The sequence below is a fragment of the Pinus tabuliformis genome, chromosome 6 (assembly GCF_031772625.1).
Source record: "Pinus tabuliformis cultivar Carrire ecotype Pingquan chromosome 6, CPIR1, whole genome shotgun sequence".
NCBI classification, from domain to species: domain Eukaryota; kingdom Viridiplantae; phylum Streptophyta; class Pinopsida; order Pinales; family Pinaceae; genus Pinus; species Pinus tabuliformis.
Genome location: NC_142292.1, coordinates 853,768,801 through 854,922,233, shown reverse-complemented (window position 1 = coordinate 854,922,233; position 1,153,433 = coordinate 853,768,801). Strand labels below are relative to the sequence as shown.

The following is a 1,153,433-nucleotide window of genomic DNA, read 5'->3' as shown; positions in this document are numbered from 1 at the left end:
TCATCATAATTCAAAAATTGATGCCAAAGCCAAGAGAGCAGGGCTTGGAGAAACCTAAAATTGCATCCCAATAACCTAACCATTGAAAAATGAATTAGTGCCATAAGGTAAATCTTCTTAGAGTTTCATAAAACAGGAGGCAGAGAGAGTTAGAGAATGGGTTTGAAAGATAGCCACCAAAGCAATTACACCAAGAAAATGGAACAACAAGCTCAACCTCTGAACCAAGAAAATCAAATATGAATCAAAGTATAATCTTCACATTTGAACCTAGAAAATAAAATATGAACCAAAGCATAATCTTCACATTTTATACTAGACCACGTCTCCTAATATCCCATCTCATGTGTAAGAATCCAAACCCAAAATGATGAATACAACTTGCATGCCACAAACCAAAGCTTAGATCCTTGCAAGTCTTTTCCACAAGCCTTTAGACAAGGGCAAAGGTTGACAATCTATATGGTTAATAATGTGAAGTCATTAAGAGAACTTTGATTTTTAAAATGAACTTCTAAAAGAAATTAATAAAATAATAGTTAAAATAATAAAATAACAAATATGAATTTTGAAAAGAAAAGAAAAGAACTTATCTTTTTATAATTGTACTGTTAACTTATCTCTATATAATTTTAATTAAATTTTAAATGTAGATAGCTTTATATGTAAAATTAAATTTCTCATCAAACTACACCAAAATAAATTGAAAATATATGAAAAATATGTATTTTTCAACAAATTTCCATACTTCACTTGAATAAACAAACATATAAAAAAATAATTTGAAAATAAATTAAAAATTTAGTTTTCTTTTTTCTCTCCATATATTTTACCCTTGTGATGTGGGGAAGGCAGTAGTAGTGCAAGGCTTTTTGCCCAAGATTCTCTCCGGCTTTTGCTATTTTTTATTTCTAATAAAAAAATCTGTAAGGGTCCTTCTGCATCCTAGAGGCAAGGAAGACCCCGCATATGAATAAATATAACAACCTTATACTCTGAATTTTTTTTTGATAATATATTCCTTAAATTTACACATATACATACCCTCAGTAAAATCATTATGTTATTTTAACGTATGATAATATAAGACCTTAAACCTGAGTTGAACCACATTGCTGTTTCAGCAAGTCCACTATTTTTTGAAATAGTCCAATAAATCAAAATCAAATTAATGATAACTCTAAAATCTCTGATTATGATTAATGATTTTATTCTGTAGTTGATTCTGAAGAGTAATCCCAGTAAACCTTCTCTCAAATTGCAAAGAAGAGTTATTTAATAACTCCCATTACCACCGAAAATTTCGTTTCGCCGCTAATTAAGTTTTGTGTAAAAATTAAAGATAGATAAATACTTGTGTTTCGCCGCTAATTAAGTTTTGTGTAAAAATTAAAGATAGATAAATACTTGTGTTGTATTTTAATGGTTGTCATTGTTAGCGAAATTTTCGCTCTACCCTGAGATTTGGATTTTCAGTTGTCTTTGTAAGAATGGATTAAAGATGGATACATGAATGTTATTAGCAGCGAATTTTTCGCTCTCAGTATTGTTGCATTTGGAACTTTGGATGTGTTTGTAAGAGTGAATTAAGATTGTGAGTTCATCGTCGTGTGATGAAGATGAGGCCACCCAATATGTCTCGTTTTTAATATTTTTCTCAAGTTTATTTTGGAATGTCCTTATCAGGGTCACGCTATTTCCTTTTCCTATATTTGTCGTCTCACATAGTTCCACTGAACTAGAATTGCTCATTCAATTTCGACAGATACACTAGATATAGAGGGGGAGAAACTTTTGCGACATATTCATGTCAGTGTTTTAGAGTAGCTTGTCAAATTACAAATATGCTAGTTCAGAGGAGATGGTGTCAAATTACAAATATGCTAGTTCGGAGAAGAAAGCCAAGGAAGAAAGGAAAAATTATGAATTTTGATGGTTTCTACTCACATGTGCGAGTTTCTTGAGCAAATGTACAAACTGCAGTTCAAAAATTGTAGGGTCGAATTTCAAATTTGAGTTACAGAGCCGAAAATCTGAGTTGGACCAGATTTGGTGAAGTTTGACTATTGTTGACTTTGTGGAGTTTGACTTGCTTGAGGAAGGTTTTGAAAGAGGGATGACATAGTGCTTGAGGAGGCCTTGGTCTTAGTCTTTGGGTCTTGGATGTCTCACTTTGATCTAATTCTATAAGAAAAGAAGAGTTTACTAGGTTTTCCCCTTGGAGGGGTTTTGCCTTGGCTTAGAGCCTATATCTTGTGATCTTCATGCATTTTATGTTTTGGTAATTTCTTGATGAAGAAGATATAATAAATTAATAAAATTCCAACAAACTCTCACAAGTATTATTAAGCAAGAAGAATCAACCCTATTCTACATCTATACCGATTTCTCAACATAAAGAACCTTTACACCAAATTGGTCATATTATAACTAGAGTGGAATAGAGAGTTTCTCATAGTGCTTGGAGAATTCATTGAAATAACAAATAATTTCATCAAATTCTCCTTGTGGTCTACTCCATGATGCCTATATGTAAGCAAGCCTAAAGGTGGGATAAAATAGAATGATATGACTTCATCTAAGAGAAGATATGAGTCTAAACTAACACTAAAATTTTAATGAGAGATAAGATTCAAACAGAATGCTCCCATGAAAATGACATAGAGAAAGAGATGAGACACAAAGAGACTACCTAGAGAGCCACACTTCTCCTAAAGAAGTTTAACATATGAAAATTCCAAACAAACTACCCAAAGCATGATGCACAACTCACTATGGAAATAGAGGCGCATGGGTGTCAACTGAGTTGGTCGTTGTCCCTAATTCCTTTATGCTACAACATCCCACTACATATGCACCTTCCCATACTAGAACCTTTATTAACCCAAAGCTAAATGAATATTTGCATGTGAAACAGAGTAATGGCCATCCTTCACACTCTTGTCCTAAAACAATGGAGGTCAATTAGATAATTCACCTAATGTGAGGCCATGTGTGCAATTAATACTATAGCATTCAAATACGTCAAATAACTAGGGGATGTTGCATAGAGTTCAATTCCCATCCTTTTCAAGTTCACCCTCTAGTAATTCCATGTCATTTTTAGCTAATTTGTTCACCTCTTCATTGAACATGTTTCACATGATAGAATGAAATTGTGCTAATCGTTTTTCCTCCTTGATTGCTTGGGCTATTACTTTTTCCAACCCGCTCTCCACTAGGGAAGACTTCCCTAGCATTTCCTTGATAATGGAATCCCCTGCCACGATTAATGAAGTGACCTCAATGTCATTGACTAGGAGGAAACCTCTCAAAAGTGCATAAACTTCTACCACATTATTTGACATTATTCTTAAGCCCCAATAGTATATTGCTACATGTATTCATTTGAGATCAAAGATAATCTCTCTGCACCTATCAGCCTTGATAATAAGTTATGATATTAATAATTTAATTAAATTTTTATATGATAATTAGAAAAAAATCATTATATTGAAAATTGAAGATCTAGTTTGGTTATAAATTTGATTTATTGAAGAATAGTAAATGAAATTACATAAATGTATAAATATTTGAACTAAATTTAATATTTCCAAGTAATAAATAAATTTTATTTTTATTTTTGTTACATTGATTTTTTTAACCCATATCATATCATATCATAGTGTTAGTTGGTACATATAGTGTTAAAAGGTGCATAGCATAATTATCAATAGACATAAAAGCTTGCAAAACGAGTAATGTTGGTTTACGTAAAATCCAATCAACTTTAAAAAATATACTAAAATATGTTAGTTGGTAATTTCTTTTTGGCCTCCAGTGAAGTGAAGAGAGATTTGTAAGTCCACTTTTATGGTTTTTCTCTTTTCCTTTAGGATCACCTTGGGTTTAACTGATAATTTTCTTTTATTTGAAGTATATCACCTTGGGTTTAATTGATAATTTTTTTATTTGAAGTAGTGTATAGGGAGTGTTATGTAGATGAATAACCATAGTGTGTATTGTATTTCATTTTAAACTGTTTTTTATAAGAATAAGGAGGTTCATACATTTATATTATTGAGTAAAGATATTTATTTTATAATCTAGTATAAGGGTTATGTATAATTCTATTTATGTTTAATCTGGAGTTGATAGGTGTTTTTTTTTAAATAAAAATAAGTATTCTTTAAATTAAAAATAATGTTTGGTTAATTTTACTTGAAAGTATTATAAAACGTAATCACACTCTAACTATGTTTGTTTTATTAGTTGTTAATATTACAATCCGGATATAGTAAAAATATTTTACTCCACTCTCAATTATAAATAAAATATTTTGATGTTCATATGAATACCATAATTTTATATCAAATTTTAAAATTATTTCAAAGTATTTAAAACAAAAAACCAAATAAAGTTGATATTATTTATATTTTCATATTTAATTGGATAAGTAAATGAACCATTTCAATACCTATGTTTTAATTTATTTTAATATCAAATTTAGAGAAAACATAAACATATATGTATGTATATGAACTGCAATAAAATATTTCAATATGCAAAGAGAAATAATTGAAAGTAAAAGTATTCAATTCTTTAAGTATAACATTAATCAAAGGGAGGTGCAATTAATTCAATTCTTAATATAAAATTAGTATGGGACATTTAAAAAATATTAATAGTAATTAAAAAATTCAATGTGCATCATAAATAAGACATTCCATATTTAAAATTAAGTAACATTGAAATATATTTAAAAATATATTAATAATTTTTTTCCAATGTGGAGTAATCCATAAATAAAATATCTCAATGCTTAGGTTAACTAAATTATTTCAATGTCAACAATTTACATATTATATATGGTTTAAAACAATAATAGTAATGGTAGCAATAATACTAATACTAATAATAATATGTATATATATTATGTAAAGTAATTGAATTTTTTTTTTTGTTATAACATTTCAAGTATCATTATTTTACATTTTGACCTTTTTATTAAGAGTTAATTTTGAATGGAACAAATATTTGTTGGAATTGCATGTTTAAGCTATTTCATTCTATGTGTTGAAGGGATTTTCAAGGGGTTGAATCCATATATGCATTAAAAAATACAATATATATATATCTATATATATATATATATATATATATATATATATAGTATTTTTTAATGCATATATGGATTCCCTTCCCGTCTCTACTTGATGATGGGCTCGCCGAGGAGAGGGTAGTTGAACCGGAGGGGTCGAGGTTAAACCCTATATTTCTGCTCTTCAAATCCTTCACATAGCTCATCTCCTGCGACACTCCTGCGAGCACAGGCAGGTAAGTGGGGGCCTTTGCTTGCCTAGATTCTGGCACTCTTAATCTACGCATGCATGCCGGGCTTTCAACTAGACCCTGTTTCACGTGTTATGGTGTCCTCATCTTTAGGCTATCTACATGATACGAGTCATTATTACTTACTGAAAAGAAGGAAGGTCCCGGAGGGGCTTGCGCTTCCTAGTGCGTAGTTTATCTAGAGATCTCCACTTCCCAGCTTATGATCAGTTATTAGCCAGGCGGGCTTTAAAGGTATTGATTCAATACCGAGAGAGCCGAGCTGCCTCGTGATAGCAACACATCTCTTCGTGTTTTGCTATTAATTCTACCACCCACAGTTCTGAATTATAGTGCTGGGAAGAGGGGCTAGCTTTACAATAATTGGCACTAACCCCTTGAAAATCCCTTCAATACAGAGAGAGAGAGAGAGCTCTTAACCATCATCTATCAAGATCCTAGAGAAATGAAATCTTTGAAAATGCAATTTTTTTAAGTTTTGCATTATGAAAAGGGTTTGCATCTCAAGACATTTGATCCCTATGTGTGGTTAAGATGGATCTATAGTGGTGAGTATTACAATCTTGTTCATTGTCATAAACACTTACGGAAATTGAACGAAGAGATATGTTGTTACCTTGGAGGGTTTCCTCTTGCCATCATAAGGTCCTTCAAATTTCTTGAAGATGCATTGAATCCATGTAAATTAACCCTTGTAGAACTGATTTTACAGGTAATATGGCCAATAAAATATAGAATAGACAAAAGCATGCCAACTAAAGAAGAAATTGATCAAATCTTTGTATGAGATTTGGAGACCCTCTCCCAGATAGCTTAAACCAAAAGTTATTGGAACAAAAGCTGGAAAGACCAAACAAGACTACCCAAGGACACTCGAGTAAGAGGAAAGGGATGATATTCCCTAGCCCGAACCCTCATAAACTATCATCATAATTCAATAGCTAATGCCAAAGACAAAAGAGTAGGGCTTGGAGAAACCTAAAATTGTATCCCAATAAACGAACCATTGAAAAATGAACTAGTGTGATAAGGTAAATCTTCTTAGAGTTTCATAAGACAAGAGGCGGAGAGAGTTAGAGAATGGGTTTGAAAGATAGCCACCAAAGCAATTACGCCAAGAAGATGGAACAACAAGTTCAACCTTTAAACCTAAAAAATCAAATATGAATCAAAACATAATCTTCACATTTAAACCTACAAAATAAAACTTCACATTTTAGAATAGACCATGTCTCCCATTATCCCATCTCACATGTAAGAATCCAAACAGAAGATGATGAATACAACTTTTTATAATTGTACTTTAACTTATCTCTTTATAATTTTAATTAGTTTTAATTAAATGCTAAGTGTAATTAGTTTTAGATGTAAAATTAAATTTCTCATCAAACCACATAAGATAAATTGAAAATATATAAAAAAATGTATTTTTTTCAATAAGTTCTCATACTTCACTTAAATAAGCCTATAAAGAAATAATTTGAATAGTTTTCTTTATCTCTCCATATATTTTTACCTTGTGATGTGGGCAAGGCTTTTTGCTAAAGAGTCTCTCAGGTTTTTGCTACTTTTGTTATTTCTGATAAAAAATCTGTAAAGGTCCTTCTGCATCCTAGAGAGGCAGGGAAGAACCCGCATATGAATAAATATAACATCCCTGTATTCTGAATTTTTTTTTATAATATAGTCCTTAAATTTACACATATACACACCCCGAGTAAAATCATTATGTTATTTTAACGTAGATAATATAAGACCTTTAACCTGAGTTGAACAACATTGCTGTTTCAGCAAGTCCACTATTTAATGAAATAGTCCAATAAATCAAAATGAAATTAATGATAACTCTAAAATCTCTGATTATGATTAGTGATTTAATGATTTTATTCTGTGGTTGATTCTGAAGAGTGATCGCAGTAAACTTTCTTTCAAATTGTAAAGAAGAGTTATTTAATAACTCTCATTACCAGAGATTGTGATTAATGATTTTATTCTGTGGTTGATTCTGAAGAGTAATCGCAGTAAACTTTCTCTCAAATTGCAAAGAAGAGTTATTTAATAACTCTCATTACCAGCGAAATTTTCGTTCTCCTTTTGTTGTATTAGGATTTTTAGGTGTGTTTGTGTGAAAAAAATAAAGATAGATGAATACTTGTGTTGTATTTTAATGGTTGTCATTGTTAGCGAAAATTTCACTCTACCATGATATTTGGATTCTCAGATGTCTTTGTAAGAGTGGATTAAAGATGGATACATAATTGTTTTTAGTAGCGAATTTTTCGCTCTCAGTATTATTGCATTTGGACCTTTGGATGTGTTTGTAAGAGTGAATTAAGATTGTGAGTTCATCGTCGTGTGATGAAGATGAGGCCACCCAATATGTCGCGTTTTTAATATTTTTCTCAAGTTTATTGTGGAATGTCCTTACCAGGGTCACGCTATTTCCTTTTCCTATATTTGTCGTCTCACATAGTTCCATCGTCGTGTGATGAAGATGAGGCCACCCAATATGTCTCGTTTTTAATATTTTTCCTTATTAGCCGCGAATTTTTCGCTCTCAGTATTGTTGCATTTGGACCTTTGGATGTGTTTGTAAGAGTGAATTAAGATTGTGAGTTCATCGTCGCGTGATGAAGATGAGGCCACCCAATATGTCTCGTTTGGAATGTCCTTATCAGGGTCACGCTATTTCCTTTTCCTATGTTTGTCGTCTCACATAGTTCCACTGAACTAGAAATGCTCGTTCAATTTCGACAGATACACCAGATACAGAGAGGGACAAACTTTTGCTACATATTCATGTCAGTGTTTTAGAGTCGCATGTCAAATTACAAATATGCTAGTTCGGAGGAGATGGTGTACAAATTGTGATTCTCAAGTTTCCTCTATTCAAGTTTAGATATCAGGAGGAGGATCTGCATTGCTAGTTTTAGAGAATTTGAACATGAATGGGGTGGAGAGAGTGCGGGACTCTGGGAAGAAGATGAGCAGAAATATGAGTAGGAGTATGAATGACAGCAGATCGAATTGGGGAGTTGAAGATATGTTCGCCAGATCACGCAGAGAAGGAATTGAAGATGACGAAGAAGCTCTCAGATGGGCAGCTCTGGAAAAGCTGCCAACCTATGATAGGTTGAGAACCAGTATCATGCAAACACTTGAGGACAATCATAATAAGATGGGCGTTGGCTACAGAGAGGTGGACGTTCGGAAGCTCAGCCTCACGGAAAGGCAGGCCTTCATTGATCGTATCTTTAATGTGGCAGATGAAGATAACGAGAAATTCTTGAAGAAGCTCAGGAATCGTATTGACAGGTGAGCTAATTTGTCTGTGTATTTCACACCCACAGAAAAATTGTTCCGAGATTCCAATTTCAATTCACAATCCAGAACTCACATAAATATTGTTTTGCCATTGTAATTTTCAGAGTTGGTATCCAGCTTCCAACTGTAGAAGTCCGATTTGAACACTTGACAGTCGATGCCGAGTGTTATGTTGGTAGCAGGGGCCTTCCTACACTATGGAATACTGCTAGAAACCTGGTGGAATACTTGATCGGCATGGTTGGACTGTCACTCACAAAGAAAGTAAATCTCACAATTCTGAAAGACGCAAGTGGAATCCTCAAACCATCTAGGTAAATTGGTTGGTCCTCTTCGCTTTTAGTCAAGTCACACTAATGTACCGAAGTTTTATGCAATTACTGTTAATTTATTTCAAATCTCCCTGGAATCGTCTTCTGGCCTGAGCTAGTAGGGGGGCCTACGGCCCTGAAAGGTCTTATCCGAAACATTGATGAATGCTTACACCATAATCTTTCACTGATAATGCAGAATGACTTTGTTGTTGGGCCCCCCTGGGTCTGGAAAGACAACATTGCTGCTAGCTTTGGCTGGAAAATTGGACCCTGGCTCGAAGGTTAAAGCCTTTTGCTATCCTGACTCAGCATTGTGGCATCCTATCTAGTGTTTCAGCAATAAAGAACGGTATTTACTAAACCATTCTTGAATGATCAGGTGACTGGAGAGATTACTTACAACGGGCATAGACTGGACGAGTTTGTTCCTCTCAAAACATCTGCTTACATAAGCCAGCGTGACTTACACGTCGCAGAAATGACAGTTAGAGAAACACTTGATTTCTCTACCAGATGTCAAGGTGTTGGTCATAGATTCGGTGGGCAATCTAACCAAATATCAAACCACCAGATTTACATTTCACTTAGTTTAGTTAATTAGTGCCCTGCATCACACTCTGAAGGAGTCTTTAAAGTGTATATGGAATCATATGTTTGTTGGCATATTCTTGATGCAGAGCTGCTTACCGAACTCACTAAAAGGGAAAAGGAAGCTGGGATTTTTCCAGAGGCAGACGTTGATCTATTCATGAAAGTAAGCTCGGTTGTTTATGGGCCACGTGCTTGCTTAGAGAAAAGCTTGACAGATTCTAATGTGTTGCGCAGGTTAGGGATGACTATGCATAATGATGTCAATTTGGCTCTTTGATTGTATGGTTGCTTGCTTCTTGCAGGCAACAGCAATGGAAGGTGTGAAGAGTAGCCTTCAGACCGACTATATTCTCAAGGTAAATGAATTTGGAGGCAAACCTAGCTGTAATTCAAAGCTTTAATAAATATTATAGGTAGCAGATGAAATGCTAAAATTCATTGCTGTACAATCCACGTGTCTAAACAGATGCTAGGCTTAGATGTTTGCGGAGATAGAATAGTTGGCAATGACATGCTGAGGGGAATCTCCGGTGGGCAAAAGAAACGTGTCACAACCGGTATGGTCGATAATCATATTGAAAATTCCTCTTCTCAAACTAGAGAGGTGTAATCCAAGTATAGATGTCATTGCTATGACTAAAATCAGTAGTTTTGTTATAATTCATAAAAATTTCCATTTTACAGGGGAGATGATCGTTGGACCTACAAATACTCTTTTCATGGATGAAATATCAACAGGGCTGGACAGTTCTACCACCTATCAGATAGTGAAAAGCCTGCATCAGTTCACCCATCTTATGGATGCCACAATCCTCATGTCCCTGTTGCAGCCTGCACCGGAGATATTTGAGCTCTTTGATGACATAATTCTCTTATCAGAGGGTCAGATTGTCTACCATGGACCTAGGCCCAATATCCTGGAATTTTTCAAAAGCTGTGGATTCAAATGTCCTGAAAGAAAGGGCACTGCAGATTTCTTACAAGAGGTACTTCAGACTTTAAAAAGTTCAAAACAACTTGGCTTTTCAATTCAATTGGAATATTATACTTCTATTTCCTCACCAACATTGACGGTTGCAGGTTACATCAAAGAATGATCAGGAGCAATACTGGGAAGACAAGAAGCAACCTTATCGCTACATAGCTGTCAAGGAATTTGCATTAAGATTCAAGCAGTTTCAAGCAGGTTTGCATTTGGAAAATGAGCTCTCTGTTCCCTATGATAGGAAGAGAGGTCACAGAGCAGCTTTGGTGTTCGATAGGAACCCTATGCCCAAAATGGAGATCTTCAAGACCTGCTTCGCAAAAGAATGGCTTCTAGTCAAGCGGAATTACATTATATACATCTTCAAGATAACACAGGTGAGTTCACACTGCACAGTCTAGAATTTGGCCTGATTTTAGATATATCATAGTTTATTTCAAAATATTAATCTTAGATGAGAACCAGCACTACAAAGATAAAGGATATCTAACAGGAACTATTTACTTTACAGATTACAGTTGGAGCCCTTTTTGCATCCACTGTATTCTTGAAGACTGAAATGAATCACAAGACCCAAAATGATGCAAATATATTCTTTGGAGCTCTTGTTTTCAGCCTCCTCGCCATGGTGTTCAATGGATTTGTAGAATTGGCCATGACAATCATGAGGCTTCCTGTGTTTTTCAAGCAACGGGATTTACTCTTCTATCCGGCATGGGCTTTCACTATTCCTACTTTTCTACTCCGAATTCCAATGTCATTATTGGAGGCTGGAGTTTGGGTAGTGACAACTTACTACACCATTGGGTTTGCCCCTGAAACTAGCAGGTACCATCAACGATTCTATCGTTTATCAGGATTGTCTCCATTCTTAGTAATAAAAGCTTAATATCTTCATTGCATTTGTTCCTTCTAGATGACCTCAATCTATCTACTCTGCAGGTTCTTTCGGCAATTTCTTATCTTTTTCCTAGTCAATCAGATGGCAATGTCCCTGTTCCGTCTTATGGCAGGAATTTGCAGAACAATGATATTAGCTAATACTGGAGGCTTTTTATCGCTTCTTCTCATTTTCATGCTTGGCGGATTCATTATCCCTAGAGGTTAGCATTTTAATTTCTTTCTAACTCACTCTCAAATACATAATAGTCCTGAGAAATCAAGACTAGAATCTAGAAAATATTATTTAACAAGTCAAGAAGGAATTTACTTGTCACTTTAATCATATGATAGGGTTCTAGGTTTTCAACAGTGAAGTATACGTTTACAGTAAGATTGACAATAGATTTCTGACGCAGAGGACATCCCAAAATGGTGGATATGGGGCTACTGGTGTTCCCCTTTGATGTATGCAGAGAATGCAATTTCTGTAAATGAGATGCTCGCCCCTAGATGGATCATGGTAAGGCTTGAACCTTTCAATGCATTAAGAACTCCACAAAAGATTGTGGAATAGATGGGAATAACCCAGCAAGAGTTTCCTTGGGGAAATGTTTTAATTATGAAAAGCTTTTCAAGTCTTATCAAAGTCACTCGTGTCATGGAACTGTGTTGGCCTTCAGAGTGCAGAGAAAGCCACAAATTTGGGTGTTTCCATGCTGGAGAGTCGTGGCATTTTTCCACAGACATATTGGTATTGGCTAGGAGCTGGTGCCTTGTTGGGATTTTCAGTACTCTTCAACGTGCTTTTTACCTTGTCTCTTGCATATCTAAATCGTGAGATTCTTCACTGCAGACACATATATCCCCTTCTCTTTCCATTCATATTTCTTTAACCAAATCTTGTCAAAAATGAATAATGTGGGATTCGTTGTCAATAGCTCTTGGGAAACATCAAGCTGTCATTTCCAAGGAATCTCTTGAAGAAATTCAAGACCAGGAGAATGGTACAGCACAAGGATACAATAGAAAGCCATCAAGATCAAGAAGAGGGTCTTCTGAAGATGACAATAATACTTGTAAGGCAACTGTTAACCTATTCTGGTGCAGAGTTTCTTGAACCAATTAAGGGGAGGAGATGGAACATGGACTCCATGATTTTGAGTGCTATAACAAATCCTTCATTGTTTGGTGTTACAGTTAAAATGCAGATCAGGAGAACGAGCAACCATTCAACTAGTTTTGAAAGCACCAATCAATTGGGTTTGGAGGCTGCAAAAGGAGTTGCTTGCAAGCGAGGAATGATTCTTCCATTTGAATCCTTAGCCATGTCTTTTGAAGACGTTAATTACTTCATTGATATGCCCCCTGTATGGATTTTGAACCCTGAGACTGGTCTATTATGTGAATCAGCTATTGCCACATTTTGTGGCTTCTGTTGCTTGAAGGGTTTTGCTGACAAGTTCTGAATTTTGCTACAGGAAATGAGGGAACAAGGAGTGACTGAAGGTAGACTAAAATTGCTCCAAGATGTTACTGGTGCATTCAGGCCCGGTGTTCTTACAGCATTGATGGGGGTCAGTGGCGCTGGTAAGACAACTCTCTTGGATGTCTTAGCTGGAAGAAAGACCGGAGGATACATTGAGGGTAATATCCGAATCTCTGGATTTCCCAAGAAGCAAGAAACCTTTGCTCGCATTTCAGGTTACTGTGAACAGAATGATATACATTCTCCTCAGGTCACTGTATGGGAATCCTTGTTATATTCAGCATTTCTCCGACTTCCAAAGGATGTTGACAAAGAAACCAAAATTGTAAGTCTACAACTATCATTTTTTCTGGTCTATCCTGCAATAGTGTTTTCTTTGACCTGGTATCAAATTGTCATGTTACTAACTTGCAAAACATTCTAATTTTTAGGCCTTTGTTGATGAGGTCATGGAACTAGTGGAATTAGTCAATTTAAGGGGTGCACTGGTAGGCCTGCCTGGTATATCTGGATTGTCTACTGAACAAAGGAAAAGGTTAACAATAGCTGTGGAGCTTGTTGCAAATCCTTCTATAATTTTCATGGATGAACCCACATCTGGTTTGGATGCTAGAGCAGCTGCAATTGTGATGCGAACTGTTCGTAATACAGTAAATACTGGAAGGACTGTTGTCTGTACCATTCATCAGCCTAGCATTGACATCTTTGAAGCTTTTGATGAGGTAAACCAAGGTTAGATTATAAGATAACTCAGTATCGTTTGTTTCAGAGATTGGTGTTGATTTCTGTCTTACCATGATGGGTTCAGCTATTGTTGATGAAAAATGGAGGGCAAGTCATTTTCTTCGGGCCACTAGGCCAGAATTCTCACAAGGTTGTTGAATACTTTGAGGTAAAAACTCGGCAGATTCTTGCAGTCAATAGTGAAGGAACAATTTTGAACAGAGCACTGCTAATTTAAAGGATAAATCTGAGTTAATTTTTTTTATCTGTCATGACAACTGCAGGCTATTCCAGGGGTGCCAAAGATCAAAGATAAATACAACCCAGCTACATGGATGTTGGAAGTTACATCTGCTGCTGCTGAACATGGTTTGGGGATAGACTTTGCACGGCATTACAAGAACTCTTCCCTTTATAAGTAAGCATTAAACTCATCAATATTTTCCCACTAGAATCCTTCTGCTTATAATAGCTAGCATTACAAGGAGTCTACAACATAAAAGATATCGGCTTCAAACTTGCATTCTAACAATCATCCTTTTTCCGGCAATAAAGGTGGAACAAGGAATTGGTGAAGGAGCTCAACACTCACTGTCCAGAAGCAAAGGATCTTTACTTTGCAGCCCAGTACTCACAATCATTCTTTGGACAGTTCAATTTGTGCTTCTGGAAGCAATGGTGGACTTACTGGCGAAGTCCTGATTATAACGCTGTTAGATTCATCTTCACATATATCTGTGCTATGGTCATTGGAACAATCTTTTGGAAGGCTGGAACAAAACGGTATGTACTTAAGATATAACTATTTGAGAAAGGTTACTGTTCAAAACATTTTGTTGTTTGGATTGACTAACCACAAAAATGTTTGATTCTCTTATTTTCTATGGTATGGACTCATCTTCTCTGCTACTAAGAAAGAGCTTGACTACATATATGATATCAGGGACAACAGCAATGATCTTTTTATTGTTGGAGGGGCCTTCTATGGAGCGGTTACATTCTTAGGGCTTAGCAACTGTTCAACTGTACAGCCTGTGGTTGCAGTAGAGAGAACTGTGTTCTACAGAGAAAGGGCTGCAGGACTATACTCTGCTTTGCCATATGCTCTGGCTCAGGTTAGTCCTATATCACTGTTTTATTTTATTCTCGACCCTTACTGTCGACATTCAAACTCTTTATGTTCAAAAGCTTGGCGAATAACGCAGAATATCGGTTTTATATCATTGTCAATTCAAAATCAATCTATGGGGTCCATATCCTTGGGTTAATATGCCAACATCTTCCCGATAGCTCGTATCAGGATAGCACGATGTTTCTAGATGATAAGGGTACTCTCCGGTATTGTGGATGAAACAATTCCGGGTCTGAGGTCTTGGTTGGGTTTGTGAAGGTCTTGAAAGGTCCTACCTCGCCTCCACAGTGTTAACATCATCACGCTGGATTCTGGCAACTATATGATTCTCCTTCCATTACTACGATTTTTGTCAATTTTTCATTCCTGTAATTAGGTAGACGGATTGGATTCCTATTTACATATGCAATCTCCGATGCATTTTTTTAACAGGTAGTGATTGAGCTTCCGTACATATTCGTCCAGACAGTTATGTACACTCTTATCGTTTACAGTATGGTCCATTTTGAGTGGACAACTACTAAGTTTGGCTGGTTCTTCTTCCTGAACTACTTCACATTTCTGTACTTCACCTATTATGGGATGATGACGGTCTCCATTACTTCAAACCAACAAGTTGCCTCAATAGTAGCTTCAGCTTTCTACTGCCTTTTCAATCTGTTTTCAGGGTTCTTCATTCCTAAACCGGTATGTAACCTACTTTGTCCTGTTTCTTTATACTAAACTTTATGTACCCATATAAGTAGGCCAGAATAGAATGTAAGTTTTTCTAAGTAACTCCATGCCTCCATGCTTATTAGGAACTCAGTGCTCATAGTATAACTTAATTTACTATAACTAATCCATCTTAATAATCAGCTTGTCATAATGGTTTCTGAATTGATGCAGCGAATCCCAAAGTGGTGGATATGGTATTATTGGATATGCCCGCTTTCCTGGACCATCTATGGCCTCATTGCCTCGCAATATGGGGACGTTACATACCCTCTGGAAGTATTGGGTGAGGGAACGAAACCACTGAATAAGTTCGTGGAGGATTACTTCGGTTACAGGCATGATTTCCTGGGTGCAGTAGCTGGAGCCCTAGTCGGATTCTCAGTTTTCTTTGCGTTTATCTTTGCTTTAGGCATCAAGGTATTTAACTTCCAACACAGGTAAAAGACAAGGCAGAGGAGCTGCAAAATACGAAAGTATTGGGTGAAGGAACGAAACCACTGAGTAAGTTCTTGGAGGATTACTTTGGATACGGCATGTTTTATTTGGTGCTGTAGCTGAAGCCCTGCTCGGATTCTATGCTTTCTTTGCATTTGACAATGGACATCGAGGCATCGAACTTCCAATACAGGTGAAAGAGATGGCAGAGGAGCTGCAAAATTCAGAGTTCTGCGATGCGGCCATCTGAGTTTTTCCGTTTGTTTCTTTGATATGGAAATCCTTGTAAAATCAATCCTTACGTATGCTAACGTTTTAGGACGTGGATGACAGATTTTTAAATATTCGAGAATTTTTAATGGATATTAGTATATTTCTCAAATATTTTGGAATATTTAAATGTGCCTCGTATTCACCCAGAAATATAAAAAAACAAAATGGCCTGGAGTATGCCGTAAAACTGCTTCTGCTTGGCTAAGAGCTCGTCTTCCTCGGATGTAAGGAAACAGTTTAACGGCCCAAGACCCAGAGGCATCTGGCAGGAGTGAGAGCCTGCTCCCTTACGGACCACCAACGAGTTATTAAATCGACATTCGCTAATAGCAGCCAGAGATGGTTGTCCTCACTGTTGGTTTGACACCTGAGTTTGATAGGTTTTGCCACCTTCGAAAAAAAAATATAAAAAACAAAAGTGTCCTTGACATTCACCTAGAAATATAAAAAAACCAAACATTCCCTTTTTTACGAGGGCGGCGATACAATTTTGGGCCAGAGTGCTAATTTTTGCTACTTAAATTTGGGTTTTTAAATGCAATTAACGTCTAAACAAAACTTAAAATTTTGTTATTTGACCTTTGCGAATTAAACAAGTTAAATCCATAATTTTTTAAAATATCTATTTTTTTTCAAGTAAAATTGAGTTGGAAAAATTAATTAAATAAAATTATTGCTTAATTATATTTTTTAAGTAAAATTGAGTTATAAAAATTAATTAAATGGAATTATTGCTTAATTTATATTATAGATTTGAAAGAACACTAACGAGGATTCATCCACCATTGATAAAATTAATTTCCCAAAATTATGTAAATGACATCCGAAAATAAATAAATTCTTATTATTTATTTAAAAACAAAAAACACATACATGCTAACCATGAGACTGAACGATGCCGTTGGTGTAGTGATTTACAATGCGGCTCTTAGTTAGAATTTTGAATTTTCACCATATCTCAGTTTACAATGTGGCTCTGAGTCGGAATCTTGAATTTTCACATTATCTCAATTATTTAAAAAAGTTATAGTGCTATCAGATTATTCTCATTGGGTGCAATACAGTGACAATGGAAACTCCAAGACTAAGATAATTTTTAAAAAAATTTACTTCTTTTTATTTTAAATTGTATTTCTCTTTACAATGAACTTGACAGAGATAATTATTCTTTACAATATTTGACATGAACATGACAAGATCATTAGCAGGCAGATATTGTGCTCTGCTTTTCATAAAGTAGTATAAAGAATTGATATTAGTAAACCATGATTATGTTTTTCAAAGCTTATGGAAAATTTTGATATTTATTTTTGCAATTTGGAAGTATTTATCTCTGTCTTTATATTTTGTGATATTAAAATTTTATTGTTGAACAAATTCATTTATATATATGTAAAAATATTTATTTTAAAGCTATAAATATTTTGATGTTTATAATTTATTATTATTATAATAATTGAAAAAATAAATTAACAAAATAAGAACTTGATAATGAGGAATAATTATTGTTCATTGTCTTGAAGATTTATAGAGTGTTAATGGTCATGTGGAATTTATTCATATCATAAAAGACGGCTAAGGAATATTTAAAACCAGTGATTGTATGATTTGACTGAAAAAATATGCTTAAATTCATCAAGATACTTAATATTTTGTTGGTGGAGTATTTGTAACAAATTTAACTTGCTTACAACTCAATCACAATAAAATGTGAAAAGGCATATACTTAAATTCATCAAGATACTTATTATTTTGTTGGTGAAGTATTTGTAACAAATTTAATCTACTTACAACTCAACCACAGTGAAATGTGAAAAGGCTAAAGATCTTTTGATGAGTACCTACAAATTTTCAGGAAAAACTTTATCAGTTATCCCTAACAAAGGCAAAAGGGAAAAGATCTAAGGGAAAAGGGAAAAGATCTGATTATATAGTCCAAAGTCTACATATTGTAGATAAAAACAACTATCGCAATTTAGATATGATATAATAAAGTATTTACAATTAGTTATCTCCTAGGTAAACCTCTGTCATATATATACAGTGGAATATCAAAGCAATAATTTAATAAGAATGGGAAGGAACCAATATGCACCAAATGTTAGATATGATATAATAAAGTATTTACAATTAGTTATCTCTTAGGTAAACCTCTATCATACATATAATATAATACAATGGAATATCGAAGCAGAAATTTAATAAGAATTGGAAGGAACCAATATGCACCAAATGTTAGCGACAAAGTGCACAAAAATACAACAAAAACTCCACAATAATTATTTCAAGGAAATAAGCTATGGACTCATTTTAAAATCTAGAAAAAAAGAAGCAATAATCATTGTTTTCATAGAGAAAGGATTTAAATCAATATATAATGCATAAATTATAAATATTCTCCTTGCTATTCAATGTAAAATACCAATAAAATTACATGCAATAATTTTATCACTCAGTCCAATAGTAATAAGCAAGCCAATCATTCTAATTCTAGAGGCAGAATTCATCAACAAATCTTTGGGTATCAAAGGCAATATAAAACATTAGAAGAGAAATTGTAGCCGAGTAAACTTTCACCGCACTTGAAAGGAAAAACAAGGGCATAACATTAAAATGAAACTTGGTTAAGAAAACAACGAATCCTTGAATTGATTGTGCATGGCCTAAATGAAAAGTCTCACTTGCAAAGGACAGGGAAAGAGAGGATGAATGAGGAGAAACAAAACCCAGTGATTAAATTATCACAAGAGACAAAATTGAAATCAACTAGAACCTAAAAATAATTTGAGTCTTACTATTGTTGAGCAGTTTGAACAATTTTCCGTGTGACCCATTAAGCTTTGTCATCTTTGTCGCAGATTGGTTTGGGAAAAACAAGTTAGAGTTTCCTGTATATTTTGAAAGTATAATGTTGAAGCTGCTAAGCATTCCCTCAATTGACATGTTGTAATTCAAATCAATAGGATAGTGAAAGAGGAGTTCACTTTACTTTTAACACCATGTTATTTCTCTCACTCAAATTGTAACATATCACATTTTTCTTCATCTATGCTCTTTCTCCATATATTATCCATATATTATGGACTTACGACATTTCCTTTGTAACATCTATGCAATTGCTAGTTTACTTTTAAATGAGGCATCTTTTGTTTTATACAAAATATTCAAATCTCCTTCTATACATTAAAAAATGATTGATAAAAAATTATTAAAATTACAATTTTCATGGTTTAAAATAGTCATTTCAATGATATATTATATTATTCTATGATTACCTTATATCCAAAGGAATCATCAAAACTCTAATTTGCATTGTTTAAAGTTGTCAGTGGAATGATATGAGTAGATTCCAAAATCTTAAATTTTCGTTAGACAAATGTTAAAATTGCATCAATATAATTTTTATGGTTGGATTTAAAATAAATTTTTATTACAAAATTTTCTAGAATAAAAACAATTTAATAGTCATTTATTCATGTCATCCTTTACAACATAACACATGTTATAGAGTGGTAGAGTTTTTTAATATAATTTTTTGTTTGGATTATGCAAATGGCTATAAAATACAATGCAAATATAAGTATATTGAACTCTAGCGACATTGAAGTAAAAGTTGGTGATGGTATAAGAATTTAAGATGGGAAATGGATGTCATTGAACTCATACATCTACTAAGGATGTATTATATTATGGTAATATAATTTCATAATTGAAAGTGATTGCATCTTGTAATTGAAGAACATGTTTGTGAGTAATTTTGAAATGTTATGATCACGTAATGTAAAATTAGAGAAATGAAGAAACTATGTAAGACCAGTTCGATGTTTTTAGTGTTCGAAATATATTAAATTGAAATTATTAGTTTTTGAATTCATTGTGTTAGGGTTATTATTGTTTTGATTTAAGATAAATTATGTATTATTATGGTAAGAAGAGAGATAGATCAAAAAACTATTAAGGTAAATGAATAAAATCAATGATGAAATGATCAACATCACCATTTATGAATTAAGAATTAATTATTGGGGGAAGCGTATTAAGTCTTGGAAATCAACTTATCTATTTATTATAGTCAAACATACTAAAAAACTACTACATATTATGATAACATTTTTTGGAAATGTTATGAGCATATGCACCATGAAAAAACTATTTCAAAGATAGATGCTAATAAAATGAATTTTTCTAATAAATAAAATGCAACACCCATTTATCATGTAGCTAACAACGTGATATAAGTACTTAATAGAGGCATTTGTGGAACATTATAAAATTTATTTTAAAAATAAAATAAAATAATAAAAAAACATTGTTTAACAATTATGCATTGTTGTAATACCCCCTCACACATTTACCCACTTTCACCGATCTGTTGGGTTAAACATGATACAAAGAGCTACTATGACATGACCCAACCTCCTAGATCCCCTTAAGGAAGTGGGGCTGACTAATGACCACAAACTGGTCACTTGACACCTCCTACAAGAGCTACAGATCACTCAAGCACTGAACAACCACCTCAAGTGGCCAAACCCTGAGTTATATGCATTTTTCTCAGCCTTGGGATCTCAACCACTCCCACAACAAGTCATTCATGTGGTTTAAAGCCTCCAATCGCTCCCATAAGCCTGCATCCCAACGGTTACAAGCTATTGTAGTGGCTACAACCACCCTCCATAATTTTGGCTCGCATGCAAATTCGGAGCCTACCTTGGATCCTACAATCGATCGTCTTTGGTCACTTGTTGGTAAGCGGATGATCTCAAGCTTCCCCTCCTTGATCTTAAGAGTTGTTCATGTTCTCATCTTTATGCAACATGTGTCATCTTTGAGCATAGGGATTGTGGTTTATCATGCAAAGGGGGTTTTTTTTTTGCTTCAAGGGAAATCTTGTGCGTAAGAGTTGTTTTCATTACATAGACATGTTTCACACTCACTTCACGCACTCCTGTGTCACGAAGGTTGTTGCATCAAGTAGAGTATGTTTTATACATTCTAGATGGTCTACGTTGTATCACTAAGTGTTCGTGTGTGATCATAGTTGAGTCTTATCACTATTTACATATGTTTCATTAATCTCACACTTTGCCAATTTCCTAAGAAACTTAGCTTCATCCAGCTTCCCGAAACTGTGCACTTTGCTTCTGCAACCCTCGACCTTCCTCCCTTGCCTGTTGGAACTCCATAGTGCACAGAGACCCCATCCTCCCTTGGCATCCAAAACTGCACAGTGGTTTCCTCCAGTGTCCTTCCCCTAGCTAGAACCCACCATCATCAGAAACTGCGTAGTATTGTCCCTCAATTGCTCAGTCTTCCTGCAACTTGAAATTGCATAGATGTGTCCCCCCGGAACACATCCCACAGCAGTGCGTTGCATCTAGAAACTGTGCAGTTTTACCTCCCGGCTGTCTAGGCTGCACTGCACTCAAAAACCGCGTAGAGGTGTCCTCCTAGGACCCCCATTCTGCAACAGTGTCATGTGCCTCAAAACTGCATAGTGTTGTCGAAGCTGCCCTATCTATATTGCATGCAAAAACTGTGCATTTGGGCCTTCGAGGGCCTCATTCTAGCAACAATCACTGCCCACTGAAACATTTCTAATCTATCTCTCAATGACTACAAGAAACGATGACATGTTGAGATCACTCCCAAGGAGTTGAGGAGAAGGACCAATAGACTAAGTTATGGCAAAAGATCAGGACCACATTCAAAACTCCGATAGATGCATGATCATCTCGAGGGTAAGTATGGTATGTAAATAACACCTTTTGAAGTACACCTTTTAGTTGAGTTTACAAGAATGCTTTTCATTTTCATATCATCCCGTCTTTAGTAGCATGCATGGGTGAAAACACAAAAAATCATTTAATGTATTTCCTCTACATGTCTTGCTTCCTTTTCACTTGTTTGACCAAGTGTCATCTTTAGCATGTTGATTTCTATGCCATGCTTGTGACTGTGTTCTCGTGATGTTCAAGGTTTGTCTTTGTGTGCATGAGTTGTGTTCACTATGTAAACATGTATTGCACTCACATACAATGTTGTAAGCACTATCGCGCAAGTGTCATCACAATCATCCAAAGGTCTATCCCAAGTGTCGCACTTGTCTCTTTCACCATTAGACAGTCACACTGAGACATGTTGTCTTTTTTATTTGAGGTGCCTTATCGTTGAGTCATGTTGAGTGTGTGTTCGCAAGGTCAGGTATAAACGAGTTCACTCACTCACACACTTAGCCATTTTTCTGAAGATCTGTTGACTGGACCACCCTCCATCAACCGGACCTCCACTGAGCTACACTACACAATATCAGCCCTCAGTGACCAAGCACTGTTGCCCAGAACTGTGCAAATATTGAGGCTACCCTCCCTACAGTCTACATTGTGAAATTTGGAATCAACCCCGCTGACTGTCAATCAGAACAACGTATAAGTTTCACAAGAAGCCATCTCAGTCTGTACTTCCCGTAAGCCTATCCATCAAGCCTCCCACTGGTCAATCAGGGAATTTGACTTGAGAAGTGGCCCAGGGCTGCAATCATCCCCAAAACTTCCCTGAAGCTATCAACCTGATGCCTGCACTTCCTGAAGAAATTGTGCATACATGAGGGACATACATTCGTTGCCTGTCACTGCACTGCCCCAAGAAATTGTGCAGTTTTGTGAGGCAGTCTCCCTACCAGTTTGCTTTCCACTCCTCCTAAAAATTATGTAGTTTTGTTAGGCAATCCATCTACTGCCTAACACCCCACTTAGCCCGGAAACTGCGAAGTCATGTTTTTCTTAACTACCTCTCAGATCTGTGCAATTCTGACCAGCAGGCTTCTGCAACTTGATCCTGACCTCCTCTAGAAAATTGCGCAGTTTTCACTTTCGATGCCTCCTACTACTAAGATTGGCTTCCTTGGAAAAAAATGCACAATTTTTCCTCCCAGTTGAGCCATATATTGCAGATGTCATTGTTGTCACAAACTTCTCAACCTAGCCTCTAAGTGACCTCTGCACAGTTTTTCCTGACAGTGTCTCAGAGCCTCACATCCCAGCCTGACATGTGCTCTGCATTGTTTCAGAACCTTGTCCTCTCTCCTGGTCACCTGCACCCAGAAATGAAAGACAATGCATCATGGTAAATTAGGAGATTTATGGATTTGATGTTGTCTCGTCATGAGTGATTGCAAAAATAGGTACATGGATGAGACATGACGTGACGACAAAAGAGATGAACAAGGAGCACATGCTAGAAGACTTGCTCATAGTTGGATGATCACATGAAGCATACCAAGTAGAAAGTGAAGAAGACACATGCACATGCATGAACCGTCAAACAAACACCAAGACCATTGAAGACTCCACACACTTTTCCATGTGGAGGTAAAGTTCTGGTACACCATGAGCACACTTACCACTCAGCAACACAACAGCTCAACACAAACAACAAAACCAACAGTGTCGTGGCGAGTTGTGTCATAAGTCACCTCGCCCAAATCACTACTTTGGGTCATACTTGTGTAATCAATGTAATGTAATGTGGAAGTCCAAGAGACCCACGGATGAAGTTTAAGAGTCATGTAAGTCAAATATTCATGTAAGTCGAACAATCATGAGGGAAGTTGAAGAGTCACAAGGGCCAGTTTCACCCTTGCCTATATATACCCCTCATTTGTACATGCAAACGACTTTTCATCTTAGTTCCTCCCACGTAGCCTTGAGAGTCTGTAGTATTTTCTTTGAGGAGTGAGCAGTGGCTCCAATGCTGTACTACTGGGGCTAGTGATGTATGGTGGATGAAAGTGTCTTGGAATATTCACTTAATTCAGGAGCCTGTCATAGGCCATCACGTTTTCATGCATGTGTTTTATTTGTTTGTAAGACTATTCTTTAAATGCTTGTAATGCATGTTTTCTTAACTTGTACTAGGATAGTTGAACTACTTCGGTTATTCTAGTGCATATTTTGTTGAAGATGTGTTGTAATGGTTGCTATTGTTGTCTCATCCACATGGAATACTGCACTGAACATTAGATAGAATCATTCTTGTAAACCTATTATAATGACTACCTCACTCATGTGGACTACTCCGCTTGGTGTTGTATGTGTTATCTTTTCACCTTTGTGTATGTGACTGCCGCATCTGTGTGGTCTACTCCACCGTAAGATGCGTAAATCTTGTTGTGTGGTGTGTCTCTACTTGATTTGGGACTATTCCCTTTCAACTTGAGACTCATTCTCACCCTCTCCCTCTGCAGTGAAAGAACTTAGACACAAGTTACACTAAGCACTCACCATGCACACAAAACTCACTATTTGAAGACTAAGTATACCACTCTCATGTGCTGACAAGAAATAGCTAAGGCATATCTTTAAGATAATGACAACTAGGCCATCATACTAGATAGGTCTCCTACACCAAATGGTGTGAGGTCTAGTTGGGACTTCATACCGGGGGGATCCCCTAAATGTTGGCAAGTCCAACACCATCAACACAAGCCAAAACGTTCAGTTTAGAGCATGTGGTCCTAGATTCTGAGCCTAAATTCTAGGTCAGCCTCCAGACCACTACGCGAAACTCAGTGAGACTTTCCAGAATGACAAATGACATCAAGACAAAGACATTCATACAAAATTTGCTCAAAGGCTTGACCTAACCAAGCCTAACCATGACATTCATTTCGTCAAATACATTGTGAACATGTAATCTACAGGTCATGAATGCATATATGAACATAGGGGTTTGATACTTATCTGGGAATCATCACGACGATATAATTCCCTCTCATAATAGCTGCAATAACATCTATTAGGTCATGCATTCAACAACTATTCATTTACCAATCAAAATATGATAAGATCATAACTTGAATTTGCCATGAAACCATTCTTATAACCAACATATAACCAGCATAATAATAATGATAGAACATCCATCAAAGCCACATAATAACCAATAAAAAAACTCATGAAATACAAGAGGAAAAGATCTCTTATTAACATATGTAAAAGCCAACCAAGTTAGGGACTTCCATGTACCACCTGACCATAGATTGGGTTGAATCACATCTTTCTTTCAGCCAATCACCCCTGTGCCATATTCTAAGCATGAATGTGGGACTCAAAACAAAATAACCAGGGCTTCCTTAGGTTTTATTGCAATCCTGCCAAAACTGGTCAAGGGACTCCTAGGCCTGAAAAAATCACCTACACAACAATGCTTTACTACAATCCCGCCAAAATCGGTCAAGGGATCACTATGCCCAAAATAAGAACATACACTACCAGGATTTACCGCAATCCCGTCAAAACATGTCAAAGGATCACTAGGCCCTAAACAAGTTTGGATGCCTCCAAAATTATTCACCAATACCTTGAGGAATTTTCCTATCTCCACTCTCAGGATTTTCTACAATCCTACCAAAATTGGTCAATGGATTCCTAGGCCCTAGGGAATTTTCCTGAGACCACCTCACCCAGTTCCAAAACCATCTGGAAATCCAAATCTCAACTAAATGAAAGAATCCCATCACACCATGACTATCCAAAAATGGAAAGGAAAGGTTTAAACCGCTGCCACACTTGGCAAAACCCATGCCAATGACAACAAGAGAACCAAATCCATACATGCATGTACCATGCCTTGACAAACCAACTATGCAACCAATTACCTGCAAGTGTTCCCGCTCAAGTTGCTTGATCCAACTTTTCCTTACTTGATCCTTTATTTCTATTGCTTTCTTGTCCTTCCTTTGACTTCCTTTCTTTAATGTTAGAATGCTCCAAGAATTCTCTAAGTGGGTAAGAGTATGAGAGAGAGAATAGAGAGAGAGCTCTAAGATAAAACCGACAAAAATGTTGTGAACTGATCCTCAGAAGACTTTTTATTATTGAGGCCTATATTTTCTTCCATTTAGTCTAATTTTCCTTTAATTTCCTTCACATGCAAACTTGTGACCTTTCACCTTTCTTTTCTCCTATTTTCCTTTATTTTCATAATTTAAATACCAAATAATGCATCTTTTCCTTTTTAAAGTCTTTGCCAATTCCTTTACCAATTTCTTTAACTATAATAAGGGACAAATGAACACCCACTAGGATGTTTTTTCCCAACATTAAACTTGGAATATGTGTCCCATGACCTTCGTCTTATTTTGCCTTTATTAACTTTATTACATGAACTTTTAACCCGAGGTTGTTACAGACCCCTCCCCCATAGGGGAACACTTTCCTCGGTCTTTAATGACACCTATTTAACCAACAAGACAATTGAAAACCAAAACATACTACCCATGGAGCTTTATAACTTAGCTTGATGCAATATTTACAATGAAAAATCCTACTAGAAAGAAAATCAACATGAAAAATGTAACAACATGACACCCTTTTTGCTTATTGGAGCTTTATAACAAAACTCATTGCGGTATTTATAATAGCATCCATACATTCATATGTACATATACTAAAACTCATGTTCCTTCACCAGAAAATAAGGAAGGATGCATAGGCCACATTTGATCAGCCATTTCTCATGTAGCTTCATCAGGCCCAAAGTGCTTCAACTGCACTTTAACTTGCTTGATTGCTCAGTTCCGGAGCATGAGTCATTTCCGCTGCAAAATTCACTGAGATTCTAGTTGGAATTCTCTTTCTAGCTCCATTTGCACTACAGACCAATCAATCACACGATCAACATATTTCACATATCTTTTAAGAAATGAAACATGGAAAACATCATGGAGTTTCATTGTCATAGGAAGTGAAAGTCTGTAGGCCATTGGTCTAATCCTCTAAAGGATATTGAAAGGCTTGCAATATCGAGGTGCCAACTTGGCACATGATCCAATCCTCAAGGAGCTCCTCTTGGGCTTAATGCACAAGTACACATGCTCCCCAACCTAAAACTCCTTACATTCCTTATGTTGATTGGCATAGCTCTTCTGTCTGTCCCTTGTTGCCTTTAGATTATTCGTGATAACCTACATTTATTGTTCCATCTCTGCCAACATGTCCAGTCCTATCAGTACCCTATTCACTAGATCACTCCAATTGATAGGAGTATTACAACTGCTCCCATAAAGTGCCTCAAACAGACTCATCTTCCGTGACTCATAATACCCATTGTTGTAAGAAAACTCAACCAGTGGAAGATAATCCTCACACCTCCTCTATTGATGCATAACATACATTCTCAACATGTCCTCCAAAATCTTGTTGACCCTCTTTGTTTGTCCATTTGTCTGCGGATGATAAGCTATATTGAAGGCCAACTTTGTACCCAAACTTGCAAATAACTCCTTCCAAAGCTTGGAAGTGAACATAGCATCTTTGTCATATACAATATTCCTAGGAATACCATGCAAGCTCACTATCTCCCTGATGAAGACTTGTGCTACCTCACTTGCTAAATAAGTAGACTTAACCGATATGAAGTGGTATACCTTTGTCAACCTGACAACCACAACCATGATGGAATCATGTTGTCTAGATTTTATTGTAAAACCTGTGACGAAATCCATTGAAACAACCTCCCATTTCCACTCTAGAATCGAAATCGACTACAATAAACCACTTGGATGCTTACACTCTACTTTTACATGTCGACAATCCAAACATCTAGTGATGAACTCAACTACCTCTTTCTTCATATTTGGCCAGTAGTAGAATTTCTTAACCACTGTTAGAGTCTTTTGATATCCTGGCTGACCTAAATATGGCTTGAAATGAAATTCCAGCAAGATAAGCTTCTTGATTTCACTGTTCTCTGACACATATATCCTTTCCCTAAATCTCACCAAACCATCTGCCATGAGCTGATAATCCACATCCTATTCACATGTACCCTTCTGATGTAACCTATGCTTAAGCTCCCTATACCTGTCATCCTGTTGTCATGCCTGTAAGATATGATCCTATAAATCTATCCCATATGAACTCAGCTGCTATGTGATTCACTTGCACACTTCTCATAAGAGCATCTACAACTTTGTTCTCTTTACACTTAATGTACTTGATCTTGAAGTCAAATTCATTATGCATGGACAACCATCTAGCTTGTCCAGAATTTAGATTTGGTTGGTTAAATAAGGATCTCATCCCACTATGACCACTCATCAATACAAAACTCTTGCCAAGAATATAGTGCCTCCACATCTTCAATGCATGAATGATCACTGCCAACTCAAGATCATGTGTCACATAGTTTTTCTCATGCTCATTCCATTTCCTTGACTTGTAGCATACCACCTATCCCTCCTACATCATGACTCCACCAACTACTCTCTTTCAATCATATGTGCATACCACAAACTCTTTATCTGGATCTGCAATGATTAGAACTGGAGCGTTTGTAATCAACTCCTTGAACTGCTCAAAATTGGCTGCACATTCCTCTATCCATTCAAATTTATTTCCCTTTCTCTGCAATGATGTAATAGAATAGGAAATATGTGAGAAGTTCCTAATGAACCTCATGTAGTAACTTTTTAACCCCATGAATGATCTAACTTCATCCACATTTCTAGGAGCTACCCATTCCATGATAGCGTCGATATTTTCTGGATCCACTATTATGCCTTCCTTGGAAACAACATGTCCCAAGTAATGTACTTATGTCTGAAAGAAGTTGCACTTACTAAGCTTGGAATACAATTGATGCTCTCGTAGCAATATCAACACTACTTCTAAGTGTTTGAAATGATCTTCCTCATTCTTAGAATATATCAATATATCATCAATGAATACAATCACAAACATGTCCAAATAAGGGAACAACACATTATTCATCAAAGAAATGAAAGTAGCTGTCCAGCATTAGTCAAACCAAAAGGAACCACAACAAACTCATAATTCCCATACCTAGTTCAGAAATCAGCCTTGTATATGTCCTCTTATTTGATGCATACCTAATGATATCCCGATCTCATATCAATATTCAAGAACATTGTTGCTCCCTTCCACTGGTCAAACAAGTTACCGATCCTCGACAATGGATACATGTTCTTAAGCATCACCTTATCAACTGCCTATAATCAATACATAACTTGAGAGTATTGTCCTTCTTCTTCCCAAACAACACTTGTGCACCCCAATGTGATACCCTTGGCCTAATGTATCCCTTGTCAAGCATTTCCTTCAGTCGCAACTTCAATTCCACTAACTTTGGAGTTTTCATCATGTACAATGTCTTTGATGTTGGTGTTGCCCCTGGTACTAACTCAATAGAAAATCCCACTTCCCTAGGAGGTGGCAACTCTGAAATCTCTACTGGGAATACATCCTAAAACTGTTATACCTCTCTAGATGCTTATGCTTTCTTTAGCGCCGCTTCACCAAGGCCTCTCCAAACGCTTATGTTGTGTCTCCCTGTACGCTACTTCCCTTTAGTTGTTTAATACATTTTCTAGAAGCAATAGAGAGGTACTTTGTTATGTCTATTCTTTTCTTTTTTAACAATTTGATAACCTCTTTCTGTTGAATGGATGGTAAGAATGATATGTTGTTGAAATGACCCAAGATAGTAGGTATTGTTTGATGGAAAGAAATATGTTCTTGATATTGAATTGGTATATCAATTGGTGTACTCTAAGGAGAACCGTTGCTTCAATGGAATACTGAAATGAAGAAATTAATGGTTATTTATGCAAGAAATAGCAGGTATAAATGAATGCATTATAGTATGTATTTAGAAAAATAATTTACAGGTACAAAGAAAATACTATTGACTCTAAGTTTTGTTCACAAGAAAATGCCAAGCTTTTAAAGGAAAACTATTAGTTTTGTAACAAGTAACTAGAAAAACATGGGGAACCACCAAGAGTAAAGGAAAACAAAGATAAAAGTTTTCTCTAAACTTTTTTATATGGAAAATCAATAGCAAGAAAATAAAATTCTGATAGGAATGCAAACACTGATAGTGAGCTAAGGAAACAAACTACATAAAAAATTTATACTTTTGACAGAAATAGAAACTAGAATACATATTCCAGCCAAAATGTCCCTCGTATTCACGAGAAATATTACAAACAAAAATATCCCTTGGTATTCACCTAGAAATATAAAAAACAAAAATGTCCTTGGTATTCACCTAGAAATATAAAAAACATAAAATCGTTTTTTAGAAGGGCGGTGATACAATTTTGGGCAAGAGTACCAATTTTTGCTACTTAAATTTGGGTTTTTAAATGCATAAATGCAATTAACACTTAAAAAAACCTGAAAAAAATTATTTGGCTTTGTAAATTACACAAGTTAAACTCATAATTCTTTAAAATATCTACTACTTTTTAGTAAAATTGAGTGGAATTATTGCTTAGCTCATATTGTAGATTTGAAAGAACACTAACTAGGATTCATCCATAATTGATAGAATTAATATTATTGGTGTAGTGGTTTACAATGTGGCTCTTAGTCAAAATCTTGAATTTTCACCTTATCTCGGTTTACAATGTGGCTCAGAGTATTTGTAATATTTTACATGACCATGACAATATCATCTACAATATTTTACATGAACATGACAAGATTATTAGGAGACATATATTGTGCTCTGTTTTTCCTAAGATAGTGTAAAGAATTGATATTAGTATACCACTATTATGTTTTTTCAAAAGTTAGTGGAAAATTTTGATATTTATTTTTGCAATTTGAAAGTATTTATCTCTTGTGCATTTATAATTTGTAATATTAAAATTTTATTGTTAAACGAATTCAGTTATATATATGTAAAAATATTTCCCTTAAAGTTATAAATATAGTCCAAAGTCTACATATTGTAGATAAAATCAACTATCGCAATTTAGATATGATATAATAAGCAACTGAACCGAGAGAGGGTATTTACAATTAGTTATATCCTAGGTAAACCTCTCTCATATATATAATATAATACAGTGGGATATCGAAGCAATAAGTTAATAAGAATTGGAAGGAACCAATGGAACCAATATACACCAAATGTTGTTGGAAGGAACCAATGGAACCAATATGCACCAAATGTTAGCGGCAAAGTGTACAAAAATACAACAGAAACTCCACAATAACAATAATCATTATTTCCATAGAGAAAAAGTTTAGATCAATATACAATGTAAAACTTATAAATATTATCCTTGCTATTCAATGTAAAATACCAATAAAATTACATGCAATAATTTTATCACTTCGTCCAATAGTAATAAGCAAGTCAACCATTCTAATTCTAGAGGCAGAATTCATCAACAAATCTTCAGGTATCAAAGGAAATGTAAAACGCTAGAAGAGAAACCGTAAGGAAAATCAAGGGCGTAACATTAAAATGGAACTTGGTTAAGAAAACAAAGAATCCTTGAATTTATTGTGGATGGCCACAATGAAAAGTCTCACTTGCAACGGTCACGGAAAAATAAAAATAGATAATACTTTCTGGTTGCAATTAAAAAAAGGTATATATATGAACAGTAAAGAGAGGAGGAATTACTATGAATAGTAAAGAGAGGAGGAATTACCTAGAGGGTGTATTTTGACTCAGTAATTAAATTATCACAAGAGACAAAATTAAAACCAACTAGAACCTAAAAATAAATTGAGTCTTACCACTATTGGGCAGTCTGAATAATTTTCCCAGTGACCCATTAAGATTTTTCAAAGCAAGTTAGAGTTGCTTTATAGATTTCCCCTTGACCCATTAAGCTTTTTCATCTTAGTAGCAGATTGGTTTGGGAAAAACAAGGTAGAGTTTCTTTATAGATTTTGAAAGTATAACTGCTAAGCATCACTTCAATTGACATGTTGCAACTCAAATTAATAGGATAGTGAAAGAGGAGTTCACTTTACTTTTAACACCATGTTATTTCTCTTACTCAAATTGTAACATATCACATTTGTCTTCATCTATGCTCTTTCTCCATATATTATAGACTTAGTGCATTTCCTTTGCAACATCTATGCAATTACTAGCTTACTTTTAAATGAGACATCCTTTGTTTTATAAAAAATATTCAAATCTCCTATAAATAGAAAAATGGTTGATAAAAAATCATTAAAAGTACAATTAGCATTATTTAAAATTGTCATTCCAATGATATGTTATATTATTCTATGACTACCTTGGATACAAAAGAATGATCAAAACTATAATTTGCATGGTTTAAAATTGTCATTCCAATGATATGTTATATTATTCTATGACTACCTTGGATACAAAAGAATGATCAAAACTATAATTTGCATGGTTTAAAATTGTCATTGAGATGATTTGAGTAGATTCCAAGATCTTAAATTTTCTTAAGACAAATGTTAAAATTATGGTTAGATTTAGAATAAGTTTTATTACAAAATTTTCTAGAATAAAAACAATTTAATAGTCATTTATTTCATGTCATCCTTTACAACATAACACATGTTATACAGTGATAGAATCTTTTGATATAATTTTTTCGTTTGGATATGCACAATAATAGGTGAGAGAAAATAGCATAGTGTTTTCAATATAGCATTATGCAAATGGATATGAAAAACAATGAAAATATAAGTATATTGAAATCTAGCCATATTGGTATAAGAATTTAAGATGGGAAATGAATGTCATTGAACTCATACATCTACTAAGGTCGTAATAAATGATGGTAATATAATTTCAAATTGAAAGTGATTGCATCTTGTAATTGAAGAATATGCTTTTGAGTAATTTTGGAATGTTATGATTACGTAATGTAAAAGTAGAGAAATGAAGAAATTATGTAAGACTTTGAAGTTTGATGCTTTTAGTGTTCAAAATGTATTAGGTTGAAATTATTAGTTTTCGATTTCATTGTGTGAGGGTTGTTATTGTTTTGATTTAAGATAAACAATACATCATTTACGTAAGAAGAGAGATAGATCAAAAAACTATTAAGGTAAATGAATAAAATCAATGATGAAATGATCAACATTACCATTTATGAATTAAATATCTAAGGAAACAAAACTTCTTGAGTATTAAGCCTTGGCAATTAGCTTGTCTATTTATTATAGTCAAACATACTAAAAATCTACTATATATCATGATAACATTTTTTGGAAATGTTATGAGCATATACACCATGAAAAAACTATTTCAAAGATAGACTCTAATAAAATGCATTTCGCTAGTGAATAAAATGCAACACCCATTTATCATGTAGCTAACAACGTGATATAAGTACTCAATAGAGGCATTTGAGTCATTTGTGGGATATTATAAAATTTATTTAAAAAAAAAAGAAAGAGAAAAAAACATTGTTTAACAATTATGAATTTTTGTAACACCTCCACCACCCATTTACCCACTTTCCCCGATTTGTCAGGTTAAACATGAGATAAAGAGCTACTATGACATGACCCAACCTCCTAGACCCTCTTAAGGAAGTGGGACTAACTAATTATCACAAACTTACCACTTGACACCTCCTATAGGAGCTGCAAGTCACTAAGAGGCTGAACAATTGATCCGAATTGGATCCTAAACACTCTCTAAGTTTTCATGATTGTTTCAAATTATGCAAAAAGATTCAAGTCTTAGAAAAATTAAAGCTATTAGAAGGAATCCTCATAACAGTTGAAATTGTGGTTAGAGCGGAGCAACGAGGACCCTTGATCGAGCGCGCAGACCATTGGCCCATGGTAATGCGCGCTGGCACAAAGTGGCAAAACCGGAGGCCAAATCAAGAAACAGGGGTGGTTTCTAATACGCGATTACAGGGCGTATCATAGGGCATCCCCCTCAGTGAAGGAATGCCCCGAAGCGCCCAGACCCAAAATCACTATGAAATGTGGAAAAGTAATGCATTGGGTTCCGTAGTGCGGGATTCCACAAACCGGTAGGATATCGGAAGGCCTTGAGGTGGTAAGCAGTTTTGACTGAATCCCGCTCGATGCCACACATCGAATGACACGCGTCCGGCTGATGAGAGAGAAAACTGCCTACATCGGATGGGTGAACATCATGCAACTTTCCCACCCGATACGAACAACGACCGTAGGATCTGGGGGGCCAAGATCAATGGCAAAGGCACGTCCTGATAAATGACCAGATTTGACAAGTCAAAAAGCAAGATTACAGGGGATTTGAAGTCTGACGTGGACGATGATTTGGCAAACGATTCATGTTTCATGGACGATCTTGAAGCAAATGGAATTAACGACCATTCAAAAATGATTCAAGGAATCTGACACCCAGTTCGTTAGGAAACAGGTGGCCACCTCCCTGTGAGGCGTTACCTAGTGATGATGACGCAGAGCAGAGGAATTCGAATGGATAGAGGTAGGGAAACCAGAAGGCCGGGAAGTGGAAATGAACAGTCAAAAGAATAGACTGGATTTAAAGCCATGACCTGGCAAAAGTAGAGGACACACAAGAAGACAGTGACAAGAGTTAGCTAGACACAAAAAGTTAAGAGCAGAGAATAGAGAGTAGAAGTCGAGCTAACCTGAAGGTAGCATTGAGCTAGATAGAGCCAGAGAGAGTCAGAGAGTCTGTGCACTCCATAGAAGGCTTGAGAGGTTCAAGCAAACTCCTCATCATAGGCCTGTCATACTATTGTGACCATCATAGGTCGAATTTCAGTAAGGAGAGTCTGTGCACTCCATTCCTACTAACTTTTATCTGTTTAGTGAGACTCGAATTGAGCTCACTGTTGTAAAAACTCTGCTTGAAAACATAATAGAGAGGCCACCACTGAGAGTTGGACCAGGAGACGTAGCCCAGGAGCATTGGGTGAACTCCTTATTAAACTTGTTGTCTTACATGTTTTCCTGTTATGTTTTCTCTAACTACCTCAATGTCTGTGTATTTTGCAATCTTATTGATCCATTGCATAAAGTAACATAGGCACATCCATGCACATGAGTATGTAATACCTTTAATTCTTTGTCCTGGATAAATTCCAGATCAAGTGTTATCAGAGCATTAGGTTACTAAGGTTAGACAATCTTGTGCTGGATTTTGTTGTTGAATGCTAACTAGATCAAAGCTAAAATTAGGAGAAGGAGAGTTGGCTGAAACTAACCCAGAAATTGGAAGAGTCTAGAAATTGGAAGAGTCTAAGAGGAAAATGTCAGAAGAAAATCCCTTGGAATCAGACCCCCAGTTCATGGATAGTTTTATGACCATGAGATCCATGGTGGAGGAAATGTATAGGGAATTTAAGAAAAATAGAGATGAAGATTCATCAAACTCCAAACAAGACAAAGGAGTAGAAGAATCTCTCCTCCATGACCACTCTAAAGGCAAAGGGAAAGAAGAAAAATTTCTCACACCTCCTAATAGCCCTGAAAATAAAAGGAAGACATCTTTGATTAAATTAGATGTTAAATTTGATTTATCGATATATGATGGAGAGTTAAATGCAGAGAAGCTGGATATTTGGATCAGACAGATTGATGTTTATTGCATATTACAGAGCATTGATTCAGACAAAAGTAAGATTTAGCTGGCCAACCTATGCCTTGGGGGCACTGCCTTGGTATGGTGGGAAGGCAGGACACATGCTGACATGAAGAAACATGGTAAGATTCTTTATGTCTGGAGTGAATTTGTTTCTACAATTAAAAAGAAATTATATCCACTAGCCTATATGCAGCAAGCCATGATGAGCTGGCAAACTCTTCGACAACTAAAAGGGCAAAGTGTACAAGGTTACATCCAAGAATTTAGGAAAAGATATTTGATTATAGGAATTTCCTTAGACTCACCTGAGACTTTGTTGAAGTATATAGGTGGTCTACATAGCTACATGAGGTACAATATCCTCATGTTTAATCCCACTAGCATAGATGAGGTATCCGTTTAGGTTATGCATCTAGAAGCTATAGGTAAGAATGGGAACCCAAAAGTTGGGGGATCATCCAAACCCACTGCAAGCAAAAGCAAGGAGAAGAGAAAATAGAAATGGAAAGAGAGGAAGGCCAATATTGTACAAAATACCAAGTCTTCATGCACTCATTGTAAGAAGGATGGGCATGATGATGAACACTGTTGGATTCTGCATCTGGAGCTGAAACCTAAGAAGTTCGAGGGCAAGAAGGAGAAGACTGTTGCATGCATTCAAAAGGATTTGGGGTCAGACTCAGGAGATGAAGCAACAATCGTAGCCACAAGTATAAAAGGTAAAAATTCTGAAGCATCTACTTGTAATTTTGTATAATCTACTGATAATGAAGAAAATGAGAGAAAAAGACATGAGCTTTTTCATATTCGAATTATTTCCAATCATAAAAAGATTGATAATTTGTTTGATAGTGGCTCACAAGTAAATTTAATTTCTAAAGCAATTGTAAATAATTTGGGATTACTAACCACACCTCACAAGAAACCATATCCATTAGGTTGGTTATGTGATAAAGCAAAACTACAAGTGACTAGACAATGTAAACTTAAGTTTTCTTTTGGGTCAACATTTGTAGATGAGGTTGAGTTAGATATAGTTCCCCTGGATATATGTGGAATTTTTTTAGGAATTCCTTGTATGATAGAAAAGCTATTTTCTATAGAGCTGAGAACAAGTATCTACTTGTTAAATATGGAATTGAATATACTGTAAGAGCTCATAAGCTCAAGAATAATTATACTCTCATAAACTCAGGGCAGATGAAAAGAATTGTAAATTCATGCAAACAATTTTTACTAATGGTTGTAAAGGAAAAGAAACCTGATAAAACCAATGTATTTGAGGGCTGTGATGCTAAACAACAAGCTGATTTAGAAATAAGTTGTTTTATAATATGATATATTGTTTCAAGAACCTAAAGGTCTGCCGCCCAAAAATGAAATAGTGCGTGATATTAATTTGTAGCAAGATGATCCATTGCCTAACATCGGAATGTACATGTTGTCCGATTTAGAGAATGTAGAAATCAAGAGGCAGGTACAGGAGCTACTCGAGAAGGGGTTCATTAGACCTAGCACATCACCATGTGGGTCTCCAATTTTTTTGGTGAGAAAGAAAGATGGCTTGTGGAGAATGTGCATTGATTACCGAGCATTGAATAAGATAATGATAAAAAATCATTATCCCCTTCCTCGCATAGATGATCTATTAGATCAGTTGAAAGAAGCTGTTTATTTTTTCCAAGTTGGACTTGCATAGTGGATATCATCAGGTCAGAGTTGCAGAGCAAGATCCATGGAAGACTGCTTTCAAAACAAAGCAGGGATTGTATGAGTGGCTGGTTATGCCTTTTGGCTTAACTAATGCTCCTGCTACTTTCATGAGAGTAACGAATTATGTACTCAGACCTTTTCTTGATGATTTTGTTATTGTATATCTAGATGACACTCTTATATTCAGCAAAACATGGGAGTAACATTTAAAGCATGTTAAGCAGACTCTAGATGTCTTGAAAAGAGAAAATATTTGTGTTAAACTCTCAAAATGTGAATTTGGCAAAACATCTTTGAATTATTTGGGTCATATAGTAGGGGGTGTTGAATTGAAGATAGATCCATCTAAGGTTGTAGTCATTGTAAACTGGCCTAAACCCAAATCTGCTACGGAAGTTAGAAGCTTCTTAGGAGCAGCACAATATTGGAGAAAGTTTATTTCTAACTTTTCCTTAATTGCAGCTCCCTTACATGATTTAACAGGATTGAACAAGGTGTTTCAGTGGGGAGGCAAATAGCAGAAAGCCTTCGACACCTTGAAAGAAAAGATTAGTACATCACCAATACTAGCACTGCTTGATTTTCAAAGACCATTTGAGGTTGAAATAGATGCTAGTGACTATGCCATGGGAGCAGTGTTGATGCAACACAGTAAACCCATATGTTATCATTCCGAGACATTTAATTCTGCAGTAGTTAACTATCCCACATATGATAAATAATTGTATGCAGTAGTACAGAGTGTGAAAAAATGGAAACATTACTTAATGGGAAAAGAGAAGATTATACATACTGATCATCAACCACTTCAATATTTACACTTCCAAACTAAGTTGCAGCAATCAAGACACTATAGATGGATGGGTTTTCTACAACAGTTTCATTTAGTCATCAGATATGAAAAGGGCATACACAATAAAATTGCAGATATGTTGTCCAAACCAGTTATAAATGCATCTACTATACTTAAGCATAATTCAGTATTGCATGAAAGCTACATTGAACAATATGCTCAAGATATAGATTTTAAAGATGTATATGCAACTTTAAGTCAAGGAAAACGAGTAGAAGAATTGGATTATCATGTTAAGGACCAACTCTTGTATCATTTTGGAAAGCTATGCATTCCACAAACTGAAAGAGTAAAGATAATTCAAGAAGCACACAATTCTCTAATATCAGGTCACTTTGGTGTAAGTAAAACAGTTGCACAGCTACAAAGATTTTGTTATTGGCCAAAAATGAATGAGACAATTTCTAGATATGTAAGAAGGTGTACCCTATGTGCTAAAAGCAAGCCCAGTAATAGGAAACTAGGCTTGTACACTCCACTACCAGTGATCCGGATTTAAACAGGAACGCAACAAATTACAGAGATAACCATATACACAAAGATGCAGCGGAAATAATACTTCATTTCATTAATGGAAAATACTGAAATATGCTTACAAACAGAAATGGAAATAAACTAGCTAGGGCGATGGTAGCTTATCTCTGAGAAGAGATGTGATGGCTACATGCCTCTGAACTGTGTTACAATGAGGCTCGAAGGCCTATTTATTGTTGAGAAACAATGGAAAAACCCTTCACATTCCAAAACCTAACCCTAGGAGATGAAACGCCAAACTGTGGGCCCCGTTTGGGGGTAAGTTGGTACATCAACTTCCCGGGGTCGTAACTTTGGCATATGATCTCCGTTTGACGCGTACAATAGCTCATTAGAAAGATCTATCCGAGCACTATCATTGTTGGAACGGGCAACACTTGTCCATTCCATGGACTCGTGTTGCCCCCGGATTCCCCAAAAAACGTCGTTTAGGGCCTCAAAACGGCTCCGGAAGTTCAGGACCCGAAAAACTGCTAAAAATAGTAAGTTGTGCTACAATTAAGGAAACTGAAAATGCTGAGAAAGACAATGGTGGGGGTCCAGGTGGACTTGGCAGGTGGCCACCAATATCCACCTGGATCAACCAGTTCCTTCTCATCCTTGGGAAAGTGTTTCCATGGATTTTGTTGGAGGACTGCCTAAATCTAGGAAAGGTAATGACTATTTATATGTTGTTGTGGATAGGTTCAGAAAAATGTGTATTTTAATACCTTGTAACAAACAGATTATAGCTGAACAAACTGCAAAGTTGTTCTTTCAGCATGTATGGGTTCATTTTGGGTTACCCACTTCCATTATATATGATCAAGATACCTGATTTGTTGGGAAATTTTGGTCAAGTTTGTGGGAATTGATGGACACCAAGCTGAAGAAGAGCACAACTTTTCATCCGCAAACAGATGGCCAAACAGAAGGGGTCAATAGAACAATGATCTAGTTGCTTAGAGGCTATTGCAGCAAGCATCCCAAACTTTGGGATGAACATTTATGTTATGTGCAGCATGCTTACAACTGAGCTAAACATTCTTCTACACAAAGATCTCCTTTTGAGACCTGCTTTGGTTTCACACCAAGGTCTCCCTTGGATTTTGTCTTTGGTAAAGACATAGTAGTTGATGGACACAGTGATGTGGACAAGGCAACCAAGTTCATTGAACAAATCCAAGAGATTCACCAGGCAGTACAAGAACAGCTGGAAAAGAGCCAAGCCAAGTACAAGGCAAGGCATGACAAGCAATGGATGGAACATAGTTTCCAAGTTGTTGATCAAGTCTAGCTGTATATCAGCAAAGAAAAAATGCAAGGTGAAGGTAAGAAGCTGAAGCCAATAAGGTATGGACCTTTCAAGATACTTGAGAAAATTGGTGAGAATGCTTTTCGCCTTGATCTACCAGCTTACATGCACATCTACTCAATTGTTAATACAAATAGCTTGAGACTATTTGAACCTTCATTAATTGAACATCCTGCAGAGCAAAGTCAATTGCCTTCTATTGATGATCTGTTGCCTGAATATCTTAATGAGTTGCAAGAAGATACAATTTTGGACAGGAAGGTAAGAACTACACACAGAGGGAATGTTGAGTACCTCAGGATTGGACTCAAAGGTTCAAGCCAAGTAGTGTGAAATGGATAGAAATTGAGCAAGTGAGGAATCAATACCCTCATTTGATTGATGCTTAAAAGAAAACCAACTTTTGGTGGTCCAAAAGGTTTTTTGGTGGAAAGGCCGTGATTTGAATTGGATCCTAAACACTCTCTAAGTTTTCATGACTGTTTCAAATTATTCCAAAAGATTCAAGTCTTAGAAAAATCAAAGCTATCAAAAGGAATCCTCGTAAAAGTTGTAGTTGTGGTCAGAGTGGAGCAATGAGGACCATCGGTCGAGCGCACAGATTGTTGGCCCATGGTAACACGTGCTAAAGCACTAATCATGTATCACATGGCGTCCCCCTCAGTGAAGGAAAGCCTCGAAGCGCCCAGATACGAAATCTTTATGAAATGCAGAAAAGTAATGTGTTCGGTTCCGTAGCGTAGGATTCCACAAACCAGTAGGATATCGAAAGGCCTCAAGGTGGTAAGCAGTTTTGACTGAGTCCCGCCCGATGCTACACATCAAGTGACACGTTTCCGGCAGATGAGATAGAAAACTGCCTGCATCGGACGGGTAAACATCATGTAACTTTCTTGCCCGATACGAACAACGACTGTAGGATCTGGGGGGCCCAGATCAATGGTGGAGGTGCGTCCCGATAAATGACTGGATTTGACAAGTAAGAAAGCAAGATTACAAGGGATTTGAAGTACGACGTGGACGATGAGTTGGCAAATGATTCATGTTTCGCGGGTGATCTTGAAGCAAACAGAATTAACAGCCATTCAAAAATGATTCAAGGAATTTGACACCCAGTTTGTTAGGAAACAGGTGGCCACCTCCCTGCAAGGCGTTACCCAGTGATGATGACACAAAGCAGAGGAATTCGAACGGATAGAGGCAGGGAAACTAGAAGGTAGGGAAGTAGAAACGAACAATCAAAAGAATAGACTGGCTTTAAATCCATGACCTGGCAAAAGCAAAGGACACACAAGAAGGCAGTGACAAGAGTTAGCTAGACGAAGAAAGATAAGAGCAAAGAACAGAGAGTAGAAACCAAGCTGACCTGAAGGCAGCCTCAAGCCAGATAGAGCCAGAGAGAGTCAGAGAATCTGTGCACTCCATAGAAGGCTTGAGAGGTTCAAGCAAACTCCTCGGAATAGGCCTGTCATACTACTGTGACCATCAGAGGTCAAATTTCAGTAAGGAGAGTCTGGCACTCCATTCCTACTAACTTTTATCTATTTAGTGAGACTCAAATTGAGCTCACTGTTGCAAAAACTCTGCTTGAAAACATAATAGAGAGGTCACCACTGAGAGCTGGACCAGGAGACGTAGCCTAGGAGCATTGGGTGAACTCCTTACTAAACTTGTTGTCTTATATGTTTTCCTGTTATTTTTTCTCTAACTTCCTCAGTGTCTATGTATTTTGTATTCTTATCAATCCATTGCATAAAGTAACATAGGCATATCCATGCACGAGTCTGTAATACCTTTAATTCTTTGTCCTGGATAAATTCTAGATCAACAACCACCCCAAGTGGCCAAACCCTGAGCTAGACCCCTTTTTCTTAGCTGTGGACTCTCAACCACTCCCACAACAAGTCATGCATGCGGTTGGAAGCCTCCAACTACTCCCACAAGCCTACATCCTAGCAGTTGCATGCCAAAAAGTTCAGTTCAGAGCATGTGGTCCTGGATTCTGAGCCTAAATTCCAGGTTAGCCTCCAGACTACCACCCAAAACTCAGTGAAACTTTCCAGAATGATAAATGACATCAAGACAAAGACATTCATACAAAATTTACTCAAATACTTGACCTAACCAAGCCTAACCATGACAATCATTTCATCAAACACATTTTGAACATGTAATCTACAAGTCATGAATGCATATATGAACATAGGGGTTTGATACTTATCTGAGAATCATCAAGAAGGTCTAATGCCCTCTCATAATAGCTGCAATAACATCTATTAGGTCATGCATTCAATAACCATTCATTTACCAATCAAAACATGATAAGAGCCATAACTAGAATTTTTCATGAAACCATGCTTATAACCAACATATAACCAGAATAATAAAAATGATAGAACATACATCAAATCCACATAATAACAAATAAAAATACTCATGAAATACAAGAGGAAAATAACTCTTATTAACATATGCAAAAGCCAACCAAGTTAGGGACTTCCACGTACCACCTAACCATAGATTGGGTTGAACCACATCTTTATTTATGCTAATCACCCTCATGCCATATTCCAAGCATGAATGTGGGACTCACAACAAAATAACTAGGGCTTCCTCAGGCTTTATTGCAGGGAAAATTTTAAGGACGAAAAATTATCTTGAAGCTTAAAAACATTGGCAAATCTTGTTAGTCCCTAATATGAAAACTACAAATGTTTATTGATATATTTATAAAATTATTCAAATTTATAATGATTTTATATATATTCTCTATATAATTTTGGCGATTTTTAAGGTAAAATAAATTTATATTGTAAAATTTGGGTGAATAATTTTTAGAAAAAATGGAAATTGGCAAATATTCTTTTTGGAAAAATCATGGAAAATTAGTCCACTTGCGAATATTAGCCCCTAAAATTTTCCATGATTTATTGCAATATTGCCAAAACCAGTCAGGGACTCATAGGACCAAAAAAAGCACCTACACACCCAGGCTTTACTGCAATCCCTCCAAAACTAGTCAAGGGATCACTAGGCCAAAAATAAGAACCTACACTACGAGGATTTACCACAATCCCATCAAAATAGATCAAGGGATCACTAGGCCCTAAACAAGCTTGGATGCCTCTAGATTTCTTCACCAATACATTGAGAAGTTTCCTATCTCCACCCTCAGGCTTTAACACAATCCCACCAAAACCGGTCAAGGGATTCCTATGCCCTTGGGAACTTTCCTAAGACTACCTCATCCAGTTCCAAACCCATCTGGAAATCCAAATCTCAACTAAATGAAAGAATCCCATCACACCATGGCTATCCAGAAATGAAAAGTAAATGTTGAAACCACTGTCACACTTGGAAAAACCCATGCCAATGACAGCAAGAGAACCAAATCCATACATGCATGTACCATGCATTCAAAAAAAAATTTGGAAATCACACGTGCAACCGATTACCTGCAAGTGTTCCCGTTGAAGCTGTTTGATCCAAATTTACCTTGCTTGATCCTTACTTTCTGTTGCTTTCTTGTCCTTCCTTTTCCTTCCTTTCTCCAATCTAGAATGATCCAAGAATGCTCTAAGTGTGTAAGAGTATGAGAGAGAGAGAGAGAGAGAGAGAGAATAGAGAGAGATCTCCAAGATAAAATTGACAAAAAGGTTGTGAACTGATCCCAAGAAGCCTTTTTATTATTAAGGCCTCTATTTTCTTCAATTTCCTTTAATTTTCCTTCAATTTCCTTCACATGCAAACCTGTGACCTTTCACCTTGCTTTTCTCCTATTTTCCTTTATTTTCATAAATTAAATACAAAATAATGCATATTTTCCTTTTCAAAGTCTTTGCCAATGCCTTTGCCAATTTTTTTAGCTATAATAAACCAAATGAACACCCACTAGGATTTTTTTGCCCAAAATTCAACTTGGAATATGTATTCCATGACCTTGGTCTTATTTTGTTTTTATTAAATTTATTACATGAAATTTTAACCAGGGTTGTTATAGACCCCTCCTCCTTAAGGGAACACTATCCTTAGCGTTCAATGAAACCTATAACCAACAAGACTGTTGAAAACCAAAAAATACTGCCCATGGAGCTTTATAACTTAGCTCGATGCAATATTTACAATGAAAAATCCTACTTGAAATAAAACCAACATGAAAAATGTAACAACATGACACCCGTGCCACTTATTTGAGCTTTATAAGACAGCTTATTGCGGTATTTATAATAACACCCATACATACATATGTACCTATAACAAAACTCATTTTCCTTCACCGACAAATAATGAAGGATACATAGCCCACATTTGATCAACCATCTCCCATGTAGCTTCATTGGGCCCAAAGTGCTTCCACTACAATTTAACTTGCTCGATTAATCAGTTCTAAAGCATGAGTTGTTTCTGCTACAAAATGTGCTAAGATTTCAGTTGGAATTCTCCTTTTGGATCCACCCGTAATACATACTAATTAATCACATGATCAACATATTTCACATAACTTTTAAGAAATGAAACATGGAAAACATCATGGAATTTCACTGTCATAGGTAGTGCAAGTCTGTAGACCATTGGTCAAATCCTTTCAAGGATCTCAAGAGGCCCATGATACCAAGGTGCCAACTTGGCACATGCTCCAATCCTCAAGGAGCACCTCTTGGTCTTGATGTGTAAGTACACACGCTCCCCAACCTGAAACTCTTTAAATGCCCTGTGTTGATTGGCATATCTCTTATGTCTATCCCATGATGCCTTTAGATTCTTCTTGATAACTTGCATTTATTGTTCCATCTCTTACAACATGTCCAGTCCTATCAATACCCTGTTCACTGGATCACTCCAACTGATAGGAGTATTACAACTCTGCCCATAAAGTGCGTCAAACAGACTCATCCTCAGTGACTCCTAATAACCATTGTTGTAAAAAAACTCAACTAGTGGAAGATACTCCTCACACTACTTTTGTTGGTGCATAACATACATTCTCAACATGTCCTCCAAAATCTTGTTAACTCTCTCTGTTTGTCCATCTGTCTACGAATGATAAGCTATACCGAAGGCCAAATTTGTACCCAAACTTGCAAATAACTCCTTCCAAAACTTGGAAGTGAACTTAGCATCTCTATCGGATATAATATTATTAGGAATACCATGCAACCTCACTATATCCCTAATGAAGACTTGTGCTACCTCACTAGCTAAATAAGTAGACTTAACCACTATGAAGTGGTATACCTTTGTCAACCTGTCAACCACAACCATGATGGAATCATGATGTCTATATGTTCTCAGAAAACCTATGATGAAAGTCATTGAAACGAACTCCAATTTCCATTATGGAATCTGAATCGACTGCAATAACCACATGGATGCTTACACTCTACTTTTACATGTTGACAATCCAAACATCTAGCAATGAACTCAACTACCTCTTTCCTCAGATTTGGCCAGTAGTAGAATTTCTTAACCATTGTTAGAGTCTTCTGATATCCCAGATGACCTAAATATGGCTTGACATGAAATTCCTACAAGATAAGCTTCTTGAGTTGACTATTTTTAGGCACATAGATCCTGTCCCTAAATCTCACCAAACCATCTGCCACAAGATGATAGTTCACATCATGTTCACATGCACCCTGATCATGTAACATATGCTTAAGCTCCCTGTACCTATCATCCTGTTGTCCTACCTGTAATATATGATCTTGTAAATCTGTCCCATATGAACTCATATTTGTTATGTGGTTCACCTCCACTCTTCTGTTAAGAGCATCTACAACCTTGTTCTCTTTATCCTTAATGTACTTGATCTCAAAGTAAAATTCATTAAGCTTGGCCAACCATCTAGCTTGCCTAGAATTTAGATTCAGTTGGTTAAGTAAGTATCTCATCCCACTATGATCACTCATCCATACAAATCTTCTTCGAAGAATATAAGTGCCTCCACATCTTCAATGCATGAATGGTTGTTGCCAAGTCAAGACAATTTGTCACATAGTTTTGCTCGTGCTCATTCCATTTTCTTGACTCGTGGAATACCACCTGTCCCTCCTACATCATGAATCCACAAAGTAATCTCTTGCAATAATATGTACATACAAGAAACTCCTTATCTGGATCTGCAATCATTAGAATTAGAGTGTTTGTAATTAACTGCTTCAACTGCTCAAAACTAGTTACACATTCCTTTATCCGTTCAAATTTCTTTCCCTTTCTATGCAATTATGTAATAGCATAGGAAATTTGTGAGAAGTTCCTAATGAACCTCCTATAGTAAATTTTTAACCCCATAAATGATCTAACGTCATCCACATTTCTAGGAGCTACCCATTCCATGATAGATCTAATCTTCTCTAGATCCATTGTTATGCCTTCCTTGAAAACAACATGTTCTAAGTAATGTACCTATTTATGAAAGAAGCCACACTTACTAGGCTTGGAATACAATTGATGCTCTCTTAGCACTATCAACATTGTTTCTAAGTGTTTGGCATGCTCTTTCTCATTCTTAGAATATATCAATATATCTTTTTTTTCCCCTGGGAAAATCCGTAAAAACTTTCATTAATATGAAGAGATTTACATATATATCAGTATATCATGATCTGTGATCACTGTAGGATCTGTACAAAAGTTCAAAATTTACATCAATACATTCTATCAATTGTCTGTAAATGTGTTGTTGCAATTTCTGCAACTATTCTGATAGCATAATCCTTGTGAATTTTCTGTGTTTGCTGTGCAAAAATCAGTGATCTGTGGATGCTGTTGTCCTTATTTTATGCGAGATGAGGACCCCCTGTTGGGTAGTCCTGATCTATATATGGCCGGTGGTAGTATTTCTGTTGCTGCTGGCCCAAAACTTCCGTAATCTCCCAGATGCCACGATCCATCACCGCAGCCTCCTTGGATAATTTGTCAGCGTCCATATTATGCTCCCTGTAAATGTGTGTAACAGAGATATGTGAGAAAGCATCTTTTAATCGATGCACTTCATCCATGATAGCTCTGAGTGTGTGCATGTGACAAATCGTGATATCATTGAACCAATTTATAACAATCTGAGAGTCCCCAAAGATGTTGATTCTTGTGTAATGATGACATAGTGCAAAATGCAAGAGGTGCCGCAGTGTGATGAGCTCTGCATAATTATTGGTTCCAATGCCCAAGCCAGCTTTGATGTGATAGGAATGAGTAAGGTTATGATGCAGAATGATGCCCCCCCCACAACTCTGAGCATTTTCTGCTCCATCAAAGTATGCCCAAGGGGTGGAGTGATCGATATTGGGCGGTGGATTTGGATGGCGGATTTTTGGGGGAGGCGGATCAGGGAGCTCCCTGTAAGCAGTGATGATTCCAGCTTCAATGAGGGGCCATTGAGGGGCTTTCTCATCAAAAGTCCATCTGTTCCGAACTTTCCACACAGACCATAGAATGATAACAGGCAGGTTGATCAGTTTCGTGCCCTTATGCCTCGCTGTCCAATCTATCCATGAGCTGATCGGATCGGGCCCGCTCCAGTCTCCATTGAATGGGATGAAGGGTTTTATGTTTTGCCAGATCTGTTGCATCATCGGACAGTGAAGGAATAAATGAGATATGGTCTCCGAGTCAGATTTGCAGAGAATGCACCACGTCGGGCCCTGTATGGCGCGTCTCATAAGGAAATCACCTGTGGGAACCTTGCTCCGGAGTACACACCAAGTGAACAGCTTTGATCTGGGAGATGCAGCAAGCTTCCAAATCTGTCTCCACCATTTATCAAGGACCCCGGGCTTTTTCTGAATATTAAGCTGCGTATAACCCTCCCTTGGTGAGTACTTACCACTGTCAGCAAGAAACCAAATCAATTCATCCGGACCTTCTGTTATCCTGATATGAGATTCAGATAGGGCAGTGCAATATTCGCGCCAGGTCGAGTGCCATCTAGCAGGGAGGTGTAGTTGGTTGGCCGTCTTCCAGGCTTGGTGAAACATGTCTGAGCGATCCCTGTCCGCGACCTGTGCAATCACAAATATATGCTGTGCTGATAAGCAGTCTATTAGATCCCTAGGTAGATTGTGCCGACCCCCACTACCATTCCACGGGTCAAGGCCCACACGGGCATAGTCACCGCTGTTAATCCTCCAAACGATGTTATCCCTGATGAGGGGCAGGGCGTGAAGCACAGCCTTCCAAACAGATGATATACCCACCTTGTTCCATGATGGCATTCTAAGCCAGTCCAGCTTGTTCCTGGGCCAAATGTATTTGTGGAAGACAATGGAGGTCCAGAGGCTGTGTGATGTCATCAGTGCCCATCCCATCTTTGCTGCCATGGCCTGTGCAAATGTGGGAAGTTCCTTTATTCCCCATCCCCCCCACTTTTTGGGAGAGCAATAGAGTTCCATCTGATCCATGCAAATGTGCGTTTATCCTGTTTTCCTCCCCATAGATATCTGTTACATATTCTCTGGATTTTTGATAATATGTTTCGAGGGATCCATGCCAGAGCCATCCAAAAAACCGGGGTGGCTTCCAGTACAGATTTAATCAAAGTCAATCTGCCCGCTCTAGATAGATATCGAAAACTCCAGCAAGTGATCCGCTTCTCTATTTTTGCAACCAGCCATACCCAGTCTGCAATCTTCTGTGAGGTTGGTTTGAGCCAGTACCCCAGGTATTTAAGCCCTCTATCCAAAGGATGGTTGGTGAATGGAAATACCTGGCATGCTGAGAATGATTCCTGTACTGATGTTCCAACCAGAGTGATGGTGGATTTTGCCCGGTTAACTTCCATTCCAGTAGCTTGTGCAAAGAGCTTGAGGATTCGGTTGAATGTAGTGGTGTCCTGCATCCTTCCATCAAGCATGATCAGCACATCATCAACGAACAATAGGTGTGTGATAAAACATTCGTCTGTGATCTTCAATCCCCTGAGAGTACCTGCTCTTTTGGCTGAGATGATGAGGCGGCTCAGGGCTTCCATCACAACAAGGAAGAGCAAGGGAGATAGGGGGCATCCCTGCCTAAGGCCTCTCTCAGAGTGGAAGAAGTGGGAAGCCGCGCCATTGATAAGGATGCTGAAAGAGGGGGATGTGATGCATGCCATTATCCAATTGATGAAGTGAATAGGGAAGCCTAAGTGGATGAGGATCATTTTGATATAGAGCCAGCTAACTCGATCAAAAGCCTTGGAGAGATCAATCTTGAGAAGGATGCACTTGAGCCTTTTTGTCCAAATGGAGTGAATAGCTTCCTGTGCAGATCCAATGGCTTCATGGATTTGTCTGTCTTCCAGGAAGGCAAACTGTTGGGGCCCGATGTGTTTGGATAAAATGGGCCTAATCCGATTGGCAATGATCTTGGAGATGATTTTATAAAGTACATTGCATAATGAAATAGGCCTGTAATCGTCAAATGATGAGGGGGAGTCTGATTTGGGAATGAGCGCTATAAAAGTGGTGTTTATTGCATCATAGATTTGTCCCGTCGATCTGCTTTCCTCCACCACCCTCAGGATGTCCTCTCCAAGAAGCTCAAAAAAGGCTAAGTAGAACTCTATGGTCCATCCATCCGGACCTGGACTTTTTTCTCTCTGAAACCATTTGATGGTGCTCTCCAACTCTGCCATAGTGACTGGTCCTGTGAGAGAATCAATGTCCTCCTCCATTACATATCTGGGGAAATGTGATGCCACATTGATGATTTCTGCCAAATTTGTGCCCGCCGGATTCTTGTACAGTTGCCTGAAATGTGAGGTGCCAAGCTGTGAGAGCTTGTTGAAAGAATCAGCCACTCCTCCGTCTGGCATAGGAAGATTCCAAATAGTATTTGCCAGCCTTCTTCCTTTTGCGAAATTGTGGAAGAAACGGGAATTTTCATCTCCAGCTTTGAGCCATACAGCCCTGCTCCTCAGCCTCAGGGACTCCTCTCTGAGTTTCAGGATTCTGTGCTTCTGATTTTCTAGATCCATCAGCCGAGTTTTGTCCCCCATGGATCCAAAAGCCAAGTTCCGGTCATCTTGGAGGGCATGTATCTCTTCTTCCAAATTTATGAGTTGTGCATCCTCCCTGCTTTTCTTCTCTTTTGCCCATACTATCACCATGTGCTTGAGCTCTGTTAAGTTCTTGACAAATCCTCTTGCCAATGATGCTTCTCTGTCTATTGGGTGTGACCTCCAGAAGTTGGAGACAAGGTTGATGAAACTCTGATCCTCGAGCCAGTGGTGGTTGAATTTGAATGGAGATTTCGGCTTTGGGAGAGGGCCCATGATCTCCATAAGGATAGGAGAGTGATCAGATATGCCACCTGATCCAACCCATTGTTTTAAACGATGGAGCTTTTGAATCAATGGCCCTTTGAGAAGAAATCTGTCTAGTCTGCGGGCAAGTGCAGCTTGACCCACTCTCCTATTTCTCCAAGTTGGAAGGGGCTTCTGCATGGGGACGTCAACCAAATCATGAAGTTCCAGCTGTCTTCTCATAAAGTCTGTGATAGTGTCTATCTGCGCCATAGAGCCCCAGGATTCACTGAAGCCCAAAGAGAAGTTTAGGTCCCCACCCATGATGATGTGGTCCAGGGACATCAATCTGAATCCCAGGAGATTTCTCCAGAAACTTTCCCTTTGATGGCATGGTCCATATATATTAACTATACGAAGATTCATTCCAAGCTCAATCGCAAAAATGTCCGCTCCCAAGAATCCAGGACCTCCCCAGGAAGAGTCCAGCCTGATGGAAAGTGGGTTGAAACCAATAGCCAAACCCCCAGATCGCCCACTGGCATCTACTGCAATGAAATGCCATCGGGGAGATGAGAGATTGAGGGATCGAGAGACATCCTCAGCTGATCCTAGGGTTTCCTGGAGGAGGATGATGTTAGGATTTTCGACCTCAAAAAGTCGTTTGATGGCCAGTTTCTTGGGGTAACTGGCCAGCCCCCTACAATTGAAAGAGAGGAACTTCATGGGGGCCCCTGCTGAGGGGGTTTTGTGGCTCTAAGGACCCCATCAATGGTGGATTGGCGGCCTGAGGCAACTTCGGCCCCAGCGCGATTAATGGCTTTGTTAAGTGCCGATTTTTGGCCTCTGGTGGTAGTGAGACCCATCCCAGGGGTAATAATGCCCAAACCAATCGAGGGAGCTAAAGAATCCAGAAGTGATGTGCGGGGGCGAAGAGAATATGAGTGAGGCTGGTGTCTTTTGGGGGTGGATTCTATTGGGGGAGATGGAGCACGAGTAAGTGTAGGGGGGGCAGTGGATTGTGTCGAGGAGGGTGATGAAATAATGCAATGTGCAGAGATGACAGGAGCTGAATTTATAAATTCAATAGACTTTTCCAATACAGAAAAGGAAGAGGAGTGGTGAATTTCCGATGACTGTGCAGCAGCAGCCCGAGCCCGAGTCAGGGGAGGAGTGGAGGCGTCCTTCATTGTCTGATCCACTGCGCTGAGGTCGTCCTTATGATCTGCAGTCTTCAGAATGACAGGGGATGATAACGGAGAGTTCCTTCTGGACATTATAGGCGAATTCTTTGAAGTGCTGGCAGGGCTGTTTAGTAGGGGACAGTCCCTGTATAAATGGCCCACTTGATGACACTTATTACATCTGAAGGGCACTCCTTCATAATCAAGTATCTGCATTCGCTTGAGCTTCCCTGCATTCAGAGTGATCTTTTCCTCCAGGCCTTCTCTTGTGTCTAGGTGTACCAGGATTCGGGCCACCGTTTGCCTCCCTGTATCCAAATAAGATCGATCGTGATCAAGGTATGAACCCAGTGCATTACCTATGCGGGTGAAAGCATCTTCTCTCCAGAATTGAAGTGGAAGCCCAGGCAGCCGAACCCATAGTGGCCCAGCAGCTATTTGCTCCCTTTCCGGATCGAAAAGGGGATTCCATCGCTTCAATAGAACCGGGGCAGATTCAATATGCCAAAATTTCTCAAGTACGGTGTGCGTGTGATCCTCTTGTGCGAATCTGAGAGCGAACCATCCCCGTGGGAGGACCCGAACCGCTGGCAGCTGCGAGAATAAACCTCCCCAGATTTCCTGTACCCATTTCCTGAGTCTGTCCGAGGTGAAGGAGCGCCCCCGCACATGTCCCACCAGCATCGTGCGGGCATTGTTCATAGTTTCCTCGAAATCTGCCGGGTTCCCAAATTCAATCGAGATATCCTTCTGAGTAGCCTTCACACACCTAATTTTCCGCTTCTTTGATCTGGGGGCTGATGGATGCTCCGAGAGAGGGTCCGTGTTCTTTGTCTGAGCCGTGGGCTTAGAGACTTGAATGTTAACAGTAGGAGTGCTGAAGTATCCCGAAGTTCGAACCCCCGGAATTTGACAAGGGTCTTGCCCTAATTCGGATGGATTATTATGTGCCCTAGGAACGTTCTGAACAGGAGATGGAATGGCGTCAAAGATTAAGGAATCCGGCGAGAAAGAGGTGAGAAAGTTTACCGTACCTAGAGAGAGAGGCGGAGCCTCAATACCAATAGCTTCATTCTCGGATTCAGGCGAAACCACCGGGGTCAATAGCTGTGCCCTAACTTCCTCAGAAACCGGCGGAGAGAAAACAGCCTTAGCATGGTTAGGGTTACTGAAAACCGTCTGTCCCTCGAACGGATCCTCGGTGAAGTCCACGAGGTCCGTTAATTGTTGATTCTCCATGGCAGTTAGTCTAAGTCCTATCGCTCTCCGTGATCGGCCTGTCGCCCAGATGCGAGGCCAACACCGAAACAAATGCGGGATCTGTGATAAACCGTTCCTTGACTGCGGTCTTCGAACGTGCGGTTAGACTCGCCGCTAAATCCTGACTCCTTCAGAGCTCCCCGCCATCCCCCATATTTTTCTATTGAGATGTTAAGACCATATATCAATATATCATCAATGTATCATCAATGAATACAATCACAAACTTGTCTAGATAAGGACGCAAAACACTATTCATCAAAAACATGAAAGTAGATGGAGAATTAGTCAAACCAAAAGGAACCACAAAAAACTCATAATTCCCATACCTGGTTCGGAAAGCAATGTTGTAGATGTCCTCTTCTTTGATGCATACCTGATGATATCCTGATCTCATATCAATATTCAAGAACATTATTTCTCCCTTCAACTATTACAAGTCATCGATCCTCGACAACAGATACATGTTGTTAATCATCACCTTATTCAAATGCATGTAATCAATACACAACCTGGGAATATTATCCTTCTTCTTCACAAACAACATTAGTACACCCCAATGTCATACACTTGGCCTAATGTATCCCTTTTCAATCATTTCCTTCAGCTACAACTTCAATTCCACTAAATTTGGAGTTCTCATCATGTACAGTGCCTTTGATGTTGGTGTTTACCCTTGTACCAACTCAATTAAAATTCCACTTCTCTGGGAGGTGGAAACTCTGAAATCTCTATTGGGAATACATCGTGAAACTGATGCAAAACTAGGTACCTATTCAAATCTTATGCATCCTCAACATCCTTACTTTTATAATTGGAAATATGCAATGCAAACATTACACACCCTTTCCTGCGACTACACTGTGCTTGCATATATGTAACCATTACGATTGATGTTGCCTTCTTATTACCCTGCAAGGTTCTCTATTCTAAAATTGTCATCCAAGAACTCAATATCCTTTTCATTGCAACCTACCTTAGTCCTGTGAAGATATAATCAATCCTTACCCAGAAGCATACTATATGATCCCAATGAAAGTAAATTCAGATGCGCTGATGTAGGCATACAATTCAACTCAAATGCCCAAGCTCCTACCCATTGATGAGCTCTTTTCTTAGTACCTATAGCCAACTTCACTAACCATTAATCTGCATGCACTTGTTTTCTCAAACCACACTTATCTACTAGGTAGGTATTAACATAACTATAATTAGAGCCAGGTTCAATCAAAATAGACATAAATTGATCACAAAGCTTACCATCCATATTGATAATAGATGCCCGGTGATCCGCCTTCCTGTTATCCAATGTTGCATAGATTCGAGGAATGCTCTACCCAACATCCCCATTTGTTTGTGCCTCCTGAGCACTGTAGATCTGAGGCCTACCACCCTAATATGACAGACAATCCTTCTTGAGATGATCCTTGCCACATTCCAACACTGCAACTATCTCCTATCATCACCTCGATTTTTCTTCTCTCTAGAATGCGACCCATGTCCCTTCTCAATTGCATTAAACTTCTTGTAAGGAGAAACATTCTCTTTCTTACCTACATCCTGAGGTCTTGTTCACTTTGGTGGCCATTTACCTTTATTCTTGTCACTCCCTTTCCAACCTTGCTTAGAATTAGTCTTATGCTTCGATTGCTCCTAACAGTGATTCAACTTCCTAATTACTTCTTCCAGTGACCGAGCTCATCATACTCAATCTGATCCTTAAATTTTGTTGAAAAGTGTGCAACAAGAAATGATAAATTTAGGAAGTGCTAAAAATAGCACTTCTAAAAATAGCAGTTTGGCCAATGAGCATTTTGGCCACCTTGGCTGAGAGGTGAAACTGCTAAAAATAGCATCTTCTAAAAATAGCATCTCTGGGTCCCTTCCTATTTATAGCAGTCCCTGGTCTATCTATAGGAAGCAAATTCGAATTTGGTCTTACCAATAGTTTGGAATATTAATTAATTAATTCTCCATGAGTTAATTACTTAAGGAAAAGCAAACTTGAAGTCTTTGTGAGAACATGTAATTATTTCTCCACTAATTGGGGAATGTGTCCTTGATTTTCTCCACTAATTGAGGAATTAAGGATGAGTTCTATATTGAAAGGATCAATTGACTTAGTTTAACTTAGTCAAGTTCAGTTAGATTAATTTAACAAGTTGTTAAATTAATGAGATACAATTTGTTGATGCTTGCATGCATGTGACAACTGTTATTTTCAGATAACTGTGTATTCACTCATGGATAACTGATGCATGTCAGTTCTGTCAGAGACCTAGTTGAGATCAGATGTGGGACAATGTACTATCATATGCTAGGATATTTCTAGTAAGTATTCCTTGCATGGGGAAGGAAGCTTCTTCCTTCTATGACTGCGTAGTTGGACCTGAGGTGACAATAGGTATGATCAGGCCAATTTACATGTGTTTTGTAATTGGACCCCAATCAAAACTGCGGAAGGAAATAGGAGCTTGGACCTGAGGTGCAACCTTTATATACAGAGCTAGGTAGTCCATGAGCATCATCATCAGAGTACAGAGAGAGCATGATAGCTTTTAAGTTGATTCTTTTTGTATGTTGTTGAGGATTTCCACTTGATTGATGATACAGAGATGGGGTTTTAGGCTGGTGCTTTTTCCCGGATAAATTCTTCTGTGTTATGTGTGATTGATTCCTTATTATCAGTTATATGTGTTCATGCTTGATGTTGCTCATGGTTGATTAGCTTTTGCAAAGTTTATGGTAGATGTAGATCTAGTATTATGCTTTAGTACATTGCATATATCAGTTTGATCTGCAGGTAAAATTTCTACATGATATTAGTGAGCTAGCTGATTTGTAGAGAAAATTCTACATGGTATTGGAGCACAGGTGATCAAGGAAGAATAATATACAAGAAAGAATTCGAAGTTTATTATTCAGGATATAGATCTCAAGTTCTTATCACATCTATTTCATTGATGGTGTTCTATGGTTTGAGGCTTGAGTATTCCCTTGATGGTAGCTCAAACCATATAGCTTGGAAGGATAGCATGGAGGTAGTATTGGAAGATAACGACCTTAAGGACTTCATTGATCAAGAAGTCCCTAAGCCTACTGATCCTACTCAACTGGGGGAATGGAAGAAGTGTGTGGCTAGAGCTAGGAGAATTTTCTTGGAGGTAATGCGAGATCACATTGTCTCGAGCCTCCATGGGAAGGAGACTCTGTTTGCAATGTGGAAAACATTGAAAGATTTATATCAGAATAGCAGTGATTAGAGGAAGCGACACTGAAGGACAAACTTCGAAAGATCAAGTGTGAAAAGGATGAGACGATCTCTATGTATTTGACCAAGCTCATCACATGCAGGGATGAGCTTGCAAGTGTAGGGGTCATGACAGTTGATGATGATATGGTGAGCCTGACACTCCTTGGCCTTCTAAGAGTTGGCATAGCTACCAGGACTCGGCTAATGCAAGGGAGAAACTGCAAAATTGGGAATGACTATGGTCATATTTGATGCAGGACGAGATCAGACGGAGCACCAGAGACGGTTCTTCATCCATGGAGGATGAGGAGAACTATGACTTAGCGAGTAAGGCAAAGAAGGGGAAGGAGAAGGTTTCTCTTTATGAATCCAGTCCTTCCAATAGTGGGAATAAGGTTGACAAATCGAAAGTGCAATGCTTTTGTTGTCATGAGGTGGGCCATTATGCTGCAAATTGTCCATAGATAAAATCCAAGAAGGGATACGTGAAGGATTTGAAGGTGAGGCACTTGCTTCACAGTTTGAGTTGGATTTCACACTCTTCACATGCATAGTTTCATCCATGGTGGGAAGTGGTTGGTTTCTTGATAGTGGAGCTTGTTTCCACATGATCGATGACAAGAGTTTGTTCAGTACTTTGGAGGAGAAAGATCTCCAGATACTCATAGTGATGGGTAATGATGAGAAGTATAGTGTCTCAGGTGTAGGCATGGTTATTTTTTAGAGGGAGCATGGAGCTCACCTTACCTTGACCCATGTCAAGTATGTACCAGGACTAAAGAGAAACTTGGTGTCGATCGTGATACTGGAAGACATAGGCTATGATGTAGTCTTTAGTAAGGGAAAGTTTTCCTTAGACACATCATCACTAGATAGGTGAAGTAGATTGGTTCATGGGTCAAGAACCTGTATGCTCTTTAGGTTCAAGATGCATGCAAAGCCTTGAGAAGTAAGGCAACTGATGGAGACTTGGTGGTTGAGAGGGAGGGTATGTTACCTCTCAACATGCAGTGCCAGAAGAAGTCTCAGACGATTGTGGAGGAGCCACGATCGTTGCAACAGCTTTAGGAGGTTGTGGAGCAGCCACAATAGGGGAAGCTGAGTGGAGATTGAGTAGAGACATCTACTCATGCAGAGGCCTCCAGTAGGGGGAAACTTTGAGCCAGGTGGACAGAGGGATCACATGTAGCCATACCTCCAGGTAGGAGGTGGGGCGATATAGAGTGATCATCCCAAGGAGGAGGGGCAGGATCCTTGAGGTACCCAACCTCTTAGATGAGACCTTGCTACGGAAGCCCCGATGTGGAGTAGCAGGAACTGATTGATTGGGTAGAGATAGATGTGGATGGAGTAGAAGAGAGAGCTATAGTGCAGGGAATCCCAGGACAATGCAGATCATGCAGGCTGCAACAATGCGAGAGGCACAAGTGTGTTGCACAGTGCAGGGTAGCACAAAGAAGGGTGCAATGGTGCGAGATGCATGGAGATGTTGCAGTAGCGCAGAGGTCAGAGAGGGGGCACTTGTCAGTAGTAGGTAGAGCTTCAGCATTAGAGTATGTTTCTAGCTCAACAGAGAGGTCAGTTGGAAGTTTTTTGTTCGGAGTGTTGCTAGAACAACCACACTTGGTAGATGTGTTGCATGCAAAACATTCCAGAGTTACAAGATTGGGTTCGAGAGGAAGCCTTTCTTGTTGAGAGGGAGTGTTGAAAAGTGTGAAACAAGAAATGATAAATTTAGGAAGTGATAAAAATAAAACTGCTAAAAATAGCACTTCTAAAAATAACAGTTTGGCCAATGAGCATTTTGGCCACCTTGGGTGAGAGGTGAAACTGCTAAAAATAGCATCTTCTAAAAATAGCATTTTTGGGTCCCTTCCTATTTATAGCAATCCCTGGTCTATCTATAGGAAGTAAATTTGAATTTGGTCTTACCAGCAGTTTGGAATATTAATTAATTAATTCTCCATGAGTTAATTACTTAAGGAAAAGCAAACTTGAAGTCTTTGTGAGAACATGCAATTATTTCTCCACTAATTGGGGAATGTGTCCTTGATTTGCTCCACTGGTTGAGGAATTAAGGATGAGTTCTATAGTGAGAGGATCAGTTGACTTAGTTTAACTTAGTCAGGTTCAGTTAGATTAATTTAACAAGTTGTTAAATTAATGAGATACAATTTGTTGATTCTTACATACATGTGACAACTGTTATTTTCAGATAATTGTGTATTCACTCATGGATAACTGATGCATGTCAGTTCTGTCAGAGACCCAGTTAAGATCAGATGTGGGACAATGTACTATCAGATGTTAGGATATTTCTAGTAAGTATTCCTTGCATGGAGAAGGAAGCTTCTTCCTTCTAAGACTACGTAGTTGGACCTGAGGTGACAGCAGGTATGATTAGGCCAATTTACATGTGTTTTGTAATTGGACCCCAATCAAAACTGCGCAAGGAAATAGGAGCTTGGACCTTAGGTGCAACCTTTATATACAGGGCTAGGTAGTCCATGAGCATCATCATTAGAGTATAGAGAGAGCAGGATAGCTTTTGAGCTGATTCTTTTTGTATGTTGTTAAGGATTTCCACTTGATTGATAATACATAGATTTGGTTTTAGGTTGGTGCTTTTTCCCGGATAAATTCTTTTGTGTTATGTATGATTGATTCCTTCTTATCAGTTATATGTGTTCATGCTTGATGTTTCTCATGGTTGACTAGCTTCCGCAAAGTTTATGGTACATGTAGATCTAGTATTATGCTTTAGTACATTGCATATATTAGTTTGATCTGTAGGTGAAATTTCTACATGATATCAGTGAGCTAGCTGATTTGTAGAGAAAATTCTACAAATTCTAATGGAAATCCACTGACAAAACTCTGAAATTTTGCTTTCTCATCCTTAATATATGACACATACCTCAAAAACTCCAAGAAATTAGTCATGTACTCCTCATCTGTCATCAATCCCATCTTCAGATCATAGAACTCCTTGGCTTTTCTATCATAGTAACTCTCTCACAAATAGTTCTTCTTGAAGAGTCTCTTGAATTCATGCCAACTCAACTCTTCTGTCCTGATGTCTCTGGCATGCTTCACATCTTCCCACCAAATGTATGTTTTCCCTTTGAGGCTAAAAATAGATATCATGGCCTTCATGTTCTATGTGTAATCATGCAACTTGAAGAACTTCTTCATTCCATGTAATGATGCCCTTGCATCTTCTAGCTTTGTAACACCCTCCTCCCATGCCTACCCAAGTAATCGACCAACTGGAGTAAACATGTGACTAGAAGTTACTATGATATGATTCGACCTCCTAAATCATGTTAAGGAAGTGGAACCAAGGGAAACATGCCATATAGACTTTCAATATCAGCGATAGGACTCCTAAGAACCATCCCAACCTTTCTGCTAAACATCCCCTGATTCCTATTGAGGTTTTAGACCACATAACCTCTGGATGCTCCCATGCTATGGACATGCAAGCATCGAAGAGGCTCTGGACACTCCCATGCTATAGGCATGCCAGCATTCAGGGACTATTTTTCTCAGTGTTGTGCCAATGTCCCTAGGATTTCAACCACTTTTTTAGGCCGAGAGCCTAGGTCACTACCCAGAATTGAATGACACCTTCAAAATAGTAAGATAACATGGAAATGATAGTACAAATGCAATCTTGAATAATACCTTGAGTAGACTGCTACTAGCCATGACAACCATTTCACCAGACATATCACAGATATGTAATATACCTGAGTAAATAACATATCTAAGCATAGGGGTCTCATACTTAGCTAAGAACCGCTAAGAAGCACTGATGCCTCAACACATTAATTTTCATTTCATCCATTAGGTCCTAGATACATTGTTCATTTATTTACAAGTAGAAACATGAGAGATCCATACATAGCTATTGTCATAAAACATATAGATAACCAACATGATAGCAACAGAAATACCAAGGAAATCACAACCATATAATCCACACATAAACCAGTATAATACTCCTAGAAATACAAGGAGAAATAACCTCATATTGATGATGTAAAATCCAAACCCGGCATGGGACTTCCATGTTCCACCCGACTATAGAATGGATGAGTCAAATCTCTCTTCATCCATTCACCCTCGTGCCATATTCCAAGCGTGAATGTGGGATCTTATAGAACACATCAATCAAAACCATCCACGGATTCTAGAGGCCAAACCACCTCAACCCATCAAACAATGATTCCACCTCACGGTTGGACATCATAAAACCTTCACCAGATTGGTCGCTACCCAAGCCTTCCAAGGCTCTAGATCGTTTGTTCCAACCCGGCTTCCAGGACTAGTAACTCAACCCATGGTTTTTGCCAGGCTCGAGAGCATTTGTCCAACCAAGGCTCCAAGAATAGTGACTCAACCCAAAGCTATTGTTGAGCTTGAGATTTTTTTCCAAACCAAGGCTCTAGGACTAGTAACTCAACCCACCAAGGGCTCTAGAGCGTTTGTCCAACCAAGGCTCCAGGACTAATAAATCAACCAAAGATGTTACAGGGCTCCAAAGCTTTGTCCAACTAAGACTCCAGGATTAGTAACTCAACCCAAGTCGTCACAGGGCTTCTAGATCGTTTGTCTAACCAAGGTTCCAGGAACTAATAACTCAACCCAAGCTAAAGGAAACATGAGAACCAACCAAAACAAAACAAGGAAATAAACCCACAATCTCCATGGATATCTAGGAAATGGCAAGGATAGGCAAATCCACTATCAATCCTGACCATCCTCCATGCCAATGATAGATCATGACCAATAAACCACATGCGTGTGTCATACATGCCAAAACTAGTGAGGAAAACATACATGCAACTGGGTACCTGCAAGCAAAACCCGTTATAATTGTTGATCCCTATGTCCTCTTGTGCTTCGCTACTCTTCCTTTTCCTTCTTGCTCTAAAACTCCAAGTATGCCACACTACTCCAAGAGTGATCCAAGAAACTCTAAGTGTCCAAGAGTATGAGAGAGAGAGAGAGAATAAAAGAGAGCTCCACCAAAACTTGTCAAAATCTTACCCACTAATCCTCAGAAGCCTTTTTATTAATGAGGCCTCCATTTTCTTCATTTTCCATTATTTTCCTTCAATTTCCTCCTCACATGCAACATGTCATCTTTCAGCTTCCTTTTCTTCTAGTTTCAATTATTTTCATAAATAAAATGTCAATAAATTCCTCATGCCTTTCCAAAGCCTTTGTTAATTCCTTTGCCAATTTCCTTAGCCATAATAAACTAAATGAACAGCCACTAAGGTGTTTTTCCCACCATTTAGCTTGGAATCTGTGTTTCATGGCCATGGTATTATAGATTTTTACATGGATTTTTAACCATGGTTGTTACAGAACCCTCCCCTTTGGGTGAACATCGTCCTCGGTGTTCAATGACACTTATAAGTAGCAAGACTGTTGAAAACAAAACATACTGCCCATGGAGCTCTATAGCATAACTCATTGCAATATTTACAATGACCATCTACTAAAACATGACAAACATATCGTTTAATGGATATTTATAACATATATCATTACGGTATTGACAATAACCACATATACACATACAAATTTTCTTCACTAAGTAAATAATAATATTGTCTATGGAGCTTTATAAATCTAGCTCGATACAATATTTACAGTAATACACACATATACACATATGCACATTTTCTCAACAAGAAAATAAAAGGATACGATTCCTGCATCCACACAAGGGAATCCAGAGGATTGCACCTCCACCCTCAAAGTAATACTAGGATTCACCTCTTTCCCTAGGAAGTCCAAAATCCACTACAAGTTCAAATCTACATCCAATGTCCAACGTTATAATCTTGCACCACTTGTCCTCCCAGTGAACAGTTATTGACTCATTGTTCCAGGGAGCACTACCCATATGTATCTGATTCCCTCTGGCAATGCTAATGACCAAAGAAAATATATCCCCAACCTTCCCTTCTCTGCTATATAGTCTCTCGGGCAATCTGGTCATCCCCTTCTATGTCATCACACGCCTTCCAAGTTCCGTTGGCACCCCCATCCCGGGTAGTCCGTCCCTTGTCAAGGCTTCCTCACATCGTAAGATACAAAAACCAAGGCATATAACTGCCTCAAAAGGATCATACTGGTCATAGCATGCTCATGGCAATCAGTGGACACTATTGGGTACCCGTGTCCCACAATGGCCTTCCTCCTGAAGTGCTTTACCATAATACTGCTTCCTCTTATAATCTCATTTGTTGTTGTTTCTAATACTTGTCATCAATTTTAACCACCCAACAGGGCATTTCATGCTTTCCTGTACCAAGCACATAATTTCCATTAGATTCAAAATAAATTGAAATAACTTCAAATCGTACCTCCTTGTTGGCCTGTCAATAAGGTATACTTGCAATCTTGTTTACTTCATGTCACAACAAGTCAACTAGAATCTTTGATAAAATCATCATGTATAAACATATCACACCAAGTTAGCTCAAAGCATAACCATCACAGATCAAAATCATAAATTACATGTAACCATCATAAACCAAAATCATAGATCACATGTAATCATCATAGACCAAAATCATAAATCACATGCATAATAAAACTGAAATACAATGTTGATACTTATCCTTTAATCAATCCTTAGCTTTTACCTTTTCTTTATTCCATACACACTCTAGATCAGATGCCACAACCAAAAAACACCCAGTTCCTTCTCCTCAACCATGTGCACATACACATAATGTGCATCACACACATACAACCACACACGACATATGACACCATGCAATACATTTACCTACACCTGACATACCAACATACATCTACACCCAGTGTTCAACACAATACAATACATACGCCTACATCTAGTGTACACCACCACACAATACATACACCTACACCCGATGTACAACATAATACATACATCTATAACCGATGTACAGCACCACACAATACATGTACCTACACCTGGTGTACAACACAAAACAATACATCTATACTCGATGTACAACACCACACAATACTAGACCAAACATTGCACATGTAGTGGAAGTATTGAGCATGTTTATGTCAAAACTAGGGAAGGAGCACTGGACAGCAGTGAAGCAGGTTTTCATGTATTTTCATGGCACTAGTGATTATGGTTTGTGCTACCAAGGAAGACCAGGATTGGACAGAGTGTTGGATATTCGTGGCTTTGTTGATGGAGATTGGGCTAGAGATCTGGATCAGAGAATATCTACAAGTGGATATGTGTTTAACCTATTTGGAGGTGTAGTCAGTTGGATGAGTAAGAAACAATCTGTAGTGGCACTATCAACTACAGAGGCAGAATACATGGTAGCCAGTCATGCAAGAAAGGAAGCAGTTTGGTTGTAGAGATTGTGTTCAAGTATGGGGTTAGTATAGGGAGCTATAAGGATAGAATGTGATAGCCAAAGTGCAATTTTCTTGGCAAAGAACCCTGCATATCATTTAAAGACAAAGCACATTGATGTTCAATATCACTTTGTGAGGGATATGATACAAGACAAAAAGGTGTTGCTAGTAAAGATGGACACTTTGAAGAATAGTGCAGATGCATTGACAAAATTTATGAGCTCTGAGAAGTTCTCTTGGTGTAGATAAACAATGGGCATTGCAAGGATGGATAAATGACTAAGCTCTCTTGTGGCCCCCTGTGGAAAGAAAACAACAAGTGGGAGAATGTTGGGTTGCGTTATATTCTTTCCACGACTAGCCCATGTAGTTAACCGAGGGGTTAGAGGGGGGAAGGAGGCCCCCCTTTGTTGCGCCAATTGCGTAGTAGGGGGGTTCACAGGGGGTTTGAGGGGTGCAAGTAACCTCCCTCTAGGTAACCCATACTTTTTGTTGTGTTGATTCCTCTAATGAGGATGGCTCAGTCTACAAGTTCACTCATTAGAGCTATGTAGCCAGTGTACCAATCTAGTGATCTCCTCTTCCTATGCTGTGATGTGGATGCTCCCACATTCTCTCTAGCATCATGCAATAATCTGTCATCTTCCCTAGTGTGCTTCCTTCCATCTCTGGATGTCTCTGCTTGAGTGGGTGTCTCCACTCTCTTCTCCTCTACTTGTGGCTACTCCATAACTTCCCAAGGTTCTTTTTTTGGAGCCAAAATCTCCTGATATGAATGCAATTGAAACTTCCTCTCAAGAGTACACCTCATTTCCTTCTCCTCATCAAAATTCACATCTCTCCTAACAACTTTCATCCTGAGATATGGAAAGTACACATGATAGTTTTGAGGTGTTTCAGTGTACCCCATAAATATGCTCAACTTAGTTATAGGCTCTAGATTTTTCCTTTAGTCCTTGGAAAGATGACAGTAAATTGATGATCCAAATATCTTGAGTGTGACACATCTGGTTTCTTCCCTGAAAAATCTTCCTTTGGTGTACTAATGCCAAGAATCCTGTGCGGACTCTTGTTCTGGAAATAGATAGTTGTGTTGCATACTTCAACCCATAAGTGCAACGATAGGCTCTGGTCATGCAACATGGCTCGTGTAGCTCCCAAATTACTTTTGTTATTTCTCTCATCCACTCCATTCTACTGTGGTTTATGGGGTGTTGTCAACTCCCATCAAATTCCTTCTTTTGTACAAAATTTCTTAAACTCATTCGACACATATTCTCTGTCGTTATTTATCCCGAGAGCCTTCACTTTCTTACCAATATCTTTCTCAAAAAGTGCTTTAAGTTCAACAAACTTGGAGAATGTATAGTCTTTATTCTACATGAAGAATATCCAACACTTCCATGAGAAATAATATACAAATATTACATAATATTTATGCTTGGAAATGGAGGCTGTCAAGAAAGTTCCACACACTTCATAGTGAACTCTTTCAATGACTACTTGCGCTTTACTTTCCCAATCATTGAATGTGGCTTTTGTATACTTCCCCAAATTACACCCTTTGTATGTATATCGCTACTCTAGTGCTCCTTTGGGAATTCCTGTAGAAATCTACTGCATGATATTCAAAGCACCATGATGAAAAGGACCAAGTCTTATATGCCATAATTCATTGATATCTCATCTCTGCACCTTCTCTACTTTTGTGCTCAATGGCACATGATATTCTACATCTAATTTGTAGAGGTTCTTCACACAAACCCTGATCCACCTCACTTGTCTCATGGTGATGTGTCTAAGGAAAGCATTCCCTTTGCTAAATATCACATTGTAAAGATGGTCTTCCAACATAGCAACTGAAACAAAATTATTCTTTAGACTCAGAACATACATGAAATCTTTTAACGTGAGAGGGGAGACAAACTCCCTCTGAAAAGTAATTGTATCAACACCAGTCGAACTATACCTTCCATCATGTCCTATATCGATGTGCATCTGGAGGTCCTTCTCCTCCAAGTCACTGAAGAATTCTTGGTTTCCCATCATTTGGAATGAGGCTCCACTATCCATATACCACACACTACCCATCACTGTGCCTACCATACAATCGATGAGGGTGAAATCAAGTTTGAATTGTGAAGCCAAGGCTTCACTTGCCGCTCCTCCTGAGGGATCCTTACCTACCTTCTTGTGTGGACACTACATGGCATAGTGTCCCAACTCATGACAGTGAAAGCACTTGATTTTGGACAAGTCTTTCTTCTTTCCCACCTGACTAGATTCTTATTTGGAATGGTATTTCTTCCCTTTCCCTTTCTTTTCCTTTCTAGCCAGGTCACGGTTCTCCTCATCATCATGCTTGGATGAGGTACCATCTCTGGTGTTTCGCCTTATTTTTTCTTGCACCAAGTTGGACCACAATCACTCCAAATTTGGTAGCTTCTCCCTCCCATTTACCGACTCCTGGTAGTTGTGCCAACTCTTAGGAAGACCTAGAAGTGATAGGCTTACCAGATCATCTTCTACAATCGTAATACCAACACTCCCAAGTTAATCCTAACATTGGGTGAACCTGCTCAGGTACTGTGGTATTGTGTTGCCTTTTTCCATCTTGATCTTCTGAATCTTGTCCTTAAGTGCCACCTTCTTGTGGTCATTGTTGTTCCTAAAAAAGTCTATAAAGGCTTGCCAAATTTCATATGGAGTCTCTTTTGTGTGGAGATTTGAGGCAATATGATCTCGAACTCCCTCCAATATGATCCTCCTCACCTTTGCTACACACTTCTTCCATTCTACTATATCTTGAGCATCATATGTTGGAGGCTTCGGGATATCATTATCTATGAATTCATTCAACCCATTATCTTCCAACACTGCCTCCATCCTTCCCTTCCAAGAAATATAATTCAAGCTACCTTCAAGCGAATATGCAAGTCTAAGTCCATAGAAAGATATCATGATAGCTCTAAAGAATTATCCTACAAATTTGATTCACCTACAAATACAATTTTGAATTCTTCTCTCCTATTGTGATTCTTGCTCTGATATCATGTATAAATTCCTTGTATGTTCAAAACTACTAATGTAATTTACTAAAACAAAAGACTTAAATCTACTCTACTCATCAGGGGGAAGCAATTTAAATGAACAAGAAATCACGACATAAACATGAGACAAGATTCAATCACATATGCTCATATATTTATCTAGGGGAAAGAAATTGCTCAAAACCCCTTCCTATCTGTATTGCATTAGTAAGAAAATAGAGAAGAAATACAATGCTTTCTCAAGCTTGAGCAACCTTTACACAAGTATAATCTATCTCACTACTTCATAAGCTAGCTCTGGTCAATACATAACCAAATTCCTTCCTACCCAAGTCCCTATTTCCTTGCACTATTCAATTAGGAATTATCCCCTATTAATTAGGGAAATTCCCCATCCAGAACTACATAATCATTGTAGGCCCTTCTCTGACTACATGCATAACCTGTACAATTTGGAATTGTCTACAACTGATAGTACAATGCCCTTAAACTCCAATCCCAACTGGGTAACATGATTTATCTACATGCATCAATTATTCTAGGTTGATTAATGAGTTAACTAGTTGATAATTGAGGTACACAACACATTGTTGGACCCTCCACTAGTTCTCTATCAGTTAGAACTAGTTAAATTCACAATAACTCAAATTAACTTAAATAGATTGGTAGAAATTAGCAATCAATCATAACTAAACATAAGTTGTAGTATACATAGGGGGGATAGTATGAGGTATAGAGGGAGGTACCCAAGGGAATAATGTAATAATGGAATGGGCCATAGTAATAAATAAAGTGGTTAACCCGTATCATGCAAGGGACCACAAGTTGTTAGCAATAATGTAATAAGCCCATGGTATTAGATAGATGGTATTGAGGGAACCATGGTAGGATAGAATGGGGTATAGAGGGAGGTACCCAAGGGAATAACAAGATCTGAATATAGATAAATTATTCTTTATTGATCAAACTCTTAAGGTAGGGAAACACCGTACATTCACTCCTTAAGGAAGGAGAACACTCCACAAGCCATATGCCTGTTCATACAATAATCCTTGACATCTCTCAAGAGGGAGTCTCTAGCCTCGATATAGGCCTCATACATACAATACCATGGATCATTACCATGGTTCCCTCAATACCATCTATCTAATGCCATGGGCTTATTACATTATTGCTAACTACTTGTGGTCCCTTACATGATACGAGTTAACAACTTTATTTATTACTATGGCCCATTCCATTATTACATTATTCCCTTAGGTACCTCCCTCTATACCCCATACTATCCCCCTAGGTATACTACATAACTCAAGTGTATCCAAATCGAATTAACTAATTTAACTGAGTGATAAGTGCCATATCCACTAATTTAAATTCCTCCAAGTATGTTACTGAAATAGGAATTCAAATTTATCCTAATTTAATTAAGGGAAAATTAAATTAGGAATTTCTTACTGCATTTTCAACACAGTGCCCTCAAAATTGACCTTTTGGGAGAAACAAAAAGCAGTTAAGAGGGAAACTTGTTGAGTGTTGGTTTGATTATTTCTTGGTGGAAAAATAAGTGATAAGATGGAATATTCCATGCACTAATTTTGGTCTTCTTTGGAGCAGCATAGAGGCAAGTAGAGGACATTTGTGAAGACCCTAAGAGTTGGCACTCTTGGTGGAGTATGAGAGAAGCTAGCGGGAAAAATTGTAAGGAAAAAATTTCAGTCACTCTTAGAGCAGCAGGAGGTTTGATAGTGGTAGTTTGAGGAGATGGATATGCATGCTTTATAAAGTTGCAATGATTAGCAGATGGGGAGGTGAAGCACATGTCATTTGTGTTCAGAGTATGTCAACTGAAGGGACTGTTGTGTGCACCTTCAACTAGTAGGTCAAGCGTACCTTTTTTATGGAAATATTTGTGGTCATATTTGTTGACACCAAGCCCTAGTTTTGTCTTATATCAGGGTTGTATGTAATGGCCATGATACCTGGTACATGAGCCCTAATTTTGTAGTATTAATGTTTGTAATATAACAAGTTGTGGGTTGAAAATTTTTCTTGTGTACTAGTTAATTCATTTCTCTATGTTATTTTGATGTGTAAATAAGTAGTGTTTTGGAATTCAAGTGTGTTTGTGATTGTGATCTTAGACTCAAACTTGATTCTTAAGTGCCTTGGAAAAAGAAACACAAACTATCCCTGGAAAAACCCCAGTGTGGGGAAAACTAATTATGTAGATGAGGGTTTTTTATTCTTCAAAAAATCAACGATTGCATAAAATGCTCGCCTCTTACTAGAAAATCTCCAATAATATTTTTTTTTTCATCTCCACTGACCAAATCAAACTATAAAATCCATAGTTTTCCTCTACAAACCATCTTGGCCCATTTCTGTGCAAATCACACTCCCTCCGTGAACTCACACTTCCCACTAGAAATTCACAATGAATCTTATTGAAGCTCACACTACCCACGAAATATAAATTTAGTGAATTTCTCTGCCTCCAGTAACTCTAGAAATCTACTTGCACTGCCTCCAAAAAATCAATCTAGAAACTAGTAATAAAAAAATGAGCCTTCAACAACTCGCATAGGAAAAACTAGAAATTCGCACTAGCTAAATCATCCTCCCTCTATAAAAATAATTAAGCCTCCTTCCTTTTCTTGGAAAAATAGAATCTCCTCAATTTCTCCTACTAAAACCCCACTACTAGTGTCCTCCATGCTATCACATTATCCTTGTTACCACCACAAATCTGCTTGTTTGGATGATCTCCAAAGGACCCATCGATCACCTCTTATAATCTCTTGTTTAACAATCAATTACCATGATATAACTACAATAAATGGCTAATATCTTCTTGACTTCTTCAAATAACTATTTTGGAAGTCACTAGAGAATAATTTGTTTAATATTGATTAATTAACCACTTTTCTTAAGTTAGACTTAGGAAAATAGTTAAACTAGATAATTAAATCTAATTAAGACAATTTTCCTTATAACGTTTTATGGGTATTGGAGATAACTTATCCATCTGTGTTTCTAGCCTCATTGACACCACTTGAGACTAGAAAACCTATCTAAGTTACAAAAACTAACACTCCCTCTTAGAAAGGAAGGTGTTCTGCATAACACCCACCTTATCTCTAAAGAAGTTGAATCTCGCCTTCCCCAAGGCATTCATTAGAATTTTTTCTACCTACTAATCTATAGGTGTATACTATAGCTTAACTATAATGTGTTGTACACAATCCCTGATGAAGTGATATATGATGTCTATATTCTTAGGTTTGTCATGAAACATTGGATTCTCAAATAGCCTGATGCAACTTTGATTTCGATAGTGTATTACTATCATCTCTACCCTTTTACCAGACAAGATTACTAGTAGTTTATGAAGCCATATGGTCTCACATGTTACCACGCTAGCTGATATGTACTTTGCTTCCACAAAGCTCAGTGCCACACACTTATGCTTCTTGTTGTACCAAGAGACCACTCCTAATCCCATGCTTAAGAAAAACACTTAAGTTATTTTCCTGTCCATTTTATTACCGACCGAATTCACATTAGCATAACCCACTAACTTAATACCATCACCTCAAGCATATCTGACCCATACTAGATTGTGTTGAAAAATCTAGGGAATCTAGGTAGAATGATATTCTTCTAACAATGATAACTATTTGTGAGGTACTTTTAATTTTTTTTATTAGCACAATCTTCTTTGTTAATATTAGAGTGGGTTCTCTTACTTCATCAAACAATTACCAAAACAAAAGATACAAGAACACAAGATGTTGGCTCTCATCCAAGGAAAACCTCTCTCCTAAAGAGAAAAACCCTTCTGCAAATTTCTCTTATTGAAGCTTTAATTGATAAATGACAAGCCCTAGACCCTTGACCAGTGGATCCTCCAAGCACAAGACATAGTCTCTCTTTTATAACTTCCTTTTTGTCCTTTAATCAATGCCTCCTCCTATATTGCACCTTGATCTCTTTCTTCACACTTCTTCTAGCAACTGATGGAACTTTCCTTCGCTCCTTTTCCGGCAACTGCAGAAACCCTAGGTCTCCTTAGAGACCTCTTCTTTGATGACTTCCTTTCCTTCACTTGGAAATATTCATTCTCCTTGATACTTGGACTAGATAATGAGCCTCTCCTTCTGGTGTATCTCTAAGTTAGAGACCGATGATCTTAGCCCTACTACAAATCTATTTTCTTCGCACGTGTGGCTGATCTAGGGCTTGAAATCAACCTTTTTACTTGCTTCTTTACTTCGATTTAGGTGTCCTCTTCTTTGCTTGATGAGGAGTCTTGGATTGATAATCTCTTCTAGCCCAACCGAGCTACTTCTTATGACTACAATTGCAAATATGATATGGTATCAAAATGAGCCTCTTCTCCTTCTCACGTGTGAAAAAAAAGATCCCTTAACTAGTCCCAAAAATTCATATTTCTTTCTTCTTTTATTCACTAGCCTAGACACAACTTTTTTCTCTTCTTTGCACCTTTCTTCTTGACCCTCTTCTTTTCTGACTTGAGAGATAGCTTGATGGTCTATTGGTGAGGTAAAACTACCCTATATATAGGAGTTTGTCCCTCCTATTTTGGCCAACTTGAGTTAGTGAGGCTGACATGTTCTTAAGTGCACCAAACATTCATTTCTTTGAGCCGACTTGAAGAGGATATTTTATTTGGAGGATCTCTTTTTACATATTTCTTTGACTCTAATACATAGATTTACATAGTCTAACATTCCCACATGGGTCTTCAACAATTACATTGACTCTTCGACTTTCCTAGAAGCACTTAAACATGTGCTTGACCTATCAAATGGGCAAGAAACCCATTTTTGATAATGATAAGAATAATAATCCTTTTCTTTCAATAGATCCTTCAACAGATTGTACCACGCAAATAACCTAGGTACATTTTCTTCAACAGATTGTACCACACAAATAGTGTAACACATGTTTTCCCATTGTCAAGTGCACTCTCTTCAGCTCAATCATGAACTAACTAAGAGAGTTTAATGCAAAGGATATATTTCACCTGGTGTTGACAAAACACATGAGAGAGCCAATAAGTTTCCTATATAATGTGGGGTCCACATCATTCTCCCTAAATGCAGATGCTTTCCTCCAATTCATGATCATGGGTGTTGACATGGTTCTGTAATTATCCATCCCAAACCTCCTTAATATCTCGATGCAGTATTTCCCTTTCCTAAGGAAAACCTATACATATGTCTACCAAACCTCCATAAGCCCAAAATCCTTCATCTTGAATTCTGTTTCAAGGTCCCTCTGACACTCCTCTATGATCCCCAGTGAACTAGTTAGAAATAATTCATCCACATATAGAACAAGAATAACAACCTCACCCCTAATCACCAAGTAGTAGAGGTTTGCATCTGCCTCATTATTCATGAAGCCCATTCCCTGCAAGTATCTATCAATGTACTCATGCATCACCTTGGCATCCTACTTGAGCTAGTACAAACATCTCTTCAATTTGCAAATGTGGGTCTCACTAATGTGTGCTAAAAATCCCTCTGGTTGTTCTATGTATACCTCCTCCTATAGCTCACCATTAAGGAACATTATCTTGACATCCATATGATGGATCTTCCATTTCATCTATGTTATGAGTGAGATCATGGCTAGTATATAAGTATACCTGGCAAGAGGAGAAAATGTCTGCTCATAGTATATTCCCTCCTTTTGAGAGAACACCTTGGCCATGAACATTTCCTTATGTTTCTTGATGCTGCCATCTACATAGTGCTTGATCTTAATGATCTGGCATGATCCAACCATTTCCCTATCTATTTTTCTAGAGACAACCTCCCACGGATCATTTTCCTGATTGAGGTATACTTCTCAACCATAAAATCTCGACACACCCATTATTGTGCGACCTCTTAATAGTTGGAAGGCTCACTATTTACCAACTAACTGACCAATGCCATATACCCAGTGTACATGTCTAGTTGTCCCTATTGTCTAGTACCCATCCGAGGAGCTCCCACAAAATCTTGAGCATCCCTGAGTGTATGTTGAACCTCACAGTTTCTCCTCCCAATTGAAAAGTGTGGAATGTCAAGCTCCATGTCCTCTTAGTGCATCTCTCTAATCTACTGGATTTGTTGCTCCATATTATATGAACTCTCAAGAACTCTTGCACCTAAACTGGTGTTCATACTTATAACTATACTCATGCTTTGTTTCTCCTAATCCTCATGCTCAAATATTGGAGCTTTTGTTGGCTGCTCACTTAGATCATCTATTGTTGGCAAATATCTAGCCCTCTGGTATGCCTTTTCTTCCATAAACCTGACATCATTCTTGACAATAATCCTCCTGTCCCTTGGAATGAATACTTGATATTCCTTTGAGGTCTCACTCTACCCCACAAGGTACCCCATCTCTCTAGTCTAATCTAACTTGGAACATGTATCCCTTGGAATGTGCAATATCCTAAGTTGCAAAATATCTTGAAGTGGCTAACATTTGGCTTCTTCCATGTGAGTGCCTCCTTTGGTGTCATATTACCAATTCCTTATGTGGAACCCTATTTGTATATATACCATTGTACTACATGCCTTTCCCCATAAGTAATGTGGCATATCCTAGTCATACATACTATCCCTCATTGCCTCGAATATTGAATGATTATTCCTCTCAACAACCCCATTATGTTATGGGTTATAAGGAATCGTCCACTCTCTCTTCATTCCTTCTTGGTACAAAATTCCTAGAAATATTTACCTATGTATTCACCTGCATTATCTAACTGAAGAACCGTCGCTCTACTTGTCACATTCTCCAAAAGAGATTGGAAATGACTAAAGACCTCATCCTTGGATTTCAAGAAGTATATCTAGGTCTTCCTAGAGAGATCATTGATAAAAGAAACATTCATCGACATTGGCCCACATAAATCTGAATGTACTAGATCAAAAACACCCTTGTATCTAGTGTCACTCCTTGTAAAAGTTTCTTTCGCAAACTTCACTAACACACATCCTCTGTAAACATCATCATGCTTTATGCTCACCTCTAGAACACATGTCACTATCTCACAAAGCAATATGAGTGCTCCATGATTAATATGGCCCATCCTCCTATGTTATAGCTCTCCTTGATATCTAGCATCATCTCTGCTCACTATTTCCTTAGGGTTATCAAACTGCAACCTGTAAATTCGATTGCTCTAGACTCTAATTGCTAGGGAAGTTTCCAATCCATATTCTTGATTAACTGTTAATTTTAGGTACGTTCTATGCTAGAGAAATTTATTTCAATTTCTTTTCCACATTAGCAATCACATCAACATAAAGTAAACTGTAGATAGAACATAAATATAAATTACAAAAGACAAGCCAAGACAAGAGGACACAAGATGTGGCGCTAGCTAGGGACAAACCCCACAATGTGGGGAAACCCTTGATCAATTCTTCTTTTATGTTCTTCAAAGTTCAACAGAGAAAGTGAGAGAGATAGTACATTTACAATAGAAGTCAATCACTTTGACTTTTGATATCAGCATGAGATCAGTTGAAGACATATTGCTTCAACTGATTCTCTAATGCGACTCTTTCACCTATCATAATGCTACATCTCGTCTATTTGCTACACATTATCATGTGACACCTTGCTGTACTGTCACATGTGTTGAACCTAGATGACTGGGCTACTCTCATCTTCATGCTGCTCATCATGCTACATCTTCCATGGTCTTATTCATCGTCAAGCTGCCCATGCTCATGATCTCATTCATCATTATGCTACCATGATCATATCATCATGCATCATTATGCTACCCATGCTCATGATCTCATTCATCATTATGCTGCCCATGCTCATATCATCATGCATCATTATGCTGCCCATGCTCATATCATCATGCTGCTTATTATGTTGCCCATGATCTCATACTTCATGTTGTCCATACTCATATAATCATGTTGCTTATTATGTTGCCCATGATCTCATACATCATGCTACCTTCCTACGGAGACAGATGCTCCAGCTGTTTCGGCAGTTCCCGGTAGTTTCGGCTTTTTCAGTAGTTTCGGCTTTTCCGACAGTTCCAACATTTTCGGCATTTCCAGATTTTCTAGTATTTCTAGCTTTTCCGGCGTTTCCAGCTTTTTTGGTAGTTCTGGCTTTTCCGGAAATTCTGGCTTTTCTTGCTTTTCTAGCTATTTTGGCTTTTTTGGAAGTTCCCGCTTTTCCATATTTTCTGGCAGTTCCAGCTTTTCCGGCAATTCCGGCTTTTACGGCAGTTCCGGCTTTTTCGGCAGGTCTAGATTTTCTGGCTTTTCTGGCAGTTTCGCCTTTTCCAGCTTTTCTAGAAGTTCCAGATTTTTTGGCTTTTCTGGCTATTCTGGCATTTCCGGTGTTTCCGGCTTTTTCGGTAGTTTTGGCTTTTCCAATAGTTCTAGATTTTCTGGCTTTTCTGGATTTTCCAGCAGTTCCAGCTTTTCCAGCTTTTCCGATTATTCCGGCTTTTCCGGCGTTTCCAGCTTTTTCGGCAGTTCCGAAAGTTCTGGCAATTCCAGCTTTTCCGATAGTTTCGGCTTTTCCAGCAGTTCTGACTTTTCCTTAGGATCTCTCCTCCTACTAAAACCCAAAGACAAGTAGAGAGAGGAAGAGATCTAAGTGTGTGTAGAAATGACTTGAAGTCCTCTTCTATTTATACTAAAACGTAGAGGTTGAATAGACATGACTATTGGGCTTTTGAGCCTACATAAGTTGCTGGCCGACTTAACAATTTGTCCATAACATAAATAAATTCATAACTTCATAAATACTTATCGGAATTGGATGATCTTTAGATCAATCCTACACCTCTCAATGAGAGGGATCCAATAAAAATATCATCTGCCATAAATAATATGACCCACATGGAGTTTGGCCCTAGTTGCCAATTTTAACACTCCCTCTCAACTAGGGAGAACTCCATCCGCTGATCCATATGTCCAACTATACTATCTCTACCATCAGTGCCCTGCACTGCTCTGCTCAACACTACTGGCTCTTCTCAGCTCTATTGGCTCTCCTCTTCTCTGTTGGCTCTGCTCTGCTTTGGTCAGCTCTGCTAGCTCTGCTCTTCTCTGCTGGATCTACTCTTCTCTGCTTAGCTCTGCTGACTCTGCTCTTCTCTGTTGGCTCTGCTCAGCTTTGTTGGCTCTTCTCTACTCTACTCAGCTTTCTTAGCTCTACTGGCTCTGCTATGCTCTACTCAACTCTACTGGCTTTGCTCATCTCTGCTGGCTCTGCTCAGCTCTGCTGGCTCTGCTTTGCGTTGCTCAGCTTTGCTGGCTCTGCTCTGCTCAACTTAGCTCTACTAAACCATGAAGAAGAAGAATTGATCAAGAATGTGTCATACCATTCTCCATTGACCCAAAGTCAGTCTCAGAGTGTGTACCACTAGTCCTAGACCAGTCCTCAACCGACCCGAAGTCAGTGTCATAGTAGGTAAAAATCCTACCAGTGGTCCTAGACTAGTACTCTACTAACTCAAAGTCAGTCTCAGAGCATGTACCACTGGTCCCAGACCAGTCCTCAACTGACTCGAAGTCAGTGTCATAGTGGGTACAACTGGTCCCAGACCAATATCATTGATACCAGATCAATGAAGGTCATCCTAGCATAGGGAGTATGGTAGATACAACGATGCATCCATCGGTACTACTATGGTCCCTATCCTCATTTCCCTGCTCATTGATCAGATGAGAGGTACTTCCCATGAGTCCCAGACTGCATGGGTAGGATGCCTCGACAGGAGAACTTAATCAATCCTATCCTCACAGGAGAACTAATCATCTTGCTACATAATCGCCATGCAGAACACATCATCCATGCCTCACAGGAGAACTAATCATCCTGCTACACAATCGTCATGGAGAACACATCATCCAAACCTCACAGGAGAACTAATCATCCTACTACACAATCATCATGGAGAACACATCATCCAGACCTCACAGGAGAATTAATCATCCTGCTACACAATCGTCATGGAGAACACATCATCCAGACCTCACAGGAGAATTAATCATCCTGCTACACAATCATCATGGAGAACACATCATCTAGACCTCACAGGAGAATTAATCATCCTACTACACAGGAGAGTGAATCATCCTGTCCCACAAAAGAGCGAATCATCTTGTCCCACAAGAGAGCGAATCATCTTGTTCACAGGAGAGCGAATCATCCTGTCCATAGGAGAGTGAATCATCCTGTCCCACAAGAGAGCGAATCATCTTGTCCCACAAGAGAGCGAATCATCTTGTCCACAGGAGAGAAAATCATCTTGTCCCAATGCGCACTACTAGGGGAGGGTGACTCACCCTGTGGTCATGTGTTGCTCTAGTAAGAACCACAAGCCCCTAGAGCTCCCAGAGCTCAATGTATGCAACATGCAGGACCCTTTTACAAGGGTCTCTCGATGACTCCAAGTCGTTTTGGAAAATCACAAATTTGATCTTTCCCCGGGGCTCTGACAAAGTGTAGCGACCTGTACATCATCTCAGTGCGATGGAGCCTCCTTGCTCATCGACTTACCATATCCCATATAAGGCAGTAACTGATGTTGATCTACTAGAGCAATAATTGAATACGAGATTCCTTAATAATTGAATCTCACCTCTGGTTGTCACAGAGAATCACAATGGTATTCATCATGTGTACTCACTGAAGAGTTTCCATAACCAAGAAACTTCATACGAGGTCATACTCGTAGTTATGTATCTGATCTCGGTGGTACTTATAACAATCGATTTCTGCTTCCTGCTCATCCATGATATCGAAGCAGAATCCAAAGAGAACCAGCACTGAGAAGTGCTTTAGTGATCCTCCACACTGCCTACCCAATCAACATTCGAATAATCATGCAGTTTTCATATTTCCAACAGTGTATCTTAATCCATGAGAGATTGTGCCCCGAAGATATCACAAAGGATTCTTGGCACCAATCCAGTGAGGCTCAACCAAATATGAGCTCACCATGATAACTGCAAAACATATGTCTGGAGTTGACCAAGAACATCAACGTGATTGAGTTTATGAAACTCAGAGGCATTTCCCAAATCTGGGCTGACATCACTACCATATAACTTCTAAAATTTAATGTCCTCGAGGTAGTCACAGGCTTGCAGTTTATCATTCCACATTCAGAATCCAACTCCCTCTTACTTCTGCAAATGACAAGGTCTACACATGTTAGAAATAGGTCATCCTTATGAGGTGCTAGTATGAGAGGTCTATCATCCACAACCTTCAGGTAATGGTTTGGATCGGTTTCACTCCTAGTGAATCTCAGCTTCATCAAACAGCTATCAATCCTCTCATACTACGCTCGGGGTGTTTTGCTTCAAGCCATAGAGGGCTTTCCTCCACCTATATACATGAGATTCCCATTCATGAATCTCAAACTCCATGGGTTGTTCCAAACTTGTGGACCTGCTACATGAGGGGAATGGTCCCCTTGTAATATTTTCCTTTAGTACATCTCAAACATGTACCTTCATGTTCTTTTTGAATTTAGGCATCTCGGTCACCATCTGACTCACAGACCTCCGGTGCTGAGTCAATGGACATGGTCCCCAGTGGATATGATACAACCCTGAACTCTAAAACATCTTTGAAAAATATATTTTCAAACACATACCTTTCCATCGATGAGTGTGGCCCTGAAACCTTAAATTTCCATTTCCGAGATGGACACCAGGTTCTTCTTGCGATCAGGTACATAAAAGAGATTCTGGGGTTCCTTGCTTTCTTTGAAGAGTCGACCATTTCCTTGATGACCTGCATTACTTATCATTCCTCTGATCATTGAAGATGTCTCTAGAATGATTGTTGTCTTCATCAAGAGATGTGTCTTTGCTACTCAGACACTCCTTTGCATGATGACTGAACTTATTGCAACCAAGGCATCTACCTTTCCTTCGACCCTTAGATCTGAACTTCCCAATGAAGTGATCTTCCGCTGTGCCATTCTAATAATATTCTCTGCTTCCACTTCACCCTTAGCAAACTTAGAAGAGATATGTGGAATTCATTGATCCTTTTGTCTTGTCCCTATTGTCTTTGGTGATTGCTCTTTCACTCTTGCTTGGGCATTATCTTCACCTCAGCTCTGATACCATGTTAATTTTAGTTATGTTCTATGCTAGAGAAATTTATTTCAATTTCTTTTCCACATTAGCAATCACATCAGCATAAAGTAAACTGTAGATAGAACATAAATATAAATCGCAGAAGACAAGCCAAAACAAGAGGACACAAGATGTGGCACTAGCTAGGGACAAACCCCACAATGTGGGGAAACCCTTGATCAATTCTTCTTTTATGTTCTTCAAAGTTTAGCAGAGAAAGTGAGAGAGATAGTACATTTACAATAGAATTCAATCACTTTGACTTTTGATATCAGCATGAGATCAATTGAAGACATATTGCTTCAACTGATTCTCTAAGGTGACTCGTTCACCTGTCATAGTGTTGCATCTCGTCTATTTGCTGCACATTACCATGTGACACCTTGTTGTACTATCACATGTGTTAAACCTAGATGACTGAGCTGCTCTCATCTTCATGTTGCTCATCATGCTGCATCTTCCATGGTCTTATTCATCATCAATCTACCCATGCTCATGATCTCATTCATCATTATGCTGCCCATGCTCATATCATCATGCATCATTATGTTTCCTATTCTCATATCATCATGCTGCTTATTATGCTCCCCATGATCTCATACATCATGTTGCCCATACTCATATCATCATGCTGCTTATTATGCTGCCTGTGAACTCATACATCATGCTGCCTTCCTTCGGAGACAGATGCTCCGGCTATTTCAGCAGTTCCCAGTGGTTTCGTCTTTTCCGGTAGTTCCAGATTTTCCGGAAGTTCCGACTTTTCTGGATTTTCTGGATTTTCTGGCAGTTCTGGCTTTTTTGGCTTTTCTAGCTATTCTGGCTTTTCCGGCAGTTCCAGATTTTCCAGATTTTTCGGCAGTTCCGACTTTTCTAGTAGTTCCAGCTTTTCTGGCTTTTCCAGAATTTTCAGATTTTCTGGCTTTTTCAGCTTCTCCAGCTTTTCCAGTGTTTCTGAATTTTTCCAGCTATTCCGTCTTTTCCGACGTTTCCGAATTTTCCGGCAGTTCTGGCTTTTCTGGCTTTTCTGGCAGTTCTGACTTTTTCGGCAGTTCCGAATTTTTCGGCTTTTCTGGCAGTTCCTGCTTTTCCAGCTTTTCCAGATTTTCCAGCTATTTCAACTTTTCCAGCGTTTCCGACTTTTCCACCAATTCTGAATTTTCTGGCAGTTTCGTCTTTTCCTTAGGATCTCTCCTCCTACTAAAACCCAAAGACAAGTAGAGAGAGGAAGAGATCCAAGTATGTGTAGAAATGACTTGAATTCCTCTTCTATTTATACTAAAACGTAGAGGTTGAATAGACATGACTGTTGGGCTTTTGAGCCTACATAAGTTGTTGGCTGAGTTAACAATTTGTCCATAACATAAATAAATTCATAACTTCATAAATACTATCGGAATCGGATGATCTATAGATCAATCCTACACCTTGCAATGAGAGGGATCCAATAAAAATATCAGCTGCCATAAATAACATGACCCACATGGAATTTGTCCCTAGTTTCCAATTTTAACATTAACACTTATGCCCCTCTAAAGAGTACATTGTACACTTTATCCTGAAGGATATATGAAAATTAGGTTCATGCCCAATCCTCGCACATGCACCACATCATGAATGGGAATCGACTTGCCAGACTCCCTTTGAAATAGAATAGTCCTTCTCACAACCATATTGCACTTGGACTTGTTTTCCATCTGGAATCTAATGTCATCTTCCTTGTAACTAGAGAAGTACTCCCTAACTCCTCTTATATGGAGTGATGCCCCATTGTCTATATACCAAACTCCTTATGAGGGTGAGCTATTTAGGAAATTTATGACTGCGAACTCTTGTTCCATCCTGCTAGAGTGCTCATTTGTTGAAGTTGCTATTCAATTATTTCCATTTTTTTGCTCTTCTTCCTTTGTGGGAAATTACTGAAATAGTGGATAAAATCATGACAAATGTAGCATTTTACCTTACAAAGGTCTTTCTTCTTCTCACCTTTTGGGTTAGGTTCCTTTCTAGACCCCTTCTTCGCTTTCCCCTTTCCAACTAGAGCCACATTTTCCTATTCTACCTCACTTTTATAAGTTTTGATGTTATTCCCACTGACAAGAATTAGTATAATCTCCTCCTGAGTGAATCAATCCACAGTCGATCCCAACTTGGTAATGTGTCTCATCCATTGATGACCCAAACAAATAAATCCCACTTCTTAGTAAACCCATTTAGGTTTATTTGCACTAGCTATTCATAATCCAATTTATCTCCAATAACTGCTAGCTCATCCCTTACAAGTCTAAGCCTGGTGAGGTAGTTGAAAACATATTCACACTTATCTATTCGTGTATTTCTCAACTTCTCTCTAAGAATAAGCTTCATGTTATTGATATCATTTTGATACAAATTTAGAATGACATCCCACATCTTCTTCATTCTATCCAAATTTGTGATATATGGAACTATATGATCCTTAACACCATCAAGGATTGTCCTCCTCACTTTGGAATATTCCTTCTTGTATGTTGTGAGCTATGTTAGATCCACCGCTATTGCTACAACATTGGTCACATATTCCTTGAGACCATTTTTCTCCAGTAATAAAGAAATTCTGACCTTCCAGACACCAAAGCTAGATGCCCATCCAATTCGTCCTGATCTATCAATCCAACTGAACCCATTTCTGAAAAACCCTTGGAAAGTATAGAAACGCCTAAATAAATTAGAAGGATTCAAATTGATTTTTATAAACCCTCATGTTTCTCTTTTTATGCTTGTGTTGATCCTCTTCCGCCCTCAAATTTTCTCTGATACCATGTGAAATTTTTAAAATTATTACAATTAATCTAATTATTATTTTCCTATCTTTAAAATATTATTTGTCTTTTGTAATTATATATGACAATTACTGAATGAAACACGACTACAACTTCACCAAAGTTATATCAAGAACTGAGAAAATATCTCACACAAAATAATATACACTGATATTTTTGGACAAATTGTCCCTAAAAAAACCCTTGTGTGGGGAAAACCAATTTTACAGATGAGGATTTTATTGTTCTTCAAAAAATCAAGGGTTGCATAAACTACTTGCCTCTTACTGGAAAATATATGGAAACATTTTTTCTTCACCTCCACTGACCAATTCAAATTGGAAAATCCATGATTTTCCTATGCAAACCAACTCAGACCTCTTTATGCAACTCACACTCCCTTTGTGCACTTCCCACTAGAAATGCACATTTTCTATTCCTAAAGCTCACACTTTCTTCAGAAAATCAATTCAATGAATTTCTCTACCTCCAGCAACTCCATAAACCCACTCGCAATGCCTCCAAAAAATTTATCTAGCAGCTGGAAATAAAAAAATTAGCCTTCGACAAATCACACAGGAAAAAATAGAAATTCACATTAGTTGAATAAACCTCCCTTTGTAGAAATAATTTCAACTCCTTCCTTTTCTTGGAAAATTTCTCTTACTAAAACCCTATTGTTGATATCCTCCATGCTATCATTGTTCCCTTGCTCTCACTGCAAACCTTCTTGTATGAATTGAATTATCTCTAAAGGCCCCATCAATAGACTCTTATAATCTCTCATTGAGTAATCAACATCCATGATCTAACTCCAATCGATGGATAATATCACCTTGACTTCTTCAAATAATTTTTCTAGAAATCACTTGAGGAAAATCAATTTGTCTCAATTAATACTAATTAATGAACCACTTTACTTAAATTAGACTTAGGAGAATAATTAAACTGGATAATGAACTATAATAAAGGCAATTTTCCTTTGAAACTTTTTCTGGGTATTGGAGATAATTTATCCATATGTGTTTCTAACCCCATAGACACCACTTGAGACTAGACCACCTATCTGAGCCACACAGACTAACATAGGTAAGGGATGAGATAAACCTTGTTTCCTATTACTAGGTTTGATGGTACAACAAAGCAAGCATCCTCTTATGAGCCTAGATACATGTTCTTTAATATTACGCCAATAAACATACCTCTGAAAGTTGGAAACTATCTTCCCTAAACCAAAGTTCCCTATAACCTTGGAGGTGTGAGCCTTTCTAATCAACTATTTGCTCACCTTTAGGAACACATAACTTATCCAGCTTGTAGAGTGACCCATCAAGGAGATGGAATTCAATTGTCTTTTCACCATCGTGCACATGACTCTAGCTTTGTAACTCTCAAAAAACCTCCTTGAAGTCATCATCCTCTAAATATCCCTGTCTATATTCATCATGGGTGAATGGATCCATGTCCATCAAAGTTTCCACAGCCAAGATCTTTGATGTGGGTAGCCTTGAAATCATGTGGGGCAACTTGTTTTTATCTTCCTTCTTGTACTTGATCACTAAATGAAACTGCTATAGAAACCCCTTCCACTTGTAATTCTTGGTTTGTTGTAGCGTTCTCTAGGCTAGCAAGTACTATAGTGGTAGATGATATATGTGTATTATTGTCTCCTTTCCCATCATATAGTGTTTCCACTTCACCTCTTGCACCAAGGACTAGATCTCCTTGTTTTAGGTAGTGTACTTAAGAATTTCCCCATGAAACACTTCATAATGGTAGCATACAGGCCTTCCTCCTTGCATCAAGACCACTCCCATAGCATACCCACTCACATTTGTTTCCACTTCAAAGGGCTATTGCAAGTTCAATAATTCCATAACTAGTGCTTGACTAATCTTCTTCTTCAACTCCTCAAAGGCCCTTTTGAACCTTTCCCCACCAAAAGCTCTTTCCACTCAATGTTATGGCATGGAGTTGTGTTGCTACCATTGAAAATGATGTATGAATTTCCTCAAGTATTGTGATGCCCAAATGAAACTACTGACCTTAGAGACATTATAAGGAACTAACCAATTCATAATAGCCTCCATCTTAGCAAGGTTTATCTTCAACTCTCCTCCACCTATCACATACCCCAAATGAAGAAATTAAACACTTAAGCTCTGTTTTCGAAAACATAGGATACAAGGAGTTTAGTATTAAGAAAGCTATAAAAAGTGCTTAGGATAAGGTCCTCTCTAGGGGTCCTGGGGAAAACAAGAAAGAAAATTGTGGGAAAGTATACCTCCCATTCATTCAGGGGATTACGGATAAGATTGCAAAAATTCTAAGAAAGGACATAAACACTCAATTTACAACATGTGGAACAATTAGGCAAATGATGAGGTCAGTCAAGGATAACATAGATCATCAACAACTCAAGGGTGTGTACAAGATTGATTTCTCATGTGGTAAGAGTTATATCGGGGAAACAGGACGATCTCTGAAACCAAGACTTAAAGAGCACAGAGCTGATATTAAGAATGGGAGATCCCGTACATCAGCCCTTGCGAAACACTCATCCAAAACCAAACATCATGTGTGTTTAGAAGACGCCAAAATCATTGCAAGAGAGGATCGTTATCAAAAAAGGAAAATCAGAGAGGCCATCGAAATTATGAAATTTCCTCAGAGCCTCAACAGGGACAATGGGAGTGAGATTAGTGGAAATTGACTCCCCCTTATTAGACAAATAAATCATTCCAAGTCTTTTGTAACTCAGTATCACTGGTTTCTCCCCAAGTTAATTAATTAATTAATAATAACCAATATAACAAAATAAAACTTTATTCTAATGACTATAGATTATAGTAACAATAGTTTTATAAATTAACATTTGGAAAAGAAAAATTATAAAAATTATTAAACAAAAATTATAAATTAATTAATTTATTAATTAAATAAATTAAATAATTTACTTATTTACCAATTAGATACTTAGGGTTTAATTAATTAAAAATAAAATTAACATTTAAAAAGGAAAGAAGAAAAAGAAATATAAAAGTTATTAAAAAATTATTAATTAATTAATTAAATTAAATTAAATTAGTTAATTAATTAAATTAATTAATTATATTAATTAAATAATTTACTTCTTAGATATTTAGGTTAAATAAATAAAACTGATTAAACAACAAAACTAATCTATAAATCAATCGAATAAATAGGAATAAAATATCTCATCATGTTAGTATAATTTTATTTATAGCTTAATTGATTAATTAATTTAGTAATAAATAAAAATAAAAAAATGTTTTTAATTAGAAATTGATTTTAATTAAAATTAAAATGAAAATAAATTAAAAATTAAACTAAATATAATAATAATAATAAAATATATATACGAAAAGAGGAAAATATATACTAATTAAAACTTATTATAAATAAAAACTAAAACATAAAAATTAGAAACTAATCATATTACATTATATAAATAAAATTATTACAATTAATATCTCACTAGTTTTAACCATTTGTATTTATTAGGAAATAATAATTAATTTATTTGACATATACTAATATTTAAATTAAAATAATTAAAATTAGAATAATTAAAATTAAAATAATTAGAACTAAAATAAATAAAATAAAATAATTAAAAATTCATATATGTATGTTACTTTTTGAACTAGTCGGCTTCTATAAAAATTTATCAGTATTTAGGATTATTTAGGTTTATATATATGCTGGTCGGAAGATTCTTCTCTCAAAACAATCATTCATAATCTATCATTTTTGGTCCTGATGATGGACCCCCTTTGGGGTTCGAAACATCGACATAATGAACATAATACTGTGGATAATCCAGATCATACTACCCCAAAAAACTACCACATAAGCTTAAAGTCTAACACAACAAATACTTCTATCCAAACTCACACTTCTTGAAATTTTCCAGTAGCTAGTGCTTATTTGATTTCTTTAGAACCTACATTGAATGTGAGATGTACTCCTCCCAAGTAGCACTATATACCAATGTATCATCTAGATAGAAAATAACAAACGAATCTACAAAAGGGTTCAATATATCATTCATTAACCTCATAAACATAGCTAGTGCATTGCATAAGCCAAATGGCATGGCTAACCACTCATACAAACATTTCCTGTTTTGAAGGTGGTCTTCCAAGTATTATCTTCTTTGACTAAACCAATTGATATCCTAACTTTATGTATAGTTTGGTGAAGTATTTTGTTTTTTTGCAACTAATCCAACAAATTATCTATCCTAGTGTTGTAGTTGTTATAAACCCCTTCCAAAAAATTTATCATGCCTTGATTTTGGAACCTACCTTCTATTCATAGGAACTTGTTTTTCACTATCGTCAAGTGTTCCCTTTTATTATGAAGACTTATATCTGCATGCAGTGCTTGTGATGACTTGATTAGGTTGTCTTGATGATGACTAAGTTTTTTCGACAACAACCAAACAACTTCTAAACACAAGCCACCTCCTACCTTGATCTTGCACCTATTGTTGGTCTTCCCTCTAAGAACTGTGCAATACTTTGTTACTAGAAACTATGCTATGCCTTGAGGATCAAAACTGAACAAATCTTGACTATAGGAAACCATTGAGCATAGAAACTATGCTAAGCTCCCTCTCACAGTCAAAATTCTGCAATCCACTAAGATAGTGAACTGTGCAATATCTTGTTGCTCAGAATTGTGGAGTTTCCCATATTAAGCTAATGTTCATCCCTAAATAATAGGGAATCTCCAATTAATACTTCACAAGTGGCACAAAGTTGTTATTTTGATCTTAAGACAAGTGTCTCTTTTTCCTTGATTTTAGGCATGCGTGTCACAAACCCTAACCTAACCTCGTGGGAGAATAGATCTATATAATATATGCTCTTAGAGCTCATTTTCACATTATAAATTTTATCTCTATCATTTCCAATGAGATCAAGGAGCTTTTGACTTAGTTTGCAACACTTTTCTGGGTTAGTTTTGCATGTGTCGCTTTTTGCTGTTTGTTTTGTTTCTTTTATCATTTTTGGATTTATGAGTGTTATTTTTACCATTTATTTTCATAGCAGCTGGAATTTATATTATTATTAGCTTGTAGAAGTGTTGTTTCAATCCGTCATTCACTTTTTACAATTGCCATATCGACTTCTTCCCTTTTTCCTACCACTAGTTGTCGCTACTGGGTCATTTTGTGCATGCATGTTTTTCCTTTTGCATGATCTTTTATGAACCACACATTATTGAATGATCTAACCTACCTTGAGGCTGATCTACACTTCTTCTTTTTGTGACATCCATATCTTGAATTTTTCTCTCTCCTTCCCTAATTGCAATTCTTGAGCAACTACTACCCCTTCCAACTGCACATTTTGCAAGTTCAAGGCTCAAACCTCATTCTTGGCCTATAAAAATGTGCATTTCAAAGTCATTGGCTTTCCTAGATGTGCATTTTGTAGTTCCAAGCCTCAGTCCTTAGTCTTGGCCTCTGAGACTGTGAAATGCATAGTCTCTTCCCTCAACTGCCTAGCTGAGACTGTGTATTGCAGAGTCTCAAGCCTCAAGCTCCACACTTGCTCTTGAGACAACGCAATGTGCATTTAAAGAGCCTAGTATGCTTTCCTAAGCCCATAAACTATGAAATCCTTCTCATCAATAAGTGTGATGTTGCAATGATCTTAGTTGATGACCTGATCTTCTTAGTCTAATTTTTCTTCCCCATGAGTGCATCTTTTGGTTACAAGTACTATAGGTTTTGAGCTCATTTATCTTTCATTAGTTTTTGTCATCATGCCTCCAAATATATCAACCTCAAAAGAAACTACAAAGAGAAACATCAATGAAGTAGTTGAGAGTACACCAGTTATCATGCCTATTCTATATAACACTCAACTCTTCATTGATAAGGATTCAAATATCACATGGCATATAGTAAAGGATGAATTCACAAATGCCAATTTCAAAGCAGATCTGGAGGACATATAGGTGTACATAAACATCCAGAAATCAGGCTTTCATAGAGCTACGTGCAGGTTCCCAATCTTCCCTTGTGAAGATCTCATCAAGTGGATCTTGTCGCACTTGGATGCAAAGAGCATGACCCTCAACAATGTCAGTGGACAATGGCTTGCTTCATATTTGGCCCATGACAGTTAGCTCATGTACCACTTGCCTAAGCCAAAGGAATAAATGGATTCAGGTTTTTAAGCAATCACCAATTATTTGAGCACCAAGGATGTTATCAAAACTTGGGTGAAAGAGACATCTAAGTTTCACTAGACAACCAACAATACATACAAGACTAGATCTCTTAGAAAGGTGTTCCAGTACCTGATTGTATTATGATGTCAAATATATGGTCAAAGGAGTACTAGAACCTTCCTTAAAGCTTGGGCTTATAGGTTGCATCAGATTGTTAATGAGGGGAAATTGTTAAACTGGTTAGATCTTTTGGCTCAACAACTTAGGATCAACTTGACTAATGCAAAGAATCCTCCTAAGGGAAAAGAACTGAAATTATATATGTATGCATACTTGTTGGATGGTATATGTGGTTAGAATTATTTCCTTGGCATGAGTTGAACCTAGACACCAAAAGAGCCTATTTTTCATATTTATTAAAAGTTTCTTTCAGAGTGTAGTTACAGAGGAGTCATGGAGAAGTTGGTTGAACACTTCCTCATAGTATTGTACCAAATGATTTTTTAGGAAGAGCCAACTTGCATGTCCTATGAGGCTATGGACTTAGTAGCATAACTTGTCGATTGGTTTTCCTCACCAGATGGAACCTACCTTAGGGTGTTCAAATATAAGAAGTCATCATATATGTTACTAAGGAATGCCACTAATAAATTGGTCATGAAAGAGATCGTGTACCATATTTCCATAGGATTTTCAGCGATGTTGCAAAGGAAAAATAAATCACCTTGGCCCACTTTTCCTTTGCAAGTGGGATCCTACAAAATAAAGAATATGAAGGTTGCAAAAGATGAATGTAATGAGTTGGATAACTTTAGGTTTTGAATTATGGATTACCACTCGTATGATCCCAGAAGTGTTTGCAAGAAACATTGTGCCAAGATACATTTCAGCTGGCCAAGTGGGACCTACTCTAGACTAGAGGAGGAGAATATTAAGAATTGTTCTAATGCCTCTAGGCCCCACGAACCAGTCAGTCAGGTAGGTCCTTCGCACATGAATCCATAATAGGATGCTACTCTAAAAGCAGGGAAACCAGAGAAGCACAACCTAGTGAGAATAAAGTATAAAAGGAAGGTTGCACACAATCCAACAAAGGAGAAAAGAAACAAATACAAAGTGGATCCAACTATTTTGAAAGTGGCGACGGCAGTAGAAAGAAAGAGTAAACAAAAGAGGTAATAAGAAGAATGGATAAAAAGTAAGAATGAGAGAAGAAATAATAAAAAGAAAGGCAGATGAAAGAAGAGAAAACAAGATGAAAAGAGGAAGAACAAAGAATTATGAAGCAAGTCAAAGAAGAATAAAAAAAGAAGCTACAAGAAGAAGAGATTAAGCAACAACAAGATAAATAAATTTCCCAAGAGATTAAAGACTTACTGATTATTCAAGACATGGAGGTAGAACAAGAGCAGCAGAATCAAGATATTGATATTATGCCCAAATCATAACGGATCATCACTCGTCTCCAACTCCACCTACAGAAGGGAAAGCTTCAGGTGATGAAGAGGAAATTGTTCCTCTTGATGATAATCTGGTCCTGGATATTTACAGTTTAAATTTCGATGAGCTCCTGAGGAAAATTGTGCAAGCCAGAAAGAAACATTTTCTGGATGACCTCACACATCCTGCTTTCATCAATATAGAGAAGGTGATTGTAATGGACCATAGAAAGAATCCTGAAGTTATTTTCGCAACTAATTTGGCCTTTGCAAGAGCTTCTAAGGAAAACACAGAATATTTGATGGCTGTGAGATAACAGATAGAACAACTCCAGATAGATACTCAAAAGATGGCTCCCGCACATGTGTACTTGGAAGAGCTTCAAGAAGCCATACTTGGTGAAGTGCTAACATTGGGAGAAACCATGAGGAAACTCTATGAGGATTTGGTCACCATGCAAAAAAATTTGTCCCTTGCATGACATGTAGAAGAAAAAATCAATGGAGAATGAAAAATATCTCAAATTCATTCATGTAGCTATCATTGTAGTTCATGAATGGGGAATGAAATACAGAGGTGCACCACCTGAGTTGGTTAAGAAAGCATTACAACAAGCTAAAGTCTGGATGCTTAGGAAACAAATAAACACTTTGATAGCCGACATATTGTCTTCTTATGCACAATTGTACAACATTGTGGATTCTTTGGTGAAATCTCATGATATCCCTTCAATTGAGACATTCATAGAAGCAAAAGCTAGAAATTTAATCAAACAAGAAGTTTCAGAATTCTTCGACCAATCGAGGAATATTGCTACAAAAGAGGACCTAGAAATCAACATACATAATATGCATAAGTATATTTATGGCCCCACCATGATCAACACTATGTTGTTCTTATTAAATAAGGAAACACAAACTTGTTCAAAATATGTATACCCAGATGCAATGAAGGCTAGACTCTGCTTTAGCCTAATACCCTCACAAAGTTTGAGGATATCATCGCACAATACAAAGCTTGGCATCGCTATGCCACTAAATATCTAAAATTTGAAGTTGTTGAGATAGATTTTCCTCAAACTCAAGCTTGATATGTCTAATTTGTCTTATTAGTCTCTCCCAATGTTTGTCTCATATGGGTTTTTGTAATATTGTATTTGAAATAAATATGTAACTGAAAATCCAAGTTTCAATTGTGGAATGTGATTGGTCATTAGTTAATAAAAGACAAAAGAAGTCAAAGAGTCATGAGGGAAGTCCAAAGGTCACAAAGGGAGATGAATGGTCAACTCATATGTATAAATACACCCCCATAACTCATGCAAAGGGCTTGGAATCGAAAGCTTGGGAGATTTGTTTAGAGCCTTAGCTTCTCTTGTTTAGTATAGGAGGATAATATTTCTTTGGAGAAGTGTTGGCTTCATGTTCCACTATTGAGGCTAGTGTCTTGTCAATTGTAAATGTATGTCTGGAAATTTCACTCTTTAATAAAAGCTCAGAGCTGGCATGTCTTCATGCATATGTCATGGATGTAGTAAGAGTATTCTTGTTATATTTGTGATATGTGTTAATCTATTTATGCTAATGCTTATGAACTAATTCATTTGTTTTAGTATGAATCCTATTGAAATTATGTTGTTATGCTATTTTGATCATAATTTATTATCTTGTGAACGAATTTACAAGTTAACTAGTTATTCTATTTTATTTCTCATGCATCTCTTTTAAGCTAAGTATTATTACATGCTTCTAAGGGATCGATTTTTCTCCCTTCAATGTGATGGAACCTCTCATGCATTACACTTGAAACTTCACAAAGTTCATACACTTATTTCCACCAGATTCATGTATATATGATTCTATGTGTTTATCGCAACCAATGCACATCATTAAAACCACCACTTTGGAAATCGATTGTATTCTAGTGGGGGCTCCTACTCCAAATGGTGTGGGGTATAATTGGCAGTTCACATTGGGTAGACTCCCTTCCCTATTGGAATATTCAAACATCGTCAACAAGTTTTCATGCTAGAAGGAGGGCTAGATGATAAGTTGAGCCCGTGAAGTCTGTTTGAACCTTTTTTATTTTGAATGACTTCTTCCCAAATCTTAACCCAAAAATATTTTTCTAGAGTTGTAAATTTGAAAGTTCCCTAGGGGATAATTCATGACTTGTTGAAACTGAAATTTGATAGTGAGGGTGGAACAACCATTCTTGAGCACACCTCTCATTTTCTTGAATTTTGCACTTATCATGAAATTGATTGTGAGGATACTGCTTGCAGGTTGTTCATCCTTACATTCAAAGTGCACGTTAAACAATGATATTATACATTGTCAACCGCCTCTATTCTCTTTGACATAACCATTGCTGATGGTTATGTCAGGTTATCGTATTCTTGATGACTCTTCGAAGCATGATCAACATGACACTCTTCGTTAGAAGAATCCTCCTCAAGTGATCTTGAAAGTTGTAAATGAACCTATATGTTAGCCTCAAGATCCTCCATCTATTTTTCATGATCCTATTTCCTATTGGTTGGAGGAATCATACTTGGCAACCCCTTTTGCGAAACATAATTTTTTTGTCTTCCTTTATGTTTTCTAAGACTAAAATTTAAAAGCAATGCTTTAATATGAGAATCTGTCATGATGTGTGTAAACATCATGATATATCAACAAAATGTTTAGGGCATGTTTTCTTGTTATACTTTTCTATTTGCGCTTCCTGTCTTCAAACTATGGAACATGTCGCTCTTTATCTTTCTTGTCATGAGTTTTTATTAATGATATTTCTTGTTGTTGATATCCTCGTTGATATAAGTCAGGTATATATTCGTTGGTTGCATTAGAAATTTCATTTTACGTAAGCCTAACCTATCCTTTGTTAGTTTAGGAATAGGGTTAGTTTAGTTAAGTTTGGTTTCTTTTTCTTTTACTTTTTCCTTGTATTTTCCTTTCTTTCTGTCGCAATAATATTTTCATGAGACCATGTTTCGATTATGAAATGAGCATGGTAAAGTTTAAAATGACACTGCATAACTATCAATTCTTGGCTTTCTGTCTATTTCTTCTCTTTGCTTGGGCCTTGTATCTATTAATCGATGATGCACATATGGAAGATATGTTCTTCCTCAGAGAAAACCTCAGTGGAATTACAGTGCTTGAATCTATAACTAGTACCCTATTTTCTAATTGGTTTTATGTTTGATTGGTTCTATCGTGTCGAGTAAATTGAGTAGATTGAGGAGAGGAAACTTAAAAAAGTGGAATGCATTTCAGAGGTGTATAAATATACTTCTCTAAAGGGACAACCTCTTTTTCTCTCAATAATTTTGAATCCTTCTTCCACCCCGTGAAATAAATAAGTGTTGAAGCACAATTCTATAATAAAATAATAATAAATAAAGGGTGAAAGAAGAGAAAGGCTTCCTACATGTTGAAAAATGCAGCAAGAAATTCTTAATTTGATTTTTCCTTAGTTAAATTGAGAAAATTTGAAATTCCACATCAACAGACATCTTGGATGAGTTAATGATGCACCAAATTTCTGTGCTCAATCCACTTAGACTGCAAGCAATAGCGTATTAGCAATACAAATATAAATCCTGTTTCAAACTAAAACACGGGAACTGAATTCCTTTTTCCCTTCATACAGGGCGCAATCATATAATTCTTTTTAAAACATATAACAAATACAAAACCACTATTCTGAAACAAACAAAAACATTTGCGGCCTATCTGTGTTGCATCAGTTGCAATTAACAAATAACGTCAACCATTATCAGATTGATCCAAATCTGATGCAATATATTCTTTGTTGGCCAATTAACACGATTATCATATATGTGTATATGGATTGACCGATATCTGATACATTACAACGGCATTTTTCACAATCGGCGGTCACACCATGATTTAACATATAAATATATCGTTTTATCAGATTCCATGCAATTTAAATGGGATCACCCACGAGAATATGGCATTAATACACTCCAATGCATTAACTGTCAGAGGATTCCAATCCGCTGAATCTTTAATTACCACAACTATCACTCCATATCAAACTCCGAAGTGCAATTTCAAAGATAAGTGATTGCTGGTTTTCCTGTGTTCCGATCCGATCCAATCTGAAGTCGGAGATCACGTTTTCAACAGTTCTCAATCCGGCATTCCAGAGTTCCTATCCGATAATCGGAATCGGAAAGCACCAATTGCTGTTTCACAAAAGTGCCCCTTAACACTTGATCTGACGCCTCGGACCCAATCTTTCCCCAATAAAATTTACAAAATCTTCTCGTGTCTGCTCCTGTTCCTTGTGTAAGGGTGACCTTTTAACTTTTCTTCCTTTTCGAAGTGATTTCTCTATTGGACCGACGGATCATAAAACAAATTATATATGTTCAAATTCAAATTCTCTCTGTTCAAATGGGTTTTCACATGCGCGGCTTAACTATCCAGATTTTCCTTCACAGCGATCTTTAAAATTAAAACTAAAACGCAATCACATCTAATACAACGATTAACCAGAGAATTCAACACATAATCATTCCCAATTCCTCATACATCGTTGCGCACAATATGAACTTGTTAATAAACAGAATCTTTGCGTTTATTCAATTTTAATAAAAATCGACTTCTATTACACACAACACACGGTCTCACAATCTTTTTGAGCTCTCGCTCTCCAAGATCACACACAAAAAACTAACTCTCCACGAAGAAAAATCTCTTCGTTTATTACAACTTCCTCACATTAACTCCACTAACAAATCGATAACACAATCTTCTAATTTTAAAAATCCTAACAATAAAATCTCCTACCTATTAGCACTCGCACACACCTGTTTTAACAAATCTTATCACTAAGATAGTCACACTTATTACAATAATAACTAATTATTTGTGAAATCGTCCTCCTCAATAAACTAGATTTGAACAAACAGTAAATGAAATTCACCCTGTCAAGCCACAACATGTGGACAAATTTCCACATTGCTGGCTAGTTCCGATGCTCCTGCATCAAACTCCCGGGGAAGAAAAGATTTGTCCTTCAAACCTTCAAGACTTACTCCATATCTCTGCAATTCAGCTGCTGTCAACCAACTGGAATCTTCCATTGGTTGCTCTTTCCACTTGACCAAACACTGATAGTGAGTCTGACCTCTGATTTTCTTTGGCACTCTCTTTTTCCTTTTTCCTGTTTTGGGTTTTCGTCTGTTATGGCGTCTCCTTGTGGTTCTTCTTTTGGCTTTTAGTATAAGCACCAATCTGCAATACATGATTAAGTCACCTGTTTGGAGTTTCTTTTTCCGTCTCTTCATATCTGCTCGCTGTTTGTCTTTGCTACTACATTCCTGCCATCTGCTTTTGACATCTCCCTCAAATATGCTTCTAGGAGTTAGCCATTTCACAAATACTTGGATTTTCTTCGGATTCAATTTCAACTTTTCTTTAGAGACTGCATATTCCTCCAAACCTTCAGTCATCAATCTGATGGTGATTTTATATAAGGCTCGAGAATCTGTACTCATGCGCCTTTCAACTTCTTCGTTCAGACTGAGTACTGTTGGCACAACACATGGATTAAGGCTTCCACTGATTAGCCATTTATCCATCAACTCTTGTGTTCCAGTATTTTCCTGCATTACCCTGTAGGCTACTTTATTCGACAAACTGACTCCAGGTATTAGATCAATATGATGACTAATACTCCTGATCGGCAACAAATCATCCACAACAATATCAGCACAATCATTCAATAAGTTCTAAATTTCTTCAGGTAAATCTTATAAATTTGCAGAAGTTAAAATTACCTTGGGTTTTCCAACACTAGCAAAATGCATCTCCTTACCCTTCTCATCTTCCTACAACAGGGTCTTCTCATTCATCAACGTAACGCTATTTCCAAGTGCTTCTTTATTATCTTCAGCTTTCAACGGCAGTAATGTATGCTTATTCCCATCTTTCTCCAAAGTATAAGTATTTCTTCTGCCATCATGTATGGAATTTCGGTCAAACTGCCAGGGCCTTCCAAGAAATATGTGACATACATCCATTGGCATTATATCACATAAAATAACATCCTGATAAGTACCAATATGAAAGTCAACTTTACATTGTTCAGTTACAAAAAATTGATGGCCTTTCTGGAGCCACGATACTTTATAAGGAGTGGGGTGTACTGTCCTTTCCAACTTCAACTTATCCACCATCTTTGTAGAAACAAGATTGTCAGTACTACCGCTATCAATTACCAATTTGCAACACTTACCCTTGGACTTGCATACAGTTCTGAATAAAGTCCTTCTTTGAACTGGTTCTTTGGCTTCCTTAGCTTCTTCCAGTAATACCCTCTTCAGTAACAGGGATTCTCCGACTTCTGGTGGTTCCTCTTTAACTTCAGGTTGAGGAATCTCCTCTTTGGTTTCCGCAACATTCACATTATGTGGGTTTTCCGACTTCTGATGAGGGCAATCCCATTGCATATGTCCCCATTCACCACATATATAACACCGTACATCTCTTCCTCGGCCTCTGCCTCTGGGCACAAACCTTCCACGGCCAAAATCTCCTCTTTGTGGTGCTCTATTGCTCGCACTCCCTGCCTCATTCTGAGAGTGTTGAACTTTGGATTCAAGTATCCTTCCTTCTTTTGCCGGATTCTTACCTCTGTTTCTCTGGTTTTGTTTGTGCAACAGTTTTTCCTCTGCCTTCAAGGCTGCTTGATAGGCATCCTCAACAGTTTTCAAACTTAACAAGCTAATCTCATCTTGGATCTCATACCTTAGCCCATTAACATATCTGGCTACTTTCTCCAAATCATCTTCTACATGCCCTGTTCTGATATTTAACCTGTAGAATTCTTCTGTATACTCCTTAACAGACATTCCTTTCTGCTTCAAATTTTGCATCTGCTTAAAAAGATTCAAATGATAGTCTTTAGGCAAAAACTTGGCTTTCAGTTTACTTACCATTTTATCCCACTGCTTGATCTTAGATTTCCCTTTTCTCGTTCTTGATGTCTGTAACTCGTCCCACTAGATGGCTGCATGGCCCTTCAGTCTAGTGACTGCAAACTTCACCCTCTTATTCTCCTCAACCTCTTCATAATCGAAATACTGATCTATGGATCTGATCCAATCCATGAGCTCCTCTGCATTCAAACTCCCTTCATACATAGGAATTTCTATCTTGGGTTTGCTTCCAACTTTTGCCAGCATCTTGAGGACTTTGGCAGTTTCATTTTCTTCTCCTGCTTCCACTTCTTCATTAGATTCTTCTGAAGAAGTCTCAGCTCTCTCATCAGGCATTCTTCTCTGGGCTGTTTCTATTGTCTCCATTTGTTCACGCAGTCTTCGCACTTCTTCTATCAGGACTGCATTTGGTTCTGGTCTCCCTCGACCAATTCCCCTTCTTGGCGACATTCTCTGCAATACTTCAAAACAGCTTAACTTGGCTCTGATACCAAAAATTGATGCACCAAATTTCTGTGCTCAATCCACTTAGACTGCAAGCATTAGCGTATTAGCAATACAAATATAAATCCTATTTCAAACTAAAACACGAGAACTGAATTCCTTTTTCCCTTCATACAGGGTGCAGTCATATAATTCTTTTTAAAAAATATAACAGATACAAAACCACTGTTCTGAAACAAACAAAAACATTTGCGGCCTATCTGTGTTGCATCAGTTGCAATTAACAAATAACGTCACCCATTATCAGATTGATCCAAATCTGATGCAATATATTCGTGTTGGCCAATTAACATGGTTATCATATATGTGTATATGGATTGACCGATATTTGATACATTACAACAACATTTTTCACAATCGGCGGTCACACCATGATTTAAAATATAAATATATCGTTTTATCAGATTCCATGCAATTTAACCGGGATCACCCACGAGAATCTGGCATTAATACACTCCAATGCATTAACTGTCAGAGGATTCCAATCCGCTGAATCTTTAATTACCACAACTATCACTCCATATCAAACTCCGATGCGCAATTTCAGAGATCTGTGATCGCTGGTTTTCCGGTGTTCCGATCCGATCCAATCTGAAGTCGGAGATCACGTTTTCAACAGTTCTCAATCCGGCATTCCAGAGTTCCTATCTGATAATCGGAATCGGAAAGCACCAATTGCTGTTTCACAAAAGTGCCCCTTAACACTTGATCTGACGCCTCAGACCCAATCTTTCCCCAATAAAATTTACAGAATCTTCTCGTGTCTGCTCCTGTTCCTTGTGTAAGGGTGACCTTTTAACTTTTCTTCCTTTTCGAAGTGATTTCTCTATTGGACCGACGGATCATAAAACAAATTATATATGTTCAAATTCAAATTCTCTCTGTTCAAATGGGTTTTCACATGTGCGACTTAACTATCCAGATTTTCCTTCACAACAATCTTTAAAATTAAAACTAAAACACAATCACATCTAATACAACGATTAACCAGAGAATTCAACACATAATCATTCCCAATTCCTCATACATCGCTGCGCACAATATGAACTTGTTAATAAACAGAATCTCTGCGTTTATTCAATTTTAATAAAAATCGACTTCTATTACACACAACACACGGTCTCACAATCTTTTTGAGCTCTCACTCTCCAAGATCACACACAAAAAACTAACTCTCCACGAAGAAAAATCTCTTTGTTTATTACAACTTCCTCACATTAACTCCACTAACAAATCGATAACACAATCTTCTAATTTTAAAATCCTAACAATAAAATCTCCTACTTATTAGCACTCGCACACACCTGTTTTAACAAATCTTATAACTAAGATAGTCACACTTATTACAATAATAACTAATTATTTGTGAAATCATCCTCCTCAATAAACTGGATTTGAACAAACAGTAAATGAAATTCACCCTGTCAAGCCACAACATGTGGACAAATTTCCACATTGCTGGCTAGTTCCGATGCTCCTGCATCAGTTAACTGAGGTGACATGGGTTTTTTCACTTAGTTAACTTAGTTAATTCGAGTTTGGGGCATCAAGTTCAGTTGTGTGTAGTGATTCCTAAATTTTAGGAGCCTAGGTTGAGTTAATTTTATTTCTAGCAATCTAATTTAGTTAAATTGAGTTATGGTCAGTTAAACTAGTTCTAATTGTTGGAGGAACTAATGGAAGGTCAAGTTGTGGAAGTGTAACTTCAATCACACTCAGTGATCATCCAAATAATAGATCAATCAACCTAAATTAGCTCATTCATGCAGAGAATTCGCGTTACCCAGTTGAGATGGAGATTCCAAGGCAATGTACTACCATTTGTAGACTGTTTCGAAGTGTACATGTGGTGCATGAATTTAGAGGATGAGCCTAAAGGAATTGCACAATTCCAATTGAGGTATTTCTTAATTAATAGGGGCTTAATTCCTCAAGGAACAATGCAAGGAAATAGGAGTTTGGAGGGCTTGAAATTTGGCTAAGTGTTGGCCAGACTTAGTCAGTCAAGGAGAGGGATAGACTATACACTTGCAAGTTGTGGTCTGGCTTGAGAAACATATGTATTTCATCTATATTCTTTGATTAATGCAATACAATTAGGAAGGGGTTTTGAGCAGTTGCTTTCCCTTAGATAAATATCTATGTATGTGTGATAATTATTCTTACATGTTTATGATTTGTGTTATCGATTATGAATTGAATTTCATAGAGAAATACATTAGATTTGAGCCTTTTTTAAAGTAAATTTCACAAGCAGTTTTAGATCTATACATAATTTCTACATGGTATCAGAGCATGATTCATAGCAGAGAAAAAAATTCAATTTTTTTATTGCAACGGAATCAAATTTGCAGGATCAATTCTTCATAGCTATAAGGATGGCTTCTATGGACTAAGACTTGAGTATGCCCTTGAGGGAATCTCGAATTGTGTTTCTTGGAAGGACCGCATGGAGGCAGTGTTAGAAGATAATGGATTGAAGGAATTTGTTGATAGTGACATCCTAAAACTAGAAGAAGATGATACTCAAAATCTAATAGAATGGAATAAGTGTGTAGCCAAGGAAAGGATAATCATATTAGATGAAGTACGAGACCACATTGTCTCAAATACCTATGGGGAAAAGACTCTATATGCAATGTGGTAAGCACTAAAAAAATTGTTCCAGAATAGTAATGACTACAAAAAGTTAGCGCTCAAGGATAAACTTTGAAATATCAAGATGCAAAAGAATGACATTATTCAGTAGTACCTGAGAATTTTCACACAATTTTGTGATAAACTTGGTCAAGTTGGTGTTACTAATGTAGAATATGTTTGGTAAGCCTAGCCCTTCTAGACCTTCCCAAGAGTTGGCACAACTACCAATATTTAGTGAGTGGGAGGGAGAAACTACCAAATTGGGAATGCATATGGTTTGATTTGGTATAGGAGGAAATAAGGTGGAATACCAAAGATGGGACCTCATACAAAGAAGAGGAAGAGGAACTTTCATTAGTAAACAAAGGACTGAAGTCCAAGGGAAATAAATCCCAAGGTGAGGTTGATTCCGTCCAAGAGGGAAAGAAGAAAGACTTGTCCAAAATTAAGTGTTTCAATTGTCATGAATTTGGTCACTATGCCATGAAGTGTCCACACAAGAACGAAATCAAGAAGGAGCCTACAGTAGTAGTAGCAGGTGAAGCTTTGGCTTCACAGTTCGAGCTTGACTTCACTCTCATCACATGCATGGTGAGCACAATGACGGGGACTGTGTGGTACTTGGATTCAGGTGCCTCATTCCACATGATGAGGAATAGATAATTCTGCAGTGAGTTGGAGGAGAAAGATCCCAAGATGAACATTAAGTTTGGAGATGATGGAAGGTATAGTGCTACCAAGATTGGTATAATAACCTTTAGGAGGGATTCGGGATCCCCTCTTCGACTCAAATATGTTATGTTCGTATCGGGTTTGAAGAATAATCTCATATCTGTAGAAGTTTTGCAAGACCACGACTATGATGTGATCTTCAATAAAGGGAAAGCATTCATGGTACACATAGCCATGGGGTAGGTGAAACAGATTGGTGCTTGAGTCAAGAACATGTATGCACTTGAGGTAGAAGATGCATACAAATACTTGAGGAGTAAGGCAAGGGTTAGAGACATGGTGGTTGAGAGGGAGCATGATTTACCTCTCAAAATGGAGCCTCAGAAGCAGCCTCAGGAAGTTGTGGAGCAGCCACAAATGGAGAAGCAAAGAGGAGACCAAGTGGATATATCCACTCAAGAAGAGACCTCTAGCAGGGGGATAGTTCAAACAAAGTGATCTCAGGGAGCACATGCAACCATACCTCTAGGTGTGAGGTGGGGTGATGTGAATCCTTAGTCCAAGAGTTGTAGAAATTTGGGGAGGTTCCATTGAGGTGTTCTCCTCATGGATCATTACCTTGCTACGGGGGCCCACAAATATATATATATATATATATATATATATATATATATATATATATATATATATTTTTTCAGGAGGATAAATGTCATTTAGACAGTGAGGAGTGTAGAGGAGTGTTGACATTAGAGGAGGAGGCTTAATAGTAGAGTCAACAGTGGCATAATTTTCCCACTAAATAGTTGCAGATTGATTCAATGATTTTTATTTCTTTTTGGATGCTTCTTAGTTGAAGATGTGGTAGTAGAAACAAAAATAGAGAGAAGTGTTGCATGAAATACATTCCAAAGGTGTTGGATCAGGGTAGTTGAGAATCCATTTCTTGCTAAGAGGGAGTGTTGAAAAATGTAGCAAGAAACTCTTAATTTGATTTTGCCTTAGAAAATTGAGAAAATTCAAAATTTCACATCAAGAGATAGCCTGGATGAGTTAACTAAAGTGACATGGTTTTTTTCACTAAGATAGCTTAGTTAATTTGAGTTAGGGGCATGAAGTTTAGTTGTGTGCAGTGATTCCTAAATTTTAGGAGCCTAGGTTGAGTTAATTTTAGTTGTAGCAATCTAATTCAGTTAAATTGAGTTATGTTCAGTTAAACTAGTTCTAACTATTGGAGGAACTAGTGGAAGCTCAAGTTGTGGAAGTGTAACTTCAGTCAAACTCATTGATCATCAAGATAACTGATCAATTAGCCTAAATTAGCTCATGCATGTAAATAATTTGAGTTGCCTAGTTTATATGGACCTTCCAAGGCAGTGTACTATTAGATATAGACTATTCTGAAGTGTACAGGTGGTGCATGCAGTCAGAGGATGAGCCTAAATGAATTGCATAATATCAATTGAGGAATTTCCTAATTAATAGGGGCCTAATTCATGAAAAAATAGTGCAAGGAAATAGGAGCTTGGAGGGCTTAAAAATTGGCTAAGTGTTGGCCAGAGTCAGTCAATCAGGTAGAGGAATAGACTATACGATTACAAGTTATGCTCAGGCTAGAGAAACATATGTATTTCATCTCTATTATTTGATTAATGCAATATAGATAGGAAGGGGTTTTCAGAAGTTTTTTCCCCTAGATAAATCTCTGTGTATGAGTGATAATTATTCTTGCATGTTTATGATTTTTTTTTCTTGATCATGAATTGAATTTCGTAGAGCATTAGAGTAGATTTGAGTCTTTTGTTTTAGTAAATTTCATGAGAAGTTTCATACCTACACATAATTTCTACACTGTGCAGGGAGGTGAAACAATCAACTCTGCCAGGGTACTACCAAGCTTGCTAGAAGTGGAGCAATGTTTGTGTCCTTCAAGTGACCCCATCGAGGTAAAGTCCAGACTTGTTGGTAGCAGAGCAACACCAAAGATGAAAACCAAGACTCTGATAACCCTTTCCCACTTGCATATATATATATATATATATATATATATATATATATATATATATATATATATATATATATATATATATATATATATATATATATATATATATATATATATATATATATATATATATATATATATATATATATATATATATATATATATATATATATATATATATATATATATATATATATATATATATATATACACACACCTTATACCCAATTGAAACAACTAAGTTTGACTTTCTTTTGTTACGGTGTCACCGATGAAAAGAATCAAAGAACCATATATTTAACTCGAGTAAAGTAAATAAGTTGTGGTAATCAATGAAATGAACAATAATTCCTAAATATCTGGACCTAGTTTATAGAGTTAGACCCATACAAAGAGTTGGAGCTCTACTAGTGTGTCACTAAGTTTTGTAGTTGCTACAACCCTCCTCCAAAATTTTTCCTATGCATTGATTTTGGAGCCTACCTTCTATTCATAGGAACCTATTTTTCACTGTCATCAAGTATTCCATTTTATTTTGAAGACTTATGTTTGCATGAAGTCCTTGTGATGACTTGATTAGGTTGTCGTGATGATGACTAAGTTTTTTTGACGACAACTAAACAACTTTTAAACACAAGCCACCTCCTACCCTGATCTTGCTCCCACTATCGGTCTTCCCTCTAGGAATTGTGCAATCCTCTGTCACTTAAAATTGTGCTATGCCTTGAGGATCAAAACTATGAAATTCTTAAAGACAGACAACCAGTGAGCATAGAAACTGCACTAGCTCTCTTTCACAGTCAAGACTGCGCAATCCACTAAGACAGTGAACTATGCAATCCCTTGTTGCTTGGAATTGTGTAGTTCCTTCTACCAGTGAGACTATGAAGTTTCCCAGATTATCCTAATGGTCATCCCTAGATAATAGGGAGTCTGCAATTAATGTTTAACAAGTGGCACAAAGTTGTTATTTTGATCTTAAGAAAATTGTCGCTTCTTCCTTGATTTTAGGCATGTGTGTCATAAACCCTAACATAACCCCATGGGGGTCTAGATATATGTAATATATGATCTTAGAGATATTTTTCACATTTGAAATTGGATCTCTAGCCTTCCCAATGAGATCAAGGAGATTTTTACTTAGTTTGCAGTGCTTTTCCGAGTAAGTTTTGCATGTGTCCCTTTTTGTTGTTCTTTCTATTGATTTTATCGCTTTTTCTTTTATGAGTGTTATTTTTCCCATTTATTTTCATATTAGCTATTGTTTATATTGTTATTAGCTTGTACATGTCTTTTTCCAGTCCTTCGTTCACTTTTTACAAGTGCTGCATCGACTTCTTTCTTTTTGCCTACCAGCAGTTGTTGCTGCTAGGTCATTTTGTGCATGCATGTTTTTCCTTTTGCATGATATTTTTTGGCCCATTTTATTGACTAATATAACTTAAATTAAGGTTGTTTCACACTTATCAGCACCCCTAAATCCAAATTTTAATTTTTCTCTCTCCCTTTCCCGAGAAGAACTACGTAATTATTGACCAACTATTGCCCCTTCCAACTCCATATTTCACAAGTTCAAGGCCCAAGCCTCATCCTTGGCCTCTGATACTACACAATGCACAGTCACTAGCTTTCCTAGTTGCTCATTACACAGTGCCAAGCCTTAGTCCTTAGCCTTGGCCTATGAGATTGCACAATGTGCAATATCTTCCCTCAACTGCCTATCTGAGACAACACATTACGCAGTCTCAAGACTCAAGCTCCTACCTCTCTAAGCTTAGAAAATGCAAATTTCTTCTCATCATTAAGTGTGTTGCTACTTTGATATTAGTTGTTGAACTAATTTTCTCAGTTTAATTTGTTTTTGTCATGAGTGTATCTTTTGGTTACATGTAATGGAGGTTTTTTAACTCATCTCTCTTTCATCAATTTCATCATCATGCCTACAAAGAGATTAGCCTCAAAAGAAACTACAAAGAGGAACATTGGTGAAGTAGTTAAGAGTACACTAGTTACCATGCATATTATATCTGACACTCAACTCTTCATTGAAAAGGACTCATATATCACATGGCATATAGTCAAGGATGCATTCACAATTACCAATTTGAAAGAAGATCTGGAGGTTAGATAGGTGTACATAAATGTCCAGAAGTGAGGCTTTCATAGAGCTGCATGTAGGTTCCTAGTCTTCCCTTGTGCAAATATCATCAAGTGGATCTTGCCGCACTTGGATACAAAGAGAATGACCCTCAGTAGTGTCAGTGGACATCAACTTGCTTCATATTTGGCCCATGATATTCATCTCATGTACCACTTGCCTAAGCGAGAGGCATACATGGATTCACATTTTTATGCAGTCACTAGTTATTTGAGCACCAAGGATGTTATAAAAACTTGGGTGAAAGAGCCATCTAATTTTTGCCATACATCCAACAATACACACAAGACTAGATCTCTTAGAAAGGTGTTCTAGTACTTTATTGCATTATGTTTCTAGATATATGGTCAAACAAGTACTGAAGCCTTCCTTGAAGCTTGGGTTTACATGTTGCATTAGATTGTTAATGAGGGGAAGGTGTTCAATTGGTCGGATCTTTTGGCTCAACAACTTACGATCAATGTGACTAATGAAAATAATCCTCCTAAGGGAAAGCAAGATATATTCTATATGTCTGCATACTTACTGGATGGTATAGGTGATCAAAATTGTTTCCCTTGCTTGAACTAGACTTGGACACCAAAAGAGCTTGTTGTTCATATTTATTTCTAGTTTCTTTCATATTGCAGTTACAGAGGAGTCAGGGAGAATTTTCTGACCACTTCCTCATAGTATTATACGAGATTATTTTTGGGGGAGAGGCAACTTGCATGTCCCATAAGGCTATGGACTCAGTGGCAAAAATTTTGGATTGGTTTTTCTCACCAGATGGTACCTGCCTCAGAGTGTTTTGTTGTCATAAGTCATCACATCTATTATTAAGGTATGGCATTGATAAATTTGTCATGCAATACATTGCATACCATTTTTCCACAGGCTTATCAACAATGTTGCGAAGGAAAAATAAAGAACCTTGTCCCACTTTTCCTTTGTAGGTGGGATCCTATGAAATGAAGAACCCAAAGGTTGCAGAAGTTGAAGGTAATGAGTTGGATAACTTCAGGTTTGACATTATGGAGTACCACTTGTATGATCCCAGACGTGTTTTCAAGCAACATTGTGCCAAGATACATTTCAACTAGCTAAGTGGGACCTACTCTAGACCAGAGGAGGAGAATATTAAGAACTGTTATAATGTCTCTAGGCCCCATGCACTACTCATCCATATAGGTCCTTTTCATGTTACTCTAGAAAGGGATGCTACTCCAGAAGTAGGGCAACAAAAGAATCATGTCCTAGTGAGCATAAGTATAAAATGAAGGTTTCACATAGTCTAATAGAGGAGCAAAGCAGCAAATTCAAAGAGGATCTAGCTATTTTAAAAGCAGCAATGGAAGTAGAGAGAAAGAGGGAACAAAAGAAGAAAGAAGAAGAACAAAGAAAGAAGGAAGAACAAGAGAAGAAAGAACAAGAGGAAAGGCCATTGCAAGAAGAAAAAATGAGAAGAAAAGAGGAAGAAGAAATAATGTTGAAGCAAGTTGAAGAAGAAAAATAAAAAAAACTACAAGAGGAAGAGAGTAAGCAACAACATGATAAAGAACTTTCCCAAGATATTGAAGACTTAATATTTATTAAATACATGGAGGTACAACAAGAGCAATGGAATCAGGATGTTGATCTTATGCCCAACTCAAAACAGATCATCCTTCCATCTCCAACTCCCCCTGTAGAAGGGTAGGCTCAAGGTGATGAAGGGGAAATTGCTCCTCTTGATGAAAATCTGGTCATGGATATTTACCATTTAACTTTCGATGAGCTTGAGAGGAAAATTGTGCAAGCAAGAAAGAAGAATTTTTCAGATGACCTCACACATCCTTCTTTCATCAATAAAGAGAAGGTGATTGTAATAGACACTAGAAAGAATCTTGAAGCGAATAATTTTGATTTGCGAGACAAAAAATAGAACAACTCTAGGAAGAGATACAAAATATGGCTCCCACACATGTGTACTTGGAAGAGATTTAGTCATCCATACTTGGTGAAGTGCTAGAAATGGGAGAAACCATGAGGAACCTCTATGAGGAGTTGGTCATTGTGAAAAAATAAATGCAAAATATCTCAAAGTCTTTCATGCAAATATCACTGCAATCCATGAATGGGGAATGAAGTACAGATTTGCATCACTTAGATGGTTAATAAAACAAGACAACAAGTTGAGTTGGAGAAAGCTGAAGTTTGGATGCTTATATAAAGCAACAAAAAACTCACCAATTTCATAGCCAACATCTTATCCTCTTATGCACGGTTGTACAATAATGTGGATTCTTTGGTGAAACCTCATAAGATCCCTTCAATTGAGACATTCACAGAAGCAAAAGGTAGAAATCTGGTTAAACATAAATTTTTAGAATACTTGGACCAATTGATGCAGATTGCTACCAAAGAGGACTTGGAAATCAAAAGACATAACTTGTAGAAGTATATTGGTGGCCCTACCAAGATCAACACTATGTTTTTCTTATTGAATAAGGAAACACAAATTGGTTCCAAAACAATATACCGAGATGCAATGGAGGCTAGATTCCGCTTTTAGCGTAATCCCCTTGCAATTTTTATGGAGATCATCACACAATTCAACGCTTGGCATTTCTATGTGATTCAAGATCTAAAAGTTGAAGTTGTTGAGCTATATTTTCCTCAAACTCAAACTCAATATGTCTATTTTGTATTATTACTCTTTTCTTAATAGGCTCTACCCATTTTTGTCTCACATGGGTTTTTGTAATATTGTATTTGAAATAAATATGTAAGTGAAAGTTCAGGTGTCAATTTTTGAATGTGAAAGGTCAATAGTTAATAAAAGACAAAATAAGGCAAAGAGCCATGAGGGAAGTCCAAAGGTTACAAAGGGAGATGAATGGTCATCTCATATGTATAAATACACCCTCATAACTCATGCAAAGGGCTTGGAACCGAAAACCTGGGAGCTTTGTTTGGATCCTTGGCTTCTCTTGTTTAGCATAGGAGGATTATCTTTCTTTGGAGAAGAATGTGGTGGGTTCATGTTCCACTATTGGGGATAGTGTCTTGTCAATTATAAATGTATGTTTGAAACTTTCACTCTTTAATAAAAAATCAGAGACGACACGTCTTCATGCATATGTTGTGGATTTAGTAAGACTATTCTTGTTATATTTGCGATATGTGTTATTTCATTTATGTTAATGCTTATGAAATAATTTGTTTATTTTAGTATGAATCCTATTGAATGCATTTTTTTATGTTGTTTTGATCATTGTTATCTTGTGAACTATTTTGCAGGTCAACTAATGATTTTCTTTTAGTGCTCATGCATCTCTTTTAAGATAAGTACTATAACATGCTTCTAAGGGGATCACTTTTTCTCCCTTCGATGTGATGGAACCTCTCATGCATTACATTTGACACTTCAAAAAGTTCATACAATTGTTTCCACAAAAGTCATGTATATATCATTCTATGTGTTTATTGCAGCCAAGGCACATCATTAAAACCACCACTTTGGCAACCGGTCATATTCCGGTTGGGGATCCTACTGAAAACAATGTGGGGGTCTAATTGGGACTTCACATCAGAGAGACCACCTTGTCCATTGGCAACTTCCAACACCGTCAACATCTAGGTAGGGGTATATTTTCTTGAATATAATTTTGTTTAGCACCCTATAATCGGTACAAATCTACCACATCCCATCCTTATTTGGCACAATGATGATGGGTGACCCACATTGTGAGTTACTTGGTCAATCGACACCTTGTTCCAAAATTTTTTGTAACTACTTATTCACCTCACTTGCTTCTATAATGGACTATTTGTAGAACCCTTTGACCTCATTCACTGATCTCACACATCGATTTATGTGGTAAATACAAGAAGAAAGACAGCGAAGTCAAAAGAGAGACGAAAAATTCAAAGGAGAGATAATATTTATATTTTTGGCTTGTTTCTATTCACACATGTGAAGTTTCTTGGGAAAATCTGCGAAATTATAGGTCCTAATTGCAAGTCTGAAATTCTGTGATTTGATAAGGTTTGACCAGCATTGAATTTTGTTGACTTCGAATTGGTTGGAGGAGATTTGAAGGAGGGTTGGCTTGGGTATTTGTGGCAATATTGGTCTTGGTATTAGGTCTTGGATATCTCACTTTGATCGTATTCTATGGGAAGATGATTTTTCCATTTTCCCCCTTGTAGGGTTTTTCCCTCGCTTGGAGTCTAATTCTAATGTTCTTTGTCTCTTTGTAATATTTAGGTTTTTAGTAATTTATTTACTAAGAAAACATAATATAAATAAGAATCCAACAAATTTTCACAAGTAATTATCAAGTTAAGAGAAATCGTCATTACCTACTGGCTTTTTGTTTCTCAATAAAGGGGAACTACAACTAGTTCTACATCATCAATAAAATCAACGCTCATAGCAAATCTAATTTTTCACTACTGGTTTACCTTTATTTCTACATCCTTATCTACCTATCCCAATCGATATGGGCTTGGCTGATCACAAAATTCCAATCTCAATTTTTTTACCAGATCTGTTGATAGAGATTTTCCTTGATCCTAAGTTGAATAATCAATCTTTGCCTTCTTGACATGTGTATTTATATGGAAAAATCTAGTGTTTTTTTTTTTTTGAAGGCTACTTAGATTCACCTCCTTCTACACTGATTTAAAAATGATATTATCATCCACGTCCGATTTTCTTTCAACTTGGTAGCTTGAATCAGTGGTCATGAGGTTATTCTTCTTAGTAGCTTTCTTTTTGTTCTTTAGGTTAAGCTTTGGATGCAACTTCCAACACTTCTCATTTATACGATCGTTAATGTTACAATAGGTGCAACGATTTCCAGAATCTTTGCACTGGTGTTTTGTTGATGCTACCTTTTTATCTTTTCATCCTTTCCACTTCTTCTTCCCCTCCTTCTTTGACCCACTTGATTTCTCTTTGTTCTGGATTATGTTCTCTAGGTATGGTCCTTGTATTGTTACACCAGACAATCCCTCTTGCGGACAAGAGAGATCTCCCTAGATACTAAATGGAAACTAGAAACAATCATTACAATTGAACTGAATCTTTCCCTAAGTTGAACTTGTTTGAATTATAAGAAGTGTATCTAATGCATGAGCTTCTTACCTATTTCACGAAATGCCTGATGAAGATCCCTTGTTGTGACTTGATGCAGTTCTTCAATGCTTGATAAGACCTGAAAACATAGATAAGAAAAGGATCAAAAGCACATGTGATATAATAATCCAAATAACTTAGCCTAATGATCAAGGAAATTAGGGATTGAACTTGCCTTAGTAGACATTATAAACAATTGTAAACCATTCATCGTTCACATAAGACAAAATCAATGGGAGAAAATTTTCATTTGTATTAATTAGAAAATAAGAGGAGCCTTACAACCTTCGCCTTGATGCCGTGAGGTCCCTCCCAAATGCCTTCAATCTCCTCCTTAGATGACAAGCTTTCCAATCTAAAACCAACAACATAAGTTTCTTTTACCTCAATTATGACCTCCTCAATCCCTCTATGCTCTAGTCATTTTATAGGCTAAGAGGAGGAAGTTTCAAATCCATGAGAGGAGGACGAGACTCCTTTATTGAGGGATTAGGTTACCATGAGAAAAGGGATGGAGATTCACCTTCTGAGGGTTATAGTTCTAATAGTCATCACCTGGAAGCTTTCAGTTAGGAAATATTCGACCAACTATGTTTCTAGAATGTACTTGTTATTTTCACTTTCTAGAATTCACCTGCATGGGTTTATAGTTACAAACACTATAGACAGAGTGCATCTTTGGCTGATCTCAGAGTCAATTTCACTGCATGCACGGGAAACTCTAGAGAAATTGGCTTAGGTGGAACTTAACAAGGTGTGATAGCTATTTGACTCAAATTTCTCATGTACTTCAACAGTTTTTGGGTTGTTTGACTTCTGAGAGAGTTGGTTCAAACATGTTCACATATGGTAAAAATATCCATAAACTGATTAAGTGTCATGGCGACAAATTGACATGTAATAGATTTCCCCCTAAAGTGTGAATTCTAAAGAAACAAGTGTAAAGATTGAAAGGCTTTATCATTCCAAGGATCCGATCAGAGGCAATGTTCAGAAACCTCCAAGGAACATTCAAGGAACATAATGCAAATATATATCAAAAAATCATCTTTGAGGTAGGCATTCCAATACTCAAAGTAAAGCAAACTCAATGAACAAACATGGAAAAACTAATATCATATAGACAATAGACACAACATGGACGTAGCCACCTATCTACATAATCATGAATATAAAATTTCCTCGCAACCTGGATTGATGAAACTAGATCCAGGGTCTTGATCTCCATCTCTCAATCCACAGTACGATTATAACCATGCGAGTGAATGTCTTGAAGTCGAACATGGCAAAAACCACTTGATTACCAATCAATGATGTGAACCGTTAACAAGCACGAGAGAAACCAGCAATAATGACAATGGATCTTAAGGTACTCCCAATACAATCTATGAAGTGTGAATAAGTGATCTAAAGTCGAACACTCATAGAATCATTCGATCAGAGGAAAATGAGGAGGACCTGTCGTCAAAAGCGAGAAACCTACCATTAAGCCATGTAGGCTTAAAGGCACTGAATTTTTCTAGATCATCTTCCTAGATTATGAGCTCAAGTCGATAGGAAGAGGTCCATCGTAGGAAAGCCTATGACACGAAACATGATATCAAGTTTTTGAAAATAGTTTGCAAGGATAGACTCAAGGATGGCCAACACAAATGAAGGCATATAATTTGCAAAAAGGATTTGAACTAAGGTTGAACTTATCTTGAACAAATAACGACACGACAATGACTTGGAAACATTTGACTTAAGGATAATACCCAAAACCATGAATACTTTCAATGAGGTTTGATTAACTGTAAGGAAAATGGATTTCCCAACTCGGACATGAATGTGACAGAGTGTCATGTTCAAGAGCGACATGCTCCCTTTTAAAACTGAAAATGTAAAATGGACACCTTCCCTAATTTTCCCCCACCATTATTGGAAAGTAAATCTTTGTTTTTTACAAGCTTGAGGAGGATAAAATATGCTTGGACAGTAAGCTCATCCTTTGGATCAGTCCATTGAAGTATTTTTAACAAACCCTAAGAAGGAGTCGTTTGGTCTCGTTATGTTTAATGAGTCATATACTGTTTAATTTTTATGAGTCCAATAAAGGGGTAACTCAATTGTCTTTTTCTTTTAAGAGTTTGAAAAATACATAAAAAGGAAACTCATTCAGTTCTTTTACCGTAAAATTTTAACGAGCCCGGAAAAAGTAAAGCTTGGCATTTTTCATTTTTAGAGAGTCAGAAGAAAAAAATAAGTAGACTCCATCAATTTATTTTCCGTCAGTTTAGTCTCTCAGGTCTGAAAAAGGATAAAATAATACAAGAGAGAACTCTATTGACCATGTTTGATCAACGTATACCTTTTCATAAACAGTCCTAGCTCAACCCGTAAAAGGGGTAAATTTATATTGAGTGGACAATTGTTCATTTACTTTTATGAGTTCAAACAGGAAAGTACTCGACGATCTTTTCATGTTTTAAGAGTCTGAAAAGGGCTTAAAAGAGGACTCCATGATTTTCGCTTTTTGCAATTTTTTAAGAGCATGAAAAATGATAGAAGCCTGCTAAAATGTCAAAAATGATTTATCTTGACTCCATAAACGATCCTGCATATTTAAACTCAACAAATCATCATAACTACTCAAAAGGGGCATTTTCTCTCCAAAAAAGGTTTAAAACATAAAAAATAATATTTTTTAAGCTTCAAAAGCTTATAAAAGTGGGAAAAAGTAATTTATTTTTACCATTTGTATTTTCACCAGTTTAGAGTAGAGAGGGGATTTTTTACCATCAAACTTCCAGGACTGATTTGGAAAATGTTTGGCCGTGTTCGACGAGACGAGTGAAACACAGAACCACATCCCAGAGAGTCGAGTCTTATTCCTTCTTACATGATGTGCTCCAATCTTTAGGGACCATCACGATCAATCATGTCTCCTTCCTTTCCCCATTATGCGCTCCGTGATCCCGGGCTGCTCCTCCTAGTGGTAATGAGTGTTGTTCTCTTCTCCTTAGGAGGGCTGTTGCTTACTCCGCCCAGTAATCGAGCCAACAGGTGGACGAAATCACACACCATTTCTTCTAGGTAGAAGATATCTCCATAACTTAGCTTTTTGTCGGTTTAGTTTTTCATTTTAAGCTTTCATTTTATTTTTTGGAGCAAAACCTTGTTCAAAAATGCACCCTTGGCCCTACATGGGTTTTTTTCAATCGGTCCCACGCAGGTCGATAAAATTTTCCACACGGAAAATCACAGACCGCACAGAATTTTGCGGGAAAAATCCGTGTAGTTGCGCCCTGTCCATAAAAGGGCAGCCGCGTAGGCATTGGGGCTAATTTTTGAAACAAGTTTTTAGCCATAAAAAATGTGAAATGAGTTTTAAAAATGTTTCTAACTGCTTTAAAATGTTCATTTTAGGTCATTCGATTGCTCAAAAATGGAGTGGAGGGAAAGAGAGCATGAAGCCAATGACTTGGCATCTTTGGCGGATCCAGCCACTTTATAGGCTCTCAAGACTTGTGGCCTCCTAAAATACTAGCATATCCTTGGGATTAAAGCCATGGTAGATGTAATGACATGGTTGGTGACGACTGTTTGGTCAATTTAGAGTGTCCTAAATTGCTATATTAATTGTCAATCTGAGAGTTGTAAACTGTTGAAGTGTGGCGCACTATATGTGCAAGGTAACCTATTTCTTACTTTTTGTCGTTTTTAATTTTAATTTTGTTTTGGGGGTTGTTATCTTCGTTTATCTCCTAATGTGAAATGGAAATTCTATCCCTGAGTTTTAAGGTTACTCTAAAAGACAAGTATGGATATAAATTTTCAAGGCAATTATGTCCTTTATAATGATTTCCAAAACTTCAAACTTCAGAGGGTCTTAGAATATACTAATGATGAAATTAATTCTTAAAAGAAAATGAAAATGTGCCACTATTCTAATCAAACAAACAGTGAACTATTGATCATGAAACCATTATCCCTGCTGTTGTCTAAATACAAAAGAAATGAATTAAGCTACTGCACTCAAAGAAATCCAAAAATTGCAAGTAAAGTAAAGCTAAAATCAAATTACATCAATTCATATTCTGACCCCTCGCCAGTTAGTCCCGCTATGGCTTTCGGAGGTAATCATCAACAACTTGAGCAATCTGATATCTAATTGCAGAAAAGTAAAACTTAAAATCAAATCACATCAATTCATAGTCTGACCCCTCGCCAGTTAGTCCCGCTATGGCTTTCAGAGGTAATCATCAACAACTTGAGCAATCTGATATCTAATTGCAGAAAAGTAAAACTTAAAATCAAATCACATCAATTCATAGTCTGACCCCTCGCCAGTTAGTCCCGCTATGGCTTTCGGAGGTAATCATCAACAACTTGAGCAATCTGATATCTAATTGCAGAAAAGTAAAACTAAAACCAAATTACACATTCATACTTCAATCCCTCGCCAGTAGTCCAACTATGGCTTTCAGAGGTAACTGACAATGTTATGAGCAAGTTGATTTCTAAACTAACTAATAAAACCAATGAACAAGACTGAAATAAACAAAACAGAACTGGAATTAAAAGCTAAGAAAAGTAAGTCAGCAGAAAGACTGATTCCATGTCATTAGTCATTGTGAAAATTATATGCAAATGCCCAGGCTGCCTACTGTAATCTGGAACATACACACTGATCAACGTTAACAGCAATGTACAAAGCATGTAAAATTATGAACAAGAATGAAACATTAGTACCATAGTAAATGAGATATACATAAGTGAATAACTATGGCATAATAAACATAAAGAAACACAACATGAAACTGTACAGCAATAAGAAACAAAACCTCGGCGTGTGCAGGGGCCCTCTGCACAACCTCGGGCAACAACTATCAATCAAGAATTACGCTTAGAAACAGAGTCTTCTCATATATTTCAGAATGTAGTCACAATAATGAAAACTAGTGTCACGACACAATGGGCTTTTTATCAGCAAAATTATATTCAAAAGACTAACTACTATGTGTATAGAAACGCATTATTTATAACAAAAGGTTACATAACTGTTTTCCTATTAAACTACGCTGACAGAGGACACGTAAACGACAACATCCATGGATTTAGCATCATGGCTGTCGAGATTGTGAAATCTATTGAAAACGGCTTGTTGGATTCACATCGTGGGCAGCCTACAGGTGTCAGCGTGCCTCCAGAGATCTAGAAACGGCCATGAAAATCTTTCACGTGCTTGTAAACGGAGTCCTGTTGCCATAGGACTCTTCCGTTTGACCACTGCTTGACCACCGTTGACCACAGCCTCCTCTGATGAATCTGACTGAGCCAATAGGACTCGGTCCATGTCCAAGTCATTTCCAACTTCCCCATGTGGCTCGCTTTGCCTGATGACACCTGCAATGTAGACTTTAACAAAAACAGCTGCGGAAAGTGACAGGATTCTGCAGCTCAATGAGCAAAAATCTAGTTCAAACAACAGACACAAAACATAGTTAAAAACCACTTTAAATGCTCTTTTATGATTAATATGCAATGATGTTGATAGCTTAGGAGGTCCAGGTGAATGGAAAGAGTCTAGGAAAGTGTATAGGAAAGATGCAAGTTCAGGGCTCAACAACGACTTGGAATGTCAAGGAACAATGCTTTGTGATCGTTGATTATTGCCTTACCATTGTCATTGATAAAATATACTTCCTGACTGGGTTGTCTCATCGGGGAGTTGATATTTCACTATTTGGATCGAGAGTAGAGGGAGATACTACTGATGGATACCTACGGTTCTTTTGCAGGGGTGCACCACCCAAATATGGACAGATTGACATTCAATCCATTGAACTTTTACCCTTGAGGACCATTGCTTTCACTGTTTGAAAAATGTATGGAAGTTTTTCCCCTCATCTAGCCACGTGGGCACAGATGAAGATGCCTGTGTAATGCTGGGAATCCACGGTATACAATTGTTCCGAGGCAATATTGGTGAACATGAAGGGCTAGTTAACTAGGTGAAAGAATGGTGAACTGAAGAACTTCGGTTATGGTTCCATTCTTTTTGCTTTTGTCCTAGAGAGGGTTCCTATTCTTTGGCCACAACATATTTTGGAAAACTAGGGGAGTCCAAGGGATGCACACATGATGAGGTGGGTTTCACTGATGGCACGCCATGGAGGTGATGTGCCCGTAGTGAGGAATATGGAAAAAAAAAATTGACTAGTTGAGCTAGCAAATTGTCCTGATTGAGGACTTTCTTTATGCCGGGATGGATTACAAAGGTGATCCTAATATCCCACTTCCTGTTGGAACTTAGTGGGGTAATCTAGGTAAGAATTTCTTATTTTGACATATTTTCAAATTTTCAAATTTCTATGTGTTTTTTGTCTTCAAAGGCTAATTATTTGAAATGCATGTGAAGATGTGGGTCCAACCCGACCAGCGGAGATGAGACAATACAATAGATGGGGTGAGTAGCCTATAGTAGCTATGGCAGTGAACCCAGAGGTAGAGGACATCCTGGCAAAGTTGGAGCACAACCTTGAGAGGTTGACTTCCAACATCCCAGAGACTGGGGTTGATGACATTCCATGCACCTACCAAAGGCACATAGTTGGGGTTCCAAGGCCTCTCAGACGTTTGCTGCGTCGAGTTGCTCGTGCTATCGTGTCTTATCATGAGCATCATCATCCCTAGATATTCTAGTTTCTAGGACCATTTTTTGACCTTTTGGTGTCAGCATATTCGAAAAATAAAAGGCCATGGGGCCTTGTGTCCTCAGAGGACATATTTTGTAGACACACCCAAACTCTATTTTAATGAAAAACCTACTACTTTTTACCTATGTTTATCTTGATCAATGTATGAATGAATATTGTTTTTAATTTACATATGTTTCAAATATCTATTTAACACATGATTTGCCAATGCATCTGTTAATGTGTTTAAATATCTTGGAATGTGTTGATATTCAATGTAATCAAATTGCCTTTCCAAGAGATGGACTCATAAAAATACTTTTAACATGGTTGGACTCCTTATTTTATAGACACCATTTAAATGTAATACCACGAGCTATCAATCTAACCTAAGGATTAAACTTCGGATACCAAATGTGATGGCATCAACTAATAGCTCAATCACTGTGATATATTCTGCTATATTTTTCGTTGTTTGACTGAGGCACATTCCCCGATTGGAAACTAACTCATCAATGGGTGAATAGATAACCCAGGCTACGGAAGATAAATTTTGAGTACTATGACTAGTGCCATCAGCAAAGACAATGTAAGTCTGAGAGAATGTCGACATCTACAAATCAAGTGTAAAAACAAGATAAGCAGGAAAAGTAGTAGAAAATGTAAAAACGCTAATCACATGTTCCTAAAAAATGGTAAATAATTTACAAATCTTCACCAAAATTTTATGCAAAATATTTCTTTGGGTAAAGACCATTTCTGGGCTTTCCCATAGGAACACCATCATAATCAACCAGCTCATAGGCACCTATAGCTAATATGTATTTTATGATGTAAGGGTCATGCCACATGGGTTTCAATTTCCCTGCACCTAACTTGTCATGAGTTTGATCATAAACCAAGATTAGGTCACCTTCTAAATATGTACGAGGATTAATGTTTTTATCATAATGGGCTTTGACACATTCTGGTGAGCTTCGCTAGTGTTGACAAATTTAATCCTCTCTACGTACAGAGATGATCCCTCTAGCCTAATGAGTGGGTCTAGAAACTGAAGTGACAATAAACTAGACATCTTCCTAGATTACAATTGAAAAGAAGAACGAAGGAGATGGCCTACCTCTTCTGATGCTATTCCGATTTATTTTGTTGAGGACCCTGAACCGCTTGTGTCATGGGCTTGTTCCTGCTTCTCTCAATGTTTATGTACCTACACAAGTGATCAAGACACAACAAGACATACCAAAACAAATATAAAATCCATTAGTAACCTATTTAGCTAGTCAAGGAATGTCAAGCTAAATGATACATGAACATATACATTTTGGGAAGATGAACCAACAATTGTTTATTATTATAAAATAAAGGGAAGATTACAACCAAATCCTTGATGTTGATAGGCTCTCCTTGAGTGGTAATCCAAGTCCAAGCCAAGGAATATCCAAGCACTCCTTCTCCAAGTCAAATGAATAGCCTTTAGGCACAATCTTAGCATAAGGGTGCAAATAGACATATACCAACCATTTGGGAATGGGAGAGGATAAATTTATAGGCTAGGAAAGGGAGTTAGGACCTCTCCAAAGATAGGATTAGGCCCTCATCTCAAGGAGGTAGCTCATAGGGATAAGACCAAGAGGCCAAGTTGGGAGGATTCGACCTTATCTATGCCAAACAACCTCTAGCTCGTCACTTTGGAAGCTTCTAGATCACGAAGCTTTTCATCCTCTTTGGGAAAAGTACCTCTTTGGGATCATCGTGGGTTTGCAAGGGGACAGAGAAATGACATCACTAGTCAAATACATTGCAACAGGAGACCATCATTGTTTTAATCCTTATAAGAGGGATTATTCTCATTTTAGGGTTTCAAGAGCTATTTCTTTAAGGAAAGCTCATGGCATTTTCCAATCAAAGTCTTAGGGGGGGTCTGAGTTGTATACATGGATGAGTATACTGTATAATGGTCATGTTTCAAGCATTTTGGGGTATGTCATAGGGAATTGCAGGAGGTGTGACAAAATAATGTGTAGCATATGCCCCCTAAAGCATGAAGGTAGAATGAGGAGTGATGACTGAGATGCTTTACGAGCTCTTGCAAGGACGAGGACATGCACTATCAGGAGATTTGCAAATCAAGGATGCATATACATATACATATCTAAGATCAAGACATGAATCCACAACATGGGAATAGCCATCCGGATAACAAGGATCATCATAAATATAAAGTCCAACGGTATGGTCACAGTCATCCGTATAGTAGAAACATGTGTACAATCATGAATAACATGTAACTCCATGAAACTTGATTCATATTAGACAAGACTCAGGGTCTTGTGCTCCATCCCGAGCTGATCAAAGTATGAATTATAACATGTGAATAAATTTTTTGAAGTCGAACATGTTAGAAAACCACCTGATTACGTCCAATGATGTCGACCATTAAAAGGTACGAGAGAAACCACCAATAATGATAATGGCTCTCAAGGTACAACAATACAATCCGTGAATGTGATAATGAATTTGAATTCAAAGACTTGTGGAATCACCCGATCGAAAGCTGATGATGAAGACCTGTCGTCAGATGCGAAGAACTAACCATTAGGGCATGCCAGCTCTAAGGTACTAAAAGGGAGTTTCTAAGTCATCTTCTTGGATAGTGAGCTGAAGTCGACAGGAAACAACCCATTGAAGGAGGGAAATGATGAATCCCCATCATCGACATGAAAAAAGGAATAAAGTGGAATAATTTTCAAGGTTGTAACAATGACTCAACCAGTGTCCAGGTAAATAACTACAGATTGAACTTCTCTTGAACACTCGAAACATGACTTTGGAGTGTGGTAGCAGCTGACTCAACATAGGACTAAAGGTCACGATGAAAAAATGGAATAGTCAAATGAGAGGAAAAATGGATCACCCAAACCTAGGAGGACAAGTGACTGAGTGAGGGTATCCCAAAGTCGACACGAGAGAAAAAGAGTGTCATGTTCAAGAGCAACATGTTGCCTATAGAAAAGATGTTTCATCTTCATTTTTCACCTGCTATTTCTAGCAAGTACCCAAATTATTTTTATCACAAGCTTGAAGGGGATAGCATATGCTTGTCATGTAAGCTCATTATTTTAATGAATCCAACCCAAAAAATTTTACGAGCCCTAGGAAGGAGAAGCTCAGTCTCATCATAGTGACGAGTCTTTCATTGTAAACTTTTAACGAGTTTGACGTAAGAATAACTCAGTATCTTTTTCACATTTATAGAGTTTGAAAAAGAGATGAAAAAGAAAACTCCATCATGTCCCTTTTCATAATTTTTCTCTTGAATCCGAAAAGGTAGAAAACAATATCTGAGAGAACCTCTTGACCATGTCGATCAAGGTGTACCTTTTTTGTAAATAGTCAATCTCAGCCTGAAAAAGGGGTAAACATATACTGAGGTGACGTCGATTCATTTACTTTAACAAGTTCAAAATGACAAGTACTCAGAAATATTTTTAGTTTTCAAGAGTCAGAAAAGAGCTCAAATATGACTCCAAGGGGGTTCCTTTTTCGTTTTTTAATGGGTTCGAAAAAGAGATAAAATAAAACTCATAAGAATGAGTCAATAATAATCATTTTTCACTCGAATGTACCTATAACTGCACAAAGAAACACACCCATCATTGATATCAAGAAAAAATATTAAAATATTAGAAAATATTGGCAAAATTGACTTGCAAAACTTATAAATAGCCAAAAGTAATTTTATTTTTTACCATTTTACCATAGTAAGCTCTGAAAGTTCATTTTTGTCCTAATTTTCTTGATTTTCAAGTGGCCGTTACAGGAGATCCAGAGTTCCATTTCACGAACCGTCTGCAATAGGTAAGAGGCCAATCCCATCTCTTACATTTTATCACATTTTTATGCATTTTAAATGGTAATTTTGTTAGAAAATTATATATTACAGAGCAATGAAACACATAAAATATTGCAGAGATATAAACACAGAAAATGCATAAAACAAGAGAGACACAAATATACGTGGTTCACCCAGTGTGGGCTATGTCCACGGAGAAACAACCAGACCTTCTTTTATTATATTATCCAGCAAATTGAAGAGATACAACCTGTAGCAGATCCGCTATAACTCCCTCTTCGCTCTCAATCTCCTCTCTCTTCCTCACTCAGAATACAGATATATATAGCCGCAATACAATTGCCTCATATATAGTGAGGGGTTGCCTTCTAGGGAAAAAAAACCCTAAATTAAACATAACTTCTACCGTCAGATCATTCACCTAATGAACGACCCAGATTGACTAGAAATTACTAGACTTTTACAAGGCAATTTTACATCTAGTTTTAGCTTCGGGGGCATTGCCCCCGAACCCCCACCGGGGGACCGTTGGCCCCTGGACCCCCCAGCGAAGGGGGGATTAGCCCCCCCGCACCCCACCGCATGGAGGGGTGTATAGTCTTCCTAGGGTATCCGGCTGAAACCTTTGAATACAGAAAATAAACAGGCTCCACACCCAACAATTTCCCACTTGGAGACTGATTATAGAAACTCCATCGCTACTTCATTTGCTAGACAATGACTCCACTTTGGACCGACTGTTTCTCATCTTCTTCATCATACTTGAAGACCAATTGAAACTGAGCAGATTCTCAGTTTCTCCCTGGTTACAACTTTTGTTAGTATATCTGCAGGATTCTAGCTAGTGTGTATCTTTTCCAGCTTCAACTGTCCATCTTCCAATGTTGACCGTATGAAATGGTACTTGAGTTGTATATGTTTAGTCATGGAATGAAAAGCAGAGTTATTTGCAAGATGTATGGCACTCTGGATGTCACTGTATAACCTGCCCAACTCCTGCTTCTTACCCAATTCATCCAAAAACCTTTGTAACCAAATCATTTCTTTACTAGCCTCTGTAGTAGCAACATACTCTACTTCTGTTGTTGAAAGTGCAACAACACTTTGGATTTTTGAAACCCAACTAATAGTTGTTCCACCTACAGTAAATACATATCCTGTAGTGATCCTCCTATTATCTTTGTTACCTGCCATATCTGCATCAACATATCTCTGTAGAGAAATGTTTGAACCACCAAAGCATAATGCTTGATTTGTGGTACCTCTCAAATACCTAAGAATCCACTTCACCACCATCCAATGTTCTTTTCCTGGATTGTTCATGTACCTGCTTACAACTCCCACTGCATGTGCAATATCAAGCCTTGTGTAGAGCATTGCATACATTAAGCTTCCAACTGCTGATGAATATGGAACTTTAGACATATGAGCGATTTCTTCCTGAGTCTTGGGACATGCCTCCTTACTTAATTTGAAATGGCTAGCCGAAGTGTCGCACGGAAAGTGTCGATCTTGCGGACAAGATAGACCTTCCTAGAATCTAAAGAAGACCTAACGACAAGCAAACCAACCAGACACTATCTTTCTCTAAATATGCTTTAATAAACAATAGCAAACAAGTGTTTTTAGGGCCTACCTTTGGTCCAATGCAAGCTTGTGGATGCCCTTGCTCCTTTGATCCAAATGAGCTCCTTTTCACGAATCTGCAAACACAAACAAGGTAAACAAATTAAATAGCACCTGAAAAGCCAATTGCATAAAACATATTTAACATGAAAGTCAAGGAGTCCATGAAACAAATAACATAAGATACTTGTTGAGAAAAATGAGTTTGATTGTATTAATTCAAAAGAAGAAGAACCTTACAACCTTTGCCTTGACGCTGTACAAGCTCCTCCCAGGGTCCAACAAGATGTCTTCTCTACTTTGACAAGTTTCACTCACTCTCCAATGGAACCAAGAGGTATGTGATCTCTCCTCTCAAGCTCAACCAAAGAGTCTCAATTTCACCAGCATTTACCCTCAAAATATTCAGCTTCTAACCTCTCTAGTCCTCACCCTAATGCCTGTATTTATAGTGCAATGGAGGGAAGTTACTAGGTCCTCCTTCAAAGGGATAGCTACTTTAGTCAAGGGATTAGCTCCTTCTCTTTTGGGATGCATGAACCACCTCAGAGCGAACAATCCACGTCAAAATTCCTTCTAGAAAACTCTAGAATTAACCCAAAGTGAGTTTTTTAAGATAAAACTTGCACCTTTTGACTTTCACAGGGGTCCGCACCTACACCATTAGGAACAGAGCGGGTAGGTACGCAGCCTTTGTACACAGAAGGTGCGGGACCGCAGGTGACCATGAGAGAAAGTGCGGAACTAGAGTTACATTGATATTTAATGTCTTTCTCCCACTTCTAAAGCTTGATTTGAAGAGCTGAGGTCTTAGACTTGCTTAGGAGGACAGTACAAGTGATGATAGACCCATACTGACTACAAATAATCATGGTGACGATATTTTTGTGTAACAGATTGCCCCCTAAAGTCCGAAGTCTGTAGTAGATGAGGATTTCATTTATCATATAGGAAGAGTGAAGTACTTTATCATTTCGAGGATCATCTTGTGGAGAGCCCGGTCGGAACCTGTAAAAAAATTCAATGCAAGATATATATATGAGATCATATCATCGCTGAGGTAGGCATTCCCATACTCAGATCAAAACTAACTAGAAAACTATCTACTGCTTTGATATAGGAATGATCTTGTAACATCATAAGTATAGACTCGTGTGAACACAGTATGGACACAGCCATCTGTTTATGAATAGTCCACAACATAATGAATACAAAATTCCTCGCAGCATGGATGGTGGAAACTAGATTCAGGGTCTTCATTTCTACTTCCCGAAAAAGTACGATTCTATCCATGTGAATAAATGTGTTGATGTCGAACATGGTAGAAACCACTTGATTACCAGTCAATGATGTAAACTGTTAACAAGTGTGAGAGAAACCACCAGTGATGTCAATGGCTCTCAAAGTACTCAGTACAATCCATGAGATGTGAGTAAATGTGTTGATGTCGAACATATCACAGAATCCTTCGATCGAAAGTCAATGATGTAAACTGTCGTCAAAGGTGAGAAACCTGCCATTGAGGCATGCAGATCTCAAGGTACTGATGATTTCTAGATCATCTTTCTAGATAATGAGCTGATGTCGATAGAAAGAGATTCGTCGTAGGCAAGCCCACAACACGAAATCATAGATCAAGTTGAAGAAATTTAGTTGCAAGGACTGACTCAGGGATGGTCAAGATGGATGACAGATATTTTGCAGATGAATGGATTATTGGCAGTGACCTCTTGAACACATAACGACACGACAGATAGCTTGGTGACAATTGACCCAAAGTTAATACCCAAAAACTGGCTGAAGACTTTCAATGTGGTTTGATCAACTGTTAGGAAAAAGATTTCCCAACCCAGGTGAATGTGGGTTTCGTGTTCAAGAGTGGTTACAAGGTATGACAAACAGACTCATTTTCCTCTCTTTTCCCCCACCATTTCTGGCAAGTACCTCTTTATTTTTGACAAGCTTGAGGAGGATAACATTTGCTTGATTATAAGCTCATCCTTCGGATGAGTCCAACTTAGTTTAGATTCGAACCCTAAGAAGGAGTGGTTCATTTCTGTTTGTAATTGAACAGGTCCTTTACTGTGAAATTTTAACGAGTCCAGTGTAGGAGAAACTCGGCGTTTTTCAATTTTAGAGAGTCTGAAAAAACTTAAGAAGACTCCAGGGTTGACCTTTTTTGTAAATTTGTGTCTCCCAAGTACGAAAAAGTATAAAATAATACTTGAGAGAACCACTTGATCTTTTACGACCAAGTAGTACTTTTCATTATTAGTGTCACTGATCCGAAAAAGTAAAAAAACGATCAATGACACGTCGTTTTATAACCAATATCGAATTCGAAATGACAAAAATCCGACAATCTTTTCATGCTTTTACGGTCGGAAAAGAGCTGTAAGTGGACCGTCTTTTAATTCCGTTTTAACGAATGTAAAAGAAACGCTCGGCAATATTTTCATATTTTAGGAGTCAGAAAAGGGCTTAAAGATGACTCTACTTGTTTTTTCGTTGAAAATGATAGATTTCACCTGAATAATCCTTTATTTTGCACAGAAACACAAACATTACTCATACCTGTTTGAAATGGATAAAAGCGTTGCAAAATACCTTTTCAAAGTGAAACATAAACAAATTTGCAATTTATTTACTCAAAAAACTTATAAAAAGGGCCTTTGTCAATTCATTTTTACCGTTCGAGTTTGGGTGAGAAAATAGTGCTTTTGCTTAGAAAACTTCCCGTGAAGATTGTGGAAAATCCAACCGTTGGAATCGAGCGCCGTCTTCTCCAGGTAACCCACATCATCCTACTCTTCATTTTCAACTGTTTATTTTTTTGATTTAGTCATTCATTTCATTTTTTGGGAGGGTTTTTAGGCGCAAAACCCGCGCGTGGGGGTCCGCAGGTTTACCATTGCGGACCCGCGGACCCCGACTTTTTCTCCATTGGGAAAAAGCTCGGGGTCTGCACCTTCCGTGTAGACAAAGTGCGTACCCACACACTGTGTCTAACTCGGAGGGTGCGTACCCCGCTGCAAGGGTTTTGAACCCAAAATTTCTCAAAAATGGACCAATCAAAATGTTTTCTAGCAATTTAATTAATATTTATACTTGATGCAGAGAGTATATCATGCTAGATTGGCGTGAACGAGAGCATGAAGACGTGGATACTGCCGCATGGAATCATCAGCCTTCACTTGATGCTTTGAGGGCATGCAGACTGTACAAATTCTAGACCATTCCTGGCATGAGGGCTCAAGTGGATTTCTTACAGTGGCTGGTTGATAGATGGAGCATACAGGACCAGTGTTTCTTCATTGGCGGGCACCGGCTCGAAATCGAGCCGGAGGACATTTATTTCTTGACTGGTTTGCCTAAGAGAGGCGAAGACTTGACTCTATTCAGGACTAGGCCAGGTGGCCAGTCTGTCGATAGCCTCCGGTTAGAGTACTGCAACAGCCAGGCTAAAGACAAAGGGATAGACATAAAGACCATATCCCGTCCTGAGCTCATGGTGATTGCGTTTACCGTCACCAGACTTTGCGGAGCTGCCGCATTACATGTTGCCACTGGATCCCAGATGCGTATGGCAGTTGATTGCTTTCGGGGCACCATCTTCAACTGGTGCAATGCTGTGCTGGCCAATGTGAAAGGCCAACTGACCAGGGCCAAGAGCGGACGGCTAAAAACCTTTGGTTATGGGGCTTTGGTCATGAGCTTTGGCCTGGAGAGGGTTCCTATGCTGATCCCACAGCATCTTACTGTTGGAGCCGGGCTTCCTCGAGAGCCCAAACTGATGCGATGGGTCACAGTCATGGCCCGTCACCCGGACGAGAGGACAGAAGTTGCTCGGTTCAAACCTGAGTATTTCCAATGGTTGGAAAACCAGGTCTTTTCCATTCAGGATTTCCCTTACGCTGGGATAGATTTCCGTGGTGACCCAGACATGGCTCTTCCACCAGGAGAGCAGTGGGACGAGTCAGGTAAAATCCTTTTCAACTTTTCCTATTTTAATTTTTTTTTTTTTTTTTTTCATCGTCTCAAAACTGATAGTAAAAATTTCAAATGCAGATGTGGGTCCACAGCGACTAGCCGCTCTCTGGCCTTTCGAGAGGAGGAAACCAGTTGCACCCGCGCCAGCCCCACAGGATGAATCAGCAGAGGTTTTGGCCGAGTTGGAGGGTCATCTTGAGCGCTTGACAGGGGATATTCCTGAGACCACTATAGACGAAATTCCTCGTCGACTTCAGCGCTATGTGATTGGAGTCCCGGGACCTTTTAGGAAGTTCCTTTGCAAGGTGGCCTGGGCAGTGGTTTCTTATAGAGATCATCACCAGTGATAGGATGATCGCCTTTTGTGGGCACATGTGACATTTTTGTTTTTTGTACTTATCATTTTTGCCGATCATAAGGTGTTTTTCAACCTATGATCGAAGACAATGTATTTTTTTTGACACACTCCTATATATATATATATCACTATTACCGGCTTATCTTGTAAATCATATTATGGAATGGTTTTAAATTTACATGTATGATTATTGCAAATGTCTATTTAACATTCGAGAAGCAATTGCATCTGCTAATGTATTTAAAGACCTTGGAATATGCTGATATTCAATGTAATCAAACTCACGTTCCAAGAGACGCACTCTAAAAAATAATCTTAATAACACTAGATTTCTAATGGCATACACTCTATTAAGCTGTAATACAACGAGTTCAGAATCCAACCTCACTATCAAACTCCAAATCCCAAATGAAATAGATTCAGATAATAACTCAATCACTCTACTATACTCTACAATGTTGTTTGTTGTTTGACCGAGGCTTTACCCCATGCATAGAAACTAACTCGTCAGAGGGCGAATAGATAACCCAAGCTGTGGAAGAGATGTTCCGTGTATTACGACAAGCACCATCAGCAAATCCAATGTATGTTTGGAGAGGCATCGACATCTGCAATATCAAGAGTAAAACCAAGATAAGCAGGAATAATGACGGAAAAACACTCTCTAAACTAAGCACACTTTGTAAACTAAAACACACCAGCTAGAAAGAAAAACTATCCTAACTAAAAATCTCCATACCCCATTCTTTTAAGCATAGTACCTCTTCAAGTAAAGGCCATTTCTGGGTTTACCCAAAGAGTCCCCATCAAAGTCTACCAATTCATAGGCCCCTTTTGCTAGCTTTCGCTTAACAATATAGAGACCATGCCACATAGGAACGAATTTCCCAGCGCCTAATTTATCGTTAGCTTGATCATACAATAACACTAGGTCTCCTTCCTAAAAATTTCAAGGGGTCACATTCCGATCATACTGAGCTTTCATACATTTTGCGTGAGTCTCGATCGCCAATGTAGCATCACGTCGATTCTCTTCTAATTGAGCTAAGTATAACAAATGCTTTTCCTCTTCGGAAGTAGCTGGAAGTAACTCGATGGCCATTTGCAGTGACGGGATTTGACACTCAATGGGTAACACAGCTTCCAAACCATAGACTAGTTGGAAAGGAGTGAACCCTGTTGATGTTTTTACTGAAGTTCGGTACGCCCAAAGTGCTAAAAATAGCATGTTGTGACAATTCGACTGATGAATCCCAATGATTCGTCGGATCATGATAACTAAAACTTTGTTGATGGACTCAACCAGACCATTCGCTTGTGGATAATAAGGAGTTGAACTATCGTGACGTAAACCAAGCTGGCCTGTAAGTTCGGTCATCATAACGTTTCGAAAATGACGCCCATGATCAGTGATTATTGCTTGTGGGACACCAAACCTAGCAATTATATGATTAAACACGAAAATTGCAGCTGTCTTGCCGTCTTCCTTGAATGTAGGCATCGCCTCGGCCCACTTAGTAAAATAATCTACTGCAAGGATGATATACGCATGCCCCCCGGCCGAGTGAGGGTTACATGTTATAAAATCGATACCCCATTTGGCAAAAGGACCGACGGCAATTATAGGGTGGAGAGGAGCAGGTGGAGCGCGCATCTTACGATCAAAAATCTAGTAGTTGTGGCATTTTCGGACCGCCGTAATACAATCTTTAAACAAGGACGGCCAGAAATAGCCAGCGCGCAATATCTTTTGGGCTATGGCATACCCAGACATATGACCGCCACATGCTCCAGAGTGACAGTCATTTAGAACCCTTTCAGCTTCTTCGTGAGTTAAGCAACGTCGAAAAATAGAGTCCGCCCCACGGCGATAAAGAGTATCTCCAATAATTTTGAATTGTTGGGACTGGAAGCGAATTTTCTGACGTTCCGACCTTGAAATTTCTGGCCGAAAGGATTGGGTTTGGAGATAGACGATGATATCCCCATACCACGGATCTAAAGTGCTGATTAGAAACAAAGATTCATCCGCAATGGACTCCTCTGCCACAGTTTCTGTGTCAGCACACGGGAAGTCACACATTAACTCTGCAAAAACTAAAGATTTCTTAGACTTAGATTTCTCAAACTCCAAGTCGAACTCCTGCAGGATAACGATCCATTTAGAGTACTTGCCCCCTAGCAATTGTTTGTTCAAAATGTAGATCATAGGGTTGCAATCCGAAATTACCGTAGTTTTACGTAGTAAAATGTAGTGACAAAAACGTTGGACATCTTGAACGGCTGCCAATGCCAATTTCTCCACATGTGAGCATTTTAGCTCAGTTGGATTTAACGTGCGACTAAGGTAATATATCACATGTTCCGTTCCGAATTCATCTTCCTGAACTAAGACCATTCCAATAGTGGAATGGGAGGCGGTGAGATACAAAAAGTAATCCTGGTTGTAGTTGGGAGGATGCAACAACGGTGCATGGGTCAACGCGTGTTTGAGTGCATCAAAATATTTCTGAGCTATCTCATCCCAAGAGAATTGAGTGTTCTGTTTCAACAACTGTGTAAAACCCTTTGTAACCTCGGCGTAGTTAGGAATGAATCGTCGTAAAAAGTTTGCTTTTCCCTGCAAACTTTGGAGTTGGCGAAGACTCGAAGGAGGAGGCAAATTGATGATAGCTTCAACCTTCGAGGGATCAACGCGAATGCCGGCTTTCGAAACTACAAATCCCAGCAATCGACCCATTTCTATACAGAAGACACATTTGTGTGGGTTCAACCGAATACGATAATGCCTACACCTCATAAAGATTGCTCGTAAATGGACGAGGTGATCAGCTCGATGTAATGAATGAGCAGGCAAGTCATCGAGATAGGGTTGCACAATGTGCTTGATGTCATGAAACGCATAAGACATCGCCCTTTGAAAAGTTGCTTCGGCATTCTTAAGCCCAAAAGGTAATTTGCAATAAGCAAATGTCCCCCATGGACAAATGAAAGCCGTTTTTGGTTGATCGGCAGGTAGAATGTTGATTTGATTGTATCCGGAAAAACCGTCCATAAAGGAAAATATTTCGCTGCCGGCACAATCATCAATGATTTGATCGATATAGGGAGTTGGGTAATTGTCCTTTGGACAGGCTCGATTAATGTCCCTATAGTCGATGCATATTCTTATTGTTCCCTGTTTTTTGTTAACCAGAACAATATTCGATACCCAATCCGTTAGCGGGATTGGATAAATGAAACCTGCTTTCAACAGTTTTTCAACTTCTGCTTTAATTGCAGCAGCTTTTCGTGGGTGAATCTGACGCAAACGTTGCCGGACGGGTTTAGCGTCCGGGTAAGTCTTGATCTCATGAACAACAATCGCGGGATCAATTCCTGGCATTTCCTCATAGGACCAGGCAAACACGTCGCGGAATTCTTGAAATAGGGCCTTATATAATTGAATTTCGTCATCTGTACATGAGGCACCTATATGAATGTTCTCAACAATTCCAGGTTTAACTGAAATGTCAATGGGAATAGTTCGAGAGATGTTTCCCAAATTTAACTCTGAATCGAGATGTTTCATTGGATTCTGAGGTTCATTGACATATTCAGTCGTAAAGATTGATGAGAAATCATTTTCAAAACGATCATCCTCAGGTAAAAACGAAGATCTGTGATGGAGATCTTCCCATGGTAAATCATCTACACATAGGATTTCACGAATTTGCTCATCAGAGTGAACAAGTTCAGAAAACGTAGTTAAATCCGAGGTTGATGTGAAAAGTGATTCCTCACGGACCACATTCATTAAGTCATTTTCAGTTGAACACGTGTCGGCAAAAGACTGCACGGCTTCATAGGCAATTTCATATGGACTCAAAGGCATGGAATTACCAAATGAGTCTATTTCAGATTCAGAAGGAACGATCCAAGGATCATCATAAAAAATAGTGTCTGATGTAATCATATGAATGGTTGCAAATGAAGATGATGCGTTGATTGGAGGAAAAGGAAAAGTTCCCAGTAAACCGGCATCTTTAACTAATCCTACTCCAACATCCTTATATGGGATAGTCATTTTACCGACATGCTGAATACTCTCCGAAGAGGCTGGGTCGGATGAAAAGTAAGCCAGCTGGTCTATTGTTACGATCTTTCCATTATGTGGAAACTTTATGACTCTAAAGACCGATGAAACGACCGCTGTCATAGCGTAAGACCAACTTCGACCCAAGAGAAGGTTGTAGTCTAGAGGGGCATCAACCACCTCCACATCTAGACTAACGGTTTTTCCTTCAACCCCTATAGGCAAATCCTGTAGAATGCCAAAAGGATGAAACCCATGGCCATCAAAGGCCTTAAGAATTGTCGGGGATTGATTTAGTGAAGGAGAACCAAGCGATCTCCAACACTGTATCGACATAATACACGTTGAGGCTCCCTCATCAATTACAGTCCGATGAATAGGCCTATTTTTGACTATCACTGGGATCTGGAAAGCCATTTGATGAGGCAAACGTGGTGTACTATTTTCTAGATCAAAGATTATTAGGTTCGGGTCCTGAACGTCAACAACTCCTATAGCCGACAAAAGTAATTTACGCTGTGTTGGGCATGATTGCAGCACTTCCAAAGCCGACATTGCTGAGGGTGAAACAGCTAAATCCTCAACAATGTTATAATTCTGAGCCGCTCTCGCATGTGGATTGAAAGCTGACTTTCGAAGTATACCCTTGGCGGGCGGTTTGATTACTAAGTCTAGATTAGGTTTCTCGATCTGTAGTGGATAAGAACAGGGAGCTGAGGTTGATGGATTAGAATGAGAAGATTCTGCTTCTTTGCCATCAACAGGACTTTTACTACCATAATCTTGCGATCGAGTCGCAATCCTTACATGGGACATCATCAATATGGGTTCTTCATTGGCACTCGAGGAAGAACCTATCATCTTACTGTCTTGACTTGGAAATGGATCCTTCAAGACAGCAGGAGTTTGGGAACCTTTGACGATTTTCGCAACCTCTGCTCGATGAGGACAGTCTCTTGTAAAATGTTCTTTGTCACAAATGAGACATGGATAACGAGGTTTGCGCTTTTCATCATTGGATTCCACCTTTTCAGGTTTCTCCTTTGAACTTTTGTCCGTTTTATTCTTCTTCTTTCCTTTCTTCTTCCCACCGGATTTTGATTTAGTTGTAGATGATTCTACAACGTGAATATCGGCGGAAACCTCTGCAGAAGAATCTCCTGTTGGGGAATCAGGCAAGGTTATGATAGGAGAAGAATTCTTGGAAGACTTCTTCTTACTTTTAGTGTTAACCGTACCAATCATACCGTCAGCGGCATGAGATCCCGAAGCAGCTGCAGTGATTTGATTTGACTTGGGAAGATCGGGGATCTTTTTGTGTAACGTACCTGACTGAGTATAGACCAAGTCAAGGTACTGTGCTTGAGCAATCACTTGCTCCTCAATAAGAACTCTGGCTTTAGCAACATCTTCAGTGATCCTTGGCAACAAAGATTTTACAAACCACTCAGCCAAGATTTGATCCGGAATAAATACCTTCACTAAACGTCGTCGACGTCTCCACTCATGAATATGATATGAAATATACGTGGATGTTGATTGTTTTAGCGAAGTTAACAATTCTGTGCCATTGTCATATCGGACTGGCAACTGGAAATGAGTTAAAAACGAGGTAGCTAACTGACTAAAATTATACAAAGTGCCTCGCGGTAACTCAATGTACCACTTGGCCGCGAGACCAATTAGAGTGCGCTGGAAAAGTCTAAGACGGATCGAATCATCTGTGATGGAGTTAGACGCACACCAGAGGTGGTAAGTCATCACATGGTTCGACGGGTCCTCTCCAGATTTACCTTCGAACTTGGGAATGTCACTGGGCAACTTATTCGGCATTGGAGGCCAAAACGGAAGATTATTAATCAGATCGTTCGTGAGGCGCGACAAGTCTGGTAAGTCCAAAGTTGTGATAAACGGTAACTACCGATTAGGATCCCTAAAACTCTAGGTCATGAGACCAGCCCCAGGAGGAGGATATCCAGGATAACTAAGAATAGGAATCGCGTTCGGGATATTGTATCCTCCCGGAAAACCAGGATTAACTGGACCGTACTGGGGTTGTTGAGGTTGTTGATAAGTGTACCCAGGATACGGTTGATACTGATAAACTGGCTGCTGGACAGCATGACCGAATTGGTACTGTCCCTAGTACAGTTGATAGGTGAATTGTGGTTGACTTGTGACAACCGTACTTAAACCAGGTTGTCCTACAGGCATCTGAACCGTAGTTTGAATCATGGATCCAGACGGTGGTAAAGATGTCTGAGGAGTAGATACAGGAACAGTAGAAACCGGAGCTGTCGATACTCCAGAAGTAGGTGGGGTAGATTGAACAGATGTTGCGGCAGTTGCAGCAGTCGTTTGAGATGGAGTACGAGGCGCAGTAGGCCCAGACTGAGAAACTACCGAAGGTACAGAAGTTTGAATATTAGACTGGACTGGTTGCTGGGGTGAACCAGAAACTAAGGGTTGTCTAGTTTAAGATGACAACTGTACATTTGGCTGCAACACCTGTTGAGTTTGCGATGGTTCCCACACTATGTTCATTCCGGGGTACTGACCCATAACAGGTTGAGAATATTGAGGACCATAACCAAGTTGAGGGTAGGATTGATAATTGAAAGGTACATTTCCCGTTCCTTGAACATAAGATTGACCTTGGGGTGGTTGGAAACCTTGGTTCGAGTACTGACCTTGGGGTAGATACCCTTGAGGCACGTACTGATACTGGGGTTGACCTTGAGGTATAAATTGATACTGGGGTTGACCTTGGGGTACATATTGAGTCTGGGGTTGACCTTGAGGAACGTATTGTACCGTAGGTACGTACTGTCCTTGAGGTTTCCCCCCAGATGCAAATTGTGTACCTTGAGGTTGCCCCCCAAGCGGTAACTGGCCACCTTGAGGTTGAGAATTGGGAATAGAACCTGACATCATAAGAATGTCTTCTACGCTCAACGACTTTGCACCATTGCTTCCAGTGAATAACCCTTGTTCAATGGGTTGAGGAGATGCTCCCGAAAAAGTACCAGAAAGTGACTGATACCCAGAGGGAACAGAAGGACCGCCATACAAAAAAGATTCAGGAAATTGAGTAAACATGGACGACTGACCTGACATATTTACGGGAGTATAAAAACCTCTAGGATGATAAGGAGCACGAGGTGGTGAAAAACTTAACGCTGGGTTTTCCAAATAATTAGTCAAAGAAAGATACCAAGTAGTACTTCTAGGTGGACTGTAAAAAATTGATTCACGCTCCCTTAGATCAATAACCGGTTGATTTTCAGGGATAGGGATGCCTACTTCTTCTTCCGGAGCAAGTTCTTCAATAGCTATCAAACCAGAAGGAAGATTTTCGGTGATTACTCTTTCTACCCTAGGTGAATTAGGAGCACTAGAAGTTGGAGAGACAAACCCCGATGTTGGAGTAATAGGTTCAGATATCTCAGGTTCTTCACCTATATCACTAGTAGATGAAAAGCTACCAGCAAGTTCAGAAACCGAAATAGATTCAGGATTATAGCCTGTTACTAGAGTTTGGTAATCAGGATGTACAACCAATGAAGACTCTCCTTCCTCAGGTGACCCAACTTTACTACCACTAGGAGTTACAAGGACTTTCAAGCCTTCAAGCTGGCTCGGGACTTCTTCAGGAGGTTGGCCCCGAAGTCTACGGGACTTCCTCAGTAAATCAGCCACGGTTACAACCTCAGGAGACTGGCCCCGAAGTCTACGGGACTGTCTTGGTAATTCAGCCACAGTTAAAAACTTTTAACTACTTCACACGCAAACAAAGTAAAATCTCAATGAAAACCACCTAAAGCCTCTAAAGAACCAAACAAATTTGAATCACACGCCTAAAGAATCTAGAGATCAAACACACATAAACAGTAACTTTCCGGACCGAAAACACTAGTTGGTGATGAAATCCAACGTCGCAGAATTCAGTACAGAAATGGAGGTTGGAACAGTTACCCCGGCAACCTGCTTAATGAATAGACTCGACCAAGTTCCTCCACTTAACCGTCTCGAGTGAAGTGAACCCCCCAGAAAATCCAAGTGAGTCTAGCCGACGTCTGCTCCAGGTACAGTGGGATCTTCCCACCACTGTCACCTTAGGAAGAATCCTAAAGAATATGGTCACTAAGGCTACCAACTGAGACAAATACACCTGGGGGAACAGTCTACGATCCGATACGCACGCAAGGGCAGAGTAGCAAGCTCAATCCCCTTGAAGGCTCCTTGACATAATCCAAGGTTTACCAACAAGTGACCCCAGGCTCCTCGACAATGGTTAATCCGAGGTTTACCGTTTTTAATACGTGAATATCTGGCATCGTTCCCAATGAGGAAGGATTGATTCCCACACTGGTTCGGACACGATCTCGTGCTTCTCATTTAAGAGGAGCTTTCCCAGAGCATAAATGCAACAATTGGATTTCTTCCTACCACAAGATACAGCTACTTGTTTGTCTTTACTGTCTTGGAGAGTTAATTACTCTCCTACTCCAAGACACTAGCCTAAGCTAAGTTGGTGTATCAGAGCCCTAGAAATAAAATGTTACTAGGTGAATTTTACTTTAAGCGTTAATTTTAGTGGTTGTTGTTTAAGTCAAGAGGTGGCGGAGATGAAACTCGTTGTGTAAAGACTCGACTCGAAATCACTAAAAAGATGCACCTAAGATGATTTAAACAATCTTTTCTCTTCGATGAACTTCTAAACTAAGAAAGAGTTTGAGAATGCAAACACTTTATAAACACAAATCTTTCTCAATTAAACAAATTAAAAGAAGAGCTTTTCCTTTCCAAAGCACTCAAAACGAGACAACGAGCTATTTCACACAAATTTCCCTTTTCTTTTCAAAGCACTCAATCACTACAAAAAACAAACTTTTCCAAAAGAGATTTTTTTTATATTTTGTAAATAAAACAATCAAAACTAATGAAAATGACTAACTTTGAGAGCTACAAACTATATAAAAATCTACTTGAAGTCAAAGCCTACTAAAATTCTTTTTGAGGATGTTTTAATTAGCTAAATGTGAGCTAAGGACTAATTTATGTAGAATCACAATTAGTCAAAAAACAACCAATCTTTCGTTTCTTTTTTTTTTTTAAATGAAAATTCCAAACTTTCAACTACAAGATTTTCGAAATTTTGAAATGAGAAAACTCAAAGCGGATTCCTCAACAAGGGGAGATTTCATAAATGGTCAGACTCATAAGAAGACTGGTAGACACCAAGGTAATCTGAGGTCCCTACGGCTTCTAAGCTCAGAGCCACTACACAACCAAAAACGAAAAACAAACCCAACAAGCAAAATTCCTAGGAATTCCACCTAAAACCCTAATGCTAATGAAATTAAACCAAGGAAAGCTTTTGACAGGGAACAAGCATGTCTGGGCAATGGCTAAAACCTATAAACAAATTCTAAACTGATAAAAAAGAGAAAAATTTAAAATTTTTCAAATTTTTGATAGGGTACGCAGGCAACCTGTTTACACAGGTGCGTCCACGCTCTGTGCACAAAGAAAAAGTGCGTACAGGTACGCACTGTGCTTAACTCAGAGGGTGCGTACCTCTCCCAAAACTATGAAAAATGAAAACTAACTCAAAATTAACTAAATTCACCCAATCCCACAATCATCAAGTCAAAAACAGAAACAGAAAATACAGTTTCTCAGGTCAAAGTATAGACAAAGAAAACAATCAATTCCCCAGTATGGTCACCATTTTGTCGCACGGAAAGTGTCGATCTTGTGAACAAGATAGACCTTCCTAGAATCTAAAGAAGACCTAACAACAAGCAAACCAACCAGACACTATCTTTCTCTAAATATGCTTTAATAAACAATAGCAAACAAGTGTTTTTAGGGCCTACCTTTGGTCCAACGCAAGCTTGTGGATGCCCTCGCTCCTTTGATCCAAATGAGCTCCTTTTCGCGAATCTGCAAACACAAACAAGGAAAACAAATTAAATAGCACCTGAAAAGCCAATTGCATAAAACATATTTAACATGAAAGTCAAGGAGTCCATGAAACAAATAACATAAGATACTTGTTGAGAAAAATGAGTTTGATTGTATTAATTCAAAAGAAGAAGAACCTTACAACCTTTGCCTTGACGCTGCACAAGCTCCTCCCAGGGTCCAACAAGATGTCTTCTCTACTTTGACAAGTTTCACTCACTCTCCAATGGAACCAAGAGGTATGTGATCTCTCCTCTCAAGCTCAACCAAAGAGTCTCAATTTCACCAGCATTTACCCTCAAAATGTTCAGCTTCTAACCTCTCTAGTCCTCACCCTAATGCCTGTATTTATAGTGCAATGGAGGGAAGTTACTAGGTCCTCCTTCAAAGGGATAAAGCCCTCCTTCAAAGGGATAGCTCCTTTAGTCAAGGGATTAGCTCCTTCACTTTTGGGATGCATGAACCACCTCAGAGCGAACAATCCACGTCAAAATTCCTTCTAGAAAACTCTAGAATGAACCCAAAGTGAGTTTTTTAAGATAAAACTTGCGCCTTTTGACTTTCACAGGGGTCCGCACCTACACCGTTAGGAACAGAGCGGGTAGGTATGCAGCTTTTGTACACAGAAGGTGCGGGACCGCAGGTGACCATGAGAGAAAGTGCGGAACCAGAGTTACATTGATATTTAATGTCTTTCTCCCACTTCTAAAGCTTGATTTGAAGAGCTGAGGTCTTAGACTTGCTTAGGAGGACAGTACAAGTGATGATAGAACCATACTGACTGCAAATAATCATGGTGACGATATTTTTGTGTAACACGAAGGTATACCAATTGGTTTTGCATTCTGCATATTAAACCTTTTCAACACCTTTTCTATGTACTCACTTTGAGACAATGTTAATTTGTGATTCTTCCTATCTCTAGTTATTCTCATATCAAGGATTTGTTTTGCAGCACCCAAATCCTTCATTGCAAATGAGTTTGCCAATTTCCTTTTGAACACATTTATTTCCTGCATGTTAGAACCTACAACAAGCATGTCATCTACATACAATAACAATATAATATAGCTGCCATCATTTTGCCTTTTGAGATAAACAAAATGATCAGAGTGACATCTGGCATAACCTTGTTCAGACATAAACCTATCAAATTTTAGATACCACTGCCTTGGAGCCTGTTTTAAGCCATACAAGCTCTTCTTCTACCTGCACACTAGTTTCTCCTTCCATTTTACCTCATATCCTTGTGGTTGCTGCATATATATCTCTTCCTCCAATCCCCATGGAGAAAGGTTGTCTTTACATCTAACTGCTCAAGATGCAAATCTTCAATTGCTACTAGACTTAAAATAGTTCTGATTGAAGTCATTTTAACAATAAGAGAATATTTCATCAAAATAATAACCTTTCTTCTGTGCAAACCCCTTCACCACAAGTCTAGCTTTGTACCTCTGTTTTCCTCTATCTTCTTCCTTCAGCCTGTAAACCCATTTATTTTGTAATGCTGTTTTACCTGCAGGCAACCTGACTAAGTCCCAAGTCTGGTTATGTGCTAAGGAGTCCATCTCTTCTTTCATGCCTTGCTCCCACTTCTTCCTGGTTTCTACCTGCACTGCTTCTTCATAACATTTTGGTTCACCAAAATCAGTCAACAATACATAATATAGTGAAGGAGAGTATCGTTCAGGGGGTCTACTTATCCTGGTAGATCTTCTAACACCACTTTCAGGTGTTTGAAGTGCTTGTTTCTGTTGTGGTTGTTTTTTTGGATGTTGATCATTATGATCTTCAGGCACCATCACTTTTCCTGTGATATCGTCAAGCACTGTGTATTCTCTATTTTCTTTTTCCTGTTTCTTTTCCTGTAGCTGATCCTTATACAAGACCTTTTCATTGAATATTACATCTATACTCCTAATGATTTTGTGATTTTCATAATCATATAAGCGATAACCAAAATCATTAACACCATATCCAATAAAGGTTCATTTCTTTGATTTTGCCTCAAGATTTGTTCTATTTTCTTTGTTAATGTGGACAAAGGCTTCACAACCAAAATTCTTTAAAAAAGAGTAGTTTACCTTTTTACCTGTCCATGCCTCCTCTGGAATACCACCATCCAAGGAACTTGAATGCCCTCTATTTATTAGATAAACAACAGTATCTACAGCATCTACCCAAAATTGTAAAGGCAATCCAGCATGCAATCTCATGCACCTTGCACACTCCGTGATTGTCCTGTTCATCCTTTCTGACACACCATTTTCTTGTGGTGTTCCTGGAACTGTCTTCTCTCTGTGAATTCCATTCTCTGAACAGTGCCTATCAAACTCTTTGCTGCAATATTCACCTCCATCATCTGATCTGAGACACTTCAACCTTTTCCCTGTCTCATTTTCAACCAAAGCTTTCCATTTCTTGAAAGTATCAAATACATCAGATTTATTTCGAATAGAATAAATCCATGTTTTTCTGGTTGCATCATCAATAAAAGTAACATAATAATGAGAGCCACCAAGAGATAATACTTGAGCAGGTCCCCATACATTTGTATGCACAAGCTCTAATTTTTCGCTCTTCTTTTCTTTCCCAACTCTAAGGAATCTGACTCTCTTCTGTTTTCCACAAACACAATTTTCACAGAATTTTAAATCAACATGCTCAAACCTAGCAACAATTTTCTTGAGTGAAGAATCTGCATCGCCTTCTCACTCATGTGCCTGAGCCTATGATGCCACAATGCCGTATCTTCTCCTATAGAGGTTAAAGCATTAACAAAATTAGAAATACCATTGCATAAATACAATGTATCAACCTTTTCTCCTTTCGCTATTAGTAGGGATCCTTTAATGACTTTCCAGGTTTTATCTGTGAAAGTAGTTACATAACCTTCACCTCCCAACTGCCCTGTTGAAATCATATTTTTCTTCAAATCTGGAACATGCCTTACCTCCTTCAATAGCCATTCATTTCCATTCTGTTGTTTTATGAAAACTGTACCCATTCCAATGATTTTACAGGGTTTATCATCACCCAATCGAACTTGTCCAAAATCTCCTTGAACATAATCATGAAAATGTTTCTTATCAGGTGTGGCATGGAATGAGGCCCCTGAATCTACCACCCAGGCATCAATAATATTTTACAATGAAATAATCAAAGCATCTTGCAACACATCACCTATTACATTCGCTTCATGATTGTTTTCTTGATGCGCATCTCCTTCTTTTCCCTTCTGAGACTTGCAATCTTTCTTCAGGTGTCCTTTCTTCCTGCATTTCCAGCACACTATCCCCGATCTAGACTTGGATCTTCCTTTTCTTGACTTACTACGATATCCTGGGTTCTTTCCTCTTTCCATTTTTCTTCCCCTAGTCTTTGCAGTCAAAGCATTACCTGATGTCTCACCGGATATTTTCCGTCGCATTTCCTCACTAAGGATTGCACCAACATCATCATCAAACTTTAAAGTACTAGATCCAGAGACAGAGTTACTAATGGCCATAACTAAACCATTCCAACTTTCTAAGAATGAGCATAGAAATAACAGAGCCCTAAATTCATCTTCAAAAGTTACCCCTACAGAACTTAACTGACTTGTAACTGTATTAAAATCATTTAAATGATCTGCAATAGATCCACCTTCTGACATCTTCATATTAAATAAATGATTCATAAGAAATACCTTATTTTGGGCCGAGGTTTTTTCATATAGTTTGGCCAATTCCAACATTAAACCCTGTGTTGTCATTTCCTTTGAAATATTAAACACTACCGATGCTGCTAGGCCCAACCGTATTGTTCCAAGTGCCTTTCTGTCGAGAATATCAGTGGCTTCTTTGTCTTTCTGCTCAATGGTAGGTATAGATCTCTCTGATACAGATAATCTTCCATCTGCATCTTCCACAACTGGTAGTTGTGGCCGTTGAATTTTTCGACCCTAAACCTACCATCTTCCACCATTGCTCCCACTCGAACCAGGAACCCTTCTCTCCTGTAAGTTGCTCAACTATAGGAGTTGTGTGGATTGACTCTTTTTGTTTTTCTTTTTGAATGGTTGGGTTTTGAAGGGATGCTTCTTCAAAACTTTTATTGACTTTCAGAGAATCCTCCTCAGAAGCATCTTGCTCTTGAATATCTATAGAAGGTTTTTCCTTTTCTAAAATCCTACCAGATCTAAGTTGAACATCATTAAGATCTAGAGGAACAATCATGTAGGTAGGAAATGGTTGTCCTTCTACCATGTAAGCATTCTGAGGGTTTTTGTTGTTGGGATTTGGTAATGGTTGGGCTGGTAGTTGATTTGGCTTCTGTTGAAATGGAAGCAAGAGTTGAGGATTTTGATTTTGTTGAGGAGGTTGTTGTTGTGGAAATGGTAATGAAAGGTGAGGGCTTTGATTTGGAAGTTGTGGTTGTGGACTTTGTTGTTGGTTTTGTGGGGGAGGATAGCTCTGATAAGATGGAGGATATTGATAATATTGAGCAAATCTCCCATAAGGATTTTGTACCCCTTGTGCCCATGATTGAGATTGATACTGATTTTGAGGTTGAGGCCAAGGTTGTTGCCAAGAATTCCAATTTGGTGAGGGCTGAAAATTCATTGGATTGTTAGATCCTTGATTTTTTTTCCCTTGCCAAGGTCTTCTTGAATTAAAGCAAAGAGGTTCTATAGAATTTTGAACTACCTCCTCCTGAAAGACAGCTTTAAGACCTGGGATTGAAGGACAATCCTTGGTCTCATGACTTTCTGAGCAAATCATACATGTTTCTACAACTTTTGCATCTAAGGGACATTCTCTTAGAGCATGTTTCTTTCTACATTTTGGGCAAAAGATGGCTAAGGCATCAACTTCTGTTTTCTGCTTGTTTTGAATTTTGAGGGTGTCTAGTTGTTCACTAAGGCTCCCTAGAATGTCAGTTTTGAACTCATCAAGCATATTGCCAATTTCTGCCCTACTTACTGTCCTAGTTGCAGATTTGTTTTCTCTAATAAGAGAAGGATCTCTAGGCCCTTTTCCAGTTTTAGATTTTCCTCTTGAGAGATAGAACATAGTTCTGCTATGTCACTTAATGGAAGTTGAGAGATGTCTCCCTTCCCCATCATGTTTAAAATATCTATCCATTTATCTCTAATGGCTTTCAATAAAAGGGCTTTCAAGGTGTCCTCATCTAAATTGTTAATTTTTTCTCGTTTTAAGTTGTATTGAAACCTCTCAAGCAAATCCTCTAAGTTCTCATCTTCTTTTTGCATCATTTTGAATAACTCATCCTTATGATTGGTAGGCATACAATAATCCAAGTATCTATCAAAAATGCCTGCCTCATATCATTCCAAGTCCTAATAGATTGAGTGATTAATCCCACAAACCATTTCAGAGCAGCCCCTTTCAGTGTTGAAGGGAACAATTTGAGTTTTTGAGAGTCTTCTAGATAGTCATAGGTTCGGCATAAGACTTCAAACTCAAATAGAAATTTTTCAGGATCCTCACTTCACAATCCATAAAAGTTTGGGAGGACAGATGGTGAAATCTTTTTCATTGTTGTATGGGTTTCCTCATCTACTATAGGGAATCCAAATGAGTTATCTCCTTCCTTATTTCCTCTACCTCCTCCATTGTTACCTCTACCTCCTCCATCATTTCCTCTACCCCTGCCTCTATCTTCCTCTGCCATGATAGTTTCCTCAAAATCTTCTGGCTCTTATATTAATGACTAATGAGAGAGAGTTTCTACCTCCTCTTCTTCTCTAGGTAATTCTACTTCTTCAACTGCAATAGGCTCACCTATGGAGGTGAAGAAGGTTTCTTCTCCTAGGTCAAATTTAGTAGATGGAGTGGGAGAATCTTCTAATTCAGTTGCCGCCCCTTGAATTCCAAGAATCCTAAGGCTGGGAGTATGAGTCTGGGATGGAGGTGTATCTTGTCTATTCCTTGAAGTAGTTGGAGTTGTAAAAATTGAACTTTTTCCCTTAGCTATAAACCTTCCCCTAGAATCTCTTTCTCTATGCATGTCATTTTTTTTTGGTGATTTTAATTGGGCTAATAATTCTTTTTCTGATCCTCTAGATCACACTAGGTGCAAGAGGAGAGCATACTCAAGAAATTATTGGACTAATAATTCTTTTTTCTGATCCTCCAGATCACACTAGGTGCAAGAGGAGAGCATAATCAAGAAATTATTAATTTTCCTTTTTCTTTTTTTTTTAATGTAAGAGATAGGCTACCTAGTTACACTTCCCCGGAAATGGGGCCAAAATGTTTAGTCAATTTAGTATGTCCTAAATTTCTACATTAGTTATCAATCCAAGAGTCGTAAACTGATGAAGTGTAGTGCATTGTATGTGCTAGACAACCCTTTTCTTACCTCACTGTTTTCAGTTTTATCTTGTTTTGGGGTTTTGTTCTATTGGTCTCCTAAAGTGGTTTAATGCAATGGAAATCCTAATATGTTGTTAAAGAAAAAGTTTAAGAATACTTTTTAAAGATCAAGTGTGGATGTAGAGTTGAAGACAAGGCTTATCCTCTTACTTCTTGTGATAATTTCCAAACTTTGAACTTAGGAGATCTTAAACATGTTGTCTACAAAATCAGAACTTGAATGAGAGTGTGAATATGCAGCTATATAAACCAAACTAAAAATGAAGTACTGAAAATGAGATTACTATCTCTGCTGTTCATCCTAATTGCAAAATTGAAATCTAATAAACTGCTGCAACTTAAACCAAAAAGTAAAGAAACTGGAAACTAATGATTAGTCAATGATTTCATCCATAATCACAACATTTTTCCAATTAACTTCTAAAACGAGGTTAAGCTAAAGGCTCCGGAAATATCATCATATGGAATGAAAGAAATGACATCTAAATTATCTAATTTCACACTAATGAAAGATAAGCCAATTACTTCATCTATAATCACAATATTTCGACAATTAACTTCTAAAACGGGGTTAAGCTAAAGGATCCGGAAGTATCATCATATAGCATGAAAGAACTGACATCTAAATTATCTAATTGCACACTAATGAAAGCAAAGCCAATTACTTCATCTATAATCACAATATTTCGCCAATTAACTTCTAAAATGGGGTTAAGCTAAAGGCTCCAAAAATATCATCATATAGCATGAAAGAACTAACATCTAAACTATCTTGAACAGTAAACAAATCTCACAAAGTAAAAGCATAAACAACTGAAATCGAAAACTGAGTTTCAACAGAGGAAATAAGTCTCAATAACACCACTTGATGCAAAAATTACACTAAGAAGTTCAAGCATAACTAGACTTAAAGACCTATTCTGAAGTGCACCTATCAGTGTTAGTAAGAAATGTGACAAGTTGCAAAGACATGTACAAGGTTAGAATGATTAAGATCATAAGCAAAACATGAGAAATATACAATTCGAATGAGAGAAAATATAAAAAAACAAAAGAAGGACCACAGCTATGCAAGGGCCCTCTGCACAACTTTGGACTAGCACGATGTTACTTCAAAACACGCTCAAACAACCATGTGAAAAACAAAGATTTCTATTATGAAACAAAGTAATATGTCTCTCGGTTACAGAACAGCAAAATAACACTATAACAACAATATTAAGAACGTCCTATTTGCATTGCAAACGCTGGTATTTATAGAGAAAATGGATAACTGTATCTCAGAGGAATTCCTTCAACAATAGACACGTGAACAGGTCAAAATCCGAGGATTCAGCCTCTCGGTTGCTATGAGCAGTAAATCTATGTGAGGTTGATGTTGGATTGTGTTACGTAGATGGCATGCAGGTGGCAAAAATGGATCCACAAGTTCAGGAACAGCTTTAGGCTTCTTTTACGTGCAGAAACAGAGTTCTAGTTGGCATAGAACTCTCCGTTGACCTCCCTTTGACCGGGACCTTTCCTTATGAATCTAGCTAAGTAAATAGAACTTCATCCATGTGTGGACAATTCCTGAGTTGCCCATGTGTCTTATTCCTCCTCCTGATCATGTAACCTATAAAACAATGAAAATGGCTGTGGAATTGCTAGTTAGCTGCGGAAAGTGGCTACATTCCGTAGCTGATAAACAAAACCTAGATCAAATAGCACACACAATGATATAATTTTAAAATCACTCAAATACACTCCTAAAATCAACATGTAACAACTTTTGATAGCTTAGGATGCACTGACATGGGAAAATAGAAGAGAAAGCATTTAAGAAAATGCTTGGAAGAGAGATAGTTTTGGGGCTCAACAACACCCATCATGGTATTGCATGTTTGGCATGTTGGCATGCCTGATCGAAAAGGGTTCCTACATAAAAAAACACAGGTTGGCCTGAGACTTGAAGGGGCAGTGACCTAAAGTTAATACTTGGGCAGGGGCACACATAAGTAAAGGGAGGCCACACAAGGTTGGAAGCAAGCAAGGATTTTGTAAAACAAGAAAAAGGCGACATAAAAGTGGCACATAGATCACAAAGGGAAGGACACATCAAAGGAATATCGTAGAAGAACAGTGAGGTTCACCAAAGTGAGCCATGAAACTGGGTATTTTGGATTTTGTCTAAGGGTTGGTTTTATTTTTAAGACTAGTTTGTAGACTCGGGGTTTTTGGTTTGGGAAAGGTGCTAACCTTTAAGGTTTGGCATGCCCTGGGTTTTGGGACTTGAACATTATTGAAGTTTGGCAAGTGAGTTGGGTTGGGCTAACAACTTCCTATGTTGTAAATTGTTGTAACATATTTTTTGAAGTAGTTGAAGTAATATAAATAGGAGAAGTTGTTTGGGTTTCTCCGTCTCACTGTATATACGTTTCTTGTCTATGTTCATCGCACATTATTGAAGTGAATGTATGTTGAAGTTATGATATCGTAGATTATATGAATTTTTAATGAAGAAAATTAAACTTGAATAATTGGCTAAGTGTTGAAGTGTATGGCTATTGTGCTTATTCGTTTTGTAAACTTAATTCCACAAAGTCTAAGAAACAAATTGACTAAGGTACAAAGGCTAGAGGCATAGTCCAAGAGAGAGTAGTTGAGCACCTCGATATGAAATAATTTTGGGCTCTTGTACCAAGTACAATGACCCAACTACAACAAGCTATAACCTTTGATGCTACACTCGACTACCATTGTTGCTACGTTACCACTGTACAACAATGTTGCCTTTGCTCCAACTATCCACTATTACCAATACTACTATTGTTGTCACTATTCCAATTATCCATTGTTGCAATTGTTGTAATCTATAGTTGCTCTCATGATGCAACTGAAAACGTCCACAACACTCTCACTATTCAAACAACATTGCCAAAGAGACACTTTCATAAACATCTGCAATCATCATTGTCACAATCATCACAACATCATCATTATCACAATCACCAATGTCCCAACATCATTGCCAAGTCACAACATCATCACTGTCACAATCATATAGACCAATGCCACATAAATATTTTCAAGCCAAAGGTCACTATATATCAAATGTACTTTCATATATTTTCTTGCCACGTCAATGGTTGATTTATAGGATTTCAATCACTGTGATATTGTATGATATATATATAACGGTGATAATTGTTGGAAATATTGAGAGGGGGGTGAATAAATATTTCCCTTAATTTTTACACAATTGTTCAGATTATTCTTAAATATTCAAAGCATTAAATCAAACACATGAAACATCACATCAAATGATCAATACACAAAAATTTCATCTCAACCAAGTGCTTTTTTATATATAACGTGCATACAAATTTACCACTTGAACTGGATGGAAGTACAAGACTCCCCAAGGGTTTTACCAATAAGCTTGGAAGGAAGAAAATTCTCCATAAATAAGTTTGGTCTCCCGTACTGGGGACATTGACCTAGATACAACAAGTTGCAACCTTTGTTGCTGCACTCCATTGCCATTGCTGCTACACTACCAATATCCAACATTACTACCTCTGTTGTTATTACTGCCTCTACTCTAAATGTCCACTACTACTGTTACTCCAATTATCCACTGCTGCAATTGTTGCAATCTATAGTTTCTCTCATGTTGTAACTAAAAACATCCTCAACACTCTCACTGTTCAAACATCATTGTCAAATAGATGCTACCATAAGCATTTGTGATCATCACTGTGATCATAGTTGTCATGTCACAATCATCACTGTCATAATCATTAATGTAACAACATCACTTTCAAGTCACAACATCATCTCTTTCAAAATGATATATACATTGCTACATAAATATTGTCAAGCAAAAGGTCATGTATATCAAATGTATTGTCATATAGTTTCTTACCACATCAACAGTTACTATCTGTGATTTCAATCACTATGAGATCGTATGACATGTATATAACAATGACAATTATTGGAAATACTGAGAGGGGGGTGAATAAGTATTTCCTTTAATTTTTACACAACTGGTTAGATTATTCTTAAATGTTTAGAGAATTAAATAAAACACATGAAACAACATCACATCAAATGATCAGTACACAAAACTTTCATCTCAACCAAGTTCTTTTTATGTATGTTGTACATGAAAATTTACTAGTTGAAATGGAAGGAAGTACAAGACTCCCCAAGGGTTTTACTAGCAATTCTGGAAGGAAACAAATGTTGCCTAAATAAGTTTGGGCTCTCGTACTAGGGACAATGACCTAACTACAACACGTTGCAACCTCTGTTGCTACACTCCATTACCACTATTGTTGCACCGCCATTGTTTAATGTTGTTGCCTCTATTGCTACTACTTCCTTTGCTCCAACTATTCATTGCTACCGCTACTACTACTGCTACCACTACTCCAATTTTCCATTTCTTCAACTGCCGCAATCTATAGCTGCTCTCATGCTACAACTAAATACATCCTCAATAATCTCTCTATACAAACATCATTTTTAAAGAGACACTATCATAAAAATATGTCATCATGACTATCACAATTACCACTTTTATCATAGCTTTCAAGTCACAATCATCATTGTCATCATAATTGTTAGATCAAAATCATCACTATCACAACATCCCTGTCAAGTCACAACATTTTCACTGGCACAATCATATAGAACAATGTTGCATAAATATTGTCAAGCCATAGGTCACTATATATCAAATGTATTGTCATATATTTTATTGCCACATCAAGGGTTAGTGTCTAGGATTTTAATCAATTTGATATTGTATGACATATATATAATAATGAAAATTGTTGGAAATACAGAGAGGAGGGTGAATCAATATTTCCCTTAATTTTTACGCTATTAGTTAGATTATTCATAAATATTCAGAGCATTAAATCAAACACATGAAACAACATCATATCAAATGACCAATGTAAAATTATTTTTTTCAACCAAGTGCTTTGTTATGTATGATGTACATACAAATTCACTAGTTGAATTGGAATGAAGTACAAGACTCCCCAAGGGTTTTACCAACAAGGTTGGAAGGAAGAAAATGCTCCTTAAATAAGTTTGGGTTCTTGTACCAAGGACAATGACCCAACTACAACAAACTACAACCTTTGTTGCTCCACTCCACTACCATTGCCTCTATATTATCGTTGTTCAATGTTGTTGCCTCTACTCCAACTATCCGCTGCTACCACTACTACTATTGCCACTACTCCAATTGTCCACAATTGTAGTTGCTACAATCTATAGTTTCTCTCATGCTGTAACTATAAACATCCTCAACACTCTCACTATTAAAACATAATTGTCAAAGAGACACTCTCATAACCATCTTTCATCGTCACTTTCATCATAGATTTCAAGTCACAATCATCATTGTCATCACAACGTCATCACTATCACAATAATCAATGTCACAACATCACTTTCAAGTCACAACATCATCATTGTCACTATGATATAGAACATTTTCACATAAATATTGTCAAGCCAAAGGTCATTGTATATCAAATGTATTGTCATATAGTTTATTTCCACATCAAGGGTAGCTATCTAGGATTTCAATCACTATCGCAAGCACATGGATTGTGACCAACATATCATTGGCATTGTCATATCTCCAAGTCATTCACACAAAATCATCACAAAGATATTGTCACAACTTCACTGTCATTGTCATAAATGACTATCAAGAGTACACACATTACTATTAAGAGTATCTACCATAGACCATTGTCCATACATCATATCCATATATCATTTTTATGTTGCAGTCAATTCATACGTTACTGTTACACTATTTATTAAGTCAAACACTATTGTCACGCATCTTGTCACACATACAACATTGTTGCATAACTTGTTACATATTGTAGCATTACTATCAATACATAATATGACTATCATATATCAAGGTGATTGTTTTAACAAGGTCACATTCATTACTTCCATATCAAATGTACTACTATATTATCAAAGTCATAGGTATTGTTATACGCCATTGGTTTCACTGTCAAGTCCACTCATACATCATTGTCTCATAGATCCATAATAGTTCACTATCAAACCTTGTTTGACCAAGTTGGGATTAGCTCCAGACTATCCTCAAACTTTTGTTATGAATATTGAATCTATCAAAATTTATCCATACACAACAACTCCACTTCAAAACTCAATGCTGCAAGTCATATCACCACATTTTATTGCAACTACAGGTATGTGTTTAAATCGGGTTTCTATGCACATTAATTTACCATATTTCATGAAATCCCAATGCATACTCCTTTTCTTTATGCAAACATTTAATATTTCAAATTTTCCTTACAGTTGACCATACAAACTATGACAATTGCATTGTACAAGAGTCTAAACTAACACAAGAAAAATGTATCACCAAAATGCCTACACACTAGAGGTTCTCATATTGCTACAATCACACTTGGAGCAATATCAATTTTCATGAACCATGATTTCAAAAGTTCATGGATGCAGTAAAAAAGGGCTACAAAATTTCATGTTTCTTCACCTTTATGTATACCTCAAATCATCAACTAAATATTACCAAATATTTGATAACAATGTCGCAGAGATCTAGTTTCAAAATATGGGCATTGAGAAGTGTGGCGCAGATATTCTTGGTTGCAGACAATAACTAGATCAAAACATTCATAGTATTGCAAGCTTAGTGATAGATAAAGACCAAATATACATGATCGTATGTCTCAGGTGTGCCTTATAAGAGGGTCGCAAACATTGTTTCTTCAGATAGTGTGAATACACCTACAAATGAACAACCAAACAAAATCCAAAACTAATATAATAGCCCACGACCCTTGAAACCAATGAATTCCTCAGCGTAACCCCATATGTAAAAGAAAAAAATTTGAACCTATAACTTTGACTTCTTCTGATAATTTTGATGGCCGCAAGAATAATTCAAATCACATACACCATCATCATTTTAGGGAGAGAGTCATCTTAATATAGATTTGGGAGAGCGAATTAATTTTGAGTGATAAGAACCATATCATTTGATGCCAAAATAGATATCAGACTCAATGCCCTAATGAATTTCGAGACCTGCAATAGAATAAAGATGCCCAACGCAAACCCCTTTTCGAAATAGCCAGAAATAGCCTACTAAAACCCTTCTTTGACTAGCTGCAAATATGTTGAGCATTCAAGTTGGTTGCAACTTGCAATTAGAAGAGGAATACACCTCAGGTTTATATTGATTGATGAGACTTCTAGGATGACCAACCGGCCCTCAATAGGAGGGTTTTTTTTTTTTTTAATTTGAAATTGAAATTAATTTGGAGCCAAAAATCCGATTAGACATTCGGAGACAACTTGAATTTCCAATTCAAATTCTTTTAGTTCCAAAAACTCTCGATACCTTTTTAATTGAATAAAATTAATTTAGCCCCAATTTAATTTAGCCATTCAAATATTTATGCAGTCTTCTTTACTTGAAGATAAATTTCCATATCCTCCAACCAACAATATAATGCCACATCATCACCATGGGGTTTTTGGACCATTGGTTGGGGCTACAACTTTGAACAAACATATCTCTCAAACTGGGAAGGCCTACGAGATGCTCCTCATATCAACGAAATCGGCATGACAAGTAGAATCTAATGGAAAGGGTCTCCAAGAAAAAATCATTGATCTTCTACTTCACAATCCTCAAGAAGTGTGGAGTATGTCCATCATCCGAGGAATATGAACCCTAGAGATAGGGTTTCATTATTGCATCATATCAGCATGTTGAGGACATCCATGAAGATATCCAGCACTTTCTCTCACTTTGACATCCTACACCTTCTTTGACATCAATACAACGTACTCAACAAAAACCTTAAGCAAGACCTCCACACATGCAAAATAATAAACTAAGGGATGGCACTCTTCAATGGCATTAAATCTTGTGTGATGTAACTAACTCTAGGAGGCGTGCATGGAATCCAAGGGAGGTTCATGAAATGATGTGCAATAAAAGATCCATGAGGTGGATGCATGCTCAAATGTCTCTAGGACATGGTTTTTTTACCCCTCACTTCTAGGAGTAGTTATAGGATATTTTACTTTGGTGACCCACATTGTAGAAAATTATTCTTGATGATTACATTCAACATTTTGTTGAAGAATGTAACTAGTTTCAATATTCATAATCATATTTGAGTCATAATTTAATGTATTTGTCAAAAGAAAGAAAATTAAATTTTATCGTAAAGGAAATTGACTTATTAACCATGGGTTTCATGCTTGGGTCAATGATTAATAAGTCAAAGCCTCCATTGTAGGCTTATAGGGTTTATGTCAAGGGTACTTTTCCATGTCACCATGTAATAGAACCTTCTTGGGCTTTGTTTATCATGAAAGAAATTTATTTTTATGTAAAATGAGTCATTTATGCCTCCTCCACCAAGTATGCCTCAACATAGACAAGTTAGCCTCATTAGGAGGCAAAATCCACTATACAAAGGCAACAACTCGACCTCATTTGGAGAAAATTCACAAGAAGTTTGATCTGTATTTGTTGGAGAAGAAAAAAGAGTGTGAAATTCTTAGAAGAAGGAGAAAAACTCTAGCGAAGGAGAAGAAACCATAGTGAAGAAGTTTGGAGACCATTGTTTCTGTCCTTTGACACACATGAGAGAAATTTTGAAGCTACTAGAGGGACGAGGTTGCAAGGTTGCAGTAGGGCTGAAACTCTGACTTGAAGCTTGATTGAAGAATTTGAAAAAAAATTACTTTTGGTGTTTGGTTCATCATCTTGGAAGGTTGACTTGGTGGAGGAGGAAGGTCTTTTGGTCAGGTTTAAGGTCTTGGTTTGTCTCAACTTGATTTGAATATTCTAGTGGAAAAGTTTGACTGGGTTTTCCTCTTTTTAGGGGTTTTAGCCCTGGTTGAGTGCCAATTTCTAATGTCATTAATATTCATTCAATGATTTCTTCTTGAGAAGAAGATGAAATAATAAAATAAAGAAAGCTAATAAGAATATAATAATATCATAAGTGATTTTCAATATAAGAAAAAATTTCTTCCTTTCAGGTTTTCTAACATGGTATCAGAGATAAGGTAAAAGAGGAGAAGGACAAAGGCATCTTGAATATCTATTGAAAGAAGGATCCAAAGAAAGGATTCAAGACAAGATTATAAGAATAAGGGAAGAATCTACATCTAGAAAATCTATGGAAACATCAATGAAGACAAAAAATAAGTTAGAAGGATCCACCAACTATAGAGCATGGAAGAAAAGGATGGATCTCATCCTTGCAAAACACAGAATTAGAATTTGTTCAAGGGAAAGTTCATAAACCAATAGATGATGCAGGAAAAGAAAAGTATAGGGAAATTGACATCTTGGCCATGAATCTAATTATAGATGGAGTGAAGAACAATCTAATCCCCTACACATCCAATATTGACTCTGGAAAATAAATGTATGAAGCTCTCTCCAAGTTATTTGCCATCAAGAGCATTTGACAAGTGTTTAGTCTCAAGAATGAACTAAAAGAAATAAAAATGATAAAGGATGATACTATATCTTCCTATTTTGTAAGGATCTCTTGAATAAGAGATGAACTCCAAGCCATTGATGAAATTGTGCTAGAGAAAGAACTTTGTTGCACTATTAGGTTTACCAAAATCATGGAGCTCTTTTCCATTAGGTATTAGTAGTTGGAAGGAAAATCCACCCTTTAAACATATGTGGAATGATTGTGGTCAAGAAGAAGCCTGCATCTCATTAACAAATAATAATAAGGAAGAATATGAGGACAACACCTTCAATACATACTTTGCTAATCACAAGAAGAAGGGGGGATACAAGAAATTCAAAGGACCAAAGAAGAAGGTTGATCTATTAAAGATCGAGTGCTACAATTGTCATAACATGGGACATTGCAAGAGTCAATGTCTTGAAAATCCAAGGAATAAAAAGAGAGAAAGAGAACATGCAATTGTTGTTGATGAAGCTCCACCAAAGGAGAATAAGACTGAAGAATTTGAAGTCAAAGACTTATTTTCTTAAGTCACTTAGGGATGATATCCCTTGCATATCCTTCTACCTTCGGTTTTGTAATATTTTCTTTTATGTTTTTATTTCTATAATTCATAGATATAATATGTCTTGTTAGAAGTTCTTGAATTGTTTTGTTAAGTTGTAGGTATCCCTTAGAAAAATTGGATTAAGAGGGAGCCTTCACCATTTTACTTCAAGATAAGCATATTGTTTCCTCTTTCATGTTTGATTTCCTCCATACACCTATATTTATTTGTATTAAATATTCATAATCCTTTATTTTTATTTTCCTTGGTAGGAAAAATTGCAAGCATACACAAAGGTTATGGAGGAAACTTCAAGAAAAGACTTGTGCCATGAAAGTAGGTTGCTAAAGAAACTTGATAAGGTTTGTTAAAGAAAAACTGAAGGTATGTTTGATTTGATTTAACTTGTTGCAGAAGAAGGTATGAATATTCTTCATTTTGAAATTTTATTTTTATTACTAACTCTCTCATGTCTAGGGTTTTTAAATATTCTTTTTAGGGTGATTAATCACTAAATTGAATCTACCCTTATCATTAATTCTCGTGTCATTTTTTTTATAAAACCCTAACCTTAGGGTTCACTATAAAACCATAGCCTTTCGATGCTTAGGGTATCCTAATGATGAAACCCTATTCTTCTTAGGATTTATTGATAAAGTTTAGATCTCTTTTCGAAATACTACTCTCTTAATGTTTAGGGTTTTGGTAATGTTATGATAAAACTATAGACTTTTAGGGTTTGTTGTTGATGTCTAGGATCCCTAGTTCTCTTATGGTTTGGTAAATTAGAATTTATGAAAAAACAGTTGTAATAGTCAATATAAAACCCTAGAAATGGATCTCTAGGTTTGTATGCCTTTGTATAATAGAAACCCTATCCTGGTTAAAATTTGTTGTATATCTAATTTTTGGAGTTTGATGTTTGTATCTAGAGTTTGAGATAAAACCCTAGTATGAGACTGATATAAGTTTCTAAGAAATAACAATGGAACCCTAAAAATGAAATGTTGGTATTCTAACTTGATTGTTGATATTCATGATTTAGTTTTTGAAATCCAAGTTTTGTAACAAAATCCTAGTAAATATTTATATTCTAAGGCATGATAATGAGATCCTAGAAGTATAATGTTTTTGATGATTGATATGATTTAGTTTTGAAGATGAAACCTAGGGTTTATGACGAAACCCTAGTAAATGTTGTTGCAATAAGTCTAATGGATAAAACTCTTGATTAATAATAAAACCTAACTAGGTTTAGGTCTTGAATGTCTAAAATCCAATTTATTATGACATTCTTGGCTTCATGTTCTTGTACATATATATTTGTGTTTGGTTGTACTTGTTGTTAAAGGTTTACAGGTACATAGTTTTCAAGATGACGAAGATGCTTACCTCATATTTGATAATAATTTGATGATGATGTGGAACATGATGGAAAGAGGGAGTTGTGAGAATCTTGATGACATTAAAGTTTGATAGATGACCTTGTTACCATGATGAAGTTTTGGAATATCTAAATTTTCCGATGAATTGTTGATGCAAAAGGAAGAGCTTGCATGGTAACTAGAAGAGTAAGATAGTTGTTGGACTTGTTATTGGATAAAGTAAAGTGTATATCTCCCTAATTGAGAGGGATCTTGAAGAAAAATGAATGACCTGATGAAAAGGCCATGAGGATGTTTCCAAAGAATAACCGAAGCATTATTAATGGTTATTCATGATCGATAAAGTTGTGAAAAAAAATTGGATGTTTTTTAAATAAGTACTAAGGCTAAGTTGGGTGCTACTAAAGAAGTTAAAGAAGATAGATTTTGACGAAGATATGTTTGGATAATATGATGATCTACGCAACATAAGAATGATCAAGGATCCCGAAGGTTTGTGTTAAATATGTATAGTGAAAGTTTATTAATAATTGAGGTTGTGTTTGTGCACATCTCCCCATAAGAAGGTTGAATATTTGAAGCATGCTTGGATTGGTGGACATATCTAGTTTAGTTGATAAGGAGAGGTGAAGCATTTTGGGGTGACAATATGCTTGGGAGGATATCTGGCCACCCTGTGATGATGTCTAAATCCCGAAGTAGGGAGAGTGGCGTTGGTGTTGCTCCAACTTTGGATACACACCTAGAGACCCTGAAATTTTTTGTTAAATATGTATAGTGAAACATTATTAATAATTGGGGTTGTGTTTGCGCATATCTCCCCATAATAAGGTTGAATATTTGAAGCATGCTTGGACTGGTGGACATATTTGGTTTAGTTGATAAGGATAGGTGAAGCATTTTGGGGTGACAAGATGCTTGGGAGGATATCTGGCCACCCTGTGCTGATGTCTAGATCCCGAAGTAGGGAGGGTGGTGTTGGTCTTAGAGCTCTGACCTTGGATACACACCTAGATACCTAGGGTGTTGTTAGAGCTAAAGCCTAATGGTACCTAGAGTGGCTAAATCCTAGAATGCACCTTATTCCCACCCGGTTAGATACCCTATTCAGGTATCTAATATGTAGCATTGTATGTGTTGTGACTCTTCATAGAGCATATCATTTTGAGATCTTCCATGTACCTCTGTATATATGTAATTATGAATACCTCCCTAGTTAAGAAGGAGTGTTGATTAATGTAACTAGTGTCGGTATTCATAATCATATTTGAGTCATAATGTAATGCATTTGTCAAAAGAAAGAAAAATAAATTTTATTGTAAAATAAATTGACTTATTAAAGCATGGGTTTCATGATTGGGTCAATGATTAATAGGTCAAAGCCTCCATTGTAGGCTTCTAGATTTTATGTCAAGAGTCCTTGTCCATGTCATCATGTAATAAACCTTTCTTGGGATTTTTTTATCAAGAAATAAATTTATTTTTTATGTAAAATGAGTCATTTAGGCCTCCTCCACCAAGTCGGTCTCAACCTAAGAAATTCAGCCTCAATGGGAGGCAGAATCCACTATATAAAGACAACGAATCAACCTCATTTAGAGCACATTCACAACAAGTTTGATCTGTAGTTGTTGGAGAATAAAAGAGAGTGAAAAATTCTTGGAAGAAGGAGAAAAACACCAGCGAAGAAGTTTGGATACCATTTTTTCTCTCCTTTGACTTACGTGTGCAAAATTTTGAAGCTACTAGAGGGTTGAAGTTGCAGGGTTGTAATAGGGCTGAAATTATGAAGCTAGCGGCCAAAATTCTGACTTAAAGCTGGATTAAAGTAGTATGACAAAAGTTGACTTTTGGTGTTTAGTTGATCATCTTGGAAGGTTGACGTGGTGGAGGAGTAAGGTATTTTGGTTAGGTCTAAGTTCTTGGTTTGTCGTAATTTGATTTGAATATTCTAGTGGAAGATTTTGACTTGGTTTTCCCCTTTTTAGGGGTTTTAGCCCTGGCTAAGTGCCTATTTCCGATGTCATATTAAATTGAAATCAAGTGTCTCCTACTCAAATTAACTAAGTTAACTAAGTGATAAGTTCCATATCACCTCAATTAACTACCTCCAAGTATTTTACTGAGATTGAAATTCAAGTTCTAATCGAGTTTGACCAAGGCAAAGTCAAAACTAGATTTTATTGTTGCATTTTCAACACTCCCTTTCAACAAGAAATGGATTATGTGATACCCATATCCTACATCTATGGAACTCAAATTTTCCCTTTGACAAAGCTTTTGTAAAAATATTTCCATCTATTCCTCTGTAGGAATGTACTCTAACAACATGATCTGCCTATGAACATAATCTCGTAAATGGTGATACCAGATGTCAATATGCTTAGATCAATCATCATTAGGGGAATTTTAAGGTCTAAAATGGGCCTCCTAAGGAAATTATAAAATAATAGTGGAAATAATAAAATAACATTAGATTACATCATCAAATTTTAGAGGGAAAAAAGAAAAAACTATTTTTTCAACTTCTCTCCCTATGGATTTACTCAAATTTCAAGTGACAACACTCATTGGATGCAAAATTTGATTCCTCATCCAAGGAGTACCCATGTTTCATAGTTTTGATGGACCCAGTTACATGAAAAATGAGAAATATATGAAAAAACATCATTACAACCACCATTTTCAGGTATTTCTCATCTTATGTGTAGCAGGGTCCATCAAAAGTATGCAACATGGGTACTCCTTGGATGAGGAATTAAATTTTTCATCCAACGAGTACTCTTTCTCGAAATTTTAATAAAGCCTTAGGGAGATAAGTTGAAAAAGTAGTCTTATTAATTAATTATTTTTTTTATATTTTTACTTTTTTTACTCCAAAAATGGTGAATCATCCCCATATGGTTGACATCATCATATTGAATAGTATTGGTTCTTATAAATTTTATTTTGCACATTTTTCTTAGGAGGCCCATTTTAGACCTCAAAATTACCCTAATGGAAATACAAGATTCTTAGAGAGTTTGATACAACTTTGATTATCATAGTAAATCACAACAGGATTCATCATCTGACCAAATAACCCAACAATAATCTTTCTCATCGAGATCACCTCACTTGTTGCTTGACTTGCAGCCATGTACTATGCTTATGTTGAGATGAGTGCAACAAATCTCTACTTTATGTTGTACCAAGAAACCGATGCTAACCCAACAATGAAAATTCTTCTTGGTATGCGCTTCCTGTCTAATGGAATCCCTGCCCAATTTGCATCTGTGAAGCATTGGAGCTTCATTCCCTCTCTTTGTTTGTACCAAAGACCAAACTAAGTAGTGGTGAGCTCTGGTATTGCACCAAGAATGTTGCAACTCCCAAGGGCTCATCAACTCAAAATATCAACCTGGGTTTTGTACAAACTTCAAGGTGACAGTGCTATATGCACAATAGATAGGATTCCACTCATGCCACCCTCAGTTATGACATTAGATCAAAGTGTTAAGAGATCATTCATCCCACTAAATTAGAATGAATGATTGCTGGTAAAGGTACAATTGGAAATTACTTTAGCTATGAAAGTGTAAATGCCATTGACTCAACTTGTAAATGTTAACTATGCAACTCATGAAAGGACAAAGGCAAATCTACTTGCAAAAAGAAAGCTATTTTATCTTGAAAAATTCATCAAACTACCAAATATAATTACAAAAAGGAAACTATTTTGTCTTGCATAATTCATCAAACTATCAATCAAAATTGCATGTACCATCTACCTAGTTTACACTTGCTTGTAAATCATTAACCTACTTGCATCATACTTGTGATAAAAAAACTATCTCTACTATGTTTTTGTAGTGAAAAAAGGGAATGGTTGGAGTGGCCTAGGAGCTTCCTTGATCATAAATTTATTGTTGGGGGTGATCATTCATCTAGATTAAGTCAAAGTTGCAGTCGGGATCAAAATTGATGAAGGAAAGTGATGCTATAGGTTTTCTATAGGTGATTGCTACAGGAGGCCTATAATGCTACAGGAGGGCATCCGAGTGGTTTTTGAAGGTGAAAATGTTGTCTTGAGGGTATGGAGAGGTGGATGGAAGTTGAAGCAAATGGAGGGAGGTTGGTTTGAGCCCCTAGCCAAGCTCAGGACCTCTTAGAGCCTTGTCTTACACTAGGATGAGTGTTCTCAATATTCTGGGAAAAATGACTTATAAAACATTATTTTTGGACAAAATTTGGAAGTGGAAAGAGAAGATGAAGGAGCTCAAGATGGAAGTGGTAAAGGTTCCCTTCCCTGCAGATCAACCAACCCTGCAATCAATCACATGCATGCATCCATTTATCATTAACAAAATGAAATAACTTATGATGGAAAAGATGAGTTGAATTTAAATAACATCTAATTTATGCCATGACACTGACCTAACCTCTAAACTGCCTTCTAATCTACAGAAATAAAATGTAAAACAGGACAACTAACACTAATATATTTCCAAGAAATCATAAACAAAATGTTTTTGGACTGTGTTTGTGAATCGTTCCACTCATTATCCCATAAGAGAGGTGATGTAGAGGCTGCAACCACAAGATTTTATAGACTAATCTCTACTGAAATGAAAGAAACTATGAACTTCTTGGAATCCAGAAGAAACACAAGTACAAGAAGAGGGACCAAATCCTTTGGGTTGGAACCAAACCCAAGGGTCTCTGCCCTCTGAAACTAACTCAAATGCAACTTAAAATCCAACTTATCATTATAAAAAAGTGTGGGTCTAATACATCACATAAAAGTTTAAAGTAACACTTTTAGGCTTTGAATATCAATAACTACACCTAGGTAAACAAAAACTTTTAATCCTAATTAGCTCTGCTTCTTGTTTATTTATACAAAATTTTAGCTAAAGCAACTCCCTTGAAAGTAGGAGTGGTTCCCTTCTTGATCTCTAAAATGGTGGATCTTGTCCCTCTTGATCTTCACTTGGACTAGGAGTCACTTGGTTGCCAATGAATTCAAACTGGTGAGAGAGGATATTGTGATCCCAATTTGAGTTTAGGGAGTTAAGGAGGTGGAAAACCCCCCTGTTTTCTCTCCTAGTTATCTCCATCAATCCCTCGCATAGTAATAGCCTAAAAAATGCTTCATTTTTCTGTAATTAAACCACATTAGGCCACATACTATGACAAACACCTTTTACTCCTCTTACTAAGCATAATATAACAAAAAATGTGAATTAATGTAAGAGAAGGATAGTTTTAAGGCTAGAGGATGGCATAATGATCTTAAAAATGTACTAATTGATGGGACTCATCATCACCCCCCTGTTGAAGGTGTTTTCCATCCTCTGAGAAACCCAATCATCCATGTGAAGCTCTTTCATGGCCATGGTGGCCTCTCTGACATCCCAAGGCTCTTTAGTTGGTGTTCCCTCTTGTGGGTAAAAACTTGCATTCCTCTCTATTTTGTCCACTCCTTCTCTTATTGTTATAGACATATTTTGGCACTGCAAACCCAATCACAGATGTCCATAAACCAAGGGCTTCTAAACCCCTAAAAGTGTTGTTTCACACCCTAAAGGAACAAGGGCAGCTGATTACATCATCTCCCAAAAGTTCTCCATGAAAAACTACTCAGAACTGGTCAAAACTGGACCATACAGACTGCTCCATGAATAGGGTGCGATGCATCTCACCTATTACACACGGGGGGTGCGATGAATACTAGAAATCCCTTCTGTAGGGTGTGATGAGCGAGAGTAGACAAATGGCAGAAGCAATTTGCTAGGTGGAAACTCAAAGAATCTTCTAGAAGCTGCTCATATGACACTTGCCTCTCTGAATTCACCCAGGGATGAGTAAGAGATCATGAAATCTCCAAGTGGAACCAAGAACTATTAGTGAAATGATACTAATCAAAATCCCAGAAGCTGACTCACTCTCCTGTAAACATCTATATATGGATCCCTCATCCTAGAGATCCAGAGGCTGGAATTTTGTAATTTGCAAGGAAGTGTTGTTGGTTTCTCTTTGAAGACATTGTTGGGTGATCTTGCTTTGTATGAGGTGAAGAGGGCTTTCATGCTGGGAGGATGATGCTGGATCAGACAGCCTGGTTGTAATCCTCTCTTCTACTACTTCTATCAATAAAGCTATTTGAGTTTTCCTCAATATGTTTGTATATCTCTGAATCTTGTATTTGTATATGCATTTGTATGGTTAATGTACATTTGATCCTACATTGTTTATGGTTATAGATCTCTATGATTTGATGGTATTTTGCTGCCTTGAATCTACAGGTGTTCTTTGAAGCGGGACAAGCAAGAAAGGAGTGGCAAAAGCTCTATTAAGGGAGAGAGGAAACAAGCAAGGAGACTAGTGAAAGACTGAGGTTGGTACTCTCTGCTTCTCTCTCATCTATCTCTCATAAAGGAAAACACAAGTAACTTTAGTTTGTTTGTTTCTAAGATAGCTACCCATCTTAGTGAGACTAGTAGCTCTGAATGGACACTAATTTTCCCGATAAAAAAATGGCGACTCGACTGGGGAGCAAATAGTTTGTTTGTTTTGTTAATTGTTTGCTTTATAAACCACAGATGGAGCCTGAAGTTAAGCCAACTAACCTTCGAACTGCTTTTGCTATGCAACTACAAAGTAGATCAACGTTGCTTCAGTCAATCTCCAGGTTGGTTTATGAACTGAACATCTAGCTTGCAAACATCCTAAGTTCCCTAGTGGTAGCTCAAATAACCTCATTAGATCAGCCCCTATACTTTGTGTTTATTGACAATCATTAGCTCAGCCTAAATCCCTGAACTTAGCTGCAAACTATGAGTGAAAACCAAGCTCAGTATCATCCCTGGACCATTGCACTATCTCTTCTTGGCAACCTGGATGCATTGCACCTCCCGTGTGTTGTAGGTGAGATGCATCCATGTTTCCCTGTGTTACAGGTGCGATGATTGAATGAGACTATTTCTTCCTCTAGATTTTGGTTTTTTCTTCATTGTCTTCAGCTTTATTCAGTAGTGTTGTTGTCTATGATTAGTATATCTCTGTTGAAACCATCTTCCTTTGCATTATTCAGACTCCATTAGAAGGAATTGTGAATGTTTTTTATGTATTTTTCATCATTTACAGTTCTCCTTTGCAAATAGTAACTTAATCGAACTGTCGTCCTTTGATTTGAAAGTGTCAAAAGTGTCGTTTTCAGTCAAGAAAAAGAGTGTCGCAAAGAATTCCTCTTTTAGATAGTCGATTACACTTTTTCCATCTTATTTGATTTGAAATTATTAGTATTTCAAGTGTCGAAAGAAGTTTTAATTCAAAATTGCAAAGTGTCTTCTTGGTCTTACTTTCGTTTTTTGAAGAGAAAATTGTTAGTACTGTCACTTTGGAAGAAGATAGTTCAGATCTATACTTAGTTTTCTTTTTGTCATTCTCACATTAAGGAAACTAAAAAACAATACATGCATGTGCATTTGCATTTAGACTGCATGCTAAAATTGATTTAGAAAAAGTGCATCTAGTGTGTGCTCTCTGCTCTATGTTGAAAGAATTTCATTTCTCTTTCCTTAGTAGCTAGGATTTTCATTGCAAAATGAAATTAAACGACTGTTTATCATCTTAGATTGCATATTTAGGATTTGTATATCTACATCATGCAGTGAACCTTAAAGACAAACTTATTAAGAAAGATCAACTGTAAAATAAACCTCAATGAACATAAAAACGCTTTGGAACCTAACGCACAACATCTAGAAGTCTAGGCTAGAGACGTATTCTGACATCGTAAAGCCTGGTAACTATCACTTTCATCATAGGTTGGGTGATTCCTCCTCTTTGAGACGACAAGTACCAGTATGGACTTGTGCTCCCACGTACTGTCAAGTATATATTGGGAGACCACAATAGGCTACATCCTTTATCCTTAGGAAGCTGTGTATACCACCCTATCGATCGCAATGCACTAAACACAGCTTTCAAGAAGATTGATTGCCGTACCTTAAAAAGTATTCTGCAGTTTTGCGATTGGTTTGGTAATCCCTCTGTCTAGATTTCCAGAGCAGTCACTTTCGTTCCTTTTTAGACTCCTTAAAAGAAAAGGTCCATTTGAGCACTTGTCACTTCAAGCTCATTAAAAATCGAAAGCGACTAGAGTCATCTTTAGCTTCTTCTCGACTCTTAAAAATTGAAAAAGCAAGTTGTGTCAAAGTGTCATAAAATTTATTTTAATCGAAATAATGTCACTGTTCCCTCGTTGGTCTTAGGTTGAGAAAATGGAGTCTACCAATCAAGGATTTCCCCTTGTGGGGAATCCTAGTCCCTTCTCCTCTTGGGGGGATGTTGGTGCTCCACACATGGCTACATTTTCCCTTCCAAGACTCACAATTGGCCTGCCAGTATGGCTTTTCTCAACCTTTGTCATTCAAAACACCGCAATTCCTTAGCAATCAAATCAGCAACCAGATGACCCTGAAGTCGCTTCCCCACCTTCTACTTTGTTTGTTTCTCCCTCTCCTTCTTCCTCTTCGCTTGGTGAAGCTAGTAATGCTAAAAACCAAGTAACTGAGAAGAAGAAGAAGAAAGGGAAGGAGAAGACAAAGAAGAATCCAACGATGAAAGGGGGCAACCATGCATCGTCTGGCGAAAATCCACACACTGCACCTTCCAAACCTAAATCTCCATGTGTCATTTGCAAGGGAGACCACTATCATCGAGATTGTCCCTGCATCCCATGGATCTTGAGGGACTGGTCTCCCCACTTGCACAATCCGGTGTCTTCAACCTCTGACAATCACGTTGAGAGCACACCATCAACTAGTGAAAACGAAGGCAACGGAAAGAAAGGAAGATATAAATTTCCTTGTAGGCTGTGTGAAGGCGATCATTTCCTCCACTGTTGTCCTTTCCTAGATGAAGCTAAAAGAGTCTTGGATAACCATCCTGCATCACCACAGCGACTTCCCCCTGGATACAAGAAACTCTTGCCGAGTCCATCGCTAGTTGAAAATCTGACTAACACACCATTGTTGTTGGACGAAGCACCTATCATTGAAGATAGGCCCTCTGAGTCCACACCGAACCAAAGTCAATAGGTTGAGACAGCAGTCGACCCAATCTTGTCTTCAGAAGGTCCACCTTCAGATGATACTGTCACCAAAGAGAATGAGAACGACACCATTCAAATTTTTTTCGTAAACACAAAATCCGATGAACATGGGGGCAATCTACCCATTCCTTTACCATAGGAAGGAAGTTCATCAGAGATTTATCCAGCCATTTATTCGGTCCCACCTCCAAGCAATCTAGTCATTTCCTTTGATTGGAATCTACTAGGCAGACCCCGCCTACCATCTAATGTACCATTCTGAATCATAGTACAAGCTTACAGAATGATCATGGTTAGTACTATTATAGATGAAGAGGCTTCTATGAGTATCCTTTCCTCAACTGCTTGTAAAGCACTTGGTTCGCCATCGCTTTTGCCTGAGATTCGAAATTTGACAGGCTTCAACAAAGGAACCAGTCTATCGTTAGGGATCCTTCCAAGTTTTCCTATAACTTTGAGAAGGAAAACCGTTCATCTAAACGTGATGGTAGTCCAAGGGCCTCTAGATTACAATCTACTCCTTGGGCATGACTACATTTATAGCATGGGAGCTATTGTTTCCTCACTCTTTCGAGTGATGTGTTTTCCACATGAAGGCAGAATGGTCCACCTAGTTGACTAGCTTTCTTTTCCTAGTTCAAACACAGCTATTAGTCAAATGCCATCCCTAACTGGTATTTTTGCACAAGGAATGTCTAATCAATCTCTATTCCGTCCACCTGATGATCGCGAGTGATTCGGTGATTGTGACTGAAACCCAGGAGGCATGTGCCCTGGTCTGCTTCGGCAGAAAAACCCTGGATATAAGGTGGGTTTCCGCGTAGAAATATGACTAGTTTGACAATCCTGTCTGTTTAGGAAAATGGATTTGACTAGAAAAGGATTCCCCCGTCAAAGGTTATGTGATTGGCACTAACAATAGTCACCTTTGTCCATTTCGATGGACATCGCCAAGGAAGTGTTTTGTCTGCAACGCGGATGGAACAATCTTGCTAATGCGAGAACTTCCATATGGTGACCTGGAAACTCTACTTTATACCTGGGGGCATGCAAACCTTTTTGCATGCAAGTGAAAAGCGACAATTTATTTTCTTAGTTTGTAGGCTCTTAACCCTTTAAACTCGTAGGTTGTTTGTTCCTAGCTTGCATAACGAAAGGCTCAGGTGCAAAGTTGCGCATGGGGCAAGCTCCCTAAAAAATGAACCTATCGATGAGACATCCTTATTATACGACTGGCACGAGTAGTTTTACACGAAGTTAAATCTCGCTAAAAAATAAACCTAGCAATGAGAAAATGTTCCCCCAAAGTTTAAGCTCATTAAAAACTGAACCCACCTTCGATAAATAGTCTTTGCGATCGCATAATTATCAGCTTTTGAACCTTGGTCATGTTCTTACCATCACCTCCACTCTTTTTTAGCCGATCATACGCCTCCATTTGATTGTTTACCCTTTTGAGGAACAACTGCGATGAGTGATTCTATTAGCCACCTTCTTTACATTGCCGTGATTGAAAAGTTCCAAACCTTACCTAGAACCAGTTGCTATCCAAAAACATCACTCGTTCCTCAAAAAACGAGTCTCCTTTAAGCTCTTTTTATCAGACTCGTAAAATATGAAAAGATTGCCGAGCAATTGGCCTCTCCAGCTTGTTAAAGCGATCGGAAGTGCCATCCCTCCTCTAGATTTTAATCTTTTTGGACCCGAGGGATTATTACACAAAAAGATCGAGCACTTGTCTTGTTCGGCTCGTTAAAACTATCGAAAAAGTCATCCATTTCATATTATTTTATACTTTTTCGGACTTAAGGGATTACATTACGAAAAAGGACCACTAGAGTTGCCTTTACATCCCTTTTTAGACTCTCTAAAATTGAAAAGGACCGAGTTATCTTTGTTGTTAAACTCGTTAAAACAATAGCGAAAAACTTGTCCATGCAGACAAGAGCAAGTGTCACTGTCGCTAAGCTCGTTAAAACATAGCGACAAGTTTTCCCGAAGGGAAAATTATAGAACAAGCATATGTTATCCTCTTCAAGCTTGACAAAAATAAAGAGGTACTCGTCAGAAATGACTAGGGAAAAAGGGAAGAAAACTTGAATAGCTTCATTGGTAGTAGGTCGCTCTTGAACATGACACTTTCACTCTGTCACCACGATTGAGTCGGGTTGGGTTATTTCGTTCACCGGTCATATCACCATTGGTCCACCGTACCATCCATTTTGGGGTTAATGCTACCAATCCATTTCAGTGTCACCGATATGTTCAAGAGAAGTCGCTCAGAGAATTCACCAACCTAGCTAACGCCTCATCCACTGCAATATCTTCACTCTCCATTTTTCATGACCGCCACCCTGAACCTTATATCATTAGATCGTTTTCACCTCCACAAAATCATTTGCTCCGTTCCGTGTCGTAGATGTGGGATTCATTAAGGCCCTCCTACGACGAGTCACTTCTTGTCGACATCAGCTCATTATCCAAGAAGTTGACTTAGGAACAACCCTTTCAGTGCTTTGAAGCTTGCATGCGTCAATGGCAAGTTTCTCACTTCCAGCGATAGGTTTACATCAATGGCATTCAACCGAAAGATTTTGTGTTGTGTTCGACATCAACTCATGTATTCACAGCACGTGAATTGTACTGCAGTACCTTGAGGGTCATTATCATTATCGGTGATTCCTCTAGCACCTATTAACAACTTACATCATTGGCTGGTAATCAAGCGATGTCTTTCCGTGTTCGACATCAGAACATCTTCTCACATGGATTGACTTGTACGTCGGGCGAAGATTGGACGAGTTTGAAGACCCCGGATCTAGTTTCATCCATCCGAGCTACGATATATTTAGGAAAATAAAGACATCAAGTGTACATCACAGCTACACAAACAATATTCCAAGCTAAAAGATGATGGCTCTACCAGAATCATCAGTCTGCCACACAGACGATTGTCTGTCTTATGTACATGAGTATGAATTTATAAAGCTGAGCATGGGAATACCCACCTTAGCTAGATCATGAAAATATTATGAACATAATGTATTGTATTGTATCTTATTATAGGTCACCTTCCAGTTTGAAAAACCTCGGATCTTCATTATAAAGCATTTCACCCGACATCAAAAGATTTACGACCTCATGCTTTAGGGGGCAACTATTATAGACATATTTGGGCACTGCAACCCCAATCACATATGTCCATAAACCAAGGGCTTCTAAACCCCTAAAAGTGTTGTTTCACACCCTAAAGGAACAAGGTCAGCTGATTACATCATCTCCCAGAAGTTCTCCATGAAAAACTACTCAGAACTGGTCAAAACTGGACCATACAGACTGCTCCATGCATAGGGTGCGATGCATACTGGAAAGCCCTTCTGTAGGGTGTGATGAGCGAGAGTAGAAAAATGGCAGAAGCAGTTTGCTAGGTGGAAACTCAAAGAATCTTCTAAAAGTTGCTCATATGACACTTGCCTATCTGAATTCGCCCAAGGATAAGTAAGAGATCATGAAATCTCCAAGTGGAACCAAGAACTATCAATGAAATGACACTAATCAAAATCCCAGAAGCTAACTCACTCTCCTGTAAACATCTATATATGGATCCCTCATCCTAGAGATCCAGAGGCTGGAATTTTGTAATTTGCAAGGAATTGTTGTTGGTTTCTCTTTGAAGACATTGTTGGGTGATCTTGCTTTGTATGAGGTGAAGAGGGCTTTCATGCTGGGAGGATGATGCTGGATCAGACAGCCTGGTTGTAATCTTCTCTTCTACTACTTCTATCAATAAATCTATTTGAGTTTTCCTCCATATGTTTGTATATATCTGAATCTTGTATTTGTATATGCATTTGTATGGTTAATGTACATCTGATCCTACATTGTTTATGGTTATAGATCTCTATGATTTGATGGTATTTTGTTGCCTTGACTCTACAAGTGTTCTTTGAAGCGGGACAAGTAAGAAAGGAGTGGCGAAAGCTCTATCAAGGGAGAGAGGAAACAAGCAAGGAGACTAGCGAAAGACTAAGGTTGGTACTCTTTGCTTCTCTCTCATCTATCTCTCATAAAGTAAAACACAAGTAACTTTAGTTTGTTTGTTTCTAAGATAGCTACCCATCTTAGTGGCACTAGTAGCTCTGAATGGACACTAGTTTTCCCAATAGCACTTATGCTTCATCTCTTCCTTCTTGTCAGTCTAACAGAAAGGGTGGACTGAGCTTGAGTCCTATCAACATGATTTTCATCCTCTACATGATCCTCTTGTACAATGGTGTTCTCTCCAAGGCATTCCTTAGCATTTCAAGAGAGTGATGTTCTTTGATCTGTAGGGTGTGGGGTAAGGCATGCTATCTCTTTTGGAAAATTTGCATACTTTCTATTCCAAAGTTCCTAAATGTGTCTTCAAAGTGTAGAATGGCTTGCTCCTAGGTAGCAATGTATTTGGGTTCTAAAGCAGCATCATTGGAGATTAGGCTATGATTGCAAATGACAGCCTTAGGGCTCACTAGCTCTAATATGATATACAATGGTTCCTTCTCCTCTTTTTCCATTACCTTTTTCACCTCTTCATCTCTTGCCTCCTCATGAGTCATCCAGAATGCTTAAGCCATCAACTGCATAACTCCCAATCTTGAATTGGGATCCCAAAAATTCATATTTGTCAAAGTGAGGTTGTGCATATAAAATTTATCCAATTTTTCACTGTCTTCCATGTTGGTTTGGTTGAAAAACTAAATAAATTTCCCGTAGTCCTGAAAAGGGATAAATCCATATTGTGCCAAATTTTTTATTTGGAACTGCAGCCACTGTTCTTTGGGAAAGAGGGCATAAGTCTTTGATGGTTGTCTGCACTGTAGGGCTTCCATAGAGAGACTTGCCATGGTGACAAGTTGTGTTTCTTTCTACTGCAGCCTCGTTCTCAACCTCATGTTTTCTGCTTGCAGTTTCTCCTTCATCATAGACTCTCTCATTCTCAAATCACTTAACTCTTTGCCCATATTGTGCCAAATTTTTTATTTGGAACTATAGCCACTTTTCTTTGAGAAAGAGGGCATAAGACTTTGATAGTTGTTTTCATTACAGGGCTTCCATATAGAGACTTTCCATGGTGTCAAGTTGTGTTTCTTTCTCCTACAACCTCTCTCTCAACCTCATGTTTTCTTCTTGTAGTTTCTCCTTCATCGTAGACTCTCTCATTTTGAAATCACTTAAATCTTTTCTAATTTCAATGACCTTTTATTCCATGAGGCCCACATCCTCCACATTCTTATATTTAGCAATTTACATGCACCTGTGGGTTCTACCTCTCTCTATCTCTAGCTCATAAAGGAGTGGGATTGCAAATTTTTCAGGGATAATCCTTCATCCTTCAATAAATTTATAGTAGGACCCTAAGCTAGGTTGTGGGCTAGGTTCTTGGAGCTCTTATAGGTATTTTCGAACAATCTTTGAGGTGGTGGTTTCCTTTTGTAACTCCTTCTTTTGCTCTTGTAGCTTCCCCTATCCTGCCTATAGCAGACTCTGCCCCTATTGTAGAAAACTTTATCTCTCTTGTAGCAAACCCTGATCCTCCTATAGCTTCTTTTTTTCTTCCTCCTCAAAGGAAGATTGTGTCCTGGGATTTTTGAAGGTGTCCTGGGATTTTTGAAGGTGACAAAACTAGTGGTAGGCCTACTTACAGGTGTTATAGGTGGTTTGGTTTTAGTTTTAGGAGGAGTGACCTCCTTAATATTTCCTTCACTGGGTTCTATTTCTTCATTTTTTCTTGGTGAATCATCATTAATTATAGGAACCTTTGTAGGAGTTTGTCACTTATCTTGTCTAATTCTAGTTCTCTTCCTAGTTCTAAAATACATTTGACTTGTTCTTGATTGCTTCCTCTAGGGCTTGACAGGAGTGCCTAATGTAGCTAATGTTGCAACTACTTCCTATTTAGTGTCCTTTGCCCCTTGTGGTGGATAAGTCTCCTCAGGGATTACTCTTTCTTCTCCTTTCTTCTCCTTTCATCTATGATTCTCCTTCCTCTATCTCTGCTGCTTCTTTTTCCTCTATTTTTATTTCTTCTTATTATTTTCTTGCTACCTCTTCCTCCTCTATCTTTGTTCCTTCTTCTTCCTCTTCTTTTATTTCTCTTCCTCCAATACTAGAGGTTGGAGTCTCTCCTAGTGTGAGGGCTTGTATTTATATGAAAGTATCCCTATCCATGTATACAAATTTGTTCCATATGATAGGGATTCTCAAGTGTTTCAAAGCATCCACCACTATCAACTTGATGAGGCCATGCTGAGCTAAGTGTTGGTGTTTTCCTTCCCACGCCTTGTGACTCATCTCCATGATTGAATATAGGAGGAAGTGAGGGACACTAAGTCTTTGAGAGAGAGGTAATTTTTCCTTAAATATCAACTCCTAGAGAAGCTTGAAGTGGTAGGCATAAACCACACTTAATCTCCCTTTACAAGATATATATTTAAGGATATGGTAAGCTACCTCATCCCAATGGTAAGGAAAAATTTCTCTTCTCATTCCATTATTTTCTTCTACGGGCTTCTCTTTTGAAAGGAAGAAGTTTTTCCTAGTTGTGACACTTACTTTTTTATCTTCTTTGCTCCATCTAATTCTTAGAGGAAAGGTGGTCAATCTGTTGATGGTTTCAAGGTTGAGAGATGGCCAACCCTCTAACAACAGTTGTAGCACTGTCTTTCTCTTAAGAGTGCAATGTCATGGAAAATTCATGGGAATGTTCATCATCATACCCCTTTAGCAACTCAAAGAAACCCAACCACTAGTTTCTTCCGAATATGTCAACTATAGGAGGGTGTTGGTTAATTCTCCTGGTGTTTGAGGGTTCTCTTCTATTAAATCCTTCCCCCATTTCTTCTTTATTACTCCTTGATGCTATGTAGGTGTGGAATTCAGAAAAAAAAAAAATCGAATAGTCCCAGTGGTGAAATAATGGTAAAGTTCTTGGTAGTAGTGAGGAAGAAGGGTGCTCCAATTGATATCAACCAAACTATTTTCTCTTCTCTTAACCAAAACAAACTTTGAAAAGACCTCCTATTGATCAATGGACTACTATAGGCTCTTAATTTCAAGCATACTTCTTATGCAATTGGGTGTAGAAACAAAGGAGGAGGGTGTCAATTACTTCTTGTCAGAGAAATTATGGGTGTGCATGAAGTTTTTGAGACTATATCGAGCCACTGTTATTCCTTTTTCTCCTCCCAACTCCTCCTGTAGCTCCTCTCGGCCCTTCTGTAGCAATTGCAGGCCTGCCTGTAGATTTCTCATGTAGCACTTATAGACAGGGTTTGAAGCTCCTTGGTGGCACTCTAGGTTTCTCGATGCACCAACTCATCCTTCCTCTACCTATTTTTGGAATGAGAGAAGGTGAAAATAAAGTCGAGCCAACACATAATATCCAATTTTGGTTAAAATATTGGAGCGCTCTAGTGACTTGGAATTAACACAAGTTTCCTCTTTTGGACTATTGTCCCCACTAATTGTAATCATTTCTCTCTCCTCATGATTTTCACCCCACTATTCAAGGACACCACTTCATTTTGAGTTGACATTTCCACATTGCATGGGTGACTTAACTCACACTTATGTTTACTAGTCGAGGGTGGCCAAGTTCACTGGCCATCTCCAACCTACTAAAACACCTTTTCTTGCTCAAAACACATTTTAGTCATTTTTATGCAGAGGGAGGAGGTTAGGGTTTCCATACCTAAGCCTAACTAAGGAGAAAATTGTTGCGGAGGTTTTCATGTTGGAGTTGGACCATATATAAATATGATCAAGGGATTTGTCCTCTTTGACTTATTTCCTGTGCATGTCTTCATTCTTGATGATACCTTGACTGTTTCTTTTGTTGTGTGTGTGAAGGTGCCTCTTTTGATGTCCAAGTTATTGTTGGTGGTGAAAAACCTCCTTGAGAATGAGGTGTCTCTTCATAGATGCAAAAAAAGATTCATCGTCCCTTTTAGTGGTGGAAAAAAAGTGATATTAGTGATTCCTGTTATGGCTGCATAGGCTGCTACAAGAGGATTTTCTTCTTGTAGCAGTCTTTTAACATTCACTTGAAGCCTTCAGTTTGCATGAGGGAGATGAGGGATATGATGATAAGCTATGTGGCTAGGGTCTGAGTCATGAAGGAGTAGTGTAGACACTGTAGAAGTAGAGAATAGTGGCTTCTATGTTTTTTTTAAAGGTAAGACAGACTGGATAATTTGAGCACAATTTTGGTGAAATGGAGTGGATGGGTGATGGATGGATGATGGAAAAATCATAGGAGGACCCTATTTATCACTTTTCATAGTCAAAATGGTCTTTTGGGCTATTCTCCTCCTTAGATATCCCTCCTATAGCTCCATAGGCTCCTCCTATAGCATTATAAGACCTTCCTGTTGCAATACAAGTCCTTCCTATAACATCACAGAGAGGAGGTGAAATTTCGAGTTTTTGATGATTGGATGGTTGAGAGAGTTAGTAATATTAATGGAGAGGATGGATATGAGGTGTATGGATGGAGGAATGGATGATAGCTTGTAGTTCTTCGCATGTAGCCATGAAATCTTCCATTGTATGCAATTTTGCAAAACAAGAGAAAGGTTAGCAGACATGATATACAATTCTTCTTTGTTCTCCTTTTCTTCGCTTTTTTTTCTTTTTCCTTGAGACACATAGGTTGCCTCATAGGAGGTTTTCAACTCGCATGTCTGCCCTAGGTGCCTCAAGGGAGATTTTCACCTAAGGAACTTTATTATTTTTTTCTTTTTATTTTTCTTTTTTTGCTCCTGGGTCGCCTCAGAGAGGTTTTCAACCCTGGAGTTGGCCTCAGATGCCTCATAGAGGTTTTCATCCAGGCCTTTTTATTTTTTTATATTTTTTTCAAATTTCTAGGAATGTTGTGGACTGGAAGCTATGAATATCTGAAACACATTTAATTCTTTACTGACTAAATTTATAAATTCTTCCTTGGATAGAGGTCTTCTATATATCTTCAACCTATAACCATTTACAAGTAAGGGAATTCCTTCCTCATCAATGGTTCTGATCTGGACAAATCCATTTTCATGACACTTTTCTACTAGGTATGGACCCAACCATCTTGTCTTTAGATTCTGTTGATGCCCCGAAAATCATTGTATCAACATTGGGGGATAACCACCCGGTCCGGACCTTAATACAACTCCTTTTCCGTTTGGAATGGTGGCTCCGACTGGATATAATGGGACCAGTTTCCCAATAATGAATAAAAGGGGATGGATGAGTGATTGATTTCTAATAAAATGATAATGAATGGATGACTTAATCTATCAGCGAAAACATAAATAACTATTCTATCCCGGGAGGCTTCTATTCTTTGAAGTGCAACGTTTGATGATCTCTGTTCATCGATAGGCATATAGATGACTCTAAGCAATAAACATAGAAATTCCTTTACTTAATGATTACTTTGTTCAAATAGTTGAACAAAGTGATTAACACATTGTTACACCTATCCTTTTATATTACCGACACATGCATGTTTAAAAGAAAAGCATGCTGTAAACATCTAGTAGTGGAAAGTATAAAGAATGTTGTTAAAACACATGCATATATATGATAATAGCAAGAGCGATCAAACAACAATTCACATAAACGGAATGAACTCAGACATAGATAGTAGTACCATATGAGCTGCAAATCACTCCCAATATCAATCGCTATTTGGATTCCTTCTTTCGACGCAGAAACACTTTTAAACAAAGGCAGTAGTGCACATTCACATAAAAGCTTCGTTATCAAAATTGGAATAATTGGCCCAGTCTTTATAAAAGAATATGCCTGAAGTACAGTAGTGCAACTTCAGGTTTAAGTCATATACAAAAACTTACGACCCTTTCTAAATACATGAAAGGGTCTATAAATACTTGATTAAAACTAACTAACTATGAAACTAAAATCCTACTTAATTAGTACAACTTGATTCGGAATATCTTCCTCAAGGTAATCTGGCAGTCAGCAGCATGATTCATCACTTAGGCTATTTGCCTTTAGACCTGAGCTAGCATATTGCAAGCATTGGTTCCACTTCTGGTGGTCGGTTGAGACGAGAACTGAGTTGGGCAACATAGGTGGCATCTTGTATATCGGGAATAATACACCCGATTGCATCTGTGAGGCACTTGAGGGCGGCTCTCTGGCTGTATGGTTTGACTAGGAACAACCAATAGGTGTCCCATGTCAAACTGTTAATTCCTGCGATTAATCTCCCATTTTTCTCCAGCTCTTGATAACATGACTGCTCCAATGTTTTAGCCGATAGCAATTTACTTGGAGTACATTGAGAGATCATGTTAGATAAGTAGAGAGTATCATTAATCAATTCAACCAAATTACTTGTGGTTAACTTGCATCTAGAAACTGCTCTCTCTGCTTTCATTAACTGGGACTACCATTCCATAAATAATATCTCTTTATGTGATTCTAGGATTTTTGGCAAATTAGCTGCCTGTTCCTCATCAATGTCTTGCCACTCAAGAAAATTAGTCAAGGTCTCATCGGCCTACTCCAAGTTTGTTCTAGCATCAGCTAATTTATCACTTATTGATGCTGTTAAGTCACATAAAGGTTCTTCTTGGGCGATTTGTTGACATAACAGCCTTATTTGTGTCACCAATGCCTTGTTTATCTGTAATGCCTCTGCTCTGAATTCAGCTAGCTGTGGAAGATTCTTGGTTTTCTCTATTTGGGCTAATAGTTGAGAAATTTGCTCATCTTTCGACTTCACCATCTGTTCATTCATTGCTTTTAGTTTTGCCAATGCTTCCGACAACTCTTTCTCCTTTTGAACTGCACTCGAATCAATTCTCTGTTTCTCTTCCTGCAATTGTTTATTCAATTGATTATTTATTTGTTGCTGTGTAAACAATTGTTGTTCTGCTTGTTTTGCCTTCTGCTGTGCCTCCGATAATTGTGCTTGTAGCAAAGTGATTTCCTGGTCCTTTCCTTTTAATAGATTACTAACCTCTGATTCCTTGTCTATGGTGGCTGCCGAATAGGCTCCAGCATATTGGGACAGTTTTGTTAGGTCATCAGAAGGATTAAACTCGTTCCAAACCACGTTGCCCGTCATTGTTTGTTCAGGGAATAGGGAAGGTTGATTAGTCCTTTTCCTTTTCCGCTGTCGTTTTACTACAGCCTTGTTCTTTGGGCTGTAAAAGACATCCAATGGAGGAATTTCTTCTACTTGCAAAACAATCTGATCAGAGGGATCCTTAGGAATTATCTCTATTCCTGTAGAACTGGGTAGGCCGTTGGTTCCACTTGGAACCTGTTTAGATGTTGTCTCCTGTGTGTCAACCGCTTTTGATGTTTCGGCTTCCTTCGAGCTCTCAAGATTGCTTATGATTGAGTCGAATTGCTGCCATTCCTGGAGCAATTTCGGGTCAATCTGGGCATCTACATTCACCTCTGTGCTGCTCTGTTCCTGCTCTTTTCCCTGGGTTTCCTCTTGCTCTCTTCTCTGCACTTCCTCCTGCTCTTTTCTCTGCACTTCCTCCTATTCTTTTGATGTAGCAGGAGGTTCCTTAGTGAGTCGCTACTCAGGCTCGCTTGATTCTGTCATTGGGGTCGTTGCTAACAGATCTAGAGGCAGAGTTTGCAACCTCTGTTCTCTAAGTCTGTTAAATTCAACTAACCCGTCATCCTGATACTTCATTCTAGCCAGCGATTTAACCTGGAATATTGACTCGGCTGAGGAGAACAGGTCATCAAACATATCTTCTTTATGGTCAAATTTAGTTAATTTTGCATGTTCAAGTGCATTGTAGGCGACTTTGTTTGGATCAAATCGCCGATTAGGAAGAGTGGCTAGATTTAGTGCCTTGATTTTATCAGCCTCTTTCTCTGCATGTTTAAAGTCATGCAGAGCGTAGACACCGAATCTTAGAGGAAAAGGAGGCCAAACCTGCTTCTTTTTGCTCTTTAGAGTCTGTGTAACTCCTTCGGATGTAATCTGATAGGCTACCTCCCTAGCTAACAGTTTATCAGGTATGTATAAAGGGAGGACATGAGGCTTGGCTTGGCTGCCGAAAGCTCTTACATAGGTGAATTTTTCTTCTCCGAACCATCTTCCTACGGATGTCAAGTCAACCCCCGCTTGGTAGGAAATCTTAGGAGCAGGTTTATCAAAAATGGAATAGTGAATGGATAACATAAAACCATTGCAAACTTGATATAAATGGTGCTTATAGTGGGCTTTCCATAACTTCTGGTGGTATATATGAATGGGCATGGGGTCTTGTGGAGTCCATCTCCATCCAAGCACAGGAAATTCAGAATTAAAACACAGGGTGTCCAAGATATAGGCACTATAGTAGAATGGGGGAATGACCCTTTCAGTAATGCGGGATTTGTTTCTAAATTCAAGGACTACGGTTGCTAGCTTATCAGACAATATAGTTGCCCAATCCATTATTTCACTATTACATGCTGCCTCCATCAAAGGAACCATCTCTATAGTGAAATTTGCGGAATTATGTATCCCCCACAATCTACACATCATTATCCCGGCATAACAATAAGAACACAAAGAATCGACAGAGTACTTACCCGAGGACTCATGCTTGTGTTTTGCTGGGTTTTGCCTCCAATCCCAAATGGGTTCAGATTCAATTTCATTCTCATTTCTAAATTTCTCCAAGAAGGCCTTGTTGTACTTCTTCTCCTGTACAGGCAAATTCAAATCATCGGGTTGAAATGAACCGAAGACTCTCCCATCCATGGTGCAAAATGTTCTATTTGTGATTGGGATTTCTTCAATTGCCCACTTCACCACATCTGTATATGGGAGAATTTGTTCCCGGGCTGCTATCTGATGAAGGAAAGAGTCGGTTAAATCCTTTAGAGTAGCATCAGATTTCCGAGTCATGTCTGCTGTGGCTTACACTATTGTTACCTCAGGCTCTTCGGCCTCAATCAAATTATAGGTGCTTAGTCAAGTAGTTTTTCCAAGTCCTAGACATGTAGTGTCAGATATCAGTCCTTTTCTATTTGTTCCTGGATCGGCAGTGGGTTGCCCTGTAGCTGGCGAAGCGAAAGCTGTTGCGGTCTTCTTAGATTTCTTCCCCATTCTGCTTGAATTTACTGCTTCAGAAGAGCTCTGCACAGGAGTGATAATGAATGTAATGCAGAGAATTGATAGCACAAACCAAAGAAGAACGAGATACATCAATCAATGAATAATGGAGGATTTAAATTAAGGTGGCCACGAATGCAATCTCTGAAGAGATTTTAGACTTATTGTTTCATTAAATGGCCGTTTAAACCTGTCAATCCTTTAAATTCTCATTATGTCGTTTATTGGCCAAATGATTCACTTAAGCATGGCTTCAATGTTTTGGCGGTTGAGTGCAAGTGAATCGCTATCGAGAAAAGAAAGGCCATTAATACTAAATAACCATAAAATATCCTGACTTTACCAATCCTTTTTGAAATCTGCGCTTTTAGCTTTATCGCAATCGGCGATCGAGGGAAAGATTAAGTTGTTATATTGGCTCCTTTCGGAATCCCTGATTACCAATAGCGATATCGCCAAGTCGCATCGGGAGTTTTAAATGAGGGCTTTGAAATGCATGCATGGTACATCTTCGATTGTCGATAGCGATATCGCATCACATTGGAGCGAAAAGGGGCTTTTGTTATGATAGCTTGCCATTGCCGATATCCGATAACCATTCGTGTATTGTCGCATCGGGGAAAACTTAATGGGCCTTTTGTTATATATCCTTTGTTATTGCGATATGCGATCTTGCGATCACTTTATCGCAATAATAATGGATTATTCATTTTTTATTATAAGACCGCTTATGTGATTTATCAAAAGGTTTATAATGTTTTATTTATTTTCAGACCTTTTGAAAAATACTAAGTTGATACCAATTTAATTCTAAAAGGGACCCATTTCATATTATAGTTATGAAAATAAAATTTGTATGAAATGGGGGGTTGTTGTAGAGCACAAAAATTGGCGATTCGCTGGAAGGAACAGTTATATCTGAAAAGTACTAAAATACTTAAACTTTCTCTAAATAGGAATCTCATCAAAGAGGAAAATTCTAATATAACTAGGTATATATGCATTCCAAAATAAAATAAAACTATCTTTGCTAATTTCCTCTCTTGTTTAAACTTAGATACATTCTAAGTTTTAAATTGGCCTCTATTGGTTGATAATGATAAAACAGAAAACCTTTCCAAATCAGCGTTTAGAATTGACTCGTCTGTCATAAGTAGAGCCTCTGCTGCCAGCAAACGTTCATAGTTTCGACAAGGATACCTTTTAACCACATTATTGTCCAATATCCCATCCACTTCAGAGTATGATTAACAGAATGAATTCTAAACATGCTTTCATATTTTGTATCTCTTTTACTTTTCTGTTATTTTGTAAGATAAAAAGTCATTGTCCTGGTTTGGTGGCCAGCTAAGTGACAATGCCATTCACTGGTTAGTAATTTAACCGAACAATTTGGCTCGTGATGAGACCCCTTGTCTTATAATTTTAAGCCATTACCCTGTTTTGGTATGCAGTGTTGGTAATGTCGGTTAAACTATTTCCCGATGATCATGGTAAGCAGGCTTGTAGTACGACCCCTATCTTTTATATCAAATATTTTAGAATTACACTCTGAGTAATTATAAACTTTGATGAATGGGATGGACAATTTTCTCCTTAAGAGAGAATGGATGACAGGGTAAGAGTTGAAGATGCTGAAATTGGATTAGTTTCTATTTTGATATTGATAACCTTTTTTGTGACCAATTTGAAAACATAAAATGATTTACAATACTTCTAAATTTTGAGAAGAGTTCACAAAAATTGAAAGGTGGTTTCAGAATGCAATTATACCTAGTTTCCTAGAAATTGTCCCTTTTGTCTAAGGCTTCTATTATTTTAAAAGCAAATATCAACACTACTTCTTTGAGCAACTTTTAAATACAGCAAAAGGTCAATGGAAGATACCTTACAACTTTATTTCTAAATGGTCCTACAAACTACAAATTTTACTAAACTAAAAAGGAGAAGGGGTTACCTCCTCAATTGAAGAATTTCTTTAAGATAAGGCCATTAACAGGGAGAGAATCTCTCAAACCTGATAAATCTTGTAATATGAAGGTCGAATGGCCTATCTTCTCGCAGATCTGAAATGGCCCAAGCCACATTTTTTGGAACTTGGTGTGTTTTCCTTTATCCTCATGGGCTTTGTCCCATTTCAGAACTAAATCACCGACTTGAAACTGTTTTGAACCGGATGAAGTTGAATCAAAGGATGACTTGATAATTTGCTGATGTTTTGCATGAGTAACTTTGGCTTTTTCTCTTTCCTCTTCTAATTTTAAGATTTGATCATGTCTAAGTTGAATAGAAGAAGAAGGGCTTTCTTCAATAAATTGAACTAGGGCTAGAGAAGGAAGGACAAGATTTGTTGGTAGCACTGCTTCTTTTCCATACACAAGATTGAATGGAGAAGAACCTATGGAAGCTTTTTGTGTTATCCTATCAGCCCATAGTGCGAATATTAAAGATTTATGCCAGTTTTTATGATTCTGTTCGATAGTTCGCTTAATAATCTTAATTAGATTTTTATTGGTAGATTCTGCTAAACTGTTACCTTGGGGATAGTAATTAGCAGAATATTTCAATTTAAATCCTCTTTTAATAGCGAAATCAAACATAGCATTGCCAGAGAAGTAAGATGCATTATAAAAAACAAGAGCATTTGGGACACCAAACCTGGTAATGATGAATTGATCTATGAATTCTATAATTGCCTCAGAATTTGTTGTCTTTAAAGGAATTGCTTCAACCCACTTAGTAAAATAATCCGTGGCAGTAAGGATATACTTATGCTGTTTGGAAGAATGTGGAGTGATTTCTCCGATGATGTCCAATCCCCATTGCTCAAATGGTTGTTCAATGTTGACTGGTTGCAAAGGGAAAGCTGGATTTCTTTGTCTTCCACTAGAAGTTTGACAACTTTGGCATTTCATTACATATTCATGAGCATCTCTAAACAGGGTGGGCCAATAATATCCAGCATGAATGATTTTGTGGGTTGTTGTGTCAGCTCCAAAATGTCCTCTTGCTGGTCCATCATGTAATTCCTGCAAAACCTTTTGTGCTTCAGGTTTTTCTAGGCATCTTAATAAGATTGAATCATAATTTTGCCTAAAAAGTACATCATCAACAATTGTGAAATTTCTTGCTTTCAATCTAATGGCCCTCTTGCTTTTATAAGACAAGTTAGGAGGTGCATATCCATTTTTCAAATAAAAGATCAAGTCTGCATATTGTGATTCAGAATCAGTAATACTTATCTGATTGATTTCTTCAAAATGTTCTGTATCACCTGGTTGTTGAATGTTGGATGCTCCTGCCAATAACCTGCAAAAACCTTGGCCTCTAACAATCTTTGCTGGCTTGATTTCCAAGTCATATTCTTGAAGTGTTGTAACCCAGTTTGCCCTTTTTTCACCTAATTCCCTTTGGATTAATAGTTGCCTTACTGTAGAGAAAGGAACTATGACTTTTGTATGGGCTTTTAAAAGGAAGGGTCTGTAATGTTTGACAACTTTATATACAGCAAAGGCTTGTTTTTCTACTTCGGAGTAATTCAGTTCGGCACCCTGCAAGTTTGAACTATAAAATGAAATGGGTGCTTCCAAGTTGTGATCATTAATCTGAGTGAGTACTACTGCATAAGACAAATCGGATGCGATAGTATACAATGTGAAATGATTAGAAAAATTAGGAGTATTTAAAGCAGGGGCATTAATTATTGATTGTTTGATTAAATCAAACGCTTCCTTTTCTGTTGATCCCCATCTAAACACTGAATTTTTCTTAATCATAGTTTGTAGTGGCAAAATGATGTGAGAAAAGTCTAGAACAAATCTTTTGACAAAATTGATTTGGCCTAAAAATGACTGCATGGATTTTTTATTATGAGGAAAAGGGATTTTATAGATCTCTTTAATCCTACTCGGATCAATATAAATGCCATCTTTGGACACAATAAAGCCCAAAATATTTCCTTGATCAAGAGCAAAGAAGGATTTTTTAGGATTGAGTGAAATACCGTACCTTCTGCAGCGTTGAAAGATTTGGTTTAAATCATGCAAATGATTGGATCTCTTTTTAGAAAATACAGTAATATCGTCTAAGTAGACAACTACTGTTTTATTGATCAATCCTTTGAAAGCTATATCCATTGCTATTTGGAATGTGGCTCCTGCATTAATCAGTCCAAAAGGCATCTTCTGATAAGCATAAGTTCCCCACTTTGTTCTGAATGTAGTTTTAATTCTGTCATCAGGATGGACCAAAACTTGGTTGTATCCTGAAAAACCATCTAAAAAGGACATCAATTCAGAGCCTGCTACTGAATGGAGTATCTGCTCCATAGTAGGTAATGGGAAATTGTCTTTTAGGCTTGCCTTATTCAGATTTCTGAAATCTATACAAATCCTGATATCTCCATTTTTCTTCCTAACAGGCACCATATTGAAGACCCAGTTTGAGTGTCGAACGGGAAAAATAATCTTGGCCTTTAAGAGTTTATTAAGTTCAGATTTAATTTGACTCTCTAGGTTCGGATGTATTTTCCTGAGCTTTTGTTGAACTGGTTTTTGTTCTGCAAGCATTGGAATGGTATGTTGGATGATAGATGTATCATATGTCTTTAAATCATCATACTTCCAAGCGAATACATGTTTATTCTTTCTTAATAGTCTAATGAATGCCGTTTTTTCTTCCAGAGAAAGTCCTAATCCTAGATTAATGTTTTGAGGATTTTGTTCAGTGCCAAGATTAATCAACTCAAACCTCAAGGTGGAACTGTGGAGCTTTGTATTGATCACAGGTTTAAATCTATCTTTAATATCATAAAGATCCTCCAGCTTCACCACAGGCTTCGGTATTGAGTTTTCCTCATGCTTTTCTCTCATCTGAAGATCATGATCGCTTTCCTCTATAATCTGATCATCATAGGACTTTTCAGAAGTCAAAAATTGTAAAATGTCTTCATCGTGATTGAAAACTCTCCAATTAGTGACATTGTCAGGAATTGAAGGCCTAAAAAGCAATTCTACTGAAAATCTATCTGGGCTATAATCTTCGGAAGGTAGGAGTTTGGAAGCAACATTGGCTAGCAAGTCGGCTGCCGAATTTTGAGACCTAGGGATGGAAGAGATATTGAATGTTGAAAAGTGCGAGGTGAGTTCTTGCACCAGCGATTGATAATGCTTGAGGTGATTTGAAAGACAATGAATCGTATTTCTCACCTGTTTGATAATAATTTCAAAATCACCAAACACTTTCAAATATTGCACCTTAAGGCCAATCGCTTTGTACAGTCCTTGGACTAAGGCCTCATACTCGGTTGTGTTGTTTGTGCATTGAAACTCTAACCTACAAGATAGCATTGTTTTTTCTCCTTGCGGGCTAACCAAGATACATCCTGCTCCCGAGCCTTCGTTAGATTTAGAGCCATCAAAATATAAAGACCAAAATAAAGAATTATCAACAATTTTATTTACAGTTTTCTCAGTATCATTAAAACATCTTGACCTATCTGTTTGTGAATAATTTTTTATCTGAGATGTAAAATTGTTTACTGAGAAAGGAGATGGTTGGGCTGTGAAGCTGCCAAAGAATGATTCTGACGAATAATTCCCTAAGATATTGTTATTAAATGCTATGGGTTGATTTTCCTGTTCGAACTCTGTGACAGTGTGGGTCATGTGCTTTTCCCGATTGATTTTTATTTGATTTGGCTTTCCATTGTAGGGTAGCCACATGTGGGACCAATCGGTAGAAATATACCCATGGAGCTTCTCGGACCAATCCCTACTTAAGATTAAACCATACAATTCAGGTATATCGGCGATTAAGATATCAATTCTTTGAACTACTCGTCGATCGGCCGATAACCTGATAGTTACAGAGTTAATTTCTCCTACAACCTGTACCTTGGTTCTATCTAGCTGTACAATGTGAATTGCAGATTTTTGGGGTTCAATGTTCAGTTTGGAACAAACCAAAGCTGGCATTATATTTGAGGATGCCCCTGAATCAATCAAACAATTGTGCAGATTACGATTATAAATCTCATAGGTTAATAGGAAAGGAGGAGTATGGGAATTGGATCTGTCTCCGATCAAAATCGTATCAGTAGCTTCAATCCTGCTAGAAGGTGGTTGTCCTGAATCATTTGCAGCTTTAGCACTGGGAAGAGGTGAAGAAGGAACAACATTCAATTCTTTGAGAAGCAATTTCTGTTGATATTTTAGTTTACTAAGTTCAAACATAGTAATGTTTGCCTTAGTTTTCTTCATATCATCAATGATATTGTAATCCATTGAATCAGATACTACTAATGTTTTAGATGTTGAAGGCATATTTGAGGTTGAAGGTTGGTTTTGGGGAACCGTTGCAGCTGGCTTCCTTGTGGATACCTTTTCCTTTGTTGTTGTGGCACCTGCACTTCTTTTCTTTGAAGTTGCCTGGACGGGTTCAGGGGCACCTTTACTCCTAGTGGTGACAGGAAAAGCTTCTTCTTCATTTTCTGTATCGGAGTTAGGCAGTATGAAATCCCACATTCCATGGAATTCAACAACTTCCTCTTCATCATCAGTTGGTGAGATTGTTTCCTCTTCTTCTTCTTCAGGATTTGAAACTGCATTAGATATAACATTTGGTGGTTTTGATTCAGTTTTCTTGAAAGTTCTAAAGGGCCTTTTAGTTGAGGTTTCTGCTACTTGCTTTTTGATTTCAACCATTTCATTTGACAAATTCTTAAGGACCTTTTGCAGACCCTCCATGTTGTATGGATCTTTTGGGGTTTTCTTCTTTGAATCATCTTTAAAAGAAACTTTTTTGGTTTTTTTATCTTCAAGAGCAGTTTTTTTTCTAGAGCATTAATACGTTTCTCCACAGCAAGTTCTTCTTTCATGTTTTCCGCTAATGTTGGTTTTCCATCCCTGTCTACAAAAATAGCTATATTGGCAGGTAGGGCAGTTATATACCATTCGCTTCTGATTTTTTCACTTGGTTTGGAGGCCGTTGGGATTTTATTCAAGAGTTTATTAAATCATGCATTGAATTCTTTAATCGGTTTCCTATGCTCTATCCTAAGATTGGAGAGATCATTTATTAATGTGGCTAAAGATCTATCATCACCATACCTAGTGAGAAACTGTTCTTGGCAAGTGGTCCAACTGGTAATGGAACCAGATGGCAAGGAAAAATACCAGGATCCTGTTGATCCTTGCAAAGTATAAGGGAAAAGCCTAACTACAACATCTTCCTCAGTTACTCCTTTGAGATTAACTGATAACATGAAGTTACTAATATGTTCCTCAGCTTGTGTTCCATCATCTGGGTTAAACTTGGGTAGCCATTTTTCAGGAGCATCAAGTAATGCATGTAATGCTGCAGGCATATTGACCGCACTAGGCCTGGTCCATGGATCTGCCATTGTAACACTAGTAGTGGATGATACTACTGTTGAAATTCCAGATGTTTGGGAAGGAGTTGATATTGAGGATTGCGCAGGTTGGGATGTTGAAGTTCCTAATCCCTATGAACAACAATATGTAATGAGGGAGTGGATGGTTGACTTCGCACACGGGAAGATGAGATGGAGGATGTGGATGAAAGTGCTTCACTGTCAGATCCTTCAATGTTCTTTTTGGCCCTTTTCCTTTTAGGAAAAGGGAACTCAGTAGGTTCAATACCGAGCTTTCCGCTCTGAAGTCTAGTGAGGGGATGAGGTAAATTGAACTGCGAAGTCTCACTGCTTTGAGATACTTTAGATTTCTGTGGTGTTATCGAGAAGCCTTGAAGTTTCTGGATGAGTAACTGAACTTCAGGGGACTCAGGACTTAATCGTTCTGGAGTATGGTGGGTTTGAGCAGTGGTAGTTGATTCCTCTTCTTCTTGCTTGGATACTGGAGAACCAGCATGCAATTGGGAAGTACGAGGTGATGTGGAGGGAGATTTACTCTCAGAATGGTCTATAGATTTAGGTTTGCTCGCCATTCATAGTTCATGCCCTCCTTCTAGCGCCAAAAATGTTGATGCCCCGAAAATCATTGTATCAACACTGGGGGATAACCACTCGGTCCGAACCTTAATACAACTCCTTTTTCGTTTGGAATGGTGGCTCCGACTGGATATAATGGGACCAGTTTCCCAATAATGAATAAAAGGGGATGGATGAGTGATTGATTTCTAATAAATGATAATGAATGGATGACTTAATCTATCAGCGAAAATATAAATAACTATTCTATCCCGGGAGGCTTCTATTCTTTGAAGTGCAACGTTTGATGATCTCTGTTCATTGATAGGCATATAGATGACTCTAAGCAATAAACATAGACATTCCTTTACTTAATGATTACTTTGTTCAAATAGTTGAACAAAGTGATTAACACATTGTTACACCTATTCTTTTATATTACCGACACATGTATGATTAAAAGAAAAGCATGCTGTAAACATCCAGTAGTGGAACGTATAAAGAATGTTGTTAAAACACATGCATATATCTGATAATAGCAAGAGCGATCAAACAACAATTCACATAAACGGAATGAACTCAGACATAGATAGTAGTACCATATGAGCTGCAAATCACTCCCAATATCAATCGCTATTTGGATTCCTTCTTTCGACGCAGAAACACTTTTAAACAAAGGCAGTAGTGCACATTTACATAAAAGCTTCGTTATCAAAATTGGAATAATTGGCCCAATCTTTATAAAAGAATATACCTGAAGTACAGTAGTGCAACTTCAGGTTTAAGTCATATACAAAAACTTATGACCCTTTCTAAATACATGAAAGGGTCTATAAATACTTGATTAAAACTAACTAACTATGAAACTAAAATCCTACTTAATTAGTACAACTTGATTCGAAATATCTTCCTCACGGTAATCTGGCAGTCGGCAGCATGATTCATCACTTAGGTTGTTTGCCTTTAGACCTGAGCTGGCATATTGCAAGCATTGGTTCCACTTCTGGTGGTCAGTTGAGATGAGAACTGAGTTGGGCAGCATAGGTGGCATCTTGTATATCGGGAATAATACACCCGATTGCATCTGTGAGGCACTTGAGGGCGGCTCTCTGGCTGTATGGTTTGACTAGGAACAACCAATAGGTGTCCCATGTCAAACTGTTAATTCCTGCAATTAATCTCCCATTTTTCTCCAGCTCTTGATAACATGACTGCTCCAATGTTTTATCCGATAGCAATTTACCTGGAGTACATTGAGAGATCATGTTAGATAAGTAGAGAGTATCATTAATCAATTCAACCAAATTACTTGTGGTTAACTTGCATCTGGAAACTGCTCTCTATGCTTTCATTAACTGGGACTGCCATTCCATAAATAATATCTCTTTATGTGATTCTAGGATTTTTGGCAAATTAGCTGTCTGTCCCTCATCAGTGTCTTGCCACTCAAGAAAATTAGTCAAGGTCTCATCGACCTGCTCCAAGTATGTTCTAGCATCAGCCGATTTATCACTTATTGATGCTGTTAAGTCACATAAAGGTTCTGCTTGGGCGATTTGTTGACATAATAGCCTTATTTGTGTCACCAATGCCTTGTTTATCTGTAATGCCTCTACTCTGAATTCAGCTGGCTGTGGAAGATTCTTGGTTTTCTCTATTTGGGCTGATAGTTGAGCGATTTGCTCATCTTTCAACTTCACCATCTATTCATTCATTGCTTTTAGTTTTGCCAATGCTTCCGACAGCTCTTTCTGCTTTTGAACTGCACTCGAATCAATTCTCTATTTCTCTTCCTGCAATTGTTTATTCAATTGATTATTTATTTGTTGTTGTGTAAACAATTGCTATTCTGCTTGTTCTGCCTTTTGCTGTGCCTCCAATAGTTGTGCTTGTAGCAAAGTGATTTCCTGGTCCTTTCCTTTTAATAGATTACTAACCTCTGATGCCTTGTCTATGGTGGCTGCCGAATAGGCTCCAGCATATTGGGACAGTTTTGTTAGGTCATCAGAAGGATTAAACTCGTTCCAAACCATGTTGCCCGTCATTGTTTGTTCAGGGAATAGTGAAGGTTGATTAGTCCTTTTCCTTTTCCGCTGACGTTTTACTACAGCCTTGTTCTTTGGGCTGTAAAAGACATCCAATGGAGGAATTTCTTCTACTTGCAATACAATCTGATCGGAGGGATCCTTAGGAATTATCTATATTCCTGTAGAACTGGGTAGGCCGCTGGTTCCACTTGGAACCTGTTTAGATGTTGTCTCTTGTGTGTCAGCCGCTTTTGATGTTTCGACTTCCTTCGAGCTCTCCAAATTGCTTATGATTGAGTCGAATTGCTGCCATTCCTGGAGCAATTTTGGGTCAATCTGGGCATCTACATTCACCTCTGTGTTGCTCTGCTCCTGCTCTTTTCCCTGGGTTTCCTCTTGCTCTCTTCTCTGCACTTCCTCCTGCTCTTTTCTCTGCACTTCCTCCTATTCTTTTGATGTAGCAAGAGGTTCCTTAGTGAGTCGCTGCTCAGGCTCGCTTGATTTAGTCATTGGGGTCGTTGCTAACAGATCTAGAGGCAGAGTTTGCAACCTCTGTTCTCTAAGTCTGTTAAATTTAACTAACCCGTCATCTTGATACTTCATTCTAGCCAGCAATTTAACCTGGAATATTGACTCGGCTGAGGAGAACAGGTCATCAAACATATCTTCTTTATGGTCAAATTTAGTTAATTTTTCCTGTTCAAGTGCATTGTAGGCGACTTTTGGATCAAATCGCCTATTAGGAAGAGTGGCTAGATTTAGTGCCTTGATTTTATCAGCCTCTTTCTCTGCATGTTTAAAGTCATGCAGAGCGTAGACACCGCATCTTAGAGGAAAAGGAGGCCAAACCTGCTTCTTTTTGCTCTTTAGAGTCTGTGTAACTCCTTCGGATGTAATCTGATAAGCTACCTCCCTAGCTAACAGTTTATCAAGTATGTATAAAGAGAGGACATGAGGCTTGGCTTGGCTGCCGAAAACTCTTACATAGGTGAATTTTTCTTCTCCAAACCATCTTCCTACAAATGTCAAGTCAACCCCCGCTTGGTAGGAAATCTTAGGAGCAGGTTTATCAAAAATGGAATAGTGAATGGGTAACATAAAACCATTGCAAACTTTATATAAATGGTGCTTATACTGGGCTTTCCATAACTTCTGGTGGTATATATGAATGGGCATGGGGTCTTGTGGAGTCCATCTCCATCCAAGCACAGGAAATTCAGAATTAAAACACAGGGTGTCCAAGATATAGGCACTATAGTAGAATGGGGGAATGACCCTTTCAGTAATGCGGGATTTGTTTCTAAATTCAAGGACTGCGGTTGCTAGCTTATCAGACAATATAGTTGCCCAATCCATTATTTCACTATTACATGCTGCCTCCATCAAAGGAACCATCTCTATAGTGAAATTTGCGGAATTATGTAACCCCCACAATCTACACATCATTATCCCGGCATAACAATAAGGAGAACACAAAGAATCGACAAAGTACTTACCCGAAGACTCATGCTTGTGTTTTGTTGGGTTTTGCCTCCAATCCCGAATGGGTTCAGATTCAATTTCGTTCTCATTTCTGAATTTCTCCAAGAAGGCCTTGTTGTACTTCTTCTCTGGTACAGGCAAATGGTACATTTGCCTCAAATCATCAGGTTGAAATGAACCGAAGACTCTCCCATCCATGGTGCAAAATGTTCTGTTTGTGATTGGGATTTCTTCAATTGCCCACTTCACCACATCTGTATATGGGAGAATTTGTTCCCGGGCTACTATTCGATGAAGGAAAGAGTCGGCTAAATCCTTTAGAGTAGCATCAGATTTCCAAGTCGTGTCTGCTGTGGCTTGCACTATTGTTACCTCAGGCTCTTCGGCCTCAATCAAATTATAGGTGCTTAGCCAAGTAGTTTTGCCGAGTCCTAGACATGTAGTGTCAGATATCAGTCCTTTTCTGTTTGTTCCTGGATTGGCAGTGGGTTGCCCTATAGCTGGCGAAGCGGAAGCTGTTGCGGTCTTCTTAGATTTCTTCCCCATTCTGCTTGAATTTACTGCTTCAGAAGAGCTCTGCACAGGAGTGAAAATGAACGTAATGTGGAGAATTGATAGCACAAACCAAAGAAGAATGAGATACATCAATCAATGAATAATGGAGGATTTAAATTAAGGTGGCCACGAATGCAATCTCTGAAGAGATTTTAGACTTACTGTTTCATTAAATGGTCGTTTAAACCTGTCAATCCTTTAAATGCTCATTATGTCATTTATTGGCCAAATGATTCACTTAAGTGTGGCTTCGATGTTTTGGTGGTTGAGTGGAAGTGAATCGCTATCGGGAAAAGAAAGGCCATTAATACTAAATAACCATAAAATATCCCGACTTTACCAATCCTTTTTGAAATCTGCGCTTTTAGCTTTATCGCAATCGGTGATCGGGGGAAAGCTTAAGTTGTTATATTAGTTCCTTTCGGAATCTCTGATTGCCGATAGTGATATCGCCAAGTCGCATCGGGAGATTTAAATGAGGGCTTTGAAATGCATGCATGGTACATCTCTGATCGCCGATAGCGATATCGCATCACATCGGAGCGAAAAGGGGCTTTTGTTATGATAGCTTGCCATTGCCGATATCCGATAACCATTCGTGTATTGTCGCATCGGGGAAAACTTAATGGGCCTTTTGTTATGTATCCTTTGTTATTGCGATATGCGATCTTGCGATCGCTTTATCGCAATAATAAGGGATTATTCATTTTTTATTATAAGACCGCTTATGTGATTTATCAAAAGGTTTATAATGTTTTATTTATTTTCGGACCTTTTGAAAAATACTAAGTTGATACCAATTTAATTCTAAAAGGGACCCATTTCATATTATAGTTATGAAAATAAAATTTGTATGAAATGGGGGGTTGTTGTAGAGCACAACAGATTCCCTTTAAATTATTTGAACCTATAATCATATAACAGGGCCCAATCCCCTTCTTGAGCAGTATTTTCCTTGATATGCTTGTCATGCCATACCTTCCTTTGAAGTTGTATGAATTCAGTGTGTAAGGGAGCTTGCATTCTAAACTAATCTAAGCCATTCAGTTGGAGCAACCTTTCTTATTGTGTTGTGGTGACATTTAAGTCCAACTGAGATGCCATTATAAAAGTGTTATATCAAACTCAATAGAAAGAAGAGATTTTTTCCCATAAAGCAAATCATATGGAGTGAATCCAATGGTGGTTTTCCAAGTGGTATTGTAGGCCCAAGTGGCCTCTACTAGCCTCTCTACCCAATATTTCTTGTTACTGCTAACAACCTTGGTGAGGATGCTCTCCAATGCTATGTTTGTGACCTCTACTTTCCCATTTTCTTGAGGGTGATAGGTAGTGGATGTCTTGTTCTTGATATGGTGTTGCCTCATGAGATATTCAATCAAATTGGATGTGAATTGTGCTCCTTAATCAATGACTACCTCGCTTGGATACCCAAACTTGTAGAAGATGTTTTCTCTTAAAAAATTTACATTTTCTGCTAAGTTTTTTCTTTGACTGCCTTTGTCTCAGCCCACTTTGTCAAGTAATCAGTGCACACAATGATGTACTTTTTATGTCTTGATGGTGGATCAATTGGCCCAATGAAATCCATGTCCCACTTGTCAAATGTCTCTAAGGCCACTTGAGGTTGTAGGGGAATTTCATCCCTAGGTGTGGGTTTTCCCATCCTTTGGCATTGATCACATCTAGTGGTGTATCTCCTTGCATCTTGATGTAAAGTGGGCCAATAGTAACCAACCTGTAAAACTTTAAAGGTTGTCCTTTTTGCAGCAAAATGACCTCCACAAGGCCCATCATGACATGTTGAGAGGATGTCAAAGACATCATTTTCTCTTACACATCTCCTCAAGATTTGATCTGGTCCCAATCTAAAAATATTTCCCCCAATCCAAGTGAAAGGAGGGCTTTTCCTTACAATCTTTCTTTTCTCCCTAGATGATAAATTAGGAGGGAACCTCCAAACAACCAAGTAGTTTCTATGCAACAAACCAAGGAGAAATCACTGATATTAAAAAGAGGTGCTCATCTGGCAGTTGATCATCCACCATCTCTTTGTTACTTGCAGGCAAGGTTAACCTAGACAAAAAATCCGCAACCACATTTTCTTTGCCTGATTTGTCAATGATAGTCAAATAAAATTGTTGTAACAATAAAAACCATCTAATTATCCTAGCATTAACATCAGGCTTGTTCATCAAATATTTAATGGTTGCATGATTAGCATGAACAAAAGTTTGGTACCTAGTGATATAGTTCCTAAATTTGTTTAAAGAATGTACTACAACTAAGATCTCTTTTTCAATGACCATGTAATTCATCTTTGTTTTAGACAAATTCTTACTAATGAAATAAATGACATAAGGAAACTTATCCTCTACTTGTCGCAAGGCTCCCCCGATAGCTTTATCAGATGCATCAGTATGGATATGGAAAGGTAATGCCCGGTTGGGACCCCTTAGGATGGGTGTTGTGGTCAAATTTTCTTTCAACACTTCAAGGACCTATTGACAAATATTGGTCCAACAGAAATTGAATATTTGGCCAATAAACCAAACAAAGGTGAAGCCACTTTACTAAAGTATTTAATTAATCTCCTATAATACTCAACTAGTCCCAAGAAGATCCTGAAATCTCTTTGCTTCTGAGGGGTAGGGACCCTTTTGATGATGGAAAATTCTTTTTGGTCTACATGTATCCCTTCCTTGGATATGGAATGGAAAAGGATAGTCTCCTTATTCATAAAGAAATCACATTTCTTAGGGATTAGAGAGAGATTAATTTCAATGCATTTCTTCAAAACCTTGCACATATTGTAGAGATATTCATGGAAGTCACATCCATAAGGAGTGAAATCAACCATGTATATTTCAACATAGGCATGAACCAGTTCAACAAAAATACTCGAAATTTCCTCTAGAAAGTATCAGGGGCATTTCACAAACCAAATGGAAGAACTATATAAGCAAAGGTACCCCAAGGACATTTGAATGTGGTCTTATCTTGTTCTTCAGGGCTGATCTAGATTCAGTTGTATCCACTAAACCCATCCAGGAAGGAGAAGAATTTCTTCCTTGCAAGGCCATCTAGTACTTGATCAATGAGGGGAAAAGGAAAATGGTCCTTCTTTGTAGCCTTATTGAGTTCCTAGTAATCAACAAAAATCCTCCACTTCCCATTCTTCATAGGAACTAACACAAGAGGTGACACCCACTCACTATCTAAAATGGGGTATATGAACCCTGCATCCAGTAGTTTTTGCAGTTCTTCTTTCAAAATTTCCTTAAGAGATGGGTTCATCCTTCTCTAGGGTTGGAACACAGGCTTGCATCCCTCCTTGATGTAAATATGTGGGTACAAACTGAGGGATGCACACCTTTCATTTCCTTATAATCCCAAGCAAAGCATCTAGGTTTTGCCTCAACACTTTGCACAATTGTTCTTCCTATTTGGCCAAGAGATAAGGGTTGATATTAGAGGTTTTGGATAGGCCAAACTCTACAACCTTGACATGGTCTAGACTTGAGTCAATAGGGAATAATTCAGTCCAAGGATTACTCCTAGATTCTTTCATCAACTTATCAATTGGTATGATAATGGGAGGTTGATTCTAAAGGATATGGTCAATGAGGTCATCTTCATCAAGTTTCCCTCATCTTGTAATGGTATCTAGAATGCATATTGGGTGGGGGGGGTGGTGTGATACAGTTCATCTTATTCCTCCTCTTCTAACCACAAGGGTAAGTCATTCTTAATAGAAGGCTCAATAGGAGGATACAATACTGACTATTTACACAAATGTCCATTCTTAATGGTGATGTTCCCAGCCCTACAACTAATGTAAGCATCAGCAGTGGCTAACCATGGCCTTCCCAAGATGAGAAGATAGCCATTAAACTTGGTTTTAGGCTATAGAACCAGGAAATCAGTAGGATACTCCCAAGAGTCAATGGAGACCATAACATCTCTAACAACTCCCTCAGGAGCTACTATGGATATGTCAGCAAGCTACAACACTATGTTGTTTTTTCTCAAAGTCCCTTGGAGATTAAACTTTAGCATGGTTTTATTAGTCATCACATTGATTGCAGGCCCAAGATCAATCAAGGTATTAGGGACTGTAAGGCCATTAATGTTCACATCTACCACTGGGCTCCCAGCGTCTAGATATTTCGGGAGGATCACCCTCCCAAACATCAAATCAGATAATTTCCCAACAAAATTTACAGTGGGGTGTCTCTTTTTATTCTCCCAGGATTTTTGAAATTTTTCTTCCTTGATGAGCTTATTATAGATGGGAACATCTTTAATAACCTAGAGAAATGGTATATTAACACAAAAATTCTTCAATTCTCCCAAAATTTCAACCTCTTCTGGGGTGTGCTAGCTAGGGTGGATCAACCTCTAAGGAAAAGGAAGTGGATTGACTTTAGGAACACTCTCTTCCTTCTCTTCTCCAAGATCTTCAGGTGGAGAAGGTGTGTGGTTATCTAGAAGCACTCTCCTAGACTGAAGGTTAACCTCTTGGTTTTCCACAACATAAGTAGGATAAGATGTCTCTCCACTGTAGACTTGTTGTTCTTTCTTGTTGTTCAGGTTTGGATTTGGTTGAGCAGGCATTTGAGGTTGCTTAGGTGTAGTAGGAGAAGTGAGGTATGGTTGAGGTTGGGGTGGAGGCAGTAAAGCAGGAGGTTGGTTGAATTGATGCCTCCATCCTTATGATGGGTTGCCCCATTGAGAAGATTGGGGTGGATATGGCTGAAAATTATGGTTGACAGGTTAAGGAGGATATGGAGTAACATAAGGCTAAGAAGGGGGTGTGGACCAGGATGCATGAGAAGAAGAGTACCAAGGTTACAAGGGTGTATTATGATTTAGATTATAATAAGAGTAGTGTGCACCTTGCACGCCTTATTAATATGGCTAAGGTACTTGAGGTCTTCTTTGATTGATGAAACAAAGTTGCTCTGACCCCCCTTCTGCCCCTTCATATACAACTTTTAGTCCTAGAAAATAAGGGCATTTCTCTGTTGCATGATTTTCTTCACAGACTAGGCAGACCTCTATGACATTCAATGGGAACTCATTCCTAGGATATCTTTTGGTGCCTCTAGGGAATAAAATGGATAGTCCCCTTTCTACTTCCTCCTATTTTCTTTTGATTTTCATGGTATCCATTTGTAATTCAAAGCTATGCAACATTTCACTCTTGAAATCCTTGAACATGTTACCTATCTCATTCTTAATGGATGTTATGGAGGGAAAGGAACTGACCAAGCCTTGACTAACCCTACCCTTCTTCCTCACAGCCCTAAAGTGATTCTTGAACACAAGGTATGATGTCATGAAAGGATAACTGATAGATATCTCCTCCAAACATCATGTTGATGGTTTCCAACATATCCTCCCTTATCCCTCGAAGAAGAATTATCTTGAGTGATTTAGGATCAAGGGTACAATTGACTCTCCTATAACTGAGTTGAAATCTCTCCTTATAGTCTTCTAGGGATTCATCAAGTCTAAGAGTTATCCTAAAGATTTCTTCCTTGGTTTATTTGGACCTACAGTAATCCCTATACTTGCTATTGAAGGTGTGTTTCATTTGTTCCTAGGTTGTGATGCTACCCTAGGTAGACCCATAAACCATTGCAAGGTTGCATCTTTAAGGGTAGAGGGGAATAACTTGAGCTTCTTCACATCATAGGCATAGTCATAAGTCCTACAAAAAACAAAAAATACAAACATGAAGATGTCAACATCCTCAGAGGTTAATCCATGGAAGTTTGGAAGGACAGTAGGGCTTATGTTCTTCATTCTAGCCTCTCCATTGGTCTAGTTTTAGCCATAGTTTGGTAGGTGAAGTGGGTTCTTCTTCTTCTCCAATAGTTTCTTCAAAAATTTTAGGTTTCTCACCTAGAGGTCTTCTAACTCCCTTGTAGTCAAAGAGGAAAGCTCACAGTCACCGAATAAGAGTGAAAGTTGATTGTTTGAGGGTGTGGGGGTCTTTGGTAATAATTTCCCTTGATTATCCCTACACCTACAAGGCATGAAAGAAATATTTTTGATTTTTTACTTTTTCAAAAACTGTATGCAAAATGGAAAATAACGCTTAAGCATAAATAGCAACTACTTAGACAACTCCCTGACAACGGTGCCAAAAAGTGGTGTGCCCTAGTATTGCACCAAAAATGTTGCAACTCCCATGGGCTCCGCAACTTAAATTATCAACTCAAGGTTCGTACAAAATTTAAGGTGACAATGCTATATGCACACCACATAGCATTCCACTCATGCCACCCTTAGTTATGACATTAGATCAAAAGTGCTCAGAGACCATTCCTCCTACTGAATTAGAATGAAATCTTGCTTGTAAAGGTACAATTGGAAATTACTAGCTATGAAAGTATAAATTCCATTGACTCAACTTGTAAATTCCAACTAATCAGCTCATGAAAGGAAAAAGGCTAATCTACTTGTAGAAAAAAAGTTATTTTATCTTGAAAAATGCATCAAACTACTAAATCTACTTACAGAAAAAAAAAAAAAAAAAAAAAAAAAAAACTATTGTGTCATGCATAATTCATCAAACTATCAATCATAATTGCATGTACCATCTACCTAGTTTACACTTTCTTGTAAATCATTAACCTACTTGCATCATACTTGTGATAAAAAAATTAACTCTACTATGTTTTTGCAGTGAATAAAAGGAATGATTGGAGTGGCCTACGAGCTTCCCTTGATCATAAAATCATAGTTGGGGGTAATAATTCAAATAAACTAATTCAAAGTTGCAGTGGGGATCAAAACTAATGAAGGAAAGTGATGCTACAGGTTTTCTACAGGCAATTGCTACATGAGGCCTCTAATGCTACAAGAAGGCTTGTAATGCTATAGGAGGGAATCCGAGTGGTTTTTGAAGGTGAGAATGTTGCCTTGATGGTATGGAGAGGTGGATGGAAGTTGAATCAAATGGAGGAAGGTTGATTTGAGCCCTTACCCAAGCTCAGGACCTCTCATAGGCCTATCTTGCACTAGGATGAGTGCTCTCAGTATTCTAGGTAAAATGACTTATAAAACAAGGTTTTGGGACAAAATTTGGAAGTGGAAAGAGAATATGAAGGAGCTCAATATGAAAGTGGTAAAGGTGTTGTTCCTTGCATATCAACCATCCCTGCAATAAATCACATGCATGCATCCATTTATCATTAACAAAATGAAATAACTTATGATGGAAAAGATGACTTGAATTTAAATAACATCTAATTTATGCCATGACACTAACCTAATCACTAAAATGAATTCTAAGCTACAGAAAGAAAATGTAAAATAGGAAAACTAACACTAATCGATTTCCAAGAAATCATAAACGCAATATTTTTGGACTGTGGTTGTGAATTCTTCCACTCATTCTCCCACAAGAGAGGTGATGTAGAGGTTGCAACCACATAATTTTATAGATTAATCTCTACTGAAATGCAAGAAACTATGAACTGCTTGGAATCAAGAAGAAACATAAGTACAAGAAGAGGGACCAAAACCTCTTGGTTGGGCCCAAACCCAATGGTCTTAACCCTCTGAAACTAACTCAGATGTAGCTTAAAATCCAACTTATCATCATCAAAAGGTGCATGTCTAACGCATCACATAAAAGTTTAAAGTAACAATGTCAAGCTTTGAAGATCAATAACTACACCTAGCTGAACAAAAAATTTGAATTCTAATGAGTTCTTCTTCTAATTTATTTATACAAAAGGGCAATTGAATCAACTCCCTTGAAAGTAGGAGCGGTTCCCTCCTTGATCTCGAAAATGGTGGATCTTATCCTTCTTGATATTCACTTGGACTAGGAGTCACTCGGCTGCCAATGAATTCGAACTAGTTAGAGAGGATATTGTGATCTCAAGCAGATTTTAGGGAGTTAAGGAGGTGAACAAACCCCCTAGATTCTCTCCTAGTTGTCTCCATCAAGCCCCTACATAGTAATAGCCACAAAATTGCTTCATTTTCCTGCAATTAAACCACATTAGGCCATATATTATGACAAACACGTTTTACTCCTCGTACTAAGCACAATATAACAAAAAATGTTAATTAATATAAAAGAAGGATAGTTTTAAGGCTGGAGGATGGCATAATGATCTTCAAAATTTACCTATTGATGGGACTCATCAAGTAGTGCCTCTGAGGCATCTTAACACATGCTTTGCTGCCTTCCAATACAATTTGGTTTGATTAACCATTGCTTGACTAAGTTGGTTAACTTCATAACACATGTTTAGTCATGTGTTCATAAAATACATAAGTGAACCCACAAGCTACGTGTAAATGGTAGCCTCCACTTCCTCAACTAAAGTGGCATCCTCTTTCCTCGAACTACTTTCTAGTGGAGTGTCCATGGGTTTGTTTCTCTCCATGCAGAACTTCTTCAATACCTCATTGGCATACTTTCCCTAAGAGACAAATAGTTCCCCATCTGCTTTATATACTTCCAAACTAAGGAAATAATGCATGAGCCCCATGTCCTTCATCTTGAATTCTCGTAAAAGATCCTCTTTTCAATATTTGATCAATGTCTCATCACAAGTTAAAATTATGTCATCGACATATAATACTATAATCAATAATTTAACTTCAACAACAATATGGTAAAGGTTTTCATCTGCTTCACTTTTGGTGAATCCCAACCCAATGAGATAGTTGTCGATCCTTTTGTACCAATCATGGGATTCTTGCTTCAATCCATACAACACTCACTTAAGTCTAAACACATGCAACTATCTGTCAAAGGTCTCAAAACATTTTAGTTGTTCAATGTACACCTCCTCCTCAATAACTCCATTGAGGAATGTTGTCTTTACATCCATCTGATGTATCTTCCATCCCATCTATGCTACAAGTGATAGAATTAATCTGATTGAAGAGTACCTTGCTACTGGAGTGAAGGTCTCCTCATAGTCAATTCACTCCACCTATGAGAAGCCCTCGGCCACAAATATGTCCTTGTGTTTCTTGATGCTTCCGTCTGCTGCTTGCTTCACCTTGTAGATTTATCTTGAACCCACCACTTGTTTTTCCTCTAGCCTTGGGACTACTTCCCAAACATTGTTTCTGATAATGGAATCATATTCCTCTACCATAGCATCAACCCATACTAGTTTCTCTACAACTTCCTCAAAGGAGGATGGGTTAGTCTCTACAAGCTCACTCATCAGATCCATGTAGCTAGTGTACCAATCCAATGATCTCCTCTACCTACATTGTGATGTGGGTGCTCCCACATTTTCTTTATCATCATGGAATAATATGTCAAATGCCCTAATTCATTTTCTTCCATGTATGGGTGTCTTTGCTCGAGTGGATGTATCCACTCTTTGCTCCTCTATTTGTGGCTGCTCCACAACTTCTTGAGATTCTTCATTTGGATCTAGAAGATCCTCAACTGAATGCAATTGAAGCTCCCTCTCAAGAGAACACCTCATTTCCTTCTCCAGATCAAAATTCACATCTATGCGAACAATTGTCATCTTGAGAGATGGAAAGTACACACGGTAGTTATGAGGTGTTTCTATGTACCCCACAAATATGCCCAACTTAGTTTTTGGCTCTAGATTTTTCCTTGATTCCTTGGAAACATGACAGTAAATTGATGATCCAAAGATCCTGAAGTGTGACACATCTGATTTCTTCCCTGAAAAAAGCTTCCTCTAGTGTACTCATGCCAAGAATCCTATGAGGACTCATGTTTTGTAAATAGACCATTGTGTTGTGTGCTTCAGCCCACAAGTGTAGTGGTAGGCCCTGGTCATGCAACATCACCCTTGCTGCTCCTACAATACTTCTGTTCTTTCTTTCATCCACCCCATTCTGCTGTGGGTTGTGGGGTGTTTTCAACTACTATTGAATTCCTTCCTTTGCAGTTAAATTTTTAAACTCATTCGACACATAATCACCTCCAATATCACTCCTAAGAGCCTTCTTTTTCTTTCTCGTCTATTTCTTAACAAGTGCTTTAACTTCAACAAATTTGGAGAATTTATGTTCTTTCTAGTGTATGAAGAAGATCCAACACTTCCATGAGAAATCATATACAAATATTACATAATACCTATGCTTGGCAGTGGAGGCTATCGAGAAAGGTCCACACACATCAAAGTGAACTATTTCGACCATTGTTTGCACTTTATTGTCTTGATCATTGAAGGTGGATTTCGTGTACTTCCCCAAAGTACACCATTTTCATGTATCTTGCTACTCTAATGCTCCTTTGGTAAGTCCTGTAGAAATATGTTGCATGATATTCAAAGCGCCATGACACAAATGGCCAAGTATTCTATGCCATAATTCAGCAATGTCTCGGCTTTACACCTTTTCTGCTTTTGTTCTCAATGTTGCACAATATTCCACATCTAATTTGTAGTGGTTCTTCACATGAACCTCGATCTACTTCACTTGTCCCATGGTGATGTGTCTAAGGAAATCCTTTCCTTTCCTAAATATAACATCATAGTCATGGTCTTACAACATAGAAACAACAACGAGATTCTTCTTTAGACCCAGAACATACATCACATCCTTGAGTTTGAGAGGGGAGCCAAACTCCCTTTGAAAAGTAATTGTACCAATACCAGTTGCATTGAACCTTTCATCATATCCCATCTTGATGTGCATCTGGAGGTCCTTCTCCTCCAAGTTAGTGAATAATTCTTAGTTTCTTGTCATATGGAATGAGGCTCCACTATACAAATACCACATGCTACCCATCATCATACTCACTAGACAAGCTATGAGGGTGAAATCAAGCTCGAACTGTGAAGCCAAAGATTCACCTACCGCTCCTCCTAAGGGATTCTTTCCTCCCATATTGTGTGGACACTTCATGGCATAGTGTCCTAGTTCATGACAGTAAAAGCACTTGATTTTGGACAAGTCTTTCTTCTTTCCCCCTCAACTAAATTCTCCTTTGGATTGGGATTTCTTCCCTTTCCCTTTATTTGTTTTTCCATCCAAGGCACAGTTCTCCTCATCCACAACCTTGGATTAGGTCCCATATCTATTTTTCCACCTTATCTCCTCTTGTACCAAATCTGACCGAAGTCATTCCCAATTTGGTATCCTCTCCCTCCCATTTACTGAATCCTAGTAGTTGTGCCAACTCTTGGGAAGGCCTAGAATGGCTAGGCTAACGAGGTCATCCTCTACAACAGTTACCCCAACTCCTCCAAGTTCATCACAACATTGTGTGAACTGGTTTAGGTATTGTTGAATTGATTCAATCTTCTGCATCTTGATATTTTGAAGCTTGTCATTGAGCGCCAGCTACTTGTGGTCGTTATTTTTCTGGAAAAACTCTGTTAGTTCTTACCACAACACATATGAGGTTTATTTCATGTGGAATTGGAGACTATGTGATCCTTCACACCTTCCAGTATGATCCTCCTTGCCTTGGCTACACTCTTCTTCTATTCTATTAGATCTTTAACATCAGTTGCTTGTGGCTTCAGGATCCAAACATCTATAAATTCCTTCAACCCATCATCCTCCACCACTGCCTCCATCTTTTCCTTCCAAGTAACAAAATTTGAGTTGCCCTCAAGGGCATACTTGAGACTCAATGCATAGAAAGAAATTATGCTAGCTCTTAGTAATTGATCGTGCAAATCTGATCCTCCTGCAAAGACAACTTCAAATTCTCTTCTCTACTGTGAATCCTAATCTGATACCATGTGGAATTCCTATGTAGATTCAAAATTTCTCATGTAATCTATTAAAACATAAAACATAAAACTTGAATCTACTTTCCTCATCCGCGGAAAGAAATTCGTGATCGAGAAAGGAAATCATAAACATGCGACATGAATCAATACACAAACATAGATAATTATCTATGGAAAGAAACTACTCAAAACCCATTCCCATCTGTATTGTATTAATCAAAAAATAGAGAAGAAATAAAATTCTTGCTCAAGCTTGAGCAACCTCTACGCTAGTATAATCTATCTCACTGCTTCACAAGATGAGTTCGGTCAATAATTAACCAAATTCTTGCTTGCCGAAGTCCCTATTTCCTTGCATTGTTCAATAAGGAATTAGTCCCTATTAATTAGAGAAATTTCTCGTTGGAATTGTGCAAATCCTGTAGGCCCTTCTCTGACTGCATGCACCACCTGTACAATTTGGAATTGTCTACAACTTGCAGTGCACTTCCCTTGAACTCCAATCTCAACTGGATAACTCGAGTTTCCTACATGCATCAATTATTCTAGATTGATTGATGAGTTAATTGGTTGATCACTAAGGTACACACCCCATTACTAGACCCTCCGCTAGTTCTCTAACAGTTAGAAATAGTCAAACTCACAATAAATCAAATTAACTGAAATAGATTGCTAGAAATTAACAATCTATCATAATAAAATGAACTCAAGTGTCTCCTACTTGAATTAGTTTATTTAATTAAGTGATAAGTTCCATATCACCTCAGTTAACTACCTCCAAGTATTTTACTGAAATTGAAATTCGAATTTTAATCTAGTTTGACCAGCACAAAGTCAAAACTATATTTTCTTGTTGCATTTTCAATAGGAACCTCATCATGATGATTAAACACTTTGATGATGAGGTCGCACATTTTGGAGCTTGATGTGCCCATTTATGATGAAATATTAAACTGTTAGAGCCCTTACTTGTCAATTGGAGTGAGCCCTCCACTCATAGAGAGTATTTATGCCATGTGCGACCTTAGAGCACAAACTTGAGGAAAGAAACTTGATATTTTGAGAATTACTCTTGATTATGAGGCATTGTTTGGGGTCTTGAGATTTATCATTCTTGTATCATGCATATTTTATGTATTGTTTCCTTATCTGTACAATTTGTAAGAGTTTTTTTTTAGGGCTTTTAGTAGATGAGGAAGTGCTAGATCTCTCATATAAATAAGAGCAACACTTATCACTTGTAAAGCATGGCTACTTCTAGATATATATCAGTAATTGTCTACTTTCATGGTTAGGGTTTATGGACAAATTTCTTCTATGGTTTTGACTAATCATTAAAGATAACAATTCAACTCCATAACATAATATTCCATGTGTAACAACCTCCAACTTGTTTACAAATAGTCAATGACCAATAAAATGATTCTCCATAAGATAACTCAGAATGATGCTTAACCAACTCATGGAGGTATGCCCTAGAGAAGCATGCTACTCTCCACAAGTAATAAAATAATCATACGGAAAATGAAGATGCCTCCACAAGCATCATGTTAGAAGATACGAAAATGAAGAACTAGAAAGGTATGCATATGATGCATTATTCATTCATATAATACACATAAACAAACATTCTATGACCCTTGGTTTCATTTTTCAAGAATTCCCTTGGAATCCCTATGGTTGTTCATGTTCACTTGTGTATTTTTGCCTTATTATCAAGTGAATAATACAATTTTACATAATCCATAAATATTACATTACCAACATTCCCCCTCTTATTTTGAAGGGGTGTCTGTGAGTCCAAGAAGAGAGCTAAAATATGGAGATGGATAGTAGCTAATGGTTGGATTTTCTCTTTGAATATGGTTGTTTAAGGAAAACCACATACAAAATGGGGTAGAAAAAGTTGAATTATTCTACTAGTGGTGATTTAAGTCTGGCCACCAACTTTGGAACTTGCTTTGAAGCAATTCCCAAAACAATTTCTAATCTAGCTAAAAGTTGATGTCTTCTATGAAATGGAAGTGCTCGTTGATGGTGATTTGAAGATGATTACAAATTATTGTCTACCAAAATTAGTAATTATTTTACTAAGTAGTACTTTAAGGAGAACTACAATTGAAATGGTGCTCATGGGACATCTATCTCGCTACAACTTTGACTTTGGCTCTAGGTTCTGGCCATGGCTCAAGCTCACTTTATAGGGCTTCTAAACTTGAAGCTATCAATTTTCCCCCTATTAGATACAAGGTGAGAATATGAAAATATATCCACTGCAAGATGCCTAAATATTTGAAAATGAATTCTTTGATATGACCATTACCACTCAATTTATTAGGGGTCCTAAGAGGGGTTCCAAAGTGACTACTATTGTATCAAGTGGAAACAATGGGACAATGACCCACTATCACCTTAGTCGATGTCCCCTACTCTTTATGGACTTTCACCAATGGGAGGAGTCTCAGTAAAAGGAAATCACTAGGAATGATGAGGTCAATAACATTGTACAGCATGATTTCCGAGGCCCATTCAAAGGAGATGCTCAGATAATAGGTTGCTTGTTTTAGGAGCAATAGAAGGGATCTCCAAGAAAGGATTGAGGGAAGGATTTCTAAACCTTGGTGAAAGGATTTTCAACAAAAGAGTTATGCCTAGATCAAGGTTTCCTAGAAAGGGAGGAGGACCTCTCTTAAGGATTTGTGAAATATAGATCATACAAAGGATGGGACCATAAGAGACACCTAGGGGATACAAGTGGGGCCTAGGGTTTGGGGTGATCGTCAATGATATGACTAGTTAAAGCAAGAATTAGAAGAAAAATGTCGAAGAAAGGTTAACTTTCAATGAGTTTTTGAGAGAAAATGATCCTAGAAATGCCTCTAACCAATGAAGGTGAAGAATATAAATGATTTTTGAGCTAGGGCTTGAGATTTACCCAAACTAGCAATGGAAAATGTTTGAAACTTTTAGGGCACTTAGAGAAAGAAACAACGCAATAGTGTACCCATTTATACCTCAAGAAGATGTCTCAAATGCCATGTGTGCTAGGCCCTAGTTGGTCTTCTAGGGTTAGGGCAGAAAAATAGGTCAAGGGAAAAAGAAAAAAATAGGGTACATCATCAAGGATCTAGGACTAGTTCCTGGCTATTGGGAATATTGGAGTCAAAATGATCAAGACTCGGGAACTTCACTCATCAAGGAGGCCTAAAGAAGTAGCTTCACTACTAATGGATGCAGCTACAAAAAAACTTCAGACTTGTATACTTCGATATGAAAGATCTAATGGAATTTCAAGGTAAAAGGTGCACAACCTACCCCTAGGAAAATTCACTCTTCTTGACAAGATGAATAACATATGCAACAGACCAGTATTACAAGTGTTTTATAAATTCGCATTCTATTTTAGTGCAAAATTTAAATCAAAACATATTGGTCCATACATTAGACACAAATTATCGAGAAATTCTAATGAAAATAAGACTTACATGACAAGAGAGTATATCCATCCATCACATTTGAAAAATAGAAGCTCTAAGAGAAAGAGCGAAAATATTCCATTTCACACATCGAAATGCATTTAATGATCTAAATCATTCCACAAATTACAGGTCCGAAATATTTAGAAATATATATCCCAAGAACAAGTTATGATCAAATGAAATGATCAACACATCAATATATATCATCCCTAAGGGGTTAAGTTTAATTAATTAGGCCTAATAATGCCCCAACTAAGAAAAGAATGTGCAAAATTAACATTACTTAGTGACAAGCCCACCAAGATAGATCCATAATACAAAAATAAGCCTCTCAAGAGCGAAAAATGATAGATACAATAGGATGAAGGGTCATTGAAGAGGCCTAGTGGAGTCCAATGTGTGCCAAGATGAATTAATGAACTCCAAACATAGTGATGAAGGGGGTGGCCCCTTGATATCCAAGAAAATGACCTATGGTGCCCCTAAGTGGCTATGGGGGCATAAAACATCCTCATGGGTCTCCAAATGGATTGAAAAAGAATATATCCCATCTGTAAGGGTTGGAAGAATGATGCAAGCCCTCCCATTGTCTCCAATGGTGAGACAAATCCTCATCTGGGCCATCAATCAGTTGGAAAGTATGTGGTGCAAGAGTGTAGCTGATCAAGCTGGTGGTCCAGGTGCATCATAATCGTCAAATAAATGGAACACAAGCAAGCAATGAGTGGAACTGAAGGATCCCATGAAGTGGAAATCTACTCTCTGCTATGGTGGAGGCTTAGGGCTCTCAACATTCACCCTACAAATTCCAATATGACCCTCTGGAGGGCTTAGAATCCATATAGTGAGACCAAACCCAAGATGAAGACCCACTTACAATCATGTACAAGATCCAATGCATCCCCTCACCTTCCAGTACAACCAAACATTAATGTAATTGAGTAAATGAGCTTAGAAATCATGCACCCAATTGGACACTTTATAGTTGCATGCCCTTCCATAGTGGGATTTAGAACGTACATGTGTTCCAAGTTCAAGAATGAGGTTGACCAAGGACCGTATTAGGCGGTTTCAACCTTTAAGGGGAGTGACATTTCCATGTTACATCCATCAAATGGAAAGTCGCATGTGATAAAATGATGGAACAGATTGGGGCATTAGGGGAAGGCTCCAAGACACATGCCATAGTACAAAGGTAACTATGATAGGGGAAGCACACACTTGGGTGTATGAATGAAGGAGGGAGAAATCATGGTACATGAGTTATCCTGACCTTTACTTTTCCACCCTTCTCCATATTCCTTTTTTGTTTTATTGATTTTTCCTTTCATAACTGTTGGGGGCTCTAGGGGATGAGAGCATGAAGTGTAAGATATAGTAGTGAATACCCCCTTAAGGTGGGGCAGTTCATCTCCCACCAAGGGTTGGGACAATCATGAGTTCCTTAATGATGAAGGGGGGAAATATAAAGGGCCCTAGGAACCAAGGTGATGGCCATAATGATAGGGGTATAGCTCATGTTTGGCTTTTTCCCATGTGCTAAATTTGTATGTCCTAGCCATCTTTTGCATTTTATGGTACATTTCTTGTTGAGAGTGGCCAAATTATATTTTCCCTCTCTTTTTAGCTTCATCAACCTTTAGAGCATTGTTCTAAGTCTGACCCAAAATGTAGGCAGGGGGATGGGTAGTCTTACTCGTGGACCCAATGGACAAATGTGGGCCTGAATGGGAAATATGGTGAATGTGGTTATCATGAGCAGAGGGGAGTGATGTGTTGGAAAAGATTGAGATTGGGGGGGGGGGGGGGGGGTGAATCAGTATTCCTTAGCAATTATCACTTTTAAATCTTTTTAGAGCATTAGTTAATCTTCAATTATCATTAATGTTTATGCAATAACAACAGTGAATAAAAGAACATAGGAGGCATAAAAATTTTAGGTGGAAAACCCCCTCTAGGTCAAAAACCATTGAATTCTTTTCTAATAATTCTTTAATCTTCAACTCCAATTGAAAAGAAATCTCCAAATTCCTATAATCTAGAAAAGCATTCTTCTCTATCTCCCACTGGATGGACGCTGCAACACCCGAGATTCTTCAATAGTCAAATGAACGATTTCCCCAACACCCAAAGAGCTACAACTCACCCTAGCACCACCCTACCAACTTGAATTTTTCACAGGCTTGAACCTGTTGGTGACTTCATGCACCAGCCTAGCACCACCCTACCACCCTATAGAAAAATAAAATAAGAATGGACTCTCATAGGGAAAATGGTCCACTTTACAATGATATAGAATGATGTAGAAGAAGATGACACATAAGACCATAACCCCAACTATGACACAACCACCTAATGATGATCTTAGACCCCCCGTCACTACCTCTTCAACTCTTGGCAGATAGACACTTGTACAACTTTTACAAAGATTCTTTTACAATGACTCTGTACAATGATACTTTTACAATGTCTGTATGCAGTGCTGCCCACTTGAAGACTTCATGTGGTGAACTTCTTGCTGTTGTTCTGCACCTTGATTTCTGCTCTTGTCATGCTACTGATCCGAAATTGGATCCTTAAACTCTCTTAAAGCTACTCGAACTCTGTAAAAGCTCATACTGAAGTTTAAAGTCTTTTGGATGTCGAAGCCTATCAGAAATAACCTCTGAACAACGACAATTTGCAGCCAACATAGAGCAATGAGGACCTTCGGTCAAAGCGCATTGACCGGTGGCCCATGGAAACTGTGCATGGTGTAAAAATGGCAGTTAGGAGGCTCAGACTAGAAAATGGAGGCTGTTTCTGATTGCGCTACTAGGCAAAACCCCTTGAGAAGGAAAAGCCTCAAGCGCTCGGTCACCAGGGAAGCCAAGAAACCATGGGAAAAGTGCTAAAACCGAAGGTGGGTCCCGCGCTCCAAAATTGGCGGAATATCAAAAGCATTTTGGGCGGTAAGCGGAATTGTCAAGAGAACGAGCGATGCCATATAGTGATTGACGCATGTCTGGCAAATGAGAGAGAAATCTTCTCTCATCGCGGGCTAACGTCCAAGCAAGTAAACCATGTGATAAGAGTGATAATCGTAGGATCTGGAGGCCCCAGATCGAATGGCGGAGATTGCGCCCAATGGGAAACTAGATTCGACAAAGAAAATAATCTTCGGCACATAAAGGTTGAAGTCCGATTGGACTGCTAAGTTGGCGGATGAATCATTTCACAGAGTAACCGAAGTAACGAACCATTGAGGAAGAGCTGGCTCAGCTCATGAGGAGACAAGTGGCCACCTCTCTGTGAAGTGTTATAGTGATGATGATGCAGAGCAGGGAATTCCAGCATAGAGGTAGGCGATCCAAAGAACTGAGAGAGGAAACGAACAGTCGGGGAACGGAATGGTTCTAGGAGCCACGAACAGATAGAGAGTAAAGGAAGATAAAAAAAAAAGTGAACAACAAGAAGACGCGGAATGCGCAGAGAGTCTAGGGGAGTCACTCGAAGATCAAGTGGAAAAGCCAGAGAGCTCAATTGACAACAGCACGTTGTTGTTGGAATTGCTTGGAGGTCGAGCGAAAGAACTTAGAGAAGCCAGAGCCAAGAGCTAGAGCGAGTGCCAGAAGCGAGAGATGAGAGCCAAAACCAGAGCCAGAGCCATAAAGCCAGAGCTAGAGTCAGAGCCACAGCCAGAGCAAGAGCCAGAGCCAGATCCAGAGCTAGAGCCAAGAGCCAGAGCTAGAAAGTCGAAGAGCTCCAAGAGCCAGGGGATAAGATGGTGTTCTGAGCCCAATGTTCCTGTATAAAACATTGGAGTTAAGTGTAGGCACTTGTAAAAGAACTATTGCCATAATCCCAGAGAGCCTAATCGAGTTGATTAGAGCTCAAGGAGATGTAGCCCAAGATATCAGGGTGAACTCCATATTATATTGTTGTCTTATGTGTTTGTTTTTATTGTTGCTTTAACTACTGTTATATGCATTTATATATCAGTTTAAGTACCTTCCCATATCAGCACAAACAACAGATTTTAAAGTAAATAATTAGCTGAAAACAAATACAAGCATACACCCATATTTTCAAGCATTTCTTATTTCTGCATTGGTTAATCATTAAGACTTGGGAAAATTTAAAGCTTTGGAAGTGGGAGAGGTTCTTGTAAGTTAGAAAAGAAGCCTAAGAGCCCCATTTTCAGATCAGGTGGTATCAGAGCTTAAGATTGATTAACCCCACCTTCAAAGAAGGTTGTATCAGAATGCTTGATTGCCTCATCGATTGTATGCTTGGTTGCAGACTGACTATTGTTTGAGTTTGCAGAGGTGAAGGGAAAGCTATTGATAGCTCAGTCCAGGAAGGACAAGAAGGAAGAAGAGCTGAAGGCATTCTTCTATCCCAAAGGACCTCAAAGCAACCCTTGAAGCACAAGAGGTTTGTTGCAAAAGGTTGTTGAATAAGCTCCTTATTAATCTTGTTTGAAGTTATTTTATGCATTTTGAAAATGACAACTTCTACAAGTGAGTTCTCAAATTATTCTTGCTCAGGAAGTTCCTTTAACGGAGAGATGAAGCAAGATTTGTCCACCATGATGGATATGGTGAGAGAAATGTATGAGGATAGAAGGAAGAGCAGCATACTTAGAGAGCAGTTGAATTCCGTGGAGGAAGAAAAGCAAATGCTTTCTGACAAATTGCAGGAAATGGAGAGGCAACTTCATATTGCAAGTATGAACCTGAAAAGGATGCATGAGTTGGAGTCACAACTCTTTATTGCCAAAGAAGCCTTGGCCAAGTATCAGCTTGAAGAAGAGGTAAACCATTCTTGTTTTTCTTCAAATTCTTCTAAGAATGCTTATATTGGTTCTTTTGAAAAACATACCAGAGGCATAGGTTCCAAGCTAATGTCCAAGATGGGCTATGAAGGAAAAGGATTGGGAAAACATGCACAAGGTATTGTTGATCCAATAATGGTTGAGGAAAGGCCTAAGTATTTGGGTCTTGGCTATGGACAATCTTATGGAGAGAATTCCAAAGCTGCCATGAAGACCATTGAAACAGTTCCAAAAAGGAGTTTCATTGTAAGTCCTCTACCTCAAAAGTGTGAGGATTGTATTCAGGAGGAATGCAATAGCTCAAAACATCATTCACATGATGCAAATGTTAAAAATCACACACTTGAACCAGAGAGTTGTGGAAACTCTGACAGCCTTGAAGAAAGTGATAGTGTTCCAAAGGGAGTCACTTCTTCATTTGCTTCACCTCCTCATGAAGGCAATAAAGGTGAAAGAGGCAAGTATAAATCTGATTCTAAAAACATTCCTTTTGATTTTGTAAAGCATGGAAAAAGAATTGCATGTTCCTTTTGTGGTTTGGATAACCATTATGTTTCTAGATGTTGGAAGAGGATGGCCACATATAGGAAACTTTTGAAGGAAAAGAAGCAAGTAGCCAAAGGTCCACAAGACAAGGCAAATCATGTTGTCAAAAGGATGCACATGTGTTGCACTTACTACCATAAGCAAGGGCATCTTGCTGAAAGGTGTTGGACTTTGAATCCAGCACAGCTTCCACCAAAGCTGAAGGAGAAAGTGGAAAAAGAACATGGTAGGGATGGGAATAAAGATTCCATGATTGATGTGGTTCAGGATGATTCACATATTGATGTTGATGTGTAAACAAAGGTGGGACCTTTGAAATGGATTGGTAAGAAATGGTTAGAATTCTTATCCAATTAAGGCTACATGTCTAGTGATGCATCTATTTGCATTTCTTTGTGGAATAAATGCAAGTTGCAGGATCTTACCAAATGATAAATAGAAAGAAGTTGAGTAGGAAACTCACTTTACTGCTGCAACAGTATGTTCATTTCAACTTCGAAAGTACGGTGTACTTAAGCAAAAGTTGATAGATGGAATGCATGCCTGATCATGAGATGCATGTGATGCTGGCTTGGGAAAAGTTATCTTGGTTTCTAAAATAGAGACAAGGATGAAGTGTTTCATCTATTAGAAAAGAGTCCTAAAGGTCTTTTTCCTACATGCTTGACTTGAAGGGTCATTTGTTGTAAAGGCATGTTTTATTGGCTTGTTATCTAGTCAATCATTTGTATGTAGATATAAGACATGGAAGGGTTCACAAGATGTGAAATATGTTTCTTTGTTGAAGTAGGAGTTAGTCCATGCAGTTGTTGTCTGTATGCCTGCTGTTGTTAACAGTTGTTGTTGACAGCTTTTCAAACAAGTACAAATGAAATTTTTGTGGAGCAGATGTACTTCACATTTGTTTGAGCCACCTTGGATCAAGGATCAAGGCAAAGAAGTTCAAACTACCTTCTGTAAACTTCATAGCAAAAGTTTTGCATGAAGTCAAGGAGGAAAACAGTTCTTCCCAAAACGACCAACCCATCCAAGAAGGGAAGTGGTTAAAGATTTTGGCTCAGAGGCACTATGCAAAGGTAGGTGTAGGGAGGCTGAAAGAAGAGGGTGTTGTTACTCTCATTTACTGCTCAGATCAGTATATCAGTCTTTTGATGGACCAAAAGTTCTTTAGTGGGAAGGCGTGATTTGAAATTGGATCCTTAAACTCTCTTAAAGCTACCCAAACTATGTAAAAGCTCATACCGAAGTTTAAAGTCTTATGGATGTCGAAGCCTATCAGAAATAACCTCTAAACAATGACAATTTGTAGCCAGCACAGAGCAACGAGGACCTTCGGTCAAAGCGCATTGACCGGTGGCCCATGGGGACTGTGCATGGCACAAAAATGGCAGTTAGGAGGCTCAGACCAGAAAACGGAGGCTGTTTCTGATGCACAATTAGCACTAATCATGAATCACTGGGAAAAACCCCTCGAGAAGGAAAATCCCCAAGCGCTGGGTCACCAGGGAAGCCAAGAAACCATGGGAAAAGTGCTAAAACTGAAGGCGAGTCCCGCGCTCCAAAACCGACTGAATATCGGAAGCATTTTGGGCAGTAAGTGGAATTTTTAGGAGAACGGGCGATGCCATACATTGATTGACACGTGTCTAGCGTATGAGAGAGAAAACCGCTCTCATCATGAGCTAACATCTGAGCAAGTCAACCGCGTGATAAGAGCGATAACCGTAGGATCTGGAGGCCCCGAATCTAACAACGGAGATTGCACCCGATGGGAAACCAGATTTGACGGAGAAAATAAGCTTCGGCACATAAAGGTTGAAGTATGATTGGATCGCTGAGTTGGCAGATGAATCATTTCACAGAGTAACCGAAGTAATGAACTGTTGAGGAAGAGCTAGCTCAGCTTGTGAGGAGACAAGTGGCCACCTCTCTGTGAAGCGTTATAGTGATGATGACACAGAGTAGGCCGAATTCCAGCACAGAGACAGGCGATCCGAAGAACCGAGAGAGGAAATGAACAGTCGGGGAATGGAATGGTTCTAAGAACCATGAACAGATAGAGAGTAAAGGAGGAGAAAAAAAAAAGCGAACAACGAGAAGACGCGGAATGCATAGAGAGTCAGGGGGAGTCACTCGGAGTCGAGTGGAAAAGCCAGAGAGCTCAATTGACAGTAGCACATTGTTGTTGGAATTTCCTGGAGGTCGATCGATTCACAAAGGCATGTAAAGGCCGAGCGAAAGAGCTTAGAGAAGCCAGAGCCAAGAGCTAGAGAGAGCACCAGAAGCGAGAGCTGAGTGCCAGAACCAGAGCCAGAGCTAGAGTCAGAGCCATAACCAGAGCAAGAGCAGAGCCAGAGCTAGAAAGCCGAAGAGCTCCAAGAGCCAGGGGATAAGATGGTGCTTTGAGCCCAATGTTCCTGTATAAAACATTGGAGTTAAGTGTAGGCACTTGTAAAAGAACTATTTCCATAATCCCAGAGAGCCTAATCGAGTTGATTAGAGCTCAAGGAGATGTAGCCCAAGATATCAGGGTGAACTCCATATTATACTGTTGTCTTATGTGTTTGTTTTTATTGTTGCTTTAACTACTATTATATGCATTTATATATCAGTTTAAGTACCTTCCCATATCAGCACAAACAACATATTTTACAGTAAATAATCAGCTGAAAAAAAATATAAGCATACACCCATATTTTCAAGCATTTCCTATTTCCACATTGGTTAATCATTAAGACTTGGGAAAATTTAAAGCTTTGGAAGTGGGAGAGGTTCTTGTAAGTTAGACAAGAAGCCTAAGAGCCCCATTTTCAGATCAGCTACCCTTTCTCATTCTTCAGAACATTAGATTATGCATTGAGTCTTCTCTTGATGAATATATAATGCCTGCAAAAAGTCTTCAAAGAAATACCCATGACATGATAATAGCAAAACTTACCTCATCCCGCAGAGCATATGTCAGTGGTAAAAAAAAAAAGCAAATTAGAATACAAAGAACCTAATGCAATTAAGAGATGAACATGAATATACAGAAGATACTTACCTGTAGCTTACCTCTACTGCATCATTTTGCTGCACCTTGCTCTTTGCTGCCTTAGAAAGTTTGGTCCTTTGCACCCCTTGACAACACTTGATCTAGTTTTTCTTGCCTTCTAGGAGCACGATAATTAATCTGATGTATCTCTGTGATTTCAGATACCCAATTGTCACATTGTGTAGATCTTTTCAATCTGAATCTACTACAATTTGAATGGATCAGAATGGACTCCAGACAAAGGAGTTATTGAAAAAAGAAGATTTCCCATTATCCTTAGAAAAGGAGGCAATTTCTTATAAAAATGGACTTAAGGGCTCTTAAAGAAAATCGCATCGAAAAAGGTTCAAAGGGAGGACTTAAGCAAAGGCGGAAGGACTCCCTGATAGCAATCTCCGATATATCGCATCAAAGGAAGGCCTCCATGCGATATCGAAACCCTGGGCAAAGCGACTTTCAATTGCGATGAATCAGCATCGGTGACATATATCAGATCGGCGCAGTCCATTGGAAAGTGGTATAAACCCCCAGGCCATTATGATTGTGATATGCCGATATCGGCGATCGGCAATCAGGATTGCAACCATACAAAGGGTTGTCGACATATGCGATATTGTGATGAGCAATGGTGCAATCACATCTGGACCATTGGATTGTAAGTTTGATCGAACGATGGAGGATCAATGGCACATATTGCATCGTTGTTGTGTTAAGTCCATGGACCGGGGCTCCTGCTTATTACGATTGTGATATACGGTTAGAGCACGGACCCGATGAGATTATAAATGCGATTTCATAAATTTTGAAATCCAGATTTTCGGATTTTCTGTGTATTTTCCGTGTATTGGGTTTTTTGGTCATACGCCTGTGCGATCACAATTTGCGATGATAGGACTGACCCGAGAGGGATATAGATGTGATTGAAGGGAATTTGAAGTTCGAGCTTAAAGTCCATGATGTGTTTTCGTGCATTTCCTGTGTATTTCCGTTATTTGGATATTTTGGGAGTGAAGGCCAAAGGAAGGCAAAACGACCAGGTTGCCCATGCCCACCGGTTCCTTTTCATTTTTAAACGGATTCTTGTGATGAAATAGTCAGGTTTTCCATGATGGAGGTGACTGTAACCAATGTGTTACAAATACACAGAGAGCACAATTGAGAAGTGGTCGCTTGGAGGTCGAGTGAAACTAGAAGCTCATGAAAACCGAGAAGCCATCAAAGGTTGGGGCGATGGCAAAGGGGTGATTTCCCGGAGAGCTAAGCGTAGCAGAGTTGTAGAGCACAAAAGGACAGAGAGTTGTGTATTCGTAGAGTGCCATCAGAGGTTGGGAGGACAGTGAAAGAGCCACCAGAGGTTGGAGGCTTGACAGAGGCAGAGTCACCAGAGGTTGGGGGCAGAGCCAGAGAGCTCATAAGCAAAATTCTACGAACCATGGATCTGAAGAGGAGTTTCAGATCAGCAAAGAGATCAAATGATCAAGCTATCGCTGGTGTTTGATGTGTGCTAAAGATAGAATAAGGGATTCCAGAGACTGTAAAAGAATTCTAAGGGAGTTGGTGCAAGCTAGAGATCAAGATAGCTTAGAGCACTAATTGAAGGACTCTAGTCCAGAGAAGCCTAGATTTGTTTGCAAAGTAAGGAAATCCAGGGGTAAGATGGTGTTCTAAGCCCATAGGTACAGTTGTAAACCTATGGATTTGATTGTGGAACTTGTAAAAGAATTTAAGCCATAATCCCAAAGAGCCAAGTCGAGTTGACAAGAGCTCATGGAGACGTAGCCCAAGAGGTTCGGGTGAACTCCTAATTATATTGTTGTTATGTGTGTTGGTTATTATTTGCATTATTTGTTGTTACATGTATTTAAATATCAGCATAAGCAAATAACACAAAGCACATAAATAGTCTACAAACAAACATAAGCATACACCTCTTTCAAGCACTTTTAATTCCGCAATTATCAATCATAAGCATAGATCTTGGAAATTGTTTAGGCTTTGGAGTGGGAGAGGTTCTTGTAGGTTGACAAAAATCATTTAGTGCCCCATTTCAGATCATGAGGTTTGCATTTTTCTCAACCATGGTATGACACAACCACCTAGATAGAATGCTGCTCCACTAGTACTCTTACGATCATCAATGCTTCCTGCCCAATCTGCATCTGTAAAGGCTTGAATAATGAGATTGTTTCCCTTGGGATACCACAAGCCATATTCTATTGTGCCCTTTAGATATTGAAGAATTATTTTTATGACAATAATATGTGATTCTTTTGGTGCTGCTTGGAATCTTGCTACTTGTCCAACTACTTGCATAACATCTGGCTAGGAGGTTGTTACATATAGAAGACTACCAATCATAGATCTGTACAACCTCTAATCCACATCCTTAGATGCATAATCTATACTCAATTTGTGACATGTTACCATCGGAGTAAGGACTGGTTTGCAATCTTCCATTTTGAATTTCTTGAGCATTTCCTTGATGTACTTGGCTTGACATATAAATATTCCTTTCTCTTGCTGAGATATTTGAAGCCCTAAGAAGTATATCAACTCACCAAGTAAAGACATCTTGAACTCACTTTGCATCTTTGTAGCAAAGTTATTACTTAGTCGATCATCATTGCTACCAAATATTATATCATCGACATATACCTCAATGATTGTTAAATTATCTTTATCTATTTGTACGTAAAGATCGCTATCAACAGTACCTTTCTTGAACCCTTGTTGATGTAGATATCCATTAAGACAAGCATACCATGCTCTGGGAGCCTGCTTGAGACCATACAAAGCCTTCTTTAACCTGCAAACATAGTCTTCTTTTTCTAATAGTAGAAAACCTTCAGGTTGTTCAATGTAAACTTATTCTTCTAGTTCTCCATTTCAAAAATGCTGACTTAACATCCATTTGGTAGACTTTTATTTTTCTTGAACATACATAGGCGAGAAACATTTGGATGGCTTCCATTCTAGCAATTGGTGCAAACGTTTTGTCGAAATCAATTCCTTCCACTTGTGCATATCCTTTGCAGACTAATCTTGTCTTGTTCCTGGTAACCTGTAATCCTTCAACTAGTTTGCTCCCCCTGAACCTTTAATGAAAATACCATCTTGTTCAAACTACCTTCCTGCCAATCGTAGACTTGTGCCATATACTGTTGCATAGACTCCTTTTGTACAAACATTAAAGAGTCAACAAGCCAAATTGTTCAAAATAGTGAGTCACCTAACAGACCATCTTGACTTCAGTCATTATCTAAAGAAATTGTTAGTTCCTCATGAAATTTTCCTTTTACAAATCCTGAAAGCATAGCTGCTGAAACCTTGTTATCTGCTTTGTCTTCTTGTACCTGTTTCCTTTTCCATACCTTCTTATTCCTGCAATCTCGAGCCATGTGCCCATAGTTATGACACTTGAAGCATTCAATGTTGTCCATAGGCGATTCCATCTGATATCTTCAACCACGAGCGCTATGGCCATAGTTATGGCATTTGAAACATTCAATATTTGGCCCATATAGCATGTATTCTCTTCTGACAAAATCATCGTGGAACCTATCTTGTGATCCTGCAAACTTGCTTCTAGGGTTTTACAGATAATGATTGTACCTGTCAAAAACTTCACAATCCCTAGCCATATGTCCATAGTTATAACATAAAAAGCAATAACCAATAAATAAACGAACATACCTAGAAGATTTTTCATTCTTCTTTGGAGGCGGTGTTTTAGTTTCTTATGATCCTTTGTTCTTGATTGCTTTGGTCTTGTTCTTTTGAGTTGCAACATTATTCTTTGGCTTTTCACTTTGATCAACTTCCTTCTTAGAATCATCCTACGGAGCTATGGAGATTGTACCTTCATCAATTGGAGCTTTACCATCTTTAATTTCCTTCATTTTCGCTTCCTCAACTGTCTTATCTTGTAAGTATTCTTTTTGTGATCCCTTGAGTTTGTTGATCGCATCACGAGTTGCACCAAGTTATTCTTGCTTTTGAGAAAGATCTTCTTGAAACCATATTTTCAAGATCTTCCTTCTTTTTTCTGCCTCCTCAACCTGTAGCTTGAGAAGAGTGGTCCTCTCTACTTCTATGTTGAGAAACTGTATCTGTTCCTTCTGCTTCTCATTTTCAATCAAAAGCCCGCTTATTTCTATTAAAGATGTTTCTACTTCCCTTTTCTTTTCATCAACTACGGATATGTATCTTTGATCAGATTCCTTCCTTTCAATTTCCACTTCCTGCATCTATTGTGTGATCATGCTAATCTCTGCAAATATTGTGTCGAGTTCTTGTTGCTTCTATTGGAATTCTCTCTTGAGGTCTCGTGTTGCTGTATTATTGATTTCTTCCAACTTCTTTTGAAGTGACTCTTCATAACATTTGTGTTCTTCAACTTCAATTTTGAGACCTTGAACTTGTTCTTCAAGAGTATTGGAATGGATATTCTCAGCCTTGAGCTCTTTTATAAGCTTGATTTCCTCCTTATAAAATTCTTCTATGGTAAACCCTTCTTCATCATACTCAGAAGGATCCGAGTTTTCAATAACATATTGACTTGATTTCTTTTTTGAATAGAGATTATGAAGCTTTTCCCAAAGAGTTATAGCTGTTGAACATTGACCAACTTTTGTTTTCACAGAATTTGGCAAAACATTCAAAATTACATTAATGGCCTTTGAATTGTACCTTTTAGATTCGTCGATAGATGTGTCTCCAGAAACAATAGATTCCCATACTCCATGTGCCTACAAAGATACTTCCATCTTGGATTCCTATATCTAGTAATTATCTGCATCAAAATCATGGGTTGGTACACAATACTCACTTTCTTGGGATTTTGTTGTATCTGTACCTTCCTTTGAAATCCTTGTAACCCGCTTCTTTGACTTTCCCATCTCTATGCTCTAAAAACTGACTTCCAGCGGTTAAGCTATTACTGAAGGAACCAAGCTCTAATACCAATTGTTGGAAAATACTAGGGGGGAGGAATCAATATTCCTTAGAAATTAGCACTTTTAAATATTTTCAGAGCATTAGTTAATCTTCAATTATCATTAATGTTTATGCAGTAACAACAGTGAATAAAAGAACACAGGAGACACAAAAATTTTAGGTGGAAAACTCCCTCCGGGTCAAAAACCACCGAACACATTTCTAATAATTATTTAATCTTAAACTCCAATTGAAAAGAAAGCTCCAACTTCCTAGAATCTAGAAAAGCATTCGTCTCTAGCTCCCACTAGATGGACACTCCAACTCTCGAGATTCTTCAGTAGTCAACTAAACGGATGCCCCAACACCCAATGAGCTACAACTCACCCTAGAAGCACCCTACCACCCTGAAGTTTTCACATGCTTGAACCTATTGGTGACTTCATGCACCAACCTAGCACCACCCTACCACCCTATAGAAGAATAAAAGAAGAATGGAATCCCGTACCAGGGAAAATGGTCCACTTTACAATGATATAGAATGATGTAGAAGAAGACGACACACTAGACCATAACCCCAACTATGACACAACCACCTAATGATGATCCTAGACCTCCCGACACTGCCTCTTCAACTCTTGGTAGATAGACACTTGTACAACTTTTACAATGATGCTTTTATGAAGATGCTTTTACAATGACTCTGTATAATGATACTTTTATAATGTTTGTATGCAGTGCTGCCCACTTGAAGACTTCATGTGGTGAACTTCTTGCTACTGTTTTGCACCTTGATTGTTTCTCTTGTCATGCTACCCTTTCTCATTCTTCAAAACATTAGATTATGCATTGAGTATTCTCTTGATGAATATATAATACCTGCAAAAAGTTTTCAAGGAAATACCCATGACATGATAATAGAAAAACTTACCTCATCCCGCAGAGCATATGTCAGTGGTAAACAAAAACAATAAATTAGAATACAAAGAACCTAATGCAATTAAAAGATAAAAATGCATATACAGAAGATATTTACCTATAGCTTACCTCTACTGCATCATTTTGTTGCACCTTGCTCTTTGCTGCCCTAGAAATTCGGGTCCTTTACACCCCTTGACAACACTTGATCTAGTTTTTCTTGCCTTCTAGGAGCATGATATTTAATCTGATGTATCTCTGTGATTTCAGATCCCCTACATGTGATCTTTGGTCCTCCAGAAGCCCTTTGAGTCTTCTTTCCAATGCCACAGGTCTAACCCGATTTAGACTCTTCAAGGAAAATTTATGCCCAATCGCTCACAATGATCTAATTATGGACTAGTTCAGTAGAGCGAACTTGTATGACATGCCACGTGTCACTATTTCCTCCTTCGGCTCTGAAATTGATATACAAAAAAATACAGTCCGTGAACTATCTGCCATTTTTTACATAATTCCAATCCTCTTCTCAGAGAGAGAGTTATGACGATTTTCCCAATGTCACTTCTTTGAGATGAAATTCGGCAACCTGTAAAAACCATAACTTCCACAGATCATATCTCCAAAAATATAGCAACCCAAGATCTAAAATATGGTCATGACGTTCATCAGGATTTCGAATAAAATGGGTTTTCATTTTTGAATCTAAGAATTTGCAAAAATGAAGTTATAGCGACAATTTGACCGTCACTACATTTGAAGGATATATGAGATTTCTTTTCATACAGTTGAGAGGGGCTTCTATAGAGAATGTTGGAGGGATTTTAGGAGCTTAAAAAATTATTAATTATTGACTATTCAATGACCAAAACCAATTATGAGTGCCATGCCACAACCCCATATGGTTTTAGCCCACTAACTGGGGTTACTAACTTCAAACATGAATATCTCTCAAACTATGAAGAATTACTTGACGTGCCATATACCAACAGAAACATCTCGATGAGTAGAATCCATCTAGAAGATCCTTGACTCAAAATAGAGTAATTTTTCAAGTCAAAATTACCTTGAAAGATCAGGGTAGCCCCTGGTGATTCTTGGGTTTACATCAATGATGACCTCAGATCATCTTTAGATCAACATCATGTGTATGGTGTTGGGAAGCAGGACCAAACAACCAAAATTAGAGTTTTCCATGTAGTGCTACCCCTAAATATAGTAGCCAATAAAGGAGATCCCACAAGATTAGGACACAAGGTTAACCATCAAATTGAATAGAGGAGACAAGATGTTGGGTCCCTATAATACTAGTGATTACCCCATTACTATTATAGTTATACCCCTTATTAATATTGTTGTGCCCCTATTGCCCCCATCTTGTTATTACTGTGCCCCATAGAATCCCTCTATTGTTATTTTTGTGGCTTTATATTATTATTGTTAGGTCAATTGGATTATATTGTGACTCCTTAGACTCCTATATATAGAAAGGAGGTTTTGTCATTTGAATCATCCAAGAATTGTTCATTTATGTAATGTAAAGGAGGTTGCCCCCTCGAAGAGACTGAATTCTAAGGCGTTGATCTATCTTTTCTATCTTTTCTTGAGCTGGTTTCATAACATTTGGTATCAGAGCTTTGGATTCTAGGGTTTTGCTGCTCCAAACAGGTCATCGTGGCATTTTCACTATAAATTTTTTTCTGCGACGTTTCAGAAGTTGAAAAAAAAAACCCATTTGAGAAGAAATCGTGCTGAACCTCGGGTCCAAATTTCAGAGCTTTTCGCGCTATATTTGTGGAGATATGATCTGAGGAAGTTGGTCTTTTTGCAGACTCCTGAATTACATTCCAAACAGGTGACCTGGGGAAAATCATCATAACTTTCTCTCTGGGGATCGGATTGAAATTTTGTAAGAAGGTACAGAAAGAGGACGGACTGTAGTTTCTTGTATGAAATTTTCAGATCCAAAGGTCAAAACAGTGACTCATGGCACGTCGTACAAGTTCGCTCTACTGAACTAGTCTATAATCAAGTCACTGTGGGAGATTTCGCATAACTCTTCCTTGGAGAATCCAATTTGGGTCAGACTTGTGGCATTGGAAAGAGGACACAAAGGGCTACTGCAGGTCACAAATTTAGAACTAGATGATCGGAAAGTACAGAGATACATCAGAGGCAATATCGAGCTCCTACAAAGTGAAAAAAGGTGTGTAGATTTTCTTAAATTTTTGCTTAAGCTTGGTTTGAAAATTTATTTTGAAGGAATTCAAAGGGCATAATAGAGAATTATTATCGGTAACTGATGCCCCAAGGAAAGAAAATGCAAACACCTAGTAAGGAACCTGAAAGCTCTAGCATGACTCATGAAGAAGAGGAAGAAATGCTACATGATATATCAAAATTACAAGAACAAGTGCAACAAGTGTCACTTGCACAAAAAGCAACAGAATCTAAGATGGATGGTTTAAGGAAAGATGTAGAAGCTAAGATGGATGGTTTAAATAAAGGTGTAGAAGCTAAGATGGATTGTTTAAAGAAAGGCGTAGAAGCTAAAATTGATGGCATGGATGATAAGATGGAAGAATTGAAGATAAATATGAATAAGTTGCTACAAGAAATGGTCACTAAGAGTGAAAGGGTACTAAAGGAAACTCATGATGAGAACAAAAGAAATGTTAATCATGATTCCATAGACTCTAATGTTGGATCGAAGACTCACCATATTCCAAAAATCGATATGAGGAAGTTTGATGGCAAGGATCCCGCCACATGGATATTACAGATGGAGCAATTCTTCGATCTCAATAATGTGCAAAACACACAAAAGGTACGTATGGCAACTTTATATTTGGAACCAAATCAGTTTGTATGGTATCAATGGCTTTGCTCTCGTAAACAATTTATCACTTGGGCAATTTTTACGGAAGAATTGATAGCACATTATGAGGATACAAAAAGCAACACTTTTTTTAGCCAATTGATAAGTCTCAAACAAAAGGGTTCAATAATGGAGCACATTGAGGAGTTCCAAAAATTGAACATAAGGGTAAAAGATATTCCAGAGGAGCATAGGATTGATGTGTTCATAGGGTCTTTAAAGGATAATATCCAACATGATGTTCGCCTTTGGGAACCTGATTCATTAGAGAAGGCATTCAGGTTAGCAAGAAAAATGGAAAGCAAAATTATGGCAACTAGGAAGCATACCACTCACAACTATAAAGACGGAAGTGTTGTTGTCCCTAGTCTTCCACAACCTATAAGGTTGACACCACAACAATTGGAAGAAAAAAGAGCAAAAGGGCTTTGTTACAGTTGTGATAGCAAATACACTAAAGGTCATAAGTGTGCTGAGAAGAAATTATTCTACATAGATTGTGAAGAGGAAGAAGAAAAGGAGCAAGAAAGGTCAAAAGAAGAGGATATACTCCAGGAACAAAGCCTAGATGAAGAAAAAATAAATCCGACCATATCTTGTAATGCATTGGTGGGAATTACCACTCCTCAAACCATCAAGATAGAAGGACAAATCAAGAAGAAAAAGGTAATAGTGTTGATTGATTCAGGAAGCACCCACAATTTTATTCATTGTAAGGTAGCAAAAGAATTGAATTGCTTCCTATATCCAGCACCAGAGTGTCAAGTGATGATTGCAAATGGAGGAACAATAAATTGCTCTGGAAAGTGCCATAATATCAAGCTATCCATGGGAGAATATGTATTGACTAGCCCAATGCTTTCCATTCCAATGGGAGGTGCTGATGTTGTACTAGGAGTCCAATGGCTACAATCCTTGGGTACAATAGCTTTTAATTTTCAAGAACTTTTCATCAAATTTTCTATGGAAGGAAAGGAAGTTGAATTAAGGGGTATTGCAGGGAAACCAGGAAAGATAATCAGCTCTAATGGTATGACAAAGCTTCTAAAAAAGGAGCAAAGAGGTGTAATTGCACAATTATGTTCGCTAGATGTTTCCACATCGAAATCATCTATTTCTCCAGATCTCCAAAAAGTCCTGGACAATCATTCCAAGGTATTTGAGACTCCCAAAGGTCTCCCACCTATGCGTGATCATGATCATGCTATTCATCTGATTCCAGGAAGTGTTCCTCCAAACATCAGGCCGTACAGATATCCCTATGTCCAAAAGAGTGAAATTGAACGTATGGTTGCAGAAATGCTAGAGGCTGGTATAATTCAACCGAGTCAAAGTTCTTTCTCTGCTCCAGTAGTATTGGTGCACAAGAAGGATGGATCATGGCGCATGTGTCCGGATTATAGGGAGCTCAACAAGCTCACTATTAAAGATAAGTTCCCCATTCCTGTCATTGATGAATTACTGGATGAATTGCATGGATCAATTTACTTCACCAAGTTGGATCTTCGTTCAGGATATCATCAAATCAGAATGAAGATTGAAGACATTCCGAAAACAACATTTAGAACTCATGAGGGTCATTATGAATTTTTGGTCATGCCTTTTGGCCTTACCAATGCACCTTCAACATTTCAAGGTTTGATGAATTCAATTTTCAAACCATTCCTTAGAAAATTTGTGTTAGTATTTTTTGATGATATACTAATCTACAGCAAGTCTTGGAAGGATCATGTTGAACATGTTGACAGGGTGCTACAACTATTGGAGGAGAAACAATTATATGCAAAAAGATCCAAATGTTTCTTTGGAGTCCAGGAGGTGGAATATCTGGGTCATATTGTATCTCATGAAGGAGTTAAGGTAGACCCTAGCAAAATTAAAGCCATTAAGGAATGGAAAATCCCCACATCCATAAAGCATCTGCGAGGATTTCTCGGGTTGACAGGGTATTATCGCAAGTTTGTTAAGAATTATGGGAGAATAGCAGCACCTCTAACAACATTATTGAAGAAAGATGCATTTTCATGGACTCCGGAAGCAACAAAGGCCTTTGAACATCTTAAAGAGGCAATGTGCCAAGCACCGGTCTTAGCTACACCGGACTTCACAAAAACCTTTATTGTGGAATGTGATGCTTCAGGAAATGGAATTGGTGCTGTTCTAATGCAAGATGAAAGACCCATTGCTTTTGAAAGTCGTCCAATCAAGGGAAAGTTTTTAAGAAAAGCTATTTATGAGAAGGAAATGTTGGCAATACTCCATGCACTTAAGAAATGGCGACCCTACCTAATGGGAAGACACTTCAAGGTAAAAACGGATCATGATAGCCTTAAATACTTTTTAGAACAAAGATTATCCTCTGAAGAGCAACAAAAGTGGGTCACAAAGATGTTGGGTTATGACTTTGAAATCATCTACAAAAAAGGGAAGCAAAATGTGGTGGCAGATGCACTCTCAAGAAAGGATGAGGATGTGGAAGCATTGTTGTGCGCCATTTCTATTATCCAACCAGATTGGATAAACGAAGCAAGGGAGGAATGGAAGAATGACGAAGAAGTGTGGGCACTTATTCGAAAGTTACAACAAGATTCCAGTACGTCTGATACATTTAGCTGGCAAAATGATTCGTTATGGTACAAAGATCGCTTATACCTCTGTAAGAATTCCCAGCTAAAACAAAAGATTCTTATGGAATTGCACACTTCTCCCTTAGGAGGGCACTCAGGATTTTTAAAAACTTACCACAGGGTTAAGAAGGAATTTTTTTGGGATGGCCTTAAATCAGATATTCAAAAGTTTGTGGCGGAATGTTTGGTTTGCCAAAAAAATAAAGTTGAAACAATTAAGACACCGGGTCTATTACAACCTTTATCCATTCCAAGCCAACGTTGGGAGGAGGTTTCAATGGATTTTATCACAGGTTTACCCAAGTCTGAGGGAAAGAGTGTCATCATGGTGGTAGTTGACAGACTTACCAAGTATGCACACTTTTGTGCATTATCACATCCATTTAAAGCCAGTACAGTTTCTACTGCATTTATGGAAACAATTCAAAAGCTACATGGAAACCCAAAGATTATTGTAAGTGACAGAGATCCCATTTTCACTGGAAATTTTTGGACAGAATTATTTTCTTGTCTTGGTACTCAGTTAGCTCATAGCTCATCTTATCATCCTCAATCTGATGGGCAAACTGAGATAGTAAACAAATGTTTGGAAGGATATCTTCGTTGCTTTGTATCTGATAAACAGACACAATGGGTCAAATGGTTGCCTCTGGCTGAATGGTGGTATAACACTTCCTTCCATACAACAACAAAAATGACCCCATTTATGGCACTTTATGGGTATCAACCACCATCCATCACATCATATTTAAGAGAAAATTCTAAGGTTCAGGCAGTGGAACATCACATCGAACATCAACAACAAGTCCTCCAACTCTTAAAGGATAACCTCGTGTTGGCACATAATAGAATGAAACAACAGGCAGATCAACATCGCAGTGAAAGAAGTTTTGATGTAGGTGATTGGGTATTCCTACGGCTACAACCATATAAGAAAATGTCCCTCAAGCAAGCTAAGAAGGATAATAAATTATCACCAAAGTATTATGGTCCGTACAAGGTGTTGCAAAAGATTGGTACTATGGCATACAAATTGGAGCTTCCTGCAGCTTCTCGATTGCACCCAGTTTTCCATGTTTCATGTTTAAAGAAGGTTATAGGTGACAAGCTCCCAGTTCAAAAAATATTGCCAGAACTTGACGAGGAAGGAAAAATTATATTGGAACCGGAAGCAGTCACAGAAACAAGAACTCGACAGCTACGAAATCGATCAATTTCAGAGTATCTTATCAAGTGGAAGAACTTATCTGCTGAAGATTCCACATGGGAGGATGAGAATTTTATGCAGAAGTATCCAGAACTACTCAAGCGTTGAGGAAAACACTTTTTTAAAGGAGAGGGGCATGTTGGGTCCCTATAATACTAGTGATTACCCCATTACTATTGTAGTTATACCCCTTATTAATATTGTTGTGCCCCTGTTGCCCCGATATTGTTATTACTATGCCCCATAGAATCCCTCTATTGTTATTTTTGTGGCTTTATATTATTATTGTTAGGTCGGATGGATTATATTGTGACTCCTTAGACTCCTATATATAGAAAGGAGGTTTTGTCATTTGAATCATCCAAGAATTGTTCATTTATGTAATGTAAAGGAGGTTGCCCCCTCGAAGAGGCTGAATTCTAAGGCGTTGATCTATCTTTTCTATCTTTTCTTGAGCTAGTTTCATAACACAAGAGTACAAACCAAGCCGACTCTTTCCGCTAAATCCCCCCACTAATCCATGCCCAAAATTTTCCATGATAAGTGGAGAAAAAAACCCAACTACACAATGAAAATCCATACCTGCGAGGTTGGAAGGCTCACCTTCAAACATACAATCATAAGAGATGAAAAAGTGAGCATATGGTTGGCTCAGGTGGCGGAGATAGTGGCACATGGAGCTATCTGGTGGCTACAAGGGATTATTTGTTGTTGACTGAGGACCATCTAGGAGATAAATTTTCTAGATCTAGATCTAATAGGGACATGATCTCTCAGACAAGTGTAGGAACATACTTGAACAGGGAGGTCATGAGAACACCAACGATCTCTTGGGACCACTGACTTGTTTACTTCACATGTCAAATACCAAGCACACAAGGAAACATGTTTTTATTGTGTCTTATGATTTCCTATGCTTATATTAGGCCATACAAATCAACACAAGATAAAAAAAATTAATATAAATGCACCTAATCTAGCACGACAAAAGAATATGATGTTATAAAAATTAGCATGAAATGCATCCTACTCTAACATGTATAATACATTATGCACATGCTAAGTATAATCATATATCCAATGAAAACAACATGTCAATTGATCAATATAAAAACACACGTTTCTATGATTATTTAAGAAATGGATCAAAAATACAAATGGGAAGAATAGTATGAGGGATTGTGAGGGCAAGCAATGGGAAAATAAGAGACCCATATGCCAGAGAAAGGAACCCTTGAAGAAGAGAAAGACACCAACCAATAGGACTAAATTTGTTTCTCTGACCAGAAGATGGAAATGTCAACAGTAAAGTACATGAACCTTTGATTAAGAACTATCTCAGGCCTATCATCCTCAGGGTAAGAAGGATCGAGTAACTCAGGCACATTTAGGATGATATTACCTTTGTTTTTGGGAAAATAAGAGGTGGAACCATCATTGTACTTGGGGGAAAACCATGACTCTCCATTTTTCATGGGGAAACTAGATCTTCATCAAAACTAGGTGAATGACCCTCATCACAAACATCTATTTCCAGGCTAGGGACACAACAAGGGGAGGAGTGCTCAAACATGAATTAAAATCCTTTATTTGTGTCATGGCTAAAGGAAGTATCTTCCTCAATATGTTTCACACAAGGGCTATTGGAATTATACTTAATTGTGAAAAGATATTCTTTGGCCTAATTATCACATCTTGGAACATAAATAAGAGACCTTCCCAATCATTAAGAAGGGCTCCAAAAGAACCAATATTGTAAAAAATAAGTGGTGGAGAAATGTATTCTTCCTTGGGCTACATTTTATGGATTTGAGATACTATGGGGCCTTCATTTTTATAATCATACCCAATTCCCCAATCAGCAGCCCAAAAATCACTTATATATTCTTCATGCATTTGATGATCATTATCTCCCTCAGAATCATCCCATCCTTCACTATGTATTTGATGTTGGCTAAGATAAAATTCATTCTCTTCTTTGTTAGGTGGGGATGACTCTTCCTCTTTCAACTTTTCTCAAGAAATACTATATAATGTCTCCACTACATGAGTTTGATAGAATACTTCAAGGAGAACGGCATCAGTAGGGTTCTTGTTATATTCAGATTTCATATTATAGAGTCTCCATGATCACTCATATAAGTTGGAGAAAATATATTTGTAGTTATATGTAGCCACAAGCTACTAGCAACAGTCGTCATATTCCACCATCCTTTCTTGAAACACATGGAGGCTTTCAAGGTCCAGGTCCTCATCTTCCTTTTTGGGGGAGGTGCCTTCAAGTTTATTATTATCAACTTCCAAATTTATTTTTGACAACTCCATGTCTTCCTCACTTTCATGGTCATCTTGGTCATCAAAATCCTCATTGGGCAATGAGCCATATTTTTCTTTAATTTTGTGACACATGAAATTGAATGCACTAGTCTAATTGGAAAGATTTGAGAAAAGATCATCTGTGGGGATTTATTCATACTCTTTTTGTATGTTGTGGAGGTTTAACATTCTCATGTTATAGAAATTGAGTATGAAGTATTCATTTTCATGCTCTACCAGATGGTCACAAAGCGCATCCCACTAGTCCAATCTTTCCCACAAGTCTTGGACATCTTCGGGGCTAATGTCTTCGATACTTTCCTTCTTACAATCAACCATTTTTCATGATTTTGCATCTAAAATCAAAATGGAGTCGCCAAGATGAATCTAAGTCCCTTGATAGATGCTTGCTTCAACCTACAATCATTAACTATTAAAGCTTAATGAAGAACTAGGGCTTCATTATTCCAATAGAGTTGCCTAGAATAATATGTCGATAATATCATAAAGGAACAAGACACGTGTCTTGTGTCCCCAATAACGGCACAAAGTGTTATCTCTCAATTTATCAAGGGTGCTAGGAGGGGTTCCAAAGGGACTACTACTATATCAAGAGGAAAGAATGTGACAAGGACCCACTGTCACCTCGGTCCATGTCTCCTTCTCTTTACGAACTTTGACTGATGGGAGGAGTCCCAGTATAATGAAATCACTAGGAATGTTGAGGTCAATAACAATGTACATTATGTTTTCCAAGTCCTATTCAAAGGAAAGGCTCAAATAATAGGTTGCTTGTTTTAGAAGCAAAAGAAGGTATCTCTAAGAATGGCTTGAGGGAATGATGCCTAAAATTAGGTGACAGGATTTTCAACAAAAGAGTTATGCCTAGATCAAGATTTCCTAGAAAGGGAGGGGGACCTCTCTTAAGGTTTTTTGAAATATAGATCATACAAAGGCTGGGACCATAAGAAAGACCTAGGGAATCCAAGTGAGGTCTAGGGTTTAGGGTGATCATAAACGATATGACTAGGTCAAGCAAGGATTAGAAGAAAAGGGTCAAAGAAAGGTGAAATTCTGATGATTTTTTTAGAGAAAATGACCCTAGAAATGCCTCTAAACAAGGAAGGTGAAGAATAGAAAATATTTTGGAGCTACGGATTGAGATTCATTTCAAACTAGAAATGAGAAATGTTTGAAACTTTGAGGGAATTTAGAGAAAGAGACAATGTAGTAGTGTACCAATATGCACCCCAAGGAGATGTCTCAAATGAAATTTTTGTGAGGCCCTAGTTGGTCTTATAGGGCCAGGGAAAAAAAATAGGAAAAGGGGAATGAAAAATAGATTTAGGGTTGATCATCAAGGATCTAGGACCAATGCTTGGCTATTGGGAATATTGGATTCAAAATCATTAAGACTGTGAACTTCACTATTCAAGGAGGCCAAAAGAAGAAACTTCACTACTAATGGATGCAACTACATGAAAACTTTAGACTTTTATAGTTCGATATGCGAGATTTGATGTACTTTTAAGGTAAACGTTGCACAACCTACCCCTAGGGAAATTTGATATTATTTCCAGGGTGAATAACATGTGAAACAAACCAAGATTACACGTGTTTTATAAATTCACATTAGATTTGAGGGCACAAGTTAAATCAAATCATAGCGTTCCATACATTGGAAAAAAATTATCAAGAAATTATCATGAAAAGAGCACTTACATGACAAGAGGTTATATCCATCCATCACATTTTCAAAATAAAAGCTCCAAGAGAGATAGTGAAAATATTCCACATATCAAAATTCATTTAATCATCCAATTCATTCCACAAATTGCAAGTCCAAAATATTTAGAAAGATATATCCCAAGTTCAAGTGATGATCAAATAAAATGATCATCACATCAATGTGTATCCTCCCTAAGCAGTTAGATTTCCCTAATTAATAGGCCTAATAATGACCCACCTAATAAAATAAGGTGTAAAAATAACATTACTTGGTGGTAAGCCCACCAAGATAGCTCCATAATACAAAAATAAGCCTCTTAAGAGGGAAAAATGATAATAGGTAGAAGGGCCATTGAAGAGGCCTAGTGAAGTCCAATGTGTGCCAAGATGAATGAATGAGATCCAAGCAAATGACATGTGGTTCCCCCAAGTGGCTATGGGGGCACAAAAGATCCAATTGGGTCTCCAAATGGATCGAACAAGCTTGTATCCCATCTATAAGGGCTAGAAGAATGATGAAGGAGGTGGCCCCTTGATATCCAATAAAATGACATGTGGTGCCCCCAAGTGGCTATGGGGGAACAAAGCGTCCTCTTGCGTCTCCAAATGGATCGAACAAGCTTGTATCCCATCTATAAGGGCTAGAAGAATGATGGAATCCCTTCCATTATCTCCCATGGTGAGACACATCCTCATCTTGGCCTTGGATTAGCTACCAAGTGTGTGGTGCAAGAGTGTAGTTGGCTGAGCAGGTAGTCTAGGTGCATCATCATCGTCAAATAAATGGAACACGAACAAGCAGTGAGTGGAACTAAAGGATCCCATGAAGTGGAAATTTTATCTCTATTATGGTGGAGGCCCATGGCTCTCAACGCTCACTCTACAAATACCAATATGACCCTTTGGAGGGCTTGAACCCCATATAGGGAGACAAAACTCAAGATTAAGACCCATCTACAATCCTGTATAATACATAATGCATCCCCTCACCTTCCAGTACAACCAAACATTAGTGAAATTGAGTAAATGAGCTTATAAATCATGAATCCAATTGGACACTTCATAGTGGCATGCCCTTCCATTGTGGGCTTTTGAATGTATAAGTGTCTCCAAGTTCAAGAAGGAGGCTAACCAAGGACCCTATTAGGTGGTGTCATCCTTTAAGGGGAGTGACATGTCCATGGTACATCCATCAAATGGAATATGGAATGTGATATAATGATGGAATGGAGTCGTGCATTGGGGGAAGGCTCCAAGCCCCATGCCATAGTAAAAGGGTAGTTATGATAGGGGAAGCCCACACATGGGTATATGAATGAAGGAGGGAGAAATCATGGTACATGAGTTACCTCGGTATTTTTTTTAGCTCCCTTCGTCCTATGCCTTTCGCCTCTTATTGGATTTTCTTTTCATAATTGCTAGGGGCTCTAGGGGATGAGAGCATGAAGTGTAAGATATAACAGTGAATAACCCCTTGAGGTGGGGTATTTCATTGCCCACTAGGGTTCGGGACAAACATGGGTTACTTAATGATGAAGGGGGCAATATAAGGGGCCCTAAGAACTAGGGTGATGGCCATAATGATGGGGCTATAGCTCATGTTTTGATTTTTCCCACGTGCTGAATTTGTATGTGTCGACCATCTTTTGCATTTTATGGTACATTTCCTGTTGAGAGTGGCCAAATTATGAAATTCCCTTTCTTTTTAGTTGCATCAACCTTTGAGGCATTGTTCCAAGCCCAACCCAAAGTGTGGGAAAGGGGAGGGGTAGGCTAACATTTTGTGGACCCAATGGACAAATGTGGACCCAGATGAAAAATATGGTGAATGGGCTTATAATGAGTAGAGGGGAGTGATATGTATGGTGTCAGGAAGTGGGACACACAACCCAAATCATGGTTTCTCATGTAGTTCCACCCCTAAATCTATTAAGAAATAAAGGAGATCCCATAGATTAGGATACAAGGTTAACCATCAAGTTGGATAGAGGAGACAAAAGTACAAACCAAGCCCACTCTTTCCGCTGAATCCCTCCACTAATCCATGCCCAAAAGTGTCCATGATAAGTAAACAAAAATACCCAACTACATAATGAAAATCCATACCTTTAGGGTTGGAAGGCCCACCTTCAAACATACAATCATAATATATGGGCGAGGGAGCATATGGATGGCTCAGGTGGCAGAGATAGTGGCACACAGAGTTATCTTGTGGTTGCAAGGGGCCGCTAGCTGTTAGCTGAGGACCGTCTAGGAGACAAATTGTCTCATATGGATGTCATTGATAGGTGGTGGGTAACATTTGGCTCTAACTCGGACATGATCTCTAAGAAGAGTGCATGAACGTATTCGAATGGGGAGGTCATGAGAACACCAAAAATCTCTTGGGACCTGTTGATGGCGATGGATATCGCCAACATAGAGGGATATCCCCGATATAAGGTCCCAACTAGACCTCACACCATTTTGTGAAGGAGTCCCATCTGAAATATGGACTCGTTTTCATTTACTTATATATATATGCATTAGCTTTAGCTATCAACATGAGATAGAAGTGAAAATGTCCTTTTGAATCAGCAAGTGAGTGCACCTTGTGAATGTTTGATTGCAGATGTATCAAGGTTTTTTTATTTCAGAGAGGAAAATAAAGTGAGCCTTTAAGAGAGAAGTAATAGTACTACCATAATGGAGATACATGTGAAAGCGAAAGGCTCATCTAACATCAAGATAAATAGTTCACAAGGTTGTGATGATCATTATAAACATAACAACACATTAATAAGTGAGCACTGAAGTCACCAAAATAGTTCAATTACTCCAGTACAAATGAAAGAAAACATGAACCATAAACATTCAAAGAATAGTTTTATATGCATTCACAATACATGAGTGAAAATGTGCTAGCCTGGAAGGCTTCGATATTAAGAAAAAGTCCCAAGATACATAAATACAATGAACATCACTAGCTCCAATAGTGGAGCGTTAGAACCACTACATGTCTCCAAAAGTACTAACTTTGTCTCTCTAATGCCTTGTGGGAGAAGTCAAGGTTAAAATTCCTTTACATGAGGAACGAGGATCCTTTTATAACTTGAGGCATCACCTTTCACATCCTCATGACTCTTGACTTTCCAACTTCTAGTGACCTTTGGATTTCTATAACATTTGGAATTCCAAATGATTTTTGGAATTACATATGACTTTTGGTGTTACATGTATTTTGACTTCCATGACTCTTTAGTTTATACATGACTCTTGGACTTCCACTTATTTGTCTTTACAATGATTACAATAATACATCATGACTTCCACATCATCATGTGATGAGAAAGTGACATGTCATTATCTTTGATGACTGGGACTAATAGTGACTGATGACATGGAATTTCTCTAATGGTGACATGGATGCCACTTGTATATTTGTTTTCCATGTAGCTTTAATCATTGATGTTCTCACCCTCCAAAGGGTCTTTGATCTAATGTGGTCTTTGAGGTGCTTTGATCATCAATATTCAAGTGTATTCTTCATTATTTCCATGCTTCCTTTGTTTTTTCTCTTTTTGTGATCTTCCTCGTGTGTTCTTGCCATGTTGTTCTTTGAATACCTGTATCTGCAATCACTCATGACGAGCAACCATCAGCTTGAAAATATCTTATTCTACCATGTTTTATTCATATTTTTTGTTCATGTCTTTTCAATGCACTCAAGATGGACAAAAGGAGATTTTTGTCACATGGACGCACTTTGAAACGCTGAAGGGGGAAGGCTTCAGAGCTTCAAAATGCACTCAAGAGAGAGAGGCGGTCAAGGCAGGGTGCATGGCACAAGTTTGAAGGATAAATGGGAAGGATTCAGGCTTCCCAAGTGTGTTTTTTGCTCAAGGGAGAGATGGAGGGCATAGGACGCACTCTTGAAGGCTAAAGGATGGAGGCTTCAGGCCTCCGGGGTGCACTCATTCACTTATGAGGCCTAGGAGGGTGCATGGCACAAGTATAAAGGATGAAGAGAAGAGCATCATGCACTCTGAATGCGCTCACGTGCTTCAAAGGTCTAGAGGGCACATCGTGCATTAGGGAAGGTTGAAGGGCATAGATTAAGGCCTTCAGGGTACACTCATGTGATCAAGGAGGGCACACTTCTTCGAGTTGAGGTAGTGCGCTCAAGGAAGACTTAGTCTCTTGAAGGGAATAGTTTGAAGCAAGGAAGGGGAAAGAGGCTTAAGGAGTGCACTTTGTGCTTTTATAGGGTGCATGGTTCACTTCTTAACAGTGAAGTATCCTTGATCAAGGCTTCAAAGTGCACTCATGTGCTCTTTTCTCAATGGGTTTTCTTTGAACTAAATATTTGTCTAAGTCTGAGATATAGGGCCAGGGGTGAACAAGATGAGTTTAGACATAAAACCATCGAGACACATACCAACTCATCGAGAGAAAATAGAAAAACTTGAACAATTGATAAATATACATTAAAACGCCACTTTGTACACATTCCCCAAGTACAATGGGTGAGATGTGTGCGACTGCAACCGAAAAGTGTCGTTTTACAGCAACAACGATGTCACAACTATGAAATGCATCTAAAGATGTTCTAATCAATGTGATGACACTTGATACCAATCAAGGACACTTGAAGCACATAGAATAACATGATATTAAACTTTGTGATCAAAGTGACACTAGATACCACAGTGATGGTAGGCTCCAAAATTTGAATGTAGGGAAATTTTAGAGGGTGTTATAGCAAAGACAACACTTGGAGGCAAACTAGGTGAATTTTAGCTTCTTTGTTTGAGAATAGCTTTCGGTTAAGGATCAGACCTTCAGAAAGTATTGATTTCCTTTATTTCCCCTTTCAACCTGTTTATATGTGTATCATCTCGTTTTCCTCTAATTGGTTGAACACAAACAACAAATACACCAATAATAATTGTTTAAATCCAGGAAATGGTGAAGTCCCCAATGATTTTATGATATTCAGAGTATGAGTTGTCATCTCTGGTGTTGCTCCACTTCCAGTAGGCTTGGACAGTACCTCGGCAAAGTCACTTTGGAGCACAAAAATTGCTTCACTGCTAAAGAGCCTAGATAGTACTCTGATGAAGTTTCTTGCTTCGCCTCCCAGCCCAGGAATCCTTTCTCTTCTTTCACCCTTTATTTATTTATTTTAAAAAAGTTGTGCATTGACACTTATTATTTTCAATGAATGGAAGAGGGATCCTGAATTATTTGAGAGGAGTAGGTTTCCCCTTCAAAGAAGTATTTTAAGAACTCTGATATTGGTTTTCTCGCTTTATATTTTCCCCTTATCCCTTTTCTACTAGATTGGGCAAGTATTAACATACAAGTATATTTACACCAAGTTGAGTAGTTTAGATACTAGCATAAGCACGGATCTAATAGGTTCCCTAAATCTTCTCCTATTATACAAATCATATTTTCCATCTGGACTTAGCTCAACCTACGGAATTTTCCCAAACAAAGAACGAGAACAACATAATGGTAAGCATTGTGGTTGTCACACTTCTCTTTCATTACACCACAAAGTCTTTTGAGCCATGAAATTTTACACAAGGGTATTATAATTTAATGACCAACAAACAAGACATGGCGCGACATGACTAACATAACACATGAATGACTAACACAAACGAAAAGAAAGAGAATGAAAAAAATTGTACAAGAAGTGCAACTTGTAGTTGCTACTGAAAATAATGTTTCAAATCTCGACCATTTACAATAAGGAGGTCAACCCTCCCATCTAAGGATTTGAGCTTGAAATTATTGTGAACGAGATTTTCATAAATAGTGAATGGTCTAATCCACAAAGGTTGGAATCTTTTTTGTTTTCCCTTTTCTTCATGGGGTTTATCCCACTTTAGTACTAGGTCACCCAAATCCAATCTCTTTGCCCCTATAGACTTCTTATAAAACCATCACTTTACATGGTTTTGATGCACACCAAATCTTTCCTTGGATTTAAGCCTTTCTTCCTCGAGTTTGAGTAAAATGTATATCCTGCTTTGAACTAGAAGGCAAGGTCTACCTTTTGACTCTTAAGAGAGTTGCAATGATGGAAGATACAGGTTCAGATGAAGGATAACTTCTTTACCGTAAAATAGAAAGTATTGTGAGGTTCTTAGGGAAGGCTTTGGAGTTACACGGTTGACCCAAAGTGCATTGTTCAAAGCTTTATTCTAGTTCCTTTGTTTAGAGAAGATGGTTTTCTTGATTATGTGAATAAGATTCTTATATGTTGATTCAGCCAAACCATTTCCCTACGAATAATAATTAAATTCATGTTTCAATACAATCCCATTTTCTAATGCGAATTTATATAGTTTTAATGATGAAAAGTAAGTCACATTATCAAAGATAAGTAACGTAGGAATTCCAAACTTGGTTATAATATCTGGCTACAAGAAGTGGGTGACTTTCTGGTCATTTACTTGTGTGAGAGGAACTGCTTCTGACCACTGAGTTAAGTAGTTTGTCACCATCATAATATATCCGTGTTGCTTTGACGAATGGGGAAAAATTTCTTTGATAACATCTAGGCCCCACTGTTGGAATGGTTCCTCAACTGCTATTGGTAGAAGTGGGGTAGCTGACCTCTAATTGCAACTGACACATTTGTGACAAGATTCGCACTTGCATACATAGGCGTGAGCATCCTTGAATACAGTGGGCCAATAATAACCATCCCTCATAACTTTGTGTCGTATTTTCACCCGCATAATGGCCACCTTTTGATCCATCATGTAAATCTTTAAGGACCTTCTCTATATCCTATAGCTCAAGGCACCATAGCAGGACACCATTGTGGTGCTTCCAAAAAATTATTATGTGCACTAATTGATAAGATAAATCTTTTAAATAGATTTCCATCTTCTGTTTATTCGAGAATTGTGTGGGCAAAGTTCCATGCTTCAGAAATTGTCATAAATCTGCATACCATGGCACTGTAAACGTGGACTAAAGAACATGTTCATTGTTGTAAATTTATATCTCTTGCTTCCATCCTGAAAGATATTTCTCAGGAGAATCTCTTACTTCAACTACTAGCTTACATAGGCCATGACCCTTTATGGTATGAATTGGTTTGAACTCGAGATCATATTCTTGTAGACAGGTCATGCAATTATCCCTCTTCTCATCCAGCTCTTGCTACACGAACAATGTTCTTACTGTTGGATGAGGTATGAAAATGATCATGTGAGATTTTAATAGATAGGGCCTGAAATAATTAATTTCCTTATATATAGCATATACTTGTTTGACAATGGCAAGATAATTTAATTCTCACCCTTCTCATCTAGTGCTCATAAAAGTGATAGATCGCTCATTTCCTTCAATATCCTTCTCAATCAACATGATCGCAATTGACGAATCTGAAGAAAACTTATAGAGTAGGAAATATTTACCATATTCTAGACTAAATAATACGGGTGCATCGAAAATAGCCTGCTTGATTTGAGCGAAGTCATCCTTCTCCTATTTGTCCCATTTGTATACTACGTCTTTCTTAATCATCTCTTGTATGGGCTTGACTATCTGAGCATAATCAGAGATGAATTTTCTCCGGAAATCAATTTTCCCTAAGAAAGACTACATGGCCTTCTTATTGACTAGAAACAGAATTTGTGTAATGGCTCTGACCCCCTCAGGGTCAATATAAATTCCGCTCTTAGCAATGTTGTGCCCTAATAAGATTCCTCTGGACACACCAAAGATTCTTTCGACATCGCTTGAATATTTGTTTTAGATGACTTATGTGCTCTGATATTTTCTTGGAAAACAGAGTAACATCATCCAAATTAAAAATGATACTCTTACCTATAAGGCCATGAAAGGTGATATCCATCGCTCTTTGGAAAGTTTCACTTTCATTGATAAGCCTAAATGACATCCTCTTGTAGGTGAATGTTCCCTATTGACTCTGCAAGGTATTCTTCAATATGTCTGGTTCCACTACTAGAACTTAAACATAACCAAAGAAGCCATCTAATAGTGAAAACATCTTAGACCCAGATATTGTTTGAAGGATCTATTCCATGAATGGCACTGGGTAATTGTCTTTATCAAAAGCCCAGTTGAGATTTCAAAAATCAGCACATAGCCTTATTTCACTAGACTTCTTTCTAATTGGGACCAAGTTGGAAACCCAAATGGAATTTCTAACTTTAAAGATGATCCAAGCATCCAACAACTTTCTCAATCTCTTTTGGATAAGGGGTTCCAGTGTTAGATGAAATTTTCGTAGTTTTTGCTAGAAAGGCTTTACCCCTTCTTTTATATGCTAGATAATATGAGTTTTATATGTCTTTAAATCATTGTATGTCCATGCAAATACATCATGGTTTTGTTTGAATAAATAGATAAATGTTTGTCATTCCTGTGGAGAGCAACACTTACCAAGGTTTACATACTTCAGATCTTCTTGTGTTCCCAGATTGACTTGTTCTAATGATAACTTGGAGCTCTGAGTCTTTGTGTTGGTTGTTCCTCTAAATCTATTTTTCAGGTCATATAACTTCTCCAAGGATACCACACCCTTAGGAATAATGTTTCCATTTGTTGCATGGGATTTCTCCTACAGAGCCTGATCGTGTTCATCCTCATTTGTGGTAGCATCTTTGAATACATCTGCATTAGCCATAAAGTGCAGTATCTATTGGTCATCATGGAAAAAACGTAAATTAGTGACATTATCTCGCACATATGGTTTATATATAATTTCAATATAAAAAACCATCTTTAAATGGCCACATCCTAGCGGTTTCATTTGCTAATACATTTGTTGCAATATTTCTAACTCCTGGAACAAAAATAATATTGAAAGCTTTGAAATGATTAATTAAAAGCCATACCTCTTGCTAGTATTTTTTTAGATTCAGTGAAACACAATGTATAATATCTTGTACCTTACGAGTGATTGCCTCTGAGTCACTGATTACCTTAATAATTTCTACCTTCAAGTCAATAAATTTCTTTAATCCAAGTACGAGTGTTTAATATTTAGCAGTTTTATTAGTACAACTGAACTCTAGATGACATGAATAGATATGCTTCCTATTGCATGGGTCTATGAGCACACAACCAATTCCAGAGTTGTCCTGCGTCTTTGAACCATCAAAATAAAGAGTCCAAATATCATGAGCTACTAAACTACTTCCTATACTATTTTTCTATTATTACTATTATTATGTACATATATATTACATGATTCATTTGCACTAGTTGGAGAACAAGGAAGGAGTTCTAGTTGTGTATTTGGTGGAATGGGTGATCGTTGTGCTTAGTAACACCTGAGGTCAATTTCAAGGAAACAATTCCCAAATATTAGATCAACAAAAGCAACAGACTCATTGTGGCCCTCAAGTGGTGTCACATTGTGTTTCATATACGGAACACCTTCCACTCGAATATGGTTATTCCTACCCTTATATGGAAGCCATAAATGTGACTAGTCTGTCTCAAAATACCCTTGTAATTTTTTAGACCAATCTCTGCTAAGCGGTACACCACATTCTTCTAGGATGTCCACAATTACAATATTTATACACTGATGAAATCGAACATCTTTTGATAATCTAATGAGCATAATCTTGAGTTCACCAATAGCTTGGACAAGAGATTTTTCCAGTTGAATAATTTGTGCATCGGTTTTGTCCCATTTAGCATTTATTTTCTTTGCAGCAGATAATGGAATTACATTTACAAATACACAAAAATCGACTAAACAATTATGGACATTATAATTAAAAATTTCAAAAGTTAATAAAAATGGAGGGCAAAGAGTGTTAGCTTCTAGTGTTACAACATTGACAACAAATTCAAGGGAATGAAAAGACTTACCAAAAACCTTTTGAGAGGAATAAGCTTTACCACTTGATGAAGGTTGCGAAAAGGCTTGAAAAATTAGTTCACGTTGGGTTGCGATCTTTGCGAGCTCATAGATAGAGATATTGGCAGGTGTTCTTTTCAAATATTCAACTATATTATAACCAATCGTTTCACCTCTAGCATACAATTTTGAATTGTATAGAGGAGTGACTTTATTTGACACTTCTAAAGTGTTGGACTTACTCTTATTGTTGGAGGAAGTGTTCTTGGAATTAGTTGCATTTCTAGAGTTACTCTTACTACACAGGGGAATAATACTGAAGGATGGAGCCTAATAGAGAAGTAATAGTACTACCCTAGTGGCGTTACTAATGAAAATTATTGTAATTAGTTTCATTTCTATACTTACTCTTATTGGAAGGTTGAAGGATGGAGGCTTTAGGCCTTCGGGGTGTAGTCATGTGCTCAAGAGGCCCAAGAGGGCGCATGGTGCAAGTTTGAAGGTTGAAGGGAAGAGCTTCGTGCCTTTAGAGTGCACTCATGTTCTTCAGGGGTCGAAAGGGTTCATGGCACATTAGTCAAGGTTGAAGGGTAAATATTAGGGCCCTCAAGGTGTTCTCATGTTCTTAAGGAGGGTGCACTTCTTCGAGTCGAAGGAGTGCACTTAAGGAAGACTTAGTCTATTGAAGGGCATAGTTCATAGCAAGGAAGGGGAAAGATGCTTAAGGAGTGCACTTTTCACTCTTGGAGGGTACATAGGGCACTTCTAAACAATGAAGGATCCCCCGATCAAGGCTTCAAAGTTTTCTTATGCGCTCTTAGCCTCAATGGGTTTTCTTTGAACCGAAGATTTATCTATGTCCAAGATATAGGGTGAGAGGTGAACAAGATGAGTTTAGACATAAAACCATGTGCGACACATGCCAATTCATTGAGAGAATTTAGAAAAACTTGAATAATGATAAATATGCATTAAAACGCCACTTTGTACACATTCGCCAAGTGCAACGATTGAGGTGTGTGCGACTATGACCAACATGTGTCGTTTTACAACAAAAAAGGTGTTACAATTATGGAATTCACCTCAAGATGTTCGAATCAATGCGATAACACTTGAGATCATTCAAACACACTTCCAGTACATAGAATAACATGATACAAAGCTTGATGATCAAAGAGACACTAGATACGATGGTGATGGCAGGCTCCAAAATTCAAATGTGGGGAAATTTTGGAGGGTGTTGTAGCAGCGACAATAGGACCGCAAACTTGTTACCTACACATGTCAAAGACCAAGCACACAGGGAAACATGTTTTTGTGGCATCTTATGATCACCCATGCTTATATTAGGCCTTAAAAATCAACACAAGATAAAAAAAAAAATTACTTTAAATGCAATTCAATCTAAATGCATTTAATATAGCATGAAAAAAGAATATGATGCTATGAAAATAAGCATGCAATGCATCCTAATCTAACATCCATATTACATTATGAATTTGATAATTATAATCATATTTCCAATGCAACCAACATGTCAATTGATCAATATAAGAACACATGCTTCTATGATTATTTATGCAATGGATCCAAAAACACAAATGGGAAGAATATATGAGGGATTATGAGGGCGGGAGATGGGAAAATAAGAGACCCATATGTCATAGAAAGAAACCCTTGAAGAAGGGAAAGACACCAACCTAGAGGAATGAATTGGTTCCTCTAACCAGAAGATGGAAATGTCAACGATCTCTTAACATATGAAACTATGGTCAAATTCCACTTTGGACAACTCATTTTATGGAGATGATGATTGCATTGAAATACTCTCTTCTAGAGGACCAAAGTCGACCTAAAAATCACTCAAAACGGATAAGGGAAAATGTACCTATGAATAAAATCCCACGTGCATATTTGATAAGGTCAGCCCTAAAGCAAAGTGGACACCCTTGGAAGGTGTTGAGGCCTCGAAAATTGTTGCCTCAACATGGGGGAAAACCACCCAGTCTGGACCTTGATTGGCAGCTCCTTTTTCGTTTGGAGTAGTGGCTCTGACTAGGGATAATGAGACTAGTTTCCCAATCTGTTTAATGCTTGTGCTAAATGGGGTGATGTGTGATGTTTTAGAGTAAACTTTAAGCTAACGGTAATCTAGTCTAAACTAATCAATCACAAAAGCATTTAACTTCTAATTTCTAAAAGCTATCAAATCATAATATACCTGGGATAAACTTGATGTATGCAATCTACAATAATTTCTTAAAGCAATTGGTAATAAAGATTATTCAATTACCATTAAAAGTGAATCTGTTTTAACAATAATTGTTTCATATAAAAAGTTAGCCGAAACCGTTGTGAGAAATATATCGCATAAAGAATTATTCATATATTCAGCGTAAAATAAATATCATCATCATACAGAAGTGCAATAACGATAATCGAAATTCAGACTTTCATACATAAATAATTCAAAAAATAAATGATTGCTTAATACACAAGTAAAAAGAATTACGAGATAAAAGTACCATTTATAATATGTCCTACTCATGTGTTTCAGCAATATTGATCTATCTTTAATCCATTCAACATCATCTAAGAGTAAAAAAGTGCAATTTCAGTAGAAGATGCTAAGTCAGATAAAAATAAATTATGTTCCATATATTTCATCAGAACTTGCTCAAAGGGACAAAAGTGCATGTTTTGAAGAGAGTTTCTGATAAAATTTTGGACCCCTCTCTAAATGCATGAGAGGGATTTAAATACTAAAACTATAAAACTAGAAATACATTATTACAAAAATAGTTGAGGAGGTTTAAACGACCTGCCTCAATGTATGGAAAAATAAAATCAAAATTAAAGTAAACAGGGTAACTAACTATGTTGCATTCGATCCTTCAGATCACATATATCCACCATAGCCTTCAGTTGTGTAGGCCAGCCGACTTCAGCTTTCAACTGTCCATCGAATACGACATTGGTCAGTGCTCGTGCCATTTTCTCGGTGGAAGTGGTTAGGCATCACAAGGTTATCCATTGGCTGTGAGGCTTGACCAAATGTTGCCAATATGCCTCCCAGTCTACCCTGGTCGTTTGCCTTATCACTTCTACTCTTTTCCTTCACTGCCTGTTTCCATTGTTTTTCGCGTTGTTTCGCATATGGAAGGAACCTTGGAATGGACTCTACAACTAGGTTGGCACCATGCAAATTCTCATTGATATTTTCTATGATAATGTTTGTTGCTGTCGTCACGTTCAATGTTGCATTTTCTGCTTCTTTAAGCCGAGAATCCCAGCTTGCAAACAGAATTTCCTTATGTGATTCTTCTAGCTTGGGCATGTTGGCTTTTCTCCCCTCCTCTGTATTTTTCCAGGCAATGTGATTAGAGACCTTTTTAAAGATCTCATCATATTCAAGTCACATTTCTACGACGTGACTTGTTAGTTTATCACTTGTTTCGCAATAAGATTTCTAGTGTGAAATCTTCTGGCACAATAATTCTTTCATATGTGTCAACTGGGAATTAAGTCCGAGTGCTTTAGTAATAAATTGATCAATCTTTAGATTTTCTTTATGAATATCAGTTATTGCATGCACCTGTGCTTCCTTCTTGGCTAAGCTGATTCGATGTTCTATTTGCATCTGTTCAAATTCTTGTTGAAGCTTGGCCAACTGTATCTTTGCCTGCCGGTCGGATTTGACTTGCTGTGTTGCTTGAGCGACGTTGTTTTATTTTCCTTTTCTCTAAGAAACATTTGAACTTATGTTTCTTTGTCTATGGTCATTGTAGCATAGGCGCCTGCAAACTGCAAGAGTCTAGTTAAGTTGGCGAACGGATCGATAGGCGAGTCCTTCCATTGAACATCCATTAATTCATTTTCAGGGGTAGTAGCAGCTATAGAGTCCAATTTTATTTTATTTATTTGCCTTTTCACCACGGCCTTATGCTATGTGCTATAGAATACATTCAGAGGGGGTATTTCTTCAATCTTTGGAATTATCTCAGAGGTGGGGGTAACAGGGATATGCTCTACTTCTAGTTCATTTGCAGTTTCTTCCACTCTAATTTCCAAAGCTGTCTTTTGTTGTAGTGTTTATAACTCTGGCACCTGTTCCTCTATATTGAGACTTTTATTAAAATTATCCCACTCTTCCTCTAAGTCAATTACCGTGGGTTTTATTGGTTGTGCAGAGGTAGTAGCGATTTCAACCTGCTTGCTAGCTGAAGCTTCTTCAACTATCTTTTGTGTAGATTGGGCAGTATCCTCGATGCTCCTGCTTTTTCCATTCTGTGATGAATGTCGCGATTCCTCGATAGATTTTTCTTGAGACTCTGCTCCAGAATTAGATTTGGAGTTTTCTTTGGAGTCACCTTGTATAGTCACGCTAGGAGTAGGCTCCCTTATTGGTTCAATTAATAATTGGTCCAATGGGACCATTGCCAGCCTTCTTTCTCTGTAACTATAAAACTTTTCCAGATCTTCTTGGTCAAAAAGTAGTTGTGCCATATGTTTCACCTCTACAAAGGTGTTTTTCTACAAAAATATATCATCAAAAGCATCCTCCTCATTAGTGAATACTTTTATTTTCACCATAGTGGTGAAATTCTTGATTGTGCCAAACAGGTCATACTGCCATCTAGGGAATTTGGGTAATTGCAGAGATAGCATGTTCTCTGCTTCTTTGAATGCGTGTCTGAGGTCATGTAGTGCAAATGCTCTGCATTGTACAGGGAATGCAGGCCAAATGGCCTTCTTTGACTCTTTCAGTGTATGGCTTATTTCACCTTCACTAGCTGTCTAGTAGGTTATCTCCCTAGCCATCAATTTATCTAGAACATAGTATGGGAGGATGTGGGGGGAGGTGATGCTGCCAAAAACTCTGATATATGTAAATGTTTCCTCCCCGAACCATCTGGCCACTGGGAGGATGTCAACTTCAGCTTCTTGGGAAAACCTGGGGGCATCTCGATTATAAAGCCGCTTGTAAATAGGGAGCATAACTCCATGGAAAATATTGAAAAAATGTGGTTGAAAATTGGATTCCCACATGACCTTGTGGTACACATGAATGGGAAGTGGATTTCGAACAGTCCATTTCCATCTCATAATGGGGAACTTTGAACTAAAACAAATAGCATCCATAACATAGGCGCTCATAAAAATGGAGGGTAAACCCTCAAAGCAATACTACTTCTTCTCCTTCTATAATCAATAATTGTTTTTGCTAAATTATCTGACAAGATTTGGGACCAATTCATGATAGTTGCGTTAACGACTGCTTCTATTAATGGAAACCACTCAGGGAAAAACTTGGTACTCTCAAGTCTGTCAAACAGTCGACATAACATAGCCACAACAAAAATATAAAGGGGACAAATAGATGCTGTAGTGTACATACCATTTTTGTCTTTCTTGATTTTCTCTTTATTATTCGACCAGGCACGGGCGCAATCCATTGGGTCGTTGTTCTCTTTAGCAAATGTTTCTATGAATTGCCTATTATAGATGACCTATGGCTTTGGTAGGTGGTACATAAGCCATAAATTATCTCGGGTAAAAGATCTGATGACCCCTTTGCTTCTCGTCCTAAATTCTCTTTCTGAAATATCTACTTCATCGATAACCCATTTTACCATGTTGGTATAAGGGATTATCTTTGGCCGAGCGGCTATGCAGTGCAAAAACTAGCAAGCCCTCTCTAACATGGAAGCATCTGAGGAATCTCATCTGTCAACTGTAACATTTGTTTCCATAATCCTCGGTTGTTACTCCTCCATTATGTTGTACATAGTCTCCCATGTAGAGGTTCCTCCCTCTCTGCTACATGTGATATCTGTGAATAGGGGAGTCATCTCTGTCTTCTCAAAGGCTACAACCTTTCCTTTCTTCCCCATTTTTCTTAGCGTTCTGCTCTGCGCATTTTTCCTGAAATGAATAACAGCAACTATCAGACACTTAAAGATGAACGTAAAAATGAAATAATGCAGATAGCTTGTAAATGTGGTAAAAGAAGCATTATTTGAATGCACATAACAAGATATTGTATCAAGATAAATGGATTTTCACACGTAAATGTAGTTATCTCCCACTAATGCCCACTAATGATTCATTATCCCTTAGCTTTATTGCTCATAAATGTTTGCGCCAAAAAATGGGATGGAATCCTCTAGGGTGGTGAGCCATTATACTACGATGATAGCGATTGTGCAATTTGCGAAGCAATATCGCAGATTGCAATATCACAAGATGTACCTTTTAGCATTCTTACCTCCTACTGTGCGTCTGCGAGATGCGAGCCATCCATTTTCTCTTTCACGTATGGTTAATCGCTAGGTTCATCCTATGCAATAGACTTGATGAGCTCGAAATATTTGCTTTTATTACTCTAAGGTGTGGGTCTGGGTGCAAAATGAATTTCGAAATATCATCTTGTGGTAAGTGCAAAGTGTTTGCTTCAATTCTCGAAATGCGATGTGATAAAAGTCAAAGCACCATTGCGGTTGCACAACTCGCAAATCTTGCTATATCGTATTTAAGAGAGAACTCTTTATGGGTCATGTTATGCGATGTGAGACTTAAGCTTAAAAAGCTTAAGGACTTCCGTTTTCATCATATTTTATGATAATTTAGACCATGGAACCGTTATTTTAAACGCTTTGCTTGATTTTGGAGGTTTTTTTAGAAAGGTCCCTTAATGGGTTTTAGACATGCTATATATAAAAAAGGTAAGTCTTTAGTAGTTCCCAAAAAGGTTTTTGATTGTTATCTTTGCTTTATTCAAAAAATAAAAGAAATGACTAAACGCTAAGTTTTGTTTTTTGAATGAAAAATTTTAAAGGGTCCCCATTTAGTTAATGTAACGTTAACTACTATTGATGATGATGGTGGTTAACATCCACTGAGACCAAATTGGTCTATCGGATCTATAATTTTCTTAGGTCTTAATTGTTTGGCTTCTCGTCATTCTTGGCGAGATTGGTGATGTAGCATTCTTTTTTTTCTCTACGGTCTTCCAACTTCCTTTCTCTTGCATCTCCTTCATCTATTCTGGTTCTTGGGACATTGTTGTCTTAGCTTCATGATCTGTTGTGTTCGTCCTTTTGAAGATAGTCAGAGAAGAAGCTTGGTGTGGGAGATCTGCTTTGATGTTAAATGAAGATTTATTTTGTTGTTGAATACCACAACAATTGGTGATTCACTTTGAAGAACCAGTTATCTCTGAGAGTTTTTTGAAATTTCTAAAACTTCCAAAATAAAGATAGTTTTGAAAATAAAACAAATTCTATGGAATATAAGGTAAGAATTATTGCTTTCATAATAAAACAATCATCTGCCTAACTACCATTCTTTTGACTGTTCTTTTCTTATAAAAAGTAACATTGTCTACATCAGCCTTTACTTGGTTTTTTAAAGATAAAGCCATGAGTCTCCCCCCAAATTGGTTTTTTGGTTTACTCCGTTGTCCTAGGTAGAGCCTTTGCTGCCAGCAGGCATTCATAGCCTCGATAGGGTTACCTTTTAACCAACAATGACCCAGTATTCCACTCAAATCATAATGCAATTTTAAAGATAAGCTCATAAGTATATTGATTGCTTCCTTTATTTTCTGAAGTAATTCATGTGTGGCTTCGGCTTTTCATTTGTATTTCCTAAAGGACAATGTCTTGGTTTGGTGACCAACATTGACAATTCCATTCACGTGATTCATAACTTAACTGAACAAGCCAGCTCGTGATGAGACCCCTTGTCTTTTGATTATTATAATCATAAGCCATTACCCTATTTTGATATGCAGTTTTAGTAATGTCAGTTCAGTTATAATCTTATGATCATGGTAAGCTGGCTCTTGATGAGACCTCTTATCCTTTAAGTTTAGGTATATTTTAGAATTACACTCTAAAAATGAAAACTGACTAAGTGGGGAGGATCATTGGCCCCTTAAGAGCTTCTAGACAACAGTTGTAGAGTTTTTAGAGATGCCTTTTTGGAGAGAGACTTTGCTTTTTATATATACTTTTCTAGACTGATATAAAGGAGTAGTTTTTCTTTTAAATTTAAGCTTCATCAAAATTAGATAATTAAGGAGGAAGACAGTCAATTTAAAAGAAATCAAACTTAACTATGCAATTCATATGTGAATATTACTTTCATAAAATTCTTTACTTATACAAGCGAAAAGTCAAAATTGAAAAGAGACTATCCTTTGTAAAACCAAAAGTGAATGATTTTGAATTAGTATTATTATTTCTAAAGAAAATTTTTAACGATGGGCAATAATATATAGTGAACAGAAGAGATCATCTTCTATGGAAAGTATTTCTTTAGGGCCTATCCATTAACAGGTAGAGATTCTCTCTTACCTGATAAATATTGTAACAAAAAAGTTGATGGGCCTAACTGTTCCACAATCTGAAATGGGCCGAGCCACATTTATTGGAACTTGGTATGCTTACCTTTCTCTTCATGGGCTTTATCCCATTTTGATACTAGGTCTCCGAGTTGGAAATATTTTGATGCTACAAAATTTGAATCAAAGGAGGCTTTGACTAACTGCTAATGATGTGCATGTGTCATCCTGGCTTTTTCCCTTTCCTTTTCAAGCTTAAGAATTTGTAATTGTCTAACCTGCATAGATGAGGAAGGGGTTTCTCCAATGAATTGAACTAAGGCTAAGGAGGGAATGGCTACGTTTGTTGGTAAGACTTCTTCTTTCCCATAGACCAAATTAAAAGGAAAAGTGTCGTCGGAGGCTTTCTGAGTTATTCGATCCACCCATAGAGAAAACACTAAAGACTTACGCCAGTTCTTTTGGCCTTGGTCAACAGTACGTTTAATGATCCTGATGAGATTTTTGTTTGTGGATTCAACTAGTCCATTTCCTTATGGATAATAATTTGTTGAATACTTAAGCTTAAAACCTTTTTTAAGAGCAAATTCTATCATAGCATTGCCTGAAAAATAAGATGCATTATCAAACATTAAAGCAGATGGTAAGCCAAATCTGGCGATGATAAATTGATCTATAAATTCAATAATATTTTCTAAATTAGCTACCTTCAGTGGAATTGCCTCCACCCATTTGGTGAAACAATTAGTGGCTATAAGAATGTATCTATGTTGTTTAGAAGAATGAGGAACGATCTCACCTATTACATCCAATCCCCATTGTTCAAATGGTTGGTTGATTTTGACGGGTTGTAATGGTAGCGTGGGTTTTCTCTATCTTCCAGTAGCTATTTGAAAAACCTTACATCTTCTTACATACATGTGTGCATCTTTGAACAGAGTTGGCTAGTAATAGCCGGCATGCAAGATTTTATGTGCCGTAGTGTCACTGCTAAAGTGACCACCAAATGGTCCATCATGAAGTTCTTTCAACACCTTTTCTGCCTCAGGTTTTTCAAGACACCTAAGTAAAATAGAATCATAATTTCTTCTGAAAAGTACATCGTTGACAATTTGATATTGCCTTGCTTTTAATCTCAAGGCTCTTTTCTTTGTGTAATTCAATTGGGCTGGTGCATATCCATTTTTCAAGTAAAATATGATATCAGCATACCTTGATTCTATGTCGTTGAGGTTTACCTCATAGATTTGTACATTGTCACCTAAATGTTGCAACTTTGATAGATTTGAAGCGCCCGCCAGCATCCTACAAAAACCTTGACCTTTTACAATTTTAATTGGTTTAATTTCTATGTCATATTCTTGCAGGGCAGTGACCCAGTATTCTCTCTTTTCTCGTACGTCCCTTTGTATTAAAATATTTCTTACTGCTGAGAAGGGTATTATGACTTTAGTGTGGGTCTTGAGGAGAAAAGGTCTGAAGTGTTTTATAGATTTGAAATCAGCAAAAACCTATTTTTCAACATCTGAGTAATTTAATTCAACTCCGTGCAAATTGGAGCTAAAGAAAGAGACTGGAGCTTCAGCCTTATCTTGATTTGCTTGTGTCAATATGGCCGCATATGATTTCTCAGAAGTGAAAGTATATAAAATGAAATGATTGGAAAAATTCAGGGTTGCTAGAGATGGGGCGTTAATAAATCCAAAAGCTTTATGTTCTGAATGTCCCCATTTAAACAAAGAATTTTTCTTTATCATGGATTGAAGAGGTAAAACAATTGTTGAGAAGTCAGGGACAAATCTTTTAACAAAATTTATTTGACCTAGGAAAGATTACATTGATTTCTTGTATGTGGTAAATGTATTTCAGAAATTTCTCTAATTATGTTAGGGTCAATATGAATTCCTTCCTTGGAAATAATGAATCCAAGGAACTTTCCTTCACTTAACACGAAAAAATACTTTTTGGGGTTCAAAGAAATTCCATACCTTTGGAAATGTTCAAAGATTTGTTTCAAGTCTCTTAGATGATTACTGTGATTTTTGGAGTATACTGTTATATCATCTAAGTAGATCACTATTGATTTATTTACCAAACCTTTGAAGGATATATCCATGGTTCTCTGAAAAGTAGCACCAGCGTTGATCAATCCAAATGACATCTTCTGATAAGCATAAGTGCCCCATTTTGTCCTGAATGTAGTTTTCAGCTAGTCATCTGGATATACTAAAATTTGGTTATAACCTGAGAATCCATCCAGGAAAGACATTAGTTCAGAGCCTGCTACTGATTGCAAAATATGTTCCATAGGAGGTAATGGAAAATTTTCCTTTTGGCAAGCTTTATTGAGGTTGCGGAAATCTATACATATCTGAATATAACCGTTCTTTGTCCTAACTCAGACAAGGTTGGAAACCCATCGAGAGTGTCTGACAGGAAAACTAATTTTGGCTTTCAGCAGTTTATTCAGCTCATATTTGATTTGACTTTCTAAATTAGGATGGATTTTCCTCAATTTTTGTTGAATAGGTCTTTTGTCAAATATCATATGAATAGTGTGTTGGATAATAGAGGTGTCGTATGTCTTGAGATCTTCATAGTTCCAGGCAGAGATACTCTTATATATTTTCAACAAACTTATAAAAGTTTCTCTTTCGTCTGATGTAAGACCTAGACCTAAGTTAAGGTTTTAAATTAGTCCCAAGTTTTGTCAATTCAAACCTCAGAGTTGAACTCTGAAGTTTTGAATTAGTAGATCATTTAAATATGTCTTTGAGGTCATATAAATCTTCCAACTTAACTACGGAATTTGGTATAGCACTAATGACCATTTCTTGTTTAAGATGGTTAACATGCTGGTCTTCATCAACTATCTAGTCATTGTATGAGCCTTCTGAAGTTAGGAAGCTTATGATATCTGAATCGTTATTAAAGACTCTCCAGTTGGTGATATTATCAGGAATGGAAGGCCTAAAAATTAATTTGATGGAGAATCGATTTGGGCTATAATATTCTGGAGGGATAAGCTTGGAAGAGACATTAGCTAGAAGATCAGCACTAGGATTCTAGAGTCTTGGGATAGAGGAGATATTAAACGCAGTAAAGTGGAGAGTCAGATCTTGAAATAATGATTGATAATGTTTCGAGTGTCTTGATAAACAATGTATAGTGTTTCTCACCTATTTTATGACAATTTCTAAATCCCTGAAGACTTGGAGGTATTTTACGTTAAGGCCAATTTCCTTATACAAAGCTTGAACTAGTGCCTCATATTCAGTAGTATTGTTGGTGCAATCAAATTCAAGTCTGCATGCTAGCATAATTTTCTCCCCATCTGGGCTAAATAAGATGCAACCTGCTCCTGCTCCATCATTGGATTTAGATCCATGAAAAAATAATTTCCAAAATAAAGATTTAACTACATGTTTATCTACAAAATTTACACATTTAGAAGTGTCTGTTTGGGAAAAAATTTCAATTTGAGAGACAACAAAGTTTTCTAAGAAAGGTGAAGTATGAGCATTGAAATTCCCTATAAATGACTCTACAGAATAATTTCTGATGATATTGTTGTTATATGCATCTGGTTCGTTTTCTCCTTCTAATTATGTCACTATGAACTTCTGATGTTTCTCGCAATCAACCCTTATTTGATTTGGTTTATAGTTATAGGGAAGCCACAGGTGAGAACAGACAGTTGCAAAATAACCATGAAGTTTTTATGACCAATCTCTACTAAGGATTAAACCATAGAACTCAGGAATGTCAGCTACAAGTATGTCGATGACTTGGAAAACTTTGGGGTTTGATGAAAGTCTGATGGTTACTTGATTAAGTTCCTCGACAACTTCGACTTGAGAGCGATCTAACTGAACTATTCGTACAATAGATTTCTGAGGCTGAACATTCAACTTCTCACAAATTGTTCTGGGCAATATGTTAGATGAAGCTCTGGAATCAACCAGACAGTTGTGTAAGTTTTTGTTAAAGACTTCAAAAGTAAGAAGAAAAGGCAGAGTGTGTGATTTTGATCTTCCTCCAATTAAAGCTATATCAGTTGGATCTATTTTATTCAAAGAAGCACTAGGGGGTCTTCCCATTTCTTGGGCAGCTTGCAAGATTACAGCAGTAGGAAGTGGTGCAGTAGGTACTGCTTTAAGTTCTTTTAGAAGTAACTTCTGCTGATGTTTCAATTTGCTAAGCTCATGAAATGTAATGTTTTCCCTAGTTTTCTTCATATCAGAGATATATTATATTCCATTTCATCATAAACTATCAAAGTTTTAGATGAAGGAGAAGGATCAAATTAAGTAGGTGTTGTCTAAGTGTATTTCGGTACAGATTTCTTACCTATTTCTTTATCCCTAGGGGGTGGCATTGAAGCCTTCTGTTTTGGATTTGTTTGTGACAACTTGACAGGATTTTTACTTCAGCTAGCGACAGGTAAGGCTTCTTGAGTTTCTTCATCAAGAAGTATAAAATCCCACAGCCCTTGTAACTCTGCTGCTTCCTCCTCATCCGTTTTTTCTTCGCTAGGTGAAACTTCGTCCTCATCTGACTCAGCATTTGATATGGCATTTGGAGGCTTAGGATTAGCAAGAGAATTCTTTTTGAATGGTTTGAAAGGTTTTTTGGAGGAAGTCTCTGCTACCTGTTTCTTAATATCAACCATTTCATTAAACATGGTTTTGAGGACTTTATGTAATCCTTCAAGATCAAAAGGATCTTTCGGTGGTTTCTTCTTAGAGTCATATCTAAAGGTTACTTTCTTATATTTCAGTTCCTCTAATGCATTTCTTTTTTCGACAGTTAGAATGCGTCTTTCTATAGCTATTACCTCTTTCATATTTTCTGCCAAGGTTGGTTTGGTAGCTCTATCAACAAAGATAGTTATGTTTGACGGCAGAGAAGAGATGTACCACTCATTATGGACTTCATCGCTAGGCTTAGATGCCACTGGTATTTTATTCAATAGTTTATTGAAGCGAGAGTTGAAGTCTTTCATAGGTTCTCTTGGCTCAGCTTTTAAATTAGAGAGATCACTAATTAAGGTAGTTGTAGATCTATCATCTCCAAACTTTGTTAAAAATTTCTCTTGAGAAGCATCCTAACTGTTAATAGAACCTGATGGTAATGAAAAGTACCATGATCCTGCTGCTCCTTGCAAAGTATATGGGAATAGTCTTACAACTACGTCTTACTCCTCTATTTGATTCAAGTTAATGGACAACATAAAATTATTTATATGTTCCTCAACCAATAGGCCATTATCAGGATTGAATTTGGGTAGCCATTTTTTTGGATGTGCTGGTAATTAATGTAAAGGAGCAGCCATCCTAACAACCCCTGGGTTTATCCATGGCCTTGGAGGATTCCGTGGGGGATTCTGTACAATTGCTGGTATGTGGGTAGGGAAAGGTTTTGCAGTAAGGTTTGAAGGTGATTGGGTAGAGGAAGATATAGCTCCTATACCTATGTGATTCACGATTTGGAGTGGTGAGATGGATGATTGATCTTGTGAGGGTATAGATGGGATGGATGAAGATGATGATAAAACCTCACTGTGAGATTCGGATGGTGTCTTCTTAGCTTTCTTCTAGCTTAGAAGAGGAATTTCGAACAAAGTTATTCCGAACGTTTCACCTGTGCTCTAGTTAACGGCTGAGATGGAGTGAAATGAGAAATAACACTATCCTAAGATATCTCAAATCCTTCTTTTGATAGCGAAATTTGTGAATCAAATATTGAACTTGAGGGGCTTCGGTAAGAGAAGAAAGCTCTGGATCGATTGGGTTTTCAGCAACGGGTTCTATAATATCATGTGCAACTTCTCATTTAGGGTCAGGGGATTTAGAAGACTTTCTAGAAGTTGGGGGAGAGGATGAGGGATTTTTACTCTTGGAATGGCCTGTTAATTTGGACTTACTTTCCATTCACAGTTTAGGCCCTCCTTCTAACGCCAAAATGTTGAAGCCTCAAAAATCGTTGCCTCAATGTGGGGGAAAACCACCCAATCCGGACCTTGATTGGCAGCTCCTTTTCCGTTTGGAGTAGTGGCTCCAACTAGGGATAACGAGACCATTTTCCCAATCTGTTTAATGCTTGTGCTAAATGGGGTGATGTGTGATGTTTTAGAGTAATGTTTAAGCTAACAGTAATCTAGTCTAAACTAATCAATCACAAATGCATTTAACTTCTAATTTCTAAAAGCTATCTAATCATAATATACCCGGGATAAACTTGATGTATGTGATCTACAATCATTTCTAAAAGCAATTGGTAATAAAGATCATTCAATTACGATTAGAAGTGAATCCGTTTTAACAATAATCGTATCGTATAAAAAGTTAGCCAAAATTATTGTGAGAAATATATTGCATAAAGAATTACTCATATATTCAGCATAAAATAAAGATCATCATCATACAGAAGTGCAATAACGATAATCGAAATTCTGACTTTCATACATAAATAATTCGAAAAAGAAATGATTACTTAATACACAAGTAAAAAGGATTACAAGATAAAAGTACCATTTATAATACGTCCTACTCATGTGTTTCAGCGATATTGATCTATCTTCAATCCATTCAACATCATCTAAGAGTACAAAAGTGCAATTTCAGTAGAAGATGCTAAGTCAGATAAAAATAAATTATGTTCCATATATTTCACCAGAACTTCCTCAAAGGGACATAAGTGCATGTTTTGAAGAGAGTTTCTGATAAAATTCTGGACTCCTCTCTAAATGCATGAGAGGGGTTTAAATACTAAAACTATAAAACTAAAAACAAATTATTACAAAAATAGTTGAGGAGGTTTAAACGACCTGCCTCAATTTATGCAAAAATAAAATCAAAATTAAAGTAAACAGGGTGACTAACTATGTTGCATTCGATCCTTCAGATCGCAAATATCAACCATAGCCTTCAACTATGTAGGCCGACCGAATTTAGCTTTCAACTGTCCATCGAATATGGCATCAGTCAATGCTGGCACCATTTTCTCGGCAGAAGTGGTTAAGCATTGCAGGGTCATCCATTAGTTGTGAGGCTTGACCAAATGTTTCCAATATGCCTCCCAGTATAATCTAGTCATTTTCCTTATCACTTCTTCTTTTTCCTCCAATGCTTGTTTCCATTGTTGTTCGAGCTATTTCGCATCTGGAAGGAACACTGTAATGGAATCTGCAACTAGATTGGGACCATGTAAATTCTCATTGATATTTTCTATGATAATGTTTGTTGTTGCCTTCGCATCTGCTGTTTCCTTTTTTTCTTCTTTAAGCCGATAATCCCAGCTTGCAAACAGAATTTCCTTATGTGATTCTTTTAGTTTGGGCAGGTCAGCTCTTCTCCCCTCCTCTGTATTTTGCCAGGCGATGTGATCAAAGACCTTTTTAAAGATCTCATCATATTCAAGTCGCATTTCTATGACTTGACTTGTTAGTTTATCACTTGTTTCACAATAAGATTTCCAGTGTGAAATATTCTGGCACAGTAATTCTTTCTGATGTGTCAATTGGGAATTAAGTCTAAGTGCTTCAGTAATAAATTGATCAATCTTTGAATCGTCTTTATGAAGATCAGTTATTTCCTGCATCTGTTCTTCCTTCTTGGCTAAGCTGATTCGATGTTCTATTTGCATCTGTTCAAATTCCTGTTGAAGCTTGGCCAACTGTATCTCTGCCTGCTGAATAGATTTGACTTGCTGTAATTGTTTCTCGAGCGACGTTATTTTATTTTCCTTTTCTCTAGGAAACATTTGAACTTCTGTTTCTTTGTCTATGGCCATTGTAGCATAGGCGCCTGCAAACTGCGAGAGTCTAATTAAGTTGGTGGATGGATCGACAAGCGAGTCCTTCCATAGAACATCCATTAATTCATTTTCATGGGTAGTAGAAGCTATAGAGTTCAATTTTGTTTTCTTTCTTTGCCTTTTCACCATGGCTTTATGTTGTGGGCTATAGAATACTTCCAAAGGGGGTATTTTTTCAATATTCAGAATTATCTCGGAGGTGGGGGTAACAGGGATATGCTCTAATTCTGGTTCATTTGCAGTTTCTTCCACTGTAATTTCCAGTGCTATCTTTTGTTGTAGCATTTGTAAATATGGAACCTATTCCTCTATATTGAGACTTTTATTAAAATTATCCCACTCTTCCTCTAAGTCAATTACCGTGGGTTTTATTGGTTGTGCAAAGGTAGTAGGGATTTCAACCTGCTTGCTAGTTGAAGCTTCTTCAGCTATCTTTTGTGTAGATTGGGCCATATACTTGATGCTCCTACTTTTTCCATTCTATGATGCATGTCACGATTCCTCGATAGATTTTTCTTGATACTCTGCTCCATAATCAGATTTGGATTTTTCTTTGGAGTCACCTTCTATAGTCACTCTGGGATTAGGCTCCCTTATTGGTTCAATTAACAATTGGTCCAATGGGACCATTTCCAGCCTTCTTTATCTGTAACTGTAAAACTTTTCCAGATATTCTTGGTCAAAAAGTAGTTGTGCCATATGTTTCACCTCTACAAAGGTGTTTTTCTACAAAAATATATCATCAAACGAATCCTCCTCATTAGTGAATACTTTTATTTTCACCATAGTGGTGAAATTCTTGACTATGCCAAATGGGTCAAACTGTCGTCCAGGGAATTTGGGTAACTGCAGAGATAGCATGTTCTCTACTTCTTTGAATGTGTGTCCTAGGTCGTGTAGTGAAAATGATCTGCACTATATAGGGAATGTAGGCCAAATGGCATTCTTTGACTCTTTCAGTGTATGGCTCATTCCACCTTCACTAGTTGTCTGGTAGGCTATCTCCCTAGCCATCAATTTATCTAGAACATAGTATGGGAGGATGTGGGGGGAGATGATGCTACCAAAAACTCTAATATATGTAAATATTTCCTCCTCTAACCATCTAGCCACTAGGAGGATGTCAACTTCAGATTTTTCGTAAAACCTAGGGGCATATCGATTATAAAGCCACTTGTAAATAGGGAGCATAACTCCATGGAAGATCGTGAAAAAATGTGGTTGAAAATTGGATTCCCACATGACCTTGTGGTACACGTGAATGGGAAGTGGATTTCGAACAGTCCATTTCCATCCCATAATGGGGAACTTTGAACTAAAACAAATAGCATCCATAACATAGGCACTCATAAAAATGGAGGGTAAACCCTCGAAGCAATACTTTGTCTCCTTTTATACTCGATAATTGTTTTTGCTAAATTATCTGACAGGATTTGGGCCCAATTCATGACAGTTGCGTTAACGACTGCTTCTATTAACGGCAACCCCTCTAGGGAGAACTTGGTACTATCAGGTCTGCCAAAGAGTCAACATAACATAGCCGTAGCAAAACTATAAGGGGGAAAAATAGATGTAGTAGTGTACATACCATTTTTTTCTTTCTTGATTTTCTCTTCATTATTCGACCAGGCGTGGGTGCAATCCGTTGGGTCGTTGTTCTCTTTAGCAAACTTTTCTACGAATTGTCTGTTGTAGATGACCTGTGGCTCTGGTAGGTGGTACATAAGCCATAAATTGTCTGGGGTAAAAGATCTGATGACCCCTTGGCTTCTCGTCCTAAATTCTCTGTCTAAAATATCTGCTTCATCGATAACCCATTTTACCATGTCGGTATAAGGGATTATCTTTGGTCAAGTGACTATGTGGTGCAAAAACGAGCAAGTCGTCTCTAACATGGAAGCATCTAAGGAATCTCATCCATCAACTGTAACATTTTTTTCCATAATCCTCAGTTGTTCCTCCTCCAGTATGTTGTACATAGTCTCCCATGTAGAGGTTCCTCACTCTCTGCTGCATGTGGTATCTGTGAATAGGGGAGTCATCTCTGTCTTCTTAGAGGCTACAACTTTGCCTTTCTTCCCCATTTTTCTCAGTGTTCTACTCTACGTGTTTTTCTTGAAATGAAGAACAATAGCTATCAGACACTCAAAGATGAACGTAAAAATGAAATAATGCAGATAGCTTGTAAAGGTGGTAAAAGAAGCATTATTTGGACACATATAACAAGATCGTATCAAGCTAAATGGCTTCACACATAAATGTAGTTATTTCCCACTAATGCCCATTAATGATTCGTTATCCCTTAGCTCTATTGCTCATAAATGTTTGTGTTGAAAAACGAGACAAAAGCTTCTAGGGTGGCGAGCCATTATACTGTGATGATAGCGATTGTGCGATTTGCAAAGCAATATCGCAAGATGTATGTTTTAGCATTCTTACCTCCTGCTATGTTTCTGTGAGATGTGAGCCGTCCATTTGTTGTTTCACGTATGGTTAATCGTTAGGTTCATCCTATGCAATAGACTTGACAAACTCGAAATATTTTCTTTTATTACTCTAAGGTGTGGGTCCGGGCGCGAATCACATTTCGCAATCTCGTCTTGTGGTAAGTGCAAAGTGTTTGCTTGAATTCCCGAAATGCGATGCGATAAAAGTCAAAGTGCAATTGCAGTTTCACAACTCGTAAATCTTGCTATATCGTATTTAAGAGAGAACTCTTTATGGGTCGTGTTATGTGATGCGAGACTTAAGCTTAAAAATCTTAAGGACTTCCATTTTCATCAGATTTTATGATAATTTAGACCATGGAGCCCTTATTTTAAATGCTTTTCTTGATTTTGGAGGTTTTTTTTAGAAAGGTCCTTTAGTGAGTTTTAGACATGCTATATATAAAAAAGGTAATTCTTTAGTAGTTCCCTGAAAGGTTTTTGATTGTTATCTTTGCTTTATTAAAAAAATAAAAGAAATGACTAAATGCTAAGTTTTGTTTTTTGAATGAAAATTTTTAAAGGGTCCCCATTTAGTTAATGTAATGTTAACTACTATTATTAACAAATGGGGGGTTGTTGAATACCACAACAGAAGGCTATAAACACAAGTGAAATCTACCTTATTTGGAAATTATCATGAGACATTCTTCTATTCTCCTTCATGATTTTGGCTCGCACAGGTCTAAAGCACGTCCACAGAGGAACATGTTTGCTCAAAGATGAAATTGTAGGGTCTGAAGCTCACATTTCTATTTAATGGTTTTGGTCCTCAGTCGCAGGCACGGAACAGATATATCTTGACTCCAATCTCTCACTACCAGGCTCATCCGTGTGACCAAAGCATCCCAATCGCATGCACAAATCGTCCTATGTGTGACCGACGTCTACGGTTTCAAAATCAGAATCACAAACTGCAGTCGCTGGCTTATAAGCTTTAGGGAGTGACTAAAAGATTCCCAGTCGCACACAGGACTCCTCCTTCGTGTGACCAGGACCTAAATGATGAAATTTTAGTTATTCGAAGATTTATCTTAGTGACTACAGTGTTCGGCAATTGACTGCATACATTGACAGTTCATTAAAGACTTAAGAATCAGGGTTTTTAGTATAAGCATTGTTGGGTTCATTTCATGGATGTTGTAGTTTTTTACTAGATAGTTGTGTGGATGAAGATATGGATAATCGTACTCTCTTTTTCTGAATCATTCGATGGCAATCTAATAAGAAGAATAATTTGAAAGGGTTTTCCCTAAGTGGGTTTTTCCCTAGTCTCTGACCAATCTTGGTGCCTCTATATGTGAATGCTTTTCTTATATTTTTTCGTTATGTTCCACTGAATTGATGATGATGATATTGTTCTTTATATATAGTTGCATATGCTATTGAATAATGATGTAAATTTGAATAATTGTATGATGTTATGGGGTGAATGTAATGCGCTAATGAATAAATGCAATTATCAAAGCAAAGAACAATAGAGCCCTAAGAAAAATCAACATGGTATCAGAGTTGGGTTGAAGAAAAGTCATGGAAATCACCACTATGATGACACCATTGATGGAAGCAAGAGAGGATGAAGGAGACCTAAATTAATTCTAGGATTTGAAGGAAACCTTATGAAATCTTTGTAATAGGTTTTGATGGATATTAGAAGGGTTTGAGAGAATCCCTGGTTTATGGAAAACATTTGAGATATGAAATCTAGAAACCCTAGCAGGTTCAATGTGAAGATGCTCAAGCACTTGTGTCAGAATTGATGAAGCCCTAAATGGGGTAGTCTCTATTATTTTTTATTTTTGATAAAGTTGAAATAGTGAAATGAATATTATCATATGGACAATAAAATGATGGCTCTTGAAGGTTAGTTCAAGAGGGATATGATCAACTATCATTGAAGATAATTACTTTTTCTATTTTTTATGCTCCTTTATGTCTTTAGTTTTTTTTAGACTTATGGATCTAATTATTGTTTTGATTATTGCTTATGATTCCTACATGTATACTTGAGTATTTTGATGCTTCTAACCTCCTGGTGAATTGTGATAAGTGGATCCCTCTTGAGGATCATGGCTAGTGCAACAAGAGAAGAACTAGTGTTGGAAAAAGTAAAAAGGCTCCTATTGAAAAGGTGACAAAGTGTTACTCGCTACCTATGTAAAATAAGAAGGTGCACATGTATCTAAACACTACAAGGTATGTATGGTGTTATGTTTAAGGTAAGACCTTAGGAAGTATGATGAGAACGTCTCTTTCACAAATGACTCACGCATATGAAAGTGAATTGGATTCATGGTTCTTATGATGAAATGGTGCAAATATCTTGAACTTATTGATTCTATGAAGATACTTAATATTGATCTATGATATATTGGTATACTTGATGTTTGGCTAACATCTATCTTTTGGATATCTTGATCCCATAAAGAAGGCTAACACCTTGATTCTAATAGATGGTAACTTGATACTATTGATAATGTTTGTGAAAAGCATGATGATAAAAGTGTAACAATGATATTTATATTCAGGATCTTTTTTCGGCCATGGTTATATTTTGATGTGCTTAGTAATTATGGCATATGGTAAAATTGAATGCCTTGGCTTAATGTTGTGATCATGATTCTTGAATTCTACCCGTATTAGCTATTTGACACTAACCCTTGATGACAGACTTATGTTATGATGAAGTAGTTGATGATAACACGATATAACCATGATGACTATGTGATATAGTCTAAATTTATGATCTAACAAATATATTGATGCATGACAGTATTATAGACATGTTGGTGACTTAAATGAAGATGACTGAAGTGGTTTCCCATTCAGAGGGAGAATCTCTTCATAATATCCCTACTCCTATTATCATTTGCATTATATGTATATTATTTCTTGTTGAAGTAAGATTTATGGACATGAATAGTCAAATATATGATATTGTTGGTCTGTAGCAAAGTTCTAATCTGAGAAAAGAGAATTTTCACTTACTCTATGACTCACTCACACTGAAGTAATCTCAAGGGTGAGATTGTAGTCTCCCACCGCACAAAAGAAGGCTTATGGATGTGGTTATGCCTGCATGACAGAACAATGAATTTTTATGCATGAAATCAGAAGTTCACCTAAAGGATGTTAGTCCTACAGACATGAAGCAGACAACATAAAGTTTTATGTGCAGGAAAGTTTGAATGAGTTACTATAATGTGAATATGTTGACTAAACTTGTGTTTGCAGGTGACTAGGATATGCATATTGTGATTTATCCATTGAGGCTAGTGTATGACAATATTTGATAACAATTGCAAGAGTTTGACATGATTTGGCAATTGATATAGATGGTCAGTATTTGAAGTTTTGACATGATGCTTGATAATGATTTAGAACTAATTGAGATATGTTTTGGTGTTAAATTATGGTATATTATATGCTTAGAGCAATTTACTTATTTTTCTTTTTATTAGACATAGATTAGCAATCACATATACATTAGTAGCTAGCCAGGGACAAACCCCAATTTGGGGAAACCCTTTGATCAAATCTTCTTTATCTTCAATAGTTCAGCAGAGAGAAATACTACAAAATCTGAATTATGTAATTTTATATCAGCAACAGCAAACCCTAGATCATCAAAGTCAAACTTGGTCAAACTAGCTGAAATTGACCTCTAAAATACTTGGTCAATTTCTCGTCAACTTTTCCTCAAACAACCTAAAGAAACATCCCTAGAACAACCCCAAAAGTTCAGTCAAATTGTAGATTTCTGAAGTCAACTACAGCCCTAAACTAGGGCAATCAATACCGGTCAAACCAGAGGTCAGATCACCTCGATTTTTGTGCCAAGAATTGCGGCCTGCCTAGGAGAGGCAACCACACCCAATATGCACTTCTTGGAAGGTTAAATTTGGTCAACGCTGGTCAAATATGACTTGTTGTCCTTTTTCTGCATCCTCTTTGCCCTAGGACGTTTTCCTTTCAGCCACATGTGTGAGAGAAAGAGAGACTCTTTTCCGCGCAGGAGAGAGAGAGAGATGTGTGTGAGAGTGAAGTGTCCAAATGAGGAGAATGCTCCTTGTATTTATATGCAAAACGTTGAGGTTGAATAGACATGACTGTTGGGCTTCTTAGCCTACATAAGTTCGCTGGCTGACCTTGACAATTTGTCCATAATCAAAATAAAATCATATCTTCATAAATACTTATCGGAATTGGATGATCTTTAGATCAATCCTACACCTCTCAACGAGAGGAATCTAGGAAAAATATCAGCAGCCATAAATAAGGTGACCCACATGGAGTTTGGCCCTAGTTTCTAAATTTAACACTCCCTCTTAGCTAGGGAGAACTTCATCTGCAATCTGTTGAATCGTCATTGATATCCATCCATCAAATGCAATGTCCCGTACAGATTGACCCCACTCTACTTTGCTCTGCTTTGTTCTACTTTGCTTTGCTCAAACTATGAAGAAGAAGAAATGATCGAGGATGTATCATACCATCCTCCACTGACTCGAAGTCAGTCTAAGAGTGTGTACCACTCTCACTGATCCCAAATTAGTATCATTGATCCCAGATCAATGGAGGTCATCCTAGCATAGGGAGTACGGTAGATACAATGATGCGTCCATTGATAGAACTACTATGGTCCTTATCCTCATTTCCCTTATCATTGATCAGATGAGAGGTACTTCCCATGAGTCCCAGACTGCATGGGTAGGATGCCTTGACATGAGAACTAATCATCATGTCCACATGAGAACGAATCATCCTGTCCAGTGGATGCCACAGAGAACTAATCATCCTATTCCACAGTCGCCATGGAGAACGAATCATCCTAGCCCACAGGAGAACTAATAATCCTATTCCACGGTCGCCACGAGGTGTCACAGGGGAAGGTTTAACCTTTTACCCTGTACATAGTGCAACAACAAGGGATGGTGAGTCACCCTGTGATCACATGTCGCTCCAAGGAGTACCTCGCGCCCCCTGGAGCTCCCAGAGCTCAATACATCATACTCGACCCTCATAAGAGGGTCTCTAAATGACACCAAGTCATTCTTGGAAAGTCAGGAATTTGACGTTTCCTAGGGGCTTTGTCAGAATGTCGGCGACCTGTTGCTCCTCGTTGCACCATATCTCGAATATAGTGGTACATGATATCGATATGCTTGGAGCGATCATGAAATATGGGATTTTTTGAAAAACGGATCCTGCTTTGGTTGTCACATAGAATCACGGTGGTATCCAATATAAATCCTAACAACTCACTGAAGAGCTTTCACAACCAGACTGCCTCACAGGAGGCCATGCTAGCAGCAATGTACTCTGCCTTGGCAGTGCTCAAAGCCACCGACTTCTGCTTCCTGCTCATCCAGGATATTGAGGCAGATCCCAAAGAGAAATAGCACCTAGAAGTACTCTTTCGGTCCACCACACTGCCTGCCCAATCAGCATTAGTATACCCAAGTAGTCTCACATCTCCGATAGTGTATCTCAACCCATGAGTGATTGTGCCACGAAGAAATCTCAGCAGATTCTTGGCACCAATCCAATGTGAGTGGCGAGGCTCAACCATATGTTGACTCAAAGTGATGACTGCAAAGCATATATCTAGACGGGAGTTCGCCAAGAACATTAATGCTCCGACGAGCTGTCAATAATCAGTAGCATTTCATAAAACAGGTCTGGCAGCACTACCGCTTAACTTCTTGAAGTCAAGCTCCATCACGGTAGTTACAGGCTTGCAGTCCACTATGCTGAATCTTTCCAATATCTTCACCACATATTTTCCTTGAGATAGGAGAATCTCTCATGGTTTCTGCCAGACTTCCAGTCCTAGGGAATAGTGCATGAGTCCTAGGTCTTTCATCTCGAACTCAGAAGCTAGCTCCTTCTTAATTTCGTGAATGAGAGGGTCTGCACCTATTAGAAAGAGGTCATCAACATAAAGCACCAGTATGAGAGGCTTGTCATCTATAACCTTAAAGTAAAGGTTAGGGTCAGCTTCACTTCTAGTGAACCCAGCTTCATCAAGTAGCTATCGATTCTCTCATACCATGCTCGGGGTGCTTGCTTTAGCCCATAGAGGGCCTTCTTCAACCTGCACACATGAGATTCTCAATCATAAATCTCAAATCCTTCGGGTTGCTCCACATAGACCTCCTTTTTTATTGAACCATGTATTAACGCAGTCTTGACATCCATCTGATGTAGGTTCCATCCTTGCAAAGTAGTAAGGGCTATGATTGAGCAGATGGTGGTATATCAGGCAACAGGTGCAAATATTTCATCATAGTCTATACCCTCCTTCTGGGAGAAGCCGCGAGCGACAAAACGAGCCTTATACTTTTCCGCACTTCCATCAACTGCATGCTTTATCTTGTAAAGCCATTTTGAAGTGACAATTACTTTGTCCTGGGGTCTGGGGACCACATCTCAGACATCGTTTTTCATAATGGACTCATATTCCTTGGTCATAGCATCCTTCCATAATTGATGCTTGATGGCATCTATGAATGATGAAGGCTCACTTTGGATGATCATGCTCATGATGGTCAAGTATCCCTGATACATGTTCAGATTCTTACTTTCACGGAAGGTTCCTCAGGGTGCAATGTGTCCTTCAACATCATCAAGTGTCCCCCTAAGCCATGAAGGCCTCTTCCTAGAAGAGAAAGGCTCTTGCGAAGGAGGATCAATAGGATCCATAGGTTCTTCCACATCAGGCATCATCTCATCTTCCTTTTCCTTCGGTTCCTTATGTTAGCTTCTTTAGATCCTCTTAGAGTAGGAAGATTGTCTACTTTGCTAAGAGCCATATCTTCGTCAAAAGTGACATCATGGCTAATCTCGAATTCTCTTTGAGCAGCCACGTAGATTCTATAGCCCTTAGTATTTTCGCTATAGCCCATGAAGATTCCTTTCTTTCCAGATGCACCCAATTTGTTCCTTTTCTCCTTCAGCACATGAAAATATACAAGGCTTCCAAAAATTCTAAAAGGATATACGTCAGGTTTCTTACTAGTGAACATCTCTTCGGGAGTCTTGGAACCCAATGCTTGATGAGGGCATCGGTTTTGTACATATACGATGGTGTTTGCAACTTGGGACCATAAAAAATTCGGAAGTCTTTAATCATGGAGCATAGAACGGATAGCTTCCACAATCATACGATTCTTCCTTTCCTCCACACCATTCTACTCAGGAGTATATGGTGTAGTAGTCTCCCTCTTAATGCCAGCCTCATTGCAAAAGTCATGAAACTCATTGGATTCATATTCAGTCCCATTATCAGCCCTTAAGATCTTGATCTTCTTCTTGGTTTGATTCTCGATCAAGGCTTTGAAGTGTCGAAACCAAGAGAACACTTCATCCTTCTTTTTCAAGAAGTATATCCAAGTCTTGCAAGAACAATCATCAGTAAAAGTGAGGTAATATGAATATCCTCCCAAGGAGTTCACAGGCATCATACCAGACATGTCTGTTTGAACCAACTGCAATATATTGGAGGTCTTGCTTTGGCTTGAGGGGAATGGTCCCCTTTTGAACTTTCCTTCAGCACATCCTGGACATACACCTTCTTGTTCTACTCAGAATTCGGGCATCCCTGTCACCATTTGTCTCACATCGGGTAGAGCTTTATAATGAAGGTGAGCAAACCTCCAATGCCATAGTTCAGACTAAAGAGATGTGTCACAAGACATGACACCTAGCGAACTTCCTCCGACCTGATATAATGAATCAACTCGAAACCCAAGCATGAAGGCATCTTTAATATTCTTTTTCCATACACGTACCTTGCCATCACTAAAGGCCACCTTGTAGCCTTTGTCTTCCATAGCCGAAATGGACACCAGGTTATTTTTTAGATAAGGTACATATAATACATCTTGTAGGTGGATTGTATTACCCTGATTCAATTGAAGAGTGACATTTCCTATGCCTTTCACGGGATATTTTGAATTATCTCCAAGAACAATTTCCAGGTTGGTTTCCTTCTCTATCAAATTATAGAGAGCTTCTTTGTAACCAGTGAAGTGCCTTGAGGCACCACTATCAATAAGCCAATTCCCCAACGAGTCCGGGGGAGTAGAGGTAGATAGAGCTGCTGGTAGATAATATTCATCTTGCTTATTGTTAACGGTGTTAGATTCATACCTGGAATTTCTTGCCTTCTTGAATGGTCGTCCTCTCCCTTGATTTACGACACTTCTTTTGCCTTTGCCACTTGACCTACCATTCCTTTGATTGCCTTGAGAGGGATTTTCATCATCGTCCTGGTGTGAGTCCCTTTTATCAGGGCACTCCCTTGCATAGTGACCTGTTTTATTGAAATTGTAACATCATCCTTTTCTTCCACCCTTTGGTCTAGCCTTTCCTTTGAATTTAGCCCCGGAATTGTTGCTTCTTTTAGCATGAGAAGAAAAGGTAGTGCGATGACCTTTAAGTATGGGCATTTCTTACTCTTCCATCAATGTTTCTTCTTGAATGCATCTCGCCATTAATTCCTCAAATCCGGGAATTACATTATTGTTGAGAAGAGTAGTCCTGAATATATACCATTCAAATGGTAGTCCTCCAAGAGTTGTGAGTGTCATTTCCCTATCAGGAATTACTTCCCCAATAGATGGGAGATCATTCTTGATCTCGGTGATCCTTAATAAATATGCTTGCATACTTTCATCTTTTCCCTTCTTAATTTCCTTCAGCTTATTTCTAAGAAATAAGACTTGATTTGCATCATTAACTTTAAATAAACTCACCAGGCTATCATAGATTTCCTTGGAGGTGTTCAGCTCGGAAACATAGGCCACCAAGCGTTTATCGATAGAGTCCCAGATGATCTTCCTTGCTTTGACTTCCCCCTTGGTCCATTTGTTCCTAGCAGTAATGGATGCATTTGATGGAGGCTCAACAATTCCACCTCTCACATGGTCCAATAATTCCTTCTCTTCTAATGTTAGATCAAGAGACATCTTCCATCCGTGATAGTCAGACTTGTCACGGAGTTTGTCTTTAGCAGGGAAGTGTGTTGAGGACCCCATGTTTTAATACTGTCTGCCAATCCTTCTCTTTGGTGATTGCTCTTTCTCTTTCTTGGGCTTTGTCTTTACCTCAGCTCTGATACCATGTTAAATTATGGTATGTTCTATGTTTAGAGAAATTTACTTATTTTTCTTTTTATTAGCCACAGATTAGCAATCACATATACATTAAGTAAAGTGCAGATAGAACATTAAATGATCAACCGAAAACAAGCCAAGACAAGAGACACAATATGTGGCAGCTAGCCAGGGACAAACCCCAATTTGGGGAAACCTTTTGATCAAATCTTCTTTTGTCTTCAATAGTTTAGTAGAGAGAAATAGTACAAAATCTGAATTCTGTAATTTTATATCAACAACAGCGAACCCTAGATCAGCAAAGTCAAACTTGGTCAAACTAGCTGAAATTGACCTCTAAAATACTTGGTCAATTTTTGGTCAACTTGTCCTCGAACGGCCTAAAGAAACAGCCCTAGAACAACCCCAAAAGTTTAGTCAAAGTGCAGATTTCTGAAGTGAACTACAGCCCTAAACTAGGGTAGTTAATACCGGTCAAACCAGAGGTTAGATCACCTCAATTTTTGTGCCAAAAATTGCTACCTGCCTAAGAGAGGCAAGCACACCCAATACGCACTTCTTAGAAGGTCAACACTGGTCAAAGATGACTTGTTGTCCTTTTTCTGCGTCCTCTTTGCCCTAGGACGTCTTCCTTTCAGCCACACGTGAGAGAGAGAGAGACTCTTTTCTATGCAGGAGAGAGAGAGAGATGTGTGTGAGAGTGAAGTGTCCAAATGAGGAGAATGCTCCTTGTATTTATATGCAAAACGTTGAGGTTGAATAGACATGACTGTTGGGCTTCTGAGCCTACATAATTTTGCTGGCCAACCTTGACAATTTGTCCATAATCAAAATAAATTCATATCTTCATAAATACTTATCAGAATCGGATGATCTTTAGATCAATCCTACACCTCTCGATGAGAGGAATCTAGGAAAAATATCAGCAGCCATAAATAAAGTGACCCACAAGGAGTTTGGCCCTAGTTGCTAATTTTAACATTTGGGCTATAGATCTCATTGTGATAGAAAATTTGGGATTTGACTTGATGACTAATGGTTTGATCTGAAAACTGATGATTTTCCTTTATAACAATTAGGTATAGTGACTTTCAGTGAGTTATTGACATCATTAACTTTGAAAAATGGTTGAGGTATTGATAGATGTGATTCAGTATGAAGTAATCTCACAATAAATGAATGGAACTTATTCTTGGTGCATACATCTACATCTAGTAACTTATTTATGATCATGAGGATGACTTTATGAATTTTTTGTTGATATTGCTTAGCAAATAACAACATGTTGGTATGAAACAATGTAAACTTTGAAACGGGAACTGATACTATTACCCATTTCGTAGAGATATCAAAAAAATGACCCGATTTTCAAAAGTGGTGATGCAGAATACACATGTTTTTTTTAGAACATGGTTTTTGGAACTTTAATTTTTTTTCATGTTCAAGGAAGAAATCAAGTTTTAGAATCGTGGTGATTTTCATGCTGATTTTAAAAAGTGAGTATTCTGCATCACACCCTTTTTTTAAAAGACCTATTTTTTGACTTTTAATTTTCTAGTGTGTGAAATGTAAAAAATTATTTTCTAAATTTGACAGTTTTTGAAGTCGTCATTTTATTCATATTTTCTTGTTCTCTATCTTAATTTTTTTTTTTTTTTAGGGGGGTTTTTATTGTTTTGCGTTTTTAAATTAGAAAGTCGATAGTTTGAATTTTAGATAATCTACATATTTATACATCCTTAATTAATTTTTCAATCCACATGAAATTATTGTTTCTAAAAAACAACATTTTTTAACAATTGACATAAAAATAACCATTTTTAACATAAATATAACAAAAAAACTAAACGTTTTGATAATTTTTTGCTAGAATTAACATGTCAAAATCACAATTTTTATACAAAAATATTAACTAAAAATGGTCAAATAATAGTTTTTTTATGAATTTCATGTCAAAAAAATAATAATAACAACTTTTTTTTCAAAAAATAATAATTAACTTAAAAATCAATGCGAAAATCACAAATTACAAATATTGAACACATAACAAATTTAATTCATTGATTATTCTTTTCATGAAATGTCAGAGTCAAAATATTGCAAAGCTTGATTTCCAGGTATAACTTAAATTTAATCAACAATGTCACGTAATCCAAACTCTTCGTCCTCTAGAGTTTCGTCATTATCATCTTCCACAATATTTTCTGCTTCCTTTTGCGCAATTTCTTCTTCTAATGGGTCTTTGACACCTCTAACGGGCAGGCGGGTCGATGGGCGAGCGGGAGGTCAGGTGAGGGATAATGAGGCTAAGTGGACATTTAGGCAAGTATGGGCGAGCCCCTACCCACGCGCCCCCCACAACCCCCTGCCCGCCCCCCCTCCCCTTCCCTCACCCTACCCCTACCGTCCCTCCACACTCCCGCGCCCCATCCCCCCTCACCCCCCGCCCCCAAAACCCCCTCCCCCCCAACCCCCGCCCCCCCATCCCCCCAAACACCCTACCCCCCCAACCCCTCCCTACGGCCGCCCCTCCCCACTGCGCCCACCGCTCCCCACACCGCGTGCCCCCCTACCCTTTTCCACCCCTACCCCAATGGCCTACCCCATCCCCGCGCCCTACCCCAACCCCCCCCCCCACCTTCTGCCCCTACCCTACCCCCACCCCCCCCAATCCCCCTACCCACCCCCTTCTGCCCCTACCCCCCCTCCCCCCTACACCCTACCCGTGCCCTACCCCCTTACCCTTACCCCCCCCCATCCCCCCCCTACACCCTACCCGCGCCCTACCCCTTACGCGCCCCCCCCCCACCCCCTACACCCTACTCATTGAAAGTGAAAGAGTTCAATGAGTCAGACTTAACCACTAGTAGGCTATCAAGATGTGTTATAACTGAATCACTAGGAGGAAAAGACGTTTGATTCTATTCAAGTGCATTTTGTGCCATATATGAGTAGAGTAGTTGAGAGTGGATAAAAAGGAATGAAACATAGAGGACTTGTGCACTATAGTAGCCCACAAGCCACATGCCTCACTTTTTCATACTTTCATCCTTTTTCCATTCAAAGAATGAGTGTATGGTGGTCTCGCCTTCCAGTTGGGTTCTCTCTCGAAAATGCTTCCCAAGGTATATATTTTATTAATTTTTTGATATACAAGTTTAATTTTACTATTATTTGTTTTCCACATAATTATAATTTCCATGCATATGCAATCAATAATAATTAACATATTCCTAAATCTAAAGAGAAACAAACCATCATGGCGTAGATTTCATATTTTCTAATATATTTTAGTAGATTTTTTTGTGACAAATTGTCTAATAAAATATTAATAGTAATATACAAATCATCACAAAAATTCTTATTATTACAATAAAAAAAATCTCTTATTATTACAATAACAAAAAAATCCTCAAACTATTTGATAAATATATTAATTATTTTATACATTAACCTATTTCCTTATATTTCAAAAAGACAAATTCATGACTAATTAAAAACATTTTTAAATATTATTTCACAACCAAAAAACTGTAGTTAATTTTACAAAACCTACTATTTTTATTATGACATATTGTTAATTAAATTGACCCCATATATAACCAAAAACAATTATCATGTGAATACATTCTATTCAATTCATCATTATAAATTGACGTAACAAACAACTATATTCAAGTCATTTCATCGTTTTAGGTGGACCAAATGGGCAAAGTATTTTGCTTTTAGCACGTTATACCATGCTCAAAGTATTTTGCTTTTATCACGTTATACCATGCTCACAGCCATATGCGACGACTCTCACTCTAACCAAAACAACCATAATTGGTAAACGAGGATTAATGAAATGCTATAGGTTTAGTTCCATAATTCATTAATGAACAAGTACATTAATACTTACCATAACATAACACAAAGATGAATTTGATATATAGTTTACTTTTCATGAATTCTAGAGCAGGTCGATTCCCGGAATCGACCTGCTCTGGAATCCCATTCATAACACAAAGATGAATTTGATATATAGTTTACTATTAATAATCCCACATTGTGGACATGCTCTGGAATTGCAGTAACATTAACTTTCAGTTTGTTCTCGGTTTTGAGTGTCCACATTCTTGTTTTTCTTTTCAAAGGATGGGGAGGTTTTAGTATATATATAGATATATTCAAAAAATATGATGGAAAGATTAACTACGTAGACCATGAAACAATAATTCGGTCACATTTTCCTAAAAAAAAATAAGTCACTATACAGTTTTGAAATACCCAAATTGCAAAGTTGAGAATATTGCAATCTCCATGTCACAATTTGAGTTGAATCCTCCATAAAAAAAAATATGGGAAATTAAGACTGAGAGTTTCACCATGTGCAAATTTTATTTCTTTTCCCATGTAAATGTAAATGAAGATTATAAGACTCTTTTCCGGTTCCAATTATTAGTCTTTTGGTAAATTTTTATATAAGGTTAATTAACATTATTAATAATGTATATGTAAATGCCTTATATATAAACCTTTTAAATTATAAATTTTTTATTGATTAAGAAGCTTGTTGACACTGATTAATCTAAGATTCATGCCACGCTTAAAAAAAATATTTAAAACTTTAAAAAACTATATAAAATTGGCATTGATACAACCATAATTGGTAAACGAAGATTAATGAAATGCTATAGGTTTAGTTCCATAATTCATTAATGAACGAGTACATTAATACTTACCATAACATAACACAAAGATGAATTTGATATATAGTTTACTTTTCATGAATTCTAGAGCAGGTCGATTACCGGAATCGACCTGCTCTGGAATCCCATTCATAACACAAAGATGAATTTGATATATAGTTTACTTAATAATCCCACGTTGTGGACATGCTCTGGGATTGCAGTAACATCAACTTTCAGTTTGTTCTGGGTTTTGAGTGTCCACATTCTTGTTTTTCTTTTCAAAGGATGGGGAGGTTTTAGTATATATATATAGATATATTCAAAAAATATGATGGAAAGATTAACTACGTAGACCATGAAACAATAATTCGGTCACATTTTCCTAAAAAAAAAAATAAGTCACTATACAGTTTTGAAATACCCAAATTGCAAAGTTGAGAATATTGCAATCTCCATGTCACAATTTGAGTTGAATCCTCCATAAAAAAAATATGGGAAATTAGGACTGACAGTTTCACCTTGCGCAAATTTTATTTCTTTTCCCATGTAAATGTAAATGAAGATTATAAGACTCTTTTCCGGTTCCAATTATTAGTCTTTTGGTAAATTTTTATATAAGGTTAATTAACGTTATTAATAATGTATATGTAAATGCCTTATATATAAACCTTTTAAATTATAATTTTTTTATTGATTAAGAAGCTTGTTGAGACTGATTAATCTAAGCTTCAGGCCACTGTTAAAAAAAATATTTAAAACTTTAAAAAACTATATAAAATTGGCATTGATACAACCATAATTGGTAAACGAGGATTAATGAAATCCTATAGGTTTAGTTCCATAATTTATTAATGAACGAGTACATTAATACTTACCATAACATAACGCAAAGATGAATTTGATATATAGTTTACTTTTCATGAATTCCAGAGCAGGTCGATTTCCGAAATCGACGGAATCCCATTCATAACACAAAGATGAATTTGATATATAGTTTACTATTAATAATCCTCGTTGTGGACATGCTCTGGAATTGCAGTAACATCAACTTTCAGTTTGTTCTCGGTTTTGAGTGTCCACATTGTTGTTTTTCTTTTCAAAGGATGGGGAGGTTTTAGTATATATATAGATATATTCAAAAAATATGATGGAAAGATTAACTACGTAGACCATGAAACAATAATTCGGTCACATTTTCGTAAAAAAAAAAGAAGTCACTATACAGTTTTGAAATACCCAAATTGCAAAGTTGAGAATATTGCAATCTCCATGTCACAATTTGAGTTGAATCCTCCATAAAAAAAATATGGAAAATTAGGACTGATAGTTTCACCATGTGCAAATTTTATTTCTTTTCCCATGTAAATGTAAATGAAGATTATAATACTCTTTTCCGGTTCCAATTATTAGTCTTTTGGTAAATTTTTATATAAGGTGAATTAACGTTATTAATAATGTATATGTAAATGCCTTATATATAAACCTTTTAAATTATAAATTTTTTATTGATTAAGAAGCTTGTTGAGACTGATTAATCTAAGCTTCAGGCCACTGTTAAAAAAAATATTTAAAACTTTAAAAAACTATATAAAATTGGCATTGATACAACCATAATTGGTAAACCAGGATTAATGAAATGCTATAGGTTTAGTTCCATAATTCATTAATGAACGAGTACATTAATACTTACCATAACATAACACAAAGATGAATTTTATATATAGTTTACTTTTCATGAATTCCAGAGCAGGTCGATTCCAGGAATCGACCTGCTCTGGAATCCCATTCATAACACAAAGATGAATTTGATATATAGTTTACTATTAATAATCCCACGTTGTGGACATGCTCTGGAATTTCAGTAACATCAACTTGAGCAAGTCGATTCCCGGAATCGACCTGCTCTGGAATCCCATTCATAACACAAAGATGAATTTGATATATAGTTTACTATTAATAATCCCACGTTGTTGACATGCTCTGGAGTAACATCAACTTTTAGTTTGTTCTCGGTTTTGAGTGTCCACATTCTTGTTTTTCTTTTCAAAGGATGGGGAGGTTTTAGTATATATATAGATATATTCAAAAAATATGATGGAAAAATTAACTACGTAGACCATGAAACAATAATTCGGTCACATTTTCGTAAAACAAAAATAAGTCACTATACAGTTTTGAAATAACCAAATTGCAAAGTTGAGAATATTGCAATCTCCATGTCACAATTTGAGTTGAATCCTCCATAAAAAAAATATGGGAAATTAGGACTAACAGTTTCACCATGTGCAAATTTTATTTCTTTTCCCATGTAAATGTAAATGAAGATTATAAAACTCTTTTCCGGTTCCAATTATTAGTCTTTTGGTAAATTTTTATATAAGGTTAATTAACGTTATTAATAATGTATATGTAAATACCTTATATATAAACCTTTTAAATTATAAATTTTTTATTGATTAAGAAGCTTGTTGAGACTGATTAATCTAAGCTTCAGGCCACTGTTAAAAAAAATATTTAAAACTTTAAAAAACTATATAAAATTGGCATTAATACAACCATAATTGGTAAACGAGGATTAATGAAATGCTATAGGTTTAGTTCCATAATTCATTAATGAACGAGTACATTAATACTTACCATAACATAACACAAAGATGAATTTGATATATAGTTTACTTTTCATGAATTCCAGAGGAGGTCGATTCCTGAAATCGACCTGCTCTGGAATCCCATTCATAACACAAATATGAATTTGATATATAGTTTACTATTAATAATCCCACGTTGTGGACATGCTCTGGAATTGCAGTAACATCAACTTTCAGTTTGTTCTCGGTTTTGAGTGTCCACATTCTTGTTTTTCTTTTCAAAGGATGGGGAGGTTTTAGTATATATATAGATATATTCAAAAAATATGATGGAAAGATTAACTACTTAGACCATGAAACAATAATTCGGTCACATTTTCGTAAAAAAAAAAAATAAGTCACTATACAATTTTGAAATACCCAAATTGCAAAGTTGAGAATATTGCAATCTCCATGTCACAATTTGAGTTGAATCCTCCATAAAAAAAATATGGGAAATTAGGACTAACAATTTCACCATGTGCAAATTTTATTTCTTTTCCCATGTAAATGTAAATGAAGATTGTAACTCTTTTCCGGTTCAAATTATTAGTCTTTTGGTAAATTTTTATATAAGGTTAATTAACGTTATTAATAATGTATATGTAAATTCCTTATATATAAACCTTTTAAATTATAAATTTTTTAATAATGTATATGTAAATGCCTTATATATAAACCTTTTAAATTATAAATTTTTTATTGATTAAGAAGCTTGTTGAGACTGATTAATCTAAGCTTCAGGCCACTATTAAAAAAAATATTTAAAACTTTAAAAAACTATATAAAATTGGCATTGATACAACCATAATTGGTAAACGAGGATTAATGAAATGCTATAGGTTTAGTTCCATAATTGATTAATGAACGAGTACATTAATACTTACCATAACATAACACAAAGATGAATTTGATATATAGTTTACTTTTCATGAATTCATAACACAAAGATGAATTTGATATATAGTTTACTATTAATAATCCCACGTTGTGGACATGCTCTGGAATTGCAGTAACATCAAATTTCAGTTTGTTCTCAGTTTTGAGTGTCCACATTCTTGTTTTTCTTTTCAAAGGATGGGGAGGTTTTAGTATATATATAGATATATTCAAAAAATATGATGGAAAGACTAACTACGTAGACCATGAAACAATAATTCGGTCACATTTTCGTAAAAAAAAAATAAGTCACTATACAGTTTTGAAATACCCAAATTGCAAAGTTGAGAATATTGCAATTTCCATGTCACAATTTGAGTTGAATCCTCCATAAAAAAAAATATGGGAAATTAGGACTGACAGTTTCACCATGTGCAAATTTTATTTCTTTTCCCATGTAAATGTAAATGAAGATTATAAAACTATTTTCCGGTTCCAATTATTAGTCTTTTGGTAAATTTTTATATAAGGTTAATTAACGTTATTAATATTGTATATGTAAATGCCTTATATATAAACCTTTAAAATTATAAATTTTTTATTGATTAAGAAGCTTGTTGAGACTGATTAATCTAAGCTTTAGGCCACTGTTAAAAAAAATATTTAAAATTAAAAAAAACCTATATAAAATTGGCATTGATACAACCATAATTGGTAAACGAGGATTAATGAAATGCTATAAGTTTAGTTCCATAATTCATTAATGAACGAGTACATTAATACTTACCAAACATAACACAAAGATGAATTTGATATATAGTTTACTTTTCATGAATTCCAGAGCAGGTCGATTCCCGGAATCGACGTGCTCTCGAATCCCATTCATAACACAAAGATGAATTTGATATATAGTTTACTATTAATAATCCCACGTTGTGGACATGCTCTGGAATTGCAGTAACATCAAATTTCAATTTGTTCTCGGTTTTGAGTGTCCACATTCTTGTATATGATGGAAAGATTAACTACGTAGACCATGAAACAATAATTCGGTCACATTTTCGTAAAAAAAAAATAAGTCACTATACAGTTTTGAAATACCCAAATTGCAAAGTTGAGAATATTGCAATCTCCATATCACAATTTGAGTTGAATCCTCTATAAAAAAAATATGGGAAATTAGGACTGACAGTTTCACCATGTGCAAATTTTATTTCTTTTCCCATGTAAATGTAAATGAAGATTATAAAACTATTTTCCGGTTCCAATTATTAGTCTTTTGGTAAATTTTTATATAAGGTTAATTAACGTTATTAATAATGTATATGTAAATGCCTTATATATAAACCTTTTAAATTATAAATTTTTTATTGATTAAAAAGCTTGTTGAGACTGATTAATCTAAGCTTCAAGCCACTGTTAAAAAAAATATTTAAAACTTTAAAAAACTATATAAAATTGGCATTGATACAACCATAATTGGTAAACGAGGATTAATGAAATGCTATAGGTTTAGTTCCATAATTCATTAATGAACGAGTACATTAATACTTACCATAACATAACAAACGAGGATTAATGAAATGCTATAGGTTTAGTTCCATAATTCATTAATGAACGAGTACATTAATACTTACCATAACATAACACAAAGATGAATTTGATATATAGTTTACTTTTCATGAATTCCAGAGCAGGTCGATTCCCGGAATCGACCTGCTCTGGAATCCCATTCATAACACAAAGATGAATTTGATATATAGTTTACTATTAATAATCCCACGTTGTGGACATGCTCTGGAATTGCAGTAACATCAACTTTCAGTTCGTTCTGGGTTTTGAGTGTCCACATTCTTGTTTTTCTTTTCAAAGGATGGGGAGGTTTTAGTATATATATAGATATATTCAAAAAATATGATGGAAAGATTAACTAGGTAGACCATGAAACAATAATTCGGTCACATTTTCGTAAAAAAAAAAATAAGTCACTATACAGTTTTGAAATACCCAAATTGCAAAGTTGAGAATATTGCAATCTCCATGTCACAATTTGAGTTGAATTCTCCATAAAAAAAATATGGGAAATTGGGACTGACAGTTTCACCATGTGCAAATTTTATTTCTTTTCCCATGTAAATGTAAATAATTAAAGTTATTAATAATGTATATGTAAATGCCTTATATATAAACCTTTTAAATTATAAATTTTTATTGATTAAGAAGCTTGTTGAGACTGATTAATCTAAGCTTCAGGCCACTGTTAAAAAAAAATATTTAAAACTTTAAAAAACTATATAAAATTGGCATTGATACAACCATAATTGGTAAACGAGGATTAATGAAATGCTATAGGTTTAGTTCCATAATTCATTAATGAACGAGTACATTAATACTTACCATAACATAACACAAAGATGAATTTGATATATAGTTTACTTTTCATGAATTCCAGAGCAGGTCGATTCCCGGAATCGACCTGCTCTGAAATCCCATTCATAACACAAAGATGAATTTGATATATAGTTTACTATTAATAATCCCAGGTTGTGGACATGCTCTGGAATTGCAGTAACATCAACTTTTAGTTTGTTCTCGGTTTTGAGTGTGCACATTCTTGTTTCTCTTTTCAAAGGATGGGGAGGTTTTAGTATATATGTAGATATATTCAAAAAATATGATGGAAAGATTAACTACGTAGACCATGAAACAATAATTCGGTCACATTTTCGTAAAAAAAAAGAGAGTCACTATACAGTTTTGAAATACCCAAATTGCAAAGTTGAGAATATTGCAATCTCCATGTCACAATTTGAGTTGAATCCTCCATAAAAAAAATATGGGAAATTAGGACTGACAGTTTCACCATGTGCAAATTTTATTTCTTTTCCCATGTAAATGTAAATGAAGATTATAAGACTCTTTTCCGGTTCCAATTATTAGTCTTTTGGTAAATTTTTATATAAGGTTAATTAACGTTATTAATAATGTATATGTAAATGCCTTATATATAAACCTTTTAAATTATAATTTTTTTATTGATTAAGAAGATTGTTGAGACTGATTAATCTAAGCTTTAGGCCACTATTAAAAAAAAATATTTAAAACTTTAAAAAACTATATAAAATTGGCATTGATACATATCTTCCACGTCACCAATGTGTCGTTGGCTTGGATTAATTGATGCTCTAGGTATGCACATTATCGTTGGTTGGAATTAAAGTGCCATCGACCACATTCCCGATGCGTCTTTGTGCCAGCTCGTTGGATATCGAAAGATAGAATAGTTGCGTCACACTTGCAAGTTGTAAATAAGACCCAAACTAAATGACTGAGACTTGCTAGCACCTGCATTTCCTTCTTGTTAGCATAAGGTCTACGAAAATGAATATTTTTTGAAATCCAAGTCTTAACCATGAATAAAGCAACTTAGGTCATTTTATTTGGGTCAATCTAACTCTAAGTCAACCTCTTTGGACTCTGATAAAAACCGTCGGATGTTCTTCTTCCCATTGGATAGATAGTTAAAAGCCTGACCATAATATTTCAAAAAAATACAATTATTAAAAACTAACGTGGTTTACTTTACCAATCTCGTTGCCAACTCGCTCTTGTAAATCGGCTGGACTGTATCCTTATGAATCTACTGGTCAATCGATCTTTGGAAATCTAGCGGAGCGAAATCTCCTTTGTTACTTCCTACTGATCAACACCGTCTTATTAACAAAAATGTCTCAGCAACATGAGGTAGTGAATCTGCAGGTGGATGCTAAATGTTGCGGCACCGTAACTACTCTATCCTTACGCGGTCAAGCTTCTCTTTCTCTTTTTTGGCCCTCAAACGTATGATTCATAACCACCCACGGATCGCTGAATCATATCACAGAAATGCCGAAATCGATCGAGCAAAACTGACAGAAAGGCGTTCTAGAACATCCCACAGTAAAAACAACGTAAACGATGCTGAAGAAGCTCACGAAAATGGCGCCCTTCAATTTATAAAGTCTGAATGTAACCACTGGCGCTTGTAAAACCGTTCGGGAAATGATGAAAAATTACCATACTCATAAATATATAGGTAGCACGTCTATTTATAAATTATAATAATTTAATAGGTGCAAAAGGGTGGAACTTATAATAATTCAAAGAAATGGAAAAGATTAAATACATTTACTTAAAAATATCACAATATAATGCAATTTAAAAAGATTTATGACCCACAAAATTTGCACCTGAGGAATGCCCAGAGGCCTTTCAGCAATGGGATTTGGGTGAAGAGGGCCATACGTTTGGACATTCCGGTAGTCCCAGATGAGGTAACCTACAGAAATGGTGATTAACGTTGATTGCACTCGTATGAATATGGGGGAGTAGGTTGAAAACATCCCTCATTCATATTTAAATTATAAAACCCGTCTAAATATAATAATTTTTAAAATATTAATTTTCAAATTATTAAACAAAATATTATTAAAAAAATATTACTAACTATAATAATAATAATAATAAATAAGCGGACTACCTGTTCCATCACACCAAAATAGTTCGACAATGCCTTTATGAAGTTCCATCAGACCAGAAAATCGGACATGCCTTTTGTGGAGTCACTTGTGATTTATATGGCAATGCTTGTTTTGAATTTTGACATAAAATCAGGAATCTTACATGACCATAAGAAATCCAAGTAGTGAACATCACCCACTCGTGGGGTTTGAACCCACGACTACGGTGTTTGGATTTTAACCAAAAAATACAGAGAGCTTGAGATGAAGAAATCCCGACTTGTGATTCATTGTGCCAAAAATAAGAATTCCGGACGACTTGCGATGAGTTGTGCAAAAAATTATAGCGATTTTGAGATTAAGAAATCCGAACGGGCCGAACTCACGATCTGTTCCCTTCTACCGAACCTGCCAAAAAATTAAAAAGATTAAAAAACCCAGACGACTCGAACCTAAGACCTGTCCCTTTCTTATTGTGAAAACAAGGGATTTTATATCTCGGGATATAAACGCCCACCATTCGATATATGAATGGGATTCCAGAGTAGGTCGATTCCCGGAATCGACCCGCCGCTGGTCGGGCGAGGCAGGGCGACCCTGGGGTGGCACTGCCACGCAGTAATTATCCTTAATTTAATATAATATAAAACAGTATTCTTTCATGTCAAATGATTAGAATTTTTAACATCCTTGCTCTCAAAAGAACTGTGCATTGCTGATTTGGTTTCTAAATATACACACCGTGATTCAAGCTCTCAATGAGGCACCCAAATCCTTCATAGCAAACTATCAAAACTCGAAGGACTAACTGTGAAATCTGACAACTTCTCAGCCTTTCTATTCGATCATATCTTGATCATGATATGAGCTTCAACGAGGCCTTGATACTTAGTCATAAACCTAGATATATAACTGCACAATCTTGATCTACTACTTCTAGATATTCAGGTTATGCTTGATTGCGAAATTTCTGTTTTTAAATTTTTTTAAAAGCAGCAGCACGCACCACAGATTGTTCTGCTACTATGATATAAGATTGGAAATGCACCAATAAGGTCAAAAGCAAACACGATATTGACAAAGGAGAACACCTGGTTGGAAATAAAGTAAGTTTATGCAGTGTCATGCCCTTTTTCTTGATAAAATAATGGTGGATTGTTAAAATCTAAATCCATAAAGCTTATTGCAAAACTATGATATTATGGTGCTTTTCTCTTATGCTCTATTATATTCTTCCTCTCATTGGATGCTTTATTACAAAATATATAATCTAAAAAATATCCGGTAAAGTGTTTCTCCTCCTTTAAAGGCCTTAATCATTAAAGTTATTGAAGATAAATAAATAATAATAAATGTCACTGGTGTATGTGAGCAAACTAATATTAATTATCTGTCCAATTAGAGTATATACAAAAATCGAAGCAGAATAGGGAGCAAAACCATGAGGTAAGTTTATAAATGAGTTGTATTGGATGTCCAGCCATGAAAAAGATTCCTTCAATGAAATTAACTATTTTGTATATGTATATGGTATGGTTTGGAATGGAGTAATTATTATATATTTTTTTATTTATATTTATAAATTTTAACTATTTTGTATATGTATATGGTATGGTTTGGAATGGAGTAATTATTATATATATTTTTTATTTATATTTATAAATTTTGAGTGAGATTTGGGGTTTAGAACTTTATATAGTTATTTAGACATTTCAATCAACCAACACTTTTTTGGGTTAATATTTTTTTATTATAGCTCACAACTCCTAAACATTATTATGAAAATAAAGACATTTCTAACCATGTAAAAAGCACCAGCATTTTGACAACCATGACGTAACTAGATGGTGTGTTATGCCTCATTAGCCACACATTTATGGCTAGCCATGTGTGGACTTCAAAGTTGAGGGTGAAGCATGCAAAAAACCTAATTTTAATATATTATTAAGCTATGTTAAATATAGGGCCAATAGGAAGAAAGGGATTCCATTATTTAGCATTTTAAGCCTTCCATAGTTGACTAGAACATCTAGAAATGGTATTTGAGAGCATAAAAAAGGAGGAAAATAATCTTTAGTTGTTATTCACACCATGGTGCCAAAGAAAACTCCATGGTGCGCATCTCTTTCTTTGTATTTACATTCACATAACTAAAGGAAAAGTGGCAAAGCATAGGCCTCACATTCTAGATAGGTTTTCTCCCACATCCATTTATTTGGCCACAAAATGTGTCGAATGAACAAGAGGAAGTAAACATTGTTGAACGACAACAAACTCAAGGTATTATTAATTCTTCACAGGCAATAGAAAGAGAGATGTATATTGGTTCCAGAAGATCTCGTGCACAACGTGAAGCCATGGAAGACCTTTATAGGGGTTCAGTACATGATATTAAGGAGGGTTGCATGATTGCAGTGCTAGCAGATGGAGATCGCAAAGGCTATCCATTTTGGGTTGCTAAAGTTATAAAGGTCTTTACAGAAAATGAGGATGTTACAAGTGTTGAAGTACATTGGTATGCCACAAATACACACCCATTCAATGGTGTGTATAAGCCAGAGATGGTAGTTGACAAAAAAAATGGTGGAAAAAGAAAAAGAAAGGGTACAAATATAAATCGCCGCCGCACAGACATATTACAATTGGAGGATGTTGAAATACTTGTTTATGACTTCAATTTAACAAAGAGAAGAACTCTTCGCTTCAAGACGACAGAGATTCTGAAAAGGTTGTTACCAGAAGGAATAGTGTTGACATGGGAGTCTGCTGAAACCAGTCGTAGATCTAGAAGACTTTTGAAACCTGGAATGTTAGGCATGCATGTGGACTCAGATGGGGCACTAGTTGATGAAAGAGAAGAATATGGAACATCTTCGTCAACATCCAGTCACTCATCTGAAGATGCGAATTGTGATGGTGTGCAAGAAAATATGAGTGATTTTGAATAATTGTTTAAGACAGATTATATAACTGATGTATGCATCATATCTTCAAATAAAATTAATGTTTTCCATATGTTGTTAAATGAGAAGTTATGAACCATTTTTATGTTGTTGGATTATGTCTTAAGTATGATAAATTTTATTGTTTAAATATCTACAATGCAATACTTTTGATTTCATTCAGTGATATAATTTGTTCATAATTTCATGGTTTTTTAATTTTGTAGTTGAAAAAATTTCAATTTCTTTTGTATCTAGCATGGTGTGGTTGAAAACATGTTAAATTTATACTTAGGAAAGAAAAATGATATTCTACCAGAAACATTAATGTGTTTTTTCCTTAAAAATTAACTTTGTTTGAGACATAAAAAATTGGTTTTATTAGAATTTTTTAAAAAGTTTGAAAATTGACCCTAAAAAAAAAAACATTATTCCAGTATCATCACTTTCGTTTTGAAGCTATATTTTGCACGAAAATTTCGTAATAAATTTTGTAGTCACTGCCATTTTTAAAACACGTTCAAAATTGACACCTAAAAAAAAAAAACATCGTTCCAGTATACACACTTTTCGTTTTTAGCACTGTTTTTGATGTTTTTTTGGGGTTTTTTGGCCAGAGTTCCCATTTTGAGTTTATAGTTCCCGTTTCAAAGTTTACATTGTTATGATAATATAGTCATAACTTGATAATTGGATGAGACCTCTACCCATCACCTGGTTTAAAGAATTGATACTGTGGTATTGATGATTTTGATAATACTTCTGATCTGGGATCTAAACTTTGATAAGCTAACTTATTTGATTTGATTACACAAGTATTGATTTGTGTAAGGCTAAACATATTGCTTTGGTCAAGTGTTATGATTGCAGAAAGAATTGTATGAAGCAAGCTTCTCGATCCTAGTAAGTTCGTATTGACAGTTATCTGGTGAAGCCAAGATGATGTGTCGATCCAAACCTCTACTTCAAAAGTGGTCATAGGTATGAATTTGATTTTGGTTTTACATACTAATGGTCTACTCTTGACAAGTAATGAGCCTTTGATGATCAAAGTAAGAGAGAATTGGCTTCTGAAGCTCCAAATAATGAATCATGGCATGATAAATCAATTTCTGAAGTTGGGAAAAGAAATTCTATATTGTGAAGCTATTAAATAATTGTTGGAAAGTGGAAATGAAAATCCTTGGACACTGTGATTGAATTTCAAGAAGTTATGAAGAGACATTGTTGAACATGACCTGGAAACTGACAGTTGATTGAAGCATTGATGTTCCCATCCATATATGTGTGTGTGTGTGTGTGTGTGTGTGTGTGTGTGTGTTTTGCGCTGCTTCATACACATTGAGTTGTCACCAAGCACCCTTCGAGATATTTGCATTCTTCATATTATATGTGACTGCATGGATAAACTGATGATGATTGGGATCATTATGGGTGCGCACATTTGGATGCCACCCTAGTATGAGATTTTCCCTGATATTTTGATGAGAAATCCATAGCTTCAAGCACAATCAAGGTTGAGTATGAAGTTGCTAGGATGACTAGCTGTGAGGAAGGATGAAGAAGCTCTTTGGAACGTTGTTTGAGAAAGTTATGAATATGACAAGGATACATTGTGATAATATTGAGTGGATCTGATTGACAGAGAATATCGTATATATCTGGGACTGAGACACCTTCATTGAGACAGTGTTTTTGTACGAGACAAGGCTAAGATTGTGATTGGAACCTCCTTGAGAGGGAAGATGACTATGATATCCTTTTTTTGATATATATATTTTGTTCTAATATGATATTTGATTTAATGAAAAGGATACAATAGATATTAAGACATGATTATTACTAGATATGCACATGATGATATGTTGTTGATCTATAGAGAGCATCGTTGATCAAGGACAATGAGCTAACTCTCCCCCCCCCCCCCGTTTGAGCTCCCAACATGTGGAATTGAGATAGAGGACTCATGGGGTTGAGGGATCTCTAGAAAATAGGGTATCACTCCTATTTGTTACCCATAGCATTAAAGTAGTAGCTCCCCTATCTTGGTATTTATAGAGTATAACCCAGTTGGAATCATACCCACAAGCTAGGCTTATTGGGATTGTCCCTCCTTATTTGGCCAACGGGTTGAGAAGGCTTGGGGGCATGTGTTTTCTTACCTTTGGCAAGTTGGGCATCTCACCCAAGCTTGAATTATGATGCAGGTGTTCTACCACATGACTCTTGAGATTCATTATTGGGAAGATCAATAGGAAAGAGGATGGGTTGAGTAGTAGCTCCCCTATATCACCTATTGCTTGATATAAAGTCATAGATGTTTAGCTCCCCCATAAGATTACAAGTTGAGATATGCTCCCTGATATGGTTCTAGATTGAGATGTGCTCCTCAATGATATGATCTTTGATGTTGTTCCGGATTGAGATAATCTCTCCGATGTTGATGTGGGTCATAGGTCTAACTCCCTGCCGATGTTCCTGAGTGGTAGCATTGGGCTTGCCGCTAACAGTGATTCCAGATGGTAATAGTGTCTCCCTGATGGATAGAGGGTGGTAGCTTAGGCTCCCCTCTGATGACATATTCTTCTTCTTTTAGATTCGAGAATGTTCAATATATGAGCAAGAAAAATCAAGAGATAAGCCAAAATAAGCAAGAGATGAATTGAGATTATCAATGACGATACATGATGATGAGATACTTGATATTGGATATGATTTTTTGACATGATGCAAGTGGAATTATCCCTAGTTGAGAGGGAGTGTTAAAATATGAAACTGCAATAAAATTATACTTTGGACAACTAATTTTAAGGATATTATGATTGCATTTAATTCCTCTTTTCGAGAGGACCAAAATCGACCTAAATATCACTCAAAACGGATAAGGGAAAGTGTACTTATGAAGACAAACCTGCATGTGCATATTTGGTAAGGTTGGCCCTAAACCAAAGTGGAAACCATTGGAAGGCTATAAATACAAGTGACCTCTACCTCATGTGCATATCATCATGAGACATCCTTCTATTCTCCTTCTTATTTTTATCTCAAGCATATCTGAGGCACCTCCACAATGGAACAGGTTCACTTGAAGATGAAATTTCAGGGTCTAAAGCTCACATTTCTATTTTATGGTTTTGGGCCTCAGTCGCAAGCACAGGACAAAGAAATCGCAACTGTAGTCACTCGCTACCAGGCTCATCTATGTGATTGAAGCATCCTAGTTGCACATAAAATTCATCCTCTGTGCAACCGACATCTAGGGTTTCAAAATCACAGTTGCAGACTACAGTCGTTGGCTTATAGGCTACATGGAGCAATTGAAACATTCCAAGTCACACACATGACTCCTCCTCAGTGCGACTAGGGCCTAAATGATGAAATTTCAATTGTTTGAAGATTTCGCTCAGTGACTGCAGTGTTCGGAATTTGACCGGAACAGTGATAGTTCGTTACAGACTTCAAAATCAGGGTTTTGAGTATAAGCATTGTTGGGTTCATTTCATGGGTGTTGTAGTTGTTTTATTGGATAGTTGTGTGGATGAAGATACGAATCATTGTACTCTCTTTTGCTGAATCATTCGATGACAATATAATAAGAATAATAGTTTGAAAGGGTTTTCCTCATAGTGGGTTTTTCCCTGGTCTCTGACCAATCCTGGTGTCTCTATGTGTGAATGTTTTTCTTATATTGTTTTGTTATGTTTCGCTACATTGATGATGGTGATATTTTTCTTTCTATATAGTTGCATATGCTACTAAATAATGATGTAAATATGAATAATGTTATGATGTTATGGGGTGAATGTAATGTGCTAATGAAGAAATGCTATCAAAGCAAAGAAGAATAGAGCCCTAAGAACCTTTAATGGAGAACTATCTGAAGCCTATCATCCTTAGGGTAAGAAGGAGCAAATAACTCAGAAACATTTAGGATGATATTATCTTAATTGTTGGTAAAAAAAGAGGTGGAACCATCATTATACCTAGGGAAAAACCATGATTCTCCATTTTTCATGGGGGAAGCTAGCTCTTCATCAAAACTAGGGGAATGACCCTCATCACAAACACATATTTCTGAGATAGGGACACAAAAAGGGGAGGGCTGCTCAAGAATGAAGAAAAATCCTTTACTGGTGGCATGGCTAAATGAAGCATCTTCCTCAATCCATATTTCATAGGGGTCAAAGATGAAAATATCTTCTTTGGCCGAATTATCATCATCTTGGAACATAAAGAAGTGACCTTTCTAATCATTACGAAAGGTTTCACAAGGACCAATATTGTTAATCAAAAGTGGTGTAGCATTTTGTTATTCCTTGGGCTCATTTTTATGGATTTGAGGTACTATGGGGCCTTCATTTTTATAATCATATCCAATTCCCCAATAAGCAACTGAAAAATCACTCATATATTCTTCATCCATTTGATGATCATGATCTCCTTCGGAATCATCCCATCCTTCACTATGTATTTGATGTTGGTTAAGCTAAAATTCATTCTCTTCTTTGTGGGTAGTATGCATAGGAGATTTTTTTCTCCTAGATAGTCCTTAGTTGGTAGCCAACAACCCCTTGAAGCCCCCAGATAACTTGATGTGCCATTTTTTCTACCACCTGAGCCATCCATGTGGTCCCTCGCCCATCTATTATGAATGTATGTTTGAAGGTGGGCTTCTCGACCTCGGAGGTATGGATTTTCATTGGTATAGTTGAGTAATTCTCGTTACTTGTCATGGGCACTCTTTGGCATGAATAGGTGGGGGGATTCGACAGAAATAGTGGGTTAGGTTTGTATTCTTGTCTCCATTGCCTCATTTTTTGGTTACCCTTGTACCCTAGTCTTGTGGGATCTCCTTTACTGGCCATTAGCTTTAGGGATGGAACTACATGGGAAATCCTCATTTTGGTTGCGTGGTACCACTTCCCGATACCACCTACATTACTCCCCTTCCACTCATTTTAGCCCCATTCATCTCTTTTCCCATCCATGTCCACATGTTTCTACTGGGTCCACATAGCATTAACCTCCCCCTCCCTTTGTCCACACCTCGGTCGGGCCTGAAACAATGCCCCAGAGGTTGATGCAGCTAGAAAGAAAATAAAAATCATAATTTTGCCACTCTAAACAAGAAATGTACCACAAAATGCAAAAGATGGTCAGGACACACAAAATTGGCATATGGAAAAAAGCCAAACATGATCTCTATCCCTTACCCATGGCCATCACCCTAGTTCCTATGAGCCCTCATGAGCTCTCTCCATCATTAAGGAACCCATGATTGTTCCAACCCCTGGTGGGTGATGAACTTCCCCAACTCAAGGGGGTATCCACTAGTACATATTACACATCGCGTTCTCCATCCACTGGAGCCCGGAGAAATTATGAATAAGAAACAATCAAAGGCAAAAGGAATATGAAGAAGGGTGGAAAAAAAAAGGAGGGGTAGCTCATGTAACATGATTTATTCCCTCATACACTCATATACCCAGGTGTGGGATTCCCTTATTGTAGCTACCCTTGCACCTTGACATGTGATCTGGATGATTCCCCTGATCCCCATTCCATTCCATTATTATATCATTTTCCACCTACCACTTAAGGGATGTAACATGGACATGTCACCCCTTGTAGAGGTTGACACCACCTAATAGGGTCCTTGGTTAACCCCCTATTGAGCTTGGAGACACTTGTACATGCCAAATCCCACTATGGAAGGGCATGCCACCATGAAGTGCACCATTGATCCCATGACTTGTAAGATTTATTACTTGATTATTATAATGACTTGTTGTATTGGAGGGCAAGGGGACGCATTGGATCTTATGCAGGATTGCAGGTGGGTCTTGATTTTGGAATTGGTCTCCCTATACAGGGTCCTAGCCCTCCAGAGGGCCACATTGGCACTTGTATGGTGAGCATTGAGAGCCATGGGCCTCCACCATAGCAAATATTACTTCATGGATCCCCAACGTTGATCATTGATTGCTCATGTTCCACCTTTTTGGATGAGGATGATGCACCTGGTTCACCATTCCCGGTCGTATCAACACTTGCACCATACACTTGGAAAATGTTCCAAGGTGTCTAGAGGATGTCTCTCATTGCAAAGAGAGGGCTTACATCACCCTCCTAACTCTTACAGATGGTCTACAGACATTTTCAATCCACTTGGAAACCCATAAGGATGTCCTTGTGCCCCCATACCCACTTGGGAGCACCACGTGTTCTTGCTTGGAAAACAAGGGGTCAAACCCTTTTCCACTATGTTTGGAGTCCATTTATACATCATGGCACCCCTTGGAATTCAATAGGCCTCCTCAAAGGCCCAACGAATCACTTTGTTGATTATTCGACCCTCTTGAGAGGCTTATCTTTACATTATTGAGTTATTTGGTGGGCTTATCACCAAAAGTATTGTTATTATGCACAATATTTTATTTTAGGGGTTCATTTAGGCCAATTTAGTGAAATTGAATTCATTAGAGAGTGTATAAATAGAAGATAGATGATTAATTTTGATCATCATCACCTAGATTGGGTTGCCTTCTCTTGTGAGATTTTTGCTATCCTTCTTGGAGGACGAGTTTGGATGAATTTTGATGTTTGGAGCTCTTTCATTTTGTCTTGGAGCTTCACTATTGACATTTGTTAATGATTGTATATAATCTTTCTTACATATAAGTACTCTTTTAATGCTATACTTTTTATTTTCTTTTGTCACATCCACGTTGTTGGGATTTTCACTATACTAGGCTTAAATTTATTGTTTTTCTAATGCGAAATAGTGGAAATTTGATCTTTTATATCATTGCACCATGTCATGGGCCATGCATGAATTAGTGAATATTACTAGAGATAAGTCATGCCATAATATTTGATAAGTCATCAAATATTGCATATAAAAGTATAAAGACCTTGAAGTAGTTGTTCTCATGACCTAATTCCATGTGATGTTGTTTTTAAGGCCTCCTTGACTAGGTGAATCCATTCCAAATATTAAAATCTCCTTAATTCCATCTCTCCCAAAGGGCAAGGAACTAATCCTCCATAGGTGATCACTCAAAAGTATATTTTTCTCACCTCTCTCTCTTTCTTTTGAGGCCTAGCCTCCTGTTGTAGCGGCTACAACCACCCTCTAAAATTTTTCCTTAGCCTATTTTGGAGCCTCCCTACCAACCTTACATAGCACTTTGTCTTGCTTTGTCAAGTACTCAAGCTTCAATGCTTTCCTCACACAAAGGCAGCCCGTCGATCACAGTTGATCCATTCCCCTCACAGGCTGCTCACCCAAACTTGGTCCACCTGCAGGCTGCGCAGCTTCCCAGTGAAATTTGCGCATAAATAGAGGGAAACTAGCCTTCCCTCCAGGAATTGTGCAATCCTCTCTGACAGCCTATTGGGCTTTAGGATTGTGCAATCCTGCCAGCCAACCCTCCCAGCAAGATTTGCACAAATTTTCCCAACAGCAGGCTATTCAGCACAGGATTTGCGCAAATATGGGTAGCAGTTAGCTACTAGGCCCAGAAATTTTGCAGTCCCCTTGGGCAGTCAACCCAACTCACAATCAGGAATGCACATTTTTCCCAAATAGTTGAGCAACTGCATGCATGAACAGTTTGGTTGACCAGTTCCACCCGGGACCAAGGAAACTTGACTTGCATGCATGTATGACTTGACCTTCCTGGAATACCAAGAGACAACATGCAAAAGGCATCCAATGATTTAGGGAACTATTTTTAGCAACCATGGGTTACATGCAAAGTTGTTTTAGAATTTTCCCTCCAAGTGTCGCTTTTTCCTAGATTTGTGGCATGCGCATCATAAGGCCAAAATTATTTATTCGACGCATCAGAGCTCATTCGTTCACATCGATCTTGGAGCTCTGACATTTCACAACACATCCAGGACTCTTCGACACATTTGGCTCAGTTATTCACAGGTAAGTGGCCTCAACTTGTTTGTTTCAACATTTCTGTCACTTTTTGTGTATTCGCTTGTGTGAGTGTTGTTTTCTTGATTTATCTGAACATCTACTATCGTTTACATGTATTCTAGCTTGTCCTAGCTCTATTTCAGTTTTGGTTTCTATCTCATTGCTGTCGCATGCATGAAACTATTTTGCACGGACGTTCCCCCAACCAGCAAACGACCTCACCCACATGCATGTTGATCTATTTGATGAATCTTCCATTCATGATTTTCATGCACTGTTTATCACTGATGCTATCACTTAGTGTCACCATGTATTTCATCAACTTACTTGCCTTCAGTTGCCCATCAACAAGTCAGGCCAACATTGGCCCAGTCTCTGCCTTCACCAAGGCTGCATTGCGCAATCTGGGGAAGGAAGGCTCACCTTCCTCTCCGGATTTGCACATTCTGGCCCACCACTGGCCTCTTGGACTGTTTTGCATATTCCTGGAGGACAGTGGCTACTTGGCCCAGGAAATTGTGCAAATTTGTCCCTGGGCCAGCAGTCCTTCCCAGCTGCAATTGCACATTACGCAATCCCAACAGCCAGCTGCCCAACTGGATTGTGCATTTCGCAGATCTAGCAGCCAGTCCAACCTCCCAGACAGTGCAAACTGCCTTTTGCACAGTTCTGGAAGCCAGTCACTCAGCCTCTTTGTGAAATTTGTGTAATCTTGTTCATCAGTTTCCCAGGTATGTGTTGTGTCCTTCGGATTTTCTTTGTTTTCATTGACATATTTCTTGCCATGCATGCTACTTTTTTCCAAATCTTTAAGGTGTTCATCTGTCTTAATGGCTTCCAAGAGAATAGAGTCTCAAGACACTGATGGTATGACAGCTGAAGCAGCAGCTGAGCAGGTGTCCTATGGTCTGCCAATCTATGAAGATACGAAGCTCTATCTAGACAAGGACATCAAACTGAAGTGGCAAGAGGTGAATGAAACATTTGCAAGTAATTTTGGGGAAGACCTTGAAGACCGTCAGGTGTATGTGAACATTCATAAGTCCGGCTTGTACCAGATTTCATGCAGATACCTCGCATTCCCATGCGTGGACATGATTCACTGGATCGTCTCTCACACTAACCCCGAGATGATGACCTTGAGCAGTGTTAGTGGGACGAATCTTGCAACCTTCTGGGCATGAGATTACAATGAGGTGTATTAGATGACCAAGCCCATCACTGTCATGACTCCCCCGTTCAGATTGCCCAACAGCAGAGGTCACTCCAAAGACATTCTGAAGGATTAGGTAAAGGAGCCAGCTCGTTTCAGTATGACCCCCAATCAGATCTATAAGACGAAGATATTGAGGAAGGCATACCAATACTTGGTCATATTCGCATGTCGACTGAGTGGCCAAGAGAGCATTGAAACCTTCCCTTAGAGTTGGGTGGTTGTGCTAAACCATCTGGCTAGAGAAGGAATACCATGCAATTGGTCTAGCATACTGGCTCATCAACTGAAGGAGTAAGTCATGAAGGATCAACAGTCACCCGAAGGCATGCATGCAGGGATTTATATGTCTGCCTACATTCTAGATGTAGTATGTGCTCGACATGAGTTCTTGTGCTTAAAGTGGGAATGGTCACTGGCGGAGACTATTGTGAGCATGTATTTCAAGTTATTGTCCAAGTGCAGCATCAGAGGAGTGATCATACAGTTGTCCGACCATCTTGTCACCCCAGTGTACAGGTTGATATTCGAACAGGATCCACCTTGCATGTCAAAAGAAGTGATGAAGGCATTGTTAGGAATTGTAGATTGGTATGCCTCACCAGACGGCACGTTCATTCGAGTGTTTAGTGTGGATAAGCCTCTGCATGTTCTGCTAAAGTTTGTGTTGGACATGCTTGTCATGTAGGAAGTAGTGTATCATATCTCGGCACAATTAACAACTAGGATACAGCGGAAGAAGAAGGCACCTTGGCCCACTCTTCCATTGCGGATTGGGTTATATGAGATCCGGAGCATCAAGCAAGCAGATGTCAAAGCTGAACATATGAAGAAGTACCCATTCGACCTCTGAAGCTTCAACCCATATAACCCACATTGCATTGTGAAGAATCACTGCATGAGATTTCAATTCAATTGGATCAATGGGGCATGTCATTAGACCTAGGAGGACTCATGGAGGTATTGCTTCAATTCCTCCAGACCTAATGAACAAGTTGGTTTCACCATAGAATGGTTAGCACAACAACATCACAGAGAACACCAGTAGAAACAATAGAGGCAAGCATACCTATGCGTGATAAAGGGAAGAGAAAGATTGTCAACCGCATGGAGGAGGAACAAAGATGCAAGTTTCGAGAAGATCCACTTGTATAACAAGAATCTATGGATATTCAACAAAAAAGGCAGCAACACAACAAGTGAATTGTGCAAAGGCAGAGGGGTAAGAAGAGAATGGAAGAAGCAGAGAAGGAGTTACATGAGCTGAGAGAGAAACTCCAGAAAGAACAAGAGCTGAGCCAACTGGAGAAGGAAGTGCAGTAACAACATATTCAGTAGGGGGTGCATCATGTGAAGACAGATGAAGCAGCGCCTGTACAAGTAGTTGATTCTTTTGAATAGCTGTCATCAGTAGAACAGGGTGAACCCTCGCAAGGGAAAGACTTTCCTCAGGAGATAGAGCAATCTCTTGAATACTTGGATGTAGACATGGAGCAACAGGAGTTGGAATAGGACACTGACCTCATGCCTCACCAAAGAGAGGTCGACTCACCTGCTTCAATGCATCCAGATGATGAGCAAGTCTCAGATGACCAAGGAGGCATTGAGATCCTTGGTGGTCAACTAGAAGCAGAGATGCACAATATATCCTTTGACGAATCTCATCACAGAGTTGTGCAGTCTCAGAGAGTACTGACTCCGAAAGACCAAACATCCCCTACAAAATTTGAAGAGCAAGTGATTGTGACTGATGTGCACAAGCATCCAGTTGCATTGGTCGATGCAACTAGAGTGTATACCAAAGCCACTAGCTCCAGTGTTCATTTTCTCATAGCTGAGAATGAGCGAATGGCGAAGGAACTACAGGTGGCCAAGCAGGGAGGAGACTTGGTGACAATTTCCACCCGAGCTGAGCTGAAGAAGGAAATACTGGATGAAGTATTGTCCTTGGACACAGTTATGCGAGCATTGTACTCCAAGTTTGGTACCATGCATCAAGCGGTCATTCATTTCTATGGATGGTAGCAGTGATGTGCAAGAAGAGTATGCATCTTGAAGAACATACATAACACTGTTGATAACATGCAAGCATGGACGATGAAGTACAAGGGAGCCCCACTTCACTTGCCAAAGATGATGAAGGCTAATGCGGTCGAGTTGCAAGCACATATCCGGAGTTAGGTCCAGAACTATGAAGACCTGCCACAACCCATCACTAGCATATAGGCTTCCCATGCATGAGTATTCAAAAGCATCGAGGTTATAGTGAACACTCATGTGATCCCATCACTTGGGACCCTCACCCAAGACAAGACCAAGAAGTAGGTCCAACAAGAGCTTGAATTGTACTTTGATGAGCTGATGTGCACCACCACTAGCCTAGACTTGCCTATCAGTGCAGACATCATGCGTAAGTACATTGCTAGTCCGGCCACACTGAAGATAATGATGAGCATGCTCACAGAAAAGTTGGATAGAGGAGCCCGAGTAGTGTACCCAGATGCTATGGAGGCAAGGTTTAGGTTTCAGACGTATGTCATAGTAGAACACATGGACTCTCTCAATGACTACCAATCTTGGCATCAATATGTCACTGTTGATCAGCAGGAGGATGTCGAGCAGTTGGACTTATATGGTTGTCCAAGTCCGAATGGTGTTTAGTTTGGTTGATCCAAGCCATTGTTCACATGGGTACATGTGCATTGTAAGGTTGAGTCATGTCAAGTGTAAGTCAAGTGTCAAGAGTGGATGTAATAGTCATAGAGTAGGTGAAGAGTCATGAGGGTAGTTGAATGGTCACAAAAGGGAATTTCAAGGGTCATCCCACCCTTTGCTATAAATAGTCCCTTAGAACTCATTGTATAGGATTTTAGTCAGCCAAGCTTCTACTAAGACTATTTTGAAGAAGGCTTGGACAGTATTGTAACGCGCCTTGGCTTCTCCACTGCACGAAGCTAGTACATCTCTTTGGAAGAGCAGGTGGATGTGGCTATAACATTCCACTGTTGGGGCTAGCAGGTTTACATGGATGTATTGTATGATTGTGACTTACACTTATTTATATAATAAGAGCTAGCACATTTTCATGCATATGTTGTTATTGTAGTTGGACTGCTCCGGTTGCTTTAATGATAAGTGTTATTTAACCTACGTACTTGTGTATGAACTGATTCACATGCAATTATATGAATCTTGTTGTTAATGTGTTGCATATGTTGTTAATGTTGTCACCATTCGTGTTGACTGCTCTGTCAGACATCAGACAAACCTTTCACTTGAACCTTGCTATAACAACCGTCACACTCGTCTCAGACTAATCTGTGAGTGTTTTTCATGTTATCTTACCTTGTATGATGTGACTGCCACATCCGAGTGGACTGCTCTACCGAAATCTGTGCATGTCCTTTGTGTGGTGTGTTCCTAGCCGAGTTGGGACTGATCCCTTTCAACCTGGAACTCACCTTCACCTCCCTCTCCCTTTGAAGTGTTGGAACCTCTCATACACCTTCCTTGACTCATTGCATCAATCACACCCTTGCTATTGATAGAGTTATCTTGCCTCTGTGTGACATCGCGGTCAAGGCATTACCTTACGACCCACTACCGAGACTTCTACAACAAATGGTATGAGGTTTAATTGGGACTCCGTACCGAGGAGATTCCCTTGAGATGTTTGCGGGTCCAGTGCCATCAACATTTTCGGCACTAGAAGGAGGGCCTGATGACAAGTAGTGTCCTCTCATCTAGTTTTGAACCTTTGCATATCTTCCATGGATTCTTGCATTCTTCTTCCCTTGAGGTGTTTTTTGAATCGTGAAGATGTCTCTGTCGCGGGGAAGTTTTTTGATCTCTTGTCCACTCACACGTATGATGGTGAAGGCAAAGTGGCCTGGCCTAAGCACTGACATAACTTTCTTTCTATGATTCATGAGGAAGATGAGTTTACTTATGAGAAGGACAGTTTTCTGCTTGCATTCACACTTTGCGAATCTCCATTCCATTGGGTGCTCGGCCTATCAGCTGACACTGTGCACTCATTTGAGCACTTTTGTGATCTTATCGAAGACGCGTTCTATCATTTTGATCTAGACCATCTTAACTGGAAACTGTTACAGCAACATAGGGCTCCACATGAATCTATTATTGATTTTTGGCAGCGCTTCCGTGACTTACAGTTTCAAGCTCCGATGAGCCAGATGAAGTTCGCTTATCTGTGGGACCGACTCGAGTATTGTCTTAAGAAATCTGCCCATCCCAAGAGAAATCTTGATGTTAAGCCTCGCTCAACCTTCTTTGTTGATGGAACTGCGGAATCCCATGTGGGAGCACACACTGTCCCAATGGACTGTCCGCCTCCCTCTCATTCAACAGTTCCACTATCGCCCAATGATGCTAAGGATCATCTTTGTACACCTATTCAACCTTCACACCCTACCAACATCACTCCACTCAATTTTTGTGCAGATTTGGTTGTGAGTCCTTCGAGTTCTCATATGCATTCTTTTCTTCGACCTTCGTCTTTGCACTCAGGTGTTCCTCCGGATGATGTTGTCTTATGTTCATCCATTCCAGATTCATCACTTGTTGTGAACGAGGAACAACCCATTGACGGAGTTGGTGTTGCACAACCAACATGCGTTGTCATTCATGGAGAGTATGAGTGGGAGCTTGAACATCAACACTCGGTGAAGGATGACTCCCTTCCGTCCGAGCCTCCTCCATTCTTTCCTAGCCTTCTTGGTGAACCTGCCATCCATGATTTTCCATGTGTGTCTTCATCCACGGATGCACCCATTTTTTATCACTCGCAGGACTCATCGGATGTTAGTCCATCATTCGACAATGGAGAGGATAAGTTACTCATTGAAAATCCACTTGATCCTTCATTTATCTGTTCTAGAAACACAAAGGATGAGTTTGTTTGCTTTTCATCCACCCCTCTATTTGATTCATCTAATCATGAGGATGTCGAAGAATTCATTGATTTTTCTGATCGTGGCGATCATGATCCATTTTCTTCCATTTTTTATCATGATCATGAATCTATCGCAGTTGATCTTTCGAAGCCACCGATTTATGATGATCTACCTGATGATGAGGTTGAGACACCCAAGACTGTCGAGGCATTTCAACCCGAGCTAATGATTATGTCAGGTCCTTGTTCTCTTAGGGTTAGTCTCGCTTCCGATCATGAAACTGTTCAATCACCCAAGGCTCCTCATCACTCATCTATATGCATTGAAGGTCCATCTCACACACAGATCACACTTCCTCCACTCGAACTGCACGATCCCATTTCTCATGCATTGGAGGAGTATTACATTGCAAGCACTCATGCGCGATGCAAGTTATCTTCATTTCTTTCGTTTGCTTGCATGTCTCAATCAAGAATGTGCTTTTGATTCAAAGTTTCACATAGTGTCACATAGCACCATGATAAGTCCACGGACTGTCCATCATGCACATGCACTCACTTATGTCAAGTGGGCACACTGAAACATGAAGTGTGGCTGTCTTCATTGTTATATCTTTCTTGTATGTTAGTCCGCATGATTGGGTTACTTGCGGACCAAGCCTTCACCCACCTGGGTCTACCAATGCGTCAGTGGCTGCATTGGAAGTATCACTTCACGTGATCAGGCCCATGCACTGTTAGTGTAGGAGTAGGGTTTGCTTTCAGTTGTTTGTTTGCATAATAGTTTGTTTATATGTTTGCTTGCTTGTTTGTTTACTTGCTTTGCCTTCACTTTTGCTCCTTCTCTTGCTTTGCTTTGTTGTTAGTTCATTCACTTGTTTCGTTCGTAGGTTACTTCGCATGAAACCATGTGTGACTCATGAAACAAGTTGGGTAAAGTACAAGAGGGCTTGTACAACTATGACTACTTGGTTATCTGTCATCATGCCTCTGTATGATGAGCTTGTTACTCTTAGTCTATGATACTTTGAAGGAAAATACGTACTGTTCGAAGTGAACCTTGGTGAAAACACAACGCTTGCGCGCTAACTAGTGTCACCTGCTCTAGTCGGTTGTTTTTAGGTTAACCCTTGGCAGCTCAGTCAAGTAGAGTAAGGTGAGTGGGGAAACTTTAACAAGTGTGTCAGAGATACAATAAACTACTTCTCTGTTGGAGCAACCTCCTCTGCTCTCAATAAGTCGGGATCCCTCTTCCACCTTTGAAATGAATAATTTCTATGCACAGTGAAAATGAAAAATGAAAAGTCAAAAAATTCAAAATAAAAAAATGAATAAGGTGAAAGAAGAGAAAGGCTTCCTATGCAGGGAGGTGATGCAAGTAACTTTGTCGGGGTACTGATCAGGATCGCTGGCAGCGGATCCATGCTTGTGTTCCTATGTGACTCCACCGGGGTACTGTCTAGGCCTATTGGCAGTGGAGCAACACTAGAGATGAAACATGGACTCTAACGACTATACTGCTTGTGCACCTACATACCCCTCAACCCCAATCGAAACAATCATGTTGCCTTGACTTGGAATGTGTTTCAATCAACCAAGATTCTGGTAGATGCTACATCTTACAATCAAGTTAGTGTGAAACCAAGATGAGCTGGGAGCTGAACAATTCTTCCAGAGGTGTTAGACTTTTTTTTCACGAACAAGGTCCATTCAAACAGCTGGAGTTCTACCAGTGCATCACCAAGTGTTGTAGCAGATAAAACCACCCTCCAAAATTTTTCCTTAGCCTATTTTGGAGCCTCCCTACCAAACTTACCCAACACTTTGTCTTGCTTCATCGAGTACTCAAGCTTCAGTTCTTTCCTCACACAAAGGCAGCCTATCGATCACAGTTGATTCATTCCCCTCACAAGTTGCTCACCCGGATTTGGTCCAGCTGTAGGCTGAGCAGCTTCCTAGTGAAATTTGCGCATTCCTAGAGGGAAACCAGCCTTCCCACTAGGAATTTTTCAATCCTCTTTGATAGTCTACTGGGCTCTAGGATTGCGCAATCCTGCCAGCCAACCCTCCCAGCAAGATTTGCGCAAACTTTCCCAGCAGTAGGTTGTTCAGCCCAAGATTTGCACAAATCTAGGAAATAGTCAGTCGCTGTGCCCAAAAATTGCACAATCCCCTTGGGCAATCAGCCTAGCTCACAGTCAGGAATGCACATTTTTCCCAAGCAGTTGAGCAACTGCATGCACGAACAGTCTGGTTAACCAGTTCCACCCGGGACCGGGGAAACTTGAATTGCATGCATGTATGACTTGATCTTCCCGGAATAGCAAGAGACAACATGCAAAAGGCATCCCATGATTTAGGGAACTATTTTTAGCAGCTAAGGGTTACATGCAAAGTTGTTTTAGAAGTTTCCCTCCAAGTGTCGCTTTTTCCTAGATTTGTGGCATGCGCGCCATAAGGCCAAACTTATTTATTCGATGCATTAGAGCTCATTCATTCACATCGATCTTGGAGCTCTAACATTGCACAACACATCTGGGACTCTTCGACACATCCGGGTCACCTATTCATGGGTAAGTGGCCTCAACTTGTCTGTTTCAGCATTTTTGTCGCTTTTTGTGTATTCGCTTGTGTGAGTGTTGTTTGCTTGATTTCTTTGAACGCCTACTGTCATTTACATGTATTCTAGGTTTTTCCTAGCTCTATTTCAGTTTTGGTTGCTATCTCACTACTGTCGCATGCATGAAACTATTTTGCACGAATGTTCGCCCAACTGGCGAATGGCCTCACCCACATGCATGTTGATCTGTTTGTTGAATCTTCCATTCATGTTTTGCATGCACTGTTTATCACTTCTACTATCACTTAGTGTCACAATGCATTTCATCAGCTTACTTGCTTTCAATTGCCCATCGGAGAGTCGGGCCAACCTTGGCCCCGTCTCTGCCTTCACTAAGGCTGCATTGCACAATCTAGGGAAGGAAGTCTCACCTTCCTCATCGAATTTGCACATTCTGGCCCACCACTGGTCTCCTGGACTGTTTTATGCATTCCTAGAGGACAGTGGTTGCTTGGCCCAGGAAATTGTGAAAATTTGTCCCTAGTCAAGCAGTCCTTCCCAGCTGCAATTGCGCATTAGGCAATCCCAGCAGCCAACTGCCCAACTGGATTGCACATTTCACAGATCTAGCAGCTAGTCCAGCCTCCCAGACAGCCTAGACTACCTTTTGCACAGTTCTGGCAGCCAGCCAATCTACCTCCCAGTGAAATTTGTGTAATCTTGCTCATCAGTTTCCCAGGTATGCGCTGTGTCCTTCCCTGAATTTGCTTTGATTTCACTGGCATAGTTCTTGCCATGCATGCTACTTGTTTCTAGATCTTTTAGGTGTTCATCTATCTCAATGACTTCCAAGAGAACAGGGTCTTAGGACACTGATGGTATGGAAGCTGGAGCAACAGCTGAGCAGGCGTCCTCTGGTTTGTCGATCTACGAAGATACGAAGTTGTATCTAGACAAGGACATCAAAATGAAGTGGCAAGAGGTGAATGAAACATTTCGAGGTACTTTTAGGGAAGACCTTTAAGACCATTAGGTGTACGTGAAAATTCATAAGTCTGGATTTTATCGGATTACATGCAGATACCCCACGTTCCCATGCGCAAACATGATTCACTGGATCATCTCTGACACTGACCCCGAGACGATGACCTTGAGCATTGTCAGTGGGACAAAGCTGGAAACCTTCTAGGAACGAGATTATGATGAGATGTATCAAATGACCGAGCCCATGACTATCATGACTCCCCCATTCAGCTTGCCCAACAATAGAGGCCACTCTAGAGACATTCTGAAGGATTGGGTAAAGGAGCTAGCTTGTTTTAGGATGACCCCCAATCAGATCTATCAGACGAAGATATTGAGGAATGCATACCAATACTTGGTCATATTTGCATGTCTACTGAGTGGCCAAGTGAGCACTGAAACCTTCCCTCATAGGTGGGTGGTCACGCTAGACTAGCTGGCTAGAGAAGGAAGACCATGCAACTGGTCTGGCATACTAGCTCATCAGTTGAAGGAGTAAGTCATGAAGGCTCGGCAACCACTTGAAGGCATGCATGCAAATGTTTATATGTATGCCTACATTCTAAATGCAGTTTGTGCCCAACATGGGTTCCCGGGCTTAGAGCGGGCATGGTCACCGACGGAGACTATTGTGAGCACGTATTTCAAGTTATTGTCTGAGTGCAACTTTAGAGGAGTGATCATACTGCTATTCGACCATCTTGTCAACCTAGTGTATAGGTTGATATTCGAACAAGATCCACCCTGCATGTCAGAAGAAGCAATGAAGGCATTGTTAGGCATTGCAGATTGGTATGCCTCACTAGACGGCACGTTCATCTTAGTGTTCAGTGTGGAGAAGCCTCCGCATGTTCTACCAAAGTTTGCGTTGGACGTGCTTGTCATGTAGGAAGTAGCGTATCATATTTGAGTAGGATTAACAGCTAGGCTACAACGGAAGAAGAAGGCACCTTGTCCCACTCTTCCATTGCAAATTGGGTTATACGCGATCCAGAGCATCAAGCAAGCAGATGTTGAAGCTGAACAGATGAAGAAGTACCTGTTCAACCTCCGAAGCTTCAACCCATATGACCCACATTGCATTGTGAAGGATTACTGCATGAGAGTTCAGTTTAATTGGATCCATGGGGCATGTCATTGGGCTAAGCAGGACTCATGGAGGTATTGCTTCAATTCCTCTAGACCCAATGAACAGGTCGGTTTTGCCGTAGAATGGTTCACACAACAACATGAAGCAGCATCACAGAGAACACCAAGAGAAGAGAAAGATTGTCGACCACATGGAGGACGAATAAAGCTGCAAGTTTTGAGCAGATCCACTTGTAGAACAACTAGCTATAGCTATTCAATAGAAGAGGCAATAGCGCGACAATCGAATCACGTGAAGGTAGAGGGATAAGAAGAGAATGGAAGATGCAGAGAAGGATTTTCATGAGATGAGGGAGTAACTCTGGAAAGAACAAGAGTTGTGCCAACTAGAGAAGGAAGCATGACAACAACATATTCACTAGGGGCCACATCACGTGAAGACAGATGAAGCAACGCCCGTACAAGTAGTTGATTCTTCTAAACAGCTGGCATCAGGAAAACAGGGTGAACCCTCACAGGGCAAGACTTTGCTCAGGAGATAGAATGAGCTCTTGAATAGTTGGATGTAGACATGGAGAAGTAGGAGTTGGAATAGGACACTGACCTCATGCCTCACCAAAGAGAGGTTGACTCACCCGCTTCAATGCATCCAGATGATGAGAATGTCTCGAATGACAAAGGAGGCACTGAGATCCTTGGTGGTCAACCAAAAGTGGAGACGCATAATATATCCTTTGACGAATCTCATCACAGAGTTGTGCAGTCTCAGAGAGTACCGACTCTAAAAGACCATACATCCCCTATGCAGTTTGAAGAGCAAGAGATCGCAACTGATGTGCACAAGAATCCAGTTGTGTTGGCTAGTGCAACTAGAGTGTATGCCGAAGCCACTAGCTCTAGTGTCTGTTTTCTCATAGCTAAGAATGAGCGAATGGCGAAGGAACTACAGGTGGCCAAGTAGGGAGGAGACTTGGTGACAATGTCATCCTGAGTTGAGCTGAAGAAGGCAATACTGGAAGAAGTATTTTCCTTGGACACAGTTATGCGAGCATTGTACTTCAAGTTTAGTACCATGCATCAAGAGGTCGTTCATCTCCACGGTTGGCAACAGCGATGTGCAAGAATAGTACGCATCTTGAAGAGCATACATACTATTGTTGATAACATGCGAGCATGGACAATGAAGTATAAGGGAGCCCCGCTTCACTTGCCAAATATGATGAAGGCTAATGTGGTCGAGCTACAAGCACGTATCCGGATTTAGGTTCAGAACTATGAATACCTACCACAACTCATGACTAGCATACAGGCTTCCCATGTACGAATATTCAAAAGCATGGAGGTTATAGTGCATACTCATGCGATCCCATCACTTGGGACCCTCACTCAGGCAAAGACCAAGAAGAACGTCCAACAGGAGCTTGACTCGTACTTCGACGAGCTGATGCGCATTGCCACCAGCCCAGACTTGCCTATCAATGCAGACATCATGCGCAAGTACGTTGCTGGTCTAGCCACACAGAAGATAATGATGAGCATGCTCACAAACAAGTTGGACAGAGGAGCCCGAGCAATGTACCCAGATGATATGGAGGCAAGGTTCAGGTTTCAGACGTATGTCACAGCAGAACACACGGACACTCCCAATGACTACCAATCTTGGCATCAATATGTCACCGTTGATCAGCATGAGGATGTCAAGTAGTTGGACTTATATGGTTGTCTAAGTCCGAATGATGTCTAATTTGGTTGGTCCAAGACATTGTTCACATGGGTACATGTGCATTGTAATGTTGAGTCATGTCAAGGTAAGTCAAGTGTCAAGAGTGGGTGTAACAGTCATAGAGTAGGTGAAGAGTCATGAGGGTAGTTGAATGGTCACAAAGGGGAATGTCAAGGGTCACCCCACCCTTTGCTATAAATAGTCCCTCATAACTCATTATATAGGCTTTTGGTTAGCCAAGCTTCTGCTAAGACTATTTTGAAGAAGGCTTGGACAGTATTGTAATGCACCTTGGATTCTCCACTACACGAAGCTAGTACATCTCTTTGGAGGAGTGAGCGGATGTGGCTGTAACGTTCCACTGTTGGGGCTAGCAGGTTTACATGGATGTATTGTATGATTGTGACTTACACTTCTTTATATAATAAGAGCTAGCACATTTTCATGCATATGTTGTTATTGTAGTTGGACTGCTCCGGTTGATTTAATGATATGTGTTGTTTAACTTATGTACTTGTATATGAATTGATTCACATGCAATTATATGAATCTTGTTGTTAATGTGTTGCATATGTTGTTAACGTTGTCACTGTCCATGTCGACTGCTCTGCCCGAAATTCGAGAGACCTTTCACTTGAACCTTGCTATAACAACCGTCACACTCATCTCGGAATGATCCGTGAGTGTTGTTCGTGTTATCTTACCTTGTATGATGTGACTGTCGTATCCGAGTGGACTGCTCCACCAGAAGCTATGCATGTCCTTTGTGTGGTGCGTTCTTAGCCGAGTTGGGGCTGATCCCTTTCAACCTAGAACCCACCTTCACATTCCTCTCCCTTCGAAGTGTTGGAACCTCTCATACACCTTCCTTGACTCACTGCATCAGTCACACCCTTGCTACTGACAGAGTTATCTTACTTGCCTCTGTGCGACATCGCGGTTAAGGCATTACCTTACGACCCACTGCTGGGACTCCTACACCAAACGGTCTGAGGTCTAATTGGGACTTCTTACCGGGGAGATCCCCTTGACATTTTGGCGGCTCCAACGCCGTCAACACCTCCATAAGTGACCTAGGGCATTGATTTTCTCATGATTCACCCATCCAAAAGGTTTGATATCTTTCCCACTACTATGTTTTTGTGTCTTCTAGAGGGCCTCCAAATCTGAAGCAATTTTGATGGTGGGATCTTGAAATATTTCAAGCCCTAGCTCTGAGATCAATTCTTGCCCTTGGTTTCCCTTAGTTAGTGACCTCATTCAGGTCAAGCACACCCATATCTAATCAATTCCATCCACTTGACCTAATTCTGGGTCCAATTGGTCTCATGCGGTCCCACAACCTATTGAAGCTAATTTCACAAAGACCATTTGGAAACCAAGTTTTCCCACGGATTTCTAGGACTAGGTATATCTCTTACAAGTCTTATCCTCAAACCCTAGCCCTTAAAATCCCCTTGGCCCTTCCTAGGGAGCCTTATGCCTTGATTCTTAAGCAAGAAAACCCTACAGTTGAGTCTCTTATGAATAGGCCTTAGGAATCACTCCTCATCCTTTCAATGACTCATTCATCTAGTTATTCCCTTTATACCGAGTCTCCTCCCATAGATGAAAGTTTGTAAAGAGTAGGGAGACTTAGCTGAGGTGACAATGGGATATTGCTCCATTTTTTCCCTTGACCTAGTAGCTTCCCTTTAGGATCCCCTCCTAGGACCCCTGCTAGTTTGAGCGGTAACGTTTTTGGCACCGTTGTTGGGGAGGAAGAAGATCTACCTCCCTAGTGAATAATTGGGGAATTGATTCATTAATGACACTTCTAATATTCCTCTAGAGACTCCATTCATTGTACACACCCCTAGTTTAATTTAAGGTGACAACATTCCTCGTTTAACTAGGGCCGCTGCAAGAAGGGGAGAACGAACTCCATAACCGATTAGAAACATCATTCTCCCTGAATTTGAAAAGCTTATTGATCCTACCCCAAATATGGAAACTGGTTCTAGCACTGATCCAAAATAAGACCAACCCAAGATGACCAAAAGTGAAAGGAATTTAGTTAGTGTCTTCGCCCCTTTTAAGTTGAGTGATGACCCCAAACCATTACTTGAGAAATACAATAACTGGTTGCCCAATTTCAAAGGGAATGCTACCATAAGTGCCCGTGACTTTGTTAAAGAGTTCTATTGGAACATGTCTCCTAGGTTTATTTTTGATGAGGATAGTTTTATGATGCTTTTCGCTTTGTACTTTGAAGGACAAGCAAGAGAATGGTACATTAGTCTTCCCCCATCATGCATAGAAGACTCTGAACAATTTGAGGACATGTTCATGATAATATGGTAATGCAATGCACAAGGAACCTTCAAGATTGAAAAGTTTTATCAAATAACTAGGGGAAGGGAATACATCCAAGAATTCATCCAAAAATTTGATAGGGTATTTAGGGATATCCCCAACCATTTGAAGCCCCCCGATGCTAACATTCTCAACAAACTCATCAAAGTTGTGGGTGGCCACCTAACTTATGCATTAAGGGACAAGAAACCTTCAACCTTGGTTGAGGCTAAAGAGATAGAAATGGAAGTTGAGGAAAACTTATGAATCTCCAGAATGGATGTTAATGACCACCCCAAGGCTAAAGCAGAGGTTGAGAAGGAAAAATACAATGATCAACACAAAGAAACCGTTTTGGTGCTCCTCAAGAAAATGGAAAAGATCAACAAAGAAATGAACTCATGAGATAGGCTCTACATGAGCAAACTCACTTCCTTGGAAATGGCCCAAAAGTCTAGCTATATCCCAAAAGGGAAGCCCTTTTCTAAAAATAAAAATGAAGAAGACAAGCCGAGCTCATCTCAAGTCCCAAACACTTTTGCCGCAACCAATGAAATTGAGCAAGATTCATCTTTCAAAGATGAGAAAAGTGATGAGGATGAGAGCGATGATGGAAAAGTAGATGAGCATGGTAACCTTGTAGAATCTAACGTCTTCAACATTCTAATAGGAGGTTCATATTCTCATCCTCCCATTAGTGAGGTCACCTTCAAAGAAGAAAAGGAAGAGCCAATCCTTAATGCCGATGATAGTGGAAAGTTCAAATGGGTCCAATATTCACGAAAGGACAACAATAAAGGCCCAACAACCTCCAAGGAACCCAAAAAGACGAATCAATTCCCAAGCAGGTCCCTTCTAAGGAATCTCTCCCTAAATATCCTCCTAAAAAGGATCCTTCGAAGAAGGTTGATCCCAAAAAGGATCCTCAAAAGAAAGAGACCATCAAGAAAAAGGAAAAGGGAAAATAGGTGGGGCTTAAAATTGATCTAGAGACAACTATAGGGAAAATGACTATGCCATTTCCATTAAAGGGGATTGCAAAACTTCCCTGACAATAATGGCTAATCAAGAAATCCCTAGGTTTTGAAGAGGAAGAATTACCCAAAGACTTGCAAAAAATTCACCTTCCTGATTTAAACCCAGGACATGAGCCAATTTATCCTTAACTTGGCCATCAATGACCTTCTGTTACATAAATTATGTTGGACTCAAGGGCCTCCACAAACATCATGCCACTAAAATTCATGAATCAATTGGGTCTTAATATCACTCTGCCATATAAAAAGGTGTGTGGTTTTAACTCCATATTTGTAGAAGTAGAAGGCATCATAAAGGACCTTAAGGTATAGGGGATGCTTCTATCAAGGAAGTGGGGAGCCACTATTGGGGGTCATCTCCAATTGGACTTGTCATATGCCATTATCCCACAATCTGATGGAAACCCCTTCATCCTTTATAGAGAACCTACTTACCCTTCTTATCTAGTCAATTTAGGACCGATCCCATACTACAAGACACATGAGAATGAGAAGCCTTCTCCCATTCTCCCTTCATAAGAAGTTTGTATTCTCAAGTGACCAAATCAAAAGGCAAACAAAAAGTGGAAGCCTAAAAGGGAATACAAGGTTGGGGATGTGGTCTTGGTAGATAAAAATCCAATATTGTTCAAGATTCATGGGAAAGTTGGAGAGGATTATTACTACATTCCTAAACTCAATGATGAACTTTGGTCACAACCAGTCAAGTTAAGTCGTATCACCACTTTCCTTGATACTTGACATTGTATTATATGCATATTAGAGTAGGATGCATTGCATGTTGATTTTCTCATTAGAACTAATACCATATGATATTTCTCATGCTAGATTAGTTTCATTTAGATTAAATTTTCATATTTTTACTTTCCTGTTGATTTTACAGCGTAATACTAATCATGGGAAATTATAAGACACCAAAAAAATATGTTTCCCTGTGTGTTTGTTCTTTGATATCTATAGGTAATAGGTCTATGGTACAACAAGATTGTAGTTGTTCTCATGACCTCCCGTTCAAGTGGCTTCGCACACTTTTCCGAGAGCTCATGTACTAGTTGGAGCCAGATATTACCCACCACCTATGGGTAGTATGCATAGGAAAAAAAAATTCTCAAAGATGGTCCTCAGACAGCCAACTGCCACTTACAACCCCGAGATAGCTCAATGTGCCATTTTCTTCGCCACCTGAGCCATCCATGTGTTCCCTCGCCCATCTGTTATGAATGGGCATTCTTGGGCATGAATTTGTGGGGGGATTCAGTGAAAAGAGTGGGTTAGGTCTGTATTCTTGTCTCCATTGTCTGATTTCATGGTTACCCTTGCACCCTAATCTTGTGGGATCTCCTTTACCGGCCATTAGATTTAGGGCTTGCACTACATGGGAAATCCTGATTTTGGTTGCATGTTCTTGATTCTCGATGTCACCTACATTACTCCCCTTCCACTCATTTTAGCCCCATTCATCTCTTTTCCCATCTGCGTCCACATGTGTATGTTGGGTCCACATAGGGTTAGCCTCCCCCTCCCCTTGTCCACAGCTTGGGTCGAGCTTGGAACAATGCCCCAGAGGTTGATGTAGCTAAAAAGAAAATAATAATAATAATTTGACCACTCTCAATAGTAAATGTAACACAAAATGAAAAACATGCTAGGACACACAAATTTAGAAAGTGGGTAAAAGCCAAACATGAGCTCTACGCCTTATCCATGGCCATCACCCTGGTTCCTATGAGCCCTCATGAGTTCTCTCCATCATTAAGGAACCTATGATTGTCCCAATCCTTGGTGGGCGATGAACCACCCCACCTCAAGGGGGTATCCACTGCTACATATTACACATCATTCTCTCCATCCCGTGGAGCGTTGAGCAGTTATGAAGAAAAATCAATCAAAGGAAAAAGACATATGAAGAATGTTGGAAAAACAGAAGTTGGGGTAACTCATGTACCACGATTTGCTCCCTCCTACTATCATATCCGAAGTGTGGGATTCCCTAATTGTAGCTACCATTACACCTTGACATGTGGTCTGGATGATTCCCCTAATCCCCACGCCATTCCATTATTATATAATTTTCCACCTACCACTTAAGGGATGTACCATGGACATGTCTCCCCCTGTACAGGTTGAAACCACCTAATACGGTCCTTGCTTAACCCCCTATTGAGCTTGGAGACACTCATTCATGCCAAAGCCCACTATGGAAGGGTGTGCCACCATGAAGTGTCCCATTGATCCCATGAATTGTAAGATTTATTACTTGATTATTCTAATGACTTGTTGTATTGGAGGGTAAGGGGACACATTGGATCTTATGTAGGATTGTAGGTGGGTCTTCATTTGGGGCTTGGTCTCCCTATATGAGGTATTAACCCTCTAGAGGGCCACATTGGCACTTGTAGGGTGAGCGTTGAGAGCCACGGGCCTCCACCATAGAAGATATTACTTTATGGGTCCCCATCACCGATCATTAATTTCTCATGTTCCACCTTTTTGGATGAGGATGATGCACCTGGTTCACCATGGTCATTTGTCTCCACAGTTGCACCATACACTTTGCAGATGTTTCAGGGTCTAGAGGATGTCTCCTGCTGCAGAGGGAGGGCTTACATCACCATCCTAGACCTTATGGATGATTTATAGGAATTTTCGACCCACTTGGAGATCCATGAGGATGTCCTTATGCCCCCATACCCACTTGGGAGCACCACATGTTCTTGCTTGGAAAACAAGGGGCCAACCCCTTTTCCACTATGTTTGGAGTCCATTTCTACATCATCGCACCCCTTGGACTTCATTAGGCTTCCTCAAAGCAATGTTGCACGAAGCGCCCCCCCCCCCCGCCCCCCCACGGTTCTAAGCCCCGAAGCGCGTCCCATACGGAAGCGCCAAGGAAGCTTGGCCGGAAGCACGCTTCCGAATTTTTTGCCGCTTCCTGGAAATTCGGAAGCATGGTACGGAAGCGCTGCTTTCGAAGCGCCGAAGCACGCTTCGTACAACGCTTCGGGCATCGGAAGCGTGGCGCTTCGGAGGAGGAAGCATACGCTTCCCGTACGCTTCTGGAAAAGCGTTTAGAAAATCGTTTTTTTTTTTTTCAATTCTTTTTTTTTTAATTTTAGGTGAGTTTGCTTGTTGGGGGTGGGTCCACCTTGGGTTAGGGTGATGAATGAAGGCAAAAAAACATATAAATATAGCAGATGCTCCCTCATGGTAATGTTAAATTCTTAAAGTAAAAGTGACATTCTCCTTTATTTTTCTTTTTCATCCTTTTACTTAAATTTTTAACATTACCATGAAATGACTCAGGATGTTTGACAGTGGTTCCAGCCTCGTTGGACTTCATATGGAGAAAATAGAATTTCATATCCTATTCAAAATTCAGCAAACTTAACAGTTTTCAGGAATTCAGGATCAATGGGATTGTGTCATTTCATTAGATTATATCAAGTATGAAGGTATGCGATTAGCATTTAATCAAGAGCACCAAGCCCTATATGTACCCTAGTGTTGGTGGTGTTAATTGTTGAACTCCTTTGTCATGCGGCACGCCCTTAGCAAAAAATTACCTTTCAATCAAGTCAAAATCATCGATCAAGCATGTTAAGCTTTTTCTACCATATTTTAAGTCTTGAATTAGGTAGTTTGATCAAAATTGGGCAATGTTGACTAATATCCCTAGACAATCAAGGTAGAGGCAAAGGCTAGACAAGAGGAGAAGAATCTAGATTCTAGATGGTTGATGCATCTAAATGGTTGATGCTCGAATAATTAATCATTAATGTACAATGGATGTTATATCTATATTGATTTGTGCAAAAATATGCATGTTTTCATGTCTTCTACAATTAATTTGCTATTTGGGATGTTTGTTTTGAGTATAAATGAAAAAAAAATATAAATATATATATAGCAGATGTTTCTGCGAACGCTTCGCTTCCTAGATTTTTGGAAAATGACGCTTTCGCGTCCCTGCTTCCAAAAAACGCTTCCGCTTCGTGCAACATTGCCTCAAAGGCCCATCAACTCAGTGTAGAAATTTTGAATAATATAACACTTATTCACAGAGATTATCCTGATTATACATTATTTGCGGAATGCATGCATAATACATAACCTCCTCTACGTTGATCATCAATTTGCAGAATCAAAAACAATCACATGCGCACGTTGAAACATCAATCACACATATCAACACGGTATGTACTAGGGAAAGCATACAGCTGAAAACCCAGAACTATCTGTATATTATAATGATAGAGAACATGTAACAGTACATAGTACAATACTCCTCACAAGTACTCAGTACTATCTCCACCTGCTACACACAAACTAGCTCAGATCTGAATCAAGTCACAGGTTCAAATCTCCTCCGCTGTTTTCCTGCCTCTACTGCGCAATCCAAAGCAAGAATAGGAATGATCCAAGCTCGTTTTCCTTGGATTGTACTACACAATCCTCATTGGCAATCTCCATCAATGCATGTGCAAATCTCATGCACATCTATAGTCACAACTGATAGCAGTCTCACTCTTTCACCCACCTCTAACACTTGTCTCCACTGAGCTATCCATGCACTGAGTTAACTGATGTATTCTTTAGTTGCTTTATGAGTTAATAATTAGTGAATTAATTAATAATTAATTCACATCACTCATCGCTAGTGTATTATGTAGTTAGACTAAATACAACTAGTTAAACCAAGTCAAACTGAACACAACTCCATCAACTCCTCAATCAATTCCACCAAACTCAATCACTTGAGTTCTAACTGAAGTCCATCATGCAATAGCTCAACTGACCCATAAGAAAAGCGTATTTCCTTCTGATAGTTGCATGTGCCACATCCGTAGCTCGAACTGAAGTGCTCCAAGAGGATAAGATAATGTTTATAGTCCAAATATTATTAAGAGCTAATAATATTCGATTGTTCTATTTTTAGCCTGGCAGTCTAAAAATAAACTCCGCCCATATGTCTAAAAATAGAAGTCCATCTATTTTTACCAACATGACCAATCATCCACAATTAGCATCCTGCAACTCATAGACCATGATCCATATGTCTAAAAATAGACTTTTGCGCCAAAATAGCCTGCGGGCTCACTTAGTGAAGGCAGCTCCTTTTCACTAAGCTCCATCATCTTGTTGCATTTTCAACACTCCCTCTCAACAAGATATGGATTATTTGCAACCCCTATCCTGCAACTCTGGAATTTTCTGCATGCAACGCATTTGCCCGGTCCACTTGCTCCAACAACACTTGGAACAAAAACACTCCCAACTGACCACTCTATTGGGCTAGGAACATACTCTAATGCTGAAGCTCTACCTGCTGCTGACAAGTGCTCCCTCTCTAACATCTACGCTACTGCAACATCTCCATGCATCTCACACCATTGCACACCTCTCTGTGCCACCTAGCACTGTGCAAAACACTTGTGCCTTTCGCATTGCTGCAGCCTGCTAGCTATGCGCTGTCCTGGGATTCCCTACACTGTCGCTCTCTCTGCTACTCCATCCGCATCTGTCTCTACCCAATCAGTCAGTTCCTGCTACTCCACATCGGGGCTCCCGTCGCAAGGTCTCATCTAAGAGGTTGGGTACCTCAAGGATCCTGCCCCTCCTCCTTAGGACGATCACTCTATATCACCCCACCTCCTACTTGGAGGTATGGCTGCATGTGATCCCTCAGTCCACCTAGCTCGAAGTTTCCCCCTACTGGAGGTCTCTGCATGAGTATATGTCTCTACTCGATCTCCTCTCAGCTTCCCTTGTTGTGGCTGCTTCACAACCTCCTGAAGCTGCTGCACCAATCATGGCTCCTGCACAATTGTCTGAGACTTCTTCTGGCTCTGCATGTTGATAGGTAATATGCGCTCCCTCTCAACCACCAAGTCTCCATCAATTGCCTCGTTGCTCAAGGCTTTGCATGCATCTTTAACCTCAAGAGCATACAGGTTCTTGACCCGTGAACCAATCTGCTTCACCTGTCTAGTGATGATGTGTCTAAGGAAAACCTTTCCCTTACTGAAGACTACATCATAGCCTCCGTCTTCGAACATCGCGATCGACGCCAAGTTTCTCTTCAGTCCTGGTACATACTTGACATCAGTCAAGGTAAGGCGAGCTCCATGCTCCCTCTGAAAAATAACCGTGCCTACACCTGAGACACTATACTTCTCATCATTACCCATCACTATGAGTATCTGGAGATCTTTCTCCTCCAAAGTACTGAACAAACTCTTGTCACTAGTCATGTGGAAAGAAGCTCCACTATCAAGAAACCAACCACTTCCCACCATGGATGAAACCATGCATGCAAAGAGTGTGAAATCCAACTCAAACTATGAAGCAAGTGCCTCACCTTCAGATCCTTCCCCGGATCCCTTCTTGGATTTCCTCCGTGGACAATTTGCAGCATAATGGCCCACCTCATGACAACGAAAGCATCACACTTTCGATTTGTCAACCTTCTTCCCATCATTGGAAGAACTGGATTCGGAAAGAGAACCCTTCTCCTTCCCCTTCTTTGCTTTGGCAGCCAAAGCGCAATTTTCTTCATCAGATGCCTTTGATGAAGATCCGTCCCTGGTATTCCGCCTGATCTCCTCTTGCACAAGATCCGACCAAAGTCTCTCCCATCCTGGAAATTTCTCCCGACCATTGATAGAGTCCTGATAGGAATGCCAACTCTTCGGAAGACCAAGGAGAGCCAAGCTCACCAAGTCCTCATCATCGACAGTCACCCCCACACTTCCCAGCTCATCCCAGCATTGGGTGAACTTCGTGAGATACTTGGGCATACTGTCTCCATTCTCACACTTAATGTTTCTGAGTTTATCCTTGAGCGCCAACTTCCTCTGGTTGCTCTTGCTTTGGAATAAATCTGTCAACGCTTTCCACATCAAGTATGGAGAAGCCTTTCCATGCAAGCTGGATACAATGTGATCCTTCACGCCCTCCAACAGAATCCTTCGACACTTTGTTGTCTTCTTTTGCCAAACCTCAATGTGAGCAACATCAGTAGGCTTTGGGACCTCAGCCTCTATGAAATCCTTCAGCCAATTGTCATCTAACACCGCCTCCATCCTGTCTTTCCATGCAATATAATTTGAGTTGTCTTCAAGAGCATACTCCAATCGCTATCCGTTGAAAGACATTTCAACTTTGACACCAAGAAAACACTGCTGCAAATTCGAATTCCACCAACTCAAAAATCAACCGCTTCTGATCTAAAATTCGTGAGAACAAAGTATTTCTCATACAGAGATTGACTGTATGGGCTTTTACCAGATATCTCACCTTCCAAAAGAAGGATGAATCCAGAGGCTACCTGGCCCGATTACAGACTCTGCCTGAAGAAATAAAATGTAATCACTTTCTGAATAATAGATATGATGATCAACTCTGCTCCGATACCATGTAGAAATTTTGAATAATATAACACTTATTCATAGAGATTATCCTGATTATACACTATTTGCGGAATGCATGCATAATACATAACCTCCTCTATGTTGATCATCAATTTGCAAAATCAAAAACAATCACATGCGCACATTGAAACATCAATCATACATATCAACACAGTATGTACTGGGGAAAGCATACAACTGAAAACCCCCAACTATCTGTTTATTATAATGATAGAGAACATGTAATAATACATAGTACAATACTCCTCACAAGTACTCAGTACTATCTCCACCTGCTACACATAAACTAGCTCGGATCTGAATCAAGTCACAGGTTCAAATCTCCTTTGCTGTTTGCCTGCCTCTACTGCGCAATCCAAAGCAAGAATAGGAATGATCCAAGCTCGTTTTCTTTGGCTTGTACTGCACAATCCTCATTGGAAATATCCATCAATGCATGTGCAAATCTCATGCACATCTATAGTCACAACTGATAGCAGTCTCACTCTTTCACCCACCTCTAACACTTGTCTCCACTGAACTGTCCATGCACTGAGTTAACTGATGTATTCTTTAGTTGCTTTATGAGTTAATAATTAGTGAATTAATTAATAATTAATTCACATCACTCATCACTAGTGTATTCTGCAGTTAGACTAAATACAACTAGTTCAACCAAGTCAAATTGAACACAACTCCATCAACTCCTCAATCAACTCCACCAAACTCAATCACTTGAGTTCTAATTGAAGTCCATCATGCAATAGCTCAACTAACCCATAAGAAAAGCATATTTCCTTCTGACAGTTGCATGTGCCACATCCATAGCTTGAACTGAAGTGCTCCAAGAGGATAAGATAATGTTTATAGTCCAAATATTATTAAGAGCTAATAATATTCGACTGTTCTATTTTTAGCCTGGCAGTCTAAAAATAGACTCCACCCATATGTCTAAAAATAGAAGTCCATCTATTTTTACCAACATGACTAATCATCCACAATTAGCATCCTGCAACTCATAGACCATGATCCATATGTCTAAAAATAGACTTTGCGCCAAAAATAGCCTGCGGGCTTACTTAGTGAAGGCAACTTATTTTCACTAAGCTCCATCATCTTGTTGCATTTTGAACACTCACTTTGTTGATCATTTGACCCTCTTGAGAGGCTTTTCTTTACATTATTGAACTATTTGATGGGCTTGTCACCAAATGTATTATTGTTATGCACATTATTTTATTTCAGGGGCTCAATTAGGCTAATTTAACTAAATTGAATTCATTATAGAGTGTATAAATAGAAGTGAGATGATTCATTTTGATCATCATCACTTTGATCGGGTTATCTTCTCTTGTGATATTTTCGCCATCCTTCTTGGAGGATGAGTTTGGATGAATGGATGAATTTTGATTTTTGGATCTCTTTCATTTTGTCTTGGAGCTTCACTATTGGCATATGTCGATGGTTGGATATACTCTTTCTTACATGTAAGTACTCTTTTAATGTTAGACTTTTTATTTTCTTTGTCACATGCATGTTGGTGGGATTTTTGCTATACTAGGCTGAAATTTACTGCTTTTCTAATGCGAAATTCTAGAAATTTGATCTTTTATAATGTTGCATCTTGTCATGGGCCATGTATGAATGAGTGAATATTCCTAAAGATATTTCATGTTTATCTTAATAAGTCATAAAATATTGCAAATCGAAGTATAAATACCTTGAAGTAGTTGTTACCATGCCCTAATGCCATGCGAAGTTGTTTTTAAGGCCTCCTTGACTAGGTGAATCAATTCCAAATGTTAAAATCTCCTTGACTCCATCTCTCCCAAAGGACAAGGCAGTAATCCTCCATAGGTGATCACTCAAAAGCATATTTTTATCACCTCACTCTCTTTCTTTCTAGGCCTAGCCTCCATAGGCCACCCAGGGCATTGATTTTCTCACAATTCACCCATCCAAAAAGTTCAATATCTAGCTCACTACTACATTATTGTGTCTTATAGATGCCCTCCAAATATAAAGCAATTCTAATGTTGGGATTTTGAGATATTTCAAGCCCTAACTTCAAGGTTGATTCTTTCCCTTGGTTTCCCTTAGCTAGTGATCTCATTGGGATCATTGCATCAAAATTACCGAAAAATTTCCCCTTTGACCCCCTTCTCCCCCTCAATCAGGTCAAGCACACCCCTAAAAAATCAATTCCATCCCCTTGACCTAATTTTGGATCCACTTCGTCCTGTGTCGTCCCATAACCTATTGAAGCTAATTTCACAAAGACCATTTGGAAACTAATTTTTACCAAGGATTTCTAGGACCAGGTATATCCCTTAAAAGTTTTATCCTCAAACCCTAGCCCTTGAAATCCCCTTGGCTCTTCCTAAGGAGCCTTACACATTGCTTCCCAACCAAGCAAACCATACAATTGAGTCTCTCTTGCGAATATGCCTTAGGAATCACTCCTCATCCTTTCATTCACTCATTCATCTAGTGATTCCCTTTATACCGAGTCTCCTCCCATCAAGGAAAGCCTGTAAAGAGCAGGGAGCCTTAGTTGAGGTGAAAGTAGGCTATCATTCCATTGTTGACCTTAACCTAACATCTTCCCTTTAGGATCCCCTCCTAGGACTCTTGCTAGTTTGAGCGATAACAAGCCATATTTTTCTTTAATTTTGTGACACAAGGAATTGAATGCACCAATATAATAGGAAAGCTCAGAGAAGAGATCATTGGTGGGGCTTTCTTCATAATCTTGTTGCACGTTGTGGAGGTTTAAACTTGCTCTTGTTATAAATTGAATATGAAGTATTCGTTTTCATGCTCTACCAGATGGTCACAAAGCTCAACCCACAAATCCAATCTTTCCCAAAAGTTTTGGAAATATCCGGGGCTAATGTCATGGATACTTTCCTTCTCACAATAAGCCCTTTTTCATGATTTTGCATATAAAACCAAAACGAAGTCGCCAAGGTGAATCTAAGTGCCTTGATAGATGCTTGCTTCACCCTACAAGCATTAACTTTTAAATCTCAATGAAGAACTAGGGCTTTTTTCTTCCAATGGAGTCGCCTAGAATAATATGTCGATAATGTTGTAAAGGAACAAGACACACATGTCGTGTCCTCGAAAATGACGGAAAACATTTTACTGCTCAATTTAATAGGGGTCCTAGGAGGGGTTCCAAATGGACTACTACTATATCAAGTGGAAACAACAGGACAAGGACCCACTATCACCTCAGTCAATGTCCCCTACTCGTTACGGACTTTCACTGATGGGAGGATTCCTAATATAATGAAATCACTAGGAATGACGAGGTAAATAACATTGTAAAACATGATTTCCAAAGACCATTCAAAGGAAAGGCTCATATAATAGGTTGTGTGTCTTAGAAGCAAAAGAAGGGCTCTCCAAAAAAGACTTGAGTGAAGGATGCCTAAACCTAAGTGAAAATATTTTCAACAAAAGAGTTATGCCTAGATCAAGGTTTCCTAGAAAGGGAGGAGGACATCTCTTAAGGTTTTGTGAAATATAGATCATACAAAGGCTAGGACCACAAGAGATACCTATGGGATCCAAGCGAGGCCTAGGGTTTGGGGTGATCATCAACGATATGCCTAGGTCAAGCAAGGATAAGAAGAAAAGGGTCGAAGAAAGGTGAAATTTTGATTAGTTTTTTAGAGCAAATAACCATATAAATGCCTCTAAACAAGGAAGGTGAACAACAAAAATGGTTTTGGAGCTAGGTATTGAGATTTCTCTCAAACTAACCACGGGAAATTTTTTGAAACTTTAAGGGAACTCAAAGGAAGAGACAACGCAGTAGTGTACCAATTTTCACCCCAAGGAGATGTCACAAATGTAATTCATGATAGGCCCTAGTTGGTCTTCTAGGGTCAGGGTAGAAAAATAAGAAAAAAGGAAAGAAAAATAGTTTTAGGGTTGATCATCAAGGATCTAGGACTAGTGCTTGACTATTGGGAAGATTGGAGTCAAAATGATCAAGACTTGGGAACTTCGCTCTTCAAGGAGGCCTAAAGAAGTTGCTTCACTATTAATGGAGGAAGCTACATGACAACTTCAGATTTTTATACTTTGATATGCAAGATTTGATGGAGTTTCAAGGTAAAAGGTGCACAACCTACCCCTAAGAAAATTTGTTCTTCTTGCCAAGATAAATAACATATGCAACGAGCCAAGATTACAAATGTTTTATAAATTTGCATTAGATTTTAGGGCACAAGCTAAATCAAAGAATAGCATTCCATACATTAGATACAAATTATCAAGAAATTTGCATGAAAAGAGAACTTACATGACAAGAGAGTATATCCATCCATCATAGTTGCAAATTAGAAGCTACAAGAGAGATAACGAAAATATTCCACACATTGAAATGCATTTAATCATCCAAATCATTCCACAAATTTGCAGGTCCAAAATCTTTAGAAAGATATATCCCAAGTCCAAGTGATGATGAAATGAAATGATCATCACATCAATATATATCCTCGCTAAGGGGTTTGATTTTCCTAATTAGGCCTAATAATTCCCCAACTAATAAAATAATGTGCAAAAATAACATTACTTGGTGACAAGCCCACCAAGATAGCTCCATAATACAAAAATAAGCCTCTCAGGAGGGAAAAATGATAAATACAATAGATCGAAAGGCCCACCAAGATAACTCCATAATACAAAAATAAGCCTCTCAAGAGGGAAAAATGATAAATACAATAGGTAAAAGGGCTATTGAAGAGGCCTAGTGGAGTCCAATGTGTTCCAAGATGAATGAATGACCTCCAAACACAGTGATGAAGGGGGTGTCCGCTTGATATCCAAGTAAATGACATGTGGTGCTCCCAAGTGGCAATGGGGGCGCAAAACATCCTCATGGATATTTAAATGGATCGAACAAGCTTGTATCCAATTTGTAAGGGCTGGAAGAATGATTCAAGCCCTCCCATTGTCCCCCATGGTGAGACACACCCTCATATGGGCCCTCGATTAGCTTCCAAGTGAGTGGTCAAGAGTGTAGTTCGATGGGTAAGTGGTCTAGGTGCATCATCATCATCAAATAAATAGAACACGAGCAAGCAATGAGTGAAACTAAATGATACTATGAAGTGGAAACCTTCTCTCTGCAATGGTGGAGGCATATCACTCTCAACGATCACCCTATAAATGCCAATATGACCCTATGGAGGGCTTGGACCCCGTAGGGGGAGACCAAACCCAAGATGAAGAACCACCTGCAATCTTGTATGAGATTCAATGCGTCCCCTCACCTTCTAGTACAACCGAACATTAGTGCACTTGAGTAAATGAGCTTACAAATCATGGATCTAAGTGGACACTTCATAGTGGCATGCCCTTCCATAGTGGGATTTAGAACGCACAAGTGTCTCCAAGTTCAAGAAGGAGGTTAACGAAGGACCCTATTAGGTGGTTTCAACCTTTAAGAGGAGTGACATGTCCATGGTACATCCATCAAATGGCAAGTGGCATGTGATATAATGATAGAATGGAGTGGGGCATCAAGGGAAGGCTACAAGCCACATGCCATAGTACAAGGGTAGCTATGATAGGGGAATCTCACACTTGGGTGTATGAATGGAGGAGGAAGAAATCGTGGTACATGAGTTACCTCGACCTTTGTTTTTACACCCTTCTTCATATGTATTTTCTTTTTATTTAATTTTATTTTCACAACTGCTCGGGGCTTTAGGGGATGAGAGCATAAAGTGTAAGATATATCAGTGAATACCCCCTTGAGGTGGGGTGGTGCATCGTCCACAAGGGGTCAAGACAATAATGGGTTCCTTAATGATGAAGGGGGTCAATATAAGGGGCTCTAAGAACTAGGGTGATGGCCATAATGATAGGGGTATAGCTCATGTTTGGCTTTTTCCCACTTGCTACATTTGTATGTCTTGACCATATTTTGAATTTCATAGTACAATTCCTGTTAAGAGTGGCCAAATTATGTTTTTTCCTTTCTTTCTAGCCGCATCAACCTTTGAGGCATCATTCCTAGCTCGACCCAAAGTATGGTCAAGGGGAGGGCTAGGATAACTCCTTGTGGACCCAATGGACAAATGTGGACCAAAACGGATGAGAAGTATGGTGAATGGGGTTATAATGAGTGGATGGGGGTGATGTGTATGGTGTCCGGAAGAGAGACCCCGCACCCAAAGTCAGGGTTTCCCATGTAGTGCCACCCCTAAAGCTAGTAGCCAATAAAGGAGATCCTAGGGGATTAGGATACAAGGTTAACCATCAAATTGGATAGAGGAGACAAGAGTACAAACCAAGCCCACTCTTTTAAACGAATCACCCCACTAATCCATTCCCAAAAGTGTCCATGATAAGTAAACAAAAATACCCAAATACATAACAAAAATCCATACCTTCGAGATTGGAAGAGCCACCTTCAAACATACAATCATAACAGATGGAAGAGGAAGCATATGGCTAGTTCATGTGGCGGATATAGTGGCACATAGAGCTATCTAGTGGCTACAAGGCGTTGTTGGATGTCAGTTGAGGACCATCTAGGAGAGAAATTTTCTCCTATGGATATCACCCACAGGTGGTGGATAACAATGACCAATATATCTTCTTAGCTTTTGAAGACCATTTCCAAGAATGATCCATCCAATATGAATGTTTACTCTTGCAGGATTCTTGTGATTGGAACATTATTTGAATAATGATTACGTTTTACACAATGTTCACAAGGGTTCATATCAAAACATTGATCTTTCATGTGGCCAACTTGATGATAGTGTTGGAATTTGAAAATATGATGTCAAAGTAGAGCAAGTGGAGATGAGATTTCTTGAATAAACCTCGTACTTTGAAACTAGATTGGTTTGGAGCATTCTAGAATGTGAAATGTCACTTCCTTTTCACATCCAAGACCAATTTTGTGCTCGATGTTGATGATTTATTCCCAAGGTCTAGTGATGGGCTTGGAAAATGCAAAATCAACTTCTTTACCTTCCTTTAAATCTACTTTTGAAGTGGCATCATTGATTTTCTCATGTGTTAGCTGTTATGAACAATATTTCTCAAATTCAAACAGAAATTTGCATTGAACAAAGACTACTTCAAAATATTGATTCCTTTGTAGTTATTCGCATAAGAGCTATGACTTGAATTGGAGAAACTCGATTTTTTCATGTGGATCTTGTAAACATATTCAAACATCAATGAGAGTGGCTTTGCTGGTTTCAACTATACCATAAAAAATAAAGAACATTAAAGTAATCAATAATTTTAATACTTGATTAATTCTACCCATTTTCTCAAAAACTTAAGTTCAACAAGTACAAACTACTAGTTTCTAATGAAAATGCACATGTTAAGATTCAAAAAGTATAAGTAAACTTATAAAATTATCTACCAGTAATGCTACAAGTGCGACTATGACGAAAGTGTTGTCCAAAGTTTAAACATCATCAATCTCATCTCCATGTGAACAATTAGAAATGACATCAAAGGTGCAACATATGCCCAATCATTTAGGTGATCACACCCACTGTGCTTCAATTTTGGATGACTTCTCGTTGAGGATAAATTATTCCCAAGCCTCATCAATGGTGAAGCATATCCTCGGAGTTCAAATGTGTCCACCTAATGCAAATGCAGTTTTACCAAAAAAATATATATTAGAAACTCTGGGATGTTGACAAGTTCTATAGTTGATTCTCCAAATTGAGATACTCCAAAAAAGGTTAGCCTTGAGCAAAATATGTATCATAGTGATATGATGGCATCAATAGTTGTGCATTCTGGTGAGGCTAAATGAAATGATCCAAGGGAAAATGGAAGTAGTTTAGGCCTTGTACCTCATAGACCTATACTCAACACCCAATAAATTGCTCCAACACATACTTTTTGAACACTAATTTTCAAGTTGCATATGTTTCTTTTCCACAGAAGATAGGTGGTGGCAACATAAATGGAAAATACCACAAGAAAATGATCCCAAATAAAAACAAGGTTATGAGAAAGAATGTCACAAACAAATAGATCCAAATTAGGCATTAAATCTTGAAGCGCATGCCTATGAATTTGAAAAGAGAAACCATCATTACGAATATCCCAAGAATTAAAACCAACCCAGTTAGAAACTCCTTGCTCTCTGTCCCGTGTCTCATCACTAGCCACACGCCAGAGCCCAAGATCAAGATAGACAACATAAATAGAAGAAAATTCAAAAAAAGCACAGGAACACGAACATCTCATATCTCAAATCTAGTTTAGCTCACATCCATCAATCCTGGACTTCTGCACAGTCCAACATCCTTTATTCTTCCACTTGTGGCCTCACTATGTATCGTGCGACAGGGAGAGTAACTACTTGCTAATGGTCACAGTTTGATTCTTGTGACCTTGCAGACCTCTTCCTAAACTTATCAGTATAATGGCCAGGATGGTGATAATTTAGTTCATTTGGGAATGTGCTGGTGCGTTAAGCTTTAAAAGTAGCAGTAGAGATCAAAGAAAATGTTCCGGTGAGATAGAAAGGTGGTCGCAGTGGTGAGATAACTCGATTGTGATGGAAGTCTTCAAACCCTAACAACATACCTAGCCATGTTCTTGGGTGTTATTGACCATTGAAGTGGCACCTGATGATTATATGAAGACTCCATACCCAAGGATATACCAAATGACACTTGTACCATTAGATATCATCAGATCGCTATAGTTTTTAAACTCTACTTCTACTTCTCATCATTTTCTCTTATACCCAGATTCCATGCCCTACGGGGAATTGTAATAAGTGATGTTAATAATGATGATTTTTGAGTCTGTAACAAGCTTAAGTGGCCCGAGACCTTGCCAACAAGTGAGTATTACTCTGGGAGATTTTTTTCACTTGGTTAATTATCATCTCCCTACTAGGAGTTAATAATTAATTGAGTTTTTTCCTCCAAATTTACCCCAAAGCTGGAGTGCGGCTTGATGGTTAGGCCTTGGGTAAGTCTTAGTGTCTAGAGTCAATGCATATTACCATACTAGATCACACAAAAAAAATTGTGGAATTTGGTTAGGTCTAAATAGTCATTTTTATTTTTTTTAGATTTCTCGCAAGTCAAAAATCGCAATAAAAATTGTATATGTAATGTAATAAGTGTTGTCTAGAGAAGTTGTATGGGGTATGAGTAATAAAAATTACACCTATCACTCTCAAATTTCTACTATGATACACTTTTATGGGTTAATAATGTGTTATGGACCCTCAAAACCAACATTTCCTAAGTTTAGTGGAAATTGTGGCATTTAATTAGGCTAGAATTAAATAAAATAGAGAGAAATATATTATTCCATGTGACAAAAGGACGTGGAAATGAAATGGAAATTATCCTAAGTCAAAGATTTGAGTCAAGGGACACGTGGAAGATGACTAAGCACACTTCATCATAAATACACCGTTATTTCATAAAATCAAATTTCCCAGAGATAAAGAAACAGTTGCACGTGGAAAATTGAATTAATTAGAGGAGCTCGTGCATTGAAGGAATGTTATATGGAATATTTGGACTGAAGATTATGTGGGGCCTCATCTCACAGTTATCTCGGGTGCTTCTACTCTTAACACTCCACTCTTGATGATTACAAGTTTCACTTAGCTAGACTACGAGTTTCACATGGAGGAATCACGCAGTTCTTGGGGACCTACACAGAGCTACCTTGGGATCATCTACAATTGTGGCATCACTTAGTTCGAGTTTGCATTGGATGACTAGAGTTATCATAGTACTTGGATTCACTCATGGATGAGTTTACTACGCCATATATGGAATTTGATTTCCCTTGAGGTTCACATATGGAATTCGATTTTTATTTGGTGTTTCTACCTTCTCCACATCGAACTTGACTTATCTTTCCTTGGGATTTTCTCCAAGTTTAGTTCTCATATGCATTCTTCATTGGGATTAGCTGCGAACTCTCGATATAATAGAGTCATGGGCTCCCATATTGTATCATGTTATGAGCTATTGGGCTTGAGGAAACTCTGTCATTTTGTACTTGCATACTTTTCTTAATATAATCAAGACTTTGGAACTATTTGGCTGATGTTTTCTTAGCGTTATAAGGTGATGTCATTTCAGCTATTGCTATTGCATTTAATTTATTTTCATATTGAATTGATATTAGTGTATACTGATCATCCTACTTGGATTGATATGTGCAAGCTATCTTGCACATTTCATTGATTTAAAGTAATATTCTACGAATAAGTTTGAACAAATTTTTTTTAAGAGGAATGTTTGGTTTATCTTATTCATTATATTGTTATAATCCTTTTGCAAACTAATATTTGTTCAAGTGTGTAGGAAAGATCTTTTTTATTGTGCGTATGAATCCATATGAAAGTGAGAGAAATCTCAATTATATCAACTCACTCTTAGAGTCAAAGCAATCCAAGACTTAACCATTTTTTCACTCCAAGTCTTCCATCCAACGAAGAGAAAGAAGGAATTTTCTTACTCTATAGCTACTTGATCATACATTTAAATTTAAAATACCTATTTTATTCTAGCTATTTCAAAGTTATATCTATTATTCAAGAGTCATTTCCAAAGCTAGGCAAGTATGGGGGTTCACTCTCATTACTTACACTAGTATTTTGTATATTAAATTGTGGTTTAGTCTTGGTTTATTTTTCCTAGTTTCACATTGACAATTGTTTTTGTTTTGCATCCCATAGGCTTGAGCATTGGGCAACAAGGAGCTTGAGGAGAAGCATTGAGAAACTACTCACTCGCTTGTATGCAAGACCCCCTCATGCTATTCAAGGACTGATTTCTAGGGAGACTGTAAGCATTTGAGGGACAACTACAAACTCATCTAGGTCATGGGCTCATTGAGCTTAGTAAATCTCTTTTGGAGAGTTTTTCCATATTCAAGCTTGTTCTATATTTTTTGCGAGAGAGTCTATCTTTGTTAAATTCATATATTTGTAAGTATCTCTCTCATATTGTGGGCAACCCTTTTAGAGGAATTTTTACCAATTTCAAGTGCTAATAAAAGATTTAAAAAAAAATGCTTGAGGGAGTTTGAGATTTTTTCCATGGCATCCCCCTTTCTCACTTAGAGGAGGGATTGTTGTGGGTGGACTAATTTTGCTTCTAGTTGTTATTAGCTTTCTAGCACTTAATTTTATTTTGCATGCTTAAAATTAACACATTTCAGTCCACATGCAATTTTTCATAATCTTGTATTTAAATTCTCACATGCATAAGTATCAAACTTGTAAACTTAAGCAAATATTATCTCATGTGTAAACACTTAATACTTTGGAAAGTTTTAATTGTTTCATAATTTACTCAAGTACATGCTTCACTACTTGACTAATTTATGTTATATGTCATGGAAACTATTGAAGCATTATCATTTATTTTGTAGCTTAAAACAATCTATTTCGTTTTACTTGCTTATTTTCCATTTAATGGTGCAAAAGCATATGAGCTCATTTATATTATAGTCTTTCAAGTTTTGCAATTATCTTATTTCTTTTTGAAGCATTTGTATGTAGCATTATTTTAATTGGGGAATTAACACAATTTGCACTTCTACTATGTATTTTAGAATAAAAAGATCCCAAGCCTCACTAAAATTTTACCTTCAACATAAGTTCGTTGAAGTAGACATTTTAGAAACCCTCTACTTCTCTATGGACTCCTCACTGTGAAACCGAAATCTTTGGGCGAGGGTGAGGTCTGAGGATTTATAAGTTCAATTGCAATCTTGTTGTAGAAATAGTTAATAAAAATTAACCAAGAACATTTTCTATCACATTTACTTTACTTGTCCATTGATGTTTTGAGTTGTTATATTGCAAAGTTTATTTTCAAGAAACATTTCAAAGAAAGTATTGTGATTATTCAAATTGGTAATAAGTGTTCTCATTTCATGTTCAAGTCTAATTCCATATTGACATCCTGATTTAGCATTTAGCATCTCCTATTTTTTTTTTCAAAGTAAATTTTCTAATTGTCGAGTTTTGACAAGATATGTTTTGATTCATGAATTGATTTTATATCTTACAAATATCTTACACTAACATCTTTTGTTTTCATTTTAGGGTTACTTTGTTTTCATTATTGAAAGCATTTCATCTTTACTTTGAGCAAATGTATCTTTTATATTGTTGAGAAAATTCTTTATAAGACACTGTTTTTATGGTTTCCTCATGTTAATGATTTTCGTTGTTATTTCTCATATCATATTTTGTTCATATATCATTAAAAGTAATCCATTCTCACTATAACACTCTCTTAGAACCTCATATCACTTTTAACTTAATTTTTCATTAGGGGATGTTAGTTTTTGGTAGCATTAGATGTGTTATAGCCATGAAAATTGGTGGAGAGGCTAAGGCACATGAGTTATAAATAACCCAGAAACCATTTGGTGAAATTCCACCCGGATTGTATTTTATTAAAATAATAAATAGTTTTAATAAGATTCCTAAGTCTAAACTTAGGAAAATTAAAGTATTAATGGATATTAATCAAAATTTAGGTGAGAATGTTCTAGAAAGTCCATCAAGTCAAGTTGTAATCTTAGTCGTTGATTAGGGACTTAATCTCAGCCATTGAAGTCTCAATGAGAAAATTATAAAAAGAAGGCTTGGGGTTCATTCCAAAATACACAGAGGGTTGATGAGCCAGTTCGATATTCCTAGGGCAGGGTTGCCTAAGGAATTCGAACAAGTGATCAAGCAGTTAGGATCAGAGGCAGTACTAGAAGGAAGTGATTTCTTATTCCAGTGAATATACTTCAGAGAAGACAGTGAAGAGGCAGCGCAGTGACAAGGAGGGACTGTGCAACAACTGGAAGAGGTTGATGCAAAACCATTGAGGGATAGCAGAGATCAGTGTTAGGAATCACTATGAGTGATTGATAGATGAAATCTCGATTTCTCGGCAACAGATGCAACAGCAGTAAGGGTGACACAGTCAGAGGGAATTTCCACGCATAGGCCACGCAGTGACTGCGTAGGCTCATGCAGAGACTGCGCAGTGGGTCATCCAAGAGCTGGGGTCAGTAGAAAATCTCTAGATTCAATGTGAGAAAATTCTCACTATTTCTTCTATTAGTGATCTTCTCTGAGTGGATTGTCATTTCTCTGGGGCCTCTAAATTATATTCAAAAATTTACTGCCAATAATATAAACTCTCAGGTCTGCTGCACCGATTTTCCTGCATTGGGTTTTTCTGGGGACTATTGTTCAAAAATAAAGTGTGTCAATGTGATTGTTCATGTGCTGGTGTTTCTATTGCTTTTCTTAGTTCATAATTTGTGATGTTTGTAGATGAATTTATTTTGATATTTACTGAAGCATTGGTAAAAAAGTTATTATTGTAAATAAGTAGGAGAATTAATTCAATCACTGCAGTATAATTTTCACATGGTATCAGAGCAAAGATCAGGCAAGATGGAAGTAATTTCTGCAATATAGGGTGGTGGTGCCACATTGGCAGCAAATCGATCCTCAAAAGATTCAGCAATCCCTTGCAGAAATTACCAGCAGAGAAAAATAGCATGGAGAACAGTAGGGATCATAAAATTTTTGGCTTAGCTTCCAGGCTGGAAGAGGAATTTGCTTGCTTATCAAGTTTTGCATCAGCCAAGGGTTGATACATTGATAGAGGGGCTTCAGCTCATATGACTGGAGATCAAAAGTATTTCTCAAGTTATCAGGAGGAACAAATGAACTTCCAAATCACAATGGGTAACAGGATGAAATGCACCCTAGTAGTAAAGGGAACCATTACATTCTAGACAGTAGTAGGAGATAGTCTTTGGGCCACTAACATACTGCATGTGCCGGGTATGGGAATGAATTTGATTTTAGTATCCCAATTACAAGATAAAGGATATGATGTATACTTCATTGGTAACAGAGTATATGTCAAGCATCCTAACTAGAAAAAGAAAGCCCAGTTTGGAACTCGAAGCAACAGGTTATATAAGTTGCAGCTCGAGTCTCCTATGGCACTGACAAGAAATAATGTCAGTGGAGAGAAAGACTTGAATTACTGTGACATAGAAGAATGGGTGGGGCATTAAGGATGCTCAAGGAAATTGTTACGAGGGTTCCTATACTTATTACCAAGCATGATGACACATGTAGAGGCTGTGTACTAGGCAAGTATGCCAAAGCGACTTATTCTAGAAGAAACAATAGAGCTCAAAGTGTATTGGGGTTAATACGCTTAGATATTTGCATTCCAATGTCTACAAGGGCTATCAGTGGTGTTGAGTACTTTGTCACCTTCATAGATGACCATTCCAAGGAAACTTGGATTTATTTCCTAAAAACCAAGGATGAGGTCTTTGATCAGTTTAAGGAGTTTAAGGCTCTATTGGAAAACCCGACAGGAAGGAAGATCAAAATATTGCACTCAGATAATGGTGGAGAATAAATGGATAAAAACTTCATAGATTTTTGCGCAAGAGAAAGGATTAGAAGAGAATGGACAACACCTTATAATCTAGAGTAGAATGGAGTCACAAAAAGGAAGAACATAACTATTGTTGGAACAGCAAAGGCGATGTTATATGATCAGAATCTACCCAAGTTTTTATGGGCAGAAGTATGCAACACAGTTGTATACATTCAAAACATGACCCCTCATAGGGATTTAGGAAATAAGACACCAGAGGGTGTTTTCAAGGAAAAGAAGCCAGAAGTGAGTCACCTTAGGATATTTCGAAGTGTGGCTTATTGCCATATTCCAGATGAGAAGTGGAGCAAGTTAGAGCAGACCACTGAAGTTGGATATCTCGTGGGTTGCAGTGAGACTTCAAAGGCATTCATAATCTACATTCCAAGCAGTAGGAAGATTGTAGTAAGGTGGGATGTAAAGTTCATGGAAGATAGAGCCTTCAAGAAATCTCGAGAGATGCCTTTTGAAGAACAAGCTGAGGATGTTCCTCTTGTCCAGCAACAGGGAAAAGATCTAGCCAGAAGACAAGGATCTGGTTTGAGCATTGTAACCAGTGCTAGCATATCCTTAAGAGAAGAGGAGCCAGGAGTGTCACAGCAGGTACAACAATTGGAAGAAGAACAGATGGAACCTCCCACCAGTAGTGGAAGGAATATGCGAGAAGTACGACAGACTCTGAGGGACATAGAAGAATTTTTTGGAGCTCCTAGAGCCGAGAAAAGGCATCGTAGACAACTTGACAAGTACCAAGCATTGGTAGCTCAAGTTGAAGAACCCTTTAGTTTTCGTGAAGCCGTACAACACCAGGTGTGGGTGGATGCCATGGTAGAAGAGTATAGTTCCATTATGACAAATGATGTCTGAGAAATTGTACCAATACCAGAGAACAGATCAGTTGTGGGTTCAAGATGGATCTACATGATCGAGTATGTTGCCGATGACAGCATAGACAAGTATAAAGCTAGGTTCATCGCGAAAAGATATGCGCAAAAGGAAGGAATAGACTATGAAGAGACCTTTTTCGTAGTAGCTCGGTATACCTCTATCAGATCCATTATATTCCTTGTGGCACAAATGGGATGGGAGATTCACCAAATGGATGTCAAGACATCGTTCTTGAATGGGGTGATAGAAGAAGAGGTATATATTGAATTGCCGAAAGGTTTCGAAACACATGAAAAGAGAACTCGTGTGTAGATTGAAGAAAGTCTTGTATGGGCTGAAACAAGAACCTAGAGTTTGGTATGGTCGAATTGACAATTATGTACATTAGTTGGGATTCATCAAGAGCGATGTTGATCCCAATCTTTATTACCTGTTAGTAGAAGATGAGTGGTTAATTTTGGTATTATATGCCGATGATCTATTTTTGACGGGATCATCTAGACTCGTAGAGGATTGCAAGAAGAACCTAGAAACAGAAGTCAACATGAAAGATTTGGGGCTAATGCACTATTTTATGGAATTGGAAGTTTGGCAGCAAAATGGTGAGATCTTCCTTGGCCAAGGTAGATATGCGTCAGAAATTCTGAATGCAGGATTGTCGACCTATGGCTACGCTTATGATTACCAATTGGAAGAAAATAAATGCATCCAGAGACAAGGAAGTGGACACCACCTTATACAGACAACTCATTAGGTCACTTATGTATCTGGTCAACACCAGGCTAGACATATGTTATGCAGTCAACACCCTTAGTCAATTCATGGTGGAACCAAAAAGGGTGCACTGGGCAGCAGAAAAACACATTCTCAAGTATGTGCGGGGAACAATCAATTTTGGATTAAGATACACCAAGGGCTATGATATCGAATTGAGTGGATTCATCGATGCATATTAGGCAAGAATTTTAGTAGATAGGAAAGGTACCACTGGGTATTGCTTCGGTATTGGATCTGGGATGACCTCCTGGTGTAGTAAGACGCAGAAGACTATAGCACTAAGCTCAGCTGAAGCTAAGAATATGGCAGCTAGCACAACTACATGTGAAAGCTATATGGCTCAGGAAACGGCTTGTAAATTATTCAGGAAGAGGATGGAAGTGACAAAAATATTCTGTAATAATCAGAGTTATATCAAGTTCTCTGAAAATCTAGTGTTTCATGATCGCTCCAAACACATCCATATTTGATGTCACTTTATCAGGGACTGTGTTCAGCATGGGACGGTACAATTAGAGTATACTCCCACAGGAAATCAGGTAGCAGATGTACTCACCAAGGCTCTAAGAAGAACAAAGTTTGTTCAATTCCGAGAACACATGGATATGTTGGAAAATCTCTTTCAATAGTGTGATGCAGCATTTAAGAGGGAGTTGTAGTACAGATGCAACAATGGAAGTGGCAATTTCATGCGCAGCAGTACAATAGCAGCAATAACATAGTGTTGGTGGCAGCAACACTACAGAAATGAGATGCTTCAGAGATAGAGCAACATGCAGTTGGACATTGTCACTAGAGCACTTTCCTCGCTAAGAGGGAGTGTTAGTTTTTGGTAGCATCGGATGTGCTCTAGCCATGAAAATTGGTGGAGATGCTAAGGCACGTGAGTTCTAAAGAATCTAGAAACCGTTTGGTGAAATTCCACTCGAATTGTATTTTATTAAAATAATTAATATTTTTAATGGGGTTCCTAAGTCTAAACATAGGAAAATTAAAGTATTAATGGGCATTAATCAAAATATGGGTGAGAATGTTCTAGAAAGCGGATCAAGTCAAGTTTTAATCTCAGCCGTTTATTAGAGACTTAATCTCGGTTGTTGAAGTCTCAACGAGAAAAGCATAAGAAGGAGATTTGGGGCTCATTGTTGTGGGGAAAAATGCCTATGCAGGACGATCCTATCCACCTAAGGTGTGACAGTGCCTTAGCAACAAACAGAGACAGCTATTCTGGTTTCTTCCTTTATGAAATGTGAAAGAAGAGAGATCAATGGACTTACCGGTGTCTTCCGTTTGTCCCTCGATCCAGATCCTCTTCTCTTTGGGTGTTCACAGCTACTTGCCTCCTCGCTCGCCCAAGAGAACAGCTACTTGATTCCTGCGAGATCACAAGAGAACAGCTACTTGCGACAAGAGAACAACTACTTGTGACAAGAGAAGAACACAACACAAAGGCAAATATTCATATTCATAAATGATTCAGGATTAGAAGTAAATCAAATACACTAATGCAATCATACATCAAAGATACATCAGTATATAGGAGAAAACCAAGATAGCTTTATTGATACATAACAAGGTTTAGGAAGAGATACAACCCAGAGGGCTCCAATCCAGCATCTCCTTCCCAGCAGAATGGAATTCCTATCTTCACCTCCCTTCAAAGCATTAAGCACCCAATGATTCCAGTCTCAAACCAACAGTAATTCTTTGCAATAACAAAATTCCAGCCTCTGGATCTCATGGAGGAGAGATCCATATATAGATGTTTGGAGAGAGGATGAGTCATCTTGAGATCTGACTAGTGTCCTCTCCCTCTGTCAGTTCTTGATTCCACTTGGAGGTTCTTGCTTCCACTTGGAGATTTGGAACCTCTTACTCATCACCAGTCGAATTCCCTGAGGCATGTGTCATTTTGGAAGCTTCCTGGGTTTTGACACCTTGAGGAATGAACTTGCCACATGTCTAATCTCGCTCAACGCAGGTAGCCAGTGTTGGAGTTGGCATTCAGCGCAGGTAGCCAGTGTAGCCATTGACATTCAGCGCAGATGGTCAGTGGAGCAGTTGACATGATCCTGAATTGACTTGTTTTTTGAGCAGTTTCAGGTGGAGAACTTCTGTGAATTGCTGTGGTTTGTTAGCCTTGTTCCTCTAGGGGTAGGAACAACATGTTTAGGGACTTTGGATCCCTAAGATTATGGACATTTCATGCCCAATGCTGTAAGGCACAAAAATGTCTATAACGGTTGCCCCCTAAAGTATGAGGCCGTTTATCGGGTGAAATGCTTTATCCAGGAGGGTCCGAAGTTCATCCAATTGCTGGGAGGAGACCTGTAACAAGATACAATACAATACATTATTTTTCATACTGCTTTCATGATCTAGCTGAGGCGGGCATTCCCATGCTCAGCTTTATAAATTCATTTTCTGCACATAGAACAGACAATCGTCTGATGGTAGACTGATAATTTTGATGAAATTATCATCCTTTGAGTAGGATGATCATCTGCTGTAATGATGTACATGTCAAATGTCTTTATCTTTCCTGAATATATATCGCAGCCCGGATGGATGAAACTAGATCCGGGGTCTTCAAACTCGTTCGATCTTCACTCTAAGTACAAGTCGATCCATGTGAGAATTGTTCTGAAGTCGAACATGGAAAGACATCGCTTGATTACCGGTCAATGATGTAAACCGTTAACAAGCGCGAGAGGAATCATCGATAATGATAATGACCCTCAAGGTACTGCAGTACAATTCACGCGGTGTGAATAAAGGACTTGGCGTCGAACACCACGCAAAATCTTCTGGTCGAAGGTCATTGATGTATACCTGTCGCCAGAAGTGAGAAACTTGCCATTGAGGCATGCAAGCTTCAAAGTACTGAAGGGGTTGTTCCTAGATCAACTTCTTGGATAATGAGCTGATGTCGACAAGAAGCGATCCGTCAAAGGAGGGCCTTAATGAATCCCACATCAGTGACACGGAACGGAGCTAATGATTTTGATGGAGGTGAAAACGATCTGTGACATATGATTCAGGGTGGCGGTCATGAATGGATGAAGGATAATGTATGGCAGTGGATGGGACCCGGTTGACTCTTTCTGAACGACTTCTCTTGAACATATGGCGACACTGATGCGATGGATCGGTAGAATTACCCCAATTATGGATGGTATGGCGAGACCATGGTGATGTGACCGGTGAATGAAACAACCCAACCCGATTGTGGTACGGATGAAAAGTGTCATGTTCAAGAGCGACTTGCTACCATCAAAGTTTTCTTTAGTTTCTCCCAATTTTTCCCCAGTCATTGCTGACCAGTACCTCTTTATTTTTGTCAAGCTTGAGGAGGATAACATATGCTTGTTCTATAACCTGCCCTTCGGGCAAGCCCATTGCTATGTTTTAACGAGCCTAGCGATAGTGAAACTCGTTCTCGTCTAAAGACAAGTTTGTCGCTATTTAGTGATTTTAACGAGTCTAACGACAAGAAAACTCGGTCCCTTTTCATTTTTAGAGAGTCTGAAAAGGTACATAAAGTTAACTCCAAAATTCCTTTTTCGTCATCTAATCCCTTAGGTCCGAAAAAGTATAAAACAATACAGAAGGGATGAGTTTTCGATAGTTTTAACGAGCCGAATAAAACAAGCGCTCGATCTTTTTGTGCAATAATCCCTCAGGTCCAAAAAGATTAAAATCTAGAGGAGGGATAGCTCTTCCGGTTGCTTTAACGAGCTGGAAGGCCAAAACTCGGCAATCTTTTCATATTTTACGAGTCATTTGAAAAGAGCTTAAAGAAGACTCGTCTTTTGAGGAACGAGTGATAAACAGGGTTAGCAGCTGATTCCAGGTACAGGTTGGAATTTTCCAATCACGGCAGTGTCACAAGGATGGCTAGGTGAAATCACTCTTCGCAGCTGTTCCTCAAAATGGGTAAACAATCATATGGAGGTGAACGATCGGCCAAATGAAAAGTGGAGGTGATGGTGCAAACACGACCAAGGCTTTGATGGCTGATAAGGTTACATTCACAGTGGTTATTTACCGGGTGGCGCTTATGTTTATTTTTTAACGAGCATGAATTCCGCGTTAAAACTGCTCGGACCTTGCGTTTATTTTTTAACGAGCATGAACTTTATGCTAAAACTGCTCGTTTATATGGTCAAATTTTGATTTTTTTTTTTTTACCATAACTAGTTTTTCCCTTTTCAAAGATAGTACTGCATTCACAATTGCTGCATCAAACTTAGTTAGAAATGAATAACATTTGTTTGACAATGAGATTAAAACCCTAATATTTCGCTTTGAACTACGTAAAAAGAAATTAAAAAGTGTTTTTACCTCTCATTTTACCATTTCATGTGAACTTGGTTTGTTGGAGCTTTGGAGGTGCCTCTTCCCCTTGATTTTCACCAGCTGATTTCGGAAGATTCTGTGGACGATTCTCGGCGCCGTCAGGACCAGGTAGGAGCTAAACCCTAGCTCTTTCTTTTCATGGTTTCATTTTTCCATTCTGTGCCTGTTTCCCTGTCTTTCTGAGCACCTGGGGTTTTTCTAGGGCGCCCTGCCATCAACGCAGGTGGTCCATTCGAAACCTGCGTTGAATGTCAAGCTGCCTTAAGGCAGTTTGACCTTCAACGCAGGTGGAACACTAGTTACCTGCGTTGGGCACAAAAACAGGTCTTCTTGCACAGTTTTTTGATGAAATTTTGCCAGTTTCTCATCAAATTCAGGAACTTACTCTTTCTCTTGTTTGTTTTGCAGGGATCTTTGAGCAAAATGTCCCTTACATGGCGAGAACGAGAACATGAAGAGGAGGACATGATTTCCCTCCATGATCCTGTCACGGTGAACGCACTGCGAAACTGTGGCCTGCTGAAGTTTTTCCGTATCTCTAGTATGAGAGTACAGATCTCCTTACTGCAGTATATGCTTGATGCTTGGGATCCTATCAACCAAGTATTCCAGATTAGGGGCAAATCCATCCCCCTGACCATCGTAGACATTTACTTCTTGACTGGGTTGTCAAGGCGGGGTGCCCCCATTTCTTTGTCAGGTTCGGCCCGAGGGAATGACTCCGTGAGAGATTATGTCCGCCAGTATTGCAGGGAAGGTTCCCAGCCGAGCAGAGACGGCAAGGTTGTTATCCGTGAGATTACTGACAGGTCTCTCAGGTCCATTCTGTATACTATTGGTAGGATGGCCGGTAGTGCATCTCTTCATGTTTCCAACAGATCTTATGTGCAGCACGCCTTGGAGTGTCTCCAACCGAAAGTATTCAACTGGTGTGATGCAGTACTTCTTCAGATGAAAAGTCAGTTGAACAAGGTAAAGGACGGGAAGCTGAAGAACTTTGGATTTGGTTCTATTCTGACTGCCTTTGCCTTAGAGAAAATACCACTGATGCAACCTCAGTATATCGCACTCGACTTGCCTTCTCCTACCGAACCACGCATGCAGAGATGGGTTGATCACATGTCTAGGCATGCTGGTCAATCTCAGATTTCTTTCACTGATACCTTCTTCAGGTGGTTCGAGCGTCAGGAGATGGTCTATTTCGAGTATCCATACGTTGGTATGGATTTCCGAGGTGATCCGGACTTGGTACTGCCGGATGGCGAACAGTGGGGCGCTATTGGTAAAATCTTCGACCATATTACTGTTTACTATTCCTATTTATAATGTCCTTGTGCTTTATTCTATCAAGACTTTAATCAAACTCATGTGTGCATGCAGATGTTGGTCCTGTTCGTCCAGCAATTCGCCCGAGAGCGCCAGTCGCTGCCCCAGCAGGGGAGACTGCTGGGAGGGTTATTCTCCATGATCTTGACGTGACCGAGACCCTTACAGCTGTGCAGGAGTAGGTTGAGAGCCTTACTCTCGGCATTCCCGATGTGAGGATTGATGAGTTACCTTTACAGTTGCAGCGGCATACTACTGGTGTGCCTAGACGATGGACTCGTCTCTTGCGCATGATTGCACAGGCCGTGACGTGCTATCATGAGCATCACTAGGCTAGGGTGCCCCCTAGCATTTTTGAATTTTTGGGTCATGCGACCGATTTTAGTCTTGGTTACAGAACATTATGTATGAACGATAAACAGCTTATATATATATTTTGATTTTCGGGGTTTATTCTGGTTGAGTTATATGATCCACTTGTACAACATTGATGATGCATTTCCTTTTATAAATGTCGCAAATGTCTATCTAACACATAGTTTGCTAATGAGTCGGTTAATGTGTTTAAGTTCCTGGAAATATGTTGGTATTGAATTAAATCAAACTGTCTTTCCAAAATCTTAACCCTTAGAAACATGCGATAAATAGCTGGATTGCGGACAGAATATATACCATTGAGTTGTAGTATCACGAGTTGTGAGTCTAGCCTGATGATTAGTCGGCGTATACCATGGGTGATGGCATCAGAGAGGAGTTATATCAACGCGCTATACTCAGCGATATTATTCATTGATTGCCCAATACACACACCTCTGAAACTCACTAACTCGCCGCTTGGATCAAAAATGGCCCAGGCCGCGGAGGACAGGTTCCGCGAACTACGACTCGCTCCATCGGCATATCCCACACATGTCTCAGAAAGGTTCGACATCTGCAATAAATGTAAAAAGGTGGATTACTCGACCAAAACAAACACTTTAGTGAAAACAAAATACAACAAAAGCACACAGGTTACTATTTAAGCATAGTAACGCTTGAGGTACAACCCATTGCGGGGTTGCGCCAGTGGAATTCCGTCATAATCCATTAACTCGTAGGCTCCTTTTGCTAACACTCGTTTAACAATATAGGGACCCATCCATAAAGAATTAAATTTACCTGCTCCCAATTTGTCGGATTCTTGGTCGTAAAGCAAGACCAAGTCACCTTCTGAGAAGACACGGGGTTTGACATTTTTGTCGAACTGCGCCTTGACTCGTTTCTTATGGGCTTCGTTAGCCAAAGCGGCGTCACGACGGGTTTCATCCAATTGGATTAATTCCAAGAAACGGGCCTCTTCTTCTGAAGTTCCGGGGAGGAGATCAATTGCGAGTTTAAGAGACGAAATTTCGCACTGGACTGGTAAGACTGCCTCTAGGCCATACACCAGTTGGAAAGGCGTGAACCCGGTTGCATTTCTTACTGATGTTCGATAAGCCCACAAGGCTGAGTACAGGATTAGGTGCCACCTTCTTTTGTGAACCCCGATCATCCTTTGCAACATACGCTTCAGGACCTTGTTGATCGCCTCAACTTGTCCGTTGGCTTGCGGATAATACGGGGTAGAGCTGTCGTGAGATAGCCCTAGCTTGGCAGCTAATTCGACCATCATGTGATTGCGAAAATGCGATCCATGATCTGTAACTATAGCCTGTGGTACGCCGAACCTGGCGACTACATGATTGAAAAAGAAAAGGGCAGTTGTTTCACCAGTGTTATCCAATGTAGGCATCGCCTCGGCCCATTTGGTAAAATAGTCAACGGCGACTATAATATACCCATGCCCCCCGGTCGAGGTGGGGTTACATTGCATGAAATCGATGCCCCATTTGGCGAAAGGCCCAACAGCAACTATTGGCTGTAAAGGTGCGGGTGGTCTTCTGGTTTTGCTATCAAAAATTTGACAAGCGTGGCAACTTCTGACTGCGATTATGCAATCTTTGAACATGGTTGGCCAGAAGTATCCTGCTCGTAAGATTTTTTGTGCTGTTGCATATCCAGATTGATGCCCCCCACACGCGCCTGAATGACACTCATTCAGGGCTTTTTCGGCCTCCTCATGGGTAAGGCACCTTCTCAGAACTGTATCGATACCACGACGGTAAAGTGTATCACCGACGATCATGTAGTCTTTCGCTTGGTATCGTATACGTTTTTGTTCAGAGTGAGAGGTGTTAGGCCTGAACTTTTGGGTTTGGAGATAAATTATGATATCTCCATACCATTCATTGCTTGTAGATATCAGAAACAAATTCTCGTCCATGATTGATTCTTCGGATGTTTCATCGTTGGACGACGATGGGAGGTCACACAATAATTCTGCGAAAACTAGAGCTTTCTTCGATTTGGATTTTACAAATTCCAGATCAAACTCTTGAAGGATTGCTATCCATTTTGAATATTTGCCCCCCAGCAACTGTCGCGACAGTATATAAGTCATGGGGTTGCAATCTGATAAAATGGTAGTTTTCCGAAAGAGGACATAATGTCGAAATCTTTGAATCGCTTGAACAGCTGCAAGCGCTAGTTTTTCAACATAAGAATATTTGCTTTCCGTATCATTCAAGCTTTTACTTAAATAATATATAGGATGTTCAATTCCATCGACTTCTTGAACTAAAACCATCGCAATGGTCGTATTTGCTGCAGCCAGATACAGGTTAAAATCTCTTTGATAGTCTGGGGCATACATTAATTATGCTTTTACTAGAGAATCTTTCAGAGCATCAAAGGAAGCTTGCGCCACCTGATCCCAGACAAAAGGTACATCCTTTTTCAAAAGACGAGTATAACTTTTAGCAAGTTCTGCGTAATTTGGAATGAACCTCCTCAGAAAGTTTGCTTTCCCTTGGAGTTTTTGAATCTGAAGCAAATTTGAAGGGGAGGCAAATTAATGATTGCCTGAACCTTGCAAGGGTCAAGACGAATCCCATCCTTAGAGACTACAAAGCCAAGTAAACGACCAGAACCGACGCAAAACACACATTTGTGTGGATTGAGTCTTATCTTGTAGTGTCGGCAACGTAGAAATATCGCTCTTAAATGCTGCGGATGATCAGTCCGCTTTCACGAATGAGCCGGAAGGTCGTCGAGATATGGTTGAACGATGTTCTTGATGTCATGGAAGGCATAATTCATTGCCCTCTGAAACGTCGCCCCTGCGTTTTTTAAACCAAAAGGTAATTTTCGATAAGCGAATGTGCCCCACGGATAAATAAATGCAGTCTTTGACTGGTCCTGTGGGCGGATATTTATTTGATTATACCCGGAAAATCCATCCATAAATGAAAAGATTTCACATCTGGCGCATTCATCAATTATCTGGTCGATGAAGGGTGTAGGGTAGTTGTCCTTCGGACAAGCTTGGTTTACATCCCTATAGTCGACACACACTCTAATTGTCCCTTGTTTCTTCATAACAGGGACAATATTCGATACCCAATCGGTTAGAGGAACCGGGTAGATGAAACCAGCATGGAGAAGCTTTTCAACTTCTGCTTTAATGGCAACGGCTTTCTTGGGGTGCACCTGCCGAAGTCGTTGTCTTACTGGTTTGACATCAGGATACATCTTAATTTCATGTTCAACGATACTCGAGTCAATGCCTGGAATTTCATCATATGACCAAGCAAAGACATCTCTGAACTCGTGAAAAAGAGCGTTGTATATTTCCAGTTCTGAAGGGGAACAACCTTTGCCGACATAAATATTCTCTACAACATTTGTTTTAGTCGAGATATTTATGGCTATAGTCTCTTCAATATTGGATAAGTTTCGCTCGGAATCTACCATATTTACAATATTTGATAGGAATTCAAAGACTGAAGGGTGGTAAAGGTCATGTTGAGTATCTTCTTCATATTCTGGAAGAAGGGAGCGATGGTGGTGATCGTTCCATGGTGTCCCCTCAATCAACATTGATTGTAGGATTCCTTCGTCAGTCGCATGCACTTTCGACCAAGGATCTAACGGGGTACCATATTCCCTAGACCTATCTACCCAAACGCTTGACGAGCATTGACTCGGGTTCGCCTCCCAGGGCTGGAACATTGATTGCTACAATATTTCTATAGGGCTTGGGGGAAAAACCATCGCATGATCCATGTCTTCATTTTCTGCGACCTTCGTGGAAGATATCATGTTGCAGGTTGCTACTAACGCTATATTTCCTATATAGATGGGAGGCAGAAGCGCAAAAGTTCCCATCAATGTGGGGTCTTTCAGTAGGCCTACTCCGATATCTTGAAGCGAATGGTTGCTCTCATGGATCATGGGAATGCTTCCTGTAACTTGTGAACCATTAGGGAGGAAGTTCTGTTGGTCGACGACCGTAATCCCTCCTTGAAAAGGGAATGCAATCTTCCTAAAATAAGTCGACACTACAGCCGCCATGGCATATATCCATGGTCTTCCCAGTAGGATGTTATAGTCTAGATTTCCATCAATGACTTCAACATCTATTTCTACTGTTTTTCCTCCTAGTTCAATCTTCAAGTTATTTAGGATTCCGTACGGGGTGTACGTCCTTCCGTCGAATGCTTTTAATGTTGTCGAAGATCGCGACAAGGTTGGAGACCCTAGAGTTTTCCAGCAACTCATCGACATGATACATGTAGATGCCCCCTCATCAATAATTGTTCGGTGAACAGTTTTGTTGAGGGCTTTCACTTGAATAAGGAAAGCTAGTTGAGCTGGTAATTGAGGATCATATCCTTTGTGGTCGAAGGATACAAGATTGGAATCCTTAGGATCAACCCCACCAATAGCCGATAACAACGCCTGCCTTTGGGATGGGCAATTTTGTAGTACCTCAAGAGTCGACATAGCGGATGGCGATTGGGCCAAATCTTCCACTATGTTATAATGTTGCGCCGCTCTGGCGCGAGGATTAAATGTCGACTTGTGTACTACTCCCTTCGGCGGTTTTATTGTTAATTCAGGAATGATGGGTGGTACAACTTCTGTCGAAGTTGTTGTCGAACTACTTGGTTGATCTTTACCTTTGTCGTTCGACAGCGGAGGATTCCCGTAATCTTTGTTCCTTGTCGAAATCAAAGCATCATTTTGTTGCTTGGAGATTGACAACATTAGCACTTGCGACGGGGAAGCATTACCATTTTCAACCAGATTTTGACCTTGATTGGGAAACGGATCAGTTAACACAGCTGAGGTGTGTGAACTTTTGAAGAACCTTTTGAGCTCAGCTTTGTATGGACAATTTTGTGTCCAATGATCCTCATCACATATAAAACATGGACTTTTTGGTTTCCCTTTCTTAGGAGGGCTTGAAGAAGTTTTTTCAGGGGATGACTCACCCTGTTTCTTCTTCTTCCCTTTGTTTTGCTTCTTCTTGCTTCCTGGTTGATTGGGTTCTTTGCCTTTATCTGCTGATACGGCATTTACTTCCGAAGCAAGAATTTCTTGATTTGCATTTTGATCCGAAGTCTTACGGGCTTTCTTAGATGAAGCCTTTGTCGACTTTGCGTTTGCTGTGCCAATTACACCGTCGCCGGCATGAGAGTCACTATTTGATTTAGGAGGAGGAGGAATTGAGAATTCTGGTCTAGGGGCGTCAGGTATTTTGTCGTAGAGCGTGCCAGACTGAGTGTATACTAAGTCTAGATACTGTGCACGAGCAATAACTTGCTCCTCTGTTACGACTCCCCCCTTGGCCACATCTTCCGTTATGGCAGGAAGTAACGACTTTATAAACCATTCAGCTAATAGCTGATCGGGAACGTAAGTCTTCACCATTCTGCGACGACGACGCCACTCATGTATATGATCAGATATATGTGTGGCCGTCGTCTGCTTGAAGTTGGTTAAGATTTCTGTTCCAGTTTCATACCTTATCGGTAATTGAAAATGGGTTAAGAAAGTCGTGGCTAGGGAACTGAAATTGTCGAAAGAGGCTCTAGGTAATTCAATATACCATTTAGCCGCTGGACCTGTCAATGTCCTCTGAAAAAGGCGAAGCCTTATCGAATCATCATTCAGGGTGTTCGACGAACACCACAGATGAAAAGTCATCACGTGATTCGACGGGTCTTCGCCTGGATTTCCATTGAATTTAGAAATGTCTGATGGAAGTTTGTGAGGAATCGCTGGCCACCAAGGGGCATAAGCAATTGGATCGTTCGTTAATCGGTGTAAATCCGGTAATTCTAAAGTTGCCACGAATGGTAACTGTTGATTCAGGTTAGGTGAGGCGTACCTAGGATACGATGGAATCGCCTGAGCAGTAGGCCTTTGCATACCAGCATAATGTAATTGATGTTGGTATGACTGATACGGTTGGTGGACTTGACCACTGTAAAGCGGTTGGTTTTGACCGTTTTGAATATACGGTTGTCCACTGTTCACAAAGATCTGCTGCTCAGAACCTTGGTACACTTGCTCGAATTGTGGTTGTTGGTATTGCACCAGCCACGGTTGTGAAGCCATGCTCTGCTGTGCTATACTAACCGGCGGACCAAGATGTGGGGTAATTGTACCCGTTTGGACCTGTGTCGCCCCACTAGTTGGCGATTGTGGTTGTGTCACAGGGTCAAGGGGTTGTTGCATTACAACCTGAGAAATCTGAGGTTGACACACGACAGGCATCGTTTGAACTTGCGACACTGTTACAATAGATGGCGTTGTCGGGATGTTCGACATAGGTACACATTGTTGCATAGAATACACAACTCTTGGCTGTTGGGGTAGCATAGGTACCCAACCACTTGTCGTAACTCCAGTATAACCTGAATACTGTTGAGAACTGCCGTATGGATATCCTCCCGAAGGGGGTAATGAAAGGGCATACTGCCCCCCATACGGTAGCAACCCGGAACTCAAGGGGATTGTTTGCCCTTGGGGACTGGATGGCCCAAATTGACCTCCATAGGGATCAATTTGTCGAGTCTCAACATAAGAGTTACCGGATATTACTCCGGAGGAACAAACTGGAACAGACCACACTGTCGAAATAGTCCCTGGGTGGACTCCTTCTAGCGGTTGCGAGCTAGTTGGGACAGATGGTACACCGGCAAACATCGTCGGAGTGACGGCAGGGAGTTCTGCTGTCGCTGTGTCATTTGACACAGTCCTAGATGTCGACGGTTGCTCAGACATTTTGAGTCTATCCAATAGATTGCCTAGTGATTCTACAGGAACTTCCACTGGTGATGGACTAACTTCTGATGTAGAAGGAAATAGAGTGACCCCTACTCCAAAATGGGTTGGAGTACTTGCTTGCGGATCCTCTACAATTTCCTCTATCGCAATCAGACCAGGTGGAAGAGGAAGACCGTCAGGTCCGTAAAATATTTCTGGTGCCGAAGAAGTGGTTGAATCGACAGCGACAGTTGTTTGAGGAACAAGACTCTCTGGACCGGTCACAGATGGAACTGGTTCAGTTACACAAGTACTTGTTCTCAGACTAGGATCAGTGTCACTGTCCCTCTGTGGCTGTTGAACTTCTTCAATAGAGGCAGGGTTTCCAGAAATGTTTGGAGTAACCGGAATCTCAGATGTTGTTGGAACACTTGTTCTAACTTTGATAGGAGATTTTGAACCGGTTAAACGAGTTCGCTTTGTCCGTACTGTTTTCGATTCCGGAGACAAAGACGGTTGACTCGTAAGCCTCCGCGAACGACGAGGTTTCAATTGACTTTCTTCCACGATTGTGGATTACTCGATCAACTAAAATACAAAAGGGGAAAGTGTGTTTTCGAATTGAATGAATTTTTTAGACACTTTAGACACAACTTGCTTTTTCACTTTTAAAGAGTCGAGAAAAAGCTAAAGATGACTCTAGTCTCCTTCGATGTTTTAACGAGCCCGAAGTGACAAATGCTCGGATGGACTTTTTCTGTTATAGAGTCTGAAAAAGGCCAAAAGAAACTGCTCTGGAGTTCTAGGCAGAGGGTGTGCCAAACTTTTCGCAAAACCGCAGAATACTTTTTAAGGTACGGGTGGTCGATCTTCGTGAATGCTGTGTTCACTGCATTGCGATCAGTAGGGCGACCGACACGGCTTCCTAAGGATAAAGGATATATGCCTATAGGGGTCTCCCAATATATATGCGACGGTACGTGGGAGCACAATCCGTACTAGCGCTATCGTCCCTCAGGAGGAATCACCCACCTTCCACGAGATCGACAGTCATTAGGCTTAACGACGCCGGAACACGTCTCTAGCCTAGACCTCTATGTTGTGCGTTATGTTGCAAAGCGTTGTTAGGTTCATTCAGTTTATTTTAAGTTGATCTTTTTAGAAGTTTGCCTTTCAAGGTTCACCACGAAATGTATGATACAAATTCCTAAATGCAGTCTAAAGATGATAAGCAAGCTTTATATCTTTTGAACTTTGAAAATCCTAGCTACTAAGGGAAAAGAAAGACACCATCTTTTCTCAAAGAGCAATCAGCACACTCTAATGCACTGTTCCTAAATCAAGCATGCAAACTTATCAAAATGCAAATGCACAATGCAGGTGTTTGTTTTCCGCTTTCTTAGTATTGATGCCTACAAAGAAAGCTTTTTGTACAACTTTGAATTTGCTTTAAATGACAGATACAAACAAGTTTACTTTTTCGAAATCAACAATGGTAGAAGAGATTACAACACTTTGCGATTTTCGAAATGAACAGCTTGTTTCGACACTTAAAAGAGACAAACTCAAACCAATAAGCAAAAGTAAATGTATAATCAACTGTAAACAGCCAATGAACTCTCTAAGATCACAATCAACAGATCTGAATCAAGGGCTACAGGATGATTATTTCACTCATGCAAAGGAAAACTGTAAATGATGTCACAAACACATAAAAACACTCACAGTCTTTTTGTACAAAAGGAGGCGGAATTTAAGCAGAGAAAAGGAGTTATCAGACTGGTACCTATGCTGGTTACAGGCTGCAAAAAACAGAGATCAAAACAGGGCAACAGAGAGCAGAGAACCCCAGCTACACAAGGCAAGACTGGTTCAGCGCAACCTCAACACTGTGGTTTTGACATTCAACGCAGGTAGCCTTCACGGGAACTGCGTTGAAATGCAGAATGCCTTCACAGCAGTTGCGCTGAAGGAGAAACTCTCGTTTCTCACTGGGTTCTGGGTCACAGATTGCTCAATAATCAACGGTTTCAGGCCAAATCAGAAACACAAGCAAGGTATAATCAAAGGGATGCTTTGAGAGGGTACTAAGATCTATCACAAAGGATCATCAAATCATTTGTGAGTCCATTGTTCAGATCATAGACAAAATCCAGTGAAGGATCAAGGCAGCAACTGTCTACTTTGCAACTGAGAATAGCAGAAGCAGTTCGATTGTTGCTGTTGAGTCTATGAGGTAAACAATGATAGAAACACAAATAAAATGACTAAAACAAATCTCCCCAGCGGAGTCGCCAATTTGTTGTGGGGAAAAATGCCTATGCAGGACGATCCTATCCACCTAAGGTGTGACAGTGCCTTAGTAACAAACAGAGACAGCTATTCTGGTTTCTTCCTTTATGAAATGTGAAAGAAGAGAGATCAATGGACTTACCGGTGTCTTCCGTTTGTCCCTCAATCCAGATCCTTTTCTCTTTGGGTGTTCACAGCTACTTGCCTCCTCGCTCGCCCAAGAGAACAGCTACTTGATTCCTACGAGATCACAAGAGAACAGCTACTTGCGACAAGAGAACAGCTACTTGTGACAAGAGAAGAACACAACACAAAGGCAAATATTCATATTCATAAATGATTCAGGATTAGAAGTAAATCAAATACACTAATGCAATCATACATCAAAGATACATCAGTATATAGGAGAAAACCAAGATAGCTTTATTGATACATAACAAGGTTCAGGAAGAGATACAACCTAGAGGGCTCCAATCCAGCATCTCCTTCCCAGCAGAATGGAATTCCTATCTTCACCTCCCTTCAAAGCATTAAGCACCCAATGATTCCAGTCTCAAACCAACAGCAATTCTTTGCAATAACAAAATTCCAGCCTCTGGATCTCATGGAGGAGAGATCCATATATAGATGTTTGGAGAGAGGATGAGTCAGCTTGAGATCTAACTAGTGTCCTCTCCCTCTGTCAGTTCTTGATTCCACTTGGAGGTTCTTGCTTCCACTTGGAGATTTGGAACCTCTTACTCATCACCAGTCGAATTCCCTGAGGCATGTGTCATTTTGGAAGCTTCCTGGGTTTTGACACCTTGAGGAATGAACTTGCCACATGTCCAATCTCGCTCAGCGCAGGTAGCCAGTGTTGGAGTTGGCATTCAACGCAGGTAGCCAGTGTAGCCATTGACATTCAGCGCAGATGGTCAGTGGAGCAGTTGACATGATCCTGAATTGACTTGTTTTTTGAGCAGTTTCAGGTGGAGAACTTCTGTGAATTGCTGTGGTTTGTTAGCCTTGTTCCTTTAGGGGTAGGAACAACATGTTTAGGGACTTTGGATCCCTAAGATTATGGACATTTCATGCTCAATGCTGTAAGGCACAAAAATGTCTATAACACTCATTCCAAAATACACATAGGGTTGATCAGTCATTTCGATATTCCTAACGCAGGGTTGCTGATGAGCACCAATATTGTAGCAAAAATGCTGCAACTCTTAGGCTACTAGCTTTACTTTATCAACCCGGGGTTCGTACAAACTTGGAGGTGACAGTGCTGTATACGCAAGTAAAAGTGATGGTTCTGCCTTTTGTCATTATTCCACTGGCGAGAGACCACTAGGGTTTTCAAGCCAAACTTCTATAGATTTAGAAGAAGTTTGGTTCCTTGATGAAAGAAATAGAAATCTACTCTAAGAGAGAGTTGATCTACTGTAATAATGAAAAAGACTGAAATTCAATGTTAAGACACACTATTTCCTAATTAACTGCGAAGAGCTATGTTTTGCAATAATGCTAAATTAACATGAACAAAATGCTATTATCCTAAGCATGGAAGTCAAAAAACATCAAACATCACTATTATGCATGTAAAGGATTGTAATAAATCGGTTTTGTCTTTTTATGCTTTTCATGAAAAATCAAGTGTGCAAAGTAATCTCTTGTGGTGATGTGGCAGGTGGATTAGGGATGTTGGTGGATCACTAGAAGGTTCAGGAGATGGTTGGAAGGTTTGGAAGGCCCTTGGGTGACCTTGGGTGGCTTCCTAGAGGTTTTCCCTCAATTCGGCCTCAAAACAGGCCACTACAAGAAAACCTACAGGATATACTAGAAACTTACAAGATTCCTTGAATTTCTACAAGATACAACCGAGAGCAAAACGAAGGGTGTTGGAGGTGATGGAAGGCTTAGTAAAGGTGGCTGATGGGTGGAATGGAGTGAGAAAAGGCCTAGGATCACTCAGAACCCAAAACCAAGTTTAGGAGATGGTTGGATTCGCTCAACATGCTTGGGGGAATTTCTATGAAAAATGATAAAATTGGTGAAGGTCATGATGAAAACAAGAATGCCTATGGGTGGATGAAGTTGGAAGGTGGTTGCTTGCTATGAGATCTCTTTCTACTTCTGAAGCACCTTCTTTGCATCAAACATGTGTAATTTCCAAAAAGTCATGTAAACAAGAAGAATTCTCATGAGCTAGAAAAACATAATTTAATGAACTAATTGTCTACCTTATGCATGAGGAGATCGCTAAATAAAATGGAATCATAGATGAGATCTACTGCAAGAGTGAAGATAGAAGAGATGGAAATAAAATCCTACTTTGCAAAACTGATCAAATGTTGGTTCAAGTACAGTAAACTCTAAATATTATGAAAGAAATAAAAATCTGTCTTTTTGGGGCTGCATAAGTGTCTTTTCCTCAAATCATGATCCCAGAAGGAAGAAGTGAGGCCAGGACACCTACTGACAGCTTTGTGGTGCTTATTTTATCCCTTCTAACCTGCTACTGAAGTAAGGCACAAATGGAAGAAAACTAATAAACAATTAATCAAATCTACACTACTTGCAATGAAATACTTCTAAAGACAGTTTAACCATGAATCTATGAAACTAAGCTAAGCATACAGATACAAGAAGAGGAGCCTTTGCTGCTAGGGTTGGGCCCTAACCCAAGAGCTTCAGCCCTCTGAGTTAACTCAATACTAGATCAAGAAAAAGCTCATTCTTATTACCAAAACAGAAAATTACATTAAAGTCTTCCACAAGTCTGGAGCTTGAAAATATCTAGAGTTTTTACAACAAAAATTTGAATCCTAATGAGGCTCTAGGCATCTCTACTTATACAACTGAAGTATCCAATGACTTCCTCAAATCTAGGGAGGCTCGACTCCCAAACTCGAGATGAACTAACTCTTTATCTATCACTTGCTCGGTTGCATTTTGATCTTCATGACTTGGTTGCTTGCACTCCGAGCTGGTGTGATTAATGGAGGAATATTCGAATGGGGGAGGAGTAAATGAGGAGGATTTACCTCCTACAATCTCTCTCCCTTGTCCCATTCGAGTTTCAAACCTTAGTCTTGCCAAAATTCCTTGATTTTCTCTTCCAACCTACATTGAATGCATATTAGTCCACTAGGCATAATATCTCACTTTAACTCATCTCATTAAACAAAATATAATCAAAACATGTAATAAGTTGTGAGAAGAGTTGGTTTGACTAAGCTAGGAGGTGAATTAAGGCCCATATAATTACCCAATGATGAGGCTCATCATCACCCCCTACTAAAAGTGTTGCTCATCCTCTGAGCAACTCAATCAATATCCATGTCTTTCATAACTCTACTGGCCTCCTTGACATCCCATGCCTCTGTTGTGGTTTCCTTTTCTTGTGCATAGAAACCTGTTTTCTTTTCTACCTCCTCCCACTGCCTCCTTTCTTCTTCTTCCTTCCTTCTAGCATTCCTAAGAGCAGTGGTGGACTGAGTCTCAAGCCAATCCAATTGACTTTGAGCCTTTGAATAGTTTGCTTGTACATGGGCGTCATGTTCAATGCTTCTCTCATTCTTTGAGGAGAGTGGTACTCTCTTACCTTCAAATTGTATGGCAATGTGTTCCATCACCTCAGGCAAGCTTGCATGCTGTCATCCCCTAACAACCTGAACATGCCCTCAAAATGTGTAATCGCTTACTCTTGGGCAGCAAGATACTTGGGTGCAAGATGAGGATCATTTGCAATTAAATTATGTGTATTGATGAGGGCCATTGGGTTGGACTACTCAACTCTAATCATAAGAGGCTCTGTTTGTTCTCTTGCCAATATCTTCTTCATTTCTGCAGCCCTTACTTCCTCATGTTTCATCCATGATGCCAAAGCCATCAACTGTAAATCTCCTAGCTTGGCATTAGGGTCCCATACATTCATGTCTGTTAAGGCCATGTTATGCAAATAAAACTCAGACATCTTGGCCCTATCTTCCAATGTACTTTGATCACAAAGATCAATGAACTGTTTATAATCCTGAAATGGCATAGTGCCTCTCTGTGCTAGGGTCTTGATTTGGAATAACAACCACTGTCCCTTAAGGTATAGGGCATAGGATTTAGTTGGCATCCTGCACTGGATTGCTTCCAAAGAGAGACTGGCCATGGATGCCAATTGATTCCCTCTTCCTTGCAGCTATCCTTTCAACCATGCATTTTCTATCTCTAACTGATTTCTCATTATGGCCTCTCTGTCTCTCAAGCTACTTAGTTCTCTACCCATCTCCTTGAGCTTCTCCTCCATGTGACCAATGTCCTCCACCCCCTTGGACTTGGAAATCTGCATCCATCTATGAGTTATGGCTCTCTCCTTCTCAAGCTCAAAGAATAATGGAATAACAAATTTTTGTGGAATGACTCTGCCCCCTTCAATAAATTTGTAGTAGGAGTCAAGGTTAGGTTGGGGGCTAGGTTCCCTTAGCTCTGGGTCCTCTTCTTTAGTTTCTTGTTGTAGGCTTCCCTCCCTATCCAATTTTTGAGTCTCCTGTAGGTTTAGCAGAGTCTCCTATTGGTCCTGTTGTGTATCCTGTAGGATTTTGTTTCCTTCGGATGAGGTGGATCTAGTTATAGGCCTTCTCAAATAGGTGATAGGAGACTTAGGGTGAGGTATTTTCTCCTGCTGTTTAGGTGAGTCCTCAATTACAATGGGAATTTTGGTTAGAGCTTGGGGTTTCCCCTACCTTATCCTTGTTCTTTTCCTTGTCCTGAAATATAAGGGGGTTTGCCTCTGTCTTTTGCCTTTTTGTTTGATAAGGGTGCTAAGAGCAGTGAGGGAAGCTGTTGCTTCTCTCTCAATGGGTTCTGGAGACACCCTAGGTGACTCCTCCTTGTCTTCTACCTCCTCTTTTCCATTGCCCTTTTCCTCTATGTTTTTCCCCTCTTCTCCTCCTTCTAGATCCTCATCTTGTTTATCAGTCTCCTCCTTGACATCTTCCTCTATTTCCTCATCACCTTCCTTCTATTCCTCCTCTTCTTCCTCCTCATCTATCTCATCTTCATCCCTCTCTGCTTCTTCTCCATCTGTTTTAGTTTCTTCCTCATCTTTTTCACTGATAGTAGGACTAATGTCATATGTGAGGGCTTTGATATCCTCGTCTGTTTGCATGTCTCTGAAAGTTGCCCATTGGATAGGAATTATGAGGTTGTGGAGGGCATCTTCTATGATGATTCTAATTAACCCATGGTGGGCCAACTGTTGGTGGTTTCCCTCCTGCACCTTTATGCTTGTATCTATCAGTGATTGCAAAAGGAAGTATGGTATGCTAAGCCTGTGGTGAGGAGGTGTTTCTGCTCCAAACCTCAATTCTTCAAGAAGCATAAAGTGATATCCATAAAGCACACTATAGCTACCCTCACGTGATATGTATTTGATAAGTTGGTAGCTCACCTCATTCCAAGGGTATGGTAGGCTTGTTCTCCTTACTCCATTTTTGTCCTCAATAGGCTCTTCTCCCTCTAAAAAGAACTTCTTCTTGGCAATCTGGCTATCTCCCTTGTCTTCCTTTCTCCAAGGCACTCCTAGGGGAAGTGTGGTAATTCTGCTCATGAGTTTAGGGATGAGCTCTATGGAGAGGCCTCTCACCACAACAGTGGCATGGACTCTGGTCAATGGAATAAGGGAGAGAGAAAAATCTCAAGCTACTTCATCATCATACCCTCTTATTTTTTTCAAAATACCCCATCCAATTATGCCTTGTGAAGATTTCTAACACTTGAGGGTTTTAGTGGATTCTCACAGTGTTAATGGGCCCCCTTCTATTAAACCCCCCTGTCATTTTGGTTGGTGAATTTTGAGGAGTTGAGATGGTTGATACAATTTTTGAATGCAGAAGTAAATAACTGAAAGAACTGTGGAGATAATTCCCTTACACAGCTACCAAATTCACTCAATACTAGGTGATTTTTTGTTCAATTCACTTTGAAAAAGGGAAGTAATTATAGAGCCTACCTCCTCATAGTGTTTGTTGTAGCCAACCCCCGTGTTTTCCCCTCTGAAACTCCTCTCGGCCAATCCTGTAGACTGTCTATCTGTATCTTATAGGATTCCTGTGCGATCCTGTAGGATTTCCTGTGTAATCCTGTAGGAAGTCTTGTGCAGGAGAAAGGTGGAATTCTCTCTTCTATAGGTTGCCTTGGTATGAGAGCGACTTTGCTAGAGTGAGCCTCGAGGAGATGAATGCATGAGTGCATGGGGATCAACGATTATTTCCTCTTATGGATGAGTTATGTGAGGTGGTGTGCTGGCGGCGAAGGTACATTTTCTATTTTTGGACAGTTGGTCCCCACTACCACCTTATCATTCCCCTCTCCTCGTAATCAACTCCCATTTCATGCCTCCGTAGACTTAACTGCTTTTCTCCTTCTCCTCTCTTTTTTGCCTTGACTGCTACCACATGTGGGAGGACCAATTGTTTTGTCTTCATTGACTGAACAAAGGTGGCCAAGTTAACTAGCCACCTTTCGCTTATAAACCCACTCGCTCACAACCTTTACATTTTTTTGACTACATAATGTAAATGAGAGAGTGAAGCGAGATACTTACCTGTGGTGCTAATACTTTGATGCAGTTGTTGAAGACCTGAGGTGCTTGTTGTGTGTTGGTTGCATGCTATTTTTCTTTCCTTTTTTTTATTGCTCTTTGATGATTCCTTTGATGTGCAGGTACCTGGTGTTGAAGATGATGGTGTTGCCGTTGCTCTGGAGCTTTTTTTTCTCTTGGATCTTCATGTTGGAAGCTTGCTACAATCATGATTTGTATTATGTGGGATAGGCTGCTACAGGATTTCCTACAAGATGTCCTGTAGTTGCTTCTCCCTCAGAATTTCTAATCATTTATTCTGCTGGGATTTTGAGGATGATGACATGGATTGAGAGGAATACTAGGAGTGTGGAGAATGAGAAATATTCAGGTGATGCTCCCTTCTGCTCTTTGTTTCATTTTTATCTCTCTGTGTTTTCTCTTGAAGCCTGTGAAATATATATATATATATATATATTTGAAACTGATTTTTTTTTAATAGTGAATGCAAGGGTGATGAAAGTGGAGACAAGTATGGTAATGAAGTTGTGATGTTATTATTTTGACATGGCAGGTCAATTTCTCGTCCTAGGGTCACTTTCTGTAGGATTCCCGAGCCACTGTAATTCCTACAGGATCATCCTATAGATTTTCAGGGGATCTTGTAGGTTTACAGGGATCCTATAGAAAACACAGTCCCCTTGTAAACTAAAGCAAAGGAGTGAAAAAATGAAAGAAATGGTGGAGTGATGAATGATGATGGGTGGAAAAATAAAAATGTGAGTGAAATAGGTCCCTTTTTTATCTTCCTTTGTTCTCTGATCATCTTCCTTGTTAATCTGCAAATAGAGATTTTCATGATTTTATTTATTTATTTATTTTTATTTTTTTGAAAACAACTAGTCTGCCTCTAAGAGGTTTTCATCCTAGTTGTTTACCTTGGGTGCCTCAAGAGAGGTTTTCACCCAGGGATCTTTTTATTTCCCTTTATTTCCTTTTTTCATGGCAGGTCAATTTCTCGTCCTAGGGTCACTTTCTGTAGGATTCCCAAGCCACTGTAATTCCTACAGGATCATCCTATAGGTTTTCAAGGGATCTTGTAGGTTTACAGGGATCCTGTAGAAAACACAGTCCCTTGTAAACTGAAGCAAAGGAGTGAAAAAATGAAAGAAATGGTGGAGTGATGAATGATGATGGGTGGAAAAATAAAAATGTGAGTGAAATAGGTCCCTTTTTTATCTTCCTTTGTTCTCTAATCGTCTTCCTTGCTGATCTGCAAATAGAGATTTTCATGATTTTTTTCTTTCTTTATTTATTTATTTTTATTTTTTTGAAAACAACTAGTCTGCTTCTAAGAGGTTTTCATCCTAGCTGTTTTCCTTGGGCGCCTCAAGAGAGGTTTTCACCCAGGGATCTTTTTATTTTCTTTTATTTCCTTTTTTCTCTTGACACCATTGGGCCACCCCAAGAGGTTTTCAGCCTACTCGTGGGACTTAGGTGCTTCATGGAGGTTTTCACCTAAGTCCTTAATTTTTATTTTTATTTTCTCTCAGTGATTTGATGGGGCAGGAGCTGAAACTTGCTCCATTACCATCATTGTTTTATTGATACCATCAATGAACTCTTTCTTTGACATTGGTCTTTTGTAAACTTTCAATATGTCCATTAACAAGTAAAGTAATGGCCTTTGCATCTATGGTTTTGATCTGCATTGAACCATTATCATGACATCTTTCTATAACATAAGGTCCAAGCCATCTTGTCCTTAACTTGCCCTTCAAGTCTTTATATCTGGAATCATATAACAAGGCTCAATCACCTTCTTGAAATTGCTTATCCTTGATGTTCTTATCGTGTCAGATCTTCCTCTGAAGTTGAGTTACCTCTATGTGTAGGAGGACCTGCATTCTAAACTCATCTAAACCATTCAACTGCATCCATCTCTCTTTTTGTGGACTACTGAGATTTAGATCTAGTTGGGTTGCCATCCTTAATGTGTTATACTCAAACTCAATGGATAGCAAGGCCTTTTTCCCATAGACCAGCTCATAGGGTGTGAATCCAGTGGTGGTCTTCCATGTGGTATTATAGGCCCAGGTGGCCTCAACTAGTCTATCTGCCCAATCTTTCCTACTATTGTTAACCACTTTGGTCAAGATGCCCTCCAGCGCTCTATTGGTCACCTCCACTTGCCCATTAGCTTGTGGGTGATAGGGAGTGGAGGTTCTATGCTTGATCTTGTGCTGGCTGAGCAAGTCTTCAATCATGTTGGAGGTAAACTGGTTGCCTTGATCAGTGACCAGCTCTCTAGGGTACCCAAATTTGTAAAATACATTCTCCCTTAAGAACTCAACTACCTTCTCCTCTGTTGCTACCTTAATTGCCTTGGTTTCAGCACACTTAGTCAGATAGTCAGCACACACAATCATGTATTGTTTTTGCTTGGAAGGAGAGTCAATAGGTCCAATGAAGTCCATGCCCCACTTGTCAAATGGCTCGAAAGTCACTTGAGGCTGCAGAGGCATTTCATCCCTTGGAGTAGGCTTTCCCATCCTTTGGCACTGATCACACTGACTAGTATATCTTTTCACATCCTGATGAAGAGTGGGCCAATAATAGCCTGCTTGTAACACTTTGAATGATGTCCTCTTTGCTGCAAAGTGACCTCCACAAGGCCCATCATGACAGGTCAGAAGGATGTCAAAGACTTCCTCCTCCCTGACACACCTTCTCAAGATTTGATCTAGGCCAAGTTTGAAGAGATTGCCCCCAATCCAAGTGAAGGGGGCACTCTTCCTTATAATCTTTCTTTTCTCTTTGGAGGACAAGTTCGGTGGGAACTGTGCAGATACCAAATAGTTTGCTATGTTAGCAAACCATGGAGAGAGAACTGAAATGGCGAACAAGTGCTCATCCGGTAACTGGTCATCAACCATTCCCTCCTCACCTACAGGCAGAGTTAATCTGGACAAAAAGTCTGCAACAACATTTTCCTTGCCAGGCTTATCAATAATAGTTAGATCAAACTACTGTAATAAAAGTAACCATCTTATAATACGAGCATTCACATCAGGTTTATTCATTAAATATTTGATTGCAGCATGGTCAGTATGGACATATGTTTGATAGCCTATAATATAATTCCTAAATTTGTTCAATAAATGCATAACAACAAAGAGCTCATTTTCGGTCACTATGTAGTTCAGTTCGGCCTTTAACAAATTCTTACTAACAAAATAAATGGCATAAGGCAATTTTTCATCTATCTGACCTAGGGCTGCTCCTATGGCTTTATGTCAAGCATCAACATGAATGTGAAAAGGAAGGGCCCAATTTGGGCCTCAGGGAATTGGTGCAGTGGTTAACTTGTTCTTCAGGATGTCCAAGGCCTCTTGACAGCTTTTTGACCATATAAACTCAGAGTCCTTGGCCAACAACCCAAATAAAGGAGAGGCCAACTCGCTGAAGTCTTTTATGAACCTTCGGTAGTATCCAGCTAACCCTAGGAAACTTCTAACATCTCTCTGCTTTTGAGGAGGTGGGACCCTTTGGATGACAACGATTTTGTTTGGGTCCACCTGCAGTCCTTGTTGAGATATTGAATGACCCAACATAGTCCTTGCAGTCATTAAGTATTCACATTTTTCGGCATTGAGAGACAGGTTCATTTCAATGCATTTGTGCAATACCTTACCTAAGTTGGACAAAGCCTCCTCGAAATCCCCCCGTAAGGTGTGAAATCATCCATATAGATTTATACCGCATCATGAACTAACTCAACAAAGATACTTAGGACTGCTCTCTGAAAAGTGGCAGGAGCATTGCATAGGCCAAAAGGAAGGACCCTATAGGTGAAAGTACCCTACATACAAGTGAAGGTGGTTTTATCCTGGTCTTCCGGGCTAATCAGGATTTGATTGTACCCATTGAATCCATCTGGGAAAGACAAAAACTTTTTCCCTGCCAGGCTATCTAGCACTTGGTCGATGAAAGGTAGAGGGAAATGGTCCTTCTTTGTGGCTTTGTTCAATTCCCTGTAGTCAACACAAATCATCCATTTACCATTTTTCTTGGGAACTAACACCAAAGGAGAGACCCACTCGTTATCAAAGATAGGATAAATGAATCATGCATCTAGCAATTTTTGCAGTGCTTCTTTGACTATATCTTTAAGAGTTGGAGTCATCCTCCTTTGGGGTTATCGGACTGGGTTGCAACCTTCTTTGATGTAAATGTGGTGAGTACACACTGAGGGGTGTACTCCCTTCATTTCTTTGTAACTCCAAGTGAAGGCATCCCGATGTTCCTTTAGCATGTTGCACAACTTCTCCTCTTGGAGAACAGAAAGAGATGGATTGATTTTCAAAGTTCTCTCAGGGCCAAATTCTATGGTTTTGACACAGAGAGGGTTGGAATCGGCCAAGTATAGATCAATTGGATGGTTGTTCTGGGTTTCCTTTACTACTTCTAGGGACAATGTACTGGGAAGTGGGATTTGGAGTAGGTGTTCAATCAAATCATCTTCATCCCATTGTCCTCCTCCCATGGTTGTTTCTAAGGTATACAATTGGGTAGAATAAACTTCATCTTCTTCCTCCTCTTCCAGCCATAAAGGTAAATCATGTCCTAGAGATGTCTGAGCAGGAGGGTATAGTACTAACTGCTTGGACATATGCCCATTCTTGATGGTCATATTCCCAGCTCTGCAGCTAATGTATGTATCGGCAGTGGCCAACTAAGGCCTCCCAAGGATGAGAGGGTAACCAGTAAGCTTAGCCTTAGGCTGGAGAACTAGGAAATTTGCAGGGTACTCCCAAGAGTCAATGGAGACCATCACATCCTCCATAATCCCCTCAAGGGTCACAATGGAGCGGTCTGCAAGTTGCAGGACTGTTGTGGTCTTTCTCAATGAACCTTGGAGGTTGATATTGAGCATGGTGTCCTTGGTCATCACATCAATGGCAACTCCAAGATCAATCAAAGTGTGTGGGACAATGGTGCCATTGATGTGCACATCTACTACAGGGCTTCCAGGGTCCAAATACTTTGGACAGATTACCTGCCCTAACATTAATTCGGACAGTTGTCCAATGACATTAATGGTAGGGGCATCTCTTTTTTGCCTCCCTGGATGCTTGAAACACTTCTCCTTAATCAACTTGTTGTAAAGAGGTACATCCTTGATGGCTTGGAGAAGTGGGATCTTGACACAGAGGTTTTGCAATTCTCCCAGAAGTTCAGTCTCTTTTGGGATAGGCTGGAGTGGTTGAGTTAATCTCTCAGGAAAGGGTGGATTTACTTTAAGAATGCTTTCCTCTCTTTCTTCTTCAACCTCCCTAGGTGGAGGTGGAGGTTGGTTATCCGGAAGAACTCTCCCAGATCTCAGGTTAATTTCCTGGATCTCCACATCATAAGCTGGACATGATGTCTCTCCATTGTATATTTGTTGTGTTTGTCTGTTGTTCAGGTTCAGATTTGCCTGGGCATGCATCTGGGTTTGTTTAGGTGGAGCAGAGTGTAACAACTATGGTTGGGCAGGTGGTGAAGGCAATAAAGCTAGGACATTATTGTATTGGGGCCTCCACCCCTGGGGCGGTGCATTCCATTGAGGTTGTGGTGGAGCATATGGTTGAAATGACTAGCTGGCTGGTTGGGAATGATACTGAGATGCAAAGGACCAAGGAGGAGGTGTAGACCAGGAAGGATGAGCAGGGGGTCCCCAAGAAGGTATGGATGTGGTATGGTTTATGTTATAATATGCATGGGGTGACCCTTGCATGCTCTACTGGTATGGCCTAGGCCCATGAGGTCTCCTTTGGTTTATGTAACAGAGCTTCTCAGTGACTCCTTCAGCTTCTTGATATACAACTATGAGTCCAGGCAAAGAATGACACTTGTCTGTGAAGTGGTTCTCTTCATAGACTGAGCAAATTTCAATAGAATTTAATGGACATGCATTCTTAAGGTGCCTCCTGGTGCATCTAGGACAGAAAATGGCCAAGGCTCTCTCTGTTTCCTCCTGATTTCTCCTAATGTGCATAGTGTCCATCTGTAAGGCAAGGGTTTGCAGCATCTCACTCTTGAAATCTTCCAGCATGTTTCCAATTTCACCCTTGATAGATGAATTGGAAGAGGATGTACTGACCATAGGTTGACTTCCCCTACCCTTTTTCCTAGCTTCCCTAGAATGGTTTCTAAAGACAGTCTTGATATCCTCATAGGGTAACTGGTATATATCTCCTACTAACAAGTGTAGGGTATCCAAAAGGTCTTCCCTTACTCTTCTAAGAAAGACCAACTTCTGTGACTTAGGGTCAAGTGTGCACCTGGCCCTTTTGTAACTAAGCTGGAATCTTTCTTCATAATCCTCTAGGAATTCATCATTACCTATGGTCATCCTAAAATTTTACTCTTTAGTATCTTTAGACCTACAGTGGTTTCGATACTTGTTGAAGGCTTGCTGCATTTGAGCCCAAGTTGTGATGCTATCCCTAGGTAAACCCATGAACCAGCGCAAAGCTGCATCCTTGAGGGTAGATGGAAATAGTTTCAACTTCTGCTCATCATTTGTGTAGTCATAGGTTCAGCATATAACAACAAACTCAGTGACAACCATCTCAAAGCCAAATGTGCCACCTGCCATCTTATATGTCTCAATTTGTTTAGAGATCTTTATACGTTGTTCTGGAGATCGCACCATCTTCTGGACACAGGATAAGAATCCATCCATGATCTCACCATCAAAATCAAACCCACATGCATAAGAAAATGCAGGGTTCAGGAAAAGCCCAGCAGCATGAATGGGACGATGGAGTGTGTTGTTCCATCGCTCATCAATCACTCCCCATAGAAGGAGTTGTTTCTGAAACCCATCATCTCCCTTATCATCATAGTAGGCCCGAATGGCTTCTTTGGCCCTGTCCATGGCTTCATACAAATAGCCCATTGCGGGCTTCTCACCATCAACCAACCGAAGAACCTTTACCAAAGGTTTAGTAACCGCGCACACCTCCTGCACTCCCGCCCAGAAGTCTTCCTGGTATGAAACTAGTTTGCATACGGCCTCTCCTTCTGGTTTGCGGCTCATTGGCAAAGCACGCCACTCCTCTGAAAGAAACATTCTCTTCACATCCCACATAGAATTCAAGAGGGATTGAAGAGATATGAAACTCGTGGCAAACCGTGTAATGGCGGGGCGCACCAACTCTTTGTTGTTGGTGCATTTTCTCATCAAGCTAAGCACAGATGTATGATTGTATATAAATTTTGTGATGCTTTTTGATGAGTCAACAATATCTTTGACAAAGGGAATTTTCCCTATGTCCTCTAACATCAAATCAATACAATGGGCAGCACAAGGTGTCCAAAATAAAGTAGGATGCCTGTCCATCAGCATTCTACCAGCAGCAACATAATTTGCAGCATTGTCCGTTATGACTTGGACAACATGTTGTTCACCCACCTCCAAAATAAACACATCCAGCAAATCACATAAAGTTTTTGCATCTTTGATTTGATGAGAAGCATCAACAGATTTGATAAACATAGTCCCCTTGGGACAACTAACCAAGAAGTTTATAAGGGTTCTCCCCTTTTGGTTAGTCCAACCATCTGACATAACAGTGCATCCTGTTTGTGCCCATGATGCCCTAAAATCCTCCAATCTTTGGGTGCAGTCACGCTTTTCATCTTGAAGAAGCCGGCCTCTGAAATCATGATAAGAAGGGATTTTGTACCCCGGGCCAACACTGGCAATAGCATCAACAGTAGGTTGGAAAAATGGATTATTCCTTGCAATGCTGAAAGGAATATCACTCCAGAGGAGAAATTTTGCCATCAACCTGTCAGCTTGTTCTTTTTCAGTTCTTTTTAGCATTGAACCGATAGATGGTTGTGAACCAGGTGTGGTTCGAGGAACAAAAAATGATGATGCAGCTACCGGATTGACTGATGCTGCAGTAGAACCAGTGCCACTTGGCCCACTTCCTTCAGCTGACCTTTTTAGTTGCCTTTTGAGTTCTTCTTTGGCCTCTCTAGTGTGCTCTAATTCTCCCAATGCTCTCATGGCTCTTTGGATAATTTCAGGATTTGTATTTATACAGGGCCCCACATCATGTCCAGGGATTTGTGCAAGGTGAAACTTCAACCTGTACACCCCCCCCCGCGTATCTCCTTTCCACACAACTTGCAATTCAAGTTTTCTCTATCATTCGGAGCATGAGGTTCACCATATTCCCAGAAAGGATCCAATTTCCTTGGCATGTTTGTTTTTGAATTTTGAATTTGCAAACCTATGGGAAAATATTAAATAAGGATTAGGAAATAGGAATTTAGGATTACAATTTAGCATTTACAAAATTTAAATTACAAGTTACAAATTTCCAAAATCCAAAGTTCCAAACCCAAGTTACCCAACCAAATGGCAAATGCCAAAAACAATGAAAAAACATAAACAATGTTTAAAAAAAATGAAAATAAAAAATAAAAAATTGGTTCCCATAGTCATACCAATTTACCCATCCCAAATCAATGAAAAAAACAAAAAATTCTTTAAAAACAATGAAAACAAAAGGAAAATGGTGCCCATATGAAGTTTCCCCACAAAAAACAATGAAAAACAAAGTTTTTAAACAAGGAAAACAAAAAAAAAATTAATCTACATACCGTTTTTATGGTGAAATTGGTGGTCTCCTCTTGAATTTGTCCTACAAGCACTTAGATTTGCTCACAAACCCTCACAAACCCTCCAGCTCCTTTCTCCAACACCTTCTCCTCCTTCCGCGCGCGCCCACTGTCCAAATGACCAAAAAAAAATCCAAATTTTCATTATAAAACTCGCTGCCCCGCGCCCCCGAGCTTTTTTGCAAAAAAAGTGCGCTTTTTCGAAAAAAGCGCACTTTTTCAAAAAAGCGCGCTTTTTTCAAAAAAGCGCTTTTTTTTTTAAAAAGCGGCAAAAAAAATTTTAGGCGCTTTTTTCCCATAAAAGCCGCGATTAAATCGGCTTAGGGAAAAAAGCGCGCTTTTTTGAAACAAGCGCGATTTAATCGCGCTTTTAACAACACTGGACTCTTGATGAAAACAAGCAATGCCTATGGGTGGATGAAGTTGGAAGGTGGTTGCTTGCTATGAGATCTCTTTCTATTTCTGAAGCACTTGCACTGCATCAAACATGTGTAATTTCCAACAAAGTCATGTAAACAAGAAGAATTCTCATGAGATAGAAAAACAAAATTTAATGAACTAACTGTCTACCTTATGCATGAGGAAATTGCTAAATAAAATGGAATCATGGATGAGATCTATTGCAAGAGTAAAGATAGAAGAGATGACAATAAAATCCTACTTTGCAAAACTGATCAAATGCTGGTTCAAGTACAGTAAACTCTAAATATTATGAAACAAATGGAAATCTGTATTTTTGGGGCTGCATAAGTGCCTTTTCCTCAAATCATAATCCCAAAAGGAAGAAGTGAGGCTAGGACACCTACTGACAGCCTTGTGGTGCTCCTTTTATCCCTTCTACCCTACTACTAAAGTAAGGCACAAATGGAAGCAAACTAATAAACAATTAATCAAATCTACACTACTTGCAATGAAATACTTCTAAAGACAGTTTAACCATGAATCTATGAAACTAACCTAAGCATACAAATACAAGAAGAGGAACCTTTGCTGCTAAGGTTGGGCCCTAACCCAAGAGCTTCAGTATTCTGAGTTAACTCAGTACTGGATCAAGAAAAAAACTCATTCTTATTACCAAAACAGAAAATTACATCAAAGTCTTCCACAAGTCTAGAGCTTGAAAATAACTAGAGTTTTTACAACAAAAATTCGAATCCTAATGAGGCTCTAGGCATCTCTACTTATACAACTGAACTCTCCAATGACTTCCTTAAATCTAGGGAGGCTCGACTCCCAAACTCGAGATGAACTAACTCTTTATCTATCACTTGCTCAATGCCTTTTGATCTTCATGACTTGGTTGCTTGCACTCCGAGCTGGTGTGATTAATGGAGGAATATTCGAATGGGGGAGGAGTAAATGATGAGGATTTACCTCCTACAATCTTTTTCACTTGTCCCATTCGAGTTTCAAACCTTATTCTTGCCAAAATTCCTTGATTTTCTCTTCCAAACCTGCATTCAATGCATATTAGTCCACTAGGCATAATATCTCACTTTAACTCATCTCATTAAACAAAATATAATCAAAACATGGAATAAGTTGTGAGAAGAGTTGGTTTGACTAAGCTAGGAGGTGAATAGGCCCGTATACTTACCCAATGATGAGGCTTATCAGTTGGCTAAGGAATTCGAACAAGTGATCAAGAAGTGAAGATTAGAGGAAGGAACAAAAGGAAGTGATTTCATGTTCCAGTGAATATACTTCAGAGAAGATAGTGAAGAGGCAGAAGAGGCAGCATAGTGACGAGGGACAACGCAACAACTGGAGGAGGTTGACACATAACCACTGAGTGATAACAAAGATCAGTGTCAAGAATCACTGTGAGTGATTGACATATGAAATCTCGATTTCTCAGCAACAGAGGCAGTAGCAGTAAGGGTGTCACAGTCAGAGGGAATTTCCATGCAGAGGCCACGCATTGACTACGTAGGCTCATGCAGAGACTGCGTAGTGGGTCATCCAGGAGTTGGGGATAGTGGAAAATCTCCAGATTCAGTGTGAGTAAATTCTCACTATTTCTTCTATCAGTGATCTTTTCTGAGTGGATTGCCATTTCTCTAGGGCATCCAGATTGTATTCAGAAATTTACTGCCAATAATAGAAACCCTCGGGTCTGCTACACTGGTTTTCCCGCATTGGGTTTTTCCAAGGACTATTGTCCAAAAATAAAGTGTGTCAATGTGATTGTTCATGTGCTGGTGTTACTCTTGCTTTTCTCAGTTCATAATTTGTGATGTTTGCAGCTGAATTTATTTTGATATTCACTGAAGCATTGGTAAATAAATTATTATTGTAAATAAGTAGGAGAAATAAATCAATCATCGCAGTATAATTTTCACAGGGACCACCCCCCTTAGCTAACCTAGGAGATAGCTTAGACAAAGAGAGTTGGGAATAGTGTGACAACCCCTTCTCTGAGTTCCCTACCACCAACCACACCTTTTGGGGTTGAGGGCTTTTCTCACTAACCTGTAGGTAGGTGTAGGCGGCAGGAGTAACATGAGCAATTCTATGTAGGCCAAACAAGACCATGCCATAGAAACAATTGCAAAATCTTCTCTCCATCCTGGGAATATGGGTTGCTACCATTCGCCTTGCTCCCTAGCTCCCTGTGTTGCACATCTCCTCACAATGTCAGATTTTTCAGTGCACGTAGAAGAGGTCGAGCATTATGACAAGCAAACTAGGGGCATTATAGGCCAAGTGTTCATCCCTACTCTTGAAGCTGACAAAACAAGTCGAGTGTTACGACAAGCAGATTAGGCACATTTCTATAGAGCAAAGGCAGGTCAGGGATAAGGGATGGTAAACTTGGTCGCAGACTGAAGTGATAGGGATAGCAAGACTAGATGAAATAGAGAATCTGGGAGTTAACCTCACTTTGATACCACTGTTAGAACACGTGAAAATAGGGAACTAGATAGATAAGTGTGCAATGCATCATTCACTGATATGATACACAAATATAACATTTTATGATCCTTGGTTTCATCTTTCTAGAGGCCTTTTGGACTCCTTATGACTGTTCATCTTCACTTGTGGCTTTTTGTCTTCCTCTCAAGTGAATAATACAATTTTACATAAACCTAAAAAATACATTTCCAACATGTTACAACAAGGAAAATGCTCTACATAGAACCATATATTACATCACAATAAAACACTTCTAGAGTGAATAATGCCAAGATAAACTAGGGAACTTGAAAGATAGGCATTCCTTTAGTCAAGCAATAGCCAAAACCACTGCTAAATTGCTGCAATCATCCTCCAAATGCATGCCTAGGGTGAGCACTCCACATAGCACATGTCATAATAAAGTGTGAAGTGTTAAAACCCCTTGAGCACTCATATAAGAAACCTCCTAATATTTCAATACCAATATCAGTTAGACAAATAAACATGCTAGAACAATGTGAAAGGAGGGTCAATGTGTAGGCACTCTCCAAGCAAGTGTGCAATCCCCATGTAGAATAGACCTTCAAAGTGCTAGGATAATCACAACATATAAACCATGTCCAATCACCATGAAGAGGGAGCATGCTCCAGGGCCATCAAAATTATACCAAGAGGGTGACCCATCATTCAAAAGCATGCAAATATGAGAGAAACTACAAAACCGTAGCCAAGTAGCATGATCATCTAACAAGGAGAAGTTAATCACTTGCAGCTGAAAATACCAAGAAAAGCACCATTTGCAATCAAAGTAAGTTATGTACTCCCAATCCTAAAAAATTCCATAAGTACCATGTTACAATTTATATTTTGTGGTGGAAATCACATAGGTTACCCTCATGCTATCCACCTGAACCAATCTAGCTTGTTGGACTAGTGTTAAGCCCCTTTGATGATGGAGGGAAACTAACTCTAAGTAACTCTAAGAGGTCAAACACCTTCAATCACATGCATAAAGGTTCTACACCCACCAGGGTCTGATCCTGGGCCATTTTAAAGGCAGCACCTCCTCCCAACCACTAACAGACAGCCTGACCAGTGCTAAGAATATCTTTGCTAGGTCTTTTTTTCATCTCATTGCGATTTTATTCGCAATAAGATTAACAAGTCTGTTATAGTTGTATGCTTTTCTATATAAAATATTATTTCAAAAAAACCAAACATCTGCACAAACCGCTGGTTCACAAAATCGGATGTTTGTAATGATTACTGGGCACGATCAGACCCCAGTTACAATTGCTGGACAGAAAATAATTCCATTAAAACATCTTCTAAGCATAAAAACAAACCCTAGAAACACCTGCTAGGCATAAAATCAGACCTTAGACCTGTAAATCGGATTGCTGGCCAAAAATTAGTCCTATAAAACCAATTTCTTACATGAAAAATTGTAAAATAGATTTCTATATCAACATAAATAAGACAAAAATCATTTGTGTAGTCATAGGTTCGGCATATAACAATAAACTCAGATAAGAAAGTGTCGGGATTTTCTGTGCTTAGGCCATGGAAATGAGGAAGGGCAGAGGGGCTTATATTTTTCATCTTAGTGTCCCCATTGGTTTCCCTGATGGGGAAGGCACCCTCAACTCTCTCTCTCTATTTCCTATGTCATTTCTGTTTTCAGCCATTAGCTCGGTAGGAATGGGTTCTTCTTCTTCTCCTTCTTCCCCTGCAGGTTCTTCAAATATGTCTGGTTGTTCACCTAAGGGTTCCTCCGTTCACAGCCACTGAAGAAGAGGGAAGGTTGGTTGTTTGATGCAGTGGGGGTATTTGGCAAAAAATTCCCTAAGTTATCCCTATTCCTACGAGGCATGAAAGGAAATGCTTTTGGTTTGGTTTTCTGTTTTTCTTCAAACTTTGGGAAGTACTTTGCATAACTGAAATTGCAGATTGAATGAAAACTACTGACTGAATGAAAAACTAATTGTTGAATTGAAATTTTACTTGCAAAATGGAAAGGAAAGTAAAGAATGTAGAATGAAAAAGGAAACAACTAGATTACTTTTGCAGAAATGAAACTAATGGCAGAATATAAGAAACAAGAAATAGAAGAAAGAAAACAGCAATCACATATTACTTAGACACCTCCCCGACAACGGCGCCAAAAAGTGATGAGCACCAATATTGCAGCAAGAATGTTGCAACTCTTGGGCTACTAGCTTTACTTTATCAACCCGGGGTTTGTACAAACTTGGAGGTGACAATGTTGTATACACAAGTAAAAGTGATGGTTCTGCCTTTTGTCACTGTTCCGCTGGCGAGAGACCACTAGGGTTTTCAAGCCAGACTTCTATGGATTTAGAAGAAGCTTGGTTCCTTGACGAAAAAAAAAGAAATCTACTCTAAGAAGGCGTTGATCTACTATAATAATGAAAAAAACTGAAATTCAATGTTAAGGCACACCATTTCCTAATTAACTACTAAGAGCTATGCTTTGCAATAATGTTAAGTTAACATGAACAAAATGCTACTGTCCTAAACATGGAAGTAAAAAAACATCAAACATCACTGTTATGTATGTAAAGGATTGTAATAAATATGTTTTGTCCTTTTATGCTTTTCATGAAAAAACAAGTGTGCAAACTAATCTCTTGTGGTGATGTGGCAAGTGGCTTAGGGATGCTAGTGGATGGCTGGAAGGTTCAGGAGATGATTGGAAGGTTTGGAAGACCCTTGGGTAGCTTCCTAGAGGTTTTCCCTCAATTCGGCCTCAAAACAAGCCACTACAGGAAAACCTACAGGATTCCTTGTATTTCTACAGGATATAGCCGAGAGCAAAACGAAGGGTGTTGGAGGTGATGGAAGGCTTAGAGAAGGTGGTTGATGGGTGGAATGGAGTGAGAAAAGGCCTAGGATCACTCAGAACCCAGAACCAAGTTTAGAAGATGGTTGGATTCGCTCAACATGCTTGGGGAAATTTCTATGTAAAATGATGAAATTGGTGAAGGTCTTGATGAAAATAAGCAATGCCTATGGGTGGATGAAGTTGGAAGGTGGTTGCTTGGTATGAGATCTCTTTCTACTTCTAAAGTGCTTGCACTGCATCAAACATGTGTAATTTCCAAAAAGTCATGTAAACAAGAAGAATTCTCATGAGCTAGAAAAGCATAATTTAATGAACTAACTATCTACCTTATGCATGAGGAAATTGCTAAATAAAATGGAATCATGGATGAGATCTATTGCAAGAGTAAAGATAGAAGAGATGACAATAAAATCCTACTTTTCAAAACTGATCAAATGCTGGTTCAAGTATAGTAAACTCTAAATATTATGAAATAAATGGAAATCTGTCTTTTCGGGGCTGCATAAGTGTCTTTTCCTCAAATCATGATCCCAGAAGGAAGAAGTGAGGCGAGGACACCTACTGATAGCCTTGTGGTGCTTTTTTTATCCCTTCTACCCTGCTACTAAAGTAAGGCACAAATGGAAGCAAACTAATAAACAATTAATCAAATCTACACTACTTGTAATGAAATACTTCTAAAGACAATTTAACCATGAATTTATGAAACTAAGCTAAGCATACAGATACAAGAAGAGGAGCCTTTGCTGCTAAGGTTGGGCCCTAACCCAAGAGCTTCAGTCTTCTGAGTTAACTCAGTACTGGATCAAGAAAAAAACTCATTCTTATTACCAAAACAGAAAATTACATCAAAGTCTTCCACAAGTCTAGAGCTCGAAAATAACTAGAGTTTTTACAACAAAAATTTGAATCCAATGAGGCTCTAGGCATCTCTACTTATACAACTGAACTCTCCAACGACTTCCTTAAATCTAGGGAGGCTCGGCTCCCAAACTCGAGATGAACTAACTCTTTATCTATCACTTTCTCAATGCCTTTTGATCTTCATGACTTGGCTGCTTGCACTCCGAGCTGGTGTGATTAATGGAGGAATATTGGAATGGGGGAGGAGTAAATGATGAGGATTTCCCTCCTACAATCTTTCTCCCTTGTCCCACTCGAGTTTCAAACCTTATTCTTGCCAAAATTCCTTGATTTTCTCTTCCAAACCTGCATTCAATGCATATTAGTCCACTAGACATAATATCTCACTTTAACTCATCTCATTAAACAAAATATAATCAAAACATGTAATAAGTTGTGAGAAGAGTTGGTTTGACTAAGCTAGGAGGTGAATAGGCCCATATACTTACCCAATGATGAGGCTTATCAGTTGGCTAAGGAATTCGAACAAGTGATCAAGAAGTGAAGATTAGAGGAAGGAACAAAAGGAAGTGATTTCCTGTTCCAGTGAATATACTTCAGAGAAGATAGTGAAGAGGCAGAAGAGGCAGTGTAGTGACGAGGGACAACGCAACAACTGGAGGAGGTTGACACATAACCACTGAGGGATAACAAAGATCAGTGTCAAGAATCATTGTGAGTGATTGACAGATGAAATCTCGATTTCTCAGCAACAGATGCAGCAGCAGTAAGGGTGACGCAGTCAGAGGGAATTTCCATGCAGAGGCCACGCATTGACTATGTAGGCTCATGCAGAGACTGCGTAGTGGGTCATCCAGGAGTTGGGGTTAGTGGAAAATCTCCAAATTCAGTGTGAGTAAATTCTCACTATTTCTTCTATCAGTGATCTTCTCTGAGTGGATTTCCATTTCTCTGGGGCATCCAGATTGTATTCAGAAATTTACTGCCAATAATAGAAACCCTCAGGTCTGCTGCACCGGTTTTCCCGCATTGGGTTTTTCCAAGGACTATTGTCCAAAAATAAAGTGTGTCAATGTGATTGTTCATGTGCTGGTGTTTCTCTTGCTTTTCTCAGTTCATAATTTGTGATGTTTGCAGCTGAATTTATTTTGATATTCACTGAAGCATTGGTAAATAAATTATTATTGTAAATAAGAAGGAGAAATAAATCAATCACCGCAGTATAATTTTCACAAGGACCACCCCCCTCAGCTAACCTAGGAGATAGCTTAGACGAAGAGAGTCAAGAATAGTGTGACAACCCCTTCTCTGAGTTCCCTACCACCAACCACACCTTTTGGGGTTGAGGGCTTTTCTCACTAACCTGTACATAGGTGTGGGCGGCAGGAGTAACAGGAGCAATTCTATGTAGGCCAAACAAGACCATGCCATAGAAACAATTGCAAAATCTTCTCTCCATCCTGGGAATATGGGTTGCTACCATTCGCCTTGCTCCCTAGCTCCTCGTGTTGCACATCTCCTCACAATGTCAGATTTTTCAGTGCACGTAGAAGAGGTCGAGCATTATGACAAGCAAACTAGGGGCATTATAGGCCAAGTGTCCATCCCTACTCTTGAAGTTGACAAAACAAGTCGAGTGTTACGACAAGCAGATTAGGCGCATTTCTATAGAGCAAAGGCAGGTCAGGGATAAGGGATGGTAAACTTGGTCACAGACTGAAGTGATAGGGATAGCAAGACTAGATGAAATAGAGAATCTGGGAGTTAACCTCACTTTGATACCACTGTTAGAACATGAGAAAATGGGGAACTAGATAGATAAGTGTGCAATGCATCATTCACTGATATGATACACAAATATAACATTTTATGATCCTTGGTTTCATCTTTCTAGAGGCCTTTTGGACTCCTTATGACTGTTCATCTTCACTTGTGGCTTTTCATCTTCCTCTCAAGTGAATAATACAATTTTACATAAACCTAAAAAATACATTTCCAACATGTTACAACAAGGAAAATGCTCTACATAGAACCATATATTACATCACAATAAAACACTTCTAGAGTGAATAATGCCAAGATAAACTAGGGAACTTGAAAGATAGGCATTCCTTTAGTCAAGCAATAGCCAAAACCACTGCTAAATTGCTGCAATCATCCTCCAAATGCATGCCTAGGGTGAGCACTCCACATAGCACGTCATAATAAAGTGTGAAGTGTTAAAAGCCCTTGAGCACTCATATAAGAAACCTCCTAATATTTCAATACCAATATCAGTTAGACAAATAAACATGCTAGAACAATGTGAAAGGAGGGTCAATGTGTAGGCACTCTCCAAGCAAGTGTGCAATCCCCATGTAGAATAGACCTTCAAAGTGCTAGGATAATCACAACATATAAACCATGTCCAATCACCATGAAGAGGGAGCATGCTCCAGGGCCATCAAAATTATACCAAGAGGGTGACCCATCATTCAAAACCATGTTGCGGGGGAGCGCCTCCCCCCCCTTCGAACCCGCTCCCGAAGCGCGCTCCGGGCGGGAGCGGCTCGGGAGCGCGCTCCCAAAATCGCTCCCGGACGGGAGCGATTTTCGGGAGCGTGCTCCCGTAAAAAAATTTGCGCTCCCTGGTCTGTTAGGGAGCGACTCAGGGAGCGATCGCTCCCGCGCTCCCGGAGCAATTTTTAATGCCCGGGAGCGATCGGGGAGCGATCGCTCCCTGATCGCTCCCGGGCATTAAAAATCGCTCCGGGAGCGAATCGAGCCGGGCCGGGAGCGGTTCGGCGGAAAAAAAATCCGCCGGACCCGAAAAAATTAAAAAATTTAGAATTTTTTTTTTGTTTTATAAGGCCAATGGGCCAAAAAACATTCATTATAACTTCATTGAGCAAGTTTGGAGCTTGAGCAAGAGCATTGGAGCGAAAAGCAAGTGCTCACGAGCGAGGAGCAAGTGCCAAGGAGCGAGGAGCAAGCCTGCAGAGGTAAGTAACTTAGTAATCTAGTTAGTTTAGCTGGTTAGGTAGTTAATTTAGTTGTTTGAGTTTAACTATTTAAAAATCATGTATTTAAATTAAATTAATAAATTAAATTAATTAATCCCAATAAATTAAATTAATTTGCAGATTCAAGACTCAAAACCCTACAAACATCAAACACCATGGACTTGGCGATATTTATTGGCATTTTCCTCTTCCTGGTCCCTTTTATGGTTATTATGGTGCTGGAGAGTAGGAAACGGAGGGGGTCCCAAACTGAAGAGGGGGATGAAGAAGCCAGAAAAAGTCAAATGGGTGAAAACCCTAGTGAGGAGGAGGTGGAGGAGGGTGAACATGACCCTCAAAAAACTAAACAAGACCAAACTCCATTGTGGAAATATGTTCACAGGGCTGAAACAGGGAGAGGGGGTGGAACCACTAAATTTCATTGCCCCCATTGCAACACTGATTACACAGGTTCATACACCCGTGCTAGAAGACACCTCTGCGGGAAAAGGCCATGGGATGGAGAGAAACAAATAGGAATCAAAACTTGTGCAGCGGTGTCAACAGCAGATAGAGCCAAATACATAAAGGAAGAGGAGGACGCCCAATACAGAACAAAAAGATCAAGGGGTTTCTTTGAACCAAGCTCACAATCACAAAGAACTCCTTCAGCATCCTCCCAAGGCAGTGGATATGGACATGGAGGCACAGGGTCATCATCTTTAAGGCGTAGAACCATATCAGATTTCCTTGATGAGGGGTGTAGGAATGATGTGGATTCAAAAGTTTACAGGTTCCTCTATGCATGTGGGATACCATTCAATGTTCTACGCTCACCTTATTGGCACGAAATGGTTTCTGCCATAAATGATGCCCCTAAAGGATACAAGAGCCCTGGGTATGACAAGGCAAGAACTGTTGGCCTTGATCATGAAAAAGCAAAAATATCACATTCTTTGAATAAAATGACAAGTTCTTGGACTGACAATGGGGTGTCCATTGTATCTGATGGATGGACAAATGTAAAAGGCAAGCCATTGATAAGTGTTCTTGCTGTGTCTGTTAGTGGTCCCATCTTTCTAGCTGCACATGATTACTCAGACAAGTTCAAGGCCGCTATCAACATTGCAGAAGCATTACTTGAAACAATTGAGCGTATTGGCCCATACAATGTCATCCAAGTCATCACTGATAATGCTCCTAATTGTAAGGCAGCGGGAGCAATTATTGAGGATAAATACCCGAACATATTTTGGTCTGGATGTTTGGTTCACACATTGAACCTTCTGTTGCATGATATTGTCAAAAACAAAAATGAACAATACCAATGGATTGGTAATTTGTACAAGAAAGGTAAACAAATGATAAAATTTATTACAAATCATAGCAATACCCATGGCCTTTTCCATAGTCACTCGAGATTGGAGTTGCTGAAGATTGCGAGGACTAGATTTGGTAGCTATTACCTCACCTTCAGGCGCCTTTTGAAGGTAAGAGAGGCATTAGCTAGCATGGTATCAAGTCTGTTGACCACTACTGGTCAACTTCCCATGCAATACACCCTCTTTTCTTTGCAAGAAAGGGGCAGCACCTGATCAGCGTGTCCGTGCCATCCTACAGTCATCAGCAGCTTGATCATTTCAGTTGTAAACCCAGTCTGCATGTATGAATTGTAAATAATCTAAGCAGATCAGAGTCATGTATGTAAAATTGCCTAGGTGGACCTAACTTTCTATGATAATCTATGTCCCGGAAGGTTTTTTGTCTCACCGATCTATGATCGGCAGAGTTTTCCTTCAAACCTGACCCCAAAGCCGGGATGCATTTTGTCATTAGAACTTTAGGAGAATCCTAGTGTGTTAGTCTGCTAGATTATAGTTGTGTCGCAGAATTGGGTAATTTATGAGGGTCTGTGTTAGGTGGGCTTGTCCCCTTGAGATGTAAGTTGTAAAAGTCATGATGTAATGTGTCTTGAGGGTCGAAAAATGTTTTAAATCCCCTCGTGAGTCCTAAGTCCTAGGTCCTAGGTGATGTTTCCAAAGGTTTAGTTCGATGATCCATTTTAAAATGAATTAAAAAATTAAAAAATGAATAAAAATAATAAAATAATAAAAAATTTAAAAAATTTAAAAAAATAAAATAAAATAAATAATAAAAAATTAAAAAATTTAAAAAATTTAAAAAATAATAATAAAAAATTAAGTGAATAAATCGACAGATGAGATCAAGAGATGTCTTGATCCTCATCAACGGTCGAGATCATTTCTACATGGATCATTCGAACTAGCCATTGGGATCATTTCCTTTATATAGGGTTTTAGGTGGTTATTTCAGATATCTGATCTGTGAGTCTGTACTGAAAAAAGCTCTCTTGTAATCTGATTTCTGGTTAATAAAAGAAGACTTTGGGGTCCAAATTGTGCTGGTGTTACTCTCTGGAATTGCTGTGAGATCTTTAATTTTCTGCATATTTCAGTTCTCAGCCATTTATCAAAGCTTGTTTTTTAGGAGTATTGTGAGCACAGGTATCTTGTTCACTTGCTAGGGTTTGAATGTTGTAGGGTTTCTGGAATAATGGCAGGTATCTCCATTATTACCTGAGATCTAGCAGCATTCTCTCTCTCTTTGCTGATGGTTGCTTGAGATGTGCAGGAAAACCTTTCTGAAGGAAATTGTGGGCGTTTGGGGAAGTTCTAGGCTGAACCAGCCGACTCCCACAAGCTTTTCTTTGTAGAGCCTAGCTGATTGTGCCCTGGGTTAATCTTTTAAATCTTGTTGCTTGTTTTACATTGAGAGATTTTTCTTTATGTTCACAGTAAAGTTCAAGTTTCTGATATTTCAAAATATTACTGCAATTATTGTCAAATCTGGCTGTCCAGAGCTGTAAATTTTTTTTGTGATTCTAGGTTAATTGTGAAGGGTTTTACTTTTAGGTTTTGCATATTATCTGCCGAGTTTTTGTTTTTCTTCTTGCAGGTACAATGTTGGCAGGAAAGTTAAATTGTTATTGGGATCATAAGCTTTCTACCAGTTTTCTGTAGCTTCAACATTCTGTGCACTGATAAATCAAATTTTCAGGCTCTCGGTTCCAGATCAGTAGATTCTAGTGGCAAAGGACAAGCCTAAAACTCGTTGCCATCAAGGATACCTGGTGACTGACCCTGCAGAACAAAAAGTGTCGTGTGAAGAAATAGCTAAAACTGCCATTCGAAAAATCTGCCCGGTGGCTTCAGGGGTTTTGCGGGTCTGCTGTATTAATCAAGTTATTCCTCCCTGTGGTGGCTCTCCAAAAACAAGGTGCCCATACCAGTTATACAGAAACACAAGTTTCGATTTAGTGGCTGCCGTGAGGAGAGTTTCGTGGCCCTTCAAACAAAAATTCGAAGATCATACCCGCCGTCTGCAAATCTTTAAACAATTCACGTGGGTTGAGTGACTCACGGATTTTGCATGAGGAGATTTCCTGAGAGCCTGTCTTTCTCCATTGAATACCAGGTACTGCCTGCGGAACCCTTTGCGTATTTTCTTGGTCTGCCGGAGTCACGTATCATCATCGACCCCCGCCATCGTTTGAAGACTGCCACAGGTATGCGTACTCATGAAATATATTTGCGTGGTGTTTCAATATCGTTTGCATTTGTTCTATTTCGATTTGGGCATCAGCTTTCAGTCGTTTTTCCATCTCATGCTGAGTCAAAACGTATATCTGGAAGGGTCAGTCGCAGGGAAATCTGAGTCTTATTGTCCGTATGGGTCAAGCCGTAGTTCTTAGGGTTTAGCTGCAATTTTCGTGCCCAGTTTTGGATGCGTTCCGCTGTCGTAGCCTCGATTTACTTTGCTCAGTCGTAGGTTTATGTCTTAGGCTTTGTGATTTATGCTTTACGTTTTGGATTTTAGATTTAAAATTTAAGATTAGTCTATAGTTTTATTTGTTTTAGATTTAAATCATATGAAAAATAAAAAAAATACGATTTGCTTTTTTAAACATAGGTTTGTTTAATATAGATTTTAATACGTAGCATATGTTTAGATTTAATATTTTTTAAAGTTTGATCTTAAATTAAATTGAAAATCATAAAAAAATATAAAAAATATAAAAAAAACATAAAGAGTTTCGTTTTGTTTATTAGATTTTAATTAGAATTTCTTTTTAGATTTTAAATTGTATTTAGAGTTTAGATTTTTATTTCATTTTTAGTTTTGTTTATTTTAAAAATCTCAAAAAAATAAAAAAATAAAAAAAAATAAAAGGGTTTAATCTTTAATTTTTTCTTTATTAGACTATAGTTTAGATTCTAATTTTTTTTAGGGTTTTGTTCAAAAAAAAAAAAAATATATATATATATATATATATATATATATATAAACTTTGTGGAAAATTATTTTTGCCGGATTCAGTTGTTTTCATGTTATTATCTTTCATGCTGAGATCTAAAATTTTCAAGTTTGAGATACGAAATATGATATCTGGTTAATAATTTACGATTCTCGTGGTGGTTTTAAGCATTTATCTTTTCGAAGTTTTCAATTGCTGGATATCGTTTTGGTCATGTGATTTAGCTGATGATAGATGGTTGCTGTTCATGGTCCATGTTTCTATATCATTTAAAAAGTAATCGTTTCTACATCAAGTCTCTTAAGGCACTGGTCTGCTCAATTAATCAAATCCATCGAGTCCTTTTTATATCGTATCTCGTGTCTCCCAACCAACTGGTCGCCAGTTGGTCTCATCATCTCACAGGGACTACCCCCCTTAGCCGCGGGAGACAGGCTTAAACGGAGGGATCGGGGATCAGAGTGACAGCCCCCGGTCTGAGCGTTGTCGTGCCAATCCGCGCGACAACATTTTTTGGCGCCGTTGTCGGGGATAGAGTTTTTCTATCCTTGGTGTTTCAACATCTTTTCATCATTCATCGTTCATCTTTCTATCATTCGTTTGAGCCGGCAACGCCAACATTTTTTGGCGCCGTTGCCGGGGAACATTGTTTTCTCGGCGTTTCAACGACAATCTTCCTTCTCATTTTTATCTTTTCATCTGGCCCGGCAGCGCCAACATTTTTTGGCGCCGTTGCCGAGGAACTAGTTTTCTCGGAGTTTCATCGACATTTATCTTCTCATCTCTCATCTCTCAGTTGAGCTGGCAGATTCAATATTATTGACATCTTTTCGTCCCATATCAGCAGCATCTCTTGGATTTGTTTCTTGTTTGGGTGGCGACTCCACTTTCTCATTTTTCCCAGAAAAGAAGCTTTCCTCATATTTGCTTGTGGTTACCTTTTGGATCCTAGAATCAGATTCATTGTTCAAGTGGCGACTCCATTGTTTTCATCTCTTGATTTTCTTGAGTAGGTATCTAGTTCTATCATCCTTTTAATCCCTTATCATTCATCATGGATTATTCATTTAAGTCATGTCGTTTTACTGAACGTCTCCATGATTTTCCGGAAGATGCCATTCCTAAGTTACCTATTTTCTCGGATGGTGGTCCAATCGTTGTTAGAAGGCATATAGTCTTGTTTAATCGCATCATGACCATATACTGTAGATCCCCTCAGTTTAATCATGAAGATATCAAAATGCGTCTATTTGTCCTTTCTTTAAAAGATGATGCTTTGAATTGGTTTAACAATTTTCCAAACGAATCTTTCACTTCTTTAGAAGACATTGTCGATGCTTTTAAAAATAGATATGGTTATCCAAACAGCTTGCCTTCTGCCTCTAAAATTGTGCAACAGAATGAAAGTAATTTGATAAGAGGTCCAGCTGAAAGATCCCAAGACGATTCATCATGTCAGAATGTGTCATCCACCGGAAATATTGCAGATCAAGTTCATGATAGTGAAAAATCAGGGACAAATGACAATGAAAGGGAAGAGCAAAAGCAAATTTTACAAGATCTAATGATGCTGGTGAGAAATATGGAAATCAATCAAACAAATTATGTCAATGATGTGAAAACTTTATGCACCCATCTGGAAAAACGTAACAGGTAGATTGAGGTCACGCAAAGTCACCATGCTAAAGAAATTGAGGCCATAAAAACTAATTATGAAACAGAAATTAGAATCATGCAAAGCAGGTTGTCAGTCTTAGAGGAAAATATGGTGACCATGAAAGCTGATCATGATAAGGAAATTGACTCTATGCAAAACAAGTTATTAACTATGGATGAGGAAATGACTATCATGACGTTCAATCATAATAATCAAGTGGCTGACATGCAAGCGAATCATAAAGAAGAAATAAATTTTATGCAGCATTGCTTGATGGACATAAAGGAAGAGAATGTTAAAGTAATAAAAGACATGCAAGAGCACCATGCCAGACAAATCAGTGCTACAAAGGTTGAACACTCTAGTCAGATGGATGCCATTAAAATACAAGTTCAAAGGTTTCAGCAACTGGCAGAGGATAAGAGAAACCAGCAAACATCAACAGATCAGGAGTCTTCTCATTTGCTGCAACAAGACTCATCTTATTATTGGGAGGTTGTTGATTCGATTGAAAGATGGTTGATTGAGGGTGATCCAGACAGACTTAAGAATGATAAAGATCAGATGCAAGATGAAGAAAGACATAGCACGCATATCTTACATACTTCATCTGATAGCTTTGAAACAGAAAGTACCAGGTCATCAGTTATTCAACCAGCCAGAAAGAAAAAGCGCAAGAGAAAGAAGATAAGACGAAGATTTGATACATCAGACGGCCGTGAGCAGCTTGACTTTCGGATAGGAAAAAGTCCTACCATATGCAAAATTGGACATGGCACATCCGACAAGCAGCCCACAAATTTGCCTGAAAGCAGGCAAATGCTCAGTATGCACTATATTGAAGACATCTGATGCCATGGGGCATCCTTTGTATCGTATTTCTAACCCTACTCCTTGTTTTTTCCGCGTTTTTGTTTCTGCTTTAGATAATCAATAAATGAAGAGCTTTTATCTTTCCTGTGCTTAATGTTATATGATGATTTTTGGATGGACGCTACTTATTTTTGTGTTGTATGGTTGCAGATTCTGGATTCTCACATTCCTGCAAGCAGCAAAGTGTCCCCAAGTAGAGCCAGATGTTGACCACTACTGGTCAACTTCCCATGCAGTACACCCTCTTTTCTTTGCAAGAAAGGGGCAGCACCTGATCAGCGTGTCCGTGCCATCCTACAGTCATCAGCAGCTTGATCATTTCAGTTGTAAACCCAATCTGCATGTATGAATTGTGAATAATCTAAGCAGATCAGAGTCATGTATGTAAAATTGCCTAGGTGGACCTAACTTTCTATGATAATCTATGTCCCGGAAGGTTTTTTGTCTCACCGATCTATGATCGGCAGAGTTTTCCTTCAAACCTGACCCCAAAGCCGGGATGCATTTTGTCATTAGAACTTTAGGAGAATCCTAGTGTGTTAGTCTGCTAGATTATAGTTGTGTCGCAGAACTGGGTAATTTATGAGGGTCTGTGTTAGGTGGGCTTGTCCCCTTGAGATGTAAGTTGTAAAAGTCATGATGTAATGTGTCTTGAGGGTCGAAAAATGTTTTAAATCCCCTCGTGAGTCCTAAGTCCTAGGTCCTAGGTGATGTTTCCAAAGGTTTAGTTCGATGATCCATTTTAAAATGAATTAAAAAATTAAAAAATGAATAAAAATAATAAAATAATAAAATAATAAAAAATTAAAAAAATTAAAAAATTAAAAAAAATAAAATAAAATAAATAATAAAAAATTAAAAAATTTAAAAAATTTAAAAAATAATAATAAAAAATTAAGTGAATAAATCGACGAATGAGATCAAGAGATGTCTTGATCCTCATCAACGGTCGAGATCATTTCTACATGGATCATTTGAACTAGCCGTTGGGATCATTTCCTTTATATAGGGTTTTAGGTGGTTATTTCAGATAGCTGATCTGTGAGTCTGTACTGAAAAAGCTCTCTTGTAATCTGATTTCTGGTTAATAAAAGAAGACTTTGGGGTCCAAATTGTGCTGGTGTTACTCTCTGGAATTGCTGTGAGATCTTTAATTTTCTGCATATTTCAGTTCTCAGCCATTTATCAAAGCTTGTTTTTTAGGAGTATTGTGAGCACAGGTATCTTGTTCACTTGCTAGGGTTTGAGTGTTGCTAGGGTTTCTGAAATAATGGCAGATATCTCCATTATTTCCTGAGATCTAGCAGCATTCTCTCTCTCTTTGCTGATGGTTGCTTGAGATGTGCAGGAAAACCTTTCTGAAGGAAATTGTGGGCGTTTGGGGAAGTTCTAGGCTGAACCAGCCGACTCCCACAAGCTTTTCTTTGTAGAGCCTAGCTGATTGTGCCCTGGGTTAATCTTTTAAATCTTGTTGCTTGTTTTACATTGAGAGATTTTTCTTTATGTTCACAGTAAAGTTCAAGTTTCTGATATTTCAAAATATTACTGCAATTATTGTCAAATCTAGCTGTCCAGAGCTGTAAATTTTTTTTGTGATTCTAGGTTAATTGTGAAGGGTTTTACTTTTAGGTTTTGCATATTATCTGCCGAGTTTTTGTTTTTCTTCTTGCAGGTACAATGTTGGCAGGAAAGTTAAATTGTTATTGGGATCATAAGCTTTCTACCAGTTTTCTGTAGCTTCAGCATTCTGTGCACTAATAAATCAAATTTTCAGGCTCTCGGTTCCAGATCAGTAGATTCTAGTGGCAAAGGACAAGCCTAAAACTCGTTGCCATCAAGGATACCTGGTGACTGACCCTGCAGAACAAAAAGTGTCATGTGAAGAAATAGCTAAAACTGCCATTCGAAAAATCTGCCCGGTGGCTTCAGGGGTTTTGCGGGTCTGCTGTATTAATCAAGTTATTCCTCCCTGTGGCGGCTCTCCAAAAACAAGGTGCCCATACCAGTTATACAGAAACACAAGTTTCGATTTAGTGGCTGCCGTGAGGAGAGTTTCGTGGCCCTTCAAACAAAAATTCGAAGATCATACCCGCCGTCTGCAAATCTTTAAACAATTCACGTGGGTTGAGTGACTCACGGATTTTGCATGAGGAGATTTCCTGAGAGCCCGTCTTTCTCCATTGAATACCAGGTACTGCCTGCGGAACCCTTTGCGTATTTTCTTGGTCTGCCGGAGTCACGTATCATCATCGACCCTCGCCATCGTTTGAAGACTGCCACAGGTATGCGTACTCATGAAATATATTTGCGTGGTGTTTCAGTATCGTTTGCATTTGTTCTATTTCGATTTGGGCATTAGCTTTCAGTCGTTTTTCCATCTCATGCTGAGTCAAAACGTATATCTGGAAGGGTCAGTCGCAGGGAAATCTGAGTCTTATTGTCCGTATGGGTCAAGCCGTAGTTCTTAGGGTTTAGCTGCAATTTCCGTGCCCAGTTTTGGATGCGTTCCGCTGTCGTAGCCTCGATTTACTTTGCTCAGTCGTAGGTTTATGTCTTAGGCTTTGTGATTTATGCTTTACGCTTTGGATTTTAGATTTAAAATTTAAGATTAGTCTATAGTTTTATTTGTTTTAGATTTAAATCATATGAAAAGTAAAAAAAATACGATTTGCTTTTTTTTTAAACATAGGTTTGTTTAATATAGATTTTAATACGTAGCATATGTTTAAATTTAATATTTTTTAAAGTTTGATCTTAAATTAAATTGAAAATCATAAAAAAATAAAAAAAATATAAAAAAAACATAAAGAGTTTCGTTTTGTTTATTAGATTTTAATTAGAATTTCTTTTTAGATTTTAAATTGTATTTAGAGTTTAGATTTTTATTTCATTTTTAGTTTTGTTTATTTTAAAAATCTCAAAAAAATAAAAAAATAAAAAAAAATAAAAGGGTTTAATCTTTAATTTTTTCTTTATTAGACTATAGTTTAGATTCTAATTTTTTTTAGGGTTTTGTTCAAAAAAATATATATATATATATATATATATATAAAAACTTTGTGGAAAATTATTTTTGCCGGATTCAGTTGTTTTCATGTTATTATCTTTCATGCTGAGATCTAAAATTTTCAAGTTTGAGATACGAAATATGATATCTGGTCAATAATTTACGATTCTCGTGGTGGTTTTAAGCATTTATCTTTTCGAAGTTTTCAATTGCTGGATATCGTTTTGGTCATGTGATTTAGCTGATGATAGATGGTTGCTATTCATGGTCCATGTTTCTATATCATTTAAAAAGTAATCGTTTCTACATCAAGTCTCTTAAGGCACTGGTCTGCTCAATTAATCAAATCCATCGAGTCCTTTTTATATCGTATCTCGTGTCTCCCAACCAACTAGTCGCCAGTTGGTCTCATCATCTCACAGGGACTACCCCCCTTAGCCGCGGGAGACAGGCTTAAACGGAGGGATCGGGGATCAGAGTGACAGCCCCCGGTCTGAGCGTTGTCGTGCCAATCCGCGCGACAACAAAGTCCACATTGGCAGGTGTTAAAGGAAAGGGCTACAAATGTAGCTGACATGGCAGGTTTTGAAATGGTGGAGGAGGCCGCTCTTGATGGGCAGATTTGGACAACTGTGAGGCAAGTATTGGATTTCACCAAGCCAATTTATCACATGATTCGGTTTGCAGATACAGACAAACCAGTGATTGGCGAGGTGTATGAGCAAATGGATACCATGTTGGGGGAAATAAAAGACATTGTTCATAATAGAGATCCCAACTTGTACAAACTGATTCATGATTGTGTGTGTGAATGGTGGAATAGGCTTAACCTTCCACTACATTGCTTGGCATATATCCTTATGCCAAAATACTACTCTACATCTTGGTTGGGCCAACCTGCAGCAGGGGGTGGGGTTAGGACCAAACCCCATTTAGATCAAGAGGTAACTAAAGGATATCTGGAAGCATTAGAAAAGTTGGTGCCTGACAGGGAGGAATGTGCAGCTGTGCGCCTTGAAATAGGCAGATACTTCAGTGGCACTGGTTTGTATGGTAACTTCCATGCAATAGACGACAAAGATAAATTTGATTCTCTCACATGGTGGGAAACATATGGCGGCCACGGACTTTTGCCAAAATTGGCAAAAAAAGTTCTTTCACAGGTTGTAAATTCTTCTTCTGCAGAGAGGTGTTGGAGCACCTACAGTTATATACATAATGTGAAAAGAAACAGACTCAACGAAAACCGAGCAGAAAGCTTGGTTTATGTGCACTACAACTTGAGGTTGTTGAGTCATTACTGTGATCGGGCTAATGAAGATCCCACATATAAAATTTGGGACAATCACCCAGAGGACGACAATTTGGAGGATGGCATTGTACATATTGAGGAACTAGAAGAGGAACTTGTAAGGGATGAAAATGAAGCAGCTGCAGCAGCCATGCCACCTCCACCTCCACCATCTAGTAGCAGTGCTCGAGGCCCGAGTCTTGTTCCATTGCTGTCGCCACCTCCATCGACACCCTCGCGTCGAGGTTCTAGTTCTGGTCGTCGGTCTGTGCGGGAGACTCCTAGAAGACCACCACGACCTGCTTATACTCCTGGAGACTCTCGTGGCAAGGGCCACATGTAGATTTACAGTTTACTTGTCTTTTTTAGTTTCTATTAGACTTTAGTTTTCATAACTGTTGAGTTTTGAGTCCTTGACTCTTGACTCTTGACTCTTTCATATCATTATGATATTTTTTGTAAACATTATATCACTGTGACAATGAAAATTTGAAGTTTGAAGTTGGGCCTTGGCAATTATAACTCATTGGTAATGATTGTGAATTATGAATATGATGCTTTGTGAAAGATTAAAGTTGTTTCATTTCATCTCATTATTCATGTTTCATTTTATAAATTTTTAACATTTCATATCATGTTAACAGTTAGAAGTTAGGACTTAGAAATATCTCCGATATTACTTCTTGTAATGGTTAAACTTGGCTTACAAGTACAACTTTGGTGATCAATGATGATAAATGTTATTGAATTTTCAATTCTGAAAGCTTGAAGTTGAAACTTTAATATTGAATTTGATGAATCATGATTTATAAGACTCAATATGTTGCAGTTGTAATATGTATTTTACTAACTTGTGGACATGGTTGATGACGATTATAATTTCTAGATGATTGATGTGATATGGTTCAATGATCAATTTATGTTTTTTTTATGTTTTTTATGTCTATTTCATCATTCTACATGTTTTTGTTGACATATATGTATCAAAAATTAAAAAATATAAAAAATATATATATTTTTAAAAAATCGCTCCCGGATTCGCTCCCAAACCGGGAGCTTCTGAAAATGGTCGCTCCTGCTCCCCGCTCCCGCTCCCGCTCCCAAGTAACATTGATTCAAAAGCATGCAAATATGAGAGAAACTACAAAACCGTAGCCAAGTAGCATGATCATCTAACAAGGAGAAGTTAATCACTTGCAGCTGAAAATACCAAGAAAAGCACCATTTGCAATCAAAGTTATGTACTCCCAATCCTAAAAAATTCCATGAGTACCATGTTACAATTTATATTTTGTGATGGAAATCACAAGGGTTACCCTCATGCTATCCACCTGAACCAATCTGGCTTGTTGGACTAGTGTTAAGCCCCTTTGATGATGGAGGGAAACTAACTCTAAGTAACTCTAAGAGGTCAAACACCTTCAATCACATGCATAAAGGTTCTACACCCACCAGGGTCTGATCCTGAGCCATTTTAAAGGCAGCACCTCCTCCCAACCACTAACAGACAGCCTGACCAGTGCTAAGAATATCTCTGCTAGGTCTTTTTTTCATCTCATTGCGAATTTATCAGCAATAAGATTAACAAGTCTGTTATAGTTGTATGCTTTTCTATATAAAATATTATTTCAAAAAAACCAAACATCTGCACAAACTGCTGGTTCACAAAATCAGATGTTTGTAATGATTACTGGGCACGATCAGACCCCTGTTACAATTGCTGGACAGAAAATAATTCCATTAAAACATCTTCTAAGCATAAAAACAAACCCTAGAAACACCTGCTAGGCATAAAATCAGACCTTAGACCTGTAAATCGGATTGCTGGCCAAAAATTAGTCCTATAAAACCAATTCTTACATGAAAAATTGTAAAACAGATTTCTATATCAACATAAATAAGACAAAAATCATGGAAAAGGACCTGCAAATCAGATTTCTGGGCATGTGAAAATTTAAAAGTTAAAATGCACATCAGGCCTGCAAATGAGATTGTTTGAAATGAATTATCTTGGTTGGAATTCAAAATTGATCACACAATCACAATTAAGAATTTAACACAACAAAAATTTTGGGTATAAGAAACATAGATCAGACCTGCACATGAAACACTGCAAAATCAAATTGTTGCAGTCAAAAGGCTGCATATCAAATTGCTACATAGAATATCGGCCCATGAAATACTTCAGACCCACACCATGCAAAATGCAAGAAGCCCTTCTGCTTACAATGTAAGATAACACTCTGCATTTTATGGTAATCTTGAGCATGGAGCTAGTACTCTTTGCATTAACAATTCTCCGTGAACTTTGGACTAAAAGTGCTCTAGTGCTCTTACCAGATTGGTCTCCTTTGCTTTTCTCTTTTTCTCCTATCATATTAGTATGTGAAGGACTCATTGCTATTTATCTGTCAACTGTTGTGTGCTAAGTCCCTTTGATGATGTAGGCAAACCAACTCCACCTAAAATTATTATCTCTAACAATAGCACTCCACTGGCATAAATAATCCTTCCAGCAAAAAAGGTTAATCTATATCAATAATATTGAAGCAATTCCAATTATAATGAATAACATCTAGTGGTTTTCAACAAATATTGCTAGCTAATCTTGGCAAACGCTTTGCTTATTTAATGTACCATGTTCTCTGTAACAAGCTTTACAAGAGATTGTTATCTAACAATGTACAGATCCTATATAAGCCCAAAACGTTATCTTTGAGTGTTACACATCATTTATATAGATGCTTGCTCAGTTCCAACATCTTTATTTCTTAATAGAACAAAATATTCACAATTGAGCCCTGGCCACTTACATCACCCACATTTAAGTCTCATGACACTATTTATCTAAAAGAAGGAAATGGAATGAGACACAGAGATATGGGGATTGAACGAAAATAATTTACATTAATTTTAAAAATACATTCTTGAAGCCCGCTCAAGATAATATTTACTGGGGATCATACCTGCTTTACCATTACAAGTAACAGCTTACAAGGGAGAGTCTTTGTATCAAATGTTCATCGGAGTACGGTTATCTCCCTGTCTTACATGTAAGCCAACACTGATTGTGACAATATTTGGGAATTTCCATCTATGACATGGTTTCCATCCACTTAAAAGTATTTTTCTCTATCTCCAAGCAAAATCAAGGAAGAATATCATACAATGATGCAGTTGAAATAAGAATAGGTTGCTTTTGATGATTATGGAAATATATCTCGCAAAGAGCCTCTCCTGCAACACGCCAAGCAAAATAACATTTGCATGTATCTTTGGTATCTTTGGTCGATGTTGCATGTTCATAGACAACTTGATAAATTGCACAAGCTTCTTTATGGATTTGTTGTCTTTCCTTTTTGCTCTCATCTAAGCTGGCTGCTTCATATAGAAACTGGTAAACAAGCAAAGTTTACTCAGAAACAGGAATCCCAATCATATAAATGAAATATGCAATAACATTAGTAGTAAGCTTCGTCCCAAACATCTACAACAAAGTAAAGGAAGATATAAATTTGTCAATGAGAAAGTTTGAGTTTGTCTACCTGCCTATATTTTAGAATTACACTCTGAGCATCTAAAGCTGAATTTGAAGAATCAGCTCCACTCAATGCTTTGGTCATGTCCAATTTATATTGAACATAACGTTTATGCCACAGAGTCCTAAGCTCTCCAACATTTGCATCTTGGAAGCATGGAATGGTCCATATTTCTACAAATATAGCAAGAGTAAGATTTCCTGTCATTTGGAAAAAATAATAAAGAGAAAAAGTTTAAACTTGTCACAAATGGGTCAACGTTCAAAATGTAGGGACAACAGTACCGTATGACTCAACCGCATCATATGAACTTGCTTTGTCATATATTTCTCCTAAAACAGAAGCTGACATGTAAAACTTGTCTCGACATATATCTTTAGGATTTTTACACAGGAAATGTGGCTTCTTTTGGGGTTGCAAATCTTTGGGAACTTCAACCTGATCAAACAAATAAAGGAATCAAAACAATAGTCTGTCAGGGGCTTTGATACAAGGACTTATCAATGTACTTGACTGAAATGAAAATCTAGATAATACAAACAATTCATCCAATTGATACAAGAACAGCACTAATGAGAGCAAGGGATCAAACACAACCTCAAATTCCTGCTCGGTAAATTCGATGGTTTTCCCTTTTGTTTTGACACAAGCTGGTAAAACTTCAGGCTAAAAAATGTACACATAATTACAGAGGGGGATAAAATATTGACAGAAACACTAATGTGTACACATTCTTGTGAAGGATAAACTAGGACTACTAAATTTTTTCCTAAGGAAAACATTGTAGGGAAACCCAAGGGATGTTGCTCCACATTTGTAGATGACATCCCTAACCCATCAGCTTACACTAGTGTGCCTAACCCAAGGGGATTCCAACCAGGAAAATTGCCAGCATGGAACTAGCCAAATGCCAAGCTACATTTGTGACCAATTGCGTTGCACCTATCAGCTGTCAGGACCACTAAATTATATGGAGGTTGTCACAACCAATATAATAATTGATATCAGAACACTTAGCATCCATATTTAATGTAGCTACCACATTCTAGGTAGACATAGGACATCCAAATCTTATTGTCGAAAGTGACAGTATGGCCAAATATGTATGTTTTTATCTTTCACATATAGCAGCAATATAAATAAAATCTTATACTTGTATTAGTGATAAATGTAAACAAAATATTTCTTATTTTCTCAAGAAGTAACATATAAAATAAAAAGGTGCAAATGAATATGGAGCTACAATGGATGACCACTCTGCAAATATGTCCAGCTCCACAATCAATTTATGATCCTAGACTTGAGCCTCAGAACTGAAGCAGAAGCAGACACAGGAGGGTGCAATAGAATAGAAGAAAGTGTGCAATCGCTACCCTCATCTCAATGCCTGAGAAGGAAATTGTACACTAAAGTAAAAATAATGCAAACAAAATGCAGAGATGAAGGGGAGAAAGTCAACCGGTTGTCAGCTATTTCACATCATGGTGATTGGTACCAAATGCCTGTTCAAATATTCTAAAAAGCATTGAATTACTTTTCACAAGAAATTGTCAGAGATTAAAAAAACTGTGATTGTTTGAATTGGTGCTACATCTACATATGGAGAAAATCTTTCATATTACAGTTTATCAGTGTTGAAAATATCGGTATTGGCAAAATATCAGCAAGGATCCTGAAAGCAACTTTTCAGCGATATCGGCGAAAACAGCGGCAAAATATCGGAAAATATCGGCAAACATAAAAAAATGCATAATATATTCATGTTTTTCAAATTTTTAAACATATAAAGCAATAACAACATGAAATAAACACATTGGCACATAAATATCAAGAAAGCACTAATATATATGATGTGGTGGATGTACAATAAAAATGATACATCAAAGGCGACACCAAATCCTGCTGATCCGTGATAATTGTCCAATCAAGGACTCAAATGTAGAGAATCAATACAAACTAACATCACATATATAAAAGTATCTCATCATCATAAGTTATAAGTAGCAAAACAAATAAAACTAGCAGCTAGCTATTTGAGATCAGTGCTCTCTCCCCCTTTTATGGCAAAACATGATGGGTTGTTTGCCAAACCTGCCCCTAGCAGTAGAAGGCCCGGACCCTACACCTAATGTCAAATAATGACTGCTAGGTATGGAGTTGTGCTCTCCTATATTTATAGCAGATGGTGTTGATGCTCCCACAATCTCCTCCTGTTGTTGTTGTTGTTGTTGTTGTTGCTACTCCTTTGAGTCCTACTCCTCTTGTTGCTCCTATACTAATTGTTCATCCTCTAACCATGTAGGTGACTCCTCCATGATGATGACCTCAGACTGTTGATTTGGAGTAGCATCGGATGTGCTCTAGCCACGAAACTTGGTGGAGAGGCTAAGGCACATGAGATCTCCAATACCCAGAAAGGGTTTGGGCAGATTCTAAACAGTCTGCGAGATATTAAAATAATTAATATTTTTAATGTAATCCCTAAGTCTAGACTCTAAACATAGGGAAAATAAAATATTAATGTGAATTAATACGAAACTGTGATAGAATGGTCCAAAAGTCATGGATCAAGCTAGATCTAATCTTAGCCATTGATTAAGGACTTAATTTTGGTCGTTGATCTGTCAACGAGAAAAGTATAAGAGGAGGCTTGAGGGTCACTTGGAGAACACACTGAGGGTGACCAGTCAGTTCAATTTCTGGAGCGAGGTTAGCTGATAAATTGAACCAGTGGTCTGGTGAGCAGTCAGGAGGTAGCAAGTACGGAAGAGAGACGATAGATCAGCACAGAGGCAGAAGAGGTAGACGCAGGGCCAGAGGGAGCCACGCAGAGGCAACAGAGACTGCACAGACCCAACAGGGCCTGCTTCATCCACGAAGAGGCTGCAGGAGTGACGCAGAAGGCTAAAGAGGTTGCGCAGAGTCTCAATAGGCTGACGCAGAGGGTTTCAGGCCACGCAGAGGTCAGTAGGGCTGACGTTGGGGTCAGACGAAGTGCTGGATAATTTGTCTATCTGTGGATAAGCCAGTTTGGCACCCTGTTGTACTAAAAAAATGTTGAATAATAAATCCTCCCTTGCTGCACCGGTTTTCCCACATTGGGTTTTTCCGGGGACATTAGTCCAAAATATCTGTGTCAATGTGTTGATTCTTGAACATATGTTTGTTTCTGTATTACGGTGTGATATCTGCAGCGGTATTTATTTTAATGTTTATTGAAGTGATTTCTTGAATAACTTATGGTGGAATAAGTAGGAAAAGTAAAACAGTTCCTGTAGTGATAGGATTTTCACATAGACTCCACCCTCCACTGAGACAATACATCAATATCGTCTAAAGAAATGGCATCTAAATCCATTGGTTTCTCTATTTGCTTCACTCGAAGTCAGAGATTGTAATCCGCAAACACTAAATCATTGAGGCATGAGAACTCCAACTTGTAGGAGTGTTAAAAAAAAATAATGGGTCTTGACACTTCATGGTCATTAATTTAAATTACAGTAATGTAATCACTCAATTGAAGGCTGAAGCTCAAAGTTATACTGGTTGCGCTTCTTTGAGTGTATTTTCCCAAAGGCACTCCAACTGCGCTCGCACCCTAAAGAGCTACAGGTTTGACTCAGGATTCTTATGGTCAATTTTTGCAAATTTGGTGCCCTTGCACCTAACTTTGCCACCAAATATCTACAACAAAAATAAAGAAAAAAACTTAAAAACTTAAAACATAATTAAACTTTCAAATAAAACATAATTGATTCTTGAATTTAAAAAATCTAGAATTATAAATCACTAAATTTTAAATTGAAAATTCTAATGAGTCATGACTTGTCACTTACGTGGCATGAAGAGGGCCATTTCCTAAATAGCATCATCAAAGCCAAATAGGCCAACACAATCCCGATAAAACTATATTTCGCGATTGATTTTGCTACGAAGCTCAGGAAAAGGTACAATCCTATGAATACAAGAATGTATCCCTTCCATCAGCGCACCATAAAAAATGAAGCTGCATTTGTATGAAAATGCAAGGTTGAGGAAGAGTGTTGTGGTATGAATGGGTTGATGAAGAATCCATGTCCACTGACCATCAATTGCAACCCATAACATCATCTGCCTTTTAAGCCCAACAAAAGTTGTCTACATAATAAGCATGAATGGTCTCCTTAGCCCTATCCATGGCCTCATACAAATAAGCCATTGCATGCTTCTCCCCATCTACCAATCTCATAACCTTTACTATAGGTTCACTAATTGAGCACACTTCTACTCCTTGCCAAAACGTGTCAGTGTACGCCATTTTTGCAATGGCTCTCCCATCCTATCTCCTGTTGTATCTACAATCACGCCACTCATCAGAAACAAACATTTGCTTCAACTCAAATTGGCATCAAAGAAAAGACTAAAGAGTAATAAAGTTGGTGGTAAAACATGTGATTGCACCATGCAGGACACCACAACTCCCTGTTTCTAGTGTATCTCCTCATAAGGCTAAGAACAAAAGCATAGTTATATATAACTTGGGGATGTTCCTAGCCATATCAATCACCTCCTTGATGAAGGAGAGTTTCCCCATATCCTCAAGTAGCAAATCGATACAATGTGTTGCACATGGAGTCCAGAATAATGTGCGGTGCCTCTCCATAAGCATTCCACTGGTAGACACATAATTAGTTGTATTATCTGTTATGACTTGCACCACATTTTGCACACCAATCTCCTGGACAAACACATCTAACAACTCACATATCAATGTTGCATCTTTTATGTGTTGATGCATCCACTGATTTAATAAACATGGCACCTTTAGGACAATGTACCGATAAATTTAGAAGGGTCCTACCCTTCCCATCTATTCAACCATCAGACTTCACTGTGCATCTAGACACCTCCCATGTCTGCTTCAACTTCGCCAATCTAGAGTTGATGTCCTGCTTGATGGATTGGCTCCCGCAACTCCTCATATGTAGCACTTTTGTACCCTGGACCCACAATAGCAATAGCATCACACATTGGCTGCCAAAATAGACTAGTTTTGGTGATGTTGAGTGTAATGACCAATCACATTAACTAGAATCTGAATTACAGAAAGCCTGAAGAATTTAAATTGTACTTACCTTAACTGCTGTTGATTCTGCTACTGAACTGGTGATTCTGCTGGTGATGTCGTGGCTATTTTGATCCAATCTCCGGGAGACCAATACCACCCAACCAGACTGAGCAAACCTAGTTGCTCAATCCAGAAAGCTTCTCAACAGAAGCTCTCTGTCCCTCCGTGCCCAGAACCTCAGACGGCTTAAAGCTCTTCCAATGGATAATTATCTTCCTCCTGGTTTTCTCCTGGTGAATTTCTGCTTCTGGTTCTTTCTGCTCCTCTCTTGTTTTCCCCCCCCTTCTCTCGGTTCAGGCCTCCGGTTTTATCTACGGGCCTGGCGGTGGCCGCCCTCCTACCTGCAGCCACCGCCTTCCCTCGTCCCGACACGCCTTCTACGCATTGATGCTCTCAGATCTTTTCCTGTCAAATGCGCTCTGCTATAAATGTTCAGTTGTTTTTAAGCGCCCCCTTTAAAAGGGTCCTTTATATGATTTTTGGTTTTTAGCATATAGTTTAGTTTTAAAGTGTTAATTTATATAAGTTTATAAAGTTTAATTATATATTTTATAAAATTTAATTTATATATGTTCATAAAGTTTAATTATATATTTTATAAAATTTAATTTATATATGTTTATAAAGTCTAATTCTATTTATAAAACTTAACATATTTATTATTTAAAATTCATCATATTTGTTTTATCATAAAGTTTAAAATTTTACATAGTGGATCAGTTTAGATGGGCCGTTACATACACTCCCCCTTCAGAAAACTTCGTCCCGAAGTTAGAGTTTTATCTTATCTGATTACTTATGATGGTAATTAGTACCCCTTTCTTAGCTTTAAAATTTTATTTTAATATCAAGAGACTAAAACAAAATTAGAATTTTAGGTTTACGATTTAATGGACATATCGTGCTCCATCCAGGTTCCCAAGCTATTCTAAAATCAACCTATCCTTCCTAATCTCTTCCGCTCCCATCCTATCCGTCCTCTACTGGAGTATGCCATGGCGTCAGTTTTACTGACTCGGCCATTCATAAACTCTAAGGTGACAGCGTCGGTTATACCAACCTGATTCCCAGTAGGCATCTGGCAGTCATCATCACACGTCTAGGGGAGCGTGGTTCACACAGTCCTCCCATGACTCCAGGGTTCGGAGGATAAACGGCGGGCAACACCTCCACCCCTCCTAATAGAACTTAGGGCTAACACCCTATCATAGAATCACTTGGAGCTTTAATTGTTCTGAGGTTCTGTCATCACGTGGTCATCCCGGTAACTGTCTATTACCTGCAATCATACACTTATCCATGCATCCGTAAAACGTGCATCAGCATATTCAAAATAACTCACATATTATTCCCTTATTAATTCATTTATGATACTACAGTACAACATATTTTTCCATATTCCATGCATGTCTTTTGACTTTCATCTAGAATGTATTCACTTCCTGATTTCTATCCCATTGATCATATTGACATGTATAAATAAATCAGATCTATAATATCTTAATTTCTATCAGAAGTAAAATCATTCAACTGTCTTAACTTTACTTCGACAACTATAATTTAGTAAAATGAACCATATATATTGTTTTGGTATCCATGTACCAGCAGGAATTAAACATGTATTATGCCACAAAATTTCACGTTTATCCATAATCATTCAAAAAGTTTCTGAGTCTCTGATTGTAGTGAAGTAAATATATACTAAACATAGTTTAAAGTTCTTCAAAATTGACATAGATTAGGGTAACTTTGACATATGTCCTCTGTATTTTCCCAAGTTGCTGATCCAGGACTATACTTGTCCCATTGGACCCTAACTTGGTCCACCAGGCGGTTCCTCAGCTATCGAACCCTACGTCCCAGTATACGTAATGGTTCGACCGTTACGATTCCCTTGTTCCATACCTGAAGATCCCGCTATAGTGGGTTGATGCGCTGCTTGGTCGTTGCTGATTACTGCATGAATTCTATGATTATCTTGACTGTTTGATATTGGTCCCTCTCCAGTCCTATGCGACATAGTCGACGAAGCTTCAGGGCAATCCCGTTGAAAATGCGGTCCCCCACATCCCCAACAATTTAGCGGCATTGATCCTCTTGACTCAGGACGTGAATTTCTAGAGAACGAGCTTCGTCCTCTCATGATGATTTCTCTCGAATTTCTACCTCTGCTGGCAGTCCCTCGAGATGACCATGACCTAGCGTTTGATGATTCCGAGGCTATAGTGTTTACTGCCATGGGAGCTCTTGTTACTATATTTCTAGAGGTAGACCTGTTATCGTAAGGTGGCCTTGAGCTACCTCCGTTGATAAAGTTTCGAGGAGTCTTCCCAGGAAATCCTGATTGTAAAGGTTCTGCTAGCCCTATCTCTTTTTTGATTCCAAGGTGCTCTTCTACATAACGACCACACTCAACCGCCTCGGCTACTGATGACGGTTTCCACATGCTTACCAAGGCTCTAATGCGAGGATTTAACCCAAATATGAAGCGTTCAGCTTGACGTTCATCAGAATCTAAGTAGGGAATGTATTTTACAAGCTCCATAAACCTAATCTCGTACTCTTCCACCGTTTTATTTCCCTGAATTAATGTATGAAAGGCTCTCGCTTGTTGTTGTTGAAAGTATGGAGGTAAATACTTTGCGCGGAACCTTTCCTCAAACAGTTCCCAAGGGACATTATCCGATGTAAGGTGCAGCTGCTTCTCCAGATTTCCCCACCAAATTAAGGCACTCTCCTTTAATTGAAACACGACAATTTTTGTTTTTGCTGAAGGCGAATATTCTCTTAACCTAAAGCATCGGTTCATTCCTTCCAACCATGCCTCAGCGCGTTCACCTGCTCGACCTCCTGAGAATTCGGGGAGTCTAATTTTCTGAAGCTCCCTAGAAATGTCTTCTCTCGATCTTCTGGGCTCAAGATTATTTGGTTCCGCTGAACTGGTGGCTACATGCTGAAATTCCTCTTTGGTTTTGGCCTTAGTTGATCCTTTTAATGTTTCCAATAAGGCTTCCAAAGAATTCATTATCACAGTCAACTCTGGCGCTGGGGCGATTGATGTCGATGATGGTCTTGGCGGTGACGATGGTGATGGGGATGATGATGGCGACGGTGGCGGCATTAATGGTGGTGATGCTGCCTGATCACGTCGTCGTCGCTCATACGTCCTCACCATTGTAATGGTTCCTGAACACATAATAAAATTCCGTAAAAATTTTGAGGTGGGCAACCGAATTTAACACACAATTCTCTTTTGCAACTTCACAGTCATAAACGGGTATAGTTTTGCTATTTTACCCGCTAGGCGGATCTTACTGGTACCGAGGTCAAGGAGGGTGGTCTCGCGACCTCCTTGTCCTAATGCAGGGTATTCTATCCTAATATGAATAATGCAGAAGTGGGGTTATCAGCTCCTAAAGTAAGACATCTAAAGTTTATTCACCTAATAATATCCATGATATTCTGTATATATTACTAGGGTACAGGTTAAATCTATAAAAGGAAGGGTTGCTCTGGTTCCATATTAGGATGAAATGTGATTATGAATTTTTAGAACCAGTTTTGTTTTAAGAGTGACTCCTTCCAAGGATATAATTAGTATAATTTTGTCCTCTACATGATGCTTTTGAAAAGTAGTTTTGTGAACTGCACATAACACTTTAATGGTTGATGCAAATGCAAATTGACTGCAATAGGATTCATAGAAAATTTTGTGCTATCATAAGTTCAGATTTCACAATTTTTGGCAAAAAAATTTGCATAGATATTATCTGAGAAATTTAGCTGTTCCTTTCAACTTGAAACTGGCAATCTAGGAGGCTATGAATGATCAAATAACATAACAGGGAACCTATCAAGTTAGAATTGATTACTGTTAGGAAACATAAAAGGAACCTGTTAGAAGGGTTCACTCCCCTCGGGAGAGGTGTAACAGCTTGCAATGATGACTAGTCTAATGCTTGTCTTGGACAGTTGACTTTATTTAAAATTGGTTTGGCAGAACAGATAACAACCACAATATATGAGCATAGAAAAGATGTAGACTCTGTCCAGACTGGTGCTAAGGTGAATGCATTGGCTCTGCTCACATAGGTTGGGAGGGGGAGTTTAATTGCAGTTTTATACAAGGCACTGATGGTCTTGCAGTTTGCTGATGTAATGCTATTTTGAAGTTATGGGAAGACATACTCATTGTGAATGTAAATGTGAGAATAAAGGAACTGAATGGATAGCAAGTTCAGTTAAACAAGATTAAGTCTGTATTACTATTTGCGGTTTCACACAAAATAGTTCTGTGATGAAACAAAGCAAAAAGATGTGCTAATAATTAATTGATTAAAACAGGAATTAGGAACAACGCAAACAACATAAAATCTTGAGTAGTAGCTTAAACTCACGCTGAAAATATTGTACTAAATGCTGATATTTAGAAGGAGATTAAAAATAAAAAAATTAGTTTGTTTTCTTATTTTAGTACTTCTCCAATCTTTACTTATCTATTTTACCTTTATGAGACTGAATTCTAGAGTTCTGATTCATCTATGTGACATTGGTTTCATAATTTGGCTAACTTGATCTCCAACGTTGCTATGAAAGCCCTATTGATAAAAGTCAATGTAGAGGCATTGATGATTCAACTATAACCTCAACTATACTCATTCCGAAGGTATATAAAAATAAAGTGAGAATATAATTATGTAAATCAAAGGTAATAAAATGAAAATAACCTACAAACATATGACTTGATTCATATATCTAAAATGCATATATGAATAAAGCATATAAGGATTGGTTATAAATACATAAAGCGTATGAACTGATTAAATAAGTAACTCTATTATTATTAATAATTAAAAAAATACTCTATATTTGTATTCTTAAGTATACAGCTACATGTGATATCTAATTTCACATGCAAGATTATATAATTTAATTCTGGGAGTTTAATTTAATAGCAGTCCATTGGCAACAAAGCACGTGACTCGGTCGAATTAAGGGTGTTGAAAACTTGCCAGATTTTTAAAATTAATTATGTTATGTTATCACGGACGGCAATAATATAAAATAAATCTTTACACTTAGGAACAAACTGAAATATATATTATTAAATAATATAAATTTATTGGTATTTATTTTATTTCAGTTTACTATTGTTATATTATAATTATACTTCATTATAATTTTTCTTTTAAACTTGGATTGAATTCCCGTCTTTCGCCCCAGGTCATGGGATCAAACCATAAGATTGCATGTTTAACGTGGATTTTGGCACTTGACGCGTTGTGCATAATATAATGCCCCTCGTGGCCTACTCCATCGGCTTGGCATTGTGGGCTGGACTTACCTTGCTTGACACGTTGTGTAATGTATGAGCCTTTATAGGCCCCTCCTCGGCATCGCGTTCGATATATTAAGTACTAACTTATTTACTCGAAGAGCTTGATGGACTTGCGTTTATTTATTCTCCCCACCTGTCCTATGGTTTGACACCTTGTGTGTCAAACTTCATTGTTGGCCATCTATGACATATGCGTGGCATAGAGTACAGACTTAGAGATTGGGCCCTTGAGCCCATTAATTTTTCTTTTTTTTTTTTGCATCTGCAAAACGCCATCATTAAAATTGAAATTTAATTGATATAAGGGTTCTAAATTCCCATGACGCTGTGAACTTGCCATTTAAAATAGCGTATGTTCATTATTCGATTGGTTATAATGTTTAGTCTTCATCTAAACTACCAAGGTTTATTGACTGATTTGATGCCAACAATATGTTGATTGGGAACATGTGTTCATATCGCACAGTTTTGAATTTCGCTGATGGGCACGACTGTAGCTTGTTGCCGACACCACGAGTGATACATAATAACTTTGTACCCATATTATATTAAGCGTAGTCCTTTCGTTCCAGTTATTTATATATGTATTAATTTACTTTGCAAATGTGTATCGATTTCCACAGGTTTATGCTATTGCTGTTGCAGGTCCGGATTCCTATCCCCTTTCTCGGTGCAGAATCTTCTAAACAGATTTTGATGGCAGCTCTCAACCATAGGATCTTCAGAATCCCTACACTCACAAAATCCGAAAGATGAACTATGGTTCTCGGGTCAGAAGGTTGCGTGTTCGGTTCGCGTCGGATTCAGTCCCCTTTTCTGATTGTTTTTAGGAAGTTTTTAAGGGAGTATAGCCTAAAGAGGCTTTTCGAAAGAATGGGCGCTATTAGGATTGAACTCGGGACGATCTGCACCTTTTACTATGATGGTTGGGGTTCTCCATTGCCATTTGTTTCTCAGTGAACGTCCCGTTTGTGACCTTTCCAGATCCAAGGTTTTAAATTGAATCAATTTAAACGCCAAGCCACGGAAGAAGAGGACCATACAGCACACGCCCTACGGATATATACAGGGCAGTTGTGCTAATTCTAATTGAGACGTCAGAGAACTTTCAACAAATCTATATATGGTCCTCCTCTTTGATAAAGATTACAGAAAAAATACAGATAAGGGAATGTAGCCATATGCGTTAAGAAATCCGTGTAGTTTTTCAAGTGAAAATTGTGAAATCACTACATAATTGAATTTCATAAATTAAAAACAAAAATAACCGGGGCTGGTTAAAATGCAGAAGCCTGAAAACCAGATTTAATGGGCCTGTAAGGTCTCGCAGGGTTCTAACCTGCTCTGATACCAAATGTAATGACCAATCACATTAACTAGAATCTGAATTACAGAAAGCCTGAAGAATTTAAATTGTACTTACCTTAACTGTTGTTGATTCTGCTACTGAACTGGTGATTCTGCTGGTGATGTCGTGGCTATTTTGATCCAATCTCCGGGAGACCAATACCACCCAACCAGACTGAGCAAACCTAGCTGCTCAATCCAGAAAGCTTCTCAACAGAAGCTCTCTGTCCCTCCGTGCCCAGAACCTCAGACGGCTTAAAGCTCTTCCAATGGATAATTATCTTCCTCCTGGTTTTCTCCTAGTGAATTTCTGCTTCTGGTTTTTTCTGCTCCTCTCTTGTTCCCCCCCCCTTCTCTCGGTTCAGGCCTCCGGTTTTATCTACGGGCCTGGCGGTGGCCGCCCTCCTACCTGCAGCCACCGCCTTCCCTCGTCCCAACACGCCTTCTACGCATTGATGCTCTCGGATCTTTTCCTGTCAAATGCGCTCTGCTATAAATGTTCAGTTGTTTTTAAGCGCCCCCTTTAAAAGGGGTCCTTTATATGATTTTTGGTTTTTAGCATATAGTTTAGTTTTAAAGTGTTAATTTATATAAGTTTATAAAGTTTAATTATATATTTTATAAAATTTAATTTATATATGTTCATAAAGTTTAATTATATATTTTATAAAATTTAATTTATATATGTTTATAAAGTCTAATTATATTTATAAAACTTAACATATTTATTATTTAAAATTCATCATATTTGTTTTATCATAAAGTTTAAAATTTTACATAGTGGATCAGTTTAGATGGGCCGTTACATTGAGAGGTGAGTCACTATAGAAAAGACACCTCCCTATGACTCTATTTCCTTCTTGCTTCTTTTTTTTTAGCAACTGATTTTATGGAATGGTGTGCTCCATGTCTAGTTCGTGGAACAAAAAAGGATGACCTCCCACTCCCAGTAACATCAACAAGTGACGCTGTGGAGCCCCTCCCACCTCAACCTCAAACTCGAAAGAAGATATCCCGAAAGATCTACCTGCACATTCAACCTTGTTTCTTTTTGCCTCTTCTTTCTTTTTGTCTTTTTCATCAATTGCTTTAGGAGCTTTTTGTATAAGCTCCACACTAGAAACTGTACAAAGCCCAACATCATGCCCAGGGAATCTCGCCAGATGGTATTTTAATCATGTAATCCCTCCTGTCATCTTGTCCCCACATAATTTGCATGTCATATATGCCCAATTTGTCCCATCATCAAGTTCCCCATACTCCCTGTTATCACACAGAATGTCTAAGCACCGCGACAATGCTCAGATCGGGGGTTGTCACCCTGATCCCCAATCTCTCTGTTTAAGTTGTCTCTCTACAGTAGGCTAAGGGGGGTAGACCCTACGGAAAAGTGGAATGAAGAAAAACTAGTTGGGAACTAGCCAATTCGGGAGACACAGTGAAGCGATCAAGTACTTGATTAAGATTTAGCAAGACTTGTAGGATTTGATTAGATTTTAAACGATTGATACCAGTGCCTTATGGAGTCAATGATGTTGCTAGGGAAATTAAGACCAAGTAATCGATTAACAACTGCAGCTTAGATGAATGAGTATTTTATATGAAATGCAGATCCTAAAACTAATGTGAGATGCAAGAATCTTGGTTAATTTTAGTTAAATGCCTATTTAAATGTGAACCCTTCAATCCTTTCTGTGTTGAGCCTGATTTCGTAGTAATTGGCAGAGGAAAGATCAGGAGAAGCACACTAAGGTGTGATTGATGATACCTCTCCTAAAATTCTAACATACCCAGTGCCTTCGGCGCTGCAGAGAACTGTGGCTCTGATGACTGCAAGGTCACCGTTTTAAGTACTATTAAAACAAGCTTCTCAAGAAAAAACGGATGGAGATCTATCTGTCTATCGACCAAGCTTATGCTTGGAAGTAAATTTTATCTATGCAAAGTTAACTTATATGCAAATGCACCGGAAGATGAGATGAAGTTAGACTCGAGAATGGGAAAACACTTATGCCACAAAAGCCCTCAATTACCCAAATGAAATGCTTGCCTTTTTTTAGATGAAGGCTTAGAAAATAAACTCTTGAAGATACTATAGTTAAAACACCAACTTATTTCAAATCTTCTTGATACAATTTAGCTCAAAGAGAACAAAAACAACTTTGCAATTCGATATCAATGTCAACAGATGCTCAAAAAATATTCAGTTTATGAAACAAAGGATATGCATTTTATCACAATTCCATGACAGAATACTTAATTTTCAGAAATTAATTTTTAGGACAGCAGTAAGAAAAACTTTATGACAGTAGCAATATGACAATGAAAACAGTAAGCTATCAATGATATCTTTATGCCAAAAATTTACCAAAATTTTTCCAAACTTGCCCACATGAATTATCAAAAATTTTCAGCGTATTGTGATGTGATTTCTAGAATTATATCAGATCTGATATACTTATTACAGCCAGCAATTAAAACATGAAATAAGCCTAATGATGAATGCCCAACTCAAGAAATTAATTCCTTAATGTATTAGACAACTTAGGAACTGATTTTAGGCTAACCCACATGAAATTTTTCCACTGTTATATTTCAGACTTCAGAAACATAATTATTCAAAGATAACAGTGACCCAAAATGTAGATCTAGGCCAAATTCTTGATACACATCAAACATAAATGACTTATTAATGTATTTAGCAATTTTTTAGTTAATTTCAAACCACTTAGATGTGTTTTTCACCACTATTAGAAAAGTATATGATTGTTGTAGCAAACAGTGAGGAAAAAGATGGTTTAGAGATCAAACCCTTAGGCCCTAGGCCTTGAAGATCACTTGCCCAAGTTGCCAAAAAAATTTCAATATCTGAAACACAAATTTTTACCAAATTTTCTGCAAAAACCCACCAATGATTAGCTTCAGAAAATCAAATATTCAAATCAGAAATGGAGCAAGGGAATCTAGGGCCAATGAGAGCTAGCACTAGGCCCAATAGAACTAGTGTTGGGCTAGGAGAAAGCAGATTTGGGCTTAGGAGCCCCAAAACTTGAAACCCTTGTTCTGAAAAAAAAATATTTTGCTTCAGATTTTCAGATTTATTGCAAAATCTTTAATGGCTGGCCTTGTAAAAAGATTTGGGATAAGATATTGCCCTCCAGGGCCTAGATCTGTCTCAAAACCCCTAGATCTGCTTGAAAAATCTCAGATCTGAAGATTTACTTGGTTGATTTCTCAGATCTATTCCTGCAAACAATCTTTGAGCCCAGATCTTGCCCTCCAGGGTCTAGATCTAGCTCAGATCTGAAGATTTACTTAGCTGATTTCTCAAATCTATTCCTGCAAACAATCTTTGAGCCCAAATCTTGCCCTCCAGGGTCTAGATCTAGCTCAAATCTGAAGATTTTCTTGGTTGATTTCTCAGATCTATTTCTACACAAGTGAAAAGAGAAAAACTCAATACCCAATATATACAAAAATAGAGAAAATCCCAAAAACCCAAGTGTTAGAATTCAAAATTATGTTACAAAATTTCAGATTTACAAAAGTAAATAACATATGTATACAAATAATTTATAAATTTATCAGATCTGAGGAGTATGAGTCCAACTCCGCTCTCAGATCTGATAATCTAAGGCTCTTAATAGCCATATCTATCAAAATTTCCATAAAATATTTAAAAAAGTTTGAAATTTTAGAGAGGTACTAGCCCAAAAACACCCTGCAGAAAAAAATTATTGTTAGACAAATCTTGAGGCTTATATGAAGTAGGCTCTTCAAAAAATATGTGTTGAGAGTTGGCTGGTCCAACCGAAGACTATCCCCAAACGCTCAATGACAACCTGAGAGATCTTCTGCAAACACTAGATCAACCATCAAATCAAGTAGAGAAATAGAACAACAATAAAATTCTGAAGAAAAAGATATACCTGCTACTTCAATCAAAATTAAAAATGTTACCCTAGATCCAACAAACTGAATAAGATACCTGTATTCAGATTTTTCTAAGAGAGCTATTGATTGATAGTTTTCACATAATATTAAGCAGAAATTAAAACAATGTTACCAAAAAAGGAACACTACAACACGTTGAAACCTCAAAGATTTTTGCATTAATTCAAAAAAGTATACAAGAGAGCTTGAGAGCTTAGTACACGATTCAAAGATCAGATGATCTCAATTGACAACTGACCATCTATTTAAAAATAAATCTTCCAATGTCTAGTTCGAGTGATTCTTGTCAAAGTAATCTCGACTATTGATGAGGATCAAAATTTCTTTTAATCTCATTCGTCGAAATTTTAATTATTGAGGAATTTCAAAATTTTCACTTAAATGCAATTTAATTAATTCAAAAATTAAATTTTTGAATTAAATTCCTCAAAATTTTGACTTTGACTTAACCCCAGGGACCAAAGGTTTAAAATCTAGCAAAATAATCAATTAACCTTAGTCTTTGGACCTCTTAAAATTTAATTTTTAAAGGACCCACGAATTGTTCCTTTGGAAAATTTAAATTTACCTAGGACCTATAATTAATTAAATTTATGGCTTAGGGTTTTAATTAATTTTGGCCAGAAAATTTAATTAATTAACCTATGAGGAGATAAATTATTTTTCTAACCCTCAAGACACTTTACATCATGATTTTCACATTTTTTACATCTCAAGGGAGAAAACCCATTTGCAAAAGACCCTCACAGACTACCCAGTTCTACGACACAAATATAATCTAGCAGATCAAGCAATTTGTAATAAAATAACCTAACCAAATAGTTAGGATTATCCCCAAATCACTTTTACATAAACTCGATCTAGAACACTAGGACTCCCCTAAGATTCCAATGACAACATCCATTCTAGCTTTCGGGTAAGGCTGAAGGAAAACTCTGCCGACCATCCGAGAATGGATCGGTGAGCAAAAAACCTCCCGGAATGTAAATCATCACCAAAAAAATAGGTTTACCTAGGCAATTACATAAACGACACGAATCTGCTGAGATTATTTACAATTTACACATGCAGAAAGGGTTTTCAATATAACATGATGATCAGGCTGATGATAATAGTTGAACGGCCCTAACACGTTGATCAGGCGCTATCCCTTTTGCAAAAAAAAGGGTGTACTGCGATGGGTCATTGACACGTAGTGGTCAACAGTCCCAAAAAGGGTCCAAGGGATTTGGCATATTTGTAATGGATTAATTCAAACCTAGGGCACCAAAACAAACAAAAAATTGGCATTAAACCCCCATACACGAAAAATAACAGCCACCTCATTTTAAAAAATAATTTTCTTACTACGTTATTTGCAATGAAAAATGGTAATAAGAGGGTGCATAAGAAAGTTAAAAAAAAATGAAGTTTGTTGTCCAAATACGGAGAAAACCCTTGCATTGGCATGAAAATCATAACAAATGGAAAAAAAACAAAGAAGCAAAATATTGATAGGCAAAGAGGCAAGCAAGCATAACCCTAAATCTATGAAAAAATCATTAACATAGGGGTTTTTAACAAGATACCTGTTAATGGAAGAAATCAAGTTTCTCTCATTGTTCTTGAATCTTTGATCCACAAAAAAAAATTGGTTGCTGATGATAATCGTTGTTTGATCCTTAATCCCTCCTTGAAAACCACCACAAAGCTCTTCCACTTCCTTCTCCAAGACTAACAAAGCAAAATGAGCAAATAAAATTCAAAATTTGGTTTTGTAGCCGCAGCCTAGCTTGCCTAGCAATAAATTTAATCGTCGTGTGATATGTTGTCGAGATATCGCCGATATTTTGGAAATATCGTGATATTTTCAAAGTGGAAAATATCATGATATTTACTCTACGATATCTCATTTTGCCGAAAATATCGCGATATTTACGAATTTCGGTGACATCTCGACGATATTATCAACACAATTACTAATGTTAAAATCCATGTTTAGCACGAAATGGTTAATGATAAAAGAAGTTTATTAGATAAAAGACACAACGTACAAGAGTATTGTTACCCACCAAAATGGGTACCCATATAAGAGAAAACTTTTCTCCAATTCTTCACATCTAGCTGGCTAGCCATGGAGTCCCTGGCAGCCACCACTAGCTGATTACGTGCCATTATATCTCTGCCATCTACATTAGCCATAAATTTCTCACCCATCCAGCAAGAGCACATTGATGAAGGTGCACTTTTGATCAAAAGGTATTTTATTCATTTGCAATTGAGTGCTTATGCTTATTTGTATTTGGGCATTTGATATGGATTATGGGGTGACTTGGTAGAAAGAGCAGTTTTGACCGTGATCTTTTTCCCTCACGTTAAATGGGGGATGGGGGTTAATGTTTGATCTTAGACTAGTGGGACCTCCCCTAATGGCCCAATGGGTATAGGAAAGGCACTACTCTAGAAGCCCTGCTTGAGATAGTGTAGTTCCATCTATCCATATTCCATACTTACCACTTTCTATCATACATTACAAGCCCTTATCTCACATCCATTCTTCAGGCTCAATTAACCATTGGGTCTTTGGGATTTGGAACCCATATATCCTCATACTTGGGTAGCACTCAAAACTTTTTCCTCTGAGGTTGAAGCAACTAAATGAAAAGAAAAGAGCATATCATGGCCACAAAATAGAATAAAAAGAATACCAAAATGCAAAAGATGGATGGGACAGCTAAGGATGTGGATCCCCATCACGTTGGTCCCTTTGATGATGGGATTTGGTCATGAAGTCTTCTCCCCTCTATACCATCATTATTATTCACTAACAACTATCAATTGAAGGGTGGGGTAAGGAAATGTTACTTCCCCTTAGGGGCTGGAAACGCCTAATAGGGTTTTCCTTTAGCCACTCATACCTAGGGAGGAAACAACATTGCGAGCTCAAGATCCTGATTTTGGAAGGGAATCACTATTTGAAGTATTAAATATCCCATCACATTCAAGATATGTTCATTTAGATGTAATAATAATTATTGTCCTTGATGGCTAGTTTCTTTTGTTAATTTTTCATCAATTTGTTCTATGTTGCAACTATTACTTCAACAATATCCAATAGCATCCAATCTAACAATTTCACTTCTTCAATTATCTAATGACAATAGAACAATAATAGATAGAACAATTAGACAAATGAACAATGAAAGACAGCCAAGAGAGAAGAGACACAAATTTGGTCAATGACCAAGGAAAAGCCCCACTAGGGGGAAAACCCTTGAAAATCTTCTTCTTATTATATTGTCTTCAAATGCTCAACAGAGAGAGTACATCATCCAATGTCAATTCAATATTCAAATAATGTCAAAATGGCAAGCAACAATTCAAGAGAGAGATAGAGTCAATTGTAGCCAAAACCGATCTACATAAAGTCTGCTCAAGTCAACAACTGTCAACTGCGGTCAAAAGTGTGCCCTAACCAGAAATGAGACAAAGGTCAACATAATCTTCAACGAGCTCGGTGCTGGAACAATTAATGCGGCCTCTTTAGCAGAACAAAGGGAGCCCAAAACAATCCAATCTGGAGCAGTCAACTCTGGTCAACGTGGAAGAGTAGCTTGTGGTCAACTTCTGAAATTAGGGCTTCGGTCAGGGAGCACATATTGCCTTGAATTTGATCCCAAAATCTGCAGCTTGCTAAAATAGAAAAGAATCACCCAAAAATGCGATCAAATCATGTCATTTATACCCAAGTCAATGCTAGTCAACCCTATAATTCAGCTCTGTAATTCGGCCACTTGTACTTCGCATGGGAGAGAGAGAAGTCTTCTTCTTTTGAGTTGTACGAATGAATAGGAGAAGGAGAGAAGATATGTTGTGTGATGATGTGATGCCAAATGAGGTGAGATGACTCTTGTATTTATACAAATCCATGTGGGTGAAAAGACACATCCTTTGGGCTTCTTGAGCCTACATGTCATTGAAGTCAACCTTGACAATTTGCAAATAGAAATTATGAAGACTGACACTAGTTACATTTTTCAACATACCCAAGCCAACCTTAGCACCATATGAGGGATGACTTAGGACCCAGATAAGGATGGTCTCACCTCCAATGGAGGGTTAGTACCACCTGAAAGGCCCTCAATGTTCGAGCAAAGAAGGACAATTTTCACAGTTCGAGACCCCTTTGTGGTGCTCCAACTAGATTTTCTGGATCATAGAGAGACATTGAAGGAAATTTGAGGGACAACCCTCAAATGATGATTTTTAGATGCTACAACATCACACTTGGCACCTTGTGGCACCAATGCTTAACATTTGGAGCTTCCTTCATGGATGACGTCAAGACTAGAGACCTAACGGCTCACATGTGTGGGATTTTCTTGGCATTTATGTTAAGAAATAGTGGGTTGGCTCATAACCCAAGGGTTTCATTGTGATTTCACTTGTTATTAGGGGCTTTAGGCTAAAATTAGATCTTATCCTCATATAAATAAAGTAAAGGGCTTTTCATTTTATCATCATCATTGTGACAATTCGGCCTCTCTTGTAGAATTTCGACCCTTTTGTACCTTTGGAGAGATGTGACCTGTAGCCTACCAAAAGTGGGGAACCCCTTTGGAGAGATTTTCTTTCAGATGTATCCTCCTTCAATTGTTAGTAGCAGCCCTTGATAGCCACCTGATAGCCTTGATGTGCCGATTTATCTTCGCCACCTCAGCCAACCATTGTGTACCCTCTCCCATCTATCAAGATATGTCGAGATACCTTTGATGTGCTACTTTATCCCCACCACATGAGGCAACCATTATGTACCCTCACTCATCTATCATGATCGTATGTTTGAAGGTAGGCCATGCAATCCCAAAGGCATGATTTTTCATTATGTAACTAGGTGTTTATGCTTGTTTTTCTTGGGCACACTTGGGTATGGATTAATGGGTGACTTGGAAGGAGGAAGGGTTTTGAATGTACTCTTGTTCCCTTACCTTAACAGGGGGGTTAATCCTCAACCCTAGTCTTATGGGATCTCCCTTACTGGCTTATAGCTTTAGGATCGTGTTAAGCCAAATTCCACCTTAGAATAGCTCATTTAATGGAGATGATGATTGCATTAAATTTCTCTTTTCGAGAGGACCAAAATTGGTATAAAGATCATCCAATTTGGACAAGCAAAAGTGTGTTTTTGAATTTATGCCCATACGTGCAAATTGTTTAGGTTGGCCACATCACATGTAGGCTCATGAAGCCCAATGGATGTGTTTCTTCACCCTCAATGACTTGTATAAATACAAGTGACCTCTCACCTCATTTGGCATCATCATCACTCACACATTCTTCTCTCTCCTTCTCTCATTGGTCTGTACAGCTATTGGGCATTCTCTTTCTCTCACATGTGTGGCAAAGGAGGATGAATTTCAGACAAATTATAGGGCCGAAATTTCAGAGCTATTGCAGGGTTTGACCAGCGTTGATGGAACACTTTGACTCATCCTTTGACTATGATTTTTGTGGGAAAATTTTGGTTTTGGCAAGCCGTACTGTTTATCACAGGTGCCGAGAATTTTTGGGCACTTTGACCGCAAGGCTAACTACAGGGTTGACCACAGACCTGGCCACATAATTGACCAAGTTTGACAGAAATTTTCAAGACTATTTTGGACTGACTTTGACCACTTTATCAAGCCGAATTTGACTAGGTATGACCAAGCTCCAAAGAGGGAGATTTGTTGTTGTGTTGAGCATCTTTGACTTTTTGGTTAGGGCTGAGTTTGGCTACAGTTGACTGTAGATTTGATAGGGTTGTTTTGACTTTGAATTTGGCAAGTCAACTTTGACTTTTGTACAGTCTCTCTGTGTTGAACATTTGATATAATAATAAGAAGAATTGATCAAAGGGTTTCCCCACATTGGGGTTTTTCCCTGACACCCGACAAATTTGGTGTCCTCTTGTCTTGGCTTGTCTTCTTCATTTATTTTATGTTTTATCTACAATTATTGTCAATGTGATTTATGGTCAATGTGATTGTTATTGGAAAAATAAATTGGAAATTGTCTTTGGGCTACTAAAGGAACATTGAATTAATTGTGCTAAGCATAGAACATACCATTGTTAACTAAAATTAACAGATCGAAACTACTTGGGAAACCTCGATTTTGGTAGCATGGTTCTGTTTTCCCATTCCACATTTTTCACTCCCCCCCGCACATTACATGCCCTGTTTCATCATCTTCCCTCTCTCGGTCCAGTGACCACTAGGTCCACAAGGCTCTGGTATTCCCCCCTCCCCTTGTCAACATGACTGGGTCAGGCCAAGAATGATGCTCCAGAGGTTGATGCATGTAAAAAAACAAGAGAGAAAAGCATACCATGGCCACATACAAAAGGAAATATATCACAAAATGCAAAAGATGGATTCATGTTCACAAGCAACATCAAAGCATAACATACGACCAGTAGAGTGTTCACAAGGAACATCAAAGCCCCAATAAATTGTCGATACTCAAAGGGATTCGTCAAATCGGGTCCGCAACTTCTCCACATAACTTCTCAAAGTTCATTTCCATCGATGTGGCCATGGGCTTACATTCCACCATACCAAAACTTTCCAACAATTTCACAACATATTTCCCTTGTGAAAGGAAAATCTCGCCAGGCCTCTACCACACCTCTAAGCCTAGGAAGTAGTGCATCAATCCAAGATATTTCATCTCAAATTCAAAGATTAGCTCCCTCTTACACTCAAGAATCAGATGTTGTCCATATGTGAAGAATAAGTCATCAACATATAAAACCAAAATTAGGGGCATACCTTGAACAACTTTGAAATAGAGATTCGAGCATACCAGTGTTGCAGGGAGCACCCCCCCCCCCCCCCCCCCCCGATCCCGCTCCCAATCCACGCTCCGGGCGGGATCGACTCGGGAACAGGTCGGGAGTGTGCTCCCGATAAAAAAAATTGCGCTCCCTACCAAATTCGGGAGCGACTTCAGGAGCGTCGCTCCGAGAGCAAAATTTATAACCCGAGAGCGATCAGGGAGTGATCGCTCCCGAGTTATAAATTTAGCTCCCAAAGCGATGCGCGCACAGGCCGAGAGTGAAAGTGGTGGAAAAAAAAAATCGCACGGTGCAAAAATCGAATTTTTTTTTTTTTATATATAATGAGGGAGGGAGGGCAAAAATGAATCATTGTGAATTTGTGATTGTGAGAGTTGAGTGAGACTGAGAGAGAGCAAGGTGCCAAGGAGCAAGGAGCACGCTGCAAGGAGCAAGGAACAAGGAGTCTTGGACGCATTTGAGGTAGGTTAGCAATTTTTTTTTAATGTTAATTAATTTATTCCTAATTTCTAAATAAATAAATAAATTTTTCACTATTTCGGTTTCCCATTGGGCCATTCCCATTCCCATTCCATTTTATTAAATTTTGTAGATTCAAAACTACAAATTTCAAACATCATGGTCATATTTCTTGGCATTTTCTTCTTCTTGGTTCCTTTTCTGGTTATTATGGTGTTGGAGAGTAGGAAAAGGAGGGTTCAAAATGAAGAAGGGGGACAAAGTGGATTTGATGAAAACTCTGCTGAGGAGGAGCTAGAGGAGGGTGAAAATGATTCAACAGCTGAAAAAACTAAACAAGACCAAACCCCATTGTGGAAATATGTTAACAAGCCTGAAGCAGGGAAAGGAGATGGAACCACTAAATTTCATTGCCCCCATTGCAACAATAATTACATAGGTTCATACACCCGTGCCAGAAAACACCTCTGCGGGAAAATGCCATGGGATGGAGATAAACAAATAGGAATCAAAACTTGTGCAGGTGTGTCAGCAGCAGATAGAGCAAATACATAAGGGAAGAGGAGGAAGCCCAATACAAATCTAAAAAATCAAGGGGTTTCTTTGAACCAAGCTCACAATCACAAGCACAAAGAACTCCTTCAGCATCCTCCCAAGGCAGTGGATATGGAGGCATAGGGTCACGAACTTTAAGGCGTAGAACCATATCAGATTTCCTTGATGAAGGGTGTAGGAATGATGTGGATTCAAAAGTTTATAAGTTTGTCTATGCATGTGGGATACCATTCAATGTTCTTCGCTCACCTTATTGGCACGAAATGGTTTCTGCCATAAATGATGCCCCTAAAGGATAGAAGAGCCCTGGGTATGACAAGGCAAGAACCGTTGGACTTGATCATGAAAAAGCAAAAATATCACTTTCTTTGAATAGAATGACAAGTTCTTGGACTGACCATAGGGTGTCCATTGTATTTGATGGATGGACAAATGTAAAAGGCAATCCATTGATAAGTGTTCTTGCTATGTTTGTTAGTGGTGCCATCTTTCTTTCAACATATGATTACTCAGACAAGTTCAAGACCGCCATCAACATTGCAAAACCATTACTTGAAACAATTGAGCGTATTGGGCCATACAATGTCATCCAAGTCATCACTGATAATGCTCCTAATTGTAAGGCAGCGGGAGAAATTATTGAGGATAAATACCCCAACATATTTTGGTTTCGGTGTTTGGTTCACACATTGAACCTTTTGATGCATGAAGTTGTTAAGAACAAAAATGAACAATACAAATGGATTGGTGATTTGTACAAGAAAGGCAAACAAATGATAAAATTTATTACAAATCATAGCAATACCCATGGCCTTTTCCGCAGTCACTCAAGATTGGAGTTGTTGAAGATTGCGAGGACTAGATTTGGTAGCTATTACCTCACCTTCAGGCGCCTTTTGAAGGTAAGAGAGTCATTGGCTAGCATGGTATCAAGTCCACACTGGCAGGTATTAAAGGAAAGGGCTACAAATGCAACTGATAGGCGAGGTTTTGAACTGGTGGAGGAGGCTGCTCTTGATGGTATGTTTTGGGCACGTGTGAGGCAAGTATTGGATTTCACCAAGCCCATTTATCACATGATTCAGTTTGCAAATACAGATAAACCAATGATTGGCAAGGTGTATGAGCAAATGGATACCATGTTGGGGCAAATAAAATATATTGTTCATAACAATGATCCTAACTTATACAAATTGATACACGATTGTGTGTGTGTACGATGGAATAAACTTAATCTTCCACTACATTGCTTGGCGTATATCCTTACACCAAAATACTACTCTACATCTTGGTTGGGCCAATTTGCACTAGGGGGTGGGGTTAGGACCAAACCCCATATAGATGAAGAGGTATCTAAAGGATATTTGGAAGCATTAAAAAAGTTGATACCTGACAGGGAGGAATGTGCTAGTGTGCGCCTTGAAATAGGCAGATACTTCAGTGACAATGGTTTGTTTGGTACCTTCCATGCAATGGAAGACAGAGACAGATTTGATGCTCTCACATGGAGGGAAACATATGGCGGGCATGGACTTTTGCCAAAATTGGCAAAAAAAGTTCCATCACAGGTTGTAAATACTTCTTTTGCAGAGAGGTGTTGGAGCACCTATAGCATCATACATAATGTGAAAAGAAACAGACTCAATGAAAACCGGGCAAAACGCTTGGTTTATGTGCACTACAACTTGAGGATGTTGAGTCATTACTGTGATCGGGCTTATGAGGATCCAACATATAAAATCTGGGACAACCACCCAGAGCATGACAATTTGGAGGATGGCAATATATATCTTGAAGAACTGGAAGAGGAACTTATAAGGGAGGAAGATGAAGCAACAGCCATGCCACCTCCACCATCCAGTAGCAGTGCTCAAGTTCCAAGTCTTGTTCCTTTGTTGTCGCCACCTCCATCTACACCCTCACGTGGAGGGCATGTGCCTTCTAGTTCTGGTCGTCGGTCTGTGCGGGAGACTCCTAGAAGACCACCACGACCTGCTCATACATTAGACTCTCGTGGCAAGGGCCACATGTAGTAGTAGATAATAGATTTACAGTTTACTTGTCTTTTCTAGTTTCTATTAGTTTTCATAACTGTTGAGTCTTGAGTCTTGAGTCTTGACTCTTTCATATCATAATGATATTTTTTGTAAACAATATATGACTGTGACAATGAAAGTTTGAAGTTTGAAGTTGGCAATTATAACTCATTGGTAATGATTTTGAATTATGAATATGATGCTTCGTGAAAGTTGTTTCATTTCATTTCATAATTCATTTTATAACATTTCATTTCATGTTAACAGTTAGATATTATTTCTTGTAATGGTTAAACTTAGCTTACAAGTACAACTTTGGTGATCAATGATGATAAATGTTATATATTGAATTTTCAATTTTGAAAGCTTGAAGTTGAAACTTTAAGATTGATGAATCATGATTCACAAGACTCAATATGTTGTAATATGTATGTTACTAACTTGTGGACGTGGTTGATGAAGATTATAACTTCTACATGATTGATGTGATATGGTTCAATGATCAATCTATGTTTTTTTATGTTTTTAATATGTAATTCATCATTCTACATGTTTTTGTTGACATATATGTATCAAAATATAAAAAATATATATATTTTTAAAAAATCACTCCGAGATTCGCCCCCAAACCGGGAACTTTTGAAAATGTCGCTCCCGCTCCCGTTTTCACTCTCGCTCCCTGCTTCACTCCCGCTCCCAAGTAACACTGGGGCATACCAAGCACTGGGGGATTTTGCTTCAATCCATAAAGTGCCTTCTTTAACATGCACACATGAATGTATAAACTCAACCATATTTCTTACTGAGTGTATATTTCTTCTATTTACGAGAATTAGGTATTTAATTTACACCTTTGATAATTAATTCATTTATCTTATATTTAGACATTCTCCATGAATAGTCGATATATAGTCGATGTATATATATATATATATATATATATATATATACTAGTGCAATGTATATGATGCATGCATATGTAGCTATCATATGTATGCCTCACATGCATGCTAATATTGCTATGTTGTTCGTGATTTGAGATGGGTTGTTACACTCTTCATAGGCAGCGAAGGTCAAAAAGGAAGCACTGCCTTCGTCTTCCATGCAGTGGATCTCATCCTCCTCATCGAACTGCTCCTCCTCCATGACTGCATTCTGGAAAGGAGTCTTCACCTTCTGTTCTTCACTGGCCTCTTTGCGCCTTTGCATGATCTGCAATTGTTCATTTGCTCTCCTATGTGGATTTGGGTTTCTAGGAGCAAATGTATTAGGAACCCTTCCTTTCCCCGAATGCTGCTCAACCTTCAGTTTGGAGATTTCAGATTCCAATGATTCTATCATCTTGGTCATTTTGTCTATCTTGGGGTCTGAAGATGAAGAAGATTCAACCCTTCGTCTCCTTCGATCAGCATGTCCTTTGAGTTTCTCTACAACCATAATATTAGATTCTACCTCCAACGCTGCATCCTGCATCTCAGCCAGAGAAGCACATCTTCTTTCTCTCAATAGTAGGCAGAAGTCGGAATCAAAGGCATTGGTATAGGTGAGCTTGGAAGAGGTGGGAGTAGGTTTCACTTCAGCTAGTATCTTGTTGTACATGCGGTTGAACCTTTTATTGAAATCGGACAATGACTCCCCATTTTCCCTTTTTAGGTTGCCAAACTCAGTATGATAATAGAGCAGATCTTTCTTATCCCCCTAATGCTTTAAGAACACATCATCTAAGGCCTCAATGTCTGTTATAGACCTAGGGGTTAATTCTCTGAACCATTTTCTAGCCTCTCCATCTAGGCTTTGGACGAACACTCTCATCCATACATCATCTTCACTAATATCTAGGTTTTCAGCATAGCTATAGAATGACTCAAGATGTTCTTCTGTTGTGACTCCTTCTGTTCCAGTGAACTTAGGCATGTACTTCTGATATTCTCCTATAGGCATGGCATTCAAAGGAGTAGACAATACCAAGGGCCCATACCTAGCAACTATGATTCTTTCCATTTTGGTGGGTGCTTGTGGGCCTGCCATGACTGGGGTAGATGAAAGAGTGCTGGCAGCCTGAAAGATAGGAAGTACAGGGTTAAAGGAATATGATGGACAGGAGGGGAGGTTTCCCTTGGGTTGACATCCAAAGGAGGACCTAAAGAATAAGGAGCTTTATGAATCTCCGAAAATTTTTCTTCACTGCTAGCGCTAAAGGCTATATTCTCAACATGTATGTGCTCTGCTACAAGCCTTTCTCGAAGAGATGCATAAGCTTGTTTAGGTTTACCTGATCCTGATGCTCCCTTTTGTGATGTCATTCTTTCCTTGATAATCTTCTCAGGGTCAGGTACTGGGTCAGCTGGTGATTTCTGAGGATTTTTCCGAGTGTGCCTCACAAACTGAACCAGAACTGTGATGTGGAGTCGCCAAGAGTTTCGGCTTCCAATAGAGTCGCCAGACAGATGATTACAACCAAAACTGTGTCTAGACTTTGTCTATCATCAAAGCTGGATCTGTGTCGTTCTCCCATGGAAGTTGAGCTTCAATCTCCTCTCCCCGACAATGGTGCCAATTATGTTATAGCTCCAGGGAACTCTCCTAGGTTGTAGCTCGGAGATGCCTGGTAACATATAATCTTCAATATGGTTCTAGGAACCTATTGGGATGGGTGATGGTTTGGTTCAAGCCAGATAACCATTTCTACTCTGTTTTCACTCCAGACATGCATGAACACCCTCAGACTATAAGGCTTTAAACCACCAATGCTCAACAATTTGGGAATTAGGTGAATAGACGAAGAATACTAACCACACTAGCAGATACATACAGAATGTATGATGGCCAGCTGCAACTAGTAAAGAAACTTGCAAATCTAATCTATCAATGCAGAGATAAGATGATAGTTATCTTGCATTAGATACAGAAGAAACCTAAGTTACCCACTCACTGATACATTCAATTGTCTAATCCAGGGATAAGATGATAGTTATCTAGCATTAGACGTAGAAGAAATCATGAATACAATACTTTAGGCACAAGCTTAGAGTAGAGGAGAAATGGGCATTGAGCAATTAACAGCAAAATAAGCTTGCATTGTTGAAAATGAATATGAGACGCTGCAAGTTACAGAATATCTACAGTCTCCAGAAGTTGAACCGAAACACAATTGCCAACCCTGATTACATCTTCCTTCTGGCTATTTATAATCTATCATTACAATGGCCCTTATCCATTTAGGGATGGAGGGGTCTTAATTGACCACCAACTACCAGTAACTGTCTGATAGCATCTTTGAACGTAGTTTCTTTCTCCACTACGAAAACTTGATCAGTTCTTGTACCATGCTGTCCTCCAGATGGTCAGATTGATAATGGCAGTGGAGTTCCATGATTGTTTAATTCGGTTGTTGAGTCGTGTTGTGTCCTTTTCTCCTCCGGCCATGCTCTTCTTTTAATTCAGTTTCATGGTCAGACTGTCGCCAGACTAACAAAGTCGGCCATCTTCTTCTTCGCGTAACAGACAGGACGTGGGGTATGGAGTGCATGGGAAGATGAATGGTTGTGAGTGATTGTGAATGGTGGTCATCGGATCAAGGGAGATGTGTGGTGGGGATCGCTTTTTGGAGGCTAGTGGTCGTGGTGGGAGTGGAACATGTCCGGGCCATTGGATCTTCTGACCAGCAGATCGGACGGTTATCGGGCAGCAGAGATGCGTGGACGGTAACACGCGGGGTGGTTTAGTTTAAGTGGAAACAACTTTTATCGAGCGGGCATCGGGTGGTAAGCGAAAAATGTCAGAACTTTCCCGATGCCATTCAATGGATGACACGTAGCGGCGGGGAAAGAGAAAAACCGCCCTCATCGAGCGGGTACTTTTTGCGCTTGTTGTCCGCGCGATATGGGCGCTGACTGTTAGATCTGGCAGGGTTGATCTAATGGTGGAGAACGATCGAGCATGATGCATTGATCGGGAGGAATGTGGGCCATAGGATCAGTGGGAAAAGATCAATGGCGGAGGGAGGTGGAATTACGAGGCGCCCTCGGGAGCTGTGTTGACGGCGCGTATGGCGAATGGGTAAGGTTTTATGGGGGTTTTTGGCTAATTCACTTGGGGCTAAGATTAAAGAGGGTTTTGTCGGGGTATGAAGGTTAATTTAGGAAATGGGATGGGTAGAGTGTGAGCGGGGTAAAAGAAGAAGGGGAATGATGGCCCATGTGGGACCCCTTTAAGAACAACGAAGCAGACCGAGCCTTTCCTTCATCCTTAAAAAAAAACAGCACTGCATCTCAGGGCTAAGAGGTACCAGAGCATTGTAGATCACAGGGGGACTGAAGGCACCAGAAGAAATCTGAAATTTGCAGTAGTAGCAGTTGTCCCAAGAGACAATGTTGTTCCAGAGCAAAAGCAACAAGAGAAGAAGTGACGCAGAGCCTGCATTAGCATTACGAGCCAGGAGGAGGGTCAGCGTAGAGGTAGAGGGGCAGATCAGACCTACGCAGTGCCCGATCGTCTTTCTCAGTTAGGAAGGATCGACGCTGTGGCTAGGAGGAGTGGATTTAGCCCTTGCCAGGATTGCTCAAAGCCTGAAAGGCTCAGTTTCTTTAGTTGTCGAGACTTGAGGAGTTGTGGGCAGATTGTGATTTGAGGAGCTGGTGCGACGTTGTTTCTGTCGATACAAAACAGTGTCTAAGGAGACAGAACCAAGGTAGAGGGAGTCACTACCTCGACGGATTTCTAGCCAAGGAATCCAGATCCGAGTTGCAGTTGCAAGGAGGATTGGAGAGGAGCAGTTTGACAGCTGGGCAGACGATTTCCAGGAGGGAAATCAAGACTTAGAGGGAGATTTCCAGGAGGGAAGTCAAGACTTAGAGGGAGTCCAGAAGAGCAGCTGAAATGGCAGTCAATGGATTGAGGGATCAAGACAGATTGGACAGAGCTTCCAATTTTGTCATCTGGAAGGCCAGGATCTTGGCAATCCTAGACAGACATCACATTAAGGACTTTGTCATGAAAATCGTAGCTATCCCAGTTGACCTAGCTGCTAATGAGAAGTTTGAGGAGGCCGACGCAGAGGCAAAATTCTTGATCCTAGATGGCGTCAAAGATCATGGCATACCACATATTGCTGAGAAGAACACAGCAAGGGAGATGTGGGAGGCACTGACCACCTTATACTAGGGCTCTTCTGTGCAAAGGAAGATGCTATTGGAGAATCGGTTGCGGTCATATCAGATGCAGAAGGCAGAGTAGATAGATCCATTCCTTCTCAGGTTGCAAGAGATTCGCGACCAACTTACTTCCGTGGGGTCTACACCGGATCGAGATTTTGTGGTCAGGACTACCCTGAATGCAGTCTCCAAGGAGTGGGAGACAAATGTCCAAAGTATTTTGGGCAAGGCTACTCTTCCTCGTTGGGAGATGTGGGACGCTCTTCGTCATGAAGAGATCAAGAGGATGACCAAGGTGAGGAGTAGTGGCAACGAAAGTCGAATCAAGAAAGAGAAGGAGGAGGATGCGGCTCTAGCATCTGCAGGACAACAAGGGAAGAGGAAGAAGAAGGACATCTCCAAGGTTAAGTGCTTCCATTGTGGGGAGCTAGGACATTATGCATCCCAATGTCCCAGGAAGAAAAATAAGGGAGAGGCTTCCAATTCAAAGGTAGCTCTAGCTAAGGCGAAGAAAGAGGTCGAGACTGATGACAATTGTGCCATGAGTGTTCATGTGCCTCTAGAGAAGAGGTGGGGACACATCGAGTTGTAGTCAGGAGGACTACATACTACGGGCATGATCCTTGAGGTGCCCAAACTCTTGGATCACATCCGGCTACGGGAGCCCTTAACGACAGTAGCATGATGACAGGTGTCGAGTGGAGCAAAGTGTGGTGGAGCAGCAAGGCAAGGCTAGAGTGCAGAAGTTTGTAGCAACGCAATAGAGGTTGCAGCAGTGCGAGAGGCATAGAGGTGTTTGCAAGTGACGCAGTGGCAGTAGAGGAAGCACGGGTTAGCAATAGAGGCAGCGTCAGCATCACGAGGCTTCCAGACTGACTGGGATGTCAGTATTTGGGGGAAGTCAGTTACCTACTTCTCGGTAACTGAGTTGCAGTGCAGCAGTTAGCAGTGGCAGTGCTAGGGGCAGCATGGGCAGCATGTTGAGAGGGAGCTGCAGTACAAATGTCGCAGTGGCAGTGGCAGTGTCATGGGCAACAGTACATGAAGCAGTAGTGCAGGGGATGTGATGTTAATTTGGGTAGCATTAGATGTGCTCTAGCCTTGAAAATTGGTGGAGAGGCTAAAGCACATGAGATCTCCAAGACCTAGAAATGTTTTGGGCGAAAACTAACCAGTTTGGGAGATATTAAAATAATTAATATTTTTAATGGAGTCCCTAAGTCTAAACTTAGGGAAAATAAAATATTAATGTGAATTAATATAAAACTGAGTTAGAATGGTCCAAAAGTCATGGATCAAGCCAGATCTAATCTTAGCCATTGATTAGGGACTTAATCTCGGCCATTGAATTGTCAACGAGAAAAGTATAAGAAGAGGCTTGAGGGTCACTTGGAGAACACACCGAGTTGATCAAGAATTCAATTTTCTAGGGCAAGGCTTGCTGAGGAAATCAAAGGAGTGATCAGAGTTGCAGCTGAGGGGCAGTGAACGCAGTAGCAAAGAGGTAGAGATAGTACCGGAAGCATCAATGCAGAAGCAGGGAGAGGGTTGATCCAGATCCAGCTACAAGCCACGCAGAGGCATCCAGAGGCCACGCAGAGGCAACCAAGAGTTGCGCAAAGCCTGAGGAAGGCCAACGTGGGAGACGCAGAGGCTCCAAAGGTTGATGCAGAGCCCCGAGAGGCAAATGCTGGGCTAGATCAGCTGACGTTGGGCTAACGCTAGGCCAAATAGGCTGATGCAGACCGTAGAGGCTGACACTGGGAGATTTCGTGGGGCAGATTGGAGCTAGAGAGTTGGATAGGGTGACACAGTCCCTATCAGGGTGACTGGGAGCAGCAGAAGTGCTGCAGTGTTGCTGTGGGATTGTTCCTCTGGTGATTTAGCTAGAATATCTATCTCCGACTGAGAGGTACTATTGCCGAGGGCATTCTTTGTTGGGTGAGCCATTTCTGGCACCCAGATTGTATTCTAAAACTGTATAATAATAAAACCCTCTGATAACTGCACTTGTTTTCCCGCATTGGGTTTTTTAGGGGACATTAGTCCAAAAATCATGGTGTCACTTGTGTGCTTGTTTCTTTCAGTTGATGATCTATATGTGTTGATATTGTACTTGTATTTATTTTCAGTATTTACATGGTAAATAACTTGTAAGTAATTGAACAAGTAGGAAGAAATAAATCGGATAGTATAGGAAGAATTTTTGACGGATAGACTTAGAAATTCCAACATGGTATTAGAGCGTGGTTGCAGATCACAAGATAACTGAAGGCATCAGCGGAGCAGAGCAGCAGTAGCAAAAACAACTATCCCGAGTGACAAAAGTTGTTCCTAGCAGAAAGCAACAAGAAAGGCGTATCGTAGAGAGCCTGTGTCATCAGTTTGAGCCAAGAGGAGGATCAATGCTAAGGCAAAGAGGAGCAGACCTGACCTACGCAGTGCCCGGTCATCTTTCTTAGCCAAGAAGGATCGACGTTGTGGTCAGGAGGTGCAAATTGTGCCGATGCCGGAATTGCACAGAGCCTAGAGGCTCTAACCTTTAAACTGCTGGGGCATAGGAGGCTGTGGGTAAGTTGCGGAGCGAAGCTGGTGGGGTACTGTGGTCAGAACAGTACCTAACAGGGCAAGACCAAGGAGGAGGGAGTTGCTGCCGAGGATTGGCAGAGGGATTTCCAAAAGGGAAATTGAGGCTCAGAGGGAGTCAAATCGAGAACTTCCAGACGGGAAGTAGAGAGACTTGAAAGAGTCGAAAGAGGAGCAGCGAAATGGCAGTGAATGGGCTAAGAGATCAGGATAGACTGGACGGAGCTTCAAACTTCGTAGTCTAGAAGGCTAGGATCTTGTCCATTCTAGACAAGTATCGCATCAAACACTTTTCCTTGAAAACGATAGCAATCCCGGTTGACCCAGTGGAAAATGACAAGTACGAGGAGGCAATGGCCAAGCTAAAGTACATCATCCTTGATGGCGTCAAGGATCATGTGGTGCGACACATTGCCGAGAAGGAGACGGAAAATGAGATATGGGAGGCCCTGAAGAAATTGTACCAACATTCTTCTGTGCAGAGGAGGATGTTACCTGAAAACTAGCTGCGGTCATATCAGATGCATAAGGGAGAGCAGATAGATATCTTCCTCAGTGGATTGAAGGAGATCCGTGATTAACTAACTTCCATAGGGGCCACACCAGATCAGGAACTGATGGTGAGGACCGCATTCAAAGCAATCTCAGAGGATTGTCAGGTATTTGTCTAGAGCATACTGGGCAAGACGAGCCTTCCAGATTGGGAGGAACTGTGGGCAGCTCTTCGTCAAGAAGAGATCAGATAGGTGTCCAAGGCGGGGAGTAATGTACAAGGGGTCAGAATCAATGACGAGGAAGAAGAAGATGCATGGCACGGATGAGGTTTTGTCTCACTAGAGAGACATGGGAGGGAATGCATCATCTTCAAGCACTCATTAATGGAGCATCGACTTGTTATTGAGTCATTGCACACCCATGAGACCATTTATCGTGCCCTACAACCACTTGGGCACACCACATGATGCTTTGCTTAGAAAACAAGGGCCCACCCCCTTGATCATTATTTATGGAGCCCTCCTCTTCACTATGGCACTTAGAGGACTCATTTTGGCCTTCTAACAACACTACTTACTCCATTTTGCACTATTTTGACCCTCTTGGGATAGCTTATCATTCACTTTAGTAGCTATTTGGTGGGCTTGTCACCAAAGGATATGTTATTTGCACATTAAAATATTATTAGGGTTTAACTAGACCAATTAGGCTAAATTGAACTTGTAAAAGGCTCATATAAATAAAGGAGAGCCTCATTTGTATTGGATCATCATCACATTCTTGGATTAGCTCTTCTTGAGTAATTCACATTTCTTCTTGGATGACTGTTGGAGACTCTTTCATGCATTTCAATATCTTTGGAGGCTAGTTCAATTTTCAATTTTGGAGCCATTGTCTTGATCTTGGATTGGATATATCTCTTGTTATGTTGTAAGTGAATTTTATGGAATAATTTTTCATGAATAATGTCTAAAGTGTGGAAATTATGCAACTTGCTCTTTCTTTCTTTGTCGTAATTGTTGAAAATCATTGTTGAAGATTGTTTGATTGCAAATTTGTGCATGTTACTTATTGATAACAAGTAGAAGAATGTTCCTAATGGATTGAAATTTATTTTTCTTCCATGAAAACCCATTGGTCTTGGGTGGGTAATTGTTGAGAGATAGGTGTTGGGGCATCATTTTTCAACCTCCTTGAGGAACAAATTAGTCCAAATTTCAAATGACAAAGACTCCATTGCCCAAGCGGAAGGCACTAGTCTAACAAAATTTCAGTGATCACCCTTCCTCCTTTATCGTTTCCTCCCAAAAATTTCGGCCTTTCACTTACACGGCCTTGCTATAACCTTCTACTTGGATAACCTTTTGCGTTGGTGTCCCTCCTAAAGATCTTCAAGGTTTCATGAAATTTCAACAATTATTTTGTGAGAAAAACCAAACCCTAGCTCAGACATTGGTAGCCAATCTTGGACGTAATAGTGAAAGGATTTCTTGAGGGTTGTCTCTTATTAAAGCTTGATCTTTTTCAACCCTTTCTTTGTCCTAGCTTGACCTAGGGTTCTCATTGGAGGTTTCCCTTTCATGATAAATAGTAAAACCCTAAGTCTCATGTGGACCCAACCTATGTCTCTCAATTTAGCAACACATTTCTTGGAGGCATTTGCTCATTTAAAAGAGTTTATTGAGAGTTCCTATTCCACTTTGGGGATCTTGATTCTAGGTACACTTAATCTTCTTGCAACATCTTAAATACCTAGATCTTGATCCTCACTCCTTTTGGTCTTTCTTGGAGAGCCATTAAGCTTCATTGAAGCAAGTGAGCCTCTCCTTTTAATGGGCCTTGGAAATCACTATAGACCTCATTATTCCACAAGGGGAAAACCCATAAATCTTTCCTTATGAGAGAGAGTTCAAGATTCATCAATACATCAGAAACACCAATATCAAGGTAATAGCCAAACCAGTAACCAAGGAGAAGATGAAATCTCAAGCCCTCCTAAAATTCAACCCTCCTTTTCTCCTTCTTCCTTCACTAGATTAAAGATAACCAAAATACAAATCGATGTCCAAATGAGAAGTGAACTTTTATTTATATCCTTTCAAAGGGGGTCGAATGGGTGCCTCCAAGGGGCCCAACCGACTTTAATAATAGGAGTTCAACTTGATCAATTTAGGGGGCAAAATTTAAAATTCAAATTTTCTATTTCTTCACATAATGAAAATACTGGCCATGGCTACTATATTTCAACCAGACAGTGGTCCCCTCAATATAGTGGGTTTTGTAGTTGACCTTTTGGAATTTATCTCGAGAAGACACAAGATTTAATTGTAATAAGACCAAAAATAAAATCAGAACCTTCCCTTAATTCATCTTTGGAAATTGAGAGCCTTGATTTGAAACCCTAGGATAATTGAGTGGACTTACCCTAGTCCCTTTGAGCCTTGTATCTGCTCCAAATTCCCAAAGAAAGTTGCTCCTTGACTCTCTATGCCCCACAACAACTGCTCCCCAAACCCCACGAACCAAAAAATGGAAATTGACAAGCTAAGGAACTAATCTTCTATCCTCAATTACCCCTTTTCCTTCTAAATCATTGAAATTGTTTTGTTAGGGTTTTACTCTCTTAATGATTCCTTGGTTGTGTGTTTTTGGGGGCCTTAACCTTTGAACTTAAACCTTCAAATTATCCAAAGAACTCTAGCAGTTTTATCCACCTTAAGCCATATATGGTACAATCCATTGAGTGGGGGTATTTGAAGTAGAAGCCTTATGGGGCTCTTCACTTGGTTTGACCAGGCCATTAGATCCCTAAGATCTAATAGAGAGAACCCACTTTAGCTAGAGGAGAGCAAGCTAAAAGCAATAGGAGGGTTGGTGAGTTGACAGTGGCCCCCTCCTCAGTATAGTGGGTTTTGCAATTGAGCTTTTGGGATTTATCTTGAGAAGACACAAGATTTCACCATAATAAGACCAAAAATAAAATTAAAAACTAGAACCCTACAACTACCCTTGTACCTAATTCCGATATGTTTAATGATGACTCCTCTTCTATTGTGAATGGATATGTCCTTCATGACTTGTTTCATTGGCATAGGATACAGGGATTGGCATTGTACCTTCCAAATGTAGCTTCGGAGGGAGCAACCCTATGGAAGCTAACGCTTCAGGATCTAGGGAAACCAGACTCATTATTGTAGTAGTTGTAGCAACAATGCAATAGAAACTGCAATATGAGTAGATCAGAGGTCAGAGTTGCAGATTCGGGCAGGGTCCATTGGGGAGTCCACCTCATGGATCATTACCTGGCTACAGGGGCCCATAGGATTCAGTAGCAGGATGGATCAATGGAAGTTGATGTAGTCAGTACCAAAGTGACAGTTGCAGACTAGTAGCAGTCAGATGTTGAGGACGGCAGAGCAGTGTTGACAACAGAGCAAGTGGCTCAGTGCAAAGTTGGCAACAACGTAGATTCTTCAGTGACAGTGCAGATACTACGAGTAGTTAGAGACTCGGGAGACAAAGGCATCATACTGAACACAGTTGATTCATTATTTCGGATGCTTCTCAGTTGCAGTTGTTACAGTTGCAGCAGCAACAGATGAGAGGGAGTTGCAGTGCAGATGCAGAGTTGGTAGCAGTACAATAGTGTCAGCAGCAACACAGATGCAGCATTAGAGTTGTGCAGTGGTTGGTGGGCAATATAGTTAGACATCAGCAGTGTGACAGGAGGAGATACAGAGACAAAGTGTTGTGGCAGGATGTGCAGCACTAGACAGACCATAGTCCTCGCTAAGAGGGAGTGTTATTTTCTGTAGCATCGGATGTGTTCTAGCCACAAAATTTGGTGAAGAGGCTAGAGTGCATGAGATCTCCAAAACCTAGAAATCGTTTCTAGAAATTCCGCCTAGAGATGGCTTAATTAGATTAATAGCCGATTTTTAAATATTTCCTAAGTCTAAACTTAGGGAATATGGTTAATTAATCAAAATTAATTAAGTCAGAGTGTGAATCATTCAGAAACTCACACGGATCGACTCCAAGATGATCCAAGACATTGATTAAGGTTTAATCTTAGTCGTTGGTGCTCCAACAGTGGATTATAAGAGAAAGTCGATCGATTTCTAAAGAGCAGTAGTAGTTGTCGAAGAGCCAGAAATCGAAGCAAAGACAGTGAGGGGCAGAAACAGTGAGGCTGGAGGAAGATTTCTAGATCCAGTGAGTGTGTTTGCAAAGAGGCAGAGCCACTATGAGGCTAACACAGGGACTGCACAATAGCCTCTAGAGGCAGTTCGATTTGCAGATTCGGGAAGTCGTTTCAGTGTTCCAGTGGTGGAAGAATTTTGCAGAGGTCGGGAGAAGCACTTTATGAGTCAGTGGCAAGCAAAAGAAGCAGATCAGATCGAGATCCAGGTCATACGAATTAGAGCCTATGCAGAGCCCACGCGAAGGGTGACACAGGGCAATTCATGGAGGGGTTTCAAAGGCCAATCTTCAATGTCAGATTTGTATGTGGGGTTAGGAAAATTCCTCACTAGATTTTTGGCAGTATTTTTCTCTGTAGAATTGCCAGATTCGGCATCCAAATTATTGTACTCAAATTTCACTACTGCATAATAATAGAACCATCAGCGACTGCACCGGTTTTTCCACATTGGGTTTTTCGGGGGACAATTGTCCACAAATAATGGTGTCAATCTTATTGTGTATGTGTGTGCTACTATTTTCTCAGTTTCCAGCAATATTTTTCTTCCGTATTTTTAATTGTGAAAATCACAATGTGAGTTATTTGATTTTTTTCACAGCAAACAACAAACAAATTAACAATTAGAAAAATAATTTTCAGTTGTTGTGATAGATGAAATTTTCACAACAACAATATCAAATCAGGATGTCGAGCACACCCACAATGATAATGTCGAGGATCTAGATTATAGTATGATTATTGCTGGACTCTGCAGGCCATTTATAGCTTCAATAATATATTTTGGTTCAGATAAGTATTGAACTCGGTGCCATTTTGTTATATTCAGGCTTCCAATGTTATATACATGAGAAAAATGTCCAAATTTGGTGTCTAATGGTTTTGATGTCTATGGATGTACATCAAAACATAGATATCTTAATCAAAATTGGAGTATTTTATGCATTTTTTTATCAGTCAGTTTTGTGACCAGCTTTTTACCAAATAACATTTCTCAGCACCATTGAACAGCCTATTCTCCTTCTAGATTGTAATCTTAGAATCCCACAATTACCAGCCCAAGGAATGCAAGAGGAAGGGATATATGTTCAGTTTTGAATACATTCTAAAATACTGAAAATTTTGTTAAACCTGCTGAAAGATGAAAAGCACTCCAACCACTATCTTATCCATGTGGGGTCTGATGGGTATGGTTCTATCAGAAAACATCCTAAAATTAGGATCTCACTTTAACTTAAAATGTTAAAAGTTAATGAAAGTAACATATAACTAAACGTAAATATCAACATTACAATGATTAAAAGTTAAACCAATTCCCAAAACAAAGGTGGATTTTTTTGTGTCTTTATGGGTTATTGACACACAGGTTAAGCTGCCAATTTGAGATCTAATCCACCCAAAACCAGTTAAAAAGGATTTTAGATCAAAACAGTCCAAACAGACTGGTGCAAACCAAACCAACCGGTTCTCATAACTATGGTGTTCTCTTTATGAAAAAAGGTTCAAAGTATTGTACCGACTAACCTTTTTCCCTGTCTTTGGGGCATCCAAAGCTTCATAGTAGATATTTGTCAGCTTCTGCATCTTTTGCTTCAACCTTTCACATTCTTCCACATTTGTAACTTTGGGTGTTAAAAGCCGGTCCATAAATACCAACCAACTCTCAGCCGCTAAACTTACTGCGTTACTGTAAGAAGGAAATATAACACGGTAGTCACCAAGATTGATACATCTAGCATTCACTATTCTTCCCACTTAAAAATTGTACCGGCTGAAATTACGCTAGCTCTAGAAGTCAAATAGTTGGTATTTTTAGTGACATAAGGATTTCCGTATATCTAAAATTGAAGTATAAATATATTAGTATGCTAGCTCTAGAAACAAAAATCTTGGTATTTGTAGCAATATAAGCATTATACATGTAAAAATACAGTATAAATAATATTAGAATCATCAAATGATATATTCAATCTAGAGTGTGACGTATCATTCTTAATTTTCAGAATGGCTATATTCACATTAGCAATGACATTCTACCAACCAATTGCTACAAAATGCCAAAGAAGCACATTTATAAAAAATGGGGGTCTCCCAGTATGATTTACAAGTTCTATCTAATGCCTCTTATGGTGTATGTGGTAAGGAGGAGGAGTTGCATGCTAGTTATGATAGAAAAAAGTAATTTTGAACTTTATATATGGGCCATAAAAACATCTGGCTATAAATAAGATGAAGTATCTGATGCCTGCGTGAGTTAATATGCATGTTTAAAAGCCATAATGCATAGTGAGTTGCCTGCTAGTTGTTGAAAAATGTAACTAGATTTGGTCTTCATGAAATGTATTTATCAAAAGAAAGAAAAATGTTTTTTATTTTTATTATTATGACTTATTAAAGCATGGGTTTCATGCTTGGGTCATCATGTTTTAGGTCAAAGTCCCCATTGAGGACTTCTAGGATTTATACTGAGTCATTATAGTCATTGTCCATTTAAAGAGACCCTTCTTGGGCTTTTGAATCATGTAAAAAGATTTATTATTGAGTCACTTAAGTCATTTGTCACCTACACACCAAGTCAGCCCTAACCTGATCAAGTCGGCCTACAAATGGGTAATTTGAACTCCAGAAAAGGGTATATATAGAAGTGCAGTTTGATTCATTTGGAACATCTCTCACACAAGTTCGATATCGAAGAAGACGTAGTAGAAAAGTGTGAAATTCTAAGAAAGAAGAAGAATTGCAAGAGAAGGACAAAATCGAAGTTTTGGGCTATCTCTCTCTCACATATGAAATTACTAGGCCATTGCTAAGGTCGAAGTGTTGCTGCAACTAGGTTGAAGGTTTTCTACTGGAGGGGTCGAATTTTTGTTGTTGCTTCTAGGTCGAAGTGCCGCTCCAAGGTCGAAGTGTTGCTTCTAGGTCGAAGTGCTCCAAGGTCAAATTGTTGCTTCAAGATCGAAGTGTTGCAGCTAGGTCGAAGTTCAGTTGCTATTGCCAGGTCAAAGTTGTTGTTGCAAGGTCAAAGTTCTAGGTTGAAGTTGTTTTTGGAAGGTTATCATCTGCAGAAGAAGGGAAGGGCTACCTTGGTGATTGGAGGAAGTTTGTGTCTAGGTCAAAGAGTCTTGGATTATCTCGTGAAACTATTGAAGGAAGAGTTCTTGACTAGGTTTTCCCATAGATAGGGCTTTTCCTTGGCTGTCCGCCTACATCTAATGTCTTTGATCTTCATGTTATGGTTTTGGTAATTGCTTGATGGACTAAGATAAAAGAAGAATACAAGAAAGTTAACAAGAACATAAGAATATCACAAGTAATTATCAAGATAAAGTAAATCTTTCTACCTTTCCGATTTTCTAACATGGTATCAGAGCTAAGGTGAAGAAGAAGGAAAAAGGCGCCTGAAGATCTATTGAAAGGAGAATAAGGAGTTTTAAGAAGTTTGAATAAGGGTCATCAAGAGAAAGGAACATATAAGGAGTCAAGCCTACTATCTTCAAGAACCATGTCTAATTCATTGAAGGGTGAAAATAAATTAGAAGGGGCATAAAATTACGGGGCAAGGAAAAAGAGGATAGATCTCATCCTCGAGAAGAACAAAGTCTTGGATCTAGTCAAAGGAAAAGTGAAGAAGCCTACATAGGAAGCAAGTGATGCAGAAAAGGCTAAGTTTAGAGAAATAGAAATATTGTCCATGACCCTAATGGTGGATGGAATAAAGGATAATTTCATCCCACATATATCCAACATAGATTCATCTCAAGAGATGTATGAGTCCTTATCAAAATTGTTCACAATCAAGAACCTTGGTCAAATTGCAAGTCTTAAGAATGAACTAAAGACTATGAAAATGACAAAGGATGACACTGTGGCTTCCTTCTTTACAAGGATAGCTAGAATTAGAGATGATCTCCAAGATTGTACCTGAAAAGGAACTTGTAATTACTGCTCTTCTAGGGTCTTCTTATTGGCCAGTAACTCCAACATTCGAACAATTATGGAATACATGTAGCCAAGAAGAAGTCAGAATCTCATAAGTAAGCAACAAAGAAGAAGAAGAAAAGATTTCAAATGCCTATTCCACTCATCACAAGAACAAAGGACCCTTTAAGAAGTCTAAAGGGCAAAGAAGGAAGATAGACCTATCCAAGATTTAATGTTACCATTGCCATAAGATGGGTCACTATAAAAATAATTGTCCTGACAATCCTGCGAATAAAAGGAGAAGCAGGGATCAAGCAAATATTGCCAAAGAAGGCTCACCAAATAAGAACAATATGGAAGGATCCGAAGTCACAAACCTATTTAGTATTTACTAGGGACTCTTAAGTACTTTATCCCTTACATATCCTTCTACTATAAGTTTTGAGTTCTTTTCTTTTATGCTTTGATTTCTAGTACTCATAGGTCTAACTTGCTTTGGTAGAACATTTTTTGAATTGTTTCGATAAAGTTATAGGTATCTCTCAAGATTGGATTAAGAGGGAGCCCTCACCGTTTTACCAAAGATAAGTATCTTACTCCAAGCATTATCCTTTTATATTTGGTTTCCCTCTCTTATCTAGATGCCTTTGTATTAGATGCTAATGACATTTCTTTTCATATTTCCTTAGGAAAGGCTTGTTGAATGCTCAAGGGTTATGGAGAAGACCTCACAAGACAAAGCATGATAGAAGTTCTATTGGAATTGATGTCCTACAAGGTTTGTCAATAAAACAACTCAAAGGTATGTCTTAGACCATAAGCTTTATTCTCTTCATGATAAAGGTATATTCATTCCTTTTAATAAAAAAATTTTACATTACTAACATCGTTATGTCTAGGACCTTTGAAACATAAAGATTCTTATTTGGGTGATTAATCATTAGATTAAATCTACCCTCATTAAAATCATTTATCATTTTGTGGAACCCTAAAATGTTCTCTGTAAAACCCTAACCTAAGGGTATGTTGATGCTAATGTGAAAACCTTAGTCTACTTAGGGTTACTGATGAAATCTAGAAAATAATATTCTTTTGATGTTTTGGGCTTTTTATGGTAATGTCATATCTGGAGTTTTATTATTGCTATAGAAACCCTAGTCCTTTAGGGTTGATGATCATGTCCATGTGTTGAAATCCTAGACCTTTAGAGCTTTTGAAAAATTAGGGTTTGCTGTGTTATGTATTTAGGGTTTGGTAGGGTTTATAAGCAAGACCCTTATTATAGCTAAGATGATGTCCTAGGAGTGAAGCCCTAGGTGTATGTTTGTCCGTCTATAACTAAGCCCTAGTTGAAGTTTGATATTCTAGGATATGATGTTATTAAAATGTGATGATAAAATCTAGGGTTTACAAAAGGTTGGTCATATTGTTGAAACCTTAGATTGTGTTGTGATTGGTTCTTGATATCTAAGGCTTAGTGTCTCAATGATGGAATCTAGGGTTTGCATTAAATCCTAATAGAATTCTAAAGTTGTTAGATGGATTACACTTATCGCTTCAAGGATTTGCAATATGTCATAAGAGTCTCAAGGAAATATTGAGGCCCTAGATATAATGAGACTGATATCTTGATTGAGTTACTGATGTGATCTAGGGTTTGTAACCAAAAACCCGAGCAAGAAGTTGAAGTATAGAAGTATAGTCTCTTGTTGAATATGAACCTAAATAAGTTTAGGTATTTGATGTCTAAAGTCTAATGCTTCCATTATTGTATGATTCTAATATAGTTAACTTCATGCTCCTATATATGTATTTGGTTATACTTGCAATTTGAGTTGTGCAAGCACATAATCTTCAATCTGTTGAAGCTATTCGTAAGTAACGTTGATTTGATTGGTAAGCATGATGAAGGAAGATGACTTTGATAAGAAGGGATGAAGTCATGAAAGATTCTCTGGTGCCATGGAAAAGAAGTAGATCTCCCTAAGTTAAGAGGGAGCCTGGATAAAAGAAATCTCCCAAGTCGAGAAGTGGGGCATATTATAGTCATGATAGATACCTTAAAGAAGAAATTGGAGAATGCATTTTGAGGTGTTGCTAAGAGAAGGAAAGCAAGATCCGATTGTAGAATATGTTGATGCATGTGTAGTAGGAAAGGAAGTTGTATGGTTGAAACCTCTAAAACCACCGTAATAAATTGTGAAGCACCATCAAGATGTTTGAAGGCCGCAAAGGTTTGTGTTTACTTATGTGTATTTGAAAGTTTGTTACTGATTGGAGTTGTGATAGTTCAGGTAAATCTCTCGATGTTTTGGAAGCATGCTTGAGGTTACCGATCTATTTGATTGGGAGAGATTTGTTACTGATTTGAATAATCGGAAATGTTGAGGCTTTGTGTGTAATATACATTGCCTAGGAGGACATCTGGTCGGCATATGTATGTTTGATGTCTTGATCCTGAAGAGGGAGGGTGGCGTTGGTCTTGAAGATCTGACCTTGGATACGCACCTAGATCCTTGGGTTGATGGTTGGCAAGTAAGTCTAATGGTACCTAGACTAGCTGAAAGCTTTAGTCCATCTTAGTCCCACCCAGATAGATTAACCTAGTCAGGAATCTAGTTTGTGGCACCAAGAGTGCCTAAACTCTTCATGGTTCATGTGTTTTGAGATCTTCCATGTACTTGTATATGTATGTATGAATACCTACTTAGTTAAGAGGGAGTGCTGAAAAATGTAACTAGGTTCGGTCTTCATGAAATGTATTTATCAAAAGAAAGAAAAACATTTTTTTATTTTTTTTATTATTACTTATTAAAGCATGGATTTCATGCTTAGGTCATCATGTTTTAGGTCAAAGTCCCCATTGAAGGACTTCTAGGATTTATACTAAGTCATTAGAGTCATTGTCCATTTAAAGAGGCCCTTCTTGGGCTTTTCAATCATGTAAAAAGATTTATTATTGAGTCAAAGAAGTCATTTGTCACCTCCACACCAAGTCGGCCCTAACCTAATCAAGTCAGCCTACAAAGGGGTAATTCGAACTCCAGAAAAGTGTATATATAGAAGTGCAGTTCGATTCATTTGGAACATCTCTCACACAAGTTCAATATCCAAGAAGAGGCAGCAGAAAAGTGTGAAATTCCAAGAAAGAAGAAGAATTGCAGGAGAAGGACAAGATCGAATTTTTGGGCTATCTCTCTCTCACTCATACGAAGTTACTGGGCTACTACTAAGGTTGAAGTGTTGTTGCAAGTAGGTCGAAGTTCTGTTGCTGGAGGGGTCGAAGTTTTGTTGTCGCTTCTAGGTCAAAGTGTTGCTCCAAGGTCGAAGTGTTGCTTCTAGATCGAAGTGTTGCTTCTAAGTCGAAGTGCTCCAAGGTGGAAGTGTTGCTTCAAGATCGAAGTGCTCCATTGTCAAGACCGAGAAAACAGGTGTAAAAACAGTGAAGGAAATTTTATGTTGAGGGTACCTACCTGTGCCCTTGCGGTTGATGATGACTCCAACTCCCTGCTTCGGTTACCAAAAGACCGAATCCACCCAGCCAAACTGAGCAGAACCTGGCTGCTCAATCCAGTAAGCTTTTTAGTAGAAGCCCACTGTTCCCCCGTGCCCAGAACCTCAGAACAACTCCCTGCTTTGGTTACCAAAAGACTGAATCCACCCAGCCAAACTGAGCAGAACCTGGCTGCTCAATCCAGTAAGTTTTTTGGTAGAAGCCCACTGTTCCCCCGTGCCCAGAACCTCAAAACAACTCAAGCTCTTCCTATGGATGATTTCCGTACATGATGTTCCTCCTCCAGATTTTCTTCCCGCCGTTCCCCTCCGTTCCCCCCTTCAAAATCTTTGATCTGTGGTTTTTATCCTGTTGCTTGGCAGTGGCTGCTCTTCCATCTACAACCCACCGCTCAATTTGTTGGTGACACGCTCCTCTATTACATATTATCTCCCTTATCTCTTTTAAAGGTCACGTATATCTGTTACATTATGTTTTATTAAAGTATTCATTTAATATAAACATTAGTGCCCCTTTTAATTTCTTATATATATTTTAAAAATTATTTTAATTTATTAATATGATTTATTTATATTATTAATTTATTAATATAATTTTTATTAATAATCTGGAATATATAATTTATATAGTTCTCTTTTAATATTTACCCATACATTAAGCAATGTGGGTGTTGATGGATGAGTAGAACCTCTATCCGAAGAAGTGTCATGGTATTTAGTACTTATCGTTAATTTAGTATATATAAATACTAGTGCAGTGTATGCGACACATGCATATGTAGCTATCATATGCATGCGTTGTATGCCTGCTATTATTCTTGCGTTCTCTATATTTATAGATAGGTCGTTACATCCATCTAGGTCGAAGTTTAGTTGCCACTGCCAGTGGTTGTTGTCAGGTCGACGTTGTTGTTGCAAGGCCGAAGTTGCTGCTGGAAGGTCTGACTTGGTGATTGGAGGAAGTCTATGTCTATGTCAAAGAGTCTTCGATTATTTTGTGAAACTATTGAAGGAAGAGTTGTTGATTGGGTTTTCCCCTAGATAGGGGTTTTTCCCTGGCTGTCCGCCTATATCTAGTGTCTTTGATCTTTGTGTTATGGTTTTGGTAATTGCTTGATGAACTAAGATAAAAGAAGAATACAAGAAAGTTAACAACATAAGAATATCACAAGTAATTATCAAGATAAACAAATTCTTTCTGCCTTTCTGATTTTCTAACACTAGTTATGATTGAAAAGTAATTTTGAAATTTATATATATGCCATAAAAACATCTGGCTATAAATAACATGAAGTGTCCGATGAATGTGTAAGTTAACATACATGTTAATAGCTATAATGCATAGTTTTTCAATTTGATTACACACATTGCAGTATATGACACAGTTTTTGACTGAAACCGTAAAAATTAGACAAAGATAATATCATAATCATGACCTTGCCAATTTGCATAAGAATACAATAGGGATAATCTTCGGGAGTTGTCCAAGTAGATAGTTTTACCAGAGTGATGATGACCAGTTTAATTGGAACATTGAAGCAGTCTTGTTACCCCATATTAAATTCTACCCCAAACACACTAAATATTTAAAATTTAAAATATGTGCAAGAAATAAATGTCTCAAGACCAAATATTAAACATGTATTTATATCAGCATGTAAAAAATGACATAGTATTAAAATGGGTATATATACATAGTCTAGAAATAGAAGTGACAGTAGGGCATTGAGTCAGACACAACTCCACCTGGGGACATTTTCCATCCAACCAATGACACCCCTGTTCAATCTGTCTACCCAAACTAAATAACAAGTAACAAGTGGAGCACATAACTGACATAGCTTGCAGTGGCCACAGAGAACCACAGTGCTGCTCAAACATCTATTCAAAATCGATACATATTGCTTATGGTATCAGCCAAACCAATGATTCCCTTGTGAAAAGAACCAAAGCAATGATTTGGCTCAATTTCTGGATTAGACACTTTAGCACCTGCTGGCAACAACAAATTGTCTGTCTGCTTCCAAGAACCAAACAGAAGAAAATAATTACACCTGCACTAGCACCACACAGATGTCTGGACCCAAAACAGGATCAAGCAGACTTGCAATCACTCCCTAGCACCAAACAGGCAAGAGGCTCTGCAGGACCAACCAGACAAGGTCATGAAAGCCCAACCATAAATTCCACTTCAACACATTGCTTGGGTAATGAAGACTACCTTTGCACTGACCTTTAAAACTCTATACTCTGCTTTTGTGAATTGAACTCTACAATTGAATATGATACTGAACACCCAACTATACCACTGTAAACCAATATGGCCCTACTCAATTGATTGAAGAGGCATATGCCGAAAAAACATGGCACTAAATATAAGTTTGTTGGTCTACAGCATAAATGTTAGCATTACAATGGAAGTCTGACCTTCATAACAGCCTGGCAGGCGTTACAAAACATAAACCTGACCTTTTAACAGCTTGCTTCTAAAAACCAGACCTTAATAAGAGCTACTGTGTATAATATCCAACCTCTGCAGTAAGTTGTTTACTGCACCAACAGAAGCCAAAAAACCATGCAATGGTAGCCCTGATATATACATGGATCTGGATTTCTGTTTCGAACAGAATAGAGGCAGAGCATACATACTATGTCATGCTGGAGCACAAGATTTTGATGATCATCATCATGGGGAGTGGGAGTTTAAGCCTGATATTTTTACAGGCACCCTTCAGGGAGATTTAAAAGCCCAATCATGGCAGCATTTTTGACACACATTTGGATGTTTATGAGCTGTGTTATGAAGACAGTTTTGGTCATGACTCTAGTAGGCAGCAGGAACAGGACGCAGAGGGATTCCCTGTGCAGAACAATATCCAATATGGAGAGATAGCTAATTGAAGCATGGATAAACAGTTTTTTTATTGACCCTCCTAACCTGGAAAACTTCTGGCAACTAGAAGTGAACAGACCTATTTTTGCTGCCTCAGAAGAAGCCCTCTTTGTCACTATTGTTGGAGCCCTCCTCTTTGATTTGGCACATGAGGGACTTCAATTGGCCTTCCAATGGCCCTTATAGCTGCTTATCTATCATTTCAGCCCTCTTGAGAGGCTAATTATTCTTATTGTGGAGTTATTTGGTGCGCTTGTCACCAAACTCAAAGTATTGTTATTTACACATTATTTTATTGTTAGGGGCATCATTAGGCCTAATTTAGCCATTCGAATCCCTTTGAGGATCATATAAATGTAAGAGAGGATCATTTGATCTCTCATCATCACTTGGATTTGTATCTATTTGGAGAAAAGAACTCAAACCTGCTATTGTTGGACGAATTGGAGATTATTTGATGTATTTTGATGTTTAGAAAATTGTTATCTTGTCTTAGGGATTCATTTTTGCAAGTCTAATGGATGGATATACTTCTTTTGTCATGTAAGTGCTATTTCATCATCATGCGAAATTTTTGATGCTTAATGTCTAATGTATCGAACACTATGTCTTGATTTTACTTGTGACCTAATATTGATGTGAATTTATGAAACACTTGTGATTTTTGCTCGTTGCATATATTACTCATCTTGGCAATAAGAAGTGAATGTTCCTAGTGGTGGGTTCTGAAACTTTGACCTTGAAACACCATTAAATTTGCATATCGAAGTATAAACTCCTTTGTGACCTAGTTGCTGACTCTCTAGGGTTAGCAAAGTTACAAAAGGACTCCTTGCTAGAGCAAAAATCTCAAAATCAAATTCACTTTGACTCCATTCTCCACAATTGATTAGGGACTAGTCCCAAGTCCTTCGTGATCACCTTAAAATTTTCCTCCTTTCCTAAAATTTGTGCCCTAACCCTAGACGGCCTAGCCAAGGCATCAACCGAATTCCATTTGAGCCATTAGTTTGCAGAGCGAGTTGGCAAGGTACTGCATTGGGGTGTCCTCCATTGGTCCTCCAAGTTTGAAGAAAATCCCACAGTCGGTTTGTGAATAACACCAAACCTAGCTCCAAAATTGTTTGCATTTAGGTCCTTCTAGGTTGGTGGCGTTCTAAGGGATCTATTGTGCTTAAAAATTCGAAGTAAGTCCATCTATTATTGATCCCTTCTTTCCCCTTTCTTGACCTAGATTCTTGATTGAAGATTACACCCTAAAACCTAGGTCTTGTTTGGGTACCCTTGGTCTTCTTTGTGGTCCCATATCTCTATCATTCCTTATCTCACATGGCCACTTTGAAACCTTGTTTCTAAAATAATCTCAGGTCTAGGGCATCTTTCATTTAGGAAATATCTCTAATCCCTAGGTCTAAGACTCCCTTAAGCATTTCCTAGAGAGCCCCTCATCTTGCTTCTAAAGCAAGCAAGCCCTATCATTTGAGTCTCCCTTGTGAATGGGCTTTAGAGATCACTATACACCCTATCATTAACTTATCCTTTCTTGTGATCTCCTTATACCGAGACTCCTCCCATCGTTGAATATTCGTAAGAGCAGGGGGCATCGACTAAGGTGATAGTGGGTCCTTGTCCCATTGTTTCCACTTGATCTAGTAGTAGTCCCTTTGGATCCCCTCCTAGGACTCCTACTAAATTGAGTAGTAACATTTTTGGCATTGTTGTCGGGAAGGAAGTAGGTCTACCTCCCTTGTGAATCATTGAGGAATTGATTCATTGATGACATTACAAACATTCCTCTGGCGACTCCATTCATTGTCCAATCCCCTAGTTTACTTGAAGAAGACAAAATTCCTCCTATAACTAGGATTGTTGCAAGAAGTTGAGAAAGAACTCCATCACCTATTAGAATAAACCTTCTCCCTGAAGTTAAAGATGTTGATAATTCAACTCTCGAGATGGCAACTACTTCCAACACCAACCAAAATCAAAACCAACCCAAGCTCCCAAGAAGCAAGAGGCACCTGCTAGTGTCTTTGGACCTTTGCAATTGAGTGACAACCCTGAACCTTTGCCTAAGAAGTATTGGCTGCCCAACTTCAAAGGGGACACCACCAAAAGTGCTCATGTCGATGATTTCTATTGGATAATTTCCCCTCGGGGAATTGAAGATGATGACATAATCATGATGTTATTTGCCTTATCTTTTGAGGGACAAGTTAGGGAATGGTATCTTAACCTCCCTCCGGGTAGTAGAAGTGACCTTGACCAATTTGAGGATGCATTTATGAGGAGATGGTCATCTAATGCCCAAGGGTCCTTCAACATAGAAAAGTTTTACCACATAAGTAAGGGATGAGAAGACATCAAAGAATTCATCCAAAATTTTAACAAAGTAGTTAGAGACATCCCTGATAACCTTAGACCTCTTGATGCAATCATCATTGACAAATTCACTAAGGATGTGTGTGGTCATCTAGCATATGCATTAAAAGATAAGAAACCTAAGAGTCTTGTTGAGGCCAAAGAAGAAATTGTTATAGAAGTTGAACAAAACTTGAACATTTCCAAAATGGAGATGTTTGACCATCCTAAAGCTAAGGTGGAAGCTAAGAAGAGCAAGTCTAAGGACCAAACTGAGGAAACCCTTGTTGTGGTCCTTAAGAAGCTTGACAAGCTATCTAAGGAAATGAACTTGAGGGGTAGGCTTTACATGAATAACTTCATTGCCCTTGAAAAGGATCAAAGGTCAAACATTATTCTCATGAACAAGCCTTTTCCTAGAAAAAATAATGATGAAGGAAAGCAAAGCTCATCCCAAGTTCCTAACACTTTAGCCCCAACTAATGTTGTGGAACAAGAATCATATTTTGAGAATGAACAAAGTGATGAAGAAGAAAGTGAAGATGAGGAAGGTGATGAGCAAGAAAACATTGTGGAATCTCGTGCCTTCAACATTATGTTGGGTGGCACATACAATCATCCTTCGATTAGTGAAGTAACCCTCAAAGAAGAAAACGATGAGCCAATCCTCAATGCTGACGATAGTGGGAGGTTTAAAGGGGTCCAATATTCACGAAAGAACAATAAAGACACCCCCACAAACTCTGAAGAACCTAACAAGAAAGAATCTCCTCCTAAGTAGTCTCCTCCAAAAGAACCTCCTCCTAAGGAGCCTTCAAAGAAGGATCCTCCCAAGAAGAACAAATCCCAAAAGGATCCTCCAAAAGAAGAACCCAAGCATAAAGCTAAAGGTAAGGAGGTTGAGCTTGAAGTCGATGTAGGCACTACTATAGGAAAGACAACCATGCAAGTTCCCTTAAAAGAACTAGCGAAACTCCCACGCCAACAATGCCAAGCCAAGAAAGCTTTAGGTTTGAAGAAGAGGACATAGCAATCACATTGCAAAACATACACCTCTTTAATACTAACCTGCGCCATGAGCCATTTTTACTCACCTTAGCTATTAATGACCTCCTCTTACATAATTGTATGTTGGATTCAGGGGTTTCCACAAATATCATGCCATTAAAAGTCATGAAGAAACTAAATCTTAGCATCACTCGGAGGTGTAAGAGTGTATGTGGTTTCAACTCCAAGCTTGTTCAATTAGAAAGCCTTGTAAAAGATCTCAAGCTGTCATTAGCTATGAATCTGAACATATCATTGCTCATGGATATTGTGGTCATAGAAACACCTGATGTACGGGGCACATTGTTAGTCTCAGAAACGGGGGGCTACCGTGGGTGATCAACGTCAAATGGACTATCTTATGTTACCATTCTACAATCCGATGGAACCCCCTTCATTCTCTATAAAGAACCTTTACATCTGACTCATGTCATAAAACTGCACTCGATTTCGTATTATAAGATCCTTGAGGATGACAAACCATCCCCAATCCTTCCCTCTCAGGAGGTCCACATCCTAATAAGGCCAAATCAAAAACAACGCAAGAAATGGAGGCCTAAAAAGGAATTCAAAATTGGGGACGTTGTGTTGGTTGACAAAAACCCTATTCCCATCAAGATTCATGGGAAGGTCGGTGAAGATTACCATTACATTTCTACACTTGACGATGAACTTTAGCCACAACCGGCCCAATTAAGTCGTATCACCCCTTTCCTTGATACTTGACATTGCATTATATGCATGTTAGAGTAGGATGCATTGCATGTTGATTTTCACATTAGAACTAATATCATATTCTTTTATCATACTAGAGTAGTTGCATTTAGATTAGAATTGCATCAGAATTTTGAAATTTTACTTCTTATTGATTTTTATGGCCTAACATAAGCATCAGTGATCATAAGACGCCATAAAACATGTTGCCCCCTATGCTTGGTCTTTGATGTGCAAGTAATGTTGGAATTTCTAAGTCTAACAGTTAGAAATTCTTCCTGTACTATCTGATTTATTTTTTCCAACTTGTTCAGTTACTTAACAACTTATTTACCATGTAAATACTAAAAATAAATACAAGTACAATCTCAACACATACAGATCATCAACTAAAAGAAACAAGCACACAAGTGACACCGTTGTTTTTGGACTAACGTCCTCAGAAAAACCCAATGCGGGAAAACCGTTGCAGCTATTCAGAGGGTTTTATTATTATGCAATTTCATAATACAACCAAGATGCCAGAAATGGCTCACCCAATAGAGAATGCCCTCGGCAGTAGTACCTCTTAGTCGGAGACAGATATTCTGGCTAAATCACTGGATGAATGATCCCACGGCGACAATACAACTTCTGCTGCTCTGCAATCCCACAGCGACCCTATCTAGCTCTCCAGCTCAAATATGTCGTGCGGAAATCTCCCAGCGCTGCCTCTAAGGTCTGTGTCAGCCTCTCTGGCCCAGCATCAGCCTTTAGAGCTTCTGCGTCTCACACGCTGGCCCTCACTGGCTCTACACAGCTCCTGGCTGCCTCTGCGTGGCCTCTAGCTAGCTCTACGTCAACCTCTCCTGGCTTTTGTGCTGATGCTCTTAGTACTAACTCTGCCTCTCTACTATGTATTCACTGCCCCTCAGCTACAACTCAGATCACTTCACTCAATTTCCTCAGCAAACCCTGCCCCAGAAAATTGAGTTCTTGATCTCTCTCGGTGTATTCTCCAACTGACCCTCAAGCCTCCTCTTATACTTTTCTCGTTGGTCCATCAAGGGCCGAGATTAAATCACTAATCAATGGTTAAGATTAGATTTGGCTTCATCCATGACTTTTGGACCATTCTAACCAAGTTTTATATTAATTCACATTAATATTTTATTTTTCCTCAGTTTAGACTTAGGAACTCCATTAAAAATATTAATTATTTTAGTATCTCCCAAACCAGTTAGATTTTGCCCAAACCATTTTTGGGTCTTGTAGATCTCATGTGCCTTAGCCTCTCCACCAATTTTCGTGGCTAGAGCACATCCAATGCTACCCCAAATTAACACTCCCTCTTAGCAAGCACTGTGCTCTAGTAATACTCCTCACTGAGTATCACCCTAATCATCTAGCATCGGTCCCTGTGTTGATGCTAGGCCTCGCCACCCAACATCCTCTGCATTGATGCATCGTGTACTGCTACCCATGGCCCTGCCACTGCTACTGTTGCATCTGTACGGCAACTCCCTCTACATCCGTGTTGCTGCCCATGGCCCTGCCACTGCCACTGCTGCATCTGCACTGCATCCCCTCTCATCATGCTGCATCGTGCTGCTCATAACACTGTCACTGCTAACCGTTGCACTGCAACTCAGTTACTAAGAAGTAAGTAATCGATCCTCCCAACTTTGACATCTCTATCAAGCTTGAAACACCCCCGATGTTGAAGCTCCCTCTGTCGCTGAGAAGTGCTCCCTCTACTGACCTCTGCGCTGCTACAACAACTCCATGCATCTCGCACTGTTTCCTAACGTTGTCCCGGGACTCCTGTACTGTAGCACCCTCTTTCACTCCATCCGCATTCGTCTCTACCGACATCCGCTAGTCCTGCTACTTCTCTTTAGGGCTCCCGTAGCAAGGTATAATCCAAGAGGTTGGGTACCTCAAGGAGCCTGCCCCTCATCGTCTGTAGCCGGTTTGACTACAGCTCAATGTCTCCCCACTTCCTCTCGAGTGGCGCATGAGCACTCATGGCACAGTCGTCATTTGTCTCCACTTCTTTCTCCGCACTCGTTGGCACTGCCTTGGTCTCAAAAGCCTCTCCCTCGCTTTTCTTCCATGGGCACTGGCTCGCATAATGACCCAGTTCCCCACAGTGGAAGCACTTGACCTTAGAGAGGTCCTTCTTCTTATGTTTCTCCTGCTTTCCCGCAGATGCTAGGGCAGCATCCTCCTCTTCCTCCTTTTTGATTTTGACCCCCTTGCCGCTGCTTCCCGCCTTGGTCAACCTTCTGATCTCTTCTTGCTGAAGAGCCGCCCACAGTTCCTCCCAATCTGGAAGGCTCACCCTGCCCAGTAAGCTCTAGACAAATACCTCCCAATCCTTTGAGACTGTGTTCAGTGCGGTCCTCACCAACATCTCCTCATCTGGCGTGGCCCCTATGGAAGTCAGCTGATCCTGGATCTCCGTCAATCTCCCGAGGAAGATATCTATCTGCTCACCCCTCTGCATCTGGTATGACCGCAGCTGATTTTCTAGAAGCATCTTCCTCTGCACGGAAGTATGCTGATAGAACTTCTTCAGGGCATCCCACATTTCATTTTTCATGCCCTTCTCGGCAATTTGTGGTACCACATGATCCTTGACCTCATCAAGAATGATGCACTTAGCCCTAGCCATTGCCTCCTCGTACTTCTCATTTTAAGCCGGGTCAACTAGGATCGCTACCGTTTTCAAGGCGAAGTGTTTGATGCGATACCTATCTAGAATTGACAAGATCCTGTCCTTCCAGACTACGAAGTTTGAAGCTCTGTCCAGTCTATCTTGATCTCTTAACCCATTCACTGCCATTTCGCTGCTCCTCTTTTGACTCTTTCGAGTCTCTCTACTTCCCTCCTGGAAGTCCTTTGATCAACTCCTACTGAGTCTCTCAACTTCCCGTCTGGAAGTTCTTGGTTTGACTCCCTCTGAGTCTCGATTTCCCTTCTGGAAACCCCTCTACCAATGTCGAGATGCCCCACTTCGATTGTTTGTGCAACTGCACCACTAATCTGGATTTCTTGGCTAGAAATCCTCGGCAGCAACTCCCTCCTCCTTGGTCTTGCCCTGTTAGATACTATCTAACCACAGTACCCCACCATCTTCGCTCTGCAACTTACCCACAACCTCCTATGCCCCAGCAATCTGAAGGTTAGAGACTCTAGGCTCTGCGCAATCCCGGCATCGGCACAATCTGCACCTCCTGGCCACAGCATTTATCCTTCCTGACTGAGAAAGATGACTGGGCGCTATGTGGGTCAAGTCTGCTCCTCTCTGCCTCAGTGCTAATCCTCGTCTTGGCTTGCACTAATGATGCAGGCTCTCTGCATCACCCCTTCCTTGTTGCTTTCTGCTAGGAACAACTTCTGTCACTCGTCACAGTTGTTTCTGCTGCTGCTGCTCTGCTCGGCTAATGCCTTCAACTATCCTATCATCTGCAACAACGCTCTGATACCATGTTGGAGTTTCTAAGTCTAACCGTTAGAAATTCTTCCTGTACTGTCTTATTTATTTCTTCCTTCGTGTTTAGTTACTTAACAAGTTATTTACCATGTAAATACTGAAAATAAATACAAGTACAATATCAACACACACAGATCATCAACTAAAAGAAACAAACACACAAGGGACACCATTGTTTTTTTACTAATGTCCCCGGAAAAACCCAATGCAAGAAAATCGGTGCAGCTATTGAGAGGGTTTTATTATTATGCAGTTTCAGAATACAACCAAGGTGCCAGAAATGGCTCACCCAACAGAGAATGCCCTCGGCAGTAGTACCTCTCAGTCGGAGACAAATATTCCAGCTAAATCACCGGATGAACGATCCCACAGTGACAATACAACTTCTGCTGCTCTGTGTCACCCTATCCAGCACTCTAGCTCCAATCTGTCCCACGGAAATATCCCAGCGCTACCTCTAAGGTCTGCGTCAACCTCTTTGGCCCAGTGTCAGCCTATCTGGCCCAGGGTCAGCCTCTCGGGGCTCTGCGTCAGCCTTTGGAGCCTTTGCGTCTCACACGTTGGCCCTCATTGGCTCTGCGCAGCAACTGGCTGCCTCTGCATAGCCTCTAGTTGGCTCTGCGTCAACCTCTCTCGGCTTTTGTGCTGATGCTCCTGGTACTAACTCTGCCTCTCTGCTATGTATTCGCTGCCCCTCAGCTGCAACTCAGATCACTTCACTCAATTTCCTCAGCAAACCCTGCCAAGAAAATCGAGTTCTTGATCTCTCTCGGTGTATTCTCCAACTGACCCTCAAGCCTCCTCTTATACTTTTCTCGTTGGTCCATCAACGGCCGAGATTAAATCTATAATCAATGGCTAAGATTAGATTTGGCTTGATCCATGACTTTTGGACCATCCTAATCCAGTTTTATATTAATTCACATTAATATTTTATTTTTCTGAAGTTTAGACTTAGGAACTCCATTAAAAATATTAATTATTTTAATATCTCCCAAACCAGTTAGATTCTGCCCAAACCATTTCTGGGTCTTGGAGATCTCATGTGTTTTAGCCTCTCCACCAATTTTCGTGGCTATAACACATCCGATGCTACACCAAATTAACAAGTAAAAGGTCTATAGTCCCCGTGCACTCTCCTGAGAGATCATGTCACAGTTAGAGCCAATGTTACCCACCACTAGTGGGTGACACCCAAAGGAGAAAAAAATCTCCTAGATTGTCTTGAGTCGACAACTAGCAGCCCCTTGCTACACCCAGATAGCTCGTTGTGCCACCATCTCTACCACCTGAGCCAACCAATATGTGCCCTCCCCCATTCTGTCATGATCGTAAGTTTGAAGGTAGGCCTTCCAAATCTGAAGGTATGGCTTTTCATTATGTAATTGGGTATTTTGCTTACTTATTATGGACACATTTTGACATGGATTGGTGGGGGGATTCGACGGAAAGAATGCGCTTGGTCTGTACTCTTGTTCTCTTGTCCAATTTGATAGTTAGTCTTGTATCCTAGTCCCATGGGATATCCTTTACGAGCTATTAGTTTTAGGAGTGGCACTACATGGGAAACCTCGATTCTGGTTGCATGGTCGCACTTCTCGACACCACATACATCACTCCCTTCTGCTCATTATAGCCCCTTTCCACATATTTCCCATCCAGGCCCACATTTTTACATTGGGTCCACAAGGAGTTAGCCTCCACCTCCCCTTGTCCACACTTTGGATTGAACCTAGAATGATGCCCCAAAGGTTGATGTAGCTAAAAAAGGATAAAAAGCATAATTTGGCCTCTCAACTTTTCCAACTTTGCTGCATAAGGGATGAGGGTATCCTTGATTGATTCTATGAAGTTTCTTTGAGCCCTTATTTCCCCTTTCATATACTTCGATAGTGCTTGAGCTTCCTCTTGTGATGGTTTGGAGATTGAACCCTTAACATGTCCAATAACTTCATTCTCTATGAGGATCAAATCTATCCTCTTCTTCCATGTAAGGAAATTTGATGACTCAACTAGTTTGTTGCTTTCCTTGCAGAATGAAGTCATTTTGATAGTAGATTGAAACATAAATATGAAATACTTACTTGTCAAGTGAAGATGCTCATAGATGATCATATCTTCAACTTGATGCTTTCTTGATGATGATCTTATTCAAGGATGTTTGAGATGTGATATTTGCTTCAATGTGAGGGAGATCATTTTGATTTCTTTGATGATGATGGCAATGCTTCTTCTTGCTTCCTTTGGATGTAGAATATGAAAACTTCAGGGTGCTAGAAATATCTAGTCCTTCTTTCTTTGAGTGGAGGTTGTTGAGAAATCTAGGGCAATGATGATTAGGAGATTTCTCTTCTAGATAATTTCTTGTGATATTCTTTTATTTCTCGTATTATGATCTTCTCTTTGTTATATTATCAATGTGTTATTTTCATCAAGACAATTACCAAATAAACAATAGAAGACAAGAGACATAGTCTGTAGTCTTATTAGCCAGGGCCAAAACCTCTCACTCTTTGAGAGGAAAACCCAATCAAAAAAATTCTTCTTATAGATCTTCAATTGACGAATACCAAGACCATGACAAAGACCCTTGACTCTAGTGTCCTCCCAAGACCCTTGTCACTAGCCTTGATGCTCTGCCTCTTCCCTTTCTTGGCTTCTTCTAGATCTCGCACTGCTCTCCTCCGCTTCTTCTAGAGAATCTTGGTCTCTACTATTTCCTCTACTTCTTCTAGAGAATCTCGGTCTCTATTCTTCTACACTTCTCTTCTCGGCTTCCCCAGAGAATCTCGGTCTCTTAGGTTAGCCCTAATTCAGAAACCCTAGAATAGTTTATGCTCCTTGATTAGTCTCTTCAAGGGAGAGACCTCTAGTACTTCTCCTCGGCTTCCTTCTACAAGATCCTATACCCAAACAAAGTCACCTTAATGCAATGGTAATTTCGACCTTCTCTCTATGCCTTCAAACCTCCTTTCTTCACACGTGGGAGAGTATATATGCCCAAATCAGATCTTCCAGAAGTATCCCTTCCTTCGCTATCCTTCTCTTGATCTTCGCTCTTTTCTCTAGCTCTTCTTCGCACTTCTACTTATTCTCTTCACTGAATTGCTTGCCTCTATATACATGTGGCTATATACACGCTGCCTCATGTCCTTTAGGCCGACATGATCATAAGGAGGAGAGTCGACATCATCTTCTAGGTTACTCATTTGTTGAAAGCCGACTTAGAGATGACTAGTGACAAGGTCTTGGAGGAATACTTTACAAGTGTGACTCTTTACAAAGTGTAACATGACTTCATTACATGACAATGACTCTTTTATTCTTTTATGACTAGATGACAAAATTCCTAAAGGTTCTCAATGGGAGCCTTGACTCAAAAATAAAATCTCTTGCTCATGAAACCCATGATGCAAGCATTACAATATTTTATTTTTCTTCTTTACATCTCTTTACATAAAATCACAATTACATGTCATTATGAAGACCGAATCTAGTTACACTTTTTCAACACTCCCTCTTAACTAGGGAGGTATTCATAATGGTACTTGGTCGTTCTCAATCTGAAGAATTTCTCATAAGAAGAATCAGATTGGTAACCCATTTGTTTAGCATCATATCAACCAACATTGTTACATTGCAAGGTCTTGACTAACAACTCTATCTCTCCACAAGATCTGAGATCAATGCTGGCAATACCAATGATTTATAGACACTCTCATCATTGTCTCTCTTGGAACATACCCTACCCGTGTACTCCGGATATGTCCCATGAGGACTATTCTTATCTTGGACTCCCCAGCCCTCAAAGAATATCAGTCCTCCACGACTACTTTTTCATTGAATGCCCTAGTTCATCCTCAAAGAGTATCGGATGCCAAATGATTTCCCAATCCTCTCCTTCTGTCTTCCCAGGTGAAGACCAGAATGATGTGTCTATCTCTCCCTCTCAATTAGGGAGGACATATCTATTCCATTAAAGGAATTTACTCATCCCTACACAAGGAATGTACCTAAGCTCCCTCTTGGCTCGGGAATTTTTCAAGTTTCTTCCAAGTAAGAAACGTTCCAGGCTCCCTCTCAAAATAGGGACCTTCAGCAGTTTCTCAGGTGCAAATGATGGGGCAACCAGTTGCTTGAAGAACCTTTCTTAGATGTCATGAGTTTCTTATTTGTTGTGGATTCTTCATCTTTTGGGACTTCTTCATTGGGCACAAACCATCCATCACTTTCATCCATCATTCATGTCATCATTCATTTCATCGGAAAGTGATCCATTAGTCTTCATCTAGCATTGCTTCATGTTCTGCTACCTTCATCAAAATTTCTTTTCCGGAAGGTTCTTGCATCCTTCTACAAGGTTCTTCATGGAAGATATTCATAGTTCTTCCCTTTGGTAGTCCTGCATAAGCCCATCCAAATACTAGTTTATAAATAATGAATACTTAAATCATAATTACCTTGTGATGGTCTTTCATCATGACATCTTCTTGTAGGCATCAACATCCTACATATATGTTGACACATCTCCTTAAAGATATGTATTGTCAAGGGTCTCCATCTTTTTCTAGACTTTCATTAGAGTCTTCATATCTTTCTGGGAGATTTCATAGTCAAATCTTCTTGGTCCTTTGGATGTTGACTTCCTTTACCATAGTTGCATAGCTTCATGATCTCTTCCTTCCTTTCTTTACATATTTCATTCCCAGGAGCTTTAGAGTTCCTTAGTTGTAATCAAAACACCTCATACTTCCATATGAGGACATATTATGTTGATTTCATCTAATAAATATGTGACTCATGCATTCTAGCATTCCTTTTGAGGGAGGAGATTCCTTCTTTGATCATGCCTCTTAAGAGTAATGATCCATGTTATCTGTAACCATATGACATGACTTCCACAATATTAAATTTGAGCATACATACCTCATATTTCTTTGGGCCATCCATACTTCATGTAGCAGCTTCCTTTGAATGAAGGAATTTCATTCCCTTGATCTACTTCATTGTCATGTTATCATACCATCATTTTATTAATTCTTGAAGAAACACTTACTTTTCCTCTTGATCGGTGAATCTTTACATTGAAGATCCCATCAAAGAATCTTTGAGGATCTTGCATATCCTTATCCTGCCGATGCTATCTTTTGTATGATAACCCTTTTTCTAGATGACTAATGTAATTATCACTTGAGCTTTCAATGAGGTTTCTAAGAGCTATACCATACGTAGTTGACTTCCATAGGTTTTGTTCTAGACATTCATCATATTAGATATGTCTCGAGCTCTTACTTCTAATGCTTCTACCATGTTGTCATTTTCTACTATAATGCATCCTATCTTATTTACAATGCTTCCTATCTTCAACAGAAGAGTACCTTTTAAGTGAAGGAGATTCTCTTAGTCATAGTAGAGATCTTTCACTTCCTCCTTCTTAGCCTTCTTTGTCTCAGGCTCTTCTACTTCTTCGGTAATATGAGCTTCTTGCTTATTTCTCTTGTTATTGTCCCTTTTAAGCTTAGGAAAATTTTTTCGATAGTGCCCACATTCTAGACATCCATAGCACTGTACCTTATCCATGTTCTTCTTCTTCTTTTGAGGACCAAATTTTCCAAACTTTATTTTCTTCTTGTCATAGCAGCATAGGCTTGATTATGCTCATTTGGTCCTACATCAGTCATTGCTTTTAGTCTAGTTTCTTCGATCTTACATAGTGACCATACATCTTGATATAGAGTAGCTTCTTTCTTCCCATAAATACTTGAAGTAAAGTTACCCCATTCTTCTGGTACTACATTTAATACCATTGTTGTCATTTCTCTATCAAACATGACTTCTCCCAAATCTTGCAGTTGAACTCTTATTTCTGAAATCCACATAAAGTATGAGGCTATTCCATTTTCCTTCATCATCTTTAGCTAGTAGAGTTCCTGCCTTAGTGAGATTACTTCTCCTTAAGTGCTTACGGAAAACAACTCTACCGATTTGTCATATATTTCTTTTGAAGTTTCAAGTTTAGATACATATGGGATAAGAGAGTCTTTGATGGATTCTATGAGAATCCTCTGGGCCCTTACTTCCCCCTTCATGATTCTAGCATGTGCTTGAGTATCTTCTTTGGTAGGTTGGGTTATTGACCCCTTGATGTGATCCATGACCTCATTCTCAATGAGATTTAGGTTAGTTATTTTCTTCCATGCAAGGAAGTTTGAAGCCCCAACCAATCTGTTGCTTTCCTTGCAAAAAGACATTTTGATAGTATCAGAAGAAGTCATAAACTACTCGAGTGATTGATGCTTGCTTTATTTTGATGTTGATTGAAGATTACTCCTTGAAGAATTGATGCGAGAGGGCTTGCTTCACAGTCCTTCTTGAATTTTATAACCTTCTTTCGTTGATGGTTTTGGAAATGCTTCTAGGGTTTTGGTATGATGAAGATCTTGATCTCTTGCTTGGTGTTCCTTGACTTGCCTTAATCCTTTTGAAGTTCCATTCTCATGTGTTTTCTTGCTTGAATGCCCCTTCTTAACTTCACCACCTAAGCTCTGATTCCATGTTGAGAAATCTAGGGCAACGATGATTAGGAGATTTCTCTTCTAGATAATTGCTTGTGATATGTGTTTACTTCTTGTATTATGATCTTCTCTTCGTTATATTATCAATGTGATCTTTCCATCAAGGCAATTACCAAATAAACAATAGAAGACAAGAGACACAGTATGTAGGCTTGTCATCTAGGGCCAAAACCTCTCACTCCTTGAGAGGAAAACCCAATCAGAAAAATCTTCTTATAGATCTTCAATTGACGAATACCAAGACCATGACAAAGACCCTTGATTCTAATGTCCTCCCAACACCCTTGTCATTAGCCTTGATGCCCTGCCGCTTCCCTTTCTTCGCTCTTTCTAGATCTTGCACTGCTCTCCTCAGCGTCTTCTAGAAAATCTCAGTCTCTACTCTTTCCTTGCCTTCGTCTAGAGAATCTTTGTCTCTATTCTTCTACACTGCTCTTCTCGGTTTCCCCAGAGAATCTCGGTCTCTTAGGTTAGCCTTAATTCAGAAACCCTAGAATAGTTTATGCTCCTTGATTAGTCTCTTCAAGGGAGAGACCTCTAGTACTTCTCCTTAGCTTCCTTCTACGAGATCCTATACGCAAACAAAGTCACCTTAATGCATCGGTAATTTCAACCTTCTCTCTATGCCTTTGAACCTCCTTTCTTCACACGTGGGAGAGTATATATGCCCAAATTAGATCTTCCAGAAGTATCCCTTCCTTCGTTATCCTGATCTTCGCTCTTTTCTCTAGCTCTGCTTCACACTTCTGCTTACTCTCTTCACTGAATTGATTTCCTCTAAGTGAGGTTGAGTGTGGCTATATATACATGTTGCCTCGTGTCCTTTAGGCCAACATGATCATAAGGAGGGGAGTCGACATCATCTTCTAGGTTACTCATTCCTTGTAGGCCAACTTGGAGAGGGCTGGTGACAAGGTCTTGGAGGAATACTTTACAAGTGTGACTCTTTACAAAGCATAACATGACATCATTACATAACAATGACTCTTTTATTCTTTTATGACTAGATGACAAAATTCCTAAAGAATCTCAATGGGAGCTTCGACTCAAAAATAAAATTTCTTGCTCATGAAACCCATGACGCAAGCATTACAATATTTTATTTTTCTTCTTTACATCTCTTTACATAAAATCACAATTACATGTCATTATGAAGACCGAACCTAGTTACACTTTTTCAACAGGAGTAGGGTCCTTGAGGTCTTCTTCTTCTAGTGATGATGTAATCCTTGAGATGAGTACTCCTCCTTAATAATTTCCATGTGCTTGACCCTTATGTATCCTTCTTCAATGATGTGATCTTCTAGCTACCTCTTCTTCTTGTTCTAGTCAAATTAGCTTTGATACCATGTTGAGAAATCTAGGGGCATCTAGATTAGGTGATTTTTCTTACTTTAATACCTGTTTGTGATGTTCTTTTACTTAGCTTGAGGCACGTGTTATTAAATTCTTCTTTCACTTGATTATTATTGCACTCTCTATCATCAAACAGCTACCAAACAATGAGGGTCAAAGAGACAAAAAGACACAAATGTAGGTTGCTAGCTAGGGCCAAAACCTCTCCTCTTGAGAGGAAAATCCACAATAATTCTTCTCTTCTTATAGAATCTTCAAATGACGAATTACAAGACCTAAGACCCTTGACAAAGACCCCTCCAAGACAAATCAAGCTTCCTTCTTGATGAGCTTTCCTTACACAACATACAACAACAACATTTGACCTTCCAGCAGCAACTTTGACCACAACAACTTTTCCAGCAACTTTGACCTCCAACAACTTGTGCAATTTCAACTTTCCTAGCAAATCCTTTTTGCAATTTCAACTTGCCCAACAACTTCTGCAATTTCAACTTCCCCAACAATTCCTTCTGCAGTTTCGACTTGCCCAGCAACTTTAGAACGTGAAAATTTCTAAATCTGCACATCATAAATCCTACTGCAATCACTAGTTTACCATCTCCTACTTGTTATTACATTCAACAAGTTATTTAATTATTTAAATAGAATTGAAAAACACTATTGCAGATTACACATACATACAGGTCATGAACTGAAATGAAATGAGACAAATACACAAGGGACACATTATCTGTGGACAATCGTCCCCAGCAAAACCCAATTCAGGAAAATTGGTGCAGCATATAGAGGGTTTGTATTATTAAGCAAATTTTTGAATACAACTAGGGTGCCAAATCCAGCTCACCCAACAGAGAATAAACCCGGCAGAAGTACCTCTATCCAGAGACAGATGAACAAACCCCACATATGACTGCATTGTTCCTAGTGCTAGGTAGTGATGGCTACTCCAAGCTCTGTGCTGGAACTGCATCACCTCCTCCAGCAGCTGCGTCACTGTGACACTACATCAAAGCTCTCCCTCTGCGTCAATGTGTCAGAGCTCTCCCTCTGCGTCACTGTGTCAGAGCGACACTGCATCACTGCGTCAAAGCTCTCCCTCTGCGTCGTTGCGACACTGCGTCACTGCGGCAGAGCTCTCCCCCTGCATCACTACGTCAGAGCTCTCTTTGGTGCTTATCTGCCTCTCTACTATGTATTCTCGGCGTTCGACTAAAGTTCCTCTGTCGAACTGCTCCTCTCACTGCAACAGATCACTTGTTCAATTTTCTCAGCAAACCTCACCCCAGAAAAATCGAACTGACTAATCTCTCAAGTGTATCTCCAATTGACCCTCAAGCCTCCTCTTATACTTTTCCTGTTGATGAATCAACGGCCAAGATTAAGTCCCTAATCAACTGCTAAGATTAAAACAGACTTGATCCTCATCACTTAGAAGTTTCTCACCCATATTCTTATTAATACTCATTAATATTTTTATTTTCGTAAGTTTTGACTTAGGAACCCATTAAAAATATTAATTATTTTAATAACTCCTCATCCGGGTGTAATTTATCCAAACGATTTCTAGCTTCTGGAGATCTCATGTGTTTTAGCCCCTCCACAAAATTTCGGTGCTAGAGAACATCCGATGCTACCCAAAATCAACACTCCCTCTTAGCAAGGAATGTGCTCTAATAACACTTCTCGACAGAAGTACTACATTGATCCACTGCATCGGTCCTCTGGCTACTGATTCTTGGCTTGATGCCCTTCATCCAATACACTGTTGCTTCCTGTACTGCTTCCCATGACTCTACCACTGCCACTACTACATCTGTACTACAACTCCCTCCCAAAATGATGCATCATGCTGCCCATAGCACTGCCACTGCTAATCATTGCACTGGAACTCAGTTGTTCAGAAGAAAGCAACTGAACTTCACCCAGAAACTGACATGCTGGTCAGTCTGGATGCCTCATGATGTTGAAGCTACCTCTGTTGCTACTAAGTTGCTGCAAACCGCTCTGTGCCTCTCGCATTGCTACAACATCCGTTGCGTTGCCTCAGAATTTGGCACTCTAGCTCCGCCACTGTCGCTCCATCACACCTTGCTCCAATCGACACCCATCATTTTGCTACTGTCTTTAAGGGCTCCCGTAGCCATATGTGATCCAAGAGTCTGGGCACCTCAAGGCTCCTGCTCTCATGCAGTCCTCTTGAATACAACTCCATGTCACCTCGCCTCTTCTCCAGAGGCGCATGAGCAATCATGGCACAATCGTCATCCTCGCTTTCTTTGTCAGCTTTCGCTGGAGCAGCCTTCGATTCAGAAGCTTCCTCCTTGCCCTTCTTCTAAGGGCGCTGAGTGGCATAATGTCCAAGGTCCCCACACTTGAAGCATCTAACCTTGTAAATATCCTTCTTCTTCTGTTTTTTTTGCCCTTGTTGTCCCGATGATGCGAGAGTTGCATCCTCCTCCTCCTCCTTCTTGACCCAGGCTCCTTTGCCACTACCCCCCGCCTTGGTCAACCTCCTGATCTCTTCTTGTCAAAGAGCTGCCCACATCTCCTCCCAACTGTGGAGAGTTGCTCTGCCCAAGATACTTTGGACAAATGTCTCCCAGTCCTCGATGACTACATTCAAGGCAGTCCTGACCATGAACTCAAGATCTAGTGTAGACCCCACGGAAGTCAACTGGTCTCTAATCCCTTGCAACCTAAGGAGGAAGGGATCGATCTCTTCTCCCTTCTTCATCTGGCACTGTCTCAGTTGATTTTCTAATAGCATCTTCCACTGGATGGAGTGCCTTGGTACAAGGTGGTCAGCGTCTTCCATATCTCCCTTGTTGTTTCTGTCTCAACAATGTGTGGGACTACATGATCTTTGACCTCGTTTAGGATCATGCACATGGCCTTCGCTTGGGCCTCCTCATACTTCTTTAACGGATCAGCATCAATCGGAACAACAACTAATTTCAAGGCATAGTCCTTGATGCGATTTTTGTCCAAGACTACTAGGATCCTGGCCTTCCAAATGACAAAATTGGAAGCTCCATCCAATCTGTCCTGATCCCTTAGTCCATTAACTACCATCTCTGCTCAACAAGTATAGGACAGGTTCTCTTCTCCCTCTCCTGCTGCTAATCTAGCAAGACTTGGATCTGGATTTCTTTGGCGCAAGAAACCCTCTAAGGAACAAGCTCCTCTTCACTCCCTCTGAGTCCCGATTTCCTTTACAGAAATCCTCTGGCCAAATGTCAAATCACTCCTCTTCAATCCTCCTTTACTGCTGCAACCCGGATCTAGATTTCTTTGGCTAGAAATCTGTCAAGGCAGTGACTTCCCCTACCTTGTCCTATCTCCACAGACACTATTATGCACCAGCAACAACAGTGTCCCACCAGTTCCTCAGATCGAATTTGCTCCTCCACCCCCAAAAATTCACTAATTTAAACCTCTCAGGCTCTGCGCTGGCCCAGAGAGCTGATGCAGTCATTGCGTAGGCTCCTCTCAGGTTCTGCATCACCCTTTGCAGGCTTGAAATGCTGACGCAGGCATTGCATGAGCCTCTGCATCACTTCTCTGGCTCTACCTCACTCCTTCAGCTGCTCCTCTGCCTCTAAAACGATGTTGTCACAAGGGACAGTTGCTTCTCTGTAGCAAACTCTTTGGATCTCTCGGCTGATGTCTTCAGTCTCCTATGATCTGCAATCCTCTGATCATGCACTGAAATGAAATGAGACAAATACACAAGGGACACGGTTATTTTTGGACAATCATCCCCGGAAAAACCCAATTCGAGAAAATATGTGCAGCATATAGAGGGTTTGTATTATTAAGCAGATTTCTGAATACAACTAGGGTGCCAAATCCGGCTCACCTAACAGAGAATAAACTCGACAGAAGTACCTCTATCTAGAGACAGATGAACAAACTCCACAAGTGACTGCGTTGTTCCCAGTGTTGGGCAGCAATAGCTACTCCAAGCTCTGTGCTGGAACTGCGTCACCTCCTCTAGGAGCTTTGTCACTGTCACTGCCACATTGCGTCAGAGCTCTTCCTCTGCGTCACTGCATCAGAGCTCTCCCTCTACGACACTGCGTCACTATGTCAGAGCTCTCCCTTTGCGTCACTACGTCAGAGTTCTCCCTCTGTGTCACTTTGTTAGAGCTCTCCCTCTGCGTCACTGCGACACTGTGTCAGATCTCTCCCCCTGCGTCACTGCGTCAGAGCTCTCCTGGTGCTTCTCTACCTCTCTGCCTCTCTGCTATGTATTCTTGGCCTTGGATTGAAGTCCCTCTGCCGAACTGCCCCTCTCACTGCAACAGATCATTTGTTCAATTTTCTCAGCAAACCTCGCCCACGAAAAATGGAACTGATGAATCAACAGACGAGATTAAGTCCCTAATCAACAGCTAAGATTAAAACAGACTTGATCCTCGTCACTTAGAAGTTTCTCACCCATATTCTTATTAATACCCATTAATACTTTTATTTTCCTAAGTTTTGACTTAGGAACCCATTAAAAATATTAATTATTTTAATAACTCCTCATCCGGGTGGAATTTCTCCAAACAATTTCTAGGTTCTGGAGATCTCATTTGTACTAGCCCCTCCACAAAATTTTGGAGCTAAAGCACATCTGATGCTACCCAAAATCAACATAAAAACCCTAACACAAGTGAGAAAGAGAGGTCCAAAATTTTGATCTTGCAAATCTTCTTCTTATCCTTGATTTTCGTCCTTCTTCTAGCGTCTTTCTTGAGGAGATCGAACTTGCTTGTTGTGTGTCCAAATGAGGTCAAGTTCCTTCCTATATATAGACTTTCTAGGGGTATGGATTGACTCCATGACGTCGACTTGATCTTTCAGGTAGGCCGACTTGTTGCAGCTCGTTGACAAGGTCTTGTAGGGACTTTTATGACTCAAAAAAATTTCTTTTACATAATACAAGATACCCAAAGGGTTCTTACATGTATGACAATGACTCTTTTGACTTCATAATTATGACAAACCTAGAACCACTCAATGGGTGCTTGACCTATAAATAAATTCACCTTGAGCATGAAACCCATGCATCAAGAATGAAAGTAATAAATTTCTTTTCCTCTACGTAAAATCATAATTACAATAGACATTATGAAGACCGAACCTAGTTACACATCTCAACATATACCAATTGAATCCAATGAAGAAGATGTACCTCTATTTGAAGAAGAAGAGCAACATGACAAGTCACCTACAAACCAAGAACAAGAAGGACCAAGTGAGCATATTCAACCTATAATCATTCTCGAAACAAAGAAGAGGCCAAATTGGTTAAAAGCTATACTTGAAGATGTTGAAGGACATGGAGTAGCGAAAGGAACTTTCAGAGAAAGAAAAAGACCAAAAAGATACTCAAGAGATGCAACATATATAACGAAGTTAATTGAAGAAAAACCAACAATTTTTGAACCAACCGCTCATCGAGAAGAATGGAAGAAAGAAATGTAAGAAGAATATCAATCTATCATGAAGAATGGAGTTTGGGAGAACGTTCTTAGAGCTAGTGACAAATTTGTTGTCACTTCAAAGTGGATTTACAAGATTAAACATATTGTTGATGATAGTATAGACAAATACAAAGAAAGATTTGTTGCAAGGGGTTTCTCTCAAAAGGAATAGACTATGAAGAAACCTTTTCTCCTACTGCAAGGTACACTACTATTACATCTTTGGTTTCATTAGCAGCTACTAAAGTAATACAACCTTGACCTAACCTATAGATTTTAGTGATCTTATATTAACACATGAACTTGACATAGACTTATATACCTTTTAGTAACTTGACATACCTAGTGAATTGACTTGACACATAGACATGACTCTTAACAAGTGTTAATAAGCATGTTGTACAGCTCATTGGCATGGGATATGAATAGCGGTATTTAATTTGGGATCAACAATAGAAGTGAAAAGACATATGTTGATAGCCCTCCTTGGATCAAGTTTGAGAGTTTTGCAAGAAGGTCACAGGGATGACCTGAGGCACCTTGGTTTGAGCTATCATCACTCTTCACATGCAGCAGTACAGGCAGTTTGGGGCAGTGATGTTGGTAGTGTGAAAATTTTATCATTGCAACATCTGATTTACTTTGCCTACTTATTTTCAATAAGTTATTTATGAAATTCCTTCAGTAAACATTAAAATAAATTCTGCTGCAGATATCACACCATAATACAGAAACAAACACATGCACAAGAATCAACACATCAACACAGATATTTTGGACAACAGTCCCCGGAGAAAACCAATGTGGGAAAACCGGTGCAGCAAGGAAGGATTTTATTATTCAGTAATTCTTCAGTACAACCGAGTGCCAAACTGGCTTACCCAACAAAGAGAAAAAATTCTCCAACACTTCTCCCAGTCCCAGCGTCAGCCTGGCTGACCTCTGCATAGCTCCCAAACACTTTGCATCAGTCCTGGGCCTCTCTGCATCACCCACGCAAGCCTTCTGGTGACTGCACAGTCTCCTGCTGCCTTAGCGTCTGCCTGAAAGGCCCTACGTCTGCCTCTCCTGCCTCTGCACTAGTCTTCTGTTGCTGATCCTAACTCTCTGCTCTATACTTGCTGCCTCCTGCTGCTCTCCATACCACTAGTTCGAATTTCTCAGCTAACCTCGCTCCAGAAATCAAACTGACTAGTCTCCCTCAGTGTGTTCTCCAACTGACCCTCAAGCCTCTTCTTATACTTTTCTCGTTGGTCCATCAACGACCGAGATTAAGTCCCTAATCAATGGCTAAGATTAGATCTGGCTTGATCCATGACTTTTGGACCATTCTAACTCAGCTTTATATTAATTCACATTAATATTTTATTTTCCTTAAGTTTAGACTTAGGGACTCCATTAAAAATATTAATTATTTTAATATCTTCTAAACTGGTTAGATTCTGGCCAAACCATTTCTGGGTCTTGGAGATCTCATGTGCTTTAGCCTCTCCACCAATTTTTGTGGCTAGAGCACATCCAATTCTACCCCAAATCAATAGGTAGTCAGTTTTGTGAGATCATGAATGCTCATCTATTCATGTGCATTTCAGTAGTGATGTGTAGTGGTCTATGTGAGTAGTGACATGCAGTGATGTGCAGTGGTCAATGGTTGCAGGTTATACAGTGATGAGAAGTGGTTAGCTTGTGCAGTTGTCAGTTGATTTGGCAACGTTGATAGTCAGGGTTTGATGTGCAGTGATCAATTGAGCAGCATTATGCAGTGATCAGTATTGTACAATGGTTAGTGGCTACCAGGACTTGATAGGGTATACGCAGTAGCAATATCTTCTTTATAACATTCTAGTATTGATTCAGAGCACAGGGGGATCTAGTCTGAAAATTGTGAAACATGGTCTTCTGGCTCGTCAAGGTAGGTGATTGGAGTCACCTTCAGGTTGTGGCCTGAGAACACTTCAGGATGGCAGGGTGGTGCTAGGGCAAGTTCTGGCTTGCATAGGGCATTGTGGCATCCATTCAGTTGTGGCTGATAAACTAACAAGGCAAAGAAGCATCCTTTATGACAGCAGCTGGTAAACGGAGTGTTGGGGCACTCATCAGGTTGTGGCCTGATCTACAGGGCGTTGGGACATCCTTCTAGTTCCAGCAGGATATTAGGGTCTAGGAGCATCCTACAGGTAGTGGCCTATGAATTAGGAGGTTCACGCCTCCCTTAGTTGTAGCTAAAATCTTGATGTAATCAATTTTCTTTTAACTGGGAGAAGACAATTATTAAAGAAGCATTCGGTGGTTTTTTACCCGAAGGGGGTTTTCCACCTAAAAATCTTTGTCCTTGGTTTTATCATTCTGCATTGTTGTATGGTTTTGTCTACTATTGATTATTGTTTATGATCATCTGAAAAAGAACAATAATAATAACTGAAGATTAACTAATACTCTTAAAAAGATTAAAAAGTGCTAATTGCTAAGAAATATTGATTCACCCCCCTCTCAGTGTTTCCAACAATATCAATTGATTAAAGAAAGCAGTTGCATACAAGAAGAAATGATCCCACCAACACTAACATTGTAGAAACTCTTGTAGAAAAGAAGACAATCTCATCATGAAGATCCAAAGGAAGCTAACATTTATAGGTATATATTGAAGGCATCCAAGGCTTTGATAGAACAGGAGCAAAAGCAAAGAATGCGTCAAGAATTCTATCTCTAAATAATTGATCTATTTGACTTGAAATATGTTTATGAAGTCAAGATATGCCATGCACTATATGGCAGCATGGAAGCAAGTTTTGAGAAGGTTCTCCAAAGTAAAAGTAGAAGTTCATGATAAGACATTTACCTCAATTGGAAGGATTACCTTAGATTTTTGAAGGACATGAAAAAGAAGTCTTGTGATTAAAGAAGACCTTACACTTTGGGATTAATTGAATGATTCAAGAAGGACTCATAAGTTAAAGGAAAAGGTATTGCCTTCTGAGGGAGATGGAAGCAAAATTTGACATGGAAAATCTTGACTTGATTCACCAAGATTTGGTATAAAATCTATTGAAACTTTCCTTGGTCAAGGGAAACATTGGATCAAGATCCTCCACAAATTTGGGATGATGGATTGTAGACCTATGACAACTTCTATTCACAAAATTTAGGGAGTTTTGTTATTGTTGATTTGTCATTGTACCAGTAGTTGTTTGGTTCTTTATGTACTAATTTTCACTCGGTTGGCAATGTTGTTAATGAAAAAAGGTACTAATAGTGGTTGTTTCTACTTAAGAAGGGCTATGCTTCCTTGAATGAGCAGGAAGCATAATTTTGTTGCAACGGACATTGCAAAAGATAAACATATGATAGTTGTGTAGAGAGTTTTGGCTCCATAAAATGTTTGATGGACTATTTGATGGCATACTAAATTCAGCCGTGATACTTTGTAATAATCAAATCAATATGAAGATTGTTAAAAAACCGGGTTTTTCATGGAAGGTCAACACATTATGATTTGAGATATGGTACAAATGGGAGTCGAGAAGCTACAAGAGATCTCCATGGATGAACAGGTAGTTGATGTAAGGAAGCTTGAGTACTTCCAAGACAAGCTTGGGCCTGTGGATAGCTCCTCCCAGATTGAGAGGGAGTCAGGATGAACACCTATTTTCTCCTTGTGTCATGCACTATGAACAACTAGGATTAACACGCTAAGTCAAGTACATCGGACCAGGATAGGGAGAATGGTAGATTGGATAAGCATCATACTCTGACATTCTTGTGTCATATACTTTGGTTGATTAGGTTTAACACCCTAAGTCAAGTACATTTACTTGGTTTAAGAATGGTCTGGTGGACTGACATTTCCTTATGTCAAATATTGTGAAACTGAATTACAAAATGGTCCTATGGAGGGCATGCTCTAGGGAACCTAGGTGAAGTATGTGCCTCAGAGAGGTTGTTGTGTGGTTTCCTATTGAATGCCCCCCAGCATTGTGCCCTGATCTAGTGGAGAGACAAAGCTTACTTGTCAAGGCCTTGGTAATTCCACAATGCTAGTCATGATGATGTTTATAACGATGCTTATAAATCTAGATTCTTTCTTATAGAAGTCTTCAACCTGAGAATATCTCAATGAGTCATTATGAATACCTCCCTAGTTAAGAGTGAGTGTTTAAATTGTAACTAGGTCCAGTCTTCATAATGTATATTTATCATTAATGTACTTATTATAATTTGTCAAGCATGTTCTTCATGCTAGAGTCAAAATGAATTTATTTTGAGTCAGAAGAACAATTATTTGTATCATGTTCCATTTTGAAATTTAAAACAAAGAGAAATTGAATTCTTATTATGAGTCATAAGTCCACAAGATGACCAAATCGGCCTACCCCTCTAGATGACACCTATCTGACCCTCCTGGACAACTATATACCGGAGACCTATTCGACCTACCTAAACCTCATTCGAACGACACAGAAGAAGCATTTTCTGAACCTAGCAAAGGAGAAAAAGGAGACAAATCAAAGGAGAGAGAAGACAAGTAAAAAAAAAGAATAATATTCCCTCATTCACCGAATCTATGACTATTGTAGTTTGCACATGTAAGAGGTCAGTTTTTTAATGGAAAAGTCCGAATTTCAGAAGATTGACTAGATTTGAAACAATTTGACCAACGATGATTTTGACATTTGGAGGTAACTTAGAGGAAGTTTTCACTTGGTATCTTTGTGGCAATTTGGTATTGGTTCTTGACTTAGATATTTTTCATTTTCATCTGATTCTATAAGGAAAGGATTGTTGGGTTTTCCCCTTGTGGGTTTTTCCCTGGTCATTGACCTAAAATCTCGGTGATCTCCATTTCCTTGAATAATTGAACAAATATGTAATTGCTTGATGAAGAAGATATAAGAAGCAATAAGAAATCAAATTTTCACAAGTAATTATCAAGAATGAGAAATCAAGTGCTTGCTTCTATTACACTTGGTTTTTAAACAAGATCAATTGCCAAACCCTCATGAAGTGCTAAGCCAGTTAGGGGCATGTTGGCTCTAGGTGCATCATCCCATAAGAGTCATCAATGTAGGGAAAAATGTTGGAACGTTGTGGGAGTTGGAGGTGCCCATGGCCATGTGTTATGCTCTGCAATAGCTCAGAGGCCCATGGCTCTCAATGCCTCACCTATGGGTTTCAATATGTTTCTCAAAAGGACATGAGCCCTAGTTAAGTTGCCCAAGCCATGGCTGTGGAACCACCTAACAATTAAACACAATATCCAATGCTACCATTTACATAATTAGGTACATTTAATCATTTTCGTATCTAAGTGAAACAAGCTTGCAAGTAATGGGCAATTTGACACTTCAAACAAGGCCTCCCTTCCAAAATCAAGGCTTTGAACTCGAAATAGTGTTACCTCCCTATGTCGGATTGGCTAATAGACCACCCTATTAGGTATTTACAACCCCTAAGGGGAAATGACATGTCCTCAATCCACCCTTCAATTGATCGGTGTCATGTGAATAATGATGGCACAGAGGGGAGAAGACTTCATGGCCAACTGTCGTGGTCAAAGCGACCAGCTATGGTTGGCTCCTCATCCCGAGCATATAGATGTGGGGAGGGAGCAATTGTCGATGCATGAGTTACCAATGCAACCTTTGTCTTTCCACCGCTCTTGTGCGTCTTTTACTCTTTCTTAATTTTCCTTTGTATTACAACTTGTAGCTCAAGGATTACAACTTGTATGATGTATAGCAATTATTATCCCCTTAAGGGTGAGGAAAATCATTGCCAAAAACCAGACCAAACATCAAACTGGTAGACCCTCCGAACTGGGAGCCAATCAGAACCAAACAAAAATCGATAAAAGAACTGGACCAAAAACCTTGTCAACAAAAAACACAAAATATTCAAATTTTAAAGAAAACCACATATATTCATGCGCATCCATATCAATCCAACCCATTTATACACAAATAGGCAAAAGTTCTCATTTATAGGGCATCTAAGGGTACATATAACCAAAATAACAATGAGTGAAATCCACATTTGAACCGAAAATACATAAAAAAAAGACCTAGATGGCCTCTAGCATCCAAAGAAATCATGCTACAACAAATGCCTACACATCATCAAAATATTTTCCTATATTGGGATCTTTGTCATCAATATCACCCTCTAAGCATTAAAATAAGATTAAAAATGCTTAGCAAGTCCATTCAAGATTTTGTTTGACTGATGGGTACATTTTTAGTAGGATCATTATAGAGTTCAACAAACAATGCCACTAACATCAAGGTACATAGAGGGATTGTTACTCTTGATTAAATGTTAGTTCGATACCCACATACATGACAAAATCCAATGGAAACATTGCAATCCCCACAATCCTGAAATCCTTAAAAATTGTTACGTCTGCCAAATTTTGAGTGAGATCTAAAATTCTACTTTCTCCATAAGAAATCCAATGAGGTCAGAAACACTTTCAAATACCTAGAGTCATTTCATGGTAATATTAAAAATTTAAGTAAAATACTAAAAAATGAAAGATCAAGGAGAATGTGTTGGGAATCACGATTGTCATTACACCATGTTAATTTTAGGTATGTTTTATGCTTAGAGAAACTTATTTCAATTTTCATAGTTAGCTCAATATCTTTTCTAGATTAGCAATCACATCAGCATAATAGTAAATTGCGGATAAAACATAAACATAAATCGCAAAAGACAAGCCAAGACAAGAGCACTGAAGCGAACAAAGTTCCTTCTGAAGATTAATTACTCCAAAAGATTTGGAATATAAAGATATCCATGAGAATACAAATATTATATATTAAATGTATGAATAAGAATGATTGATTTTACAATGAGAACGAGAGGCTTGCTTATATACCAAGCAAGTGCCTCTTCATGGAGTGTCATGTCTCATCTAGACATGACTCTTCAACCTAATTACTAATTAACAAATCATTATTTATGATTATTATCATTTACATTATTTTACATTATTTCCTATATATTTATTCATAACAAGGACACAAGATGTGGTGCTAGCCAGGGACAAACCCCAATGTGGGGAAACCCTTGATCAATTCTTCTTATATGTTCTTCAATAGTTTAGCAGAGAGAGAGAGAGAGAGAGAAAGTACATATACAACAGAGGTCAACACTTTGACTTATCTAAATAGGAGCATAGATCATCTCTAAGAAAATGATACATGAGGTCGTTGAACTCAGTTGAAGACTTGTTGCTTCAATTGATTCTCCGAGGTGACTCCATCGCCTTGCTGCACCTATCATTGTGTTGCTCCTCATCATCATGTTGCACCTCACTGTGTTGCACCATGTTGCACCCATCATTACTATGCTGCATCTCATCATGCTTCACTAATCATGATTGTACCCATCACTGTACTGTTGCACTATGCTGAGCTCTTCATTGCACTATGCTGCACCCAAATGCATGCTGCAATACCTCATCATCCTGTTGTTGCAATACCTCATCATTACCATGTTGTCCCATTGTTGCACCAATGTCCAGCAATATTGATCTACACCATGTTGCACTATCTATGCTGCATTGTACACCATGCTATGCTCCTATGTGCACTATGCTGCACTGTACAACATGTATTCATTGTTGTCCCATGTACCATTGCTACACCAAGTATCATTGTTGTCCCATGTACTATTGTTGCACCAAGTATCATTGTTGTCCCATGTACTATTGCTGCACCAAGTATCATTGCCCAACTTGGCTCCCACAGGTTGCTCAACAAACTGATCCAAAATTAGTCAACTCCTTTGACCCAACACATATCAAAACACTGTTGTTTGTGACTCCTGCATTGCTGCAATTTCTGGGACTGGTTAGGGCACACAACACAGTCCTTAACCGTCCTCAAATCTGGCCCAAAATTGCCCTTATGAAGTGCGTCTGCCCTTCAATGGGAGGTTTCCCCTCCATGCTGCTCTTTTAGGGTAGATTCAAGCCCTTAAACACAGACTTATCCTCCTAAAAAACAACAACATCCTACAGGTCTCTAGATAGACTTGTGGTAGCCTCTTATGAGGACTGTCCATCCACCAAATAGCCTCCAAACTAACTTGTTGTCCCTGCCTTGGCTGTGGCCTACAAGAATAGGGCTTCAGCCCTCCCACCAACAATTCTGTCTACAAAAGCGAACCCCTGAATAGACCTTAACCCACGATGTCTCAAATCCTCTTTTGCTGCGGTAGGACACATAATTCTTCTCTCCAACGAGTTCTCTTTCTAAGGTACGTGTTGCACAAGATTGGATGCGCCCTAGATCTAAGTGTGTAGAGTTGCTAGGGCATCATCTAGGACTGCGTTTAAACTTCATGCTCGGTTCCTTTCCTCCTGCGTCTAGAGCTTCATCCTCTTAGACTTCTCTTCCACTAAAACCCAAAACAAGTGGAGAGAAATCAAGAGTGAAGTGTGTGTCCAAATGACTATCAAGTCACCTCCTTTTATACTAAAACGTTGAGCACACATGGGGGTTATTTGGTCGCTGGCCGACCTTGACAACTTGTCCCATAACACAAATAAATTCATATCTCCATGAATACTTATCGGAATCGGATGATCTTTAGATCAATCCTACAGCTCTCAATGGGAGGAGTCCAAGAAAAATATCAGCTGCCATAAATAAGATGACACACATGGAGTTTGGCCCTAGTTTCCAATTTTAACACTCGCTCTCAATTAGGGAGAACTACATCCGCTGATCCATCTGCCAGACTGTACTATCTCAGTCATCAATGCCCTGCACTACTCTGCCCTACTCTGCTCAGCTAAACCATGAAAAAGTAAAATTGATTGAGAATGTCTCATACCATTCTCTATTGACCCGAAGTTAGTCCCATATGAAGAGAGTGTGTCATACCACTCTTACTGATCCCAGATCAATTCCAAAAGAGAGTGAGTTATGTCACTCTTACTGACTCAGAGGCAGTTCCAATTGATCCCAAATCAATATCAAAGGAGAGTGTCTCAAACCACTCATACTGACCCGAAGTTAGCTTCATTGATCCCAGATCAATATCAAGAGAGTGTTTGAAACCACTCATACTGATTCCAAATAATTTCCAAGAGAGAGTGAGCTATATCACTCTTACTGACCCAAAGTCAGTTCCAATTGATCCAAGATCAATATCAAAGGAGAGTGTCTCAAACCACTCATACTGACCCGAAGTCAGTTTCATTGATCCTAGATAAATATCAAGAGAGTGTCTCAAACCATTCATACTCACCCAAAGTCAGTTTCATTGATCGTAGATCAATATCAAGAGAGTGTCTCAAACCACTCATACTAATCCTAGATCAGTTCCAAGAGAGAGTGAGCTATATCACTCTTACTGACCCGAAGTCAGTTCCAATTGATCCCAGATCAATGTCGGTCATCCTAGCATAGGGAGTACGATAGATACACAATGCGTCCATCAATACTACTATGGTCCCTAACCCCATTTTCCTACTCATTGGCCAAATGAGAGGTACTTCCCATGAGTCTCGTACTGCATGGGTAGGATGCGTCGACAGGAGAACCACTCGTCCTGTCCATAAGTCACCACGGGGTATCACAGGGGAAGGTTGAACCATTCACCCTGTACACAGCACACCACTAGGGGAGGGTGAGTTTCCCTATGGTGGCATATTGCTCCAAGAAGTACCCCAAGCCCCCCGGAGCTCCTAGAGATCAATGCATGCATCTTACAGGACCCTCATAAGAGGGTCTCTCAACGACTCCAAATCGTTTTGGAAAGTCACAAATTTGACCTTTCCCCAGGACTTCGACAGAATGTCTGCGACCTGCACATCAGTTCCAATGCAATGGAGCCTTCTTGCTCATCGATGTAACATATCCCAGATAAAGTGGTACCTGATGTCTATATGTTGGAGCAATCATAGAATACAGGATTCCTCAATAATCAAATCCCCCTTTGGTTGACACGGTGGTATCCATCATGTGTACAAACAACTCATTGAAGAGCTTCCACAACCAGATAGCTTCACACAAGATCATACTCGTAGTTATGTATTCGGTCTCAGCGATGCTCAAGGCAACGGTCTTCTTCTTCTTGTTCATCCAAGATATCGAGCAGAACCCAAAGAGAACTAGCAGCCAAAAGTGCTCTTGCAATCCTCCACACTGCCTGCCTAATCAACATCAGAATAATCATGCAGCTTCACATTTCCGGCAGTGTATCTCAATCCATGAGAGATTGTGCCCTGAAGATATCTCAAATGATTCTTGGCATCAATCCAATGAGGCTCAACCAAATATGAGCTCAACATGCTAACTGCAAAACATATATCCGGACGGGAGTTCACCAAGAACATCAATGCTAGAATGAGTTTATGAAACTCAGAGGCATTTCCCAAATCAGGTCCGGCATCCCTACCACATAACTTCTAAAAGTTAAGCTCCATCGAGGTAGTCGCAGGCTTGCAGTTCACCATTCCAAATCCAGAATCCAACTCCCTCTTACTTTTGCAAATGAGAGGGTTTGCACTTGTCAAAAAGAGGTCGTCCTCAGAAGGTGCCAATATGAGAGGTCTATCATCCACAACCTTCAAGCAATGGTTTGGATCGGCTTCACTCCTAGTGAATCTCAGCTTCATCAGACAGCTATCAATCCTCTCATATTAAGCCCGGGGTGTTTTGCTTCAAGCCATAGAGGGCTTTCTTCCACCTACATATATGAGATTCCTGATCATGAATCTCAAACCCCTCGGGTTGTTCCCAACCTGTGGACTTGTTATATGAGGGGAATGGTCCCCTTGTAAGATTTTCCTTCAGTACATCTTGGACATGTACCTTTATGTTCTTCTTGAATTCAAGCATCCCTGTCACCATCTGACTCACATTGGGTAGGGCCCCATAATAAGTAGACCTCCAGTGCTATAGATGAGATGTGTCAACTAACATGGTCCGCAATGGACCATCCTGCAATTTGATACAAATTGCCAATCCTGAACTCAAAGATAAAAGCATCTTTGAAAATTCTATTTTCAAACACGTACCTTTCCATTGATGAATGCCACCTTGAAACCTTTGATTTCCATTGCCGAAATGGACACCAGGTTCTTCTTGCGATCAGTTACATAAAAGAGATTCTTGTAAATGAATCGAGTTACCCTTATTCAATTGAGGAGTAACATTCCCTACACCCTTTCTGGGATAGGTGGCATTGACCCCAAGTATAATTCCACGATTGTTTCCATCTCTACCAATTTAGAGAGAGCACCCTTCTATCTAATGAAGTGCCTTGAAGCACTACAATCAATAAGCCAGATTCCCAAAGGGTCTGGAGGAGAGGGCCAATATAAGATAATGCTGCTTTATCTTACCAAAAACAACATTTGATTCTTCATACCTGGAGTTCCTTGCTTTCTTTGAAGAGTCGATCATTTCCTTGATGACTTGCATTACCTGTCATTACTCTAATCATTGAAGATGTCCTTGGAATGATTGTTATCATCATCAAGTGATGTGTCCCTACCATTCAGACACTCCTTCGCATAATGGTTGAACTTATTGCAAACAAGTCATCTGTCTTTCCTTCCACCCTTAGATCTAGACTTCTTGTTGAAATGATCTTTAGGTAGGCCATCAGATGCTTTCGCTATGCCACTCGGATAATATTCTCTGCTTCGACCTCACCCTTGGTGAATTTGAAGAAGGATGAGGAATCCAATGATCCTTTTGTCCTTTCCAACTATCTTCGGCGATTGCTCTTTCACTCTTGCTTAGGCTTTGTCTTCACCTCACGTCTGATACCAAGTTAATTTTAGGTATGTTCTATGCTTAGAGCAATTTATTTCAATTTTCATAGTTAGCTTAATATCGTTTCCAGATTAGCAATCACATCAACATAATAGTAAATTGCAGATAAAACATAAACATAAGTCACAGAAGACAAGCATAGAAAAGTGGACATAAGATGTGGCGCTAGCAGGGACAAACCCCAATGTGGGGAAACCCTTGATTAATTCTTCTTATATGTTCTTCAATAGTTCAGCAGAGAGAGAGAGAGAGATAGTACATATACAACAGAAGTCAACACTTTCACTTATCTAAATAAGAGCATAGATCATCTTTAAGAAGATGATACATGAGGTAGTTGAACTCAGTTGAAGACATGTTGCTTCAACTGATTCTCCAAGGTGACTCCATTGCCTTGCTGCACCCACCATTGTGTTGCTCCTCATCATCATGTTGCACCTCACTGTGTTGCACCATGCTGCACCCATCATTACTATGTTGCATCTCATCATGCTTCACTAATCATGATGGTACCCATCACTGTACTACTGCACTATGTTGAGCTCTTCATTGCACTATCTTGCACCCAAACGCACGCTGCAATACCTCATCATCCTGCTGCTGCAATACCTCATCATTACCATGCTGTCCCATTGCTGCACCAATGTCCAGCAATATTGATCTACACCATGCTGCACTATCTATGTTGCATTGTACATCATGCTATGCTCCTATGTGCACTATGTTGCGTTGTACAACATGTACTCATTGTTGTCCCATGTACCATTGTTGCACCAAGTATCATTGTTGTCCCATGTACTATTTCTACACCAAGTATCATTGATGTGCCATGTACTATTGCTGCACCAAGTATCATTGCCCAACTTGGCTCCCACAGGCTGCTCAACAAACTGATCCAAACTGGTCAACTCCTTTGACCCAACACATATCAAAACACTATTGTTTGTGACTCCTACATTGCTACAATTTCTGGGACTGGTTAGGGCACACAACACAGTCCCTAACCATCCTCAAATCTGGCCCAGAATTGCCCTTATGAAGTGTGGTTGCCCTTCAATAGGAGGCTGCCCCTCCACACTTCTCTTTTAGGGCAGATGCAAGCCCTTAAACACACATTTATCCTCCTAAAAAACAACGACATCCTACAGGTGTATAGACAGACCTATGGCAACTCCTTATGAGGACTATCCACCCACCAAATAGCCTCCAAACTAACTCATTGTCCCTGCCTTGGCTGTGGCCTACAAGAACAGGGCTTCGGCCCTCCAACCAACAATTTTGTCTAGAAAAAGGGGCCCTTGAACAGACCTTAACCCACGATGTTTCAGATCCTCTTTCGCTGCAGCTAGGGCACATAATTCTTCTCTCCAACGAGTTCTCTTTCTAAGGTATGTGTTGCACAAGATTGGATGCATCCTAGATCTAGGTGCGTAGAGCTGCTAGGGCATCATCTAGGACTGCGTTTAGACTTCATGCTAGGTTCCTTTCCTCCTGCATCTAGGGCTTCCTCCTCTTAGACTTCTCTTCCACTAAAACCCAAAACAAGTGGAGAGAAATCAAGAGTGAAGTGTGTGTCCAAATGACTATCAAGTCACCTCCTTTTATACTAAAATGTTGAGCACACATGGGGGTTATTTGATTGCTGGCCGACCTTGACGAATTGTCCCATAACACAAATAAATTCATATCTCCATGAATACTTATCAAAATCGGATGATCTTTAGATCAATCCTACACCTCTCGATGAGAGGAGTCCAAGAAAAATATTAGCTGCCATAAATAAGATGACACACATGGAGTTTGGCCCTAGTTGCCAATTTTAATAGACCAAAACCCACAGGTGTTAGTCAACGATCGTGTCGCCAAAGATAAGGATCCACAAGAGGCGGTTAGTCCATGTCGCGAAACACACGGGGAGCGTTGGTTTATCCAATGTCCAACAATCTCCCCCCCAATGCAAGTCGGGTGTGTATCGAACTCGTGACCTACGCTCTGATACCACTTGTTGGGAATCACAATTGTCGTTAGACCAAAACTCGCAGGTGTTAGTCAACGATCGCATTGCCAGAGATAAGGATCCACGAGAGGCGGTTAGTCCATGTCGTGAAACACACGGGGAGCATTGGTTTATCCAATGTCCAACAAAATGTCACTTTTACTTTAAAAATTTAACATTACCATGAATTGCATAGCAACAGTAGGGCCGTAGGCTTGAATATTAGGCACCTATTTGTTGAAGATGTAACTAGTGTCAATCTTAATAATGTAATGTAAATCTATCATTGATGTATTTATTATATTCATTATTTTCATGGTCATAGGGTCAAAAATAGTCAAAAGAAATCATTTTGAGTCAAAGAAAATGTACTTGAGTCATGTCCCATTTGGACATTTGAACAAAAAATAATTTTGAATTTTATATTGAGTCAAAGTCCACCAAAATGGTAAAGCCAACCCTCTTTGGGAACAAGTTGGCTTGGGCCTCCAAGAGCCACCTATTTGACCTCCTATATAGATACAGTGTTGATAATATCGATATTGGCAAAATATCGACAAGGGTCCAGAAAACATCTTATTGACAATATCGGCGAAAATATCAGCAAATATCGGCAAGCATAAAAAATATTTTTTTCAAATTTTTAACCATAGCCGATATTTTCAAAATATCACGATATTTTCTCGGCGATATATCGTTTTGTCGAAAATATCGCGACATTTTCAAATATCGCCGATATTATCAACAGTATATATATATAGATATATATATATATATATATATATATATATATATATAGAAGGCAATGCAACCTATTTGGAGCATCAATAAAGCATATGCAAGAACCAATTTTGAACTAGAGAAGGAGAAAAGAACTTGAATTAAAGAAGAGAATAGGCAAGTCTACACAAGAAGAATTTTGTGAATGAAGACAAGTTTTTTGGTGCTACTGCAGGCCTGAAATTACAAGGGTTTGAAATTTCGTCGAGTTGACTAATTTGACCTATGTTGGCTTTCCATGTGGAGGTGACTTGGAGGATGGTTGGACTTGGAGTTTTTGGTGGTAGTTCTAGACTTGGTCTTGGTCTTGGATATCTCATTTTGATCTGATTCTATAAGAGAAGGATTGTTGTTGGGTTTCCCCCTTTTGCGGTTTTGCCCTAGCTCGGAGCCTCATTTTGTTTTCTCGTCTCTTTATTTTCTTGAAACACTAAACCTTTGTAAAATTGCTTGATGAAGAACATTTAAGAAGCAATAAAAAAACAATGACAAGCAATTAACAAGATAGAGAAATGAAGCCTAATTCTACTACACTTGGTTTCTCAACACTATTGTGGGCTAGTGCCCAACCAAGACAAAAATTTAAAAAAAATAATCAAAACAAGCCCCACTTGTTGTGTCCGACACAAATTTACGAAATCAGTGCCAAACTGGTCGATTCGGTACTGTACCGGCCAAAACCGGTTCAAATCACTAGTCCGAACTAGATTTTTTGCCTCAAAATGGTCGGATCGGGTAGTTCAAATGGGTTCGTTCTAGTCCTGATAACACTAGTTGAGACATGCAAGTGTTGCCTCTCATAATATGAAGAGCAACGTGCGCTTGGGAACCAATTGACAATATTCTATATGTTCCTGATTTGAAGAAGAATTTGTTGTCCATTTCATCTCTTGAAGACAAAGCATATAAAATTTCTTTTGTGGATGGACAAGTTCTAGTATGGAAGAAGGATGCCTCTTTTGAAATTTACTAAAATCATTGGTGTACGAAATGGAGGCCTATATCGTCTCCTTGGTCGCTCAATCCAAGCCCTATTACATAACACCATTAATCTTTGGGAGCTATGGCATCGAAGGTACACTCATGTTCATGATAAAGCATTATCTATATTGAAAGATATTGTTAAAGGTGTAGCTGAAATTAAGATTGAGCATGATGGAGTTTGCAAGGGATGTGCACTTGAAAAAAATGTTCAAGGAAGATGTACTAGTAGTGATAATAGATCCAAAGGAATCTTGGATCTTGTGCACCTTGATGTTTGTGGGCCTATGTCTGACAAGACCTTGGGTGGCAATTTGTATTATGTCTCTTTCATTGATGATTACTCTCATAAGACATGGATTTATCTCTTGAAATCCAAGGATGAAGTACTTGAAAAGTTTCAAGAAATCATGGCACGGGTTAAAAATGCCACAGGAAGAAGGATCAAGAATTTAAGGTCTAAAAGTGGAGGAGAATATGTAACCAAGGAATTGATTTCTTTCTGCAGGGATGTTGGAATAAAGAGGGAGTTGATAGTTCCCTACTATCCTCAACAAAAAGGAATTGTCGAAAGGAAGAACAAGACTATTATGGAAGTTGCCAAGGCCATGCTTCATGATCTAGAGTTGTTTATATTTCTTTGAGGAGAAGATGAAGGAACAGTTGTTTGTGTTCAAAATAGATGCCCACATCGAATCTTAGACTACAACACTCCTAAACAAGTCTTCACAAGTGAGAGACCAAATGTTGAACACCTGAGAATCTTTGGTTGTCATGTTTATGTTCATGTGCCCAATGAGAAAAGGACGAAGTTGGATTCTTACAGGAAGAAAGGAACTTTTGTTGGCTACAGTGAAAATTCAAAGGCCTTTAGGTTCTATGTTCCAAGAGAATGTTTTATTGAAACATGTAAGGATGTTATCTTTGTTAAGAATGTTGCTTTCTGGAAGTCCAAGGGTTCATACTTGGACTCTACTGATCATATGTAGGTGGCTCCAAAGAATGTGGAATTGAAATCTAAAGAGCCTAAACCAATGGAACAAGATCCTCATGAAGAATCTCATGATCATGAATTGTACCTGAGAATAGAAAGAGGCCTTCCTGGCTTGCAAGAACATTGAAGGACGCCGAAGAACATGCTGCACTTCGTGAGACCTCTTACCCACCACCAATGGGTAACCCCTATGGGAGAAATTTTCTCATAGATTTGTCTTCAGCAGGCAATCGACAACCCCTTGTAGCCACCTAATTGCTCGATGTGCTACTATTATCTGCCACTTGAGCATGCCATTATGTGCCCCCGCTCATCTGTCATGATTGTATGTTTGAAGGTGGGCTATCCAACCCCAAAGGTATTATTTTTCATTATGTAATTGGGTGCTTATGCTTGCTTTGCTTGGGCACATGTGGACATGGATTAATAGGAGGATTCGGCGGAAAGAATGGACTTTGACTATACTCTTGCTCCCTTACCTCAACTTGGCGGTTAATCTTATATCCTAGTCTCGTGGGATCTCCTTTACTGGCTATTACCTTCATGAGTGGCACTACATGGGAAATCTTGATTTTGGTTGTGTGGTCCCGCTTCCCGAGACCACATATCTCACTCTCCTCTACTCATTACAACCCTTTCACATTCTGTTGAAAATTGGCCGCTAAGGGATGAATTTCCTTGCATAAAAACTCATTTCTAACAATTCTAGAGTGACTTTCCAAAAATAGAAAGTCATATCTATTATTTCAAGCATGACTTTCCAAAAATAGTAAATCACTTTTCTCATTAGGGGAATTTTGAGGTCTAGAATGGGCCTCCTAAGGAAATAATAAAATAATAGCTAAACGAATAAAATAATATTTATGAATTTGGAATTCACTTTTTGCACCACAATCCATGTAACCATAGTTAAATTCATTTGAAAAGTTGTACCAAAATAAATTTAATAAAAAATTGTATTGATGTGACTATAAATAAAAATGAGCTTTCCAAGAAAAAATCATTATTATTGGACAACTAATTGACTTGTCCTTTGTACTTAAATAACCTAAAATATATTATGAATATAAATTCATAAATTCTTAATTGTATAACATACTACTAATTAAAATTTATATTATTTAAATTATATAATAACATGTACTTAATACAAACCGGTAATTAACATGTAATTAATTAATATACTATATAAAAGTCAAATAATATAATATAATAAATGTAATATATTATTTAATGTATTAATTTATAAACCGGTTACGATTGTCATAAAATTGTGTAAGAGTTTATCAAATATTTTTTGCTTTGTCGACATTTCGAGTCTAGACCGAGACTCATCATCGGGACTTGAATTACAAAGGAGAGAGACAGTAGAGATAAATAGGGTTAGGGTTGAGATGTCAAGTGTGAGAGCCGACAAACTAATTAACTAGCTTTATAATATTTTCATTTTTTTTTAATTTATTTACTTATTTATTTATTTAATTTATTATGCTTTTTAATTAATTAATTAATTAATTACTTAATTAATTCATTGATTAATTAATTAATTAATTTATTTTTAATTAATTAATTTATTACTTAATTAATTAATTAATTTTTAATTAATTAATTAATTAATTACTTACTTAATTAATTAATTAATATATTTTTTTTTAATTTTTAATTTATTGGGTTTTTTTATTTATTATATTCTATTTCGTACATATTATTTATTTATTTTTATTTATTTTTAATTATTTATTTATTTTTTTTGAGTTAAATTGTTTTTTCATTAAGTTTTTCTATTATATTCTATTTCATAAAATAATTATTTTTATTGTTTGAGTTAAATTGTTTTTGCATTAGGTTTTTTATTTTATTCTATTTCATAAGTTATTTATTTATTTATTTGTTTTTTAATTAATTAATTAATTTATTTTTTGAGTTAAATTATTTTTTCTCTTAAGTTTTTTATTATATTCTATTCTATAAAATAATTATAAAAGGGGAAGACGAGCTTAAAAACTTTTTAAACCATCTCAATAGCATTTCCGATGACATCAAATTTACTATGGAAACTGAAGAGAATAATTGCATCTCTTTCCTAGACATCCTCCTCATTAGAAACAAGGATGGTTCTATAAGTCACAAAGTGTTCAGGAAAAAGGCACATACTGATAACTACCTTCACGCAGATTCCCACCACCACCCAGCCCAAAAAATGGGGGTTCTTCAAACCCTCTTCACTAGAGCTTGTAGAATTTCTGATGAGAACCACACCAAGGAAGAAATCACATACTTAAAAAGAGCCTTTGCCAAACTTGGATACAATAATAAAGATATCTTCAGAGCCTTTCAAAAAGCCAAAACTGGAAACAATAAAAACAAAACCAACAATTCCTCAGCCATTAACGCCTACCTTCCATATATTCATGGTGTAACTGACAAACTTGCCAAAATTCTCTTAAAAAAGAATATCAAAACCTCATTCAAACCCTTGACAACTATCAGACAAAGAATGAAATCTGTTAAAGACAACCCAGAACATCTCCAGCAGAAAGGTGTTTATATTATTAACTGTTCCTGTGGAGAACAATATATCGGGGAAACAGGTAGATCAGTCAGTATCAGGCTAAAAGAACATAGTGCTGATATCCGTAGGGAAAGAACCCGTTCCTCAGCCTTGGCAGAACATGCAAATAAGACAAACCACCATATATGCCTTGAAAACACAAAAGTCATTGCAAATGAAAAACACTATTTCAAGCGAAAAGTCAGGGAAGCCCTTGAGATCATAAAACACCCGCATAACCTCAACAGGGACGGAGGCTTGGAAATTAGTAGGAATTGGACCTCACTCCTCACCCATGGATTAAATTGACGCCCTCTCTTTCTCTCTTTAGGGCTAGCTAATTAGCTTTGAAACTCATCTTTAGCAATTCATTAACATCCTGAGTAATTAAAAACTTGCAAGGATTAAATAAAATAATCTTAATTACCATAAAATTACAATTACTTAAAGCAAAATCATTAGGATTAAATTAATAATTATTTTATAAAATAGAATATAATAAAAACTTAAAGCAAAATCATTAGGATTAAATTAATAATTATTTTATAAAATAGAATATAATAAAAAACTTAAGAGAAAAAATAATTTAACTCAAAAAATAAATTAATTAATTAATTAAAAAACAAATAAATAAATAAATAACTTATGAAATAGAATATAATAAAAAACCTAATGCAAAAACAATTTAACTCAAACAATAAAAATAATTATTTTATGAAATAGAATATAATAGAAAAACTTAATGAAAAAACAATTTAACTCAAAAAAAAATAAAAAAAAATAAATAATATGTACGAAATAGAATATAATAAATAAAAAACCCAATAAATTAAAAATTAAAATATATATATATATATATATATATATATATATATATATATATATATTAATTAATTAATTAAGTAAATAATTAATTAATTAATTAATTAAAAATTAATTAATTAAAAATAAATAAATAAATTAATTAATTAATAAAAAAGCATAATAAATTAAATAAATAAATAAGTAAATAAATTAAAAAAAAAATGAAAATATTATAAAGCTAGTTAATTAGTCTGTCGGCTCTCACACTTGACATCTCAACCCTAACCCTATTTATCTCTATTGTCTCTCTCCTTTGTAATTCAAGTCGTGATGATGAGTCTGGGTCTAGACTCGAAACGTCGACAAAGCAAAAAATGGAAACTGTGGAATATCCGAGTACAGATTCTAAAAAACCTAACCACAGAAATCTACAATCCATTAAATTTATCAAATAATTTATAAAAATTAAAGATTTAATTTTTGTTTGGACGTAGTAACTTGAAGTTAAGCAGAATTTGTAAGATAAATTTATTAAAAAAAATCATAAATGATACAAAAATAATATACCTTTTCTCTTTAATTTTAATATCCTTGTATTGCTATTAATATTGTAATAATATTATTCATAGATTAGATTTATCCTAAAATTACAAGGTCACATTTTTATTTATTTTGATTTTACATGTATAATATATATGTATAGATATTAACATATAATTAATTTGAAATTGTAATATTAAATAAAATTAGATGAATATATAATTTAAGAATAAATATATAAAAATATACAAATATAATATTTATTGTGAAGTGTGTAAATACATGAAGATTTTATAGAAATATGCATTGTTTCTCTCAAAAAATATGAAATGACAATAATAAAATTTTATTCAAAAAATGTGAAATTACTTTTATTATGCGTACCTTTTTTTATGACTTTAAAAGTAATTAGAGCACTACAATGGTTAACCATGAGTTTTTATCCACCATTGAAAATGTGACAAGTAAGTACATTTAACTCAAGCAATGCCACCTCAACCACTGGGGATGATGTCATCCCCTAAAATGTGATTAGTTCTCATAAAGTGAATTTTCATTGTACATTTTCCTTAGGAGGCCCATTTTAGACCTCAAAATTCGCTTAATCTCAATTGGTAATCAAGTATAGATGATGGAAAATCACTTAACTTATCCTTAATCAATCTTAATTGTTCAATTTTTACTTAATCATCAATACTATCATTAATACTATTATTATTATCCTTTTCATACTATAATATTATCATCAAAATACAAATACATGCCACTTTTGCTTCTTGGCACTCAATCATGCCATCGTGTACCCCTCTCTCTCTCACTTAATGGATTCATTGCACTCCTTTTACAGTCTCTTACGTGCATTAAAGACTCATCATAGCACTCCTCTTACACAAATTTGTTGAAGGAAATGTAACCAAGTTCGGTCTTCATAAATGTACTTTTAATATTTGTATTTATTCAAGAAAAGAAATATTATTTTTATAATATATGTCAATGAGTTTCTTGCTCATTGAAATAGGTCTAGCACATGTTAAAGTGTTATAGGTGAGTCAAAGAGTCAAAAGAATTATGTTGAAGACCTTAATGGCATGTTACACTAGGTATACTTATGTATTAAAGTCAAAGAAGACACCTCCAAGCAAAGTCAAGTCTCCTCCAAGCAATGGCACCATCAAAAGAAGCCATTCGAAGTAAATAAGTCAAGTTGGCCTACAGTCAGCAAGTCGGCCTAAAGGAGGGACAGTCCTCTATATATAGAGGTTGTCCACTCCCTCATAACGTCAAGCATTCATCTCTGAAATCAACGAAGGTAGAAGGCAAGAGAAAAGGGTGAACGAAGGACGAAGAAGGGGTCTCCAAGTGCAGCGAAGAAGAAGGGTACACAACCAAGCCTAAGAGGATTGTTTCTAGGGCAAGCTGCAGTCACATGTGCGAAGATAAAGAGGGTATCTCTACTGTCATAGCAGCCCTCCACCACAGTCATACATATCTCATTGGTTGGGCTAGAAAAGTAGGCCTATAAGGCCTCTCACTCAAGCAAAAAGGAAGCTCACTCAAGCAAAGAAGAAAAGAGGACCTCCACATAAGGCTATTGAAGGAATCCCCTCACATGCGCAGAAACAACAATACACTGCTCTCATATCGGACCTGCAACTATATCTCAAAAAAGAGCTCGGTTGGAAGAAGGATAAAGTACTCTTCATATGTAAAGGAATTTACTAGGGAACAAAGAGAAATATCTCTTATAGAAGAAACTTAACAAGGACTACTATCAGCTGCCGGGAGAAGGAAGACTAAGTGTCGGGGAACAAAGTGCAGAAAGGAGGAAGGACTTGACTTGTGCTTGGAGGACATTCTAGTCAAGGGTCTAGTGTTTGGCATTGATTAATAAGAAGCTTTAATAAGAGAAACTTACCAAAGGGTTTTCCTCTCTAAGAGAGAGGTTTTGGCCCTGGCAAAGAGCCAACATCTTGTGTTCTTATCTTTTGTATTATGATAGCAGTTTGATGAAGTAAAAGAACATACACTAATAATAAGAAGAAGATCAAGCTAACAAGATAAAAGTAAAAGTGCTTCACAAATCGTTATCAAGTCATGAAGAATCACACTACACCTAATTGCCCTTGATTCTTCAACATGGTATCAAAGCTAAGGTGACACACCAAGGAAAGGGCATCTCAAGAACACTCATCAAGGAAAGGGCATCTACAAAAGTTGAAGCATCAAGCCAAGAAGTTGCAATCACTTCAAGGACAAGAAGGTCTACCATCTATCATCCATCAAGAAAGATTACAAAGCAAGAAGAAGAGCCTTACATAAAGGCACCTACAAGAAGAGCAAATCAAAGAAGGACCTACATCAAGCTACAAGTCATCAAGCAAATCTCATCATCAAGCAAGCCCACTTGGAAAAAGCAAATTGAAGAACACGAAGATATAAGGAAGGCAAGCCATCAAGTCTTCAAGAAGAAAGCAAGTCCACTACATCTCAAAATCTATCAAGTATATGTCCCCTTCTGAATATACATCAATGTCTTTTTGCGAGGAAAGCAACAAATTGGTGGGTATCAATAACTTTCTTACATGGAAGAAGAGGACTGATTTACTTCTCAAGGAGAATGAACTTCTAGAACACATCAAAGGGAATATCACTATTCCTACTAAGGAACAAACTCAAGCCTTAGCCAAGTATAATAAGGATGAGACAAGAGCTCAAAGGATTCTAATAGAATCCATCAAAGACTCTCTCATTCCTTATGTCTCCAAACTTGAAACATCAAAAGAAATCTATGACAAACTAATAGAGCTATTATCAATAAGCACATCTAAAGAAGTGATATCTCTTCGAAATGATTTGTATAAAATGGAGATATCAAAGGAGGGAATATCTCCATACTTCATGAAGATCTCTAAGATGAGGGATCTACTTCAAGAGCTAGGAGAAGTCATGTCTGACAGAGAAATGACAACTGTAGTACTCAATTCTCTACTTGAGGATTGGGGCAATTTCACATCAAGCATATATGCCAAGAAGGAAGCCACCCCACTAAGTGAAATGTGGTCTCTATGCAAGATAGAGGAAACAAGACTCAAAGCAAAAGAAGATGTGGGATCAAAGGAGCAAGCATTTGCTACCATGGCCAAGAAAAAGGAAAAATTTGGCAAATTTGGTCCACGAAGAACAAACAATAGAGATATGTCCAAAATCCAATGCTTTGGATGCCAAGAATATGGACACTACAAAAGGAATTGTCCAAAACTTAAGAAGGGCAACAACAACAAAATAAAAAGGGAAGAAGCTCACATGACTCAAGAGGTGAAAGAAGAAGAAAAGAAGGAAGATCCTCCGGATCTCTACTATGACTAAGTCTACTTCTTTACTTAAAGTCTTCTTTCAAAGTTTTGAGTAGTATAGGAGCATGTAGGAATAGAATAAAATTGCATGGATAGAAACATCTTCTAGAATCTAGAAGCATGAAGTACATAGAGTTCAAAATACTCATGTAGAAGGAGCATTTAAATATAGAACAAAATGCATGGTTAGAAATATCTTCTAGAATATAGGAGCATGGTAGATATAGCTCAAGATATTCATGTAGAAGGAGCATACCTAGTATAGGACCTCATCCACAATGAAAGAAAATTGATCATGATTAAGAATCTTAGAAGACCTCCATCATCAAAAGAAAGAAACATTTGCAGGGTAAGGGTCTTCAAGATCCTCTGATGGAATCTTCAAAAGAAGATTCATAATCAAAAGCAGATGTCTCATTGGGAGTCCCATTCATGGGATTCAAGAAAAGGATGATATGCAAGCAAGCTAAGATGAAGCGAAAAGGGCCACACCATGGACAATCAATTTAAGATAAGATGATCAACGGAAAATCAAGATGAGGTATGTATGCATCAAAGTTTAGTCATGTTATCATATGTATATTATTGAGTCATGGGAATAGTTCTATGACATGATCAAGTAGGAAAGAATCTCTTTCACCAATGACATGCTCAAAGGCATGTACTACAATGCAATGAAGGTCAACAAAAAGAAATACTCACATAAGGAGTATAAGATTGTTGACTAAGAAGCAAGTGAAGAAGGAATGTTGACTAGTCCTAGAAGCAAGCAATGAAGAAGTGCTCCCACAAGGAGCATAAGGTGGTTGACTAATCTATCCAAGAAGAAGCAAATGAAGAAAGAGATCAAGCATGTGAAGAACACCATGATCACAAAGAATCACTATCTGACAAGATTCATTGAAGACATCTCCCGAAAGAAGGCAGGACAACTCTGACAAAGGAAGGAAAAAGATCAAAGGACCCTTGACACCTATGAAGGCCTTGGAGATATGAAAGGTGCAGATAACTGATTCTACTCTACGAAGATGTCATGATGAAGAAGCCATCCAACAAAAGCACCATTTAATGTTGAAGCAATATCAGAATGAAGCCATTCAGGGCTACTAGATCAAAGTATGGGAACAAGAAAGTACAACGAAGTATCCATGAGAAGAGTATTCCGAAGCATGAACAGATGACAAAGGAGTAGTCAGATGACAAGAGAACCTGATATATGTCAAGAAGGCCACTTTCCATGAAGGAAGCAATGACATGACAAACCAGGAAGGAAAGTGATCAATGGATGGTGCCCTACTAAGAAGAAGATTCGAACAAAGACTTCATGACATCGAAGGAAGGAAGGAGATCAAGCAGCTGTAGAACCCACAAAGAAGAAGTTGTTGATGAATGGACAAGTCCCTAGCTAAGAGGGAGTTATAACAAGTTCCCAATTACAAAGGAACTTGGACAAGTACCTTGTCAGAGGATACTTGGGCATGTCTTCCTCAATTGGGAGGAAAAGATAGACACAACATTCTTGTCTTCACTTGGGAAGAAAGAATGTGAGGATTGGGTAATCATCTGGCATTTGATACTCTTTGAGGATGGGTAGGGCATCCAAGACAAGAGTAGGCAAGAGGACCAATATTCTTTGAGGGTTGGGAACCCAAGATAAGAATAGTCCTAGGAGGTCATACTCAGTGAACACCCGGGTGGGTATGTACCTTGAGAGACAATAACTAAAGTGTCTATAATCAAGAAATTTTAACCCCCACTCCGGTTATCAGTTTTCCTTATCATTCCATGCATTTAGTTTTAAATCCAAGCATGATAAAAATTCTAAAATCTGGAAATGACAATATTTTTTGAAAACACAAATTTAGAGATTTCACAACTGTTGAAATTGCAGAAATAAAACACAGTGAAATTATGACAACGACACACAGAAAATAACACAGTGATATTTGGTCAATGTGACCTTGGAAAAACCCCCCTACAACTCTTGGGGAAAACCAGTTTGAGAGCTCTTCCTTATTTCTGAAAATGCTTTTACAGAGAAACTGAAATACACAGTAAAAATTCCAGCAACCACAAATTACAACTTATCTCGATTTCTGTGCTTGAACTCCACCTCAAAAATTGTGCCAATCAACAAATAGCCAAAGCAAAAATTTTCCAGCAATAAAACCCCTGCCTCAAAAACCGTGCCCAGAATTTGTTGTACGATTGTACAAACCGTACAAATTTCAGCAGTATGGTTGCCTCAAAAACTGTGCCCAAATCTACCTCAAAATTCATGCCCTCGTTGCTGTCCCTCTTCCTCAATTTTTGTGCCTCTCCTGTTGTACGATTTTGTCTTGGGATGTGTGCCAATAAATGTTGGTGCCCAGATTTGCTGAAATATCTTCTTACTGCTCTCCTTCACTTCCTCACTGCTTAGAAATTTTCTACTTGCTCTCTCTTCTCTTTCTCTCAAATTCTCAAGAAAGAATGAATTACAAAAGTTTTTAGTGGAAAATGACCTAGTATTGGGTGTGAGTAGTGCGTGAAGGCACTTGTTCAGTAGGACTATCAGTTGCAAGACAGTGGTTCAGTTTCAGGAAGGATTGGTGAATCTAAGCCTATCTTGGGAGTAGTCTTCTCTTCTCCTTTTACTCTCTAAATGAACTTTTTGGGTTACCCTAAGATCTAATGGCTGAGATTCATTTAGATCTAGGGATGAGAATAAATGTGCATTTAATTCTCACTTTCTATTTTTTAACTCACCCACTTAACCTTTTATTTCCATAGTCACTTTTTCACTTTCTAATTCTTCATTGACTTTAATAAAGTCACCTTTAAATTAGAATGTAACTTTACCACTTATAAAGTCACTTATAAATTAGAATGTAACTTTACCACTTATAAAGACACTTTTAAATTAGATTGACTTTACCACTTATAAAGTCACTTTAGGAGAAAAGTACAAATAAATATGGACACTTTTCCCTAGGCCAAAGATCAAAGCCTTAAGGAAATTTTTGTCATCTAGTACCCAAATTTTAACATATAAGTCATTGGTCTCGCCAACATTGTGCTCTGATCTATTGAGAGATAGAATTGTCAGTCTAGGCCTTGTTGTGGGAACAATGTTGGTTACAATGATGCTATAACAGATGGATTCCCAATACAGTTCCTCTTATGTGAATTCTTCAAGATTGAAACATAGCCCAACATCTTGTAATGTTGTATGAATACCTCCCTAGTTAAGAGGGGGGTGTTGAGGGAAATGTAACTAGGTTCGGTCTTCATAAATGTACTTTTGATATTTGTACTTATTCAAGAAAAGAAATATTATTTTTATAATACATGTCAATGAGTTTCTTGCTCATTGAAATAGGTCTAGCACATGTTAAAGTGCTATAGGTGAGTCAAAGAGTCAAAAGAATTATGTTGAAGACCTTAAGGGCATGTTACACTAGGTATACTTATGTATTAGAGTCAAAGAAGACACCTCCAAGCAAAGTCAAGTCTCCTCCAAGCAATGGCACCATCAAAAGAAGCCATCCAAAGCAAATAAGTCAAGTCAGCCTTCAAGCCGGCTTAAAGGAGGGACATTCCTCTATATAAAGAGGTTGTCCACTCCCTCATAACATCAAGCATTCATCTCTGAAATTAGAGAAGGTAGAAGGCAAGAGAAAAGGGTGAACGAAGGACGAAGGGGTCTCCAAGTGCAGCAAAGAAGAAGGGTACACAACCAAGCCTAAGAGGATTGTTTCTAGGGCAAGCTGCAGTCACAAGTGCAAAGATAAAGGGGGCATCTCTGCTATCATAGTAGCCATCGACCACAGTCATACATATCTCATTGGTTTGGTTAGAAAAGTAGGCTTATAAGGCCTCTCACTTAAGCGAAAAGGAAGCTCACTCAAGCGAAGAAGAAAAGAGGACCTCCACATAAGGATCTTGAAGGAATCCCCTCACACGTGTGAAGAAACAGTGATACATTGTTGTCATATCAGACCTGCAACTATATCTCAAGAAAGAGCTCAGTTGGAGGAAGGATAAAGTACTCTTCATATGTAAAGGAATCTACCAAGGAACAAAGAGGAATATCTCTTATAGAAGAAACTTAACGAGGACTACTATCAGTTGTCAGAAGAAGGAAGACTAAGTGTCGGTGAACAAAGTGCAGAAGGAGGAAGGACTTGACTTGTGCTTGGAAGGCATTCTAGTCAAGGGTCTAGGGTTTAGCATTGATCAATAAGAAGCTTCAATAAGAGAAACTTACCAAAGGGTTTTCCTCTCTAAGAGAGAGAGGTTTTGGCCCTGGCAGAGAGCCAACATCTTGTGTTCTTGTCTTTTGTATTTTGATAGCAGTTTGATGAAGTAAAAGAACATACACTAATAATAAGAAGAAGATCAAGCTAACAAGATAAAAGTAAAAGTGCTTCACAAATCGTTATCAAGTCACGAAGAATCACACTACACCTGATTGCCTTTGATTCTTCAACAACATTAAATTCTCATCATAAAATATTCCTCTTACGCACTCTTCAATGAATAAGTTACACTCTCTCCTTCAACGCATGTGTTCTCCTCTTTATGGCATGAGTTGCAAAGGCAAACGTACCTCCTTTATGGCATAAGTTACAAAGGCAAGCGTACCTCCTTAATGGCATGAGTTACAAAGGCATGTGTTCCTCCCTAAATGGCATATGTAACTCCCCCTCAAGGCATGCGAGTTACTCCTCTCCTTCATGGCTCGAACTCCTTGCTCCTCCTATATATATGTGCCTCTCATCTTCACTCTTACTCACTTGTGCATTGTGAAAGGAGACTTCGAACTTGTGAAAGAGAGAGTTGGAGAGACTAGCGAAGGATTGAGAGAGTGAGAGAGAGACTTGGAGAGTAAGAGCAGAACTTGGTGAGCCAAAGTGATTCAATGCTAGTGTCAATTGTAGCTATTAGAAATCTTCTTCATATTTGGGTGAACTTCTTCATTCCCTCATTGTATTATGTTTCTCTATTGAACAATTGATTTCTAATAGAAGAAGAATCTAGTTGGGTTTTCCCCTTGTGGGTTTTGCCCTGGTCATTGGACCTAAATCTCTGTGTTCCTTTGTGTTTGTTTTCTATTTTGCATATGGTTTATGTGGTGTATGTTCTATCTACAATTTCCTCACTGAATTTGCAACTAGAATAAGTTTTGTTTTAAGTAATTATTTCAGCATAGAACATCAAGTTTTCAACACATTCTTTCCCATCTGGTCCACATTTGTCCATTGGGCCCACAAGGTGTTAGCCACTGCTTCCACTTGTCCAGACTTTGGGTCGGGCCTAGAACGATGCCCAGGAGGTTGATGCAAAAAGATAAAAGCATAATATGGCTCCATACAAAAGGAAATGTACCACAAAAAGAAAAATATGGTCGGGACAAAAGATAGCACATGGGCAAAAGCCAAGCATGAGCTCTACCCCCATTGTTATGGCCATCACTCTGGTTCCTAGGGCCCCTATGAGTGTCCCCTACATCATCAAGGAACCCAGGATTGTCCCAAACCCCTGATGGGTGATGAACTGCCCAACCTTAAGGGGGTAATCATTATTGAAATATGTAACTAGGCTTAGTCTTCATAATGACATATGCAATCATGATTTTATGTATTTGATGTAAAAAAAATATTATTGTTATTCTTGAGGCATGGGTTTCATGCTCAAGGTTATTTGGTTTATAGGTCAAGCACCCATTGAGTGCTTCTAGGGCTTGTCATTGAGTCTACAAGTCATAAGAGACATTGTCATGTATGGAAGACCCTTTGGGAATGTTACATCTTGTATAGAAAAATTTTGTATAGTCAAAAATGTCAAGATGGCCCTCCAAGACCTTGTCATAATGCCACAACAAGTCGGCTTTCAAAGGAGCACATGTCAGTCTACCTAATAAGATCAAGTCGGCCTATTAGGGCACTAGAAGAAGCCTATATATAAGTAACCTCGACCTCACTTGAAGAGCACTTCTAATCACTCAAGAAGTTCAATCAATAAAGGATATAGTACGTAAAAGAAGTTGAAATACTTAGCAAAGAAGAGAAAAAGGAAAACGAAGTTTTTGGACTGTCATTGGGCTCAAATTATTCACAAACATAAGAGGGATACGGCATTGTCTATTGCAACAGAAACATGATGTGGAAGAGGTAGATATGTGAAGAAAACACAAATGTGGACTGAAAGATCACTTTCCGATGAAAAGAAGGATGACATGACAGATGGTTCAACCCTATGGTTCGTTGAAGGAAAGTGATGGATCGTCTATGCCCTACGAAGAAAAAACTAGAAGATGAAGGCTCCATAATGATGAAGATGAAATTCATGACATTGAAAGGAGGAGCTCCACAAGCAGTTGAAAGTACCATGATCTCCATTAAAGAATAGATATCTATTGGTAACAAGTCCCTAGTTGAAAGGGAAATTGAACAAGTCCCTGGATAATAGGGGGCTTGGGTATATTTCTTTTATAGGAATGAATATATTCCATAGTTGAGAGGGAGAGATAGACACATCATTCTTGTCTTCATATTGTGAAGAAAGAATGGAGGATTAGGTAAGAATATAAGATTGATTATGATACTCTTTGAGCATGAGCTAGGGCATCCAAGATAAGAGTAGTCAAAGAGGAAGTTCCTTGAGGATGTGTTATTCCAAGATAGAAATTAACCTAAAAGGGCATACCATGTGAACACTCGGGTGGGGTATGTGCCTTGAGAGACAATGATGATGGTGTTTATCAGCGATTGATCTCGCCAACATTGTGCTCTGATCTTGTGGAGAAATAGAGTTGTTAGTGTTGAGAAATCAATGCTAGTAGAATTAGGGTTAGATTTCTCTTTCTTGAAAATTACTTGTGAATTATGTTGGCTTCTTTTGCTTATTTGTTATATTATCTTTGATCAAGCAATCACCAAATTTTGTGTGTATGAAGATCACAAAAACACAAGACACAAGATGTAGGCACTTTGCCAGGGAAAAACCCCCATCTAGGGGAAAACCCAGTCAAAATATCTTCCTTCAATAGTTTTCTTGAGACTCTTCAACCTAGACATAGTCCTCCAACCACCAAGTCAGTCTCCTCTTCCAATAACTTCAACCCAAAATTTCGACCTAGAAGCAGCAACACTTCAACCCAACAGATGGCAGCAGCAGCAGCAACAACTTCAATTATACAAGGAAAACTTCGATCTCCCAGAGGAATCCAAACGAGAGTGAGAGAGAGAGATGGCCCATAACTTCGATTCTCCCTTTTCCTTCCTCTTTCTCCAACTTCGCACTTCTTTCAACCTCCTTTCATTCTTCACACTTTTCCAGCCCTTTCTTCTAGATATCGAACTTATGAGTGAGTGAGTGAGTGCTCCAAATAAATTTGATCTCCTTGTATATATAGGCTTGAGGTGAGGTCAAATTGCCCTGTTTGAGGCCGACTTGGTGTGGAAGTCTCAAATACCTAATTTGACTCACTAATAAATGTTTTTACATGATTCAAAAGCCCAAGAAGGGACTCTTTAAATGGACAATGACTCAAAATAAATCCTAGAAGTCCTCAATGGGGACTTTGACCTAAAACATGATGACCCAAGCATGAAACCCATGCTTTAATAAGTCATTCTGATAATAATAAAAAAATTATTTTCATTCTTTTGACAAGTACATTAGATAATGACTCAAATACATTTATGAAGACCGAACCTAGTTACATTTTTCAACGCTCCCTCTTAACTAGGGAGGTATTCATAATAACATAAACAAGTACAAGGAAGATCTCAAATGATATGAACTATGAAGAGTTTAGGCACCACAATGCCATGGACTAGATACCTGACAAGGGCAATTTATCCAAGGTCCTCCAACGATTTAGGCACTCACAATGCCATGGACTAGATTTCTGACCAGGGCAATCTATCCAGGTGAGACTAAGATGGACTAAAGCTTTCAACCTCTCTAGGTACCATCAGGCTTACTTGCTAACCATCAACCTAGGGATCTAGGTGTGTATCTGAGGTCAGAGCTCCATGACCAATGCCACGCTCCCTACTTCGGGAACTAGACATCAACACATTGTGTCGGCTAGATGTCCTCCCGGGCAATGTGTCTCACACACAAAGCCTCCATAGCTCACTTCCAAACTTTTATCTTCATCAGCAAGATCAGCAATATCAACTAAACAAAGCATGCTTCTAAGATATTCAAACTTCTTATTAGGAAGAGACTTTGTTAGTATATCAGCTCCCTGAGAGTCTGTTGGCACATACTGTAGCTTCACAATCCCATCCTGCACCAAGTTCCTATTGTAGTGGAACTTATTATTGATATGCTTTGTCCTAGCATGGAACATAGGATCTCCAGACATCTTGATGCAACTTTTATTATCACAGTTTAGCATAGTAGGATCCAAAGGCTTTTCGAACAAATCTATTAGAAGCTTCCTCAACCATACAACCTCCTTTCCTACTTCACATGTAGCAACATACTCTGCTTCAACACTACTAAAAGCAACGAGATCTTGCTTTCTACTCATCCATGAGATCATGGCATATCCCAAACTAAAGCATCCAACTATAGTGGTTCTTCCATTGGTATCATTGCCACCCCAATCAAAATATGTGAAGCCAATCAGCTTGATTTCTTTCTATTGTACTTTAGGCAGTGATGTATAGTGCCACAAAGATATCTCAATATATGTTTGGCAGCTATCCAGAGATCATGGCAAGGCTCTAAATGAAACTGACTAAGAATGTTCACAGCAAAGCATATATCCGGCCTAGTATTTACCAGATACATCATAGAACCCACCAACTGACGATAGGAGGTAGGATCCACAAGACTTGAGTCAGAGCTCCTCAACTTTTTGAGATTGGTGATCATAGGAGTAGTCACGGGCTTGGAATCCATCATCCCAAATTTCTACAACAAGTTGATGATATACTTTCCTTTCCCCATATATATCTCCCCATGATTTTTCCATACTTCCAGACCTAGGTAATAGTGCATCAATCCTAGATACTTCATCCCAAATTCGGCTACCAGCATCTTCTTGCATTCTTGTATTCTTCACTCCACACCTGCAATGAATAGAACATCCACAACCTTGAAGTAGAGATTTGGATCAGCAGAACACTTCACGAACCCGATTCTTACAAGGTATGCATACATTCTTGTATACAATGCCCTAAGAGCTTGCTTCAAACCATATAAGGCCTTCTTGAGTCTATAGACATGAGTATCTTTGCTATTTACTTCAAAACATTCGGGTTGCTCAATGTATACTTCCTCGTCAATGGTTCCATTCAGAAATGTTGTCTTCAAATCCATTTGATGGATATTCCATACCATTGTAGCAGCCAATGAAACCAAAGATCTACTGGTAGTATACCTTGCAATGGGTGGAAAGGTTTTTTCATAATCTATCCCTTCCTTTTGAGAGAAACCCCTTGCAACAAATCTAGCTTTGTATTTGTCTATAGTTCCATCAACAACATGCTTGATCTTATAAATCCATTTGGAGATGACAACTGATTTGTCACTAGGTCTAGGAATGATTTCCCAAACCCTACTCTTCATGATGGATTGATATTCTTCCTACAGAGCTTTCTTCCATACTTCTTGATGAGCGGCTTCTTCAAATGTAGATGGTTTGGCTTCAATTAGTTTGTTCATATATGCAGCATATCCATAATATATTTTCGGCCTTTTGCTTTCTCTAAAGATTCCTTTCGCAGCTCCATGTCCTTCAGCATCTTCATGAATAGCTTTTAACCAATTTGGCCTCTTCCTTGTGTTTACTATGATCACAAGTTGAATAGACTCACTTGGTCCTTCTTCTTCTTCTTGAATTGTAGATGGATTGTCGGGTTGTACTTCTTCTTCTTCAAATATAGGTATATCTTCATCATGAAAATCAATAGGAATGTCCTTGGATCTTTTTTATGCATGATTTTCATCAAATATAACGTCCTTGCTTACTTCAATGTGTCTCCCTTCCTTGATGTAGATTCTATATGCCTTTGAGGAGAGACTATAGCCAACAAAGATTCCTTTGATGATTGTAGAATCTAACTTCTTTCATTTGTCCTTTGGAACGTGGGTATAGGCAGGACTCCCAAAGATTCGGAGATGGTCCACACTTGGCTTCTTCCTTGTGAATGCTTCCTAAGGTGTCATATTTTCAAGAATTCTATAAGGAATTATATTTTGAATATATACGGTTGTCATTGGTACTTCTCCCCATAGAAATTTTGGTAAGCCTTGATCAAGGAGCATTGTTCGTATACCTTCTTCAATCGTTCTATTCTTTCTTTCGGCCACTCCATTTTGTTCGAGATAGTAGGGAACAATAAGCTCCCTCTTAATTCTTGCTTTTGTACAATATGCAATCAATTCTTTAGAAGTAGATTCCCCACCATTGTCGGATCTCAAAGTCTTTCAGTTAGGGTTTCCAGTTCAGATCTAAACTCCTTGAATTTTTCAAATACTTCATCCTTTCCTTGAGTAGGTAGAGCCATGTCTTTCTAGAGTGATCATCAATGAATGTCACATACTAAAGATGGCCTCCAAGTGATTTGTTAGACATAGGCCCACACACATCAGAATGAATGAGGTCTAGTATTTCTTTAGACCTTGTTTCATTATTTGAAAATGGTTTTCTTGTATGTTTACCCAAAGAGCATCCCTTGCAAACTCCTTCACGATCTTCTTTGACATCGGGGATGCCATGAACTAGTTGATTAAGAGTGGGAACAACCTTGTAGTGAAAATGACCATATCTTCTATGCCATAACTCAATGGGATTGATTTCCATATGAACTAGGGCTTGAGGAGGTGGTACAATGACTCTATATAAGCTTCCTTCACGAACTCCAATAACCCTAGCTTTATCAATACTTGAATATTTTCCCCAAACTAAGACCTTTCCATCAACAAAAGAAACTCTATCCCCTTTATCTTCTAAGCAAGAAATTGAAAGAAAATTCTTTTTCAAACCTGGAACATATAGTATGTTGTTGAGATGTAGTTTAGCTCCATTCTTCAGCTTCAAAGATGTTGATCCCAAGCCTCTAACAGCATAGCTTTTGTTGTCTCCCAATTCCATTGCATGAGAAGATGGTTCCTTTGATAGAGTTTGAAGCAATGTTCCACCAAGGTTTCAGGACGAGGGGTCGAGGGAGCGAGGATACGCGGGAGCGGCCTATGCAAAAGCTCCCCACCAATTTTTAGGAAACGTGGGGGGACGTTAGGGTCTTAAAAACTTATAAATATAAAATATAATTTATAAATTGAGTCCACTATGACAATTGGGATTGAATTGAAAAGCTGCAAAGCATGATGATTGATATGAATATCATTATCTAATATCATATAAATTTAAAATTCTAATTTATAATCATACATCATACATTATGATTAAAGTTTAAACCATATTGATGTTCCACTTCCTACTATGAACATTGAATACTGAACAGTGAATATTGACATAAAATTATAAAAGTCAAGTCTGATACATCATACATCAAGAGTCAAAATTTTATAGAGTCAGAATAACATAAGAACATCAACATATCAAAAGATAAATGAGCATAATTTTGCTCAAGCCTCAAGGTAATGCCCCGCTAGTCTCTGTATCCAGCTGCCGCATGAATAAATCAAGATCAACGATATCACCATCTAAATCTGAATCACTAGCATTCTCAAACATGTTAAATGGCACACCAACCAACCCCATTTGTCTCTCATCAAGTCTCTCCTCCATATCTCCCTGTGCATTATCCTCTGGATCAACATCCCATCGTGTTGTTGGTCCCTTCAAATACTCAGGTGTCTTCCTATGCTCAAGACGTAGGGCACTGTGCACAACAACTAACTTCTCTGCTCTTTTAGAGGTAAGCTTGTTCCTCTTGATAGAGTGGATGAAGCTATATGTGGACCAATTCCTCTTTGCTGCAGAGGAACTAGGAATGTCTTGTGAATGGAGTGAGGGGCCAGGGCGAATAATGAATTAAATTTATAAAAAATGAATTGAAACCCTAAAGTATTAAAACTAATGTTAAATTTTAATTATAAACAAAAGTTTATTTTAAAAAATCAGGCCCCTCGACCCCCCACGTCCCCCTCGACCCCTCACGACCCCCTTTTCGGAAATGACCCCTCAGCACAAGGAAATGACCCCCTGGCACGTCCCCCTGTGTACCCTATTTTTTGGGAGCGTGGGGAAACGACCCCTTCTCGTCCCTAAGTCCCCGGAGCACGTGGGAGCTAGGAAACTAGACCCCTAGGGGGGGGCGAGTCCCTGTGGAACAATGGTTTGAAGTTGTTTACTTTCCCCTGTTATATGCTTCGATGCTCCACTGTGAATGATCCATGCATTATCATCATTAAGTGAACTTGTAAGTGCAGCTAAGGACCCTGGACTTTTGACCTTGTTGAATAAGTAGTAGAAGATCTTCTTGATCCAGCTTCCTGCAGTATTGAATTCCATTCTTATCATAGAGGGAGTAATCATTTCCTTCAAGCCGACGAAGTGATCTTCAATCTTCTTTGACCTTAGCTCCCATCCCATGTTGAGAAATCAATGTTAGTAGAATTAAGGTTAGATTTCTCTTTCTTGATAATTACTTGTGAATTATGTTGGCTTCTTTTACTTATTTGTTATATTATCTTTCATCAAGCAATTACCAAATTATATGTGTATAAAGATCACAAAAACAGAAGAAACAAGATGTAGGCACTCTGCCAGGGAAAAACCCCTATCTAGGGGAAAACCCAATCAAAATCTATTCCTTCAATAGTTTTCTTGAGACTCTTCAACCTAGACACAAACCCCCTCAAATCACCAAGTCAGCCTCCTATTCTAGCAACTTCGACCCAGAATTTCGACCTAGAAGCAACAGCAACACTTCGACCTAGCAGGTGGCAGCAACAACTTCGACTAGACAAGGAAAACTTTGATCTCCCAGAGGAATCCAAACGAGAGAGAGAGAGATAGCCCAAAACTTTGATTTTCTCTTTTCCTTCCTCTTTCTCCAACTTCGCACTTCTTTGAGCCTCCTTTCCTTCTTCGCACCTTTTCAGCTCTTTCTTCTGGATATCGAACTTATGAGTGAGTGAGTCAGTGCTCCAAATGAATTATATTTCCTTTTATATATATAGGCTTGAGGTGAGGTCAAATTGCCTTGTTTGAGGCTGACTTGGTGTGGAGGTGTCAAATACCTAATTTGACTCAATAATAAATCTTTTTACATGATTCAAAAGCCCAAGAAGGGTCTCTTTAAATGGACAATGACTCTAATGACTCAGAATAAATCCTAGAAGTCCTCAATGGGGACTTTGAACAAAAACATGATGACCCAAGCATGAAACCCATGCTTTAATAAGTCATTGCGATAATAATAAAAATATTTGTTTTCATTCTTTTGACAAGTACATTACATAATGAATCAAATACATTTATGAAGACCGAGCCTAGTTACATTTTTCAAGAGTTAGTTAAGGCCTTGCTATGTGACAATGTTGGTTAGTATGATGAGATGCTCTAGCATAAGCTAAGGAAGTAGCTATGAGATGGCTTACCAATCTGACTCTTCTTACGAGAATTCTTCATATTCAGAATGTCCAAGTACCTTGTATGGATTATGAATACCTCCCTAGTTAAGAGGCGGTGTTGAAATATGTAACTAGGTTCGGTCTTCATAATGACATCTGCAATCATGATTTTATGTATTTGATGTAAAATAAAATTGTTATTGTTATTCTCGAGGCATGGGTTTCATGCTCAAGGTTATTTGGTTTATAGGTCAAGCACCCATTGAGTGCAGCTAGGGCTTGTCATTGAGTCTACAAGTCATGAGAGTTATTGTCATGTATGGAAGACCCTTTGGGTATGCTACATCTTGTATAGTCAAAAATGTCAAGATGACCCTCTAAGACCTTGTCATAATGCCACAACAAGTCAGCCTTCAAAGGAGCACAAGTTGGCCTTCCTAAGAAGATCAAGTCGGCCTATTTGGGCACTATAAGAATCTTATATATGTTGAAGAATCTAGGGAAATTCTATGTAGTGTAATTCTTCTTGATTTGTTAACAATTTGTGAAGCACTTTTACAATTATCTTAGCTTGATCTTCTTCTTATTATTAGGGTGTGTTTCATCAAACTGCTACCAAAACATAAAGACAAGAACATAGATATTGGTTCTCTACCAGGGCCAAAACCTCTCTCTCTTAGAGAGGAAAACCCTTTGGTAAGTTTCTCTTATTGAAGCTTCTTATTGATCAATGCCAAACCCTAGCCCCTTGACAAGAATATCCTCCAAGCACAAGTCAAATCCTTCCTTCTTCCTACACTTTGTTTCCCGGCACTTCGTTCTCCTTCTTCCGGCACTTCGTCCTCCTACTTCTTTCGGCAACTGATGATAGACCTTATTATGCTTAGTTCTAGAAGAGATATTTCTTCTTGATCCTTAGTGAACTCTTTCACATAAGATGATGCCTTCCTTCTCTTAACCAACCAAGCTCCTTCTTGATGTGAGGTTGCAAACTTGATGTAACAACACTACAGCCCTAGTTTTTCGCACATGTGGGACGTTTCCCTTAGGTTTTGACTCCTTTCTCCTTCGCTTGTGAGGGCCCCTTCTTCGCTTGAGTAGGAGGCCTTGTAGGCCTAAGTTTCTAGCCCAAACAAGAGAGATATGTAACTGTTATGCGGTTGTTGTAATCACCATAGATTACCCTTCCTTTTCTCACATGTGTGACTGTAATTCACACTTAGAACAACCCTTTATCACTCGGTTTTGTCTCTTCCTTCTTCGTTGCACTAGAGACTCCTTTTCTCAACTTCCTTCAACTTTTCTCGGCTTCTCTTGCTTGCTGATTTCAGAGGTATGAATGCTTGTCATTGGAGGAGTGGACAGTCTCTATATATAGAGGATTGTACCTCCTTTAGGCCAACTTGAGGCCGACATGAGGACAGTATGCCGACTTCACTTCTTTTGCATCGGAATTGCTTCTTTGATGATGTCGTTGCATGGAGAGGACTTTTACTTTGCTTTGAGGGATATTCTTTGACTCTTATACAAATGTATTCATGGTGTAACTGTTTATTTTTGGGTAACATCAAATGTGCTCCAGCGCCGAAATTTTGTGGAGGGGCTAGAACACATGAGATCTCCAAAACCCAGAAATCGTTGGGAAAAATTTCACCCGGATTGTATTTTATTAAAATAATTAATATTTTTAATGGGGTTCCTTAGTCTAAACTTAGCAAAATTAAAATATTAATGGGTTTTAATGAAAATATGGGTGAGAAGCTTCTAAGAGATGAGGATCAAGTCTAATTTAATCTTAGCCATTGATTAGAGATTAGATCACAACCGTTGATTTCTCATCAGGAAAAGTATAAAGGAAGGCTTGGGGTTAGTTGGAGAACACACACAAGGAGAGCAACACTTGAGCTAATTCGAAATTATGGGGCATGGTTTGTTGAGGATTTCGGAGTAAGCTTCTAATGCCGAGAGGGGCAGTTCGGTAGAGGGACTTCAGTGCAAGGCCGAGAATACATAGCAGAGAGGCCGCACAACACTAGGGAGAGAGCGCAACTCCAGAAGGGATGACGCAGAGGCTAGAGGAGCTGACACAGTCACTTAGAGGCAGCAATGGGGTTTTTGTGAGGCAGACCGAGCATCAGTTCAGCAGATCGATTTCCAAGTCGAGAAGGCTCACTGAGAGGGTGACACAGCTCCTAGAGGAGGTGACGCAGTTCCAACGCAGAGTTGGGAGCAGCCATCGCTACACAGCACTGGGGACAGCGCATTCACCTGTGGGGTTTGCTCATCCAGATGTTGGATTCGCCAAAATATCTGTCTCTGGATAGAGGTACTTTTGCTGAGTTTATTCTTTGTTGGGTGAGCCACATTTGGCACCCTAGTTGTATTCAAAAATCTACTTAATAATAAAACACTCATATCTGCGTAACCGGTTTTCCTGCATTGGGTTTATCTGGGGAGATTTAGTCCAAAAATAAGTGTGTCCTTTGTGTGTTTGTCTCATTTATTTTTCAGTACTTGATCTGTATATTGGTGTAGGTTGCAATGTATTTGCATTAATATTTTCTGAATAATTCTGAAAATAACTTGTTAAACTGAAGAACACAAGTAGGTAATGCAAATTAGTTTACTGCAGTAGGATTTTTGGTTTGTTACATTTAGAAAATTTTCACATGGTATTAGAGCAATTGCAGATCAAGGAGGACTGAAGCCATCGGCGAAACGACAGAGGAAAATATGTGTGTGAAGACAACTATCCTGAGAGACAGCACAGTTTCTAGCCAAGAGAGCAGAGGAGGGGTGACGCAGTCACCAAGGGAGGCTCACGCAGAGCCTGCCTCAACCTAATTTGGTGACATTGTTGTTGCAGAAGGTAGCGCAGTGGTTACTGGTTCAGCACAGAGACTGTTGAGTCTCAATTTTCCGATTGTCATGGCTAGAGGTGCAGCGCAGATTTCATCTGGAGTTGCTGGTGGGGTGTTGATTCTGTTGGTGCAGAATAGTACCTAGTGGGGCAGAAGCAAAGTAGAGGGAATCAGTTCCTTAGAAGATTTCCTGCCAAGAAATCTAGATCAAGTGCTCAGCAACAGCAAAGAGAGATCGGGGAGGGGTGGTTCAACAGTGATTGGTAGAAGGATTTTCGTGAAGGAAATCGAAATTCAGAGGGAGCTTATTCCTTAGAGGATTTCTAGCGCCAAAGAAATCCCAAGTTTTGCTAGCGCAGCAGGGAAAGAGGGAGAAGAGGACCAGTTCAACATTCATTTGGCAAAGATGGCACCACATCTTCAGGAGGGAGGTGGGGAGATTTAGAGCTATAGTTCCAAAAACCTACAGTAAGGGGCAGGATCCTTGAGGTGCCCAAACTCTTGGATCACATATGTCTACAGGAGCCCTTAATGATAGTAGCAGAATGACGGGAGTCAGTTCATACGAGGGATGATGGAGCAACAGTGGCAGAGCTAGAGTGCCAAAGTCTAAAGCAATGCAGTGGAGTGTTGCAACATTGCGGAAGGCACAGAGCAGATACAACAGTAGCGCAGTAGCATCAAAGGGTCAACACAGATTAGCAGCAGAGGTAGCTTCAGCGTCAAGGAGCATCCAGACTGACTAGCATGTCAGCTTTTGGGTGGCTTTTCAGTTGCTTACTTCTCAGCAACTGAGTTGTAGTGCAGCAGTTAGCAGTGGCAGTGCTATGGCCAGCATGATGCAGCGTATTGAGAGGGAGTTGCACTAGAGATACAGCAGCGACAGTGGCAGTGTCATGGGCAGCAATATAGATTGCAGTAGCGCAGTGGATGAAGGGAAGTAGGCCAAGCATCAGCAGCGCAGAGGACCGATGTCGTGGATTAGTGTGATACTTCTACTGGGAAGTATTGCTACAACACCTTCCTCGCTAACAAGGAGTGTTGACTTTTGGGTAGCATTGGATGTGCTCTAGCTCCGAATTTTGTGGAGGGGATAGAACACATGAAATCTCCAAGACCCAGAAATCGTTTGGAGAAATTCCACCTGGATTGTATTTTATTAAAATAATTAGTATTTTTAATGGGGTTCATAACTCTAAACTTAGGAAAATTAAAATATTAATGGGTATTAATGAAAATATGGGTGAGAAGCTTCTAAGAGACGAGGATCAAGTCTAATTTAATCTTATCCATTGATTAGAGATTAGATCATGGCCGTTGATTTCTCAACAGGAAAAGTATAAAGGAAGGCTTGGGGTTAGTTGGAGAACATACACAGGGAGAGCAACACTTGAGCTAATTCGAAATTCTGGGGCGTGGTTTGCTGAGAATTTCAAAGTAAGCTTCTAGTGCAGAGAGGGGAAATTCAGCAGAGGGACTTCAGTCCAAGGCCGAGAATACATAGCAAAGAGGCAGCACATCACTAAGGAGAGATAGCGCAGCTCCGGAATGGATGACGTAGAGGCTAGAGGCGCTGATGCAGTCACTTAGAGGCAGCGCTGGGGTTTCTGTGAGGCAGATCAAGCATCAGTTCAGCAGATCGATTTTTGAGCCAGGAAGGCTCACTGGGAGGGTGACACAGTTCCAACGCAGAGCTGGGAGCAACCATCATTGCCCAGCACTAGGGACACCGCAATCACCTTTGGGGTTTGTTCATCTAGTTGTTGGATTCGCTAAAATATATGTCTCCGGATATGTTAGGATATTCCGACACATAGGAAATAGTTAAGTACAACTTGGTCTAGTATAGAGTTAGGTAAAGTGTGTTTCTTTACCATTGTACATTTTGTAACTTACAATCCGACGGTCACGATATGTAGTGATCTGACGGTTCATTCTCTCCTCGGTATTACCGACACTTGATCCGTGGCTTGACACCCGATTGGTCCATGAATTCTATTTAAAGCGCATGGAGGGTCATTTGTAGGGTAATCCGTGCATGAGAGAAGTTTATGTAAATTTTCATTCTTTGATTAATAAATTGCCTGAAGTGGCCGCGTTGGCTCAGGCTGTGGACTGTTTCCCTCTTTGAGGGTTTTAACCACGTCAAAAATACTGGTGTATTGATCTGTGATCTGGTTGTGAGCGGTGTCCTTTTGGTGTTCTTTCTGAGGAACTTACCCTGTAATTTCCTACATGGTATCAGAGCTATTTGAGGGCCGCGTCCGTTGGTGATCCAAATCTGAAGCCGGTAGAACTGCATCCGACTGCCGTTTCCTAGATCTGCTGTTTCTGACTGCTTTCGGGCCGAGAGGACTGCTCTGTTGTGTTCGGAGCATCTGTTCCAGTGAGGAACCCCTTTCGTTTCACGCGAAAAGGTTTCCGGTAGCCCTAGCTGCGTCATTTTTAAGATCTGGAGGTATACAGTGTTTATTTGCAGTTTACTGTTATTTTCTCTCCGTTTATTTCGGTTTCGGTTTATTTAGCCTTTTTATTACCGGATCTATACCTTTCATTTCTGCGTATGCTCTTTGCCCTGCGACTCTGTGCGATCTGGGCAAATCAGAAACAGAAAGGAAGGATTTTTCTCATGCGTATGCTCTTTTCCCTGCGCCTTAGGGTGATCTCGGAAAATCAGAAACATTGAGGAAAATATTTAGTTTCCGGCCAAAGCTAACTTTGAGCCGCAAGGTTCATTTTTGAAAATATTTAGTTTTTCGGCTAAAGCTAACTTCGAGCCATAAGGTTCATTTTCTTTGCATGTCCGTGTTGGGTTTTGTGTTTTTTGTTTTGTAGGGAAAAAGAGCTTTCTCAAAGCAAGCACGCAATCCAAAGGCCCCCCCCCCTCTCTCTCAAATTTTTTGTATAGATCAATTGGTTCAAAGCTATTTTAAGAGAGTAGAGGTCTTGGGTTCAAGTCTCCATTTTGTGGGGGCGAACTTTTTCATTTCCGCACATTCCCGCACTTCGTCGGCAACTTCAACAACTTTTTTTAAAAAGCCATAACTTCTTCATCCAGAAGCCTTTTTCAGAGCCGTTTTTTTTAAACCAGCCTAATTTTTCGAGATCTATCCATTGGAACACTTACTTTCAGCATCTTCAGCTTCAGTTTCTGTTGAAATGGAAAGTCAATACCAAGTTACCCTTGACAGCACCAACTACTTCCAATGGTTGTCCTACATTGAGGATTTACTTAGAAGTAAAGGTCTCTACAGAATAGCCACAGGCCAAGAGAAGAAACCGAAGGATGAAGATAAGGCTGCTAAATGGGAAAATAGACAAGATCAAGCACGTGGTTTGATAGGGATGTCTATTTCTCCTGATCTTAGATTCCATATTGCAGAACTTGATACTCCTAATGAAGCATTGGAACAAATCACTAAAGTTTTTGGGATTAAAAATGAAATTAGAGCCCATCAACTTGAAAATGAGTTGCTTACATTGGACCCTAATAATTTTTCTTGCATTGAAGATTTCTTGTCCAAGTTCAAGACCCTTAGATATCTCTTGGAAGGTGTTAAGGTTAAGAAAGAAGATAGTAACCTTATTTATTCCATCCTTACTAAGTTGGGACCAGCCTACTCTGTATTTGTTTCCACCTTCCATTCTACAAGAGAAGCCTTCATTTCTCAAGGAAAAGACTACAAGCCCCCTTCCTTTGACTCTTTTTGTGATTCTTTAATAAGAGAACAAGAAAAACTCTTACACCTTGGTCTTCTTAATCTTGGAAACTCTTCCAAGAAAGCGTTAGCCGCCCAGCAGCAACCAAATTCAAAGAATCCTAAGAAGTCATATCCTAAAAAGAATGGTCCTAAACCAAACAAGGGTCCTAAGCAATTTCAGCCCCAAAATGAAAAATCATTTCAACAAAATGATAAGACAAATAAAAACAAAGGGAAGAAGACTGATAGACATTGCAATTTTTGTAATCGAGATGGCCACTTAGAATCAAAATGCTTTAAAAAGATGGAAGCCTTGGAAGCAGCAATGAAGAAGCATAACATCCATTTGGGGCAATCTTCAACTTCAACTTCATCTTCAGGAATGGCACTTTCTGCATGTGGTTGTCAAGCATCTCGGTCTGGCTATGCATTAAATGTATCTTCTTCGGCTCATTGATTCTGGAGCTTCTTATCACATGGCCAAAAACAAAGCCATGTTTTCTTCTTTAAATGATTGTAACACCAAAAATATATATGTTGGTGATGATAGATCTCTTAATGTTGTAGGGACTGGAACTGTTCATCTAGACAATGGTCAGTTTAATGATGTATTATGTGTTCCAACCTTATCCTGCAACCTTCTATCTGTATATCAGATAACTCATTCAGGTGAAGGTAAAATCGTTGAATTTTCACCTCATGATGTTGTAATCAAGGACTTAAAAGATCCTAAACAGATTTTGGCTACTGGCATTGCTGATGATTCTACAAGGTTGTATAAGTTTCACAACTTTGGGTCATCAAATCTTCCCTCAGTATTTGTTGCTCATAACGATGAAGTGAGCAAACTTTGGCATGAGCGATTTGGTCACTTAAACTATCGCTCCCTTCAGCATCTATGTAAAGAAAATATGGTGACAGGTCTTCCTATGGTATCTTGCAGAGATGGTGTTTGTTCCGGATGTGTACTCGGAAAACATCATCGGGACAGTTTTGAAAAACGTGCCTCTTGGCACGCCTCAGCCCCTTTACAGCTTGTGCATAGTGATTTATGTGGTCCACTTCCAGTTGTGTCATTCTCTGGCTGCAAGTATTTCTTAACTTTCATTGATGATTTCTCCAGACGCACTTGGGTATACTTCTTAAAACTCAAGAGTGAAGTATTTAACACTTTTTTGGCCTTCAAGGCCTTTGTTGAAAAACAATCTGGACATCAAATTCTTAAGTTAAGATCTGATAATGGCGGAGAATATGTTAAAAACACATTCATCAACTATTGCACTGAGAATGGAATTCAAATGCAACATACTGTTCCATATACTCCACAACAAAATGGTGTAGCTGAAAGGAAGAATCGCACCTTAAAGGAAATGGCTAATTGTATGCTACAATCTAAAGGACTTGGTCTTAGTTTTTGGGCAGAAGCAATTAACTGTGCAAATTACATAATAAATCGCACTCCTACTAAGGCTTTAAAGAATATCACTCCAGAAGAAGCATGGAGCTCAATCAAACCAGATGTAAGTCACTTTCGTGTTTTTGGAAGTGAAGCGTGGGCCCATATTCCAGATGAAAAGCATAAAGCTTTAGAACCTAAGAGTGAAAAATGTACTTTTGTTGGATATTCTGAAGATGTCAAAGGCTATAGACTTATTCCATTTAAGTCCAAAAATGTTATCATTAGAAGAGATGTAAAATTTGATGAAAATATATCGGCCTGCGAGCCTAGTCCGGCGGATGTGCCACCTCTCCCTATCTCTTCTACCTTTGAAAACATTTCTTCTTCAGATGATGAAAGTGAGGATGACAATCCTCCCCCACCATCTCAGGATCCTCCTTCAGCTCCTGAGCTTCCAAAATGGGTTCGTGCTACTCGAGATGCAGCAGGTGATCTTGCCGGTGATCCTACAGATCAGCGACGCACACGTTCTCAGTTCGAGAGAGCCTCTTCTTTACTGGCTCAAGCTCCAGTAAATTATGATCCTGACACCTTTGCAGAAGCTTCAGGCCATCCAGATTGGGAAGCAGCTATGAATGAAGAATATCATTCATTATTGGCAAATGATACATGGGATCTTGTTCCTTTACCAAAGGGACGAAAACTTGTTAGATGCAAATGGGTTTACAGAACCAAGTATGGACCAGATGGGAAAGTTGATAAACATAAAGCTCGTCTTGTTGCTAAGGGCTTTTCACAGGTTGAAGGCATTGACTACACTGAAACCTTCTCCCCTGTTGCCAAAATGAACTCTATCCGCCTTGTTCTTTCCCTTGCTGCCTCTTTCAAATGGGAAGTCCATCAGATGGATGTTAAATCTGCCTTCTTGCATGGGGACTTGCATGAAGAAATCTATATGGAACAACCCATTGGCTTCATACAAACAGACTCCAGCCTTGTTTGTCGACTTAAGAAATCCCTTTATGGTCTCAAGCAAGCTCCTCGGGCTTGGTATGCCAAAATGGATAGCTTTCTTTTAGAATCTGGCTTTTCTAGGTGTCATTCTGACAATACTGTCTACACCAAGAAAGTGGGCAACTCTCTTATCATCCTTGTTCTTTATGTTGATGATCTTATCCTTACTGGTAGTGATCCCAACCTTATAAACCATGTGAAGTCTAGCCTTAAAAGGAAATTTGAAATGACAGACTTAGGACACTTACACTATTTTCTCGGTCTTCAAGTCTTGCAATCCAAGGAGGGTATTTCCCTTTCCCAGTCCAAGTATGCTTGTGATATTCTACGTCATTTTCACATGGAAGACTGTAAGCCAGCCCCTTCTCCCTTTCAGTCTGGAGTCAAACTTTCAGTCACTTGTACTTCTCCTGAAGTTGATGCTACCTTATACCGTCAACTTGTAGGAAAACTTTTGTATTTAACCCATACTCGTCCTGACCTTTCCTTTGCTGTTGGCCTTGTTGCTCGGTTCATGCAAAACCCCCGTGAAAGTCATTGGAAAGCAGCTAAAAGAATACTTCGTTATGTTCGAGGTACAGTTCAGTTTGGGATTCATTACAGTGCCAAAGCATCTCCTCTATTGGTTGGTTTCACTGATTCCGATTGGGCTGGTGACCCTGATGATCGGAAGTCTACTGCCGGTTATGTGTTCACTCTTGGTTCAGGACCTATTACATGGGCTTGCAAGAAACAGGGTGCCATTTCTCTTTCATCAGCAGAAGCAGAGTATCGTGGTGCCGTAGAAGCTAGTAAGGAAGCCTTGTGGCTTCGTCAGATCCTGTCAGAGTTTGGCTTTCAGCAGCAGCATCCGACTACACTTTGGTGTGATAATCAAAGTGCCATTCAGCTATGCAAAGATCCAGTCCAACATCAGCGCAGCAAACACATTGAACTGCACATGCACTTCATCAGAAAGCTCATTCACGACCATGTTCTTGAAGTGCAATATTGTTCAACAGATGATCAAGTTGCAGACATCTTCACAAAGGCTCTCACAGAGGCGAAGTTCACTAAACTTCGATTTATGGTTGGAGTTCAGGAAGTTGTCACTAAGGGGGGATAGGCTCTAGTGCCTCCTTCCTTCTCCTATTGTGTCATATTTGTAAATCCTTCAATCCTATCCCAAGTTGTTCTTAAGGGGGGATGTTAGGATATTCCGACACATAGGAAATAGTTAAGTACAACTTGGTCTAGTATAGAGTTAGGTATAGAGTTAGGTAAAGTGTGTTTCTTTACCGTTGTACATTTTGTAACTTACAATCCGACGGTCACGATATGTAGTGATCCGACGGTTCATTCTCTCCTCGGTATTACCGACACTTGATCCGTGGCTTGACACCCGATTGGTCCATGAATTCTATTTAAAGCGCATGGAGGGTCATTTGTAGGGTAATCCGTGCATGAGAGAAGCTTATGTAAATTTTCATTCTTTGATTAATAAATTGCCTGAAGTGGCCGCGTTGGCTCAGGCCGTGGACTGTTTCCCTCTTTGAGGGTTTTAACCACGTCAAAAATACTGGTGTATTGATCTGTGATCTGGTTGTGAGCGGTGTCCTTTTGGTGTTCTTTCTGAGGAACTTACCCTGTAATTTCCTACATATAGGCTCTAGTGCCTCCTTCCTTCTCTTATTGTGTCATATTTATAAATCCTTCAATCCTATCCCAAGTTGTTCTTAAGGGGGGATGTTAGGATATTCCGACACATAGGAAATAGTTAAGTACAACTTGGTCTAGTATAGAGTTAGGTATAGAGTTAGGTAAAGTGTGTTTCTTTACCGTTGTACATTTTGTAACTTACAATCCGACGGTCACAATATGTAGTGATCCGACGGTTCATTCTCTCCTCGGTATTACCGACACTTGATCCGTGGCTTGACACCCGATTGGTCCATGAATTCTATTTAAAGCGCATGGAGGGTCATTTGTAGGGTAATCCGTGCATGAGAGAAGTTTATGTAAATTTTCATTCTTTGATTAATAAATTGCCTGAAGTGGCCGCGTTGGCTCAGGCCGTGGACTGTTTCCCTCTTTGAGGGTTTTAACCACGTCAAAAATACTGGTGTATTGATCTGTGATCTGGTTGTGAGTGGTGTCCTTTTGGTGTTCTTTCTGAGGAACTTACCCTGTAATTTCCTACAGGATAAAGGTACTTCTGCCGGGTTTATTGTCTGTCGGGTGAGCCAGATCAGGCACCTTAGTTGTAGTCAAAAATCTGCTTAATAATAAAAACCTCACATCCGCTGCACCGGTTTTCCCGCATTGGGCTTTTCCAGGGACGTTTAGTCCAAAAATAAGTGTCCTTTGTGTGTTTGTCACATTTATTTTTCAGTACTTGATCTGTATATTGGTGTAGGTTGCAATGTATTTGCATTAATATTTTCTGAATAATTCTAGAAATAACTTGTTAAACTGAAGAACACAAGTAGGTAATGCAAATCAGTTTATTGCAGTAGGATTTCTGGTTTGTTAGATTCTGAAATTTTCACAGTAACATGCCCTTAAGGTCTTTAACATTTTCTTTTGGCCATTTGACTCACCTATAGCACGTAACATGTGCTAGACCTATTTCAATGAGCAAGAAACTCATTGACATATATTACAAAAATAATATTTGTTTTCTTGAATAAGTACAAATATCAAAAGTACATTTATGAAGACCGAACCTAGTTACATTTCCTTCAACAATATATAAGTAACCACAACCTCACTTGAAGAACAGTTCTAATCACTCAAGAAGTTCTATCAAGAAAGGATAGAGGACGAAAAAGAAGCCGAAATACTTAGCAAAGAAGAGGAAAAGGAAAATAAAGTTTTTGGACTGTCTTTGGGCTTAAATTGTTCACACGTGCGAGAGGGATAGGCATCATCTACTGCAACAGAAACATAAATATTGCAGTCATTATTAAGAGTTGTGTTTTGGGTCAAATGAGGTTTCCTTTGCAAGTCGAATTGACAAGGAAGAGAAGACAAGACAAGCGAGGGAGAAAGGAGAAAAATTCATCTATTTTCTAGCCACTCGTGTTATCCTAGGGTTTCTGCAGAACAGCTCGAAAGTTGCAAGTCAAAGGAGGCCGAAAATTACAGTCAAGGTGCAGGTCTAAGTTTACGAAGTAAAGGCAGATTTGAAGTAAAGAGACTTGGGTTGACTTTATTAGAACTAAGGTCTTCAAGAAGAATTGTAACTTGGTCTTGGAGGGGTCATTTGACAAGAGTCATAGGTCTTGTAATTCATCAATTGAAGCTCTATAAAAAGAGAAGAGTTCTTGTGGGTTTTCCTCTCAACCGGAGAGGTTTTGGCCCTAGTTGATCGCCTATATCTTGTGTCATTTTGTCTTTTTGCTCTTTATGGTTTGGTAGATGTGTGATGATAAGAACACTAAATATAATCAAGTGAAAGAAGAAGCTAATTAAGTTAAGTAAAATACATCACAAGAAGTAATCAAAGTAAGAGAAATCGCCTAATTTGCTACCCCTAGATTTCTCAACAATCACTGCTACATCTTACACATCATGCTCTCATCCCCTCAAGCCTCGAGCAGTAAAATGAAGAAAAATCAATAAAAGGAAAAAGGCATATGAAGAAAGGTGGAAAAACAAAGGTCGAGGTAACTCATATACCACGATTGCTCCCTCCTACATTCATAAACCCAAGGTGTGAGCTTCCCTCATCATAGCTACCTTTGTACCATGGCATATGGGTTGGAGCCTTCCCTTTTCCCCCACTCCATTCCATCATTATTTCACATGACACCTGCCATTTAATGGTTGTACCATGGACCTGTCACTTCCTTAGAAGTTGAAACCAATACATAGGGTTCTCCATTAACCTCTCTTATCAAGGAAGGTGACATCTATACATGTTCAAAGCCCATTTGGAAGCGCATGCCACTATGAAGTGTCCACTTCTACCCTTGATTAGCAAGCTTATTTACTCAATTATAGTAATGAATTATTGTACTTAAAGGTGAGGAGACACATTTGATCGTATACATGATTGCAAATGAGTCTTCAACTTGGACTTGGCCTCCCTATACTGGATCCAAGCCCTCCAGAGGGTCATAATGGCACTTGTAGTGTGCGTTGAGAGTTATGGGCCTCCACATTGCAAAGCATTGATTGCCATACCATGGGCTTCTTCAAAGCCACCGCATTGCTTGTTTGTTTGCTTGTTCGTCCCCCAGTTATATAGAGATGATGACACACTTGGACCACGTTGCTTAGCTAGCCACACATTGCACCTGACACTTGGCAGTTGATCCTGGACCCAGAGGAGGTTTTATCACACCCAGACAGACATGGGAGGGCATGCGTCATCTTCTAGCCTAGGACACCGAAAATGTTGTGCCCAACTCCCAAAAACGTCATTCAGCATTTAAGATACTGAAACACGCACGAAACAACTTCGAAATGACATGGAAATGTTTCTGGCACGTTTCACTTTTTTGGAAACGGTCAACTTGAGATTGAAAACGTTTCAAATCCGTTTCAAGAAAATTGAATCCGTTTCAAGAAAATTGGATCCGTTTCCAGAAAATATGGATACATTTCTAAGTTTCTAGTTTTCAAGTTTTCCAAGTTTCCAATGTTCCAGGCACTTTATTGTAAGAATATATTCCAGGTTTTCCTGAGCATGTAAATCCCACTGAATTATTTGCATACCTTATATCCAATGATTACAACTCATCTGAAAGTGAACATTTATCTTGAAAAATGATTCATGACATGATAGAGGTATTTGCCAATAAATTTTCAACAATGCCACATCTAAAGGATGGAAACTTGGAATTTGGTATGGAAACTGATAAGGTATCTATGAAATCAAGAAGGAAAATTGTTACCTGCAAAGTTGGCTGGGGGAAACAGTTTTGGCTATTATTGAATTGTGCATGGATGCAAATTGAATAACTATCTAAGTCATCTTTTTCTAAAATATATTTTCTCATTTTGCATTAGGTTAAATTTCTCAACATTTCTTTACTAGTATCATACTTCACAATACTTTCTTAAATTGTGGCAACTTGATTCTTGGTCATATGATCCTATGTTGTGAATAAATAAATCCAGCTTACTTCTTTCTGTGAATTTCAAAGCATCTCTTGTTGTAGCTACCATAACACAGTCCAATTTATAATGCGTAGATGTTATTTACAATGATTAAATTTACATCATATTCGGTGATACTAAACTATATTTCTATGTCATGACTCCTTACACTCTAGACCAAGATAATGTGCAACATACTATTTACAAAGTCAAATTCACTATGCCGCCTCTATGTTAGTGTTGCCAAATTCATTAGAAAAATATATGATGCGAGTTTGAAAACAATCTCATATTCCTTTAAACTATATGTGGGTATTGACATTTTAAACAAAGGTGCCAAATTGAATGTTATAATAATGATTGATGATGATGACAATGTTTATACTAAATTGATGATGATGCTTTGTTTATGTTGAATTCATGATGATGATTATGTATTTTTAAATATAGAATCTAGATTCTAAAGACTAAAAAATGAACGATAACATGAAATTTTTATTTTCTTATATATATATATATATATATATATATATATATATATATATATGTTGGACATTGGATAAACCAATGATCCCCATGTGTTTCACGGCATGGACTAACCGCCTCTCATGGATCCTTATCTCTAGCGATGCAATTGTTGACTAATACCTGCAAGTTTTGGTGTAACGACAATCGTGATTCCCAACAAGTGGTATCAAAGCATAGGTCATGAGTTTGATACACCCCCGGGTCACATTAGAGGGGGAGATTGTTGGACATTGGATAAACCAACACTCCCAGTGTGTTTCACGACATGGACTAACCACCTCTCGTGGATCCTTATCTCTGGTGATGCAATCGTTGACTAATACTTGCGGGTTTTGGTCTAACGAAAATCGTGATTCCCAATAATATATATGTGTGTGTGTGTGATATTTCCTTGTCGTATCGTATACAGGTTCTTTGAAAATTTGTCGTATCCATTTCAAACCCCATATTTGTATCAGTTCCCGTATCCGTTTCAGTGCAACTTAGGTTCTAGTCCTCATTGATGGAGCATTGACCTGATCTTCAGGTCTTTGGAGACCCATTTGGAGCCCATAGAGCCGAAATTGAGGTTTGGAGATGTTTTGCAGCAGTTAGAAGGCATCTCCCTCTTATTCACTATGTTTAAGGCCCTCACTCTCATTTTTAACACGAGGCCTCAAAGCTACCCTTCTAGGCCTCGATGTCAGCCTAGCATGGCCCTAAGAAGGTTAATTCGACTTGTTTATTGCGCTGTGGGTTTCTACACATTTTAGGCATTGGAGGGGCTGGAAAGTGGTAAGTATGGAGTAGGGATAGATGGAACACACTATCTTAATCAAGGCTTCCCGAGTAGTGCCTCTCCTATAGCCATTGGGCTATGAGGGGATGTCCCACTGGTCTAGAATTAAGAATTAACCCCCCATTTAAGCTAAGGGAACAACATCATGGTCAAAACCCCTCTTCCCTCAAAGTCACCACATAATCCATATCAAAAGCCCAGATACAAACAAACATAAGCACTCGATTCCAAAATGAATAAACTACCTTTTGATCAGAAGACCAACTTTGTTCATTTGCTCTTGCCAGATGGGTGAAAATGTATATTACTAGTGTTGCGGGGGAGCGACCTCCCCCCCCGGATCCCGCTCCCAATCCGCGCTCCAGGCAGGAGTGACTCGGGAGCAGGTCGGGAGCGCGATCCCAATAAAAAAATTTGCACTCCCTGCCAAATTCGGGAGCGTCGCTCCCGTCGCTCCGAGACCGAAATTTATAACCCGGGAGCGGTCAAGGAGCGATTGCTCCCGATCGCTCCTGGGTTATAAATTTCGCTCCCGGATCGACGCGCGTAGAAGCCGGGAGTGAAAGTGGCGAAAAAAAAAATAAAAAAATCACGCGGTGAAAAAATCGAATTTTTTTAATATAATGAGGGAGGGAGGGAAAAAATGAATCATTGTGAATTTGTGATTGTGAGAGTTGAGTGAGACTAAGAGAGAGCAAGGTGCCAAGGAGAAAGGAGCAAGGAGCAAGCTGCAAGGAGCGAGGAGTCTTGGACGCATTTGAGGTAGGTTAGCAATTTTTTTTAATGTTAATTAATTTATTCCTAATTTCTATTTCGGTTTCCCATTGGGCCATTCCCATTCCCATTCCATTTTATTAAATTTTGCAGATTCAAAACAACAAATTTCAAACATCATGGTTATATTTCTTGGCATTTTCTTCTTCTTGGTTCCTTTTCTGGTTATTATGGTGCTGGAGAGTAGGAAAAAGAGGGTTTAAAATGAAGAAGGGGATGAAGAAGGGGGACAAAGTGGATTTGATGAAAACCTTGATGAGGAGGAGCTGGAGGAGGGTGAACATGATTCAGCAGCTGAAAAAACTAAACAAGACCAAACCCCATTGTCGAAATATGTTAACAGACCTGAAATAGGGAAAGGGGGTGGAACCACTAAATTTCATTGCCCCCATTGCAACAATAATTACACAAGTTCATACACCCGTGTCAGAAAACACCTCTGCGGGAAAATGCCATGGGATGGAGATAAACAAATAGGAATCAAAACTTGTGTAGGTGTGTCAGCAGTAGATAGAGCCAAATGCATAAGGGAAGAGGAGGAAGCCCTGTTGACCACTACCGGTCAACTACCCCTGCAGTACACCCCCTCTTTTCTTGGCAGAAAGGGGCAACACTTGATCGACGTGTCCGTGCCATCCTGTAGTCATCAGCAGCGTGATCAAGTTAATTATAAACCCAGTCTGCATGTATAAATTTGTAAATAATCTTAGCAGATATGAGTCGTTTATGTAAAATTGCCTAGGTGGACCTAACTTTCTAATGATAATCTACGTCTCGGAAGGTTTTTCGTCTCACCGATCCATGATCGGCAGAGTTTTCCTTCAGCCTGACCCCAAAGCCGGGATTGATTTTGTCATTCGAATTTTAGGAGAATCCTAGTGTGTTAATCTGCTAGATTATAGTTGTGTCGCAGAACTGGGTGGTTTATGAGGGTCTATGTTAAGTGGGTTTGTCCCCTTAAGATGTAAATTGTAAAAGTCATGATGTAATGTGTCTTGAGGGTTGAAAAATGTTTTAAATCCCCTCATGAGTCCTAAGTCCTAGGTCCTAGGTGATGTTTCCGAAGGCTTAGTTCGATGATCCATTTGAGAAAATAAATAAAAATAATAAAATAAATAAAAATTAAAAAATTAAAAAATGAAATAAATAAAAAATTATAAAATAGAGCAAAAACCCTAAAAATAATAAAGTAATAATATTTTAAATGAATGCATGCAAAATATTATTTTTAATAATAAGTTAACAATTTCGACGGATGAGATTAAGAGATGTCTTGATCCTCATCGACGGTCGAGATCATTTCGACATGGATCACTCGAACTAGCCGTTGGGATCATTTCCTTTAAATAGGGTGCTAGGGGTCATTTCAGATCATTGGATCTGTGAGTCTGGTACTGAAGAAGCTCTCTTGTAATCTGTTTTTTGGTTAATAAAAGAAGACTTTGGGGTCCAAATCTTGCTGGTGTTACTCTCCGGAAGTGCTGTGAGCTAATTTAGTTTTTGCATATTTTATGTTTCAGCCATTAATAATAGCTTATTGTAGAGTATTGTGAGCACAGGTATCTTGTTCACTTGCTAGGGTTTGAGTGTTGTTAGGGTTTCTGAAGTAATGGCAGGTATCTCCATTACTTTTTGAGATCTAGCAGCATTTTTGCCCTCTTTACTGATGGTTGTTCTGAGCTGTGCAAAAAAACCTTGCTGAAGAAGATTGGTGGGCATTTGGGGAAGTTCTCGGCTGAACCAGCCAACTCCCGCAAGCATTTTTTGCTGAGCCCAGTTGGATTTGATCCTGGGTCTATCATTCAGTTTATTTTTCTAATTTGCATGAGAGATTTTCTGAAGTTCTTCACAGTGAAAGCCTGAAATTTTTACTCTTTAAATTATTTCTGTGCTCATTGCTGAATCTGGCTATTAAGGGGCCAAAATCTGTAAATTAATCAAGCTGATCTAGGGTTTCAAATTTTTTGCTTTACACAGATTTTTCATTAGGGTTTTGTTTTCTTTTGTGTTTGCAGGTATAGGGTTTTGTCTCTTTGCAATTGCAGGACCACCGTCAATCTTCTCGCCCACTGCACCTGTAATGATAAACGCCAATCCAGTATATCTCGGTTTCGTGGCCCCGGATCACATGCATTTTCTGTGTATACACCACCGTCAAGGGTATTTGATCCACAGACAAAGATTATTCACCGCAGAGAGATAATATTTGATACGCCCCAGCCTCCGTCTGCGTTTCAAACATTTTACGCGGAGTCTCACGAGTTTTGCATGTGTGCATTGGTATCAGCTTCCACGTAATAGAATTGCCACTGGAGGAACGTGACTGAGCCGTCCGTTCTCTTCACTATCGGGCCAGAACCTGCAATCCTTTGCTCAGAAACGTGCCCAGTATTCCTTCACGCAGACAAACAGTGGCTTAACTCCAAAATTCGTCGATGTATGATCCTCGTTCACGCACGGCATCGATTCTCATTCACGCGCGGTAACAGTTAATGTTTGCAAAGCTAGAATCGTATTTCTGTCTGCCGTCAGGTAAGTATAAAACCAATTCACATATTTTTCATTTGCTGTCGAGCGTCCAGCGATCATCTGAAACTCACGCTGAATTTTTTTAGAGGCTGACGCGTTCGATTTTTTTTTTGTGTGTGAGCCCGGGTCACGCCGTCTCTTGTGAAAATCGTTTCCGCCTGCAAATAATCGTTTTTCCTTTTCTTTCACGTGTTTTAGAGTGGTTACGTAGGTTAATTTTAGACTAGGGTTTAGCATAGTTTTTAATTCGATTTCATTTTAATTTAGATTTGTTTTATAGTTTTGTTTTGATTTTGTTTGTTTGTTTGTTTTTTTTTTTTCTCTTTTAAATATATATGAAAATAAAAATAAAATGCGATTTTGCTTTTAGATTATTAAATCTCTTTTTATTTTTTGACTTAGGTTATATGTATATACCTTTAGATTTGGATTTTAGATTTTTTTTTTTTAATTTTTTAGGAATAGTCTTAATCATTTAGTTTAGATTTAGTAGATTTTAATTTCAGATTTTTAATAGTTTTTAGTTTAGTTTGGTAGTTTTAATTTTATTTTTTTTTAGATTTAGTTTAAATAGTTTTAAATTTTTTAGATTTCATTAATTAAAAAAAAAAATAATAATAATAATAATATTGTGGAAATTTTTCCTTTTCGCCAGATTCAATTATTCTCTGGACATTATCACGTTTTATTTCGAGATTGAAATTTTCGATTTATGCAAACGAATGATCATCTTAAAGATTAGTTGGTATCTGGTAAATGATTCATGATTTTGCGTGGTTGTTTGAAAGCATTCATCTCTTCAAAATTCTCAGTTGCTAGATATCGTTTTGGTCATTTTAAGAGCGTCGTTGTTTCAACTGATATCTTGCGATGACAAATGATTACTGTTCACTGTTTATGTTTCTATATCATCTAACAAGTAATCGTTTTAACAATAATCTCTTAAGGCACTGGTCTTTTAACATCTAAATCTATTTAGTGCTTATCGTGTCGTGTCTCCCAACCAACTGGTCGATAGTTGGCCTTCTTCATATCATAGGGACTCCCCCCCTTAGCCGCGGGAGACAGGCTTAAATGGAGGGATCGGGGATCAGGGTGACAGCCCCCGGTCTGAGCGTTGTCGTGTCAATCTGCGCGACAACAAGCCCAATACAAATCTAAAAAATCAAGGGGTTTCTTTGAACCAAGCTCACAATCACAAGCACAAAGAACTCCTTCAGCATCCTCCCAAGGCAATGGATATGGAGGCATAGGGTCACCAGCTTTAAGGCGTAGAACCATATCAGATTTCCTTGATGAAGGGTGTAGGAATGATGTGGATTCAAAAGTTTACAGGTTTCTCTATGCATGTGGGATACCATTCAATGTTCTTCGCTCACCTTATTGGCACAAAATGGTTTCTGCCATAAATGATGCCCCTAAAGGATACAAGAGCCCTGGGTATGACAAGGCAAGAACAGTTGGACTTGATCATGAAAAAGCAAAAATATCACATTCTTTGAATAGAATGACAAGTTCTTGGACTGACCATGGGGTGTCCATTGTATCTGATGGATGGACAAATGTAAAAGGCAAGCCATTAATAAGTGTTATTGCTGTGTCTGTTAGTGGTGCCATCATTCTTTCAGCATATGATTACTCAGACAAGTTCAAGACCGCCATCAACATTGCAGAACCATTACTTGAAACAATTGAGTGTATTGGGCCATACAATGTCATCCAAGTCATCACTGATAATGCTCCTAATTGTAAGGCAGCAGGAGCAATTATTGAGGATAAATACCCCAAGATATTTTGGTCTGGGTGTTTGGTTCACACATTGAACCTTTTGATGCATGATGTTGTTAAGAACAAAAATGAACAATACAAATGGATTGGTGATTTGTACAAGAAAGGCAAACAAATTATAAAATTTATTACAAACCATAGCAATACCCATGGCCTTTTCTGCTGTCACTCAAGATTGGAGTTGTTGAAGATTGCGAGGACTAGATTTGGTAGCTATTACCTCACCCTCAAGCGCCTTTTGAAGGTAAGAGTGTCATTGGCTAGCATGGTATCAAATCCACACTGGCAGGTATTAAAGGAAAGGGCTACAAATGCAGCGGACAAGCGAGGTTTTGAACTGGTGGAGGAGGTCGCTCTTGATGGTATGTTTTGGGCACGTGTGAGGCAAGTATTGGATTTCACCAAGCCCATTTATCACATGATTCAGTTTGCAGATACAGATAAACCAGTGATTGGCGAGGTGTATGAGCAGAGGGATACCATGTTGGGGCAAATAAAAGATATTGTTCATAACAATGATCCCGACTTGTACAAATTGATTCACGATTGTGTGTTTGTACGGTGGAATAAACTTAATCTTCCACTACATTGCTTGGCGTATATCCTTACACCAAAATACTACTTTACATCTTGGTTGGGCCAACCTGCACCAGGGGGTGGGGTTAGGACCAAACCCCATATAGATGAAGAGGTATCTAAAGGATATTTGGAAGCATTAGAAAAGTTGATACCTGACACAGAGGAATATGTGAGTGTGCGCCTTGAAATAGGCATATACTTCACTAACAATGGTTTGTGTAATATTCCTAATTAGCCATGGCTAATTGGAATATTCGATTTTGCTCAATTTTGCTCTCTATAGTTATTAATAAATAAAAAGTGAGGAAAGGGAGACATAACTCACTTTATGAATAAAGTCACTCCCTAGTAGCACAACATTGTAACTTAAAAGGGGAGCCAAGGGAGCCCAAGGACCACGTAGAGAAGGGGCCCACGCAGACACTTGGAGGGACTGCGCAAATGAGAAGTGTTGACCTCTACTGGTCAACTACCCATGCAGTGCACCCCGTTTTTCTTGACAGAAAGAAGCAGCACCTGATCAGCATGTCCGTGCCATCCTGCCATCATCAGCAGCTTGATCTTTTTGATTGTAAACCCAGTCTGCATGTATTAATTGTAAATAATCTTAGCAGACATGAGTCATGTATGTAATCTGCCTAGGTGGACCTAATTTTCTATGATAATCTATGTCCCGGAAGGTTTTTCGTCTCACCGATCCATGGATCGGCAGAGTTTTCCTTCAAACCTGACCCCAAAGCCGGGATGGATTTTGTCATTAGAACTTTAGGAAAATCCTAGTGTGTTAAATCTGCTAGATTATAGTTGTGTCGCAGAACTAGGTGTTTTGTGAGGGTCTGTATTAAATGGGTTTGTCCCTTAAGTTGTAATTTTGTAAAAGTCATGATGTAATGTGTCCTGAGGGTCGAGAAATGTTTTAAATCCCCTCATGAGTCCTAAGTCCTAGGTCCTAGGTGATGTTTCCGAAAGGCTTAGTTCAGTGATCCATTTTAAAATGAATTAAAAAATTAAAAAATGAATAAAAATAATAAAATAATAAAAAATTAAAAATGAAGCAAAAACCCTAACTAATAAAATAATAATATTTTAAGTGAATAAATCGACGGATGAGATCAAGAGATGTCTTGATCCTCATCAACGGTCGAGATCATTTCCACATGGATCACTCGAACTAGCCGTTAGGATCATTTCCTTTATATAGGGTCTTAGGGGGTCATTTCAATTCATTCGATCTGTGAGTCAAAGACTGAAGAAGCTCTCTTGTAAATTTGTTTCTGGTTAATAAAAAGACTTTGGGGTCCAAAAAAAAAAAAAAAAAAAAATTTGCGGAAATTGTCTTTGCCAGTTCAGTCTTTTATTTATGCTGTATCTTTCACGCTGAGATCTGAATCCAAATTAGATATCTGGTTTTACTGTTCTTTGAAGCGAAATTATTTCTCTTAGTTTTGCTGGATATCGTCATTCGAAGAGCTTTGTGGTTTTTGCTGGATATTTAAGGCATTGTTCTGATCATCTGATAATAAATGATTGTTGTCTGTGGCTCATGTTCTTAGATCGCCTAGCTAGTAATCATTCAGATCTTTTAAGGCACTGGTCTGCTCAATTCATCAAATCATCTTAGTGCTTATCTCAGTCGTGCATCTCGTCTCCCAGACCAACTGTTTGACAGTTGGCATTCACCATCTCGCAGGGTCTACCCCCCTTAGCCGTGGGAGACAGGCTTAAACGGAGAGACCGGGGATCAGAGTGACAGCCCCCGGTCTGAGCGTTGTCGTGTCAATCCGCGCGACAACATTTTTTGGCGCCGTTGCCAGGGACGGAGTTTTTCTGTTCCTGGATTTTCATCGACATTCATCTTCTTATCTTCTCATCTCTCATTTGAGCTGGCAGATTCAATATTTTGGCATCTTTTCATCCCATATCAGCAGCATCTCTTGGGTTTGTTTCTTGTTTGGGTGGCGACTCCATTTTCTTATTTTTCCCAGACAAGAAGCCTACCGCATATCTGTTTGTTAATTGCTTCTCGGATCTTAGAATCAGATTTATTGTTCAAGTGGCGACTCCACTTCTTTCATCTTTTGATTTTCTTGAGCAAAGATCTAGTTCTATCATCCCTTATTGTTCATCATGGATTATTCATGTAAACCATGTCGTTTTATTCATCGTCTCCATGATTTTCCGAAGGAGGCCCTTCCTGAATTACCTATTTTTTCAGATGGTGATCCAATCGCTGCTAAAAGGCATATTGACTTGTTTATTCGCATCATGATCATATATTGCAGATCCCCTCAGTTTAATCATGACGATATCAAAATGCGTCTATTTGTCCTTTCTTTAGAAGATGATGCTTTGAATTGGTTTAACAGTTTTCCTAAGGATTCTTTCACTTCTTTGGTTGATATTATCAATGCTTTTGAAGATAGATATTGTTATCCGAACAGCTTGCCTTCTACCTCTAAAATTGTTGAACAGAAAGAAAGTAATTCCGCTGTTGAAGAAAGATTTCAAAGTCAGAATGTGTCATCAATCGAAAATACTGCAGATCAAGTTCATGATAATGAAAAATCAGGGGCAAATGACAATGAAAGGGAAGAGCAAAAGAAAATTTTATTAGATCTAATGATGCTGGTGAGAAATATGGAAAACAATCAAACTAATTATGTCAATGATGTGAAAACTTTATGCACTCATCTGGAAAAACGTATTAGGGAGATTGAGGTCACGCAAAGTCACCATGCTAAAGAAATTGAGGCCATAAAAACTAAATATGAAACAGAAATTGGAAACATGCATAGCAAGATGTCAGTCTTAGAGGAAAATATGGTGACCATGAAAGCTGATTATGATAGGGAAATTGACTCTATGCAAAACAAGTTATTCACTATGGATGAGGAAATGACTATCATGACACTCAATCATAACAATCAGTTGGCTGACATGCAAGCAAATCACAGAGAAGAAATAAATTCCATACAGCATTGCTTGATGAACATAAAGGAAGGAAATGTTAAAGTAATAAAAGACATGCACGAATACCATGCCAGACAAATCAATGATATAAAGGTTAAACACTCTAGACAGATGGATGCCATTAGAATGCAGGTTCAAAGGTTTCAGCAATTGGAAAATGAGAGAAACCAGGGAACATCAACAGATCAGGAGCCTTCTCATTTGTTGCAACAAGATTCATCTTATTATTGGGAGGTTGTTGATTCGATTGAAAGATGGTTGATTGAGGGTGATCCAGACAGACTTAAGAATGATAAAGATCAGATGCAAGATGAAAAAAGACTTAGCATGCATATCTTACATACTCCGTCTGATAGTTTTGAAACAGAAAGTTCCAGGTCATCAGTAATTCAACCTGCCAAAAAGAAAAAACGTAAGAGAAAGAAGATTAGACGAAGATTTGATGCATCAGACGGCCGCGAGCAGCTTGATTTTCGGATAGGAAAGAGTCCTACCATATGCAAAATTGGACATGGCACATCCGACAAGCAGCCGACAGATTTGCCTGAAAGCAGGCAAATGCTCAGTATGCACTATATTGAACACATCTGATGCCGTAGGGCATCCTTTGTAGCGTATTTCTAACCCTACTCCTTGTTTTTTCCGCATTTTTATTTCTGCTTTAGATAGTTAATAAATGAAGAGCTTTTTTTTCTTTCCTGTGCTTAATGTATATGCTGATTTATGGATGGACGCTACTTATTTTTGTGTTGTATGGATGCAGATTCTGGATTCTCACATTCCTACAAGCAGCAACGTGTCCCCAAGTAGAGCCAGATGTTGACCTCTACTGGTCAACTACCCATGCAGTGCACCCCGTTTTTCTTGACAGAAAGAAGCAGCACCTGATCAGCATGTCCGTGCCATCCTGCCATCATCAGCAGCTTGATCTTTTTGATTGTAAACCCAGTCTGCATGTATTAATTGTAAATAATCTTAGCAGACATGAGTCATGTATGTAATCTGCCTAGGTGGACCTAATTTTCTATGATAATCTATGTCCCGGAAGGTTTTTCGTCTCACCGATCCATGGATCGGCAGAGTTTTCCTTCAAACCTGACCCCAAAGCCGGGATGGATTTTGTCATTAGAACTTTAGGAAAATCCTAGTGTGTTAAATCTGCTAGATTATAGTTGTGTCGCAGAACTGGGTGTTTTGTGAGGGTCTGTATTAAATGGGTTTGTCCCTTAAGATGTAATTTTGTAAAAGTCATGATGTAATGTGTCCTGAGGGTCGAGAAATGTTTTAAATCCCCTCATGAGTCCTAAGTCCTAGGTCCTAGGTGATGTTTCCGAAAGGCTTAGTTCAGTGATCCATTTTAAAATGAATTAAAAAATTAAAAAATGAATAAAAATAATAAAATAATAAAAAATAATAAAAAATTAAAAAATGAAGCAAAAACCCTAACTAATAAAATAATAATATTTTAAGTGAATAAATCGACGGATGAGATCAAGAGATGTCTTGATCCTCATCAACGGTCGAGATCATTTCCACATGGATCACTCGAACTAGCCGTTAGGATCATTTCCTTTATATAGGGTCTTAGGGGGTCATTTCAATTCATTCGATCTGTGAGTCAAAGACTGAAGAAGCTCTCTTGTAAATTTGTTTCTGGTTAATAAAGAAGACTTTGGGGTCCATATCTTCCTGGTGTTACTCTCTTGGAATGCTGTGAGATCATTTCATTTTCTGCATATGTTATTTTCAGCTGTTAATAATAGCTTTTGTAGAGTATTGTGGGTACAGGTATCTTGCCCACTTGCTAGGGTTTGGGTGCTGCTAGGGTTTCTGGAGTAATGGCAGGTATCTCCATTACTGTTTGAGATCTAGCAGCATTTTTGCCCTCTTTATTGACGATTGTTTTGAGCTGTGCAGAATAACATTTTCTGAAGGAATTTTGTGGGCGTTCGGGGAAGTTCTCGGCTGAACCAGCCAACTCCCGCAAGCGTTTTTTGTTGAGCCCAGCTGGATTTGATCCTGGGTCTATCATTCGGTTTTATGTTTTAATTTGCATGAGAAAATTTCTGAAGTTTCTTACAGTGACAATCTGAAATTTCTTATCTTTAAAAAATTTTCCTGTTCTTATTGTTAAATCTGGCTGTTAAAGGGGCCAAATCTGTAAATTATTAAGCTGTCTTAGGGTTTCATTTTTTAGGGTTTTCAGTTTTGGGTTTGAAGCGTATATCATCAGGGCTTTGCTTTCTTGTGTTTGCAGTTGCGAGGTTTTCATTGATTGCTTAACGAAATCGTGCTGCCTGCCTTGATCCTCACCGATTTGAGCATTATAAATGTGAATATCGAATTTGTGTTATTCTGTGAGCATCAAGTGGAGAAATTTTTTAACCAGCTGCCGCCTCAGACGGTGATTGATGAAGTTCTGGTGAGACGCCTGTATATTCATGCTGTTCTATCCGCCGTCGGGAGCGGGAAATCACAGCCGTCACTCATGATTAACACCACAAAAACGTTGCTGGTTCTGCGTTGAATGATTATTACTCCAGCCGTCAAGCTCCTCGTTAATGCAGATGAGATACCTGCAAACCTATGAGAAAAGAATTAGTTTTCATATTCGTCGACTGCCATTGAATCATCCAGACCCGCTGGCGTATTTCCTGGCTGTATCCGCATAGGGTATTGGGACGCTGTATCAGTTGATCAGTTGATTGTATTAGAAGTCTTAATATCAGGTATCGTTCAACATCAGGTCCTCAGCACCGGACGCAAGTCGAAATCTTCAGATCTTTCCGCGCGGGTGCTGCCTCAATACTGCTACGTCTGTCGTGCCACAGCTCCATCGAGCCCGTTGTTTATCTCCAGCCGTTTTTCTTTAGTGATACAATCCATCGCCGCAGGTAATATTTCATCAATACGGCTCAGCGTTCAGGCATTTACGCAGAACAGGTAATCGAATTTGGGTATGCCTGCGTTGTTTGATTTATTTTCGATCCTGTTGCTGTCGGCTTACAGTGATTTGATGCGCAATACGTTTTGATGCATAGCATAGGTTAGTTTTATTTCATGTTTCTTTTAAATCTTGTATAGTTTCGTTTCATTCACGTATATCACATTTTTTTTTTCGTATTTAGATTTTAATTCATTTTTTTTTAGTTTCATTTTACTACATACAAAAAATCAAAATAAAAAAAAAAATGCGTTATGTTTAGGCTTGTTTAGAATTTAACTTTATTTTTATTTTTTGATTTAGAGTTTAGTCTTTAGATTTTTGGTTAGGTTTTAAATATTTAGATTTTAATTTGATTTTTAGGATTAGTTTAGATTTGTATAGTTTTGCTTTATATAAATTTTAACGTTTTAGATTTAACTTAATTAGATTTTAATTTTTTTTGTTTTATTTTGGTTGTAAAATAAAAAAAAAAAAAAGTATAAAATATAAAAAATAGTAAAAAGTTTTTTTTTTTATTTTTTATTTTTGTATAGTTTTAATTAGATTTTAGTCTTAGAATAAATTTCAAATTTTAAATTTTAGATTTTCAATTTTCATTTTTATATTGAAAAAATAAAAAAAAAATAAAAAAAAATTTAAAAAAATTTAAAAAAAATTTTGAAAAAATATTAAAATTTTGTGGAAAATCATTTTGCCAGTTTCAGTTGCTTTCGCGATATATCTTTCATGCTGAGATCTGAAATTTTCAAGTCGAAACACGAAATCCAATGTCTGGTTAATAATTCATGATGCTCATGGTGGTTTAAGGCATTTATCTCTTCAAAGCTTTCAGTTGCCGGATATCGTTTTGGTCACGTGATTTCGCTGATGACAAATGATTGCTGTTCGCGGTTTATGTTTCTATATCATTTAACAAGTAATCATTGTAATAACAATCTCTTAAGGCACTGGTCTGTTCGATTAATCAAATCATCTTAGTCGTGTCTCGTGTCTCCCAACCAACTGGTCGACAGTTGGTCTCCATCATCTCACAGGGTCTACCCCCCTTAGCCGCGGGAGACAGGCTTAAACGGAGGGATCGGGGATCAGAGTGACAGCCACCGGTTTGAGCGTTGTCGTGCCAATTCGCGCGACAACAAGAAGGAACACGTGGCAAGAGAGAGGCTACGTTGGAGGAGGTGGCCTTAGGGTTTTGAGAGAGGCCAACGCTATAAAGGAGGGAGGAGCCTCCTCATTTTGATCATTCGATTATGTTGTATTTGAGCTAGTCACTTCGACTTAGAGCACGCTGGCTGTTTAGCCTGTCTACAGCACTGTTTAGTGCATTGAGTGTCTCCGTTCGGTGATCTCGCCCTTAGCCCCGGGGGACTTCGAGTGCCTGCTCGGGCAAGGTAGTTTCATCAGTATTTTGCAGGAGGATCGATCTCTGGAGTTCAGGAGGAACTAGGCATTTTGATGACTGCGCAGTCTTGAGAGGGGAGGACGCAGTTTCTTTTGGTAGGAGCTCCGGATTGGGTTTATGTGGACGATTTGAGCTGGGAGATTGAGCAAGGGATCAGCCCTTGCATATTGGAGGATTTTGGCAGAGTATTCGGTAGAGTTTTGGAGGATTCTCTTCAGGTGCAGCGCAGAGCCTTGAGGGATAGCGTAGATCCTCAAGGGGGTGATTTTCGGGGGTCAGCTATTCCAGAAAAGCTTTTTGGGCTTTTCTGGGTTTATTGAGCAAAGGCTGATTCCAGAGTTTCAGCATTTTCTAAGGGGGGGAATAGCCCCAAATCCTCATTTGATTCCAGCAGTAGCAGCAGCACAGCAGTTCTCCAGCAGTTTTGACGCAGTTCAGAGAGAGGCCATTTCCTTACCATTCTGAGTGTATTTCTTCACTTGCCTTGTGGAAGTCGAGGTGCTATCTTTCTAATCACCTTTTGTACTCTTTCAATTACTTAGTATAATAAAATGGCTTAGCATTTCTCTCTGCATTTCTCGAGGTTCTGCTTATATTCCATGTATACATTATTGTATGTTGCATTACTGTTATTTCTCTGGTTGGAGTTTTCTTGTGTTTGAGGGATATCTCTGATAAGGGATATTACAGTGGTATTAGAGCATAGATCTGGCTTAGCCTGTGGAGCTAGCAGTCTATGACACCGAGGGAGAAGCCCTACATCTGTTACAGAGGTAGGAAATACAAAGATATTGAGCGTAGGTTGGAGAACACCTACGGAGAGGGAGACTGTGTTCGGGTGGTGGACACAGAACAGGAGGAGCCTATGGTGAACACAGAACAGGAGGAGCCTATGGTGGACGCAGAGCAGGAGGATCCGATGGCAGATGATGATGGGAAGAAATTTGCGGACATGCTCCTCAAATCAGTGCAGGATCTGTCAAGGCAGATCGAGGTGATGGGGCAGAGATTCACGGCAGTGGAGGCTAGACAGCGTGAGAGCCCACGGGTTTTCCAGGTTGGAGAGGGATCGGGTGCATCTCACCATTTGCCAGAGCAGGGTGCCACTCAACGTGATACTACTCAGCAGGTGGCCTCACATGCCCCTATACGCTCTACCATGCCCACTTTCCTAGGAGCAGACACGGGGGCCAGAGCACAGCAAGAGGCAGAGCTCGGTCATATGGGCGATTATTTTGCGGAGTACCAGGCCTATGGGCAGGAGTTCAGGGATGCTCTCTCATTCAAAGACTTTGTTCAGCTCCAGCGGGATAGTAGACCCCGCGACCATCACAGAGGATACCGGCATTATCATGATGGAGACACCCACCGCACAGCTAGCAGATTTCACTTACCTATGTTTGATGGCTCATCAAACAGTTCGGCAAAGTCTTGGGTGGAGAAGCTGGACATTTATTTCTAGCTTAACCAGATGTCAGAGACAGAGGCCATCAAGGTGGCGACATTACATTTGGATGGTGAGGCCCAGGACTGGTGGTTCCATGGGTTGGTTACACTCAGACACTCCACAGTGACGACATATGCCAAGTTCACTAGGAGACTGATGGAGAGGTTTGACTGGAGGGATCCGAAACAACACTTTGTTGAGCTGACGAGGCTCAAACAGGTCGGGAACCCAGAGACTTACATTGCAAACTTCTTGAGGATTTTAGTGATGATGCCAGATCTATCCGCGGCACAGAGGATCTACATGTATGTTGAGGAGTTAACAGAGCCACTTCGGGGTCTAGTCAGATCCACTAGACCAGCCACACTGCAGGATGCTATTAGCAGGACCCGGGACTTCCAGGATGCCTTACCCAGGACCTGGACACCTTACCCACAAAGACAGGCTTTCCAGCCTAAGGGGAAGGATGTGAGGATTCCGCCTCCAAAGGGGAATCCAGGACGAGCACAGATTGAAGATGATGCCAAGAGGGAGCTGAAGAAGAAGCGGTTGTGCTTTACCTGTCAGGAGCCGTGGGCATTGGGACATAGATGTGCTGCTGGCAGAGTACATTTTATTGAGGTCTTCTCCGAGAGCAACGGGGAAGAGGATGAGGAGGATGATATGGGGGTAGGAGATAGTCATGCCACGCAGGATCCTTTGCCACCTCCACCACCAGCAGCAGGTGGTGCAGCTTTTGCACCTACCAGAGGGGCCCTTGCAGCATTGCGAGGAGTTCCCAAGTATTTGATGTTGCACGTACGAGGGACAGTACATGGCCAGCGAGTATCAGTTTTGGTTGACAGTGGGGCAACCCACAACTTCATCGATGCACAGATGGTTGAGCAGAGACGTATACAGACAGAGAGCTTCGATGGCTTTTCAGTTTTGGTCCCAGGAGATCAGACCATGGTGTGTGCTCGTTATGTTCCAGAGTTATTAGTGACGATGGGCACCTACACACTGACTGACCACTTTTTCGTGGTCGATATTCCGGACACCAACATGATACTAGGTGTTCAATGGTTTATCACTCTAGGGAAGGTCACGACAGATTGGAAGGCCTTAGAGATGGAGTGGGATGATGAGAAGACAGGGAGGCATGAGAAGATACGGGGACAACACACATATCCGCCTCAGACTGTTTCAGCTCATCGGATGGAGGCAGTCTTCCGGAAGGGAGACGTAGAGTGGGCAGTGGAGCTACATGCATCAGAGGTAGGGACTACAGGGCAAGCGATGCACCCAAAGATACAGTCCATCCTTGACCAGTATGCCACAGTGGTTGGGGAGATTCCGCCGAGACAGCCACCAGACAGGGGTTTGAGCACACCATTGAGCTTGAGCAGGACATACAGCCAGTGATTACTACCCCTATAGGCATCCCAAGGCCTATTGGGATGAGATTGAGCGAGCCATTCAGGAGTTGCTGGCTCTTGGGCACATTCGACCGAGCACGAGTCCTTTTGCTTCTTCCGTGGTGTTGGTGAAGAAGAAGGACGGCACATTGAGGATGTGCATTGACTACAGGGCCCTGAACAAGAAGACCCTGAAGAACAGGTACCCCATACCCAGGATCGATGAGTTGATGGATGAGTTGAGAGGAGCACGGTTCTTCTCAAAGATTGATTTGAGATCTGGGTACCATCAGATTCGCGTGAGGGAGCAGGACATTCCCAAGACCGCCTTCAGGTGTCACTATGGGCACTTTGAGTTTTTGGTGATGCCCTTCGGGCTAACCAACGCCCCAGCTACATTCCAGTCCTGCATGAATCACATCTTCCACAGTCACTTAAGGAAGTTTGTGTTGGTGTTCTTTGATGATATTCTCATTTACAGCAGGACTTGGGAGGAGCATCTCCAGCACATTGAGACAGTGTTGCGCATCTTGGAGGAGCAGCAGTTCTATGCCAAGCTCTCCAAGTGTGAGTTTGGGTTGACGGAGATGTTGTACTTGGGACACATCATAGGGGTGGACGGAGTGAGAGTCCATGAGGAGAAGATCAGGGCCATCAGAGATTGGCCAGAGCCGAGGAACATGACAGAACTCCGGGGAGTCATTGGTATTTGTACTTACTACCAAAAGTTCGTCTAGAGTTTCTCACAGCTTGCTGCACCCCTGACAAATTTGACGAGGAAGGGGGCATTCAGTTGGTCGGATACAGCGCAACAAGCCTTTGATAGGCTCAAGGAGGTTATGAGCAGCTGTCCAGTGCTTGTATTGCCGGATTTTTCGCAACCATTTGTTTTGGAGTGTGATGCGTCGGGAGAGGGGATCGGCGCAGTGTTGATGCAGGGAGGTCACCCTATAGCCTTTGAGAGCCGGAAGCTCCTTCTGCATGAGAGGTTGTATTCTATATATGACAAGGAGATGTTGGCCATTATGCAAGCATTGGCCAAATTCCGACAGTATTTAGTGGGTAACAGGTTTAGGGTGAGGAGTGATCACAATAGCCTTAGGTTCTTTTTGGAGCAAAAACAGCTACAGGAGAGGCAGCAGAAGTGGATCAGTAAGATCCAAGCATATGACTTTGACATTGAGTATGTCAAGGGTAAGAACAACGTGGTAGCAGATGCCCTTTCATGTAGACTAGCCACGTTGTCTCTTATGAGCTTGGACACAGACTGGAGGGCTCGACTCTTAGTAGAGTACTCCAAGGACAGATTTGCATGTGAGATTCTGGATGGGCAAGTGGCGGACGACAGGTACAGGGTGATCGATGAGATCATCTACTATAGAGACCGGATCTTCTTGACTGAGGGATCCCAGCTCAAGAAGAAGATACTTCAGGCATCACATGATTCACCATTGGCCGGCCATCAGGGGTTTACCAAAACCTACAGGGCAATTAGAGAGAGGTTCTCATGGAAGGGCCTCAAGGAGGACATACTCCAACATATCCGGGAGTGCGATGTTTGCCAACGGAACAAGGGGGAGATGAGCCATCCCACAGGATTATTGCAGCCTCTTGCCATTCCGGAGGGGAAATAGGAGAGTATTTCAATGGACTTCATCACAAGGTTGCCCATGGTGTAGGGCAAGGATTGTATCTTTGTCGTTGTTGATCGATTGACAAAGCATGCACATTTTTTCGCTATATCCGCACACTACACAGCAGCACAGGTGGCCGAGCTGTTCTTCAGAGAGGTCTTCAGGCTACATGGTCTTCCTAAGACCATCATCAGTGACAGGGACAGCCGTTTCATGGGCGGGTTTTGGTAGGAGCTTTTCCGGTTGCTGGGGACAGAGTTGACACCAAGTACCAGTTATCACCCACAGACGGACGGGCAGACGGAGATAGTTAACAAGTGGCTAGAGGGCTACTTGCGTAACTATGTTAGTGGGCAGCAGCGAGCATGGCTGAAGTGGCTGCATCTAGGGGAGTACTGCTACAACACTACACATCACATGTCCATTGGTATGTCACCATTTTATGCATTGTACGGATATCATCCTTTATCTTTTGTTGACGTGATGTTTGGTGCCAGCAAGGCTCCGAGAGCCAAGATTTGGATCCAAGAGAGTCAAGATATCCTCCGAGCTCTCAAGGATAATATGGCTACAGCGCAGAACTAGCAGAAGCTGTATGCTAACAGGGGTCGGGTGGAGAGACAGTTTGAGGTAGGGGACTTGGTCTACCTACGATTACAGCCATATCGACAGTGGTCACTAAAGCAGAAGGGAGCTGATAAGCTCAAGCCCCGCTTTTATGGGCCATACAGGGTGATACACAGGATTGGACAGGTTGCGTATGAATTGGAGTTGCCCCAAGGCAACAAGATTCATAACGTTTTTCATGTATCATGCCTGAAGAAGGTATTAGGGCAGCAGGTGACAGTGACAGATGAGCTACCACCCACGGATGATGAGGGGCTTTTGGTGTTGCAGCTAGAAGCTATTATTGATACCAGGGAGAGGCAGTTACGGAGCAGGACAGTCCATGAATTCTTGGTGAGGTGGAAGAATTTACCGGATGAGGATGCCACTTGGGAGAGTGAGAAAATTTTGCAGCATCCATCACTTCAGTTGCTTAAGGACAAGCAACATTTTGCCAGGGGAGACTGTAATATTCCTAATTAGCCATGGCTAATTGGAATATTCGATTTTCCTCAATTTTGCCCTCTATAGTTATTAATAAATAAAAAGTGAGGAAAGGGGGACATAACTCACTTTATGAATAAAGTCACTCCCTATTAGCACAACATTGTAACTTAAAAGGGGAGCCAAGGGAGCCCAAGGACCACGTAGAGAAGGGGCCCACGCAGACACTTGGAGGGACTATGCAGATGAGAAGGAACACGTGGCAAGAGAGAGGCTACGTTGGAGGAGGTGGCCTTATGATTTTGAGAGAGGCTAACGCTATAAAGGAGGGAGGAGCCTCCTCATTTTGATCATTTGATTATGTTGTATTTGAGCTAGTCACTTCGACTTAGAGCACGTTGGCTGTTTAGCCTGTCTGTGGCGCTGTTTAGTGCATTGAGTGTCTCCGTTCGAAGATCTCGCCCTTAGCCCCGGGGGACTTCGAGTGCCTGCTCGGGCAAGGTAGTTTCATCAGTGTTTTGCAGGAGGATCGATCTCTGGAGTTGATGAGGAACTAGACATTTTGATGACTGCGTAGTCTTGAGAGGGGAGGATGCAGTTTCTTTTGGTAGGAGCTCCGAATTGGGTTTATGTGGACGATTTGAGCTGGGAGATTGAGCAAGGGATCAGCCCTTGCATATTGGAGGATTTTGGCAGAGTATCGGGTAGAGTTTTGAAGGATTCTCTTCAGGGGCAGCGCAGAGCCTTGAGGGATAGCGTAGATCCTCAAGGGGGTGATTTTCGGGGGTCATCTATTCTAGAAAAGCTTTCTGGGCTTTTATGGGTTTATTGAGCAGAGGCTGATTCCAAAGTTTCAGCATTTTCTGAGGAGGGGAACAGCCCCAAATCCTCATTTGATTCCAGCAGTAGCAATAGCACAGCAGTTCTCTGGCAGTTTGGACGCAGTTCAGAGAGAGGCCATTTCCTTACCATTCTGAGTGTATTTCTTCACTTGCCTTGTGCAAGTCGAGGTGCTATCTTTCTGATCACCTCTTGTACTCTTTCCATTACTCATTATAATAAAATGGCTTAGCATTTCTCTCTGCATTTCTCGAGTTTCTGCTTATATTCCATGTAAACATTATTGTATGTTGCATTACTGTTATTTCTCTGGTTGGAGTTTGCTTGTGTTTGAGGGATATCTCTGATAAGGGATATTACAGTTTGTTTGGTACCTTCCATGCAATGGAAGACAGAGACAAATTTGATGCTCTCACATGGTGGGAAACATATGGCAGCCATGGACTTTTGCCAAAATTGGCAAAAAAAGTTCTATCACAGGTTGTAAATACTTCTTCTACAGAGAGGTGTTGGAGCACCTACAGCTTCATACATAATGTGAAAAGAAACAGACTCAATGAAAACCAGGCAGAAAGCTTGGTTTATGTGCACTACAACTTGAGGTTGTTGAGTCATTACTGTGATCGGGCTTATGAGGATCCAACATATAAAATCTGGGACAACCACCCAGAGGATGACAATTTGGAGGATGGCACTATACATCTTGAAGAACTGGAAGAGGAACTTATAAGGGAGGAAGATGAAGCAGCAGCCATGCCACCTCCACCATCCAGTAGCAGTGCTCGAGTTCCGAGTCTTGTTCCTTTGTTGTCGCCACCTCCATCTACACCCTCACGTGGAGGGCATGTGCCTTCTAGTTCTGGTCGTCAGTTTGTGCGGGAGACTCCTAGAAGACCACCACGACCTGCTCATACATTAGACTCTCGTGGCAAGGGCCACATCCAATAGTAGATAATAGATTTGTAGTTTACTTGTCTTTTCTAGTTTCTATTAGTTTTCATAACTGTTGAGTCTTGACTCTTGACTCTTGACTCTTTCATATCACAATGATATTTTTTGTAAACAATATATGACTGTGACAATGAAAGTTTGAAGTTTGAAGTTGGCAATTATAACTCATTGGTAATGATTCTGAATTATGAATATGATGCTTCGTGAAAGTTGTTTCATTTCATTTCATAATTCATTTTATAACATTTCATTTCATGTTAACAGTTAGATATTATTTCTTTTAATGGTTAAACTTAGCTTACAAGTACAACTTTGGTGATCAATGATGATAAATGTTATATATTGAATTTTCAGTTTTGAAAGCTTTAAGTTGAAACTTTAAGATTGATGAATCATGATTCACGAGACTCAATATGTTCTAATATGTATGTTACTAACTTGTGGACGTGGTTGATGAAGATTATAACTTCTAGATGATTGATGTGATATGGTTCAATGATCAATCTATGTTTTTTTATGTTTTTTATATGTAATTCATCATTCTACATGTTTTTGTTGACATATATGTATCAAAATATAAAAAAATTATATATATTTTTGAAAAATCGCTATGGGATTTGCTCCCAAACCAGGAGCTTTTGAAAATGTCGCTCCCACTCCCATTTTCACTCCCGCTCCCAAGTAACACTGTATATTACTAATGCAGGTTGCAGAGATAAAATGGAACGTCATCAACGAGTGGTGATTGTCTGGGGCTGCATCGTCGGCTGGCCGGATGTGAGCAATGGAAGAAATATTTTCTCCTCTATGGTCACCCACCTTGGTGGATAACAGTTCCTATAAGGTTTTAACTTTTTTTAGTTTTTCTGCAACTTCATGTTCTTTTTAGAAGGTCTGATTTATTTTCAGTGTTAATTAGTGTATTTTTTGCAGAGCTTCAACTGTGACAATCTTATCAGAAGGCTCCAAATCAGAAACTTTCATTCTTTTGCTTCTTTCATGGCACCCAATTACCTTTGTATGAACATTTAACATCTTTGGCTTCCAAAGTTATTTTTAGTCCAAAATTTCGCAGAAACTTGTAAAGATAGTTGACTGTACACTCTTATTTGATCAATAAAATCAGCTTCTACCCTCTTCATATTTGGCATATGTCTTTCTATCATTTGAAATAATTATTTTTTATAAATATTGAGCGGATTCATGGCATATGTTTCCAAACGGTTGGCTGTCATATGTCATGATTTTAGGACATACACAGTCTTTCTAGATTGTTGGTGTATATTTAAAATTTGTCTCATCTCTAAACATGCCTAAGATTTTAGCCTAATAAGGAAATTCATACAACACAAAAAATTGGTGTGTCGTACAGATGTTTCACCATCAACCTCATTTCTCTTCAATATTTCCCTGTTTAAGGGCAATAAGATGCTTATTTAAAATGAGTAATATGCTAGTACAGTTTAGCGAGAAACATGAAGACCATAATATTCATAGACTACTGTCAAAACTACTGCAAGATGCATTGGAATCCACAAAGAAAATTCAAATACAAAAGAAAATAGTATTTCAATAATTTACACAAACAAATACCATGGTGCAAACCGAATATTTAGAAACTCCTCAAAAAGCTCCTTTTCTAATTTCTCAGGTGAAAAATCTGTTGGCTTTGGCTGGGGAGCTCCCCGATCTTGTACAGGCCTCATCCATGGACTCTCAGGCTTAAAGTGCTTCAAAACCTACATACAACCATGACCAAATTAGTTGAATTGTCACTGAAAATACTTTTATCTTGACAAATACAAAGTCAGAGCATTTCTTTGTGATGGAAATATATCCATTAGCAGTGAAATGAAATCAAAAGTTAGAAACCAATGTTTAAATAGTTTCATCAAGAAAGATAAAATTTACTAGCTCCACCCTTAAATAACAAAATAACTTTCAATTAATCTTAACCTTGCTTCTCTATTATACTGGACTTACGATGCCTGATAAGATAAGATAATTTTATTAATATTTGATGAACTACCACACGAGTAAGTCAATGGAACTGAAGAGTAGAACAAGTACGAATACAATGTAGGAGCGCAAAGCATAATGCCTACAAATGTCGAAAATAATATAAAGACAGATACCTAGATAAGTATAAGATCATAATATATGTATAGAACCATGACAAAGGTATGGTAATAGAAAACACTAAGTGAATTTGGAAAACTCGAGAAGAACTTGTCAAGAGAGAGATGGTGAAAGGGAGTGAGATCGGATGATGAGGCTGAAGGTGTGAAGGTTTCCTGAGTCTGATAGTTGACGGTGAGGGCGGAGAAAACAACACTCACTTGCTGTCAGAGTCCCCTGGAACCATCTGGGGGTTCAGTTGTGTAGGCCTTGGGGGTATGTAAAACCAAGGGATACTCCTAGCATTCAGAGTTAAAAAAAAAAAACTTCAAATGGATCTTTGTTTGCTCTCTGGTTCTATGAGTTGGTCTGACAGGCAGGGGGTGCTCTACCCTGAATCTATTTTGAGTTGAACTCTCTAACGCTCTAAGAACATTTGTTCTGATATACGAACTGATATATTCAAGCCATTGTAGTCTTTACCATTTATTGAGTTTTGTTGAGTTTTCTTATAATGGAAACAAATTTTCTAATCCTGATAATTACTTCCAATGATTTATGTACTCAAGTTGTCTTATGTCACTTATATCATTAAGCAATTATACATAGAAAATATCAACTATAATACTAACAATAGGATCATAAAGAGACAATCAAATCCAAGATTACCCTGGGAAAACCCAACCAACCTTTCCTCTAAGGAGAATTCAATCTCCAGCAAAGTTTACAATATAAATGTCTAGAAACCTTTGCCAATTTTGAAGCTTAAATACCAAATAAACCTATTCAAAGGAGGGAGAGAATATCATACATTTGTTCAGCTAGACACGTCTGCTCAATAGGCTGAATTTCGGCCCTGCAACTTCCTCTGTCAATTCAGTCAAAAATCCCCAATTGACCTGTGGTCAACTGTAATATTCCTAATGGAAAATTTAACAGTAATACCAAAACAATGTACAAGGAACAACAAAATAGATAAGGAATCGCAACCCAAATGTAAGACTTCCTACTAGGATTTCATACAAACCCTAGATTTCATACATGAGATTCAACAATCAAAACCAATCACAGCTCAATCAACAACATGACTAGCATCTACTAGGGTTTGATGTAAACCTTAGATTTTCATTTACTAATTCTCAGCAATCAACCTGATGACAATACAATTTCAGGTTTTTATCAACCTTTCCTAGATTTGTCAAATCATATACTAGAGAATTTAACTTCTACTAAGGTTTAGCTAAAAAAACTTTAGAATTCACAAACAATATCATCCTAGAATATCAAACTTTGACTAAGGCTTAGTTCCAAACCCTAGGACTTATGACTATCAATAATGCATATCTAGGATTTCATCATCATGTATAAGCATATCATAACAACATATGTCAGGCAAACCCAGTGACACAAACACATTAAAGTCAAACATATACCAAACTTGATAAGACGAACAAACATATACCTGGGGATTCATTCCTACGTCATAAGGGTCTTGTTCATAAACCCTAAAGATCTAGAGTTTCAATACATAACACAAAAAACCCTAAATTACCAAAACTTCAAAGGTTTGGGATTTCAGATATCACCTTTCAACCCTAACAAGTTAGGGTTTTCATAACCATACCAAAACCCCAAACATGACATCATCAAAGCATCAAACATTTTCTTTAGACTTCATCAATAACCCTAAGTAGGCTCGAGTTTCACACATTATCATCGACATACCCTTAAGTTAGGGTTTTACAGAGAACCTCTTTAGGGTTCCACAAGAATAATCAAATATGTGAGGAGGGTAGATTTATCTAATGATGAATCACCCAATCAAGAATCTTTACGATTCAAGACTGCTAGACACAACAATGTTAGTAATGTAGAATAGATTACCAAAAAGAATAAATATAGCCTTATCATGAAGAGAACAAAGCTTATGGTCTAAGGCATACCTTTGTTTCTTAACAAACCTTGTAATCCCAATGCTTTCTCTTATGAGGCCTTCTTTCATAATTCTTGAGTATTCTGCAAGCCTTTCCTAAACAAGGAAAATATGAATAGAAATGTGATTAGTATTTAATATAAACAAAATTAGATAAGTAAGGGAAACCAAATATAAAAGATAATACAAGGAGTAAGATACTTATCTTTGGAAAGTGGTGAGGACTCCTTCTTAGTCCAAACGTAAGGGATAGAGTCCCTAACAAATAGGTCTTTGACTTCATATCCTTCCATCTTGTTCTTCTTTGGTGAAACTTCTTCAGCAAAGTTTGTTTGATCCCTGTTCCTTTTTTTATTCCCTAGATACTCAGGACAATCCCTTTTATAGTGACCCATCTTGTGACAAGTGTAACATTGGCCTATTGGACTTCCTGAAGGTTCCTTTCTTCTCGTGATGAGCAAAACAGTCATTCAAGATTTTCTCTTCTTCACTCTGCTTGTTGATTACTAAAGATATTTTGACTCCTTGACTGCATGCATTCGATCCACTATTAGGCTCATGGCCAAAATCTTTGTTTCTCTAAACTTTGTTTTTTTTTGCTTCACTTGATTCATCTGTAGACTAGATCCAAACCTTTATTCTTTTCAAGGATTAGATCTATCCTCTATTTTCATGACATGTAATTTGATGCTCCTTCTAATTTGTTCTCTCCCTTTATGAAGTTAGACATTGTCCTTGAAGGTGGTAAACTCCTTTCCTTGTAAGGTCTCCTTATATGATCCCTTGCTCAACTTCTTGAGATTCCTTAGTCTTCTTTCAATTGATCTTCAACCTGCCTTTTTCTTTCTTCTTCACCTTAGCTCTGATACCATATTAGAAAATCGGAAAGGCAAAAAGATTTTCTTATACTTGATAATTAGTTGTGAGATTCTTGTGTTCTTATTAACTTTCTTATGTTCTTATTTTATCTTAGTTCATCAAGCAATTACCAAAACAATAGCATGAAGATCAAGGACACTAGATGTAGGCGAACAACCAGTGCAAAACCCCAATCTTGGGGAAAACCCAGTCAACAACTCTTCCTTCAATAGTTTTCCTAAGATAATCCAAGACTCTTGACATAGACACAAACTTCCTCCACACCAAGTTAGCTCTTTCCTTTTTCAGCAGATGATCATTTTCCAGTACTATCTTCGACCTAGATGCACCAGTACCATCAGCAACATTTTGATGCAGTATTATCTTCGACCTAGAAACTTCGTTCTTAATGCAACAGATTTGACCTTGAAGCAACACTTCTACCTTGGAGCAGCACTTTCAACTTGATGTCGTACTTCGACCTTGATGTTGTACTTCAACCTTGATGTCGTACTTCGACCTTGATGTCATAACAGAACTTTGACCTTGATGCCATAACAGAACTTCGACCTTGATGTCGTAGCCAAGAAAATCACACGTTTGAGAGAGAGATAACCCAAAACCTTTGATCCTTAAATTCTCCTTTTTCCACTGCAACTTCGCACTTTTTCATAGCTTCTTCTAGGAGATCAAACTTGTTGTGTGTGATTGTCCTCCAAATGAATCGAATTGCTTCAATATATAGGCTTCTAGTGAGGTCAAATTACCTTTCTTGAGGCTGACTTGGTGTGGAGGTAACATAATTCATTTTTGACTCAAAAATAATTCTTTTTACATGATTCAAAAGCCCAAGAAGGGTCTCTTTAAATGTACAATGACTCTATTGACTTAGAATAAATCCTAGAAGTCCTCAATGGGGACTTTGACCTAAAACATGATGACCCAAGCATGAAACCCATGCTTTAATAAGTCATAATAATAATAATAAAATTTATTTTCATTCTTTTTCATAAGTACATTTTATTATGACTCAAATACAATTATGAAGACCAAACTTAGTTACATTTTTCAACGACTTCGACCCAACAAATCCAGAATTTCAACCTTCCAGTGGCAGAATCTTCGACCTATTACTTTCAGAAATTTGACCTGTTGATTTGGGGTAGCATCGGATGTGCTCTAGCCACGAAATTTGGTGGAGAAGTTGGGGCACATGAGATCTCCAATACCCAGAAAGGGTTTGGGCAGATTCTAAACAGTCAGGAGATATTAAAATAATTAATATTTTTAATGGAGACCCTAAATCTAAACTTAGGGAAATAAAATATTAATGTGTATTAATATGAATCTATGTTAGAATGGTCCAAAAGACATGGATCAAGCCAAACCTAATCTTAGTTGTTGATTAGGGACTTAATCTCGGCCATTGAGATATCAACAGGAAAAGTATAAGAGGAGGCTTGAGGGTCACTCGGAGAATACACCAGATGATCAGTCATTCTATTCTCTAGAGCGGGGTTTGCTAAGAAAGATAGAATTAGTGATCAAGAGAGCGGTTGAGGGGCACTAAGTACAGAGAAACAGAGAAGGCAGAGATTGTGTCGAGAGACCAGCGCAGTAGCCAGGGAGAGTGACGCAGAGCCAGCAAGGGCTCACGCAAGGCCATGCAGAGGAAGCCAAGTGTTGCGCAGAGCACCAAAGGGGCCAGCACAGCTGACGCAGAGGCTCCCAGAGCTGACGCAGAGCCTCCTGGGGCTGACGTAGGCCAAGAAAGGCTGACGCAGGGCCAGCGTGAGATAGAGAGGGGCTGACGTAGTCCAGATTGGGCAGACGCTGGGGTTGCAGGAGCAGTTTTGTGCTGAAGAGCTGCCAGAAGGATTTTCTAGGGTTTCAGCCAGGAGATTTCTCTCAAACTATGAGGTATAGCTGCTAAGGAAATTCTCTGTTGGGTAGGCCAGTTTTGGCACCTAGATTGTACTCTGATATTGCTTAATAAGAAAACCCTCAGATAGTTGCATCAATTTTCCTGCATTGGGTTTTTCCGGGGACATTGGTCCAAAAATAATGGTGTCATGTGGTGTGTTTGTTCTTGTTTCTTTTAGTTTTTGATCTGTAATATGTTCAGCATGCATTGGTGTTTATTTTCAGTATTTACTTTGTAAATAACTTGTTAAAGAATAATAACAAGTAGGTAGGAATAAATCAGAAAAAGTGCATGAAGGGTTTCTAAACTAAGTAAAGTGAGAAACTTCAACATAGTATCAGACAGTGATTACAGATCATAGGAGGACTAAGAGACATCAGCCGAGCAAAGCAATAGCAGCAAAAAGCAACTGTCCCTAGGTGACAAAAGGTGTTTCTAGCAGCGCAGAGTCCAAGAAGTGTGACGCAGAGTCAGCCAGAGCCACGCAGAAGAAGCCAAGAGCTGTGCAGAGCCTCAAAGAGGCCAATGTTGTTGACGCAGAGGGCCAAAGGGCTGACGCAGACCCATCTGGGGTGACGCAGAGCCAGCATGAGGCAAAGAGGGGCTGACACAATTCACAAAGAGGCAATTGCTGGAGTCTAGGAGGCTGCAAAAATATTGCAGAGTGGAGCTGGTGAGGTACTGTAGTCAGAATAGTACCTGATAGAGCAGGGCCGAAGGAGTTGTTACAGAGGGTTTCTAGACGAGGAATGGATCAGCAGTGCAGTTGCACAAGACGATCAGAGTAGGGGGCATCTCGACAAGCGAAAGGAGGATTTCCAGGAGGGAAATCAGGACTCAGAGGGAGTCCAAAAGAGAACTTCCAAACGGGAAGTAGAGACTCAAAGGAGTCAAACAGACAACTTCCAGGAGGGAAGTAGAGGAGCGTCATGGCACTACATGGGGTAAGAGACCAGGATAGACTCGACAAAGCATCGAACTTCGCAGTCTGGAGGCCAAAATCTTATCAGTGCTTGACTGGAATCATGTCAAAAACTCCGCCTTGAAGGTTATAGCTATCCCAATCAACCCCAATGATAACGACAAGTATGAAGAGGCGATGGCGAGGTCCAAGTGCATTATCCTTGACGGGGTCAAGGATCATGTGTTACCACATATAGCCGAGAAGGAAACGAAAGTTGAGATGTGGGAGGCTCTCAAGAACCTGTACCAGCATACTTCTGTGCAAAGAAGAATGCTGCTTGAGAACCAGATGAGGTTGTATCAGATGAAGAAGGGTCAATCGATTGACACCTTCCTCAGAGCACTGAATGAGATCCGAGACCAGTTGATTGCTATAGGAGCGACACCGAATTAGGAGCTTATGGTGAGGACAATCCTGAATGTTGTCTTAGAAGATTGGGAAGTGTTTGTCCAGAGTATCCTGGGCAGAGGGACTCTCACACCTTGGGACGAGATGTGGGCAGCTCTTCACCAGGAAGAGATCAGACGGCAGTCAAAAACAGGTAGCAGTAGCAAAGGGATCAAGGTCAAGCAGGAGGAGGAAGATGTGGCCCTAGCATTTGAGGGAAAGCAAGAGAAGCAGAAGAAGAAAGATCTCTCCAAGATCAAGTGCTTCCATTATGGGGAGATGGGTCATTATGCGACCCAATGCCCAAGGAAGAAGAGTAAGGGAAAGTCTTCCAAGACTAAGGCAGTGCTAGCATGGGCAGAGAATGAAGTTTTGACAGACGATGACTGTGCCATGAGTGCACATGCACCACTTGAGTGGAAGTGGGGAGACATCGAGCTGTAGTCAGGTGGACTACAGGCAATGAGGGGCAGGATCCTCGAGGTACCTAGCCTCTTGGATTAGACATTGCTATGGGAGCCCCGATGAGGAGTAGCATGATTGGCTGGGTGGATAGAGACGGATTCGGATGGAGCGGCAGAGAGAGCTACAGTGCAGGAGTCCCGAGACAGCGCAAGGCTAGCAGGTTGCAACAGTGCGAGAGGCACAGGAGTGTTGCACCAGTGCAGCTTGGCACAGAGAGGTGTGCAACGGTGTGAGATGCAGGGAGTTGTTGCAACAGTGCAGAGGTCAGGGAGGGAGCACTTGTCAGCGGTAGAGGGAGCTTTAGCATCAGTGGGTGTTTTTAGCCCACCAGGAAGGTCAGTTGGGAGATCAGTTACTTACTTCTCAGTAACTGAGTTGCAGTGCAGCAGTGGGAAGCACAATGCAGCATGATGAGAGGAGGTGCAGTGCGGATGCAGTGCTGGGAGAAAGAACCACCAGCAGCACAGATGCAGAGGGAGTTGTCGTATGGATGTAGCAGTGGCAGTGGCAGAACCATGGGCAGCAGTGCAAAAGATGTTGGGCAAGAAGGCCTAGCATCAGCACAAGTACCGATGCCGGATGATCAAAGTAATACTCAGTGAGGAGTATTGCTAGAGCACAATCCTCGCTATGAGGGAGTGTTGATTTGGGGTAGCATCGGATGTGCTCTAGCCACGAAGTTTGGTGGAGAAGTTGGGGCACATTAGATCTCCAATACCCAGAAAGGGTTTGGGCAGATTCTAAATAGATTAGGAGATATTAAAATAATTAATATTTTTAATGGAGTCCCTAAGTCTAAACTTAGTGAAAATAAAATATTAATGTGTATTAATATAAATCTGTGTTAGAATGGTCCAAAAGACATGGATCAAGCCAGACGTAATCTTAGCCATTGATTAGGGACTTAATCTCGGCCGTTGAGATGTCAACAGGAAAAGTATAAGAGGAGGCTTGAGGGTCACTTGGAGAATACACCAAATGATCAGTCATTCTATTCTCTAGAGCGGGGTTTGCTAAGAGAGATAGAATCAATGATCGGGAGAGAAGCTAACGGGCATTGAGTACAAAGAAACAAAGAAGGCAGAGATTATGTCGGGAGAGCAGTGACGCAGCCAGGGAGAGTGACGCAGAACCAGCAAGGGCTCACGCAAAGCCACGTAGAGGTAGCCAAGTGTTGCGCAGAGCACCAAAGAGGCCAGCACAGCTGACGCAGAGGCTCCCAAAGCTGACACAGGGCCTCCTGGGGCTGACACAGGCCAAGCAAGGCTGATGCAGGGCCAGTGTGAGACAGAGAGGGGTTGACGCAGTCCAGATTGGGCAGACACTAGGGTTGTAGGAGTAGTTTTGTGCTGAAGAGCTGCCGAAAAGATTTTTCGGGGTTTCAACCAGGAGATTTCTCTCAAACTGTGAGGTATAGCTACTAAGGAAATTCTCCATTGCGTAGGCCAGTTTTGGCACCCAGATTGTACTCTGATATTGTTTAATAAGAAAACCCTCAGATAGCTGCATCGGTTTTCCCACATTGGGTTTTCTCGGGGACATTGGTCCAAAAATAATGGTGTCATGTGGTGTGTTTGTTCTTGTTTCTTTTAGTTGTTGATCTATAATATGTTGAGCATGCACTAGTGTTTATTTTCAGTATTTACTTTGTAAAAAATTTGTTAAAGAATAATAACAAGTAGGTAGGAATAAATCAAAAAAAGTGCATGAAGGGTTTCTAAACTAAGTAAAGTTAGAAACTTCAACACGACCCTCCCAGCAGTAGAACTTCAATCCAACACCTAGCCCAGTAACTTCACATAAGAGAGAGAAAGAGATAGCCCAAAACCTTCGACTTGTATTTCTTCCTTCTTCACCTTGAACTTCGCACTTTTTTGCACTTCCTTGATCTAGATCGAACTTCTTGAGTTGATTTGTCCAAATGAATTTGAACTGCTTGTATATATAGGCTTTAGGTGAAGTCGAATTACCCAGTTTGAGGCTGACTTTAACTCCTTGAGGCCGACTTGGTGTGGAGGTGACAAATACCTTATTTGACTAAAAAATAAACATTTTTACATGATTCAAAAGCTCAAGAATGGTCTCTTTAAATGGACAATGACTCTAATGACTCAGAATAAATCCTAGAAGTCCTCAACGGGGACTTTGACCTAAAACATGATGACCCAAGCATGAAATCTATGCTTTAATAAGTCATAATAATAATAATAATAATTTCTTTTTCATTCTTTGACTCAAATATAAATATGAAGACCGAACCTAGTTACATTCTTCAACAAGGCAAACTAGGGAAATGGTTTCTAAGCTAGGGCTTGGGATATCTTGAGATTCCACCGTCAGAATAGCCTCAACTTTGGACGACCTCTAAAGGACTCACCAGCGCAGCTCTAGATTAATTTTCATCAAATTTTGATGGCTACAATAGAATTTGTGTGATGCCCTAGATGGTCTTCTATGTTAAGGCTTAGAAAAGAGGACAAGAAGATGAACTAAATCTTCGCTTGGTGATCACCTAGGACTAGACCAGTGCCTAACTTATTGGGAAAATGGAATCAATGCAATCCAATGTTTAGAGATGTCTTATACCCAATCAAAGAGTCTCCTAGCAACTTCGCATGGCCCTAGAGGCAACAACTAGGTCACTAGGAAAGTAAATTTTTCTATGATACTGCAATTGGTGACTTATCAAGGAAATTATGAGCAATCCTATATCCCTAGGACAATCATCCGCTATTCTTCTTATGAACATATGAAAAAGAAAGCCCTCAGAAAGACAAGGTAAACAAATTCACATTTCATTTAAAGCAGATACACCAGCTTCATGAGCGAAAATTTTCCATACATTATCCAAGTGCAAGAAATGAGAAATAAACCATGAAAAGACACTTACAAGAATAGCGAAATCTTCCAATCATCAATAGACAATAAAAACGAAGCTCCAGGACAAAAGATAAGCTCTTCCAAATATCGAAACGCATCCAGATCCAAATTCATCCATCAATAGGCTAGTGAAATTCTCAAGAAGAGATACAAGTCCAAATCCAAGTGATGATCAAATGAACTGATCATCACATCAATATATATCCTCCCTAGGGGGTTCGATTGGCCTAATTAGGCCTAATAATGCCCCCAATAATAAAATAAATGTGCAAAAATAACATAACTTGGTGACAAGCGCACAAAAATAGCTCCATAAAACAAAGATAAGCCTCTCAAGATGGCAAAATGATAAGTACAATAGTTCGAAGCACCATTGAAGAGGCCTAGTGGAGTCCAATGTATGCCAAAGTGAAAGAATAGGCTCCAAACATAGTGATCAAGGGATGGCCTCTTAAATATCCAACCAAATGACCTGTCTTGCCCCCAAGTGGTTGTGGGGGGCATAAGAACATCCTCGTGGGTCTCCAAATGAATCGATCAAGTTTGTATCCCATCTGTAAGGGTTGGAAGAATGATGCAATCCCTCCCATTGTCTCCCGCGATGAGACACATCCTCATCTGGGCCCTAGATCATTTGCCAAGTTTGTGCTGCAAGAGTGTAGCCGGTTAGGCAAGGTGGTCTAAGTGCATTATCATCATCAAATAAATGGAACATGAGTAAGAAATGGAATGTGTTGAAGGATCCCATGAAATGGAAATCTGCTCTCTTTTATGGTGGAGGCCCATGGCTCTAAACGCTCACCCTATAAGTGCCAATATGACCCTCTGGAGGGCTTGGACCCCGTATAGGGAGTCCAAACCCCAAATGAAGACCCACCTACAATCCTGTATAAGATCCAACGGATCCCCTCACCTTCCAATACAACCAAACATTAGTGCAATCGAGTAAATAAGCTTACAAATCATGGATCCAAGAGGACACTTCAGAGTGGCATGCCCTTCCATAGTGGGCTTCAGAACGTACCGGTGTCTCCAAGTTCAAGAAGAACGTTAACCAAGGACCTTATTAGGTGGTTTTAGCCTTTAAGGGGGTGACATGTCCATGGTACATCCATCAAATGCAAATAGCATGTGATACAATGATGGAATGGAGGGGCATCAAGGGAAAGCTTCAAGAAACATGCCATAGTACAAGGGTAGTTATAATAGGGGAAGCCCGCACTTGGGTATATGAATGTAGGAGGGAGCAATTGTGGTACATGAGCTAACCCGGCGTTTGTTTTTCCACCCTTCTTCATATGTCTTTTGCCTTTTATTGATTTTTCTTTTGTAACTACTCAGGGCTCCAGGGGATGAGAGAATGATATGTAAGATATAGCAGTGTACCCCTTTATGGTGGGGCAGTTCATCGCTCACCAAGGGTTGGGACAATCATGGGTTCCTTAATGTTGTAAGGGGCCGAGATGAGGGTCCCTAAGAACCAGGGTGATGGCTATAATAATAGGGGTAGAGCTCATGTTTGGATTTTTCCCACGTGCTAAATTTATTTTCCTCGCCATCTTTTGCATTTTATGGTTAATTTCCTGTTGAGAGTGGCCAAATTATGCTTTTTCCTTTTGTTTTTAACTGCATCAACATCCAGGGCATTGTTCCAGGCTCGACCCAAGGTGTGGACAAGGGGAGGGGGAGGCTAACTCCTTATGGACCCAATGGACAAATACGGACCCGGATGGGAAATATGGTGAATGAAGTTATAATGAGTGGAGGGGAGTGATGTATATGGTGTCAAGAAGCGGGACCACGCAACCAAAATCGAGGTTTCCCATGCAGTGCCACCCCTAAAGTGAATAGTCAATAAAGGAGATCTCATGGGACCAGGATACAAAGTTAACTATCATATTCGATAGAGGAGACAAGAGTACAAACCAAGCCCACCCTTTTCGTTGAATCCCCCCACTAATCCATAACCAAAAATGTTCATGATAAGTAAACAAAAGTAACCAATTACACAATGAGAAGCCATACCTTCAGGGTTGGAAGGCCCTCCTTCAAACATACGATCATAAAAGATGGGCAAGGGAGCATATGGCTTGCTCAAGTGGCAGAGGTAGTGACACATCGAGCTATCTGGGGACTGCAAGGAGCTTCTGGCTATTGGCTAAGGACCATCTAGGAGAAATATTTTCTCCTATGGATAATACCCAGAATTGGTGGGTAATAGGGACCATAATCAAAAGTTACTTACAAAGATCAAGAAGGTCAAGGCTACAAAGAAAAAATTAGAACAGGAAAAGTAATGTCTTGAAAAAAAAATCAATGAGAATCTATCAGAGAGAGAAGAAGAAAATTTGCACTTAAAAGACTTGAATCAAAAGTTATTAGAACAAATCAAAAGTGTAAAATATAAGGACACTAAAAGTAAAGCCAACAATTCAAAAAATGAAGAACTTTCATGTCTAAAGAATCATAATCAAAACCTTCATACACAAATAAAGAAACTTAAGAATGATAAAAAGTCACTAGAAAACAAGTTAGAACAACTTATTCAAAAAGAAGCATCGAAGTCTTCTGAGATATCAGTCGAGTTTGAAGAAAAAGGAATGAATACCAATCTAGTCAATATTATAACTCAAGAAGCGGATAAACCAGTTGAATTCAAGATGTAGTCAAAAGTTGCAGTTCAAACGATGGAGATTTCAAGTGAAGATCCAGTAATTAAACAAACAACTTTTGTACCTGAAAGGAATCATATACCTCCAATAAACCAAGAAATTGACGCAAAGATGTTAAGGGAAGATCAGATCATAAGAACTCTTTATCAACATCTGAATCATAATAAAAGACATCTTAATCAATCCATGTATTTGTATCAATCAGAACATAAACAAAAAACTTATGTTTCGAAGAAAATTGAAGTTTGAACGATTCAGTCGGACGATAATAATTCATTACAAGTTTTCAGTAATCAAAAGATTCCACAAAAGATTGATTTATGATGATCAGATCTCTTCTCAGTGTGACAATTTTGTTTATCGATCAAAGGATCTTATCATCTTGTATTAACAAAGATGACAAATCGAAGATTTCTAAAAATTGTGAATATATTACAAGACGAAGAAGTAAGAGGACACACCTTGTCAGCAATAAAATTTGAGGAGAAAGCTTTCTGAAGAGGAAGGAAATGTTATGAATATAATTTATATGAAAAATAATGTAAATATAGTAATGATTAATTAGTAATTAGTATTGAAGAAGCATGTCCAAAGGGACATGGCCATCCATGAAGAGGCACCTGCCTAGATATATAAGCCGGCCTCATTTGTAACATTCTCATATCTTCTATACATTTCTTATATAATATATTTGTCCTATAATGGATATTTACATATACCAGATCTTCTAAGTATTTTGTTGTGTATACGAACTCTGTTCATTCCATTTCCAGTCAAGCAGTCCAAATATCTAGGGAGTGTGATTTTGCTAGGAGAACTAGGATCCAATTGCAGAGGCAAATAGTGAGTCTCCAATATATTTTGTCAATAAAAATCAGTATTTGTTGGAGCTTTTCCATTGAAAGGCAAGCAATTGTAATATTTCTCAAATTGTTGAAGAGAATAATATAAACCTTCATCTACAACATTGGTTTTCCCTTTGAGGTTTTTCTATGGACATTTGTCCAAAAATAACGGTGTCAATTATTGTTTGTGTGTGCATTATTTTTTCAATTCCAATATTTTATATTCAACAACGTATTTTGTTTGCAAAAAATTACAGTGTTAATTTATTGATATTTGTCGTTAATAAAATTAACAAGACAAATAAACTGCATAAGTTGGGAGATAAATTTCCAATTGTTGCGGTTCGTGGAAATTTCGCATGCTATCAGAGCAGATCAGATCAAAGAAGCTCTAGAACGAGGTTGGTGTAGTTCAGATGGAAATTTGAAGCAATAAAAGCCAAATCTGCATAGGGCTCCAAGCAGTGTGAATTTCAGAGGCAGCAGTTCGATTTCCAGTCCAAGGAAGTGACCCAGAGGGAGTGTGGGTTGTTTCAGTGAGTAGCAATGGATTGTGAGGTTGTCAAAAGGGTTTTCAGACATAGATCAAATTTCACAGAGAAGATTTAGCACAAAATGGTTTGCAGCATAAAGGTTTAGAAGTAACATTCAGCACAAGGCCTAGAAGAGAAAGTACACGAAGGTTTCAACCCAGTTTATTTCTCTTGTGTATTTGAGTTTCGCAAAGTTTTCCAGAGATGGTCGTAGCAGAAATGAGAGATCAGGACAGATTGGATGGAGCCTCCACCTTTGGTATTTGGAAGACCCAGATGTCGTTTCTATTGGAGGAGCACGGTCTAAAGGACTTTGCTTCAGTAGTAATAGTTGTATCAACAGATTCCATCCAGTATCATGAATACAGGAGGGATAATGCTACGGCGAAGAGGATGTTCCTCGATGGTGTATGAGATCATATCGTTTCACATATCACATAAAAGACTACAACGAGGGAGATGTGGGATTCCATAGTCAAGCAATACCAAGATCCATCAGAGAACCGAAAGATGATCCTCAAGGAGAAGCTAAGGACAGTTAAGATGAATAAGGGTGAAGATGTGACCACCTATCTCACCAAAATTCAGGGTGTCAGAGATGAGCTCATTGCAGTAGGAGAGAGGCCAATGGATGACAAGCTAGTGCGTATAGCACTCAATGGTTTTACCAAGGAATGGTGCACATTCGTCTAGGTAGTTTCTAAGCATGACAAGTTTCCAGATTGGGAACGCCAATGGAGTGATTTCACTCAAGAGGAGTTGAGGCTCAGCTTAGTCGACGGCACTACTAGCAACAGTGGCAAGACACCGAAGGTGAAGGAGGAGGAAAACGTTGCCCTTGCAAGGAAGGGAAAAGTGAAGAAGAAGAATGAAAGGGTTTTCCCCCTTTGTGGGTTTTTTCCCTACTCTCTGACCAAATCTTGTGTCTCTTGTTATTGCCCTTGGTAGTCTTCTATTGTGTATTGGATTTATTGTTCTATCTACAATTGCTCATTGTCATTAGAAGATTAAATTTATTTAAAAGTGATTGCTAATTGATGAAAGAATTGGGCTAATTGATTGTGCTAGCATAGAACAGTCAGAGTTGAGGTGAAGACATGCCCAAAGAGACAAGCTACAGAAGCAATCACCTTTGAAAGAAGTTGAAGGAGCTTATTTGACTTGGTCAAGATGTCCACCTCTTACTTCAAGGATATAGAGAAGTTGGGTGTCTAATCAAATTTTGTTGCTTGGAAGATCAGGTTGGAAGTGACATTGGATGAAAATGATGTTTTGGAATATGTGGAAAGAAAGGTACTTGAGCCTCCAGAGAATGTTATTGTTGTTGTCAAGGCCAAGAATAAGAAAGGTGAGCTCAAAGCTAAGAAAATACGTATTGATTCATTGAAAGATCAATTGCTTACTTACATTGCTAAGTTGAAGAAGTCCAAGTGCATTTATGACACGCTGGTTGGGATGTATGAGGTCAACAATTTGAATCACATTCTTTCCTTGAAGAATCAACTCAAGGAAAACGACCAGTAATTGTAGCTTTCCCTCCCTAGACAAGAATGCCCTCAGGCTATAACACAACAATTGTTGCAATGCAAAGAAGAACCCAATGAAAAAATACAAATTTTACCTGATGCTACAAGGAGAAGCAACATAAAACCCAGCCTGGTGACCTCCAAAGACTTTAACTGCTTTATTACTTGAATCAAAAGTTTAACAACGTTGCAACAAGCTTCCAACTTCCAACCATGAGAAATGGGAGCCCAAATGGTTACATATATAAGCATTTGTGAGCAAATCCCAATCAAGAAATCATCAAACGAGTGTCACAAAAATTGAGAGTACCAATGAGGTGGAATTCTCCATGTGGATGAGTACAATCTCCAAGTGTATCAAATTGTTGTAGGTGGCACAAAATAGATAGTGCATACTCCCTTGTTGGCTAGCATATCACTATGACAACCAGTGCATGTTCCTTGTGTATTTCCAAGTGTGGATGAGTAGGAATGTAGGGGAGACAACTCCCGCGAAGTTTGTGCTCGACTGTTGTGATCCTTCTCCCATCAAATGACACTTGTGAAGATTGTTGCATATTATCCTTGCTAGCCTGTGTGGACTATTGTAGGAGAGTATTATGTGGACACATGTAATAAGTGAAGAAGATGAGGAAGTTAACTCCCATTTGACTACACTTTTGACTCAAACAAAGCCGCCACCTCTCAAGTGATGGAATCAACCTCCTTTCTAACTGAATAGAGACCACATTCATGGGATTTGATCCCTCAAACTAGTTCTAGCAATCACCAATTCATTTTTCCACTTCGCACTGATATTTGACCCCTTATGTGGCTTTCTAAGTCATCACTAACTTGGTCTTTGACTTCACTTAATTCATGATGATTTTCCATTTCATTTTTTCTCTTCTTTGACTTGGAGAGAATTTATTATTTTCTCTCATTATTTAATTTATGAGCAATTTATTTCCTTTATCCACTAAACTTAGGAAAAGTGGGTTTTGCGGAGGAAATATTGATCTTTTGACCCCCAAAGTGTATCCTGAGGTGGATAGGATGAATTTTGAGTACTCATACAACCCCTTACATCTTCTAGCATCACTTATTTACATTTTACATTCAACCTTATTAAAAAATCTCATCTTATAGGAATTTTTTAATTATTAAAAAACCATACCTAGATTTAATCAAATTCCGCGACACTTTGATATCTCCAGTATGATAATATACTGTAATGATCCTAAATAGGAATACAAGTGATAACAAGAAAATAATACATGCAGCAAATTACAAAAACGAAATATTTAGCAAATACCCATATAAAAGCTACAAATGGAGAAATTTTGAGCCATTTTACTATATTTTTGCAAGTCAAATACAATAGATGATGGAATGGTGCATGTAGGCTTTTCTCAAAGGACAAGCAAGACCAAACCCAGGTAGGAAAATGGTTGAGCTGAAGGTTGCCCAGCTGCTGCACCAATGTGCATTGCGCTACCCAAAAAGCTATTGCTCTGCTGAAGTTCGAATTACTGGAAGGTGCACTAAAACTGCCCAGAAATTTATATGATTTTATCTCCAGACTCCTTGGTCAAAACCTAAAAGGGATTTTAGCTGGTTTTGACTTCTGATTTTCGACCCCCTTGGAACCTCACCTTAGCTCTAGCTACCAATTTTGACTTGCTGGAAACTACCTATAAATCCACCTGAAAACTCCTCCAAAACGCTGAGTTCACCCGTACTATCCAATCCCTGACTCCCCTGATGATCTCTTGGCCCGACTCAACTGCTCCCAAATACCACGAAAATCTGCTCGGTGGCCTCTGCGCTGTCCCTCTACCCAACAATTAGACTTGCTGGAATGCTGGTTCAGTTAGCTGAAAGCTTCAGTGAAAATGCATGGCCAATGTTCCTACCTCAGCTCCCTGACCTCCCGACAAGCTATGTGATCCCTGTTGGTCCAGAACTCCCTCTGCGTGATTCTTCGCTGCCCAGAAATACGCACTCCCTTCTCTGCGCTGGCTATTGATGTGTGTCACTACCCCGGAACTCCTGAAAACTCCTGTAGAACAGCCTCCCTAGGGCGGGCACGGATAGTCCCCCGAAGTAGAGGCTGAATCTCCCGCATGAGGAACTCTTGGCTAGACAGCCGGTAGACTCGCTAAACAGCAAAGTGAACAGATGTGTGTTCGTTTGCAAATGTCAAAGATGACCCAAAAATGATAGTTGATCTCTCCTTATATCTCCTTGGGCCTCCTTAGCGTCATGTGAGCACCTCCATCCATCCATTTGATTTCCCTCCAAGCATATCGAATTGCTAGTTTGAATTCCCCATGTGGATGGCCCCCACATTCCACTAGCTGCCAAATAAAATCGATTTGGCCCATAAGTCCCTAAGTCGAAGTGTGGGACCCTCTTCCTAAGTCAAAAATATCCAAAATTGTGTAACAGCACCCTGTTACTAATGTTTTTGAGAAGGGACACACAATCCTCCCCTCCCAAATGTTGCTTTCCCTCAAGCAACCTCAAAGCTGGGTGCTCCAATATGTGGTCACCTTCACATGTGGCATCCTCATCCGGCAAGTTCTTCCAGCGCACCAAGAAATCCCTGATAGTCCTGCTCCTCAGTCTCCTCTCCCTACTCTCCAAAATGGCCTCTGGTTCCAACACCAAGTGGCCCTTATCATCTAGTGGGGGTAAATCAAATGTTGCAGTCACCTGTTGTCCCAGCACCTTCTTAAGGCATGAGACATGAAAAGCGTCATGGATCCTACTCCCCTGAGGCAACTCCAGCTCATAAGCCACCTCCCCAATTCGTCTAGTCACCCGGTAGGGCCCATAGAAGTGTGGTTGTAGCTTCTCGGCCCCCTTTTGTTTCAACATGGACTACCTGTAAGGTTGCATTCGGAGGTATACCAAGTCCCCCTCCTCCAAGTGTCTCTCTGTCCTGTGCCGATTTGCGTAGAGTTTCTGCTGATTTTGGGCTGTCACCAAATTATCCTTGAGAGGCTTGAGGATATCTTGGCTCTCTTGGACCCATTCTTTGGCCTTTGGGGCCTGATTGTCTCCAAAAACAATATCAACAAATGATAATGCATCATATCCATAAAGGGCACGGAAAGGAGTCATACCGATGGACATGTGGTGAGTGGTGTTGTAGCGGTACTCACCCAGATGCAACCACCGAATCCACGTCCTCTACTGACCGGTCATGTAGTTCCTCAGGTAACCCTCCAACCATTGATTAACACTCTCCGTCTGGCCATCTATCTAAGGATGATAGCTGGTGCTAGGAGTAAGCTCCATCCCAACCAACCTGAAGAGTTCCTACCAAAAGCCTCCCATGAATCTGCTATCCCTGTCGCTCACTATGTTCTTGGGGAGCCCATGCAATCTAAAATCTTTCAGAAGAACAGCTCGGCTACCTATGAAACCGTGTACCTAGTGGGAATGGCAAAGAAGTGGGAAAATTTGGTCAATCTGTCGACCACTACGTATATGCAATCCTTCCCCTGCACTATGGAGAGCCCTGTGATGAAATCCATCGAAATACTTTCCCATTTCTCCTCTGGGATGCATAGTGGTTGTAGCAATCCTACAAGGTGAGTCAACTCCCCCTTGTTTTGCTGACGAGCCTCACACTCACGTACGTGTTGCAGCACCTCCTCCTTGAGGCCCTTCCACGTGAATCTCTCTCGAACAACCATATAAGTCTTCCGGAACCCTTGGTGCCCAAACAGTGGTGAATCATGTGCTGCCTGGAGTACCCTCTCCCTCAACTGTGAGTTGGGCACTAAGTAAATGCGCCCCTTGTAATAGATGACCTCATCCATCACACAGTAACGCTCATCTGCATGGGTACCCTCCAATACCTCGCATGCCCTCCTATCCTTGGAGTACTCCACCAACAACTGAGCCTTCCAATCATGGCAGATGCTCATGAGAGATAACCCAACTGGTCTTTGAGATAGAGCATCAGCCACCACATTGTGCTTCCCCCACACATACTCTATGTCGAAGTCATAGGCTTGCACCTTGCTGACCCATCTCTGTTGCCTGTCATTGAGGCCCTGCTGCCCCATGAAATGTCGAAGACTGTTGTGATCAGTCTTTACTCTGAACCGATTGCCCACCAAGCACTTGCAAAACTTCGCCAATGCATGCATAATGGCCAGCATCTCCTTGTCATATATGGAATATGACAGCTCATGCAGTAGCAGCTTTCGACTCTCGAAAGCAATGGGATGCCCCTCCTGTGACAATACCGCTCCAACGCCTACCCCGGATGCATCACACTCCACCGTGAATGGCTGGGAAAAATCCGAAAGTGCCAAAATAGGGCACCTGCTCATCACCTCCTTGAGGAAATCGAAGGCAATTTGTGCTCCATCGATCCTTGCAAATTCCCCCTTCTTGGTCAAGTCGATCAAGGGTGCTGACAGCTGTGAGAACCCCTTGACAAACTTCCTGTAGTAGGTGTAAATACCCAAGAAGCCCATCAGCGTAGTCACATCTCGGGGTAATAGCCAATCCCGAATGGCCTGAATCTTCTCCTTGTGGACCTTCACCCCATGAGCTCCAATGATATGCCCTAGGTAGAGCATCTTTGTCAACCCAAACTCGCACTTGGAGAGCTTGGCATAAAACTGTTGCTCCTCCAGAATCCGCAATACCTCCCCCAAGTGTTGAAGGTGCTCCTCCCATGTTCAGTTGTAAATCAAAATGTTGTCGAAGAACACTAGCACAAACCTCCTCAATTGTCCCCGGAAGACATGGTTCATGCATGATTGGAAGGTGGCCAGAGCTTTGGTCAGCCCAAATGGCATGACCAGAAACTCAAAGTGCCCATAGTGGCACCGAAAAGGAGTCTTAGGGATATCCTGATCCCTCACCCTGTTCTAGTGGTACCCTAAACACAGATCAAAATTAGAGAAGTACTTGTCTCCTCTAAGCTCATCCATCAGCTCATTTATGCGGGGAATAGGGTATCGGTTCTTCAGTGTCTTCCGATTGAGGGCCCTATAGTCAATGCACATCCGAAGGGTTCCATCCTTATTCACCAACACCACTGATGAAGAGAAAGGACTGGAACTTGGCCTAATATGGCCCAAGATGGCCTTCTCTATCTCGTCCTTGTAGGCTTTGGGATGCCTGTAAGGAGTAGTGATCATTGCCTGCACACCCGACTCCAGCTCAATGGTGTACACAAATCCCCTGTTTGGTGGCTACCCTGGTGGAACATCCCCAAACACTACTGCATACCTGTCCAACAAAGCCCCTGTATGTCTGGTGGTGGTGGTGGTGGTTGTGCTTGTCCCCCAACCTTTGAGATCCTCAACTCAACGGCCCATGCAATGTCCCCATGTCGTAAGTTTGCCTCCATCCTGTGGGCCGAAACTGTCTGAGGTGGATAAGACTGCATACCTCTCAAGACTACCAGTTTGTCATCTGGCCCAATGAACTCCATCTCTAGATTCCTCCAATATGTCGCGACTCGCCCAAGGGAATATAGCCACTAAACACCCATCACCACGTTGGTGTCTGGCACATCGAACACAAAGAAATGGTTCGTCGTCGAGTAGTTCCCCATAACTATTGTCACGGAGGGCACATATCTAGTGCACTAGATCGTACAGTCATCCAGCACTAGGACAGAGAAACCCTCGAACTCTGTTGTGGTGAGGCCCCTCCTCTGGACCAATTGGGCATCTATGAAATTGTGGGTGGCCCCAGTGTCAACTAGAACTGACACCCTATGCCCCTGTATGGTGCCTCTGATCCTTAGTGTTAAAAATCTAGGAATCCCGCATAAAGAAGCAAGAACTCCCCCTATTGGGGCAAGAGATGCCCCTCCCTGTGGAGGTGGTGGTGGTGGCCCTTTGTTTGCCGAACTCTCTCCATCCGTCCCACCGCAATCCTGCTCCACTTCATCCTCCTGGTCACTGTTAGAAAAGACCTCAATGTAGTGTGCTCTACTTGCAGTGCACCGATGGCCAGGTGCCTAGGGCTCTCTGCATGTGAAGAACAGCTTCCTCCTACGAAGGTCCTTTCGTTTCTCCTCATCTAACTGCCCCCTCCCCTGTGTGGTCCTCTGCGGTGGAGGTCTAGTCTCATGCCCCTTCTGTGGGAAAGGGGTCCGTGCAGGAAATGGTGCTCTAGTCTTGGGGATGGCCCCCTGTAGATCTCTGGCACACAAGATTGCTTCCTGCAGTGTGGAGGGTCTGTGTGACTTCACTAATCCACGCAGGGGCTCAAGCAATCCCTCAATGAAGGTATACACCCTCCTTGCCTCGAATAGATCCGGGACCATCACTGACACCCGCAGAAAATCTGAAAAGTATTGCTCTGGGTTGCCTGTTTGGCGCAGTTGGGTCAGCTTTTTGAAATAAGCCTCCAAATCCCTCTGATCAAATCGCTCCACCACCCTCTTGGTGAAGTCCTCATAAGAAACTATGTGGGCATGCCCTAGGGTGGTCAAGCCATGAAACCACCAATCATGGGCTTCCCTCTCCATGTGCAGCGTGGCCATCTTAATGGCTTCCTGTTCTGTCATTCGATTGAGTTGGAAGTAGGTGTCCATCTTCTCAACCCTAGCCTTGGTCGTGCACTTGGCAGTTCCATCAAAAGTAGGGAAATACATCCTCCCTATTGTTCTCCGCAACTCGTAGTTCTGGGTCCCTTGTCCTCCATACCCCTTATTCTTCTCACTCTGCTTGAGCTTGCAGTAATCTCTAAAGGAGAGGGCTTCTTTAGAGTCTTCATCCATAGATTGCAACTCTCTGAAGTAATCTCCCATCTGAGGGGGGTTCTTCCTCCCTTGCAGGCTCGATTTGTGCCACTGGCACGAAGGAAGGTAGTGTGGCACGAGTTAGCACACTGACTGAAGGGCGTTGCGCTGCTGGTGAGGGGTGATCGAATGGTTGAGAGGCCCCAGAAGTTTCCCCACACAAAAACCCTCTAGGCGTGGTCCTCTCTCTATTTTGTGACTTGATCTCTTCCAACATGTCTTTCTGTCCCTTGGCCAAGTCACTCAGGGCCCTCAAAAGGTTGTCGAAAGCCATCTCTTCCCTGCTCTTGGGTTCTGCCATTTCCTCCTCTTCTGCTACTACTTTCCCCCTGTCCTCCGTCTCTGGAGTAATCTCTAACTCCCTTTCTCTGCTCCTATACCTTTGTCTCTGGTAGGTGATGTTTTGCTGGTCCCCTTCTCTCATAGGAGACAATCCCCACAGCTGAGCCAAGAACTAGGCTCTGATACCACTGTAATGATCCTAAATAGGAATACAAGTGATAACAAGCAAATAATACATGCAACAAATTACAAAAACGAAATATTCAGAAAATACCCATATAAAAGCTGTAAATCGAGAACTTCTGAGCCATTTTATTATATTTCTACAAGTCAAATACAATAGATGATGGAATGGTGCACCTGGGCTTGTCTCAAAGGACAAGCAGGACCAAACCCAAGTAGGAAAATGGCTGAGCTGAAGGTTGCCTAGCTGCTACCTAGAAAACTGCTTCTCTACTAAAGTCCAAATGACTTCTGATTTTCGACCCCCTTGGAGCCTTGCCTCAGCTCTAGCTGACAATTTCGACTTGCTGGAAACTGCCTATAAATCCACCTAAAAACTCCAAAATGCTGAGTTCACCCGTGCTATCCAATCCCTTACTCCCGTGATGATCTCTTGGCCCAATTCAGCTACTCCCAAGTACCACAAAAATCTATTGGGTGGCCTCTGCGCTGTCCCTCAGCCCAGCTGTTCGACTTGCTGGAATGCTTATTCAACTGGCTGAAAGCTTCAGTGAAAATGCCTATCCAATGTTGCTACCTCAGCTCCCTGACCTCTCGACAAGCTATGTGATCCTTGCTGGTCCAAAACTCCCTCTGCGTGATTCCTGGCTGCCCAGAGATACGCACTCCCTTCTCTGCGATGGTTGTTGATGTGTGTTACTGCCTCGGAACTCCTGAAAACTCCTATAGAATAGCTTCCTTAGGGCAGGCACGGATGGTCCCCCGAATTAGAGGTTGAATCTCCTACATGAGAGACTCGTGGCTAAACAGTCGGTAGACTCGCTAGATAGCAAAGTGAACAAATGAGATTTGATCTCTCCTTATATCTCCTTGGACCTCCTTAGCCTCATGTGGGTGGCCCCCACATTCCACTCACTGCTAAATAAAGTCGATTTGGCCCCTAAGTCCCTAAGTCGAAGTGTGGGACCCTCTTCCTAAGTCAAAAATGTGCAAAATTGTGTAACAACACCCTGTTACTAATGTTTTTGACTCTTGAGAAGGGACATGACATATACATCAACTCTAGGCACCAAGACGGACCCAGGGCTTGTTGAAGAAAGTGTAACTAGGTTCGGTCTTCATTATTATGAAATGTACAATTGTATATATAAAATGAAAAAGAAATTATTTTCATTATTATCAAGCTTGGGTTTCTTGCCCAAGGAATTTATTTTATAGATCAAGCACTCATTAAAGTGCTTCTAGGGTTTGTCCTAGGTATAGGAGTCATTGTCATATATGAAAGACCCTATGGGCACATTGTAAATTGTAAAACAAAAATTATTTTGTCTTGAAAAATGTCAAAAATACCTCCAAGATAAAGTCATCCTAAGAGTTGTCAAGTCGGCCTACATGAAGAGCAATGTCCACCCTTGAAGAAGCTTATATATAAGAGGAACTCGTCCTCCATTTGGATCATTCACTCACTCATCTCTCATGTGAAGAAGGAAGCAGCATAAGGACGATGAAGGAAGTGCGAAGAAGAGAAGGACGAAGAAAGTCAAAGTGTTTGGGTCTCTTTACATTCTTCTAGGAATGTGAAGTTAGGGTTTCTGCACTAGGGAAATCTGAAGTTCGATTTTGGAACAAAAAAGATCAAGAAGGCAAGAAAAGGTCTCTTAGAGATTCCTACTAGCCCTAGAATCCATATCAAGGCAAGCGAAGTAAAGGGGAGAGCCATTAGAGGGAGATTGAAGACTCCTAGAGAGAAAGCAGCAGTTGCTGGGCAGCAGAATTTCAAATTTACTGGGAGGTCGAAGATATTGTATTGGAGGCCGAGGAAGACTTGATCTTGGAGGGTATTTGTCTAAGTCTAGGTCACGATATTCATCAATTGAAATATCTGAAAGATAAGAAGAGATTTTCGGGTTTTCCCCTCAACGAGAGGGGTTTTGGTCCTAGCTTGCAACCTATATATTGTGTCATTGTTCTTACTGTTTTGGTAGTTGTTTGATGTATTGCACATTGGAATAATAAAGATGAAACCTAATAAGTAAAGAGGTAACACAAACAGTTATCAAGTTAAAAGAATTAACATATACATTGCCCTATTGAATTCTCAATAGGGCTCGGTCATCACGCTGCCACTCCAGCGTTGGAGGTAGGTGAATAAAAAAAACTCTGCTAATTATTCATCGCTGAAAAGCAATAATAATTAGCCAAGTGAAAAAAACACTCTAGATGGTCCTCACTTGACAATTGAGTCTCAAAACACATGAACCTTTTACAAAAGGTCATCATACTAGCGACATTTAATACAATGCCCCCCAGGATTGCGAAATTTGAGAGAGAAGAAAAGTAGAGAGAGGAGAGAGTAAAAGTCAATATATGCCTATTGACTTTTGGACTTCTGAAAAAATTTGTGAGTGCCCTGTGCATTGGGCCATGGGGTCTTCAGGTTCTGCTTGGTGCAACCCGGTCGATAATAGGTTGTCCAAATCTTTTTTGCAGGTCTGATAATTCAATTAGACTTGGCCATTTTTCAACTCTCAGTTCAGGGCCATTTTCTAAGTAGTCATTTTGCAGATTTAAAATCACTTAGAATACTTATCCAATTTCAGTGATCTTATGCTCATTGGAAAGGAATTTCATCGTACTAACCTCTAAAAACGTGTTTCGTGAGTTTTAGGTAAACTAGAGGATTGCTTTGGACCGTTGAAGTGGCATCGTTCCAGCTGTCCTGGCACAATCTTCAGAAATTGCAGAAATTACAGGTTTGAACAAAAAGCTTATCTCTTTAACACAGCCACATAAATCAGGTAAAACACTTTCAAATAATTTCCTATTGTTGTAAGAAGACTTCATACTCAATTCCTGGCATTTCAAAGCTTATTTCAATGATCCATTGAGTACTTTCATTGCTCATCTGTGCTAATTGTCTATTGTCATAACATCTTCCCAAATCATAAGTTATTATCAAATTAACTCCTACCTCTTGCAATTCAATATATTTGGGCACTAGTCTATTTATATAATGGTTGATCGTTTGTCTGTAGGGATAACACCCTTGGTGTTTCGTAGGAGTTGGCCTAAAGTGAGAGGAATACTCACTGGTGACATTGGGTGTGTTCCTCAAGTGCTTACTGTATAGCCCGTTTGGAGAACTCACCAAAGCCTGCCACCTTAAAGCGATAACAATCTCCAAAGCTATGCATGAAAGAAAGATAAATCACTAATGTAAAAGGCGCACAATAGGGATGGAAAAGGCAGGTCAAGGAAACAGTTAACTCATGCCTCCATGATTGCTCCCTCTTCTCATTATAGTACTCAAAGATGTTGGAATCCCTATAGTTGGTACCATGGTTATTTTTGTAACGTTTCTTGAACAAAAAACAGTTACATCGGCTCCAACTGGAGGTTGCTTCCCCCTGCAGGATGCAGAGAACTATTAGACACGTGCCTTGAATCTGTTGGGCTAATGGAGCCATGCCACAAAACAATCAATCACTGTAACTTCAACTTATAATCTGCCATCTGACACATACCCTGAAAATTGTAACCACTGCAAACTGCAAACTCAAATTATTTATAAATTTGCTCCAATGTTTTTATATTGGGCTATGAAGTGATTGATGCACAATAATAGAGCAACATGTGACCTGCCATAATCAACCAGATACCTGTAATCATTCTTGTTCATCACCAATTTGATTGAAACTTACTCCACGTGATGTTACCAGGAAATCATGAAAGGATTATGAAACGAATGAATGATTTGGTTTCCCATACTATCTAGATTTGGCTGATCTAGACGTTCATTATAAAATTCATAATTGTGTCCAAATGAGACGACAATGATCCACTTATCATTATTCTCATCCATAAAAACTTTGGATGCTCTTAAAAACTTCAAATGGAACAGCCATATTTCGTATGTTTAGTTCTTCATTCAAATTGACACGGATACCAATTTATTTTTCCAGAATTTCAGAATTTATCACTTCCTTAATAACACGATCATTTTAAACTGACACTTCAAATTAAAAGAATCTATGATCTGCAAACCAAAACTGATTTATTCTGAAACCACACACTACACACTGAATTCTGAAAAATATGGTTGTTACAAACTGAAATATTGCTGAAAATAAAATCCATTCATAAACTGCACACCATAACTAACTGATCTACACACTCCTACTATACTGAGCTGAAATTCTGCACTGTTAGGTGTAGTCATACTTCCAGTGCAACCAAGTGAACACTGGATTTATTGACAGATCACCTTGCATGCAGCGGATAACTAGAAAACTATTTACAATATGAAATACAAACTCCATAGGAAACTGATACTTACATGTGAACTTGGAAAGTTGCATCCTTTGTAGACATCTGAGATTTATGATCATTTCCATGAGGGAAAAAAAACATGCAGCTGCATGCCATTATCATAGCAATATATGCACGTCTGATTATAAACCAGTGGAATCAGTAAGCTAGTGGAATAGCCAAATAAACAAAGTGGAGCGGCCAGGTGAAAGCAATGCAACCAATATCAAATCCCTAGACTTTGTTCAACAACAAAGAATAGATCTAATCAACTATCGTTCTCCAGGGCTAGATATCTTCGTTACTTCACTCCCCGACAACGACGCCAAATGTTGTAATGTTTCTCGAAGGAAGTTCTTGGCTGTGAAACTGCACCAAAAAACCAACTCGACCAATCTTTAGGTTCAAGCTGGACCTCGAACCAGAGGGGACTCCCTCAAGTGTTATGAGGCTTTTTAATGTTGTTCACCTCTGTCTCATATTCCAGGGAAAATCTGGGCATTTTATAGTATCCATCAATATAAAAGCTTGGTGTAAATGAATTTTAAAATGAACTGCCAATTTCCTTTACAGAAATACCATGTCATGCTTTCTCTTGATGACTGACTATCTTCCATCCAAAATCATCGCTCTTATGAGCTTCAAGCTTTCCAATCCAAGGGAAAAACCATTGCCTTTGCTAACAATATATGTCCCTTTGCATTGTATTTTGTCATACCAAAAGACTATGACAACAGCCTTGGCTTCTAGAAAAGATAAAGACCTCATAGAAAATTCAGGGGAATACAAACAAAATGAATCTGACAAGTTAAAGAATTGATGTTTGACCGGTAATGGGTGATAGAGGATAACAGTAATAGTAAGATTATGGCAAATTCTCAACGCTAAATAACTATGGGGCATGTAGATTTCGGCATTAACAACATTTCGTCATGAGAAGGCCTGAGAAAATTCTCCCGAATTGAACGACCCTATAGAATAGCTAAAATGTACAAGGTGTTATTATGCATCCAACATTTCGTCCACATCACCAGTTATCACTGGAAAATCCCTTTGAGATCTTTTCTTTCCTTACCCGAATAGCTTGCGAAGCTGGAACATGCCAAATCATTGGATGATTCTATGGACAAAACATTATAAGAATGGGTGCCAGTCCATTGTCTTTATGGGCATCTCTGTTGAAAGGTTCCATGCTCCTTTTGAAATTGACGACGTTTCTCTGGATGGGTTGTTTCTTTATAGCTTGAATCCTCCTATGGAAAAACTATTAGCAATTCAAGAAAACTAATTAAACAGTCAGGCTTGGAACCCAACCCATCACATAACCAGTTCAGAATTCCCCATCTTAATCTCATTTTTTAGTTATGCTTCCATTGCAATGGTATTGAAAATTGCAGGTTGTGGAAGATTGGTGTCGAACAAGTTAAATGTGGCGAAGGCTAAATATGGCGAAGGGAGAGTTGAAACCAAAAGTGGTTTGCGAGGGGGGGGTCTTGACTGGTAAGTGGCTTTGATGCAAGGGGTTGTGCAATCCACCAGAAGTTTCCACATTGCCAAAGACAGTTTTTCCAAAACCATTAATTGTGTGCCCCCCTCCTTATTAAACACCGTATGGGCTAGGGGGTCCATAATTCAACTGGAGCAATTGATTTGTGTGTGCCAATACCCACCATTGAAAGTTGCAAGTATTTTATCTCTGCGCACTATGGATAGAGAACGAAATAGTGCCATCAGCGACTATTTCACCTAAAAATGAATATGACTTACCTCAACTCAACTTGAAAAGAAACTTGATAAGTGCCAGGGAAAGATCATTATGCAAATTTTGTATTAACCCTCAAAGGTCAGATTCACAAGTGATTTCAAAATTAAGCTCTCGTTCAACAAAGTTTCAACACTTTTATACCTAGCAGTAAACAATATACGCGACGTTCATGATTAACCCTGTCACCATCTATGTATTTCAGAATTTTTCATTTGACATTTGTGCGGCACTTTTGTTTATCCATGTTATGGGCTGTTACAACATGCAGAGGACACCATATGATTTTTCAACCTTCTCATTAGCGCACACGAATAGTTGCAGGCATCCTTGAATTCTTTAACACATTTGCAATGAGCGATTGCATCAAGCATTTTTTAAACACATGGATTGTATAAACTTCGGTGTTTTTATTTGCATGGGATGTATATATCCCACATTTGCCAAATGAAAAGAATTCCAAGCGTTTATATGTATCCTTACATACAACGAATTCTGACGCATACTGCAAAGTATACTTGTGGACTCCTCCCGTGGCTTGGCATCATGTATGTCGAGTTTGGTCTTTGGCTATGACTTGAGTTGGTGAGCTTGACTTCGATAGCATATATGACATAACTCGGACTTGGAGATTGGGTTTGGCCCAATATTAATTTTTAATTTTTAATAATAATTTTACATTATAAATAAATAATTTTATAAAAACATATTATTATATTTCTATAAAATTATAATTATTTAAATAATATAAAATTATTACTAAAAATAACCCAACATCTATATAAAATTATTATTAAAAATTACCCAACATCTATATAAAATTATTATTAAAAATTACCCAGCAGCTAGTATAAGGGTCATTTTGTCACCAAAATTCACATATATCCGATAATCTGGCCAAGAAACTGGTTGACATATTTGAAATTTTTTGTAACATTTTTTGGACAAGAAAAAGTTACAACAGTTATGGCCATCTTCCTTGAAGTCTTTCCTACTCCATCACCATCACTATCACATGCACGTATGGATTCATGGGTCTACCGATGAGATGTTCACCTAATAGGGTTGAAGATATAATCATCCTTAACACAAGTGCACTAACTCGCTTACAAGTATTGAGCTAGAAAGACATTGGAAGGCAAGGTTTGTGTAAATTATTTTTGTGCCCCTAACATTGAATATGGTCCACCATGATACTTTAATGATGTTTGCCCCTAATGATGTTAATCTCACTTGACCTTGAGAATATGTTTCAGGTGATTCATTACTCACGCAATAATGATCCATTACTCATGTAACATAGATCCTATGAAAAAAGAATTGAAACTTATCCAACATCATGCAAACAACATTTTTCCCATTCTTGAGAGTAGCTATGACCTTGCGGCCCCAACATTGCCCTCATGAGATGGGCGTTGGGCTTTAATGAGACTCCACATGGTTGTATGCCCCTTGCTACACCTTTAGATGCTAAAATATTGTACTAGAATTCCAAGGCATTCGGTTATTTAATAATATGCCCAAGTGGACCAAGGACACCCCAAGTTAGCCTTGATCCTGTTTGATGGACATTGCCTTCTTCCATAACCTAGATGAGGATGTTGGTCACTAACATCACTTAGCAAGGCTAGCACATTATACCTACATGCAACCTTGCCTCAGAGCATGCCATGTCATCGCCACATGCCCTAAAAGGATAACATGAGGCTTCTTACAAATCACGTCATGGCAGAGGATTTATTTGGAGATGTACCCATGCATTTTGATTATTTTCTTGGAGTGAGGAGCACTCAAGAGATTATTTTATCACTTGCTTGATGGCTATTTTCCATTTTGAGAGGATGATGTCCTCATGCAAAGCATTTATTCCAACACGTGCGGTAGATTTTCATGTATTTATTCTGTATTAAAACCATCTTAAGTTCGCCTTGTAACCATTAGGATTCGTTGAGCAGTCAAGCAAATTTTTAGGTCTTTTACTAGTAAAATTATGAAAAGTGACTTTGTTGACCTCATATAAATAGAGGGAAGTCACTTTCATTTGTATCATCACAAAGTTTTCACACTTCTCTCTCGCTTAAGAACTGTGCACAAGAACTCCTATTTTTCTCATAGTCATTATGGATGAATGATGGAGTAAATTGTCTTGAGAGGGATAGTTTTGCATGAGAAGACTATATTGGATTAATGAAGTGGTACTTGATTGAATGGTGTAAGTTTACTATCAAATTTCTTCCATTTTGCATGCAATTTTCTGAAATCAGGGTTTCTATTGTGCCATATTAAAAAGTGAAAAATCTTTCATTTTCTCTTGGTTGCTATGGATGAATGCTGGAGTGAATTGTCTTGAGAGGGATATTTTTGAATGAGGAAACTATCTTGGATTGATGAAGTGGTTCTTGATTGAATGGTGTAAGTTTGCTGTTAATTTTCTTCCATTTTGCATTCAATTTTCTGAAATCAGGCTTCCTATTGTGCCATAGTAAAAAGTGCAAAATCTTTCATAAAATCTTGTTTTTATATGCTATGCAAAAATTTGACTTTCAAGAATCCATTAATAGACCCTAGTATATGCATTCTTTGATCTTAAATATCCACTTTAAAGAAGTTGTCATAGTTTCTAAGAGAGGATTATTTGTCCTCCACCCTCTTCATACTAGTCCCTCTATCCTTGATCTCATCATTATTGACTCCATTGTCCCATTGAGTGAAGGCACGATGCTAGTTGGTGGTGATCCCCTTAATTTCCTATCTCTTTTCCTAATTCATGGTACTAGGGTTAGGGTTGGCTTTGATTTGCATTTCGTAGCAATTTTATGTTTAATTGTAGTTTCCCTGTTGATAGGGATTGCAACTAATAAATATAAAAAGGGAAAATTACAGCGTTAATTGCATATTTCCACCCCAAAATTAGGGCTGATGTCTCGATAATTCTTGCAGTCATATGCATATTCAGCCATAAAACCTCATTGTTTACCTAACCCTTGCTTCTCTCTTTGATATCCTTTGTCATTTTGATGATCTTAGCATTTATAATCTATTTCTCAAGCTGTTATATGTCATTGTATGCTCTAAATCTACATCAAGGTTACTTGAGAGCGGGAACAAAAGCGGGGAGCGGGAGCGGGGAGCGACATTTTCAAAATCTCCTGTTTCAGGAGCGAATTTTTATATATTATATATTTTTATATATTTTCATGCATATATGTCAACAAAGGAATTGTAATAACCAAAAACTGAAATACAGGAACCGTAAAAGATTTTGAATACCTACCTGAACTGCTGCCTGCTCTGGTGTAGTTGATGATGCTGCGGCTACTCTGATCCAATTTCCGGGAGACCAATTCCACCCAGCCAGACTGAGCAGAGCCTGGCTGCTCAATCCAGTAAGCTTCTCAACAGAAGCTCACTGTCCCCCGTGCCCAGAACCTCAGAATGCTTAAAGCTCTTCCAATGGTCAATTTTCTTCCTCCTGGTTTTCTCCTGCTTTCTTCTCCCGGTTTTCTCCTGCTTTCTCCTCCCGGTTCTCAGCCCAATCTCTGCGGTTTTATAGCCTGGGTTTAGCGGTGGCCGCCCTGTACACCAGCGACTCCACCGCTTTCTCCCGCGGTGACAGCTTTCCCAGGAACGTGAGTCATCCGCCCGTTACAGGTGTTTCTGCCTTATACTTAGGGTTCAATTTAATTTAAATATGATGGTGCTCATATGTAGCATTAAGGTTTTATAACGTTTAAACCTTGTATATGTGTTATTGTTATTATAACACTATCACACCTCCATATAACCATATAACGTATCCTTTATAACTTTATAACACTTATATGTACTTTATCATATTCGTTTGTCTTTTGACTTTATGATATTCATGTATACTTTTACTTTATTTATGTTTGTTTTTAATATAAACTTTATTTATGTTTGTTTTTAATATAAACTTTATTTATGTTTGTTTTTAATATAAACCTTAGAACTTTAGATTAATTAATTATTGATACTAATACTTAATCTTTATTCTATATTATTAATATCATTTTCATTTATTTATTTTTTTATATTCTAGAGCATATAATATATGTATTTAGAGATGGGTCGTTACATACACTCCCCCTTCAGAAAACTTCGTCCCGAAGTTAGAGTTTTAGGTTTAAGGTTTTAATGGACATGTTTTTCCCTATCCAGGTTCCCAAGCTATTCTAAAATCATCCTATCCTTCCTAATCTCTTCTGCTCCCATCCTATCCGTCCTCTACTGGAGTATGCCATGGCGTCAGTTTTACTGACCTAACCATTCATAAACTCTAAGGTGATAGTGTCGGCTATACCGACCTGATTCCCAGTAGGCATCCAGCAGTCATCATCACACGTCTAGGGGAGCGTGATCCGCACAGTCCTCCCATGACTCCAGGGTTCGGAGAATAAACGGTGGGCAACACCTCCACCCCTCGCAGTAGAATTAGGGCTAATACCCTATCATAGAATTACTTTGAGCTTTAATTGTTCTGAGGTTCTGTCATCACGTGGTCATCCCGGTAACTGTCTATTACCTGCAATCATACACTTATCCATGCATTCGTAAAATGTGCATCAGCATATTCAAAATAACTCAGGTATTATTCACTTATGAATTCATCTATGACACTACAGTACAACACATTTTGCCATATTCCATGCATGTCTTTTGACTTCCATTTAAAATGTTTTTACTCCCTGATTTCTATCCCATTGATCATATTGACATGTATAAATAAATCAGATTTATAATATCTTAATTCCTATCAGAAGTAAAATCATTTAACTGTTTTAAATTTTACTTTGACAACTATAATTTAGTAAGATCAACAACATATATCATTTTGGTATCCATGTACCAGCTAAAGTTAAACATATATTATGTCACAAAATTTCACGTTTATCTATAATCATTCAAAATGTTTCTGGGTCTCTGATTGCAGTGAAGTAAAATATATACTAAACATAGTTTAAAGTTCTTCAAAATTGTCATAGACTAGGGTATCTTTGACATATGTCCTCTGTATTTTCCCAAGTTGCTGATCCAGGACTATACTTGTCCCATTGGACCTTAACTTGGTCCACCAGGCGGTTCCTGAGCTGTCGAACCCTACGTTCCAGAATACGTAAAGGTTCGACCGATATGACTCCCTCATCTGATACCTGCAATTCCTTCCATTGAAGGTTATGAGATAGATCAGCTATATAATGTCTTAATACAGAAACATGAAATACATTATGAATTCTATGCAGATGAGGTGGCAGGGCAAGACGATAGGCAACAGGTCCAACTCTTTCCATGATTTTAAATGGTCCAATAAATCGGGGTGACAACTTTGTCCCTTTTCCGAATCGAATAGTACTTTTATTTGGTTTGATGCAGATGAAAACCTGATCCCCTACTTCATACCTCCTATCAATTCTGTGAGCATCAACATAACTCTTTTGTCTATCCTGTGCTTCCTTTAATCGTTGTCTAATTTGTCTTACCTGCTCTTCCATTTCATGGATTAATTCTGGTCCTATTATCACTCGATCTTCTAACCTGTCCCAACTTAATGGTGTTCTGCAAGGTCGGCCGTATAAAGCTTCAAATGGAGGCATTCCAATCGAACTGTGGTAACTGTTGTTGTATGCGAATTCGATTAAGGGTAAATACTTTTCCCAGTGTGATTGCTGATCCATCACATACATTCGCAACATGTCTTCAAGTACTTGATTTACTCTTTCAGTTTACCCATCAGTCTCAGGATGGTAAGCAGTGCTTAAATTTAGCTGAGTACCTAAGGCTGTTTGCATGCAAGTCCAGTATCTAGAAGTGAATCGCGAATCTCTATCGGATATAATCTTCTTAGGTACTCCATGAAATCTGATAATTTCATTTATGAATACTCAAGCTACGTCAGCAACATCGTAAGTATCTCTTACGGGAATGAAATGGACACTTTTTGTTAATTTATCCACTACTACCAAAATGGCGTTGTATCTTTGAGAAGTAAGAGGTAGTCCCGTGATAAAATCCATAGAAATGATCTCCCATTTAGACATAGGAATGTTGTGAGGTTGTAAGAGGCCCACTGGGTGACAATGATCTGCTTTTACTTGCTGACATTCCAAACATTTTGCAACAAATTGAGTGATATCACGCTTCATGCCTGACCAAAAGAAGATTTTCTTGGTATCTGCATACATTTTCCCTACTCCAGGATGAGCACAATACACTGCTCTGTGGGCTTCCCCAAGGATAGTATCTCTAAGGTCTTTATTATCAGGAATATACATCTTTCCATGGAATTGTAAGATCCCATCGTTTTCTAATTCATATCCCTCAAATTTAGATTCTTTTACCCTTTTTCCCTCAAGACTCGATCTCACCTTTAAATACCAACTGTCTTTCATAAGATGCTCCAGTACTCGTTGTCTCAAGTCTACTTTAATGGGAATGAGAGAAAATATCCAAGGTCTTCTGCTTAAAGCATCCGCTGCTACATTTTCTTTTCCCTTAATGTATGATATTCCAAAGTCATATTCACTTAGGAATTCACTCCATCGCCTTTGCTTGGCATTTAAGTCTCTTTGGGTGAACAAATATTGTAGACTTTGATGGTTGCTTTTAAGTGTAAAACTTCGTCCCACTAGGTAGTGTCTCCAAATCTTTAAAGCCAGCACTACAGCGGCCAATTCTAAATCGTGAGTAGCATAGAGTTCTTCATGAGGTTTTAACTTTCTAGAAGCATATGCTATCACTCCTCTATCCTCCATCAATATTGCACCCAACCCTTGTTTGGATGCATTAGTACATACCGTAAAATCTTTGTCCATGTCTGGGACTCTTAGGATTGGTGCACTGGTGAGTAGTCTTTTGAGTTCAGAGAATGCTTTATTACATTCCTTGGTCCATTCGTACTTAACATCTTTACGCTGAAGGGTTGTAATTGGCTTTGCGATTTTGGAGAACCCCTCCACAAATCTTCGGTAATAACCGGCTAAACTCATAAAGCTTCGTATCTCATGTGCATTTTTTGGTATTGGCCATTCCATGATCGCTTTTACCTTCTCAGGATCTATTGAAATCCCTTCACCTGATATGAGGTGACCCAAATAATGAATCATTTCCTGAAAGAATGAACACTTGGATAGTTTTCCATACAATTGACGTTCTCTAAGGCAGGACAATACTATCCATAAATGATCTTCATGCTCTTTCTTATTCTTGGAATAGATGAGAATATCATCTAAAAAGACTTGCACAAATTGATCAAGATATTCACGGAAAACACTGTTCATAAGATTCATGAATACTGCTGGTGCATTTGTTAATCCAAATGGTACCACAGTAAATTCATAATGTCCAAAACGTGTCCGAAATGCAGTCTTAGAAATATCATTTTCAGAAATCCTTAGCTGATGATAGCCTGATCAAAGATCAATTTTTGAAAAGACAGCAGCTCCTTTCATTTGATCGAAAAGATCATCGATTCGAGGCATAGGGTATTGATTCTTTACTGTAGCTCGATTCAAGTCTCGATAATCTATGCATAATCTTAAAGATCCATCTTTCTTCTTCACAAAAATTACAGGAGCGCCCCAAGGTGATGTACTGGGCCGAATATGCCCTATATCCAGTAGTTCCTTCAATTGAATTTGCAGTTCCTGAAGTTCTGGAGTTGTCATTCTATAAGGCGTTTTAGAGATTGGTTGGGTACCTGGTTTTAATTCAATAGTGAGATCTAGCTCTCTTACCGGGGGTAATCCTGGTAACTCTTTTGGAAATACATCCGGGAATTCGGCTAACACCGGATATTGTCCTAAGGATGGTCCTTTTCCTTCGCTTACTTCTTGAATTACATAAGCCTGACAACCTTTCCTTAAACAACGCTTCATTTTCATCGCTGAAATGTAGCGTAAAGATACCTTCCTCCTGATTCCTTGAATTTGGATTACTTCTCCTTCATCATTCATGCCTAGAATTCTTTTCCCATAACAGTCTACCCAAGCTTGATGAGCTTCTAGCCAATCCATACCTATGATAAGATCATACGTTCCTAAGGCTGTGACATAAACTTTTAGTTTAGTCGTACAGACCCCTAGATCAATTTTGCATTGATCCACACTCAAGCCCACGGTTTGGAGTTCTCCTGAGGCCATTTCCACTTGATGGAAATCATTTTGTCTATGAGCTACCAACCCACATTTGTTTAATGCATATGACGAAATGAAACTATCTGTGGCACCAGTATCAAATAAGATTTTGAGTTTTATACCATTGATAATACCTGAAGATTCCACTACAGTGGATTGATGTGCTGCTTGGTCGTTGCTGACTACTGCATGAATTCTATGATTACCTCGATTGTTTGATATCGGTTCCTTTCCAGTCCTATGCAATATATTCGACGAAGCTTCTAGGCAGTCACGTTGAAAATGCGGTCACCCACATCCCCAACAATTAAGCTGCATTGATCCTCTTGAATCAGGACGTGAATTTCTAGAGAACGAGCTTCGTCCTCTTATGTTGATTCCCCTCGAATTTCTTCCTCTACTGGCAGTCCCTCGAGATGTCCATGGACTGGTGCTTGATGATTCTGCAACTATAGTGTTTACTGCCATGGGAGCTCTTGTCCCTACATTTCTTGGGGTGAACCTGTTACTGTAAGGTGGCCTCGAGCTACCTCCTCTAAAGAAGTTCCGAGGAGTTTCCTGGAAATCCTGATTGGAAAGGCCCTGCTGGCCCCATATCTTTTTTGATTCCAAGGTGCTCTTCTGCATAACGACCACATTCGACTGCCTCGGCTACTGATGATGGTTTCCACATGCTTACCAAGGCTCTGATGCGGGGTTTTAACCCAAATATGAAGCGTTCAGCTTGACGTTCATCAGAATCTAAGTAGTGAATGTATTTTACAAGCTCCATAAACCTTATCTCGTACTCTTCCACCGATTTATCTCCCTGAATTAATGTATGAAAGGCTCTGGCTTGCTGTTGTTGAAAGTATGGAGGTAAATACTTTGCGTGGAACCTTTCCTCAAATAGTTCCCAAGGGACATTATCCGATGTAACGTGCAGCTGCTTCTCCAGATTTCCCCACCAAATCAAGGCACTTTCCTTTAATTGAAACACAACAATTTTTGTTTTTGCCGAAGAAGAATATTCTCTTAACCTAAAACATCTGTTCATTCCTTCTAACCATGCTTCAGCGCGTTCACCTGCTCGCCCTCCTGAGAATTCTGGGAGTCTAATTTTCTGAAGCTCCCTAGAAATGTCTTCTTTCGATCTTCTGAGCTCAAAATTATTTGGTTCCGCTGAACTAGTGGCTACATGTTGAAATTCCTCTTTGGTTTTGGCCTTAGTTGATTCTTTTAATGTCTCCAATAAGGCTTCCAAAGAATTCATTATCACAGTCAACTCTGGCGCTGGGGCGGTTGATGTTGATAATGGTCTTGGTGGTGACGATGGTGATGGGGACGATGATGGCGACGGTGGAGGCATTAACGGTGGTGATGCTGCTCGATCACGTCGTCGTCGCTCATAAGTCCTTACCATTGTAATGGTTCCTGAACAAAAATTTTGAGGTAGACAATCGAATTTTAACATTTAGTTTTCTTTTGCACTTCACATTCATGAACGGGTATAGTTTTGCTATTTTTATCCGCTAGGCGGATCTTACTGGTACCGAGGTCAAGGAGGGTGGTCTCGCGACCTCCTTGTCCTAATGCAGGGTATTCTATCCTAACATGAATAATGCAGTAGTGTAGGGTCATTAGCTCCTAAGGTAAACATCTAAAGTTTATTTACTAAATAACATCCACAAAATGAAAATGTTAAATGTCTCGTTACAATGTACATTGGTAACATACCCGTCATACCTCAATCTGACTATTACATTTAAAGGTCATACATATTTATATTATTTAAATAACCCTGAGTATATCGACAACGATGGTAAGATGAGAATGCAACAAGGAAATCATGTTTTGATTTATTATTTCCAGTCATGGTAGACAAATTATCTGATGCGAATGATTGAGTAGATTATTTTTATCTTCACCAGTTAAGAGGTCTACTGTCTATGTGACTAAATAATGTATGGGTACTTTTGTGATTTTCTTAATATCATATATATTTTACTTATTAATTCCTTCTATGACATGGTTTAGTATTTAGTATTTACTAAGTCTTCCAAAGGAAGGATGGGGAGGTGTTCTTGTACTCCAGGAGATGAATTAATAATACCAGGGTACTTTGTGCATGGTTCTTCAAAAGTTGCACACTGAGAGAAACACCAAAGGAAGAAACTGTAAAATAGGTGTTTTGGGAACTGTATTGCTTCTTGAACTTATTGGGTATGGGTCTCTCAAATTACACCCCTCTTAGTTGTTCCTTTCAACTGGAAACTGGCAATTCTAGGAGACTATGAATGATCAAACAACATAACAGGGAACCTATCAAGTTAGAATTGATTACTGTTAAGAAACATAAAAGGAACCTGTTAGAAGGGTTCACTTTCCCTTGGGAGAGGTGTACAACAACTTGCAATGATGACTAGTCTAATGCTTGTCTTGGACAGTTGACTGTATTTAAAATTGGTTTGGCAGAACAGATAACAACCACAATATATGTGCATAAAAAGATGTAGACTCTGTCCAGACTGGTGCTAAGATGAATGCATTGGCTCTGCTCACGAAAGTTGGGAGGGAGAGTTAATTGCAGTATTATACAAGGCAACTGATGGTCTTGCAGTTTGCTGATGTAATCATTCTTTTTACTGTAATATAAGATAGCTTTCCAGACAGAAGTTGCATAGCTAAGGCAGACACACTTGCTCTCTTCCCTTATGATAGTAGAGGGGACAATTGCAATATTAGGCTAGTGAAAACAATATACTTACAGTGCACTGATCTTTGGATTTTGCGGGGAGGGCAGACTGGAAGAGGCTGAAATGTTCATTGGTGAAATGAAGGAGAAAGGTTTACAACCCAACCAAGTAACATACACATCATTGATGGATGGCAACGTCAAATCAGGCAGGGTGGATCATGCTTTTGATCTATTTAAGTAAGATGATAAATGAAGGATGCCAACCTAATTATCGAACTTATTGAGTGCTTATGAATGGTATAGTTCAAGAAAACAAGATACAGAAGGAACACTTGATTACTGATGAGGATGCAGTAGGTAGTTCAGATCCTGATAACTTAGATGGAATTCATGACCTGGATGGAATGCCACTTGAAATAAGTAGTGATCTCGCATTTAAGCTTCTTGACAAAATGATGGAGAAGCATTGACAGCCTACTGTAGATACTTATAGTGCCTTAATTGCAGGATTATGCAAGGCAGGCAGACTCCTTGAGGCAGACCAGCTGATAAAGATATGTTAGTGAGAGAGCTCTGTCCCAATGAAGCAATTTATGCAGTTCTTTATTAATGGTTGCTTTAAACAGGGAAATTATATCTATTCTCTGGAGTTTTTGGATATTTATCTTCACTTTTTACTTTTATGTTTATTATTTGGGTAAGAGTAAAAGCTCCGATGTGAATTTAATTTAAAAGCTATTAATTTAATTAAATTTAAAAAAAACTCCGATATATTCGTTAAAATGTAAATTTAATCCAGTAAAATTAATCTGTAAGAAAATCTCAGGAACAGCAGCAAGTTACTAATGCTAAATGCCAAATTTCTGATTTCATCTTGCTTCATGTGAGAGCACTTAAGATGGAATGCAAACAGCAAGAAGATGCATGTGTCACTGCTTTATATCAGACCTCAGAATGTTTATGACAGTCAGCGACAAATCATGAAATGAGCCTAACCATTAATATCCAATCGATGCAATCAATTCCTTAATGTGGTATGTATTTCATGAGTGATTTTAGGGCACTTAAATGAAGATTTTACCACTGTTAGTGCAATTTTCAGGTAGCTATAGCAAAACAGTGAGGGAGATAATAGTTAGAGTGGCAAACCAATGAGCCCTGACTTCATTTATATAGGTCTTTACCCATTTTAATTTCTACTGAGATATTCGCAAGGGTTCAAACTTTCCTAAAAAATTTCTTATCATCTTATTCAGGCACGGATCAGCATAAATCCAATTCACATAATTTCATAGTTATATATATCCTTAGCTCAGTTCTCACAAGTCCTTGGTCCTGGTCACTTTCTTCACTGAGATTCTCGGCCTCATTGACAGATCTATGCGGCCCCACAATAGGGTTACCTCAGTCACAGAGCAGCCTGAGTAATCGCATTTGGCTATGCACAGGTTAGCCGTTCTGAGAATCAATTACGGAGACACCAAATTTAATTGTGCTTTCTTCAAAGGGCGAGAATTTGCCCAGAACTGAATCTAATCACCCAAGGGATGAATAAAAGTATGAGGCAGCTAATTCAAAATTATAATTTTGTCTCAGAGACACGCCAATCGCATTCTTTCAGGTGATCAAGTTAACAAGGGCGGAGTTCAGTATCGTGGCCAAGTCCATTATTCGACCGGGCCGGATTTAATTGGCACAGTTTGCAGAATCGTGCTAGACCAATTGCCATCTTAACGTTGAGCCATATTGCGTAGTTGAAGCAGATCTAAGGCTATTAAGGAGCAGCATACATTAATTTTCACGGATTGTTTCAACAAGTAATTAAGATCAAAATTTCCTGAGTCGGTTGGCAGCCACTTTCACAAGAGACGCTGTGCTTCTCATTCTACGCAGACCCTAGTTTTTAATATGATTCTATTTTTAACTACGCTGCAGAATTTGACAGAGCAAATACATATGTTTTCGGTTATGTTGGGCCTATGAGGCCCCGAAGGGTTTGAACAATGGGCTCTGATACCATGTGTAATAACCAGAAACTGAAATACAGGAACCGTAAAAGATTTTGAATACCTACCTGAACTGCTGCCTGCTCTGGGGTAGTTGATGATGCTGCGACTACTCTGATCCAATTTCCGGGAGACCAATTCCACCCAACCAGACTGAGCAGAGCCTAGCTGCTCAATCCAGTAAGCTTCTCAACAGAAGCTCACTGTCCCCCGTGCCCAGAACCTCAGAATGCTTAAAGCTCTTCCAATGGTCAATATTCTTCCTCCTGGTTTTCTCCTGCTTTCTTCTCCCAGTTTTCTCCTACTTTATCCTCTCGGTTCTTAGCCCAATCTCTGCGGTTTTATAACTTGGGTTTAGCGGTGTAACGGTGGCCGCCCTGTACACCAGCGACTCCACCGCTTTCTCCGCGGTGACAGCTTTCCCAGGAACGTGAGTCATCTGCCCGTTACATGTGTTTCTACCTTATACTTAGGGTTCAATTTAATTTAAATATGATGGTGCTCATATGTAGCATTAAGGTTTTTATAACGTTGAAACCTTGTATATGTGTTATTGTTATTATAACACTATCACACCTCCATATAACCATATAACGTATCCTTTATAACTTTATAACACTTATATGTACTTTATCATATTCGTTTGTCTTTTGACTTTATGATATTCATGTATACTTTTATTTTATTTATGTTTGTTTTTAATATAAACTTTATTTATGTTTGTTTTTAATATAAACCTTAGAACTTTAGATTAATTAATTATTGATACTAATACTTAATCTTTATTCTATATTATTAATATCATTTTTATTTTATTTTATTTTATATTCTAGAGCATATAATATATGTATTTAGCAAGGTTGCACGAAACGGGGAAACGGGTACGAGTTTCCGAAACGGGAAGCGATACGAAACGCGACCTCCCCAAATTTTGGAAACGGGGAAACGTGAATATATATATATATATATATATATATATATTAGGAATTTAAGAAATATGTGCAATCATAAAGCATATATGATACATTCTAATTTATTACATTATGATAAAATTGTCAATTGTCAATGCATAGACTATAAGTATCTAAATTTACATCACATTTACTCATGAATAATCACATAATGAAAATAGAAATATCCAAAATCAGGCACGAGAAATTTCTAATTTTTTGTCTCGTGGTTGATTGGGAGTCTCCTCCTACATAGTCAAATGACCTTAGTGCTCTTGATTAAATACAAGTTTCATACCCTAGTACCCTACATTCTCTTGATTATTGGGAGTCTCCCCTGCATAGAGGGCTTTGTTCTCTCGATTAAATACAAGTTCCATACCCTAGTACATGATAAAATCCAATGGAAACATTGAAATCCCCCCAATCCTGAAATCCTGAAAAACAGATAAGTCTGCTGGATTTTGAGTAAGATCTAAAATTCTACTTTCTCCATATGAAATCCAATGACGGCGAAACCACTCTCAAACATCCTGAGTCATTTCATGGTAATGTTAAAAATTTAAGTAAAAGGATGAAAATGAAAAATAAAGGAGAATATCACTTTTACTTTAAGAATTTGACATTACCATGAACTGCATATCAACACTAGGGCAAACAAATGTAAGAGATCTACATTAGAAAAAAAAAAATTAAAAAACAAATGTTTTTTTTGGGGAAACGTGGCCCGTATGGCCTGGAAACGCATTTCCGGCCGTATGGCCACGTTTCCGTTTCGGGAAACGTGGCCGTACGGCCGGAAACGCGTTTCCAGGCCGTACGATACGGGGAAACGCGTTTCGTTTCGTTTCCCCTGGCGAAACGCCCCCTAGGGTCACGTTTCCTGCAACTTAGGTATTTAGAGATGGGTCGTTACAGGAATGTAGAATGATGAATTAGATATAAAAGGCATAATAACATAGATTGAACCATATAACATCAATCATCTAGAAGTTATAATCTTCATCAACCATGTCCACAAGTTAGTAACATACAACATATCAACTCTCATGATTCATCAATCTTAAAGTTTCAAGCTTTCAAAATTCAATACATAACATTTATCATCATTGATCACCAAAATTATATAAAGATTCTAACATAAAACGAAATGAAACAACTTTCAACTTTCACGGAGCATCATATTCATAATTCATTACCAACGAGTTATAATTTCCAACTTCAAACTTAAATTGTCATATGTTGTTTACAAAATATATCATTAGAGGAAATTTCAGCCTAAAAGTGCCCATGAAATTTTCACATAGTTTCCATGACATAATATGTTAACTAATCAAAATCCTGTAAATTTAAAAAGAGGTACTTGTCCTCAATAATTTTTAATTGGTTAATCTAGGTATCTGTTAAATATTTTTTTATTAATTTGGGTATTAGTGAAATATTTTATTATTAATTTGGGTATTCGTGAAATTTTTTATTAATGTCATTTACCTACCTTAGCCATATGAATTAGAATATCGAAAAAGTTTTTAGTACAATGTAAATCTTGATATCAATGAAAAAATATAAATTAAAAATGGGGGTCCATTTGACATTAATAATCATGCCCCAAAAAACACCAAAAAATAGTTAAATATAAAATATAAATATAGACAGTTATTGTTAAATATAAAATAGTTAAATAGTAATTAAATATAGAATATAAAATAGTTAAAAATAAATTATAGTTATATTTAAATATAAAATAGTTAGAAAACGTATTCCAAATAATTCATATAAGTCATCAGAAGCCATTCCCAAACTCAAATTTCAGAAATAAACATGCTAGAAATGTATACATTGCATTCATAGTGATAAGTTGGCCACATAAAGACATTTTAAAGAAACGAACACTATAACAAACTAACCTCGGCATTCATGCATACCCAATACATGTCACCATCAAAATCACTTTTAGCAATCTCATCTGCCATCGAGCGTGGCCCTTGAGTTGAGAAAAAAATTCCAAACTTTGAATCACCAACCACTTTCTCAATTTCCTCAACATATGTTGCTTTACAGAGATGTAAGTCTCCAAAGTGTAATGCAGGATTTTTATACACCAATACCTTACCAGATACTTGCCCGTGATCCCTGCAATCAAAAGGAATGATTGGATGGTTAGGGACATAAAACAAAGGAAACCACAATTGTTTTAACAATGAAATGAAATCTAACAAAAATGGAAGATGCAAGTATAATCATATTCTCATACTATTCATGATCTAAATTGTATATAAACAACTTACAAAATGATACAAACTTGGTTTGGCTCTAATTTTCCAGTAGGATCGGCAGTTCCCATTAAATAATAAGAGTGCTCTAGAGCGACCTTCCCTTCCTTGAACTTCTTTATTTCCATTCCCATAAAATGTTTCAACCGACGTTTTAAGAATGGTTCATGCAAAGGAATTCCACATGATAACATTCTAAGACATACGTGGTCATCATCTAAATTTCTATATTGCTTTACAACTGCAAAAACAGGAGCTTAAAGAAAATTAGATATTTAATAGCAAAACCTACAACCATGTAATATGCATCCGTTCCTAAATTCTAACCTACCCACTAAGGCAATAAGACAAAAATGTTAAAGCAAAACCTACCAAAAAGAAGCTTCTCAATGTTGAGCTCTCTTGCAAAGATTACGAAACATATAATCAATAGTTATTACCCATCCAAATTGTTTTCAAACACAACACTCAAGTGAAGCTTGATTTCTGCTCAATAGATCTACCAAGCGAAGAATAAAAATAGTTTTTGCATATAAAGGAAAAAACACCATAATAAAATATCACGAAGTAGAGTCGACAAGTACTCGTAACATTTCAATAATTTCTCAAAATTTATCATTGAAATCTACATAAGCATATCTTACAATTCAAAATACCTTTCCAAGCTTTTGTTTCATCTTTAAGTTCATTCTGAATTTTTTTTATAGCATTGATTACAAGCTCAATGAAGAAATCTCTTGGAACCCCTCCATAAGCAAGCAATGCAATCAAACTTCTTGAAAGGGATGCTGTGCTCGGTTTATAGCTGTTTAAAAACAATATGGTATCAATTAGTATAACTCTGTTTGCAGCAGACAATATGGTACCAATTAGTATCACTGTGTTTGCACGTAATTACTACAATAACTAGTAGATGCAAGTACATCTCACATTTACATATATATATATATATATATATCTCAAAATATATGTGGAACTGATACTTTTCATAAAGTCCAAGATTGAAACCCTAAGGGTCCATTTGACAACCAGCAACCAATACAAGAAAAGAATCTTGTTTAAAGCTTAGGTCTGAAGCACCAAAATATCAAATTGTAATGTCTGACATTTGAGGTTAAGTTCTATTTGTCACAAGACCAGGCATTAGAACTGATAAACAGAGAAAACTCAAAAGATAGTTTTCTCATATACATGAATTGTGGACCATTAATCACGAAAATTTGTTCTTTGACTAAATGATTTACTTGTAATATATATGTCATCACCTTCGCAATAACTAGTCCCAACTAATTTGATAAATTGTTTAAATGCTTGTGTTTCATTCTGACAGATAATTTATTGCTATGATATCACCTTTTCAAGCTGATTTTTTAATTCATAAAAATTCATGCTTTTCACTCAATTGACTCTTATTGTGCACCATTCAACGATTTCTACAGCACAAAGAAAACTCAAAGAAGAATAGTTAAAATCTCAGAAAGCATGATGAGACAACCCTCTTAAGCATATATGGACAAAAGGTTGAGAAAAACCTTTCCTGATTATTAGAAGTAACATCTACAATAACAACAGAAAACAAAATCAACCATTTAATACAAGACATCACAATCTAAGATAAATAATTTTCCTATGAAAAGGAAATCTATCCACATTCCAACATTTCATGCAGGAAATTTTCAGATCATCTATGTGATCTCACTGACCATGTTGGGGTAACAAAATACCTCTATGTTCTACATGGATACCACATTTATTGCAGCAATATCTATTACAGAGAAGATCTCATCTGCACACTAGCAACATTAAGCCCAGAATTACAACAATTTATATGCAGAACCACCTTCTAGGAACCAACAAAAATGAGAATATGACCAATATAAGAGCAAAGTTTACCAACAATACATGAGACAACCCCACAATCTAGCATCCAAGGTGTTGACCACTCAAGTGTCAACTAGAAGATTGTCTAATACCCTATATGCAGAGTACAATTTTTTCATGGTCAGTGCAGTCAGAAATCCAGAAGATCATCGTCATCTTTCAGCAAATTGTCAGAGTTATGTAATCCAAATTCTGCAGCCCTCTGGGTCATAATGTAAAAATGATTCTAGTATGTTTATAAAGCCATGTAACACATCAAGGTAGATTAAGGTTTTTGCTAGAGAGTTTCACTCTAGGGAGTTTTTTTTTCCTTAGATCATTATTTGTGTTATCCAAAACTTATAATCGGTTAAGTTTTTCTCCCAAACATACCCCAAAGCTAGAGTGAGGCTCGATGGTAAGGTCTTAGGAGATTCCTAGTGTATAGAATCGATGTAAATTACCATACTAGATCATGTCTAAAGTCTTGCAGAAATTGGTTGTGTCTAAGTGTCTAATTTTAATTATTAAAATTTCCCATTGGCCGAGATTTTAATAATTATTTCGATGTAAATGTAAAATATAATGTCTATAGAAGTTCATGGGGGTATGAGTAATCAAAATTAAACCTCAATACCTCAACTTTCTATTTAGACACATTTTGAGGGTTGAAAAATATGGCTATCCCCTCAATTTTCTATTATTTCCATTTTCCAGCAAAAATGACAAATAATTAGTTTGAAATGGGTCATGTTGTCGCTCAGATTCTACAAGCACGATGCGGCAACGACTAAGGGCAGGGGTTGTCACTCTAATTCCCGCCCACATCGTTCAAGTTGTCTCCCAACAGTGTTGAATTTTCTAAGTCTATCCGTTAGAAAATTAATTTGTATTATGCTAGTTTATTTCTTCTACTTGTAAATTCTAAACAAGTTATTTAAAACATTTGAATACCGAAATAAACACAATACAGTCACAACATCTACAGATCATCCACTAAAAGAAAGCAAGCACACAAGTGACACCGTTATTTTTGGACAAATGTCCCTGGAAAAACCCAATGCGGGAAAACCTGTGCAACTATTCTAAAGGTTTATTATTTTGCAGTATTTCGTTGAGTACAATTGGGTACCTAACCGGCTCACCCAACAGAGAAAAATACACGGTAGCAATACCTCTATATTCGAAAAAAGGTATTCAGAAAACTTGTCTCACGAAACCCTCTCCGACACAACTTAAGCTCGGCGCTGGCCCTTCTGGCCTCTGCGTCAGCGTCCTACTGACCTGCGTTAACCCTCTGAGGCACTGCATAGCCTCTGGGACCCTCTACGTCACTCCAGCAGCCTTTGCGTGGATGGCGCAGTCCCTTTGGCCTCTGTGCTGACTCTGCTCGGCTCTATGTGGCCTGAACTGGCTGTTGCTCTCGCTCTCCCTGCTTCTGCGCTAGTCTCTCAATACTATCTCTGCCTCTCTGCCTAGTACTCACTACCCCTAGCTGCTAATCACTGGTTCAACTTTGCTTAGCAACCCTGCTCTAGCAAAATGAATGACTAATCACTCTAGTGTGTTCTCCAACTGACCCTCAAGCCTCCTCTTATACTTTTCCTGTTGGTCTTTCAACGGCTGAGATTAAATATCTAATCAACGGCTAAGATTAGATTTAGCTTGATCCATGACTTTTGGAACCTCTAACCCAGTTTTATATTAATACCCATTAATATTTTATTTTTCCTAAGTTTAGACTTAAGAACTCCATTAAAAAAATTAATTATTTTAATATCTCCCAAACCAAATACAATCTGTCCAAACCATTTATGGGTCTTGGAGATCTCATGTGCTTTAGCCTCTCCACCAATTTTCATGGCTAGAGCACATCCAATGCTACCCCAAATCAACACTCCCTCACAGCGAGGACTATGCTCTAGTAATACTCCTCACTGAGCATTACGCTGATTATACAGCACCGGTACCTGTGCTGATGCTAGGACTCCTCGCCTAACATCCTTTGCACTGTTGCATCCTGTATTGCTACCCATGGCTCTTCCACTGCCATTGCTGCATCCGAACAACAGCTCCCTCTACATCCGTGTTGCTGCTGGTCCTACTGCATCTGCACTGCAACCCCCTCTCATCATGTTGCATCGTGCTACTGCTAACTGCTACTACACGGCAACTCAGTTACTGAGAAGTAACTGATCCACCCAACTACTGACATCCCTGTCAGGCTAGAAACACTCTCGATGTTGAAGCTCTCTCTGTCGCTAACAAGTGCTCCCTCTACTGACCTCAGCGCTGCTGCAACAACTCCCTACATCTCGCACCGCTGCAATCCTCTATGAGCCATCCTGCACTGGTGCAACACTCTTTGTGCCTCTCGCATTGTTGCAGCTTGCAAGCCTCGCGCTGCCCGGGGACTCCTGCACTCTAGCACTCTCCGTCGTTTCATCCACATCCGTCTCTACCTACATCCGCCAGTCCTACTACTCTCTCTTCGGGGATCCCGTAGCAAGGTATAATCCAAGATTGGGTACCTCAAGGATCCTGCCCCTCATCGCCTGTAGTCTTCCTGACTACAGCTTGATGTCACCCCACCTCTTCTCTAGAGGTACATGAGCACTCATGGAACAATCGTCATCATCCTCAACTTCTTTCTCTGCCCTCGCTGGCGCTTTCTTCGAGTCAGAAGCCTCTCCCTTACTCTTCTTCCTCGAACATTGGTTCGCATAGTGACCCAGTTCCCCACAATGGAAGCACCTGACCTTGGAGAGGTCCTTCTTCTTCCTCTTCTCCTGCTTTCCTGTAGATGCCAAAGCCGCATCCTCTTCCTCCTCCTTCTTGATCCTGACCCCTTTACTGCTACTCCCCATCTTGGTCAGCCCTCTGATCTCTTCTTGACGAAGAGCCATCCACAGTTCTTCCCAATTCAGAAGATTCGCCCTGCCCAATATGCTCTGGACAAACGTCTCCCAATCCTCGGAGACTATGTTAAGTGCGGTCCTTACCATCAACTCCTGATCCAGCGTGGCCCCTATGGAAGTCAGTTGGTCACGAATCTCCTTCAACCGACCGAGGAAGACATCTATCTACTCTCCCTTCTGCATTTGGTATGACCTTAGCTGATTCTCCAAGAGCATCTTCCTCTGCACGGAAGTATGCTAGTACAATGTCTTCAAAGTGTCCCACATCTCCTTTGTCATTTCCTTCTCGGCAATATGTGGGACCACATGATCCTTGACCCCATCAAGGATGATACACTTTGCCTTAGCCATTGCCTCCTCGTACCTTTCATTAGCTACCGGGTCAACTGGGATAGCCATCACTCTCAAGGTGAAGCCCTTGATATGATGTCTGTCTAGAATGGACAAGATCCTGCTCCGTCCAGCCTGTCCTGATCTCTTATCCCATTCACGACTATCTTGCTGCACTTTTGTCGACTCCTCCGAGTCTCTCTACTTCCCGCCTAGAAGTTCTTGGTTCGACTCTTGCTGAGTCTCTCTACTTCCCATCTAGAAGTTCTATTCTGGACTCCCTCTAAGTCTCGATTTTTCTTCTAGAAATCCTTCTGCCAACCATCAAGTTGCCCCTCTCCAATCTTCTATGCAACTGAACATTGATCCAGATTCCGTGGCTAGAAATCTGCCTCGGCTGCAACTTCCTCTACCTTGGTCTTACCTTGTTAGGTATTGTTCTAACCATAGTACCCCACCAACTTCGCTCCCACAAACTGCTCACAGCTTCCTTCGCCCTAAAAATTGAAGGATTGAGCCTCTTGGCTCTGTGCAATCCCGGCACTGGCAAAACAGCACCCTCAGCCAACTGTGTCAGCCCTCCTGGCCTCTGCGTGAGCCTCTCTCTGCCCTCCTCAGCCTCTGTGCTCGCCTCTCTCTAGCCCAGACTGATGATGCAGTCCCTCTGCGTCAACCCTTCCTCTGTCGCTTCTGCAAGGATCAGCCATTGTCACTCGAGACAACTGATTCTACTGCAAATGCTTTGCTCAACCAATGCCTATAGCTCTCCTGTGATCTGCAACCACGCTCTGATACGATGTTGAATTTTCTAAGTCTATCCATTAGAAAGTTAATCTGTATTCTGTTGGTTTATTTCTTCTACTTGTAAAGTTTGAACAAGTTATTTAAAACATTTAAATACCGAAATAAACACGATACATTCACAACATCTACAAATCATTAACTGAAACAAAACAAGCACACAAGTGACATCATTATTGTTGGACAAATGTCCCCGGAAAAACCCAATGCAGGAAAACCGTTGCAGCTATTCTGAGGGTTTATTATTATGCAGTATTTCCTTGAGTACAACTGGGTGCCTAACTGGCTCACCCGACAGAGAAAAATACGCGACAATAATACCTCTATATTCAGAAACAGGTATTCAGAAAACCTGTCCCACAAAACCCTCTCCAACACAATTGAAGCTCAGCGTTGGCCCTTTTGGCCTCTGCGTCAGCCCCAAGACCCTCTGCGTCAACCCTCTGAGACATTGCGCAACCTCTGGGACCCTCTGCGTCACTCCAGCAGTCTCTGCATGGATGACACAGTCCCTCTGGCCTCTACATTGTCTCTGCTCGGCTCTACGTGCCCTCAACTGGCTGCTACTCTCGCTCTCCCTGCTTCCGCGTTGGTCTCTCAATACTATCTCTACCACTCTGCCCAGTACTCACTGCCCATAGCTGCTGATCATTGATTCAACTTTTCTTAGCAACCCCGCTCTAGCAAAATGAATGACTGATCACTCTGATGTGTTCTCCAATTAACCCTCAAGCCTCCTCTTATACCTTTCCTGTTGGTCCTTCAATGGCCGAAATTAAATCTCTAATCACCGGCTAAGATTAGATTTGGCTTGATCCGTGACTTTTGGAACCTTCTAACTTAGTTTTATATTAATACCCATTAATATTTTATTTTTCCTAGGTTTAGACTTAGGAACTCCATTAAAAATATTAATTATTTTAATATCTCCCAAACTAGGTACAATCTGTCCAAACCATTTCTGGGTCTTGGAGATCTCACATGCTTTAGCCTCTCCACCAATTTTCATAGCTAGAGCACATCCAATGCTACCCCAAATCAACAACAACAGGCTATGGGGGTAGTCCATATGGATGATGGAGATGAAAGACAAGTTGGCAACCAACGAGTCTGGGAGACATGATTGAATGGCGTAGCCACTTGGTTGATTTAGCAATATTTTAGGGATTATATTAAATTAATTATGAAACTAGTGCCTTATGCAGTCAATTTACTTGTTTAATATCAATTGGGGACCAAATAACCCGATGAAAAACCATTGCCTGAATGCCTAACTATCCTATATGCTATGAAAATCCTATGACTTAGGTGTGATGCAAGAATCTTGGTTGCTTTTAATTATATGCCTATTCTAGATATATCATTCCCCTTAACTATTTTGAAGCTAATCTCTAGAGTAGGTTGTGAGAAAGAGGCCAAGGGGAAGCAAGCAGAGGCTTGATTAATGACACCTCTCCTTAGGTACTAGCCACACTGTGGCTCTAACGACTGCAAGGTCACCGTGTTAACCACTAAAGAGGTGCTAGGCTTCTCAAGTTAGATGAGAAAGGTGATCCTATTTTCTAGCGACCAAGTTTATGCTTGGAGGTACGTTAATTAATGCCAACGCTAACTCTAGGATGAGATGCAATATGCGTTGAGTGATTCTTGAGGTGAGATTATTTAAATGTTCATTTAAGTACTTTAGTTATGATTTACTTCAAGTTAAGAAATCAAGTACTTAACAATGCTTAGAAAAGGAAATCTCATGATTCATCCACAAGAAAAGTGCCAACAAGATACAAGAGATACCCACAATACAATTGCTTAGGATAAAGTTATCATCCACAAAGATATAATCAAGGAATGATGACAATGATAACAACTAAAGAAACTAGAGAACTCATCCACTTAGAACAATTCACCAATGACTCAAAATTCCAATGATCATTACTCAAGAGAGACAACAAGATTATCAATGCTCTTATACAATTGGAAGCATTCCAACATATGTCAATATTCCTCAATGCCAATTATTCAAGTGATGTTCAATTAAACTAGGGAGTCTTCAAATTAAGAACTCTTAGATCTTAAATGCCAATGTAAAGTTATCATTCACAAATAGATATTAGCAATGAAACAAGAATGACAATAAGGCTCTTATGTCAAATAGAATGATGGAAACAATAGACACCAATATCAATGAATTCTTAGACTTATTCACTTTAAGCAATCATTCAACAAAATACTTGGATTAAGAGACTTACTTATCAAGTGCTTTGGAGAGAGTGATCTTATTAGTGTAAACTTGAAAACTTTAGTCAACTCAAAACAACAAATGTTTTAGTGCACTTGAAACAATTAGAAACCAATGGCAATTTTAACTCAAGATTCAGTGCTAGTTATGCTCAATATACCATTAACCAATTTAAGGAATTTTAATGAGCCACAATTGAAGCCTTATGACAGCAGTGAGTGAATTTAATTGAGATCTATTTAGATGCAAAGTATGAGAAGCCTATGCATGCCAAATGCGAGCAATAGAAACCCAAATGTCAAACCAACTATGCCAACATAAGATCTTGAAAAGAGTTAGCCTTTTTATGATGCAAATAACACTGTTATATCAGAACTTATCATGCATTTAGACTAGAGATAACAGTCATCAAAACTTATAGATTTATGTCAAATGATGAATGCCCAATTGAAACCAATGACTTAGCAATGTACTAGGAAAGTTGCCAATTAATTTTATGATTCTTTGATGAGGGTGTTGTCACTGTCAGGAAAATATTAGAGTGTTGTAGCAAAACAGTAAGGGTAAAAGGGTTCAGAGATCAAACCCTTAGGCCTTGAGGCCTCGGAGGAACTTTCCCAATGTTGCATGAAGTGGAGATGAAGCGGGGACGTTTTGTGGAAACGGGGATGCAGAAGTGTCATTTCCCAAAAGTCTAGGAAGCGAAGCATCTCGGAAGCATCTACCATATATATATATATATATATATATAATAATAAAAAATCCAAAATACCAAATTAGATGCAGAAGACATGAAAACATGCATATTTTTACATAAATCAAGATAGATATGGCATCCATTGTACATCAATGATTAATTATTCCAGCATCAACCATCTAGAATCTAGATTCCTCTTCTCTTATCTAGCCTTTGCCTCTACTTCAATTCTATAGGGATATTAGTCAACATTGCCTAATTTTGATCAAAGTTCAAACAGCGTAATCCAAGCCTTATAATATGGCAAAGAAAGCTTAATATGTCTGATCAATGATTTTGACTTGAGTGAAGGGTACACAATTGCTAAGGCCATGATAAAGGAGTTCAACAATCAACAACACCAACCAATGTTGCACGAAACGGGGATGAAATGGGAACGTTTTTTGGAAGCGGGGACGCGGAAGCGTCATTTTCCAAAAATCTAGGAAGCGAAGCGTCTGCTATATATATATATATATATATATATAGATATATATATATTTTTGAATTTATACTCAAAACAAACATCCCAAATACCAAATTAGTTGTAGAAGACATGAAAACATGCATATTTTTGCATAAATCAAGATAGATATAGCATCCATTGTACATTAATGATTAATTATTCAAGCATCAACCATTTAGATGCATCAACCATCTAGAATCTAGATTCTTCTCCTCTTGTCTAGCCTTTGCCTCTACCTCGATAGTCTAGGGATATTAGTCAACATTGCTCAATTTTGATCAAACTACCTAATTCAAAACTTAAAATATGGTAGAAAAAGCTTAACGTGCTTGATCGATGATTTTGACTTGATTGAAAGGTAATTTTTTTCTAAGGGCGTGACAAAGGAGTTCAACAATTAACACCACCAACACTAGGGTACATGTAGGGCTTGGTGCTCTTGATTAAATGTTAATCGCATAGCTTCATACTTGATATAATCTAATGAAATGCCACAATCCCATTGATCTTGAATTCCTAAAACTGTTAAGTCTACTGAATTTTGAATAGGATATGAAAATCTATTTTCTCCATATGAAGTCCAATGAGGCTGGAACCACTCTCAAACATCCTGAATCATTTCATGGTAATGTTAAAAATTTAAGTAGAAAGATGAAAATGAAAAATAAAGGAGAATGTCACTTTTACTTTAAGAATTTAACATTACCATGAGGGAGCATCTGCTATATTTATATTTTTTTTATATTTTTTTTGCCTTCATTCCTCACCCTAACCCAAGGTGGACCCACCCCCAACAAGCAAACTCACCAAAAAATATTAAAAAAACAATTTTTTAAGGCCGCGTGGCGCTTTTTCTGGAAGCGTGTACGGAACCATACGATTCACCCTCCAAAGCGCCGCGCTTCGTACGGCCAAAGCGTCGTACGAAGCGCACTTCGGAGGGACGCTTCCAGAATTTCCAGGAAGCGTCCAAAACAGGCGGAACCACGTTTCCGAATTTTGGAGTCGCGCTTCCAGGGACGCTTCATGTACGAATCCATAAGGGACGCGCTTCGGGCCTTAGATCGACGGGGGGCGTTTCCTGCAACATTGACACCAACACTGGGGTACATATAGGGCTTGGTACTCTTGATTAAATGCCAATCACATGCCCTCATACATGATATAATCCAATGAAACGCCATAATCCCATTGATCAGGAAAACGGTTAAGTCTGCTGAATTTTGAATGGGATGTAAAATTCTATTTTCTCCATATGAACTCTGATGAGGTTGGAACCACTCTCAAACATCCTGAGTCATTTCACGGTAATGTTAAAAATTTAAGTAAAATGATAGAAATGAAAGATAAAGGAGAATGTCACTTTTACTTTAATAATTTAACATTGCCATTAGGGAGCATCTAGGAAGCGTCTAGGGAGCATCAAGGGGCACTTTGGGAGTATTCGGAAAGTGAAGTTCCTCACATAACAGTTTGAAATTTCCAAAAAAAAGAAAAAAAGCCCCACAAAACTGTGTGAACCATCCACCTTCTCTCGGATCCACTTGCGATCCGGGGTGGATACACACCCGAACCTCCACAAATCTGCACCCTATCCTTTCCAAATCCGCAGATCAGGCAGCAGGAATAGTGGATCGGGCCCTCACGGATCCAATTTTTGGATCTGCAGTTCCACTAAAGGATCGGTGGCGGATCCATATGGGACACAGTTCTGCCTCCATATCCTTGTGGGGGGGACGGTTCTAGCAGCTATGAACTTTCCCAACTTCTCCCAATTTTTTCCAATATCTATGCCACCTGAAAACACAATCTTTGAACCCAAAATCTCTGCAACAACACCAATTGTTAGCTCAAAAAGAAAGCACCCACAGAGACAAATGAGGGGAGGAGAGGGAAAAATGCAAGGAAACAAGGCCTAGATAGGCCTGCCGCAAGCCCTAGAGGGTTGCGGCCTAAGGAATGAGCTGACAAAGGGTTGTTGTAGGCCCCACCGGGGTTGTGGCCTTGGATGAGGAGGCTTTAAAGGCTTGCCGCAAGCCCTAAGGGGCTGCGGCTTGGAGATAGAGAGAGAAGAAGGCAGCGAGAAGGAGAAAAATGAAGGCCGAGGGCAGACAGAGAGGGAGAAGGCACGCTGAGAAGAGGAAAAGGGGAGTGGAGAAGAGGAAAAGGGTTGAGCGGAGGGGAGAGGAAGGCCCAAATAGCCTGGGGCAAGGTTTCAAGGGGAGGTCGAGGACCTTTAGAGCCTACGACCAGGCCAAAAAGGCCAAGGAAGGGTTGCCACAAGGCTTAGAAGGCTTGCGGCCAAGGAGAAAATCCATTAGCGCTTGAGAGAGGCCAAAATTGGCCTACAGCTAGGGCTGAAGGGTGAACAACTAAACTTGAGGGCCACGCTGGTGCTAGGGAAGCCCTAAAAAAAATACAAACTCTTGCCAAAAATGAGAATTTGCTTCAGATCTGCAATATTGCTCAATTTCACTGCAAAATTCCTTGATGTTGGCCCTGCAAAAAATATTGGAGACTAGATCTTACCCTCAAGGGCCTAGATCTAGCTCAAACCCCAACAAATCTTCTTCAAATGGCTTGGATCTCACCTGCACAAATAAAAATAAAAATACCCAAAACCCCAATATATACAAAAATTTAAAATAAAACCCCAAACCCCAAATGGTTCCAAAACAAGGGTTAGAAATTATTCTAAAAAATTAATTTACAAAATATATACAAATATACAATGCTTGAAAGATTTTTTGAAGAATAATTTTTTATAACAATGACAATGGCTTGATGTATTTCGAAAGATAGATATTAACCATAGTCTTAACGAAGTAAGAAAATCACATAAATTTCCCGAAGTCCAAACAAGGTCAACATGTGCCCACAGTCTATGAACTTGGAGCCCAAGGGCTAGGGAACTTGCAAACTCTATATATTTTCTTCAAGAAAACTTGTTAGACATATGGCTAATCAAATCACCTAAGATAGACTCACAATCTACCAATAGAATGTTCTTATCACCATCCAATGAATAAACAAGCTGACAAAAGTTTAAGCATAATATAGGAAAGCACATACACAACACATACCATAGATCAATGAGACAAAGACACCTTGAATTGTACACCCTAAATTTCAAACGTTCCCAACAGAACAGTGACATCACACCAACATTTAAAATTTACATCTGACCAAAGATGAGGAATAGAAGAAAAATACCTTCTATTTATAGAGAAATCCCTCCAAGTGGAAAATAACGGCTAGTTGGCTTAATCCCCGTCAAAATATCTCGACCGTTGATAAATACTTTATCAACTTTTAATCTCTACCATCATAAATATTTATTTTTGAGGAATTTTCGAATTTCTCATAAATCTCATTTTTATTAGTCCAAAAATAATTATTTTGAACTAATTTCCTCAAAATTTTGACTTTGACTTAACCACCAAGGTCCAAGGGATTAATTTTCTTAAAATATCTATTTTTGCCTTAGTGGGGTACCTCAAAAAATTAACCTTTTTTTTACCCACGAATTTTTTGGTCATTTTCCATTTCGGGAAATTAATTTCTCTAGAATTTATTATTTTTACTCTAAATTTATTGATTTTTTGGCTTAGGATTTAATTTATTTTGCCAGAAAAATTAATTATTTGACACACAGGGGGACTAATTATATTTCCACTCTTATATACTTTAGCCATGGTGTCTGATTGCGAGTGACCATGTACTAAAATATTTTTACATCAAATAATTACAAATTCAACATTCAAAGGGGGAATACCCATTCGTTATACACCTTCGTAATATTTACCCAATTCTGCGACAAAATATGATTTAGTAGACCAAGTGACTTGTAATAAAATAATTTAGCCAAATAGATTAAATTGTTCGCAAATCACTTTTACAATAGATTCAACTAAGAACACTAGGGCTCACCTAAGACTTTGTCAATAAATTCCACACTAGCTTTGGGGTTTAAGTTGGAGGGAAAAAACTCTTCCAATTAACCGTGTTTAGAAACACAGGTAATCTGTGAGGTTAAAAAACCTCCGAGGATGAAAGTAGTTGTCAAAATCATAGGCTTACCTAGGTTGTTACATAATAAAATGGTTATACTAGCATCATTTACATTACAACTTGCACAAATTGGATTTACAATGACATGATAACTGGTTAGCTGATGATTCTGAACTTTGAAAATTTGTGTACAGCTACTTCCTTGTACTTGTGACAAAATAGGTGCAATAGGCCAAAAAATTAAAATGAGAGAAAAAAAAAATTCTCTCCAATTGAAAATAATTAAAAAAGGTTATGGACATTCTCGAGAAAGGAATCAAGGAAAAGGTTGAGAAATCTCCATGATTTAAGCAAGGAAAAATCCCACAAAAATTTGTTGGTCCACAAAACGAATTATTTTCAAGGAAAATCGAAATTTTGCGCCAAGTTAGTTAAAGTTGAATGGGAATTTTTCGAGAAAGAAAATTAGAAAAATATTTTTGAGGTCCATCTAACTCATCAATTAAGGAGATCAAATTATTTTCTCAAGGTCAACACAAGAAATCAATGGATGAGATTAATTGGACGTGGATAAAGCTTGGAACTAGCCATTTTATTCTGGGATCAAGTCAAATTTGTGCAAGTCATGGGACCTAGTCGTTTCCACTTGGAGAGGGATCCAGATCTCTCATTTTTTCTATAAATTGAGCTCATGCTCCACACTGTAAGTCATCATTGGTCAATCTCTAATCACTATAAACGAACTCTTGGCTGAGGAAGCTCCACATTTTTTGAGTAATATAACGAAGTCTTTGGGGTTAATTTTGTGGCCTTCTTCTTCCACAGATATGGTATGATTTTTTTATTATGTGCTTAATATTCTACTAGTAATGATCTAATTGTTATTTCCATTTTCTTTCATAGATTTATTAGTGTATAGTTATTACACTGGTATTTGGGTTAGAGAAGTATTCTATATCTAAACGGGTTTAGTGGATTTTCGATTAAATACCCCAAATTTCCTCTTCATTATACTATCTAACGCCTATGGATGTAACAATATATTTTGAAGTTGTGTAGAAATTATTTTGAATCAAATGGTTTACTTGATTTAAATTTAAACTCTTGTTATTTCACTAGCCAGTTGTGGATTTACTATTTGCACAGGTATCTTGCATTAGTTCTTGTGTTTAGAGAAACATTTTGAAATTTAATTGATGTATCAAGTATTTCTAGATCTTTTGATTCATTGTGTTATCCAACTCCTTGTGATCTAACAATTGTATCCAAAGTGTGTAGAGATCTCAATCGTGATGGTATGTTTTCGATTAAACTAACCAACTCTTGAGCATAGTAGTGGAAGAAACCACATTATAATTTCTAAAGGCTTATCATTCCAGATTATTTTTTGTTGCGAGGGATTCTTGGCCTTGTCTTGTGAAAATATTTATATCAATCTTCATAATTGTATTTGTCAAAAGAAATTTTATTGTTAAAGAAATTGACTTATTAAAGCATGGGTTTCATGCTTGGGTCAATGATTTATAGGTCAAAAATTCCATTGAAGGCTTCTAGGTTTGGTCATGAGTCAATAGAGTCATTGTCATTTTTATTAGACCCTTCTTGGGCTTTTCTATCATGTAAAAAGAATTATTTTTTAGTCAAAAAAGGTTACTTGTCACCTCCACACCAAGTCAACCATGTCCTCATGAAGTTGGTCTAGATTAGGGCTATTCGTGTTGAAAAGTGTAACTAGATTTGGTCTTCATAATGACATGTAATTATGATTTTATGTAATGAGATGTAAAGAAGAAAAATAAAATTATTATATTGACTTGCTTCATGGGTTTCATGAGCAAGAGATTTTATTTTTGAGTCAAGACTCCCATTGAGAGTCTTTAGGATTTATTCGTCATCTAGTTATAAAATGTTAAAGTCATTGTCATGTAATGAAGTCTATATTGTCTATGTAAAGTATCCTCCAAGACCTTGTCACTTATCCTCTTCAAGTCGACCTACAACGATGGAAGAACATGCTAGAGATATGTCGCAATGAGTGCCTCTTGAGTATATCCATAGGGACTTGCACACAGTCACAGAGGCACGAATTATTATCCCTCGATTCCCTCATCATGTGCAGTAGGGCACAAGAGATTCACCTTAGGCGGTTGGATGTGACCCCAAGCATCATGGATAGGAGAAGAGCTTTCCCGTGGGGGCAAACAGACTATGTGCATGTTGGCACGTGGAGGCTCAGGGATGACATGGTATGTTGCAGAGGTAGCATATGCTCTGCCCTCGAGTCACCACTTGAGGGTATGCTTATGGGGGATTTGTATGACACACCTTCGGTAGGGCATTACGAAGCATTGCAGGGGCATGCAGTGCAGTGGATGATAGACCTTTTCTACCAGAGGGCACATAAGCTTCTGTCAGTTTTTGGGTACACCATCCGAAGACAGGATGGTAGAGTTCGTTGTATGACCAGGCAGGAGCAAGGTCGTGGGGTATACACCAGATTATCCCTTGATATATGGAGCCTATACCCGTCGTGATTAGAGGTGAGGGGTGGATGGATCCCAGCAATTGTCAGAATTATGTCACCACAAACATGGGAGCAGGGGTTCGATTGATGAGTGGATCACTCTACTTCGAGATGAACAGGCTCCTGACAGAGAGTGATCTAACTCATTCCTAGGTTAACACATGGGGGATCGTTGAGACTTTCACCATGTGGTGGGGCAGGTATTCACTGTTGTTGCCCAGGATCAGGGCTAGCCATGGGGTGGGAGGTTCAGGCATTGTCGAGATGTCCTCACAGGTTTGGCATAGCTTCGATCATTACTTGTATGGTGGTTGAGAATTCCACTAGAGAAGGACCCAGTATGAGCATGTTAGACAATCGATTATGACTAGAGAGCCGCAGCATCAGCATGGCAGTTTCACAAGGATGTAAGGAAGCCTGAAAGAAATGTTGATGCTCCCAGTTCCAGCAAAGGCAAGAGTCAAGTTGACATTGGAAGAAATCCTACTCCAAGAAGAAATGCAGATGGTGTCAAGGATGCACGAACCAATGGTTATCATCAAAGGATCCCAAGGCAAAATGACTTCAGAAGTACATCAAGGAAACCTTCTTCTCCTAGGTACCAAAGTATATTTCTTGGTTATTGCTATTCTTGTACAAACTTTGGGCACATGACAAAAGATTGTAGGCCTTATAATGATCCCCATCAATCTCCGAGAAGCAATTTCACAAGAAGAAGTCATGAATTCCTATTCATGAACAACATAGAATGCTTCAAGTGCCATAACATTGGTCATATGGAACGTAATTGTAACTTGATTTGGGCACCTACTCAAGCTAGAACTATTCCAGATAAGAACGTTACACAAGTATGGAGAAGGAAGCAAATACAATCCAAAAGTCCCTTGAACTCTCCAGCCAACAACACATGTTGTTGACCTGATCTTCGACAATCTAAGTATTTGATGGGGAGACTCTGCCAAAAGGAAGATCATGCATATAGTTAGGGGGAGCTTATGATGATTAAGCATTCTTGCAGAAGCCATCCATGAATGGACCTTATGAAATTCATGATTGACAATCATTCTTTGATAGATCATTTCTCAAGAACACTCCATTGAAGAACATGATCTCTTATCTATCCAATGGACTATTGTTGACGATCTCTTCCATTTTGATCACAAAGCAAGCAATATTTCTTGAGCTAAAAAAGTTTATAAAGATAGGGGGAGTTGGTTCATCATATGAAGAAATTCAAACACATATATCATGCACCACATTGCCAAAAGAAAGAGCACCATGACAGGGGAGTACCATACCTATGAAGACCTACTATTGATGAAGAAAAGAAGCAGCTTGACAGGGGGAGTACTAGGGCACCCCATTTGTCATTGATGTCAAAGGGGGAGAGAATGTTGAAGGGAAAGAATATTGCCATCAATGACAAAGGGGGAGATTGTTAATCAAGGTTGTCATTGACGTCAATATGGCATTATTGGAGATGGCAAATATTCTTGTGATTGATGAACCTCGTGAAAACCCTAAGGTGTGAAATTATAACCCTAAGTAAAATACCCTAGGTCTATGTTAATCTAATGTTGAATTCCTCCTTTGCTTGTTAAAGAACCATAAGGCGAAACCCTAACCCTAAGTCCAACCTCAAACCCTAATTCTTCATGGAACCATTAATCCTAAATACATACCTTTATAAAATAACAAAATCCTATCCTAGTTTCCTTACGAAAGAAATCCCTAGTATAAAATCCTAAATCCTAAATTCACTTGACTTAAATCTTATAATAAAATCATAACCCATGACACTTTACCAATTAGCAAAAAGAATTAAAAAAAAGGGGAAGTCTTTCCTATACACAATCTAATTAAATGACCAACCGATCATATATATCCAAAAGCCTTTTATGTTGGGTGAAAACTTTATAACATTGAAATACACATTGAACGTTGCGTATTTTAAATGATCGTATTATTCAAGCCTCCAGAACTTAACCATGCATCTCAACGATCATACCTCCTCAATGCTCCCCACAAACCCAATTCAGCTCCACCATTCATATGGCAGCTCCATACATCACCATTCAAACCATTTCAAGTAGATATATGTATACACGTGAATATCATTCATTAGATTATTCTTCACGGAAAATAAAATCAGAAATAAAAATATAGCGTAGAAGTTCACATCCCGTGAACTAGCTGGAGGACGCTGAGGAGAACAAGAATTATGTTTAGAAGAATTTTGGCGTTAAGCTCAGACTACACGCAAAATTTTGAAGCTCGGACCAGAGATAAACAGTAACAGTCACAGCTATGAAACTTCGGTGAAGATAAATAGAGGAGCATAGGGAGAGCAAGGAGACCGAGGAGGATTTTTGAGAGGAACCTGAGGGCACGCATTCGCGTATTACCTCAGGAAATCTTTAGCGGGGATGGTTTCTTCTAAGCGTTTGAAGGAAAGTTTTTTTTTAATTTCATTGATAGTATTCTAAGCAAAATTGTTTTACCCTACAGTGGCTTCACTATACCCGACAATGGCATCACATTTCTTATAGTGACATTTCTCGATCTTTGTTTTGGATGAATGATCTCTTTTTCACATAGGGAAATTGATTTCAACATATCACGAATCTAGATCATTCTATGTCTCGATGGCACAAGTATTCTCTATTTGGATGGCATTATGACTTTATAACTCGCATTTTTGTGTGGCTATAGAACTCGGTAGTTACGCATAGATACAAGACTGTGAATTGTGTATAACATATCGTAATATATGTGGATCAATGGCACTGAAGTTCAGTTGGGATAGCACTACGTTCGAATGTGGATTGGTTAAATTTGACCAGCCTTGAAGGATCTGAGAGCAAACTCGCAGAAGAAAATAAAGACCATACCTCGATATGCCTGTGACTGAAATTCGACACTGAAAACTAATCTGAGGCCAGATTTGAAATCCGTTAATGCCTATACAATGTTGCATCTCATTAACTGTTGGTTTTGTAAATGAACCTTGAAGAAAGCTATTGAAGAACCATTGTAGGCAGTGATGAATTGTCTAAAGACATTCTTGATTGGGCATATTTGTTGAACTTGATTGATTGGGCAAATTTATTGCACAAGTTGGGTAGCCTTGTTATGCTTGGATAGAAATAACTTGCTGGAGTCTCCTCTTGTAAACAGAATAGGGCCAAGTTGAGGTGCCCTCTAAAGTTACTTTGAAGAGTTTGAAGACTTGTCTGAAGAGTATCTTGAAGACCTTGCTAAGCAACCCTTTGATGTAGATTTGGAGAGGATGTTGAATACCCTTTGCGGTTGTTCATTGAAAACATCTTGGAGCATTATTGAATTTCTTGTTGAGCTTGTATAAGCCTCTTTGTTGAAGCAACCTTTCGAAGATTTGATTGAAGACCATGATGCGTTGAAGACATAATGAGGTGATTTGGAGACTTTGCTTGGGTACAATGAAGTGCAACGGCAATACCTTCTAATTGACAAGGTTGTCATTGATGATGTAGCGTGGAGATTACAGTGAAGCTGAAGATTGACAGGGTGTTAAAATTGGCAACCAGGGCAAAACTTCATGTGGGTCATCTTATTCATGGCTGATAATATTTTTATTAGATTCCTCTCGTCGAGAGGTGTAGGATTGATATAAAGATCATCCGATTCTGATAAGTATTCATGGAGATATGAATTTATTTTGATTATGGAATTATTATCAAGCCGACCTACAACTCATGTAGGCTCAGAAGCCCAACAGTCGCATCTATTCACCCACCAACGTTGTGTATAAATATAAGAGGACTTTTCCTCATTTGGACTCATCTCATCACATCTCTCTCTCTCTCTACTATGCAGAAATGAGTCTCTTCTCTACTGCGCTGAAATGGGTCTCTCTCTCACACATTTGAAGCCGGAAACTGCTGAAACTGAAGCTGCAACTGCAGAAGTAAAGATTGACTTGCGTGGCCTAGAAGATCTCCTCTTTGGAACTGCGCTGTAGGTTCATCTGAACCTCCTCTGAAAGCCGCAACTTTTGGTGGTGGAATGAAGTCAATCTGATGAACGGTTTGCAAGATATCGACTGCCCTAGTTTGAAGCCGGAAACTGCTGAAACTGAAGCTGCAACTGCAGAAGTAAAGATTGACCTGCGCGGCCTAGAAGATCTCCTCTTTGGAACTGCGCTGTAGGTTCATCTGAATCTCCTCTGAAAGCCGCAACTTTTGGTGGTGGAATGAAGTCAATCCAACGAACGATTTGCAAGATATCGTCTGCCCTAGTTTGATAATGAATCTGCTAATGCTGATGTTGTTGATCTAGGGTTTGCTACTGCTGATATGAATTAGATTTATTGTACTATTTCTCTCTGCTGAATTATTGAAGATAAAAGAAGATTTGATCAAAGGGTTTCCCCGCACATTGTGGGGTTTGTCCCTGGCTAGCCGCCACATCTTGTGTCTCGTCTTGGCTTGTTTTCTGTCGATCGTTTAATGTTCTATCTGCACTTTACTTTATGTACGTGTGATTTCTAATCTTTGGAATATAATAAGGAAAATAAGTAAACTGTTATAAGCATAGAACATACCATAACTTAACACAGGGTTCATTGAAGAAGACTTTGGGAGCCGTGAAGAACAACCTAACATATCTTGACAAAGCAAAGCTAAAAGATTGGTGTCCTTGGAGTTGGTGCTCCTAAACTCAAGGTTGGTGCCTTGGATAAGATAGGGTCGAAACCTTAGAGGTCGAAGCTTCACAAAAGTCCAAGTAGGTGCTTGGCGCATCCCATGTTGGAGCCTAGGTGTCTTCATCAAGGGTTGGAGCCCTACCCATATTGTACTTGATTCATTATAAAGATTATAGTAATAAAATTGTTTACTTCTATTATCCATTTTTGTGTTCTAAATATAAGTGATCTAATTGGTAAAAGTAACAATTGAAAATAAATACTGATTCACCCCCCTCTCAATATTTCCAACAATTTGGACATAGCTTGTATACAAGCAAACATTTCATATTTTAAATTTCTTCAAATAGTGCTTCATTGATTTTGTATTAAATACTCGAGAATATTTTCTAAACTAAAGCAAGTGATGGGGTTTACTCCCATCACTTGATTTGGTTTCTTGTACATTATTTATTTGTTTTAGATATTCTCTCTACACTAATTGTGTCTTTGTTTTGCAACCCATAATTGGAGTGTGGATAACAGGAGGCTTGAGGAAAACTCTTCTTGCAAGACCTCTCAAGCATTCAAGGTTCATCTTCAAGGAGTTCGTGGACATTAGAGGAAGGTTTCCATCTAGCTATGTCATGGACAAGATAGACTAGCTCATTTTCTCTTGCAAGCGTTCATCTTTCATTGGAGGCTAATCTTTGGGATACCAAAAGACACCTACCATCTTCAAAATTGAGAGCATTCTTGTTGTACTTGTCTTAGTTTCCAATTTTGACTTTCAAGAAGGAAATCTAGTGTTTGAAAAGCCGCATATGTTGTAAAAGATTCATCTTGAAGTTTTAGTAGAGATCCTTTGGAAGGTTTCTCATCTTTGTTACAATTTAATAAAAAGACAGTTTTTCTTGTGGGAGCTTGGGTTTCACCCAAAGCATCTTGTTCTCCTTATTTAGAAGGAGAAACATGTGGGTGGATTGATCTTGCATTATTTTCTTAGTTTTCATTTGGCATGCCTTAACAATTGACACAATCTCATCATCACAATCTAACTTTCTAAATTAGATTTTGCTACTAGTTTCCATTTTATGCCTTGCAGTTTAAGTTTTGCTTCTAAGTACAACTTGGGATTTCACTTTGGAGCCACTTATTATATTATATGCAAGCATCTCAATTCATGTGACAAAATTTTATTTAGTTAAATTGGCAATTTGCTTTATGTTTGCCTTACCATAGGCTCATTGGTTATTTGTTCATTTATTTTAAGTTATATGCTCACTTTGCAAGCATATCATACTTTGAAGCTTATGTTCTTGTATCTTGTACAATTTTGAGAGCAATTATTATCTCATTGAGCATATTTCCATTTACTTGAAGCATTTCCTTTTTTTGAGAAGCATTAGTAATCTTACTTGCATAGCATATCAGGCATTTTAGCATAGTTGCATTTTAATTCAATTTACCTCCAAGCATAAGCTTGGTTGATAGAAATCATAACGAAAAGTCTTTATGGGAAAATTCTTCCAATTGGTACAAAGTAAAGTAAAAGTGTGTGATCCTTCAGTTATGGAGGTGGCTTGTTGTTGAAGAATCTAGGGCAATTAGGTATAGTAGGATTCTTCTTTGACTTGATAACAATTTGTGGAGTTGTTTTACTTTTTCTTGTTAGCTTAATCTTCCTATTCTTATTATTAATGCATGTGTGTGTACTTCATCAAACTGCTACCAAAACATAAGAACAAGAACACAAAATTTTGGCTCTCTGCCAGGGCCAAAACCTGTCTTCTCTTGAGAGGAAAACCCTTTAGTAAGTTTCTCTTACTGAAGCTTCTTATTGATCAATGCCAAACCCTAGACCCTTGATTTGAATATCCTCCAAGCACAATTCAAGTCCTTCTAGCACTTTGTTTCCTCGACACTTCCTCCTTCTCCTTCCAACACTTCGTTCTTCTTTCAACTGTTGATAGACCTTGTTGCACTTGCTCTAGAAGAGACACCTTTTGATGAGTCCCTTTTCTTGTGATGATCCCTTCCTTCTTCTTGACCAAATGAGCTCCTTCTTCAAGGTGTAGGTGCAGACTTGATATGACTGTCCTGCAGCCCTAAATTCTCGCACGTGTGTTGATTTACTTGATATGGTAAACTCTTTTCCTCCTTCGCTTGAGTGTCCTTCTCCTTCGCTTGATTGGGAGGCCTTATAGGCCTAGGTTACTAGCCCAATTAGAGAGATATGCCAACTGTGGGTTTCTGCTGTTATGACCACAGGCAACCTTTCTTTTCCTCACACATGGGACCATAGGTTGCCCTAGAAACAATCCTTTAAGGTTCGGTGTTCTTCCTTCCTTCGTTGGTGCACTAGAGGCTCCCTTTCTCATCTCTTTTTCACCCTTTACTTGCTCATTTACTTCGCTGATTTCAGAGGTAAGTGAGTGCGTTATAGTGGAGTGGACAACCTCTATATATAGAGGATTGTCCCTCCCTTTAGGCCGACTAGAAGGCCAACTTCAGCACTGTTTGGAGATCGACTTGTTGTCTTACTTTGGATGGCTTCTTTGGTGGTGTCACATCCTTCAACGAGCCTCTTTGATGGTGCCTTTGCATAGGAGAGGACTTGACTTTGCTTGGAGGTATTCCCTTGACACTTAATACATGGTGTAACATGCCTTTAAGGCCTTCAATATTTCATTTTGACTATTTTACTCACCAATAGAACTTAACATGTGCTAGACCTATTTCAATGAGCAAACAACTCATTGACATATATTCTAAAAATAATATTTCTTTTCTTGATTAAGTACAAATATCAAAAGTACATTTATGAAGGCCGAACCTAGTTACATTTCCTTCAACACTTGTCCCCTCGTAGGAACGAAGGCACACACTGCCTAGTAAGGCTCAGGGGAATGGTATCGTTAACGACACCACTGTGTCCTTAGCCCCTCTTTCTTACAGTCACCCCAATTTTTACCCTTTGGTAAGAGTTCAAGACAAGGTTCTATCACCTAGACTAGGCATTTAGCTTAAAATTAACCAAGATGATTGCAATAAATTTTAGTTTAACTGCATATAATATTAACACATTTTACTTTCAGGCTATTCTATTTGCAAATTATTTATGTATTTGCCATGATGAAAATGTTTGAATTTGATTATCTTATTTAGGCAAGTATCATCTTGTTCATTTTTGCAAATAAAGTTTTAGCTTGTTTCATTTGCAAGTCATTTTATATTGCTTCCTTACATGCTCTAGCATTGTGAAAGATTATATTTTGAAAGCAAATTTTATAACTTGCAAGTGATATCTAATCTTGCTAACATCCTTTTGTTTGATTAACAAGGTTACTTGTGTTTCAATTTGAAACACTTCATTTTTTAGAGCAAGTATTATTTATTTTTCAATAATATTGAAGGCACTAGTTTTATATATGTTAATCTTTGATTCATGTGTTGATCGTTATTGAAGTATATTTTATTTCATAGTGCTCATTATATTTGCTCACAATCTCAAGTAATTCAAATTTGACACTTCCTAGACACTTCACATCATCTTTTAACTTAGATTTTCATTAGGAACCAACCCCCTTACCCTGCCTAGGAGAGAGCTTAAACGAAGAGAGAGTTGGGAGTAGCTGACAACCCCATCTTTGAAATTTGCCACCAGCCACACCTTGTGGGGATAAGGGCTTTTCTAACTAACTTAGGTGTGTGTGGAAGGCAGCAACATGGTGACTTGGTAAATAATTTATATTTTGCAAGTAATTTGACTCCATAAGGAACTAGTCTTTCAAATAATCTAATTAAATCGAGCTAATAATTAAACTTGTGAATCATCATTAACCAAGTTGCTAGGCCATTCAGTTGTGTCTTCCAGACTAGTTGGTTCCCGAAAGGTCTCTTATCCACACATTTCATAGGGACTACCCCCCATAAACAATTGTAAGGAGATAGCTACAAAGGAGAGGGTGTGGATCAGAGTGACAACCCCTGCCCTGAGCATTGTCACATCTTGCCTATACAATTTGGGCAGCAACAATGATCAACCACAAAAACTAGGCTATGTCATTGTTCTCTAAAAGGTTAATAATAAGGGTGTACAAGGTAAAGGCAAACCATTAGATGTGGAACCATATCGACACCCTCTTTAACATGAAAGTTGGAAAGAAAGAAAAAAATACACATCAACATTACCAAGAAAATAAATGCAATAATCAATGACACTCGCGGACGCTGGCATCAACGAAACATTACGCATTTAAATATTTTCCAAGACCAACAATTACAACAATGCACGGGATCAAATGAAGAGAAACCATGAAAAATCAAATTATCAAGGCCAAAAATAATTTATTTTAGATTGATGGATAATCAACAATGGCAACCATTGTTTTAAAAAACGGATGAGTCGACTCCGACTCAACCAAGTCAGATCGAGCCAGTGCCTGGACGGGTCGGCTTGGTGGTCGAAACGGAATGGCTAGCCAAGTTGTTACCGAGCCATTCATTGACTCGGTTGACAACTCGACTGACTCAGTAATGACTCGGCTGGCTCGGCTCTTTGACAAAAATCCTAAAGCACATTTGTCAAAAGTTGTTTCGCCTCCTACATATCAATGGTTGGGTTGTTGTTTATTGCATATTTATAGCCCTAAAGTAATCTATCACTGTGAGAAAGTTTTGAAAATTACAAGGCCGAAGTATGGTTATCCTAGTGGCATGAATTAGAAAACTGAAACAATGCATTGAGCCATACAATGTTTTTAAAAAGGCAAACATTCTAGCAATGGACTAATAAATACATATTTACCTCTGATTGTTCTGGAGCTTGACCAGAATTAAATCAAGGGTTTTGAGACTTCATTAGGGGCAGAGAATTGGTATTATTGTTGTTGTAGTCTAGTGATTGTCCTTAGGCTGAGGCAGAAAAGAATCTTGGCATTGGTGGCTAAGTATGAACTTTGTATTGGACAGTGCACTGGGTGCCATTTTGATATAATGGATATATTCATGAGCCTACTTTGATCATATGTTGTCTTCTCTCTATATTCTAAAGCTTTGTGTTTGGAAACATGAATGAAAATCTTTAAAATTATGAAAAATATTTAATGTATTTTTTACAATGACCGAGTCATTGAAATCAAACCGGCCGAGTCGATACCGAATCGGAGTCGGAGTCGGAGCTGACCCTCGTCGTTTCCGAACCGGAGTCGGAGTTTTAAAACATTGATGGCAACAAAAGAGAAAAATTTTGCAAAAATTCTATTCCCTGGTTTAATCCAATGTAGGACAATTAACGACATAGGTTTGAGGAAAACAATCTTCAAAATAGTATACTATGTAATCCATGTAATGACACTAATGGAATGTGTAGGGGTCAAATATATCTATTGTAGGTCAGCCTAGTAGTCGGACTACATGGGCAATGAGTGAGAATTTGTATGTATAAGAGGCCAATACAGTGATTATTACATAGATTGACTTATGATTTGATAGTTACTACGCAATTGGGTTATTTGGAGTTGTTCTCCTAATATCTAAGAGGTTATTGCCTAACTCATCATTATTCTATTTTTTGGAGTTATACCACAAGCCATTATTGAGTATACATTATTTGAAACGAGGGTTTCATGCTTTAGTATCATCTTTCATTACAATATCTATGACTTGCAAGCACATCAAATCACTTCAAAATAAACAAATATACTTAATATTTGCAAGAGAAACAATTCCTAGTGATTTTAAACATTTTACGTCAATTCCATATTCCACAATTTTTGGCAATATTTTGCAAACCAAAAGCTTGTCATAGAAAATATAAATTGCTAAATTAAATTCCCTTCTATGTTTTCACATATTGATCTCTGATCATTGGATCAAACATGTTGCAAACGTTCCCAAATCCATACAGAACAATTAAATTGTTATCTATCATGCTCATCTTACTACTGAAGCTTTCTTATTGGTTATATTTTTTCTTATATGGTATTCTTACCTATCTTGTCTACACACTTATACTCCAACTTTATTCTGTAATTTTTATTCTGCATTATGATACAATAGATTCATTCATACCCATTCAATTACCCTTTTACTTACAACCATACACAAACAGACAAAACACATCAAACATATTATATAATGATATCCAACCTGCTTCCACTGATTTCCAAATAGTTGACAACTTTATACTTTACCAAACAACAGCAAAAAAATTATATAACGATATCTAACCTGGTTCCACAGATTTCCAAGGAGTTGATACTTGGGTGACGAACATAATTTTCATCTCTTTCAACTTTGATCATCGACTCTCGAAAATGGATCGTTTTATATGGCAACTACAAACAAAAAGAACATAAATAGAAGCATTATACTAAATGACCAAGAAAACATATTTAATAGGCTAAATATAACTAATTTCCTTTCTGCAATTTACTGTAAGCCACTTTCCATAGAATAATCCACTATATATACAAAATTGAGAGATCCTGTAATTTTCAAATCACCTTATAAACAATTGTGAAAACAGAGCAGTTTTTTACCACCTAAATTAACTCATTATAAGTTGAAATTTGGAAAACTTCTTACAACAAAAAATCATTCTATAGTATTTCATAAAAGCAGCACCTAGTCAAACATGAAACATATTCAATATCATAGTACAAATAATCATGATATAATGTATGATACCGTTATTCACAACCCCCACTCACAAATTATCGAACCCAACACAAATAAATCAGAAACACCAATTCTGTTGAAAGAATTCTCATTGATGTCAAAAGTAATGGACAGTACTTGTTTGATGATTTGTGTGCACATTTCATTGAATTTGGTTGCAAGGACCTCTTAGAGTGATAGTGCTTGTCATACCATTTCGTTTGATAGGTGGCACATTTCATGGATCCTCATGGTTGGAGAAATATTAATTTTTAAAGATTGATGCCCCAATCAATGGGTTTCGTACCAGCATATTTCCTCCAAGGATTTTTGGCCTTAACTCTCATTGCAACCCCTTAAAGAAAGTTAAAACCATTGACCAACATCGTTGTGTTCTAATCAGCTTGAAAGAAGATGATGTGGAAGGCAAAATTGTTTTTCCTAGGTGTCTGAAGCCTCCTCTAAATCAGATTGGTTCACCTCTATCAGATTGTAATGATCCTAAAGAGGAAATACAAGTGATAACAGCAAATATTCTACGCAGCAAAATGCAAAAACGAAATGTTTAGCAGACACCCATATAAAAACTATAAATGGAGAACTTCTAAGCCATTTTATTAATTTTTTGCAAGCCAAATAAAATAGATGACGGAATGGTGCACCTAGGCTTGTCTCAATGGACAAGCAGGACCAAACCCAAGTAGGGAAAGGGCTGAGTTGAAGGCTGCCTAGATGCTGCACCACTCTACACTACACTGCCCAGAAAACTATTGCTCTGCAGAAGTTCAAATGGCTGGAATGGGTACTAAAACGGCCCAGAATATTATATCCTTTTAACCCCGGACTCCTTGGTCAAAACCCAAAAAAACCCAGAATGGATTTTAGCTGGTTTTGACATTGGTTTTTCAACCCCTTGGAGCCTCACCCCAACTATCGCTGCCAAATTCGACCTGCTGGAAACTGACTGCAAATCCACCTGCAAACTCCTCCAAAATGTTGGGTTTACCCTTGCTATCCAACTCCTAACTCCCCGAATGAACTCTTGGCCCGACCTAGCTGCTCTCCAAGCACCACGAAATTCTGCTGTGTGGCCTCTGCGCTATCTCTCAATCCAAAAATGGAATTGTTGGAATGTTGGCTTAGCTGGCTAAAAGCTCCAGCGAAAATTCCTATCCAACGTTGCTACCTTAGCTCCCTCACCTCTCAACACGCTGTGTGATCCCTGCTAGTCTCAAACTCCCTCTGTGTGATTCCTGGCTGCCCAGAAATACGCACTCCCTTCCTCTGCGTTGTTGTTGATGTGTGTCACTGCCCCGAAACTCCTGAAAACTCCTATAGAATAGCCTCCCTAGGGCAGGCACAGATGGTCCCCTGAAGTAGAGGTTGAATCTCCTGTGTGAGAGACTCGTGGCTAAACAGCGGGTAGACTCGCTAAACAGCGAAGTGAACAAATGTGTGTTTGTTTGCAAATTTCAAAGATGAAAACAAAATGAGAGTTGATCTCTCTTTATAACTCCTTGGGCCCCCTTAGCCTCATGTGGGCCCCTCCATCCACCCATTCAATTTTCCCTCCAAGCATATCGAATGGATAATTCGAACTCCTATGTGGGTGGCCTCCACATTCCACTAGCATCTAAATAAAGTCGATTTGGCCCCTAAGTCCCTAAGTCGAAAGTGTGGGGCCCCCTTCCTTAGTAAAAAATGTGCAAAATTGTGTAGCAGCACCCTGTTACTGATGTGTTTGAGAAGGGACATGACACAGGTCAGCTTCAATATAGTCATGTCTGTTCATAAAATATCATGTCGGCTCCAGCAAAAGACACAATGGCTCATTGGGCAGATCGGCCCCAAACGAGGCTCTCCCATCCAATATAAATTATCTCAGTTGTGGGCAATTTGAAGCAAGCAATTTTGTGATCTAACGCAACAAACCAAAGGAGAAGTTTGACTCAGATTTCCAATGCCTTGTGCTTAAGCGAATATTTGAAGGAAGGCAAATTAAAGATGCACTTTGGGTTCTTATTTCTTAGTTTTGGGGTTTTGGTTATTAGCAAATTTTGATCAGTTCATTTGTGTAGACCTTGCCCCTTAAAAAGCAGCTGAACTTGGCCTATTCTAAGCCTGAGGCAGGCCTGAAGTAAGGACAAAGTCGGCCCCTCTTTGAACAGACCCGAGCTTGCAACTTCGGCCCCTCTGTGAACAGAACCGAGCCTGAAATTTCAGGCCCTCCTATGGACATTCGGCCCCGTGTCTGAGGAGATTTTCAGCCCGCACTGAGTTTCCAATTTGGCCCTTGAGGCAGACTGTTTGAGACCTCCTTGTAACCTGATCTGAAATTTCATTTGTGCCAAGATTTGAGGACGGTTTCTAAGAGTTCCTAAGGCTGAGTTAAATATTGTGGTTGAGGATCATCAAGGAGCAGACAGTTGAAATTCTGATGTTTTATGCTGCAACAATTACTTATTCCAAAACTTCTTTCTTCTGCAATGTTAATTAAGCAATTGTAGATAAAACATACACCATATAAACCATATTCAAAATAGAAGTCAACTAATAACACAAGTAGACACAGAGAATTTAAGTTCAATGATGTTGAAGGAAATGTAACTAGGTTCGGTCTTCATAAATGTAATTTTGATATTTGTATTTATTCACGAAAAGAAATATTATTTTTATAATACATGTCAATGAGTTTCTTTCTCATTGAAGTAGGTCTAGCACATGTTAAAGTGCTATAGGTAAATCAAAAGGTCAAAAGAATTATGTTAAAGACCTTAAGGGTATGTTACATTGTGTATAAGAGTCAAAGAAGTCACCTCCAAGAAAAGTCAAGTCCCCTCCTATGCAAAGGCATCATCAAAGAGTCTCCTTCAAGCATGTGACACCACCAAAGAAACCATCCGAAGTAAGCACAACAAGTCGGCCTGCAAATAGTCTAAAAGTTGGCCTTCTAGTCGGCCTAAAAGGAGGGGCAGTCCTCTATAAATAGCAGCTTTGAAATGTGGGAAGAAAAGAGGCTAGAGAAAGGGTAACGTAGGATGAAGAAGAGGTCTCATATGGAAGCAAAAGGAGGAGAAAAGCCGAAGTGAAAAGGATTGTTTCTAGGGATAGAAACAGTCACATGTGCGAAGAAAGGGTGGTCAAGTTTGTAGGTATGTTAGCAGGGACAAACAGTCCATAAACTAGTGTTGATTGGGTTTGAAACTAGGCCTACAAGGCCTCCCAAGTCAAGCGAAGAAGCCTATCTCTCTAGGGAAGGAAAAGGACCCTAATTCTCTAGAAAGAACGAAGTGTCAGAAGAAGAACGAAGCGCCAAACGAAGGACGAAGTGCCGGGGAACGAAGTGCCGGGGAACGAAGTGCCGGGGAACGAAGTGCCGGGGAACGAAGTGCCAGGGAACAAAGTGCCAGAAGGAGGTGAACAAAGTACCGAGAAAACATAATGCAGAGAAATCGAAGGACTTGACTTGTGCTTGGAGGATCTTCTAGTCAAGGGTTTAGGTTTGGCGTTGATCAAGAAAGAAGTTTCAATAAGAGAAAACTTACCAAAGGGTTTGCCTCTCAAGAGAAGAGAAGTTTTGGCCCTGGCAGAGAGCCAACATCTTGTGTTCTTGTTTTTATGTTTTTGATAGCAGTTTGATGAAGTACACACACATGCATTAATAAGAAGAAAGAAGATTAAGTTAACAAGGAAAAGTAAAAAGACTCCACAAATAGTTATCAAGTCAGGAAAAATCACACCACACCTAATTGCCCAAGATTCTTCAACATGGTATCAGAGCTAAGGTGACACATCAAGGAAAGGGCATCTCAAGAACACTCATCAAGGAAGGACATCTACAAAAGTTGAAGCATCAAGCCAAGAAGTCTCTATCACATCAAGGACAAGAAGGTCTATCATCTATCATTCATCAAGGGAGACTACAAAGCTAGAAGAAGAGCCTTATATAAAGGCACCTACAAAGAAGAGCAGATCAAAGAGGGACCTACATCAAGCCACAAATCATCAAGCAAGCCCACTTGGAGAAGACATCTTGAGGAACATCAAGATTCAAGGAAAGAAAGCCATCAAGACTTCAAGGAGAAAAGAAGTCAACTACATTTCAAAATATATCAAGTATATGTCCCCTTCTGAATATACATCAATGTCTTTTTGCAAGGAAAGCAACAAATTGGTAGGTATCAATAACTTTCTTGCATGGAAGAAGAGGATTGATCTACTTCTCAAGGAGAATGAACTTCTAGAACATGTCAAAGGGAATATCACTATCCCTGCTAAGGAACAAACCCAAACCTTAGCCGAGTACAATAAGGATGAGACAAGAGCTCAAAGGATTCTAACAGAATCCATCAAGGACTATCTCATTCCTTATGTCTCCAAATCTGAAACATCAAAAGAAATTTATGATAAGCTAGTAGAGTTATTCTCGGTATCCACAGCCGGAGAAGTGATATCTCTAAGAAATGAATTGTACAAGATGGAGATATCGAAGGAAGGAATAGCTCGCTACTTCATGAAGATCTCTGAGATGAGGGATCAACTTCAAGAGCTTGGGGAAGTCATGTCTGATAGAGAAATGACAACTATAGTACTCAATGCTCTACCTGAGGATTGGGGCAACTCGACATCAAGCATATATGCCAAGAAGGAAGCAACTAGACTCAGTGAAATGTGGTCTCTATGCAAGACAGAGGAAACCAGACTTAAAGCAAAGGAAGATGTGGGATCAAAGGAGCAAGCATTTGCTACCATGGCCAAGAGAAAGGGCAAATTTGGCAAATTTGGTCCACGAACAACAAACAATAAAGACATGTCCAAAATCCAATGCTATGCATGCCAAGAATATGGACACTACAAAAGGAATTGTCCTAAGCTTAAGAAGGAAAACAACAACAAAAGAAAGAGGGAAGAAGCTCACATGACTCAAGAGGTGAAAGAAGAAGAAAAGAAGCAAAAGAAGGAAGATCCTCCCGATCTCTACTATGACTAACTCAAACTCTTTACTTCAAGTCTTCTTTCAAGGTCTTGAGTAGGATAGGAGCATGTAGGAATAAAATAAAAAATTGCACAAACATCTTCTAGAATCTAGAAGCGTGAATTACATAGAGTTCTGGATACTCATGAAGTAGCATTTATAATGAGAACAAAATGCATGGTTAGAAATATCTTCTAGAATATAGGAGCATGGTAGATATAGCTCAAAATATTCATGTAGAAGGAGCATACCAAGTATAGGACCTCATCCACAATGAAAGAATATTGATCATGATTAAGAATCTTAGAAGACCTCCATCATCAAAAGAAAAGAAACATTTGCAAGGCAAGGGTCTTTAAGATCCAGTGATGGAATCTTCAAAAGAAGGTTCATGAACCAAAGGAGATGTCTCATTAGGAATCCTATTCATGGGATTCAAGAAAAAGATGATATGCAGGCAAGCTACAATGAAGCAAGAAGGGCCACACCAAGGACAACCAAATGAAGCTAAGATGATCAAAGGAGAATCAAGATAAGGTATGTATGCATCAAAGTTTAGTCATGTTATCATTTGTATATTATTTAGTCATGGGAATAGTTCTATAACATGATCAAGTAGGTGAGAATCTCTTTCACCAATGACATGCTCGAAGGCATGTACTACAATGCAATAAAGGTCAACAAAAGGATATGCTCACATAAGGAGTATAAAATTGTTGACTAAGAAGCAAGAAGAAATGTTGACTAGTCCAAGAAGCAAGCAATGAAGAAGTGCTCTCACAAGGAGCATAAGGTGGTTGACCAATTTATCCAAAGAGAAGCAAATGAAGAAAGAGATCAAGCATGTGAAGAACACCATGATCACAAAGAATCACTATCTGACAAAGAACCATTGAACATATCTCCCGAAAGAAGGCAAGACAACTCTAACAAAAGAAGGAAGGACCCTTGACACCTATGAAGGCCTTGGAGATATGAAAGGTACAGATAATTGATTCTACTCTACAAAAGATGTTGTGATGAAGAAGCCATCAAGTGAAAGCAAAGCAATGTTGAAGCAATATCAGGATGAAGTCATGATGGGCTACTAGGTCGAAGCATGTAAACAAGCAAGTACAACGAAGCATCCATGAGAAGAGTATTCCAAAGCATGGACAAATGACAAAGGAGTAGCCAGATGACAAGAAAACTTGATGTATGACAAGAAATCCACTTTCCATGAAGGAAGCAATGACATGACAAACCAAGAAGGAAAGTGATCGATGGATGGTGCCTTACCTAGAAGAAGTTCGAACAAAGACTTCAGGAAATAAAGGAAAGGAAGGAGATCAAGCAGTTGAAGGGCTCGCGAAGATGAAGTTGCTAATGAATGAAAGAGTGCCTAGTTAAGAGGGAGCTCTAACAGGTTCCTGATTAAGAGGGAGTTTTGGATCGCCCCTGATTACAAAGGAGTGACAATTGTGCTTTTCCATTTCATGTATCATGCACTAGACTAGGACTAACAGCCGTAAGTCTAGATGAAGGCCATGAACGGAAATGTAGACATAAGATAGACACAACATCCTTGTCTTCACTTGGGAAGAAAAGAAGAAAGAATGGGAGGATTGGGTTATAATCTGGCATCCGATACTCTTTAAGGATGGGTAGGGCATCCAAGACAAGAGTAGGCAAGAGGACCGATATTTTTTGAGGGTTGGGAACCCAAGACAAGAATAGTCCTAGAAGGTCATACTCACTGAACACCCGGATGGGTATGTACCTTGAGAGACAGTGACTAAGGTGTCTATAAGTCATTGGTCTTGCCAACAATGTGCTCTGATCTATTGAGAGATAGAGTTGTCAGTCAAGGCCTTGCCGTGGAAACAATGTTGGTTATTATGATGCTATAATAGATGGATTGCAAATCCGGTTTCTCTTATGTAAATTCTTCAAGATTGAAACATAGCCAAACACCTTGTAATCTTGTATGAATACCTCCCTAGTTAAGAGGGAGTGTTGAAGGAAATGTAACTAGGTTCAGTCTTCATAAATGTACTTTTGATATTTGTATTTATTCAAGAAAAGAAATATTATTTTTATAATATATGTCAATGAGTTTCTTGTTTATTGAAGTAGGTCTAGCACATGTTAAAGTGATATAGGTAAATCAAAAGGTCAAAAGAATTATGTTAAATACCTTAAGGGTATGTTACATTGTGTATAAGAGTCAAAGAAATCACCTCCAAGCAAAGTCAAGTCCCCTCCTATACAAAGGCACCATCAAAGAGTCTCCTTCAAGCATGTGACACCACCAAAGAAACCATCTGAAGTAAGCATAACAAGTCGGCCTGCAAACAGTCTACAAGTCGGCCTAAAAGGAGGGACAGTCCTCTATAAATAGAGGTTGTCCACTCCATTACAATGTCAACCAAGCAGTTCTGAAATCTGCGAAGAGAAGAGGCTAGAGAACAGGTAAAGGAGGATGAAGAAGACGTCTCCTAGGGCAATAAAGGAAGGAGGAGAAAAGATGAAGTGAAAAGGACTTTTTCTAGGGCTAGAAATAGTCACAAGTGCAAAGAAAGGGTGGTCAAGTTTGCGAGTATGACAGCAGGGACAAACAGTCCATAAACTAGTGTTGATTAGGTTTGAAACTAGGCCTACAAGGCCTCCCAAGTCAAGCGAAGAAGCCTATCTCTCTAGCGAAGGAAAAGGTCCCTAATTCTCTAGGGTAACTCTCACACATGCGAGAATTAGGGTTGCAGTGTTGTCACACTAAGAAAGAACGAATTGTTGGATGAAGGACGAATTGCTAGGGAAAGAAGTGTCGGAAGGAAGTGAACAAAGTACCGGGGAAACATAGTGCAAAGAAAAGGAAGGACTTGACTTGTTCTTGGAGGATCTTCTAGTCCAGGGTCTAGGGTTTGGCATTGGTCAAGAAAGAAGCTTCAATAAGAGAAAACTTACCAAAGGGTTTGCCTCTCAAGAGAAGAGAGGTTATGGCCCTGGCAGAGAGCCAACATCTTGTGTTCTAGTTTTTAGGTTTTTGATAGCAATTTGATGAAGTACACACACATGCATTAATAAGAAGAAGAAGAAGATTAAGCTAATAAGGAAAAGTAAAAAGACTCCACAAATTGTTATCAAATCAAGAAGAATCACACTACACCTAATTGCCTAAGATTCTTCAACAAATGACCAGGGCAAAACCCACAAGGGGAAAGCCCAACCAGATTCTTCTTCTATTAGAAATCAAATGTTCGGCAGAGATACAGAGTACAATGAGAGATCAAGAGAATGAGTAAGGTCACCCAAATTTGAACAAGATGTAGCATGAAGATCATTGGTAGCAGTAGCAGATGCACACACTGAATCAACCTTCCCTTCAATTGAATCGACATTGAAGCACTGAATCAACCTCGGCTCGCCAAGTTCTGCTCTTACACTCCAAGTCTCTCTCTCACAATCTTCTTCAACTCTCTCCAACTCTCTCTCAAGTTTGAATTCTTCTTTAACAATACAGAAGTAGTGAGGGGAGAAAGAATGAGGCACATATATATAGGAGCAATGAATACATGCCATAAAGGAGTAACTTGCATGCCAAGAGGGAGAGTAACATATGCCCATTTAGGAAATGTAACTCATGCCATTAAGGAGGTACGCATGTCTTTGTAATTTATGCTTTTAAGAGAGAGTGTAACAGATGCATTAAAGAGTGTGTAAGAGGAATCTTTTATCACATGCTTTAATTAGAGCGTAAGAGAGTGAAGAGAAATATTTTATGACAAGCTTTTATTGGTGTAAGAGGAATATGCCATGCCAATCATGAGAGTGTAAGGGAACATTATTGAGAGCCATGATTGAGTGACTTTGAATTTCTTTTTAATAATAATATAATAGTATCATAAGAATAATAAAAATAATAATATTAATATTAATATTAATGATAAAGAGAAGCCAAAGGATTTGGATAAACATACAGAGAAACCAAATGAGTTAGCGGTGATCCAAACTCCTCGAAATCAACACGAGAAAAAGAGAAATAGCCAAGGACAAGGTGGAATAAAGCGATCCCACGTTTCTGAGAGTTCGGAATCAGACAAGGAAGTGCCAACTTTATCAGAAAGTGGTGAGTTGACAATTGTTACGACTACTCCATCTTCGGGTGTTTGGCAAAAAGTTCATAAGAAAAAAGGTAAAAAGGAGAAAACCAATTTATCTGGGTAATTGTAAATGTAGGTAGCTTGGTTACAATGAACACTTGTACCAAATACATATGGTCTTTATGGAAAATATATGAATGCACTTGTGCATCTGCTTATGTAACTTTTTTATTTTTATTAATAGAAAGCTAGGTTTTTTCTCAGAGAGAAAAAAATAAAAATATATATATATATATAATAATATTAATGATAAAATATCAAGTCAAGATTGAACTATTAGGATTGATTAATGATAAGAAGCGATTCATCAACAATACTTGATTACCAATTGATGTAAGGTGATTTACTATCTTGAGACTTTCTAATTTTAGACTTTACATTTTTAGACTTTCTATTTTTAGTCTTTGTATTTTTAGAAATTCTATTTTTAGACTTTCTATTTTTAGAAATTCATCCTTGAGCTGCCAATTTTCAACACAAACTTTAATCTATGGGAGCAGATCTTAATCTTGAAAGTAGACCTTAATCATTGAGAGAAGACTTTAATTTGATGAAGTTTTGGTAGCAGACTTTAAAATTTGTAGAAATATTGAAGGAGAAGTTTTAATTTTATTTCACAGATCTTGGACATTTTGATTTGTATCTTTTGGAGCAGATCTTAAACTTGTAGCTGAAGCAGACCTCTTGATAATAGACCCTTGAAGTCTTGGAGCAAGTTGTTGAGGAAAAGTAAGGATTTTGATGTTCTATGTATGAATTTGTCCTTTTAGAATTTGGATGATGTTGTAATTGGGTTATTGTCCCTGGTTTGGGAGCCGAAGAAGTATGTTTATCTTTTAAACTACAAGGGTGGCAGGGTGGTGCTAGGCATGGAAGTTGTAGCTTCCTTTAGGAGGTTCGCACCTCCTATTCGGATCTAGTAAATCTTAGAGTTGTAGCCCTTCCAAATGTGGTTGGTAAACCGGAAGTTGTAGCTTCCCTTGTAATATAAAAAATTTGTACATATATATCTTGTGTTCATTTGATGTGATGTTATTGCTTAATTGTTTTGATAAATTGTTGAAACTCACGAAATATTGATTCACCCCACCCCCCCCTCCTTAGTATTTCCAACAAATTCACCAAGAATACTTTCACACGATTAAGGAGTATAAAGTGATTGCCTTAAGTGCAACCACGATAACTTGTAATGGAAGGGATTTATTGCTAAGGAAAACAAGCCATACACTATAACTCACAAATCCACACATCTTCCAGGTCCCAACCCTTGATAGGCGATGAACTACCCCATCCTAATGTAGGTAATAACTACGATACATCATACAAAGCAAGCTCTCATTCCTTGAGCTACAAGTAGTAATACAATAAAGAGCCAATAAAAAGTAATAAAAGGCATTTAAAGGCGTGAAAAACCAAAGGTCGAGGTAACTCATGCATCCATGATTGCTCCCTCCTCGCACCTATACACCCAGGATGAGGTGCTCCATCATAGTCAGTCCCTTTGATCATGGCATCTGGCCATGAAGTCTTTTTCTCTCCTTTCAATGATTATACACATGGCACCTATCGATTGAAGAGTGTACCAAGGACATGTCACTTCTACTTAGGGGTTGAAAACACCTAATAGGATCGTCTATTAACCGCTCCTACTTAGGGAGGTAACATCATTACGTGAATAAAGCCCCAATTTCGGAAGAGAAGCCTTATATGACATGTTAATTTGCCCATTTCTTTCAAGCTTGGTACACTTAGATGCAATAATGATTAAACGTACCTAATGATTAAAGTTGTAGCACTGGATATTGTGTGTGATTGGCAAGTGGTTCCATCTATAGGTAACGATAACTTAATTGGAGTCCAGGTCCCCCATAGTTGCATATTGATACCCACATTGACGCGCTGAGATCCATGGGACTCCGGACAGTTGTAGAGCATCATTTGTATCCATGGGCACCTTCAACGCCCAAAAACTTCCTACACTTTGCCCTATACCATTTATGGGATGATGCACTTGGACCAGCATGACTCTAGTCGGCTTAGCCGTAATAGAGGGTCAAGTAATTGAGCCAAGGCCTAGATGAGGTTTGTCTTTGTTGAAGAATGTAACTAGTGTCGGTCTTCATAATTATATTTGAGTCAAGATGTAATGTATTCGTCAAAAGAAAGAAAAAAAAAAAATTATTGTAAAAGAAAATTATTTTTGAAGCATGGGTTTCATGCTCTTTCATTTGTTTTCTAGGTCAAAGCCTCCATTCAAGGCTTCTAGGTTTTGTCAAGAGTCAAAAGAGTCATTGTCACAATTATTAGACCCTTCTTAGGCTTTTGTATCATGTAAAAATAATTATTTTTGAGTCAGAAATTTCATTTATCAACTCCACACCAGGTCGGCCCTGTCCTGATGAAGTCGTCCTGATTTAGGGCTATTCCACGCAACAGAAGCAGTATAAATAGAAGTGAAACTCGACCTATTTGGTATCACATTAATCACAAGTTCGATCTGCAACTCTAGAGCAAGAAAAGAAGAGCGAAGGAGAAGGAAGAAAGAAGTTGGGGAAGACAAAATCGAAGTTCTTGGGCATCTCTCTCTCACATGTGCGAAGTTTTCTAGGGTTTCCGGACAAGAAATTGGGGCTGAAATTCTGAAATCACTACAGGTCCGAAATTCTAAAGCTGGAGGGCCGAAATTACGGTTTGACGCTGCATCTGAGTAAGCTGAAACTTGGAAACTTTCGCAGGGATCATCTACTTGAAGGGAGGGTTGACTTGGTGATTGGAGGAGGTCTTTGTCTAAGTCAAAAGGGTCTTAATTATCTCATCTTGATTTGAAACTACTAGCGTAAGAGTTAGGCTAGGTTCTCCCCTATATAAGGTTTTTCCTAGCCGAGTGCCTACATCTTGTGTCCTTTGTTCTTATGATCTTCATGCACTTTTGATTTGGTAATTTCTTGATGAAAGATAACATAATAAAGAAGTAAAAGAAGTCAACATAAATTACAAGTAGTTATCAAGAAAGAGGAATCAAAACCCTAATTACCTACATGCATTGATTTTTCAATAGTCTCATGCCTTGAGACATGGGAGCGTTAGCACCATCTTCAGTACCCTCAATGTTCGAGCAGAGACAAGCATATTGACGACTTGGAGACCCATAGGACCCATTTATGTGCCCCAAGCCCAAAACTGGGGCCCACAGAGGATTTTGCAAAAGATCTAGGGGCCAACCCGTAGATGGTGATTTAGAGGGCCTCTACACATGTCTTGACACCATTTGCCCTCAACGGAAGCCCTAGGAGGGCTCTTCCTAGTATGACAATATAACAAGCCCTAAGGATGGAAAGCCTATAGGAAAGGAGCTAGACTAAGCGGCAACAATAGGACAACGGCCCATTGTCACCACAACACCAAGGTCCCCTACTCTTTATGGACTTTAACCAATGGGAGGAGTCCTGGAAGGAATGTAATTGTTAATTTTCCACTTTTCTATGTTGTTACAATTACTTTAGCCCAAATGTTTCTTCAATTAGCAATATTTCCAAAACAATTTAGTCTTTCAATGATCAATAGCAATTGTAGATAGAACAATAAATGCAAAGAACAGTAAGAGACAATCAAGAGCAATAACAAGAGACACCAGAATTGGTAAAAGACCAAGGAAAAATCCCACAAGGGGGAAAACCCTTTCAAATTCTTGTTCTTATTAGATTGTCATAAAATGTTCAGCAAACTATACAATGTTGCAAATTCATCAACCAAGAGTCAAAGCCAATCCTTTGACTATCAACAAAGTCAACCAACCAATATCTAAATGATGAGTCAATAGTCAATTTTTTCCCAAGTCAAATTTGGTCAAAGTCAACAACAATCAACAGCAACAAACTATGCCCTAACCAGTCCACCAATCAATGGTCAAACTGCCCTCCAAGAGCTCAGTCAACAGACAAAGTATTCGACCTCCAATATAAGTCAAAGTTAGCCCAAAACACTCGGACAAAAGAGAGAAAATCTACAATCAGACCTTCAGCTAGTCTGCGGTCAACATAGGTCAAAGTCCTGCGGTCAATGCAAGTCATAGTGCCCAGAAATCCTCAGTTTTTGTGCCAGTAAATGCGGCCTCCTCAAATAAATCCAAATCTAGTCAACCAAAGTCAAAAGGTGCCAAGACAATGTTGGTCAATGCTAGTCAAAGTCTCCCAAACAAAAGTAAAAGTCGTTCAACAAAAAAGAGAGGCTTCCTCCTTCACAAGTGTGAAGAGAACCTACAATATTTTAGATGGACGAACCAATAGAGATAAGAGAGAGATGCTTGATGTGATGATCCAAAGTGATGTGCCTTGACTTGTATTTATATGTGATGGAGGAGGGCTAATTTGACTTCTAGGCCGACTTGGACTTTTGTGTCATTGTAGGTTTTCACTTTAAAAATACATTTTTCCTTAACCAAATTAAATTCTTCCAAGGACAATTTGGGGATTCTTTGGATGAGAAAGTTGTGCAATGGAGGGAATTTATCCCCAAGCTGCCAAATTAAAACTCCCTCTCAACTAGGGAGAAAGTTCCGGCTACAACATATGTCCCATCTCAAATATCTCGCCATCATCAAGTCAAATGTCTTCTCTACTCATCTGTTGAACACTCTTGGATCTAAAAGAAGAAGAATCTGACATCATAGGGGAGCTCAAGCTACTACCCTTTCTCTAGTGGCAATAGGTGAGATACAACTTACCAAGCAAGGATCACTTCCATCTTGTTGTCTATCAAAAAGCGAGATACAACTTGCCATAGAAGGTAACGATCAGATCCATCTTATCGTCCAAGCGAGATCCATATACCAAGCAAGGATCACATCCATCCTGTTGTCTAATCAATAGGCCTAATCAACAAGCGAGATACAACTTGCCATAGAATGTAGTGATCACAACCATCCCATTGTATGTTGGTCTTCTCACGTTGACTCTCAAGAGTGAAGTGTTAGAACACCTGCATCCTAATCAATTGAGCGAGACACCATTTGCTATGCAAGGATCACAACCATCTCAAGTCATCTCAAGCCATTGGCCACATGGGGAGGAGCAATCCCAACAAGCCCAGCTTGTGGGTAGGATGCACACAAGGGTATACTTTGTCAATCATGACAGGGGGAGATACCCAACTTGTCTCAAATGACAAGGATCACACACACCCTATGGACACAATAAGAAAGATACTACTTACCACAAAGGATAAGGATCACAACCATCCGATTGTCCAGAGATCCCTTAACCCCAGGAGCTCTCAGGCTCAATTCCTCTCCTTATGAGCTGAAATAGGGGGGAAGAGCATAGCTCAGTGTCCTCAATCAGCCAGGACCCTTACTCAAGAGGGTCACATCCGTCAGTCCAAGTTACTCTCTGAAGACCAAGAACTTCCCTTTCGGAAAAGCCTTGGTCAATATGTATCCTATCAGCTCATTTGTCGAAATATGATGGAATCTTACAGCTCCTCTCTGCAAATATGTCTCACATATAGTGGTACATGATCTCCATATGCTTGGATTGGTCAGGAAATACGAGATTTTTTGCCAATCAGATCCCACTCTTGTTGTCACAATATATTACTGTCATATCTAAGACTTGTTCAAATAGCTCTCCAAAGAGCTTTCTCAACCAAATTGCCTCACATCTAGCCATGCTAACAACAATGTACTCTGCCTCGACAGTGCTTAAAGCTATGGACTTTTGTTTCCTACTCATCAACGATATCATAGCAGACCCCAAGTTAAAGAAACACCCTAATGTACTTTTCCTGTCAATCGTGTTTCCAGCCCACTCATCATCAATATATCCATGTAATCTCACATCTACGGCAGTATATCTCAAACCAAGATTGATCGTCCCATGCAAGTATCTCAGTATGTGTTTGGCAGCAACCTAATCTGCATTAAGGGGCTCAGTCATGAATTGACTCTAAGTGTTGACTGCAAAGCATATGTCTGGATGGGTATTCATAAGGAACATCAATGCCCCAATCATCTGTCGATACTCAATGGGGTTCACCAAGTTAGGTCCAGCAGCGTCTCCACATAACTTCTTGAAATTCATCTCCATTGGGGTGGCCAAGGATTTGCATTCTATCATTCCAAATTTTTCCAACAACTTCACGCCATACTTTCCTTGAGAAAGGAAAATCTTATTGGGTCTTTGCCACACTTCTAATCCCAGGAAGCAATACATCAAAACAAGATTTTTCATCTTCAACTCGAAGGGTGACTCCCTCTTACACTTAAGCATCAAAGGCTCACTACCTGTCAAGAATAGATCGTCAATGTATAAAATAAAAAACGAAGGCATACCTTGGACCAACTTGAAGTAGAGGTTTGGGTCAGCACTACTTCTTGTGAATCCAAGCTTCACCAAGTAACTGTCAATGCAGGCATACCAAGCTTTAGGGGCTCCCTTCAAACCATATAGTTCTTTCTTCAACCTACAAACATGACTCTTGCTAACCATATAATTATTCGTGTAGTATGCCATGAAGAAATGTCATCTTTACATCCGTTTTTTGGAGAGTCCATCCTTGACCAGCAACAAGGGAAACAATCAATTTAATGGTGGCATAGTGGGCATGAGGTGAAAAGATGTATCATAATATTCTCCCTCTTTTTGGGACAAACCTCGAGCCACAAGCCTTGCTTTATACTTCTCAATGCTTCCATCAGCTCCATGATTGATCTTGTATAGCAACTTTGAAGTTACAAAAGACATTCCTTTTGGTCTCGGAATGACATCCCGTGCATAATTTTTCATAATGGATTCATACTCTTCAGCCATGGCATCTTTTCCAAACCTATTATTTTACTACTTCTTCAAAAGTGGGAGGTTCATCCTATATGATGGAGCTCATGGCTACAACGTATCCCTAGTATTGGCATGGCTTATTGCTTTCTCTAAAGGTTCCTTTGGTAGGAACATGTCTCTCAGCATCCTGTAATGTATCTCAAAGCCATAATGGTCTCTTTCTGGCCGGTGGATCAATTGGAGGAGGATCCAAGGGGTCCATAGGCTCCATGGAATCATCATCAGCATCTTCCTCTGACTCGGGCACAGAAGGACCTTCTAGTAGGTCCATATCATCGTGTTTCTTCTCAGGAGGAGGCGGAGGAAGCTCCCTTGCTTTTCCAATGGAAACATCTTCATCAAAGGTCACATCCCTATTAAACTCGATCTTCCTTTGACCAGATATATATATTCTAAATGCTTTACAATTTTCACAATATCCAACAAACATAATTTTTTTTCCAGTGGCTTCCAGCTTGTTCCTCTTATCCTTCGGAACATGAAAATATATGGGACAACCAAATATCCTAAGATGACCAATAATGGGCTTCACACCTGAGAACACTTATTCGAGTATCTTGTTATCCACCGCTTGATGAGGAACATTGTTTTGAACATAGACCGTTGTGTTTGTAGCTTCTCCCCAAAGGAGCTTCGACCGCTTTTGATCAGGCAACATAGCTCAGGCAGCTTTTACGACAGACCTGTTCTTTCTTTTAACCACTCTATTATGCCCGAAATTATAAGATACAATAGTTTCCTTCTTGATTCCAGCCTGCTTGCAAAAGTCAACGAACACATTTGATGTATATTATGTACCATTGTCGTACTTGAAGACTTTGATTTTATTTCCTGTTTGATTTTTTATGAGGGCCTTGAAGTCTTTGAACATGTCAAAAGTCTCCTCCTTATGCTTCAAGTAGTATATCCACGTCTTCCTAGACAAATCACCAATAAATATTATGTAGTATAGATGGCCACCAAGACAGTGCATTAGCATGGGTCCACATAGGTCAGAATGAATGAGTTGAAGAATATCATTGGTCTTGTTCTTGCTAGAGGGGAATGGTCCCCTTGTTTTCTTGGTTGGACCATAAATTGACTCAATGTATTCATTGCAAAGCATATGTCCGAATGGAAGTTCACTAAGAACATCAGGGCCCCCATGAGTTGACGATACTTAGAAGGATTTCCCAAATCGGGCCCAACATACTTCCACATAAGTTCTTGAAGTTAAGTTCCATCGGAGTAGTCACGGACTTACAATCCACCATCCCAAATCTTTCAAGTAGCTTCACAATATATTTTCGTTGGGAAAGGAAAATCTCACCTGGCTTTTGCCAGACCTCCAAGCCTAGGAAGTAGTGCATCAATCCTAGGTCCTTCATTTCAAATTCGGAAGCCAACTCCCTGCTGCATTGATAAATAAGAGGGTTTGCACCTGTCAGAAAGAGATAGTCCACATAAAGTAACAAGATGAGAGATCTATCATTTTCAACCTTGAAATAAAGGTTCGGATCAGGTTCACTTCTTGTAAAACCCAACTTCATCAAATAGTTGTCGATCCTCTCATACCAAGCTCGGGGAGCTTGCTTCAACGCATAGAGGGCTTTCTTCAACCTGCATACATTTGTCTTTCAATCTAGAACGTCGAACCCCTAGGGTTGTTCTCCACAGACTTCCTCCTTAATTGAACCATGCAAAAAGACGGTCTTGACATCCATTTGATGTAAATTCCATCCTTGAGAGTCAGCCAGGACAATGATCGAATGAATGGTGGTATATCGAGCAACTAGTGCAAATATCTCATCATAGTCCACACCTTCCTTTTGAGAGAAGCCTCGAGCAACAAACCTGGCCTTGAACTTTTTAGCACTTCCATCAAACATGCTTGAACTTGTAGAGCCATTTCGAGGGGACAAAGATTTATCCTTGGGTCTAGGGACCACATCCCAAACATCATTCTTCATAATCGACTCGTACTCTTTGTTCATAGCATCCTTCCAAAATTGGTGCTTCACAGCTTCTTCGAATGTGCAAGGCTCAGTTTGAACAATGGTGCTCATTGCAGCTAAGTACCCTTGGTACATATTCGGCTTCTTACTTTCACGAAATTCCCCCCTTGGTGCAATATGTCTCTCGGCATATTCGAGAGTGTCCCTAAGCCATGAGGGTCTCCTTTTTTAGGAGGAAGGCTCATGGGGAGGTGGATCAATGGGATCCATTGATCCCTCAACATCAGGCATCGGCTCATCTTGCGGTTCTCCCTGCTTTCCTGTATCTTCTTCTTTGTCCTTCCTTAGAATAGGAAGGTTTTGAATCTTCCCAAGGGCAACATCTTCATCAAAGGTGAAATCATGACTTATTTCCACTTCTCTTTGACCAGGCACATGAAAATACACGAGGCTACCAAAAATTTTAAAGTGAGAAACATCAAGTTTCTTACCAGTGAAAACCTCTTCAGGAGTTTTGGATTCCAATGCTTGATGAGGGCGTCTATTTTGAACATACACGACAGTGTTGGCAGCGTCTCCCCATAGGGACTTCGGAAGGCTTTGATCATGAAGCATGGCACGGTTAGCTTCTATAATGGAATGATTCTTTCTTTCAGCAACTCCATTTTGCTCAAGAGTATATGTTGTAGTAGTCTCCCTCTTAATGTCAGCTTCTCTACAATAATCATTGAACTCATTTGATTAATATTCACTTCCATTATCGGTCCTCAATATTTTGATCCTCTTCCTTGTTTGATTTTTGACCAAGGCTTTGAAAGAGCGGAACCATGTGATCACTTCATCCTTCTTCTTCAAGAAATAAATCCAAGTTTTGCGAGAAAAGTCATCCACAAAGATAGCGTTATATAAATATCCTCCCAAAGATGTTACAGGCAACATACCAAATAGATCAGAATGAACCAATTGCAAAATATCGATAATCTTGCTATCACTTGAGGGGAATGGTCCCTTTGTATGTTTTCCTTCGACACATCCCTAACAAACACTTTCATGTTCTACTTTAAATTCAGCCATACCTGTCACCATCTTCCTTGCATCAGGTATGGCTTTATAATGAAGATGAGCAAACCTTTGGTGGCATAATTTGGATTGAAGAGGTGTGTCGCAAGACATAGCTCCCAGTGGACTTCCTCCAACTTGATATAGGTTGTCAACCCTGAATCCAAGAGTAAATGCTTCTTTGAAATTTATTTTCCAAACAGGCTCCTTTCCATCAATGAATGCTACCTTGAATCCTTTGTCCTCCATTACCGAGATAGATACCAAGTTCTTCTTTAGATCGGGTACATATAGTACTTCTTGTAGATGAATGGTGTTGCCTTGATTCAATTGAAGAGCAACATTACCAACTCCCTTCACAGGATAGGTGGCAATGTCTCCAAGAATGATTTCCAAATTTGTATCCTTTTTTTTAGATTTGAAAGAGCTTCCTATTACCTAGTGAAGTGCCTTGAGGCACCACTATCAATCAACCAATTTCCTAAGGTATCCGGAGGGGAGGCTAAAGAGGGAAAATATAAGATAAAATTCTTTTTGCTTGTTATATACAACATTAGATTCATCATACCTGGAGTTTCTTGCTCTTTTGGGAGGTCAACCATTTCCATGTTGAATAGTGGGAGCATTCCTTTTTCCTTTGTTGTTGAACCTGCCATTCCTTTGATTGTTGTTGCCCATGAAATTGTTGCGGTTGTTCTTGTCATCATCCCAAGGTGTATCCCTTTTATTAGGACACTCACAAGCATAGTGGCCAAACCTGTTAAAAATGAAGCATCTACCCTTTCTTCCATTATTGAATCCCAACCTTCCTTGACATTGCTTCTTTGAACCTGCATTGTTCTTCTTTTTAGAATGAGCGGAGAATGCAGTAGGATCATTCCTATTTGAAGGCATGTCTCTCTCTATCATACTTGTTTCTTCTTGAGTACATCAAGTCAACAATTCATCAAAACCTGGAATCCGGTCATTGTTGAGGATAGTAGTGTTGAACACATCCCATTCATGAGGGAGACCTCCAAGGGCAATGAGAGTGAGCTCCCTGTCAGCAATAACTTCTCCAATTGATAGATGATCATTTTTTATTTCGATGATCCTCATGAAGTAGAATTGGATATCTTCTCCTCTTCCCTTCTTTATGTCCTTCAACTTGTTCTAGATAAAGAGGATTTGGTTTGCATTGCTAGCTTTAAACATGTTTACCAACTTGTCATACATCTCCTTAGATGTGCCCAAATCGGAAATGTAAGCAACTAAATGCTTATGAATAGAATCCTTGATGATCTTCTTAAATTTGACTTCACCTTTCTTGTACTTTGTCTTAGCGGCAGCCGGTGCATTTGAAGGAGGTTCAACAATCTTTCCCTGCACATAGTCCATAGCATCATGCTCTTCAAAAGTCAAGTCAAGAGACATCTTCTATGCATGATAATCAAACTTATCATTGAGCTTGTCATCAGATTTGAAGTAAGATGAGGAGGCCATTGAATCTTGTCCTTGACCAAAAAATCTCAGTGATTTCTTTTCTCACTCTTGCTTGGGCTTTGTCTTCACCTCAACTCTGATACCAGGCTAATTTTAGATAACAATGGTATGTTCTATGCTTTAGAGCAATTTACTTCAATTTTTCTTATAATCCCAATATCAAATTCCAAATTAGAAATCACATTAACATTGATAGTAAATGCAGATAGAACATAAAAATAAGCAAAAGAGAAGACACAATATTTGGCGGATGCCAGGGAAAAACCCCAATGTGGGGAAAACCCTTTTGATCAAATCTTCTTATTATTCTTCAAAAGTTCAGTAGAGAGAGTACATCATACAAAATTTACTTGCCCAATGACTGTAAAACAGTGCAGTCAACAGGATTCCCTAACCAGAAAGTCATCATTGGTCAAACCAGCAGAAAGTCTCCTCCAAATTAGCTCGGTCAAACCCAGTCAACTCGACCTCCAAAGACAATCTGAATCAGCCCAAAATATCTTGAAAAATTCAGTCAAACTCGGTCAACGCACAATGAAGTCTGCAGTCAACACAGGTCAAACAACAACAAATTTCTCGATTTTTGTGCCAAGAGATGCGACCTACAGAACTCATATTTTTTGCCTAAAAAAAGCAGTCGAAGGAATGAAATTGACCCTCGGTCAACGCTAGTCAACACTGCTGCAGATGGCCCAAAAACAATCCTAAAATACCAGCCTGAAAATTTTGGTCTACCCAAGTCAATGCATGAAGAAGAAGAGATACTCTTATTTCTTGTACAAACCAATGAGAAGGAGAGAGAGAAAGATGTGTTTTAAGTGTGTCTAAATGAGGAAAAGGCCTCTTCTATTTATACACAACGTTGAGGGTGAAGAGACACAATGGTTGGGCTTTATGAGCCAACATTTGGTTGTAGCCGACCTTTATAATTTGTCCATAGAAGAAATAAATTCATAATCCCATTTCTACTTGTCAGAATGAGATGAACTTTAGATCAATCTTGCACCTCTAGGAAATAGGAATCCAATAAAAATATCATCTCCATCATATGAGTTTTCCAAGGTGGAGTTTGGCCCAAGTTTCCAAATTTAACACTCCCTCTCAACTAGGGAGAAACTCACCTGTCAAACCATCTGTCAATCTGTACCATCCTTGTCATCCCTGCTCAACTCTACTCTGCTCTGCTCTGCTGAACCATGAAGAAATAATGAAGAAAAAATGATCGAGAGTGTATCATACCACTCTCCATTGACTCTAAGTATGTCTCCATTGATAGCAGATCAATATCAAACATACTAGCATAGGGAGTACGATAGTACACGATGCATCCATCAGTAGTACTATGGTCCCTATCCTCAATTCCCAACTCATTCGCTAGATGAGAGGTACTTCCCATGAGTCCCATACTGCATGGGTAGTGATGAGCCTCGAATTGGGTAACTTATTGGGCTCATTTTGCCTAATTATCCTTGTTCAATCCTCCATTTTTCATAGATTATGCATGTTTTTCTACTTTGTTTATGTTATTTGAACGAATAAGGGTGGTCACTTTACCTAGGAGGCTAATACGTGGTCATTTCAGGATTTTTGGACAAATTTTGGAGCAAAACCAAGCAATTATGGCCCAGGTGACAGCCAAGCTTGAGGTGAGGATTCGTAGGGAGGTTGTCTGTGGCATTAAATGGCCCTTCCTAGAAATCTCCACCCTCAACTCCGAGCTCAACAGGCCACCAAAACGAGTTCTAAAGACAGCCAAGCAGCTTTGGAAAGAGTGACTGTTTACTGCAGTTGGAACAGCCGAGTCCCTTGAATCTAGGAGGGCTGCTAGCCCCCTCGTATTTTATAAATAAGAAGGCCTCAGCCTTCGTAGTTTACTTTTGGAACTGTTGGTATTTGCACTATAGTGTTGTCCTTTTCCAGCTCGTTTTTCTTAGCTACTGCTGTACAAACTTTCTTGTGATGATTATTTTTGAGTAATGAGAAGCAGCTTTACTTGGCATCAGATCTGAGTTCCTTATAGGAGCTTGCAGCTCTTGGGGTTGGGCCCAACCCAAGTGCTAAGGCCTCCTTTATGTATTGTTATTTGTTCTTCATGCATTTGCAAAATTATTTCTGTTAAGTAGATTAAATCTTGCTGATTAACTAGGTCACTGTTAATGGTTAGAAAGACTTTTTGATACTCAGATTCAATTGATAGGTTGTTAACAAGGAAAAGCTTCAAAAAAAGGGCCATCAAACATCTCTGGTTTCACCTCTCCCTCAGTGGGATCAAGAGCTGGATCAGGGACACCTTGCTGCCCACAAAAACACTGATTTTGCTTTGCCATGCAATCACTAGTGTTTGATTTTCATGTGTGGAAGTTGGTTACAAGTTTAGACTTTTGCTTGCTTAGTTACACGAGTTAGTATACATGGTTTCATTGCAGTTCAAACTTCTATTCATTCTTTTTACTGACAGTTAGATCAGATTAGGTCAACGTAACTAGGTTTTTGATTTTACAAGTCTTCATCGGTCCAGTTGGAAAAACGACTTGCAGAGCACCTGTACCACTCCTCTACCTGCCCATACTCCATCAAACCCATCTGCTCCATCCCTCAGCTCAGCTTCTAGCCTTACGTTTGCCATTTGCTCACATAACCCTAGTTTTTTTGTGCATCATTGCTTCAGTCCTCCTTGAACAAATCTAGCCATCTACCTCTATCCTCAACTCCATCCACCAAGTCCTGGACCACCTCCAACCCTTATCCTACCTCCATACCCACTCCTTCATCTTTCTCCATCCATCCATCCTCCAAAATCCCATTTCTGAACATCCTGTAGAAAGTTACAAAACATCCTGTAGAAAATCACAGACATCCTGTAGAACCCCTACAGACTTCCTGTAGAAGCTCACGAATGAGGTTTTTTGATAGCCAAACTCTGTGAAACTCTCTAGAAGGGTGTTAGGGACCCCCTTAGGCCCTCTCTGAACCTTCCCAACCTCATCCAAGCATTTCCTCTCTTCAATCCACCTCTGCACAATCAAATCGCATGCATGATAATTCTGGCAACTTATTCAAAAATACAAAAAGATGTTCTTTTGAGATGTTACTATAGAAGTAGCTTAGATACATGTATTTACCTTCCTAGAAGTCAATGGCATTCCTTTCAGTAGCTTGCATCCTCTTTCTTGCATCGGTAGGGATAGCTAGTAAAATTAGGGTTTGCTAGGGTTTGCGTTTTCTTTCAGCTTTTCAGTTTCTTTCTGCAAGTAGATCAGCCTTCTTTAAGTTAGCTTTCATCCATCAGTTAAAAAGCTTCTTCTCAGAGCTCATAGAAGTTGGCTTAAGCCCCTAGCGGACTTGTGCCAGCTGACCAAGTGACAGCTGCGGCAAGAGCTAGTACTTGTGCATACAGCACCGTCGCTTCCAAGTTTGTTACGAACTACCGAGTTGATAAAAGTAAAGAAGGGAGTCCTAGGAGTTGCAGCATTGTTGCTGCAATACTGGAGCTCACCACTCTTTTTGGCGCCGTTGCCGGGGATTCGTCAGAGTATTTGTGATTGCTGCTTTTCTTCTATTTTCCTACTCTAATCTTCTGCTAAGTAGTTTATTTCAGTTCCATTCTGCAATTTCATTTCTGCAAAAGTAAATTAGACATTTCCTGCTTTCATAGATTAGCCTTTCAATTCCGCAATTTCAATTCTGCAAGCATAGCCTAGCATTTCATTCTCACAATTTGATTTCAGCAAAATAGATTAGTCCTTTCCTGCTTTCATTTCAATTCCGCATTTTCATTTCTGCAAGAAAGATTTTAGTTAGTTGCAATCCCATCTGTTTCAGTTTTGCAGGTACAAGCAAAGAAAAAAAAGCAAAAACAACCAAAAATCCTTTCATGCCTCGTAGGAATAGAGATAATACCGAAAAATTCCTACCCAACACCCCCACCACTTCACTGAGTCACCCTTTTCTCTTCTTTGGTGGCAGTGATCCAGAAGAACCTATAGGTGAACCTCCTGAGATATACGAAGATACTATAACAGAAGAAGAGCAAGAAAACATTCCTTTTGAGACCATGGCTGACAACAGAAATGGTAGAGACGATGACGAGAGAATAGAAGGTACCTTCCCCATCCGAGAGACCAACGGGGACATGAAAATGAAGAACATAAGTCCCTCAACCTTACCTCATTTCCATGGATTGACCACTGAAGACCCTGATACCTTCCTGTTTGAGTTTGTTGTCCTTTTTCGAACTTATGACTATACAGAAGATGAACAAAAGTTGAAACTCTTTCCCTCTACCTTCAAGGATGCAGCATTACGCTGGTTCATGGCGTTACCTGGAACAGTATCACTACTTGGGCTCAGATGCAGCAAGCCTATAACAACAAATACCGGGATTATTGTAGGTCAAAGGAAACTAAGGGAGAAATCTTTCGGATGACCATGGGAAATGATGAGTCTTTAGAGGACTACGAGGAAAGGTTCCAACTTAGCTATAAACGGGCCAGGTGCACACTTGACCCTGAATCTCTAAAGTTGGTTCTACTCCAAGGAGTCCCTGAAGACCTCCTAGATACCCTTCACATGCTAGCTGGAGGAGACATTTACCAACTACCTTATGAGGACATAAAGACTGTGTTTAGAAACCACTCTAGGGCAGCCCGGAAAAGAGGTAGGGGGAATCCACTTTCAGCTAGTACTACCTTCTCCAAGCATGAGTTTGCTAATCAGATGGAGGACCTCAAAAGTGAGATGAGACAGACCATTGCCATGCAACTTGATACTTTCCGAATCCAGCAAAAGAAAGAGGAAGCTGAGAGGGCTTTGGCCATTTTCTGTCCCAGATGTACAAGGAAGCACCCTAAGAACGAGTGTCCATTGCACTCAGTAGAGGTATGTTTCGTTTGTGAGGAGAACCACCCCACAAACCAATGCCCAACCTTGCCCGGATTCAAAGCCATGTACCAAGGGACTGAGGCACCCACTGAACCTCTCTACTTCCTCAACCAAAGGAGGCCGCATGGACCTAGACCTTACTAGCAGGGGATGCAAGGGACATCCCAAGCTTATTATAGCCCCAACCAATCTGCTCACATGCCTTCTTGGGGTCCCCCTGCTCATCCTTCCTGGTTTGCACCTCCTCCGTGGTCTTATCCACCTCAATACCATACTCAACCCACTACTCATTCGTTTCACTCACATGTCCAGCCACAGCCTCAGTGGAATGCACCTCAACCGGGGTGGAGGCCCCAATACAACTCTCCTCCCGCCATTCTGCCTCCACGACCGGCTCAACCACAACCATTACCTCTTGCTCCTCCAAGACAACCCCAGATGCCTGCTCAACCGAACCCGAACCCCAATAACCGACAAGCCCAGCAGGTATACACTGGGGAGACAACATGTCCTACCTATGCTGTGGAGATCCAGGAGATCAACCTGCGATCCGGGAAGACCCTTCCAGATCGCCAACCTCCTCCCCCAGAGGACGAGGAAGAGAAACAGGAAAGTGAACCCAAAGCCATTCCACCCTTTCCTGAGCGACTAACAGTAACCACGCAACCAAACCCAGAGGAGATTGAACTTCTGGGAGAACTGAAACAGTTGTGTGTGAAAATACCACTTCTCCAGATCATCAAAGATGTACCGATATACAACAAATTGATTAAGGAGAAGTGTTTCAAGCACCTAGGTAGGCGAAAGAGAGATGCCTCGACTATCAATGTCATCGGACAACTGTCCGATCTAATGTTGGGGCAAGTAATCTGTCCAAAGTACTTGGACCCTGGGAGTCCTGTAGTTGATGTCCACATCAATGGCACCATAATTCCCCATACCTTGATTGATCTAGGGGCTGCCATTAATGTGATGACCAGGGACACCATGCTTAAACTCAACCTTCAGAATTCCTTAAGGAAGACCTCGACAGTCCTGCAGTTGGCAGATCGCTCCACCGTGACTCCCGAAGGGATTGTGGAAGATGTCTTGGTCTCTGTTGACTCCTGGGAGTACCCTACGGACTTCTTGGTCCTTCAGCCAAAGGCTAAGCTCACTGGATACCCCCTCATTTTGGGAAGGCCTTGGTTAGCCACTGCGGATGCTTACATCAGTTGCCGAGCTGGAAGCATGACCATCAAGAATGGGCCTATGTCCAAGCAGCTAGTCCTATATCCTCCTGCCCAACCTCTGCTAGAACATGACTTACCACTCTGGTTGGAAGAAGGAGATGAGGATGAGGTCTACTTTAAACCATTGTGCATAGTAGAAACCACTAGGGGAGGTCCTCAAACTGAGGATGATTTGACTAAGACTTTGATTCAAAATCCACCTCCCAGTGCACTGTCCTTAGAGGAATTGGTGGAGGATACCCAAGCCAGCGCCTTAGTGGACCTCTGTGTGACTGATTCAACCTCTACCAGAGTTAAGAATGTGGAGTTTGGTCCCGAAAGAACTTTAAAGATCAGCTCCTCCCTATCTCCTTCCCAGGAGAAGGAGCTGTGTAGCTTACTGAACAATCATTTAGATGCTTTCGCTTGGAGCTATAAGGAGATGAAAGGAGTCCATCCTTCGGTCTGTACCCATCACATCTACATTAAAGAAGATTGTAAACCGGTCAGGCAGCCTCAGAGGAGAATGAATCCAGCCCTTAAGGACATTGTCAAAGAAGAATTGCAAAAATTATTGGATGCAAGATTCATCTATCCTATCTCCGATAGTGAGTGGGTCTCGCCTCTAGTGCTGGTGCCCAAAAAGAACGGGAAGTGGAGAATTTGTGTAGATTACCGAGAACTTAACAAAGCCACCAAGAAAGACCATTTCCCTTTGCCTTTCATAGATCAGGTGTTGGATGGACTAGCAGGGAAGAAGTTCTTCTCTTTCCTAGATGGGTTCAGCGGGTATAACCAGATCCAAATCAGCCCGGAAGACCAGGACAAAACCACCTTCACCTGTCCTTGGGGTACCTTTACCTACCGAGTCCTTCCCTTTGGGCTATGCAACGCTCCTGCCACTTTCCAAAGAGCAGTATTGAGCATCTTTTCTGAGTTGGTCCATGATTCGGTAGAAATCTATATGGATGACTTTACTCCTTATGGGTCCAACTTCCAAGAAGCATTGTCCAACCTGGGAAAAGCTCTAACCAAGTGCATTGAGATGAACCTGTCCCTCAGTCATGAAAAATGTGAATTCCTGATGACTGAAGGGACCGTGCTAGGTCATACCATTTCTCGGCAAGGATTACAGGTGGACCCTAATAAAATTGCTATCATCCAAAAGGTCCCACCTCCTCAAAAGGTAAGAGATGTTCGGAGTTTCCTAGGCTTAGCAGGATATTATCGAAGATTCATTAAAGACTTCAGTAAGCTAGCCTCGCCTTTGTTTGGACTCTTAGGGAAAGATGTTGAGTTTAAATGGACTGACAACTGTCAAGGGGCACTGGATGAGTTGAAAGATAAGCTGGTGTCCGCCCTGATCTTGAGAGGTCCAAACTGGGCCCTACCTTTCCACATCCACACTGATGCCTCGAACAAAGCCATAGGGGCAGCCTTAGGACAAGTTGAGGAGAAACTCCCATATGCCATATACTTCGTCAGCAAAAACCTGTCCAAGGCAGAAATGAACTATACTGTAACCGAGAAAGAGTTCCTGGCTGTAGTCCATTCCCTAAACAAGTTCAGACACTACATCACTGGTTATCAAACATTTGTACACACTGATCATGCTGCGATTAGATATTTAATGAATAAGCCTGATGTCAATGCTCGTATCATTAGATGGTTACTTCTGTTGCAGCAATTTGATTTGACTATTGTCGACAAGCCAGGTAAGGAAAATGTTGTTGCTGACTTCTTGTCTAGATTGGACTTGCCTGCAGGTGAAGAAGGAACAGTGGATGACCAGATGCCAGATGAACATCTGTTTTCTATCTCAGTGCTCTCTCCATGGTTTGCTGATATAGAAAATTACTTGGTCTCAGCACAGTTCCCTCCGCATCTATCCTCAAAGGAGAAGAGCAAAATTGTAAGGAAGAGTGCCCTGTTCACCTGGATCGGGAGCAACCTGTTTAAACTTGGCCTAGATCAGATCTTGAGACGTTGTGTTAGGGAGGAAGAAGTCTTTGACATCCTCCTAACCTGTCATGACGGACCTTGTGGAGGCCACTTTGCAGCAAAAAGGACTGCCTTCAAAATTCTACAGGCAGGCTACTATTGGCCTACTCTTCATCAAGATGTCAGAAGATACATCAGCCAGTGTGACCGATGTCAGAGGATGGGGAAACCAACTCCAAGGGATGAAATGCCCCTCCAACCTCAAGTGACCTTCGAGCCATTTGAGAAGTGGGGCATGGATTTTGTGGGTCCTGTCAACCCTCCTTCAAAGCAACGGTCTTACATCATTGTGTGCACCGACTATCTAACCAAGTGGACAGAAACGAAGGCAATCAAAGCAACAACAGAAGAAAAGGTGGCTGAGTTTCTGAGGGAAAATATCTTCTACAAGTATGGCTACCCAAGAGAGTTAGTCACAGATCAAGAAAGCCAGTTCACCTCCAACCTAATTGAAGATTTGCTCGCTCATCACATGATCAAGCACAAGACTTCCACCCCCTATCATCCTCAAGCAAATGGGCAGGTGGAGGTAACTAATAGAGCATTGGAAGGAATTTTGACTAAGGTTGTGAGCAGCAGCAAAAAGGATTGCGCAGATCGCCTAGTTGAGGCCACCTGGGCCTACAACACCACTTGGAAGACTACAACCGGTTTCACACCTTATGAGCTGGTCTACAGGAAGAAAGCTTTGCTATCCACAGAGTTCAAGTATAATACATTAAGGGTGGCAGCTCAGCTGGACCTAGATCTCAGCCATGCTCAACGTGAAAGATTATTGCAGCTAAATGGATTAGATGAACAAAGAATGCAGGCCCTCCTCCACTTAGAAGTAGTTCAACTCCAGAGGAAGATATGGCATGACCGGCACCTTAATGAAAAGCAATTCCAGCCGGGAGATTGGGCGCTGCTGTATGACTCAAGATACAAGGATTTCAAAGGAAAGCTGAGGAAAAGATGGTTAGGACCATATACAGTGGAGAAATGCAATGACAATGGTTCAGTCCTTATCAGGACCATTGATGAAGAAGCCATCCCCATGCTTGTCAATGGGCATCGATTGAAAATCTACAAGAAACCCCTTTCAAGGCAGGAGTTCATTGAAACTGTGGAAAAATCAGTGCTGGTAATAGAGCAGGGTTCTGCCTCTGTTCCAGCCACACCTTGATCAAAAAAAAAAAAAGGAATAAAAAGATCCCTGGACGAAAACCTCTCTGAGGCGGCCAGGGCAGGCAGTGAGGGTGAAAACCTCAGGGAGGCGCCCCTGCTGTCTCTCAGAAAATAAAGAATTTGAATAAAAAGATCCTTGGGTGAAAACCTCTCTGAGGCACCCAGGGCAGATAGTGGGGGTGAAAACCTCATGAAGGTGCCCCTGCTGTCTTTCAAAAAAAAAAAAAAGAAGAAAAGAGAAAAAGAAAAAGAGGAAAGAAAAAAGAAAAGAAACATGACTCATCTCTAAAAAATTATTGCAGGTTGCAGGGAATGCAATGCAGATAAAAGAGGTCGCGCAAAACAAGGACAGGGGTCCATACCAAGTTACCAGACATCCTCACAGACACTCCCTCCATGGCCACACACTTTTTCCAGGATTTGGACACGTTTGGGTCAAGATTCAACCTCCTACAGGAAGTTTCAGGGCTTTCTACAGGAAGTTCTGCATTTCTATAGGAAACATCCTGCAGAACCTTTGGGCAGGCCAAAATCGATTCTGAAAAGGGATTTAAAGCTTAAGATCTGTCGATAAGGCATGCAGCCACCCCTTTTTCCCATCCATCACCTGTTTCATCTCTTTCCACCACCATTACCACAATCTGGACCTGTTTCCTGCACAATCATGCAAAAAGTCCTGTTTTCCTCAGATTGCAATTTTTTTTTCTCAAGGGACAAATCAAATACATGAAGGCCCACACACTCTACCTGTTAAAGCTTCATTTGGACCCTTCAATCATGAATGCAACCCTGCTCGTTTCAGCATGCAGCCCAGGAGGAGAAGCAGCTACAGGATGTCCTACAGGAATCCTGTAGCAGCTGATCCGCCTGGAATACACACTATGGAGTCAATAGCAGTTGAAATCAGCGCAGGAGGCATGTAACCAGCTCTGCTTGAACGTGAACACCTCCTCGACAGCTGAGAAAAGGCAGAGTCGTGCATGCAACGTTCACTACCAGTGGATCGAATTCCGAAGCCTGCATGCAGCATCAGCCAATGAACGAAGGAATTCCAGCGCCTGTGCACGAAGCAGCAATGAGCAGAGCCATCGTTCCACGTCCGGAAACCTGCAGAGCACGTCCACGGCCACACAGGTAAGTGCCTAACCTTATTTCGTCAAATTGCATAAACTATACTATGGAACTTGCATGTCTGTGAATGTGCGGATTGAACAAATTCGGTGGCCAGTCAACTGGCCACCCACAGTCAGTCGAAATGGCCTCGTGGGATCCAAACGAGCTCGGTTATGCTCAAATCCGCCAAAGGGCCGTGAAGTCGACACGTGGGAAGTGTCCAGTCGAGGAAAATCGGCGGATTTGCAGTGAAATCGGCGGATGGGCAGTGATGACGGCGGGTAATGGCAGAGATAGAAAAATGGCGGTCAGAGACACGCCGGAGAATGATGGCCGTGATGTTGGCCAACGGATCGGCCTGGACACCTCACCCCCGCGCCATGAATTGCGCCGTAATTCAAAATTCTTCGGCCATAACACTCACATTAACCACTGGCATTTACTATTGCAACCGGTTTTCAGTGGCGTACGCATCCTCCTCCTCTGCAGTTCGTTAGCCTGAGCTTCTCGGCCCGTTTCAAACTCCTCCCACGTCCCAAGCTTGCTCAGAAGCGCCGTGACGTCCTCCAGCAGCCGGCAAAGCTCTCTACAGGAAGCACAGCACAGCCTCCCGGAGCAGAGAAACCCGGATCTTCTGCGTCGGAATTGGAGTTTCGAAGAGAGGTAGGCTCGAAAAACGCCATACCTGTGCATGAAATTTCAAAAGGTGGTAAATTAAATTGTTTGGAGTAGGAAAAGTTAAAACAAGTCTGCCTGTGGGTTAAGAATTGTTGTTTGCCTGGGTGATACACGGAGTTTTTTTAGTTGGTTCAGTGTTACATTCTCCTCCATGGTGCCTATTAACGAATCCCTCCTGTAGAAACGATAAACCTCTGTAAGGACTGATCTATGCATAAAAAAATGTGACTTGTATATGGTGGGTGTGAAAATTAAGCTCTGCACTTTGTCTGTGAGAGCCTAATTTCATTTTGACAGTCAAGTTTTGGGGCAGCAGCAGCATTATAACCAAGGAATTGGTGAAAAGGGAGACACATACATCTGAGAAACCCTGTCCTGAGAATCAAAGGAGGAAACCTTAAACAGAATTCCCTTTCTGATCAGAGCACAAGCCAAAACAGAGTATTTTTCACCATGCCAAGAGGGTTTATCAGAAAGGAACCCTCGGATTCCAAGAAGTTGAGAGAAACTCCTGAGGTGGTAGACCTATTTACCCGTGCAAATTGGATGACCTTCTGTGACAGAATTCAAGGTCACGATGATGAGATAACAGAGGAGTTCCTAAGGTCCCTGCAGCCTAAATCCAAGATACTGGCCACTGTAAATTTCCGAGGATTGACCTTAAAACTCACCCCACAACTCATTAGTCGGGTCACTGACTTGCCATTGGGGATACCCTGGGATAAAGAGGAAAGGAAATTGGGCCAGAAGGCCAAAAAGGAATTCTTCCTACCAGAAGAACAGTTTTCAGAGGATAAAAATGGGGTCCGGAGAGCTAGCCTACATCCATTTTGGAGCGAGGTCAGCCTTCAGATTATGAAATACATTACCTGTGAGGGGCGGTTCAGTATTGTATATGGTTATCACTTCCGATTGTTAACTGAACTCAGGCATAAGATGGATTTACCCACAGAACAAAAGTTAAGCATCCCCTACTTCCTCCTACAGTCATTGATTGAGTGTGGCACAAAACTGAAGGAAGGGACACCAGACCAGCTGGCCCATCATGGGCTTATCAAGCTTCTAGTAGAAGATGCCCTCCACACTCATACTGTCCCTCTCTCCTGGGAGATTTTTCACAATATGACCAAGGATGATGATATCCGGATTCTGGCCGAAGAACTCACTTCATCCAGCAGTGAGGAAAAGGAGCATATTGAGGCAGAGAAGCTAACTAAGGGTAAGGAAATTAAGGGTAAGAAAACTCGGGACAGGCCACCACAGGAAAAGCAAGGAGAGAAACAAGAAAAAGGCCAAGCTACTGAGGCCAAAGCTGTGGGTGAAATAAAAGTACAAACGCCAAGGGAGAAACAGTTGCAAATTAGGGCAGAAAGGACTGAAAAGGTCCAAGCAAGTGAGGGCACGTCCAAGGAAACCATAGCGAAATCGAAGAAGAAGACACCCCCAGCCAAGCAGGCCAAAACAGTGAAAACTGTTTCTACAGGAAGCCCGAAAACTGCTTCTACAGGAAGACAGAAAACAGTCAGCACAGGACTTTCTACAGGAAGTCTGAAGACAGAGCAACAGAGGGAAAAATCACCGAAAATTTTAGCTAGGGAGGCAGCAGTTGTGCTAGCCACCCTAAGCACATCTCCCAAGCAGAAGGAAAAGCGAAAGAGGGAGCCTCCCCTGTATTTTAAGGCAAGAAGGAGTGTGAGGATTAAGACTAGCAGACCCCAGCCTCCGTCAAAAGAGCCAATCACAATTGTAGACACCCCTACCACACAAAAGGAGAGGTCCCCCTCCAAGGCATCCATTACTTATGAACGAGGAAGCCCGAAGACATCCACCTGGAGGGAGAGAAAGAAAATGTTGGACACAAAGGCCTCTCTACAGGATGCTGAGACTATTCTACAGGAAACCTTGGCTAGGTTGAAGGAGACCGAAGCAATGGAAGGTGAGGCAGCTAAATCACCCCAGGAGGAAGAAAAGGTAGAGAACATTGTGGAACCTAGCTCCCAGCCCAACTTGGGCTCCTATTATAACTTCTTGGAGGACGGAAAGATCATTCCTCAAAAATTCACAGTGCCACTTTTCCTTGCACTAGAAGAAGAGAGAGTGAGGACCCACACTTGGATGAAAATCGCTAAGTCCAAGGGTGTGGCGGATATAGGTCCTCTGGAGGAACAACTCAAAGAGGCAAGGAGGGAATTGGCTCTAGTACGACATGTGGAGAGCAGCCAACGGGTCAGGCTACAGGAAGAAAATGAGCTGCTTAGACAACAGCTACAATTACAGGGACAGAGGAAGGAAGACAGGCCTCATATCTTGGGGGAACAACAGCAACAGGAGGAGCCCACAACAGCCAAAGATACCCCTGATGAACAACAGAGAAAGGAAGGGGTGCAGACTGAAATTGAGATACTGAATCGGCAGCTACAGGAAAAAGAATTGGAGACACAATCTCTGAAACAGCAGATACAAGAAAAGGAGGCCCAACTGGCCTGCATGGCCACCTGGGCAATGGAAGCTCTGTAGTGTAGGCAGCCTGAAAAATCCTATGCCCTATACCTCAAGGATCAGTGGTTACAGTTTCAGATCAATTCCTTGGCTCAAAGGGGCATCACCTCATTCCAAAATTATCATCAGTTTGCAGCTCTATGTGGCAGTAGTTCATCTGAGGATAGGGCCAAATTATCAGAGTTCTACTTGCACAACTTTGCCCTTCCGGACATGAACGCATGGGATCCTAACACGGTGATAGGAGATGTCCAGCTTATGGCCATGGCCTCTTGGATGAGCCATGAGGAGAAGAGAGCAACAGAGGTCCGCAGTATCATAGGCAGAGAGCTCAGTGAGCCCCATCAGTAGTGATAAGCGCCCACCAGCACTTGGCCAACAGTCCTCAGGATCTACCGGAATACATTGAGCAACAGGCTCAAGCCATTGCCCACTTCGAGGACATGGAGAGACTGTTGGGAGAAAACTGCATGCATGCTTGCACTAGGCGGTGGAACACACTGCCTCACAGCCTGAAGATAAAAGAACACCACTCTCCCACCAGGATGAGGGAAGCCTTGGCAAGGGTACCCCTCTACAAACAGTTGATGCAGAACTTGCAGGCCAATTGGATTGGCTTGAAATTCAGTGCTCCTTTACTTTTGGGATTGCTAGAAGGAGTGAAGGAAGAGGAGGAAGGTAGACAATGGGAGGAAGTGGAAAGGAAGGTAGGATTCCACGACCGAGAAGAGGATATCACAGCCGAGGCTTGGGACATGAGGGAGGCGATCAAAGCCATAAAGGATGATGAGCTGGACTAGTTTCTCAGAGAATGAGCAACCCATTTAGCAGGGGGGTGATGATAAGCCCCGAATTGGGTAACTTATTGGGCTCATTTTGCCTAATTATCCTTGTTCAATCCTCCATTTTTCATAGATTATGCATGTTTTTCTAGTATGTTTATGTTATTTGAACGAATAAGGGTGGTCACTCTACCTAGGAGGCTAATACGTGGTCATTTCAGGATTTTTGGACAAATTTTGGAGCAAAACCAAGCAATTATGGCCCAGGTGACAGCCAAGCTTGAGGTGAAAATTCGTAGGGAGGTTGTCTGTGGCATTAAATGGCCCTTCCTCGAAATCTCCACCCTCAACTCCGAGCTCAACAGGCCACCAAAACGAGTTCTAAAGGCAGCCAAGCAGCTTTGGAAAGAGTGACTGTTTACTGCAGTTGGAACAGCCGAGTCCCTTGAATCTAGGAGGGCTGCTAGCCCCCTCGTATTTTATAAATAAGAAGGCCTCAGCCTTCGTAGTTTACTTTTGGAACTGTTGGTATTTGCACTATAGTGCTATCCTTTTCCAGCTCGTTTTTCTTAGCTACTGCTGTACAAACTTTCTTGTGATGATTATTTTTGAGTAATGAGAAGCAACTTTACTTGGCATCAGATCTGAGTTCTTTATAGGAGCCTGCAGCTCTTGGGGTTGGGCCCAACCCGAGTGCTAAGGCCTCCTTTATGTATTGTTATTTATTCTTCATGCATTTGCAAAATTATTTTTGTTAAGTAGATTAAATCTTGCTGATTAACTAGGTCACTGTTAATGGTTAGAAAGACTTTTTGATGCTCAGATTTAGTTGATAGGTTGTTAACAGGGAAAAGCTTCAAAAAAAGGGCCATCAAACATCTCTGGTTTCACCTCTTCCTCAGTGGGATCAGGAGCTGGATCAGGGACACCTTGCTGCCCACAAAAACACTGATTTTGCTTTGCCATGCAATCACTAGTGTTTGATTTTCATGTGTGGAAGTTGGTTACAAGTTTAGACTTTTGCTTGCTTAGTTACATGAGTTCGTATACATGGTTACATTGCAGTTCAAACTTCTGTCCATTCTTTTTATTGACAGTTAGATCAGATTAGGTCAACGTAACTAGGTTTTTGATTTTACAAGTCTTCATCGGTCCAGTTGGAAAAACGACTTGCAGAGCACCTGTACCACTCCTCTACCTGCCCATACTCCATCAAACCCATCTGCTCCATCCCTCAACTTAACTTCTAGCCTTACGTTTGCCATTTGCTCACATAACCCTAGTTTTTTTGTGCATCATTGCTTCAGTCCTCCTTGAACAAATCCAGCAATATACCTCTATCCTCAACTCCATCCACCAAGTCCTGGACCACCTCCAACCCTTATCCTACCTCCATACCCACTCCTTCATCTTTCTCCATCCATCCATCCTCCAAAATCCCATTTCTGAACATCCTGTAGAAAGTTACATAACATCCTGTAGAAAATCACAAACATCCTGTAGAACCCCTAATTTCTCCCCTTGTACCATATCTCAGATAAAGTGGTACCTGATATCAATATGCTTGGAGCGGTCATGAAACACGGGATTCTCATAAAGACGAATCCCACTTTGGTTGTCGCAGTAGATCACGGTGGTATCCAGCACAAGCCCAAACAGCTTCACAGGAGGCCACACTAGCAGCAATAAATTCGGCCTCAGTGGTGCTCAAAGAAACTGATTTCTGCTTCCTGCTCATCCAGGATATTGAAGCAGAACCTAGTGAGAAACAACAACTCGATGTGCTCTTACGATCCACCACACAGCCAGCCCAGTCAGCATCAAAATAACGATGGAGCCTCATATTCGTAGCAGTATATCTCCGTCCATGGGTGATTGTGCCCCGGAGATATCTCAAGCGATTCTTGGTAGCAATCCAATGTATGTGATGAGGCTCGACCATAAATTGACTCAATGTATTCACTGCAAAGCATATGTCCGAACAAGAGTTCACCAAGAACATTAGGGCCCCCACAAGTTGGTAATACTCAGAAGGATTTCCCAAATTGGGCCCAACAGCACTTCCGCATAACTTCATGTTCTACTTTAAATTCGGGCATACCTGTCACCATCTTCCTTGCATCATGTAGGGCATAATAATGAAGATGAGCAAACCTTCAGTGCCATAATTCAGATTGAAGAGATGTGTCGCAAGACAAAGCTCCCAATGGACTTCCTCCAACTTGATATAGGTTGTCAACCCTAAATCCAAGAGTAAATGCTTCTTTCAAATTTCTTTTCCAAACACGTACTTTCCATCAATGAATGCTACCTTGAATCATTTGTACTCCATCCCTGAGACAGATACCGGGTTATTCTTTAGATCAGGTACATATAGTACTTCTTGTAGATGAATGGTGTTGTCTTGATTCAATTGAAGAGTAACATTCCCAACTCCTTTCACGGGATAGGTGGCATTATCTCCTAGAATGATTTCCAAATTTGTATCCTTTTCTATCAGATTTGATAGAGCTTCCTTACACCCAGTGAAGTGCCTTGAGGCACCACTACCAATCACCCAATTTCCAAGGTATCTGGAGGGGAGGCAATAGAGAGGGCAGATATACGACAAAATTATTTTTGCTTGTTATCTACAACATTAGATTCATCATACTTGGAGTTTCTTGATCTTTTGGGAGGTCTGTGAATTCTATTATTGCAACTACTGATTTATTTTACCTACTTATTTTCTAATAAATTATTTACAAAATCCCTTCAGTAATTATTAAAATAAATTCTACGATAGATTTCACACCATTATACGCAAACAAATACATGTACAAGAATCAAACACATCAACACAATTATTTTTGGACAATTGTCCCCAAAAAAACCCAATGACAGAAAACCAGTGCAGCAAAGGAGGATTTTATTAATCAGCTTTCTTGAGTACAACTAGGGTGCTAATCTGGCTTACCCAACAGAAATAACCACATAGCAGTAATACCACAAAAATCCTCAGGCACTTCCCTTAGGATCAGCGTCAGTCCAGCTTGCGTCTGCACAGCTCCCAGACCCTCTGCGTCAACACTCTGCCTCACTACGTCAGCGCTTGGCCTCTCTGCGTCACACACGCAGGCCCTCCAGTCATTGCACAATCTAGCTGCCTCTGTGTCTGCATCTTTGATCTCTATGCTGATCCTCTGGCATTATCTTTGCCTCTCTGTTATGTACTCGCTGCCTCTCACTGCAATCCAGACCACTAGTTCGAATTTCTCAACAAACCCCACTCCAGAAATCGAACTGACTGGTCTCCCCTTTGTGTCTCTCCAACTGACCCTCAAGCCCCCTCTTATAATTTTCATGTTGATGAATCAACAACCGAGATTAAGTCCCTAATCAATAGCTAAGATTAAAATAGACTTGATCTTTATCTTTTAAAAGCTTCTCATTCTTATCTTTATGAGTACCCATTAATATTTTTATTTTCCTAAGTTTAAACTTAGTAATTCATTAAAAATATTAATTATTTTAATAACTCCTTATCTGGATGGAATTTTCCAGAATGATATTTGGGTCTTGGAGATCTCATGTGCTTTAGCCTTCGCCAATTTTCATGGCTAGAGAACATTCGATGCTACCCCAAATCAACACTCTCTCTTAGCAAGGAATATGCTCTAGTAATGCTCCATCACTAAACATCACCTTGATCATCCAGCACCGGTACCTGTGCTGATGCTTGGCCTGCTATCCAACATCCTTTTCACTACTGCCTCCTGTATTGTTGCCCATGGCTCTGCCACTACCACTGCCACATCTGTACTATAGCTCCCTCTGCATCCATGCTGCTACTGGTCCTTCCTCCCAACATTGCATATGCACTGCAACTTTCTCTCAAATGTTGCATCATGCTGCCCATAGCACTGCTAACTACTGCATTGCAACACCTGATCCATCTCTACTACTGAAATGGATTCTTTACCATCCCCATTTTTTCCCTAAAATAACTAAACTTCGTTCTTCCAAGGACCTTGGTAAGGATGTCCGCCACCTGTTCGCCTGTAGGAGTGTAGCTCAACTGTACAGCTCCTCGTTGGACACAGTCTCTGACAAAGTGACACCAAATACTAATGTGCTTTGACCAATCATGAAATACTAGATTCTCAAAGAGCTTGATGCAACTCTGATTATCACACATGATTCTGGTCGCCTCCATCCTTCTTCTGAATAGGTTTACAAGCAATTTTCTAAGCCATATGGCCTCACACAAAGCTGTGCTAGCGGCCATGTATTCTGCTTCGGTTGAGCTTAGAGCTACGGATTTATGTTTCCTACTGCACTAGGAGGCCATCCATGATCCAATGTTGAAACAGTACCCAAAGGTACTTTTCTGATCCACAGAGCTTCTAGCCCAATCTGCATCAGTAAACCCACTCAATCTGATATCATTACTTTTGGTGTACAACAGTCCATACTCGATTGTTCCTTGTATATATCTCAGAACATGTTTGGTTGCTGCCCAATGAGCCCTCTTTAGTTTCACCATAAACTCACTAAGGGTGTTGACATCGTAACAAATGTCTGGTCTGGTATTGACCAGATACATCAGAGACCCTATGAGTGTAATATCCCGTTTTCAGGATATCCCTCAAACCCAAGCAAACTCCAACCAAACACATCCAAATGATATAGTGACTGGGAAAACTCAAAGTGATAAAAATAACAGTGGTACAACATATAATAATTGAACATGAAATATAAGCAGATACTCAAGAAATGCAGAGAGAAATGCTGAGCCATTTTATTATACTGAGTAATGGAATGAGTACAGGAGGTGATCAGAAAGATGGAACCTCGACTTGCACAAGGAAAGTGAAGAAATATACTCAGAATAGCAAAGGAATGGCCTCTCTCTAAACTGCATCCAAGCTGCTGGAGGACTGTTGTGCCGCTGCTACTACTGTAAATCAAATGAGGATTTGGGGTTGTTCCCCTCCTTAGAAAATGCTGAAACTCTGGAATCAGACTCTACTCAAGAAACCCAGAAAAACCTAAAAAGCTTTTCTAAAATAGCCGACCCCCGAAAATCACCCCCTTGGGAATCTACGCTGTCCCTCAAGACTCTGCGCTGCCCCCAAATAGAACCCACCAAAACTTAGCCCGAAACTCTACTAAGATCCTCCAATATGCAAGGGCTAATCCCTTGCTCAATCTCCCAGCTCTAATCCTCCACAAACCCCCCAATCCGGAACTTCCACCAAAAGAACTGCATCCCTCTCTCTCAAGACTGCGCAGTCCTCAAATGCTCAGCTCCTCCACAATGCCAAAGATCAATCTTACTGCCAAAGACTGCTGGAAACTACCTTGCCCGAGTAGGCACTCGAAGTCCCCCAGGGTTAAGGGTGAGATCTCCGAACGGAGACACTCAATGCACTGAACAGTGCTACAGACAGGCTAAACAGCCAGCGTGCTCCAAGTCGAAGTGACTAACTCAAATGCACATAATCAAATGACAAAATGAGGAGCCTCCTCTCTCCTTTATAACGTTGGCCTCTCTCAATCCCAAAGCCCACCTCCTCCAACATAGTCCCTCTCTTGCCACGTGTTCCTTTCCATCTGCGCAGTCCCTCCAAGTGTCTGTGTGGGCCCCATCTCTGCGTGGTCCTTTGGCCCCCTTGGCTCCCCTTTAAGTCACAATGTTGTGCTACTAGGGAGTGACTTTATTCTAAAGGTGAGTTATGTCCCCCTTTTCCTCACCTTTTTATTTATAAATAACTATAGAAGGCAAAATTGAGCAAAATCGAATATTCCAATTAGCCATGGCTAATTAGGAATATTACAGTCTCCCCTGGCAAAATGTTGCTTGTCCTCAAGCAACTGAAGTGATGGATGCTGCAAAATTTTCTCACTCTCCCAAGTGGCATCCTCATCCGGTAAATTCTTCCACCTCACCAAGAATTCCTAGACCATCCTGCTCCGCAGCTGCCTCTCCCTAGTATCAATAATAGCCTCTGGCTGCAACACCAAATGCCCCTCATCATCCGTGGGTGGTAGCTCATCTGTCACTGTCACATGCTGCCCCAATGCCTTTTTCAGGCATGATACATGAAAGACGTTATGAATCTTGCTGCCTTGGGGCAGCTCTAACTCATACACAACCTATCCAATCCTGCGTTTCACCCTGTATGGCCCATAAAAGCGGGGCTTGAGCTTCTTAGCCCTTTCTGCTTCAGTGACAACTGTCGGTATGGCTGTAACCGTAGGTAGACCAAGTCCCCTACCTCAAACTGCCTCTCCACCTGACCCCTGTCGACATACAGCTTCTGCTGGTTCTGTGCTGTAGCCATATTATCCTTGAGAGCTCAGAGAATATCTTGACTCTCTTGGATCCAAATCTTGGCTCTCGGAGCCCTGCTAGCACCAAACATCCCATCAGCAAAAGATAAGGGATGATATCCATATAAAGCATAGAATGGTGACATACCAATGGACATGTGATGTGTAGTGTTGTAGCAGTACTCCCCCAGATGCAGCCACTTCAGCCATGCTCGCTGCTGCCCACTGACATAGTTATGCAAGTAGCCCTCCATCCACTTGTTAACTATCTCTGTCTGCTCGTTCGTCTGTGGGTGATAACTGGTACTCGATGTCAACTCCGATCCCACCAACCGGAAAAGCTCTTGCCAAAATCCGCCCATGAAACGACTGTCCCTATCACTAGTGATGGTCTTGGGAAGACCATATAACCTGAAGATCTCTTTGAGGAACAACTCGGCCACCTGTGTTGCCGTGTAGTGTGCGGATATGGCGAAAAAGTGTGAGTACTTCGTCAGTCGATCAACAACGACAAAGATGCAATCCTTGCCCTGTACCATGGGCAACCCTGTGATGAAGTCCATCGAAATACACTCCCATTTCCCCTCCAGAATGGGAAGAGGTTGTAATAATCTTGCGGGATGGCTCATCTCCCCCTTGTTCCTCTGGCAAACGTCGCACTCCCGGACATGCTGGAGTATGTCCTCCAGGCTCCTCTAATGGCCCTGTAGGTTTTGGTAAACCCCTGATGGCCTGCCAATGGTGAATCATGTGACGCCTGAAGTATCTTCTTCTTGAGCTGAGATCTCTCAATCAAGAAGATCCGGCCCCTGTAGTAGATGATCTCATCAACCACCTTGTACCTATCATCCACCACCTACCCATCCAGAACCTCACATGCAAATCTGTCCTTGGAGTACTCTACTAAGAGTCGAGCCCTCCAATCTACGTCCAAGCTCATAAGAAACAACCTGGCTGGTCTACGTGAGAGGGCATCTGCTACCATGTTGTTCTTACCCTTGACATACTCAATGTCAAAGTCATACACTTGGATCTTACTGATCCACTTCTGCTGCCTCTCCTGTAGCTGTTTCTTCTCCAAAAAGAACCTGAGGCTGTTGTGATCAGTCCTCACCTTGAACCTGTTACCCACTAAATACTGTCGGTAGTTGGCCAATGCATGCATGATGGCCAGCATCTCCTTGTCGTATATAGAATACAACCCCTTGTGCGGAAGGAGCTTCCGACTCTCAAAGGCTATAGGGTGACCTCCCTGCATCAACATGGCGCCGATCCCCTCTCCCGACGCATCACACTCCAAAACAAATGGCTGCGTAAAATCCGGCAATGCAAGCACCGGGCTGCTCATAACCTCCTTGAGCTTGTCAAAGGCTCGTTGTGCTGTATCCGACCAACTGAATGCCCCCTTCCTCGTCAGGTCTGTCAGGGGTGCAGCAAGCTGTGAGAAACTCTTGACGAACTTCCTGTAGTAAGTACAAATGCCAATGAATCCTCGAAGTTCTGTCACGATTCTCGGCTCCGGCCAATCTCTAATGGCCCTGATCTTCTCATCGTGGACCCTCGCTCTGTCCACCCCTATGATGTGTCCCAAGTATAACATCTCCGTCAAGCCAAACTCACACTCGGAGAGTTTGCCATAGAACTTCTGCTCCTCCAAGATGCGCAATACTGTCTCAATGTGCTGGAGATGCTCCTCCCAAGTCCTGTTGTAAATGAGGATATCATCAAAGAACACCAACACAAACTTCCTTAAGTGACTGTGGAAGATGTGATTCATGCAAGACTGGAATGTAGCTGGGGCATTGGTTAGCCCGAAGGGCATCACCAAGAACTCAAAGTGCCCATAGTGACACCTGAAGGCGGTCTTGGGAATGTCCTGCTCCCTCACGCGAATCTGATGGTACCCAGATCTCAAATCAATATTTGAGAAGAACTGTGCTCCTCTCAACTCATCGATCCTGGGTATGGGGTACTTGTTCTTCAGTGTCTTGTTGTTCAAGGCCCTGTAGTCAATGCACATCCTCAATGTGCCGTCCTTCTTCTTCACCAACACCACGGAAGAAGCAAAAGGACTCGTGCTCGGCCGAATGTGCCCAAGAGTCAGCAACTCCTGAATGGCCCGCTCAATCTCATCCCGATAGGCCTTGGGATGCCTATAGGGGGTAGTAATCACTGCCTCTATGCCCTGCTCAAGCTCAATTGTCTGCTCAAACCCCCGATCCGGTGGCTGTCCCGGCGAAATCTCCCTGAATACTGTGGCATACCGGTCAAGGATGGACTGTATCTCCGGGTGCACTGTCTGCCCTGTAGTCCTTGTCTCTGATGCACGCAGCTCTACTGCCCATTCTATGTCTCCCTTCCAGAAGACTGCCTCCATCCGATGAGCTGAAACAATCTGAGGCAGATATGTGTGTTGTCCCCATATCTTCTCATGCCTCCCTGTCTTCTCATCATCCCACTCCATCTCTAGGGCCTTCCAATATGTCGTGACCTTCCCTAGAGTGATAAGCCACTGAACACCCAGTACTATGTTGGTGTCCGGAATATTGACCACGGAAAAGTGGTCAGTCAGTGTGTAGGTGCCCATTGTCACTGATAACTCTAGGACATAATGAGCACACACCATGGTCTGATCTCCTGGGACCAAAACTAAAAATCCATCGAAGCTCTCTGTCTGTATACCTCTCCGCTCAACCATCTGTGCATCGATGAAGTTGTGGGTTGCCCCACTATCAACCAAAACTGATACTCGCTGGCCACGTACTGTCCCCCGTACGCGCAGTGTCAAATACTTGGGAACTCCTCGCAATGCTGCAAGGGCTCCTCCGGTAGGTGCAAAAGCTGCACCACCTGCTGCTAGTGGTGGAGGCGGCGAGGGACCCTGCACGGCATGACTATCTCCTGCCTCCACATCATCCTCCTCATCCTCTTCCTCGCTGCTCTCGGAGAAGACCTCAATAAAGTGTGCTTTGCCAGCAGCACATCTATGTCCTGGTGCCCACGGCTCCTGACAGGTAAAGCACAACCGCTTCTTCTTCAACTCCCTCCTGGCGTCATCATCAATCTGTGCTCGTCCTGGATGCCCTTTCAGAGGCGGAATCCTCACGTCTTTCCCTTTAGGCTGGAAAGCCTGTCTCTGGGGGTACAGTGTCCGGGTCCTAGGTAAGGCATCCTGTAAGTCCCGGGTCCTGCTGATAGCATCCTAGAGTGACTAGTCTAGTGAACCTGACTAGACCTTGAAGTGGCTCTGCTAACCCCTCAACAAACATGTAGATCCTCCGTGTTGTGGATAGATCTGGCACCATCACTGAAATCCTCAAGAAGTCTGCAATGTAGGTCTCTGGGCTCCCTGTCTGCTTGAGCCTCGTCAGCTCAACGAAGTGCTATTCCGGATCCCTCCGGTCAAACCTCTCCATCAATCTCCTGGTAAACTCGGCATATGTCGTCATTGTGGAATGTCCGAGTGTAACCATCCCATGGAACCACCAATCCTGGGCCTCACCATCCAAATGTAATGTCGCCACCTTGATGGCCTCTGCCTCCAACATTTGGTTAAGCTGGAAATAGATGTCTAGCTTCTCCACCCAAGACCTTGCCGAACTATTTGATGAACCATCAAACGTAGGCAAGTGGAATCTACTAGCTGTGCAGTGGGTGTCTCCATCGTGATAATGCCGGTGTCCTTTGTGATGGTCGCAGGGTCTACTATCCCGCTAGAGCTGAACAAAGTCTCTGAATGAGAGAGCGTCCCTGAACTCCTGCCCATAGGCCTGGTACTCTGCAAAATAATTGCCCATGTGACCGGGCTCTGCCTCCTGCTAGGCTCCAACCCCCATGTCTGCTCCTAGAAAAGTGGGCATGGTAGAGCATGTAGGGGCATGTGAGGCCATTTACTGAGTAGTATCACGCTGAGTGGCACCCTGCTCTGGAAAATGGTGGGATGTACCCGATCCCTCACCAACCTGAAAAACTCGCGGGTTCTCACGTTGTCTAGCCTCGAATGCTGTGAATCTCTACCCCATCACCTCAATCTGCCTCGACAGATCCTGCACTGATTTGAGGAGCATGTCTACAAATCTCTTCTCGTCCTCATCTGCCATCGGATCCTCCTGCTCTGCGTCCACCACAAGCTCCTACTGTCCTACGTCCACCACAGGCTCCTCTTGTTCTGCGTCCACTACTGGAACACAGTCCCCCTCTTCGTAGGTGTTCTCCAACCTACGTCCAGTGTCTCTGTATCTCCTACCTCTGTAACAGATGTAGGGCTTTTTCCTCGGTGTCATAGATTGCTAGCTCCATAGGTTGAGCCAGATCTATGCTCTGATACCATTGTAATATCCTATTTCCAGGATATCCCTCAAACCCAAGCAAACTCCAACCAAACACGTCCAAATGATATAGTGACCGGGAAAACTCAAAGTGATAAAAATAACAGTGGTACAACATATAATAATGTGAACATGAAATATAAGCAGATACTCAAGAAATGAAGAGAGAAATGTTAAGCCATTTTATTATACTGAGTAATGGAATGAGTATAGGAGGTGATCAGAAAGATGGCACCTCGAATTTCACAAGGCAAGTGAAGAAATATACTCAAAATAGCAAAGGAATGGCGTCTCTCTGAATTGCGTCCAAGCTGCGGGAGGACTGTCGTGCTGCTGCTACTAGTGGAAATCAAATGAGGATTTGGGGCTATTCCCCTCCTCAAAAAATGTTGAAACTCTAGAATCAAACTCTACTCAAGAAACCCAAAAAAACCCAGAAAGCTTTTCTGAAATAGCCGACCCCCGAAAATCACCCCCTTGGGGATCTACGCTGTCCTTCAAGGCTCTGCGCTGCCACCGAATAGAACCTGTTAGCTCTGCTACTGATCTCGACATTTAAAGGTCAAAATGCATGCTTGATTGGGTTTTCTATAATAAAACAGGAATGGCAGTGGCAGGCCCGCCTCTTTCCCCTCCACTCTGCTCATGTCCTCATAGCTCCCCGTACCCCCTTTTTCTTCCTTTCCCTTTAAATTCTCGTTATCCCTTCCCTAATCCTGTTATTTATGTTTCCGTTCTGAATCTTTTGTAAACCCTGACTAATGCCTTATTTCCCTTCTCCCGGGTGTTTTGTTTAAACACTGAAAACCCCGAAAACCCGTTTAAACCCTGCATAACCCGCTTTTCTTCTCCCCGAGTGCTTAACTCAAGAGACCTCGCCCATATTAATCCTCTGTCACCTTTGCATTTACAGCCATTGATCACCATGATCTAACAGTCTTCGTTCTCCGCCCGCGTGTTAAACCTCGCGCTTCTTCCCCTCCATCTGACCGTCCATCACCAGATCGACGGCAGTCGCTTTCCCCGATCGCACAGCCTGCGCACTCGTTAACCCGCGGGGGCAGTGGTTTTGGGCGGCCACGTGGCGTATTTGTATTGGATCGCTGCCCACTATACGGAAACCGCCATCGGTCGATAAGCAGTGTGGGGAATACCACCAGGGAAAATTTTAAGAACCCCCCCTAAATTTACATGTATAATAAATGGGCGAATCTCCATGGTATATAGGAAAAATGGAAGGCGATTTTATCAATAATATGATATGTATATATAATTTTTTGGCGAATCTCTCACGAGGCATGGCGAATATTTTACTCAATTATAAAATCTTGTGTTTATTGAATACACAAATGAAATCATTGCATTTCTTTAAAATATCTTTTGAAATCAAAATTACCGAAATTACATATCGATAACCTAGTGGGTGTAGGATAAAATTCACCCGTGCCATTCACAGAAAGCATGAGAAAAAACCTAATACTATATATAAAACCAAGAAAAATTCAAATTCAAAAAACCTAATACTATATATAAAACCAAGAAAAATTCAAATTCATCACTTCTAGGGACCTCGTAACCACCCTGCCAATACACAAGTATGTTCCTGTTTGCAATTAGAAAAATTACCCAAATTACAATCTGTTTACTCCACTTCTAGGGACCTCGTAACCACCTTGCCAATACACAAGTATGTTCCCGTTTGCAATTAGAGAAATTACCCAAATTACAATCTATTTACTCCAGCATATGTTGGAAAGTTATAGAAGGATGACTAGTGCAATCAATCCATTCCTTTTAGCCCTGGATTTGTTTCAGTTTAAAACAGAAGTATACAAATATACTTGTCCAATGTCTATGCTTTAACAATTCACCTTAAGATGTTTTTACAATATAATTTCCTAAGTCTATTTAATATCTTCATTATCATAAAAACCAACCTATATCCATCTTAACTCCACATCTACCACTCTTAGGGGGATGAAATCTATTTCACTTGGTAGACCCAGAATTAAGATGGATCTAATATAGAATTTTCCCTTTAAATAGTCTATGCTCACATGAATACCATGGGTCAATACCATGGGTTATCATGAACCTGGAGCTTAAAAATTACTATTAGTAATTTATAAAAATTAATAAAATTAATAGTTGATTTTTATTTTATTTTTATTTTAACCAACCTAAAATGTTTAACATACATTAAATTACAACATCCATTTTTACTCTTGATCGGATCAAATATTTTCACTCTATGCTAGTTTGCATATCACGATATTTGATACCTCTCAGGGGCTAGTAGATCCAGAGTAAAGATGGATCTATGCTGGTTTAATTCCCCCATTTAAATAGGCTACATTCCAAGTGAATACCATGTGCCATTTTGGTGAATACCATGGGTCAATACCATATGCCATTTTGGTGAATACCATGTGCCATTTTTATTTTTATTAATACTAATATTAGGGTTAAGAATGTTTTTTTGCATGGTATTAATAACAATCTAGTCCATGGTATTTGTCCCATAGTATAAATATAATGTGACTTATGGAGTAAATATAAAAAAATGTTTTATTTGTTTACCATACCTCTCATTTATTTATATTTTTATTAATTTACCATACCGTTCATAAATACAAATATAATGTGACTTATGGAGTAAATATAAAAAAATGTTTTATTTGTTTACCATACCTCTCATTTATTTATATTTTTATTAATTTACCATACCATTCGTAAATACAAGGTGACTTATGGAGTAAATATAAAAAAATGTTTTATTTGTTTACCATACCTCTCGCTTATTTATATTTTTATTAATTTACCATATCTCTTTTATAAATATGGTATTTGGCCCATAGGATTCACTTAAATAAAACCTCTTTCTTGAGCCTTCATAAATAGAACGAGGGTTATGGACTAACTATAAAAAGAGGTTTTATTTATTTACCATGCGTCTAGTTTATTTATATTTTTATTTATTTGCCATACCTTTTGAGTAAGTATAAAAAGACGTTTTATTTATTTACCATACCTCCACTTTACTTATATGTTTATTTGTTTACACCCTTGCATGTATATAAGGTGACTTATGGAGTCAATATAAAAAATGCTTTATTTATTTACCATACCTCTCATTTATTTATATTTTTATTAATTTACCATACCTCTTTTATAAATATGGTATTTGGGCCTTTGGCCCATAGGATTCACTTAAATAAAACCTATTCTTGAAAATGGGCGAATGAATTCACTTAAATAAAACCTATTCTTGAAAATGGGCGAATGGAAGGTTGTAACTCCTAATTTCAAGGGCTAAATTTACCTTTTTTACCCTCTCCCTTAATATAAGGTGGGTTATTTGAGGTGATTTGTAAAAATGTACTATGATAAAAATATTCGCCCACTAAAAATTTAAAACCCCTTAATTTCGCCAAAGGGCGAACATTCGCCCCTAAAATCACCCCTAAATACCACCCGCCCGTGAAACTGTCGTCCTGTACGATTCCCCGGCCATTAACCTGTGCGCACCTTTCGATAGCGATCACCATCGGATCTGGCGCGTCCAGATCCGATGGCCTTCATTGCTCCTGCGCATATGTCTCCCAGTAGCTCCTTCTGACGTGATCCCCGCCGTCCATCTGTGGATCCGACAGCCCACATTTGCCATCTGCTAACTCCCGATACTCTTCATCTAGCGATCTCCACCGTTAATCTATGCGATCCGACAGTTGAGATCAATTCTTCTGTTCGGCCTTCTTCCGCCATGAAACCTTAACTCCCGACTGCTCCCAACTGCCCGAGGAAGGAGGAAGCCATCAGCCACCCTGTACCTGCACAATTAAAGCTTCAGCAATTGCAATTAATCAGCAGCATGGCCGAGGACAAAAGGGACTGCCTCGAGCAGTTTAAAGCATTGAATAGTCATGGGTTTCATTCATTTTTCACTCCAGCTGCCCGAGAAGGACTTCAGAATATCAGAAAAGGCCCATTTGTTCTTTAAAACACTCAGAACTACAGCAGAGGCCCATATCTAATTGTAAATGCGGTTGGTGGTCCATTAAGACACCTCCACGCGTAGCCTAGCAGGGCAATTTTGTAAACAGATTCTATATATACCCTGAAACACTATGATGAGAGGTTGATGAGTGTTATTTTGCTGTAAGGTTCAACTTCTGGAGATTGTAACTGCCGTGATACCTATAGAGTCTGGTCTTCATTTTCAGCTAATGCAAGCTTCTTTTGTTGTTAATTGCTCACTGTCCACTTCTTCTTCTTGTTCCAAGCTGTGCCTGTTTTGCATTTATTCATGTGCTGTTAATGTTTAGCATTAGAGGGGATTTCATCCCACCTCTGTGTTAGAATTTAGCATGTATCATTGAATTTGTGTGCAGGTTTCTGTTGTTTTAATGCCAGAGAGCTGTCATCCTGTCTGTGTATTAAAAAACAGATTTACAGACCTTTTCACTGGTTGCAGCCGGCCATCACAGGGTCCTATGCATCTGTTGTGTGGTCAGTCTTCTCCATTATCACCTTATCCTCAAACTGTGAGTAATTGGTGGTCTAAAGCCTTGTAGTCTGGGGGTGTTCACCCATGTCTGGGGTCAAGCACAGTAGAAGTGGTTATCTGGCTTGAATATGCAGCATTTGTTTCATTCATCCACCCTTTTTTCCAACTTTTTGTTGAGTTTGTAATGTTCCCGAGCATCTTCAATATACAACCTAGGAGAGTTTCTTGGGGTGATAACATTAATTGGCGCCATTGCCGGGGAGAGGAGATTGAAGCTCAGCTTCCCTGGGAAGACGACACAGTTTCAAGCTTTGATGATAGACAAGGTTTGAACACATATTTTGGTTGTAATCATCTATTTGGCGACTCCACTAGTGAAAGACCATTCTTAGGCGACTCCACATTGCAGTTCTGGGGCAGTTGGTGAGGCATGTTTGGAGATATCTTCAGAAACCATCAGCTGAACCAGTGCCTGATCCTGAGAAAATCATTCAGCAGAAGAAAATATTGCAGTAGGGAGCATCAGAATCAGGTAAGCCTTAGAAATTCCATGTATCTCTGTTAGTGAATGTCACCTTCAAAGATTCATTCAGCTCCTTAGTCATTCATTTCCTTTCAAACCTCAATTGAAATAAGCATCCATGTTGTCCATCATATTCCTTTGTTGCTGTCATTCTTTTCATTGATTCATTCCACTCAGTCCACTAGTATTCCTTTCGTATACCTCGGTCATGGCAGGCCAGCAAGCTCTCAAAAAAATTGAATGAATAGTTGCTGCTAGATATGGACCCTTAGTCTTGCCTTCCCCTTTAAATGCCATGCCTACAGGTGATTATCAAAAATTTATGCCTAAGTTTACTAGTGCAGAAGGAGTAACAGCTGAAGAGCATTTAGAAGCCTTTTATAGCTATGCTGATAACCTGGATATCAATGAAGAGGATGTCTGGATGAGGGTTTTTGTGCAAAGCCTAGATGGGGAAGCTAGAAAATGGTTTAGAGATTTACCCCCTAGGTCCATTGCAGACATTGATGCCCTAGATGATGTATTTTTAAAGCACTGGGGGAATAATAAAGATCTGCTCTTTTATCATGATGAACTTGGGAACTTGTAGAGAGAAGATGGTGAGCTGTTGTCTGATTTCAATATCATATTCAATCATATGTACAGCAGAATGCCAGCTAAAATAAGACCTACCCCTGCTTCTGCCATGCTTATTTATTCTAATGCCTTCGATTCTCAGTTCTGCCTGTTGTTAAGAGAAAGGAGATGTGCTTCTCTAGTTGACATGCAAGATGTAGCTTTTGAAGTTGAATCGAACATTCTGGCTGCAGAAAGACTTGAAGGAGATGCTGAAAGCAGAAGACAGGGAGGTGAATCCTCATCATCCTCAGAGCATGAGATAGATGAATTAGCTAGGATGATTGAGCTTTTGGCCTCTGAAGTTTCCAAGTTAAAAGCTGAGCAGTATTCTGATGAAGCAGGAGCTCATTGTTCCATTTCTTTTTCAACTCCAAATCCATACAGAGGAGCAAATGAGCATTTGCAGATTTTGCAGAGAAATAGAGATGCAAACAAAGATCAAAGGGTGAAGACCCTTTGTCAAAATATAGTCATGGAAAAGGTGCAGCAAGAGGAGGAGATCCATGGTTTGGAAGGTGCTCCTTTTCTAACAAGGGTTGCTTATGAAAAAGCATTATCAAAAGGCACTGCTCAACAGTTTGTTGTAGCTGCAGAACAACAAGTTGACGAGCAGTGCCAGCCAGCAACTGATCCCTTCTTCCTCCAAGAATCTGTGTTCGATGATTGCTCATCTTCACATGGCTGTGTAGATCTGCCAATTTTCCAGCCTGCTTTTGTCCCCAGTCCAGTAATCAAGAAGGGAGAGGAAAGCTCTCCATCATCTTTTGTTTCTTTGTCTGCTCAAATAACAATCCCTCACAGTTACCCCTTGAACACTGAGGCTCCTTCCTCCTCAACTCATAGGCAGTGTCAACCCCAAAAGCATCTAGATTTGAGCATAAAAGAAATTCATCAGGAGGTTTAATAGTAGCAGGCATGCTTTTTACTAATTCATTGAATCTCTTGTTAAACTCCTCCATGGTCTCATTCTCATTTTTCTTCATGTTGCTAATGGCATTGATCAAATGCCTATTTTCCTTCTTCTCTCCAAACTTATCTAAAAATGCAGTCAAAATGGCTTGTAAAGAGTTATATGAGTTAGCAGGTTGCTCAATGAGCCAATCAAGAGCATCCTCTTCTAAAGATAAAACAAAAAGCCTCATCTTCACATCCTCATAATTAGCAGTGTTACACCATTTAAAGATACAAAGTTTTTCACATGTGATGTAGCACTAATGGCATTGTTACCTTGAAAACAACGCAACTTTTCAATAGCCTTGTCAGGGATATTGTGAGGATAGCCATTTATGTTAGTGAAGTCACAAGGAGCAAAAAGATCATTCATGATGCTAGGCTCTACTTGTTCTTGAAAAAGCAAATGAATATCAGAAATAGCCTCTTGCCCAAGACTAGCAAGAGCTCTACTACGAGAAAGTCTACTCAACCTCTCTCTAAAAACCCTTTTAGGATCAGGAGATGGGCTAACTCGACCACTTGAATTTCTCTTCGTAGAGACTCTTGAAAAATTTGGATTGAGTGGAGTTGCCACTTGAGCAAGAATATAAATCTAAAGTTCAAAATGCTAAAACCAAAAGGTTAGTCAATTTTTCCCAGATATAAGAAATCTTGTCCCCGGCAACGGCGCCAAAGATGTTGACCCTGCTGCCTACTCCTACCTACAATTCAATGAGAAAAGCCTTCAACCCCACAAGGTGTGGTTGGTGGTAGGGAACTCAGAGAAGGGGCTGTCACACTAATCCCGACTCTCTGTTTCAGCTATCTCCTAGCTTAGCTAAGGGGGGTGGTCCCTAATGAAAAGTTAAGTCAAAAGATGTAAGTTTCTAGAAGAGTATTATAGTGAAAATGGATTACTTTTAAGGATTTATGAGCAAATACGAAGTGAACAACTTGAAATAACAATGCCAATCATTAATATGATTAAAAACCATAAAACCAGTGCCTTATAAGGAATTTGCTCAACAATTTAAAGATATATTTGCTCAAAGTAAAATGTGATGCTCTCAAAAGAGAAAACAAGGTAACCTTGAAATATAAATAAGAATTATTAGCACAAGATATGTAAGATACAAAATTCTTTTGAGATAATCAACTTTATAAATCAAAACATGTGAAACATATCTTGCCAAAACCCAAAAATTAGTAATTAACTTGGAAATGTAAAAGAAAAGAAGTGCTAAACCAAGACATCAATATGCAATTGGACTTGAAACATGAAAAGAAAACACTTGTTTGAAATGATTACAATACTTGCTTTTGGAATAGACTTTGCATATGAAAACTCAAACCATCAAGAGACAAGTAAAGTAAATGTAATGGAAAGTGTTCTTGGTTAATTTTATTAATTAGCTTTACAACAAGATTACAATTTAACTCTTCAATCCTCAGACCTCACCCTCGCCCAATGATATGGATCTCACAATGAGGAGTCAATAGAGGAGTAGAGGATCTCTAAGATGTTTACTTCAACCAACTTATGTCAGAGGTAAAATTTTAATGAGGCTTGGGGCCTTCCTGCACTAAAATGCCTAGATGAGATGCAAATTGTGTTAATTCCCCAAATTAAAATAATGATACATGCAAATGCTTCAAAGAGATTGATTTGCACTGCTTGAAAATGAAATTGTGTTCAACATAAGTTGCAATTAGAACTTCAATTGGAGAAATAAAATTAGCTTACAAGTGTTGCATGTGTTTCATCAATGAATTAAAATGATACAAGTAATTTGCTTGAAAGTAAAATTTGTTTCAAATAGACAATGACAATAAATTGCTCCAATATTCAAGACAACAATGTAGCATAAAATTGAAGCATGTATTCAAGTGCTCATGAAACAATTGACCAAAGTAAATGGAAACGAATCAAAGTTTGTTAAGAATATAAAATACTTGCATGTAAAGGATGAATTGCCCAAAGTAAAGTGTAAGCTTGTAGCTCCAAGCAATAATGAGAAAGAAAATGCAAAGCTCAAATGAAATTGTAACAAACTTTAACTTAATGAAATGTGATAGTGAGGTTGTGTTAATTCTCAATTAAAGCATGCAAGTGAATGAAGTATGAAGGCTTAAACCATGCAAATGTCAATCCACCCGAGAGAAGCCTCCATATAAATGGGGAGATAGGATACCATGGCAGAAATCCCAAGCTTCCACAAGTCTGTTAGATCTTTTATTAATATTACAATGAGAAGAGGGCCTTTCAAAGTTCTCAACAATACTTCAAGGAGAGTCCTCACAATAATTGCTTGAAACTTGGACACTAGACCTACTTTATTGAGAAATTAGTGACAAGATCTCACAAAACTTATGCAAGGGAAACAAGGTGTGAGTTTCCTCCAAATGCCCAGGCTTAAAGAGGAAAATGGGCAGCCCTCTAGTGAACTCGACTTGGCCAAAATAAGCCTCAAAAGGGCTCACGACATCCTTGGAAATCGAACCCCCAACACTTGCCAAAGGTCCTGCAAACACTTGTTAGATGTTGCGGGAAGTTGCTCTTCAAAATCTGCCACACAAGAGTTAGCAAACAATCCAAACAATGGCTGCAAAATAAGTTAAGTATTAATGGAAAAATCAGCAAGATAAAATGTATATGTACAATTATAATTTACAAAAGGCTAAGCTAAAGAGTGAGAGTAAACTCTCGTCTTTGCTTAGCCATCTTCAAGCTCTTAGATAGCAAATGAAAGAAATGAAGTACAATGTTTCTTTTTTTTAAAGAGATTTAAATTTAGAAGTTTTCGGCTTGTGTACAAGCTATGTGCCGAAATCCCTGCAAAACCACTTTGTAAGATAAGACTATGAAGGTTCAAAGAACAAATGAGAGCTCCTTTAAGAATGTATCAAGAGTGGGTTGGTCTCTCCAAAGACTTCCCCTCACGCTTGATTCTGTAATCCCAACAAGATGTTCCCTCTACAAAACTTCAATCAAGAATTAGTTCCATATAGATTTAGCAATAAACAATGATAAGAAACTCTAGAGATTTATTTAAAACCAACTAGAGCATTCTATACCTAGAGCATACTTCTAAATCAAATGTCAATGCAAGATAGCTCTACATTAACAAATCTACAAGAGCATATGGAAGCAAATTAGATCAAAGCATGAGTAAAAGGAATTATACCAATGCTCAACAATTCATCACACTCGAAAAGGAGGAACACCTCATGAATGAAACCCCAAAGTCTTTATTGATATTTCTAAAAGTGTACAAGGTAGCAACGCTTCCGCAAGCACAATAGCTAATAACAATATTCTACCATGTGAGAGCCCATGGCTCTATTATATTGAGAGTTGGGAGCGAATCCCAATGAAGAATGACAATGACAAATGGCATTGGGTGACAATCCCAAAAAGAAATTAGAATTTGTTGAATGAAGCTCCAATGCCAAGTGTAAAAATCGAATTCTGGCAAGTGGACATCATTTTCTTCTTCCCTTATATACCAGATTCGAATTTTATGGTGGAATGACAAGTGTATATGGGTGGTAACCCATGTGGGGACAATTTCCCACAAAAATCTCCACCAAATATTCTCCTAAATCCTCTCAAATGTGCATTAACTTCACAAATTCAAATTTCCAAGCAACTTTTTCATTTAATGCCAGAAATTCGATTTTATTTGAACATGTCCTTTCCTTGATTTTAGGAGTCCACATCACCTTGGGACTTCACTTTAACTCCCCCATAATTTTCCACCTCATTTCCACAACATTTAGCATGTGTGGTTATTCTTTTTCTCCATTTATTTAATTTCTGGCTTAATTAATTGCCAGATTTCCCATTAAACTTAGGAAAAGTGGGTTTTGAGGGTCCAAAACACATTATTAACCCTTCAAAGTGTGTCATAGTAGAAAGTTGAGGGTGAGAGGTGTAATTTTGATTACTCATACCCCATACAACTTCTCTAGACTACACTTATTACAATTTAAATACAATTTTATTTACAATTTTTGACCTGCGAGAAATCTAAAAAATTAAAAAATGACTACCTAGACCTAACCAAATTCCACCAAAAAATTTGTGTAATATAGTATGGTAATAAACATCAACTCTAGACATAATATGTGTCAGGGGCTCAATCTTCAAACCGTCACCCCGGCTTTGGGGTAAAACGTGAGTGAAAAAACCTGGAAAATTATCCGCCTCTAAAAAAGAAGGGATAATTAACCAGATAAAAAAAACACTCCATGGTGTAGTCGTTTGTTGATCGAGTCCCAACATCCTAGGCCTGTTATAGACTCAAAACTCATCATTACTAGTATAACTTATTACAATTCCTCGTAGGGTGTGGAATCTGGGTACAAGAAAGATGATGAAAATATAGAAGTAGAGTTAAAAAACTCTGTTGACTGACGATATCTGATGGTATAGGTGTCCTCTAGATCATCCTTGGGCATGGATTCTTCATATAATCATCAGGTGCCACTCCAATGGTCAACAAGGCCTATTTAGGCCTCTAGAGGGTTCAATCTACCATTTTGTGGCTACATTTCATGAAATAAAATTTATTCAAGGAAGCTGCTAGGGTTTAAGCCCTTGTTCTCACTTCAAAATTAAGTTTTTTGCAAGGTTTTGATCTTGAAAATTTTGTAAATTATTTTCTCTATTTTCTCATCATAGATCTAACTTAGGTTTGATTTTCCAGGCTTATAGACTCATTTCTAGCTCAAGTTTCGATTATTCTCCTTGCTTTGGCTAGCCGCTAGCCTTATTGACCATTTTAGGCCTAGCCGCAGGCCTATTGGGGCTTGATTACCTTCTCATCATAGATCTAACTTAGGTTTGATTTTCCAGGCTTATAGACTCATTTTTAGCTCAAGTTTCGATTATTCTCCTTGCTTTGGCTAGCTGCTAGCCTTATTGACCATTTTAGGCCTAGCTGTAGGCCTATTGGGGCTTGATTACCCTAGTCGCGGGCCTCTTTGGATTCATAATTGCTGCCTTTGATTTATTACATGAACTCTTGTGGTTTTGCAAGCTTATATCCATCACTTGAAGGGATTTCATCGCTTGTTTTGGCTTGGGACTAGCCATTTTTGAATTTGATCACTTGGAAGATTATTTTGAGGGCTAGCCGCAAGGCCTAGAGGCCTCATTCATCCTAGCCACAAGCCTCCAACAGGGTCGCACACCTTTGATCTGAAGCGTGTATATTTCAAGGGTTTTCACATTAAAATTTGAATATTTAAGGCTAGAAATAACCATATAATTGTCACATAAATTTCAACAATTTTTTGTAGCCTTGTTTCCTTGCTTGGCGATGGGTTTTGAGGACTAATTCATCAAGGTCGTGACGGTTTTCTAAGGTCTAGTACAAGTCATTCATCATTGAAGTACACTATACATTGCCTTGTGCCTTCTCCTTTGATGTTTGATAGCTTGAGGACTGATTGTTGTTTTTAAAGTGCTCATCTTCTTGTGATCTCCTCAAGGTATTGGAAGAGCCTTCTCATTGTCCTAAGGGTTTCTTCTTCATTGTAATCTTGATAATAAAATTGATCTTCTTGCTTGAAGGGAGCTTGGGATCCAATCCCATGGTAATAGAACATATCCAACTGTTAAAATTGGAAACCAGGGCAAAACTTCATGTGGGTCATCTTATTCATGGCTGATAATATTTTTATTAGATTCCTCTCGTCAAGAGGTGTAGGATTGATATAAAGATCATCCGATTCCAATAAGTATTCATGGAGATATGAATTTATTTTGATTATGGAATTATTATCAAGCCGACCTACAACTCATGTAGGCTCAGAAGCCCAACAGTCGCATCTATTCACCCACCAACGTTGTGTATAAATATAAGAGGATTTTTCCTCATTTGGACTCACTCATCTCATCACATCTCTCTCTCTCTACTACGAAGAAATGAGTCTCTTCTCTACTGTGCTGAAATGGGTCTCTCTCTCACACGTGAAGCCGGAAGCTGTTGAATTTGAAGCTATAACTGCAGAAGTAAAGATTGACTTGCGTGGCCTAGAAGATCTCCTCATCTGAACTGCGTTGTAGGTTCATCTGAACCTCCTCTAAAAGCCGCAACTTTTGGTGGTGGAATGAAGTCAATCCGATGAATGGTTTGCAAGATATCGACTGCCCTAGTTTGAAGCCGGAAACTGCTGAAACTGAAGCTGCAATTGCAGAAGTAAAGATTGACTTGCGTGGCCTAGAAGATCTCCTCATCTGAACTGCGTTGTAGGTTCATCTGAACTTCCTCTGGAAGCCGAAACTTTTGGTGGTGGAATGAAGTCAATCCGACGGTCGGTTTGTGAGATATGGTCTGCCCTAGTTTGATGAAGCCGCTAATGCTGATGCTGCTGATCTAGGGTTTGCTACTGCTGATATGAATCAGATTTATTGTACTATTTCTCTCTGCTGAATTATTGAAGATAAAAGAAGATTTGATCAAAGGGTTTCCCCACACATTGTGGGGTTTGTCCCTGGCTAGCCGCCACATCTTGTGTCTCTTGTCTTGGCTTGTTTTCTGTCGATCATTTAATGTTCTATCTGCACTTTACTTTATGTACATGTGATTGCTAATTGGTGGAATATAATAAGAAAAAGAAGTAAACTGTTATAAGCATAGAACATACCATAACTTAACATGGTATCAGAGCTGAGGTGAAGACAAAGCCCGAGCAAGAGCAAGAGCAATCACCGAAGAGAAGATTGGCAAGGCTATCCTAAAAGAACTATGGGGTCCTCAACACTCTACCGAAGGCAAGCTTCGTAAGAAAGATGACTATCACGGATGGAAGATGTCTATCGATCTAACGCTAGAAGATCCAGGAATGTTGGACCATGTAAGAGGCAATATTGTTGAGCCTCCATCAAATGCATTTGCTGCTGCATGGAACAAATGGAAAACCGAAGAAGTCAAAATAGAAGATCATCCGGGACTCTATTTGGTGGCCTACATCTTTGAACTAGACACCTCCAAGGAAATCTACGATAGACTGGTGAGTTTATTTAAAGTTAATGATGCAAATCAAGTTTTGTTTCTTAGAAATAAGCTGAGGGAAATCAAGAAGGGTAAAGATGAAAGTATGCAAGCATACTTCTTAAGAATCACCGAGATCAAGAACGATCTCCTATCTATTGGGGAAACTATTACTGACAGAGAAATGGCACTCACAACTCTTGGAGGATTTCCATTTGAATGGTATGTGTTCAGGACTACTCTTTTGAACTATAATGTAATTCCTGGTTTCGAGGAATTAATGGCTAGATGCATTCAAGAAGAAACAAGGGAAGAAGTGCAAGAAATGCCCATGCCTAAAGGTCCTCCTGCTGCCTTTTCTTCTCATGCAAAGAAAAGAAATAATTCAAGGACTAAATCAAAAGGAAAGGCTAGACCTAAGGCTAGAAGAAAATGCCGATGTTACATTTGCGATAAAGCAAGTCACTATGTATGAGATCATGAGCATCATGATGAATGAGATCATGGACATAAAGGGCAACATGAGATCATGGGCATATAGGATAGCATGATGATGATGCACACTAGTTTGAGCAGCATTATGATGGATAAAATCATGGACATGGGCAGCATGATGATAATCATGATTAGAGCATGATGGTACAGTATGCAGTGGTGAAACTAGAAATCCCTCTGATGGCAATCAAAGGAATGACAAATTCAACAGCAAAGGTAAGAGGAGAGTTGGGAATCAAGGAAGAGGACAAGCATTCAAGAAGGCTAGAAATTCTAGGATGTATTAAATGCACCTGACCTCAAAAGGAACCTAGTGTCCATCTTGGCAATGGAAGACAGAGGCTACAAGGTAACCTTCAACAATGGCAAGGTATGTATATGGAAAAATAATGTTAAATATGCCTTTACTCTTGGGTTTAGTGTTGATTCATTATATCAGGTCGATGGAAGTCCGCTAGGTGTCATGTCTTGTGACACAACTCTTTAGTCCGAACTTTGGCATCGGACGTTTGCCCACCTTCATTACAAAGCTCTACCCGATGTTAGACAGATGGTAACAGGGATGCCCGAATTCCAAGTAGAGAAAGAAGGTGTATGTCCAGGATGTGCCAAAGGAAAGCTCAAAAGGGGACCATTCCCCTCAAGCCAAAGCAAGACCTTCGATATATTACAATTGGTTTACTCAGGCATATCTAAGGCTGGCATTAAGAGGGAGACTACTACACCACGGACTCCTGAAGAAAAGTTCACTGGTAAGAAACCTGATGTTTCTCATTTTAGAATTTTTGGAAGCCCTGTATATTTTCATGTGCCGAAAGAGAAAAGAAATAAATTGGGTGCATCTGGAAAGAAGGGAATTTTCGTGGGCTATGGTGAAAATACTAAAGGCTATAGAATCTATATATCCAGTCAAAGGGAAGTCGTAATTAGTCATGATGTCACCTTTGACGAAGATATGGCTCTTAGCAAGGTGAATAATCCTCTGACTTTGAGGAGCTCTCAAGAAGCCGACACCAGGGAACCGAAAGAAAAGAATGATGAATCAATGCCTGATGTAGAAGAACCCATGGATCTGATTGATTCTCCTCCAAATGAGCCTTCCTCTTCTAGGAAGAGGCCTTCATGGCTTAGGAGGCTACTTGATGATGTTGAAGGACATGTTGCACCCTGAGGAACCTTCCGTCAAAGTAAGAAACTTAATAGGTATCAAGGATACCTGACCATCATGAGAACGATCATACAAAATGAGCCTTCATCATTCTCAGATGTCGTCAAGCATTAACTATGGAAGGGTGCTATGACCATAGAATATGAGTCTCTTATGGAGAATGATGTCTGGGAAGTAGTTCCCAAACCCTGGACAAGACAATTGTTACTTCAAAATGGCTTTACAAGATAAAGCATGCAGCAAAAGGAAGGTATAGACTATGATATTTGCACCTGTTGCTAGATATATGACCATTCGCTTGATCATAGCCCTTGTGGCTTCACAAGGATGGAACCTACATCAGATGGATGTCAAGACCGCGTTCTTGCATGGTTCTATCAAAGAAGAGGTCTATGTGGAGCAACCTGAAGGATTTGAGATTTATGATTGAAAATCTCATGTATGCAAGTTGAAGAAGGCTCTCTATGGGCTGATGCAAGCACCCCGAGCATGGTATGAGAGGATCGATAGCTACTTGATGAAGCTGGGATTCACTAGGAGCGAAGCTGATCCTAACCTTTACTTTAAGGTTGAAGATGACAAGCCTCTCATACTGGTGTTGTATGTGGATGACCTCTGATGACCTCTTTCTAACAGGTGCAAACCCTCTCATTCACAAATGTAAGAGGGAGATGGCTTCTCAATTTGAAATGAAGGACCAAGGACTTGAAGTGTGGCTGAAGCCAAGGGAAATTTTCCTATCTCAAGGAAAATATGTGGTAAATATATTGGAAAGATTCGGTATGATGGACTGCAAGCCTGTGACTACCTCGAGCATCTTAACTTTTAGAAGTTATATGGTAGTGATGTCGGACCAGACTTGGGAAATGCCTCTGAGTTTCAAAAACTCATTCACATTGATGTTCTTGGTGAACCTCCGTCCGAACATATGTTTTGCAGTCAGCATTGTGAGCTCATATTTGGTTGAGCCTCACTGGATTGATGCCAGGAATCTTCTGAGATGTCTTCAGGACACAATCTCTCATGGATTAAGATACACTGCCGGAGATGTGAGACTACTTGGATATACTGATGTTGATTGGGCAGGCAGTGTGGTGGACCGTAAGAGCACTTCCGGGTACTGTTTCACCTTGGGATCTGCTTCGATATCCTGGATGAGCAGGAAGCAGAAGTTGGTGGCTTTGAGCACCGCCGAAGCAGGATATATTGTTGCTAGCATAACCTCGTGTGAGGCAGTCTGGTTGCGAAAGCTCTTCAGTGAGCTATTTGGATTTACATTGGATACCACTGTGATTCTCTGTAACAATCAGAGGTGAGATTCGATTATTGAGGAATCCCGTATTCGTCAATTGCTCCAGCAGATAGACATCATCTGGGATATGGTAAGTCGATGAGCAAGGAAGCTCCATCACATTAAGATGATGTACAGGTTGATACACCTTGTCAAAGCCCCGAGGAAAGATCTAATCTGTGATTTTCCCAAACGACTTGGAGTCGGCAAGAAACCCTTGTACAAGGGTCCTGCATGTTGCATACATTGAGCTCTGGGAGCTCTGAGGGCTTGCGGTTCCTACTGGAGCAACATATGGCCACAGGGTGACTCACCCTCCCCTGGTGGTACACTCTCTAAGACTGCGATACTGGTCTGGGACCAGTGGTAGGAGTTGTACCATACTATGACGCTGACTTCGGGTCGGTTGAGACTGGTCTGGGACCAGTGGTAAATACTCCGAGACTGACTTCTATCAGTGCAGTACTGGTCTGGGACCAGTGAGAGTGGTACATACTATGACGCTGACTTCGGGTCGGTTGAGACTGGTCTAGGACCAGTGGTACACTCTCTGAGACTGCGATACTGGTCTGGGACCAGTGGTAGGAGTGGTACTTACTATGAAGCTGACTTCGGGTCGGCTGAGACTGGTCTGGGACCAGTGGTACGCACTCTGAGACTAACTTTGAGTCAGTGGAAGATGATACTGGTCTAGGACCAGTGGAGTTGTACTCACTATGACGCTGACTTTGGGTTGGTTGAGACTGGTCTGGGACCAGTGGTACATACTTTGAGACTGACTTTGAGTCAGTATGATACATCCTCGATCATTTCTTCTTCTTCATAATTCGGACAAAAGCAGAGCAGAACAGAACAATGCAAGAGTAGAGCAGAACAGAGCAAAACAATATAGATCAGTGTAGGGCAGAACAAGACAAAGCAGAACAGGCAGAATAGAGCAGAGCAGGGCAAGGGTCAGGCTATACAAGGCAGTGCATTTGATGGATGAATAGTAATGACCGATAGACAGATTGCAGATGAAGTTCTCCATGGTTGAGAGGGAGTGTTAAAATTGGCAACCAGGGCAAAACTTCATGTGGGTCATCTTATTCATGGCTGATAATATTTTTATTAGATTCCTCTCATCGAGAGGTGTAGGATTGATATAAAGATCATCCGATTCTGATAAGTATTCATGGAGATATGAATTTACTTTGATTATGGAATTATTATCAAGCCGACCTACAACTCATGTAGGCTCAGAAGAAACAGTCGCATCTATTCACCCACCAACGTTGTGTATAAATATAAGAGGACTTTTCCTCATTTGGACTCACTCATCTCATCACATATCTCTCTCTCTACTACGCAGAAATGCGTCTCTTCTCTACTGGGCTGAAATGGGTCTCTCTCTCACACATGTGAAGCCGGAAGCTGTTGAATTTGAAGCTGTAACTGCAGAAGTAAAGATTGACTTGCGTGGCCTAGAAGATCTCTTCATCTGAACTACGCTGTAGGTTCATCTGAACCTCCTCTAAAAGCCGCAACTTTTGGTGGTGGAATGAAGTCAATCCGACGAACGGTGTGCAAGATATCGACTGCCCTAGTTTGAAGCCGGAAACTGCTGAAACTGAAGCTGCAACTGCAGAAGTAAAGATTGACTTGCGCGGCCTAGAAGATCTCCTCATCTGAACTGCGTTGTAGGTTCATCTGAACCTCCTCTGGAAGCCGAAACTTTTGGTGGTGGAATGAAGTCAATCCGACAGTCGGTTTGTGAGATATGGTCTGCCCTAGTTTGATAATGAAGCCGCTAATGTTGATGCTGCTGATCTAGGGTTTGCTACTGCTGATATGAATCAGATTTATTGTACTATTTCTCTCTGCTGAATTATTGAAGATAAAAGAAGATTTGATCAAAGGGTTTCCCCACACATTGTGGGGTTTGTCCCTGGCTAGCCGCCACATCTTGTGTCTCTTGTCTTGGCTTGTTTTCTGTCGATCGTTTAATGTTCTATCTGCACTTTACTTTATGTACATGTGATTGCTAATCGGTGGAATATAATAAGAAAAAGAAGTAAACTGTTATAAGCATAGAACGTACCATAACTTAACACCAACCATCCACAATTTGACACTAGAGAAGCTCCAAGACAAGATAAACCAAATCCAAACATCAAAATTCACCCATAAAGCTCCAATTCATCCTACAAGAAAAAGTGTGAAACTCCCAAGAGAGAGAAGAGATCCAATCCAAGGTAATGATGATCAAATGAAATCATGTTACTTGTATTTGTACACTAATGAGGAGTTCAAATTAGTCTCCTAGGCCTACATAAGCCCCAAAAATAAACTAATGTGCTCATGACCTAACTTTTGGTGACAAGCCCACCAAACTAGCTCACAAATGAAATAATTAGCCTCTTAAGAGGTCAAATGATAAATAGTACATGTCGTAGGGCCCTCCAAGAGGTCTGATGAGGTCCATAGGTGCCATAATGAAGAATAGGACCCTCAAAAGTGATAGACAATGGGGTGGCCCCTTGTTCTCCAAACAATAAATCTGTGGTGCTCCCAGTGGGTGTGGGGGCACAATAATAAACTCATGGGTCTCCAAATGAGTCGAAGATTCCTGTAGAACATCTGTAAGGGCTCTGATGATGGTGTAGGTGATGCCACAACATCCTACAAGTCTTAGGTCAGCTACCAAATGCATGGTACATCTGTGGGGCTAACTAGGCAAAGGTGAACTAGGTGCATCTTCCTCGTCCAATAAGTGAATCTCAAGCAATCTTTGAACATCCTGGGGGATCCATGGAGTATTGTCTACTACTATGGAGGCTCATGGCTCTCAACGCACACCCTACATGTGCCATTGTAGCTGTCTGGAGGGTTAGGACAATGTATAGGGAGACCAACCCCAAGATGGAGACCATCTGCAATACTGCATAAGATCCAATTCATCCCCTAGCCTTCCAGTACAACAAGTCATTAGAGAAATCAAGTAAATGAGCTTACTAACCATTAAGCAAAGGTGGGGACTTCATAATGGCGTGCCCTTCCATAATGGGCTCCGAGATGTGCCAATGTCTCCCAAACTCCAAATGGAGTTAACCAAGTATCCAATTAGGTGGTTTCTACTTCTAAAGGCGATAACATGTTCAAGGTACATCCTTTAAAAGGGGGTGGTATGTGATAGAGAGGTGAATGGAGTAGGGGATGAGAAGGGGTAGCCCTGAGCCACATGCTGGGGTGCAAGGGTAGCTAATAAAAGGGAAGCCCACATTTGGGTTTATAATGCATAGGAGGGAGCAACGTGGTACATGAGGTGCCCCAACCTTGATTTTTCCACCCTTCTTTATATGTCTTTTGCCCTTTTATGATTTTTCTTTGATTAACTGCTCGAGGCTCAAGGAGTAAAAGCATGATGTTTGAGATGTAGTAGTGGATACCACCTTTTAAGGTGGGGCGGTTCATTTCCCACAAAGGGTTGGGACAATCATGGGTTCCTATTTGATGAAGGAGGCTCATAGGACTTGTAGGAACCAGGGTGATGGCCATGATGATGGGGTGGAGCTCATGTATTGGCTTTTGCCCACGTGCTAAATGAGTTTGTCCCGGCCATCTTTTGCATTTTATGGTACATTTTCCTATTGAATGTGGCAAAATATGCTTTTATCTTTCTTTTTAGCTACATCAACCTCCGGGCATCATTCCAAGCCTAACCCAAGGTGTGGGCAAGGGGGAGGGGTGAGCTAGCCCTATGTGGACCCAGTGGAGGAATGTGGACCCAAGTGGGAGAAATGATGAATGGGATAATAATGAGGGGAAAGGGGTAATGTATGTGGATAAGGGAGCGGGACCACGCAACCAAAATCAGGGTTTTGTCGTGAAATACCATCACTAAAGCCAAATGGTCAGTTAAAGAGATCCCACAGGACTAGAATTCAAGGTTAATATCCAAAAGGGGTCTAGGGGACAAGAGCACAAACCTAGCCCATTCTTTCCACCGAATCCCCCCATTAATCCATGCCCAGAAGTGTCCATGACAAGAAAAATACAATAATCAATTACCGAATGATAATGCATACCTTTAGGTTCGGGAGGCCCACCTTCAAACATACAATCATGGCAGATGGGCAAGGGACCACATGGTTTGCTTAGGTAGCAGAGAAATGGCACAGTGAGCTCGCTGGTGGCTGCAAGGGACTGTTGGCTACCGGCTGAGGACCATCTTGGAGAAGAAAAAAATTCTCCTAGGGATATCACCCACAAAATGGTGGGTAACATATCCAAGCATCTTCTTGAACTTTTCGAACTTTCTCTTCCAAGAACTTTTGTTAATATGTCTGCAATTTGCTCAATTGTGTAACAATGTATCATCTAAATGGTCTTGGCCTCTACATAATGTTGAATCAAATGGTACTTCATGTTGATGTGCTTTCTTCGATCATGGAATCTAGGATTCTTGGCCACCTTGATTGTAGAAATACTCTCAATACCATTCACATGTTTCTCTTGCAAATTTTCTAGTACCTTCCTGAGCCACACAGTCTCCTTTGTTACCTCCGTAGCAATCACATACATTGCCTCTGTAGTGTAATTTGCTAGAACAAATAGTTTTTGATATCTCCAAGAGATAGTTGTTAATCTAAGAGTCATGAGATAGCCTAGAGTAGACACTCTATTCTCCTTATCCCCATCAAAGGCTAAATCTGAATAACTAGTTTTGAGTCATCCACCTCAAATTAATTGAGCCCAAAGCCTTATGCTCCTCTCAAGTACTTTATAACTCTGTTTGCAACACACCCATGTCCTTCACAAGGTTTTTGCATGAACTTGGAAAGAATCCCAGCTACAAATCAAATATCTGGTATGGTACCAATAACGTAGATGAGACTCCTTGCAACCTATTTTTATTTCCTTGCATCCTCAAATTCATCCCCTTCCATTGAGGTCAACTTCATTTTTTGTTCCTGTTACAGCAATATCTTGCACCTCAGTGCAAAGCCTATCTAAGTTAATAAGACAATGAGTAACATGGAACAGCCACCACTATCACCTTAGTAAACACAAACAATCAATAAATTACACACCTGTAAAAAGATAAATTGCAGCAATAGACCAGACTGAAACAGAGACTTGATTAAAACAAATTTTGTGAGGTAAAAGGGCATATAACAGCAACCCTAGACATCAGCCCTAGAAAGTGGCTGCAAATTACATTAAATATGACATATTGAATTACAACATATTCCAAACATGTTGTATTTATATGGAAACATATCAGAAAAATGTTGTATTTATATTTATATCATGTTAATAATATGTATCTCACATCTTATCTTACCCTGTGTTCCAGTTACATGAGTTTAACAGACCCAAACTAACATCAACTAGAGTATTACTGAGAAGTAAAAACAGCTGTCTCCCAGTCCCAAACAAACTGCCATTTATCAAAACACAAGATATCCAAATTTGAAGACACATATGGACTGCATTTATAAATACATCTTCAGCATGCAAAATAGAGATATGTATTATACTTGGTTTGGCAATGTTGTGTTTCTTCAATTATCCAAATTCAATATCTGCACCAAGCTTCACGAATCACAAGTAATACAGATCCAAACAAGGACAACTTGAATACATATTCCTAGAGTTTTCAATATAGTCTATGAAGGACTCTTACACATAAAAACCAGCATACCAAAATGTCAGGCAGATGACTGAAGTGCATTCCGTACCTAGCCTACAGTAGCACTATGCACATCACGAATCTTATAAACAATCATAAGAAATGTACAATGCAAAGAGTAAAATGCTAACAACTAAGGTCTTTATTTACTTCACACAATGTGTGACTTTCACAACTTTTTTCCTTAAATCTTCTTAATTGAGATTCTACTTGTATTTTTCTTCAGACAATTTAGTGTTGTGAACACCCAGTGAACATAACCTCCACAGATGATACAACTGAACCAGTCCCTGAATGTGCTCCTCTAAACTCTGCTAAATACACACAACTTTTACAGTCCAGTGGCATTCACAACCACAACCATTCGATAAAGACATTCAGATTTTGGGATATGCCTTTCATGTTGCCAGAATAAAGACAACGTGTTTATCTAATTAAGTCAGTTGTGATGTGTTAATCTCAAATCAGAATGAAGAAGCAACATCAGCATAGCAGCAAGCGAAACATTCAAGCACCAATGTGAGGAACTTTATTTAAAAAGAGTATAACTTGAGAAATATGGAGGTTGGAATAGTGACTATTTAGTACATAGTAACAAAAATTATGCCCATACTCATAGTCACTTCCAGCTGAAAGAATCATTTGAATCAGTTGGAAAACAGCTTCTTATATATGCAATCTTCTTCTATAGGACCTGACCTTGTGTGCATATTCACTTCAAACAATTACTTTGGCTTCAGACAAAAATATAAACATAACTTTATTTCAAAAAGAGCACTTAACAAACAATTTATCTACCAAAAAGAGTATACAACACAATTTCTTCCCTGGAAGGGATAAAACAATGACCCTAAAGACATGAGCAAGATTATTGCATGAAAGAGACTCACTCTTCTGTTAACAAGAAATGTTCCTTTGACTGCATAGCCATTATAGAAAAGACGACACTGAATGAGCAAAGGGCAAGCCTGCACAAATATTCAACCATTCATTAGATACTCGATCCAGTTGAAATTTTGGAAAATATCATCTATATAGAAAACCTCAATGTACACAATGCTAGGTTTGGAGTCATCAGGTAGTGCAAAGAATGTTGAATACCAAGAACATACCAAGAGAAATAAACAAGAGTAAGTATGCATGTCATCTGCCAAGTCTCTTACTAGTTCATGGTCACTTAACGTGAATGTTCTCTCACTCCATAAGTGTGCATGGCTAATCTCTCTCCCCGCCTTATCCTAGTTCATCACCAGTTTAACTCTATCATATAAGCCTATCTCTCTCCACTCCCTCCTTAACTCCACTTCTATTGTTAGTCAGACTCAAGCAAACCTCCACATCCTAAAGTGTGCAGCTTCTTGTGTATTTCATTGCTATTTAACCAAGAGAGACTCCTTATTTGACTAGTGCGCATTAACACTTCTCGTCTAGTGATGAGCCCCAATTTTTGGTAACAATTTGGGCTCATTTGGCCTACTTACCTTGCTCAACCCTTCATTTTTTATCACTTATGCATCATTTCTTAGTATATTCGTGTTATTTGTAGGAAGAAGGGCAGTCATTATGCCTATGTGGCTAATACATGATGATTTCAGGTTTTTTGACATTAAATGGAGCAAAGACCACGCAGATGGAGACAAGGAGACAGCCAAGGTGGCATTGCGGGTTTATAGGGAGGTGGTCCACAGCCTTGAATGACCTTCCTCGTGATCTCCACCCCAACTCCGAGCTCCAACAGCTATCACCACCGAGCTAGAAGGCAGCCAACGGATTCTACAGGAACAACAGTTTACTTTTAGTTGGACAGCCAAGCCCCACTAATTGAGAAGGCCAGCTTGGCCCTCATCATGTATAAATATTGAGGCTGTAGCCTTCGATAAAGATTCTTGAACCTTTGTTGTAGATTTTGAATCACGAGCTGTAGCTCTGTTTTTGCTCTTTGTAAGCCAATTTTGGCATGTTGTTAGACTCATGATTATGATCTTTTAATAAAAGGCAGGCAGATTTGGATTCAATTCTGAGTTCTTAGAGGAGCTATAGCTCTCAGGTTAGGGCCCAACCTAAGAGCAATAGACCTCCTTCTCTTTGTATTGTTACTTGTCTTTCCTTTCAGCATTTCGTTTCTTTGCTTTGACATGCATTTGGAAAACACAATCTGCTGATTTGAATTTCTTGAAGTGATTAAGTAGGTTAGTCTTAGGGATAAAATGCTTTCAGCAGTTTAGATTAGAATAGGAGGACTAGAATTCATCAGAGTTCCAAGAAAAGGTTGATCGTACACTCACTTCCACCTCTGTTTAGAGATTGGGAGTGTAGACCGTGCCAACCACCAAAAAAACGCAGTTTTACATGTTCATGCATGCTTTAAAGTCATATTTCCATTGGTAGAAGTGTCCATGCATTTAGATCTTGAGCAATAACGCCTTGTTTCAGCACCATGCACGATTTCTATCTTAACTTCCATCGCTGTTCTTTGGTTTAATACAACAGTTAGAATAGGTTGATGAATTCTCGGTTTTGTGCAAGACAGAGGTGATTTGTTCCATTTACACTGCGCAGCACCACTTCAACACTTCCTTATCCTCCTCAGTCGTCCCTAAGCCATCTCCTTACCTTGCAGCTAGATCCTTTGCCCACCAACTCTTCTATTATCCACGTTGCCTCATCTTTTCGGCCTTCCATTGCCTCTACCCTTCTATCGACCAACCAGCTTTATACACTCTCTCCCCATCTCATCTCTCTGTCCCTGAGCCATCTCAAGCTCCCCTTTCATCTTACCTATCCACCCATACAGCTCCTTCACTCCTCCATCACCCAAAACTCCGACTGCAGAACATCCTGTAGAAGTTAGCAGACTTCCTGTAGAAATCCCGAGCTTCCTGTAGGATCCCCTGCAGACATCCTGTAGAAGCCTGCAAACACGGTTGCCAAGCACCTGAGCGTTGCGAACTTCTGTGGAATGATGTTAGGGATCCCCTGGAACCTCTCAGAGTCCTCCTGACCTTTCCCAAGCCTTCCTCCCCTTTGAACTACCCCTGCACAGTCAAGACCCAGTAAGAAGCACAATCATAATAACTCCAACCACTTGAGCAAAAATACAAAAAACGTGTTCTCTTCAATGGAAGTAGTTTAAATTCATGCATCTCATCTCACTAGAAGTAATGGCATCATTGTTAGGAGTTGCATTCCCATCATTGCATTGTAAGGATTAAGCTGGTCAGATTAGGGTTTACTAGGGTTTCCATGTTTGGTTGGCTTTCAGTTCATTCTTGCAAAGTAGGTTAATTTCCTTTGAGATAGCCTTCGTTCATCATTTAGAAAGCTTCTTCTGAGAACATATAGAAGTTGGCTTGAGCCCTAGCAGACTTGTGCCAGCTGACCAAGTGACAGCTGCGACAAGAGCTAGTACTTGTGCATACAGCACCGTCGCTTCCAAGTTTGTTACGAACTACCGGGTTGATAAAATTAGAGAAGGAAGCCCCAGGAGTTGTAGCATTATTGCTACAATACTGGAGCCCACCATCTTTTTGGCGTCGTTGTCAGGGAAGCGTCAGAGTATTAGTAATTGTTGCTTTTCTTCTGTTTTCTTACTCTCGCCTTCTGCCAAGTAGTTTATTTCATTTCCATTCTGCAAAAGTAGCATAGACATTTCCTGCTTTTATAGACTAGCATTTCAATTCCGCAATTTCAATTTTGCAAGCATAGATTAGCCTTTCAATTCTACAAGCGTAGACTAGCATTTCCATTCCTGCAATTCCATTTGAGCAAAGTAGATTAGTTCTTTCCTGCTTTCATTTCAATTCTGCAAGATAGTTAGTTGTAGATCAATCTGTTTCAGTTTTGCAGGTACCAAGGAAAAACAAAAGCAATCAAAAAAAAGGTCTTTCCATTTCATGCCTCGTAGGAATCGAGATAAAACAGGCAAATTCCTACCCAACACCCCCACCACATCACTGAGTCACCCTTCTCTCTTTTTCGGTGACAGTGATCCAGAAGAACCTATAGGTGAACCTCCTGAGATATACGAAGATCCTATAGCAGAAGAAGAATTAGAGACCATCCCATCTGAAGCTATGGCTGACAATAGAGGAGAAGATGAGAGAATAGAAGGTGCCTTCCCCATCCGAGAAACCAATGGAGACATGAAAATGAAAAACATCAGTCCCTCCGCTCTACCTCACTTCCATGGACTGACTACTGAAGATCCTGATACCTTCCTGTTTGAGTTTGCTGTCCTTTGTAGAACCTATGACTATACTGAAGATGAGCAGAAGCTGAAACTCTTCCCTTCAACTCTTAAGGATGCAGCATTACGCTGGTTCATGGGCTTACCTAGGAATAGTATCACCACTTGGGCTCAGATGCAGCAAGCTTTCAATACCAAGTATCGGGACTACTGTAGGTCCAAGAAAACCAAGGGAGAAATCTTTCGGATGACCATGGGAAATGATGAGTCCTTAGATGATTATGAGGAGAGGTTCCAACTTAGCTATAAGCGGGCCAGGTGCACACTTGACCCTGAATCCCTCAAGTTGGTCCTACTCCGAGGAGTCCCTGAAGACCTTTTAGATACCCTTTACATGTTAGTTGGGGGAGATATTTACCAACTGCCTTATGAGGACATCAAGACTGTGTTCAGAAACCACTCTAGGGCAGCCCGGAAACGAGGTAGAGGAAACCTCCTCTCAACTGGTATCCCTTTCTCCAAGCATGAGTTTGCAAATCAGTTAGAAGATCTTAAGAGTGAGGTGAGACAGACCATCGCCATGCAACTGGACACATTCAGGATCCAACAGAAGAAGGAAGAAGTTGAGAGGGCCTTGGCTATCTTCTGCCCTAGATGTACAAGGAGACACCCTAAGGACGAATGCCCATTGCATTCGGTTGAAGTGTGCTTCGTTTGTGAGGAGGACCATCCCACAAATCAATGTCCAACCTTACCTGGGCTTAAAGCTATGTACCAAGGGACAGAAGCTCCCACTGAACCTCTCTATTTCCTCAACCAAAGGAGGCCACAAGGACCTAGACCTTACCAGCAGGGGATGCAAGGGGCACCTCAAGCTGATTACAGCCCCAACCAATCGACTCCTATGCCTTCCTGGGGTCCCCCTGCTCATCCTTCCTGGTCTATGCCTCCTCCATGGTCTTATCCACCTCAGTACCCTACTCCACCCACTACTCATTCATATCATTCACATGCCCAGCCACAGCCTCAGTGGAATGCACCTCAGTCGGGGTGGAGGCCCCAGTACAACACTCCTCCCGCCATTTTGCCTCCACCACCAGTTCAACCTCAACCATTACCTCCTGCTCCTCCAAGGCAACCTCAAATGCCTGCTCAACCGAACCCGAACCCCAACAATAGACAGGCCCAGCAGGTATACACTGGGGAAACATCATGCCCTACCTATGCTGTGGAGATCCAGGAGATCAATCTTAGATCTGGAAAGACTCTTCCGGATCGCCAACCTCCTCCCCCAGAGGACGAGGAGGACAAACAGGAAAGTGAACCAAAGGCTATTCCACCCTTTCCTGAGAGACTAACAGCCACCACACAACCCAACCCAGAGGAGGATGAGCTTCTGGGAGAGCTCAAGCAGTTGTGTGTGAAAATACCACTTCTCCAAGCCATCAAGGATGTGCCAATATACAACAAACTGGTTAAGGAAAGGTGTTTCAAACACCCAGGCAGGCGAAAGAGAGATGCTTCAACCATCAATGTCTTAGGACAACTGTCTAACCTTATGTTAGGACAAGTCATCTGCCCAAAGTATCTAGATCCTAGGAGTCCTGTAGTAGATGTCCACATCAATGGCACCATCATACCTCACACCTTGATTGATTTGGGGGCTGCCATTAATGTAATGACCAGGGATACCATGCTCAAACTCAATCTTCAGGGTTCCTTGAGGAAAACCTCGACAGTCCTGCAACTAGCAGATCGCTCCACCGTGACTCCCAAAGGGATTGTGGAGGATGTCTTGGTCTCTGTCGACTCTTGTGAATACCCTGCAGATTTCTTGGTTCTGCAACCCAAGGCAAAGCTTACTGGATATCCTCTTATTTTGGGAAGGCCTTGGTTAGCCACTGCAGATGCTTACATAAGTTGCCGTGCAGGAAACATGACCATCAAAAATGGTCCTATGTCCAAGCAGCTAGTCTTATACCCTCCTGCCCAACCCTCCTTAGAGCATGACTTACCGCTATGGTTGGAGGAAGGAGAAGAGGATAAGGTGTACTCAGCACCTTTGTGCACCCTAGACACCACTAGAAGAGAACCCCCAACCGAGGATGACTTGATTGAGACCTTGATCCAGAATCCACCTTCCAGTGCACTATCCTTAGAGGAATTGGTGGAGGATGCCCAAGCTAGCACCTTAGTGGACCTTTGTGCCACCAACCCTGTCACTCCCAGAATCAAGAATGTGGAGTTTGGCCCTGAGAGAACGCTAAAGATCAGCTCCTCCCTATCTCCTTCCCAGGAAAAGGAGCTGTGTAGCCTGTTGGCCAGCCATCTAGATGCTTTTGCTTGGAGCTATAAGGAGATGAAAGGAGTCCATCCTTCGGTCTGTACCCATCACATATACATCAAAGAGGATTGTAAACCGGTTAGGCAACCTCAGAGGAAAATGAATCCAGCCCTTAAGGACATTGTCAAGGAAGAATTGCAAAAACTGTTGGATGCCGGATTCATTTACCCCATCTCAGATAGTGAATGGGTGTCCCCTCTGGTGTTGGTTCCCAAGAAAAATGGGAAGTGGAGAGTCTGTGTAGACTACCGAGAACTGAACAAAGCTACCAAGAAAGACCATTTCCCTCTACCTTTCATAGATCAAGTGTTGGATGGACTAGCAGGAAAGAAGTTCTTCTCTTTCCTGGATGGGTTTAGCGGGTACAACCAAATCCAAATCAGCCCGGAAGACCAAGATAAAACCACCTTCACTTGTCCTTGGGGTACCTTTGCCTACCGAGTTCTTCCCTTTGGGCTATGCAATGCTCCTGCTACCTTCCAGAGAGCTGTCTTGAGCATCTTCTCGGAGCTGGTCCATGATGCGGTGGAAATCTATATGGATGACTTCACTCCTTATGGGTCCAACTTCCAGGAAGCATTGTCCAATCTGGGGAAGGTCCTAACCAAATGCATTGAGATGAACCTGTCCCTTAGTCCTGAAAAATGTGAATTCCTGATGACTGAAGGGACCATGCTAGGCCATACCATTTCTTGCCAAGGGTTGCAAGTGGATCCTAACAAAATTGCTCTCATCAAGAAGGTTCCACCTCCCCAAAAGGTAAGGGATGTCCGGAGTTTCTTAGGATTAGCAGGGTATTACAGGAGATTCATTAAAGACTTCAGCAAGCTATCCTCGCCATTGTTTGGCATGTTGGCAAAAGATGTGGAGTTTAAATGGACTGACGATTGTCAGAGGGCGTTGAATGAATTAAAGGACAAGTTGGTGTCAGCCCCAATCTTGAGAGGTCCAAACTGGGCCCTACCTTTCCACATCCACACTGATGCCTCGAACAAAGCCATAGGGGCAGCTTTAGGACAAGTTGAACAAAAACTTCCATATGCCATTTACTTTGTTAGCAAAAACTTGTCCAAAGCTGAGCTGAATTACACTGTAACCGAGAAAGAATTCTTGGCTGTGGTCCATGCACTGAACAAGTTCCGACATTATATCACTGGCTATCAAACCTTTGTACATACGGATCATGCTGCAATTAGATATTTGATGAATAAACCAGATGTGAATGCTCGTATTATTAGATGGTTACTTTTGTTGCAGCAGTTTGATTTGACCATTGTTGACAAACCAGGTAAAGAAAATGTTGTTGCTGACTTTTTATCTAGATTGGATTTGTCTGCAGATGAGGATGGAACAGTGGATGACCAGATGCCCGATGAACATCTGTTTGCTATCTCAGTACTCTCTCCATGGTTTGCTGATATAGCAAACTACCTTGTTTCAGCACAGTTCCCTCCGCACCTATCCTCAAGAGAGAAGAGCAGAATCATCAGAAAAAGTGCCTCATTTACTTGGATCGGGGGCAATCTATTCAAGCTTGGCCCTGATCAGATCTTAAGGCGTTGTGTAAGGGAGGAGGAAGTTTTTGATATCCTCCTCACCTGTCATGATGGGCCTTGTGGAGGACATTTTGCAGCAAAGAGGACTGCCTTCAAAGTCCTGCAGGCAGGCTACTATTGGCCCACACTTCATCAAGATGTCAGAAGATATATCAGCCAATGTGACCGATGCCAAAGAATGGGGAAACCGACTCCAAGGGATGAGATGCCTCTCCAACCTCAAGTGACTCTTGAGCCATTTGAGAAGTGGGGTATGGATTTTGTGGGTCCAATCAACCCTCCTTCGAGGCAAAGGTCTTACATCATTGTGTGCACTGACTACCTGACAAAGTGGGCAGAGACTAAAGCAATCAAGGTAGCAACAGAAGAAAAGGTGGCTGAGTTCTTAAGGGAGAACATCTTCTACAAATTTGGCTACCCAAGAGAGCTGGTCACCGATCAAGGGAGCCAGTTCACATCCAACTTGATTGAAGACCTGCTAGCTCACCACAAAATCAAGCATAGGACTTCCACCCCCTATCATCCACAGGCAAATGGGCAAGTGGAAGTCACCAACAGAGCATTGGAAGGGATTTTGACTAAGGTGGTGAGCAGCAGTAGGAAAGATTGGGCAGATCGCCTGGTTGAGGCCACATGGGCTTACAACGCCACTTGGAAGACCACCACCGGCTTCACACCTTGTGAGCTGGTCTATGGGAAGGAAGCTTTGCTGTCCATTGAATTTGAATACAACACTTTGAGGATGGCAGCTCAGCTGGACCTAGATCTCAGCCATGCACAACAAGAAAGGTTATTGCAGCTGATTGGACTGGACGAGCACCGGATGCAGGCCCTCCTTCACTCAGAAGTGGTTCAACTTCAGAGAAAGGTGTGGCATGACCAACACCTCCATGACAAGCAATTCCAGCCGGGAGATTGGGCCTTGTTGTATGACTCCAGGTACAAAGATTTCAAGGGGAAGCTGAGAACCAGATGGCTAGGACCATATGCAGTGGAAAAATGCCATGACAATGGATCTGTTCTTATTCGAACCATTGATGAGGAAGCCATCCCCATGCTTGTCAATGGGCATCGGTTGAAGATCTACAGGAAACCTCTCTCAAGACAAGAGTTCATCAAAACTATGGAGAAATCAGTGTTGGTCATAGAGAAGGGTTCTGCCTCTGCTTTGGGCATACCCTGAAAGATCTAAAAAAAAAAAAAATAATAATAATAATAATAAAGATCCTTGGGTGAAAACCTTTCTGAGGCTCCCAAGGCAGGTGGTAGGGGTGAAAACCTCATTGAGGCGCCCCTATTGTCTTTCAAAAAAAAAAAAAAGAGATTTAAAAAAGATCCTTGAGTGAAAACCTCTCTGAGGCGCTTAAGGCAGATGGCAAGGGTGAAAACCTCATTGAGGCGCCCCTGTTATCTTTCAAAAAAAAAGAGAGAAAAAAAGAAAAGAAAAAACAATAAGCAAAAAAGGCGAGGACAACAAGTTTATAATGTGAAAATGCATGCAGGTTGCAGGTGTTCTATGAAGGAGAGGAGGTCTTTTAACGCAAAGCCAAAGATCCTTATCATGCTGCCAGGAGACCTCACCAGCACCTCCTCCAAGAATACTCATTTTCTCCAAGGTATGTGCACAATTTCATCACGGCTTGAGTCTTCTACAGGAAGATGCAGACTTTCTACAGGAAGGTGCAGACTTTCTACAGGAAATGCAACCTTTCTACAGGAAGTTCTGTATTTCTACAGGAAACTTCCTGTAGAAGTTCGGGACGGCCTAGAATTTATTTTATGAGGAGATCTAACCAGTGTTGCACACATCGCGATCGGGATTTAATCGGCGCCGGGAAAAAAGCGGAAAAAATCGTTAAAATCGGGAAAAAATCGGAAAAAAGCGGGAAAAAATCGTTTGGCACAAATTGAAAAAAAATTGAAAAAAAATGAATATTTTTGTGCCAAACGATTTTTTCCCGCTTTTTTCCGATTTTTTCCCGATTTTTCCGATTTTTTCCCGATTTTTCCGATTTTTTCCCGATTTTTTCAAAAAATCGCGATTTTTTCGATAAAAATCGCTATAAAAAAAAGGGGCGATTTTTTCGATAAAAATCGCGCTTTGAATCGGCAAAATTAAAAAATCGCGATTTTACGATTTTATCGCGATTTTATCGCGATGTGTGCAACACTGGATCTAACGACCAAGGATCGGTTTGGACGCATGCAAGCTACTGTTGTCACCCTTATACACTGCTGTCACCTCTTTCTACCATCCCTGTCGACATGCAATGAAGTTACCTGCACCATCAAAGCAGATCATTGAGTTATCAAGAGAAAAACAATTTTTGAGATGGAAAAAACGCTGAGATGTCATACCATATCCATCCCAGCCATCCATGAGCTCTGTGAGTGTGATCGTGGGGCCATTGCCTTCGTCGTGCAGCATGCACCCGAGGAGGAAAAACTGTTACAGGACATCCTGCAGGAGTCCCGTAACAGTTAAGCCCACTAGAGTGCACACCATTCACAGCGCTTGCCATATACAATGAAAACGCGGGCGCATGCAGCCGAAGCATCAAATCCATCGTCAGCGGCCTGTGAATATGAACCTCCGGGCCTGTGCAAATCCACCAGCAGCAAATAAATCCACTCATCATCGTCCAAGAACCGAAAAATCGCGTTGTGGCCGCACAGGTAAGTGTCTCGACCCTTTCTTCCGTCGAATTGCATGAATTTTACTTTGAAAATGTTTGCAAGTGTGAAGTGAATGGGTTGAGCGGTTGTATGGCCATTCGACTGGCCACGTCGATTAGTTAATGGTCTAGTCGGATGTTTGGGTGGCGGTCGTGGCAAAAGAAACGGGCAGTACACACGTGAGAGCAATCCCGTCGAAAAAACGAGTTTAACAGAAGAGACGGCGGCGGATCTGCGGGGAATGATGCGGCAGTAAGGGAACTCGCAGGCAAATGATGGGATGACGTCGTCCAACGGTCCGGCAGGGACAGCTCACCCCCGCGCCACGGATTCCGCCGATTCAAATCTAATCGGCTAGATTGCCACCCCATGCATTTATCATTCACCGTTTGAGACTCGAGTGATCATCCGGATCCCTCTGCAGCTCGATACTCCGAGTCTTTGGCCATCAGAACGCCTGTGAAGCAACACCAAGAGCGCAGACCCACTGCAGTATCCCCCAGAGATCGCGCGCTGCTCCTACAGGAAAGTTGTTTCTACAGGAAGTCGGGTTCCTCACGTCAAAAGGTGGCGGATTAAAAAGGTAAGCCTGAACTCTCCATGCAATTGGTTTTTGAGGGTGGCAGAATCGTCGTCTACAGTCTGGTCGTAGAAAATTGTTGCAAATGTTGTCTGTCGTGCATGAACTGTCGTCCTACAGGATGTCAGTGTAATTAAGTTGTGTTAAGGTCCTCAGGAGATAAGCTTCATGGATTATATGCATGACAGAAGCGTAATTCTACGCTCTGTCCCAGTAGGCCAAATTTCTTCCGCATTCGCCACCTCCAGCTAACGCAGCAGTTTTTCACCATGCCGGGTGAGTTCATCAGAAGGGAACCCACTGATTCAACGAAGTTACGAGAAAATCCTGAGGTGGTGGAGCTCTTCACACGAGCGCAATGGATATCCTTCTGTGACAAATTGCAGGGCTATGACGACGAAGTGGCAGAAGAGTTTTTGCAAGCTCTGAGGCCGAAATCTAAAACATTGGCCACCGTTAACTTCAGGGGTTTAAGCCTCAAACTCACCCCCCAATTCATCAGCGGAGTTACGGAGCTCCCAATGGGCTTACCATGGGATAAAGAAGAAAGGAAATTGGGCCAACAGGCTAAGAAAGAATTCTTTCCACCGGAGGAGGAATTCTCAGAAGACAAAAATGGGGTTCGTAGAACCAGTTTACTGCCACCGTGGAATGAAGTTAGCCTGCAAATTATGAAGTACATCACCTGCGAAGGCCGTTTTAGCATTGTATACGGGTACCACTTTCGGTTACTCACTGAATTAAGGCACCAGATGGATCTACCTGTAGAAAACAAGCTCAGTCTCCCCTACTTTCTATTACAGTCTCTGATTGAGTGTGCCACCAAGTTGAAAGAAGGCACACCAGACCAGGTAGCCCACCAAGGACACCACAGAGGAACAGCAAGGCAAAAAGGAACTGAACACCGGTCTTGGGGAGCCAACCACACTTCTACAGGAAGCAGAACAGCAAGCACAAATTGAGGTGCAAGCTCTCAGAGAACAGCTGCAGCAGAAAGAAGCACAATTGGCCTGCATGGCCAGCTGGGCCATGGATGCTATCCAATGCAGGTAGCCGACCAGATCCTATGGCTTGTACTTGAAAGACCAATGGCTGCAATTCCAAATCAATACCTTGGCACAAAGAGGTATCTCTCAGCTCCAAGACCCGCAGCAATTCACTGAAGTTTGCAGTACTAGCTCATCAGAGGATAGGGCCAAACTAGCGGAGTTCTACCTCCATAATCTGGCCCTGCCTAATGTAGTTTCATGGGATCCCAATACGGCCTTGGGAGATATGCAATTAATGGCATTTGCCTCATGGCTGAACCATGAGGACAAAAGAGCAGCAGAAACCAAAGCAATCATGAACTGAGAGCTGAACGAGCCATTACTCATCAGACCAGAACCAGGGGATCCAGTTGCACTAATCTCGGCACACCAACATTTGTCCACTGACCCTCAAGCTTCATTAAGATATATGGATCAACAGGCCCAAGCCATAGCTCATTTTGAGGACATGGAGAGACTATTAGGAGACAACGTTGTCCAAGCATGCACACGCAGATGGAATACATTGGCTCACAGTCTGAAAATCCGAGAGTACCATACCCCAACTCGGATGAGGGAAGCTCTGGTACGGGTAGCCCTCTATAAGAAATCCATTTAAAACTTCCAGGCCAGCTGGATTGGCCTTAAACTCAGCCCACCACTGCTGCTAGGATTGATGGAAGGCAGCACAGAGAAAGATGATAATGAACAGTGGGAAGAGGTAAACAGAAGGGCTGGGTTTCATATCAGTAAGGAGGACACTACTACAGAGGCTTGGGATGTAAGGGTAGCAGTAAAGGCAATGAAGGATGAAGAGTTGGACTAGTTGCTCAAGGATGAGCAAATATTTTAGCTGGGGGGTGATGATGAGCCCCAATTTTTGGTAACAATTTGGGCTCATTTGGCCTACTTACCTTGCTCAACCCTTCATTTTTTATCACTTATGCATCATTTCTTAGTATATTCGTGTTATTTGTAGGAAGAAGGGCAGTCATTATGCCTATGTGGCTAATACATGATGATTTCAGGTTTTTTGACATTAAATGGAGCAAAGACCACGCAGATGGAGACAAGGAGACAGCCAAGGTGGCATTGCGGGTTTATAGGGAGGTTGTCCACAGCCTTGAATGACCTTCCTCGTGATCTCCACCCCAACTCCGAGCTCCAACAGCTATCACCACCGAGCTAGAAGGCAGCCAACGGATTCTACAGGAACAACAGTTTACTTTTAGTTGGACAGCCAAGCCCCACTAATTGAGGAGGCCAGCTTGGCCCTCATCATGTATAAATATTGAGGCTGTAGCCTTCGATAAAGATTCTTGAACCTTTGTTGTAGATTTTGAATCACGAGCTGTAGCTCTGTTTTTGCTCTTTGTAAGCCAATTTTGGCATGTTGTTAGACTCATGATTATGATCTTTTAATAAAAGGCAGGCAGATTTGGATTCAATTCTGAGTTCTTAGAGGAGCTATAGCTCTCAGGTTAGGGCCTGTTGACCTCTACTGGTCAACTACCCATGCAGTCCACCCCCCCTTTGCTTGGCAGAAAGGGGCAGCACCTGATCTATGTGTCCGAGCCATCCTGCAGTCATCAGCAGTTTCATCATTTTGATTGTAAACCCAGTCTGCATGTATGAATTGTAAATAATCTTAGCAGACGTGAGTCATGTATGTAATTTGCCTAGGTGGACCTAACTTTCTGATGATAATCTACGTCCCGGAAGGTTTTTTGTCTCACCGATCCACGGATCGGCAGAGTTTTCCTTCAAACCTGACCCCAAAGCCGGGATTGATTTTGTCATTAGAACTTTAGGAAAATCCTAGTGTGTCAAATCTGCTAGATTATAGTTGTGTCGCAGAACTGGGTGTTTTGTGAGGGTCTGTATTAAATGGGTTTGTCCCTTAAGATGTAATTTTGTAAAAGTCATGATGTAATGTGTCCTGAGGGTCGAGAAATGTTTTAAATCCCCTCATGAGTCCTAAGTCCTAGGTCCTAGGTGATGTTTCCGAAGGCTTAGTTCAGTGATCCATTTTAAAATGATTTAAAAAATTAAAAAATGAATAAAAATAATAAAAATTTAAAAAAAAAATCAAGCAAAAACCCTAACTAATAAAATAATAATATTTTAAGTTAATAAATCGACGGATGAGATCAAGAGATGTCTTGATCCTCATCAACGGTCGAGATCATTTCTACATGGATCACTCGAACTAGCCGTTAGGATCATTTCCTTTATATAGGGTCTTAGGGGGTCATTTCAAAGCATTCGGATCTGGAGTCTAAAGCTGAAGAAGCTCTCTTGTATTTCATTTCTGTGCAATAAAGAAGACTTTGGGGTTAAAAATCTTGCTGGTGTTACTCTTCTGAAAATGCTGTAAGATTGTTCTATGTGTTCTGCATAATTTTATTTTCAGTCATTAATGGTAGCTTAACGAAGATTGATCTAGGCACAGGTATCTTGCCTGATCTTTGGTGTTTGAATGATAGTTTAGATTCTGAAATACATTGGCAGGTATCTCCATTTGATCAGGGTTTCACTATTGTTTTCTCCTTCTACGTTGATGGTTGATTTTAAGCTGTGCAGGAAATCCTTTTTTCAAATTACCGGGCGTTAGGGGAAGTTCTCGGCTGAACCAGCCGACTCCCGGGTTGTGTTTTCTGAAAGAGCCCAGCCAGTTCTTGATCCCGGGCTTATCATTCGAAATTTTTTTTTATGATTGCATGCAGGGTCTTCTGAAGCATTTTACATTTAAACTATTTTCTGAAAATATTTATGCTCTTATTGTTAAATCTGGCAGTTGAGGGGCCAAGATCTGTAAATTATTAAGCTGTTCTAGGGTTTCAATTTTTTGGATCTAGGGTTTCAAATTTTTGTACAGTTTTTATTAGGGTTTTGTCTTTTTTTTGCAATGGCAGGATTGCCATCAAGGTTGACACGCTGACACACTCTGCAATAAGCTGCCAACAGGTGATTTACATCAAGCACAAGCCAATTTTGCCGTCATCCGAAAGCAGCTGGGTCATCCTCCGTCCATGGCTGAATATTGTCTTAGCCTGCGAAATTAGCATCGATTGCCAAGATAACGGGTGGAGCCGGCAGTCTAATCTGATATGCTGGTGTGTAAATTCTGTTTCATTGTGAGGCGTTGCTCTGTCCGCTGTCGAGATTGCCCAGCTAGCTCCTTTTCACGCAGGGTATTTGCAACTTCATTGTTAGTCGTATCTCAGGCAAACTACGTTTCAAATTTAATATTTAAAGGGGAGCCACCGCAGAATTCATATCGTGTTTATCGAAACTGCAAACGGAAAAGGGCGAACCCTTTCCTCCTGCTATCAAATGGTCAAGATAGCTGACTGCGTGTGATCGACGGCCATTCACCAGCATACCCGGCATCAATCCGAAGGCCAAGCAGCGAAACGTTCATATGGATCTGCGCTCAGCATTCGAGTGAAAGAGTGGTAGCTAGTCTGCGTGGAGGCTCCAAGTATCATTTGCATTCAACGGGCCAGCGTCCAAATGCTCAGAATCGACCCACTTTCAGTAGCAGACAGTGAAGCTCTAAACCGATTTTGATCAGAGGTGAATCACTCCAGGTAAATGCGTATCAGGTATGCGGCTATGGTAAGATCGATTCACGGTTTCTGAGCGTATTGCGTGATTGCCATCTGCGTATTTCAAGGATAACCAACGATCGCCACGCACAGTCTCCAAGCCGAGGTTGCATTGACCAGGTAATCTCCGCACAGGTATTTTTTTTTTTTTTTACTGTTTTACGTCTTGGCATAGTCACGTTGGGTTTGTTTGAATGCAGAAGTTTCATTTTATTAATAATCGTTTTCAGATTTAGAGCTAACGTAGATTTTAATTTGATTTGAATTTTTAATTTAGTTTAGAGTTTTGCATAGTTTTTGTTTTATGTAGATTTTGAATTTTTTTAGATTTAACTTTAAATTAGATTTTAATATTTAGTTTTTTTTTTTAGATTTATGTTTTAGTTTTTTTTGGTTAACGTTTTAATCGTTTCATTTTGATAGATTTTGTTTTATAAAAAAATTAAAAATTAAAAAATAAATAAATAAATAAATAAGATTTTAGGCTTAGTTTTAGATTAATTTTTTAAATTTCATTTTCAAAAAAAAAAAAAAAATTCCGTCAGATCCAGTTATTTTCGAGATTTATCATCTTTCATGCTGAGATCTAAAATTTTCAAGCCGAGATGTGAAATTGATATCTAGATTAGGATTCTCGTGGTGGTTTAAAGCATTTATTTTTTTGAATCTTTCAGTTGCTGGATATCGTTTTGATTTAGCTGATGATTGATGATTGCTGTTCATGGTCCATATTTTTTTTATATATCATTTAACAAGTAACCATTTTAATAACAATCTTATAAGGCACTGGTCTGATCAATTTATCAAATCCATCGAATGTTTTTTTTTATATCGTATCTCGTGTCTCCCAACCAACTGGTCAACAGTTGGTCTCATCATATCACAGGGACTACCCCCCTTAGCCGCGGGAGACAGGCTTAAACGGAGGGATCGGGGATCAGAGTGACAGCCCCCGGTCTGAGCGTTGTCGTGTCAATCTGCGCGACAACATTTTTTGGCGCCGTTGCCGGGGATAGAGTTTTTCTGTCCTTGGTGTTTCAACGACTTTTCATCATTCATCGTTCATCTTTTTATCATTCATTTGAGCCGGCAACGCCAACATTTTTTAGCGCCGTTGCCGGGGACAGAGTTTTTCTGTTCCTGGGGTTTCATCGACATTCATCTTCTCATCTTCTCATCTCTCATTTGAGCTGGCAGTTTCAAATATTTTGGCATCTTTTCATCACATATCAGCAGCATCTCTTCGGTTTTGTTTCTTGTTTGGGTGGCGACTCCATTTTTCTCATTTTTCCCAGACAAGAAGCTTTCCTCATATCTACTTGTGGTTACTTCTTGGATCTTAGAATCAGTTTTATTGTTCAAGTGGCGACTCCACTTCTTTCATCTTTTGATTTTCTTGAGCAAAGATCTAGTTCTATCATCCCTTATTGTTCATCATGAATTATTCGTTTAAACCATGTCGTTTTACTCACCGTCTCCATGATTTTCCGGAGGAGGCCCTTCCTGAATTGCCTATTTTTTCAGATGGTGATCCAATCGCTGCTAAAAGGCATATTGACTTGTTTATTCGCTTCATGATCATATATTGCAGACCCCCTCAGTTTCATCATGGTGATATCAAAGTGCGTCTATTTGTCCTTTCTTTAGAAGATGATGCTTTGAATTGGTTTAACAATTTTCCTAAGGATTCTTTCTCTTCTTTGGCTGATATTATCAATGCTTTTGAAGATAGATATGGTTATCCAAACAGCTTGCCTTCTTCCTCCAAAATTGTGCAACAGAATGTAAGTAATTTGATAGGAGGTCCAGCTGAAAGATCCCAGGACGATTCTTCATGTCAAAATGTGTCATCCACCGAAAATATTGCAGATCAAGTTCATGATAGTGAAAAATCAGGGACAAATGACAATGAAAAAGAAGAGCAAAAGCAAATTATACGAGATCTAATGATGCTGGTAAGAAATATGGAAATCAATCAAACTAATTATGTCAATGATGTGAAAACTTTATGCACTCACCTGGAGAAACGTAATAGAGAGATTGAGGTCACGCAAAACCAGCATGCTAAGGAAATTGAGGCCATAAAAACTAATTATGAAACAGAAATTAGAATCATGCAAAGCAGGTTGTCGATCTTAGAGGAAAATATGGTGACCATGAAAGCTGATCATGATAGGGAAATTGACTCTATGCAAAACAAGCTATTAACCATAGATGAGGAAATGACCATCATGACGTTCAACCATAATAATCAAGTGGCTGACATACAAGCGAACCATAAAGAAGAAATAAATTTTATACAGCATTGCTTGATGGACATAAAGGAAAAGAATGTTAGAGTAATAAAAGACATGCAAGAACACCATGCCAGACAAATCAGTGATATAAAGGTTCAACATTCTAGTCAGATGGATGCCATTAGAATACAAGTTCAAAGGTTTCAGCAATTGGAAGATGAGAGAAATCAGCAAACATCAACAGATCAGGACCTTTCTCATTTGCTGCAACAAGATTCATCTTATTATTGGGAGGTTGTTGATTCGATTGAAAGACGGTTGATTGAGGGTGATCCAGACAGACTTAAGAATGATAGAGATCAGATGCAAGATGAAGAAAGACATAGCATGCATATCTTACATACTTCATCTGATAGCTTTGAAACAGAAAGTACCAGGTCATCAGTAATTCAACCTGCCAGAAAGAAAAAGCGTAAGAGAAAGAAGATGAGACGAAGATTTGATACATCAGACGGCCGTGAGCAGCTTGATTTTCGGATAGGAAAAAGTCCTACCATATGCAAAATTGGACATGGCACATCCGACAAGCAGCCCACAGATTTGCCTGAAAGCAGGCAAATGCTCAGTATGCACTATATTGAACACATCTGATGCCGTAGAGCATCCTTTTGTATCGTATTTCTAACCCTACTCCTTGTTTTTCCGCATTTTCATTTCTGCTTTAGATAGTTAATAAATGAAGAGCTTTTTTTCTTTCCTGTGCTTAATGTATATGCTGATTTTTGGATGGACGCTACTTATTTTTGTGTTGTATGGATGCAGATTCTGGATTCTCACATTCCTGCAAGCAGCAACGTGTCCCCAAGTGGAGCCAGATGTTGACCTCTACTGGTCAACTACCCATGCAGTCCACCCCCCCTTTGCTTGGCAGAAAGGGGCAGCACCTGATCTATGTGTCCGAGCCATCCTGCAGTCATCAGCAGTTTCATCATTTTGATTGTAAACCCAGTCTGCATGTATGAATTGTAAATAATCTTAGCAGACGTGAGTCATGTATGTAATTTGCCTAGGTGGACCTAACTTTCTGATGATAATCTACGTCCCGGAAGGTTTTTTGTCTCACCGATCCACGGATCGGCAGAGTTTTCCTTCAAACCTGACCCCAAAGCCGGGATTGATTTTGTCATTAGAACTTTAGGAAAATCCTAGTGTGTCAAATCTGCTAGATTATAGTTGTGTCGCAGAACTGGGTGTTTTGTGAGGGTCTGTATTAAATGGGTTTGTCCCTTAAGATGTAATTTTGTAAAAGTCATGATGTAATGTGTCCTGAGGGTCGAGAAATGTTTTAAATCCCCTCATGAGTCCTAAGTCCTAGGTCCTAGGTGATGTTTCCGAAGGCTTAGTTCAGTGATCCATTTTAAAATGATTTAAAAAATTAAAAAATGAATAAAAATAATAAAAATTTAAAAAAAAAATCAAGCAAAAACCCTAACTAATAAAATAATAATATTTTAAGTTAATAAATCGACGGATGAGATCAAGAGATGTCTTGATCCTCATCAACGGTCGAGATCATTTCTACATGGATCACTCGAACTAGCCGTTAGGATCATTTCCTTTATATAGGGTCTTAGGGGATCATTTCAAAGCATTCGGATCTGGAGTCTAAAGCTGAAGAAGCTCTCTTGTATTTCATTTCTGTGCAATAAAGAAGACTTTGGGGTTAAAAATCTTGCTGGTGTTACTCTTCTGAAAATGCTGTAAGATTGTTCTATGTGTTCTGCATAATTTTATTTTCAGTCATTAATGGTAGCTTAACGAAGATTGATCTAGGCACAGGTATCTTGCCTGATCTTTGGTGTTTGAATGATAGTTTAGATTCTGAAATACATTGGCAGGTATCTCCATTTGATCAGGGTTTCACTATTGTTTTCTCCTTCTACGTTGATGGTTGATTTTAAGCTGTGCAGGAAATCCTTTTTTCAGATTACCGGGCGTTAGGGGAAGTTCTCGGCTGAACCAGCCGACTCCCGGGTTGTGTTTTCTGAAAGAGCCCAGCCAGTTCTTGATCCCGGGCTTATCATTCGAAATTTTTTTTTATGATTGCATGCAGGGTCTTCTGAAGCATTTTACATTTAAACTATTTTCTGAAAATATTTATGCTCTTATTGTTAAATCTGGCAGTTGAGGGGCCAAGATCTGTAAATTATTAAGCTGTTCTAGGGTTTCAATTTTTTGGATCTAGGGTTTCAAATTTTTGTACAGTTTTTATTAGGGTTTTGTCTTTTTTTTGCAATGGCAGGATTGCCATCAAGGTTGACACGCCGACACACTCTGCAATAAGCTGCCAACAGGTGATTTACATCAAGCACAAGCCAATTTTGCCGTCATCCGAAAGCAGCGGGGTCATCCTCCGTCCATGGCTGAATATTGTCTTAGCCTGCGAAATTAGCATCGATTGCCAAGATAACGGGTGGAGCCGGCAGTCTAATCTGATATGCTGGTGTGTAAATTCTGTTTCATTGTGAGGCGTTGCTCTGTCCGCTGTCGAGATTGCCCAGCTAGCTCCTTTTCACGCAGGGTATTTGCAACTTCATTGTTAGTCGTATCTCAGGCAAACTACGTTTCAAATTTAATATTTAAAGGGGAGCCACCGCAGAATTCATATCGTGTTTATCGAAACTGCAAACGGAAAAGGGCGAACCCTTTCCTCCTGCTATCAAATGGTCAAGATAGCTGACTGCGTGTGATCGACGGCCATTCACCAGCATACCCGGCATCAATCCGAAGGCCAAGCAGCGAAACGTTCATATGGATCTGCGCTCAGCATTCGAGTGAAAGAGTGGTAGCTAGTCTGCGTGGAGGCTCCAAGTATCATTTGCATTCAACGGGCCAGCGTCCAAATGCTCAGAATCGACCCACTTTCAGTAGCAGACAGTGAAGCTCTAAACCGATTTTGATCAGAGGTGAATCACTCCAGGTAAATGCGTATCAGGTATGCGGCTATGGTAAGATCGATTCACGGTTTCTGAGCGTATTGCGTGATTGCCATCTGCGTATTTCAAGGATAACCAACGATCGCCACGCACAGTCTCCAAGCCGAGGTTGCATTGACCAGGTAATCTCCGCACAGGTATTTTTTTTTTTTTTACTGTTTTACGTCTTGGCATAGTCACGTTGGGTTTGTTTGAATGCAGAAGTTTCATTTTATTAATAATCGTTTTCAGATTTAGAGCTAACGTAGATTTTAATTTGATTTGAATTTTTAATTTAGTTTAGAGTTTTGCATAGTTTTTGTTTTATGTAGATTTTGAATTTTTTTAGATTTAACTTTAAATTAGATTTTAATATTTAGTTTTTTTTTTTTAGATTTATGTTTTAGTTTTTTTTGGTTAACGTTTTAATCGTTTCATTTTGATAGATTTTGTTTTATAAAAAAATTAAAAATAAAAAAATAAAAAAATAAATAAATAAGATTTTAGGCTTAGTTTTAGATTAATTTTTTAAATTTCATTTTCAAAAAAAAAAAAAAAAATTCCGTCAGATCCAGTTATTTTCGAGATTTATCATCTTTCATGCTGAGATCTAAAATTTTCAAGCCGAGATGTGAAATTGATATCTAGATTAGGATTCTCGTGGTGGTTTAAAGCATTTATTTTTTTGAATCTTTCAGTTGCTGGATATCGTTTTGATTTAGCTGATGATTGATGATTGCTGTTCATGGTCCATATTTTTTTTATATATCATTTAACAAGTAACCATTTTAATAACAATCTTATAAGGCACTGGTCTGATCAATTTATCAAATCCATCGAATGTTTTTTTTTATATCGTATCTCGTGTCTCCCAACCAACTGGTCAACAGTTGGTCTCATCATATCACAGGGACTACCCCCCTTAGCCGCGGGAGACAGGCTTAAACGGAGGGATCGGGGATCAGAGTGACAGCCCCCGGTCTGAGCGTTGTCGTGTCAATCTGCGCGACAACATTTTTTGGCGCCGTTGCCGGGGATAGAGTTTTTCTGTCCTTGGTGTTTCAACGACTTTTCATCATTCATCGTTCATCTTTTTATCATTCATTTGAGCCGGCAACGCCAACATTTTTTAGCGCCGTTGCCGGGGACAGAGTTTTTCTGTTCCTGGGGTTTCATCGACATTCATCTTCTCATCTTCTCATCTCTCATTTGAGCTGGCAGTTTCAAATATTTTGGCATCTTTTCATCACATATCAGCAGCATCTCTTCGGTTTTGTTTCTTGTTTGGGTGGCGACTCCATTTTTCTCATTTTTCCCAGACAAGAAGCTTTCCTCATATCTACTTGTGGTTACTTCTTGGATCTTAGAATCAGTTTTATTGTTCAAGTGGCGACTCCACTTCTTTCATCTTTTGATTTTCTTGAGCAAAGATCTAGTTCTATCATCCCTTATTGTTCATCATGAATTATTCGTTTAAACCATGTCATTTTACTCACCGTCTCCATGATTTTCCGGAGGAGGCCCTTCCTGAATTGCCTATTTTTTCAGATGGTGATCCAATCGCTGCTAAAAGGCATATTGACTTGTTTATTCGCTTCATGATCATATATTGCAGACCCCCTCAGTTTCATCATGGTGATATCAAAATGCGTCTATTTGTCCTTTCTTTAGAAGATGATGCTTTGAATTGGTTTAACAATTTTCCTAAGGATTCTTTCTCTTCTTTGGCTGATATTATCAATGCTTTTGAAGATAGATATGGTTATCCAAACAGCTTGCCTTCTTCCTCCAAAATTGTGCAACAGAATGTAAGTAATTTGATAGGAGGTCCAGCTGAAAGATCCCAGGACGATTCTTCATGTCAAAATGTGTCATCCACCGAAAATATTGCAGATCAAGTTCATGATAGTGAAAAATCAGGGACAAATGACAATGAAAAAGAAGAGCAAAAGCAAATTATACGAGATCTAATGATGCTGGTAAGAAATATGGAAATCAATCAAACTAATTATGTCAATGATGTGAAAACTTTATGCACTCACCTGGAGAAACGTAATAGAGAGATTGAGGTCACGCAAAACCAGCATGCTAAGGAAATTGAGGCCATAAAAACTAATTATGAAACAGAAATTAGAATCATGCAAAGCAGGTTGTCGATCTTAGAGGAAAATATGGTGACCATGAAAGCTGATCATGATAGGGAAATTGACTCTATGCAAAACAAGCTATTAACCATAGATGAGGAAATGACCATCATGACGTTCAACCATAATAATCAAGTGGCTGACATACAAGCGAACCATAAAGAAGAAATAAATTTTATACAGCATTGCTTGATGGACATAAAGGAAAAGAATGTTAGAGTAATAAAAGACATGCAAGAACACCATGCCAGACAAATCAGTGATATAAAGGTTCAACATTCTAGTCAGATGGATGCCATTAGAATACAAGTTCAAAGGTTTCAGCAATTGGAAGATGAGAGAAATCAGCAAACATCAACAGATCAGGACCTTTCTCATTTGCTGCAACAAGATTCATCTTATTATTGGGAGGTTGTTGATTCGATTGAAAGACGGTTGATTGAGGGTGATCCAGACAGACTTAAGAATGATAGAGATCAGATGCAAGATGAAGAAAGACATAGCATGCATATCTTACATACTTCATCTGATAGCTTTGAAACAGAAAGTACCAGGTCATCAGTAATTCAACCTGCCAGAAAGAAAAAGCGTAAGAGAAAGAAGATGAGACGAAGATTTGATACATCAGACGGCCGTGAGCAGCTTGATTTTCGGATAGGAAAAAGTCCTACCATATGCAAAATTGGACATGGCACATCCGACAAGCAGCCCACAGATTTGCCTGAAAGCAGGCAAATGCTCAGTATGCACTATATTGAACACATCTGATGCCGTAGGGCATCCTTTTGTATCGTATTTCTAACCCTACTCCTTGTTTTTCCGCATTTTCATTTCTGCTTTAGATAGTTAATAAATGAAGAGCTTTTTTTCTTTCCTGTGCTTAATGTATATGCTGATTTTTGGATGGACGCTACTTATTTTTGTGTTGTATGGATGCAGATTCTGGATTCTCACATTCCTGCAAGCAGCAACGTGTCCCCAAGTGGAGCCAGATGTTGACCTCTACTGGTCAACTACCCATGCAGTCCACCCCCCCTTTGCTTGGCAGAAAGGGGCAGCACCTGATCTATGTGTCCGAGCCATCCTGCAGTCATCAGCAGTTTCATCATTTTGATTGTAAACCCAGTCTGCATGTATGAATTGTAAATAATCTTAGCAGACGTGAGTCATGTATGTAATTTGCCTAGGTGGACCTAACTTTCTGATGATAATCTACGTCCCGGAAGGTTTTTTGTCTCACCGATCCACGGATCGGCAGAGTTTTCCTTCAAACCTGACCCCAAAGCCGGGATTGATTTTGTCATTAGAACTTTAGGAAAATCCTAGTGTGTCAAATCTGCTAGATTATAGTTGTGTCGCAGAACTGGGTGTTTTGTGAGGGTCTGTATTAAATGGGTTTGTCCCTTAAGATGTAATTTTGTAAAAGTCATGATGTAATGTGTCCTGAGGGTCGAGAAATGTTTTAAATCCCCTCATGAGTCCTAAGTCCTAGGTCCTAGGTGATGTTTCCGAAGGCTTAGTTCAGTGATCCATTTTAAAATGATTTAAAAAATTAAAAAATGAATAAAAATAATAAAAATTTAAAAAAAAAATCAAGCAAAAACCCTAACTAATAAAATAATAATATTTTAAGTTAATAAATCGACGGATGAGATCAAGAGATGTCTTGATCCTCATCAACGGTCGAGATCATTTCTACATGGATCACTCGAACTAGCCGTTAGGATCATTTCCTTTATATAGGGTCTTAGGGGGTCATTTCAAAGCATTCGGATCTGGAGTCTAAAGCTGAAGAAGCTCTCTTGTATTTCATTTCTGTGCAATAAAGAAGACTTTGGGGTTAAAAATCTTGCTGGTGTTACTCTTCTGAAAATGCTGTAAGATTGTTCTATGTGTTCTGCATAATTTTATTTTCAGTCATTAATGGTAGCTTAACGAAGATTGATCTAGGCACAGGTATCTTGCCTGATCTTTGGGGTTTGAATGATAGTTTAGATTCTGAAATACATTGGCAGGTATCTCCATTTGATCAGGGTTTCACTATTGTTTTCTCCTTCTACGTTGATGGTTGATTTTAAGCTGTGCAGGAAATCCTTTTTTCAGATTACCGGGCGTTAGGGGAAGTTCTCGGCTGAACCAGCCAACTCCCGGGTTGTGTTTTCTGAAAGAGCCCAGCCAGTTCTTGATCCCGGGCTTATCATTCGAAATTTTTTTTTATGAATGCATGCAGGGTCTTCTGAAGCATTTTACATTTAAATTGTTTTCTGAAAATATTTCTGCTCTTATTGTTAAATCTGGCAGTTAAGGGGCCAAGATCTGTAAATTATTAAGCTGTTCTAGGGTTTCAATTTTTTTGATCTAGGGTTTCAAATTTTTGTACAGTTTTTATTAGGGTTTTGTCTTTTTTTTGCAATGGCAGGATTGCCATCAAGGTTGACACGCCGACACACTCTGCAATAAGCTGCCAACAGGTGATTTACATCAAGCACAAGCCAATTTTGCCGTCATCCGAAAGCAGCTGGGTCATCCTCCGTCCATGGCTGAATATTGTCTTAGCCTGCGAAATTAGCATCGATTGCCAAGATAACGGGTGGAGCCGGCAGTCTAATCTGATATGCTGGTGTGTAAATTCTGTTTCATTGTGAGGCGTTGCTCTGTCCGCTGTCGAGATTGCCCAGCTAGCTCCTTTTCACGCAGGGTATTTGCAACTTCATTGTTAGTCGTATCTCAGGCAAACTACGTTTCAAATTTAATATTTAAAGGGGAGCCACCGCAGAATTCATATCGTGTTTATCGAAACTGCAAACGGAAAAGGGCGAACCCTTTCCTCCTGCTATCAAATGGTCAAGATAGCTGACTGCGTGTGATCGACGGCCATTCACCAGCATACCCGGCATCAATCCGAAGGCCAAGCAGCGAAACGTTCATATGGATCTGCGCTCAGCATTCGAGTGAAAGAGTGGTAGCTAGTCTGCGTGGAGGCTCCAAGTATCATTTGCATTCAACGGGCCAGCGTCCAAATGCTCAGAATCGACCCACTTTCAGTAGCAGACAGTGAAGCTCTAAACCGATTTTGATCAGAGGTGAATCACTCCAGGTAAATGCGTATCAGGTATGCGGCTATGGTAAGATCGATTCACGGTTTCTGAGCGTATTGCGTGATTGCCATCTGCGTATTTCAAGGATAACCAACGATCGCCACGCACAGTCTCCAAGCCGAGGTTGCATTGACCAGGTAATCTCCGCACAGGTATTTTTTTTTTTTTACTGTTTTACGTCTTGGCATAGTCACGTTGGGTTTGTTTGAATGCAGAAGTTTCATTTTATTAATAATCGTTTTCAGATTTAGAGCTAACGTAGATTTTAATTTGATTTGAATTTTTAATTTAGTTTAGAGTTTTGCATAGTTTTTGTTTTATGTAGATTTTGAATTTTTTTAGATTTAACTTTAAATTAGATTTTAATATTTAGTTTTTTTTTTTTAGATTTATGTTTTAGTTTTTTTTGGTTAACGTTTTAATCGTTTCATTTTGATAGATTTTGTTTTATAAAAAAATTAAAAATTAAAAAATAAATAAATAAATAAATAAGATTTTAGGCTTAGTTTTAGATTAATTTTTTAAATTTCATTTTCAAAAAAAAAAAAAAAAATTCCGTCAGATCCAGTTATTTTCGAGATTTATCATCTTTCATGCTGAGATCTAAAATTTTCAAGCCGAGATGTGAAATTGATATCTAGATTAGGATTCTCGTGGTGGTTTAAAGCATTTATTTTTTTGAATCTTTCAGTTGCTGGATATCGTTTTGATTTAGCTGATGATTGATGATTGCTGTTCATGGTCCATATTTTTTTTATATATCATTTAACAAGTAACCATTTTAATAACAATCTTATAAGGCACTGGTCTGATCAATTTATCAAATCCATCGAATGTTTTTTTTTATATCGTATCTCGTGTCTCCCAACCAACTGGTCAACAGTTGGTCTCATCATATCACAGGGACTACCCCCCTTAGCCGCGGGAGACAGGCTTAAACGGAGGGATCGGGGATCAGAGTGACAGCCCCCGGTCTGAGCGTTGTCGTGTCAATCTGCGCGACAACATTTTTTGGCGCCGTTGCCGGGGATAGAGTTTTTCTGTCCTTGGTGTTTCAACGACTTTTCATCATTCATCGTTCATCTTTTTATCATTCATTTGAGCCGGCAACGCCAACATTTTTTAGCGCCGTTGCCGGGGACAGAGTTTTTCTGTTCCTGGGGTTTCATCGACATTCATCTTCTCATCTTCTCATCTCTCATTTGAGCTGGCAGTTTCAAATATTTTGGCATCTTTTCATCACATATCAGCAGCATCTCTTCGGTTTTGTTTCTTGTTTGGGTGGCGACTCCATTTTTCTCATTTTTCCCAGACAAGAAGCTTTCCTCATATCTACTTGTGGTTACTTCTTGGATCTTAGAATCAGTTTTATTGTTCAAGTGGCGACTCCACTTCTTTCATCTTTTGATTTTCTTGAGCAAAGATCTAGTTCTATCATCCCTTATTGTTCATCATGAATTATTCGTTTAAACCATGTCGTTTTACTCACCGTCTCCATGATTTTCCGGAGGAGGCCCTTCCTGAATTGCCTATTTTTTCAGATGGTGATCCAATCGCTGCTAAAAGGCATATTGACTTGTTTATTCGCTTCATGATCATATATTGCAGACCCCCTCAGTTTCATCATGGTGATATCAAAATGCGTCTATTTGTCCTTTCTTTAGAAGATGATGCTTTGAATTGGTTTAACAATTTTCCTAAGGATTCTTTCTCTTCTTTGGCTGATATTATCAATGCTTTTGAAGATAGATATGGTTATCCAAACAGCTTGCCTTCTTCCTCCAAAATTGTGCAACAGAATGTAAGTAATTTGATAGGAGGTCCAGCTGAAAGATCCCAGGACGATTCTTCATGTCAAAATGTGTCATCCACCGAAAATATTGCAGATCAAGTTCATGATAGTGAAAAATCAGGGACAAATGACAATGAAAAAGAAGAGCAAAAGCAAATTATACGAGATCTAATGATGCTGGTAAGAAATATGGAAATCAATCAAACTAATTATGTCAATGATGTGAAAACTTTATGCACTCACCTGGAGAAACGTAATAGAGAGATTGAGGTCACGCAAAACCAGCATGCTAAGGAAATTGAGGCCATAAAAACTAATTATGAAACAGAAATTAGAATCATGCAAAGCAGGTTGTCGATCTTAGAGGAAAATATGGTGACCATGAAAGCTGATCATGATAGGGAAATTGACTCTATGCAAAACAAGCTATTAACCATAGATGAGGAAATGACCATCATGACGTTCAACCATAATAATCAAGTGGCTGACATACAAGCGAACCATAAAGAAGAAATAAATTTTATACAGCATTGCTTGATGGACATAAAGGAAAAGAATGTTAGAGTAATAAAAGACATGCAAGAACACCATGCCAGACAAATCAGTGATATAAAGGTTCAACATTCTAGTCAGATGGATGCCATTAGAATACAAGTTCAAAGGTTTCAGCAATTGGAAGATGAGAGAAATCAGCAAACATCAACAGATCAGGAGCTTTCTCATTTGCTGCAACAAGATTCATCTTATTATTGGGAGGTTGTTGATTCGATTGAAAGACGGTTGATTGAGGGTGATCCAGACAGACTTAAGAATGATAGAGATCAGATGCAAGATGAAGAAAGACATAGCATGCATATCTTACATACTTCATCTGATAGCTTTGAAACAGAAAGTACCAGGTCATCAGTAATTCAACCTGCCAGAAAGAAAAAGCGTAAGAGAAAGAAGATGAGACGAAGATTTGATACATCAGACGGCCGTGAGCAGCTTGATTTTCGGATAGGAAAAAGTCCTACCATATGCAAAATTGGACATGGCACATCCGACAAGCAGCCCACAGATTTGCCTGAAAGCAGGCAAATGCTCAGTATGCACTATATTGAACACATCTGATGCCGTAGAGCATCCTTTTGTATCGTATTTCTAACCCTACTCCTTGTTTTTCCGCATTTTCATTTCTGCTTTAGATAGTTAATAAATGAAGAGCTTTTTTTCTTTCCTGTGCTTAATGTATATGCTGATTTTTGGATGGACGCTACTTATTTTTGTGTTGTATGGATGCAGATTCTGGATTCTCACATTCCTGCAAGCAGCAACGTGTCCCCAAGTGGAGCCAGATGTTGACCTCTACTGGTCAACTACCCATGCAGTCCACCCCCCCTTTGCTTGGCAGAAAGGGGCAGCACCTGATCTATGTGTCCGAGCCATCCTGCAGTCATCAGCAGTTTCATCATTTTGATTGTAAACCCAGTCTGCATGTATGAATTGTAAATAATCTTAGCAGACGTGAGTCATGTATGTAATTTGCCTAGGTGGACCTAACTTTCTGATGATAATCTACGTCCCGGAAGGTTTTTTGTCTCACCGATCCACGGATCGGCAGAGTTTTCCTTCAAACCTGACCCCAAAGCCGGGATTGATTTTGTCATTAGAACTTTAGGAAAATCCTAGTGTGTCAAATCTGCTAGATTATAGTTGTGTCGCAGAACTGGGTGTTTTGTGAGGGTCTGTATTAAATGGGTTTGTCCCTTAAGATGTAATTTTGTAAAAGTCATGATGTAATGTGTCCTGAGGGTCGAGAAATGTTTTAAATCCCCTCATGAGTCCTAAGTCCTAGGTCCTAGGTGATGTTTCCGAAGGCTTAGTTCAGTGATCCATTTTAAAATGATTTAAAAAATTAAAAAATGAATAAAAATAATAAAAATTTAAAAAAAAAATCAAGCAAAAACCCTAACTAATAAAATAATAATATTTTAAGTTAATAAATCGACGGATGAGATCAAGAGATGTCTTGATCCTCATCAACGGTCGAGATCATTTCTACATGGATCACTCGAACTAGCCGTTAGGATCATTTCCTTTATATAGGGTCTTAGGGGATCATTTCAAAGCATTCGGATCTGGAGTCTAAAGCTGAAGAAGCTCTCTTGTATTTCATTTCTGTGCAATAAAGAAGACTTTGGGGTTAAAAATCTTGCTGGTGTTACTCTTCTGAAAATGCTGTAAGATTGTTCTATGTGTTCTGCATAATTTTATTTTCAGTCATTAATGGTAGCTTAACGAAGATTGATCTAGGCACAGGTATCTTGCCTGATCTTTGGTGTTTGAATGATAGTTTAGATTCTGAAATACATTGGCAGGTATCTCCATTTGATCAGGGTTTCACTATTGTTTTCTCCTTCTACGTTGATGGTTGATTTTAAGCTGTGCAGGAAATCCTTTTTTCAGATTACCGGGCGTTAGGGGAAGTTCTCGGCTGAACCAGCCGACTCCCGGGTTGTGTTTTCTGAAAGAGCCCAGCCAGTTCTTGATCCCGGGCTTATCATTCGAAATTTTTTTTTATGATTGCATGCAGGGTCTTCTGAAGCATTTTACATTTAAACTATTTTCTGAAAATATTTATGCTCTTATTGTTAAATCTGGCAGTTGAGGGGCCAAGATCTGTAAATTATTAAGCTGTTCTAGGGTTTCAATTTTTTGGATCTAGGGTTTCAAATTTTTGTACAGTTTTTATTAGGGTTTTGTCTTTTTTTTGCAATGGCAGGATTGCCATCAAGGTTGACACGCCGACACACTCTGCAATAAGCTGCCAACAGGTGATTTACATCAAGCACAAGCCAATTTTGCCGTCATCCGAAAGCAGCGGGGTCATCCTCCGTCCATGGCTGAATATTGTCTTAGCCTGCGAAATTAGCATCGATTGCCAAGATAACGGGTGGAGCCGGCAGTCTAATCTGATATGCTGGTGTGTAAATTCTGTTTCATTGTGAGGCGTTGCTCTGTCCGCTGTCGAGATTGCCCAGCTAGCTCCTTTTCACGCAGGGTATTTGCAACTTCATTGTTAGTCGTATCTCAGGCAAACTACGTTTCAAATTTAATATTTAAAGGGGAGCCACCGCAGAATTCATATCGTGTTTATCGAAACTGCAAACGGAAAAGGGCGAACCCTTTCCTCCTGCTATCAAATGGTCAAGATAGCTGACTGCGTGTGATCGACGGCCATTCACCAGCATACCCGGCATCAATCCGAAGGCCAAGCAGCGAAACGTTCATATGGATCTGCGCTCAGCATTCGAGTGAAAGAGTGGTAGCTAGTCTGCGTGGAGGCTCCAAGTATCATTTGCATTCAACGGGCCAGCGTCCAAATGCTCAGAATCGACCCACTTTCAGTAGCAGACAGTGAAGCTCTAAACCGATTTTGATCAGAGGTGAATCACTCCAGGTAAATGCGTATCAGGTATGCGGCTATGGTAAGATCGATTCACGGTTTCTGAGCGTATTGCGTGATTGCCATCTGCGTATTTCAAGGATAACCAACGATCGCCACGCACAGTCTCCAAGCCGAGGTTGCATTGACCAGGTAATCTCCGCACAGGTATTTTTTTTTTTTTTACTGTTTTACGTCTTGGCATAGTCACGTTGGGTTTGTTTGAATGCAGAAGTTTCATTTTATTAATAATCGTTTTCAGATTTAGAGCTAACGTAGATTTTAATTTGATTTGAATTTTTAATTTAGTTTAGAGTTTTGCATAGTTTTTGTTTTATGTAGATTTTGAATTTTTTTAGATTTAACTTTAAATTAGATTTTAATATTTAGTTTTTTTTTTTTAGATTTATGTTTTAGTTTTTTTTGGTTAACGTTTTAATCGTTTCATTTTGATAGATTTTGTTTTATAAAAAAATTAAAAATTAAAAAATAAATAAATAAATAAATAAATAAAAAATAAATAAATAAGATTTTAGGCTTAGTTTTAGATTAATTTTTTAAATTTCATTTTCAAAAAAAAAAAAAAAATTCCGTCAGATCCAGTTATTTTCGAGATTTATCATCTTTCATGCTGAGATCTAAAATTTTCAAGCCGAGATGTGAAATTGATATCTGGATTAGGATTCTCGTGGTGGTTTAAAGCATTTATCTTTTTGAATCTTTCAGTTGCTGGATATCGTTTTGATTTAGCTGATGATTGATGATTGCTGTTCATGGTCCATATTTTTTTTATATATCATTTAACAAGTAATCATTTTAATAACAATCTTATAAGGCACTGGTCTGATCAATTTATCAAATCCATCGAGTGTTTTTTATATCGTATCTCGTGTCTCCCAACCAACTGGTCAACAGTTGGTCTCATCATATCACAGGGACTACCCCCCTTAGCCGCGGGAGACAGGCTTAAACGGAGGGATCGGGGATCAGAGTGACAGCCCCCGGTCTGAGCGTTGTCGTGTCAATCTGCGCGACAACAGGGCCCAACCTGAGAGCAATAGACCTCCTTCTCTTTGTATTGTTACTTGTCTTTCCTTTCAGCATTTCGTTTCTTTGCTTTGACATGCATTTGGAAAACACAGTCTGCTGATTTGAATTTCTTGAAGTGATTAAGTAGGTTAGTCTTAGGGATAAAATGATTTCAGCAGTTTAGATTAGAATAGGAGGACTAGAATTCATCAGAGTTCCAAGAAAAGGTTGTTCGTACACTCACTTCCACCTCTGTTTAGAGATTGGGAGTGTAGACCGTGCCAACCACCAAAAAAACGCAGTTTTACATGTTCATGCATGCTTTAAAGTCATATTTCCATTGGTAGAAGTGTCCATGCATTTAGATCTTGAGCAATAACGCCTTGTTTCAGCACCATGCACGGTTTCTATCTTAACTTCCATCGCTGTTCTTTGGTTTAATACAACAGTTAGAATAGGTTGATGAATTCTCGGTTTTGTGCAAGACAGAGGTGATTTGTTCCATTTACACTGCGCAGCACCACTTCAACACTTCCTTATCCTCCTCAGTCGTCCCTAAGCCATCTCCTTACCTTGCAGTTAGATCCTTTGCCCACCAACTCTTCTATTATCCACGTTGCCTCATCTTTTCGGCCTTCCATTGCCTCTACCCTTCCATCGACCAACCAGCTTTATACACTCTCTCCCCATCTCATCTCTTTGTCCCTGAGCCATCTCAAGCTCCCCTCTCATCTTACCTATCCACCCATACAGCTCCTTCACTCCTCCATCACCCAAAACTCCGACTGCAGAACATCCTGTAGAAGTTAGCAGACTTCCTATAGAAATCCCGAGCTTCCTGTAGGATCCCCTGCAGACATCCTGTAGAAGCCTGCAAACACGGTTGCCAAGCACCTGACCTTTGCGAACTTCTGTGGAATGATGTTAGGGATCCCCTGGAACCTCTCAGAGTCCTCCTGACCTTTCCCAAGCCTTCCTCCCCTTTGAACTACCCCTGCACAGTCAAGACCCAGTAAGAAGCACAATCATAATAACTCCAACCACTTGAGCAAAAATACAAAAAACGTGTTCTCTGCAATGGAAGTAGTTTAAATTCATGCATCTCATTTCACTAGAAGTAATGGCATCATTGTTAGGAGTTGCATTCCCATCATTGCATTGTAAGGATTAAGCTGGTCAGATTAGGGTTTACTAGGGTTTCCATGTTTGGTTGGCTTTCAGTTCATTCTTGCAAAGTAGGTTAATTTCCTTTGAGATAGCCTTCGTTCATCATTTAGAAATCTTCTTCTGAGAACATATAGAAGTTGGCTTGAGCCCTAGCGGACTTGTGCCAGCTGACCAAGTGACAGCTGCGACAAGAGCTAGTACTTGTGCATACAGCACCGTCGCTTCCAAGTTTGTTACGAACTACCGGGTTGATAAAATTAGAGAAGGAAGCCCCAGGAGTTGTAGCATTATTGCTACAATACTGGAGCCCACCATCTAGCTTCGCTCCTCTTGATCTACACTATGAACACCTTGTTGTTGGAAAATGTAACTATGTTCGGTCTTCATTAATGTATGTGAGTCATCATGTAATGTACTTGTCAAAAGAATAAAGAAAAGAATTTTTATTATTATTATTCTGACTTATTAAAGCATGGGTTTCATGCTTGGGTCCCCATGTTTTAGGTAAAAGTCCCCATTGAGGACTTATAGGATTTATTCTGAGTCAATAGAGTCATTGTACTTTTAAAGAGACCCTTCTTGGGCTTTTGAATCATGTAAAAAGGTTAAATATTGTGTCAAATATGAATTATGCAACCTCCACACCATGTTGGCCTAGAAGAAGATCAAGTCAGCCTAAGGATCTATTCGAACTCCCATGGAGCCTATCAATACAAGCTCATCGAATTCATTTGGAGTATCATTCTCACACACAAGTTCAATTTCTATTGTAGCTAGGAAAAAGTGTGAAATTCTCTTGTAGCTGGGAAGAAGTGCAAAGTTCTCTTGTAGCTGGGAAAAGGTGCGAAGTTTGTTGCCAGGAAGCCAAAGTGAATGCGAGTTTGGGGAGGTCTAAGGAGAAAAGGAAAATCGAAATTTTGGTGGTTCTCTTTCTCTGTTTCGTGCTCTTGATTGGGAGATCAAAGTCTTCTAAGATTGTAAGTTGTCGGAAGCTGTCAGTTGCCGAAAGTTGTTGCCTAGTCAAAGTTGTTGGAAAGGGGTCGAAATTCTGGGAGGCTGACTTGGTTTGGAGGAAAGGTCTTGTCTTGGTCTAGGGTGAAGAATCTCAAAGAATACTATTGAAAGGAAGAATTTCTTAACCGGGTTTTCCCCTCCAGGGGGGTTTGGTCCTGGCACTGTGCCTACATCTGGTGTCTATTGTTTTTATGTGTTGTTGCTTTGGTAATTGCTTAATGAACTAAAAGAAAGAAGATATAAAGAATCATAATAACAAGAAATATCACAAGTAATTATCAAGAATAAGAGAATCTTTATGCCTTTCTAATTTTCTAACACTTGTCTCATGACAACATAGAAATTATATATTGAAACTCAAGCACTTAGCTACTTCACTATACTCTTTCTCTGGAATAACAAGGTTAACATTCACTTCAACTAGAACATACACTCACTTGATAGGAGCTTGATGATGAGCTCATTAAAGATGCACATGAGCATTTGCATGCCTAGTTCGACCTCTCTCACCGTCTAATGTGCATAGGAGGAGGAAATCATTACAAGGAGGGGTTTGCTATGGTCAAAGGGTTGAATCTTCTTTAGCAACAACATACTCTCTCTCCTTTTCTCTCCTTCTCTCTTCTAGCTTCTAGATTCTTGTGCATGAAACATCATTGTACTAGTTATGTATCTGTCTCTCTGGAAGAATCAACCTATTGGTATATGCAGAATAAAGCTTTGTCATGCTTTTATCGGGGTTTCAAAACTTGTTGGTGTTTTGTTGCTTTTTTGTGCAATGTTTTAGAAGTTGTTAGGATTTTATCTTGGTAACCAATATGCTGCCTAAAGCACTTTCTTCTTAATTTTCTTTGTCCAAATAAAGCTAGCGTTGAGGGAAAATCCACCATTGTTTATAAGACATTATTTTAAAACCCCTTTGGCAAATTGGCCACGTGCCAAAGAAGCTTTTTACGCATTATTTGTGTTTTTTTGCAAATCACAAGAAATGCATTGCATGCAAGTCTATAGACACCCAACGAAATATGAAATCACCAACCAAAGAAGCTACTTAGACCATAGCTTGATCTATCATTTTAACTAGTCTACAAAACTCCCCATGTTTGTCTCAAACTCAAAAGGCAAACTCCACTCAACATAGAAATGAACCAAAATACCTTTCTAGCAGTTCAAACTCCCTATTGGCAAGTTTCTCTCACCAACAACAAGTCTGCTTTGCAATTACTCATAGGGAAAACTCTAATGCACAAGTAGCTGCATAGTTTTTACTTGTCGACAACTTGACACATGAGCATGATGAAAAACTCAATGGAAACATTTATATAAACCAAACGAAAAAAAACTCCCCCATTTATCTTTGTGTATTAACCGAGTTTTCAAAAAATTTGACAAGTTTGAATCAAACACTTACTCTCTGGCCTAAGCAAGAGTTTTTCCAAGCCAAGTTTTGTAATATTAAATTTTAACAGACTCTAGCCTAGACTCACATAATCACATAAAACAATATCTCAAGTTTGGAAACAACTTCTTCATCAACAAAACCATATATATCCTTGTGCTTGTAGGTCCTTTATAGTGGAGATTGACTCTACTAAGGAGAAGGAAAGCATCCTTTATTGCAAACTTTGGTTTATGGGACATGCAAGTGTCTAAATGAACCTTGGTCTCCTTTCTTCAAACCCTCCTCAAACATGTTAGCTTCATCTCCAATGTGGGTCTAGCTTCCTAATTTTCCTTCGTATTTTTGTAGACCTATCTCACTAGCCTCCATTGGAAATACTAAAAGGAAGTCTTGTTTCTACTCCTCTAAAATACATATCAAACAATGGTGGGGGACAATTGGAAACAAAAATTGGACTTGTTGCCTCAAAATCTAGCAGTTCTTGTGAGGGTAGCTCACAAGACAAGAGCTAGATCAACGACAATAATATGAGGTGTGGCCCACCGTTACCACAGCCACTATGTCCTACTCTTTTGTCAACTTTCAACACTAGGGAAGCTACCCTATATTAGGTCACCTAAATGATCTATCAAGTACAAGGGATAATGCGACAAGATAGGCTTAAGGAGGGCATCTCTACTTAAGAACAAGGCTTAGCTAGAACAAAAAGGCAATTCACATGCAACAAAAATGCCTAATTTGGGTGCAACATGACCTAAGGCTTGAGAATTAGCAAGGTAAATAGAACTACCTAGGATCACAAGGCCAAGGAAAGGCTTCCAATTGATCTATACCTTCAATTTATGAAACAAGAAGCCTCCAAAAAGCTCCAAGTTTAAGCCTAGGGAAAATTAGAGCTTTTCTGAGGTAAAAATTACCTAGGGCAAGGTACGCTTGCCCTAAGATAGAGAAATTAGCCACAGGATTAACTTGATTTTGAGGAAAATACCTCACCTCCACATGTTGAATCTGTTGAAAATAGTGGGGGGGTGAATCAAAATTTCTCTTCAACTAGTATTTTTAACTTCACAGAGCATAATTATAATTAACATTAGATCAACATAATTCAACATCGCATGAACAACAAACAACACCATTCAACAATGCACAAACATTAAGATAGTAGAAAACAGATTTTTAGGTGGAACCCCTTTTGGGACAAAAACCACTGAATGCTTCTTTATATTTGTCTTCAATAAAATATACATCAATATTTTCAACTCCAACTAGCAAGGCTTCGACCCCCTAGTTTACAGGCTACAACCTAGAGGACACTCCAACACCCTAGTTTACCAGTTGCAACTAGAAGGACGCTCCAATGTTTTGAGCGTTGACCGAATTTTAGGAAGGTTTGACCAACCAGCGTTGACCTGTTTGATTGGGTTTTTGTGAGGGTTATTTCTGTTTGGGCAGGCCGCATTTCTGGGCACAGAAATCGAGACATTTCGTATTGTTGGACCAACATTGACTATGGTTAGGGTTGACCGCAGGTTGACTATTTGAAGACTTTGACTAGGCAAAATTCGATAGTTTTGAGGGTTGTTTCACCTTGTTGTTTGGAGGCCAAAGTTGACTGAAGTTGACCGAATCTTTGAGGGTCAAATCTGCCCTGTTGACCAGCGTTGACTTTTCTAGTTAGGGCTCTTTTATCGCCGTCATAAATTAAGAAATTTGTAAATTGTACTATCTCTCTCTCTATTGAACTATTGAAGACTAAAAGAAGATTTGATCAAGGGTTTCCCCACATTGGGGTTTGGCCCTCGCTGGTGCCACATCTTGTGTCCTCTTGTCTTGGCCTGTCTTCTACTGTTTGGGTTTATGTTCTATCAGCGTTTTACTTACATGTTAATGTGATTGTTAAACTAGATATTGAAGTAAAATTGCTCTAAGCATAGAACATACCATTGTTGCCTAAAATTAACAAGATGGGAGATTCAAGTGCCACATTATTAAATGAGGAAGCAACATTCCAGAGCCTTTTGAAAGCTCTAAATGACTTGGCAAAAGGGCAGAAGGAAATGGTTAAAGAAATGAGGCAATAAAACAAAACAAAGGAAACAATGGGGACTCATGTTGGAGAAGTAGGGACATCTCAAAATATTGCATTAACCAACCGCCAAATCCACCCTCAAATTTATAGTGGAGCATCTCGACCCACTAACCCTAAATTTTTACCTGCCAATCCAGCAAAACCAGCGGATCAAGAGGACATGCTATTGGGAGATTATTTTCAAGAATATTAGCCCATGGGAGATGACATCCAAGATGCAATCACTTTCAACGATTTTTGTCCCTTGAAAAGTGATAACAATAGCAAAGGCATTAAGGATCAACCACTCAAAACACAAAATTGCAGCAAACTGTGGGGGAGTCGACCCTTCCAAATTTTTACGGTTCTACCAGATTTACAACAAGGGCGTGGTTCCAAAAAGTTGATACTTATTTTCAGCTGAACCAAGTAACTGAAGCAGATCCCATTAAGTTGGCCACCTTGTATTTAGAGGGAGCAGCGCATGATTGGTGGTACTATGGCTTGACCACCTTGGGGCATGCAAACATAACCACCTATGAAGACTTTGCTCAAAGGGTAATAGATAGATTTTATCAGAAGGAACCAGAGTTGTATTTAAGGGAGCTCACACAACTCAAGCAGACTGGTAGCGTAGAACATTACATATCATAATTTTTGAGGTTGTCCGTAATGGTACCATATCTCTTGAAGGCCAAGAGAATTATGTTGTTTGTTGAGTGATTGGTTGAACCTCTACTAGGGTTAGTGAGGTCTTACAAACCTACTTCTTTGCAGGACGCAATTAGCAAGACAAGGGCTTTGCCCACTAAACCTGCCTTCCCACCTAAGGGGAAAGATACTAGACCTCGTCAAAACATCAAAGGAGTGGACCAAGAGAAACCAGCTTGAGGAGGAGACTAGAAGAGATCTCAGGAGGAGAATGTGCTTCACATGCCAAGAACCTTGGGCACCAGGGCATCGATGTAGTGCAAAGGGGAGAGCTCACTATATTGATTTGTTCTCTGATAGTGAGGAGGAGGATGAGTAGGAGCAGCCGCAAGAGGAACTTAAAGAAATCAAGGGTGAGTCGCCTCAGGAGGGAGAAAGGAGCAGTATCATTGCTACACTCACAGGCATTCCTCAATATCTCACTCTTAGGATTCGAGAAACTATACAGGGACAAAGGGCGACAGTTTTGGTTGATGGTGGGGCTACCCACAATTTTATTGATGTTTCCTATGTATCCAGGAGAGGGCTAGACACCACAAATTTTGAGGGGTTCTCCATAGCTATACCAGCAAACAAATTCATGCAGTGCAACAGGATGATCCCCAAGATGAGCTTGACAATGGAAAACTACACTATTATGGATGAATTTTTTGTGGCTATTGTTCATGATAGTAATGTAGTTCTAGGAGTTTAATGGCTCATTTCTATTGGGCGTTACACCACAGATTACAAGCAGAATGAGATGGAGTTTATGCAGGATGGGAAGAAGGTGGTGTTAAGAGGCATGCACACCTATCTCCTGAAGACAATGACATCAAACAACATGAAGGCCCATTTTTCGGCATTTAGACATTGAGCAATAGAGTGCAGAGTGTCAGAAAAGCAGTCGGGAGATCAGCATTAGCAGTATCCAATAAACAATGCAGCATTATTACAAAAATATCATAAGGTGCTTGGGGATATTCCACCCGGGATCCCACCTGATAGGGGCTTTGAGCATATCATTGAATTGGAGGAGGGAGTCTAGGCGGTCATCACCACTCCCTATAAGCACCTCAAAGCATATAAAAATGAGATCGAGAAGACTATTTAAGAGTTGCTTGCATTAGGCCACATACGCCCTGGTTCTAGCCCACTTTCCTTATCAATGATTCTATTCAAGAAAAAGGATGGCTCCCTGAGGATGTGTCTTGATTGCAGAGCATTGAACAAAAAGACCATCAAAAATCGATAACACATTCCTAGAATTGACAAATTGAAAGGGGCTAGATATTTTTCCAAGAATTATCTCCGCTCAGGCTACTACCAGATTAGAGTCAAGGAGTAGGATATTCCAAAAACAGCTTTTAGATGTCACTATGGCCATTATGACTTTTTGGTTATGCCCTTTGGGCTGACCAACCAACCTGCTACCTTCCAGTCTTGTATGAACCACGTGTTCAACAAGAAGTTGCGCAAGTATGTGCTAGTTTTCCTTGATGACATCCCAGTATACAACAAAACATTGGAGGAACATTTGCAACACTAGGAGGAGGTGTTGAAGATATTAGAGGAAAAAAAATTCTATGCCAAGTTGTCCAAGTGTGAATTTGGTCTGACCAAGATGCTCTATTTGGGGCACGTGATTGGTAGAGAAGGGTTGTAAGTGCATCAAGAGAAAATTCAATCAACCAATGATTGGCCCACTCCCAAGAATGTGATGATGTTTAGAGGATTCTTGGGTATTTGCACCTACTATAGGTGATTCATCAAGGGGTTTTCCCAACTAGCAACTCCACTTACAGACTTGACCAAGAAAGAAGACTTTGTATGGATGGATGTAGTAGAGAAGGTGTTTGTGCGACTTATGGAGGTAAAGAGTACTTGTCATATTTTAGTTTGCCTGAACTTTTTTTAGTCATTTGCTTTCAAGAGTGATGCTTCATGTGAAGGGATTGGAGCATATATTGATGCACAACAACCACCCTATTACTTTCAAGAGCAGAAAGTTGGGGCACTACGAGCATCACTACTCCATATATGACAAAGAAATTCTCACCATCATGCATGAACCGGCCAAGTTTAAGCCATATCTAGTAGCCAATCGATCCAAAGTCAAGACTGATCATAATAGTCTCAGGTTCTTCCTGGATCAAAAAGAGTTAAATAATTGAGAGCAAAAGTGGGTGAGAAAGGTTCAAGCTTATGATTTTGAGATTGAACATGTGACATTCTATTTCATGGACACATCCTTGGATTGGAAGTCCCAACTATTAGTGGAGTATTCCAAGAACAAGATGGCATGTGAGATCTCGGATGGGTAGATACATGATAGCAGATATAGGGTGGTGTAGGATATCATCTACTACAAGGACATGATTTACTTGGTACCAGATTCGCAACTGAAGGTTACGGTCATACAAGTACTACATGATTCCCCACTCGCAAGTCATCTAGGCTACCATAAAAGCTATAGAGAAGTCAGGGAGAGGCTCTCTTGGAAGGGCCTCAACGAGGATGTTTTGACTCTTGAGGTAAGTCTTCGAAACTAGCATCTGCCAACAAAACAAGGAGGAGCATATGCATCTAGAAAGGCTATTGTAGTCACTTCCTATTCCAAGTGGCAGAGAATCTTTATGGGCTTCATCACAAAATTCCTTCAGTGTAGGGCAAGGGTTGCATATAAGTGGTAGTGGACCGATTGACTAAGTACGTAGTTGACCACTACGTGTCAACTACCCATTAGCAATACACCCCTTTTTTCGCAAAAGGGATAGAGTTTGAGCGACGTGTCCGTGCCATTTGACAGTCATCATTGACCTGATCATGTTATGTTGTAAACCCAGTCTGCATGTGTAAATTGTAAATATTCTTAACAGATCTAAGTTATGTATGTAAATTGTCTAGGTGGACCTAATTTTCTAGTGATAATCTACGTTCCGGAAGGTTTTTTGTCTCACCGATCCATGATCGGCAAAGTTTTCCTTCAACCTAACCCCAAAGCCGGAATGAATTTGTCATTAGAATCTTAGGAGAATCCTAGTGCGTTGATCTGCTAGATTATATTTGTGTTGCAAGACTAGGTGGTCTATGAGGGTCTCTGTCAAATGGGTTTTCCCCCTTGATATGTAAAATTGTAAAAGTCATGATGTAAAGTGTCTTGAGGGTTAGAAAATGTTTTAATCCCCTCATAAGTCATAAGTCCTAAGTCCTAGGTCCTAGGTGATTTTTCCAAAGGCTAAGTTCGAGGATCCATTTAAAAATAGAAATTAAAAAAATAGAAAAAATAAAAAAACAATAAAAAATAAAAGATATAAATAATAATAAAATATATATATATATAAAATTAAAAAATTAAAAAATAATAAAATAAAATAAAATCTAAAAAAAATAAATAAATAAAAAATTGAAAAAATAAAATAATATAATAATGAGTCGAAAGTTTTGAGAAAATAAATGCAAAATTTAAATTTTTAATATAATGCATTTAAAATTTTGACGGATGAGATTAAAAGGAATTTTGATCCTCATCAATGGTCGAGATTAGTTTGACATGGATCACTCGAACTAGCCGTTGGGAATTTTTCCTTTAAATAGGGTGCTAGGGGTCATTTGAGATCAGATTCTATCTGTGAGTCTTGTGCTGAAGAAAGCTCTCTTGTAAACTTTTTCTAGTGCAAATAAGAAAGACTTTGGGGTTGAAATCTTGTTGGTGTTACTCTCCTAAAGAGCTGTGAGTTGCTTTATTTTCTGCATAATTTTATTTTCAGCCATTAGTAATAGCTTGATGTAGAGTATTGTTGAACACAGGTATCTTGTTCACTTACTAGGGTTTGAATGGTAATAAAATTTCTGAAATAATGGCTGGTATCTCCATTGCATCTGGAATTTAACACTGTTTTTTCCCTCTTCATTGATCGTTGAAGTGAGTTGTGCAGGAAACCCTTATAGAGAAAATCAGTGGGCGTTTGGGGAAGTTCTCGGCTAAACCAGCCAACTCCCGCAAAGCATTTTCTTGTAGAGCCCGACCAGTTTCAATTCTGGGTCTGACACTTAAAGTTTATTTTTTTGAATTGCATGAGAGATTTCTGAAGTATCTCATAGTAAATCTGATATTCTGAAAATATTATTGAGGGTTATTGACAAATCTGGCTGTTGTAGAGTCACAAAGCTGTAAATATTGTAGCTGGTTTGTAGGGTTTTGGTTTTTATACATATATTCTGGGTGTTTTTCCTTTCCATTTACAGGTTGCAGGGTTTTCTGAAGACTTCCGAGGGTTTGATCAACTCCCTGCTATTGCTGAGGGTCTTGTTATGTTACAGGTTTAACTGTGTTACAGGGACATCTTTTGAGGCAAAGTTGCGTTCCAGCCTCTCCATAAACTGCTGCTCATTCAGCTTTTGCAATCAAGTCTCTGCTCTCTGTGCTATTTTGAAAAATCAATTAAAATCGAGGGTTTTCTCAATGAATTTGCGTTGCAGGTGGATTTGGGCATTATACAACAAAGTCAATACTTTTTTTTATGAAGTGTAACCCCTGCTTGTTGCACTTAAATCTCTTATTCGATTTGCAGCGTCTAGGGTTTTTCTGCCATTCTCATAGTTGCCTGCCCACACAGCTCCAACTCTCACATATTTTTATTGACCTGCATAAAACGTGGCTCCATGCGTTGATTTGTCCTGCGCAGTCACTCCACGCTGGCCATCCCACATACACTGCAGCCTGTCTCACGTGGTTTCATTCCATAGCTCTGGCCTTTTCCACGCATTTCCCCTCTCTGCGTACTCATTCCCTTCATCACCTTTGTCCTCACGCAGCATCACCTTTGCTTCTACGCATTCATCTCTTGCCCTTCGCTCCAACTTTCTCCTTGATGGCGTCGTCTTGCTTGTTCCCATCACTCAACTCCTTCACCTGCAATCACAACCTCTGTAATACGCATGCCATTCTCCATCCCTCCTGCGCGCAGCCACTCACGCACCTGCAGAAACAATACACCGGAAGAAGCATTCGACATACGTTAAAAAAAACAAGCATACGATTCTCCTTGTTTATGCATGCGTTGGTTATGCCGTCGTATTTTTATTTATTTAGGATTTAGAGTATATAATTTTTGGGCTAAGTTCAATCTTTCTTCAATTTAAATATGAGTTTCATTTAGTTTAGGTTTTAGTTTCGAACTTTCATTTTTTTTAGAATTAAATTTTAGTTTTAGATTTATTAAATCTTTTTTAATCTTTAGATTTACTTTTCTTTAAATTTAGATTTAGCTTTTGTTTAGATTTTAATTTTCAATGATATCAAAAAGTTAAAAAGAATAAAATAAAATAAAATAAAAATAACAAAATAATCGATTTTCATCTTTTAGTTTAGCCCATAGTTTAGGACTTAGAATTAGACATTTTTCTTTGTTCATTTTTGTTTCATCTATAAAAATATATAAAAAATCAAAAAAGTTCCTTTTAAAACTTTAGATTAGATATTAGATCTACTTTAGTTTTATTTGATTGCATTTTTAGTTAAAAAATCTAACAAAAAAAAGAAGGAAGAAAAATTTTCTGCCAGATTCAGCCTTGGCTCAAGGGGTTGTCATTTTTACGATATATCTTTTTTCTGCTAAGACTTTGATGTGGGATTAATGTTTATCATTTTCATGTGGTTAAACATGCTTAAATGATCATTTAAAGATTAGTTATATGAATGTGATCTCTGGTTAGCATTTGAAATTACGTGATTATTTAAAGCACTTAATTTTTCGAATTTTAATTATTGGAATATTGTTGAGCCATTGAGCATTTATCGACTATCTCGCATTTGGAAAAAGTTAATTCTTGTTTGAAGCTCATATTTCTGCAAGCATTTGGTCAATAATCATTCAATCATTAACTCCATAAGGCACTGGTCTATTAACTTAATAAAATCAAATAAGTGCTTGTTTTCCCTCGTGTCTCCCAACCCAACTGGTCCACAGTTGGTCATCCATTGTCCCACAAGGTCTACCCCCCTTAGCCGCCGGAGATAGGCTTAAACGGAGAGATCGGGGATCAGGGTGACAACCCTCGGTCTGAGTGTTGTTGTGACAATTTGTGCGACAACATTTTCTGGCGCCGCTGCCAGGGATCATTTTATTCTCAGCGTTTCAACGACAATCATCCTTCTCATTTCTTATCTTTTCATCTGGCCCGGCAACGCCAACATTTTTTGGCACCGTTGCCGAGGATAGAGTTTTTCTTTCCTTGGTCCTTTCCTTTCGAGATTTTCCGTGTTTCACTTCCTGTCCAGGTGGCGACTCCACTTCATATATTATCTACAAGAGTGTATACTAGAAGACATCCAAGCAGTCTGTGCAATCCTGCTCCTGATCCTGAAAGGGCCCTCAGGGTACGATTACACAAACTCTCTTCTCGTACACTTCTTGTTAACCTCGGACAAGAAGCCCTCTCTGATATCCATTTGCTTTTTACTAGTCCAATTGGGCACGACATCATGGATATGTATGCCCCTTGCAATTTTTCTAACATTCCAGGGTATCCCAATAATATTCCATCACTTGGGATAGATAAGTTGCCTAGCTTTCAGGGAGATAATGTGATTAGTGCTAATTCGCATCTAAGAGATTTTAGTATATGGATGGCTAAGTATGCAAGGTCTCCTAAATTCGATCATGAGGATGTTAGAATGACTCTTTTTATTTTAACCTTGGGAGGCTATGCTCATGAGTGGTTTACTGAAAAGCCTCGAAATTCATTTTATTTCTTACAATCTATCATTGATGCCTTTAAGGAAAAGTATGGAGATAAGAGAGAAGGAAGACACCTCGTAAAAGCTATTAGCATAATAAAAAAGAGAGAGAATGAAACTGTTGAAGAATTTAACAAAAGGTTTAATGGTATTGTTAGAGAATTACCGCAAGACTATAAACCTACAGACAAATCTCTCCGAGATTTTTACATTGATGCCTTTAGTCCTGAGCCATCTTATGAATTAAGGCATGCTAGACTTAATGATTATAGGGATTGCCAAGCCTTAGCTATAGAGCTTGAAAAGGACAAGGCAGCATCTGGGAAGTCTGAGATCCCAAGTTTCGATAGGGCTGCTATGAAACTAAAAGAACCTAAAGGAAAAGCAGTTCAAGAACCTGAAAGCGAACTTGTTCTCAAATTGCTCCAAAAGATTGAAACCATGGAAATTAATCATAATAAGGAGATAGCTACTTTGCAGAATAGGTTGATCCAAATGGAAAGAGCGCAAACGCAAAATTTCCAACCTCGAAATAATAATAATAGAAATAACAATTGGCAAAAGAAGGGTCAATCTAGTGAGCAGAGACCTCCTAATCCGTTAACTAATTTTTTTGATAATGCTCCTCCTTACTGTCGGGTTTGTGATGCTCTTCATGAAGAGGCCACTTGTCCCATTGCTAGAAGGATCTTAGATAACAGGATGTTTGGGGCAGGTGATAAAATAAATGTAGTGGGTAACAAGTTTCCTTTGTCTATGGATGATTGGATAGAGGTCAAGGAAAATAGTCGTGACGTTATGAATCCTTCATCAGCTTTTAGTATAAATAACCTTGAAAATGAAGATGACATTTTGGCTAGGTTATATGGTGAAAAACCCTCTCCCGAGCAAATCATGGAAATTGCTAGAGATAAAGGTTTGACCTATCAAAGAAGGGATAAAGATCAGAGCGGGAATCAAATTCCCCCTCGAACTTTTAACCCTGGTTTAAACTCTGGATTAGATGTCGATTTGGGAAGTTGGTTCAACAATGCGAAAATCTGGGTTCCTGTCTCCGAAATTGCTAAAATCCCTTCCCAAAGAGATAAGTTACTAAAAGCTATTCAAGGTCCTCAAGTAAATACTTCTCAACAGAAGACTCAGGAAGTTGACTATCACGATGCTCCCATATATTTGCAAAGCTTAGATGCGGATAACAAAGATCACCAACCTTTCTTCATCACCTTTTTAGTTAATGGATATAAATTGAATAATTGCATGTTGGATTCTGGTGCATCAGCTTGTGTAATGACTAAAAGGGTCATGGAACAACTTAACTTAAGAGTTTCTAAACCCTACTATAATATATGTGCCATGGATTCTAAAAAGATTGAAGTGCATGGTTTGATCAAAGATTTACAATTTCATCTATCAGTTTACCTAGACATCATGATTGTTATGGATATAGTTGTTGTTGATGTGCCTGATGCCTGGGGTATGCTTTTATCCAGAAAGTGGGCCTTTGATCTAGGAGGAAGTATTCAAATGAATTGGTCATATGCTATGATTCCTTCTCCTAGAGGTGATGGTTTTGTAAGACTTAATAGAGAGCTCGAAAGAAAATTCCATGTTGAAGATCCTAAGAGACCTCACAATGAGATAATGAAAGAGCAATCTGACATTGGGAATTACACTATCATGTCTAAAATCATAATTCCTCCTAATGATAAGATTAAGGATCTCAATGATAGAGTTTGGTACATGTACTTTGATGGTGCATCGTCTAGGCATGGTAAAGGTGCTGGAATAGTGCTTAAGTCTCCCCTTGATCACATTTTCAAGTTTGCCTATCGATTAGAGTTTGAAGCAACCAACAATGTCGTTGAATATGAGGCTTTGTTGTTGGGACTTGAATTGGCAAAGTCTTTGAAAATTAAGTTGCTTAGCATTAAGGGGGATTCTGATTTAATTATCATGCAGCTTAAAAATAAATTCACATGTAAAAATCAAAGACTAAGGAATTATCGAAATGTTGTGTGGGATACTATGGAACATTTTGATGCCCTTGACCTCGAAGCTATCCCAAGAGAGCAAAATAGTTTGGCAGATGAACTTGCCGTAGCTGCTACTACCTTCCAATTATCTGATGAGCTAATTAAGGATAAGATCAAAATGGAAGTAATATTTAGACCATCTGTTCCAGATAACTCAGAGCATTGGCAAGTCTTTAATGATGAAAAGCAAGTCATTCGTTTTCTTAATAGTTTGGATGAGTTTGAGGATTTCCGGATAGATTCTGAGGAGGATGGATCTTTCAATTATGAGCATATCATAAATCCTACTCCTAGGAATGTGGTTGCCTTAGAGCAACATTTTGATCGGCATGATGCCACGAAGTTGGGAGAAGAAAATAAGATGGACCCAGGCGAATATCTCAAGATAAACATTGGTACTTCTGAGAACCTAAAGATTGTTAAAATTGGTAAAGGTACTAGTGTGGAGGAAAGAAAAAAGTTAACTAACTTACTTCGTGAATATCGAGATGTTTTAGCTTTTTCTTATGATGAATTAAAGGGCTATAGGGAAGATGTCATGGAACATACTATCCCCTTAAAAGATGAAAATGCTAAACCCTTTCGCCAGAAACTTAGGCAAATTAATCCTAAGTTAGCCCCTTTGGTTCAGAAAGAGCTTGCGAAAATGCTTGCAGCAGGAATTATCACTCAAACAAGGCATTCGACATGGTGTTCAAATCTAGTGATTGTTAGGAAAAAGAACGATATGATAAGGCTTTGTGTCGATTTTCATAACCTTAATCTAGCATGCAAGAAAGATAATTACCTTTTGCCAAACATGGAGACTTTATTGCAAAGAGTAACCGGTTCTGGAATGATGTCGTTGCTAGATGGTTTTTCTGGGTACAATCAGGTGTGGGTTAAAAAGGAAGATCGTCATAAAACCACATTCACCACACCATGGGGTACTTTTGAATACATTAGAACGCCATTTGGATTAACCAACGTTAGGGCTACATTTCAAAGGGCTATGGATTATGCCTTCAAGGGGTTAATCGGGAAATTTATTGAGATTTACCAACATGATCTTACTGTATTTTCTAAAGATGGTATCAGTCACTGTTGATAATATCGGCGATATATCGGCGATATTCGGAAATATCGCGATATTTTCGGCAAAACGATATATCGCCGAGAAAATATCGCGATATTTTCTGTTTTGAAAATATCGCGATATTTTCAAAATATCGCGATATTTTCAAAATATCGGCAAATATCGGAAAATATCGGCAAAATATCGCGATATTTTGAAAATATCGGCAAAATATCAGCTATATTTAAAAATTTGAAAAAATTATTTTTTATGCTTGCCGATATTTGCCGATATTTTGCCGATATTTTCGCCGATATTTCCGATAAGATATTTTCTGGACCCTCGCCGATATTTTGCCGATACCGATATTTTCAACACTGGTATCAGTCATATAAATCATCTTAGGCAGGTTTTCGATAGATGTAGAGAATACAGGATTTCTTTGAATCCATCTAAGTCTGTTTTTGGAGTAACCGAAGGGAAATTACTTGGCCATATCATTTCTAAGGATGGAATCAAGGTTGATCCTGAAAGAATTGAAGCAATCCAAAAGAATCCTCTTCCTCATAATCTTAAATCCCTTCAGTCTTTCCTTGGAAAGACAAATTTTCTTAGAAGGTTTATTCCAAATTACGCAGAAATAGCTAAGCCTATTCAAAGTCTTCTGAAGAAAGATTCAAAATTTGTTTGGCAAGAAGACAGGAAAAAGGCTTTTCAAGAAATCAAATGCGCTATTGCAAGAGCTCCTGTCTTAGTTAGTCCCGATTATTCCAAGGATTTCATGATTTTTTCTTTCGCTTCCGAAGATACCATTGCTGGTGTCCTGTTACAAAAGAATAAAGATGGTCACGAGAAACCTATTGCTTTCATGAGTAGAGTGCTTCAAAATTCCGAATTGAAGTACAATACCATGGAAAAGCAAGCTTATGCCCTGGTCAAGTCTCTTAAGCACTTCAAAACTTATGTGGGATATTCTAAAATCATTGCTTTCGTCCCACATTCTGCTGTTAAAGATATATTAACTCAAACCGATTGCTTAGGGACTCGCGCTAGGTGGGTTACTAAAATACAAGAATATGATTTAGAGATCAGACCCACCAAGCTAGTCAAAGGCCAAGGTTTGGCACAAATGTTGACTGAAAGTAACAAAAAGACTCTTGGTTTGTTTTGTCTTAGTGATCTATCTTCGCTAGAATTGCAAATGTTAGGAGAGCATGAGTGGTACAAGGACATCGTTTATTACTTGATGAATCTTACATGTCCTAACCATTTCGCTGCTCATAAGAGAAGGGCTCTTAGACTAAAAGCCACTAAGTATTGTCTTATGAAGGAAGGCCTTGGACGGAGAAATCCTGAGGGCATAGTGCTTAGGTGTGTTGATGAAATTGAGTCCAAGAAATTAATTTCTGAGTTTCATTCAGGATTTTGTGGTGGTCATTATGCTGCTAGAACTACCGCCCACAAAATCTTGAGAGCTGGTTATTATTGGCCTTCAATTTTTTCTGATGTGCATAAGTTTGTTAGAACTTGTCAAGCCTGTCAACTATTCACTAGGAAACAAAAGCTTGCTGCCCTACCCCTACAACCTGTCATTGTAGAGGCACATTTTCAGCATTGGGGTTTGGACTTCATCGGCAAGTTCCATGAAAATTCTAGCAATGGCTATTCATGGATTTTGACTGCTACGGATTATTTCACTAAATGGGTTGAAGCCATTCCTGCTAAGAATGCCACTGAAAAGGTTATTATGGATTTCATTGAAAATAATATCATTACTAGATTTGGTGTCCCTGCTAAGATCACTACTGACAATGCCAAAGCTTTTAGTTCCTCAAAGTTTTCATCTTTTTGTTTCAAGTATGGCATTGTCTTATCTCATTCATCAAATTACTATCCTCAGGGTAATGATCTGGCTGAATCAAGTAACAAGAATCTCATAACCATTATCAAGAAGATAGTAGGAGATAATAAGAGATCATGGGATAGAAAAATCAAGTATGCTTTATGGGCAAATAGAATCTCTAAGAAGAAAGCTACTGGTAAATCTCCCTTTGAATTAGTTTATGGCTTGGATGTAAACTTACATGTGCACCTGAAATTGCCAGCTTATCAGCTCCTTCAAAATTTTTCTACTAATAAAGATGTTGTTCATAATAGAATAGATCAGATTGTGGAGTTAGATGAAGCTCGTAGGACAGCCTTTGATGCTATATGTAAAAATCAATCTAACATTAAGAAAAGCTTTGATAAAATCTCTCGATCTAGATCTTTGTAGGTGGGAGATATGGTACTTCTTTGGGATCACAAGAATGAAAAACCAGGAAAACATAAGAAGTTTGACAGTTTGTGGTTGGGACCGTACATCATTCGAGATATAGCAGGACCAAACTCATTCCACTTGAGCAGATTGGATGGCGAACCACTTGATCTACTTGCAAATGGCCAAATGCTCAAGTTGTTCTTCAAAGATGATATCTGATGCCATAGGGCATCCTTTGTATTGTATTTCTAACCCTACTCCTTGTTATTTCAGCATTTTATTTCTGTTTTAGGATTAGATTTACTTTCCTTGTTAATAAATGAAGAGCTTATATCTTTCATGTGCTTAAATGTTATATGATGATTTTTGGATGGACGCTACTTATTTCTATTGTGTGTTGCGTGGATGTAGATTCTGGATTCTCACATTCCTGCAGTGCAGCAGCATGTCCCCAAGTAGAGCCAGATGTTGACCACCACGTGTCAACTACCCATTAGCAGTACACCCCCTTTTTCGCAAAAGGGATAGAGTTTGAGCAACGTGTCCGTGCCATTCAACAGTCATCATCGACCTGATCATGTTATGTTGTAAACCCAGTCTGCATGTGTAAATTGTAAATAATCTTAGCAGATCTGAGTCATGTATGTAAATTGCCTAGGTGGACCTAATTTTCTAGTGATAATCTACGTTCCGGAAGGTTTTTTGTCTCACCGATCCATGATTGGCAGAGTTTTCCTTCAGCCTAACCCCAAAGCTGGAATGAATTTTGTCATTAGAATCTTAGGGGAATCCTAGTGCATTGATCTGCTAGATTATATCTGTGTCGCAAGACTGGGTGGTCTATGAGGGTCTCTATCCAATGGGTTTTCCCCCTTGATATGTAAAATTGTAAAAGTCATGATGTAAAGTGTCTTGAGGGTTAGAAAATGTTTTAATCTCCTCATAAGTCATAAGTCCTAAGTCCTAGGTCCTAGGTGAATTTTCCAAAGGCTAAGTTCGAGGATCCATTTAAAAATAAAGATTAAAAAAAATAGAAAAAATAAAAAAACAATAAAAAATAAAAGATATAAATAATAATAAAAAAATAATATATATATATATAAAAAATTAAGAAATAATTAAAAAAATAAAAAAATAAAATAAAATCTAAAAAAAATAAATAAATAAAAAATTGAAAAATTAAAATAAAATAATAATCAGTCGAAAGTTTTGAGAAAATAAATGCAAAATTTAGATTTTTAATATAATGCATTTAAAATTTCGACGGATGAGATTAAAAGGAATTTTGATCCTCATCAACGGTCGAGATTAGTTTGATATGGATCACTCGAACTAGCCATTGAGAATTTTTCCTTTAAATAGGGTGCTAGGGGTCATTTGAGATCGGATTCGATCTGTGAGTCTTGTGCTGAAGAAAGCTCTCTTGTAAACTTTTTCTAGTGCAAATAAGAAAGACTTTGGGGTTGAAATCTTGTTGGTGTTACTCTCCTGAAGAGCTGTGAGCTGCTTTATTTTCTGCATAATTTTATTTTCAGCCATTAGTAATAGCTTGATGTAGAGTATTGTTGAACACAGGTATCTTGTTCACTTACTAGGGTTTGAATGGTAATAAAATTTCTGAAATAATGGCTGGTATCTCCATTGCATCTGGAATTTAACACTGTTTTTTCCCTCTTCATTGATCGTTGAAGTGAGTTGTGCAGGAAACCCTTATTGAGAAAATCAGTGGGCGTTTGGGGAAGTTCTCGGCTAAACCAGCCAACTCCCGCAAAGCATTTTCTTGTAGAGCTCGGCCAGTTTCAATTCTGGGTCTAACATTTAAAGTTTATTTTTTTGAATTGCATGAGAGATTTCTGAAGTGTCTCATAGTAAATCTGATATTCTGAAAATATTATTGAGGGTTATTGACAAATCTGGCTGTTGTAGAGTCACAAAGCTGTAAATATTGTAGCTGGTTTGTAGGGTTTTTGTTTTTATACATATATTCTCGGTGCTTTTCCTTTCCATTTACAAGTTGCAAGGTTTTCTGAAGACTTCCGAGGGTCTGATCAACTCCCTGCTATTGCTGAGGGTTTTGTTATGTTACAGGTTTAATTGTGTTACAGGGACATCTTTTGAGGCAAAGTTGAGTTCCAGCCTCTCCATAAACTACTGCTCTTTCAGCTTCTGCAATCAAGTCTCTGCTCTCTGTTGAAAAATCAATTAAAATCGAGGGTTTTCTTAATGAATTTGCGTTGCAGGTGGATTTGGGCATTATAGAGCAAAGTCGATATTTTTTTTTATGAAGTGTAACCCCTGCTTGTTGCACTTAAATCTCTTATTCGATCTACAACGTCTAGGGTTTTTCTGCCATTCTCATAGTTCGCTGCCCACGCAGCTCTAGCTCTCACGTATTTTTATTGACCTGCATAAAACGTGGCTCCATGCGTTGATTTGTCCTGCGCAGTCACTCCACGCTGGCCATCCCACATACACTGCAGCCTGTCTCACGAGGTTTCATTCCATAGCTCTGGCCTTTTCCACGCGTTTCCCCTCTCTGCGTACTCATTCCCTTCACCACCTCTGTCCTCACGCAGCATCACCTTTGCTTCTACGCATTCATCCCTTGCCCTTCGCTCCAACTTTCTCCTTGCTGCCACCGTCTTGCTTGTTCCCATCGCTCAGCTCCTTCACCTGCAATCGCAACCTCTGTAATACGCGTGCCATTCTCCATCCCTCCTGCGCGCAGACACTCCACGCACCTACAGAAACAATACGCCGGAAGAAGCATTTGATATACGTTAAAAAAATCAAGCATTCGATTCTCCTTGTTTATGCATGCGTTGGTTATGTTGTCGTATTTTTATTTATTTAGGATTTAGAGTATATAATTTTTGGGCTAAGTTCAATCTTTCTTCAATTTAAATATGAGTTTCATTTAGTTTAGGTTTTAGTTTCGAACTTTCATTTTTTTTAGAATTAAATTTTAGTTTTAGATTTATTAAATCTTTTTTAATCTTTAGATTTACTTTTCTTTAAATTTAGATTTAGCTTTTGTTTAGATTTTAATTTTCAATGATATCAAAAAGTTAAAAAAATCAAATAAAATAAAAATAACAAAATAATCGATTTTCATTTTTTTAGTTTAGCCCATAGTTTAGGACTTAGAATTAGACATTTTTCTTTGTTCATTTTTGTTTAATTTATAAAAATATAAAAAATCAAAAAAGTTCCTTTTAAAACTTTAGATTAGATATTAGATCTAATTTAGTTTTATTTGATTGCATTTTTAGTTAAAAAATCTAACCAAAAAAAAAAGAAAGAAAAATTTTCTGCCAGATTCAGCCTTGGCTCAAGGGGTTGTCATTTTTACAATATATCTTTTTCTGCTAAAATTTTGATGTGGGATTAATGTTTATCATTTTCATGTGGTTAAACATGCTTGAATGATCATTTAAAGATTAGCTATATGAATGTGATCTCTAGTTAGCATTTGAAATTACATGATTATTTAAAGCACTTAATTTTTCGAATTTTAATTGCCGGAATATTGTTGAGCCATTGAGCATTTATCGACTGTCTCGCATTTGGCAAAAGTTAATTCTTGTTTGAAGCTCATATTTCTGCAAGCATTTGGTCAATAATCATTCAGTCATTAACTCCATAAGGCACTGGTCTATTAACTTAATAAAATCAAATAAGTGCTTGTTTTCCCTCGTGTCTCCCAACCCAACTGGTCCACAGTTGGTCATCCATTGTCCCACAGGGTCTACCCCCCCTTAGCCGCGGGAGACAGGCTTAAACAAAGAGATTGCGGATCAAGGTGACAGCCCCCGATCTGAGTGTTGTCGTGACAATCTGTGTGATAACAGTGTCAGGTTGTTCCTGGATCAAAAAGAGTTAAATAATTGAGAGCAAAAGTGGGTGAGAAAGGTTCAAGCTTATGATTTTGAGATTGAACATGTTAAGGGGAAAAATAATATGGTTGCAGATTGACTCTCTAGGAGACCTGCGACATTCTATTTCATGGATACATCCTTGGATTGGAAGTCCCAACTATAAGTGGAGTATTCCAAGAACAAGATGGCATGTGAGATCTCGGATGGGTAGATACATGATAACAGATATAGGGTGGTGTAGGATATCATCAACTACAAGGACATGATTTACTTGGTACCATATTCGCAACTGAAGGTTACGGTCATACAAGTACTACATGATTCCCCACTCGCAAGTCATCTAGGCTACCATAAAAACTACAAAGCAGTCAGGGAGAGGTTCTCTTGGAAGGGCCTCAACGAGGATGTTTTGACTCTTGAGGTATGTCTTCGAAACTAGCATCTGCCAACAAAACAATGAGGAGCATATGCATCTAGCAAGGCTATTGCAGTCACTTCCTATTCCAATTGACAGAGCATCTTTATGGGCTTCATCACAAGATTCCTTCAGTGTAGAGCAAGCGTTGCATATATGTGGTAGTGGATCGATTGACTAAGTACGCTCATTTCTTTGTGATCCCCTCTAGGAGCTCAACATCCCAGGTGGCCGAGTTGTTCTTCCAGGACATCTTTAGGCTATATGGTCTAACCGAGACAATAGTCAGCAATAGGGATAGCAAATTTATGGGAGGTTTCGAGTAGGAGCAATTTCGATTGGTCGGTACAGAACTCACCCCTAACAGTACAGTACGAGCTATCACCCACAAATGGACGGACAGAGAAAGACAGTTAATAAATGGCTTTAGTGGTTACTTGAGGAATTATGTATTAGGAAAGTGTTGGAAAATGTAACTATGCTCAGTCCCCATAATTAATATTGTATAATTTGTAAAAGCAAAAGAAAAAGAGAAAATACAATTTTAAAAGTATGGGTTTCATGCTCTATATTTATTTTGTCAGCTAGGTCAAGCATGTTCTTCATGCTCTAGGGTTTATTGAGTCAATATAGTCCTTATCATATGTATAAGACCCTTATGGGCACATTGTATCAAGAAACAAACATTAATTTTGATTTTAAAATGTCATTTATGGACTCCCAACACCAAGTCAGCCCTATCAGTGAAGTCGCCCCAAGAGAAGCCCATTCGACCACACAAGATGACTATCTATTGAAGAAGTATTTGACCTATCAGGACACCTATCCATCCAAGTTTGATCTGCACCTAAGCAAAAAAGAAAATCAAGAGCCAAGCCTAGAATACGAGAGAAGAATCCAAGCGAAAGAGAAGAAACCATAAATATGAACTATATCAGCTCTCACGTGCGAAATTTTCTTGGGATCCATGCAAATTGCAAGGCCTAAAACTGCAGGCCGAGTTGCAGAGCTAAAGTAGGAAGCTGAAATCATTTTCAAGTTGCCGAAAGACTCTTTGACTCATGTTAAATTTGATTCTCTGAAGGAAGACTTTGACTCATTGAAGGAACCACCAAAAGGGAAGACTTTGACACTTCAAAAAGGAAGACTTTGACTCTTTGAAGCAAGACTTTGACTCTTGAAGGAAATATCTTTGAAAGAAGACTTTGATTCCTTGAAAAAAAACCCTGAAGAAAGAACTTCAAAAGAAGATATTTTTGAGGGCTGACTTGGTGTGTGGTGGAAGTCTTGGTCATGTAATGGTTATCTCATTTTTTATTAGGTTCTATAATAGAAGAAGAGTTTGATTGGGTTTTCCCCTAGTAGAGGGGTTTTGCCTTGGTTGAGAGCCTATATACGGTGTTCTATTGTTCTTGTGATCTTCAGGGTCCTTTTGATTTGATAGTTGCTTGATGAAGAGAAGATAAAGGAAGACAACATAATTTAAAATTATCACAAGCTACTATCAAAGTAAGAAAATATTTTTCTGCCTTTTGATTTTCTAACAAAAAGTGAAGTGGCTGCATTTGGGCAAGTATTGCTATAACACTTCATACCGTGTGTCAATCGAGACGTCACCATTTAGAGCATTGTATGGCTATGATGCATTATCCTTCACTGACATGGTGTTCGGTGATAGTAGAGGCCCAATGGCCAAATTGGGTCCAAGAGTGCTAGGAAATCCTAAGGCACTCAAGGATAACCTTTGCACAACTCAGAACTGGTAGAATTTATATGCAGATCAACACCGGATAGAGAGGAGCTTCGAGGTAGGAGACACAATTTACTTGCATTTGCAGCCATATAGGCAGTCTTCCCTCAAGTAAAAGGGCGCAGAGAAGCTTAAGCCACGATTTTATGGGCCTTACCGAATTAGCAGGAGAAAAGGAGAAGTGGCATATGAGTTGGAGCTTCTAGAAGAAGCAAGATACATAATGTATTCCATGTGTCTTGCTTGAAGAAGGCAGTTGGACAGCAAATTATTACTTCATCCGAGCTACCTCTGTTGGATGAGGAGGGACATTTGGTATTAATTCCTGAGGGGATTCAAGGGATGAGAGAGAGAAGGCTAAGGAGCATAATAATCACAGAATATCTTATACAGTGGAATTTGCCTTCAAAAGATGCTACATGGGAGGGAGAACACATATTGTAACATCCAGAACTCAAATTGCTTGAGGACAAGAAATTTTGGGTGGGGAGCACTGTAATGTCCCCTATCTCCTGAGTTGGAGCCATGGTTTCCGGTTGCCTAATTGTCTCCTTTAGGCTACCGAGAAGGATAATTATCGAGAAGACCCAAATAAATTTACCCAATTTTAATAATATTAAATAAAAGGGGTAAGTTATAGTTAATAAAAAAAAGGGGAAAAAAATATTACTTATTAGAAGGGGGAAAAAAATACTTAGGAGGAAAAAATTATTTCTTCAATAAAATAATATTAAAAGAAGATCTAGAAGCTTGGAGAAGACTCAATGAAAAATTATGAAAGGAGGGTGGATCTCATTTGCTAATTATTCTATCCCATCATCTTTCATTGCCATTAAAAGAAGCTCAAGCGAGTTTCATTCTTGAGGGTTTCAAGCGAAATCCTCACACTAGTTTCGGTGGATCTCTTCCCACCCTAAATAGTATCTCTCCTTCTTCGGTTGACATTATTGCCACCTTAGATGTATTATTTCTAGTATTTATTTCTGAAGATCTAACTGAGTTTATTTGCAGAGAAACTTCAGTATTGTGGATTAAATTTTCATTGCAGGAGGGCGAAGTTAAATTTTCATTGCAGGAGGGCGAATTTCTCATTGCTAAAGAGGTCAAATTCTTCCAGGGATACATTATTCTTCAAAGGGTCGATTTAATCTTCTTCAAGGGGCCAAATTCCAACTGCCAGAAGGGTTGGCAACACCGAGTTGTCCTAGTGCCAAAAGAACGAATTGTGCAGGGGTCAAATTGGTTGTTCCAGGAATATTTCATTCAGCCACACGCACAGAACCATTCCAGATACCATATCCAGAAGAGAGGGTCAAGCACATTCAGATACAGAGGTCAGTGCCACACTCATTGTCTTATTGAAGTTGAGGTTATTGAGACATATATATGAGGGACGAATTTTGTGGTCCTAGTCACAGAAATTTTCCAGCCATTCAAGCTATTTGCCTGGAGGCAAATCATTAAAGTTTTGAAGCATATATCATCAGCAAAAGGGGAGTGTGAATTTTATAATTTCAGGAGTTTGGGTATTTATTTCACTGGTTGAGTTCTTCTTACAACTAAGGTTCTCTTGGAAGGCCAAAAGCATCTCCACCAGTGGGCAAATTTCATCCTTATAAGTCGGTAGATTCCCCTGAGATTGACCTCTATCTTTGGGCTGTAAATTATTCCTATTCTCCATCAAATTCAGTCCATTCTGGAGGGTTGAATTCACCAAATTCTAGAGCAGATTTTGCAAAGGTTAATTTTCTGAAGGTTGTCCAGCATTCTCTAGATATATTGGTCCAGAAAATTGCTGTACCAGACTCATTGTTGAGGCTGAATTCATTTCACAAGAGGCTGAATCATTCTAGGGTGTATTGAAAAATTGAAGGTGACCTCCTAGGCTTATATTATCAGTGAATGTGTAAAATCATTTGCCTCCTTACCAACTAGAGCGAGACTCAGTTTCTGCACCAAGTTTGAAGTGTAATTATTGAAGATTAATCTCAAATGAAGTTCAGATTTGCCTCAGACATCGAATGATGTTGTTTGTTTAATTTTGCTCATGAAATGTTTGACAAAAGTCTTAGTTATTTGTTGAAGATGCTTTTCTAGAAATTGCATGACAACTGTTTGTAAAAAGATGTCACAAAGGAAGTTTATGATTGTGGCAAAATATATGAAAAATTTGGCTTTGTATATAACAAAAAGTGGGTTACCCATACGAAATAAATGTACTTTTGATTCTTGTATATTGTAAAATGAAGAAAAATTATTATTGTTATTTTTGTAGCATGGGTTTCATGCTCAAGGCCTTTTATCTAGAGGTCGAGCACCCATTGAGTGCTTCTAGGGTTTGTCCTAGGGTCAAAAAGTCAAAAGAGTCATTGTGATATGAAGAAGACCCCATCAGGCCAATTGTAGCTTGTAAACAGAATTATTTTTGTATTTAAAAGTGGCAAAATACCCTCCAAGACCAAGTCGGCCTGGCTGTTAAGAAGTCGGCCTCCATTAGAGCATTTCGTCCACCTTAGAAGCCTATATATAGGAGGGAACTCGACCTGCTATGGACATCATTCATTCTCTCATCATTCAAGAGAAGGAGAAGAAGAAGGCTAGTGAAGAAGGAATATGGACGAAGGACAAGTGTTTGTGTTATTTCTCTCTCTCTTCTCACACATGCGATGGGAGGAGGCTAGATTTTCGTTGTTGTAAGGTCGAACTTGGAGAAATTGCATAAAGGTCGTCTAAGGAAGGTCTATTAGATCATCCTCCAACCCTAGAAGAAAAAGAAATTTAAGCGAAGGTCAAAGTAAGACTTGGAAGCCCTAGATTTGCTCACACGTGTGGAGGCAGCAGCTGTTGCAGGGGCCGAGAATTTCAGACCTTCAATAGAGGCTGGAATTCTGTAGTTGGGGGTCGAAGTTGTGCAGCTCAAAGAGATTTGACTGGGTTTGACTTGGACAAAGGAAGCACATTAGAAGAAATTCAGACTTAGTCTTGGAAGGGTATTGGTTGTGGTCTCGAAGTCTTGGAATTCGTCATTTGAAGAATCTATAAGAAGAGAAGAGAATCTATTAGAATAACATAATAATAAGAGAAGAAGCTAATGTGTAAGAAAAAGTAAAAAGACATCACAAGCAATTATCAAGTTTAAGAGAAATCATCCTAACTATAGCCCTATAGATTTCTCAACATGGTATCAGAGTTAAGGTTGGCTAAGGGCATGATGAAGATCACTAAATCCTTGAAGAAGTCTTTGAAGCAGTGTTCCGTGGTGACAAGTCATCTCAAGCGAGGAATCACGGAATTATGAACCTCCTATTATCCATGAAGAATAGCATGACCAAGACTTCTACAAAGGATGAAGAATTATTCTCAGCACTTACTAGCACATTTGAAAATGGGAATATTTGGGTAATCGACAGTGGAGCATCAAGACATATGACTAGTGACCACAAGCAACTAAAGACCTTATCAAGAGGAAAATCTTCCTACTTCGTTGAGCTTGGTGACAAAAAGAGCTATCCTGTAAGAGGAATTGGATAAACCTCATTGGAGCTAGAGAATGGAAGAAATATTCATCTCAACAACATCCTATTTCTTCCAGTTTTTCAAAAGAATTTGCTTTCTATTTCATGTTTAGAAGATAAAGGAGATAGAGTCGCCTTTACAAATGGAAAGGTTGCAGTATGGGATAAAAACTCTAGGATCGAAAATGCCAAGATCATTGGGATTCGTGAAGGAAGACTCTACATGTTGCTAACTCCTCTCTCTCAAGCGTTGGTTCACATTGAAGTAAGTCCATGTGAACTTTGGCATAGAAGCTTTGGTCACCTTCACTATAAAATCTTACCAACTCTAAATTCAATGGTGAAAGGCATCCCTGAACTCAAGGAGCATCATGAAAGGGTATGCAAGGGATGTGCATTAGGTAAAAATGTTAAGAGACCATTTGGAAGCAGTGCTTCAAGGTCAAAGAAATCCTAGATCTCATTCATTTTTATGTTTGTGGTCCTATGTCTACAAAGTCTCTTGGAGGTCATCTATATCATGCAACATTCATTGATAACCACTCAAGGAAAATTTGGATCTATTTGTTGAAGTCCAAGGATGAAGTATTTGACAAATTTCAAGAATTCAAAGCTAAATTAGAGAACCTTACAGAAAGGAGAATAAAGATACTAAGGTCCAAAAATGGAGGAGAATACACTTCAAAGGAACTGATAGCTTTCCGTAAGGAGGATGGGACTAAGAGGGAATTGATAGTCCCATATAATCCTAAACAAAATGGAGTTAATCAACGAAATAATTGATCTATTGAAGAAAGTGTAAGAGCCACGTTACATGATCAAGACTTGCAAAAATTTATGTGGGGTGAAGCAACAAAGACAGCTGCATATGTTCAAAATCAAAGTCCTCACATATCACTAAACAACATGATTCCTAAAGAAGCATTCACTGGGAAGAAACCAAACATGGACCATCTTCGAAAATTTGGTTGTCCTGTCTATATACATATTCCGAAGGATAAGAGAAAGAAGTTGGATCCTACAAGCATGAAGGGAATATTTGTTGGCTATAGTAATACCTCAAAGGCATAAAGGATCTACATAAAGGAAGGACATTGAATAGAAGTAAGCTGAGATGTGATCTTTGATGAAAGTATTGCATTCAAGAAATCAAAGGACCCCCCGATGGACTCTAATGATGAAGAACTTCCAATATTTGAAGAAGAATGCACCAAGGGGGAAGAAAACTCAAATCATGAAGATGAAGGTTGCAGTGAACCTGTGTAACCTATGATCATCCCTCAAATCATAAAGAGACCTAATTGGTTGAAGTCTATTCTTCTAGATGCAGAAGGACATGGAGCAAGCCAAAGGCACATTCAAGGAAAGTAAGAAGCACAAAAGATATTCAAGATATGCAACCTATATGAAGAAATTAATTGAAGCATAATCATCTACCTTTGAAGAGGCTATCAAACATCAAGAATGGAAAGATGCCATCAATGAAGAGTAACAATCAATAATGAAAAATGGAGTTTTGGAGATCGTACCTAGGCCTAAAGACAAATTTGTTGTAACTTCCAAGTGGCTCTACAAGATTAAACATGCAACAGATGGAAGTATTGACAAATATAAGCCAAGATTTGTGGCTAGGGGCTTCTATCAATAGGAAGGCATCGATTATGAAGAGACATTTGCACCTATAGCAACGTATACAACTATACGTTCGTTGGTCTCTTTGGCAGCATCGATGGGATGGAACATCCATCAAATGGATGTCAAGACAGCATTCCTGAATGGCGATATCAATGAAGAAGTCTATATAGAACAACCCTTGGGATTTGAAGTAAAAAATAGAGAGACTTATGTTTGCAAGTTTAAGAATACATTGTATGGCCTTAAGCAAGCACCAAGGACATGGTATGCAAGGATGAATGAATACCTACAAAGATTAGGCTTCTCGAAGATTTCTGTTGATCTAAATCTCTATATCAAGGTTGTCAAGGATGATCCCGTAATCATTCTTCTATATGTGGATGATCTTCTCATGACAGGTTTAAAAGGTCATATTCAAGAGTGCAAGAAGCAACTGGCAGCAGAATTCAATATGAAGGATCTAGGGTTGATGCACTATTACTTGGGGTTGGAAGTTTGGTAAGGACCTGATAAGATTTATCTAGGTCAAGCGAAGTATGTGATCGAGATATTGAAAAGGTTTGACATGATTGATTGCAAACCTATGACAACCCCTATGGATCACAAACTTGAAAAGGCTAAGAACTTCTGAATCAAGCTCGGTGGATCTGGCAAGATATAGACAATTGATTGGCTTACTGATGTATTTGGTAAATACTCAACCAGGCATTTGTTTTGCAGTGAATGTTCTCAGTCAGTTCTAGGTAGAGCTCAAGCATGAACATTAGATAGCGGGAAAGCATTTACTGAGATATCTACAAGGAACAATCCACTATTGTCTGCAGTATGATAAGAGGAATGATGTCCACTTGATTGGATATACAAATTCTGACTGGGGAGGAAATAAGATGGATGGGAGAAGCACTACTAGAGGATGTTTTAGTTTGGGATCCTCCATGATATCCTAGATGAGTAGAAAGAAAGAATCAGTTGTTTTGAGTGGTGTTGAGGCTGAATATATTGTAGCCTGGGAAGTAAGTAGAGAAGTTGTTTGGTTGAGGAAGTTAATGTTTGACTTGTTTGAATGACTGATGGACCCTATGGTGATACATTGTGACAACACCAGTTGTATAAGGTTGTCTGAAGGCCCAGTGTTTCATGGAAAGACAAAGCATATAAATAACAAATATCACTACATTCGAAAGCTGGTGCAAGATGAAGTGTTGCAGCTACAGTATATCTCCACTAATGAGCAAGTAGTTGACATCTTGACAAAATATCTTCCTAATACGAATCTTTTGTATTTAAGAGACAAGCTTGGACTAGTTGATATATCCTCCCTAGTTAAGAGGGAGAGATAGACACATCATTCTTGTCTTCACTTCGTGATAAAAGAATGGAGGATTGGGTAAGCCTCTGGCTTCCGATACTCTTTGAGGATGAGGTAGGGAGTCCAAGATGTAAGAGTAGTCGAAGAGGAAATTCCTTGAGGATGTGTTATTCCAAGATAAGAATTGTCCTAAAAGGACATACCATATGAACACCCGGGTGGGGTATGTGCCTTAAGAGACAATGATGATGGTGTTTGTCAGTCATTGTTCTTGCCAACATTGTGCTCTGATCTTGTGGAGAGATAGAGTTGTTAGTCAAGGCCTCGCTATGTGACAATGTTGGTTGGTATGATAGGATGATCTGGTGTAAGCTGATAAAATAACTTATGAGATGGCTTACCAATCCGACTCTTCTTATGAGATCTCTTCATTTTGAGAATGTCTATGTACCATTTATGAATACCTCCCTAGTTAAGAGGGAGTGTTGAAAAGTGTGTAACTAGGTTCAGTCTTCATAAAATATGAAATGTACTTTTGATTCTTCTATATTGTAAAATGAATGAAAAATTATTATTGTTATTTTTGTAGCATGGGTTTCATGTGCAAGGTCTTTTATTTTAAGGTCAAGCACCCATTGAGTGCTTCTAGGGTTTGTCCTAGGGTCAAGAAGTCAAAAGAGTCATTGTCATATGAAGAAGACCCCATCGGACACGTTGTAACTTGTAAAAAGAATTATTTTTGTATTTAAAAGTGTCAAAATACCCTCCAAGTCCAAGTCGGCCTGGCAGCTAAGAAGTCTGCCTCAATAAGAGCATTTCATCCACCTTGGAAGCCTTTGAAAAAGTAAAAGGACATAACAAGAAGTTATCAAGTTTATCAAGGGAAATCATCCTAACTATAGCCCTATAGATTTCTTAACAAATAGAAAATTTCACAGGAAAGCTTGGGCTCCTGAGTTGTGAACCCAAATCAAAGCAAATCATAAAGTAAAAGGTGCACTAGAGAGGTGGAAAAAGAAAGCCAAAGAAAGGGGTAATTCATGCCTACACAATTTCTCCCTTCTTATATCTATACACTCTAGATGTTGGGCCTGCATTCGCTGGTCACATTTTTGTGGCACCTTGCATTAAAATTTCTCCCACTCCACAACCACAATTCTCAAACGCACCTACCAATTGATGGGCTAACTTGGGACATGTCACTTCCTCTCATGGGCTAGAAACACCTAAAAGGGTTATTGAGCTAGCCATCCTTAATATAAGGAGATAACCTATTTATTGGCCCTGATCTAGATAGAATTTTGAAGGTGAGCTTTGTGTGAGGTATTACCATGCCCTAGAGCATTAGGTATGGTCCACTATGACCCATTTATGGTTATTGTTTCCAAATGATTGATGATTTCAATCAATTTTGAGTAAGGCTTCATTAAGTCGTATTGTTACAGCAGTAGAGGCCTTTTAAGAGATGATTATACTCCTTCTCAACCACATTCCAGAGGTCGTTTTACACATTCCAAAGAGCACATATCACCTTGTTGATGCAGCATTGCACCCAAAGAAAAGTGTTGGGCTATCTAATCGTTCCAAATCGTACATGACACTCTGAAATGCTCCCACATGCTAAAATGTTGAGCCCATGAATTTTGGTGTTGGATATATTAATGATGCCCCCAAATGGACCCAGGACACCCCCAGACTAGCTTTCACACTATTTCATGGGTGTTGCTTGTTCTAAAGCCCAAATGATGACGGTTATCCTTGAGATGATAAGGCCGCGCTTGCACATCACCATTTGACACCAATGCTTGAGTAGATTGGTGCCATGTCACCCTTATTTCCCTTTAGAGGGTGACATATGTTGAAGAAAGTGTAACTAGGTTCAGTCTTCATAATGACATGATCTTTGTAAATGATGAAATAAAAGAAATAAAATTATTTGTGTCTTGCTACATGGGTTTCATGAGAAAGAGGTTTATTTGTTAGTAGCTCCCATTGAGAGCCTTAGGATTTATTAATTATTAAAAGAGTCAATGTCATGTATGAAGAAGCTCTTCTTGAGCCTATGTTTAATGTATTCAAGTCTATAAAAACATGTAGAAGCCCTCCAAATGACAAGCACAATCCTCTTCGTCATGTCGGCTTCAAGTAAAGATAAGATCTTCATGTCAGTGTACAATTAAAAGACACATCCGTTCGTTGGATCAAGTCGGCTAATTTATGGAGGACCAACAACTATTTATATGCTACTAGGGTCATCACAAAATTTCGGATAAGCATCTCTGCAACTTCAGATGAGGACAGAATTTCGAATACCTCTGCACCTTCATGGGTAATCACAGTGAGTAAGAACAGTCCCATGACCTCGCAATCTTGGAGATCTTTGTTCTTCGAATAGGTAACACAAAGATGAAGTTCTTCGACCTCTTCACAGATTATAGTCTCAACCTCCTCGGTGGTTACAATCTCGGCATAGATGTGATGACAAAGATCTCTATGCAGGGAGAAAACGCAGTCACAGTCTCAGTTGTGATGATGATGATCTCAATGATCCAACAGTGACACATTTTGTCTCGGCATGCTTTCTAGACACAGTCATGATCTCGACATAGTAATCTCGATTCTCAGTCATGATCTTGATGAAGATGTAGTTTCAAGGTCATGATCTTGATGAAGATCTTAGTGTAGCTCTCATATGTATGTATACATATCTCTGTATAGAGATCTTGTTGTTACAAAGAGGAAGCAGGAATGGTCTCAGTAAAGGAGCAACAATGATCTTAATGAAGGTGCAGTAATGACGGCTTCAATGTGGCAGCGATGATGATGAACTCAACGGTGACAAAGAAGAGGATTGGTGTCTTGGTCTTGTAGTGGCTTAATTAGGTCAAGGGTCATGATTTTGGTATTCGTCTATTGGAATCTCTATAAGAAGAATTTTGTGTAGGTTTTCCTCTCAAAGAGAGAGGTTTTGGCCTTGGCAGAAAGCCAACATCTTGTGTTCTTGTGTCTTTTGTTTCGGTAGCTATTTGATGAACTAAGAAGACACACTCTAATAACATCAAGAGAAGATTGCTTAATAAGGAAAAGTTTAAAATGCCTCACAAATAGTTATCATGACTAGAAGAATCTTATTAACCTTGATTGCCCTAGATTCTTCAACATGGTATCAGAGCTAAGGAGCTGAAGTCAAAGGAAGGACAAAAAAGAGACATTCAAGGATCAAGTTTCAAGAAGAGACACTCAAGGATCAAGTTTCAAGAAGTAGTCTACAACAGTAAGAGCTTTTGTTTCTGCAGTCATCATCAAAAGACCACCAAGCTCCTCATCAAGTTGTCTACAAAGCAAGGTAGCTCAAAGGACCTCAAAAAAGAAGACCGCGTCATCTTGGAGAAAGTCGAAACCCTAGAAGCAGTTCTGATAGACTACACTACAAAAGAAGGTGAAGCATATTGAAGGCGAGAAGGCATTTTCATCATCTTCAAGGTTATAAATCAAGCAAGGGTCAGCGCCTTGCCCTAAAAGAAGATCTTCCAAGAAAGCGACAAATCATCCTCATCGAAAGGAGTAATATTTTCCATTGGAGAAAGGATTTCTAATTTGAAAGAAGATATCCAAAAAGAAGCTCTAATACATCTTCTTCAACCAGTGATCAACTAGAAGAGTTCATCGTCACTCGTCAAGTAAGTATTTTTCATTCATTAATTTATTTGGTAAAATGACTTCATGGTCGCAAGAGACCTATAAGTTGGATAGGTCATCAAAACTCCTTGCATAAGAAAGGAGGATAGCTATAGTCCTCAAAAGAGAAGTCATTGATATCTATGGAAAAGTCTCTGAAGGTCAAGCATTGTTTGAATGCATAGAAAAGGATCAATGGACTCATAGGATTCTTATGAAATCAGCGAAAGGTTGTCTCATCCCTATGTAGCTGGAGAGGAGACATAGAAGAGATATATGAAATGCTAAAGCAGTGAAGAAGGTAATATCACTTAGACCTAATTGAAGGTATCAAAGAGTGAAGGCATATCTTCATGAGATCTCAATTGGGAGATCTAGGAAAGATGATAAGAGCATAATGATCATTGTTCTTAAATGCATTCACTAATAAGCAACATAACAAATGTCCATAGACAAGAAGGTTACCTCATTCGACAACTTGTGGTCTCTATGATAGATAGAAAAAGACAAGTTGAGGGAAAAAGTGTTGAAGGTTAAAGAACTCAAAAATTTGCAGAAAGGAAAGGAAAGTTTTGTCCTCAAACAAGACAGAATAGTATAGCTAAGATTCAATGTTATGGAAAAAAAAGCCAATATCACCAGAAAGATGGAGAAAGTTGAAGAAGAGGGCCAAGGAAAGAGGGAGTAACGGATCTCTACTATGATTGAGATGGTATCCCTCACAAAAGGGTCCTATCATAAACTCCTAAATCTTTTGTTATAGATACGACCATGATAATGAGATGCATCGTGGAAGAATTGGAAGCAAGCGCTCGTGATATTGCCATGGGGAATCATGAAGGACATAATGATCAAAATCCATGGTAGTAAAACATGTGGGATATAGCTCTTGGGAACCTCATTGGACATTGAAGGAAAGGAAGAAGTCATCCAAGACAAGGCTCATCATACAAAAATGAAACATCTGCCAGATGGGGATATACAAGATCCTCAAGATTCTCTGATGGAATCCTCATCGAAGGGTTCAGTAATCTAGAAAGGAAGCAAGTGTTTCATCCGAAACTCCAACTTGTGGAATTCATAGATGATGGTATGATGAAATGAGAGATAAAGCAGATCAAGGGATTGAAGATCTTTTCAATCAAAGAAGTTGTTGGAAGAAGACTAGATGACCTATAGGTAAAATGAGGTATGAATGTTTGTATTTAATATTATAAAGTTGTGTCATATGGTTGCAGGTAACATGGATCACTACTTCTATCTTGAGAAGCATGATCAAGAGAAAAAGGATCTCCTCCTCTGAAAGAATGTAGAAAGGCATATGTCACACTAGATGAAATCAACATAATATGTCCTAATATGAAGTATGAGGTGATTGACTATAATTAAGAAGCTCTGATTGGAAGCTCCTGGGAATGGAATGTGTGAGGAAGGAAGAGATTGTGAGATATTGTTAAAATTGGCAACTAGGGCCAAACTCCATGTGGGTCATCTTCTTTATGGCAACTGATATTTTTCTTGGATCTCTCTCATCGAGAGGTGTATGAGTGATCTAAAGAATCCGATTCCAATAAGTATTCATGGAGTTATGAATTTATTTGCGTTGTAAGACAATTCGTCAAGGTCGGCCAGCAACCAAATAAACCCCACATGTGCTCAACGTTTTAGTATAAATAGAGGTGGCCTTCAAGTCATTTCAACAAACTTGGGATCTCTTCCTCTCTCTACTTGTCTTTGGGTTTTAGTAGGAGAAGAGATCCTAAGGAATAACATTGCCCTGATCCAGAGGGTAGAAAGCCGGAACTGTCGGAAAAGCCAGAAATGCCAGAACTGCTGGAAAAGCCAAAACTGTCGGGACTGCTGGGACTGCTGGAACTGCCGGGACTGCCAGAACTGCCAGGAACAACCGGAACTGTCGGAACTGCCGAGAACAGCCGGAGCATCTGCCTCCAAAGGAGAGCAACATGCAAGGGACAGGTAACTAACATTGGGACAGTTGTATGGTACTTAGCAGTAAATACACCAAGCACGCAATGTTACAGCTAGCATGCAACAACAAGCATGCTAGGGACAACAAACAAGCAAGGTGCAGCCAACAAATAGGTCAGGATGGCAACATGGTGCAACAATGGCACATAATGCAATACAATGATGGGTATAGTCATGATTAATGAAGCGTGATGAGATGCAGCATAGTGATGATGGGTGCACCATGGTGCAGTGTGGTGAGGTGCAGCGTGATGACGAAATGCAGCACAACGATAGGTGAAGGAGTCACCTTGGAGAATTAGTTGAAGCAGCATGTCTTCAACTGATCTCATGTATCATCTTCTTAGAGATGATCTATGCTCTTATCTAAATGAGTAAAAGTGTTGACTTCTCTTGTAAACGTACTATCTCTCTCTCTTTGTTGAACTATTGAAGAACATATAAAAAGAATTGATCAAGGGTTTCCCCATATTGGGTTTTGTCCCTGGCTAGCGCCACATCTTGTGTCCTCTTGTCTTGGCTTGTCTTCTGCGATTTATGTTTATGTTCTATCTGTAGTTTACCTTAATGCTGGCATGATTACTAATCTGGAAAAGATATGGAGCTAACTGTGAAAATTGAAATAAATTGCTCTAAGCATAGAACATACCTAAAACTAACAGATATGCAACCATGATAAATGTAATCAAAATCCAAAAGACCAAGAATATTTGACGAGGAAATCTCCCAGAAAGATATGAAGGCTCTAATGAAAGTCTGAAAAAGATGGAGACCCTTGACAATGGATATCTTTGGGAGATGTGTCAACATGTATGCAGGATGTTGATACCTACAGGAAGATGTCATGATGAAGAGCCATCTCAGAAGGTACTATTTGACTTAATGTTATGTTTTGATTTCTTGAATAATATCTGGATGAGTTCATGCAGTGCTACTGGAACAAGAGTTGTAAGTACAAGTGCAACTAGCATTCATGTGGTGGATGGAAATTTCTGAAAGCAACATGATGAGGAAGAAGCAGCCATATGACGAAGGTTGCATATATGTATCAAGAAGGCCACTTTCCATGAAGAAAGGAATGACATGATGAACCAAGAAGGAATGTGATGGATGGCTAATGCCCTACAAGGAAGAAGCTCAACTGAATTTCATGACATCAAGGAAAGAAATTGATCAAGCAGCTGAAGGAACCACGAAAAAGAAGCTGTTGATGAAAAGGAGGCTCCCTAGTTAAGAGGGAGCTCTAACAAGTCCCTAATTGAGAGGGAGCTTGGGCAAGTTCCTAGTCAGAGGAAACTTGGGTACATTCCTTTACAAGAATGGGCATATCTTCCCTAGTTAAGAGGGAGAGATAGACACAATATTCTTGTCTTCACTTGGGAAGAAAGAATGGAGGATTGGGTAATCATCTGGCATTCGATGCTCTTTGAAGTTGTGTATGGCATCCAAGATAAGAGTAGGCAAGAGGACTGATATTCTTTGAGGGTTGGGAACCCAAGATAAGAATAGTCCTAGAAGGTCATACTCAGTGAACACTCGGGTGGGTATGTACCTTGAGATACAATCATGAAGTTGTCTATAGTCATTGGTCTCGCCAACATTGTGCTCTTATTTGATGAGAAATAGAGCTGACAGCCAAGGCCTTGATGTGGAAACAATGTTGGTTACTATGATGCTATATAGACGGGTTACCACTCCTATTCTTCTTATGAGAAATTATTTAGATTGAGAATGACCAAGTACCATTATGAATACCTCCCTAGTTAAGAGGGAGTGTTGAAGAAAGTGTAAATAGGTTCAGTCTTCATAATGACATGATCTTTGTAAATGATGAAATAGAATAAATAAAATTATTTTCGTATGCCTTGCTACATGGGTTTCAGGAGCAAGAGGTTTATTTGTTAGTGGCTCCCATTGAGAGCTTTAGGATTTATTAATAAGTCAGAGTCAATGTCATGTATGAAGAAGCTCTTCTTGAGCCTATGTTTAATGTCTTCAAGTCTATAAAAACATGTAAAAGTCCTACAAATGACAAGCACAATCCTCTTCGTCATGTCAGCTTCAAGTAAAGATAAGATCTTCATGTCGCCTTACAATTAAAAGACACACCCCTTCGTTGGATCTAGTTGGCTAATTTATGGAGGACCAACCACTATTTATATGCGGCTATGGTCATCACAGAATTTCGGACAAGCATCTCTGCAACTTTGGATGAGGACAAAATTTCGGATACCTCGACACCTTCATGGGTAATCACAGTGAGTAAGAACAATCTCATGACCTCGCAATCTCGGAGATATTTGCTCTTTGAATAGGTAACACAGAGATGAAGTTCTTCAGCCTCTTCACAGATTACAGTCTCAACCTCCTTGGTGGTTACAATCTCGACATAGGTGTGATGATAAAGATCTCGGTGTAGGGAGAAAATGCAGTCACAGTATTTGTTGTGATGATGATAATCGCAATGATCCAACAGTGACACATTTTGTCTCAGCATGCTTCCTAGACACATTCATGATCTCGGCATAGTAATCTCAGTCATGATCTTGATGAAGATCTCAGTGCAGCTCTCATATGTATGTATACATATCTCAGTATAGAGATCTCGTTGTTACAAAGAAGGAACAACAATGGTCTCAGTGAAGGAGCAGCGATGATCTTAATGAAGGTGCAGTAGTGATGGCTTCAATGTGGCAGTGATGATGATGAACCCAACAGTGACAGAGAAGAGGATTGGTGTCTTGGTCTTGGAGTGGCATAATAGGTCAAGGGTCATGGTCTTGGTATTCGTCAATTAGAATCTCTATAAGAAGAATTTTGTGCAGGTTTTCCTCTCAAAGAGTGAGAGGTTTTGGCCCCAGCAGAAAGCCAACATCTTGTGTTCTTGTCTCTTTTGTTTTCGTATCTATTTGATGAACTAAGAAGACATACTCTAATAACATCAAGAGAAGATTGTGCTAATAAGGAAAAGTTAAAAATGCCTCCCAAATAGTTATCATGACTAGAAGAATCTTATTAACCTTGATTGCCCTAGATTCTTCAACAACATAGGGCACCATGGTGATGATGTCTTGGTTTGGAGGTGCTTTAGAGGCATTCCCAAGAACATAGAGCTACTTTTTCAAATATGGAGCACTAATTAGCCTATTTAACACTTCTGCCATTTTGAGCTCCTTTGGAGGATGATGTCATAGTGGAGGAGGCTTTTCTCCCACACGTGTGGGCTCTTTGGGCATTATTTTTATATTTTTGAGACAAGAGGTTAGCTTGTAACCTCACATTTGTTGAACACTCAAACTAAACTTCTAATTAGGGCCTTTACTTGTATTTTTATAAAAAAATAAGGGTTCTAAGCCTCATGTCAATAGAAGCTCCCTTTATTTCATTTCATCATCCCACATTTTATCACTCTTCTCTACAAAAGAGTGTGAATTAGTCCTTTTTCACTACTTGGACAAGAAGATACTTTTCAATTGTGCGAATTTCTTGTGCAGATGGTATTTTGCATGGAGAAGTTTTGTTGGGATTGAAAGAAGTGTTTCTTGAAAGAAGTTTCATGCTTCGTCTTCCATATTTTGCATATTGTATGTGTGAAGTAGGGTTTCTATTTATGCCATGACTAAATGCTAAATCTATATTGAAATATTGCTCCATTATTGCATACGAAATTGTTCTCCTTAAAGCTTATAAGGAAACTCTAATTTGTGCATTCCTTATATTCAATTTCTCCCGTCACAAGGAAAATAGTTAGGGTTTTAAAATTGGATGCCCTAGCCATCGCCCCTACTCCATCAGGACCTTTCGAAGGAATTTCAACCTTAAAAGACTCCATTAAGGCCATTTAGGATAAGGTATTAATCCTTATGGTGTTGATCATCCACAAAATGTATAAAATTTCCTCTTCGTTTGCTTTTTCCTAGGCATCTAGGGTTAGCCAATAGGGTTTTAAGGCAGATTTATGCATAGAAAGAGAATATGTGTTGTATGTTTGTGGCTCATAAATTACGAATTGCATCAATAACTTACATTAAAGTAAAATTTAGCATTGTGCATGGTTAAATCCTTCCTTATTAGGACTCGCGTCATTCCAATTTGTTGTCTATGGATACTTTTCAGCCATAAAATTCTATTTCCCAACCCTAATCCCATTGTCTATTGGAAGGCCGTCATTTCTTTTTGTTGATTATCCTTGAAAGGCTTTTTGTTTAGCTGTTATATGACATTTTGCACCCTATCGCTACAAATCAATCAAACCCTAACTTATAATAGATGTATCTTTGGTCTAGGTGTAGAGTACTTGAACCCTAGCATAGAACATCTAAGCCTTTCATGGCTTTGACGATACTTTATCCCGTTTAATATGTTAGTTTTTGTAGCATCGGAGGTGTTCTAGTCTCGAAACTTTATGGAGAGGCTAAAACAAAGGAGTTCTCCATAAGCCAGAAACCATTTCTGGAAATTCCACCTAGAAGTGTCTCAATTAGATTATTAGCCTATTTTTAAATGTTTCCTAAGTCTAAACTTAGGAAAACTGGCTAATTAATAAGAATTAATTGAGATAAGTTGTGAATTATCTAGAAACTCACACAGATCGATAGGGAAATAATCTTAGCCATCGATTAAGGTTTAATCTTGGTCGTTGGAGTCCCAACCAAAGACTATAAAAAGAAGTCGATGGGTAGATGGAGAACGCACACTTGAGATCGATTTCCTTGGAGAGTTCAATTTGCCAGAGGAAGTAGCAGGAAGAGTTTGAGCCAGAGAAAGAAGCAGAGACAGAGAAGGGCAGGGATAGTGAGTTTGGTGGAAAGTTTTTCCAGATCCGAAGAGTCAACAGCAGAAGGGTCGTATTTCCGAGTGGAGTTGCGCAGAGGCATCATAGAAGGCTTCAGAGGGAGATCAATTTTGTTTAAGGAGATAGAAATTCAGTTGTTGTTGGTCCAGAAATTTCCCTGGAGGCCAAGCGAATTTCTCCCAAAGGCAGAGTCAGCCAGGTCGTCATTTTATCTTGCAGTTTCAGACTTAGCAAGTTAGGGTTTGCGCAAGCACTCCGGAGAGGCTCACGCAGAGGTCGTACGACTAGCTAGATTTGTTAGTTGTCAAAGCAAGATCATGCATGGCGTTGAGGTATTTTCCTCACAGATATTTCGGCCAAATTATTTTGTTGTTTGGGTTGTCAGTTGGGCATCCATAGATTGTACTCAGAATTTTACTACTACTTAATAATAAAAATCCTCAGTTGTTGCACCTGTTTTCCCAAGTCGGGTTTTTCTGGGCACATTTGTCCAAAAATAGTTGTCAATTTTGTGTGTTTGTGTGTGCTAGAATATTTCTCAGTTTCCAGCGTTATTATTTTCTATAGTTTTATTTGTGAAAGTTGCAGTGTGATTTATTCGATATTTGTCATAGCAAATAAATTGTTAAATAATTAAGAATTAGAAGAATTAATACTAGTTGTTGCAATTGGATTTCAGACTTGAAATTTTCACATGGTATCGGAGCGTGATTGATTAGACAGGGAGACAGAGGAATTCGTTGTTCAGAGGGAGCAGCAGGACGATTTTTCTAGGGGTTGTACAAAGCTTAAGCCAGGTAGATTGAATTGCTTAGGGAAGTTTGATTTTTCAATGTAGGTTGTCAGAAAAACTCAGCTTGCCAGTTGAGTGATTCCAGCAGGCAGAGGGAGCAGCAACAACTTATATTTTCGTTGCACAGATTCCTTGTTTGGGCGCAAAGGGCAGCATTTTGCAGAAGCAGAATCAACGTCGGGTGGAAGGGAAATAGCAAACACTGAGGGAAATTTCCCTCAGGGTATTTCGAGTTTTAGAAATCCAATTTTCCAGTTGTAGAATGGTAGTAACTATTAGCAGATTTTTTCACTCCAGAAGGGAGTCCGTGTACAGATCTAGCAGCCGAGGAGAGGGGAAGAGGGAGATTTTCGAGGCGATTTAGAGATGGCCACAGCAGGGCTTAGAGAACAAGATAGATTAGAGGGAGGCTCCAACTATGTCATCTAGAAGGCTAGGATGTCTTTCCTTCTAGATGAATTTAGCTTGAAAGCCTATGTGGACAATGTCATAGTGGTACCCCAGGATGCAGATCACCTGAAGGAGTACAGAAAGGAAATGGGGAAGGCAAAGCGGATGATCTTGGATGGAGCCCGAGATCATATAGTCTCACATATATCTAGCAAGAACACTGCCAAGGAAATGTGGGATGCTCTCTCCCAGCTATATCAGAGTTCTTCCGAGCAGCAAAAGATGTTTCTCCAGGAGAAGCTAAGAAGCATCAAGATGCAAAAGGGTGAAGGCATAGATCCCTTCCTCATCAAGATTCAGGAGGTCCGTGATCAGCTTTCCATAGTTGGAGAGGCACCTCAACTGACAAAGCTTGTATGGTTGGCACTGAACAATGTCTCAAAAGAGTGGCAAGTGTTTGTCCAAAGTATCTTGGGCAGAGACACATTTCCTAGATGGGACAAGATGTGGTCCGACCTACAACAGGAGGAATTGAGGCGGGCTCTAGTAAAGAGCACCATCAGTGGAAGCAGCAGCAAGGTCGTGAAGGGTGAGAAGGAAGAGGAGAATGTGGCCCTAGCATCAAAGGGTCCCAGTCAGGGACAGGGGGAGAAGAAGAAGAAGAAGGACCTATCTAAGGTCAAGTGCTTCAGATGTGGTGATTTCGGTAGCTACAGTACCTGGTGTCCTCTCAGGAAGAACGACAAGCAAGAGAAGCAGTACCAGGCAGTAGCGTCCGCAGAGATAAATAAATTGTCCTCCAAACTGGAGGAAGATTTCACCATGATAGCAATTATACCTCTAGGAGTGAGGTGGGGCGATATGGAGTTATAGTCCCAAAGTAGCGCAGAGGTTGGGCAAGGTCCATTGAGGTGTCCTTCTCATGGATCATTACCTTGCTACAAGGGCCCACAATATTCAGTAGTAGGATGGATTAGTTTCTGTGACATAGTCAGATTCCAAAGTGACAGTTGCAGACTAGTGGCAATCAGGTGTTGAGTAGCACAGAGCGGTGTTGACAACAAAGCAAGAGGCCCAGTAGCAGAGGCAGCAACAACGCAGATTCTTTAGTGGACAGTGCAGAAAGCTATAGCAGTCAGATGGGGGGACGAATGCAGCACAGAGACACAGTTGATTGAGTATCTCGGGTGCTTCTCAGTTGTAGTAGTTGCATTAGCAGCAACAACATATGAGACGGAGTTGCGGTGCATATGTAGGGTTGGCAACAGTATATCAGTGTCAACAGTAGCACAGATGCATTATCAGAGTGGGTTGTGGCAGGCAGTGTTAGTGTCAAGACATCAGCAACATGACAGAGGACGATACAAAGACGGGGTGTTGTAGTAGTAGTGCAACACTAGAACACTTTCCTCGCTAAGAGGGAGTGTTAGATTTTGTAGCATCGGAGGTGTTCTAGTTTCGAAACTTTTGTGGAGAGGCTAAAACACAGCAATTCTCCATAACCCAGAAATCATCTTTAGGAACTCCACCTAGAAGTGTCTCAATTAGATTATTAGCCTATTGTTAAATGCTTCCTAAATCTAAACTTAGGAAAACTGGTTAATTAATCATAATTAATTAAGATAAGGTGTGAATAATCTAGAAACTCACGAATCGACAGGGAAATAATCTTAGGCATCAATTAAGGTTTAACCTTGGTCATGTGAAAATTTCTGAATCGAACAAATCAGAAATCCTACTGCAGTAAACTAATTTGCATTACCTACTTATGTTCTTCATTTAACAAGTTATTTTAAAAAATATTCAGAAAGTATTAATGTAAATACATAGCAGCCTACATCGATATACAAATCAAGTATTGAAAAATAAATGAGACACTCATGCAAAGGACACACTTATTTTTGGACTAAACATCCCCGAAAAAACCTAATGCGGGAAAACTGGTGTAGCAGCTCTGAGGGTTTTCTATTATTAAGAAGAAGTTTTGAATACAAATGTTGGTTACCCTCCCGGCAAACTAGTGACAGAGAAATACAATGGCGGAGAACCTGAGTGAGTTTTACCTCACTTCACCCAGTAGAATCCGACAGCAAAACTGGCTGGCCCTGTCTACAACTTCGCTGCCCCTTCGCAGTAACTGTGTGGGCCTACGTGGAGCTCTCCGAGGCTCTACATCAGCTTTGCGTCATCACTTTTTCCCACTGCGTCAGCTTTCCAGGTTGTTCCGGCAGCTCCCTGGTTTTCTGCGTGGAAGTTAGTTCTTCCTCTGTGCTAGCCCTCCTGGCTCTGCATCAAGGTTGCGTGGGCCCAGACTAGCCCAACATCAGCTCTCCCGGCTACAATGCTACTCCACAAGCTTCTCTTTGCCTCTTTGTCTGTATTCCTGAACTATCACTGCCCCTCAGTTGCAAGATCTCCCCAATCGATTTCCCTCCCGATAACTTCTCACCTCAAAAAATCGATTTCCTCAATCTCTCTGTGTCCTCTCCAACTGACCCCAAGCCTTCCTTTATAGTTTTCCTGTTGAGAAATCAACAACCAAGATTAAGTCTCCAATCAAATACTAAGATTAAATTAGACTTGATCCTCATCTCTTAGAAGCTTCTCACCCATATTTTCATTAAAATTTAATACTCATTAATATTTTAATTTTCCTAAGTTTAGACTTAGGAACCCCATTAAAAATATTAATTATTTTAATAAAATACAATCCGGGTGGAATTTCACCAAACAATTTATGGGTCTTGGAGATCTCATGTGTTCTAGCCCCTCCACAAAATTCAAATCTAGACATCCGATGCTACCCAAAATCAACACTCCCTCTTAGCGAGGAATGTGATCTAACAATACTTCCCAGCAGAAGTATCACACTGATCCATGACATCAGTCCTCTGAACTGTTGAAGCTCAGCCTGTTGCCCCTCATCCACTGCACTGCTGCAACCTGCACTGTTGCCCATGACACTGCCACTATCACTATTGCATGTGTACTGCAACTCCCTCTCAATATATTGCATCATGATGCCCATAGCACTACCACTGCTAATTGTTGCACTGCAACTCAGTCGCTGAGAAGTAAGCAACTAAAAGTCTCACCCAAAAGTTGACATGTTGGTCAGTCTGGATGCCCCGTGATGTTGAAGCTACCTCTGTTGCTAATTTGTGTTGACCCTCTGATGCTACTGCATTGTTGTTGTATCTACTCTGTGCCTCCCTCACTATTGCAACACTCCACTGCGCTGCTTCAGACTTTGGCACTCTAGCTCTGCCACTGTCGCTCCATCATCCCTCACACCAACTAACCCCCATCATTCTACTACTGTCATTAAGGGCTCCCGTAGTCGTATGTGATCCAAGAGTTTGGGCACCTCGAGGATCCTGCACCTCTACTGTAGTCCTCCCGACTGCAGCTCACTATCACCCCACCTCTTCTCTAGAGGTGCATGAGCACTCATGGAGCAATCATCATCATCGCCCTCTTTGTCAGCTTCGGCTGGAACAGCCTTTGAGTCAGACTTCTCTTCTTTGTCGTTCTTCCTAGGGCACTGCATGGCAAAATGTCCCATTTCTCTGCATCTGAAGCATCTGACTTTGGTTATGTCTTTCTTTTTCCTCTTTTGTTGCCCTTGTTGTCTCGTTGATGCGAGAGTTATATCCTCCTCTTCCTCCTTCTTGGCTCTGATCCCTTTGTCGCTGCTTCCTGCCTTGGTCAACTGATCTCTTCCTATCGAAGCACTGCCAACATCTCCTCCCAACTAGGGAGAGAAGCCCTGCCCAAGATGCTCTAGACAAAGGTTTCCCAGTCTTCAGTGACTGCATTCAGGGTCCTGACCATGAATTGAGGATTTAGTGTAGACCCTACGGAAGTTAGCTGGTCTCAGATCCCTTGCAACATGAGAAGGAAGGGATTGATTTCTTCTCCCTTCTACATCTGAAACTGTCTCAGCTAACTCTCAAGCAAAATCTTCCATTGAACAAAAGTTCCCTCATATAAAGTGGTCAAGGCCTCCCACATTTCCCTTGCTATGTCCTTCTCAACAATATGTGGGATCACATGATCCTTGACCCCGTCCAAGATCATGCACTTAGCTTTTGCCTGAGCCTCCTTGTACTTCTTGAGAGGATCAGCATCAACCAGAATAGCAACTGTCTTCAAGGCATAATCCTTGATGTGATTTTTGTCCAAAACTACCAGGATCCTGGCCTTCCAGATGAGAAAGTTGGATGCTCCATCAAACCTGTCCTGATCTCTTAGTCCATTGACTGCCATATCTGCTCAAATGAATGTCAAACTGGTTCTCTTCTCCCTCTCTCGTTGCTGCCCTAGCAAAACTCAGATCTGGATTTCTTTGGCGCTAGAAACTTCTAAGGAACAACCTCCCTGAGTTTCGATTTCCTTCACGAAAATCCTTCTGCCAACCAATATCGAACCACCCCTCTGATCTCTCTTTGTTGCTACTCAACACTAAATCTATATTTCTTGGACAAAAACCTTTTGAGGAACTGATTCCCTCTACTTTGCTTCTGCCCCACTAGGTATTGTTCTGCACCAACAAAATCAACACCCCACCAGCAACTCCAGATGAAATCTGCGCTGCACCTATAGCCCCGGCAACCGGAAAAAACGAGACTCAACGAGCCCTCTGCAACAACAGCGTCACCCAATCAGGCTGATGCAGGCTCTACGTGAACCTCCCTTGGTGACTGCGTCACCCCTCCTTTGCTCTCTCGGCCAGAAACTACACTGTCTCTCAGGACAACTGTCTTCAACACAGATTTTCCTCTGTCCTTCCACCAATGGCTTCTGTCCTCCTTGATCTACAATCGCTCTGATACCATGTGAAAATTTCTAAATCGAACAAATCAGAAATTCTACTGCAGTAAACTGATTTCATTACCTACTTGTGTTATTCATTTAACAAATTATTTTCAGAAATATTCAGAAAATATTAATGTAAATACACTACAGCCTAAACCAATATACTGTGAAAATTTCTGAATCTTTACAAACAAAAATCCTACTGAAATCACTGGTTTAGCATCTCCTACTTGTTATTTCATTCAACAAGTTATTTAATTTATAAACGGTGATGAAAAACACAACTGCAGATTACACTAACATACAGATCATAAACTGAAACAATATATGAGACAAACACACAAGGGGCACCGTTATTTTCGGAAAACACGTCCTCGGAAAAACCCAATGCGGGAAAACCGGTGCAGCAAGTAGCATGTTTGTATTATTAAGCAAACAAAATCTTAATACAACAGGTTGCCTCTCACACTGGCTAACATTTCAGAGAAATCTCGGCAGCAAGAAATACATACGATGGTTTACCTTGTTCTCCAAGTCACAACTGATCCACTGAGTGGCTTGACTCCAGCAAACAATGTGAAATCCCAGCGCAATCACTGCTTTGGCCAACGTCTTGCCTCTAGGAGACTACGTCACCCCTTCTACTAGATCGATTTGTTGGAGGAAGATTGTTGTTCAACTCTCCCGGCTCAGAAACTTGCTTCTCCAGCAAAATCTCGAACTTCTGACGAATATCCTACACTGCCACTACAAGGGACCCTCTTGGCCTGCGTGAGCCCCTTCTTGGGTTGCATAGGCCTCTGCGCTGCTTCTCTGATGCTACTGTTGCCTTTGCCTGGTACTCTTTGGCTCGGAACTCCTTTCCGATCCAAATCTTTGCTTTTGCCCCTCACTGCAACTCAGATCACTGGTTCGATCTTCTCAGCAAACCACGCCCTAGAAAAATTGAATTGATTTGATCAACTTGGTGTATCTCCAACTGACCCTCAAGCCTCCTCTTATACTTTTCCTGTTGATGAATCAAAGGCCGAGATTAAGTCCCTAATCAATGGCTAAGATTAAAACATACTTGATCCTTACCTCTTAGAACCTTCTCACCCATATTTTTATTAATACCCATTAATATTTTTATTTTCCTAAGTTTAGACTTAGGAACCCCATTAAAAATATTAATTATTTTAATAACTCACAATCTAGGTGGAATTTCTCCAAACGATTTCTGGGTCTTGGAGATCTCATGTATTCTAGCCCCTCCACAAAATTTTGGAGCTATATCACATCCGATGCTACCCAAAATCAACACTCCCTCTTAGCGAGGAATGTGCTCTAGCAATACTTCCCAATAGAAGCATCACACTGATCCATGGCATCGGTCCTCTGTGTTGTTGATGCTTGGCCTGCTACCCTTCATCCACTGCACTGCTGCAACCTGTACTGCTGCCCATGACACTGCCACTGCCACTGCTGCATCTATACTACAGCTCCCTCTCAATATGCTACATCATGCTGCCCATAGCAATGCCACTGCTAACAGATGCCCTGCAACTCAGTTACTAAGAAGTACGCAACTGAAAAGCCACCCAAGACTGACATACTGATCAGTCTGGATACCCCGTGATGCTGAAGCTACCTCTGTTGCTAATCTGTGCCAACCCTCTGATGCTACTGCGTTGTTGTTGTATCTGCTCTGTGCCTCTTGCACTGCTCAACACTCTACTACGCTGCTTCAAACTTTGGCACTCTAGCTCTGCCACTATCGCTCCATCATCGTCCTCATTAGCTTTTGCTAGAGCAGCCTTTGAGTCAGACTTCTCTTCCTTGCCCTTCTTCTGAGGGCACTGAGTGGCGAAATGTCCCAGTTCCCCACATTTGAAGCATCTGACCTTGGTTATGTCTTTCTTTTTCCTCTTCTGCTGCCCTGGTTATCCCACTGATGTTAGAGTTGCATCCTCCTCTTCCTCCTTCTTGACTCAAACTCCTTTGCCACTACTTCCTGCCTTGGTTAACCACTTGATCTCTTCCCATTGAAGAGCTGCCCACATCTCCTCCCAACAGGAGAGAGAAACCCTGCCCAAGATGCTCTGGACAAAGGTCTCCCAGTCTTCAGTAACTGCATTTAGGGCATTGCCGACCATGAACTCAGGATCTGGTGTGGACCCCACGGAAGTCAACTGGTCTCGAATCCCTTGCAACTTGAGAAGGAAGGGATCGATTTATTCTTCCTTTTGCATTTGATACTGTCTTAGCTGGTTCTCAAGCAACATCTTCTGTTGGACGGAAGTTCCCTCATACAAGGTGGTCAAGGCCTCCCACATCTCCCTTGCTATTTCCTTTTTAGCAATATGTGGGACCACATGATCCTTGACCCCATCCAAGATCATGCACGTCGCCTTTGCTTGAGCATCCTCATATTTCTTGAGAGGATCAGCATCGACCGGTACAGCCAACACTTTCAAGGCATAATCCTTGATGTGATTCTTGGCCAAGACTGCTAGGATCCTAGCCTTCCAGATGACAAAGTTGGATGCTCCATCCAATCTGTCCTGATCCCTCAGTCCATTAAGTGCCATCTCTGCTCAAATGAGTGTCGAACAAGTTCTCTTCTCCCTCTTTCACTCATGCCCAGCAAAACTCGGATCTGGATTTCTTTGGCACTAGAAACCCTCTAAGGAACAAATTCCTTCTAGACTCCCTTTGAGTCCCGATTTCCTTCATAGAAATACTTCCACCAAACAATGTCGAATCACTCCTCACCAATCCTCCTTTGCTACTACTCAAGAACCCAGACCTAGATTTTTTTGGCAAGAAATATGTTAAGGCAGTGACTCCCTCTACCTTGGTTCAGTCTCCTCAGGCACTGTTTTGCACCAACAGCTACAACGTCCCACCAACACCTCAGATCTTATCTGCACTGCTCCTTTTACCCCAGCAACTGAAGAATCTGAGCTCCTCGGGCTTTGCGCAATCACTGCGTGAGCTAGATCAGCTCCTCCTGGCCACTGTTTCGCTCCTTCCTGGTCTAGAAAGACAGCGTGGCTCTACATGAGCCTGATCTGCCCCTCTGCTTCTGCGCTGGCCTAGATGGCTGACACAGCTACTGTGTGGGCTCCTCCCAGCTACTGTGTCACCCTCACCTGACTCAGAATGTTGATGCAGGCACTGTGTGAGCCTCTGCGTCACCTCTTCTACACTGCGTCACTCTCCCTCTACGTCTCTGGCTCTGGAACAGCGCTGTCACTCGGGACAGCTACCTCTCTACAGCAGATTTGCTGGATCTCCCGACTAATGGCTTCAGTATCCTATGATCTGTAATGCTCTGATACCATGTGAAAATTTCTGAATCTTTACAAACAGAAATCCTACTGCAGTCATTGGTTTAGCATCTCCTACTTGTTATTTCATTCAACAAGTTATTTAATTTATAAACAGTGATGAAAAACACAACTGCAGGTGATACTGACATATAGATCATAAACTAAAACAATATATGAGACAAACACACAAGGGACACCGTTATTTTAGACAGCACGTCCCCAGAAAAGCCCAATGCGGGAAAACCAGTGCAACAGATAGAGGATTTGTATTATCAAGCAAGGAGAATCTGAGTACAACAGGTTGCTTCTCACAACGGCTAACCTTTCAGAGAAATCTCGGCAGCAAGAAATACATACGAGGGTTTACCTCTTACTCCAAGTCACAATTGATCCATTGAGTGGCCTGACTCCCGCAAACACTACGAGATCCCAGTGCAATCACTGCTTGGGCCCACGTCTTGCCTCTAGGAGACTGCATCACCCCTTCTACTGGATTGATTTGTTGGAGGAAGATTGTTGTTCAGCCCTCCCGGCTCAGAACCTCGCTTCTCCAGCAAAATCTCAAACTTCTGACAAATATCCTGCACTACCACTGCAAGAGACCCTCTTGGCCTGCGTGAGCCTATTCTTGGGCTGCGTAGGCCTCTACACTGCCTCTCTGATGCTACTATTGCCTCCCTGCTCAGTACTCTTTGTCTCATAACTCCTTTCCAATCGAAATCTCTGCTTTTCCCCTCTCACTGCAACTCAAATCACTGGTTCGATTTTCTCAGCAAACCATGCCCCAAAAAAATCAAACTCATTTGATCAACTTGGTGTATCTCCAACTGACCCTCAAGCCTCCTCTTATACTTTTCCTGTTGATGAATCAACGGCCGAGATTAAGTCCCAAATCAACGGCTAAGATTAAAACAGACTTGATCCTCGCCTCTTAGAAGCTTCTCACCAATATTTTTATTAATACAAATTAATATTTTTATTTTCCTAAGTTTAGACTTAGGAACCCAATTAAAAATATTAATTATTTTAATAACTCACAATCCATGTGGAATTTCTCCAAACGATTTTTGGGTCTTAGAGATCTCATGTATTCTAGCCCCTCCACAAAATTTCGGAGCTAGAGCGCATCCAATGCTACCCAAAATCAACATATACAGATCAAGTACTGAAAAATAAATGAGACACCCATGCAAAGGACACACTTATTTTTGGACTAAATGTCTCCAGAAAAACCCAATGCGGAAAAACTAGTGCAGCAGCTCCGAGGGTTTTCTATTATTAAGCAGAAGTTCTTAATACAAATGCTCGTTACTCTCCCGGCAAACCAATGACAGAGAAATACAATGGCAGAGAACCTGAGTGAGTTTTACCTCACTTCACCCAGTAGAATTCGGTAGCAGAACTGGCTGGCCCCAGCTACAACTTCGTTGCCCCTTCGCAGTAATTGCATGGGCCTATGTGGAGCTCTTTGAGGCTCTGCGTCAGCACTTCTTCCCACTACATCAACTTTCCCGATTGTTCCGGCAGCTCCCCGGCTTTCTGTGTGGAAGGTAGTGCTTCCTCTGCGCTGGCCCTCCTGGCTCTGCGTCAAGGTTGCGTGGGCCCAGACTAGCCCAGCGTCAACTCTCTCGACTACTGCATTGCCTCCACAAGCTTCTATTTGCCTCTATGTTTGTATTCCCGAACTATCGCTGCCCCTCAGCTGCAAGATCTCCCCAATCGATTTCCCTCGTAAGAACTTCTCACCTCAAAAAATCGATTTCCTCAATCTCTCTCTTTGTCCTCTCCAACTGACCCCAAGCCTTCCTTTATACTTTTCCTGTTGAGAAATCAACAACCGAGATTAAGTCTCTAATCAACGGCTAAGATAAAATTAGACTTGATCCTCGTCTCTTAGAAGCTTCTCGCCCATATTTTCATTAATACGCAAGGTTTTCACCAGTCTTCCCAAGTTGGATTTTTCCGGGGACATTTGTCGAAAAATAATTGTATCAATTTTTTGTGTGTGCTAGAATATTTTTCAGTTTCCAGCGCTATTATTTTCCACAGTTTTATTTGTGAAGGTTGCAGTGTGATTTAATCGATATTTGTTGTAGCAAATAAATTGTTAAATAATTAACAATTAGAAGAATTAATTCCAGTTGCTAGAACAGAATTTCAAACTTGAAATTTTCACATAATAGACATTTTATCCATCACCTTGAGCCATCTAGTTGAGCTAGGGAAGCCTCCTTGTGGTCAAACAACCACTAAAGAGCAAACAAGGGTTGCTTAAATGACAGTGGCAACCCTCTCTCTTGTTGCAATAAGGTTTGGTCCCACCTAGCGAGGCTTTGCACTAGACCTTGTTGCAATAAGGCCAATAGGTTCTATTAATCCTTTTAAAAAATGGCAATTGATACACTTCCAACATGAACCACATCTTGGGAGGGTTTCCATCCACTAAAGAAGTAAAATGTCTACTTCAGCTTATTCTAATGATATTGAGCCTTGACTACAATAAAGTATTGTACTCATTAATTTGTGTATCTCTATGTTTTCTATATAATATACAAAATTTAATTACACTAAAAAAAAAAAAATCTTAACTAGCATAATAGAGATAATTGGCAACTAGGGCCAAATTCCACCTTGGGATAGCTCATATGATGGAGATGATTATTGCATTGGATTCCTCTTTTCGAGAAGTCCAAATTTGATATAAAGATCATCTCGTTCGGTCAAGCAGAAGTGGAATTTGGAATTTATTCTTTCTCATGCACAAATTGTTAAGGTCGGCCTCACCGTAATGTAGGCTCAATAAGCCCAATATGTGTACTTTCACCCTCATCGAATTGTATAAGTAGGAGTGACCTCTCTCCTCATTTGGACATCACTCACTCATCATTTCTTCTCTCCCCAAATCTAATTGGTTCATACAGCTTGAAGATCAACTCTCTCTCTCTCACACATGTGGATGGAAGGACGAATTTCTGGGTCAGATTGCAGGCTGGATTTCAGAGTTTCAGGACAGCGTTGACCAAAGATTTATTGACCAAGTTTGACTGTGTTTTCAGGGGCAGAATTTCGATCTCTTGAGGCCGCATTTATTGGCACATAAATCAAGGTGCTTGGGACAGTTTGACCAGCGTTGACTTCAGCTTGACTTCCATTTTGACCACATAAAATCACAGAAGATTTTCTCTCTCCTTTGACCAGGTTTGACCAAGTTGTTTTGGGTTGCATTTGACCTCCTCTTCAAGCTGAGTTTGACCAAGGAGGACCGAGCTGCATTGGTGAAGTGTTGTTATTGTTTTCACCAGCATTGACTTTTTGGTTAGAGTTGAAATTGACTGCAGTTGACTACAGAAGTTGACAGGGCTGATTTCACTGTGTATTGGGCAAGTGAATTTGATTTTTGTATTCTCTCTCTCTCTCTCTCTCTTCGCTGAACTATTGAATAATAATAAGAGGATTTGATCAAAGGGTTTTCCCCACATTGGGGTTTTTCCCTAGCATCTGCCAAATCTAGTGTCCTCTTGTCTTGTTTTGGCTTGTTTTCTGCATATGTTTTTATGTTCTATCTGCATTCACTATCAATGTGATTAAGTTAATGTGATTTCTACTGGATATAATTGTAATTGTCATTGGGTTGATAAAGGAACATTGAAGTAAATTGTGTTCAAACTTCAGCATAGAACATACCATTGTTATCTAAAATTAACAGGTTAACCCTCTAATTTCATTTAAACAACTATTTCAATTTGAAAGTACATATTTCCAACATATATTAAAAACTACGTGACAAAAAATTCATACTTTTAAATATAGAAATGATTCTATAAGTACCTCTGAAATCTGATTGCTTAAATGCTTTCCTTCATATAAATTTTTTGGGCATTGTGAAGCCAAATCTTCAGATATAAATCCAGTGCCATTAGTATGTATTAGAAGCTCTCCATTCAAGTCATAAACGTCCATTTTATTCTCATCCTGTTCAATTGCAGAAAATATTTACATTGATACTGTTGACTAATTTTAGGAAGAGACATACACGAAAACCGAGAGACAGACACACAGAGAAGCATTGGTTCCAGTAGAAGTTTACATCAAATCAACCAGCCTAACAACTACAATCTGCAGGTAAAAGAAATTAGTTACATCAAGCTAGTGCATACCAAACATGGTATATCTGCCACACGCTTAAAATTTACATATGAGATATCACCTCCAAAGGGAATGGTTTTTGAAAGAATCAATGTAAACCTGCGAATTCAATGAACTTCAAAATTACAACCTGCAAACTACACCAACTTCAAAATTACATTACAAAACCAATTCTACCAGACTATAGGAATAGATATCAAGCACTCCATTCCTAAAATGGCTCAGATGGATGATAAACTATCCAGATGTTCAAACTCACCGAGCTATGTACTTCTCCAAACTGGCAACAGTATGCACATGCATAAACAGGCATCGCGCCTCGTGGATAGATTTGTTAAACAAAATGTATGGACTTTTTTCATCTACTTCCGCAAATGATTTGGTGCAAACAAAGTAACATTTGACTGATGATGACATGGGGTTTTTCCTTCTTTCCTTGCCACCATCCTTAAATACTGCCATCCACAAAAAGTAATTTAAATAACTTTACTGGAAAAACTCTATAATATAAGAGTAAATTCACATATAGAATGCAACTTGCAATTGCTTTCCTAACTGTTAGACTTGATTCCCTTTATGCCTTTTATTCCACTCAAAATAACAAGAAGCACTTTCCAAGCATCCAAGCATTTCTTCATTGCAATATTGATATGCTAAAAATTAGGTTCTAGGCTTTAACTTAAACAAAATCAGAAGGGAAATATCATGAATCAATCAAGCAATACAATAGAAAAGAATAATATCAGTCCCCCAGAACAAACCTATCAACTATAGGAAAATTAAATAGGAGATAGGGCTTCAAGCACACTAAAGTGGAATTTAAATACTGTCTTGGTCTGGCTGGCTCTCTATTAAATCCTGGCAGTCAAGGACAGACGTCAATCAATGGGAAGGTAATGTTACAACCAGAAAACACGAAATCCAATTTGCAATTTGATAGGCATAATGTTACCACCAGAAAATGCAAAATCCAATTTGCATTTTCATATACAGTTTTCCAGTGAGCATTGTGCAGGTCATGTATGTTGGCAGCTTGGATTTGTTTTTTTTTCTCATGATTGACAAATACTCATCTTTTGAGCTGTTTTGAGTGTTGACGTCAGACATTTAGAAACAGCTTTTCCACTTGGTAGTGATTCACCCTAGGGATATCCTCTACATATTTTATGCATAATTTTTCATTAAGGACTCCTTCGAGCTATTATGATTTATCACATTCCCCAAGGCAAGTTTGCAACTTTGCACATTTGGAGGCATATTCATCTTTGTGGTTCAAATCACACAAAGCGTGTTCTACATATTTGGAGGTAGAAATGGCATATTGGCACTTCTTAAAAGGCTTTACATTGGAATTCTCTCTTCATGATAAGGACACATGCCATACAACACCCATCTACATGATCAAACTATCCTATTTTCCCTGAACAATCTTCATCCAAGGAAGACTTCACGAAGGCAAGAGAGTACGTTCATGAAGCAAGCTGACATCTTGGCCCACAAAGGCACAAAACATGCTTAAGGTTAGTATTTGATGAAGTGCTCAGCATAGAATCCTCTAGAACAGTCTTAAGACTTCTCTTGAAGCATAATTTCTAAGCGAGTGCTCAGATATTTCTGCCCACAACTAGCACCTTTATCAAGAACAAGTCACAATTTAGTGGAATGCTGAGCCAAAGAAGATCACATGTGGCAAGCAAAGCAAGATCAAATAATGTTTTGGAGTGCCTATCCTTTGAGGCCCACACATGCTATGTTAAATCATTTTAAAATCGTGTTTACTGCTTGATTAGTGGAGTGCCCTCCTTCTAGGGATGTCTAGACTCTAATAATCTTTTATTTCATGTAAAAGTGCAATCAAAGACTCTAGCCCAATGAGCCCAAAGTAAAGATATCTTGTGCAGGTCTGCAGCATCATTAAGGAAGGGCAGCGGTTATCTCTCGTAAGGCCAATATTGTATCTTCCTTCCCTCTGTTCTTTGCTGGAAATTCTGCTGCTGTTATAGGGCTTAATTTCCAGCATAAGAGATCTGAAAAGTGATATTATTGTCCTCTTAAAGTCCCTTAATTTCAGATCCGATTGTGTTATATACCTGGGCTGTTTTTGTTAATAAAAGCCTGTAATTTACTTCAAATTTTGGAATTTAACATTATGTGATGAAACAAGAATCTAACAGGGGTACTATTGCATCTTCACGAGCTTACTACGTTTGCTGCAAATTGAATTTGCAGCACCGTCATAACTTATAAGGGCTGTTGTTCATTCATCTTCACTTGCTGAATATTATCTATTGATCAATTGTCCAAGCCTTAAAGTAATTTGACTTAGTTGACCAAGTACCAGGTACTGATCTACTGGAATCAGCACAAAAATCTATTGGATACCAGAAGATCTTTGATTTGTAACTCTGATTTACGTCTCAAAGGTTAATAAAAACTGATGTAACAATCTTATCTAGTGAATCTCCCTTCTGCCAGATGTGAGCCAGACTAAGTGAAGGAAGGTTTTACAGAGGTGACAGTGGGTAGAACCTTCAATATTTCTTCTAGGGTTTGAATTTGGACAACTCAATTTATCCCATGTGCAGATCCAACAGGTAATAAGTTAGATGAAATTCTCATTGTTTCCCAAAAGGAGAAGAGTGAAGAATATTTTTTTTCGCACCACAGTCTGGCCCAAATTTCTTGACAATAGATTGTAAGATGCGACATACATGAGAAATCTCTTAATACAACAGAAGATTTATTTTCTCACAGCAGTTATTTATTCCCAGCATTTTATTTAATTAACCAAAACAAATTCTGAATTGCCAAAAAATAAAATCACTGGTATTTTAAGCTCTAGAAATTATATGCAATAGAAGCAAAAATTCGGAGAGATGAATCACATATTGCAACAGATAAATACACACAACAATTCTCCATCATTCATTAATCTGAAAAATCAGGGTTTTCAACCCACAATTACAAGGAAAAATACAATTACTGGAACGTGTAACTCGGCACCCCACTGGATGAATTCACCCAAAGAATTCGGCCTACTGGAAATCAGCCTCTGCAAAAACTTGGCCTAGAGAATTTCGGCCCAGCAAATTGACCCTGTGCTTTGCCTTCAAGTTGCCTCTGTGCCTAGGGTAATTCAGCCCTAGAAAATCAACCACTCCAATCAAAACGACCTCCCTCTCTCTTCAGCAACTTGGTCGTACAATCGCCAACAATTCAACCTCCTAGATATGTCCTTGAATCCTCCTACACTCTTCCTCCATTGTGCTTCAGTCTATTGAGCGACTCGCACTAGAGAAAATCACTTTCTCTTCTTTGGGTCTCTTGTGTCTTCACCTTACCCTTAGGCTTCTTTTTATAATTTTTATTAGCCCCGAATCCCAAACCCTAATCTCTCTTCTGGAAGATCTAGGATATCATCAATTGAGATCATTTCTAAGTCACTTAAATAATCAAATTATTTATCCTTATCAAATGTCTTAATGGTCCACAATAATTAGTTTACTTTAACTGTTGTACTTTTCCTAAGTTAGACTTAGGACAGAAGACATAAACCACTCAATCCACGAAGCAAGTAACTAAAGAGGCAATAAATCATCTTCCACATGTTAAGATACCAAGCCTATGAAGAAGACCTTCCAAGGCTACTATAAGCTTCAACGCTCCCTCCTAGCAAGCAACGTATTCTCCACTACCCCTAGCTTGTCTTTGTACTTCGCAAACTTCCACTTCACTAGAGGCTTAGTGAGAATATCTGCCACCTGCTCCTCTATGGAAATGTATTGCAATCTCACAACACCTCTCTGGACCTTGTCTTTTATGAAGTGGTATTTGATCTCAATATGTTTGGACCTATCATGAAACACGAGATTTTCAAAGAGCTCAATGCAACTCTGATTATCACATTGAATCATTGTTGGCCCCATCTTCAGACAAAATAATCTTACAAGGTACTTGCGAAGCCACATTGCCTCATAATGAACCATACTCGTTGCCATGTACTTTGTCTCTTCTGAACTAAGTGCCACTGACTGTTGCTTCCCATTATACCATGAGATCATGGTTAATCCCAAGTTGAAACAACATCTAGATGTCAATTTTATGTCCACAGTACTCCCATCCCAATCAAAACATGTGTACCCCTACAACTCCACTCCACCAACTATGACATATCTCAGTCCATAATCCACCGTACCTCATAGGTACCTCGACACATGCATCACTGCCACCAAATGAACTTGTCTTAACTCCACCATAAGCTAGCTAAGTGTGTTCATAGAAAAATAGATATCTGACCTCATGTTGACAAAATACATCAAGGAACATATCAGTAACCTAAACAATGTGGGATCCTCCAACTCGCCTTCAGAAGCACTCGACTTCTTTAGGTTAGTGATCATCGGGGTAGACATGCACCTGCAATCCTCCATCTTGAACCTCCTCAAGGTCACAACTGCATACTTGCCTTGCCCAAGGAAAATCACTCTTGGCTACTGCCACACCTCCAATCCCAAAAAGTAGTGCATCAAGCCAATCTCCTTAATTTCGAACTCTAAAGCAAGATCCTCCTTGCACATCCCTATGAGCTTCTTCAATCTTGTCAAGAAGAGATCGTACACATAAGTACCAAGATGAGCAGCTCAGCCTCAACAAGTACATAGTACAAGTTAGAGTCCACCTCACTCTTGGTGAAGCCCAAACCAAGAAGATATCCATCAATCCTGGCATACCATGCACGCAGAGCGTACTCAACCCATAAAGATCCTTCTTCAACCTACAGTCTCTCCCATGTGTCCCAAAGCGTTGAGGTTGCTCAATATATACCTCCTCAATCACCTCGTTGATGAATGCAGTCTTCACATCCCTCTGATGTATCCTCCACATCATCTCTAAAGCAATGGATATAACTAGCCTAATGGATGCAAATCTGGCGACCAGTGTGAATGCCTCTTTGTAATCCACTCACTCCTGTTGGGAGAACTAACATTGCCATTAGCTACAAGTTTGGTCTTCTAAATTCATCCAGAAGTGTAGCTCGAACATGTGTTCTAGACTCAGATTGCGTTTATGAGGCTACAGAACACATTTTCTCCAATACCCGATAAAGGTTTAGCGAGAAAAGACCTTAATTAGATTTAATTAAGCAGCTAATTAATTTTCTTTAAGTCTAACTTAGGGAAATAGCTTTTTTTTTTCAGTATTAATTAGGGTAAATCGATTTTCCTCTAGATACTTCCAGAAAATTCACTTGATGGGGTCAAAATGATCTTAGCCATTGATTGAGAATAGATCATGGCCATTGATTCATCAAGGAGAGATTATAAGAGGAAATTTGTAATGACCCATCTTTAATATAGAAAGCGCAAGAATATTAGCATGCATACGATGCATGCATATGATAGCTACATATGCATGTATCGCATGCACTGCACTAGTATTTATATTCTAAAATTAACTATAAATGTTGAATATCATGACACTCCTTCAAATAGAAGTTACCTTCACCCATCAACACACATATTGCTTAATGCATCATAATTAATGAGCAAATACCAATGATATAGCGAGCTAGGAAATTCTGAAGCCTCTTCATCCGTAGGAAAACAGGTAGGTACTCTCATCAATTCTCTCAATTAGATTTGTAAAAATTCTTTGAAATTTTATCACAAGTTCATGATGATTTTAAGAAATCCTTTACTGTCTTTACGATGACTGTTAAATTCTGTATAGTCCTTACATCTGGTATCAGAGCCAGGTTAATTATTGGGGATGTGGAGGACCGCATTTTCAATGTGATTGTTCAAAAACTTCATCAAGTATATTGCATAGGACTGGAAAGGAACCAATACCAAATACCCAAGGAAATCATAGAATTCATGCATTAGTCAACAACAATCAAGCAACACATCAATCCACTGTAGTGGAATCTTCAGGTATTATTAATGGTATAAAATTCAAAATCTTATTTGATATTGGTGCCACAGATAGTTTCATTTCGTCATATGCATTAAATAAATGTGGGTTGGCAGCTTGCAAACAAAATGATTTCAGACAGGTAGAAATGGCCTTAGGAGAACTCCAATCCGTAGACTTAAGTGTGGATCAATGCAAAATTGATCTAGGGGTCTGTTCGACTAAATTGAAAGTTTATGTCACAACCCTAGGAACTTATGATCTTGTCATAGGTATGGATTGGTTAGAAGCTCATCAAGCTTGGGTAGACTATTATGGGAAAAGAATTCTCGATATAAATGATGAAGGAGAGGCAATCCAAATTCAAGGTATCAAGAGAAAAGTATCTTTACGCTACATATCAGCAATGAAAATGAAATGTTGCTTAAGAAAAGGTTGTCAGGAATATGTAATTCAAGAAGTAAGTAAATAAAAAGGACCGTCCTTAGAACAATATCCGGTGTTAGCCGAATTTCCGGATGTATTTCCAAAGGAACTACCAAGATTACCCCCTAAAAGAGAGCTAGATCTCACAATAGAATTGAAACTTGGTACTCAACCAATCTCTAAAACACCTTATAGATAGATAGATAAGATAATTTTATTGATGTCCAACAAATGACCATAGTAGGTCAACGGGACTGTTGGTTACAATGATTACATCATGCAAGTCGGTGGACCAAACAGTCCCCTTTAACATTTCTTTTAAAAAGCAGGAAATACATCTAAATTGTAAATGAAGAAGCAAGAAGCTCGCAGCTTCGGAACAAAGCGCTGCAATGAAGCAGAGGAGGAGGAGAAGAAGAAGAAGAAGAAGAAAGGGGGGAAGGATCTCCTTTCTAGCCCCTACTCCTAACATCCGAGGTCGAGAGAAGAAAACTGAGGGAAGCTCGTCAAAGTCTGTTGTCTTGTGGGCATATTGGGTTGTCGTTGATGTCGCCTAGAAGTTCTATGGTCCCTCCCAGGGGTGGAACCAATCCTAAGGCATTGGTGCAATCTGGTGGGTTGGCCCCCCCAGGACCGCACTGATCCGGTCTCAGTGTCTATGGGTCGGTCTAGGGTTCTTTTGGTGCCCCGCGCTGAGGGTAGCGCTATAAAGAAGTTCGTGATCTTCTGCGTGGTGTCCGATCTGGCAGGGGGCTGAAGAAAACGAGCCCGAAATCTGAAGGCCTCCTGGAGATAAAGTGCTAGGCATCTCTGGTCAACATATCTGAGGAAGTTGGACAGGGTCTGAGAGGACCTGAATAGACAATGGAAACGGCCTTGGGTCTCATAGTACGCAGGACATCCGAAGATGAAATGTGTCTCTGTCTCTATCTCTTGTAAGTGACAGAGCTGGCAAATCCTATCTGCCCTATCGATGTGGTGATCTGTCTCCACCTGGAGTCTGTGAGACCCAACTCTGATCTGCTTGAGGGGGATTCTAAGGGCATGCATCCAATGCTGGAATGTGTACTGGGGTCTGATGATGAGCCCATCCCCGATCTCCAGGCAATGCTTCGCGTAGAAGGCCATTTTAGGGCGCAGCCCATTGGGAGGATTGGTCCATGTAGTCTGAATGTATCATCTGTAAATATCTTCCTTAATGATTTTATTCAGCTCTTGCGAATTGGGAAGGAGGTGGCCTAGAGCATTTAGAGAGAACTGAAAAAGAGGGAGACGGTCAATCTGGATTCCTGAAGCCTACAAAATATCTGTAACACTGGTGTACCAACATTTGAATTGGCCTGTTTGTATACGGGCGATGTTCTCTGAGGAGCTGTTGTCGCGCGGATTGACACGACAACGCTCAGACCGGGGGCTGTCACTCTGATCCCCAATCCCTCCGTTTAAGCCTGTCTCCCGCGGCTAAGGGGGGTAGACCCTGTGAGATGATGAAGACCAACTGTCGACCAGTTGGTTGGGAGACACGAGACACGATATGATAAGCACTAGATGGATTTAGAAGTTAAAAGACCAGTGCCTTGTGGAGCAAATGTTAAATCGCTTAATTACCAGATGCTGCAGAAATATGATCTCATTAGGAGCAATCATTTATCATCAAAGCCTGAGCGAAAATCAAATGCGAGAAAAAAAAGCTTTACGGCTTAGTGATACTCCAGCAAATTAAGATTTCGAAAACGCTTTGAACAACCATGCAAAATCATGAATCATTTACAGATACCAGCTAATCTTTAGGATGATCATAGATTCGTCTAAAAAAATAAACATTTATCCCACATCAGTAATCTCCTGAGAACAGCTAGATTTGGCAAACAAGAAAAGATTCCACGAAATTTTTATAATTTTTTTTTTTTTTTTTAAACCTAAAAAATCTAAACTAAAACAAAAATTAAAATTTAAAATCTAAATTTAAAACTAAGCCCCTTTTTATAAATTTTAAATTTTAATATCAAACAAAACCCTAAAAAAAAGAAAAAAATCTAAATCTATTTTTATTTTAAATTAAAATCTAAGATTATAAAATCAAACAAAGCTTAAAACATAAACAATTTTTTATATTTTTTTATGATTTAAAAAAAAAAAAAAAAAAACTTAAACTAAAATATAAAATTTAAATCCAAAATTTATGATTTTTTTTTAAAAAAATTATAATTTATATTTATATTTTTCATATTATAAAGATCTAAAAGAGAAACGATTCAAGATGAAGATTAAAATCTAAAAATTATAAAACTTTAAAATCTATTCTAAATATAAAGTTAACCTACAAAAATTTCAAATCTAAATTAAAAAAAAAGAAACCTGAAATAATTAGAATCTAAAAACAAAAAAAAACTAAATCTAAAAATAACCTACGCTAACTATGAAAATGCACGTATCTAAGCTAAAATTCAAAACTTTATTAAATCGTTATATATACATTTTTTATTTAACTTAGATCTAACATTTAAAACTAAAATGTGAAACGCAAAACCTAAACTAATCTTTACCTACGCATAAAAAAAATACGACAGGCCGAGAAAACGCAGGGAGGACGGCGGCAAATAGCAAACAGTGAAAAATTACCTGGAGCTTCCACGCAATATCTCTCAGCAAAATCCGAAAACGATTTACGTTATTACCCGGCGTGGTGGAAGAAACTGACCCGCGTGACAATGACTTGGCTGAAAACTTTCGATGGTGGACAAGGAAAGTTCCACGCCTGAACCTTTGAATCAATCCACGCAGCAAAAAATTAACTCGCCTGGTATTGTTTCAATGCTTTCCCCATGTGCAAGAGTGACCACGCTTTTCCTTCTCAATGGCGGATGACTGTGGACTGAGAGCCGGCGGATCTCTGTGTGTTTTTTTGGAGAGCGATAATACTGTTTGCCAATGCTGAATGCGTTCGAAACACAACCCTCAGATTCACTTTGCGTGAAAAATATGGTCCCTTCCCCGATTCTGAGAGCTGCAACGATTTTGATTTGCAGACGCGATTCCTTTTTACTGCGTTGTATACAGGTGACGTCCAGAAGGAAGGCACAGTTTGAAATCGACCGTTTGATAAAGCCTCAACAATTTCTGCGTTGAACAGGTGCAGGCCCACAGAGTTTGATGGCGGCAGCTGTAATTTTTTTTAAATTTTGGAAATACTGCTCCAAAAACCCTTGAAACGTTTCTCAAACAAAATGCACTTGTAACCTGCAAAGGAAGGACAAAACCCTAAAAATATGTGCATAAAACAAAGACTGAAAACCCTAAACCCAACTAAATAATTACAGATTTTGGCCCCTTAACAGCCAGATTCAGCGATAAGCACAAAAATATTTTAAAGAATAAAAACTTTAGGTTTTCACTGTGAAGAACTTCAGAAAATCTCTCATGCAAATAAGAAAAATAAACTGAATGATAGACCCAGGATACAATTCAACTGGGCTCAGCAAAAAATGCTTGCGGGAGTTGGCTGGTTCAGCCGAGAACTTCCCCAAACGCCCACCAATCTTCTTCAGCAAGGGTTTTCTGCACAACTTAGAACAACCATCAGTAAAGAGGGCAAAAATGCTGCTAGATCTCAAAAAGTAATGGAGATACCTGCCATTACTTCAGAAACCCTAACAGCACTCAAACCCTAGCAAGTGAACAAGATACCTGTGCTCACAATACTTTACAATAAGCTATTATTAATGGCTGAAAATAAAATATGCAGAAACTTAAACAATCTCACAGCATTTCCAGAGAGTAACACCAGCTAGATTTGGACCCCAAAGTCTTCTTTTATTAACCAGAAAACAGATTACAAGAGAGCTTCTTCAGTACCAGACTCACAGATCTTCCATATCTGAAATGACCCCTAGCACCCTATTTAAAGGAAATGATCCCAACGGCTAGTTCGAGTGATCCATGTCGAAATGATCTCGACCGTCGATGAGGATCAAGACATCTCTTAATCTCATCCGTCAAAATTGTTAACTTATTATTAAAATAATATTTTGCATGCATTCACTTAAAATATTATTATTTTATTATTTAGGGTTTTTGCTCTATTTTATAATTTTTTATTATTTTTTATTTATTTCATTTTTTAATTTTTATTTATTTTATTATTTTTATTTATTTTCTCAAATGGATCATCGAACTAAGCCTTCGGAAACATCACCTAGGACCTAGGACGTAGGACTCATGAGGGGATTTAAAACATTTTTCAACCCTCAAGACACATTACATCATGACTTTTACAATTTACATCTTAAGGGGACAAACCCACTTAACATAGACCCTCATAAACCACCCAGTTCTGCAACACAACTATAATCTAGCAGATTAACACACTAGGATTCTCCTAAAGTTCTAATGACAAAATCCATCCCGGCTTTGGGGTCAGGTTGAAGGAAAACTCTGCCGATCATGGATCGGTGAGACGAAAAAACTTCCGGGACGTAGATTACCACTAGAAAGTTAGGTCCACCTAGTCAATTTACATACACGACTCACATCTGCTAAGATTATTTACAATTCATACATGCAGACTGGGTTTACAATCAAAATAATTAAGCTGTTGATGACTGCAGGATGGCACAGGCATGTCGATCAGGTGCTGCCCCTTTTTTTGCAAAGAAAAGGGGGTGTACTGCATGGGTAGTTGACCGGTAGTGGTCAACAGGAGCAATATGCTAAATATGGGTATCTGTCACGGCCCTTCCCCGCGTCTGCCAGGCCACGGAGTCTGTGCAGGAGTGACACTAACCTGAATACCACCTCTAGGCGGAAAGGTTGAGCCCTAAACTCAGCTAGAATGATGTGCTGGGGAACTGTCTGCTTGCACCTAATGAAATGGCGCAGAAGGAGGGTCTGGACTCGCTCCACTGAAGCTGTTAGGTCCCTATACTACTAGTGTAACCCCTTATTGTTATTAGTACAACCCCCTTATTATATTGTTGTACCCATGTAGTACCCATATTGTTACTATTGTGCCCCATAAAAGCCCACTATTGTTATTATTGTGCCCTTACATTATTATTGTTATGTCGGCTCTGATTATATTATGACCCCTTAGACTCCTATATATAGAAAGGAGGTCTTGTCATTTGAATCATCCAATAATTGTTCATTTATGTAATGTAAAGGAGGTTGCCCCCTCGAAGAGGCTTTATTCTAAGGCGTTGATCTATCTTTTCTATCTTTTGTGAACTGGTTTCATAACATTTGGTATCGGAGCTTTGGATTCTAGGGTTTCGCTGCTCCAAACAGGCCATCGTGGCATTTGCGCTATAACCTTTTTCTGCGACGTTTCAGACGCTAAAACAAAAACCCATTTGGGTTGAAATCGTTCTGAAGGAATTTGACCTTTTTGCAGAGTCTTAAATTACATTCCAAACAGGTGACCTGGGGAAAATCGTCATAACTTTTGTTTTGAGCATCAGACTGCAATTTCGTCAGAAGTTACAGAAAGAGCATGGACTATAGTTTTCTGTGTATATTTTTCAGATCCAAAGGTTAACACAGTGACACGTGGCACTTCATACAAGTTCGCCCTTCTAAAAAGGTATATAATCAGGTCATCTTGGGAGATTGTGCATAACTCTTTCTTGGAGAATCTAAATTCGATCAAATTGGTGGCATTGGAAAGAGGACACAGAGGGCTACTGCAAGTCACAATTTTAGAACTGGAAGAACTGAAATTACAGAGTTATAGTCGCTTCAAGATCGAACTCCTAAAATTAAAAAAAGGTGATATGAGGAAGTTTGATGGCAAGGATCCGATAAATTGGATACTTCAGATGGAGCAATATTTTGATCTACATGATGTACCACTGTTACAAAAGGTATGTATTGCATCTTCATATTTAGAACCAGATCAATTTTTATGGTATAAAGGGCTTTGTTTTTGTAAACAACTTGTTACCCGGTCAATTTTCACGGAGGAAATGATAGCACATTATGAGGACACAAAGAGAAACACCTTATTTAGAGCAACACCACAATAATTGGAAAGAGAAAAAGGGTTTTGTTACAAAGTGGAAAGTAAAATTATAGCAACAAGGAAGTCTATCCTTCACAACTATAATAATGGAAGTGTCGTTTCTCCTAGCCTTCCACAACCTACAAGGGTTACACCACAACAATTGGAAGAAAAAAGAAAAAAAGGGCTTTGTTACAATTGTGATAGCAAATACACTAAAGGTCACAAGTGTGCTAAGAAGAAATTATTTTACATAGAGTATGAATAGGAGGAAGAAAAGGATCAAGAAACATCAAAAGAAGAGGATATGCGCTAAGACCCAACCCCAAAGAAGGAAGAAATGAATCCGACCATATCTTGTAAAGCATTGGCAAGAATTACCACTCCTCAAACTGTCAGAATAAAAGGACATATCAACAAGAAGAAGGTTCAAACAGTGAAATATCAGGAAGAAAAGTATCAAGAAACATTAAAAGAAAAGGATACTCACCAGGAACCAACCCCAGAGAAAGAAGAAATGAATCCAACCATATCTTGTAATGCATTCGTCAGAATCACCACTCCTCAAACTGTAAAGATAGAAGGACATATCAAGAACAAAAAGGTAACAGTGTTGATTGATTCGGGTAGTATCCATAATTTTATTAATTGTAAGATAGCCAAGGACTTGAATTGCTTCCTAGATCCAGCACCAGAGTGTCAAGTGACGGTTGTAAGTGGAGGAACCATAAATTTCTCTGGAAAGTGCCATAATATCAAGCTATCCATGGGAGAATATGTATTGAATAGCCCAATGTTTTCCGTTCCAATGGGTGGTGTTGATGTTGTACTAGGAGTCCAATGGCTACAATCCTTGGGTACAATAGCTTTTAATTTTCAAGAACTTTTTATGAAATTTTCTTCGGAAGGAAAGGAAGTTGAATTAAGGGGTATCATAGGGAAACCAGGAAAGATAATCAACTCTGACGGAATGACAAAGCTTCTAAAGAAAGAACAACGAGGCGTAATTGCACAATTATGTTCGCTAACTGTTCGCACATCGAAATCATGTATTTCTCTAGATCTCCAAAAAGTCTTGGACAATCATTCCAAGGTATTTGAGACTCCCAAAGGTCTCCCACGTATTCGTGATCATGATCATGCTATTCATTTTATTCCAGGATGTGTTCCTCCAAACGTCAAGCCTTATAGATATCCATATGCCCAAAGGAGTGAAATTGAACATATGGTTGCAAAAATGGTAGAGGTTGGTAAAATTATCCAACCAAATTTGATAAACAAAGGAAGCTATGAATGGAAGAATGGCGAAGTAGGGTGGGAACTCATTCAAAAGTTGTTGAATATCCCAGTTCCAACAATATTGCTAGAACTTGACAAGGAAGCAAAAAGCATATTGGAACCTGAAGCATTTACAGAATCGAGAACCCGACAGCTACGAAATCAATCAATTTCAGAGTATCTCATCAAGTGGAAGAACTCACCCACTGAAGATTCCACATGGGAGGACAAGAATTTTATACAGAAGCATCGAGAACTACTCAAGAATTGAGGACAACACTTTTTGAAGGAAAGGGGCATGTTAGGTCCCTATACTACTAGTGTAACCCCTTATTGTTATTAGTACAACCCCCTTATTATATTGTTGTACCCATGTAGTCCCCATATTGTTACTATTGTGCCCCATAGAAGCCCACTATTGTTATTATTGTGCCCTTACATTATTATTTTTATGTTGGCTCTGATTATATTATGACCCCTTAGACTCCTATATATAGAAAGGAGGTCTTGTCATTTGAATCATCCAATAATTGTTCATTTATGTAATGTAAAGGAGGTTGCCCCCTCGAAGAGGCTGAATTCTAAGGCATTGATCTATCTTTTCTATCTTTTGTGAGTTGGTTTCATAATAGAAGTCCAATCTGACTTTAGGAGAGAGGGACCCCAAATCTCTGATCCGTAAAGCACTGTGGGGTGAATCAAGGTGTCCATGACAATTCCAAAACTTCAAGAATTATAAATTCAATTGAAGGAACTATTGGATATAGGACACATTCGACCCAGTATATCACCTTGGGGTGCTCCCGTAATTTTTGTCAAGAAGAAAGATGGTTCCTTAAGATTATGCATAGATTATCGAGACTTGAATCGAGATACAATAAAGAATCAATATCCTATGCTTCAAATTGATGACCTCTTCGATCAAATGAAAGGAGCTGCTGTCTTTTCAAAAATTGATCTTCGATCAGGCTATCATCAACTAAGGATTTCAGAAGGCGATATTTCTAAGACTGCATTTGAAACACGCTTTGGGCATTATGAATTTACTGTGGTACCATTTGGATTAACTAATGCACCAGTAGTATTCATGAACCTTATGAATAGTGTTTTCCTCAAATACCTTGATCAATTTGTACAAGTCTTTTAGATGATATTCTCATCTACTCCAAGAATGAGAAAGAGCATGAAGACCATTTACGGATAGTATTATCCTGCCTTAGAGAACACCAGTTATATGGAAAGTTATCCAAGTGTTCGTTCTTTCAGGAAAAGATTCATTACCTAGGTCATATCATATCAGGTGAAAGGATCTCAGTAGACCCTGAGAAAGTAAAAGCAATCATGGAATGGCCAATACCGAAAAATGCACATGAAATACGAAGCTTGATGGGTTTAACCGGTTACTATCGAAGATTTGTGGAAAGATTCTCCAAAATTGCAAAGCCGATTACAACTCTTCAACGTAAAGGTGTTAAGTATGAATGGACTGAGGAATGTAATAAAGCATTCTCTGAACTCAAAAGACTACTGACTAGTGCACCAATCTTAAGAGTCCCTGATATGGACAAAGATTTTACTGTATGTACTAAAGCATCCAAACATGGGTTAGGTGCAGTACTAATACAGGATAGAGGAGTAATAGCATGTCTCAAGAAAGTTAAAGCCTCATAAAGAACTCTACGCTACTCACAATTTAGAGTTAGCCGTTGTAGTACTAGCTTTAAAAATTTGGAGACACTATCTAGTGGGGCGAAGTTTTACGCTTAAAAGCGACCATCAAAGTCTACAATATTTGTTCACCCAAAGAGACTTGAATGCTAGACAAAGACGATGGAGTGAATTCCTAAGTGAATATGACTTTGTAATATCATATATTAAAGGAAAAGAAAATGTAATTGCAGATGCTTTATGCAGAAGACCACGGATATTCTCCCTCATACCTATCAAAGTAGAATTAAGGCAATGAGTACTAGAACATCTCATAAAAAATAGCTGGTATTTAAAGGTAAGATTTAGTCTTGATAGTAAAAAGCCAAAAGAATCTAAGTTTGAAGGATATGAACTAGAAGATGATGGAATCTTACGATTTCATGGAAGGATGTATATTCCTGATAATAGGGATCTTCGAGACACCATCCTTAAGGAAGCCCACAGAGCAGTATATTGTGCACATCCTGGAGTAAAGAAAATGTATAATGATACCAAGAAAATCTTCTTTTGGTCGGGTATGAAACGTGATATCGTTCAATTCGTTGCAAGATGTTTGGAATGTCAACAAGTAAAAGTTGATCATTGTCATCTAGCAGGTCTCTTACAACCTCACGACATTCCTATGACCAAATGGGAGATCATTTCTATGGATTTTATCACTGGGCTACCTCTTACTTCTCAAAGACACAATGCTATTCTGGTGGTAGTGGATAAATTAACAAAAAGCGCCCATTTCATTCCCGTAAGAGATACTTATGAAGATGCTGACGTAGCTAGAGTATTCATAAATGAAATTATCAGATTTTATGGAGTACCTAAAAAGATCATATCAGATAGAGATTCACGATTCACTTCAAGATTTTGGATTTGCATGCAGTCAACCTTAGGAACTCGAACTAAATTTGAGTACAGCTTATCATCCTGAAACTGATGGGCAAACAGAAAGGGTAAATCAAGTACTTGACGATATGTTGAGGATGTATGTTATGGATCAACAATCACACTGGGAAAAGTACTTAGCCTTAGTCAAATTTCCCTGTAATAACAGTTACCACAGTTCAATTGGAATGCCTCCATTTGAAGTATTATACAGCAGACCTTGCAGAACACCATTAAGTTGGGACAAGTTAAAAGATCGAGTGATAGTAGGGCCAGAATTAATCCAAGAAATAGAGGAGCAGGTAAAACAAATTAGACAATGGTTAAAAGAAGCACAAGATAGACAAAAGAGTTATGTTGATGCTCACATCGGATCAAGTTTTCATCTGCATCAAACCGAATAAAAGTACTATTCGATTCGGAAAAGGGACAAAGTTGTCACCTCAATTTATTGAACCATTTAAAGTCATGGAAAGAGTTGGACCTGTCGCCTATCGTCTTGCACTGCCACCTCACTTGCATAAAGTTCATAATGTATTTCATGTATTTGTATTAATGCATTACATAGCTGACCAATCTCATAACCTTCAATGGAAGGAACTGCAGGTATCAGATGAAGGAATCATATCGGTCGAACCATTACATATACTAGAACATAGGGTACGACAACTCAGGAATCGTCTAGTAGACCAAGTTAAGGTCCAGTGGGACAAGTATAGTCCTGGATCAACTACTTGGGAAGATACGGAAATCATATGTCAAAATTACCCCAACTTGTGTCAATTTTGAAGAACCTTAAACCATGTTTTGTATATATTTACTTTACTATAAATCAGAAACTCAGTACCATTTTGGAATGATCATATATAAACATGAATTTTTATGACATGTTATCTGTTTTATTCCACTAGTACATGGATACTAAGACGGAATATGTTATTGATCTTACTGAATTATAGTTATCAGAGTAAAGCTTAAATATTTGAGTAATTTTGCTTCTGATGAGAATTAAGATATTATAATTTTGTTTCATTTATGCATATCAATATGATTGATGAGATAGAAATCAAAGAATGATTGCATTTTAATATGAAAGCTAATGATATGAGTAGGACATGACCAAGTATGTTATACTGTAATTAACATGATTGAACTATACATAAACTATTTGTTTTGAATATGTTGATGAACATTTTATAAATGCATGGACAAGTGTTTATGATTGCAGATAATATCATTACCAAGATGACCACGTGATGACAGAAACTTCAGAACAATTAAGGCTCAATGAGATTCCACGATAGGGTATTAACCCTGATTCTACTGGGAGGGGTGGAGGTGTTACCCACCATTTATCCTTCGAAACCTGGAGTCATGGGAGGACTGTGTGAGTCACGCTCCCCTAGACGTGTGATGATGACTGCCGGATGCCTACTAGGAATCAGGTCGATATAATCGACGTTGCCATCCATAGAGTTTATAAATGGTTAGGTCAGTATAACTGACTCCATGGCATACTCCAGTAGAGGACGGATAGGATGGGAGCGGAAGAGATTAGGAAGGATAGGATGATTTTGTAATAGCTTGGGAACCTGGTTGGAGTAAGGCATGACCATTAAAGTTATAAACCTAGAAGTATTCAAAACACCAATTTTATAGTGTCCTCACATTAAATAAGAATTTAACCTCGATACACAACCCTAACGAGAATGTACTAATTGCTAAAATAAGTATTGATATACGATAAAACCCTAACTTCGGGACGAAGTTTTCTGAAGGAGGGGTGTATGTAATGACCCATATTTAATATAGAGAGTGCAAGAATATTAGCACGCATACGATGCATGTATATGATAGCTACATATGCATGTATCGCATGCACTGCACTAGTATTTATATTCTAAAATTAACTATAAATGTTGAATATCATGACACTCATTCAAATAGAAGTTACCTTCACCCATCAACACGCATATTGCTTAATGCATCATAATTAATGAGCAAATACCAATGATATAAATTTAAAAAGTATAAAGTAAAAAGGGTTATAAAGAAATAGATGTAAAAATTAAGTTAATTTTTAAATATGGTTATATAATTATATATCCCAGAATATTAATAAATTATTAAAATGATAAAGTAAATCAAAATAAAGTACCTAGTATGAACCTAGGGCATTTATATTAAACAAACAAAAATCCTAAATATAATATAACCACACCTTTAAAGGAATATGACTCACATTACACAGAGGGAAAAGGCGTTACTACGAATGGAAGTGGTGGGTTCGCTAGTGGAGAAAGCGGTCACCACCAAGGAAGGATACATATAGAGGTAGAAGGAGTTTTTGAGGGGATCTAAAACGAGGGAAAAACAAAATAGTGGAGAAAGGAGGAAGAACGAAGTATCTGAGAACGGTGGGAAGAAGCACAGTGGGAAGGAGCCTTGCTTATTCTGAAGTTTTTGGGCACGGGGGAATAGATTGCAGAAATTGAAAAGCAATTTGGACTAAGTACCCAGGTTGTACTTGGTTTGGCTGGGAGGTTATGGTCTTTTTGTAACAAGAGCGATCTGGGAAATTCTGAAGCCTCTTCATCCGTAGGAAAACAGGTAGGTACTCTCCTCAATTCTGTCAATTAGATTTGTAAAATTTCTATGAAATTTTATCACAGGTTCATGATGATTTTAAGAAATCCTTTACTGTCTTTACGATGGCTGTTAAATTTTGTATGGTCCTTACAAAATTGATGGGCATTTGGAGAACGCATCAAGAAACAAAGTTACAATGATAGCAAGGGTGCATAGGCAACACAAGGACATCAACAACAGGGGTTTTCAGTAGAGATTATCAGAGAGACTCTTCACATTGATTTCCAGGGAGAAATGGAGATCAATTTTTTTAATAAGGAAAATTGATTTTCCAGCAGTGCAAGTTGCTCAAAGCAGGGGTGCGAATTAGCCTAGCAGACAAGGTGAATTGCTTAGAGAGGGAGAAATTCCGAAGAAAGGAGAATTCGCAAGAGAGATCGATTTGCACAAGAGGATGGATTTGCCAGTAGAAGTCGAGATTTTCTAGTGGGGGTCGAATTGATTTTCCTAGCTAGTGCGAGTTGCAAGGAGGGGAAATTTTATCTGTCAGGCCGCACGTGTGAGCCAGATCGAGCTTCAAAGGGAGGACAAATTTGTTCTAGTGGGACAAATTGCTTCCAAGAGGTCAAGGAGACTTGTAGAAGTGATCAAAATAATTTTTCAAAGGTTTGCCATTTTACAGCAACCAGTGGTAATATTTCGCTAAAAAATTTAATAATTAAAACCCTCGTCTACAAAACTGGTTTTTTCATCGGGGTTTTTTAGGGAAATTTTTCCGAAAATATTGGTGTCCACTATTTGTGTGTGTGTATGCATACTTTTCTCAATTCCCGTGGTTTATTATTTTTCTATGAAGTTGCAGTTGTCTTTTATTCAGTATTTGTCGCAAGTATTTTGCAGAAGACAAATAATCTAAACAAATAGGAAGTAATCACTAGTAACTACAACAATAATTTAAAATTTTCACATGGTATCAACGCAAATCTTAGGGTAAAAGGAACATTTGCGCAGAGCACAAGAAGAGAAAACCAAGGGTCTTTAACCCAATTTGAAATGCTTTAGTTATTTCTCTTGTTTATTTCAGTTCGTTGAATATCCAGATTTTCTAGAGATGGTCGCAACAAGTTTGAGAGATCGGGACAGGTTGGATGGAGCCTCAAATTTTGGTGTGTGGAAGGCCAGAACGTCATTCCTTTGAGATGAGTATGGACTGAAGGAGTATGCAGAAAATGTAATTGTCATACTGATAGATCCACAATAGTTGGCTACGTATAAAAAGGAGAATGCCAAAACGAAGAGGATGATCGTTAATGGAGTCAAGGACCATATTGTTCGACATATCGCAGAAAATGGCACAATGAAGGAGATGTGGGACACCATAGTAAAACCGTACCAAGATCCTTTAGAAAACAGGGAGATGATTCTCAAGCAGAAGTTGAGAACCATCAAGCAGAATAAGGGAGAAGACGTTACTTCTTACCTCACTAGAGTTTGACTTATCAAAAATGAGTTAGATGCAGTGGAAGACAAACCTAGTGATGATGAGCTAGTGTGTATAGCACTCAATGGGTTTTCCAAGGAATGGAGGATGTTCGTGCAAGTGATTTATGGGCGAGACAAACTTCCAGACTGGGATTGCAAATGGAGTGACTTCACTCAAGAGGAGTTGAGGCTCATCTTGGTCAATGGCACCAGTAGCAGTGGCAAGGCACCGAAGGTTGAGAGGGAGCATGAGAATATCGCCTTAATAGGAAAAGAGAAGGGGAAGAAGGGTTCCAGCAAGGGACTAAGATCAAAAGGAGAGAAGAAGAAGGAACTATTAAAGGTTAAGTGTTATGGATGTCACGGATTTTTCCACTATGTCATTGATTGCCCACAGAGGAAGAAGAAGGGCAAGAAGTGATCCGGGAGGATCTAGAAATAGAAACGACCTTGAAAATAGCTCAAAAATCAAAGTCATCATATGGAAGTGAAACCAGGACTAGATCATAGTTCTCATCATCCTGATTCCAACGGTGCAAATGATACTCAAATCTGAGTTCGTATGCTCAAGTTATAGCTGGTCAAAGTTCTGGTCAAACTTGGTGGCAGACTTAACAAGGAAACAATTTGGCAGCATCCTGACGCACAGAATCCAGCCACCGGAACGGGCAAATTTGTCGCCTACTTAATTTGTCCAGTGACCCTTATTATTCGGCAAGAAAATTTGAACCATATAGTTTTAAAAATAATATAAAAATAATAAACAAATATGGGGTGGCAGGCTGCCACCTCCGCCACCCCTCAACGGTGATATTATATATAGTGGATGGACAAGCCACCCTCGGTGGACCTGCCCAACCCCGAAACCATAACATTTTGCATATGTACTAACTGACAGCCTGTTGGGGTTACGGTTACTGCCAACCCCGACCGGTCACATATAAAACAAAATCGTTGCTGCTTTGAAACAAACCATCGGACTTTACATGGGAGGAGAGGGATTCGAAACCAGAACCTTTGCTGACCTAAACGACTCTGCCACCAACGAGCCACGAGCTCAGCCTTTGGTGGCTCTGCAACTCTCTACTCCTAAAACCCTTATTGCACCATTCGACGGGAGTCAGAGCGACGAAGGTACGGGCGTAGAACCCTGAGCAGACCAAACAAGTGGAAACCTGAGCAAGGGTATCTTGGAGATGCTGAAAAGATTCCCTTAGAGGGCCAGAGGTGCCAGTGTCAGGATTGGAAAATTTAATAGTCTATTTGGAACATTTTCGCGCCAGGAATCCATCCGTGCAGTTTGTTTCTCCAACCGAGGTCTCCATTTTCAGGCCATCATCTAAATTGGAGGTATAAGGGTCATTTTTGTAAAGTTGTTTGTAACTGATTTCTTTGATGCCACTTAATAAAAGAAGGCCTCCCCACTTTGAGCAGGGCCCGGAGACGTAGCCCACATTGGGTGAACTCCATAATCAAATCGTTTGTGTGCCTTTGATCTCATGGTTGCTTTATGATTTCCGCTTCTTTTTCATGTGTTAAGTTACTTGGTTAATATGCTCTTTTATATGCAATTCTAAATGCATCCTTGAAGTTAAAAGATCTGGATCAAGTTTGGTATCAAAGCAGGTCTTCTTGATGCGAGTTGCATGAGTGAATGCTAACCAGGAACAAGCTCTAAAGAGGTGAAGGAAAACTTAAATCCTTTGATCTCGAAGTAGGGCATGCACCATGAAGACGAAACATGGCAGATGAGGAAGCTCGAATGGAGGAAGAGCGAAATTATCGCAAGAGCTTCTTCACCATGTGTTATAGACATTTTTGGGCACTGCAACCCCAAGCATAAATGTCCATAAACCAAGGATTCCTAAGTCCCTAAAGGTGTTGTTCCAACCCCTAGAAGAACAAGGTCAACTAATTACAGCATCTCCCAGAAGTTCTCCATGAAAAACTACTAAGAACTGGTCAAAACTAGACTATTTCACCTGCTCCATAGGCAAAGTGCGTTGCATCCCACCTAAATACACACAGTAGGTGCGTTGCATGTCAAAAAGCCCTTCTATGGGGTGCGATGGGCGAGAAGGGACAAATGGCAGGGTCAATTCGCAAGGTGGAGAAGAATGGAATCTTCCAGAAACTTCTCCTGTGACACTTGCCTCTCTGAATTCGACCAGGGATGAGTAAGAGATCATCAATCTCCAAGTGGAATCAAGAACTATCAGAGGGAAGACACTAATCAAATCTCAAGCTGACTCACCTCCCTTGCAGACATCTATATATGGATCCCTCATCCCAGAGATTAGGGGGCTGGAATTTTGCATCTGGTAAGGAAGTGCTGCTGGTTTCTTGGTGCAATATCATAGTGTTGGGTGATCTAAGCTTTTCATGAGGTGAAGAAGGGCTTCTTGCTGAGAGGATGATGCTGGGTCAGAACAATTGGTTGTAATTCTCTTGGCTCTTTCTTGATTATCAATAAAGCTATTCAAGTTTTCCTCCACATGCTTGTATGATTAATGTTTTATGCATTTGTGTGGTCAATGTACATTTGATCCTATATTGTTTATGATAATAGATCTATGTTCTTGGATAGTATTATGCTGCTTTGATTCTACAGGTACCTTGTGAAGCTGGGTGGACAAGGAAGCGAGTAGCAAAAGATCTATCAGAAGGGAGAGGAATCAAACAAGGAACCAAGCACAAGACAGAGGTTGGTCTCCTTTATTCTTCTCTCATCTATCTCTCATAAAGGAAAACGAAAGTAGTTTTAGTTTGTTTGTTTCTAAGGTAGCTACCAGCCTTAGTGGGATTAGCAGTTTTGCATAGACACTATTCCCGGTAACAAAATGGCGACTCCACTGGGGAGCGAGTAGATTGTTTGTTCATCTACATTTGTTTACTTTATAAACTTACAGACGGAGCTTGAAGTCAAGCCAGCTAGCCTTCGAACTGCATTTGCTATGCAAGTGCAAAGTAGATCAACGCTGCTTCAGTCAATCTCCGGGTTTTGTTTATGAATTAAACGATTGATTTACAAGCTTTCTAATTGCCCTCGTGGTGGCTCTAGTAACCTCCTTAGATCTACCCCTGTGATTGATTTACTGATTACCACTTGCTTGGCCTAAATCCCTGAACTGAACTGCAAACTGTGACCCGGAATCCAATCAAAGTCTCATCCTTGGTCCAACGCACTGTCTGTTCTGTGAACTTCAAATGCAGCGCACTTCCCGAGTGTAGTGGGTGCGTTGCATTTCAGTTTCACTGTGTTACAGGTGCGCTGATCAGACAAGGCCTTGTTCTGTTCACTCTTTTCAGATCTATTCAGGAGTTTTGTTGCCTGTAGTCAGTACACCTCTGTTTGAAACCCCTTTCCTTGCTGTTATTCCACCTCCATTGTGCAAAGAACTGTAAATGTTTTTATGTATTTTTTGAGTCATTTTTAGTTCTCCTTTACAAAGAAGTAGCGTAATTGTACTGTCGTTTCTTGATTTGAAAGTGTCGCAAGTGTCGTTTTCAGTCATAGAAGAGAATCTGATTGTTCTTGATAGTCGATTACACTGTTACTATTGTATTTGATCTGAATTAGTAGTTTTTCTAGTGTCGAAAGCAAGTTTTCAATTCCAAATCGCAAAGTGTTGTCATTGTCCTCATTTTGTTTCGAAAAGAAACTTGTTAGTAATTGTCGCGTTGGAAAATAATTCAGATTTGCGCTTAGCTTTCTTTTTATCATTCACACATTAAGAAGGCTGGAAACAAATACATGCATGTGCATTTGCATTTAGATTGTTTGTTGGTTTGATTTAGGACAATGCATATAGTGTGTGCTCTATGCTCTTTGTTGAAAGAACGCCATCTCTCTTTCCTTAGTAGCTAGGATTTTCATTGCAGAAAAGAGATTAAACGACTGTTTATCATCTTAGATTGCATTTTAGGAATTGTACATCTACATCACGCGGTGAACCTGAAAGGCAAATTTCTTAAGCAAGATCAACTATCAAATAAATTTAATGAATCTAAAAACGCTTTGGAACCTAACGCACAACATCTAGAAGTCTAGGCTAGAGACGTATTCCGGCGTCGTAAAACCTGATAACTGTTGGTTGGGTGATTCCTCCACTTTGAAACAATAAGTGCCAGTACGGACTTGTGCTCCCACGTACCGTCGAGTATATTTTGGGAGACCACAATAGGCTTTATCCTTTATCCATAGGAAGCCGTGTCTTCCGCCCTATCGATCGCAATGCACTGAACACAGCATTCGGGAAGATTGACTGCCGTACCATAAAAAGGATTCTGCAGTTTTGCGATTGGTTTGGTAATCCCTCTGTCTAGATTTCCAGAGCAGTCCCTTTCGTTCATTTTCAGACTCTTTAACGGAAAAGGTCCATCTGAGCCCTTGTCACTTCAGGCTCATTAAAAATCGAAGGCGACTAGAGTCATCTTTTGTTTTTTCTCGACTCTTAAAAATTGAAAAAACAAGTTGTGTCAAAGCGTCTAAAATTTATTTTAAACGGAATAATTATCACCTTTCCTACGTTGGTCTTAGGTTGAGAAAAATGGAGTCCACCAACCAAGGAGTTCCCCTTGGAGGAAATCCTAGTCCCTTCTCCTCTTGGGGAGATGTTGGTGCACCCCATATGGCCACATTGTCGCTTCCAGGATTGACAATTGGCTTGCCCGTATGGCTCTTCTCAACCTCCGTCGTTCAGAACACCGCGATTCCTGAACAATCGAGTCAGCAACTAAACGATTCCAGAGTTACCCCCCAACCCTCTACTTCGTCCAATTCTTCCTCTCCTCCTTCCTCTTCGCTTGATGAAGCTAGTAAAGCCAAAAATCAAGTACCTGAGAAGAAGAAGGAAAAGAAGAAGAAAGAGAAGAAGAAGAAGGAGCCAAAGGCGAAAAGGGGCAACCAAGCGTCGTCTAGCGAAAATCCACACACTGCACCGACCAGGCCTAAATCGCCATGTGTCATTTGCAAAGGAGACCACTTCCATCGAGATTGTCCTTGCATCCCTCGAATCTTAAGGGACTGGTCTCCTCGTTTGCACAATCCGGTGTCATCAACCTCTGACGATCATGTTGAGCATACACCGTCAACTAGTGAAAGTGAAGCCCCTGGACAAAAAGGAAAGTGTAAATTTCCTTGTAAATTGTGTGAAGGCAATCACGCCGTCCACCGTTGTCCCTTCTTAGACGAAGCTAAAAGAGTCTTGGACAACCGTCCAGTTTCACCGTTACGGCTTCCTCCTGGATACAAGAAACTCTTGCCGAGTCCGTCACTAGATGAAAATTCGGCTGACACGCCCTTGTGGTCGGCCGAAGCATCTATCATTGAAGAAAAACCATCTGAATCCATACTAGACGGAAGTCAAAAGGTTGAGGCAGCAGTTGACCCGGTCGTGTCTTCAGAGGATCAATCTTCAGATGATACAGTCACCGAAGAGAACAAGAACGACACCGTTCAAATTCTCTTCGTAAACACAAACTCCGATGAACATGGGGGCAGTCTACCCGTTCCTTTACCACAAGAAGGAAGTTCGTCAGAGTCATACCCGGCCGTCTATTCGGTCCCACCTCCAAGCAACCTGGTTGTTTCCTTTGACTGGAATCTACTAGGCAGACCCCGTTTACCGGCTAGTGTACCATTCCGAATCATCGCTCAAGTATATAGAATGGTTATGGCCGGTACCATCATAGATGAGGGGGCTTCTGTGAGTATCCTTTCCTCAACTGCTTGGAAAGCGCTTGGTTCGCCATCGCTTTTGCCTGAGATGAGAAATCTAACAGGTTTTGACAAAGGAACCAGTCGACCGTTAGGGATCCTTCCCGATGTGCCGATAACATTGAGAAGGAAAACTGTTCACATGAACGTAATGGTAGTCCAAGGACCCCTGGATTATAATCTACTCCTTGGACGAGACTATATTTATTGCATGGGAGCCATTGTCTCCTCACTCTTTAGAGTAATGTGTTTTCCGCACGAAGGAAGAGTGGTCAAGCTCGTAGACCAACTTTCATTCCCCGGATCACACATAGCAAATAGTCATATACCAACCCTGAATGGTCTTTTTACGCAAGGAATGTCTCATCAATCCCCAGTCCGTCCTCCTGATGAGCGCGAGTGATTCGGAGGACATGACTGAAACCCAGGGGGCATGCACCCTGGCCTGTTTCGACAGGAAAACTTCAGGTATAGGGTAGGTTTCTGCGAAGGATATCTGACTAGTCTGACACTCCCGTCCGTTTAGGAAAAGGGGATTAGACTAGAATAAGATTCCCTCGTCAAAGTTATGTGAGTGGAGGCGTCTGCGCCACTCACCTTTGTCTATTTTGGTAGACATCGCCGAAGAAGTGTTTTGTTTGTGGCACAAATAGAACAATCTTTGGTAACCTGAAAAAGGTAGGCCTTTCCCGATAAAACAAATGTTTTTCTGCAAATTGAGGGGTAACCTGAAAAGGTAGGCCTTTCCCGATAAAACAAATGTTTTGTCTGCAAATTGAGGGGTAACCTTGAAACTCTATTTCACTATACCTGGGGGCATGCAAACCTTTTGGCATGCAAGCGAAGAGCGACCATTTATTTTTTAAATTTATAGGCCTTCTAACCCTTTAAACTCATAGGATTGGTCGTTTCCTAACTTGCATAAAGAAAGGATGTGGGGCAAAGCTTTGAAATAATGTCGTTTTTATATATGAGACATCCTTATTATGCGACTAGATTAATCGAGCAGTTTTAACGCGGAATTCAAGCTCGTTAAAAAATAAACATAAGCAATGAGCAAGTGTTTCCCCCAGCATTTAAGCTCATTAAAAAATGAACCAATTTCCGGTAAATAACCATCGTGAATGTATTACTTCAGCCTTTGAAGCCTTGGTTGTGTTCTCATCATCACCTCCACTCTGTATTGGCCGATCATTCACCTCCACTTGATTGTTTACCCCTTTTGAGGAACAGCTGCAAAGAGTGATCTTGTTAGCCATCCTTGTGACACTGTCGTGATTGGAAAATTCCAAACCTTACCTGGAATTAGCTGCTACCCGAATCTATCACTCATTCCTCAAAAAACGAGTCTCCTTTAAGCTCTTTTCAACTGACTCGTAAAATATGAAAAGATTGCCGAGCCATTGGCCTCTCTAGCTCGTTAAAGTGACTGGAAGTGCTATCCCTCCTTTATATTTTAATCTTTTTAGACCTGAGGGATTATTACACAAAAAGATCGAGCACTTGTCTTGTTCGGCTCGTTAAAATTACCGAAAATTCATCCCTTTCGTATTATTTTATACTTTTTCGGACTTAAGGGATTAGATGACGAAAAAGGATTTTTGGAGTTTCCTTTACGTTCCTTTTCAGACTCCCTAAAATTGAAAAGAACCGAGTTATCTGTCGTTAAACTCGTTAAAACCTAATAGCGACAAACTTGTCCATAACAGACAAGAACGAGTTTCACTATCGCTAGGCTCGTTAAAACATAGCGATGGGTTTGCCCGAAGGGAAAATTATAGAACAAGCATATGTTATCCTCCTCAAGCTTGACAAAAATAAAGAGGTACTGGTCAGCAATGACTGGGGAAAAATTGGGAAGAAAACTTGAAGAAACTTTGTTGGTAGCAAGTCGCTCTTGAACATGACACTTTCACTCCGCATCCGAGTCGGGTTGGGTTGTTCCATTCACTGGTCACATCACCATGGTTCCATCACACCATCCACACTTGGGGTTAATGCTACCAATCCATCATGTCAGTGTCGCCGATATGTTCAAGAGAAGTCGCTCAGAGTATTCACCTGTGTCTCACCCACTATAATACATTTTCGCTCCATTCTTTCATGACCACCACCCTGAACCGTATATCATCAGATTGTTTTCGCCTCCATTAAAATCATTTGCTCCGTTCCGTGTCATTGATGTGGGATTCACTAAGGCCCTCCTATGACAAATCGCTTCTTGTTGACATCAGCTCATTATCCAAGAAGTCGATCTAGGAACAACCCTTTCAGTACTTTGAAGCTTGCATGCTTCAATGCCAAGTTTCTCACTTCCGGCGACAGGTTTATATCAATGGCCTTCGACCGAAAGATTTTGCGTGGTGTTCGACGCCAAGTCCCTTATTCACACCACGTGAATTATACTGCAGTACCTTGAAGATCATTATCATTATCGGTGATTCCTCTCACGCCTGTTAACAACTTACATCATTGGTTGGTAATCAGGCGATGTCTTTCCATGTTCGACTCCAGAACATCTCTCACATGGATCGACTTGTACTTTGAGTGAAGATCGAACGAGATTGAAGACCCCGGATCTAGTTTCATCCATCCGGGCTACGATATATATTCAGGAAAATAAAGACATCAAATGTACATCATTGCTGCACAGATAATCATCCAATCTAAGGGATGATGGCTCTACGAGAATCATTAGTCTACACTCAGACGATTGTCTGTCCTATGTACATGAAAATGAATTTATAAAGCTGAGCATGGGAATGCCCGCCTCAGCTAGATCATGAAAATAAAATGAAGATAATGTATTGTATTGTATCTTATTACAGGTTTCCTCCCAGCTCGAAAAAACTTCGGATCCTCATGATAAAGCATTTCACCCGACATCAAAAGATTAACAACCTCATGCTTTAGGGGGCAACTGTTATAGACATTTTTGGGCACTGCAACCCCAAGCATAAATGTCCATAAACCAAGGACTCCTAAGTCCCTAAAGGTGTTGTTCCAACCCCTAGAAGAACAAGGTCAACTAATTACAGCATCTCCCAGAAGTTCTCCATGAAAAACTACTCAGAACTGGTCAAAACTGGACCATTTCACCTGCTCCATAGGCAAAGTGCGTTGCATCCCACCTAAATACACACAGTAGGTGCGTTGCATGTCAAAAAGCCCTTCTATGGGGTGCGATGGGCGAGAAGGGACAAATGGCAGGGTCAATCCGCAAGGTGGAGAAGCATGGAATCTTCCAGAAACTTCTCCTGTGACACTTGCCTCTCTGAATTCGACCAGGGATGAGTAAGAGATCATCAATCTCCAAGTGGAATCAAGAACTATCAGAGGGAAGACACTAATCAAATCTCAAGCTGACTCACCTCCCTTGCAGACATCTATATATGGATCCCTCATCCCAGATATCAGGGAGCTGGAATTTTGCATCTGGTAAGGAAGTGCTGCTGGTTTCTTGGTGCAATATCATAGTGTTGGGTGATCTAAGCTTTTCATGAGGTGAAGAAGGGCTTCTTGCTGAGAGGATGATGCTGGGTCAGAACAATTGGTTGTAATTCTCTTGGCTCTTTCTTGATTATCAATAAAGCTATTCAAGTTTTCCTCCACATGCTTGTATGATTAATGTTTTATGCATTTGTGTGGTCAATGTACATCTGATCCTATATTGTTTATGATAATAGATCTATGTTCTTGGATAGTATTATGCTGCTTTGATTCTATAGGTACCCTGTGAAGCTGGGTGGACAAGGAAGCGAGTAGCAAAAGATCTATCAGAAGGGAGAGGAATCGAACAAAAAACCAAGCGCAAGACAGAGGTTGGTCTCCTTTATTCTCCTCTCATCTATCTCTCATAAAGGAAAACGAAAGTAGTTTTAGTTTGTTTGTTTCTAAGGTAGCTACCAGCCTTAGTGGGATTAGCAGTTCTGCATAGACACTATTCCCGGTAACACCATGGCAAAGAAAGTTGACAAGTTGTTTGCAAAGTATGAGAAGACAATCAAGCCTGAGAAGAAAGACCTAGATGATCATGCCTCGGTAAATCATGAATTTGGAGGAGAAGAGCCTCCTCCCTCTTTGTCCTCCAGTGAGAGTTCTTCTTGTTGAATTGAGGCTTCTGTGATCCATATCAAGTTTATGAGAGATTTTTCGGCATAAATCACAAAAAATTTCATTTGTCGACGCATTTCGAACCAACCAGTGTGGTTCATCGTCAAGAGAGTTCTTCTTCTTCCTCTTCTCGTCATTCAAACAGGCATCATAGGAATGCATCTAAAAAGCCCTTTTTCAAGCTCGATGTCAAATTTGAATTACATGTATTTAATGGACAATCTAATGCAAAAAATCTAAATAATAGGACAAGACAAGTTGAAGTGTATTACCGTATACAACAAATCAAAGAGGATGAAGCCAAGATCCAGCTAGCATCCCTTCAATTGAGTGGCACCGCTCTCATCTGGTGGGAAGGCAAGCTACAACAAGGTGGTAAGAGTAGTCGTAAACTTCTTTCATCTTGGTCTGAGTTCATTTCTGCTTTAAGAGGACAATTTTACCCATTGGGTTATAGACAGAAGGCCATGATGGAATGGAAACATTTGAAACAAAGCAAAGGTCAAACTATTCAGAATTTTACAGAGGAGTTTAGAAAACAAGCATTAGCATTGAATGTTCCACTAGACACTTTTGAGACATTGATGAAATATATTGGCTCTTTGCATAGTTATTTGCGTCATTCATTGTTATTATTTGAACCTAAGTCTCTTGATGAAGCTAGTGTGAAGGTTGTACATCTTGAAAGCAGGGAGAAGCATGAGCAAGATGACCGCTCGAAGAAGGCAACAACAGCTAAGAGAAGAGAAGCAAGGCCCTCTTGTACTCATTGTGAGAAAGAAGGGCATGATGAGGAGAATTGTTGGAAACTGCATCCAGAATTGAGACCTAAGAGGAATGACAGAAAAGAGAAGCAAAAGACAGTTGCAACTGTGCAACAAGACCAAGAATCTGAATCAGAGGATGATGAGAAGATCACAGTTGCGGGATTTGCAGGCAGTGGACCAATTGACCTGGGATTAGACTCAGGTGACAAAATGAAGATTGTAGCTCTTGGGATTGCAGCAGATGGACCCATCAACTTGGGTTCCGATTCAGGCGATGAGACAAAGATTTCAGCAAATGTTGTGCCAAAAATGAAAAGGGCACCAAATGCGGCATGGCTCCAAGAACTCAAAGAAATCAACCAAAGCATTTAGGCGGAGAATGTTGAACTAAGGAGACTCCTACAAGAAGCAGAGAAGGAGAAACAAAGGTTGCAACATCAGTTACAAGCCAAGGAGGAGGCCTTGGAAAAGTTGCAGCATAACAAGCTTGAGGTAAAAAGTGATTCTTCAATTTCATGTACTTTTTATGATGATGATTTCACTGCTTTTGAGAAACATACTACAGGAATTGGATCAAAATTGTTGAAGAAAATGGGGTATCAAGGAAAGGGCCTCGGCATTAATGGCCAAGGCATTGTGAATCCCATCAAAGTGGAGGAATTGCCTCGTTATGTAGGACTTGGATATGTCAGAAAAGAGGTTGGGGAATGCTCCAAGATAGCCAGTGACCAACCAACGACAGATGATGAGAGCACTTCATCACATTCCAGTGATAGTGAGGGTTCCACAGGCACTCATCAGAGGCGCACCAAGAATAAGTGTTCCAAGACGATCTGGAAAGTTTGGAGGAGAAAGAATTATTGTAGTCACTACAACGAGGTTGGACACCAGAGAGCCACGTGTCATGTACTCCATGGCCAAAAGGCATTGTTAAAGAAGCCAACTGACGAAGATGTTCAACCAACGAACCCGCCACATTCATGGTGGTCCACTTTATTAAGAGATGGTTTTACTAGATATAGTAGCTTCTCATGCCCACAGTTTGTAAATCATGTGTTGCAAATAATTATAAAAGTGATGATGTGTTTTCCATCGCTTATTAAAGCAACGATGATGTTTTTGGCCTTTTGTTGATAGTTGGGGTATTGGTTTCTATTATAATGTAAACTTGACCAAAGAGTGTGTGTTATAAAATCTTAGCAAGTATGGGGTTGTTTGAGTCGTGTGGTTTTGTATGTGATTGCAAAGAATGTACCAGATTTGCATGCAATGCAGATGTTGAAAGTGTGGCTTGACGAAGACACAAGCAGTGTGCAGGATGTGTTCATGCTTTTGGAGGACCAAAAGCTCCTCAGTGGGCAGGAATGATCCGGGGGGATCCATTAATAGAAGTGGCCTTGAAAATAGCTTTAAAATCAAAGTTATCATATGGAGGTGAAACCAAGACCAGATCGTAGTGTTCGTCATCCTGATTCCAACGGTGCAAATAGCACTCAAATCCAAGTTCGTATACTCAAGTTATAGCTACTCAAAGTTCTGGTCAAACTTGTCCAAGTGGCAGTCTAAACGAGGCAACAATTTGGCAGCATCCCGGCACACGGAATTCGCCCACCAGAACGAACAAATTTGTCTCCGACTTAATTTTTCCAGTCACCCTTATTTTCCGCCAGGAAAATTTGAACCATATAGTTTAAAATATAAAAAAAAAATTAATAAAAAAATATGGGGTGGCGGGGGTGGTGGCGGGCCACCACCCCCGCCACCCCTCAACGGTGGTATTATATATAGTGGGTGCGCGGGCTACCCCTGGCGGACCCACACAACGCCGGAACCATAACATTCTGCATACGTATTAACTGCCAGTCCATTGGAGTTACCATTACCGCCAACCCCGACCGTTCACATATAAAACAAAACCGTTGTCGCTATAAAACAAACCATCGGACTTTATATGGGAGGCGGTGGATTCGAAACCAAATCCTCCGCGGACCTAAATGACTCCGCCACCAACAAGCCATAGGCTTGGCCTTTGGTGGCTTTGCCCCTCTCTACTGCTTAAACCCTCGTTGCAACCCAAAGGCATGAAACCCTGAGCGAGGGTATCTTAGAGATGCTGAAAGGACTCCCTTAGAGGGCCAAAGGTTCCAGTGTCAGAATTGGACAAGTTTATAGTCGATTTTCCATGTTTTCGCTCTAAAAATCCATTTGTGCAGTCCATTTCCCCAGTCGAATTCTCCATTTTCAAGCCATCATCCGAATTGAAGGTGTAATGGTCATTTTTGTAAAGTTGCTTGTAACTAATTCCATTGATGCCACTTAATAAAAGAAGGCCTCCTCACTTTGAGCAAGGCCCGAAGACATAACCCACATTGGGTGAACTCCGTAATCAAATCGTTTGTGTGCCTTTGATCTCATGGTTGCTTTATGATTTTCATTTCTTTTTCATGTGTTAAGCTACTTTGTTAATATGCTCTTTTATATGCAATTATGAATGCATCCTTGAAGTTAAAAGATCTGAATCAAGAAGCAACTAAGAGCCTCAGCAAACATAGATGAGTTCTCCAGCAAAATGGAGCAAGAGTTCGCATTATTGCTTGTCTGACTTGTTAAAGAATGTAACTAGTGTCGGTCTTCATATTTGAGTCATGATGTCATGTATTTGTCAAAAAGAAAGAAAAAAGAAAAATGATGTATAACCATGGGTTTCATGCTTTGTTTATTTCATTTCTAGCTCAAAGTCTCCATTGAAGGCTCCTACGATTGTGTCAATTATCATAGTCATAATCATTATGTAAAATACCCTTCATGGGATCTGTTATCACCTACTGCCTACACCTAACTACAAGTTAGTGAGAAAAGCCTTCAACCCCACAAGGTGTGGTTGGTGGCAGGGAACTCAGAGAAGAGGTTGTCACACTAATCCCGACTCTCTCTGTTTGAGTTATCTCCTAGGTTAGCTAAGGGGAGTGGTCCCTAATGAAAAGTTAAGTTGAAAGATGTGAGTTTCTAGGAGAGTGTTATGGTGAAAATGGATTACTTTTAAGGATTTATGAGCAAATATGATGTGAGCAACTGGAAATAATAATGTCAATCATTAGCATGAGAAAAACCATAGAACCAGTGTCTTATAAGGAATTTGCTCAAAAGATATATCCACCCAACAAAGGTCCTCCCTCTAAATGAGGAGGAGGGATGCCATGGGTAGAACCCCAAGCTCCCACAAGAAAATTGGAATTTTATTAGGTGTTACAAATAAGAGATGGGAACCTCTCTCTAGGCCTCAAAAAGCCTCAAGGAAAACTTTACAATATTTTACAATATGATGCTTCAACTATGAACCTTAATCAAAACTCGCAAGTAATGAGGCCTAAGAAAACCTTTTATAGAAAACAACCAAATCTCAGATTTAAAATCTGAATTTTACATGTAAATTTCAGCAACTTAGAAGGAGAGGAATTAGCATGAGAAAGAGAAAAGAAGTCTCTCCTAAGGCCCACGACTTAGAGAGGAAAATGGGCAGCCCTCTAGTGAACTCGACTTGGCCAAAATAAGCCTCAAAAGGGCTCACGACATCCTTGGAAATCGAACCCCCAACACTTGCCAAAGGTCTTGCAAACACTTGTTAGATGTTGTTGGAGGTTGCTCTTCAAAATCTGCCACACAAGAGTTAGCAAACAATCCAAACAATGGCTGCAAAATAAGTTAAGTATTAGTGAAAAAATCAGCAAGATAAAATGTATATGTACAATTATAATTTACAAAGGGCTAAGCTAAAGAGTTTGAGTAAACTCTCGTCTTTCCTTAGCCATCTTCAAGCTCTTAGATAGCAAATGAAAGCAAATTTAGAAGTACTTGGCTCGTGTACAAGCTATGTTCCAAAACCACCGTAAAATCACTTTGTAAATTAAGACTCTGAAGGCTCAAAGAACAAATGAGAGCTCCTTTGAGAATGTATCAAGAGGGGTTGGTCTCTCCAAAGACTTATCCCAACACTTTCTTCTTTGATCCCAACAAGATGTTCCCTCTACAAAACTTCAATCAATAATTTTTTTTGTAAGCTAGGGTAGTACCTTCCTTTTCTATTTATAAAAACAAGTTGATCCAGATACAGCGTTTTGGTGGCCTCAACTTGCCCATATGGGAAACCAAGTCTGTTGGCCACCTGAGTTTGTTATATGCCATCCAATAACAAAATTTAATCAGTCTTTCCATCCATGCTACGTGAACTGCACATCTAAAAACACTTAACATGCTACATACTAACATACAAACGTCTGAAAAGAAAAGCTAGCTGCAAAATAATCAGAAGAAACTGTAAAGGACTAATCCTTCCGGTCATCTGTGTCAAAATCTGCATTAGCAGGTGCTGCCATCGAGTCATTTGGTGCTGGAGATAGCTTCATCAGCCATTGCTGGATCTCATCCAGCTTGTTGTCTTGCATTATCATGATGATCTGCAAGTTTTTCATTTCTTTTTTAATATTCGACATGCCTTGGGCTATTGCTGCCACTTCTCCTGCCACCTGCTCCAAAGCCTTAGCTAGTAACCGCTTTAAAACCCAATATACATGCAGAGCTTGCCGATAAAGCGTCATTCAGCCTCTAGTGTGCCCTGGGTCAGGGATGATATCTCCCCATTCCTCCATCTCTAGTTCCAATTCCTCTTCCATTACATTGTCTTCCATCTCTTGAATTAGTTGCCGAATGTCCGCATCCGTCCCTTCTCTATAGGCTCGAGCAGCTTCCTGGACTGTTGTCCTCATGGATTTCCTTCCTTGCCTCTGGCTTGCTGGGGCCAAGGTTGACGGATCACTTTTGCTCGGCTAGCTCTGTCGCCCTCTGCCTCCACGACCCCTACCTCTACCCAGGCGAGCCATTTTCTCCTTTATTGTCTCCTGTTTGCAATTATCAACAACAAAAGTTAGCTTTCGGGGAGCTATAATCTTCCCATCAATCAACATTTCCTTAACACTAAGCCTTCCTGCCCCACTCCGACCACCCCCGTTGTTCTGAAGAGTCAATGGTCTCTCCCCCTAGACAAAGGAATGTGAGCAAGCCCTCTGTCATGATGCCCTCTGTCTGGGAAGGGTTCTCGATTTTCTCAGGCTGACCCTCTGCCCCACTACTGCAATTCCCCAACATATCTGTGCTCTGATCCTTGCTCTTCCTCACCAAGCAAACCTCTGACTCGCTCAGCCACAACCCTTCTTCTACAGATCCCTGCTTACCCCCCTCTTCCGCCTTATTATGCATGGCAGAGTAAAAAGCAAACCCGCTCATACGCCACCCCTCCCTAGCAATTCCCGTCGAACCCCCCTCTTCCACCATACTAAGCAAGTTAGAGTGAAATGCAGGAGGAGAGCCAAAGGAGACATACCCATATTCACACTTCCTTGCCGAAGATCCCAATGCCTACGCTGCACAGTTCTCCTCCCTTCGCTGCATACTAAGTTTTTCTCCCAACCTTACCACCCTCATGTACCCCAGCCCATCTGGCCCACGTCCCATCCCACTACCGCCGTCGTTTCTTACCTCCTCTCCCCCCACACTCCTTCCACTACGCTGCCTCGAAACTCCCGTAGGCATGCAGGACGCCACCATGGCCTTTTGATCTACGGTGAGGGCAATAGGTGGCCGTCTTGGCCATCCTCTCCCAAGCACTGTCCACCTTCTCGTACTTTCCTCTTTATCACTTCGATCGGGGGAAAACTTCAATCAATAATTAGTTCCATATAGATTTAGCAATAAACAATGATAAAAAAAAACTCTAGAGATTTATTTGAAACCAACTAGAGCATTCTATACCTAGGGCATACTTCTAAATCAAATTTCAATGCAAGATAGCTCTACACTAACAAATCTACAAGAGCATATGAAAACAAATTAGATCAAAGCATTAGTAAAAAGAATTATACCAATCATCAACAATTCATCATACTCGAAAAGGAGGAACACCTCAAGAATGAAATCCCAAAGTCTTTATTGATATTTCTGAAAGTGTACAAGGCAACAGCACTTCTGCAAGCACAATAGCTAGTAACAATATGATACAATGTAAAATCCCATGGCTCCATTATATAGAGAGTTGGGAGCAAATCCCAATGTAGAGTGATTAAACAAGTGGCATGATGTCACAATCCGAAAGAAAAATTCGAATTTGTTGAATGGAGCTCCAATGCCAAGTGTAAAAATCGAATTCTGGCAAGTGGACATCATTTTCGTCTTCCCTAATGTGTCAAATTCAAATTTTATGATGGAACGACAAGTGTAGATGGGTGGTAACCCTGTGGGGACAATTTCCCACAAAAATCTCCACCAAATATTCTCCCAAATCCTCCCAAATGTGCATTAACTTCACAAATTCGAATTTCCAAGTAAGCAACTTTCTCATTTAATGCCAGAAATTCGATTTTATTTGAGCACATGTCATTTCCTTGATTTTAGGAGTCCACATCGCCTTGGGACTTCACTTTTGCTCCTCCATAATTTTCCACCTCATTTCCACAATATTTAACGTGTGGATATTTATTTTTCTCTATTTATTTAATTTCTGGCTTAATTAATTGCCAAATTTCTCATTAAACTTAGAAAAAGTGGGTTTTGAGGGTTCAAAACACATTTTTAACCTTTCAAAAAGTTAAGCGTGAGACGTGCAAATTTTATTACTCATACCCCATATAGCTTCTCTAGACATCACTTATTACATTACAAATATAATTTTTATTGCAATTTTCGTAGTGAGGAAAATCTAAAAAATTAAAAAATGAATACCTAGACCTAACCAAATTCCACGAAATTTTTTGTGTGATCTAGTATGGTAATATATATCGACTCTAGACACTAAGATGTGTTAGGGGCTCAACTTTCAAACCGTCACCCCGGCTTTGGGATAAAAAATGAGTGAAAACACCCTTCAAATTATCTGCCTCTAAAAAAAAGGGATAATTAACCAGACAAAAAAAAACACTCCAAGTTGTATTCGTTTGTTGATCGAGTCCAAACATCTTAAACCTGTTACAGACTCAAAACTCATCATTACTTGTTTCACTTATTACAATTCCCCGTAGGGTGTGGAATCTAGGTAAAAGAAAGATGATGAGAAAATAAAAGTAGAGTTAAAAAACTCTATATGGGGATGCATGCTAGATATGAAGTGATAGTCTGCAAGAACCTAGAATCTACATCCATCGACAAAAGACATATTTCAGCAGTATCCATTCAAAATATCATCAAATGAAATAAAGTACAGAAATGAGGAAATGGAAATTTATTCTAAGAGCATGAATGATAATTTATTCATGAAAGAAAACTAATTAAACAAAAATGACAAGAGATAAGGTTAGAAATATGATACAAAAAGATGCCCCATGGCATCAGATGTCTTCGGTGAAATCCATTTTGAGAACCTGCCTACTCACAGGCAAGTCCATAGGTTCTTTCTTTGATGTGCCTTGTCCAATTCTGACTATCTTGGGACTATGACTTGCCCCAATGTTAACCTGTTTGTGGCCATCAGATATACCAACCCTCTTCCTTTTCCTTTTTCGACTATTAATGAGTTGAGGCTTGATCCTGCTCAAAACTAGTGATTCATTTTTTTATATATTTTTTTCTTTTTTCGTTTTTTACTTTTATTTTTGGTTAGTTGTGATGGTGATGATGATGCAATTACTGTCAATCCTACTGCCTTGTCTTGAAAATGATTTGATGGATGTTTTGAAGCACCCCAGCCTTTTGAGCTATGCCTAATCTCTTTGTTTTGAATCTGTTCTTTTAGGGGGGGGGGAAGAAAATTTGTTAACACTGTATCACTTCCTGTCTGGCATGATCCATAGATAATCTCATTGTTGGGTTTCTTTGGATCCTCAACATGATATATTTTCTTTAACTCTCGACCAAGTCTAACAAAGTTATTATCAAGAATGGGGATGTTGGCATATGATAAGTCCATTTGAAAGCTACCACCTAGATCTGATGCCCATTTTCTTGATAGGAGCATTCCCCATGAATCAAGAACATCTATCACAACAATATCCATAGTCATTATTATGTCTGGGTATGCAGCGAGGAAAACCTGTAAATATTTAATTATCCCACACAATTCAATTCTTTTAGAATCCATTGAACATATGTTGTGATAGGGCCTACATACCCTTAAATTCAGTAGGCTTTTCCCCAAAAATCTCAGTGACTTTATCAAAATTTGCAATCATATTGTCAACCCCAAGATTATTAGGCCTATGGTCAATCTCTTGATTTCTCTCAATGGTGTATATGTGATCTTCCATGGAGAACATATTGATTTTACCACTAGTCCCTACATGTTCATCTCCTAACATGCCACTTTCCATGATTCTCTTCACATATGGGCATGTGGCCTCTTCATGGAACTCGTTACATGGCCTACAAAAAGAGGGAATTTGATCTATCATGTTGGTGGATTCCAATGGATTAAGAGGTCTATAATATTGTGGAGGGCCTTTATTCTTTTACCATCTATCATTTTCCCTAAGTTGGAACCTATGCACTTGTGATCTTTCCATGGCCACCAACATATTTTGCATGGTTTTCATTTCTTTAGTGTGATTTGCTTCCATGCTCTTGACGAGTTGAGTTAATTCTTTAATAGGATCATGTGTAGTCTCTTCTTTGGCCTTGCCTTTGGAATCATTAGTTTTTGATGGCCCTCTATTGAAACCAGGAATTTCAGATTTTCCTGATTGCTTTCTAGCCCTTTATATCTTCTAGGCTTCAGATTGAGCTACACTTAGATTCGTAGGCTCCTTCCTCCTCAACTCATATGCGATGTCAACCCCAAAAGCATCTAGATATGAGCATAAAAGAAATTCATCATGAGGTTTAACAGTAGCGGGCATGCTTTTTACTAGTTCATTAGTTCTCTTGTTAAACTCCTCCATGGTTTCATTTTCATTTTTCTTCATGTTGCTATTGGCATTGATCAAATGCATATTTTCCTTCTTCTCTCCAAACTTATCTAAAAATGCAGTTAGAATGGCTTGTAAAGAGTTATATGAGTTAGCAGGTTGCTCAGTGAGCCAATCAAGAGCATCATCTTCTAAAGATAAAACAAAAAGTTCCATCTTCAAATCCTCATAGTTACTAGTGTTACACCATTTAAAGATACAAACATTAAAGTTTTTCACATGTGATGTAGCACTAATGGCATTGTTACCTTGAAAGGAAAACAAATTTTCAATAGCCTTGTCATGGATATTGTGCGGATAGCCATTTATGTTAGTGAAGTCACAAGGAACAAAAAGATCATTCATGATGCTAGGCTCTACTTGTTCATAAAAAGCAAATGAATATCAGAAATAGCCTGTTGCCCAAGACTAACAAGATATCTGCTATGAGAAAATCTATTCAACCTCTCTCTAAAAACCCTTTCACGATCAGAAGAGGCACTAACTAGACAACTTGAATTTCTCCTAGTAGAGACTCTTGCAAAATTTGGATTGAGTGGAGTCGCCATTTGAGCAAGAATCTAAATCTAAAGTTCAAAATATGCTAAAACCAAAAGGTTAGTCAATTTCCTAGGTATAAGAAAGCTTGTCCCCGACAATGGCGCCAAAGATGTTATCACCTGCCGCCTACATCTACCTACAAGTTAGTGAGAAAAACCTTCAACCCCACAAGGTGTGGTTGGTGGCAGGGAACTCAGAGAAGGGTTTGTCACACTAATCCTGACTCTCTCTGTTTGAGCTATCTCCTAGGTTAGCTAAGGGGGGTGGTCCCTAATGAAAAGTTAAGTTAAAAGATGTGAGTTTCTAGGACAGTGTTTTAGTGAAAATAGATTATTTTTAAAGATTTATGAGCAAATATGATGTTAGCAACTTGAAATAATAATGCCAATCATTAACATGAGAAAAACTATAAAACTAGTGTCTTATAGCGAATTTGCTCAAAAGATATATTTGCTCAAAGTAAAATGCAATGCTCTCAAAAGAGAAAGCAAAGTAACTTTGAAATGTAAACAAAACTTGTTAGCACAAGATATGTAAGATACAAAATGCTTTTGAGATAATCAACTTTATAAATCAAAACATGTGAAACGTATCTTTCCAAAACCAAAAAATAAGTAACTAACTTGGAAACGTAAAAGAAAGGAAGTTCTAAACCAAGACATCAATATGCAATTAGACTTGAAGCATTAAAACAAAGCACTTGTTTGAAAGGATTACAATACTTACTTTTGGAATAGACTTTGCATATGAAAACTCAAACCATCAAAAGACAAGTAAAGTAAATGTAATGGAAAGTGCTCTTGGTTAATTTTATTAATTATCTCTACAACAAGATTACAATTTAACTCTTCAATCCTTAGACCTCACCTTCGCCCAAAGATATGGATTTCACAATGAGGAGTCAATAGAGGAGTAGAGGGTCCCTAAAATGTCTACTTCAACCAACTTATGTTGGAAGTAAAATTTTAATGAAGCTTAGGGTCTTCCTATACTAAAATGTCTAGATGAAATACATGTAAGTTTTTTCTCCAAAAGAGAGATTGATTTGCAATGCTTCAAAGTAATGAAAATGAAATAGTGTTCAACATAAGTTGCAATTATAACTTCAATTGGAAGAATAAAATTAGCTTACAAGTGTTGCATGTGTCTCATCAATTGATTTCAAATGAATTAAAATGATACAAGTAATTTGCTTGAAAGTAAAATTTGTTTCAAATAGACAATGACAATAAATTGCTCCAATAATACAAATAACAATATAGCATAAAAATGTCCCCCAATGCTTGCTTTTTTTATCCAAACAAAATGTTCCCTCTACAAAACTTTAATCGAGAATTAGTTCCATATAGATTTAGCAATAAACAATGATAAGAAACTCTAGAGATTTATTTGAAACCAACTAGAGCATTCTATACCTAGGGCATACTTCTAAATCAAATTTCAATGCAAGATAGCTCTACATTAACAAATCTACAAGAGCATATGAAAACAAATTAGATCAAAGCATGAGTAAAAAGAATTATACCAATGATCAACACTTCATCATACTTGAAAAGGAGGAACACCTCATGAATGAAACCCCAAAGTCTTTATTGATATTTCTGAAAATGTACAAGGTAGCAGCACATCCGCAAGCACAATAGCTAATAAAAATATGATACAATATGAGAGCCCATGGCTCCATTATATAGAGAATTGGGAGCAAATCTCAATGTAGAGTGAATAAACAAGTGGCATGAGGTCATAATCCCAAAGAGAAATTCGAATTTGTTGAATGGAGCTCTAATGCCAAGTGTAAAAATCAAATTCTTGCAAGTGGACATCATTTTCTTCTTCCCTTATGTGTCAAATTCGAATTTTATGATGGAATAACAAATGTAGATGGGTGGTAACCCATGTGGGGACAATTTCCCACAAAAATATCCCCCAAATATTCTCGCAAATTTTCCCAAATGTGCATTAACTTCACAAATTCAAATTTCCAAGTAAGCAACTTTCTCATTTAATGCCAGAAATTCGATTTTATTTGAGCATGTCATTTCCTTGATTTTAGGAGTCCACATAACCTTGGGACTTCACTTTAACTCCTCCATAATTTTCCACCTAATTTCCACAACATTTAGCATGTGTGGATATTTATTTTCTCCATTTATTTAATTTTTGGCTTAATTAATTGTCAGATTTCCCACTAAACTTAGGAAAAGTAGGTTTTAAGGGTTCAAAACACATTTTTAACCCCTCAAAGTGCGTCATAGTAGAAAGTTGAGGGTGAAATGTGCAAATTTTATTACTCATGACCCATACATCTTCTCTATACATCACTTATTACATTACAAATACAATTTTTATTGCAATTTCCGTAGTGCGGAAAATCTAAAAAATTAAAAAATGACTACCTAGACCTAACCAAATTCCACGAATTTTTTTGTGTGATCTAGTATGGTAATATACATCGACTCTAGACACTAAGATGTGTTAGGGGCTCAACCTTCAAACCGTCACCCCGACTTTGGGGTAAAAAATGAGTGAAAAATCCCAGAAAATTATTCGTCTCTGAAAAAGAAGGGATAATTAACCAAATAAAAAAAAAACATTCCAATGTGTACTTTTTTGTTGATCAAGATTCGAATCCCAACATCCTAGGCCTCTTACAGACTCAAAATTCATCATTACTAGTATCACTTATTACAATTACCCACAGGGTGTTAAATCTGGGTACAAGAAAGATTATGAGAAAATAGAATAGAGTTAAATAATAAAAAAATTTGTTGACTAATTATATTTGATGGTACAAATGTCCTCTGGATCATCCTTGGGCATGGAGTCTTCATATAATCATCAGGTGCCACTCCAGTGGTCAACAAGATCCTTATGTCAAAGAAGAAAATTTGTTTTGTGTCAAAATAGTCTCGTCCACCAAGTCAGCTCCATCTTCATGTCGGCCTGCCTTTCATCAAGTTGGCCTCATAAAGAATGTCACAACCATTATAAATCATAGTGTAACTCGACCTATTGTAGCATGATCAAGAAGTTTTTGATCTGAAGTTGTAGAAGGTAGAGAAGGAGTATGAAATCCCTAGAAGAAGAAGAGAAACTATAGTGAAGAAAAAGGAAACCTTATTCCATCTCTCACGTGTGAAGAAGGACGAAAATTCTACTCTGTTGAAGGACCGAAAAAGTTGCAGACCTGTATTTGAGGGTCGAAAATCAGAGTAGACCAGCAAGATATAAGTTTGACTTTCATTGAGGAACTGACTTGGTGGATGGAAAAAGTCTAACGTCTTGGATTGTCTCAATTTGATTTGAATCTACTAGTGGAAGAGTCTGATTGGGTCTTCCCCTTTATAGGGGTTTTGCCCTATTTTGAAGCCTATCTCTGGTGTCTTTGTGATCTTCTTGTTTGGCATTTGTCTTGATTGTTGGAAATACTGGGGGGGTGGATTAGTATTTCTTTTCAATTGTTACTTTTACCAGTTAGATCACTTAAGAACTCAAAATAAACAATAAGAATAAATGTTTTTATTAATTTCTTCAATAAATCATGTACAATATATGTAGGGCTCCAACCCAAGGTAAAGACACCAATCTTCAATCTCCCAAGCTCCAACATGTATTTTCCAAGCACCGACTTGGACTTCCAAGGCTCCAACCTTGTCAATTTTGAGGCACCAACCTTAAGGGTTCCAACCCTATATCTGGTTCAGGCTTCGACCTGGTTTCTTGAGGACTCCGATCCTCTAGGGCTCCAACCCTATCTTAGCCAATGCACCAACCTTGAGTTTAGGAGCACCAACTCCAAGGACACCAATCCTATATTTTCCAAGCACCAACTTGGACTTTCCAAGGCACTAACCTTGTCAATTTTGAGGCACCAACCCCAAGGGCTCCAAACCTATAGCTTCACTTTGTCAAGGTATGTTTGGTTATACTCCATAGCTCCCAAAGTTTTCTTCAACAATCCCTATCAATCTTCAGCTACGCCTTCACTTAGTCTCCACGTCACATCATCAATGACAACCTTGTTCTTCACATGAAGGTGTCACCACTGCTCTTCATGTTACCCAAACAAAACTTCTTCAAGGTCACCTCATAATGGCTTCAATGCATCATGGTCTTCAATGATATCCACAAATCTTCAATACGTTGCTTCACAAAGTTCTCCAACTCTGCCCTATTTTGTTCTCAAGAGAAGACTTCAACAAGCTCCATTTGTCCAATCCTAATAAATCAACACTTCGATCACGACAACTATGATAACTTCAACCACGGAAACTACGACAGTTCGACCACGATGTTATGCCCAAACAGATTTATCCTTTTTTTTTTGTCCTAAACAATAGTCTCCTTGTTCTCCTCAGCCTTCTGTCATCTCTTGTAATTCGTATCTCTGAATTCTTGCCTGAATTGTTGATCAAGATGAAGTGTTTAGACGTCTATTTATAGAGATTTCGTTTATAACTGAAGGGACACGTCTATTTGAAGTGAGGCTGACTTGTATGACTGAATGTAGGTCGGCTCACTGCTAGGAATAATTTCCTTAACTTAAAAATTCAATATCTCACAAACTATTGAGAGTTTTGGGGCAAATAAAGGCTCGTTAGAAAGAGAAAAAAATCCTCTTTAAGATGATCTAGGATCCATTTAAAAAGGATGCCTCCAAGGTGTCCAAAATATTTTTTCTTTCTAACTGTCCTTAAATTTTATGCATAAAAAGTTTGGGACTGCGTGGCTTCTTCATTCTTTGGCTTCTCCATTGTTATCAATGTCATCATAGGATCATAGAGTCATTATGTAGGAGTGCAACATCCATGTAGCATGATGCATGAACAATGTCATGATATACTAGTGCAGTCATAGTGCAACATCATTAGGATAACTCCAAAATAATCTTCCAACCATCAAATGATCTCCAACCATGTTATCAAGACCTCATCAAGTGCCATCATCAATTGTGGTCATTCATCAAGAATATGACATCATCAAATGTAGTCCTCCATATGTCATCAAGGGCTTCTAAATACTTGGCACTTGGCACTTCTTAAGACTTCTTCATTAGTGACTTGACATATTAATTGATGACATTCTTACGTAACGAGTTATGACATCATCATTTGGAACCAGGCATCTGAACAATATTTTCCATCTCGGCTAGTGCATATTGACATCAATGAGACAAGGTCCAGTGGCTATAAGACAAGGTCTAAAATCATCTTCAAAAAGTCTGAAATTTTTGATACCTCGGTGATCTGAATTTCCATAAATTTGTGCTTAATTGTGGTTAGTCACACCATATATTTTGGAGTCTAGTAGAAGCCTTGGAGAGGGTTATTTGTTGATAAACTTAGACAAAGTGTGTTTTAGGCCTAATAGGTAGGCCTCTCCTGACGCTACAAGAAGGAGCCTAGACTCCCTCAAAGTTCTAAGCAGAAGTGTATTTTGAAGGCCTGAATTGCAGCCTCCATCACCCACAAAAGGAGTCAAAGACTTGTTAGTTTCAAGGCCAAGTCACTTTGCTTGGTCTATCACCTATATAGAGTCACCATATTAAGAGTAAATTAAAAATCCTATACACAGCCCCGAGACTTATATATATACATAATTCGAGCTTGAACAGTAAGATAATAAGTCGACCTATGAAGCCTCCACGGTGATTGACAAGAGCACACACATATACATTGTTTTTGGAAGTATTTTCTTCTACAAATTTTACCAATCTGAAGAAAGGGTATACACATATATGAAGTTTGAACTTGTAGCAGATCTCTCGCATCACACGTTAAGTCATTTTGAGCACATTAATAAAATAAAGGACTATTCAAGAAGTATATGATTAATAGCCAATTTGGAGGATCAACTTTAGATTCATATACCAATTATTGAAGCTTGTTGGAATGAGCCTAGTTACAAAAGAAAAGCTACAGTGATAGTCAAGAGAAAGAGAACCATCTTGAAGTTATCAAGTAAGTATTGTTTTGTTCTTTATGTCTCAAATCTAACAATATGTCTTCAGATTCGAAGGAGAGCAATAACTTCAATAGAAGACGAAGGTATGTAATTCTTGAGGTATGTATAACATGCTCATTTAAATCTAATGTCTTAAGATTTTATTGATTGTATGATCCTAGGATCTGCAAGATCTCTTTATATCTAGGAGTTGTAAACCCTAGATAGTACATATGTAAACCCCATTCGCTTATTCCCTCTTAGAACCCAATCTCATAATTCCTAGGGTCAATAAGTAGGATGGCAATCCCTGGCAAGAATGAAATTGAATGATGTCTAGATTTTGACATAATGCACCTAGAACTAGCTAAGGTTCGTACTCAAAATCATTTGGAATTCATTCTCTAAAAGAGTAATGGAAACCCTAGATAATCATCAATCTATTGTTCTTGTATATTTTGGTTGTGCTTGTCAAATGAATATTGCAGGTATATATCAAGAATGATGACTTGGTAAATCGAGTTGGATCCTTGAATAAAAGTTGACTCATATGACCATGAAGATGTTGTCATGATTCAGAGGGAGCCCTTCAATAAGGAAACCCTACAAGGTTTGTAAAAGAAGCAACTCAAGGTATGTAAAAGATTTGTAGTAAGTCTTCTTCATTAAAAAGTAGAATCATTTTGAAATTTGCTTTGTATTCTAATTCTTTCATGTCTAGGATTTGCTAATCAACCCTCTGCTAATATTGTTAGGGTGGTTAATCTCTAGATTAAATCAACCCTCTCTTTACTATTATTGTTTACTTTGATAAAACCCTAATCTTTAAGTTTTAAATCTCTAGCCTTTTGATGCTTAAGGTATGTTAACGATGTAAACCTAGTTTACTTAAGGTTTGTTGATAAAGTTTAGATCACATCATAAAATCCTACTATTTTAATGTTTAAGGTTTTGTTAATGTTATGGTAAAACCGTAGCCTTTTTAGGGTTTGTTGATGATGTCTAGGTTTTATAATGAAACCCCTGATTTTTAGGGTATGTTGTTGATGTCTAGGCTTTATAATGAAACCCTTGATTTTTAGGGTTTGTTGAATTAGGGTTTATGATAAAACCCTTAATGAAAGATCCTAGAAATGAAACCCTAGGTGTATGTGCTTCTGTATAATTGAAACCCTAGCTTGGTAAAATTGTTGAATATCTAACATTGAGTATATGATGTTTGTATCTAGGGTTTACGATAAAAACCATAGTAGAGATTGATATAAGGTTCTAGGACATGATTAATGAAACCCTAGATATAAAATGCTTTCATTATAATTGAATTTAGTTGCTAATGTCTAAAGTTTAGTTTTGATGGTGGACTCTAGGGTTTGTGACAAAAACCCTAGCATAGATGGATGTGAAAGTCTAGGGTATGAAAGATGTAACCCTTGTTGATTGTCGACCTAACTAGGTTCAGGTTTTGGATATCTAATGTTTGATTACCTTAATGCTCCCATTGTAATAACATGCTAACCCTATTTTGTTAACTTCATGCTTTTGTATATTTGTACTTGGTTGTATTCGTTGAAGATTTTGCAGGTATATAATCTTCAAGATGTTGAAAATGTTCATCTACCTCATAATTGAAGATGGCTTGATAATAATGAAGAGCATAATGGAAAGAGAGAGTTGTACGAACGATGATGACATTAAAATGGATAGATGCCCTGTTGCCATAAAAAGAATGATATTCCTGAAAGATTGAAGTTTCTCCGATGATATGATGACACAAATAAAAGAGCATGTATGGTTGCAAGAAAGAGGTTTTTGTTATAAAGAAGAAGTTTGGATAAAGAAAGGATATATCTCCCTAGTTGAGAGGGATGGCATATTGTGACAACTATAGTAAAAGACCTTGAAGAAAGAATAATATCGGAGAATAACTAAAGAACTATAGAAGATTGTTCATGATTGATGAAGTTATGAACAAAATTTAAATTTTCTGGAAGAAGTGTTGAGGCTGAGTTTTTTGCTGCTGGAAAATTTGAAGTAGGAAGCTTCCGACGAGATATGATGATGACATAAGCAGCATCAGAATATTTGAAGACCCCAAAGGTTTGTGCTAACTTGTATATATTTGAATGCTTGTTACTAATTGAGGTTGTAATTGTACAACCAGATCTCTCCATAAGAAGGTTGAACATTTTGAAGCATGCTTGGACTGGTGGACATATCTGATTTAGTTGATAGGGAGAGATGAAGCATCTTGGGGCGACAAGATGCTTGGGAGGACATCTGGCCACTTGTGATGATGTCTAGATCTCGAAGTAGGGAGGGTATCATTGGTCTTGTGGAGCTTCGACCTTGGATATGATACCTAGATCCTTATGGGTTGGTGTTAGAGCTAAAGCCTGATGGTACCTATAGTGGCAGAAGCTTGGAATACACCTTAGTCCCAACCGGTTAGATACCTTGGTCAAGTATCTAATCTTTAGCATTGTGTATGCTATGACTCTTCATAGAACATATCATTTTGAGTTGATTCTTGTTTATATATATATATACCTTCCTAGTTAAGAAGGAGTGTTAAAGAATGTAAATAGTGTCAGTCTTCATAATTGTATTTGAGTCATGATGTAATGTATTTGTCAAAAAGAAAGGAAAAAGAAAATTTATTTATAAGCATGCGTTTCATGCTTTGTTTATTTCATTTCTAAGTCAAAGCCTCCATTGAAAGTTTCTAGGATTGTGTCAATCATCATAGTCATTGTCATCGTGTAAAAGACCCTTCATGGGATCCTTATGTCAAAGAAGAAAATTTGTTTTGTGTCAGAATAGGCTCCTCCACCAAGTCGGAAACATCTCCTTCAAGTCGGCTTGCCTTTCGTCAAGTCAGCCTCATAAAGAATGTAACAACCACTATAAATTATTGTGTAACTTGACCTATTGTAGCATGATCAAGAAGCTTTCGCTCTAAAGTTGTAGAAGGCAGAAAAGAGTACAAAATCCCTAGAAGAAGAAGAGAAACTATAGCAAAGAAAAATGAAACCTTATTCCATCTCTCACATGTGAAGAAGGACAAAAATTCTAATCTGTTGAAGGACCGAAAAAAGTTGCAGACCTATAATTGGCGGCCAAAATTAGAGTAGACCAACAAGAGATAATTCTGAATTTCATTGAGGAGCTGACTTGGTGGATGGAAAAGTATATGTTTTTTCTCTAAGGTCTTGGATTGTCTCGATTTGATTTGAATCTACTAGTGGAAGAGTTTGAGTGGGATTTCCCCTTCATAGGGGTTTTGCCCTAGCTTGGAGCTTATCTATGGTGTCTTTGTGATCTTCTTGTTTGGCATTTGTGTTGATGATAAAAAGAATATAATAATAATGATGAAAAACTGATATAATCACAAGAATTTGTCAAAGTATAAGAGTAGTCAAGTTGAGAAAATCAAACTATATACTACCCAAGATTTCTCAACATGACTAGCTCGACTTCACAAGGTGTCCGATAAATAGATATTGGATCCTGATTTCATATGACAAGAGTTAGAGAGTACTTCTCTAGCTACAGGGAGGGCATCAGGTTCCAGATTCAGATCGGGAGCAAGTCCAAGTGCAACCCAGTTTCTATAGGGACTGTTCTATTTCAAAGGGAGAATGGCAAGCATATACCTATCCATGACATGTTGCATGTGTCAGGCTTGGGAATGAACTTGATCTTTGTATCAATCATTCAGGACAAAGGATACGATGCTATCTTTATAGGGGCGAAGGTGTTGTTGAAGCACAAGGATTGGAAGTCACCTATAGTAGTTGGAGTGAGGAGTGGGAGATTATACAAACTGTAGATGGACACTTTGGAAGGCACTAGTTAGCAACAGCGATCCAAGAGACTGCATAGGAGTATGGGCCATATTCATCTTGGAGCACCTAGACTGCTTTGTGAGACAGTGACAGGTGTTCCAAAAGTGAGCAAAAAGCACAATGATGACTGCAGAGGATGTGTGTTGGGGAAGTTTGCGAAAGACGCTTTTCCAAGGAGTGACAATAGATAACAGGGGATACTAGACCTTGTGCATTCAAACATATGTGACCTTGTGCATTCAAACATATGTCGGCCAATGTCAAAGAAATCTCTCAGGGGGTATGTGTACTTCGCTACTTTTATTGATGATTTCTCCAAGAAGACATGAATCTATTTCTTGAAGACCAAGGATGAGGTGTTCAATCGCTTTCAAGAGTTTAAGCCTCTAGTGGAGAATGCAACAGGCATAAAGATCCACACTCTTCGGTCAGACAATGGAGGTGAATACATCAGCAAGGAGTTCTAGGATTTCTACACTAGGGTAGGAATCAGGAGAGAGTGGACAGTTCCTTACAATCCATAGTAGAACGAGGTTACTGAGAGAAAGAACTAGTAGGCAGAAAGATCCACACTCTTCGGTCAGACAATGGAGGTGAATACACCAGCAAGGAGTTCTAGGAGTTCTGCACTAGGGTAGGAATCAGGAGAGAGTGGACAGTTCCTTACAATCCATAGTAGAATGGGGTTACTGAGAGAAAGAACCAGTCTATTTTAGAGGCGGCGAGAGCAATGTTGTATGACCAAGATCTCCCATGTTGTTTATGGGCTGACGCATGCAGTACAACCATTTATATTCAATACAGTGTCCCACATAGAGCACTTGGCAAAGATAACAATGGAGGAGGCATTCACAAGGAAAAAGCAAGATGTCAGTCACTTTAGGATATTTGGTTGCCTAGCATACTATCATATTCGAGGAGAAACACATTCAAAGATAGATCAAACTACAAAGCGAGGCTACTTCATTGGCTACAGCGAAACCTTGAAGGCATACAGGATCTTCATCAAAGGGGCTAGGAGGATTATAGTGAGATGGGATGTCAAATTCATGGAGTACAAGGCGTATAGAAGGTCCAGAGAGTTGCCAACATCTGAAGATTAGAGTGAGTAACCAGCAAAAGCTTCTGGAGTGGAGCAGCAAAATTAGGGGCAGCAGTAGAGCACGAGTACAGTGACTACAACGAGCACAAGTTCAAGTGTGAGTGCTCCTGAGGCTTCGCAAAGCATGGAGCAACAGATGCAGCAGATTCAAGAGATGCATCAGGAGGATATGGAGGTCGATATTTCTAACTCCACTATTGGCAGGAGGAACCGGGAGGTTCAAGAGACACTCAAGGCTGCTCAACAGTTTGTGGGGACTCCTAGGACCTGCAAGAGAGAGTAGAGACAACCATAGAAGTACACTGTTACACAGCAATTTGTGGGGACTCCTAGGACCTGCAAGAGAGAGTAGAGACAACCATAGAAGTACACTGGTTACACAGCATTGGTTAGTCATTTGGTAGATAGCGAGCCTTCCAACTATCAGGAGGTTGCACAGGAGCAGGTGTGGTGAGATGTTATGGTTGAGGAGTATTCCCCGATCATACAAAACAATGTATGGGAGGTTGTACCCCGATCAAGGGAGCAATTGAAGATTGGAAACAATTTTTTTTGAGTGGGGAAGCCTAATGTTCAAGCCTATGGCCCTAGTGTTGATATGCAGTTCATGGTAAAAGTGACATTCTCATTTATCTTTAATTTTTATCTTTTTACTTAAATTTTTAACATTACCATGAAATGACTCAGGATGTTTGAGAGTGGTTTAGACCTCATTGGATTTCATATGGAGAAAATATAATTTTAGATCTCACCCAAAATCCAGCGAACTTATCATTTTTTCAGGATTTCAGGATTGTGGGGGATTACAATGTTTCCATTGGATTTTGTCATGTACTAGGGTATGGAACTTGTATTTAATCAACAACACCAAGCCCTCTTTGTGAGAGAGACTCCCAATAATCAAGAGCACCTAAGGTACTAGGGTATGGAACTTGTGTTTAATCAAGAGCACCAAGGTTGTTTGACTATACAGGAGGAGACTCCCAATAAATCACGAGACAAGAAATTACAAAATTTCTCATGGAAAGAGCGTCAAGCAATAGTTAATAGATTTACTTGTCTTTTCTAGTTTCTAGTACTTTTTATAACTATTGACTCTTTCATATTTATTATGGTATTTTTTGTAAACAATATATGACAATTTAAGTTTGAAGATTGACGTTGGCATTTATAACTCATTGGTAATGAATTATGAATATGATGCTTCGTGAAAGTTGAAAGTCGAAACATTTCATTTCATGCTAGATATTCTTTGTTATTGTTTGGTTACTTGGTAATGATGATGGTGACAAGTACAAGTAACAACTTTAGTGATCAATGATGATAAATGTTATATATTGAATTTTGAAAGCTTGAAACTTCAAGATTGATGAATCATGAGACTCAATATGTTGTATGTTACTAACTTGTGGATGTGGTTGACGAAGATTATAACTTCTAACTTGTGGATGTGGTTGATGAAGATTATAACTTCTAGATGATTGATGTTATATGGTTCAATCCATGTTTTTATGTTTTTAATATCTAATTCATCATTCTACATGCTTTTGTTGACATATATGCATCAAATATATATTATATAAAAATTCACACCCGAGCTGAGTGCTTTTGAAAATGTCGCTCCCCGCTCCCGCTCCCAAGTAACCTTGGGTTGGATCATGCTAGATCTATAAGATCAAGCACCATGCAGATGGAAACATCGAGAAATACAAAGCTAGATTTGTGGCCATGGGGTTCTCTCATAAGGAGTGAATAGATTACGACAAGACATTTGCTCTTGTGGCAAGTTACACTACTATATGAGTCATGATCTCAATAGCAACATAGATGGGATGGTATATCCATCAGATGAATGTCAAGATGGCTCCTTAATGGTGAACTAGAGGAAGAGGTGTACATTGAACTATTGATTTTTCACAATGTTCAGCATAGATACATAGTCCAAGTACATCCATCAACAAGTCAAAGTTCAAAGCCTAGACTATCGAAGTCAACAATCCAATAACCAATCAATGATGAATCATGAGCATAAAATTCAAATTTCGTCAAAGTACCAATCCTGCAATTTTTGGCCCTGTCGGGTATAGTCTACAACAATCAACAGCATCCCTAACCAGTCAAGATCAATGGTCAACAGTGCTCAAAAAAGTTCAGCCAAGGCAGCAATAAATACGGCCTCTCTTGTTCAGTCAAACCCAGTCAAGGCAGTGCACAAATCTACCATAGAATTCGGTCAACTCACAAAGTCAACATGCAATCAAACCCAAGCTTCAGACCTGTTGAAGGAAGTGTAACTAGGTTCGGTATTTACAAATGTAATTTTGATCTTTGTACTTGTCAAGAAAAAGAAATATTATTTTTGTAAATTATAAGAATGAGTTTCTTGCTCATTTCATAAGTCTAGGAAAGTCAAAGAGTCAAAGCCATGTATAAGGAGCTCTTCTTGAGCCTATGTGTAATGTATATGGGTCAACTGAATGTCTAGAAAGCCCTCCAAAGACAAGCATGATCACTCTTGATGAAGTTGGCCTCCAAACAAGATAAAATACAGTCATGTCGGCTCAGAATGAAGACACAACAGTTCATTTGTACAAGTCGGCTTATTATAGAGACGAAACCACTATATATACCCAGTGAGGGTCTGCGCAAAACAAATACATGGAAATCAGATTCCTCCGTGATTTTCGGGGGTACAGTACATAAGGAAAACTCGGACGTTTTGAATTAATTCGATGGGTACAAGAGACTGCAATTCACATTACAGGAGGACACTATTTCAAGGTCTCTGAAATTTCGTGGATATTTACAGTGGCACAGTTGCAGTCTCAGCACAATCATTTATGATGGAGAGGATCACAACGATTCCACTATAGTCTCGGCACATTTGTTATATTACACTCTCGGCATAACTATAATCACAGTATCTCTGTCTCGACATACTTCTAAGATGAAGTCATGGTCTCGGTATATTTAATGATGAAGGGATACACACTCAGAATACTCTTTAGGAACGGTCACAGTCAAGGTGTAAGTATGATGATAAGGATCTTGGTGATCTCATAGAAACTCATTTTGTCTCATATTTTGGACACAATGATAATCATGGCACAGTGATGTCACGAATGTGATGAAGATATAATTACAAAGGCATAATCATAATAGAATATCTCGGTGCAGCTTCAGTATATCGAATTCATAGGTGCAGTGATGATATTTGTAATTGCACAATAATAATCTCAGTAAATATGCAGTGATGATCTCAGTAAATGTACAGTGATAAACTCAAAGAATGCACAATAATGATCTCGATGATGGCGTAGCTATGATGATCTCAAATATGAACTTGGTGAAGCAGCACTGAAGGTGATGATCTCAGCAATGAAGAGGATTGGTGTCTTCGTCTTAGAGTGGCTTAATTAGGTCAAGGATCATGATCTTGGTATTCATCAATTGGAATCTCTATAAGAAGAATTTTGTGAGGGTTTTCCTCTCCAAGAGGGAGAGGTTTTGGCCCTGGCAGAAAGCCAACATCGTGTGTCCTTGTCTCTTTGTTTTGGTAGCTATTTGATGAACTAAGAAGACACACTCTAATAATAACAAGTGAAGACTATGCTAAGAAGAAAAGTTAAAACACCTCACAAATAGTTATCAAGCTAAGAAGAATCACATTAATTCTAATTGCCCTAGATTCTTCAACATGGTATCAGAGCTAAGGTTCAAAAGTCAAAGGAAGGGCAGAAAAGAGACATACAAGGATCAGTCTTCAAGGGCATCAAAGCAAGTTGAAGGGTTTTGTCAAGATTGAAGGATCAAGTCTACAACAAGCAGTCTACAACAGCAAGAACTTGTGTCTCCACAGCCATCATCAAAAGGCCACCAAGACCCTCATCAAGGTGTTTACAAAGCAAGGTAACTCAAAGGATCTCAAAATCAAAGATCACCTCATATTGAAACAAGTTGAAACCCTAGCAGCAATCCTAATCTACACTACTAAAGAAGGCAAAGCATATTGAAGAAGAAAAAGCATTGTCATCACCTTCAAGGTTATAAAAGCAAGGATCATTTCCTTGCCCTAGAAGAAGATCATCCAAGGGAAGCAGTAGATCATCCTCATCAAAAGGGAGCAACCTTTTCCATTGAAGAAAAGCTTTCCATAGAAGAGAAGATCATCCAAGAGGAAACTCCAATACATCTTCTCCAACCAACATCAAAGTGATCGAGTAGAAGAGTTCATATTCACTTGTCAAGTAAGTATCTTTCATTTTAATAATCAAGTTTGGTTAAATGACTTCATGACTGCAAGGAGATCTACGAATTGAATGGGTTATCAAAGGTCCTTACATGAAATGAGGAGGATAGTCATAATCCTCATAGATAAAAGAAGTCAGTGAACATATCAAGGAAAAAGGTCTTCTTTGAATTCATGGGAAGGAACTCTTAAGGTTCTCTCATCCCCATGTACCAAGAAAGAAGTCATCAAAGAGATATATGAAATATTGGAGGATACATTCTCTGAAAATGCAATATAGAAGGTCACATCACTTAGACCTTATCTGCACAAAATGAATGTATCAAAGAAAGAAAGAATATCTTCATGAGATCTCAATTGAGAGATCTAGGAATGATGATAAGAAGATAATCACCAAAGTAACAAATATCCATGAACAAAGAAGGTTACCTCATTCAACAACATGTGGTATCTATGACAGAAGGCAAAATGTTGAAAGACACAATTATGTGCAGAAAGGAAAAGACAGAATAGTATAAGATTCAAGAAAGAGGCTCATATCACCGGAAAGATGAAGGAAGCTGAAGAAAAGGGCCAAGGAAAGAGAGAGCAACAAGATCTCCACTACAATTAAGATGGCTTCCCTCACAAAAGGATATTATCATAAGATCCTCGATATTTCGTTAAAGAGATGACCATGATATTAAGATGCATCGTGGCATCATGAAAGCATTAGAAACAAGAGCTCGTGACATCACCATGGGAATCATGAAGGACAAAATCCATGGCAGACAAACATGTAGGATATAGCTCTTGGGAACCTTAGTGGACATTGAAGGAAAGGAAGGAGTCATCTAGGACAAGGCTCATCATACATCAAGTCAAAAAGGAAACATCTGCCAATTGGGGATATACAAGATCCTCAAAATTCTCTGATGAAATCCTCATCATAGGGTTCACTAATCTAGAGAGGAAGCAAGTGTTTCATCAAGAACTCCAACTCATGGAATTCATGGATAATGTTATGGTGACATAATAATAGAAGCAGATCAAGGGGTTGAAGACACTTCAATCAAGAAAGTTGTTGGAAGAAGCCTAGATGACCTAAAAGTGAAATGAGGTATGTATGTGTGTATTTAATTGTATAATGTCATGCTGTATGGTTGCAGGTAATATAGATCATCACTTCTATCTTAAGAAGCATGATCAAGAGAAACCTCCTCTGAAAAGATGCAGAAAGGCATAAGTCACACTAGATGAAATCAACATAATATGTCCTCATATAAAGTATGAGGTGGTTGACTGCGATTACAGAACTCTGATTAGAAACCCCTGAGAAAGAGATCGTGAGCTATGCAAATGTGATGAAGGCAATCAACATCCAAAGTCCAAGAAGAGTTGACTAGGAAATCTCCCTAAAAGATATGAAGACCTTGATGAAAGTTTGAAAATTGGAGACCCTTGACAATAGATATCTTTGGGAAATGTGTCAACAAGTACGCAGGATGTTGACACCTACTGAAAAGATGCCATGATGAAGAGCCATCCCATAAGGCACAATTTGATTTAATGATATGTTTTGATTTCTTGAATAATATCTTGATGAGTTCATGCAGGGCTACTAAAACAAGATTTATAAGTGCAAATACAACTAGCATTCATGCGGTGGATACTCTGAAAAGAAGCATGATGAGAAATAAGTAGCCAAATAAAGAATGTTCCAGATGTGTACCAAGAAGGCCACTTTTCATGAAGAAAGAAATGACATGACAAACCAAGAATGAAAGTGATCGATGGCCAAAGCCCTACAAGGAAGAAGCTCGACTGAATTTCATGACATCAAGAAAAGAAGTTGATGAAGTCGCTGAAGGACCCACGAAGAAGAATTTGTTGATGAAAGGAGAATCCCTAATTAAGACGGAGCCTGGATTAAGTCACCCCTGATTGAAAGGGAGTGATAGATGTGTTTTTCCATTTCATGTGTCATGCACTAGACCAGGACTAACAGTCGTAAGTCTTAATGAAGAACATGAATCGAAATGTAGACACATGATAGACACAACATTCTTGTCTTCACCTAAGAAGAAAGAATGGAGGATTGGGTAATCATTTGGCATTCGATGCTCTTTGAGGATGTGTAGGGCATCCAAGATAAGAGTAGGCAAGAGGACCGATATTCTTTTAGGGCTAGGAACCCAAGATAAGAATATTCCTAGAAGATCATACTCAGTGAACACTCGGGTGGGTATGTACCTTGAAAGACAATGATAAAGGTGTATATAGTCATTGGTCTCACCAACATTGTGCTCCAATCTAATGAGAGATAGAGTTGTCAGTCAAGGCCTTGTTGTGGAAACAATGTTGGTTACTATGATGCTATTGTTGATCTAGATTGTCATTGATGTCAATATGGAAATATTTTGGGATACCAAATGATGATGTGAAGCCAAGGAGAAGCAGATCCGTGAAGCAACAGGAGCAAGAAGACGAGGAAAGCCATCAAGGAAGCCATTGAAGTCAAGAACAGGAGCAGTCAAAGAAGAGTTATCGGAGGTCACAAGAAGATAAGCCACAGGAGCAACAGCGATATCGAAGGAGCAAAGAAGAACACATCATTGGAAGAAGAGCTATCGGAAGAGCGGAAGAGTAAAAAGAAATCACAGAGAAGTCACAAGAGCGAGAACCCAAGAGTAAGAGGAAGAAGTCATTGGAAACCCTTTACCCAAGAGGAAGAGCCAAGAGGAGTTCATAGTGTCATCGGAGGAACTTTATTGGCGGTTCTATTATATTGAGTTATGTAACACTGCTCAAAACCCCCGATTGCGATATGCATTGCGAACCCGATCGCTCAAATACAACACACCTCAATACAATATCGCATTCGCTGTGTCGCAAGTATTGAAGCCTTGTTACACTAAAATCCCCGATTGCAATGAGTTACAGACCCAATGGTCCCATTATAACATGCTCTGTTGTAATATCACATCTGTTGTATCGAAACCTTCGCATCGCAAGTCTTAAAGGAATGTCACAATAAAACTACGATTGCGATAATACTGTGGACTCGCTGCACCATTGCAATACAACTCAATATAATATCGCATCCATCGCATAATCGCAAACCTTTATGTTCACATAATCATGTTCCATTCAAAACGCTGATTGTGATATAATATGCAAACCCAAACAGCGCCATTAGAATACACCTTTATGTAGTATCGCATCCGAGTATCGAAAGTTACAAATCATAAAGGGTTGTCACCCCAGACCACCGATTGTGATAAACCCCCGAACCACCGATTGTGATAGAAGCTGTGGATCCGATGGATCTATTGACAACTGTTTAATGTTATATCACATTCGCTTCATTGGCAATATGAGTATCAGCTATGTTACATCGGTAATGTTAAAGGTTGCGATTGCGGGACCTCCAAAAGTTGCGATTGTGATTGATGACGTGGATGTGGGACCTCATGTGGGTACAGTCTCTCCTATGAAATTTTCTGTAAATAAAACAAGTTTATGAGTAATTGGATGAATATCCATAAGTCGGCCTCTCCTTCCAAATGAACGTGTCTTTTGGGTATTGGGGAACCTGTATAAATGCAAGTTATAATACCTCACCTTAATCATCAATCTTGGGCATCGGGCACAGAGAAGAATTAAAAAGTTCACAACTCGTGAACTTGAAGAGACAGAGGAAGTCGAAGGTCTAGCAGACGACAAAGGTGCAATAGAAGCCGAAGGCCGAGCAAAGAAGGAAGCAGAAGACAGAGCGGGGGAACGATCTTTTGACCTGATTCATCTTGAAAGGTTCGGACCCGAAGTGAAGCCATAGCACAGACAGCGACCTGTTTCAAAGACTACAAGGATATGATTTGGTAAAGAAATCCTTGAAAGCTGTATAATACAAACAAACATTTCTTGACAAAGTAAACCTATAGGGTCGGAGCCCTTGGGGTCGGTGCCTCAGAATTTGAAGGATTGATGTCCTTGGAGTTGGTGCTCCTAAATTCAAGGTTGGTGCCTTGGTAAGATAAGGTCGGAACCCTAGAGGTTGGAGCCTCATCAAAGTCCAAGTTGGTGCTTGGCAAAATTCATCAAATATTATATTCAATCTTTTTCTTTATTTAATAAAATCATTTCTTTGATTAAAATTGTAAAGAATCTAAACTGGTAATTATAATGATTGAAAAGAAATGGTGATTCACCCCCCTCTCAGTATTTCCAACAGCCATATAGATGGGTTACCAATCTGATTCTTCTTATGAGAAATTCTTCAGATTGAGAATGACCAAGTAGCATTATAAATACCTCCCTAGTTAAGAGGGAGTGTTGAAGAAAGTGTAACTACGTTCGGTATTTACAAATGTAATTTTGATCTTTGTACTTGTCAAGAAAAAGAAATATTGTTTTTGTAAATTATAAGAATGAGTTTCTTGCTCATTTCATAAGTCTAGGAAAGTCAAAGAGTCAAAGTCATGTATAAGGAGCTCTTCTTGAGCCTATGTGTAATGTATATGGGTCAACCGAATGTCTAGAACAGCCCTCCAAAGACAAGCACATTCACTCTTGATGAAGTCGGCCTACAAACAAGATAAAATACAGTCACGTCGGCTCAGAATGAAGACACAACAATTCATTTGTACAGGTCGGCTTATTATAGAGACGAAACCATTATATATACCCAGTGAGGGCCTACGCAAAACAGAGACATGGAAATCAGATTCCTTTGTGATTTTTGTGGGTACAGTATAGAAGGAAAACTCGGACTTTCTGGATTAATTTGATGGGTACAGGAGTCTGTAGTTCGCATTACAGGAGGACACTATTTCGAGGTCTCTGAAATTTCGTGGATATTTACAGTGGCACAGTTGCAGTCTCAGCACAATCATTTATGATGGAGAGGATCACGATGATTCCACTACAGTCTCGGCACATTCGTTATATTACACTCTCGACATAACTATAATCACAGTATCTCTGTCTCGGGATACTTCTAAGATGAAGTCATGGTCTCAATATGAAGGGATACACACTCAGAATACTCTTTAGGAACAGTCACAGTCAAGGCGTAAGTATGATGATAAGGATCTTGGTGATCTCACAAAAACACACTTTGTCTCATATTTTGGATGCAGTCATCATCATGGCACAGTGATTTCATGATCGTGATGAAGATATACTTACAAAGTCATAATCATAATAGAAGATCTCGATGCAGCTTTAGTATATAGACTTCGTAGGTGCAGTGATGATCTTCGTAATTGCACAATAATAATCTTAGTAAATATGCAATGATGATCTCAGTAAATGTACAGTGATAAAATCAGTGCATGCACAGTAATGATCTCGATGATGGCGTAGCTATGATGATCTCAAAGATGACCTCGATGAAGCATCAGTGAAGGTGACAATCTCAGCAGTGCAGAGGATTGGTGTCTTGATCTTGGAGTGGCTTAATTAGGTCAAGGGTCATGATCTTGGTATTCATCAATTGGAATCTCTATAAGAAGAATTTTGTGCGGGTTTTCCTCTCCAAAGGGGAGAAGTTTTGGCCCTGGCAGAAAGACAACATCATGTATTCTTGTCTCTTTGTTTTGGTAGATATTTGATGAACTAAGAAGACACATTCTAATAATAACAAGTGAAGACTATGCTAAGAAGAAAAGTTAAAACACCTCACAAATAGTTATCAAGCTAAGAAGAATCACATTAATTCTAATTGCCCTAGATTCTTCAGCAAGACCTATGGTCAAACCAATCAAAGTGCCCAAAACAATTTGGTCAAAGTCTCCCCAACTTCGGCTTTCCAGAACATATCCAAAATTTGGTCAAACCAAGTCAATGCCAGTCAAAGTATGCCTAAAAAATAAAAAGTCAACGCAATCAAACAAAATTTCTTCTCTCTTCCTCGCATGTTTGAACTTGGCCCCGCAATTTCAAAAGCGTACGAACCAAATGATGAAGAAGTGATGTGATGTGATGCCTCCAAGTGAAGTCAACGATGGTCAATTTATATGTGATGGAGGAGGGTCAATTTCTCTCTCAAGGCTTGTAATAATCCCAGTTATCTTACAAAATATGTAGATATTGTGTAATGACCTTAGTCATTTTGCAAAGTATGTAGATATTGTCTCATTTAGGGTGCGGTCATGTATATAATGTAAATGATGTTATTGATCACCTTACACTTGTATGGTTAATGTTTCCCTTAATAATCTTTACGTACATTTGATATATGTACTTAAGTGTCCCAATCCAATTCTTTTTATCAGTCATTATGATTTGTTATAAATCAATACATGTTAGATATTGTATCGAGATAAACCAAATTCCTATATTCGACAGCGTTGGTAGCTCGGGATAGTTATGTCGTTAAAGATATGCGGGTAACAAGTGATGTGTTTTAAAGTTGTTTTAATTATAGTTGTTGTGTTTATAAGGTTTGTAAGGCTTAATGGGTAAACCTATGAAATATGGTATGACTCTAATATTGATGGACTCGTATGAGCATATGCCATGGACCAAATTAATACTTCCTAAATTAATTGAACCCTAGATCATAGTGACTTTAAAATAAAAACATCAACCATATACAAGGGGATATACAGGGGATGAAGAGGGGACTATTTTTATGGAAGGATTGCGCTCAGATGCTTCAACAAAAGGAAGGAAGGTCACAAACAATTTTTTTTGCAGGTATTCGAGCACATGGAAGAGGAGACATTTTCTGCATGCCCTACCAATTCTACAAGGGAACCTGAGAAGATGGAAGATGGAAAACCAATAGCAAAATAGGGCCAAATGGAAGGGATCCATTTAGCCAAAGGAAACAAATTAGCAGTGACAAGGCTAGGAGGACAGAGAGACATTGAGGATTGGTCCAGCAAGGCCAGGCCCTAACAGACCAGGAGTGGTTGGAGAATAGTAGAAATAGAAGAGGTTAGGACCAGGAGAAGGGCATGGTGAAGGAGAAGATGAAATAGCGAGAGTGCAGTCAGGAAGGAAATCTTCAGATATAGAGAGGAGGTTAGCATGTAAATCAATACCTAAGGAGCGAAATTTTGAGAGTTGGTTGCAAGGGTAGGAGAATCAAGAGTCTGGAATTGCAGAAGGACATGTGGCACCAAAGGTTAGTAATGGTAACCTATGGAGGCTTATAGATTAGGCTCTTACAATCTTCATATATACTCAATGCCTAGATGCTAGAGTTATGTATCAGATTGCAAGCATATTGTGAATGGTTTTGTGCCTAGATGATGGGGTCATACTAACACATTGTTTGATTGACACTGAATGAACTAAGAGGTACTTAGTAGACTGAGACCAACCTCATTGTTGTCTTGTTGCCTGATGGGATACTTAAACCCAAACCCACATTTGGCTAAAACTACTATCTGATTAACCTCATCTTTCAAAGGGAAAAGACCCTGTAGTTTGTAGCATACCAATGTAGATGCACCGATGCTATTACTCACCAATACCCAGAAAAGAGATATCCCTACAAGAATGTGAATTCACTACTATTGTAAATGAGAATATTGGCCAAATTTGAGGGTGGAGATCCTTCATATTTGGAACCCCTCCTTGATAGACCATGACACATGTAGACTGTGTCATACTAGCGTAGATTCACCTATGTAATGCTAATACTCACTTCTCATAGGAAGGTAAATACTTTGCAACTGCAAATAACAATATTGGCCAAATTCAAGGGTGGAGGTCCTCCATTTCTGGAGGCTCACGTTGGAAAAAAAGGAGGTTGAAGCTTCTGGTTGTCTTAACTTAGTTCCTTGCCGAAAGCTCAGTATTAGAATGCTTTGTATGCCTAGCATTGGGTGAAGTTGTTGAAGCAAATTCAGGGTGGAGAAAAGTCTCTGAAACCCTAATTAAAGTGAGGGTGGAGATTTTATCTATGGAGACCCTTGTTGGCTAATGAGCGGAGATTTTATCTTTGGAGTCCCTTGTTGGCTAATGGGTGGATATGTTTATCTTTGGAGTCCCTTGTTAACCAATGGGTGGAGATGTGTATCTCTAGAGTCCCTTATGGACTGATGGGTGGAGGAAAAACTACCTCTGGAACCCCTGTATCAGTCTACAACCAAACAACAATATGTAGGGTGGAGGTGGAACAAACCTCTGGAATCCCTGGCCTAAACATTGGGACAGGTTTCACAAGCTAGGGGGTGACACTTGCACAGTTGGAAATTGTCAATGGTTGGGAGGAAAATCATGAAACCTATCCCTATGCCCATTCTGAGGTGTCTTAATAACTATGATGCCCAGAAATCTTTCAAGACAGTTCACTACAAATCAGGGTTACAAAATGGCAAGTATTGTCTAAATTACATGATGTGGATCATGTTGTATGCTAAGCCACTATGTCTGAAATTGCAACCTTAAACAGTTTTGAATGTTAGGCATGAATCTGTAGTCTTCAACTCATGTACACCTAGATTCCATGACCACCTCATAGACTAAATGTACCTCCATAGGCTAAACAATCTACACGACCAATGGATGGTATTATTCTTAAGAGATAGTAGACATGAGGCAAGTGTTACATCTAGAATGATAACACTTAATCTAATCAGTTAATCTAATGACAAGCAAAGGTTATTTGCATTGGAAATTTAAATGAATCTCAACCATTGATCTCAAGTGAATTGGATCTAATCTCAAGCGTCAATCACTTTAGAGACTAAGGTTGCGAGTTTGGTCAATAACTCAAACTTATAAAAGAAAGGCAAGGCTAAGGTACAAGACACATATAGTGAACACAAGACAGTGAGATAGTGAGATCTCAGTGATTTGGTGGAGAAGGACATTCATCCAAGTGTGTAAGCTCAATGGAAGAATAAAATGGGCAGCAAAGGGAGAAAGATCCATATCATCTAGCAAGATCAAAGGACAAGTTTTGAGGGTTTGATCAGTTGGGTAGTTTGGGGTTAGAAGCTAACAAATCAAATACCATGCAGATATATTCAATCATGATATCAACAATATCTTGATGTCTAAAGTTGATACATCAAGATCTTATCATTAAACTTATTTGCCAAGACCAAGTACAAATCAATAATGAGTAACTAAAATGTATTGAAGTGAGTTATGCAACTTTCATCACGGAAGATGTTACATATGAATTCCAATCAAGAGGAATGTTATTGCACTTGAATAAGAGGTAAAAGCACCAAAGTTCTATTCAAGGAAATCAACAATAGATACTAATCCTCCCAAGTGAGCAAGGAAAATCGCAAATCAATGCCACACATGAAACCTAGTTGGAGCCATATGAAAGTTATTCCTTCTATTATCAAGCAAGAATTAGCTAGTGTCACAACCTACAATCATACAAAATTGAAAAACAATTTTTCATCTAATCGCAACTTCTTATTGCGAAATTTACTTAAATGTCGTAACCTCGTTATAAATTGAATTCCCTCTTTACTTGTTAGAAATCAACCTCCCTTATGGATATGAGATATATGTCCTCACATTGCCCATAAAATGTTTGAACAAAATGGAAGAGTTTTTGCCCCATAGCAAGCAAAATATACAATGTTTGAAATACTGAGAGGGGAGTGAATCGGTACTTCTTAGCAATTAGAAACTTATTAATCGTTTCAAAGCATTATTTAATCTTTAGATAGCAAACACAATAAACATTTGACATTAATCATTATCAGATAGAAAACACAGTAAACAACACCATTCAACATTGCACAGTAATCAAGACAATAGATACATATTTTTTAGGTGGAAAACCCCCTCCAGGTCAAAAACCGTTGAATGCTTCTTCATATTTGTCTTTCAAAAATAATTACATCAAGTTTTTAGCACCAATTGAAGGAGACTCCAACACCCTGTGTACCAGTTGCAACTGGACAGACGCTCCAAGGCACTGTGCACGCTACAACTTGCCCTAGCACCACCCTGCACCCTGAAGTGTTCTAAGGCTCCAACCTGAAGGTGACACCAATCACCTGCCTTGCACCACCTTGCCACCATGATCTACAAGTGGACCACGTTTTACAATTTTCAGACTGGATCCCCTTGTGCTCAAAATCAATATAAATAAATTGTAATGAAGAATTTGTTGCTCTGCTCGATATGTATATCATTGTCAAGTCCTGGCAGCTTCACTACTCAAATTATCCACTATACAATCATACCTCAAACACAATCCCACCTCCGCTCAATCATAAAGCCAAATCAAACCACTACACAATCTACACATCAAAGTCAAGTTGCCGCATCAACTAACTACTGCACAACACTGCCGCATTCACACTGTCACAACCGCTGATATACCAAACCCAACTCTACCAACTATCACTGTGTTGTGTCATTCAAGTATTGTCATGTCATCAACCCAACATTCACACAATGTCCTTACATAACCATCATGTACAAGGACCATAGTCAAGTACCAAAATATACTACCAAATGCCAAGTATACTTTCATATAGATCAATGTCATACAAAGTCACTATAGTTATGCACCATCAAAGGTCATAACAATCTGTCTTCATCATACTATCACCATCACAACCTGTCTATATATATTCATTGCTATATCAATCATATAGTGGTACTGCCAAGCTATTTCATAGTCAAACCAAGGTTGCTCTCAATGCTCAACATACATCCATAAAACTTCACTTATTCTTGTCATCACATATTCATACTTTCATCAACAGGAGAGGAAATCATACAATGATAACTTCTGAAGAACAAATTGTTCTGGACTACAAGCTAACAATCAATGTGCAAACTATATGTTCCAAGGTGATGATAGTGATATGTCCTGCAAGTGTATGTGGTACTTTAATGTTGCTACTCACTGAGTTGAGTCCTTTTTCTTATTGATCTTTCTAATTCTGTCTTCAAAGCACTAAATTGTAGGTATATGAAGATATATAAAGTACCTCAAAGAATCTACTATAGGTTGCTTTTACTCTTCTTGATAGGCTTATTAATATATGTATGCAAGCTCACACTGAGTATCTCAACAAAATTAGAAATCAATCATTGGATTAGTGCATTTGATCCTTGAATGAAAGCTATATGAAGATAATAAAGATGTTCTGCCCTTACTGCTCTTATAGAGGATACCCTAACTTGTTCTTGTCTCAAGAATAAACTCCTTGTATCCAAACCGTTGCACTCAGTCACACTGGGTCATGAAGACAATGTTGATGATGATAACTATTCTAGGAAATGTATTCTATTGCAAGTAGAATGATTGCTTTTGTTCTGATAATGAAGCCCTAGCTGCTTTAGGATTAGAAACTTGTTTTAAACATTCCTTGTCTCGATGAGACTTTGTTTTATAATGAAGAACAAACTTTAATTTCCAACTTTGTCTCACAGTTGTGACACTCACGACCATAAAATTGCTATGGTGTTTCAACAAGTTTAGGAGAGTTCGAACATATATGAACAAGTCTGCACCACTACAAACTGTGAAAATTCCTAGATCTAACAATCTTTGGAGTCCTATTGCAACCAGCTGAATCTACTTCACCTAGATCATAAATTAGATTACAAAGTTATTTCATATTTATTCTTGAAATATTGAAGTAAATTACTGAAGCAGTCTACACCAAACTAAATATTATTCTGAAACATACAAACTGAGAAAGGAAATACAAACACATAGGACACCGTTATTTTTGGACAAAGGTCCCTGGAAAAACCCAATGTGGGAAAACCAGTGCAACAACTCTAAGGGTTTTATTATTATGTAGGCGAAAATCTGAGTAAAATTCTAGGATGCGTAACTAGCAATCTAATACAAAGAGAATACTGGACAAAAGAATGGTGAAATGATCTCACCCCATCACTGGGAGAATCAGTAACTAATCCTGCTGAACTGGAGGCTCTGCGTCACCGTCTACGTGGCCTCTACGCAGAACTGTGTCACTCCTGACAATTTTTGCATCACCCCTGCTGGGTATTATGCTACCCCTCTTCCGGATCCTCTGCTGGCTGAGAAAATCGATCTTCTACCTCCCGGACTCACACCCCTTAACAGGAAACTCAATTTCCCCTCAAGGACTACGCTACCTCTGCGTCAACATTGTGTGAGTCGGCGTTAGCCTTCCTCTGGACGTCTTTATGTCCTCCCTCTGCCTCGTACTCTCTGAGTTTCCTTCTTCCAGATTCTCACTGCCCCTATGATGCAAGAAATCTCCTTAATCAATTTTTCCTCCTAAGAATTTCTCACTTCAGAAAATTGATTTTCTAGATCTCTCAGTGTTTTTTCCAAATGACCCTCAAGCCCCTCCTTATATCTTCCCGAAGAACGACCAATGGCCTAGATTAAATCATAATCAAAGGCTTAGGTCATTTTGGCTTGATCCATGTCTTTTTCTAGAAGTTTCACCCCGATTATATTAATACCCATTAATATTTTAATTTTCCTAAGTTTAGACTTAGGAACCCCATTAAAGATATTAATTATTTTAATATAATCACTTCTCGGTGGAATTTCCCAAAACACTTTTTGGGTTCTTTGGAATACATGTGCCCAAGCCTCCCTGCAAAATTTGAGGCTCTAAGCACATCCGATGCTACCCCAAATCAACAAAAACATGGATTTCCACCTTTAATTTGCATAGGTCTCATCCTTCGCTGCCACAGAGACAGATTGAATGGTAAATTGATGATCGATTTTGTTGAGAAATTTAGGGGCAGCTAGATTAGGTGATTTCTCTTACTCTGATAATTGTTTGCGATGTATTTTTATTTAACTTGATTAGCTTCTTTCAATTGATTATTATCAATGTTCTCTATCATCAAACAACTACCAAACAATGAAGATCGGTGAGACAATAGGACACAAGATATAGGCTATCAGTGAGGGCCAAAGCCTCTCCTCTTGAGAGGAAATCCCACAAGAATTCTTCTCTTCTTATAGAACTTCAAATGACGAATTCCAAGACCTATGACCCTTGTCAAAGTCCCCTCCAAGACCAAGTCAATCCTTCTCCTTGAAGCACTTCCTTCTCACCAAGTCAAACCAAGTCAAACTTGCCTTATAGCAGCCTCCACTTCTCCTTTGACCAAGAATTTCAACCTATAACTTTGACTGCAATTTCGGCCTGTCTTACTTATAATTCTCGGCCTCCTGCAATTACTGCACTTTGCACATGTGATAGATTTGAAGTAATTATGATCTCTCCTTTCCTTTGCTTGGGAAGTACTTCCTTCCTTGATAATTCGGGTTCTTAAATTAGTCTTCCTTGGATCCTAAATTCGGCTTCTATACAATCACTGTACTTCAGCTCCGCTGCAACAAATTCTGCCCTAGTTTCTTCACACATGTGAAAGGAATTAACCCTAAAACAGTCCTCAAAGATTCGGTTTTTCTTCATCTTTTGATTCTCTCTTCTTTGTCGTATATACTCGTGCTTCTTGTGCTTCCACCTTACTTGATTGATGCCCTTTACAAATGAGGTCGAGCTCTTTATATATAGGTTTCCTGTCACAACTTATAGGCTAACTTGTTGTAGCACTATGACAAGGTCTCAGAGGGTCTTTGACTCTAATTTGACTCAAATAATCTTTTCTTTACAATATGCAACATGCCCTAAAGGGTCTTTCATACATGACAATGACTCCTATGACTTGTTGACTCAAAGACAAGCCCTACAAGCACTAAATGGGTGCTTGACCTGTAAATCGAATAACCTTGAGCATGAAACCCATGCCTAAAGAATAACAATAATAAATTTATTTTTCTTCACATCAAATACAAAAAATCGTGATTACATACGTCATTATGAAGACCAAATCTAGTTACATATTTCAACACTCCCTATTAACTAGGGAGGTATTCATAATCCATACAAGGTACTTGGACATTCTCAAACTAAAGAATTCTCATAAGAAGAGCCGGATTGGTAAGCCATCTCATAAGCTACTTTCTCAGCTTGTGCCAATGCATCTCATCACACAAACCAACATTACCACATAGCAAGGCCTTGACTAAAAGCTCTATCTCTCCATAAAGATCAAAGCACAATGTTGGTGAGACCAATGACTGAGACACACCATCATCATTGTCTCTTAAGGCACATGCCCCACCCGAGTGTTCACAGGGTATGTCCTTTTAGGACAATTCCTATCTTGGAATAACACAACCTCAAGGAATTTCCTCTTTGACTACTCTTGCCTATTAGATGTCCTACCACTTCCTCAAAGAGTATCAGAATCAATGTCATATGCTTACCCAATCCTCCATTCTTTCTTCGTAACATGAAGACAAGAATGATGTGTCTATCTCTCCCTCTCTATTGAGAAATCTAGGGGCAACAACATAGGATGATTTCTCTGGCTTGATAATTGTTTGTGATATATTTTTACTTCACTTAATTAGCTTCTTCTGCTTTAGTTTATTATTAGTGTTTTCTTCATCAAACAGCTACCAAATCACAAAGAATAATAAGACAAAGGACACAAGATATAGGCAATCAGCCAAGGCCAAAACCTCTCCAACTCTGAGAGAAAAACCCACAAGAATTCTTCTTCTTATAAAATCTTCAATTGACGAATTCCAAGACTTAAACCCTTGATCAAGACTCCACCAACACCAAGTCAACCTCGCCTCTTTTGTCAAATCAATTTAGTTTCTCTTTGCTTGTCTTTGACTTTGACCTTCCAACACCTTGACTGCAACTTCAACCTATCTTTTTGCAATTTCGGCTTGACTGCAACTTCTGCACTTTTCGGCCCTTGCTTCAAAAACCCTAGGCCACACATGAGAGATGATGAGGGAAAAATCAATGGCTTATCTCCTTCGCTTGACTTAGATTCTTCTCCTTGTGAATTCGGCTAGCGAAATGATCGATACTTGAATTATATTTCGGCTTCTTTCAACCTTACTACAAAATCCCTAATTGCATTCACACATGTGAGATAAGGGACCCAAAAACAATGCTAGAAGACTTTGATCTTCTCCTTTTACTCGTTGCTCAAGAGGCTTCCTTTATCCCTTCCTTCACACTTCTTTTCTTGATATCGAAGCTTGATTGATGCCCTTTGGAATGAGGTTGAATGCTTCTATATATAGCAATGTTACCATACTCGGAATCGGCAATAAATCAGTGAGGAAAAAGAGCGAAGAGTTTTAATTGGATCAGGAAAAAATCGGCAAAAAATCATTGAATTCATTAAATAAAAATATACACATATATTGAATTAAAAAAACCATTTTTCATTAATATTGGGTAAAGGCATGTCCAAACAATGCATAATATCAATAGATGTCCAAAATATCATGAATAAATAAGTATCTCATATATGTTATGAGTCGAAACATGATCCAAAGCACTGAGTCTTGAGTCCTTAGAAGCATATGCTTCTAAAAGTTTACAAAAAACTGCATACTAATCAGAAAAAAATCAGCAACTAAGAGTCTAAGACTCTTAAGAGTGAGAACTAGAAGCGATTCTTTCCACTCCTTCGCTTGCTTGACTCTCAAAGTTCTCCAAGTCATGAAGGCTTAAAAGAGGAGGCTCATCTAATTGAACCCAGTCTGCCGCATTTGTAGCTTGCAAATCTATCTCTTCAAGGTCGATTCGTGAATGATCCATAACTGTCATTATCATGAGACATTGAAATGTGAATTAAAGTTTCACTTTGAAGTTTGAAGTTTGAACTTTAAAGTACGAACTAGATTGTGAAACCTTCAAATTCAAGCTCTCGAGTCTCACCTAGTATTTGTTTGTTGCGAAGTCGTAGATTGTAATGGACAAATACAAGGTCATTCAAGCATTTTTGTGTCAATTGGTTGCACTTCTTAGAATGTCTTTTCTCAAACATGCTCTAGTTGCATTCACAACCTGAAGCACTGCATGCTTGGTTTAAGATTCGAATGGAAAATCTCTTCAAATCTGGCGTATCACTACCAAAGTTTTGCCACCAAAGACCTAGCAAGTGGTAAGGGTTTGTGAGTAGAAGTACTAAATAGTAAAAACTTAAAAAGAAAAGAAAATTTAATAAAACATTTAACATACAGAATAAAGTTTAAGCAAATTTAATGAATTGATGAAGCCTTCAAGCTGGGTACTTGGCAACATCTTAGACCTTTGTCTTGCAGCACTGGTATAGGCAAACAATTTAGATGGTGCCCTATAATCTTGTAGTTGGGAAAAGACATGACTTTGATGTTCTAGATCAGGGAAGCACCTTTCCACGCATGTCATAAGTCCTCTGCCAACCTCCCCATCCTCATCAAATTTGCTCTTATCATAAAAATATTGTGGGTTTAAGAAGTACCCAGCAGCATGTAAGGGGGAATGCAATTGCCTATCCCAACGTGTATCTATAATGTCCCGAAGAGGCATATACTTTGTCTCATCATCCCCATATCTTCTTTTGATGGCCTCCTTTGCGAGATCCATTGCCTCATAAATGTAACCCATAGCAGGTTTGTCACCATCAACCATCCTAAAAGTTCAAGCATTCAAATTTAAAGAAATATGAAACATTGTAAATAAAAAGAAGCTTGAAATGAAATTTAAAAAATGAAAAAGTTAAAAGACTTGAGGTACCTGAGAACTCTAACAAGGGACCCCGTCACAGCAATAATCTCTTCAGCATCTTTCCAGAAACCATCATTAAACACAAGTGCAGCAATTTTGATGCCTTCAAGGGTCTTGGAATGTTTAGATTAGTGTTGTGAAAATCGCGATTTTTTCTTTCTGCCGATCAAATCATGATAAATATACGAAAAAATCGCCGGTAATTTTTTTTGCCGATTTTTACTGAAAAAAATCGCGATTTTATGAAAAAATCGCAATAAAAACGAAAAAATCGTCGGGGGTCACGGTAGCGTGGTTTTATGACATTTTTTTGGGTTTTTCATGCGCTCATTTGGACAATCGCGCACGGAGGGAGGAGGAGCTCTTGGAGACCAAGCTGAAGAAGGTTTTTAGCCAAATCTAAGTGCTTAGAGGAGAAAATCAAGAGACCACCGATTTCTCCATAGAAACAGTATGAGGATTAATTTTTTTTTGTTTTCATTGTTTAAAAACATTGTTTTTGTATGTTTTTCATTGTTTTTGGTTGGGAAACTTGGTATGGGCACCATTTTTCTTTTGTTTTCATTGTTTTTAAAGAATTTTTTGTATTTCTTCATTGTTTTGGGTTGGGTAACTTGGTATGACTATGGGAACCATTTTTTTTATTTTTTTTTTCATTTTTTTTAAACATTGTTTATGTTTTTTTCATTGTTTTTGCCATTTGGTTGGGTAACTTGGGTTTGGAATGGTTGGGTAATTTGTGTTTGAAACTTTGAACTTTGGAATGGTTGTTTTAGGTTGGGTTACGGGTAACTTGGATTTTCATTGTACAATCATCAATGTAAAAATTAAAAATTAAAATACTAAATTGTAATTTGTAAATTTGTAACTTGTAATTTTGTAAATGCTAAATTGTAATCCTAATCCTTATTTTCCCATAGGTTCACAACTGCACCAAAACACCATTCAAGACTTCAAGTTTGCAACTTCAAAGTTCAAAAACAAACATGCCAAGGAAATTGGATCCTTTGTGGGAAGATGATGTACCTCATGCTCCGAATGATAGACAAAACTTGAGTTGCAAGTTGTGTGGAAAGGAGATGTTCGGGGGGGTGTACAGGTTGAAGTTTCACCTTGCACAAATCCCTGGACATGATGTGGGGCCTTGTACAAATACAAATCCTGAACTTATCCAAAGAGCCATGAGAGCATTGGAAGAATTAGAGCAGACTAGAGAGGCCAAAGAAGAACTCAAAAGGCAACTAAAAGGTCAACTAAAGGAAGTGGGCCAAGTGGCACTGGTTCTACTGCCGCATCAGCCAATCCGGTAGCTGCATCATCATTTTTTGTTCCTCGGACCACACCTGGTTCACAGCCATCTATCAGTTCAATGCTAAAAAGAACTGAGAAATAACAAGCTGACAAGTTGATGGCAAAATTTCTCCTTTGGAGTGATATTCCTTTCAGCATTGTAAGGAATAATCCATTTTTCCAACCTATTGTTGATGCTATTGCCAGTGTTGGCCCGGGGTACAAAATCCCTTCTTATTATGATTTCAGAGGCCAGATTCTTCAAAATGAAAAGCGTGACTGCACCCAAAGATTGGAGGATTTTAGGGCATCATGGGCACAAACAGGATGCACTGTTATGTCAGATGGTTGGACTGACCTGTTAGACTCCGTCTTGTATGACAGTGTGAGATTGATTCTTCTTCAAAACCCTGTTTTGAAGAAGAAATCATTAAATGTGTTTTTTAGAATATGTAATTTGTCAAAATGTTTCAAAATTCTTCAGCTCTTCAAATGGCAGTAGCTTCTGCAGCCAGATTTACCAAACAGCTTTAAAAGCTCCTATCCCTGCAAAAGCACAAGCAGAAGTGATAGTTGTTGAAAGTTCGACCTCACTATTGGGTGCTGTGAAAGCTAGGAACATTTTTCCAGTAATTGTATTCAGAGGTGACTTGGAGCTGACTCTTATGATGAGAAGAAGAAGCACTTAAATTCAAGCGCCAACACACTTCACTAATGTTAATTTATTCAGGATTTTGTACCAGAAGCTTGGACAAAGCATCTTTCCCGTCACTTGGATAACACACCTCCATGACCTTTCTCTGAGGTTGAGTACAGTATTAGACAACAATTATTGAGATCTCTGCAGGGGCTTTCATTTGTCAAGGATAAGAATGGTCTTGTCCCTTTGGGTGTAGTATTTTCTCATGTGGAGAAAATACCAATTGCAGCAGCATCAATTGCACAAGTTCATGGAGACAATAAAGAGGAACCTTGAAAAGAATAATTTCAGACATATTGTATGCCCTACACTGTATTTAAACCTCTGCACAAAGCGCCTTATTGTCATGCAGAGATTGGATGGAATTCGCTTAACTTAGGTGCTTTGTCCCAATGTAAGTGAAGATCTTCTTGCCAGGATACCCGAGATGGTGAGGAGTATCCATAGTTTGTTGAAAGCCTATGGACAAATGTTGTTTGTAGATGGGATTTTCCATGCCGATCCACATGCAGGAAACCTATTAGTGTTTCTTGATGGTAGGCTTGGATTGCTTGATTATGGACAGTGCAAAGTACTTGATATGGAAACTCGTCTCAAGCTAACAAAAATAGTGCTTGCTTTAAGTGATAACGATGACGATGAGATTGCCCAGACCTTGCTTGATGCTGAGATGGTCTTTGAAAATATCACTGGGGACAACATATGTGTATCTGATCCGTCCACAGTGGCCCGGATTTTATTTGATGTAAGCTATGTTGAAGAGGCCACTGTATCTCCAACCGCGCAGAATTCGATCTTGCGAAGAATTCCTTTGAAATCATTTAATCGGTCATTATGGCTGGTGGTGCGTGTTATATTTATTCTTCGAGGTCTTTGTTTTATGTTGAAGATCAACACATCTGCTGCTACAATTTGGCGACCTTATGCTTTACTTGCCTTGCAAGCAGAACACTCATAATGTGCATTGATGATGGTTATTTTTCTCACGGGTTTAGTCTCAATGATCCTGATGCGGACTCTGAGAAATGACTATGCAAAGTATGCTCGCGAAGAAGATGGTTTAGAAAGCCTGGAGAGGGATGTTAGTGAAAAGTCAGGGTGGAAACTTGTTCATGGAGATGTTTTCCGAACACCATGAAACTTGGTCTTGCTGTCAGCATTAGTGGGCTCGGGTGCACAACTTGACATGCTTGTGCTTCTTGTTATCTTGCTGGCAATTGTTGGCATGCTATATATTGGGTGTGGGACAATTGTCACCACTTTCATTGTCTGCTATGCCCTTACCTTATTTATATCTGGCTATGTGAGCGGAGGACTGTATTCACGTAATGATGGCAAGCGCTGGATAAAGCCGATGGTTCTTACGGCATCTCTCTTCCCATTTATGTGCTTTGGCATTGGATTTGTACTGAACATCATTGCCATATTCTATGGTTCTCTGGCTGCCATTCCTTTTGGCACTATGGTGGTAGTCGCGCTCAGTTTGTTTCAATTTACACAGGTTTGCAGGGTTCTCATTGGAAGTGTCGAGCTTCACTGGTTAAAACTAGAATTATTACATTCACATTGTGGGCATTCTGCAAATCAAGTTTATTCATGTGTAGTTTCTGTCTCTTTACTGTTACTCTTCTGGATGATAGTGCGAAGGTGTGTGCGTATTGTTCTGGACAGAGTGCGGCAGAATTGTTGCAAGTGTTACCAGATGAGTCCTGTGCTTGGCCCGAAGATGGAGCAGCGCCCCTTCTCTGCACAGCTCGAAACCAAGAAGTTCACTTTCAATGTGATGGCAAAACAGATGATGAGCTTCAATCATGGGGAGCCTGAGACAGACAGGATTTTGTTCCATGATTTCCGCCAGCGATTGTTGGGATCCTTTGGAGATTTTGTGGGATTACGGGCGATGTGGCTCTTAGAAGGCGGATTGTGAGTTATTGCTGATGCTACCATATTGCATGTGGTTGGACGTGTTGGAGTTCAATGAGTGGCATATTATAACTCTGGCTATTGGGTCGTTCCTGCAAATAAATTTAAATTAAACGTTGAGTGCAACCATACAAACCTCTCTCAGTACAGTTGTCACCATGAGCTGAATTGGCAGAACTTTAGTTTAACGGTTGTTTTATTAAAATGACAAATGTAACGTGACAAGCTAAAAATAAGTCAAGACTATCTATCACAGCCAAAGAATGGGATTCGATTTAAGACTTCAGTCCTGATCCTATGGGGATCTGCGCTCCAGCATTTATCTCTTAATTGGCCATCAGAGGATTTTTAGAGGAACGCTGTTCTATTTTAGAATAGATGGAAACGCTCTTTTCTTTTTTTGTAACTGCAGGTGAAACAACGCCCCTGTTTTGGGGTCGATTTGTTTTTCCCTTAGCAGCATTTATTTATTGTATTAAAAAAATTCATTTGAAAGGAGAGAGAGAGAGAGTTCTGAGCGCTGGTGGAGGAGAGAGAACAGAGCTTCATTGTACAGATTTTGACAGAGATTTTAATTAAAAAATGCAGCTCTGACCCCTGAGATTCCTGTGGTATGAGATTTAACATTTGTGTCCTCTTTTGTTTCATATGTAGCCTGTTATGTGTTCATGTCATTTCATGATCGTTTCCATTTGAACAAATGAAGTGTTAAGGTAGAATTCATAATTTATATGCTCTGCCTTTAAGTTTGTTCATATTTAATGTTTTCTTCTGTTTGACAAGGATTCATCTTCTATGCCCTTGTCAGCTCCTCAGCAGTCTTGCCATTCCATTTAATCTCAATTTGATGTTAAAATTTCTTGCCTACCTTGCCTCAGGGGATAATCTGTGTTTTTGATTATATTTCTCTGTTCAAGCTGTTTCCTTGCCCCACGCAGCCCAGAAAAACCCCATCATTTTATTAAAAAAAAAAAAAACCCCTTTTTTATCAATTTACTAGCCTAAAATCAGTTTCTTTTAAAGTCATCTCAGCCCCTTTTAGAAGACTTTTTGCTGAGATAGACCGGAGAGGGCCCTCTCCTGTCCTCGTAGGGCTAGCTACGAGGCTAAGTGGTTTGATGTTACGTTGAATTTCGCCTTCTTCAGCCTGAGACCAAATTCGAGCGCTAACATGACCAAAAGGGGACAACCCTTATAAACTTCTTGGTTAGTTGTCCCAAGGGGACTATGTTTATCAAATCTGTTGATGCATCTGCACTAATCAAAGATGCAAGAACTTTATGTGATTTGCTGGATGTGTTTATTTTGGAGGTGGGTGAACAACATGTTGTCCAAGTCATAACGGACAATGCTGCAAATTATATTGCTGCTGGTAGGATGCTTATGGACAGGCATCCTACTTTATTTTGGACACCTTGTGCTACCCATTGTATTGATTTGATGTTAGAGGACATAGGGAAAATTCCCTTTGTCAAAGATATTGTTGACTCATCAAAAAGCATTACAAAATTTATATATAATCATACATCTGTGCTTAGCTTGATGAGAAGATTCACCAACAACAAAGAGTTGGTGCACCCCGCCATTACACGGTTTGCCACCAGTTTCATATCTCTTCAATCCCTCTTGATTTCTATGTGGAATGTGAAGAGAATGTTTCTTTCAAAGGAGTGGCGTGCTTTGCCAATGAGCCGCAAGCCAGAAGGAGAGGCCGTATGCAGACTAGTTTCATACCAGGAAGACTTCTGGGCGGGAGTGCAGGCGGTGTGCGCCGTTATTGAACCTTTGGTAAAGGTTCTTCGGTTGGTTGATGGTGAGAAGCCCGCAATGGGCTATTTGTATGAAGCCATGGACAGGGCCAAAGAAGCCATTTGGGCCTACTATGATGATAAGGGAGATGATGTGTTTCAGAAACAACTCCTTCTATGGGGAGTGATTGATGAGCGATGGAACAACACACTCCATCGTCCCATTCATGCTGCTGGGCTTTTCCTGAACCCTGCATTTTCTTATGCATGTGAGTTTGATTTTGATGCTGAGATCATGGATGGATTCTTATCCTGTGTCCAGAAGATGGTGCGATCTCCAGAACAACGTATAGAGATCTCTAAACAAATTGAGACATATAGGATGGCAGGTGGCACATTTGGCTTTGAGATGGCTATCACTGATAGGACGATTAAAATGCCAGGTATTTTTTAGTTTGTAACTTTGTTTCAAATTTCATTGTCTCTTCAAATTCCATTTTTTTCTTATGTTTATTTAAAATTTTATTTGTAATTTTGTTGTAGATGCATGGTGGAAAATGTATGGTGGCAGGGTACCCCTTCTGCAAAAGCTTGCCATACGCATCTTCAGCGAAACATGCAGCTCCTCAGGATGTGAGCGCAACTGGAGTGTATTTGAAAAAATACACAACAAGAAGCGCAACAGGTTAACACTTAAACATTTAAAATATTGCAAATTTCCAAATAATTTTTTGAATTCATTAAACAATATTTTTTTATAATTATTAATTATTATTTCATGATCTTTGTACAGGTTGGAGTCCCAGCGACTTAATGACATGGTCTACGTCTACTACAATCTTCGATTGTGGGTGAGGCAACTTGAGAGGACACCTGATGTGGATGCCATCTCATTGTATGGGATTGACACCACTGCTGTATGGAGGGTTGAGGCCGAGAGGCCTCTCATGGATTCTGCTGATGATTGGTTAGTGCAGGATGTAGTGGAGGGGGAGGAGGAGCAGGAGCAGGAGGAGGAGGAGGAGGAGGAACAGGAGGAGGAGGTGACACCGCCTGCCCGGGCTACCACTGCCACTAGTAGAGGACGTGGTCTACCTCCTATAGCTCCTACTTCTAGTTCTTCAGCTTCTAGAGCACATCAGACTCCACTGCCATTTCCACCAGCACGGGCACCAGCATCTACATCTAGAGGGAAAGGGAAAGTTGTGGCATTTTCTCGCAAGAGGGGCAGAGGAAATCAATAGGATTAGACTTTCATTTTATTGTATATGACATTATGACATGATGAGATACATTATCATATTTTTTGTTGATATTTTGAGGCTGAGTTGGGACTCAGGAGTCAGGACTTACTATTCAGGACATGATTCAATGTTATGTGTGATTTTAGCGCTAGAAATGATATTAAACATCTTATATATTAGTTTTTTTATCATATTTATGTGTCAATGTATTTATTTTATGTTGTTGATGGTTTAGATATTAAAAAAAAAATTAAAAAAATGAATATTTTTGTACCAAACGATTTTTTCCCGATTTTTTCCCAATAATTACGATTTGTTCCCCGTGCCGATTTAATCCCGATCACGATTTTCACAACATTGGTTTAGATCCCATCCACTCAGGTCCCAAGAACATCCTCTTCAGATTTATCTTTTGCTCAACAACAGATTGCAAAGATATGAAATTTGTTGCAAATCTAGTCACTGCAAGTCGAACAATTTCTTTACCTTCAGTGTATTTTCTCATAGCGTTTAGGACAATAGTGTGGTTGTATAGGTATTTGGTTATGGATTTTGCCTTCTCCACAACCTCATGTATCCAATGAAGCTTACCAATGTCCTCAAGCATTAAATCTATGCAATGGGCAGCACAAGAGGTCCAAAAAATAGTGGGGTGCCTAATCTCAAAAAGTCTACCAGCAGCCATATAATTAGCTGCATTATCGGTGACAATTTGTACAACATGTTCTTCTCCCACTTCTTGAACGACTTCCTCCATCATTTCACAGATAAGTTGGGCAGTCTTAACCTTGTCTGAAGCATCCACTGATTTGAGAAACATTGTGCCTGCAGGACAAGATACAAGGAAATTTATTAAAGTTCTATTCCTATGATCTGTCCATCCATCACTCATGATGGTGCACCCTGTTTCTACTCATGATGGTGCACCTTGTTTCTACCCATGATGAACAAAACTCAGCTAGCACAAGCATGACATCTTCAACACTCTCTAACAACATATCTGTCCTAAGGCTCTCTGATGTAGGGGCTTTGAACCCTGGACCTGCAATAGCAATTGCATCAATCATAGCTTGCCAATAAGGACTTCTGGCATAGTGGAAAGGTATGTCAGAATAGTACCAAAAGTTAGCAATGGCCTTCCTTGCCTGACTATGGATTTTCTTTTCCAACCAGTGGCATCCAAGGTAGGTTGGGAACCGGGTTTTGTGTGGGGAGCAAAAAAGGTGTTTGTGTTTCCACCTCCAGTGTTGAAGGAAGGAGTCGAAGGACTCGTATGGCTTTGAGTTTGACTTGGCCTTGGAGGCATGTGTGGAAAACTTGGGAATGGCATTGAGGATTCAACAGAGTGAGGTGACATGGGGCTAGTGGTAGAAAAACTATCAACTCCAACAGTTCCTATTTCAGTATTTTGCTTTGCTTTCTTGGCATTATGCTGATCTAACATCTCAAGGGCCAAGGCTGCTTGGTATTTGACATTATCGTCAACCTTGCTGCAAAGACCTATATCATGGCTAGGTATTTGTGCAAGGTGGAACTTGAATCTATAAATGCCTCCACTACATTCCTTTTTGCAAAATTTACAAAGGAGCTTGGGGTCTCCGGGAATCTTGTCACAATAAGCCCAAGCAAAGTCCTTCTCTCTCGGCATTGTTGTTGCTTTGAACTTGTGTTTAATTTGTGGCTTCTGTTAAGATTTGGAGTCATGGCTTCTATTTAATTTGTGGCTCCTGTGAAAGACAACAAAAAATCAAATTTAAAAAGGATCCAAAAATTTAAAATATGCTAGAAATTTAAAAAATTAAATGAAGATAGATGTCAGTAAACTACTAAACATATAGAAATGTTGCCTTTCAATAAAACCAAAAAACATTCAGAACCTTGGTTTTATTCAATGGAGCACAACATAGCTCTAAAAATTGGCACAAAATCACACCAAGAAAGTGCCATGTCATGCTGAAAGGCCAAAGTCCAGTACTGCATTTTAAGTTTTGCTAGTTGAGAACAGTCATAACAGCGGCACAGATGACATGCAAAGCAGAGCAAAAAATGGCACATTAACTGCTTGAAAATTCCTTAAGAAGTGCGTCTCCTTGAGTCCTTACCAAGCAAACATACTCAACAATCAACACCCTATCTTATGCGAAAGAGATCCAAAAACTGTGCTCTCCATCACACCAACAACAGTAACAATAGCACCCTCCTCTAAGGTTGACTTATCTCTCATTAAATCTCGAAAAAGGTGCTTGGAATAAGTAATTTTCAAGCTTGTTTATTGATCATGCAAAAATTAAAATAACAGAAAGTCTTTACAGGTCAATTTGACTTAGCCTGAGGTGTGAGCAACCTCCATAATACATATGTTGGTCCTACATGTGCATATCCCAAGAACGTAGCTTAGGGAGTAAGCTACCTGATTAGAGGTGGATTTGAAATAGATCTGATATGCTTCATATCAGAGTTGGAAAACAGTGCAATTTGTTTCTCAAACTAAATAAAATAAGGATAAATAAATATCAGAGTTGGAAAACAACTTGACCCATGTAGGATGTTGCACCTTAGTACTATTGTCAGATACATATATGGCAGGCATGGCATCTCTGCGATATGGTTATGTCATCTCTGCGATATGGCATGGCATCTCTGCGATATGGTTATGTCTATCATCTCTCTGCGTTATAGTTGGTCATAGTTGTATGGATTAACTCTGCGTTATATATCAACTCTGTATGCCATCCTCTGTATCACATGATCTGCATCTTAGTGTTTCATGGCTTGTCATGACTCTATAGAATATGGTGGTCTACGCATCTCAGATGTATGGAATCACAGATACATATATGGCAGGAATTATTGTTGTATGCCATCGCAGTTATATGTATGGATGGACTAGGCACTCGAAGTCGAGTATGACATCACAGTTTTATATATGGCATTAGCATCTTTGTTCTTCTCTGCTGTATCGCATCACAGTATCACGATTCACATCTATATCTCAGACATCATTATATATATAGAGAGGGGTTACCTCAAGGCTCACGCAGGTATATGATATCTCAACAATCCGGCTCTACGGCGTCGAATGCAGCTCTGCGGCTCTGCAGTGTAACCGTATCAGTCAACAATCACGCTCTGCGGTGTATGGAATGCCTCTGCGGCTCTGCAGTGTCTGGAGTCTGGACGCGGGACTATGAAACAGCTCTACCACGTAACCGATAAAGTTATAAACGCGACAATCCGAAACCCAAAACCCGATAAACCTAAACCCAAAACTGGCGGGACTCGGAAAAAAATGCAGAATCGGAATAATCGCCATACTCGCGAGTCAAACTCGCGTTGACCACGAGTCAAACTCGGTCAACGCGATTTGACTCGCAAAGATTCGATTCGGATTGTTTCATGGCCGAGCAGAGTTGGAATCGCGATTAATCGGCAAAATCGCCGATTCCTGTTTCATTGATATATAGGCTTCCTTACCCATGCTTGTAGGCTGACTTGACATAGCACCTAGGCCAAGTTGTTCTTTTAGATACGCTGATTGCTCCTTTTGAAGGCCGACTTCTTGTAGCACTTGTGACGAGGTCTTGGAGGGCCTTTTGACTCTAACATTGACTCGAATAAATTTCTTTACAATATGTAATATGCCCCAAATGGGTTTTTCATACCTAACAATGACTTTAACGACTTGTAGACTCAATGACAAGCCCTAGGAGCTCACAATGGGAACTTGACATAGAAATAATTTCCTTGAGCATGAAACCCATCCCTCAAGATCAACAATAATAAATTTATTTTTCTCATTACATCATAATGGGAGCTCGACATAAAAATAAATTTCCTTGAGCATGAAACCCATGCCTCAAGATCAACAATAATAAATTTATTTTTCTCATTACATCAAATACATAAAATCATGATTACATATGTTGTTATGAAGACTGAACCTAGTTACATATTTCAACACTCTCAATGAGGGAGGATATACTCATTCCTATCAAAAGGAAAATACTCAAGCTCCCTCCTACCCAGGGACATGCCCAAGCTCCCTCTCAACTAGGGACTTCATTCCAACAGCAGTTATCTGCTCTTTGGTGGATATCATGGTACTATCAGTGGCTATTAGGGCTCCTCCTTTCAATGTCATGAACTTCAACTTCTTCATCATGAAGCCTTCATCCTCCTAGATCTTATTTGTAGCGCATCGGCCATCCATCACTTTCCTTCAACAAACAATAGGTTTGAACCAATAGTCATGTCATCCATGCTCATCAAAAAGTGATCTTCTAGTCCACGTCTAGCTTTTCCTTTGTACAGCTACCTTTTCTATGTCACGCCTCTTTCAAGATCTTCTTATCCAATCTCATGAGTGCTAGTTGTAGGTGACATCTACAACTCTCTCTCAGTAGCCCTATTTCAACCCAACCAGATGTTTTCAGAAATCGAAATGAACACCAAATCAAAGTTACCTTTTTTTTTAAATGATGGCCTTTCGTCATGACATCTGATTTTCGCAAAATCAACATCCTACACAAGTACAACTCCATCTTCAAGACATACATGACCAAGGTTTTTCCTTTATCCAACATACTTATCAAGGTCTTCATACCTTCTTCTTTCATGGAGATGTCATAGCTAATTCTTCTAATTATCGAATGTTGACACATATGTTATCTTATAGGACTATAGTTGCATCTTCCACGAACTCTTCTTCTTTTCTTCACATATTGCTTCCCCAGGAATTTCTGTAGTTCCTTCATCATTGTCAACCACGTCATATTCCATATGAGGTTATCTTATGTCGATTTCATCTTATCAATTTGTGAACTGGTTCAAGGCATATGCCTTCATGTATCTTTAAAGAGATCCTTCTTTGATCATGCTCATGAGATAGAGCATTCAATCATTCTAACTGCAAGTCTGCAACCATATGATGACATGACTTTATCTATCTATTTTCAAATATATACATACCTCTTCCTTCACATGGTCATCTAGACTTCCTTCGGCAACTTCCTTTGTTTGCTTGAAGGTACTTCAACCATCTTGACATGTTGCACTCCTTCGTCACCATACCATTATCCTCCTAAACAATGGATCCCACACAAGGTGGAATGTAGACCATCAGTGAGACACTTGCTTTTTCCAAGTAGAGGTGAACCTTCTAATGAAGATTCCAATAGGATCTTGATGATCCTCATCCTACAAATGCTCCTTTCTAATTATCATGATGTATGATGATCTTTCTCTATCTTTTGTCATGCTAGATGACTTTCATCCAACCATATATACTACTATTTTGGTTGTCTTTTCATGCTTTCAATGAGAATATCATGAGCTACTTCCTTTCCATCATAATGACTGCTACAACCATATAGACTTCTACTTTAGCTATCCTTTCAAGCTTTCTACAATGATGTCATGAGCTCTTTTCTGCTTCAAGCGTATGCTTCTAATATGATGCCATCTTTTAATAGGATGCATCCTTTTATACTTACAATGTTTCTCATCCTGACAGTAATCTTTAACCATAGTAGAGGTCTTTTCACCTACTACTTCTTTCTATGTTCCTGTAAGAGACCTTAATAGTGAAGATCTATTCCTCCTTCCTTTTTGGGTTTCTTCTTATCAGGTTCTTCTACTTCTTCGGTGACATGGGCTTCATTCTTTTCTTTCCTTTTCTTGTTGTCCTTCTTGAGTTTAGGAGAATCTCTCTTGAAATGCCCATAATCCTGACATCTATACCATTGGATCTTTGACATATCAATCTTTTTCTTTTTCTAAAGACCAAACTTTCCTTTTCTCCTAGCCATGGTAGCAAATGCTTGAACTTGTTCATTTGATCCCACATCGCTTTTTGCCTTCAACCTAGCTTCTTCAATCTTACATAATGACCAAAGTTCACCAAATGGGGTGGCTTCCTTCTTTCCATAGATGCTTGATACAAAGTTGCCCATCATGTAGTGCATTGAGCACAACGGTGGTCCTTTCTTTGTCAGACATTATTTCCCATAACTCTTGCAGTTGGTCTCTTATTTGTGATACCCTAATAGGGTATGAGGCTATCCCTTCTTCCTTTGATACCTTCATCTTCTATAGTTCGGTTCTCAAAGGTATCACATCTCCTGTAGTTCTTACGGAAAACAATCCTGCCAACTTTTCATAGATTTCTTCTGATGTCTCCAACTTTGCTACATAAGGGATGAGAGGATCCTTGATTGATTCTATAAGGATTCTTTAAGCCCTTATTTCCCCTTTCAAATACTTTGATAATGCTCAAGCTTGCTCTTGAGATGGTTTAGAGACTTTACCCTTGACATATTCAATAAATTCATTCTGTATGAGGATCAAGTCTGACCTCTTTTTCCATGCAAGGAAGTTTGACGACCCAACCAATTTGTTGCTCTCCTTGCAAAATGAAGTCATTTTGATGGTAGATTCAGCCATAGATATAAAGATAATCACTTGTCAAGTGAAGATGCTCCTAGATAATGATATCTTCAACTTGAAGCCTTCTTGATTTTGATGATGATGTTTTGCTTCCTTGAAGATGACAATACTTCTTCTTCTAGAGATGTCTTTCTTCAAATATGTTAGAGATGTGATCCTTGCTTCAATGCGAGGGAGATCACCTTGATGTCTTAGATGATGATTGCAACGCTTCTCCTTACTTCCTTGGATGATAATGTAGAATGTGGAGGCTTCCCAAGGTACTTCAAATGTAGAGTCCTTCTTTCTTTGAGTGGAGGTAGGGTCCTTGAGGTCTTCTTCTCCTTGAGTTGTGATGATGTGATCCTTGTGATGTGATGAATGATCCTCCTTGATGCTCCTTAGTTTGCTTGGCCCTTATGTATCCTTTTTCAATTGGATGATCTTCTTCAAGCTACCTTTCCTTGTCTTGTCACCTTAGCTCTAATTCCATGTTCATAAATTTAGGGGCAGCTAGATTAGGTGATTTCTCTTACTTTGTTAACTGCTTGTGATGTATTTTTATTTAACTTGATTAGCTTTTTCTTTCACTTGATTATTATCAATGTTCTCTAGCATCAAACAATTGCCAAACAATGAAAATCAATGAGACAATAGGACACAAGATATAGGCTATCAGACAGGGCCAAAACCTCTCCTCTTGAGAGAAAAACCCACAAAAATTCTTCTCTTCTTATAGAATTTCAAATGACGAATTCCAAGACCTATGATCCTTGTCAAAGTCCCCTCCAAGACCAAGTCAATCCTTTTCCTTGAAGCACTTCCTTCTTACCAAGTCAAACCAATTCAAACTTGCCTTATAGCAGCCTCCAATTCTCTGTTGACCAAGAATTTCAATCTGAAACTTTGACTGCAATTTCGGCCTCTCTTACCTGGAACTCTCAGCCTCCTTCAATTATTGCACTTCACACGTGTGACAGATTTGAAGCAATTATGATCTCTCCTTTCCTTTGCTTTGGAAGTACTTCCTTCTTTGATAATTCAGGTTCTTAAATTAGTCTTCCTTGGATCTTGAATTCGGCTTCTATATGGTGACTCTACTTCATCTCTGCTACAATAAATTCTACCCTAGTCTCTTCACACTTGTGAAAGGAATTAGCCCTAAAACAATCCTCAAAGATTCGATTTTTCTTCCTCTTTTGATTCTCTCTTCTTTGCCGGATATACTCGTGCTTCTTGTGCTTCCACCGAACTTGATTGATGCCCTTTACAAATGAGATCGAGCTCTTTATATATAGGCTTTTTGTCACAACTTGTAGGCCAACTTGTCATCTTTTGAAGGTCGATTTGTTGTAGCACTATGACGAGGTCTTGGAGGGTCTTTGACTCTAATTTGACTCAAATAATTTTTTATTTATAATATGTAACATGCCCAAAAGGGTCCTTCATACATGACAATGACTCTTATGACTTATTGACTCAAAGACAAGCCCTAGAAGCACTCAATGCGTGCTTGACCTATAAATCAAATAACCTTGAGCATGAAACCCATGCCTCAATAATAACAATAATAAATTTAGTTTTCTTCACCTCAAATATATAAAATCATGATTGCCTATGTCATTATGAAGACCAAAGCTAGTTACATATTTCAACAAATTTGAGGTGTTATTTTTACCGAGCTCCAAGACAAGACATTGATATATATATTCTTTGTTGCTAGATTATAAAGCCTCAAGCCCGCAGTCTTCAAGCCCTATACACGTCTAAGCCCTAAAACTCAGTCCTTAAGTCTTCAGTGAAAATGACTATCCACAGTCAATTAAGGCCGAAGTCTTGTACTTCTATTTTAATGGATGTTTAGGTCCTGAAATAAGTTATTTATTTACCGTGGAATGAGGCCAAAGTGTTGTAAGGAACACCTCAAAACAGTGCCATAGATTAGATCCTTAATGAGGGCCGAAGAGAGATATTTTTGCTTGGGTCTATAAAATGAAGATCTTCCTGCATTGAAAGTATACCAAAGTGAATCCCAAGAAAACCAAAAGAAAAACAATAAATGACATCCTGATCCAATCTCCAATTAGTGGCCTAATAAGGGTCGAAACCTAGTGGCCTTTGATCTGAACCACTTACACAAGACCGAAAGAGATAATCCTCTCTTTCAGACCTTCCCTATTCCTTTGTGTAGCTAAAGATGCTCAGAACTTAGGCATTGAACCCTCACTCCAAATCCATCTCTTCCTACACAAGGATCGTACAAATTTTAGAGCTAGTTCTCTAAATATATTTCATGAGAAGTGCATTCATTGGAGAGATATGTAGGTCTCTTTTTATAGCCATGATTTGAGTTGAGAGGGGCTTCAAATAGATGTGACAGTTCCTCTTTTGTTGCGAGAATACCACTTAATTTGCTACCTTAAGCCTTAAGTAAAGGAGGTTTTTTGCCTTATTGATGAGGAATCTTATTCTTGAATGAATGTAGGATGCTTCTCATTGGTGCACAATACTTGTGATGCCTTCCTCAAGAAGATTGCTCCACAAAACATAATAAAGAACTCTCACGCTTGATGTCTAATGATCAAAAACCGATGAAAAAGTGTCATGTCATCATCGCTTGGGGTTTTAGCCCACTAACTGGGGTCTTAACTTCAAACTTGAATATCTCTCAATCCAGGAGACCTCTTGGGGTGTGCCACATAGCACCAGAAACATATTGACAAGGATAATCCATTGATAAGAATTTCCAAGGCACAGTCAATGATTTTCTCTTTCAAAAATCTTCGACAAGTTTGGAGTACGTCCTGAGTCCAGGGAACCCAAACCCTAAAACTAGGGATTTCAACCATCCAACAATGGAGCTTCCAACTTAGTGTAATTCAGACAAATATAAAGAGCATTCATTTATAATTTGACATTGGTGACCAGTGTTTAATCAAAGTGAAATCCTAGGGTTGACATCAATGACAACACCATCCAACATACCATTTTAATAAGTATAAAGCCCAAGGAACAACACGCCTTTTGAATTTGTATCTACATAATCCTTCAAAATTATGTTCAAACATATTTGCAATCCCAACCAAAACAAAAGGATGATTTTTTAAGAAAGTTGAAAATTTTAGATTTGACACTTGTAGTAGGAAACTAGCTCAATGGTCAAAGGCAAACACTACAATTTGTGCTCTATTAATGCATAAAAAATGAAAATATAGTGCAGCTTAAAATGTTGCATCCATATCAAATCCTATTGAAAACAAATTTCATTTCATTTCCTTATAGTTAAAGAATGAAGAGCAAGTACAATACTCAAAAGTGCTTAAATCATGCCCACTGTATGTCACAAATTACAATACATCAAAGATAAATATCTTTAGTAGATATATGAAAAATGTTCTCATTCATCCTGCATTCTCCATTTGTGATTAGAGTAGCCATATGTCAAAATACATCAAAGATAAATATCTTTATTGGATATATGAAAAAGGTTCTCATTCATCTCGTACTCTTCATTTGTGATTAGAGTAGCCATATTATCTGGATACTGAACTTTACTCTAAGATCATAGAATACACAAAACTTCCTTGGACCCCTTGACCATTGAGCTCCATGTGTTGAAAATGATAGTGAGAACGGGTTCCTTGATTTGTGCCTTAATCAAAGGGACCTCAATGACTTCTTCCTTAGCATGCTCGAGTTCCTATAAGTTAGGAATCAATTCCTATAATTGGGAGCTAATTCCTAGAAGTTAGGACAAATTCCTATGATTTAGGATGAGTCCCTACAAATTACGACGAGTTATGAAGCATTTAACTAATGTGCAAAAGTGGAAGGTCGAGTTCATTGTCTTCTAGTGCGAGTTAACTTGGAAAAGGATGAGTGACAAGTCTCTAATTCTAGATCAAGACTTAGGACGAGTTGCATGAGCCACTTCAACTCAGTTAACAACTCAATCACCAGTTTGATTCCTAAAATATTGACTTGCTAGATTTAGCCATTCGAATTGCTTATAAGGAAGAGCGAAGGCACAATTGTAATCATTCTTCTTGAGCACAAGTATTGTGTGTGAGCTTGTAAGAGTGACAAGAACAAGAAGGAGCTTGTGTGCGAGATTTGATAGAGGAAGAATTGCCTTGGGAATGCGCTAGGAAATAGGGGCTAATTCCTAAGAAATAGGAGTAGCTCATGTGCTAGGAAATAGGGGCTTATTTCCTAGGATTTGCACAAGGATTTCAGAGCTCATCTAGGCAAGGCAAGAAGGCATAAGGATCAGGGGTCTTGCAAATTGTTTCACTCTTAGTTCAATAAGGAATATCATTGTATTCTCTATTGAAACAAAGTTGTATTTTAAGAGATTTATTGATCATTCCTCTACAATAATATTCTCAAGCAAGCTCAGGGTTTTCCCAGTTGGGTTCCCTAGAAAAATTGTGTTGTTGAAATTGTGTATTTGCATATTTATTTATGTTCTTATTCCGATTCAAAATAAGTAGAGAAATTTTGTGTCTATATGAAAAGAAACTAGTTTTCAGATTGTTCATATTAGCAGTTGCAGAATTTCGTGGTTTTTCTACATGGTATCAAAATTGTGAACAGAATCGACCAGCACAAACTTCAGATTTGAGAGATGGCCACAGTAGGGGTGAGAGATCGGGATAGACTTGATGGAGCTTCGAACTTTGTTATTTGAAAAGTTCGGATGTCATTCTTGTTGGACGAGTTTGGACTGAAGGATTATTCAGAGAAAGGTGTTGCAGAACCTTCAAATCCAAACCACTTACTGCAATTCCAAAGGGAGATGGCCAAATCCAAAAGGATGATCCTAGATGGAGTCCGGGATCATATAGTTCTGCATGTTTCTATTAGGATACCACAAAGGAAATGTGGAATGTCGTTGTGAAGCTATACCAAGATCCATCTAAGAATCGTAAAATGATTCTCAAGGAAAAGTTGAGGCCAACCAAGATGTAGAAGGGCGAGAACGCAACTTCTTATCTCACCAAAGTTCAAAATGTTCGTGACAAGCTAATAGTTTTAGGAGAGAAACTAGATGATAGTGAGCTAGTGTTGACAGCTCTAAATGGGTTTACGAAGGAATGGTGAACTTTCGTTTAAGGAATAACTGGATGAGACAAGCTACCAAATTGGGAACACATGTGGAGTGATTTCACTCAGGAGGAGCTCCGGCTCAATCTTGTCAAGGCTTCTACCAGTGGTAGTGGCAAAGGGTCGAAGATTGAGACTGAAGAGGAGAATTTTGCTCTTGCATGTAAAGCCAAGGGCAAGAAGGGCCAAGGAGAGGTCGAGTCCAATCAAAAGGGCAAGAAGTGTTAGAAAGTCAAAAAGGTAAAAAGATTTTCTTATATAAATAATTACTTGTGATTCTTTTATCTTTTAGTTCATCGAGCAATTACCAAAACAATAACATGTTGATTTTGGGTAGCATTAGTTGTGCTCTAGCCTTGAAAATTAGTGGAGAGGCTAAGGCAAATGAGATCTCCAAGACCCAGAATCATTTGGAGAAATTCCACCTGGATGAGGAGTTATTAAAATAATTAATATTTTTAATGAGTTCCTAAGTCTAAAATTAGGAAAATAAAAATATTAATGTGTACTAATAAAATATGGGTGAGAAAGTTCTAAGTGACAAGGATCAAGCCAGTTCTAATCTTAGTCATTGATTAGGGACTTAATCTCGGTCGTTGAAGACTCAACAGGAAAAGTATAAGAGGAGGCTTGAGGGTCAGTTCGAGACACACCAAGAGATCATAGAATTCGATTTTCTAAGGCGAGGTTTGCTGAGGAAATCGAGTTAGTGATCAGAGTTGCAGTGAGGAGCAATTCAGTAAGGGATTTTCATCTGAGGCTGAAGAATACATAGCAGAGAGGCAGCGCAGTGCCGGGAGAGACAGCGCAAGCCCTAGAAGGGCTGACGCAGAGGCCGAAGCGCTGACACAGAGGACGCAGAAGGCTAACGCAAGTGACACAAAAGCCATAGAGGCTAACGCTGGGCCTCAAAGGCAGTGCTGGGGAGATTTTGTTAGGCAGATTGGGAGGAGATCAACAGACTCTGAGTCGAGAGAGGGTGGCGCAGCCCCAAGAGGAGTGACGTAGTTCCAGCGCAGTGCTTGGAGCAGCTTTCGTTGTCCAACATAGGGAACAATGGGAGTCACTGTGGGGTTTGATCATCCGGTTGTTGATTTGTCGAAATATATGTCTCCGGATAGAGGTACTACTACCGAGGACATTCTCTGTTGGGTGAGCCATTTCTGGCACCCTAGTTGTATTCACGAAATCTGCTTAATAATACAAACCCTCTATATGTTGCATCGGTTTTCCCGAATTGGGTTTTTCCAGGGACAATTGGTGAAAAATAACGGTGTCCCTTGTGTTATTGTCTTTGTTTATTTCAGTGCATGATCTGTATATTTGTGAAAGTTGCAATAGTGTTTACTTCGATGTTTATGCAATTAAATAACTTTTTAATGTAAAGAACAAGTAGGAGATTGTAAACTAGTAATTGCAGTAGGGGTTTGTGATGTGTTAGATTCAAGAATTTTCACATAACACAAGGACAACAGATGTAGGCAAATAGCCAGAGAAAAACCTCTATCTAGGGGAAAACCCAGTCAACAATTCTTCCTTCAATAGTTTCTCAAGATAATCCAAGACTCTTTGACCTAAACAAAGACTTCCTCCACACCAAGTCAACCCTCAATCCTTCTTGTAGATGATGACCCTGTAGCAGCAACAATAACAGCTTCGACTAGACTAGGAAAACTTCAATCTCCCTTGATACACCTCAGAAGTGAGAGAGAGTTGGCCCAAAATTTCGATCTTAGTGTCTTCTACCTTCCTCTAGAAACTCGCACTCCAACTTCACACTTCCCAGCTTCCAGCTTCAAATATCGAACTATGTGTGAGAGAGTGGATTGCTCCAAATGAATTCAAACTGCCTTGTATATAGAGCCTTCCAATGAGGTCGAATTACCTTCTTCAGGTCGACTTGATCTTCTTGAGGCCGACTTGGTGTGGAGGAGACTAAATTCATTTTTGACTCAAAAATAATTCTTTTTACATGATTAGAAAGCCCAAGAAGGGTCTCTTTTATGTACAATGACTCTAATGACTCAAAATAAATCCTAGAAGTCCTCAACGAGGACTTTGACCTAAAATATGATGACCCAAGCATGAAATCCATGCTTTAATAAGTCATAATAATAAAATATTTTCTTCATTATTTTGATAAGTACATTTCATTGACTCAAATACATTTATGAAGACTGAACCTAATTACATATTTCAACAAGAAGAAGGATTTAAGCAAGATCAAGCGCTTCCATCTTCTCTATGTTCCAAGATTGAGGAAGAATCTTGTTTCGGTAGCTATCCTTGAGGACAAGGGATAAGATATCATCTTCAGCATAAGTAAGGCTTACCTCTAGCAATTAGCTTCTAGGTGTGAGAGGCAGATAGGTGTGAGTGTGAAGAATATCTACATGTTGCAAGTAGAGACAGGTGCAGCCTTAAGCGGCAAGGCAAGAAGGGCTCAAAGTAGAGAAGTGGTGGTGGAGCAAGAGCAGGATAGATCTCTCAAGATGGAGCCTCAGCCAATATCTCAATTTGAGTCTAAGCTATTTGGCAGTTGGGTTGACCAACAGGATGATGAGAAGTATAGCCCAGGGCAAGTGGAGGCAGCCACTCAGTCAGACTACGAAGAGTTCGAGCCAAGTGGGCAAAGGACTTGGTTAAGGGAGATCAGAAGAGAGTTGAATCTTCTAGTATCACTTCCAACCAAAGGAAGTAGTAGCAAAGGTACATGAGGTACATGGCACTTATGACTAGAGTGATAGACTTGTAGAGCATGGTGGGAAAGAACAGGTCTTCAGATCATTTCGCAGAAGAAAGAACGGAAGTCTTCTAGTTCAGAGAGGGCAACTACAGCAACGGAGAACATGGTAGTATTGGAGACAGATCCAAGTGGACAAGGTTATTCCAAAGGCACCTTCCTCGCTAAGAGGGAGTGTTGAAAATGATAGCAAGAAAGGGTTCCTTGATTTGTGCCTTAATCAAAGGGACCTCAACGAGTTCTTCCTTAGCATGCTCAAGTTCCTATAAGTTCATAATCAATTCCTATAAGTTAGGAATCAATTCCTATAAGTTAGGAGTTCATTTCTGTAAGTTAGGATGAATTCCTATGATTTGGGATGAGTCCCTAAAAATTAGGACGAGTTATGAAGCAATTAACTAATGTGCAAAAGTGGAAGGCCGTTTTCATTGTCTTCTAGTGCAAGTTAACTTGGAAAAGGACGAGTGACAAGTCTCTAATCCTAGATCAAGACTTCGGACTAGTTGCATGAGCCAACTCAGTGAACAACTCAATCACCAGTTTGATTCCTAAAATATTGACTTGCCAGATTTAGCCATTAGAATTGCTTATAAGGAAGAGCAAACGCACAATTGTTATCATTCTTCTTGAGCACAAGTATTGAGTGTGAGCTTGTAAGAGTGACAAAAACAAGAAGGAGCTTGTGAGCGAGATTTGATTGAGGAAAAATTGCTTTCACAATGAGGTAGGAAATAGGGGCTAATTCCTAAGAAATAGGAGCAACTCATGCGCTAGGAAATAGGGGCTTATTTCCCAAGATTTGCACAAGGATTTCAGAGCTCATCTAGGCAAGGCAAGAAGGCATAAGTATCAGGGGTCTTGCACATTGTTTCAAGATTAGTTCAAGCAGGAGGATCATTGTATTCTCTATTGAAACAAATTTGTATTGTAAAATATCTATTGCTCATTCCTCTTCAATAATATTCTCAAGCAAGCAAAGGGTTTTCCCAGTTGATTCCCTAGAAAAATTGTGCTGTTGAAATTGTGCGATTCTGTATTTATTTCCGTTCCTATTCTGCTGCAAAATAAGTAGAGAAATTCTGTCTATATGAAAAGAAACTAGTTTTCAGATTGTTCATATCAGCAGTTGCAGAATTTCGTGGATTTTCCACACCATGTATAAGAAAAAAAAAACCATATAACATGCAAAACCTTTTCAAAACTACTGAAAAATGATTATGGTCTCAAAATATTATATTTTGTTCGTGTTCACGCAATGTTACCAGAACTAACTATTTATAGTTAGTTTGCAAATACAGCGACATGAACTCTTCCTAAATGAACATTAATCCTAGTAAAGAGGTGAAAGAAACAACTCAAAAGATTGTATATGATATTAATACAAGACACCGATCAAAAGTAATGTGACAGGGGTCTATTAAAAAGTTTAAATATATATATATATAGTAAGCTGCCTACCGAAAAATTGGTATAGACGTAAACCTACAAAAATCCCTTCTTTTGCCAGCCTATGATACGTGTTTCTTTCATCTATGCTTGGTTTATATTTGTTATATGCACTTCCATTCTTTTTATTTTGATCTACTCCCTCTCGAAGCAACTCCTCAGCAAAGTGGACTTGCAGGACATTTGAATCGCCTAAAATTCTTTGCAAATGATTTCCGGTATTTGCCAAATATGGGCCCTGAGTGACAAATGCAAAAATAAATATTAAATAGCAAGCTAATTTCAATTCAATTCTTTTTTAACATAAGTAAAATATATTGTTCTAAGAACTCTCGTTGTAATATCCAAATGTTGTAAAACAACATTACTTTGTATGAAAACTACTTTCTACAGAAGCATTTGAAATTAGTAAACCTATTATCCAATAAGTCTACAGAATGTGTGCATTTAGTCCAATCAACGACTTGATGGAACAACCCTGCATATAAGTACAGTTGATATAAAACAGGATTCATAAACTACCAATCTTATTGGTTTCTATATTATAAATGGGGCAGTTCATTATAGAGTAAAACTAATTAACAGATCGACCAGACTTTATTAGAAGCAGGAACTTTAAAACATTTATTACTTCAATATGAATTGGAAAATAGTGTTTGGAGATAGATCCCAACTAAACTGGGATTATGAAATCAATTTCAACTGCAACATTTCTACCTGATTAGATAATCAACCATGAGTATTATTGTTTTTTACAAGCATGAAAATGTTACAAAAAATAGCAACATTAATGCCTATCAGAATAACCAATTTCATACCCTTCTGACAATATATATAAATTCTTTAATAAGCCATGTTTCACAAATCTGCAATATAATGCACACACCCCACAAACACAACGATCCGCATGTGTGTGTGAATGTTTCAACATGAGGACAATATCAACTTTTGCGGGAGGGGTGTTGCAGCCGTACAAGGAGAAAGCAAATCTCTTTGTAGCAAGGATCTTGCCAACGAGGAAGATTTTGGAAAAATAAAGATAAAAGGTGTATTCAGGTTTGTGAAAGTGAAATAACATCTCTTTGCCCTGTGAATGGATTTTGGAAACAGTTGTAAAGCTGAAATAGATCATTTACTGGATGTTCCCATTCGAGAAAACCTCAAATCTCCAAGATACTCTCATGGAGAAGCATGGCTTGGAATGTTGTTCCAAAGGATAAGATAAAAATCCTACCTCTCACAAGGGTTCTATTCTCTTTAACAATTTCCCAAGATAATGTTCACTCAACATGTCCTTGTGACACCTATGACCTCCCTAAGGCACCTATGATCTCCCCATGTTATCTCATAGCCCTCTCGCAACACCTACAACCCCCCTCGCATGGGCCTATGGCCCTACATACACCCCACAAAACCTGCACAATCCCCCCACGCCCTCTCTCTCGTAATCATGTGGCCCTATGACCGTCTATGACATCGTCACCCAACATACAACATGACCAAAAACCCCCTCAAACTCCCATTCCACTTCCCTCAAGGACCTACCCTCTTTCCCTCTCCCTATTGACCCCTTTGTTTTCTCCCTTGCCCTTATTCCTTCTCTCCTCCCCACTATCACTTACACCTTCAGTGTCTATTCTTCCCCCTCCCTTCTCCCTCCAACATCATCCCCTCCACTCCCTTAACTCCTCACCCATTCCCCACAGATACCCAATACCGTGCAAGCCCTTTTATAACCCACTCCTATGGCTCCTTCAACTCCTGTAATTACCAACAAGCCATAGGGCTTGCTACTGCAAAATCTAGCAGGCCTTGGGAAAGTCCTCACAAGCAAGATCCAAATCAAGATGCAACAATCAAGGGGTTGTCACTGTCAACTTAGCAGTCCACCTCCTACTCTTTAGTGGAATTTCCCCACATGGGAGACTTCCCAGTTTCTCACCTAAAGGATATTCTAAGCAATGTTCCAAGTGGACACGTCCCCCACGGTGGGGTGCATGCACCCCATGCTTCTGTGCACTCAAGACAGGGGGACGTCTAGGGAAACGTTTCCCGACGTCCCCCTTTTGGGGAGACACAGGGGGAAACGTTTCTCCAGTGTGGGGCACACGTCTCCCCAAAAGGGGTGCTTCTGGGCACACCCCTCAAAAGGGGGACACTCAGAAGCACCCCTTTTGAGGGGGGTTTCCAAAAGCATTCCTTGTGAGTTTCAAGAAATTTTGTGTGAGGAAGCCTAATATTCAAGCCTATGGCTCTATTATTGCTATGCAATTCATGGTAATGTTAAATTCTTAAAGTAAAAGTGGCATTCTCCTTTATCTTTCATTTTCATCCCTTTACTTAAATTTTCAACATTACCATGAAATGGCTCTGGATGTTTAAGAGTGGTTCCAACCTCATTGGATTTCATATGGACAAAGTATAATTTTAAATCACTCAAAATCCAACAGACTTAATAGGATTTTTTGTCTCTCGACGCTATCGGTTGTTCAGGTGGGTTGGAGACTGGCTGGCTTACTCAATCCATTAAACCTTTCTCAGTGTGGGGTTCTTCGTCAATCATCGACCTCTCTTGTTTTACTCAATATTTGGATAAGCATTTCTTAATTTTGAATATTTATGGTCCTGTTCATGACAAATTACCATTTTGGGACTCTCTTCAAGGTCATTTTTCTCTGTCTGCACACAATCTCATAATTGGTGGTGATCCCAATTTTTTTATAGGTTGCTAAGAAAGCTAGGGTGAAACCGCACAAGCTGACCTGAATTCACAGTTTTTTTCATAGTTTATTATGGATCATCATCATCTTTAGGACCTGGCTCCCCTCAAGATCAAACCTACTTGGAGAAACAAAAGACCTAGATCTGAAAGGATTGGGAAAAGATTGGAAAGATTCCTATTGGTGGAGAAATTGTTGCAGGAACTCCCACTGTTGCATCATTGGATTGGAGAGGGTGGTGGTCTTGACCACCCCCCTATCTACCTGGAAATTAAATTCCCGAGTCCCAAACCACTTGGGCCTTTCAAACTGAATGTTGGATGGCTTAAGGATACAGACTATATTAATCTGGTTCGAACACCTGGAGTAATTATGATCCTAATGAGGGTTTCATTATTGCGGGCCAATTTGCACATAATCTAAAACAAATCAAACAAGCATTCATCATTTGGTCGATTAAAAAAGGATGGAGGAACAGAGGGAACTCCTACTGATTGAAGAAGAACTACATACTATTTCGAGCACCTACTCTGAAGGTTATGAATCTTCGGCCTCTAAGGAAAACTTTCTTCACCTTGAGACACGAAAAACATCCATTCTAGCTGAACAGGAGGCTACTTGGAGACTGAAGAGCAGAGCCATTTCGCTGGAAGCGGGTGTCGATAACACAAAGTTTTTCTACATCTACTACAAAGGACGTAAGAACAGCAACATTAGGATGGAAAACTACAAACCTCTTTTGCAACTCTTGCGGGTATGGGTAGGGATCACTTCAAACACCTCTTCAAGGAGCCTCCAGGAATCCCTATTGCTGAGGTGGTTTGCACTGCTCTACTTTTCCCCCGTTTTACCCTCGATGATGACAATGAGAAGATGATGGCACCAATCATGAAGGATGAACTTCTATCGGTCCTCAAGAAGACTCAGAAAGACAAAAGCCCGAGACCAGATGGTTGGTCAGTGGAGTTTTTTCTTGGGCTTTTCGAAATACTTGGTGATGACCTCTTGAGAGTTGTGGAGGACTCTTGAACACAGGGAAACACACATCAGGCTTTCAACTCCACATTTATAGCTCTAACACCTAAGAATGACGACCCTTCCACTTTCGAGGAGTTCCGACCTATTTCACTCTGTAACTGCATTTACAAGGTCATTTCTATGATTATCACCGACAGATTAAAGCCTATTCTCTCTAGGAACATCTCTCCGAAACAATTTGCCTTTTTGGAAGGTAGACAAATCCACGAATTTATTGGGGTTGCTTAGGAAGGACTCCATAGCATCAAACTGAAGAAACTAAAAGGGGCTTTATTAAAGATTGATCTATCCAAAGCATTTGACCGTGTCAGCTAGACATACATCAAACTTCTTCTTACAAGTTGGGTTTCTCTTTAGACATCACTCGATGGATTATGAGTTGTATATCTACAATTTCCTTTGTTGTACTAATCGACAGATCTACCTCCCCTTTCTTCAAAGCGGAAAGAGGTCTTTGATAGGGTTGCCCACTTTATCCTTTACTTTTCCTTCTCGTGGCCAAAGGTTTGAGTAGATCACTTGCTGATTTGAAACGTAGAGGGCTTCTTGTTGGCATTGAGGTGGCTAGAGGTTGCACCATTACTCACCTTTTTTTTGTGGACGATATCCTTATATTCTGCAATGGGTCACAAAGGGAGGGATCTTCTGTTCTGGAGACCCTCAAACTCTTTGGCAATGCCACAGGTATGATTATCAAACATCTTAAATCCACACTGATCACATACTTTTTAAGTCCTGATGATCTCAGTTTCTATCATAATAGTTTTCCTTTCACATTTTCTCCCATGGACTAGAGTCTCAAGTATCTGGGCTTCCTGCTGAAACCAAATGACTACCTCATTTCTAATTGGGAATGGCTACTTTCGAGAGTGGACAAAAAAAAGAAAACATTGGAGTTTTAGGTGGCTCTCTCATGTTGGTCGACTTTTCCTTGTAAAATTTGTCCTGGAAGCTATTCTGGTTTACTGGCTTTCTCTCTCGTGGGTTCCTTAGGGCACTTTTGGCTATCTTAAACAACTCTGCTACAACTTCCTATGGGTTGGTTGCTCTGGGGCACATGCTTTTCCTTGGGTTGCATGGGACCATATTGCCCTACCAAAGGCCTGGGGAGGCTGGCGCATAAAAAACTTTACTCTTTTTACTTAAGCTCTGTCAGCTAAAGTGGGCTGGAGAACCATCATAAGCAACCAACTTTGGTCCATGGTTGTCTACAAGAAATACATTTACCCTTTGTCCCTTGAAGACTAGATTCGATCACCTGACAAGCCCACCCTTAATTTTCTATTGTTTGGAAGGCGGTTATCAACTCTTTTACCCTTATATCTAATGGACTGGCCTGGGAGGTCGACAGGGGTAATTGCCTTCATCTCGGACTGGACCCATGGGTGGGCAGTGAAGACCACCACAGACTACTAGAGGCCCTCATTGTTTACCTCAGGCACCAAGGGTTGTATTTCCTCAGCTAGATCGGGGCCCCCAATCAGGACCCACTTCTACCACAGACTTGGCTTTCTAGAGCTCAGTTATAGTTAGTTGGGGATCATTTACAGATTTGGGAGAACTACATCATCTCTTTAACAAATGCTCACATTCGGCTAGATGAAGCCACGACAAATTGATCTGGCAATACTCCTCGAATGGTATACACACACCTCTTCAGGGCTATGTTCAACTAATCGCAAACAGGGTCCCTGAACAACGTGAATCATGGTGGAGCATTATCTGGAAAATCTGTTGTCCATCAAAGACAAAACTCTTTATGTGGTGTGTTCTTATGAACAAAGCTCCTACTTGGGACATCCTACAGCGCATATCTAGGATCAAGCCTAGTTTTTGTATATTATGCAAAGAACAGGGTGAGAATATCCTTCATCTTTTTAAACATTGCAACTATAGCAAATTTGTTTGGTCAATTTTTACCAGTTCTCTTGGGTCCCAATACGACTGGTCAACTGGTGATATCATCAAGGAGACCTAGCTACTTTGGTCGCAGAACTCGAACACTCGGGATAAATTATGTCTCCCCCTACTTGAATGTTGGGGTATATAGTTGGCCAATCAAGCTACTTTTCAGGACATATATCTTCCACCAGAGATCACTGCTACAAGATCACTCGCTCTCTTGGCATCTCTTCGCAAACAGTTTATCACCCCTAGGCACAAGATTATAAGAGAGCTAAATATAGATAAAAGTTTACTCTGGGCTTTCTTCAACGGTGCATCACAAGGGGAAGCACGGAATTGTGGTGGAGGGGCGGCTCTATATCTAAATGATCTCCTCTACTACAACATTACGATTAATTTGGGTCAAGGATCGAATAATTTTTCAGAACTGTTGGCCCTTAAAATACTTACCATTCTCATTATCGACCTTGGACTGGCCTCCATCAACATTTTTGGGGATTCACTCCTTACCATACATTGGATGAATGCAACACAGCAATGCCACAGCCCCCGGTTACAACCCCTTATCAATGAGATACACAGGTTGACATCTACTATTGCTCATATATCTTTTACGTATGGTCACAGGGAACACAATCTTATGGAGAACTTACTCTCCAAGGAGGGGCTCTGACTGGATAGGGTCGGATTACTAATTCAAGAGTATCAACACGAGACCTTTTTGGCTTTTATCATCAGCCTTTTATGGAGGCACAGATGATAGTATAGAGAGAGGCCGACCTCTACTCTATTTACTTTTTTTTTTGCATACTTTATTTTTGATACATATATTGTGCCATCATAGACTGTTATATTTATTTTTTGATAAATAGCAACAAATTTTGACTATACTATGCACAGATTATCTTAGAATATATTTTATATGCTTATGACAGAATATCAAATCAACAATGAATATGCATATGATGATGTAAGGCTATATTGCCAATCTTGGCTAGATCAATATGATCTATACACCAAATGTATACACATATACATCTACAGAATGTGATTTTGTCATATTAATAAAATTACACTTTTTTCCGTGTGGAAAAAAACCCTAGATGTATAATATGTCTGGATTACTAACTTGATTTTGTGTCCTAGTGATTAAACCTAAGACTTGTAGCAAAACCCTAGTAAGTGTTGGGTTCAATAAAACCCTAGACAAATTGCTTTTGAGTTGTTGATATCTAAGGTTTAACTAGGGTTTTATGTCAAAAAACCTTAGTTCTGATCGATGTGAAAGTTTAAGATATGGTTGATGAAATTGAATATTCAAGTTTGAGCTATGGAAGTTTAATATGATGATGTGCTAGTTGTCTCATGCTTTTGTATACTTGTATTTGGTTATACTTGTTACTATATTTGTAGGTACATAATGTTCAAAATGTTTAAGATATTCACCTATCTTGAAAATAACTTAATGATGAGCATGATGAGGAGAAGAACTTGATAAAGTCTATTGTTGAGTTGAGGGGGAGCTTGGATACCCTCCATGAGTTCGTAATATGTTGATAACAAAGTTGAAGAAGTTTTGGATGTTTTTGAAAGATATATGACCAACATCAGAGTAATTGAAGACCCCTAAGGTTCGTATTAGCATGTATATGTATTGAAAGGTTATTGCTAATTGGCGTTGTGCTTGTGCAAGATCTCTCCAAAAAAAAAGTACAAATTTTGGAAGCATGGCTGATTGATGGATATATATCTAGTTTTTAAAGGAGAGATGTAAGCATCTGGGGTTGAGTGCCTGATGCTTGGGAGGACATTAGTCGGCCCATGTGTTGATGTCCAAATCCCAAATTAGGGAGGGTGGCGTTGGTCATAGAGCTCTGACCTTGGATACGCACCTAGATCCTTGGGTTTGTGTTAGAGTGGAAGCCTAATGGTACCTATAGTGGCTAACGCTTGGCATACACCTTAGTCCCACCCGATTAAATACCTTGGTCAAGTATCTAACTTTAGAGCACTGTGGTGTTGTATGACTCTGTCTTTATAGATAATTTCATTTTGAGATCATCCTTGTTCCCATATGTAAAAATTATGAATGCCTTCCTAGTTAAGGGGGACTGTTGAAGAATGTAACTAGTGTTGGTCTTCATAATTGTATTTGAATTATGTATTTGTCAAAAGAAAGAAAATTATTTGTAAAAGAAATTTTTATTGACTTATTAAAGCATGGGTTTCATGCTTAGGTCAATGGTCAATAGGTCAAGACCCTTCTTAGGCTCCTTAAAGTCAAAAAAGAAAAATATTTGTGTCTTGTCTATCCTCCACCAAGTTAGCTCCTTTATCTACAAAAGGTTGTTATATATTTCTCAAGTCAAACGCCAAACTAGATGACCTACAAGTCGGCCTATAAACAAGCCTACAAATTGGTCTCAAGTGAAAATTGACAAGTCAGCTTCAAGGATTATTCATGTCGACCAAAATGTACAGTGGCAAACAACTATTTATAGCCTATCGTTTGACCATTTGAAGACAATATTGTGATCTGCAATTTCTGAGGCTCGGGTAAGAAGAAAAGAGAATTAATCTGAAATTTTGATATAATTACAGGAGGCCAAAGTTCCTCTATCATTACAGGAATTCGGAGTTTTGTTATCATTACAAGAGGCTGAAGTTCTTCTATCATTACAGGAGGCCAAAGTTTTGTTATCATTATAGGAGGTCGAAATTCTGCAATCATTATAGGAGGCCAAAGTTCTGCTATCATTATAGAGGTAATTACAAGGGGCCAAGAATCCTTGAGACAGAGACTATTACAGAAGGACAAGAACCCTTGTTGCACAGGCCAATACATTGTTGCAAAGACCAATTGCAGGGATCATAAAGATGAAATTGAACAATGGAAAGGAGTTGATTTGGTGGTTGGATATAGTCTATTGGTCAAGAGGTCAAGTGTGTCTCATCATGATCTAATCTACTAAAGAAAGAGTTGACTGGGTTTTCCCCTTCATAGGGGTTTTGCCTTGGCCTCTACATCTTGTGTCCTTGTTGATCTTGTTTGTTTGGCATTTGTCTTGATGAACATAATTGAAAAGAATAACTAAGAACAGGGAAAGAATAATCACAAGAAAATGTCAAGGAATAAGAGAAATCCACTTGAAGAATCTAATTTGTTTGATGCCCTAGATTTCTAAACAACATCAACCTCCACAACAATTTTTTCTGGCCAAAAGGAGTGTGGACATGAGGGTGCCAAATCCCAAAGATCCAATGACAAGTTAGGCCCGAAGAATGGATGCGGTAAATGGGGCTTGTAATGTGTGATGGAAAGTGGCAAGTATGGTGTAAGGGATAATGGACACACTATCTCAATCTAGGTTTCCCAATTAGCGCCCCTCCTATAACCTTAAGGCCTCAAGGGAGGTCCCACTGGACTAGGGCTAAAGATTAACCCCCCTGATAAGGTGAGAGAACAAACTTACAATGAAGATCGATGTAACGGCCCATCTAAACTGATCCACTATGTAAAGTTTTAAACTTTATGATAAAACAAATATGATGAATTTTAAATAATAAAAATGTTAAGTTTTATAAATATAATTAAACTTTATAAACATATATAAATTAAATTTTATAAAATATATAATTAAACTTTATAAACATATATAAATTAAAACTTTAAAACTAAACTATATGCTAAAAACCAAAAATCAAATAAAGGACCCTTTTAAAAGGGGGCGCTTAAAATCAACTGAACATTTATAGCAGAGTGCATTTGACAGGGAAAATATCTGAGAGCATCAATGCGTGGAAGGCGTGTCGGGACGAGGGAAGGCGGTGGCTGCAGGTAGGAGGGCGGCCACCGCCAGGCCTGTAGATAAAACCGGAGGCCTGAACCGAGAGAAGGGGGTGAAAACAAGAGAGGAGCAGAAAGAACCAGAAGCAGAAATTCACCAGTAGAAAACCAGGAGGAAGATAATTATCCATTGGAAGAGCTTTAAGCCGTCTGAGGTTCTGGGCACGGAGGGACAGAGAGCTTCTGTTGAGAAGCTTTCTGGATTGAGCAGCTAGGTTTGCTCAGTTTGGTTGGGTGGTATTGGTCTCCCGGAGATTGGATCAAAATAGCCACGACATCACCAGCAGAATCACCAGTTCAGTAGCAGAATCAGCAGCAGTTAAGGTAAGTACAAATTTAAATTCTTCAGGCTTTCTGTATTTCAGATTCTAGTTACTGTGTTTGGTCATTACAGATGGTATCGGAGCTCAGTGTTCAAACCCTTTGGGACCTCACAGGAACTACATAACCGAAAACATATGTATTTGCTCTGTCAAATTCTGCAGTGTAGTTAAAAAAAAAATAGAATCATATTAAAAACCAGGGTCTGCGTAGAATGAGAAGCACAGCCTCTCTTGTGAAAATGGCTGCCAACTGACTCAGGAAATTTTGATCTTAATTACCTGTTGAAACAATCCGTGAAAATTAATGTATGTTGCTCCTTAATAGCCTTAGATATGCTTCAACTACGCAATATGGCTCAACGATTAAGATGGCAATTGGTCTAGCACGATTCTGCACTGTGCCAATTAAATCCGGCCCGGTCGAATAATGGACTTGGCCACGATACTGAACTCCGCCCTTGTTAACTTGATCACCTGAAAGAATGCGATTGGCGTGTCTCTGAGACAAAATTATAATTTTGAATTGCTGCCTCATACTTTTATTCATCCCTTGGGTGATTAGATTCAGTTCTGGGCAAATTCTCGCCCTTTGAAGAAAGCACAATTAAATTTGGTGTCTCCGTAATTGATTCTCAGAACGGCTAACCTGTGCATAGCCAAATGCGATTACTCAAGCTGCTCTGTGGCTGAGGTAACCCTATTGTGGGGCCGCAAAATCTCAGGGAAGAAAGTGACCAGGATCAACGACCTGTGAGAACGGAGCTAAGGATATATATATAACTATGAAATCATGTGAATTGGATTTCTGCTGACCCGTGCCTGAATAAAATGATAAGAAATTTTTTTTAGGAAAGTTTGAACCCTTGCGAATATCTCAGTAGAAATTAAAATGGGTAAAAACCTATATAAATGAAGTCAGGGATTAACAGTTTGCATTGATACAGCTCTTCTACGATCACGCTGTCATCTTCACATCATATTTTCAAGGATATTGGATTTCCGTAATCTTATGAAAAGAAATACGGGGGCAGGATACTCATGTCAAAACCCCTGCCGGAAGGGATGTGGCTGCTGGGATTCGAGCCCAGGTCTCCACGGCCACAACGATAAACTTAACGCGCCCAGCGATAAACTTAACGTGCTATTTTAGAGATGCAGGGGTTTGAAACCACAACCTCCATGCTGTCATCTTCGCGTCATAATTTTTTCAAAGATATTTGGGTTTCCGTAATATTATGAAGAGAAATACGGGGGCAGAATACTCATGTCAAAACCCCTGCCGGAAGGGATGTGGCTGCTGGGATTCGAGCCCAGGTCTCCACGGCCACAACGTGGAATTCTTGCGTTAAACAGTGGTAAAATCTTCGTTTAAGTGCCCTAAAATCTCTCGTAAAATACATAACCCATTAAGGAATTGATTGCATCGGTTGGATATTAATGGTTAGGCTCATTTCATGATTTGTCGCTGACTGTCATAAACATTCTGAGGGCTGATATAAAGCAGTGACACATGCATCTTCATGCTGTTGCATTCCATCTTAAGTGCTCTCACCTGAAGCAAGATGAAATCATAAATTTGGCATTGAATTTGGCATTTAGCATTAGTAACTTGCTGCTGTTCCTGAGATTTTCTTACAGATTAATTTTACTGGATTAAATTTACATTTTAACGAATATATCGGAGTTTTTTTTTTAAATTTAATTAAATTCATAGCTTTTAAATTAAAATCACTTGGAGCTTTAATTATCCAAAAAAAACTCCAGAGAATAGATATAATTTCCCTGTTTAAAGCAACCATTAATAAAGAAATGCATAAATTGCTTCATTGGGACAGAGCTCTCTCTCACTAACATATCTTTATCAGCTGGTCTGCCTCAGGGAGTCTGCCTGCCTTGCATAAACCCTACAATTAAGGTACTATAAGTATCTACAGTAGGCTGTCAATGCTTCTCCATCATTTTGTCAAAGAAGCTTAAATGCAAGATCACTACTTATTTTCAAGCGGCATGCCATCCAGGTCATGTATTCCATCTAGGTTATCAGAATCTGAACTACCTACTGTATCCTCATCAGTAATCAAGTGTTCCTTCGGTACCTTGTTTTCTTGAACTATACCATTCATAAACGCTCAATAAGTTCGATAATTAGGTTGGCATCCTTCATTTATCATCTTACTTAAATAGATCAAAAGTGATTAATTCATCTCCTAGAGTACAAGAACACCTCCCCATCCTTCCTTTGGAGGACTTAGTAAAATACTAAATACTAAACCATGTCATAGAAGGAATTAATAAAGTAGGATATATATGATCTTAAGAAAATTACAAAAGTACCCATACATTATTTAGTCACATAGATAGTAGACCTCTTAATTGGTGAAGATAAAAGAATCTACTCAATCATTCGCATCAGATAAATTTACCACGACTAGAAATAATAAATTAAAACGTGATTCTTTGTTGGACTCTCATTTTTTACCATCATTGTCAACATACTCAGGGTTATCTAATAAAATAATCATATATGACCTTCTTTAAATGTAATAGTCAGATTGAGATATGACAGGTATGTTACCGATGTGCATTGTAAACGAGACATCTAACATTTTCATTTTGTGGATGTTGTTAGGTAAATAAACTTTAGGTGCCTTACCTTAGGGGCTAATACCCATACACTTTTGCATTATTCATATTAGGATAGAATACCCTGCATTAGGACAAGGAGGTCGCGAGACCACCCTCCTTGACCTCGGTACCAGTAAGATCCGCCTAGCGGGTAAAAATAGCAAAACTATACCCGTTTATGAATGTGATGTTGCAAAAGGAAATTGTGTGTTAAAATTCGGTTATCCACCTCAAAAATTTTACGGAATTTTATTATGTGTTCAGGAACCATCACAATGGTAAAGACGTATGAGCGACGACGACATGATCAGGCAGCATCACCACCATTAATGCCATCACCATCCCCATCACCATCGTCACCGCCAAGACCATCATCAACATCAATCGCCCCAGCGCCAGAGTTGACTGTGATAATGAATTCTTTGGAGGCCTTATTGGAAACATTAAAAGAATCAACTAAGGCCAAAACCAAAGGGGAATTTCAACATGTAGCCACCAGTTCAGCGGAACCAAATAATTTTGAGCCCAGAAGATCGAGAGAAGACATTTCTAGGGAGCTTCAGAAAATTAGACTCCCAGAATTCTCAGGAGGTCGAGCAGGTGAACGCGCTGAAGCATGGTTGGAAGGGATGAACCGATGCTTTAGGTTAAGAGAATATTCGCCTTCAGCAAAAACAACAATTGTCGTGTTTCAACTAAAGGAAAGTGCCTTGATTTGGTGGGGAAATCTGGAAAAGCAGCTGCACCTTACATCGGATAATGTCCCTTGGGAACTATTTGAGGAAAGACTTATGCACATGATATGTGGACAGTCCTGACCTTTCTTTACCAAAGCTCAAATGAAAACATAAAAAAATGGTCCTAAAGGAGAAACTGAAGGCCATTAAAATGGCTAAGACTGACAGTGTTACAACATACCTCACAGAGATCACTTCAATGAGAGATGAGTTGCCAGCCATAGGTGAGACCATTGCACCCACTGAGTTGGTGAGGATTGCTTTGAATGGTCTTCCCAAGACTTGGGAGAATTTTGTGGATGGCATTGTTGCACGAGAAAACATTCCTGATTGGGAGAGGTTGTGGGATGATTGCATTCAAAATGAGATCAGGAAAAACCATCTTGGGGCAGCCAAATAGGTGGAGGAGGATGACAATGTGGCATTGTTAGCAAGAGGCAAGAAGGGCAAAGCAAAGAAGCAAGCTTCCAACAGTGGAGGCAAAGGCAAAGGTAAAGGCAAGCAGCAGAACAAGGAGAAGGACTATTCCAAAGTCAAATGTTGGAATTGTCAAAAGTTGAGACACTATGTTGTTGTGTGTCTGGAGAAGAAGAATAAGAAAGGGAAAGACAAACCCATAGCAACTTCTGCAGAGATAGAGAGATTCTCAGAGAGATTTGATCAGGAGTTTGGGTTCATAGCTTGTGAGGCCACTAGTGTAGGATCACCTGCCATACAGGTTCAGAGGGAGTGTGCATTCCCTGCTACTAGCAGAGCATCTTCTAGCATTTGGTATGTTGACAATGGCGCTTCCCGCCACATGACAGGAGTCAGAGAGTACTTCTCATAGATTTCAGAGGGTGATACTAATATGGAGGCAGTACTTGGTGATGACAGCATTGTTAGAGTAGTCGGTGTGGGGACATTGACATTTGATAGGGGACCCAAACCTCCCTTGAAATTGTCAGATGTTCTATATTTGCCTGAAATGAAGAAGAACCTAATATCTGTCTCAGCACTTGAGGATAGAGGGTATGATGTGTTGTTCAGGAGAGGGCAGGTGCTTATATATCCTAGGGGAACTCCATCTTCTTCAGCTAGAGAGATTGGTGTGCGCCATGCCAAGGTGTACAAGTTCTCATTCCAGCCCTTGATGGCATTGGGTAGCAACACCCGAGATAGGACCGACAGTAGATCTAGTAGTTCAAAGTTGTGTGAGATTTGGCACCGCAGGATAGGGCACATGTATCATGGGGCCTTGAGTACATTGCGGGAGATCACCACTGGTGTGCCAGATTTCAGTTCTGATCACCTTGATGTATGCAAAGGATGTGCTATGGGGAAGTTTGCCAGATCCCCTTTTCCTAGCAGCGACAGCAGAGCGACTGGGATCCTTGACTTGATTCATACCAATGTGAGTGGTCAGATGTCTCATGCATCCTTGAGTGGCTATGAATACTATGTTTTATTCATTGATGACCACTCCAGGAAGACCTGGACTTATTTCTTGAAGACCAAGAGTGAGGTCTTCAAGCGGTTTCAAGAGCTCAAAGCTCTTGTGGAGACCCAAAAAGGTAGGAAGATCAAGGTCCTCAGGTCGGACAATGGAGGGGAGTATACCCTTGGTGAGTTTGTTGATTTTTGTGCTGAGGCAGGAATTATGAGGGAGTTCATAGTTCCTTACTACCCCCAGCAAAATGGGGTTGCAGAGTGGAAGAACAGATCCATTGCTCAGGGGTTACCTTTATTTTTGTGATCAGAAGCCTGCAACACTGCTGTGTACTTGCAAAACAGGAGTCCACATTGTGCCTTAGGGAATGTGACTCCGGAGTAGGCTTTTTCTGGGAAGAAGCCTGATGTTGGGCACTTTCGTATCTTTGGGTGCCTTACATATTCCTATGTCCCCAAGGAGAACAGGACCAAGCTAGAGCCCACTACAAACAAGGGAATCTTTGTGGGTTATAGCGAGACCTCGAAAGCTTATTGGATTTATATTCCTACGTAGAGGAAAGTGGTTGTCAGGCGGGATGTGAAGTTCGAGGAGGAGAGAGCTTTCAGGAGGTCATGGGAGTTAGAGTATCCAGAGTCACCAGACCCTCAAGAGCAGCTGAGTCAGTCACAGGGATCCAGTGGTCAGGGATCAAGAGGTACGTCGATTACAGTGTTAGGTCCATCAGTGAGTAGTGGCTCTCAAAGTCAGGTGGGTGGTTCTTCGGGCAGCATGCAAGGCAATCCGTAGAGCAGTTCACAGGGTAGTCCACTAATGGGCAGTTCGCACGATACTTCAGCATCTACAGGCACAGGTTCAGGCATGAGGTCAGTTGACAAGCCTTCAGGAGTTAAGGCTTTTGATGATGATGAGGATTCTTTCACACTGGTGGGAGAAGTATGCTCAGGGAAGAGGAAGCACAAGTGGCTTCAAGATACCTTGCGCGAGGCCACATCAGTTGTTGGGCCAAAGAGACAAGTTAGAGAGAGTAAACCACCTGAGCGGTTCTGTAGTTACATGGCATTGGTAACAAGCATTGTTGACTCCGAGCCTTCTAGTTATGAGGAGGCAGCCAGCTAGCAGGTCTGGAGAGAGGCCATGATGGAGGAGTATTCTTCTATTATGAAGAACGATGTTTGGGCGGTAGTGTCGAGGCCTGAAGGTAACCCAGTTGTTACTTTCAGATGGCTCTACAAGATAAAGCATGCTGCAGATGGTAGCATCGAGAAGTTCAAGGCTCAATTTGTGGTGAGAGGGTTCTCACAGGTAGAGGGAGTTGACTATGAGGAGACCTTCGCTCCCGTAGCTCGGTATACATCTATTCGCTCCATTATATCGATTGCAGCAGAGATGGGTTGGAAGATCCACCAGATGGATGTGAAGACCGCATTTCTCAATGGCTTCATTCAGGAGGAGGTTTATATTGAGCAACCGTAGGGATTTAAGGTGCATGGGAAGGAGTCCCATGTATGCAGACTGAAAAAGGCACTCTATGGCCTGCAGCGAACTCCTAGAGCTTGGTACTCTAGGATTGATACATACTTGCAGCAGTTGGGTTTCACAAAGAGTGAGGTTGATCCGAACCTATACTTCATTGTGGTGGGTGAGGAGCCTCTCATTCTGGTGTTGTATGTTGATGACTTGATCATCACTGGTGCAGAGAGACTCATTGAGGGCTGCAAGAGAGATCTTGCTTCAGAGTTTGAGATGAAGGATATTGGCTTGATGCATTATTTTCTGGGATTGGAGGTGTGGCAGGAGGAGGGGCATTTCTTCCTGGGACAAGGGAAGTACATTATGGATATTCTTAGCAGATTTCACATGGAGGACTACAAACCCATGTCTACACCTATGATCACTAACTAGAAGAAGCTTCACGCTTCTGATTCCGAGTTGGTGGATCCTACTCTATATAGACAGTTGATTGGTTGTTTGATGTATTTGGTCAACACTCGACCAGATATATGTTTTGCAGTTAACACTATGAGTCAGTTCATGTGTGAGCCCAAGAGAGTGCACTGGGTAGCTGCAAAACACATTCTTCGTTACTTGCAAGGGACAGTGGATTTTGGTCTGGATTATAGACAAGGTGATGGAGTGAGATTGGCAGGGTACACGGATTCAAATTGGGCAGGTTGTGCTTCAGATAGGAAGAGTACTTTGGGGTGTTGTTTTGGGTTTGGTTTGGCAGTTGTGTCGTGGATCAGCCGGAAACAACAGTCAGTTGCATTGAGTTCAATTGAGCCAGAATATATCGCTGCTAGTTTGGCTAGTTGTGAGGCCATATGGGTTCGCAAGATGTTGTTTGGTCTATTTGGTCAGGTATTGAGACCTTCAGTAATTTACTGTGATAATCAGAGTTGCATAAAACTCACGGAGAATCCAGTTTTTCATGACAAGTCAAAGCATATTGAGATCAAGTATCACTTCATTAGAGACTATGTCCAAAAGGGAGTTGTCAAGCTTGAGTACATTTCCACAAATGAGCAGGTAGCGGACATTTTCACCAAAGCCTTACCACGGGGCAAGCATGTCTACTTCAGAGACAAGATAGGAGTGGTGAGGAACACATTCCTCAGTAAGGAGTGTTAAAATTTGGGTACCAAAGGACAAGTGGTTCCCTAAGGCTTTGATCTTTGGCCTAGGGAAAAGTGTCCAAATTTATTTTTTACTTTTCTCCTAAAGTGACTTTATAAGTGGTAAAGTCAATTTAATTTAAAAGTGACTTTATAAGTGGTAAAGTTACATTCTAATTTAAAGGTGACTTTATTAAAGTGAATGAAGAATTAGAAAGTGAAAAAGTGACTATGGAAATAAAAGGCTAAGTGGGTCTTTATTTAAGTAGGTGATAAAAAATAGAAAGTGAGAATTAAATGCACATTTATTCTCATCTCTAGATCTCTTAGGGTAACCCAAAAGGTCATTTAGAGAATAAAAGGAGAAGAGAAAAGGAAAAGATCAATTCATTCTTTCATGAGCATTTGAGAGAAAGAGAAGAGAGAGAAAGGAGAAAATTTCTGAGCAGTGAGGAAGTGAAAGAGAGAAGCAAGAAGACATTTCAGCAAATCTGGGCAGCAACATTTATTGGCACGCATCCCAAGGAAAAGCCGTATAGTAGGAGAAAGGCACAGAAATTGAGGAAGAGTGTTAAAATTGGCAACTAGGGCCAAACTCTATGTGGATCACTTTATTTATGGCTTTTGATATTTTTCCTAGGTTCCTCTCATCGAGAGGTGTAGGATTGATCTAAAGATCACCCGATTTCGATAAGTATTTATGGCTAAGTAGCACGAAACGGGGAAACGGAAACGAGTTTCCGAAACGGGAAGCGATACTAAACGCGACCTCCCCAAATTTTGGAAATGGGGAAACGCGAATATATACATATATATATATTAAAAATATTTAAAAATTATTATTATATATATGTGCAATCATAAAGCATTAATGATACATTATAATTTATTACATTTAAACATTAAGATTAAATTTACATCACATTTACTCATGAGTCATGAATGATCACATAATGAAAATAAAAATATAGGAAAATCCAAAAGCAACCTTTATTATATATCCAAGGGCAAAATCTCAAAATCAGCCTTTATTTATATTAGTATATGAGGCTGCAAGTACAATAAAGACTATAAGGTTGCAAGAACTATAGAGACAAGTCACAAAAGACTAATCCTCATCATAACAATCCTCATCAAAAATAGAAGCAGCACAATGCTCAACAGTGGATGGTAGTGCTGAAGAAGGTGATGCACCAATTCCACTTCCAAATTCGGCCTCAATATTCAGGGCAGCAAGAGAGAGATCCAAATCAGGATTTTCTGCATCCACACCCCATTCTTTAGAAGGACCACTGTTGTATTCTGGACCCCTACGAGATGCAAGGCGAAGGTTGGAGTGCACATAAACAAGATCCTCTGCTTTCTGTGAGCCCAACCTATTGCGCTTCACAGAATGAATAAAACCATAAGTGCTCCAATTCCTTTCTGCTGATAAAGAGCTTGCCACTTGTGAAAGAATACGAATGGCAAGGTTTTGCAAATGTACACCATTTGCTCCATGACAAATCCACCACCTAACTGGATTCATGGTGCTTCTCTCCTCCAAAGCTGATATATCTGCATAATCATCTATTCCTGCAGCAAAACTGGCAAATTCCTCCTTTACCTCCCTATGTAGATGAGAAGGGAACATTCTCATAAGGGCTTTTTTCACCCCAGTAGCCACCTCTCTATCCTTATGGGGTGCCTTCCTCTTCCCATTACTTTTAGCAATAAGCTCCTCATCATAAAATTTGGGGTTCAAAGCATGTGCTAAAGTGTGCAATGGAGTATTGAAATTGTTCCACCTATCAACAATGATTTACTTGATCAAACCAGCAAAATGATCATCAACAAACAAAAGTTGTGGAGACTCCTGCAAAATGATTTCCATAGTTTTCTCAACCATGGAATCCATGCCATCATATACCTCTCCGAAGAAAGGTTGGTTAGTGTCAGCACTCCGGAGAAGCTCAAATGCAGGGGTTGTGAACTTTAGCAAGAAATCTACCTTGCTCCACCAATCCTCATCAAGGCACAATCTACGCACCATAGATCCCCGCTCTGAATCTGCTTGTCTCCACTCAATCCAAAGTTGACTCACCACGATAGAAACTAATGCATGCTTAACCTCAACAAGGCGGCGCAACACGAAGTTTGAGGCATATCATGTCTCAGCAACTTTTAACAACTCCAATTTGGAGTACTCTCGAAATATGGCCTGAGACTGGTGGTGGTTGGTGATGAATTTGATAATCTCCCTTGCTTCCCCTGTGAGTTCCTTTATCCAGGAAACTTTGTTGTCGATCTCCTCTAAGATCAGATTCAGATTATGGACAATGCATGGTGTCCAAAAGATGTGGTCATACCTCCCCTAAATAATTAAACCTGCATCTTTGCAAACCGGTGCATTATCCATGATAACTTGCACCACCTTGTTAGGCCCTATTTGTTCAATAGCTTTTATAATAACATCAGCAATGTACTGTGCATCTTTCACCTCTCCTGAGGAGTCTTCTGCCTTGATAAACATTGCTCCTTTGGGGGAAGTGGCAATGATATTTATCAATGGTCTGCGCCTTATATCTGTCCAACTATCTGAGACTATGGTAACCCCAGAGCTACTCCAGGAAGAATGAATTGGAGCTAAAATGTCCTCCACAAGGTCCTTCTCATTTTTGAGAAGCTGGGTTCTGACTTTCTCATAGTTGGGCCCCTTGTACCCTTGAGGAGTTTTGTTAACTGCCCTTATCATATCTTGCCAGTAAGGAGAGCGGACAACATTGAATGGGATACCACATGCATAAGTGCACCTAGCCACTCTGGAATCAGTTTCTTCTCTTGCTTGCACATTCACCAATCTAGCAATTCTGCTATCCTGAACTGAAGGGGATGCCCCTGGGCCTCTGGTATTTTTGGGTGCTGGTTGTTCATGTTGTTGAGTGTGACCAGCTCTCCTCTTTCTTGCTTCAGCTACAATCCTTGGCTCAATGTTAGATGGAGCTTGAGTAAGGTCATCATGCCTTCTCTTAGTACCATCTGCCTCATCTTGCTCTCTTTGATATGCCCTCCTTGCCAACGGATCTGATGTTTTTGTGCAACTTGAAATCCCTTGTCCTCCTCCATGCAATAGATGTGCCTTCACTCTTGGGTAGGAGCCCTTGTACGTATTATTGCAAAGATTGCATCGCCATTCCCATGAGCCACCACCTCCACATCTTTGAAGCTTCGTCACATGCCTCCAAAGAGGATAATATTCAGCCCTTGGGTTGGCCCTAGGGCTTGAACTTGTAGTTGCACTTTGGCTGGAAGCCATTGCTGCAAAAATAAATTAAAAAAACAAATCTGTAAATAAAAAAGTTAAATAATAAAAACGTTTTTCATATTTTTGGCTGTATAAACCCTAGAAAAATTGAAGAAATAGTAAGAAAAAACTAAGAAATGAATGTGGCTTACCCAAATTAATTTTCTGTGGCTGAAACTACCCTAAAATGCCAGAAAAGAGGAGAAATATGGTTGTAGCTGAGCCAAATCTGCTGCAAAAATAAATTTAAAAAACAAATCTATAAATAAAAAACGTTTTTCATATTTTTGGCTGCATAAACCCTAGAAAAATTGAAGAAATAGTAAGAAAAAACTAACAAAATGAATGTGGCTTACCCAAATTAATTTTCTGTGGCTGAAACTACCCCGAAATGCCAGAAAAGAGAAGAGAAATATGGTTGTAGCTGAGCCAAATCTGCTGCTACTGAAATCTCTTGTTGAAATCTCTTTCTCTTGCTGCTGAAATCTCTTTCTCCTACTGCTGAAATCTACTTTGCTCACTGCTCAAAACACCCTAGCTTAAACAACTGCCAGTCTCCAAGAGAAACGACTTGTTGAATAGTGTGATGAGAGAATGAGACAAACTTCTCTTTTATAAGTTTAGAATAGGCTTCTAGAATTTACTGGAAACCTAAAAAAAAATTAAAAACAAATTAAAAAAAAAACACATTACAACTGGGAAACGTGGCTTGTACGGCCGGGAAACGCGTTTCCGGCCGTACTGCCACGTTTCCGTTTCGGGAAACGTGGCAGTACGGCCAGAAACGCGTTTCGCCCCCCCCCCCCGAAACGGAAACGTGGCAGTACGGCCAGAAACGCGTTTCGCCCCCCCCCCGAAACGGAAACGTGGCAGTATGACCAGAAACACGTTTCGCCCCCCCCCCCCCCCCCCCCCCACATTTCCTGCAACATAGATTTATGGAGATATGAATTTATTTTGATTATGGACAAATTGTCAAGGTCAGCCAACAAACTTATGCAGGCTCAGAAGCCCAACAGTTATGTCTATTCAACCTCAACGTTTGCATATAAATACAAGGAACATTCTCCTCATTTGGATAATTCAATTCACTCATCTTCTCTCTCTCTCTCCTATGCATAAAAGGAGCCTCACTCCCTCTCACATGTGTGGCTGAAAGGAAGACATCCTAGGGCAAAGAAGACGCAGAAAGAAGGACGCTAGGGCAGCAAGTCATCTCTTTGACCAGCGTTGACCTTCTAGAAGTGCGGATTGGGTGTGGTTGCCTCTCTTAGGAAGGCCGCAATTTTTGGCACAAAAATCGAGGTGATCTGACCTCGGGTTTGACCGGTATTGACTACCTTAGTTTAGGGCTGCAGTTGACTTCAGAATTCTGCAAAGTGACTGAACTATTGGGGCTATTCAAGGGCTGTTTATTCAGGCTGTTCGAGGACAAATTGACCAAGTATTTTAGAGGTCAATTTCAGCTAGTTTGACCAAGTTTGACTTTGTTGATCTAGGGTTTGTTGTTGCTGATATAAAATTACAGAATTCAGATTTTGTACTATTTCTCTCTGCTGAACTATTGAAGATAAAAGAAGATTTGATCAAAGGGTTTCCCTGCATTGGGGTTTGTCCCTGGCTAGCCACCACATCTTGTGTCTCTTGTCTTGGCTTGTTTTATGTTGATCATTTAATGTTCTATCTGTACTTTACTTAATGTATATGTGATTGCTAATCTGTGGCTAATAAGAAGAAAAATAAGTAAACTGCTCTAAGCATAGAACATACCATAATTTAACAAAGAGGGACAACAAGTTCTGGGCACATTTTTCGAGGCTGGTCATACAACATTTAATGTTGTTTTATTGCTGTAAAAATTTATGTTTTGGATGTTTGCGGATTGGCACGATTTTCGAGGTGGAGTTCAAGCACGGAAATTGAGATGAGCTGTAATTTGTGGTTGCTGGAATTTTTACTGTATATTTCAGTTTCTCTATAAAAGCAATTTCAGAAATAAAGAAGAGCTCTCAAACTGGTTTTCCCCAAGAGTTGTAGGGGGTTTTCTAGGGTCACATTGACCAAAAATCACTATGTTATTTTCTGTGTGTGGCTGTCATAATTTTGTTGTGTTTTATCTCTGCAATTTCAGCGGTTGTGAAATCTCTAAATTTGTGTTTTCAGAAAAATATTATCATTTCCAGATTTTAGAATTTTTATCATGCTTGGATTTAAAACTAAATGCATGGAGTAATAAGGAAAACTGATAACCGGAGTGGGGGTTTAAATTTCTTCAAATACTCCATCATGGCATCCCTCCAAACCTGCTAGTTTGTTGCCTCCTCAAAACTAGTAGGCTCAGAATCAATGATGTTACTCATGACAACCATATAACTAGGAAAGTTCCTCAGCAATCTACTCTCCCTCAATGTGCTCTTAAGATCCTCCACGTGCTCCGGAGCATCCTTCAAAGTTTGTTTTAGCCATAAAAACCTCCTCCTAACAAAATTGGAGGGAGCCTCCAACTCCTCCTAACCTGTAGACGAAATCCTTGTTGTGGGCAGCAATGAACTCTCCTCAATCCTTGAACCCTGTTACTCCTTGTCTTTTGACATTGTCATGGACTCATGAGACTTTGTGAATGCCAAGCCCTCCTCAAACTTGATATCTCAACTCACGATGGTCTTCCTCTACACTGGAATGAAGACCCCTATGTCACAAGGTTCGTCAAACTTTAACCTTGAGGTTTGAATTTTGGCGAACCTTGAAAAAAATTTGAGGTTCGGCGAACCTCATCAAACCTCATAGCCATTAACCAAGTTCATAGATCAAAACCCATAACCTCATGTCACAACTCAAGCTTGTAATTTATTCTTGCAGTTTCCATGTCCATGATAACATTTTTTATATTTACTGATGTTGATTTCTTATTATTTTATCCTATAATTATTATTATTATTATCATTATTATTATTATTATATATATATATAGATATATATAAACTAACCTAATGGCAAACCTCATCCGAACCTCATCAAAAACTTCGAACCCAAATCGAACCTAATCATTGCCGAACCCGAACCATGTGACATTGGAAGACCCTATATGCCTTTAAGGGTTTCACTATAGCCCACAAATATGCCCTTCTCTCGTAATGGCTCCACTTCTTCCTCTTCTCTATTAGTGAATGGATATACACTAGACAATTGGAGATGCGAAAGTGGCCAATATCCAGCTTCACTCCAAAGAAAGCATCCTCCAAAGTATTGTCCCCCGAGACTTTATGAGGACTATTGTTTTACACGTCGATTGTTGTATTACATGCCTCTGCCCAAAGGAATATAGGTAGCTCTTGGTCATGAATCATCACCATGATAGCTCCTCATCCCCTTGGACTGGTTCTCCCTTTTAGGAACCCCACTCTATTGTGAGTTGTAAGGCAGTGTCAACACTCTCTTGATCCCTGCCTCCTTGCAAAAATATTTAAAGTCATTTGGGTGTACTCACCCCCATTATCCGACCTCAAGAATATAATCTTTCTTCCTATTTAATTTTGGAGCCTTACTCCCAGAAACAACTGAAGACCTCATCCTTAGTTCTCATGAAGAAGATCTACGTCCTCCTAGAGAAATCTTCAATGAAGGTAACGTAATAGTTGGAAACCTAGAACCCCCCATTGATGCTAGTATGCTACTAACATTGGACCACACACGTCTATATGCACTAGATCTAAGATGCCCTTAGATCAGCTCTTGCTGCTTGGAAAAGCAACCTTGGCATACTTGCCAAGATCACACCCCTTGAAAATTTCTTGTTGCTCCACGTTGAACTCCAAAAGACCAGCGACAATCCCCATCATTATGGGCAATGCTTTGTGATGCAAGTGACCCATCCTCTTGTGCCAAAGCTCACACAGATTCTCACTATCATGAACTAGGGCTTGTGTTGGCTAAGCATTCAGCATGTATAGAATACCCTCTTTGCCTCCAATAACTCATCTTGAGCCAAGACTAGAATCACTCGACCGAATGAGAACCTATCCAACCTAGAAAGTAATGGCATATCCCCTGTCCTCCGTGGTTGAGAGTCGGAGACTAAGAATAACTTCTTCTTTAGGCCTAGAACAAATAACACATCCTTCACTTCCAGAGAACCTCTTCACTCTAGCTAGAACAAGACAATCCCAACTCCCTCTACACCATACTTGGCATTGTTGCCAAGCTCCACATGCAAATCTAAGTCTCTCTCTAATAGACTAGTGAACAACTCTTGTGTTCCTATCATGGGACAAGAAGCTCCACTATCCACAGACTACACACCATTGGAAATTGTGCCAGAGAAACAAGAGACTAATGAGAATTCCTTCTTTGACTTTACAACAAACTCCTTAACCTAAGTATCTACAAATGTCATTTGCTATGACTTTCCCTTCCCCTTGTTCCATTCCAGACACTTTGAAGCATAGTGCCAACTCTTGTGGCACACGAAGCATTTTACCTTGCTCAAATCCTTCTTTCTAGCTTGTGAAGTCATTTCTCCACTCGTATTCTTCTTGATTGAACCCTTTCCTCTTCCTTTCCTTGCATGATTGGCAAGATCCATGTAATAACCATTCACACAGTAACTAAAATCTGAAATACAGAAAGCCTGAAGAATTAATTTGTACTTACCTTAACTGCTACTGATTCTGCTACTGAACTGGTGATTCTGCTGCTGGTGATGTCGTGGCTATTTTGATCCAATCTCCGGGAGACCAATACCACCCAACCAGACTGAGCAAACCTAGCTGCTCAATCCAGAAAGCTGCTCAACAAAAGCTCTCTGTCCCTCCGTGCCCAGAACCTCAGACGGCTTAAAGCTCTTCCAATGGATAATTATCTTCTCCTGGTTTTCTCCTGGTGAATTTCTGCTTCTGGTTCTCTCTGCTCCTCTCTGGTTTTTCCCCCCCCCTCTCGATCCAGGCTGCCGGTTTTTATCTACGGGCCTGGCGGTGGCCGCCCTCCTACCTGCAGCCACCGCCTTCCCTCGACTCGACACGCCCTCCATGCAATTTAACCCTCAGATATTTTCCTGGCAAAGTGCGCTCTGTTATCAATTTTCAGTTGGTTGGACGCGCCCCCTTTTAAAGGGTCCTGCAATGATTTTTAGGTATGCTATAGCATATAGTTGTGTTTTACGCTTTTTTTATGTATGTTTATAAGTTCAGCTATATATTTTATAACATTTAAATTTATATATATTATAAAGTTCCATTATATATTTTATAAAATTTAATATATATATTATAAAGTTTAATTATATATTTTATAAAATTTAACTTATATATGTTTATAAAGTTTAATTGTATTTATAAAACTTAACATATTTATTGTTTAAATTTCATCACATTTGTTTTATTATAAAGTTTAAAACTTTATATAATGGATCAATTTAGATGGGTCGTTACATACACCCCCCCTTCTGAGAACTTCGTCCCGAAGTTTAGAGTTTTAGGTTCAAGGTTTTAATGGACATGACCTTTTTCTATCCAGGTCCCCAAGCTATTCAAAATCATCCTATCCTCCCTAATCTCTTCTGCTCCCATCCTATCCGTCCTCTACTGGAGTATGCCATGGCGTCAATTTTACTGACCTAACCATTCATAAACACTAAGGTGACAGCGTCGGTTATACCGACCTGATTCCCAGTAGGCATCCGGCAGTCATCATCACACATCTAGGGGAGCGTGACTCGCACAGTCCTCCCATGACTCCAGGGTTCGGAGGATAAACGGTGGGTAACACCTCCACCCCTCCCAGTAGAATTAGGGCTACTACCCTATCATAGGATCACTTTGAGCTTTAATTGATCTGAGGTTCTGTCATCACGTGGTCATCTCGGAAATTGGATCATTTATCTGCAATCATACACTTACCCATGCATTTGTAAAATGTGCATCAGCATATTCAAAATAACTCATGTATTATTCATATATGACACTACAGCATAACATATTTTGCCATATTCCAAGCATGTCTTTTGACGTTCATCTAGAATTTATTCACTTCCTGATTTCTATCCCATTGATCATACTAAAATAAAATAAATTAGATCTATAATATCTTAATTTTTATCAGAAGAAAACTTATTCAACTGTCTTAACTTTACTTCAACATTTATAATTTAGTAAAATAAACCACATATATTGTTTTGGTATACATGTACCAGCAGGAATTAAACATATATATTATTTTGGTATCCATGTACCAGCAGGAATTAAACATATATATTATTTTGGTATCCATGTACCAGCAGGAATTAAACATATATTATGCCACAAAATTTCATGTTTATCCATAATCATTCAAAATGTTTTTGAGTCCCTGATTGTAGTGAAGTAAATATATACTAAACATAGTGTAAGGTTCTTCAAAATGGACATAAATTAGGGTATCTTTGGCATATGTCCTCTGTATTCTCCCAAGTTGTTGATCCAGGACTATACTTGTCCCATTGGACCTTAACTTGGTCCACCAGACGGTTCCTCAGCTGTCGAACTCTACATTCCAGTATACGTAATGGTTCGACCGTTATGACTCCCTCGTCCGATACCTGCAATTCTTTCCACTGGATGTTATGAGATAGATCAGCTATATAATGTCTTAATACAGAAACATGAAATACATTATGAATTCTATGCAGGTGAGGTGGCAGGAAAAGACGATAGGCAACAGGTCCAACTCTTTCCACGACTTTAAACGGTCCTATAAATCGGGGTGACAACTTTGTCCCTTTTCCGAATCGAATAGTACTTTTATTTGGTTTGATGCGGACGAAGACCTGATCCCCTACTTCATACTTCCTATCAGTTCGGTGAGCATCAGCATAACTCTTTTGTCTATCCTGGGCTTCCTTTAATCGTTGTCTAATCTGTCTGACCTGCGCTTCCATTTCATGGATTAATTCTGGTCCTATTATCACTCGATCTTCTAACCTGTCCCAACTTAACGGTGTTCTGCAAGGTCTGCCATATAAAGCTTCAAATGGAGGCATCCCAATCGAACTGTGGTAACTGTTGTTGTATGCGAATTCGACTAAGGGTAAATACTTTTCCCAGTGTGATTGCTGATCCATTACATACATTCGCAACATGTCTTCAAGTACTTGATTTACTCTTTCAGTTTGCCCATCAGTCTCAGGATGGTAAGCAGTGCTTAAATTTAGCTGAGTACCTAAGGCTGTCTGCATGCAAGTCCAAAATCTGGAAGTGAATCGCGAATCTCTATCGAATATAATCTTCTTAGGTACTCCATGAAATCTGATAATTTCATTTATGAATACTCGAGCTACGTCAGCAACATCATAAGTATCTCTTACCGGAATGAAATGGGCGCCTTTTGTTAATTTATCCACCACTACCATAATGGCATTGTGTCTTTGAGAAGTAAGAGGTAGTCCAGTGATAAAATCCATAGAAATGGTCTCCCATTTAGACATAGGAATGTCGTGGGGTTGTAAGAGGCCCGCTGGGTGACAATGATCTGCCTTTACTTGCTGACATTCCAAACATTTTGCAACAAATTGAGTGATATCACGCTTCATGCCTGCCCAAAAGAAGAGTTTCTTGGTATCCGCATACATTTTCCCTACTCCAGGATGAGCACAATATACTGCTTTGTGGGCTTCCCCAAGGATGGTATCTCGAAGATCTTTATCATCAGTAATGTACATCCTTCCATGGAATCGTAGGATCCCATTGTTTTCTAATTCATAACCCTCAAATTTAGATTCTTTTGCCTTAATTCCCTCAAGACTTGCCCTCACCTTTAAATACCAGCTGTCTTTTATAAGACGATCCAGTACTCGTTGTCTTAAGTCCACTTTAATGGGTATGAGAGAAAATATTCGGGGTCTCCTGCTTAAGGCATCGGCTACTACATTTTATTTTCCCTTAATATATGATATTCCGAAGTCATATTCACTTAGGAATTCACTCCATCGTCTTTGCCTGGCATTTAAGTCTCTTTGGGTGAACAAATATTGTAGACTTTGATGGTCGCTTTTAAGTGTAAAATTTTGTCCCACCAGATAGTGTCTCCAGATCTTTAAATCTAGCATTACAGCGGCCAATTCTAAATCGTGAGTAGCATAGAGTTCTTCATGAGGTTTTAGCTTTCTGGAAGCATAAGATATCACTCCTGCACCCAGCCCTTGCTTGGATGCATCAGTGCATACCGTAAAGTCTTTGCCCATATCAGGGACTCTTAGGATTGGTGCACTAGTGAGTAGTCTTTTGAGTTCAGAGAATGCTTTATTACATTCCTCGTTCCACTCATACTTAACACCTTTACGCTGAAGGGTTGTGATTGGCTTTGCGATTTTGGAGAATCCCTCCACAAATCTCCGGTAATAACCTGCTAAACCCATAAAGCTTCGTATCTCATGTGCATTTTTCGGTATTGGCCATTCCATGATCGCTTTTACCTTCTCAGGATCTACTGAAATCCCTTCACCTGATATGATGTGACCCAAATAATGAATCTTTTCCTGAAAAAAAGAACACTTGGATAGTTTTCCATATAACTGACGTTCTCTAAGGCAGGACAATACTATCCGCAAATGATCTTCATGCTCTTCTTCATTCTTGGAATAGATGAGAATATCATCTAAAAAGACTTGTACAAATTTATCAAGATACTGACGGAAAACACTGTTCATAAGATTCATGAATACGGCTGGCGCATTTGTTAACCCAAATGGTACCACAGTAAATTCATAGTGCCCAAAACGTGTCCGGAATGCAATCTTAGAGATATCATTTTCAGAAATCCTTAGCTGATGATACCCTGATCGAAGATCAATTTTTGAAAAGACAGCAGCTCCTTTCATTTGATCGAAAAGATCATCGATTCGCAGCATAGGGTATTGATTCTTTACTGTAGCTCGATTCAGGTCTCGATAGTCTATGCATAATCTTAAGGATCCATCTTTCTTCTTCACAAAGATTACAGGAGCGCCCCAAGGTGAGGTACTGGGCCGAATATGCCCTATATCGAGTAGTTCCTTCAACTGGATTTGCAATTCCTGAAGTTCTGGAGCTGTCATTCTATAAGGCGTTTTAGAGATCGGTTGGGTACCTGGCTTTAATTCAATAGTGAGATCCAATTCTCTTACCGGGGATAATCCAGGTAGTTCCTTTGGAAATACATCCAGGAACTCGGCTAACACCGGATATTGTTCTAAGGATGGCCCTTTTTCTTGGCTTACTTCGTGAATTGCATAAGCCTGACAACCCTTTCTTAAACAACGCTTCACCTGCATTGCCGAAATGTAGCGTAAAGAAACTTCCCTCTTGATTCCTTGAATTTGGATTACTTCTCCCTCATCATTTATGCCCAAAATCCTTTTTCCATAACAGTCCACCCAAGCTTGGTGAGCTTCCAGCCAATCCATACCTATGATAAGATCATACGTTCCTAAGGCTGTGACATAGACTTTTAGTTTAGTCGAACAGACCCCTAGGTCAATTTTGCATTGATCCACACTCAAGCCCACGGTTTGGAGTTCTCCTGAGGCCATTTCCACTTGGTGGAAATCATTTTGTCTACGAGCTGCCAACCCACATTTGTTTAATGCATATGACGAAATGAAACTATCTGTGGCACCAGTATCAAATAAGATTTTGAGTTTTATGCCATTGATAATACCTGAAGATTCCACTACAGTGGATTGATGGGCTGCTTGGTCGTGGTTGACTACTGCATGAATTCTATGATTACTTCGATTGGCTGATATCGGCTCCTTCCCAGTCCTATGCAATATATTCGATGAAGCTTCTGGGCAGTTACGCTGGAAATGCGGCCCCCCACATCCCCAACAATTGAGCTGCGCTGATCCTCTTGAATCAAGGTGTGAATTTCTAGAGAACGAGCCGCGTCCTCCCATGTTGATTCCTCTCGCACTCCTTCCTCTACCGGTAGTCCCTCGCAATGCCCATGGTCTGGTGTTGGACGATTCCGCGGCTATAGTGTTTATTGCCATGGGAACTCTTGTCCCCACACTTGGGGTAAACCTGTTACCGTAAGGTGGCCTCGAGCTACCTCCTCTGAAAAAGTTCCGGGGAGCCTTCCCTGGAAATCCTGATTGTAAAGGCCCTGCTGGCCCCATATCCTTTTTGATTCCAAGGTGCTCTTCTGCATAACGGCCACATTCGACTGCTTCGGCTACAGATGATGGTTTCCACATACTTACCAAGGCTCTGATGCGAGGATTTAACCCAAATATGAAGCGTTCAGCTTGACGTTCATCAGAGTCTAAGTAGTGAATGTATTTTACCAGCTCCATAAACCTTATTTCGTACTCTTCCACCGTTTTACTTCCCTGAATTAGTGTATGAAAGGCTCTGGCTTGCTGTTGTTGAAAGTATGGAGGTAAATACTTTGCGCGGAACCTTTCCTCAAATAGTTCCCAAGGAACATTATCCGATGTAAGGTGCAGCTGCTTTTCCAGATTTCCCCACCAAATCAAGGCACTTTCCTTTAGTTGAAACACGACAATTTTTGTTTTTGCTGAAGGCGAATATTCTCTTAACCTAAAGCACCGGTTCATCCCTTCCAACCATGCTTCAGCGCGTTCACCAGCTCGACCTCCTGAAAATTCTGGGAGTCTAATTTTCTGAAGCTCTCTAGAGATGTCTTCTCTCGATCTTCTGGGCTCCAAATTATTTGGTTCCGCTGAACTGGTGGCTACATGCTGAAATTCCTCTTTTTTTTAGCCTTAGTTGATTCCTTTAATGTCTCCAATAAGGCTTCCAAAGAGTTCATTATCACAGTCAACTCTGGTGTTGGAGCGTTTGATGTTGACGGTGGTCTTGGTGGTGACGAAGGTGATGGGGATGATGATGGCGACGGTGGTGGCATTAATGGTGATGATGCTGCCTGGTCACGACGTCGTCGCTCATACGTCCTTACCATGGTAATGGTCCCTGAACACATAATAAAATTTATATATATAAAAAAAAAATATTTGAGGTGGATAACCGAATTTTAACACACAATTTTCTTTGCAACTTCACATTTATAAACGGGTATAGTTTTGCTATTTTTACCCGCTAGGCGGATCTTACTGGTACCGAGGTCAAGGAGGGTGGTCTCGCGACCTCCTTGTCCTAATGCAGGGTATTCTATCCTAATATGAATAATGCAGAAGTGTATGGTTATTAGCTCCTAAGGTAAGACATCTAAAGTTTATTTACCTAATAACATTCACAAAATGAAAATGTTAGATGTCTCGTTTATAATGTTCATTGGTAACATACTTGTCATACCTCAATCTGACTATTACATTTAAGGGCGGTCATATATATCTATCTCCCGAATATATTACTTGGATATGGATTTAATCCAAAAAAGAAGGGTTGTGTTGTTTCCATATTCGTTTGACCTTTAGCCGTAAAATTTACCATAGACATGTCCTGATTAAAATCTAGAAGAGACAAAGTCCATCAGTGAATCATAAAAGTAGATTGGATTTTAAGCGGAGGAAAAATAAATTAAAAATTAAAAAAAAAAAATGATTTATGATTTCGAGAACCAGTTCTGTTAAAAATGGTTCCGTCCAAGGATGTAATTAGTACAATTTTGTTCTCTAACTGAGGTTTTGGAAAGTATATATATATATATATATATATATATATTTTCAATTTGCACTTAATACTTTAAGGGTTGATGCAAAACGCTATTTGACTGCAATAGGATTCATAGAGGATTCATACACATTTCTAATTCTACATTAACGAAATCTTTTTATTCACATCCAACACTGATGTACTTAGCAGCCCCATGAGTCTCATTTTAGTTCTGCTCTACAAATCTGGAAATCATAGAAACTCACCATATTCCAGATCTGCCCTAAGAACTAGAAATCTAGATACACTGTTTTCATACCTAAATCCTAGACTCGAGTTTTGACATTTAAAACATATATATATTTTTTTAGTCTAAATTCGATGTTACCAATTTAATAGTGACCTTCTTTCATATTTTTCTATTTCAGGTTATTTCCAGAAATACTCGATATCAATTTTTCTTGGGATATGCCTTGGTATCACGCAAATTATTTCAAAAATGAAAAGATTCCCAGACTGCTTCATGGATGTCTGGAAAGGATAAGTCTTTACCAAAAGCTTGAGAGTGTTCTAGAAAGATAGAATTTAGTGACGTTTAACTAGTAGTATCTTAATATTCCAGGACGTCTCGATGCCGGTCGATAATGAATAGGTGATCGGATTCACTAGCTAGATTATCCCTATTTCGTATAGTATGTTACACATCTATGTCGGGAATCTAACTTTAGAATTTTCTTTATGTTCCTCAACATAATGGTTATTATTATATTGACAGTGCTTGATAATGTTACCAAGTTTGAAAAAAAATTATTCATTTTATTTCTAAAGCTTCTTTCCATTTTGCGCTATCTATCATATCCTATGGTCATAATATATGCAACTGTTAAATATTACTTTTAAATTCCTGCATACGGATGGAATCACCGCCATATATTTGCGTCGGGCTTGATCTGACAACTGTTAAGCGACGACATTAGGTTTAGCGTAACAAACTTTGGTGAATAGGCTCTAACTGAAGGAAAGATTATGAGAATTTCTCAGGGCAACGGCAAATATAAACATTCGACGGAAAGAGTGCACGATTTATGTAGCTTGGAAAGATAAATCCAAATTGAAGCGTAGATTTGCGGTGATGAAATATGGTACCAGAAGGGTTTCAAGTTCACTCTATTAAAACAGCTCGATGCTAACGCTGAGACAAACATTTGCGTCCATAGTGATGAGAAATAGCACGAAAAGGGGGTTTCAAGTTTCCCTGAAAGTTAGTTCGATGTTTAACGTTGATACAAACATTTGCGTCCATAGTGATGAGAAATAGCACGAAAAGGGGGTTTCAAGTTTCCCCGAAAGTCAGTTCGATGTTTAACGCTGATACAAACATTTGCGTCCATAGTGATGAGAAATAGCACGAAAAGGGGGTTTCAAGTTTCCCCGAAAGTCAGTTCGATCTTTAACGCAGATATTGGTGCGTCTGAGTCCACAGTTCATACTTTTATTTTGGTTATGTTAATTTCAGAGAAAGAGAGAAAAACTAGCTTGCAAGTGTACCCTAAGTATCAATCACCTGGACAGATTTAACATATAGCCTCCCTACCTCCAAACGTCAGGGCAAAAGGTACCTGACGCTGAAGATTTTCATCCATCAGAGATTTCAAGCATTTCAGCCGTCAGAGGTCAAGCGATCCTATTTTCCTTCGGAAAATGGATTTAAAAGTAGGCAAGGGGTTTATCTCTCTATTTTCCAAAATAGAGGGCGAATTGAGGAAATCACTATTAATGAGAACAATTAGCCACATCATGAGCACATTCCCGACAACCGATGGAATAACACCATCGGTTCTTTAACACTTCTTCAAAAAGTTTGCCATACAGACTCATACTGTCCAACAAAACATGTGGACTTTTCAAATAGACAATTATATGCCCTGTAACTGGAGCACCTGGTCTGGAATTTGTTTCTACGAAAATGTTTTCTTTCTAAAACAGAACAGAATCATAAACCTTAAGAGTGTGTTTACAGGTGTAGGGCCAATAAGGTACCGCAGAGTTAAAAACTAGCTCTGATACCATCTGTAATAACCATTCACACAGTAACTAAAATCTGAAATACAGAAAGCCTGAAGAATTAATTTGTACTTACCTTAACTGCTGCTGATTCTGCTACTGAACTGGTGATTCTGCTGCTGGTGATGCCGTGGCTATTTTGATCCAATCTCCGGGAGACCAATACCACCCAACCAGACTGAGCAAACCTAGCTGCTCAATCCAGAAAGCTGCTCAACAGAAGCTCTCTGTCCCTCCGTGCCCAGAACCTCAGACGGCTTAAAGCTCTTCCAATGGATAATTATCTTCTCCTGGTTTTCTCCTGGTGAATTTCTGCTTCTGGTTCTCTCTGCTCCTCTCTGGTTTTTCCCCCCCACTCTCGATCCAGGCTGCCAGTTTTTATCTACGAGCCTGGCGGTGGCCGCCCTCCTACCTGCATCCACCGCCTTCCCTCGACTCGACATGCCCTCCATGCAATTTAACCCTCAGATATTTTCCTGGCAAAGTGCGCTCTGTTATCAATTTTCAATTGGTTGGACGCGCCCCCTTTTAAAGGGTCCTGCAATGATTTTTAGGTATGCTATAGCATATAGTTGTGTTTTACGCTTTTTTTATGTATGTTTATAAGTTCAGCTATATATTTTATAGCATTTAAATTTATATATATTATAAAGTTTCATTATATATTTTATAAAATTTAATATATATATATTATAAAGTTTAATTATATATTTTATAAAATTTAACTTATATATGTTTATAAAGTTTAATTGTATTTATAATACTTAACATATTTATTGTTTAAATTTCATCACATTTGTTTTATTATAAAGTTTAAAACTTTATATAATGGATCAATTTAGATGGTTCGTTACAATCCAGATTCTCATTATCACCTTTCTGTTGGGATACTAAAGATTCCTCTCAAATCTCATCCTTAATGAAGTCATCCCATAGCCTATGAAGCTTGGGAACTGCCTATCATGCAATGATGTCCTTATTGAATGGGGCCCAAGGCTTGGTGAAACCATTCGTCCTCACCATCTCTTCATCTATCACAACCTCCCCAACTGCCACCAATTGATCACAAACTTAAGTATCTTGGTGAGATAACTAGTCACTATATCTAATCTAATCATCTTGGGATTCTGAATTTTTCCCTCAACGTCATCATCTTGTTTGCGTTATTGCTTTGGAAAAGATTCATCAAAGCGTCAAACATTTGCCTTGTTGAATTTTTCTCGAATAGGTGAGGATTCAAGTGATCATTCGCCACATCTAAGATGATCCTCTTAGCCTTCACATCCATTTGGTTATGGATGACCAACTTTGTTGCATCTGTCGGCATGGTCATTGTGGTATTTGCAAAATCCCACAACCCATTTTCCATCAGAACTAATGTAACCCTCACCTTTCAAGGGATGAAGTTAGGTGCACCCTCCAACATGCTCTCAGACCTCAAACCAGTTGCTACCATCTCCAAATCAGAAGTTTTACTAAAGAAAAAACTACGACTGGAATTTTAGATCTTTTGTAAAACTTAAGAGAATTTTGATTTCCTCTTTAGAGTATATTGCTTTGATACCAAGTTAAACTTCTAATTCCAAATCAAGAATTAAAAGTTTAAAAGCACTAACTCAATGCAAGAGGGATTCGGTGAGTCAATATTGGCACTTTCTCAAAGTGTTGATTACATTCCTTTTGGTTTCTAGTGATAGCATTCAAAATGCACGCTTACTAATTTCCCACTTCCTACAAGGCAAATTCCTTTAATTTTCCCTTGCATTCTAATTGTTTAATGCTTCTAACAAATATCCAAGAGCCTCTACAACAATCAAGCCGAAGTAATAGGATAAGCGACAATCCTAATGGATAGCTCTCCAGAGATGGGTCCCTCAAAGAGGGTTCCATTTAGACAAACTCTAGTTGAAGTTTTCATGAAAAAAGCAATGTTGTTACAAGCGCGAGCGGGATTAAATCGGCGCGGGGAACGAATCGGGAAAAATCGGAAAAATCGGGAAAAAATCGGAAAAAAGCGGGAAAAAATCGTTTGGTACAAAAATATTCATTTTTTTTCAATTTTTTTAATATCTAAACCATCTACAACATAAAATAAATACATTGACACATAAATATGATAAAAAAACTAATATATAAGATGTTTAATATCATTTCTAGCGCTAAAATCACACATAACATTGAATCATGTCCTGAATAGTAAGTCCTGACTCCTGAGTCCCAACTCAGCCTCAAAATATCAACAAAAAATATGATAATGTATCTCATCATGTCATAGACAATAAAATGAAGTCTAATCCTATTGATTTCCTTTGCCCCTCTTGCGAGAAAATGCCACAGCTTTCCCTTTCCCTCTAGATGTAGATGTTGGTGCCTGTGCTGGTGGAGATGGCAGTGGAGTCTGATGTGCTCTAGAAGCTGAAGAACTAGAAGTAGGAGCTATAGGAGATAGACCACGTCCTCTACTGGTGGCAGGGGTAGCCCGAGCAGGTGGTGTCACCTGGAAACATTACAATCTCCCAATCCTGAAATCCTGAAAAACTGATAAGTCTGCTGGATTTTAAATGAAATCTAAAATTCTACTTTCTCCATATGAAATCCAATGAGGCTGGAACCACTCTCAAACATCCTGAGTCATTTCATGGTAATGTTAAAAATTTAAGTAAAAGGATGAAAATGAAGATTAAGGAGAATGTCACTTTTACTTTAAGAATTTAACATTACCATGAATAGCATATCCATACTAGGGCCTAGACTTTATCATTAAGCTGCCCCACTCAAAAATTATTTGTTTCTTTCAAAAAAAATTGCATGAAAAAACCCAAATGACCAAATGAAAAACCAAAAAAAAAATTATAAAATCGCGCTGTCCCAATCCCCCGCGATTTTTTCGTTAAAAATCGCGATTTTTTGAAAAAAGCGCGATTTTTTCAATAAAAATCGGCAAAAAAAAAATAGGCGATTTTTTCGTATAAAAATCGCGATTAAATCGGCAAGCTGAAAAAATCGCGATTTTTTCATTAAATCGCGATTTTATCGCGATTTTAACAACACTGGAAAAAAGTAGCGATGACCCTAGTGAAGAAAGGCTCGAAGCCTAGCCAATCCATCACATCTTGAATGAAATCCCATTCAATCTTGTCGTATACCTTGTCGATATCTCTCTCTAACAAGGGTAATTTTGACCCAAATTCTTGAGCCTAGTCAATACTATCCAAGGCTGTGATGAGATTGCTACAAATAAATCCTCCTTTAATAAAACCTATTTGTTTTGGCTGGACTATCATCAAAATGAACCTCCCTGCCAAAACAGATCATTCCTTTGAGGAAAATGTCATAATGACATCAACAAGTCTAGAAAAGTCTATCGTAAAAGAATCTGGAACCAACATGTTTCTCTGATGGTGCTTCTAATAAATACCCAAGATCCTTTGCAACAATCAAGTAGAAGTAACAAGCTAAGAGACAATCCTAATGGATAGCTCTCCAAAGATGGATCCCTCAGAGAGGGTTCCATTTACACAAACTCTAGTTGAAGCTTGCCTGAAGAGTAGCCATAACCCTAGTGAAGAAATACCCAAAGTCTAGCCAATCTATCACATCTTAAACAAAATCCTATTCAATCTCGTTGTATGCCTTAACAAAATCTATCTATAAAACAGGGATTTTCAACCAGGACTCTTTAGCCCAATCAATGCTCTCCCAAGACATGATGAGATTGCAAAGAATAAATCCTCCTTTTATAAAATCTATTTGTTTTGGTTGGACTATTATCAAATTGAGCCTCCCTGACAAAACAGCACATTCCCTTGGAGGATGACGTCACAATGACATCAACAATTCTAGAAAAGTCTATTATAATTGAGTTTGGAACCACCTTTTTTTAATACATCAAAGTTCGTGTAAGAATTAATCTGCAAAGTTATGGATCTTGATTAGCACTTCCTGTGGAGATCAACCAACCCTGTCTGCTGCAGTTATGATGTAATCCCAATCTGATTTATTCAGTTTCAAGTGTGATTTTGTATGTTTTTATGGTAGTTTTAGCAATTTTATGCTGGTTTCTGCCATATTATGGTGGTTTTTAATTATTTATTCCTAGGAAATTCTAGAATTTTGATCACATCCAACAGTACTGCTTAAACTCTTACCACATATTCAGAATTTGCTACTTTACTCATTTTTTTTTATTCGTTGGTAACAGCTTTTTATTATGTCTACAAACAAAATCAAATGAATCTTAGAATTTGGTCTTTCTTTGAATGCTTGTACTACACCATTTGATGTGTTTTACAGCCCCATGCAACTTTTTGGTAGACAAGAGTCCTGAAACAAACAATGGAAGCCAGGCAAATCTTCATACTAGCATTTGACTGTAATGTCATCCATAAATACATATAAAACTTTGATAGACATCTACCTTGAATACACAATTTCCTTCACGATCAACATGGCAATGATACTTGTACATTTCCCAATCATACTTCTGCAAGACATGAGAAAGACTCCAACTCTAAGAGCAACACTAAGTAGCAAATATTACAATCACCTTAAAATTAAAAGTGCTAAACTATGAGAACAAAACATGATTGAAAGAACATCAATAAGTTTTGCCTTCACAATAACTAAAGAAATAAGCTTCTTGTGCAGACAAGTTAGATGATCAACAAAAAGTTTCTAGTTAAATGGTCACAAAAAACAGAGGCATATAACAGGGACAAATAAGCAGTTCATGGTTTGATATAAAGATGCACCTTTCTTTCAAAATGAGAAACTGAGTCAAGCTTCATGGCTAATTCTTGCCTAAGATTTGACTCTACAGCAACTATTGGCAAGTCTTGCAGGCCATTTATAAACTCAACTGATAAAACCTCTTCCAGTGCATACCTTCAAAGCCACCAAATTAATCAAATTTAGATAGTGCAAATCCTATTAAGCAAACCCAGCTTTATTATGCAGCATGAGCCCAAAAAAAAGTATTCCATAATCACTATCAAACATACGGTGTAACAGAGCTTAACACAAAAAATGCTATGGGAAAGTCAAGCTTCCCCAATGCTTTCAGGTGTTCTGTGAAAACTGGTAGTTCGGAGGGTTTTGTAGTGATCGAGTCTTTTGTTCTCTTTGAGCTATTCCAATTGTCATGCATGCAAGTCTGTCGGCTTTCACCTCTGATGCGATAGAGCTCATTAACTAGAAAATGAAACAAACAAGTCAATACCGTCAATATATATATCTTTGCAAACTGTGACAAAAGTATATAAGTTCTCATGAATTATATAAGTAAATTGAAGCAGCTAACATATTAGTAACAAGAAAGAGAAAGCAATAACCTACAAGAAAATGAAAAGTAAATAAAGAACTGAGATAGAGGAGTCAAACTGGAAAAGGAACTTGACATTGTTGAAAATTGTCAACTCACAGCTAGATCCAATAGATTAGTACCATTTAGTTTAAGACATACATTAGAAACCTAATAAAAGTTTGAGGCAAATTTACAATTATTATCGCACTAATATAGCATCCGGTGAGATTTAGTAGATGACAAGTAGCATTATATCTAAATGTACATTACTGTTTCTAAGTCCTTGACTTAAGTAAACAAATTGTATACATCATTCTTACACAAACCACTCCAGCACTCCACCTACCTGCTAGATTTTCTAAACCATGGTCAACAGATTCCCCACTCTCAAAGGATCCCTGCAGAAAACTTAAAGCTACTAAAAACTGCACTGTGATTAATGCTAGAATCTATAAACACACGCTATAGAAAATATAATAATATATAACAGAAACACAGTGAATTGACTGTCAAAACCTGCTACTGCTTCTCATTACTTCTGAAAATGAAAATCTGCTATAGGAAAACAGTGAACTGCTAACTACTGAACTGAAAACTGAATGAATAAACTTATACCTCTGACTTCTCTTTAGTAGATGGAGAAGAAGAGTAGATACAATCAATGTTTTTAAAACCGGAACCGGTGACTGGACCGGTCCACCTAATGAACCGGTTTACCGACCGGAACCGGTCTAATCGGGACTGGTTTGGTCTAAACGAACCAGTTTTAGAAAAATACATTAAATAATTATTTTTTAATGAAAAAAACTATTTTTAAGATTTAAAACCATGATTCCAAGCCAATAGAGACAAAATATGCAAAGATTGCTCATTTATATACCATGTAAAAGTGAATATATCAAAATGGCACAGAGTGCAATACATATCATCGACAAAATACATAAGCAATGAGGCTCTAAATGGCCTCTAGAGTGCAAAAACAAAGCCTACAAACTATGGGGCCAGTGGCCTACTACAAGACTTCAGTCTAGACTCTACATATATGATAATAGTAAATACTATAATAGTGATCAACATTATCACTTGAAGTTGAAACTTCTCATGAGTCTCAGTCATCATTATCAAACTCAGTTGGTTGAGTCTCGACTCCCAAACTTTGCAGTCACAAACTTCTCTATTGGTTCAGTGACTTGAGTCTCAAACTTCTGAAGGTATTCTGCCCTAATATGCCCTATTATTTCATTTGGTGCTCCACATGGCTTTACATGGCCTCCTATCCCAGCCAAGTGTTGCTTGAACCTGTTAATACCCCCTCCTTGAATGGATTTTTGGCAATATTTGCAGATCATTTTGCCATCAATCATATCACAATGAGCCCATGCAGTATCTCTGGCTTTTGGAGGCATGATGACTCCCTGGATGGTAGATCATAGAAGTGAGAAGTTTATAACACATAAAAAAAATTAATTCATGGACAACAGTCAAATAAGGAATTTTCAAGTGCAAATCCTTACCTGGAAATGCAAACTAGCTTCCTTAGCCTCCTCTTGAAGATGGCAACTCCACTGACAGCGACACACTATCTCCAAAATAGCTCCAACTCCAACTCCAAGATGACTACTTCAGCAAAAACTCAACACTCTCCAAGCTCACAAACACTCCAAATCAGTTGTGTGAGACAAATGAGAGTGAGAGGGGCCTCTTATAGCTTGGAGAGGGTGTTTTTGGAGGGAAAACACCCTTAGTTCCCCCCCAAAACCCCAAAACCACAGTTAGAAATCCGCTTTTTGCAAGTTATGGTGGGCATGCCTAAAACCGGCCGGTTTGATACAAACCGGCCGGTTCCGTCCTAAACCGGCCGATTTTCACCGGTTAGGGCCAAAAATTGGAGAAACTGCCTTTCAAACCGGGTTTTTTGGCCGGTTTAGACCGGCGGCCTTGCTAACCGGCCGGTTAGACGGGTAACCGCTTTTTAAAAACGGTTTTAAAAACACTGGATACAATGAATCTCAACATGTGCACAATGGTGCCTCAATTGGAGATAATCTGAGGCATGCAAGCATGCATCCTCCTCCAGATCTGTGCCTTGACTACTAAGTTGCATGCTGTTAATTTTAGGTATGTTCTATGCTTAGAGCAATTTATTTCAATTTTCACAGTTAGCTCAATATCTTTTCCAGATTAGCAATCACATTTGCATAATAGTAAATTGCAGATAGAACATAAACATCAATCGCAGAAGACAAGCCAAGGCAAGAGGACACAAGATGTGGCACTAGCCCGGGACAAATCCCAATGTGGGGAAACCCTTGATCAATTTTTCTTATATGTTCTTCAATAGTTCAGCAAAGAGAGAGAGAGAGAGATAGTACATATACCACAGAAGTCAACACTTTGACTTATCTAAACAAGAGCAATTATCATCTCTACGTAGATGATACATGAGGTAGCTGAACTCAGTTGAAGACATGCTGCTTTAACTGATTCTCCCAGGTGACTCCATCACCATGCTGCACCAATCATTGTGTTGCTCCTCATCGTCATGCTGCACCTCATTGTGCTGCACCATGTTGCACCCATCACTATGCTGCATCTCATCATGCTTTCACTAATCACGATTGTACCCATCACTGTACTGCATCATGTACTCGTTGTCCCATGTGCCATTGCTACACCATGCTATCACTGTTTGTCCCAATGTTTAGCACTATTGTACCTTGCTGTCCCAATGTTTAGCACTGTTGTACCTTGCTGTCACACATGGTATCCCAATGTTTAGCACTGTTGTACCTTGTTGTCACACATGTTGTCCCAAGGTTCAGCACATGCTGTCCCAATGTTTACACATGCTATCCCTTGCTGTCCCAATGTTTATCACTGTTGTACCTTGTTGTCACACATGTTGTCCCAATGTTCAACACATGTCCCAATGTTTAGCACTGTTGTACCTATGATTTCTTGTTGTCCCATTAACCTACAGCAACCCAACAATCATGCCCAAAACATACCATGAACATTGCTGCCTCCTCATGCTATTGTTCTGGGCATATGGCAGCCCCTAACACTTCCATGCTGGCCTACTTAGGAGTGGCTAGGCTTGTGGCCTACCACAGACCTTTGTTGCACACACACCAAGCACCTAAAATGCATGCTACAACTCACTGTTCTAGGATCCTTTGACTATTGCAATTCGAGACTGATTAGGGTACTCAAACATAGTCCCTAACAACCCTTCAATCTGCCCAAAAGTGCCCTCCTTTATAGGAGGGGAGGAGACCCTATGCTGCAATTTCTGGGCAGTCTAGCCCTCACCAACAACTTTGGCCTTCCTCCTTTTGCTACGGCCAAACAGTCCCTGAATTCTTCGTTTGTCTTGCCTCTCTTGCTGCGGCCCAAAACAAACTTCTTCTCCTTTACAACGAGCTGCTCTTCAAGGTATGTGTTGCACTTGATTGGATTGCGTCTAGGGCATCCTTAGGACTGTGGCTAGGGCTTCCTTGGGACTACGGCTAGGGCTTCCTTAGGACTGCGGCTAGGGCTTCCTTAGGTTAGTGTTAGGGCAGCGTAGAGGTTCCTTCCATAGCTTCGCTGACCTGTCTTCTTTGCTGCGGCTAGGTAGCCTCCTTTCCTCCAACGTCTTAGGGCTACTTCCTCCTAGATTTATCTCACACTAAAACCCAAGACAAGTGGAGAGAAATCAAGAGAGAAGTGTGTGTGAAATGACTCTCAATTCATCTCCTTTTATACTAAAATGTTGAGCACATGTGGGGTTTATTTGGTTGCTGGCCGATTTTGACAAATTGTCTTATAACACAAATAAATTCATAACTCCATGAATACTTATCGGAATCGGATGATTTTTAGATCAATCCTACACCTCTGGATGAGAGGGATCCAAGAAAAATATCAACGACCATAAATAGGATGACCCACATGGAGTTTGGCCTCAGTTGCCAATTTTAACACTCCCTCTCAACTAAGGAGAACTCCATCCGCTAATCCATCTGTCTAACTGTACTATCTATGCCATCAGTGCACTGCTTTTCTCTGTTGAGCTCTGCTCTGCTCTGCTGAACCATGAAGAAGAAGAATTGATCGAGAATGTCTCATACCATTCTCTACTGACCCAAAGTCAGTTCTATATGAAGAGAGTGTGTCATACCCCTCTTACTGATCCCAGAACAGTTCCAAGAGAGTGTGTAATATCACTCTTACTGACCCGAAGTCAGTTCCAATTGATCCCAGATCAATATCAAAAGAGAGTGTCTCAAACCACTCATATTGATCCCAAATCAGTTTCATTGATCCCAGATAAATGGAGGTCATCCTAGCATAGGGAGTACGGTAGATACAACGATGCGTCCATTGATAGTATTACTATGGTCCCTAACCCCATTTCCCTGCTCATTGGTGAGATGAGAGGTACTTCCCATGAGTCCCAGGCTGCATGGGTAGGATGCCTCGCTAGGAGAACCACTCATCCTGTCCCTAAGTCGCCACGGGGTATCACAAGGGAAGGCTAAGCCATTCACCCTGTACACAGTGCACCATTAGGGGAGAGTGAGTCGCCCTATGGTCGCTTGTTGCTCCAAGAAGTACCCCAAGCATCCCGGAGCTCCCAGAGCTCAATGCATGCATCATGCAAGACCCTCACAAGAGGGTCTTTCAACGACTCCAAGTTGTTCGGGAAAGTCACAAATTTGACCTTTCCCCAGGGCTTTGACAAAATGTCTGTGACCTGAACATCAATCTCAATGCGATGGAGCCTCCTCACTCATCGACGTACCATATCCCAGATAAGGTAGTATCTGATGTCTATACGCTGGAGCAATCATAGAATACGGGATTCCTCAACAATCGATTCCCCCTCCCCTGGTTGACACAAAAGATCACGGTGGTATCCATCATGTGTATAAACAACTCATTGAATAGTTTCCACAACCAGCAAGCTTCACACGAGATCATACTCGTAGCTATGTATTCGGTCTTAGCGGCACTCAAAGCAACCGTCTTCTGCTTCCTGCTCATCCAGGATATCGAGCAAAACCCAAAGAGAATCAACACTCAGAAGTGCTCTTGAGATCCTCCACACTGCCTGCCCAGTCAGCATTCGAATAATCATGCAGCTTCATATTTCCGGCAATGTATCTCAATCCATGAGAGATTGTGCCCCGAAGATATCTGAGAAGATTCTTGGCACTAATCCAGAGAGGCTCTGTTAAACACACATGGGCAGCAAGAGAAAATATGAAAGATAAAACATGCAGTACGATTTTTTATTGACAAATGATATACATTTATAGTACATTATGTGACTCTTGGGTTTCACATCCCAAGGTCTCTTGGACTACTTTGTCTATTCAGCTTCCACACTAACCCATCGAGGATTAGGTGTCCATCATTCCCCCCTTAATCCGAAGGGTTATGTATGAGTCCAAGAAGAGAGCTGTAATACAAAATGTGCAAATATGCATGGCAGCACTAGGTTGAATGTGCTCAATGAAATGTTGGTATAAAGGGCGGTGGTTTAAGGATGACCACCAACACTGGAATGCTTAGTGCAGTTCCCGGAACTCTTCCAAAACTGGCAAGAAACTGAAGTCTTCTGCTAGAGGAAGTGCTCCTATTGTTTTAAAGAGGGAAACCTTCAACCAATAAAGGGAGGTCTCACCCGCATAAAAGGGAGAACTTCAACCTGAAAAGGGAAGTCTCAACCTGTGATGGTTTAAGGATAACCAACAACTCTGGAATGCTTAATGCAATTCCTGGAACTCTTTCAAAACTGGCAAGAAGCTGGAGTCTTCTGCTAGAGGAAGTGTTCTTAATTTTGCTCCTGGAATTCTTCCAAAACTGGCAAGAAGCTGAAGTCTTCTGCTAGAGGAAGTGTCCCAGATTGCCAACTGAAGGCATGTTCATGGGCATCTTTGTTTCTGGCTACAACTCTGAAACTGGTGTGGCAGGTTGTGGCTCAGGGTTGCTTGATGTGACTTTGAAGCTTGTAGATGACCATCATTTCCCCCCTTGTCAGATACAAGGTGAGATGATGGAGAAAACTCAACTGCAACACTGTTCAATACTCTGGAATAAGTTCTGACATGTGTTTGGAATATCTTCTTGGCTGTTGATGCCCATTGCCAAGAAGCGATCCATCCAAAATGAATCTTTGTTCTTGCAGGACGTTTGTTTCTGAAGCATTTGTGTGAAGAATGACTGGTTTTATGACAGTGCTTACATGGATGAAGATCAAAACAGTGATCTTTCAAATGGCCAAATCGGTCACAGTGTTGGCATTTCACAATATGTTGTTGTTGCTGTGGAAGAGGGGCAGACTCTGGAATAGCTAAAGCTGAACTGTCATGAGGAGCAGGTGAACTGTCATGAATAAATCCAGCACTTTGAAACTGAATGGGCTTTGAGTAGTCTGGAATATGAAAGGACAAGTCCTTGTCATTGTTATGAAAAAAATAGTTAATTTTAGGTTTATTATTTAATTTAGGTTTAATTAGATGAAAGGGCACGATCATAAGATCATGCCCTTTCCCAAAGGGTGTCCATGGCGGTATTTAAGCCAGGAGCCCCATTGTAATCAGACATCATCTGTCTATTCATTTATTAATAAAGTATTTTTATATATATTTCTGTTATCTGGAAGTTTTACACTTCATCTGGTATCAGAGCCAGCCACGCTGCCAGTTGCTAAAGACAACTCCACCGTCCCTGACTGCATTACATCATCCACCCATATCTCCCTGCCGCCAATACTCCACTGTCAACGACACCTCTGCTTCCATTGTCACCGTGTTTCCCATCCGCACCTGACTTCCTCGTCTGACAACCCATACAGATCACAATTCGGTGAACACAAAAAAAATCTGAAGATTATACATTTACGGACCTGTTACAACTACGTTAAGGTATCTCAGACCTGTTACAACTGCGGCAAGGTATCTCGGACTGTGGTCTATAAACCGGTATTGAGGGCTTAGACAACTCGGATTGCAGTCTCAGATATGTGGTTGGGTTAAATTTTGGAAGTGCATACCTCAGTACCTCACACAGTGGCTCAACTCTGCAATAAATAAGTTGACCAATTCTAAATATCCGTCCGTCTTATCCGCTGCCCACAGTCCTCTTACCGTCCGGTTCCATACCTGTTTCCGCCTGCTGTGTTACGACTTCCACCAAAATCAACGTGCTGCCAGCTCTGTGGCTGTGTTACGACTTCGGTTAAATCGACGGCTGCCAGCTCTGTGTAACGGTGATAGTCCATACAATTTTTTAAAAATCAAAAGGGTTTATCGACTTGCTGCCAGACTGCGGTGTTACGGTAATATTCGGTATTTTTTTGAATGGTCAAGGGGTTACGCCAATAGACGTGCCGGTTAAAAGTTAAATGATATATATATAAAAAAAAAAATTATAACGTGATTTGGTTATATATATATCATATTTTAATTATATATATTATATATATAATTTAATTAAAAGTTATACAATTTATAACTTTAAATTTTATATATATATATATATATAATAATTAATAATTATAAATTATAATTATTATAATTTATAATTAAAAAAATATTAATTAAATTAAATTATTAAATTAATTTAATTTAATTTAAAAAAAAATATTAATTAAATTAAATTATTAATTTAATTTAATTTAATTTAAATATATATATATATATATATATATAATAATTAATTAAATTAAATTATTAAATTAATTTAATTTAATTATTTAAAAAAAATTATTATTAATTAAATTAAATTATTAAATTAATTTAATTTAATTATTTAAAAAAATATATATATATTATTAATTAAATTAAATTATTAAATTAATTTAATTTAATTATTTAAAAAAAAAAAAAAGGAAGGAAAAATATTTCAGCTGGCAAATAAATACACGCCTCCGCAAACCCGCTCAATGTCGACAATGACAATGGCGGATTTTCAAAAAAGGTTGTTGGATGCAGAGCAAAAGATAAATAACAACCACGACGAGGTCAGTAAAAGATTAAATGAAGTTGAGAGCACGCTGGGGGAGCAAGCGGACAAAATTAAAAATCTTGAAGATGCGACAAATCGAATAGAGATAAAAATGGAAAGTCAACATGTCCAAACAGAAGTAAACTTCAAAGAGGTCTTAACAATGCTAAAAGTTCTGTGTAAAAGGTCGAATTGTACGCCCGAACAACTACTGAAAGAAGGTGAAGAGAATCAAGAACACGTCTCGTCGGATTCAACTAAGTCCACAGACTCTCATGACAAGGTTGAATCCCCAAAAAAATTAGCAACACCCCACCAAGAAGCAAGTAACACAGTCTTTACAAACAAGCAACTCTGGGATAACTTTACCAATCAACACCCTTTTTTCGCTCAACCAGTGGCAACATACCAGCGAAGGGCAAAGGTCGAGATGCCTAAATTCGATGGAAACGAAAAAAAACAATGTTGCATGGATAAATAAAGCAGAAGAATACTTTGAGATATATGACATCACTGACGATGACGAAAAGCTCAGACATGCATCCATGAAAATGGAGGGTGAAGCATATAACTGGTATATGTGGTGGAAAAAGACAACACATGTCATTAGCTGGAGGAAATTTAAAGATGCATTCTTCAAAAGATTCCAAGGTGTAAAGGAAGAAGAGTTCTTTTCAAAACTCATCAAATTACGACAAAAAGGAAGTGTGGACGAATACACTCAAGAATGGGAGACCTTAGTAACACGAGTACCTGGGTTATCAGAATCTCGTCTAATTCAGTCATACATCTCGGGACTCAAAACCCATTTACAAGCAGAACTTGAGATGCATGATATTACATCTATAGAAGAAGCAAGACGAAAAGCAAAAACAGCCGAAAAGAAATCCGAACCAATATTTTGGTCAACAGTGGAAAAAGCTTATGCAAGACGAAGGATACCCCAGTATGTGGACTCAAATAATACAAGATATGTTCCACCACATCGTCGTGAAGATGAAAAATCTAATGTGGAAATGCAAAGGATAAAAGAGGGTAAATGTAAACGCTGTAGTGAGAAGTGGGACCCCAAACATAGATGTGCTAAAGGAAAAGAACCAAAGAACCTATATAATTGTGAAGCAACCAATGATTCAAACAGTGAAGATTATGACGTAGAAGACACAGAAGATGCCCCAGAATTCTCACCAGAACTAGATGATGGAAGTATTCCACAAGTATCATTATTAGCTATGACAGGTATATCACAACCTCAGACCTTAAAGTTAAAAGGACACATAAAGAAGAACAACGTAGTGGTTCTCGTCGACTCTGGAAGCGCACACAATTTTTTAGATGCAACCATGGCAAAGAGACTCAATATATTTTCATTTCCCTTACCAAACATGAAAGTGATGATAGCTAACGGTAAGAAGATTGAAAAGGTGGGAAAATGCCATAAGGTTAAATTGCAGATTCAAGACTTCAGTTTAGAGTCTCCATTTTTCACAGTGCCGTTAGGAGGAGTAGATGTAGTCTTAGGTATCCAATGGCTACGAACTTTAGGTACTTATGCCGCCAACCATCAAGTACAATTTATAAAATTCAAATGGGGAGGTCAGAAGTACAAACTACATGGATTCCAAGCACCAGAAAATCATGTTGTATCATCATCTCAGATGATGAAGCTGAGTCGAAGAAGAGCACCTGTGTATGCAATACAATGTCACCAATTAGAAATGTTATCTACAAATATGACCAGAGAAGAATCACCAGAGATTCAAGGCCTACCTATGAAGATGCCGCCTAGTAGGAAAATTGAGCGTAGAACAGAAGTTAAAACAGGGTCAGACCTTGTCAACAACATCCGTCGTGCGCATGCTTTGAGGACAAAGCATTCTTTCGAGAGGAAGGCAATGTTATGAAAAAAATAGTTAATTTTAGGTTTATTATTTAATTTAGGTTTAATTAGATGAAAGGGCACGATCATAAGATCATGCCCTTTCCCAAAGGGTGTCCATGGCGGTATTTAAGCCAGGAGCCCCATTGTAATCAAACATCATCTGTCTATTCATTTATTAATAAAGTATTTTTATATATATTTCTGTTATCTGGAAGTTTTACACTTCAGTCATATCCAAGACCAGTTCTGTGCTTGTTGTGGACAAGCTGTTCCCAAGGTCTGATGATGGGCTTGGGAAGTGCAGACTGAGTTTCTGCATCTGCATGTACAACTGCTGTTTTATGGAGTACTAAATCTGAACCAACTGTAACATCATTGACTTGCTTCTGATGGGTTGCAGTCTCAATGTTCTGAACAGAAACATGTTCAGAATGACTCCTCTATTTTAGTTCTTCTTGCTGTAGCTGAGTTTCAAGCTGCAAAAAATCAATATTCTCCTGTGCATTTTGTAGACATATTTTAATATTGAATAGAGAGGTTTTGTTGATCTTAACCATCTCATCAATAGTGGAATCTATCAGAGTATTTAACAACTCTAATGCATTATCAAGTCTGGTCATTTTCTTCATTATCTTATACGTTAAAGAAACTGATCACAACTATCAACCAGTGAAGAAGAAGCAACAATCACTCACAATTCAATGTCACTGCAATATCCTTTATAAAACTCAGCAAATGAGCAGCGTGCAACATAAAAGATTACAATCAGCCCACCAAACTCTTTATGGAGCAGTGGAATCAGGAATCAATGCACTATAATGAGTTTTAAATACAATGCTACACTGGAGCAGCAACAACTGCAAACTTGATTGGATCCTTCAAATACTCGTTCACTCTTCAACATATATCAACACTTCAGTATCAGCTAGTGAGAAGAATATACAGCCACACAAACAACCTCTAAATGGCATCCAAATTGTGACAAACTCATTCTGGTATGGTAGAAACTGACCCAAAATACCAACAGACCAACCAGCACAGAATCTTCTAAACAATTGTAAGTACACAACAACAATCATACAAAAAAATTATTCATCTATTGAACGTCATAAACAGCGTCTTGTTCTGTCGAGAGGATAGCAAATATCCTTGCCGGCTAAAACTGTAGTACAAGAACTAGTGATTAAAGGAAAAGCTAAGCTGAAAGCAAGATTCAAGTAAAGCAATGTAGCAAAAGGCCCATGCTTCAACAATCAAAAGCTGACAGGCTTTGTCTCGGCTACATTCACTCTTATGCTGTCAGTTGGCTTTCACCAAGGATGTGTAAAGATGGGATACTTATGCCAGAGGCTACGGCAGCGTTCTAACCGACCTTACTGGTTCATCAAGCCATATACAAGTTAGTCGGTTCTTTGAAACTTTAAAGGAATGAATGCTTGCCTTCCTTAGCTCGAAGTCTCGCAAGGCAGGACCAGTCACTATTTCTGGATATAAACGCAGGCAGGAACGACACTCTTGACGATATTGTCAAGGAGATAAGTTTAAAATTACTTTACGCATCTTAGCGAACGTTGCAGCGCATCTTCGATCAGTTTGTGGAGGAGAAAAAAATCATATCCTCAACATGGCTCGGGGAAAGAAGGACCTGGAGATGGCGAGAGCAGGTTACAGAGATGCCAAGAACAGAAGAGACCTGGGCTCATCACGCTTCCGCTGCGTTCACACACCATTCATTTATGAACATAAACAGTAACCGAGCTTACAAAATGGCAAACCCCTTCATCTTCGGCTTTGACCTGAAAATAAAAAATACAGTCCAATCCTTACAAAAAGGTCGCGTGTTCGCTCCACGCTCACCGCACCATCCGGCATATCACTTCGTTGTCCATCTTTATTCAGGAAACCTTGGTCTATCTTACAAGCATAAATGCATGTCGTCTATGTACAGGAACAAAATTCAAAGCTTCCCTCCGCTCGATTCATCTCTTTCATTAAAAGAATGGTTGTCTTCGTATTCCACTGTTCATGCATATTCTTCGTCTCCCATGTGCAGCAATAATATAGACCTCCAGTCGATTATGAGCAAGGAACGCTGTGTTAAAAAATCCATTCAACGCAATTTAATGCCATTCAATAAAATGGCAGTTTAATACCATATAAACAGCGTTAATATGCAGATTAAGAGAGCCGTGGAATATTAAATAAATCCACAGCGTTATACCATAGTTCAATATACCATTCCACAGTGTTTGAAGTTATTTGTTGTTTGAATAGTAAGCCAGCAGCAGACGTTACTCAACAACCATTCGAAATTTCAACACTGATGCTGTCCATCCTCGAATGTTAAACTCGCCATCAACCGAGTAACAGAGTGCGTTACTGTCCTTTCCGTGTCCGCTGTCACCACATTTCCACTGTGCAGAGCAGCCACACCATTACGCAGAAGGTCTCCGGTTTATATCCAGCAGGGTATTGTGCAACATGTCAGGCCATCATTCAACGTTTCAATAGTGAGTTTGCAGCAGAGGCAGTGCTGGAAAGGCAGCGCGTTATGGACAGAGATGAGTTTGCAGAGAATATGAAACGGTTTTGAAGTCTGAGCGTATGCAAAAAATCATAAATAGAATATGTCAGGGCAGCGCAGGTGTGGCAGACAGAACTATAGAGAGAGCAAATAGTAACTCCACAAAGCAAACAACTCGGGTAGGAGATAACTCAGGCAGCAGCAAAAATGCGTGGGTTCCGTTTCACCTTCCTCAAGACACCCGTCCAGCTACTCAACCGACGATTTCAACGGTCTTGAAAAATAACTCACGCACATAATGCATGCTCAGCAAATGCCAAATCCAAAACCTCATTCGCTGGCAAATTCACACTTTAAAATTTGCATGCGGAAGCATTTAAAACATGTGATTCAAAACCAGAATCCAACTATCCATTTCTCTATGATCAATCATTCGGAAGCTTATCAAACAATCCAATAACTCTCATTATATATGGTCGGATTCAATTAAAGATTGTGCCCTTACTTTTATATTCAACCTGACAACTTATATAATTTTAACCCCAATGCTTACTTCCCACATGTTCGCTAATTAACTTTAAACACATTACTCAGTTTTCATTTCATTTATCCCAACCTGTTCGAATTTCGGCAATATATCAATCTCTGGACCACCTTCAAATTCTGGACTTCACCAGCAATCGAACCATTCAATTCCACTGCGCTTTCATTCAATGACAGGTCGATATTAACACATCGACTTGTATAACTTCCATTTTTTCGTTTTTCCAATTCCGATTTTCTTCAATATCTGAATCAGATTTGATTTCAACACAGCTGCTTCTCTCAGCATTCCGTCACATAGCTGCACTTCCAATGTGTTATCCAATTCTCACAACGCAACCAAACAGCGTGTGATCTTAAATTAAATTCAATTGAAGTTTTACACAACATGCATTGAACATCGTGCACAAACTCAGCGCTAACACAGGAAATGATAGTATGGGCAGATGTGCAATGTTGGCAAAGGTAGGTTATTTTAGGTCTGAGGGGAATAAGGCAGAGTTAGAGGTCAGGTAACGCAGAACTGACATATATATAGAGACCACAAAACAAGTGGCTCAAATTGGAGCAAGACCAGCAATCGCCCGCTCTGATACCATGTTAAACACACATGGGTAGCAAGAGAAAATATGAAAGATAAATCATGCAGTACAATTTTTTATTGACAAATGATATACATTTATAGTACATTATGTGACTCTTGGGTTTCACATCCCAAGGTCTCTTGGACTACTTTGTCTATTCAGCTCCCACACTAACCCATTGAGGATTAGGTGTCCAACAGGCTCAATCATATATGAGCTCATCATGCTAACTGCAAAACATATGTCCGGACGGAAGTTCACCAAGAACATCAACGCGAATGAGTTTTATGAAACTCAAAGGCATTTCCCAAATCTGGTCCGGCATTACTGCCACATAATGATCTGATAATCACCCTATGAGTGACCTCAGTGAAGATTGATTAAACAAAAAGGTATTACAGAGCCATGTGCTAGTGTGTGTTCTGTGTTATTGAAACAACGGATCGATCAGATTGCCAATACACAGAAAATAAATGGAAAGACAGCAGAGAAATACAGTAAGCAACACAAAGACACAAACAATTTTTAATAAGGAGTTCACCCTATCCTCCAGGGCTACATCTCCGGTCCAGCTTCAATGGTGGCCTTGTTTTATTATGTCTTTGAGCAGAGAAATTATAATACAGGAACTCAATATGAGTTCTCCTGAAGCAGATTTTGCTTGGCAGGGTGGTTCTTGGATTTCCCAAGCCACTTGGAGTACACAGACTCTTGTTCTTCCTACCAGCTCTGTGACCCTCGGTCTACAGTGAAAAGAGCCAACTGTGATGCTCAATCTGGACAAATTCCTCTATGGGAAGGCTTGATTCTTCAAGCTCTTTGGTGCTCGATGCTGCCTATGGTCAGCTCGGCCCTCTGTCTCCTCTGCTTGGCTTTACTGTTCTCTGTGCTCAGTCCTCCTCTCAGGGTTCACTGTTCACTGTCTCTCTTGGTCGCTTGGACTCTTCGATCTGAATCTCTCTTCTGAGCTCTGTTCATTGTCTCTATTCATAGCTTTAGCCATTCGTCCTCCATGCCTGTTCGTTTCCTCTCCCGCCTACGTCGATTTACCTGTCGCCTGCGTGCTTGGAATTCACTGTTCAGCGTCAGCATGAACGCTCGAGAAGTAGCCGCGTGTCCTTACTGGAACAACACCAGCCTGTTCGTCGATTCGTTTCTTTCTCCATCGTGGCGGTCAACGGATCTCAAATCCCCTTAAATCGCGGCTTAATTCCCCCGTCAATTCCACTCTGTCTATCGGGCGCAATCTCAGCCGTCCGATCTGGACTCCTCCAAATCCAACGTCATTCGCACGTCGAGCACGGTGGACTTGCTCGACCAATAACGTGCGATCGCAGCAATTTTTCTCTCACCTCCGCTGCCACGCGTCGATCGCTGAGGGTGTTCGCTCCGTTTTCTCCAAAACCGCTTACTGTTCAAGGGCGCCCCGATCAAAACGCCGATTTCCAGGTTGTGGGTCCCACCTTCGTACGATGGCACTTTACCTTTCCCCGCCCACAGTCCTCTGGCTCCCAACGTGACCGAGTGCTTAAGCTCTACCATTTCAGCCCTGTTTGCCCAGTGATGCGCATAGGCGCTAACGCGCATCGAAAATCAGCTCCTTTTCCCATTCTGGGGCTCCCAGGGGCTTCATCGACCTCCTGCGCAGTCTCCATGGGCCTCGGTCAGCGCGCTTTGACCAAGGTCCTCGTCGTCTCCACACCGGCTGCCATGGCCACTAGTTCAAGGTGTTTTCGATTGCTGTTTTGGATTCTTCAGGGATTTGTTCGACTTGATTTAGTCACGGTTTTATGACAGTCGTTTATGGATCCAATTCGGATCATGGCCTCCCAACTGAAAAGCTTTTGGACCACCAAAAGTTGGTTTTCTTCAAGCATCGACTAAGTGAGGAAACTGTTGTCTCACTTGTCCAATCTCAATCCACTTCGCACTGCTTGGCTTCGAACCTTTAAGCCCAATTCTGAGGTATTCCACCTGTCCACTGCACGTCATCCTTACCTTCCTGTCCAGCACTGTATCTTCCTGCAACTCATTAAGATATTCAGGTAGCAGGTCATCAACAGAAGGCAATTGACTCTGCTCTTCAGGGTCCTCAATCATTGAAGGTTCAAACAACCTCAAGCAATCTGCGTTCACGACTGAGTAGATGTGCATGTAAGCTGGCAGATCAAGGCGAAAAGCATTTTCACCAATCTTCTCAAGTATCCTGAAGGATCCATACCCGACAGGTTTTAGCTTCTTACCTTCACCTTACATCCTGTCCTTGCTGATATACAGCCAGACTTGGTCTCCAACTTGAAAACGATGCTCCATCCAATGCTTATCATGCCTAGCCTTGTACTTGGCCTAGCTCTTTTCCAGCTGTTCCCGTACTGCCTGGTGGATCTCCGGGATTTGTTCAATGAACCTAGTTGCTTTGTCCACATCACTGTGTCCATCAACCATGGTATCTTTACCAAAGACAAAATCCAAGGGAGACCTTGGTATGAAATCAAAGTAGGTCTCAAAATGAGATCTCTGGGTAGAAGAGTGTTTGGCTCTACTGTAAGCATGCTGCACATAACACAAGTGTTCATCCCAAAGCTTAGGGTGTTTGCTGCAATATCCTCTCAGTAACTGGATCACTGTCCTGTTAACTACTTCTGTCTGGCCATCTATTTGTGGATGAAAAGCTGTGCTTTTCTTTAATTTGGTGTCCATTAGTTCCCACAGACTGGACCAAAAATTCCCCACAAATCGGGTGTCTCGATCAGATATAATAGAAGTGGGTAATCCAAAATGAACCCATACATGTTCAAAGAATAGTTTTGCAGTTTGTTCAGCTGTAATCTGTTTACTACAGGGTATCAAAATACACATTTTGCTGAACCTATTCACAACAACATATAGATAATCATGACCTTTCCTAGATTTAGGCAGCCCTCCAACAAAATCCATGGAAATGCTTTCCCAAGGGTGAGAAGGAACTGGCAATGGAGTGTACAAGCCTAGTTTTCTGTTACTGGGCTTGCTCTTAGCACACATAGCACACCCCTTTACATATCTAGAAACTGTCTCACTCATTCTTGGACAATAACAGAACCTTTGCAGCTATGCAACTGTTTTATTTACCCCAAAGTGACCTGATATCAGAGAAGTGTGTGCTTCCCTAATTATCCTTGCTCTCTCAGTTTGTGGAATGCAGAGTTTCCCACAATGATATAAGAGTCGGTCCTTCACATGATAGTCCAATTCTTCTACTCTTTTTCCTTGACTCAAAGTTGCATATACATCTTTAAAGTCCATATCCTGAGCATACTGTTCTATGTAGCTTTCATGTAGCACAGAATTATGCTTAAGTATGGTAGATGCATTTATAATGGGTCTAGATAACATGTCTGCAACCTTGTTATGTATGTCCTTTTTATATCTGATGACTAAATGAAACTGTTGTAGAAAACCCATCCATCTGTAATGTCTTGATTGTTGCAACTTAGTTTGAGAGTGTAGATATTGAAGTGGTTGATGATCAGTATGTATCACTGTTTCTTTGCACATTAAGTAATGTTTCCACTTTTTCACACTCTGAACTAATGCATACAATTCTTTATCATATGTAGGATAGTTAACTACTGCAGGATTAAAAGTCTCAGAATGATAGCATATGGGTTTACTGTGCTGTGTCAACACTGCTCCCATGGCATAATCACTGGCATCAGTTTGGATCTCAAAGGGTTTTGTAGATCTGGCAGTGCTAGTACAGGTACTGTACTAATTTTTTCTTTCAAGGTGTCGAAGGCTTTCTGCTGTTTGCCTCCCCACTGAAACACCTTGTTCAATCCTGTCAAAGCATGTAAGGGCGTTGCAATTGAGGAAAAAATTGAAATGAACTTCCTCCAATACTGTGCTGCTCTTAAGAAGCTTCTCACTTCTGTAGCAGATTTGGGTTTAGGCCAGTTTACAATGACTGCCACTTTAGAGGGATCTATTTTCAATTCACCTCCCCCTACTATATGACCCAAATAATTTAGAGAAGTTTTGCCAAATTCACATTTGGAGAGTTTAACATAAAGTTTTTCTCTTTTCAAAACATCTAATGTCTGCTTAATATGCTTTAAATGTTCTTCCCACGTTTTACTAAAAATCAGAATGTCATCCAGATACACAATAACAAAATCATCAAGAAAAGGTCTGAGTACATCATTCATTAATCTCATGAAAGTAGCAGGGGCATTGGTCAAGCCAAAAAACATAACCAGCCATTCATACAATCCCTGCTTTGTTTTGAAAGCAGTGTTCCATGCATCTTGCTCTACAACTCTGACCTGATGGTATCCACTGTGCAAATCCAGCTTGGTGAAATAAACAACTTCCTTCAATTGATCTAAAATATCATCTATGCGAGGAAGGGGATAACGATTTTTTATCGTTATTTTATTCAGTGCTCGGTAATCAATGCACATTCTCCACGAGCCATCTTTCTTTCTCACCAAAATGATTGGTGACCCACATGGTGATGTGCTAGGCCTGATGAACCCTTTCTCGAGCAACTCCTGCACCTGCTTCTTGATTTCAGCATTCTCTAAAGCAGATAACCAGTACATCCCAATGTTAGGTAAAGGAACATCTTGCTGCAAAATAATATCATGTTCTATTCCCTTTTTGGGTGGCAGACCTTGAGGTTCTTGAAACAAGACATCATACTCTGAAACAATCTTTTCTATATCAGCTTGCTGATCAGAATTACAGCCCTCAAATACATTGGTTTTATCAGTTTTATTTTCCTTAACAACCATTAGTAAGAACTGTTTGCATGAATTTATCATTCTTTTCATCTGTCCTGAGTTTATGAGAGTATAATTATTCTTGAGCTTATGAGCTCTTACAAAGTATTCCATTCCATCTTTAACAAGTAGATACTTGTTCTCAGCTCTATAGAAAATAGTCTTTCTATCATACAAGTAAGGACTTCCTAAAACAATTCCACATATATCCAAAGGAATTACATCTAACTCAACCTCATCTACAAATGCTGACCCAAAAGAAAAATTGAGTTTGCACTGTTTAGTCACTTGTAGTTGTGCTTTATCATTCAACCATCCTAATGGGTATGGTTTCTTATGAGGTGTAGTTGCTAATCGCAATTTCTTTACAATTGCTTCAGAAATCAGATTTACTTGTGAGCCACTATCAAAGAGAGTATCAATCTTTTGATATTTGGAAACAACTCGAATATGGAAAAGCTCACGCCTTTTTCTCTCATGTTCTTCATCAATGACAGATTGAGCAGAATTACTAGTAGATGCTTCAGAATTCTTACCTTTTATACCTGTGGCTGCAATGATTGTTTCATCTCCCGAGTCTGACCCCAAATCCTTCTGAATAGCTGCAGCAGTTGTCTTCTTCTTGCCCTCGGACTTCTTAGGTCTTAGCCGTGGATGCAGAATCCAACAGTGCTCATCATCATGCCCCTCCTTTTTACAGAGTGCATGAGGATTTTCCTTTCTGTGCAGTGTTAGCCTTCCTTGCTTTCCACTTCTGCTTTCTTTTCTCCTTGCTTTTGCTTATAGTGGGTTGGGATGGTCCCCCAACCTCTGTATTTCCATTCTTTCCTCTAACTTCCAGATGAGTAGCTTGTACAGATACCTCATCTATACTAGTGGGATTAAACATGAGGATAGTGTGCCTCATGTAGCTGTGTAGACCCCCAATGTACTTCAAAAGAGTTTCTGGTGAGTCTAATGAAATACCTAACATCAATGCTCTCTTTCGGAACTCTTGAGTATACCCTTGTACACTTTGCCTTTTCAACTGCCGAAGAGTTTGCCAACTCATCATGGCTTGTTGCATGTAGGCCAATGGATAGAACTGCTTTTTGATTGCAGTAACAAATTCACTCCAGACAGAGATGGTCTTACCATGCTTCCTCATATCAACTTGTAGAAATTTTTGTTTTCCCACCCCGGTTTTCAGTTTCTCCTTATTTCTCCCATATAGTTAAATGCCCTTTCCCATAACCATACATTTAACAAGCTGGAAAAAATAAATTTGCTGAAAACACAAATTTTGGAAATTTTACAGAATGCTGGAAATTGCAGAAATAAAAATCAGCAGTAATAAACAGCCATTAAAACACATTTAAACACTGAGATTTTTTGTCAATGTGACCCTGGAAAAACCCCCTACAACTCTTGGGGAAAACCAATTTGAGAGCTCTTCTTTATTTCTGAAAATTGCTTTTTTACAGTGAGAAATATTCAGCAAAAATCAGCAAGCAAATTTACAACTTATCTCTTTTCCCATGCCTCACAGCAAACTGGAAATTACAGCAAACAGAACAACAATAAATGTTGTATGGCCTCCTCGATTTTCGTGCCCACTTTCAGCATTAAATGCTGTTGTACGCCAGCATTAAATGCACTGTACGAACTGCAATAAATGTGTTGTACGACCTGCAATAAATGTACTGTACGGCCCTCGTTTTGCGTGCAGAAAAATCAAAAAGCTGCTCCCGATTTTTGTGCAAACCACTCCTCGAAAATCATGCCAAAATCTGCCTTTTACTGCGTGCTGAACCAGCTGTACAAATCTGCTCAACTGCTGCCTTGGAATGTGTGCCAAGCTGCTGTCTCCTTCTCCTCCCTGCTCAGAAATCTCTCTTGCTCTCCTTCTCCCAATCTGCTCATGAAAGAATGAATGACCTTTTCCTCCTTTTCTTCCTTTAATCTAACCCCAAGTGACTTTTGGGTGATCCCTAAATCCAATGGCTGAAATAGATTGAGATCTAAGGCTGAAATTAAATGTTCATTTAAATCTCACTTTTTATTTTTTAATTCACCCCACTTTAATAAAGACCCACTTAGTCATGTATTTCCAAAGTCACTTTTCCTTTCTAATTTTTTATTGACTTTATAAAAGTCACTTTAAAATTAGACTTAGTAACTTTATCACTTAAAGTCACTTTTAAATTAGATTTAACTTTATAAAAAAATTACAAAGTCACTTTAGGAGAAAAATTAAATTCTTTTGGACACTTTTCCCTAGGCCAAAGATCAAAGCCTTAGGGAACCACCTGTCCTCTGGTACCAAATTTCAACACTCCCTCTTACCGAGGAAGGTGTTCCTCACCACACCCATCTTGTCTCTGAAGTAGAGATGCTTGCCCCGTGGTAAGGCTTTGGTAAGAATTTCTGCAACCTGCTCATCAGTGGAAATATACTCAAGCTTCACAGCTCCCTTCTGAACAGTCTCTGATGAAATGATATCTGATCCCGATATGCTTTGACCTGTCATGAAATACTGGATTCTCCGTGAGTTTAATGCAACTCTGATTATCACAGTAAATCACTGAAGGTCTCAACGGCTGACCAAATAAGGCAAACAACATCTTGCGAAGCGAGATAGCCTCACAACTAGCTAGACTGGCTACCATATACTCTGCTTCCGCTGAACTCAGTGCTACTGACTGCTGCTTCCAGCTAAACCATAACACTACTGTTGAACCCAACCCAAAACAGCACCCTGAAGTGCTCTTCCTATCAGAAGCACACCCTGCCCAATCAGAATCAGTGTATCCTGCCAATCTCACTCCATCTCCCTGCCTGTAGTCCAGACCATAATCCACTGTCCCCTGTAAGTACCACAAAATGTGTTTTGCAGCCACCGAGTGAACCTTCCTAGGCTCACACATAAACTGACTCATCGTGTTGACTGCAAAACAGATATCTGGTCTAGTGTTGACCAAATACATCAAGGAACCAATCAGCTGCCTGTACAATGTGGGATCCACCAACTCAGAATCTGAAGCATAAAGCTTCTTCCAGTTGGTGATCATCGGTGTCGACATGGGTCTACAATCCTCCATGTGGAATCTGCTAAGGATGTCCACAATATACTTCCCCTACCCCAGGAAGAAATGCCCCTCCTCCTGCCACACCTCCAAACCCAAAAGTAATGCATCAAGCCGATGTCCTTCATCTCAAACTCCGTCGCAAGATCTCTCTTGCAGTGCTCTATGAGTCTCTCTGCACCTGTAATGACCAAGTCATCCACATACAGCACCAGAATGAGAGGCTCCTCACCAATCACAATAAAGTAAAGGTTCGGATCTGCCTCACTCTTTGTGAAACCCATCCCCTGCAAATATGTATCTATCCTGGAGTACCAAGCTCTGGGAGCTTGCTTCAGGCCATAAAGGGCCTTCTTCAGTCTGCACACATGGGACTCCTTCCCATGCACCTCAAAGCCCTGTGGCTGCTCAATGTACACCTCCTCCTGTATGAAGCCATTGAGAAATGCGGTCTTCACATCCATCTGGTGGATCTTCCAACCCATCTCTGCTGCTATCGATATAATGGAGCGGATCGAAGTATATCGAGCCACGGGAGCGAAGGTCTCATAATCAACTCCCTCTACCTGGGAGAACCCTCTAGCCACAAACCTTGCTTTGAATTTCTCAATGCTGCCATCTGCAGCAAGCTTTACCTTGTAAAGCCATCTGGAAGTAACCACGGATTTGCCCTCAGGCCTCGGCACCACCTCTCAAACATCATTCTTCATGATAGAAGAATACTCCTGCATGGCCTCTCTCCAGACCTGCTGGCTAGCTGCCTCCTCATAGCTAGAAGGCTCAGAGTCAAGGATGCTAGTAACCATCGCCATATAGCTACAAAACCTCTCAGGTGGTATACTCTCTCTGACCGGCCTCTTCAGCTCAGCAACAGATGAGGCATCTTTCAAGGTGTCCTGAAGCCACTTGGGCTTCCTCTTCCCTGAGCGCACTTCTCCCACCGGAGAATGAAACTCCTCCTCCTCATCATCATCAGGAACCTGAACTCCTGACTGTCTGTCTGCTGTCCTCCTGCCTGCACCTGAACCTGTAGAAGCTGAGGTACCATGTGAACTGTCCATCAGTGGACTCCCTAGTGAACTGCTCTGCATGCTGCCCGGAGCACCACCCCTCTGGCTCGGCGAGCCACTGCTCACTAACGGACCTGACATCCTCATAGATGTACCTCCGGATCCTCCTGATCCCTGTCCACTGGATCCCTGCGACTGACTCAACTGCTGCTGAGGGTCTGGCTGATCCAGATACTCTAACTCCCGTGACCTCCTAAAGGCCCTGTCCTCCTCGAACTTCACATCCCGTCTGACAACAACTCTCCTCTGTGCAGGAATGTAAATCCAAAAGGCCTTTGAGGTCTCACTGTAGCCCACAAAGATACCCTTCTCTGCGGTAGGCTCTAGTTTGGTCCTCTTCTCCTTGGGTATATAGGAGTATGTAATGCATCCAAAGATATGAAGATGACCAATATCAGGCTTCTTCCCAGAGAAAGCCTCCTCCGGAGTCATGTGCCCCAAGGCACGATGCGGACTCCTGTTCTGCAAGTAAACAACTGTGTTGCAGGCCTCTGCCCACAAGAACAATGGCAACCCCTGATCATGTAACATGGCTTTGGCAGCCCCTATGATGGATCTATTCTTCCTCTCCGCAACCCCGTTCTGCTGGGGGTTGTAAGGAACAGTGAACTCCCTCCTAATGCCTGCCTCCGCACAATAGTCAACAAACTCTCCAAGGGTGTACTCTCCTCCATTGTCCGACCTCAGGGACTTGATCTTTCGACCTGTCTGTGTCTCCACAAGAGCTCTGAACTCCTGAAACCGCTTGAAGACCTCACTCTTGGTCTTCAAAAAATAAATCCAGGTCCTCCTGGAGTGATCATCAATGAATAAAACATAGTATTCATATCCACTCAAGGAAACATGAGACATCCGACCGCTCACATCGGAATGAATCAAATCAAGTATCTCGGTCACTCTGTTGTCACTGCTGGGAAAAGGGGATTTGGCAAACTTGCCCATCGCACAACCTCTGCAAGTATCAAAGTGATCAGTACTGAAATCTGGCACACCTGTAGTGATCTCCCGCAATGTCGTCAAGGCTCCATGATACATATGTCCCATCCTGCAGTGCCAAATCTCACACAGCTCAGAACTGCTAGCTCTGCTGTCGGTACTACTGCTCAATGCCAAAAGGGGCTGGAATGCAAACTTGTACACCTTTGCATGGCATACACCTATCACTCTAGCTGAATCAGCTGGAGTGCCCCTGGGATACATCAACACCTGTCCTCCCCTGAACAGTACCTCATATCCTCTGTCCTCCAAAGCTGAGACGGATATGAGGTTCTTCCTCATCCCTGGCACATAAAGAACATCTGACACTTTCAAGGGAGGTTTGGACTCCCTCTGAAATGTCAGTGTCCCCACCCCGACTGCTCTGACAACTCTGTCATCACCGAGTACTACCTCTATATCAGTGCCACTCTCTGAAAGCTCTGAGAAGTACTCACGGACTCCTGTCATGTGACGTGAAGCCCCACTGTCCACATACCAGATACCTGAAGATGCTCCGCTAATCGAGGGAAAAGCATGCTCCCTCTAAACCTGTGTGACAGGTGATCCTGCACTAGAGGACTCACATGTAGTGAACGCAAACTCCCGGTCAAAACGACCTGCAAAGTCTTCAATCTCTGCTGAAGCTGCCACGTCCTAGTTCTTCCCCTTCTTCTTCTTCTTCTCCAGACACACACCTGCATAGTGTCCCATCTTTTGACAATTCCAACACTTCACCTTGGAATAGTCCTTCTGTGTGTTCCCCTGTTTACCTTTACCTTTGCCTTTGCCCCCACCACTGCTTGTGGAAGCCTGCTTCTTCCCTTTTCCTTTCTTGCCTCCTGCCACCAGTGCTACATCCTCATCCTGCTCAACTGGCTTGGCTGCCCCAAGCTGACCTTTCCTGATCTCTGTCTGAATGCAATCATCCCAAAACCTCTCCCATGTGGGAAGGGTCTCACGTGCACAAACCCCATCAGCAAAGTTCAACCATGAACGGAGGAAGCCATTCACTGCAATCCGCACCAACTCAGTGGGTGGAATGGCCTCTCCAATCGCTGCCAACTCATCTCTCACATTAGTAATCTTTGTGAGATATCCAGCTGCACTATCATTACTGATCTTAATGTTCTTCAGTTTCTCCTTCAGGACCATCTTCCGGTTCTCATTGGTACTCTGGTAGAGATTGGACAATGCTGTCCACATCTCATGGGCATTGCTCTTTCCTCTCACATGAAGAATGCAATGATCTTTTATTCCGTCTAGAATCAACCTCTTACCCTTATTGTTCTTCTTATTATACTCAGCCAACTGAGTAGCATCAGTAGGCACAACAACAGGGTTCTGTGTGGTATGCACCATGATATCCCAGACTTCTGCCTCCTCAAAGATACTCTGCATTCTCTCCTTCCAAACGCTGTAGTTTGTATGCCCATCCAACCTATCCTCCACCCTCAATCCCAATGACATCTTGCTGTTCTAAAACTGAAAAATAGCACTGCTGTAGTAAAGATAAAACTGTTGTTTATGAAAAAATCAGCTTGCTGGAATTTTCTGAGTGAAAAATCAGCCGCTGTAATTTTTCCTTTTGTTGTCCCAAACTGCCCTTCAGCACTCAAGCTCTGATACCATGTAAAAATTTATCATTTCCCACCCCGGTTTTCAGTTTCTCCTTATTTCTCCCATATAGTTAAATGCCCTTTCCCATAAGCATACATTTAACAAGCTGGAAAAAATAAATTTGTTGAAAACACAAACTATGGAAATTTTACAGAATGCTGGAAATTGCAGAAATAAAAATCAGCAGTAATAAACAACCATTAAAACACATTTAAACACTGAGATTTTTTGTCAATGTGACCCTGGAAAAACCCCCTACAACTCTTGGGGAAAACCAGTTTGAGAGCTCTTCTTTATTTTTGAAAATTGCCTTTTTACAGTGAGAAATATTCAGCAAAAATCAGCAAGCAAATTTACAACTTATCTCTTTTCCCATGCCTCACAGCAAACTGGAAATTACAGCAAACAGGACAGCAATAAATGCTGTACGGCCTCCTCGATTTTCGTGCCCACTTTCAGCATTAAATGTTGTTGTACGGCTAGCATTAAATGCGCTGTATGGACTGCAATAAATGCGCTGTACGGCCCTCGTTTTGCGTGCAGAAAAATCAGCAAACTGCTCCTCGATTTTTGTGCAAACCACTACTCGAAAATCGTGCCAAAATCTGCCTTTCACTGTGCGCTGAACCAGTTGTACAAATCTGCTCAACTGCTGCCTTGGAATGTGTGCCAAACTGTTGTCTCCTTCTCCTCCCTGCTCAGAAATCTCTCTTGCTCTCTTGCTCTCCTTCTCCCAATCTGCTCATGAAAGAATGAATGATATTTTCCTCCTTTTCCTCCTTTAATCTAACCCCAAGTGACTTTTGGGTGATCCAAGTGACTTTTGGGTGATCCCTAAATCCAATGGCTGAAATAGATTGAGATCTAAGGCTGAGATTAAATGCTCATTTAAATCTCACTTTTTATTTTTTAATTCACCCCACTTTAATAAAGACCCACTTAGTCATTTATTTCCAAAGTCACTTTTCCTTTCTAATTTTTCATTGACTTTATAAAAGTCACTTTAAAATTAGACTTAGTAACTTTATCACTTAAAGTCACTTTTAAATTAGATTTAACTTTATAAAAAAATTACAAAGTCACTTTAGGAGAAAAATTAAATTCTTTTGGACACTTTTCCCTAGGCCAAAGATCAAAGCCTTAGGGAACCACCTGTCCTCTGGTACCAAATTTCAACACAGCTTGGGCTCTGCCTTCCCACCAAACGAAGGCAGTGCCCCCTAGGCGAAGGCTTGCCAGCTGAATCTTGCTCTTGTCTGAGTCTATGTTTTGTACTCTGCAATACACATCAATTTGTCTTATCCAGCTGTCCAACTTTTCAGCATTTAGCTCTCCATCATATATAGGCAAATCAAATTTAACATCTAACTTAATCAAAGATGCTTTTTTATTATGCACAGGGCTACTAGGAGGTGTAGGGAAGCTTTCTTATTTCCCCTTTCCTTTGGAGTGGTCATGGGAATGAGATTCATCTTCTTTTTTATCTTTCTTAGAGCCTGATGAATCTTCACCCTTATGCTTTCTAAAGTCCCTATACATTTCTTCCACCATGGACTTTATAGCTAGGAAACTTTCTAGGAATTGAGGGTCTGGCCCTACAGAACCTTCTTCTGACATTGTCTTTCGAGAATAGACTCTCCCAATTTCAAGATTAGTTTCCACCAACTCTCCTTCTCCTAATTTGAGATTTGATCTAGTGATCATTCACAGCTAAACCAACACAAGCTCGTCTAACCTTACAGCCTAGAGCTCTGATACCACTTGATCTGATAATCACCCTATGAGTGACCTCAGTGAAGATTGATTAAACAAAAAGGTATTACAAACCCATGTACTGGTGTGTGTTCTGTGTTATTGAAACAACGGATCGATCAGATTGCCAATACACAGAAAATAAATGGAAAGACAATAGAAAAATACAGTAAGTAACACAAAGACACAAACAATTTTTAATAAGGAGTTCACCCTATCCTCCAGGGCTACGTCTCCGATCCAGCTTCAGTGGTGGCCTTGTTTTATTATGTCTTTGAGCAGAGAAATTACAATACAGGGACTCAATATGAGTTCTCCTGAAGCAGATTTTGCTTGGCAGGGTGGTTCTTGGATTCCCCAAGCCACTTGGAGTACACAGACTCTTGTTCTTCCTACCAGCTCTGTGACCCTCGGTCTACAGTGGAAAGAGCCAACTGTGATGCTCAATCCGGACAGATTCCTCTATGGGAAGGCTTGATTCTTCAAGCTCTTTGGTGCTCGATGCTGCCTATGGTCAGCTCGGCCCTCTGTCTCCTCTGCTTGGCTTTACTGCTCTCTGTGCTCAGTCCTCCTCTCAGGGTTCACTGTTCACTGTCTCTCTTGGTCGCTTGGACTCTTCGATCTGAATCTCTCTTCTGATCTCTGTTCACTGTCTCTGTTCATGGCTTTAGCCATTCGACCTCCATGCCTATTCGTTTCCTCTCCTGCCTGCGTCGATTCGCCTATCGCCTGCGTGCTTGGAATTCCCTGTTCGGTGTCAGCATGAACGCTCGAGAAGTAGCCGCATGTACTTACTGGAACAGTGCCAGCCTGTTCGTCGATTCGTTTCTTTCTCCATCATGGCGGTCAACGGATCTCAAATCCCCTTAAATCGCGGCTTAATTCCCCCGTTAATTCCACTCTGTCTATCAGGAGCAATTTCAGCTGTCCAATCTGGGCTCCTCCAGATCCAACGTCATTCGCACGTCAAGTGCGGTTGACTTGCTCGACCAATAACGTGCGATCGCGGCGGTTTTTCTCTCACCTCCGCTGCCACGCGTCGATCGCTGAGGGTGCTCGCTCCATTTTCTCCAAAACCGCTTACCGTTCAAGGGCGCCCCGATCAAACCGTCGGTTTCCAGGTTGTGGGTCCCACCTTCGTACGATGGCGCTTTACCTTTCTCCGCCCACGGTCCTCTGGCTCCCAACGTGACCGAGTGCTTAAGCTCTACCATTTCAGCCCTGTTTGCCTAGCGCTAACGCGCATCAAAAATCAGCTCCTTTTCCCATTCCGAGGCTCCCAGGGGCTTCATCGACCTCCTGCGCAGTCTCCATGGGCCTCAGTCAGCGCGCTTTGACCGAGGTCCTCGTCGTCTCCACGCCGGCTGCCATGGCCACTGGTTCAGGGTGTTTTCGATTGCTGTTTTGGATTCTTCAGGGATTTGTTTGACTTGATTTAGTCACGGTTCTATGACAGTCGTTTACGGATCCGATTCGGATCACATAACTTCTGAAAGTTAAGCTCCATCGAGGTAGTCACGGGCTTGCAGTTCACAATTCCAAATCCGGAATCCAACTCCCTCTTACTTTTGGAAATGAGAGGGTCTGCACCTGTCAGAAAGAGGTCGTCCTCATGAGGTGCCAGTATGAGAGGTCTATCATCCGCAACCTTCAAGCAATGGTTTGGATCGGCTTCACTCCTAGTGAATCTCAGCTTCATCAAACAGTGATCAATCCTCTCATATTAAGCCTGAGGTGTTTTTCTTCAAGCCATAGAGGGCTTTCTTCCACTTGCATACATGAGATCCCTGAACATGAATCTCAAACCCCTCGATTTGTTCCAAACCTGTGGACCTGCTACATGAGGGGAATGGTCCCCTTGTAAGATTTTCCTTTGGTACATCTCAGACATGTACCTTCATGCTCTTTTTGAATTCAGGCATCCCAGTCACCATCTGACTCACATCGGGTAGGGTCCTATAATAAGTAGACCTCCGGTGCTATAGATGAGATATGTCAATTGACATGATCCCCAATGGACCATCCTGCAACTTGATACAAATTGCCAACCCTAAATCCATGAGTAAAAGCATCTTTGAAAATTCTATTTTCAAACACGTACCTTTCCATCGATGAATGCCACCCTGTAACCTTTGACTTCTGTTGCCGAAATGGACACCAAGTTCTTCTTGCGGTCAGGTACATAAAAGAGATTCTTGTAAATGAATCCAGTTACCCTCATTCACTTGAGGGGTAACATTCCCTACACCCTTTCTGGGACAGGTGGCATTGACTCCAAGTATAATCACACGATTATTTCCATCTCTACCAAATTAGAGAGAGTACCCTTCTATCCGATGAAGTGCCTTGAAACACTACAATCAATAAGCCAGATTCCCTAAGAGTCTGAAGGAGAGGGCCAATACAAGATAACACTTTTTTATCTTATCAGAAACAACATTTGATTCTTCATACCTGGGGTTCCTTGCTTTCTTTGAAGAGTCGGTCGTTTCCTTGATGATCTGCATTACCTGTCATTCCTCCAACCATTGAAGATGTCCCTGGAATGATTGTTATCATCATCAAGTGATGTGTCCCTACCTCGGACACTCCTTCGCATAATGGCCGAACTTATTACAAACAAGGCATCTACCTTTCCTTCCACCTTAGATCAGGATTTCCCATTGAAGTGATCTTTAGGTAGGCCATCAAAAGCTTCCACTACGCCATTCTGATAATATTCTCTACTTCGACTTCACCCTTGGTGAATTTGAAGAGGGATGAAGGATCCATTTATCCTTTTGTCCTTTCCCAACTGTCTTTGGTAATTGCTCTTTCACTGCTTGGGATTTGTCTTCGCCTTGGCTCCGATACCATGTTAATTTTAGGTATGTTCTATGCTTAGAGCAATTTATTTCAATTTTCACGGTTAGCTCAATATCTTTTCCAGATTAGCAATCACATTAGCATAATAGTAAATTGCAACTAGAACATAAACATAAATTGCAGAAGACAAGCCAGGCCCCCAGGGCAAGAGGACACAAGATGTGGCGCTAGCCAGGGACAAACCCCAATGTGGGGAAACCTTGATCAATTCTTCTTATATGTTCTTCAATAGTTCAACACAGAGAGAGAGAGAGATAGTACATATACAACAGAAGCCAACACTTTGACTTATCTAAATAAGAGCATAGATCATCTCTAAGTAGATGATACATGAGGTAGCTAAGCTCAGTTGAAAACATGCTACTTCAACTGATTCTCCCAGGTGACTCCATCACCATGCTGCACCAATCATTGTGCTACTCCTCATCATCATGTTGTACCTCACTGTGCTGCACCATGTTGCACCCATCACTATGCTACATCTCATCATGCTTCACTAATCATGACTGTACCCATCATTGTACTGCATCATGTACTTGTTGTCCCATGTGCCATTGTTGCACGATGCTGTCACACTTCTTGTCCCAATGTTTAGCACTGTTGTACCTTGCTGTCACCAATGTTTTTAAAACCGGAACCGGTGACCGGACCGGTCCACCTAATGAACCGGTTTACCGACCGGAACCGGTCTAACCGGGACTGGTTTGGTCTAAACGAACCGGTTTTAGAAAAATACATTAAATAACTATTTTTTAATGAAAAAAACTATTTTTAAGATTTAAAACCATGATTCCAAGCCAATAGAGACAAAATATGCAAAGATTGCTCATTTATATACCATGTAAAGGTGAATATATCAAAATGGCACCGAGTGCAATACATATCATCGACAAAATACATAAGCAATGAGGCTCTAAATGGCCTCTAGAGTGCAAAAACAAAGCCTACAAACTATGGGGCCAATGGCCTACTACAAGACTTCAGTCTAGACTCTACATATATGATAATAGTAAATACTATAATAGTGATCAACATTATCACTTGAAGTTGAAACTTCTCATGAGTCTCAGTCATCATGATCAAACTCAGTTGGTTGAGTTTCGACTCCCAAACTTTGCAGTCACAAACTTCTCTATTGTTTTAGTGACTTGAGTCTCAAACTTCTGAAGGTATTCTACCCTAATATGCCCTATTATTTCATTTGGTGCTCCACATGGCTTTACATGGCCTCTTATCCCAGCCAAGTGTTGCTTGAACCTGTTAATACCCCCTCCTTGAATGGATTTTTGGCAATATTTGCAGATCATTTTGCCATCAATCATATCACAATGAGCCCATGCAGTATCTCTGGCTTTTGGAGGCATGATGACTCCCTGGATGGTAGATCATAGAAGTGAGAAGTTTATAACACATAAAAAAAAATTAATTCATGGACAACAGTCAAATAAGGAATTTTCAAGTGCAAATCCTTACCTGGAAATGCAAACTAGCTTCCTTAGCCTCCTCTTGAAGATGGCAACTCCACTGACAGCTACACACTATCTCCAAAATAGCTCCAACTCCAACTCCAAGATGACTATTTCAGCAAAAACTCAACACTCTCCAAGCTCACAAACAAACTCACAAACACTCCAAATCAGTTGTGTGAGACAAATGAGAGTGAGAGGGGCCTCTTATAGCTTGGAGAGGGTGTTTTTGGAGGGAAAACACCCTTAGTTCCCCCCCAAAACCCCAAAACCACAGTTAGAAATCCGCTTTTTGCAAGTTATGGTGGGCATGCCTAAAACCGGCCGGTTTAGGACGGAACCGGCCGGTTTGATACAAACCGGCCGGTTTAGGACAGAACCGGCCGGTTTGATACAAACCGGCCGGTTCCGTCCTAAACCGGCCGGTTTTCACCAGTTAGGGCCAAAAATTGGAGAAACTGCCTTTCAAACCGGGTTTTTTGGCCGGTTTAGACCGGCGGCCTTGCTAACCGGCCGGTTAGACCGGTAACCGGTTTTTAAAAACGGTTTTAAAAACACTGGCTGTCACACATGTTGTCCGAATGTTTAGCACTGTTGTACCTTGTTGTCACACTGCTTGTCCCAATGTTTAGGACTGTTGTACCTTGTTGTCACACATGTTGTCTGAATGTTTAGCACTGTTGTACTTTATTATCACACATGTCCCAATGTTCACACATGATGTCCCAATGTTTAGCACTGTTGTACCTTGTTGTCACACATGTTGTCCCGATGTTTAGCACATGTTGTCCCAATGTTTACACATGCTATCTGTTGTTGTCACACACACTATCCCAATGTTTAGCACACGATGTCCCAATGTTTACACATGTTGTCCCAATGTTTATCACTGTTGTACCTTGCTGTCACACATGTTGTCCCAATGTTCAGCACATGCTGTCCAAATGTTTAGCACTGTTGTACCTATGATTTCTTGTTGTCCCATTAACCTACAGCAACCCAACAATCATGCCCAAAACATACCTTGAACATCGCTGCCTCCTCATGTTGCTGTTCTGGGCATATGGCAGCCCCTAACACTTCCATGCTGACCTGTTTAGGAGTGGCTAAGCCTGTGGCCTACCATAGACCTTTGCTACAAACACACCAAGCACCCAAAATGCATGCTACAGCTCACTGTTCTAGGGTCCTTTGACTACTGCAATTCAGGACCGATTAGGGTACTGAAACATAGTCCCTAACAACCCTTCAATCTGCCCAAAAGTGCCCTCCTTCGTAAGAGGGGAGGAGACCCTACGCTACAATTTCTGGGCAGTCTAGCCCTCACCAACAACTTCGGCCTTCCTCCTTTTGCTGCGGCCAAACAGTCCCTGAATTCTTCGTTGGTCTTGCCTCTCTTGCTGCGGCCCAAAACAAACTTCTTCTCCTTTCCAACGAGCTGCTCTCCAAGGTATGTGTTGCACTTGATTGGATTGCGTCTAGGGCATCCTTAGGACTGCGGCTAGGGCTTCCTTGGGACTACGGCTAGGGCTTCCTTAGGACTGTGGTTAGGGCTTCTTTAGGTCAGCATTAGGGCAGCGTAGAGGTTCCTTCCATGGCTTCGCTGGCCTGTCTTCTTTGCTACGGCTAGGGCAGCCTCCTTTCCTCCAACATCTTAGGGCTACTTCCTCCTCTCTCACACTAAAACCCAAGACAAGTGGAGAGAAATCAAGAGAGAAGTGTGTGTGAAAATACTCTCAATTCATCTCCTTTTATACTAAAACGTTGAGCACATTGGGGTTTATTTGGTTGCTGGCCGACCTTGACAAATTGTCTTATAAAACAAATAAATTCATAACTCCATGAATATTTATCGGAATCGGATGATCTTTAGATCAATCCTACACCTCTCGATAAGAGGGATCCAAGAAAAAATATCAGCTGCCATAAATAAGATGACCCACATGGAATTTGGCCCTATTTGCCAATTTTAACACATGCACATCACTAAACTGAGCTAGTCTACATATGCCTTATCTAACTGATGTATGCAAAATCATAAATTCAAAATTAGAAACTTAACACATGCAAATTCTAACTAAAGCAAAACTTGAAACATAACTGCACTGTTAAATATGGGAGGCATCTAAACTGGAACTACACTGAGGACGATGCATGCATGCTTTTGGTATGCATGAGACCTTTATCTCTCTCTCGTCCACAAACGCTCTTGCGCCCTCATTACTGTTGTATAGAATTGCTGAAGGGGTGTAGTACAGAACTGCAGTACTCCTATACAGAACTTTGCTGGGGGAGGGTTGCCTTGCTATAGCACAGACCCCTACACCTATCACACATGCCTTCTCTGTGTGCACCCAAGTCTTCTCTACTCGCCGCTGTGAGGTACTAAAAATCCAACACTACCATCCCACTAATCACTCCATTGATTGATTACATTACATTTATGGACTCTACGTACCCTTAGAATATAATGATATATAAAGTGTACAACATGTCTACATTTCTAGCATTTCACTCTTGCAATCTATCTTATTTGTGCAAGTGTTCTCATGTTGATTACATGCTCTATGATGTTTTAGACAACGCCCATGAGCACACTAGACTTACCCCTCTCTAGCGCACTTGTGAAGAGGTTATTTCATAATTTCAGTGAGATTCGGTTCCATCAATTCTCTTGTTGACTCTTATAAATCTCAACATGTTCTTGAGTTCAATCTCTCTCTCCTCCGTTGCACTCCTCTTAGTTGTTTTCTGTTCAAGTGTTGTGATGCCCTGATGCTGGTTTGTTCTTCTCCTTGTTGAGAATTTGGATTTGTACTTTTTTTGGTAAGACTGGACAGTTTATATTATCAGCGAAAAGAAGCACATAGCATCCCATCAGCTACTATTGGTCTGCCACAAGGAAACTAGACCAATAGTAGAGATTTAATGTCTTAAAATTGTATATCAAAAAGAGTGTTAATCAACTTCTCTTGACACAATTTAAGCTATAATACAGTGTTGTTAAAATCGCCATACTTGCGATTATTTCATTAAAACAATAATATCGCGAGTAGTACTCGCAAATTTTTTTTATACGCGATTTTTTCCCAAATTATCGCCGGAGGTCTGGGCAGCGCGTTTTTGTAAGCCAAAAAACAATCTTTTTTCATTTCATTTGCACAGCTGAGCGCGCAGAGGGCAGTGGAGTGTTGGAGAGGGCTTGGAGATTTTTCTTAGAGAGGCTTGGAGCTAAATCCACTGCGTGGAGGAGAAAATCAAAGAGTGTGCTGAGGAGGAGACCGATTATCTCCATAAAAACGGTATGTACACCAATTTTTTTTTGTTTTCATTGTTTTGAAACTTTGTTTTTGTTTTTTTCATTGTTTTTGGCTGGGTTTGGAATGGGGTTTTTAACATTTGTCCAATGTAATTTTTTTTTAGTTTTTTTGGTTGGGTTTGGAATGGGGTTTTTGATGTATTGTTTTTTTAATTTTTTTGGTTAGATTTGGAATGGGGTTTCTTAAAATGTATGTAATTTTTTTTAGTTTTTGTACAATGTAAAAATTAAAATACTAAATTGTAAGTTTGTAACTTGTAAATACTAAATTGTAATCCTTATTTTCCCATAGGTTCACAACTTCACCGAAACAACACTCAAGTTTTCAACTTCAAAGTTCAAAAACAAACATGCCAAGGAAATTGGACCCTTTCTAGAAATTTGGTGAACTTGATGTTCTGAATGATAGACTAAACTTGAGATGCAAGTTGTGTGGGTTCCATATGTCCGGGGGGGTGTACAGATTGAAGTATCACCTTGCAAAAATACCTGGATTTGATGTAGGGCCTTGCACAAAAACAAATCCTGAACTCATCTGAAGAGTCATGAAAGCATTGGAAGTTTTAGACCAGAATAGAGAGGCCAAAGAAGAAGTGAAGATGCAACTAAAAAAGTCATCTGAAGCAAGTGGCACTAGTTCTACTACAACATCAACCAATTCGGTAGTGGCCACATCATTTTTTGTTCCTCAAACCACACCTGGTTCACAGCCATCTATCAATTCAATGCTAAAAAGAACTGAGAAAGAACAAGTTGCTGGCAAAATTTCTCCTTTGGAGTGATATTCATTTCAGCATTGTAAGGAATAATCCATTTTTCCAACCTGCTATTGATGCTATTGCAACTGTTGGCCTAGGGTACAAAATCCCTTTTTATCATGATTTCAGAGACCGGATTCTTCAAAATGAAAAGCTTGACTGCACCCAAAGATTGGAGGATTTTAGGGCATCATGGGCACAAATAGGATGCATTGTCATGTCAGATGGTTGGACTGACCAAAAGGAGAGAACCCTTATAAACTTCTTGGTTAGTTGTCCCAAGGGGACTATGTTTATCAAATCTGTTGATGCATCTGCACAAATCAAAGATGTAAGAACTTTATGTGATTTTCTAGATGTGTTTATTTTGGAGGTGGGTGCAGAAAATGTTGTCCAAGTCATAACGGACAATGCCGCAAATTATGTTGCTGCTAGCAAAATGCTTATGGACAGGGATCCTACTTTATTTTGAACACCTTGTGCTGCACACTGTATTGATTTGATGTTGGAGGACATACGGAAAATTCCCTTTGTCAAAGATATTGTTGAGTCATCCAAAAGCATTACAAAATTTATATATAACCATACATCTGTACTTAGCTTGATGAGAAGATTCACCAACAACAAAGAGTTAGTGCGCCCCGCCATTACACAGTTTGCCACTAGTTTCATATCTCTTCAATCCCTCTTGAATTCTATGTGGGATGTGAAGAGAATGTTTCTTTCAGAGGAGTGGCGTGCTTTGCCAATGAGCCGCAAACCAGAGGGAGAGGCCGTATGCAGACTAGTTTCATACCAGGAAGACTTCTGGGCGGGAGTGCAGGAGGTGTGCGCCGTTACTGAACCTTTGGTAAAGGTTCTTCGGTTAGTTGATGGTGAGAAGCCCGCAATGGGCTATTTGTATGAGGCCATGGACAGGGCCAAAGAAGCCATTCAGGCCTACTATGATGATAAGGGAGATGATGGGTTTCAGAGACAACTCCTCCTATGGGGAGTGATTGATGAGCGATGGAACAACACACTCCATCGTCCCATTCATGCTGCTGGGCTTTTCCTGAACCCCACATTTTCTTACGCATGTGGGTTTGTATTTGATGCTGAGATCATGGATGGATTCTTATCTTGTGTCCAGAAGATGGTGCGATCTCCAGCAGAACGTATAGAGATCTCTAAAGAAATTGAGACATATAGGATGGCAGGTGGCACATTTGGCTTTGACATGGCTATCACTGATAGGACGATTAAAATGCCAGGTATTTTTTAGTTTGTAACTTTGTTTCAAATTTCATTCTCTTCAAATTCCATTTTTTTCTTATGTTTATTTAAAATTTTATTTGTAATTTTGTTGTAGATGCATGGTGGAGAATGTATGGTGGCAGGGTACCCCTTCTGCAAAATCTTGCCATTCGCATCCTCAACCAAACATGTAGCTCCTCAGGATGTGAGCGCAACTAGAGTGTATTTGAAAAAATACACAACAAGAAGCGCAACAGGTTAACACTTAAACATTAAAATATTGCAAATTTCCAAATAAATTTTTGAATTCATTAAACAATATTTTTTTTTTTAATTATTAATTATTATTTCATGATCTTTGTACAGGTTGGAGTCCCAGCGACTTAATAGCATGGTCTACGTCTACTACAATCTTCGATTGTGGGTGAGGCAACTTGAGAGGACCCTTGATATGGAGGCCATCTCATTGGATGGGATTGACACCACTGTTGCATGGAGGGTTGAGGCCGAGAGGCCTCTCATGGAGTCTGCTGATGATTGGTTAGTGCAGGATGTAATGGAGGGGGAGGAGGGGGAGCGGGAGGAGGAGGAACAGGAGGAGGAGGTGACACCACCTACCCGGGCTACCCCTGCCACCAGTAGAGGACGTGGTCTACCTCTTATAGCTCCTACTTCTAGTTCTTCAGCTTCTAGAGCACAGCAGACTCCACTGCCAACTCCACCAGCACCAACATCTACATCTAGAGGGAAAGGGAAAGCTGTGGCATTTTCTCGCAAGAGGGGTAGAGGAAATCAATAGTATTAGACTTTAGTTATTTTGTTCATTTTATTGTATATGACATTATGACTCATGAGATACATTATTATATTTTTTGTTGATATTTTGAGGCTGAGTTGGGACTCAAGAGTCAGGACTTACTATTCAGGACATGATTCACTGTTATGTGTGATTTTAGCACTAGAAATGATATTAAACATCTTATATATTAGTTCTTTTATCTTATTTATGTGTCCATATATTTATTTTATGTTGTAGATGGTTTAAATATTAAAATATATATATATATATATTTGTACCAAACAATTTTTTCCTGATTTTTTCCTCGCGCCGATATTATCTCAATAACAATTAATGCAACATTGCTATAATAAACTAGTAAACTTATGATTTTCAAAATCCTGCCATATCTGAAAAAAACAGCCTCATGGCTAAAAGCAACATAACAAAAGATGTATCTATGGACCATATCAACTAGAAAGCGAATCCTCCTATATAAAAGGAGACGGATCAACGTCTATTTCTAGTGAAGCAACAGGAAGATCAGCTGGCCTTTTAACCAAAGTTGAGACTGTCTTCTAATATCTGCATCTTTTGGAGAACTTCATCAATGCACAGCAGTAGTCTCTGAGTGTTCCACTAGAACCTGTCCCAAGAGAGTTTTGATATGCCAATATAGGTCAACTGTTTGCATACGGCGGGTCTAGCGAGATCTGGTATTGTCAGTTTCAGGAATCCAGCTACAAGTTTCCATCACCCGCTGATCCGAGATAAAATGTCGACTAAAACACGCTTCCTCTTCCAAGTCTGAAATAATACTACGAATTTCCACCAAGGTGGTCTTATTAAATCTCGCCGTGGATCATCGAGCCTCCACCTGGGCTCGAGGCTGCGAGGTGGGCCAACCTCCTTGGTCCCTGCTTCCAAATGAGGCTCTTCACCGAGCCATCTTGAGAGAGAAAACACACAAAGAACGGCTTATCCCACCTGCAGGAAAAACACAAGCCACACCCCACAAAGAACGCACAAAGAAAATAAAGAAATGTCACCAAATCCCAACTGAACCGAGAAAACCCAAAACTTATCCAACCCTGGAAGAGAAACAAGAGAGCCCGTCATGGAGAAAACCAAAAGAAGGAGATCCAGACACTACATAAAAAGGTATCCACTGGACAACCCTGAGACTTTGTTGTGAAAAAGTATTGCCCCCGTATAGGAACTGAGGACCGGAATTCAGCAGGAGAACCTAGCCAAGCACCCAGTAGCTCAGCAAGGAGACACCCAACCAATTGCCAGTACTCAGAAGCAAAATAAACCCGTTTAAGGACTGATACCCAGAGGTGGTGAAAAGAACCCCGTAAGTTCTGAACCAGACTGAGAAGCAAACAAACCAATACCCACGAGCACAAAAAGCCAATCAAACTCTTCCCTCAGCCCAGAACCAGAGACTAAACCAAATACAAGAGCTAATTTGCAATATAATTGATAAAGAGAAGGACATACTAGATTGTCAAATTGCAGAAAAAGCTTTTTGAAATAGAAATATTATGGGTTTGGTTTTGGATAGATTGTGATTAGGTGCGTTATTAAGTCACTCTTTAGATGTTCTAAAGTCATCGGTTCATTTCCCTCCCACTCATAGACATTGAACCACCTATACCCATAGACATGACTAGATATAGCCTTATAGCCCCCACCGTTGCCTAACTCATAAAAAAACACTGAACAACAAAACCAAACCAGATCAAAAATACTTCAATTAGGAGCAAAAGTGGCAAGAAAACTCCATCCACTAAAGCATAACAGGGAAACCAGCCAGCAGAACCACGCTTTAAACTTGCAGGGTGAACGAACATCAATTTCCACCACCCTGCGACATTATAATCACCTTCCTTCTCACCACTTTCCATACTAACTGGGCATGGAGCAGTACCTCGAGCTTTCCTGCAAGGACAAACCAGTTCCCGAGCTGCATCATAACACAAACACCCCACACTATGCTTTGAACGCATGTCAAGCGCCACTTGTGGGGAGGACCGAGCCCCCTTCATAAATTCAATTGCCCACATCCCGAGATGGGGGCTTGGATCCCCTGATTTGACACCGGCCATGGGGAAGAATTTGGGTTTGTGTTGGTTCCAATCTAGTCTCACACTATTTCTTGTGAATCTCAATAGCGTGGCCAGATTGTAAGAGTTCGACATGGCCTTGGCAGAAATTCAGCAGCAGAATTATTTGATATCAGGATTTTCCGTTTCATTTCTGGGGTTTATATTTGATGCTGCCCCGAGATTGTCCATGACTCGATACACCCCACGAGTTTCACTGGCTGCGTAGTATATGACCCGCTGCTGGTGAGTTCGACGAATTGGCAGAGAATAAAGGGAGGGAGGGAGTTAACTCGGTTCAGCAACATGACCAAACCAGGTTGGACCCAGGAGTACTCAAAAAAATTAATGTTTTTTTTCACCTATGGATAGAAGTGACAGTAAGGAACGTCATTTGGAATTGATGTGTAACCTGTATCTTTGGGAATCACATTGATTTAGAGTTTGAGGCCGTTAACTTAGGAAACAATTGGATGACCATGACACATGTGAGATATATTTTTTAACTTTTGGGGGAGCTATTTCAAGGGTCAGTAGGAGAAAGCTAGCAAAGATCCCCGTCTAAAGCATTGATATGAATTCCTTCGTGTAGAAAGAGTGGATGCATTTAATAAAGGTGTATTTGATGCGAGAAATCCGTCCCTATTCTTATGTATTATTGTGCGTATGGTTGAATTTATTGTTCTCTGTTAATTCTGTGTATCAAATCGGCTTATCAAGGTCATTCGAGTCTCGGCCACCCTATCGGCTATAACCATTGTTCTCAACGAAGAATGTGAATGTGTGATCGTGTTTCAACAACCTGGGTTTCTAAAACAGTAAAATCATTTTTAAATAGCAAAACAGCATCCGCAGGATAATGTCAATTGGTACATTCTTAACGTGAAAGAAGTACATGAGGGGCTAAGAAAAATACCTGAATGGCATAATGTTGCCTTGGCATCAGAAAATTCATCTGTCGAACATCCATCACGCAACGGTTTATCAAAGTTGGAGTCAGAAGGAACAGTCTCCCATTCAGACTCCGTAACAGGGAGGTGAGAATCAACACTCTCCCATTGACACTCTGTAGCAGCCCTGCCAGACAACGGTTTATCAAAGTTGGAGTCAGAAGGAACAGTCTCCCATTCACACTCTGTAGCAGCCCTGCCAGAGCAGGGAGTTGAACAAGTGACCGAACCTCCACCGACGCTAAAGCTAATAGGCGACCCTTTGTCGTAGTCTTGCACTGTATGCTGAGATCCCAAGTTGCAAGTATTGGCCGGACACGTCGGCAAAGGAAAGCTTGGTGTTGCGGATTTCGCTTTGTAAATAATGAAGCCAGTGAGATTTCTAATAGAGCAATCCCGAATACTTCTCAGAAGACTCAACGCCACTTGTTCTCCAAGCCCTGCTAATCTCTGTCTAGCTGCATTTTGAGCTGGCTCTATATTGTTCTTCCATGATAATTCTGCTAAAAGGCGTTCTACAGAATCTGGTAACTGCATTTCAAACTCTGAATTCCTCATACCGAAATGCAATTCATGCAATCTATGCTACCAGAGAGCGTTCAGAACATCAATTAAATGGCTCCATCGATACCCATAAAATTAGTGCCATCAGTGAATAAATTAGTGACATCGCTTCACTGGTACCACTGGTATAATGGCCTGGATTCATGTTCCAATTCCTTTTATTTTTCCCGTTACTTTTCGCACTCCGGAAATGTCTGGGCAACTACGTTGATAATATGAACGAATCATACGTCGCATCAAGATATGATATCTATGCTATTGATACATGTTTTTTTTCTCTGTCGTCGCATCTTGAATTGAATTGGTATAAGTGCTTTTGATATTATATATATATATATGTTTTTTTTCTCTGTCGTCGCATCTTGAATTGAATCGCGCTCCGGAAATGTCTGGGCAACTACGCTGATAATTTGAACGAATCATATGTCGCATCAAGATATGATATCTATGCTATTGATATATAATTTTTTTTCTCTGTCGTCGCATCTTGAATTGAATTGGTAAAAGTGCTTTTGATATTATATATATGTTTTTTTTCTCTGTCGTCGCATCTTGAATTGAAATGGTAAAAGTAATTAAATTGAAGTGAAGTGTATGGTAAAAAGTGGTTGGAATTTTGTAAAAAAAAAATTAATAACTTTGCTAAAGTAGTTTTTAAATCATATTTTCGAAGGTGTAAATGAATTCTGTACCACCAAAAACAAAAACTTTTGGGACAGCCAAAATCTTGAAGTTTAATAACTGTAATTTAGATTTACAAAAATTCCCACTGGAATTTATCAAAATATTGTTAGAATTTTCATGATTTTCAGGGCAAAAAATAGTTTGTTAGACTACAACCAATTAAAGATAAAATTGAATTGGAAAAAGTAATGTAATTTAATTAAATTAGAAGTAGGAAAATTATTTTATAAATAGCATTATTAAAACAATTTTAGTTGAATTAAAAAAATTATTAAAATAAATAAACGGTAATAATTTTTAAGAAAAAACAATCAATAAAAAAGTAAAAATAATATATTAAATATTTATTTATGTGTTTAACTAAAATATTAGTGAAATTATTTTTTTTCACTTTTGATATATTTCATTCCATTTTTATCATTTTATTATAGTGCTTATAAAAGAGATGTTGTAATTTCTTGTTACGTCAAATTACATGGAAAAATTAAAAAAAAAACATTTTTGCTTAGTGAAAATAATAAATTCATGGTATTCATGTGGAATAGAGCCTATCTAAAGGGGGGAATTAAACCATCCTAGATTAATCTTAAGAGGGATCAAAAACATAGATGCAAAGAAAGAAAGAAAGAAATTATTTTAACGGCCACGAGGCTAAAGATACCTTATGCGACACATTGCTTCTTCATCAAATGTCTTTCATCCCTCTAGGCACTTGGTAGATCCGGAGTTAACATGGAGCTACGCTAGTTGGGCGGAGAGGCGCTCTCTAGCCCAATATAGAAGAGATGTTGTAATGTCCGGTTAAAGGTTTTGATTTGGTCAAATTACATAACCAGCCTAGATCTATCTTAACCCTAGATCTATCAAGAGCTGAGAGGGATCCAATCTCTCGAGGTGCAAACCTCTTTTTTGAGTGTAAAACATGAGGAAAGGTTTGCACCTAGGGATCTACTAGAGAGATTAGATCCCTCTCGGCGTTTAATAGATCTAGGGTTAAGATGGATCTAGGTTGGTTATATAGAACTATATAATATCTATATTTGTATCTATGTATCTTTCTTATTCACTCTCTCTATCTCACCCCCAAACATACACACTCTCTTTCCATGTCTATCTCTATCTCTCTCTCTCTACCTCCCTCCCCCCATTTCCTCTCTCTCTTCCCCTTCTCTCCTTCTCTCTCTCTCTTCCCTCCCACTCTCCTCTCTCCCTCACTCTCTCTCCATTTATCCCTTGTCACACCCTCTCTCTCCCCACCTTTCTCCCTTTGTGTCTTTCTTGTTCCTTCCCTCTATCCCCCTTGCAACTCCATCCCTATCTCCTTATCTATCTTGTGTCCTATCTCTCCCTTTCTCTCCCACCTCCCTTTGTCTCTCTCCCCTTCTCTCTCTCTCTCTCTCTCTCTCTCCAACTCTATCACTATATCCCTCCCTCTCTTCTTAATCTGTGTGTGTGTCTCTCTCTCTCCCTCTCTTCCCTCCTCTCCTCTCTCCATCTCCCCTTTGTTCTTTCCTCCCTATCTCTCCCCCTCCATCTCTCTCTTTCTCTGCCCTCCAACTTTGTCACTATCTGTGCATCGCGCGTCCCTCTCACCCCCCCCCTCTCCTACACTTTTCTTGTTGTCATCACTTGGATCCTTAGTTAACATGGATCTATGTTGGTTCTTACTAATATTATTTATATTATATAAATTCACATCTTTAAGTATGAAAGTATTCTCATTTTCAATTTTATTAAAACCTTAATTTAATAACTATAGGAATATTTTTAGTAGTCATGAGGATAGAGTATTTAGATATATCTCAAAATTAATTATAACAGTTTCCCTTTTAACTTCAACTAAAAAATGTTATTAAATTAAATAAGTTATGGTTTTTGGGCATTTGGTATTGATAATCCATGGTATTGGCCCGTGGTATTGTAATAAATAGGAAAGTTATGGTTTTTGGGCATGTGGTATTGATAAGCCATGGTATTGGCCTAGTATTGTAATAAACCATATTTACAAGTTAATAATATCTATGGTAAAGTGAGGGTAAATATCCATGGCTAAGAATATTTTCATATTGTTCTAAAATATTTTGATTGTGAAATAAATAAGTTATGCTTTTTTGGGCATGTGGTATTGGTAAGTCATGGTATTATAACAAAGCCTAATTAAATTACAAGTTAATAATATTGACGGTAAAATGGGGTAAATATCCATAGCTAAGAATCTTGTCATATCGTTATAAAATATTTTGGTTGTAAAATAAGTTATGGTTTTCGGGCATTCTGTATTGATAAGCCGTGGTATTGTAACAAAGCCTATTCACAAAATAAAAATATGACAAATTGATTTTTATTATTTTTATTACTTTAACTTTTTATTATTAATTGAACCAACATTTAAATGTTTGCACTCATTACCGATATCACTTTTAATTTTTTTCTATTTTTTAATTAAGCTGATATTTAAAATTGTTTAAATACTTACATTACATCTACACATCTACTCTATACAAGGTTGTAGAACACCTCTCAACTAAAGATAATTTAATTATTAAGTATATTTTCAATTTATGATAAATAAGAATGTAGAAAATATGTGTAGGTTAACCCGATAATGCAATATAAATCAAAGCAGAATATTATAACCTACTTCCACTATCAATTTGTAGAAGCTTAAAGATCGAGCTGAACAATATAGTGAGAAGAAGAAGAATCAATGGCACAATGCACATGAAAATACTTTGGGGAAATCCTCATATAAAACCCCACACTATTGTATTATCATACATGGCGGAAATACATAGGAATTATACAAAGCCTTAGCTCTCACAGCTAGCCAGCTCTCAGTACAATCTCCATAGATGCTCACAGGCAATCTTGGCTTCTCTCCAGTCTTCCTCTCTGCCCTCCAAGCTCCTATTTCCTTGTGTTGTTCCTTGTGGATGATTTTCCTTTTACCAAGTGGAAAACCAATCCTTCAAAACTGCACAATCCTCAAGGATGAATCCTTGACTGCATGCAGGGGTTTTCTTTATGAGAAAACACATGCAATTGATAGTACATTGTCCTTGAACATTTATCTCAACTGGGTCTTTCTCATAATAGACATGCATGAGTTTTTGATTAGGGAATCTTCAGTTAACTAGAGTATCACTAGTTGAGTGCATTATTACATCAACTGACTGTTAACTCACTATTAGTTCCTCAAACAGTTTGGAACTAATTTAACTGGACTTAACTCAGTAAACTGAGTTAACTAATTACAACTCAAATATAACTCAATATTATCTCCTTAATTTAAGGGATAACTCTTGCATGACTTCAGAAAGACTTCTAACTTGAATTTCTCCAACTAATTAATTTAAAATAAATAAATTAATTATTTCCAAGTAGTTGTTAAGATTAAATTTGATTTTAATTCACAATTTAAATTTCAAGGACAAATTAAATTGGGATATTCTTGTTGCCATATTTCAACACTCTCTTTCAACAAGAAAGGGATTATTTGCCACCCCGATCCTGTATCTACAGAACTCGAATTTACACTTTGACAATGCCTTTGTCAAAATGTCAGCATCTTGCTCCTCTGTCGAAATATACTACAATAACATGATCCTCCTTGCTACATAGTCTCTGAGATGATGATACCAGATTTCGATGTGCTTGGACTATCATGAAATACTGGATTCTCATAGAGTTCGATACAACTTTGATTATCACAATAGATCACAGTTGGATCCATCCTCTGATCAAACAAAGCAACTAGGATTTTCCGCATCTAGATGGCCTCACATGCTGCCTGACTTGCAGCCATGTATTCTGCCTCTGCCGAGATGAGTGAAATTGACCTCTGTTTCCTGCTATACCAAGAAACTACCGTTGATCCAAGGTTGAAAATCCCTCCTAATGTGCTCTTCCGATCTGATGGACTCCTTGCCCAATCTACATCAGTGAAGCCGTGTAACTCCACTCCCTCTGTCCGTTTGTACCATAATCCATACTGAAATGTACCTCTGAGGTATCTCAATACATGCTTTGCTGCCTTCCAAAACATCTTGGTAGGTTGAACCATCGCTTGACTCAACTATTTCATTGCATAACACAAATTTGGTCGTGTGTTCACTAAGTACATCAGTGAACCCACAAGTTGCCTGTATACAGTAGCCTCTACCACTTCTCTTGAAGTAGCAACCTCCTTCCTCTAGTTACCTGCTAGAGGAGTCTGCATGGGATTTCATTTCTCCATGTGGAATCTCCTGAGTATCTCGTTGGCATACTTGCCCTGAGACACAAACAACTCCCCATCCTTCTGCCACACTTCCATGCCAGGGAAGTAATGCATGAGACCCATGTCTTTCATCTCGAATTCTCTTGCAAGGTCCTCCTTGCAAGACACGATCAACTGATCACCACCAATTAATATGATATCATAAACATAAAGTACGATGATCAACAACTTACCTTTCACCACGATGTGGTATAGGTTCGCATCCGCTTTACTCTTTGTGAAGCCTAACCCGGTGAAGTAGTTTTCTATCATGGTGTACCAAGCACGAGGTGCTTGCTTCAGCCCGTACAATGCTCTCTTAAGTCGGCACACATGCGACTCACGATCGAAGGTCTCAAAACCTTCCAACTACTCTATGTACACCTCTTCCTCAATCTGGCCATTGAGGAATGCAGTCTTCACATCCATTTGATGGATCTTCCAACCCATCTGTGCTGATAGTGCCAACATAGATCTGATAGATGAGTACCTTGTGATAGGAGCAAAAGTCTCATCATAGTCAATCCCCTCGACGTGTGAAAAGCCACGGGCAACAAATCTTGCCTTATGCTTCTCCACACTACCATTAGCAGCTTGCTTTACCTTGTAAAGCCAACGAGAACTCACAAATGACTTGTTCTCCAGTCTCGGAACCATGTCCCAAACACTGTTATGAACTATGGAGTCATACTCCTCAACCATAGCATCAACCCAAAGCGGCTGTTGCACTGCTTCCTCAAAAGAAGATGGTTCGGTCTCAACACATTCCCCAACAAGGGCCATGTATCCAGTGTACCTCTCAAGTGACCTCCTCTGTCTATGCTGAGAAGATGGTGCTCCCACATTCTCTCTCTCATATTCCAACAATTCGTCAACTTCTCTTGTGCACTTTGGTCCATCTCTGGAAGACTCTGCTTGAGTGGATGTCTCCACTCCTGGAACCTCTGCATGTAGTTGCTCCGCATCAATCTAAGGCTCCTCCTCCTTAGGAACCAACAGTTCCTCCACAGCCTATAGTTGGAGGTCCCTCTCAAGGGAAACTCGCATGGCCTTCTGCTCATCAAACTTGAGATCTCTGCAAACCAATGTCCTCCGACTGGTAGGCAAGTACACCCGATAGTTGTGAGGTGTATCAGTGTACCCCACAAATATCCCCAACTTTGCTGTTGGCTCAAGCTTCTTCCGTGCATCCTTTATCACATGGAAATATACCGATGAGCCAAAGATCCTGAAGTAACCCACATCTGGTCTCTTACCGGAGAAAGCTTCCTCTGACGTCTTCATCCCAAGTATGCGATGTGGGCTTCTATTATGCAAATAGACCGTTGTGTTGCATGTCTCAGCCCACAAGTGAAGTGGTAGGCCTTGGTCATGCAGCATTGCCTGTGCTGCCCATACAATGGTTATGTTCTTCCTCTCAACCACCCCATTCTGTTGTGGGTTATGAGGTTCTGTCAACTCTCGTTTAATTCCTTCCATTGCATAGAAGTCCTTAAACTCTTGAGAGACATATTCTCCACCGTTGTTGCTTCTCAAGGCCTTGATCTTCTTCCCTAACTCTTTCTCGACCAAAGCTTTGAACTCACAAAACTTTGTGAAAGTTTGGTCCTTCTTCTGCATGAAATAAATCCAACATTTATGAGAATAGTCATCAATGAAAATCACATAATACCTTTGCTTCGCTGTGGATGCCATCGAGAATGGTCCACACAAATCAGTATGAACTCGCTCTAAGATAACCTTTGCTCGACTGTCTCGATCATGAAAGCAAGACTTGGTGTACTTTCCCAATGTACAACCTTTGCATGTGTCAACTTGCTCAAGTTTACCTTTGGGAAGTCCTGTAGATATATGTTGCATTATCTTCAAATCCCCATGATGCAAACAGCCCAACCGTCTGTGCCACAACTCGCCAATGTCTTGGCTTTGCACCAATTTTGCTTTCGTAGTCAATGTTTCACAATCATCTACCTCTAGTTTATAGAGATTCTTCACCCGAATCCCTATCTTCTTGGTCTGACCCATGGCTATGTGTCTTAGGAACGCCTTTCCTTTACTGAAGACAACATCATAGCCTTTTTCCTCCAACATTGCGACCGATACCAAGTTCTTCTTCAGTCCAGGCACATACATCACATATGTCAAGGTGAGAGGAGCTCCATGCTCCCTCTGAAAAGCAATTGTGCCCACTCTTGAAACACTATACCTTCCATCGTCACCCATCTCTATGCGCATCTTGAGGTCTTTCTCCTCCAAGGCACTGAATAAATTTTTATCACCGGTCATGTGGAATGAGGCTCCACTATCAAGATACCAGACACAACTCATCATCGATGACACCATGCATGCGATGAGGGTAAAGTCCATTTTGAACTGAGAGGCTAATGCCTCACCTTTCGATCCTTCCGAGGATCCCTTCTTGGACTTCTTCGATTGCAAATTTGTCGCATAATGTCCCATCTTGTGACAATTAAAGCATCTTACTTTAGACATGTCACCCTTCTTCCCTCCATGAGAATAATTCGATTTGAAATGGGAAGCCTTCCCCTTCCCTTTCCTTGCCTTACTTGTTAAGGCCAGATTTTCTTCATCATCATTCTTGGATGAAGAACCATCTCGTGTGCTCCTCTTGATCTCCTCCTACATAAGATTCAACCACAGTCGTTCCTAATCTAGTAGTTTCTCCCTTCCATTCACAGTGTCCTGGTAGCTATTCCGACTCTTTGGAAGGCCAAGGAGAGTGTGGCTCACCATATCATCATCGACAGTAGTTATTCCCACACTACCAAGCTCATCTCTATAGGTGGTGAGCTTGTTCAAATATGTGGAAATAGTATCATCCTTCTCCATCTTGATTCTTCGAAGCTTATCCTTGAGCGCCAATTTCCTCTGGTCGCTACTATTCTGGTAGAGGTCCTTCAATGTCTTCCACATTGAAAATGGAGTATCCTTCCCTTGGAGACTCGAGACAATATGGTCTCGAACTCCCTCAAGGATGCTCTGTCTCACCTTCGCCACACACTTCTTCTACTCAGCCAACTCTTATGCATTAGTTGAAGCCGTCTTTAGGATTTCTTGATCAATGAATTCATTCAAGCCATTGTCTTCTAATACAACCTCCATTCTATCTTTCCATGCTATGTAATTCGAGCTACCTTCCAAAGCATACTCAAGTCTCAATCCATAGAATGTCATTGGCCAACGTTGAAGTATGATATGAATTCGATTTGCACCTGCAACCCCAAACTTCAAACTTCGAATTCTCTTCTCAGTATATTGTTCACGGCTCCGATACCATGTAGAAAATTTGTGTAGGTTAACCCGATAATGCAATATAAATCAAAGCAAAATATTATAACCTACTTGTACTATCAATTTGAGGAAGCTTAAAAATTGAGCTGAACAATGTAACCAGAAGAAGAAGAATTAATGGCACAATACACATGAAAATACTTTGGGGAAATCCTTAGATAAAACCCCACACTATTGTATTATCATACATGGTGTAAATACATAGGAATTATACAAAGCCTTAGCTCTCACAGTTAGCCAACTCTTAGTACAATCCTCACAGATGCTCACAGGCAATCTTGGCTTCTCTCCAGCCTTCCTCTCTGCCCTCCAAGCTCCTATTTCTTTGCGTTGTTCCTTGTGGATGATTTTCCTTTTAACAAGTGGAAAACAAATCCTTCAAAACTGCACAATCCTCAAGGATGAATCCTTGACTGCATGCATGAGATTTCTCCATGAGAAAACACATGCAACTGATAGTACACTTTCCTTGAACATTTATCTCAACTCGGTCTTTCTCATAATAGACATGCATGAGTTTCTGATGAGGGGATCTTCAGTTAACTGGAGTAGCACTAGTTGAGTGCATTAATGCATCAACTGGCTATTAACTCACTATTAGTTCCTCAAACAGTTTGGAACTAATTTAACTAGACTTAACTCAATAAACTGAGTTAACTAATTATAACTCAAATGTAATTCAATCTTATCTCCTTAATTTAAGGGATAACTCTTGTATGACTTCAAAAAGACTTCTAACTTGATTTTTTCCAACTAATTAATTTAAAATAAATTAATCAATTATTTCCAAGTAGTTGTTAAGACTAAATTCAATTTTAATTCATAATTTAATTCAATGACAAATTAAATTGGAATATTCTTGTTGCTATATTTCAACAAATTATGTGTGAGTTGTGATAGGGTTTCTATTTTATTTGATATCTTTATAAGAATCTTAATGTTTATATTGGAAAAATTCTCATTAATATGGTATGTTCATAGAACAAGTTAAGTTAGTAAGCAATGCACTCCAAACTTTGAGTTATGTACAAGTGAAATTATTGTTATGGACAGTTTCAATTTTTTTTATTCATTTAATTGAGATAAGTTATAATTTTGGAGAGTAGCATAAAAAAAGGTTTGATGCAAATGTAGTTGGCTCATCCGCTCAATTTCAATTTATGTGATGAGTTTATCTGGATTCTTAGCTTTAGCATCTATATATTAATTTCAAGTTGAGTTAGTAAGCAATGCGCTCCAAACTTTGAGTTATGTATAAGTGACATTATTGTTATGGATAGTTTCAATTTTTTTTATTCATTTAATTGAGATAAGTTATAATTTTGGGGAGTAGAATAAAAAAAGTGTAGTGCAAATACAGTGGGCTCACCCGCTCAATTTCAATTTATGTGATGAGTTTATCTGGATTCTTAGCTTTAGCATCTATATAATAATTTCAATCGTAAAATATGATTAGCTAGTTTATACAAAGGTAAATATTGAAAATCATTCTTTCAATTTATATTATATCTTATATGTTACTTTGTTTATTTGAGAACAATTTTAATAATGTATTAATACTAATCTAGATTCATATTAATTTCATATCTATTAAGCGTTTTAAAGGGATTAACTTTCTTTTTAATCTAAAAGAAGTTTGCATCTCAAGAGATTTGATTATTTATGGTGTTTTATAGATCCAAAGTTAAGATGAATCTAGGTTGGTTTAATATCCCTCTTTAAATAGGTAATATTTGACATGAATAACGTGAGTCAATACCATGGCTTCTCATAAACCTAGGGCTCAAAAACTATCGATAACTTGACCAAGTCAAATTTACCTTAACTACCCAACAAAAATTAATACAAATAACAATAATAATAACATATATTTTTTATTTTTATTGACTTTACTTTAACTACCCAACAAAAATTAATACAAATAATAATAATAATAACATATAATTTTTATTTTTATTATTTAAGTTCGAAGTTATTTTTATTTAATATAGGGTTATTTTTTATTTTGTTTTATTTTCACTGAGTCAAATATTTATGAACATTACATTAGGTTATATTACAACATCTCTACCATACAGGGACCAAGTCAAGTTTACCTTAACTATCCAACAAAAATTAATACAAATAATAATAATAATAACATATAATTTTTATTTTTATTATTTAAGTTCGAAGTTATTTTTATTTTAACATAAGGTTACTTTTTATTTTGTTTTATTTTCACTGAGTCAAAATATTTACGAACATCACATTACATTATATTACAACATCTCTACCATACAGGTTGAGTCAAAATATTTACGAACATTATATTACAACATCTCTACCATACAGGTTGGAGAGCACCTCTCATGTCAAAAATAACAATCGTAAAAAAAAACAATAAAAAACATGAAAAACTATTACCATGACCCTCTTTCATTGTAAGTATCTTTGTATTTAAGAAGTCGTGTGATTGACTTAGGGTCCACTATCTATCTATTTGACTTCTTTCCACTCTCCTTTCGATGGTCTTTGTACCCTTTGCACTCAAAATCTAATTTTTGTAACCTGCAAAATTTAACTCCAAATTCATTGAAAGTGTGTGTCTACTTGCATACCTAGTAGCGTAAAGGGTTAGCTCTAGTAGTTTGACTTGTCGTGCCATAAATATAATGACTAGAGGGGTTAAAAGGTTGAATGCACATGGTTTCCTTAGTTAGGCATACATGTTGAATGCACATGGGTTCCTTAGTTAGGCATACATGTTGAATGCACATGGGTTCCTTAGTTAGGCATACATGTTGTCTACTAATGGAATTTACCATCGATATCATTCATGAGATGTGAGGACACACTTAGAAGATTTCCTTGAGGAAACCTTCCAAGCACAAAAGAGAAAAAAATTAGCATCCCTCAAAACAATGTGAAAGGAAATATTGGAAGGTACTAATTGTGAAAACAATATTAATGAACTTGATGTTGAGAAATCTAACATACTTAAGTTAGATTTCTCTTTTCTTTGATAATTACTTATGAATTTGTTGGATTTTTCTTATTATGTTTTTCCTCTTTCATCAAGCAATCACTAAATGTAAAAACATGAAGATCACGATACACAAGAAACATAAGACATAGGCTCCAAGCCAGGCGAAACCCCTCTAAGGGGAAAACCTAGAAAATTCTCTTCTTATAGAATCAGATCAACATGAGATATCCAAGATCAACGACTACAAAAAAATATCAACCTTCTAAATGCCAAGAAAAACCTTCCTTCTGCACAGTAAATTCACCAATAGCAAGAGACTAGCAACAAATCTTTATCAAGAAATAAGATGAGGCATAACTTCCACAAACTCTTCTTCAACTTCAGACTTCAACCCTCCTTTTGCGAAATTTTAGAACTAATTGAGCAAATTGTGTGTGTCCAAATGAGCTCAAAACATACTCTATTTATATTGTCCATAGGGGTGTGAATAGACGCGTCCTTTGAAGTTGGGTCAACTTGAAACGTAAGCTGACTTGGCATGTAGAGGAGTTTTTGACCCAAAATACATATTTAAAAATTATTTTTCCTTTTTTCTTTACAATACGTCCAAATAGGACTTTGACTCTTTGACTCAAGAAAACCTAGAAGCATGAAGAACATGATTATCTAATAAAATAATAATAATTTATTTATTTTTTCTTCCTTTTCTTTTACATAAAATATACAATTATATAAGCACAAATATCATTATCAAGGTTGAACCCAGTTACATTTTCTAGCACTCCCTCTTAATGAAGGAGGTATTCATAATTCCACAATCAGTACAAGGATACTTCTCAAATTGAAATATTCTCATAAGAAGAGTCATATTGATAAGCCATATTTAAGCATCAACATCATAACCACCATTGTCAAATTACAACATAGCAAGGCCTTAACTTGACAAGCTTTAACTATCCACAAGGCCAGAGCACAATGTTGGGAGGCATACATATGGACACCTCAGCCTCTAAAGGCACATACCCCATCCAAATTTTCACAATGTATGTCCTTCCATGAGTATTCTTATCTTGGATTCCCAATCCTTAAATAATATCATTCCTCTTCAACCACTCTTACCTTGGATACCATGTCAGATCCTGAAAGAGTGTCGGTTGACAAGATTACTTCCTATCTTCGATTCCAAATCATCAAAGAGTATCGATCCTCGATGCTTATCAATTCCCCCATTCTCCCTCCCAGTGTGATACACTAGACATACGACAGTTAATCCTAGCTTAGTGCATGACGCATGGATAATATGGTGTCCACCATCACTCCCTCTCATCCAGGGAGGAGGTTCTTCCTCCTCAAACATGGAGGATATTTCTTACTCCCTCTCAATCAGGGAGACATCATCAAAATCCTTAGTTGGTCTTATACATCATCAATACATCAGCTACTTGTTCTTCCATGGAGATCTTAGTGATAGTTGCAAGGAATCTTATCTTGCAATACATCATGTATGAGCTTTGATCCTCCTAATATCATCGCATCATATCAAATTTCAATCTTTCCGGATTTCGTCAATCATCATGCAACTTTATCATCAATTGGTTCATCTATCTTCTTCGAGGAGTCGAGCTTCCTCACAACTACTAGCACATGTCTTCTTCCTCCCTAACAGAGTTCTGCCTCATAAGTCATATCAACTTTCCAATATCAATTATACTCTCATGCTTATCTAAGCCATCAATAATGTTATCCACGCAATCCAAGTGTAACAACCTCGGGTCAAAGTTCATGTAATAAAAGTTAATAAAGGCAAAATAAGACCAAGGTCACGAAACACATATTCCAAGCTGAACGTTGGGCAAAAACATCCTAGTGGGTGTCACTTTCGATCTATTATGGCTAAGGAAATTGGCAAAGGAAAAGAGGCATTAAGTGACATTTTATTTATGAAAATAAAGGAAAACAAGAGAAAAGGGAGATGAAAGGTCACAAATTTGCATGAGAGGAAAATTGAAGGAAAAAAGAGGAAAATGAAAAAAATAGGGGCCTCAATGATACAAAGGGTTCCGAGGATCAGTTCGGAGCATTTTCTAGTTTAGCTTTTGTCAAATCGGCTTTGGAGCTCTCTCTATTCTCGCATACTATTGCACACTTAAAGCATTCTTAGAGCACTCTAGCATTGGAGAAAGGAAGGCAAAGGAAGGATAAGGAAAGCAAAGGATAAGCAATGAAGGTTGAATCAAGCAGCTTTAGCAGGAAGACTTGCACGTAATAGGTAGCATGTATGATTTATTAGTTGGTTTGTGAATGCATGGTACATGCATTTATGTATTTGGTTCTCGTATTGTCATTGGCGTGGGTTTTGTCAGGTGTGATAGTGGTTTCAACTTTGCCTTGTCATTTCCGAATATCCATGGTGTGATGGGATTATTTTGTTTGCTTGAGCTTTGGATTGTTGGAAGGTTTTGGAATTGGGTAAGGTAGTCTCAGGAAAATTCCCAAGGGTTGGGGGTGGAGGTGGTTTAATCTCTAGTAAGCCCTCAACAGGTGGGTTGAGATAGGAAAAATCCTCAAGGTAAAGGTGAAGAAATCCTATGACATCCAATCTTGTTTTGGGCATTGTGATCCCTTGACTGGTTTTTCCGGGATCGCGGTAGCCTAAGGGTGGAGGTGGTTTAATATTCGGGAAGCCCTGGTTGTTTATTTATTGAGTTCCCACATTCATGCTTGGAAAATGGCACAAGGCTGATTCACTAAAAGAAAGATTTGGTTCAACTCAATCTATGGTTGGGTGGTACGTGGAAGTCCCTAACTTGGTTGGATTTTGCATAAGTTAATAAGAGTTATTTTCCTATTGTGTTCTATGAGCCCTTGTACATGTTATCATGGTGAATTGATGTTTTTTATGTCATGGTTAATAATTTGGTTATGTGCTAGTTATAAGCATGGATTTGCAAGATACTCTAGTTGTGTCTTATTAAGGATTTGATAAGTATCTTATGGTTAATGAATGCATGGGCTAACAAATGTTATTATAGATAATATGAGAGGGAATTAGACCTTCTTAATGATTCCCAGATAAGTTTCAGACTCCTATGTTCAAATATGTATTCATGACCTGTAGATTACATGTTCATCATATGGTTGACAAAATGACTGTCATGGGTGTGTCAAGGTTAGGCTTGGTTAGGTCAAGTATTTGATCAAGTTTGGTATGATTAGCATTGTATTCAAGTATTTTATCATTCTGCAAAGTTTCAAGAAGTTATGGGCAATGGTTGAGGCTGGCCTAGAATTTTGGCTCAGATCTTGGGACCGCAAGCATTGAACAGAGTAGTTTAGGTCACAACCACACACATCCAGGCTTATGCATGTGGTTGGAGGGTAACAACTGCACCCTTGCAGGTTTATGCATGTGGTTGGGGTGTTGAGTCACTAAAAAAATTATTCAACTAAGGTTTGGGTCACATGGGGTGGTCCTTTGCCCCCTTAGTGTCATGTGAGCCCTGTAGGATGCTAGTTTATGGTCAATAAGTTCCAGTCCCCACTTCCATAACTAAAGCTTGGAGGTTGGGTCATGTCATAGTAACTCTTACTCTCATGTTTACCCTATAGACCAGTGAAATAGGGTAAATGTGGGAAGGGTGGTTACATATTGGCATCAAAGCTCTCAGGTTCAACACTTGGATTGGATGGGTGAAATGTGTTTGTCATACATGCATGTCAGTGTCTATGTGGTATTTATGCATGCACTATCATGGTTAGGGTTGTCGTGCATGAGGTCATTATATGTAGTTAACGTTATCATGCATGATGTCGATATATTGATATGATTATGTATATACATGTATCATGTTAATTTGGATTGATATTGAAAATGAGATAACCTTCCTTGAAATTCATTGAGGTATGTTTGATTATGTTTGTATTTGGTTTATCTGACATGCTATGTTTACAGGAAGAAGAGGATCAAATATGGCTAGTAAAATGGTGGATTAGAGTTCACGAGACTCTCCTTATAGATCAAATGAGCAACACACAGATGAGTACTCTCTAGACATAGTAGACACCTTGAGAAGTATAAAGGAAGAAATCACAAGCTACAAGGCAGATAATGACAGGATCAGTCAGTCACATGAAAGGATTTCCAGGGCATAAGAAAAGCAATCAGAGTTCAATGCAGTTATCCTTCATAGTTTGTCATATTTACAATGCCAGGGACAACTATAGATCAATTATGGACAGGAGGACAAGACTAATAGGGCATATGGTAGTATTTCTCATGGTGGGCACAGGTCGAACATGGATGATATAGTTGGAGATCACAGGTTCTTGGATACACCTGATAGGAGAGGCGATGGATATGGGTTCTACTTTGGTTATGTTTCATACAGGTATAATGTTCGTCATCGCTATCATCCTTACAGGAGGAGTGAGAGGGGATACTTGCCGGATGAATCCAAGAAACACAGTCCACATACATTTCATGGAGAGTTGAAGAAGCCAGAAGATGTAGAGGCATGGTTTCTTGGGATGAATAAGTTCTTTGAGCTACATGATTATACAGAGAACATGAAGGCTAGGATAGTTATTTTCAGTCTCAAAAGGAAAGTAGACATCTGGTGGGAAGATGTGAAGCGTGTCGAAGGCATAAGGATAGAGGATTTCATTTGGCATGAATTCAAGAGACTTTTCAAGAAGAATTACTTTTCAGAGAAGTACTATGACGGAAAGGCTAAGGAGTTCTATGAGTTGAAGATGGGATCCATGACAGACGAGGAATACACGACCAAGTTTCTAGAGTTGTTGAGGAATGTGCCTTATCTTAAGGATGAGAAGACAAAGGTTCATAGATTCATCAAAGGATTTCCATTAACATTCAAGGATCATATTTATTGTGATGAACCACGGTCACTAGAGGAAGTCATTGGAAAGTTGAAGCATTGTTATGAGAAATCAAAGTGTAAGACCAAGTCCAAGCAAGGTTGGAAACGAAATAACAAGACTAAAGGAAAGTGGCCATCAAAGTAGGGAAGACCTCAGTATGCATGTGATAAGGAAAATGTTGCTCCTTACAAGAAGTTTAATGTAGTTGAGAAGGGACATGGAGCTCAGCCTAGAGAGCAACAGAATAAGGGTAGTGGCAGAGAATCGTTGCAGTGTTGGATATGTGGCAAGGATAATCACAAGAATGATTATATGTTGTATCAGGGTGGCAGACCTCAGATCTACAATGCTCAGGAGGCACAAACACTTGGGGATGTTGGAAAGAGTGTTCCTTGAATCTATGCAGCATTTGGTAACAAGTAGGCAAATCACTAGGCATCCATCATTGAGATGGAAAGTGAGCTTTATGATCGAGTTGTTTCTATTTTGATTGATCCTCAATCTAGTTATAGTTAAGTTAATCTTGACCTAGTGGATAAGTGTGGTTTGAGAAAAGAAGTGTATGTATCATCTTGGTTGGTGTTGTTCTCTATAGGTACTAAGAAAAGAGTTCACCATTGGGTAAGAGCTTGTGCATTTGAGATGAATGGTATGCGTACATCAATGCATCTAAATGTTCTTCCATTGGGATCATACAGTATGCTTCTTGGTATGGATTCGTTATACCTTCACATGACTAAGTTGGATTGTTATGTGAATGATATTGAGTGCTTAGATGATGATGGAGATAAGAGAATCTTACAGGGTAAGAAGCAACCTACATCAGTGACAATGGTTACAACTATGCATGCAAAGAACAATTGTAGGAAAGGGTGTGTACTGTTTGAAGTGCATGTTTCCAGTGATAAAGGTAAGGGTGTTGAGGATGCAGAAGTATTAAAGAGATATTTGGTTTTGCAACAATTTCAGGGTGTGTTTCCAAGAAAGATTTTAGAGTTCCCTCCTCCATGGAAGTGGACTTTTCTATTGAGTTGGTACCAGGGGCAACACCAACATCAAAGGCACCTTACAGGATGAACACTCCATAGTTGGTGGAACTAAAGCTATAATTAAGGAAATTCTTGACAAGGGATAAACTAGTCCAAGTGTATCGCCTTAGGGTGCACCAATGTTGTTTGTGAAGAAGAAGAATGGTACCCTTAGGTTGTGCATTGATTACAGATAATTGAACAAGGTAACCATCAAGAATAGGTATCGGTTGTTGAGGGTCGATGACTTGTTTGATTAGCTGAAGAGAGCAGCTGTGTTCTTGGAGATTGATTTGAGATCGCGATATCATCAAGTGTGCATCAAAGAAGAGGATATTTACAAGATTGCTTCCTGGACCAAGTATGGGCATTATGAGTTTGTTGTGGTTCCTTTTGGTTAGACTAATGCTCCAACTACTTTCATGTGTTTGATGAATAGTGTGTTACGTCCTTATCTGGACAAGTTTGTGATAGTATTCATTGATGATATATTGATATATTATAAGAACGAGGAAGAGCATGCATAACACTTAGCTGCATAGTGAGATTGCTAAGAGAGTGCCAGTTGTATGCCAAGCTTAGTAAGTGCAGTTTCTTTTAGACATTAGTTCATTACTTGGGGCATGTTGTTTCCAAGGAAGGCATGGCAGTGGATCTAGAAAAGATCGGAGCTATCATGGAATGGGAAGCTCCTAAGCACGTGGATGAGGTCAGATCATTCATGGGGTTAGCAGTTTATTATAGGAGGTTCATCAGGAAATTTTCATGGATTTCCTATCCTATTACATATTTGCAGCAAAAAGGGAAGAAATTTGAATGGACAGAAGAACCTGTAGCTAGTTTTGAGAAGTGGATTACAAATGCTCCAGTTCTAAAGATTGTAGATCCAAATAAAGAGTTCATGGTGTGCACAGATGATTACAAGAGAGGACTTGCTGGGGTCCTAATGCAGGAGGGACAGGTGGTATGCTACGAGTCAAGGAAACTAAATGAGCACGGGTAGAACTATGTGACTCATGATATTGAGTTGGTGATGATCATTCATGCATTGAATATGTGGAGGCATTATCTTCTTGGCGGGAGGTTTGTTTTGATGAGTGATTACAGTGGGATGAGATACTTGTTTGACCAACCTAATCTGAATGCCATGTAAGCTAGATGGTTGGCCACACTCAGTGAGTTTGACTTCGAGATTAGGTACATCTAGGGTGAGGAGAACAAGGTTGTAGATGCTCTTAGCATAAGAGTGCAGGTGAAACACATAGAAACTATGAGTTAATATGGGATAGATTTGTAGGATAGGATCTTGTAGGCAAGACAATAGGATGACAGGTACCAACAACATAAACACATGTTACAATAGCAGGGTACAAGTGATCATGATGTGGATTATCATCTCATGACAGATGGTCTGGTGAGATTCAGGAACAAGATTTATGTACCAGATGACAGTGAGCTCAAGAAGCTTATCTTGAGGGAATTTCATGTTAAGTTGTATTCAGGTCATCCCGGATATCAGAAGACATTGACAACGATGTAGAAGTTCTACTATTGGCCGAATCTCAAGAAGGAAGTGACTAAGTTTGTGGATAGATGTTTGGATTGTCAACAGGTAAAAGCAGAGTGTAAGCATCTAGGTGGTTTATTGCAGCCAATTCCGATTCCATAATGGAAATGGGAGGTCATTTATATGGATTTCATTACAGTTTTGTCGAGGATATCTTGGCTGAATTATTCCATCATGGTTGTGGTTGATAGGTTGACCAAGGTAGCTCACTTAATTCCAGTGAAGTATACTAATTCAGCTAGTGAGGTAGCACAAGTCTTCACTGGGGAGATAATGAGATTGCATGATATTCCTAAGAATATTGTATCCAACAGAGATTCCAAGTTAACTTCCAGGTTTTGGAAGGCATTTTTACAAGTTTAGGTACATATTTGGCCTTCAGTACAACTTATCATCCACAGAAAAATAGACAGACAAAAAGGGTTAACATGATCTTGGAGGACATGTTGAGGATGTATGTTATGCACCAAAAAAGGACGTGGGAGGAGTATTTTCCAATGGTAGAGTTTGCCTACAATAATGGATATTAGGAGTCACTAAGGATGAGTTTGTTTGAGGCACTTTATGGGTAGAGTTGTAATATTCCCATCAAATGGAGTGATCCAATGAGCAGGGTACTGATTGGACTGGACATGTTGGCATAGATGGAACAAGAAATGCAGGTTATCAGGAAGAATTAAAGGCAACATAGGATAGGCATAAGAGTTATGTAGATAAACACATGGTGTTTAAGGAGTTTCAGGTTGGGGAGCATGTGTACTTGCTCAAGTCCAAGAAGAGCTCCTTGAGAATTGGGTCATGTGCTCAACTCATACCTCAGTATTGTGAGCCTTTTGAGATCCTTGAGAGGATTGAACAATGGCCTACATAATTGCATTGTCGTCAATAGTGAAATTCCATGATGCTTTCCATGTTTAATTACTTAAAGATATGTGAAGGATGTTGGTGATGTGATTGAATGGTCTATATTGTAGGTGGAGCCAGAAGGAGACTTTCATCCGAAACCTTAGTGCTTATTGCAGCGAAAACAACCCATGCTCTAGAACGGAGAAATTGAGCAAGTTAAAGTGCAATGGAAGCACTTTAGGCCTAATGACTCTACATGTGAGATGACTAATCAGATGCAGCCTTTGTATCCTTCATTGTTTGTTGGTGAAGGAAAATGAATTTTTGGTATATGTACATGTCTATGTATGGTTGTTATTGTAAATACCATGGTGATTTGTGTTATAAAGCTTCAGTAAGAAGTATGATTGTCATGTTTGTCGTGTTGGTTTTGCTTTTCAACATGTTATTCATTGTAAATACTGCATCGAGCTAAGTTATAAAGCTCCTTGGGCAATATGTTTTGGTTTCAGTGGTTTTGCTGGTCATAGGTGTCATAGAACATCAAGGACGATGTTTCCCTAAGGAGGATGGATTTGTAACAACCCTGGGTCAAAGTTCATGTAATAAAAGTTAATAAAGGCAAAATAAGACCAAGGTCATGGGATATGTATTCCAAGCTGAATGTTGGGCAAAAACATCCTAAGGAGTGTCATTTTCGGTTTTTTATGGATAAGGAAATTGGCAAAGGAAAATAGGCATTAATTGGAATTTTATTTCTGAAAATAAAGGAAAATAGGAGAAAAGGGAGATGAAAGGTCACAAATTTACATGAGAGGAAAATTGAAGGAAAATGAAGAAAATAGAGGCCTCAATGATAAAAAGGCTTATGAGGATCAATTCACAACTTTTGTTGGTTTACCTTTGTCAGTTCAATTTTGGAGATCACACTATTCTCTCGTGTTATTTCACACTTAGAGCATTCTCGAAGCACTCTAGCATTGGAGAAAGGAAGGCAAAGGAAGGGCAAGTAAAGCATAGGACAAGAAAGGAAGGCTGGATCAAGCAACTTTAGCAGGAAGACTTGTAGGTAATAGGTTGCATGTATGATTTCCTAGCTGGCATGTGAATGCATGGTACATGCATTTGTGTATTTGGTTCTCTTGTTGTCATTGGCATTAGTTTTTCCGGGTGTGATAGTGGTGTCAAATTTTCCTTGCCATTTTCAAATAGCCATGGTGTGATGGGATTCTTTTGTTTGGTTGAGCTTTGGATTGATGGAAGGTTTTGGAACCGAGTGAGGTGGTCTCAAGAAAATTCCTAAGGGTTAGGGGTGGAGGTGGTTTGATCTCCGGGAAGCCCTCAACAAATGAGTGGAGACAAACAAATTCCTCAAAGGTAATGGTGAATAAATCCTAAGACATCCAAGCTTGTTTTGGGAATTGTGATCCCTTGGTCAATTTTGGCAGGATTGTAGTAGCCTGAGGGTTGAGGTGGTTTAATCTCCAAGAAGCCCTAGTTGTTTATGTCTTAAGTTTCTATATTCATGCTTAGAATATGGGATGGGGGTGATTGTTTGAAATAAAGATTTGGTTCAACTCAATATATGGTCGGGTGGTATGTGGAAGTCGTTGACTTGGTTAGTTCTTGCATAAGTTAATAAGAGTTGTTTTCCTATTGTATTATATGAGAACTTGTACATGTTATCATGGTGATTTGATCATTGTTATGTCATGGTTAATAATATGGTTATGTGCTAGTTATAAGCATGGATTTGCAAGGTACTCTAGTTGTGTCTTGTTTAGGATTTGATAAGTATCCGATGGTTAATGAATGCATGGGCTAACGAATGTTATTGTAGCTATTATGAGAGGGCATTAGACCTTCTTGATGATTCCCAAATAAGTTTCAGACTCCTATGTTCATATATGCATTCATGACGGATAGATTACATGTTCATCATATGTTTGACGAAATGGCTGTCATGGTTAGGCATGGTTAAGTCAAGTCTTTGATCAAGTTTGGTATGATTGGCATTGTCTTCAAGTGTTTTATCTTTCTGGAAAGTTTCAGGAAGTTTTGGGCAGTGGTCTGGAGGCTAGCTTGGAATTGTGGCTCAGATCTTGAGACCCCAGGCATTGAACACCCTCCAAATGCACCCTTGTAGGCTTGTGCATGTGGTTGGGGTGTTAAGTCACTGAAAAATTATCCACCTCAAGTTTAGGTCACCTGGGGTGGTCCTTTGGCCCATGAGTGTCCTATAGTCCCTGTAGGATGTCTGTTTGTAATCACTAAGTTCCAATTGTCAGTCCCACTTCCATAACTGAAGCTTGGAGGTCAGGTCATGTCATAATAACTCTTCCTCTCATTTTTACCCTGACAGACCGATGAAATAGGGTAAATGTGGGAGGGGTGGTTACACCAAGTGTTCCATGATCAAATCACGTAGTTGTAGGTACATCAATATCTTAACTTTTATCTTTCCAACCTCTGCATATACTATTGTAATGTGCTTTTCCAGGGAGTCGATCATATCTCAAACAAATCATCAATATCAGTCTCGTAAAATCTTAATGAACTTAAATCAAATTCTGCTACTTGCTCCCTCTAAAGTCAATTATTCCTCTACATGCTCTATTTTCATATTTCCACAAGGTTCTACTTCATGCTTTCAAATATCAATGTGTTTCTTGAATGAACTCATTAGATGGAAGCTACAATATCATATCCATTAGGGTCCTTACATATCCCTCTTTCCACCATGCTCATCATTATTAAGGATACATCATCAACACAGATATTGCTTCACTTTATTCTTTCATCCTTCTCATATTTCTTCTACTATTTTGATAGCCTTCATTATGTGTCTACAATCATCAACAGTAAAACCAAGCAAAATATACAAAGACAAGAGCATGATGTCAATTCTGTTAATCTAGGGTTTCTATGATTTCAAAAGGTTTTTCTAAGGTTCTAGTTACAAATCCTAGATACTCCTTGACCTTACCCTTCTTAGGGTTTTTATTTTTAGCGGAAATATTCAGCCCAAGGGTTGATCCATACTTATGAAGGAATGAAACAAAATATAGATATAAACATAAAAACAAAGATGTAACACAAATAAATCTTCATTTCATTAATATCAAAGAATTGAAAGATGCTTACATACAAAATGGAAATAGACTGGCTCGGGCAATGGTAGCTTATCTCTGAGAAGATATGTGGCAGATACATGCCTTTGAACTATGTTACAATGAGGCTCTAAGGCCTATTTATGATTGAGAGATAATGGAAAACCCTAAACATCCAAAAACATAACCCTAGGAGATGAAGCACCAAAATTGTGGGCCCCTTTGGGGTAAATTAGTACATCAACTTCTTGGGGTCATAACTTTGACATACGATCTTCCTTTGATGCACATGATACCTTGTTAGAAATATCTATCCAAGGACTACAACTTTCAACTGCAAACGTCAATCATAAACTAATGTTTTCCTATTTTCCAAAAAAAACATTGTTTAGGGCCTCAAAACGATTCCTGAAGTTCAGGGCTTGAAAAAATGCCAAAAATAGTAAATTGTGCTACAATTATAGAAACTTAAAGAAATAATCGTACAATGGAGGGGTTCCTACTGGAATAGGCAGGTGACCACCGATATCCACCTGGATTAGTCATCCCCCCTTAGGAAGCAATGGTCCCCATTGCGTTGGGTTCCTCCATGAGATGGGGAAACTTCTGTTGAACTTGGTCTCTGGTGAGCCACTTGCCTTGGTGCATGAACTGGCCATCTTTGACAACCCGATACAATTGGATCGTCCTTTGGTGAGTGTTCTTTATCTATGTGTCCATGATCCGATCAATTGTGGCATGCTCCATGTAGTCTGGGTTTAACTATATTGGCGTGAGTTGTTCTGCAATGTCTGATGTGTCCAGTAATGGTGGAGAGTATAGTCGAAAGTCGTCCACATTGAAAATTGGGTGCAGGCCAAGGAATGGGGGAATGTTGAGCTTAAAATCATTTCCTCCCACAACCTTGGCAATGGTGTAAGGCCCATATCAGAGTGGTTTGAGCTTCCGATGGTGTTATCTAGGTAAATCCTCTCCGCGGACAGAGACAATCCCTCTAGTCCAATGAGTGGGACTAGCAACCTACGTGACAATCTACAAGACATTTTCCTAAATCACAATCGAAATGAGAGAAGAAGTAGATGACATACCTCGTTCTGATGCTAGAATGTCCTCCTTTGTTGAAGACATCGAGTCACTTGTGCCTTGGGCTCAATCCTACTGCTCACAGTGTTTGAATGCTTGCACAAGAGATCAAAGACACAACAAAGCATACAAATACAAATAGTATAACTTAAATTATTCCACTTCACAGATCAAGGAGCATTAAGATAAATGATGCATTAACACACACATTTATGGAAAGTGAACCAGCAATTGTTTATATTAATAGAATAAAGGAGGAATCATATGATGCAGGAGCATCTGACACTCTTATTCAAACGAGGAATCCAAAGCGGAACAAGGAGGACGTGGACCATCGGAGCAAAACAGGGGACAAATTCTATTAAAACAAAGATTAAATGATGGAATGGATAAAGTCTCTCGAAGACTTAATTAAATGTAATCTGCCATATGTATGTATGTGTATAGAGAGATTAGGGGTTTGTTGAGGAAATCAAGGAGAGGATTGATTAGATCCTTTCAGTGATCCGATCCAATATTTCTATAACGATGAACCTGCGTGTTCTATATATATATCATGAGACAGACAGGGGAGAGATAGATATAGAGTGATAGTTAGAAATTTGTGAGGACAGAGTGACCAAAATGTAACTGAAAGGGGAGCTTGTTTCTAAGGTTTAAATGCCTTAGAATGTGACTATGTCGTGTATAATAGAAAAGTGTGTGCTTTGTGTTGATTTATGCGCCTGTGTATGACTGTATAGATAGCCTGTGTGTATTCCATATAATGAGTTAAATCCCTATGTTGCGAGATTGATGATCGACCATCGACCACTATAGGATCGATGGCGATCCAAAGATGTTGAGTTGATTGTGATATGGGCGTCGTAACAAAGTATGGCAGGAACCTTGAGAAAGGCATAAATCCATCAAAAGCAAGTGGAATCAAGTTAAGGAGGAATGGAAAAGGAAATGAATGTTGATCGTCCAATCGACAGATCAAAGAAATCGACAGTCATCACATGGTGGAAGAGCGCGGAATTTAATTCACGAGGAAAGTGGTTTTCCAACAAAAAATGGTATTTCGGGCGAGGTCTAAATGGTAAGTGGTATTGAATGGTGAGCACCTGATTCCACTTATTGAGCGACACGTGCAGCGAGGAGGAGAGAGGAAACCACTTTATCGGGCGGTTAATCACCATGCTTGTTGTCTACCCGAAATCAATGTCAACCATCGGATATGATGGAGGAAGATCGACGGTGGAGGATCGCCATTTTGTTTTGTTGATCAGGTGAAGTCCTACCATCGGATAAAGCACTAGATCGACGACCAAGATTTAATCGCTAATCGCATTTCGGGAAGGTTGATAGATGGTGTAGATGGAATTGCGATATGTGATGGGCCGAAGCGATGGAGTGCCGATCAGTGAATGGAGAGCGCAGTGGGAAGGCGATGGACCGGATGTGTGGAATCGACAATATATAGGTCCGGGTGCATAAATATTTGAAGTCCGGCTAAGTGTTTCGGAGCGGGGTTTCCCGTGTATCTTGTGTATTCCGATATGAGTGAATGGTCCCGGTTTAAAGGTTTAAAGCCGATAAACGCTTATGATAGGTTTATGGGCCATAACCCACAGGCCTTAGGATCAAAATTTGTAAATGAAAGGGATTTTTGCCTTACCCGGAAAAATTGCCTTTCATCAGCATACAACCGAGCCTTGATGTCAATAAGCTCTCCTTGAGTGAATGTCCAAGTCCAAGCTCAAGCTCTTCAAGCCAAATGAGTAGCATGTAGGCACAATATCAACATAAGGGTGCAAATACTCAAAGACCAATCATTTGGGAATGGGAAAAGATGAATATATAGGAAGGGAAAGGGAGTTAGGATCTCTCCAAAGATAGGAGAAGGCCCTCATCTCAAGGAGGTAGCTCATAGGGATAAGACCCAAGGGCCAAGTTGAGAGAACTCGACCTCATCCACGCTAAACAACCTCCATCTCATGGTTTTGGAAGCCTCTAGATCACGAATCCTCTTGTCCTATTTGGGAAAAATTTCCTTTTAGGAATCATTGCGGGTATCCAAGCCAAAATTGTGCTGGCATCGTGAGGCTAGTATAGTGCAACTAGAGATCAACATGGGTTCCCAGTGTTAGGGTAGTGATGATGCTAAAATTAGGGTTTTAGAGCCCTTTTCTTCAGGGAAGGCTCAAGGCATTTTTCCATCAGTGTTTTAGGGAGGATCTGAGCTGCATATCAGGATGGGTGCACTGCATGATTGCCAAGTTTCTGGCACTTCCGAGTATGACACAGGGAAGTGCAGGCGGTGGGACAAAATGTTGTGTAACAAATGCCCCCTAAAGCATGAAGGTAGAACAAGAAGTGATGGTTGAGACGATTTAGTACGGTGCTCATGCTAGCACGAGACTGCCCTGATCACTCAGCCTAGCAGCCGATGCAGTCTCACAAAGACTCCCACAGTGTGTCTCTGCCAACGTAGTGGAACATCATCGATAGCGACATAATCTGGAATCCCTCGAGTTATTGCCTCCAGATTGCGCTCCATCTTAGCCAAGGGGTCAGCCTCTTCCTCGTAGTCTGCACCCACTATCGGATGAGAAGCTTTCCGTGCTATTGGCGACATGCCTGGTGGTATCTCTGGTCCCAAATCTGCATATTTATCATAAGTTGAGTCTCAGTTTACACTTTTATAAAAATCATAAAACTTGAAAAAAAATCCAAAAAACAAGTTTTTACCTACATTGGTCCACTGTTCGCCTGGTGGTAGAGGTAGATTTGGATCCCACCTGAAATTTGTACCAGCATAAGCGTAGTCATCTACCACGAGTAGTTGGCATTCAAGCCAAGCAAAGAACTGTGGTGGATAATGCATATGTTGACCCATGCCTCCTTGAGGCATGAGCTGGCTCCATCTCATGAGGCTCGGATCTTGGGGGGAATGATGTGTTACTTTTTCCACTGATACCAAAAGAGGGGCACTCGCTCCAAAAATAAGGTCACCAGTATAGAACCAAACCCGAATTGCTTCAGGTTTCCATGCTTACCCTTGGTCAGTTGTCGCTTCATGTTTGCCAAAAGGCCTCCACACCAGTTGAAGACGGTGGGGGTCAAACATGTGATAACATATTGGAACTGAGACTTTGAAGCCTCATGCAAGGCTTGCATGCCGGATACATGTGCCATGGTGAAAAAAACATTCTCAAGATGAGGTTGTTGGTGATTGTTGCTATCTTCACCTTACCTCCATTGGTTATTTCGGCACCAGGACAATATCTTTGGACTAGACTCCTTGTGCTCTCGCCTCCTGGGTGAGACCCAAAGAGTTGAACTTCTTCTCCTCGACAAGATAATCCCGTGATGAAATAGATTTCCATCTCCTCAAGTTCCAGTTCTTTCCCTTTTATGATGAAGATCTCTCGATCTACATCCCAAAGGCTGATCAGATAAGGTAGTAATTCCACCTGAGCCCTCAACCCTGTGGTCCTGAAGAATTTTAGCAGTCCACAATCCCTTAGAGCATTTATGCATGTAGGGTCTTAAGTTGCTTGATGATCTTCGACCTCATGGCCTCTTTCTTTCCACTCCAAGACCATATTCTCTTGCAAAACAACATTTAAACACTTATTAATGTCTTTTTCATGGATCAAAATCATCATTTTTTTCCTAAAAGAGAGTTTTATTTATTTAAAAACCACCCTCGATGCCATCGCACTTGTTTTTACAAATAGTGTGATGGCATCGCGCGAGCCTTTAGGCTCAAGTGCGACCATCGCAGGTCTGATGACCATACCCGTGATGGTTGTCGACGCCCTAAATTTTTAAAATCCTCCTTTCTAGTATAAAATTTACCGTTTAAAATGCATAAAAAAGTAATGAAATGCAAGAGCAGGGATGAGGCTCTTACCTGTCGTAGACGGATCATGAAACGATACCCTGGATCTCCCGCAACAGCCACTGGAAAATCAAGAGAATTAGGGCAAAAAAAGAACTTTCAGAGCTCAGTTTGGTAAAATGGTAAAAAATGAAATTACTTTTACCTATTTATAAGTTTTGAAAGTCATTTTGTCAAATATTTTTGTAATATTTTAATATTTTCTCTTGATATTGGTGATGGGTGTGTTTCTTGTGCAGTTACATGTGCCTTCAATGTGAATAGTTATTATTATTGACCGATTTTGGGAGTTTTATTTTGTCTCTTTTTCGAATTCATTAAATAAACGAAAAAGGAACCCCCCTGGAGTCATCTTTGAGATCTTTTCTGACTCTCGAAAATTGAAAAGATTACCGAGTACTTGTCATTTTGAACTCGTTAAAGTAAATGAATCGACGTCACCTCAGCATACGTTTACCCCATTTTCGGGCTGAGATTAACTATTTACGAAAAAGGTACATCTTTGTTGATATGGTCAAGAGGTTCCCTCGGATATTGTTTTCTACCTTTTCGGGTTTGATGGATAAATTACAAAAAGGGACATGATGGAGTTTTATTTTTCGTTTCTTTTTAAAACTCTCTAAATATGAAAAAGATACTGAGCTATTATTACGTCGAGCTCATTAAAACTTTACGACGAAAGACTCATCACCATGATGAGACCGAGCTTCTCCTTCCTAGGGCTCATAAAACTTACTAGGATGGATTCATTCAAAAAATGAACTTACATGACAATCATATGCTATCTCCTTCAATATTGTGATAAAAATAATTAGGGTACTTGGTAGAAATAGCGGGGAAAAATGAAGATGAGACATCCTTTGTATAGGTAGCATGTCGCTCTTGAACATGACACTTTTCTAATCTCATGTCGGGTTTGGGATATCCTCATTTAGTCACTTGTCCTCCCTGGTTTGGGTGATCCATTTTGCCTCTCATTTGACTATTCCACACTGTCATCATGACCTTTAGTCCTATGTTGAATCAGATGCTACCACACTCTGATTCGTGTCACCAATATGTTCAAGAGAAGTCCAATATGCAGTTATTTACCTCTATATTGTTTGAGTCATTGCTACAGTCCTAAATATTATTCCACTTTATTCCTTGTTTCGTGTTAATGATGGGGGATTCATCATTGCCCTCCTTTGACAAGTCACTTCATGTCTACTTCGGCTCATTATCTAGGAAGATGACTTAGGAACTCCCTTTCAGTACCTTAGAGTTGACATGACCTAATGGCCAATTCTTTGCATCCGACGACAAGTCTTCATTATTGGCTTTCGTTCGGGTGATTCCACGAGTGTTCGACCTCAGCTTCATTATCACATTCACTAATTCTATTGTCGTACCTTGAGAGCCATTGTCATTATGGGTGGTTCCTCTCGTGCCTGTTAACGGTCCACATCAATGGCCGGTAATCAGGTGGTTTTCTAGCATGTTCGACTGCAACACGTTCATTCACATGTTAGAATTCGTACTTTGATCAGGTCGGGATGGAGTGCAAGACCCTGAGTCTTGTCTGATATGACTTAGGCTGCATGGAGTTATATGCCTATGACCATACCGTGGGACTTTATATTTATGATGATGATCCCTATATATCATATGGCTGCGTCCATGCCTTGTATCTTATATTATAGATGATCCTTATGTATTAGATGGTTGTGCCGATGCCATGGATCTTTTCATAAGTCCTTATTATCCAGATGGTTGCGTCCATACCGTGGATTCATGTTTTGACATCAGATATGTATATGTATATGTATCCTTGATTGTTAGGTCTCCTGACAATGCATGTCCTTGTCCTTGCAATATCTCGTAAAGCATCTTAGTCATCACTCCTCGTTCTGCCTTCATGCTTTAGGGGACATCTGTTACACAATATTTTGTCACACATCCTGTTAGAGCCTAGATTTACCTCAAGCTGAAAAGGTAGGATCCAGGGCCAACATCAAACCATGCTCAGCCTGGTAGCTAGCCCTACCAGGTCAGGAGAGGGCTCTCTCCGGGTCAATCTCAGCAAATTATGATCTATGGGGGCTTGAGATGATTGAAATACCTTCTGATCTTAGGCTAGTTATATGTGCAAGAGAGTTTGATTTGATAAAATGATGATTTGTTGGCTCAGAGGGAAAGGCACATTTTGGGGTTGCGGGGATTGAGGCTCAGTTCTGTAGAGATCTCAATGGGGCAAGGTAGGCAATCATTTTGGCACTTAAATTTGAGTGAGATGGAAGGAGTAGATAGGTGAGGTGTTGAAGAGGGCAAGAGAAATCATGGATCCTCCCCAAACAGCTGAAAACATCAAATAACTAAAGCAAACTTCAAGTAGAGCACTGCACTTTCAATGAATTCTACTTACACTCTTGTTTGTTTAGTTCAGAAGAAATAAGATAGATAATGGCATGCAATCACATAAAAAAATTCACAATTACAAAGAGAAGCACTGTACCAAGACAAATTGCCACATGAATCCCAAAGAGTGTTGCAAATCCTGGTCTCAATTCCTTAGCCAAAATGAAAATATGAGTGTACAATGAAGCTCAATGCTTTCTCAAGAGTCCAACCTTCTACCAAAATCCAACCCCTACACTATGAAATTCATAAAATATTTACATTTTCTCATCCTTGTACTAAGGGGTTGAGCTCAACCATTTTCTTCAGAATAGAATCAGTTACATTAAACTTGGGCCGAATTTCAGAAAATAGGCGTTGAAGATGAACTCGTATCTCCTAAATCATAGCACTTGTTACAAAACTGAAAGAGGTTTTTGTAGATAAGGTCATTTTGGAGAAAAACCTCTCTCAAATTTGGGAAATTCATTTCCAGTTGCTCTCAATATGTTCCACAAAAGCATCTCTAAAACAAAAAATCATTAAAAATTTAAATATGTTAAAATGAGCTGTAAATATCTAGTCACATATCCCAATACATGACACCTGTGAATAAACTGAAAGAGGTTTTTGTTATATGGCTCATGCTTAACATTAAACTCCTTGTGTTTTGCAAAATTACTTTCCATATGTTGTAAAATGGCCCCACACTAAAATGACTTAAACAGTAAAAAATATGAAAAATTTGCTTTGTTTTAATGTAGGCTCCAAATATCACTATATATCTCCCACATAGTAGCACCTGTGCATAAACTGAAGGAGGTTTTTTTATTTAGTATGTGATGAACAAAAACCTCTTTCACTTTTGAAAAATTCCTTACCATTCTTTCAGAAACGGATTTTTTACTAAACTTTTCATTGTGTGCAGCAACTGACTTCAAAACATGCATAACCAAGAATCACTCATTCATTTCGATCATATCTTCTAATCTGGGAGCCGGTTACGGGAGTGTGATATATCGTTGCAAATATTTTTTTGAGCTTCTTCTGATGGACACACTTGTGACATGTTTTGTGCTGAACATCATGTGCAAAACATCTAACAAAACCAGACATAGTAAGAGCTCATGTTGATCCCTGGTGATAGGCTGCGAAGACTGGAACTAACAGACTGTGAAGACTGGAACTGAGCCTCAATCCCCGCAACCCCAAAATGTGCCTTTCCCTCTGAGCCAACAAATCATCATTTTATCAAATCAAACTCTCTTGCACATATAACTAGCCTAAGATCAGAAGATATTTCAGTCATCTCAAGACCCCATAGATCATAATTTGCTAAGATTGACCCGGAGAGAGCCCTCTCCTGACCTGGTAGGGCTCGCTACCAGGCTGAGCGTGGTTTGATGTTGGCCCTGGATCCTACCTCTTTAGCCTGAGGTAAATATAGGCTGTAACACCTCCTGCACTTACTTATGACATACCATGAAGTGCCCGAAAAATGATCATTATACATTATACTCATCCATGTATATAACTCATATCCCTCCTTTAACTTTTCTTGGAAAATGTCTTGATCTTTCCCTGAAGAAATAGCTCTTATAACCCTAAAATGAGGGTAATCGCTCTTATCAAGCTCAAAACCGTGATGGTCATCTGTTGCATTGTGTTTGACCCGCGATGGCATCACTATGTTCCCTGTCATACCTGTGATGATCCCAAAAATGTAAATTTCGCAAAGAGGATGAGAAGCTTCACAATCTAGAAGCTTCCAACGCAATGAGCTAGAGGTGGTTTCACATAGATGAGGTTGAATCCTCTTAACTTGACCTCTTTGTCTTATCCCTATGAGCTACCCCCTTGAGATGTGGGCCTAATCCTATCTTTGGAGGAGTCCTAACTCCCTCTCCCAACCTATAAATTCCTCCTCTCCCATTCCCAAATGGTTTATCTATGTCCATTTGCACCCCTATGCTGAGCTTGTGCTTAGACACTATTCATTAGACTTGGAGAAGGAGTGTTTGGAGAGTTTCTTGGCTTGGAATTGGATTACTACTCAAGGAGAGCCTTTCAACATCAAGGCTATGGTTGTAAGCTTCCCTTTATTCTTTAAATAATAATACAATTGGTGGTTCATCTTCCCAAAATATATATGTTCATGTATGTATTGGTTGATCAGCTAAGTAGGTTATTATTGGATTTGCTATTGGTTTTGGCATGATTTTTTGTCCCTTGATCACTTGTGCAGGTACATAAGTGCTGAAAGAAGCTAGAACAAGTCTGTGACATAAGCGGTTCGGGATCTCAACAAAGGAAATTGGAATAGCATCAAAGCAATGTAGGCCATCTCTCTTGTTCTACTTTTCAATTAAAGATGTCTATTTGATTGTCACTTCAGTTGCTAGACCCACTCATTGGGCTAGAGGGATCGTCTCTGTCCGCAGAGAGGATTAACCTTGTCAACATAATCCTTAGTATAATGGTCTTCCTCACAAATGAGGCAAGGATATTTCGGCTTTTGTTTGGAGGCATCATCAGCAGATGACTTGGGAGGATCCTTTTTCAGGGTATCAGATTTCGCTTTACCTTTATCCTTATTCTTACCTTTTGAGGCTTTATCTGCCATGGTAGACTGAACGACATTGACCTCAGAGGTTTTACCAAGATTTGATGGATTTTTCGAAGGATGACTAGAACCAGTATCTGAAACAGATTTTTTCTTCGAAAAAGCTTTGGTGGAAGTTTGAGACACTGATCCAATTATACCATCAACAAGTGGTACATTGGGAGACTTCGAAGATGACGAATCTGAAGATGGTCTTGGAACATCGAGCAACATTTCATATAGCGTGCCAGATTGGGAATAAACAAAGTCCAAATACTAGGCACAGGGAATAGCTTGGTCCTCAGTAACATAACGACCCATTGCTATATCTTTAGCAATTTTGTTCATGAATGATTTGGTAAACCATTCAGTCAACAACTCATCAGGAATTTCAAATTTGATGCGGCAATGTCGACATATCCATTCATGGATGTGATTGGAAATATGGGTTGCAGTATCTTGCTTTAGAGATGTGAACAAATGAGTACCAGTTTCATAACAAACCGACAACTGGAAGTGGGTGAGGAAGGCCATAGCTAAAGAGTTGAAGTCTGCATAGGTACCTTGAGGCAACTCGACGTACCACTTTGCGGAAGCACCTATTAAGGTTCGTTGAAAGAGGTAGAGATGAATAGAATTGTCAACATAAGAATTGGAAGAACACCATAAGTGATATGCCATCACATGGGTTTGAGGGTCCTCTTTAGGTTTTCCTTTGAATTTGAGGAAATCACTTGGAACTTTAGTGGGAATCAGAGGCCAATAAGGCGAATGAAGAATTAGATCATTAGTGAGCCTTGAGACATCGGGCAATTCCAATGTAGCTAAAAATGGAAATTGCTAGTTAAAAGGCATATAAGGCCTTTGAGTAGGCCCAACCGGCGTGTTATAACCTTGTTGGTAAGGATTCTACCCCCTAAGTGGAGAATTTTGACCATAGGGGGTTTGATTCTACCCCCACTGAGGGGTACCTTGACCATAAGGTGGATTCTATCTAAGGTAGGGTTGATATTGACCTGCCATAGGCCATTGATAACCATAAGGAGGATAAACATTATGTGCGGCATATGGATTGTAAGGTTGTTGCACCTGCTGACCCTGGATATGAAGTGATTGGCCCTGCTGCTGCAGGGGTTGACCTTGTGTCTGCAAGGTTTGACCTTGTTGATATACAGGTTGAGCTTGCTACTGCAAGGGTTGAATGGGTTGTTGAACAAACTGTGTTTGCTGTTGCAAAGGCTATTGAAACTGCTTCAAAGGTTTCCCTTGCTGCTGTAAAAGTTGTTGGATAGTTCCTTCAGGGATCCCTTGTGGGTATTGGTAAGTTCCAAATGGGATTTGAACATATGCACCGGGAATAACAGTTTGTCCAGGTTGCACATGAGGACCTGCTTGTGGAATATAGGGTGGATTTTGCAGTGCCTGTGAACCATATGGAACATAAGAGTGTTGTTGTGGTATATAGGCTGTATAAGGTTGTTGATACTAGATATTACCTTTCGCGGATGAACCAACGGATTAGGAATACCACTAGGATTAGGTTTATTTACTCCAACCATGTGAGGTTGTGATCCACTCACATGGGTTCCACCTAACACAAGAGGAATGTTTGGATTTTCCCCCCAAGGCTGTGAATAAGGCAGTGGTACATTTTGTCCACTTGATGGAGGGACAGAGGAACTTACAAATGCATGAAACGAAACAGTTAGTTGCACCAGAATGGAAGTTTAAAACGACGGTAATGGTTGTGACCTAATTGTTGGATGAATAAGAACTGAAGTAACAAAAGTTTGTATACGTATCTGAGAGGTCACGTTAGGAAGAAACGAACTAGAAGTAGGCATAACATTTGATGACCAAATAGGATTTTGGTACAAAGAGGAAGCACTAGGAGTTTTTGAAACTAATTGAGCCAAGGTTGTTTAACCATGTCGAAGCATAGGCTGAGTGTTTTCAGGAAGTGTTTGAGATTGAACTCTTCCTGTAAAAGGAAAGTGTTATGGAGGAAACTTTTATTCAGACTCATCATCAACATGAGGAGTGTGAGTAGTGGAGACTTCCCAAGGAAATCAAGGAGAGGTTGGAATCTTACCTTCTGAATCCATGGGTGGAAATAGCTGGCGAGGAGGAATCTGAGATGTACAAGGAGATAACTCCAAAGGAACACCAGGTCGATCGTATGGACTATAAGGATGTTGAGGAGATATCACAAAAGGATCAAATAACGTATTCGGAGGGTATAAGACAAACCTCTGTGGACTCTCAGGGGTTTTTGGATAAGACTCCTGAGGTGACAATGAATCTCAAGGTGGTGGACGAGAAGCAAGGGGTTGGATGCTTGGAACAATTCCAAGTTCAAAGCCTTGAGCTTCAAGTGATTACGAAAGTTATGGATGAACTCCTTGTGACGACCCTTTAGTATCAAACAATGAAGGGGAACTGTGGGGTGAACTCAATGGTTCAACCATGGTGACTTTCTCTCAAGAGAAGAAGAAGAAGAAGAGATGATTTGTTGAGGGCTAATTAAAATTAAAATTTACAAGGAATTACTCAATATGAGGCCAAGAATCAACTGCATGGGTTTGACATGTTATCATTGTTGGAAATAATACTGAGAGGGGGGGTGAATCAGTATTATCTAGCAATTTAACAAATCTTCCTTATTTGATCTTTTGAATTATTCTTGCATATCAGTACCATAAAATAATGAGCATGAACAAAGAAAATAGACAGTCACACCAAAGAAGACAAGATGTAAGGTGGAAACCCAATGTGGGAGAAAACCACCTGCTGCAATATGTCTCTATCTTCTTTCAATTTAGAAACTTCTTTTACAATGATTTTGACTGGTGCAGTCCTTTACCAGTACGCAGGCTGCAACCTGCAGAGAGCTACAACTCTCTCTCTTTCTCGTTTTCCAGTCTACTCCTGGAAGGGAGCTACAACCCCCTACTTCTTTTCATAAAGCATCAGATGATCAACAAGTACATAACAGATATAGACCACTACAGATATCAGATCAGCAATAACAGAACTAACCCAGAACACCTTATCAACAGAGAAATTCAATCAACAGAACATCTTAAAACAGAGACGCAGTTTTTCCTTCTGTGGCCTGCGACCAGACGCAGTAAACCTTCTGCTACTCTGCGTCCACACGCAGATATCCTTCTGCTGCGCTGCGTGCCCACACACTGTTCCTTTAACTGCTCTGCGTTCTGTTGCTTCAGGGACGCACCCAAAGATACTATCGCGCTGCGTCTTTCGCTACAGAGACGCACCTGAACACACTATCGCGCCGCGTCTTTTGCATCAGAGACGCACCTGAACCTTGATCGCTCTGCGTCCCCACGCAGATCTACAGTCACTGCGCTGTGTCCCAGACGCACCTGAACTTCGTTTGCCCTGCGTCCCCACGCTGATCTCCAAACTCTGCACTGCGTCCCGGCGCGCTTTCCTTTCACTGAACCTGCGTCCCTTCAGATATAAATGATATGAAGACTTCAGGACTAACCCAAACAGTCAGATCTACAGATCTGATCATGCGCCATAGAGATCACAGTCCATTAGAAGATTCGCCCTCTTAGATCTGGACTAGATCTCACCAAATAAGATATTCAACCAAAGACAATTGCACAATCCAAATGAACTCCTTTGCTTTATATAGGAAAGCTCCTCCCCAAAACATGGAACAATACCACGAGCCAACACCATAGAAACACAAAACCGTCGGCTAGATACCACACAAGAAACCCCCACATGCTTTTTCTCTGCCTTGAAATGTGTGCACTGGGTGGACGCACCCCCTGAACGGCTGGCCAGCGTCGCTGGACGCGGACCCTGCATGGTGTACCTGCGGGTACGCACCTCCTGAACTGGTTTCCTGCGTCCTTCTTAATTTTCAACAAACTGAGAGCCTTGCCACTGGAGTTGCCATCAAGTACAACATTTGTAACATACAGTCATACCAGAAAACATAATGCCAACAATCTCCCCCTTTGGACTTGATGGCAACCTTACAAACTTCAGCTTCATTCTCCCCCTTTGACATCAAGGGCAAAGGGTATGCTCCCCCTAAGCTCATGCTCCTCCAGATCTGCAACAAATAACCAGAGATCCACCATGAAAGAGATAGAGACATATTGCAGCTATTTCCAAGATCTCCTTCTCCATAATGCCAACAATGCATTATGTGCTCCCCCTGAGCCTGTACCACCAATAAGAAGATGTTCAACAATAAGATGATGCATCAACAACCCCCAGCTTTTGCCTGAGGTATTCAAACGTGTCCCTGGGCAATGGTTTGGTGAGAATATCAGCAACTTGTTCCTTGGAAGGAACATACTCCAACTTGACTTTCTGTTCAAGCACTTGTTCCCGGAGAAAATGGTACTTGATTGGTATGTGCTTGGTTTTTGAATGCATAACAGGGTTCTTTGAGATTCTGATTGCACTTGTATTATCACATAAGATGGGGATTGGTGGTGTACAAGTGATTTGAAAATCCTGCAAAGTTTGAATCATCCAAAGAAGTTGGGTGCAACAAGATGCAGCAGCAACATATTCCGCTTCAGCTGTAGACAAGGCGATCGAACTCTGTTTCTTGCTGAACCAAGATACCAGTCTAGAACCCATAAAGAATGCACCACCACTTGTGCTTTTCCTGTCATCCACGCTTCCGGCCCAATCTGCATCTGTATACGCATGAAGAGAAAGATCTGTATCTCTAGGATACCATAAGCCATAATTTTGAGTCCCTTGAAGATATTTGAAGATTCGCTTTACTGCCTGAAGATGAGTCTCCTTCGGATTTGCCTGAAATCTTCCAACTATTCCAACTGCATGCATGATGTCCGGTCGGGTACCTGTCAAATATAGTAAACTTCCAATCATAGATCTGTAGGTTGGTTGATGTACTGCTGCAGATTCATCATTTGTACTGAGACTACATCTTGTGACCATGGGTGTACATACTGGTTTTGCATCTTCCATGCCATATTTCTTCAAAATCTGTTTGAGATACTTGGTTTGAGATAAAAAGATTCCTCCTTCCTTTTGTTGGATTTGCAAACCAAGGAAATATGTCAGTTCTCCTAGCAAGGACATTTCAAATTCTTTCTGCATGACCGAGGCAAAACTTTGACTCATAGCTTCTTCATTGCTACCAAAAATAATGTCATCTACATACACAACAAGTATTAGCAATTTGTCATTTTCAACTTTTATATACAGATTGCTATCTGCTGAACCTTTTGAAAAACCTTGTTGATGAAGATATTTGTCCAACCGGTAGTACCAAGCCCTTGGAGCTTGTTTGAGACCATAGAGAGCCTTTTTCAATCGGCATACAAGATTTGGATCATTTCCAAGAATGAACCCATCTGGCTGTTCAACGTACACTTCTTCTTCCAAGTCTCCATTCAGAAAGGTTGATTTCACGTCCATTTGAAATACTTTGAAGTTTTGAAAACTTGAGAGAGCAAGGAACATTCGGATGGCCTCAAGTCTTGCAACAGGAGCAAAAGTTTCTTCAAAGTCTATTCCTTCTTGCTGCGCATACCCTTTACAAACAAGTCTGGCTTTGTTTCTAATTACTTCTCCATTTTCATTCAATTTATTTTTGAAGACCCATTTTGTTCCGATAACATTCTTATCCTTTGGTCTAGGAACCAGCTCCCAAGTGTTGTTCTTTTCGATTTGCTCAAGTTCTTCATCCATTGCTTTTACCCAACATTCATCTTTGCATGCTTCTTTCACATTTTGTGGTTCAGTAGAGGATAGTAATGCCAAATAGCTTGAGGCTTCTGCAACTGTTCTTCTTGTTTGTACACCTGCTTCTTTCTGCCCCACAATCTGAGATTCTGGATGATTCTTCTGAACATATCTGGATGGAGTTTTCTCTTCTATTCTTGTCTGCTCCTCTGGTTCTTCTTGAGGTTCTTCTTCTTCATCATTCTGTCTTTGAGGGTAGCCTTCATCTTCTTCGATATCTTCCTGATGTACTTGCCTAGGAATGTATCCCTTCTCATCAACCACCACATCAATGCTGTCAACAATTCTGCCAAGTCTTTTATTGTAGCACTTGTATGCTTTGCTATGTGGAGAGTAACCAAGAAGAATGCCTTCATCTGCTCTAGGTTCAAGTTTGCCAAGCTGCTCATCAGTATTCTTGATATAGCATTTGCTCCCAAAGATTTTGAAGTGCTTTACCGAAGGAGTTTTACCACTCCAGAGCTCATGAGGAGTTTGAGTGCTGTTCACCCGGACATTTGTCTTGTTGAGAATAATAACCGCAGCATGTGCAGCTTCACCCCAGAAAGTTGCGGGAGTTCCTGATTCATCAAGCATAGCACGAGCCATTTGTTGGATTGTTCTGTTCATTCTTTCAACAACTCCATTTTGCTGAGGAGTTCTAGCTGTAGAGAATTCTCTCCTTATGCCATGTTCATCACAGAAATCGAAAAATTCATTTGAAGTAAATTCCCCACCTCTGTCGGATCTGAGGCACTTAATTTTGTGACCTGATTCATTTTCAACCAAGGCTTTGAAGGATTTGAATTTTTCGAAAGCTTCATCTTTGTGCTTCATAAGTCCTAACCAGACAAACCTGGAGAAATCGTCAATAAATAATATCAAGTATTCCTCTCCTCTAGGTGTTCTTTTCCTGAATGGACCACATGTATCTGTATGTACTAGCTCAAGAGGCATGCTAGCTGATCCTTCATTCTCTGGAAAGTTAGTCCTGGTTTGTTTTCCAAACTGACATGATCTGCATATGGTGTTGTCAGGAATTTTGATATCTGGAAGATCGCGAACTGCCTGATATTTGCATGCTTTCCTTATTTGTGAGAAGCTTAGATGTCCCAACCTTCGATGCCATAACCAGTGCTCTTCATCCTTGCTCAGATAGCATTGTTGTTGTCCTTCTTCAAATATGTATAGATTATTTGGAGTTCTTTTGCCTTTGAGTACTGTTTTACCTGTATCAAGATCACGAACAAGACATCCATTCGATCTGAAAATAACCTCGGTTCTTTGATCACACATCTGGCTGACACTTAGAAGATTATGCTTCAATCCATCAACATACAAAACATTTCCGGCCTTGACCTTTTCTTTTAAAGGAGCAATCCCTTTTCCTTTTATAGTTGCAGGAGTATCATTTCCAAAAGAAACTTTCTTTCCCTTTTCTAAAGTAGAATAAGATTCAAGTTTTTCTTTATCACCTGTCATATGTTTCGAACATCCACTGTCAATGTACCATAGATTTTCCTGTCCTTCTGCATAAAATGCTATCCCACATCTTTCTGTTTGAGGTTCCTTTATTCTCCATGTTTTGGTGCTTGTGGCTTGTTCCTTTTTCCGCTCTTGTTCCTTTTTCTCCTGAAACCTGCTCCTGCATTCAGGGTCTTCATGACCAAAATTATTGCAAATAGAACATTCAACTTCATTTTCAAGAGCCGAAAAGTTGTTATAGGTCCTTTTTGTAATCCCTGTCATACTTCTTTGTTTTTGAGCCTCCCTAGTCATGATTGTTTTATATGCAACACATTGAGTTGCTTTATTGTTTTATATGCAACACATTGAGCTGCTTTGTGACCAAAGTTATGGCAAGAAAAGCATTGTCCATTGAAGAAGCTTCTGCGGTTATTGAATCTACCAGCCAATTGATTGTAATTTCTATTTTCATCTATTCTTGAACCAAACTGAGAAGATTTTACCTGTGGCTGGTTGTAGCTTTTGTTTATCCTTAAGATGGATTGCCCCTGATAGTTTTTGTTTGTAATTCGTCCCTGCTTTACCTGATTATCTTCATTGTTCTTCTGCTCATTTCTTCTTGCTGCATCGAGATAACTTTTTGAGGTGGATGCTTGAGAGGTTTCTCCATTATAGCCCAAACCTGTCTTGTTTAGAGGAGACCGCTGCACATCGATAATCTCATCCAAAGTTTCAGATCCTTTGACAAACTTAAGATTAATAGCTTTTGTTTTCTCAATTTCTTTTATGAGACCAACAATTTCACCTTCTAGTTTTTCAAGATGTTTTTCCTTTTCATCAATTTGAAATTGTAGAGTATCAATGATCACATTCTTTTCTTCTATACATCTCTTGAGTCTAGTAATTTCATCATAGAGATTATCCACATCTACAGCATCCTCATAATCATCATCTTCAAATGCCATTAACAGCTTATATTTATTACCTTGTTCATCTTCATCACTGTTTGATAAGCCATCACTATCTTCATGGGTGTAGTAGCTTTTCTTATTTGTACTTTGTTTCTTATTCCATCTAGCAGGTTCCTTTCCTTTATCCTTATAAGGACATTTTGCAGCATAATGACCTACTCTTCCACAAGCAAAGCATTTAAAAGGTAGCTTACCTCTGAACCTCCCAGAACCCCTTTGAAGATTTCTGACAAAGTTTGATTCTTCTTCCTCTTCTTCTGGAACATGGCTTGCTTCATAGTAATCTTCTTTGCCTGATGCCTTAAAAGCAGCTTCCCTTCTGTCTGATGGACCTCCCTTTCTCATTTCATAAGCAGTTAGAATTCCATGTAGCTGAGACATAGTGAGAACACGGAGATTTTCCTTTTCTTCTATTGCAGATACTTTAGATTCAAACTTGGGGGATAATGATCTTAGAATCTTTTCAACTACTATAGCCTCTTTTATTTCTTCACCCAAATTTTTCATACAATTAACAATCTCATCTACCCGAAGAAAATAATTAGCCACACTTTCATCATTATACATCTTGAGAGTCTCATATTGAATCCTGAGAGTTTGAAGTTTAGCTCGCTTTACCTGTTCATCTCCTTCATAGCTCGTGACCATTTTGTCCCATATCTCTTTTGCTGATTTGAAGTGCATTACCTTCATGAATTCTGTTTGGGATATACTTCCTAATAGAGTACTGACTGCTTTTGCATTTGTTTCATACTTCTTTTTCTCAGCTGGATCTGTAGGAGTAGCTGAAGGAAAAGCATAGCCTGTTTCTACAATGTCCCAAACTTCTGTACCAAGAGATTGAAGATATGCAATAACTCTTACCTTCCAATAATTGAAGTTTGTCCCATCAAAAATCGGTGGCCTGATTGATGCTTCTCTCTCGTAGTTGCTCATGATGAACGATCTACCTTCAAGCGATCAAGCTTCTCTGAAGGACCTGCTCTGATACCAATTGTTGGAAATAATACTGAGAGGGGGGGTGAATCAGTATTATCTAGCAATTTAACAAATCTTCCATATTTGATCTTTTGAATTATTCTTGCATATCAGTACCATAAAATAATGAGCATGAACAAAGAAAATAGACAGTCACATCAAAGAACACAAGATGTAAGGTGGAAACCCAATGTGGGAGAAAACCACCTGCTGCAATATGTCTCTATCTTCTTTCAATTTAGAAACTTCTTTTACAATGATTTTGTACTGGTGCAGTCCTTTACGAGTACGCAGGCTGCAACCTGCAGAGAGCTACAACTCTCTCTCTTTCTCGTTTTCCAGTCTACTCCTGGAAGGGAGCTACAACCCCCTACTTCTTTTCATAAAGCATCAGATGATCAACAAGTACATAACAGATATAGACCACTACAGATATCAGATCAGCAATAACAGAACTAACCCAGAACACCTTATCAACAGAGAAATTCAATCAACAGAACATCTTAAAACAGAGACGCAATTTTTCCTTCTGTGGCCTGCGACCAGACGCAGTAAACCTTCTGCTACTCTGCGTCCACACGCAAATATCCTTCTGCTGCGCTGCGTGCCCACGCACTGTTCCTTTAACTACTCTGTGTTCTGTTGCTTCAGGGACGCACCCAAAGATACTATCGCGCCGCGTCTTTCGCTACAGAGACGCACCTGAACACACTATCGCGCCGCGTCTTTTGCATCAGAGACGCACCTGAACCTTGATCGCTCTGCGTCCCCACGCAGATCTACAGTTACTGCGCTGCGTCCCAGACGCACCTGAACTTCGTTTGCCCTGCGTCCCCACGCTGATCTCCAAACTCTGCACTGCGTCCCGGCGCGCTTTCCTTTCACTGAACCTGCGTCCCTTCAGATATAAATGATATGAAGACTTCAGGACTAACCCAAACAGTCAGATCTACAGATCTGATCATGCGCCATAGAGATCACAGTCCATTAGAAGATTCGCCCTCTTAGATCTGGACTAGATCTCACCAAATAAGATATTCAACCAAAGACAATTGCACAATCCAAATGAACTCCTTTGCTTTATATAGGCAAGCTCCTCCCCAAAACATGGAACAATACCACGAGCCGACACCATAGAAACACAAAACCGTCGGCTAGATACCACACAAGAAACCCCCACATGCTTTTTCTCTGCCTTGAAATGTGTGCACTGGGTGGACGCACCCCCTGAACGGTTGGCCAGCGTCGCTGGACGCGGACCCTGCATGGTGTACCTGCGGGTACGCACCTCCTGAACTGGTTTCCTGCGTCCTTCTTAATTTTCAACAAACTGAGAGCCTTGCCACTGGAGTTGCCATCAAGTACAACATCTGTAACATACAGTCATACCAGAAAACATAATGCCAACAATCATTGGCAGTTAATTTTATGATATGAAACAACAAATAAATCAAAATGGGTAATACTAGGAAAGAGGGTTTACCAATTATCCATGAACCATTATATACAACTTAGCCGAAACCAAGGTCTTGACATACGACGACCGATCTCCCCTAATCATGTGTTCATTGTATCATGTTTACAAGGCGGCTAACTCGGTTACCTATGGCTAAAGGATGGAAACCTAATGGGGTCTCCTGATATATACTCAATGGTACGAGGAGCACAAGTCCGTGTTAGCACTATCTAATGCAAAACCATTCGGTGAGACCGTCCCTATATACTTACCATATTGAAGTGCCTCCTATATACCCGAAAGTATTGGAGAACCTTCTATATACTTCCATACTGGGACATGATTTCACCCCTGGGATACACTGCAGGCAGTTAACGACAACTGCTATGTTTAAAGATTCTGGAACAAGTCTCTAGCCTAGACATCTAGATATTTTCATTAGGTGATAAATGCTCCTTAGGTTAATTGAGGTAAATTTGAAGTTTTTCTTGAATTAAGTTTTGATTTGATGGCTCAACGATGTCACCTTAATTCCTATAATGCAACTAAATGATAAAAATGAAATATTTTCATTCGATGAAGGCTATACTACTGAAGGAAGAGAGACAACCAAATAATGCATCAAACAAGCAAGAAATGCATCAAAACACCACACTTTATCTTCCAATGCAAAATGTAAAAATAAAATCTAATCTTTCATTTCACTAACAAATGTAATGCCAAAATGCAATCCTATGAGAAATAAAAATCACTTTCCTTTCACTAAGATGCACTAAATGATTTCCTTTCACTTTGATTCAACAATTCAAACTAATGCAATGAGCAAAGGAAAATGCAATCTAATCCAATGAAAATGAAAATCTCTTTCACTTATGGTTTCAAATGCAAAAAATGTTTCAAAAATACTTAAATGAAGCAATATTTCACTTTTTTCTTTCCGAAACAAAGAATGAGAACAAGTATTCTCTTTCAGTTCTACCAAAGCAAACAACTACAATCTATGCTTGACAATGGAGTAAAAGCGATCTTCAAAGCATCAACACAACTTGACACTAATGAAAACAACTTCACTTCAATGAACTGAAATCAACGTGAAAAAGATGTCCTGATTGCAAGAAGACTCCCGAATGGAAGCAAACAATCTCAAAGAAGCAGACCAAGCAATGAGTAGTGGGTGACTTAGTAAGCCTAGTAACCCTAGAAGGCAATCAAGCTTCAAACACGCATTAACAAAGGCAAGATACAATTGCAATCATACAATAATTATAATCAAGACAAATACACTGCAGTCATAGTGGAAAATCATTGACAGAGGCCAAAAATATTGAAAACAAAAAGAAACCCTAATTTTTCTTCTATCCTCTAGGATCAGCGTGCCTGTTATAGGCAAAATGGTGATGCAAGGCAGGTCAACACGACTGTAATTAAAAAATAAGTGATGACAGTGCTACTGTTGGAACATAAAACACGTTGGGTGAGAAAAGTAAGGGAAAATAAAAAATCTTCAAGATCAGAGCAAACTAAATGTCCTCAAGCAAGAACCAGTGATTGCAAATAGCTACAGTGATGCAAACAAGCCAAGAAACTGACGGTTGGTCAAACTCATCAGAGAATCTGATTGAAGGAATGGATGGAAAGGGTTATAGCTTCCCCAGTGGAGTCACCATTTTGTTGTCTAGGTAAATCCTCTCTGCGGATAGAGATGATCCCTCTAGCCCAATGAGTGGGACTAGCAACCTACGTGACAATCTACAAGACACTTTCCTAAATTACAATCGAAATGAGAGAAGAGGAAGATGACCTACCTCGTTTTGATGCTATAACGTCCTCCTTTGTTGAAGACCTCAAATCACTTGCGCCTTGGGCTCAGTCCTACTACTCACAGTGTTTGAATTCTTGTACAAGAGATCAAAGACACAACAAAGCATACAAATACAAATAGCATAATTGAAAGTAATCCACTTAACACATCAAGGAGCATTAAGATAAATGATGCATTAACGCAAACATTTATGGAAAGTGAACTAGAATTTGTTTATATTAATAGAATAAAGGAAGAAGCATACAACCAAGCCTTGATGTCAATAAGCTCTCCTTGAGTGAATGTCCAAGTCCAATCTGAAGCTCTCAAAGCACTCCTTCTCCAAGCCAAATGAGTAGCATGTAGGCACAATCTCAACATAAGGGTGCAAATACTCAAAGGAAAACCATTTGGGAATGGGAAAAGGTGAATATATAGGTAAGGAAAGGGAGTTAGGATCTCTCCAAAGATAGGATAAGGCCCTCATATCAAGGAGGTAGCTCCCAGGGATAATACCAAAGGGCCAAATTGAGATAACTCAACCTCATCCATGCCGAACAACCTCCAGCTCATCGTTCTGGAAGCCTCTATATCACAAAGCTTCTTGTCCTATTTGGGAACAAATGCCTTTTAGGGATCATCACGGGTATCCAAGTCAAGAGCGCACTGGAATCATGAGGCTAGTATAGTGCAACTAGCAATCATGACGGGTTCCCAGTGTTAGGGTTGTGATGATGCTAAAAGTAGGGTTTTAGAGTCCTTTTCTTTAGGGAAGGCTCAAGGAATTTTTACATCAGTGTTTTAGGGAGGATCTGAGCTGCATATCAGGATGGGTGCACTGCATGATTTCCAAGTTTTAGGAACTTCGAGGTATGACATAGGGAAGTGCAGGAAGCAGGACAAAATGTTGTGTATTAGATGGGCTCCGATAAGGCGTTATTTCTGTAGATGCAACTAGGTTTTTTCACCCACTTGAAACTTGTGTGGCACCGAATGTTGATCATGACACTGCTTTTACTTGGCATTGGACTTCTCTAAGATGCCGTGAACCTGTTGGCGGATGTGTTCAATAAATATGGTTGCTTTATCAACCTTGGTTTGTACATGTGTGGATTATGTCTATGTAGTCGCATGAGGCATGTCAACATCAATCAGACACAATGGTTGAAATCCTAGACCCACTTGAAAGGGATTGCAAGCAATTAAGATATGGAGAGATTTTTTATAGTTGTGTTGCACATAGAGAAAGCTCTCATCCCATGTTTGTGGATGCTTGGAGTTGCACATGCAGAGTATGTGCACTATCATCTTGTTGACTATATTTTCTGGCCATTAGTCTGGAGATGGAATGCAGTCCACTTAGTGAACTTGGTGTCCAATAGTGTCTAGAGGCTTGACCAGAATGTGCTCAAGAACCTGCTATTCTGATCTGATATAATGGTTTGCAAGAAGATTTTGGTAGTGTCCTCTACTGTGATACTCTTCTTGCAAGTCGCCAATATAGCCATCTTAGAAAATCTATCCATAACCACACATACATAGTCATTACCATGCTTGGTATAAGGGAGTCCAGACATATAGTCCATGGAGATGGATTCCCAAGGTTGGCTGTGAGTAGGCAGAGTAGTGTACAAGCCTTACTTCTTGATGGTTGGCTTGAGGATGGTGCAGGTAGTGTAGGATTTGATATATTTCCCAACATCTTGTCAGAGTTTTGGCCAATAAAAGTACTTTTTTAGTACGACCATAGTTTTCTCCACACCAAAGTATCTTGTGACCTGATTGTTGTGCGCCTCCCAAATCAACTTGGCAGGCTCGCTTGAAGGAACACAAAGGTGGCCTAGGTAGCATAATACTGCGTCCTGGAGGTGGAAATCATGAACTTGCTTTCCATCCACTAGCATCTGGGATGTGGAGGAAAAATATGGATCATTTTTGTACAGTCGCGACCATCCAGAGGTCTCATGGCCATAATAGTTGAGGACAATAGTTAGTGCTGCAATTGGGGGCCGACTCAGGCAGTATGTGACATCATTAGTGCTACCCTTTTTGTATCTAATGTTCAAGTGTAATTGTTGCATATATGTGGACCACTTCTGATGGTGATCATTATGTTACTTCCCTTGTGTCAGTATAAACTAAATAGGTTGGTGATCGATGTGGATGACCATATCCTTCCCTAGAATGTAATGTTTCCATTTCTAGAAGGCCTACACGATAGAATACATCTCTTTATCATAGGTGGAGTAATTCCGAATTGTATCAAAAAGTGTCTCACTATGATAGGTCATTGGATGCCCGTGTTGGGTGAGGACTACACCAATAACATAGTTAGAGGCATCTGTCTCAATTTCAAATGGTTGTTGCAGGTCTAGCAATATGATTACCGGTCTAGAGTAGAGGCGATGCTTCAAATCAACGAATGCCTTTTGTTGGGACTCAGACCAGGAAAAATTTGTTTTCGCTCCGCCCTTGTTAATCTGACTCAAAGACCAAGTGATATGAGAGAATCCCAATATGAACCTTCAATAAAAATTTTCAAGGCCTAAAATGTTACGAAGCTTTGTTAGAGTGGTCGGGGCTGGACAATCACGAATGACTTGGATCTTAGCTAGATCCACATGCATGCCTCTCTCATCTATGATATAACCCAGATATTAGACCTAGCTCATACCAAAGGTGCATTTCTCCATGTTGGAACATAGTTTGTGCTACCATAAGGTTTGAAGGACCTGCTGAATGTGTTGCAAGTGCTCTTCCCAACTCTTGCTAAAGATGAGGATGTCATTTAGATAAAAAACCACGAAAGAGTTTGTGAAGGGCCTCAATGTGTCATCTATTAGCCTCATAAAAGTAGCAGGGGAATTTGCCAACTCAAAGGGCATAACCAACCATTCAAAAAGGCCTTCCTTGGATTTGATGTCGGTATTCCATACATATGTGGGCTCTATTGGAGCCTGGTGATATCTAGACTTCAGATCAATCTTGTTGAAATACTTAGCCCCCTTGAGTTAGTCCAGAAGGTCATTAATTTGTGGGATTGGATACCTGTTCCTGACAGTGATTTTGTTTAGTGTTGATAATTAATGTAGAGCCTCCAGGTCCTATCATTATTTTTTACAAGTACAATCGGGCTCCCACAAGGCGAGGAAATTGGTTGGATGTGCCCTTTTTGCAATAACTCCTAGATTTGCCACTTGATCTCTTCATTTTCTAGAATGGAGTGAAGATATATCAGCCCATTGGGTAGAGGTTCTATGGGAGTCATATCGATCGAATGTTTGACCTGACAGTGCAAAGGTACCACTGTGGGTGAGGAGAAGATGTCTTTGTATTCTTCCACGACCTTATCCACCTGCTTCTATTGCATAAAGGAACCCTTCCCGGGGGCCATGGACATGGCCACGATCTTACCTTTACTTTGAGAGAGAATAAGAAAGAAAACAAATTTCCCTGTCTGGGAGATGATCTTACTGCATTTTTTAGAAAAGATCAAAGAGATGGCGGTAGGCGGGGCTACCTATGGAAGCCTCTATAACTTATTCCCCAAAGAAATAATAACAGTGCGAGGCCTCAACTCATACACAACATGACACTTTCACAGGTATGGTTGGTCTAATAATACATTACAAACTTCAAGAAGAGCAACATCACACAATACCTCATTCGTGAAGGGCTTGATATTGTAGGGAAGGTGATACTGTTGGCTGACGTGGAGATCTCATCATTAGTGAAGCCACCTGATGGTGTACGTCTATGGTTGTGGTGTAGTCGGTAGGCCCAATAGCTTCACAACCTCTACTGAAATGAGGTTCTTTTGTCTCCCGCTGTCGACAATGAATTACAGTGGCAAACCCTTCACCCACATATGTGAGTGGAAGAGACACTCCCCCTCCTCTGGATCTTCAGGCTCAATCTTGTGGATCTTGGTCGTGGCAATAGTGGCGCTGGGCTCCATATCAATCATATACTTCCCTTTGTCATTCCCCTTGTTGGGTTTTGAGTTAGAGTCAGAACACGCAGCTGACTTTGAAGCCTTTAGCTCAACCACCAGTGATTGCTTGGCTCAACACTCACTTGTGTTGTGAGTGGGGCTCTTATGGAACTCACACCACTTTCCTGTGTCCTTTTTTTCTTCGTGGTGTTGTTTTTTTCTTGCCGTTTTGATAGGTTATCTTGGGTCACCCTGCCTTATCTTTATCGTTTGTTCTGGAGTTTGGAGGCGCCTTTCCCTTGCTTTAGATTCACATATCCAAAGTCTTGCTTCTTCTGTTTAAACTTCTAGTTGATCTTGACAGTGTATCGGTAGGCAATGCTAAGTGAGGAGATGTCCAGGAACTCCATATCGTCTTGGATGTATTTGTGTAGACAACCACAGTACGTGAGTACTAGATGTCGCTAAGAATCATTAACACCTAGCTTTGTGGGAAGGGTATGAAAAATATTTTTGAACTCTGACACGTCTTGGTCCCTTCCCTGCCACAGCGTGGTCCACTTTATGTACTTATCTTCATAGCTCCTGATAGGGTAACACTGCTCCTTGATGGCGTCTCATAAAGAGTTCCAAGCTAGTGTGGCTAAAAACAATGAGGGTTCCTTCCTGTCCCTCTGCTCACTGTATGTTTCCCACTAGTCCTTGACGTGAGGAGTGGCTTTGAGGAGTGCAAAAGTAATATTTTCCCTATTGGAAAAATCATGAACAAAAAACTACCCTTCCAACACATTTAACCATCCATCTATGGAATTTTCATCTATCTATCCTTCAAATATGGGAATGTAAAAGTTGACTTGTATCTTGAATGGATTGGCGCCTCCAGAGTGGCTTCCAGATGAAGATGTGTTGCATGTCATATGCCAAAGGATCTGGGCAAAGTTATCCATCATCGTGTTCCTTTGTCGCTCAAGGGATTCTTCGAGAAATATTTTGAAGGAATCTCCTGCTACCTTGTCTTCTTTTCTTCCACCATGGGAGGTCGTTGGGGTTTTTAAGGTCGGTCTTGCAAAGGTTCAACAAGTTCGAGCCTTGACTCCTTATACCCTGACCTTGTTGGGGACATGAAAATAAAAACAGAGAAAGAAGAGACCGCTCTGATACCACTAATCCATACTTATGCAAGACGGAAACATAATATAGATATAAACATAAACACAGATATGTAGCAAAAATAAATTTTCATTTCATTAATATCAAAGAACTAAAATATGCATACACACAAAATGGAAATAAACTAGCTTGGGCGATGGTAGCGTATCTTTGAGAAGAGATGTGGCGACTACATGCCTCTGAACGGTGTTACAATGAGGCTCAAAGGCCTATTTATTATTGAGAAACATTGGAAAATCCTAAACATGTAAAAACCTAACCCTAAGAGATGAAGCGCCAAAACTGTGGGCCCCATTAGGGTAAAGTAGTACATCAACTTCCCGGGGTCATAAATTTGGCATATGATCTCCATTTGACGTGCACGATACCTTATTAGAAAGATATATCCGAGGACTACAACTTTAAACTATAATATTTAAGTAAACACTCACGTTTTCCAAACAAAAAAAATGTCGTTTAGGGCCTCAAAATTCCTCTAGAAGTCTAGGACCCGAAAAACTGCCAAAAATAGTAAACTATGCTACAATTACGAAAAATGAAAGAAATAATGGTACAATGGTGGGGTTCCAAGTGGAATAGGCAGGTGTACACCCATATTAACCTAGATTAAGGGTTTTATCCAATTCAATCCTTGCTATAGTTTTAATACATGCCCTAGATTCTCTTAGGGTTTTAATATTAAAGATCATCTTGCAAACCTTAGATACCATTTCCCACGAGTTAAGGTTTCCTTTAGAGGGAAAAATTACTTAGTGTTAGGGTTTTTTGCTCCTAGTGTTAACTCAATTTAGGGTTTAGAAACCCTAAATATAGAGAGCCTTCAAGACTTCATAATTTTTGCAAATCCTAGAAGCCCTAAATTCTTAAGGTATGCAAAAGGTTAGCTTGAAAGCCTAGAAATTTCATAGTCATCAAGACCTTCAAAACCCTACAAGAATACTGCAAAACCCTAATTATACTATTGACATATCTTATATGCAAGGATTGTTTATCATAGCATCATAGATTGTAAATGACCAAGATTTATGTGTTCTTCTTCTTGACTTTACCTGACTTCCATGGTTATAGGAAGTTGCTTCAAAGAGACATTGGAGCTTCATTTCATTCTCCAAACATTCTATCCTTCGTTCCTTGTCAAGGATTTATCCTACAATATGCATGCTTTTGAGGGATATGCTTCTCAAAGTCTTGATTCCATAATATATTGTAGTTGTACTTCTACACTATTGTTACTTCCATGATGTAGATACCACTTCCACTCTCAAAATTTGCATGCATACGATCAACTATTAGGCTTATGAAACTTGAACCACAACTAGATCATTATCACGACACAAGTTGTGCCTTCAACTGCTCAATCAATGCTTATGTCATACATTCCACTCCTTCAATATCAATTGTGTGAGAGAAATTCTATATATGTGAGTTATTAATGTGTGCTAATCTTAAGATATAGAGTGTATGCGAGCCAAAAACGTGCCACTGTCATGTCTTCGAGCCACTGTCTGTCCATAAACCACTTTCAAGAGTAAATTTATTACTGTCAGTATTTTCTTCAAGATCATTGTCCAATGGATAGAGTTAGAGTTATCTTTGTCACTGTCATAAGGGACCATCCCTTATGTAGAGTATTGTGAGATTTTTGATATAACAAATAACAAAACCACTTTAGAAGTGTATAGGGTGAGGCTACATGAGCCACAGAAACTAGCGAGAGATTATTCAAAGTGATATCATCATGTAAACAAGTCTTTTTATTGTCATATGAAAATTATTATGGGATTTCAGGCCACAAATTACTCAGCAAGCTCCTGAGCATAAATTGTACGAGCCATTGTGTGCCAATGATGTGATTGCCAAACCAATGTATGATATGATTTATTGTTACTGAAGGAACAAATCACTGTCACATGTAGAGCAAGTGAGCCATAGGTAATTTGATGTCAATGATACAGGTCAGACCAAATTGTGAGCATTGTGATATGTCTACAAGTGCATAAAGTAATCTAGAGAGCATGTTATAAATATACTGAGTCCACAAATATCGTAGTGTACATATGGTGCAAGATTCCCATAGATATTACAAAGCCACTTTGAAATCGAGCCTCCAACAAAATATGTGAATAATCATATGCAAGACTATTGGATATATGTGAGCCATGAAGCCTTATGTGATCATTGTAATGCGAAATATAGAGATAATGCAAGGCAATGAAGCTTCTTATGATCCACAAAGGATGAAAAATGAACCATCGAAATCCACATACAAGTGAGGGACGAAGAATTGCGATGATAACGAACCACATCAAATGTGTTACTAGAAATGATACCGCAGTGTATCAAACCACACAGTGAAGTTATAAACACAAACTATAGTAAGTATTAGGCCCTCTGAGGTATGATTGAACCAAAAAAAAGGTGAGCACTATGAGTCTAAATGTCAAAGATGTGTGAAATCCATAGACACAAATATGGTGATCTACCACAGTCACCACAAAATTATAGTGCGAATTTATGAAATTCAATAAGAGCCACAAAATAAAGCAAGCGAACCATTGTAGTATGTATTAAGCCATTATGCTAGTCTATTGTGACTACAATAATATAGAATGTGTTTGGCAAAATATGAATTGAGCCTTAAGACCGAATCAAAGAGCCACAATGGTATATAATCAAGTCCCAACATTAAAGAGCGAGATATTGTTAATTAAACAAGGGACATGATCCATAATAGAATATTGTCATAAAACACTGTAATGTTAGCCTGGGAATATAGAATAAATTAATGCCAAGACAAAAGATTCATCATAATTCGACTAAATTGCTAACAAACTGATCTTCAAGCCTCCTCATCAAAACCTTATCTTTGGTACTGTTATCACTAAGCTAGAATAGGTTGGGCTGTGTCAACCCTCGACCTAATGTAGCTATTTCAAACCAATTTTTCACTGGAATTTAGCCCTTCCAATCTGAGAGGGTTCTCTCAATATACTTAAAAATTTGTCTATGATAAGCTCAAAAATTCAGATGGCTAACTCTGATGTTCTATGTGATTTTGTAGATGAAAGAATGTGAGGACAACCACCATTGGGCATGGAGTCAATTAAATAAAATCAATTATAAACAACATTGTTTTGTGGAAGCTGAGGAATTATTTGGTTTACTAATGTGAATATGGACATTTACAGTAATCACAACAAATTAAAGGAAGCTGAAGCAATATAACATCGAATTCCAAGTAATCAAATAGGCTATGAAAACTGATAACAACATAGAAGCATGATAGGATGGAACTGATACACAAAATGAATCTCACGTTAAAACAGAGTATTGCTGCAAACTATATTTTTATTAACTGAAAAGTATACAAAAGTGGTGTTCCCACATCATCTGTATCCCTTCTTAAAGTCGGAAATCTACTTATTTATAGAGAAAATATCTCTTTACATATCTTGCCACCTGGGCCAAATTAGATTCACTGTTATAGAGACATGTTCCTGCTTTTATTCTAACTAACATATTTTTCATAGGGATTTTATGTTTTAACAGAGTTTGAATACAAATAGGAGTCACATCTAAACATAATTTATCTAACTGTTACAATAATTTATGAAAAATGCTTGAAGTGTTGGCACTGTATTTATGGAAATTCAGAACATCTGGCCCTTCAAATCCTGTTGTGTTGTTTGCTGAGTAAAACGTGACGAAAGTGTCTCGATTTCCTTTGTGTCTTATTTCCCTCTTTTCTCTGCATTCTGTTTAATGACCATGCTGCTGGATATATGTCGAAAAACACCCTTGTTGTCCCACTGAGTGGAAGAAAAATGGACGTTTTATTGTTCATTGATCTGGGTTGTTTTTCCGGGTTGATTCAATCTGGGCTGTTGATCCGGGCCTGTTGTTATTGCAATCGCAGTACATGAGGGGGCCTTTTTACCATGTTTCATGGTGTTTGCTGACTATCCGGATGTGAAAATTTAATACAACATGTCACATAAATTATCGCATCCAGAAGGGAACTTCGCATATCACCATCGCAAAGTGGAGGAGGGGCCTTTAACACCGATTTATGGTGATTTCCTGATATTCTAGACTTGAAACTTTTGAAAACCACATTGCATAACTTTTGTGGGTCCATCACAATCGCAATTCGGAAGGGAATTCGACGGAGGAGGTGTTATGACTTGTGCAATCACCGATTACGATATCGCAAGAGGCAGAGGAAGGAGTTATCACGATCAAGAAGTGGAGGAGGGACTTACGATATCACAATCGACAGGAAGGACTTGCGATATCGGCGGAGGAGTGGTGATGGGACTTATGTGATATTGCAATTGGCGGGGAGGACTTGTGATATCGGTGGAGGGGAGACTTTGTGTTTGTGATATCGCAATCGAAAAAGGAAAAGTGAGACAGACAAATATTTTATCACAAAAGGGAACAGGCTGATATTGATATGGTTTTGCGGGCCCAAACCTTTAAAAGGACTCTGACATGATTTCTTAGTGTTAAATGGGTTAATGCGGCTAGATTTGTGAAATGGGTTAATGCAGCTAGAATTGGAAATGGGTTAATACGGCTAGAGTGGGAATATTAATAATGAATGGAAATGGCTAGAGCTTTAAAAATAAAGGATGAAATGGGATGGGTTTTAGAGAATATGGGAATTTATCCAAAAAAAATTAAACTGGACCTGCTCTTCCTCCTTTAATCTCCAAATGCAAAGCACAACAACCTCTTTCAGAAGAACAATAGATAGATGCAAAGAGCACTAATGAAAAACCTTATCTAAAATGAATAATCAAACTAAAAATTATTTCTAAGGGTTATCATCGATAACAATGGCTCCAATGGGGATGTTGTGCCCCTGTGGTGCAACAAAGAACCAATAGACCAGTTGCCTGACCATTGGGGATCCCAATTTGAAAAATGAAAAGCACACTGCAACCCAACCGGAAACCAACTACTACTGCTGCAACATGATGTCAAACTGTTGTAAAAACTAAAACTGACAACTGCAAAATGTAACCTAAATCTGAAGGAAATGCTTATCCAACAGGCTTATTTATGTACTAATAACCCTACTTTAACATCTGAAAATCCACTCGCTTAATTCAAGCGATTTGAAATCTTAGGTATAACCAATCAAAGAGTTGATCCAACATTTGGGCTCCTTGAATGTGTTTGAACAAAATCAATAATATATCATATATTGGCAACTCAAAATAAAATTTGAATCCATCACTTGAGGTTATAAATGAAAGAAAATTCACCTTCACTGATGACTGGAATAGACTTGCCAAACGATCTTGATAATCATGAAAAATCACCTTTTCTTGATGATTAGAACCATGAGGGTTGAATTCATTCATAACTGATGGTATTTGTTGTCCTATGTCTTCAATTCCAAGAATATCATCAAATAAAAAGGCAACAACAAATTTGTCTTCCCTTCCATATAAATCAACAAAAACATCCATACATTCTTGAACATCTTCAAACATGAAATCTATATTGTATGCATCAAAACTACTCTTTTTCTTAGTAAACAAATCAGATATGACCTTTGGTAATTTTGCTTGAGGAATGCCATCTTGAGTCTGAACACTAACAACTCCTATACAAATAAATTTATGCATATCATCCATGTCATTTTGATGATCCTCAAATAGAATAGGTAAAAATGGTATATTTAGCTCTTCATGTAACTCAGGCTTACCTAAAAGTGAACTTTCATGCACTTCAACCGAGACAACATCATTAACGGAAAAAACTTCTTGTCTAGGTAGACAACGTTTATCACATGTTACCTCACTCATCAAAATTTTCATGCATCTATTTTCAACAATCTGATATTGAGGAGTTTCTTCTTGACATAAAATATCAGAAATGGAATAGGTTGAAAAACAATTTGAATGATTTGGCTCATACCTTTGACTGCATATAGATTGACAAGGCTATAAATCTTCATGGATTTCATGCAATATAACTTGACTGTCAAATTGTTGATCCATTTCATCTTAAACTAAAGAAGAGATATATGCTTGTTGGAAAAATTCTTGATCATCATGACAACTAACTTGTGAACAAAATTCATAAAGTGCCTCTAATATCTCATCATCATCCATACATTCTACATCATCATTAATACTGTCAAGATATTGGATGAAACCTTTCCAAAAATTACAACAATCTTGAAACAATGGTGATGAAGGGTGAGACTTCCCATAATGTCCAAAAAATATTCTATGGAAATCTTTATGAGAACACAAGTTTCCTGATGGCGACCCTTCATGCCATACTCTAGCTTTATCTTCAAGGGTATCCATAAACATCTTCATGATACAATCCCCAGGAAACTCAACGCTCAGTCTACATACATGTATATGAAATTTAACCAAATGCATACCAACATCATATTTCTTTTCATCTTTGAACATGGGAAGATGGGTTGACCAATCAACACAAGGCATATGATTTGGAAAACCATATATGTGATACAGATCCATATGAGCATCCCTAGCATTTATTCTTACAGTAGAACTCATCTTGGAACTTCTTCAAGATATTGATCTTCAAGCAGTGGAGTCATCGTGAAGCTTTGATCTTCAGTATCTTTTGAGATTGGAGTCACTAAGGTAATATCACAACCTCCAGAAAACTCTAATTTCCTGTTACCCCCAACAATCTGAATGAAGAGACTCAAATAAAATCCAGGAAATGAAGCTTTTCGACTCTCGATAGACACACCAAAATGTTATCACTGGGCTGGAACAGGTTGGGTTGTGTCAACCCTCAACCCAATGTAACTATTTCAAACCAAATTTTGACAGGAAGTTAGCCCTCCTAGTCTGAGCGGGCTCTCTCAATATAATTAAAAAAATGGCTATGATAAGCTCAAAAATTTAGATGGCTAACTCTGTTTTTCTATGTGATTTTGTAGATGAAAGAGTGTGAGGACAACCACCATTGGGCATGAAGTCAATTAAAGAAAATCAATTATAAACAACACTGTTTTGTGGAAGCTGAGGCATTATTTGGTTTACTAATGTGAATATGGACATTTATAGTAATCACAACAAATTGAAGGAAGTTGGAGCAATATAACATTGAATTCCAAGTAATCAAATAAGCTATGAAAACTGATAACAACATAGAAGCATGATAGGATGGAACTGAAACCAAAAATGAATCTCAGGTTAAAATAGAGTATTGCTGCAAACTGTATTTTTATTAACTGAAAAGTATACAAAAGTGGTGTTCTCACACCATCCATATCCCTTCTCAGAGTTGAAAATCTACTTATTTATAGAGAAACAATCTCTTTACATATCTTGCACCCTGGGCCATATTCGATTCACTGTTCTAGAGACTTGTTCCTGCTTTTATTCTAACTAACAGAGTTTTCATAGGGATTTTCTATTTTAACAGAGTTTGAATACAAATAGGAGTCACATCTAAACAAAATTTATCTAACTGTTACAATAGTTTAGGAAAACTGCTTGAAGTGTTGGCACTATATTTATGGAAATTTAGAACATTTGGCCTTCGAATCTTGTTGTACTGTTTGCTGATTAAAACATGCTGAAAGTGTCTCGCTGTCCTCTGTGTCTTGCTACTCTATTTTCTCTGCATTCTATTTGATGAACATGCTGCTGGATATACGTTGAAAAACACCCTCATTGTGCCACTGAGTGGAAGTGAAATGGACATTTTAATGTTTGTTGATCTGGGTCGTTGTTCTGGGCTGATTCAATTTGGATCGTTGATCCGGGCCTGTTGTTATCACAATCGCAATACAAGAGGGGGCCTTTTTACTATGTTTCATGATGTTTTTCGACTATCTAGATACGAACCTTTAATACGAGATGTCACATAAATTATCGCATCCAGAAGGGAACTTCACATATCACCCAATAGGCCAGACCTGAAACTTTTAAAAACCACATTACATAACATTTTGAGTCCATCGCAATCGCAAGTCGGAAGGGAATTCGGCAGAGGAGGGGTTATGACTTGTGCAATCGCCGATTGCGATATCACAATGGGCGGAGGAAGGATTTAAAGCAATCAGGAAGCGGAGGAGGGACTTACGATATCGCAATCAGCGGAGGAGTGGTGATGGGACTTATGCGGTATCGCAATCGACATGGAGGACTTGCGATATCGGCGGAGGGGAGACTTTGTGATTTTCGATATCGCAATCACAAAAAAAAGGGAGATGGGAAGATATTATATTGCAAAAGGGAAGGGGCCGATAATGATATGGTTTTGCAGGTCCCATCCCTTTAAAAGGACCGCGACATGATATCTTAGTGTTAAATGGGTTAATGCAACTAGAGTTGTGAAATGGGTTAATGCGGATAGAGTGGGAAATGGGTTAATGCGGCTAGAGTTGGAATATTAATAATGAATGGAAATGGATAGAGTTTTAAAAGCAAAGGATGAAATGGGATGGGTTTTAGAGAATTTGGGAATTTCTCAAAAACAATTTAAACTGGACCTGTTCTTCCTCCTTTAATCTCCAAATGCAAAGCACAACAACCTCTTTCGGAAAAGCAATAGATAGATGTAAAGAGCAATGATGAAAAACCTTATCTAAAATTACTAATCAAACTAAAAAATATTTCTAGGAGTTATCATGGATAACAAGTACCATGTTAGAAATATAACACACTTAAGTTAGATTTTTCTTTTCTTTTATAATTACTTTTGAAGTTGTTATAATTTTCTTATTATTTTTTTCTCCTTTCATCAAGCAATTACCAAACGTAGAAACATGATGATTACAATACATAAGAAACATAAGATATAGGCTCCAAGCCAAGGCAAAACCCCTCTAAGGGGAAAACCTAGAAAATAGTCTTCTTATAGAATTAGATCAAAGTGATATTTCTAAGACCCATGGCTACATAAAAATACCAGCGTTCTAGATGCCAAGTCAAACCTTCCTTCTGCATAGTAAATCCATCAACAACAAGAGGCCAACAACGAATCTTCATCAAGAGATTAGATGAGGCAAAATTTCCACAAACTCTTCTTCAAATTCAAACTTCGACCCTCTTTCTTCTGCGAAATTTCAGAACTAATTGAGCGAATTGTGTGTGTCCAAATGAGCTCAAATCATCCTCTATCCATACTGTCCATAGGGGATTCAAATAGGCATGTCCTTTATGGTTGGGTTGACTTGACACGTAGGATGAATTGGAATCTAGAGGGGCTTTTGACCCAAATTACATATTTCAAAATTATTTTTCCTTTTTTTCTTTACAATAGGTCCAAATAGGACTTTGACTCTTTGACTCAAGAAAACCTAGAAGCATAAAGAACACACTTATTCAATAAAATAATAATAATGAAATTTATTTTTCTTCTTTTTCTTTTACATAAAACATACAATGATATAAGTACTAATATCAATATGAAGACCAAACCTAGTTACATTTTCTAACACTTGAGTGTGTCAAAAAACATTGAATATGAAAATTTATGCACAACTAACCCTCAACCAATACAATCAAACAATATATATTGTTTGTCATTGAAATTTATCATGTGTAACATTATGGAATGTGAGGATGCACTGGATGATTTCGTAGATTTCACGCAAAAAAACAAATTGCTAGCATGCCCCAAAATAGTGTGAAAGGAAATATTGGAAGGTACTAATTGTGGAAATAATATTAATGAACTGGAATGTAGTTCAAAATGTCAAATATGAAAAAGTTGTGCACAACTGACCCTAAAGTAATATGTGTAAACAATATTGATGTCAAATAATGAATATTGTGGTAAAGTTTTGAATGAAAGACTAAAATATATACATGTAAAGATGCAAGATAAACATGTTCCAATATTGCCTTATAAATTTCCAAAAGCAAATTCAAGGCAACCTTTGATGATGAAATGAAAATATACTTGTTGTAGCATGGTTTCTGGATCCATCGCATTTTTTTTTATTACATGACGTTTCGAACCAACTACTGTGGTTCATCATCAAGAAGTACACGGATGTGAAAAACTGATCTTAAGGGAATGTCTAATAAATAGGTAATGGATATCGTAGAATAGGAAATGGTCGACAGGTAAAAACTAAAATTTAGAGAGGTTAAATTAATAATTATGTTATTAATATAGATATATACATATTTTGCTTAAGGTAATGTTTTGATTATGATGATATTTAGGTTAGTGTTATTATTATTATTATAATATGATCTAATATTAATAATCTAAATTAACATTATTAGTAAGTGATGAAACAATTTTAAATTTTAAATTCACAATATTGTTATAATAATAACCTTTTTCAAAATGATACAATTATTCTCATTTTAATTGTAATATTTTAATATGTTATATTAATGAATAGTGCTATTATCCTATATTATATATGTTATATTACAATTAATGGTTAATAAATAAATTTATTATACTATATTTTATATGGAGAGTTAGAGTTAATGTTTTAATTGAGGGAATAATTATTAGGGAAAAAATAATTTAATTTTGATGTTTTAAAATAGAAATTTCAGGGGGGTCGGTTTATTTTGGAGGATAATGTAGGAACCCAATTTTCACTAATGCTCCATCCTTCGTCCCTGTTGAGGTTATTAGGATGTTTGTTAATTTCTAGAGCCTCCCTAAATTTTCTATGAAAATAGTGGTCAATTTTAGCAATGATGGAGGAATTCTCGATGCAGATATGATGTTTAGTGTTATTGGAATGTTCAACTAGATCTGATGATTTGGAAAAATTGTGTTTAATGTCAATAGAATGTTCCTGGATCCTGGTTTTGATGGAACAACTAGTTTTACCAATATATGGCTTGCCACAGGAGCACGAGATTAGACACCTTTATGACATTTAGGGTCAAGGGGATCTTTAACGAATTTTAGGTGACTACGAATGGTATTCATGGGTTTGAACATTATGCAACTTTAATATATTTTGATTTTTTTTTGGAGTGGGTGAAGGTCAAGGGTTGAGTCCAACTATGTGCTTATCAAGCACCCATGTTCTCACCAGGGTTGAGAATAGCATAATTGTTCCATGTGACTATTCAACCATCGTATTTCAACAACTTGAAATTTGTTTCACTACTGTTAATGACCTAGGGTATTCTTCAAATCACCTCTAACTAAGAAGGGATGAATTTATTTGTATCTATATATAAAGTGTTGTATTCATGTTTATTACCTTCTCATGTTGCACGGGGATTGTCAAGTTTGAATACCCTACCCAAGCAAGCTACATCCAAAGGATGTTGGCTATTGGGTCATTATGTTGTTGTTTTGAATGCATATTTGTTCATTGACCATCGCATTTTGTCATCTTCCTATGATTTCTATTTTGACATGAGCTATTATTGTTGAGGCATCATAGTATATATGCACTTTTGGGTGTTTCACTCACATATTTAGAGGCGTCTCACTTGCCTTGTGACAGTAGATTGATGGAGCACATAAGAAGTTGACTATCTTTAACCATCATTCATGCATTCACATGAGTGGTGCTTGATAGTTGTAAGGTTACTTAGAGCCATGATTATATCCACAAGTGCTTTAGCTCACTTCTTGGTGGGATATTTCCATCATTTAACGCCTCATTGAGGGATGATTTAACCTTGAGTTACATTCACAATTATCTTTGTGCATAGTTCCAAAGTGGCCTCTTTCTTGACCCATGTTTTTGATAGGCTAGATGGTTTTGGCACATGATTTCACTTTACGGCTCATGGTTTTGATTCTTATATGATTACTTTGGAAAGAAACCCTTTATTTATTGCGTTGATGTGTTGATTTAACCATGTACATGGGGGCTTTCATACTCTTTGAGGATACCACTCCATCTTTATGGCACATTTTCCTAGAGCCCTTTATTTTGAGGGCATTTTTGGAGGTTATTTTATTGCTTGTCATGTTGATCTATCCTCTTTACATTACAAATGGTTTTATTCATTTACCCTTAGGGAAGTTGTTGTGACAACCCCTTAACCTTGTTGGCACACCTACTCATGAGATCCATATTTGATGAAGGCAATTAATCATCAGAGTGAGTTTCATACCTTCCTTTTTTATATTTGGCATATAGTTAGTTGGTTTCAATTGATGGTGGACCACTCATTTAGGATTGTTCCTCTATATTTTTCATATTGACACACGGTGGATTACTCATTTAGGAGTGTTTCTTTATATTTGTCATACTGACACATTCTTTGATCCAAATTCGATCATAATATTACTTATCATCTATCATGATGCTTTCAAAGTAGAAAAAATTAGAGGAATCATCTCATAGGATCATTTCAATGATGGGCCAGAGTTTAAATAATTGGGGTCTAAAACCTTCTAGAACCATTTTGAGGCATTATACAATGCTTTTTGGGTAGTCATGTAATGGAGGCTCCTCCTTTAAGGCCTGGAAAGTGTCAAAGGGTTTAGTGCTGAAGTATGGGGTTGAAAAGCACTCTAGATGCTGAGATTTGGAGGAAGAGTTTATGTGGTTATTGTTAGTGTGTCATTATGTTAGGGGAGAAAAATGAACTCACATTAGTGGAGTAGTGACATGGGATTTACGAATTATATGCCTCTTTGTTGTGGGCAATTATTAGGTCCTTAGTAGCAGCTCTAGACTAGACAACGCAGGGCCTGAGCACAAGGTAAAACAAACTCTCACCTTGGTCTGGATTTATTTCATGGTTTTTGTATTTTGTTGGTTATATTTGTACCTTTAGCTTTTCCCTAGTGTTATTACATGTGATGTTGTTTGAATTAATGGTGGTATGGATCTTCCTTTCGAGGTTCTTGTTCTTGTTGTATGGATTTAGATTGAGTGTTAGGTCCCTATAATATTAGTTTAACGCCCATATTGTTATTTTTGTTCCCTTACATTATTATTGTTATGTAGGCCCTAGTTATATTTTGACCCTTTAGACTCTTATATATACCAAGGAGGTTTTTTCATTTGAATCATTCAAGAATTGTTCATTTATGTGATGTAATGGGAGGTTCCCCGCTCAAAGTGGCTTATTATCTTGTCATTGATCTATATTTTCTTATGTTTCTGTGCTATTTTTGACTTGAATACATAATATTTGGTATCAAAGATCTTGATATTAGGGTTTTGCTACTTCAAACGGGTCATCATGCCATTTTCACTATAACTTTTTTATTGTTGTTGTGAAGTTTGATATTGCGAAATTGATATCACGTGAAGGAGAAATCTTGATGAAAATATGGTTATAGTTTCAAACCTTGGTTCACTATATTTTTAGAGATATCGTCCAAGTTAGGGTTTCTGCATGCTCCATAGTTTTGTCTCAAGCAAGTGTCCTAGGGAAAACTGTCATAACATTCTCTTCAAATGTATGATTTGAATTTAGTTAAAAGTGACTAAAAGTGAATGGAATGTATTTTTCATGTAAGAGTTTCAGGGTTTAAGGTTAAATCAATGACACATGACCTACTGTACAAGTTTGTTCTACTGAACTAGTCCATATTCAAGTCATCATGGAAGATTTGGCACAACTTCACCATGAAGAATCCAATCTCATTCTAACTGGCGGGGTTGGAAAGAAGACACAGAGGGCTACCGGAACACACAATTTCAAACATTGGGAGGTTGAAATAACAAAGATATTGTAGTTTCAAGGTCAACCTGATCAACAAGCTCAAAATCAAGCTCTTAAAAGGTATGTATTTTTAAATCTGTATAAATTTTATTTGAAAAATCAGTTTGAAGTGATTAAAAGGGCATAGTGAATCATAGATATCATTAATTGATTCCAAATTTCCTCCCAAACAAAAAAATTCTACACCCCTTAAGCCCTCAAAAATCTCTACTATGACGCATGAAGAAGAAGAAATGCAACATAATATATCAAAATTACGGGACCAAGTGCAACAATTTTTGCTCTCATAAAGAGAAACCAAAAATGACTTGGTAGCGATGAATGTTAAAATGGATGGTTTAGAAGAAAAAATAAAAATAGACATGGAAGTGTTGGCATTATGATACATGCGTTGTCTTTGATGGAAAATCACATAGATGACAGTTCACAATGCAACGGGTTAACAACAATGGATTACAGATTAGACTTCATAAATGGTTTAAGAAGTATATGATGGTTCATTTTGTCCAAGTAGTGTATACATGCCGGTTAATAGAACAAAAGGAGCGTATATGTATGCACGCATTTTCACAAAAGGAAAAGTGCATATGGGATGGAAAATAAAGGTATTTGGTCTGAGGTATTTGGTCTAAGGTATTGGTCCGAGATATTGGTCCGAGGTATTTGGTCCGAGGTATTGGTCCGAGGTATTTGGTGTGAGGTGTGGTTTTGGTCTGAGGTATTGAGAAAGGCCTAAAACTATATAAGGAGGAGAAGATCATTAGGCCATTGTGTGCAAGTGAATGGGTTTCTGAGGAATACTTCTATCTGAAGTATATGTTATGTTGCAAGGGGTATGATTATGAGATGATTTGAAATATTTTGTGCACCTTGGATACAATTTTAGATTAGGATCATAAGAACTGAAATGACTTATCATTGCATGAGCTGATGTTGATTGGGCTAGATCTGAATACTAACACATGTTTTATTCTGTAAATGTTATGATCTGGTATGATTGAAGTAAGGAATAATTGTGAAGTTTTAAGTTAGTATTTACAGATCTATACGTTGGTTCGCTTTGTTAAAATCACGTATACACCCTGGTTCGACACATCAAAGTATCGTATACATTATGAAATATGATGTTTGAAGTTGCAATTGGTTCTAGTCTTTGTTGTAGAGTTCTAGGTTCTGCTCTGTGTTCTGGTGACTGTGCTCTGGTGACATTGTTTTGAATGTTCAGATTGATTGATTGTGATTTGCTTCAATGATGATGGGTTTTCAGTGATTGGTTATATTACAGTGGTGATTGATTATGAGCTTCAATGTTGCTGATGGATCCAGTATGAAAATTTGATGAAACATGGCCTTTAGAGTGTAGTGTTGTATTCCAGGAGTATCCAGTTTAAAAATTTATGAAACATGGTTCTTGTAAGAAGAGAGAAGGTCGTAGCCTTTTGTAGGCCGGCACCTACATATTGGTAAACATATCAGCTAGTACAAGAGCCAGGGGGTTGAAGCTCCCTTCCAGTAGCAGCTGGAAAATGAGTGAAGGTTGGAGCCTATAGTAGGCTGGCGCCTATGTACTAGTAAACGAATTGGCTAGTACAAGAGCTAGGGGTTGTAGCTCCCTTCCAGTAGAAGCTGGAGAACGAGAGAAGGTTGTAGCCTTCTATAGGTGGGTGCCTGTGTACTGGTATGAGTTTGCACTAGTACAGGATTGTAAACAATTTTTTCTTATATTAAAAGAAGACAATAGTAGGTGGTTTTTGTCTCGCATTGGGTTTCCACCTTAAATCTTGGTGTTCATGTGTGTTGCTTATGTGTGATGGTTTATTCTATTATTACTGCACATGGTTACTATTTATATGGTTAATGAAGTATTGATGCATTGATTAAAATTCAACATATGATGAATTAAATGAATCATAAGTTTGCTGGATATAGGCTGGTTGCTTTAAAGGCAATTGCGTGTACATGTGAGTTACCTTCATTGAAGTAGCATATATAAATCTGAGTATGAAATGAAAAAGTTATTGATTTGATAATACTAATTCACCCCCCCTCTCAGTATTATTTCCAACAAGAATGTTTGAAGGATGGTTTAAAAGCATAAATTGAAGGTTTGAAGGAAGGTTTGACAAAGTTGCTACAAGAAATGTTTCCTAATGGCGACAAGGTATTCCTAAAACTATGATGAGAAAAAAGGAATTTGAATAATGTTTTAGAGACTCTAACTTTGGGTGGAAGACACACCATATTCCAAAGATCGATATAAGGAAGTTGGATGGCAAGGATCTGGTAACATGGATACTACAGATGGAGCAATTCTTTGATGTACACGATGTGAAACACACACAAAAGGTACATAATGCATATTTAGAACCCAACCAACTTATGTGGTATTTATGGACTTGCTCTAGTAAATCACTTGTCACTTGGACAATTTTTACGGAGGAATTGATAACACATTATGAGGATACAAAGAGCAATACCTTCTTTAGCTAATTGATAAATTTCAAACAAAAGGGTTCAGTTGGAGAGCACATTAAGGACTTCCAAAGGTTTAATATAAATGTAGCTGATATTCCAAAGAAGCATATAATTGATGTCTTCATGGGGACTTTAAAATATAACATCCAACATGAGGTTCGGCTTTAGGAACCTAAGTCATTAAAGAATGCATTCAGGGTGACAATAAATGTTGAAAGCAAAATTATGGCAACAAGGAGGTCTACCACTCACAACTACAAAGATGGAAGTGTTGTTGCTCCTAGGCTCCCACAACATACAAGGTTGACACCGCAACAACTGGAGGAAAAAAGAGAAAAAGGGCTTTGTTACAGTTGTGATAACAAATACACTAAAGGTCAAAAATGTTTTGGGGAGAAATTATTTTACATTGATTGCGAAGAGGAGACATATAAGGAAAAAGAAACATCAAAAGAAGAATATATACACCAAGAAACAACCCCTAAGGTTGAAAAATAAGAAATGAGCCTGAACATATCTTGTAAACCATTAACATGAATTACCACTCCTCAAACTCTCAAGATAGAAGGATATATCAAGAAGAACAAGGTAATTAGTGTGGGGATTGTACATATAATGTTATTTACTCATAATTTTTATTTTATTAACTGAATGCAACAAGGGTAAATCACAAAAGGAATGGAAGTAACTATATATATTCTTTTAACGAAATAGATAAACAATCCTAAGATACAATATTACCAGAAACGAGACACATTAATAATTTCCGTTTGACATTCATTTATCTATGAACAATAATTATAAGTGAATCACATAATAAACCACACATCAATATGCAATACACATAACACTTTAAGGTCAATTCATCCATAATTTAATTATACAATTTAATGCAATACAATAAACATGTAGTGGAAATTTATGTAACCTGAAGTACCATTCAACGAAGGGATGGAGACTTGACTCGACTTTGTTGATTTGTGCGCTCCCTTGTAGCTACCCATGCAAAGGTGTGAAGGAAGTAGCATCCCTGGCCTAATGTGGCCAACTCACTGGTTGACCTCCCAGCCTACTCCTTGGGTACTCTTCTTCCCCATGGACCCCCGAGCTACAATGGGGCTATAAGATAATGGGAAGTGCTAGCCATTGGAATAGAGCACTCTTTGCTCAAGAGTCACCCTCTCAAAATAAAACCTCCACTATACCAAACTCAATATAGTCACATTCACTGTTAAATTAGCATTATTTCATTCATCCAACAATAGGGAAAAAAAGGGTGTATTATCCCATAACTTGCTCCTTATTTTATAGGAGTCTTCATAGGTGACACTTGGAACTTCATGCATAATTAATTATTTTTATGAATCCAAAAGTTTGACTATTCACCAACCAATGTGTCACCCTTTCACCAAGGTTCGCCAAAATTATTTACTTAAATATTAATTCAAAGATAATATTTTTCCTCACCCCAACATGACTTCCTATTTCTTCTTCTAGTTGTCTCTTAGTCCCCCTTTTCTTCTCCTTAATTTCTGTTCATTACTGAATTAACTTGACAAGTCTTAGATTTGGTCACCCAACTACCTCCTAGTTTAACTCAAATTGTCTCTTACATGGATATTCTTGTGTTAGCTCTTGCCAAATGGAGGTTCTCTAAATTTTCACTGATTTAATTTATAAATATTTATTTTCATTTACCACCCTATTTTCTTAATGAGGTTAAACTATTTTAGTATTAATCTTTCTAGTTAACTCTATGTCCCTCTCCCCACCATTTGCCTATTAAAACACTTATTCACATTGTCTACCTAATATTTTCCAAATGTGAGAAGGGTAGAGTTCTCAAGTGGTCCAATATTTATATTTCTTCCTATTCTTCTTTTACCCCAAGTTTTATTCTTGATTAGATAACTTGGTTTTAAAACTTCATTTACCACATTATGTGAATTAGTATGATTATCATATATTAATTATATTGTAGTAGTATTTTCATGATGCCAAGTGTGCCAATTCAGTCATGCCCTTCAAGAAATTCCATTCGAAGTTCTAAGGGTGCCATGCCAATTAGTTTATTCTTGATGCCAAGGGTTCCAAGTCAGTCATGCTCTTCAATAATTTTCCTTGAATTTTCAAGGGTGCCACGTCGCTTTCCCTTCAAACATCCAATGACTACGAGGGGAAAAAATAGGTCTAACGATGGAGATTGTTATCCTATCCTATGTTTCCCTCTATAGTGAGACTAATGGTGTTGGGGATCAAGGAATTCGCTTCGATATGTGCCCCCCAGTAAATTCCTTATGAGCGACCTAATCAAGGGTATGCCCCTACAACATCATGATCTTAAAGGTGAAGGTATCCCAACCCTTCTAGATTGAGTCATGGAGGGAGTGCTAGTTGGTGGAATGAGGAACACTATCCCACCCCTCCCATGTAATTCCATCTATATTTATTACCCCATCACCCATGTGTGATTTGTTCGGCCAAGCAACTAGGTTGTGCCTGTAGCTACTAACATGTCATTATAATTCACAACGAAATTTTAAATTAATTTTTTTTTTTTTTTTGAGACAATACTATGTAATTCAAACCAAACCAAAGGTTGCTGACTCATCACATGCAAGTGCATCTCGGTAGTTTCTTGTGACACTCAATAATCATCAATAATATTTTATCATAATAATAGTCACCAATATACTCGCATATGCTAAATCATCACCATGTCATGATCATCACCATCTTGTTAACAGTGAACAAGATCTAATATAAACAAACAACAAAATGAACGCGTCACATGATTAACAATCATAAACACATCCATTACAACTATATGATCATAACATCAACCTCAAAAATAATTATTATCACATCCACAAATAGTACAATTCAAATATCAAGATCCTTGATTTTAGGTCCTTAAAATCATGTATGAACCCTAAGGATGTATCAAGGCTAATGTCATATTAGGATTAGTCAACGAGAGTGGGCACTACATATAGTGTCGATTATTTAGGTAGTACCAATAATTTTATGCATTATAATATAGCCAAGGATTTAAATCACTTTCTATTTGTAGCACCAGAGTGTCAAGTGATGATTGCAAATAGAGGAACTATAAATTTCTTAGGGAAGTTCCATAATATCAATCTAACCATGGGAAGGTGTGTGTTGGGTCCCTATAATACTAGTGATTACCCCATTACTATTGTAGTTATACCCCTTATTAATATTGTTGTGCCCCTATTGCCCCCATATTGTTATTACTGTGCCCCATAGAATCCTTCTATTGTTATTTTTGTGGCTTTATATTATTATTGTTAGGTCGGCTGGGTTATATTGTAACTCCTTAGACTCCTATATATAGAAAGGAGGTTTTGTCATTTGAATGATCGAAAAGAATTGTTCATTTATGTAATGTAAAGGAGGTTTCCCCCTCGAAGAGGCTGAATTCTTAGGCGTTGATCTATCTCTTCTATCTTTTCTTGAGCTGGTTTCATAACATTTGGTATCAGAGCTTTGGATTCTAGGGTTTCGCTGCTCCAAATAGGTCATCGTGGAATTTTCGCTATAATTTTTTTTCTCTGACATTTCAGAAGCTAAAAAAAACCCATTTGAGAAGACATCGCGCTGAATCTCAAGTCCGAATTTCAGAGCTTTTTGCACTATATTTGCGGAGATATGATCTGAGGAAGTTGGTCTTTTTGCAGACTCCTGAATTACATTCCAAACAGGTGACCTGGGGAAAATCATCATAACTTTTTCCCTGAGCATTGGATTGAAATTTCGTAAGAAGGTGCAGAAAGAGGACAGACTGTAGTTTCTTGTATATATTTTTCAGAGCCAAAGGACGAAACAGTGACTCGTGGCACGTCGTACAAGTTCGCTCTACTGAACTAGTCTATAATCAGGTCACTGTGGGAGATTTCACATAACTCTTCCTTGGAGAATCCAAATTGGATCAGACTAGTGGCATTGGAAAGAGGACACAGAGGGCTACCACAAGTTGAAATTTTAGAACTGGATGATCTGAAAGTACAGAGATACATTAGAGGCAATATCGAGCTCCTACAAAGTGAAAAAAAGGTGTGTAGATTCTTTTAAATTTTTGCTTAAGAGTGGTTTGAAAATTTATTTTGAAGGAATTCAAAGGGCTAGTAGAGCATTATTATAGGTAATTGATGCCCCGAGGAAAGAAATTGCAAACACCTAGTAAGGAACCTGAAAGCTCTAGCATGACTCATGAAGAAGAAGAAGAAATGATATATGATATATCAAAATTACAAGAACAAGTGCAACAAGTGTCACTTGCACAAAAAGCAACAGAATCTAAGATGGATGGTTTAAGGAAAGATGTAGAAGCTAAGATGGATGGTTTAAAGAAAGGTGTAGAAGCTAAGATGGATTGTTTTAAGAAAGGCGTAGAAGCTAAGATGGATGGCATGGAAGCTAAGGTGAATGGCATGGATGCTAAAATTGATGGCATGGATGATAAGATGGAAGAATTGAAGATAAATATGAATAAGTTGCTACAAGAAATGGTCACTAATGGTGAAAGGGTACTAAAGGAAACTCATGATGAGAACAAAAGAAATGTTAATCATGATTCCATAGACTCTAATGTTGGATCGAAGACTCACCATATTCCAAAAATCGATATGAGGAAGTTTGATGGCAAGGATCCCGCCACATGGATATTACAGATGGAGCAATTCTTCGATCTCAATAATGTGCAAAACACACAAAAGGTACGTATGGAAACTTTATATTTGGAACCAAATCAGTTTGTATGGTATCAATGGCTTTGCTCTCGTAAACAATTTATCACTTGGGCAATTTTTACGGAAGAATTGATAGCACATTATGAGGATACAAAAAGCAACACTTTTTTTAGCCAATTGATAAGTCTCAAACAAAAGGGTTCAATAATGGAGCACATTGAGGAGTTCCAAAAATTGAACATAAGGGTAAAAGATATTCCAGAGGAGCATAGGATTGATGTGTTCATAGGGTCTTTAAAGGATAATATCCAACATGATGTTCGCCTTTGGGAACCTGATTCATTAGAGAAGGCATTCAGGTTAGCAAGAAAAATGGAAAGCAAAATTATGGCAACCAGGAAGCATACCACTCACAACTATAAAGACGGAAGTGTTGTTGCCCCTAGTCTTCCACAACCTATAAGGTTGACACCACAACAATTGGAAGAAAAAAGAGCAAAAGGGCTTTGTTACAGTTGTGATAGCAAATACACTAAAGGTCATAAGTGTGCTGAGAAGAAATTATTCTACATAGATTGTGAAGAGGAAGAAGAAAAGGAGCAAGAAAGGTCAAAAGAAGAGGATATACTCCAGGAACAAAGCCTAGATGAAGAACAAATAAATCCGACCATATCTTGTAATGCATTGGCGGGAATTACCACTCCTCAAACCATCAAGATAGAAGGACAAATCAAGAAGAAAAAGGTAATAGTGTTGATTGATTCAGGAAGCACCCACAATTTTATTCATTGTAAGGTAGCAAAAGAATTGAATTGCTTCCTATATCCAGCACCAGAGTGTCAAGTGATGATTGCAAATGGAGGAACAATAAATTGCTCTGGAAAGTGCCATAATATCAAGCTATCCATGGGAGAATATGTATTGACTAGCCCAATGCTTTCCATTCCAATGGGAGGTGCTGATGTTGTACTAGGAGTCCAATGGCTACAATCCTTGGGTACAATAGCTTTTAATTTTCAAGAACTTTTCATCAAATTTTCTACGGAAGGAAAGGAAGTTGAATTAAGGGGTATTGCAGGGAAACCAGGAAAGATAATCAGCTCTAATGGTATGACAAAGCTTCTAAAAAAGGAGCAAAGAGGTGTAATTGCACAATTATGTTCGCTAGATGTTTCCACATTGGAATCATCTATTTCTCCAGATCTCCAAAAAGTCCTGGACAATCATTCCAAGGTATTTGAGACTCCCAAAGGTCTCCCACCTATGCGTGATCATGATCATGCTATTCATCTGATTCCAGGAAGTGTTCCTCCAAACATCAGGCCGTACAGATATCCCTATGTCCAAAAGAGTGAAATTGAACGTATGGTTGCAGAAATGCTAGAGGCTGGTATAATTCAACCGAGTCAAAGTTCTTTCTCTGCTCCAGTAGTATTGGTGCACAAGAAGGATGGATCATGGCGCATGTGTCCGGATTATAGGGAGCTCAACAAGCTCACTATTAAAGATAAGTTCCCCATTCCTGTCATTGATGAATTACTGGATGAATTGCATGGATCAATTTACTTCACCAAGTTGGATCTTCGTTCAGGATATCATCAAATCAGAATGAAGATTGAAGACATTCCGAAAACAACATTTAGAACTCATGAGGGTCATTATGAATTTTTGGTCATGCCTTTTGGCCTTACCAATGCACCTTCAACATTTCAAGGTTTGATGAATTCAATTTTCAAACCATTCCTTAGAAAATTTGTGTTAGTATTTTTTGATGATATACTAATCTACAGCAAGTCTTGGAAGGATCATGTTGAACATGTTGACAGGGTGCTACAACTATTGGAGGAGAAACAATTATATGCAAAAAGATCCAAATGTTTCTTTGGAGTCCAGGAGGTGGAATATTTGGGTCATATTGTATCTCATGAAGGAGTTAAGGTAGACCCTAGCAAAATTAAAGCCATTAAGGAATGGAAAATCCCCACATCCATAAAGCATCTGCGAGGATTTCTTGGGTTGACAGGGTATTATCGCAAGTTTGTTAAGAATTATGGGAGAATAGCAGCACCTCTAACAACATTATTGAAGAAAGATGCATTTTCATGGACTCCGGAAGCAACAAAGGCCTTTGAACATCTTAAAGAGGCAATGTGCCAAGCACCGGTCTTAGCTACACCGGACTTCACAAAAACCTTTATTGTGGAATGTGATGCTTCAGGAAATGGAATTGGTGCTGTTCTAATGCAAGATGAAAGACCCATTGCTTTTGAAAGTCGTCCAATCAAGGGAAAGTTTTTAAGCAAAGCTATTTATGAGAAGGAAATGTTGGCAATACTCCATGCACTTAAGAAATGGCGACCCTACCTAATGGGAAGACACTTCAAGGTAAAAACGGATCATGATAGCCTTAAATACTTTTTAGAACAAAGATTATCCTCTGAAGAGCAACAAAAGTGGGTCACAAAGATGTTGGGTTATGACTTTGAAATCATCTACAAAAAAGGGAAGCAAAATGTGGTGGCAGATGCACTCTCAAGAAAGGATGAGGATGTGGAAGCATTGTTGTGCGCCATTTCTATTATCCAACCAGATTGGATAAACGAAGCAAGGGAGGAATGGAAGAATGACGAAGAAGTGTGGGCACTTATTCGAAAGTTACAACAAGATTCCAGTACGTCTGATACATTTAGCTGGCAAAATGATTCGTTATGGTACAAAGATCGCTTATACCTCTGTAAGAATTCCCAGCTAAAACAAAAGATTCTTATGGAATTGCACACTTCTCCCTTAGGAGGGCACTCAGGATTTTTAAAAACTTACCACAGGGTTAAGAAGGAATTTTTTTGGGATGGCCTTAAATCAGATATTCAAAAGTTTGTGGCGGAATGTTTGGTTTGCCAACAAAATAAAGTTGAAACAATTAAGACACCGGGTCTATTACAACCTTTATCCATTCCAAGCCAACGTTGGGAGGAGGTTTCAATGGATTTTATCACAGGTTTACCCAAGTCTGAGGGAAAGAGTGTCATCATGGTGGTAGTTGACAGACTTACCAAGTATGCACACTTTTGTGCATTATCACATCCATTTAAAGCCAGTACAGTTTCTACTGCATTTATGGAAACAATTCAAAAGCTACATGGAAACCCAAAGATTATTGTAAGTGACAGAGATCCCATTTTCACTGGAAATTTTTGGACAGAATTATTTTCTTGTCTTGGTACTCAGTTAGCTCATAGCTCATCTTATCATCCTCAATCTGATGGGCAAACTGAGATAGTAAACAAATGTTTGGAAGGATATCTTCGTTGCTTTGTATCTGATAAACAGACACAATGGGTCAAATGGTTGCCTCTGGCTGAATGGTGGTATAACACTTCCTTCCATACAACAACAAAAATGACCCCATTTATGGCACTTTATGGGTATCAACCACCATCCATCACATCATATTTAAGAGAAAATTCTAAGGTTCAGGCAGTGGAACATCACATCGAACATCAACAACAAGTCCTCCAACTCTTAAAGGATAACCTCGTGTTGGCACAAAATAGAATGAAACAACAGGCAGATCAACATCGCAGTGAAAGAAGTTTTGATGTAGGTGATTGGGTATTCCTACGGCTACAACCATATAAGCAAATGTCCCTCAAGCAAGCTAAGAAGGATAATAAATTATCACCAAAGTATTATGGTCCGTACAAGGTGTTGCAAAAGATTGGTACTATGGCATACAAATTGGAGCTTCCTGCAGCTTCTCGATTGCACCCAGTTTTCCATGTTTCATGTTTAAAGAAGGTTATAGGCGACAAGCTCCCAGTTCAAACAATATTGCCAGAACTTGACGAGGAAGGAAAAATTATATTGGAACCGGAAGCAGTCACAGAAACAAGAACTCGACAGCTACGAAATCGATCAATTTCAGAGTATCTTATCAAGTGGAAGAACTTATCCGCTGAAGATTCCACATGGGAGGATGAGAATTTTATGCAGAAGTATCCAGAACTACTCAAGCGTTGAGGACAACACTTTTTTGAAGGAGAGGGGCATGTTGGGTCCCTATAATACTAGTGATTACCCCATTACTATTGTAGTTATACCCCTTATTAATATTGTTGTGCCCCTATTGCCCCCATATTGTTATTATTGTGCCCCATAGAATCCCTCTATTTTTATTTTTGTGGCTTTATATTATTATTGTTAGGTTGGCTAGGTTATATTGTGACTCCTTAGACTCCTATATATAGAAAGGAGGTTTTGTCATTTGAATGATCGAAAATAATTGTTCATTTATGTAATGTAAAGGAGGTTGCCCCCTCGAAGAGGCTGAATTCTAAGACGTTGATCTATCTCTTCTATCTTTTCTTGAGCTGGTTTCACAACAGTGTGTATTGAATAGTCCAATGCACGCCATTCCAACGGGTGGTGTTGATATTGTATTAGGAGTCCAATGGTTAGAATATTTGGGGATGATAGTTCTTAATTTTCAAGAACTTTTCTTGAAAATTTTCTAAGAAGGAAAGGAAATTGAATTAATGCGTATCATAGGGAAACCTCACAAGGTAATCAACTATAATGGCATGACAAAGCTTTCAAATAAATAACAATGAAGGGTAATTGCACAATTATGCTCACTAGATGTTCAAACATCTAAGCCCTCCATTTCTCGAGATCTCCAAAGAGTCCGTGACAATCATTCCAAGGTATTTGAGACTCCCAAAGGTCTCCCACCTTTTCACGATCATGATCATGCTATTCACTTGATTCCAGGAAGTTTTCCTTCAAACATCTGACCTTGTAGATATCCTTATGCCTAGAATAATGAAATTGAACATATGGTTGCAGAAATGCTAAAGGAAGGTATAATTCAACCTAGCCAATGTTATTTCTCTTCTTTAGTATTATTGGTGCACAAGAAGGATGGGTCATGGCATATGCGTCTAGATTATAGAGAGCTCAATAAGCTCATTGTTAAAGGTAAATTCCACTTTCTTGTTGATGATGAAGTATTGGACGAACTACATGGAAAATTTTACTTCACCAAGTTGGATCTTCATTCAGGATATCATCAAATTTGAATGAAGACAAAAGACATTCTGAAAACAACATTAAGAACTCATAAAGGCCATTATGAGTTTTTGGTCATGCATTTTGGACTTACTAATGAACCTTCCACATTTTAAGGTTTGATGAATTCTACTTTCAAACTCTTCCTTAGAAAATTTATTATAATATTTTTTGATGATATACTAATCTACAACAAGTCTTGGAAATATCATGTTCAGCATGTTGACAGGGTGCTCAAACTGTTGGAGGAGAAATAATTGTATGAAAAACCTCCAAACGTTTATTTGGGGTACATGAAGTGGAATATTTAGGTCATAATGTATCTAATGAAGGTGTTAAGGTAGACCTTACTAAAATTAAAGCCATAAAGGAATGGAAAATCATAATAACCTTAAGGCATATTTGAGGATTTCTCGGGTTGATAGGCTATTATCGCAAGTTTTTTATGAATTATGGGAAATAGTAACACCTATAACAACATTACTGAAGAAAGATGCATTTTTTCGGACTCTAGAAACAACTAAGGCATTTGAACATCTTAAAGAGGCAATGGGTCGAGCTTCAGTCTTAGCTACACCAAACTTCACAAAAACCTTTATTGTGGAATGTGATGCCTCAGGAAATGGCATTAGTGTTTTTTTAATGCAAGAAGGAAGACCCATTGCTTTTGAGATTCATCCAATCAAGGGAAAGTATTTAAACAAACCTATTTATGATAAGGAAATGTTGGCAATACTACACACCCTAAAGTAATGGTGCCCTTACCTAATGGGAAGACATTTAAAATTAAAAAAAATCATGATAGTATTAAATACTTAATGGAAAAAATATTATCTTCAAAATAGCACCAAAAATGGGTCACAAAAATGTTGGGTTATGACTTTGAAATCATCTACAAAAAAGGGAAGAAAAATTTTCTTGTAGAAGAACTCTCAAGAATGGATGAGCATGTGGAGGCATTGTTGTGTGCCATTTCTATTATCCAACCTGATTAGATAATTGAAGCAAGGGAGGAAAGTAATAATGAGAAATAAGTTTGGATACTCATTCAAAATTCGCAGAAAAATCCAAGTGCATCTGATACATTTATTTGGAAGAATGATTCACTATGGTGCAAAGGTCGCTTATATCTATGTAAGAACTCCCAATTCAAACAAAAGGTTATTTTGAAATTACACACCTCTCCTATAGGATGACACTCGGGCTTTTTAAAAAATTACGACAAGGTCAAGAAGGAATTTTTTTGGATGGAATTAAATAAGATATTCAAAATTTTGTGGTAGGATGTTTGGTTTGCCAACAAAATAAAGTCGAGACAATTAAGACCCCAGGTCTTTTATAACCATTAGCCATTCCAAGTCAACATTGAGAGGAGGTATTGATAGATTTTATCACATGTTTACCTAAGTTCGAAGGAAAGAGTGTCATTATGGCGATAATTGATAGGCTTACCAAGTATGCACACTTTTGTGCACTATCTCATCCTTTCAAATCCAGTATAGTCGCTACTACATTTATGGAAATATTTCAAAAGCTACATGGAAATCTAAAGATTATTGTAAGTGATAGAGATCCCATTTTCACTAGAAATTTTTGGAAAGAATTGTTTTCTGGTCTTGGTATTCAATTAGTTCATAACGCATCTTATCATCCTCAATATGACGGATAAACTGAGATAGTGATTTTTTTTGGAAGGATATATTTATTTCTTTGTATCTAATAAACAAACACAATGGGTCAAATGGTTACCTTTGGCAGAATTATGGTACAAAACTTCCTTCCATACCGCAACAAAAACGACCCCATTTATGGTGCTTTATGGATATCATCCATCATCCATCACATTGTCTTGTAGAAATAATTGTAAGGCTAGAGCAGTGGAATATCACATCAAGCATCAATAAAAAGTTCTCTGACTCTTAAAGGATAATTTGACTCTGACACATAATCAAATGAAGCATCAAGTAGATCAAAATCGTAGTGAAATAAGTTTTGATGTGGGCGATTGAGTATTTTTATAGCTATAACCATACAAACAAATGTCCCTCAAGCAAGCTAAGAAGGATAATAAATGATCACCCAAGTAATATGGCCCTTACAAGGTGTTGAAAAAGATTGGTACTATGGCATACAAATTGGAGTTGCCTGAATCTTCGTGAGTACACCCAATTTTCCATGTTTCACACTTAAAGAAGGTTATCGGTGACAAGATGCCAGTTCAAACTATATTTCCAAAACTTGATGAGGAAGGAAAAAGCATATTGGAGCCTAAAGCAATCATAGAAACAAGAATATGACGGCTACAAAATTGATCAATTTAAGAATATCTCATCAAATGGAAGAACTTGTTGAATATTCCACATGGGAGGATGAGTATTTTATACAGAAGCATCCAAAACTACTCAAGCATTGAGGACAACACCTTTTTGAAGGAGAGGGGCATGTTAGGTCCCTATAATATTATTTGATCCCCCATATTGTTATTGTTGTGCCCCATAGAAGCCCACTATTGTGATTTTGTGCCCTTACATTATTATTGTTATGTAGGCCCTAATTATATTTTGACCCTTTAGACTCCTATATAGACCAAGGAGGTTTTTTCATTTTAATAATTCAATAATTGTTCATTTATGTGATGCAAAGGGAGGTTACCCCCTCGAAGTAGCTTATTATCTAGTCGTTGATCTATCTTTTCTTATGTTTCTGTGTTATTTTTTATCTGAATACATTACATTGAAAGGAAAGGGTCAAGATTTAGGTTATCTAGCTAGCTCCCTCTCATTTTGGCGCACAAACTATCTTTTTTTGGGGTGAAATTCTATTGTTTAAAGAGCTCATTGTTTGGTGGGTTGGGAATCTTAAATTATATACCTTCTTTAGGGACCTAGACTTGTGGCAATTGGGTGTTGGGAAGGGTGTAGCGTTCTTTGGGACTAGGGTCTTCTTGTCATGCTCTACATGGAAGGTTGTTTCTTTTTGTTATGATTTCAGCTACTCGGTGTTCATTAATCACTATGTTGTTGTTAAGTTGAGGATGCCTCACTACAGAGGTTGAGTGAGGAGGGGGGTCAGACAAAGAGGGCAATCTAGTTGGTTTTGAAGGGAGGGTTTTGTTTAGGGTGAGGAAGTGGCTCCCAATCCATCAAACCCACATAATTCTCCCAAGAATGGTCCTAGCTAGGATGTAATTAAATACCCAATCAGACAAATCCAATTGGTTGTGGTTAAACTCACTAGGGATAGACATGATTATAGGAATGTGATTATCTCATTTTTAAATGACCTTTTAAAGAAATCAATGGTACATGCAAGACAAATCGACAAGCCTATAAAGAGGAAAACGGTGTCTACAAGAAAAGTTGGACCATATGGAGGGTCATATGACCCATATTGAGAAACATGTTCACTGCGAGTTCATGCCTCCGTTGTCACCTGGTTCATGATCGAATAATCTTGCTCCATGTAACTTCATCAGATTCATAATGACTCTTGGATTTATTATGATTTTGATAGTTTTTTGGTCCTTTTTCCCTTTTCATTTATGGTTGGATAAATCCTTTTGCCAATGTATAATCTTTTTGACAATTACCTACTGGCCAACAAATCTGGGAAGAGTGAGGATGATAGGATTTTGAAAATCTATGGACAACGTTGTAATAGTTTTGCATAAATAGAAAAGTTCAATTTACAAAAAGAAATAAATTATTATTAATTTTGTGACATGACAATAATATAACAAGATAGATTTAGTTATGATTATGAGTTGATCATGGAAATCGAAAAGAAAAATGTCTACTTAGTTAGTCACAAAAAGAAAAGTATTAAAGACTTATTTAAGCTTATAAATTACTAATGAAATTAGAAAAAGTTTTTTTTTTGTTAATTGCTCCAAGATCTACAACCCATTATGGGGAGAGGTAGTCACATAATGTTAGATAATGTTAATTTAAAAAATAATTTAACAATGTATATTTATTTTAAAAATTAAAGCAAATTTTAAATTTATGAAAAGGAAAAAATATAAATATACTTAAAAGTAAATTTATATTTATATTTTTTGGGGGATGATGGCTCGTTTAAGGCTGTGACTCTCTTAGATTTTTTTCAATGCAAGATTTTGAGCTCCCATAGCTAGTGCGCAAAATGAACCTCCTCACTAGATATGATTCTTGGTTGTCATTATCTATATGAAGACTTGCTGGATTTATCCCCATACCCATGGCAAGGTATGAACATTTGGTTAGATCTCTAAGTCGCCTCAATCCTCTCCTCATCCTCTGTGCCCGATCCTCCTTAGGCCACCTCAATAGAAGTATGACAAGCTTCTATGTTGTCCTATGACCGACAACTCCATGTAAGTGCTAGCGCAGGGACCCTATGTCCCATGTATTTTGTTTTTTTACTAATATTTCACATGTTCATCCCCGCCCTCTTCATCCTCACTCTCCCATTTCAATAGGTATTCCCCTTCCTCCGACGCCCCATCCTTGTCAAAATCGTTCTTGGACATTCTTGTCTCAGGTTTTCCTCTAAATGTTTTGGGTATCCACCGTGGGACTTTACATGTCCTCGCAACTCATTTCACTCAACGAGTTTCATCAGTGATTTTCTAAATCTATACATGCACAATGATGTTGGTATAGAGAAACAATAGCTAAATCCATAGGGACCTCTTATCAACATCCCACAAAATAACAACCATAAATGCATCAAAAGGCAGTCACAAGAATTACCCTTGGTTCTTGGGAAGGACGTCCAACTCAACGACATAAAAAATATGGAAAACTTAGTGGCTGTAGGACTCTTCACCAATAAGTGTTTCATATGGTTGTTTTGATAAAGTTGCTAGAACAACATTTCAAGCCTCTTCCTAGTTATCTCCCATACTGCATGATTTTTTCCAAAGGTTGGATGGGGTGGCAATTCACATCGAAGAAAGACACTTCAAATATCATTTTTGGAAGGTGGTCCCGGGGCTCAAAAGCTCTCTTTATGAATTTTTTTTTCCCAATTTAGATACTCAGTGCGAGAAATTAGATCTGACTCCTATATGGTTTCAACTTCCTAATATTTTGTCTATCCTTTGGTCCAAAATCATGTTTAAGGAGGTGGATAACACCTTAGGTTTTTACTATGGTATTGCTTGAAGACTAGCAGGGCTAAATATATCAGTAGGGTTACCTTTAATCCATTTCCATCAATTTTAGTGATATCACCCATCGCCAGAGCATCAACTATGAAGGAATCCCATTAAAATTCTCTCAACATCATGCATATGGTCATCTAAATTGAGATTGTGCAATCGAGAAATCAAAATAGAAAAAAATGGGATAGGAAAAGTGTTCTTTACTTTGTCACTCCAATAGGCTCTCCAATAGACTCTCAGATGAGGGTTATGGGTTAAACCACTATCCCTCTTTCTGATCCTCAGACATACGCAGAGGTTCCACCTGTAAAACATGGCTTGGATTCTCCACCTCTTGATCTTCTAAAGGACATGGATTTGACTCCACTTGAGGCGGGCACAAAGGAAATCTTAGAAGGAATAACAAAAGCACAAGATGATCCCTCTCCCCCAGGTATGGGCCCATCCCCCATTTCCTCCCATGTTCTCTTTGGTGGTGGAAATCACTCTTCTTTCTTAACAATTCCATCATGTGTTCCTCTTTGGGTGATACCCCCTCATTCGTAGTTAAAATTGCTAGTAGGTTTATTTCCCCCCTTACCATCCCTCCTTTCTACATATCCTACATTTCCCCCTTCCTCCCCTATCACTAATATCTCCCTTTTCTCCTCCCATACCCCCTCCCTTCCTCTCGGGATAACCTTCATTCCTTTAGTCCCTCATCCCCCCCTCTCCCCTCTACTCCGAGTATATACGAGGGTCTGAGTACTTTCGAGGACTTGCTTTACCCCCCCTCCACTAGGAGCAGAAAAACCCTCCTCTCAAAAGCACAACAACAAGCTAGTTTCAAAATACAATCTAGGAAAAACTCTTCAATTTTAAGGGCACTAAGAGCATCAGGCCCTCTCCCAGCTACCCAATGAAAGTACTCTAAATTTTTGAGGTCTAGCTAGTCCCAGGAAAAATTGGCTCTCAAGAGATTCATTGCTCTGAACTCCCCCCAAATTCCTTTCCTAGAAGAGTTGATGCTCGAAGGCGATATAAATATCAATTACTTAAGGAAAGCACTCCTAAATTAGGATTTTATAGTTGTAGACACTATAGGCAGATCAGGGGACTTGATAAAGGGATGGCTCTCACACTCCTTGCGACTACAAAACATTTATTTCGTTTGATCTAGGTTGGTCCTGTATCTACACTCCTATGGTTTGGATATATCTTTCTTCTTAATCTCTATGGCCCCTACGTAGACCGAAGATCCTTTTGGGAAAATCTTGCAAAGCTCACTATTTTTTGGTTCACGCAGAGTCTTTATTAATTTTACTCTTAGCGATTCAGAATTCTAAGGTCCATTAGCTAAACTTGATCCTCTCTCAATTTTTCTACTAACCCTGCTGGATGATGTCAATCTTTATGATATACTTGATCCCAAGATTCTTCCTACGTGGACAAATAATCAAGTTGGGTCTATACAAAGTGCCTAGATTGATTCCTAGCTTTGGATGCTCTTCTTGACACAAATCTTAAGATTAGACAATGGACTTATATTGGGGGAGATTATGTTCATGTCCCCATTCTTATGGAAATGATGCCTTTCCCCTAAAGCCACCTAATCCTTTCAAGCTCAATCCCTCGTGGCTTGATGACTTTCTCTTCTTAAAACTAATTGGATTCATTTCTCACCAAACTCCCTTGAATCTCCCCCTATCCAATTTCAAGCGAATCTCAAAAAAATCCAATTCCATCATAAGGGACTGGGTAAAAAAGGAAAAAGAAGAGATATCCAGAGCCCTAATCGACATTGGATCCCAATTCCTCTCCCTTTGGAACCATAATATAATTAGTGATCCACTAGAGGATATAAATTCCTGTATACTAGAGCTGAAAAAATATGAAAGGAATTTCATACTTGACAAAGAAAAGGAATGGAAGCTCAAAAGATGAGCTCTGTGGCTCCAAGATGGAGATGATAACTCAAAATTATTCCATCAGGTGGTCAACCACGGGAAAACCATAAATAACATTTTGGGAAATAAATAGGGAAATGATAACATGACCACCTCTTTCTCTGATATTGTTGAAGAAGGACGTTCCTATTTCAAAATATTTTTCATCAGGAGGAGGGAGTTTCTATTGAACAATTCTTGGTAAAGGCTAAAATTTCCCAAGATTTTATAGATGGAGAGGAAAATGAAGCTCGCATGGTTGAGATCACAAGGCCTGAACTAGACATATTTCTCCATAGTTTCCAAAAGGATAATAGCCTTAGGCCAAACGGTTTACCTGTTAAATTCTTCATCCACTACATGGACTTCCTAGGCAAGGATCTCCTTTCTATAGTAGAATACTCAAGGTCCTATGGTCTCATCCCGATCCCTTTTAATTCCACCTTCATTAACCTTATTATGAAATTTGATAATATTGAATCGTTTGATTAATTAAGGCCTAAATCTCTTTGTAACACCATCTACAATATTCTCTTGAAGATTATTTCCCTTAGATTAAGAGAAACTCTGTCAACCACATCTCCCTTAAACAATTTGGTTTCTTATCTAATATAAATATTCATGAGGCAATAAAATTTGCCCAAGAATCTCTTCATTCAATCCACCCCTTTCTTAAAAAATATTTGGTCTTCGAAGTTGATCTCTCCATAGCCTCTGGCAGAGTCAATTGGTTGTATCTTCACATTCTTATGATTCATCTGGATTTTTCACACTCTTTTGTTTGCTGGGCTATGAACTGTATCAATATTCCTTATTTTTCCTTGTCATTAACAAAGTTGCTTCACCTTTCTGCCATGCTGAAAGGGGTCTAAGGCAAATATGTCCTCTCTCCCCACTTCTTTTCTACTGGTGGTTGAGGAACTGAGTATGTTGATTTTAGATACAGTTCATAGGGGAAGTTTCAAAGGTGTATACAACTATCTTAATTTATCTCTCTCTCTCTCACCTTCTTTTTGTGGATAATTTCCTTAGTTTCTTGGATCGAGGCATGCCCTATCTTCGTGCACCAAAGGATATCCTTGATATGTTTAGTCACTTATCTGGTATGCCGATCAACAATCATAACTCCTCCATTGTTTGATGGCACATTCCAAATGCTAATAGGTTTATTATTAAACATCTTCTATCATCATATATCTTAAGTATTGGTCAAGGCCTAAAATACCCATGCTTCATCCTTAAGCCGTGCAGCTATCATAAACAAGGGTGGTCCTAGATTTTGGAAAAAGTGGAGAGAAGGATCAGGCTATGAAGTAACAGGTGGCTCTCTAGAGCAGTCCATCTTGTTCTTTTGAAATTATTCATTGAAGCCATTATTGTATACTAGGTATCCCTTGCATGGATCCCTCTAGGTATACTATATAAGATAAAACAATTATCTCTCTGGTTTATTTGGCATAAGAAAGAAGAAAGAATTTTTTTTTCATAAGTGCTTGGAGCTCCATCACCAAGCTAAAATCTCATGGAGGGTGGGGCCTAAAACATCTACCGGGGTTTTGAAAAGCCCTTATAGCCAAGGGAGCCTTAAAACTCCTATAGGGGGATGGTATTTGGTCACATGTTATGCTTAAAAAATATGTAAGGCCCCTCTCTATCCTAGATTGGATCCACTCCCCTAAAAAATCCTTATTGAAAGAATCCATACACTAGAAGGGAATCATAAAATATTTCCCCATCATAGGTGATAACCTATGCTAGAAGATTGATAATGGCTCAAAAATACTACTGGGTAGAGATCCTTGGATTGGAAGCCTACATGGACATCATATATGAAATTCACTGATTGGTCACCTTGCAAACATTGAGAGATTTACTTTGGCTCATATCTCTTTAGTCCATCTTCCTCATGGACCTGAGACCTAGTTATTTTTATATGATCTTCAACTCGGATGATAGAATGTCAATGCATGGGATGACTATATCAAGATCCTAAAATTTACAAAGATTTCCCTTTCTGATTCTAAAGATAGCCTCATCTAGATCCTTAGCCCCTTTCAGTCTTATGCCCCAAAATGTGGTTACAACTCCTTGCTTCAAGAGTTAGGAAATCATCCTTGGTGGGGGAATTCTCTATGGAAAATTAGTTGTCCTACAAAAATGGAATTATTAATGTGGCTCATGTTAAAAGTTAAGGTCCCCACCTAGGGAATATACAAAAATTAACCTTTCCATGCCCTAGTTTTTTTCCTCTCTATAGAAAAGATGCAGAATCCATATTCCATCTTTCATCAAATGCCCTTTTACTAGCAAGGTTTGTACAAATATAAAGCTTTATTGCCGTCAAGTTCCCCCTTGGAAAGCTGATAACATCTCGCTATGATTTCATATTTGGCTCTCTCATTAACTTTTGGATCACATAAAGGGGCTTCCCCTTTGTGTTAGTTTGGGTATTTGGTGATTCAGAAAAAGTTTTGTGAATACTTTCAAACAAACATATCCATTATACAAGACCTTTTATTGACACTTATATTTGCATGTGAAACATGAGAAAACACAGTCTCTAAACAATACTTCAACAATCATAAACACGAAGCAAATAACCATGAAGCACACATAACACAACACGTGATAATGAAGTTCATCCAGTGTGGACTACGTCTCCAGGCCCCAGGTCAAGAGTGGGGAGGTCGCTTCATTAGTATCTGCAAGAATATAAGTACATAAGGCAATCTTTGCCAATACAATGATGAAAATATTCTCTAGAGTGACATGTCTCTCCCAAGATACATTCTCCTACAAAGGAATCTCATCACAATATGTTCTCCTTCAGCATGACAAAGGAATGATCTCTCACAAAAGTGGCATAAATGGACTCACACCCATGAGTGGCATATAATGGTCCTTTTTGATTTTTTTTGATCAGATTCAAGTCATACTCATCATCATCACGACCATCTTGCAATTTTGAGACCAATGGCTATAAACACGACCACTTTCTGTCAAAGTTTCAACATGGCCCTCTTTCATCTCTACACCAGGTCGACTTTTGTGCAATGGATAAAATGATGAAATTCCTGCAAAGTTTCAGATCTTGTTTCCAACTACAACATATAAAGATCACCGACACTTGCAACATACATCCATCCTTTCACCATAATAAAAATAAGCAAAGTGGCCAAAATAATCAATATACCTCCCAATCTGGTGATGGCCTAAAAATTGGATACTCAAATGCCAAAATGGTATACGTCATCATGATCCTTGTGAAAAATCGTGAAATCTGATTGTAAAGTTGATCCCATTATAAAACTATCAAATCTAGGCCTCCAAGGAATCTAAAAGATTTATTGTAGATTCCTGCATCAAGGTTCCACTGCTCAACATCCTGCCTCTACAAAATCAGCTGCTTGGATCAAAAAACCATTTGCACCATCAGATTCCTGGCGAAATTCTAAACAATCTCAGTATAAAGTTGAAATATTTTTGACACTCTGAAAATTTGGCCCTCGGGGAATCTAAAAGATTCCTCTAAAATTCCTCCAAATCATGGTTCCACCTCCGGCATGGTTCGACTCGAAGTTCTAATTCCACGGAGTTCCAAGGATCCTGGCCTTCTCCAATCCATTGGGTGTTGGAATGAAAAATGAATTTTTATATAATTTGGGTGGCATAACTTTTAAATTTTGTTTATTGGCCAACAACTTGGTTGGTGCATTCAAATATAAGGTTTGGGTTGGCTAGGTCATGTGTTCCAATGTCATCACCCCATTTTACATATAATACAAAAAAAATGTTACATAAAAATGCATTAAGTTTTTAACCACCAGCTTATATTAATTCTTTAACTCTCGATGTTAAGGTTTACTAATTCCACATTTGCCATAATCTGCACGTGGGTTTGGCTTTCGGTTGGTTTGATATTCCTCCAATGTACCCTAATCATGCAAATTGATGCCTTCATACAACCTCCAATGGTTGCGTAATTCCTTGGCCATTAAGACCAAGTCCTCCTCCTTTATATCCCACCTTGGTGAGGAGTGTCATGTCAGTTCTTGAAATAGGTATCTCAATGATTCCAACATAAATAAAATCACGAGAAGAAGAAGTTCTTTTACCTCTGATTCCATCGGTGATACATGATCATCTTCCTTGGCCAACTCTCCTTTTGTAGTGCAACATTCTCCCATTTGTTCCTCCATAGCCTACTCTAACATGAGCCTCAATTTTCACTTTTCTTCCTTTGCATCTTGTGGAAGCCTTCTAAGATATGAATTATAGAGTCTCCAAAATGTATTCAAAATATCATCCACTTTCACCTTTATCGCCACCATTTCACTCACATGTCGCAACTCCATAGCCATATAATCTTTCATTAGCCTCCATTTTCATAATTATATGGGTTACCTTTGTGTTTTCCAAAAGATAATGATTTCTAGTATTATAAGTGAATTAAATGGTTAAAAATTAGAAAAATGACATATACTTTCTAATACTTAAAAGTGGCTTGAGTTTCATGACATGTGTAGGGCATTTGGAAGCTTCCAAGGCACCCTTACGTGGCCTCCAATGCTCAAATTCGAATTCCCTTCAAGATATGGAAGGAGATTTGGATAAAGGTCAAAGAGGATATATGTCTCATCATTACCTATTTTGATTGTAACTCTATGAGATTGTCTAGGGATCTAGGGAGATAATAATGGACCTCCATTAATGTGGTAGCTTCTTATGCTTTTATATAAATAGGAGAGCCTTCTCCTTTCAAAGGCATGTGTAAAGTTGGGGAAATGCTGATGTTTTGAATATAGAATTTGGATTTGGCACCATGCTCATGAGTGATGTTCACCTTGATTTGGTTATGCTTGCATTTGGAGCCTCTCAACTTGCCATGTCTCATGCTTTTGGATTGGCCACCTACAATGTGTGAGATTTATTGTTTTTTATAGATTAAGATTTATTACTTTCATAGATTAAGATTTATTTCTTTCATATTTTTCCTGTGTGAGAGGTTAAGAGTGATTGGCTTTATTTGCTTTCTACCTAGAATTTAAGAGCATTTGTTTTTATTTGCTTTCATAACTTTTCCCGTGTGAGGGGTTAAGAGTGATTGTTTTTATTTGCTTTCTACCTAGAAGTTAAGAGCATTTGTTTTTATTTTCTTTCATATCTTTTCCTATGTGAGAGGCTAAGAATGATTGTTTTTGATTTCATTTCTAAAAGAGTGGTGTGCTTTTCAATTCCTGCAAGATTTAAAGATTAAGATTTCAATTCTGCGTGCTGTACAATAATTTATTTTGAGTTGATTGTTGAATTAGAATAGGTGAATTTGGTTTATCATTATTTGGTTTCGTAGTTAGATTGATCTAAATTGAAAGTTAATTTCTAGCATATACAGTGCACACACACTTCGCAAGTTTTACGAAACCCCCGGGTTGACAATTAAATGATAGGTAATTAATTTGCCTCAACATGCATTCTATGTGTGAATGCAATGGTTAATTTCTTCCAACTCTTGAAGTCTTGCTCGATTCAATCCTTTGCTCATGATGACATTCACAATCCCTAGAAAAATGGTCAAACCACTTTGATACCACTTGATTTGGAATTTTTTTGTGAATACTTTCAAACAAAAATCTCCATTATACAAGACCTTTTATTGAGACTTATATTTGCATGTGAAACATAAGAAAGAACATTATCTAAACAATTCTTCAAAAATCACAAAAAAGAAGCAAATAACCATGAAACACACATAAAAAAACACATTATAATGGAATTTGTCCAGTGTGGAATACATCTCTGGGCCCTGGGTAAAGAGTGGGGAGGCTACTTCATTAGTCTTGCGAGAAGATGAGTACATAATGCAAGATCTGTCGATACAAGGATGAAACCCTTATCTAGAGTGTCATGTCTCTCCCAAGAGACGTTCTCCTACATATAAATCTCACCCATAAAACATTCTCCTTCAACATGACAAATGAATGATCTCTCACAAAAGTGGCATAAATGGAATCACACACATGAGTGGCATGGAATGGTCCTTTTGAATCCGTTGACCTGATTCAATTCATACTCATCATCATCATGATCACCTTGAAATTCTGATATTAATGGTTGTAAACACAATCACTTTATGTCAAAGTGTCAACATGGCCCTCTTTCAGCTTTGCACCATCTTGACTTTCGTGCAATGGATAAAATGATGAAATTCCTGCAAAGTTTCAGATCTCGCTGTCCAACTATAGCATACAAAGATCACCCACACCTGCAACATACATCCATCCTTTCACCAAACTAAAAATAATCAAAGTGGCCAAAATCATCAATATACCTCCCAATATGGCGATGGCCCGAAAATCGGTTGCTCAAATGCCAAAATGACATATAAATTTTAGGGTAGAATCTTAGCCCATGGGCGAAATTTAAGGGGTTTTATATTTTGCAGGAGATTTTTTTTATACTACACCTGTTTTCTATAGTTCACCCTAAAATTATTTGAAAAATAAATAATTATTATATTTAGCCATGAAAATAAGCCTGTTAAACATTCCAAGCCTCAATTCACCTTGCTTGTAGGCAGGGTTTGCTTTCAATCACCCTAGTAATAGCATTGGTTAGGGGCTATTTCACCCTCTACCATTCTTGGAAATTGAGGGTAGGGTTGAGTTCACCCTAAATTTTGGGGGTTTGCTTGTATTTACAGTTTGATTCACCTGTATAAGAAGCAACTTCATGATCGATTGAGTCTTCACATAGGGTGGAGTGATGGAGTTGGATGGTGGCCACGTTTCCCTGAAATTCTCTTTTTCCCTATTGCTCATCGATGTCTTCGACATGTTTGTGTTTCATTTAGGCTTCGTGGGTTTGGCAGTTGTTGCTTTGTATCTATAAGGGGGCTACACACATTATGGTTGTTGCTTGTTAGCTTCACTTTTACAACTGTAAGTTCCATGTCTTGTGACTTTGAGGATTTGGCACCTCAACTCTGACATTTACAGGGGTATACTTTGGTTTATATTCATGATATGGTCAAATCTCACTTGGAGTTGTTATCCCCTTATTATGTAGGGTTTTTTCATTCACAGTGCAATGCCCCAATCTCTGATCGAGGAAGACCAATTTATCACAATGGTGCCCTCAAGAACTCTAACCCGTCATACTTCAAAGAGTAGTGCTCAATGTAGAAGAAGGTGGATGCTTTTGTTTCCAGGAGATAAACCTGAGTTTGTTATCTACGATGCGAACCCAAGTCAACAATGTGAAGTAGGCATAGGATTGTTGAGCCACAAAAATAATAAAAAACTTTACTGGTCATCTGTGAATTTCATTGTACCTTTCAATTTAACTATACTCATAATGGTCGTTGACAGAATAATAATGATAGTCATTTGTTGGGTGGATATCAAGGCATACACGTCTCTGATTTTGTGACCACTTCACTCTAGTTCTATTCTAATGGTATGCATTGAAATTTTTTTGCTTTGATTTATATGGGTCTGTGTGATTGGGTTTTGTGAAATGAAGATCCATTTTGTCTTGGAATTGAAACTACAGAAAAATGGATTTTTGGATGCATTAATGAGCGTGAAACCCATATCCTAGGTGACCATTAGAATTGGTATTTAAGTTACAATTTCACCTTTACCTTATTTACATTACTTAAGTGTTATCACCAACCCATGTTCTTAATTAACATCTAGTCACTCATGTATCCAACTTACTAAGGAGGCCCAAACCTCTTGCTTCAACCAAGAACGATGCTTAGTCATAGCCGCACTATTGATTTTGGCGAGGGGACAAGAAAAACCTGGTCATATATAATTCATTAATTAAGACAAACAACACTTGCTTGCACAATTCCAACTTTGAGAAGAGAAGTGAGTGTTTACAAAATCTATGAACTTCCACACATGCCTGGATTCAGGGATTGATGGAGGAAAGGAAGCCCCAGGGGTGAGAGATAGCCCTTCCTTGGAAACCAACATGCAACGCCCAACTTACATTTGAAAGCACATTTTCTTATTTGAGAAGAATGCCATTTCATAACGTTCACATCCATAGTGCTAGGAGGGATGGAAAAGCAAGAATTGCTGGGATTGATGCTTGCTGAATTTTACTTGCTTTTAGTTACAGGCAGGCTGGGAGAAGAAATGGGCTTGCTTGATTCTCTCAACCTTCTAACATGACTTACCGCTTAGATAAATCTATTTTTAAACCAATGGATAGAGAAACCCTATATGGGCAATAATAGTTGTCTTGAACTAGAATATCCTATTATAGTGATCTCATTTTTCCATGGAATTAAGGGTACCTTCAATCTTGACAAAGTTTATGTTCTACTTGATGTATAAATGACCTCTTACCTCTGAATAAAATTCTAGGTATGGTGGCACTATAATTCTGTACCATTATAAAATTTGGTATTTTATGCTTATGCTCATCCTTTAAGGCCCTTTGTGACATAACTTGGTCATAGAATCTATTCTCCTTGAATAAAAAGCTAAATTTAATCAAAATACAATCAGAGGTTTGAATCTCCCTTGGTATGCTTCTGTCTAGTTCTTATCTTTTAAGGGAAATTGTTACCTAAATTGGTCTATAGAACCTATTCTCCCAGAAACAAAGGCATAATTTAATCAAAATATAATAAATGATATTATGTTTTTGAGCGTTCCCCTGTCATTGAGGAAATCATATGAACATGATTGATATAGTTGATGTGGGTTAATACAAAAAAGGAAATTGTTGAACCTGCTTTAAAACATAAGACAAGGTTTTTATGTGTGATTTGAAGATTTTTGGGTCATTAGGATCAACAAGGGCTAAATATACGACTTTTAGTAGGGCATAGAATCTACCAGGAAGGTGCCCTTATGCCTTAATTCTCACCAACTCAAAATCAAAATCAAATAGAGCTAATAAATTCAGGATGTATATTTGAAACATAACACTGGGCATGCATCCATCAAATACATGTTAAAAGGTATATTTTCAATTTATATAATTTTCTGTCGATTACACAATGGAGCTAAATAGAAGACCTTTCAATAGTTGCTATGCATCCTCCATTTCTAGAATGTTGTCACCAGGATGGTGACCTTGTTATACAGAAAGACCTATACATACCTCCCAAGGGGCTACCTATTACATTTGGCCCTAAGTCTCACCAACTCAAAATCACGTTGAATCCAATCCAAAATGTGGGGGCATAATTAGTTCAGGGTGTGCATTGGGATCATAACTTTTACCAGGCACACATCCTCCAGATACATATTGAAAGGTTAAAAAAAAATAGTTTGTTAGGATCAATGGGGATAAATTGACTTTTAGCAACTTGCATGAATCCTCCAATCCATTATGTAATGTGGTCAGTAGGACGATATCCTTGTTACACAACAAGACCCACGAAAAATTCCCTAGGGGTAGCAGCTATTGTATCTAGTCTCCGCATATCACCAACTCAATCAAAATAAAACAAATATAGAGTGTGAGAAACAAGTCGTCTGGGATGCACATGTGAACCCTAAGTCTGACCAACTCACAATAAAAAATGAAATAACATTTTTCAAAAACACCGAGATAAGGCACAAATCAGTATATATAATCATGCAAAGATTCTTTCCTTGTGAACAAAGTTTGAGGAGAAAACTATCTAGAATGCATGCAAATGGAATTTTTTTAGAAAGGGTTACAGAGAAAATATATCATATAGAGATGTAGAGTACATAAAATTGAAACAAACTTGACAGAATTACCTATTTTATTTTATCACATTGAAAACAAAGAGGTGCATAAGAGTGTAGGTGGGATGGGGAAGCCATCAACACTTTCTAATTGTAACATGTGTATGTAATAGTGCACTGAATCTAGAAAATGTATTGGGCACAACAAAATAGACACCATAACATACCCATGTAAAGTTGGGTGTCTGATATGCATTTGGAGGTTACAAAGGCGAACGATAAATATTAGACAAATAGTGGAATTTAAGGCATGCAACCTCAATCAGACCTGAGTCTATATGGAAAAAAATAACTACCAAGCAAGTCAACTTTAATTGACATATGTTGTGTATATACACCGACAGATAAGAGGTATTCCACATCCAAGAATGTCAAATGTTTTACTTCTCAGTGGTTATTATTCGCCGATCTAGATAGGTTTGTGCTAATATAATCCATTTTATGTCATGGACCATGGTAGCATTTGCAGTTATTTGCAGGGTGCTTCAAGTCAGAAGGACCTAACAAATTAAAATTTGTAATAAGAGTTGGGATGGAGATTCCAAGATAAGGTGAGAAGATGGTTTCCCAATAAGAAAAGTTAATTTTTGATCTTTGAAATAAGGTGAGAATGGGGATACAAAGTTTAAATCCCAACCATGGCACATGGCAAACTTATTCAAATGTTAGCATAGAAGAGAAACTGTGGAGCATTCAAAATCTTTCACCATTGGCCTATGGAGTAGGCCCTTTCTTACTTGCTTATCATCACCAAGTATATTTGTAGTCATAGTGTGGGTGTCTTCCATTACTTCATTCGAACCCTTTTTGTATTAAAAACCATAATGGTCACCTTAAAGACTAATCAAGGCTTCAATGAGAGAAAATCACTAGGAGACTTTGGGATATCATTCTCCCTTCAATCAAGACTGAGGTCTAATTCACTTCTAGCTGAACATATAACTGCCACCTCATTTTTTATTCAAACTGATGAAGACTCCACTTAACTAAAGCTCCAAATCTACACATGCTAACTTGATGACTATTCCAGTAAACTGGAAATAACTGATCCTAATTGAAGTCTAACTTATGAGCTTGCACTCACACTGAGAGAAAGAGAATTCAAGGTCTTTATTGGCTATGGCACAAGCTAGAAGACCTTGTTTGATACATTTTCAACACAAAACTTTGTCTCCTACAAAGTAGGGCACTTACCAAAAATATTCTCTCCAGTCCATAAAAAAAAACTGCCTGGATCATCATTGAATCCATCTTGTAACCAATCTCCCTTAGAAGAAAGCCCCAGCCTGACCATAATTGCATCTTTGAACCTCCATCCTGAATAAATGTGTTGGTCTTTAACCCTCCAAATTTTCAAGGGGCAAGTTTAGGGGTTAACAAACCAACGATTTGATGGTGAATGCAAAGAAACTAAAAAATATGTTAAAATTAGGCCCCACATAAAAAGGAAGGAAAACACAAACGTGTGGAGCATCCTAAGAAAGAGAATGCAAAGTATATTATGAACATATAATCTAATTGCTGAAATATTTATAAATTTTATAACATTCTGTATGTAAGAACCCAAACCTTTCTTCCAAGATGGTTTTAGATAGAATTCCTTGGGGCCTGTTTGCCAAGATTTTTGTGATAATTTTATATGCAGAGCTACAAAGTGACACAAAATTGTAATCACCAAGTGTTTTTGCATCATTTTTATTCAAGATCGGAGCTATGAATTTAGCATTTGAAGCTCCTATAACTTTCCTAGAAAATCTTGATCATTCAATTGCCTTTAACAAATCATCCTCGAGTAGATCATAAAATCCCAAGTAGTTTTCTACCGTCGACATGTTAAGGCTTGAACTCTTTGCTCTTTATTGAATGATCAAATAACATATTTTAACTCTTTCTTTGTCATCTAAGACTCCAAATTCCCATTTTATTATTCATCTATCATATTATGGAAGTAAGAGGAAAAGTTGAGAATCTTGGCTGGACCACTTGTTACAATTGTAGTTTTCTGAAATAAGGATATGAAGTGATTTATTCCTCCTCATACAATTTCCCATAATGTAGTTACCTTAGAACCATCATTCCTTCTAATCTCCCATATGGTGTTGATTTCTTTTTATGCATGACAAAGTTTTATTCTCATCTCCCTCAACTTGCCATGTAACCCTCCTCCAAGCATTTAAACTGCATGTTGCTTATTCATTCTCCAACAACTCCATTTTTATTTCTTTCACCTTTTTCAGATCATTTTTCTCAACATCTGAGAAGATTCCTGCTTTAGCTACATCATGCATTAGTTTAAATTTTTCGTTAGTCCTACCTAAATCATTTTGAGTTGCATGAGATTTACTTTTTCCCATTTTGTGACTACTCTTAACTCTCTTCAAATTTTCTTCCAATTGAATCGTCATTGTTTCTCATGTATTTGTGTCAATTTTGTTCCAATTCAGGGTTACTAGGCTTCTGTACCCATCTTCTTCTAACCAACCATGATTAAATTTGTACCGACCTAGATTTAATTGTAGTATAGATAATATGGTCAAAGCCGCCTCCATGTCCAAACCATGATTCAACCTATTTGAATCTTCTAGAAATATTTTTGAAACCAGGAATCTGGCCAGTCATTTTGACACTGCATCTATTCCACTTCTGAAATTTCTCCAAGTTGGAACTATCTCATTAGTTTCAGTATCACAAAGAATGAGGTCTTACAACAAATTGACAACATAACCGATGAGGGGATCTTGATTATTTCCTAGCTCCTTCTCCCTAAAATCCCCCACCTTTCATTTTCAATTTAAATTCAACTCCAAATATTATATTGTGCTCTATGATCTTGTCAATTTTTAAAAATGTTTTTCTATCGTCATATGGCCCATACAAGGGAAAGATAAATAAATCCTCCTCACCTTCTTTAGATTTTAGTTCTGTTCTAACACCTGCAAGCAACAAATATGCATTAATGAGATTAACTGTATCTTTCCAATAAGTAATATTGTAGTTTGATCTTTCCTCACAATCTACTGAATTAAAAGACCAATATTTTATAATTGTTGATAGTAAACCCTCAATGTTTTTCCCCTTCACACATAGTTTCATGAAGCAAAATGACATCTGGATTGTATTTGGAAAAACATATTTTGAGGGCTAATTGTTTTGGGTACCCCCACCCCTCTCAAACTAAATGACAAAATTATCATGGTTTCAACTTCTATGAGGATTTCCCTGCTCTAAGGGTCCTTTCATCATCATATGCTTTACTTCCTTAACCTCATTAATGGATTTATTCTTTGCTAGGGTAAGGTATCATCATTTAGAACTGTTTATAGTAAAGCCTCCACGTTCTTTCCTTCCCAAGCATTTCCTTAAAGCAAAATGACATTTGGATTGTATTTGAAAAACACTTTTTCAGGGCTAATTTAATGATAGAATTATCATGCTTTGACCTTATATGAGATTTCCTCTACTATGGGGACCCCTTTATTATCATTTGTTTTATTCTTTAATGAATTTCTTCTTTGCTAGGATAAGATAAGAATTCCAACCCACTGATGATCCATAATCATTTTCCTTTGCTAGACTTCCTTCTACCCCTTCTTTCACCCTTTAGGAACCACCTCTTCTAGGTCTTAGGTTTTATCTAGGTCCAAATCATCCATCATCTTTAGAGGTATAATCCCCAAACTCATGGGACAGAGAGGTTTTACGGGATTCCTTTACAGGTATTTTACTAGTCTCTTCTACCTAAGTTGTGGATTGTATCCTCACTTATACCAAATTAATATTTTAGCTTAAGTTAATTATGATGAATATAGGAATGGGAATTCTAGTGGTGAACTCGATCAAGGGGTTTTTATCCTTAGCTTCCTTTTTTATTCTAACTAATCAATTAGCTTCTATATTATTTCATTTGGTTGCAGGACTAAGTAAAATGATAACAATCAACAAGAGAGAAGGTTCCATCAAAGGGATAAAAAAGAGAAATTCCATATCTTTTCCTCACATGTTATTTGTAGATGACATTATGCCATTCAGATTAGGGACTCAAAGAGAAGATGGAAAGTACAAGGAAATGCTAGATGTGTGAAACAAAATTACAGGAATTTAGTGAATATTCTAATTGTTCTGGAGTAGAATCTTCTAGAGTGGAAGAAGGATTGCAATGTAATTACTTCCCTCTACCCTTGTTCCTTTTGAAAATGGAATTAAATATTTAGGTTTTCATTAAAAACCTAATGATTTTAATCATAGACATTGGATTTGGCTCTATGAAAAAATAGATCACATCTGGTGCTATGGGCAGTTGTCTAGTGAAGGGAGGCTCATCGATAAGTAAAACCAATTAAAGGGAATATTCGTATATTGGTTATTCATATCCCATTAAAGCATGTAGAAATTATTGTGCAGATCTGAAAATGCTCATCAAATTTATTAAAACACAACACTGGAATCTACTCTACTCCTCTACAGAATTTAATTCACGATCAAGAACACAAATCATAAACATGCAAGAAGAATTATCACACATACACATAGATTTATCTAAGGGAAAGAAACTGCTCAAAACCCCTTCCTATCTGTATTGCATTAATCAAAGAATAGAGATGAAATACATATGCTTCTCAAGCCTGAGCACAACCTACAAGTGTATAGCCCATCCCTCTGCCTAACTATCTGACTTTGAACAACACTTAGCCAATTTTCAAGCCCTCCAACCTCCTATTTCCTTACATTGTCCCTTGAGGAATTAGGTCTCTATTAATTAGGAAATTCCCTCAATTGGATTACATAATTCCTTTCGGTTCACCATCTGACTGCATGCACCACTTGTACAGTTCAGAATCATCTACAACAGATAGTACATTGCTTTGGAATATCTATCTCAACTGGGTAACTCAAATTATCTACATGCATCAGTTATTTTGGGCTGATTGATTAGTTAAATGGTTGATCACTGAGTGTGGTTGAAATTACCCTTCTACAACTTTACCTTTTACTAGTTCCTCCAACAGTTAGAACTAGTTTAACTGACCATAACTCAATTTAGCTAAAATAGATTGCTAAAATTTAGAAATCAATCATACCAAACTTAACTCAAGCTTTCCCAACTCGAATTAACTGAGTGAAAAGTGCCATGTCACATCATTAACTACCTCCAAAATTTTTGCTAGAATGGAAATTCGAATTTTCTCTAGTTTGACCAAGGCAGAGTCAAACTAAGATTTTCTTGCTGCATTTTCAACACTCCCTCTTAGTAAGAAAGGGATTATTAGTTACGTTGATCCTGCCTCTGTGGAACTTGAATTTTCCTCTTGACAAAGCCTTTGTCAAAATGTTTGCATCTTGTTCCTCTGTTGGAATGTATTCCAGTAACATAATCCGCCTCTGCACATAATCCCATAGAGGGTGATACTGGATATTTATATGCTTGGATCGATAATGAAATACAAGATTTTTAGAGAGATTGATATAAATATGATTATCACAGTAGATCATAGTTGGATCCATCATTTGATCGAATAGTCCCACAAGAATCATTCTAATCCATATTGCCTCACATGTTGCTTGACTGGAAGCCATCTACTCTGCTTCTGCTGAGATGAGTGCCACAAATATTTACTTCCTGTTGTACGAAGAAAAAACTACGAACCCAACACTGAAAAATTCGCTTGATGTACTCTTCTGGTCTGATGGATTCCATGCCCAATTTGCATCTGTGAAGCCACATAGCTTCACTCCCTATGCTTGTTTGTACCATACTCTAAATTGGATAGTACCTCTAAGGTACCGAAGAACATGCTTAATTGCTTTCCAATATAATTTAGTTGGCTTAACCATAGCTTGACTCAGCTAGTTGTATGCATAGAACATATATGGTCATGTGTTCACAAGATACATTAGAGAACACACAAGCTACCGATAAATGGTAGCTTCCACTTCCACCTGAAGTGGCATCCTCTTTCTCTAGCTGGTTGCTGGAGGAGTCTCCATGGGTTTTCTACTCTCCATGCAGAACTTATTCAGTATCTCATTTGCATACTTTCCTTAAGAGACAAACAATTCCCCATCTCCTTTCCATACTTCCAAATTGAGGAAGTAGTGCATGAGTCCCATGTCCTTCATTTCAAATTCTCTTACAAGGTCCTCCTTGCAAGATCTGATCAACTTCTCATCACTGGTTAAAATCAAATCATCAACATATAAGTCAATAATCAATAATTTACCTTCTACCACATTATGGTAAAGGTTTTCATCTGCTTCACTTTTGGTGGATCCAAACCTGATGAGATAATTGTCGATCATGGTGTACCAAGCACGGTGTGCTTGCTTGAGGCCATACAACGCTGACTTGAGTTTGCACACATGTGACTCTTAGTCAAAGGTCTCAAAACCTTCTGGTTGCTCGATGTACACCTCCTCCTCAATAAATCCATTGAGGAATGTTGTCTTTACATCCATTTGGTGGATCTTCCACCCCATCTATGCAACTAGTGCTAGAATTGATCTAATGGATGAGTACCTTGCTAATGGAGCAAAGGTCTCCTCATAGTCAATCCCCTCAACTTGATAGAATCCTTTGGCCACAAATCTGGCCTTGTAGTACTTCTCTATGCTTCTATCTGGTACATGATTTACCTCGAAGATCCATCTCAAACCCACCACTGATTTATCTTCTAGTCTTGGGACCACTTCCTAAACATTGTTCTTGAAAATAGAATAATATTCCCTTACCATTGCATCAACCGATACATGTTTCTATACTACTTCCTTGAAAGAGGATGGTTCAATCTCTACAAGCTGAGTCATTACAGCCATGTAGCCAATGTACCAATCATGTGACATTCTCTACCTACACTATGAAGTGAGTGCCATCACATTATCTCTAGCATCATGCAATAATCTCTTAGCTTCTCTAGTTCTTTTCCTTCCTTCTTTGAATGTTTCTACTTGAGTGGTTGTCTCCATTCTCTGCTCCTCAACTTGTGGCTTCTCCACAACTTATCGAGGCTCTTCCTTTGGAGCTAAAAGATCCTGATCTGGTTGCAACTAAAGCTCCCTCTCAAGAGAACATCTCATTGCATTCTCCTCATAAAACTTCACATCCCTTGGCATAACTATCATTTTAAGGGATGACAAGTACACACGGTAGTTGTGAGGAGTTTCTGTGTACCCCTCAAATACCCCCAACTATGTTATCAATTCTAGCTTCTTCCTTGATTCTTTGGATACATGGTAGTAAATTGAGGCTCCAAAAATCCTCAAGTGTGACAGATCTGACTTCCTCCCTGAGAAAGCTTCCTCTAGTGTACTCATGCAAAGAATTCGATGAGGAATTCTATTCTACAAATAGACCACTGTGTTGCATGCTTCATCCCACAAGTGCAAAGGTAGTCCTTGGTCATGCAACATTTCCCTTGCTTCTCCCACAATACTACGGTTCTTCATCTCAACCACCCCATTCTGCTGTGGGTTGTGGGGTGTTATCAACTCTCGTCAAATGCCTTCTTTTGCACAAAAAAAATTAAACTCATTTGACACATACTCACCTCCATTATCACTCATGAGAGCCTTCACTTTCTTGCCAGTTTCTTTCTCAACCAATGCCTTGAATTCAATGAACTTGGAGAATGTCTCATCTTTCTTCCGCATGAAGAATATCTAGCACTTCCGTGAGAAATCATCTACAAATATAACATAATATTTGTGATTGGAAGTGGAGGTTGTCGAGAAAGTTCCACAAACATCAGAGTGGATCCTTTCGAAGATTTCATGTGCTTTTCTATCCCGATCATGGAAAGTGGAATTTGTGTACTTCCCCAAGTTACACCCTTTACATGTATCTTGCTACTATATTGCTCCTTTAAGGAGGCCTATGGTTATATTCTGCATAATATTCAAAGCGCCATGATGAAAATTATGAAGTCTTCTATGCCATAGTTCAGCAACATCTGAACTTTGCACCTTCTCCATCTTCGTGCTCAATGCAACACAGTCTTCCACATCTAGCTTGTACAAGTTCTTCACACGAACCTCGATTTGCTTCACTTGTCCCGTGGCTATCTTTCCCATGAATGCTTTCCATTTGTTGAAGATCACATCATAACCACATTCTTCCAACACTGCAATGAATATTAGATTCTTCTTTAGACTCGGGACAAACATCACATCCTTGAGCCTGAGAGGGGATCTTGAATCCCTTTGAAAGGTGATTGTACCAATCTTAGTCGCACTGTACCTTCCATCATCTCCCATCTCGATGAGCATATGGAAATATTTCTCCTCCAAGTCATTGAAAAATTCTTTATTCCTCATCATGTGGAACAAGGAACCTGAATCCAAGTACCACACACTCCCCATCATTGTGCTCACCATGCATCCAATGAAAGTGAATTCAAGCTCAAACTATGAAGCCAAAGTTCCACTTGCTACTCCTCCTAAGGTCTTCTTGCTTTCCTACTTGTGTGGACACTTCATGGCATAGTGGTCGAGTTCATGATAGTGAAAGCACTTGATTTTGGACAAGTCTTTCTTCTTGCCCCCTTGACTAGATTCTACTTTAGATTGGGATTTCTTCCCTTTTCCCTTCTTTTCCTTTCTAGCCAAGGAAAATTTTTCTTCATCCTCACACTTGGATGAAGTCCCATCTATAATAGTCTTCCTTATTTCCTTATGTACAAAATAAGGCCATAAGCATTCCCAATTTGGTATTTTCTCCCTCCCATTCACCGAATCTTGGTAGCTATGCCATCTCTTGGGAAGGCCTAGAAGGGATAGGATTACCAGATCATTTTATACAATATTAACACCAAATATACCAAGTTCATCACGACATTGTGTTAACTTTCTCATGTATTGCAGAATGGTGTCATTCTTTTGCATCTTGATATTTCAAAGTTTATCCTTGAGCCTCAGCTTCCCATGGTCACTATTGTTCTAGAACAAATATGTCAACACTTGCCACATTGCATACAAAGTATCTTTACCATGGATATTTTAGAAAATATGATATTGTACTCCCTCCAATATGATTCTCCTTTCCCTGGCTACACACTTCTTCCATTCTGCTAGATTCTGAGTATCAACTATTGTTGGTTTCAGGATGTCATTATCAACAAATTCCTTCAACCCATTATCTTCTAGCACTGCCTCCATATGATCCTTCCAAGAAACACAATTCAAGCTTCACTCAAGGGCATGCTTGAGTCCTAGTCCATAGAATTCCATATTTATAACTCTGAACAATTGATCTTGCAAATTCGATCCTCCTGCAATAACAACTTCGAAATTTTAGCTCTATCGTGAATCCTACTCTGATATCATGTAGAAATTATTGTGTAGATTTGAAACTACTCATGAAATTTACTAAAACATAAGACTCAAATATACTCTACTGCTCTACGAAATTTAATTCACAATTGAGAACACAAATCATATACATGCAAAAAGATTTATCACACATACACAAATATTTATCTTGGGGAAAGAAACCACTCAAAACCACTTCTTATTTGTATTGCATTAATCGAAGAATAGAGATGAAATACATATGTTGCTTAAGACTGAGCACAACCTGCAAGTGTATAGTATATCCCTTTGCCTGACTGACCGACTCTGGCCAAAAATTAGCCAATTTTGAAGCCCTCCAAGCTCCTATTTCCTTGCGCTATTCCTTGAGGAATTAGGCCACTAGTAATTAGGAAATTCCCTCAATTGGATTGCATAATTCCTTTAGGCTCATCCTTTGACTACATGCACCACCTGTACACTTCAGAATAATCTACAACTCATAGTACTTTGCCTTGGAATCTCCATCTCAACTGGGTAACTCAAATTCTCTACATGCGTCAGTTATTTTAGGCTAATTTACTAGTTAACTAGTTGATCACTGAGTGTGGTTGAAGTTACACTTCCACAACTTGATCTTCCACTAGTTCCTCCAACAGTTAGAACTAGTTTAACTGACCATAACTCAATTTAACCAAAATAGATTGCTACAAATTAGAAATCAATCATGCTGAACTAAAATCAGGCTTCCCCAACTCAAACTAATTGAGTTAACTGAGTGACAAGTGCTATGTCACCTCAGTTAACTACCTCCAAGGTTTATGCTGAAATGGAAATTCGAATTTTCTCTAGTTTGACCAAGGCAAAGTCAAACTGATATTTTCTTGTTGCATTTTCAACAAAGGAATCCTGGAGAAGACATGGAAATTTCCTTTAAATAGGAAAAAGAGAAAAAGATCCTTCACTTGTTCAAAATGGGCATAGCAGCATAGAGCATATGGACAATGCTACATAATGAAGATATATGGGGAAAAATAATGCTCACCAATAGCCCAAAGGTCAGTAGAATATTGGATTAATATAGATGTAGATACATTCTGAGGAATTTTAATTGTTTGGAAGGCAATGGTGAAAGAATATCCTTCAATCAAGGATTCTCTAGGAGATGTTGGGATATCGAGCTTTGGGGGGGGGGGGGATTTCTTTGGAGTGAAGGAGAAATTGCACCGAAACTTCCATTGATCTTTGTCATACTTCTCTCAACTTGCTCTTCCTTCACCTTGATTCTGCCCTGAAACCTCTATTTACCTTGCTGACAAAACACTAAACTCTGCCCCAAAACACCCACATGATGATGATCTCCCCCATGCTTCACCGGACTATTATCATTCCACTGAAGCACTGGTGGGTGATTCTCATCACGATTAGAACGAAGCCGAGATGTCTGTATAGAGCTCCTTGAAGGTGAAAGACCATGGTTGACACTGCTCAAGCCCAGATTCTCCTGAACTTGCTGCCTGAGAGACAGGCTTGGAGAAACTGTAACATTGTTCAATGGAGATTTCATCACTGGTGATCCTGGATGCATCTCTTTTCCTGATTCCACTTCACTGCAGGCCTTCAGTGAAGGGAATCTGCATGAACCCAAAACAGGGGAGCTGACAATGGCAGCCATGCATGCCATTTGTGATCTCTTCTACAATTTTAAATGACAACAATGCAAAATTCGCTACAATGAATACAATAAGGCAAGGCTTACACAACATAGCTTTGTATAAATCTCATGGGAAACCGTTCATGTTGCACTTGATAAAAATTCTTTGTAGTTTGCGAACATCTCAGAGAGCATACTCTCTACATAGTTTTGGAACTATGCTTTCATCATAGATGGTTCTATGTTCATGGCTATAAGAAGAATCCTTGAAGCCTAAGAATCCAAGTGGTAAAAAAGAAAATATAGCGAGTGGTATTGTAGCCATAATGTTTTTTAAAGAACATGCTTCATCATACTTAAAGAGAATGATAATTATGCTTTCATCATAGATGGTTATATGTTGTGTCTGCGAGAGAGAATTCTTGAAGCCTAAAAAATTAATGATTCAAGAGGGTAAAAACAATATAGTGAATGGCTTTGTGCCCATAGTGTTTTCTAAAGAGAATTTTTTCATCATTCTTAAACATAACTAAAATTATGCTTTCATCATAGATGGTTCTATAGTCGTGTTTGTGAGAGAAATTCTTTGAAGCCTAAGGATCCAAGTGGGGAAAACAATGTAATGTGTGGCACTGTGATAATGCTTTCTGATCTTGATGGGAATTAGAATTATGCTTTCATCATTAAAAGTTCTATGTTTGTTGTTGAAGATGCAACAAGATGATGGAGCTTAGTGAAAAGAAGTCACCTTCACTAAGTGGGCCTGCAGGCTATTTTTGGCGCAAAGTCTATTTTTAGACTATGTCTATTTTTAGACATATGGATCATGGTCTATGAGTTGTAGGATACTATTTATGGATGATTGGTCATGTTGGTAAAAATAGATGGACCTCTATTTTTAGACATATGGGCGGAGTCTATTTTTAGACTGCCAATCTAAAAATAGAACAATCGAATATTATTAGCTCTTAATAATATTTGGACTATAAACATTATCTTATCCTCTTGCAGCACTTTAGTTCGAGCTACGGATGTGGCACATGCAACTGTCAGAAGGAAATACACTTTTCTTATGGGTTGGTTGAGCTATTGCATGATGGACTTCAGTTAGAACTCAAGGGATTGAGTTTGGTGGAGTTGATTGAGGAGTTGATGGAGTTGTGTTCAGTTTTACTTAGTTGAACTAGTTGTATTTAGTCTAACTGCCAAATACACTAGTGATGAGTGATGTGAATTAATTCACTAATTATTAACTCATAAATCAACTAAAGAATACATCAGTTAACTCAGTGCATGGAAAGTTCAGTGGAGACAAGTGTTAGAGGTGGGTGAAAGAGTGAAACTGCTATCAGTTGTGACTATAGCTGTGCATGAGATTTGCACAATCATTGATTGAGATTGCCAATGAGGATTGCGCAGTATAGGAGAAGGGAAAACGAGCTTGGATCATTCCTATTCTCATCTTGGATTGCGCAGTAGAGGCAGGCAAACAGTGGAGGAGATTTGAACCTGTGACTTGATTCAGATCTGAGCTAGTTTGTGTGTAGCAGGTGGAGATAGTACTGAGTACTTGTGAGGAGTATTGTACTATGTATTGTTACATGTTCTCTATCATTATAATATACAGATAGTTCGGGGTTTTCAGCTGTATGCTTTCCCCATTACATACTATGTTGATATGTGTGATTGATGTTTCAATGTGCGCATGCGATTGTTTTTGATTCCGCAAATTGATGATCAACGTAGAGGAGGTTATGTATTATGCATGCATTCCGCAAATAGTGTATAATCTCTATGAATAAGTGTTATATTATTCAAAATTTCTACATGGTATCGGAGCAGAGTTGATCATCAGATCTATTATTTAGAAAGTGATTACATTTTATTTCTTCAGGCAAATTCTGTAATCGGGCCAGGCAGCCTCTGGGTTCATCCTTCTTTTGGAAGGTGAGATATCCTGTAAAAGCCCATACAGTCAATCTCTGTACGAGAAATACTTTGTTCTCACGAATTTTAGATCAGAAGCGGTTGAGTTTTGAGCTGGTGGAATTCAAATTTGCAGCAGTGTTTTCTTGGTGTCAAAGTTGAAATGTCTTTCAACGGATTGCGATTGGAGTATGCCCTTGAAGGCAGCTCGAATTATATTGCATGGAAAGACACGATGGAGGCAGTGTTAGATGACAATGGGTTGAAGGAGTTCATTGATGCTGAGGTCCCAAAGCCTACTGATGCTGCTCACGTTGAGGCTTGGCAAAAGAAGATAGCAAAGACAGTTTGAGTTGGATTTCACACTCTTTGCATGCATGGTTTCATCCATGGTGGGAAGTGGTTGGTTTCTTGATAGTGGAGTTTCTTTCCACATGATCGGTGACAAGATTTTGTTCAGTACTTTGGAGGAGAAAGATCTCCAGATACTCATAGCGATGGGTAATGATGAGAAGTATAGTGTCTCAGGTGTAGGCACGGTTATTTTTCAAAGGGAGCATGGAGCTCGCCTTACCTTGACCGATGTCAAGTATGTACTAGGACTGAAGAGAAACTTGGTGTCGATCGTGATGCTGGAAGACAGAGGCTATGATGTAGTCTTCAGTTAGGGAAAGGTTTTCCTTGGACACATCATCACTAGATAGGTGAAGCAGATTGGTTCATGGGTTAAGAACCTGTATGCTCTTGAGGTTCAAGATGCATGCAAAGCCTTGAGTAGCGAGGCAACTGATGGAGACTTGGTGGTTGAGAGGGAGCGTATATTACCTCTCAACATGCAGAGCCAGAAGAAGTCTCAGACGATTGTGGAGGAGCCACGATTGGTGCAGCAGCTTCAGGAGGTTGTGGAGCAGCCACAACAAGGGAAGCTGAGAGGAGATCGAGTAGAGACATCTACTCATGCAGAGACCTCCAGTAGGGGGAAACTTCGAGCCAGGTGGGCTGAGGGATCACATGCAACCATACCTCCAGGTAGGAGGTGGGGCGATATAGAGTGATCGTCCCAAGGAGGAGGGGCAGGATCCTTAAGGTACCCAACCTCTTGGATGAGACCTTGCTACGGGAGCCCCGATGTGGAGTAGCAGGAATTGACTGATTGGGTAGAGATAGATGTGGATGGAGCAGCAGAGAGAGCGACAGTGTAGGGAATCCCAGGACAACGCATAGCTAGCAGGCTGCAGCAATGCGAGAGGCAAAAGTGTTTTGCACAGTGCTAGGTGGCACAGAGAGGTGTGCAATGGTGTGAGATGCATGGAGATGTTGCAGTAGCACAGATGTCAGAGAGGGAGCACTTGTCAGCAGCAGGTAGAGCTTCAGCATCAGAGTATGTTCCTAGCCCAACAGAGTGGTCAGTTGGGAGTGTTTTTGTTCCAAGTGTTGTTGGAGCAAGTGGACCGGGAAAATGTGTTGCATGCAGAACATTCCAGAGTTGCAGGATAGGGGTTGCAGATAATCCATATCTTGTTGAGAGGGAGTGTTGAAAATGCAACAAGATGATGGATCTTAGTGAAAAGAAGTCGCCTTCACTAAGTGGGCCTGCAGGCTATTTTTGGCGCAAAGTCTATTTTTAGACATATGGATCATGGTCTATGAGTTGCAGGATGCTATTTATGGATGATTGGTCATGTTGGTAAAAATAGATGGACCTATATTTTTAGACATATGGGCGGAGTCTATTTTTAGACTGCCAATCTAAAAATAGAACAGTTGAATATTATTAGCTCTTAATAATATTTGGACTATAAACATTATCTTATCCTCTTGCAGCACTTCAGTTCGAGCTACGGATGTGGCACATGCAACTGCCAGAAGGAAATACGCTTTTCTTATGGGTTATTTGAGATATTGCATGATGGACTTCAGTTAGAACTCAAGTGATTGAGTTTGGTGGAGTTGATTGAGGAGTTGATGGAGTTGTGTTCAGTTTGACTTAGTTGAACTAGTTGTATTAGTCTAACTTCCAAATACACTAGTGATGAGTGATGTGAATTAATTCACTAATTATTAACTCATAAATCAACTAAAGAATACATCAGTTAACTCAGTGCATGGACAGTTCAGTGGAGACAAGTGTTAGAGGTGGGTGAAAGAGTGAAACTGCTATCAGTTGTGACTATAGCTGTGCATGAGATTTGCACAATCATTGATTGAGATTTCCAATGAGGATTGTGCAGTACAGTAGAAAGGAAAACGAGCTTGGATCATTCGTATCCTCATCTTGGATTGCGCAGTAGAGGCAGGCAAATAGTGGAGGAGATTTGAACCTGTGACTTGATTCAGATCTGAGCTAGTTTGTGTGTAGCAGGTGGAGATAGTACTGAGTACTTGTGAGGAGTATTGTACTATGTATTGTTACATGTTCTCTATCATTATAATATACAGATAGTTCGGGGTTTTCAGCTGTATGCTTTCCCCATTACATACTGTGTTGATATGTGCGATTGATGTTTCAATGTGCGCATGCGATTGTTTTTGATTCCGCAAATTGATGATCAACGTAGAGGAGGTTATGTATTATGCATGCATTCCGCAAATAGTGTATAATCAGGATAATCTCTGTGAATAAGTGTTATATTATTCAAAATTTCTACATTTGTGTCTATGAGAGAAAATTCTTTAAGCCTTAAAATCCAAGTTGGTAAAAACAATACATGAGTGGCATTCTGCCCATAATATTCTCTAAAGGGCATGCTTTCGTCATTCTTAAAACATAATCATAACTATGCTTTCATCATATATGGTTTTGTGTTCCTGTCTGTGAGAATTTTTATTATCCAAAAGATAGAGAATTGATCACTCGACAATCTATGTTATTTAGAGAAAAGCCTATTACTTGTCGCTGTAAATTGGATCGTGCATGATTGAGTTGATCTTTTGTTTTTGTGAACATTGCACGTATTTTACGTTGAATACTACCCACAAATCTAGTAATTCTCAACTCTTGGAAACTATTAATGCATGTTTCTAGATTGATTTGAAATTTTACTTGTGGAATATTCAATGAGATGTCAAAAGCTAATCATGGGAAGAAACCATAAAGGAAAATGGATGTATTATCATACTTTCAAAAGCCTCCATCTAAGAATACACATTCTCTTCATGCTTCAATCTCCTTTGAACAACTTGTTACTGAGAGAGATGTTAACTCTTGTGAAAATGCATATGATATCCATATATGGATGAAAGAATAAGTTCCTCAAGTGATCAGGGACGAGAGATAAATGCAATTTCAATAGAAATTGGTGATGAAAATGTTGAAATTTTTTCCTTGGAAGGTGACACAATTGATTCACGGAAAAAGGAAAAAAGGCCAGTGGACCACAGGGAGACAATTCCAAGAAGATTGGGTCTTAAGTTTTCCATTTATTGAGGCAATACCTCTGACAAATGAGAAGGAGGTTTCCAAAGAAGTTATATGTAATTCATGTAGTTGGAAAACTCCCAAGGTAGTGAAATTTAAGATGAAGCTAGATACAATATAGAAGCATGCATGAAAGGTGTATGAAAAGAAAATTCTAAGTGGTGAGGAGAAATCTATTCTCAGATGGAAATATTCTTAGGAATTTTGACATATCCAATATGCAAAAGAATACAAGAAATATCTAATAAGTAAGAGAAAACTTGAGGAAAGTGGAGGAACCATTATATCTCTATTTGAAAAGAAAATGGAAAGAAGTTTGTTATCCAAGACGATACAATTAAGCACTGTATTTCACTTCTAATCTAGAGGTCGTCCTATGATAGATTATACAGATCACATGAAATATCTATCTTTTCTGGAAGTGTCAAACTTTCCATGTTTTCATTGGCCTGTAACCAGTGGTTGGTAATGGGCAAGATATCTAGCTCAAGTAGAAAAGGATGATTTGAAAGAGAAGAGTGCAAATGCTAGGTTTTTGGAATTGTCTTTGGATATGTTACGTCTATATATAATACTTCATGTATTTGCATGAGCATATATATGGTTAAAGACCATGTTAAGCATTCATATCTACTTGGGATTAAAAATATGAGAGAGACTACTACAACTGAAAATATTTATGAACTTGTTCTTAATAGTTTGAAGGAAAGTGGTTGTATAATTTAAAGATTGCAAAAAAGTTGGCATGTGTTGGAGCAGACGGAGCATCAATAATGCAAGGAAAAAGGAGTGGCCTTTGTGTTAGAATACAACTATCAACTTCACCATATATGCTTAATATTCATTATATGTCTCGTATGATGAATCTTGCATTTAAAATAGTAAGCAAGTTTCCATCAGTTTAAAAAGTTGAAGATCTTGTACGTGAGACTCATGCATACTTTTCTCATAGTCCCAAATTATTTTTAGGGTTTCAAAAATTTATAGATGGTGTTACAGATGGAAAAAAAACTATTGAAATATGTTGATACAAGATGGATCTCATTGAATGGACTAGCTCAAACACTATTTTGTGAGTTCAAATATTTGGTAGGGTTGATGTATGAAAATCACTACAATGTAGACAAAGCTCAAGATCTTCTTTTTTGACTCACTGACATAGAGACATTATTAACATTGGTTGGAATTCTTTCTATGCTATATGAAATGAATGTCCTTGTGAAAGTGTCTCAGAATCACACAATGTATATTGCAGAATACACAAATCCAGGAAAGTCAGCATGTTATGATGCCCGAGTCTTTTATTGGTCCAAAGTTTACAATTTGCACTAAAATCATCAATATAAAAATATTTATTTATTTTATTATATATATATATATATATATATATTTTTTTTTTTAAATTTTAATTTTAATTATTATTATTATTATTTTTATTTGATGAAAAAGAGATACTATGTATTGCAGTGCATGGGTATATGGTTCCCTTTCATTATATTAATAAGACAAGACAAATCACCAAAGAGTGCCGTTTGTTAAGAGACCAATTTGATAATATTGTTATTTCAGTGGGACCAAATTTGATAGAAATTACAAGATCATTATCATCAGAGATAAGAGAAAAATTTCCTCGAAATGAATTGTTGGAGGCCATATGTGTGGTATACCCTCAATACTGGAACAACTGTCAATGTCCAAGAACTTTAAAAGCTGATTTTCAAAAGAGATTAAAATTTTTAGTAGGCCACTTTTGTAAGAATGTCTCGATACATGGAGAACAAATTGAAGGTATTTTAGATTCATCAAAATTGTATCAACAAGGTGGACGCTTTACTGAAACAATGTGGAAGCAATATCCTTTTCTCGAGAATCCTAATGAAAATATTGCTATAACAAGATTATGGACTACTTTAAGTGCTAGCCAATACTTGCAAGAAAACATATCAGAACATTTCAAATTAGCAGATTTGTGTCAGACCATGATTTTGGGAATAGTCAAGGATGAGAGAATGTTTAGTGCACTTTCATTCTTGAATTCAAAGTTCAGGACAAACTTGATAAACATATGAATACATGTTTAAGATTATATGTAACAAAGTATAACATCAACAATTTTCCATATGAAAGAGAACTAGCTCTTTGGCGATCAGATTATGATAGAAGGGGAGAAAACAATGTAACAAATTTGTCTAATGAACTTGATACAAAACATAATGTTTTGAAGGCTCATAATGACAGTTCATTTGGAGAAGATCATGTTCACAATGTAGAAAATGAGGACCAAGATGAGAACTAGGAAATTGATATACCCTAAGACGTAATCTAATTTGATATATGTGAGGGGACTCTTATATTGGTATACATGTTCCATTAATCATGCAATATTACTATATGTCAATTTCAGGTAAAAATAGTTTCTATATTTTGTATTTTTCATTGTAACATTGCAACTACATTTATTTGATGCGTGTTATTTTAAGATTGATGTTTCATATTTAATCATTACATTGTTTGTTTCTTATTTGTGTCAGGAAATGAAGCTAGGACATATTTATTTTCACATAGATAGTTTCTGACTAGTATTAAATGATAAATAACTATGTTAAATTTTAAACTTCTGTGGTCATTTTTTGGAAAAATATGACCCGGATTATCCACAGTATCTTTTTCATCATGTCGACGTTTTGAACCCCAAAGGGGATCCATCATCAGGACAGAAATTGATAGATTGAGAGAAGAATTTGCCAATCATAATAAATAAATAAATACCTACTGTTAAATTAAAGTAGAAGCCGACCAATTTACAAGACTAAATTTTTTATATACTAAATAAATAGAACAAATATAATTGAATAGTATATAAAAATTTTAGTCTTATAAATTGGTCTGCTTCTACTTTAATTTAACAGTAGGTATTTATTTATTTATTATGATCGGCAAATTCTTCTCTCAATCTATCAATTTCTGTCCTGATGATGGATCCCCTTTGGGGTTCGAAATGTCGACATGATGAAAAAGATACTGTGGATAATCCGGGTCATATTTTTCCAAGATAAATAACTAATTTAACAAGACTAATGCAAAGCAAAAATGGGCTCATTCAAGTACATGAAACTACCTTGATGTATAGCTCCGTATCTTGGAAAATTTTAATGGTTTACATGTTTCTTGTGTTTGGGGCATTTTGTTGAGTTTTGAGTATTGGATTTGTTTTGGTATTTGATTATGTTAGTCCCTTGGATGCTTTTAGTTTTTATTTCATGCTTAGATTCATAGATATAGTTTTTTTTTTTTTTGCTAAGTAAGGTTAATCTATTAAGAAAGGAAAAAAAGATATTTACACAGTGGTTCTGGCTGTAAGTGAAAACAACCTATCTCAGCTTGCCGAAGAGCTAGTTCTAAGACTGCCCCAACAGAGGGGAAACCAGTCTGATAGTGCGGGAATTACAAAAAAGAAATGGGACATCATTGAACATTTGCCACAGTTTTTTGAAAAGAGCTAAGAAAACAACATAAAACCAGCAATTCATCCTCCTGGATGCGCCTACGTGGACAAAAAAGAGGTGGAACCAAAAGTTAGATGAAGTGCCACCTGGCATTGGTAATTTGGTTGATGAACTCCTCCGTGGCAGGTTCCTCCACGATTGGGCAGCTCCAATCTTCGCGGTTGTCTGGCTGAGATTGCTCGCCTTCTCCTCTTCCTTCAACCAGCTGCGTGTCCTCCTCGTTCGTCTTGCGCATCTCCATGGCTGGCGTGGCACGCTGAGGCTCTGAATCCTCATGCCTTTCCCGCATAGCCTCCTTCCCTTTCCGCTTGGGCTGTCCACCATGCGCTATTTCCTTGTCTTTACTTACATTCTGCTGGGCTCTGCGTTGACTGGGTTCCGCTTTAAGCATATCGCTTCCAGGGCAGGGCATCTGGGTGCTCTGAACCGCTTCCTCAGAGAAGGAGATGGAAATGGTTGCAGTGATAACTGGCTGATTGAGAGTGCTGCGGAAGTGGAAGAGCGTGGTATGGGGGGAGTGATGCTGGGGCAGAGGGAAGGGAGCTGAGCGAAGGCCTGCTCTACCTCGTCCGCTTCTGGTGTTGGGATAGCGAGGATTTTCCGCAGAGGAGGAGGGAGAGCCCGAGGTGCTTTGCCTCCTGACCTGCTGTCGAGAGCTTCCACCCCTCGAGCCGCCCCTTCTACTGATTAAACGTTGTCGCACCATGGTGGGATAAGGAGCAGAGAGAGCGCACAGGTACTCAGATAGAGGAAAACAAAGAAAATTTGGAGCAGGCGGAGGGCGCGACTCAGAAGCCAAGCGTGACCCAACAGCCTCCCATAACCCACCTTCGCCCAACCAATGATGCATATGGAGCTTCCAGCCGAGTCCATGGCTATACATGAAATTAACTTCAACCACCTCTCCTCGGCTATCCCCCGCCATTACTCCAGCATTAAATGGAGCCGAAGCCCAGCTTGACCTGAAGCATGCGGAGGTGATGGCCCGTTCCATGTTCCGACTGTGCATACCGTCTTCCCAATGCGTGAAGCCATGTGATCGCCCCTTCCTCTGTATTAGTCTCGTCCCTTCCTTATCCAGGTGGTGCTGGGCTGGCAGGTGTCGTCCAGCTTTGCCGCACCCCTGTCCCATCTCCTTAACTGCCCACTGAAGCACCTGCATCCGGGGAGGCTGCATCCTGTTTCTGTTCATGATTTTGAATTATATCTAGGGCCCCTGTGAGGAGAGAGTGCCTATTTTCTACTCCCAGGTTGGCAAGGAGATCCGCTACCTTGTTGCTTTCCCGCCTAACATGGTTGAAAATGATTGCTCTGTTGGCGTTGAGAATATTTTCTATGGCTTCCAATCTGGCCTCAAGTCTCCAGCTAGTGGAGATTTTATTCGCATGAGCTCCATTGAGCAGCTGTTTGGCCATGTTGATGAGGAGTTGGGAGTCTCCTTCGATCTCCAGAGGCTGGAAGTCATGGTGTTGGGCCAAGAGTATTCCTTGCCAGAGACCCTCCAGTTCAGATGAGTTATTTGTGTCCCATCCTATATTGCCGAAGTAGATTAAGAGAGGAGAACCCTTATGATCTCTGAAGATGTCACCAAATCCTGCGTTCCCTGGGTTACCCTTAGAAGCTCCATCAAAGTTGAGCTTGAATCTGTGTCTTGGAGGGGGGAGCCAAAGATGCGTGCTGTTGCTTGTTTTTCCGATAGGATTGCAATCGGGGCTTCCTTGCTAGAGTTGGAAGTTCCAATTTTCCCATATGGTTTTCTCATTGGCCTGCTTGGGAAAGTCATCCGGTAGCCACGTTTTAAGCGACAAAGTTTCCTCCAGGTTCCTGCCGAATTTATCCCAAATGATTTCTGAGGGAGTACTTTGGTCTTTGAAGATACGCTTGTTCCTTTCTTTCCATATAGTCCATATGAGGAGGTTGGGTATGATTCTCCATAGATGGTTAAGGATAGCGCTTTTGTAGGGACTTTGGTGCCAGAGGCGAATTGAGTTGATGATGTCCTCAGAGGTTCGGCAATTTCTTTGACAGCGGAAACTGGTTTTCTCCCACAGATGGTTGGCCAGAGAACAGGAGTCCAGGAGATGTTGTATCGTTTCCTCTTGAGATTGACAGTTGGGGCATATGGAGGGCCCCTGTATGTTCCTTTTTCTTAAATTGTCCCAAGTTAAAATTTTACGATGCCCAGTGAGCCACAGAAATATTGAGACTTTGGGCCAAATGCCCGGAGTCCAGACCCTTCCTCAGATGGGATCCTGAGGCACATCATCTTGGCATTTGATTTTGTAAGCTTCTTTCGTGGTGAAGGAGCCCCTTGGGGTATATCCCCATCTCAATAAATCTTTACCTTCGGTGCATCTGACTCTTCATTTTTGGAGCTCTCTTTCCATGTTTTCTCTTGTCTGCTTGTCGGTATTTCTTATCAGTCTGTCAGGGTGCTGCCATTGTTTGTAGCCTTGGTTAATCTCCTATGACCAATGTTGTTTGACCGTTTCCTTTTGTTGTTCCTCCCAATCATAGCTGGGTGGAAGATTAAGAATGCTATTAAGCTTGGGAAGCTGATTCCAAGCATCCGTCCAAAAACGAGCTGTATTACCACTTATGATCTCCCAAAAACTGTGTTGTTGGATCAACGAGAAGTGTTGACTGGCGGCATTCCATATCAATGAGCCTTTCTCAACAGGAGTGAATCTATAGATATAGTTTTATTATTATTATTGTTTTATTTATATATTTGGTGGTTTGAAGAAAGTATTTTTTTATTTCCTTTCAATTTGTGGCATGACTTTAACATCTTAACTTTTAGAATCTAGTAGACTATTATGCTTATTTTATATTTTCTTGGAAAATAATGATTGATATTTTCAAAGGGAATTGAGCCATGGGTAGCTAAGCGAAGAGAAAAATGGTTTATGTACTAGGTTCCTGTGCATTCATCGTAGGAGACCTATTGGCATGAGACCACCACTCTTTTGTATAGAGTCTTGTTGGTCATCTGTCGGCCATGCTTTCAATTATTTTTGGTACTAAGTTGTTTAGGTCCCCACACATCCTTAGGATCATTAAGGGATGAGATAACATGAGTCAGTCCAACTCATGCCCTGAATCTACTTTTTACCTATTGATGTAAGTGTTTTGTTACCACTTTTTATCACCAACAAATTTCTATCATAACATATCCCAACTTGAAGACAACACTTCTCATCTTCCTTTTACATATATTCTCTATGGATCTCCGTAATATACTTTCCCGGGACCAACGTCCCTTCTTGCTATGTCTCTCCACCATACCACTAATCGCGCAATAGACACACACTAGTAACTTCCATATTCTATAAATCTCTCTAGTGTCAGTTATTGGTGTCCATGTCACACTCAACCAATATAGTCTTGTAGGTCTATTTTTTTGTCGTATCTTTATCTTTTGTTATTTTGTGTCTTTAACTTTAGCACCATCCTGTATTTCAACATTTGTAGGTAGTGAGCAATGGTTACTTTGACACAACACTAGCAACTCAAGTGCCAACATAATTACTGATTACAAGGATGTGGCATTCAATATGGAAAAAGGAGTTATTTATTTTTCTTCATTGCATGAAGGTTGATTAAACTGGCATTGAATTGCTGCCTATCTAGTAGTGTTCATATTTAGTATTTAGTGTCTTACATGATCATGTTATATTTTTGAAAAGTTGTAAATAATTTATAAAGGGTGTGATTTTATAATGGTACTGGAATTGAATTTGGATTTGATCTTTGACTAAAAATGAAGTCGGATTTGAGGAAGTTGGGACGTATTTCTTTTCACATAGATAGTGTCCTAGTATTAAATGATAAATAACTAATTTAAGAAGACTAATGCTAAGATCCAATGGGATTATTCAAGTACATGAAATCGTGTTGATGTCTAGCTCTAATATATAAAAAAATTATGGTTTTTTTGCTTCTTGTGTTTAGAGGATTTTTTCGAGTTTGAAATTTTTAGTTTGTTTTGGTCAAATATTTTTTTAGTCCCTTGAGTGCTTATAATTCTCATTTCATGCATATATCCATAGATATAGTTTTATTATTGCAATTATTATTGTTTTATCTATATATTTGGTGGTTTGAGGAAAGATGTTTTATTTCCTTTTACTTTGTGGCATGATTTCAACATCTTGACCTTTTAGAATATAGTAAACTATTATTCTTATTTTACCTTTTCTTGGAAAAGAATTATTGATATTTGGAAAGGGAAATAATCCCTGGGTAGCTAAGCGAAGAGAAAAATGGTCTATGTACTAGGTTCTTGTGCATTCATCGTAGGATACCTGTTGGCATGAGAATGCTATTTCTTTTATGCAATTACACTTTTGATCCCAAGGCTAAAGGAAAATATGTTTATTTCCTTTGAAGGCGTTTTTTTTTTTTTTTTGCTTCTTGCATAATTTTCTATGACTACTATCATATTCCTTTCAGATTTCATGGGTAAGAAGACTAATCTATGTAGATATGGAATCACATGAGTAGAATCTATGTTTCCATCTTTCAATATTCATCAACGTGTGTAAGGGTACCAATATGTGGAGAAGAACTCGATTCTCAGGATGCCTTAGCCCTCTTCAAGCACAATAATAAGTTTGTTGTTCATAAGAAGTGCATGTTCATGTGCAATTTTGTATATGTGTGTCATTCCAGGAGTAACTTTGAATGAATTGATGTTTTTCATTAATATAGAACATGGATATATACATGGAGAGGGGGACTATTGGGTTTCATCTCCCAATGTCTCTTTGTCTTCCAATTCTCTTTATTTTTCTATTTACAATATTTACGTGGATTTACCTAATCCCAAAGATTATGTGTCAACAATGTGGAAGAAATGCATGTTCACAGAAAGTAATGGAGCACCAAAACTTTCAAATGTGGAGGAAATCAATGAGATTTTACAAACAACACTGTTGGAGCATCTCTAACAATATATTTAGTTTTCACTTCTCATTCTTTGAATTTTCTAAATATGTATTGTTATAATTTGGTTGCAACAAATTGGATTGTTAAATTTGTATCATCATCTAATGTTTTCTATAGTATAATAAGGTAGAGCACTTTAGATTATTATCTTTATATAATGCTTGATTTAAAAATTTGTGAGTTATCCTTTTTCATTTTGTATTTTTTTTTTTTTGTGAATTGGAGATAATATAGACACACTTGGATTAGGATATTTGAAGTTTTTTTGATCCTTGTGTGCTTTTGGTTTCATTCCTTTATTTTTCATTTTTCTGACAAAGAAATGCATGTTCATGTGTAATTTTATATTTTTTTAAGCTGTGCAAATTTAGAGGCGCTTGAAGGGAATGGAAATTCCTTTTTTTAAAGCTATAAAATATTTTAATGGATGACAAGATCGTTCTGGTTATTTAATTATAATATTCTTTGCAAAGAGATATATGGTTCTTCTTACATCACACAATCAAGGAATCTAAGAACATCTTCAAGCACTATCATCCATCTTCATGTCTCCTCTAGGTTTTACATCACAAACCTTAGGTCTTGATCCTTACATGTCTTCTTGAAAACATCTACACAGATTGAAGAATGAATATAGTAGTAGTAAATAATGTCAAAGACTTTCTCGTTCTTTTATATAGAATATGTGAGATTGGCCACCATAAAGCATGGACTAGGTCCACACAAATAATCCTAAACTAAGTCAATAAGGCAACCCTATATGGAATTGTCACCTCTCTACATAACAAGAATGAGAAGTTTCACCCTATTTTTTTTTTCCAACCACAAGGTGATGTGCCCTCCAAGATTTACAACATGATGACCTCTGCCTACAAAGCTATGCTAAGCTATCCAATACAATATATACAATTACTTGTTTATGATACTTGATAATTACTTCCAATTATATTTATGTTGTTTAGCAACACAATATGATCATTAAGTAATTATACATTCAGAAATTCAGCCATAGAAACACTAGAGTAACAAAGATCACAATGCATAAAGAGACAAGAAGATTTTACCCTGGGAAAAACCAACAGTGAGGAAAAACCCAACCAACCTTTTCCTTAGAGAATCACTGCAACAAGAGATACATCAAAGTCAACTAACTAGTAACATGACCATCCACCAACAGCCAAGTCAACCCTCCAAAATCCAAGACAAAGTATCCTTCAATTTTGTCCACAAAAAGTTCTATAACAAGCTCTATCATAGGTCTTCAAGAGGACCAAAACTCAGCCTCAGAGTTCGAATTATCATGTAGTAGAATATTTTGTCTCGGGTGATCATGTAGTAGTATATTTTGTTGCGTATTCGGTCATTAATTGTGGTAATTAATGACTAAATCAATGACTAAATTAATGACTAAATATACTACTAGACGATAAAATAGATAACCAATTAATGATTAAACTAAATACAACTAAAATTTGGTCGCGTTATAAGATACTGTAAATTAGCCACTATTAGTAGCCAACTAAAAAATGGTTGTTTATATGCAAATTTTAGTCGATTTTTTAGTAATTAATCAACCATTTTGTACTAGCGATTCACCATGATTTTACAAGATAATGTAATATGGTGAGAGATTCACCAAAAAAATTATATATACATATTATATTATTTATAAAATCGCCTTCCATTTTTCCTATGTATCATGGGGATTCACCAATTTATTATACATATAAATTTAGGGGGGTTCTTAAAATTTTCCTTGGTATCATAACTCCAATCCTGAAGGTGACCCAGTCTTTGCAAGAAAAATCTTGATCTTCAAAGACTGACAAGGAAAAATTATAAATTCCCTTTCAATTTCCATGTCATGAAAACTGAACTCAACCCTTTCATATAATCATCATGGAACATTAAAACATTTTTTCCTTCCAATCATCACAATGGTCAAACAATTCATGACACTTGAAACAAGTGTATCAAAGGTGCATTCTACCTCAACAAGAGACCTCAAAAGGTTTGCTTCAGAATTAGCAATGTTTATGGCCAAGCTTTTTCTTTTTCAAACAAATGTTGAGTAACTACTTTAAAGAACAAATTTTCCTCTTGGATTAGGAAACCATATAATTTTCAAAATGACAAGACTACTTGCACCCATTCCTTCTAATGTCCTTCATAACTTTGTCTGGTTAGATATGAACTTCCTTGGTGGATCACTCATAAATATATCCTTTGATTAAATCAAAATTACCATATTTTTAAAGCTCTACAATATAAGTAATGGAACCATATCTTAGTCAATACAATTATAATCACAACGGTGCAATGCAAGACAAGAACCCTTATTCAGTCATACAAGATATTTTCACTGTAGTGTAAGGTATATGACATTAGAGATTTAGATATTTGCAAGTTCAAGGCAACAATCACATATCAAAGGAAATGTCTTACACTGTTACTAATTTCAACCCACATCATACTTTAGGAAGCCAAATATTTTTGACACACTTAGTCCATATCCCTTAGTCGTCCTTATCTTAGCACAATCCAAACTCAAGGCGTTAATACCAAGGTCTCTTACATGCTACAAAGACCTTATAACATCTTCCTACGTGTATCATAAAAATGAGCCATAAAGTCCCAATTCTTCATTTCATTTTGACTTTCTTGATGTGATAACATGATCTGCTACAAATTCCTTTAGAATAATCACATAAGTATTAAATGTAATAATATTCACCTTTGAAGTATTACTTAAATAAATCTATGATGAATGGGCTTAACATTTGTTTACCAATCAGTGAATCTATATCTTGGAAGTTGACTTTTCCCTTTGCAAAAAAATCATCAATAACTTCCGTTTAATGCTTTGAGGCATATAAATTATTAGTAGAAATAGGAATTGTTCTTTCCAAGAGGATTAACTTCCATAACATAATCTCTAAATAAATATTCTTGACCTTCCTCAACAATTTTGTCTTTAGCACAAGTTTGAAAAGACAAGTATTTCGGCCTTGAATCATAAAAAAATCGGCCTATGATCTAGTTGTTTGAATGTCTCAGCTTTGTGATCATACTATGAGACCTCTCGGTCTTCCTGATGTCTCTCGACCCCCCTGCAACAAAGCCCTGAGGTAACTTCAGCCTCTGTACTACCATACTGAGGCCTTTCGGCCCTTTAGAATTTCATATTGAGGTCTAGAACTTAAGATGTAACCCTCACGCAACTATTAACAAAGTTTCATCTATGAACTTCAAAAAATGATCTTATGTGCTTCAATTCTCTATAGAAAAAGGTCTTATATTCTTCTAGGGTTTCTAGTCAAACCAAAAAATACAAACCAAACAACATAATTCAAGCCTCTTTGGCTATTCTTTAACTAAAGCTCTAATACCATGTTTATTTTTCATGATTTCCTTAAATGATAATTACTTTCCAATGTTCTTTAAAACGATTAATCTTCTAGTACATTCATCATTAAGTAATTATACAAAAAATCTCAACAGTAAAATAATAATTCCAATAGGATAATGAAGATACAATGAAACAAAAGAGACACAAAATTTATCCTAGGAAAACCCGAACTAGGGGAAAAACCAAACAACCTTTTCTTAGAGAAATTTGTCCATTTCAACAAGGAATAGAATCTGAATTTTCTAATGAAATCAAGTAAAACTAACCAGTAACCAAACCCACATCAAACATAGTCAAACAACCCATGAATGGCCTCAGAAAATTTCAATCTGCCTTATATAATTTAATCATCCTTAAGAGAATTAACTTTGCCTTGGATTTCATCCTTTCTGCCTTAGATTTCGTCTTGATTAGCCTCAGAATTTGTCCTTGTTTAGATTCAAATTCCGAATTTAGTCTTAGATGTGACCCAAATTATTTCCCAAATGAGGAGGATGAATGAACCATTTATAATGGTTGAGTGTTCCCAAGTGTTGTGATAGTTGGGATGAGCTGACATGAACAGATTGGGGCCAACTTTACATTTGGAGGCAAAATTCAAAATTCAAAAATTCAATTCTTTTTTTATTTTGAAATATAATTCATATTTTCCATTTCCTTTTATTTGGAGGGATAAGACAAATTATGAAGGTCTACCTTAGTTTAATTTTTAGAAGAATGGCATAATTTGCATCACTGTCTTTATCCTTATATTCTTGCAGTTGTTGTTATAGTTGATCTACCTTTTCTCTTCGAGGTCTTAGTTCTTCTAGAGCACTTGTGATTTCTCATTCAACCACTACTTCTTATTTAATTTCTTCTTCAGTATCACTCATGGATATGAATAAGATCTCTCCTCTTGCATCATTAGTATCATTTAATTTTTCATAAGGACATTTAGAAGCATAGTGTCCTACTCTTCCACATGCAAAAAATTTAAATCGAAACTTGCCTTTGAATTGCCCCATTCCAACAAAATGAGGAGCCTTTCCTGATGATCCCCTGAGATTGGCGATGTTCCTTGTGATCAACCTTCCAATTCTATTCCTAAATGGAACTTGATCTAATACCAATGTTCAAATTAAGATTACACAGATGGGGGGGGGGTGTGAATCAGTGTAATGTCCAATTTAAATAATTTCACAACTCATCATAAAAAAAAACATAACAGTGCAATCAATCATCACATCAATACACATGAAAACCAAATATACATGGAAACCCTTACGAGAGAAATCATAAATATTCTTATCTTCTTCAATCCTTAATTACATCAATATACAAGCACCAACCCCCAAAATCAATTTGCAGGCACCAAGTCGCTAGAGGCACTAACCCGCAAGATATGAAAGCACCAACTTGTTGTAGGCTTCAACCCAATTGGGGCACCAATATTTGAAATTTGCAAGCACTAACTTGTTGTATGATCCAACCTGATTGAGGAACCAACCTACAAATATGCAAGCACAAAATTGTTGTAGGTTCCAGCTTGATTGAGACACCAAACTCTAATAGACCCACCTCCTTCACCAAAACATAGTGGAACACTTTTTAAAAACTTTCAAACTCGCTCCACATGCTCGAACATAATAAATGGTGCTTAAAAATCTAATCATATCAAGGCAATCTCAGCATGTTCTTCAATCATCAATAATATCATATTTTTCATTTCTTGTGCTAAGACTAAAATTATTTATAAGCCCTAGAACATTTTGACAATAAAAAAAAGAATATAGCCTCTTGCCCTAAAAAAATTGTCTTCCTGACTTTTCATTTCTCCCTTTTATATTGCAAAAAAATTCTTTCCATTTTCCCCTTTTCAAAAATCAATTTGGGCCTCAAAACGACCCATAGAACATTATAAAGATTAAGAATGCAACAAAATTCACCTTTTCAATCTATAGTCTATGAAAGGCAGTTTTTAGTGCTATTCAACAAAATGCACCCTGCTGCTCTGGCAAAAGGTTCGAGAGAACACACTTCTAAATTAAAAAAAAAATAGTCAAGCTCAACAGGACTCGAACCCACGATGACTTGTGATGCAATTTGACTTATACTACTTCTACTTCCATGTTCCTTCTTTATGCCATACATGCAAAATCATTTTAACATGAATAAACTAAAACCGACTTCCAAAGCCAAGACTCAACCTTGTAGAAAAGTGCCTTACTACACGTGTTGTCTCAGACTGAAAACCATGCCAATGATAATCCAAAAATTTACCTCGCAACCTCCTGTTGCCCATAACTATAACACATCACTCTAACAATGAGTCCTCACCTTTGTTTGTGTCATAATGACACCAAAAACATGTTTCCATGCCATCATAATGTACCTATATATACATGTGTAGGTGCTAACAAAGATAACATTGATTCAAATAGGGTCAATATTTAAACTTACACATGACCTATTTTGGCGCTTAGGCTATGACTGGTGTATCCCTTTGTGCTCACCCTTTTTCTATGTATGATTGTGCCATGTGAACTAGTCCCTAGGCGTCCATAGTCACTCGTATACTCATATTAGCATGACATCATCATGCCATGTGGCACTCTTTGACTGGTGCATTAGATAGATTTTTAGGTCTAAAACGGGCCTCCTAAGAAATATTATAAAATAATAATGGAAATAATAAATAATATTATATTACCTCATCAAGTTTTGGAGGGAAAAAAGGAAAAAGCTAATTTTTAAATCATACTGGAAACTTAGCTCCCTACGATTTTTCTCAAATTTTGAGCGAGAGCACTTGTTGGATGGACAATTTGATTTTTCATCCAAGGAGTACCCATGTTGAATTCTTTTGATGGACCTACTACATGAAACATATGAAATACATGGAAAAATTTGATTGCAATCACGTTTTTTCATGTATTTCACATTTTTCATGTTGTAGGGTCCATCGAAAGTATGCAACATGGGTACTCCTTGGATGAAAAATTAAATTTTGCATACAATGAGTGCTCCCACTCAAAATTTGAGTAAAATCATAGGGAGATAAGTTGAAAATACGGTTTGAAAAAGTAGTCTTTTATTTATTTTTTATCTTTTTAACTTTTTACTCCAAGTATGTTAGCACTTGAAATTTCACCTCAGGCTGAGAAAGGTAAACCTCAAGGCAACATCAAACCATTCAGCCCCGTAGCTAGCCCTACGGGGCAGGAGAAGGCTCTCTCCGGTCAATCTCGACAGATCTTCAATGGGATGAGATGACCAACAAGGTAACACTGATATTAGGCTAGTAAATTGATTATAAAGGTTGATTTAGGGTTTTTTGGGGTTTTTGGTGGCAAATTGAGGAACTGCAATTTAGGGTGCGGGGAGTTGACACAGTTTCTGCAGGGGGTTCCTTGGGGCGAGGTAGGACACAGTATTGATGCCCTAACTTGAGATGGATGATCAGGAATGAAATATGAGGAGCTAAAGAGAGCAAACAATGGATTTGAATTCTCTTTAGACAGCAGAAAACATAGAAATTAAACAAATTTGAAAGCAGAGCATGGCAAGCATGAATTCTTTTTCACTTCATTTGTTTAATATGCAGCAGTATAGAAAGGAAATGAATCACATAACAAAGCTTACAATAACATGAAGAGACACACCATCAACACAATGAGTCCACAAGAATCCCAAAGATGTCTGCAAAACCCTGGTCTTCCTTAGCCACAAATTGCAGAGATACAAGTGAAATAATACAATGATAGCTTCTCCCTCAAGAGTCCAACCTTCCAACCTCTGAAAATGATTAATGGTCATCACCTTGCTCATAAGTCTCGGTATCTGACATGGTTTTGGAACAAGGTGGGCAAACTGAAGGACAAATTGAACTGCTGCCTCTGCCTGCAAAAATACTGAACTCTATGCTGTTTCAAGGGGAAAAACATGAGGGGAATGTTACGGGAGGGAACTTCTTAACAAGGAATGGGAATATATGATAATAACAGGGAATTTTCAAGGGAAACTTTACAAATTATCATGCATATAGGAACAATTTTAACATTGGGAAATCATTTGCAAAGAACATCTCATATGGGACAAAACATGTATGATAATGAACATGTAAGGGGATACATATATCAATAGGGGCATAGGGACACCATACACCAAATCTGTTTGTAGGAGTTCATGTGTGTCATAAGGCAAATTTTGCTCTTTTTTCTGTTCTTAAGGAGTACATGCACATTAAGGAGTACATACACATTATTTTCACATCAAGGGAAAGTGTTCATGTACAAGGGGATGTCAAGGGTATATAGGGGTTATGTACATGCCTTTAGATATACAGCACATTAAATTCACATGACTCTCTTCTTTCTTTACAAATGTATCTTTTCTTTTTGTTTTATTTTTTGCATGTGTATGGTAGAGGGAATAAGGGTTTTGAGTGCTTGTGAGAGGGGTAGGGTTTATAGCCTAGGGACGGGGGAAAAAAAAAATCAACATTTATGTACAAATAATATGGGACAGAGATGCAAGCATGACTATGAATGGAAGAGGGGAAGAAGGAAGGGATCAAATGGGACAAAAACACTTGAAACAGTCACAAAACCCTAGCATTTCACAAACATTAGCAAACAGCCACATTAATCCATTCATTTGCAAATTTAGAAGATAAAATCATGACACACATCATTATTTTCACCATCAATATCAATAACCGTGGATTGAGTGCCTACCTCGACCGATTGAGTAAATTTGAAGAGGAGTAAGGGAATTTGTTTGAAGTTTTGGAAGCTGGCAGCTGAACGGGTCGCGCACAGCCTTGGACGGGTCGCGCACAGCCCAACGGGTCGCGCCCGTTATGTTTTTGCACTGCCGGAGACTGCTGGACGGGTCGCGCACTGCCCAACAGGTCGCGCACGAGCCTGGACGGGTCGCGCACCTGCAAACTGCCCGAAATGCTTGTAATTTCGCCTCCTTCGCCTTTCACTCTCTCACAATCTCACTTGCAAGCTTGAAATGCATAATAAGAGTGAAAGGAGGGAACATCACCTTTTATAATCTCACTTTGAAAAAATTTCATCCAAAAACCCACTTTATAAAGTCTATTTTGACACTTTTAAAAAACACTGATTTTCTTGGTTTCCTTTATCCTGAAGTTGACTTTTTGAGTGCTTTGACCTGATTCTTTTTGCAGGGAGATCATCTGAAGGACTGTAGCAAGGGGACCAGGGTTGTTGCTACCTTTTTGAAAACTTCTTGGAAACTTATTCTTTTTACAAAATTTATCATGACCTTGGCTTTAAAAAACAGGGTTTTTAAATCCAAGGTTAAAAATGAACTACACATGATGAAAATTTCAAAGGAACATGTTTAACATCCTCCCTCTGGCTTGCTGGTCACTCAAGGACTTTTAGAGACATGACCTTGCTAAGACAACTGACCAAGAACCCTAGACCTGGAATTTTGACTTTAAGACCAAACAAGAGTAGCTTGACAAACTCAATGACTGATATGACCTAATCCAGCAAAGCCAAGAGGGGTATGAATAGACCAGCTCCTCCATCAGGGTTATGGCATGCCTAATGGGATGCAAACTTTGACACTGATGAGACACCTACCAATGCAAATGCAAAGAGCTTTGATCACTGATGGAGGGCTTTAAAGACCGACACTAACATTGGCTCTAATGGGGATGGTAGCTCCTTGGAGGTACCAAGAACCTCAGACCTCTGGGAGAGCAGACCAGTGCCTTACAATTATTGGGCAATGGAGTCAAAAACTCAAGATGAAATGCATGACTAAAAACTGATGAGTTGACAACACAAATTGACTCTCACTCAACTAAAAACTGACTCGATACTTAAGCACAACCGACAAACTGAAAATGATGCTCAAAGTGGAGCTTATTCATCACAACCTACTCTAACAGTTTCATACATCACCTGATCAAGTGAAATGAAACAACCAATGTAACCAAGTAAGTGTCCCATCTGCTATTCGAATTCTTCGCAAGTGCTCACTTATGACCAACAAGAGAGAACTACTGAAAGGCAACTCCCATGACAACTTGGGAACAGATCCATTGAATAATATGAATTCTTTATCCACCTCCAAAAACACTGCATAAGGATCTCGAAATTCAAGCACATTGGGACTTAGCTCATCCAATGGATTACTTCTCTTTTCCTCATACCATGAATGCAAACTTTGATCTGAGTCTTGTGACGAGACCTCTGCTAAAAATGACAAAGAAACTGGCTGCCGAATCAAATTCATATCAGCACGTGTTTCAAGCTCACATGTAGTCAATGGAGAAAGAATTTGACTGCAAACCTCATCCAAAACATCAGCTATTGGATCATGAAAAACTTGAAAAGACTGCTGCACTGTATCCATTGAAAATGTATGACATCCTTCTAGCTGTTCATCTTGTTCTTGAGAGATTTTATGAGAATTCTGCCTTATAAACTGAAATGCTTCAAAACAAAAGGGTATAGAATCTTCCTGTATCATCAAATCATGTATTTCGGCTGCCACAGCTTCATCTGTAATCTGCCTTTCAATTTCATTTGGTAGCTGCAAATCTGATGTTACAGGCTGCTCAAGAATTTTGTCATCTGTCTCATCCTCAACATTAACACTGAGAGATTGCTGATTTGTTATAGGCTGTTCATTTGAAGATTTACTATGCAATCTACCCTTCAAAAATTGAAATGATTCAAAACAGAATGGTACGGAGTCACCTTCTTGTATCATTTGATCAAATATGTCAGCTTCCATGCTTTCATCTGCAACTTGAAAACCAATGGCATTTGGGGGCTGCAAATCTGAATATGAGAAGTCTGGAACAAGGTTTTTATTGCCTCCAAGATGGTCTAGATCAAGACTTGTTGACAGCTGATTTCTAATTTCATGGAAGTTGTCTTTAATGAACTGACATGAATCAAAACAAAAAGGTAAAGATCCTTCACTTACTTCAAAATTTGCTGCACTTTCCTCGTCACTGTCATAGCTGATATGTGATGGCTGAACATTGTATTCAAGCTGCTGAAAATGAACTTCTTCCTCCCACAAACTAGCTGCTGATTTGTTTGTAAGATTAGCTTTCGTTTGGAGAACATAATCATCATCATACTGATCAAACCGAGGCAAATCATCATCAAACATACACATCATATCAACAGCTCTCTCTTCTTCACAATGATCTATAAAACAATCACTATGACAACTGGGATCAGAAACAAAATGTTTTGGGTCAGCAACTTGTTCTTCTTCAATCAACGAGCCATGAGTTTGAACATCATAAGCATTTCTTGCGGCGATCTTGTCCATCATCTTTTCCACGGCACTTACCAAAATGTCAAGTTTCACCTCTAAAGATGTTGATTCGGCCGGATCTATGTTTTTCATCTCTTCTTCCTTCATTCTTGCCCTTCGGATCAGCAAATGAGCCTCTACATCTACTGCATTGTTCTGCATCTCATGAAGCGTTGCAATATTCTTTTCTCTCAGCTGAAACTCCATCTCCGGATCAAAGGCACCCGGATAGTGCAAGAGAGCAGATTTAGGAGAAGGTCTTATATGAACTGGCATCGAATAATAAACTTGATTAAATCTGGCCGAAAACTGTTGTACTGTCTCACCTGGCAGTCTTTTCAGCTGGTTATACTCTTCTACAATCAAGAAAAGGTTCTGCCCGATCATCCACCTGTCGAGAAAAACTTTGACGAACTGCTGGAAATCTGAGATGCTCGCATCAGGCAGGGCTTTGAACCAACTCTTCACTTCAGCGTGCAAAGAAAGAGCAAAAAGCCTAATACTGACATCTTCATCATCAACTTCAAAAAGATCTAGAAAATTCTCAAAATTCTGGACATGGTGCTCAGCGTTGACATTCTCACATTCACCATCAAACCTCGGCAAGTATATATCATAGTTTTTAGGGAAAGCATGGAGAACAGAAGGTAAAACAAGAGGTTTATACCGATCTGGAATTTTACAAGGTATAGGGGTATGTACAGCAGGTATAGAATTAGTTTTGGTCACTTGAGGTTCATCAACTTGAAGATAGCCATCACAAAATTCGGAAAAAGGATCTTGATCAAGCTCAAAGGCATGCAAATCTTTGGTATTCACAATCTTCAAAGGGAAAGAATCAACTGCCGGCCTGGGATCTTTTCTCAAGCATAGTATACTTTGCAAAGCCTTCTTGACATTCTTGGGAAAAGAGAAGAAATAATTTATGACAAAGAAAAAAATGTCTTGGATGAAATTCCAACTTGAGTACCTGATCTTGTCATATTTTCCTTTCATGTTTCTGCTGGTCGGGATCATCCTCCAGTGGAGTCTTTAGATCTGATCTCGAAACTAATTTAGAGTCGCCAAGTGAATGATTTCAGCCTTTCAAGTGTCTGATCGTTGTCCACCATCAACAATCAGATCTAAACTTGATACATGTACTGGGGTAAAATGCAATCGAAGTGCTGTATTCACAAGCTCACGGAGATTGACTGAAGCAGCGTTTATCTACTAACGCTGATGTAAAACAAGAGCGTTTTCGAAGGCTACCTAGCGTAACTTCAGGCTCCATCTAAGACTTGTGAAACAAACACATCAATCCACAAACAAGTTTGTTCTCCCCAGTATGGTCGCCAGTATGTTAGCACTTGAAATTTCACCTCAGGCTGAGAAAGGTAAACCTCAAGGCAACATCAAACCATTCAGCCCCGTAGCTAGCCCTACGGGGCAGGAGAAGGCTCTCTCCGGTCAATCTCGACAGATCTTCAATGGGATGAGATGACCAACAAGGTAACACTGATATTAGGCTAGTAAACTGATTATAAAGGTTGATTTAGGGTTTTTTGGGGTTTTTGGTGGCAAATTGAGGAACTGCAATTTAGGGTGCGGGGAGTTGACACAGTTTCTGCAGGGGGTTCCTTGGGGCGAGGTAGGACACAGTATTGATGCCCTAACTTGAGATGGATGATCAGGAATGAAATATGAGGAGCTAAAGAGAGCAAACAATGGATTTGAATTCTCTTTAGACAGCAGAAAACATAGAAATTAAACAAATTTGAAAGCAGAGCATGGCAAGCATGAATTCTAACTTTTTCACTTCATTTGTTTAATATGCAGCAGTATAGAAAGGAAATGAATCACATAACAAAGCTTACAATAACATGAAGAGACACACCATCAACACAATGAGTCCACAAGAATCCCAAAGATGTCTGCAAAACCCTGGTCTTCCTTAGCCACAAATTGCAGAGATACAAGTGAAATAATACAATGATAGCTTCTCCCTCAAGAATCCAACCTTCCAACCTCTGAAAATGATTAATGGTCATCACCTTGCTCATAAGTCTCGGTATCTGACATGGTTTTGGAACAAGGTGGGCAAACTGAAGGACAAATTGAACTGCTGCCTCTGCCTGCAAAAATACTGAACTCTATGCTGTTTCAAGGGGAAAAACATGAGGGGAATGTTACGGGAGGGAACTTCTTAACAAGGAATGGGAATATATGATAATAACAGGGAATTTTCAAGGGAAACTTTACAAATTATCATGCATATAGGAACAATTTTAACATTGGGAAATCATTTTCAAAGAACATCTCATATGGGACAAAACATGTATGATAATGAACATGTAAGGGGATACATATATCAATAGGGGCATAGGGACACCATACACCAAATCTGTTTGTAGGAGTTCATGTGTGTCATAAGGAAAATTTTGCTCTTTTTTCTGTTCTTAAGGAGTACATGCACATTAAGGAGTACATGCACATTAAGGAGTACATACACATTATTTTCACATCAAGGGAAAGTGTTCATGTACAAGGGGATGTCAAGGGTATATAGGGGTTATGTACATGCCTTTAGATATACAACACATTAAATTCACATGACTCTCTTCTTTCTTTACAAATGTATCTTTTCTTTTTGTTTTGTTTTTTGCATGTGTATGGTAGAGGGAATAAGGGTTTTGAGTGCTTGTGAGAGGGGTAGGGTTTATAGCTTAGGGACGGGGGAAAAAAAAAATCAACATTTATGTACAAATAATATGGGACAGAGATGCAAGCATGACTATGAATGGAAGAGGGGAAGAAGGAAGGGATCAAATGGGACAAAAACACTTGAAACAGTCACAAAACCCTAGCATTTCACAAACATTAGCAAACAGCCACATTAATCCATTCATTTGCAAATTTAGAAGATAAAATCATGACACACATCATTATTTTCACCATCAATATCAATAACCGTGGATTGAGTGCCTACCTCGACCGATTGAGTAAATTTGAAGAGGAGTAAGGGAATTTGTTTGAAGTTTTGGAAGCAGGCAGCTGAACGGGTCGTGCACAGCCTTGGACAGGTCGCGCACAACCCAATGGGTCGCGCCCGTTATGTTTTTGCACTGCTGGAGACTGCTGGACGGGTCGCGCACCGCCCAACAGGTCGCGCACGAGCCTGGACGGGTCGCGCACCTGCAAACTGCCCGAAACGCTTGTAATTTTGCCTCCTTCGCCTTTCACTCTCTCACAATCTCACTTGCAAGCTTGAAATGCATAATAAGAGTGAAAGGAGGGAACATCACCTTTTATAATCTCACTTTGAAAAAATTTCATCCAAAAACCCACTTTATAAAGTCTATTTTGACACTTTTAAAAAACACTGATTTTCTTGGTTTCCTTTATCCTGAAGTTGACTTTTTGAGTGCTTTGACCTGATTCTTTTTGCAGGGAGATCATCTGAAGGACTGTAGCAAGGGGACCAGGGTTGTTGCTGCCTTTTTGAAGACTTCTTGGAAACTTATTCTTTTTACAAAATTTATCATGACCTTGGCTTTAAAAAACAGGGTTTTTAAATCCAAGGTTAAAAATGAACTACACATGATGAAAATTTCAAAGGAACATGTTTAACATCCTCCCTCTGGCTTGCTGGTCACTCAAGGACTTTTAGAGACATGACCTTGCTAAGACAACTGACCAAGAACCCTAGACCTGGAATTTTGACTTTAAGACCAAACAAGAGTAGCTTGACAAACTCAATGACTGATATGACCTGATCCAGCAAAGCCAAGAGGGGTATGAATAGACCAGCTCCTCCATCAGGGTTATGGCATGCCTAACAGGATGCAAACTTTGACACTGATGAGACACCTAGCAATGCAAATGCAAAGAGCTTTGATCACTGATGGAGGGCTTTAAAGACCGACACTAACATGACATCATCATGCCATGTGGCACTCTTTGACTGGTGCATTAGATAGATTTTTAGGTCTAAAACGGGCCTCCTAAGAAATATTATAAAATAATAATGGAAATAATAAATAATATTATATTACCTCATCAAGTTTTGGAGGGAAAAAAGGAAAAGACTAATTTTTAAATCATACTTGCAACTTAGCTCCCTACGATTTTTCTCAAATTTTGAGCGAGAGCACTTGTTGGATGGACAATTTGATTTCTGCTGTCTAAAGAGAATTCAAATCCATTGTTTGCTCTCTTTAGCTCCTCATATTTCATTCCTGATCATCCATCTCAAGTTAGGGCATCAATACTGTGTCCTACCTCGCCCCAAGGAACCCCCTGCAGAAACTGTGTCAACTCCCCGCACCCTAAATTGCAGTTCCTCAATTTGCCACCAAAAACCCCAAAAAACCCTAAATCAACCTTTATAATCAGTTTACTAGCCTAATATCAGTGTTACCTTGTTGGTCATCTCATCCCATTGAAGATCTGTCGAGATTGACCGGAGAGAGCCTTCTCCTGCCCCGTAGGGCTAGCTACGGGGCTGAATGGTTTGATGTTGCCTTGAGGTTTACCTTTCTTAGCCTGAGGTGAAATTTCAAGTGCTAACAGTAGGGTCCATCGAAAGTATGCAACATGGGTACTCCTTGGATGAAAAATTAAATTTTGCATACAATGAGTGCTCCCACTCAAAATTTGAGTAAAATCATAGGGAGATAAGTTGAAAATACGGTTTGAAAAAGTAGTCTTTTATTTATTTTTTATCTTTTTAACTTTTTACTCCAAAAATGGTGAATCATCCCCGATGGTCGACATAATCATATTGAATCTTATTAGTTCATATAAAGTTTATTTTTGTTGTACATTTTTTTTTGAGGCCCGTTTTTTACATCAAAATTTCTCTAATGCCATGTTTCACTTACTTTGGCTAGATTCGTCACCCAAAAATGATGACTGAACATGCCACATGGCACCTTGTTGTGTTGTCACGTTATTCATTGTACTGCCATGTTATTACTGTTGTATTTCTATTTCATCCTTCACATCATCTCATGAGACCACCTGTCAGCCTACCATTGGGTGAGCTTGTTACATCATTCACATCATGCATGCTATCATGCTGATGTGTCAGTTTGTCATTGGTCCACATGACATGTTAACCTACCACTGAAGGGTCTACATCATCCACTTGACAATGACATGTTTTTTTTTCATCGGTGGAGAGGTTCCACGTGGAGGAGGTTGAAAGGCATGGGGGGAGGGGGGTGGGGCTTGACCTTCGTTAATTATTATGCAAGTTTGTGTTTCATCCACTATGTCACAACAACAAACTTTCCATAACCACTCAATCCATGTGGAATGGTGCGACATTAATGTCAGTAAAAATGTACATGTTCACACACCAATAATTGTTGATTTCTCATGAGTGAAAAAATCCGCCCATAAGAAGCACAAGCTTTAACAAATTTGGTGTTATGATCCCTTTTCACTAATATCACTTTCAAATTGATTATCTTCTGATTTCGAAGGAGTTTGACTAAGTGTTATATACCATTGGAAAGCTCCCAGAGAGGACTATCCAACCAGACCATCTACATACCCATTTGATTGCCATAAATACAATAAATGCTCAATAATATTCAATCCATCATAACTTCTTGACATCATTGATGTGTCAACAAATGCTTAATGATATTCCAAGGCATCGTACCTCCTATTACATCCAAGACCTCATACCTACTTCTACATCAATGACATGCCATTGGTTGTCATCAATGACAACACTATGCCCAACAATCTCTCATGAATGACAACACTACGAGAAACAATCTCCCCATTTGTCATTGATGTCAACACCACCATAAATTGATGGTTATTAATAGAAATGAAATGAACTCCCCCTATCAAGTTGTTGGTCTAGAATATGCTTTCTCTCTCATAAGTTAATGTCTACTTTCTCTCACTCTTTGACATCAACGGAAAAGGGACTCACTAAAAATGGCTAATCATCTAGTGACTTCTTACTATCAAGCTGATGTTGCACAAATGCTCATGTATCTACCTTTTCACTTTCTCCCCCTGTATATGAGCTCTCCCTTTGTGGATAATCTTTCCTCTTGTAAATGATTCATGTCATGTGGTTATAGTCATACTCCCCTTGTAAGTCAGTAGTATGCTTTGATAAAATTAGTGAGCCATTCCTTCCTGCGGGGAAAAAATCACTCCCATTTTTTGTCTAAGATGTTTAAAGCTTTCTCTTGGTAAAGGATTTGTAAATATATTTGCAATTTTTTCTTTTCTTGGAACATATTCCAACCTGATAGTTTGATTAGAAACTTGTTCTCGAAGAAAATGGTACTTGATAGGAATGTGCTTCTTTTTAGAGTGTATAACATAAAAAATTTAGATGTTGATAGCAATGGTATTGTCACACATAATGGTAACATGTTGATCATAATTCTCTTCAAGATCCTTGAGATCCACTTCATCAATAGAACCTAATTACAAAAATAGGCTACTGCCACATGTATTCTACTTTAGCGGTGGATAAAGAATCTGATTTTTTTTTCTTGCTGAGCCAGGGAACAACTATATATTTTCCTAGAAAGAAATCTCCTCCACTAGTTCTATCTTTGTCATCAATACTTCTAGCCCAATTTGCATCTATATAAGCTTTAAGTGTAATATATGTTCCCCTCGGACACCACAAACCATAATCCATAGTTCCCTATAAATATCTAAATATTCTTTTAATTTCATTCACATGAGACTCCTTTGGGCTTGATTGAAATTTGCCACCAAACCTACTACTTGCCTGATATCTGGTCTTAGCAATGTTAAGTAAAGCAAGTTATCAATCTTATACTTATATGTGGTACGTTTCTCTTCAATAGACTTACCATCCTTGCTAAGTTTGCAACTTGTTCCCATTGGAGTGCTCACATATGCATAGTTTTCCATACCACACTTCTTTAAAATTTCCTTAAGGTACTTGGTCTGAGAGACAAAAATACCTTTTTTTGATTGATTAACTTGACATCTCGAATTCCTTCTACATATTGGCTACACAAAATTTTCTCATAGAATCATCATCACTTTTGAATATTATATGATCCACATAGACAACAATAATTAAGATACTATCTTTTTGAGTCACATGTAATGATTGTTGTCTGTTGTACCTATTTTGAAACCTTGCTACTGAAGATATTCATTCAATTTTGAATACTAGGCCCTAGATTCTTGTTTCAAACCATACAAGGATTTCTTAAGTTAGGCCCTAGGTTCTTCTAATAGTTGAGAGCCTTTCAGTTTCTCAACATAAAATTATTCTTGGAGTTCCCCATTCAGAAATGTTGATTTTACATCCATTTGATAAACCTTGAACCCTTTAAAACACACATAAGCCAAAAACATCCTTATTGCTTGTAGTTTGGGAACCGAAGCAAATGTTTCTTCAAAGTTCACGACTTCAACTTGGGTATATCCTTTGCATACCAATATTTCCTTGTTCATCACTACTTTTCCATCCTCATTGAGTTTATTTTTATAGATCCATTTGGTTCCAATCACATTTTTGCCTTTTGGTCTTGGAACATATTCCTATGTTTCATTTGTATCAATTTGATCTAGTTATTCATGCATAACTTTCACCCAATGTTCATATTCATTGGCCTATGAAAAGTTTGAGGCTCCATTAAGGATAACAAAGATAGGTTTTCTTGGTTTGAAGTGCTAACAAGCTTTATTCTTATTTTAACTCTTGATTCCTTGTCTCCTAGAATTTGATTATTAGGATGATTCTTTTGAACATATATGGATGGAATTTTTCAGTGCAATGGCTCATCTTCTTCTCTTTGATATTCATTTTGATTTCCATCTGATTGTGGTTCTTGGTAGATAATTAGTTGTGGCTTGGCTAGGTGTAGTGCTTCATCTATTTTTACATCAATGCATTCAACAATTTTTTGAGTCCCTTTGTTATAAAATTTGTATCCTTTGCTTCTATAAGTATATCCTATAAAAATTCCTTCAAAAGCTCCAGAATCAAATTTCCCTAGATTTTCTTGATTTATCTTAATGTAGCATTTCCTTCCAAAAAATCTGAAACTTTTTATTGTGGCTGGTATTGAGTAGGTATATGTAAAACAAAGGATGAAGCATTGTACAAAAATAAAGAGAGTTTTTAAGTATTTGTGTGGCACTACTAGCTATGGATTGTTATACCAAGGAAGACCAAGATTGGATAAAGTGTTGGACATGCATGGATTTGTTGATGCATATTGGGTTGGATATTTTGATCGTGGAATATCTACAAGTGGGTATGTGTTTAAATTATTTGGAGACGCAACCAATTGTATGAGTAAAATACAATCTATAGTGGCACTCTTGACTACATAAGTTGAATACATGGCAACCACTCATGCAAGAAAGGAGTATGGTTACATATATTATGTTCAAGTATTGGATAAGTGTAGTAAGATATAAGGAGAGATTGTGACAATCAGAGTGCAATATTCCTAGAAAAGTACCCAACTTATCATTCAAATACAAGTCATATTGATGTTCAATATCTCATCATGAGAGATATGATTGAATACAAGAAGGTGTTGCTAGAAAAATTGGACACTTTAAAGAATGTTACAGATTCATTAACAAAATCTATGAGCATTAAGAAGTTCTATTGGCATAGAGAAATAGTGGGCATTATTTCCCTAGATTTCTTATCATGTACTCCTATGATCTCCTATGTGCAAAGAAACAACAAGTGGGATAATTTTGGGTATGCAATACATATTGTCACAATTATCCTCGTGCAATGTGCAATAGGGATGAAAAAACCCTCCCTTGTTTGAGGGGTTCGGGGGCAATTCCATTGGAAATTTATTTTGGGCTATTTTTTGCATTTATTTTTTAGTGTTTTTTGGCACACAATTTTGATAAAAGTGATTTTGTAGTACATGGTGGTTTTGCCCATTATTTTGTAGTTTCGGTTAAGGAACTATGGTTTTATTCTAGTCCAAGGTAAATAGATTAACAATTCAAGGATTCCATGGGATATATGTGTTGTATTGTAACATTGAACTGAAGAATACACACACACACATACATATATATTGAAAAATATTGTTGGTTTTCTTGGTGTGGGTTTGTGAGATAAAATATATACGTTAACATGTGTGTATGTGATTACATAATTTCCATTTTATTAAGAATATGTTTATAGTAATTACTTGTATAGAGTTAAAACCTACATTTTTGGGGCATTCCTTAAGACTAGGCATGTTCTAGTTTGCTTTAGGCCCAAATTCGAATACTATAGAATTCCAAACTTGAACGATGAAGAGACAAGAAACAAATAGATGGAATATAAATTCCTCCTCATTCCTACTATTGAGTCTCCGAAATGTCATATTGTTCATCCTCTTTTCACTCACTTTTAACCATATTCCACTATCTTATAACCTTGCGTTAAGACCATTTTTTGATTATATATGGGTTTAGACTCCAAAGCATTTATTTTAGTATTTTGAGTGAATTAATAATGAAATATTAGAAAAATAACATTTTTTCACTTATATCTGAAAGTTAGATGAGGTTTGTGATGTTTGTAGGCATTTTTGAAGAGTCCAACAATGTCATATTTGACAATTTAGTCTCAACTTCGAATTTGATCTTCAAGCCTTGAAGATTTGAAGAAGATTTGAGATAATCATCCAGGAACATCTGATGGAGAAGAATCATGGAAGTTTTAATAAGATTTCTTATCAAATATTTTAGAGATTTGTGAGAGGATATGTAGAGATGTTACTTGCTATATGTTAACACATGGTTGTAACCACATCAGATATTTGTGGAATTAGGAGATATTTGTGGATCTACAGATACTAATTAGTAATCTTAGTTTTTCTATAAATAGGAGTGCATTCTCCATCTAAACGGAGGAACTCTTGGAGAATAACTCCAAACTATGATGAAGTAATACACATTTGATAAGTTCTTGTGTTATTTAGTTTATAGTTTTATATTCTTGTTTTTCTATAAGATTTAGTAATATAATTCATGTTGTTTTAAAATCTATGTAGATTAGATTAGTTTTCTTAATTTTTAAATTAATTTATTTTGTAGATCAACAATATCACTTTGCTTAGTGTTGCAAGTGTAATACTTTAGTACTTGATCAAATATGGTGGTCTAGATTAGTAGCAGTTTTTGAGTAGTCAACTTTTGATGCATTTTATAGGCAAACTAAGACAAATCCCAAGAAACTAAAACATGGGTTTTGTGCAGAATGATCCATAGGTGGCTTGCAAGGATTTCTTCAAAAAAGCGCACAATTTTGGAGATACTCATGGATCTTTCAAATGGAATTTTTCAGGTTTTGTGTTGCAACCAACAAATGTAATAATAGAAGGAATAATTTGAATTTTCCATCACATTAAGAAAGAGATCACTCATTCTAAACCTAAATCAATCTATTTTATGAAGTCATCACAATTCTCTAACATTTCTAATCTTTTTAATTAAGAAATAAATTACATTATAGCGATCACTTACTTTAGGATTTGATTTATTTACTAGTCATAGATACTCTATTTTTAGGTTTCTAATTGTCACTTTGTTCTTTTCTAGATTGCAATTAAGCGCTTGAAAAATACAAAAAATACAAAAGGATTTACATTCTAAATCATTCTCATTTGTGCATTCATTTGTTTTTGCTTCACATTCATACTTACAGAATAGGATTTGCACAACATTTATAGTTCGAACTCATTACCTTTTCAAATGGACATATTTCAATGTTTTTTTATAAATTACAATAGTTTCCCAATGCAATAATTTCATATATCAGTCTTTTATCATGCTTCCATAGATTAAATTTACAATCTTTCTTAGATTAGAATTCATGTTTTCAATAGATTATGGTCACTTTCTTTCATAGCCTTAAGAATGTTTGCTTTCATAGAATAGTTTTGAATTCTTTCATAACTAGATTTCCTTTCCTTTCCTTTCTTCCATGCCTTTGTTAGATAAGATTTCCACACTTTCCTAGAATGAGTTTCTTTCTTTCATAATCTAGAATTATGTGCTTTCTTAGAGTAAAAGTTTTATGTTTTATGTTTTCATATATTAGACGTGTATTCTTTTCTAGATTAGTATTTCATTTCGTGTTATTTTATTCACTTTCATAGAGTATAAATTTCTTTCATTGCAATTTATTTCCATTAGAACTGAAATTTAAACTCCTAGCCACTATGCCATGTACTTCGCAAGTTTACTTACCTGGGTTGGTAATTTAATGTAACACAATTTAATACATAATTAAATTGGTCGGCATTTTTGGCACTGTTGCTGGGGAAGTATACATAGGATTTAGCTTTCATTTAGATTTCTCTTTAATTTACACAACTTTGGAAAGGAGAAATGGTAAGATGAGAGGTAAGAACCTGCACATCAAATTATGAGGTTTCTCCTAGCCTTATTTATTGAATTTCATATTAGTTTTTAACTGCATCCATAGTTAGTTGCATAAATCTAAATTCTTTCATTTTAGAGTGCATTCTAGAGACATATTCATTAGAGGACAAAACTTAATAATTTCAATTCCACAATTACGTGGTGTTGTAAGAACCAAATAACCATTTGCATTATAAATTCATAATTTTGCAGGTAGAAGAAGACTGCATCCTCGAGGTGGAAGAGGTGGCAAAGGAGGTAGAAGAAATGGATGGAAATGTTGACAACAAAGGAGATCCTTTTGGATTTCCCATTCAGGACACTAATATAAATGTTAAAATGAATAACAACTCTCCATCTGTACTTCCCAACTTTGATGGTATGAGATCTTATAATTACTTATTAGATGCTCAAAAATGAAATTATTTCCAACAACATTGAATGATAGAGTTCTTAAATGGTTCACGAGCATAGGGACTAATTCAATAAGATCATTGAATGATATGAAAATGATATTTCTAGAAAAACATAAATATTATTTTTTCCAAAGATAAAAATCGTAATCATTCATTTATGTGAGAAAAATTACGTGTAGTAGATACCTGTAGGCATATGCGATATCAAACTGTTCAGTTGAGAGCTATATACATATTTTGCATAGTGCAAAAAACCTTTGACCTGCTAGTCAATTTGAAAAAAATAAATGCTGTCTGTGTTGAGCTAAAACAAAAAACAAAAATAAATATACAGTTTTGTCTATAGATAGTCTGTATATAAACAACAAAAAAATCGACCATATTTCTATGGTCGATCCACCTTGTGATATTCCCGGTCTATGTACGGTCTATGGTGGTATTGGTAGATTTCTATGTCCACCTATTCACTGATTATCCACAAGCCTCTGGGAAGTAACAAGCCCTCCTTGGAAAGCCCGTCAGCATCTTCATTGTATTCCCTGTGAATGTGTTGACAAGAGATCAGATTAAATCTTGTTTTGAGATTTTGCACATCAAATAGTATATTTTGAAGGGAAATGGCATGACATTGATTTGTATCATTGAACCAATTAATGATAATTTGTGAGTCTCCAAAGATCTGAACAGAGATGCAATCATGCGCGAGGGTGAAATGCAACAAATGTCTAAGGGTTAGGAGCTCAGCATAGTTGTTGGTTCCATCTCCCAGGCCTAGTTTGACTTTGTAGCAGTGTTGTTCGGTGAGGTATAAACAGAATCCCCCTCCACATCCATGTGGTTGTGCGGCCCCGTCGAAGAAGGCCCATGGCCGAGTTTTATCAATGTTCCCCGGTCCAGTAATAATGCGGGATCGAGAAGGCGGATCCTCGGGGACATCATTGTATGCAGACATAGCCTGTACTGTGAGCAGCTGCCAATTTACAGGCTGGTTTTTGAAGATGCATCGGTTCCTTCCAAGCCAAATAGTCCAGCAAATTATGAGAGGGAGGCACTGTTCTTTATGTTTAGGGTGAGCAGTTATCCAGCTATGCCAGGCTTGCATAAGTGATGTCCCCTGCCAAGAATTTCTGATTCTTAGCTGCTGTGTGATATCTTGCCAAAAATGTGTGACATGTGTGCAGAGCAGGAATAAGTGTTCATTGGATTCGGATGCTTGCTGACATAATACACATCTGCTCGGTCCATATATCGCTCGGTGCATGAGGGCCTCTCCCGTAGGGGTCTTGTTATTAAGAACATACCACATGAATAGCCTGGATCGAGGGGCAACTTTTAATTTCCATAGGCTCTGCCACCAGCTCTGTAGATGTAATGGTTTCCAGGCTTCCATCAGATGAAGGTATCCGAGCTTGGGACTATATATCCCATGTGCAGCTGGAGTCCAGACGAGGGTGTCAGGTTCTTGATTTAGAATGATGTGTGCCTCCTGAAGAGCCCTTATATACATAGACCAAGTGTGCTGCCACTGCTCAGGGATGTTGAGATCATGTGCTGATCTCCATTGTTGTCTGAGATAAATACGAGGGTCTGGATCAACAATGTGGGCTATGGTCGAGACCTCTCTGCGGTGTAAGAAGTGGATGAGTTCCGGAGGTAGATAATACAAGTTGCCACCCCCAATCCATGGGTCGATACCGATTCTTACAGAGTGACCATTGTTGATGCGCCATGCTAGAGCAGCCCTTATAAAAGGCATTGTTTGTAAAATGGCTTTCCAAACAATTGAGATGCCTCCTCTAGTCCAGGTTTGTTGGCGCGCCCAATCCAAGATCTGTAGTGGCCAGATGTACTTGTGGAATGAAACAGTTGTCCAGAGGTTGCTAGCAGTGAGGAGGGTCCAACTCATTTTAGCTGCAAGAGCTTTTGCAAACTGAGGGAGCTCTTTTATCCCCCATCCCCCCCATTTCTTGGGCAGGGCAATGGATTTCCATGACACCCATGCAAAAATTTTACCTTCCTTGTGCCCCTTCCATAGATATCGACTGCAGAGTTGTTGCAAATGGCTGAGAATTCCCCGAGGAATCCATGCAAGCGACATCCAGTAGACTGGGGTGGCCTCCAAAACTGATTTGATCAGGACAAGCCTCCCAGCTCTGGAGAGTAGTCTATGGTTCCAGCTTTTTAGTCTTTTTTCCAGCTTGACAACTAACCATATCCAGTCAGCAATGCGATAGCAGTTAGGTTTAATCCGGAAGCCCAGATATTTAAGGCCCTCTGAGAGATGGTGGGGAGTGAAAGGAAATAAAAGGGTTGCAGATCTGGATTCTGTTGGATTAAGACCAGACAGAGTGATGGTGGACTTGGAATGGTTGACTGACATACCAGTGGCTATTTCAAATAGATTGAGGATCTCGTGGAAGGTGTCCATGTCCCTGGAGCTTCCATTTAAGAAAATCAGAATATCATCCACAAAAAGCAGGTGGGTGAGATAGAGGAGGTTAGTCATTTTGAGGCCTTGTAATCTTCCCTCCCTCTTTGCCGAGGCAATGAGTCTACTGAGGCCCTCCATCACTAATAGAAATAGCAGAGGAGACAGAGGACATCCCTGTCTCAGGCCATGATCAACATGAAAGAAAGGTGTAGCTGAGCCATTTACCAGGATGTTGTAGGTGACAGAGTTGATGCAGCAAATGATCCAATTAATGAACTCAATGGGAAAACCAAGATGTATGAGAATCATTTTAATGAAAAGCCATGATACACGGTCAAAAGCTTTTGCAAGGTCAATTTTGAGGATGGTACACTTTAGGGCTTTTTGATTGATGGAGTGAATGGCTTCCTGAGCTGTACCAATGGCTTCATGGATCTTCCTGTTATGGAGAAAAGCAAACTGTTCAGGGGAGATGTGGTGAGATAGGATGGGGCGAAGCCGGTTGGCTATGATTTTGGCTATAATTTTGTAAAGAGTGTTGCAGAGGGATATAGGCTGAAAATCATTGAAGGAGTTTGAGGAATCAGATTTCGGGATGAGGGCAATGAAGGTGGTGTTGATTGCTTCATACATTCTACCTGTCAATCTGCATTCCTCAACGACACTGAGGAGGTCATTCCCAAGGATATCAAAAAAGGCCAAATAAAATTCGATAGGCCACCCATCTGGCCCAGGGCTCTTGTCCTTTTGGAACCATTTTAGGGTTTGTTCCAATTCTTCAATAGTGACTGGGGCAATGAGCTCATTCAGCTTCGTGTTCAACAAATCGAGGGAAATGCCCTGCTACTCGAATGATCTCTGCCAAGTTACTTCCAGGGGGAGCTTTGAAGAGTTGCTTAAAATGTGCAATGCCCAATTGTGAGAGCTGATGGAAAGTGTGAGCAGTGCCACCTTCTGGAGTGGGCAATTGCCAAATAGTGTTGGCATATTTCCTTCCTTTGGCAAAATTTTGGAAGTACTTGGTGTTATCATCTCCTGCTTTGAGCCAGATGGCCCGACTCTTCAGCCTCCAAGTTTCCTCCCGATCCTTTAATATGCTAGCACGTTTGTTCTCCAATTCAATCAGATGGGCTTTATCTTCAGGACTGGTAAAACCTCTGTTGTTTTCATCAATGAGACCAACAAGGTCAGCTTCCACCGCACAAAGGGTCTGATTGTCCTTCAGATTTTTGTCTTTGGCCCATTTAATGGTGAGCTTCTTTAGGTGGAGTAGTTTGTGGCAGAAGACAACTGCCTTAGATAGAAGCTGGGAGGGAGGATTGTGTGCCCAATGTGCCTTTACCATCTCAGTGAAACTCGGATCTTGTAACCATACTGAATTGAACTTGAAAGGAGCCCGAGGTTTGGTGGGTGGTCTGGTGATTTCCAAGTAGATGGGAGAGTGGTCAGAAATGCCACCAGAACCCACCCATTTCTTGTAATGAGAAAGGGTCTGAAGAAGCTGATGCTTAATGACCATCCTGTCCAGCCTCCTGGCTAGGGCTGCCTCCCCTACTCTTCTATTCCTCCAGGTAGGTAAGGGCTTTATCATAGGCACATCAATGAGTTGTGCCTGTTCAAGAAGGGATTCCATGACTTCCGAGAGAGGATCGACCTGGGCAGCTGATCCCCATGACTCACTGTATCCAATGGAGAAGTTGAGGTCCCCTCCTAAAATGAGGTTGTCTACAGAGGTCAGAGATAAGTTTAGGAGGTGATTCCAGAAGGCCTCTCTTCCCTGACAAGGCCCATACACATTCATAACCCTGAGCTCCTTACCCAATTCAGCAGAGTATAGGTCCATTCCCATATATCCCCTGCCTCCCCAAGTTGCAAGGGCTTTGATAGTGCGAGGGTTATAACCAATAGCCAATCCCCCCGAACGACCCGAGGCATCAAGAGTAGTGTAAGTCCATCCAGGGCAGATGGACTGTAATGTGTTAGAGACAAGCATGCCTTCCCCTAGGGTTTCTTGCAGAAGGATAATGTCAACAGGATCAACAGAGAAAAGTCTGTGAAGGGCTAGCTTTTTGGGGGAGCTAGCCATGCCCCTACAATTGAAAGAGAGGCATTTCATGGGGAAACAATGGCAGGGGTTGGCTTTGCTCTAAGAACCCGATCGATAGATGACTGTCTCCTAGAGAGGACCTCGACCCCTACTCGAAGGATAGCATGTGATAAATATGATTTGCGGCCTCGTGATGGTCTGGTCGATGAAATGGGGGGTGAGTCCTAGGCCCGGGAGGGGTAAGGAAAAACCTGTTGATGTTCGAGACCTGAGATTATAGGGGCAAGGGGGATCCAGAGGAGATGAGGAGAGTGGACTATGACTCACTGGGAGAATGGTGGGGGCGGTGGTGGAGTCAACCAAAAAATGAGGGGGGGAACTGCAGAAAATGGATGCAGAATGAGGGATGCAATAAGAATGAGATGCAGGCAGATGCATAACATTAGAAATATCAATATAAGATAGAACAGGAGATGAGGGAAGAGGAGTACCCGCTGATCGAGCCGCTTCCACCGCTGCTCGTGCTCGAGTCAGTGGAGGAGATGGGGGACCAGAGGATGTACTCACTGCAGGGCTCACAGGCTTGGATGGAGTCGCTTTGTGAGGTGGATCAGGGCCTGATTCAGTGTTCTTCCTGTGTTGAGCTGTAGTACCATGAGCATATGCCGATCCGTGCATTGTTGCTGTCTCCTATGCTTTGGTGACCAGGGGGAAATCCTTGAAAATGTGGCTGACCTTATGGCATCTGCGGCATCGAAATGGCACACCCTCATAATCCAGTATCTGAACCCTGGTGAAATTCCTCCACTGGAGTGTAATTTTTTCTTCCAGGCCCTCCCTAGTGTCCAAATGTACCAATATGCACGCTAAGGAGCGATTTTTGGACTGCACAATGGTTTTATCGTAGTCCAAGTATGTACCAAGAGTGTTACCAATTTTGATGAAGACTTCTTCGGACCAGTACTGTAATGGAAGCCCCGGTAGCCTCACCCATAGTGGTCCTGCTCCGATCTGCTCTCGCTCTGGGTCAAAAAGAGGACTCCAACACTTGAGGAGCACTGGTGCCATTTCGATATGCCAGAAATGAGCCAGAGCTAGATTGGTGTAATCCTCGTTCACGAACCAGAGAACAAACCATCCTCGTGCTAGGGTTTGTACCGTGGGCAGTTGCTGGAAGGTCTGCCCCCAAATCTCCTTTACCCAGAGCCCTAATCGCTCTGCTGTGTATGTCCATCCATGAACCCTGCCTACCAGAACCTTGTTGGCATTGTCTGCGATATCCCCCATTGCAAGACCTTCTCCGAACTTGATGGTGTAGTCTTTCCCAGAGGCTCTGATGCACTTTGATTTTTTCTTCCTGGTGCGCGGCGTAGTAGGGTGCGGTTGTAGATGATCGGCCGGACTGTTAGATGCTGCCGGAGTGTCCTCAGCTTGAACCCCAACCACAGGCGTGACAAAACATCCCGAGGGTTTGCCAGATACCGATGGCACGTACCCAGATCCAGTATTGTGTTCAGCTGGCTGGGAGGGGTTTTCAGCAGGCGGCCCTTGTTGAGGGTTAGGGTTAGGGTTTTGAGGAAAGCAGAGGTCGGCGGGAGGAGCAGGGTCGAATAGCGGGATGGAGCAGGAGGTGAGAAGATTGAGGGTCGTGGGAGAGAGGGGTGGGCAGTCCAGCCCAGGAGAGTCAACAGAGAGGAATCCGAGGTGGGGAGAGCTGTCAGGTGGCCCAGGCAAGGAGACAACCGGCCCAGGATGCGAACAGGACGGGACGGAGGAGGCGGCAACCGACTTTTGAGCAGGATTATGGAAAATGACTTGATCAGCTAACGGATCCAGTGAGTAATCAACAACATCGAGGTCCATTCCGTCCATGCTAACCGCAGATATTGACAGGTGCAGGTAGGGACCGGAGCTGCGGGGAAAGTCGGGTTGACCGCTACGGTTGGGAGCTCACTGTTAACTAGGGTTTGATTTGGATGCAGGGTGATGGCTGCAGAGCTCCTCCATCCTTCTCCTCCGACCTCTATTCCTGTGTATTTTTCATCATCCTACTAGCTACTCAAATAAAAATTATAAATATTATTATATACATCATGATCTTAAAGAGGAAATATTTAAAATGACTCAAAAAGAAGATGAGAGCCTTGAGGATATGGTAGGATATTCATGTATAATGTTAAGAGGGAAAAATTGCATAATTCAGGATTTGATACATATAAAACCCTCTTACTTAGAGAAATTACAAATGAGTGGACTTATCTCCTTAATCTCATGGGTAAAGGAGATGTTTATAAATTATCATTTGAAGAGATATGTGAATTATGTAAGAATATATCAAGAGGAAAAGCAAAGTATGGAAAACATCCTTAAGATCTAGTTATGGCTAGAGTATGTATGTCAACATCAGGATGAGTATGTCGAGTTGAACTTGACAAATTTCTTGATAATTTTAAATAAGATATTCTTGGTAATTTAAGTGAATAGATTGATATGCTAAGAATGAAAAACAAACAAAAAGCTTAGAATGTTGCTTTATCTATATTTTGACTTAAATTTAGAAGAAACATGTTTTGCGCGAATGTCCACATGATAACATCGAAATTTGTGTCATTTGTGCATAACCACATGCTACAAAAGATTTCCCATCATTACCAGGGTTGAAAGCAGTTTACCAAGAAAATAGTGGAGCAAATAAAGAATTAGAGAAACTCTATTATGTAGCACCAAGAAGATCTTGGCAACCTCGCCAACTCAGTATGATGCAATATCCTAATCAGAAGTTTCAATTTTATGCAAAATAATCTCAAAATAATTGGAACATACCTTTACCTTGGCAACCTTAGCCATTTATACGCAAACTTCAATACAAATCATGGCAACAAGGTTAGAAAGGGCCTTATGTATGAAATCCACAATATCCTCAATATTTTCCTCAACATCCTCAATACCAATCTCAATACTATCCTCCACTAGCACAACCTCGACAACCTCAATTTCACCCTTAGTTGACTTTCAGTCAACCTATCTCATTACCACCTACTCAACCACTCCAAAGACCCATTCCCACTCAATTACGCACACAACCATTTCTAAACTCCAAAAATACAATACCTTAGCCCAGTTACAATGTTGAGGTGAAAAAATTTCAAACTTCTACTCTTGATCTAAATGATATTAATCTTAGATTAGGAAGAGTATTGAAAAAAAAATTCTCTTGCTATCATTAAAAAAAACATCCAAAAGAAGAATATCCAGAGAAGACTAAAGAATGATGGACCATATCTAATGGAGAGCAACCATCAGAACCTGAGATCGAGGAATTTCTACTATGCCTATCATCAGATCCTTTATGCATCCAAGATATTGACCATCCCATAGTAGAATATTTGAATAACATGGCAGAAGAAGACATGTAGAACGATCCAAATCAACAACTGAACTAAGACCATCATAGATATATTGAACTTTGGTTCTAGACAATCATTAAGTGGGAGAACCACTCTCTTCAAAATTTCTTGATGCAATCTCAATCAAAGCAATTGGTTTCTCATATTCAGGTATATATCAAAGCATATATTTCAAACCTGCATATGAGTTTATTTGTCATCCTGTCACACACATGGTTCTATTAGAAGGATTCTTATACCTGCAATATATTTTGTTTTTTCAAGTAGAGTAGAAAAGGAAAAAAAAATATTACAAAAAAGTAAATAGAAAATAAAAGAGAAAAGACAGAGAAAAGTACTCTTGTGAAAATCAATTTACTAGCACATTTGGATACGGTGTTTTCTTGAAAACCGGGAAACTGGTGAGAAAAGTTTACAATAAGTTTTGTAATTTCATGTTGATTTAAACATTTCATTATGGTTCTTCAAATCATTTTTAGTTCTATGCTTGAGTTGGTTGATGTGGGGTTCCTCAAGGCCCACCTTTCAACAGATCATGTCCCATTGACTTCAACACTTTATTTGGGAATAAGATAAGATATTCTTTTAAGAGCCTCAGAGCTTTTATAGATCAATGGAAAGCCTCATCACTGAAAAAAATGGGTATACAAAAATGTTTCTTAATTATTAGGTCTTGCAGGTGACTTGACTTCAACACATTCATTCGTACCTGTCAAGATGCACTCTTATACCTTGAGACTCACTTACATTATTAATGAGTTGTCTCACGTTGGTTAATGATTGACATTAGTGGTCAATAATACAATGAATTCTTTCTATGTTCGACTTCAATGAAATCCTTTCACATAGATTGAATTGTACTAATTGGGGTTATATGTGAAGACTAAAAGGTTTTAGCACCTTACATCAATGTTTCAATGAAACAAGATTAAATTCCTAGTTCCAACAATAATAAGGTACAAATGTTCCAATTTCAAAATTCATCCTCTATTCAGCCAAGGGAAAAGAAGAAGCATACCATATTCTTTCACTTCACATTCCATGATCCAATAGTAACAAACAAGATCTCCCAGATGCATAGCTTATGGACATTTTAGGTAGGCGATGTTATGTAACACCCTCCTCCCACATCTACCCAAGTAACCGGTCAACCAGGGTAAGCATGTGATGAGAAGTTACTATGATATGATTCGACCTCATATGTCACATTAAGGAAGTGGAACCGACCTAAACACACCATATAGACCTACCACAACAACAACAAGACTCTCAGGAACCATCTATACCTCTCAGGCAACCAACCCTTGAGTCCCACTAAGTTTTTAGACCAATTAACCCTTGGACTCTCCCATGATATGGGCATGCCAACATCCAGAGGGTTCTGGACGCTCCCACATCATGACATGCCAACGTCCAGGGATTATTTTTGTAACAACCCTGGTTAAAAACTCATGTAAAATATATAAATACCACAGATGATGGGACACATATTCCAAGATGAATGTTGGGCAAGACATCCTAGGGGGTGTTCATTTGGTTGTTTACGGCTAAGGAAATTGGCAAAGGCAATGGCTAACGCTTTGAAAAGATAAAATGGCATTTAAAAAAAATTTATTATGAAAATAATGGAAATTAGGAGAAAAGGAAGGTGAAAGGTAACAAGTTGCATGTGAGGAGGAAAATGAAGGAAAGCAATGGAAATTGAATAAAATAGAGGCCTCATTAATAAAAAGGCTTCTGAGGATCAGTGGGCAAGCTTGGCTAGTGTAACCTTTTTTTAGTTGAGTTTTGGAGCTAGGATCATTATTCTCTCTCTCTCTCTCTCTTGGACATAGAGTTTATTGGAGCACTTTGGCATTGGAGCAAGAGAGGCAAAGAAAGCAAGAGGAAGCAAAGATCAAGTAGGGAAAGGCAAGATATAGCAACTACAATATGATCCATTACAAGTATCGATTTGCATGTGCATTTTCCTTGCTAGAGTTGGCATGCATGGTATTGCATGTGGTTCTTTTCTACCATGGCACGAATGTTTCCAGGTGTGACAGTGTTCTTCAGCCTAGCCTTGCCTTTTCCTGATAGCCTTGATGAGATGGGTTCTCATATTCGGTTAGGCTGGGATGGTCGGATGGATTCGAAGATGAGTGGGGTGGATCTCTGAAATGAAAAACACATGGCCTAGTGGTCCCTGAACCAGACTATAGATCACAGTAAATCCACTAGCCTAGTAATGCCTGAGCCAGACTGTGGGTTGCGGTAAAGCTAGGATTGTGTGCCTAGGAATCCTTACCAGTGAATGGCAGGATATATGGTAAAGCCAAGAGGTGGATTTCTCTCCATTGGGCCTAGTAGTCACAGGATTGGATGTAAGGTAAATCTGAGAGAGTGTGTCTCCATGTAGGGCCTAGTGATCCTTAGCTCCGACTGTGGATTACGGTAAATCTTGAGAGACTAGGAGGCACTCAAATTCCTCACGGTGTAGTTGGAGATCTTCAGTGGCATCTGTGATTTTTTGGTTCTTTTGGTGTGTTATATGGGTCCCACATTCATGCTTGGAATATGGCACGGGGGTGATTGGATGAATAAAGACTTGGCTCAGCCAATCTATGGTCAAGTGGAACGTGGCAGTCCCATCTCCAGTTGGTTTATTGCATTCATTAATGAGAAATTCATTTCCTTGGTTTCATTTGTAAATGTACTGATTTATATGTGGATCTTATGGCTGATATATTCATGGTATTTCTGTTGTTATTATGCTGGTTATATGTATGTTTTATGACAACAAATATGTATGGATCTCAACATGTTCATATTTGTAAATGAATGGATAATGTATCTATGACCTTATAGATGATAACACAACAAATGACATGAGGGAAAAATGGTTCATAGCAATTCTCAGATAAGTATGAGATCCCTACATTTAACTTTGTTGTTTACACCTATAGGTTACATGTCGATGATATGTTTGATGAAATACATGTCATGGCTAGTAGGGGTCTAATTAAGGTCTTGTTTAACTTATTGCTTTTGCATCATTGTTTCTCTATTATTTGACTGATCTTAAGTTATCATTCCATTATGTGCAGTGACCTAGGCTATGGGCCTAAAAAAGTGGCTCAAATTCTGGGAACGTTGGCATAGAACTGAAAAATTGGGTCTCTGGATGATGGTAGGAAAGCCTGTGAGATCGAATCTAGGTTTATGGATGCTCTCATGCATATAGAATGAAAGTGACTGAGGCTTAGGATGTCTAGAAAATCAGTGGGACCTAGGGACAGGGTGTTTTATTGGTTGACATGTCTCCTGAGGGTTCTATTGCTAATGTGGATAGGTTGGTTGATGTGTTCTATCGATTCCACTTCCATAAGCTCACATAGGAGGTTGAATCCAATCATAGTAGCCTCTCGTCACACGTTTACCCGGATTGGATGGTTACTTGGGTAGATTTGTAAGGAGGGTGTTACAAAGTGGTATCAGAGCATGGTTCACCCCTTGGACTAGATGGGAAGTGTGCGTTGGTCATGCATGCATGTTAGTTGCATGTGTGTCTCCTACTCTTGCATTCCATGTGCTTGTTATATTTTCTTGATAATTGATTATGGCTGTAGTAAGGTTTTCATGGAGAATTTGAAATTGATTTTGGTGGAATGCATTGTCATGAGTATATGACTGGTTACATATTGTTATATGTCGCTCGATTACATTCTTGTATGGTACATTACACTCTTGTATGTTTGATTACATGTATTAGTCTTGTAGGCTGGTTACAAGAAATGATCACTTAAGCTCGACTACATGTGTTCATGCGTATGTGTAGTTGATTATGAATTTCTTATGCATGTTGATGGTTGCATGGGGAAATGTATATATGATCTGAAAATGAGGTCTATAGGCTTCTTGTCAAGCTTACAAGAACCTCTCCCACTTCCAAAGCTTAAACATTCCCAAGATATTATGATTAACCAATTGCGAAATTAATAATGTGCTTGAAAATAAGGTGTATGCTGGTGTTTATTTTTTGACTGTTTATGTGCTTTAAAATTCTGTTGTTTATGTTGATATAACATACATATAACAATAAAATATTACAGCAAATAACAAACACATAAGACAACAAGTTTAATATGGAGTTCACCCAAAACTCTTGGGCTATGTCTCCTTGGGCTCTAGTCAACTCAACTAGGCTCTCTGGGATTGTGGCAGCAATTATTTTACAAGCTCCACGCTCAACTCCACTAGTTTACACAAAACACAATGGGCTTAGAACACCATCTTATCCTTGGCTCTGAAGCTCTCGGCTTTCTCGCTCTAGCTCTGGCTCTTGGCTCTGGCTCTTGGCTCTGGCTCTGACTCTTGGCTCTCGAATCTGGCTCTAGCACTTCGGCTCTGGCTCTTCAGCTCTAGCTCTGGCTCTGTGGCTCTATGGCTTCAAACAAATCATTTTTTGCCAAAAACGCCCACTTGCAGCGTGGCACAGTGATTAGGAATGGTTACAGAGGATTCAGGGCCTTCCTCCAGGCAAAAACTTGAAAATGGACAAAATTTCAATACACAGAGATTTTCTGAAAATACACTATCGGGCGCGAAGTCCCAGACTTCAAATTCCATGAAATCTCCACTATAAACCCTTTCAGGTCCACCTTTTATGGCTATTGCAAGCCCACCGTTGATCTGCGTGATCTATGATCCAATGGTTGACAGTCTGTTTAGGGTGGCTTAAGTGCATGGAGATTACCTGTCCGAAAAGGTGGTTTTCTCTCTCTTGTTCCATGCCATGTGTTAGCCTGTGTATGGGTTTGGGTGGAGCCCATTCAATACCACTTACCGCCTGAGGCTCGCCCGAAATCCCGCTTACCACAGAACTCAAATAACCCAAAGCCACGTCTATAAACCTCTCGGGTTTGGCTTTATTGCTTTCGGGTCATTTCCTTTGTATTTTGGGTTTATAGTAGAAATGCGCTAATACACAGAAAATCCGAAAATCCCAGATTTCAAATTTTATGCAAGCGGGTCCATAATCCCTACTGGGTTCGGGCCCTGATCGCTAATCGCAATCGCAACGGCCCAGGGGTCTTCCCTTTGGGTATGTTGACTGTCGATCCGCTGATCCGCTGATCACCTATATCACACCTCACGTATCGCATCGATGGGGTCTTATACCTTCTGATCCTCCAATCACCGATCACCCCAATCGCCGATCATCGATATTTCTCATCGCAGTAGCATTGTCGCATATCGCCTAGTTCCATGTCAAATTGCTTGGGGTCACGATATCGAGCGAAGGCCTACCTCCACTCCGATATGTCAGAGATCACTGATCAGGGGTCCTTCCGCCTTTGCATTAAGTCCATCCCTTTGCACATTTGCGATGTGATTTCCTTAAGGAGCCTTTTAGGCCATTTTTAGAAGAAATGCCTCCTTTTCCAAAGGATAAAGGCATTCTTCTTTCTGTGATAACTTCTTCATCCAAAGTCCATTTTAGCCCATTCAAGTTGCAGTAGATTTAGAATGAGAAGATCTATGAAATGGGACTATTTCTAGGAGAATCCTTAGACTTTAATTCTCCTATGTGAGGAACAATTAGACTTAGAAGTCTATCCAAACTCCATTTTGGATCACGCCTTTCCACTAAACAACTTTTGGTCTCCAAAAGACTGATATACTGATTTGAACACTAAATGAGAGTAACAACACCGTATTATTTCAACCTCCACACACTTTCCTTGCATAGTGCTTCTGAACCAAAGCCCTTGACCACTTTCCTTCCTGGATGTGTTGGTCCTCCTGGGAAGAACTACCTTCTTCCTTGCCTTCCTACAAAACTCCTACTGAGATGGCCACAAAAGGTAGTTTGAACTTTTCTGCCTTGATCATTCATCCAAGGTGGCTCAAACAAATGTGAAGTACATCTGCTCCACTAAATTTTCATTTTTACTTGTTTGAAAAGATGTCAACAACAACTGTTAACAACAACACAAACACAGACAACAACTGGATGGACTAAACTCCTACTTTAACAAAAGAAACAGATTTCACATCTTGTGAATACCTCCATGTCTTACATCTACATACAAATGATGGACTAGATAACAAGCCCACAAAACATGCCTTTAAAACAGATGACCCTTCAAGTAAAGCATATAGAAAAAGACCATTAGGACCCTTTTTCAAAAGATGAAACACTTCATCATTATCCCCATCTTGGAGACCAAGTTAACTTCTCCCAAGTCAACATTGCATTACATGCATGCCAAAGCAATCAACACTTCAAGTTAATCACACACACATGTTAAAAAACAAGGAAATCATCAGCATCCTTGCGTTCATGCACATCAAGCTCATGCATGCATTTCATCTTTCAAATTTCGCTTAAGCACACTGTACTTTCGAAGCTGAAATGAAATATATTGTTGCAGCAACAAAGTGAGCCTCCTACTCAACTTTTCCATTCACCTTCTTGGTAGAAACCTGCAACTTTCATCTCATCAACAAAGAGATACAAATAGATGCATCAATAGACATGCAATCCTTAATTGGATAAGAACTATAACCATTTCTTACCAATCCATTTCAAAGGTCTTTCCTTTGTCTGCACATCAACATCAGCATGTGAATCATCCCAAGACACATCATTCATGGAAACTTCCTTTCCATTTCTACCATTTTCTATTTCCACCTTCTTCAACTTTTGTGGAAGCATTGTTGGATTCAGAGTCCAACATTTTGCAGAAACATGTCCTTACTTATGGTAGTAAGTGCAACATATGTGCATCATCTTGACAACATGATTTGCCTTGTCCAATGTACCTTTGGCTTCTTACTTCCTTTCCTTCAAAAGTTTCCTGTATGTGGCCATTCTCTTTCAACATCTAGAAACATTATGGTTATCCAAACCACAAAAGGAACATGCAATTATTTTCCCATGCTTATGTGGATATTTATGATGCTGAACATAATCAAAAGGAATATGATAAGAACCAGATTTATACCTTTCTCATCCACCTCTTTTACCTTCATGAGGAGGTGAGTTGAACGAAGAAGTAGCTCCCTTTGGAACACCATCAATCTCTTCAAGGCTGTCAGAGTTTCCACAACTCTGTGGTTCAAGTGTATGATGATATACACCTTCTTTCTGCAAGGTATGCTTCACACCATTTCATTCCCCAAGAATACAATCTTCACAATCTTGGGGTAGAAGACCTGAAATGAAACTCCTTCTTAGAGTTGTTTCAATGGTCTTCATGGTAGCTTTGGAACCTTCTCCATAAGTTGGTCCATAGCCAAGACCCAAATACTTAGGCCTTTCCTCAACCATTATTGGTTCAGTAATATCCTGTGCATGCTTACCCAAGCCCTTTCCTTCATAGCCCATCTTGGACATTAGCTTGGAACCTATGCCTCTGGTATGTTTTTCAAAAGAACCAATATAAGCATTCTTAGAAGAATTTGAAGAAAAACTAGAATGGTTTACCTCTTCTTCAAGCTGATACTTGACCAAGGCTTCTTTGGCAATAAAGAGTTGTGACTCCAACTCATGCATCCTTTTCAGGTTTATATTTGCAATATAAAGTTTCCTCTCTATTTCCTGCAATTTGTCAAAAAGCAACTGCATCTTTTCCTCCATGGAATTCAACTGCTCTCTTAGTATGCTGCTCTTCCTTCCATCCTCATACATTTCCCTCACCTTGTCCATCATGATGAACAAGTCTTGCTTCATGTCTCCATCAAAGAATCTTGTGATGAAGGAGGAATTTGAGGATTCAATTGTATAAGTTGTCATTATGCCAATGAACAAAATAACTTCAAACAAGATTAACAAAGAGCTTATCCAAGCAACCTTTTGCAACAAACCTCTTGTGCTTCAAGGATTTCTTTGAGGTCCTTTGGGACAAGAAGAATGTCTTCAGCCCTTCTTCCTTCTTGTCCTTCCTGGACTGAGATATCAATAACTTTCCCTTCACCTCTGCAAACTCAAACAATAGTCAGTCTGTAAACAAGCATACAATCAACCTCTGACTGTTTAAACACCTTTCAGACAAGAAATCTTTTCTCTGTCAATCAAGCATTCTGATATAACCTTCTTTGAAGGTGGGGTTAATCAATCTCAGGCTCTGATACCACCTGATATGAAAATGGGGTCTATAGGCTTCTTATCAAGCTTACAAGAACCTCTCCCACTTCCAAAGCTTAAACATTCCCAAGATATTATGATTAACCAATTGCGGAATTAATAATGTGCTTGAAAATAAAGTGTATGCTAGTGTTTATTTTTTGACTGTTTATGTGCTTTAAAATTCTGTTGTTTATGGTGATATAAAATACATATAACAGTAAAATATTACAGCAAATAACAAACACATAAGACAACAAGTTTAATATGGAGTTCACCCAAAAATCTTGGGCTACATCTCCTTGAGCTCTAGTCAACTCAACTAGGCTCTTTGGGATTATGGTAACAGTTCTTTTACAAGCTCCACACTCAACTCCACTGGTTTACACAGAACAAAATGATATTAGAACACCATCTTATCCCTGGCTCTGAAGCTCTCAGCTTTCTGGCTCTGGCTCTTGGCTTTGGCTTTGACTGTTGGCTCTCAGCTCTAGCTCTGTCTTCTCTGAGCTCTCTCTCGGCCTTTGCATGCATCAATAGTTTGCTCGACTTCCAAGTGACCTTTAGCAACCTTCCAGCGACCTTTAGCAACCTTCCAGCGACCTTTAGCAGCTTTGCTGTCTGTTAATCATGCTCTCTGGCTTTTCGCTCTCGTAGCTAACAGCTCTCCTTCAGCGACCTCCATTTCTCGCCAACAACTCTATCAATTGGGCCTTCTAGCTCCTTTGAGGCATTTTCTCAGCTCCGTGGCTTCCTAGCCATTTCTCTATGTGTCATTACTCCATTGTAGCCCTATGGCTTCTCTGCACGTTGTCTGGTTGATTGGACATCTGGCTCTGTGTCTCTGTGGATTCAAACACATCATTGTTTGCATAAAATGCCTGCTTACAGCGTGGCACAGTGACTAGGAGTGGTTACAGAGGATTCAGGGCCTTCCTCCAGGAAAAAACCCAAAAATGTACAAAATTTCAATACACAGAGATTTTCTGAAAATACACTATCGGGCGCGAAGTCCCGGACTTCAAATTCCCTAAAATTCCCCCCTATAAACCCTTTCATGTCCACCTTTTATGGCTATCGCAAGCCCATCGTTGATCTGCGTGATGTTTGATCCAATAGCTAATAGTCCGTTTCAGGTGGCTTAAGTGCACGAAGATTACTTGCCTGAAAAGGTGGGTTTCTCTCTCCTGCGCCATGCCACGTGTTAGCCTATGTATGGGTTTGGGCGGAGTCCGTTTAATACCACTTACCGCCTGACGCCCGCCCGAAATCCCACTTACCACGGAACTCATATAAACCAAAGCCACATCTATAAACCTCTTGGGTCCAACTTTATTGCTTTCGGGTCATTTCCTTTCTATTTCGGGTTTATAGCGGAAACACGTTAATACAAAGAAAATCTGAAAATCTCAGATTTCAAATTTTATGCAATCGGGTCCATAATCCCTATTAGGTCCCGGTTCTAATCGCTAATCACAATTGCAATGGGCCAGGGGTCTACCCTTTGGGTATGCCGACTGCCGATCCACCGATCGTCGATATCGCACCTCATGTATCACATCGGTGGGGTCTTATACCTTCTGCTCCTCCGATCACTGATCACCCTAATCGCCGATCACCGATATTGCTTATCGCAATCGCATTGTCGCATATCGCCCAGTCACACATCACTATGCCTAGAGTCCTGATATCAGGCAAAGGCCTACCTCCGATCCGATATATTGGAGATCGCTGATATTAAGGAGCCTTTTAGGCCATTTGTATAAAAAATGACTCCTTTTCCAAAGGACAAAGGCAATCTTCTTTCTGTGATAACTTCTTCATCCAAATTCCATTTTAGCCCATTCAAGTTGCAATAGATCCAGAATGAGAATATCTATGCAATGGGACTATTTCTAGGAGCATCCTTAGACTTTCATTTTCCTTTGTGAGGAACACTTAGACTTAGAAAATCCATTTTGGATCACGCCTTCCCACTAAGGAACTTTTGGTCTCCAAAAGGCTGATATACTGATCTGAACAGTAAATGAGAGTAACAACACCCTTTTCTTTCAGCCTCCACACACTTGCCTTGCATAGTGCCTCTAAACCAAATCCCTTGACCACTTTCCTTCCTGGATGTGATGGTCCTCTTGGGAAGAATTGCCTTGCTCCTTGCCTTCTTGCAGAACTCCTACTGTGATGGCCACAGAAGGTAGTTTGAACTTTTCTGCCTTGATCATTGATCCAAGGTGGCTCAAACAAATGTGAAGTACATCTTCTCCACTAAATTTTCATTTGTACCTATTTGAAAAGCTATCAACAACAACTGTTACCAACAACAGAAACATAGACAACAACTGGATGGACTAAACTCTGCTTCAACAAAACAAATAGATTTCACATCTTGTGAATACCTCCATATCTTACATATGCATACAAATGATGGACTAGATAACAAGCCACAAAACATGCCTTTAAAACAAATGAGCCTTCAAGTCAAGCATGTAGAAAAATACCATTAGGACTCTTTTTCAAAAGATGAAACACTTCATCATTATCCCCATCTTGGAGACCAAGTTAACTTCTCCCAAGTCAACATTGCATTACATGCATGCCAAAGCAATCAACCCTTCAAGTTAATGACACACACATGTTAAAAACCAAGGAAATCATCAACATCCCTGTGTTCATGCACATCAAGCTCATGCATGCATTTCATCTTTCAACTTTCGCTTAAGCACACTGTACTTTCGAAGCTGAAATGAAATATAATGTTGCAGCAACAAAGTGAGCCTCCCACTCAACTTTTCCATTCACCTTCTTGGTAGAAACGTGCATCTTGCATCTCATCAACAAATAGATGCAAATAGATGCATCAATAGACATGTGATCCTTAATTGGATAAGAACTCTAACCATTTCTTACCAATCCATTTCAAAGGTCTTTCCTTTGTCTACACATCAACATCAGCATGTGAATCATCCTGAGACACATCATTCATGGAAACTTCCTTTCCATTTCTGCCATCTTCTCTTTCCACCTTCTTCAGCTTTTGTGGAAGCATTGTTGGATTCAGATTCCAACATTTTGCAGCAACATGTCCTTGCTTATGGAAGTAAGTGCAACACATGTGCATCCTCTTGACAACATGATTTTTCTTGTCCAATGGACCTTTGGCTTCTTACTTCCTTTCCTGCAAAAGTTTCTTGTATGTGGCCATTCTCTTCCAACATTTAGAAACATTATGCTTATCTAAACCACAAAAGGAACATGCAATTCTTTTCCCATGCTTATGTGGAAATTTATCATGCTGAACATAAGCAAAAGGAATATGATAAGAACCAAATTTATACCTTTCTCTTCCACCTCTTTTACCTTCATGAGGACATGAGCTAAACGTGAAGTAGCTCCCTTTGGAACACCATCAATCTCTTCAAGGCTGTCAGGGTTTCCACAACTATCTGGTTCAAGTGTATGCTGATATACACCTTCTTTATGCAAGCTATGCTTCACACCATTGCATTTCTCAAGAATACAATCTTCACAATCTTGGGGTAGAAGACCTGAAATGAAACTCCTTCTTTGAGTTGTTTCAATGGTCTTCATGGCAGCTTTGGAACCTTCTCCATAAGCTGGTCCATAGCCAAGACCCAAATACTTAGGCCTTTCCTCAACCATTATTCGTTCAACAATACCCTGTGCATTCTTACCCAAGCCCTTTCCTTCATAGCCCATCTTGGACATTAGCTTGGAACCTATGCCTCTGGTACGTTTTTCAAAAGAACCAATATAAGCATTCTTAGAAGAATTTGAAGACAAAATGGAATGGTTTACCTCTTCTTCAAGCTAATACTTGACCAAGGCTTCTTTGGCAACAAATAGCTGTGACTCCAACTCATGCATCCTTTTCAAGTTCATATTTGCAATATGAAGTTGCCTCTCCATTTCTTGCAATTTTTCAGAAAGTAACTGCTTCTCTACCTCCACGAAATTCAACTGCTCCCTAAGTATGCTGCTCTTCCTTCCATCCTCATACATTTCCCTCACCTTTTCCATCATGATGAACAAGTCTTGCTTCATGTCTCCATCAAAGAATCTTGTGATGAAGGAGGAATTTGAGGATTCACTTGTAGAAGTTGTCATTATGCCAATGAACAAAATAACTTCAAACAAGATTAACAAAGAGCTTATCCAAGAAACCTTTTGCAACAAACCTCTTGTGCTTCAAGGATTGCTTTGAGGTCCTTTGGGATAAGAAGAATGCCTTTAGCCCTTCTTCCTTCTTGTCCTTCCTGGACTGAGCTATCAATAACTTTCCCTTCACCTCTGCAAACTCAAACAATAGTCAGTCTGCAAACAAGCATACAATCAACCTCTGACTGTTTAAACACCTTTCAGACAAGCAATCTTTGCTCTGTTAATCAAGCATTCTGATATAACCTTCTTTGAAGGTGGGGTTAATCAATCTCAGGCTCTGATACCACCTGATTTGGAAATGGCGTCTATAGTCTTCTTGTCAAGCTTACAAGAACCTCTCCCACTTCCATAGCTAAAACATTCCCAAGATATTATGATTAACCAATTGCGGAATTAATAATGTGCTTTAAAATAAGGTGTATGTTGGTGTTTATTTTTTGACTGTTTATGTGCTTTAAAATTTTGTTGTTTATGTTGATATAACATACATATAACAGTAAAATATTACAACAAATAACAAACACATAAGACAACAAGTTTAATATGGAGTTCACCCAAAACTCTTGGGCTACGTCTCCTTGAGCTCTAGTCAACTCAACTAGGCTCTCTAGGATTATGGTAGCAGTTCTTTTACAAGCTCCATGCTCAACTCCACTGGTTTACACAGAACACAATGGGCTTAGAACACCATCTTATCCCTGGCTCTGAAGCTCTCGGCTTTCTGGCTCTGGCTCTGTCTCTGTCTCTGGCTCTGGATCTGGCTCTTGGCTCCGGATCTGACTCTTGGTTGTCAGCTCTGGCTCTGGCTCTTCGGCTCTGGCTTCTCTGAGCTCACTCTCGGCCTCTGCGTGCATCAACGTTTCGCTTGACCTCCAAGATACCTTTAGCAACCTTCCAGCAATATTTAGCAGCTTTGATGCCTGTCAATTGTTTTCTCTGGCTTTTTGCTCTCGTAGCTAACAACTCTCCTTCAACAACCCCCATCTCTCGCTAACAACTCTGCTCATTGGGCCTTCTCGCTCCTTTGAGGCATTTTCTTGGCTCTGCTACTTCCCCAGCCGTCTCTCTGAGTGTCATTACTCCCCTGTGGCTCTCTGGCTTCTCTGCGCGTTGTCTATTCGACTGGCAATCTGGTTTTACGGATCTGTGGTTTCAAACACATCATTGTCTACCAAAAACACCCGCTTGTAGCATGGCACAATGATTAGGAACGGTTATAGAGGATTCTCGGCCTTCCTCCAGGCAAAAACCTGAAAATGGACAAAATTTCAATACACAAAGATTTTCTGAAAATACACTATCGGGCGCAAAGTCCTAGACTTCAAATTCCCTGAAATCGCCCCCGTAAACCCTTTCAGGTCTGCCTTTTATGGCTATCACAAGCCCACCATTGATCTGCATGATCTCTGATCCAACGATGACTGTCCATTTTGGGTGGCTTAAGAGCACAGAGATTACCCACTCGAAAATGCGGTTTTCTCTCTCCTATGTGATGCCACGTGTCGGCCTGTGTATGGGTTCGGGCGGAGCCCATTACATACCACTTACCGCATGAGGCCCACCCGAAATCCCATTTACCACGGAACTCAAATAACCCAAAGCCGCGTCTATAAACCTCTCGGGTCCGGCTTTATCACTTTCGGGTCATTTCCTTTGTATTTCGGGTTTATAGCGGAAACGCGCTAATACATAGAAAATTTGAAAGTCTCGAATTTAAAATTTTATGTAATCGCGTCCATAATCCTTATCGGGTCTAGGTCCTGATTGCTAATCGCAATCGCAACGTCCAAGGGGCCTACCCTTTGGGTATGCCGACCGCCGATCTGTCGATCCGCCAATCGCTGATATCGTACCTCGTGTATCACATGGGCGAGGTCTTATATCTTCTGCTCCTCTGATCGCCGATCACCGATATCACTCATCGCAATCGCATTGTTGCATATCGCACAGTCGCATGTCGCTATGCCTGGGGTCCCAATATCAAGCGAAGGCCTACCTCCGATCCGATATATCGGAGATCACAGATCGAGGGTCCTTCCACCTTTGCATTAAGTCCATCCCTTTGCACATCTGCGATGTGATTTCCTTAAGAAGCCTTTTAGGCCATTTTTAGAAGAAATGCCTCCTTTTCCAAAGGACAAAGCCAATCTTCTTTCTGTGATAACGTCTTCATCCAAAGTCCATTTTATCCCATTCAAGTTGCAGTAGATTCAGAATGAGAAGATCTATGAAATGGGACTATTTCCAGGAACATCCTTAGACTTTCATTTTCCTCTGTGAGGAACACTTAGACTTAGAAGTCTATCCAAAATCCATTTTGGATCACGCCTTCCCACTAAAGAACTTTTGGTCTCCAAAAGACTGATATACCGATTTGAACAGCAAATGAGAGTAACAACACCCTCTTCTTTCAGCCAAAACACACTTGCCTTACATAGTGCCTCTGAACCAAAGCCCCTGACCACTCTCCTTCCTAGATGTGTTGGTCCTCCTGGGAAGAACTGCCTTCCTCCTTGGCTTCCTGCAGAACTCCTTCTGAGATGGCCACAAAAGGTAGTTTGAACTTTTCTGCCTTGATCATTGATCCAAGGTGGCTCAAACAAATGTGAAGTACATCTGCTCCACTAAATTTTCATTTGTACCTGTTTGAAAAGTTATCAACAACAGCTGTTAACAACAACAGAAACACAAACAACAACTAGATGGACTAAACTCCTGCTTCAACAAAAGAAATAGATTTCACATCTTGTAAATACCTCCATGTCTTACATCTACATACAAATGATGGACTAGATAACAAGCCCACAAAACATGCCTTTAAAACAAATGAACCTTCAAGTCAAGCATGTAGAAAAAGACCATTAAGACTCTTTTTCAAAATATGAAACACTTCATCATTATCCTCATCTTGGAGACCAAGTTAACTTCTCCCAAGTCAACATTGCATTACATGCATGACAAAGCAATCAACCCTTCAAGTTAATCACACACACATGTTCAAAAACAAGGAAATCATCAGCATCCCTGTGTTCATGCACATCAAGCTCATGCATGCATTTCATCTTTCAATTTTCACTTAAGCACACTATACTTTCGAAGCTGAAATGAAATATAATGTTGTAGCAAAAAAGTGAGCCTCCTACTCAACTTTTCCATTCACCTTCTTGGTAGAAACCTGCAACTTGCATCTCATCAACAAAGAGATGCAAATAGATGTATCAATATACATGCGATCCTTAATTGGATAAGAACTCTAACCATTTCTTACCAATCCATTTCAAAGGTATTTCCTTTGTCCGCACATCAACATCAGCATGTGAATCATCCTGAGATACATCATTCATGGAAACTTATGGTTATCCAAACCACAAAAGGAAAATGCAATTCTTTTCCCATGCTTATGTGGAAATTTATCATGCTAAACATAATCACAAGGAATATGATAAGAACCATATTTATACCTTTATCTTCCACCTCTTTTACCTTCATGAGGAGGTGAGCTGAACGTGAAGTAGCTCCCTTTGGAACACCATCAATCTCTTCAAGTCTGTCAGAGTTTCCACAACTCTATGGTTCAAGTGTATTCTGATATACACCTTCTTTCTACAAGGTATGCTTCACACCATTGCATTCCTGAAGAATACAATCTTCACAATCTTGGGGTAGAAGACCTGAAATGAAACTCCTTCTTGGAGTTGTTTCAATGGTCTTCATGGTAGCTTTGGAAACTTCTCCATAAGTTGGTCCATAGCCAAGACCCAAATACTTAGGCCTTCCCTCAACCATTATTGGTTCAGCAATACCTTGTGCATGCTTACCCAAGCCCTTTCCTTCATAGCCCATCTTGGACATTAGCTTGGAACCTATGCCTCTGGTATGTTTTTCAAAAGAACCAATATAAGCATTCTAAGAAGATTTTGAAGACAAACTAGAATGGTTTACCTCTTCTTCAAGCTGATACTTGACCAAGGCTTCTTTGGCAACAAGGAGTTGTGACTCCAACTCATGCATCCTTTTTAGGTTCATATTTGCAATATGAAGTTGCCTCTCCATTTCTTGCAATTTGTCAGAAAGCAATAGCTTCTCTTCCTCCACGGAATTCAACTGCTCTCTAAGTATGCTGCTCTTCCTTGAATCCTCATATATTTCCCTCACCTTGTCCATCATGATGAACACGTCTTTCTTCATGTCTCCATTGAAGAATCTTGTGATGAAGGAGGAATTTGAGGATTCACTTGTAGAAGTTGTCATTATGCCAATGAACAAAAGAAATTCAAACAAGATTAAAAAAGAGCTTATCCAAGCAACCTTTTGCAACAAACCTCTTGTGCTTCAAGGATTTCTTTGAGGTCCTTTGGGATAAGAAGAATGCCTTCAACCCTTCTTCCTTCTTGTCCTTCCTAGACTGAGCTATCAATAACTTTCCCTTCACCTCTATAAACTCAAACAATAATCAGTCTTTAAACAAGCATAAAATCAACCTCTGACTGTTTAAACACCTTTCATACAAGCAATCTTTGCTCTGTCAATCAAGCATTCTAATATAACCTTGTTTGAAGGTGGGGTTAATAAATCTCAGGCTTTGATACCACATGATCTGAAAATGGGGTGTATAGGCTTCTTGTCAAGCTTACAAGAACCTCTCCCACTTCCAAAGCTTAAACATTCCCAAGATATTATGATTAACCAATTGCGGAATTAATAATTTGCTTGAAAATAAGGTGTATGCTGGTGTTTATTTTTTGACTGTTTATGTGCTTTAAAATTCTGTTGTTTATGATGATATAACATATATATATAATAGTAAAATATTAGAACAAATAACAAACACACAAGACAACAAGTTTAATATGGAGTTCACCCAAAACTCTTAGGCTACGTCTCCTTGAGCTCTAGTCAACTCAGCTAGGCTCTCTGGGATTATGGAGGTAGTCCTTTTGCAAGCTCCACGGTCAACTCCACTGGTTTACACAGAACACAATGGGCTTAAAACACCATCTTATCCCTGGCTCTGAAGTTCTTGGCTTTCTGGCTCTGGCTCTTGGCTCTGGCTCTCGCTTCTCTGAGCTCTCTCTCGGCCTCTGCGTGAATCAATGGTTCGCTCGACCTCCAAGTGACCTTTAGCAACCTTCTAGCGACCTTTAGCAGCTTTGCTGGCTGTCAATCATGCTCTCTTGCTTTTCGCTCTCGTAGCTAACAACTCTCCTTTAGTGACCTCCACCTCTCGCTAACAGCTCTATCAATTGGGCCTTCTGGCTCCTTTGAGGCATTTTCCTAGCTCTGCGGCTTCCCCAACCATTTTTCTGCATGTCATTACTCCCCTGCGGATTTGTGGATTCTCTGCGCATTGTCTGTTCGACTGGCCACCTGGCTCTGTGGATTCAAATGCATCATTGTCTACCAAAAACGCATGCTTGCAGCGTCGCACAGTGATTAGGAGCAGTTCCAGAGGATTCAGGGCATTCCTCCAAGAAAAAACCTGAAAATGGACAAAATTTCAATACACAGAGATTTTCTGAAAATACACTATCGGGCGCGAAGTCCCGGACTTCAAATTCCCTGAAATCACCTCTATAAACCCTTTCAAGTCCACCTTTTATGGCTATCTCAAGCCCACCATTGATCTGCGTGATCTCCGATCCAATAGCTGACAGTTTGTTTGGGGTGGCTTAAGTGCACAACGATTACCTGCCTGAAAAGGCGGTTTTCTCTCTCCTACGCCATGCGACGTGTCGGCCTATGTATGGGTTCGGGTGGAGCCCGTTCAATACCACTTACCGCCTGAGGCCCACCCGAAATCCCTCTTACCACGGAACTCAAATAACCCAAAACCACGTCTATAAACCTCTCGGGTCCGATTTTATCACTTTCCGGTCATTTCCTTTGTATTTCAGGTTTATAGCGGAAACACGCTAATACACAGAAAATCCAAAAATCCCGGATTTCAAATTTTATGCAATTGGGTCCATAATCCCTATCGGGTTCGGGTCCCGATCACTAATCGCAATCGAAACAGCCTAGGGGTTCGCCCTTTGGGTAAGCCGACCGCCGATCCGCCGATCACCGATATCACACCTCGCGTATCGCATTGGCGAGGTCTTATACCTTCTTCTCCTCCGATCGTCGATCGCCAATATTGCTCATCACAATTGCATTGTCGCATATCGCCCAGTCGCATGTCGCTATGCCTGGGGTCCCAATATCGGGTGAAGGCCTACCTCCGATCTGATATATCGAAGATCACTGATCAGGGGTCCTTCTGCCTTTGTGTTAAGTCCATCCCTTTGCACATTTGCGATGCGATTTCCTTAAGGAGCCTTTTAGGCCATTTTTAGAAGAAATGCCTCCTTTTCCAAAGGATAAAGGCAATCTTCTTTCTGTGATAACTTCTTCATCCAAAGTCCATTTTAGCCCATTCAAGTTGCAATAGATTCATAATGAGAAGATCTATGCAATGGGACTATTTCCAGGAGCATCCTTAGACTTTCATTTTCCTATGTGAGGAACACTTAGACTTAGAAGTCTATCCAAAATCCATTTTGGATCACACCTTCCCACTAAAGAACTTTTGGTCTCCAAAAGACTGATATACTGATCTAAATAGTAAATGAGAGTAACCACACCCTCTTCTTTCAGCCTCCACACACTTTCCTTGCATAGTGCCTCTGAACCAAAGCCTTTGACCACTTTCCTTCCTAGATGTGCTGGTCCTCCTGGGAAGAACTGCCTTCCTCCTTGCCTTCCTGTAAAACTCCTGCTGAGATGGTCACAGAAGGTAGTTTGAACTTTTTTGCCTTGATCATTGATCCAAGGTGGCTCAAACAAATGTGAAGTACATCTGCTCCACAAAATTTTCATTTGTACCTGTTTGAAAAGCTGTCAACAACAACTGTTAACAACAATAGAAACACAGACAACAACTGGATGGACTAAACTCCTACTTCAACAAAAGAAATAGATTTCACATCTTGTGAATACCTCCATGTCTTACATCTACATACAAATGATGGACTAGATAACAAGCCCACAAAACATGCCTTTAAAACAAATGACCCTTCAAGTCAAGCATGTAGAAAAATACCATTAGGACTCTTTTTCAAAAGATGAAACACTTCATCATTATCCCCATCTTGGAGACCAAGTTAACTTCTCCCAAGTCAACATTGCATTACATGCATGCCAAAGCAATCAACCCTTCAAGTTAATCACACACACATGTTAAAAAACAAGGAAATCATCAGCATCCCTATGTTCATGCACATCAATCTCATGCATGCATTTCATCTTTCAACTTTCGCTTAAGCACACTATACTTTCAAAGTTAAAATGAAATATAATGTTGCAGCAACAAAGTGAGCCCCCTACTCAACTTTTCCATTCACCTTCTTGGTATAAACCTGCAACTTACATCTCATCAACAAAGAGATGCAAATAGATGCGTTAATAGACATGAAATCCTTAATTGGATAAGAACTCTAACCATTTCTTACCATTCCATTTCAAAGGTCTTTCCTTTGTCTGCACATCAACATCAGCATGTGAATCATCCTGAGACACATCATTCATGGAAACTTCCTTTCCATTTTTACCATCTTCTCTTTCCACCTTCTTCAGCTTTTGTGGAAGCATTGTTGGATTCAGAGTCCAACATTTTGCAGCAACATGTCCTTGCTTATGGCAGTAAGTGCAACACATGTGCATCCTCTTGACAACATGATTTGCCTTGTTCAATTGACCTTTGGCTTCTTGCTTCCTTTCCTTCAAAATTTTCCTGTATGTGGCCATTCTCATCCAACATCTAGAAACATTATGGTTATCCAAACCAAGAAAGGAACATGCAATTATTTTCCCATGCTTATGTGGAAATTTATCATGCTGAACATAATCAAAAGCAATATGATAAAAGCCAGATTTATACCTTTCTCTTCCACCTCTTTTACCTTCATGAGGAGGTGCGCTGAACGAAGAAGTAGCTCCCTTTGGAACACCATCAATCTCTTCAAGGCTGTCAGAGTTTCCACAACTCTCTGGTTCAAGTGTATGCTGATATACACCTTCTTTCTGCAAGGTATGCTTCACACCATTGCATTCCCCAAGAAGACAATCTTCACAATCTTGGAGTAGAAGACCTGAAATGAAACTCCTTCTTGGAGTTGTTTCAATGGTCTTCATGGCAGCTCTGGAACCTTCTCCATAAGCTGGTCCATAGCCAAGACCCAAATACTTAAGCCTTTCCTCAACCATTATTGGTTCAACAATACCCTATGCATGCTTATCCAAGTCCTTTCCTTCATAGCCCATCTTGGACATTAGATTGGAACCTATGTCTCTTGTATGTTTTCCAAAAGAACCAATATAAGCATTCTTAGAAGAATTTGAAGACAAACAGGAATGGTTTACCTCTTCTTCAAGCTGATACTTGACCAAGGATTCTTTGGCAATAAAGAGCTGTGACTCCAACTCAAGCATCCTTTTCAGGTTCATATTTGCAATATGAAGTTGCCTCTCCATTTCCTGCAATTTGTCAGAAAGCAACTGCTTCTCTTCCTCCACGGAATTCAATTTCTCTTTAAGTATGCTGCTCTTCTTTCCATCCTCATACATTTCCCTCACCTTGTCCATCATGATGAAGAATTCTTGCTTCATGTCTCCATCAAAGAATCTTGTGATGAAGGAGGAATTTGAGGATTCACTTGTAGATGTTGTCATTATGCCAATGAACAAAAGAACTTCAAACAAGATTAACAAAGAGCTGATCCAAGCAACCTTTTACAACAAACCTCTTGTGCTTCAAGGATTGCTTTGAGGTCATTTGGGATAAGAAGAATGCCTTCAGCCCTTCTTCCTTCTTGTCCTTCCTGGACTGAGCTATCAATAACTTTCCCTTCACCTCTACAAACTCAAACAATAGTCAGTCTGCAAACAAGCATACAATCAACCTCTGACTGTTTAAACACCTTTAAGACAAGCAATCTTTGCTCTGTCATTCAAGCATTCTAATATAACCTTCTTTGAAGGTGGGGTTAATCAATCTTAGGTTCTGATACCACCTGAACTGAAAATGGGGTTTATAGGCTTCTTGTCAAAATTACAAGAACCTCTCCCACTTCCAAAGCTTAAAAATTCCCAAGATATTATGATTAACCAATTGCGGAATTAATATTGTGCTTGAAAATAAGGTGTATGTTGGTGTTTATTTTTTGACTGTTTATGTGCTTTAAAATTCTGTTGTTTATGTTGATATAACATACATATAACAATAAAATATTACAAAAAATAACAAACACATAAGGCAACATATTTAATATGGAGTTCACCCAAAAATCTTGGGCTACGTCTCCTTGAGCTCTATTCAACTCAACTAGGCTCTCTGGGATTATGGTAGCAGTTCTTTTACAAGCTCCACGCTCAACGCCATTGGTTTACATAGAACACAATGGGCTTAGAACACCATCTTATCCCTAGCTCTGAAGCTCTCGTCTTTATAGCTCTGGCTCTAGCTCTATCTCTCGGCTTTGGCTTTGACTCTTGGCTGTTGGCTCTGGCTCTGGCTCTTCGGCTCTGGCTTCTCTGAGCTCTCTCTTGGCCTCTGCATGAATCAATGGTTCGCTCGACCTCCAAGCAACCTTTAGCAAACTTCCAGCGACCTTTAGCAGCTTTGCTGCTTGTCAATCATGCTCTGTGGCTTTTCACTCTCGTAGCTAACAACTCTATCAATTGGGCCTTCTGGCTCCTTTGAGTCTTTTTTCTGGCTCTTCGGCTTCCCCAGCTGTTACTCTACGTGTCATTACTCCCCTGCGGCTTTATGGCTTCTCTGCACGTTATCTGTTCGACTGGCCATCTGGCTTTGCAGCTCTATGGCTTCAAACGCATCATTGTCTGCCAAAAACGCCCGCTTGCAGTGTGGCACAGTGATCAGGAGTAGTTACAGAGGATTCGGGGCCTTCCTCCATGCAAAAACCCGAAAGTGGACAAAATTTCAATACACAAAGATTTTATGAAAATACACTATCGGGCGCGAAGTCTCGGACTTCAAATTCTCAAAGTCGCCCCTATAAACCCTTTCAGGTCCGCCTTTTATGGCTATCGCAAGCTCACCATTGATCTCTGATCCAAAGGCTAACAGTTCGTTTTGGGTGGCTTAAGAGCACGAAGATTACCTGCCAAAAAAGGCAGTTTTCTCTCTCCTGTGCCATGCCACATGTCGGCTTGTGTATGGGTTCGGGTGGAGCCCGTTCAATACCACTTACCACTCGAAATCCTACTTAACATGGAACTCAAATAACCCGAAGCCGCGTCTATAAACCTCTCGGGTCTGGCTTTATCGCTTTCGGGTCATTTCCTTTGTATTTCAATTTTATAGCGGAAACGCGCTAATACACAAAAAATCCGAAAATATTAGATTTCAAATTTTATGCAATTGGGTCCATAATCCCTATCGGGTCTAGGTCCTGATCGCTAATCGCAATCACAATGGCCCAGGGGTCTGCCCTTTGGGTATGCCGACTGCCGATCTGTCGATCGCTGATATCACACCTCGCGTATCGCATCGTCGGGGTCTTATACCTTCTGCTCCTCCGGTCGCCGATCACTCTAATCGCCGATCGCCGATATCGCTCATCGCATTCTCATTGTTGCATATTGCCCAATCACATGTCGCTATGCCTGGGTTCCCGATATCGAGCAAAGGCATACCTCCGATCTGATATATCGGAGATCGCTAATCGGGGGTCATTCTGCCTTTGCATTAAGTCCATCCCTTTTCACATTTGCGATGCGATTTCCTTAAGGAGCCTTGCAGGCCATTTTTAGAAGAAATGCCTCCTTTTCCAAAGGACAAAGACAATCTTCTTTCTGTGATAACTTCTTCATCCAAAGTCCATTTTAGCCCATTCAAGTTGCAATAGATTCAGAATGAGAATATCTATGCAATGGGACTATTTCCAGAAGCATCATTAGACTTTCATTTTCCTCTGTGAAGAACACTTAGACTTAGAAGTCTATCCAAAATCCATTTTGGATCATGCCTTCCCACTAAAGAACTTTTGGTCTCCAAAAGACTGATATACTGATATGAACAGTAAATGAGAGTAACAAAACCCTCTTCTTTCAGCCTCCACACACTTTCCTTGCATAGTGCCTCTGAACCAAAGCCCTTGACCACTTTCCTTCCTGGATGTGTTGGTCCTCCTCGGAAGAACTGTCTTCCTCCTTGCCTTCCTGCAGGACTCCTGCTGAGATGGCCATAAAAGGTAGTTTGAACTTTTCTGCCTTGATCATTGATCCAAGGTGGATCAAAAAAATGTGAAGTACATCTGCTGCACAAAATTTTCATTTGTACCTGTTTGAAAAGTTGTCAACAACAACTGTTAACAACAACAGAAACACAGACAACAACTTGATGGAATAAACTCCTGCTTCAAAAAAAGAAACATATTTCACATCTTGTGAATACCTCCATGTATTACATATGCGTACAAATGATTGACTAGATAACAAGCCCATAAAACATGCCTTTAAAACAAATGACCCTTCAAGTCAAGCATGTAGAAAAAGACCATTAGGACTATTTTTCAAAAGATGAAACACTTCATCATTATCCCCATCTTGGAGACCAAGTTAACTTCTTCCAAGTCAACATTGCATTACATGCATGCCAAAGCAATCAACCCTTCAAGTTAATCACAAACACATGTTAAAAAACAAGGAAATCATCAGCATCCCTCTGTTCATGCACATCAAGCTCATGCATGCATTTCATCTTTCAACTTTCACTTAAGCACACTGTACTTTCAAAGCTGAAATGAAATATAATGTTGCAGTAACAAAGTGAGCCTCCTACTCAACTTTTCCATTCACCTTCTTGGTAGAAACCTGAAACTTGCATCTCATCAACAAAGAGATGCAAATAGATGCATCAATAGACATGCAATCCTTAATTGGATAAGAACTCTAACCATTTCTTACCAATCCATTTCAAGGGTCTTTCCTTGCACATCAACATCAGCATGTGAATCATCCCAAGACACATCATTCATGGAAACTTCCTTTCCATTTCTGCCATCTTCTCTTTCCACCTTCTTTAGATTTTGTGGAAGCATTATTGGATTCAGAGTCAAACATTTTGCAGCAGCATGTCCTTGCTTATGGCAGTAAGTGCAACACATGTGCATCCTCTTGACAACATGATTTGCCTTGTCCAATGGACCTTTGGCTTCTTGCTTCCTTTCCTTCAAAAGTTTCCTATATGTGGCCATTCTTTTCCAACATCTAGAAACATTATGGTTATCCAAACCACAAAAGGAACATGCAATTATTTTCCCATGCTTATGTAGAAATTTATCATGCTGAACATAATCAAAAGGAATATGATAAGAACCAGAGTTATACCTTTCTCTTCCACCTCTTTTACCTTCATGAGGTGGTGAGTTGAACGAAGAAGTAGCTCCCTTTGGAACACCATCAATCTCTTCAAGGCTGTCAGAGTTTCCACAACTCTATGGTTCAAGTGTATGATGATATACACCTTCTTTCTGCAAGGTTTGCTTCACACCATTGCATTCCCCAAGAATACAATCTTCACAATATTGGGGTAGAAGACATGAAATGAAACTCCTTCTTGGAGCTGTTTCAATGGTCTTCATGGCAGCTTTGGAATCTTCTCCATAAACTGGTCCATAGCCAAGACCCAAATACTTAGGCCTTTCCTCAACCATTATTGGTTCAACAATACCCTGTGCATGCTTACCCAAGCCCTTTCCTTCATAGCCCATCTTGGACATTAGCTTGGAACCTACGCCTTTGGTATGTTTTCCAAAATAACCAATATAAGCATTCTTAGAAGAATTTGAAGACAAACTGGAATGGTTTACCTCTTCTTCAAGTTGATACTTGACCAAGGCTTCTTTGGCAACAAAGATTTGTTACTCCAACTCTTGTATCCTTTTCAGGTTCATATTTGCAATATGAAGTTGCCTCTCCATTTCCTGCAATTTGTCAGAAAGAAATTGCTTCTCTTCCTCCACAGAATTCATCTGATCTCTAAGTATGCTGCTCTTCCTTCCATCCTCATACATTTCCCTCACCTTTTCCATCATGATGAACAAGTCTTGCTTCATGTCTCCATCAAAGAATCTTGTGATGAAGGAGGAATTTGAGGATTCACTTGTAGAAGTTGTCATTATGCCAATGAACAAAAAAACATCAAACAAGATTAACAAAGAGCTTATCCAAGCAACCTTTTGCAATAAACCTCTTGTGCTTCAAGTATTGCTTTGATGTCCTTTGGGATAAGAATAATGCCTTCAGCCCTTCTTTCTTCTTGTCCTTCCTAGACTGAGCTATCAATAACTTTCCCTTCACCTCTGCAAACTCAAACAATAGTCAATCTGCAAACAAGCATACAAACAACCTCTGACTGTTTAAACACCTTTCAGACAAGCAATCTTTGCTCTGTCAATCACCAATCACCCTAATCACCCTAATCACCCTAATCACCCTAATCTTTGCTCTGTTGATCGCCAATCACCCTAATCACCGATCGCCGATATCACTCATCGCAATCGCATTGTCACATATCACCCAGTCACATGTCGCTATGCCTGGGGTCCTGATATCGAGCGAAGGCCTACCTCCAATCCGATATATCGGAGATCGCTGATCGGGGGTCCTTCTGCATTTGCATTAAGTCCATCCCTTTGCACATTTGGGATGTGATTTCCTTAAGTACCCTTTTAGGCCATTTTTAGAAGAAATGCCTCCTTTTCCAAAGGACAAAGGCAATCTTCTTTCTGTGATAACTTCTTCATCCAAAGTCCAGTTTAGCCCATTCAAGTTGTAGTAGATTCAGAATGAGAAGATCTATGCAATGGGACTATTTCCAGGAGCATCCTTAGACTTTCATTTTTCTCTATGACGAACACTTAGACTTAGAAGTCTATCCAAAATCCATTTTGGATCAGTATAGGGGCGTGATGTGGTTGTTGTTGTCATGCATGATGTCATGGTTTGTGTACTTGATATGATCATGCATTGATAAATGGACTCTAGCTAGAATGAGGTGTATATGGTTTGGTACTCATATGTTATATATCTATATGTAGTTGTTATGCATGCATTGTCTTGGTTATAGTTATGCATGAAATGTAGGTCAAACGTGCCTTTTGAAGTCATGGTATGCAATATAGGTCATCAAGGTGATATTGGTATGTTATGATGCTAATGTTTTGGATGAGATAGAGTAGGAGATGCATATAATCATAATGAGGTTGCAGCATTGGAATTTTGGGCAAGAGCAGATCGTCATACATGTATTGTATGTTTGGCATGTAGGTATGTAAGTTAAGGATTGTTGTATGCATTAGGTTTATGTACGTCTTTTGATGTTATGGTTACATACATGATAGATGATAATTGAATAGCATAATCATATGCACATGAGGTAGATAGTCAGGTATGATGGTAACCTGTGGTTGTATGCATTGCTATTTTTGTTGTATGTCAGATAACTTGATGATTAGGTTATATGTTGTTGATGAGCATGATATATAGCTTATTGTTGTTATATGATATTAACTTGATAATTAGGGTTATTTCATTGAGATCTTGATGTTGTAATTTGGATTGGTCATATGCATGATGGTTATGTTCATTGCATTGAAGATCTTGATGTTATATGCATTGTGTTAACCTGGTTTGACCTATGCAGAGGGTTATGGTTGCAATATTGAGGTATGAGTAGACATATTTGTGATACGGTGTCGTACTAATCTAGATTGATTGTACATATGTGATTGTTATGCATGAATGACAAATGCTTATGAGCTTATGATGTGAACATGTTAGTTAGTTATTGTTATGGATATCATGATTTATGTTTGAGTGGATATGTTGTGAAGTTGTATCATGCTAACCTAGATTGATTGTGCAGACAAGATAGCCTCCCCTGAAATACACTAAGGTATGAGTTTGCTTATGCAGTATATTGGGTGCTTCATTGTTGATTATGTCATCTATTTGGTGTTTGAGTGTTTGGTGCCTATTATGTCATCTAGTTGATTTATCTAACATGGTGTGTTCATATCTTGCTTGAATGTTTGATTAATTGCATGATATGGGTATGAGTCTATAGGGTTGCATGAAGAAATGATCTTGTTTTAAGATGATTGTACTAATACATATGTGTTGAGACAATTGATATGTACTTGCGTGTAAGTAGGTGATAGTTGTAGCATTATGTCTAATGACTATGAGTTGACTATGGATTATGACATGATTGTTAGTCTTGCAAAACATTGATTTCAAATTGATACATATGATTGTCTTGATGTTTGGAACGTGTGGTTGACATGTGTGAACAATTGCAGGAAATATGCTTGGTATTAGCATGATGAGGTAATAAGTGATTTTCCTATATAAATAATAGTTGGGTGATGACCTGAAAATCACCCTATGAGTGACCTCAGTTGAAGATTTATTAAACAAAAAGGTATTACAGACCCATATGCTGGTGTGTGTGTGTTTTATGTTATTGAAACAATGGATTGATCAGATTGCCAATACACAGAAAATAAATGGAAAGACAGTAGAGAAATACAGTAAGCAACACAAAGACACAAACAGTTTTTAATAAGGAGTTCACCCTATTCTCCAAGGCTACGTCTCCGGTCCAGCTTCAGTGGTGGCCTTGTTTTATTGTGTCTTTCAGCAAAGAAATTACAATGTAGGGACTCAATATGAGTTATCTTGAAGTAGATTTTGCTTGGCATGGTGGTTCTTGGATTCCCCAAGACACTTGGAGTACATAGACTCTTGTTCTTCCTACCAGCTCTGTGACCCTCGGTTTACAGTGGAAAGAGCCAACTGTGATGCTCAATCCGGATAGATTCCTCGATGGGAAGGATTGATTCCTCAAGCTCTCTGGTGCTCGATGCTGCCTGTGGTCAGCTCGGCCCTCTGTCTCCTCTGCTTGGCTTTACTGCTCTATGTGCTCAGTCCTCCTCTCAGGGTTCACTGTTCACTATCTCTCTTGGTCGATTGGAATCCTCATTCTCTCTCTTTTGAATCTCTATTCACTGTCTCTGTTCATGGCTTTAGCCATTCAACCTCCATGCCTGTTCGGTTCCTCTCCCGTTTGTGTCGATTCGCCTGTCGCCTGCGTGCTGGGAGTTCCCTGTTCGGTGCCAGCATGAACGCTTGGGAAGTAGCCATGTGTCTCCATCGGAACAGTGCCAACCTGTTTGTCGATTCATTTCTTTCTCCACCGTGGCGGTCAACGGATTCCAAATCCCCTTAAATCACGGCTGAATCCCCTGTCCATTCCGTTTCTATCTATTGGGCACAATCTCAACCGTCCGATCTGGGCTCCTCCAGATCCAACATCATTCGCACGTCGAGCGCAGTTGACTTGCTCGACCGATAATGCGTGATCACGATGGTTTCTTTCTCACCTCCGCTGCGGCGTGTCGATCGCTGAGTGTGATCGCTCCGCTTTCTCCAAAACTGCTTACCATTCAAGGGTGCCTCGATCAATACCGCTGGTTTCCAGGGCGCAGGTCCCGCCTTTGTACTTTAGCGCCTTTACCTTTTTCCGCCGTGGTCTGCTGGTTCCCCCACACGACCGAGTGCTTAAGGTTCATCCTTTTCGGCCTTGTTTGCCCAACGATGCGCTAACGCGCATCGAAAATCAGCTCCTTTTCCTGATCTGGGGCTCCCAGGGGCTATTTTGACCTCCTGCACAGTCTCCATGGGCCTCGGTCAACGCGCTTTGACCGAGGTCCTCGTTGTTCACGCCGGCTGCCATGGCCACTGGTTCAGGGTGCTTTCAATTGTTGTTTTTGATTCTTCAAGGGTTTGTTTCGTCCCGATATAGTCATGGTTCTATGACAGTCGTTTATGGATCCAATTTGGATCACGGCCTCCCAACTGAAAAGCTTTTGGACCACCAAAAGTTGGTTTTCTTCAAGCATGGACTAAGTGAGGAAACTGCTATCTCACTTGTCCAATCTCAATCCACTTCACACTGCTCGGCTTCGCACCTTTAAGCCCAATTCTGAGGTATTCCACTTGTCCACTGTGCGTCATCCTTACCTTCCTATCCTGCATTGTATCTTCCTGCAACTCATTAAGATATTCGGGTAGTAGGTCATCAACAGAAGGCAATTGACTTTGCTCTTCAGGGTCCTCAATCATTGAAGGTTCAAACAACCTCAAGAAATTTGTGTTCACGACTGAGTAGATGTGCATGTAAGCTGGCAGATCAAGGCGAAAAGCATTCTCACCAATCTTCTCAAGTATCCTGAAGGGTCCATACCTGATAGGTTTTAGCTACTTACCTTCACCTTGCATCCCATCCTTGCTGGTCTCCAACTTGAAAACTATGCTCCATCCCATGCTTATCATGCCTAGCCTTGTACTTGGCCTGGCTCCTTTCCAGCTGTTCCTGTACTGCCTGGTGGATCTCTTGGATCTGTTCAATTAACCTAGTTGCCCTGTCCACGTCACTGTGTCCATCAACCATGGTATCTTTACCAGAGACAAAATCCAAGGGAGACCTTGGTATGCAACCAAAGCAGGTCTCAAAAGGAGATCTTTGGGTAGAAGAGTGTTTGGCTCTATTGTAATCATACTGCACATAACACAAGTGTTCATCCCAAAGCTTAGGGTGCTTGCTGCAATATCCTCTCAGTAACTGGATCACTGTCCTGTTAACTACTTCTGTCTGGCCATCTGTTTGTGGATGAAAAGCTGTGCTTTTCTTTAATTTGGTGTCCATTAGTTCCCACAGACTGGACAAAAACTTTCCCACAAATCGGGTGTCTCGATTAGATATAATAGAAGTGGGTAATCCAAAATGAACCCATACATGTTCAAAGAATAATTTTGCAGTTTGTTCAGATGTAATCTGTTTACTACAGGGTATCAAAATATACATTTTGCTGAACCTATCCACAAAAACATATAGATAATCACGACCTTTCCTAGATTTAGGCAGTCCTCCAACAAAATCCATGGAAATGCTTTCCCAAGGGTGAGAAGGAACTGGCAATGGAGTGTACAAGCCTAGTTTTATGTTGTTGGGCTTGCTTTTAGCACACATAGCACACCCCTTTACATATCTAGAAATTGTCTCACTCATTCTTGGCCAATAGCAGAACCTTTGCAGTTGTGCAACTGTTTTACTTACCCCAAAGTGACCTGATATCAGAGAAGTGTGTGCTTCCCTAATTATCTTTGCTCTCTCAGTTTGTGGAATGCAGAGTTTCCCACAGTGATATAAGAGTCAGTCCTTTATATGATAGTCCAATTCTTCTACTCTTTTGCCTTGACTCAAAGTTGCATATACATCTTTAAAGTCCATATCCTGAGCATACTGTTCTATGTAGCTTTCATGTAGCATAGAATTATGCTTAAGTATGGTAGATGCATTTATAATGGGTCTAGATAACATGTCTGCAACCTTGTTATTTATGCCCTTTTTATATCTGATGACTAAATAAAACTATTGTAGAAAACCCATCCATCTGTAATGTCTTGATTGTTGCAACTTAGTTTGGGAGTGTAGATATTGAAGTGGCTGATGATCAGTATGTATTACTGTTTCTTTGCCCATTAAGTAATGTTTCCACTTTTTCACACTTTGAACTAATGCATACAATTCTTTATCATAGGTAGGATAGTTGGCTACTACAGGATTAAAAGTCTCATAATGATAACATATGGGTTTACCGTGCTGTGTCAACGCTGCTCCCATGGAATAGTCACTAGCATCAGTTTGGATCTCAAATGGTCTTTGTAGATCTGGCAGTGCTAGTACAGGTGTTGTACTATTTTTTTCTTTCAAGGTGTCGAAGGCTTCTTCTTGTTTGCCTCCCCACTGAAACACCTTGTTCAATCCTGTCAAAGCATGTAAGGGAGCTGCAATTGAGGAAAAATTTGAAATGAACTTCCTCCAATACTATGTTGCTCCTAAGAAGCTTCTCACTTCTGTAGTAGACTTGGGTCTAGGCCAATTTACAATGACTACCACTTTAGAGGGATCTATTTTAAATTCACCTCCCCCTACTATATGACCCAAATAATTTAGAGAGGTTTTGCCAAATTCACATTTGGAGAGTTTAACATAAAGTTTTTCTCTTTTCAAAACATCTAATGTCTGCTTAACATGCTTTAAATGTTCTTCCCACTTTTTACTAAAAATCAGAATGTCATCCAGATACACAATAACAAAATCATCAAGAAAAGGTCTGAGTACATCATTCATTAATCTCATGAAAGTAGCAGGGGCATTGGTCAAGCCAAAAGGCATAACTAGCCATTCATACAATCCCTGCTTTGTTTTGAAAGCAGTCTTCCATGCATCTTTCTCTGCAACTCTGACCTGATGGTATCCACTGTGCAAATCCAGCTTGGTGAAATAAGCAACTTTCTTCAATTGATCTAAAAGATCATCTATGCGAGGAAGGGGATAACGATTTTTGATTGTTATTTTATTCAGTGCTCGATAATCAATGCACATTCTCCATGAGCCATCTTTCTTTCTCACCAAAACGATTGGTGACTCACGTGGTGATGTGCTAGGCCTGATGAACCCTTTCTCGAGAAACTCCTGCACCTGCTTCTTGATTTCAGCATTCTCTAAAGCAGATAACCTATATATCCCAATGTTAGGCAAAGGAACATCTTGCTGAAAAATAATATCATGTACCATTCCCTTTTTGGGTGGCAGACCTTGAGGTTCTTGAAACAAGACATCATACTTTGAAACAATCTTTACTATATCAGCTTGCTGATCAGAATTACATCCCTCAAATACATTGGTTTTATTAGTTTTCTTTTCCTTTACAACCATTAGTAAGAACTGTTTGCATGAATTTATCATTCTTTTCATCTGTCCTAAGTTTATGAGAGTATAATTATTCTTGAGCTTCTAAGCTCTTACAAAGTATTCGACTCCATTTTTAACAAGTAGATACTTGTTCTCGGCTCTATAGAAAATAGCCTTTCTATCATACAAGTAAGGACTTCCTAAAACAATTCCACATATATCCAAAGGAATTATATCTAACTCAACCTCATCTAAAAATGCTGACCCAAAAGAAAACTTGAGTTTGCACTGTCTAGTCACTTGTAGTTGTGCTTTATCATTCAACCATCCTAATGTGTATGGCTCCTTATGAGGTGTAGTTTCTAATCCCAATTTCTTCACAATTGCTTCAGAAATCAGATTTACTTGTGAGCCACTATCAAACAAAGTATCAATCTTTTGATTTTTGGAAACAACTCGAATATGAAAAAGCTCATGCCTTTTTCTCTCATGTTCTTCATCACTAACAGATTGAACAGAATTACTAGTAGATGCTTCAGAATTCTTACCTTTTATACCTATGGCTGCAATGATTGTTTCATCTCCCAAGTCTGACCCCAAATCTTTCTGAATAGCTGCAACAATCTTCTTCTTCTTGCCCTCAGACTTCTTAGGTCTCAACTCTGGATGTGGAATCCAACAATGCTCATCATCATGCCCCTCCTTTTTATAGTGGGTGCATGAGGCTTTTCCTTTCTGTGCAGTGTTAGCCTTCCTTGCTTTCCACTTCTGCTTTCTTTTCTCCTTGCTCTTGCTTACAGTGGGTTGGGATGGTCCCCCAACTTCTGGATTTCCATTCTTTCCTCTAGCTTCCATATGAGTAGCTTGTACAGATACCTCATCTATACTAGTGGGATTAAACATGAGGATGGTATGCCTCATGTAGCTGTGTAGACCACCAATGTACTTCAAAAGAGTTTCTGGTGAGTCTAATGAAATACTCGACATCAATGCTCTCTTTCTGAACTCTTGAGTATACCCTTGTACACTTTTCCCTTTCAACTGCCGAAGAGTTTGCCAGCTCATCATGGCTTGTTGCATGTAGGCCAATGGATAGAACTATTTTTTGATTGCAGTAACAAATTCACTCCAGACATATAAGCTTGGGTTCTGCCTTCCCACCAAACCAAGGCAATGCCCCCTAGGCAAAGGCTTGCTAGCTGAATCTTGCTCTTGTCTGAGTCTATATTTTGTACTCTGCAATACACATCAATTTGTCTAATCCAATTGTCCAACTTTTTAGCATTTAGCTCTCCATCATATATAGGCAAATAAAATTTAACATCTAACTTAATCAAAGATGCTTTCTTATTATGTACAGGGCTACTAGGAGGTGTAGGGAAGCTTTCTTCTTTCCCCTTTCCTTTGGAGTGGTCATGGGAATGAGATTCATCTTATTCTTTATCTTGCTTAGAGCTTGATGAATCTTCACCCTTATGCTTTCTAAAGTCCCTATACATTTGTTCTACCATGGACTTTATAGCTAGGAAAATTTCTAGGAATTGAGGGTCTGGCCCTATAGAACCTTCTTCTGACATTGTCTTTCGAGAATAGACTCTCCCAATTTCAAGATTAATTTCCACCACCTCTCCTTCTCCTAGTTTGACCTTTGATCTAGTGAGCATCCACAACTAAACCAACACAAGCTTGTCTAACCTTACAACCTTAAGCTCTGATACCACTTGATTTGAAAATCACCCTATGAGTGACCTTAGTTGAATATTTATTAAACAAAAAGGTATTACAGACCCATATGTTGGTGTGTGTGTGTTCTGTGTTATTGAAACAATGGATCGATCAGATTGCCAATACACAGAAAATAAATGGAAAGAAAGCAGAGAAATAGAGTAAGAAACACAAAGACACAAACAATTTTTAATAAGGAGTTCACCCTATTCTCCAGGGCTACGTCTCCAGTCTAGCTTCAGTGGTGGCCTTGTTTTATGTGTCTTTCAACAGAGAAATTACAATGCAGGGACTCAATATGAGTTCTCTTGAAGCATATTTTGCTTGGCAGGGTGGTTCTTGGATTCCCCAAGCCACTTGGAGTACATAGACTGTTGTTCTTCCTACCAGCTCTGTGACCCTCGGTCTATAGTGGAAAGAGCCAACTGTGATGCTCAATCCAGACAGATTCCTCGATGGGAAGGCTTGATTCCTCAAGCTCTCTGGTGCTCGATGCTGCCTGTGGTCAGCTCGGCCCTCTGTCTCCTCTGCTTGGCTTTACTACTCTCTGTGCTCAGTCCTCCTCTCAGGGTTCACTATTCACTATCTCTCTTGGTCGAGTGGACTCCTCGTTCTCTCTCTTTCAAATCTTTGTTCACTGTCTCTGTTCATGGCTTTAGCCATTCGACCTCCATGCCTGTTCGGTTCCTCTCCCGCCTGTGTCGATTTGCCTGTCGCCTACGTGCTGGGAGTTCCCTGTTCGACGCCAGCATGAACGATTGGGAAGTAGCCACGTGTCTCCATCGAAACAGCGCCAGCGTGTTCGTCGATTCGTTTCTTTCTCCACCGTGGTGGTCAACGGATTCCAAATCCCCTTAAATCGTGGCTGAATCCCCTGTCGATTCCACTTCTGTCTATTGGGCACAATCTCAGCCATTCGATCTGGGCTCCTCTAGATCCAACGTCATTCGCATGTCGAGCGCAGTTGGCTTGCTTGACCGATAACGTGCGATCACAACTATTTCTCTTTCACCTCCACTGCCACGCGTCAATCGCTGAGTGTGATCACTCTGCTTTCTCCAAAACCGCTTACCATTCAAGGGCGCCCCGATCAATACCGCTGGTTTCCAGGGTGCGGGTCCTGCCTTTGTACTTTAGTGCCTTTACCTTTTTCCGCCCACAGTCCTCTGGTTCCCCCACGCCATCGAGTGCTTAAGGCTCCTCCTTTTCGGCCCTGTTTGCCTAGCGATGCGCGTTGGTGCTAAGCGCTAATGTGCATCGAAAGTGCATCGAAAATTAGCTCCTTTTCCTGATCCGGGGCTCCCACGTGCTATTTTGACCTCCTGCCCAGTCTCCATGGGCCTCGGTTAGCGCACTTTGACCGAGGTCCTCGTCGTTCCACGCCGGCTGCCATGGCCACTGGTTCAGGGTGCTTTCGATTGCTGTTTTGGATTCTTCAAGGGTTTGTTTCATCCTGATATAGTCATGGTTCTATGACAGTTGTTTATGGATATGAATTGGATCAGGTGATGTGACAGTACATAGTAAGCCTCGATTGTAGCAAGGTAAAAAGGTAAAAGAAATGAATTGGGAAAGAATTCCTTTTGATATGTTTGGAAACCCTAATTCCAAACAAATAAGTGCTTTGCCTATATGAAGTCTTCTTAAATTTAATCTTGTCGGACGTTATGTGGATACATGCTATATTCATGGACATGTAATTGACACGTATATTAGCTAGTCTCAAGTTACAGGTGGATTTTTCAAGGGAATTGGAGTCCCTTGAGAGATGCCATGGACTTGTTTAGCTACAAGGCAACGTGTTTGGCACAAAAAGATGAGGTAATTGGTGTATTGGTATGTTTATTTATGCACTAAAAAATATGTGTAAATAAAAACCTGATGCAGGGAGTTGCATGGAAAGAGAGGTTGCCATGAAATCTCAAAGAAGGCTCAGGTCGAGCTTTCCTTGGAAACCATGGGGATTGATTCATGGTGTCTATTGTTAGTCTTGTGATTTTGGTCTTTTGTGATTGTTGCGCTTAATATGCGATTTTGATTGTGTCTGGTGCATAGCTATGCCAATTTCTTGCGGTGTCATATTACTTTTGGTTTTCATGGTATTGTTGTTGTTGTTTTCGTTCTTGCCTTTTATTGTTTTGAGTCTTGGGAATTGGTTGGGAAAGAGGAAAGTTAATGAAGCTTAGGGAGAGATGAATGAAACCTAACAGGTAATGTAAGACACAAATGAAACTCGGTGCATGAGTAAGCACAATGGAAGGTAAGCGTATGACAACTAATTGGATTGGTTGGGTCCATTGGTGTAAACGGACGATGGTAGAACATTCATGAGAAAGGTAAACAAGAAAGGTAAGGTGAATGGACTTGAGGCATCATATACATTGACTATGTTGGGAACTGTTGTTATTGATGTTGCACATGTGTTACATGCATAAAGGGAGTTCTCTTAACCCTAACCTTATGATATTTGGTTTATGTTGATGTTTATATGTATACATGTATGTATGTATGTCATGTTTGACAGGGTCATTATGGATCGTGATTATTAACGCTAACATTTATGTGTATATATATGTGCTTATGTATGTTGTTGTCTGACAGGACCATGATTTTTTTATGCTAATGTTTATGTATATGTATGTATGTGTCCATGTATCTATGCCACTGTTTGACATGGTCATTAGGAATCATTCTTGTGGAGGAATGATTGCCTATGCATGCGAATGTCATGAAGAAGTTCCTGGCTATGAGGAATCAAGTGGGAAGAGTAGTAATGACAAATGAATTTATATTGTATGCTTGTATTTTTCGTATGCTTATGTTATGAACAAGTTATACCTAGGGATACATCAACAAAATGAAAGCAATGTGGTTTGTGACATGCTAGGATAAGCATGGATAAGACACTGGAATCAAGGTTTCTTGGTAAGTGTTGTGGATTTTTCTAGCACTTGCAGCACGAGTGCTTCAAGGGATGTATAAATCCTCCTAGAGAAAACCTCTGGGTTGATTGTAGACCAATGCCTAGGACATCTTAAATAGAGGAGTGCATGGAAGATTATCTGTGAGTGGGTTTGTGCAACACGCTAATTGTCACATAGTTAAAAATATTATAAAGGGGGCTTGGTTCAATAGTCTGTCATGCAGGTAAACTCAAGCTGATACATGGATCCAAATGCTCAGGGGGTATATTGAGCCAAACTCAAAGAGAAATGTCTGGTTCTGATGGTCGACACACAACAATAAGAAACTTTATATTGAGGTTGTAGTAAAGTGAAGAGGAGGAAAGGAAGGATGAAATTCGATGCAGAGGGTTTTAAATAGGACAAAATCCTAGGCAAAGATGTTCCAGCATAAGTATGAAAGAGAGAGGAGGTGGAAAGATAGAAAAAACAAAGTACTTATTGAGGTTGCATACCAAGTATAACATGGGTACCACTATCACCAAACATTGTGAGTAAGTCTGTGATCATATAGGTATTGCAGGTTAATATAATAACATAAGTAAATCTGTAATTACTACACGTACCATAGGCTACTGAATAACACAAGTAATCTGTAATAGACACAGGTATTGTTATTTATTTAGTAGCCAGGATAAATCCATGAATCAGGGAGAAATCGACAATCTCATTACACTATTTCAGATAAGGAAAAACATATTATGAAATGATATTAGAGAAGGGAAAACATAGTTCACATTGATCTGCTAGGAATCACCAGGCAGTTTCATTAATCCAATATAAGTCCAACGTACTAGCCCATTTACATTCAGCCAGATATCACTCAAGTCCCTCATGTATAGGCAAGTAGAACCAAAGTGGAATCCACAGAAATAATGACCCCTAGGTGCAGAATTCCTTAACCTTTTATCAGTGTTTATTCCCCCTATTTATAAGAAGAAGGGGAGCTTGGATTTTCAGTTTACAAAATATCTTTGCCTATGCTCGAATTGTCTCATAGACTAGCTATATAGGCATGCCAGGCTATGCTTCCCAGCATGATTACAATCGGGATTTGATCCCTTGGAAATAAACAAAAATTGCATAAATAAAAGGAAAACTAGAGGATGATGGAGGAATAGGTCCTTCTTCCATTCCTGTGAAAACCTTTAGTTAGGTCGTGTCTCTGTCATCATGCATCTCTCTAGCTACTCAGCTGACCCCTGTCGCTTTCGCCTTAACTTCCAAAGTAGCTCGTTCTCCAGAGTTGGGAGCGGGTCGACTATGAGTGTCTGTCACAGAGTAGAAAACGAGCCCCTCCCAACAATCCTTTGTTGCGTATAGGAGTGGAGCACCATGATGTGCCATTAAGTCTTCCTGAGCCCCCCTTACTGGTTTACCACTACACCGCTACTTCATTCAATGCTTTCAGCTATTGACCCATCCATCTTTAAGAATTTGTACCATGCGCTTAGGGCCTTACGGCAGCGAGACCTTTCCTCTAAAATCAATGTTTACAGGGCAGGACCTTCCGATTTTCTTTAGCCCCTTTAATTCGACCACTTCTTGTAATTTCCTTCATATGACCGGGGGCTTGAACTAGATGCTTAGCCCTCAGGCGCTAAGTCCTTTAGACTCTTGTTTGGGGAATTTTTTCTTTGTTAATTATAATCCCGCATACCCAAGATTTATAGTGCTTGCCTTTGATAACACCCCTTAACACTTGCGATTGCCGATCTATGGGATCGGGCCCACCTAAGATATTGCAATCGCAACATAGGAGAAGGGACATTTTACCTCCTTTCATAGCACTGGTCGATTGTCTGGACACGAACTCCTTATAAGATAGAACACATGAAATATCGCATTCGGGAGGATCCCCCGCATATCGCAATTCTGGGAGAGGGAGACCATTTAAATTATTTCATTGCGCTAACCAAGAGTCTGGACGTGAAATCCCCATAAGATGTAACACATAAAATATCGCATCCAGGAAGTTCTCACATATCACAATCGCAAGCCGGAAGGGACTTCAGTGGAGGAGAAACTTTGACCTGTGTAATCGTCGATCATCGATTTGCGCCTTTAGTGCATGGCCCTTGGTTCTTTGGACCTTCGTGTGATCGTGGACCAACCCCCTTATCAGAGCCCTTTTTACCGTAAATCACAATCGTAGATATGTAACTGGAGTTGTGACCTTTTACCTTTGCCGATCTCTGATTTGCGGGATTGGTGACATTATCCCTACCACGTGTCACCTTGTGAGTGGTGACACATGTCACCTAGAAATGACCACATAGAACCCCCTAAAAATGTTGAATCTGCGTGCCATATGTCCTCTGTACTGCCACATCACCTCTGTATTGCCACATCATGATGACATCAGTTGCCATGTCATTTGTGAGGACCAATGGTAGTCTACCACGTGGACCCCTAGAGGAGAGAGAAAAAGGCTCGCTTGTCCCTGTTTTGCGTTGATTTCCTTTGTTAAATGATTTTGGCCTTCCCTGACGATTTAACACTATATCAATGAATTTCCATTTCGCAGTCTTTTTAACCTTGGTCATGTCTTGAATTCCCGAACGCCGATGTTATGGGAGGTGCGATATGTGAGACCTTTAATATCTTGCCACGTGGCCCCCTGGAGGAGAGAAAGGGGGTCCGCCTGCCCTTGGTTTTTCAGTGATTTTCTTTGTTAAATGAAATCGGCCCCTCCTGTCACTTAACACTGAGGGCCTAAATTATCGACGATATTAGTGTTTATTGGCATTCAGAAATGTTCAAGGCCATTTGCCTATGTGTACCTCTTTGTGCATGTGATTGTTGATATGCGATATCGGCGTTCAACATCATGAACCGCCGATACGCTATGTGCCATGGGCCATCCAACCATCGATTGTGATTTTCACTCTCCCTTTGTCCTATTGAAAACCAATTTGTGATATCGGCAATCAGCTTATTGTTGATCTTACTACCTTCCTTGCTGCCGAAGGAAGCTCTAATTGCGATTTGCGATGAGCCTTTTCCTTTGGGTTATTTCCCTTTGTTTTCTAGCTTTCCAAGGGTAACTTTAAAATTGCTCCAACTTTTGATCCAGAAGTCCATTTTTAGACTTCCACATAAGCTTATCACGAGAACTATGTAATGGAGAGGGTCAGATTAAGATTTGAGAGCTTTTGTGGTTTGGGAAATGGCTTCAAACTTCACTGCTTTTCTGCACTCTGGGCAACTGATAACTTTATAAAGTAGTGAGTGACAACAATAAGGACAATGTGGTTTTGGATGTGTGATACTACTATTGTGCATATGATGTATATGTTGTACATGTTGCATCTATGATGTGTGCACATGCAGTGTTATGTATATCTAGTGTGTGTACATGTTATTTATGAGGTGTTATGTACATGATGGTACATATAGTGTTGTGAGAATATTGCATATGGTGTTGTGCGCATGATTGGATATGTAGTGCTGTGTACATATGATTCTATATACATATTGGATATGTAGTGCTATGTATAGGTGGTGTTGTGTGCATGTTGTACATGTGGCACTATGTACATATGGTGTTGTGTGTATGATTGTACAAGTGGTGTTGTGTGCATGTGGTGTTGTGTAAATGTTATACAAGTGGCATTGTGTGTAGGTGGTGTTGTGTACATGTCGTGTATGTTGCATTTTTTACATGTAGTATCACGTACCTATTGTGCGTGTGGTACTATGTACATGTGGTATTGTATACATGTTGTACAATGGTGCAGTGTACATGAGGTTTTGTGTACAAGTTGTGCAGGTGGTGCCATGTACATGTGATGTTGTGCACATGTTGTGCATGTGGTGTTTTGTACATGTGGTACTAGTGTACATGTGGGATTGAGTGCATGTCGTACATGTTGTGTTGCGGGCATGAAATACTATGTATGTGCATTATGTAGTCATGGTATCGTGACATATGCATTCATTGTGTTGCACTCTATATACATATTTGTGTTGTATTGTACACTAGGTGTAGGTGTATGTGTTGTATGTTAGGTGTAGGTGCATGTATTGCATGGTGTTGTATGTAGCGTGTGATTGTATGTATGTGATGCACACTGTGTAAGTGCACATGGTTTAGGAGAAGGCACTCGGTGTTTTTCTAGTGTGGCAACTATTTTGGAGTGCGTATGGAATAAAGACAAAGGTAGAATCTAAGGATTGCTGAAAGTATCAATATTTTATTTTAGTTTTATCATGCATGTGATTTATGATTATGGTATATGATGATTATATGTGATCTATGATTATGGTTTATGATGGTTGCATGTGACTTATGATGTTGATCTATGATGGTTGTGTTTTGAGCTAACCAAATGTGATATGTTTATGCATGATGTTTTGATCAAACCGTTAGTTTGACTTGTTGTGACAGGAAGCAAACATAATTGCAAGTGTACCTTATTGATGAGCTACCAATGAGGTATGCTGTGAATTTGTTTCAATTTATTTTGAATCTAATGGAAATTATGTGCTTGGTATAGGAATACATGAACATGCCTAGTTGGGTGGTTGAAATCGACTACAAGAATTAGCAATGTCAACAAAAGGAATTGGAAAATGCAGTAGTATGTTGGTAAAGAACTTCAAGAGCAAGGCCATTGTGGGACACTGATACCCAATAGTGTCCATTGATTTCCATAGCATGTTATGATTGGTATGATGGTTTGAGGTAGGTATATGCCTTGTTTTTGTATCTTCCGATGCAAGGAAGCTTTGCCAAGGGATGGACTACCCAAGATGGGGGTGCCAGCAGAACTTGGAAGGTGAGTGACTGCATAGAAGGGGATGACTGAATTTCCTGAGGGACTTTATAACAGAGAAGGGAAGGTCGTGGATGGATTTGTTTCAGTCATTAGCATTTCCAGATGGAATCAGAGGCACATTGGGAGTGCGGCTTGGGAAAATGAGCCAGTAACTGTTCGCTGAGAGGACAAGTGGCGCAGGATTGTAGTGCTGGACATTGGATGCAAATTTGACATTGCAGTGGATTCTGGACTTTCTGGGAATGAGGTGAATCTTGGTATTACTTTGAGGGTGGAGGTGTGTGCCTCTAGATTCCCTTATTGATTGATATGGGCATCATATTATCTTATTTTCTGGTTTAACATATGTGCATATGTGTATACGTGGTTATTATAAATATCGTAATGAGTTGTGTTATAAAGATCCAATAAACGGTATGTCTGTCATGTTTTAGCAGATGGTCATTGTAAATACTACAATGAGTTGTGTTATAAAGCTTCATGGGCAGTATGTTTTGTTTTCATCAGTCTTCTTGGTTATAGGTGTCAATGAACACCGAAGATGGTGTTCCCCCAAGGGGGAGGGTTCTATAACATCCTTGGTTAAAAACTCATGTAAAATATATAAATACCACAGATGATGGGACACTTATTCCAAGATGAATGTTGGGCAAGACATCTTAGGGGGTGTTCATTTGGTTGGTTATGGCTAAGGAAATTGGCAAAGGAAATGGCTAAGGCTTTGGAAAGCAAAACAATATTTTTGGCACATTTATTTATGAAAATAATGGAAATTAGGAGAAAAGGAAGGTGAAAGGTCACATGTTGCATTTGAGGAGGAAAATGAAGGAAAACAATGGAAATTGAAGAAAATAGAGGCCTCATTGATAAAAAGGCTTCTGAGGATCAGTGGGCAAGCTTGGTCAGTGTAACCTTTTGTCAGTTGAGTTTTGGAGCTCTCTCATTATTCTCTCTCTCTCTCTCTCTCTTTTGGACACTTAGAGTTTCTCAGAGCACTTTGGCATTGGAGCAAGAAAGGAAAATAAATCAAGAGGAAAAAAGATCAAGCAAGGAAAGACACGATCTAGTAGCTACAACAAGATCCATTGCAGGTATCGATTTGCATGTGTATTTTCCTTGCTAGATTTGGCATGCATGGTATTGCATGTGGTTATTTTATATAATGGCATAGGTTTTTTCATGTGTGAAAATGTTCTTCAACCTACCCTTTCCATTTCCTGATAGCCTTGATGAGATATGTACTCATATACGGTTGAGCTAGGATGACCGGATGGATTTGAAGCTAAGTGGGGTGGATCTCTGAAATGAAAAATACACGGCGTAGTGGTCCCTGAACTGGACTATGGATCACAGTAAATCCATTGGCATAGTAACCTATGAGCTAGATTGTGGGTTGCGGTAAAGCGAAGTTTGTGTGCCTTGGTGGACCTAGGAATACTTGCTGGTGAATGGCAAGATATACGGTAAATCCAAGAGGTGGATTTCTCTCCGTTGGGCTTAGTAGTCCTGGGATGGGATGTACAGTAAAGCCTGGAGGGTGTGTCTTGCTGTAGGGCCTAGTGATCCCTGGATCAAATTGTGGATTACAGTAAAGCCTGAGTGGATAGGAGGCACTCAAATTCCTCACATTGTAGGTGGAGAACTCCGGTGGCATCCATGCTTGTTTAGTTCTTTTGGTGTGTTCTATGAGTGCCACATTCATGATTGGAATATGGCACGGGGGTGATTGGCTGAAGAGAGACTTGACTAAGCCAATCTATGGTCGGGTGGAACGTGGTAGTCCCATCTCTATTTGGTTTATTTCATTCATTAATGAGAAATTCATTTCCTTGGTTTCATGTGTAAATGAACTGATTTATATGTGGATCTTATGGCTGATATATTGATGGTATTTCTGTTGTTATTATGTTGGTTATATGTATGTTTTATGACAACAACTATTTATGGATCTTAGCATGTTCTTACTTATAAATGAATGGATAATGTATCTATGAGTTAATAAATCATAATGCAACAAATGACATGAGCGAAAAATGGTTAATAATGATTCTTAGATAAGTATGAGATCCCTACATTTAACTCTGTTGTTTACACTTGTAGGTTACATGTTGACGATATGTTTGACGAAATGCCTGTCATGGCTAGTAGGGGTTTGATTAAGGTATTATTTAACTTATTTCTTTTGCATCATTATTTCCCTGTTGTTCATCTTAAACTATCATTCCATTTTGGGCAGTGACTTGGGCTTTGGGCCTAAAAAAGTGGCTCAAATCCTAGGGACACTGGCACAGAACTGGCAAATTGGGTTTCTAGATGCTGGCAAGCAAGCCTATGAGAGTGACTTTGGGTTTCTAGATGCTCTCACGCCTATAGCATGTGAGCAACCGAGACTTAAGATGTCCAGAACATCAGTGGGACCCACGGACAAGATGTCTGAGTGGCTGACATGTCTCCTGAAGGTTCTGTTGCTAATGTGGATAGGTTAGTTGATGTGTTCCATCGATTCCACTTCCTTAAGCTCACATAGGAGGTTGAATCCAATCAATAACCTCTCGTCGCATGTTTACCCTAGTTGGCTGGTTACTTGGGTAGATGTGTGAGGAGGGTGTTACAAGTTTTCTCAATGTTGTGCTAGTGTCCCCGGGATTTGAGCCACTTTTTCAGGCCCACAGCCCAGGTCACTGCCCAAAATTGAATGAAACCTTCAAAACAGAAAGATAACAAAGGAATGATGATACAAATACAATTACTTAAACAAGCCCTTGACTGGACCCCTACTAGCCATTACAAGCATTTCATCAAACATATCACAAATATGTAATCTATAGGTGTAAACAACATATCTAAGCATAGGGGTCTCATAATCATCTGAGAATCACTAAGAATAATTGATGCCTCAACACATTAGCTACAGTTTCATCCATTAGTTCATAGTTACAATGTTCATTCATTTACAAGTGAAAACATGATGAGAGACATACATAGACACTACCATAATACATATTCATAACCAACATAATAAGAAAAAAATATGAAGGAAACAACAGCCATATAATCCACATTTAAACTAGTATAACACTCTTGAGATAACAAGGAGAAATAACCTCATATTAATGATGCAAAATCCAACTCGGTATGGGACTACCACGTTCCACCTAACCATAGACATGGCTAAGCCAAACCTCTCTTCAGCCAGTCACCCCTATGCCATATTCCAAGTATGAATGTGGGATTTCATAAAACACATAAATCAAAACCATCCAAAGCTTCTGGAGGCCAAACCACCTCAAACCATCAAACAATTATTCCACCACACGGTCAGACATCACAAAACCATCACTAAATTGGTCTCTTCCCAAGCTATCCAGGGCTCCAGAGCATTTGGTCTAACCTGGATTCCAGGACTAGTAACTGAACCCATGGCTGATGTTGGGCTCTAGAGTGTTTGTCTAACCAAGGATCCAAGAACTAAAAACTCAACCCAAGCTAAAGGAAACATGAAAACCAACCAGAAAAACAAAGAAATAAACCCACAACACCATGGCTATCCAGGAAATGGAAAGGCTTGGAAAATCCACTATCAATCCAGGCAATCCTCCATGCTAATGAAAGATCAAAACCAGGAAAACACTTGCATGTTCCATGCATGCCAAAACTAGCAAGGAAACCATACATGCAACTTGATACCTGCAAAGAAATCCTGTTGTAGATGTTGATCTCCATGTCCTCTTCCACTTTCCAGCTCTTCCTTTGCCTTATTTCTCCAAAAATCCAAGTAAGCCACACTCTCCAAGAGTGGTCCAAGATAACTCTAAGTGTCCAAGAGTATGCGAGAGAGAGAGAGAGAGAGAAAAGAAGAGTGCTCCACCAAAACCTATCAAAAGCTTTCCAACTAATCCTCAAAATCCTTTTTATCAATGAGGCCTCTATTTTCTTCATTTTCCATTATTTTCCTTTAATATCCTCCTCACATGAAACCTATGACCATTCACCTTCCTTTTTTCCTAATTTACATTGTTTTCATAAATAAAATGCCAATAATTGCCTCATGCCTTTCCAAAGCCTTTGCCATTGCCTTTGCCAATTTCCTTAGCCATAATAAAGTGAAGTGACACCCACACTAGGATGTCTTTCCCACCATTCAGCTTGGAATATGTGTCCCATGACCGTGGTCTTATATATTTTTACATAGATTTTTAACCAGGGTTGTTACAGAACCCTCCCTCTTGGGGGAACACCATCCTCGGTGTTCAATGACACCTATAACTAGCAAGACCGCTGAAAACAAAACATACTGCCCATGGAGCTTTATAACATAACTCATTGTAGTATTTATAATGACCATCTGCTAAAACATGACAAACATACCATTTACTGGAGCTTTATAACACAACCCATTACGATATTTATAATAATAACTGCATATACACACATACACATTTTATTCAACTAACAAATAACCATATTGTTTGTGGAGCTTTATAAACCAACTCGATACAATATTTACAATAATATACACATATACACATATGCACATTTTCTCAACCAATAAATAAAAAGAATAAAATGCCTGCATCTGCAACAAGAAATCCAGAGGCTCACACCTCCACCCTTAAAAGTAGTACCAGGATTTACCTCCTTCCCTGGAAGTCCAAAATCCACTGCCAAATTAAAATCTGCACCCAATTTCCAGCGCTACAATCCTGCGCCACTTGAACTCTTAGTGAACAGTTACTGACTCATTGTTCCGGGGAACACTCCCAATGTGCATTTGATTCAATCTAGCAATGTTAATGACCAAAACAATCCATCCCCAACCTTCCCTTCTTTGCTACACAGTCCCTCGGGAAATCTGGTTATCCCCTTCCATGAAGTCACACACCTTCCAAGTTTTGTTGGCACCCCCATCCTAGGTAGTCCATCCCTTGGTAAGGATTCCTCGCTTCGGAAGGTAAAAAAACCAAGGCATATACCTAACTCAAAACCATCATACTGGTCATAGCATGCTCATGGAAATAAATGGACACTATTGGGTATCAGTGTCCCAAAATGGCCCTGCTCCCGAATGCTTTACCAACATATTTTTGCTTGTTCCAATTTCTTTTGTTGTTGTTGCTTATGCTTGCCATCAATTTCAACCACCCAACCATGCATTTCCGTGCTTTCTGTACCAAGCACATAACTTCCATTAGATTCAAAATAAATTGAAATAAATTCACATCATACCTCATTGGTAGCTCGTCAACAAGGCACACTTGCAATTCTGTTTGCTTCCTGTCACAACAAGTCAAACTAGCATCTTTGACCAAATTATCATGTATAAGCATATCACATCAGGTTAGCTCAAAACACAACCATCACAGATCAAAATCATAAATCACATGTAACCATCATAAACCAGAATCGTAGATCACATGTAATCATCATAGACTAGAATCATAAATCAAATGCACAATAAAACTGAAATAAAATAATAATACTTATCCTTTAATCAATCCTTAGCTTCTACCTTTATCCTTATTCCTTTCTCACTCAGGATTGGTTGCCACGCCTGACAAACACCCAGTTCCTTCTCCTCAACCATGTGCACATACACATGTTGTGCATCACACACATACAACCACACATGACATACAACACCATGAAATACATGCACCTACACGTGACATACCACACATACACCTACATCGAGTGTACAACACAACACAATACATACTCCTACATCCGTTGTACACCAAAACACAATACACCTAGTGTACAACACAACACAAGTACGTACGCATAGTACAACACAATGAATACACATGTCAAGATACCATGACTACACAATGCACATACATAGTACCGCATGGCCACAACACATGTATGACATGCACACATACCACATGTACACCCTTACCATATGTACAACATGTACATAGTACCACCTGCACAACATGGGCACATCATCACATGTACATGACACCACCTACACAATGTGTACACAACACCATATGTACACCACACCACCTGTACAATGTGTATACAATACCATATGTACACAACACCAAATGAATGAAATGTACACAAAACCACATGTACACAACGCCACATGCACACAACACCACCCACACCACAACACCACATGTACACAACACCACATGCACAAAACACCACATGTATAGTCATGCACACAACACCATATGTACATAGTACCATATGTAGAAATTGCACGCAACGCCATATGTACATAGCACTGCATGTACAACATGTACATAACATCATGTGTACACATCATCACATATCCAACATGTGCACAACACCATATGCTCACAACACCGCATATCCATCATGCACATAGTACAATGGGTACACAACAACGCATATCCAACATGTACATAACACCACCTATTCCTAACACTTTATATGCAATATTCACACAACACTATTTGTATCACCATGTACATAACATTGCATAAACAACCTATACACACACTATATATACACAACACCACATGCGCACAACATCATAGATGTAACATGTACAACATATACAACATATACGCAATAGTAGTACCACACATCCAAAACCACACTATCTCTACCAAGAAACCTTGCTTCCAACGTCTTATCCATGCTTGTCCTAGCATGTTGCAATCCACACTACTTTCATTTCGCTGATGCATCCCTCAGTCTAGCCTGTCCATAACATAAACATTAATTCATATCCTCATGATACTGACCTCATAGATTTGTCAAAGCTACTCTTCCCGATTGATTCCTCGTAGGACCAGGAACCTCTTCATGCCATTCACCTACATAAGCAATCATTCGTCCACTAGAATGATCCCTGATGACCCTGTCAGACAGTGACATAGATACATAAATACATACATGTATATAATCATTAGCATAAACAATCATGATCCTATCAGAAAATGATATGCATGCATACACATATATACATATAAACATCGACATAAAACATTAATGATCTAGTCAGACAACGACGTACATACATGCACACAATTACCAAATGTCATAAGGTCAAGGTTAAGATAACTCCCTTTGTCCGTGCACAACCTGCACAACATTGAGAACAATGATTCCCAACATAACCAAGGCATCTGAAACCTCAAGTCCATTTACTTTACCTTTCCTATTACCTTTCTCATGACTGTACTACCATTGTCCATTTACACCAATGGATCAAACCAATCCAACCGATTGTCATATTCTTACCTTCAACTTCCCTTACTCATGCACCGAGATTCATTTGGGTCTTACATTACCTGCTAGGTTTCATTCAGCTCCTCTTAAGCTCCATTGACTTTCCTCTTTCCCAACTGATTCCCAAGACTCTCAAAACAATAAAGGCAAGACTGAGAAGCAAACAAGAAAAAAACCATGGCAACCAACAACAATACGACACCACAAACAATGTGGCATGGCCATGCAAAAGATGCAAACAAAATCACAATCAACCACAAGAACAAGACTACAACAGATGCCATGACTCAATCCCCATGGTTTCGTGGGAAAGCTCAACCCGGTCCTTCTTCAAGATTTCATGGCAATCTCTTTTGCCATGTAGTCCCTTGCATCATACTTCCATAAACACATAACTGTCATTGTATAAATAAATACACAAATATACCAATTAGCATACCTTATTATGCCAAGCATGTTTCCTTGTAGCTGAACACATATGTGCCATGTCTCAAGGGACCCCAATTCCCTTGAAGGATTTAGCTATAACTAGACACCAGATGTTATACATGTCAACTACATGTCCATGAATATAGCACATATCCACATAATTTCAGACAAATCATGGTTAAGAATACTTCACATTGTATGTAAAACTCTCATTCGTTTGGATATAGGGTTTCCAAACATAGCCAAAAGGAATTCTTGCCAAATTCCTTTCTTTTACCTTTTTACCTTGTTTCAACTAAGTCTTACTATATACAATCACATCACCCCACTGTTATTTATATATACACATTAATTATTACCTTGTCATACTAATACCAAGCATGTTTCCTGCAATTGCTCACACATGTCGATCACATGTTTCAAATAATATGGAAACATATCTATTAATTTGAAATCAACCTTTACCAAGACTGGCAATCATGTCATAATCCATAGTCAACTCATATTCATTAGACATAATGCTACAATTATCACCTACTTACACTCAAGTACATATCAACTGTCTCAACATATGTATTAGTACAACCATCTTAAAACAAGATCATTTCGGCAAGAAATCTTATAGACACATACTCTTATCATTCAAGTAATCAAGCATTCAGACAACAGATAGACGACATAATAGACACCGAAAACTCAAACACCAAATAAACAACATAATCAAACATTCAAACACCAAATAGACGACATAAGAAAACTCATACATTAATGTATCTCAGGGGAGGCTATCTTGTCTGCACAATCAAGATAGATTAGCATGATATAACTTCACAACATATCAACCCAAACATAAATAGGGTCATGATATCCATAACAATAACTAGCTAACATGTTCACATCATAATCCCATAAATAATTGTCAATCATGCATAGCAATCACATATGCACAGACAGTCTAGATTAGTACGACACAATATCACAACATATTAACTCATACTTGAATGTCATAATCCTAACCTTTTTCATAGACCAATCCAACTTAGTATGATACATATAACATCAAGATATTAATGCTATAACCCTAATCATCAAGTTAACTAACATATAGCAAAAACAATATAAATGCATACAACCACAAGTTACTATCATTCATGACTATCTGACACATGTCCATATGACTATACTAATCAACTAACATCTATCATGTATGTAACCATAACATCAATAGACATGTACATAAACCTAATGTATATAAAAATCCATTAACTAACATACCTGCATGCCCAACATACAAACTTGTATGATGACGTTCTCTTGCCTTGAGGTCCAATGATGCAACTTCACTTTAATGATCAACATCTCGTGTTCTATCTCAACCAACACATTAACATCATAGCATACCAATATCATCATGATGACCTAATTTCATACAATGACCTAATGCACAATAACCTTCACCATGAAAATGCATGCATAATAATATATAGAACCCTACATGCATAACAAATGCATATATAACCATACAATCATGACGAAACATCCACAACAACACCATCAACCTTCACATTGTGACATCACTACAACCATGATCAACACCATGCAAATGCAACAAGCACATGGATTACAAGCATAAGGAACACTTATGGAACTAACATGAATGCATGACCAACACACAACCCATCCAGTCCGAGGGGTGAGCCATGCTTTGATACCACTCTGTAACACCCTCCTCCCACATCTACCCAAGTAATCGGCCAACTGGGGTAAACATGTGACAAGAAGTTACTATGATATTATTTAACCTCCTAAGTCACGTTAAGGAAGTGGAAACAACGGAAACACACCATACAGACCTTCCATAACAACAATAAGACTCTTAGGAACCATCCCAACCTCTTATGCAACCATCCCCTGAGTCCCACTGAGTTTTTAGACCAATTAACCCCTGGACTCTCCCATGATATGGGCATGCTAGCATCTAGAGAGGTTTGGACGCTCCCACAGCATGGCATGCCAACATCCAAGGACTATTTTTCTCAGTGTTGTGCAATTTCCCTGAGATTTGAGCCACTTTTTTAGGCCCAGAGCCCAGGTCACTACCCAGAATTGAATGACACATTCAGAAGAGAAAGATAACAAGGGAATGATGATACAAATGAAATTACTTAAACAATCCCTTGACAAGAACCCTACTATCCATGACAAGCATTTCGTCAAATATATCACAAATATGTAATCTACAAGAGTAAACAATATATCTAAGCATAGGGGTCTCATACTCATTTGAGAATCACTAAGAAGCATTGATGCCTCAACACATTAGTTGCAGTTTCATCCATTAGGTCATAGATTGTTCATTCATTTACAAGAGAAAACATGATGAGATCCATACATAGCCACTATCATAGTACATATTCATAACCAACATAATAACAACAGGAATACCAAGGAAACAACAACCATATAATCCACATGTAAACCAATATAATACTCATCAGATAACAAGGAGAAATAGTCTCATATTAATGATGAAAAATCCAACCCGATATGGGACTACCATGTTCCACCTGACCGTAGACATTGCTGAGCCAACTCTCTCTTCAGCCAGTCACCCCCATGCCATATTCCAAGCATGAATGAGGGATCTCATAAAACGCATCAATCAAAACCATCCAGAGCTTCCAAAGGCCAAACCACCTCAACCCATCAAACAATGATTCCACCTCACAATCGAACATCGCAAAACCATCACCAGATTGGTCTCTACCCAAGCTATCTAGGGCTCCAGAGCGTTTGTTCCAACCTGACTTCTAGGACTAGTAACTCAACCCATGGCTGTTGTCAGGCTATAGACTGTTTGTCTAACCAAGGCTCCAAGAACTAATAACTCAACCCAAGCTAAAGGAAACATGATAACCAACCAGAAAAACAAATAAATAAACCTACAACACCATGGCTATCGAGGAAATGGTAAGGGTTGGAAAATCCACTGTCAATCCAGGCAATCCTCCATGCTAATGACACACACACACACACACACACACACACACACACACACACACACACACACACATATATATATATATGGGCCATCATTTGAATTCATTTCCAAGTATTCCTTGTTGCAGCAAGAATAAAAGTAAAAGAAAAGTGTTGCCACAAAAAAACCAACACTCGCAATACTTGTGGTTTCCACACAAGAACCATCCACAAGAGCTGCCACTTAGATATATTTCAAAGAAGGCTCCATAATAGCAAGCTCTTAAGAAAAAGAAACAAATGAAGAAAATTTTGCAAAATATGAAAATCATGGAAAAGTGTCTCAAGTCACAAAACATCTTGTTGATAAAAAAATAATATTTCACTCAAAAAGGATACAGAAAATGAGATGATTTCAGTCCATAAGAATCAATGCAAGGAGGACATGCAACATCTTTAGTTGGGGGTAAATATTGAGTCTCTGAAATGTTATATGGGTTTGGACTTATTATTTCCAATGCATTTATTTTAGTATTTTGATTGAATTTATGATTAAATATTAGAAAAATAACATGTTTTCCCTTATATCTAAAAGTTGGATGAGTTTTGTGATGTTTGTAGGCATTTTTTGTTATGCAACCAGCTCAAAAAATAGAAGAAAAGATAGATCAACAACCTCAAAATCAACATCTTCGAGAGGTAACCTCCTTTACATTACACAAATGAACAATTCTTCGATGATACAAATGACGAGACCTTCTTGATATATATAGGAGTCTAAGGGGTCATAATATAATCAGAGCCCACATACCAATAATAATGTAAGGGAACAACACTAAAAATAGTGGTCTTCTATGGGGCACAATAATAACAATATGGGGGCAGCATGGGCACAATAATAACAATAAGGGGATACAATGACAATAATAATAAGGGAATACAGTAGTATTATAGGGACCTAACATGCCCTTCTCCTTCAAAAACGTGTTGTCCTCAATGCTTGAGTAGTTCTAGATGCTTTTGTATAAAATTCGCATCCTCCCATGTGGAATCTTCAAAGGGTAAGTTCTTCCACTTGACGAGATACTCTGAAATTGATCAATTTCGTAGCTGTCGAGTTCTTGTTTCAGTGACTGCTTCAGGTTCCAATATGATTTTTCCTTCCTCATCAAGTTTTGGAAATATTGTTTGAACTGGGAGCTTGTCACCTATAACCTTCTTTAAGCATGAAATATGGAAAACTGGGTGCACTCGGGAAGACGCAGGAAGTTCCAATTTGTATGCCATAGTACCAATCTTTTGCAACACCTTGTATGGACCATAATGCTTTGGTGATAATTTATTATCCTTCTTAGCTTGCTTGAGGGACATTTTTTTGTATGGTTGTATTCCTAGAAATAATCAATCACCTACATCAAAACTTCTTTCGCTGCAATGTTGATCTGCCTGTTGTTTCATTCTATTTTGCGCCAAATTCAGGTTATCCTTTAAGAGTTGGAGAACTTTTTATTGATGCTAGATGTGATATTCCACTGCTTGAACCTTAGAATTTTCTCTTAAATATGATGTGATGGACGGTGGATGATATCCATAAAGTGCCATAAATGGGGTCATTTTGTTGTAGTATGGAAGGAAGTGATATACCACTATTCAGCCAGAGGCAACCATTTGACCCATTGTGTCAGTTTATCATATACAAAGCAACGAAGATATCATTCCAAACATTTATTCACTATCTCAGTTTGCCCATCAGATTGAGGATGATAAGATGAGATATGAGCTAATTGAATACCAAGACAAGAAAATAATTATGTACAAAAATTTCCATTGAAAATAGGATCTCTGTTGCTTACAATAATCTTTGGGTGTCCATGTAGCTTTTGAATTGTTTCCATAAATGTCATAGAAAATATATTGGCTTTAAATGGATGAGATAATGCACAAAAGTGTGCATACTTGGTAAGTCTATCAACTACCACCACGATGACACTCTTTCCTTTAGACTTGGGTAAACATGTGATAAAATCCATTGAAACCTCCTCCCAACGTTGAATTGGAATGGATAAAGGTTGTAATAGACCTGGGGTCTTAATTGTCTCAAATTTATTTTATTAGCAAACCAAACATTCCACCACAAACTTTTGAATATCAGATTTAAGGCCATCCCAAAAAAAATCCTTCTTAACCCTGTGGTAAGTTTCTAAAAATCTTGAATGCCCTCCTAAGGGACAGGTGTGCAATTCCAAAAGAATCTTTTGTTTGAGTTTGGAATTCTTGCATAGGTATAAGCGATCTTTGCACCATAACGAAACATTTTTCCATCTAAATGTATCAGATGTACTGAGATCTTATTGCAACTTTTGAATGAGTTCCCACACTTCTTCGTCATTCTTCCATTCATCCCTTGCTTCGTTTATCCAATCTGGTTGGATAATAGAAATGGCATAAAGCAATTCTTCCACATCCTCATCCTTTCTTGAGAGTGCATCTACAACAACATTTTGCTTCCCTTTTTTGTAAATGATTTCAAAGTCATAACCCAACATCTTTGTGACCCATTTTTGTTGCTCTTCTAAAGATAATATTTGTTCTAAAAAGTATTTAAGACTATCATGATCCATTTTTACCTTGAAGTGTCTTCCCATTAGGTAAGGTCGCCATTTCTTAAGTGCATGTAGTATTGCCAACATTTCCTTCTCATAAATAGCTTTGTGTAAATACTTTCCTTTGATTAGACGACTTTCAAAAGCAATGGGTCTTTCTTCTTGCATTAAAACAACACTGATTCCATTTCTTGAGACATCACATTCCATAATAAAGGTTTTTGTGAGGTCTGGCATTGCTAAGACCGGTGCTTGGCATATTGCCTCTTTAAGATGTTCAAAGGCTTTCATTATTTATGGAGTCCAGGAAAATGTATCTTTCTTCAATAATGTTGTTAGAGGTGCTGTTATTCTCCCATAATTCTTAACAAACTTGCGATAATACCTCTCAACCCGAGAAATCCTCGCAGATGCTTTATGGATGTGGGGATTTTCCATTTTTTAATGGCTTTAATTTTTCTAGGGTCTACCTTAACACCTTCATGAGATACAATATGACGCAAATATTCTACCCCTTGTACTCAAAAGAAACATTTAGAGGGTTTTGCATATAATTGTTTCTCCTCCAATAGTTTGAGCACTCTATCAAAATGTTGAACATGATCCTTCCAAGACTTGCTATAGATTAGTATATCATTAAAAAATACTAACACAAATTTTCTAAGGAAGGGTTTGAAAATGGAATTCATCAAACCTTGAAATGTAGAAGGTGCATTAATAAGGCCAAAAGGCATGACCAAACATTCATAATGACCCTCATGAGTTCTAAATGTTGTTTTTAGAATGTCTTTAGTCTTCATTCTGATCTGATGATATCCTCAACGAAGGTCCAACTTGGTGAAATAAATTTCTCCATGTAATTCATCCAATACTTCATCAATGACAAGAATGGGAAATTTATCTTTGATAGTGAGCTTGTTGAGCTCCCTATAATCCAAACACATGTGCCATGATCCATCCTTCTTGTGCACCAATACTACTGGAGCAGAGAAAGAAATTTGACTAGGCTGAATTATACCAGCCTCTCACATTTCTGCAACCATACGTTCAATTTCACTCTTTTGTGCATAGGGATATTTGTAAGGCCTGATGTTTGGAGGAACACTTCCTGGAATCAAATGAATAGCATGATCATGATCAAGAATAGGTGGGAGGCCTTTGGGAGTCTCAAATACCTTGGAATGATTGTCCAAGAATTTTTGGAGATCTGGAGAAATAGATGATTTCGATGTGGGAACCTCCAGTGAACATAATTGTGCAATTACGCCACATTTTTCTTTATTTAGAGGCTTTATCATGCCATTAGAGCTAATTATATTTCCCGATTTCCTTGCAATACCCCTTAATTCAACTTCCTTTCCTTCTGAATTTTTTTTCAAGAAAAGTTCTTGAAAATTAAAAGCTATCATACCCAAATATTGTAGCCATTGGACTCCTAGTACAACGTCAACACCACCCATCGGAATGGAAAGCATTGGACTATTCAACACATATTCTCCCATGGACAGCTTTATATTATGGCACTTTCCAGAGAAATTTATGGTTCCTCCATTTTCAACCATCACTTGACACTCTGGTGCTGGATATAGGAAGCAATTCAATTCCTTTGCTATCTTACAATGAATAAAATTATGGGTGCTGCCCGAATCAATAAACACTATTACCTTTTTCTTCTTGATATGTCCTTCTATCTTGATAGTTTGAGGAGTGGTAATTCCAGCCAATGCATTACATAATATGGTCAGATTCATTTCTTCTTTCTCTAGGGTTTGTTCCTGGTGTGTATCCTCTTCTTTTGATGTTTCTTGTTCCTTTTCTTCTTCCTCTTCACAATCTACGTAAAATAATTTCTCTTTTTTCTTCCAATTGTTGTGGTGTCAACCTTGTAGTTTGTGGAAAGCTAGGGGAAACAACACTTCCATCTTTATAGTTGTGATTGGTAGGCTTCCTCATTGCCATAATTTTGCTTTCAATTTTTCTTGCCAACCAGAATGCCTTCTCCAATGAATCAGATTCCCAAAGGGGAACCTCATGTTGGATGTTATCCTTTAAAGTCCCTATGAACACATAAATCATATGCTCCTCTAGAATATCTTTTACCCTTATATTCAATTTTTGGAAGTCCTAAATGTGCTCCACCATTGAACCCTTTTGTTTGAGATTTATCATTTGGCTAAAAAATGTGTTGCTTTTTATATCCTCATAATGTGCTATCACTTCTTCCATAAAAATTGCCCAAGTGACAATTTGTTTATGAGAGAAAATCCATCAATACCATACAAACTGATTGGGTTCCAAATATAAAGTCGCAATGCATATCTTTTGTGTGTTTTGCACATTATGGAGATCGAAATATTGCTCCATCTGTAGTATTCATGTTACAGGATCCTTGCCATCAAACTTCATCATATCGATCTTTGGAACATGGTGGGTCTTCAATCCAATGTTAGAGTCTATGAAATCACGACTAATATTTCTTTTGTTCTCGTTATGAGTTTCCTCTACTACCTTTTCGCCATTAGGAAGCATTTCTTGTCGCAACTTTGCCAAACCTCATTTTGACAAACCTTCCATGTCTTTCTTCAAATCTTCAATGTTTACTTCTAAACCATAAATCTTATATTCCATGCCATCCATCTTAGCTTCCACGCCATTCATATTTTCTTCCACACCTTTCTTTAAACCATCCATCTTAGCTTCTGTTACTTTTTGTGAGAGTGAAATTTGTTGCACTTGGTCTCGTAATTTTGATATATCATGTTGCATTTCTTCCCTTTCTTCATGAGTCATGCTACAGATTTTAGGTTGCTTACTAGGTGTTTCTATTTTCTCTCTTCGGGGCATCAATTAATGATAATTATGCTTCACTGTGCCCTTTGAATTCCTTCAAACTAATTTTTCAAACCAAACTTATGCAAAATTTTAAAAAGACTACACACCTTTTTTCACTTTGTAGGAGCTTGATATTAAATCTATTGTATCTTTGTAATTTTGGATCTCCAAGGTCTTAAATTTCCTCCTGCAGTATCTCTCCGAGTCCTCTTTCCAACCCCGCAAGTCTGATCAAGATTGGATTCTCCAAGAAAGAGTTATTCCAAATCTCCCACAATGATATGATTATAGACTGATTTAGTAGAGAAAACTTGTACGAAGTTCCACGTGTCACTGTTTCTACCTTGGACTTGGAAATGATACAAAGAAAACTAAAGTTTGTTTTCTTTCTATAACTTTTTACAAAATTTCAATTTGATGCTCAGAGAAAAAGTTATGATGATTTTCCCCAGGTCACTTGTTTGAGATATAATTCGGGAGCCTCCAAAAACCCTAACTTCCTTGGATCATATCTACAAAAATATAGTGAGACAAGATCTAAAATTCGTACCCAAGGTTCATCAAGATTTCCTCTCAAATGGATTTTAATTTCAGCATTTGAAACATCGTATAAAAAAAGTTATAGTGAAAATTACATAATGACTTGTTTAAAGCAGCGAAACCCTAGAATCCAAAGCTCTGATACCAAATGTTATGCAACCAGCTCACAAATATAGATCAACGACTTCAAAATTAGCCTCTTAGATGGGGCAACCTATTTTACATTACACAAATGAAAAATTCTTGGATGATACAAATGACAAGACCTTATTTCTATATATAGGAGTCTAAGGGGTCACAATATAATCAGAGCTGACATAGAAATAATAATGTAAGAGCACAACAATAATAATAGTGGGCTTCTATGGGGCACACTAATAACAATATGGGCACAACAATAATAATAAGGGGCTACAATGACAATAATAATAAGGGAATACACTAGTATTATAGGGACCTAAAATTTTTGAAGACTTCAACAATGTGATATATGACCATTTAGTCTCAATTTCAAATTTCATCTTCAGCTCTTGAAGATTCGAGGAAGATTTGAGATAATCATTCAGGCATATTTGATGGAGAAGAATCATGGAAGTTTTGATAAGATTTCTTATAAAATATTTTAGATATTTGTGAGAGTATATGTAGAGATGTCACTTGCTAGATGTTAACACATGGTTGTAACTACATGAGATATTTGTGGATATAGGAGAGATTTTTGGATCTACATTTATTAATTAGTTATCTTAGTTTTTGTATAAATAGGAATGTCTTCTCCATTCAAAGGGAGGAACTCTTGAAGTGTAATTTCAAACTATGATGGAGTAAAACACATTTGAAAAGTTCTTGTGTTATTTAGTTTATAGTTTTATATTATTGTTTTGTTATAAGATTTAGTTTTATAATTCATGTAGTTTTATAATATATGTAGTTTAGATTAGTTTTCTTATATTTTAAATTAGTTTATTTTGCAGATCAGTAGTAGCACTTTGCTTAGTGTTGCAAGTGTGAACCCTAAGAACTAGATCAAAGATGGTGATCTAGATTAGTAGCAGGTTTCAGTAGTCAACTTCTAATTCATTTTCTAGGAAAACTAAGACAAATATTAAGAAACTAAAATAGGGGTTTTGTGCAGAATGATCCTAGGTGACTCATGAAAATTTCTTCAAAAAAGTGCATAGTTTTGGAGATATGCATGGATCTTTCAAATGGAAATGTTCAGATTTCGTGTTGCAGCGAACAAATGTAACAATAGAAGAAATAATTTGATTGTCCATCAAATTAAAAAAGTGACGACTCATTCTAAACCTAAATCAATCTATTTTCTGAAGTCATCACAATTCTTTAACAATTCTAATCTTTTTAATTAAGAAATAAATCACATTACAATGATCACTTAGTTTAGGATTTGATTTATTTACTTGTTATAAATACTATGTTTTTAGGTTTCTAATTGTCACTTCATTCTTTTCCATGGTGCAATCAAGTGCTTGAAAAACAAAAAAAATTACATTCTAAAGCATTCTCATTCATTCATACAAAATAATAGGTTTCTCATTTGTGCATTCATATTTGTTTTTTTCTTCACTTTCATACTTATAAAATAGGATTTTCACAACATTTCTAGTTCGAGCTCATTGCCTTTTCAATTGGACATATTTCAATGTATTTTTATAGATTGGAAAAGTTTCTCAATGCTTTTAGATTTCAATGCTTTCATAGATCAATCTTTTATCGTGCTTCCGTAGATTAATTTTATAGTATTTCTTAGATTATAATTCATGTTTTCAATAGATTAGAGTTGCTTGCATTCATAGACTAAGAATGTTTTCTTTCAAAAAATAGTTTTGAATGCTTTCATAACTAGATTTCATTTTCTTTCTTTTCTTTCATGCTTCAGTAGATAATATTTCCACACTTTCTTAGAATAAGTTTCTTTCTTTCATAATCTAAAATTATATGCTTTCTTAGAGTAATTTTTTTATGCTTTCATAGATTAGACGTGTATGCTTTTCTAGATTAGTATTTCATTTCATGTTATTTTATTCACTTTCATTGAGTAGAACTTTCTTTCATTGCAATTTATTTCCATTAGAATTGTAAGCTAAACTCCTAACATATAATGTGTCATGTACTTCACAAGTTTATTTACTTGGATTGATAATCTAATGTAACAAAATTTAAGACAGAATTAAATTTACCAACACCTACACGATGCACACCTGTTTGGGCCTATCCAACCTCTCTTCAACCCATTGTCCCATGTAAGAAATTTATTGCTCAAAGCTAACCATAGAATAGTTTTAGCCTTTACAAATCCCCCCCCCCCAAATAAAAAACCACCTTTGCTCGTATTTTGGATCTAATATTTGCAAATAAATTTTTAGTAGGGTGATTTTTCAACCAATGGAGAATGTCCTCCCTATATTTCACTTTATTGATAAAACTCAAGGCAATATTACTAACATATGCATGCTATTCATTTGCATATTGACCCTACACCCAAGTCTGATGCAAAAATCCAACTGCTTCCTATCTATTTGATCATCACTATGGGATTTGGCACCCCATAGCATGCAAAGACCCTAATAGTGTAAGTAGTTTAATGAGATCCTCTGATAATTTTAAATCTTCATAAATACCTAACCATGGATCATCATGTAGCTAAACCCTTTGTCTATTTACAATATTACAAACAATCCATGATATAATGAATGGGAAATCATTGACAAAGGATTTCTAGACTCTAGAGAAATTCTTGGTTGACTTCCGAGGAATACGAAACCGGTCTTCAATAGGGAGACCACTCAAGTATTTTGATGTCTAGCATGGAACTAAAGTGATATAATATAGGTGATCCTCCATAGATTTTTTTAGCTAGTTCTTGGATGAAGAGAGAAATATTTTTGATGCCCCAGTCACTGAGACAGTTGGACTATCTAGGACCACCTTACTAGAGGAATTCCGTATGATTTCATATACCCTATCCAAAGGAAGAGAAAGCTATATTTTTTATTTTTTTTATTTTTTTGAGGTTTCCTTTTGGTTCTTTCATAATGGAATTCCAACAATTTAGAATGATTTCCAACATCTCTTTTGAAGGAACCAAATTCCCTCTCCTTGATAGTTTTGTATTTACCCTTAGATATATCTTGCCTTTGAATTTTTTATATAGTTAAATACAATCCTCAAAAGAGTACAAATTAGGATTCAAAATAAATCCAAGATACTCCATTCCTTCATCTAGAAGCTTACAAGGAAAAGACAACAATGAATCCAATTAATCAAGCAAATCTTACCTCAAAAAGTTGTAGAGTAAGCTTGATTTTACCAAATTAATTTCCATCCTTGTAGTTATGCAATAAAATCCAAAATTTTCTATAGAGTAGCACATTATTGAATATAGTGTGCACAAAATAGAAGAACATTGATAAAAATAAATAAAAAATGAGAGATGATTGTATATGGGGAAACCTTTATGCCTTGCAATTCTCCCCTAGATATAGTACTAGTCATATGCATACCTAGCCCCTCTTTCACCAAGGGAAACAAGAAGGGGGATAGGGGGAAACCTTGTCTCATACCTTTGGAAGGATGATTTTTTTTAGGGAGAAACACTTATAATAACTACAAAGGATGCAATACAAATGTAATGCATAATCCAATTAACCATAGAGTTGTGCATTCCTAGTTGAATTAGAACCAAATTAGTGTAAACCCATGTGACCTTATGATAGGGCTTTGTATGGTCTCGTTTGAGGACGATGGAGGGGATTTGTTAAGCTTGATTGCATGTAGGCCTTTAGGAGCTAGCACAAATACATCATGGACTTACACATTGAAAAGAAACCCTAATTGTTCTTATTATATAAAATCACTAAGCAAAGGCTTAAGTTTATTCACACTTAATTTGGATATGAGCTTATATATCACATTACAACATGATATTGGCTTGAAGTAATCAAAAGAGCAAGCCACTAACTTCTTAGGGATAAGGGCCAAATGGGTTGCATTGAGAGAGCCAAGTATTTTAATGGATTGTTTATATTCTTTAATAACTTCTAGAAGATCATCGTTAAGGAGATCAAATAACCCTAAATAGAATTCAATAGTAAGTCCATCGTGCCTATGATTTTTTCCTTTTTGCATTAAATAAAGGGTGGACTAGATCTCTTCCTTGGACACTTCTTTAATTAAAAATAAATTCATCTCATCCATGCAAACTTTGGGGAAGAGATTATTCACCTTTAAATTTTCCTCAATGCTCCATCCCATAGGTTCCTTAAATAAATTTCCATAATATGCCCTGCTTTCTTTCATCTTCTCCTAAAAGGATGAGATAGAGACCCCATCCACATTCTTTATTTCCCAAATTGTGTTCAAATTTTTCTTGCAGCTAGAGGATTGTGGAAAATTTTCATATTGTTATACCCTTAAGGAATCCAAATTTATATACGATCTCTCTGCGGTAATAATTTAGGTTGATGTATTTACGATCTCTCTGCGTTAATAATTTAGGATGATGTATTTACAATCTCTCTGCAGTAATAATTTACGATCTCACTGTGGTAAGAATTTATGATCTATGTGGTCATAATTTACAATCTCTCTACGGTAATAATTCACGATCTCTTTGCGGCAATAGAAAAACAATCTGGGGCACGTGCGTATGCGGTCTGGCTTGTTGATATCAGGTGCACACATTCCTTATATTTTTCTAATACATATCTGCTCATATATTTTCAAATATGAATAATTCACCACAATTACCAAAGATTACCTAAGGTAGACCTAGCACAGTTACTCTACAGAGCCTCTATGAGTATATAGAGTCTTTAGAGAAACATAGAGAAGAAAGAGAAGTCAATATACAAACAGAGATAGCAGCCATGCTGGAAAATAAATTCACATCTCTTGAAGACAACATCCAAAAAAAAATAGAAAATAAAATAGAACTATTGGAGAATAAGATGGAGGCAATAGAGACCAGGTTGCAGGTTATAGAAAAACAAAACCAATATATGAACCAAATATCCCAACAAGTAGATGCTGATACTTTAGGAGTCTTAAAATGAAGGACATGATTAAAGAGCTAGAAGAAAAATTTAATAGCCACCTCACCCTAAATAGTGTGGCAGGTAAATTAGATATCAAACCAATTAAAGATGAAATGAAAAAATTGATAGAATTAGACCATGAGCATAACAAAATGGCCTTGAACCTTATAATCTTCGGTTTGAAAGAGGAGGTAGACGAGGATAATTTAGCCATAGCCCAGATAGAATTACATAACATATTACAAATTGAAACAACGTGTCTCACAGAAGAAATAAGGTTGGGGAAACTAAATGAGAATAAAGGAAGGTTGATCTGAATAAAGGTGAGCTCTACTGACCATAAGTATGACATACTTAGTAAAAAATCAAGTCTAAAAGGAACATGAATATTTATAAATGAAGATCTCATTCCAGAAGATCAAATAGAATTGAGAAAGGAGGTTCAAAAGGTAAAGGAAGCTGGGAAGGAAGGAAAATGGGCAATAATCAGAAATAGAAAAGCCGTTATTTGATATAGAAACCAAAAAGATAATAATAAATAGCAATTCAACATGCTTTGGATTCTTTCTTGGAACTGTTGGGGCTTTCCATGGAACAAAGGCCCCAAGCTAAGTTGGATCTCGAATGATGTTGATATTATTTTTCTTGTTGAAACTTGGGAGCACGAAGAATCTAAGGTCCCTAACATAGATGGTTTTACATTATGGTCTACCTAGAATAAGTGATCCTCCCGTAGAGGCATTGGGGGTATAGCTTGTTACATTAAGAAGAACATCTCTCCCCATGCTAGGATTTATAAAAATGACCCTTACAACCAATATAGTTGGATAGAAATTACTGACATTTATGATAAAAAGACCTACATAGCAATCTGTTATTTCCCCCCCATCAATTCTAACTTCTATAAGAAAAAGAATCTAGATAAAAATAGTCCTTACAATGGTTTAGAGAATGATATTTCTAGCCTAAGGAATGAAGGCAATATCCTTTTAATGGGTGACTTTAATGCTCGAACTTCAAGCAACCAAGCTATTCTTCTAAGCAATCATTCCAACCCTAATCCTCTTTGGTTAGACGAAGACCTTCCTCTGGCTAGCCAGTACAAAAGGAGCTCTGAAGACCTCGGGGAGAATTTGTTTGGGTCGGAGCTAGTCAAGCTCTGTAGTGCTCAAGATCTCATAATTTGCAACGGTCTAAAGAAGTGGCCCAATTCTAGCTAGATGACCTGCATCCATGGGCTTGGTAGCAATGTTATCTCCGATCTCCCTCTATACAACGAAATAACAAATTTTGACATCTTAAACAACCACGAGCCTGACTCTGATCATAGGCCTTTACTTATAACTCTCAATTTTGTCATGCATAGAGATCCCATAGAAGATAATCCTTATAGCCAAAAGAAGTTAATCTTTGATAGAAATAAAAAAGATCTCTTTCTAAATGAATTAAAAACTATTTTTCTTCCTTTATCTAGTATAGACAACATAGAAGATCTCTATCATAATTTTACTACAACCATCTCATATTCTATTAACAAGTTCTCAATTAAAGTTTCAAGTAATAAAAGAAATAGCAAAACCAACCCATGGTATGACAAAGATTGTAAAAGTGTGAGGAGAGCAATTAAGGAAGTTGTTGATGAATCTCTTAAAGTTGGCAAGATAAAAATATACAAAGCCCTAACTAAAAGGAAAAAAAGGCAGTATATTTGTAAAAGATAAGAGAATCTCTTACACCTCTCTAAGGTAGCTCCTAAGAAATTTTGGAGGCAGATTCTAACTAGGAAAACTAAAGATAATAATAAAATCGCTTTACAGGACTGGAATTCCTATCTTAAAAAGCTTTATGAATATCCAAATGTCATGGATAAATTTGAAACCCTGTTCACAACGAAAGAATTTTTCTCATTAGAAGACATTGATTTTGGGGTTAATCGCTTGGCTAATGAGAAAGCTAAGGACATTGAAGGTTACTAGGTGAAAATCTTAAAAATTGGAGGTCCTGTCCTCATCCCCCACATTCACAAGCTTTTCAATCAAGTGATCAAGCAAGGGTTCCTAAACCATGGACTCAAAGCCTCATTATCCCTATTTTTAAAAGTGGGGATACAAATAACCCCTTCAATTATCGAACAATTATGATCAACCCTCTCCTAGCCAAGTTATATGGTATTATTTTGGAAAGGAAGTTGAGCATATTGCTTGAAAGTGAAGGTAAGCGGGCTAAAGGCCAAGTGGGTTTTAGAAAGCAACACTCAACAATAGACCACCTCGTTACACTTAGGATCATTGTGGAGGAATGCCACAATGATAAATCCTATCTCTTTTGTTGCTTTGTGGACTTTAGAAAGGCTTTCGATACGGTTCCTAGAAACAACCTTTGGAACAGATTAGAAGAGCTAAAGGTTCCTTTTGAGTTGAGAGCTGCCGCTGTAAGGTTATACGAGAATGTAATTGCCAAGTTAAAGAGCAATGAGGGGTGGTCGAAAGATATTAAGTGTAATAGCAGAGTTAAACAAGGTTGCCCCCTCTCCCCTACTCTATTTGGCATTTACATTAACAAGCTAGAAGGTAAATCACATGAAATTTCATTTGTCGATGCATTTCGAACCAACAAGTGTGGTTCATTGTTAGGACAAGTTAGTTTGAAACGCATCAACAAATGAAATTTCATGTGATTTACGCCGAAAATTTTCTCATAAAATTGATATGGATCACAAAAGCCTCAATTCAGCAAGCTAGAAGGTTGTTTAGAGGAAGCAGGATGTGCTGGCACGATCTTAGTTGGGATAGTCATCATCCTTCTTCCTTATGCTGACGATATTGTTCTTCTCGCAAGTTGCCCATCTAATCTTGATAAGAAACTTATACTTCTTAAGGATTTCTGCTCTACCGTGGGTATGATTGTTAACACTAACAAAACAAAAGTTATGATTATCAAATCCAAGAAGGACACTTACATTAATTTGATGTATGACAATAGTAACTTGGAGGAAGTGTCTTCCTACAAGTACTTAGGAATTGATATTCATCACAAGCTCAACTCGAACTATAACATTGAGAAAAGGATTAATGGGGGATGGAAAGCTTATTTTGGTCTTGAAAATAATTGTAAAACAACAAACCTCATAATGTGGGATAGAAAGAAGTTCCTCTTTGAAACTTTAGTCACTCCGGTTATCTTATATGGATGTGAGGTTTGGGGTTGTAGCATCTCTAGAGAATCCTGGAGAAAGATTGAGCAAATCCAGAAGAGTTTTATAACGTATAACCTCAAAATTAAAAGCAACACACCCTATCCTATTCTCCTTATAGAAGTGGGTCTTTCCCCTATCGAGAGCCTAGCTATGACTAGGCTTATGTTGTACAAGCACAAGCTCAATAACATAGGAGACCATAGACTTTCTAAGCTAGCTTTAAATTCTAGCCAAAACCACTTAAGGCTCAAACGAGGTTGGTATAAAGACACCAGGGCCTGATTAAACCATTGGGAGATTGACGAGAATGTTGCATTGCAAAATATTAATAACATTAAAAATATTGTTACTTCTAAGTTCAAAGAAAAAATGTGGTGTGAGAAAGATTAAGCAGCTAAAAGAAAATTAAAATATTATAAGGAGTTCATATAACCCCACCCTAGAAGATCAAAAGTATCTCTCTGTTTTAACTAGCTCAAAGAATAAAATTAATATAGCCAAGATTAGAACGAACTCTCATGAGCTCCATAGTGAAACGGGTCGTTAGGTAGTTCCTAAAACACCATGGATGGAAAGGTTCTGCCATCTCTGTGAGAATACGAACATTGAGGATGAAAAACACTTTCTCTTAGAGTGCCTCGCATACAACCACATTAGATCTCAGTTTCAAAATCTTTGTTGCAATACTGACCTTCCTAGCCTTTTACGTTGTCAAAATTATAGTGAGCTCAGGAGGCTTCTCTCCAAGCTTTTTGAGCATAGGAATAAAATCTTAAATCAAACTAAATAATTTGTTTCTTTAGGTCCGATAGACCAAAGTGTGGTCTCAGTGGACATTAACCACCACCATCATCATCATCATCATCTGAAACAAAATATTTGGTTAAATCTCAAAATGGGTTAATTCTCCTCATAAAATTTCCATTTATTTAACAGAGCATTACCAATGTAAATATAACAAATAAAGTATTGTAGTTCATAAATAATCTCAACTTTTATTATAATAGATAAATTATAGTTTACATGTTGATACAACTAACATAGATGAGATGGAAAAGTTGGCCTCAATATTATGCTCCAATGTTGCACTGACCCTCCAAAACTCAACTGAAATGCAACTGCTAATCTCTCACGTGAATTCTGGATGAATTCACCAAGAGAAGAGACAAGTACTCGCCCACCGTCAGTGAATCCTCTGAGGGTTTCCATCCTAGGGCCACTGTTGAAGCTGAGAACTATCAGTTCTCTAAACCCCTTCACAAGAAAGGAGCTCAACTCCAAGATGTTTCAAATGATCTCTTCCCCCTCCTTTTAAAGGCCCAATATATAGATCACCAATATTCTAGAAGGATTTTATTTTATTATTATTCTAGAAGCTCCTTCTTGACTTTGTCTTGAGTGAATTTTTAATTTATTTAAGTCACGTTTGGCCTTTCCCCCTTAATTAATATTTTCCCTTTTTAACTAAATGACTAATTAAAGTCATTTTTAAGCTGGGAAAATGGTAAATCACTCATCATACTCTCTCCAGCCAAGGGAAATCACTTCTTAACATCCCATCTTGTAGATCTTTTCATTCTAGTTCCAACAAGCTATTACAATAAGGTGTTCCATCAAAAATTCCTCTCGGAATGTCGTCTTAAGCGTAATTATTTAAGTTATGCCAAATAATAACCCTATTTTAGGGAATTATAAAAAAACTACAAAACCATAAAGAAGTTGTGCGGAACTACTCATGATGATGAATATGCCAAGAAAATGCCATCAGATCCCATAAAAACTCTTCAAAACCTCTCCGAGACTCCCGATGACATAATCCTACTCATGTGACGTGGCCATCACATACCATGAAAATCTATCCTAGCTATACTATAGAGGAAAATAAAAATGGGCACATTATTGCAGTGTCCAAGTGTGACCATTATTTTGTTGTAGTCTCCAGTGGCATCCCGTTGTGTTGTAGCGTCCAACTGCAACCAAATGTGGTTTTGATGCAAGATATTATTAAAAGCTTGTCCTCAACTCTATCTGCGCCATATCCAGGTGATATACAAGAACTTACTATTATAATTTTTTTTATACCTTCGAATCATATTATTATTTTTTTATACTTTATAATATCTTAATATGCAGGTTTTTCACATATATAATGTCCTCATATGTTGGGTACCATTCGCGACTGAGAGTGAGTATTTTGATGCAACCAAATCCTCAGGGATTCAGGTTGATCCTTCCTCACCTCTCTTATTAAGAACATTGTTCACAATCAAAATTCGCAATAGAAATTCAAGTTTTTGAAGGTCTATAGAGTAATGCATGATTTCAAGTTTCCTAAGATCTGTATTGTAGTATTGAGAATAAGCAAGAGAATTATCTCGCGTCACTTGAGATTTGAACTCTCATAAAATTCGAGTGTAACATTAAGAATATGCAACAAGTTTTAGTTAGAGGGAACTCGATTTTAAATGTTTCTAACCAATAGTGATAAATTGTTGGAAGTAATGTTTCTATGTCATGTGCGTCAGTGTATTATAGGTTGTAGTGAGTATTTCAAGATATTATTTTAGATGTCTTTGTTTTCTGTGTATGAGTTGTTGTTGTGTCATCTCCTAATGGTAAATCCACTTTTTTAAGATCTAGATATGTGAAAATTAGTGGTTTACATTTTATATAACCGTGATGATCAAAAAATATATAATGTGATTTGTTGTGTGATCAGTTCTCATCTCTCATACTTTTATCATGGTATCAGATCCAGCACTGGCTTAATTCCCTCAGGAAAACCAGAAAAATGGGGAAACTTGATCACCCTTACTTCTTTACATAGAGTGTGCCAATTTATGACTTCTGTACATAGAGTGCCAATTTATGATGCGGTAGAAAAAACTTAGAGTGCCAATTTATGATGCGGTCGAAAAAAATAGTTGTGTTTTGTGTTCCCTGTGTAGATGTATAGTTTTGTTTTATTTTATTTATTTTTATAAATTGCGTTGCAATTAATCGTCCGCTATATATGAAAATCAGAACTTTCGGTTGCTTGTTATAGATTTGCCCAGGACGTGTCTCTATAGAAGATCTGTGAATTCGCAGATATTTTGCAAGATCAGGACCTTGCACGTAGAGTATTGAGCAGTCCTGTCGAGCGTTCGTTGAGCTGAAGGACGGTGTGACAGTCGTGGAAGTGACCACTGCTCAGGATATTTCTGCGCCATTCGTCGAAGCAGGAGATTTCGCTCGCAGTGATTCGCTGGAATCTCAGTGCGCAATTTCAACATGTTGTGATGGACGGTGACAGTCGTGGTTAACTACACATTCGGATATGATAGAATCAAGGTTGCTGCACTCCAACTCTTTCTCGAAATCTGTAATGCTGCCGAACGTGGGATGTGAAATCGGTTAAAGATCAACCATTTCAGCGAATCCGGGCCAGATTTGTTGAGAAGAGTATGCTCGTTTGCCATCAGTTGTATCGGGAAGCCGGTGAATCAGACGAACCTTGCCCCGTCCTCCTATTTGTTGCGTTTCAAGGATTTCGGTGGACCTTTTTTGGGTAAATTTGAGCCAGATTCGTTGTTATTGAGTTCCGGTCTGTGCTGTTTTTTCAATGATTAATTTCAGTTCATTTTAACATTTGGTCTAGATGCTGGAATGGACGCCATCAGAGATATTGGACTTCATTTGAGCCAGAGTTTTGTCTTGATTGGAAAGCATGGGAGTATATTGATGGAGGTTAAGTTCTACTGGGGATACAAGAGACCATACTATTCGACGGTAGCCATGTCTCTAACTTTCGATGCTTTTGTCTATAATACTCCATTACAGGCCTGTGGTTCCAGCAGTCAGCTATGTCATGCCGATTAATTTCCCCAAAGGACAAGAGGGCCGACGGAAAAAGGAAGTAACAGAGTCGATCCATAAAGCATTTATCTATGACACTTCTGCTGCACAGGAAACACTTCTTGAGGGCCGAGTTTGGAATGAGCGATGACAAACTGGAAAAAGAATTGTTTGAAGATCTGATCAAGTTGGAAGAATCGATGATTTCGGTGCCATGTAGCAGATCTGTCATTGAACGGGCTCATGGAAAAAAATAATGGCTACCTGAGATTTATTTGACTCGGAATTATCCGAGTGGCCATTTATATATCAATTCCAGTGCGTCAGTTGCTACACTAGGCCAATGATAATGGGCCTGTTTTTCTACGGAGATATGTGGAGGTGATGATCATGGTGTTTAGATGTTGATTTGCTTTTATATTTTATTCGGCACTAATATATTTGTGTGAGTTTGATATTTAGTGGTGTGCATAGTTGTTATTATTTTATTTATAAAATTATTTGGTATGCCAAAATAAAAGGATAAAGAACCATAAAAAAGAGGTCAATTATTCAAAAGACTAATGTGCTCTATCTTGTGTTTCACGAGCATTAGTCACAAGGAGTTTTTAATAAGGTTAAGTTGGTGTGATCCGTCTCCGTGATTGTTAGTACATGTTATTTTATAAGGTCAAGTTGTAGAATTGTTCGCTGAAGACATTCTGTATCTAGAATGCTATCCTAGGTCACTGATGAAGGCTACGGAGGGTCGCGGATTCAACAGAGGGTGGCAATTCCATAGGATGCTTCATACTGAGACTGACCCATTGCGCTCCGGGAGGTTGAGAAGCGTCAATTTTGCAAAGCACGTCAACCATGCTCTCAAGCGGTTATGTCTTAATTGGATCAAGTGGGAAGCTCGAAAGTGTGGTGAAGAAAAGAGCAGAAACCCTGAGATTTTAGAGTGGATATGAGTGCTAGTGATGACGATATCAGACAAATCTGACAAAGATTTATTTATTGTTGTAATGTGTTGTTTTTATATTTTCTACATGTAAGCATTAAGGGAGGGTGTTGGAACTAATGCTTCCATGTAAGCATTAAGAGAGGGTGTTGGAACTAATGCTTCCATGTCATGTGCGTCATGTGTATTATAGGTTGTAGTGAGTATTTCGAGGTATTATTCTAGATGCGATTGTTTCCAATGTGTATGAGTTGTTGTTGTGTCATGTCGCAATCATAGATCCACTTTCTTAGGATCAAGATCTGTGGAAGTCAATGATTTGTTGTGTGCACAGTAACTTTCTCATCTTTCTCATATTTTTAACAAAATCAACCCACAATTGACAAACTTGCAATACAAAATACAAAAATGTAACAACAACACAATAAGAAGAAGTATGCCTTGAGAGGAGTCAATGAACTAAAACCATCCAAAACAGACAAGAATAAGAAAGTGCTAGAGATTAATTGCAAATTAGTTCACAATAGATTACTAGCTTTAGCGTGGAATGAAAAGCAAAGATTCAATCAAACACATGAGTGATAAGCTACAAATTAGTTCATCAATGTATAATCCACATGAAAGTACACATGCATACTTGATTGGAGTATCAATTAGCCATTACAACCAAAAGACAAATGCACAGGAATCTGTGTCAAAAATAAAGAGCTTCTCATTAATAATGTGACAAATTCAAGTACATGCGCCACAAACCATCAAAATCCAATAATAAAATGAAGACTACTCATATCATCTCCAAGATAGAATCCTAACCTCAACACAACTCAACCTACAATTTCCAAAAAACAAGAACTCTGAGTACCTAAAATCCTAATGCTCAAAACTCTGAGTACTGACAACTATGTCTATACTAATTAGAATCAAGTGTTAAAAGCCCCCATCCCACCCTTGCTTTGGAGGCATGGGGATATATTTATACAAATGCAAGGTGACTTTTCACCTTCCCCTGACTCTTCAAATCCCCATGACCTATTCAAATACTAAGACCTTTTGATATTTTATTGAGTTTTAGCATTTTTGTCTTCTCATGAAAACATAATATTTACAATATGAAAAAGGAACATAATGGATTTTGATATCACAACTTGTAATATTATATAACTCGTACAACTGTCCTGACAACTTCAACCCCGGAGCAATATAGCCACAAGAGCCTGCAATAGCAAACTTAGATTCTGATTGTGGTTTGTGAATAATCTTGGCTAGTCCAAAGTCTCCTACGTGAGCTTCGAACATCTCATCAACAAGAATGTTATTGGATTTTACGTCACGGTGGATGATACTGTGTATATAATAAGGATAGACCTTTAGCTGACCCAAGAGAAATTTTATAGCGTGTCTTCCAATTCAACATATAAGAGTTTCCATGAAGCAGTTCACCTAAGCTTTCATTTGACATATATTCATATAGAAGAAAATTTGATTCATGATGACACAAAAACCATGGAACTTTACAATATTGCAATTCTTGATATCTTTAAGAGCCAATATCTTTGTATTGAAGCCACAAATCATAGTGGATCCTACATGATGAGAAGGCGCCTTTTAACAACAATAATATCCACAGAAGGCACTATTGCTTTGTATACTATACCATCAACTCCTTTTTCTCTCTCTTTTTTTTTTACCTCAAAGCCTCTCCAACATCTTTTCTTCATCCATTCTAAAAATTTGTGAAGGTAATTTTCCACCCCTGCAAAGGATCTTCATAAGGAGCTATAATTACATCTACGTTTGCAATGACATGTGGGAAAGTTTGGTAGGATTCCTATCCATTGACTTGCAACTCAATACAACATTTGTCCATCTCGTTCATAATGAGAATAGGCCTCATCCTCTCTACAAGGGTTCGATGAAAACAATATCAGTTTGGATACAAACTTTTTCAATATACCCTATCACAACCAATGCAACATCTATGATTCACAAGGCTGCTGTAACTTCAAGAGTTTGATGAAAACAATATCAATCCGGATACAAACTTTCTCAATATACCCCATCACAACCAATGCACCATCTATGATTCACAGGGTTGCTGTAACTTCTTAAGAGATGTCAACGCGCCCTAAAGAATCAATCTGGTGTGTGCAATATTCATGTTCATTTTTTCTCCCTAGTATAATGAAAATCTAGTTGACTTGATGGTGATACCACGTTCAACTTCATATCCCCGAGTATTAGTCATTATGACATCTTCAAATTTTCTGCTTGTTAAAGTAAAACTCGTTCTAGGAATGACTAATGTTCTTGGAATATTTCCTTGGTATGCCTTCATTATGTACTAAACCATTTCATTAGTGCTTTGTTCACCAAGTTGTCTAGAGGAGCCATATGCCTCTTTTCTATAGGTGTCTTTAGACGTGAAGATGGAACCTCATTTCTTTCTTTCAATTGCCTTTGATGTTTATTTTTACCAGTAGCAATGAAACGAGCATTATTCACTCCAATATCACTCCTTTTTTCTCCTTGTGACAATTAAGGGAGATATAGATCTTCTTTATCTGTCATAATCAAATACAGTAAGAAAGTAAGCACCTCCTTTATAACATATAATAGGAGCACGATGAGTGATTGGCGAAGCAAGAGTATCCCATACAACCAAATCAACACCACTTGAATTGAAATTTGTAGCAGTAAGTATGAATCCACTTGCACCAAAAAAGGAAACATCCAATGTATGCTGATGAAAACCAATAGAAGCTTATGTGGTTGAATATTGCTTCTCCTTCCTATTACATCCAAAATGCTCAAATTGCATTTCCGACGTCGATGCAAGTGCATAAGGAATATTCGCAATTGATAGAACACTGTAAGTTACAATTGCTGTCCTTTTTTCAACTCCCAAATATAAACATGTGTGTTACTCGAACCACAAGAAATAATGGCCTTGATGGATGACTAGTCAGTGTTTTTATGCTTGCATTCTCCACTGTGGCAGGAAGATCTACAAATCCTTACATTTTTCCAAATCAGTCTAGCTCAAGCCCATTTATCCAGTGCCGACATAGCCAAGAACACCAAAAGATACAACTGGAATTAAGTCATTCTTGGATTTTACTGACGCCTATTCCATAGTGTTGGGAATTTTCTGGTAAATTCCAAAACAAAATCACTGAACAGAGAGTAATACTCTGTTTTGCCACAGGATCTTTAACACAGGGAAGTTTAAAATAGATTGCTGGAGAAGCTCAGAGTTTTTCACACACATAAAAACTTTATATTCATTAATGAACTGCCTGATACAAACTTTATGCTCTTAACAGAGGGATTCACCAAGAACTTAAAAAAAAATCTCTGTCTCTTTTAGAAATTTTACACTACTGTGTGTAAAAATTTCTTTTACATTTACTGCTGTAAGAACAATCTTCAACTACAGAAAATTACATTCATTGCTGTAATTTTTTTTTTCTTCAATACATATGCTGGAGCGCATTACATTTCATTTTCAACCAAAAAAATTTCCTTTCAACAAAAAAAAAAAACATGATATATTTACGCTACTGCGTATTGCATATTCCCCTTCGTTTTTCCAACGAACAACACTGCTGTGTGTATATTTTTCTATGCGCTCTGCTTCCCTTGTATTTTCTTAACAAAAAAAACTTACACATATACTTTCACGCTTTTACCTATCATACTCCCGTGAATAATTAAAAACAATATAATTAAAATACTATTAGCTATGCCCATACTTCCGTGACTTAAACAAATAATAAAATTAAAAACATTTACCTACAATCTACGAACAGGAGTAAATACCATTAATTTCTTCACTGAAACAAAAGGCGGTCAAACCCAAAACTTCACGTAAATCCTTGTTGCAGGCCTGTATATCAACTTTGACTTAATCAGACAGTGGACAACCTTCACTTTAATCAAACGGTTATCGCTCGCCCAAACCAAACGAACGTTACCTCCCGATGAAAAGGTGGTTTTGGAAAAGTACTGAGGACACGCGTCAGCTCAGGGTTTTATCGCGTCCCCTCCGGAGAATACCACTTGCTCAGCAAAAGCGGTGCGATGGAGGTTGGCGGTTTTCTTGAATTAAATACGCGTGGCAGTTTGAAATTAATATTTCAACACTCCCCTTTAATTTCAACTGTTGGGTTATCAGTCATACCCAAACATTTCCTTAAAAATTCAAAGCTTTTCTGGTCCAATGGCTTTGTCAGAATGTCTGCAACCTGTTCCTAAGTCCTGCAATGTTTTAAAACAATTTCTCCATTGCTTACCAGTTCCCTGATGTAATGAAACCTTGTGTCAATGTGTTTCGTTCTCTTATGAAACACCGAATTCTTGGATAATGCAATAGCTGAGCTATTGTCACAAAAAATCACTGTTCCTTTTGCTTTCTCTTGGCCTAAGCTCCTTAACATTCTTCTCATCCAAATTGCTTGACATGCTGCTGCTGTAGCTGCCACATATTCTGCCTCTGCTGTAGACAATGCTACAATAGGCTGTTTCTTAGAAGCCCATGAAATGGCTCCTGAACCCATGTGAAAAACATAACCGGATGTGCTTTTCTGATCATCTACACTTCCAGCCCAATCACTATCAATGTATCCAATTAAATATGAACATTATGAGACAGTATATAAAATGCCAAACCTTTTAGTACCTTTAACATACCTCAGAATTCTTTTTGCTGCCTGCCAATGTGCTTCTTTTGGCCTCTCCATGAATCTGGAAATTAAACTAACAGCAAACATTATATCTGGCCTAGTTGCAGTCAAATACATAAGGCTGCCAACTATGCTCTTGTACAAACTAGGATCAAAATCCTTGCTGCTGTCCTCTTTAATGAGTTTTAATCCCATCACTGTGGGAGTGATTGCTGGTTTGCGGTCCTACATGTTAAATCTTTCCAATACTTCATTAACATATTTTTCTTGTGAGATAAAAATCCCATTTTCATTTTGATCTACTTCTATTTCTA

The 1,153,433-nt window shown here is 39.0% G+C and overlaps 4 protein-coding genes across 4 annotated transcripts; 1 reads left to right on the top strand and 3 right to left on the bottom strand.

The window, feature by feature from the left end:
* The first annotated feature begins 8,105 nt into the window (after positions 1–8,105).
* Positions 8,106–16,328, top strand: LOC149261575 (ABC transporter G family member 35-like). Its single transcript, XM_089422376.1, has 23 exons — positions 8,106–8,646; positions 8,760–8,969; positions 9,166–9,250; positions 9,349–9,508; positions 9,647–9,723; positions 9,863–9,916; positions 10,027–10,117; positions 10,245–10,546; positions 10,641–10,922; positions 11,057–11,373; positions 11,488–11,648; positions 11,844–11,947; positions 12,108–12,261; positions 12,366–12,503; positions 12,625–12,794; positions 12,906–13,238; positions 13,345–13,635; positions 13,722–13,805; positions 13,921–14,054; positions 14,192–14,419; positions 14,580–14,751; positions 15,201–15,455; positions 15,657–16,328. Exons 1-23 carry the CDS (start codon positions 8,276–8,278, stop codon positions 15,924–15,926), a joined length of 4,443 nt encoding a protein of 1,480 aa, XP_089278502.1. The 5' UTR covers positions 8,106–8,275; the 3' UTR covers positions 15,927–16,328.
* A 30,409-nt stretch (positions 16,329–46,737) lies between these two features.
* On the bottom strand, positions 46,738–50,906 carry LOC149261574 (uncharacterized). The gene is made up of 3 exons (XM_089369750.1): positions 49,326–50,906; positions 48,663–48,788; positions 46,738–48,348 (listed from the first exon to the last, which is right to left on the bottom strand). Exons 1-3 carry the CDS (start codon positions 50,904–50,906, stop codon positions 46,738–46,740), a joined length of 3,318 nt encoding a protein of 1,105 aa, XP_089225876.1.
* A 331,535-nt stretch (positions 50,907–382,441) lies between these two features.
* LOC149261573 (putative RNA-dependent RNA polymerase 5) lies at positions 382,442–929,496 on the bottom strand. Its single transcript, XM_089369746.1, has 17 exons — positions 928,656–929,496; positions 888,135–888,324; positions 887,886–888,018; positions 848,976–849,201; positions 754,570–754,765; positions 754,322–754,409; positions 753,993–754,136; positions 667,663–667,740; positions 598,737–598,843; positions 572,614–572,762; positions 571,973–572,198; positions 571,592–571,817; positions 527,089–527,234; positions 422,672–422,834; positions 383,384–383,537; positions 383,106–383,272; positions 382,442–382,954 (listed from the first exon to the last, which is right to left on the bottom strand). Exons 1-17 carry the CDS (start codon positions 929,245–929,247, stop codon positions 382,709–382,711), a joined length of 3,231 nt encoding a protein of 1,076 aa, XP_089225872.1. The 5' UTR covers positions 929,248–929,496; the 3' UTR covers positions 382,442–382,708.
* Positions 929,497–1,072,577: 143,081 nt separating this feature from the next.
* Positions 1,072,578–1,073,861, bottom strand: LOC149261572 (uncharacterized). The gene has a single exon (XM_089369741.1). It carries the CDS (start codon positions 1,073,859–1,073,861, stop codon positions 1,072,578–1,072,580), a length of 1,284 nt encoding a protein of 427 aa, XP_089225867.1.
* Between the last annotated feature and the right edge of the window lie 79,572 nt (positions 1,073,862–1,153,433).

What these genes read in the sequence shown, in the direction of transcription:
- LOC149261575 (XM_089422376.1), top strand. Translation starts at nt 8,276, where the DNA reads ATGAATGGGGTGGAGAGAGTGCGGGACTCTGGGAAGAAGATGAGCAGA. An exon ending in ACATCTTCAAGATAACACAG is followed by an intron (nt 10,923 to 11,056) that starts GTGAGTTCACAC and finishes TTTACTTTACAG; the next exon opens with ATTACAGTTGGAGCCCTTTT. An exon ending in GTCTCTTGCATATCTAAATC is followed by an intron (nt 12,262 to 12,365) that starts GTGAGATTCTTC and finishes CGTTGTCAATAG; the next exon opens with CTCTTGGGAAACATCAAGCT.
- LOC149261574 (XM_089369750.1), bottom strand. Translation starts at nt 50,906, where the DNA reads ATGAAGTTCCTCTCTTTCAATTGTAGGGGGCTGGCCAGTTACCCCAAG. An exon ending in GGCCTATTTCATTATGCAAT is followed by an intron (nt 48,789 to 49,325) that starts GTACTTTATAAA and finishes GGAAGGATGCAG; the next exon opens with GACACCACTACATTCAACCG. An exon ending in AATCATTCTCAGCATGCCAG is followed by an intron (nt 48,349 to 48,662) that starts GTATTTCCATTC and finishes TGCATGGATCAG; the next exon opens with ATGGAACTCTATTGCTCTCC.
- LOC149261573 (XM_089369746.1), bottom strand. Translation starts at nt 929,247, where the DNA reads ATGAGGAATTCAGAGTTTGAAATGCAGTTACCAGATTCTGTAGAACGC. An exon ending in GGCAACATTATGCCATTCAG is followed by an intron (nt 888,325 to 928,655) that starts GTATTTTTCTTA and finishes TTCATTTTCTAG; the next exon opens with TTAATGAGCTCTATCGCATC. An exon ending in TAATTCTAAAATATAGGCAG is followed by an intron (nt 382,955 to 383,105) that starts GTAGACAAACTC and finishes CTTGTTTACCAG; the next exon opens with TTTCTATATGAAGCAGCCAG.
- LOC149261572 (XM_089369741.1), bottom strand. Translation starts at nt 1,073,861, where the DNA reads ATGGCTAGCTCCCCCAAAAAGCTAGCCCTTCACAGACTTTTCTCTGTT.